The 1,153,433-nt window shown below is 34.7% G+C and overlaps 5 protein-coding genes and 1 long non-coding RNA gene across 12 annotated transcripts; 3 read left to right on the top strand and 3 right to left on the bottom strand.

Annotated features, from left to right (window-relative positions):
- Window positions 1-5,321: 5,321 nt before the first annotated feature.
- Window positions 5,322-39,066, bottom strand: LOC116423362. The gene is made up of 4 exons (XR_004233947.1): window positions 38,496-39,066; window positions 29,240-29,336; window positions 28,998-29,138; window positions 5,322-5,414 (listed from the first exon to the last, which is right to left on the bottom strand). It is a non-coding gene; the product is annotated as an uncharacterized LOC116423362 (long non-coding RNA).
- A 23,531-nt stretch (window positions 39,067-62,597) lies between these two features.
- EXOC8 (exocyst complex component 8) lies at window positions 62,598-66,322 on the bottom strand. The gene has a single exon (XM_023502073.2). It carries the CDS (start codon window positions 66,239-66,241, stop codon window positions 64,055-64,057), a length of 2,187 nt encoding a protein of 728 aa, XP_023357841.2. The 5' UTR covers window positions 66,242-66,322; the 3' UTR covers window positions 62,598-64,054.
- A 53-nt stretch (window positions 66,323-66,375) lies between these two features.
- Window positions 66,376-116,991, top strand: SPRTN (SprT-like N-terminal domain). Of its 5 annotated transcripts, XR_002770136.2 has the most exons (6): window positions 66,376-67,082; window positions 73,347-73,446; window positions 77,304-77,432; window positions 79,341-79,614; window positions 93,603-93,817; window positions 116,724-116,991. XR_002770136.2 is itself a non-coding variant. In XM_012547983.3 (5 exons), exons 1-5 carry the CDS (start codon window positions 66,781-66,783, stop codon window positions 93,731-93,733), a joined length of 936 nt encoding a protein of 311 aa, XP_012403437.2. In that variant the 5' UTR covers window positions 66,376-66,780; the 3' UTR covers window positions 93,734-94,170. The 5 variants fall into 5 exon arrangements, 4 of the variants coding, with proteins under 4 accessions (XP_012403437.2, XP_031822763.1, XP_003767884.2 ...); XM_012547983.3 differs by lacking the exon at window positions 116,724-116,991 and having other exon boundaries at window positions 93,603-94,170; XM_003767836.4 differs by lacking the exons at window positions 93,603-93,817; window positions 116,724-116,991 and adding an exon at window positions 83,575-85,406 and having other exon boundaries at window positions 66,380-67,082.
- On the bottom strand, window positions 100,307-168,359 carry EGLN1 (egl-9 family hypoxia inducible factor 1). The gene is made up of 5 exons (XM_003767835.4): window positions 167,284-168,359; window positions 110,654-110,773; window positions 106,856-106,992; window positions 103,841-103,908; window positions 100,307-102,841 (listed from the first exon to the last, which is right to left on the bottom strand). Exons 1-5 carry the CDS (start codon window positions 168,244-168,246, stop codon window positions 102,777-102,779), a joined length of 1,353 nt encoding a protein of 450 aa, XP_003767883.4. The 5' UTR covers window positions 168,247-168,359; the 3' UTR covers window positions 100,307-102,776.
- Window positions 168,360-248,397: 80,038 nt separating this feature from the next.
- On the top strand, window positions 248,398-279,029 carry TSNAX (translin associated factor X). Of its 3 annotated transcripts, none has more exons than XM_031966905.1 (6): window positions 248,398-248,583; window positions 249,043-249,147; window positions 257,052-257,166; window positions 260,642-260,772; window positions 272,180-272,307; window positions 277,040-279,029. In XM_031966905.1, exons 1-6 carry the CDS (start codon window positions 248,568-248,570, stop codon window positions 277,421-277,423), a joined length of 879 nt encoding a protein of 292 aa, XP_031822765.1. In that variant the 5' UTR covers window positions 248,398-248,567; the 3' UTR covers window positions 277,424-279,029. The 3 variants fall into 3 exon arrangements, with proteins under 3 accessions (XP_031822765.1, XP_031822764.1, XP_031822767.1); XM_031966904.1 differs by having other exon boundaries at window positions 248,419-248,601; XM_031966907.1 differs by lacking the exon at window positions 248,398-248,583 and adding an exon at window positions 248,641-248,953.
- A 79,083-nt stretch (window positions 279,030-358,112) lies between these two features.
- DISC1 (DISC1 scaffold protein) lies at window positions 358,113-858,165 on the top strand. Its single transcript, XM_031966908.1, is given in 14 exon segments — window positions 358,113-358,536; window positions 438,231-439,231; window positions 446,989-447,058; window positions 492,141-492,288; window positions 497,949-498,078; window positions 501,545-501,780; window positions 541,539-541,593; window positions 544,514-544,616; window positions 571,708-571,896; window positions 758,881-758,941; window positions 814,316-814,592; window positions 840,134-840,251; window positions 856,543-856,624; window positions 856,626-858,165. Coding segments are annotated over 14 exon segments (2,688 nt in total). The 5' UTR covers window positions 358,113-358,436; the 3' UTR covers window positions 856,744-858,165.
- Window positions 858,166-1,153,433: the final 295,268 nt, after the last annotated feature.

Raw genomic sequence — 1,153,433 nt, forward strand, 5'->3', positions numbered from 1 at the left:
GAAAATTTCAACTATACCAAACTGAAAAGTTTTTGTACAAACAAAACTAATGCAGACAAGATTAGAAGGGAAGCAATAAACTGGGAAAATATTTTTACAGTCAAAGATTCTGATAAAGGCCTCATTTCCAAAATATATAGAGAATTAACTCTAATTTATAAAAAATCAAGCCATTCTCCAATTGAAAAATGGTCAAAGGATATGAACAGACAATTCTCAGATGAAGAAATTGAAACTATTTCTAGTCATATGAAAAGATGCTCCAAGTCATTATTAATCAGAGAAATGCAAATTAAGACAACTCTAAGATACCACTACACTCCTGTCAGATTGGCTAACATGACAGGAAAAAATGATGATTGTTGGAGGGGATGTGGGAAAACTGGGACATTGATGCATTGTTGGTGGAGTTGTGAACGAATCCAACCATTCTGGAGAGTAGTTTGGAACTATGCTCAAAAAGTTATCAAACTGTGCATACCCTTTGACCCAGCAGTATTACTACTGGGCTTATATCCCAAAGAGATCATAAAGAAGGGAAAGGGACCTGTATGTGCATAAATGTTTGTGGCAGCCCTGAAACTGAGTGGATGTCCGTCAGTTGGAGAATGGCTGAATAAATTGTGGTATATGAATATTATGGAATATTATTGTTCTGTAAGAAATGACCAACAGGATGATTTCAAAAAGGCCTGGAGAGACTTACACGAACTGATGCTGAATGAAATGAGCAGGACCAGGAGATCATTATATACCTGAACAACAATACTATATGATGACCAGTTCTGATGGACCTGGCCATCCTCAGCAATGAGATCAACCAAATAATTTCCAATGGAGCAGTAATGAACTGAACCAGCTACACCAGAAGAACTCCTGGTGATGACTAAAACCATTACATTGAATTCCCAATCCCTATATTTTATGCCCACCTGCATTTTGATTTCCTTCACAAGCTAATTGTACAATATTTCAGAGTCTGATTCTTTTTATACAGCAAAATAACGGTTTGGTCATGTATACTTATTGTGTATCTAATTTATATTTTGATATATTTAACATCTACTGGTCATCCTGCCATCTGGGGGAGGCAGTGGGGGGTAAGAGGTGAAAAATTGGAACAAGAGGTTTGGCAATTGTTTTTTTTTTATTTAATAGCCTTTTATTTACAGGATATATACATAGGTAACTTTACAGCATTAACAATTGCCAAACCTCTTGTTCCAATTTTTCACCTCTACCCCCACCCTCCCTAAATGTCAGGATGACCAGTAGATGTTAAAATATATTAAAATATAACTTAGATACACAATAAGTATACATGACCAAAACGTTATTTTGCTGTACAAAAAGAATCAGACTCTGAATTATTGTACAATTAGCTTGTGAAGGAAATCAAAATGCAGGTGTGATAACTATAGGGATTGGGAATTCAATGTAATGGTTTTTAGTCATCTCCCAGAGTTCTTTTTCTGGGTATAGCTAGTTCAGTTCATTACTGCTCCATTAAAAATGATTTGGTTGATCTCGTTGCTGAGGATGGCCTGATCCATCAGAACTGGTCATCATCTAGTATTGTTGTAGAAGTATATAATGATCTCTTGGTCCTGCTCATTTCACTCAGCATCAGTTCGTAAGTCTCTCCAGGCCTTTCTGAAATCATCCTGTTGGTCATTTCTTACAGAACAGTAATATTCCATAATTTTCATATACCACAATTTATTCAGCCATTCTCCAACTGATGGACATCCATTCAGTTTCCAGTTTCTAGCCACTACAAAAAGGGCTGCCACAAACATTCGTGCACATACAGGTCCCTTTCCCTTCTTTATAATCTCTTTGGATATAATCCAGTAGTAACACTGCTGGATCAAAGGGTATGCACAGTTTGATAACTTTTTGAGCATAGATCCAAACTACTTCCAAAATGGTTGGATCTGTTCACAACTCCACCAACAATGAATCAATGTCCAGTTTTCCCACATCCCTCCAACAATCATCATTATTTTTCCTGTCATCTTAGCCAATCTGACAGGTGTGTAGTGGTATCTTAGAGTTGTCTTAATTTGCATTTCTTGATTAATAATGACTTGGAGCATCTTTTCATATGACTAGAAATAGTTTCAATTTCTTCATCTGAGAATTGTCTGTTCATATCCTTTGACCATTTTTCAATTGGAGAATGTTGATTTTTATAAATTAGAGTTAATTCTCATATATTTTGGAAATGAGGCCTTTATCAGAACCTTTGACTATAAAAATATTTTCCCAGTTTATTGCTTCCTATTCTAATCTTGTTGTCATTAGTCTCTTGTTTGTACAATTAAACTTTTCAAGTTTTAGGTATAATCGAAATTTTACTATTTTGTGATCTGTAGTATGATCATCTATAGGTTCTGCATTTTAGATCATAAAGTACCCTATCACAGTCTGTATAGAGGTATAAATAATAAATAATGTATCCTCTAAATTTACTTAATAATTTCTATTCTTCTCCTTCCAGTCATTTAACCCATATTTACCATTTATAGTTTGAGTGCATTACGCTGTGTTTAAGAATGTGATCACTGCTATGATTTCAGGTTTGCTTAAATTGTTATATCCTTTTGACCTAATACAATATAACTTAATAATAGGTATATAAATAAGATAAGAAATCAAAATATTCTATAATGAGATCACTTTGTCTCTATTCTCCTCCTTTCCACATCCTAGCAAGCTGATCAAATTAATTTTCAAAAAGTCTTTGGTATATAAATACGCATTATTCTTTACCTAAAACTGATGTACACTATGTTTTCATGATCCACCTAGAAAGTGGAATTTCTCTAAATTTTCCAGAGTACTCTAAATAGCACAGATAATTCTATATAATGAGAAGATATAGATGGGTTATATGTGCTTTATATTGGAAAAGGGGATATTTCTATCACTGAGATCCAACAAAGTTCTTTGTCTGTCTCATACTTTACCTCATACCACATATCCATTAGCAACTGTTATTGAATTTCAATAACAATTTAAATTTAACCATTTTTTTTAAAAAATAAATTTTGTAGTTATACAGTATACAATCATTAATATCTAAACACAACAGACATTCTTCTTAGAGCCAACATGTTAAGTTCTGTCTAAAACTGTTTGCATTTAAATAGATATCTCCCCATCTGAGGTTGCAAAAGAGTTTGGTTGGGAAGAAAACATTGCCTCTAAAAGCAATCAATTTGCAAACTGATTGCTTCATTGGTCTCTGATTCTGGGGTTTACAAAGGTTCAGAATAAAGAAGATTCAGGAATCATGGCAGATGTGTCCTCTGAAGAGACTTAGAGAAAAAAAAATCCGACTGACTCTGCCATTTGGATAGTCAAAGGAAATTAAAAACCTTGGAATTTGAAGTTTGCTTAGTTCTGTGTCCTTAGGATTTGGTGCTAGTTTTGTTGATTAAAAAAAAAAAAATTACCCTATGTTGTTAGGTAAAGTCTGTCAGGTTTCCAAGCTGTACTTGATTAGGACTGAAAAATAATTTCAGAAATATGAATGCTAAACATAGTTTTGGTCAACTACATTTTAGGATTTTAAGATCATCTTCATCATCCTTCCCACATTAAAGATCAATCAATCAACCAGCACTTATTAAATTCCTACCTTGAGTCTGCTGAGCATTTGAGATACAAAGGCAAAAACAAAATCTTTTCTGTCCTCAAGAAACTTACATTTTATAGGGAAAACAACACACACACACACACACACACACACAGACACACACACACAAGTAAATACAAAATAATTGCAAATGAGTGGAAATAAAGGGAAGGAAGGATTAATTAATATGGGAGATAGTGCTTGAGTTGAATTTTGAAGTAAGCTTTTGTTGTTCAGTTGTTTCAATCATGTCTCTCTTTTTGAGACCCCATTTAGGGTTTTCTTGACAAAGATACTAGAGTTGTTCACCATTTCTTTCTCCAGATCATTTTACAGATGAGGAAACTGAGGCAAACAGGATTAAGTGACTTGCCCAGAGTCACACAGCTAGTAATTATCTGAGGACAAATTCAACTCAGGAAGATGAGTCTTCTAAGGGGTCTAAAATGAACAAAAATTTGGATACAAATAGACAAAGTGATTTGCACAAGATCACAAAAATACTAATTTCAGAACTGGGATTCTCCCCTGACCTTTCATTCCAACTCTAATGGAAAATTTTTGTGTGTTCTTATATCCCTACCAATTAGCGTGGTATAAGTTGTAGACCCTTAACAAATGTTTGTTGAATTTAATAACACATGTAACATATATACTAAGTGAAGAAAAATAATTCTTTTTGATCCTTTAGATTATGTATGAAGCTTTTATAGTTACCTTTTTAAAAAAAATTTCAAAGCAAGACTCCAGCTAAACTTAAAAATAATACTAAAAGAGATTGAGAAGTTCTGCCACAAAACACAAGCTGATCTGGTCAGTGGTTTCTCAACTCTGAGTAAGTCCTATAACTTCCCCGTACCTCAGTTTACTCAGTTGCAAAACCAAGGTCATCTGTTCCTTCCTGATAGAATCAAGAAGAGCATTGGGGGAAACTGTCTATAAGGGACTCCATTGCAGGAAGCATTAACTAGTTGATTTCTAAGAATTGTTCCATTCTTTTGCAGATTCATAAGACTGAGGCATTTTTCTCATCTCTTTATCTTCTTAACTCAGTTACTCTCTGACCTTTCCTTATTTCTATTATCCAGGAATTCCTTGAAATCATCTCATATCTATTCTTACTGGCTTCAGTACTATTATCTTCCCATAGAATGTGAACTCCTCGGGGCAGGGACTTTTTTGTGGATGTAACCTCACTCTCACAACCACTCGCAGAGTTGATGAGAGCAAGAGAAGAGTTCCAGTGTTACCAACTTTTGCCCAAGCTCTCTTTTATTGGGCATTAATGAACAGAGAATCCCAGATTGACAGGCTTTGGGATTTGGGTTATATTTGTCATTCTACTGATCCCTGTACACAATAGAGGCAGGTGGGTTGTCCCTGGTGGATAGAGCCCCGGACTTGGAGTGAGCAAGACCTAAGATGAAATCCTGCCTCAAACACTTGTGTTTGACACTATGTGACCTTGGATAAATCACTTAAGTGAGTCTCAGTTTCCTCATCTACAAAATGATGGTAATAATAACCCTATCCCACAGGGTGATTGTGAGGATCAAATAAAATAACATGTAAATTGTTTTGCAAACCTTAAAGTACTATATAACTGTTATCTATTACTATTACAAGAGTAGTTAATATTTTTTGGTTAGAATCAAATTGAAAATTACTAGGTGATCTCCAAGAGAGCCTCCTTCCTACCTTATGCTGATGTCAACAGCTGAGCACGCCTTTCCTCCTCTTGTCCTAGGCACAAAACTTGCTACTTACAGCTCTGTAGAAAGGTAGGGGAAACAGCATGGTAAGTAGGAGGGGCACTAGCTCTGCAATTTAAAGAACTGGGTTCAAATCCTGCTTCAGATGCTTACTACCTGCTCAATCTGTAGAAAATCACTCCATTTCCCTAGACTTACGTCTCTTTTTCTATAAAATGAGGAGACTAACTCCAGAGATGTCATCCAGCTTTCGAGCTTAATGAACCTTCTATTTCATATATTTCAGAGAGGCAGGGAGAAAAAAGTGAAGGGATCTCAGTTTTAATTTCAGCTGTTATATTTATTACATTGGACATATCATCTTGTTTTTTTAATAACTTTTTATTGACAGAACCCATGCCAGGGTAATTTTTTACAACATTATTCCTTGCACTCACTTCTGTTCTGATTTTTCCCCTCCCTCCCTCCACCCCCTCCCCCAAATGGCAAGCAGTCCTATACATGTTAAATAGGACATATCATCTTTAAAAAAAAACAAAAAAACTCTTAGTGTCTTCACTAAGTGGAGTGATTTGCCATTTCCTTTTCCACTTCATTTTACAGATGAGAAAACTGAGGCAAACAGGGTCAAGTGACAGCTAGGAAGTATCTGAGACTATATTTTAATTTTAAATTTTATACATTTATTTATATTTATATACTTATCATATATATATATATATATATCTAAATTTAATTTAATTTTAATTTTAATTCTAACTCTGCGTCTTGTGTTCTATACACTCTACCACCTCAATAACCCATATCCAACTCTGTGACCCTATGGACTTTGTCCATGAGGTTTTCTTGGCAAAGACACTGGAGTGGTTTGCCATTTCCTTCTCCAGTAGATAAGGTAACTAACAAACAGAGATTAGGTAACTACCCCTAACACTCACTGTCTGTGTGACCGGAGGCAAATCACTTATATTGTGGTACTCCAAGTAAATCCCTAAATTCAAAAAGGCAGAAAAATTACCAGTGATAGTCATGACATCTAGTAAATGTCTGGGCTTCAGATTTGAACTCATTATCTTCCTGGCTCTAATTCAGTGCTCTATCCACTGTACCCTTAAGCTGTCCCATATGATATTATATCTTTTTGTAAATCAGATTATTTTCCACCTCATTTTAAAGAAAAACACAGAATAAGGACAAAATGATCCTGTCGTAACTATATATGGAATCAGTTGTCTCAATCATTTGGATTTTTGGCTTACAAATGAGCTCTACATCTGGTCTGCACAGAGGGAGGGGAGAAATCCGGAAGGGAATGACAAATGAAGAGAACAGAACAGATCACCCCCTGAGCCAGCAGCAGGTTACATACAAGTTCAGAAGATGACTCAGTAGATGAGACTTGCTTTTACCCACCCTTGAAAAGAGTAGCATAAATAACAGATGCGATAAATAAAAATTTAACCTACCTTGGCACTGATAGTGAATGGGAGCAGCTAAGTGCATTTGTTATAAGGGAATGAAATTGGCCTGCTAGTCTGTAAGATTGGCAAGGTCAGTGCAATAGCCCTACGCAAGGGTTGTGTGGGATAGAGAAAGTGCTAAAAGAACTCTCACTGACCATGAAAGACATGGCTGTGATTATGAGAAATGCCTTTTGAAAACTTTGAAACACTTTAAATATGGTTATTATTACCTGTATGTGGGTCCCAGCACAAGCCAGGCAGTTTCCTTTGTTCTTTCATTCTGATTTCACACCTTAACTCATACCTTTGTCTATATCTAGAACACCCACCCTTCTTTGTGGAAAGTCCACATTAGGGAAAAATAGGTGACATCCTTCTTGTGGGAATTTATAAAACACCAAATGAGATTGGTCAACTTAGATTTTTTTAAAAATGTAATTCAGATTGAAATGTTGGGAATACAAGAGAGAAAGTCATAATTTAGTGAATGGAAAAGCTGAAGGGAAACTGGTGAGCCTTGAAACTTGATCTGAGGGATTTACCTATACATCCTGTCCAATTCAGTGCAAACGTCATTGATTAAGCACCTTCTAAGGTACTGTGTTAAGAGCTGGGGATGAAAAAACAAAAACAAAAAAGTTCTCTTTGTTCCAAAGGAGCTTACCAGGAATCCAGGTGATGGGAATATTCTGTCATTTTTGACATCTATAGTCTATGCAAGGGGGGAAGGGAGTCTCACTGGGCTTTTGCATTATACCAGTGGTTCTTTAGCTTTTTAAAGTCTTGGACCTTAGTGGCAATCTGGTAAAACCTATGGATTCCTTTTCAGAATGTGTGTGTTATTAACTCATAAATAAAACATAATGATTAAGTTCTCTGCCTCCCTTTTCCAGATCCAAGCATGCCCCCTTAGTGTATGGAATAAAACAAGCATTTCCATAACATAGCATAGTTTAAAAAAAAAAAGATGATTGTACATGAAACTGCAAATCTATTATGAACAACTCTCATTCCTTTTAAATATATAATAAAGGGGCAGCGAGGTGGTGCAGTGGATAGAGTACCAGCGCTGAAATCAGGAGGACCTGAGTTCAAATCTAGTCTCATACACTTAACACTTCCTAGCTGTGTTGTCTGTTCCTGTTCCTAGCTGTGACGACCCTGGGCAATTCACTTAACCCCAAATGCCTCAGCAAAAAAAAAAAAAAAAAAAAAAAAGTTATCTTAAATACATAATAAAGTTATCGTGCAAATATTTTTTCTCTACTCCATGCTAGAGACGGTTGCCATTAAACACAAATATATTTATATATACATATGTAAAATTATTCTAAACATGCTTCTATTTAGCAATTCTTTCTCTGGATGTAGATAGTACCTTTTACTAGTTCTAATCCCCCTAAGTTAGCTTGTCAGTGACTGGTACCCAAGTTTCATTTAATCACTTAACACCCATTAATTTTTACAAAAGGACATATATTCCAAAGATATAGCAAGAACAAAATATAAACATTTTCTCCTAACACCTCAGAGATACCCTCTTAGCTCACTTAGTTCTTATATAACATTGATTCCACTGAGTTCAAATTCAGTTATAGCCTAACTTCTAGATGAATCCTCATCTCAGGTATCACTGGCCTGGGTCCCAAAGGTAGCTACTAAAGGTCACCCCTTGCTTTGGGGGGCACCTATGCTTTATTGGCTGTAAAATGGAAAGCTAGAATGTCTACACCTTTCAAAATTCACAGTTTTGGGGGAATCCAATCCCTTCACCTAAAATAGAAAAGAACAAATGCAGAGTTTAAAAATTAAGACTCATAATTTTACATTGCCTTGGAGGGGAGACTTCCCCCTCCAACAACAGTGAGTGAAGGAGACACCAAATTTTCCCAAGAGTAGAGCTGGAAAAAAATAGTAGGCAGAGCTGACTCACGGCCTTCAGAGCTGATTCCCATCCTTCTATGCAGGCAAATAAAAAAGGCTCCTCCTAACCATATGTTTTGCAGACCAGTGCCAGTTACTAAATGTCTATGCATGATTCACAGGCTCTGAGGCTACTTAACCAAGAGGTCCAGGTGTACAAACCTCAGAACTGAGAGGTGGGGGTGAGGACGAGATATTCTGGGGTAGAAGATACTATTCTTAACTTGGATTTTCACAAGGGGACAAGGAACAGCAGGCTACATTGAGTTGTTAAGGCAAGGGAATCTTATCTATAGGAAATAACTTTTAAAAATTAAGAGTCACTTAGTTTGGTACTAGGTAAATTTATTCCTGAAGCATTATTTTTGAATTTATATATTCTCTTTTCCTTAAGAAATAAGTTCCATATCCTGGTACACTCACTTTTATGGTTTGGATAAGGGGAGAAAAGGATGCTGTAATCTAGAAGAACTATTTAAATTATATAAAACTCTCCCTTTAGTCTTTCCCTTAAACAAATAAAAGGAAATAGCTTGTTGCTTTCAGCATTGAATAGTCTAATTCTTGTGCAAAGTTCTTCTACTTCCAGTACTAGACTCTAATAAGAATATAACAAAGTAGAAATGAATGCTATATTGAACTGTCTAGCTATGGTACTAGTGATTGTAGAAGGGGAAAAGAACATTAGAGATTGAGTGTGATAGATACTCAGCTCGGGATTAAACAAAACTCCAAGAGGTTCTTTACCTTAAGTTTGGATTTAGTGAGCTAGGACATTTAAAGAGAGAAATACTGGGCTTGAGGCAAAGGTTCAGAGAATTCACAGAATATCCTGGATAGGTGGGACCTCACAGATAGGTAGGAATCTCACAGGCCTTTGAATTCATTCCACAGCTGAACAAGAATCCCCTCCAAAAGGTTCACACATTCAGACTTTTCTACAAGACTCTTACTGAGGAGAAATTCGCTATTTGCTGAGATATCAGAGAGCTCTAATTATTAGGAAAATTTTCTTCACTTAAACTAAAATCTGCTTATTCAGAACTTCCAAACTTTGCTTCTAATTCTAAGAACAATTCTCAATTTCTTCCCTCTGAAATCTCATCAACTCTCCCTAGAGTCTTTTGTTCTCCCAGATAAACATCCTATAATACTTTCTTCAACAGATGCTTATATGGAATGATCCCAGGGTTTCTTACTATACTGTCTTTCAGGCTCTGAATGCTCTCCAGCTTACTAATATCCTCACCCAAGAAATCTGGCAGTATAAGGTCCAGAACCAAGGGTTGAATCCCTTTCAGAGCCAATCATCATTCCAAATGATCTGTAAAATGTGTCATGATATTTTGCATAAAGAAAGGAATCCAAGGCATTTTATGAGGTCATTTCACCTTCCTCTGGGCAAATTCCTCTTGTCTCCCTGACAAATATTAGAAATGACATTTAAAGAAAGAATAACTCAGGAAATCTAAGCAATGAGGTCATCCAAAAAAACTGGCTAGGGAATCTAAGAGTAGTTACAAGCAATGAATTCTAAATATTATATATCGAGTGAGCCAGTTGAACTCTGCCTTCCTCTCAATGGCCAGGTATTAGGATAATAAAAGGTCAGTATTACAAGTGGCATAAAGTTAAGCTCTCATTGGCAATCTTGGCAATTCCAGATATACAGTCGGCTACAAAATTTTATTCTTTCAGAAGAAAAACTCTTTTTTTTTTTTTTGGCAAGGCAATATGAGGAAAAATTGCAAATTAATCAATATTACTGAGTGCCTACTATGTACCAGTGCACTCATTTCTTTCATCCTACTTATATGACCACGATCCCATCTCCTCATCTCTCACCTGGGCTATTTGTAATAAACTCCTAATTGGTCTCTACTCAAATTTCTCTTCTCTCCCATCCTTTCTCTATTCAGTTGCCAAAATGACTTTCCAATGACTATCACTCCATGCTCAGTAAACTACAATGGATCCCTACCTATTACCTCTAAGATCAAATGTACACTCCTCTATTTGCCATTTAAAGCCCTTCCCAACTTGTCCCCAGGTTATTTTCTAGCCTTATAACACATTATTCTCTTTCACACATTCTAGGATTTAACTAAATTGATTTTCTCGTTTTTCCTTATAGTCGACTCTTAATTTCACATCTTTGTACTGGTTATTCTATATTTTGCTATGTACTTGCTCTTTTCATCAACCTCGAATCTCTACCTTTCTAAAAAATTCAGCTCACATGCTACCTCCTACATAAAGCCTTCACCCCTCCCTTCCTACTGCTAACCCAAGTATTCCCAAAAGCTACTCCTGAAACCAGGAAGACACAGGTTTGTGTTCTCCCTCTGACACTTACTGCTGCGTGTCTCCAGAGAAATCACTCAAACTCTCAATGCTCTAGGCAACTCCTTAGGACAGTTGAGTTACAGAAAAGGCACAGACCAATTGGTAGAAGCAGTTCCCTTACCTGGGTGTTCCCCATTCCAATGAAATCATAGGTCTTTTCTTCTTATATGTGTTCTCTCTCCCTATACAATGGAAGCTCCTAGAGAGCAGGGTCTATGTCATTTTAATCTTTATTTCCCCAGGGTCTAGCACAGTACCTGACACATAACAAATATTTAATTAAAACAAGCAAATTTAATTAAATTAACTAATCAATGTAAGTATTGATTGATTCTATTTCTTCAGTGAAAGAGTATTATAATGGAAAGAAATCTTAATTCAAGATCAATAAGATTTGGATTTGATTCCTAGCTTGGAAATTTATTAAGTGGGTGACCTTGGACAAGTCATTGTATTTCTTTGAACTTCAGTTTCTCATAGTAGAATGAGAATAATTAAAATTTGAGCTCCTGCCTCATATGCCTTATAAATGTGAATTGTTGCTAAATTTTTTATCTCCTATTTTCTATATTCACTGCCCCTGAATTTTGTGGCTTTTATTCTAATTTTATTTATTTTTAATCATTTAAAATATTTATTTTCCCAAGCATTTATTATCAGTCCTTCCTACTGCAACCCCTACCATTGAATATTTTTTTTCTAAAACTTAAAAACAAAGTTCTCAAAAGAAATATGCATGGTCAGTCAGTAAATAAACTTTTATTAAAGACTTATTATGTGTCAGGGACTGTTCTAATTCCTGGGGATTTTTTTTAAGGTAAAAAAGAGTCCCTGAATTTGAGGAGCTCACAATCTAATGGGAAAGATGTGTTCTCAATCTAATATGCAAATAATTGTGTATTAATAAGCTCTATAAAGACAAATAGGAAATAATCAATAGAGGAAACTTCGGAAAGTTTTCCTGTAGAAAGTGAAATTTTAATTGAGGCTTGATGGAAGCCAGGGAAACCAGGAGATGCAGATGAGGAGGGAGAGCTTTCGATGGATGATAAATAGCCTGTGAAAAAGTCTGAAGTTGGGAAATAGAGGTATCTGGTTTAAGGAACAGCATGTCCAGGATGTCTCCAGTTAAGATATTCTAGTTTCCCAAAGTAAATCCCCATATTGATGATGCACTACAAATATATATATATATATATGATTACATTTGATATATATATATATATATATATATATATATATATATATATCATTACATTTATCCAAGTTCTAGTCTTTCAAAATTGCCATTCTCTGTAATGTTGTGGCCAATGTAGAATTTGTTTTCCTAGTTCTGCTCATTTTACTGTACATAAAAATCTTCCTAATTTCCTCTGAAACTATTATTTCTTTTGCTACAAAAATGTTCCATCCTTTTTTTCCAGACCAAAGCTTTTATTTTACTCATTTCTTGCATTTAAAACAATTCTTTGATGACATCTTTGGCCTGAGATTCCATGCCATAATCCTTAACAACAACGCATCTACAGCCAACCACTTTACAGGGTTTTCCTGTCAGTTTTACAGAAACCTACCCATTCACCCAGCTTCTTGATGTCATCAACCTTAATCAAGTTGATTTGATGTTCAGCACACAGTGCCTCAAACACCTTAACATACATAGGTTGATCACAGTTGGAAGCAAGAACACAAACATAAAGATGGGCTTGGAGTTTATCTGAAGCTTTGGCAGCTTCACGAATTTCACTAGCTAAGCCATCATGGATGTCTTCAGCATCTCTTGTAGAGCACTGTTAACAGCCTTGGCCGTGGCACTTGATGGATGAAGCTAAATCTTGAAAACACGTGGAAGCCTCTGCCTCCTGCTGAACTCAGCCATGCATTTATTTACCATAATTTATTTATAGACTTATCCCTAATAGATGAATACTGTCTCCTCCCTCCTCTTCACTTCTACCTTAGTTTCCAGTTTGGGGCTTCCATGAAAAGAGCTGCTATTATTTTTGTACATATATATGTCCTTTCCATGATGATTATTATTAGTGAGACATTAAAGTTAAGTGATTTGCCCAGAATCACACAGCTATAAGGGTTGTTAAGTATCTGAGATTGGATTTGAATTCAGGTCCTCCTGATTCCAAGGCTGGTGCTTTAGTCATTGTACCATGTTGCTCCTGTCCTTTGCTTCTGGCTTTCACTTCTCTGGGGAATAAGCCTAGTAATGACCAAAATGTATGTATAAATGTAGCAACTTTTAGGACATAATTTCAAATTGCTTTCCAGAATGACCTGATGAATTCACAACACAAACAATAGTGCACTTGTGTTTTCCCATAGACCCTCCACTTGCCATTTTTCTCTTTGTCAATCTGTTAGGAATAAAACAGAACTTCAGAGTTGCTCTAATTTGTATTTTTCTGGAGCATTTTTATATAGTTGTTTGTGACTTAGATTGACTTGTTCTGCTTTGAAGGACCATCATTATTAGTTGGTGACTATAGCTAAGCATTTGGTCTTATGTCCTTTTTCTAGATCCAAATGTCTAAGATCCCAATATTCTAGAAAGAAAAATATGAATCCTCACCAAAAAGGAGATAAGATTGTAGGGAAGAATTTTGTACAAATGTGTATAAATGTGCATAACAAATAGTTATGCATACATATAAACATAAGTAATTATAGAGAGAATTTTCCGCTGGTACCTTTTAGCCTTTATGGCCATAAATCTGGACTGAAGCCAATAGCACTGACTGTGTGAGCAAAACTAAGGAGAGAAAAATATTCTTATCATGAGTCTCTCTGTGCCTTATAGAAGATAAAATTTCATTATGGAATATACAACCGAAAATTCCTGCAGGAAGACAGATTTCCAAAGTAAATACAAAAATGCTGACACACTTCCCTCTGTTCTAACCAGCCTTCTGCCCTGGTTGTTGTGCCTTTGGATGTAGCAGACTGGAATTATTTCTAGTATAGAGCAAGGGTGTCAAAAAAGGTTTATTTTTATTGCTTCTAATTATGCTGAGGTTTCAGTAATCCCATCTGCCTACTTCTGTCAGCAATGAAAATATGATCTAGTAAAGTGGTCCTGAACTCAGTCATGATAGTTATAACATCTAGCCTGATGGGATGTGAAACTGGACACAGGAGAAGCACAGAATTCAGAATTTAGGACTTTAGCAAATCTTATGCTTTCTGTACTGAACTCTTAGATGCTCCAATCTAGAATTCCTTAAAGGAGTCTTTCCTCATTTCCTGTAAGCACTACCCTTCTTTAATCTTTCCTTGACAGTTTTAGTCACTTGCAGATGAATTTTAAAAGATGGTTACATATGGAAATATGTTTTACATGACAGACATAACCTTTATCAAATTGCTGTTTTCTTAAGGAGTGTTAGAGAGAATTTGGAACTCAAAATTGTAAAAAATGAAGATTGAAAATTGTTTTTACATGTAATTGGAAAAAAATTAAATATTAAAATTTTTAAAAGATGGTTACAAAAAGCAAATATGTCTGTCTAGTTATAAATTACTAAGAAAGAAGGATAAGGAAAAAATGGAGAAAGAAAAAACTATGAGGAAAAGCAAGAAGGAAGAAAATGAGGTCAAATCTTAAAAGGAATAAACAATTACCTTTGAAAATATGGTTTGAAAGAGTATAAAAAAAATCTTTCCTAAGAAAGCAAAAAACCCCAAAACAACAAAAAAACAAACAATCCACATACTTCATATCTTTTTGTCATAGCCTCATAGACCAGGGGGGACCTGGGAAATCACCTAGTTCAATTCTCTGATTTTACAGATGGATAAATCACAGCCCAAAGACATTAAATAATTTGCTTAAGGCCACACAGGTCAGTAGTGCACCCTAAAATTTGAGCTCATGTCCTCTGACTTCAAAGGCAGCTCTACAAATGTGGACCATCCCATCTCATTAATTAATAAAGTCCTCATTTCAGTTCTTAATTAGTTATTAAAGTGATAAGAACAAATAGCAACATATCTCAGTATTCAAAATACCATTTACTGAAGATTCTTATTGAACCTTTAATTCTCCTTTCCTTTCTGTATGTCTGTATCAATGTTAACTGTTTCAGAATGAAAACTCTTGTTTGACATGTGAAAAAAATATATATATTTATTCTATGTCCTAATCTGAAGCCATGTGCAATAGCACTTTACAATTCCATTACTTTTAACCCTGAAGTTGTTTTCTTTGGCCTTGAAGTTGTTTTCAGAATAAAACTTCCTACTATGTGTTTTTTAAAAAACAAGAATAACCTGTGGCCCAGAAAGTAAAGTGGCTTTACCTGGAGTCTGATTACAGGAACTCAGTGTTGTCCAGGAAAATGTACAGCCACTTCAGAAAGTCATTTTCAGGAGCTTAAGTCACTCCACTGCTGTCCCCTCCATCCCCACTAATACTTGAGCATCTCTCAGGACATATGGTTCCCTCACCTAGTATAGGTACATGTATTAAGGAGACTCTATGTACCAAACATGGTACAATGACTAGAGCACGAGCCTTGGAATCAGGAGGACCTGAATTCAAATCCAATCTCAGACAGATTTCAGCTGTGTGAAATCACTTATTATCACTAATAATAATCATCATGGAAAGGACAGATATGTACAAAAATAATAGCAGCTCTTTTCATGGAAGCCCCAAACTGGAAACTAAGGTAGGAGTGAGGGGGAGGGAGGAGACAGTGTTCATCTATTGGGGATACGTCAGCAGGGGGTATCCCTGCTGAGATTTTGCAGGAATTAATCAGAAGATATCTCTTCTAATCTTCTCATTTATTAGGTGAGAAGAAGGTAAAATGACTTTACATTAACCTAAGGAGTAAATACCAGGCCTGAATTGCAAACTGAAGTCCTCTGACTCTAAATTCAATGCTTCTTCTATAAGGCATTGTGGGAAAGTAACAGAGGCAGGAATCAAGAAAACTGACATATAAGAAGTTGTTGAGAGGGATATTAAAATATTATTCTCATTTTACAGGGAAAAAGACTGAGGTTCAAAGATACTGAATTATTGTTAAATTGACTTGTCCAGATTGTACTACACAAGTGTGGGGACCAATTCCTACTCACTGTTATTTTAATTATTTATTTATTTTAATGATAGCTTTTTATTTTTCAAAATATATGCAAAGTTAGTTTTCAACATTCACCCTTGCAAAAACCTTCTATTCCATATTTTTCTCCCTCTCTTCCCACCTCCCCACTCCCTTAGACAACAAGTAATCCAATAGAGGTTAAGCATATGCAATTCTCTTAAACATATTTTCACTACTATTTTAATAGCTTTAATTACATGAATGTATAGTTCAGTGTTTTCTCTTTTTCATTTGCATTTCTTTAAAGTAGAACTGGAAGTAGTAGGAAGAAAAAGAAACAAAAGGGTTAATGAGTCCCTAAGTATATGCTGGATTAATGAATATGTCAGGTACATCTGATGTGCTACAACAAGGTTAGGACTCAGAAACCATCCATCTAGAGAAACTGAGGCTGGGGTTATCCTATTTGTACCTGCAAGATCATTGGGAAACAAAGAACTCCAGAAAGAGGAACCAATATATCATTCTCTATATATACAGCCTGTTTATCTGAAGATTTTAGAACACTTGATAAATAATTGTAAGTGGTACTTTCAGTGTGAGCACAGACCTGAATTTATAATTCGTACATGAGAGGGATAGCAGAACTAATTAGCTCTTCACGGTCAACTATCAGTCAGCAGAAAAACGTAGGAAAAAAATATCCAAGATTCACCACATTTTGTTTAAGAGTCTGTCAGGATCTCAGAACTAGATAGAGAAAAGAAGGACTGAGTTGGTTGAAACCTGAAATTTGTGAAGCTCATATTGTGAATTTAATACACCCCAAATACTTCCCTTCTTTTTGTGGCTGGAGATGATACTTTTTCTAGCTCATCAACTAGCTCCTTGATTCAGAGAGATGCTGAGAGAGAATAAAAAGAACAGTGCCTCAGATCTATGTGGATAATGTATCCCCCACATGAGGAGATAGATACATTCCTTGAAGTCAGAGACAATGTTACAAGATCATACAGAGCTAGAAGCAATCTTAGCAGCCATCCAATCAATGCCATCATTCTATAGCTGAAGTGATGTGCCAAAGGTTACATATATACTATATATATGTAATGTAATATATATGTATTATATATATATATATATATATATATATATATATATATATAATGTAAAAGATTACATATACTACAATGGAGGCAGGATTTGAATCCAGCTTCTCTTGTCCAAAGCCCATAATCTTTCTAATACTTCATCTCTTCTTGATTTTCATCTCTATGTCCCCCTACAAAACCCTTCAAAGCTTTATGTACCAGAGAAGGCATTTTCCCTGCATCTACTATGTGAGTAGCAGTGCATGGGAGTTAGTGGAGGTACTGTTAATTCTTGGTAAGTCAGTTACAGAGAGAAAGGAAGGAAAGAGCCCCCTAATAATAATAGCAATACTAATGACTGCTCACATTTACATACCTTATAATTTACAACTCTGTGAAGTATTTTTGTATGTGTCATTATTACCATTTTATAAATAATAAAATGGGATTTAAGAGAGGCTAATAGGAGGTCATAATATCACTATACTCTGTCTCTGTCAGACTATGTCTAGAATAAGGGTTCTCAACCTGTTTTGTGTCATAAAGCTCTTTAATAGTCTAGCAAAACCTAAAGATACATTCTTAAGGAGGTTTTTAAGTGCACACATGCAAAGTAGGATCCTTTCCAGGTCTCTCTGAAGAACTTTGTGTCAATTGTGAGACATGGGAGAGATTGGCACAGGAATGCCTGCATCAAAGAAAGTGCTGTGTTCTGAGAATGAAGCCAAATTGAGGTAGCTGAAAAAAAAAACCCAGGAGATTATAAATTTAGAATTTTCTTTACTCCAAATGTTCATGTAGAGTGTTCCAAGTTCAGATCAAGAATGAAGGACACCAAACAACCAAAGACACAAAATAAAATACATGGGATTATAAAGGGAAACAATTTGTTGAAATATATTTGTCAAAAATGTTTTGTTTTATTTTAAAACAAATTTATGGCCTTGAGGTTATATATCCTTGATCTGGAATATTTTACTTTATTCTGAGCATTTTGAGGATGACATTAACAAACTTGCAAGTAGGATAGATAGATAAAAAGATAAATAGATTGACAGATCTATAAATAAATAGATTATATGTAAAACATTTATTGAACACATTCTGTGAAATAGGTACTGTGCTGATAGTCAAAGGACTTGAATTTATACCATATGATAATAAGAATTAATATTTACATAGTGCTTACTATACTCCAGGATTTATGCCAAGCACTTTACAATTATTATCTCATTTGATCTTCCCAGCAACCTTGGGAGGTAGATGCTATTATTATCCCTCATTTTATAGATGAAGAAACTTGCTGAGAGAGACTTGCAGAACTAGTAAATGTCCGAGGTCACATTTGAATTCAAGACTGCCTGACTCCAGGCTGGGCGCTTTCTATTCAACATGCCCCCTAGATATGAAAATCAGTTAAAGAAACTCGGGTATTGACCTGAGAAAAAAAGACTTAAGTGAGAATGGGATACTTGCTATTTGAGGAAGAAGGAATAGATTTGTTATGGTTATTTCTACAGGGTAGAATTAAAAGTCAGGGGTAGACACTGTGAGAAATCATAGAAAGAAGGAAAGTATCATAGTTTGATTGCCTTTGGAGTCCTTCAAGAAAAAACTGGATGACCATTTGTTAATTTTATTATATTTTATTTATTTATTTATTTTTGCTGAGGCAATTGGGGTTCAGTGACTTGCCCAGGGTCACACAGCCATGAAAGTGTTAAGTGTCTGAGGCCAGATTCGAACTTCAGGGCTGATGCTCTATCCACTAAGCCACCTAGCTGCCCCCCGTTAAGTTTATTATAGAAGAGATTCTTGTTTAAGGATGATATGGACTAATGATCCATATTTCTATGATCTCTTCCCAAGTCTAAGGTTCTGTGATTTGGCAAAGTATCCCAGGGAGTGACCATTCTATCCTCTATTGAAAGGCTACTATATATTTCAAAATTTCAAAGATCTCTGGTCTCACCCACTTGGGCAATGACTCTGTTGATTAAGATTACAAACTCTTCCTCCCTCAGTACACCTGTCATAAGATCAGAGTTCTAGCCCAAAAGATTAGGCTGGTCCTCAGTGTACATACTCTAGGCTGGCAATAAAAGCCAATTTACCTCTCAGATCTATCACAGCTTTTACTCTCCTGGCCCAGGTCTCAAGGTCTCACTTTCACACCGAGATGAAGGAAGCATTAGGGAGGAAATGGATGGCATCAATTGTCTCTACCCCTATAGCACACCATGTTAGAATTCCTGTTATATCTTTTACAAATAGATCTGTACGTGTGTATGTGCCTTTATACATATACATTGAATATAAAATACATATACATGTATATATGAATGAGTATATATGGATTTGCCTAGCTAGGGACTCTGATTTGGGAATCAGTTTTGATGTACGTACCATTGCCCCCAAACTGGGCCTTCCAAAAAGAATGAGAATATCATGAACATCCATACTAGCCTATCTCTTTTAACTCTCAGTATGGTGATCTGATGGTTGCATTGGAAAATGAATATAGGTGCAGCTAGATGGCACAGTGGATCACTTAAAACTGCCCTAAGACTTTTTGGGGCATCCTATATAAGTATGAGATAGCATGATTGTAGCCTAAAGCCCACTTTGTAGCTCATGGTGGTTTAATAAATGTTTGGATCAGTAGTGTTTCTCCTAGGATTCTATCCCAAAGAGATTTTAAAGAAGGGAAAGGGACCTGTATGTGTAAGAATGTTTGTGGCATTCCTCTTTGTAGTGGCCAGAAATTGGAAACTGAGTGGATGCCCATCAATTGGAGAATGGCTGAATAAATTGTGGTATATGAATATTATGGAATATTATTGTTCTGTAAGAAATGACCAGCAGGATGATTTCAGAAAGGCCTGGAGAGAGTTACATGAACTGATGCTGAGAGAAATGAGCAGAACCAGGAGATCATTATATACTTCAACAACAATACTATATGATAATCAATTCTGATGGACATGGCCCTCTTCAGCAATGAGATGAACCAAATCAGTTCCAATGGAGCAGGAATGAATTGAACCAGCAACACCCAGGGAAAGAACTCTGGGAGATGACTAAGAACCATTACATAGAATTCCCAATCCCTCTGTTTTTGTCCACCTGCATTTTTTATTTCCTTCACAAGCTAATTGTACACTATTTCAGAATCTGATTCTTTTTGTATAGCAAAATAACTGTTTGGACATGTATACTTATTTTGTATTTAATTTATACTTTAACATATTTAACATGTATTGGTCAACCTGCCATCTGGGGGAGAAGGTGGGGGGAAGGAGGGGAAAAATTGGAACAAAAGGCTTGGCAATTGTCAATGCTGAAAAATTACCTATGCATATATCTTGTAAATAAAAAGTTATTTAAAAAATAAATAAATGTTTGTATCAAGACTTCAAAATTACTTATAAAACAGCTTGAAGTTAAACAGTGAAAATATAAAACTACCCCAAAAGCATTAATACACATACCACATTTGTTATTTTAATTTGCTAGACATCTTCCCCCCAGAATGTGTGCATGTAGCTTGTTAGCAGGTTGTACATCCTTAAAATGGATTACACACTTCCTAAAAAACAAAATCATTCATTTTTCAGTCTCAGAGCCTCACTTCCTGAATGGATGTAATTGATTTGGGCCCTCTATGGCAGCTAGGTAATGACATAGTACAATGCTGGGCCTGGAGTTAGGAAGATATTCCTGAGTTCTAATCTGGCCTGGGACATTAATCACCTGAGTGACTCTGGATAAATCACTTAATCCTAATTGCTTCAGTTTCTTTCTCTGTAAAATGATCTGAAGAAGAAAACAGCAACTCAATTCAAGAAAACCCCAAATGAGAAATGGAGTGACTGAAAATGACCAAACAACAACAAAAACTGATTTTGTGCAGTAGGACAATGAATGACACAGTGTCACCTTCACTGATGAAGAACAAAAACCTAAACATATGGCAAACTATGTCCCATTTTCAAACAATTTGGCACCATGTGCCTCTTTACTTAGTTGTGAAAGAAAAATTATAAAGTTGTAAAAAATTGTAAAAAAAAAAAAAAGTTATTTATCCACAGATGGTATTTCTACCCTTTTCTCTCAGTGCTTAATATGATGAGTTAAATCTTGGATTTGAAATCTGAAGAAACAGGGTTCGACTTAAATACTGATTAGATAAAGTCAGACTGGTGAGTCAAAAGCTAATACTTTCCTACTCATCTAAAATGAGATTTTACTAATTAATTGTTGATCCCTAAACTGAACCGCCAAATAGAATCTCCATTAAATTAGTTCAATTAGAAATCAAACCATAATCATTTTTTAATTTAGTGCCATTTTATCACTATCATTATCCTATTTGACCCTCACAATAACCCTGTGAGGAAGGCATTATTATAATTTTTTACAGACCAGGAAGCAGTGTTTCAAAGAAGTTAAATACCAGTCGGTCAATAAACATTTATTAAGTTCTTACTAAATGCCAAACATATGCCAAATGTTGGGAATACAAATACAAGGGAAAAGAGTAGTTTATATCCTAATGAGTAAAGATAACACATAAAAGGAAGTTGAAAGTCAGGAGAGGAGAATGACAAAGGTACATGGCAGGGGGGTGTATATAGTCTGAAGAGGAATGAGGCACATCCAACCTGAGAACTCTCCTTAAATGGAGGTTCTATGAAATTATCCAATCAGAGGAACAATATACAGGATACTTCCAGTGTTTGAATACCAGGGCTGCCACGAAACTTCTGCATAAAGAGCTGTGACATGGTAAAGGGAATCCAGAATAAAGCCTGTATTCAAACCCAGAACTTCCTGACTTTCAGTCTAATACTTAAGCCACTCCACCACACATTTTCTAAAATAAATAAAACAGATCAGAGATATATCATCAAACTATTATTTGAATAAATAATTCATTCTGCTTAAGTCCCTGGTTCTTCCTTCCACTAATGGTTCAGTGTCAATTCATTTATTAACTACATAATTTTCTTGGTAAGAATGAGCACTATATATTCACATAAGGGGCTTTGGAAAAATCATATTAAGTATTCATCCTCAGTATGCAGTGACTAGACATGCTCGCCATTCTTCAGAACTTAATTTAATTAGGAAAAAATAAAACTCCATTCTAGTCCACACAAATTTCTAGAGCACATATTATGTATAAAATATTTAGCTATGAAGTAAACAAATATCTTAAAGGAAGATGTGTCCTTTTTTTTTTTTTTTCCTATCTTACTCAGGACTAAATGGAATCAATCACACAATCCCATTTCTTTTTGATTGATATCAAGGATATAAAGACCAAAAGTGATAATTTCTTACTTCAAGCTTACATTCTGTCTGTGAGACAACATAAAAACATTTAAGTATAGACAAAATAAATACAAGGTCATTTCAGTAGTGAAGGACTAGTATAAAGAGATTCTTAATGTCCCTTTCTCTAGCATTATTTCACTTTTTTTCTCAATAATAGGGCTGTATATGGAATGAAATCTCTCAACCTCACAGAAAAGAGGAATCATTTCCCTTGTTTTTGTTTTGTTTTTACTCGATTATTCAAAAGAACTGGGGTTTATAACTGGCTGACTAGAGAATTATTCAGCTGCTCCTTCAACACAGACTGAGTCTTAGCCTCCCAAAGCCCTTTAAATTTTCAATGAATATAAATTAATGTTTCTGAGTGGCCACCCTCCCCCTCCTTCTTCCCTCCTCAGATCATTTCCTCACACTGAGCTCAAGGCCCTGGGGAGAGAATAGGCAAAGTAGAAACTGTCCCCCAGACTCAATTCTAAATACATTCCACTCTACCACCATGACAAAAACCATAGTGGGTACTCCCTCCTGGACTTTCCAATTTAGTGCCTCATCTACTCTCTGGTTCCAGGGGGTAATCATCATTTATATATCCTCATGGATCCTCTGAACATCAGTGGTGACATCAGTGGATCCCTTCTCAGAAGAATGCTTTTAATTCCATAAAATATATAAGATTTCAAAGGAAACCAATTCTATTAAAATACAGTTATCAGAATATTAAAAAGAAAAACAACTTAATGGGTTCCTGGTTAAAAACCCCTGCTCTAAAATATATTTATGTGTGAATGTATACATATATACAGAAATATACATATATATGTATGTGTGTATCTATAGACACACATATATAGTACATATACACACACTGAGAAAAGGAGAAAGAAAGGGAGAAAAAAGGAAAGAGAGAGAAAGAAAAATGGGGAAAAGAGAAAAGGAAAGGAAAGTTGCAAAAAAAGAGGCAGGGGAAAGGAATAGAGGGGGAGACAGAGATAGAGAAATAGGGAAGGGAGAGAGACAAGACAAACAGACAGAGAGATTTAAAGCTGAAAATGACTTCAGAGGCTGCATCAAGTCTAATATCCTCATACTCAACAAAGAAGTGATGCACATTTACGAATGCTTATCTCTATGTATATGTGTATTATATGGACATGCATATGTACACACATATACATGTTTGTATATATTATACCTGTTTTATACAAACACATACATATTTATATATACAAACATGTATGTATATGTATATGTTCATGCACATATATATTGTATTGGACCTATAATTTCATTTGCATAAAGAACTCAGTTTGGAAACTTCCTCTACCAATAAAGACTGGGACTTACTCAACAATTTAGAATCTTTGAGTTGCCTGAGAAGTTCTCTAAATTTAAATGTTTTGATGAGGTCAAAGAGCCAGTTTGCATCACAAATGGGACTTGAATAAGATCTTCCTGACATTAAGTTTGGTTTTCTATTCACTGTCATATTGTGTGTGTGTGTGTGTATCTGTATGTAAAATGAGGATATTAATAATAGCACCTATGTTAAGGGTTATTGTGAGGATCAAATGAGATAATTATATATATATATATAAAGCACTTTGCAAACTTTAAAGTGTTGCATAAATGCTAGTTATTATTTATTATTATTAATTGATAAAGTGTGAGAATAAAAACCAATGTCCTCAAGAAAACTGAAATGACAACTGTTTTGAAAACTGATTAATAATTGAGATTACAGGTCTTTTTGGTGAGGTAGAATTTGAAAAAGGAAATAAATCATATAGCACATTGGAGTAAAAAAAGGATTAAATCAGGACTGTTGGCTCCATGGCATATAGAGCTTATATCATAAATGAAGCATGATTCACTGACTACCATGAGGCTCTTATTTAATTCACTGAGGACATGATGGAGAGAATGAAGGACTCTGTAAGGTTCAAAAAAAAAATCATTGTCAGAGCTGTTTAAACAAACCAGTGGCAGGATCAGGAAGCTGAGAAGAAACCTAATAGTGTCTGATTGGCTAACGGAAGTTGACCTGGAGCTCACTGGAAAAAAGTCTCAGTTCCCTTTATCTAACCTAGAATTTAAGAGAAATGAAGCCTCTCAGAAGCAACTATTTGCTCCCTTTTCTGGCTTGAGAAAGAAAAGCATAAAGGGCAATGATGAGTTTTGCAAGTGCCATGCTGTTTAGGAAGAGATGGTGTAATCTAATTGGATGGTAAGTAAAGAGCTATTTAGGCTGGTTTGCCTTGTTCTGAGAGTTATCCTGAGTTCTACTATAAGATTTGCTTACTACAGTTCAAGTGGATGATGTGGCTTCCTTGTTGGAGTTCTTTCTTTTTAGGTCTTTAGATTTTCATTTTTGAGAATCTCTTCTTTCTACTGGGTTAAATTTCCCCTGTAGCATGAAACCATGAGGTCCTAACTATTCTTTCTCAGAACCTTTTGAAATCTACTTCCCCTATAATCAAAGGTTCATGTGAGACTATGTCTGGATTTCTTCTCCTGCTCTTCACAAATTCTAGGAAGGAATAGTCACTCCACCCCACACCCAGTTTCTACCATTTCCACTCCAGCAATCAGCTCTTCCCTATTAGTTTTTACTAATAGAATAATATTTCCCATGGTTGGTTCCTCTACTTCTTGAAAGATGAAATGATCACTAAATCAAGCTAAGAAGTTATTAGCTGTTCTACTTTTGATCAAGAGGGAACTCTAGCACTTGTCTCAATACATGAAATTTCTCATCACTACTATATCATATTTCTATGCCAGACTTGAGATCTGCTTAGCAGTCTATAACACATGCACTCCAGAGACAAAATCACTCTGCTTCTTTCTCCATTGGCCTTCTGTCAAGTATTCTGTCGTGCTTTCCCCGTCACTCCCTTGCTGGATTTCCTCAAAAAAGTAAACCTTCTTAATATCCAATGCTATCCACCACCATACCTTTTATTTGTCCTATTTCTTTTAAATATATCTACCTAAAGCCATGGCCCAGTAATGAGTTTCATCTCACCAAATCTCAGCGATATCTATGAGGTCAAGTTTATCTCTTTGTTTTATGACCTCTACTTTTTGTTTATTGCTTAAACCGTAGGCATTTGAAGTCATACGTTTTCCTTTCTTGAATGTTGTCTTCTGTGAACTTCTGGGTGTCTCAACTGTCACTTTCCTTTCTTCTTTGTAGCTGCTCTGATGATATACAACTAGGAGTACAAACAGGCAGTCTTCTCCCTCTCCAATATTTTTTAGTTTAAAGCCCTTTGGATTAAGACACAACACTCAGTAAATATCTTCTTACTAGCCTTTATAGAATTCATAGAATAGTCATTCTATGAATGATCAGGAATCTGTCATCTCTATATTACATGTTTTGCTCCAAAAATTTAAATCCCATTCTCAAATACCACTTCCTAAACCAATCTAATGCAATCTTAATAGTCAATAATGAAGAAAATGCAATCTGTGCTTTTATAGTCTTTAGTTTCTTGCCTCTGATTTCATAACCACTGGAAGTTCTTTTTTAGGTGTGTTTTTCCTGAAAGTATCATCTGGTGTATCACCAGAAGTAGATAACTGTCATTCATTTTGATAACTCCTTTTTGAGAGATTCACTCTAATGTATTAAAAACATTTCCTGGGCAGAAAAATGATGTCTGTTGTTAACAGGTATACAAATCACTCCCTCAGCAGAAAATCAACTATTAACACCCTTCTTTCTCTTCCCTTTACTGGATTATCTCTCACTAGAGAACTTTTGTAGCTCTATTGTGTCATTCTTTGAAGAACAAGAATCTTCTTCCTCATCAAAGCATCCAACTTTTCTTCTCCTCCTCCTCCTCTTCCTTCTTCTTCCTCTTCTTTACCTTCTCCTCCTCCTTTTTTAAAGGAAAAACCTCAAATATTTTTCTAAACTTTAATTGTCTAGTTGTCCTTTTCTCTTTCTCTTCTATATAACACTTCCACTTTCTATCATCCTGAGAAGATCAAATTTCCTCACTTCAAATCCATTGAAGCCTCACTTATATTTCCTTCAGGGATATTTATTCTCCCTAACAACCTAAATTGTAGTGAGCTATTTGTTCTCCTTTCTCCTTCTTCTCCAACAGGTAGATGAGTCCACACTTGTATAGAACTGTGGCATTAGACTGTGGCAGAACATCATACGCTTAATGCAAGTTACTACATAATTTTCAACCTTCTTTAACTGTTGAGATTTCAATCATTTTTAAAACTACATTGGGTGTTTATTCCTCAACCCTAGGTATCTGATTAAAACCATTAAGTTAATTATCACCTCTTTAAAAATTGGACAACTCCACTCAGCTTCATTTCCTTAAACTTAATAAATTTACAGCCCCAGAGTCTTCATGTTAGCATTCCACTAACCTAGCTCTTTTATCAGTTTGTCCCCCACCTACAAATCCACTCTAACAAGGTGCTTTACCTTCAAATTGTTTCACTTTCTTTTTCTTATCTTGTTTTGTCTTGTCACCTATCTTCTTATCCTTGAGGTTCTATTTTCAAAACTACCTTAATTCTTTAAAAGCTTCTTAATTTTCCTTGATCCTATTCCAGCCTAAAAATAAACTCTAAGCCAATATTTGAGCCTAGAATTTATTTTCCTTCAAATTTTCTCAATTTCTTCCAAAATTCACAAAACTTATTTTCTCTAAACTCAACCTCTGGCTTGTTTCACTAGTCTAACTCTTCCCATTGTCCCTCCCCACCCAGTCACCTGCACAATTTCTTTCTCCTTGTTTAGTTACAGTCCTTCCCTCTTCTCCTATTTCTCTTCCCATAAACCTTTCCCCACAGAATTCTGGAAGGACAGCTCTGATTCTCATGATTTAGAATTGAAAAATGTCAGCACTTACAATTTACAGTTGGTTAAAAAAAAAACATCAACAACAAAAATACAATAGATGCTGAGACTACAATGAGGAAAAGGATTGAATAAGTGATATAGTGCTGGCTGCAGTGACACATCTTGATCACCAAAGGTATGTATTTAGCTAGCAAAAATCCTCTTAAGGAAAGGAAAAGGCTATTTGGGATCTGAAGGACAACTAACATCCTATTTATACAGAAATTCATGAAACTCCTTTTCTGTTTTAGGTTGCAGTTCAGACTTGTCTCTTAGGCTTACAAGGCAAATATTATTTGTATTTATCCAGATTTGCCTGCAGTTATAGGTAACTTGGTCATTAGTTTACATCCTCTCCACAATTTGCACAAGAAGTTTATCATGTTTTAAGAAAATATATTTTTACAAAAAGAAATAGATAGTGATTGCAAAGGGATTCTTCACTCTAATAAGCATATCTATAAGTTTAATTTAATAGATTCTCTAGTGAATTTGAGCATTAAGTATAATTATACTTTCCACATTGCTGGGATTAGGAGTATGCGTCCTCTTGATCTTGAGCTTGATCTAGAAAATCCATTTAAATTATTTTAACCCTTCCTTTGTACCAAAGGAAAAGTTTGAATATTTTCTTTTTATTGTTGATATCATATAATATCAATGAAATACTTATATTTTGTGCATTTCTGAGTTTCTAATTTCTTTTTGTATTATCTGTGACTTCTGCAAAACTTCTCCCAAAGTCCCATTTAATTTTTTATGCTGACCTACAATATATCAAAACCATAATGGGAAAAGTCAGAAAATGGAATGGATAACTTTTTTGCCCACTATTTGAAAATAAGGTGAATAAAAGGCAAAAGTAAATAAAATATAGGAAAAGAAACTTAAAGACAAAGTATCAAAAGGCACTACTGATTCAAGATCAATAAAAAATAAGTTATATATTCCTGAAAATATAATGTAAGTTTATTTTAAAATGTGATTTGGCTTACAAAAATTTGATTCATGCATACATTTTCATTATATGTCTTCTTAGAATACAATTACTTATATACTTATTTGTATTCTGTATCCAAATAAACAAAAGCAAAGATTCTCCATATTTAGTCTAAATCCTGACCATCCATGATATTTCTTAGCCTTCTGAAAGCTATGCCTTCTTCTTCCAACATCTTGCTCCAATCCACCACTCTGAATCCCAATCTGGGGCTCTAGGTTTATAAATTATGACTTCTCCATATCCATCCCAGACAAATCCATGACATTTCTCTTAAGCACATCAACCATGTTATACCATATTGTTGTATACATACTCATCTAAGCCCCCTGCTCAACCTTCCAGTTTTAGCTCTGGAAGTATATAATCAAACAAAGTAACCAAACCACTTCACCTCCCCTAAAATAACTAATTCCTTAAATGAGGTGAGAACATATATTAGTTAAAAAATCAATTAAATCTTTAAACTTAGTTCAAAAAAAGTTCACTTGGGGATGGAGAAAGGGGGAAAGTTGGGAAATGCCTCTGCTTCTTTCTCACCTCAGATGTCCTCCCTTTCCCCCTTGGCTGGAGAAGGACCAAGTGAACTTTCAACATTCAGAGAATTTTGAAATTCCATCTTCCCATGAATTCTTTGATTATCTCTCCACTCCCTGGAATTACAGCAACTGGTGGCAATGTCTGTATACAGAGCCAAGAACAGATTAGGTACAATGTGGAGGCAGATTCATGGCTCTATAAGGTGCCTAGTTAAAAAAAAAAAAAAGCTACATCATGCTTACCATGAATTTCTTGGAACATCTGATAGAAGGACTTAGGGAACTCTTTGCCATATGTACTCTCAATGTACAAAGTACTTTCTCCTGAATTCAGTACATCCTGGTGGAAGAGAAGGCACAAGACTTTTGAATTTTTTTGAATTTTGAATTTTTGAGTGTTTTAAACCACTTTAATAAATATGTCTTTCTAAAAACCATTTAGGTCTGGTTAACTAATTGCTATCAACTGAAAAATATTGTGGGAAGCATATCAGCAGTGGCCTGTGAGCTGTGTAGCAATAGATAAATACCCTGAAAGACTTCATAGATAATTCTAGAGCCTGTGGGAATATAGCAACCCAGTCTAGGGACTTGACCCTGTTAGTGCAAGTAAGGGTTAAGACAATCGCACTTGTACTTTAAGATTTAGTTAATACATTCTTCACAACATCCTCGAGAAGTTGGTAACGCAAATATTATTATCCCTGTTTTACAAATAAGAAAACTGATACTGAAAAAAATTATTAAGTGATTTCCCTGAGATTACACAAGCTAGTTTCAGAGGCTGGATTTGAAGTCAGGTTTTCTGAAATAGTATTCTTTCCTTTATGTCATGTGAAAATGTCTTTTACAGAAAGATTTAAGACTGACTAAATTAGGAAAAGAGACAGGTGACTCTGGTACCAGAATCTGGACAGAAGAATTAAGGATATGAAGATAGCATGTCTGTATCACTTGATATAGGAAGAAATTGTTAGTTTGCATGACCAAATTGTTTAAAAAGATGGAAGACTGGTATAGAGACAAAAACAATTGCGGCTATAGAAAAACTTCATCCAATTTATTAGATATTATTTGTTTAAATCTGTCCAAAACTTGTCAAAAGGTCTTCTTTTCCCATTCCCCCAAATCAACCTCCCCTCTGATTTCTGCTAAGCTCAAGCTATAAGAAATGAAGCAAGAAGAGAAACTACCCTTAAACCTTTGTCACATCTAAGACAGATCTGAGTAGAAATCTATTTTTATGCTACTAAAATTAATAACTCTTCCCATTTTCCCTTATCTTATTTTCGAGTCATAATCCACCCAATGCCTTGAAGAAACTTTGAAATCACAATCTCCATCTCTCTGTCTTGTTCCTTTGATGCCTCATTTCCTAGGACAAATTTGTAATTAACTCTGGCCTTTGGAAAAATATCAACATCCCAGTAGTCATTATTTCTGGATTTCTAAGTTTCACTGCATCTACTGATATAGCCCAACATTAATTTAAATGTTTAAATTAAATAATGATACTGCATAATAACTGAATAGTTTCCAGAAGGAGTGAAATTAGCATACCTCCTTTAGGGTATTAATGGGAATGAAACATCTCTTCTTGTCTCTATCTACCTGATAGAGTTCTCTGAAGAAATTCATTGCTCTACTTATAGCTTTCACTTGGCTTTTTTCCTCCCTTTATCCCCTTTCTCCTTTATTAGACTTTTTCAGAGAGATTGTTGATATAAATAATAGTTAATATTCAAATGGCATTTCAAAGTTTACAAAGAAAAAAAGTTTATGAAGGATCTTATATGCATTATCTTGTTTGATCTTCACAACAATCCTATGGGGGAATATTAGTATTAGCTCTATTTTATTTAAGAAAATTGAGGTAAAATAAGTTAAATGCTATGCCCCGGGTCAGCCCGGTATGAAGTACTTGAGGCAAGAGTTTATTTCAGGTGTTCCTGATTCCAACTTCAATATTCCATCTCCTATACCACCTAGCTGCCTATATAATCAACACTCAACTCTCTTACAGTGAGTTATGGACCACCATAATCTCTGATGAATTAAAATTGCAGGCCAGGCAAAGAGAAATGGAGAGACGTATGATGTGAAGCACAATACAAACCTTAAAGGACTATAAAAATGTGAGTGATGATGTTGGGGAGGAGGAAGGGATAACACAGATGGATAATGATGCTGATAATGATGATGATGATGGACACAAATGGACTGTGACATATTATCAACAAAGCGCTGTGTAGTAGGAGGAGCATGATGGATATGAACTGAGAACTCACAGATCTTAAGATAATAGATTTAAAGTTGACATTAGAAGTCAATTAAACATACTCTTTCATTTTACACATCAAGAAATGGAGAGCCAGAGACCCAAAATGGCTTGTCCTTGATAAATGGCTGGATTAGTATTTGACTCCAGGTTTTCTGACTTTATATCCAGTATTTTTTTCCAGTGAGAATGAAATTAGGATCCATAGAAAACAAGAAATCTGGATCAAGTCTGCAAACCTCCTGAATGGGCCCATTCAGAAACAAGATCAATAATCATACAAAATGAGAAGGTGTGAATAATAATAATAAGAAGAAGAACTAACAGTTATGTAGGTTTTAAGATTTGCAAAGCACTTTACAAATATTATCTCACTTGATTCTCACAATTACCCTGGGAAGTATGTGTTATTGTCACCATTTTACATCTAAGTAGTTGTAATCTCTTTCAGAGATAAACTCTCATACTCCCCAAAGTCTGAAAGTAAATCTCCTTCAAACTTATATAACTGGAATAGATACCCACATCACCTGAAAATATGCTGACTTTATGGAAATTGCCACAAAGTTTAGAATTTTATAGAAGAAATAAAAGAAAATTAGATGTGAGCAAGGGATGTAAAAGATGTTTTGGGTATAACAGGGAGTAGATCAGGGGACTCTCAATCAATTGAATCCTCTCAATTCACTTGGTAGTATTACTGGATTAGGGAGTAATTAACAGAGACAATAGGATGTGGGAAGGGGCCCCTCTGACTTTTTCTAAAGTGTGATTCCTAACCTTTTTCCAAAGAGGTCACAGAGCTCTTGGGATGTCTTGTGAAATCTATGAACTCCTAAGAATAATGCGTTTAAAGGCGCAAAATAAAATATATGGGCTTTTAAAGGAAGCCAAATATATTGAAATAGTTATAAAAATTTTTTATTTTGTTTAAACCATAGATTAAGAGCCTCCTTTGACTAGCCTATATTAATGATATAAAGAAGTGTTTACATGTGAAAAAATTCCTTGGTCAAGGTGACCAAGAAAACTCCAAATGGGTCATGAAGAGTGAGACATGACTGAAAACAACTAAACAACAATCACAACTTACAGTAAAACACTCATCCAATAGGAGATATTCCGTTCAGCAGAAAGTCTAAGTGAATCATGGAGAGAAATAAGGCCCAAGAGCCATAGAGGAGTGATATTCTCAGCAGAGTACCTACCTTGAACCTGGGCTAGTTGTTCATCCTTTCCCCTCAGTCCCCAATATTAGAACATGTGAATATGAGTAAGGAGTGCCCCTTGAAGCAGAACAGGAAAAAAAAATGAGGGTAAAAAGGCAATCACGACAGTGTCCCTGAAAAATTTTGGAAAGTCCTGGGAGGATGTCTGCCAAAATCATCAGTCAATTAAATATGGGCTTAAAGGATTAACAGTTTTTTAAAGTTTCTAAAAGGAAAAGGGTAAGGTTTCATGCCAAAGAGTGCAGTAGGTTAGTCTTGGGACAATGCCAACAGCTTTAGCATGGAAAGAGGAAAATAATTATTAATATAGTATGTGGTAAGCATTTTACAAATGTTATTTCACTGATCTTCACAACAATTCTGGGAGGTAGATGCTGTTATTGGCCCCATTTTCCAGTTAAGGAAATTAACTCACCCAGGATCATATGCCTAATAAGTGTATGAGACTGTGTTTGAACTCAGATCTTTCTGACTCCAGGCTGTGTCACCTAGCTGCCTCTGTTTAGTGAATATTGGAGTGAGGTAAAATCTGCAAGCAATAAACCTAAATCAATGCATGTACACCCTGGAAACTAAAATAGACTAAACTGAAATTAATTGCTCCATGAGACAATAAGAATTATTAGAACTAAATTTAAAAAGTGAAAAAAAGAGCTATCTGATAGCAATAATAACTGATCTAGAAAATCAATCAAGAAGAGAGGTAATCAAGTAATCATTTTATGTTATGATTAACTTCATGAAAAAAGTCTAAGTACTAAAATTCAAAAATCATCACCAAACTCTCAGTTACATGAAACACAATGTTTAACATTTGTTTTTAAACCATTGAATTCCAGATTATCTCCCTTCCTCCATACCTATCCCCATTGAGAAGACCCACGTGAAGTTGTTCAAAACATTTCCATAAAAATCATGTTGCAAAAGAAAATATATCTCCTCCATTCACCTCAAAAAAAGCTTCAAGAAAAAAATTTAAACGTATGCTTCAATCTGTGTTCAGGCAAAATCAGTTCTTTCTCTGGGTATGGATAATTTTTATCATGATACAAGATTTTGGATCATTTATTCTAAGGTCATTCCATGATCATCCCCAACATTGAATTCTTTAACACAGTACATATCACTTTGTATGATCTCATGGAGGACTTTTGAAGTTTTTCTGAGAGCATCCTGCTCATTATTTCTTTTTTTTTTTTAATTTAATAGCCTTTTATTTACAGGATATATACATGGTAACTTTAAGCATTAACAATTCCAAACCTCTTGTTCCAATTTTTCACCCTCTTCCCCCCTCCCTAGATGGCAGGATGACCATAGATTTAAATATATTAAAATAAACTTGATACAAATAAGTATACACCAAAACATTATTTTTTACAAAAAGAATCAGGCTCTAATTATTGTACAATTAGCTTTGAAGGAAATCAAAATGCATGTTATAAATATAGGGTTGGGAATTTAATGTAATGGTTTTTTAGTCATCTCCCAAGTTCTTTTTTCGGGCATATAGTTCAGTTCATTCTGCTCCATTAAAATATTTGGTTGTCTCTTGCTAGGATGGCCGATCCATCAGAACTGGTCATCATCTATATTTTTTAAGTATATAATGATCTCCTGGTCCTCTATTTCACCAGCATCATTTTTAAGTCTCTCGGCCTTTTAAATCATCCTTTGGTATTTCACAGAACAGTAATATTCCAATTTTTATAACAATTTATTCCCATTCTCAACTGTGGACATCCATTCATTCCAGTTTCACCACTACAAAAGGGCTACAAACATTCATGCACAACAGGTCCCTTTCCTTCTTTATAATCTCTTTGGGATATAATCCCAGTATAACACTGCTGGATCAAAGGGTATCGGGTTTTGATAACTTTTGAGCATAGTTCAAACTACTCTCCAAAATGGTTGGATTTTCATCTCCACCAACAATGCATCAATGTCCCAGTTTTCCCCCCCTCCAACAATCATCATTATTTTTCCTGTCATCTTAGCCAATCGACGGGTGTGTAGTATCTTAGAGTTGTCTTAAATTTCTCTGATTAATAATGACTTGGAGCATCTTTTCATATGACTAGAAATATTTAATTTCTTCATCTGAAATTTTGTTCAATCCTTTGACCATCTTTCAATTGGAGAATGGTTGATTTTTATAAATTAGAGTTAATTCTCTATATATTTTTGGAATGAGGCCTTTATCAGAACCTTTGACTGTAAAATATTTTCCCAGTTTATTTTCCCTTCTAATCTTGTCGCATTAGTTTGTTTGTACAAAAACTTTTCAGTTTGGATAATCGAAATTTTTTCTATTGTGATCATAAATTTGATCTCTAGTTTTCTTTTATAAAGACCTTCCCTTACAGGTCAGGGTAAACATCCTATGTTCCTCTAATTTATTTTTATTCTTTATGCCTAGGTTATGAACCCTTTTTGACCTTATCTTGGTGTTTGCTTAAGTATGGATCTATGCCTATTTCTGCCAATTGTTTAATTTTCCAAATTTTTATCAAACAGTAGTTCTTATCCCAAAAAGCTGGGATCTTTGGTTTTCAAAGACTAGGTTGCTATATCTGTTGACTGTTTTGTCCTTGAACCTAAATTCCACTGATCAACTAATTATTCCTTGAATAAAATAGTTTTGGTAACCTGCTCTATAATATAGTTTGATCTGGTAAGCTAAAATCATTTGATTTTTCATTAATTCCTTAAATTTTGACCTTTTGTTTTCCAATGAACTTTGTTGTTATTTTTTCTAGGTCATTAAAATAGTTTTTTGGGAGTCTGATTGGTATAGCGCTAAATAAATAGATTAGTTTAGGTAATATTGTCATCTTTATTATATTTGTTCGCCCTATCCAAGCTGCTCATTATTTCTTACAGAACAATAGTATTCCATCATAATCATATCCCACAATTTATTCAGCCATTCTTCAATTGATGGACATAGCCTAAGTTTCCAATTCTTTGTTGTGAGAAAAGAGCTACTATAAATAATTTTTATACATATAGCTCCTTTTTTTTTTTTTTAAATCTCTTTGGGATACATATGGTATTGTTAGGTCAGAGGCTATGCATGTTTTTATAGCCCTTTAGATATAGTTCCAAAATGATCTACAGAGTAGTTGAATCAGTTCACAGTTTCACCAACAATGTATTCATGTCTCATTTTTCCTACATTCTCTCCAACATTTGTCATTTCCCTTTTCTAGGCCACTAATCAATCTAATAAGTATTGCTTGCCATCTAGGGGAGGGGGTGGAGGGTGGGAGGGAAAAATCGGAACAGAAGTGAGTGCAAGGGATAATGTTTTTTTAAAAAAAATTACCCTGGCATGGATTCTGTCAATAAAAAGTTACTATAATAAAAAAAAAAAGAAAAAAAAAGATTAAAGTGACAGAAGGCATCCTTTTATCACAAAAAAATCTAATAGGTATAAGTTAATACCTCAAAATTGCTTTAATTTGCATTTCTCCAATCCATAGTAAGTTAGAGTATTTTTTTTTCACATGGCTCTAAGTAGCTTGATTAGTTTATCTTAACTAATCAATTTCACTCTTCATATTTTTGATCATTTATCAACTGGGGATCTTATTTTTTTGTAAATTTGACTCAGTTCCCTACATGTTTGAGATATGAGGTCTTCATCAGAGAAACTTCCTTCAAAATTCTTTTCACAATTACTATTGTTAACGTATTTCTCCCTATTTATTATATTCTTTGTCTTCTTTTACCCTGTTCCTCCTCCAAAGTGATCACCCCCTTCCCCAACCTGCCTTTCCTTCAATCACACCCCCTTTCTTGTATATCTTTCTCCTCCTACTTTCCTACAAACTAAGATAGATTTCTATGCCCATATTAAGTACATATGTTATTTACTTTTTGAGGAAATAAGATTCATTCATTCCTCCTCCCATCCCTCCCTTCCCCTTCCACTGTAAAAGCTTTGCCTCTCTTATGGCAGATAACTTATGTCATTACACCTTTTCCTTTCTCCTAGTACATTCTTCTCTCATCTCTTAATTTTATTTTTTAGATACTATTTTTTCATATTGAACTCATACCTGTGTCCTCTGTCTATATATATTCCTTCTAACTGCCCTAATAATTAGAAAGTTCTTATGAGTTTATCCTCCCATGTAGGAATATGAACAGATTAACCTCATCAAGTCTCTTATGATTTCCCTTTCCGGATTACCTCATTATGCTAAGAGTATGGATGTAACAGAATATTATTGTAATGTGATAAATGACCAAAAAAAAAAACAATTGCAGAGAATCCTGAGTAATATGAATTAACAGAGAGAAGTCAGCAAAATCAAGAGAACAAGAGAATTATAATGTTGCTACACAAGCAGCAACATTATTGTGAAAAACAACTTTAAAAGACCTAAGAACTCTGATAAATGCAGTAACTAACCAGCTCACCAGAGGACTCATGAGAAAATATGTTCTCTATTTCTAGACAGAGAAGTGATGAACACAAGGTACAGAAAGACACATATTTTGAGAACTTGTTTTGTTTAATTATTCTTGTTACAATTTTTTTCTTTCAATTTCTAATGAGAAAGGAATAGTAATGCTACTGAGAGGGAGTAAGAGAGAGACACACACAGAAACAGAAAGAGAGAGAGAGAGAGAGAGAGAGAGAGAGAGAGAGAGAGACAGACAGACAGACAGACAGACAGACAGACAGACAGACAGACAGAAAGGGACAGAGAAAGATAGTGTGTGTCATTGAAGCATTTTTTTTAAATGTATAAAAGACAAAAGAAGAAAGTTCAGAAGAAATATAGATAAGCTGGACATTTTGAAATGTAATGTATAGGTTTCACTACATACTATTTCTTTTTTTTAAATAATTATAACTTTTTATTGACAGAACTCATGACTGGGTAATTTTTTACAACATTATCCCTTGTACTCACCTCTGTTCTGACTTTTTTCCCCCCTTCCCTCCACCCCCTCCCCCAGATGGCAAGCAATCTTATACATGTTAAATATGTCATACATACTATTTCTTTTAAAAGTTAGGAGTATGGGATATTCATATCATACAGAATCCTCTTTTTGTATTAGAATACTTTTTTTTGTTTGTTCAAAATTTAAAAATGAAAGAAAAAGGAAAGGACTCTTGTTCGTATATATGGGCTGAACCAGATGGATAATCTGTGAGATCCTTTATAATTCTGAGATTCTATGACCATCCAGCCAATTCTCACAAGAAACCGAAGTCTGATGAAGTCAAATACTTCTAACAAGTTTCTCTGACTTTAGTCACTGATTTCGGGGGATAGGTGGGAGAAGCAAAGCTGCTGAGGAAAAAACATTGAGACCTTATGATATGTTTGGGAGTAATTGCTTAGATGTAAAGGAGAAAGTTCATGCCACTAAAATGGAACAGACAACATCAATGGTTTTGTAAATGAGAAGAAATTTAAGTGATTAAGATATCTATTCTCTGACATTGAGCCACTAGAGCTTCAAAGAGTGGCTTTTTGACCTTTTGTGATAAGGGATTTGGGGTTCACAAGAAACTTTTGAGACTGATTGCCTCCCAAAGGAGTTCATAATGATATTGAAGATTTCCAGATGCTCCTGTCGACATTTATTTTGCCTATATTCAAAGTTGTTTAAAAATGTGCCCTCTATGTTTATTTCCAAACTTTTGGTTTGGAAAATTTCATCATCATAACCCCAGAAAATGTTAGTCCCACTCTCACCTTATGCAATTGCTTAATATTAGAACTTTTCCCATACACTTACTCAGGATGGTGGTCAGAGGACATATAGATTAGAACAGCTAGAAGAGTGGAGCCCAATAAATGCAGATTCTTTAAAACTTAAAAATTTTTAGCAAGTCTTGTGTTCTTCCTAACCTAGCTTACTCATGACCCACAAATTCAAAGGCAGCTAGAGCCTGATAATCCCAGATTGGTGTTTTTGTAAAGTTCCCTGTTAGATATAAAATAGTCCCAGCCTTAATTACCTTAAACCACTCAGAATTGGCTTGAAACTCCAGGCAGCTTTTATTCTGTTCACTGAGACCCTGGTTGCAGTAGGTATATGTATTTGTACATTTTGTGTGTACACCATTACTCATCCTGTAGATCAGCTGAGGGGGGCTCTGTTTATGTTCCTTGAAATCCTGAAACAGGCAGGGAAATTATGTAAAACTAGAAGAGAGTTAGCTTCACTCATCTGAACATATGTACCACAGACATAGTGATTTAACTATATTATCATTTCTCATTTAATTTCTAACTAAATAATCTCTAATGTTACTTTATAACTCAGATTCTTTTCTATGCTCTAATGAAATATCTCTTATCAACTTAATTTTTTGTATAATGAGGATTGTCAGTGTTCTAGGGATGGTGATATAGCATAAAGGAAAACCTGAACTCAAGATCTACATGACCTTGGGCTATTTACTTGACTTCTCAATGCAATTCTTTAAGACTACAAGTTGCAGAATAGTAAATACTTTTTCTTGCCTCTTTTATGTCTTTCTAGATTAGTAAGGTTATCCAAACTCTTCCCTATCACCAAAGGATTTTCCAAGAAAAAACATAGACTGGTTTTTATTTTTGTTATTGATTTTTGGCTTGACTTTTAAATTTTTATTTATGTGATGAACTGATGGTAAGAAAATTTCCTCAATCAGTGTAGATGAGCAACTATTGTACAACTTGTAGTCATAGAGAATTGAAGATTATTCTGAAAGGTTTATGATGAAAAAATGCTATCCATACCCAGATAAAGAAAGAACTGATTGTGTCTCAGTACAGATTGAAGCATATTTTTTTAAACCTTGTTTTTCTTGAGGATTTTTGGGAGGGAGGAGAGGAGAGCTATGTTTTCTTTCATGATTTTATGGAAATATTTTGCTTAACTCCACATGTCCTTCTTAATGAGGGGGGTGGAGAAGGAAAGGAAGATAGAAAATCTGGAACTCAAAGTTTTAAAAACAAATGTAGATTCACAGAGAAATGTTTTTAAATGAATCTACATATTTTATCATAAAAATTTTAATGTAAAAAGTGTGTTACATGTAACAGGGAAAAATAAAAATGTTAAATAAAAATAATCTAGGCAGATTTCTTACATCATTTTTCAAATATTGAAAATTAAAGGAGACAAGTAGCTTGACTTATTAGAAATGGAAAAGCTATCTTTTTCTATGTGTTCTCAACATTATATAATTGTTCGATGACAAGAAAAGGGTAAGACCAGTGAATTAGAAGCTATTTAAAATTTGTAATTAAATAATAAATGAGAAAGTCTTGCTGTTTTTTCCACTATTGTTACATATATTGGAATTAATGAAATAGGCTGGAAGCTAAACACTTAATAAAGCATTTCTTCCATCTGAAGAAAGGGTAAATATGCATTATTTTCCAATTAATTGTTGCTCTAAGTAATTACTTTGATCAAATAAATGGCCTAAGTGACAAGAATGTAAATGGTAGACATGGTCAATTTTGTTAATCAGGAAACTATGTTAACCTAGACTCAATTTCCACAAACATCATAATTTTTGGTGTTATTCTGCCTTCATGGCCTTCATGGTAAATATATATATATATATATATATTACGAAAACCAAACATAGGAGGATATATGTATTATATAAAAATGATTTATTGCACTTTGTTTTTTTTTAAATAGCAAGAAACAAAAAAGCTTTCAATTCTTCTGAGTCCTATTCACCTATCTTTATTTGAAAACAAGTTTGAAAAAAAGGAAAGTTTGAAAAATAATGCATAATAGCACTGTTTGTATAACAAGTAACTGGAAACAAAGCAAATGGACACTGATCAGTGAATAAAGGAAACTAAAAGGAATAAAAAATAAAGGAAAAATGTGAATGTAATGAAATATTGCGTAATAAAAATATTAGGACTTTAGAAAAATGTGGGAAGGCTTAAGGATAGAGCTCAGTGATCAGGCTTCAATTACAAATGAGTGGGAAAAAAAAAAGGATTATTAAGCATTTATGGCATACCAGATGCTTAGTGACTAGAGATTCAAATACAACAGTTCTCTTTCCTCAAGGAACTTAAATTCTTATGAAATATGGAAAAGAAGACAAAACACAAAGAGAAATTAAAAGGGGAAAGGGGGTAGAGAACACATGGTAGAATGGTCTGGTTCTAGGAACATAAAATGCCAACTTTCATATCAGAGTGCAGATCACCAGGGATGAGGTCCAGGATCTTATAGAAAATGAGTAAACAGAATGACATGAAATGATAATTAATAATAATGGTATAAAATATATACCTTCATCAACTTATGCTGAATCTGTCTCCTTTCTCCAACATATCAAAGAAGCTTCCTTTCCCTGAAAATTCACTCTATTCCTGTTTATTTCTCACTGGAAATAAATTCTATTTCTATGATCACTTCCTCTGACTGGTTCAGTTTCTCTCAGAATCTCCTCCTTAAGGGAAATGCCCAGGCCAATTATTTGTCTTCACTTGCAGGTTCTACTTCAGACTCCCTGGACTTTCTCCACCGCCATCTTTCTAGCTCCATTTTCTTATAGCAGGGACTGTCTTTCTCTTTGTACTTGTATTCCCTACTCTTAGCACAGTAATTGGTATAGAATAAGTACTTAATAAATACTTGTCAAAGAAGGGTACACATGAGGGTTTGTATGGAAAGGAGTATTATCCAGAATCATATGTATGTACAAAAACTCACAAAAAGAGTTGTGCTATTATATGTAATATTAATGCGTACATACAAGTAAATCTTTTGTAGGACTAGCTACTAACATTTAAATAGTTGTCATCTTCTTTTCTTCCTATTTGCTTCTTTCTTGAGTCATTGACTGGCTGTTTGTTCCATGAAGAAATATGGATTGAAGCAGAATCTGGAAGTGGCTCCTACCATCACCAAACATATTATGGCATCTGTACACATCAATTGCCACAGAGCAATTCCATTTTGCTGAACAAAAGAATATCAACATAAACTAATCTTCTCCAGAAAGTAGATGTCAATCTAATGCCTTTCAGATTCTTGGTTTTCTAATTCCAGTTGACTTATCTCCTTGAAAAATTTTATGTTTTCCTGAATTTTCCTTGTGTGATTGCTAGTTGTAATTTTAATATACTTTTCTGTTAGAGTATCTTTAATTATACTTACTCCTTGATTTAAGAAGATAAATTCATTCAGGCCCAAATTTTGTGTCTGTTGACTTTATAATATGCCCTTTTATAAACTGTGAAAGCTATATACACAAATAGGTAAAAATTCTATCCTTACCCTATGATTTCTTTTATTGTAAACACTAGATCCTTGCATCATCTGGAGATACCTGTTGTGCTTATATTAGTATTTATTAATAATTTTCACTAATACAACTGTAGAAATGGTGAGGTTCTTCATTGGGCAGAATACAATTGTTCTTGCTTTTAAAAAACCAGATACATAAAATAATCTTTGTATAATATACACATCCATGTTACAAAGCAGTCAGCCTTTTGTTGTGTTAGATATGCATAATAAAGAGAGAAAATGTGGATTAATTTGGTGGAGAATACAAACTTTGCCCCTTGATTTAGTTACCCTTTTTTCTGGCTCAATTCATTTGTAGCTATGCCAAAGGAATATTTCAGAGTACAGAACCTTAAGTTAGATAGTTATCTCTAATAGAAGATTTTAACATCACTCATGAGATATGGGAGTAGAAAGACAAAGATCTAATCTTAGCATGAAGACACTCTGCCTGGTTTTTATCAGCTATGTGTTGTGGCTGTGACTCATAAAAATTATCAGTCTGTCATCATTAGAAATTCCAGCCACTAAACCTTAGCAGACTGGACCTGAGATGGCTTGACTGGCACTGATGAGATGAGGATAGGAGAACAATACGTCCAGCAGAGATGCTGGGACAAGTCCATTCACAGAAGCACAATAATGTAAAAATAAGATATCAGGGCCCTATATATCAGACATGAGTGTTGATCCTCCACATGTATTTATCATGTGTGTGTCCCTTATATGTGATCCCTTTGCATGTTCACCCTCTGTAATGATGGTTATGCAAGAGTATTCTTACTATGCTAATTTATTAGATGTTTTTGCTTTGAACTAATCATGTTCTTCAGCAAAAGAGTAAGGCAAACACAATCATAAATGGCACATACACTATCTGTTTGAGTGAATGTGGACCCTCAGGTTCTCTAGAACATGGAATAGCTATTACAAGTACTCTATGTGTGAGACAATGATAGCCCCGGCACTACCCTATAATAATAGAAGGCTTGTCCTAGTCCAAATAAGATTATAGTTTAAATGCCAATAATAACTGATAACTCCAGACTTAGAGAAATGAAACCAAAACTGTATTAAGATCAAAGCTTAAAATATAATCCTTATGAAGTGAATAAAATAAACCAATAATAGGCTTGAGTATTAGAAATATATTTAGAAGAAGAGCAGGAATTTTCTATGTTATAATTATATCTATAGCCAGATCAGACACTTACAAGCTACCATCACTTTTATCAGATCACTGAGATCTACAGACACCAATTTCATCATCTTTTAAATGGGAAAAAATATTTGTCCTACTTACTTCACAATTCACAAGCTTTTTGTAAACCTCAAGCCATATAGCGATTGTGGTAAGAGAACCAGATTTAGATTTAGGGCTCAAATCCTAGCTGTGCAACTTCCTACCCATATGATCCTCCCTGGATCTCAGCCTTTTCCATCTATAAAATGAGGGGTTTGGATTAAATGATCTCCAAGAAGGAAGGATGCTGGGAATTTGGCAGAGTAGGTCAGTAAATCTCCATATTTCTCTCACAAATGGAACAAATTTGCACCTCAGAGCAAACATAAACTGGCCAAAAAGCAAGAAGAGTTGGGACAGAATCTTAAAGATGGAAATAACTCTTTGAAAATTAGAATTGGGCAAGGGGAAGACAGTGAAGCTAAAAGAGACCAAGAAATAACAAAATAGAATAGAAAGAATGAAAAAAAAAACAGAATATGAAACATAAGAAAAACAACTTATCTAGAAAACAGATCAAGAAAAGAACATATAAAAATAATTTGACTATCTGAAAGCTGTGACCAAAAAAAGAACTTTGACACAATAATGCAAGAAATAATCCAAGAAAATTGTTCTGGAGTGATAGAACATGAGGGAAAAGTAGAAATAAAAAAAAAATCCACCAATCACCACCTCAGAGAGATCTTTTGTGGAAAACATATATGAATATTACTATCAAATTTCACAACCCCCAGATCAAAGAGAAAATTTTGCAAGAAACTAGGGAAAAAAATTCAAATACACTAGAACTACAACTAGAATTGTACAGGACTTATCAGCAGCCACAATAAAAGATCATAGACCCTGGAATCATATCTACAGACAAGCAAAAGAATTAGGCCTGTGGCCAAAAATGTCATATCCAGCAAAATTATCCATAATATGTAATGAAAAAAATAGACATTAAATAAATGAACTTACAGATTTTCAAGACTTTCTTTCAACCAAACCCAAACTCATTAGAAAAACATATAGAACCAATATGAAAGATCAATTCCAAGAAATTTAATATGGACAAGTTATTTATGGTTTTTACATGGAAATGTATCCCATCTATGTAAGATTGACACCAGCAATTGGGTAACTCAAAAGAAAGATTGGGGCAGAGTTGATTATGATCTGACTCTAAAAAGTAAAACTTCCTAGAAAAAGATAAAAATAATAACTATGTTTTACAAATAAGATGCAGAGGAAGAATGGACACAGAGGCTTTGGATGATTTCAGAGAAGCCTGGAAAGACTTATATGAACTGATGCTAAGTGAAATGAGTAGAACTAAGATAACATTGTACACAGTAACAGCAAGATTATACAATGATCAATTCTGATGTACATGGCTCTTTTCAACAATGAGGTGATCCAGGCCAGTTCCATTGGTCTTGCAATGAAGAGAGTCATCTGGACCCAGAGAAAGGACTGTGGGAACTGAGTAAAGATCACAACATAGCATTTTCCATTCTTTTTGTTGTTTGCTTGAATTTTGTTTTCTTTTCTCCCTTTTGATCTAATTTTTCTTGTGTAGCATAATTGTGGAAATAGGTATAGAAGAACTGCATGTTCAACATATATGGATTACTTGCTGTCTAGAGGAAGGAATGAAGAGAAGGGAGGAAAAAAATTTGGAACACAAGGTTTTGCAAGAGTGAATGTTGAAAATTATCCATGCATCTGTTTTGAAAATTAAAAGCTTTAATTAAAATAAAAAAAAAATCCTATAGCCTAGTTGATCAGTGGAATAAGTTAGGTTCAAAGGACAAAACAGCCAATAACTTTAATAATCTAGTGTTTGACAAACCCAAAGACCCCAGCTTTTGGGATAAGAACTCACTGTTTGACAAAAATTGCTGGGAAAATTGGAAACTAGTATGGCAGAAACTAGGCATTGACCCATATTTAACATCATACACCAAGATAAGGTCAAAATGGGTTCATGACCTAGGCATAAAGAATGAGATTACAAATAAATTGGAAGCGCATAGGATAGTTTACCTCTCAGACCTGTGGAAGAGGAAGGAATTTATGACCAAAGAAGAACTAGAGATCATTAATGATCAAAAAATAGAAATATTTGATTATATCAAATTGAAAAGTTTTTGTACAAACAAAACTAATGCAGACAAGATTAGAAGGGAAGCAATAAACTGGGAAAACATTTTTACAATCAAAGGTTCTGATAAGATCTCAAGTCATTATTAATCAGAGAAATGCAAATTAAGACAACTCTGAGATACTACTACATACCTGTCAGATTGGCTAGAATGACAGAAAGATAATGCGGAATGTTGGAGGGGATGTGGGAAAATTAGGACACTAATACATTGTTGGTGGAATTGTGAATACATCCAGCCATTCTGGAAATCAATTTGGAACTATGCTCAAAAAGCTATCAAACTGTGCATACCCTTTGACCCAGCAGTGTTACTACTGGGCTTATATCCCAAAGAGATTTTAAAGAAGGGAAAGGGACCTGTATGTGCAAGAATGTTTGTGGCAATGCTGTTTGTAGTGGCCAGAAATTGAGTGGATGCCCATCAATTGGAGAATGGCTGAATAAATTGTGATATATGAATATTATGGAATATTATTGTTCTGTAAGAAATGACCAACAAGATGATTTCAGAAAGGCCTGGAGAGACTTACACGAACTGATGCTGAGTGAAACAAGCAGGGTCAGGAGATCATTATTTACTTCAACAATACTATATGATGATCAATTCTGATGGACTTGGCCATCCTCAGCAATGAGATAAATCAAATCAGTTCCAATGGAGCAGTAATGAACCGAACCAGCTACGCCCAGCAAAAGAACTCTGGGAGATGACTATGATCCCTACATTCAATTATGAGACCCCATATGTATTTGCAAACCACAGTTTAAGAGGCTGGGATCTAGACTAACCCATGTCACTTTACAGTTGAGGAAATTGAAGCTCAGAGAGATAAATTAAGTTGCCCAAAGTCATACAAATAGGAAGTAGAAGAGCCAGAACTTGAGTCCAGGCCCTCCAATTCTAGATATAGCACACAGCTTATTATATCATTTCTTCCCAAGTGTCCCCCACTAGAAAGTGAGCTCTGTGGTACTACTGGTATGTTCCCACTTACCCAAGCTGATAGTGCCTTAACCTCCCAAGTTTACCTTATATCTGCCGTATATATGTATAAGTTGTATCTTCTATTAGAACATAAAGTCCTTTGAGGACAAGGGCCATCTCTTTTGTCTTTGTATCCCTTGCACCCAGCACTGTGTCTGGAAAATTGAAACTGTATTAATATAATAAAGACCTGATTGTATACTTTTCACCAAGAACCTTGCCTTGCACATACACAGTAGTTATTTAATAAAGGAATATTTGTGAATAAATGCTTATTAAATTGAATGTCTACATGTCTATTTAGGATTTTTTTAGGTTGTTACTTAATTGGGGGGGGGGGGGAGGAGGCTGCTAGATAGCCCAGATAGAATACTAAGCTTGGACTTAGGACAACCCATCTCCCCAAGTTCAAATCTAACCTCACTAGCTGTGGTTCTGGGCAAATCACTTAACTCTATTTGCTTCAGTTTCATCATCTGTAAAATGAGATGGAGAAGGAAATGGCAAGCTATTCCAGTATTTTTGCCAAGAAAATCCCAAATGAGGTCATGAAAACTCAGATAAATCTGAAAAAACAACGAACTCAATTTAGAAGCAGTGTTTCTATGGGGCAATGCTGCCCTCTCCTGGATATTGACTTTGCCTTTTACAGCGTAAACTCTTACAAGATTAGCAACCACTGTGGAGGAGGACTAAGAAAATATCACTTTTGGTGACAACCTTCATTTTATAGCAAATGTTTTGCAAGTAGCTTTGCAATTATTCGGACTACTGATATCAATGATTCTGATTTGCCCAGGAAGCTGCTCCATAAAGTCATATTTTGACAGAATTTGGGGTTTTTCATATTGCTTTTGAGAGTTCAATTCTATTCTCCCAAGTCATTTTAATTTGGTGCGGATTTTATACTAATAAATTCCTAATCACATTTCCAAGGGAAAGCATCAGGACTGAATAAGTTTTTATAGAGAAACAAAGCAAGTTCCTGGTACTTGTTTTATGTTTGCTCTTCATGTCTGACATTAAAACATGATACACTTTTCTTGTTTTATGGCTACAAGTTTTCTAGGAACTTTGCTTGCTTTATGGCATCTTTCCCCTTGTTATAACTAGTTCATTAGAAACTTAAATACATATTTTCCCTCTTGTTAATGGCAAGTTCCACCAAGGAACTTAGCTCCTCATTAATAGATAAAAATTCTTTTTGGAAATTAGCCTGCTGTTGGCAGTGTAATAAAATCTTTGTTTCTTGATTTAAAGATGGTTTAAGCTTACAAATTCTTTTAAAATACCTCATGACACCAGCCCAAAAGCACAATATATTTTTGGGTCTAATCCCCAGGTCTCATCATTTGATCTATACAAGGAGAGTCCTGGAACACCAATATATTTTTGAGGGTTCAGCACTTCTGTATCCTGTACCCCATCATTGGTGGCCCATATGGGGAAAGAGCCCTGGACCCCAAATTTATTGGGGGGTTTCAATGCTTCTGCATTCCATACTGCATCACCTAGATGCACTCTCTTTGAATTTTATCAGAATGATTTGGTTTGGGGCTCATGAACTATAGAGAGAGAATCTTAAAGATTTTTGTATTTTACAAACTTCCATATATCTGAGAAAGGTCAAGGTAGGTCCTCTTTCTCCCTTAGTGTTGCTATCTGATGATCTTGGGCTTTTCCCCTACTGATTGCAAAGATCCTCCACTGGAGTGGAATTGTGGTTGGTGATTAAAGAATGAATCATGACCTGTGAGAGAAGAATAAGAATGACTAAAAAAAATTGGTGATATTCACATTCCTAGAGGGAATAACTAGCTTGCTTCTTCTATAGCCCAACTTTACAGATATTAGCTATATATGGCCATATTCCTCACATAAAGATTTCTAAAATGCTAATATTATGTAATATTCATGGAGTTTTCCCTTATTGTCCCAGCAATAGAGCTCTCCATAGGGCTTTGTGCTTTTGTGATACTCTTGAACACTCAATTTTGGATTTGTATTTGTTTAAAAGTACATCTAATCCCTACTACACTGTAAATTCCTCAAAGGCAAACCATATCTTATTCATCTCAACTATTTATATATCTATCTGAATATTTCCAAAACCAAACTAGTCACCTTTCCTCTAAAATATATGTCTTTTCCTGACTTCCCTCTCTCTATGACTGGTTCCATATCCTCCTAAATAATCAGCATTGCAATCCTGGAGTTGTGTTTTTTCCCTCCTTCCTATCCCTGGATTCCCATGGGCCTCATACAAGTAGCATCTTGTATACAGAAAGCACCTAGGATGTGTCCCTTGGAAAAAGAATCACAGAGTCTGAGAATTTCAGTATCAGGATGATGGGGTGAGGGATTGTTGAATGCCAACAAAAGTATATTGGGGTTACAAGTCAGTGTCACAACGTGAAATCAAAAGAATTTGTAGACTTAAACCATCTCCAAACCAAGAAGCAAAGATTTCATTACACTGCTAACAGCAGGCTAAATCAGTATGAGGCTTTTAGTAAGGAAAGGGGATACGCATAGGTTTTTTTATAGGGGAACAATCATCTGGAGGATTGATATCATAGCTTGGTTTTTGGTTTGCATATAGTAACTATGGAATTATAAGGCAAAGAATTCAGTTGCAAATTCAACCAAGGGCCTTAACCAGGAGTGAGATGGTATGAAGGTCCATTTAAAAAACAAAAGACCTAATTAAGATCAAAAGGTCACCATAATTAGTGGGCCTCCTTCATGCCTCAAAGAGTAACTTAGAGTAAAATTCAGATTTTCTCCAGATAAAGCCATTCTGACTGACCAAGGACCTGGGGTCCTTTTTTCTACCTCAGTATATCTGTGATGTAAACCTTACCTAAATGAGTTGTATTATCTAAAGAAACTCTTCATAGGATAAAGTAGAAAATGCATTATTTCTTCATATTAAACTGGGTCTTGTTGGCTTTAACCCACCATTCCAACCTGTTAAAATCTATTTGGATCACAGCTCAGTCATCCAAGATATCTCCCATCTTTGTGTTATACCAAACATTTAATGGAACAAAACTCAGGACAGAGTTCTATTGAGATGCCATTAGAGACCTCATACTCAGCTGACAGCAATTCATTAATATAGTTTAAATAAAACCAGAATGACCGAGTCTTCTATAAATTTATATCACATAACTTCAGCTGGGTAAAGGATATTATATAATCTCATTGTAGCAAGGCAATCCTTTTAAACCTCTCTAATCAATTTACTATCTCACTACAAGCAGCTGTAGATGAGCAGTGGATGAAGAACTGCATATTAAATCAGGAGAACCTAAATTTAAATCTAGTCTCAGGAAGAGTAACTCTGGGGAAATAATTTAATCAGTATTGTCTTAGTTTGCTTAACTATAGAATGGGGATAATGATAGCACCTACTTTTCAGGGTTATTGTGATGATCAAATGAAATAATGTTTGTAAAGCACTTAACACAGTGCCTGAAACATAATAGGCACTTAATAAGTGTTGTTCTTTCCCTCCTCCCTTTATTCATATAATAACTATCTCTCCTCAAATATTTCATAACTTTGATCCCCTTACCCTTTCAGGTGATAATCTTGCCTCATAATTCACTTGAAAAAAAAATTAAGGCCATTTTAAATTCCCTCTTTTCCACCTGTTCTCATCTCACTTCATTCAGATATCTTTCTCACCATCTCTTTTACTTCTGTTTCTTATAGTTAGATAGCCCTACTTCTTACCAAGGCAAATATCTCTCCATATATAAGTGATATCATTCTATTCTCTCCTCTGCACCAGATTATTTTTCATTTTCTCCCCATTTACCATCTGCAAAAACATAGTAAAAATAAGTTCACATCCCCCTTAAAAAAATTTCACTTGATGCCCATTATGATCACCAATATTATTCAATATTGTACTATAATGGAGATCTGTTGAAGACCTTAGCTTAAAAGGGCAATATCTCCCATTTCATCCACAGCCATCTCCAGTATCTTTATATCTTGCCACTGGTCCCAGATAGCTCTGGAGGGGAAAGTGAGGCAGGTGACCTTGCACAGCCCTGCCTCACTTAAATACAATTTATTTGCATGTCATGTCATTACCTCCTTGATGTCATGGTCCTCTTCAAGAACGAAGGACAAACAACAAAAAATGTTAGTAATTGTGATTAAAAAAAGAAGAAGAAATTGAAGTAATCAGAATGGGCAATGAGGTAATAAAACTATCTGTTTTTGAAGATGATATGATATACTTAGAAGAAACTAGATTTAATTAAAAAACTAATTGAAGCAATTAATAATTTTAGCAGAGTAGGAAGATACAAAATAAATCCATATATATCATCAGCATTTCTGTATATCGCTAACAAAACACCAAACACAGGAACTGCATGAGCATAATTATAAAACATTAGTCAGATCTAAATATAAAGAAATGTTATTTGTTCATAGGTAGACAGAGCCAAAATAAATAAATAAATAAAGATGACAATTCTAATTATTCAATGCCATTGTATTCAATAATACAAAAATTATTTTACTGAACTAGGAGAAAATCATAACAAAAATTCATTTGGAAGAACAAAAGGTCAAGAATATCAAAGGAATTAATGGAAACACATATAAAAGAAAGTTTAATAGTACTAAATCTGGAGCTGTATTATAAGGTGGTAACACAGAATATAATTATTCATCAGATTTATGGATAAGAGAAGAATTTATGAATAAACCAGATAGAGAGCATTGTGAGATGTAAAATAGATAATTTTGATTATATTAAATTAATATGATTTTCTAGAAATAACAGCAATGTAACCAAGGAAAGCAGAAAATTGGAGGAAAAAATTTATAAACAGTTTCTCAGATAAAGGTCTCATCTCTCAAATGCATAAAAAACTTTATCAAATTTATAAAAATATGTCATTCCAAAGTTGATAAATTGTCAAAGGATATGAACAGGCAATTTTTCAATGAAGAAATCAAAGTCACCATAAGGCTCTAAATCACTATTGATTAGAGAAATACACATTTAAAAACCTTAAGATATCTCATACCTATCAAATTGGCTAAAATGACAAATACTGTAAGGTATGTGGAAAAACTGGGACACTAATACATTTTGGGTTTAACTGTGAACTGATCCAACTATATTAGAAAACAATCTGAACTTATACATAGAGTTATCTAGAGTTACAGAACCGTGTATACCTTTTGATCCAGTAATACCACTAGTAGATCTGTTTCCCAAGGTGATCAAAGAAAAAGGAAAAGAACCTATAAATTTTTAAATAGTTATAGTATTTTTTCCATGGTGGCAAAGATCTAGAAATGGAGGGGATGCCCATCAATTGGGGAATGCTAAACAAGCTGTATATGATTGTGATGGAGTACTAATGTCCTGATATATACCTTAAATGTATTCTGCATAGATTTTATATATCTGGCTGTTTGCATGCTATCTCCATTTTACATTCACTTAAGCTCAATCTAATCAACTCAGTTTTTAAAACTGGTCTCTCTTGATTGTGGCCATTCCCATCAAATCTACTAGAATCATTGCTGAGCACTCTTCGGTTACCACCCTTTCAGTTAGCCTGTAAGTGATACACTGCACACCTGTTAGAACTCACAAGGGCACTTGTTCTGGATGTATATATCATGGGATCTTCATCCTCCTAAGATCAGGAAAGCAGAAGCATAAAAGAAGTAAAGACAACCATGTGCTCATTTTCTTATGAAGGGTTTATGACAGAGCAATCAGCCAATAAATAGAGCACAGGCCCCAGAGTCATGATAACACCAGCTCCCAAACTTGAGAAAATATTTGTAAAGTGCTTCATATAATACGTGGCACATCAATAAGTGTTTCTTTCCTTTTCCTTCTTTTTCCTCTTGCCTCTCAGGGTACAGAGAGAACCATTTCACAAACTTCAGTGATGGATAGGAGAAGAAACTCAAAGAATCCTCTAGTTTCCTTTTATAAATCCCTTAAATTATCATTTCTTTTGGTTCAGGAGTCACTTAAGGGACTCTTACTTATCACACAGTGTAACCTCTCAGCAATGAGTCATACATACCTAAAAGCTATCCCCAACACCCCAAGCTTTCCCCTAAATTACTGGAACAAGGTAGGGTATATCTGGGTAGGTTCCAAGTAGTAGTCCTAAAATCAATAAACAACTGAAATTATATTACCATAATCATGGTATAACTCATAATCAAGAAGTGGCATTAAAAATATCATCATAGAAGCAGAAAGGAAATATGTTGATTGCATAATAAGAGAAGATAGTCCATGTGTTACAATGGAATGTGAAAAAATATTTTTAAATACATATAAAGGTGTCCAGGATACTGGATATTGTATGGAGGATTTATTGGAAGACATAGGCAAAAGTTTCATGGAATAATAAGATATGAATAAATTTGATATCTACCCAAGAAAGGAGTACATATATTGATGAAATTAGGAATCCATTATAATCTCAAACTATCAATTTTTTAAAACACTGTCTCCCTAACACTCTCAGAACAGAAGTATATGAGCTACTTGTGGGCTCAATCCTATTACTAATTATCATGGGAATTTTGACCTTCACTGAGTTGGTTTACTTCCACATCTAAAGGCTTACCTACTGAAGACAGTGGTTCAACAAAACTCACTGTAGCTCAGAACTCCTAAACTCATGAGATTTGCCAATCTTACCCTCCCTATTAGATAGTATTACAGGTGTGCACCATCATTCTTATTGGGTAAAATTCAATGCTATTCTAAAGAACAAAACAACCAAAACAAATAAAAATAACTCTGAGATTCTGAGATACCTAGAGTTACCACAAGATGTCCCTATTCTCTCTTAATAATCCCAACTTCTTCCTTTTGTTGAAAGGAATTATTGAAAGTAGAACATGGTATTTTACTCAATCAAATATAAAATATTTTTACCCCACACCTGGCTTACATCGAATCTGATTTCTAATTATGTTTCCAGGAGTATTGATTATTTCATCCTCCCCCCCAATATCAATTTTAGTGAATCATTAATTACTATTTCATTGTTTGAAAACAAATATCTTAATGAAGTTTTCGTTCATTTGAAAATCTAGATTATAGTTGTTGCATTTTTAAGAAGATCTCATTTTTAAAAGTGAGACCTCTGTCCTGGGGAGGCTTGTATTTGGACATGTTAGTCATTCACTGATAATCCTCTAGTTCTAGGAATTCAACAAATTTACAAGTTATATTCTATTCCTTCAGAAGAGACAATGTGGCACAACAGAAAGAACATTGGCTTTGGGGACAAAAGTGCCCCTCTGGAGTCAGAAGTTACTTCCTGGGTGACCTTAGGCATTTAACGTTGAGCCTCAGTTAGTTTCCTTAGGTGCAAAATGACTGAAATGGACTAGGTGTTTTAATACAAAGAGAAAAGAATTCTGAATTTGGAGTCCAAGGACCTCAGGAGCTAAGCTCTGCTACTTTCTAATTTTGTGACCTCCTTTCAGGACCTCAGTTTCCCTTTCTAGAATAAGCACCTGTTTTGGATCCTGTAAAGTCTTAATGGATTAATGTGGATTAAGCATCTATTATGTGCCAAACACTGTTCAAAATGCTAGAAATAAAAGAAAGTTTAAAAATAATCCCTGATCTCTAAAAGTTTACTACCTTCTGTTCTAAGTGCTAGAAATAAAAGTTTAAAAATAATGCCTGATCTTTAGGAGTTTACTAACTTCTAATGTACTCCAAAGCTACTTATCCCTTTAAATTAGATTGTTACCTGATGCCAACAGATATGATTCAATAAATCACTTATTCATCTGGAAGAGATATGCAAATCCCATGAACTCAATTCAACAAACATTTATTACTAAGCATTTGCCCTAACCCAGATACTGTGGTGGACACTAGCAATATGAATACATATTATAAAATATTAAATAAAAATAATTAAATATTAAACATATATGTATAAACTAAATTAAAATTAAATTAATTTTAAATTTTAATTAAATTAAAAATTAAATTAAATATAAAAATATTAAACAGTTTGCTTTCAAGGAACTTATTTATGTTCTACTTAGTAGAAAGTGATGTACTCAAATAAATAAATACAAAGTATTGTTCCTTTGGTTCTTCAGTCAGATCAGGTTTTTCATGACCTCACTTGGGGTTTTCTTGGCAAAGACACTGCAATGGTTTGTCATTTCCTTCTCCAGCTCATTTGATAGAGCAGGCAACTGAGACAAAAAGTAAAGTGACTTGCCCAGGATCACATAACTAGTAAGCATTTGAGGCCAGATTTGAACTCACAAAGATAAGTCTTCCCAAGCACAAGCCAGGCACTCTAACAAGTCTAACTTTTTCCACTCGGAACCCTTTTTTGTCAGAGAAATTTTTATGTGATCCCAGGAATATAAAATAGGTATGCAAACCAAACATTTACTGACAATCATCACTTTGAGATCCCATATGGGGTTGTGACCCACAGTTTAAGAAGCTGGGCAGTCTAAGTAATACATCACAATTTCAAGAGGGAGAATGCAATGACATTTTCTAAAACCCTCTAATCTATCAGATAGATGTCACTTCTTTGTTAGTGTATAATCTTCATGAAGTGGCTAATCTTCATTCATAAGCCTTGTTGCCATTCGAACCAATTTGTTAAAACAAGGTCGTTTGTGAAATATTTGCCTCCATTAACTGGCTTGTTACTAAGGCAACCAATTGGTCTGCATGTGAAGAATTCTGATATCAGATAATAACAGAACAGCATGCCAACTTGCTGTGAACTCCCATTGTATCCCCTCCCCTTTTTCTGTCTGTGCCCAGGAGTGTATCAAATCTCTTAACCATTTCTTTTCTTTTCTTTTTTTGCAAATGGCCTTTCATGATTTTGTTGGCTGAAGTTTCACTGGACAGGAAACCATGGAAAAAGTTCAACTTGTTCTAATATGATGCTTTTCATTTGACTCCCTCTGAGTAAGGATCAGAGAGCTCTTCCTGTAATTGATTAGAAACAAAGAACCCAGGCAGACACTTCCTTAAAATCTGCTCAGAGAATCAAGGGTTCAGGGAGCTTCTCCATAAAATGAAGACCAGGGGAAATCCTACGTGCTCTCGGAAGAGACCCAGCTTTTCTTTGTGGTGGCCTAGGGATTCCAGATCTGTTATTTTACTGATATTGGCAGCTTTGGGGTATAGTGGAGAGACTGATGGATCTCCAAACAGGAAGATCTGAACAAATCCTGCCTTAAAAAAAAATTCACTATCTGTATGACTCTGGGTGGGTCATTTAAATTGTCTATATCAGTTTCTGTACCTAGAAAATAGGGATAAAAATAGCACATTCTTGCCAGGATTATTGAGAAGATAAAATGTGTTGAAATTGGTAGTGTTTTTCTAAGACTGAGGAAGGACAGAAATGCTAATTGCTGTTGTTGTTGAGGATAATGAGATATAGGCAACTGCTGCAGGAGGAAACTCCCTCTATCTACAGGCAATGTATATTTTTAGATAAGTCCAAAGCACTGCCAGGTTAAGTGTCTATCAGATACATGAGTGGTACTCAATCTTAAATCTAGGTAAAACTTCCCCCCCCCCCCCCCCCCCCCCCCCCCCCCCCCCCCCCCCCCCCCCCCCCCCCCCGCCATGACCTTTTCTTGGTATCGCCTATGTATATAAACAAAATCAGAATTTTAGATCTGGAACAGGCTTGCTTATGGGCTTTTCCCCTTCTCTCTGAATTGGGGAGGTAAAACTATTAGTTTGCTGAATGACTGCAGTAGAAATAGGCTAATAGTAATGCAGAACAGGAAGTCAGATGATCATAAAAATTCACAATATTCATCGTTTAGTGTCATGGAAAATGTACTTTGTAGCTAGGTGGAGCTCTTGATTGAGCATTAGACTTGGAGTTTGAAAGCCTCAGTTCAAATGCCACCTCAGACATTTCCTTAGCTGGATGATCTTGGTCAAGGCAGCCTCAGTTTCCTTATCTCTAAAATGAAGATAATCATAGCACCCATTTCACAGGGTAGTTGCAAGGACCAAATGAGATATGTAAAGTCCTCTGCAAACCTTAAAATGCTGCATAAATGCTATTTGTTGACTATTGTGATTTTTATTATCGTTATTGGCTCCTCCCCTAAGATGTGTGTCAAAGGGTATGAGAGAAGATGTGAAAAGCACTCAAAATAATGATAAAAAATAAAACAAAACAAAACACAGTATTACCTAGGGGGAAACCTGGTCTAAGAGAGAACTAGAAGATGGTGGAAGGAGCATGAAAGTAAGAAGTCTCAAATGAAGAGAAGTTTGTTAATTATGGAATGGCAGTTCTGCATGCACATTAGAAAGGTAGGTGAATATGGAGTAGAACACTAAAGAGGTATGATTAAAATAAATGCAAAACCAGGCAGCAGATCCTGCCTGGAGAGAGAGAGGTTTATTCTTTGGTAGAGTAGCAATTAGTATCAGATGGATAGGGAAATAAGAGAGTATGGGACTTTAGTAATAATTGAGGAACTAATTCAGGCTGATCTGAATTGGGAAAAGCCCTAACAATGAAGGGATTTGAGTAGAATATAGAACGACATATTGAATTTAAGGGTATTAGTAGAACATTTAAGGGAAGATATTCAACATGTAGTTAAATGTGGTACTAGATCTTAAGAAAAAGGATATAGACAGAAATTTGGGAGTCATTGGCTTTGCAGTCCTAGAAGCTTTTAAGGTCTGCAAAGGAGAAAGCATACGAAAAGATGAGGCTAAAGATTGTAATAACAATGATATCCAGTATAAGTACTTTATGGTTTTAAGGTATTTTATATATTTTATCATTTGTATACAGATATCACATATATATTATATGTTTCTATCATTTAATTATATCATTATATTATATATATATAATGTATTTATGTAATTTACCCATTTATCAGCAATGCTGTGAATGTGCTATTGTCTCTAATTTTAAATATGAGGAAATTCTATTCCGTTTGCCACCTAGCTTGCTTTTAGCAGCACCCACAATTAGGAAGTTGGAGGAAGAATTGCAATGGGCTCTTCAATGAGACTGAAAAGGTAAAGTTAAAGAAGTAATAGAATAATTGGACACAGTGTCTTAGAAATCAAGGAACAAGGGAGTGTTTATAAGAAGGAAATTATCAACAGACTTTTGCAGCAAAATATAGCAAAAAGGTTAGAGAGGCTGAGGACTAAAAAGGGAACATTAGATTTGGCAATTAAAAAGTCATTAATGAACTTCAAGAGTGCAAGCTCATTTTTACTTAGATTTTAGAAAAGCTTTTGATAAAGTATCTTGTGCTATTTGTTATTCTTGTATAAAGATAGATTAGAAAAGAATACAATTAGATGAATTGAGAATTGGCATGCAGGCTCAAAGAATGGCTATTAATAGTTCAATGACAAATTGACAAGAAGAGTACCCTCAAGGATCTGTGCTTAGCCTTCTGCTATTTAATATTTTAATCAGTGGCTTAGATAAAGATAGTATGCTTTTTAAATAGTATAAAAAGATAGTCAACATAGGAGATGACAAAGTTCTTGACAGGCTAAAGGACTGGCCTGAATCTAATAGAATAAAAATCTTACGAAGGGATAAATGTAGTCGTACACTTGATTATGAAAAAAAAAAATCAACTTCATCTAGGAAATGCAATTACTCTGAAAAAGATCTTGGGGTTTTAATCAGCTGCCAGCTCAGTAAATCAGAAGTGTGATAGAAAATCAAAAAGCTAATGCAATCTTTGCATTTAAATATTTAGCTTCTAGGGAGAATAACTTGGTGATTCCATGGTACACAGCCCTTGTCAGGCCTCCTTTGGAGAAATGGATTTAGTTCTGGGTATCACAGCTTAAAAAAAGATGTAGATACATTAAACAATGTTCAGACTGGGGCACACAAGTCTTGAGTCTGTGTCATACAAGAATTGGTTAAAGGAACTGGGTATATTTTAGCCAAGATAAGATAAAGAAGCCATGATAGTTGTTTTCTAGAATTTGAAAGGATATCAGGAAATGTTAGATTTGTTCTGTTTGGTCCCAGATGTTTAATGTCAAGCAAAACTTCTTAACAATTAGAGTTGTCTCCAATCTTAGAAAAAAAAAAAATTAAATAAGCCATCAATGAACTTCTTAAGAAAAAATTCCCAGGGCCAGTTGGATTCACTAGAGAATTCTATCAAACATTTAAGGAACAATTACTCTCAATATTATATAAACTAATTGGAAAAATAGGCAAAGAAGGCATTCTACTAAATTCCATTTATGACACAAATATGGTGCTGACACTTAAACCAGGAAGAGCCAAAACAGAAAAAAAAAAAAATTATGACCAATTTCTCTCACGAATATTGCTGCAAAAGTCTTAATTAAATACTAGCAAAAAGATTACAGTAAGATAGCACAAGAATCATACATTTTGACTAGGTGGGATTTATACTAGGAATGCAGGGCTGGTTCATTATTAGGAAAACTATCAGCATAATTGACTACATCAATAACAAAAACAACAGAAACCAAATGATTATCTGGATACGGAAAAAATCTGAAAAAATATAGCACCAATTCCTATTAAAAACACTACAGAGCATAGGAATAAAGCTTACCTTAAAATGATAAAATAATATTTATCTAAAACCATCAGCAAGCATTATCTGCAATGGGGATAAGTTAGAAGCTTTCCCAATACAATTGGGGTGAAGCAAAGATGTTCATTATCACCTTTATTATTCAATATTGTACTAGAAATGTTAGCTATATCAATGAGAAGAAAAAGAAATTGAAGGAATTGGAATAGGCAATGAGGAAACAAAACTATCACTCTTTGTAAATGATGATATACTTTGAAAATCAACTAAAAAAACTACTTGAAATTATTAACAACTTTAGCAAAATTGCAGGATATAAAATAAACCCACATATATAATCAGCATTTCTCTATATTATCAACAAAATCCAGCAGCAAATAATAGAAAAAGAAATTCCATTTAAAATAACTGTAGATGATATAAAATACTTGGGAGTCTACCTACTGAGACAAAATCAGGAACTATATGAACACAACTACAAAACACACGCATATAATCAGATCTAAGCAATTCAATACTCATGATTAGGCTGAGCCAATAATAATACATAAATATACAATATAATAAAATATAATAACATAACATGTATTAATTTACTTAAATGAATCTATCTATTCAATGTTAGACTAAACTCTCAAAAACTATTTTATAAAGATAGAAAAGATAACAAAATTCATCTGAAAGAACAAAAGCTCAAGAAAGAAATCAATGAAAAAAAATGCAAAGGAAGGTGGCCTAGCCCTGACCTGATTTCAAAATGCATTATAAACAGTAATTATCAAAATAATCTGGTAATGGCTAAGAAATAGAGTGGTGGATCAGTGGAATCGATTAGGTACAAATTTTCATTATAGTAAATGGCCATAGTAATGTGGTATCTGATAAACCTATAGATCCGAACTTTTAGAAAACTCATCATTTTACAAAAACTGCTGTTAAAACTGGAAAACAACTTAGTAGAAACTGGGTATAGAACCAATATTGCACACCTTACATACCAAAATAAATTCAAAATGGGCATGATTTACACATGAAGGATAATACTATAAGCAAAGTAAGAGAGCATAAATAGTTTATCTGTCATCAGATCTATGGATAAGGAAAGATAGATTATTATAAAATATAAAACAGATCATTTTGATTATAAAAAATTTTAAGTTTTACACCAACAAAACCAATGCAACTAAAATTATAAGGAGACCAAAAAAACTGGGAAATTTCTGTGCAACAAGTATCCTTGATAAAGGCCTCATTTCTCAAATATATAGGGAATTGAATCTAATTTATAAAAATACAAGCCATTCCCCAATTGATAAATGATCAAAGGATATGAACAAGCAGTTCTCAGACAAAAAAAAAAAAAAAAAAAAATCAAAGCTATCTATAGTCATATGAAAAAATGAAGTTTTCAAACAGTGGCTTAATGACCACATCAGGTATATTACAGTGTGAGTCTGTTTTGTTTCCCATTTTTTCTGAGGCTACAATCTCTCACAGAGTATCAGAACTATGACTCTAGAAATCATCTTTATTATCCAGTGGAACAGAATCTCCGATAGTCATTCAGGCTTTGATTATTCTTTTACTGATAGAGAAACCCACTACTGACCAAGACAGCTGCTGGGTCCTAATCTAGCCCATAATTGTCTGCTAGGTCATCTCATGACCATAAAACATATCAATATATGAAGTACTGAATAAAAGGTCCTGAGTCAGTGTTAATCATTTCAATGTACCTTCAGGATGCTTTATAGGCAACAGCAATAGAGTCAAACTCAAATAGAAACAGATCTTGGTGGCCAAAAATATGCAATCAATAGACTTTGAAACAGATCTTGGTGGCCACAAATATGCAGTCAATAGACTTAAAAAAAACACAAATTAATTGTGTTGTATATTTATTTTGATAAAAATTCCCAATTTTATTTTAATCTGGGTCAAGCCTACCACTATTGGAGTTTTCTGACACTGCACATGTGATATCTCTGATCTAGAAAACTACTTAGAAGAGTTAAGTTCACTCAAAATATGAATCTGAGATATGAACAAACTTAAGAACTTGTGTTATTTATATGAACTCATCATATATATGCCACCATCAGTTTGGAGATGACTGTGCAAGGTAGAATTTCACAGAGACTATCAAAGGCCTAAGGGCTAAAGTGTCTATCTTTATAAGAACAGGGTCAAAGTCAATCATGGGGGGAGAGGGGGGAGCGGGGGGGATGGAGAGTCATGTCACATTTTTAACAAAAAAATCAGATATTGGTCATTTTACTCCTAAATTAAGTGGTTTTTAATTCTGTTTTGGGTAAATTCCCTGTTTGGAAAAATCTGTGACTGAAGTCAAACAGAATATATCTAGATTTGGTATAAAATGTGTTTTCAAGAAAATTCACATTCTGTATTTGTGAAATGTTTACTAAATAGTACAAGTCAATCAAAAATAGTCATTTAAATCATGCAAGTGTATAACCAAGATATTGTATTTCCCCCCTCTCCCAACTGGCTCTTTTAAGAACAGAAATTAAATAATAAAATTAACAGAAACACAACATAAAGCATCAAGAAAAGGAAATACAATATGCCACCATGACATTGTGTCCAGTGTAAGAAACTTTGAGGTTTTATTAATTTTTTTTTTCATTTCAAATGTCCATTCACACCACAGCAATGCCAATATGCAAAATGTGTATTTACTTTATACAACACTTCCTATGCCCCAAATCTTCAATTATAAAATGCCAATACTGCCTAGATGAATTATGATTGATAGTATTTTAAACAAAAATGGGTTTGAGTTGGCAGGAATTATGTAAAATGGGGCTTTGAACAAGTAACAAGCCTGAGTTGCACAGAGCTTTTCAGAAGAGCAATTATTTAAATCATCTGTGTTCTCCATTCTTGAATAGAAGTAGGAAAGGCAATCAACTCAAGCTGAATATTACAATCTACATTCCACGTCAAGGTAATTCCTAACTACATTCAGTTTTTATAACCTGCTTTGGAACTTAACAGGAGAAAAAAAAAAAATCAGAGTGCACCACTCTGAAACCTAATAGTAATCCACTTCTAATGATCTTACACAAATTGTTCCAATTTGGCACAAAGGCCACCCTGACTTTGGTGAACTTTACTCATCTCCCTACTCTAGTTGACCCATCCAAACCATATTTCTATCATTACAACTATGGTAAAGCAGCACAGAAAATTTCCAAATTTTTTTTTTTAAGCAGCCTATTCAAAGGAATAATGTGAGTACATTTTAAAAATTTTCATTACTTAATGCCTTATTTTTGAATTAAAAAAATTTTTTGCCAACATCATTTCAAATATTCTACATCATTCACAGACTTTTTGATTCCATAAGATTTTAAAGACATTAATGGCACATAAAAATAAAAAATCTAATACTGCCCACCTCACCAAAAAACAAAACAAAACCCTTTTTGAAATTGAATCTTTCAATAGCATTAACTAAAGTACATTTTAATTGTCTCTACCCATTTGACATATTTGGGTAAATGTCTTCCCATCAAAATAACCCTGAGGTTTTATGAGAAACCAATTACATAAACCTGGAATTTTGGTAAAAACAGTGTATTGGTTATTAATTCAGTCATGAAACCTTGGCTATTTGGAATCCATCTAAAATTATATATAATTTTTATTTGATACCAATTTTTAAGTAACAGAAAAGAAACCATCAAAAATGGTACCTGTGACCAAAGTTACATTTAAGAGCCAAGGAAAGAATAAGCTGCAGTATTTCAATATGCCCTCACCATAGTATGAAACATCTTGGGTTCTCAAAGGCTAAGCCAACAAAGCATAAACTTTGGAAGATTCTACCAAATTAAGTCCCTAAAATAGACAGTGTATTGTCTAAAGAAAGAATGCTAGTTACAAGGTGGCAAATCATTTGGCCATAGAAACTCATTAATCAAAGAAAAAAATTTAAGTGGTCCTTGGTCCTGTGCTGACCCTTTCTGTATCCTATGCAATTATAGTGGAGTGGCACAAAAGGAGTCAGAGCATAAGGAATATTGTCTATCCATTAGACAGTTGAAACAGTGAATCAAAATAGTCTTGGAAGCCCAAGACTCTTTAAAAGCACTTGGTTATTTAATTAAGATAAAACATTACATTCATTTTAAAGATGAACCAAGAGTAAGTCTTACTAGTGGTTTCTACAACACTCAAATGCAACTTTCTTCAATATCAGTAAATGTGGCCAAAAAAGTATTTGTGTTTGAGAAATAACATTCTAATCATTCTTTTGATTCTTCATTAAGAAGTTAGAATCTAAAAGATATATTTTAATGAAGACTTTTCCCTCCCACCTGCAGACTGACAGTGTAAAATCCTAAAGTAGAGCTCTCAAGCAGCTAATAGTGTGAAATATTCCTCACTGTTATGTCACAAAGAAAACGAAATAAAAATTGATAAAGTTCAATAATAACAAGAAACAAATGAGTCATAACTCTGATTTTTCAAGCATTTTGTTTCCAAAGCAGATTTTTAAAAGATAGCAACCAACTAAATGTAATTAAGTTTATTCAAATTGTGCTAACAAAATTAACTGAACTATTTTTTATTAATGCTTTTCCTTCTAATATACTAAAAGGACTGGCATGTTCTCACAGTTTCAATAAATTAAACTGTCTTCCTGAACATTTTAGCCTGAAATTTACCTTAAGGTTAAAGCTGCCAATATTTTTTGAGTCTATGAATATCTAAATCACTCTTTTTTAAAAAAGAAAGTATATTAGGTTAAGAGTGTTTTCTATGGCACTATACCTTTGAAGATACACAGAAAATTCTTCTGGTAATCCAGTGACTTATAAAATGTGAAAATAAAATGTTGATATGTTTGATTTGCATGTAATTATAGATGTGGTATTTCTGTGTGCTGCATAAATAAATATCACTAATAATACAATGTGATTTGGCCCCTAGGATCATGAAGTAAAGTACTGTGGTATGACCAACAATCTATAAGGATTCAAAATAATTAAAGAATATATTAAATGAGTTCAAATTATCTTAATGATTTTACTGCTTTGATAAAATTTATCCTTTTTTTTTTTCCACTCTTCACATTCTCATCTTGAACTCTTACAAAAGAGATGACCTTTTTCACTTTCATTTTTTAAACTATGTTCTGAGATATAAAGAAGATTTTAATGTGTTATATAAATAATATACTAGTTAATGCTGTATAGACAAACAGACCTTGCTGGGGGAAAAAAATACAAATACTGTGTATCAGACTACTGAAGTTGTACTTTCAGGATTTACTCGAATAAGTCTAGATGCATTCCTCAAGTCTTGCAGTTGCTTGGCAGGTTTCCCTACACCTTGTTCAAACCTTTTCTCCACCACAGGGAGGACTGTTTCATATAGAAAGGATGCATTCTGTCTGATAAAGGCTTTCTTTTCTGGGTCCTGTTCACATCGGAGACTGTAATCCACATGCTGAACTGCAACCAAAATTATTTCCACCAGACTCTCTAGAAGCACCATGTGTAGCTCTGGAAAATACAACTTCAGAGCTTCTTCTAAAAAGCCCATAGTTTGTTTAGTGAAGGCCACAACTGTGTAGCTTAGGTTCACCCAGCAGTCATCCCCTGTGTACTGTTCAAAATTGCTCACCCCACAGCTTTTCATTTCTTCTTTGAGTTTCCCCAATGCTTCTGGAGTCATTAGGTTCATCCTTCTCCACATTTCCTCAGAATTTCTGTGCTTGGTGGCCTCAATTATGATTTCTTTATAACTGTGCAAAGCCCCTTGGATGTCCTTCACCAAGAGAGCATGGATGATGAATGTAAGGTCTAAGCCAATATCACCCAACTGCTGGCAATGTTCCTTAGCCACCTTCACACACTCGGCTGCTGTAGACAAGCTCTCTTTGCTGTCAAACACCTGCTTGCTAAAAGCATCCACAAACATGCCCATGGCCGAACGGGCCCAAACCACAAAGGCAGAGTAGCAACCACTGTTGGTACCTGCAAAATCAGTCTCAAACTCCCTGGCAGTCTCAAGGAGGCTGGTGAAGAAGACGTGACATAACTTATGAATGTAAAGTAAAGTGGCACCTTCAATTCGAAGCTGCCGAATGGCGGTGTGCACAGCGGCTGCCCTATTTCTCAAAAACAGCTCACAAGCCTTGGTGCACTGCCCAAGTCGTATTAACTGAGAAACTGCCCTTCGAGTGGCCTTAGGACCCCCGCGTAGAGAACGATCCGGGGAAAGCTCAAAGACTAGCACTTCAGTGAGTTGCCTGACCCGCTCGTCCACTTTGGCCCTCAACTCCTTAACAGGAGGCGGGCATGGCTTGCCCTCCAGATAGTGGTTCAGTTTATCCAACAAGTCTACTGCCCCTTCAAAGTCCCTCTGGGCAATACAGACGTCCAGGTCCTCGGGCAACTCCTGGATCCACTCCATGGACAAGTCCACTTTCTCCTCAACTTCCGGGGAAGTAGGCTCCTCCTCCTCATCCTCCTCCTCAAAAGGGTTGGTGGCCTGGGAAGAAACATGGGGCGGGCCCCGGGGGGCGGCCGCCTCCTCCTGCTCCCTGCGCCTTTTTTCACCCAGGGCCCTTTTGGTTTCCTCCAGCACTTCCAGCCACTCCCTTTTGATCTTAGCATTCTCTGCCTGAAAGATTCGGCTCTCGGGGAACATCAGCAGCTTGAACATGTCCTTCATGGGCGGGTTATCCTTGACGTTGACCACGGCCAGTCTGTCCAGGGGATAGAGGGCATTGTACCGGTACATGCCCCTGCGCTGGGGCAGCCAGGTGGCCACCAGCAGACAGTCGTTCATGAGGAAGCCGTGTACCCGCTGCAGCTGAGCCATGTGGTCCGCCTCGTACTCCACCAAATCTCCGTTGTACACCAGGTACTGCCCGGGGGTCTCCAGCAGGTGCCTGCAGCCCTCCACTTTCTCCAGCAAGGTGGTCAGCGTCCGCTGCTTGCCCTCCTCCCCGGCACTCTGGCCGTCCCGGGCGGCGCCCGCGTGGCCCGGGAAGAAGCCGGCCGAGCCCCGAAAGTGCTCTCGGCCTCCGGGGCCGCCGCCGCCGCCGCCCTCCTCGGCCCCGGCGGCGGCGGCGGCTCCCGCGGCGGCGGCGGCGGCCGGCAGCAGGGTGAGCGGGATGCTCTCGAGGCTGCTCTTCTGCTCCGTGAGCAGGTGGCTGAGCTGGTACATCTCGCTCTCCAGGTAGGAGATCTCGCGCGCCGTCTCGATAAACTGCCGGTAGTTCTGGTACACATTGCGCTTCAGGTTCTGAGCCGTTTCTTCGGCCAGCGCCTGGATCCGCTGCCGGTGCTCCTGCAGGTCCCGGTCTCCGTCCGACTGCTGCGACAGCTGTTTCACGTACAGCTGCGCTTCGAAGCCGCTCGATTCCAGCTGTCGCCGCAGGCGACTCGCCCCACTGTCCGACATCGCCATGGCCATCCCTTCCCCCTGTCACTGTCACGGTCTCCGCGGCCGCCGAGACCCACCCAACTCCGGCGGAGCGCAGGGACCGGGGCAGAAGGGCGGAAGCCAAGTGAATGCGCCTGCGCGGGAGGAGGCGGCCGGCGCTCGCGGCCAATGACGACGCATGCGCGGCGAAGGCGGGCTGCCAGAGGGTCGGGAAAATGAAGCCGCCTGGCTGCTGGGCCTGTGCAAAATAAATAAATAAATAAAGCCACGCCTAAGACTTAAGAAAGGAGGAAGAGGAGGAGTGGGAAGGGAAACTCGCTCTCGGAGCCCCTCTGCTCTGACGAAAAAGTCCTTCCAGAAGATGCCGGAAGTGGATTATTTTGTTGCCTCGGCCTTTTTCTTTTACTCTCGCGAGATCAGTTTCCGTTTCCGATCAGCTGATTCAAAATTGTGTAGTCTCCCGGTAGTAGAACGGTCGGGGGCCGGTCAGTGATCTCGTAATTGTCTCTGCCCCTCCCCCTCTTCCCCCCTGCAACCCCCCGAAGTTCCTCCCCCCTCTCGCGGATGCGATGGAAGACGACTTCGTGCTGGCCCTGCAGTTGCAGGAAGAGTGGAATACGGACGCCCCGGCGTTCGTTCCGCCCCCGAAGGAAGACGACTTTGTGCTGGCCCTGAAGTTGCAGGAAGAGTGGAATACGGAGGTCCCGGCGTTCGTTCCGCCCCCGAAGGAACCCAAGTCGTTGGTGGACGAGGCCTGGGAGCTCGTGGATCCCAACCCCGACCCCCGAGCCTTGTTCATGCAGTTCAATGAGTTGTATTTCTGGGGGCGCCTGGAGGCTGTGGAGGTGAAGTGGAGCTTTCGCATGACGCTGTAAGTGAACTTGCTGCTGGGCGGGGGGGGGGGGGGGGGGGGGGGGGGGGGGGGGGGGGGGGGGGGAGGGGCATTTAGAAGGCCGGGCCGCCGGGTTTGGGGCCCCCTGACTCCCAGAGCGAACTACAGCGCTTGGCGAGCTCGTCCGCACGGGCCCGGTTTTCTGTCTGCGGGGAGAAGCCACAGATTAGCTCTGCCTCCGTCGCCCGTTTCTCTCTCTCCTCTCCCTACTTTAAAACGCAGTGAACTGTGCCAGAATGTGCCAAATCTCATTGAGAAGTTCGGTCTCTCTCACCTTGCTCTAGATTCAGAGGGTAGTGGCCCTTTAGTGTTTACAGAAGTGTTTTAATGAATCCGACTCGCTTATTGTGACAGAGGCCTCCTTGCGCGCGAGGCGGGAGCCGCTTTGGTCCTCTTCCCCTCTTCCTCCCAACTCTCAGCAATTCACCGTCAGAATGGTCGGGTTTAGAGATGGAAGTTCTCTCCAGAGAACCTGAGGTTGATGAGGTCTGGCGCAGGGCAGAGCTGTGGGATCCGGCGTGAAAGAAGTCACGAGCCCGAAAGGCTAAGACTGGCTTTTGCTAGGGGGCTTCTGGCGCAGGGCAGAGCTGTGGGATCCGGCGTGAAAGAAGTCACGAGCCCGAAAGGCTAAGACTGGCTTTTGCTAGGGGGCTTCTGGCGCAGGGCAGAGCTGTGGGATCCGGCGTGAAAGAAGTCACGAGCCCGAAAGGCTAAGACTGGCTTTTGCTAGGGGGCTTCTGGCGCAGGGCAGAGCTGTGGGATCCGGCGTGAAAGAAGTCACGAGCCCGAAAGGCTAAGACTGGCTTTTGCTAGGGGGCTTCTGGCGCAGGGCAGAGCTGTGGGATCCGGCGTGAAAGAAGTCACGAGCCCGAAAGGCTAAGACTGGCTTTTGCTAGGGGGCTTCTGGCGCAGGGCAGAGCTGTGGGATCCGGCGTGAAAGAAGTCACGAGCCCGAAAGGCTAAGACTGGCTTTTGCTAGGGGGCTTCTGGCGCAGGGCAGAGCTGTGGGATCCGGCGTGAAAGAAGTCACGAGCCCGAAAGGCTAAGACTGGCTTTTGCTAGGGGGCTTCTGGCGCAGGGCAGAGCTGTGGGATCCGGCGTGAAAGAAGTCACGAGCCCGAAAGGCTAAGACTGGCTTTTGCTAGGGGGCTGGCTGCCGACGGACAGAGTCCTGACAGCGAAGTAAAGCTCTAGCCGAGAAATCCTGGCAGAGAGATAAAGAGGGGTTAACGCTGAGAAAAGGGTGTCTTCTGGGGGCAGGGGTTCTCGAAGGCAGCTACGCCCGAGGAGAGGTGAGCCCTAAGTTGCCCTTTAAAAGAGATTTGAGACGTTTGAAGCAAACGCTGGGAGTCACTGCTCGCAGGCCCAGACCCCCGCTTGAGCGGGCCTCCCACTGGGAGCGGTCCCGAGCCCATCTGAGCTCAAGGGAGTGGATAGAAATCTCAAATCTCCTTCTGCAGCTAAGTGAGACCACTTAAGTAGGAGTGGTCCTGGTCAGTTCGTTAGAGGATGTGTGGAGGGCGTTGAGGGTCTCCTCCAGGATAACAGAATGAAACTAGTTTACCTTGATTCCCCAGGCAGGTGGTTTGGATTGTACATTCCAGGAAGAGAGTGATTCTATGGGGATAGGTTGAGGATGGAATGCATTTCCATTCCGAGGGACAGTCGGCCCAGAGACGGAGATGGAAGATGGAGTTTTTGTAATAAACAGACCAGTTTGCTGGTAAAGGGGGAGTGATGTCCTCTGAAACTAGAAAGATACCATGCAGTAAGGTTGTGAATGTCATCGAAAGCCAAGAAAGGAGTTTGTTGTTTGTTTTTAGTTTTTGATTCCAGAAAAAACAGGAAGTTACTTGAATTTAATGAGTAGTAGTCATAGTTATGATTAAGGGAAATCACTTTGGGCAGTACCCCCTATACTGAAGTCAAGACTATGCAGCCTTGGCTCCTCCTGCCGAAACTCTTCTTGCCTGAGGCACAGGGGTGAAGTCTTGGTTGTAACCTCTCCCCTAATCCTGTTGGTGCACTTTAAATTGATGCTTGCTGATGGAGCTGAGGCCAACTCATAATTGTGTTTTCAAAAAGTACTGTGGGAAGAACAATTCAGCTCAGATAAAAGCCTTGGAGATCTGTTTGAAGGTCCTAGCCCAGGATTCTCATGATCTATAAGGTGGGATCTCTGCTTTTCCAAACAAGTTCTTGTGATACTTATTAAATATTTCGGCTTGTTAAAATACAGCTCCACTTAGTAGACTAGAAACCTGTAATGGGAATATCCCAGAGAATGAGTTCTTCATGTGATCAGAATGCTTTTCCTTTTCTGGTTGTTTTGATGGATAAAATATCATCAAGCTATGCAGAGACAGAAGGTCCTAGTATATTCTCTCTCAAAGGATGACTATTCCTAGGTAATCCAATAATTTTTAAGAGACAAAGTTTGGTCTTTAAATAGTCTTTTTTAAGTTCTTTTAAGGGATTTCCTGCCCTCTTTTTACCTTAAAACCATTTGGAAGGGATCAAATTATGAGTAATAGAAAGGGCTATTTCCCCTCTTTTTTTCCCCACACAGAATAATTCTTCAAAATGCTAGGATGCTTTTATATTGCTAATGGTCATTTACTTAATTACTGCTGGAAGCCTTTTTGCCTTCCTTTTGGAAACTTTAAGGCCTCTTGTGTACTTCTTTTGTCTTGATGGGTTTGTAAATTGAATTTTGGAAATATAAATTCAGCTAAAATTTTTTATGAGTTTTCTGTTGTTTAAGAAAAGTGCTAAGAAGTATTAGAACAAAATCACTGTAGGAACAGGGAGCCTGGAGTGAGGTGGGGAGAGATTTGAATTTTTTCTTTCGACCAATTAGAAAGGAAGCTAATGCAAACATGTAATGAAGGTCTGAACTAAGATGGTTGCTGTAGGGAGAAAGTGTAGCTGAGGTTATGGAAGTAGAACTAGATTTGGCAGCTGATTCCTTATGTGTCAAGTGAGGATGATGAATATTACACTAAGATAATGAACCTGGGCAATTGTAAGAATGAATTTGCCTTTGGCAGATAAGGGAAGTTTATAAGTGGAGTAGATTCTGGAGACAATGTGGTGTTTTAGACATGTTGAATTTGAGATGTCTCAGAAATATCTTTGAAATGTTCAGTAGGCACCTACTTATGTGGAGTTGAAGCCCTGGGGAGAGACTTGAGCTGGATCTTTATATCTTCAAGTTATTCTTATAGAGTTGATAAACTTTTGAAAGCTATGGAGTTAACTAAGAAAGAATATATATAGAGGGAAAAAAAGGGTCTAGGAGACCCAAGGTAAGAATTATGATGTAAATGATCAGTTAGTAAAAGAATGAGAAGGAGCTGTTATATAGGTAGGAGAAACAGGAGAAAGTAATGTCACAAAAACATAGGAGAGAACTTAAGAGAAAGAGCTCTTTTATATAAGAAAATTTTGCCCATTTTCTATCCTCAATCCACTGCATCCCTTTCTTACTCTCTCCCCTTTTTTAAAATCGTCTCAACATATTCAGTTTAGATTTAAGTCCTCTGTAGTTTATGTCTAACTGCCCTAATAATGATAACATTCTTAAGTCATATGTATCATCTTCCCACATAGGAAGGTAAACAGTTTAATTTTGTTGCATCCTTTATGGATTACTCTTTCATGTTTACCTTTTTATTTTTGAGTCTTGTTGTTTGAATGTCAAATTTTCTGTTTATCCCTGTTGTGTTTTCATCAGGAATTCTCTAAAGCTCTCTATTTGTTTCTATTTGTTTAAATGTTCTTTTTTTTTTCCTTGAGGGATTATATTCAGTTTTGCTGGATATGTTATTTTTGGTTGTGTTCCTAACTCATTTGCCTTCCAGAATGATATTCCAAGTCCTTTTCTTTCTTTTTAATTTCCCAATTACATTTAAAATAAAATTTTAAATATTTGTCTTTAAAACTTTTGAGTTCCTGATTCTCTCCTTTATCCCCACCCCCAGCCTCCTTACCAAGTTGGCCTCTGCCTACCTTGGGTTGGGGAGGCATTGTCTCAGACATTAAGCTTTTTTGTATTGCTCTTTTCAAAACTAGTTCTGAGGGTTTGCAAGTTTTCAATGCTTCCAGGGTAATGTGATCAGGGATGAGATGTGGTCATTGTTCTTCTGATCCTATACCAGGAAAGGCCCTGGAATAAGCTATCTGTTCCCTTGGCTGTGCTGGAATCCACCCTGTCTATCATGATAGAAATTGTCACCATTTGTGACTTCACAGAACTTAAGAGTTACCTAACAGTGCTACAATGAGTTGAGTAGAATTTTATGATTAAAAAGTTACTGTGAATTCAGAAAAGCTTTTAAAATATTTTAATAATCACAGGAATATCTTTATAAATAGTAATCAATGTATGAAATATTAATTCCACAAAATAAATGTTTATATATGAGCTTGAGGACAAATTACAATAAATTTATGGCCCCAAGTTGGGAATTATTAATCTTGATCAATTTCCTTTTACAGGTAAGGAAGCTGGAGCCAGTGAAAGCAAATTCTGCTTCCTGCCTTGTAACGGAGCTTTTAAGAAAAATGTTTCTCATGTGTGCTAACTATCTGTTTAGATTGTTTTTTTTTTTTTTTTGAAGGAACCATATACACATTCAATGAACTATAAACATATTTTTAACTCTTATTGAGACCTCATGTGCTTTTAAATTTTTCATTTCCTTTTGAAGCTTCACCCTTCAGTAGGACCCCAAGTTTCAGTGGCTCTAAAACTTAGTGTTGCCCCCAGCACAAATTTATTCTTCTTTTTATATAGTCGTTGTCATCCTATCCATGAAGAAAAGAGTTAATGATGAGGAAATATCTGAGCATCAGTTAACTCTGTCATAGTAATAGAGGGTTTAGAGCAGATTGCAACTATAACAGCAGTTGTCCTCAGTCTGTGATAGACAGAAACCAATTTTGAAGTCATACTTTCTTTCCATCCGAGTAGACAGTCACGTAAAAGAAGCTGTCATACTAAAGGGTGGATGAGGGAACAGAAATTAGTGTTTGTTGAAATTTGGTAACCCACACTGAATCTCAAGTCCCCACTCCCATGTGAAACTGAAAAGCTATAATCAACTAGTGTCTGTTCAGCTATTATTCTAATAACAAAAATCTAGTAATAATAACTGGCGTTTACCTAGCATTGTAAAATTTGTAAGGCCCTTTCCATAACTATCTCATTGGAACCCCACAACAATTTTGTGAGATAATACAAATATTATTCCCATTTTGCAGGTGAGTTCCCTAGGGCTCCAAGATGGTACATAATTTCTCAGTATCCCAAAATGGAGTTTGGGTTCATTTTTTTCCTGGCTCCAAGTCCAACATTCTATCTACTGTGCAACACTGCTTTTCTAGAAATAACGACAGAATCAGATTTACTTTTGGAGCCACAAAACATATTAGGAATAGTTTTTCCATCATTACTCAAATAAATTATTTCTACTCTTTTCATCTTATTCCTCTCTGAAAATTAAAGAAACTGAAATATTCTGACAATTTCAGGTACTGTTATATAGTTTTTTTTTCCTATATTTTCTATGTACCTCACTGGCAAAGCTTAATGGAGCTCAGGAAGCCTACCTCTGAATAACAGAAGTGACACCTTATCTCCTTGGTATTTGGCTACAACTTTCTTCTTTCTTTCTCTTTACCATGCTAGCATCCTCTTGCTAGCACAGCATCCTGTAGGAATTCAGAATTTCATTTCCTTTGCCATCTGGCTACTCTGATTTGACTCTCAGAGTGTTAAGATGTAGAACTGGAAGGGACCTATACATAATCTAGCCCAACCCCTTCCTTATAGAAGCTAAGCTTGGAAGAATAAAATAATGCTCAGGACACACAAGTAGCCAAGATTCAAACTGGATCCTTTAACTACAAATTAATTTCTTTTCTTATTGATACATAATGCCAGTAATAAAAATTTCCATAAAATGAGGCATTCCTACATTATCATTTTTTCACAGACTTAATTATAGGGTTTGGGTGAATAACATCTTTAGCTTTGCAATTTAGCTCTGATTACAGAATTATCCAAACCCAGGATAAGATAATAAAACAACTAAAAAAATAGATTTCATAAACTTATTGGGAAGCCATGTATCAGAGTTCCATGCATGTGACAAAAATTCTGTTCCTTTTCTGTTATATTTGTGTGAATTTCTGGTAAGTAAAAATTGGATGATTGCACTTTCTACTTGTCTTTCTTAGATGTGCTGGAGTTTGCAAGTATGAGGGCAAAGGAGGAATGTGTACCATCTGCCTCAGTGAACCCCTTTTAAAACTGAGACCTAGAAAAGATCTTATAGAGGTGGGTATTCACAAATAAATCTTGACTCTTAGACCTTAGTAATTGGGTGTTAGGATTAGAAGGGAGCTATATAATGTTATTTCCTCATTTTATAGATGACTGCCTTAGGTCTTCAGCAGCTATCTAAAACTCAGGTGGAAGAATAGTATAAATGAGTAACCTAACACAAGAAGTATAAAAGAAAGTTATTTAGCTTTTAAGGATATAATTGTCTAACTCAGGGCAATTATACATGGATAGCCTTGGTTCTGTTTTTATACAAATTGCATGAGCACTGACCTCCTCCTTTCACCTTTGATCTCTTAGAGACATACTTAAAAAGCTGACTGGTACAGCCAGGACAAGGTACAAAATTAAAATTGCCCCCCTTTCTCCCACCCCACCCAATTTGAGAAGTCCAAGAATTCTTACCATCAGCTTTAGATCTCTACTTACTAGATTTTAGATACTCTCTGGTGGTTGTCAAAATAGGGTCTTTTTTGCTTGAAGGTATGTCTTTTCAGATTTATTTAATTCTCCCTCCCCTCCCCATTTTGTATTTAGCAAATAGCATTTCCTGAACAATCAAAAAACAGAAAAAAGTATTATTCATGAAATGATGAATCTTTTACATATGGCTTGCATTTGAGCTCTTTGAATTGGTTACCCAATTTGCAAAGTAGATATATGCTGGAATGCAGAAAACTCCTTACATTGTAGTGATTGCCTTAAATGACTTAAAACTTGTACTGTAAGATTACACTGCTCTCTACTTTGAATGGGTTAAACTGGTTTGCAATTTTGATGAGTTTATTCCTGAAGGTTTTTACTATCAGAGGCATTTTGCAATTAGGGATGTCCTCCATACTTAGCCCAACCACTTAGGTGTCTGCATCCTTGTCTCCCTTCTTTCCATATACCTTCACTTAGTCAACTCGCAACCATCTGCTTATTCATGCATGAAGCTGGGGATTAGCAGAATAGGTCAGTTTGGCTATATTTTAAAATGTTAAGTGCCTGTGCTGCTGCTTACAACATGAAAAATGTATGTACTGTCCTAATTATACTACCAAGAACTTGAAAAGTGACTTGGATTAAAATCAGCAATCTTTTTTTTTTCCCAAGATAGGAAAGATCTATATACAAAGACCCAGATCTAAAAATCATGGATTGTCTAGTTCAATTCCCATATTTTTCAGTTGGAAAACTAAATGACATGTTTGAAGTAGAATGAAATTATAGTGTTTTCTTCATAAATAATAAGAGAAAGTTATTAATAAGTAGGAACATAATGACCCCAAGTGAACATTTGTAATTGGACAAAAGGGAGAATGTTAAAAACAGAAGAGAAGGATAGCAAAAAAATAAGTGAAACCAGAACATCTTTAAAGGTAAACTAAACTATAGGCAGTAGAAAAATCTTCTGAGTTATCTAAAAGTTCGGTTTAATAGAACTTTCATTTTAAAATGCCAGCAGAAATAAATCTCACCCAGTTACATGAGGATGAGCTTAGCACTGTAAGAAGAAGCTATGTGTACAATATAGCAGATTATAGAAGTGATATCTTAAAAGATAATGCTTTCGTCTTTAAGGGACTGTGAATTCATTGATTATAAATGCTTCTTTAACCTTAGTAAAGCAATATTTGTGCTTGTTTGTCGTCGTTCCCCCCCCCAAAAAAAAAAAAAAAGACATAATTTATTAGTTACCCTTGGAGTACAAGCCTTTTCACTCTTAGCTAGGAGATACTAGAAATGACAGAAATATTTTCTGTCCCTGATTCCATACTTTTGTCTGGTTTAGTCAGATCTACTAGAGCTTATGTTCCAGTGGTGTGGCCTTTGAGACCCCAAGATTACTCATGCCCTAGAGACTAGATTTGAAATAGGGTGAAAGTTGTGGACCATATTCAATAAATATTAAGTCAATTGAGTTGAAATCTAGACATTTGTGTGTGTTTAAAATATATTTAACTTGATTAACAGGATATGGATGAAACCTAATTCACATTGGAAGTTTGGAATGACTCAAATTTGTGATCTATTAGTATTAAATAAGCCTTGTTTCATATATGACATATTTTGCATAACTACCTAATAAAAAATTTGCTCAGCTTTTTTATAGTTGATATATAGTTTTCCTTATGGTTTTTCCTCTATACACATCTTAGTGCCTTTATACTGGCTTTCACCAACATGTGAAATGTCCTTCCTTCTCATCTCTCTCTCAGAATTCCCTAGTACACCTCCAAGCTTATCTCAGGTGCCATTTTTCCTCTTCTCTCCTCCTCTCCTTATTTCCCCTCCCCTCCCCCCTTTCCTCATATATTGTTTGTATTCTTTTTATCCATTTTTTTTTTTTTCTATCAGGAAGGCATAGATAGAAGCTCCTAGAAAGAAGAAACTTGCATTTTTTTTTTTCTTTGTATTCTCAATACTTGGCTTATAGTAGCTACCCAGTCACACCTCTCAGAATTGCCATTGACATCAACTTGAAAGATTTTGAAAAGCAAATTATTATAAGATTTCATTAATCTTATCAAGCAGGTTTATTTATAAGTTAAGACAAGTTACAGTTAAAGTGAGAAATTACATCGGCACACAAGATATGGAAAGTAACTTCAACCTTATTTTCTACCCCCGAAGAAGGTAACCTCCCATCTCTACAAATTTTTTTGCAGAGATATAAATATATAAATTGAAGGCATTCTCAGAAGAGTTATATTGATAGGAAAACAGAAGCATTTTGCCAGCGATTTTCAACAAAAGACCACATCTACTATCTTACCATTGACTAAAAGAAGTTTATTTTTTTCTGCTTTTTGTTTATTGATTATAGAAAAACAATTTGAATTAATATAACAAATATTATCTTGCAGTTTCTTTTATAACAAGGTCTCTGATTCATATCAAAATCATTTACTTTAAAAGATTTAAGAACAGAAATAACTCTGATAATAAATATCAGGCAAAGTATAAAGCAGGGGATAAGTGCGCAACAAAATTATTCACCATAGTGATGAGAGTTCTGTTTAAGGAGATTACCTTTCAATCTTGAGGTCTTCCAGATTTCCCTGCTTGTAGATGAAATATTAGTGATCAAATCAAACTCCAAAATATTTCAGTTATCTCTTTGAAGAAATCTATAATTGCTCACAGGAGTTTGATCTATTCATTCACACAAGAAGAACCAGATAAATGAGAAATTGCTAATAAATAAATTAGTCTGTTGCTCAGATTTCAACAGCTAGGTGAATGATCACTTAATAGAGCTTATTTACCAGTATATGTGTTTGGGACAGACAATATATTCGTGGAATATAAACAGCTCAGAGCTGAAAAGAGCAAGGAGGAAAAATGTGGATTACTTTTAGAAAATTGTCAGTGCACTTTTACTGACTTCAAGCTTTCCATAAAAGCACTGTCTACTTTTTTAATGCAAATATCTTGTTGGTAGTGGTATGTAGCAGTAAAATATGGCTTAGAAGAACTAAAAATAAATGTCACTTAAAGATCAATGGAAAGGGTAGGGGTAAGGTGGGTGTATGAATTCTAGAGAGAAACAGGAGGAAAAGATGTGATCAAAGAATTGTATGACAGAAAGATAAGATGGACAGGTCATGAATGACTAGAGTATTTTACTGGTATACTCCCAGTGTCAGGAGAAAGCAAAGGAGGCCTCTCCAGCATGTTGGAGATCTGTAAATACATATAGTGACCTAACAGTGTTAGGAGTTTGTAATTTCTGCTCACTGCCTTCCTTCAAAAAAAGAAAAAAAAATTAAAGCACAAGCATCATCTTGATTTAACAAATTACTTTTTCTGCACTTTACTCAAAAGGTCACAAGTTAAGTTGATTTGCTTTTATCCTGTTTCAGACACTATTACATGAAATGATACATGCATATTTATTTGTCACTAATAATGATAAAGATCGGGAAGGTCATGGTCCAGAGTTTTGTAAACATATGCATCGCATCAATCGCCTGACTGGAGCCAATATAACAGTAAGTACACCACCCTTAGGAAATTCCATATTTGTATTTATTTAGATATCTCATTAATTTTGATAAAATTCAGTCAACTAGGTCTCTTCTATTTATAGGCCAAAGAATTGAGAAATAGAAAAGTTGTGGTTTGTCAAAGACCTTGCAGTAGAATCAGTGGCAGAGCCAGAAGTATGTCCTTATACTTTTGTCTTTCATTAGCAGATGAAGGCTATGTATTTTATTCCATACAGTTTTCTTAATGGAATAAACACACATTTCTGTTTTAATTGTATTCTCGGGTATTTATGCAAATTTCACATCCAAAGTGAATGAAAATCTTTTCATAACAATTATATTTGTTGACTTCTAAGGGCAATAAGGATACATGATGGAGAACAGAACATGCCAAATTGCTTACTTTTATTCACTCATCTGCCTTAATTGTAATCAGAGTTAGTTCCATAATCAAGAAACAAGGCTGGTGTTGAAAATATTTGATCATCTAGTATCCTCTCCTAGGTACTCTTTAGGAAATAGGAACTAAAGACAAGTTCATCTCTATTGTGATTCAGGTAAGTTAGGGTGGTGTGATTTTACTGCTATTATCATTGCTTGTTTTCCTCTGGTATAAAGTATAGAGTGAGCCAGATATCCATGAAAACCTCAGATATATACACATGCATACATGAATATATATTGGAAGGAATCTAAAGCAAATGTAGCATTACTGCATTTGCCAACCTTATCTACTTCCTTTTGGCACTAAATTTTGGATCCTATAGTCCATCCTTTCTTTGATAATTAATTTGTAAGAATTCCAAGTATAGCATACTAAAAGAGGGAGCAGTCCTGAGTTCTTTCCACATCTTTTTTCTTGGTACTTTCTTCTTCCCAAGATCCACTATGTTTAGTGCAATATGAATTGTATTAATGCTTGCTGAGTAAATGAAGTTTGATTTTGGGAGGATAAGTGGTTGCAATGTTTGAATAGTCAGGAATAGGGAACAGAGATTGCTGAAAAACAAAGTTTTTAAAAATTCAGCTCTCCTCAAATTAGGGAAATGGTTATTCTGAGCAAAACAGTAAACAAGCCTTTCTGCCATTCCCATTGCCACTGTTCTGTTACATGGAAAGAAGCAAAAAGAACATTTATTTGTTATAGAGAATTGTGTGCTACAGTGATTATTAGAAGCATTTAGTCACCCAGAACTTTTTGTTACAATAATATTTTTTGTTTGATTCTACCTCTGATGATAACCAATTTAGTGTTAAGTCAGTCTTTATTTTGCTTGGTCCATGAGCTTTTCTTACCTTAAGTTTTGATAATTTTCTGTCTGCTGAAAGTGATAGAATTCAAAGGTATTAATATATTTCAGACTATGAGTTCCAAGAGGATAAGGGAAATTGTGTTTAATCCAAACTTTGCCTCTATTCTCCCATCTATTCCAAACACCCAACACAATTACGTGAAATATGTTTAATGAATTGAATGATTCAAACCAAATTTCCTTAATTTCATTCAGCTCAGAAAGGATTAAAGTAGTTTCCTCTGTTTATATTTAAGATTCATCATTTGATAGAAGTTAAAACCTTCATCTTTTCGATCCAAAATTAGACTATTTCAGAAGCCCAGGGGAAACTAAAAAGATGAACTATTAGTCTTAGAATTTTATAATTGAAAGGAATTTAGATGCTATTTAGTTTAGTAGGTTTTTTTTCATTTTACAGATGAAAATGAAGAAACTGACAGAGTGTCAGACTGTGGGAGTGTCAGTGCTGTAGACAGGGGCCTGGGTTTTCTAGCTCTTTCCATTATACTGTGCTGCCTTCTAGTTTCTAATATGATTTCTAAAGCACAGTAGGGTGTTTTTGCAAAATTGTTGTTAATGTGATGGATAAATGCTAAAATGTTTTCTTTTAATGCAGGTATACCACAGCTTCCATGATGAAGTGGACATATATCGTCAACATTGGTGGCGTTGCAATGGGCCCTGCCAAAACAGAAAACCCTACTATGGTTATGTGAAACGGTCAATGAACAGAGCACCCTCACCTAAAGACTTCTGGTGGGCTGAGCATCAGAGAACTTGTGGAGGCACGTACATAAAGGTCAAAGAACCAGATGGCTATTCAAAAACAGGCAAGACGAAGACAGATCTAGAAAAACGGCCAAACTTGGGGACGAAAAGCAAAAATAAAGGTACCCTGACCTTCGTTCTTCTGCCTTTCTCCATGGCATAATAATAATAGCTGCCATTTGTATAACACTTTAAGGTTTGCAAAACTCTTTACCTATGTTGTCTCAGTTGATCCTCAACACCATGAGGTAGGTGCTTACCTCCATTTTGCAGATGAAAAAAACTGAGGCTCTGAGGCACAATTTGAATTCAATCTACCTGATTCCCAAATCTGACACTCTATATCAGAAAGGTAGTATTGTTCATAGTATTTATTGTTATTCAAATAGCTTATAGCTTAATTTTAGTATGAGTTTTAAGTAGTTATGAAAATATTTTAAACTTCTGACAGAAGATTCTAGTTTTCATGAAATGATAGGGTAATATTACTCATAGGAACAAAAATGAAAAGATTTCCGATTTATATTTGTTTTAGGTTTCCTTCCCTATCATGCCTTTCATTGAACAGTACTAACACTTATGAGGAAACAGGAGGCAAAAAGAATATCAAAATAAGAACAATAATTCAATTAGCATTGCTAGAATATGATATCTGTCATTTAGATTGTGCTCTAATGAGGGAGTTTTACCTTTATTTGTATCTGCATTACTTTGCACAGTGCCTAGCACATGGTAAGGCCTTAATAAATGTTTGATGATTTATTTTTTGTCTTAGATGGAATAGATATGTAATGCATTTATTAAACACTTGCTGTTTGTTAAGCCCTGTACTAAGTTCTGGGTGAGTAAGACAATCCCTGCCCTCAAAAAACTTATCTTCTAACAAGGGGAAGCACCACTTAAAGAGGAGCTGGAAAGTAAGGGGTAGCATGAAAGTTAGAGAGGAAATATCGTGTTTTGGAATTGATGACTAGAAAGTGAGGTGGAGGCATGATTTCATGAAAGATATGGCCCTCAGGAATAAGAACCCAGAATGGTTTTCCTGGGTATAGTCCAGATTTCTAAAGTTGATGAAGATCAAAATAGAGGTAGCATAGCTTAGAATTAGGGGCAAGCATTTTTCAGTAATTTTCTCTTTTATAATTTTATTCTGTACTTTGATATTATTCTCTGTTGATGTTTTACTTTTAAGGAAGCAGAATTGCATTGATTATTTCCCTCCCAAAAAAGGATGCTTCCTTATAAGGGACATCTTTGATTTGTGACAAATTTTAACTCACAAATTTTGAGAATGAATATGGTATTGGACACTCTGGGTTTGAGTCCTGGCTCAGCCACTTAGTAGTTGTGTGACTATTCCAAAGGCTCTATTTCTTCATCTATAAAATGGAAATGATACTATCTGCTCTGCCTTACAAAGTCAAATAAGGTGATATGTGGAAACTATTTTGTTATAAGAAAATTTTTTATATATGTATGGTATTATTGATAATAATTATCAAATTGGAAATATGTTCTATGAAGAAACTCTACTTCCTTTTTGTGAGAGGTAAATGCCATTTGGATAGGAATGTACTTTGCCTTTAAATCAGAGGTGAGGAATCTTTTTTCTGCCAAGGGTCAAAAAGGCATTATAATTATATTATAATGTTATATGTATATATTATATGTAATGATAATATAATAATAAAATAATGTATAAAAGAAATTATATAATAATTATAATAAAATAATAATAAAAATTATTATGACATCATTGATACTTGATATTTATACTATCATTCACAATTCATACAAAATTAATCCAAACTCAACTCAAGCAGTGGGAAGTCGTTCTATCTAACTTTGACCTCATCATCACCTGTGTTTTCCTTGGCAAATGATTTCGTGGGCCTTATACCCATGTTCTTGAAGTTCCCCACCCCTGCACTAAATAGAGGTATAGGAAATCTGCCCCCCACCCCCGAGGCATTTGGGGTTAAGTGATTTGCCCAGGGTCACACAGCCAGGAAGTGTGTTAGTGTCTGAGGTCAGATTTGAATCCAGATCTTCCTGACTTCAGGACTGGTGCTATACCCACTATACCACCTCGCTGCCCCCAGTATAGGATATTATTTAACACAGTCATGAGACTTGAAGATATGATATAGTGTGGATAGTAATGTCCCACCAGAATTCAGCATAGACATGCTCCTGTTAAACACCAGTAATTTTCGTAAAACATAACATTAGGTGAAAAGACATTATAGGAGACTTATTCATAAGATCATAAAGCTAAAGCTAGAAGCTTAGAATCTTGCTTTTCCATTCACATTGTATAAATCTCATACATACTTATTTATGTATTGTCTGCTCCATAACCTGCCAAGCATTCCAACTCTACTGCAGAGAGCACAATTCCATGGGGCTGGCCACATGGTCCAAATGTATGCTTGCTAAAAAAGACTATTTTATGGAGACTCAGACAGGATAAGTTCTCACAAGGTGACCAGAAAAAGCAATACAAGGGCACTGTCCAGGTCTCGCTTAAGAACCTAGAACTGATTGTATGAAATGGGAGACATTGGCACAAGACCACCTAGCATGGCGTGCCCTCATCAGAGAAGGGGTGCTCTGTGAGCAAAGTGGAAGTGAATTACCTCAGAAGAAATACAAGATGCTCAAAATTAGAGATGCTAGCCCAGATGATCACAGGGACTGTTGGTGTCCAACCTGTGGCAGAGCACTCTGAGCTCCTATTGATTGGTCTGATCAGCCACAGTCGGACACACTGTAACTTGACTCTTAATAGCAACAACCAGCCAGAAACTCCTTGAAGGCAGGGATTGTTTTTGCCTTTCTTTGAATCCCTAGCACAGTGGTTGATTAGAAAAGAGTTGACAGATCAGTCTTAACACTTTCAGTTCTCAGGTGAGAGACCTGAGGTCAAGGATGATGAAGGGCCCTTGCCCAAAGTGATTCAGAGTAATGACCAAAAAAGGCAGGATTTGAACCCAGGTGCTTTACCTTCATAGCCATTTGTTTTTCATTGTACGACATTATCTCCTTAGTTCATTAGGAGCTACATGATAAATATTATAGCACAGTGGGTGCCCTACTACAGTACACACTACAAAAGCTTAAATTCGGTTTTTACAGATGCCAAACTTAGACTTTATTATGGCAGTACCGACTTCCCCTTGTCTCATGCCAGATGTCTCTTCTGGCAGGTGGAGAAGTGACGTAAAAGAGGGTTGTGTTTCCTGCTTAGCCTCATCAGGTCCATGGTGTGCAAGAGCCAAAAGGCTTTACAGATTCTTATAAGGCTGTGCTGATGATCTTCATACATTTTTTGGTTTTGTTTTTCTTTAATGGCTCACTATAGTCCCCTGGAGGAAAAGGCAGTGATTTAGAGCAAAGTTTCTTATAATTGAGTTAAAGCTCCCATATAGAACTGAATTTGGGGGTCATGAAATTATGATTTATTACTAGTAAATGTTTGGTTAAATATTTTATATACCTATATACCTGGGGCCATGTAAAAATTTCTTAGGCAAAAAGAGGTCAGCCTACAAACTACACTGATGTAGGCCTAAACCTGCCTGGGAACCGTTGTTTAATTAACACTAGTATGAAAGGCATTACATCAGATATTTTTTCACCACTCAGGATGGAGGAAGAATTGTATTTCTGGTATTTAGTTTTTCTTTGAAGCTTTGCTATGTTATAAAAATGCTTAGGTAGAATATATAAAGAATATTTTTTACAAACAGTGTATGACATACATATATATTTCTTATGTATAAATTTCTGTCTCATTCTCTTATTCCCCCCCTTTTTTTTTTATCAGTGGATTTGTATCTGTTCCACAGAGAATTGCTCCTAGAGAAGGGGACATTAAAAAAAAAAAAAAAAAAAAAAAAACTTACCCCTAAAAAACTTTCTAAGAAAATTCATTTTTCCTCCTTTAACAGCTTATTAATGTGGAGCTCTACTTCATCAACAAATATAGCCTCTACATTTTGAAGTATTTTGAAGCTTACAGATATTCCTAGTTTTAAGTGAATGGAAACAACCTTATAAGTAATGACCTTCTTTTGCAGGTAAACCAAAGGAAGGGGGGAGCCAACTATTGAGTCCTTTCAGTGGAAAAGGTTATCTCCTGGGAGGAACAAGCAATGTATCATCACTTGGGAAACTCATCAACCCACCTGCCATTAATAAAACTCAAGAACTGCTTAATCAAAACTGTCCATTGGTTGCCACAAGACCTAATCATAAAAATGAGTTGAAATCAAATTCATCTCGAGGAATTATCAGCTCTGAAGATAAACCCCCCACTAAGAGACCCAAAATTGAAAACAAAACTGCTTTTGCAAATTTTTTTATCAAGAAAGAGCAAACAAATAGCATGTGTACAAGTAGAAATGATTCAAAATGCAGTTCATTCCCTGACACCTCGTCTCAGAATTCCAGTGACCTTGCACAGCAAAAAGCAGTGAGCTGCCCTGTTTGCCAAACTCAAGTTTTGGAGACACAAATTAATAAACACTTGGATTCCTGCCTTATGTAAAAAGCCAAAGAGTTGGAAATGTCTTTGGGAAACTAATTTGTCTTAAGATAGCAAAAGATCAGTTCATAAGTGTATCATGCTAATTAATCAGGAAGTTAAAAGTGTTGTGAATAATAAAGAAGTATATTATATATATGTAAAGATTATAAAATTGAGATGGCTCTTTCTCTGAGCTCCAAAGAAGATTCTGTATTTTTTCTATCAGAATTTTGAAAAATTCTAACTGTATGTAGATGTCCCAGAAGTCTTCATGTAACTTTGAACAGCATATACAGTGGTGACATAGTTCACAATTTGTTGATTGAATTTTATTATTTAGTTTGCGGTTATTAACACATGAATAAAAAGGATTTTAAAATATGTTTAAAATAACTTGTTTTTCAGACGTAAATCTATTATCTGTTTTTATCAAATGATACCATTTTAAAATTGAAATAGATACATACATAGACACACACACAAATGTTGAAATCCTTTCAATGGAAAAGTTTATCTCCTGGAAAGAACAAGCAGTGCATCCTCACTTGAGAAACTCATCAATCCACATATCATTAATAAAACTCAAGAACTCTAGAACTGTTTACTCAAAACTCTTAACTGATTGCCATAAGATTTCATCATAAAACTGAGTTAAAAATAAAATTCGTCCCATATAGCTCTGAAAATAAATTACCAAATAAGAGACCTAAAGCCAAGCTATAATATTGAGATGCTGTCTAAAAAGTTGAGAATGGTTTTTAGAGTTGCAAATATGAGGGGGGGGGGGGGGGGAGTGAAGTTTAAAGCACCTTTTTGAACATATCTAACTATAATTAACCTTCACATATTAAAAAAAAATTGTATCTTGAAAGGTTTTTTTAAACATTGTAATTCTTCATTAGTATTTTGTGACGACAGAGCAAAATGACTAGATTTCAGGCTTAATTGAGGTCCAGGTCCAGAGATAGCAAACTGACTTAATTGCAGTTGCCTGCATATTGCTGATTGATGTTAAAAAAACTGTGTGGTAATTACTAAATTTAGTTAAGCTAAGGATTTTAGCTTTCATATGCATAAGGAAAGGGCTGCTTTGTTGATACCCTCAGTAGAAAATAAAAGACAATATATTATAATCTTTAAAATAGAATTTTTTTGAGGTACATTGTATAGTTCTGTCGGTTTGTTTTAAGAAAAATTTTCTAGGTTCTAATGATGAGACTAATAATTTTCTAATAAAGTTTACTTGAGAACAGACTGGGTATAAGCTACTTGAAAAACTAGTATTTTTTTCTGTGGGGAAGTGGGGAAATGTTCTAATATAAATATTGGAATCCACATCAAATTAAAAAGCTTTTGTACAAACAACTAATGCAGACAAGATTAGCAGGGAAGCAACAAACTGGGAAAAAATCTTCACAGTTAAAGGCTCTGATAAAGGCTTCATTTCCAAAATATATAGAGAACTGACTCTAATTTATAAGAAACCAAGCCATTCTCCAATTGATAAATGGTCAAAGAATATGAACAGACAATTTTCAGATGATGAAATTGAAGCTATTATCACTCATATAAAAGAGTGTTCCAAATCACTATTGATCAGAGAAATTGATCAGAGAAACTCTTAGATACCACTATACACCTCTCAGATTGGCTAAGGTGACAGGAAAAAATAATGAATGTTGGAGGGGATGCGGGAAAACAGGGACACTGATAAGTTGTTGGTGGAGTTGTGAATGAATCCAACCATTCTGGAGAGCAATCTGGAATTATGCCCAAAAAATTATCAAACTGTGCATACCCTTTGACCCAGCAGTGCTACTACTGGGCTTATACCCCAAGGAGATACTAAAGAAGGGAAAGGGACCTGTATGTGCCAAAATGTTTGTGGCAGCCCTGTTTGTAGTGGCTAGAAGCTGGAAACAATAGATGCCCATCAATTGGAGAATAGTTGGGTAAATTGTGGTATATGAATGTTATGGAATATTATTGCTCTGTAAGAAATGACCAGCAGGATGAATACAGAGAGGCTTGGAGAGACTTACATGAACTGATGCTGAGTGAAATGAGCAGAACCAGGAGATCATTATATACTTCAAGAACGATACTGTATGAAGATGTATTCTGATGGAAGTGGATTTCTTTGACAAAGAGACCTAATTCAGTTTCAATTGATCGATGATGGACAGAAGCAGCTACACCCAAAGAAAAAAAAAAAAAAAACACTGGGAAATGAATGTAAACTGTTTGCATTTTTGTTTTTCTTCCCGGGTTATTTTTACCTTCTGAATCCAATTCTCCCTGTGCAACAAGAGAACTGTTTGGTTCTGCACACATATATTGTATCTAGGATATACTGCGAAATATTCAACATATATAGGACTGTGGTGGTTTTCTGGAGGCAGCCTTAGTTTCAGTTACAATCAATAATTACTCCAAAATGCAGCCAGCTGGTAAAAATGCAAAAATTTCTCCTTCCAAATTAGCCCGGTTAGTTGAGAGGCCTATCTCTCTGCCTGGCTCCAAGAGATCTTGCAGCTTTGTCTTTGGCTTCTGCCTCTGCTTTCTTCAGCCTCCAGCTCAACTCCGACTTGTGGCTTCTCAATCTCCTCCACTGACTCCTCAAGTAACTCCCCAAAGTCCAAGAGCTCCCTCTATATATGTGATCTCCCAAAGGTTAACTCCGCCTTCTGGAGGGAGAGGGATTCTGGGTTATCTCCTAAAGTGCTCTCTGGCCCTAAGGGAGGTGTGAATTTGGATCTCATACTAAGCCCTGAACTCTCCCAAACGTGTGAACTCCATTGAGTACTTAGATACTTATGAGCTCTCTAAAGGTGTGAACACAAGCATCGTTTCCATCAGTATTAGCAACTTATCACCTTGTAAGGATTTGCTCTAAAGTGTGAACCAATAAGCACTGTATCAATTCTATTGAGTTAACACCAGGATTCTGACATCACCCTTGAGTTTTCACCTTGTTTCAAGTTGAGTTGACACTAGGATTTCAACATAGGCCTGCTTGCCATCTAGGGGAGGGGGTGGAGGGAGAGAGGGGAAAAATCGTAACAGAAGTGAGTGCAAGGGATAACGTAGTAAAAAAATTATCCTGGCATGGGTTCTGTCAATAAAAAGTTATACTTTATTTTTATTTTATTTTTTTATTATAACTTTTTATTGACAGAACCCATGCCAGGATAATTTTATTTTTTTTATTATATGTTAAATACAAAAAAAAAATAAAAATAAAACTATAAATAAATAAATGTTGGAATCCACAAAAGCACTACTTTAAAGCCTTATTGTGTTGTAGGATGATCTTGAGGTTCTTGAAGGCTATGCAAGCACAGGACAGAACCTTAACAGGTTCTCCAACATTAAGAAGAGGCATCTAGGTGGTACACCAGGATAGGGTGCTGCATTGGGAGTCAGGAAGACCCGAATTCAAATGTGGCCTCAGATACTATCTCTGTGATTCTGGGCAATCCACTTTACTCCTGAATCTCAGTTTTGTCACTTGTAAGCTGAGAATAATAATAGCTCCCATCTCCTAGGATGATGAGGATAAAATATTGCAAAGTACAATGTAATCTTAAAATGCTTATCTCAGTTGTCTTCCATCACATCTACGGATCTCTTCCATCTCATTTTCCTCATCTCAGTCTCTTCAGACTTTTTGTTTTTAATTTCTCAAGTCTTCAATCTTCCCTCTTGTTATCATCTAGTATCAAATATATAAACAGTTGGTTCTTGAAAGCCTGGTCCCCAGCTCCCTTTGCAGACATTCTTCCTCTTCACGTGCTCCGTGAGCCTATCAGACTCTGGTATTTCACAAGATACACTCCGTCTGCCCCCGTCCCTGGCAGGAGAGGCGGCTGGAGCCCGGCAAATGGAGATCCAGGAAGGCCTGGGTTTGAGTGCCACAGGACTCTCGAACTGCCAAGAAGTTGCTGAGCTGCGGTTAGAGAAGGTCCCCTTCCTGCTGTTCTCTGTGGCGGTAAAAACTTGCCCTTCCGCCCCTTCTGCAGTCTTTTGCGGGGTCATCATCTCCTGCCCCTCCAAGGGGAGCATCCCTCCCCATGTTTGGATCTGATCTTGGCTGTCTCCTGTCATTTATTTTTGGCTGTTAAGGGGTACACTGGGCAGCGCTGGGCTAGGAGTTGAGAAGACAGGAGTTTAAATCTCAGGACAAGGGCAGTGTGACCCTGGACAAGTCACCCCACCCTGTTTGTCTCCGCTTCCTCAGCTTAAAGTGAGCCGCAGAAGGAAAGGTGAAGGGGAACGGTATCTTTAACAAGGGAACTCCAAGAAGTCACAACTAAACAACCTCAAAAATCTCTGGTATTCCAGCCCTATGTTCCTAACTTGCTATTAGATGGCTCCACTTGGAGGTCCTGTGGACATGTATTCTCATCTCCCCGAGCCCTTCCATGGTCTAAACTTCATCATCCCTCCGCTGGGCTTTTGGGAAAACATCTTTCTTGGTCTCCTTCTCATCTCTTCCCCTCCCTTGTTCTGCTGGTTTTCAGTCATTTTTTGTTGCCCCATTTTTTCTTGACAGCCATTTCTTCCTCCAACTCATTTTACAGATGAGGAAACTGAGGCAGGCAGGGGTAAGTGGCTTGTCCAGATCATACAACCAGTGAGTGTCTGAGGCCAGATTAGAACTCAGGAACAGGGGTCTTCCTGACCCCAGAGGCTGCCCTCTTCCCCTCTGCTCTATTAAGGGCAAGTCTGACCATGTCACCCATCCTTTAGTACCTTTAGGAGTTACCCTTTTTTCTTTTTAAGATATATAATACAAACTCTTAGCATTCAAGGTTCACTGAAATCTTTCCATAGCCTATCTTTTCACCATCTCTCCCATTATGCAGCTTCTGGTACTCTGTGTTCCAGTCAACCTGTAATACCAGTCCAAGGTTTTTTTTCCCCTAAGTGTCAGGTAACCCTGCCTCTGCCTTCCTGATTCTCCGATGTCCTTGTTTGCTACTTTATATGTAGTGTATCCCTCCAGTGCCAGAAGGCAGCAAGTTTCAATTTTTGTGCACAGTAGGTGCTTTTTATGTGTGTGTTGAAAAGGAGACCTCAGCAACCATAAAGAAATTAGGTATGTTTGCTAGCTTTCATTAACAAAAGCTATCCTGACCAGTGGTGCTGGTTGCCTGGTGAGCTATTTATTGTGAAAAGGATTTAGAAGTTTCAAGTAATTGTGATAAAATTATGATTGACTTTTTTCAAACTATTTAGAACTGAACTGCAATAATTCAGGTTTTGAAACAGTAATTTAAAAAAACATGTTTCAAATATTCATGACAGTGAAGAGTGGAAATGAAAAATAGTTTGAAATATTTTTTGAATTAAGCCATCCATAGTAAATATTTCATGTACTAATTTTATATAATTTTTTCTACTTACACCAAAATATTTTCAAAGAAATGTCATTTAGAGGTGCCACCTATATTCAGGCTATTTAAAGTGTACTAAGATTAATAAATCAATTTAGCATATATGTACAGTAATTTTTTCAATCCCTTTGCTGCTAAATTCCATATTTTAGGAATAAGAAAATGGATCCTATATAACAAGTTAATTATATTGGAGGAAAAATCAGGAGAACAAGAACAATGCTTTTATTTTTATACTTTAATAATCTTGGTAGATGAACTAGCCTGAATTCGGGTCCCCAATGTTTAGCAGTGCTTGACCAGTGATAAGTGCTTAATAAAAGCTAAACAGTGAATACCAATTACATGCACACAAAAGTCCCTATCCTCAAGGAGTTTATATTCCAATAAGGGAAGACCCAGAAAGAAAAGGTGTTTTGGACTGGGAAGTCAGAGATAAATGGTGATTTCCCTACTACTTCAATTCCTTTACTGGGAATGATAGTGTGAATTTTATTCCTGTTCTCAGAGCTGGGAGAGGGAGGGAAGATGACTTCTACTGGCATATCATGGAGATGTAAAAATAAGTATATTTCAGAGGGCTGACACCTAAAAACATCTTTGGAAGGTTTTTCTGCCTTTCCCCATTAGACTACTCTGCTCAAGTTATTTTAAATTATATGAGATAGATGATTGGTGAATCAGAAGAGCTGATTGAACCCAGAGATAACTACCCCTTCTTTTTCTGAAATATTCTGTGTCAAAGGCACCACCATACTTCCAGTCTCAAAACCTCCTTTTCTCCCTTTCCAATCTATCCTCCACTCAGTTGCCTGGGGTGCCTTTCATTTAACACAAGTCTGAATATATCAGCTCCTTTCCCAATTTAATAACTCTAGTGGCTCCTTACTACTTTCAGAATCAAATATTATGTTCTATATATCAAATAAATATTCTGTTTGGGAATTAAAGAACTTCAAAACCTAGTCCTAATCTACCTTTCCTGTTTTATTACACATTATTGCCTGTGGGCTTCCCCTCTCCCTTATATGATCATCCAGCTAAATTAGTTTTCCTACTATTCATTTACAAAACTCCCATATCCTACTGGTTTCCTTTTCTCTCCCCACTAGATCTGGAATTTACTCCCTACTCACCTCTCTCTTCAAATATTCATCTTCAAGATTCACCTCAAATGCAGTCTACATTTTCTTTATCCACCTACTTGTTACATACAGTAGTAGCATCTACCTTTTCCAACAAGTCACCTTGTATCTATTACATAGATATATGACAAATATGCACATGTTGTCTTCCCTGGCTAGAATGTAATCTCCTCAAGAGCAAGGATCCTTTTATTTTTCAGTCAACCAACAGGCATTTATTAAGTATCTAAATTCAGCTGTCCTCAAACTACGGCCCACAGGCCAGATGCGGCAGCTGAAGACGATTGTCCCCCTCACCCAGAGCTATGAAGTTTCTTTATTTAAAGGCCCACAAAACAAAGTTTTTGTTTTTACTATACTCTGGCCCTCCAACAGTCTGAAGGACAGTGAAGTGGCCCCCTATTTAAAAAGTTTGAGGACCCCAGCTACACTTTTTTAAGTGTACTAAGCACTGTGCGAAGCATGGGGGATACAATGAAAGGCAACACGGTCCCTGCTCAGTATGAGACAATATACAAATAGCTATGAATAAATAAGGCCTATGTAGGAGAAACTGGAGAGAATCCTAAAGAGAAGGCATTAGCTTCAAGGGGATCAGAAAAGGCTCCTTGCAGAGTGAGATTTAGAGGAAGCCAAGGAAGGATTCCTTCCCTGGAAATTGAGAGGAGAGGGATTAATTATAGCCTTGCCTCTTAACATTAACTATATGGCCAGGGGCAAGTTAAGTCACTTAGGCAGCTAAGATTTAAAATAATAGAAATATTGCTTATCTGTATCAGGTGAAATTTCCATTTTAGAATTTCTTGATACTATTAAAATGACTAGTTCAGGCAAAAATTAAAAGGCCGGTATCTTATTTATTTACTACACTTGGTTGAGAAATGTAAGGAGGCCTCTAAAGGAATGGTTTAATTCTCACATATGCTGACTAGTGCCTGCTTTTATATTATACACTGATAGTAGTCTAGAGGTCTCTGAGTTAATTGAATATTAAGTAGAATGAAGCCAGAGAAAAAAGGCAACAAGTAATGTCTTTTTACATAGACATTATAGATACGTATAATGCAATACAAAAGATACCTATAATATCTATGTATCTATTTAGACTTGGCATAAATAGAAGTGATTTACCCATTGCCCTTTCTCTGTCCCCCTACTTTTATCCCCATCAGAAGCCTAGTGCTTCTGGGAATGAAAGATTCATGTATGAGCTTTCAATTCCCTCTATCAATGAAATCTTAAGTCCTGAATTTGTCCTGAATTGTATCCTGGCTAGTCCCTTGTTTGAATTCCTTCTTGCATACTTACAAGGTGTTCTACCAGACATTCACAAGCTGTCCTTTGGCCTGGAATGCCCTCCTTTCTAGTTAAGCCATGCTGCTTCTTTTCTCAAAGATCCTTGAGTGCTATATACTTCTTCCATGAAATCTTTTTCCATCCCCCAGTGGGAAGTTTTCTCTCTCCCTTCAAATTTTCCTAGATCATTTTGGATCTTTCCTTTGTCCCCAGTCTACCTTAAACTATATTTATGTGAAATTGTATTTTTTGTGATAGAATAAAAAAATTCCTAGAGATTGTGGTGGAGGTAGGTTTTTTTTTTTCCCCTTGGTATTCCCAGCTTAGCAGTATTTTGCACAGTTAAATATTTATTGTACTGAATCATAGATGGTGATACTCATCAGTAAAACTCAGTAAGAGTTTGTTCAGGATGCATCGAATTGATATTAATATATTACTGTCTGTCTATGTTATGTAGATGTGGTCTAGGTGGAGGGACTTTTACCATTTCTCTTTACCTTCACCCCTAAAGTGCTGTATTTTGGAGGGACAAAACAGGAGCTATACCAGGCCTGGAGCCAAGAAGACCAGAGTTCAAACCCAGTTTTATTAGCTATGTGACTTTAGGGAAACCACACAACCTTCACCTATTTCCTAATCTGCAAAATATGGCTGATAAGAGTGACTACTTTCCAAGAATTAAATAATATTTAGAAAGCACTTAACACAATGCCCAACACTTACTAGTCACTATATAAATGTCAATTATTATTAAAATTAAGTATGAAAAAACCTTAGTAAAAGTTCTTTCTTCCTAAAAATGTTTAAGAAACTGACTAAACTCTTCTTTAAAGAAAGGAGTCTCCAATTAAGTAAGCCAAATCTTGATCTTAAGAAATAAGATTTGCCAGCAGGTCTGAAACCCTCCCTAGTAAATTTCCAAGAAAAGTAACATATAAATTGGAAAACTGGTTAATACTTCAAAGTACACATGACAAAACTGTTGAACAGCCTACGTAAATAATATGTAATTCTTGATTAGAGCTTTAGCTGCTGTCCATTCAAACATTAATACTTTTTTTGGGGGGCGGGGGGGGGGGGAGATGTAATCCATAAATATTTGAAAAATAAAAGGATTGGAAATATTAATGGTACTCACACCCATAGGATTTCAGTTAAATGTGCCAATATCATTAACTTAAGAGCCACAGATTTTTCTTTTGCCCAGTCTAACCCTCTATTTTAATATAGCTATTGGCGTCCTGGAGGTGTTGGAGTTAATACCTCTGTAAGCATCCTTGAATTAGACCTACTGAAATGTGTAAAACTTCAGTTTAACACTAGGTGGTGCTCTTAAGAAGTTATTTTTATCTTAAGAGGAAATGCAAAATGTCACTAAATGCATGGGGGAGAGGGGAGAATTGGCCAAGAATCAGAAAAAGAATGATCGGTTATGACCCTTAGAAAAGAAAGCACAGGTCAGTCTCAAGTCTTAAGAAGGGGAAAAGCAAGCTGAGAGTCATGTGCTTGTCGAAACAGACAAGGGAAAGAAGCTTCTGACCCTTACTATACAGATCTTGATCTTTTCACCTTTCTGTTAAAATAAAGGCACTCCATCTTGTAATGATGCAAAGCGATGATAAAGCCCAGTAGGAAATTTTCCATATTAAACAAGAATTGTTATTTCCTCCTATTTTCATATTTTTAGTACTTTATTTCAAACTTTTTTCCCCTATTTGCTTCCTAATCTTTTTTAGGTCAAACTAAAAGCCCCATAGGACAGGAATCTTCCTTCTCCATTTCTACACCATTTGCACGGAGTGCAAGGTACCATATGAATTTTAAAACAAGAAAAAAAGTTCCCATACATCTCAGGCCTTCAAAATAATTCCAAAATACTGGATTCTCTTCATATCTTTTTGGAAGTAACTACTGTTCTGCACTGGAGATGTGTTTCATCTACTACAAAGAGGTAAGCAGTATTTGCAAAAACAGCTTGATATAGTTGGGTAGAGCAGTGACATTGGAGTCAGGCACTTTGACTCATCTCGTACCACAGATAGCTCATCTGTTTAACCATGGGGAAAGTCACTTAACCTCCCTGTACTTGTTTCCTCACCTGTAAAATAAGGAAATAGGAGCTGATGTCTTAAAGTGCTTTTCAGCTCTGAAATATGATAATTCTACCTAAGAGATGTTATCACACGTTGATATAGATACACAGATGGTTTTGTTCAGTGTTGCTCAACTGTTATTGCCTACAAAGTGGTCTGAAGTATAAGAATTCCATCTTCTGTAGCCCTTTTCTCTAAGAAAGCCATACTGCTGCCTTAAGTTTCCAGCCATGCCCCTTGATATACTCTTCCTTCCCCAGTAAAGAGACTGCACTCATTCTTCCCAGTATTGCCATTAATGTTAGGCATGTTATATTGGGCTCTATATATTTTGTGAATTACAACAGCCTTTCTGAATTTAGTGTGAGATAGTGGCAAAAACATTTTCAGAGTCCTAAAAATTCTGTTTACTATGTGACTAATCCTGAAAAAAAATCACAACTGGGTCTGTTTTTCTCATTTGCAAAATGAGAAAACTGAATTGCATTAAAACCTCTATGCTTCCTTTGATCTCTTAAATCTATGATATTGTATGTAATGGAGATGTGCCTTTAAGAAGCAATAATATGAGAAACATGATTTAGCTTGTAAAATTTTGATGTAATCCACTACACTGAATTTCACTTGGTTTTCCTACCATACCATAACAGGTTTAGAAGCCTATCTTAAAGTTAGGGAGACTTGGTTTCATATCCTGCTGATTCAGTGTGTAACAAATAGGGGCAAGCTAAGTGGCCTAGTGCCTACAGTGCCAGGCCTGGTGTCAGGAAGACTCATCTTCCTGAGTTCAAATCTAGTATTAATCATTTACCAGCTGTGTGACCCTGGACACGTCCCTTAATCCTATTTGCCTCAGTTTCCTCATCTGTCAAATGAGCTACAGAAGGAAATGACAAAACAGTATAGTAGTATGTTTGCCAAGAAAATCCTAAATGCAGTCACACATATAACTGAACTACAAAAAAACTTAGACATATCATTTAATATTTAAGTGCTTCAGGCAACTCTTAAGTGTTCCATTCCAGAAGAGCAGCCCATTTTCATTAGTAGAGGAAGTTTTCCCTTCCTGGAGTTTAAATGAAACCACACCAGCCACTTGTTATCTACTGAATGTATATACATACACACATACCTGACAACAGAGACAGCTACTTGGGGCTGGAAAGGTTGGCTGGTTTTGTGAAGTTTTTTTTTGTTTTTTTTTTTTTAATTTCAATTAATTTTTTGTACTTACATAGCTGATGTACAGTAAGAATTTGCATTTGAAAAGTTGCTTCCAAACAATGACTCAATGGATTACATGAGCTTCACAACTATGATAAAATAAATCATCTCCCATTTTTCACACTAAAATATCTTAATAGGGAAGATAAATGACCAGCCGATCACATGGACATTCTACAATAAGGCCAGAAACTGTGAAAGTTTCTGTCCATGTCTTTATTAGACTTTTCGTTTAGACTCCAAAGTGTTAAACTGAATTTCAAAAGCACTGATCCAAGGGAATTATTACTCAACAACCCTGTGATGTTTATGAAGGTCTAAAAATCTCAAAAAAGGCTTAACTGCATAAAGAATACACATATTAGAGACTTATGAATCATCTAAGTGATTTCCCTTAAGATCATTTCCATGTAGTGAAAAACTACCAACCTGACTCCACCTCTAGGTTTGCTATAATAAAAATTCTATTACTGATAAGAGCAGCAATAAACATCATGTTCTCATCTCTCTGCCTCTTCAGGAATACCAAATATAAAGTTATCTGGGTCACAGCCATAAGGACTGTTTCCACTCTATCTTAACAAGTTAACAAACATTTATTAAATGCCTACTGCATTAACACATATGTATTAATTACTGGAGATATAAAGAGAGGCCAAAAAACAGTTCCTGATCAAGCAACGTGCAAATAACTATGTACAGCAAGTTCTATGTAGGAAAAAAAATCAATGGTAATGTTAGTGATGGTACTACCAATAAAAGAAAGCAGAAGTGCTTCTTGCAGATGATGATAATGTAGCTAAGGCTAACAGGAATGAAGGAGGGAGAGACAAGGAGAATGCCAGGGAAGATGTCAATGAAAAGGCAGAGTGACAAAATAAAATGTCTTATTTGAGGGGGAAAAAAGGAATCTTAAGTGAAGGGGCATAATGTGTAATAAGAATCGAGGTTGGAAGAGGACAGATAAAGGGCTTTCAAAGCCAGAGGATTTTGCATTTGATCCTGTAGTAAATAAGAAGCCACTGGAATTTATGGAAGAGGGATGGTTAGACTTGCACTTTAGAAAGATCACTTTAATAGCTCAATGGATAGTAGGGGAGGGGCCAGGGGGAGATTTGAGCCGGATGAAGATTTGTAACAGGGTAGGAGCAGTGTCAAAAAAAAAAAAAAGGAGGCATCTATCAAGTGATTTGACAACAGACTGTAGTGGGGTAGCAAGTGTATAAGCCGGGTGCCTGGGGGAAATGATAGTACTCTGTTTCGTAACAGAAATTTGGAAGAGAGGACGGTTTGGGGAAAAAATAAAGTGTGTTCAATATTGGACATGATTAGTTTAAGATGTCCATGAAGGTCCATTTTAGTTGAGGAAACTAAAGGTTATGTAATTTGATCAGGAATTCTTGAACATCTATTTCAGTCTCCTGTTACAGCAGCAAAAGTTCCTGTGACAGACTATGATTTCTTTAATGATTATATTATGTACAACTCTCCAAGATTAAACTCCCAGGTGAGAAAACTGCTCAGTTCTGAGAACTGTGAAAAAAAGATGCTTTTTTTATAATTGAGAGATACAACCCAGAAAAACTGCCTTGATATTTTTTACGTTTTTTTTTTTTTTTTTTGACAGTGATGTATAGTTTAGGGAAAATGAGGTTTTTATGAAATTTAGTGCTTAAAGGGACCTCTAGTCCACTAAATTTATAGAACACATAAATGAGACCCCAAATGATATGGGTATTTTGTAACAGAATCCAAAGATATATGACTGACCTTAGGACTTTATCTTCCAAGAGTAAACACAGACATTTTTTTCTATGCCTTAATCTGTTGCTGATATGAGACCCTTAAAGCTAAAAGGGAGCCAGCCACCTTTAGGAGAAAGAAATGGTCTGAAATGTCAATAACAGTACATCAAGCTGCAAGGACTTCACATTTGTTTTCTTGTACACAGGAAACTATTATAAACTATAGTCATTGCTTGAAGCTCTAGTTTTTAATATCTGTTTATATCACTGTGATGAGTAATGGAAAGTTGTTACATTTAAATTAACAGGATATAAAGCTCTTAACCACTACTTATGGTCATTATTGGTTTCAATTTAGGTATAGGCTAATCCTAGGGATTCTACTGAAATAAATGTTAATGTTCAGAAAACACATTGTAATGAAACCAATCTTCCAATTTAAAAGACTGCCAGCAATGCTGTCCAAGAAATTCAAGAGTAGTCTGATAGTGTTTTTCCCCTTTCCTTTACTCCTTATTCTGCATGTTCAGTCTAATAAGTTTCATTTCAATATATTGAAAAAAATGTTATTGGTTATATATTTATTGGTAAGGAAATGGATGAAAAAAAAGTCTTGCCCATTTTTAATGAAGAACAATTAAAAACCTCAAAAGTTAATTTGGTTTGTTATTTTAAATAGGAAAAACTATAAAGGAGTGTTTTAAAAAATCAATTGAGAATGAAGGCTCACTAGGACCATCCATGTAGCTGGAACACCAAGTTTTCTCTCTCCAGTGCACACTGGTATCAGAGGAACAAGTGTGTCTCTTTTCCCCTCTAACTATTTTGTGAAGCAGCCCCCTGTTGTGATACAGGAACCACCTGCTAGTGGCTGCTGGAGATCTAACTCAGACCTGTAGAATGGTTTTTTTCATGTGAGAGGATGATGACAATGCAAGGAGACAGAGGCAATGGCGTTCTTTGACCCTTCTCCTCTTCCCTCTTGCCTCCAATTTATTTCATTCCCAATCCACAAGGAATATTTGTGAAGGCTGCTTTGCAGCTCCTTCAAGTGTCATGATTCACAGCTGTGGAGGCTCTTGGAGAACTGACCTGTCCCTTCACTTAGGCATGGTGCCATTAATCTAAATAACCTAATTTAGCTGATCCCAGGGGTGGTCATGATGAGACTTAAGAGACAATTGAGAAAGTTATCAAGCTGTGCATACCCTTTGATCCAGCAGTGTTACTACTGGGATTATATCCCAAAGAGATTATAAAGAAGGGAAAGGGACCTGTATGTGCACGAATGTTTGTGGCAGCCCTTTTTGTAGTGGCTAAAAACTGGAAACTGAATGGATGTCCATCAGTTGGAGAATGGCTGAATAAATTGTGGTATATGAATATTATGGAATATTACTGTTCTGTAAGAAATGACCAACAGGATAATTTCAGAAAGGCCTGGAGAGACTTACATGAACTGATGCTGAGTGAAATGAGCAGGACCAGGAGATCATTATATACTTCAACAACAATACTACTATTATGATGACCAGTTCTGATGGATCAGGCCATCCTCAGCAACGAGATCAACCAAATCATTTCTAATGGAGCAGTAATGAACTGAACTAGCTATGCCCAGAAAAAGGACTCTGGGAGATGACTAAAAACCATTACATTGAATTCCCAATCCCTATATTTATGCACACCTGCATTTTTGATTTCCTTCACAAGCTAATTGTACAATATTTCAGAGTCTGATTCTTTTTCTACAGCAAAATAACGTTTTGGTCAGGTATACTTATTGTGTATCTAATTTATATTTTAATATATTTAACATCTACTGGTCATCCTGCCATCTAGGGGAGGGGGTGGGGGTGGGGGTAAGAGTTGAAAAATTGGAACAAGAGGTTTGGCAGTTGTTAATGCTGTAAAGTTACCCATGTATATATCCTGTAAATAAAAGGCTATTAAATTAAAAAAAAAAAAAAAAAAAAAAGAGACAATTGAGAAACAGATTAGGATGCTCTTCCAAGCCTCTAGCCCCTTTTGTGAAATAAGGATGCAGGAAAGTAAACACCAAGCAGTGTGACAAGTCATTGTGAACTACCATAAAACTGAAAAGAGAGGTACAAGGGAAGCTTGGCTCCCCTGGATCATTGGAAGCTCTCTATTGGATAAAGTCAGGAGCAGAACCAATACAATAAAAGGCTTCAGAAATAGAGATGTGCAGTTTTTGAGCTGTGACACAGGCTGCTAGGAATTGTTGAAGATGTACTATTCCTTTGGGAAAGAGAACAGAAGATACCTTCCAGGAGCAGAAAAACTACAAGCAGTCTGGGCTGGAGGCTGAACAGTACAAGGTAGGACAAGGACCTACAATGGGTCAAGGATCTGTGACATTTGTTGCGAGGAAAGAAGAATTTCAGGAAGTATAGGCTATAGAAAAGAAACACTGCATAAAATTTCAGAAGAGCAAGAAACCCAAGGAAGATGAACAACTGCCAGAAACCCCTGACTAGAATCTTATGAAGGGCAGTACCTCAATAAGTGTTAGAGTGGCTCAGGGTTATATACATTTTCTAAGGTCTTTTGTGATGTGGATTCTATTTGTTTCCCTTAACTTATAAATTTATTAATGTTTGGGGGCCTTGTCAATATTACTAAAGGAAGCTGTGGGGAGGAGGGTGTCCAATAATCAAGTTCCCAGATTAGTAATTATCTAATGAGAGCAATAAATAAGAAGTTTTTCAAAGTATCCTTTCTATCAGGAGAAAGTCTTTGTTATAAGGGTTTTATACAGTATTAAAATTTGTCAAGGACTCGTTAGTCTTTCAGAAGTCCACCATACAAATTCTTACCACAAAATAAAATTTGAAAATATGGCTTGTCCATGCAACCTAACTCTTACTTGGTTAATAGGTAAGTAAATATGAAGTAGTTTTATATTTTAAAGTGTACTATGGAGCACCAAGAAACAAATGTTTTAAAAAAATACTATCTAGTAATTATAAAAATCTTGTGAAAAAGCCAAAGATAATTTTGCTTTCAAAGAAAAACAAACACTTAAGTATCCAAACATTGTGCCTGTAGGCTCCTTTTCCTTCAAACATAAAGCTTTAGAAATATTACCCCATGGGGTGGGTTTTTACTAATATACTACTCTTTAAAGTATTTCCTGTTATCCAGCCTTCAAAAATGAAAAACAAAACAAAAAACACTAGAGACTAAATTTACAAATAATAATACAAGTAATTGGACTAAGTCCAAATGGGCAATACAGCAATATAAACACCTATAAACTACATCATGAAATAAGTGTACTGGCAAGAAAGTCATTAGGATGATACAGTCTTTTAAAAATAACAAAATGACTTTTGAGAATAAACCACCATATAGTTTTCCAAGAACCTTTATACATCCGTTTAATTAGATTAGCTTTACAAGCAATTTGAGAGCTCGTTCATAATGAAACACTGCTTTTCAAATTACATGACTCTATAGGCAATTTGTAAATGAGTCCTGAAATTCCTTGCCTATTATAAAGGTCTGTGTTTTACAGCTGGTTAATATCATGAATAAAAATAGTATTTTGAAGTTTTATCTTTAACCAGGATTAAACACAAACAAGTCATGAAAATATTTTTAAAAGTCCTACTTAGTGACAAGTTAACTGTCCCACTACCATGAAATTTTAAGAAGATAGTGAAAATATGGCTGCCCTGAATTGTTGATGTTTTCCTAATGATTTATAAAAATGATGGCGCATACTTTAAAAAAAATACACATCTGTGTTAAATCTGTCTGGCAAGCACTACACAAGAGATCAGATTTTGGTACTTTGCATATCTGCATAAGTATACATTAGAATTACAAAGGGGTTCACAAATTAAAGGCCTTTTCTGTACACATATCTAAAAAATAAAATTCAAACATACCTCCCATCAATATAATATGACTTCTGATAAACCTAAAAAAAAAAGTAGTGCTTTGTAATTGTGGTTTAATGCAATGCACTGCACTGCACACCAGACCAGATGGCAAAAACAACTTGCACTCCTGGGTCAGGCTGGCAGAGGCACTTACAGAGGAGGTGTTGGGTCAAATTTATGGAAAGGGAGGGAGGGAAGAGGACAAAATGGAATACATTTGGTAAAAACAACAATAATTCTGAGTACAAGCTAGAATTCTTTCTGCAGTTCCCCCAAGTAAGACCACAATACTGAATGTTTACCACCACCCCAACTTCCCACTGTCAGTTTCACTAAACAATTAAATTTTTTTTCATGTTTTACATGAACAATAGCAATCTTTTAATAAAAATTACTGAGCTTTCCATAGAAAAGGTTTCTAATTGAATACAAACTATACAGATGCTAAAATTGTCATAAGTTGAAATATATACAGAAATATTTCTGTACACTCACATTGTTTTGGCAAAGGAAATCAAGGACAGAGATAGAAAACTTAAGTGGGCAGGTAAGTGTACCCATAATTTGAGAGTGGATACGGCCCTGTGGATTTTGTTAATGAGCATAGGAAAACATTTAAGTCCAAGATACCTATCCCAATTCATTCTTTAAATAATAGAAGTTTGGGGAGGTCTTGTGTGATTTAGTAACATTCCCTCTCTTTCTGAAAAGTAAAAAAAGAACACCAAAACAAAAACCAAAGCATTTCGACTTTCTTACTAAATGTACATCTTTTTTGTAACTGATCAAAAAGGCCAATGTTCTGTTTTAGGAATTCCTCAACAGAACAAGAATCTGAAGATTCATGCAACATTAAGCCTGTTATGATGCATTTCAGTCTTACTGTCCACATCATTTGTTCTTGATACTATATAACAGAATCAAGGTGCTACTGATCTGCAGATCAGATGGGACATTTAATAGGAAGAAAACATGGATAAATCTAAAAGTTTTAGGAATAAAGACATTGAAGAAATTTCAGGATATATCTGAAAGTCTAAGAAAGCCCCCCCCCCCTTTTTTTTTTAAATCTTGAGGAACTTGATGCTGTGTTCCCAAAGCCAAGGATAACCTGGATATAGCCTCAAGTTCTGTGCCAGTTATTTTATTATTATTATTGTTTTAAAATTTTAACTTAAAAAGATAAAGCCCTTCCCACTCTGGATTTAACTTGTAAAACATGAACTAAAATAAAATAACTGATAGTAGAAGAGTGATTTTTTTTTTCCTGTTAAATTTAATTAAGGACAAAGTAAAAAAATACAGTAGCAATCTTTAAGAGTTCAAATTAGTTTAAGATATGACTACAAAAGAATCTGATTTTTAGCTGGTAATTAAAGTGCTCCTTTTCTGACTTTAAATGTAAAGTAAATTAAAGTGATCTTCAATTACTGGCAACTATCATTAAATTAGGTCTTTTAAGGGCAAAGGATAACAATATGAAGAAGTTTACAAAAATAGATTGATGCTATTTTTGGAGAATAATACTGTAATTTGTACTCAATTCATTTTGATAAACTGTACCTGGTCATATAAAAATTACCCCAAATTCAAATTTGACTATATAAAAAAGAGAGAGATGAATTGGATTCAGCTGGATGACAGGTCTGGCAAAATATAATAATGAAAAAATTCTATGTAGGGCACTTATTTTATGTCCAGATGTATATGTCATTTTTAATTGCTTATATTCTTCAAATAAGCAGTCACAAGTTTGGAGTCAGTCACACAGTACAATGCCACAGCAGTCAAAATCTTCTTTTTGATGCAACACAAAAATGTTGTTTTGGTTTCCATATTAAAATGCTGATTTGTTGTCAATTTTCCTTTATCCCATTTATTCAAGTTCACAAGTTAATAAACAGCATTGATGTAGGTGTGTTGCTGGATCAAAGACTCTATAAAACGTCTTTCCCAATTGAATCAGAAGGTTTATTAAGTTCAACCCTCACACCTTTTTCACCTGCAGAGAGAAAAAGAAAGTATCAGTTTAAAAAAAAAAAAAAAAAAAAGCAACCACATTTTACACCTGGCTCAAGAGTTACTTCTCTACATTTTATTCCTCAGTCACATGATGGCAAAATCCTAACTTTGCAATCATTAACTGAAAAAAACATTATTTGTTCTTCAGAATATTACCTCCAGCACAATCAAGTCTAGGGGTTTCTAGGCTTCATTAATTAATGAACCTTTAAGATAGCAGTAATATCAAAATATCAAAAGCCCTGGATTTAGAATCAGGTGCCCTAGGTTCAAAGCATGCTTTTGTAACTCTGTAGACTCTTGTAGACTCAGCTTCTTCATATAATTAGAGGAGATGGACTAAATTTATGTCCTTATTGGCCTATTTACTGGTTTAAATTCTACCTTTTTTGAATGAATGCATGCTAGCAAAAAGTCCTTCATCCTAATAAAATTAACTTCTGCAAATGACTTGAATAAAACACAAAAAGAGCAGGAAGATCAGAATTGCTAAATATTGATCAGTATGAAAATCACCATGAAATGCATAATAGATGTAGTTTCTCATAACTAAAAGAGATCAGGCTTTTCTGAGTATTCTTTGAAATTAGAATGAAGTGATCCACTAAACCATACAGAAAAAGGTAAAGAAGCCATAGGTGTTATTACTACTGCTATAAAAGAAACAACCCAAAACTGAACTGAACCAAAAGAATATATCTTCATAAAAAAAGCATAATTGTTTTCAGTCATAATTAATTTTTACATACATCTAATAAATACAAAATCTAACGGTTAAATTGAAATTCTGAAAGCAAGAACTAGACTGTTCCAATTATCCAAAGACCTCTTCGCTATAGACATGAATATTCCCCTTTTAAATAAGAGAATGTAAAACTTCAGGAAAATAAGTAATATTTTTCTTTGGCCTGGGCCTGTTTTTGGAAATCACTAAGAAAAAAAGTTTTAGTTTTTCATAGACACCCAAAGTGATTATTACCTGTTAGATATTTTACTTTAGCTCGTGCCCTCTCATCTGCATCAAAATACCACACTGTAATTGCGTACCTAGAAGAAAATTTAAAACAAAGTCAAAAATGTGTCGTCAAATGAGATAATAGAAAATGAATGAAACTATGCAGTGATACACAAAATGTTAAGGCTGGGGACAGGCAGTGGAGATACACCTTAGCAATGTAAAATTCTACTTTAACTATTTCATTATTTTATCTAAGAATAAATTTTTAGTACAATAAACACTCACTTGTACAGCAATTTGATTCATTCAAGTACATAGCTGAGAACTAAGATACAAGCAAAAAAGCCCTCAGAACAGCGAACATAAATGTCATTAAATCCATGTTATTAAGGCTCACATCTTTACAGAAAACCCCTCAGGTCTCACATATTGGATGTATAATTTTAATAAACTTAGGTTATCTGGAAAATATTAATTGGTTAATTAATTGATATCAATTGATTAAAAGCAAAACATTATTAGAGTTAAGGGAGATGGGGAGGGTTGGTGTTAAGAGAATTGACATTGATACAATTAAATGATCTCTATGAGGAAGCTGGTAGAGGTAGGAAAGCATGGGCTATATGAAAGAGACAAGCAATCTTGTCTTACAAGTGCAGAGTGAAGAGCGTGAAATAATACTGAAAAGGTAAATTGACTTTGTAGACCTCCAACTTTGGAAGAGTCTAATCTATGATACAATAAAAATGACTAAGATGGAAAAGAATTAAGAATCATCTGATTTTACTTAACTAAGGCAGAATTCTAAGAGGCTGGATTACTTGTCCAACAATGAATAGTGAGCTAATAGCATGGCTTGGACCAGGACCTAGGATTCTGAAACCTTAAAAGTTGTGACCTTCCTTCTACTGTATCACTGTGACTCCTAATGCTCATTTTTCTCTTCTACAACTGATTCTGGTAACATGGAGAAGTTACAAGTTACTATAATTTTACAAGTTTTTGGCAAATGTCAGAAAAGGATTTTGAACCCGGGTCAAAAAAGAGCAGAGTCAGGGCTCTTTTCATCATATCACAGCACTCTTGAACCCTCTACTCAAAACTGTTAAATCTCCTTTTGCTGCTCTTGCTGATCTATTTCCTTATAAAATAAAATTCTTGACTAGCCAAACATCAAAATGGTCTCCTAGCACAGTGGAGAGAGAACTTTGAATCTGGAATCAGAAGATTTGTGTGCAAAATGTGGCTCTGCTACTTAATACCTGTGTGACCTTGGGTACTTGTCTGCTTTAACCTCTCTATCCCTCAATGACCTCCTCTGTGAAATATGGAGATTAGACTGCATAAACCAAGGAAGCCTCTTCCACCAAAGCCACTGATCTCTTCTCTCTCTAAAGCTGCCAACTCGAATCCAATCTCTTTCATGGAAGCTTTTCTGACCAGCCCAGCTAGAAGTGACATCTCTTAGGAGTGAGACTAGATGGCCTCTTTTAGCTCCATGTTATTACAAAATTTATCCTTATGACTCATTTAATGATCATCTATTGCCTTATATTTCTAGTTACCTTGTAAAGTGTGAATACATTATCTTTCCAAAGGGGCTGCAACAGACTGATATTTCTCAAAACTATAATGTTTTCCCAAGTCTTTCTCTGACCTCTTATGTCACATAGTGTTTAGCCCTCTACTTGTTGCCAAGTTTAGTGTTAAAGAGATCAAGTGTTTGGTACAGAGCAAAGATGATATGTATGGGTAGAAGAAAGGTCTCACTAAATCTCTTAAGTCTTCATCAGTGGCAAGTGCTAAGGCCTGAGGATGAAGCCTTGTGCTGTACTATTGTCACTTTTGTTAATTATTTCTACTGCAGCTAGTAACTTGATATGTTATTGTATCTTCTACGCTGCATGAAGAAGCCAAAAAATTAAAGTCTAGAATGTTAGAAGATTGATAACCTTCTAAGGCTACCTTTAATTCTAAGTTGGCTAAACCAATATTTTCTTAGTATAGTTATTCCTGTTGAAGTAATTTTCCCACAATGATACCACTTGTTAACAAATTAATTCTCTGTGTAGAAGTTTAACAAAAGCTAGTTGACATGACTGTACACAGTCTACTCTCCAAGCTTGACATGCATGTGCCACTTAATACCACTTCCTATAGCAGCTCTTACTTATCAATCACCAGCTGCTCCTCCTCCTGAAATTACATTTTCTGCATATATTGTATATTTTCTGTATTTATTATATATCCTTAAATGTGTACATGTTATTTCTAAGTGTCTTGAAGGTTGGGACTTTAATTTTTGTATTTATATGGCTGACATCTCGCATGGTCACAAAGCACACTGCATGTAGAAGCTTAATAAATGTTGGCTATCACAGGAAAAGTGGAAGAGAAAAGTTTGCTGGAAAAGAGGAACAGAATGTAGCAGATACCCAAAACTTTGAATCTTATTTTAAAAATCGTTCCCACAATTTTCATGATCCCATCTTCACTTATACCCATCATTACTCTCTCCATCCTTATCTTTGCTTTTCTCTTTTATTTTAAGCCTCATCTTTACCTATTTTCTACCATTCCTTCTTTATTTTCCTCTTTTAACTCTGCTTCTTCTTCCTTATTCCATTCTTCTACTCAAGTGGAAAGGATCTACTAACTGAAGAGTGAAGTATAAGGAAACTTGGGAACCTGCCACAAACTCAAGGACAAAAAAGCCTGCAACCCCATTTCTTCTGTACCTAATCATATGAACCAATGAGTAGATGTACAGAGATATATATGTAGCAAACAGGATTCTGAAGACAAATGCAACTGTAAAATTTGTGTGAAAATAATAAAATGTACATAAAACTGATTACTTACGAAAGCCCACAACTACACAGCCTGCTAAGGAAAAATTACTTGAGCAATTTATAGGTGACATTTAACAGAGCTTAAGGTCTTCAAAGTGGTCCTTTATTTTCCCTCAAAGGAAGCTTGTATTTCTTAAAAGAAATGTATTTCTTTATACCATGTATTTCTTAAAAGGAATACTACCTTGTAGCAAATGCTGGTTGCACTTCATGAGGGTTGCGTCGATCAGACCAGAAAAAGAGCAGTCTATCAAATTTAGGTTCAATGTCAGCAAACTGGGCTTTGCCTTCTGGAAAAATTCGAAGAATACCTCCACTTACCTAGAAAAAAATTATTCAACATAATTTAAAAAGTCATTATCACTGGTGATTGTTTAAAAAGAAAAATCTTACAGGTTACATGTCCTCTACACGGCACAAAAGTGGCCCAAGCTGATTACAAGATTGACTGATACTGATCCAAAGAAGAAGCAAGAAGAATTTTATTTTAATAAGACTCATTCAAGGATGTTATTTCTTCCTGTTGAGCTGTAGGTATCTTCTTCTGGAAAACTACTTTTATCTTTTACGCATTCCACTAAAACTTACTTTCAATTCAGTAAGCATTTGAGTCATTACTATTTGCAGATCACCTGTCTGTGTGTGCCACCTCCACAATGCTGAATTCTGAAATGTCTCAAATCATCACATCCTCTTCCATCTCCCCCTCTAGCTTAAATCCTGCAGTCCCTCTCCATTTTCTTCTACTCTCTATCACTTCCTGCTCTGCACTCACTTTGCTATCATCATAATTTTCATCCTCTGACAAATTAGTCATTTCATGACACTCACTGAGTCCCTTCTAATTAGAAAAGGCATGGCTGTGGAGTCAGTCAAATCAATAAACATTTATTAAGCACTAACTCGAGCAGGTACTATGCTAAGGAAGTACTGGGGTTACAAAAAAGGACAAAAATAGTTCCTGCCCTCAAGGAATTCACAGTGTACAGGGCAAGAAAACATGCAAACAATTATGTAACATATAAGATGTATATATATATATATATATATATATATATATATATATATATATATATATATATATATATATATATATGGTAACTCAAAGAACCAAGTGTGGAATCCTACCTCTGAAGCTTATTAGTTATGTGACAACAACTTTGGAACTCAGTTTCCTCAACTGTAAAATTAATTAAGACTAGATAGTCTCAGAGATCTCCTCTATTGCCATGCCCCTAAAATCTCCTCTTAATAGTCAAATAAGAACAGTCCTAAGTTCTCGTCTATTAATTATGACATAATGCAATTTGATAATTTAGATCAAATCAAGCAAGCCAGTAAGTCAGAATCTCCATATTTTAGATAAATTCCTGGCAATTTTGTTTTATACTTTAGACTCAAGGGAATCAACTTATTTTCTAAGCCCAGAAGATCATTCTGAACAATCATTATTAAAGGCATACTAAAAGGTGACACAAAACATCAAAATTCGTTCAGCAATGAAATCACCTAATTTTAAAAAAACTATATATGGGCCAACATTTATAAAAAAACTCCTTCAACTATGTTTCTATACCAAGATTTCTACACTGCTATGATTATATCACACCATAGGTTTAAAATACCTGTAAGAATAGTATTAATTTTCTGCATATCAAAAAAAAAAGATGGTCTATACTCTATATATAAAAAAAGAGAAAGAGATAAGCATATATATGTATACACACACATATTTGGCACAGTATTCATGTAGATAAATTGCTGGACCTAGAGTCAGGTAGATCTGAATTCAAATGCAGCATCAGATACTAACTTGTTGTGATCCTGGACATGTCACTTAATCTGTGCCTCAACTATAAAATAAGGATAACACCACCTACCTAACAACTGTTGGAGAATACTTAACACTGTGCTTAGCACATAACAGATGCTTAATAAAAGATTGTTAGCACATAACAGATGCTTAATAAAAGATTGTTTCCTTCCTTCCTATAATGGCAGATAAGTTTTCTTTCTTTCTTTTTTTTTTAAAGTACAAAAATTGCTTAGAAAACCGGAAAGAAGTTTGGCAGAAAGAAGGCATAGACCAATACCTCATATCACATGCTAAAATATGGTCAAAATGGGCAAATGATTTAGAAATAAAGGGTAATGTCCTAAGTCAACTAGGGTATCCTGGGAAAAATGTACTGCCAGATCTATGGATAAAAAAAGAGTTTACAATTAAACAAGAGACAAAAGAGGATTGCAGGAAGTAAAACAGATAATTTTGATTAAATGGCTTTAAAGAGCTTTTGTACAAACAAAACTAATCCAGTCAAAATAAGAAGGAAAACAGGAAACTTGGGGGAAAAAAAGTTTACACCAAGTAAAGGTAAAGGTAAAGGTCTTATTTCTCAAATGTCTAAGAGAAATGAGTCAAATTTATAAAAATAAGTCATCAATCAATTGATAGTCAAAGGGTATGATTAGAAAGTTGTCAAAAGAAGTAATCAAAGCTATCAATAGTCAACATGAAAAAATGCTAAATCACTGATTATAAAAATGCAAATTAAAACCACTGTGAAATACTATTTCAAATTTATTGTATTAACATGACAGAAAAGGAAAATGATACATGCTATTAGGGATGTAAGAAAATTGAAATCCTGACACACTGTTGGTGGAATTATGAACTAATCCAACTGTTCAGAAGAACAATTAGGAACTTTGTCCAAAGGATTATAAAACTGAACATTCCCTTTGACCTAGCAATACAACTTATCCCAAAAAGATCAAAGAAAAAGGAAAAGGACATTTTTGTACAAAAATATTTATGGCAGCTATTTTATGGTGACAAAAGAATTGGAAATTGAGAGATTGTCTATTAAGTGGGAAAGAACTGAATAGTTGTGTTATCTGATTGTGATGGAATATTACAATGCCATAAGAAATGACAGCAATATGATTTCAGAAAAATCTGGGAAGTCTTATATGAACTCATGCAAAGTTAAATGAGCAAAATCAGGAGAATTTATACAGAGTAAGCAATAATGTAAGGATGATCAATCCTGAAAGATTTAACTATTCTAATCAAGAAAATGATCCGACATTTCTAAAGGACCTATGATGAAAAATGCTACATATTTTCAAAGAAGGAACAGATGAAATCTAAATGCAGACTAAGATATCCTTTAAAAAAAAACCAGTTTTTTGTTTGTTTTCTTTTGTAACATGGATAATAGGAAAACATGTTTTGTCTGACTTCACATGTATAATCAATATAAAATTGCTTGTCTTCTTAAGGGAGCATGAGAGGTGAGAAGGAAGAAGAGAACTTAACTTTTTAAAAAAGGTTTTATATATGATTGGAAAATATTAAATAAAATAAAATTTAAAATAAGAACATTTTAAAGTCAGCATATGAAATTTTATGGAATGGTGTTTTGTTTTGTTTTGTTTTAATCTACTGAGCTATTTGCCTTCTCTGATTAAGAAAGAATCACTTCCTCCAACTTCAAGCAAGGTCACAAAAAGATTTGTTTAAACCTCAATTAAATTTAAGTGAAAAACAAAATCAATATTTAAACAATAGGGTTTTTAAAATCATTAAAAGAGATGGTAAACATACTGTTTTTATGAAATCTATTATACACTGTCAAATTATAAAACAAGTTAAGTTATGAAAAGGCACCTGCCTCCACTCCTTCCAAAAAAGTTCTAGTCTGTCAAACAGAGGTAAATATGGCAAATAATTCTTTAGTTTTGGATGAAGGCTAGACATTGAGTTTCTTTATTATCTCTTGGTAATAAAGAAAGCCATTGTAGGTAATGTGCCAATTTCTAAGGTCAAAATAAGCTTTTTAAAGTTATATACGTTACACACACACACACACACACACACACTCACACTCTCTCTCTCTCTCAGAATTTTTATTAAGATCTAGATTAATTATCTATGGTTCTGAGAAAAAATGTATTTACACAAAACCAGGTTGCATACCTTGGCATCCCAATCTTTATTAAGATAATATATACATGTGACACATCTTCCATCTCCATTTGGATTATCAACATGTCGCACATAACCTGTTCCATTGCCTGGATAACAAGCAACCATAGCCTGTAGGGAAAGAAAAAAAATTAAATGATTAAAGGGAGAGAGATCAATTAATCTTTAAAACGGAATTTCTCAAATGTGGCTATTGTAAACCATTTCTAAATTTTTCTCTGTAATTACCAGCATATTTCAGAAATATACAAAACTCCTATAATTCGAAGTAATATTAGTCCAATATTTGGAAAAACACAAATGCCACAATAAATTAGAGCACTACTCTATTTAAATTCAGTATTCTAAGTACAACCAAGGGATAATTTGTAAGAGGATATAGTGTTTGACATTAAGAAAGGCTGCTAACTCATTCAACTCAAATGATATTTTAAGAAGTCTCATTTGTATTTAAATTTTTTAAAAAATTTATACTATAATATAAATTTAAAAATCACAAAGAACAAAGCAATAAAATGGGAAATACAAATATAAAATAATTTCATGGTGTACCTATGCACTATTGGTAGCATGATAAATCTGTTCACTTTTTCTAGAGAACAATCTAGTGATATGTAATGAATTATAAAATAATTTCTATCCTCAAATCAATAATTTCATTTAGAGGAGTCAAGGGGAAAAAAGCAATTTGTAGAAAACATTCAGAGTGCTATTTATAACAGTAAAAAACTGGAAGCAAGCTAATAAATGCCCTCAAAATAGGAAACGAATTTGGCAAGTGTAATAAGAGCAATATGATGAAATTTTACAAAAGCATTTTTTGAAAACTAATTTATTCACAGAACGTATATTTTGAAATATTTCTTGAAGAGGGAAGAAGGGACTTTATGGGAGGCAAAATAGAAGAAATTAAAGATATTTTCACACCCCAAATTGTCACTTGTAATATATTTGGCATATACAACTTTATATTTAATATTACCATAATCAGCATTAATCAACATCATGCAAAACACAATGTAAGGATATGACATTATGTAATTGGTTTTAATAGGGAACTATGTATTATAAATTATATGTGGAAATATGCACAAAATACATTAATTCATTCTAATTCATACTATTATGTGGAATGCTAAGGGGAATGAAAAACTAATTTAGACATAATGCTTTAATGTTATATGTTTTGTTTTCCACCTGGTTTCATCTACTCTATTTTCCCTGCTTCTATTAAACAGTCTGACAGGTACCATAAGAGTATTATAAGTAGTCTTGAGAACATCAGAGAAGAAAGAAAATTGCTTCCTTGCAGCCTGAAAGAAGAATGAAATGAAAAGATTTTATGGAGTAGGGAGGGCAACTGGGAGGGGACAAAGAAGGAATAACATGAAAAGGCACAAGTATGTTTCAAGGGAACAGTAAATAGTCTAGTTCAGCTACCACATATGTTAAAGGGAAAAGTAGGAAATAAAAGCTGTAAAGATAGGTTAAATAACAAAAGGCCCAGATGTCAAGCTAAGGAGTCAAAATTTTAGGATTTCTGAAAAATGAAGGGCTGGTGAAGGCATGTTTGTTTTTTGGTTTGTTAAAACAAGGAATGGAATGTAGTTAAGAACAATGTTTTGGTGAACTAAATCTGATAGTTTACAGATGGGAAGCAGATGAGACTAAAAGCAGAAAGGGTTTGAAGGGCTGAACTAGAGTGGTGACTGTAAGTAAGAATGGAAAGGAAAAGACATGGAAGATTCTGAAGGCAAGACTGATGGGGAATGCTGTTTCTTTTGAAACATTTGAGCTGGAGGGGCTGGTGAGCAAGTTAAAGATTAGACAGGGATGGAACTATAATTTCATTGGTGTAAGCAGTCTTGGTGAAGAACTTCCTTTACAATGTAGCTCACTACTTTCTCAGCATAATTTTGGATTTTTTAGAGCATTAGGGAGTAAATAACTTGCCTAAACTTACATAGCCAATATTAGATACAGAATCTGACATGCCTCAAATCTAGTTATCCACTCACTACTAACCCACACTGTGTAGATCAAATCCATTAAAACAAATTGTAAATCTATTCCTAGGATATAAATCACTATTCTCTAAAGAAAAAAAAAAAGATGCCTGAAGTTACCTTCATTCTCCCTTTACCCCACATTTGGTCCTATCTTTGACTTACTTCTCTCCCTAACTCTTTATATACAATCAGTTGAGAAGCACAGCTGGCTCTGTCTCTGCAAAACTTCTTACATCCATACCCCCCCTTCTTCCCACTAAAATTACCACCACCCTCTCTTATCATTTTGTTGGACTTCTGCATTAGCTTTCTTGTGAGAGCAAAAGTTCCTAACCCCTTTTGTATTATGGATCCCTCTTCAGCAATCTAGTGAAACCTATGGACTCTTCAGGATAATGTTTTTAAATATAAAAAATAAACGACAAAGGATTACAAAGAAAATAAATTATATTGAAATACAGTTAAAATATAATTTTTTTTAAGTTCACAAACTTGTCATTTAGAGACCCTCTACAATTGTTCCTTCACTGTGCTGCAAAAGTTATCTCCCCAAATCTTCTGGTGGCTTCCAGTTCATTCTGGCATTTAAGCTACTGCATAATCCAGCTTCAACTACATTTCTAATAATTTCATATAATCAACAGACATTTATATAGAACCTATCCTATGTCAGACCTTGAGCTAAAGCAGTAGTAATACAAAGAGAAACTTTAAATAGTTTCTCTTCTTAGGGAATCTTCATTTTATGGGAGGAGAGGACATGACCAAATACAGACATAAATACAAATTAAGTGCAAGATAATTTTGTGACGAGAAGGCAGCAGCTGAAGGAAAGAGGAAATCAGCAAAGGCCTCATGTGGACAGTGCCACAGGAGCTCACCTTACTCTTCTTCATTAACAATAAAACCAACTCTGTAAACCCTAAAAGTTATTAATGTTACCTAACTTGAAACTCAACGTCATGCTATGTGCATTCATCAGGTTATTTATCACTTATGCTTCAAATGTTCTCCATGTCAATTTTTCACATTCAAGGATTAGCAGGGGTACCCCTTTTTATGTGTAGTCTTCTTTGACCTCCTAAGCTTAAAAACACTTTTTTCCCCTCAAATACTCACAAAGTATTTTGAGCTTTTCTGTCTCTCTTCTGTTTCTACCTAGTTTTATGTGTACCTGAGGACATATTGAATGATTAAAAAAATATGAGTTCTGAAAACACAGTCTGATTTATTTTGTATCCATAATCATCAGTATACTGCAAATGCTTTATAAAGCATTTGTTTTGAATATCAGGAATTCTGTTCATTATCATATTAATCTGAAAAGAGCCTCTAAAAAGGCAATCAAAATCATCCAAAATCAAATTCTTGCCCCTAAGAATATTTCTTAATGCAGAAAATTCCACAAGTCTATTCACCAAAATTAAAATGTTTTTCATAACTGATATTTTACGCTACTTCACATGCAAGAAATACTCTTAGGAAATCTGCATTTATGATTAAACAGTAAAGGCTTTCCAAGTGCACAATTAGCTAGTGTTGGTTTCATGTCATGAAAGAAAGCCAGCCAGATTCATAAGCAGCCTATAAAAGATTACTCATAAATCATTGAAAGCCCCCAAGGTAAGTTATAGATGATAACAAGCGATTCAGTGTTGACAATAGCACTCTACTTGTCAAATATATCTGCTGGGTCTGCTTTTATGCCTATTGGGCATAAAAATTAATACAATCATAAAATTAGCTCATATCTCTGTGGTCCTTTAAAGCTGACAAACACAACTCTGCTATCTAAAACAAAGAAGCTGGATAGTATCACTGCACTTGGTCCAATACAGACCAAATTTCAAATGATAATTATAGAGAAGGCTAGTCTGAGGCATGAAGGGTTTAGAAACCATATGAGGAATAGTAAAACAAAACAAAACAAAAAAACAATATGTTTATTTTGGAAGAGAGGAGAGGAAAAAATTACCAGTCTACTCAAATATATGGAGAGGATAATCATGGAGGAGAACGCAATATTGCTCAGAAGATAGAACTATGATCAGTGGGTGTAAATTAAAGGCAAAAGATTTGGGGAGGACTGAACTTACTTAGCAAGAAGAATTTCCTCAAAATGAGAGTTTACAAAAAATTAAACGGAACATTTCATGAGACAGTGAAGATATAGGATTATAGAGTCTTACAATTCTTATGGATAAACTATAGCATCTTGCCCAGGATGGGCAGTAAAGAACAGAATCGGGATTCAAAACCAGGTCATCACACTTCAAACCCAACATATTTCCCATTGTGTCTTAATTGCGGATAGATTATCAATGCTATTGGATATCAACCTGGCAGAGATAATATAGAGATGATTCCTGCACTGCACGAAGGCTGAACTTAGAAGCTTTCCAAATTCACCAATAAGAGTCTATGAGTCATAAAAATGGAATTAAATTCCATTCACTAAAAATGGGACTAAGAAATGAGCTTAACTTGCCATATGAAATTCAAGTTAGACATAACATAATTATATATTGAGAATGATTAAATACTAAGAAAGGTTACAATAACATCATCTCTGAGGATATTTAGGACCAAGGAAAGGGGTGATAGTAGACATTAAATTATGTCTTAATTATCCTTCCTGGGGATTGGGAAAATGATTAGATAATCTTTATGGAAAGTGTTATCTGTCTTAGAATTACACTTTTTAAAAAACATTTTAATTTTGGTGAATAGGCTTGTGAATCTCTGCATTAAGAAGTATTCTTAGAAGCAAGAAATTGATCTTGGGCAATTTTGCTTACCACATTTATAAGATTCTTGAATATATTTTCACACTATTGCAAAGGACTATAATCTTAAATATTCAAGTGGCTAAGAATACAACACATTTTTATGTAAGGAAAACAAATCAAATGCTAATATCTTCTCTTTTTTGACGTTAAAATATATATAATTTAAAAGATTTTCTTAAAAACAGATAACAATTTTAATTTATGTTTTACTATGGGAATTTGTACTATGAAGAGATTTCTGGCTTTGAAAAGCATTTGTTCAATAAGAAGTTAAACCAGGAAACGTTCTCCTTTTCCCCCACTCTTATTTTTAAATACCAGATAGTCAAAGGTAAGGACAACTTTTTTTTTTTTTTTGTCAACAGTTTATTACATTAGTATATTAATGTAGTGGATTTTCGTCTTCTCTTTTTCTTCATTATTATTTACTACCTAGTTTTTCTCCTTACCCTTGTAAGCATGCGACAACATGTCCTTTGAAAATGCTGGCTTTTTTGAATTTATATTTGGAAGTAGGATAGAGATTCTCCCATACCTACTAAATTACATGTACCCCAACATTTTAGAGGATTACTCCAAGGGACTCTTGCATAAACCCATTACCCAAATTCATAAAAATGCCATCTTACAGGCTATCAAAACAACATTCTATTTTAGAAGCTACCTATTTTAATTATACTTCCTTTCTCATAGTAATAAACTTGATTTTAATGCAATTTAAATATTTAGAAAAATGTGTATTTGTAGAAATGAAATGCCTTCCCCCCAAAAAAAGTTATGCATGCCATATTTTTCATACAACTCCCTTTAAATTACCGCAACCTGAAGTCTATATACAGAACTACTGTCACAATAAAAGCCTAAAGTTACAAATTACTTTATCTTTGGGTAAAATCTTAAAAACAATGGGGAAAAGGTTGAACTTGGGGTATAACATGAATTCCTGTACTCTTTGCCCACAGAATAATCACATGCCAAAAGCAAAGTCGTTACTTTTCACTTGAATTTACTATATTATTGCATTATTTTTAAGCTAGGCCAGGGAAGTGGTCCCTCTTTTGAATAAAAAGCAAATGGCATGATATCCTATCACTTCCATGAAAACAAAAAAAGTCCTTTGAGTGTATATTCCACAGTAAGTGTGAAGATATTTATTCATTACAATTTAGTTCAAAAATGTCCTTGTAAAATCTAAACATTTTAATTCAGTGCTATTCTAAGCAGTAGTGAAACTCATTTTTATATGGTTTATTTTTATTTCAGCTTTACAAATGAAGAACCTGAAGTTCAGAAAGAGGCCTTACATTACACTGGATTTTTATTTGTAATGAAACAACCTTGGTGTGAATTATATCTATGTTAATTACTACATACTACTATGGTCTGGGGCAAGTCATATACAGTGGGAGGCTAGATTCACTGATCTTTAAATCTATGATCCAAATATTATTACTAATAATAATTACAATGACTGGTACTTACCTACATGGGTGCTTCAAAGTCTACAAGCAACTTAATATATATTATTTCATATAAGCTTCAAAACAATCATGTGAGATATATATATATATATACATATATATATACACATATATATACACATATATATGTACATATATATATATATATATATATATATACTATTTTAAAGTATCCCCATTTTTTAGATGAATAAAGTCAAGCTGAGAGATGAAATTACCTGTATCAGGTCATATTATATCTGAGATAGGATTTGAACTCAAATAATCTTTCTAACTCTAACACTATATCACATAAAAACCTACTATTTACTTCCAGGAGATCTCATTTGAAAATCTACCTATGAAGTACCGAAAGAAATAATTAACAAACTAAAGTAAGAAAATCTAAAAATGGAACTGATCTATAAATTGACATTTATAGTTGAGACCAGAAGATCTAGATTCAAATTCCTATACTAGTGAAACAGATAAAAGGAGCAGTTGTTCATGCATGTTTTAAGTGGATTAGAAACAGGTTTCCTTTGATAATAAGATTTATATGACATATAATCCCAAGCAAGTTATTTTCCTTGTCTCAGGATCTCAGTTTCCTTATCTGTTACATGAGCAGGCTGGACTAAATCCCTGTGGTCTCTTCTAGCTCTATATAGCCATAGGAAACCTATAAAAATTGAGGAGAAAGTCAACAAATTAAACAATTAATGAAACACGTTTTTAGTTTTAAAAAAAAAAAGCTCAATGACTTAGCAGACCAAAAAAAGTTAAATATCTACTGAGAAGCAGCTTCCAGAATTTATGAGATGATAATCCTTCTGCACACTAGCTTGGCTGGAATACCATCTAGACCACTATGTTCTGTTCTTAACATTAAGCCTAAAATTTCGTCAATAATCTAGAAAGACCCCGGAGAAGAATGGAGAATGATCTTAAGTATAAGTCATAATTAGAGTAAATGAAAGAATTAGAGATGTTTGGATTAGAAAAGATTCAGGGGAATATGATAATTGTTTTAAATATCTGAAGAGCTACCATTAGGATAAGAAATTAATTTTTCTGTTGGGCCCTATAAGGCAGAAAAGTAGGTGCATAAAGTGAAAAGTTGCAAAGAGGGAAAATATGGTTTGATGTAAGAAAAATTTTCTAAAGCTATCCAAAAAGAAATGAGTTTTTTCAAAAAGTAGTCAAGCCCCCTTTATTTGGAAATATTCAAAGGAAAAGGTAAATGATCAATATTGTGTCAGGGTGTTTGGGGAATAGGGGAATAATTCCTTTATTCTTTTTTTTTTTTTAAAGCATAAATTGGACTAAATAACCCAAAGGGTTCTTCTAATTCTAAAATTCTGTGATACTTTTGACAAATGCTTACAAAAACATCTTTTTACATCAGAATTCAAAAGGATCAACCTTTTATACAATAAGTAAAACTTCTTTTATAATAATTCACTGATTTTTGGGGGAGGAAAAACAATATTAACGATTTCATTTCAATTTCAATAATGGTATTTTCAAGAACACCAATCAAATTTTGATGATGCCTACTTTATTTTTTGCATTGGTACAAATTGACATAAATCTTAAATATTTATAATATATTATAAAAATAATATGGAATATCTAGGTTCAAATCCCAGCTGTGCCATATAACTAATTGTGCAAACATAGGCAAATCTCTTCTTCTCGAAGGACTAGTTTCCTTTTATGTAAAACAACAATGTTGGATTAAAATCTTCTAAAATTTCTTTTAGTTCTAAATCCATAACTAAATGTAATAAGCATAAGTTGTATTATTTCTTAAAATGGTAATGCCCTCAAAGTTACTGAAGTGAGCAGAATTCAATTTATACTCTGACTAAAAGTTCCATAACGTGGTGGTATCAAAATCAAATAGAAACAATCCCTGTGGGCTGCAGTTAGAAAATTAATGTTAGCTATATTGCATTTTTATTTATTGTATTAAACATTTCCCAATTACATTTTCATTTGACTTAGTCATACAGTTTAGCACTTCATCGTTCTGTAGATGCATCAAAACCTCTGAACTGGTGTGCTAGTATATTTGTTATGATTGCTATTGCACTCTGATAACTTAAACAGGTTATTTCTCTCTCTACAGAACAGGTATTACAGTTTTCTATTTTCTTGTGGCCACTGTTGTTTCTATTTTTATCATTGTTTAGAACCTTGAAGAACCTCACCACTTCGGAAACTTAATACTTCCACACTGTGAAATAAGTAGGTGGTAAAGGGGATAGATGGAGCCTGAGGCTGAGGTCAAGACCCAAAGTCAAATCCAGCTTCAGATACTTAGGTATGACCCTGGAAAGACATACAGCTCTAAAATGGGGGTAATACGAACATCTGTACCCGGGATTATAGCGAGGATAAAATGAGAATAATTGTAAAGCAGTGTCTGGCCCTTAATAAATGCTTATTTCCCTCCTTCTTTTGCTTGCTATTTCTACCACATACCTCTCACCTCCTTATCTAGCAGGGCATACCTTTTATAATCACTGCTTGTAAATATGAACATCCCCTTCCTTCCAGTTAGGAAATGAACCAGTCATATCATAAAATATACAATCTTTAGGTATTTTGTTACTATTCATTGCTCAGAAGGTTTTTTTAAAAAAAAAAAAAACCTAAAAACTTTTAGTCGGTGTTATTCTAAATATGTGAATTTCCCAGTATCACCTTCAAATAAGTGAAACAATACCAAATAAAAATGAAATGATGACTTTTACAAAATCTTTTAAATAGGAGGGCAAAAAATAAAATATTATTGTAAAGCAATCACAGCTGTCTTGATAGTTTCAGACACCAACAAACCTAATGAAGTAACAATCAGATAAACTAAAAGAAGAGAAAGCTAATTCTTAAATTCACACAGGGCTGAATAACCAAAGCACAGACTTTGAGAGCCTCACACTCAGTAAATCACTCACTGCTGCCCCCATCATCTCTGCAAATCTGTTCCTCTTCTCTCCCTCCCCTTTTTGAGTTAACGAACAAAAGAATGTAACTGGCTCCATCACCAGGAGACATACATAGTTAAGTGAATGCTTGTGACAGATTGTATGTAGGACTCCACCAGAGCTGATAGAGACAGAAATGACATCTGACTGGAGCCAATTTTGTCCACCAAGAAATCACTTGCAGCAGAAACAGAGAATGGTTTAAAAAAAAAAGAATTCCCTAGTATGGTGTGAGAAATAGGAGAGTTAGGTTTTCACAGATATTGTCAAAACAGGATGAAAGGAGAGGTGAAATATCTTGTAAAGATATCTCCAACCAATCACAGCATAAATCAAGGAACTGGCTAAACAGCAAAGTTCCTGAAGGTCTAGGCCTAATCCAGCCCAAATCAGCTAAGGTCAATGATACACAAGCACAAATCTTTTGATATATGGAATGAGCAAATAAAGAGGATTGTAAATCTGACAAACTGCAGCTGACTAAGGGTGCAACTGACTAAACAGTTTTAACTAATTCGAATTGTAAATCTGACCAATCTGAAACTTGAAGGGAGGGGCAACCAAACGAACACTTGCTCCAAGGCTTCTGTATTCTGTGTATATGTCTTCCCCATACATACAGAGGTTTCTCATGAGAATCAGTGAATAAAAGATTCTTCTCTAAAAGAACTTTGGTTGTGACAACTCCTGGACTAAACTGGGGAACTGTTCAGTTCCTCCAGAGCTTACTCCCAATCCTGTAGAGTTCCACAAAATCTTTTGATAACAATGGGAAAGAAGCTTAGATAACTTTTAGGTCACCTCCCAAAGAATCCACATCAAAGAAGAACTGAGAAAGTAAGCAATAGAGGAAAAAAGACTGAAATTACCAAGGATTTCAAAAGAAAGAATACCCAAAAGTTTAAAGTACAAAACACACACACATACTACTACTACTACTACTACTACTACTACTACTACTACTACTACTACTACTACTACTACTACTACTACTACTACTACTACTACTACTACTACTACTACTAAGGGAATATGACTTCTAGATCATCTACCTGAATCTAAACATCTGTGAATAAATAATGTAATACAAAGGAAAATGAATGAAATCTGATGAGGCAGGGGACCCTACAGAATCCAATGAGTGCACAGAACCAGGGCAAGAAACCAAATGATTTAAAAGAGAAATAAAATTTGTGAAAACAGAATGTATGGCCTGCACAAAAGAAATAATTGGCAGAATAAAAAAACCTGAATCCATGAGAGCAATCTCACCAAAAAAAACTTGAAAGAGATTAACTGATTGGTAATACAAATACACAAGACTCAAGGGCAATTTGGAAAAAGAAAATCATTATGAAAAGAAAACAGGATCTCCTCCCTCATAAACAAAACATATCAGTCCTAAAGACAGGATGCACAGAAGTAACTTAGATTAAAAGGCACCCAAAAGAACAAGAGAAATTCAAAATTTTGAATATCATAATGTAAAAAACACAAAACAGAACAAAAACGAGAACTTCTGAATTTCTGAAGAAAGAAAAAAAAGTGTCTATCAAAAGAACCCACAACTGAACTGATCCAACCATTCTGGAGAATAATTGGAAATATGCCAAAAGTGGTGTTCAAACTGTGCATACCCTTTGACCCAGAAGTGTTTCTACTGGACTTATATCCCAAAGAGAATTTAAAGGAGGGAAAGGGACCCATGTGTGCAAAAATGTTTGTGGCAGCCCTGTTTGTAGTGGCAAGAAACTGAAAACTGAATGAATGCCTTTAGTTGGGGAATGGCTAAATAAGTTATGGTATATGAATGTTATGGAATATTATTGTTCTCTGTAAGAAACAAGCAGCATGATTCCAGAGAGGCCTGGAGAGACCTACATGAACTGATGTTAACTGAAGTAAGTAGAATAAAAAAAAATTATACATAGTAACAATAAGTTTATATGATGATCAATTCTGATGGACTTGACTCTTTTCAATAATGAGATGATCCAGACCAATTCCAATAGACTTGTAATGGGGCAACATCCGCATCCTGAAAGGTTGTAAATGTGGTTTACACAACATATTACCGTCACCTTTTTTTGCTGTTGTTTGTTTGCTTTTTTTCCTTCTCATTTTTTCCCTTATTGATCTGATTTTCATGTGCACCATGATAAATGTGGAAATATGTATATAAGAATTACACATGTTTAACATATTGGATTGCTTGCTGTCTAGGGGAAGGGGTGGGAAGAAGGGAGGAAGAAAAATTTGGAACACAAGGTTTTGCAAGTGTGAATGTTGAAAACTATCTTTGCATATCTTTTGAAAATAAAAGTTATCATCAAATTTTTAAAAATTAAAAAAAAAAAAGAATTTACAATCCACATTCAATAAATTGCCTCTAAAAAAGTAATAATAGCAACCCTAAGTGTCAAACTCTGAGACACATAGTAGTTAAAATTTAAAATTCCAATGACAAATTCTGCAAACCACCAGGAAAAAAAAAGTTAAATAAAAAAAATACATCTATATATATATATATATGAATAATATAAGACTATTCTGTATCTACCAAAAATTGCAGAAGGGAATGGTAGGCTTCTGGGGAGTAAAGGAGTTCAAAATACAATTCAAAGTGACATACCCTATTAAGATCTTAAATATCAATGAGAAAACTTATCTCTTCAATAACATACAGGTATCCTGCAGGATTGCTACAAAGAAAATCAGACAAAGAGATTATTTGTTTTGCAAGAAAGAGAATAGAAAACAAAAGATCTATAATACAAGTTGATTTTTAAACTATTCCATTTCTTGGGAAAAAATACTGGACAGCCTTATGCCTATCTCTTAAGAAACCTGGATTAATAATAAGCAAATTAATGTATGGGAAATGAGAGAAAAGGTGGAAGAGAAGAATCATCATAACTTGAGCACATAATGCTTTAAAATGTATAAGAGGCAAGAGGATTTAATGTATTTTTCAGCCAAAATATCTGCTAGGATAGTAAGCAGATTACCTAGCTCCCATAAACCTATACTGATCAAGACCCTGAAGATCATATTAAACCAAAAAAATAAAAAAATCCAATAAAAAATTACAATAAACGACTTGTTCCATCTCACAACTACAAGAGGTCAACTAGACATAGGAAAACAAGGAAGACTGTCATCAAGTTAGCATTCAGTATTCTGGCCAGAAGACCAGAAGCTGTCCAGAGATGAGTGTAGAGGCAGTAGGAGGGAGGGCTCCCACTAGAAGTCCCTAGGAGTAGGAACTTGAGCATCTACCTCTACACAGTCTCTTTTTGATTGTCCTTCCTCCTCATCTCTCTATCCATCATATCACAACTACTCTAGCCTAGGCTTTAAACTCCTCTTCTTGACTAGACATTTTCAATAGATTTCTGTCATCTAATTTGTTCCCTCCTTTCCAAAAGCACCCAGCAACTTACCAAAGAGTATACACTTTAAATGAAATTTACATTTTATCATTTTTTCTAACACTTTAAGTTTAGACAATAATCAAAACAATAAATCAAGTCTTGTGTTTGCCATTTTCCAAGGTGCAAATGACATAATGAAAAATTAACAATTAGCTTCCTCAAACTAACTCCATCCAGTATCTAACTTAGGTGACCCCAAGTGCCTGTTTTTGCCTTAGAAATTATGTTCTTTTTCTTTTGACCCAGCAATCAGATTTCTCAATTTTAATATTTAAGAATACCCTTTCAGATCTTACTCATTCCTGAATTCTCCACAGTTATTAGTGTCCCTTTCCCACAAAGTTGTCTTTTTTTTTTTCTGCTTTTCTTAATTTTTTTCCCCATTCGTTTTATTTTCAGCACCAGATTCTGTCTCTCTGCACCCCCACTTCTCTACCCATTAAGAAAGCAAGGAAAAAAAAAAACATTACAAATGTGTAGTCATGCAAAAAAAAAAACACCTCACATTAGTCACATCCAAAAAGACATAGGGAAACAAGAAAGCAAAAGAAGGGAAGGAAGAGAGGAAAGAAGGAAAATATGCTTCAGTCTGAACTATGAGTCCACCAACTCTTTCACTATGAGTTCTTTGGAGTTGTGGTTAGTCAGTGTTTGATCAGTTACCAACTCTTTCAGAGTTGATTTTTTTTTTCTTTTTCTTATCTTATTTATTTATTTATTTTTGCTGAAGCAATTAGCGTTAAGTGACTTGCCCAGGGTCACACAATTAGGTAGTGTTAAGCGTCTGAGGCCAAATTTGAACTCAGGTCCTCTTGACTGCAGGGCTGGTGCTCTATCCACTGCACCACCTAGCTGCCCGTCAAAGTTGATTTTATCTTTGATAAATTTGCTTACTTCACTTTGCATCGATTCATACAAGTCTTCCCAGATTTTTGGAAAACCTCTCCCCCTTCATCATTTCTTATAGCACAATAGTATTCTACCACATTCATATAACTTGTTCAGTCATTCCACAACTGATGGACATCTATCTCAGTTTTCAATGCTTTGCCACAACAAAAATGGCTGAAAGGTCTATCATTTTAACACCAATATACTCTTGTGTTGATGTTATTTGGCTAGGAATCACAGGGTATCACAATCTCAGAACAATTAAAATAACAACTAATGGAAGAAAAAACAACTGAAGGACTCAAAGGAAAAGTGGCCCCCCTCAAAAAAATTATATCAAAGATGTATTAAAAAGTAAAGATATGAACTGATTCTGTTTTGAGACTGTCCAAATAGCACAAGGCTACCTCTAAGTCAGTTTTCAGAACTAGAAAAAGGTGTTTTTTTTTCATGTTGAGTAAATGATCTTTGGGGAAACAGACAAAAATTACACAGGATGATTAAAAGCAAGGAAGTCATGTGGGTAATGTAGATACTAGATGATAGTAAGCACCAAAAGTTGGCATTGTGAAGAGTTCACAAAAGGCCATTCTCTTTGAGAAAAGGTAGATTTATTTAGGGGAATAGGTTCCAGACAAAATGAAGAGATATAATAGACACTAGAAAGGTAAATGTGAAATAGAGCGGGAGAGTGTATAAAGACAAGTTCCTTGGTGGAACACACAATTACCCAGGAGAAAGGGAGCACCCCATGAGGGTAGGCTGGTGTGCCCTCAGGTGGCAGGCTAAATCCTGAAACAGACTTAGCACCCTAAAAAGTTAACTGTAAGGTCCTACCCTCTAGTCAGAAATTCAAATTATGTCAAACCTTGAGACCCACCCTCTGTAGATGTCTTGACCTTTACAAGTCTTAATCTTGCCATGTCCCATCAGGAATCCCAGTCATATCTCTGAAATTGAATTTTCTCTGTAAAATCTACATTTGGATCAATTTGTACAGGTGATAGGTCTTCTCCTTCCCTCTGCCCTAGGCCCTGTAGTTTCTCCCCAACTCCACTATGCTTTTCAGGCTCACATCTCCTTACAGCTAATTTTTAACCCTAACTCTAACCTTTTAGTTTCTCTCTCCAACACACCATATAGGATCTCATCAGAAGGGCTGAAGTGGGATAGGGTGAACACCCTACACTAGTCAAATTAGAAAGCTAACATAAATACAATGACCTGCAATTTGAATTTCTTAAAATTTAACAAAGTTTTTGAAAGAAAAGTTATATATCTTCATTCTTTTTAATTCTAGGGAGTTATGGTCTTCTCATACTATAGTAATTGGGAAAATACACATTCTTCACATTAAAATTGCTAAATTTTTGGTCTTCAATCAAATTTTAATACAAATAAAATAAATTTCTCTTATCAAAAGTATATGTTTGGCTCAGGAAATAGGCTAAAAATAGAAACCAAGATTATTAGAGACATGCATTTACTTGAGAGAATAGAAGACAGTAAAATTCTTGCGTGGCAATATTCTTGATTTCTGGGAGTAAACCTATCACATTTCCTACTACAACATAAAAGGCTAAGACAATATCTGTAATATAACTTAAATTTCTACTCTAACCTAGAGCACTGTGTATGCTGATGCTTATACATGAGGAAATCAGATTAATGACTGAATAAGAAGCTGCACTTCTGCATATTTGCATATGGCACTGGTTTTAAACTCACTTCTTGGAGAACAGACACTTCAGGGAGAGGAAAAAGATTTTTAGTATCCAAGTGCCCCTCCCTCACTTTGCTTCCCTAGGTGTTTAGTCAGACCTTATTTGCATATAAGCTCCTAGAAGGCTAGTGCTCCAAGTGCCCCAAGTGCTTAGCATAAAAGTGTTTTAATATAAATGCTTTTTCATTCATACTAATTCTAGGCAAGGTTATAATTCTTGTTTGAGTGAAATATTAACGAGTCTTCACCATAAAATTACAAAGAAAAATTTAGGTCAAATTTCTATTACTAAAGGTGTTAAAGATATTCAACATAACCTTAGCATAGAGGCAAACTTTTCTGAGGAATTCTGAAAGTCACAATCTCAAGGATTTGGCTAGTGATTTTATGTGGGAAGTAAAGGAAAAGAGAGGGAAGCTGCAGATGGTTGCAGAGGTTTCAAAGCCTGAACAACTGGAAATTATAGTGCCAGAAAAAAAAAGAAAAAGAAAAGTGCAGATTTGGAAGATAAGGTCCATTTTAGATAGGCTGAACTTAGTATCAGTGGAACATCCAGGTGGAGATCATCAAGGGGAGATGGAAATTAAAGAATGAATTTCAAGGAGGAGATTAAGCCTAAAAATATTTAAGCATGGGAGTGTATGCACTGTCATAAGAGAAAGTATATGAAAGAAGTTAACATCTAGAAGAAATATGCACATCAGCAGGAGATTCAGGAGAAAATACATAATTTGGAAATACTTGATCCATGCCTTTGAGAAAATTTACAGGATAAACAAGAAAGAACAGTGCCACAAATAAATAAATAAAACAATAAAACAAAGGGAATAAAGGGAGGAAAAAGGAAGGAAAGTAAGTTTTAAATACTGCAGAAAGAATACGAAAATTTAGACTAAGTAAACATGAGTAGATTTAACAATATGGAGGTCATTGGTCATAAATTCAGTTGAGTGACTTAGAAAGAAGCCAGGTGTTCGGAGCTATAGAAATATGAATGGGTAATGATTCTATCTTAACATCTCTGAAATTAATTCCCTTCTCTCTATTCACAACACCATTAACTATTTCAGATCCTCATCATTTTTTAAGGAAACTATCACAATAGCCAATTTGTTAGTCTCCCTACATTGTTCTATGTCCAATTTATTTTCCTTAGAGTTGCCAAATTAATATTCCTAAAGCACTGACCATAGAACTCTTCTATTCACAAGGGCTCCAGGAGCTCCCTTCTTGTGTTTGGTGTTTAAAATCCTTCACAATTTACCTCCTGTCTATATTTTTGGGCTTACCATTACTTTCTTTTCCAAACTGGCCCATTTGCTGTTCCTGGTACAAATCATTCCATTTCTTATCTCAATGCTTTTGCACAAGCTGTTTATTCAGCCCAAATGTACTTTTCCTCAGCTCTACCTCTAAGAAACCCCTTCCTTAAAGGATCAGTTTAAGTGCTCCCTCCTATAAGAAGTCTATCTTGATTTTCACCATCCAGTTGTTAATGCTCTCTCCCCACCTTTAGGAAATTATTTGGCATCTTTTTCTGTGGACGTGTTCCGTCCCAATAGAATGTGAATTAAGAAAATTAATCATTTTCTAAGTGAAGTAAGCTGAACCAAGAGAACATTGTATACCTTAACAAAATTATGTGATGATCACGTGTGATAGACTTGGCTCTTTTCAAAAAAGGAGGAGGAGATTCAAGGCAATTCTAATAGACTTATGATGGAAAGAGCCATCTGAATCCAGAGTGAAAATTATGGAGACTGAATATAGAGCAAAGCATAGTATTTCCCCCTTTTTTTTTCCCTTCTCATTTTTCCCCCTTTTGATCTGACTTTTCACAGCATGACAAATATGGAAATATTTTTAGAAGAACTGTACATGTTTAACCTATATTTGGATTGCTAGATGCCTTGAGGAGAGGAGAGGAGAAGGAAAAAATTTTGGAACACAGGGTTTTGCAAAGGTGAATGTTGAAAACTATCTTTATATGTATTTGGAAAAATAAAATACTATTAAAAAAAAGAGAGAGAGAAAATTAATCATTGAAGCAGATTAGGTACAAAAAGACCCAAAAGCAAGGGAATATATTGAAGCAATATTCAATAAACACTTACTATTCAACAAAAACTGGGGAGGGGTTGAGGGGAGTGGACTGGAAAGCCATCTGGCAGAATGTTGGATTAGATCAATATCTCACACCATATAGCACAGTAAGTTCCAAAGGATTTATAATTCTTACATAAAAGATCACATCAAACAAATCAGAAGAACAAAGGAAGGAGATAACTTTTACAAACAGGGATTAAAGAAGTATTTTTAACCACAGAGGGCAGAGAGGACTATATGAAATAAGTCATTTTAAATCCATAAGATTTGTAAAAGTTTTTGCACAAACAAAATCAATATAGTTATAGTTAGAAGGGAAATCATCAAAGAGGGGAAATCCTCAGAGGAAAATTCTCTAATTGACAACTGAATTTTTAAAAAGCATTTAATAAGTGTTTTACTATGTGAGAATCTTATGAGAAGACAAATAGGAAAGAAACCATACTTCTCTCTTTAAGCTCAAATCTAAGTTGGGGTGCCAACACATACAGAAAGGTTTGGCTGCAAGGTGGATAAAAGTGCCCAGTGGTCCTAAGGATGTATCCATAGGCAGCAAGGCAAAACCCAGGAGCACTTAAGTGTGCAATTCCTGAGGATTTGGAGGATATATCAGTTAACCACAATCACTTATTAAATGTAAAACTATGTTTCTGGAATTATACAGTAAAGGTAAAAAAAAAAAAAAAAGATTCTTGCCTGGAGGAACTCACATTTTAATACAACAACATGCAAATAATTATGTACATAAAATTACATGTGTGCATACGTGTGTGTCTGTGTGGTTGCTTCCATGCTTTTTTTTTTTTTTTTTTTTTTTTAGCATGATGCTTTCAACAATGTTGTCAAATGCCTTCCTTCAGTGAAGACAAACATGGCATCAAGATCAGCTATCACACTGATAACCTTGAAAAAGCTACAAGCCACAAATAAGTGTGAGGAGTGTTGGTATGTGATTTTTTTGTCGGCAAGTGACTGCATTCAATGCAGCCTTCAAAACTGAGATGTATGGATCCATTCTCTGCTGCTTGTGCTAATTTTGGCCTAACAATTAACAAGAAAACGCATGTCCTCCACCAGCCAGCACTACTTCATTATATAGATGGAACCACTAATTACAGCAAACATTTGCTGTATGTTATATGCTATTTGCTAAATGTTATATGGACTATTTGTGTCCAAGCTGAGGCAGAGCGTTCCAATCCAAGCTCACACTGGTCTGAGTAGCCACAGGTGGACACAATGTTAACTTGAAATTAACATAGTGATGTCATTTTGGTCTCTTCAAGAAGGAAGGAAAACAACCAGCCAACCAAATATACACATATATAGAGGGGGAGAAAAGGAAGAGAGTGAGGGAGGGAGAGTGAAGGGATAGGGAAGAAAAGAGAGACAACGAGACCATGAATAGACAAGGCAGATAGTTAAAGCCCTTTCACCATCCCTGTCTGGATGCTCATCATTCATCCTCTTCCCTTTTGGAGGGAAACAAAATTCCTGCAAAGGCAAGGATGCATGGGATAGAACTCCAACAGAACCATTCCCCAACAGAAAAATAGTTCAAGGATATGAATGAACAGGCAGTTTAAAAAATTATATTCTAAACAAACACCAAGGGAAAAAAATCACATTTCTATATACACCAAACTGAAACCGCACATTTCTATGTATGACTTTTATGGTATAATAAATTCAGCATGTTACTTTCAAAGCTATCCTGTTTCTCTGTGATTCCTTCTGTTCTCTTCTGAGTATTTTCAGAAATTCTAAACGTGGGATCTGTGAACTTAAAAAAAAAGTTTTTTGATAACTATATTTTCTTTACAATATTACATAATTTATACATTAAAAAATATGATTCTGAGATGGAATCCACAGGCTTCACTAGATTGCTAAGAATCCAAAAAACAAAAATAATTAAAAGTCCCTGTATTAACATGCTTCCAAGACTCTTCTCTTTCTTCTTTTAATGTAACATTATACTACATCAAGTATCGGTATACTGATCACCGTTCTTAAGTCTTTCAAAATTGTTTTTCCTTAGTTTTCTTATATAAATTTTTCTCATAGTTCTAGACAACAATCAATTATTCATTATGTCTTCCTAAATTTCTCTATAACTATGCCTTTCATACGTCTTATGGCAAAGTGTTATATGATATTCATTTACCACAATTTGTTCTGTCACTTTCCAACTGGTATCACCCCACTTTGTCTCTCATCAATTCTTTGCTACAATAAAATCCAATCCAAGCTGACACTTATGTATATTGTGTGTGTGTGTGTGTGTGTGTAAGTCCTCCTCCTCTTTCTTTTTAGTTCTCTGAGATATAGATCCAGTATTTAATGAATGTTGGGCCAAATTATATGAACGTATGGACTGTTTAGTTGCCTTTTTATACAAATTTGCTTTCTAAATTATTTCAACAAATTTGATTTCTAAATTTTGTAGATCACAACTAGAGCCCATGTAGAGTGAAGTAAAAACCAAGAAAACAATTTATACAATGAACACTTTGTAAAGGAGCACTGACTTTAGAACTATCATCAAAGCAATGACCAATCATAATTCCAAAAGACTGATAATAAATCATGCTTCCTACCTAAAAAGGCAGATATGATTTTTAAAACTAAATAAAAATGCATAATAAGACCATTTTCAGACATAATCAATGTATAGACTTGTTATTTACTACAAGAGTTTTTATTTGAATGGTATACTTATAGGGGAGTGAGGGAGGGTGGCAAGAGCAATACCAAAAAGAAAAGTAACATTGAAACATGACAGACACAGAGATGGGAGGAGGAGATAGTATTTGAACTACTATGTCCAGTATAATATTAATATATTTTTTAAAAGTGCATATTCAGTGTTCATAGTATCATATATAATCCTCTTCTTCTGTAATTCTTTGATTAAGTAAATGTTCACATTTATGTTTGTCAAATTCAAACTTGTTTATTGTTTAAAGTAAAGCTCCTTAAGGGCAGGGATTATTTCATTTTTTTGCTTTTTTGGGTCTAACATACTTTGCACATAACTGGCATAATAAGCAATTAGTAAATGCTCACCAATTCAATGAATTACTAGAAAGGATATAGTAGTTCAGCAATGAAGAAGAGGAAAGAGATGCCTTCACAGCTTAAAAAGATAGTTTGTTCAAAGAAAACTTTTTTAAAGTATAAAGAAAATGTGACTATATAGCCAGAGAAAAAGGAGATGGTGGATAAGGAAGTGACTGAAAATGGATGAAGCCTGCCCAGCTTTGTGCACAGGATTTCTGCATTGCCTGCTGTCTGGGCACAAGGACATGGCTACCAGTCTCCCACCCACTCAACTTGGGAAGCTGTACCTGGGAAATCCCTTCTTTGCTCACTTCTGAAAACTTGGCCAGAGAAGTTGTTGGTTAAAAAAGAAAAATGTAATTTGTAATGTGAAATAAAAAAAGAAAATGGACAGTGAGAAAAAACTGAAGGCAGCAAGAAAATGAAAAAGGTAGGATAGGAGAGAAAAAAAAAAGTATGGGATCAGGAGAAAAGATTATAGTTGGCAAAGAGGGAAGATTTTTAATCATCTTTTAAAAAGTAAATAACAGAAAATCAATATATCCAGAGCCTAAGCCAAGTGTCTAGACCACAGTCTAAAGCTTAACAAATGCTTGTTGATTACTTGAAACTGGGAAGAAACACAACAGAAAAAAATAGATGGTCTGTAAATTTTTTGCAAAGGAAAAAGGCAGGGGAAGAGGAGGAGAAGCTCTGTAGTGTGATAGATAAAATACCAGATACCAGCACAGGAGTGAATAGGACTTGAATTCATATTTGATCTTAAACACTTCACAGACTAACTCAAACTTACTAGCTGTGTGACCCTGCAGATCAATTGCCTTGTCTCCTGCCCCAAAAGGGGAGGGAGATAATCACAAGAAAAAATTAGAAACTTAGGAACAAAATTGTTTAATAGCCAACTCAACAGCGATTAAAATGCAGCTTTAAGGGCTCAGGTGAGATTATATAATTTAGCATAAATTTAAATTTAATTATATTAATATTATTTAATAAAACTAAATTTTAATTAAATATTAAATTAACTTAATCACATATTTACTTAACTTAAATTAGATTATACTATTTCACAAAATTAAAATATAATATTTAATATTAAACTATAAATAAATATAAATAAAAAGCATAAATTTACAAGTAAAATCACAACACAAAAGTTATATAAATATTCTTAGTATCCCCTTTTCAGGGGAGCATTATTTGGGAAACCTTTTTTATTTCTTACTTTAAAACTAATGAGAAAAATTGAGGCTTTGTACTTAATGCTCCACAAAATGAGTTAACTCAGAAATTGTTTCTCTCAGTACCTAAAAGTTTGATTATAAAGCTAACTAATACTTAGAGAGCATGAAATAAGTAAATGTTTATTGAATGAAAACACAAGCTAGATAAGTTAGACTATTGTTTGAAATGTTCTCACTTAACTCATTTTGGAAAAAAATATTTCTAGTAAGGCTGCCAAGACTTCTTTCATAATGTCATTTCAACTTGAGACTTCTGAAGGTGTCAGTCTATGCAAGTTATGTGAAGTCATAAACAGAAAAACTAAAAAAGTGTCACTGATATTTCCAAAAAGTCATTATACACAAAATATTCAATAAATACTTTTGAGTTGATTTTTCTATGGGTGGACTTAATCATGAAATATTGATTTTTAAAAAAGCAAAATGAAGAATTCTCATATTTTCATCTTTCAAAATGGCTTTTAGCATATAGTTTTTAGAACCTTTCCTCTTTAGTAGGCTATTTACAATGACATTTCTGTAAAATTCTTAAATTATTTTATTCCAATCTATGTGTACCCAGATTGGAAACTTTTCAAGTATTTTAATTCTAATAAAATTATATTGTTAAAGAAATGTTGAATAATAGAAATTCTGCTACTTCTAGATTTGTGTTATGCTATAATAATTTATGTTGACATGTTATGTTATAACATTGTCACATTTAAGTTCAAAAATCCCAAATATTGTGAAAAAAACATCCCAAATATTATAAACAGATATTTGTTTATTTTACAATATTTAGGATATTTTAGACATAGTATGTTCTAATTATTAAAGGAGTTTTAGAGAAGAATGTGAGTATTAATAATGAGGCAAAACTACCAACCATTAAATGTTTTACCCTATAATACTCAATAAAAATTTGTAGAATGAATGAAGGTTTGGGATTCCTTTTGAGTTTGAAGATTTTCCAACTTAGCAACAATATGCTCACTTAAAAATTGTATCCTCCTGTGGGAAAACTGGGAGACTGATACATTGTTGGTGGAGTTGTGAACAAATCCAACCATTCTGGAGAGCAATCTGGAATTATGCCCAAAAAGTTATCAAACTGTGCATACCCTTTGACCCAGCAGTGTTACTACTGGGCTTATACCCTAAGGAGATACTAAAGATGGGAAAGGGTTACAGAGGGAAGGAAAAGGGACCTGTATGTGCCAAAATGTTTGTGGCGGCCCTGTTTGTAGTGGCTAGAAACTGGAAAATGAATGGATGCCCATCAATTGGAGAATGGTTGGGTAAATTGTGATATATGAATGTTATGGAATATTATTGTTCTGTAAGAAATGACCAGCAGGATGAGTACAGAGAGGCTTGGAGAGACTTACATGAACTGATGCTAAGTGAAATGAGGAGAACCAGGAGATCATTATATACTTCAACAACGATACTGTATGAAGATGTATTCTGATGGAAGTGGATTTCTTTGACAAAGAGAATATCTAATTCAGTTTCAATTGATCAATGATGGACAGAAGCAGCTACACCCAAAGAAAGAACACTGGGAAATGAATGTAAACTGTTTGCATTTTTGTTTTTCTTCCTGGGTTATTTCTACCTTTTAAATCCAATTTTCCCTGAGCAACAAGAGAACTGTTTGGTTCTGCACATATATATATATATATATATATATATATATATATATTGTTTCTAGGATGTACTGCGACATATTTAACATATATAGGACTGCTTGCCACCTAGGGGATGGGGTGGAGGAAGAGAGGGGGAAAAATTGGAACAGAATTGAGTGCAAGGGATAATGTAAAAAAAAACGAGAAAAGAGAGAGAAAAAAAAAATTGTATCCTCCAAACTCAGCTGGGATTTTTCCAATGAGGTAGAGAATCTATTATTATCTCTCCTCTATCTAGGAAGTTCATTCAGTTTTGAGATAGCTAACTGTTAGGACGTTTTCCCATAGCAAGACAATTTACTTACCTACAAATTACCACCCATTATATCTAGTTCTGCCTTTCAAACAGGAAAAAAAAAATCCTCCTTCCATGCATCAGTTCTTCAACTACTTTGAGAAAGCTATCACATCCCTTAAAGTCTTATCTTCTCCAAGCTAAATGGCCTTGGTTCCTTCCACAGTTCCTCATAAGGTATAATCTCAAAATCCTCTATCATATTGATTTTCCTCCTTGGAAATTTCCATATTATCCATCTCTTCCCCAAACATGGCATTCACAATTTAACACAATATATTCTATCCAAGGCAAAATTCAATGGGACTATCTCCTTCATTTGGGGCACTGTGTTTCTTAACAAAACCTCAGATTCTGCCTCAGCAAAACAGCCCTTACTTCTGACCTTCAGGCTCTCATTACACATAGATCATTTTTAATTGCCCTCCAAATGAATGAATTATCCTCCCATCTCTAGTTTCTCCTGTCTCAAATGTATCCTTCCTAAGAACAGATTTTGTCATTTATCTATAAAACAAAAATACAACTTTCTTTATTTCCCATTGCTTCTCAAATAATGTGTAACTTCCTACCTTGGCAATTCTAGCTCTACTGTTCTTGTTCAGTCTAACTAGCTAGCTAAGTATTCTTCTTCATCAAGAAAGCATTTATTCAATGTCTTACTACATACCAAGCACTGTCCTAACTACTGGAAATACAAAAATAAAAATGAAACAGCCCCTGCCTTCAAGGAATAACCATCCAAATGGGAAATACAACATATACACACATTCATTACTTTTTCTCTTCTTAGTCTATATTATCTCACTTCTCTGCCTTGGTTCATCCCATCCTCCACAGCTAAAACATATCTTTAGTCAAGCCCCACCCAAATTCTATGGAAATCTTCCCTTCCTTCTAGGCCCAACTCTGAGATTATCGTCTCTTTACTAATTCCAATACAAGTTATCTCTTTTTTTTTTCCTTCTCCTATATATCAATTATTTGTGTATACATTTTTTCTTCAGTTATGTTCAAGTTGTATGTCAAACTCAGTGCTTTGTAGCATGTCTTGAACTCATAAAGCACATTTCAAATGTACACTTATTAAAATAATTTCTATTTACAATTACAGAATTACAGAAGTTTAAAAGTTCTTATTATCTAGAGACTAATCATTCTGAAAATTTCAGAAAAAAAAGGATATTCCAATTTCAATAGGAATTGATTTTGAATTGACTACCTAGCAAATAATTTCTATTTTTGAAAAGTTGATATTATAAGACCTAACTCTAGATTAATGTCAGTGAAGTAAGATTAATCTAGGGAAAATGTCAGAAGTAAAAATCTTGCTAATACATGCAAGATCATATTAGTTTTATACAATCACTCCATCTTGACTTTTACTATTACAATCTCGGGATGGTGATAATAGTTTATATCCAGAATCGCAAATAATTCAAAGCATTTCTTCTTCCTCTATGATATTCTAATATAACATTAACAATGACTACAGAATAATATATACCCATGTAATTCATTTTCAGTTATTCAGATTTATAAGCAAATTCTTTTTAAGTGTCTTAAAAAGAATCTGACTCAATAACATCTAACAATGCTATATTTTCAAAGAGGCAAAATAATTTTTTCCAAATTCCCTCAGCATTTTACATCTTAATGGCTTCATATTACTATTGCTAATAATGTTAAGATAGTGACTACTGTTAACAAACATGGAAATATGTGAGCAATTTTTAAAATAATGAGAAATGAAGACTAAGAGGATGCCTTTTGTATCTAGAAGATAATTCAAAAATCAATCCATCTACACAGACATCATGAAGCAGTGCATATGTGACAGAAAACAGATACCAAAGGACTTAAGTATATTAGCAAAGACAAGGAGATTCAGGGCACCCAGAAAAAGTTTAGGTAGAGAAAACAGTAGAGGCACCAAGGCCATTCATTCCCTGTATGTTTGTAGAGTGCTGCTGTGAGAATGAGAGGGAGGTAAGCAAAGTATTTGACTTTTAAAAGGCCTCCTGCTGTGCAAGAGATTGCATAAGTAAATAACATAGCCAACAGCATTCTACATTTCTATACTCCCAGCTTGGGGGGCAAAGAATGCTGGACTAGGAGTTGCTATTCAAAGACTAGAAAAGACAGGATCCCATCTCTTCATCCATTCGAATAAGTACCTACTATTTACAGAGCATTCTGGTGAACATTAAAGTAAAAGGTTAAATATAATGTATATTAGCCATGATTCCTAGCCTCAGAATTTACATTCTATTAGAGGGTTAAGATACTAAGAGATATCAGATAATGTATATAATAATTAAAAGTACATAAGAAAAAGTAAAAATGCCCATTGATTGGAAAATGGTTAATTAAACAAACGGTGGCACATGATAATGGATTTTTACTGTGGTATAAGAAATGATATGTGTTCTGCAAAAATGTTTGTGGCAGCCCTTTTTGTAGCAGCAAGAAACTGGAAACTGAGTGGATACCCATCAATTGGAGAATGGCTAAGTAAGTTATGGCATATGAATGTTATGGGATATTATTGTCCTATGAGAAAAGACCAGCAGGATGATTTCAGAGAGGCCTGGAGAGACTTACATGAACTGATGGAAAGTGAAATAAGCAGAAGCAGGAGATCATTATACATGGCAACAAGATTATATACAATGATCAATTCTGATGGATGTGGCTATTTTCAGCAGCAAGATGATTCAGGCCAGTTCCAATGATCTTGTGATGGAGAGAGCCCTCTGGACCCAGAGAGAGGACTGTGGAGACTGAATGTAGATCACAACATAATATTTTCACTTTTTGTTGTTGTTATTTGCTTGCATTTTTTCTTTCTCATTTTTTTTTCCTTTTTGATCTGATTTTTCTCGTGCAGCATGATGGTTGTGAAAATATATAGAGAAGAATTGCAAATGTTTAACATATATTGGATTGCTTGCCATCTGGTAGAAAGGGTAGGAAGAAGAGAGGGAGAAAAAAATTTTGGAACACAGAATTTTGCAGGGGTGGATATTGAGAACTAACACGTATTTTGAAAATAAAAAGTTTTATTTAAAAAGAAGAAATGATGTGTGTGATGAACACAGTGAAGGCATGGATTTACATGAATTGACAGTTAAATAAACCAACCCAAGAAAACAATATACTCATTAACTGCAACAACGTAAAAAAATTCAACAACCACACACCAAAAAAAAAAAAATAAATAAAAATAAATGTAACAAAATTATAAAGATCATTTGTTGTTGTTCAGGGGTTTGATCAAGTGAGATTCTTGATCTTGTGGTTCTATGGCCATGGAATTTTCTAGGCAAAGATTCTGGAGCATTTTACCATTTCCTTCAATAGATTCAAGGCAAACACAAGTTGTGACTTTCCCAGAGTCACACGGTTACTCTGAGTATGAATTTGAACTCAAGTTTTCCTGACTGGATCCACTGAGCTACCCAGCAGGCCTCAAATGAAGTGTAAGAAAATATCCCCATCCTACCCCTTCAAGAAGGTGGAAGGTGCCCAAGGGTTAATAATATACATATCTTTGGGCTTTTTAAATGTATCAATTAGTTGTGCTGATTTTTTTTTCCTCCCTAAGAAATATTTGTCAAATAAAATGTCTCTTGGGGGTGGGAAAGAGGAGAGGGAAGCAGGCAGCTAGGTAATACAACAGCCAGGACAGGAGTCATTTGAATTCATCATCCTCATTTCAAATCTGGGCTCAAACACTTGCAAGATGTGTAATCTTGGTCAAGTTACTTAAGTGTTTGCCTAGATTCCTCATCTACAAAATAGAGAAGGAAATGGCAAACCCACTCCACTATCTGCCAAGAAAACCTCAAATGAAGTCACAAAGAGTTGGACATGAATGAAAAACAAAAGCAACTCAACAACAACAATGGCTCTTAGGAAGGGGAAGCAAAGGTAATGAATACTTGGGATAATATATTGATATAAAAAACATGACATCAATAAAAATGTATTTAAAAAAAAAAGAATAGCACCTCGAAAAAAGGCTACTGCAATAGATAAGAATAATTAACAACAGCTTCTATTAGGGTGGTGGCAAAAGGTATAGAAGAAAGACAATTAGATTTGAAAAGAGAGAAATTAAGAAATGAGAACAGGATCTTCAGAGTCAATATACCACTGAACATTGTTACCTAAGATAGCATGTCATTTAGAAACTTAAAATTAAACTGTATGAAATGAGCAGAATCAAAAAAACTTTGTACACCATAACAAGATTATGTGATCAATTGTGATGGACTTGGCACTTGCGAACACTGCAGTGATTCAAGGCAAATCTAATAGATTTGTGAGGGAGAATGCCATCCACATCCAGAGACAGAGCTATGGAGACTGAATGTGGATATCAGGGCATTGTATTTTTGTTTGTTTGGCTTTTTTCTTTCTCATGGTTTTTTTTCCTCCTTTGGTCTGATTTTTCTTGTACAGCATGACATATGTCGAAATATGTTTAGAAGAATTGTGCATGTTTGGCCTTTGTCAAACTGCTTGCTGTCTTGAAGAAAGGAAAGGGAGAAAAGTTTGGATCACAAAATCTTGCAAGGTTGAATGTTGAGGGCTACCTTTGCACGTATTTGGAAAAATAAAATACTATATTAGAGATACTTTAAATCCTGAAAAAAATAAAATTAAACTACAAAGAAAAAAATAATCATTTGTACAAAGAAGAGTCAATGACTAGGATGAAATTTTGTTTTATATCCATTGTCCACTAAATTATCATAAATTCTCATTAACCACATCCAGTAGTTTCTGCAACAAAGTTGCCAACATTTTTCTTTTCTTTTCTCTTTTAAACATTTTGACGATAGGCTTAAATGTGTCTGTTATAAACTTGGGAACATAGGATCATGATGGCAAGGGCTTTAAAAGTTATCTACTCTTCCATTCTTCATTTCACAGATGAAGCTGTGGCCCAAACAAGTGGAATGACTTGCTTCAGGGACCAAGAACCCCAGAATAGCAGGGCTAGAATCTGAACCTTGTTCTCCTAACTTCAAATCCAATGTGTACCTACTCACTGTGCTACATAAATACATACACTCCCACACATATACACACAAGATTATTTTATATCTTGATTGACAAAAGTGATCAATCAATCGATCTGGGACAAGTAGTACAAATGAACAAAGACTGACTTCCCAAGCTTTTTTCAGAAACAAAGGCACATTTATCTTTTCAACATCACTAACCTACCAGTGCTGCTGCAAAGCCAACAAGGTATTTAGTACAACAGTCTTTGAAGAACTAAAAACCAAAACCACACAAAGGGCAAAGGAGAGGAGGGAGATGGGTAGGATGAGCAGACCACAACAGTTATACAAGAAGTCATTAGAGAAATGTGTGACAGGAAAAATAAAAAGAAGCAGTTGTATGGCAAAGGCAAGAAATGATAGGTATACTACATGAATGCTCCTCTTGGTAACAAGAGAAAGTAAGGAAGGTCTTCAATATTGTACTTACAGCCTCTAGTAAAACCAAAATAAAAACTTATGGAGGAGATAGGCAAGGATGGGTAAGCATAAATGGGTGATAGTCTGGCTTGCTAAAGGGAATACCTAAATAAGTGAGATCAGAGCCTTTTAAATTTTTATTTAAGGAAATATTTTGATTTGAAAAAGTTAACTTGAATAAAAAGAATGAATTAAAACAAAAAGTACTGTCTGTGCAACTGATGTTAACATAAAGGATATGATTTCATGATATAAGTAACCCCTACAGCAAAGTAAAGTGCAAGGTCTATCTGATTCAGAAGATCATCTCTGAGAGTTGCTGTGGCTAAAAAAATTCATAAACATAGTCAATTTGGCACTGTTGGAGAAGTTGACTGATTCAACCATTTTGGACAGCAAAGGTTTATTTGTCAAAGGGCAAACAAACTGTGATCTAGCACTACTAGATCTGTATCCCAAAGAGATTTAAAAAGGAAGGGGGGAAGGGGAAGGGGAAGGAGAAGGGGAAGCTATTTGTACAAAAATATTTAAAAGAGCTCTTTTGATAGTGACAAAGAACTGGAAACCAAGAGGATGTTCAATTATGGAATGGCTAAACAAGTTGTTGTATATGACTATAATAATGGAATATCACTGATAAAAACTGATGAGCAGGATGCTTTCAGAAAAACCCGGGAAAATGTATATGACTTGATGCAAAATAAGGTAAACAGAACCAGGAGAATATTGTATACAGTAATCGCAATAGTGATCAGTGATCAACTGTGAATGACTTCGCTATTCCCCAGCAATGTAATGATCAAAGACAGTTACAAAGGACTCATTATAAAAAATTCTATCTACAGAGAAAAAACTGATGGAGTCCGAATAAGGGTTGAAGCATGCTTTTTTTTTTTTTTTTTTTTTTTTTAAGTGTTTTTCTTTTGGTTCATTTCTTCTTATACAACATGATGAACATGGAATTATGTTTTATATAACTGCATATATATAATCTATGTCAAACAGCTTACTAATTTAAGGAAAAGGAGGAAGATGAAAATTTAGAACTCAATTTTAAAAAAAACATAGTCAATTTAATTATGAATCTCACCAAACTTAGACTCAACTTTAAATGACATACAGTCCATTCACCATTAATATCAATATTCCAGTCAAATATTCATTTATATCTATTCTATTTTGCTTATGAAAAATACCAAGATGTCTCTCAATGTGATAATTATTTCATTAAGTATATATAAGCACAATTCAACTTAAGATGCCCTTATCAACTATTTGCAGTTTCCTTTCTCACAGTGGCAAGGCTATGTGCCAGATGCCTAAACAACAATGGAACAGCTTTAATTGAAACTGGGGGCCTCATGCTCTAATTAAAGCATGTCATTCTATTGAAATAAACTATGTGCTGATTCTTAATGTGAATGCAAATTAACATTAGGATCATGACAAATTTCTAAATATATTTAAAGTGAGAAAAGTCACAAACATTAATAACTAGCATTTATAAAGTAGGTTAATGTTTGCACACCCATTTTAAAAATATCATCGCATTTTAACCTCACAAACAGAAATAGGCTATTATTACCCATATTTTAACCAATGAAGAAACTGAGTTAGACAGGATAAATGACCCACCAGGGTCATAAAGCTAGTTAATATCTGAGGCTGATTTGAACTCAGATCTTCCAGATTCAACTGTCACATCAAGTTTTTACAAACTAAGAATATAAAATGTTTTGATTCTTTTAAAGCTCCCAAAATAATTATTTTACAATTTATCTGAGATCAATATTATTCCCATTTCACACATAAATAGACTGGAAAAGGAACCTGGAGGGCTACTTCACAAGTGTTCTCACCTCTATTATCAGTCAATCAAATCCAGTGAAAGATTGTAAGCCAAAGGGAGTCAAAACTGGTATACCTATCCTTGCCTTACATACCAGAATTATTTATTTTTTTGGTATATGGATGCATTAAAATAAAAACTTTAAGTTACTGTATAACTTCAAAGAACATTCAGTTCCCAAAAAATTAGCAGTAAGAATCACTCTTAAGACTCAAAACAGATCTGTCACATCAAAAATACTTACAAACTCCTCTAATTTGTGTTCTCATTAAAGGAAAAATAATATTTTGTTTTCACAACCAAGAACTGGTTTTAGAGATCCATCTCTGCCTGAAAGTCTATTGCTGTGTTCTGAAGACCTCTTTAATGCTTCTGCTCTTCACTATTACCAAGAATGCAAACAGATGGTATACTCTACTAAGTACCAAGGATTCTAACCTAACTCGTTAAGGGCCTGGCTTGTCTATCACTAGAAATGAGGGTGGTCATACTGTCCAAACTCTGCTCAAGAACTAGAATATTATCTAACAACTTCAGCAAAAGATGGCAATCAGGACCAGTAAATACTTGGCGATCACATACCCCAACACTCCACTGAACTCTCTTTCAGGGGCCAATTCCTTTTCCCTTATTTTAAGATGGTAAGAGATGATGTTACTTTCAGCTTGTATATAGAGCATTCACTTGTTTCCTGGTCAGGCCTGATGGTGTCTGGATCTATTCTCAGGGATAAAGTCTGAAAGAACTTAGCCTTGGTGATGAGTGACCTTGTTTCTGCCACCTTTTTGATCAGTGAGGGATGAAACATTGTTTCTTTTATTATATGCTAAAAAGGACAATAGATTAAGATAAGACTTCAAAAACATAACTGTGGATTAGTTCATGTTTTTGAATTAAGCTCTTCTTCCATGATCTCAGAGGATACAACCTAACACCAAAGGTTTAGGAAAGACAAGGAGTAGAAAGGGAAATATATTAAGTAAACTGAGACCTTAGGCCACTATAATTATTAGGAAATAAATTTAGAAGTGAATTCCATTGATCTTTTCTATCTTATGATCCAGAGGAAAATTTTGTAACACAGTTAAGGTTTAATGGTGAGTTTATGCCTGTTAAAAAACTGAACTAATAAATACAACTTATGAATAAAGTCAATCCCATCATCTCATACACTGATCAACCTCTATTCCAGGAAAAGAGGCAAATTCAATTTTATAGAGAGATAAACACATGCTTAGAAGACAAAAGCGTCATACACTACTGTCAAACTCTATATCCAAACAAAGGAATCCAAGCACAGGAATACTAAAGAGACATATATCGGGAACAGTCAATATTGGAAGGATCATGGAGATAGGCACATGAATGCATTGTTGGTAAAGGTGTAAATTGGTACAATTATCCTGGAAATCAAGTAGAACTACACATGAAATGACTAAAATGATCAAGAGATCTCACAGTGAAGTACATACTCTAAGAAAATAAATGATAGAAATAAAAGTCCTCTGTCTGCCCAAATAGTCATAGCAGGACTTTGTGATTGCAAAAAATTAGAAACCAAGTAGATGTCTATCGAGTGGGGAGCAATTAAATAACTTGTGTTACCCAGATATAATGGAACATACTGCTGTCCTGTAGGAAACAATGCGCATGATGAATACAGAGAAGCACTGAAAAACACATATGCATTAATACACAGTGAAGTAAGCAAAACCAGGAAAACAAATTGGAAATAGGGGGAAAAAATGTTGCAAAATTCTTAAGAATAAGCTTGTCCACAAGAAAAGAGACTTCAGAAGACATCTCACCCAGATCCTCTGTAGAGGTCCACAGGTGCTGAAACATGCTCTTCCCCACCCCTTTTTTTTCATCATTTCTTTCTTTTAGGAAAAAAATATTTGTAATAAGGGATGACTCTATGGAAGTAGGGAAGATGAGGGATGCAGAGAAAATCTGGCAGTTATAACAAAAAATATTTTTTAAAAAACATTTTATCAGTTTTATTTGAATTTAGGTATAGTTCTATTACTGGAATTAATTGTGACCCTGCTCACTAATCTATGTGAACCTTAATGTGAATTAAATTTCTCCTCTTTTAATTCTATATGTGTGTGTGTGTGTGTATATATATATATATTTTTTTTTTTTTCCAAGACATGGGATCTAGAGCAAGATAGAGAATACATATATTAGCAGAAAAGGCAGAAAGCCTCTATGAGCAGTTTTCACTCTCCCCTCTTTTTTCAATATTTGCTATCTTTTGGTAGTTATATCACTTTCACTTCTGAACACACCACTTAAGATTACTTTTTGTGACAAATTTAACCTCTGACAACAAATTCAACCTCTGACAGTCATATACTAGCTGTGCAACTTTGAACAAGTGACTTACTGACCTTGAACAAGTGACTTACTGAGTTTGCCTCAGTTTTCTCATTTGTAAAATGGCGGCTGTTTTGAGAAGCAAAAGAGATAATAACATCTATAAAGCACTTAGTATAGTTCCTGGCACATGGATGTCACTTTAAAAATGCCCTTTTTTCTTTTTCTTCCCAAGTTATGTTGATTTTGTTTATGTAAAAGCCTTTCAATTTTATGTAGTAAGAATTATCCATTTTATCTAATGTTCATTTCTATCCCTTCTCTGGTCAAGAACGTTCCTCAAGGTCAAAAGTGTAAAAAATATCTAATTGCATTCTTTTCTATACTTTCTCCAAAATGTTTTATGGTTCAATTTTTAATATTCAGGTCATATATCTATTTTGAGCTTATTTTGGTATAGGATGTAAGATGATGAACAAAACTTTCAAATGCTTTCCAGTTTTCCCATTAGTTCTTATCAATATCTTTTTCCTCCCTTTCAAAAAAATAAAACAAAATAATGGTTTTCCTGATGACAAATTTTCCCCAAATGTGAAAATACAAGTTAATTCTAGTCTCAAGTGAATTACCTAAAGGACTAAATTGGGTTCAGTGATTTGCCCTAGATCACACATGTGTCAGTGGCAAATCTGTATCCAGGTCTTTTTGGCTTTGAGGTCAATGAGATAGATAATCCACTGCTGTCTCTCCATATATCTGGATTAACTATGGCCAATTTTAAATTCCAAGGTATATCATTGAAATAATGACTCCAAAATATTTAAATAGAAAATTTTTAATCATAAACAAAACAAGGCAGCAGATGGTTTTTCTTTTACTGTGTTCCATTAGAACATATAAGTGATCTCAAAACTAGCCAATTTTGTACTATTAGAGAGAAATATTGTTCTAATACATTTAACATATTACTAAAATTTGGTACTGGAGATTTATACTACTTAGGCCAAAGTAACTAAATTTGAACATACTGAACTATAAACATGCATAATTGTGATGGAAAAAAAAGCTTTTCTTATAACACATAAGATTTCACCATAATTTATAGTCTTAAGACTAGAAGTATGGCCTAGTTAACAACACATGCTTCATCTGACCTCCAGAGCAAATCTTTCTCCCAAGCTTTTAATGTTAAAAATAACTAAGTATACCACCAGTCAAGGCTATTTTTATCCTGAAACAGAAACAGGACTAAAAGGCAGAGAACAAACTAAACAAAAAAGCCTGCCCTCCATCAAAACTTAAAAATGATTATAGGATTGTAGCCTCCACATAAGACAATTACTGAAAAGACATTCTGACAGGTGAGGTAGAGAAAGGAAATGAAATTGTTTCAAGAAGTACCTATCAGGCATGAAGCACCATGCTAGATATATCACAGACGATATAAACAAGTATTCAGGCCCTTTTTCCACTTGGCCCACCGATGTGGTGCATGTATGACAGTTGCTTCTTCATCTTTTTCTCATAAAACTTACAGAATCAAGAGGCAACTTTCAAAGAAGCAGAAGCAAATTGATCCCATTCCTATAAAAATCAAGTACAATTCAAAGAGACACTGGAGGAAGACTGAGTTGTGTCTCCCTTTCAGCAAAATGAAATTTACTCTGTACCAAATACAAATGCCTTACCACGTCATAACCCTTGATAAGAAGTCAACATTACTACTGTCCCATTTGAAGAAGCATCTCCTATGGTACAGACAGAAAAAACAAACTTATTTTTGAACACTAATCCTGACTATTTTTTCCACAGACTGAATTCATTCCAGTAGGTTATAGTCTACTACTGTGGTGGGGATCCCAGAAGATACTGTGATGGGGTGTGTGGGGATCCCACTGTACTACAGTATTCTATTCAAAATAACTACAAAATACATAAAATATATTGGCATTAATCCACTAAGCCAAATGTAAGAATTTATTTAATGAAAACTCAAAAAAACATTTTTTTACATAAATAAAGACAAATAATTGGACTGATAGTAATTGTTTATGAATAGAATACCATGCCAACATAGTAAGAATGGCCAAATTCCTAAATTAACACATTTAGTGCTATTTCAATCAAACCTGCCAAGTTATACAACTAGACAAAATAACCAAAAATTCACAAAGAAAAGTCTAGAAAAGAGCAGGAATAAAGGGGAATATTATTACCAGACTTCAAGCTATCTTATAATAATAATAATAAAATGTATTTGTTACTAGTTTAAAAAGCAGAAGAATGGATCATTGGAAAAAAGCTTTTCTAATATAAGCAAGACACACAAATAATCAAATAAAACCAATGACTTTTTTATAAACACAAGAACACAAAACTTTTTTTTTGGGGGGGGGGGAAGAACTTACTATTCAACAAGAACTACTAAGAAAATAAAAAATTGACATGGTAGAAATTAAATTTAAACCAGTATATTATCATATATATCACATTAAGCTCCAAATGGATATGTGACCCAAATACAAAAAGGCACACCATAAAAAAAGTTATAGAACAGAAAAGTTATCTTTTACAATTAAAAACAAAAGAATATAAATTCCTTCCTGTCCAGCACTTAGTGTTCAATAAATGTTTACTTATAAATGGCTGGAGAGAGATAAGAAAAGGAATTCATAATTAAATATGAGAAAGAGAAAACAAAAAATTTTAAATAATTATATAATATGAATTTTTATAGGTAGAAAATCAATGAAACTATTTTAAGGACAGAAGCTGTCCAATGAGAAAAATGTTTTTATCAAATATCTGATAAGAACCTGCTATTTAAGATACATGGGTAATTGACTTAACTATATAAAATTAAAATCCATTACCCAAAAAATAAGTAGTCTTTTCAAACATTCATGAACTGTTTTCAAAAAATAAAATTGCAACTATTAATGACATGAAAAACTTCTATAGGTTATTAATTAGTAAATTCAAAATAAAAACTCTTTGAGGTTTCACATACCACTCAAATTGACAAAGATAATAAAAGATGAAACGTCAATGTTAAAGGAGCTGTCCAAAGTAAGGAACCTTAACATAAGTTGGTGAAACTATGAAGTAATCCAACCATTTTAGAAAAAAATTTATAACAATCCAAGAGAAATAACTACCACAAAGTTCATTCCTTTTAATTCAGGAATACTAGCACCACACTATTAGGGGCAAGTACGTGGTACAGTGGATAAAACAATGAGCTTGGAGTCAGGAAGACTCATCTTGAGCTCAATATGGCCTCAAACACTTACTAGCTGTGTCACCCTGGTTAAGTCATTTGATCCTATTTGCCTCAGTTTCTCATTTTCAAAATTAATGGGAGGAGGAAATGACAAATTACTCCAGTATCTTTGCCAAGAAATCCTGAGTGAGGTAAAAACAACTGGATATGACTAAAATCTAAACGACTGCTCACTGAGAATATATTACACAACAAAATTAACAAGATGGAGAAGGGTCTTATGTGTAATAAAATATAACAGTACTTTTTGTGATAGAACAACAACAATTTGGAAACAAAATGGATGACATCAATTGAGTAATAGCTGAATAACTCCTGGCATACTAATATAATGAAAAAATTAATGCATCTTAAGAAATAAACGTAAGAAATTCAAAGAAAAGTGAGAAAATATTTAAGAATTGATGAAAAGAAAATTAGTAGTACACAATGATGAAAATCAAATAAAGTCATTTGGTATTCCATAAATCCAAAGATAAACTTTTGGAGGAAGTCCTCTATTCGACAAAAACTGCTGAGAAATAGGAAATAAGTTCTTTGAGAATAGGTACTATTTTTCTCCTTTGTATCTTACCACATATATAGTGCCTAGAAATTCTTGGTGACATGGTATAATAAAAACTGATTTTAGATCAGCATCCTTCCCTCCTTAAACTTTGTGTGTGTGGTGGTGCAACTTCTTTATGAGTCACACATATGCATTTGGAGTTTATTATGGTTTATGTTGTAAGAATATAAATTTACTTTCTACCATACTACTTTCTTGTCTTCCCAAGTGTTCTTTCTGAAAAGCCCTTTTCCAAAGAATTTGTACTTTTGGATGAAGAAAACCAACATTCAAAGGCAGTTGGGCTCTGGCACACAGAGAGAAAGTAAGTTACACCTTTATGCCATCATCTCCCACAAACACTGCACTTGAATAATTAACTCTGAAAATTATTTGAGCCATTTATATATCATTCAATCATCCCATTTCTCTCTGTTCTTTGTCTTCATATCATTAACTCTCATTCCTCCATCCTGTAGTACCATTCCAGACTATTACCCTTTCTCCGACTTCACTTTTCTCCCTTTCCAACTATGACCCTACAATTAATTAGTAAAACACTCTTCAATCTGTCTTTTCAAATCCTTTTCTCCTTTTGGTTTTGCCAAATCCCAATCCTGGATTATGTCCACCAATAGATATACTTGGATCCTACTCATTGTTGCTGAAAGTGTTGGAGGAACTAGCACAATAGTATTGATTGTTCCACGGATTCATTATCCAACCTCAAATCTCAACTGAGCCCTTGTTACAGCAAGTTAATACTTTTACCCATTCCTAACCAATTTTTGACTACACTTTAGAGCATCTGTTTCAAGCCTCTTTTTTCTTTCCCTAAAAATTCCACATCATCCACTTCCCCCTGTTTCTGAGAGGAGCTTCAATTCCCTCTCTTCCCCTACTCAATATCTCAAACCTCTTGAACTCAATCCCCATTTTCTTATTTAGTCTATGATGAAGAAGTGAGTTTCTTTCCTTTCTTTTTTTTTTAATTAAAGCTTTTTATTCTATCGAACACCAGCCCTGGAGTCAAGAGGACCTTACTTCAAATTAGACCCCCAGACATTTAACAATGAATAATTATGTGATTCTGGGCAAGTCACTTAACCCCGATTGCCTCATAAAACAAAAATAAAACCAAAAACCTTTCTACAGACAGTACTGATGTTCTTTTCCTCTTACTTCTCAAGATTTTTATAAGTTGCTTCTGATTTCACTCAACTGAAACCATTTTCTCCAAAGCTACCAATTACTTGTCAAATTCAATGGACTCTTCTTCATCTTTAGTCTTCCTGACCTTAACACTATTGACTCCCCTACTCTCCTCCCAAATATTCTTTTTTTCTAAGTTTCTATGACTCTTGATTTAAAAAATAAAAAATTTTTTAAAAAAAGCACCAAAACAGAAGAACCGTACATTCTCCCTCAAATCCTCCCTAACACCTCTTTTCATTATTTCTGTTAAGGGTACATATATTCTTCTAGTACCCAGATTTGCAACCTAAAAATCCTTGACTCTTCACTCTCCCTGACTTCACAGTTGTCATTAGTTGTTTGTTTTGTCTTGTAGATTCTACTGTATTCATCCCTTTCTCTTCATTCACACATTAAGCACTCAGGTTCAGCACTCATTATCACCACACAACTTCCAAATTAATCATTGTAAAGCACATATAGGTCTGACCAGGACACACCTGCTCCAAAGAGTTCCAGTGTCTCTATCACTTCAAAGATAAAATAATCTTTTTAGTTTAAAGTCTTTTATAGCCTGGGTCTAGCCTACCTTTCTAAGATCATTGCCTATTACTCCCTTTCGTGTACTTCATGTTCCAGCCAAACAGGCCTATTTGCTGATCCCTGTACGTGACATTCTATCCCATTTCCCTGAACAGATTGTCCCCTAAACAGTGTACTCCCTCTTCACATCTGCCTCTTTAAAATCCCTTAAAAGCCATCTCCTTAAATGAGGCTTTTTTCTGATTCCCAGCTATTAGTTCTCTCTCAGACTACTTTTTATTTTGCTCTGCCTGTATTTTCTACTTATTTGTATCAATCAATAAACATTTAATAAGCATCTCCTATATGCCAGGCACTATGCTAAATGCTGAAGATATAAAAAGAGTTTGCAAAAGATAGTCCTTACCCTCAAAGAGCTCACAATCTAACAGTGGAGACAACATACAAATGTGTGTGTTCTATGCAGGAAAAAAAAAAATTAATGGAGGGAAGGCACTTGAATTAAGAGAAATTGGGTAAAGTTTTCTATAGAAGATGGTATTTTAATTGGATTAACTTAAAAGAAGCCAGAGAGGTCAGTAAGCAAAGTTGAAAGAGAGCATTCCAGGCATGCAGGACAATCTGAGAAAATGTCCAGAGCAGTGAGATGGAGGAGAACAGCCAAGAGGCCAGCCACAGGATTAAAAAATTCATGGCAGGGAGCAAAGCCTGAATTACAAAGAATTGTAAGGGATTTCCTCATCTCCAAAACAATATATTCCCCTTAAGGGCAAGGACTGTTTCATTTTTGTTTTGATAAACCCAGCAGATTTAATAAATACTTGATTAATTGTAATGACCAAAAGATTGGGGGAAAATAGATGCGGAATGTGTTATATATTGTTCAAGGTCACTGTTTGCCAATTTTGCTTAAATTTTTCTTTATGATGAAGAATAATTCAGTGGAGAGAGGGGATTTTTAAGGGGAAAGGATCATGCTATGTAAAAAAAACAAAAAAACAACAACAAAAAAAACCCAACAACAAAACCTTCTCTGTGTATATGTATTTAATAAGTTCTATCACTGGTCTAACTGTAGATCCCCTCATTCTGAGATTGGCACAAGAGTCTAACAAAGAGGGGAAGGTTGTGGTGTTAAAGCTAAAAGACAAGAAAAATCCTGGGCTGGCCTCAATCTTTTCAGTAAAGTAGAAGACAGGAATTATCTTCTTAAAAAGTTGTAAAAGCTCAAGGCTCAACATAACCACCACAGGGGAATATGAGAGGGGAAAAAAGAATATTCAACTGAGACTTCTTCAAGGAAAGTGGATCTGAATCCTTTTTATAAAATGTCATATTTCCTGGAAAATCTCAATGAATTGTCATCTTTTTTGCTAGCTCTGCAACTTCAATGAATGTACAATATAAAAGGCTTTTTCTTAATACAGAATACCAACTACAATTTGTAATCCTCTCAATATGCATGACAAGAAAATTTGCATTTCTACCTTTGTCCTCTTCACTACTAAATATATACTATGTGCCCCATCACCACATATCCAACACATATAAAGCCAAACTCAATACTTCAGCTTCAAAATAAGTTACCTACATTTTATTTTTACAAATGAATAATAGTATGTTGATAACTCACATTTACATAGTACTTTGAAATGTGAAAAAGTTCTTTTGTCACAAAAATCCTGTGAAATAAACTGACAAATCTATTTGTCTATTTGTCAAAATTCACATATTCAACAACATAAAGAACTAGACATTTCCTCCAGTGTCCACTATCAAAGCAACCTCAAAAGAGGAATTATATACCAGAGGTAAAGAAACTACTGCTGTCTCTATAGGATGAGAAGATTAACATGGTGAATTAACAGTGAAGAATGCTACTGGACTTTAAAAGAAAGTTCAGACAAGTATAATCTATCCAAAAGCTAGTTGGGGCAGGTATTGAAGTCAGTGAAAAGTGCATTCCTCAAAGTATGGAGCAGCCAGGATAGCTGAAGTCTCAGCCCAAAGGTAAAACTGGCAACACTGACACCCCCTTCCACAAGCAAATTCAAGATGACATATTTCTTATATATCTTCTGATACAGAAGGAAAAATAGAAAGAGGACTAAGTGAAGCACCCTCTTTTCCTTCAACCATGGCCTCTAGTCCAAGGCCAGGAGTAAGGGCCTGCACTTGTCCAACTTGCTCATACAGCCTGAGAATAGGCCAAGTAGGAGCCCAAGGCCATGGATAGTATTATTATTTACTGAAGTATTTATATATTTCTTAATTATTTAATATGAAGTTATGCTACCATTTCCATTAGATTCCTATCTTTCTTTTTATGTATTACTATTGAAGCTTTTGGGCCTTGTGCCCCAAAACTCTATTTTTTACCCACAAGCTGTGGTTTTATGGAGTAATTTTTGTATAGAGCTTCGTTTTGGGGAATGTATATGTCAAATGACAGCAGAACTGACCTTATAAAGAAAAAAAAAGCCTAAAACCACCAAAGATCTCAGGAAAAAGAAAACACAGTTAAAAAATCTAGAGTACAAGTAGATAAATCAACAAGGATGAAATTAAAATCAGAAAGAAAAATAGCTTCTAAAAGACAACTATCTCTAAATGAACATTGCAAGGCAAAGAAACTCAACCAAAACCTCATCAACATTTCAGACTCCCCAAAGTATAATGAACTTGAAGAATAATGTTCCTGAATGATTAAAGAGTCAAATCAAAGGCCCTAAGAAAATGAAGATAAGGACAAGTGGCAGAATTTATGGCTTGCATGGCAAAAATAATCAGCAGAATAAACGAATATCCAGTGGTGAGTCTGTCCAAACAAACTGGAAATATTCTGAAGTGGAGTAAAATGGGGTGGGGGGGAAAGAATATCATAAAAGGACACTGGATTTCTTACATAAGCAAAACAATAACTTAAAGACAGGATGAACGCATAGAGACAAAGATCACAGCCTCCCAAAAGAACATGACTAGTCAAAATAAGTCAGGCAGGTATTATTATATTTTACAAAAGAGGGTAAATAAGGCATTAAGAGGTTAAATGAATTAATTGCCCATGATTTCAGAACTACTTTCTAAAGCAAGATTCTAACTCATATTTCCTACTTTCAAGTGCAGCACTCTATCCATTAAAACTTGATGGCATTTAGATAGAAAACCTTAGACTAACTCTTGCAAAACTTGCAATCAAAGAATCTGGGAGTTTTAACAATTTACTTTAACAATTCATCCAATGAATGAATATAGTCTACAAAAACCCAGTAAAGACATCAGCAAACCCTTAAATGATTGCCATTGCCACCCCACAGAACCTTCCATTTTTGCAAATTTATAATCATTAGGAAGATCTTCTTTAGATTGGATTAAACCCTAATTTCCAGTAGCTTTTACCTCTTCTGCTTTCTTGAACCCCACCACATGAGCCTAAATTTCTTCTAGATGACAGACCTGAAAATGTTGAAATGTAGTTATTTTTTGTCTTTCCTAAATTTTCTCTTTCCAAGTTCTTTTAACCATTCTTCATATGGCATCTTAGGGGGCAGTACATGTAAACTTTAAAGAGTTGTATAAATGTCAGCCATTGTTATAATGATAATAACATGTTTCTAATTGCTGAGTATGATCCAATTTTTCAATGTTCTTAAAATATCTACTCTAAATCTTAAAATTCCAGGTGCACCCAAGCTTGGAACCAAAGAAAAAAAAAATATGAAATTATATTTTTCTTTGCAAATCAATCAAAAACATTTATTAAACATATGCTATACAATGGGAATTTAATTATAAAGAATGAAAATCACTTAGTCTCTCAGAGACCACAAATCAAGTACATATATAAATATGTTCTGCATAAACATAGAATGAATAAAAACATATACTAAGTTGTTAAATACAAAGCAGTCTAGGAGGTGTGATACTCAAGAAAACTTCCTACAATTAGAGCTATATTCCAAAGAAGAAAGGGACTTTGAGGCTGAAAAAAAAGAAGTATACAAGCATGGAGACAGCCACTACAAAGGTAAAGGGACAGAAGATGAGAGTATTAAGTATGAGGAAAAGAGAAAGTCAATTTGTCTGGATTACACAGAGACAGAGTACTGTCTAGTGAAGCTAGAAGGATAGATTGAGGCCAGATTTTATAGGACTTTAAAAACAGAATAGTATGTATTCTAGGATATAGGCAATAGGAAGCTGCTGAAGTTGAATGAATAGTCATATGGTCAGAACTTGCTCAAGGAAAATTACTTTTGACAATATTGTATCAGATGGACTAGAGTGAGAAGATATTAGATGCAAAGAAACAATTTAGGAGGCTGCTACAGTAATTCAGGAGAAATGATGAGGACTGAACTATGATGGTGGTCATGTGAGTAGAGCAAAGCAGTTAGATGATGAAATGAGATAGAAAAGCAAAAATAGCAAGCTCTGGGACTGATTGAATGTGAAGGGTGAGAAAGAATGAAGAGCAGACAATAACACAAAACTGGGAGAATAAAAAAATAGTAGTTTGACATAAAAAGGAAGTTCAGGAAAAGGAAGGGTTTGAGGGTAAATGAGTTCAGTATTGGACATGGTGAATTTGAATATCTAGGACATCCAGTTTGCCAACTGTAGAAGGATTGAACCTCAGGAGAGAGACTGGGAATGGAAAGCCAGATCTGAGAATTATTTGAATAAAGATGATAATTAAAACCATGGGAGGTTGGATAATAACGAATATAAAGGGAGAACAGAAAAGGGCGAGGTAAAAATCTTAAGGAACACCTCAAACTCCACCTGATATGGTTTATCCAGCAAAGGATATCTGGTTAGACATGCAGGTGAAACAGAAGAGATACTATCAAGAAAACACAGAATATCCAGAAGACGATGGTCACCAGTATAAAATGCAACAGATAAAGATAAAATAGATGAAGACTGAGAAAAGATCTTTATTCAGAAATCAAGGATCATTAACACTGGAAAAAAACACTTTCAGGTGAGCAATGAGATTGGAAATCATCCTGCAAAGGGATAATGAATAAAAGGAGAGAAAGGCAAGGAGAAACAACTATAAATAAGTATGACTGAAAAAGAAAGAAATAGAATAAATAAAATTTAATAAATTAATAAACAGAATAAATAGAATAGATTAAAAAAAAAAGATTGAATGAAGATTGAAGAAGAAATGATTGAGGAAGCAATCTGCTGGAGAAGACAGGAAAAGGATGGGATGAAATATACATATAGAAAGGTTGTCCTTGGCAGGCAAAAGGCCACCACTGTCATAAATATATATGGAACATGAAGAAAAGAATAGGAAATGGTTTGAAATGAAGAGAACAGAAGAAGTGGCTTAGGCTACATGACTTCAATTTTCTTGGTAATTTCTTGGTAAATCAGCAGATTCACAGCTGAAAAAGTGAAGGGGGGCGGGGGGGCGGGGTGGAGAGAGCTGTAGAAAGCTTAAGAAAGGAACCAAATATTTAAAATACTTTCTGTGGAGAAATAAGAAATCAATTAGGGTGGCATAAAAAGACTGTCTTATTTTAGAGTATAGTTAATACTAAATAACAAAGATAGGGGACATGGATATGAAATTGCAAATGTCAAAAGATTTTCAATGTGTCATCTTTGCTGAACTGTCAATTTTTTTCCCCACTGAGCAGACAGACATAAAGACAGAGAGATTGGCTAAGATAACAGGAAAAGATGTAATGTTCTTCTTCTCTAAAGTATAATGTTCTCTGAGAACAGGTTTCTTGGAGGGCTTCTGGGAGTAGCCTTAGTTTCAGTTCAAAGTAATAATCGCCTCAAATGCAGCCAGGAGTTAAAGTCCAGTCCTTTATTGTCTCTTCCAAAATAGCCCAGTTAGTTTTCTTAGAGGCCTATCTCTCTCCTTGGTTCCAAGAGCTCTTGCCGCTAGTCCTATGTCTCTTCCGGCTTCAACTTCTGGCTCTCTCTGAATCCAAAACCTCCAGCCAGCACAAAGGTGGAAAATGGAATGAATCTGTCTTGCCTCTGAGAATGGGCTCCTCTTCTCATGGGCTTGTCCTTCTGACTTGTGAATCTCCTGGACATGTGAATCTCACACTGAATCCTGGCTCTGAATCTCCCGGAGCTTCCAGTGGGCTTGTCCTTTTATATGCTCTTTTAGAGGTGTGAACTCTTAAAGATATGAAAGTTGTGAACTCTTGCAGAACTCTAACAAGTACTAAGCACATTAGTGAACCAGAGAACTGCTAAGCACCATGCTAAAATTCAACAACCAACTTAGCACCTTGTAAGAATCCTAACAGTTGGAGGAGATGTGGGAAAATTGGGACACTAATAAACTGTTGGTAGACTTGTGAACTGATCCAACCATTCTGGAGAGCAATTTGGAATTATGCCCAATGGACTATCAAACTGTACATACCCTTTAATCCAGCAGTGTGTCTCTACTGAGACTTTATCCCAAAGAGATCATTAAAAAAAAAAAAAAAAAAGGAAAAGGATCCACATGTGGGAAAACGTTTATAGTAGCCCTAGAATGACTGAATGAAATTATTATTCTATAAGAAATGATCAGCAGGATGATTTCAGAAAAGCCTGGAGACTTATATGAACTGATACTGAGTGAAGTGAATAAAACCAAGAGAACACTGTACACAGCAATAAGATTATGTGATGATCAACTGTGATGAACTTGAATCTTTTCAACAATGAAGTGGTGCAGACAAATACCAATAGACTTGTGATGGACAGAGTCATTTGCATTCAGACTCAAACCTGAATCTAGATCTTCTAAACACAAAAACGTTTTTTTTCCTATTGCTAGAAATCATACTTCTTCCCCTTAAACTTCACAGAGCACTTGGCTTTAATTTCTCTTAAACACTTGTCATACACACATAATAATAATAATAATTATTATCTTATGCATATCTCATATCCCCATTTAGCACCACTTCTAAAATCACTTCCAATTTGCATTCAAAATTTTAACATTCCTAATACTCTTAGAGGTAACTTTTTTTTCTTTGCTGAGGCAATTGGGGTGAAGCGACTTGCCCAGGGTTACACAGCTAGGAAATGTTAAGTGTCTGAGGCTGGGTTTGACCTCAGGTCCTCCTGACTACAGGGCTAGTGGTCTATCCATTGTGCCATCTAGCTGCCCCTCAGAAATAAGGAAGGCCTGGGTTTTTCATTCAGTTTCTCACAAGCCTCTCCAATGTGCTTCCTATTAATCATTATCAAATAGAATTAATTTAGCTTTTTAGCAATGATAATTATTAATATGGTATAGTAAAAAAAGAGTTGAAACAAAATATATCTTCCCAAACTCTAAGGTATACCTCTCACAAATACACCCATGTAAAGAGTTCAAAATTAGAATACAAAGGAAGTAAAGCACATATGTAAGATATACCTGTAGCAAAAGGGTATAACTCACAAATACTTGTACTTTATGGGCTGGAAGTCCTTTCTGGAGTTCAAAGTCGAAATTCTTTCCTGCTGCAAAGAGTCATGATCCTTGAAGCTGACTCCCTTCTTGGGGAACTGCCTTTCCACACATCTGTTTGTCACTCTGCTCCTCCAAGTTGGACAGGTTGTCTCCTACTGGTTCCATCTCTGATCCCAGCTGGATCCAATGTCTGAAACTGGTCCAGTCTCTCTGATAACATGGTCAATAGGGTAGGGGGAGGAGGGATGAAGGAAAGAGAAAGAAAGAAAGATACAAAAAGAGAGAAATTCTCTTCTCCACCCAGGAGTAATTTCTTCTCAAAGGCTTGGGTCCAAAAGTGGAACTGTAATGTTGAACTCCAGACTTAGATAAGCTCCTTGTGAATGGGAATTGTTTCTTTTCTTTTATTTGGATCCCCAGGACTTGGCACATAATTGTTTAATAAATGTTGGTTCATGGATTGACTGTTCACCACTAGAATGACTACTGAAATGACTACTGAAATTAAAATGGCTATAGCCATTTTAAATTCAATAGACACATGGTTAACCAATCAGCTGTTATGTTTTTTGACCCAGATGATTTCACCTCATAAAGAGATCAAAGGATATTGATCATCTTATTTATATATTTTAAATTTTATTGTGCTCTTATGCTAATTATATTAATAGGGGATGATGTCAAACCTATTCCTCTATACTCATGTTTGACTAATTGGCCAAAGACAGAAATTTGTTCTTATTCAAAATCACCCCCCAACTAAATGCTATGCACATAGTAAGTAATAAATATCCATTAAATGTACTGACATCAAGGAAATGTAAGAAAAGCAATATCTATCATAAACACAGATAGTGGATACCAGATTAAATTATTCTTTTTTCTGCATAATTTCTGTATAACTGATATTTTTATGAATTTGTTTCCTCTTCCCCTTTAAGCAAATGGAAAGGAAGATAACCTAGTTAACCAGTGGTTGAGAAAGAACAGGAATATGCAAATTCTGTTAGCCATCAGAAAGTTTTTTATTGACTAAAAGTTTTGTTTGTGATTATAAGAAAGTCATTGTCAGTCAAAAGTGTTCAGCTTGGCTAATTTCCAAACTAAAGGAGAAAAGGGAGTTCTGTTAAGAATACATTCTCAGGGCAGCTAGTGGTACAATGGATATAGCACCCATCCTGTAATCAGAAAAACCCAAGTTCAAATCCAAATTCAGACACTTGACACTTAATTAGCTTTGTGAATCCAGGGTAAATTACTTAATCTCAATTGACTCATCATTAAAAAAAAAAAAAAAAAAAAACTCAGGTAAACTAAAACAAAGGACAACACAATGGAATTTCAGTTCCAAGACTAGAAAATTATCAGATCTAGGGGCAACTAAGTGGCACAGTGGATAGAGCATCAGCCCCGGAAGTCAGGAGGACCTGAGTTCAAATTTGGTCTCAGACACTTAACACTTCCTAGCTGTGTGACCCTGGGCAAGTCACTTAACCCCAATTGTCTCAGGGGAAAAAAGAAAAAAAAGAAAGAAAGAAAGGAAATTATCAGGTTTGGAGAAGTTCAGCTCAAGAATTACTTAGCAAAAATTACTAGGCCTGTGGTGGATAATTTTATATGACTTTCTGATCACCTGTCATGCTATTCTTATTTTTATATACCACTCTTTAAACCTTTACAACTCCCCCGCCCCCTCAAAAAAAAAAAAAAAAAAAAAAAACAAAGAAGATTAGTAAATATCAAGAATGAATTACAACTAAATAATCAAAAGTTCACATTAACCAAAGGGTCAGGAAATGTAAAAGACATCATTAAAGAAATATATCTATTTAAACTTTGTAGTTCCATAGCCAAAATATCAGAGTACATTAGAAAAATTTCTTCAAAGGTAAGGGACTGAGGAAGAAATTTTTAGTATTATTAGTGAATGGAAGCTGACAAAGTGACCACTCACATTTTGGTCTGTCAAAAGATCACCAAGATGTATCCAATTGATGCCTTACAAAAATGTAATTTTGACAAAGAGAAAATTTGCACATAAATAATATTAAATCGCCACCTCAGCTAAACAGTATTCCACAGGTAACTATTTCCAACCTGACATACAAGCTTCATAGCCGATGAATTTGCTTTCTGACTAGTAAAATGAACTTTCTTGCAAAATAGATATTAAATTAAAAAGGTTTTGTACAAACAAAACCAATGCAAACAAAATTTAAGGGAAAGAGAAAACTGGGGAATTTTTTTTTTAACCAAGGTTTCTGATAAAGGCCTCATTTCCAAAATATATAGAGAATACAAGCCATTTGCCAATTGATAAATGGTCAAAGGATATGAATACACAAATTTCAGACGAAGAAATTAAAACCATTTCTAGTCATATGAAAGACTGCTCTAAGTCATTACTGATCAGAGATAAATGCAAATTAAGATAACTTTGATTTATCAGTACACACCTCTCAGATTGGCTAAGATGACAGGAAAAGATAATAAACATTGCAGGTGATGTGGGACACTAATACATTGTTAGTGGACTTGTGAACTGATCCAACCATTCTGGAAAGTAATATGGAATTATGTCTAAAAGACTTTAAACTGTGCATACCCTTCGATCCAGCAGTGTTTCTACTGATCTTATACCCCCAAGAGATCATAAGAAAAGGAAAAGGACCCACATGTACAAAAATGTTTGTGGCAGCTCTTTTTATAGAGGCAAGGAACTGGAACCTGAGTGGATGCCCAACAGTTGGAGAATGGCTGTTCTATAAGAAATGATCAGCAGGACGATTTCAGAAAAGCCTGGAGAGACTTACATTAACTGAAGCTAAGTGAAGTGAGTAGAACCAAGAGAACATTGTACATGGCAACAACAAGACTATATGATGATCAATTCTGATGGACTTGCCTCTTTTCAAAAATAAGATGATTCAGGCCAATTCTAACAGATTTGTAATGAAAAGAGCCATCCGCATTCAGAGAGAGGACTGTCGGGACTGCATGTGGATCACAATATAGTATTTTCACTTTTTTTGTTATCTGCTTATTTTTTGTTTTCTTTCTCATTTTTTTCATTTTTGGTCTGATTTTTCTTATGCAGCATGATAACTGTAGAAATATATAGAGAATTACACATGTTGAATGTATATTGAATTGCTTGCTGTCTAAGGGAGGGGTAGGGAAAGGAAAGAAGAAAAACTTTCTACTTGGGCTTTAGGGATAAAGAGCAAATTAAAAGACAAAATTGAATAACAGAAAAGCACAAAAGGGAGTGAAGCTAAACACGAGATTAAAGAAATAAGGAAAAAAATTCAAGTTATGAATTGATTTCTATATAACTAAAATAAATTCAGAGCCATAAACTATACTATGTATATGTAAAATTCTTTACTGAGCCTCACAATTAAACTCTTTGATTAAATGAGAAAATATTATATGATATTATCAAAATTGTGTGTAACTTAAAATAATAGAACTGAGATCTTTCCAAAGTTATTTAATGAGTCAAGTGTTTTTGACATACTGGCTATAAGAACACAAGGTTTAAATAAATAGTGGCTTTGACCAATTCATAAGCTCTTTTGGAAATAAAGCCAAAAATATCACTAAGCTGTTGACATTTGGGTTAGTTGTAAGAATAAGAAAGATTTGAGGGGAAGGAAAATAGTTAAAATCTTTAGGCTTAAATACATATCAGTGAATCATATTCATCTTAAAGGACAGAATGTTTAAGACTTTCATTCATCCAAAAAACATATAGCATAAATGTTCTCAATATCCTATAACAACATGTTTCAAATAAACAGTAATATTAATAGTAACTCATACTTTGATCTGTCAAAAGATTATCAAAAAGGAATGCCCAAGAAACTCTTAAATATGAGCGTCATTTTGATAAAGGGAAAATTTGCCCATAAATAATATTTAGATCAATAGCTTTGCCAAATAGTATTCCAGTAAATAATTATTTCCAGCATTAATAACTATATCAAAATCAGACTGTCTTTAAAGTCTCAACTCCTTCACTAATCATTTGAGCCAAATTACTCGAAGATATGTCAGGCTTCTACTCTTCAAAGCAGTAACTAGAGTAAAAACTTACTTCTATAATCTTTAGTGAATAGTTCTAGAAAGAATATTTTTTTAAAGTCAACAGAGGATCCTCCCCCCTCTTCAATTCCCATGTATTTCATTTTAAAAAACTGGACAGAAATCTTTATAAATAACATTGCACTTATTGTCTTTTTTTAAAAAACATGATAAAGCTTTCTGAAATGGTGAGAATCATCAAATTACTGTAATTATTGTAACACCAATATCTCCTTTCTATTTCCTCTACTAATTCTTGTTCTCTAATAAAACACTTGGATAAATGATACTTTATTCCTGACATCTTTTGCCTCTAAATTTAAGCAATTTAAATTCTATGTTTGTGTTCAATCTCATGGATTACATGGAATCTTTTAATCTTAAGACTCATTTCTCTTCAGTCCCATACTTTTAAAGTTCCCATTTGGGGATATTTTATACCAGTTTAACTTCCTAGAGAATCTATTCCCATGAAGTCACCAAAATAAAAATAGTATCAGAGAAAACCTTATTGTTGGTGGAAAAATAAATGGATTAGGAGTCAAGTGACCTGGGTTCAAATCCTTTATCATTTGTTTTCTAGCTCTATGATTCTGAGCAAGTCCCAACCTCTGAATCTAATTTTCTCATTTGAAAAATGCAATTATCACCTGTACCTACCACACAGAACTGATCAAATGATTAAGAGATTTAGTTATATATATTTTAACATCATGTATTGGATTATCTGCCATCTAGGGGAGGGGATGGGGGAAAGGAGGGGGAAATTTGGAATAGAAGGTTTTGCAGGGTCAATATTCAAAAATTACCCATGCACATGTTTTGTAAATAAAAAGCTCTGATTAAATAAATAAAGAGATTTAGTTAGAAGAGTGATATATGCTAGAAAAGAGAAAGTATGGCTACCACTGATAAAGAAGTATAAAAAATTCATGCACAATTCAGAAAGTGAAAGAAATGGAGGATTAGTGACTATACTGGATACCAATACCAGAGTTCTAAAATGAAAAAGTAACTAAATCAACAATAGATGAACTAACCTAGTTTTGGCTAGGATCATGATTAAATGTCAGATATCAACTAATAAAGTGAAAAGGAAAGAAAATTAGGAAAAAGGGGGAGGTAGAAGCCTAACAAGGAGAAAAGAAAGAAAGAAAAGATACTGTAGGTATGTCTATTTTGTCCTCTGTAAGGATTATGAAGGAAAGAAAGGACAATGTAAGCTTTTCTCAAAAGAAAATGGGATGTGCCAAGAGTGCTGGCAAACATACCTAAGCCCACTACAGGGAGAAGCTGTGCTTGGGTGGACTGCTTGGACTCAGTCTGGCTGCAGCAGGACCCAGCCTATCAGGTGTCAACATTAAGTCTCCTATTAATACAGTGAAGCTTTTGGGGAGGAGGGACTATGATGCTGCCTAAGGAAGAACAAATTGACACAGCTGGGAAACAGATCGATCCAAGCTTCTAGGCCACTAAGCAAAGGACCATTCCATGTGCAGCTGCCATAACTTTCAGCCTTTTTGAGATGTAATCTCAAAAAAGATGGGGAGGATAGCAGAGTGGGGTACATGTAATCTTTATATATTGTTCAAGAACATGCCAAGATTTCTGGGTATAGCTGTTCCAAGACCTAAAATAAAAGGAAAAATGAAATTTATGTGGTAACATCTCTCCAAAAAAAGCCATCTGCAGCTTTAAGGGGGAAAGCAGTAAAAGGAAGCTCTTAGAAGGAAATTAGGAAAAATAAAGATAGACTCAAAATATAGACAAGAGAATACTGCAAAAAGAAAACAGTCAAAAATGTCAGTAAGCCAAGCAGCAAGAACACAATTCAACAGCTAAAGCCAACTTTGCTAGGGGAGGCAGGACAAAATGATAACCAATAATTCCTACCCTCCAAGGAGTTTACATTCTACAAAAGCAAAATGTATAGAGTTAATAAAATAATTTGATAAGGGAAAGAATAATAACCTCAGGGAAACCAGCATTCTAATAATAATAAGAGTGGACTTGTTTCAGAGGTAATGGCCCCATCAGAAGTTCAGAGAAGTGAGAACATCTTGGGAAATTAAGAGGAGAAAATATCAAAGGAGGCCAATGCATCATTTAATTTTTTTTTTTTCTTTTAAAGGTCTAAAATAAATAGATAAAAGGGAGAATAATCCTAGAATCTGACACAAGTAGAAAAGGACAAAAGAATGGATCAAAAACGTGAAGGAATAGAGGAAATTCAAAGGAAGCCATAAACAAATTTTGTTTTTATCTCACAAACTATGAAAAATAAAGGAAAATGAGGACATATATTATTGACAATGTAACAAGTTAAATAGTGAGAAATATAGTCGGTGTAAAGAATTCTGAGAGAAGAAAATGGGGGAAAGCAAGAGAAAGAATGCAAATTTAGTATGTTTATAGAAACAGACTAAAATCTCTGGATATTTTTCCTGTTTTGGCTGTAGATTAAAGAAAAACTAATATATAAAATGTAATAGCTTTCAAATAAAAACCTGTAAACAGCAATTGAGAATATATGTGAGAACATTTTGCAGAAAAATACCTTACAGTTTGGCAATTGTCAATGTTGTAAAATTACCCATACATATAACTTTTAAATAAAAAGCTATGAAAAAAAAAAAAGAGGGGGGGGAATAAATAAATAAATAAATGTTATATTGAATACAAAAAAAAAAAAAAATGAAAAAAGAAAAGAAAAGAAAAATACCTTACAACTACATGACATCTGAAAGAACTCAATACTAGAAATAGTCCATTTCTTAAAATTATTCTTTGGGCAGTTGATATTAAGTATAATTTTTGACAGACAATGTTCTTAGCTTCTTTTGCCATAGGGAAGTTTGATTGTAAACTCTGATACAGTGATTAAACAATCTCCTTCAATTTGTACATATGAGGAACCAACAATACAGAAACACTGGCAGAAGTTGTAAAGGTTAGGAGGAAAAAGATATTTTTAAATATTTCACGCACACAAAAATCACAGCTGCTTGCTACATACAATCAGAATTCCTTCCACTAAGGTTCGTGAATATATATACTTCTTCTTGATTAAAACAGTGTTGCCTAACTAACTGGAAAATAGGTGACCAATCTGTTCTGGTTGCTTTATCTTACCACATTTTGCTTCTTTTTCTTCAAATGTATTTCAACTTTTTTCATTTGCCCCAGAATTAGATTTATGGAAAATTCTAACAAATAAAAAATGATACGTATCTTATAAATATTACTGAATAAATAAATTCATATAGAGCAGTTGTCAAGAATGACCAATTTCAATTTCTCACAGAGAAATAAGCAATCCTCAAAATATTTATGGCACCCTTTCTTCTGCCTTCCTTCTTTCTTCTCCCTCTATTCTCAATATCACATTTCCACATTTTTCTATAATTTGAACAACCTCTCCCCACTCTCCTCTTCCCAAAAAGCAAGAAGTTGTTTTCTTGGAATTAGTGGAGGTCTTAAAAGATTAGGAAAAGGGAAAAGACAGAGGATTAAAGCAGGGAGGTTGTCAAAGAATAGAAAAGGGAGGAAAACATCATGAGAAGAGCTCAAAGGAAATGAAACAGGAAGAGCATCATGGGAAGGGATTGAACCTGATGACAGACCATAGTAGTTTCTCTTTTCTCTTATTCTATTAAATCCTTTGCCTCTTTAAAATTCATTATATAAATGAAACAAGTAAACATTCTAGAATAGTAATTTTGAAATAAATGTCCCTTTCATTATATTAAAAAAGTAGTCATATACCTCAATTTTTGAAATAACTACTCAACCCACAATTCCTACAAGTAACTATTACATGCCAGATTTTCCAGGATAGTCCAAATTTCTAGAAAAAAAAATTTTTTATCGAAGTACAAAAGGATACATTGTCAGACAATGTATCCTAATTTTTTGATTCAGAGTGGTGATTTTAGCTATGCCCCAATTCTAGAATATCACAGATTCTTAAGTCTGCAATAATCAAATTCAAACTAATCAAGTCTATTATATTGTGAAAAAGTATATTGCCACTAGCAAAAGGATTATTCCTTTTAAAAATCATTCACTATATAGCCAAGCTTTCTTGTCCATCTTATGATGACAGTAAAACTAGCTCAATTCATAGTTATTACAAAAATGAAGCAAGCATCTTATTGAAGGGCTGCCAAAAGTAATCATTTAAAAAAAAGAAAAAAAAAAAAACACTATATACTCTAAGACCATAAAGTAAGTTTCTACAACTATGGGATCATTCAACAATGGAATACCCAGGATAAATTAGCTTTTTGTTTGCTGATATTTTTTTCTCTTCAAGAGAAAGTGTGAGAGACACTATTAGCTTATCAGGAAATCATACCTCCAATTCTCATCTTATTAACACAAAACAAATGTTAGATTTTTCCATCACTTAATTTTTTTTTAAAATCCCATCAAGAAGAATATCAATAGAAATCCTGATGATGGCTGAATTCTGGAATTAAATATTCCTAGTAGTTCAATGGCAAACAAGTTAAAATCTGTCCACTATTATGTGAAGATAGCTATGGTTGAATGATTTTAAAACTACTTTAACCTCTGTTCCTTTGGCTAAGGGGATTCCAAAGGAAGCAGGTGGCCATTTCCTCACAACAACCTCCCCTAGGGAATCAAAAGCTCTAAAAAAGCTGTCCAGGGTGTAGCCCCTTCCCTTGGCAAGTCAGTAGAACAGAAAGATATAAAGCTCAACTACTGAGCAGAGACCAAGACAGATTTTGAATTTTATCTCATTCACAAAATCAAGGTTATACCTTAGGTTTGACCCACAAATCTATATCCAAGTACCCTTTAATCAACCCATTACCACTCAGCAAACTACTTGAATGACCCAGTTATGTCCCTACCATTGCACAATTTTCTACAATAAATTTTATCCAAAAAAACTTACAAGATTGTTAAACTGACAATGTTTGATCTTTTTATATTAGTTTACTATAAAATTTGTTAGGCAATACCATCTGAATTTCAGGTGTTTTAATTCAATTAATGAAGTTGCTAGAGTTTTTTTGAATTCCAATCTATCCCTTAAGATTTTTCCTAACCAGGTAAACGTATAGATTTTGTAGGGGAGGAAAATGGGGAGAAGATATAATCTGATGTAATAAAATCCTCTCTTGACATACATATATATTACATATATATGTGAATGGTAAAATACACTGGAAAATCTGCATTTTTAAAACTTATAGGAAAAGTTAGCTATAACTAATTAGATAGGAGTATACACATTAATAAACTCATATTGCACGTGCTTTTCTAAGAAGAGCCCAAGAAAAAGACATTGGTAAACACCTCTCTCATCTTTCAATTTCTTGACTATACTACTCAAAGTAGTAGTCAGGCTCAAAGAAGCAGTCAAGGAATGCTTGTGAGTCAAATTATAGGGTAAAAAAAAAGACTGCAAGGGTACATTATAGAAGATAAGCTACAGGGATTAAGGTTTACTATACTTATTAAGAAGCAAAAAATTAGATATTGGAATACCATTGGGACAAAAGATACAATAGGAAAGAAAAAACAAAAGAACCCATTCGATGTAATCAAATGGTAAAGGAATCCCAAATAAAACGAGTGGATCAAAACATACCTGTTTTATTGAGATTTTAAAGCAAGATATGGGGGAAGAGGAGAAGGGAAGAGTCTTTAGGGTCACAAGAAGCCAATTTATTTTGGTTAACTAGCTCCTCGGGTGAATTTATCTTCATTTTTATTGACACATTTTGCCAAAAGTATAAGACAATTAGCTTTGTAAACCATAATCTGATGAGTCATCGCTCGAATTTAAGAGCTTAAGCAAACACGTCCGGGGCAGACGCAGAACCAGCACTTTCTCCGGATAGTACAGCGATGGCTACCGGAGGGGGTACCCTAACTAGCTAGCGGGGAGTTTGTGGCAGGCAAACTTGGGAAGGGGCACACCCGTCAAACTGCTATCCGGTTCAGACGGGAGGCAGCTGCAAGAGGATGCTGCAGCCTGAGATGTCCCGGGGAATGACAGCAGGTGGAAAAGGAGGAGATGAACCCCCGGGGGAGCAGTGTCTAATAAACCCTTACGGCACGGCGTCCGGCGGCCCAAATTAAAGACAGCTATACTGGGGTGGGGGGGGGGGAGGCCGGGGGAGCTCAGCGGGGATCCCGACCACCTACTTACTTTCGTCCGGCCGTTGATTTTGTAGTTGCCCAGCTTGCCATTACAGTGGCGGATCAGGTCGTCCATGCTGCTCATGAGGCGTCCAATGGTCTCGCAGCCCGGCTCCTTGCCTTCGATCCAGGTGATCTTGTCGCCCCGGATGTCCTTGGAGGAGTCGCTCTTCTGGCTGACCAGCTGGCCATCGGTGAACTTGCCCGTGTCGTGCAGGGCCCGCACCTCGTCGCCGATCTGCTGCCCGGTCTCCTTGCCCAGGAAGTCGTCCACTACGCAGATGCCGTGTTTGTTCATGCACGGCACGATGTACTCCAGCGCCAGCTTTAGCGCCGGCAGCGGCTTCGTCTGCCCGTTGGGCCTCAGCATCAGCCCCAGGCCCGGGGGGCTTAGCTGGGGGCACGCGGACCCGCCCGGGCACAGCGGCGACCGGCCCAGAGACTCGTCCCTCGCGGGCTCCGCCTCCACAGGGCCCGCCACCGTCCCCTGGTTGTTGACGGCTGCGGGAGGAGGCGGCGCCGCTGCCGCCGCGGAAACCACGGCAGTCTTGGTGGAGGAGGCTGCTCCCTCCGAGGCGGCTGCGGATCCCGGAGGCGGAGGCGGCGCCGCCCCCGTGCCCGCGGCTGCGGCGGCCTCCGGGGAGGTCGTGTCCCGGCGCGCCGGCGGCGGCTGAGCCTTCTTGGCTTCTTTGAGCGCGGCCTTGGGCGGCGTCGCGGGGTGCGCGGAGGGCCCCGGGGACTGGGGCTGGGGGCGGCCTCCGCCGCCGGGCCCGTGCTCGGCAGCTCCCCCACCGCCGTGGCAGACGAGCTTGTGCTTCTTCCAGTCCTGGCGCTGGTGCTCCTTGCTGCAGTAGAAGGAGCTGCGGCAGCGGCTGCAGCGCAGCAGGTTCTCCATCTTCCCGCACAGCTCGCAGTACTGCCGGTCCCGCTCGCTCTGGCTCAGCCCGCCGGCCCCGCCGCTGTCATTGGCCATGGCGGCGGCGGCCCAAGCCGAGCTCGAGGGAGGAACGGGAGGGCGGACACAAGCCGGGGGACCGGGGCGGGGGGTGGGGGTGAGCGGCCGGCGACACGGTGGTTACTGCGCCATGCACGCCCGCGGCCGCCTGCCGGGCCCTCGCCTCCGCGGCGGCCCGGCCCCTGCGCAGTGCCCGGCGCCCGGCTCCCGGCAGCCGTCTCACGGCCTGATCCCCGACACTGCGGGCTACGGAGGGTTACCTTCGCTCACTCTCTCGCTCTCTCCTCCTCGCGGTGGGGGGTGGGGGGAAGTGGAGCGGGGTGGAGTAGGGTAGGGAGGGGGCGGGCGGGGACCCAGGCGGGGGTCGCGCGACCTCCGCGGCGGTGGCCGCCCTAGTCTCTGCGGCCCTGCCAACCCGGCCCGGCCCGGCCCGACTGGCGGAGGGGAGAAGAGGGCGGGCGGGCGCCACTCGCTCTGCGCGCTCTGCACGTACACCACGGCCCCGCCGCGACCCGGGCGGGCGGGCGAAAGGGAGGGGAGGGGAAAAGAGGGAAGGAGGGAGGGAGGGAGGAGATCACTCACACACGAGCGCAGCGAGGCGGCGGCTCCCGCTGCTCTGGCTACTGCTGCTGCGGCCGCCGCGGCGGCAGTCGCTGCAGCCTCCTCCCCCTTCGCCGGGCGGGCAGGCGGGGGCTGGAGGGCGGGCTGGGGGCGGCGGTCCTCCAAGTGCTTCCCCCACCCCCCGTACTCCGCTCTGCCTGGGGCGGAGCCTCCAGATATCCTGGAGCTGGAGCCGGCTCACCCCTGGGGGGAAGATTAACCTAGGCGAAAACCGAGAAGCTGGGACACACCTCGCAATATCCCCCTCCCCTCCCCACTCCGCCTCCGCTGCCCCGGCTTTTGCGCTACCCCGCACGCGGCATCTCCCTGACAACACCTGCCAAAGAGGAGGCAATGGTGCTCACCAGGGCTGGCTGTGGCCCAGAGATGGGAACATTAAAAAGAAGGAAAACGGTTAAAAACAAATAAAGAAATAAGTGATCCTGCAAACAGGCTACTCTTAAATCCTAATTTCTCATTTATAAATCCTTCTCGAATAAAGCATCACTATTCGGGACGTACTCATTATATTTTTATTGTGCTATTTTTATTAGAGGAAATTTTAAAAAGGTGAGTTAAATGAGACCCTGTGGAAAAAATTGGCATGGATTGAGAACGCTCAGAATTGAAACTCATGCCAGTTTTCATAGCCAGCTGTTGAAGTTTAAGACAATCTCAAAAGCACATCATCCAAAACTATCTAGGCAGTTACTTTTGAAATCCGGGCATCTAATACAAGAGGGAAAAGTAGCATTAAAAAAAGAAAGAAAAAATCTCCTTTAGTAATACAATTCATCCTCAACAAGTCATAAATACCTCATCAAACGTAAGTGCTTTACAAATGTGAATTGTTTTTGGAAGTCAAATATACTTTGGGGAGGGGAGGAGAAAAGAAAGAGCCTTCATTTACTTTAGAAAAAAAAAGGACTCTCTCACATGGATCAATCTATCAACAAATATTAAGCACTTACTAGAAACTCCACTGAAATCTTAGTCATCATTGTAGGGTAGAGGTGACCCTCGATGCTGAAAGACCATATGCCAGCTGAGTACAAGCTCTGGCAGATCCTACTAAGCTGGAAAAACTTCCAGTACTAGCCAGGGACAAACTGTATTGTGTGCCACCCAAGGTCCAATATAGCTAAATTTGGAGAAGCTTATCACCAAAAGGTTGGTCACACGGTGACACATTCATTTTTTTTTTGTTGTTGTTGTTGTTTTTTAATAGCTTTTTATTTACAAGTTATATGTATGGGTTATTTTACAGCATTGACAATTGCCAAACCTTCCAATTTTTCCCCTCCTCCCCACCCTCTCCCCTAGATGGCAGGATGACCAGTAGATGTTAAATATATTAAAGTATAAATTAGATACACAATAAGTATACATGTCCGGACTCTGAAATATTGTACAATTAGCCTGTGAAGGAAATCCAAAATGCAGGCAGGCAAAAACATAGGGATTGGGAATTCAATGTAATGGTTCTTAGTCATCTCCCAGAGTTCTTTCTCTGGGCGTAGCTGGTTCAGTTCATTACTGCTCCATTGGAACTGATTTGGTTCATCTCATTGCTGAAGATGGCCAGGTCCATCAGAATTGATCATCATATAGTATCATTGTTGAAGTATATAATGATCTCCTGGCCCTGCTCATTTCACTCAGCATCAGTTCGTGTAAGTCTCTCCAGGACTTTCTGAAATGATCCTGTTGGTTATTTCTTATCAAACAATAATATTTCATAATATTCATATACCACAATTTATTCAGCCATTCTCCAATTGATGGGCATCTACTCAGTTTCCAGTTTCTGGCCACTACAAAGAGGGCTGCCATAAACATTCGTGCACATACGGATCAGTTTCCCTTCTTTAGTATCTCTTTGGGATATAAGCCCAGTAGTTATACTGCTGGATCAAAGAGTATGCACAGTTTGATAACTTTTTGAGCATAGTTCCAAATTGCTCTGCAGAATGGTTGGATGTATTCACAATTCCACCAACAATGTATTAGTGTCCCTATTTTCCCACATCCCCTCCAACATTCTGCATTACCTTTCCCTGTCATTCTAGCCAGTCTGACAGATGAATACATTCATTTTTTGATCACTGTAACTCAAAAGATTTGTCTACTAAGTTGCAGAAGGGTGGAGAGAGTGTCCATGATATATTAAAATATGTGCAAGACATTTTACTAGGCTTAGATAAACCCCAATGAATAGCAAATATCCTTGTACTTTCTAGAAATAATTATAGATGGTTTAAAATAAACTGATAGTTGCTTTAAAGTGATGAGGTCCTGGTCAACTAGGTGGGGTTGGCAGAGAAAGTTTGAAATACTGGTAAGAATACTGAGAGGAAACATGGAAGGAGGATCAGCTCAACTTTATAGTCCCATCTCCTGTGCAGGTCTTAGGTGACCCCACCTTACTGTACCCAATCCCAGAAAGTCAAGTTATGTCAAATGCACCAGGTTAAATTTCCCCTATAAATCTGTTCATGGCCTAGGCCATCTTTGCTGAATCCCTTTTGGATTATATACCACAGAGACCTGTATCCTGATGTTTTTCTTCATCTCCTCCCCTATGTCTCATGGTGTTTTTCTCCTTCTTGTAGCTAACTAACTTTCTGAAGGTGATAAACTTCCCTGTGGATTTAGCCTGCCAGATATTGACTGATGTATTCTCATCTCAAGGTATATTTCCTTCCTTTTGGTTAATTGTGAGTTCCTCTGGGGAATGTCTTTTCCATTCATTATTAATTGTTAAAACCTCTTTCCTTGCTAACTATATGCTCTCCCAAATCAATTTCATGTTTTCCACTCCTGGTGTCTATTTTACCTCTTCATTTTTGTCTGTAAGCTCTTCTTGTAAATAAACTTACTTTTTGGCAAAGAGAAAGGCCAAGAGCAAACTCCAACATTTGATGCCTACCTAAATCTCATCATTTAGTTCCAAACCTCAACATTATAATTTCCAGAACCCAATCTCATCAAAAGGACTCTACAAACCAAGAGAAAAAAAACATTAAATAAATTATTATTTTACTTTGTTAAGAATTGATATAGCCCTTCCATTTTAAAAATTAATTTTATTATAAATTACAATTCTTGGATCCAATGACCCTGTCCTTCTTTCTGTTCAAGGAATCAGACACTTCTCTCTCGACTCCAGGCATTTTCTCCTGCTGTCTCTTCCCATTCTCACCACCACCAACAATGTTCTCCCTCCTCATCTCCATCTATTGGCTTCTTGGCTTCCTTTTAAGTTCCAACTAAAATCTCATCTACTACAGAAAGCTTTTCCCAAGCATTCTTTTAATTATTTCTCATATATCCTGTATATCATTGCTTCGTAAACTTTTCTCAGTCATGATCTCTTTTCACCAGAGAAATTTTATGCAACCCTGGATATATAGGTATCTAAAAAAAGGTATACAAATCAAACATTTACTGTTGATGAGTCATAATTTCACAACCCTCACATTCAGTTACTCAATCCATAGTTAAAGAAACTTTGCAGCCTGACTAAAATTTATTCAAAGTTTTTGATGGTTTCAATTGCTTTAATTTGAAATCTGAAGAAGCCAAACAACAGGATAGGTCTTGAGATCCTAAACAAATTGTCAGGTTTCAGCCCAAGATTCACAGAGTAAACATATCCATTTTTCCAACATCATCATCCACATGACATGTTTAATGCTGTACATAAAAATGGCCAAGATCAGGTTTATTGGATCCCCAAGAGAGTCTTTGAGGGTGAGACACTGAAAATTTGATTCCTTGATCTCTGATCATAGTCTGACCAAGTACCAGATCACTGTCACCTACCATGTGGAAGGAAGGTTGTGCCTGTAGGCAGTTCTATACATCAAAATCTTTATAGATCTATACCTGTCGAGTCTCAATTCCTCAATTTTGTAACACACATTCCTAGCAACTTGGCTAATGGTGTGTATCTCACTATGAGTGCTTTATTCACTCTTGTCTCTGTGTTCTTGTGGTCACAGACTAATCAAAAGAATTCAGAGAAGAAATATTCATATGACAGTCAAATGATGGATTTGTTTATTTATTTACCTCAAGTAGTTACATAGTATGATGGGAATGATAATAGACTTAGAATTGAGGGATCTGGAGTCAAGTTCTAGCCCTACTATTTACAAATTGTATGACTCAGGGAAATTCCTATCACCTCGCTGAGCCTCAATTCATTCATGGACTGTAGTTCTTAACTATGTAACCACTTATAATGAGGGGTGATACCCATCAATTGAATTTCATTGAAATCTATTATGTAAGATGTCTATTTAAAAACTTTTGTTCTAAGAAAGTCAAATGAAGTGTGTCTTGATACACTCAATTAATAATTAATGCTAGTATAATAAATATAGAGCTGGAATTTAAGTCTGGAATACCTGGGTTCAATCTTTCATGAGAGAAGCTGTATGATCCTAAATCATTTAGGCTATCTCACTGTCAATTTCTTCATCTATAAATGGGGGTAATAATCATGCCTACCTCAGTGGGTTGTGAGAATCAAAATAAAATGTCACATTGCAAACCTTAAAGTACTAAATACTAGTTATAATATTATTATCAGCTAATTTCCTCAAAAGTAATCATGTTTCAAACAAAACAAATATGAAATGTTCAGTTATCGATTTGCAAATGATATTACTTCTTATGATCAGTAATCTCGAAATTTAAATAAATCACATTGGCTGACCCAATCTATTCAAATTAACATTTTTTTTTCATCTCCTACATCAACTAGCAACACAACATCCAATTGACAGTCATTTTCATTAATTATTTTGGGTCTAGTCTGTAGTGGCTCTATGAACATGACTGGAAATTTTAAATGAAAAGTTTGGTAAGTTTCATTGACAGCTAATTATAGTGAAATGAAATTAGTAGATAGAGATCTTTTTGTGACTAGGAGTGTTCAAGCAGACATTAGATGTCCCCAAACAACCCTAAACTCAATGGCCTTGCTCTAACAGTATCTTAATTAACATTTCCATAGTTTTTAACCTGCAGAACATTGCCCTCCTCTTAGATATTTTGACTTCCATGACTGCAATCTCCTAGTTCTCCTAGTTATCTGATTGCCCTTTTCTAATGTCCTTTGCTGAATCATCATCCATCCACTGCCCATTAAATGTGGGTGTTTTTCAAGGCTCAATCCCAGATGCTCCCTCCTTCCTCTCTCTTTATACTCTCTTGAGTAATTTCATTTACTCCCATTTATACAAATGACTTCTGGATCTATATGCATCCATCCCTAATCTCTTTTCAGCATTCTATGCAATCCTGTATTGCCTACTATCTAGGAGATATCTCCACCTGGATGTCTCACCAGCATCTTAAATTCAACATGTTCTAACTAATCTCTTCTCATAAACCCACTCTTCTTCAAAACTTCCCTATTTGTTCTGATGATTCCACCATCAAATCCTCTTGACCAGACAACTTGAGGGTGAACTCTGCCTCCTCTTCCCTTTCATATTTTGGGCCTATCAATTACCAAATCTTCTTACTTCTACTTTGACAATATCTCCTCTCATTTGCAACTTTCCTTTGATCATATAGCCACTACCTTTGTTCAGGTTTACATCCCTTCTTGCTTGGCTTACTGTATTAGCTTTCTAATCAAATTTCCCTGTCTCCAGTTATTCTCCTCTTCAAAACATCTTCCACATAGTTACCAAATAAATATTCCTAAAATATACCCAGTCATAGAAATGGAAGGGCTCTCTCATCTAACCCCCCTCATTTTACAGATGGGAAACTGACACTAAATTATTTGCCCAAGATCAAGTAAAGTAAGTGACTATTAAGTTTAATGTCAAATTTTCTCACTGCAAATCTATCCATCTTCCCACTTAGCACACTTTGTGATTAGATCATAGTACCTTTCAGGATCCTGTTCAGGTATCAGTTCTTTCACGAATGTGTCTGTTTGTTAGTGCTAAGCCCTCTTAAACTATTTTTCATTGAATTATCTGGGTAGAGAATTTTCTTAGTAAAATGTAAACTTCTGGAGACAAGGATAATTCTTTTTTGCCCTAGTAGCCTCATTACTTAGTGTAACATTGTTGCCCAGTATAAGGTATTTAATAAATGTTGAATTAAATTCATTGAACAAATGAATATTAGGTATAAGATCCTCTGTTATGTTATTTTGAATACTTCTCAAGGATATGATCTCTTTTTAACTATACATAATAAATCCCCCTTATACCTACTAGGCATTCTCTAGATGCTTGTAAATATTAATTGCTAGTAGTCAGATCTTAAAAGTAACAAGTTTTTTTTTTTTCTTCTCTTTGAAATGGGACAAAGTCTATGTCTTGTATACAATCAATGCATATTTGTTAACTGGGATTGGAATTTGTTGGAAACATGTGTCCTCATTCACACATCACATTTTAACTAAACTTGTTTACCTTAGACGATAACTGTGTTAGGGTTAAACTAATGAAATGCCTATTAAGAACTGAAGTCAAGTGCCAAAATTAATGGCATTTATTCTTCTAAGAAAAACCAGGACCTGATAGAATGAAAAAGATTGTACAAACATAAGTAAGCATTAACAGTTCTCTAACTCTTTTAGGAGCTAGAGGAAAAGATAAATGTCTAGGTGAGGCAGCTAAGTGGTAAAGTGGATAGAGCATCAGGAGTCAAGAAAATAAAGAATTCAAATCAAGCCTCAGACACTTTACTAGCTGAGTGACTCTGGGCAACTTAACCTCTGTTTGCCTCAGTTTTCTCATCTGTAAAAATGGGGATAATAATAGCACCTATTTCCCAGGGATGTTGTGATGATCTACTCAGATAATAATAGTAAGTTTTATATAAATGTTAGCTCTTTAGTTTGGAACTATGCTCAAAAAGTTATCAAACTGTGCATACCCTTCGATCCAGCAGTGTTACTACTGGGCTTATATCCCAAAGAGATTATAAAGAAGGGAAAGGGACCTGTATGTGCACGAATGTTTGTGGCAGCCCTTTTTGTAGTGGCTAGAAACTGGAAACCGAATGGATGTCCATCAGTTGGAGAATGGCTGAATAAATTGTGGTATATGAATATTATGGAATATTACTGTTCTGTAAGAAATGACCAACAGGATGATTTCAGAAAGGCCTGGAGAGACCTACATGAACTGATGCTGAGTGAAATGAGCAGGACCAGGAGATCATTATATACTTCAACAACAATACTATATGAGGACCAGTTCTGATGGACCTGGCCATCCTCAGCAATGAGATCAACCAAATCATTTCCAATGGAGCAGTAATGAACTGAACCAGCTATGCCCAGAGAAAGAACTCTGGGAGATGACTAAAAACCATTACATTGAATTCCCAATCCCTATATTTATGCACACCTGCATTTTTGATTTCCTTCACAAGCTAATTGTACAATATTTCAGAGTCTGATTCTTTTTGTACAGCAAAATAACGTTTTGGTCATGTATACTTATTGTGTATCTAATTTATATTTTAATGTATTTAACATCTACTGGTCATCCTGCCATCTAGGGGAGGGGGTGGGGAGGGTAAGAGGTGAAAAATTGGAACAAGAGGTTTGGCAATTGTTAATGCTGTAAAGTTACCCATGCATATAACCTGTAAATAAAAGGCTATTAAATAAAAAAAAAATAATAAAATAAAAAAAAATAAATGTTAGCTCTTATTATAATTATTACAGAGACCTGTGTTCAAAACCAAATGTGATTTTAGGCAAATCACAACCTCTCTGCCTCTCAGTTTCCTGTCAGTAAGATGAAAATAATAACAGCACTTACACCTTCTAGGATTGTTGGGAGAATGAAAGACTGAAAGAAGGGAGAAGAAGCACTTGCTATGTGCTAAGTACTATGTTAATCACTTTACAAATATTTCATTTGATTCCCCCCAACAACTCTGCAAGATAAGTTCTATTATTATTATCTCCATTTTGCACTTAAGGAAACTGAGGCAGACAGAGGTTAATTGTCTTTCAAAATGTTACACAGTGTGATCAGATCCTATCTCCAGGCCCAGCACTCTACCCACTGCACCACCTATCTTGGTTTTGATGAGTAAGCATATATAAAGTACTTTCCAAACCTAGAAGCACCATTTAATGTGAGCTATCATCATCATTATCATTATTTTGGATGAGGTAATAGGGCCAAGATGGCAGGTGATTGGTAGAGTAGTATTTGTTCATTATGGCAAGTAGTATGAGAGGGTCTCATAAAATAAGGAATCTCATGCACTTTACAATGCTCATCCAACCTTTTCTTGATCCCAACATCATCTAAGTTGACTGAAACTTTTGAAGGATAGGGTTTGGATAATTATCCCATAATTAATCATCTTTGACAGATACATATTTCCTATTATTGTTCTCATTTTGCCCCAGTGACAGTTTTTATTAAATTATCTCTGCAAGACACAATTTATAAAATATTAACTAATAAAATTAACTTGTTAATTTTTGTTGGAAGCTAAAGCTTGAGAGATTTATTGCAAGAGTCACTTGTAGAAATGAAATAAACATTTTAAAAGCTCATACAGCCTGAATTGGAAGTTCTAACTTAAACTGGACCCTCTCTTCTACATGTTTGCTCTATTCTTTTGAAAACATTATTTTTTTAAACCTACAATAGATAAATTATCTTTTTCATTCAGTAAACCAAACATATGATTGTTAAATAATGACCTTGTGTTTCTCCATCTGTGACAATTTTGTTTTAATACATTTCAGAGAACAGAAAAATCACTAATATATGTTCTTTGAGTTCTGGGGGGAAAAGCAACTAAAATTCTGAACTACATTACAGCTACAATATTGGGATACACATACACAGACACTCACACACATGTCACTGAAAATTGCACCTGATTTTCCATGTCCTTGTGATTCTGTCTGTAATCCATGACATGGATATTTCTATATGTACATGAAATTGCATTAAATTCATTGTAAAATTATTTATTACATTGATTCTTGTGAAAACATAAATAAAAGTTAATAATCTGAAATTGGAAGGATTTCTAATTTTTTTTTTAAATCTCAGTCCTAACTTTCAAGGTTTCTGATTTTAATACATTGTTCCAAAAGAAAAGAATTTTACTTTGACTAAGAAATATGAAATTTTTTTAATTTACTCTTTACTGAAATATAATTTTCAAATGACTTAATAGGTTAGGACACAATTTACTGAATATTTAGCTTAAAAATTGTAATTTGGGCTATTCTGTTTTTTAAAGTGTTATTTTCTTGATGATTTTTTTTTTGTGGATGCCTTCTTTATCAAGCTGTCACTCATTTCTTTTCCCAACTTTCTGCTACTTCTCTTGTTTTTTTTTCAATCCTTTTTGAGCTCTTCTATGGCCTGGGACTACTTCATTTTTTCTTTAAGGTTTTAGATGTAGGAGTTTTGATTTTGTTGCCTTTTTCCCCACTGAGTTTGTGTTTTGATCTTCTCTGTCGCTATGGTAACTTTCTATAGTCAGGATCTTTTTCTGCTGTTTGCTCATTTTATTTCTTAACTGTTAAATCTATGATAAAGTGGGACTCTGCTTTTAGAGTAAAGAGATTAAGATAAGGTCAAAATGGGTTCATGACCTAGGCATAAAGAATGAAATTATTAATAAATTAGAGGAACACAGGATAGTTTACCTCTCAGACCTGTGGAAGGGGAAGGACTTTATGACCAAAGAAGAACTAGAGATCATTACTGATCACAAAATAGAAAATTTCGATTATACCAAACTGAAAAGTTTTTGTACAAACAAAACTAATGTAGAGTAAAGGGATTACTATTCCAAGCTTTAGATTTTTAGTGCAGCTGTTTTCAGAGATAATTCTGAGGACCTGTAAGTTTTCCATTCTTCCAAGGTATTATGATCTGTGGACAGATGTGTTTACTACTCTTTTAAGCTGCGCACTGGTTTGTGAGTAACCACACTCTTTTCTCCTCTGGAAATGTGACCAGAGTCCTGTTCCCTTTTAAGTTCTGGTGTGTAAGTTCCTCCTGTATCCCAAAGAAATAAAAAAGAAAAAAGCAAAGTACTTATATGTACAAAAATATTTGAAGTAGCTCATTTGATAGTGGCAAAGAATTAGAAATTCAGGGAATATCTATCAATTGTAGAATAGCTGGACAAGTTGTTGCACAAAATTGTGATGGAATACTTAATTCTTCTCAGCAATACAATGATCCAAGACAATTCTGAAGGATTTATGATGAAAGATGTTGTCCATCTCCAGAGTCTGAATGCAGATAGAAACTACTTTTTCTTTATTTTCCTTGTGATTTTTTTGTCTGTTTTCTTTCATAGCATGACACACATGGAAATGTGTTTTATATGACCACACATGTAAAATCTTTGTCAAATTGTTTGCCTTCTTAATGAAGGAGAGTAAGATGGGAGAAAATTTGAAAAAAAAAGAATGTTAAAATTATTTTTAGATATAATTAAGGAAAATATTAAAATTTTTTAAAGTGATAAACTCAGTTACACAGGAGTGATAAATTTCTTACACTGACAAGATTACAGAATTTTGCAGCATCATAATATACTGTTGAGTTAGACTAGGCAATATAGCATTCTGGCAAAGGTCACAAAAATCATTGTCAATTTTTAAATTTAAAATAAAATTTTCAATGTTTCCCAGTTTTGTTATTATTCTCTAAAGGATATTGTAAGGAAAAATACCAGTTTAAGGGTGTGCAGATGGATACACATAAAATTAAAGGATAACAAGAGTCATCACACCTGCAAGGAAGAAGAGATCCATAGATGTGAAACATTGCTTAAAACATCAGTTGGGTTTTTTTTTTCTTTTTATGTGCTGGCTGGTTTTGCTGAACTTTTTTTCTTATTCCTTTTTTTTTTTTTTTTTAAATAAAGGATGCCTCTCTAGGAAGAAAAGATTCAGGGAGAAATGTCAGTGACATAAAAATAAAAGATGATATAAAAACAGAATAAAATGTATTAAAGAAACAAAAAGATATTAGCATTGCTGAATGCAGAAAATAGAAGCATCGTCATATATAAAACAGTTAAAAAAAAAGAAAGAGAAAGAACGAAAAGAAAAAACAATCAGGAAAATTACAACCAAGTGTATAAAAGACTTGGCAAAGGCCAAAATGATCCAGATCACTCCAAGATCCTTTGGAAAAAGCTGGCAGGAAGATACAAAGTGGAGGTACAATGGAATACATTTCTCAAACTTTCTATAATGATATGTTTTCTAATTTATTATGAACTTAACTAATGTGAACCTTCCAATATACAAAATATAGGATTATATAAGACATAAACTTCTGTTACATAATTTGTTGTTTTTTTAAAGTATTTATTAAACTCAATACCATAATTACAATAGCAAGGTACAGCAGGACAAAACCTATTCTTTTTTTTTTTTATAGCTCGAGGGAGAATACCCAGCCAATTTGGCTAGCACACATTCTGAAGGAAAGATGCTTTTCTTATCTGTGATCACAAGTCACATACTCCCAAATATTTAAGGAAGAATCAGGATGTCTGGCTAAGACTTAGAAAAGCTTCACTATAGGATATTCAAGAATGTTTGTGGCTACCAACTCCAGAACGAGATAGATTTCTTTATACACACTTCTAATTACTTTCTGATATTCTCAGTAAATTTGATATTCTTTTTTCTTTTAAAATTTTGTTGCTCAGCCAAATCTAATTCTTCATGATCCAGTTAGGGTTTCTTGGCACAACTAATAGAATAGTTTGTCATTTCTTTTTCCAGCTCATTTTTTACATATGAGGAACTGAGGCACACAGGGTTAAATGATATGTCCATACAGCTAATAAGCATTTAAGGCTATATTTGGTCTTAGGAAGATGAGCCTTCTTGATTCCAAGGCGAGTGCTTTATCTACTTTGCCTCATGGCTTCCTTATCCCCTTTTTGAAAATAATTTCTACCAAATAAATTCTTATAGTATACAATGTATGGAGACAGAGAAGTAATGAAAAAAAAAAAGGAAACGATAAAAGGAAAGGGTATCAGAGGGATGATGACACTGACAAAGACAAGCAGATGCAGTTGATCTTAATTTAGGGAGCCAAGTAAGCTCAATGCATCAAATTAGAGTTGGAGTGATTGTTTTGCAAAGGGACAAAGAGGTTGCACAGTGGACAGAATGCCAGGCCTGGAAGACCTGAGTTCAAATCAAGCCTGTGACACTTACTAGCTATAAGGCCCCAGGCAAGTCACTTAACCCTCTTTGCCCCAGTTTTTTTTTTTTTTTCCATTACCTCTCTGGCTTCATACACTGCATACTAGAAAATTTTATTTGGTAGTGTTTCTTGGAATCAAAAAGACTCATCTTTTTTTTTTTTTTTCTGAAGCAATTGGGGTTAAGTGACTTGCCCAGGGTCACACAGCCAGGAAATGTTAAGTTTCTGAGGTCAAATTTGAACTCATGTCCTCCTGACTTTAGGGCTGGTGCTCAAGAAGACTCATCTTCCTAAATTCAAATCTAGTTTTAGACATTTACTAATCATATGATCCTGGACAAGTTATTTAACCCTGTGTGCCTTAGTTCCTCATATGTAAAAAATGAACTGGAGAAAGAAATGGCAAACCACTCCAGTATTTCTGCCAAGAAAACCCTAAATGGGATCACAAAGAATTAGACATGACTGAGCAACAAAATTTAAAAAGAAAAAAGAGCATCAATGAAGAGCATAACATAAGCTCAAGAAGGAAATGGCAAAACATTCCAGTATCTTTGCCAAGAAATGCCCTCCCCCCAAAAGAAGGGATCACAGAGAATCAGACATGACTAAAAAGAACTGAACAACAATTTGGGAGGTTTGGGGGAGGAGGAGGGATGTTAGTGAAAGGTTAAATCAGCTAGACAGTTTCCAAGAGGATCTTGCAAAAATGAGGGAAGTCTAAATCCCAGGATTAGAGCCTTCGAATCCTTTAGAATGTTTTATTTGAGTCTTTTCTTTTTAATCATTGGTCCTATTCAGCCATCTATTTATTTCCTTATACTCAAAGGCTACTGCTGCCCAGCTTCCCTCCTCCCCATTCTGTTCCTTCACCTCTCATACCTGATCTACTCAAAGAGAAAAAAAGTCCAGCAGTGAAGGCAGCCATTCCACCAGCATTATACTAGCATTTGTATTAACATATTTCTGCTGTACAGTTTATATTTAAAGACTGGATTATAGCAAAATATGTAAATATCTGTAGTATACACTATTAAAATGGGACAACTACAAAGAATGAAAGCAGAAATGGGGAGGGGTGCTTTCAAGGTCAGACTGAAGCACAATTTCATTTCAAGTGTCCAGGCAAGAGGGGATAAGGATCTGAATTTCTGCGGTTGTAGTGTAAGTTTAGAGGAGACAGATATGAAAGATCTTGAATTGATTGGCAATTGTTAGATGTTAGAATGTAAACTCTTTGGAGGCAAGGTCAATCCTTTCAATCTTTTTTTGTATCCTTAATGCTTAACATAGTAGTAAGTTGGGTGCATGTAAGGTCCAAGCTCCTTTGCATCCAGGGAAATAAGGAGCTAAGAGGATAGGAGAATCAACCTGAGAGACTTTTTGAGCTACAAAGAGAAAGGATTAAAATAATTTCATTTTCTCCTGTTGGTTGATTCATTTGTTCTGAATTGGCTTTCAGAAATCAGATCACTAAGTGAAATTATTTTTTGTTCAAAAGTAGCATGACTCTCTATCTCTAACTCCTATCCTATCCTCTCTCCACTATCCTAAACTGAATTGTGACTACATAGAATGGAATACCAAAATATAAATCTGATTCCCACAGAAGCTATTCCTTTTTCAAAGTCAGATATGAGTATCAGTTCTTGTAACAGAGTACAAAGACCCAAAAATTCAAATGAATGTTGCTACAGGTGCTAGAATCTAGTTTAGAAAGACAGAGAAACATAAGCTTACTTAGAGTTTTGCCCTACCCTCCTGTGTAAACATAAACACTGATGATTTGACAATAAAATTAATAATAATAATAATATTTTAGTTCTTAGCTATCCTTAGAAAAGACCCCACTAAAATGAAATCAAAGAAATCTTGTCTCACTAACATTAAGAATTTTTTTTAACTTTGGTTAAAAGTATGATTAATTTGCTTGTACCTTATATCTAGATTTAAGCACGTAGTAATTTTTTTTTTTTTGCTGAAAGCCACAGTAAAGAGATCATGGAGACACCCTTCTCAAGCGTCTCTTCACTTTGATCATAGAGGGAGTTGCTTTCCAATGACTCACTTTTATGTTCACCTGATGTGCACTTGGCAAGTAAGCCACCACTTTGGTACACACCCATGGATGTGAGGCAGTGCTACTGTTTCTCTAGCTTATCCCTGAAAAAGATGGAGACTTGATTGTCTAATTAATCTGAGACAGGAGGAGATCACCTCCTAAGATATTACATCTCAAATTGAGCAAGATGTATGAAACCACATATCTTTCTTTTTTTTTATTAAAGCTTTTTATTTACAAAACATATGCATAGGTAATTTTTTTTTTACCATTAACCCTTGCAAAGCCTTCTATTCCAAATTATCCCCTCTTCCCTCCCTCTATTCCCTCCCCTAATTGGCAGGTAGTCCAATGCATGTTAAATATGTTAAAATATATGTTGAATCCAATATATGTATACATATTTATACAGTTATCTTGCTGCACAAGAAAAATAGGATCTAGAAAGAAAAAAAAAATCTGAGAAGGAAAACAAAAATGCAAGTAAACAACAGAAAGAGAGAGAGTGCTATGTTGTGGTCCACACTCAGTTCCCACAGTCCTCTCTCTGGGTGTAGATGGCTCTCTTCATCACAAGATCATTGGAACTTGTTTGAATCACCTCATTGTTGATGAGAGCCACGTCCATCAGAGTTGATCATCGTATTATCTTGTTGTTGCCATGTATAATGATCTGGTTCTGCTCATTTTATTTAGCATCAGTTCATGTAAGTCTCTCCAGGCCTCTCTGGAAAAATTCTGCTGATCATTTCTTACACAACAATAAGATTCCGTAACATTCATATACCATAATTTATTCAGCCATTCTCCAATTGATGGGCAACCCCTCAGTTTCCAGTTTCTGGCCACTACAAGAAGGGCTGCCACAAACATTTTGCACATGGAAACACACATATCTTTCAAGAAATTTGCATTTAAATTTGAAATTCATTACATTGTCAAGGTCTCCCAGTCTGTGAGAACTGGAGAACCAGAACTATTTATTGTAACATTGGCCTTGTATCCATAGCAGAAATATAAAGTAAGGGCCCCATGGTTGAAGCTGAGGCACAAAGGCTCAAACAGTTTCCAACATTTCTCAGTGATCAGGTAACAGGATCTTATTTTGATCAGCAATTTATGGAAATAAATTCCAAAGACAGTAATAGACAACTGCATCTAAGAAATGCTGGCAAAAGTATAGTGATGAAAAAGGAATTCAGATTCAATTCAATTAAGCATTTTTTTAGATTAAACATGCAATTCTTCTAAACATATTTCCATAAAATCAGATCAAAAGGGCTAAAACAAGCAAACAAATAAACAACAAAAGTGAAAATACTATACTATGATGCCATTCAGTCTCCATAGTTCTCTCTCTGTATACGGGTGACTCTTTCCATCAGAAATTATTAGAATTGCCTTAAATCATCTTTGTTGAAAAGAGCCAAGTCCATTACAGTTGATTATCACATAATCTTGTTGATATGTACAATGTTCTCTTGGTTCTACTCACTTCACTCAGCATCAGGTCATATAAGTCTTTCCAGGCTTTTCTGAAATCAGCCTGCTCATCATTTCTTATAGAACAATAGTATTCCATTACATTTACATTCTGTAACTTATTCAGTTATTCTCCAAATGATGGGTATCCACTCAGTTTCCAGTTCCTTGCCACTACAAAAAGGGCTGCTACAAACATTTTAAAGCATCTTTTAAATGCTAAGCTCTTTATTATTTTTTCACTTAAGGCAAACTTAATAGAATAGAGAAAGGGTCAGATGGAATAAATTAAACAAAGAATGTTATAATTTTCAAACTTTATATTCTGATTTTTTCTGTATTTTCTAAAGAGTTGCATCCCGTCCCCGCCCCCCCCTCCCATTTTAAAAGCTGATTAGCTCAAGAATTTCCTAAAATACAAGTCTGGGGATGGGAAATGGAGGAGGGACTTTGTCTAGGTAGAGTTTCTAATATAGTTCAAGTAACATCGTTCCTTAGTCTAAGCCTCAGAATAGAAACAGAGATAGAACCAGGAATAAAATTCAGAGATTCTTATTATAAAATGCTCAGTATTTCCATTGTTGGTGGAATTGTAAATACATCCAGTCATTCTGGAGAGCAATTTGGAACTGTGCTCAAAAAGTTATTAACTGTGCATACCCTTTGATCCAGCAATGATATTACTCGACTTATATCTCAAAGAAATTTTTAAAGAAGGGAAAGGGGCCTGTATGTGCAAGAATGTGGCAGCCCTCTTTCTAGTGGCCAGAAACTGGAAACTAAGTGGATGCCCTTCAATTGGAGAATGGCTGAATAAATTGTGGTATATGAATGTTATGGAATATTATTGTTCTGTAAGAAATGACCAGCAGCATGATTTCAGAAAGGCCTGGAGAGACTTTCATGAACTGATGCTGAGTGAAATGAGCAGAACCAGGAGATCATTATATGCTACAACAACAATACTATATGAGGATCAATTCTGATGGATATGGTTCTCTTCAACAGTGAGATGAACCAAATCAGCTACATTTGTTCAATAATGAATAGAACCAGCTACACCCAGGGAAAGAACTCTGGGAAATGAGTGTGAACCACTACATAGAATTCCCAATCCTTCTATTTTTTGTTTGCCTACATTTTTGATTTCCTTCACAGGTTAATTGTACACTATTTCAAAGTCCGATTCTTCTTGTGCAGCAAAATAACTGTATGGATATGTATACATATATTGTATTTAACATATACTTTAACATATTTAACATGTATTGGTCTACTGCCAACTGGGGGAGAAATGGGGGGAAGGAGGGGAAAAATTGGAACAAAAGGTTTTGCAGTTGTCAGTGCTGAAAAATTACCCATGCATATAACTTATAAATAAGTTATAATTTAAAAAATGCTCGGTATTTCATTGAATTTGCCTGATGAATAGCAAAATAACATACTTCCGGAATCCTGTATAATACAGTAATAGATATGCAAAATATGTATTAATATTAATTGTTAGATATGTCATTTTATGAACAAGTGTTTCATTAAAAAAAATTCCCAGAAAAATTAATTTAGTTCTTGAGTTGACTTCTAAAATATATTGTTTGCTGAACCTAATAATACCATTTATGTTTTTTTGAAGTCCAAAGAAATTTACAGATACCAAAATATAAATCTCTATTTATAAAAGACATATAAATCATCACTAATAAACAAATAATAGTAATTGAAATATAAAATAAATTATAAACATAAATATAAAACTTTATTTTTAGATATTAAAACTAAGGTTTCTTTGTGTTTTGTTTTCACTTAAAATTGAATTCTAGGGAGAATTAAAAGGTTTTTAGAAAAGTAAAAAACAATTGGTAGTCTACCACATCTATCAAAATCTTTGTTCCCTAACTAAATATTGATGGCCCTTTTTTTTTCATCTAACCAACATCAGATATTCAAATTGATCAAAGTTGATGTTGAACAAATTCCACATAGACACATTTCAGAATGTGCATACACTGACAAGCCTAAAAATAAATACTCACATTTCATAAATATTTCAACATTTTTATGTTTGTGATTATTTCTGACCTAATCCTGGAAAAATTGCTGAGGTTTTTTTTTTATTAGATTTAAGCAAAAATAATTTTTTTCTCTTCCAACTTTCTTTCTTTTAAAAAATGCATATTGATCCTCCCTATTACATGTTGAAACAATTTTTTTAATTTTTGTATTTTTTAAAAGTTTTAAATTCTAAATTATACCCTTTTCTCCTTCCCTCCCCTGCCACTTCCTTGAAATAGTAGGTAATCAGATATAGGTTATACATATGCAATTATGCAAATTATTTCCACATTAGAAATTTTGTACAAGAAAACTCAAATAAAAGAAAAAGAATGAAAGAAAGTGAAAATAGCATGCTTCGGTATGTATTCAAACAAAATCAATTCTTTTTCTAGAAGTAAATAGAAGGCTTTATCATTAATCTTTTGGGATAGTCTTGGATTATTGTATCATAGAAAATAGCTAAGTCATTTACAATTATTCATCAAACAGTTTTGCTGTTACTGTGTACAATGTCCTCCTGGTTCTGGGCACTTCACTATGCTTTACTTATGTAAGTCTTTCTAGGTTTCCTGAAACACATATACATATATATGTGTGTGTGTGTGTACATATATGTATGTATTTTTACAAATTTAATTGTTCCTTTTTTTTATGTCTTCGGAATGTAGAGCTAGCAATAGTATTGCTGGATCAAAGAATCTGTACAGTTTTATAGCCCTTGGGCAGAATTCCAAATTGCTGTCCAAAATGATTGGATCAGTTCACAATTCTACCAACAATACAATAGTGTCCCATCCTTTCCAACATCCATCATTTTTCTTTTTTGTCATTAGTCAACCTGATAGGTAAGAGGTAGTACCTCAGACTTGTTTTAATTTACATTACTCTAATCAATAGTAATTTAGAGCATTTTTATACAATTAAGGTCATTCGATTTTATTTACCCCACAATTAAAAATTACATTAAGATCTCCTTAAAGAATTCCTCACAAAACCACTGTGAGATAAATAATAATAATGCCTTCTTTTTTCAAATAAATTCATTGAAAATAAGAGGTTAAGTGCTTTAGGACCAGCACCCATAGAATTCTGAAAGTCTATCTGTATACTCTTTCTTTCCACATTTATATCAAAATCGTTTTATATTAACCCTTTTTGTATCATGGATTTTCTGACAGGTGACACCTGTGGACCTCTTTTCAGAATAATGTTTTTAAATGCATAAAATATGTAGGTTCACAAAAGGAACTAATTATATTAAAAGGCAGCTAACAAAATATTTATTTTCAAGAATCAGATACATTCATGAACTCCAGGTTAAGAACCCCTGATTTAGTTCAACTTCTTTATTATAAAAGTGAGTATACTGAGACCCAGGGGAGTTATAGTTTTCCCAGCTTTCCCAAGAGCAAAACTCAAACTAAGAACTCCAGTGTCTTGACTTCCAGCTTTATTCTACTACTATGTCACCCAATTCCATACTAATTTATTTTCCTTTCTTAAATGGAATTAGAAAATAACAAAGAGTATAGATATGGAATCAAGGAAAGACCTTATTTCATACCCTTGATACTTAACTTGTTGTGGCTAGTTATATGACTTCTCTGAGCCTGAGTTTTGTTATTTGAAAAATGAGGATAATTATGTATATATTATATAAATATATATCATATTATATCTAGAGTATTTTCCTCACAAAATTAAGAGACTCAAATCAGACAATATCTAGAAGGTACTTTTCAAGCCTTAAAATGCTGCTTATAGTTATTATCAGAACTTCCCTTTCATACTTAACCTTTACAATATGCATATATTACTTCCCTTGATATGAAATATGCTCTTTAATTTCAAATAACTAGGTAGCAAAGCAATTGTTTTCTACCCCCTCTTTCCTACCCGTTCCTCCACTTAAATCTTGTACCAGTGAAATGAGTTATTTTGGATACTGCATACAAAAAAATCAAATAGAATTACCCTCTGTGATTATCTTACTTCCTTCACTGTTAACATTTTTATCTTTTCTTAAGGGCACACTTTAAGGCAGTGAACATCTCACAATCACATGAATCAATCACAAAAATGTTATCATTTTATGTGGCTCAAGGCATACCACAGTGTGGTCTGGCTGCTGAAAGAGCAAAACCTGACTGAAAGATAACATCAAACCTACTGATTGGTCAGTTTGCCTATGGCAATTGACTTTCAAAGGTCAGTCTTTTCACAAATAAAGCAGAGTCACAAGGGAGGATCTAATATGATGATTAATTCTGATGGACACAGCTCTCTTCAATAATGAGATGATTCAAACCAGTTCCAATTGTTCAGTGATGAAGAAAGCCATCCCAGAGAGAGGACTGTGGAAACTGAGAGTGGACCACAACATAGCATTTTCACTTTTTCTGTTGTTTACTTGCATTTTGTTTTCTTTCCCATTTTTTCCCTTCTTGATCCAATTTTTCTTGTGCAGCAAGATAATTGTATAAATATGTATACATATATTGGATTTACCATACATTTTAACAGATTTAACATAAATTGGACTACCTGCTATCTAGGTGAGGGGGTGAGGAGGAGGGGATAATTTGGAACAGAAGGCTTTGCAAGGGTCAATGTTGAAAAATTATCCATGCATATGTTTTGTCAATAAAAGGTTTTAATAAATATAAAATAAAAATAAATTTTAAAAAACAAGGGAGGAGCTATAAATGACAGAAGGGAATATAATGCATATTTCTCCACCAAAAGATCCATTCTCATCATGGCAAGAAGATGACTATGGGTTCTTTATTTGTAAAACACAAATTCTGTCAAATACAAGAAGATGAAAAGGCTTTGTAAGTGCCTCATACCTTAGAAGTTAGGGATCTTTGCAGTAAGGAAGAAAACAAATTGTAGCCTCGGATTCAAATTTTCCCAAATGAACTATTTTCTGCAGGTACTATATTTTTTGAATTATTTATTTTATAATTATACTTTTTAGAGATCATCTCATCCACCATCTTCATTTTATAGATGTGGAATCTGAAGCCTCTTAGGGTTAAATCAGTGATGTCAAACTAAAATAGACCACTATTAGGTCTGTTTCCTAAGATAATTATGGAAAAAGGAAAAGAACCTGCTAAAATATTTGTATCAACTTTCTCAAATGACAAAAAACTGGAAATTGGAGGGGTGCCTGTCAATTGGGGAATGGCTAAACAAGTTGTGGTACATGATTATGATGGAATACAACAATGCTATAAGAAATGATGAGCTCCATGATTGTAGAAAAACATAGAAGGGCAGCTAGGTGGCACAGTACATAGAGAACCAATCCTGGAGTCAGGAGCACCTGAGTCCAAATTTGATCTCAGCTACTTATTCTTTACTAGCTGTGTAATTGCAGACAAATGGCTTAACTCCAATTGCTTCAAAACAAACAAACAAAAGAAATCCAAACAAACACACATGGAAAGACTCATATAAAATAGTGAAGAATAAAATGAGAAGAACCAAGAAAGCATTGTATGTAATAACAGCAATATTGTTTTAAGAACAACTTTGAATGAGCAAGTCATTTTGACTTTTATAAATACCCAAAGGACTTTTGAAGGAAGATGTTGTCTGCATACAAAGAAAGAATTAATAAATAGACATATATATGTTTTACACACACATACATATATACACATATTAGTGTCTAAAGGTAGTCATCTTGGGGGGGAGGAGTTGGGGGAAGAGAAAAAAATTACATAATAACCTTAATATATATTTAAGAGAAAAAGCAAGTTATACATAATAGATTTGTGCTGTCCTATGCAATCCTCTCTTCCTCTTTTTCCCTATTCTATTTTGTAATGGAAATGCTTGTTTTATTTCTTAAATTCAAATTTTAAATTTCATTTATCTTGGACACCCTCTATACCATAGGAAAAAAAATATAATTTCTGCTGGTACTGTAAATGATTGCCTTTCTACCTTCACTGTCAACATTTTTATCTTTTCTTAAGGGCACTTTGAGACTTTAAGACAGTGAGTATCTTCTCACAATCACATGAATCAGTCACAAAAATGTTATCATTTTATGTAGCTCAAGGCATAAGGATCCCTGCAGGCTATTTATTGACTTTGAAAAACACATATTAACATTACCAGTATATAATTGTATTTTGGGGGGACTTTTTGGTTATTATTTCCCCAATTACATTTTAATCTGGTTTGAGACACACTTGGGAATATTGAGAACTATACCTGTAATTGTGTGATTCCTCTGGATTAAGTGACTTCCCCAATTCATACAGCTATCTATATGGTCCAGTGAGACCAGATCACAGATACCCCCAATTACCAGAAAAGTACATATTCCATTATCTGACACTGCTTTTATTAATAACTATATTTTTACAAGTTAATAGAAAGATAGTCTCTTAGGTACCACCATAATTCACTTAATAATGCTTACAGTGCTTACAAGCTAATAATGCTTACAAATTTTCCACACTAATGTTTCTAATATTATGTACATTATCTCTGAAAATAATTCAAAGATCATTCTTAAATCATAAAAAATATCAGTTTCCTTTAGCTTATAGATATAATTGTTCAAGTTAAAATGACAATTTGAAATGTTCCAATATTTTCTTTCTTTTTTGTGTATCTTTGGAAGTGGGTCGCTAATTTTAAAAAATTCAATATTTTATTTTCCCCCATTTATATGTAAGACAATTTTTTACATTTGTTTTTATAACTTTGAGCTCCAGATTCTCTCCCTTCTTCCCTTCCTCCCAGTATTAAAAAGGCACATGTAAAGTTTTGCAAAATATAAAATTTTCTTTTGAAATAAATGTATTAATATTGTTTACTGAATAAAAAAAGGGACACTGTTTCTATAAACAAAAGCCTCAATTTTTGGTCCTTCAGAGAACCCCACCCAGGTTATTTCAATATCTGTTAATCACTTGGACAGGAAAAGGATCAAACCTTTCCAAACAGGAGAATGTATTTTCTGGAGAGTTGTTAAAGCAGTTATAATAGTTTGTCCTTAATTTTCCAATACAGCAGAAGCCTACCTATTTCAAAGGGAAAAGAAAACTCCATTAATTGGTTGCATAAGGTGCTAGGATCCTGAGATGAGCACTGCTTAGCAATAAGTAGGATTTGTAATCATTTACAATCAATTAACATCTGATTTGTTTGACAGATACAAGATAGGAGATTGTCAAGCAGCAATATACAATACAAGACGTTGAAATGAAAGTGGATACCACAGAAAATCAGAAGTCTTTTTTTTGTCTAGTTTAGAACTATACCCACAGAAGGGGAGATGGCATAATGCTGTGGAAATTCTGTTAGTTCTAAAAGGCAGTGGACCAGCATAGAAACCTACCTGGGAAACTTACTATTGTGTTATCTTAGACAATACACTAAACCTCCCTGACCCTAAGACTCTATTGGAGGAGGAGGAGGAGGAGGAGGGGGAGGAGGAGGGTTAGTATAGATATATATACATATATACACATATACATATTTGTGTGATATATAAAAATTTTGACAATTTCTGAGTAATTAATCATTTTATTGATAATACTAGAATATTATTAATAAAAGGATGATGACTATTTGGTCATCTCTTTTAGACCAAAGACAAATCACAGAACCCACACAGTGCTTATATAGCCTTGGAAAAGTGGCTGTCCTTAAGTGTAGAAATCAATTCTGATTGGTTAACAATGAATGAGAGAATAAATATTATAATGACAGGTAGACTTATTCTAATAAAAGTCTGTACATGATTCTGATCACTCAGTCTTGGTCAAAGAGACTTGCCTATATATTCATATATTTATCTGACCAAAGGAAGAATCCACATTTTATGAGACCTGTCTGAATAAAGCACAATGGGCTGGAATTCATCAATATGCCTAAACTAAAATTTCTTTACCTTTTGAATAAATGTGACTTTTTCCTCTTAGTGTCAGTCCTGCACATCAAAGGCCACTTAAATAGCTTATAGGAGATAGTTTCTGAATGAAACCTTAATTCCAAGTCAATTAGTTATTAATACAAAGGAGAAATGATAATTTCTCTCAATGTATATATGTGTATATATGTATGTACCTATTTATATATGTCACTTAACCCCGTTTGCCTTAGTTCCTTATCTATAAAATGAGTTGGAAAAGGAAATGGCAAATGACTCCAGTATCTTTGCCAAGAAACCCTTCTGTCTTCAAAAAGGGGTCATGAAGAGTGAGATAGGATTGAAAATGACTGAATAGCAATGTATCAAAATAGTTAAAATATAAAAAGGTAGCTTAAAAAAGAAATACCCTATCCTGCCTAAAAATCTTAATGGTATCAAGTGTCTAGAATCAGGTAAAGTTAGATTTGAATTAGATTTGAATTCTGCACAGGACAGGCAGGGTATACAAAAAACAATCCTTGTCTTGGATGAACTTACATTCTAAGGGAAAACAGCATTTACAAGCATAAATATGTATAAAATATATACAAAGGAAGTAAAAGGTAATTTAGGGGTGGGGAAGAAATTAGGAAAAGTCTTCAGGAGGTGGTTTAGGAGATCAAGATTAGGAAACTCTACATGTTATGTGTGTATATATTTGTGCATTTGTGGGGGGTGGGGAGTGGGGAGGCAGCTTGTGTTCAGAAGTGAAATTTGAATTCAGATTTCTAATTCTAGAATGAGTATTTTATAGTTTGGTAGAGCCAGATTATTGATAGCTATATATGCAAATAAATAAATAAAATAAACTACATTTGGTCCTAGGAGGCAAGAAAGGGCCCCTGGAGTTTCTTCAGAAGGAAATTAACAGGATTAGGTTTGTGCTTTAGGGTTATCATTGTGGCAGCTGTGTTGAAAGTACTTTGCAAACTTTAAGATAGGATAAGGACTAGTAGCTAGGTGGTACAATGGAGAGAGCATTGATATATGACTGGAGGAAATAACATATATCAATATTGACATTCTAAATATAATTATAAATATAAATAATGATAATTCTAAATATAAATAAATATACATTCTAAATATAAACCAGAAGACATGGAAGTTACAACTACATGGAAGGATGGCTTACAAGTTCTCTTCAGAGAGGAAATTACAGAAGATAGTAAAGTTAGTTTCATCATATATATACCCTCAAATTATAAGAAATGAACTGCAAGAAATTTCATGAGACCTTTGACCAATTTGACTTAGAAGCTAAATATCATGCATGGCTCACAGTTATCAGGTCATCACTAATCATAATGAGAAATAAATAAAACACAGGTCTTTGTTTCAGAGAAATACTTGGGGGTATTATAAGCACTGCACAGTTTCAAAATCTAATTCTTGTCAAAGGCAATCCAGAACACTCCCTTCCTCTTATTCAATTCTCATTCCACTTTACCATCCAAAGAGTATGTCCACCTTATATGTTTTGATGGACCAACTCAGCTTTATGGATTGTCCCTACAAATGAATATAATAGTCTAAATAATATATAGTCTTTTCCCACATAGCTTTTCCTGAGTAGATATGGGGCCTAATTCTTTACTGATCATGGATCTTGTTGAGAAGTGTAATAATTGTCATTTTAAAAAACATATTATTTGATGTAGCATAAGTGATATAATTCCATGAGTAGTCACTTAGGCTAATAAATATGTAAGCAAAGACATACATACAGCTTATACTTTTGCACTGTTATGACTTACATCAAATCCAATATCAAACATGTGAGTGATTAAGACTCCTAACTGGATAAATCTACTTAATCTTAGGATCCCTGATTACCAACTTAAATCCCTACTCAATTTTTAGTCCCAATTAGGAAACTTCTCCACCTGAATGTGCTTTCAATAAGTGACCCAGGAAATTTCCTCTCTACACGTGAATTTGCTTATAACATCCCCACCTAGAGGCATTCTAGCATTGATTATCTATTCTCAACTAAGGCCATCTTTAAGGTATAAACTTCCTGTTCAGATTCCACTCTGAGCATGTAAGATCTTTGTCACATTGTACATATGTCTCTCCATTTCCTGAGTGACCCTGGTCCTCTGTGGGGCTGAATCTCTTTCTATGTTGCCATATATATATTTCTATGCTTTCTTTTTTGCCTGTTTGCAGCACTATATAGTAATAAAACTTGTGCTTATATTAGCTTTCTGATCACCATTTTAACTCTGAGTCATAAGACCAAATAAAGCAAGGACACTTTCTAATATCTTAAGACTCAGTGCAAAAAGCACAATGATATCTACAACCAGGAGCATCTGATAAAAGTCACTATTTGGATTTTTGCTGGATATCCTTCACAAAAAGTATAAACACATTTAGTGATCTTCTAGCTTTGTGCTTTGTTTGCTATTAAAAACCAAAAACCCTCCATTCCCAATAGAATATAAACTGCTTGAGAGCAAGGACATTCTTGTATCTTCAGGGCCTAGCACAGTGCCTGACACATAGTAGATACTTAATAAATGGTAATTGAATTGAATTTAGATATATGTGCATGTTAGATATCTACCTCATTGGTAGAGAGCCCCTCTAAAGCAGCATTTTACAATATTAAATCAAATATTTCTTTATAGACAAGCAAAAAAAATTTTTTGTATTATTTATACCTAGTTGTCAATTGTGCCCTACTCATAAAATGTAAATTCTTTTGGAAGGACAGTGAAAAATTATGAGTAGTGTTACCTCATAAAATCATAACAGGCAGTAATAGGAAAAAAGATTACAAAAAGCTTAGCAAGACCTCCAATAATCAAAATCATCCCTAGGACATTTAAAGATAAAACAAGAAGAACAAGAAACAGATGAAAACTCTCTAAAGATTCCTATGCCAAACTTCTTTTTCCATCATTGACCATAGAGCTATCTCATTGGGACACTAACATCATGGTCTCTCATAGGGTGTATGAGGATGCAGAAATATCACTACAGCCAATAAATATGGGAAAAGCAGCTGAACTAGATTAAGAATGGGCAGAAGTCTCTGCTGGAGGCAATACAAGTTTGAGGTTATTAAGGAATTAATTTTCAAAATATCTGAAAGAGAGGAGTGTGGTAAATGCTTAGAAAAAATTAGGAACTTTATATTTATTCCCACAAAAAGCAAAGGAGAAAATATCAATATCTACTAATTCAAATGCTTGTTTCCTATCTCAATCATACTTTAGGAGGATAATCTATGTGATGATTAAATAGTTAAGAAGAAACATTTAGTCATGAAACTTAGGAGAAACTATGAACTATGAAAATTGGGAGAAAAAAAGAGAAGCTGGTTCTAGATTTATAATTCTTTTATTCCTATTTGACCTTTTATATTTTTATGAACAAATTTGGTCATTTTTTTCCTTCCTCCTAATTTCTTGTCCTCTGCCTCAATAAATAGATTTGCATCTTCTATAGGCCAAAAGAAGCACATCTTTTTATCCTGCCATCTTTACATACTATTATCTCTCTCTTCCCTACCAATAGGGCAGTGTAGTACAATAGCTAGAGGACAAGGCCTAGAAACAGGAAAATTTTGGATTTAAATTTCACCTCACATATTATTAGTTGTGGAATATAATTATCATGGAATATTACTAGGCCATAAGAAATGATAAGTTGGTTGGTTTCAGAAAAACATGGAAAGATTTGTAAGAAACAATAAAAAGTAAAATGAGCAGAACCAAGAGAATATTACACAAAGTAACAGCAGTATTGTTTGAAGAATAATTGTGAACAGCCAAATTATTCTAAGTATTATAAATACTTAAATCCAACTACAATATAAATACTTAAAACAACTATAAAGGAAGATGCTATTCACCTTCAAAAAAAAAAAAAAGAAATGATGAATAGAAGTATGCATAGTGTGGTTTTACATATATATATTTACTTATGAATCTATGTCAAATGGTGACCTTTTCTAATGCCCAATTTCTTAAACTGTGATTTGTTATTCCCTATGAAGTTTTGTGACTGAATGTAGAGGTCATGAAATTACATTTTATTATCAGTAAATGTTTGGTTTGTATAGCTATTTTATATACTTTTATACTTGGGGTCACTTAAAAATTACTTGGGTGAAAAAGGTTCACAAGTGGAAAAAGTTTAAGCCCTGTGTAGGGGGGAAAAGAGGGAGACAGTTTGGAACTTAAAATGCAACCAAAGTTAATTTAGTTTAATTAAAAATACTTATTAGCTGTTTGTCCTTGGGCAAATAACTTAAGCTTTTGGTGCCTCTGTTTCCTTATTTGTAAAATGAAGCAATTGGATTTGAAGACTTCCAAGGTCCCTTCCAGCCTCAATTCTATGATCCTAAAAGTAGTAACTTGTATTCATTGCTTTTATATTCTTATTACTCCAAATTTCCCAACTTTCTGTAACCTGACAACCCCTGAAATCACTTTCTCCAAGATTATCAATGATTTCTAAATTGCCAAAACCAACAGGTTTTCCCTCAGTTCTCTTCTTCTTTTACCTTTATGGAGCATTTTAATACTGTTATCTTGTCTCTGCTCCCTGATACTATCTTGTCTTCTATAACCTTTCTCTTCTTGACCCTATTTCTGTCTCTCATATTTTTCCTTTTACATCTCCTTCACTAGTTCACTTTCCTCCTGCCACCTATTATCGGGATACCCTTCTATCCTCCCAGTCTCTCTACTTGGTCCTTCTCTTTATAGATTTTCTACCATGATAATTTATCCAATCTTATGGGTTTATGAATAATTTTTGTACAAATGACTCTCAACTCTACATATCTATCACTAACCCATCCCTGAAATCCTACTCCAAGTTCAAATTTGTGACTGCTTAGTAAAACATCTTCATTTAAATGTCCTGCCAATACTCCCAACATGCCCAAAACTACAATTATCATTTTCTCTAAACTGTCCCTCTTCCTAATTTTCCCTCACCAGAAACCTCAATAACATATTTGACTCTTCACTTTCTTTCATATTCATAATTCAGTGAGTAACCTGGGAATTTAATTCTGTCTTCAATATCTCTCTTTTATGTTTCCCATTTCATCCAGGAGCATCTCCAGTCATCTTGATCTATATCTTGCTACTGGAGGGAAAAATAAGGCAGGCAATCTTGCACAGCACTCCCTCACTCAAATCCAATTCACTTGCATGTCATGGCACACCACATCCCTTATATCATGGTTCTCTTTGAGAATGAAAGACAAACAGTACCAACCTCCGTTATACCATACCACTAATACTCTAGCTCAGACTTTCATTACTTGTTCCTGGAGTATTATGATAAATTACTATCTTCTTGCGGTTTTTAGAGAAGGCCCCCAACATTATCAAAGTAATATTCCTCAAATCTGGTCATTATCACTTCTCTCCTCAAAAACTTTTGATAGTTTATATAGAGTAAAAAAAATTTTTTTTTAATTTAAGGCCTTCTGTGAATCAGTTCCAACCTACCTTTCCAATCTTATTTCGTGATACTCTATTTTATATTCTCCATGTTCCATTCAAACTGAACAACTAGTTTTCCCCCCAGATTTCATCCTTTCTTCTGCATATATGTTGCATTTAGCCTTTTTATCATGAAAGGACTCCCTTCACATTTCTATTTGATTTCATTTTCCTTCCTTCAAGGCACACCAGATATTATGTCTTTTATGAGCTTTCCCTTGGTCTCTTCTCAAGGTCAGTCATCTCTCCAACTTTTAAGAACATTTTACTTTCTAAATTTGTATCAAATTTGTGTATATGCTTTATCAGTTTGCCCCAACCTTCTACTAATTATAAGTTCTTAAATTATAATGGCAGAATGTATGCAGTTTTCCACCTTTATGGAACACAGTGTACAGAATAGGTGTTTAACAAATGTTTCTTAATGTTTGTTGAATAAATAGGCAAGAAAATAGAGAAGTTCATGTTTGAGGGTGCACATTCTGAATATAGAAAAATTACTAAGACAATGGTTCTCAACCTGGGGTTCAGCAATCAATTTTTTAAAATTTTGATGTCTTTTAGTATTGTTTATTTCCTTTGTAATCCTATGTCTTTTATTTTATGCATTTAAAGACATTCTGAGAAGGAGTTCAGAGACTTCAGATTGCCAAAGGGAGGTCTATGACACAAACAAGTCTAAGAACTCTTAAACTATATGAGATCTCCCACAAAAACATCTCTTGGTGGTATTGTTAGAGACAAAATACTAGACTTGAGCAACCATTGGTTTTTTTTCTGCATAGCAATTTTTATGTTCTTAATAACTGATCATTCATTCTTCTTTTTATCCTAAAAAGGACAGGGGTTAAGGACAGGAAATATGGTTTAATGTGCTATGCCTGCAAACTATCTGTATCTCTAAATAACATAAATTGCTATTCTCTTCACTAATTAAGCACAAAGTTAGCATTTTACAGATGACCATCATGTTCCCAAGGGGATTAAGAGATTGAATTCAGACAGAAACAAACACAGCATCCATGGTGCTGTTCCCAAAGCTAATGAGTGATGCACTTTTATGGCCCTGCACTATAATTTAAAAAGGATGACCATGACAATGAAAAGCATTTCAACATCAAAAGGATGGAAAATTTTAAATCCATTTAATAGGCCATTCTTGAATTGAGTAATAAGGCAAAGTATTAGAATTATCTAGTAAGTCTGCCAGTAAAGAGAAACATTTTTTAAATCAATTAACCCAAAACTTCCTAAGACTATACACATTTCTAATATTATTCAATTTAAAATACATCTTCTCTCTCAGTTTGAGCCCCTCATTTCATCATAAATACTGATACCATTCCCAGAGTTTCCCTTTCTACTCTCCTCATCTCAGTTTTCAGACAACCACCTTTGATCCTATCTACTTGTAACTTCCTGCAAACTTCCCCCATTATCCTCCCTATTATTTGTCTTCCCTTGAGTCTTTTCTTATCTATTGGCTTCCTTCCTGGCTGTATATAAATATGCCCACTTCTTCTTCTTTTTAAAGATTTGTCACTTGATTTAACCATTCCCACCAATTGTTATCCTAAAATTTTCCTTCTATTCTCAGCTAATCTCCTTGGGAAAGTAGTCCATACTTTTTTCAGTCATGTCCAGTGCTTTGTGACCCTTTTGGGGGTTTTCTTGGCAGAGATACTGGAGTGGTTTGCCATTTCCTTTTCCGGCTCATTTTACAAATGAGAACCGAGGCAAACAGAATTAAGTGACTTGCCCAGGGTCACAAAGCTAGTAAGTAGCCAAGGCTGAGTTTGAACTCAGGTCTTCCTGAGTCCAGGTCCTGAGCTCTGTCTACTATTATCAACTAGGTGCTCTACACAACCTAGCTGCAAGTAGCAATTAGTCCATACTAGTCCATTTCTTCTCCTCTAATTTTCTTTTAAACCTTCTATATAAAGTGAATAGAACTAAGAGAACATTGTACACAGCAAGAACAAGATTCTATGATGATCAATTCTAATGGATTTGGGTCTTTTCAACAATGAGGTGATTCAGGCCAATTCCAATAGACTTATAAAGGAGAAAGCTACTTATTTCAGAGAGAGACTATGAGGACTGAATGTGGATCACAACATGGTATTTTCATCTTTTTATGGTTGTTTGCTTGCTTTTTTCCCCTTTCTAATTTTTCATTTTTGATCTGATTTTTCTTGTGCAGCATGATAAATGTGAAAATATGTATAGAAGAATTGCACATGTTTAACATATTTTCGATTACTTGCTGTCTAGGGAAGGAGGGTGTGGGGGAAGGAAGGGAGAAAATTTTGGAACACAAAGTTTTGCAAGGGTGAATGTTGAAAATTATCTTTTCATGTAGTTTGAAAATAAAAAAGCTACTATTAATTTTTTAAAAATAAATCTTCTGGAATCTGGCTTCCAGTCTCATAATTAAATGACAATTTCCCTCTTCAAAGTTGCCAATGAAATCTTAGTTGCCAAATCTAATAGTTTCATAAAAGTCTGGAAAGACTTACATGAAATGACATTAAGAGAAATGAATAGAACCAAGAAAACACTGCACAGCAAAAAGAAGATTATATGATGATCAATTGTGATAGATTTGGCTCTTTTCAACAATGAGGTGATTCAGGGCAATTCCAACAGACTTCTGATGGAAAGAGCCAAATGCATCCAGAAAGAGGAATATAGAGATTGAATAAGGATCACAGCATAATATTTGACTTTTTTTGTGGTGATGGTTGTTTGTTTGTTTGGTTTTTTTCTTTCTCATTTTTTCCCTTTTGATCTGATTTTTCTTGCATAGCATGATAAATGTAGAAATATGTTTAGAAGAATTGTATGTATTTAATTTATGTTAGGGAAGGAGGAGATAGGAAAAGAGGGAGAAAAATTTGGAACACAAAGTTTTACAAGGGTGAATGTTGAAAACTATCTTTGCATGAATTTTGAAAAATAAAAAGATTATATAGTATAATATAAATATATTATGGTAATAATTATTATAACTATTATGAAAAAATAAAAATGAGTCCAAAACGGAACTCATTCTCTTTACCCCAAATCCTCCCATTCTTTTCAAAACCCTTTTACTGTCAAGGGTGCCATCATTTTCTCAGTCATATAGGCCCAAAACTTCATTGTCTTCCTTGACTTTTTCATTCTCATTCACCCCATATGTTTAATCTACTATCAAATCTTGTCATTTTGATCTTCACAACATTCCTTATTCCATTTCTTTCCATTTATCCAGTCACAGTTCTAGTTCAACCCCTCATCATGTCCTGTCTACACTATTACAATAAACTTCTAATAGGTTTCCTTACCTCCAGTGTCTCTCCATGTCCTCCACTAACTGCCAAAGAGATTTTTCTAAAGTGTAGGTCTGATATGTCATCTCTACCTAACAAACTTTAGTAACTTTCTATTTTTTTCAGCATAAATGACCAAATCCTCAGTTTGACATATTGCCTCTTTTCATTGGAATGTGAGCTCTCTGAGGGCAGGGGCTATTTTTGCCTTTTTTGTTGTTGTATGATATAGATAGCAGATGCTGTTGGCCTCCATATCTGCATTTAGGTTTGGTTGAAAGTGTAGCAACTCCCCAGACTGAGGTAGTAATATGAAAACTATGAAGATGGCTTTCCCAGCTTTCTCTTTTTGTTTATGAAAAGTCTCATTTCTTACATATATTAGAGGTGCTCCCTCTTTTAAAAAATTCCCAGATGTTGACTGATGAGGAATAAGATGTTTCAAATTGATGTTTTAGGATATTTGACTAAAGCATTTGGTTGAAGAGATTAGGGGCATGAGTTTGGAATAGTTCCTCTTTCCCTCAAGGCTATCTAATAAGAGGAATATAGAAGGTTCTGTCTTTCATGCCAGATATTATGATTTATGAAGTTACAATTGATAAGAGCAAGAGAGACTTTTCTCAGCTGCTTTTAAGAGTGAGAGGAAAAAATATTTATAGGATACTAGTTACTAGATATGGGCATGAATCTTCCCAGAGAAGGAAGACCAGAAAAATGGCATTATATTGTTTCCTTGGAATAAAGAACAAAAGTTTTGTCTCTTGGGACTCTTTATATGAATGCTAATTCAGATGGGGAAGGGGGAAGTAGGGAAGAAAGCAGAGAAATAAACTTCCAGTATACAAAAATGGGGAGAAAAGGTATCTTGAAAATGAGCATACTTATATGAAAATATCTGTATCCTTGTATATATTTAATAATAAGAAATATCAATTTATATATATTTCCAAAGAAGGATGGCACAATTACAAAATTCTTAAAAGTAAACATATTCTTATTCATAGTATAAATAAAAAAGATCAGAGAAACTACATACCTAATGCTGTGAAATGAATCACAACAGTTATAATTTAACAGGCCCTTAAACAATGAGGAAATGGAAATGGCACTAAAGAAAACAAAGACAAATGAACAGCTACTCTTTGAATAGGTATTATAGATGGGCAATGGACTAGGACCAAAACTGAGTAGGAGGAAAATTAATTAGAAGACTGGCTTGTCAGAAAGGCAGCAAAGTATAGTAGATAAAGTGTTAAAGTTTGAGTAAAGAAAACATGTTTTCATATCTTGAGCCAGAAAGTTGGTAACTTAGAGAGCTAAGTCTTAGAACCTACTACACAGGGATCAAATGAGATAACATATTTAAAATGTTTTGCAAAATTAACATACTATGTGAATGTCATTTATCATGTAGATAAATGTTCAATTGAACAGGGCTTTCAATGAGCCCTTTCTGTTCCCTTTAACAAAAAACTATTTTTAAGTCTTCCAGTAATGAATAGGATTTTATGAACTTTAATATGCCAAAATTTGTGATTTAATCAACTTGGATATTCTTCCTTCATTGCAGATCTCAATCTATCCATGGCTGCTCCTGCCATGAGACTCCTGTTCATATCTTTTCACAAGTTTAGTTACTATGCTGGGAATCTTCCTCTTATTTTCATGATATTGTGAGGCAAAAATTGGAGCTTACAGGATATTCATTAATAACTGTCCAAGAAAGGAGATCATCTAGTCATGTGTTCAAAGCAAAGGATAACAGATTTATAGCCTAAGTTCCACATTGGTAACCCAATAATAATGAAAATCTTCTAGCACATTAATTAGTTGAACCCCACTACAAGTGACTAATAGAAGGACTTAGATGATAGTTCAAACAGTTAGGTGGCACATTGGACAGAACTCTGAACTTAAAAAGACCTTAGTTCAAATCTCACCTCAGACACTCACTAGCCATGTTACTCCATGGGGTCCCCATATGGACAAGTCACTTAATCTCTTTCAACCTTAGTTTCCTGAACTATCAAATAAGGGGGTTGGATTTAGTAGTCTCTACAATCCCTTTCAGTTTATGTCCATTGTGAATTATCCTATGATACTAGGAAATAAAAAGTTGTGAATGGTTATCATCCATACCATTTAAGGAAGGACCTACATTAATGACCAAAAAAAAAGATCTGTTAAAGAAGTAATAATGTCCATTGTATATAACTGGGGGAAAGTGGGAAGCTGGAAGAGAGAAAGTTCTATCTGATGAGAAAAAATATCAGTACAGTCTGAGTTTCAAATGCATTATGAATTGTAAATGTGGTGATAGCAATCTCCAATTGCAAGTTCAAATCAAATACCTTCAGGGATCTGCTGTATTGAATATTTGATGTTATCTTATTTTTAAAAAAACTTCATCCTTTCAGCACAATCAAAAAGCATTTGCAAAAAGATCACAGTAAAAATTCTAAAACCTTGAATTGCTTAGTGAAAACATGATGCACTAAAAATATCCCCTATAATTTGAGTTTGTGTTGATTAAGGACCACCCCTCCCCCCATCCCTTTATCCCCCATTTAGGGAGACAGCATCAACAGCAGTAGATCAAGAGCAACCAACAGCCATTTTCTGTATCATTCCAAAATATAAAACATTTATTTATAGAAATGATATCCTTATTCCTTCTTACTAATAAGTAATTTATTTATAACTTTGCTAATCCAAAACATTTACTTGAAAATAGGAGTTTAAAAAATAAAGTTTATGTTATTTTACATATTTGTAGTACATATTCTTAAAATAATTTTAAAATTACTGATTGTTAAAGAGACAAGGCAGGAATTTTTTTTTAATACTTGGGATTACCCTATTCAGTTCAGAAAAGACTAAACACCACATATTTCCAGAATCAACAAACAGTATTTACTGGCTTGAGATTGTTTTTAAAGTTTTCTTACAGCATTGCAAAAAGATTTAGAACCATTATTTCAACCAATGACTTTACCAGCTTATGCAATTACTTCTCAGGCTTAATGGAAAGAAGAAGAGCAAACAAAAAATAGTTTACATTTGATTTCAGAATAGGCAAAAACAGAGACATAATACAGACTGAATCAAATTTATAAAAATAAATAAGAGCTATTCCCCAATTGATAAATGATCAAAAGATATGATCTATGCCCTAAGGATTATAAAAAGCATATCTTTTAATCTAACAATACTACTACCAGTCATTAATCCATTTTTTAAAAGAGATTTTTTTAAAAAAAGAACCTGTATATTAAAAAAAAACAGCAATTTTCTCAGGGCAAAGAATTGGAAATTGAGGGGATGCCCATCAACTGGGGAATGGCTGAATAAATTGTGGCATACGGGTATGAAGGAAAATTATTGTTCTATAAGAAGTGACCAGTAGGATGCTACTAGAAAAACCTGGAAAGTCCTCCATAAGCTCAAGCCAAAGTGAAATGTACTGTGTACATAGTAATAGTAAAGTTGTGGGATGATTAGCTGTGAATGACTGCTATTCTCAGTAACACAATGATCTAAAAGTACTCTTGAAGGAATTATGATGAAAAATGCTATCCAAACCCAGAGAAAGAACTAATTATGTCTTAATACAGACTGAAGCATACTTTTTTGTTTTTACTTTCTTTTTTTCTTGACCTTTTTTTGGGGAGAGATCTATGTTTTCTTTTGCAACATGACTTATATAGAAATGTTTTGCACAATTTCACATGGATCTTCTCAATGGGGAGGAGTTATGGAGAGGCAGAGGAAGAATCTGGAACTAAAAATTTTAAAAACAACAAATGTGAAAAATTGGTTTTATATGTAACTGGGGAAAATAAAAATATTAAGTAAAGAGTAACCCATTGCTCCTATTTCCTAGAAATTCAGTCTAATTTAATATTTATTTACTCGCCTACTACATGCTAGGTATTATGCTAAGCAGTGGGGATACAATTAATGAAAAGTAAAATAGTCCCTGCCCTCAGAGAGCTTTTTATCTAATGTATCCTTTTCTTCTGTTTGTGGGCTATTCAGGATATTACTCTTAAATATTATAGTTTTCTTCTAGGCTCCTTATAGACTTCTGAAGCTGCCTTTCCTCAGGGTATCTGATTTATTTTCATTATGTTTCCAAGTTTCTGATGCAAATGCCACCCACTGCTGTTTGGGGGATACTATTTCTGAAGCTAATAGGAAATCCAAGAAAGTCTACAGAGAAGATCATAGAAGGGAAGAGGCAGAGGAATCTTTTATTTGCCCTCCCTCCCTTCTAGTTTATACTTCTGATAAATTCAGTGAAGTTAGAACCTTTAGTATTCAACGAGTGTGGCTAGACATTTGTCCTGTCATCATACAGAAATTTTGGGAGAATCATTGTTATCGCCATTTTGGAAGTCCAAGTCTGAGAGAAGCAAAATGACTTGCCCAAAATAATGTAGTTAATAAGTAATAGAGCCAAATGCTCTCTATCCTACATTAACTCTCTACCCAAAGATCAACCTGTGAATGAGAGGTAGAAACAAACTTGGGATTTTACATTGTATCTGCCATGGTAACAGATATATTTTGTAACTGGTTACTATATAGAATATTGTACAAACTAAATCACTCTAAGGTTTATAGAAGATAAATATCTTTTCTTTAGTTTTAGAACTTGACCTTGCTATGCTCCCCAATTTTACCATTTTTTTTTTTAGTTTCTGGTATATAAATAAACCCTAAGGATTAATAAATAAGAGACTTGGTTGTTGGGATTTTTTTTCTTTGCCAAGAGGGTTTTTTTAATTGTTTTTTTTTAACATGGTTTATGGGATTGCAGAAGGCCCACTCGCATATTCAAAGGCTAAATACAATTATTTGCTACACCAATATCCGGAAGAATAGCTAAGATAGTATTGCTACAATGTCATGCTTCAAGGACAACACACTGATCATTACAGAGACAAGGAAGGAATTTTTGACCCCTGGTAGAGCACTTTAGGAAAGAACAAACATCAGATAATCTTTATTGGCCTGATCCAGCAAAGCAGGGGTATTTATTTCATGAAGTGAGGTGTACAGTTTTGTTACAGATCCATCACTTGTCTTTTGGTGCATGGAATTCATTAGAGAACAAACTTGTCTTGAAAGCTAGTCTTATTTAATTATTGAAAACTGTACTGAATATTGGATATGGAGTTTTAGAGGATTTAGATTCAAATACTAAGTTATTTACTACCTGAGTGACCTTGCATAAGTCGTTTAATTTATTTGGGCCTCAGTTTCCTCATTTGTAAAATGAGAAGAATGGATAAGATGGTCTCAGAGGTCTCTTCCAGCTCATCTCTATGATCCTGTCAGTCATTCAGTCAGTCAACAAGCATTTATTAATTTTTTTCTATGGTCTGGACATTGTGCTAAATGCTGGGAATACAAAGAAAGGCAAAAACACTATCCCTGACCTTAAGGATCTCACATTTTAATGGAAGAGACAACATATAGACAACTATGTATATTTAAGAAATATACAATATAAATAGGACATATTTCTTTTTTTCTATAGTATTTTATTTTTCCAAATACATGCAAAGATAATTTTTTAACATTCACCTTTGCAAAACCTTGTGTTTCAAATTTTTTTCCTCCACTCCACTTCTCTCCTCTAGATAGCAAACAATCTGATATAGGTTAGACACGTACAATTCTTCTAAACATATTTCCATATCTGTCATGCTGCTCAAGAAAAATCAGATCAAAAGGGAAAAAAAAGTAAGAAAGGAAAAAAAGAGCAAACAAACAAACAATAACAAAGGTGAAAATAGTATGCTGTGATCTACAGTCAGTTTCCACAGTTCTCTCTCTGGATGTGGATCATGCTTTCTATCACAAATCTATTGGAATTGCCTTAAAAATTCAAGTCTATCACAGTTGAATATCTGATAATCTTGTTGTTCCTGTGTATAATGTTTTCTTGGATCTACTCACTTCACTTAGCATCATTTCATGTAAATCTCTCTAGGCCTTTCTATAATCATCCTGCTGATTGTTTCTTATAGAACAATAATATTCCATAACTTTTATATACTTATAAACTTATTCAGCCATTTCCAACTGATAGATATCCACTAAATTTAAATGGGATAAATTTAAATTTCACAAGGAAGGTAATATTTCCTGAGTCTTTACTAAATAGAATGCAGTGGGAGGGGTGCAAAGAAAATTATATAGAATAAAAAGCTTACAATCTAGTTGGAGAAAGGAAAAATATGAAAATTAATGATCGAAAACTAAAATATGAAAATATCAATACAAATCTCTGAAGCAGTTTAAGACAAGAATACAAAGGATGGCATAAGGACTGTTGGTGAATCAATGATTCAGATAATAAATGTAATAGGCATTCAGAAGTTTTCTGGACTGGTCGAAGAAGAAGAGAGTGGGAATTATGATAAACAATGAAGGAACAAGGTAAAGCTAGCTATATTTGGGTCAGAGAGAATACCTCAAGCAAAAGTGTAGAGGCAAGAAAAAACAAGACTTGAAATTTCTGAGAAGTGAATAAACCAAGTTTATCTGGAGATCTAGCTTCATGGAGTAGTGAGATAAGGATGGAAAGGTAAGTTGAGGACAATTTATGAAGTAATCTGAATGCCAACTTTATGTAGTTCAGATTTTATGCTGCAGAAAATGGAAAAGAATGGAAGGCTTTGGGAATGTGGAAGAAAGAAGAAATATGATGCAAAAATAGTATTTTAGGAAGACAAATTTTCTCTGCCCTTTGTGACTAAGATCCTTTGAAAAAAAGTCTCACTTTTCTTCTTCTTCAAAGAAACCATATCTTTTATTTCTTTATTTTTATAATATTTTATTTTTCCAAATACATGCAAAGATCATTTTCAACATTCATCTTTGTAAAATCTTATGTTCAAAATTCTTCTTCCTCTCTCCTCTCCTTCCTCCTCCCCAAATGAATCATTCACTTCTTAACTCCTTGTAAACTGGTTTCTGACCTTATTCCACTGAAACTGCTCTTTCAAAAGTTACCAGATCTCTTAGCTGTCAAATCCAATGGCTTTTTCTCCATACCATTCTCCTTGCCTACTTGACAGCCTTTGACACTACTGATGATTCTTTTTAGGTTTTAGAAGCTAATTTCTTTTCAGGTTTTCGGGGCACCATTCTCTTTTGGTTCTTCTCCTACCTATCTGATTGCTCTTTCAGTTTTCTCTGCTGAACCCTCCTCTAGCTCACATTTTCTAATTGTACATGTTTCATTGGGCTCTGTCCTTAGACTTCTTCTTTTCCCTCTCAATACTATTTCACTTGATCTATCAGTTCCCATGATTCAGTTACCAACTTTATGCTGATGATTTCCAAATCAATCTATTTCTGCTGGCCTCTAATATCACATCTCTAACAGCTTTTCTGACATCCCAAACTGGAAATACAGTAGACATCTTAAACTTAATATGTCCAAACTGAATCATTATTTTTCCCTCTAAATGTTCCTCCCTTCCCAAATTCCCAATTATTATCAAAGACAATACCATCCTTTCAGTCTCTCAGACTCACAATCTAGGGGACATCCTCAACTCTTCACTATCTCTTCTCCCCTCTCCTCCATAACTAGTCTATTATTCAGATCTGTTGATTTTATCCTTGCATACTGCCACCATCCTGATGCAAGCCTTCATCACCTCACACATGGACTATCTGCAATAGTTGCTGGTACATCCGCCTTTCTCAATTTTCCTCCCACCTCAATCAATCCTCTGTTCAGTCACCAAAGTGATTTTATTAAAGCACAGGTTTTACTTTTTCAAATTCCACAGGGATTGTGACTGGCACACATAGCCTAGTAATATTCTACAAGTTTCTTTCCTTATGATTAGCTTTGCCTTAAGGTGCTTACTTTAAATTGAATAAACAAGGATGCCAACCAATCAGAAGGAATTCCAACAACAATCAAGTTCTCTAGACAAGAGCAAGTAACATAGAGTCTTATTTTACCACATTCCAAAAGAAAAATCTAATTTCTACATCTGACACTCGTGGGAATGCAGGTACATATAATGGAGTTGAGGGAAGAAGAGGCCTGTAGAGTGGTTATGCCTTTATGCCTTGAATTGCAGCTTAGGGAAGCTTTAAAAGATGCTGCCTTTTAAAGCAACAAGAGTCCCAAGGGAAAAGAGCACATGAAAGTATGTGTTGTGTTTTTAAAAATCCATTCTTGCATTTTATTTAAAACAAATGGAATTAGTTTCAAAGTAAAGGTTAAACTACATAAAATTCAGTTAGCAGAAAATGGACTTTCTGAGATCTGAGAAGAGTTTTAAACTGATAGAATCTTTGAAAGGATAAACTATACAAGGTAACATTATTTGATATATCAAGGTGAATATTAATGTTTTCTTTTCACCTTGTTTATGTAAAAATTATTTAAAATGTGTTTTGTTTGTAGTAATGCTGAATTACAAAAATTGGCATTTGCAAGCCTTGAATTTTTCTAATATTCTAAGTTTTTTTAAATTTAAATTTAAAATTATCTGTAATCCATCAACAGGAATTTATTCATCACTTACTATATGACAGATGACTAGGTGAACATTGGACTTTGCCAACAAAATCTCAAATGGGGTAATGAAGAATCAGACTTGACTAAACAATATACTATGTGCCAGGAATCATGTTATATGCTGGAGACACAAAAAAACACAGGTATGTCCAAATAAACATTCCTTCAGAGCAAGGATTTATTATTTTTAGTCTTTATATGGAGTACCTTACTTATAGTTAGTCTTTTTTTTTTTTTTTTTTGGTTAGTGTCTTAGGATATTAGTCTTTATTTTTTCCCCAAGTCTCTTGGAATTGCCTTAGATTGCTATATTGCTGAAAAGAGCTAAGCTATCATAGTTGATCACCAGAATCTTGCTCTTACTGTTTACATTATAGTTAGTTCTTAATAAATGTTTGGATTGAATTTCCCCAATTGTAAAAGTCATTTAAATTATAATATGAAATTTATGCCTGTTAAAAATTAGACTGATACAGCAAAATCTTCCTCCCCCCCTCCCCCATAAAACCTCTTTTCTCGTTCCTCATTACCCAGGATCAAATATAAAATTCTCTATTTGATTTTCAAAGCCTCCAAACCTGGAACCTTCTTACCTTTTTAGTCTTCTTATACCTTACGCCCCACTTATACTTCATCTCCTCTGAGCATTTTCTTTTTTCTTTCTTGTAAAGTATATTATATGTATTTTTTTCTTTTATTATAAATTTACTTTTTAGAAATATGAAATTTATGCCTGTTAAAAATTAGACTGATATAGCAAAATCAGGGAGGGCATGATCATTTCCTTTTTGGTGTTTTTACCTCTCTTCCTGAGAAATCCGGGAAGGGGTGACCACCTGTGTTCTAAACAAAAGAAAGGAGGAGATGTAGAGGGTCAGAACTCTGAAAAGGTGTATTAAATCTAGGTCAGCAAGGTACTTATAGTTAAGTATATACTTTGTACTTAGTATAGTGATGTAATGGTTGTGTACACTCAGTGTGTTGTAGTGATGTAATCATACAGAAGTATTTAAAGGCTAGAACAACTGGGCTCTCTCTCAGCCACAGCTCTCAACCACAGACACAAGAGAAGATGCCAGATTCCAGACTCCATTTTTGACCAGCCACGTGGCCCTCTAACCTCTTTCACTCCTTGGTAAGACTAAGGACTTGGGCTGATCCCAAGGTCCTCCAGAGAGCTAGCCTGGACATTACATTCCTGAGTTCAAATCTGTCATTTTAAGATACTTACTAGTTATGTGACTGTAGGCAAATCATTTGACCCTGTTTACTTTAACTTCCTCAACTTAAAGATAAGTTGAAGAAGGAAATGGCCAACCATTCCAGTATCCCAAATGGGGTCATTAAGATTCAACACAACTGAATGACAACCACATAGTCTTATTTTTTTATTTCTTTCCCACCTCCTTCCCATGTATCCATGACTATATATTAAAGTGAATATTTTATGCATATCTCTCCCATTAGACTGTGAGACCCTTGAAAACTGTGACTATTTGTTTTTGACCTTTCTTTGTCTCCTTTGTGTTTACTGCAATGACTGGCACATAACTATGCATTTAATAAATGCTTGTTGGCTTGACTTGATTTATTAGAGAAGAAATTCACTTAAAAGAAAACTTCCAAGATTTTTAAAATTTATTTATTTTTAATACACATTGCTTTATGAATAATGTTAGGAGAGAAAAATCATAACAAAAGGGAAAAGCGATTAGGAAAGAAAAAAACAGGAAAAAGAAGTGATCACAGCATGTGTTGATTTACATTCATTCTCCATAGTTCTTTTTCTGAATGCAAATAGCATTTTCTGTCCAAAATCTATTGGGATTGCTTTGGATCACTAAGCCACTGAGAAGAATCAAATCTTTCGTAACTGATCATTGCATATTCTTGCTGTTATAATGTACTATGTATTCCTGGTTTTGCTTGTTTTGCTCAGCATCAGTTCATGTAAATCTTTACCCACCTTCCTAAAATCAGCTTATCCATCATTTTTAATAGAACAATAATATTCTATTACCTTTATATACCATAGCTTATTCAGCCATTCCCCAATTGATGGGCATCTTACTCATTTTCCAATTCTTTATTACCACAAAAAGAGCTGCTACAAACATTTTTGTACATATGGGCCCTTTCCCCTGTTCTATGATTTCCTTGGGATACAGACCCAATAGTGGCACTGCTGGGTCAAAGAGTTTGCACAGCTTTATAACCCATTGGGCATAGCACCAGATGACTTTCAACCAACAATGCATTAATATTCCAGTTTTCCCATATCTCCTCCAACATTTGTCATTATTTTTTCCTGTCATCTTAGCAGTCTGAAAGGGGTGAGGTGGTACCTTAGAATTGTTTTAATTTTCATTTCTCTGATCAATAGTTATTTAGAGCATTTTTTTTTCATATGACTATAGATGGTTTTAATTTCATCATCTGAAAATTGTTCATATCCTTTGACATTTACCAACTGGGGAATGACTTGTATTCTTATGAATTCGACAAAGTTCTTTATATATTTTAGAAATAAAGACCAAATTTCTTAGCCTGATGTTCATCACAGAACTTTAATTCCTCTCAGGGGTCTTACATCTCTGTGATTCACTTAACAGATGAGAAAGCTGGGACCCAGAATGGCTAAAACATTTGCTCAATGTTATACAGGTTGTCTCAATATCATTCTCTAGGAATGGGGATTCAGAATAAGTTCAGCCAATACAGTTCAGATGGACAGAGCTAGCACAGTTTCATTATTACTAATTCGTTCCTCTAGTTCTGGCTAACACTGTGCACATGCTATGGAGCAGCATGAATTATTATCCTGGGCTAAGAGAGTCTTGTAAACACAACCAGTCATCTCAATGAGTCCACTGAATGAGGAAGACTCAGACCCCAACTCTGAGGGAGCCTAAAAGTTCCTTCCAGCTTGCACTAGATACTGAACATACACTTATGCCATTCACACTCACCACAAGCTTTACTCACCACCACTATAGGCTGGTTACCACAGTGACATGGGGCAGCTAAGTGGTACGGCGTGAGAGTACAGGGCCCAGAATAAGGAAGATTTGAGTTCAAATACACTGTCAGACACTTACTTACTGTGTGACCCTGGGCAAGTCACTTAATCCCTATTTGCCTCAATTCTTTATCTGCAAAAGGGGGACACAGTGGAGAAGGAAATGGCAAACCACTTTAGTATCTTTGTCAAGAAAATGCATGAAGAATAAGATGTGACTAAACGACAATAATCTCAATAACCTACCCATTCTCACTATCAGGCTCTCCTAAATGTCTGTAAGAGTTTTTAATATGGGGTCTATAAAACTGTTTTGTTTTGTTTTTTGCTGAGGCAATTGTGGTTCCCAGCCAGGTCCAGGGTCACACAGCCAGGAAAGTGTTAAGTGTCTGAGACCAAATTTGAACTCAGGTCCTTCTGACTTCAGGGCTGGTGCTCTATCCACAGTACAACTTAGCTTACCCTATAAAACTGTTTTTTTTTTTTTAATATTCGTTAACTGTATTTTAATATAATTAATTTCCTTTATAATTCTAGGGATTTTATACTTAAAAAATTATTCTGAGAAGGGATCCTCCATTGTTTCACCAGCCTTCTAAAGGGGTCCAGGTAACAAAATAGGTTATAAACCTTTACCCTCATGGAAGTATTAGTTTGAAGAGTCTATTATTATATTGGAATGTTTCCTAGAACTGCACAAATGTCCTATGGGAAATTTTCAGACCTTTAGGGAAGGGGATCCATTCCATTGTATTTATGAAATTGCCTTGAACAATCAGAGTGTGAGATATTTTGACAACTTTCATGGGTTGTATGAGGTACTACCTATACCTTCTTTCACCTGAGCCCCAGAGTTACCGTCTCACAATAAGAGGAACACTCAAGGTCACATAGCCAGTTAAAAGAAAAGCTAGGGCTCCAATCCAGGATTCTTTCCATTACATCAGCCTGCCTCCTCCACTGTTTGGCTCATAACTACCTTTCTGTCCCCATCTCACACTACTCATGCTAATGTCCACTGTACTCCACACAAACTGGACTCCTTGATTTTTCCTGAATGTCATACACAGGGATGGAGGAGGGGAGGTAACAGAAGATGTCAACATAGCATTGGTGAAAAGAACACTGAGTGTTCTTCAAGGTTCATTTCAAATACCATTGCTTTCATGAAGTGTTCCCTCCCATGTTCCTTTTCTTCCTCAAATAATTATTTCCTTCATCTGAATTTCTTAAGCTTCATAAGGATCTTAATGCAATTATATTTAAATTTGTATTATCATTTTTAGGATTTTTATATTCCCCTTCTTAATTCTAGTTCTAGTTCTTCTAAAACAAGTTCACAGTCTTATTTATCTTTGTAACTTCCTCTGCTTTCTATCCCCCTCTGATGCAATAGGACTATGTATAGTGTTAGGTACTTAATAGATGATTGTTGACTTAAGTTGAACATGGCTACTATCTTTATCTTTGATCCTTAGCCAATGGAAAATAAGCTCGTTTAGTGCAAGAACTTTCATTTTTCTGTTTGAGTCCCTGAGTGTCCACATATAACAGGTGCTTAATAAAAATGTTTGTTAATAAGATTGATTTATTTTTTTCTAGACTAAAGAATCTTCTTTTTAAAGCCTATCCTCACAGGGAATCTACTTTGATTCCTAGATTCTTTTATTTATCCTTATTTGAACCTTTCCCAATTATCATTTTGTCTTTTCTGAGTTAGCAACTTGACTCTCATGCTACACTATTTATAATGATTCAGGGCTTTTTGTTTTTTGATCCCTATGACAACCTTGAAAACTCTTGGTTCTGTGTACTTGAAAACAATTTCTACCAACATAAATCACAGGCCACTTTATTTGTTTCCTCTACTAGGGGTTGGTCTTTGCAGTATTATTGAGTGCTACAGGGCATATGGGAAACTTGGAATTCTGTCTTTAGTGGAACTGTTGATTCATTATTGTGGCAGATCAAATTTATTTCTACCTCTTCTTGATCATGTATCTGTTTCAGCATGCTTTTAGTGTTAGACAAGGCTATTTTATAAACAGGGAAACTCTGCTAAAGCTCTCAAGGATAGTAACTCCTTTCAAATGCTGTCAGACAGCTGTTATTAATAGTAAAAATGATTCCATCTATCTAGTGTTATAGCTTGCTAATGAAGATGGGTAATGTACAAGCAAATATTATTCCCATTTTTCAAAATGGTACAGAACATGAAAGGTAAGATATTGAGGCAGAAAAGTGGCACCTGCTGCCAATAACTTAACAATGGTTGTACTCTTTTCCACTGGGAGGTTGCCTATAACCATCAGGTAAAAGCACAAAGAGCTCTATTTCACATGATTATCTATGCTGTAAGCTGACCAAGGTCTTGGACACAGAGAACACTAAAGGATTAGGATGATGAAAATTTTGTGTCACAAGATCAATGACAGCTGCATCCTCAACACCTTCCAAATCCATCTCTATTCTTGGTATGCCTATGTTAAAGGTCATAGGACCCTGACTAAGTTGATTTGAGCAAGATTTTCTCGAAGAGTAATATATCTTCTAAGATAAGACAATTTTCTAAGACAAACTTTTAAAACATTTTTTATTTTAATATGTCTTAAACTTTGTTGTAGCTGAGATTATTTATCTAAGACTTATTTGGGTCACCAATTTAATAGCAAGATACATTTTAATTCACTAAGGGAAGGTTTGAGGCTTAGAGGTGGGGCACAGAGAAGTAGTCAGGAAAAACAGAGAAAGAACCTAGTGAAGCATCTAATTCCCAAACTAGGGCACCCAATACCTCCAAAATAGGATGGGGAAAAACAGGGAAGGGATATAACCAGAGATAATAATCCTATGACTGTCGTGGGCGAGGTCTTCCTTAGAACTTGGCAGGTTATACAAAGCTCTTGTTATCCTCCCAGTTTGCTGTGTGGAATAGATGCTTGGGTCCAAGCAGTTCAGTTAAGGGATTCAGGCAAAGGCCAAGGGTATCTAGGGAGTGTTTGACTCTCACTCAGAACTGTTTGGCAATAACTTTGTATAAGACAGACACCCTACAATAAGAATGTGTGCACTATTTAAATACTGAATACCAGGATAATATATTTAAAGAATAAAATCTACTTTCCCTTAATTGATTGTAGAGGCAAGATGGTAACAATTTTGAAGGGTTAGCAAATCTATCTACTTTTAAGGGGACTAGTTTTCAGAGAGAAAAAGAAAATTTGAATTTGTGAGGGAAAGAAAGCAAATGATTTGACTCAAATCCCACTAAAATAATGTCCACAGAACATTATACTGATGATGATATATTAATGACTGAATTACTTTGACGATACTTAAAAGTCAATTTGACTCTCCGAGCCTTAATATCCTTACCTGTATAATGGGGAAAGCAATATTTGTACTATCTTCCTCGTTTAAGTACTATCTTTATGAAGACTGTTATTAACACATCTTATCCTACTTCTTGAACAGAAAGTTCCTTGAGGACAAGTTATTGGTCTCATCTTTGTATTTCCATCCCCTAGTACAGACACTAAATAAATGTTTCTTGAATTGATTCCATCACATTCTTAATTTAGAACTACTTAAATTGAGACCCACTTTGTTGATGGTGAATAAGCCAGTGGAAATAAGTGGGCCTTAAACTCTAAGAGAATTGGTTATTCTGCTTCCCATGCCTATTTGTCTTCAAAATCCTATATATTTTCCTGTATTGACAATATAGTTACCAGCACCATCCACCAAACTATGGAAATAATATTATGCTGAACTTTTCTTTTGCAATGATATGATGTAATCAAAGTTTTTTATATATATTTATATATATATATATATATATATATATATACGTATATACGTATATGCAAGTAAACACCTCTGTGTAACTTTAAAAGGGACACAATGAAGTTGGAGAAGAAAAACATTTTCTTGGACTACAGTATGGGTTGGATAGTGGAAAAGAGGAAGAGGAAAGAAGGATTAAATTTCCACACAAGTACAAAGTGCACTCTACATACTTTCCCATTCTGAACATCCTCTAAATATACTTTCTAAGCAGCTAGAAAGTAACAACATATGAGCTATAGATGCTCTTCTTGGTGGCCCTTGAAGTACAAACTCAACATTTCATTCTCCAGCCCCTTGATCTCAGATAAGAAAAGCATCTGGTATACCAACATTGACTTATTGCAAGCACTACTTAAATAATCAAATTCTAGTACCACTAGAGAATCTGTTATAACTGGATTTGACCTACAATCTGCTGAACTCTAATAGAACTAGAGCTAATTTCTCTCTAGATAATCTGACAAAGTCCTGAATATAATGTCATCCATGTGACAGCTATAAACAGATGCTGCTACTATGATATTATTTGCGGATTCCAACACATGCCAATTGTAAAATTCTTTGGGATTAACTGTTCTTTCCACAAAACTGTCTTTTATAAAAGTTGATAATCATCATGAAATAAAAGTTATCTGAAGAAATATTCTTGCTAATAGTCAGAAAGGATGCAATGTTCTGTGATCATCACATAATAAGTAAAAAATACATAGTAACCCATGACTCTCAACTCAAAATAAGTTGCTAAGTCCCCTTATAGCACAATAATAATAATAATAGTAATAGATAAATAAACACATAGCTATAACACATATGTAGCTAACAATGCTAATTCTAGAGATAAGCATTACAGAATGTTCTCTGGTACATGAAGCATAAAAGGAACCCACAAATCAATTTGTGAAAATAAAATTAAAATGATGTAGTCAAAGAGGGTTTGTGGACTTCTAGACATAAAATTTAATGGAAGGTGAGGGAAGCTAAGGGACTAGTGCTCAAGAAAGAAACCCAGGAACATTCTGAGGCTCATTCTTGGCAGAAAAGAATTGAGTCATTTTTATTGAGCTATAGGGGAAGGAAGAAGGACTATTTGGTGGCTTCTAATTTCTCTTGCTAACTTGATGCTATCATAATTTTCTTCCCCATCAAAACTATAGAAGTTCTATTGTCTCCTTCTAAATTTCAGTGTTCTGGGGCAAGATGTTAGTGACCACATCCTAGTTATGTGTTGATCTAAAATAACTAATTTTGTGGATATTGGAGATATTACAGGAGTAGAATTACTAAATCACTGTATATAATTTGCTTCATTTTTTTTTTAACTTAACCCCTAGTAAATATTTTTTAAAGAAGATTGAAAGTAGTATCATAAATTCAGAGCCAAGATTCTCAGCCTCTCCTAATTATATTGCTTTGTGATTTTTCATACAATTACCCTTTTGCACTAAATGTTACCTAATTAGGGAGTTGTGAATGAGTGTGAAAAAAGCTTTCAGAGTATTAGGATTTAGAACCATCTGTGATCCTGGTCTTGTTTTTTTTAATATAGTATCCTATCAAACCTCACCTTTTCTTTTTCTAATTAGATTAACTGCAGGCAGATATTTGATATTTGAATTGGCTTTTAAAGGTTTTATTACACTTTATTACACTTTTTACAAATCACTTAACTTATTTAATCAGTTAACTAATGATTGTGAAATACCTGTCAGGTAGCTCTTACTCTTATTTCACCATTGTGGAAAAAGACAGGAAAGGTAAGCAATTTAATTCAATAAACATGTTTAAGGATGTACTGCACGGAAGGTTTTGTTCTAGACCCTGAGGGAATACAGATGAAAAAAACAAACAAACCCTAAAACATAATCCCTGCTCCAAAGGACTTGTCAATATAATAGAGCAGAACTAAAAGCAAATGTATCTAGAATCTACTGAATCAATAAGTTACAAAGTGAGAAAGAACTTTTAAGATTTCATCCCTCTGGAAAGAAGGCTACATATTCTAAGTACAGTTATTTCTTCTGATTCCTTCCAATGAAAACTGGCTAGGAGCATTTGGGGAGCTGGCTAGGGTCTGCTAATTACTGATTATGGCAGTTGGTGGTGAAGTGGATAGAGCAGTAGGCCTGAAATCAGGAAGACTGTGGCCTCAAGTAATAATGTGTGAGGCTTGTGACTTTGCACAGCCTTCCCTTACTTAAATCCAATTCATTTGTACATCATGGTATCACCTTCCTGATACCATGGTCCTCTTTGAGAGCAAAGGACAAACAACAAAAAACACAGCAATGACATTGAGCAATTCACTTAACCTCTGCTTCAGTTTCCTCAACTGTAAAATGGAAACAATAATAGTACTTATGCTTAAGGTTATTGTGAGGATCAAATGAGGTATTTGTAAAAGCCTGTGCATAGAGCTGGCACATAGTAAGCACTATATAACTGTTTATTTCCCCTAACGCCTCCTTCCTTTCTCCACTTTCCTTGCTGACAGAAGTAAAAAAGAAAAGAACTTTAGCACTCTTGTCTTAGTCTTTTCACAAGTAATAAAAGAATTTGTTAGAAAAGGGAGAACTATGAAGATTGAATGTGGATCGAAGCATAGTATTTTCACTTTTTTGTCTGTTTGATTTTTTTTCTTCATTTTGGTCTGATCTTCCTTGAACAACATGGTAAATATGGAAATATATTTAAAAGGATTGCACATATTTAACCTTTATCAGAATGCTTGCTGTCTTAGGGAGGAAGGAGTTAAGTGAGAGGGGAAGAAAATTTAGAACACAAAATTTTACAAAAGTGAATGTTAAAAACTATTTTTTTATAAATATTTGAAAAAACACTATTAAAAAAAGAAAAGGTAAACTGTTTAGTATGCTATAAAGGACATCACTCTTATTTCTGGGGTTTTTTTTGCCATAGGCAAACCCCTTTCCCTCCTAGAGAGATAAAATGGGAGGACTGGACTAATTTTTTGTATGTCCTGAACCCTTTTGGCAATTGGTGAAGCTTGATAGAATTGTTTTTAAATGCATAAGATAAAGTACATAACATTATAAACTAATTATATAAACTATATATAATTATAAAAATAATTTTGAAAACTAAGTCCACAGACTCTAGGTTAATACTCATGGCATTAAATTAAACTGAAGACCCTTCCTAGTTTTAAAAATATGACAGGCTTCTCTCGTAGAAGATATAGGTTTAGATCTCCTGAAGAAGTTTTTCATGTTCCATGAAGAATAAGCTGGACACAGGATTTCACCAAGAATTAAGGAGAAGGAATTAGCAAGACTAAATGTGTTCTAGAGGTGGGGAACTCTCCTGGGACATCTGGAGATAGCTATGTGCTGACCTGATGGGAATAATAAGCCTGCACATTGTCTGTCCTCAACTTGCCCATTCAGAAGGTAATAGAAGTCTTCTACTGATGTCAGAGTTGAGCACCAATATCTCCTTCTAGTGTTTCTTGTGTGCATAAATGATATTTCCAGAAACAACCTAGAAACAATTGCTAGAGATTATGAGCCAGTGGGAAGGAAACTAAGTAATGTAGGGGCACACAGAGATATGTCTTCAATATTGTTGCCAACTGAAGAAAAGGACAGTAAAGTGAACAGCTGTCTAAGGCTGTCTAAAGCAATGAAGTCAGAGAATAGGATTTAGAATTCGCTATCTTGGCATAACCTCCAGTAATGATGGGCTCTTGCCAGGGATGGAATATATCTAATGAGGGCTGAGAAGAACGGATTTGCTTGGAGATTAGCCAACATGATTAAGAAGCCTTTGCATTTTAAAGGAAAAGAAAAGGAAGGAGAAAAGTATTCAGATATAGTTATTAATCTGGATACTATAAAAAACAGCAGGAATAAAAAGAATAATTCCAACATTAGTGTTCATTAATTTACAGAGTTGATATCAGACAAGAGCAACAGATGTGTGTTCACATGTTCTTAGGTATCAATTTATCATTACTCACAGAAGATATTAATATATGAAGGTAATTATAGAGTAAGTAAGTAATCATAGGAGTAAGACTTGGTATCCAAATTATGTCTACTCTGCAAATTGGCTAACTTGAAAAGGAGTTTAAATAGGCATTTATTATGCCTTTACCATGTGACTCTGTACAACTCTGTCTCATTTAAAGATATCACCTTATGTTATTGGTTCTCTTTGAAAATGAGACAACAATTACAACAACTGTGCTGTTATTATAGCACCTTTATCAAGGTACTTATATGAGTGAAGAAAAGGAAACATATTTGAGAGATGTTAAGGTAGAAATGATAAGATTTGGCAATGGATTTCATATGCCAGGTGAGGGAGAGTAAGTACTACAGGATAATACTGAGGTTTTGAACCTGGGACATTGGGAGGATGGTGGTTGGTGCCCTTGATGATAAATAATAAAGAAGTTGGGAAGAAGGGAAGGTTTGAGGAAAACTAATGAGGTTTTTTTGGACATATGAAGTTTGACATGTCTAAGGGACACCGAATTCTGAATGTCTAAGAGGCAGTTGGAAATATATGAATATAACTCAACAGAGAGACTAGAATAGGCCACAAAATCTGGGAGTCAAAATTGAATCTATGGGAGTTGATGAAATCATAAAGTGAGAGAGTAAAGAGCAAAATGAGAAGGGTCCCAGGACAGAACGTTCAAGATTATTTACAGTTAATGAGCATGACATAAATGAAGGAGTCTAAAATGAAATAGTTGCACAGGTAGAAAGAAAACCAGGAGAGAGCAATGTCATGAAAACTCAGAGACAACAGAGCTTCTAAAAGGTCAAGGTGATGAATAACATCAAATATCCAAGAGATTACAAGAAAGATTTGATTTGGTAGTTACAAAATCATTGGTAATTTGGAGGGAGCAGTTTCAGTTGAATGATGAGGTTGGAATCCAGATTATACAGGATTTAGGAAAAAGTGAGAAAAGAGGAAGTAGAGGCATCAAAATGCTAAAACAAACAAACAAAAAACCAAAACCCTTTCTTATAGAGTTTAGTCCAAAAAGGAAATGATATAAGATAAAAATTAGAAAGGATGATTTAATGAAATAACAAAATAAGAATTTTTAAAGATTGAGGAGACAGGAGCATGTTTGTCGGTGGCAGGGAAAGAGCCAGTAGATAGGGTAAGATTGAAGATAAGAGAGAGAATGGTAATAATAATGAGAGAAATTTGCTGTAGAAGTTAATAGGAAATATTTTGAGGACATGGAAAGGGTCTTATCTTGACAAGGAGAATGGTTACCTCTTTTTCTGAAATGAAAGAAGGAGATAACTGAAAAAGTTATCTAAGTAATATGAGATGAGGAGGAGGGAAGAAAAGGGTAGTCCCTGAAAATGTTTCCAATTTTTCTATAAAATATGAGGTACTTGATTGGTAGGGTTAGTGAAAGATGTGTGGTATAGATCAGCTGTTATGTAGGGTTGGATCAGTTATAGAAGAAGAGAATTTTTGCTTGTGCAATAGGTCTAGTAAAACATTCATTTTTAATGGATTCAGTCAGCAAGGTTTCATGATTAACTCTAGATTTGTTCAATAGCCTATAAATAGGAAGGAAGGTGACAAGATGGAAGAATACAGACTTATGATGTGGATAAATATGATCAGTGTTAGAACAAGTGGGCAAGGAATGGAGGGTGAGGAGCAGTTGATTCATAAAGGTTTAAGATAAGGAAAGGAGAAGAGTATGTAGCCAATGTGATGGCCTGGGAAAAGAACAGAGAGATCAAAAACTATCATGATGAGGATAATGGTTAGGAGTTGTAAGGAAGTAGAAAAGAGGGAATTATCACATAAAGTAATTTAGGAGTTCATCAACAGGAATGTGGAATACTTATGAGTAAAGACAAGATGAAGGATGTGACCATCTCTATGTGCAGTTTAGCTATAGTGGAAGAATGGATTTATAAGAATTGAACATATTGAGGACTATCTATATATGAAAGCAAAAAATGCAGAGTAGAGAAAAACTATAAGTCAAACACTGAATTTATAGAGGAAGAAAGAAGAATGTCCTAGAGATCTATAGAAAACAGCTACTAAAAGCAAAATTAGATGATAAATTTGAATAATCTCCTGAAAGGAGAAGAGTTTGCTTAGCAAAGTTTACGGGAAAAAGTCTGGAAGTGGAGAGGGACATGGCAAATCACTCCAATATCTCTTCAAGAAAACCCAAAATGTGGCCACAAAAAGTCATACATAATTGAAAACAATTGAACTGGTAGCACCAATGGGGAGCAAGTATTCTGATTGTCAAGACCAATGGAATGGAATACAATCTTCCAAAAGATCAAAGGAGATAGAAAGGTGGTAGGGTAACATTATATGACAAGAAGATATTCATTTGTTGGAAATAAAGGAAATTGAGAAGGAATAGTATAGTGGAGAACAGTTGTGTGAGATCAAAAGGAAAAATTGAGTGACATGTTTCTCAAGCGAAATACAAAACTGGCTTAGTGATAGGCTCTGGTTGTCATAAAGAACTTCAATTAGACAACTGAAGATGGATACTAAAAGTCTGTCTCTAATAAAAGCAGAGTTGCTCATGAATTCTTGGTTTGTTTGGCTATTTGGTGCCTCTATTTTCGGAACGAAGACACTAAAAAGTTAATAACTATTCTAACTTTAATTCTGACCAATACGGAAAAATTGACTTAGGGAATTGGAGTTGAAGGGAAGCAATGATCAATCTGTATTAAAGTTTGTAATACATAACCATAGGCAGTCTGGTGTATACCTATAGACTTTAAGGAAGTAGATTTCAAAAAGTTAAGAAAGGCTAGGTAGGATCCCATGCCCTGAAACCCCAAACCTAAAATTGACTCAAGAAAGACATTGAGCTTTCAAGAAACAATTTATTCTGCTAAGGAAGGAAAGAGGGAATTATCAAAGAGAACAATGTGGCTATATAAGAAGCATGTTAAAAACAAGGATTTCAAAAGGATAAGTACATAAAAGAGAAGGAAGTGAGGGTAAGAAACAAAAAATGGATACAAAAGTTGATGTCAAGGATCTGTCCGGGAGAGAGTTTGGTTTGATTTCTCTTCTGATAATTTTATGATCAAGGAAAAGTCACTCAATGCCCCAGTATCAGTTTTTTCAAGTGTAAAATAGGAGTCTAGAAAACCGTGTAGAACTTATTTCACATAACAGTGGTAAAGTTTAAAGTGAGATAATGTGCTCTTTGTGAACCTTAAATCTCTACATAATTGGTATCTGTCCCCATTGTAATTATTATAGCTCTTCTTGTCATAAGAGACCAGAGGTTCTTTTTTTTTTTGGAGACCAGAGGTTCTTGAAGGCAAGAGTGGAGGTTCAGACAAATTTCTCCTAGAGAATTTGAAAGAGGTGTGATTTAGCAGAGAGAAGAATTCTGTCCCAGTATCAGTTTTTTCAAGTGTAAAATAGGAGTCTAGAAAACCGTGTAGAACTTATTTCACATAACAGTGGTAAAGTTTAAAGTGAGATAATGTGCTCTTTGTGAACCTTAAATCTCTACATAATTGGTATCTGTCCCCATTGTAATTATTATAGCTCTTCTTGTCATAAGAGACCAGAGGTTCTTTTTTTTTTTGGAGACCAGAGGTTCTTGAAGGCAAGAGTGGAGGTTCAGACAAATTTCTCCTAGAGAATTTGAAAGAGGTGTGATTTAGCAGAGAGAAGAATTCTGTTTTAGACATTACCAATGAAGAAACTGTAGAGGAGCTCACTTTGTTTTCTACACCATTGGGAATGAGCTTTGGACTGGAAAAGGACAAAGTAAAAAATAGATAAAAGGAGATTAATATCCCAAATGAGTAAGAAGATCTGTTGAGAGACCATTCTACCTTCCCTCCATCCTAGCCCCAACTGCCCTAGATGGATTAAAGTCTCTTGCTAAAGGTGAACTACAGTCTTAGGTACTGAAAGAACTGGCAAATATGATTGTTGATTCATTATTAGTGAACTCTGAAAGAATTTGAAAAAGGAAAAATTTCAAGATTGAAGAAGGGCAAATGTTATGATTAAAAAAAAAACAGTAGGGAGGAGGTGGCAGGGATAGAATCTTATACAAGCTCAGGAAATAGACCTCTGACTCCAGATCGTTTTATTTCCACTGTGTCATGATTAAAGGAATGGTTAGTAGATTATGGAAAAGGAAGTAATAATCATAGCTAGCCAGCATGGCTTCATCAAGAACAGGTCAAACTGGTGTAATTTTATTCCCTTTCTTCAGAAGTGTTACTAGACTGGTAGATCAAGGAAATTATATATATATATATATATATATATATAACATAGATAAATTATGTGTACATTACACATATATAATTTATCTATGTTTTATCAAAGTATTGACAAAGTCTCATACATTTCTTGAGGAAAAGTTATATGGATCAGATGATGGAATAGTTTAGTAGATTCAGAACTGGTGGAATGATCAGCACCATTAATGGTTCTATGTCAGTTTGGAAGGTTTCCAGTAGCATCCACTGGGGTTGTATATTGACCTTGTGCTGTTTAATATTTTTATCAGTGCCTTAGATAAAAGTATAATTAGTATATTTAGTAAAATTGTAGTTGGCACAAAACTAGGAAATATAGCTAACACACTGGAGGATGTAATGAAGATCCACAAAGATCTAGACATCCCTGCACAGTTGAAAGACATTAGTATTTGTAGTCATAAGGCTAGGGATTGAATGTCAGATTTACCATTTACTGTTTATATGACCTGGGGCAAGTTCCTTACCTTTTCTGAACCTCAGTTTCCCTATCTTAAAAAAGAAGGGAACAGATTAGAGCCTTTTAAAAGTTCTTTCTAGCTTTAAATTTATAAAAATAGTCAACTGGGTAAATGTCTTAGTGCTAAGAGTTGGCCAACTCTTGATGTTATCCAATTGCAGGACAATCAAAATATATACATATACTTACTCCTTTAACCCACATCTCTATTCTTATGCCTCATTTCTATGTCAGCTTTTCTTTGAGTTTCAAAAGCTATCTGGTAGTTATGAATATACAATATATGTGCATATATGAAATGAGGCAACCAGGAGGCACAGTAGATGGAGGACTGGACATGAAATCAGGAAGACAAATTCAAATTCTGCCTCAGACACTAGCTATGCAACTCAGAGAAAGTCTCTTATTTTCTGTTTATCTCAAGTTTCATTTCTAAAATGGGGATAATGATAGTACTTACTTCTTAAGGTTGTTGGAAGGATACAAATGAAATAATACTTGTTTTTCTTTTAAAATTTCAATAGTATTTTACTTTTTCCTAATACATGTAAAAATAGTTTTCAACATTCATTTTTGTAAGATTTTTAGTTCCAATTTTTTTTCTCCCTCCTTTCCAAGACAGGAAGCAATCTGATAATAGGTTATACGTGTATAATCATTTTAAACATTTCCATATTAATCATGTTGTAAAAGAAAAATCAAAAGGGAAATTCTACTAGAAAGAAAAAGCATACAAACAAAAGGTGAAAATAGTATGCTTTGATACACATTTACTCTTCATAGTTCTTTCTCTGAAAGCAAATGGAATTTTCCATTCCATCTACTGGAATTGTCTTAGATCAATGTATTGGTGAGAAGAACCAAGTCTATCCCAGTTGATTATCATACAATCTTCTTGTTTTTTTGTGTACAATATTCTCCTGGTTCTGCTCATTTCCCTCAGCATCAGTTCATGTAGTCTTTCCAGGCTTTTCTGAAATTAGCCTGTTCATATCTTATAGAACAATAATATTCCATTCCATTCATGTACCATAACTTATTCAGCCATTCCCCAATTGATGAGCATTTCCTCAATTTCCAGTTCCTTGCCACTACAAAAGGGCTGCTCCAGATATTTTTGTACATATGATCTTTTTGGGATACCGACCCAACAGTGACACTGCTGGATTAATAAGTATGCATAGTTTTATAGCCCTTTGAACATAGTTCCAAATTGCTCTTCAGAATGATTGGATCAGTTCATAACTCAATCAACAATGCATTAGTGTCCCAGTTTTCCCTATCCCTTTTAAGAACATTCATCATAATCTTTTCTTGTCATCTTACCTAATCTGACAGGTGTGAAGTGGTACCTTAGAATTGTTATAATATGCATTTATGAGATATTATTATTATTATTGTTATTATGTATTTTGGCATATTGCTAAACTAACAAAAAAATCTTTCTCTCTTAGTGCTCTGCTTCCAATTTAGACAGAACTGAGAAAAATTTGTTATCCTTTTTGGGGTTAATTTCTTTTCTCTCAATCTGCGTGCACTCACTGACCAACAAAACTGTGGTAAACAGCCAATAGTTTAATAACAGCCTCAAATACATTGTAATGTTAATGAATAGCAAATAATAAGGCTTCCCTAGGCTGTCAGCAGCTGGCAGCTAAGGGAAGAATGATTATCTTTCCTTTCTACAGCAGTTGGAGGGGAAATGGGAAGTGAGGGGATTGAGCAGGAAAAACAGTATCAATGTTACTGGCTTTCCTGGGCAGTGTTCCAGGTATGGAAGATGAAAAAAGCAAATGGACTGAGGACTAGTTCAGGGTGTATCTGCAACCATCTGTGCTGCTTTGGCTTGTTCTGCACTCAGTTTTAATCATCAGTCCTAGTCACCTATGAATCTGTCATGTCTGATTAGTATCTGGATTCAGGTGCCATTTTATTCTTCTCCATTGTCCCCTGTGCCTGGCTGGCAGATGAGCAGCGATTACTGGTCATTTCTCTGCTCGTTGTTCAACATGACATCTGGAACAATGCTCTGGTTCTTCTCTCTCTTGTATAGTCACTTCGGCCTTTCTTTGTCTCCCCATGTAGTCACTTCAGTTTCTCTGTGAAAGTTTCTCTCAAAGCCAATATAATCATAGACTACTTGCAGCTTTTGGGGAGACTTGTCCCTTTATAATCTTTTTGATCCTCTTGTGCCTCAGAGGTTACATCTCTGAGTATGGGTAGAAGGAATACAGTTTTTATGAACTTTGGTCCAGATCCAATCAGATGAAATTGAATAGGAATAAATGGAAAAAAGAGTTTAAAAAATCAGCTTTAAATATAAGATGTAAGAGGTATAACTAGACAATGAAAACTTTGGGAATACTAATTGACTGCAAACTTAATATGAATCAGTAATGTGATTTAGCTGCCAAGAAAATTAATATGACCTTAGTTCACATTATGAGAAGCATGACATCCAGGACAAGGCTGATGATACTTCTACTGTCCTTTATCCTGCTTAGGTCATATTTGGATTATTGTGTTTAAGTCACATTTTAAAAAAGACATTATTAAGCTAAAGAGTAAAGGGTCTATAGGAGGATTAGTTAAAGTAGTTGATAATGTTTAATCCAGAAAAGAGAGAATTTAGGAAGGGATGTGACAGCTATCTTCCCATTTGAAAGAAATGGGGAAAAAGTTAGATTTGTTCCTTTAGCAACAGGAGTCAGAACTAGCAGCAATGGATGGAAGAGTGATTAGGCAAATTTAGACTTGATAAAAAGAAAAAGTTAACAATTTACAGTAATTGAAAAATAGAATGGGCAGCCCTGAGAGCTAGTAGGTTTTTCCTCACTAGATATTTCCAAGTAAAGGCACCTAGTACAATGTTGCCTACTTTGGTAATAAATTCAGCTGTTGAATGAACAACTTTACATAGTATTTGAATTCAACTCCTACTAGGAAAGATAGATGGACTCAGTCAGAATAATCATTTCAATTTAGTTTCTGTAGCAAAAAGACACCTGAGGACATACTGTAATTGAAATATTTTATGTTCTTAATGCTTGCTAGGGATCAAAGCATTTTAAAAAAGAGCAAAATTATTCTTTTTTACACTTGTCAATCATTTGGTCTGAACTGGTCATCTATGCAGAACAGATTTTTCTTGCTTTTACAAGTTTCCCTGGAGTCTTTAATCAGGAATTTAGTGTCAAAATTGAAAGTCCTCATCTCCTATTCCAATACAAGGGACATTTCTGATATTCTAGACAGGGACTAGCTTTATAATACCCTCCAAGTCTAAAATTGTTCTATAATTCTCCCCAGTCCTATGAACTAATGGAGCAGGACTAATATCCTATGGGACTTAAGTCCCTCTGGTTCAAACCTTTATGCAATCTAGGTAATGTCATTCTGGCTGCCACTGAATGCCAAATCGAAGCAGCAAACTGAACCTCATTCCCAAACGTGTATAAACTTCATCGTGGATGGCTGCACGTACAACACTGCTCCCTGCAAAAGGCTGGGTGGAGCTCACAAATAGCTGGGCATGTATCATTTTCCCAGGCAAGTTTCAGAGGCAGCTTCTCTTTGGCTCATGCCAAATATGATTGATTTGTTTCGCTTGCCTAAATTGATTTACTTACAGATCTCTTCCTTGATCCCAGTTAAACAAATTAAATTTGGTAGCAGGCAAACAGAAGTAGCTTTTGCATTCTCCCAGTAATAGGTACAAAACTGTAAATTTCAAGTCAGAAAGCTAATTGCAGCAGGAATTCCCTTATTTAGCCATCCTTTGCAGTTAAAAACTAACTCTTAAAAAATTTTGTGAATTTAATTATCAGCAAATACAAAAATTTAAACAATGCAAAGAACAAAGAACAATGGATTATAAAAATTGGGAACATCAGTTACATAATTTAAATATATATATATATATATATATATATACATACACACACATATAATTTTAAAAGGCTGTACTACAATTACTTTATTTGCGTCTCCTGTACTTTTGATTCTATTATATTACAACAAAATTTCTCCAATATCTAATGGTCCAAGCTGTTTTTTGTAGACATCAAACAAGGGTTAATATAGATCTAATCCAAATTAAATAGATCTTTAAATAGTTAATGAGTATCTATTATATGCAAGGAAGGCTTTGTGTTAGATCAAATATACTTCATTAATTTTATTGTTACACAAAATAATGTTTGACATAAGATTAATAAGTAGTTGGAAAGAAAAACATTGAAAATAATTTTGTTTTTATAGCAACTTGAATCCTATTATATGCAGTATTTTTGTTTAAATTTTGATTCCTAAGATGTTAAAATCACTCCTATTTTCAGAAAATTAAACAAACGTTGATACCCAGGACTTGATCCATACTTAAAACGTAATCATTTCCTGTGTTTTTGAGGAAGACCATTAACAGAAAATAAAGTAATCCCATGTCATTGCATTAATGTAAAACTATTGGAAACTTCAAAAAAAAAATCATCAGTTTGAGGTATAAAAAAAATCTCTAAGAAGAAAAAGGACAAAAGGATAAAGAATTGAGGGGGATAGATGATTTTTTCTTTTCTTTTTGAGAAATCTAATAACTTGTCAATAAATATCAAGATGACCCTCCAAATCTTGGGAAAGATATAAGTGTTACTCTGAGATGGAACCTATTAAGAACCTACTTTTATCATATATAGGATTAGTGGCCTATTAAAAATAAATCCCAGAAATAATCTGTGCCTAATACCCATTTTAGTAATTAGTTTAAACTACTAATCCTTTTAGAATTCATGAAGAAGCAAGCAATCTAAAAAGCAATCAATAAAAAATAACCTGCAAATTTCATATTATTAAAAAATATGTTAACATTAAGAAAGATTATACAATAATGACAAATGCTCAAGTAGCCTTTTAAATTGTAACTTTATTTCTGAAGTATATTTATCATCTATCAACATAGGGTGTGTCCTTTGTAGACAGGCAGATTAATTCCTGAGCCAGTTTTATCTTCCATAATAAATATACACATCAGTTTTCTAGTTTATAAATGAAGTTATACCAATTTTAATTGGCAGAAATTGACTACTTTCTTTTTTTTCTTTCCACCAAAGGCTGATAATTTGATAAATTAAAAGAAAAAGGTTACTAAATTTGCAAAGACTGGAAACTCCTCAGATAATGGTCCATTTACCATGTATTGCTGCTAAAGTAGTCAGCTGTTAGAACTCAAAATGTTAAAAAAAAAAACAGTTAAAAATATTTTAACATATTATTGAGGGAAAATAAAATATTATTAAAAATAACTAGATTACCTTGTTCATTTCTTTTTAATAATAGTAAGATCTTGCTTTTATATATTATTTTAACTGGAGACCTTCAAAATCTTATGCAAGAATTAGCATGATAGGGGCAGCAAGGTGGTGTAGTGGATAGGGCATCAGCCCTGAAGTCAGGAGGACCTGAGTCAAATCTGGCCTCAGACACTTAATACTTCCTAGTTGTGTGGCCCTGGGCAAGTCACTTAACCCCAATTGCCTCAGCCCAAAAAAAAAAAAAAAAAAAAAAAAAAAAAAAAAAAAGAATTAGCATGATATAGAATTTGTAGAAAAAGAAAGTGAAACAGAAGTTTTTATAAGGTAGAAACATTACTTGTGGTAGATTCTACTCTACTACTTATCTATAATTCTATTAAAATTGCAATCTTTTCAAATATCTCCTATTCCTTTTTTCCCCCTCTATGAATTTATGTTGATAGGATGCTAGATAGCAAGAAGGAACCTCAGAAACCATTTAGTCAAATGTCATCACTTTAAAACTGGGGAAATTGAGACCCAGGGAGGTTGTGAATTATCCAAGTTCATATAGATAGTAAAGCATCAGGGGTGGGATTTGAATCCTCTTGTTCTAGAACCAGTACTCTGATCTCTCTTCGAATGAGAGGAAACAACAGGGTTACCTGCAGTTACCAGCAGGACATCTAGGATTGAATTGGGATCTACAGAAACAATTTGTAGCTATTCTAGGCAGAAGCAGGTTTGCTAGGACTTGCTCATAATCTAGAATAACAAATTCTCTCTTCTAGAGTGTAGAAGGACTGAATGCTGCCGGACCAAGGACTTTTTGCATTCTATTCCAGCTGTTTTCACCAAGAAGGCCTATCCTGAAATTCAAACGAGGAAGGGCATTCTGGCTTTTGCAGAGTTTGGCTTTCTGCTTTTAGATCTAATTGTATAAATGTGGCCATTCACCATTATATCTTTTTTTTTTTTTAGTGAGGAATTTCTTTCCTTTATCACGTCAGTCCCCAACACAAGCTCCCAAATTTTATGAATTAAATCACAATATTCAAGCTGGAACCTGTAATATAAAATGGGAATAAACAAAGAAATATTAAAGTGAAGATTATAATCACATAAACTTGCTCCAAACATTCTGGAGAACAATTTGAAATTATGCCCAAAGGGCTTTAAAATTGTGCATACCCCTTCGATTCAGCAATACCATTTCTAGGTCTATAACCCAAATACATAAGAAAGGGAAAAGGATCTATTTGTATAAAAGTATTTATAGCAGCTTTTTTTGTGGTGGCTAAGAATTGGCAATTGAAGGGATGCTCTTCAATTGGGGAGCTGCTAAACAAGGCATATGATTGTGATGGAATATTATGTTGTCCAAAATGACAAGCAGGCTGATTTTTAGAAAATCTTGGGAAGATTTACCTGAACTGATGCAAAATGAAGTGAGCAGAACCAGGAGAACATTGTACACAGTAACAGCAATGTTGTTTAATGAAGAGACCTAGCTAATCTCAGGAATACACGAATTTAAGACAATTCCAAAGGACTAATGATGAAATATAATATCTGCCTGCAGAAAAAAAAACACCTGATAATGAGTGAATAAAGACTGAAGCATGATATTATTCACTTTCCTTCTTTCATTAACTTTTGTTTGAGTCTTATTATACAAAATGACTAATACAGAAATGTTTTACATGACTGCACATGTATAACCTATATCTGCTTGCTTACTGACTCAGAAAGGGGGGAGGAGAGAGAAGAGGGATGTAATTTAGAACTCAAAACTTTTTTTTAAAAATGTTAAAATTGTTTTAATGTATAATTGGAAAAAATAAAATAATATAAAATTATTTTTATAAAGAAAAAATGGCCATAGCAGTTATCCCTTTCTCTACATTCCACTAACAATCACCCAAACAGAAAAAGTAAGACTTCAGCCCAAAGGAAGGAAAGGGACCAGACAAATGTTTGAACTTTTCAGACAGAAGCAAGTTGCAAAACACCATCACTTTTAGCATATTAAATGTATCTCTTCCTCTATTAGAATGGGTAGGATTTTTTAAAGTTATTTATTGGAAGGTTAGGGGTTTCAGAGCAGCTGCTAATAGGAAGAAAAAGAAGAAACTTCTCAAATTAAGGGAGTAGTCTGATTTAGAAGAGGGAAGTGTCTCTTGCCAAAGCAAACCCCCTTGGAATTAGAGTTCTGTGCTCTCCTAGCTAGATAATATCCTGAAAAAAGTTGCTATGTAAGAACATTTAGGATTTGACTGCTTTTATAATAAAGCAAATGTTTTTGAAACAAAGACTGTCTCTTTTGCTAGTTTCCTGAAAGCAGAACAGAGAAACAGGCTATTATTCCCTTTTGTGATTCAAAGCCCCCCACCATTTTTCCATTTTGCTATCAAAGAGCATTTCACTAGTCAAAAGTCATCAGTGAGAAACATAACTCATCAATTATTTTCCTGTACAAAGTAATTTGGCAATTCCGTCCCACTGACTACATATATATATATATATATATATATACACACACACACACACACACACACACACACACATAATACTTATTTTGAAACACCTTAGGAAGGCTTTATTTCTCAAGATATTATTTTCTAAGTGGTTTTTACAGCTGGGCTAAGAGCATGTATCACAAGAGCATGTTTTATGTGGTAGTGATTATATTGGTGTTTAAGGTTTGATCCCTCCATAAGTTAGCCTATATTATTACCATTTAAATGTGCAAATTGTTATTGCTATTTTATAATTTTAAAAAACCATGCAGGTTAGTAGTACACATAGCTATTTTTATTAAATAAATAGAAACTTTTCATTTAGGAATTATACAGAGTTTGGAATACAGCAAATTTTAAAAGTTTTCTTGCAATACAATTTCCACAAATTCCTTGTAAAAAGCTATATTCCCTAGTATCCAGTAAAATATAAGAGAGAAGGAAATACATTTTTATTACATGTTCACTAGATGCCAGTTATTATGATAAGTGCTTTACAAATAATATCTTATTTAGTCCTCACAATGACCCTGGGAGATAGGTGCTAATATTATCCCTATTTTACCAGTGAGGAGACTGATGTTAAATGATTTGACCACAATCACATAGCTAGTATCTGAGATGGCATTCTCTCCTTAGTATGCTATCTACATAGCTATTTTATTTTATTTAGTCATTTTGTAGATAAAGCTTTATTCTTAGAATTAAGGCAATAGTTTTCAGTTACTTGTAGAGGCAACTCTCATCACAATATATTTAGTTACAGGAGAGGGACAGAACTCAGATTTATGTAATAGCTTATTACTAAATGTCTGGCTTCTGTTTTCCTCATATAATAGGTTGGTTTTTTTTTTAAATTGCTCTGATCAATACAAACCATGTTTAAGGAGATGTAGCAATAAAAGGAGTGGACAAACTAAATATAGGTATATGTACAGTGACTTACTGCAGAGACTATAATTAATTTCCCAGGACAGAAGCTGGTATAGCTGAGAAAAGACTGATTGCATGACACTATATGTAAATTATTGTTGGGAAAGGATTCTTGGAATTCACTTTGTAGTTTTCTGAGAACACTATTAGAAGTTATTACATATTACAAAACAGCATTCTCAATGTTACATATCTGGGAAGTAGTGAAAACACTTTGGGTAACAGCACTGACAAATATGCTAGAGGTGTGGTGACAGAAGAAGAAAAATATATGTAATTAAGCAATTGCTTCAGTTAATAGGGAGATGAAACTTTGAGAGCTTCCATACCAACAGATCAAAAAAAAAAAAAAAAAAGCTTTTTTTTTCCCCCCTCAGGAGTTGGTAAAATAAATTTTATCTTGTCAATTGTTTTGCTAATTAAATCAGGTGCTATATCTAGGAATTTATTCTGTTTAAATAGATTTATAGAATTGCTAATATTTATATTAGAGAGACTGTTACAGTTTCTGATGGTTAAATTTGAAAAGGAGGATAAATTATGTTTCAAAATATATAACTACTCAGGTCTACCAATTGAATCTCCTGTGATTTCTAAAAAGAGCTAATCAAAACAATCTAAATGACTACTATTCAACTTTATATTGTAGAAGTTTCTAGTTGTTAAAAGGGATAGTAGTATGGTTTTAAAGTCAGTAATAATTAAAAATCCCTCTAACTTCTTGGGATGGAGCCAAAATGACAGATTAGAGGAAACATTTAGCTAAGCTTTTCCAACATTACTCTCCAAACAACTTTAAAATAATGCCTCAAATCAAATTCGGGAGTGGCAGAACCAACAAAAAGTCAGAATGAAATATTCTTCTAGTCCAACATGAATTAGGAGGTTAGAAAGAGAAATCTTGATCTCAGGGTGGAGACTGGCTTGGAACCTACAGGAATGAAACACTAGTGATGGGACTAAGTAGTGACAACAGAATCAGCAGGAGCTTTGGGAAGGCTCTAGCAGAGATTATAAAGGGACCTGACAACTGGTCAGAAAGAGAATACAGAGGACTTCCTGGGTTAGCACTAGATGCAGTCCCAAATGCTGCTTGGCAGGTCCATTTCCTAGGCTCATTTCTGGGTAACAGTTCTAGGGCAGAGAGGAGTGCTTTCAGTCAAGAGAAAGCAGGGACTCTGAATAATGTTTATTATAATCTCAAGGGATCAGAATCAGATCCCTGGGTAAGAATCAGAGTGTAGACCAGGAAAGCAGTGGTCATACCTCACCACAGATCACACCACTCTGGAGATAACAAAAAACTTCCAACCCCCCCGGAACTAGCTCTAAAAAGAGCAGTGTAAAAAAAGCCTGGGATAGTGCCTTCCTCCAACCTGGGATGAGAATGGAGACCAACTTTAACATAAAATTCAAAATCAAGAAAAAGTGTGGAAAATGAGCAAACAATAAAAAAAGAAGCTGACCATAAAAACCTACCAAGGTGACAAGGAAGAGCAAGATATAAACTCAGAGGAAGACAAGTAAGTCAAAACAACTACAGGCAGAACCTCAAAGAAAAAATATATTGAAGAAAATATCAACTTAAAAAATAGAATTGGCCACATAAAAAAAGAGGTTAAAAATTCATTGAAAAAAATAATTCCTTTTAAAAAAGCTTTTTATTTTCAAAACATATGCATGGATAATTTTCAACATTGACCCTTTCATAGCCTTGTGTTTCAGATTTTCCCTTCCTTCCCCCCACCTCCTCTCCTAGATGGCAAGCAATTCAATATATGTTATACATGTTAAAATATATGTTTAATCCAATATGTGTAAACATATTTATATAATTCTTTTGCTGCACAAGAAAAATCAGATCAAAAAGGAAAGTAAATGAGTAAGAAAACAAAATGCAAGTGAACAATTACAAAAAGAGTGAAAATGCTATGTTGTGATCCACCCTCTGGTCCCACAGTCCTCTTTCTGGGTTTAGATGGCTCTCTTCATCACAAAATCATTGGAACTGGCCTGAATCATCTCATTTTGGAAAGAGCCACATCCATCAGAACTGATCATTGTATAATACTGATGTTGCTGTGTACAATGATCTCCTAGTTCTGCTCATTTCACTTAGCATTAGTTCATATAAGTCTCTCCAGACCTCTCTGAAATTATCCTGCTGATCATTTCTTATGCAACAATAATATTCCATAACATTCATATACCATAATTTATTCAGCCATTCTCCTACTGATGGGCATCCACTCAGTTTCCAGTTTCTGGCCACTACAAAGAGGGCTGCCACAAACATTTTTCCACATTTGGGTCCCTTTCTCTCCTGTAAGATCTCTTTGGCATATAGGCCCAATAGAAACACTGCTAGATTAAAGAGTATGCACAGTTTGATAATTTTTTAACATAGTTCCAATTGCTCTCCAGAATGACTGGATCTGTTCAGAGTTCCATCAACAATAATTCCTTAAAAATTAGAATTTGGCAAGTGGAAGCTAATGACTCCATGAGACATTAAGAAACAATAAAGCAAAATCAAAAGAATGAAAAAAAAATTGAGGAACCTATTAAATATTTTTAGAAAAACAACTCACTTTGAAAATAGATTGAGGAAAGATAATCTAAGAAATATTGAACTACTGAAAGCCATGACCCAAGAACTAGACAATGTTTTTTAAAGAAAAAGTTATTCATTGTTACACAGTTTTGTATTGTTAAATAGTATTGCACTTCACTAAACACCTCTCAGATTGGTTAAGACGACAGGAAAAGATAATGATAAATGTTGGCGGGGATGTGGGAAAACTGCGACACTGAATACATTGTTGGTGGAGTAGAGGGGACTGAGGGTGGATCCCAACATAGCAGTTTCATTCTTTTTGCTATTGTTTCCTTGCATCTTATCTTCTTTCTCATTTTTTCCTTTTTGATATGATTTTTCTTGTGCAGCATGATAATTATTGAAACATGTATGAAAGAGTTGCACATGTTTAACATATATTGTATTACTTGCCAACTAGAAGAGGAGGTAGACAGAAATTGGGGGAGATTTGGATCAAAAAGTTTTGCATGGGTAAATGTTAAAAAATTATCCATGCATATGTTTTGAAAATAAAAAGTTTTAATTAAAAAAAAGTGTACTTTACTATACAGAGAAGGACATTTTTTGATTTACAGGATGTTAACAAAAGTCCAAGTCTAAGGTTTCTTGCAGAGGAATGCAAGCATTTCTCAGTGATTGTTCATGGCTCAGCTTAAAACAGTCCCCTTTTACTTCTGAAGGAATGTAGATGAAGATAGTGCCAAATCCTGATGAGCATATGGGAATGTGACTTGGTAGTTCCACATTTCGTTTTACTGTAAGCTAGATAACATATATTTTTAAAAAGTGCTTCAATATCTTAGAACCAGAGAGTAAAAAAGAATTGAATGAATCTACCAATCACCACCTGAAAAGGCTTAAGAGAAATATAAAAAGGTAAACATGAAAGAACAAACTATAGAAACAATAAATCATTTCATTGAAGAGACTGACAAATATGAAATAACACACCCAAATTTGTGGGATGCAGCCAAAACATTACTTAGGCTAAAATTTATGTATATATATATATATAAAGACCAGATTGATGACCTGGGTATGCAACTAGAAAAAGAACATATTAAAAATCCCCAATTAAACACCCAAATGGAAATCCTAAAAAAAAAAAGCATAGGAAAGATTAATAATTTAAAGTTTAAAAAATTTTACTAATAAATAAAAACAGCTAGTTTATGAAAAAATAATAAAACAGATAAACCATTGATTAATTTTATTTTTAAACAAAAAAATAATCATTTATCAGTACCAAGAATGAAAAGAATAAATATACCACTAATGAAGATAAAATCAAACAATTATTAGGAGTTATTTTGCTCAATTATATGAAAATAAAACTGACATCAAAGTCTAATCTAAAATCTAAGTGAAATGAATGAAAATTTACAAAAATATAAACTGTCCAGATCAATATAAGAAGAAATAGAATCCTTAAACCCTATTAAAAAAAAAAAGAAATCGAATAAGTCATCAATGAGCTCCCAAAGAAAAATTTTCACAGGATTATGGATTTACAAGGCAATTTTACAAAACATTTAAGGAACAATTAATCCTAATATTAAATAAACTGTTTGAAAAATATGCAAAGGAGTTCTATCAAATTCCCTTTATGACATGAATATGAATTGTTCTGATACCTAAAACAGGGAGAGTAAATACAGAGAAAGAAAACTATAGACTAATTTAGTTAATGAATAAACTCAAAATAGATAAATGATTTAGATGCAAAAGATGATATAAATAAAATAGGGGAGCATGGAAAAATATACCACTCAAATCTATGAATAAGAGAAGAATTCTAATTAAACAAGAGAGAGAATATGGAAACTTAAATGGATAATAATGATTACATGGAATTAAAATCTTTTGTACAAACAAAACTAATCCAGTTTATATTAGAAGGAAGACAAATCTCTGAGAGGAAAATGATAGCAAGTTTCTCTGATTAAGGCCTCATTTCCCAAATATATAGGGAACTAGGCTAAATTTATAAAAATAAGAGTCATTCCCCAATTGATAAGTGATCAAAAGATATGAATAGATAGTTTTGAGGAAAAAAAATCAAAACTATCAATAGTCATGTGAAAAAATGCTCTAAATCACTATTGATTAGAGAAATGCACATTAAAACAACTCTGAGATAACCACCTCATATCTATCAGATTGGTAACATGACAGGTAAAAAAATGACATGCTAGAAGGGATATGGGAAAATTGGAACATTAATGTACTGCTGGTAGAGTTGTGAATTGATCTTGGATCTTTGTGAAGAACAATTTGGAACTGTGACCAAAGGACTATAAAATTGTATATATCTTTTCATTCAGTATATATACTATATACCAAATCTATATACCAATTTATATACCAAAGAAGTCAAAGAAAAGGGAAAAGGACCTATTTGTATAAAAATAATTATAGCAACTTAACAGCAAAATCAAAAATTGAGGAGATGCTCATTAATTGAAGAATGGCTAAACAAGTTGTTGTATATGATTATCATGGAATACTAATTTGCTACAAGAAACAAGCAGGATAGTTTCAGAAAAACTTGGGAAGAATAAAATTAATTCATTAAAATAAAAGGAGCAGAACCAGAAGAATATCATACATAATTAATAGCCATATTGTAAGGACAATCAATGATTAAAAATTTAGTTATTCTAATCAAGACTGATCCAAGAAAATTCCAAAGAACTCATGATAAAAAAATACTATCCACCTCCAAGAAGAAAACTGATAAGCTCCGAATGCAGGTTGAAGTACACTTTTTTACTTTATTTTTAATTTTTTCTCTATTTTCTTTTAAAATATAGCTAATATGGATATATTTAACATGACTTCACATGTATAATCAATGTCAAATTGCCTTTCCAAGGCAGGGGGAGAAATGGGAAAGAGGGAGAAAGTTTGGAGCTCAAATTTTAAAAAAATGAATGTTAATTTTTTTATATGTAACTAGGAAATATTTAATGAAATAAAAAAAAAGAATTAAAAAACAAAACAAAAAACCCAAAACCTCTCACTCCATCCTTCTTGCTAGCTATAACCCTATAACTCTCTTCCCTTTCATGGCTAAACTTTTTGAAAAGTCCATGAAAAGTATGTCCATTTCTTTCTTCTCACTCTCTTAATTCTTTATAGTTTAGCTTTCAACCTCGTCTTGCAACTAAAACTTCTCTTTCCAAATATGCCAAGGATTTCTTAATGACATTTTCTTAAATCATCATCCTTGAATTCTTAGCTGTCTTTGCTACATTAATCACCTTTTCCTTGATTCTCTCTTTCTCTACATTTTTATGGCATAAAAATATGCCTTTCTTAGTTGTCCTATTTATCTGACTTATGTATCTTTCGTGGTCTCATTTCAGTATTTCAGTATTTATTTCAATTTTATTCTTGATTCCTCTCTCTCATTCTCTTCACCTCTTATTCAATCTTTTATCACGTGGTATGATATGGGTCTGACCAGGCCACTGCCTCCTCCCCCCACCCCAATTCAGTCAAGTCTGGTGGTTCCTTATTACCTTCAAGACTAAATACAAAATCCTCTGGTGTTCAAAGCCCTTCATAATTTGCCTTTTCCCCCATTTTCCCACCCATCCACCTTTCCAAACTTCTAATACATTATACTCTATTACCCACTTTTTGATTCTGTAACACTGGCTTCCTTGCTGTTCCTCTATTACAGCACTCTATCTCCTGTCTGGGTATCTTATCCAGCTGTTCCTCATGTATAGAATATTTTCCTCCCTCATCTGCCTATTGACTTCCTTGGCTTCCTCCCTATCTCACCTAAAATTTCACTTTTTGCAGGAAGTTTGTCTAAATCCCTCTTAACTTTAGTAACTTCCCCCTCTTTAGTATCTTCCATGTATTCAGTTCATAGCGCATTCATTATTTCCTCATGAGACTGGGAACTCCTCACTGGCAGGGACTTTTACCAATTTTTTGTATCCCCAGCACAGTAGGTGATTAATATTTGTTTATTGGTTGACTGACAAATAGAAAGAAAATGTGGGATAGTAGAGAGAGCGACTTTTGGGGTCCAGAAAATGTGTTTAGCTTCTGCTTTTGTTATATACTGTAATATATGGCTATAGGCAATTAATCAGCCAACATATTTAAGAGTTTTCTATGTTCCAGGAACTGTGATAGTCACTGAACATATAGAAAGAAAAATCCAATATTCTGTGACCTCAGGAAGCCAACATTCTTTTGGGTGAGACATAGGCAGAAAGATTTATAAAATAAATATAATATACTATTTTGGGTATTTTTTTTGAGAAGGGCTTTATGGAGAAACTAGCACCTTAACTTAGCTTCTAAGAAAACCTGGGATTCTAAGAGATGGAGGTAAAAAGAGAGTGAATTCCAAGCAAAGGTATGGGGATAGAAAATGAAATGTCACATTTAAATAACAAGAAAGCCAATTTGGCTGGGACATAGAGTACATGAAAAAGAGAGTTGTATAATGATGTTTGAAAGGTAGGCTGAAAACAGGTTATAAAGTTCTTGAAATGCCAAATATTATCTCAGAGAAAATAGGGGGCCCCTAGGCTTATTGTGTATTGGGGTAACATAGACCTGTGCTTTGGAAAAATCACTTTGGCAGAGAAATGGAAGATGAATTGGAGAGGACTGACCAGTTAGGAGGCTATTACTGCAGACAAGAGAAGAAGTGATGAGGGCCTGCATTATCAGGATGATGGCTGGGAGTAGACTGATTTTTGAGATATATTTACAACTGATTGGTTATGTGGAAGTGAGAGAGAATAATGAGGAGTAAAGGATGACTCCAAAGCTGTAGAGCTGTAGACCAAGTAGGAAGATGAAGTGGACTAAAGAGACAAAGGGAAATTCAGATTAGGAAAGGATTTTGGGAGATATATGACCTTCATCAAGTCATAACTACTCAAGGCCCCAGACAGCTCACTAAGACTATAGCAGAGCTCTCAGAAGCACGAGAAAGCCCAGAATGTGGTCACAAGGTAGTGTTAAAATAATGAATTGAATAGATCCTTTCTGAAGTGTGAATTCTTTTTTTAAGTGAAAGGGAATAACACTCTTGACTAGAGCAAACAAATTAGTCACAATCCTGTGGGCTATAAATAAGTAAACCCTGGAGAGCAAGGAAAAAAAAAATCAAAGCTTGGGAGCAGTTGGTAGAATAAGAAGGGAGAAGGAAAGGATTACTCCTTCCTCTTTTCTATCAGCCATAGTGCCTTGCAGCAGAATTATTGTGGAGAAGATACTTCATCCAGCAATGGAGAATCTGTCAGAACTGCTGCTCCTAGGAAGGAGTTGGATGAAGAATCTACAAAGAGAGAAAGATCCTCCAGGCCCAGGAATACTAGAATAATAAGTAGCTATATATTCCTTAGGTATGTGCTATACTCCTATCATCTCCCAAGTTTGTATCCACTCTTCCCAAGGATTCTGTGTGTGCAGTATTGGGCAGAAAGTTCACTCCCCATCAATGTAGGTAGAATGTTTTATAGCTAGTTTTTTTTCTTAAATAGTATTTTTTCCAATTAAATATAAAGACAATTTTTAACATTCAGTATAAAAAAATGAGTTCTAAATTTCTCCCTTGCTCCTTTCCTTCCTAAAAAAAAGGTAGGAATTTTAAATAAGTTACATAAGTATAATCATGTAGAACCTATTTCTATATAAATCATGTTGTGAAAGAAAAAACTGAGCAAAAGGGGAAAAAATCCACAAAAAAGATAAAGAAAGTGAAAATAGAATGCTTTGCTCTGTATTCATTTCTCTGAATGTGGATAGCATTTTCCATCATGGGTCTTTTGGAATTATCTTGGATCACTGTATAGTTGAGAAGAGTAAGTTATTCATAGTTTCTCACTGAATGCATAACACTGTTGCTACAATTTTTACTATACTTTGCTTTGGTTTGTGTCTACTGACTGTTAGTGGAAAACACATAAATGGGAGTGTAGATAAGCATTGTTGTTTTTGTTGTCTGTTCTTCATTGACCAATGACATCAGGAAGGTGATGTCCTAACTTGCAAGTGAACTGGATTTAAGTGAGACTGGACTGTGCAAAAGCACTAGTCTTAGTCTCTCCTCTGCAGCCATCTGGGTCCAGTAACCAGATATAGAACTGAGTGTAGACTCTACTCCCATGGGGACCCAGCCTTCAAGTATGAATACAAACTGGAAGAATAGCCTGAGGATGATAGGGTGGGGTAGGGTGCTGGTGAGTTACTGGTGATTTGGAGAGGCACTACCCTACACAAATGAAATCATAGGTCTGCTTTAAAAAAAAAAAAAAAAAAAAAAAAAAAAAAGTCTGAGATTTAACACTTTTAACTTTTAAAGCACTTTATAAACATCATCTTATTTGAACTTTAAATTTAGAACAACAATAGCAACAAACCACTACCTTGCTGGTGCTACTGGTATAGTTATTTATCCCTTCCACACTGGGGGGTTCAAGAGTACTGTGCCTCCATGATCTGGAAAAACTGCATAAAATTTTTTGGCCCTCCCTTCATACCAGAGAAGAAATCTGAATTATAATGGCATTAAAAGATAAAACATATTAATATTGTTTAATATTATATTTCTGTGTATGTATGTATGTATGTATCTATCTATCTATACATATAAAATGTATTTCTGAGTTTCTAAATTTTTTATGTGCTGTTTGCTGGCCTCTGTGTTGTGAGTGGTTTCTATAAAACATGCCCTAAAATTCTCATTTAATTTCTTATGCTAACTTTTGATATATGGAAATTTCAGTAGGAGAAGTTAATATATGGAAGGGTTAACTGTATGATTACCACTTTACAGATGAGGAAATTGAAAGAGGGGTTGGGATTTGCTCATTGTCACATAGTAATAATGTGATTAGGGGGCAACTTGGTGATAAGAACTCAGGCTCTGGAAAGAGGGAATCTAGGCTTAAATTGTACCTCTGAAATTATCTGGGTAACTTAAGGAAAGTCACTTAATTTTTCTTTTCTTATTAATGAATTCTAATGTAATCAACTTCCTGGAATCTTTTCCACTTCCTTTCATCCATCAGCACTTCCATCTAGTGCTGAAGGGTATATAACATGGTAAACCTTGAGAGGTCCCTTGGATTTCCCTCATTCTGGGATGGTTGTAGAATGCTTTTTCGGTTAAAAGAAGAGACAGCTGCCAACTTGGGCTTCCTTTCTTCCATTTTCCCATATGGCAATCAGTATGTCTTCTCTCTAGATATTCTAAACATTTGTGGAGAGGGAGGAGAAGAGCCATGCTCTTTTCTACAATCTCTGTTGCTACTCCCATGAAGAGTATGGAACCAACACTGGTGAGATTGTGTCTGGTCCCCCATTCCCATTTCTGCCTTGTTTGCTTTACTGAGTAGGTCTCTGAACATGATTATCCAAGTGGCCAACTCAGGTTTGGAGGCAACCTTTTAAATTTGAGAAGCATAAACTGAGATGGAGTGGACTAGCAGCCAGGGAAAGTGTCCCTGGTAGTTTTTCCTGAACCTTGAAGATGACCATCAATAAGAGTACCAGGCTAAGACTAGCCATTTTACCAGATACTTATAGGGAACTGGTTGGACAGGTTAAAAGTGAAGTAAAATGTCTAGTTAGAAAGTTCAGCAAACTGCTTTAAGTTAACATGAAGTCTAGATATTAGACTAACAGTAGATTAGAATAGCAGTTCTAAGTTATTGAATTACATGTTGGGTTTTTTTTTTTTTGAACTTGCATTTACTGATAATAATAACAGCTAGCATTTACATGGTATTTTGAGGTTTGCAAAGTACTTTATAAATATTAAGTCATTTGATCCTTATAATACCCCTGTGAGAAAGGTGCTATTATTATCCTCATTTTACAGATGAGGAAATTAAGGCAGACATGTTAAATGACTAATACAGGGTTGCACAATTGGGAATATCTAAGGTGGGTTTGAATTCTGACTCTAGGTCCAGGGCTGTATCCATTGTACCACCTTACCTGCGTCATTATTCCTTTTGCACTGTGTAGGAATAAGTTACCTGTATTTTATCCTATATGATAACTGTAAAATGAGTGCCTCTTTTTATTCTCTTCTTTTGGAAGAAAACCTGGTTGTCAGCCAATAAGTAAAATCATCTCCAGAATGGGTGAGTAAGTAGGGGACTAGATGGTAAGAGCCCAAGGGTGTGTGACTAGGGAGCTTCGTCTTCTGTCATTAGATGTCAAGCTCCCTGGGATGGAACTTCATCTAATGAACAAATCTCTGTATAGAATAGGGCATGTTGCAACACATTGCCCCTGGCTGGCAGTGATCCATCAAAGTTAGATGATAGAGTCTTTCTTTTTTTAAATCTGTTCTTTTGGGGAAATTTACATCCTGTAAAATTGCTTTTAGGAGGTAAGTAGGTAAGCTCTTTCAGCTTGAAAATTCTCTAATTTTTAGAATGTCTAAATATTAAAAATGCCATGGAAGAAATTGGATGGAACCAATAATTAATGCCACCACTCAACTAAGTTTTCCAGGACAAAATTTAATTATCTACTTAAATGGAAACTGTGAAACAAAACCCCAAACTCTAGTGTAATGGAGGATTGGCCAATAAGAGCTATATGGAGAAAATGCAATATTATCTGCTTACTCTTATCTAATACATGAAACTCTGAGGATCCATTTCCCCAGTCATTAGTAATGATGTGAAGCAGAGACTCCCAAAGTTTGTTTGGCTGATGTAATCTCTCTAGGTGAAGGATGAACTTGTTTCTAAGAGGATCATGATTGTGAAACACAAGGGGACAATATACACTTCTAGCAAAATTATTGAGAAGAGCCCCTTTCCAGTTGACTATGTAGTAAAAAATGGTTGTATGCTCAAAAATGCCTGATTGGCTACCTTTTTAAGCTCCTTTTGGTGGTTCTTTGCTCATGATTTCTGATGAAAGACTCTTAGGTAGGAGAAACAGCATTATGAGGTGATATGGTCTCAGAAAAAAAGCTTTAAATCTTGATCTTTTCATTTGTTATCTTAAGATTTAAGTGAAGACAGTGGAAGCTCAAGTTAATGTGAAAGTTTGTCAGAATCACTTCTTTACTAGGATAAGGCATTATTGTATTTTAGTGGGTATCCTGGCCAGGAAACAACAACTATTTTATGTTAAGAGTTTTTTGGGGGGAGGAGTTGAGAAAGTTTATTCCTGTAAATTCATTGATATAGGAAATTCCCCAAATGGAAACTATCAATAAAGATATGCACTATATAGGAACTTAATGGCACAGAAAGTTTCACGAGGCACTGAAAGGTTAAGTAATTTGCCCATGGTGACATGTGTTTATGTATGAGATTGGGCTTGAATCCAGGTCACTGACTCTGAACTATATTTTGTTACCTTGTACAAATAAAATAAAAACAAACCAAACCAAAGAGTTGGTATAAAGTTTCCTTCTGACTGTCCTACCTTCTTTGTGAAGGTAAGACAACCCTGACTGATAGATATTTTAAAGAGGAGATGGGTTAAGAATTACCTTAGCTTATCCCTATTACTGGGAATAATCCTTAAGATAGCCTGCAGATTTGGGTATAGTCTGCAACAGAAGTGTATGGGGTACTAGCACTTCGGGTGTGATGAAGTCCATTTCAGGACTCCTCATCACTTTTGTGTCTCCCAGCTCTCACTGATGGCTCCAACAAGCTCTGATATATGTAGCGGACATATTCTGTAAAGCCTAAGCCAACTGACTAAACCAAGTGGAGGGTAACTGACATACCTCAAATACACTGGTGATTTCCTGAGGATGTCTACCCAAGAATGTTGGAAGAGAACAATTATTCCCGTGGTCATGAAGGTGAGCACAGAGCAATTAAAGTTGTTCAGACAGCAAAGATGATCAGGCCATCTCTAGTCATCTTGACTTAGGAAGAGAGAAGCTGGTGACTTTGTGCAGCTCTCTCACTTCAATCCAATTCTCAGGTAAGTCAGAATATCACCCTGCGTGGTCACTGGTCCTAGTGGAACCTCCTACCCCCTCCTTCTCCCTCCCCGCAAAAAAACACACAAAACCAAAAATCAAAAGCAAGGAAGAACAAGTCTTTGAATGAATAAATTGTCCTTCAGTCATAGATAGAACTCTTTATGATCTCTTGTGTTTTTCTTGGCAAAGATACTGGAGTGGTTTGCCATTTCCTTTGTAAGTGTCACCCAGAATCACACTGCTAGTAAGGGTCTGTCTGAAGTCAACAAGACCCGAGTTCAAATATGAAGGGTCTTAGTCATATTTGAATTTGGGTCTTGTTGACTTCAGATCCATTATCCACTGAGGGACTTTCTTGCCTCCCTCTAAGAAAGAATGGAAATATTTACCAAAATCTGACCTTTAAGCAAACTTTTACAGAATGTACAGAGAGGGGGTGACGTTACAAAAGTCAGGAGTTTTGTACTGGGTGGAGGAGTTTTAAAATTTAAATCAACTTTACTAAATCTTAAAGAATTAAAATCCTTTATTTTTTAAAAATTTAAATCAACTTTACTAAATCTTAAAGAATTAAAATCCTTTATTTTTTAAAAATTTAAATCAACTTTACTAAATCTTAAAGAATTAAAATCCTTTTTTTAAAAATTTAAATCAACTTTACTAAATCTTAAAGAATTAAAATCCTTTTTTTTTTTTTTTTTTTTTTTTTTTGCTGAGACAATTGGAGTTAAGTGACTTGCCCAGGCTCACACACCTAGGAAGTATTAAGTGTCTGAGGTCACATTTGAACTCAGGTCCTCCTGAATCCAGGGCTGGTGCTCTATCCACTGCGCGATCTAGCTGCCCCTAAAATCCATTTTCAATTTTACACCATTCAGCTTATAAGTATCTAGTTATTTACACGCTGTCTATCTTATTAGAAGGAGTTCTTTGAGTACGGGTTTTTAAAAAATAAATGCTTTCTTTCGCAATCTTACCGTTGCGCACCATGCTGAGAATATTTAAAAGATACTCTTTAAATGAGTGATTACAAAGTCCCAGGACTACGGGTTGGGACACAGGACCAAGCATTCGACGGGGAGGAGGATGGTAGGATTAGAAGGGCCACTCTGAACCAGTTTGCCCCTCTGGGCTTCGTTCACTGCAGCGACTTGCAGTTGTACGAACATCATCAGAAAGAGCAGAGCGTTCCTAAGGTCGAACTACAAGCCCCAAAATGCAACGCAAGCAGGGGTTGGTCCCAGCGGAGAAGTATGCCTTCAAGAATGCCTGCGGGGGAAAACTGACTTAATTTGCTCCTCCCCTTTCTCGTAGTAGTTCTTCCTTTTCTTCTCCCTTTTAACGGATGAAAAACCGGAAAGGACAGAAGGTAGCCCTAGCTTTGCAGACAGAACTCAGAACAGAGAGCGACTGCGCATGCACTCGGCAAATCAAGGGTCGGGTTCGTGCGGAAGCAAAGGGCAATTCTGGGAAACCGGAAACGGGACGGAGGAAACCGGAATGGCCTCTCCTGGCGCCTGCGCTCTCCCTGCGCCTGCGCTCTGTGGATCGTTCGGGGAAGGAGGCCTGACTTCGGGCCCCTCCTCCACCACGCCTCTCCGGCTCACGTCCCACTCCACCCGGGAACGCGCTGAACTCGCGACCTACCGTGTGGCGCGAGCCAGGAGTGTGCACGTGCTTCTTCCGCGCCCTCCACGCGGAAGCAGGTCCCCTCCCCCCTCCCTCCAGGCCCGCGGCGGGAGGCGACATGAACAACAAAGAAGGTGGAGGCCACGGCCGAGGCGTGTTGTTTGTATTTGGGTCTGAGGGGGGGCGGAGGCCTTGACCAACCCCCGGCTTGGTTTTTTCCCCCCTCTGCCCACGCTAGCGCGTGACGATCGCTCCATCCCCCTGATCCCTTAGACGCTCTGTCCCTTCATCCCCGGCTCTTCCGGCCCAGGGGCCTTGGCGCGGGGGCCGGGAGGGAGGTCAAGGCTGGACTCAGCCCTCCCCACGTCCCTGCATGTTCGCCCACTGCGAGGGCTTTTCCCGGGGGCGGGCAGAAGGCGCCCTTTGGGGGCGGAGGCAGGGTCCGAGGGTCCCCTGCTGGAGGCCGAGGCGCCTGCCCTGGGGTTTGAGTGACACACGGGGATGGTGAGAAACGTCTCTTTCCGAGGCTCTTCTGTCCGCTCTTGGGGATGGGATGGCGTCACTGTCTCCTAATTTGTACCTTCTCTGCATAGGGTCAGGAGGATTCAGGAAAAGAAAGCATGACAATTTCCCGCATGGTCAGAGAAGAGAAGGGAAAGATATTAACTCGTCTTCCGCTGTGATGGTGGCCTTCAAATGTAAGTATCCTTCAGGACAAATTGGTCAAAGAAATAAACGGGGGAAAAAAAAAAAACTACCCAGGTGGCCACCCGTGAAACCACAATAAATGCTAAGTCGTCACGTGAGCAGGAAAAATGAGGTTAACTTTGTGCTGCATTGAATTTCTAGTTGTGTCCTAATCTTTGAGACAAATTGCTGTTTATTTGGTACTTAAACCCAAAATAACTAAATTGGATTTCTGTGTAGTAGATGAATTGTTTATATTGCTTTATTATCTTTTTAGTTGTTTGCATTTTTTTCTTCCCCATTTTAACCCATGCTTCTTGAGCCCCTGAACTGTCTCAACTTTGTCTTTGTAGCCATGCTTCTTGAATTGGGGAAAGATAAATAGCCAGGACATACCTTAAAGCATATGAACGGCTTAATAATTATTGACTGACTCTTGCTAAAATTGTATTGCCTTTTGGGAATTACAGTACTTTCAACTAGTATTGTGTCTGTCTTACAGTCAATAAAATGTATGTGAATTGCCATATGAGTATCAAATCAGTGGAATTTTTCTCAATAAAGATAATTTGATCTTCTTTCCTTATCATTAATTCTATTGAGAATTTAATCAAACTGCTATACCTTTCGTCTTGAAAATAATGTTGAAATGAAGTATCCATTATCAGGGTTAGATGTTTGTGACTTTCAGAAATAGGTACTAGAAAGTTGGAATGTCATTAACTTGGTTTAAATCGCTCAGTTTCTTCATTGAGATTTGTAGCAGTTGCAATAATGACTAAGTGTCAAAAGCTTAGTCAGAAAAGAAAGTAATTCTCTCATTTAGTTGATCCTAATTTTTTTATAGGTCAGTGGTTATATGAATATAATGGGAGCTCTGCTTTACTATGAATTTTAATATTGGTAAAAATGATAGCTGACATTTTGCAAGTATCACACATTTCTCTTTTTCAGATGATAATTTGGTTATATAATGCTTTAAAGTTTATAGAATGATCTATATACATTCTCACTTGAGCCTTACAACCTCTCTGGGAAGCAAACACTACAGTTAGCAACCCCATTTTACAAATGAGGCGATTGAAGCTTAATTGACTTTCTTTTGGTTATATAGCTAAAAAAAAAATTCAAAAGAAAGATATTGACTTCCATGTCACTTAAAGAAGATGACATAAACTCAGAATGCATGACTCAATCAAGATAATTCAGTAGGTAGATAGTAAGAGACTACATACCTTCTATCCCTAAGTTCTAAGTTTTTGTACTATGCTGCCACTAATGAACCAGTGTGAAGGAGTTTGAACTGGATCAGTCAAATTTTTAAATTTCCTTTAATATGAAAATTCCACTATAACTCCTCTAATTCTAATGATTGTAGACTTTAACTTCATTAAAATGTGCCATTAAAATAAATAATAGGTGTTTACATTTGTGATACTTTTTTATGCATCTAATCTTATTCAGAGCTTTCTATAGTCAAGGTTTATCATTAGGAATTCATGAAAGGGATGATCAGTTGACCTTTGAGTAAGAACTCTCTAAGGAACTCTGGGCAGAGATGGAGGTAGGAATTCTGATTGTTCAAGTAGAAAAATCTGCCTCCTACAGCACTAGCTGCAGAACATCCAGTACAGATTCCTCAGCAGTGCTTATAGTCTGGTGGGAAAATTTGCTGCTGTTTCTGCTACTGTTACAAAGAATTTCAAGGCTTAGCCATGCATCTGGAAGAGTACTATTATAGGTCACAGTCAAGTATTAGAGAAATCAGATCTTGAAAGAGAATATAATCTGTATTTAGATCAATACTTTTTGCTAAATTAAGAGAATATTGTGTAACAAAGCCTGACAGTTTCTGCCTTTTCCTCATCAGACCTTCATATCAAGAACTAGATCACATATAGATAGCAAGAAATTAAAAAGCAGCTCAGAAAAAATGTCTCTACACTTAAATTTTTATGGCTATATAATGGCTGCTCTTTGACAGTCCCTGGTCTCTCTTTAATAGATATTTCCTTAATGCTGAGTCCCTCAAGGACTACACTCATAAGTGTTCTGTCAATTCTGCCTCTATAGCAGATTAAAATGTAATTGGCAAATATTTAACAAAGATATAATAAAACCTAGTAAATATTACATTTTAAAATTAAGTTAGTATATGGGTTAATGGCATCTTTATATACACATTTGTTGTCATTCAATCATAATCTCGTGGGCCATAGCATGCTAATACTATGAATCCATGGGCTTTTCTAGGCAAAGATACTTGAGTGTTTTGCTATTTTCTTCTCTAATGAATCAAAGCAAACAGACATTAAGTGACTTGTCCAGGTACACACAGCTAGTAAGTGACTGAGGCTGATTTTGAACACCAGTCTTTCTGACATTCAGCAGAGTAGATAGAACACTGAGTCACCCAGCTGTCTCTTGTGTATAGATTAGTGGGGCCCATTTCTATTTGAGTTTGATACCACTACTCTATAACCTAACACATAGCATTATCATGGATGAAGTGATGAGGTGACACAGCTACTTCAAGAAACAGTTTTTAAAGGAACTTGCTTAAAGTAGTATTAGTAAACACACCCAAATATTGCATAGTATCATTCCCATTCCCAGGTGATTTTGCTTCTTCCTCAGGGCACAGGTCCACTGAGTTTCTTGGGGCTGAGCCGTAGTTTTCATAATCCTTAGAGAATGTTTCAGTATAGCATTAATCACTCATCCTGCCAATTTCTAAACATTTATTGGCAGCAGTCCCAGTTTCTCAATTGTAGATGTATTTAATCTTTGTCCATTCCCTCCCCTTTTCCTCCCAAACCTTCTCATAAAGCAAAGAGAAAAAAGTCAGGTGCCAAGGAAATTCCTGGGTATTGGATAGTTCCACAAAATAGATAACCCAAGGTCATTATTGGAATATAGTTAAAGCTGTTGGAGAGTAATAGAGTATCTCCTAAAGCTCTCTGCTGAAGGAGCATGATCTAGATCACCTTGTCAGCACACTTCTTTTTAAGTTCTGAAGAGCTATGATTCTGTGGCATGACATTGAACTCAGATGGTTGTTATTGTGTGATTGATGTCGAGTTTCACTTTTCAAATAAAATAGATTTTTAGTCCTTTTTGTTGTGACTTGAAGATGAAATCCCGCAGTTAAAAGTGTGTATTTAACTATTCATTCTAAGCTATACTGTCCTTGGGCAAGCCATTAACCTCTGTTGGTCTCAGTTTTCTGGTGAAATGAAAGGAAACCAATCTCTAAAGTCTCTTCTTGCTTTTTATCTCAGATCCAGTTTTAGACTACTCTATTTACTAAGATTTTACTATATACATGTTGCTGTACTAGGTGCCAGGGATATAAACATGAAGTAAAATTTAGACCTTGCCCTCAGGGAGGTTAAATTCTGGTGAGCAGGAAGCAAAAGAAGTCATGATACAAATACAAATACAAATTGGTCTAGCCAAAGTGCTGTGAGAAATATGGATAGAGGGAATCACAAGAATTTCAGACTTGGGCTAGATTGTAGTGACCATTTAGTTCAATCCAGACAAAAGAATTCTCCACATAATAGATGGCTAATAAATACTTCTTCATTCATTTACTCAATAAATACTTACTTTATTTACATCCTACTGGATAAATGGTGATTCTGCTGAATAGCTCCCCAAGGAGGGGAACTCCATCACTTCTTGAAGTAGCCTAGTCTATTTTTGGACAGTTGTAATTGTTAGTAAGTTTTTCCTTACCTAAGTTTCAACTTTTACCCAATGCTCCTGTTTCTGCCTATGCACTCCAAAAAAACAAATCGAATTCCTCCTCCATATCTTAAGTACTTCATATATTCAAACATAGTCCCTCAAGGTCATCATCTTGGGAGAATGAGATCAATGAGTGCATAGAAGCTGTAAATTACTTATATATTTATAGGGATTATACATGAGATGTAAGATAGTCTATTTGAGAGTAGTGAGGAGCGGGCAAAGTCAAGGAGATAGGAGAAGTCAGGAAGATAACAGGAAAGCAAGTAATTCAGTTTGGTTGAAACAAATCTGTACAAAGGATAGTAGACTGAGAAGTTTGATTGTTGCCAAATTATAAAGAGCCTTGAAAGCCAGAGTCAGAAAGCATTTTATTTAGGCAGTAAGGGTCACTGAAGGCAATTAAACAAAGGTGATAGTGTCAGATGATGTATTTTAGAAAAATGACTGGCAGTTTTTATAAAAAGTATAAGCAGCATTGAAGAAACTATGGCTGGGAGACAAGAATGCCAGTTAAATTTGTCCAAATATTAAGGAATCAAGAAGAGCAGACAGATGAAAGAGATGTGAAGAGTTGTGATAATAATTGTTAACTGATTGGGATTAGATGTGGATGTGAAGGGGGAAAAAATGGAGAGTAGATGATGACTTTGAGTTTTTAAAGTTTCAGTCTGTGGGAAGCTAGAATCAGTAATGGAAATAGTAGAGAATAACGATAAATTAAGGAAAGATGACTTGGGTTTCTGATATGTTGACTTTGGGGTATTACATTGGAAAAGTCTTCCAGGCATTTGAAAATACAGGATAGCTTTGGGATAAGACAGGGATAGAGATAGAAATTTAGGAATTATTTGTATTGAAGTGATCATCAAAGCTGTGGGAGTAGATGAGATCAACAAGGAGGAGGGAATTTAAAGAGGGAAGAGGACTATGGATGGAGGGGGTATCTTTAAGGGCTAGGAAGAGAAAGAGAAAGATAGGAGTATTTATGTAGATAAGAAGAGAATCATGGAATTATTTTTTACATGTAAATGAGCAATAAGAAATAGCGATTGCTCAACTGTTAAAGTATTAGAGAAGGATAGGAAAATGAAGAGTGAAACATGATAACTAGATCAGACAATTTAGGGGTCATTGGTGACCTTAGAGCAATTTCCTAGGATTCAGTAGGTGGTAAGAAATTGGAAAAAATGAGTATAGACAAGTCTTGCTAGGTTAGCTTTAAATGGGAAGAAAATATTTAACGGCTTGAGAAGGTGGAAGAGTCAAAGTATTGTTAATTGGGAAAGGTAATACATGTGGAATGGAGAGAAGTGTAAGAAGACTGGGAAGGTAAGAAGAAGCTTTAGAAAGAGCTTTAAAGGGCAAAACAGGATTTTATATAAGGGATAGACTTGAAAGTATGGAGAGGCTACTTAGAACAGCTATTGTAGGAATATGTAATATTGAAAATAAGTGTTTCTTATATGTTCTTCACTTTGGAAGTTCAAACGAGACAAAATGTAATAAAGAAGCAGTAGGAAAATTTATGCCTCAACTATCTATATGTAAATGGCCTCTCCAAATTTAGGTAACAGATGAGAGCAATTAGAGGTCTTAACACAAGGAGGCAAATTTGTCCTGTAGGCATTACTGAAACTTTGGGGGATGAAACCCAAAGTGTTGAAGCATTTCCTCACTTAAAAAAAAAAGCATAATTGATAGTTTTGGACATTCTTTTTTCTTTCTAATCCAATTCAACAATTGTTTAGGTGGCTGCTATGTGATAGGTATTGAAAAAACAGTAGTCCATGTCTTGAAAAAACTTAGATCCTATGAGAGGATAAAAGGAAGGTACATAATGTGTAAGAATAATAGCAGCAAGAGAGAATATAACAGTTTGGGCACAAGAAAAGACTTACCATAGGAGGTAGCATAAGATCTGAGTTTTAAGTTTAACCCTAAGTGCATTCCAGGTCTCTACAATGACATGGAAGCCGGGGTGGACTGTGGAGTTCCAAGGATAGCAAGTAATCTAGTTAACATAAAAATACTTTTAAAATGTTTGTCAAATTGAATATTCCTTTAAAGAAACCCATGTTGTGGAAAGAGTACTTGTTCTTGAATTATAAGGCCTGGGTTCAAATCCCTGCTCTGTACTTATAAGCTATGTGATCTTTATCAAGTAAGTTAATATACATTTTTAAAGTTTATTATGTGCCAAATCCTATGCTAAGCACTGTGGATTGAAAAAGAACCAAAAACAGTTCCTGCCCTTAAGGAGCTCACAACCTAATATGGAGTCAGTGAACAAATTTATAAAAACAAGGTATATTCAGGATAAATTAGAAATCATTAAGAGAGGGAGGGATAGCATTAGATTGGAGAGGTTGGGAAAGGCTTCTTATAGAAGGTAGAATTTTAGTTTAAAGGAAGTCAAGGAAAGCTAGTAGGGGAGATGAGGAGTGATTGCATTTTAGATATGGGGGACAGCCAGGAAAAAAATTCCTGGAGTCAAGAGATAGATGTCTTGTTCATGAAACAGCAAGGAGGCCAGTGACATTGATTTCTTGAAGAGTATGTGGTAAGGGAGTAAGGTGTAGGAAGCCTGGAAATTAAGGAGGGCTACATTTCACAAGCCTTTGAATGTAAAACAAAGGATTGGAGGTAATAGGGAACCAGTGGAGTTTATTAAGTAGAGGATTGATGTAGTCAGGATTGTGCTTTAGGAAAGTGATTTTGGTAGCTAAATGGTGTAGGGAGAGAGACTTGAGGCTCTACTTCAAGACTATTGCAGTAGTTAAGGTGAAAAAACCTTTACTAGAGTTGGGGCAATATCATAGGAGAGAAGGGCTTATGCAAGAGATGTTGCAAAGATGAAATCAACAGACCTTGGCAACAGATTGGATATAGTGACATACGAGACATTAAGGACTGAGGATGGTACCTAGATTTTGAGCCTCAGGAAATGAGAAATGTTATTTTCTCTTAATAATAGAAAAGTTTGTGAAGAGAGGTTGTTTAGGAAAAAGATAATGAGTTCTGTTTTGGATATGTTGAATTTAAGGTGCTTACTGAACATTTAGATATTTGAAAGGCAGTTGAAGATGTGAGATTGGAGAGCAGCAAAGAAGTTGGGCTAAGGTAGTTAAATTTGAAAATTATCTTTATAGAGATGGTAGTCAATGAATGAAGTAAATTCTCCAATCCTCAGTTTGCTCATCTGCAAAATGATATTTTGCCTGCCCTGCTTATTTCATTTTGAGGATTAAATGTGGTATTATATATAAAATACTTTGTTAAAAAGTAAAATGCTGTTTAATGAACATTACTGTAATCTTTTCATGTGGGGGAAAAAAGATAGATCTACTCATTTATACAAGTTTTTGCAGCAAGTTAATAGGTTCATAAAACATTAAACTTTGCTTTTCAATGTAAAAGTCTAGGAAATTGAATCATTCTTATACACTTTTATTGTGACCCACTAGGTCCCTTTAGTCTCAGATCAAGGTTTTAGTGTCACTATCTTTAAATGTTCTTGCAGCCAGATATTCTGTATATAATAGGTATTCAGTATATGGTAATTGATTTTGAATGAAGGTATACTAGGTAGTGCTACCCCTTGTCAGTAATTGCTATTTTTGTCCCAAACTAAATAGAAACAGTGCTAGATTTATCCTCAGAAGGCATAGCTTTCCAAAGACACGCTGAAATTCACTATCATCCTCTCATGAAGATAATACTTATAATTATTTTTCTTATAGGATTGTTAGAGAATCATATACAAAGTATATAAAAACAAAATTTCCCATTATTTTGTCTCTTGCTACTATTGCCCAAAGATTTTGTACTTACTATATCATGTATACTTAGTGGTATCAAATTCTTACAATATTTATGGTTTAGACATTTTATACTTAGTTAAAATACTATTTTCTGGTGGTCTTATTAATAAGACTGGTAATTGCAGGGTGTTTTTTTTGTTTTTTGTTTTTTTGCTGAGGCAGTTGGGGTAAGTGACTTGCCCAGGGTCACAATAGCTAGGAAGTGTCACCTAGCTACCCTGTAATTGCAGTTCTTAAAAGCACTGTTTATTAATTTGTATTTCTAAAACATTTTTATGATTTAGTAGGTGATATTCAGAATATGCCTCCTTGTGGCCCATAATAATATATATTATCAGTGTTTCAACAGGAACTTGATACTAGACATGACAAGTATGAAAGACTTGTGAAACTCAGTCGTGATATAACTGTTGAAAGTAAAAGGACGATTTTTCTCCTCCATAGGATTACTAGGTGAGTCAATCTTTGATTTCTCTGCTGATGTGAATTTTAAAAATTTTCTTGAGTATTTTATATATTAATGGATTAGAACTAGGTTATGATACATGATGAAGACTTTAAGAAATCTTAATGAAAAAAATTTTTTATAAGGAATCTTGCTACATTTCACAAAAAATTTATTATTTTAAAGAGGGACTAAGATTTTTTGTGTGCTCTAAATGAGCTCTTTTATTAGAAAATGACCTTTGCAAGAAGCATAATGTAGTTTTTAAAAAATTAATTAATTAATTAATTTTAATAATTTTTTATTGACAGAACCCATGCCAGGGTAATTTTTTACAACATTATCCCTGCACTTACTTCTGTTCCAATTTTTCCCCTCCCCCAGATGGCAAGCAGTTTTATACATGTTAAATAGGTTATGGTATATCTTAGATACAATATATGTGTGCAGAACCGAACAGTTCTCTTGTTGCATAAGGAGAATTGAATTCAGAAGGTATAAATAACCCGGGAAGAAAAACAAAAATGCAAGCAGTTTACATTCAATTCCCAGTGTTCTTTCTTTGGGTATAGCTGCTTCTGTCTATCCTTGATCAATTGAAACTGAGTTAGATCTTCTCTATATTGAAGAAATCCACTTCCATCAGAATACATCCTCATACAGTATTGTTGTTGAGGTATATAATGATCTCCTGGTTCTGCTCATTTCACTTAGTATCAGTTCATGTAAGTCTCACCAATCCTCTCTGTATTCATCCTGCTGGTCATTTCTTACAGAACAATAATATTCCATAACATTCATATACCATAATTTACTCAACCATTCTCCAATTGATGGGCATCCATTCATTTTCCAGCTTCTAGCCACTACAAAGAGGGCTGCCACAAACATTTTGGCACATACAGGTTCCTTTCCCTTCTTTAGTATCTCTTTGGGGTATAAGCCCAGTAGAAACACTGCTGGATCAAAGGGTATGTACAGTTTGATAACTTTTTTGAGCATAGTTCCAAATTGCTCTTCAGAATGGCTGAATGTGTTCACAATTCCACCAACAATGTATTAGTGTCCCTGTTTTCCCACATCCCCTCCAACATTCCACATTATTTTTCCATGTCATTCTAGCCAATCTGACAGGTGTGTAGTGGCATCTCAGAGTTGTCTTAATTTGCATTTCTCTGATTGATAATGATTTGGAGCATATTTTCATATGTCTAGAAATAGTTTTAATTTCTTTGTCGGAGAATTGTCTGTTTATATCTTTTGACCATTTATCAATTGGAGAATGGCTTGATTTCTTATAAATTAGAGTCAATTCTATATATTTTGGAAATGAGGCCTTTATCAGAACCTTTGACTGTAAAAATCTTTTCCCAGTTTATTGTTTCCCTTCTAATCTTGCCTGCTTTAATTTTGTTTGTACAAAAACTTTTCAATTTGATATGATCAAAATTCATAATGTAGTTATAATGAAGTGTTTAGAGCCTACTGTATAGATTCACTGAGTTGATTAAGTGTTTATCTTTTAAAGACCAAATAATAATAATAATAAACACTTTGAGGTTTACAAGGGACTTTCCTAACATCTTTGGATTGGATGGGACTGGGGTTAAAAACCAGGACTAGATTCTACACTGAATCACTGAGTATTTTTGAATCACACTGAATATTTTTGAAATCTTAAACTTAGGATTCTTTCACAAAGATTTTGTTATTAACTTAGTTACCTTATAGACATTTAAACATTTAAAACTTTTATCCTTCAGATGCATTTAAATGGTATTTTATGATTTCTCCTTCACTCTGAAATATATTATTGCTTATATTGAGGGATGTTAGCCTCTGGAAAATTTGTTCTTTGGTTTTGTATAGCTAGGATTGTTATGATTCTATATAATCTTCATTTAGGGTTTGATATTGATTTTATATATATATATATATATATATTTGCTGAGTGATTAAGTTCATTTTCCTGTCCCTGAATTTCTTAATCTATGAAAAAAAAATAGAAATTTCTGCCTGTTTATCTCATATATTAAGGACATGCTTTAAAAATGGAAAACTTAATGTGTAGGTCATCCTTTTTTTTTTTTTTTTTTTAATTAATTTATTTTTTTTTAATTTTTTAAAATTTTTATTTTATTTTTTTTTATTTAATAGCCTTTTATTTACAGGTTATATGCATGGATAACTTTACAGCGTTAACAATTGCCAAACCTCTTGTTCCAATTTTTCACCTCTTACCCCCCACCCCCTCCCCTAGATGGCAGGATGACCAGTAGATGTTAAATACATTAAAATATAAATTAGATACACAATAAGTATACATGACCAAAACATTATTTTGCTGTATAAAAAGAATCAGACTCTGAAATATTGTACAATTAGCTTGTGAAGGAAATCAAAAATGCATGTGTGCATAAATATAGGGATTGGGAATTCAATGTAATGGTTTTTAGTTATCTCCCAAAGTTCTTTCTCTGGGCATAGTTGGTTCAGTTCATTACTGCTCCATTGGAAATGATTTGGTTGATCTCGTTGCTGAGGATGGCCAGGTCCATCAGAACTGGTCATCATATAGTATTGTTGTTGAGGTCATCCTTTTTCAAGGATTTGTGCAACTATTCCCTTTTTTTTTCCCTGAGAGAATTGAGTTAAGTGACTTGCCCAGGGTCACTTAGCTAGGAAGTGTTAACCTGCTGAGATGAGATTTGAACTGGGGTCCTCCTGAATTCAGGGCTGGTGCTCTAGCCACTGGGCTACCTAGCTACCCCTCCCATAAAGATTTCAGCGTTTTTCATGTTCCTTTTTCTTATTCTTGACTTAACTTGGGAGATAGAAATTGATGAATAGTTTGTTTTTTTATGAATAGGTTGGCTTGATTTAGTTATTTTGTTCTCAGTTGCCAATTGAAAATGTTATCCCCAAAATGCCCTGTGTGGTACCCTCATTCATTGTGTCTCATGGAATAACTTGCATTTCTAAAAGCATTGCTTCCAACAGCAGGCCTTGCAACATCAAACAGTGATAAAAGGACAGGATCAGGACAGTCAGGTTTTCATTCAGATCCAACTCTCTTGCATTCTGTAATAACTGTATTGTTTCAAATATTTCTCCTTTATACAAATAATTTTAGAATATTGAACTTTGTACCTGGGATTATGAGACCTAGGGATAGGCTTTGGCTCTGACACTTGCAAGTTATTTGACTGTGATTTAGTCACTTTCGTTTTCTTACCTGGAGCACAATTTACCATTCATAAAATAGCAGTTATCATATCTGAATTAACTATCTTACTGGGTTTTGAAGAAAATGCTTTTTAACTGTAAATTTAATATTTATGCCTTTGTAAACAACTATATAAATGTGAATTGCTATTATCATCATTATTATTAGACAAACTAACATACACTAGGATAAGGGACACATGATAAAAACTGGTTTAGTCCTTTAATAATCTAAAAACTCCATTTTCTTGATTGCAGTGCTCCTGATGTGGAAGAAATAATGAATGAATCAGAAAGTAAACTGGAAGCTGTCAGGCAGAAGATTAAGCAGGTAGCCCAAGAGTTATGGGGAGAAGATATGTATCAGTATCACAGAGCTATTACTCCAGGTAAGTCAAATAGGCACTAATCCATCAACTAACTACAGATTCTTCATGTATAGGAATAAAAACAGCTATATGATAAAATCATAAGAAAATAGAAACAAGTGTGTGAGCTAATACACCAAATGTAAAGAGAGGAAAAGAGATGAAAGGACATTTTATGATATGAAGGGATGTTGCTTTGAACCAGGAAGGAAGTGTTGTCCCATTGGAATGTTTAAAAATAAGATGTTAGCAAAACTGAGATGCCATATTTTTCTTTTTCTTTTTAAAAATGTTACGTACTTCTCAATTTTACTTAGAATTAAAATATGCTTTTAGCATTTTTCTTAATTTTCATCCTCTTCTCAGATGAAAGGACTTGAGAGTCTCCAGTTCTTCCCTACAAGTTGACTTTAAGAGAGTTTTTGGTATTTTACATTTACTCCTAATATGAATTATGATACACCAATTAAAATTTTTTGTTAATATTTTTGCTGACAGGTTTTTACATGCTATAATATTAAGTCTATAATTAGAACAATACTGACAGTATGATGCTTATGAATAGTTTGCTGCTTGTAATTGTTGAGTGCTTGTTTTGGTGTTACTCCAAATAGTTGTTCTTTTTACTTGAAGATAAAACAATTCTTCTGGCATTGAACTAAAGGACTTCTGTGCTTTTCCTCATTAAGAATAGTGCTAATGGCACGCAGAACATTTCCCCAAGGGATGCTTGTTTGAGCTCAAACATTGAGTATAGCACTAATAATTGAACAACAACAAAAAGTTAGGCCTGTTTTCTACAATACACATTTCTTATCTGTGCAGATTACAGATTGTCCCAGGGGATTGTTAAATAAACAAACCAATAATTAGATACTTGAAATAAGTCTTTTTTTCCAACACTTTTTTGTGCTTTGTCATGGTTCTTCCTCTCTCTAAAGGCCAAGAATTCGAAGGAAGTAACGTTTGTCTTAGCACTCTCTTAACATCTACCCACCTCAGGAAGAGAAAATGTGTTTTCTTTTCCGTCTTCATAATGATAATAGTCCACATTTATGTAGTACTTTTAAGATATACAATAATAATCATACCAAAAGTGTTATGCAATCAGTAGTCAGACATGTTAGCCCATAAATTCAAGCTCAAATTCTAAATAAGTATTAAAGTTCTTACTATTATGTGGCTCAGGAAGGTTTGTAGTGGGGATAAAAAGAGAGAATGCTGGAGGTTTGTAGCACAATTGCTTCTATGAAGACTGTGAGGGCCAGGAGATCGCGTGTTGCATTTTGTACCTCAAAGAAATTGAATACTTCTAAACATTTTAAAGCATTGTAATGTACTTAATGAGCGTGAGGACAAAAATATTTTTGTGGTGTCTTTTTCTTACCTTTTACATAATCATATCCTTTAGCAGAGTAGTTTGCTTATCCTGAAGGTCACATCTACATCCCCTTTCACATATTTTTCTTAAAAAAAAACCATGTTCCAATTTCAGGAAATGGGCATTATTCAGAAATAATAAAACAAAGGAGAAGAATAAGATTAATAGATAAATAAGTTATATAACTCATGGTATCATTAGTGTATATAAGCAGATTAGTAAAGACAAAAAAGGGCCAAGGACGGAGACCCCTTAACCTTCTCCATGAGAAATCTCCCTTCAGGTTGACATAATTGACACCGTTTATGTATGTATTACTTTGTTTTCTTCACAACAGTTTTATGAAATAGGTACTAATATTGTCTCTGAAGTTACAAGAGTGGTGGGTGTTGGACCTGGTGCTTAAATCTTGGTCTTCAATCCATTAGCCAATAGTCTTTCGACCTTTCAGCTACACAGTTCCAAATCCAATTAACTGCTATTTTTCTATCTATCTTTTAATGTAAAAGAACAAGAAGAGTACATAAGAGAAAACAAGGAGAAAGAAAAAAACTACTTAGCTAAATATCTGTTATTGTAGATAATATAGAGAAGATCAGCATTATTTTAGAAAAAGTTGTAGAAACACTCAGCTGTTCTCTAAAGTCAAAATCCAAGAAAAGAACCAACCATAAAACCAAGGCTTTGGTTAAGTTTACAATGCCCAGTGTTTAGGTAATAAACAAGATGAAGTAGTAATCCTAATAGCACATCCTAAATAAATATATATTGTTTGACTTCATACTTATTATTAATTTGACTTCATACTTATCACTCTGGGATGGTAAAATGGATCCCTAACAAAAGTATGGGTCAGCAAGATTATTCTTATTTTCCTTATTCAAAAAGAAAAATTTTAATGATTTTTTTGGTTGTTGTTTTTACATGTAGTAATTGGGGGAAAAAACCCTCCTTTCTCAAAATGGAGCCTTATTTATAAAAAAGAAAAAGAATTAAGCAAAAATACTTGCTATATATATGTGTGATAATATTTACCATATTTTGTCTTTTTAGTCTCTTGCCTTTCTGTTGAGAAAAGAAAATAATGTAACATTATCTAGGACTGTTAATTTTTTTTTCAGTTACTTAATATTTGGTTTTCTTTTAGTAGTATTTTAATTTGTTTTACATTGTTTGTTTTAGTAATTGCTTATGTTATTCTTTGATTCCATTTATTTCTCTCTTTGACAGTTCATACTAGTCTTCCTATATTTTTCCAAATTTCTTCATATTTCATGACAATAATATTGTCTTCTTGTACCATGGTTTAATCAGTTTTTCAATTTATGAGCTTCTACTTTTGCATAACAAAGAAATATTGAAGGACTCCAGGTCAGTGAAGCATGATGGAAGGCCTTAGAATATAAAAGGAGCAGAAATAGAGGCTAATAGTGTCATGGAAGTAGAATATAAACCATTTAGTGAGGGTGTTGGACAGTTTTATATGAGGCATGTGTATGTGTACATATATAACATCCCTATACACACACAAATACCGCACATATATGTGTATATAGGATTGTATTCAGCTTTAGGTTTCACATTTAGGAAGATATTTGACAAGCTGGATGACATCCAAAAGAGAACTGCAGACCATGCCATATAAAGATTAATGTTATTGGTTCATCTGACTGGTTCCTTTTTGCTGAAGCATCATTCATTTTGTATTTGTTAATTGTGATTTTCCCCAGAAATTAGAGCTGAATATGTAGATATGTAAATATAGATTGAATCTTTGAAAGATGATACAATGGTCAAGAGAATATATAAAGAAGGCCAAGAACTAATCCCTAAGGGAAAAATGAATAAAGAAATCTTCCTGAAATGCAGGTCTGAGTCTCCCTCCATGTTAGCTCAAGGATCAAATATAAAGTCCTCCACTTGGCATACAAAGCCCTTCCCCACTTAGCCTCCACTTCCCTTTCCAGTCTTTTTACATCTTACCCTTTTAATCCAATGATACTGACTTCCTTGCAGTTTCTTGAACAAAAAACTCCATCTCCTGATTCTAACAGCATTTTCATTCTGCCCTTCGTGTCTAATACTCTTTACTCTCTTCTCCACCTATTGGCTTCCCTAGCTTCCTTCCAAGTCTTAGCTAAAAATCCCATCTTTTATAGGAAGACTTTCCTTCACCCTCCTAACTGTGGTGCCTTCCCTGTTAATTAAATCTTAGTTATCCTATATATAGTTTTTTGTACATAGTTATTTACTTATTATCTCCTCCATTAGATTAAATTCCTTGAGCAAGGACTATTTCTTTTTCTTTCACATCCCCAGAGTTTAGCACAGGGACTGGCATATAGTAGATCTTTAATAAATGTTTATTAAATGACATCTCTGCAGCCTTTGACAGCATCAGGGAGGATCAAGATTTAAAGGAGACCATTTAAAGGATTTGGCAATTAAAGGGTTTATTGGAAATTTTGGAAAAAGCAGTTTTTGGTGAAATGATGGGTTTAGAATTATAACGGGTAAATAAAAGAATGAGAAGTGAAGACATTGCTTATAGACTACTTTCTCAAGGAATTTAGCTGTGAAGAGAGAGGAAATATAGGATGAGAGAATTGAGTAGAAACAATATCCTGTTTATTTTCCAAACAGTTGCCATAATCTTCTTAAAGCACACAGAACATCCCATTTCACTGCTTCATCACATCGTAAATACACAGGCCACCTCCTATGTTAGGAATGCACCCCTTTAATAAGATCAACCATGAAACAGTTATCAATATTTCTAGTTTTTAAGTTTAAAAAAACCTTTAGTTTTTAATTTTTCCTCCTTCAAATAATCTTTTATTAATTTATCCATTTTCATGTTGTATTTCCCCAAGGTTCAGAATGTCAGCCTCTCAAGGGTTAATACTTTAATTTTTTTTTTCTTTGCCTAATACAAAGCTTTGCACATAGGTGCTTATGTTTGTTGAATAAATTTGAATATTTAGTTTGTGAAAGAGTACTCAGAAGAGATAAGATAATTGTCTTTAAGCACTGGAAAGGTTGTGATATAGAAGAGAATTGTTTTTTTCAACTCCCAAGGAAGGAACCAAAATCATTGTGTAAAGTTGTAGAGTGGGAGCTTTAGGCTCAATAGAAGGAAACACTTCCTAACAATCAGAACTATCCGGGATTTTTATGTATTGTTTCTGAAGGCAGTGGGACTATAAGGTTTCTTAATTATGTTGTTGATTAACTGAGTTTGTAATCCAAAGACCTCTAGAATTATTTTGACACAAACTGTCTAGTTCTGGCTTCCTTATTTTACATATGAAAAGTTATTTTTTTAAAAACCCATTTTGAGTTTAACATCTTATTTAAACTTCATCTTTCCAGATTGAGTTTGTCATTACAGCCTATCAGTTTTTTTGAATTCCTTATTTGTCATCTAACATATTAGCAATCCCTGAATTTTGTTTTTACCTTTAAATTTGAAAAGGAGATTTCATCAAATTTACTGATAAAATGGGCCAAGGATAAACTTCCTTGAGTAATTGTACTTAGACCTCTCCTTCTCATATTGATATCAGTACCTTTATGCTTACTCTGGTCATTAATCTCCATATCACTTCATCTTTTTCAAAAGATTTTTGTCAGATGCTTTGCTTGCTTTTAGGTATGTTGCATGTCTGCATAGTTTTCCTAATCTAACAATCTTATCTAATCTGTCAAAAATGCAAATGAGGTTAATCTTACATGATCTATTTTTTATGAAGCCATGCCTGTGTTTAGTGGTCATTCCTTCCCTTTGTTGTTGTTATTGCTCAGTTATTTTTCAGTTCTTTCTGACTTTCTGTGACACCATTTGGGGTTTTCTTGGCAAAGTTACTGGAATGGTTTGCTATTTTCTCTTCTAGCTCATTTTTTTTTTTCTTTTACAGATGAGGAAACTGAGGCCAACAGTTAAATGACTTGTTCAGGGTCACACAGCTATTAAGTTTTTAAGACTTTATTTGAACTCTTGAAGATGAATCTTTCTGATTGCAAGCCCAGTTTTCTCTCCCCGAGCTACATACCTGTTTCTAGCTTTAGATTAAAAGATTGTATTTGCCTGCTTGCAAAGTGTTATATATATGTTTGAGCTTTTTCCAATTATTGGAAGATTTCAGTTGTGTTGTAGAATGATTTGGCCCTTTAAGAAACTGGTGAGTTAATAAATAGGATAATTAGTTGCAATATAAATATAGTTTGACAAAAAATTATTTTTGAGCTGATTGTCTGCTTTATTCCTATTTTTTCGTAATTTCCTGTTTTGGTAGGCCAAATTCCCCTCATCTCTTTTAGGCCCAAGTATATGGATTTATGCTGACTTATGTGGTTAGGTTTTAATTTTAGTATTTGACATCAAACAGTTTTACTTTTAAAAGTATGGGAAGAATAGATTTGTGGCAGAAAGTGATACCGAACGTGGATCAAAGCAAAACATAGTATTTTCACCTTTTGTTGTTGTTGTTGTTGTTGTTTCTTTTTCATGTTTTTTCCCTTTTGAACTGATTTTTCTTGTGCAGCATGATGAATATGGAAATATGGTTAGAAGAATTGCACATATTTAACCTATTTTGGATTGCTTGCTGTGAAGGGAAAAGGGAGAAAAATTTGGAACACAAGATTTTGCAAAGGTGAATGTTGAAAACATTTTTTGCATCTATTTGGAAAAATAAAATACTGTTAAAATTTTTAAAATAAAGTATGGGAAGGAAACATACTCTTTCTTAATATTAGAAAGGTGGAAGTCTAGTAGGACAGATTGTTGTTTACATTTTCAGAAACAATCTAATGGATTTGTCTACTTAGTTTTTCTTTAAAAAATTATAAGGAAGTGTTCACTTATAGAAGGGAGAAATTCTATATTTCCAAAAATGATTTTGATGTAAAAAAAAAAATTGGGAGAGGGATTAGGGACTGGATCTGTGATTTTACTGATCTAGTGAACTCTCAGATTAAAAAAATATATATCCTTCTACCATTTAAAGTTGATACTTTCTTAGCAATATCTATTTGTATCTGAATAGAGAAGTGAGGTAAAGCAATTGGCTCTATATGTCAGAACTGAATTGAAATTCGGCCTTTGCTGTTTTTCTCTCCATTGATTATGTCATGATGAAAAGCATCAATAAAGCATATTTTGAAGTATAGAAAGATAACTGTGAAAAGTAGAACTATTCTACTTATAATTGCAATATATATAATTTTGTTTAGTGAATAGCCTGAATCAGTCATTTTTGGGGGGTAAAATTCCAGTTTCATTACTTTCTAGCACTTACAATTACAGTCTTTTGATTCTATAAGAGCCTGCTTTTTGTGTGTGACTTACTGTAATTGTTAGCATTTGAGTTACTAGTACTTATGAAATTACAAATCTAGATCAAGTGAAACAGGGTTTTAATGGCCTTAATTTATGAATAAAATTTTTTAGCTTTTTATTTTCAAAATATATGCATAGTTTTCAACATTCACCCTTACAAAATCTTGTGTTCCAAATTTTTTCTCTCTCCTTTCCCTCAAGCCCCTCTCTTAGACAGCAAGTAATCCAGTACATGTTAAATATTTGTGATTCTTTTATACATATTTCTATAATTATCATGCTGTGTAAGAAAAATCAGATAAAAAAGGGGAAAAAAATGAGAAAGAAAACAAAAAGCAAGCAAACAACAAAAAGGAAAATACTATGTCGCGATCCATATTCAGTCTCCAAGTCTCTCTCTGGATGCAGATAGTTCTTTCCATCACAAGTCTATTGGAATTGGCCTTGAATCATCTCATTATTGAAAAGAGCCACTTCCATCAGAATGATCATTGGATAATCTTATTGTTACTGTGTACAATGTTCCAATACAATGTACGGTGTACTTGGTTCTAATGAGTAATTTTTTTTATACCACCTTTTGCTGATGGAAATGATTCTCACAACTACAAAAGAAAATGTTATTTTAGTCCAGCTCAGGTTGACAAAATGTGAATTAGTGATATCCAGATGAATGATGGAAAAAACTCTTATTAAATGCTGTGTGCTAAGGAGTACAAATAGAAAAATGAGATAATCCCTGCTCACACTGTAATTGGGGGAAACAGCTCAAGTAGGAGTGTTCAGCTGCAGGGCAGATAGATGGTAATGTCCAGGAGGGCAGTTCTAGTGCAGATGACAAAGCTTGATAATCTTCCAATCTTACTAGGGAGATTGTAGTTGGTATTGAAGCAATGTGAGCTGTCATGTGTACCTTACAACTAGAGATTTGGAGGGAACAGGTTCATGACTCCTGGGAAAGTAGGGAGCGGAGTGGGTCTAGTTTTTAGATTAGAACAGTTGCTTTAGGTTTTCTCCTTCAAAAATGATAATGGAGGATGCTGGGCTTGGATGTCAGAAGAAAGAAAACTGAGAAAAAGAGGAGATGCCAGTGGGATCTGGATAGGACTATTATTATAAGCAGAAGATTGAAATGCAAAAATTTGTGAATATAGAGATTTAATAAAATCTTGCTCATGTATCCTGAGAATGACATTTTAACATTCATTTGGTTGATAGTTATTTTGTTTTTTAACATTTGAGCATTACAGGAGAAAACATAATGTAATTGAGATATTTAAGTAGATAAAAGCAAAATAAAAAAAATGTCGAAATGTGGAGAGAAATTTAGAGAGCTAAGATTTTTATATTTTTGTCCTGATCTATTACTTAAATTTAAATTATTTAAACTTTAAAACTATTAGCCATTCATTTTACATCAGGATCTTTGCTAGCTTCTTAGTCTATAGTTAGACTACCCAAGTTTCATAAAGAAAAATAAGGAAAAAAAATTTTTAATAGGTTCTTCCTATACACTTATATAACATAGGAGAGTGATGGGGAAAACAACAAATTACATAAATTTTATGTAAACTACTCTCTTACTGGCAGCTTAAATTGCAAATAATCCTATTTGGATTAAATCCAAAGTAAAAGCATAAGGGGAAAGGTATTGTTTGATGGAATATGGCAGTAGATTGGAATTTTTCACCTTGGGAATTATTCACTGAAAATAACGGATGTCCTTTTCATCAAGTTGTAACATAACATGCTTTTTAGGGTTTTTAGTCACATGCTGTCCTTGAACTTTCTATATTATAAAGGATTGCTCTGTGTCAGAAATGAAATGGCAATTCAAAAAACAAAAGCTTAACAAAACTAGGCCAAATAGTCAGTTGCCGGGCCTGACCTTATGTTTATAAAAGAGCTACGAGGAAAAATGTAGGTTCAGTTTTTTTCTGGAGGAAGATGATGATGTACACCAGTAATATTTAATTTAAAGATTGTGCTCTATCATAGATGCATATTGAAAGTTTTAATTTACTTAAGTGTCATTTTATATCTGGAGAAAATAGAATTGTTTCGTAGGTCAATTACTACCCTGGATCAATTATTTTAATTATTATAAGTTGTAGAATAGTTGAAGAAATTTATTGATTGAGGGACTTTCTTCTCCTCATTGGGAATGTCCTAAGCAGTGACATCATATGTCCTCCAGATAATTATTTAAACAGATGACTTAAATTAGAAGACAGTATGTGGGTTGATTATTAAATAGTTTGCTATTTTGCAACAGCATTCTAAGCATTTTCCTATCAGTGTTGTTCTTTTATGCAGAGGACTGACAATTTGATAAAAGTTGGTAAAAAAAAGAAATAGTTGAAACAAGGCAAGAAAAATGGGAAAGAACCACCAGAAAATAAAAAATAACAATTCTAAGGAAAAAAAATATAGTACAGCCTGTGGCGGGCATGAGAAATAAGAAAAGAAGAGAAACTGGGTAGGACAGGAAAAGTAGAAGAGGACTTGAAAATGAAATATAAAACAGTTCAAAAATTTTATTTTTGCTGTATAATTTCTTATAGAAAAGACTAGTAAGTCCTCTGAAACTTCTAGTGGAAAAACAAATGAATTAATGAAGAAATATTTAATAATGCTACTCTATGCCAAGCACTGTCCTCAGTTCTGGAAATACAGATACAAAAATGAAACAGTCTTCAAGGAGCTTATTTTCTAATTAGAGAAGACTAGATCTTCCTATCTTGCCTAACTCTAACACTATCATTACAGGAGTTTTGGCCTGTTTTGTTTCTGACCTGTCAAGCTCTCTCCTCCTAGGGTAACCTGGTGGCTCCTTGCTCCCTGGGGGCTCACCTTCATGTGGCCTTCGTCCCTTTTGGTATACTGTAGCTCATAACATCTGAGCTCAAATGACCCACCTGATCTGACCTTTTTAGTAGAAAGAATGGTAAGGGTATACCATTGCCCCCAGATATGTAGTGCTTTAGAATTTTATAAATTGCTTTTACATTTGTAGTCTCATTTGATCATCCACAGAGCACTCCATGTGGTCCTCTGTACAAAAAGTATCACCCCTGTTTTACAGAAGGAAACAGACTCTGAAGTGTTAAGTAATTTTCATTTGCCCAAATTCATTTTGAGCTAAGACTCAAACTCAAGCCTGACTCCAAATTCAGCATTTCTTTATGTACATAATATGGAATGAATCTATTTCTTGAATACTCTTATGCCCACCACATAATTTCTTCCTCTATTAATGAAGTGTGTGAAGGAATCATTGGAACATTCTTTTATTAATTGAGTTACCACTATAAAGTGGATTATAGACTGTAAGAAACTTTTTTTTATATAATTTTACCTTTTATAATTATGTGACTAAATCAAGATTTATTTGTAGTTATAAAGAAATTATTTTTTTCATGTACATAGAATGATCTTAATGTATTTTGTCAGCAAATTATCTTGCAAATGTTTCAATTCTCAGTAGGTTACTGTAGTTTACTGAACAAAATGTCCTGTTCTAGCAACCATCCCTTCTTTATCAACCAGATGTGCCCATTTTCCATTCTTTCATTATCTATTAATGTCATTTAGAGATCAAAATGAATCAGGATATTTTAGCTTTAATAAGTAGCCTCCTGTCACTATCGCAACTGTGTCCTCCATTATTATTATTATTATTATTATTTTTTGTACTCTGATTCTTGGATCATGTCTGTAAATTCACCATTACAGCTGCCAACTTCTCCAACATTGTTACTGTCAGTATTGCTTTTTAGGGACAGCAATGAAAAGTCAGATTTGGTAATAAAAATGTTTGAGACATTCAACATGAATGATGATAACTTTAGGTTATTAGTCTAGCAATTTACCTAACAAAAAGATTCTTTTGTCTTCCTAGTTTTACAATGATATCCAGAAAAAATGTTGAGACATTTTTTTAATCTGACATTATGATCCTTCACATCATGAGACAAACAATTCAAAAATGTATTAAGAAATAAAATTAAAATGGGAATTCTAATTATATAATTTAAGCTAAAAATTATGAAAATTTATGATTGTAAGAATTTTTGTAAAAGTCTTTGTAGTTTAGTAGGTATAAGTCATCATCATGATTTTGGTGAATTTGGATGTTCTTTTCCCAAATGTAATTTTATTTCATTTAATTCCCTTCCCATAAATTAGAATAGTTGTTAATATGCTATTATTGATTAAAAGACTACCATTGTAACTTATAGTAGCAACCAATAATGCAGAAAAGGATTATTGTAAAGAAATCTATTTTGCAAAAATTCTGTTAATGAAATTTTGAGAATTGTGTGTGTGCACACACTCATAACATTATGTTTTGATTGCTTTTGAATTGTTTCAATGACTTACCAATCAACATGCTTTATATTCATAGAATAAAAACTTAAGAAGTAGCTCCTTTGCATTTCAGAATTGTATCACTGCAAGCTTATGGATCAGCTATTCCTCATGGCTTTCTCCAATGTATATTTCTGTGAATCTAGTGAGGATGTCAAGTTTTCAAGAACAGTCCTTTACTAATATGATAGGAAGAAAATAGATACATTTCAATAGTAGCTGCTGATTAGACTATCTTTTGCTAATGCTAGAGTTTTTTCTGTAGAACATTGCCAATAGAAATCCTTTTTTAGGAAATTTGTTTCATTTATTGATTTTTATTTTTTCCTTTTCAGGGCTTCAAGAATATGTGGAAGCTGTGTCTTTTCAACACTTCATTAAAACACGTTCACTAATCAGTGTGGATGAGATCAACAAACAATTGGTATTTATATCAGAAGATACCAAAGAAGAAAATAACACTGTAAGATTTTTAAAATTTTAATTTATCCTATTTTTGTTTACCTTTTTTGATTGTGGTACGTGGTACTTACTGAAAAAAATTTGTGGTAGCAAGGGAGATAAAGATCCAGTGTTATCTATAATGGTAATAATAATTACTGATTTCTATTGTTTTACAATTTTCAAAGTACTTTTCCTACAATATCTCAAATGATTCTCATAACCTTGTGAGTTAGCTACTGAAAGTATTATCTGTTTTACAGATGAAGAAATACAAGACTTAGAGAGGCAAAATAACTAGTTATAGTTATACTGGATGTAGGATTGCTATAGAATTTGTGGGGGGGAAACTGATTCTGTGTTTTATGAAGGATTGTGTAACATGTGAAAAAATTTCTTTTGACTAAAATAGACTCCTCAAAAGAAAAATTTTTATTACAATTAGAGCTGTCTAGAAATATTTGTTTGAACACTTAGTGATAAAATTAAGGGTTTTTTCCATAATACCATATAAAATGTAAAATTAGTGGATAAAGGAAAGTTAAATTTATTTATAGTAATCAGTTAGAAATTTATACTTTAAGAAGACAAGCTATGGTTTTGTAATGGTAGATGTAACTCAATTTCTAGCTGGTTTTTTCCCTCTGCAAAATTTTTTAACTGTAGATTTTTTAAATAGGAAAATAATTACGTTAAATGGACAATATCCAAGTGATCCCTTTTACTGATGCTTTGCAATTATATTTGGCCTCCTTATCTAAAGGGGCCTGGCAAGGAGCAAAGTTAGTGAAGTCTGTTTAAACTTATTTGTTAAACACACATATTGTCTCCCCTAACAGAATATAAGCTCCTTCAGGGCAGAGACTGTTTATGCCCCTAGTGCCTGCTACAGCATTATTGAATTTAGATATAAATAATAAACTTTCACAAGATTCCTCACTTTGAAGTAAGAAGAGCGAATGGAGAAAATTTTTTCCTTAGCAAAATCTCCAGCAATTATCCAAGTAATTGAAGTGACCTGTCCCTGTATTCAGGCTTATGATATGTTTTCTAAATTCATCTATTGTTTTCCTTCTCTTCATGAAGTTTATAATATACTTCAGTTATAATATTGATTTTGTTTCTATCTTTTGTAATATCTCCTTCATGCTTCCCACCTTTTGTCCTTGGGTTTACTCATTATAGTTATAATAATACTAATATTAAGCCTACATATTATACCTATTGGGTTCCAGACATTGTGCTAAATGCTTTACAAATATTAACTCATTTGATGTTCACAAAAATCATGGGAGGGAAATTCTGTAATTATCTCCATTTTACAGTTGAGAGGAAACTGAAGAAAACGGGTTAAATAACTTTGCTAAGATCACAAGGACAATATCTGAGGTTCAATTCAAATTTAGATCTTCCTGCCTGCAAATCCATTGTGTTATTTTCTGTACTGTCCTTCTGCCTTTGAGCATGTCTTCCTAAAAAAAAAAAAAGTTTTTATTTTTAACATATTTTCTTTTTAAATTTTGAATTCCACAGCTCTCCCCACACATTAAGAAGACAAGCAAAATGATATCAATTTTATATGTGAAGTAATATAAAACATGGTTCCATATTAAACATACTACACAAAAAAGCAACAATAAAAAACAAAGTAAGAAAGTTATGCCTCAGTTTGCACTCAGAGTTTATCAGTTCTCTTAGGTAGATAGCATTTTTTCATCATGAGTTCTTAGGAATTGTCCTGGATCACTGTATTATCAGAGTAGCCAAGTTTTTCTCAGTTGATTGTCATTATAACATAGTAGTTATTCTGCACAATGATCTACTGGTTCTCTCACTTCTTTGCATCAATTAATATAGATCTTCCTGTGTTTTTTTTTTTTTTTCTAAAACTACTCTCCTCATCATTTCTTATAGCATAATAGTACTCTTATCAAAACTATATATCACAATTTGTTCAACATTCCCCAAAGATAATTATCTCCTTAGTTTCCAGTTTTGTTTTGTTTTGTTTTTTACCACCACAAAAAAAGAAATGCATATTTCTATATATAAAAATATTTATCTTTTTGGGGTACAGACCTAGTAGTATTAATGTGGAAAGAGTTTGCACAGTTTTTTAGCCTTTTGAGCATAGTTTCAAATTGTTCTCTAAAATGATTGAACTAGTTTATAACTCTACCAACAGTTTGTTAGTGTACTTATTTTTCTCCTCAAGCCTTTCAACAATTGTCATTTCTGATTGGTGTAAAAATACTTCCTTGGAGTTGTTTTAATTTGCATTTCTCTTATCAGTAGTAATTTAGAGCATTTTTTAATATGCACATATAGGTAGCTTTGATTTCTTCTTCTGAAAGCTGTCTGTTAATGTCCTTTGACCATTTATCATGGCTCTTATTTTTGTGAGTTTGACTCATTTTCATATATATGTGAGACATGAGGCTTTTACAAGGACACTTGCTGTAAAATTTTTTGATATTAAAAAAAGTTGCTATTATTTCATTGTCCATGCTAACTTTTAGCAAAATGTAATTTCCTTGATTATCTCTCATAATTAGGTCTAATTTTGCTTTTGTTTTTGTTAGATCATTTTTGCTACCTTCTTTATTTAATAAGAGATTCTGTCCTAACCCTGTCATAAAAATTTGCTGATTATTTTCTTTTCCTTTTTTTTTTACAGCTTATTTTCAAAACATTGATCCTTGCAAAACCTTGTGTTTAAATTTTTTTTCCCTCCCTTTTCCCCCACCTCCCCTAGATGACATAATTCAAGATATATTAAATATGTTAAAATATATATTAAATCCAATATATGTAAACATTTATATATCATGCTGCACAAGAAAAGTCAAATCAAAAAGGAAAAAATGAGAATGAAAACAAAATGAAGCAAACAACAAAAAGAGTGAAAATGCTATCTTGTGATCCACACTTAATTCCCACAGTCTTCTCTCTGGGTGTAGATGGCTCTCTTCATTACTGAACATTGGAACTGGTCTCAATTATCTCATTTTAGTTTAAAAGAGCCATGACCATCAGAAATTGATCTTCATATAATCGTGTTGTTGCATGTACAATGATCTCCTAGTTCTGCTCATTTCACTTAGCATCAGTTCATACAAGTCTCTCCAGGCTTCTCTGAAATCATCCTGCTGATCGTTTCTAATAGAACAATAATATTCCATAATATTCATATACCATAACTTATTCAGCCATTCTCCAACGGATGGGCAATTTCAGTTTCCAGTTTCTTGTCATTACAAAAATGGTTGCCACAAAGATTTTCATACATGTGGTACCTTTTCTCTCCTTTATGATCTTTTTGTAACCCTTTATTTTTTAATTCTATCTTTCTGTTTCAAGTGTGTTCTTGTAAATAACCTGTTGTTGGATTCTATTTTTTAATTCATTCTATGATCCACTTGAGGTTTATGGGTGAACTCATCACATTTACGTTAACAGTTTTGAGTACTATGTATTTCCATCCATGCCATTCTCTTATGTTTATCTTCTCTCTCTCTTTTTATCCTGCCTGTCCTCATGTTCTGCTTCTTACCATTTCCTTCCTTAATCCACTTCCCTTTTATCATCCTTACCCTGAATATCTCATCATTATTCCTTCTTTTTCCTTATTGAGTCAGATAGATTCCTAACCCCAACTAACATATCTTCCCACCCCTTGACATATACTGCCTTAGTACTTATTTACTTTTCCTACTTGTTTTGAATGAGATGCACTCTTCTTGAGCTATATTCTAGTCATGGGTCTCCTCAAACCAAATCTTAGTTATGCCTGTGAATTCAAATTTGTATCTCTGTTCACTCTTCTTCTTTGTCCTGCTTGTTAACTCTGTTCTATATATTTGAATATAAACATCTGAAGCCTTGGATTTTCATTATTAACTTCTTTGTTAGATTTTGTCTTCTAATCTATTAAATGACGGGTTTGGACTAGATGAATATCTAAGGTCTTTTATAGTTTTTTATAGTTATATAGTTATAGAACTTTTTATAGTTCCATATTCATCATGCTGCACAAGAAAAATCAGATCAAAAGGGGGTCTAAGGTCTTTTATAGTTTTTTATAGTTATATAGTTATAGAACTTTTTATAGTTCCATGTTCATCATGCTGCACAAGAAAAATCAGATCAAAAGAGAAAGAAAAAAAAGCAAACAAACAACAACAAAAGGTGAAAATACTATTCTCTGAACCACATTCAATCTCCATAGTTCTGTCTCTGGATGTGGATGGTACTTTCCAGCACAAGTCAAGCAAATTATCTTTAAGATTTTAAGTTACAGAACAGGTATTGATTGTCATTGATAGGGGAACAGTTTTTTTATTGGGGGTTCGCAATACCCATGAAATCATAGGTCTGGTCTAGAATAATTAAAGTAGATTAAATATTTTGAGGGTGAGTGGCATGATTAATTTGCCTTTCAGTGTTGGAATATACATTTTAGTATATATTGTACTTGCTGTTTTGGAGAGAACTAAGTAGCATATAGACTTGGAATTAGAGAGATCTAAGTTCATGTCCCATTTCATATGCTTACTAGCTTAGGGGGAAGCTACTTAAAGTTCAGTCTATAAAATGAGACTCATAAGAGGAACTGTTTCCCAAGGTTATTATGAGGATAAAGTGAGATAACAGATGTAAAATGTTTGGAAATAATGTAAAATTGCTATTTACTAATTTATTATTTTTCACTGTTTTCACAAATTCTTTTCTGTGTGTACTTTTTAAAAAATTAGGTCTCCTCAGATTTAGATGACAAACCCAAACCCCTCTGCACTTGGAGCCTGAAGGTGACACCTGTTGATTATCTTCTGGGTGTGGCAGATTTAACTGGAGAATTGATGAGGATGTGCATCAACAGTGTGGGAAATGGGGACATTGACACCCCTTTTGAAGTGAGCCAGTTTTTGCGTCAGATTTATGATGGGTTTTCGTTTATTGGTAATACAGGACCTTATGAAGTATCTAAGAAATTATACACACTGAAACAGAGCCTAGCCAAGGTAGAGAATGCATGCTATGCCTTAAAAGTTAGAGGTTCAGAAATTCCAAAGCACATGTTAGCCGATGTGTTTTCAGCCAAAGCAGAAATGATTGATCGTGAGGAGGGTATTTCATAAAAGAGCAATATTTAACTCCTGCCAATGTCCATAAGGGAGATCAGTTTGAAAGACTGTTATTTAGTATTTCATTTTACTTTTTGTGGCTTTTATTTAGTAATGTTTTCAGTTTTACCTGACAAAATTATTTGCACTGTTTTAAACTCTGTACATTGCTGTACATAAAATTGATGAAATTATTTACTCCATGTATCTCCTGTTTTAAAATGTTTGGCATATTGGACTATCTGAGCTTCCCAGTGACCAACTACTGTCTGTCACATATCCCTGTGAGGTACTTATTTCATAGAGCAGTCACTGCCATTCTCATTATAGTTAACTGTTGAATTATGGATTGTATAATTTTTTGTTAAGCCATTAATAATTTGATTGGTGATTCTGTTACATCTAAAAAGGGCTTTTTAAGCCTTACATTTTGTCTTGAGCGTCTTATTTAAATATCTTGCACCAAAGCCACTAGAATGGATTTGGTGCCTAAGCATGGTACCAAAGGCTTGGAAAAGCCATGACCTACATAAAGAACAATTAAATAGAAAGGAGAATTCGCCGAATTCATGTGAAATGGTAGCAGTGAGAATTGGCCTTGTGTTCTGATTAATAAGTGCACATGGATTCGTGTGTTTCAGTAACACATCTTTCAGAACAATACTCTTGTGCCAGCTATCCTATTTTAAATTGAAATCTTCTGCTCTTCATTACAGAGGAGCTGAAACTGAATTGATGCTAAAAGTAAAGTGTATTATGAAGTTGGTCAGCATTAAATATTTTCACATGGAAATGAAATATGTTTGCCAACAGTTTAAAAAAAGTAGGAGAGCTGGCTAATTATTGTTTGTTAAATTTTATTACAGAAAGGCTGTTATTTTGACCATCATGCATTTATTTTGATTTGTCTTGATGCCTGCCTGTTTTGGCTTCTCTTAGGAATCATTTTTTAAAATAGCAATGAAATATTATTGTAGGTTAAAAGATTTAATTCATTCATAACTTCATAGTTGTCCAACTTATGCTAATTGAGATATAGGAGATTACCAAAGAAAAATTATCATGTATAATTTAGCAATAAGAAATTGCAGTTCCAAGTGCTTTTAGCAATAGTATTAGTCACAGAGCCAAATCCTGTAACTAATCCCTTAGGAACTAGAATGGTGGTCCCTTTTATGCCAGTACTATTTAGAATTGGAACTTACAAACTAAAATTAGGAATGGCTAATTCCCTGTGATCTTGACATAGGCATTATACAGTTGATACAGAAATTTCCATTTGGATTTAAGTTTTGAGAACTTTGGTAAAGAAATGAATTTTGGGGAGACTGCCCCTGATTACAGGGGCTGCTTTCTCTATATCAACCTTTGAAGGGAATGTGGAAATATGTGCCTAATGTCAGGTCATTTTTTTATGTTTGTTTTTTCAAATAAACTTGTTACTATGCTTATAAGGTTATTCCCCTATTACTATGTTTTGTTCTTTTCCTTTAAACCACCTTGCATTACATTTATAATATTGTTTACCCTTTTACTTTGATCATTTCCATGTAAAAAATATTGAATTGATAAAGGATTGTTTTGTGAATGTTTAAAATGAAATATTTTGAATAAAACCATTTTAAAATATAGAAAAACTGCTTCTTTCAGTAATAAAAATTCTAACCTCTTTTTGCAGAATTTATGTTGGGTGCTGGACCAGTGTAGCAATTGGAGGAAACCGAGTCAGGCTGTATTTTGTTGCTTGTAATAGAAATTAACATTTACTTCATTGGAGTATTCTAAATATCTCAAAGAACTCTGTAATCTTACTTCATTTAAAAATTAATTTTCCCTGGCACTACATCCATGGAAAATTGATGGGGAGAAAGATGGTGTAACTGCTCTTGTTTTACATAAGGGAACCAAATCTAAGATGTAGAAGAGATTTTAGACTTTTTTAGGGTCTTATGGCTGATTGGTAGAATAGAAACTAGATCATCTAGTTCCATAATTTATTTTTTGTATCCCCAGATGATAGGTAACAGTGGGTTACAGCATTGCCAGCCTGCAGCATTCCATTGTGCCTGAACCAGACTAAAAGGCATTTGGAAAATACTCAACAAAATAAATAAAAATGCAGTAGGACACAGATAATGTTAATATGTGGTTTTCTAACTCATGTAATCCATAGAGATTTAGTGTATGGTTTGGTGGCCCTGTTTCTGCTTGCATTTCATACAGCTGCATAGGGCCAGTACTGCCCTACTGGTATATTTTCCATAAACATATTAGTCAAAAAGTCATATTAAATGGATAATTATAAATAAAGTTGGAGTGAACTGCTGAATAATTCCAAATATAGACCTATGAAACCTACTCTTAGCAAATGCCTTACCTTTTAACCGGGAAGACAACTCACATATAAGTAAGTACAAAAATAAACATAAAGATGATAAATATAAAGTAGTTTGAAAGGGAAGGCACTAATAGTTGGGATCAGGACAGACTTCTGCTAGAATGGGGTGATTGAACTGAGTCTTAAAATGATAGAACCAGTTAATACCACTTGATGCTGATTCTCCAAAAAGATTTAAAAAAAAAAAGGATCCATTGTGATTTAAAAATTAATTAATTAATTAATGAAAATTGCCAGCATTTATTAGAACTAGGAGGCAAAGTGAAAATGTAAATATTCAATAGATCACTTCCTAAAAAAATCTAAAATGCCAAAGTCCCAGTAATATTTTAGACAAAATTCAGAACATTTATATGAAAGAAAAGCACTCCAAACACCCAGAACGAGTTCAGGCACCAAGGACCAACAGTTCGTATTTTATAAGACCTAAAAGGAGATCTTGGAATACAGTATTCTAAAAAACAAAAGCATAATCCTACCAGAAAAAAAAGGTCATTTATCATAATTAAAGTATTTCTCCATGATTCCTGATGAAAAGAACAGAGCTGCATAGACACTTTGAAATAGAAACTCAAGACTTGAGAAAAACTTATAAAAAGATAAACATAATTTGATCAACTGAAAGAGGCTATATGATGATGCTAATATTTTCACATGAGAAGAAGAAATATGTCTCTTTAGACTTCATATCTTCAAATGTATTGAGAGAAAAACGCAGGGGAATGGATTGATTTCTGCTCTGGTGATTTTTAAGAGGTGAAGAAAGGGAAAGGAAAGGGAATATGTTAGTGTATGAAAAGAGGAAGAAGAGATATAATTTGCTATTTCTAATAATACTGGTATGGAAGAAGAAGAGTTTACAATATGGAGAGAATGGGTGAGAAGAGCAGGCCTCAAATGAATTTCATTCTCATCTAAGTTTGACAAAAAGATATTTGAAGACTTCATACCTGCCCCCAACTGAGTTTGGTGTAAGAAATACTTAAGAATCAACAGTGAAATGTGTGTAGGGAGGGAAGAGGTAGAAAAGATTTTAAGTGTAAATAAACATTCTGATTTCAGGGGAGGAAATTGTAAAAAAAAAAAAAAAATGGAAATTAAGATTGACCATCATTTGGAAAAGGGCAGAACAAATTGTATATGGATGCATTAGAATATTGTTCAGTAAGGAATGGTAAAAGACTATTTCAGAGAAGTCCAGGAAGTAAAAGCTGATAAAGTTAAGTTGGCAGAACTAAGAGAACAATTTATCTAAAGACACAATATTGTAAAGGAAAAAAAAAACCTCTGAAAGGCTCTGCTCTGCTCAGATCTCATGAAAGAAACAGTCAATTGAGGACCTATTTTGAATCTATTTTGTGATCCTGAAGCTGACTCAAGATGTGAAAGGAGGGAATACTTTTTTGTTCATTGCCAATGTGGGAATTTGTTTTGCATGACTATACTTATTTGTCGAAAAGGTTTTTTCTTCCATTTTTAATTAGTGGAGTGCTGGGATTAGTGGAATAATAGTGGTGATTTCCCTCTCTCCCCTTTAAAAAGTGCTATTAAAATATTTTTAAGTGTTCGGGAAGAGGAATACAGAGGGAAGATCAGAAAGAAGCATGACTAGTTAGGAAGTTTTAAAATTATGTGATTTACTTTTTAAAAAGCAATAAGCAAGTGATAGAGCATGTGATAGTTTCCTATACAGTCCTCTTTGTGTGTTCTGTGTATAGAGATGCTTTTTCTTTTTCAAATTTTGAATTAGATATAAGAAGAGGGTTGGGTTTGAGGGTTTTAAATAACAAGGTGTTTTGGATATATTGATTTTGAGACATCTCTAGAACATTGTTTGACTTATCCAGTAGGAAGTTGATAAATGGAAATGAAACTTTAAGAGGGAGACTGGAGATAGATATGTGTCTGGAAGTCATCTGCATGATGATGATAAAACACAAGGAAGGTGATAATGAGTTTAAAGAAAGAAAAGACCTGGGCCTAGGACAGATGTAGATGAGTCAGTAAAGGAGACTGAAGGGTTGTCAGAACCTAAATGGTTGCTTGCATGTTTTTTGAGGATTTTTTGTGTGTTTATTTTATTTTGGAATGGTTGCTTAGACCTGTGATTTCATTATTTTAAGGAACTCCTAAATGAGGAGACTTTTTCTACCATTACCCTTAGATGAGTAACTCCTTTAACTTTAGAGAACAATCTGAGGCTTTGAGATTTGTTTTGGAGTCATATACTAATTATGTGTCAGAAACAGTTTGAACCTGGGGCATCCTGATTCAAAGGATGACTACTATTACTACTAGAATCACTGCTTCATACACCTCTGTTGTTAATATTATCTTCCATTGGTAATGTTCAAGCTATAATGATTTGGAGATCCAAGTAGGTTGTCTATATTTATAATAATTGAATTCCAAAATCCTGTGGAGAGTCTGCTATCTAAAACTTCAAGGTAACAGATATGACTGCTGCACTCAGCAACAAGATGTATCATTAGTCCATGTCTAAGGCATTATGTTAATATACTTTAGGTGAGAAGGAAGAGGAGAAACCTAGAAAATATGGAATCATTTGAAGGGTCTTTTGCTTTTCTAAAACCTACTAGTAATTCATCATCTGGAACTCCTAAAGATACTGTTGCCGTTAATTCTCCAAATAAAGGTGACAAGAAATCCCCTCTGAAAGCTGATAGAATCAATTATATGGTCCTCTAGCAAAAGAGATCAGTCAATGATTAAAAATAATAAAAGACATTTAATTGAAAGAAGGCACAAACTGAACAGCTTCTGAAGAATATGTTAAATAAAGCATGACAATACATAAGTAGGTAATCTGAAAAAAGTTTTTTTCAAAGTATTTTTTTTTCCAAACAATTGTATCACACTTGGTTTCTCAATTGATAAATGTCAGGAAAAACAAAATTTTTTCTCACTTAGCAAAAATCCATCTTTTTTTCCTTCAGCTTGAGAAAGAAAAACAAAACTTTTGCTGGTCATGTTAAAAAAAAAGTCTCAGGCTGCACTTTGGCTATATTACATCTATCAGGAAATGGGTAATACATTACATTATCAATCCTCTGGAATTGTGATTAGTTATGTAATAAAAGGTAGGTACTATTTACAATATTGTATAAAACAACAATGTTGTATTGACCCATAAATTGTTCTCTTGGGTCTGCTTTTTCACTGTATACTTCTCATAGTTTTTTCAGATTTCTCTGAAATCATCCCATTCATCAATTTTTGCAGCACAAATAGTAGTATTCGATCACACTTAGATACCATAACTTGTTCTCAGCCATTACAAAATCTGATGGGCACCCCTTAGGATTTCATGGTTTGTCACTACAAAAAAGAGCTGCTTATTTGCTTTTGGTCCATCCACAGTTTGTGACATGGAATTGGGGAGTAAGCAGGACACTGACACCTGTTCCCATACTTAACACAAGACCAGCACCTTCTATACTGGAGTTGGAACTTCTTTTGGTCCCGGTACACAGCCCTCCTCTTCATTAAACTGTTCCAAGCCACCTATTCTTGGCTAGACCCTGTGCCCAGTGTTTTCAGACCTCTATTTCATTAAACTGGAAAAATTATTCACTGTGATTTTTTTTTTCCTTGTATTTCCTCATTAGGATTCATTCTGCTCTAGATTGCTTTGGAGGAGTTTTGGGATGTGAGATGGAGCTTGCTGTACTTCTTCCTGCTATTTTGCTATCTTGGCTCTGCTCCTTAAGCAATATCAATTTTCCCATTTTTCTGTGGAACTGCTAATGTGCCTGGGACTGTTCCAGAATAGATGATGTCATCACAGATGTGTTCTATGGATGCTAAAACCATCTGCTTCTTGCATTTCAAATCTATATTTATTTGTTCATAAAAATTATTTTTTTTGGCTTCATTTCTAATCCAATCTGTGATAGAGGAAAAATGTAATTCTTGGTCAAAGAATCTATTTGTTTCAAATTGTAGGAGTTTACAAAACTAGACAGAAGAACTAGACATTCAGAAGATTTTAAGTTTTAGTTTTGTTATTGCTACTAACTAGTTGTGCAAACTTGAAAAGATCAATTTCCTCTTCTATAAAATGATGGTTGGACTGAGATATTTTGTTCTTATTTAATACTTTTTATTATGCAATAACATTAATACCACAATCTGTTTAGCCATTTCCCAATAGATGGGTACCCTCTTTGTCTCTCAATCTTTGCTTACAAAACATATGGCTAGAAATATCTTGGTATTTTTTGGCCTTTTATTTTTGTCATTGATCTCTTTGGTAAATATCCCCAATAGTGATGTCACTGAATCAAAGTGTATGAGACCTTTTGTAACTTTGCTTGTATAATTCCAAGTTGTTGGAAGTCATAAAGTAATTCAGATCTATCAGTAATGTGTTAGTGTATTCCCACACTCCTTCCAGTTTGTTGTTTTTGTCACCTTTACCAGATTGCCAGATTGCATGGCATGAGGTAATACTTAAATTGTTTTAATTTGTATTCTCTTATTAGTGATATGGAACAAGTTTTCAAAAAACATACAGAGACAATTTTCAGTGTCTATAATTTTCATTGGTAGTGAAAAAGTTAACATTCTGAGATTACAAAATTCTTTCCTCACATTAGCTCTATTAGGTAGATAGTATAAATATTATATAAATATAAAATAAATATTAAAATGGTAATAATATTTATACTATTCCCATTTTATAGATGGGGAAACAAACCCAAAGAACTTGGCCATGGTCACAAAAATGCTGGAGTCTAAATTTGAAATCACTTTTACTATGGCCTCTAATTGGATGACTTCCCCAAACACCACTCAGGCTATCCATCTCTTCATTTGTCCCAGAATGGTTTCCCTCAAACACCCTGTCTTTGAAGATACCTTCCTCCCTCTCCCTCTTTTCAACTTCCTTTAAATTTTGTCTTTTCCCTTTAGAATGCTTCTTGAGGGCAGGGACAGCTTTCTTACTTTAAATGGGGTAGTGCTTTGCACATAGTAAACATTTAATAAATGTTTGTTGTTTCTGATGTTATATATCCCTGCTTCTTCTTTATCACTTTAAGGGGTTCTGAGTATGTAAACCATACATTAGTTTCTTGTTTTTTTCCAACCTGCCTCAGGCTTTGATACTCCAGATTTCTCCCCTAGCTCAGTTCCAGAGACATTCTTATACTGACAACAATCTTCTCCTCTAATTGGTGAATTTGTCACAGAAACCACCATTTAAGGAAGTACTTACTCAACCTTCTTTACAGCTCAGTTCCTGACTCCCCTACCCCAACTTCATTATGTGTTGTCTTCCCTCATTATAAGCTTAAAGGGATAAAGCAAACAAGTTAAATGAGCATTTTTCTACAACCCTTTATGATGTGACTTTTTAAAATATCTTGATTTTGCCAGAATGTTCCTGGCTCTTTGTATTATTTATCTGGCTCAGATTTATTTACCATGAAAAGGAGCTGTAGATTGACTAGCTTCTGAAGAAGCCTTTGTAGAGTTTGTGGAAATCAATGTGTATAGCCTGTTGGTAGCAGAAGGAAAATGGTGAAAGAAGGGCCTGAGCTGAGCAATTAAAAGGAGAAAATAGTCGGGAAGAAATTTGGAGAACATTAAAAGTGCAAAAATAAATAAATAAATAAACAAACAAAAAGGGACAGAAATTGAATGGGGAGTAGAAATTAGGAAGAATGTGAAAAAAAAAGTTGAATGAAAATGATGTTAAAGAAGAGAAAAACTTAGGAAGAAAGACCTTGAGGAAGAGAACTCAAAGAGGAAAAGGTAGTTGCTAAGACAAAGTAAAAAAAAATTAGGCAAGACAAAGTCAGAGAATAGTGATAGAAGAGAAAGGATATTAGGTATGGCTGAAGACGTAATTGTTAAGAATATTTATATTCTTATATTGTTTTATTTTTTGTCTTTGTATTCCCAGTGCTTAGAATAGTGCCTGATGCATTAGTAGGCACCTGATAAATATCTGTTGATTTGATAAAGAACACTGTATTAATGGAGAGAATCATAATCACTTTTTTGTGGTTGTTTTGTTTTTTTACGCTTTTAATATTTTATGTTGGATTTCCAATAACATGAAATTTTATGTCTAAATTATGTACCCATTTTGACCTCATCTTGGTATATGATGTGAAACGTGGTCTTAAATCTAGTATCTGCCAAACTGCTTTCTAGTTTTCTTAGTAATTTTTGTCATATGCTGAGTTTTACCCCCAAAGATTGGATATTTGGTTTTATCAAAAATTAGATTATTATGGTCATTTACCACTTTATTTTGGGGATTTAATCTATTTCACTGATGGTCCAGTCTATTTCTTAGCCAGTAATATAGTATAATAATTATTATTTTGTAATATATTCTGAGATCTGATACAACTAAGTTGTCTTCCTTCACATTTTTAATTGATTGTTTTGATATTCTTGAGCTTTTGTTCTTTGGGATAAATTTTGTTATGATTTTTTTCTAGTTCTAGAAATGACTTTTTTGGGTAGTTTTATTGGTATTATACTAAATAAACAAATTAATTTTAGTAGAATTGCCATTTTTATTTAATTGGCTTAATCTTCTAATATTTTTCTAGTTGTTTAAATCTGACTTTATTTGTAAAAAATTGTTTTGTAATTGTATTCATATAGTTACTGGGTTTGTCTTGGCAAGTAGACTTGAAAGTATTTTATATTGTCTACAATTATTTTTATTTTATTTTATTTTTCTCAATACTATTTGATTTTCCCAAATACATGTAAAGATAGTTTTTGACTTTTTTTGTTCCAGATTTTTTTCCCTCTCCCCAAGACAAGCAATCTAATATAGGTTATAGATGTACAATCCTTTAAAGAATATTTCTGTATTTGTCATGTTGTGCAAGAAAAATAATACCAAAAGGGGAAAAAAACAAGAAAATGGAAAAAAGGAGGGGAGAGGGGCAGAAAGACTGTTTCTATCCACCTTCAGTCTCTATACTTTTCTCTCTGAATGCAGATAGAACTTTATATACAAAGTCTATTGGAATTGCCTTGAATCAATATTGTTGAGAACAGTTACTATGTACAATGTTCTTCTGATTCTATTCACTTCACTCAGTATTAGTTCATGTAAGTCTTTCTAGGTTTTTCTCAAATCAGTCTGCTCATCATTTCTTATAGAAAAATAGTATTCCCATTATATTCATATACCATGACTTATTCAACCATTCCTCAATTCTTTGTCACCACAAAAAAAGCTGTTCAAATATTTTTGCACATGTGGGTTCCTTCCTGACACTGCTGTATCAAAGGGTATTCACAGTTTTTAGTCATTTGATCATAGTTCCAAATTGTTTTTGAGAATGGTTAGATAAGTTCACAAGTCTACTAACTGCATTAGTTTTCCAGTTTTCCCACATCCCTTCCAACATCCATCATTGCCTTTTCCTGGCATCCTAGCCAATCTGATGGATGTGAAGTGATATCTCAGAGTTGTCTTAATTTTAATTTCTCCAATTAATAGTGATTGAGAACATTTTTCAAATGACCATAAATAGCTTTAATTTCTTAATCTGAAAACTGTGTGTTCTTATCCTTTGACCATTTATCAACTGATGAATGACTTGCATTCTTATAAATTTGACTCAGTTCTCTATGTATTTTAGAAATGAGGCTTCTATAAGAAATAATGACTATAGAAATTATTTTCCAGCTTTCTACTTGCCTTCTAATTTTGGCTGCATTGATTTTGTTTGTGTAAAACCTTTTAAATTTAATGTACTCAGAATTATCCATTTTGCATTTTATAATGTTCTCTATTTCTTGTTTGGTCATAAATTCCCCCCTTCTCCAAAGATCTCTAAAGAGAGGTAGACTATCTCTTGTTCTCCTAACTAGCTTATAGTATCATCCTTTATGCCTCAATTGTGTACTCATTTTAATCTTATTTTGGTATGGGATAGGAGATGTTGGTCTATGCCTAGTTTATGCCATACTATTTTCCAATTTTCCCAGCAATTTTTGTCAAATAGTTTGAAGTTGCTTTTCTTGGATTCTCCAAGTATAGCATCATTTCATATATAAAGAGTGATGGTTTGTTTCCTCACTGCCAATTCTAATTCCTTAATTTTTATTTTTCTTCTCTTATTGCTAAAGCTAGCATTTCTAGGACAATGTTGAATAATAGTGGTGATAATGGACACCATTGCTTCATCCTTGATCTTACTGGAAAGCTTCTAGCTTATCCCTGTTACACATAATGCTTGCTGATGGTTTTACATAGATACTACTTATCATTTTAAGAAAAGCTCCATTAATTTCTGTGCTTTCTATCTTTTAAAAATAAAGATAAGTGTTGTATTTTGTTAAAAAAAAAAACAAACCTTTTCTTCATCTATTGAGGTAATCATGATTTGGTTTTATTATTATATGGTCATTTATGCTGATACTTTTCCTACTGAATCAATCAGCCCAAGGTATTCCTGATATAAATCCCACATGGTTATAATGTATAATCTTTGCTGTAGTTTTCTTGCTACCATTTTATTAAGAATTTTTATGTCAATATTCATTAGGGAAATTGATACTATTTTCTTTCTCTGTTTTTGTTCCTCTTGGTTTAGATATCAGCACAATATTTAGGTCATAAAAATTTTGGTAAGACTCTTTTCAAATTTTTCTGAATACTTTGTATAGTTTTGAAATAAATTGGTTTTTTAAACATGTTTGGTGGAATTCACTTATGAATCAATCTGGTTCTGGGGATTTTTTCTTAGGGAACTCATATCTTGTTCAGTTTCTTTTTCTAAGATATAGTTATTTGAATATTTTCTTTTCTGTTAATCTGGAACATTTATATTTTTGTAATATTCCTCTTAGAGCATTAGATTTCACTTAGAGTATTAGATTTGTTGATATGCAGTTGAGCAAAGTAGGTCCTAATAATTGCTTAAATTTCTTTTTCATTGTTGGTGAATTCACTCTTTTCATTTTTGATACTAATAATTTAGTTTATTTCTTTTTTTCTAAAATATCAAATTAATCAAGAGTTTATTTTATTGGTTCATAATTACTTTCAAACAAGAGTTTGAATAGACCACTGAACATTCTAAGCTAAAAATCAAATGAAAAAGTTTTCCCCTGAAGAATAGGATGCTGGGGAGCAAACAGTCATTTATCTAAGGAATAATAAACTAAACTTACTTTGAGGGCCTTTAAGTATTTTGCTACCATGAAAAGAACTGCTACAAATATTTTTGCACATATAGATACCTTTCCTTCCTCCTTCCCCTTTTTATGATTTTTTTGAGATTTAGACCTAGTTCCAAATTGCTCTCCAGAATGGTTGGATCAGTTAATAACTCCATCAACAGCAGTGTTGAAAGCTATCTTTCCATACTATTGGAAAAATAAAATACTATTGAAAAATAACAACAGGATATTAGTGTCCCAACTTTCCCACCTCTTCTCTAACATTGTTTATTTTGCTTTTTTTGTCATATTAGCCAAATATGTGTGAGGTGGTACCTCAGAGTGGTTCAATTTGCATTTCTCTGATCAAAAGTGATTTACAGCATTTCTTCATATACCTATAGATAACTTTGATTTCTTTATCTGAAAACTGCCTATTCATATCCTTTGACCATTTGTCAATTTGGCCAGTCGTCAATACAATAGTTTATATTCTTACAAACTTGTCTCAGTTTTCTAAATATTTGAGAAATGAAGCCTTTAAAGACATTTGCTGTAAAGACTGTTTCCCAAATCTTTTCTTTCCTTCTAATCTTGGCTGCATTAGTTTTGTTTGTGCAAAAACATTTAAATTTAATATAATCAAAATTATCTGTTTTGCATTTTGTAACACTCTCTCTTGTTTGATCATGAATTCTTCCCCTCCTCATAGATCTGAGGTAGACTATTTCTTGCTTTTCTAATCTGTACATTCACTGTTATGATTACTACATGTGTATTCTCCTATATCCTATTCTTCCTCCTGACTGTTCTCTCTCCTTTCACCCTTTTCCTCCTCATCAGTGTTTTGCTTCTGTTTATCACCTCCCCTGATCTGCTCTTCCATTTCCATTTTTTACTTGATCTCTTCCCCTCCTATTTCCCTGTCAGGAAAGAAAGATTTCTATATTCAATTGATTGTATACAATATTTCCTCTTTGAACTAATGCTGATGAGAGTAAAGTAAAAATGCTCCTTGTTACCCCTCCCATCTTCCCATCTACGCTAATAGATTTTTCATGCCTCTTTGTGTGAAATAATTTACCCTATTCTACCTGTACCCCCTTCCTTCTGCACCCAAGTGTACTCCTCTTTCTCACTCCCTAATTTTTTTATGTCATCCTCTCAAATTCACCATATACCCATGACCTCTGTCTATATATATTTCTTCTAGATTTTCTATTAGTGATACAATTACAAGTTTTATCTTCCCATACAGGGATGTACACAGTTTAGCTCTATTGAATCCTTTTTATTTTGTTTGGTGGATTTTTTTTTCAATGCCTATTTTGCCTTCTAGTTTCACTATATCTGGGCAGTTTTCTTTGATAATTTCTTGGAAGATGCTGTCCAGGTCCTCCTTTTGATTATGGCTTTTAGGTAGTCCAATGATTCTGATATTGTCTCTCCTGTATCTATTTTTTCAGGCCAATTGTTTTTCCCACGAGATATTTTATACTTTCTTCCATTTAAAAAATTTTTTTTTGAGTTTGTTTTTTTGATTCTTAATGTCTCATGAATCATTGGCTTCCACTTGCTCATTTTTAACTTTTAAGGTGTTGTTTTCCTCAATTAGCTTTTGTACTTTCTTTTCTATTTGGTTGTTTTCTTCAGTGAATTTTTTAATTTCTTTTTTCATTTGATTAATTCTACTTTTTAAACAGTTTTCCAAGCTGTTGATTTTTTTTCATAATTCTCTTATACTACTCTCATTTCTTTTCCCAAATCTTCTTTTACCTTTTGTATATTATTTTCAAACTACTTATTGAGCTCTTTTGTGAGTTCTTTCTGGGCGTGAGGCTACTTCTCCCTCCCTTACAAAAAACCTAAACCATGTTGCATGCATGTTTTATATATTTTATATTTACTTACGTGTGTATGAGTTCTTTCTTCAGTAGAATATAAGTTCCTCGAGTGAAGGAATTGATTTGTTTTTATCTATGTATCCCCAGGGCCTACAACAGGTATTTATAGACTTATTGAATGATTGATTTAATTGAAATAATTGTCAGATGTAATAATTGCCAAGCCAACTTCAATAATATTGGAAAGAATGTGAAGAACAGGAGAAATGTTACAGGGCTTGAGTAGAGAAAATGTTCCAGTTTTTTTCAAAAACAGAAGAAAGTAGAGCCTGTGAACTATAGGCCAGTAAGCTCACCTTTGATTCCTGGCAAAATTCCAGAAAGTATTAATAAAGTGATGATTAATGAACAATGAGAAAAGGAAATTGTGATTACAAAGAGCCAGCATTGCTTCATTAAAAATAGATCATACTAGTAACTAAATTAATATATTAGGAAAATAGTTTACCTAGAGTTCAGCAAAGAATTTGATAAAATAGTTCCTGCTAGTCTCATGGAAAAATATGGAAAGATGTAGGCAAAATCATTTCATAGTTATAGGGATTTAGAATTGGTTGAATGGCTATACTAAAAAGGAGTCATAATAATTTAATGTTAACTTAAAAGAAGCTCTCCAATGGTATGCCGCAAGGGCTTGTGTTTGATGCTGTAGTATTTAATATTTTTATCAGTAAATTGAATAAAAGCATATATATGGAATTTTTTTTAAGCCTCCTTCTAGATAGCACAAATCTGGGAAGGAAGAACAGCAATAACTTAACTGGATTTTGTCATTTACAAACTCTTCATCCTGCCAAATTGTATCAGCATTGATATTCAAGACTCTATCAGTTCCCTGGTATTCTCTGCCCCTCTAACTGGAAGGTTGGATGGCAGAGCAAAGAACTTCTAAAGTCTCCATTTAAAGAAGTCTTCCAAGCCAACCATTTCTTCAGTTCCTATCAGCTGTATGACTTTGAATTGGACTTCATCGTGCCTCATGCTGGGTAATTTCTCTTTTCCTCCTTCCTTTTATGTTTTTCTTCCCCTAGTAGATTGTAAGCTCCTTGAAGGCAAAGCATGTCTTCCTTTTGGGGTATTTATATCCTTAAGCACTTAGGATAATGCTTGGCACTTAAATGTTGACTGACTGATAGAATCAGGATCCAGAAAAAGACCTGATAGCCTAGACAGGGGTAAGGAAAGTCCGAGGCAGGCCATATAAGGCCTGTGAAATCATTTGCTAAGGCAACTGCAGGAAATAACGTGCTGAAGGCTGGATACAACTCCCACTGCTTACGTTCTATAAGCTGATAATTTTGTATGGCCTATGAATGAGGTATAAATAACCAAATGGCCCTTGGCAGAAAAAAGGGCCCTAATTAAGTTTAGTATGGATAGAAATTTTAAAAGAATACTTATACTACTGAACCAATATGGCAGAGGCATAGTTAGTAATTTGTCTAAAAGAAGTATAGAGGTTTTAGTGAATTGTAGACTCAATATGAATCAATAGTTTTTTGGCTGTTTTAGCATAATTTCCAGCATTAAAGATATGGTAATCCCATTTTACACTGTCCTAGTCAAATCATAGTTAGATTATTATGTTCAGTGCTAGCCAGAATGTTTTAAAGAGGATAACAATAAGCTGTCTGCTTCTCAAACTTTGGTTTGCGACCCCATATTGGGGTCTCATGACTGAATGTGGGGGTTGTGAAATTGTGATTTCTTATCAATAAATGCTTGACTTTTATACTTATATCATGTAAAGATTTCTCAGACAAAAAGGAGTTGCAAGTAGAAAAAATTTAAGAAACCTTGAGCTAGAGAATAACTAGAGAAGAAGATTTGGGGACCCATGAAAGTTTTCAAGTATTTGTAGGACTGGGGCAACTAGGCAACAGCGTGGGATCAGGAGGACCAAAGTCATATGTGGCTCAGACCCTTAATAGCTATGTGAGCCTGGGAAAGCCACTTAACCCCAATAATCTCCCCCCACAAACAGTATTTGCATTACTATCATGTGGAAGACAAATTAGACTATTCTGCTCAGCCCTAGAGGGTGTTACCAGGAACAATGAGTAATAGTTGGAAAAAGAGACTATTAAGTCTAGAATATTGAAAACAGAGAGGGGTCTCTCTTCTTCAAGTGTTTTCTTACCTCAAACTGTCTTCCATACAACTGCTCTAGCATAGATCTGACTGAGTTATTCTTCTACTCAGTTAACTCCAGTAACTCCCTATTACTTCTATTTGGCTTTTAAAGACATTCACCACAGCCCCAACATATTTTTCCAGTCTCATTTCCTGAACTCTGGAGTCCAGTCAGACAGTATTCTTGGTTACTCCTCATACATGATATACTCTTTCTTCTCTCCCTGGCTTTGCATTAGGTGTCCTAGATGTCTAGAATGCATTTCCTCCTCAACTATCCTTCTTAAAACTCCTTGTTTCCTCCGAAACTCTGCTCTATTGCCTTCTAAGCAAAACTCCAAAATAAAACTAAATTGTTTATTTCAAAGTTAAACAATTTTGAAAGTAACTGCTATTCATTTCTCACATCATTATTATTTTACAAAATTTTACAATATTTTTTACAAAATATTTTTTTAAAGTTTTAAAGACTTGGGAAGATTTTTGTTGATTTCCTCAACGTCAAACCCCCCTCTTCCTCCCTAATTATTTTGTACTTACGTTCTAAATACTTCTATATATACATATTATTTTCTCCCAATAGAATGGAAGCTACTCAAGGCTAGGACTATTTCATTTTTGTTCTTGTATGCTCAGTGCCTAAAAATGTCTGATATATAACAGTCACTTAATAAATGCTTGCTTGATTGTCAGTTCTCCCTCACTGAAGGTTTTTCAAGCAGAAGTTGGATTATTGCTGATCAGTAATGTTATAGATTGGATTCTTTGGGAATCTGGGTTAGAGTATTATTCCTGAGGTCTTCCTACTGTAAAATTGCCACCTTGGTAATTCCTTAGTGTCCCCTTTAGGGTTTTCATGCACTTAGTTGGTTGAAGTTTGGGGGAGGGTCTCTTTCAATAATCTGGAACATCTACCAATATTCTGGGTTTATGTGAAATCCCTATCTGAGGTTCTTAGTTCTATGAACCTAATTAAGTCTTAGAGATTAAGGCAAATTATTATTATTACAAGATATTTCTATTCAATACTAATGTTGGGTATCTGATTACTTTAGGAGGGAGGTACTAAATAAATTTTGATTACTCAGGATCAGGTATTGTTGATAGATTATCTGAGTCGTTAAAATATGTTTAATATGTCAATCTGAGGTGATCCGGGAGAAGTTGGGGGTAATGAAATTTAGGTGTGTTCTATTTTGCTAACTACTGGCAGCTCTTTTAAACGTTTGGAAGAGGAAGAGATTGAAATTAATAACTAAAATTAGATTGAGGATAATCTGAATTTTAATTGATTAGATTTACATACTTTCTATATTAGAGATGTTTGAAAGTTAGTTTTTAAGTGCAAAAGCATATTCTATACTCTTGGTTTGTGTGTGTGTGTGTGTGTGTGTGTGTGGTTCAAGGTTTCATATCCAACACAATTCTTTCCACATTTTTTTAGATGATAGGGAAAATTAAGTAATTGAAGGCAGAGCCGCTCACCTCACATTACCTTAGATGAAGCCAGGGTTAGAGCCAGGCACTAGAAACAGTGGGTTGACCTGGGCCCTGAGCAGCGTCAGCACATCACGTAGGCTTTTTCAGTCAGCATCATTTCTATGCAGGATAGGGGCAGCAACCTGATCAGGCTGGGTTTGGCTCTTAGTTGTGCAATGGAAAATAATTGCCAGTGTGTGCGTCAGAGATCCTCCCTTCCACCAAGTGATGCCTCTGCCTGGTTTCCGAGGCCCAGGAAAAAGCAGCTGATAAGGCGGGAATTTTGCTGGGCACTGCTTCCCAACACATACCTGTCAGTTTGCTGGAAAGGAAATGAAGCTGATATGCTGTGTCCTAAACAGGGTCGGGTCAGTGTTTCCACCCTTCCTCTCTGTCCCAGTGTCACCCAAACTCCTGTGGTGTACCTCCTCCCTCCCCTTGTCCACTTATCTTTGTTCTCTCCACTCTGAGCCAATTTAGCTTCATTTTACTTAATTGTCCTCACTTACATTTTCCTTACCTTTTAAGTCCCCACCCCCAGTTCTTCATGTTCTTATTTTGTCAAATGTCTACTAGTTGATTACAATTCAATACTTTCAAAGGCAAACCTAGTGAAGGTTCAAAGAAGATGATACTGTTTTGGTTTTAAATGAAGAAATAAGATCTTATAGGATCTAATATCCAGTACTGCTTTTTTGGTATGATTTTCTAGGAGAAAAAATTTAGAAGGGAGTCAGCCTTATTGGAAATATTAAAAGGAGGAGATTACTTTTGATACAAATGCTTTTGGGAGAGGGAGGCAATTTTTCCTATTATATTCAAGAGAGGTCATAGTTTCAAGAATATTATATGAAATAAAAGGAATTACTACACCTAACTAACTAATTAACTAACAAGCAATTATTAATCACTACCCTGTGTCAGGCATTGTACTAGGCAATAGGAATACAAATACAAAGATAGAACAAGTTCTAATCACAAAGAACTTACATTCTGATAGAGAAAACAAAATACACATATAAATATATACAAAATAAATAAAGAAAAAAACCCAATAATATAGGTAGGGAAATGGACAGCTAGGTGGCACAGTGGATAAAGTTCATGTCTGGAGTCCAGAAGATATGAATTCAAATCCAACTTAAGACATTTATTAGCTGTGAAACTTTGTGTGAGTCACTTAACTATATTTATCTCACTTTCTCATCTGTAAAATAAGATGCAGAAGGAAATGGCAAACCACTCCTGTATCTTTGCCAAGACAATCCCAAATGAAATCACAAAGACTCAGACACAACTGAAAACTACTAAACAACAACAAAAATGACAAAAAAGGTAAGAAGGACATGCAGTTGAGATAAGAAAGGGTTTATATAAAATGAAGGTATCTTTGAGGCAGAGTTTATTCTAGCTATCCTTAAATATATCTATTTTCTGTTCCTAGGTGTGGAGAGGGCCGGAACTCTGGAAAAGTATACTTGAAATAAGGATATTTACAACAAAATGTTAACTCAGTGTGATTGATGAGATGATGGTTCTCTAGTTCACACATACTCAGTATGTTGTAATGATGTAATTGTAATACGGTATTTAAGGGCTGAGAGAACTGGGGACAGAGTCAGTCAGTCAGAGTGAACAGACCGTGAAGGAGACAAGAAAGACTTTAGACTCTATTCCTGACTATCCTCATGGTAACTATCCTGCTGAGACCAAGGTCCGTCTGAAGGACCTCCAGAAAGCTAGCCCAGACATTACATAGGTGCTAGAGTTTCAAGTGAGAAAAGTGCTGAGATTCTTCTAAAGATCTCAGGCTGTCATCACAGGAACGTTTATTACCAGGATGGTATCTTGATGCATCCTACTTCTGCTAATAGCCCCAAATAGGTGGTGAACATAATCATATTTAAATCCTGTTAATAAAGTTTGCTCTGGAAATTTTATCAATTGGGGATAGGTTTGGGGAGACAAGGTAGGGGAAGGATAGGATATAAAGCATACTATGCAAAGTCCTGATGTTACATATTTTCTAAATGATGCTGAAGGCTGAAATGATCATGTAGTGTGATGAAAAAAGCTTGAAGGGGCATAACTAGGCTTTTCTTTGGCAATGAGAAAATATTGAGAGTGGAGACAAGATGGCAAAGTATTCAAGAAGAATGAGCAAACAAAAGAAGAATCACATTAAAAAAAAGCTATTATAATAATGGGGACAATCAAGCTCAAACTCAGAGGAAGAGAATGACTCCATAACATTTATAAGCAAGGCCTTAAAGAAAAACTCAGTTTAAGCACAAATTCAAAGAAATAAGGAAAGAATAAAAAAAAGAAAAATATATACACACAGTACATGTATATTTTTATGTGTGTATATATATATATATACACATAATATATATATAATATGGAGAAAGGGTACTGGAAGAAAAATTGAAAAAGAAATGAGAATTATGGAAGAAAGAATTTGAAATGGAATTAACAGATTGGCACAAGACATACAAAATTTTGACCAAGGAAAAATTCCTTGAAAATGAGAATAGAAGTCAATGATTCCAAGAGACAAATAATTATTAAAATAAAGCAAAAAGATCAGAAAAGTAGGAAGAAAATATAAGGAATCTACTAACAGAAATAACTGGCCTGACAAACAGATTGAAGAGAAAAAATCAAGAATCATTGAATTAGCTAAAAGCCAAGGAGCCATCAAATTAAACTGTGTAGATCTTTTATAATTAATGGGCAAAATGGAAATAGTTACTTCCTGAAATCTCAAAATAAAATTTCCCAGAACATTATAACCAAAATCAAGAGCATCCAGGTCAAAGAAAAAATACTGCAAGCAATTGCAAAGGAAGAAGTCAAGTACTGAGGAACCATAGTATCATACTAGATATATAAGCCACCATTTTAAAGAAGTGAAGAGCTTGGAATAGAATATTTTAAAAGGTAAATGATTTCAATTTATAGCTACGAATAATCTGAATCAGACTCAAGTAAAATACTATGGGGAATGGGGGAGGAAAAGGAAGAATACATTTTAAAGAAATAGAGGACTTCCAAACATTCCTAATGAAAAAAAAAAGCTGCGTAGAAACTTTAAAATTCAAATACAGGAGTCAAGAGAAACTTAATAAGGTAAACATGAATGAACATTTCCAAGGAACTAAATAATGATAAATTGCTTATATTCTAATATTGGGAGAGGATGTATGTCTGTTGACTCAGGGTTCATAGAGGGAGTCAAAGTTCATTCCCTGGGAGGTCTGGGAATAGCTTTAAAATTTTTTCTAGTGTCTTGATGAGTGATATTTTAAGAAGAATGGTAAGAGGAAGAAAGAGAAGCACATGGGAGGTGGTGAGGGAAAGGAAAGTTTCATATAATAAGAGTTGTGAAAGAAGAGGCCTATATAATAAAGAAGGAAGGTATGGGGGAAGCACTTGATACTAGAATCTCACTCACTCACCTTAACCAATTAAAGAAGGGAAATTATAGATATTCCTGAGTTCAGAAATACATTTCACACAACCAGAAAATAGGAGGAAAAAAAGAAGGAAAAAGTGGCAACCCTAAGGAGAGAGGAGAGGATATATGTTCCCTTCTGAACCCTATTGACTCAGGGTTCATAGGAGGAGTCAAAGTTCATTCCCTAAGAGGCCTGGGAATAGCTTTAAAATGTTTTTTATGTCTTGATGAATAATATTTTAAGAAGAATGATAAGAAGGAAAGAGAAACACATGGGCAGTGGTGAGGGAGGAAAGTTTGAGGAAATTAAAGTTGTGAAAGAAAAAGCCTGTATAATAAAGAAGGAAGGTATGGAGGAAGCAGTTGATGCTGAAATCTCACTCATCTCAACTTATTAAAGAAGGGAAATTATAGATATACCTTAGTTCACAAATGCATTTCACACAACTAGAAAACAGGAGAAAGGTGGGGGAGAAGGAAGAAGTGGTAATTTTAGGGAGAAAGGATAGATTAAAGGAGGGATTAGTCCTAAACAAAATAAGTTCTAACTAAAAATGTACAAAAATATTTGTAGCTCTTTTTGAGTTGATAAAGAATAGAAATCTGAGGGAGGTCAAAATAAAACTATCAGAAGGGGTTAAAAGCCCCTTTCTATTAATGGGTGAGTTAACATCATCTAGATGATCATTCTCACTCCCATCATCACTATCACCATCATCATCATCACCATTGCTGGAATTTATTTAGCACTTTAATGTTGTAAAGTATTTTACAAATATTATCTCATTTAATCCTCACAACAACCCCGGGAAATGGATGCTATTATTATATTAATTTAAGAGATGAGGAAACTGAGGCAAACAGTGATTAGGTAACATAGGATCACACAGCTAGATTGAATCTGAATTTAAACAAATATTTCCTTATTCCAGGTCCAATGCTTAATCCACTTAGCCCTCCCTTGGATGCCTCAAGCTTGCATCATCAGTCCCCAGGTCCAAACTCCTTGCTCTCTCCTCAATGTCTTACTGTGCTTGGTATAAGTAAAAATCCTATAAAACCCACTAGGCTATACTAGTTTTGGGTACCCAATTCTACCCAGCTCCTAGAAGATCTTACCTGTTTTCCATTCACCTTGACTGCCTTTCTTTCTTGTAAATATGTTCCCTCAGTAAAGCTGGCTTGATTTACTATCTTATTGTATTTTCTGTTTCCTTGACCTCAACTACTGGTATCCTGGACCTGACAGTTACTAATTCTGTATCGAGAGACAAGGTTATGAAGAAAATACTCTTTAAAGCTGAAAGTGGTACAAAAATATTAGTTATATTTATTAACTGATAGCACACATGAAGATTATTAGTATAACATCTGTGAATCTTATTACCCTCTTGGGAGCTAGAGTCAGGGAGAGTATACATAAAGGTGAAGAATGATCCACTGCCTCTCATGCTGAAAAGTCATTATAGTGGACCTTCTCTCCTCTTGTGCACGTACTGGTAACTTCAGAGTAAGTGCCAACAGATGCAGTTCAGATTAATAGTGGCTGGAAAGAGTGGAGAAGGTCAAGAATGACAGCTTCAGTACTAAATCAGTCTGATGCTTGCAACTATAAGGAAGCCCCACTTCTCAATTTATAAATAAGAAATTTGGGGTCTTTGTGGAATGAGAACAGAAAAAAAAGGAACAGAAAAAAGTGGTTTACAGAAGCACTTTGGGTTTACCAAAGATGCTATCAGCTGTGATGGACTGAGTGGTCCAGTTTCCAGCATGTTTTGTCAGACAGCACCCAGCACAATGCCTACCATATAATAAACACACAAATAAATGCTTGTGGATCAACTGAAATGCTCAGGCTGTGATACAGTTGAGTTTACAGGGCGTAATAAGACACTTCCCATACTGGGTCACTAATATGATGGGGTTAATCATCAAATGATGGGATTTGGGGTATTTCCCCAAAAGTATATTGGGGTTATGGGTTAATATTTTGAGATGTCTCAGAAGAATTTGTAAGTTTAGACTTTCTCTAAATCAAGAGGCAAAGATTTTATTGTACTTCTAACAGGCTAACTCCATGAGGATTTTTAGCCAAAAAAATGGTGGTTTGTTTTTTTTTTTTTTTTTTTTTTTTTTTAAGTATTAACAAGGGGACTAAGAGAAATATGCCATTAAGGTGTAGCAAGTTCAGGATTACACCACTGCCTGGGGGGCTAACCCCCAAAAGTTTCCTAATAAGTGTCAGCTATTGTGATGCTTGCAAGCAGACTAAACTTCAAAAGGAGTATATGGGGGAGTGGTGATTGGTGGGCTAGTCCTAGAAGGGATTTAGCACTCAAAAAGAGGTAGCAAGGGTTTTACATTACAAGCAGATCTTTCATAGGGGAAATATCACCTCAGAGGGTTGCCATCATATCTTGGCTTTCTGACTGAGTGTGATAATTGGGAAGCTATGATAGTTTTGTCAATGCAAAGAATTCAGCTAAGAATATACCTGGGGTGGGGCTATAATAAAGTCCTATCAATGTTCTTCCTTGTTTGCCTCAAGTGGTACATAGGTTTCCAGACTGTTTACAATATTTCATGCTCTCTGCCAATGCCTACCCAGCTACCCAGGACTTCATCAGTACCTCATGTTATCATCCTGTTGTTTCAAAGCATAAAGCTTCTGGCTTCTCTAAACCTTTCCTCAAACTTCAATTCAAATGCCCTTTATCTATTTTTAAATAATAACTTTTTATTTTCAAAATGTCCATGAAGACAGTCTTCAACATGCAACCCTGCAAAAACATATATCGCATTTTTGCCCCTCCCCTGCCCTAGACAGCAAGCAATCCAATATATGTTAAACATGTTCAATTCTTCTATACGTATTTGCACAGTTATGCTACACAAGAAAAATAAGATCAAAAAGGGAAAAAAATGAGAACAAAAAGCAAGCAAACAAACAATATTTTGTGATCCACATTCAGTCCCCACAGTCCTCTCTCTGGATGCAGATGGCTCTCTTCATCACAATAGGGCTGAATTATCTCATTTTTTTTAATTAAAATTTTTTATTTTCAAAATATATACATGAATAATTTTCAACATTCATCCTTACAAAATCTTGTGTTCTAAATTTTTTCTTCCTTCCCCTCACTCCATTCCCTAGACAGAAAGTAATCCATTATATGTTTAAACATGTGCAATTCTTCTATACATATTTCCACAAATATCAACTTTTGGTTCTACTTATTTTACTCAGCATCAGTTTATGTAAGTCTCTCCAAGCCTCTCTGAAATCATCCTTCTGATCATTTCTTATAGAACAATAGTATTTCATACTGTTCACATACCATAACTTATTCCCTATAATGGGAATCCACTCAGTTTCTAGTTCCTTGCCACTACAAAAAGAACTATTACAAATATCAAATCTACATTAGAAGAGGCAAGGGCAACAACATTGTCACTTAGAGAGACAGTAAGGGGTAGTGGTTGGAGCATTAAACTTGGAATCAGAAAAACCTAGGATTCAAATCTTGCCTTAGATATTTTTGTAGTTTCTGGTAAGTCACTCATCCTGACTTTCCTAATAAGACTATTATATGAGTATAGCAAATGTGTTAAATGAGGATAGCAAATAGTAGCCTATATCTCAAAGAATTGTTGTGAAGACCAAATGAAATATTATTTGTAAAATATTTTATAAACCATATAGAATTACATAACAGTAAGGAATTATTATTATACATTTGTTTTTCTGTATTTTATTAGATAAAATCCCAACTATTTAACATACTTTTGTCTAGAAATTCTTCAACCACAGAGTCTATCCAATGTATGCTCTGTTTTTAAGCTTTCTCACTCCCCTACAATTCACATTTTGAGGAAAGTCAGTCATTGTACAAAGGAACTGTGAACAAATATGGGAAATTTTAATCTGATTTCAAATGCAAAACATGTTAGTGGCAACAGACAAAACCACTGCAAAATAATTCCAAAAAACTACTTTCTTCGTAAGTGTTCTTTGAATTTCCTAAGAGTATTAAATATCTGTCTACTGAGGAGGTTGCATAAGCAAAAACATATTTTTAAGTCAATAAGAATTTATTAAGTACTTAATATGTGGCAGAAACTGTGCTGGATGCTAGAAATGCAAATATTAGCATAAAAACAAAAAGCAAGATAGTGCCTGCCTTCAATGAGATTACATGCTAATAAGGGAAGACAGCTTGTAAAAAGAAGTTGAAAAATAAATTTGGGGAATTATAGAAAATCCTGAGAATGCAGAGTCTAGACTAAAGAGGAATGAAGATAAGGCTGGCTTAGACATTCTCCTAAAAATGGAAGCAGTGGGAGGAACCAGTCAATTAGAGGGAGAAGTCACAGGGGTGAAGGGTAACCTTTGGTCTCTGTTTACTTTGAAATAAATAACTTTCCAGAAATTGGGTGAGATGTTTGCCATTTGAAGAAAAAATAATTAGGAATCTTAGATCTTTTCCATGAAAAATAAAGCCTTGTGAATCAAATAATCCATATGAGCAATTACTCCTCTGAAAAATTTTTAATTTTTCAAGTTTTTATGAGTTTATCTGAAGTATATCTTTAAATGGAGTGTTTTGTGAACTTTAAGTGAACCCAATCCACAATCATTTTTTAAAGCCCCTAATATGTGCCAGGCAGGAGGCATAGCATAGCAAGACCAAAGGAAGTCTTTGATAAATAGTGTGCAAACAGTCCCGGTTGAGAGAGTACAACATTGACTTACCAAGAGGCTAAAAACTGAGGACCTTCATAACCATTAGCACAATAGACTTCTTGAGTTTTGTTTTCCTTAGCTCCTTTCCACACTATTCCACACTGAAAGCACATTCACATTGAGAATCCACAGAATAAGTATCTATTTCACATTTCTCTCATGTATACATTTATTTTCAACACTTCATCTTGAAATGTGGACATTTTCCCACTTTTTTTATTAATTTTTTTGAATTAGCAAAAATCCGTCTTCTCTCATAAAATACCTGTTACAAACATATATAGTCAAACAAAACAGAATCCTCAATTGGCCATGATTGACTATCTGTCTATCCATCCATTCATTTATCATCTATCTATCCATCACCTATCTCTCTCTCTCAGTCTACATATAGAATATATACATATATATGTATATATATATATACACATATATATGTATACACATATATATGTGTATATATATATATATATATATATATATAAAATATTTATCTCTATCTCTATTTACAGATGGTACAATGGATAGAGTGTCAAACCTGGAGGCACCGGAATTCAAATCTAGCCTCAGACATTAGACATGAATAATTAAACAACAATAACAATAACAAATAAAAGCTATATCCCTCTCCATATAGATGAGCTACTCTGGTGTGTGAAGTGAAGATGAATCCAGAAGAATCAGTATTGATGTGATATTTGAATTTTATAGTCTCTTGCAGACCACTATAGACTCCCTTCTTCCTGCTAGGACCTGAGAGCTCTCTGGCAGGAGGTTCTGGTAAGATGATCTCTTCCCTCTTATCCTTGATTGCCTCTGCTTCCCTTTTCCCACCAAACCTTAAGTGTTTCTCTTTTCCTCTGGTCAACTCCCAGCATTTTGCCTTTTATTATTTGGGATATAATGAAATCTTATTACTCATAGCATTATGATCTGTCTCTTGTGAAATCCCCTCAAGCTCCAAACCAGATACAATTGATTTGTTGAATCTTCTAGGAGAAATAGATCTTAAAAAGAAACTAATATAAACTGGAAAAGCTACAAATAATTATATCTTTAGATGTGTTGGCTCCTGGATGACATCTAGTGGTATAAACTCTTATTTACTTCATGCAAAAATGGGCCCAGTTTTGAATGAATTCAGAACCTTAGAATTGGAACGAGGGTCATTTGACAGTTTAGTAAGTGGTTGATGTTTTTTGAGCTGAATGTAACATATCACATTAACAAATTGGCATCTCTATTTACTCATCTCAGTAAAGTCCTTAGCTGTGAAAAAAATCTCTCTTTCTGGAAAGTTACCATTCTTGACTATTAGAGAAGTAAAGCACACTAGCGAAAACTAGTTTTGTCTTAATTTGTTGGTAAAGTGATAGATCTGTATAGGTCTAGTATTTTAAATCCTGGCAAGTTATTCTTTCTACATATGAACTTTTATCAGTGATTTTTATTTATTAATTTTAAATAAATAATAATATAATTGAACCAATGAGAGCTGCTAAGATAATCAAAATAGAGGGTAGAGAGAAGGAAGAGTGCTCAATATAGAGTCTTATCTTAATAGGATTTATGTAAGATTCTCTATAAGCTTGTTGAGACAAAACAGTCCTGTCACAACATAATTAACTGATTCAGTTATTTTTATTGTTATTTTATCTAGTGTTAAATCTTAATATACATATTCATACATATTCTTTTAAATTTTAGTTAACAATCATTAAAAATATTTGATACTGATAAAAAAAGTAATTAAGTGGAACAGAGTAAAGAATAAAAAATAAGAAACATTGTAGCTCAATAACACTATTCTATAAATTCCAAAACATGATTTCTTAAGGGAAGAACTCCCAATCTGACAATAGCTGCTGGGAAGACTGGAAAAGAGTTTAGTAGAAATTAAATTTAGACAATATTTTATCATGCATACTACAATAAGCACAAATGGGTTTCTCAACCTGAATATTAAAGGTTATATTGTAAAAAAAAAAAAAAAAATTAAAGGAGGATTTGATCAGTTAATCTCTCTCTCTCTTTCTCTCTCTCTCTCCTTTCTTTTTCTGCAATTGGGATTAAGTGACTTATCCAGGGTCACACACAGTGTTAAGTGTCTGAGGTCAAATTTGAACTCAGGTCTGAATGGGACTGATTGGACGAAATATTTCTCAGTATTGAGTCACAGGAGTTGGGATGGCTCCCAGGTGTGTCTTGGGCCTCTCCCTGCAGGGATTAAATAAATGCTTTCTCTTTGTACCTGATGATGACACTGATTAGTTAATTGGGAAGGCAGTCTTGCACCTGACCTGTCCCACACAGTTTCTCCTGACTTCAGGGCTGCTGCTCTATCACTACACCAACTAGCTGCCCCTGATCAATTAACTTTCATAGTAATACTAACCAATCAAGAGACAGAGGCAATTAGAAAAGATAACATAATTTTGATTATATAAAATAAAACAGTTTTAGCTTTGACGAAATTATTGCAATTAGGATAAGAGAAACCATCCATTGCCAAGGGAAAGTATCAATAACTTTGCAACAGATATTTTTTCTTAAGGGTTTGCTATTCAAGTTGTATAAGAAACTAACACAAACATAAAAGACTAAGAGCCATTCCCTAATGAATAAATTGTCACCTCCTGGCTATTGCCACTTATAAAAAATATGCTTCGATCTGCATTCAGGCTTCTTCAGTTCTTTGTCTGCAGGTGGATAGCAATTTTCATTATAGTTCCTTTAAATTTGTCTTGGATCATTGTCTTGCTGAGAATAGCTAAGTCATTTACAATTAATCATTGTATCCTAGTCATGTTACTGTGTACAATATTCTGGTTCTGCTCATTTCATTTTGCAACAGTTATAAGTTTTCAAAAGTTATTCTGAAAGCATCCTATTCATCATTTCTTATAGCACAATAGTATTTTATTCTAATTATATACAACTTGTTCAGCCATTCCCCAATTGAAGTGTATCTTTTCAATTTCCAATTCTTTGCCACAACAAAAAAAGCTTCAATAAATATTTTTGTATATGTAGGTCTTTTTCCTTTTCCTTTGATAACTTTAAGGTATAAATCAAGTATTGGTATTACTGAGTCAAAGAATATGCATAGTTTTATATAGTTTTAAATTGCTTTCCAGACTGGTTGGATCAGTTTATAACTTGAAACATTTTTTTTTCATAAAGGTATCAATAGTTTGTAATTCTTTTTTGAAAATCATTCATGTATTCTGGGTACATTTATCTTATACTTGTTTCCAACATTAGAATACAAGCTCTTTGGGAGTAGGCACTATTTGATTCTTAATATTTGTATTTCTATCATTTAACAGTGCTTGGGACATATTAGGTGTTTAATAAATATTGTTTGATTGAAGATCAAAGACAGAATGAAATGTGCTATATACCCCAAAATATTCACAATAGCTCTTTTTGTGATTGCAGAGAACTGGAAACAAAGTAAATACTCATTGACCAGAGAGTGACTGAACAAATAGTATGTGAATATAGTCAAATATTACTGTGCCATGAGAACTGATGAATATGAAGAATTCAGAAAAATCTGTAAAGACATATAAACTGATTGAGAGTGCAGTAAGCAGAACCACAAAAACAATATATATATATATATAATAACTCCAACAATATAAATGGAAATGAAAAATGATGCCAAATTCTATATAATTTTCAAGACTAAATTTGACCCCCAAGAGAAGGTAAGAAAACTTCTCTCTTTTGAAGGTATGTGGAACATTGGATTATTCCATATATTATCAGCTAATATGTTGATTATTTTTGTTGAATGCTTTATTCTCCTTTTTCATCCTTTGTTACAAGAATGACTGACTGAAGAAGGGAGAAGAATACATTTAGGAATCAAGGTGATAGAAAAATAAAAGATATCATTAAATATTTAAAATTAATTATTAGATTTTATTTAAATTCTATTGACAAATACTAGTGCTCAAGTCAAACATGTTGTTCTAGTTACCATAGGTGGTTAGGCTGGAAGTAACTAACTGCCCTGTGCCAACTTGAATAGAGGAATATAATATACATCATTTTGATGAGAAATATTCCTCAAATTCATTTCTCCATTTAATATAATAGCATTGTAGACCTTTGTAGTTGAAAAGGGCTTTAGAAATAATTTTGTTCAACTCCATCCCTTTAGGGTTGAGGAAATGGACCTCATTTACATTGTTGTTGTTGTTTTTTTTTTAATATTATCAGGTGTTCTAACAGCTTTTTATTATTTTGCAAAGGATCAAGATCTAAAAAAGTCTACAAGATTTGAAGAAAAAGCAAATTTTTATGGAATTATTATTATATTTACTTGGTAACATAACTTAAGGTGTTACTTTGTAGAATGATATTAATCTGACAAAAACTACACTGATTTTCTAGACATTCATTTTGGAAGATGACTTTTGAAATATTGATAGACATTGCATTGGTCCAGTGCTTGTAGGAACTCTTCATTACCTTTTGGAGAGGAGCCTAATTAGCATCAAATCATCTTGGTAAACATTGACCAAATGTGAAAAGAGGACAGAAGAATATATATAAAGGAAATGGAAAAAGCCATAAAATCAATCTGAAAGCAATTATATGAAGATAGTAGACTTCCCTTAAAATATATGAGCAAACAACTGCCACTGTATTTCAGGGATTCAGGAATAAGGATCAAGGAGAAGATCAGGAACAAGTTTCTTTTCTTTATACCTTAGTTCTCCATATTTTGGTTATATCCTCGACCCTCATTCAATACTTTCCAATTATACATTATGGAAACCTTAACTTGCAGAAAAACAAAGAACCAAGACAAAACCAAGGGATAGAAGAAAGGAAACAGACAAAACTCTATAAAACAGAACCTTGAAACCTAAAGAAGTCCAATGTAAACCTGGCTCATAAAATGTTGAACCTAGAATGCAGGAAGACCTCTAGTCCAATTTGATCTCAGACCCTAGTAAATCATTTAATTTATCTCTCTTAGTTTCCTCATCCATGGGTATTATAATAACACTCAGCTTCTAAAGTTGTGAGGATTAAATGTATTATTTGTACAGTCCTTTGTAATCCATAAGGCACTGTATAAATAAGGCTAGTTATCATTCTTAAGTCAGTCAATCATCATTTATTAATTATATACTGTGCCAGGCACTGTACTAAGTGCTAAGATAAGAAATAAATATGAATATAGCCTACAAATACCCAATAGTATCATTGACAGGAAGTATCATTGCTGTGGTGGTCAGATTTGGTACTTTACCTAAATGTTGGATAGCTGTCATTGTGACCAAGCACCAGATTCTCATCAGACTTGAACTTCCCCATGGGACTACAGATAGTAATTGAGGATTGACTGGGAAAGGATTGCTACAGCAAGCTCTCACACCGGAGGTACTTATCTTTGCTGAATATCCAATGCAGCTGTATTTGGGTATATGGGGTGTTCAATTCAATAAGCATTTTTTGAGCACTTACCACATGTAAAACATTGTAACAGGTTCTTAAAACTGTTCTAAGAAGATTGGAACTCTTAATGGTATTTAAACCCCTTAGCATTAATGAGATTCATATTAATATATGAGGCAACTAGGGGTCCCAGTGGGTGATGCTGGGTTGGGAGTCTGGAAAACCTGTATTCAAATCCTGCCTCAGATATTTACTGGCTGTGTGACCTTGAGCAATATATTTACTCCTATTTGCTAATTTTCTCATCTGTAAAATGGTCTTAATAATTGCACCTACTGCCCAGGGTTATTGCAAGAATCAAATAAGATAATATTTGTAAAGCACTTAAAAGAGAGCCTGGCACATAGTGTCAAATGCAATATAAATGTTTATTGCCATTATTGTTATTGTTTCATGTCATTGAAAACTTTTTTTGTCAATTATACATAAATATTTATTGATAATATTCTGTAGTCTATTTCACCCACCATAAGTTTTTCCATTATCTTTTGGATCACCTGATATTTGTATTCTTCAGAAATTGTGGCTTTCTATGATTCACAACTGATTGCCTTCCTTGAATACAGTAGGTGCTTAATATGTTTAAAAATTGAATTGGATAAGTAGTTTAAAAAATGCTTTTTATGACTGTGAGACAATACATTGGCAGAAGGACAGCCTGCTAATTCTGTACGCCATTAGATTTAGCAGTTGTGTTTGTAACCCATCCTTGGGTAATATTGAGAATGATCTGCTGAAGGAGAAAGGATTTCCTAGGTGTTTCTGCCATCTAGTGTCAAGCACTAGAGATGTGATAACTGCATTCCTCTCCTTTCATCCCTTTCTCCTTCAAACAAACAGAATCAAAGATTTAGAAGTAGAAGCCATCTTAGCAATCATTTATTCCAACCCTGTTATTTTATAGATGAGGGAACTAAGATCTCTAGAGAATACTTGTCCATATTAGTCCTATCTATAAATGTAATTGTTAATGCTCAAATTTACATAAATATATCATATATATTTATCTATAGGCATATATATATGTGTGTATATGTATGTGTATATCTCTCTGTATCTAGGCAGTAAGTTGGAAATTAATTGGAAATAAATACAGTAGATAAATATCAGATTTATCTATAAATATTGATGGAAGAATCTGTGAGAAAATATAATAAATGTTAACCCTTATTATACAGGGCAGCTAGGTGGTGCAGTGTTTAGAATGTTGGGTCTGGAGTCAGAAAGACCTGAGTTTAAATCCAGCTTCAGACACTTGAAAACTGTGTGACCATGGGCAAGTCACATAATCTGTTTATCTCAGTTTCTTCACCTGTACATGAAATGGGCAAGGAAATGATAAATCACTCCAGTATCATTGTCAAGAATACTCCCAAAAAGGGTCATAAAGAGTGACTAAAAACAGTTCAACAACAATCACATAGGGCAACTATTATTTTTCTCTTGTTTCTCCTTCCTCTCTCCCACATCTAATCTTTATCAGATTGCTTGCTGTCTTGAAGGGGAGTGAGGGGAGAAGTGGGAGAAAAATCTGGAACACAAGGTTTTGCGAAGGTGGACATTGAAAACTATCTTTGCATGTATTTAGAAAAATAAAAGGAAAGATTTTAAAAAAAAGTATAAAAGACAAAAAATAAAATCAGCATTGGTTGGTAAATGCTCTGCACAGCTCTACTTTGGACAGCCATAAATTTTCCTGCTCACTTCAGTTGTTTCTCTTTGTCTTTAGAACTCAGTTTTGAGAGTTTTCCATTTCTACTGTACATTTACCTTTCCTTTGAAGTTTTTGAAGTCTGCTTCTCAAAACTCTAAGATGCTTATTCAACTATGCTTGGTGTACATAAAATTTCAAAGTTGGAAGGAAAGGAACTCCCCTTCCCAGTGCTTGCTCTTAAACACTGTCTAGTTCAACCTACATGACCAACAATTCACTCTAAGTCACTCTTAATAAATAGTAATCTAGTCTTTTGGATAATGAATACCTATAAGGAGAAGGAATCCAGTAATTCTCAAAACAATGCATTCTACTTTTGGATAACTCCAATTTTCAGATTTTTTCCCCTCATATCAAGGAAAAAATTCTGCCTTTCTACAACTTCCACCTATGACTTCTACCCTCTAGTGCTAAGTAGTAACAGTCTAATAACCCCCTCTTCCATTATATAACTATTCAGATATTGGAATGATTGTGCCCTGGTAAATGTTTGCTTCCTTAGACTATCCTAAATTTCTACATTGGATTCTCATATCACATCTCCAGTTTTCTTGTTGTGCTCATCATTTTCCTTTATACCTTCTTCAGTTGATTGATGCACTTCCTAAAAGGTGTCCCTTAGTTCAATACCAGGCTGCCTTATTGAACCTAGTATTGCCTTGAACCTAGTATTGCTAGATATAGTATATAGTCACTGCCCCATTTTATCACTCCCACTCATTCTATAATCCACCTCTCCCCCCATCATTTAAACTGTTAGGTAGAAATAAAACAGAAGAGGTAGATGCCACAATGAATAGAGTGTCAGGCTTAAAATAAAGAAACCCAAGATTAAATCTGGCCATTTACTACTTATGTGCCCCATGGGTCTATCATTTAACCCTGTTTCTCTCAGTTTCCTTATAAGCAAAAAGAGTTAGAGAAGGAAATGGAAAACCACTCCAGTATTTTTGCTAACCCTCCTCCTCTTCCCCCCCAAAATGTCACAAAGAGTGAGTCTTGACTGAAAAATGACTAAACAATAACAACAACAACGAGAAGCTCACCAAAGAACAACACATAACAAGTAAATACTACATGATTATAATGACCAATTTTAGCATCAGAAAAGAGTTATGAAGAGGGGCTTGCCTCTTTTCTTTGCAGGGATGGTGGTGATAGGGTAGTGGTGATGGGAGACTGCTGCTAGGCTTGATTGGTCGTTGGTTAGTTTTATTGAACGTTTCTCTCCCTTTTTTCTTCTTTATTTATGTAAAGGATGGCTGGCTGGGGGGAGCTGGGGCTCAGGGTTTATCAGGAAATGAAGGTATTGGAAAAACCAAAAAATATTAATAACACATTTTTAAAAAGAGGTTTGCAAAGAACAGAATTGCCATTTGCAGTAGGTTTCCTCAGTCCTTTTCTTGATCCCTATAACATCTGACATTTAGACTACTCTCTTCCTTGGCTTCTGTAATGCGTTGCTGTGCTAGTTATTCTCTGACCCTTTCTTGTCCTTTCTACCTCTCATCTCTTTCAGATTCTATGTTAACCTTCTGTTACCTTCTCCAGTGTGCTTAAGTTCATATAACTTCATCTTCATATAAATATGAATCTCAAGTTTAGTATCCCAAATTTCTCTGTGAGTCAATTGCTGCCTCCTGCTCCAGTCTCAAATGTCTCACATACTTACAAATAATGACTTTTTGATCCTTCTATTTCAATCTTTAAGAGATAGCTGTTATCTCTCTCCCCAGGGTTCTCATCATTTTTGTCCTAGAAACCAATCCCTGTCTGTCAGTGAGAATCATATCCAGCATAGAATCCCATTTTGTTGTTTCCATCACCCTTATAATTAAGGGAGGTCTTGATGTTTTTGGTTACTGTATTTTGAAACACCTCCTCTCCAGTCACACTTACCCCCTCTAACAACATTCATCCTTCATCCTCTCCCCCAGCCCCCATCCATATACTCAACAGATGCCTGGAACATTTAAGTTCTCCATCACTGTTATGTTATGTCATGTCTCTTTACCAGGTTTGTGATCTGTTTTTGAAACAACTTAACTATTTCCTTTTTCTTTCCAGATGATCTATAGCATACTCTGACGACAAAATTGCTTTTGTTTTTCCCTCTCTTGATCTTCCTCTAAACACTTTCCCCTTTGCCTCTCTCCTCTGGTTCCTGAATCATCTCACATATCACTCAGCATATGTTTTACTCTAAACCACTTATTAAGTATTTTTTCTGTACCAATCATTCAGATACTAAAACATCTGGCTTTTTCCCTCTCTATGATCTTGGTGAAATTCTACAATTCAATTCAATTTGAATAATGTTTATTCAGTGTCCTATAATGTATAATATATACTTTAGCTCTAACAATTGTAACTTAAAGCTGCTAGACACACAACAACTATTTAATATCTTAAGAAGTAGAAGTTGGACTGTATGGTCTTTGAGATCCCTTTTAACTCAGAATTAAGACTATTGCTATTGATAAATTGGGGAAGTAGGTGAGAACTATTGGGATGGAAGAATCTCTAAGGTGATTGAAGAAGATATTAGGAGGCGAAAATTAAATGATCATTAAAAAAAAAGTCTAGGTCTATTTAAAGATCACACTCACACACTGCCCTCTCTTCCAGAAAGCTACTTTAAATGCTTCTCCTTTGTTTAACCTTTTGGTCCTTCCTTCCTTCCTCTAGAACATTTCTCTAATGACACTACACACACCCTGCCAGTTAACTCAGCTTTAATCTTACTGTAGGCTGCTTGGGGATTTAAACGTAAGGACTGGACTGGGATGACCGGACATCTCTGGGTTGGGTGACTGCTGTGGGACTGTGACTGCTGCCAGATGCTGTGATGATAGATGCTTGTCTAGAATAACAGCTGCTCAGTCAGGTTAAACTGCTACGTGCAGTACCCAACAGCCCAGTTTCATCTGCTAGACTGCTCACACTTCATCTGGTATTCCTGTAAGGACCAGACACATTTTATCATAACAAATAACCTGAGAACAATGTCACATGGAAGCTGGGGCACTGGCATGTAGCTTAAAGCATTCAAAATTATTATATATTTCTGAATAAGTAAGAAAGAGAAGCAGGGGTAATGGTTCAGTATACAACATTTGGTTGAACATAGAGCACTGGCTTCAGGGGAGATCCTGGGCTTGTAGGGTTCAGAGGTGGAATTGATTTCAAAGCTACCTTTTTAGATTTTATAGCATTTTGCTTTTCTGAATTGAATAGGGAAGATTAGTCATTAATAAATACGGAAGATAATTATTTAGTGATAATAATTATATTTTTTTCATCTTCACTTTCTGTCAGATACTCTGCTTGGTTTCAAATTTAGGAACATTATACCCCTTTCTCCTTTTTCATCTTCCTTTTGTGATTGTTTTCCTCCATTCAATTATAGACTACTGAAAGGCAAGGACTATTTTTCTTATTTTTATCCCCAGTGCTTAGCACAGTGCTTGACAAAGAGTAGAGTCTTAACACATGTTTACTGATTGACTGACTAAGGCAGAGCAAAAGTAAATAGGCCCCAAGTTTTGTTAGTTATAGGGTAGAGCAATATCTATCAATATAGGTCAGGTTGCTTTTTTTTTCTTTAAAAGGCAATGAAACAATTCTTGAGATTGAGACTTGATTATTCCAGGGACTAAAGTTCAAGCCCTTTGGAGCTTCCTGTTTAGAATAAAAGAAGCCCAGCACCAGCATTCCTCAGGTTTAACATCCTCTTCTGTCCTGGTTGGCCATCTGTGATATATTTGGAGATAATGGAGCTATATCTAACTGAATCAATTCTATCCTTGTTGAATAGCCTTCCCTTGCTATTGTTAAGTAAATCTCTTTCTTTTCTCTCAATGTAATATGGTCTACAAGTGTATCATTTTGTTCCATTCCTTAGTTGGATCACCAGGCTAGACTTAGTCAAGTCTGGCCCATAATAGAAGGCATGTTTAACAAGAAAAAGAAAAAAAAGAACATTGTTATGTGCACAGCAGAATGTAAGTTTTCCTTTGTTTTCTGCTGTAGATTTTTTTACTTTATTCTCCCCCTTCCCACCCCAGGCTTTCTTTCCTCCCCAACCCTCTTTTTCACCCAGCAGGCTACGATAAGTACAGATATATTTATATATACATATATATATATATATATATATATATATATATACACTTACATATATCGATGATCAGACACATATAGACATTTACATTTATATACATATATATGTAATATACTACACATGGTTTGTTCTATTTCTCTGGAGGTGAATAACATCATCCCTCTTAAGTCCAGTTTTTCCATATTTTTCTAAATCCATCAACTCATCATTTCCTATACCACAGCAATATTCCATCTTATGCTATCTAGTTCTTTTAAATAGTATAAAACATTGATTAATATGACTGACATATTGTCTAGTTTCCCTGTTTTTCTCTTTTGATGGAATGTATTTTAACTTTAACTTTGAGATCAATGATTACTACCACTGCTTTTTTCCCTCAATAAATGCTACTCCTGATCATTATTATTGTTTGTCATTATCTCTTGTTTCCTATCCCTGTTGACTCCTCTACTTTACTTCTACATGATATCTTACCTTGATATTATTTACATTCCCTCCCTCCAAGGATTCCATCCCTTATCCTTTCTCCTACCACTTTTTCTCCCACCCTTCCCCATACCTTTTCTCTTTCATTTTATCCTGTTTTCATTAATCTTCATATCATATCCCATTCCTATTAATCTATATACCTTTATGTCTCCTACTTATACCATTTCTCACTCTTATTTATTAATACATTGAGAAGACTTTTATACCCTTCTTGATATATATGTGTTGTTCTCTCTTTAACACATTCCTGATATAAGTAGAATTCCAAAACTACCAACCCTTCTTCTCCATTTAATTTTTCTGTGTCAGTTCTTATTCTTACACTTTATTCACATAACCTAATTACTCTTTTTCACTTTTCCTATATAGTTTTGCTTTTTAAAATCACATCATCCTTAGCTCTACTGCAATCTTTCTTTCAAACTACACACTTATTAATGATAATCAGACATATGGTTTACATTTCCATGTATAAAACATAAACAGTTTGTCCTTTTTGAATCCTTTGAAGTTAATCTTTGATGTTTATCTAGCATTTCTCTTGGATCTTATATGTCAGATTTTCTGTTGACTTAAGTTCAGGTCTTTTTGCAACAAAATCCTGAAAGTCTGATAATTTATTGAATATCCATTTTTTTTCATTCAGGATTAGACTTAACTTTTCTAGATATATTTTTGGCCACAAGCCCAGTCCTTTGGCTCTTCAATATATATTGTTCTAAGATCTATGGTCTTTTTATGCAACTGCTGCTAGATCTTGTGCGATTTTAATTATGATTCTGTCATGTTTAAATTGTTTTTTTTTCTTGTTGTTTGTAATATTTTCTTTTTGATCTGGAAGTTTTAGAAATTAACTAATATATCCTTATAAAATTTCCTTGCAGGATCTTTTTCAGGATTACTCTTTGGTAATGGTGGATTTTTTTTTCTATATCTATCTTCAATTTTTGTTCTAACTTTGAAACAACTTTAGTTATTTCTTATATCAAGATTCTTTTTTCTTTTGGTGGTACCTGTCAAGTAAATCTATTATTTTTCTCTTCATGATCTGTTCTCCAGATGTATTGTTTTTCTTATGAGATGTCTCACATGTAGTTCTATTTTTTCATTTTTTATACTTTGTTTTTATTATTTCTTAGTCTCATAATTTCACTGCCTTCCCCTTACCCAATTTTAGTTTTCAAGGAGTTATTTTCTTCCTTAAGAAGATCTTTTCTAGTTGTGATTTTCTTTATATAATCTTTTTTGTTTTTCTTGGATTGTTCTTTTTTTTAATTAATTTTTTAAAAGTTTTTCTTCAATCTCTGATTTGATTTTTTAAAGTCTTATTAAAGTTTTTCTATGAATTTCAGGGTCCTCCTTCAATTTTCTCCTTTGGGCTGGAACCCCAAACCAAGAAGTCCATCTTCCTGCAAGTGTATGCAGCCAGCATTTCTGCTCCACTGCCTCTGCACTCACCAGGTATGTGTCGATCTTTCTCACCCAGAGCCACATTTTAACAGCACAACTGGGCCCAGCTTTCCTTATTAATGGAGGTTTCCTCAATCTTCTCCAACTCAGATACTCCACTCCCCGTCTGGAAGTAAAAATTCCTGGGCCTGGTGTGGAGGTTACCTCCCAATCCAGGAAGCTTCAGGACTCAATTCTTGCTGTTTCATTGCTTGGAGGGGTTTATACTTCACACAGGCCAAACTTATCTTTGTCCTCATATCTTCTCAGATTGTCCCCCTAGAACCATAGTTCTGCCAACTCTCATTTGTTTTTAACAACTCTACATTTATTTTGAGGTGCAATTTTGTATTGATTATCTTTATCAGTTTTATGTTGCTCATTCAGTGATTAAGACTAGGTAAGAAAGAAATGGGCCAAAGAATGGCTTTTTTTTTTTTTTTTTTTACCTAGCAAGAAAAAAAAAAAAAAAAGAAAAAGTCTGGGAGGAGAAGACCCTCAGGATTTCTGGTCAAAACATCAACAATTGCTATTTACATTCACTCTGAGGCAATCAGGGCTAAAGTAAAGACCAATGGGATTAATCTGGGACTTTTTGTTGACCAGTCAATGAGAGCTAGAGGAATTTGGGTTTAAAGGAAAGATCCTTAAGAAAAAAATCTAGTCTTTGAACCCCAAGATATAAAAGAAGGAAGGAAGATAAGGAAGCAGGAAGGAAGGGAGGGAGGGAGGAGGGAAAGAAGAAAAGAAAGAAAGGAAGAAAGGAAGGAAAGAAAAACCACAGCTGTGTTGTGTGGTCCTCAGTGAGACAGCTCCTGCTCACAGATGTTGTCCTTCATTCTAGAAGATGATCATTACATCAAGGAGATGATGCCATGGCATGCAAGTGAATTGATTTGAGTGAGGGAATGCTGTTCAAGGGATTTGAATTCAGATCCTCTGATTCCAAAATCAAAAATCTTTCAACTGTACTAGGATCTTCAAGTTCGTCACTATGATGAACACATAGCTATCATAATTATGCTCATCATTGTTATCTCTTCTTTCAATGAACTCCAGGGAGTCCTGACCTCCACAGGCTCATGTTACTGAAACCACTCAGAGGTAGCAAGCTCTTGATTCTTTTCCTTGAATAGGATGGTAACTTTCATAAGAGCAGATTGCCTTCCTATTGAGGTAGAGTCAAAATAGATTTTCTCTCAGCATCCCTTGTAATTTCATGATTCTCCTTAAAGAATACCATGACTAGTATCATATCCTTGTTGCCAACCACTTTGAATCCTAATTAGTTACTTGAGTTGGAAGCATTTGTACATAAATGCGAAGAACCCACAGAAGGGAAAGGATAGAATTTCAAAGCAAGAGGTCTCCTGTATTCCATCTTTAGCTTCCAAGCTTCCTTTACAGAGCTCACAACTCTAAATCTCTGAGAGGAGAGTTTCTAGAATTTTTTCCTTTCATTATTTTGGTTTCTTATTCTTTCCTATCTTAGAATGTAAGCTCTTAACCAAGAAAACTATTTAATTTTTGTTTTCCAATCAAAAAACTTTTCTTTTAATCTTCTATTACTTTTGTTTGTGGTTGTTCAGTCATTTCAATAATTTCTGACTCTTCCTGACCCCATTTGGGATTTTCTTGGGAAAGAAACTAAGTGATTTGTTATTTCCTTCTCCAGGTCATTTTATACTGAGGAAACTGAAACAAACAGGGTTAAAGTGACATATCCAGTCATACATTTAGTAAGTGTCTGAGACTGGATTTGAACTCATTTCTTCCTGACTTCAAGCCTGGCACTCTGATATCCACTGCACCACCTAGTTCATCTTTCCAGTAGTATAGGGCCTGATAATTAATCAATGCTTATTGACTGAATGGATATTGGAGAAGCATGGGTAGTATGTTAGACTTGGACTTTGGAGGATCTAGTTTCGTAGCTCCATTTGAAACCAAAGCCTAGATTTTCAGAGCTATATTTCAAGAAATCATAAATGAAAACCACACAAGATAAAATACTTAATTGTCTCAGTTTAAAACACACGAACAATAACCAAAAAAAAAAAAAAACCCAAACTGAAAGTTTATAGGGAAACACTGAGTGAGATTAATACACAAATATGGGATCAGGGAAATGTCTAAATGGTAGTCCATGTGAAAAAGTTCTTGAAGTAGGTTGGGATTTAGTGAGCTACAACCTCAAAATAAGTCAACAATATTATGGGGCAGCTGAAAAATCCAGAATGTGTGAGGTGGTAATCTTATTGTATCCAACTTTAGAAAAATATTGACCTAAGTTCTGGGTGTTGCATTTTAAAAAGGACAATGACAAATGGGAACACTCCAGAGAAGGGAGATGCATAATGAGGAGAATGGAAATTATGACATTGAAGATTCAATGAGAAGGAAATTAGTTTAGTCTAAAGAAAAAGATTAGAATAGGAGATGGAACACATTAACTGTCTTCAAGAATTTGAAGGGCATTTATTAAGCATTTACTGTATGCTAGGCACTATGCACCTATATTCCCTGCATATACAATATGCAAAGAAGTATATATACATATAAGGCATATACAGTATAAATAGAAGGTAAATTCAGATGGAAAAGGTGGTTAGAGCAGAGGAGAGAAGATAAGACTTTCTGCTTGGTTCCAAAAGAAATAGGAACAACTTGAAAATTTCACAGAGATATATTTCAGCTCAGTCAGTGTAAGAAAAAAATTAAATGGCCTTCCCAGAAGGTAGGGATTCCTCATAACTGAAAGTGTTTAATCATAACCTGAGTGACCACTTCTTGGGAATGTTGTAAGATCAGATTGTTATTCTACTACCTCTGATATCTCTTGATTCCCAAGATTCTATAATTCTCCAGTGTTCTGTTAACATAGGACCTAGAAATATCTAGTCGAAGCTAATTTTGTATTTTAAAATAAAGTTTTATTGTATTCAAAAATATACAAAAAAATTCTTAGCTTCTAGGCTGTATAAAAACAAAATAGTGGACTAGATTTGGCCTTCAAGTGGTAGTTTGCTGGGTTCTGATCTAGCCCAATTTCCTTATTTCAGAGATGAAGATATTAGGACCTAGGAAAGAGACCTGATGCATGTGAGTCACAAAGCTAGTCTATGGACTATCAGTGATCTCCAAGTCCCTTTTTTTCCCTAATTCTGTAGCAGCATGGTATAGTGAGATGAAAGCAAGAGGGAAAATGATAATATTGTTAAACCTGAGTGAGCTTAATGTTATTTTAAAAACCTAGTCCATATCCTCAAAGGATTTTTACAGACCATGACATTTTGGGATATCTTTTGCAAATATACATTGAACAAAGGTATTTACATTGGTGAACTTCTGCTAAGATGGTACCAACTTAAATTTCACACCAGTAGGAATTCCAGTCATACTTAGAAGATGCACAAAAAAGTAAAATTTAACCTACAATACTACTGGAGATTTCATGTTAAAAATTATGCTTTCCAAATTTTTTTTAAATTACCCCTTCCTCCCATTGACAAAATCCTTTCACCTGATTTATTAGAACTTCTGCCAAGCTAACCCATCTTTAATAGGGATATATAAATATATAATATCCACACCCATACATCCAGTAAGCTCCAACATCTGTTTTTTATCTCAAGTATATCCCTTTGTCTTGTCACTACGGAAAAAAAAATTCAGGAAAAGGCTTGAAAACTAATTAGCTCCAAATTTACTTTAAGAAAGAAGGGCCAAAAAATCTTGATGATTTTTGTTTTGTTTTGTTTTCACTGCCAACTCAGCTTTTGACCATAATATTTAGTATGGAGGAATTATTTATTTACATATAGGTTCTTTGTCTTTTCAATACAGAAAACTCAATTTCAGGACAAATACCTGACTTGTAATTATCTTTTCAAAGAAAATGTCATATAAAGAAAGAATTAGGTTCTAGACCTTCATCCTTATAAAAGACCAATGAATTATTATTTAATAATTTTTAATTGCTCCAATTCAATAATTCTTTATGGGGTACATGATATTAAATCATCTATATATGGCCTTTTTATGGATTGATACTTTTTATATATCAGAGCAATGATGATGATGAAGATGTTGATAACAACAGGTAGCATTTACATAGCTCTTCAAGGTTCAAAAAGTGCTTTATAAATATTATCTCATTTTAAACTCACAACAACCTTGGGAAATAGGTGCCATTATTCTCCCAATTGTACAGATGAGGAAACTGAGACAGACAGTGGGTCAATGGTTAAGTGGTTACTTGTCCATGTCTACTAAGTGTCTAAGGCTTGATTGATTCTGATTTATTTCATGAACCTTTTACTGGAAAGAGATAAAGTGTAGTTGAATGGATAGAGGGCTAACCTTAGATCCAGAAAGAGCTGGACATTTAAGGTAAGCCTTGAAGGGAATTAGTTCTAAAAGTCATAAGTAAATAAGGAAAATATAATAGACAAATGGACCCAGCCTGCAAAAAGAGTCTGGGGGTGGGCAGAGCACTCCACACTAATAATGTGGAGTAAGTGGAACTTTATTTCAGGTTATGCTCAATTTATAGGCAGCCAAATTGGCCCCACAGGTATGGAGGCTAAGGGAAAGAATATAGGCATATATAATGGAGATTGAAGGTAAGAAGGTTAAGACTACCAGAACTTTCACTCTTTCAACAAATCCAGGTCAGCAAAATCTGCTTACATATGGTGCTGGAATCTGGCATCAGATCCAAACATCAGTTCTTCTCCAAAGGGCTTAGTTGCATCCAGGGCTATCTCCATTGTCCTGATCTATATCAGAAAGTTAGGCAACTGACCTTGCACAGCCCTCCCTTAGGGCATCACCTCTATGAATAAAGGACAAACTTCCTTCCTTCCTTCCTTCCTTCCTTCCTTCCTTCCTTCCTTCCTTCCTTCCTTCCTTCTTGTTTCTTTCTTCCTCCCTCCCTCGCTCCCTCCCTTCTGCTTTCCCACCTTCCCACCCTCCCTCCCTTCTTCAGTCCCCTCTTATCACCCTCTGTCCAGATAGAGTATTACATCCTTACCTACATATGCTCTTAAAAGCACTTTCCCCTCTCTTTTGCACCTCTAACCCTACCCAAGATATCTTGGGGTTTAGTGGCTAGATTTCTTTCTTAAGGATCAGACTTTAAACCCAAACCAATCTGATTCTAATTGGCCACTAGTAGTTCTAAGGGCAAGCCCCATTTGGCCATGGTTTGGGTCCTGATTGATTCAGATTGAATGGAAAAAAGTTACTTCTGCTTTCACCAGAAACCCTGAAGGTCTTCCCCTCCCAAATTTATTTATTTAGATTGGAGATTTCAGACTAAGAGGTGATTCTTTGCTACCTACCTTTAATCCCTGAATGGGTGTGATTTTTTTTTAAAAAGGGCCAACGTCTCTTTCTGCATCCAGGGCCTGATCTACACCTGGCCTCTGGACCCATATGGCTCTGGAGGGAAAGTGAGGCAGGTGACCTTGCACAGCCCTTCCTCACTCAAATCTAACTCACCTGCATGTCATACATAACATCACGTCCCTAATATCATGGTCCTCTTCTTGATTCTGCCATTGTTGTTTTGCTTCTGATTGATGGACACTTTTTTCCCCCATTCAATCAGTAATACTCTTCTAAAATTAGGGAACCTCAAAAGATACAATTCCTATCCCAGGAGACAGCCTCCTTTATATTGTCAGGGAGAAAGGATGCTGGGGGGGTGGTGGAGAAGGGGAGAAGGGGAGATTTACAATCCAGGAGCTCATCCTAGCAGAGTGTATTTCAATTCAGTCTCTGAGCTTCTAGGGAAGAGGAAAAGGGAACATCTCTTCCTTCTCCTGCCTCTTCGTTCAAATGAACCAAATCCAAACAAGGCCTTGCCCTTTCCTCCCCCAGCTGGTGAAGACTGTCTCTCACATATAGATGCCCTTGTGTGACTGAGGAGGAGGAATTTGGTTACTGAGGACAGGCACATGCAATGTCAGGAAGCAGAGCTGTACTTGCTATCCTTAATCAACCTCTGCTGCCTCTTGGTTTGTGTGGAGGTCCTGGGATTTCACTTTTTGGATTCATACCAAGGAAGCTCAGTTTTCCTGCCAAAAATCTGTGAATGAAAATAGGGAGGGGGTTACTTCATTCTTTTAGCAAAATGTATCAGAATTAGGGCTAAGACATTAATGTTCCCATGCTTTCATTTGCATAGATAGCTTATCTAGCTCTATGTTTTTACATTTTCCACATCTGCTTTTTACTAAATCCTAGATTTAAAGTTGAAAGGACTGCAAACCAGCCAGCCCCCCCTCCTCATTTACAGATGAGAAAGCTGAGGCACAGAATGTTTGTGACTTGCTCAATACCACACAATCAGAAAACAACAGGGCTAGGATTAAATTTAAATCTTGTGATTAAGTCCTTGCTTGTGTTTTATTAAATCTCATACTGACTGGAAAAAAATGTTTTAGATGACTGTTAATTTTTAAAGAAAATCATTAAGATTTCTCATCCCCAGACAGAGAAGTGATAGACTCAAGATACAGAATGAGACGTAATATTTTTGGACACAGCCAATGTATAAATTGGTTTTGTTTTGATTATCCATGGTACAAGGACTTTTGTTCTTTTATTCTTTTTTTCCACTGGGGAGGAATCTAGAGGGGGAGGGGATAAAGGATATCAAGATAAAAAGAAGAAAAAAAGATGGAAAGAAAGGAAAGAAAAAGGAAGGGAAGGAAGGAAGGAAGGAAGGAAAGAAAGAAGGGTCATTGAGGCACTTAACAGAAATTCAGGGAAAAGAATAAAAGGGAAACTAGAACTAAGGCCATATAAGAAGAATAGCTTTAAAAACTATAGTTTCTTTTTATAAGCTTAAAAAAGAAAAGCAAGTTATCTTATGGACAAACTTCTTTTTCTTTTCTGCTATTCATGAACAAATGCCCATTCTGCTTGGTTTTTAAGTTCAGAATAAAAATTAAAATCAAAAAATGAAAAACAAAAAGAATGTAAGCTCCTTGAAGAAGAGATTATCTCTGTTTTTCTCATATACTTTAGCACCTACCATAGTGCCTAGGTAAATTCTTAATAAATGTTTTTATTCATTCTAATAAAAACAAATAATTAAAATTTAAAGTTTCTAGAATTATCATTTTTATAATGATGCTATCAGTAAATAACAGGCACTTTAATATAATGGTTGTTCTCTAGAAATGGTTTGATGACCACTAATAACACTTGGATATCCCAGTGGTTTGTGGCTTGGTTCTATACCCTACCCCACACACATATTATTTATGATATCTCTCTCTAGAGTATTATCAAAAACAACACTATTCTTATTTATTAATAAGTATTTTGGTTTTTTTAATTGAGAAAGGCACTCGGTCAGTGAATTATGTTGAATTTAATGGGAGTAGATGGAGTAAATGGACCACACTCCACAGAGGACCAATACTGTGCTCACTGATGCTCACCTAAGTCATCTACCACATCTAGTTATGTTTATTCCCTGGTCATCTCACCAGCAAACAGCATAATGAATACGCCATTGTTGGTCATTTCTATATTCTCACCTTTCTAAGTTTTGGAAATATAAATCAATTCTGTCATGGCTTCTGGATATGTCAAAGCAGCTTCCATCTCTATAGCTTTTCTTTTTTTAAATTATTATTATTATTATTTTTGCTGAGGCAATTGGAGTTCAGTGACTTGCCAGGGACACTTTTTGTTAAGTGTCTGAGGTCATATTTGAACTCAGGTTCTCGACTTCAGGGCTGGTGCTTTATCCACTGTACCAACTAGCTGCCCCATCATCCCTATAGCTTTTCAAAGCAACTTCTCTTAAGTATCTTGTCTTCCCCATTAGAATATAAGCTTTTTGAGAGAAGAAATTGTCTTGCTTTTATATTTGTTTCCCTTTTTCCAAGCACAATATTTAGTACATAGTTAACTTGATAAATATTTTCACTAACTTATTCATTCAGCAAAAAAAAAAAACTTGAGAATTACTGCTCTAGTGGGAAAAAAAGTTACTCGTCTAAAATTTGGGCCATATAATTTCGAAACTAAATCAAATTAGCAAATATTCATTGAGGGCTTCAAGGTCTTGTATCAAATACCAGCCTGAAAAAGATATTCTCCCAGATTTGGACTGGAGCCAGGGAGGGTTAAGGAATTGTCCTAAAGGGCAAACAATTTGTTCTCTACTTATCAACACAAGTAGAACCATTGTTTAGGTTTTTTTTTCTTCCTTTCCTTAGACCATTGATAGGCCTGGATTGCATCATCAGTTGAAAGGGATATTGTCCCAATAATTCATTAAGACTGAGTGAGGCTGCTGTATCTTATCCAGGTTATCTATAGGGAAGACCAAATTATCCTAAGAGCTTAAAAAAGGAATTAGCCTTTCATTTGTCCATTCATTCCCCAGGATGGGAAATTGTATCCTAGTCTAAGTGCAAGTTAGTTCATCAGATTGTGTAGTTTGGTACAACTAGAAAGCACGTGAAGAATAGGAACTTGGAGTTAGAGCAGCTGAAACAATATCTGCATATTGGATATATTAGTAGAATACACCAGAGAACCCATATTTTCCCATGATGTATTTCTGAATTAGAGGGAAAAAACATTATAACCTAACTTTATCAATGTTCCTATTTGAGATGTTGTCAGAGTCTGCCACCTAGTGGCCACTTTTGAGTAGGCTCACAGTCCCTTTATTGTTTAGTCTTTAAATGGTTGAGATTGTTTTCTTTGTCAATCCCTATAGTCTACTCTCCAACTAATAATATAATTTTAAAATTCTTTGTTGTGTGGGGACAAGAATAATATTAATGCAGTTTCTATTATGTACAATTGGCTATTCCTTTTACACAACAAAGTTATCATATAAATTTATTTTCCCCTTTTTTCTCTTCTGGCCTAGAAATGGCTACCATTAGACACAAATATGTATATAAATGTAAATATATATATATACCATTCTATACATATGCCTGTTTACTAATTTTTTCCTAGATAGTGTCTTCCTTCATATGTTTTTGTTGCTAATTTGGATATTAATAAGGGTCAAATGATTTATTTGCCAAAAGTTGTAATATTCTTTTAACTATATACAATATTGTCATTTCATTCTTCATTTTTTCATGTAATTCTATCCATGTTTTTCTAAAATCATTTAGCTCATAATTCCTTATAACACAGTAGTATTCCATCACAATCATATAACACAATTTATTCAGCCATTCCCCAATTGATGGGCATCTCCTCAATTTTCAGGGTTTTTTTGTCCCAACAAAGAGACTTGTTATAAACATTTTAGAACATATAGGTTCTTTTTCTTTTAATCTAATCATCTTTGGAAATAGACCTATGAGTAGTATTGCTGGGTCAAAGGGCATAGGTAGTTTAATAATTCCTTGGACATAATTTCAGATTGTTCTCTAAAATAGTTAAATCAGTTCACAACTCTAACAATGTATTGGTGTCCCAATTTTTCCACATCCATTCTAACATTTTTCACTCTCCCTTTCCATCATTTTAGCCTATATGATAGGTCTAAAATATTTTTTTCAAGTTTATTTAAATTTGCATTTCTCTAATCAATAATGATTTAGAACATTTTTATAAGACAATAAATTGTTTTAATTTCTTTATTTAAAAACTCCCTATTTATATCTTTTAACCATTTATCAATTGGGGAATGATTTTTATTTTTAGAGATTTTACAAAGTTCTTTATATATTTGAGATATAAGACCTTTGAGAAACTATCAATCCCCCCCAAATTTCTGCTTTCCTTCTGATCTTGTCTATATATTTGTACAAAATATTTTTAAATTTAGTATAACCAAAGTTATCCATTTTACACCTCTCTTCTTTATCTCTTATTTGTTCAGAAATTATTTACCTAACCCTAAGTATAATAAATAATATGTTCTATATTCTTCAAGTTTTCTTGTAATCTATTTTTTTATCTAGATTAAGTATACATTTTGAATTTATTTTGGTAAATGGTGTAAGATATTGGTCTGTGCCCAATTTCTGCCATACTGCTTTCCAGTGTTCCCAACAACTTTTTTTTTAATCAAATAATGAATTATTTATTATTCTAAAATCTTAAGTCTTTAGACTATTGAAAGTACCCTTCTTTTCCTTGTAATCTAAGGTGATAGCTTCAGTCATGGTCCTTACCTTATTCATAATAACTTTAGATATTCAGTGCATTATTAAGTCTCGGTATTTCTGCCTGCACAATATATCTTTTCTATGTCCCCTTTTCTTCACTTATATAGCCACAACTCAAATTCTAGCCCTTATTACTTTTTGTAGGAGGAAATAAGAAACAATTCCTTCTAACTCATCTATCTGCATCATCTCTCACTTTTCAAATTCAACCTTCACTAAATTGACATCCTTATTTTTCTAATGTTTATGTTTGACCATCATGTCACCATCATGTTCAAAGAACTCCACTGATTCTAAACTACCTTCGGCATTTAAGCCTCTTCATAATCTGCTTTCTTCCTACCTTTTCAGTCTCCCCTCCATATTCCGTGATACAGCTGTACTTAACTTACATGCCTCAAACATGATACTCCATTTCTAGTCTCTCTGACTTTGCATTATTAACTATACCATATGTCTTCAGTAAAAATCTCATCTTCTGTGGGAAGCTTTTCTAATAAGGTGAAAAGAATTATAAAAAGTAAAATTTTATACTTGACTTAAAAATCAATTTCACAAGCACAAAATGATGTAGGTTAAATTAGGCAATAGTTTTAAAAAAAAAAAAAAAAGACTTTGGGCAGTTTTGTGGATAGCAGGCTCAATATGAATCAACAATGTGATGTGCCAGCCAAAAAAGCTAATGGTATCTTAGTCTGAATTATGAAAATTCAGAGACATGACAGATTTGCTGCACTTTGCTCTGGCCAGCTCATATCTGAATTATTGTGTGCACTTTTGAGTTCAGTAAGCTATATCAAGAGGAGAGAGATCAGGATGGTGAAAGGCTATCTGCATGTTATCTGAGGCTTACTTAAAGGAATTTGGATGTTTAGCCAGGAAAAGAGAAGATTTGGAAACTGAAAGTCAAGAGGGACATGAACACTGATTCCAAGTATTTGAAAGTCTGCCACAGTTATTGTGAAGCTCAAATGAGATATTTGTAAAAAGCTTTGTAAATTCCAAAGTACTATATAAATGCTACTGCCATCACTACCACCACCACCATCATCAAACATTAGATTTGTGTTTGGCTCCAAAGGAATAATAATTAGATATTATAAAGAAATAAATTTAAATTTAAAGGAAACGTTCTTATAATTAGAGCTATCCAAAAGTGTAATGGATTGCTTTGGGAAATAATGGATTCCCCTTCAATGGAAACCTTTATACAGGTTGGATGATTATCCAAAAGGTGTGTTTTAGAGGGGATCCTTGAACAGGTATTGATTGGATCAGATGGCCTCCAAGGCTCCTATCAGATTCTATACGAGTCTGTGACATATCATAGACACCCTTGCATAGTTTATCGGATGGCACGAAGTGTGAAATTCATCTGTGAAAACAAGCGTGTTGCAGCCACTTAGATGGGTGCTAATTGATGGTAGTAGATACTTCCTTTTTTCGTTCCATGTGTCACTTTCACATCCTATCTAGCCACCCACTTTACCAGGGGTTTTTGTGGACTTTTAGTACAATTTGTTTACTTTTTAACTTTTTAATTCTGTGGAGAAATTTTGTGGAGAAATCACTACCCATGCTCTTACTATAGACCACAAAGAGAAATGAGAAAGGAGTTGTTTCACTTGGGAATGGTTTAATGTCATTGTATTTCCCAAGTCAATATCTTACAGAGTCATGGTAGTTATGAACAATGGAAGAATATTTTTTTGATTTTTATATATGTAAATTTGTAACTATAGATGTATGTATACAACAGGTAACATCCATTAGAAATGTCACCTTTTATTAATTTATGTTCCCTAGAAATTTCTTATGGAATAGAAGGTTCTATTGGCCATAATGATGACATTGACTCCTGATCTCAAGGAGTCTATTTTCTCTTTCTATCCTATTGATTTACTTGCCTATGCATTTGTAAGTTTGGGAACTAGAAATAAATTAAAAACGGTTTTTGATATATAAATTTAAAAAAAATAACGAGATTTGCCTCGCAACAATGAAAATTGGCAAAGGTGATAAAAATGGAAAGTTAATGATAGAGATGCTATGGGAAGAGAGATATACTAATACATTATTAGTGAAGCTGTTATTTGGTTCATTTGGAATTATGAAAGAAATGTTGCTAAGTTATTCATATCCTTTGATTTGTCATTCTTACCACTATAGGTTTACTTTAGAGAAATCAATGTCAGAAAGTCTGACATGGAAAATAAAATATTCAGAGTATTAATCACTGTGACAGCAAAAAAAACTAGAATAGGGAATAACTATACAACTTGTAGACTATGAAATATTGACAGAATAAAGTTAGCATTGTAAAAAAAAGGGAGTAAATATGAGAAATTCATAGAAATGTGAGAAAATATGTATGAAGTAATGGACTAAAGAAAGAAGGGAGAGAGCAAGAGACAGTCAGTCAATAAACATTTATTAAGTACCTACTATGTGTCAAGCACCTGACACATATTATGTCAAATTTGATCCTCACAACAACCCTAAGAGGCAACTAAAAATACTGAGGCAGGCAAAGGACTCAAAAGAATAATATGTACAAGTACAATAGTATAATGATAACACTAAAATGTACTCAAACATTAATGAATATAATGAATTGCTTTGGTCCTAAAGAACTGTTAATGAAACACTTAATAGCTATGTGGTCTCTCTATGTGGAATGTGGTACATATGCCTTGAGTTACAGTGACTTTTTCTTTGTTATAAAAAAGAATTAATTGGTAGTTAATTGATAGTGGAGGTTAAGAGAAAATAACATAAGAACAAAAGACAACAATAAAACTTTAAAATGCAAATTGTTAAAAAAAATTTTTACGTTTTGATATTCAAAAGCTGGACTTTAATACTAAGTCACCAGAAATTTAATTCTTTTTTTTTGGGGGGGGGTAACTTCCCTCTTTCTCACAAACGTTTGTAGTTTTGCTTTTAGCACTCTATAATTGAAAAAATAATCTATTTTAGAAAAAACCAATTTGCTATTGTAATTGCTATTGGAAAGCAATTTCCTCCCTCTAGATTACTTTTTCTTTTTCATAGCTGATAAATAGTCTTCCTAAAGCATATGTCTAAATATGTCAATCTCTTAATCAAAAACTTTCAGGGGACTTGCGGGGTCATAGAGTCTCATATCTAGAAGAGACTTCAGTAACCATCTAGTCTAATCCACATAGAAAAACATTATATAGATATGTTATTTTTTAACACATCTATTCATCTTCTGCTGGAAGATTTCCAAGAAGGGAGAATCTCTAAGGAGTAATAAAACCATAAACCTGGGTCATTGTTTCTCTCAAATACACAAACCATCCATAAGAAAAGTGAATGAAGACATTTTTGTAGGGAACAGGGTCCTCTCTAGGGTATTTAGCCTTTCTCCTTTCTCTCATTTAGAGATTCAGCCATTGGACTAAATAGAGGGGAAGGAAGGAGACTCCTCTAAGGAGTGGTAAGTTTTTTACAGCCTTAGCTAGGAAGATCTTTTTTGTCCTTCTTGGAGTCCTTGTTGTGGGCATCAAACTCTGGACCACTTGGCTGAACTGATTCTAGGTATAATTTCTGTTTTTTCCAACATGATTTCCTGGTCATTGGATTTGCTTGCCTGTCCTTTAGATATCTCACTCTGTACTAGGACTTCCTTTTATTTCTTTGCTTATCTTCCAGTAGTTTAATTTCTTACTTAGCATCCAGTATAAATGCTGCCTTTCCGACAAACTACTAAGGACTGGGAATATCTCCAATGGTTGGTACAGTATAAGAAATATAGAGTCTGGGTCTCTACCTACTACGTGTGTTATTTTGGACAAAATCTCTTAATCTCTCTGGGACTTAATTTCCTTATAAATAAAATTAAGAGGAGAGGGGAATGAACTAGAGTAGATGACCTCTAAGTTCCCTTTGCAGTCCTAGCTCCATAAGTATTTGATTCTACAATTTTCACTTGTAAGGAGGGGAAAGAGATGGGGAAGAGAAAAAAAAAATACAGAACCCAGGGGCAATGTGGTTATGCTCTTCCAGGATAACCAACCAATTTCCTTTTTTTTCTTGTATATATTCTCCTCAAAATCTTTTTTTTTTTTTAACTTTGGATTTTTCTTAGAAGTTTACTTCTCTCTGTACTTTCCATTCTCCCTTCCCCATTTGAATGTAAGCTCCTTGAGGACTATTTTTTCTTTTTAAAAAATCTTTACATCTCCAATATTCATTGCAGCTCTGAACACCTAGCAGGGACTTAATAACAGTGAAATTTTTAGCACTTAGCATATGCTGCTTTATATTCTTATGTCTTGTGTTTTACCTACTTGTCCTTTCTAAACTGGAATGTCCCTCAAGGCTTTCAGTGTGGCTCTTATCTCATATCCAAACATTTGTACTCTGCCCCCCAGATAGTTTCCACTGAGGTCATCTTGTTCAACCACCTCACTTTCCAAAGAAGAAAGCTGGGAGAAAAATTGAGAGGCTTGGAGAAATTAAATGACTTGCTTATGGTCACACAATTGAGAGTAAGAAGCAGAATTTGAACTCAGGTTTTCTTTATTCCTAAATTGAATAGTCTAGCCACTACAATGCCCAACTCATTCTCTCAAATGATTATTAAATGTACTATGTGCAAGTCTTTATACTAGGGAATAGGAATACAAAGACAAAATAGAGCTTCACTCAAGATGTTTACATTGTATTGACAGAGGTAGTGGAGCAAAATGTTTTAAAATATGATAACAGATAAGTAGTTGTTCAATTCTTTGTAACCCTATCTGGGTTTTCTTGGCAAAGTACTGGAGTGGTTTACCATTTTTTTCTCCAGCTTATTTTATAGATGAGGAAGCTGAGGCATATAGGATTGAGTGAGTTGCCCATGATCACAAGGCTAGTAAATGTCTGAGTCCAGTTCAAATCTGAGTCGATATGTAGATAGGTAAATAAAACAGATATTAAGTATTGCTATTAGAAAGCAATTTCCTCCCTCTAGACTACTTTTTTATTTTTCATAGCTGATAAATAATCTTTCTAAAGTACATGTCTAAATATGTCAATCTCTTAATCAAAAACTTTCAGGGGACTTGCGGGGTCATAGAGTCTCATATCTAGAAGAGACTTCAGTAACCATCTAGTCTAATCCACATAGAAAAACATTATACGGATATATTATTTTATAACCCATCTATTCATCTTCTGCTGGAAGATTTCCAAGAAGGGAGAATCTCTAAGGAGTAATAAAACCATAAACCTGGGTCATTGTTTCCCTCAAATACACAAACTATCCATAAGAAAAGTGAATGAAGGGCACTTTTATAGGGAACAGGGTCTTTTCTAGCATACTTAGCCTTTCCCCTTTCTCTCCTTTAGAGATTCACTCTGTGCTAAGAGCTGAGGGTACAAATACAAACAGGCATTGTATAGGATAAATAGGACATGAGCAGAGAATAGGCACTAACATTAAGAGGACTTGGGAAAGTCTCTTTGTAGAAGATGGGACTTTATTTGGGACTTGAAGCAAACCAGGGAAGTTAGGAGGCAGAGATAAGATAGGAGAACATTCCCGACATAAAAGAGAGCCAGGGAAAAGGCCTAGAGCTGAGAGATGAAGTATCTTGCTTGTTTGTGAAACAGAAACAAGGCTGGTATTACTGGATTGAAGAGTACAGGGAGGAGAGTAAGACTGGAAAGGTGGGAGATGGGGCGAGGTTATGCAGGGTTTTGAACACCAGAGAGGATTTTCAATTTAATCCTGCAAGCTTGAAGGACCCATTGGAGTTTATTTTATTTTATTTTTTCCTTTTTTTTTAAAATTTAATAGCCTTTTATTTACAGGATATATGCATGGGTAACTTTACAGCATTAACAATTGCCAAACCTCTTGTTCCAATTTTTCACCTCTTACCCTCCACCCCCTCCCCCAGATGGCAGGATGACCAGTAGATGTTAAATACATTAAAATATAAATTAGATACACAATAAGTATACATGACCAAAACGTTATTTTGCTGTACAAAAAGAATCAGACTCTGAAATATTGTACAATTAGCTTGTGAAGGAAATCAAAAATGCAGGTGGGCATAAATATAGGGATTGGGAATTCAATGTAATGGTTTTTAGTCATCACCCAAAGTTCTTTCTCTGGGCGTAGCTGGTTCAGTTCATTACTGCTCCATTGGAAATGATTTGGTTGATATCGTTGCTGAGGATGGCCAGGTCCATCAGAACTGGTCATCATAAAGTATTGTTGTTGAAGTATATAATGATCTCCTGGTCCTGCTCATTTCACTCAGCATCAGTTTGTGTAAGTCTCCCCATTGGAGTGTGTTGAGTGGGGGTATGTGATAGGGTAAGATGTGTTCTTTAGGGAAATCAATTTGGTAGCTGGATGGGAGATGGATCGGACTGGGGAGAGATTGGAGTCAGGGATACCCACCGGTAGACTATTCATTTGTCTACTATGAGGTAATAAGGGCTTGAACTAGGGTGGTCACAATATGAGAGGAGAGAAGGGGATGAATTCCTTAATTTGAGAGATGTTTGCTAAGGTGAAATCCACAGGCTTTATCAACATATTGCATATGGGGTGCTGATGAGAGATAGTGAGGTAACACAGATGACATAGTTTGTGAACCTGGGGGACTAGGAGGATGATGATGTAATAGGGAACTTTAGAGGAATGGAGTGGGGCTAAAAGAAAAAAGATGAGTTGGGTTTTGGATATGTGAAGTTTAAGATGTCTGCTGGATATCCAGTTTTAGATGTCTCAAAGGCAGTAGGAGATGTGACATTGGAGGTGAGTAGAGAGGCAAGATGGGTAGATTTGAGAATCATCAGCATCAATTAAATCCATGGAAGCTGGTGAGTTCACCAAGCGAAGCAGTACAAATGAGCAGATAAAATACCCATGATAGAACCCTGTTGGGCACCTATTGTTAGAGTATGTAACCTGAATGGGGATCTGACAAGGAAGCTTAAGAAGGAAAGGTCTCACAAGTAGACCCAGGGAAGAGTGTTGTCCTAGAAACCTAGAGAAAAGAGAGTATTAGAGAGAAGAGGTTGATTAACATGTCAGAGGTTGCAGAGAGGTCCAGGACCATGAGGATTGAGAAAAGGCCATTGGATTTAGCAGGTAAGATATGAGTGGTAATTTTGGAGATAGCTATTTCAGTGAAATGTTGAGGTCAGAGGGCAGATGGTAAGGGGTTAAAAAGAGAATGGGACGAAAGAAAGTGGAGGCACCTAGTATAGATTGCTTTTTTAAGGATTTTAGTCACAAGGGGAAGATAGAGAATGATAGTAGTCAAGAATGGAAGGACCAAGTAAGGATTTTTAAGGATGAGGAAAATATAAGCATTTTTGTAGTTAGTAAGAAAGGAGCGAGTAGATGGGGAGAGATGGAAGTAAGTGATAGAGAGGGGATGACAGGTGGAGTAATCTGCTGAAGGAGATGAGATGGAATGAGATTGTGTGTGCAAATGGAGGGGTTTGTCTGAAAGGAATAAGGCTATTTCTGCATGTGAGATAAGGCAAAGCAAGGATGGCAGAAGGTATCTGAGTAATATGAGTAGAAGAAGAGGGGAAAAGAGAGCTCATGTTAAATGACCTCAAATTTTTTTCCCTGTAAAATATAAAGCCTGGACTGCCAAAGCAAAGGTGAATCCTTTTATAGAAGACCTTGGGAGAAGGAAGAGAGAGAAAAGGAGAGAGATTTAGTGGGTGGGCTTCCTGGAGAGAAAGGGTTGGGGCAGGGGCGAGTATCCTAAGGAGTCGAAGATAGAAGTGGAATTCACTAATGATTAGGTTGTCACCTTCTAGATACTTAATACATAATGATTAAGGGATTGATTACAGTGACAGAAAACTTCATCTGAAACTGCCCCTTTTGCCCTTTATGTTGATATACTGTTCTAAGTTAGGGAGGGAGTGTGAGAGGGACCTATGGAAAAATAGAAACAGTGAATAACATATGAAACCATGATTTTCTGCCAATGTAGTAAATTTTTTTTTTAATTAAAGAACAAGCCTTTTACAAATAATAGTATGTGAGAATTAGACTGAAGTCACTTAAGTAGATAGTATGCTTTGGCCAGCATCTTTGAGCCCTGTAATATAAACTTGGTGTGCTTTTTGCTTTTCCAAGGGACAAATAAGTAGCCCTCAGAAAATGAGCCAGATGTGTCCCTGGCAAGGAATCCTAAGATGGGGCAGCTGGAGCTGTCACTGAGCCTGCACTTCCAGCAAGCACTTTAGCAAGTGCAGATGGAACCCCAGGAGGCAGCTTCAGACATGGGCTGCCAGAGAGATAGGGAGCCCTCTGATAGGAGGAAAAAGCAGAAATCTGGGAGCTGCCTCCAATTAACAAAAGGTTTTATGGAATCACTTCACTAGTTGGCAAGATGGGAGAAAGGAAAGAAAAGAGGATACAAGTTTGATTTTGGAAGGAAAAAAAAAAGAATCCTCTAAAGAGTGAACAGATGGGGTTTTCTCACTGCTCTTGTGGGAAAATTGCTAGCTGAGCATCAAGCAGCATTAATTTTCCACCATCTTGCCTTTTAATTGAGGTAAGGTTAAGGTCCTGGCAGGGAAATAACGTCTTTGTTATCTGCATGAGTGGAAGAGTCATTTGCAAAGATAAAAAACAAACAAACAAAACACAAACCCCAATCATTTCTTTTTGACATCGAAATTAATTTGATTGCTGCTTTTTAAGGGAATGTAACAAATTTATGCTTCTAATTAAGGCATATCTAGGATGCTAGTATATCATCATCTTTTCCTGAGTATGCACCAACTAATAGTAGAGGGAGGTCATCATTCAGAAGTAGGTCCCCTCCAAAGAAAATTGCGAAGTTAGTAAATATGCCTTAAAGAAGTCAGGAGAGGCAGAGCAGGATGATATCTAGACTTGCAACCAGGAGACCTGAATGTGAATCCTAGCCCTCCTATATGTAACCATTTTCTAATCTTCACAAATCATCTCCTGAACCTCAATTTTCTTATTTTTAAAATGAGCATAATATTAATTTAAATTTTTTTTTTATCCAGGACTAAAGAATCATCAATTGTAGTGAAGATTTCTATATACAAAGCACAATAGAGAGGATTTACTTGAAACTGGCAATAAATGTCAAAGTTTGCTTTTCTTTTAAGCATGTAATGAATTCAACATGTTATTTTCAAAGCTATCCAGTTTGTGTTTCCTTTTGGCCTTTCTTCTTTTCTTTGAAAAAAAATGTTTCAATGACTAAACTTTATCTTTTCTTTTTCCTTTTTTTATGGGGTGGGGAGGGAAATTTTCTTCCTGGGTTCCCTTTTCCTTCCACCTGTACCTCAAAATTAAAAACAACAACACTAGGATCCTTTTAAGAAATATACAAAGTCAAGCAAAACAAATTCCTACATTGGCCATGTCTAAAAATGTATAACTGCTATGACATGATTCAGACCAACTCCAGTGATCTTATGAAGAGAGCCATCTACACCCAGAGAGAGGACTATGGGGACTGAGTGTGGTTTACAATATAGCATTTTTATTCTTTTTGTTGTTATTTGCTTGCATTTTATTTTCTTTCTATTTTTCCCCATTTTGATCTGATTTTTTTTGTGCAGCAAGATAATTGTATAAATGTCTGCATATATTGGATTTAACATATTTCTACCATGTTTAACATATATTGGATTACTTGCCATTTGGGGAGGGGGTGGGGTAAGGGGGGAGAAAATTAGAACACAAGACTTTGCAATGGTTAATGTTGAAAAATCATCCATGCACATGTTTTGAAAATTAAAAGCTTTAATAAAAAAAAAAGAGAACAAAAATAACTAACTTCTGAGAATCCTTCTCCAATTTTAACCACAGTGCCCATCCTCCACAATAATGGCAAACACCTTTGATTGGTAGGCATTTCTCTGTGTGATTTTTGCCTATTATAATATCACTTGGGGTTATTAAATAAAACTATTTCATTGCTTGCATATTGAAAAAAATTTATATATCCTTTTGCACCTTGAATATCTTATCTTTGTCAGGATGAGAGGGTAGCTTGCTTTTTCATTATCCTCTAGAAACAATGGTTGGTCATTTAATTGATTGGATTTTTAAAGTTTTTTTGAAAGTTTCTCCCCCCCATCTCCCCAAACAATTCTATTCACTTCACTCTGCATCAGTTCAAACATGTCTTCCCAGCTTTCTCTGAAACTGTTCTTTTTACTGTTTCATTATTTCTTTTTTTTTTTTTTTATTCTCTCTCTTTTTTTTTTTAATTTAATAGCCTTTTATTTACAGGATATATACATGGGTAACTTTACAGCATTAACAATTGCCAAACCTCTTGTTCCAATTTTTCACCTCTTACCCCCCCCCACCCCCTCCCCTAAATGGCAGGATGACCAGTAGATGTTAAATATATTAAAATATAACTTAGATACACAATAAGTATACATGACCAAAACATTATTTTGCTGTACAAAAAGAATCAGACTCTGAATTATTGTACAATTAGCTTGTGAAGGAAATCAAAGATGCAGGTGTGCATAAATATAGGGACTGGGAATTCAATGTAATGGTTTTTAGTCATCTCCCAGAGTTCTTTTTCTGGGTATAGCTAGTTCAGTTCATTACTGCTCCATTAGAAATGATTTGGTTGATCTCGTTGCTGAGGATGGCCTGATCCATCAGAACTGGTCATCATCTAGTATTGTTGTTGAAGTATATAATGATCTCCTGGTCCTGCTCATTTCACTCAGCATCAGTTCGTGTAAGTCTCTCCAGGCCTTTCTGAAATCATCCTGTTGGTCATTTCTTACAGAACAGTAATATTCCATAATTTTCATATACCACAATTTATTCAGCCATTCTCCAACTGATGGACATCCATTCAGTTTCCAGTTTCTAGCCACTACAAAAAGGGCTGCCACAAACATTCGTGCACATACAGGTCCCTTTCCCTTCTTTATAATCTCTTTGGGATATAATCCCAGTAGTAACACTGCTGGATCAAAGGGTATGCACAGTTTGATAACTTTTTGAGCATAGTTCCAAACTACTCTCCAAAATGGTTGGATTCGTTCACAACTCCACCAACAATGCATCAATGTCCCAGTTTTCCCGCATCCCCTCCAACAATCATCATTATTTTTTCCTGTCATCTTAGCCAATCTGACAGGTGTGTAGTGGTATCTTAGAGTTGTCTTAATTTGCATTTCTCTGATTAATAATGACTTGGAGCATCTTTTCATATGACTAGAAATAGTTTCAATTTCTTCATCTGAGAATTGTCTGTTCATATCCTTTGACCATTTTTCAATTGGAGAATGGCTTGATTTTTTATAAATTAGAGTTAATTCTCTATATATTTTGGAAATGAGGCCTTTATCAGAACCTTTGACTGTAAAAATATTTTCCCAGTTTATTGCTTCCCTTCTAATCTTGTCTGCATTAGTTTTGTTTGTACAAAAACTTTTCAGTTTGGTATAATCGAAATTTTCTATTTTGTGATCAGTAATGATCTCTAGTTCTGCTTTGGTCATAAAGACCTTCCCCTTCCACAGGTCTGAGAGGTAAACTATCCTATGTTCCTCTAATTTATTAATAATTTCATTCTTTATGCCTAGGTCATGAACCCATTTTGACCTTATCTTGGTGTACGGCGTTAAGTATGGATCAATGCCTAGTTTCTGCCATATTAGTTTCCAATTTTCCCAGCAATTTTTATCAAACTAAGTTCTTATCCCAAAAGCTGGGATCTTTGGGTTTGTCAAAGACTAGGTTGCTATATTTGTTGACTGTTTTATCCCTTGAACCTACTCTATTCCACTGATCAACTAATCTATTCCTTAGCCAATACCAAATAGTTTTGGTAACTGCTGCTCTATAATATAATTTTAGATCTGGTACAGCTAAGCCACCATCATTTGATTTTTTTTTTTCATTAATTCCCTTGAAATTCTTGACCTTTTGTTTTTCCATATGAACTTTGTTGTTATTTTTTCTAGGTCATTAAAATAGTTTTTTGGGAGTCTGATTGGTATAGCGCTAAATAAATAGATTAGTTTAGGTAATATTGTCATCTTTATTATATTTTCTCGCCCTATCCAAGAGCATTTAATATTTTTCCAATTGGTTAGATCAGACTTAATTTGTGTGAAAAGTGGTCTGTAATTTTGCTCATAAAGTTTCTGATTTTCCCTTGTTTCATTATTTCTTATAGCATAATAATATTCCATAATTTATTTTTCCAGTTGATGAAAGTCACCTTTTTTAATCACCAATAATCTCCCAGAAAGGCAGCATGGTATCTGAGAGAGGGAGAGTTAACCTTGGAGTGGGAAAGAAAGATCTGAGTACTGCCCCTCACACATGCTGACTAAATGACCCTATATAGTCACTGAGCCTTAGTGTGGTGTGTCCCAGATGACTCTCTTAAGTTTCAGAGAATGTGGTGATTTGCACTGGTAGAGAAAATTCCTTACAAAAGATCTCTCCACTATTGAAACCCCTTTTTTTCTCCTCCACTTTGAAAATTGTTCCCGATGAGGACAGCTAGGTGATGTAGTAGATAAGAGCACCAGCCCTGAAGTCAGGAGGACCTGAGTTCAAATATGGCCTCAGACACTTAACACTTAATACTTCCTAGCTGTGTGACCCTGGGCAAGTCACTTAACCCCAGTTGCCTGGGGGAGGGGGGGAAGAAAATAAAATTCTCCAATGATGCTTTATGGAGGCAAATCATGGGACATTTGCCATCTTCAAACATCAAAGTTATAGATGATCCAAAGCTCAATGGCAGGTTGCTACAAATTATTGACATGCCTTAAAAGATATAATCAAGGATATATAGACATAAGAAGAAGAGATTTTCAATAATGAGGTACAACATGTGCTGATATAAATGACACATTCAAAGACTTGGAGCAGAAGTTCTTAATCTGGGGTCCATAGATAGATTTCAAAGGATTTATGAACTTGAATGCAAAAAAAAAATTACTGTATTATTTTCACTAAATTTTAAACTGAAATTTAATATGTCCTACAAGTTAAAAAAAAAAAAAACCACCACAAATCTGAGAAAGAGTTAACAACACTTCAAGAGGGATCCATGGCACAAAAAATGATTAAAATTTCCTGATTTAGAAGAAGACTACTGATGTATTGGAATATCGCCTCTGTGGAGAATTTATGAGAGGACGCCAACAAGAGTAACACAATAACAAAACACAATAAGAATAGATTTTTCCTGTGAGAGAAAGAACCTATACCAATAAACTCACAAATCCAATGATGATAAGTATAATTAAAAAAAAAAATCCAAACATTCTAGAGAGTCTGTCTTAATACTGAATATATACAATTATTTTAAGGAAACAATTATTTAAACTTTTTATTACTTTTATCCTATGTATGCATTGTGAAAAATTTTAAACAATTATTTACACTCTTATACAGATCACCATGAGAAATATAAAATACTAGATTAAATAAGCAGCTAAATTTTGAGGTCTTTTTTTCCTATTTAACAACATACTTTATGGATTCATCATGCTCACCATTTCTTACATTTTCTTTTTTTTTTAAGTAAAAGGCAAAAGATTTATTCGATCTGAAGAAAAACCATAGTATGCTCACCATTTCTTAGGGCATAATAATATCCTATTACATTTGCATATCACTGTATAACCATTCCCCCAATTGATGGTATCTGCATTTCCAAACATGTTTTCTGAAAGTCAAGTCCAGTATGCTATAGTCATGTTGCTTATAAGAAAGCATTTCTGTTCTAGAACTCCTCTGAATTGTCTTTGGAACTGGGTTTATTATGTTGTTGGGTAGAAATTTTAGCCTACAAGTATTTTAAATGACTAAGGCATAAGGATCTTCTTCTTGGGTTAGATAGAGTCTTCTTCATTACATTTTGGAGTATTTCAATCAGCCCTGGGCAGTACAATCAGTGCTTAGCCAAAAGAACCAGACACAAATGAGAGTCAGCAAACAGACTTTATACTTCTGGCTTTCCACTTTAAAAGTGATTCATATAAACAAAAACAAAACCCCCAAAACAACAACATTATAATCCAACACACACATGCACATATTTTGCATTTACTTTTTGCTGTACATATTGTTTCTATCCAAAAATTGTAAGCTTTTTGATGTCAGGGAGTGTTTTGTTTTTAAATTCGTATCCCTAGATCCTAATAAAGCTCCTGGCATATAGTAAATATTTAATAAATAAATTGTTGATTAAATGAACTGAATAGATTTAAAACTAATGATGGGGAGGAATATGAGTGTGTCTTTGGAGGGTGTGTTTGTTGATCTTTCTAGCCTAAGAACTTTGAATATATTAGTGAGGGAAAATAAAAGGCAAAGATTGTTGTGAATGGGTTTTGTAGGTAAATCTAGATAAGGGTAGAAACTAAGAGAATTTCAGAGGGAATGAATGGATTAAGTGCAGCTGAGAATTTGAATAATAACAGTTATTCTGTTTGGAGAGAGGTTGGTGTGAAACAAGGAAAATGAGAGCACTGGGACCTAGTTGCTGATATCAATATACAGTGAATAATAATGAAAAGGGGGGCAGCTAGGTGGTGCAGTGGATAGAGAACCAGCCCTGAAGCCAGGAGGACCTGAGTTCAAATGTGATCTCAGACACTTAATACTTCCTGGCTGGGTGACCCTGGGCAAGTCACTTAACCCCAATTGCCTCAGCAAAAAAAAAAAAAAAAAAAAAAAGAATAATGAAAAGACGGCTAATTGATCCCTAAGGAACATCGAGTCATTATGTGACATGATAAACAGGGCTTCCTAATTGCTAAGGTTTATGTAATGTTTTAAAGTTAGCAATGTGTTTTATATAAGTTCCACTTGATTTTTCCAACAACACAGTGAAGAAAGTACTATTATTATTCCTATTTTACAGATGAGGAGATTGAGGTGGAGAGAGATTTAGTGACTTTACTATAGTCATTCTAGAGTCATAGATAGGACTTGAACTCATCATTCTGTATTTAGTAATGGATTAGATATTTAAAATTACTCTGCTAAAAGAGATGGAGGAGTTGAGGCTGACTGAGGTTTTAAGCTTGGAGTCTAGGAGAATTATGATACTATTAAAAGAAATAAAGAAGTCATGAATAGGAAATGGTTTGGGGGAGAATTTGCTATCTCATTGCTATGTGGTAAAGCCATAAATATTTCAAGGACCATTTGTAAGAATGACAGAGGAAATGAATCACACCTTATACATGATTGAAGATGAAGATTGAGAATTTTGATGGAGCAGAACCTGAAAATCTCTGGCTAAATTCCCAAATAACTACACAGGAAAATAAATTAAATCTTACACAATAAAATTGATATGAATAATTCTGAACTTTGCAAATGGGAATTGGCCTTTAAAAAGTTAGAGGGCAGCAGGCAACAACAGACTTTCAGTTTGAAGACCTCAAAGGAAATCACCATTTGTCTTCATTTATATTTGGAAGTAAGCATATACCTCTCTTCTCTCCAACCTCTAGATTATACTATATATATTCCCATTTTCAAGATCATTAACATTAATGAAGTTTTTAAATTTGGAAACAGGGTTCATTATATCTTTCAAGATCAAGAAAATTCAGGAATATAGTTGTCAGTAATAGTCTGAAGGAAGAAAGTCTTAAGAAGTATTTGCTCAACATCATATGCAACTAATAAGTATGGGAACCGGAAGCAAACCCAGGTCTTCTGACCCAAGTCTTCTTTTCACTACAATAGATCAAACAGGGGGAAAAAAAAAAAACACTATCCTGATTCAGAGTCTGGGAAGTAAAATGATGTCATTTCTTTATCACTAATGAGCTAGGAGAAATTAAAAGTCAAAATAGATATTTTGAGACTTCATTGCTCCCAGTAACTTTAAGATTATTGTGTTTTATTGTTATTCACTTAATGGGATATGAGATGCATGTTATCTGTACAGTAAAGCAGGAAATAAATCTATAATTATATGCTATATATAATTTTTATATGTGTATGTATGTATGTTTCTGAGAGTGTATGTGTGTGAATGTACAGGTCTAAGTTAGTATTTTATATATACATAGACTAGTCATCTGGTAGCTCAATATTGATCATTCAACAGTTAACAAAAAGATTTATGTAGCCAAGGAGGAGTGTACAAAGATAGGCACTGAAGACAGCTTCAATTGATTCTGATGAGTCAAGTTTCCTTGCCTGAGTTGACCATTGTCTCTCACTAGCCAAGCATAGGAGAACCTTGTGGATACTTTATATTCAGACAACTAGAAAGTGAAAAATTAGCCTAACTTGAATGTGGTTAGAGATTATGATATTGCTCTTATCCCACAAACTATACCTCTTTTAAGGTAACCAAAAATCTCACTAACTTTTGTGATTGACACATCAAAGTGTTGATTCATGTTTTGCTTAAAATCTACTAGAATGCCAATTAATTGTTTAATCATGTCTTCACCATTTTATACATGTGAAGTTGATCTTTTCAATTAAAGTCTAAGACTTTACACTATTCTTCTTTTTTTTAGTTTAAACATTATTTTATTTTCACCCAATAACACGTAAAATGATTTTTAACATTTTAAAAAAAGTTTTGAATTCCAAATTCCATCCTTCTTTCCCTCCTTCTTCTCTCCCATCCCTGAGATGGTAAGTAATCTGATGTAGCTTATACATGTGTAGTCATATAGGATATTTCCACATCAGTCATTTTGTGCAAGAAAACAACAAAAAAAGAAATAAAATGAACTATGATATGCTTCACACTGTTAATCTATTAGAAACCAAGGCTGACTATTTACATGAGACCACTATGATGAGTTCTGTCTACAACATCTTTAAACTTCTGTGAAAATATAAGAACATAAGGACAAGAGAGGAGTTAATACATAATGTGAACTCTCAGTCCTTTTTGTATTACTATACAGTTTCGAGTCTCTGAATACTGGAGTGTTAGGTATACAAAACTTTTTTATTATTTCTCTTTCATAAGTATAGTCAGAAAGTAACTATTGATTAAGGGTTATGATTAAGGGTTCTATGACTTTAAGAATTAAAATAATTTTTCTTATGACAACTCTGTGAAGTGAATAGTGTAAAGATTATTTCCTCATTTTATAGAGAAGGGAACTGAGGTTTAGTGAATTTAAGCGACTTATCTACTTAAATGCTGTTAAAGTTTCAGAAATGTTATGATTAGGACCCGTGTCTCTTGCACCACACTAAAAAGACACAGAGATGAATCCTCATTTAGGAATAAAATCCAGGCCTTACTCCCTATATTTCTGTTACCCCACACTAAAAAAAATACAGGGATGAATCCTCATTTAGGAATAAAATCCCTATATAATATTATAGTCAATTGGTCGTATAAACTGTGCTATTCATATGGCACCTTGCATTTTGCAAATTAAGTATGGAAAGTGTGGATAATTGGGAGAAAGATAAAAATATACCACATGTTAAAGTTAATCCTGTGATTAAACTGGGAATCTATGGCCTAATTGGCAAATGTCCATGTATGACCTCACAATACTTGCTTATAGACAATTTGTACTGAAGAAGGAAGGTTATTTATATTATATGTTTAGCTTAAAAGTGTAATAACATCCTTTGGCTTTGGCATTATCTGATGATGTTTGAAACTGATCCCGCTTCCTATTTCCAGGCATTAACAAATAACAATCTTCATGTTGTCTGTTGTTATTTCCTGAGTTTAAGACTAGATTTTTTTCTTCCAGTTCATTCAGTTTATTATTTTGAAGAAAATGTCTCCTTTAGACAATTAAATTTCCCAGAATTGTTTAAGCTTTGTTATTTCCACTAACAAGAATATTTCCTATTTAACACTAACTATGTAAGGGCCCAATTTATGATATAACTGGAAGAGGATTTCTCAAATTCCCATTAGTGCAATATTTAAAGGATTTCCAAAGAGGGAAGATCAAAGAGTCAATAAACAATTCAATTCAATTCAATTTGATGTAATTCAATTTAACATACATTTATTTTGTGAGGCGCTGGATTGGGCCCTAGGGAGAGAAAGATTTAATTTGATATTATATTTGCCTGCACCATGCTTATAATATAAATAAGACATAAATAAAATCAAGCATAGTATAACATAGAGTGTGATAAGTGCAAAGAAATCCAGGAAAAGTGTCATGAGAACATTTGAGGAGGGAGATAGCACTTTTATTAGAGGTAGACCAAGAAAGGCTTCATGGAGGAAGCAGCAGTTGAGCAGGCCTTCAAAGAATAAGAAGGATTCCAGGAGGAAAAATACAGAAGTATACTCTAGGTCTGGGAGAACTCTAAGTTAATGTGTAGAAGAAAGAAAATGTAAAAGGAGATCAGGAAAAATTGATTTGATTAGAAGATAGTATATGATGAAGAGTAATATGAAATAAGGTTGGAAAAAGTTGGTTAGAGCCCTGGTGAAAGGCATGAAATATTAGGCTAAGAAGGTTATATTTGTTCTAATATAAACAACAAAGAGAACTTGAATCTGTTTGAGCAGGGAAATCACAAAGTTAGACTATTGTATTAGAAAGATTAATTGGGCAACTGTATGAAGAGTGGATTAGACTGAGAAGATGCTAAATGTAGGGAAATTTTTTTAGAAGGCTAGTGGTCTGTGTAAGAGTTAATGAGCCTTAAAGTAAAATACTAGCAATGAGAATGCAAAAGAGGAAACAGATGCAGAGATATGACTGAGATTGAATTGACCTTACTTGGCAACTGATTAAATGTAGAAGATAGAGAGAAGGACATACTAAATTTAGAGTATTAGCAGGATATTGAGGTGAAGATATCCAAAAGGTATTTTGAAAAGGAAAATTGGAGCCCAGGAGAAAGATCAGGAATTATTTCTCTCCCTTTCCCTCTCCCACTCTCTTTTTATCTGTAGTTTTATCTTTCTATCATTGTTTTCATCTTCATCTCCAACTTCCTTCCTTAGAATGTGGGGCCCCTATACAGGTTCCCTCAGTATAAAAGCACAACATGAAGTCTTACCCATTAAAGCAAACAAAAAAATATAGCTCCTAGGTTCCAACAAATGCATTTACTTCTGCTTTTTAATTGGTGGAAGTTGGAGAATCCTGGCCTTTTAGATGTCTTTCCTTCTACTCTACACAGAGACCCTGCTAGATGACACTGAATCCCCAGCCAGCTGTCCAACACCAGCTGTACTTTTTCTCATAGCCCTCTCTCCACACCATGTCCTAGTTAAGGATGAGGAGTCAATAAGAATTCTTGTTCTCTGCTGCCATGTTCAGATTCTCCTCTGGTGAGCACTTAGCAACCTCTCTTCCTTTGAAGTTCACCACACTCAAATTTATCATCTTATCAAGATCTAATTGTAGTTAACTAACCCAAGATATTCTTCCTCTTTTCTCAGGAAGTATCAAGTACCTGGTTCATGGTCTTTATCTTCACTCCAACTCCTGTTTATCCTAAGGGGCTTTAACATAAATGTTGATGTCCTCTCAAACACCCCAACTTTCAAATTCCTCAATCCCTTTCAGTCTCATGACTTAGTCCTTCACTTTACCTCAGTCATATGTTGGAAAGGTCATAGTCTTGATCATTCACAAGGGTTCTACTTTAAGAATCCAAAGTTCTCTAAATCTTTTATCAGATCATTCCATCTTCCTCTATGCATGCTTTACTCCTTGTAAACCTATTTCCAGTATCTCTGATCTCTCCATCCTTCAAGATTCTCTTAAGCCATTACCCCTAATTGCTTTAATCTCACTTTTAAAATTCTCAGACTATAGCCATATCCTGCTGGTTGGTCTGCCTGCTCCAAGTCTCTCCCAGTTGCAGTCTGATCTTTATTCAGTGGTCAAATTCTTCTTTCTTATTAACAAGTCTGACCATGTCACTCCTCCCTCATCCCACACCCCATTTAATCAAATCAGATAGCTCTTTATTGTTTGTAGGATCAAACATAAAATCCTCTGTTTGGCTTTTAAAGCCCTCCTACACCTTATTACCTATTTGTTACACCTATTGTTACATTATCTTTGCTCTTACTAATCCCTAAAAATACACCACACTTTATCTTCAACTTTAAGGGATTTTACCTTCTTTCCATTCTCCATTGATGGGTATCCGCTCAGTTTCCAGCTTCTAGCCACTACAAACAGGGCTGCCACAAACATTTTGGCACATACAGGTCCCTTTCCCTTCTTTAGTATCTCCTTGGGGTATGAGCCCAGTAGAAACACTGCTGGATCAAAGGGTATGCACAGTTTGATAACTTTTTGGGCATAACTCCAGATTGCTCTCCAGAATGGTTGGATTCGTTCACAGCTCCACCAACAATGTATCAGTGTCCCAGTTTTCCCACATCCCCTCCAACACTCATCATTATTTTTTCGTCATCTTAGCCAATCTGACAGGTATGTAGTGGTATCTCAGAGTTGTCTTAATTTGCATTTCTCTGATTAATAATGATTTGGAACACTCTTTCATATGAATGGTAATGATTTCAATTTCATCATCTGAAAATTGTCTGTTTATATCCTTTGACCATTTATCAATTGGAGAATGGCTTGGTTTCTTATAAATTAGAGTCAGCTCTCTATATATTTTGGAAATGAGGCCTTTATCAGAACCTTTAACTGTGAAGATGTTTTCCCAGTTTGTTGCTTCCCTTCTAATCTTGTTTACATTAGTTTTGTTTGTACAGAAGCTTTTTAATTTGATGTAATCAAAATTTTCTATTTTGTGATCAATAATGGTCTCTAGTTTGTCTTTAGTCACAAATTTCTTCCTCTTCCTCAAGTCTGAGAGATAAACTATCCTATGTTCCTCCAATTTGTTTATAAACTCGTTCTTTATGTCTAAATCATGGACCCATTTTGATCTTATCTTGGTATATGGTGTTAAGTGTGGGTCCATGCCTAATTTCTGCCGTACTAATTTCCAGTTATCCCAACAGTTTTTGTCAAATAATGAATTCTTATCCCAAAAGTGAGGATCTTTGGGTTTGTCAAACACTAAATTGCTATAGTTGATTATTCTGTCTTGTGAACCTAACCTGTTCCACTGATCAACTAATCTATTTCTTAGCCAATACCAAATGGTTTTGGTGACTGTTGCTTTATAATATAGTTTTAGATCAGGTACAGCTAGGCCACCTTCATTTGATTTTTTTTTCATTAATTCTTTTGAGATTCTTGACCTTTTATTTTTCCATATGAATTTTGTTGTTATTTTTTCTAGATCATTAAAATATTTTCTTGGAAGTCTGATTGGTATAGCACTAAATAAATAGATTAGTTTAGGATGAAGGCTTTACTTTTAAAGAAAATTGTCTTGGTGTGTGCATTTATTATATTTTTGGTAGATGAGTTATTTCATCTATATATAGGTGCATGGGAATTGGTCCCGACTAGTTAATTTTTTTTTTAACCTCTGTTCACTTGATGAAATCTTAGGAGGGGGAACAAAGAGATGAAGTGTTAGTGTGCTATATAAAGTGTGGAAAGACATGAATAAGCCTTTTTATTCCTTTATGTAGTGTGAATAATTTTTCCTGAAGGAATTAGGGGGCAGGTTGCTATTGCTTAGCTGATAATTATCTCTGCTCCTAGGGGCTCTTAAAAAGCACTATTGTTTGAGTCTATAATGCAGAAAATACCTTGAGGTTTTGATGGGAGAAAAGTGGATTCATGTGTGTACAAACAAATGCTCTAGCAGGAAAATAAAGGTCTTGGGTGAGCAGCAAGTATTATCAGGTCATAGCCATTTCTTTCTCTACTTGCTAGATGTCCTAATAGTTGTGAAATGTGGAGTTCAGGTGCTTCATTAAGCCTTTATAGTAAACATTCTTTTAATTAATACTTTCAAGTAAAATAAGAAGTAGATGATCTTCTGAACCTCAAAATCATACCTCTCTTTCTATTTAATCCTGAAGCTTCCCTCAGTGCCTTAGTCCTCACCTTGTAATATTCTACCATTCATGAACAGTAGGATGCTCACTATGAATTATCTCCCTACACTCTCCCTGCTCCCTTACTTTCCTTACCCCCTTACCCCACCTCCAGTTTTCATTCATTGGTAGGTTCTTCCAGAAGCTTCTATTTCGTGAAGGGGTATAGACCATTCTGAATCCCTTCATTCCTGTCCCAGCCTTTTTTTTTCTGGACTTCAAAATCATATTCCTAAACTAGATACTTTCCTTTCCTTCTCTCCTCCCCTTACCCCTTCTTTCCAGTTCTCTTTTCTTTGTTGTCTTCCCTCTTTAAAATGTAAACTCCTTGAAGGCAGGGACTATCTTTTTGTTGTAATTGTATTCTCAGTGCTTTACACAGTGTCTGGCTTGTCATAAGCACTTGCTTATTTTCTTTTTGCATCCCTCCCTCCCTCCCTCCCTTCCTTCATTCCTTCCTTCCTCCCTCTTTGCTGCTTCCCTCTCTCTTTATTCCCTCTCTCTTCCTTCCTTCCTTCCTTCCTTCCTTCCTTCCTTCCTTCCTTCCTTCCTTCCTTCCTTCCTTCCTTCCTTCCTTCCTCCTTCCCTCCCTCTTTGCTGCTTCCCTTCCTCTTCACTCCCTCCCTCTTTATTCCCTCTCTCTTCCTTCCTTCCTTCCTTCCTTCTTTCCTTCCTTCCTTCTTTCCTTCCTTCCTTCCTCCCTCCCTCCCTCCTTTCTTCCTTCTTCTTCCTTCTTTTTTTCCCTCTTTTCAAAAGATAGATTAATGACCCCTAGATTGCATTGTCACTTTCCTTTAGGAAAAGGAAATGCCTGTCTTGGGATAAGAGTCCACAGGAGATCAATAGACTTGCCTTTGGTTTGAGGGAAAAAATCCTGAATGAGTCTGATGTAAACTGAGCTCTTGTCCCCCAAAAGATCTCAGTTTATATCAAGTTTAAACATCTCAAAGAATGTTGACATCTGAAGTAGTGAGAAATTTCCTATAGAAGCAGACATGGATGTATTCACTCCCTGGGGGAGGAAAGTTCTATTCTTTGAATAGAACCTTGTGCCTTACCTTAAGTTTGAAGTTTTGGGAATGAGAACATTTAGGGAGAAAAGAGGCTATCCTAATACTTTCTTACAGAAAGAAGGGGACTGACCATAAACTGATTACCCTTTGACCCCCCCACCTCAAACATATTCTTATACTTGCTAGCAAAAATATACCCTGAAGTTCTAATCAACACAGAATCTAGAATAGGCATGTGTGTTCCTTCCAGGTCCTGTCAGTTAAGTGTAACTCTAGCAAAAACAAACACTATCTTCAATAGCCTCACCATTTGAGAGAGACTCTGCTAGCAAGTAAAAAACCCAGCACAATGGATTCTCTGTTCTGTATCACTCTCTGATCTCACCAGAATCAGGGATCTTTCCCCTAATTTCTATTTCTTCTCTTTAGCTGTGTGTACTGCATGTATTAGGAAGTCAAAGAACAAGAATTATGTTCTAGACCCTCTCTGCTCCCTGGGTTCTTAAACAATTTCAGGCAAATCTTCTCTATTCTTTGTGTGCCTCAGGTTCCTCATCCATAAAATGAGACAGAGGAATTAGGCAATCTCTAATTCTATTGCCTTTATTCCTATACAGGGTCTTCCCTGACTGTTCTGGAGGGGGCTTGGTACAAGTTGGTCACAGCCTTGGGGAAGGAGCAGTTTCAAGATTTTCAGATTGTGACCACCTGAGCATATCTCTTTGGAGTGTCCTATTCATCATAGGCTCTTCCCTTGGTGCAGCTAATTTTAGCAGCCTGACTCTCATCTGAGCCTCTGGTATCACTGCTCATCTTTCAAGGTATTAAGAATACATCCTAGTTTTCATTGTCCAGCCAGTAAGAACTGCATTTGAGGCTTAACCTCAGGCTTTTTCAGGTAGGTCAAGCACAAAAGAATTTTGTGATGACAGTAACAATGATTTCTAGTTATATAAGATTTTAAAGTTTGAAAATCCCTTTATTTATGTATGATAGTACCTTATTTGAGCCTCATAATAATTATGGAAGGTATATTTCACAGCTGCAGATGGCACAATACTGAGGTTATTGAGGAATTGATTTTTGAACTATCAGGCCATCTAGTCTAATTCTCTTATTTTAGAATAAGGAAATTGATGCTCACGGAGGTTAGATGGCTTGTCTAAGTTCAAACAGTAAATGACAGTCATGGACAGGGTTTAAAACAAGGTCCTCTGATAGCAAAAACCCAGGCTCTTTACATTGTACTGTGGAGAACCCATCTAAAAAACACTGACTTTATTATAACCATTAAAAAAGGACTCAGGGAAGATCAATAACTTCTGATCCCTATGTCCACTTTTTCAATTGTAAATAATTTTTATGAAGATAATTTTAAAGAAATAGTTTTATTGATGCTTTGTTTTTACATTACAAATACTCTAATGAAGTTTTAAATCTATCTGAGGCTGACAAATTGTACATATTTAGAGTATATGAAAATGGTTACAAAGTGGATAAGATTTGTGTGTGTGTGTGGAGGGCATGTGGAGAGACAGAGATGTTAGCATCTGAGGGAATCAGGATCATGTCAAAAATAATGTTTGGGATTAACCTTGAAGTAAACTAGAGGTTCTTTTTTTATTATAGCTTTTTATTTACAAATTATAGGCATATGTAATTTTACAGCATTGACAATTGCCAAACCTTTTGTTCCAAGTTTTCCCCTCCTTCCCATCACCCCTCCCCGAGATGGCAGGTTGACCAATACATGTTAAATATGTTAAAGTATAAATTAAATGCAATATAAGTATATATATCCAAACAGTTATTTTGCTGTACAAAAAGAATTGGAGTTTGAAATAGTGTACAGTTAGTCTGTGAAGGAAATAAAAAATGCAGGTGGACAAAAATAGAGGGATTGGGAACTTTATGTAATGGTTCATAGTCGTCTCCCAGAGTTCTTTCACTGGGTGTAGCTGGTTCAATTCATTACTGCTCTATTGGAACTGATTTGGTTCATCTCATTGTTGAAGAGGGCTACGTCCATCAGAATTGATCATCCTATAGTATTGTTGTTGAAGTATATAATGATTTCCTGGTCCTGATCATTTCACTCAGCATCAGTTCATGTAAGTCTCTCCAGGCCTTTCTGAAATCATCCTGCTGATCATTTCTTACTGAACAATAATATTCCATAACATTAGCCATTCTCCAAATGATGGGCATCCATTCAGTTTCCAGTTTCCAGTTTCTGGCCATTACAAAGAGGGCTGCCACAAACATTCATGCACATACAGATCCTTTCCCTTCTTTAAGATTTCTCTGGGATATAAGCCCAGTAGTAACACTGCTGGATCAAAGGGTATGCACAGTTTGATAACTTTTTGAGCATAGTTCCAAATTGCTCTCCAGTATGGTTGTATGTATTCACAATTCCACCAACAATGTATCAGTGTCCCCGTTTTCCCACATTCCCTCCAACATTCCGCATTATCTTCCCTGTCATTCATACAGGTGTGTAGTGGTATCTCAGAGTTGTCTTAATCTGCATTTTTCTGATTGATAATGACTTGGAGCATCTTTTCATATGGATAGAAATAGTTTCAATTTCTTCATCTGAGAATTATCTGTTCATATCCTTTGACCATTTATCAATTGGAGAAAGGCTTTATTTCTTATAAATTAGAGTCAATTCTCTATATATTTTGGAAATTAGGCCTTTATCGGAACCTTTGACTGTAAAAATATTTTCCCAGTTTATTGCTTCCCTTCTAATCTTCTCTGCATTATAAACTATAGGCTCTAATGTCAAAAAGGAGGTTGTAATATATCCCAAGTATGGAGGATGGTCATTGCTAGATAAGAGCTATATGTATGAAACAGTAAAAAAGGTCAACTAGACTTGACTTTAATATGTGTGAATGGGTAATAGTGTATAATAAAGCTGGAAAGATAAATGATAACCAGTGAAGAGTTTAAAATGCCAAATAGAAGATTTGCATTTAATTTTAGTGGAAATAAGGAATCATTGGGCAGCTAGACGGTATAGTAGATAGAGTGCTTGACCTGGAATCAGGAAGATGAGTCTTCCTGAGTTCATCTCTGTCTTCAGGCACATTATCCTGGGCTAATTTCACTGTGTTTGCCTTAGTTTTCTCATCTATAAAATGAACTGGAGAAGGAAATGGCAAATCATTATGGTATTTTTGCCAAGAAAACCCCAAATGGGTCCATGAAGAGTCAGACAGGATTGGCAGTGACTGAGCAACTATTATAACAAAGGGAGCCACTGCAGTTTCTAAAATAAAGAAATCAAATGATCAGATAATTGTATTTAGGAAAAATCTTTTGGCAAATGTTCAGATAATAGAGTAGAAGGTGGAAAGACTTCAATAGGGAGACCAATTAGGAGGCCATTATTATAGTTCAGGTCATAAGGCCTTGAAATAGAATGGTGGCTGTGAGAGTTGTGAGAATGAGCCAAATATGAAAGATGCTAAGGATGTAGAAATGATGAGATTTGGTGAGATAGGGGAAGGAGATAGTTATTATACAAGATTGGGTTATTGAGATGTTGGTGGTACTCTTAGCAGAAACAGTGAAGTTTGGAAGAGGGCATCATTTGAGGGAGGGGTGGGAAGAGAATGAGCTATGTTCTGTACATGTTGAATTTTTGATGATTATAAGGCATATACCAATATAGTCACTTGATAAATCAGGACTGAGGCTGAGGACAGAGGCTAAGGAAATACACAGATTAGATTCTATGCCAAAGAATTCACTTTGTACTCATTTAGCCTTCAGAAGATTCCTCTTTTCTTCAAAAAGTAATTTAACAAACACCATTTTCTATATGATGTATGCTTCTCTTGATTCTCCCAAACCAATAGAATTTTACTTCCCTAAACTACCTTGTATTTATTCTCTGTATACATATATATATGTATATATATATATATATACATATATATATATATATGTAATGTTGTTTCCTCTGACAGAATGTCTTTCTCTTTCTTCAGTTCCTATCACAATAGTGCATAGCACAGAGTAAGTGCTTAATACATGCTGTTTGGTTGATCAAACCAATTGTAGAGCCTATTAAAAAAGATCTAAAGGATTAAAAAAGTTCAGCTTTACTCTCTCCCCTTTACGTTCCTTAAATTTTATAATATTTTATTTTTAATCCCCAATTATGTATAAAATCAATTTTAACATTTATCTTTTAAAATTTTGAATTTCAAATTCTTTCTCCTTTCCTCCCTTCCCTATACTCCCTGAGACAGTAAGCAATTTGATATAGGTTATGCATAGACAATCATGCAAAACATATTTCCATATCAATAATGTGAAAGAAACACAGACCAAGAAAAAAAATATGAAAAAAATTAAGTGAAAAATAATATACTTTAGTCTGCATTCAGATTCCACCTGTTCTTTCTCTAGAGGTGGATAGAATTTTTCATAATGAGTCCTTTCGGATTGTATTGGATCATTGTATTGATGAAAATAGTTAAGTCATTCACAATCATTATATAATATTACTATTGCTGTGTGTAATGTTCTGCTGGTTTTGTTCACTTCACTTTGTATCAGTTCATGGAAGTCTTGCTAGGTTTTTCTGAAAACATCCTGCTCATTTTTTATAGCACAATAGTATTCCATTACAATCATATGTCATAACACATACAAACATATATCATAACAATTCCATTATAATCATATATCATAACATATACAAACATATATATATATATACACACACACATATGTATATATCATAATATAGCCATTCTCCAGTTCATGGGCATCCCCTCAATTTCTACTTTTTTGCCACCACAAAAAGAACTACTATAAATAACCTCACTTTTGACACAGGAAAAAACAAATAAATGAAGAATGCTTATTGTCCAGGCAGTGATACGGAGCAGGATGGATAACCTATAGAGTTTGTCTTATCAATAGATGAATCTCAGACAGACTCAGGAAACAGATAATGAAATCAGGACAGAAATGGACAGGAGAAGGAGAGCAGGATGGATTATCTTCAGGAAACTGGAAAGTTCTTTTAATGACCCAAGGCTTCTCCTTGAAACAAAGACCTGCCTTTTAAAATACTAACATCCTTCTAGTATTGTTGTATAATGCAAGTGACAGAGCAATGCAGTGTCCAAAGAAATTGAGGGTGATACACAGGCAAGATACATTGTGAGTGTGAGTAGGTTAGAACAGACTACAAATAAGGAATTATTAATAATAAATATATAAAATATCATTAGAGATGTTTAACCAAAAAAATTGAACTACTACATGGCAGGTACACTTGGAAATTCATTAATAAATGTTTATTGATTAATTGATTATATTCCATTGTGATGTCAAGAAATAGCTAGAAAGACCATAGACCTACTGGCTGGGTAGATGCTCTTAAGAGGCAACTAGATAGAGCATTGGACTGGAGTTAGGAAGACTGAGTCCAAATACATTCTTAGATATTTATTAGCTTTGTGACTATTTGTTTTTTCTCTTTTTTTTAAAATAATATTTTATTTTTTCCAAATACATGTAAAGATAGTTTTCAAAATTAATTTTTATGAGATTTTGTGTTTTTGTCCCATTCAATTTTTCTCCCTTCTTCTTGAGAAAGAGAACAAACTCAAGCAAGCAAGCAAACAAACAATAATAATAAAAAGTGAAAATAGTTCTTTTGGGATTGTTGAATTACTTCATTGGTTTTTTAAAAAAATAATAACTTTTTATTTTTCAACATACATACAAAGATAGTTTTCAACATTCACCCCTTGTAAAACCTTGTATTCCAAATTATTTTCCTTCCCTCCCCATCTCCCCCCTCCCCTAGACAGCAAGTAATCCCATGTAGGGTAAACATGTACAATTCTTCTAAACATATTTCCACATTTATCATGCTGCACAAGAAAAATCAGATCCAAAGGGAAAAATGAGAAAGGAAAAAATAAGCAAACAAGCAAGCAAGCAACAACAAAAGTGAAAATAGAATGTTGTGATCTACATTCAGTCACCATAATTCTCTCTCTGGATGTAGATGGCTCTTTCCATCATAAGTCTTTTGGAACTGGCCTGAATTAGCTTATTGAAAGCCAAGTCCATCACAGTTGATCATCACATAATCTTCTTCTTGTTATATACAATGTTCTCTTGGTTCTACTCACTTAGCATCAGTTCATGTAAGTCTCTCCAGGTCTTTCTGAAATCATCCTGCTCATTGTTTCTTATATAACAATAATATTCCATAACATGCATATACCATAATTTATTTAGCCATTCTTCAATTGATGGGCATCCACTCAATTTTCAGTTTCTTGCCACTACTAACAGGGCTGCCACAAACATTTTTGCACATGTGGGTCCTTTTCCCTTTTATATGATCTTTTTGAGATACAGATTCAGTAGTGACTTTGCTGGATCAAAGGGCATGCACATTTTGATAGCCTTTGATTATAGTTCCAAATTGCTCTCTCTAGAATGGTTGGATCAGTTCACAGCTCCACCAACAATGTATTAGTATCTCAGTTTTCTCACATCCCCTCCAATATTTATCATTACCTTTTCCTTTCATCTCAGCCAATCTGAGAAGTTTGACATTACTTTTTTTTTTGAGTTCTAAATTTTCTCCTTCCCTCTGGTCTCTTCCTCACCCTCTGAAAAGGCAAATAATATATTGATTATACATGTGAAATTATGCAAAACACATTTCCATGGTATTTATGTTGCAAAAGAAAACATACAAAGAAAAATAAAAATGCTTCAATCTGCACCCAGGATTGATCAATTCTTTCTCTGGAAGTGGATAGCATTCTTTATTATGAGTCCTTTCATTATTTTTGTGACTTCTCAGACAAAAAAATCTTGTCTATGGCTATGACTCCCCTATGTATTGCTCTCCACCATGGAGCTATGGTGCTCCATATACACCATATGTATATACTCATGTATATACATATATATCAATGTATTAACATATATTTATGTATATAGAGCATACATTTATAGTCCTCTATCATATAGTTATATACATATTAAGTATATATTACTAAATACATTAATATAATATATTGTTAAACATTAATAAGTACATGCATATCTTAAACTAATATAGCTCACAATAGTACATAATACATAATATGTATGTATTACATAAGACATGTTATGTTGGCGTACATAGACATTAAATCCATGGTCGGGATCAGTCAAGCTTTATTCCTCTAGCAGATCATCACCATTAGGAATACCTTCATCCTCCACTCACAAGAGATCAGCAACCCGCCATCTGAAGACACTAAATCCTTCAGAGCAAGCCCATAATCTGCGGACAAATCTTATTCCCTCTGACTGGCTACTGGTTGCTACTTCAGGCCCATTCGTTCCTATTTCAGCTCAACCATGCTTTTCGTAGAGGCATTTGTGATGGTAACAACGCTGTTTGGCCTCATATCGCGGCATCTCCAGTGATTGCTACGGCATTAGGTAATTTTTAATTTGGGGGTGGTTTATCACCAGGGCGGGAGCCTGGGGGACGCCATTAAAAGTGCAGACTTACATAACAAGACCAACAACATTTCAACCGGACATCAACTGAGAATGAACATTGGACATGCGCTTATTTCCACAATGGTGCAGTTCAATGAATGATGATTAGATATTTTATTAACTAAAGATAATAACGACATACAATGTTTAGGTATTAAGTTATATATTAAATTATCAATTAACTTATACATATAATCAATGATCGATAAACATATTATTATATTAATAAACCTTACTAGACATGTATATATATCCCCCCCCCACAATATATCATCTTCGACTAGATAATGGGACTAAAAGTGCATTTGTGTGAGTGAGTGTAGGTATATGTGTATGTGTGTATGTGTGTGCGTATGTGTGTGCGTGTGTGTGTTTTAAACGAAAATAAAGACAAACAATATCTATAATAGTTTCTTACCACTAAACCTTCTTACCCCCCTTACTAAATTTTATCGCTTCCGTCAAACCCCAAAACTGGATGATAGGCCTTTAGTATGGTAATTAAATACCGCGGAGAAATAGGTACTAAAACACATGTAAGCAGCAACTAGGCCTAACTAAGACCCACAAACCACCACTCACTATTAAACTTCTACTGTTACAGGGTATTATAACAACATTATAAAGTATGCTTTTTGGAGGTAGAGAGATTGCTACTTTTGTATAGGAATCGCCAGTATCTAGCACCTAAAGATGGGGATGAGACCTCTAGTGAACAAGTGAAAAAGTGAGGAAAAGTTCTTCTACCAATGCAAGTCAACACCTTTCCTCCCACTTGCTGTCTTAGGCAGGTGCCTAAAATACTGAAAGATTGTGACTTGCCCAAGTCTCCTAATCCCCACCCCTGAATTAGTTTTCCTGTCTTCTGGTCCAGGAATTTAACACTGTTCAGTCCTGTTGGCTCTTTGCACCCCATTTGGAGGGTTTTTTTTTTTTTTTTGTTAAGATACTGGAGTGGTTTGCCATTTCCTTCCCCAGTTGAATTTACAGATGAGGAAACTGAGGCAAATAGGGTTATTTGATTTGCCCTGCGTCACACAACTAGTAAGTGTTGGAGGCTGGATTTGAACTCAGGAAGATGAGTCGACTTTAGACCTAGCGGTTTATCACTTTGATACCTTCCACTATTCGACAATACCTTTCTACACCATCACTGGCACATTGAGGGTGCTTAATCTAAAGTTTTATTTCACCCCATTCAATCAGTTATTTTTTTCCCTGAAATTTCTTCCCTTTCTACTTCAACTTACACACCAATGTTTTCACCCTTCCCCAAATTTGGAAACTGAAGGATTTCCTTTTATTCTTCATGCCATAGACTCTTCATAATCCTTCATCCTTGAATTCTACATCTTAGTTCTGTTATCCAACCTCTTCTCTTCCTAGGTTCAAAGCGCAGAGACTGAGTGAAAGCAGAAACCAAACTTTCAAAGTCCAGAAGGAAGGACTGTGCCCCACCCCCACTCTCCAGTTGGGGAAGACTCCAGAGGGGCACGGAAATCGTGGTCCTGGGAGAAGGAGAAGGAAAAAGTCTCCTTACTATCTATCCCGCATCCCCTTCTTTTCACCACTTCCTCCTAGCTCTGGTTTCATGCTTCCCAGGCAGAAGGGCCAGGCCTGGGTCTCCCTACGGGAGTAAACTGTGTAGATAGAGCGCCGGAGCAACAGAGAGAGAGAGAGAGAGAAGAGGAGGAGGAGGAGGAGCCCGGCGCGGCAGGACCCCCGCCCCCCTCTCTTCTCAGTGCAGGAGCTCGGGCGGGGGTGGAGAGGAAACAGCACGGGTAGCAGAGCTGGAAGGGAGGATCGATGCTGGGCAAGGGGCAGCGGGGTGCCCCGGACTCCTGGGGTGAGCTCCCCGAGCAACTGAGGGTCAGCGGCAGAAGCAACAGCGGGGGTCATAGCCCTGGTAAGAGATTCCACAGTCACTCAGGACGGAGCTTCCAACAGGGTCCCTCCAGCTGCTTTCGCCCCCCTCCCCTCCTCCTACGGGCGGAGGCGAGGGGTGTCGGGGTTGAGACTTTCACTACCCCTCTTCTGAGAGGGATTCGAGCGGAGCAGGGAACTGAAACTGGCTAATAGGTGTTGGGGCTGAGGTGGGTGTGGAGAAATCGTTGATGTCCAGGAAGTAGCAAAAATTAACAACCGCAACTCAAATTGCCCCATTACAGTGGGAAGAAACTGAGGCATAGAGCGGGTGAGGGTTGTGCCTAAAGACAAGTAGGGTCAAAACCGAGAGTGCTTCATCTGCCTGTCCCCTGGACCAAAGCTCCTTTCCCTGACTGGTACGTGTTTATTTATTTATTTGGTTTAGGAACAAGAGAAGGAGGGAACTCTCAGCCTGCGCTCTGGTAGGCTATTTTGTAAATCAGCATGGTTTGGGATCCGGACTGGAAGAAGTCCCTGCCCACTACGCTCGAAGTCATCGAGTGGGTGTGTGTGGCTTTTCTTTTTAACCCGGGAACCGCTTCTGGGTTTGTTTTGGTTTAGTTCAATTGCAGGAAACTGTCGGGACAAGAGCCCTTCTCTGTGCAGTGAACTTCCCCCCTTTCCCCCCCTCCTCAACTTCCCCTCTTTCCCTCCCTCCCCAACTTCCCAATGTCAGCAGCAGCTGTGGTGAGAGCAGGGCACTCTGGACTTAAGTACTAGGAAGGAGGTAGGAGGTTCCCAAGTTCTGCCCCATCAGCAAGAACAGTTCTTAATCATTCTTGGATTTCTGGGGGCCATCTCTACTGACTGATCATAAAGTCAAGCCAAGGAAATGAGGAGAATGGGAGAGGGAAGGCTAGGATGGAGAGTGATGAGAAGAGGGAGAGAATGTAGTCCTGACACCGACCCCCGTCCCGAGCAATGTAAACGATTAACCTTGGGGCCACATCGGATTTAAAAGCACTACTTATTGCTGGCAGGATTCTCGGCAGGAATCCCCCATAGGTGGTAAGAATGATACTGTTGACAGTTGACAATTGTTAACACAATTGGTGATAAAATGCATTAAAGTAGCCCCATTAGTTCTGAAGAATTCTATTAACTCACTTTAGGTCCTTCTGAAAGTGCCTGCAAAAGGATACCAAAATGGTTCTGGTTATATTACATTACAACAAACCCTTCATTTTCGACTCTGAATGTTTTCTCTGGCTGTTCCACATACCTGGAATGCTCCCACTGATCACCTCCGGCTTCTCTGGTTTCCCCTTTTGCAAGAAGCCCTTTCCAGTGATTTCCTTAATCTTAGTGATTGACTATTCCCAATTTATCATACACACACGTGTGTATCTCTTCCGTCTAGCTATCTTTTTTCCCACACTGCTGTATGCATATTGTCTCTGTCATTAGAGTGTGAGCTCCTTGAGAGCAGGGACTGATTTTTGCTTTCCTTTTTATCCTCAGAGTTTAACTTAGTGCCTGGCACATAATAGGAACGTAATAATTGCTAGTTGATTGACATGATAAACCATGCGAGGCTAGTTCAGTTTGTTGAAAAACCTAGATGATAAAATATTGGAAATAACAATCATTTTAAAATTTGCTACACATTTCACCTATATTTTCTCATTTGACTCTTCACAAAAATCCTCTGAAGATAGTGCCATATTATTTAAATAAATTTCGATCTTGAGATTCAGAAAAGTGACTTGATAGTATTTGAATTCAGAATAGTTTACTTGTCCAATTATGCCTCTAAACTAAGAGATATCTAAATCTTAGTCACAGAAGATAATTAGGAATCTGATCTTAATGATTAATATAGATTAAACAAGTTAATGGCTAAAGTTGTGCAGTGTATTACAGGTTGTAAAAATCTATGGCTTAGTGAATAATTAGAAATTGATAGGACAGTAAGATACTACAATTATGACTGGGCTTATGACAGAGAGGAAATGACAGTTCCTGGTTTGGTTTAGAGAAGCAATTCTCAAAACACAAATTTAGAAAAGAAAGAACTTAACTGTAATCTTTTAGGTTGTTTTCCTCCATTATGCTTGAGATGATTTAGTAGAGGTTTGTTTTGTTTGACAAAGAGATGAAATTTGCTCCATTCCAGAATTTTATTTTATGACTTTTAGGTCAAAAGCTTACAAGGGAGAAGCTACATATAATATGATCTTTAAAATATTACAAAAATCAAACAGAATAAAGTTTGAATTTCTGAGTGCTAAAATAGCTATTATTTCAGAGTTGCTTTCATGAAAGGATGCAGCAGACCATTATTTTTGTTGTGATTATAAGCAATCAATTTGCATTCTGGGTTCCTGAGCAAAACTTTGGTGAGGACCTGCCCTGATCTCATAAGTGACCTCAGCTGATCAATAGTTAGTGTGATACAGTTTCACTAGATTTAGAGTTATGCTAGATTTAAGAGTCAGAGGAATTAAATCACTTACTACTTGTGTGATTTGAACAAGTCTCCTAAATTTTGAGCCTCAGGTTCATCATTGTAACATGATAGGATTAAACTTGATCTTTAAGTTCTCTTCTATCTCTAAATCTATGTTTCATGCTCTATTCCTTCTTCTCTTACCTTCTCTACCACATACAATAAAAAAAATACAATATTCAGACATTTACTAGCTGTGTGACCCTGGCCAGGTCATTTAATCATCTTTGAGCACTAGCCCTGAAGTCAAGAGGACCTGAGTTGAAATCCAGCCTCAGATACTTAACACCTCCTAGCTATGTGACTTTGGGCAAATCACTTAACTTAACTTAATTGCCTCAGCAAAAAAAAAAAAAAAAAAAAAGGAAAGAAACCCCAAATGGGGTCATAAAGAGTAGTATACCACTCAAATGACTGAACAACAACAAAATATGAAACTTTCACATGATATCAAAAATATTATACTGTCATAAATGCTATGTATAACATGCCATATATATTTTATGTATACAATTATCCTTCACTAAAGCAAACCCTCAGTAATTTGAATAATAAAGAATGGCAAATAGGTTTAGTGAAAATCTGAGTTGAGACCTTTTTGAATAACAAGTTTAGTTTGATTTTGGAGGTGTATTATTTCTCTTTTCTTTGCTTCAATTTCTTTATTAATTGACAATACAAACTAAGTGCATTGAGCTATAACTGGGATTGAGACCCTGAGTTTTGGCTCAGGGTATTGATTTGAAAGTTTTGTTTTTGTTTCTGTTTTTTTTTTTTTTTTTTGTTTGCTTGTTTCCTTTCTTTTCTTTGTCTGCTGTATTTGTGTAAAAGGCTTGGCATTCTCCTGATTGTACTCCATGTACAACCAGGATCTCTCTTCTAGTCTCATATTTAGGACTTCCTTGCTGTGGTGTCCCTCTCTTGGGAAATGACTCCTTTGATTAGACCTGGTGAAATGGTTGCTTCATCTCTTTTAGAGAATACATTTGCAGTCAGACTTCCCTTTAGGCCTGTAGTGTCAAACTCAAATAGAAACAGATCCTTGTAGGCTGCACATTGATTTAGAAAACTGCAAATTAACATTATTTATGTGGGCATTTCTTATTACTTTGTTAAATATTTCTCAATTATATATAAATTTTTCTGATTTGGGTCACACTAGAGTTTTGCAGGCTGCCTGCTGTCCCTTGAGTTTGATACTTCTCATCTAGCCCACTTCCACCACCATGCTCAGGTAAAAGAATTCCTAGCTATAATATACTTTTACTTCAGCCTTACAGGATTTTGTGGGAAAAGCATCTTGTGAGCCTCAAAGCACTATAGATATGGGAGATATTATTATTATTAGTCATACTAGGTCAGAATCTTTTGGTAATGGTTTTCTTTTCTTTTCTTCCTTTATTTCCTTCCTTCCTTCCTTCCTTCCTTCCTTCCTTCCTTCCTTCCTTCCTTCCTTCCTTCCTTCCTTCCTTCCTTCCTTCCTTCCCTTCCTTCCTTCCTTCTTTCTTCCTTCCTTCCTTCCTTCCTTCCTTCCTTCCTTCCTTCCTTCCTTCCTTCCTTCCTTCCTTCCTTCCTTCCTTCCTTCCTCTATTCGTTCTTCCTTCCCTTCCCCTTTTCTTTCCTCTTCTTTTTCCTCCCCCTTCCTTTCCCTTCCCCTTCCTGTCTCTTTCACTTCTCTTTTCTTTCCCCTTCCCCTTTCTCTTCTTTTCCCCTTTTTTTACTTTCCCATTCCCCTTTCCTTCCTGTCCCCTTCCCCTTTCTTTCCCTTCTCCTTCCCTCCCCTTTTCCTTTTCCCTTCCCTTCTCCCTTTCCCTTCCTTTTCTTCTTCCCTTCCCTTCTCTTTTCTTTCCCCTTCCCTTCCCTTCCCTTCCTTTCCTCTTCCTTTCTTCTTCCTTTCCCTTCCCTTTCTCTTTTCTCTGCTTTCCTTTCCCTTCTCCTTTCTTTCTACTTCCCCTTCCCTTCCTGTCCCCTTTCTTTTCCCTTTCCCTTCCCCTTTTCCTTTCATTTCCCTTCCCCTTCCCTTCCCTTCCTTTTCCTTCCCCTTCCCTTCCTCTTCTTTTCTCCTTTCTTTCCCTTCCCTTCCCTTTTCTTTTCCCTTCCCTTTCCCTTCCCTTCCCTTTCCATTCTCTTTCTCTTTCCTCCTTTTCCTTTTTTTATTATTATTATTTTTTTTTTTTTAAATTTAATAGCCTTTAATTTACAGGATATATATACATGGGTAACTTTACAGCATTAACAATTGCCAAACCTCTTGTTCCAATTTTTCACCTCTTACCCCACCCCCACCCCTCCCTAAATGGCAGGATGACCAGTAGATGTTAAATATATTAAATATAGCTTAGATACACAATAAGTATACATGACCAAAACATTATTTTGCTGTACAAAAGAATCAGACTCTGAATTGATTGTAGCAATTAGCTTGTGAAGGAAATCAAAGATGCAGGTGTGCATAAATATAGGGACTGGGAATTCAATGTAGTGGTTTTAGTCATCTCCCAGAGTTCTTTTTCTGGGTATAGCTAGTTCAGTTCATTACTGCTCCATTAGAAATGATTTGGTTGATCTGTTGCTGAGGGATGGCCTGATCCATCAGGACTGGTCATCATCTAGTATTGTGTTGAAGTATATAATGATCTCCTGGTCCTGCTCATTTCACTTAGCATCAGTTCGTGTAGAGTCTCTCCAGGCCTTTCTGAAATCATCCTGTTGGTCATTTCTTACAGAACAGTAATATTCCATAATTTTCATATACCACAATTTATTCAGCCATTCTCCAACTGATGGACATCCATTCAGTTTCAGTTTCTAGCCACTACAAAAGGGCTGCCACAAACATTCAGTGCACATACAGGTCCCTTTCCCTTCTTTATAATCTCTTTGAGGATATAATCCCAGTAGTAACACTGTGGATCAAAGGGTATGCACAGTTTGATAACTTTTGAGCATAGTTCCAAACTACTTCTCCAAAATGGTTGGATTAGTTCACAACTCCACTCAACAATGAATCAATGTCCCAGTTTTCCCACATCCTCCAACAATCATCATTATTTTTCCTGTCATCTTAGCCAATCTGACAGGTGTGTAGTGGTATCTTAGAGTTGTCTTAATTTGCATTTCTCTGATTAATAATGACTTGGAGCATCTTTTCATATGACTAGAAATAGTTTCAATTTCTTCATCTGAGAATTGTCTGTTCATATCCTTTGACCATTTTTCAATTGGAGAATGGCTTGATTTTTATAAATTAGAGTTAATTCTCTATATATTTTGGAAATGAGGCCTTTATCAGAACCTTTGACTGTAAAAATATTTTCCCAGTTTATTGCTTCCCTTCTAATCTTGTCTGCATTAGTTTTGTTTGTGCAAAACTTTCAGTTTGGTATAATCAAGAAATTTTCTATTTTGTGATCAGTAATGATCTCTAGTTCTGCTTGGTCATAAAAACCTTCCCCTTCCACAGGTCTGAGGAGGTAAACTATCCTATGTTCCTCTAATTTATTAATAATTTCATTCTTTATGCCTAGGTCATGAACCCATTTTGACCTTATCTTGGTGTCTGGCGTTAAGTATGGATCAATGCCTAGTTTCTGCCATATTAGTTTCCAATTTTCCCAGCAATTTTATCAAACAGTAAGTTCTTATCCCAAAAGCTGGGATCTTTGGGTTTGTCAAAGACTAGGTTGCTATATTTGTTGACTGTTTATCCCTTGAACCTAATCTATTCCACTGATCAACTAATCTATTCCTTTAGCCAATACCAAATAGTTTTGGTAACTGCTGCTCTATAGTATAGTTTTAGATCTGGCAGCTAAGCCACCATCATTTGATTTTTTTTCATTAATTCACTTGAAATTCTTGACCTTTTGTTTTTCCATATGAACTTTGTAGTTATTTTTCCCAGGTCATTAAAATAGTTTTTTGGGAGTCTGATTGATATAGCACTAAATAAATAGATTAGTTTAGGTAATATTGTCATCTTTATTATATTTGCTGCCCTATCCAGGAGCATTTAATATTTTTCAATTGGTTAGATCAGACTTAATTTGTGTTGTTAAAAGTGGTCTGTAATTTTGCTCATAAAGTTTCTGATTTTCCCTTGGCAGATAGATTCCTAAATATTTTATATTATCAGTAGTTACTTTAAATGGAATTTCTCTTTGTAACTCTGACTGTTGGATTTTGTTAGTGATATATAAGAATGCTGATGACTTATGTGGGTTTATTTTATAACCAGCAACTTTGCTAAAGTTGTGGATTATTTCTAATAACTTTTTAGCAGAATCTCTGGGTTCTCTAAGTATACCATCATGTCATCGCAAAGAGTGATAATTTGGCTTCCTCATTGCCTATTCTTATTCCTTTAATCTCTTTCTCAGCTCTTATTGCTATAGCTAGCGTTTCTAATACAATATTAAATAGCTTAGGTGATAGTGGGCAGCCTTGTTTCACTCCAGATCTTATTGGGAATGGTTGCAGTTTGTCTCCATTACATATGATGCTTACTGATGGTTTTAAATAGATGCTGCTGATTATTTTAAGGAAAAGTCCATTTATTCCTATACTCTCAAGTGTTTTTAATAGGAATGGATGTTGGATTTTATCAAATGCTTTTTCTGCATCTATTGAGATGATCATATGGTTTTGTTAATTTGGTTATTAACATGGCCAATTATATTGATAGTTTTCTAATATTGAACCAGCCCTGCATTCCTGGTATAAATCCTACTTGATCATAGTGTATTATCTTGGAGATGATTTTCTGTAGTCTTTTTGCTAATATCTTATTTAAGATTTTAGCATCAATATTCATTAGGGAGATTGGTCTATAATTTTCTTTCTCTGTTTTCAGCCTACCTGGTTTAGGTATCAAGTACCATGTCTGTGTCATAGAAGGAATTTGGTAGGACTCCTTCATTCCCTATTTTATCAAATAATTTATATAGCATTGGGGCCAATTGTTCTTTAAATGTTTGGTAAAATTCACATGCTAAATCCATCTGGTCCTGGGGATTTTTTCTTAGGGAGTTGTTTAATTGCCTGTTCTATTTCTTTTTCTGAAATGGGACTATTCAAGCAATTTACTTCCTCCTCTGTTAATCTGGGAAGTCTATATTTTTGGAGGTAGTCATCCATTTCACTTAGGTTATCAAATTTATTGTGCATAAGTTGAGCAAAATAACTCCTTATTATTTCTCTAATTTCCTCTTCCTTGGTGGAAAGTTCTCCCTTTTTATTTTTAAGACTACTAATTTCATTTTCCTCCCTCCTTTTTCTAATCAGATTTACCAAAGGCTTATCTATTTTATTGGCTTTTTCATAGAACCAACTCTTAGTTTTATTAATTAGTTCAATAGATTTTTTACTTTCATTATTTTTAATTTCTCCTTTTAATTTTAAATTTCCAATTTAGTATTTGATTAGGGGTTTTAATTTGGTCTTTTTAGTTTTTTTAGTTGCAAGCCCAATTCATTAATCTTTTTCTTTCTCTGTTTATTCAAGTAAGCCTCTAAGGATATAAAATTCCCTCTTATTACCGCTTTGGCTGCATCCCACAAATTTGGTATGATGTCTCATCATTGTCATTATCTTGAGTGAAATTATTAATTGTATCTATAATTTGCTGCTTCACCCAATCATTCTTTAAGATGAGATAGTTTAGTTTCCAATTACTTTTTGGTCTATTTCCCCCTAATTTTTTGTTGAATGTAGTTTTTATTGCATCATGATCTGAAAAGAAAGCATTTACTATTTCTGCTTTCTTGCATTTAATTTTGAGGTCTTTATGTCCTAATATATGGTCAATTTTTGAATAGGTTCCATGAACTGCTGAGAAGAAAGTATATTCCCTTCTATCTCCATTCAATTTTCTCCAAAGATCCAACATACCTAATTTTTCTAATATTCTGTTTACTTCTTTAATTTCTTTCTTATTTGTTTTGTGGTTTGATTTGATCTAATTCTGAGAGTGCAAGGTTGAGATCTCCTACTATTACAGTTTTGTTGTCTATTTCTTCTTGCAACTCTCTTAACTTCTCCTTAGGAAGCTGAGTGCCATACCACTTAGTGCATATATGTTTAATATTGATATTGCTTCGTTGTTGTATGACCTTTAGCAGGATGTAGTTTCCTTCCTTATCTCTTTTAATTAGATCAATTTTACTTTTGCTTGATCTGAGATAAGGATGGCTACCTACTTTTTTGACTTCACCTGAGCATATAGATTTTGCTCCAGCCTTTTACCTTTACTCTATATGTATCCCCTGCTTTAAAGTGTGTTTCTTGTAAACAACATATTGTAGGGTTCTGACTTTTGATCCAGTCTGCTATCTGCCTCCTCTTTGATGGGGAGTTCATCCCATTCATTCTACGTTAGAATTACTAAATCTGTATTTCCAGCCATCCCTAATAACCCAGATTGTGCTTACTTATTCTTGCCTCCCCAACCCTCTTTCCCCTTTAAACTTATGTACCCTCTTGTATCCGATGACTTTATCCTCTTTATAATCCCCTCCCCTTTGAGTCTTTCCCTTCCTTCCCTTATTACTTTCTTTTCCCTTTTCCTCTCCCCGTTTTAATGAGGCGGAGGAGATTTCTCTAAAACAAATGTCAATTATTTTTCCTTTGAGCTAACTCTGATGAGGAGTAAGATTCACACAATGTTTCCTCCCCTCTCTAAATTCCCTCAGATATGATAGTTTCCTTAGCCTCTTTGTGGGATGTGGTTTCCCTCTTTTATCCCTCCTTCCTTATTCTGCCATCATCCCTTTTCCATATCTACTTCCCTTTTTATGTTATATCAGTACTATCAAATTTTACATGTATTTTTTTGTTATATCCACAACGAAATACAGTTCTCAAGAGTTATTTTTTACCTTTTCTGCATCTCTTGAGTTCTATTCTTGGAGATCAAATTTTTTGTTTAGTTCTGGTTTTTTCTTCAGAAACAAATGGAATTCATTTGTTTCATTAAATGTCCATCTTCTTCCCTGGAAGAAAATGCTCAACTTAGCTGGGTAGTTTATTCTTGGCTGCATCCCAAGTTCTTGTGCTTTCCGAGATATCATATTCAGGCCCTTCTTTCCTTTAATGTAGAGGCAGCCAGATCTTGGGTGATCCTTATTGTGGCACCTCGGTATTTAAATGGTTTTTTGGCTGCTTGTAAAATTTTTTCCTTAATCTGATAGTTCTGAAATTTTGCCACAATATTCCTTGGGGTTTTATTTTAGGGTTTCTTTCAGAAGGTGTTGATGAATTCTTTCAATGCCTATTTACCTTCTGATTCCTATTACATCTGGGCAGTTCTCTTTGATGATTTCTTGTAAAATAGTATCCTAGGCTCTTTTTTCATCATAGTTTTGGAAAGTCCAATAATCCTCAGATTATCTCTCCTAGATCTATTTTCCAAGTCTGTCATTTTACTTAAGTAGATAATTCATGGTTTTTTCCAGTTTGTCATTTTTTGGTTTTGCTTGACTGATTCTTGCTGTCTCAATGCATCATTAGTTTCAATTTTTCAGTTCTAATTTTTAAGAATTATTTTCTTCATTAGCTTTTTTACTTCTTTCTGTATATGTCCAATTGAGTTTTTGAATGTATTGTTTTGGTCTGTGAATTTTTTTCCATTTCACTAATTTTTTTTTTAGTGAATTATTTTCTTTTTCCAATTCACAGATCCTACTTTTCTTGTTCTTTGTCTTTTCCAATTCACTGGATCCTACCTTCTTGCGAGTTCTTTGTCTTTTTCAATTCACAAATCCTACTTTCTAGTGAGATTCTTTCATTTTTCCAATTCACAATTCTTACTTTCCTGAGATTTTTTATTTTTCCAATTCACCAATTTTTGTTTCTGCACTTCCTGGGAATTTTTTTAACTTTTCAATTAGTATTTCAGGAAGTTGTTGCTCTCTTGTAAGGCTTCTCTTTCCTTTCCCCATTTATCTTCTAACTCTCTTTTGAGACTTTTAATGGTCTCTTCTATGAGAGCATTATGTAAAAAGAGGCCAGTCTGATGCATTTTGCTGTTTGAGGTCTCTTCAGGTTTGCTGACCTGCTCTTTTTCTGCATAGAAGCTGTCGATGTTCTTTTCATCTTTTTATTCATGTTTTTAAAGCCTTTAGGGTATGTCTCCCTAGGCAAGGGGGTTACCAGCTTCCTCTGCAGAGCAGGGAGAGATGTAAACCGATTTCCGGCTCCAAGGTATGGGAGTGCTCCGAGTGAGAGTTTTCCCTTCCCCCAACAGGAAGTGGATTCAGCACTGGCAGGAGCTATCAAACTGCTTAGTAGGGCTGAGTGGATTATCAGTTGCCCTAGGCTAGAGACTAAGTGGTGAAAGTGTCACTGCCCCAGGCCGGAGCCTCTTGTGGGACTGTGAGTATTAGCAGCTGAGGGCAGACTGCAGACCGCCGGAACTCTGCCCCAGTGTCTCTGCCCAATGCAAATCGGCCCTGGAAAGCTCTTATGGCCCCAAGTCAGGCTCCCCCACTGTGCAGATTGGAGGCTAACCCGGCAGCCGTCCTCCTGCGGTGCAGGATCACAACTGCCCCAAGGAAAAGCCCTTACTGCGGGTTGGGGCTGCGTGCTTGTGCTGAGATCTGTGCTTTCTCCCTCGGTTTGAGACTCTCCTCGGAACCTAATTTCTCTCCCCGTCTGCGCCGATCTCCCCCCTGGCCCCGGAACCAACCTTTTGGCGAGACTGCAGATTTTCTTCGGCCCGGTGAGTTGTTCTATTTCTTATCTTACTGAATTTGTAGCAGTCAAGACTATTTTTGAGGCTCGATATAATATTGATAAAGAGGGTAAGAGAAGAGCTTAGAAAGTCGCGTGTGTCTTCTCCGCCATCTTGGCTCCGCCCCCCCTCTTTCCTCCTTTTCCATTTCCCTTCCCTTCCCCTTTCTTTTCCCTTTTCCTTCCCTTCCTTTCTCTTCCCTTCCCTTCCCTTTCCCTTCTCCCCCCTTCCCTTCCTTTTCCCTATCCCTTTCTTTTTCTCTTTCCTGTTCCCTCCCTTTCCTTCTCTTTCCTTTTCCTTTTCCTTCATTTTTCCCTTCCCTTTCCCTTCTCCATTTCCTTCCCCATTCCCTTCCCCATTCCCTTTCCCTTCCTTTCCCTATTCCCTTTCCTTTCCCTTTTGCTTCCCTTCCCTTCCCATTTCTTTCCTTTCCCTTCCCTTTTCTTCCTTTCCCTTTCCTTTCTTTCCTTTCCCTTCCCTTTCTCCTTCCCTTTCCAATTCCCTTCCTCCTTCTCTTTCCCCTTTTTTCCCTTCTATTCCCCTTCCTTTTTCCTTTCCCTTCCCCTTTCCCTTTCCTTCCCTTCCCTTCTTTTCTTTTCTTCCTTCCCTTTCTTTTCTCCTTCCCTTCCTTTTCCACTTCTCTTCCCTTCCCTTCCTTTTTCATTCTTTCTCCTCTCTCTCCTCTCTGTCTCTCTCCTCTGTCCCCCTCATTCCTCTTTCCCTCTTCTTCCCTTCTTTTTCTTACTCTAGGTTAAGTATTTTTAATACTTCTCAGTATACCTGAATTTCAGCAAGGCATTTCATCATTTGTTAAAATATATAAGTGGTTAATACAGTGCCTGTAGTAATCACATAGTAATCATTTAATAAACACTTTCCCCTTCATTCATCCTTGTGGATAGGATAGCAGAATGTAGGTTACAGCAGTAGTGTCAAGTTTAAATTGATTTAGAAAACCATATTTTAAAATTACATAAATTCTATTGTTGTTGTTGTTTTTTTAAATTCCCAACTATATTGTAATCTGGTTCTTTCTTACTTTACTTGGTCCAGAGTTTTGTTGTAATTGCTTTAGTTTGATACCCTTAGAATAGGGGCTGGTATAATTAAGGATTTGTAGCTAACATTACCTTAGTCTGATACATTAATAGAAACCAGGTGTCCACAAAAATAGTAGTGATAGGGCTACAGTACCAGATCTTTTCAGGTCAATCCAAATCTTGGTTTTTATATTCAGTTTAGGTCACCATATTTTAGAAAGGATATTGAAATATTGGAAACTATTCAGAGGTATGGGTGGAACAATAAACAATCAACACTCATTAAATGCCTACTATAGTAAATATAGTATTGTTTCAGGTGGGTATAGGTTTTTTTTTTTTTTTTTTTTTTTTGGCTTCTGAATTTTTGCTATGGTGCCACATAAATCAGAAGAGTTCATCAAACTTGAATTCTTGACATCTTGTATACTGGCTTTTTTTAACATAGTCCACTAGGAAACTTTATCAATAATTCAAACACTGGAAAAACTAAGTCTCAAAGGTCATTTTGCTATCTTTTAAGAAAAAAACTAATCTAATTTACATGAGATAGAGTTTTAAGAAAAACCAGCCCAGACTATGTGACAGAGACTTTAGTAGACATTGTTCCTGTCATAGAACATTTTTGTCAACTAGAAGGATAGTCTCCTTAACAATTAGAAGTGTCTGAAAGTAGGGAAGACTCTCTTAAAGGACTAGTGAATTTCCTATTAATTGGGGATCCTCAAATAGAGGCCTGATGACTACTTGTGAGGAATGTTTTAGGAGCATTTTTTGTCCGAGGATGAGTTGAACTAGATGAATTTTGAGATCTCTTCCAATTTTGATATTAATCAGTTATTATAAGAGTAAGTGAAAATTAAGTGGTAACAGCACAGTTTTAGGGAGTGGGCTTCTATAATTCCTTAGTTCTTGCCAAGAACAGGTTAATGGAACAGAATCTAAACAGATTGTGCCAATCTTAAGCCAACGTTATTGATGCACTTCAGTCATGAAAAATTCTATTCTTATTCCTCATCACTTAACAGATTCTCTGATTTGATTTTCCAACTAGATCTCACTTATAAAATGAATGGAATTGATCTGCATGATTTTTTTAGGTCCCTTTCAGCTTGAAATTTATATACACATGACTTTGTGAATGATTTGGGATTTCACTAATGTGAGTGAATACAGATCCTTCAGTGATATAGATCGTACCTTCTCTGTGCCTTTCCATTTTCCAAGACTTTTGCTTGTACATTGAACCCTCCATAGAGGATCCATTGAGCACCTTGGAGACCATCTCCTTATTCTTTTTTTATCCCCTTTTGTGCCACTTTGGTTTTCTATTTGTTTGTCTTTTATTGCTACAAGATCCTTTCCTCCCAATGCTTGTTTCCCACTCCCTCCAGCTGTTGTGTTATACATGTCTTCTATGGTGATTTTTTCCATCTTCTTGAACATGTCATTGTTGCTAATGTGAGTCCAAGTGTTTATTTGCATGTTATACTTTGGACACTTCTCTTTCATTTGCTTTGTTTTCCCATACCTTCACACTAATATATAATTTACTTAGGAGACTGTATAGTGTTGTAGAAGTCAGGGGAGCATTTAGAGAATCTTTAAAAGAAAATCCTTTCATTTGGACATTATGGAGTATATGTTCTATATTACTAGTGCTTACATTTGACAAACACATATCTCCCTTTTTAATACCTCATCTGATATAAAAATGACTCACAGGTTGAACTAAGGAATTTATAAAGATATCTATCACAGATTTTTAGGCAATTTTTGGTATTTGCATGGGTCAAAATTTGTCTTCAGAGAAACTACAAGGGTATATTTTGCTGTGCTGTGTCAAATATATTATTAAAATCAGTAAAATAAGATCTTATGTTACTTATAATTCTTATAGTCATAAAGAAAGTGAGATCTTATATTCTCTATGATACTTGCAGCCATGTGACTATAAGATGTGATCTTTTACATGTTTTCAAGGAAGCCCTCAGTTTCATACATACTCTGTTCTCAGGGGAGATGTGAAATGGAATGAAGAGAATTGAGACAAATTAGGAACAGAAAGGAAAAGGAGACATTTGTAAAAAAATACAGTTCTGTCTCTAGTGGACTAATGTGATTTTTGGATTGTTAATTCATGTGTTCTTTCTCTGCTCCAGTTTCCTACCTGGAATGTACTATGAGACATGCTTTATTTAAACCCTTCTGACATGTTTAAGTTCTCCAGAGTAATATAAATTTGAGAGGAAGTCCTACATTTTATCAGGTCATAGATAAGAGCATTGGTTCTAGAATAAAATCAGGGTTCTTTTTGCCTTTGATGCTTACTACTTGCATAAACACTGGTAAATCACTTCAGTCTTAGTTTCTTCATCTGTAAAGCCTGGATGTTAGACTAAATGGTCTTCTGTTCCAGCTTTAAATCTATGACTCTAGCATTTTAAATATAAGAACCATGTGATATTAGAATCATAGAATGATAGAGCTAAACATGAGAGATTGAACAATTATCCTATCAGACCAAAGGTTTTTTACCTGAAGTTGTACTTATCAGATTCAATGTAGTTTTTATTTTATTTTAACAATTAGAGCAGCATTGAATCTATAGGTACCATATGAACAATAGTTTTTTAAAAATGGATACTTTAAAAATATTATTCTCATTTCCTGATTTTTCCCATTGAATCTTCCCTTTTAACCAAGGAAAACAAGATTGATAAAAAATGATAGATGAAATTTTTTTCCTCTGTCAGCATGTACATTCTACTCTTATAGTCTTTAACTTCTTTATGAAGATTAATGAAATATGGTTGTTTTGTAATTTATTCTATAAGTATTAGTTTTTTTTTTACTATTAATCTGAATTTAGGGGGAAGCTAGGTGATATAGTAGATATAGTAGTGACCCTGAAGTCAGTAGGAGCTGAGTTCAAATCCAGCCTCAGATACTTAACACTTACTAGCTATGTAACCTTAGGCAAGTCACTTTGCCCCAGTTGCTTTACTAAAAAAGAATCTGAGTTCAGTTGCCTTTTAGAATTTTTTCATTTATATTATTCTAGATATCATATATATTTTTCTCTTGATTCTGCTTACTTTGCCCTGTATAAATTTATATAAATTTTCTTAGTTTTTGAATTTGTTATTTCTTATTGCACAATGATATTTTATCATATTCATATGTCACTTTAAAAAATATTCTTCAATGTTCTAGACATTCACTTTGTTATTGTTTTTTTGTGACTACATAAAGCACCACTATAACATTTTGGATACATACCAGCACTTTCTTTCTATTCTATATTCTTTATTTCTTCCTATATTTGATCTTGTGGAGATATGTGTCCTGGTAGTGGAATCACTAGGTCAAAGAATATGAAACAGTTGAATGACTTTTCTGAAATAATTCCAAATTGTTTTCCACAGTGGATGAATTAATTTCCAGCTCCAATGACCTCTCATCTCTTGTTATTGTTGTTCAGCTTCAGTTGTGTTTGAATCTTTATGTTCCCATCTGAGGTTTTTTAATTTGCAGAGAAACTAGAGTGGTTTGCCATTTCCTTCTTCAGCTCATTTTACAAATGAAGAAACTGAGGCAAACAGGGTTAAGACTTGATCAGGATCACACAGCTGGTAGGTATCTGAAACAAGATTTAAACTCAGGAAGATGAGTCTTTCTTATTACAGCCCAGTACTCTATCTACTGCACCACCTAGATGCCAGTAGACTATTTCTACTTTTTATCAACTTTGTCAATTTGATGCATATGAAGTAAGATCTCAGAATTGTTAGAATATACATTTATCTTCACCCCTCACTTAGTATGATTTTATTTTTTCCAATTACATGTAAAGATAATTTTCAAAATTCACTTTTGTAAGCTTTTGAGTTCCATTTTTTCTCCCTTCCTTTCCTTCTCCTTCCCCAAGACATCACTTGATAAAGTTTATGTATGTATAATGATTTAAAAATATTTCCATAATAGTCATGTTGTGAAAGAAAATAAAAACAAATGAAAGAAATTTTCACAAAAGAGGTGAAAATAGTATGCATCAATCTGCATTCAGTCTCCATTATTCTTTTTCTGAATGCAGATGGCATTTTCCATCCCAAGTTTGTTGGAATTGTCTTGGATCACTGTATTTCTGCTAAGTCTATCATAGTAAATCCTCACATTATTTTGCTGTTACCATGTACAGTGTTTTTGGTTCTGCTTATTTCATTCAGCATCAGTTCATGTAAGTTAAGGTTTTCTGAAATCAGCCTGATCATCATTTTTTTATAGTACAATAATGTTATTACATCCAGTTACCTCAACTTGCTCAGCCATTCCCCAGATAATGAGCTGCTACATTTTTGCATATTTAGGTCCTTTTCCCTCTTTTATGATCTCTTTGGGATACAGATCCAGAAGAGATATTGCTGGATCAAAGGGTATGCACAGCCTCATAGCCCTTTGGACATACTTCCAAATTGCTCTCCAAAATGGCTGGATCAGTTTACAACTCTATGAACATGCAAACATGCATGTTCTTATTATAAACAATTTGGAACAATCTTTCATATCACATTATTGATATCAATCATATTATTGATAATTTACTTTTCTTCTGAAACCATTCCTATCTTTTGACCATTTATCTGTTGGGAAATAGGCTTTGAAAGTATTTTTAAAAATATATTGTAACTATCAGATATTCATTACAGTCTTTTTAGGAACTTTTTTTCCCCTCTGCTGGATTATTCTACAGCGGTTTCAAGCTGTTGTATAAAATTCCCTTGACCTGTTAATAGAGCTGTCACATTTTCCCTGAGCAGGTGGCTGGTGTTTAGGTGTGTCTGGATTTCTTTCTCAGTTAGTTGATGGAATCTAGGAGGTACTTTGATTCCCTGTGGCTACATGTATTTCAGATTGATTTTAATCATGAAAATGATCATGTTCACCCATTCATAGAATTATAACAGAAATAGAAGAATGCACATTTGACAGGTGGCACTGCATGAAAACTAATTGCTTTCACAGGTTGGAAGGTGGAATATCCAAAGTTGTCTAGGAAAATAATGAGCACATTGTGTCTTGAATGGTGTGTGTGTGTGTGTGTGTGTGTGTGTTTAAATCTAAAGTCTTATGACATCCATCAACAATTTGGCTTTTCCCCTTTCATTATTTGTCACTTATTGATATGTGAGTTGATGGATAAGATGATTTGATATAATTATTGTACTTTATTTTTAACACAGAGGAATGTATTTGATTTACATATATTATAAACATTTCCCTTATAATTCAAATCTTAAGTTGTCAGTTGAAAAAAGGAGGGAACTTTTTTTATAGTGGTCAAATTGGAGAAAAATAATAAGTAGATTAAAAAGAAGCTACTTGGTTCTAATAAATTAGAAACCTACAATAAACATTCCTTGTGAAAGTTCCATAATGACCACAGAATTCCAAATTCTATGAAGAAAAAGTATATTTACATTTCAGCATAATTTGAAATGTTACTGTCTCTCATTATACTTATAGGCCAGCAAACTGAAAGTGAAAGTGAGGTTTTGAATAATTGTTCTGTCAGACCAGGGGTTCTTATCCTGGAGTTCCTGAGCTTATTTAACAAAAATATTTTGATAATTATTTAAATATAATTATTTCCTTTGTTAAATGCTTTTTATGCATTTAAAAACATTTCTCTGAGAAGAGATCTATTGGTTTCCCTGAACTGCCAAGAATCCATGACCCACATAAAAAATTTAGAATCCCTGTATTAGACAGTGTCGAATGAGAATGTGTTTTGAAGAATACAAAGGTATATAACATAAAGCTTCAGATCTCTAGTAGTATTGTGTAAGTATGTTGGAGGAAAATACTAGTGGATTTTTTTGCTCCTTTGAGTTGGAGTTAGTGTTTTATTTTATTTTTTTTGGTATTTTAGAATCCCTGTATTAGACAGCGTAGAGAGAGAATTAGGATCTTACATTTTAAAAAGTAGATAATATAGACCTAACAGATTTAGATCATATGTCTAAAAAAGCCAAGTTAATCAGTTAATTATCCAACTTTCCCTGTCATGTTATATTTCATAAACTTAGTATATATTTGTTCATTGAAGTAATAGTTATTGACTGTCAAACAAGTTTGAAATACTATGCCACGTGTTTTGAAGAACACAAAGGTATATAACAAAGCTTCAGCTCTTTAGTAGTATTATGTAAGTATATTGGAGGAAAATGCTTGTGGATTTCTTTTTACTCATTTGGGGTTGGTGTTCTATTTCTTTTGTATTTTATTATTTATGAAAGGCAACATGGTGTAGTAGATAAAAGGTTAGTAGAAATACCTGTGTTCACCTTCTGAGTTTGCAAACCTTGAAGTGCCTGATATTTAATAGATGAAAAATACACCTCTACACCACCACCATCATCATAACCTAACCTCTCACTACACAGGAAGCTTTATAAAACATTAAGGTACCGAGTCTATGGATGCCTTCTCATCATGATTTTAAATGCATAAAATAAACTACATAGGATTACAAAAGAAGCCTATATATATATATATATATATATATATATATATATATAATTAATAAAGAGACTAGTAAATGAAAATCTAATTGTATCTTGCCTGATGGTTGATGCAATACCTTTTGCGTTAATGAGAATAACTTATTAAAGCTGGAAAACTGCATGTACCATAATTCCTTTTTCAATGACGCTAGAAAGGAATTAAATATTCCTTCCATTCTTCAACCTGAGCAGATCCTGTGCCATTTTGGAATTTCCTGAGGAATTTGATGGCAGCTATCCTATCTCCTATGAGGCAGCTAGGTGGCACAGTGTATAGGATGCTGGGCTTCAAGTCAGGAAGACTCTTCTTGTTTAGTTCAAATCTCGTCAGTACTTAATAACTGTGTGATCATAGGCAAGTCATTTAATCCTGTTTGCCTCAGTTACCTCCTCTGTAAAATGATCTGGAGAAGGAAATAGCAAACTATTCTAGTATCTTTGCCAAGAAAAGCCCAAATGGGGTTATGAAGAATCAATATGTGAGCAAAAAAAACTGAACAACAACATTATTCAAATAGTATTCTTTTGTTATGGATTATTTGATAATACAGTTGTATAGGTTCATAATCACTTGAATCAAATAGTAACAAGCCTTTGATGAATAATTTCAGAAATTTTTCTTTGAATCTGATCTGGTAAACATTTTTGCCAGTGATGTGGATGAAAATGAAGTATAAGTAAGGTTCTTTCCGTGTCTTAGTGTACCCAGCACTTATGTCTGGTATGTGAAGCAGTTACATGGTACAATGAAAAGAGTGCTGAATTTGGAAAAAGGAAGACCTGAATTTTAATTCTGCATCTAACACTAGTTATATGACTCTGGGCAATGTGATATATAAAAAAATTGAGACTTAGTTCCCGATATTAATCATTTTATTAATTATACTAGTGGATAATTAATAAAAAGGGGTCAGGGGCACTCTGGAATGCCCCTCATGGAACCCACTCAGTGGCTTTTATGTCTTTGGAAAAGTAGATGTTCCTGAGGGTAAAAATCGTCTTTGATCAGTTTACAATTAATAAGAGAATGAATATTACAATGAGAGATGGGCTTATTCTAATGGGAGGAAGGAGTGACTGATCACTCATTCTTAACACAGATACTTATCTTTTATCGAGTCTTCCCAGTCTAGGGTAATCTAAACAAAAGAGGGGGGCATCTCTTCTTAGGCATAGCTGACTAAAACACAGTGGGCTATATTTCACCAGATTTCTTTACCTTTTGATCAGATCTAAATTTTCCCAGAGGGGTGTATCTGCCCAAGATTTCATCTCTTTAAAAGTCCTGCCCAGCAAAGGCAGACTGAATAGCTTAAAAGAAATGAGAAAACAGAAGAGGGGAAAGTTTTAGTTCTAATTCAATAATTGGTTATTAATACAAGAGAAATAATAATATTTCTCAGCAAGTGATTTAACCTCTATTTCTTTATCTGCAAAATGGGGATAATAATAATACCTCCTAGGGTTATTGTAAGAATAAGATGAGAGAATGTTTGTAAAGTGCTCTGCAAACTTTAAAGCACTTATATAAATATTATAATTGTCATTATTATGATTAATATTTTTATTTCATAATGGGTACTTAGCAAAGTTGAATTGAATTCTTGAATTGCATTTAATTAGGATATAGATGGCATGCTTTTCAAATGTCTCTTGACCTGAGCCATTTGCTCATAACATGAAGGGGAAGGAAAGGGAAGAATACTTAACATGTTGATTGATAGAATTTACATGAAGAAACTTGACAGATTCTATTACTTTATTTCAGGATGATAGTTTAAAAAAATACTCAATTCTTTAGGATTACCAAAGTCCATTTTTTTTTCAAGAGGTAACACTTGACAGAGCTTTGAAAAGTATTAAGTGTTAACAAATGTTGGAAGTCATGAGTATTCTACATTCTCCTTTTTCTTTCAGGCAGAATATTGTTTCATATAAAGTAAAGTGGATGAAGGTGGTTAATTAACTGAGGAGGGTAATCTCCAGGAGATCTTGTTTTCAAATGCTTATTGATATTGTCACCTGTTCTACTTAATTAACTTGTTTATATATAGAAGAGCAGTTGTTTATTCTGTAGGGATTAGGAAAAAGACTGCATGAGCCAAAGAGGAAGGGCTATTCTATAGGTCTGGTAGAGAGGCATGTGATAAAATGTTAGTATTTTTATTCCTCTGAATTCATATTAGTTTTTTTTTGATATCTTCTAGATATGTGCTGCATTGATTTTTTTAAGGTGGGATTTTCAATGGCTGTCCTTCATACTGGATATTTCATCTCTCCTCCCTCTACATTCTGACTGGTAAACCCTATTACTTTCAGGATCAACTATAAAATCCTCTCTTTAGCTTTTAAAGCCCTTTACAACCTGACCCCTTTCTACGTACCTTTCTAATTATCTTATATATTATTGCCCTCTCTGTTCTTCATGATCCAGTAACACTGAACTCCTTGCCATTATTCCTCCTTGAAACTCCATATCCTGACTGGAGCATTTTCACTGGTTGCTTCTATTTGCTGAATGCTTTCTCTCCTTATTTTTTTCCATTGACTTCCTTCAAGTCTTACTTAAAACTTCTCTTTTACAAGAAGCATTTCCCAGTCTTCCTTTAAACTAAGTGACTACCCTTTGAGATTAAGTACAATTTATGTAGCTTTAATATACCTCAATGTATTTTGTTTGTCTGTGTTTGTATGTTGCCTCCCTTATAAAATTGTGAACTTCTTGAGAGTAGATACTAGTTTTTGTTGTTGTTTGTTTTGTGTTTGTTTTTGTGGTAGAGAAAAATCCAACTATTTGGAAAAGATCTTTGTATTAGGTGGAAATGTGGTGCTATTTTATTTTTTTAAACTGTTTATTGTCTTTTTTTAAAAAAAACATCATCATGATTTCCTCTTGGTCCTTTCCCTTACTATCCCTCCTAAAGAGGCATCCTATATAACAAATAATTAGAAAAGGGGGAAAAAACCAGTATAACTGATCAATTCATCAGAAAAATCTAAAAAAAAAAATTGTGAACCTCCCACCTTTGCAAAGGGATGGAATGATACTATCTTCTCATATCTTTTCTCTTAATCTATGTTTGCTCTTACTAATTTTTGCACCAGTCACTTTTGATTTTTTTGGTAATTCTTTCACTTTTGGAGTCATTTAGTTTGGAATTCTTCTTACTTTATTCTGCATCACTTCACATATAGATCTTTCCATGCTTCTCTGTATTCATCATATTTGTCACTTATTATAGCATGGTAATATTCCATTACATTCATGTACCACAATTTCTTTGCCATTTCCCCAGTCAATGTGCTTCTAGTTTGTTTCTAATTCTTTGCTATCACAAAAAGTGCTGCTATAAATATTTATATACATATAACCCCCTCTTCCCCCCCTTTTTTTTTTTTACATCAACAGCCTCCTTAGGGTATAACCTTAGTAATGGAAAGTTCAAGTCAAAAAGTAGGAACAGTGTAGTCACTTTATTTGCATAATTCCACATTGCTTTCTCAAATGGTTTTATTGATCCATAGTTCTACCAACATGTACCAGTGTACCTATCTTCCTACAATCACTCCAAGCATGGACTATTCCTATCTTTTTGTGAACTTTATCAATTTACAAGATGGAGGTGAAACCTCAGGTGTCTTGATTACATTTTCTATTTATTGTTATTGATTTGGTATATTTTTGTGATTGTAAATAGCTTGTAATTCTTTTTAAGAAATATTTGTTTTCATCCTTCATCTTTTTGTCTTTTGAGTAGTACCATTTAACTTTGGGTAATATTGTCATTTTTGTAATATTGACAAGGCCTTTTTTGTTGTTCATTTATTTCAGTCATGACTGACTCTTTGTAACCTCATTTGGGGTTTTCTTAACAAAGATACAGGAGTGGTGTATCATTTCCTTCTCTAGTTCATTTTACAGATGAGGTAACTGAGGCAAACAAGGTTAAGTGCCTTGCTCAGGTAATAAGTGTCTGATGCTGGATATGTATTCAGGTCTTTTTGACTTCAGGCCTAGAATGCTACCTACTGTATCACCTACTTGTTTTGAGTACTGAATATTTTCTCAGCTGTTTAAATTGTTTTTAATTTTAAAATTCTTAAAGAAGCATTTTATAATGAAATCTATTCTTGTGTACGTTGGTAGATTAATCTTAATGTATATATTTTGCGATTATTTTAATTAGATTTCCATTTATAGTATTGTAGATTTTGTTGCTATTATGTAGAAATGCTGTTAATTTTGAAGATTTATTTTGTTGAATGAAATTTGGGAGCTATTAGTATCTCCTTTAGAATGTTTGTTGATTCCTTGGAATTTTTAAAGTAAACCATCATGTAATTAGCAAATAGGGATGTTTTTCTTTTATTTTCCTATCTTTGTTTCCCATCTTACTGTTTCTTTTAGAATTTCCAGATTTATATAAAAAATGAGTGAACATTCTTGGTTTATTTATTAGGTATTATTAGGTATTTATTAGAACGATTTTTAGTCTTTCCTAATTGCATATGATTGTTTCTGTTTGATTTTAGATAAATAATTTTATAATCTTATAAAAATGTTCCTCTATGTTTATATTTTGTATGTTTTTTTAGCATAAATGAATGCTGTAATTTATCAAAACCTTTCTTGACATTGTTTATATTCATGATCAAGGAGGCAGAATTGAGGGAGGAAGCTGGATGGGGAAGCCAAGTAGTTTCTACCATTTCCTAAATCAGATATGCATAGAATGGTCTCCCTACTTAGCTAATATATTGGGAATTCCTAGAATATTAGGTAAACTTAATAGTAAGCATAGGGATATATTGCAAAGCAAAAATTTTTGGCTGTTAGCCATATGAGTAAATTGTAGTTTACTCTGTATTAATGTGGATAGTAGATTGTGGAAGATAATTTTAAAAATTAAAAAAAACATATTGTTTGTAATACATATCGAAATTAATCCTGAATACAATTAAATTGATATTGAAGATTGCCAGTGACATCTTTCTTGTGACTTAGTAAGATTATAGAAGAGATCTTTAGTCTAGCCCTCTTCTTTTATAACCTCATTTTATTAGTAATCTAGTATAGCCTATAGTTTTATGGATGAGAAAACTGAGACCAACAGGGGTTAAGTGATTTATCCTAGGTCATACCACAGGACTCTTCACTCATATCTTTTGACTTTTACTTCCTCAAATGGCCTTTGTTTTATCTGATAACCAAGCAGCAGTGTGATCCTTGGCAAGTCTCATATAGTTTCTCTGGACCTCCATTTCCTCATCTGTTAAAAAACAGTGGTGGTATGGCTTCTAAATTTATGTTCATAATTCTTTTGTTTATTTCTGATGCTTAAGAGTTCTTAATTTTCTTGATTTTTTTATGTTATTGATATGGCTTGCTTTGGTATATTCATTCATTCAGCAAGCAAGCAAGCAAACTGGGCTAAGTCACTGTTGTGCTAATTACTTGAGAAATATTTCTGAGTAAGGTACTATAACTGCCTTCAGGAAATTTATAGTCTAATAGAAAGGATAGGATAGGTGCACAAATAATCATGATATTATAGTAAAAGATATAATGCAAAGACTTCATAATAATGGTAGAAAACTTGGAGATTGCAGAAGAGAAAGAAACATTTTCAGTTGATGTCATCATGGAGGAGTTGACATTTCCATGCTACATTGTTTAGCAATCTACTCTCGGATTAGGAAATATTGAAAAGAGAAGAACACAAAGATAACATTAAAAGATACATAGTAGTTCCCATCTGGAGCATCAATGAGTAGCTCTAGTACAGGAGTCCCTTTGGTGGTCTGGTTAAGCCTATGGGACTTCTCAGAATAATATTTTAAAAAATAAAATATAAAGAAAAATTATATTGAAATAGTTATCTTAATATTTAAAAACAAACAAACTCATAGATTCCAGTTTAATTACCCTTGCTCTATGGGATACAGGTTGAAAATATAAAGTCTTGTATGTGGGTACAAGAAAATTAACTTTACAGGCATATAATGGAAGAGTTCTTGATAGAAATTGTTTAAAAATAGGTTTTTTTTTTAGTAAATTTTAAGCTCATAATGAGTCAACCATGTAACGAGGAAGCAAAAAACCCCCCAAAATCTAAGATGATCTTGGCCTATACATAAGAAGGTATAGAATAAGATGCTTTCTCTAATAAGATGCATCTAGACATAGGAATATGATAGAAATAGGTACTCTGCCCTATTCAGATCTCATCTAGACTATTATATTGATTTATGAGCAAAATAACTTACGAACAGTGATAAACTATAGTGTGGAGAGAAGATCAATCAGAGTCCCAAGGAGGGTCTTGAGTCTATGACAGGTGACAATGAGTTGGAGGAAATGGACATATTTAACGTAAAGAAGAGAAGATTTAGGGGAATGAGAGACATGATAGTTATTTCCAAGTATTTGAATGACTGTCATGTGGAGGACTTTTTTTGTTTGATCCCAGAGATTAGAACCATAAATAATCATTGGAAATTGTAAATGGGCTAATTTAAGGCTCAATATTAGGAATAACTTCCTAACAATCAGAGCTGTCCAAAAGTAAAATAGATTACTTTGAGTGGTAGTGAGTTCCCTTTCCATGGAGGAAGTTTTTCAAGTAGAGGCTGGTTAATCACTTGTTGAGTATGTCTTAGTGGAGATAACTTTCATGTATAAGTTAGATTCAATGAACAGAAAAGTCCCTTCTAACTCTCAAATTCTACAATTCTTTAAAATATGAAGAGTTATTATTATTGTTATAATGACTGGTAGTCAAAGTAAGGAGACTCCTCCAAAGACTTATTACTTCAGTATCTAGTGTTTTTAATGGAGAATATGAACAAATGAAATACTGTGGAAGAATTATTAAGCTTAGGAGGGGAAATGAGAGTTCCCATAACTTTCCTAGTCAGTAATAATAGAATAAGCTGAATCTTTAATTTTTTTTTGTCATTTCAATATTTCCCTGGATTGTAGACTTTATCTTTGTCAAATAAGTATGATCTAAAATTCTCCATTGTGCCCAGTTTGGATTTTTTTCCTTCTCCTTATTTTCATGGCAATTTGTCTCTGGCTTCTTAGAGAAATCATTGCTAGTATAATTTCATACCCAAAGAGGGCATTCTAACCTTAAAATATCTCTAGCTGGACAGAGTTATTGCTAACCCTTTTCCCTTTGGAACCGATAGCTTTTCATCTCTCTCGACTTCTCAGGTGTTTTAATTCAGGAAACTATCACGGTTAAAATATGTTTAATAAAACCATTATGAATGAGGATTTAACCAATAAAAATAGCCCAGATCCAAGGTAGGATTTTGCTGCTGTTTTCCCAGTGAAATTAGGAAACTTATAGATCCCCTTTAAAACATTTTCAAGATGTTCCCAGCAAGCCATTCTCACTGAGCAAGGAATTTGGTAAGCAGTAGGGCCTTGGCGGAAGACTTCATTATTCCTTTGGGTGTTCTCTTTTCAGCATTGTTCACAGAAAAATGTAGGCGTCAAAGAACTTTCAGTCTAAAGATAATGCTCATGTTGTTTCATTTGGAATTAAAGAAGCCAGAGTCAATAGAGCTTTTTGTTTCAGTAGGAAAAAAAAAAAACCACACACACAGGAAATCCCAGATTCAAATATCCTCATTTAGTCTCATTGTCTAATCAGATTCTAACTGAATCTGTACAGTATCTTGAGCATCTGGTGGACATGATGGAAGCAAAATCTATATCTGCAGGGGAAAGAGGGATGCTATTGCTAGGGGCTTTAAGACTTTTCCTAGCCTGCATGCTATATAGAGGTCTTGAGCTACACAGGCTAGGGTGTTGTAATAGCATAGAAAAAGCAAGCCTAGTGAAAAAAAGGGAAGTCTTAGAAAAATGGAAATTTCCAAGTCAGCATTCTACAGGAGGCAGGAGTAGGAGTGCTAGTGAGAATGGGGGACAATGAAGAGAGGGACAAAGAAAAAGGGATTCATGGTCTACATTTTCCACCAAGTTGAGAATTGTTTTATATTGGGTTAGGACAAATACAAGTGAATTGGATGCATGTTGGTTATGGTACTTGGCAGCTTCTACTTGGGAGATAAGAGAGGAGAGAGTAATTAATATGATGAGAAGTATATAAAGCACAGGATATAACATGGTACCAAAGAAGAATTTTATTTTAGAAGTGGTATAGAGCAGGGCTTCTTAAACTTTTTCCATTTGTGACCCATTTTCACTCAAGAAATGTTTATGCAACCCTAAATATATAAGTATGTAAAATAGGTACACAGATCAAACATTTACTGATAATAAATCATAAAGAAATTTAATTTAAAACAATTCTTTTTTATTTACCATTTATAATAATAATAATTTTACCATTTATTAAAAATGAAAGCAAACTTGCATACTAATATGATGGATATTTTTACATAAAAATTAAATCTTGGTGGAATATTTAATACTTCAGGATGTAGAGCATTCAGAAAGCTTTTCCTGTGACCAAATTTTTTATGAATCCTGTATTCATCACAGTTTAAAAAGCTTTGATGTAAAGGATGTCATCAATTAGTTATGTGACTAGAAATAGAGGTGGGCTGCTTATGTCACAAAAGTGAGATATAACTGATGGGCAGCCCCTGTGCTCCTGAAGTATCTGTAAAATATCAAGAGATTAGATGGATGCCCTACACATATTGTCCTCCTCTGTGGAGGACATATGGGAGGGCCGGGAAAAAGGTTACACATAATGAAATGATATAGATGGGTTGTTGTTGGTGGTGGGGGAGAGAAGGAATACTTACATTAGCCAGAAATTAGAAACATATTCAAATATCAGAGCATCATTTTTATGATCTTATATGATCTTCATAGTTAACAAAGCATATTTTTTATAACAATTCTTTGAGTTATATAGGGCAAAGTTGTTAGAGAGCCATGATAGCTACTATTCATTCGATGGGACCTAATTTGTGATTTCTGTGACCCTTTCTATGATGTCAATGAGGATAAATTTTCTTCCTAGTACCTTGTAAGTTCCTCTCTATTACTGTAAATGATAATATATAGCATACATATATATGGATATATATATATATATATACAATATATAACAATACATAGCATTCATAAGCTCTTTGAAGTTTACAAAAAGGACAGCTAGTTGATCTAGTGGACAGATGGCTGCATCTGAAGTCAGGAAGACTGAACTGAATATTTACTAGCCATGTGACCTGGACAAGTCATTTATGTTTGCCCTGGTTTCCTTATCTTTAAAATGAGTTGGAGAATGAAATGGTGATCTACTTGAGTATCTTTGCCATGAAAACCCCAAATGGGGTCACAGAGAATTACACATAATTGAAAAACAACTGAGGAACTACCAGCCATTTGTAAAATACTTTACAGATGTCTCATTTTATCTTTACAATTCTGGGAGGTGGATCCTATCATTAATCCCATTTTATAGTTGATAAAACTGAGGTAGAAAGTTGTTAAACAACTTTTCCAAAATCACACATTTAGGAAGTTGTGGAGGTAGCAATTGAACTCAGGTCTTCCTGATTTTAGGTTCAGTGTTCTTTCTGTGGATCTAATCACACCTAGCTTTCTAAATAAATGAATGCTGCATACTACAGAATAACTATATGCACATCCACATTTATAAAAAAGCTATATTAATAATTAAACCTATTTCCCTCTGTTTATTCCTCCTCCACAATAGACTATGAGTTAGTATTGCTGGGTAGAATTTCTGAAAAGAAGTCATCATTTGAGAGTAAAACCTAGAGTCATTTTCCCCAGAATTGGCCAAGCAGACTTCGCTGGGAGGTACCATGTCTGTATTAATTGACTATTCTATATACCTCTTTATTCACCTCTTGTTAGTTGCTTATGACTTTTTTTCTTTCATCTTGGAAAGCAGTTGAGAAGGTCTTCCTTCCTCAATGAAAAAATCACATGGGATTTCATGTCAAAGATACTAAAATAGATCCCCATTTCATTCTCCCACTCATTTTAAGGATAAGGAAACCAGGGCAAACAGGATAAATTACTTGTCCAGATCACATGGCTAGGCCCAAACAGACACATAACACATGGGATTATAGATAATATCTTCCACATTCCCTTTGTTTGTTAACCTTCAGTGAATTGGGAAACATTCCAGTCCTATACAGTCCTATATTGTTGTTCCCCTCAATCCATTGTTGTGCTCAAAGAAACCAAGGCATATTTAGAAGTGAAGATTTCAGATAACACTTTATTCTCCATAATTTCTATTTTAGAATGCATCCCCCTTCAAAGAGGGGGGAAAGACCAATAACATATTCAGAGATGAGACTTTTCCAGGGAAAGCTGGAAGCTGTTTGGGAAAGAACTGCTATTTCATCACATATCACAGAATACCTTAATTTTCTTACCTCTATGTCTAGCTGACTATAAGGAATGTACTCTTAACAGATTTCATTTAAACATTTATATGTCTGTCCTGGTTTAGATGCTGAATTTTTACATAATCATGTATTTGGAGGGAGTATTTGCTATCAAATTAGTAATTGAATTTGGTACAAGGAGCTGACAAATTTTCATTGAAGTGTTTTTTATTTAATTTGTTCAATTAATGAAAATCCACCTTCTCTCCCACTCACCTTCCTACTGCCACACTTGAAAAAGAAAGAAAACAAAATAATTGGAACATATATGCATAGTCAAACAAAACAAATTCTTGCATTGGTTATGTATGTCCACCAAAAAATGTCTCATGCCTATCCTGAGTTCATTGTTTCTCTCAAGAGAAAGGTAACATATTTCATTATGAATCTTCTGAATCAGGTTTGGTCATTGTGTTGGACCATTGTGTTGAGAGGTTGTGTTAAACCTCTCAAAGTTGTTTGTATTTATGATATTGTTGGTATTATATAAATTGTTTACCAAGTTCTGCTCACTTTACTTTGTATCAGTTTATATAAGTTTTCCCAGGTGCTTATGAACTATTGCTTTTTTCATTTCTTAGAGCACAACAGTACTCCATCACATTCATGTGCCATAATTTGTTTAGTCATTCTCCAATTATCTAGCACCTTTTTCAGCTTACAGCTCTTTAGTACCCTAAGTCCTTCATATTTGAATACTTCCTCAGATTCACATGGAGCTTTTGGTCTCCCAGCTATGGTCAGTGACTCTAATGAGGAAATAAGCTCAGAAGAGTTAAGTGACTTACTCATATTTATATGGCTTCCAAATAGTGAGACAAAGATTCTGGAGTAAGAGGATCTGGTTTCCAATCTTGCTTTTAATGCTTACTTACTTGTGTTGCTATGAGCTTTTCCCCTGTGATTTTACACTGTGATTAATACTAACTCATATTCTTTAGTGGAAGGGGAATAAACAGTCCCAACTTTTCCAGACCTCAGTTAAAGAGTTTGCACAAGATGACTTCTGAGATCTCTTGCAACTTTAGATCTATGAAATACCCAGGTTTTCCAATTTCAGATCCAATTTCAGATTCTATTATTATATGTCCCAGCAGAGCTTAAGGGATACTTGATTTTGGTAGAGAATATGAACCAAGGGGATTCATGGAAAAACTCAGTAGGGATGAAATGATTGTCCTTTTAATATTCATATATTTATATTGAAAATAATGGTCATGGCTAGGAAATGTATGTCTAGGTTAGGTGACCTATCTATTCTTAGAGCATGTGTTAACCTTGCCGATGGCTGATACAGTTCCTTTTATGACAGATGGATAGTGGAATTTGCTGAATTGGGATTTAGGCAGTTTTTGAGGGAACTTGAATACAGATAGAAAGATTTTAATTTCTCAGGAACCAAGAGAAGTAGGTCTGAAACTGGAATTAGAGAAAGGACAATGATCAAAGAAGGAACAGAGTAAGGCAGACTCTTGAGGGCCCCAAAGGAAGACCTAGCCAGCCTGGAGATGATAACAGAAAGTGAACTAGAAAAGATCATGAAAAACTTGATTGTTTTGTTAACCTGCACTGAGCTAAAGTATATATTAAGGCTATACCTTTTATTTATTACCCATACATGATTTATTACCCTGAAATTTACACACACAGCATAGAAATGACTTTGTGCTCTAACTGGTGACAATGGATGGATTATATTGCAGAAGATGTGGTGGAAGTGGGGTACTGGAGAATGGTTACAGCAATCTTATCATGGATAAGAGGACTGAATACTCAAAAGGACCTTAGTCAAAACCCCTCATTTTATAGAAAGAAAGGGAGGCCCAGAGAAATGAAGTGACTTTTATATAGTCATACAATTCGTTAGTTGGCAGAAAAGCTAGAATTTGTACCTTAAGTCTTGATTCCAAATCTATTACTCTTTTCTGCCATCTCATACTATCTTGAGGAAGTCAACTGCAAATATTCTCTATATACCAAACATCAGTTATAGATTGGGTCACTCCTACCCATAGGCACTTCTTTCCTTCTTTTTCCTTATCTCAATTTATCTATAGGTTTTATTCCTTCTCATAATTTCATTGCATCTAGATTTCTAAAGTCCTTCTAGCTCTAATTATTAAGGGTTCATCTTAGGTATGCAGGAGATGCTGATCTAGTAATATAGGATGTTTCATACAGATTTGGGAGAAAATGCTCACTTTGGCAGCACATATGCAGATTTTGGGGAAAACTATGTATCCCACAATTCCCTTGGGCAGTAGCTTCAGAAAAGAGGTTCTTTTGAAGCTGCTATTATTGTTACAACTCTTATCATCAACAAGTTTTTATTAGTTCTTAAGTTGCTCTATTTTAGGAGCCTTTTGATGTCAGCCCTATTTTATTTTGTTTTTGAAAATAAGGTTTTATTGATATCTTCTGTTTTTTTTTCCCTCCCTTGGTTCACTTAAACAGGTCCCTGCCTTCTCCCTTTCCTTTCTCTCCTGAGGAAATATTTCCTGGGATACTTCTCTGTGAGTGGAGGAAATTGGGCTTTGTGACCTTCAATTCATATCCTAGTGAAGGTTGAAACCTGGGTTGATCTTGGACAGCCATTTAATTTTCCATCTTTGCTGTGATTTATATATCCAGGAATGACAAAGAAAAGATAAACTAGTACCTAATTACTTGCACAAATCCCAATAAAATCATAATCCCAATAGCTAACATTTACTTAATGCTTACTATGTATTAAGAACTGTTCTAAGCACTTTACAATCATTATCTCATTTGACTTTAAAACAACTCTAGAAGGTAGGTGCTATTTGTTATCTTCAATTTTAGAGATAAAGGCAAACTGAGATTAAGTAATTTATTCAGGATCACACTGCTAGCACACTGCTTGTGTCTGTGGCTAAATTTGAATTCGGGTCTTCCTGACTACTGATCTGCTCCAAATCAAACCAGTTTTGCAGATGGCATTTCCTGCATACCGAAGATGAATCCTTGATGATTGGAGCTAGAGGGACATTAGAAATCTTACCTAACATTGATTTATTTCAGCTCAGTCAAGAAGGGGTGTGATTATGGAGGCTGGGGAAGACATTTGTTCTCTATGAGAACACTTCTGGATGAGGGAAAATCCCAACAGTGGTGTGATTGCAAGGTTAGGTGATTTACCACCAAAAACTACAAGAATCACTTTCGGAGAGTCAAATCATTGTGTTTTTTTTTTTTTTTTTTTTTTTTGACTATTATTTCTATGCTAAGGCTAGTACCATTAAACTGCCACATTTAGACACTTGGAATTCATGGCTGACATGACCTGTAATTTAATTGGTATAGGAGAAAACCTCCTCTTTCAGCCTAAGTCTGGACTTACTTGGCAGTTTATAGTCTTAAAGAAATGGTCGCACTCCTGAGTGTGACCAGAACTAGAAACATAAAGTTTTACAAACCTGGATGTTGAAAACTATCTTTGCATGTATTTTGAAAAATAAAAAACCTATTATTATAAAAAAGATTTTGATTCAACTGTTCCAAAAAAATGCCCAAACCTCACGAAATCTTCATAGAAAAGCCTGTATACAATACCTACATGATTCATGCTATGTAACTAAATGCAAATTAATTTTTTTACAAAAATACTTAAATCTGTTATGAACTTGATCACATATAAATTTTATTAAACATGAAAAGAAACTAGTGAAACATGAAACCTAAGTTTACAAAGTTATGTTGCATTTTAGACTTTAAGGTAAAAAAAAACCGTAACTTTTAGGATGTCTCTCCATTGACTTGCCAGATTCCTCTATAGAACATTTACCACTGGCAGAGGCTAGTCAGGGGCAGAGATCAAGTCTAAATGATAGATAGAGAAGAAAGGAAGTAATGGGAGAGTAATATGAGAGTGGAGCTGACTTAAATTTGAACTGACCTACCTGAGCTAAGAGCCAGTAAGTGGCACATCAAGGCTTCACTTGATTCAGTTGAAAATGAATGCCCCTCTGTTGGGGAATGGCTGAATAACTTATGATATATGAACATGATAGCATATGTAATACTATATGTGTTTGGCAAGACATTCATTAGAGCTATACTGTTGATTTCCAGGGACTAGAATGGCACAATTTAAGGAGTACTGGCCTTAGAAGCAGAAGTTCTGTACTCAGATCCTAGGTCTGTCACTTTTTTTGATGAGTGACCTTCGGGGGTTTTACTTTTCCTTCTCTGGGAATCAATTTTCTTATGTGCAAAATGGAGAAGCTGGACTATAACCACTTCTAGTGACTCTTGACTTAGTGTAGTGCCTGGCACACACACACACACACACACACACACACACACACACACACACACAGTGAGAAGGGGGGTGGTGGTGACTGACCATTTTCACAGGTGATCTTATTAGCATTTATATAAATGTTGATTAGGGAAAATTATGGAAATATATTTTCATGTCAATAATGAATATAAAGATATACAGAATTTTTAATGAGTAGAAATACCTAAAGAAATCTCTTCCTTAGGAAAATAGAAAGCTGGAAAACAATTTTTCCAGCCAGTGGTTTTTAAAAAAAATTTTTTTTATTAAAGCTTTTTATTCACAAAGCATATGCATGGGTAATTTTACCAACATTGACCCCTGCATAACTCCCTGCCACAAATTTTCCCCTTCTTACCCCCATCTCCTCTCCCACCTGACAGGTAGTCCAATACATGCCAACAATGCCGAAATACATGCTAGATCCAATATATGTATACATATTCACACAGACATCCGGTTGTGCAAGAAAAATCATATTGAGAAGGAAGAAAAAGAAAAACTGAGAAAAAAGAAACAAAATGCAAACAAATAATAACAGAGAGAGTGAGAATGCTGTGCTGTGTTCCACCCTCTGTTCCCATGGTTCTCTCTCTGGGTGTAGATGGTTCTCTTCATCACTGCACAATTGGAGCTGGTCCAAATCATCTCAGTGTTGAAGAGAGAATTGTCAGAATTGGTTATCATATAGTCTTGTTATTGCTATGTATAATGATCTCCTGATTCTGCTCATTTCACTTTGCATCAGTTCCTGTAGGACTCTCCAAGACTCATCCTGCTGGTCGTTTCTTACAGAACAATAACATTCATATACCACAACTTTTTCAGCCATTCTTCAATTAATGGGCATCCATTCAGTTTCCAGTTTCTAGCTACTACAAAAAGGGCTGCCACAAACAGTTTTGCACATGTGGGTCCCTTTCCCTCCTTTAAGATCTCTTTGGGATATAAGCCCAATAGAAACATTGCTGGATCAAAGGGTATGCACAGTTTGATAACTTTTGAGCACAGTTCCAAACTGTTCTCCAGAATGGTTGGATCCATTCGCAGTTCCACCAACAATGTATCAGTGTCCCAGTTTTCCCACATCCCCTCCAACATTCATCATTATCTTTTCCTGTTATCTTAGCCAATCTGACAGATGTGTATTGATATCTCAGAATTGTCTTGATTTGCATTTCTCTGATCAATAGTGATTTGGAACACCTTTTCATGTGGTTACAAATAATTTCAATTTCTTCATCTGAAAATTGTCTGTTCTTATTCTTTGACCATTTATCAATTGGAAAATGGCTTGAATTATTATAAATTTGAGTAAATTCTCTATATATTTTAGAAATGAGGACTTTATCAGATATTTTGGATGTAAAAATGTTTTCCTAGTTTATTGCTTCCCTTCTAATCTTGTCTGCATTAGTTTTGTTTGTACAAAAAACTTTTAAACTTAATAATCAAAATTATCTATTTTATGATCAATAATGATCTCTGATTCTTCTTTGGTCACAAATTCTTTCCTCCTCCACAAATCTGAGAGGTAAACTATCCTATGTTCTTCTAATTTGTTTATAGTATCAATATTTATGTCCAGATCATGAATTCATTTCGACCTTATCTTGTTATACAGTGTTAGGTGTGGCTCTATGCCTACTTTCTGCCATATTAGTTTCCAATTTTCCCAGCAGTTTTTGTCAAATAGTGAATTCTTTTTCCAAAAGATGGAGCTTTTTGGTTTGTCTAATATTAGATTGTTATGTCATTGGCTATTTTGTTCTGTGAACCTAACCTATTCCACTGATCAACTAGTCTATTTCTTAGCCAGTACCAGATGTTTTTGATGACCTCTGCTTTATAATATAATTTTAGATCTGGTACAGCTAGGCCACCTTCATTTGCTTTTCTCTTCATTAATTCCTTTGAAATTCTTAACCTTTTTTTTCTTCCAGATGAATTTTGTTGTTAATTTTTTCTAGTTCAGTAAAATAGTTTCTTGGGAGTTTGATTGGTATAGCACTAAATAAGTAGATTAGTTTAGGGAGTATTGTCATCTTTATTATATTTGCTTGACCTATCCATGAGCACTTGACATTTTTCCAATTGCTTAGATCTGACTTTATTTGTGTGGAAAGTGTTTTGTAGTTTTTTCCAGCCAGTGTTTTTGATAAAGGGCCTCATTTCTAAAATACATAGAGAATTGAATCAAATGTATAAGAATTCAAGTCATTCCCCAATTGATAATTGTTCAAAGGACACGAGCAGACAATTTCAGATGAAGAAATTGAAGCCATTCATAATCATATGATAAAATGCTCTAAATCACTATTGATTAGAGAAATACAAATTAAGACAACTTTGAGGTACTACTTAACACCTCTTATATTGGCTAAGATGACAAGAAAAAGTAATGATAAATGTTAAGGGATGTGGGAAAACTGGGACACTAATGTATTGTAGGTGGAGTTGTGAACTGATCCAACCATTCTAGAGAGCACTTTTGAACTATGCTCAAAGGGCTATACAACTGTGAAAACCCTTCGATCCAGTAGTGTCACTGCTGGGTCTGTATCCCAAAGAGATAGCAAAAGAGAGAAAATGATTCACACGTGCAAAAAGATTTGTAGTAACTCTTTTTGTGGTTGCAAGTAATTAGAAATTGAATGGATGCTTATCCCCTATTGGGGAATGGCTGAATACATTATGGTATATGAATGTGATAGAATATTGTTCTATACAAATGATGAACATGCACTGATGCTAAGTGAAATGAGCAGAATCCGGAAAACATTGTACATAGCAGCAGCAAGATTGTGTTATGATCAACTATGATAGACTTAGCTCTTATTAGCAATGTGATCCAAGACAATTCCAATAAATATGGGATGGAAAATGCCATTTGCATCCAGAGAGAAAACTATGAAACAGAATGTGAATTGAAGCATAGTATTTTCATCTTTTTTTGTTGTTGTTCTTTGCTTTTTCTTTCTTGTAGTTTTCTCCTTTTGGTTTGATTTTTCTTGCATGACATGATAAATATGGAAATATTTTTAGAAGGATGGTACATGTTTTACTTATATAAAATTGCTTCCTGTCTTAGGGAAGAGGAAATTGGGGAAGGCAGGGAGAAAAATTTTGCAACATAAAATCTTATAGAAATGAATGTTGAAAACTATCTTTACGTGTATTTGGAAAAATAAAATAATATTGTGAAACAAAAGAGATATCTCTTCCTTATCTATACTTTCCTGGATAGCTAAATTTGGAGACAGAATTTCGGTTAGGTAAGGATAGTGTTGCTTCCCTAGTGGTTTCTTAAATTTAAATAAATTCATTATTAACTGTTACTCATGTCTGTTACCTTGTATCATGTCTCTTTGGACCGTATGTCTAACTTCTTAGCAAGTAGCAGAGAAAAAAACTGTGCCATATTCATCTCTTTAGGGAAAGATTTAAAGATCAGGCTAATGGAATTCTGAGAAAGAGATGGCAAATTCCATAGCTAATCTAATTAAAGGGCTATAGAAATATGTTATAGGTATATGAATCCAATCTCATTCTAGAACAGTAGAGTATTATATATATATAGCAAAATTCGATTGTTAAAATACAACTGAAATAACGAGAGGGAGAGATGGAGAACAGAAAGGAGAGAGAGGAGAGAAAGGCAGAAAGAGATATAAAGGGAGAGAGAGGAAAAGGAGAGAGGAAGGACAGGAGAGTGAATGTGCATATATATACATATAATTGTCCACATAATTATATGTGTATATATAATTATCTATAACATTCATGCTATAAATTTATTAAATCTTGCATATTTATTATGTATGTATGTATACATATGCAACTCTTATTAGGAAACAGAAAATAGCTTGGTTTTTCTCAACCTTTGCCAGTTAGGAACATTCATAAACTTGTTAGTATGAAGGATGGAAATGTAAATTTCTTCTAAGAATTCAACAAAGGCAGGGAAAGAGTATTTCTACCTTTTGTGGTAAAAATCTTCATGTATTACAGTGAAAGATAGGAAATAAAGAGGATCTGGGAGAGAGAGGATATTCTTAAGATTAGCTCACTAGTTTTCTGATCCTTTATTAATTGGCTTGGTTAAAACAACTGTGGTTTTCCAAAGATGGATTAATTATTTTTAAATTTCACATATACTTTTTATAAGCTTCTTTTAAAATTAAGAATTTCAGGTATTCCAGCAATATTTTAGAACCTTATTAATAGCGCCTCTCTCTCTCTCTCTCTCTCTCTCTCTCTCTCTCTCTCTCCCCCCTCTCTCTCCTCCCCCCTCTCTCCCCCTTTCTCCCCCCCTCTCTCTCTCCTCCTCTTCCTCTCCCTTTCCCTCCCCCCCTCTCTCCCTCTTCCTCCCCCCCCTTTCTCCCTCTTCCTCTCCCTCTCCCTCTCCTTTTCTCACACACATACAATAGCACCTGGTGGGATTTTTACAACTATATATATATATATAACTTTTTCACTTACCATTATCCACTTGGACAAATTTAAAAATGGAAACACAAAATATTTTCTATATTTTCAATTTCTAAGAAATAATTTCTAAGATGATAGATATTGTTTTGCTCTCTGATATCAATGAGAAAAAGCCCAATGTGTTTTCTTTAAGGTATGAAAGAACCTCAGTTTGGTTCTTTAATAATATTTCAATATTAGAGTGAAGAGGAAGAGTAGATGCCTTGTGGCTACTATAAAAATAATTCTCCAAGGCAGGAAAGTCCTATAAGATAAACCAATTTTTTAAATAATGTTCTTTCCTCTGTAGGTAAATTGTTCTGACAAATTCTGTACTAATTTCACTGTTTTTTCCTTCTTTCTTTCTAGGACCCATTAGGTTTGGTAGTTTGACATACTTTGGTTTTACCTACTCTGACCTCTGATTTATTTTATGTGGCAACTACTTGGACCACATCATCATTCCCTATGGGTATTGTCTTTGAACTTCCATCTCCAGATCTGTTGTTAGGGTCCTCGATCTTTTGAGTGTGGTAAGATCTGGGATCATTGGAAGGACTCTAAGACATATGTGAAAAAATTTTGTACTTAAGCTTTTTGTACTCTCCTTGACCTCTTTGATATTTGGCTCTTTTTAAATTATAAGAGTTATGGTTTAAATATCTCCTCAACTTGGGTGATATTTCATGAGCCCTTTTTATACCTGTGATGAGTGGCAGAGAAGTTATTCTGCCTGTGTGATATATTAGCTTATTAATTCACATGGCTCAATTGCTATTTTATTTCACATGGACTTTTGCTTGATTTTGGTTCAGTTGTTAAGATCAAATTGCATTTTGCTTCAGTAAATCCAATTCAGAATCCTTATTGACCCTGGGCCAAGTTTTTAATTTGAAATCCTTTTCCTTGGAAAAATTAGCAATTTAAGTGGCAGAGGTTTTGGAACTGTCTAGATTTCATAGAATCATAAATGCTTGGAGTAGAAAGGGGATTTCAAGGTTACTTAGTCCAGGTGGGAATCTACTTTATAGTAAGTATTCTGACAAATAATCTTTGCTCAAAGACTTGAACTCCTGTGGTGCTCACTACTTTACAAGGCTGCTTTTTCCATTGTTAGACAACTCTAATTATTAGAAAATTCCTTTTATATTGAGTTGAAATCTGCCTACTTCTGGAGACAGATCAACCACAGCAAGGATTACCAAGAGTGACATTGCTATATTGTTTTAAGACTTGCAAAGGGCATTCCTAATGACAGCTCTTTGATATAGGCAGGGCAAATGTGGACTCTCTTCTAGGTAATTGTCTTTGAAATATATGAAGACTGCTACTATAATTTCCCCCAAATCTCTTCTAGATCACACACTGCCATTTCCTTTAATTGTTTCTCACAACATGGTTTCCAGAACCACATGATTCTGTTCACACTTTTTTTGGTTCATTCTGTTTTGTCAGTGTGCCTTTTAAAACATTAATGCCCAACAATTACAATAAATTTGTGATGGAAAGTGCCATCTGCATCCAGAGAGAGAACTATGGATACTGAATGTGGATCAAAGCATTTTCACTTTTTGTTGTTGTTGTTTGTTTTCTTTCTCATGTTTTTTCCCCCTTTGATATGACTTTTTGTGCAGTATGATAATATGAAAATATGTTTAGAAGAATTACAACGTTTAAAGAATTGCTTGCTATCATGGAAAGGGGGAAGGAAGGAGAGAGAAAAATTGGAGCACAAGGTTTTGTAAAGATTAATGCTGAAAACTACCTTTGCATGTATTTGGAAAAACAGAAAACTATTTAAAATTCTAAATAAAATAAAATGCCTTACACTTTAAAAAATGTGATGCTCAGGAAAGGGAACACTATCTCAGATGTAGTTTGACCAGTAAAGGAAAGAAAGAAAGAATTAAACATTTATTAAGGGCTGACCATATATCAGAAACTCTGATAAACGTTTTTCAAATATTATCTTATTTGATCCTCACAAAAACTGGGAAGATTGTATGTGAAATTATTTTTCAGTCAGAACTCGTTATGACTCATTTTGATGTTTTCTTGGCAAGGATAGTGGTTAGCTATTTCCTTCTTTAATTCATTTTACAGATAAGGAAACTGAGGCAAACAGGGTTAAGTGACTTGGCCAGCGTTATGCAGCTAGTAAGTGAACGAGGCCAGATTTGAATTTCTGACTTTAGACCTGTGTTCTATTCATTGAGCCACCTAGCTGACATCTCCAGGCTACTGCCTTTCCCTAAATTCTTGACATTCTTTAGTGTCATAAGCAGGGATTTTGTACTAATAGGAGTGGTATGATGTATTGGCAATGTGATATTTTATCAGATCATTGAAAATGTTCTTATTCTTAAATGAGCAGATTTGAGCCTGAAGCCAACACTTACTGACTGTGTGACTGGGGAAGTCACTTTGTGTCTCAATTTCTTTGTACTATCAAATGATTCTTATACTGCCAAACTCACAGTACTGTGTACAAAGTGGCTAACCCTGTAATATTACATAGACTTGGACTATTCTTAATGAAATTTCAGAAATAATTATGGGACACATAACTAGCCATGGGGAAAGGAAAGGCATCCCTCATGTCCTATTGTAGTTACATCCTTGGGTTTAGATTTTTGTTACTCATCTAGATTCATCCTTGGATGTGTTTATCTTCTTTAATTTTTGTTTTTTTTTTAAATTTGAGCCTTGTGTAACTACATTGATTTCCTTCAATTTTTTTTATTACTAGGATTTGTTGTGATGTAGTAGAGATCATGTACTACAGTGCTGTCAAACTGAAATAGAAACAAGAGTCTCTAATCTGAACATAAGGATCCCTGTGGGCTACATATTGACATAGTTTTAAAATGTAATATTATCTATGTTTTATTGAATTTTAAAAATCTGGTTTAGGCAGCCCCTGAAAGTATTGAGGGTTGCTTCATATTGGACCCAGAATCAGGAAACCTGAGTTTGTTTCCTGCCTCTGGTCTATGTTTCTCTGTCTCTGTCTGTCTCTCTGTCTGTGTGTCTGTCTTTTTCTTTCTGTTTTTCTCTTTTGTCCCTTTTTCTCTCCTTTTTTCTTCTTTGTCTTATTAAGTCATCCTTCTCATTTGACCAAGTCTTTGGGATGTTGATTTTATAAATATTGGCTTCTGAAAAAAATTGTGAATATCTAAAATGTATTACTTTAATTTTAGGTTTAGTGTGGTGTAATGAAAAGTAACCTAAATTGGGAGTTGCAAGGCATGACTCTATATTGTCTCTGCTGGTCACTAGCTATGTGACTTTGGAAAAGTCATTTAACCTTTTCTGAATTTCAGTTTTCTTATCAGTAAAAGGAGATGGTCAAATAAGGTGTGCCCTTCAAGACCCCTCCATGTTTGGTCCTGGTCCTATTTTTACTTATACTTTGGACACTATTTTATATATATCTCAAGTTATGTCTTCTTTCTTGATATTTTTTCAAGAAAACTACTGGGAATGTCCTTCCCTGTGATTCTGATTTGTATGTTACATTTTTGCTCTCTATAGCAAATATAGTTTATTACCTATATGGATGAGAGAGTCTAGCAAAAGGATCAGATCTGGGCTTAGGACAAAGTTGAGCATTGAGATGTCTTCTTTGTGTAATATGATGAGTACCCGATAAAAATTTTTTTCTCCTGTATCTGACTTTGGTGTCATACATATGACCATTAGAGATTTTGTTGTTTTGTTGTTCATTTGTTTTCAACTCCCATTCGGGAGTTTCTTGGTGGAGATGCTGGAATGATTTATCATTTCCTTCTCTAGCTAATGTTTATAAATGAGGAAACTGAGGCAAACAGGATTAAGTGACTTGTCCATGATCAAATAGCTGGTAAGTGAGTAAGGCTGGATTTGAACTCAGGAAAACTCATCTTCCTGACTCCAGGGCCAATCTTCTATCCACTGGGTTACTTATCAGTGAATTTAGGGGTATTTTAATGAAACTGTTAAAACTAGCTTTGGATACTTTTTTACAATTTTCAAAAATTGGACAATTTTTTTCCAATTTTTACAAATACAATTTCTAAAATGTGCAGTGGAAAATTTCCTGGACCAAACAATGCTCACATTACTATTTATTCTCTATATGATCTAGGATCGTTGCTGTCTTCAATCATTTATTTTATATGTAAAATAAAAACACTGTTCCATTCCTTTCCACTTTAAAATCTATGATCTGTAATGGTCTGGCAGTATCTAGCATCTGTAACTGGAACCTTAAAAAAATGACAGTTTATGTCAGGGGGCAATTTGTAATATGTTGATTGTTAGGGGCAATCTCAGTTGGTGAGAGGATAATAATTATTTATAGATGAGTGTATGCAGAGAAAGAGCAAACTAGAATTATTTTCTTTAAAAAGAAAAAAAAGAAAAACTAGTAAAGATATAGGACCATATATTCTTAGGAAGAGGTTCAACTTAGTTTTTGGAAAGCAATATTTCTAGGAAATTGCTAGTGTAAGGATGAAGTTATGAAACATATTTATTGATGAATTAATTGAATCACTATCTTTGGCAAAGAGACCAAATCAAATTTTAGGATTCAGAAATTTAGATCAGGAAAGGTCTTCAGAAGCTATTTATTCTAACCTCCTCTCATTATAAATGGGAAAATTAAGGCCCAGAGAGATTAGGTGATTTGTCTATGGGAATAAGAGAATAGAACTGGGTTTTGAACCCAGGTTCCCTGACTTTAGATTCAATACTCTTTCTACTATATCACTTTTTATTTGATGTGGGCCTATGTATCCAGGAAAAGGTTGTTTGTGTTATCAAAAAAAAAGTTACAGAAACCTATTTGACCTATTTGACTATATTCATACTGGACTTGTGAGGGTTGCATAGACTCCTTGAGTTGATAGTTGGAATTGCTCTTTCCTCACTGGCTAATAGGAGACTGATCTCTTAAACGCTTACTTCTGAATCTGAAAATTCATCTAGAAGATAAGTATTAAATATTTCAACCAAGATACTATTTCTGTGCAGTGTCATATTGACTTATCTGATTTTTGTTAATGTGTTTACTCTAAAAATTTGGAATATTTCTTAGACAGTGAATAGTACTTGGTGGATGTATTTTAGGAAGCAATACATGGTGCTAACAGAAGATTAAAGCCAGACCACTACGATTGCTTAGGAAAGTAGCTGAAGGTTTATATTGGGACTCTATGACAGAATCCTATATTCTAGAGCAGGGTTTTTTAAACTATTTTTACTTGTGACACCTTTTCCCCTGAAAAATTTTTACATGACCCCAGGTATATAGGTATATAAAATAGGCATACAAATCAAATGTTTACTGATGATAAAGCATAATTTTATGACTTCCACATTCAGTCATACCATCCCCTATGGGGTTGTAATTCACAGTTTAAGAAGCTATTCTAGATTCTTTTGGGTTCTCTGTTTTCCATGTCTGAAAAGAACAGTTCTGCTGTGGATCTTCTTTTTTTCAGTTTTTTTCTAATTTAATAGTGTTTTGTTTTGTTTTTTTCTATTATGTGTAAAGATAGATTTCAACATTCACTTTTTATAAGATTTTAAGTTCCAAATTTTTTTATCCATTCCTTTCTTCTCTTTTCTCTCCCTAAGACAGCAGGTAATCTGTTGTGGACCTTTCAATGACTATTGCTTAGTGACTTTCTGCTGTGACTGGAACTGTTCTTTTGTAGAGCTGGTCCTGTATGAAGCATCAGCTCCTGTTATTCCTGTTTTGCTTTCTTGAGTTTTGTCTTGTTTTGGGCTGGATATGAGTTAGCAAGTCCTATCATAGTTTAAGTTCAAATTGGAATGAGACAAGGTACTCATAGGTCATTCAACAATTACTAAAAAGAGATTTACTTACCTGTAGAAGGAGAAGAATATTCAGCAAAGATAGACACTGGAGACACTTTGAGTTGATTCAGATGAGCTTTACTTAAGTAGTCTATCATGACCATCCGGTAAAGGTATCATAGAGCACCTGGAGCTCCTTGTAGCTGCTATGTGATGAGACAACAAGGAAGTGTGATATCAACAGACTAAACTTCTAGTCCCCTGAGCCAAACTACTCTCAAGGATGGTTAAGGTAACTTTATAGAAAAACTAACTTAATTTGAATGAAGGTGGTTGAGGGAAGGGGTAACATATTATTCCTACCACAAGTATCTCTGTTATGTCTAGGGTGGTTTTATTAGCAACTGTGAAAAATGTTCTCAGAAAATCATCATTTAAAAAATATACATCACATTCAGCTTAGATAGTTGTTTATTTTCAATTAACAGATACACCTCAGGGATCATATTTGCTATAGTATATTCTCAAGGATTGTCCAAATTCTCTTATTTAATTAATTTAAATTTATTTTACTGCCTAATATTTGAAACACATGAATTAAGTAGACTGATTGTCTTAGAAATGCTTTTGCTCTACAGGGATTTTGTTTTTTAATTTATGTTGTAATAATTTAATGTTGAAATAGTATTTGAACCCCATTCCATGATCTTCATTAAAAATTAAGTAGTATAGCTGAAACACAGAATAACCTGGAATATTATTCACTTCCCATTTTAAGTTTGGATCTGACATAAGACCTCTGATCTCAGATATGTCCTCTTTATAAGAATTTGTATTTTTCTCATTCTGCTCAATATATTCACTAGGTATTTACTGAGTGTTTACCATGTGCCCAGAATTTTGCTATACCTCTGGAAGGTAAGAGATTTAATTAGAATCTTTTGTATCTGGGACAAATATCAAGAACCTTGCTTGGAGTTCCCTCATTTTAGGAGGGGATGTGGTTCGACATTCTCTGTTAGAAGAGAGAGACCTATTGAGCAATGGTTCAAAGATATCACTAGAAGGTGTGTCAAGTGAGAAGGAATCATCTTGTAACTTCCTTTTAAAACTAGTTTTTGTAACTTGGTCCCTGAGAACAGGTCCATCTTTCTTTACCCTACCCTTCCTTGACAAGGCAAGCAATTTGATAGAGATTATACATATGCAATCATGCAAAACAACACTTTTAAAAGGTGTTCTCAGTTTGCACCTTTCTGCCCTTTCACATCAACAGATGTGTGTGTGTGTGTGTGTGTGTGTGTGTGTGTGCGCGCGTGTGTATTTCCCCTCAACAGGGCATTCTTGCTTGATCTCTTGGTGTTTTATTATGTCCAAGTGACCACAGAGAAAGAATGTACCTTCTTCTTCCGGTAGACTGATGATACCCTCAGTCTTTCTTTTTATTCACATTCACCTCACTCTGTCTTCTAAATAACTCATGCTCCAGGCTTTTTTGATCATTGCCTCATTCTAAAGCTTTGTGGATAGGATAGGGACTTTATATCTAAATTTAGTGCCTCATGGGTAATGCACCAGTCATCCAGCCCTACTTTTCATTTAAGTGAGGATGAAAGAAAACTGAAAGTGGTAAGGGTCTCTTTATGACTAATGTAAATAGATCTTTAAATTAAGGATTGAAATTAATTCTTAATTTTTTCTAGTAAATGGAAAGAAACCTCTCAAAGATCTATTTGGAAATCCATTTTTAACTAGTGCTTCATTCAAATAAAGCAAAGGTTTGTCCAATATCTCTCCATAGAGAAAATGCCAAGCCCTGTGCTGACTTGTTTGCAGGGCATGCTGGCAGGCATCCGCTTCCCTCTGGCTCTCTCCTGAGATTAGTTGGATAATTGAAAATGTGCCCACAAGCAAAACCACTGAACTGATGGATTTAAAATAAAGCTGATTAGGGCTTTCCAGCTGAGAATGTGCAGAAATGATATCTCTTTTCCTTTTAGGTACTGCTGATCATGAAAAGCTAAGAACCTGGATACTTTGCAAGTGATATGTGTTTGTGTACTGTATGCAGATTCATGCAGACTGTGCTGTTCCAAATATATGGGCTTAACGCATATATGGGTCACAGTCCTTAAATGAAATCTCTTTAAAGGAAAACAAATATAGGAGCATATACTGAAAATTAATAACATAATTTCAAAGTAGAAACATGTGCCTAATATATTTTTTCTAAAAAACAAATAAATACCTTCTGTCACAAATATGATGATAAATAGTAAAATAAAGGAACCCTTTAAAATGGGAAAATTTAAGATGGCAAAACACACTAGAAGTTGTACTTTTTGGAAGGGCTAAGAAGTCTTACAGATGAGTTCTCTTCTAATGCTGAATGTAGTTCTTTGTAAACATATAGGAGAAAGTGCAGAGAGGTCAGGCTTTGGATAGAAGAAGGGAATCCAAGCCTCTTCTCAGGCCCATACTGTCTCTTATGACTCTGGGCCAAGCCATTTAACATTTTTTCAGTCTTAGGATCCTCCTCTCTAAAACAGCATCTGTTTTATAAGGTTGTTGTGAGAATCAAATGATATATGTAAAATCCTTTGCAAACTATAAAGTACTATAATTTTTTTCTCCTCCTCCTCCTTGTCCTCCTCATCCTCGTCCTCCTCATCCTCATCCTCCTCTTCCTTTTCCTTTTTTTTCTCCTTTTTGTCATTCTTCTTCTCTTCCTTCTTCTCCTCCTCCTTTTCTTCTTCTCCTCCTTCTTTTTGTCATTCTCCTTCTCTTCCTTCTCCTCCCTTTCCTTTCTTTTTCTCCTCCTCTTCCTCTTCTCCTTCCTTCTCATTCAGTGAGGGAGGGAGGAAGGAAAGAATGGAGAAGAGTTGAGGGACTTTGCATTGAGATCCTTATTTCAGAGCCTACAGGACTTACAGAAGTTAGACAGATAGCAAATATTTGTATTACTTACCTTTTAGGGGTGGGAAACATGTGTTTCTTATATCCAGGCTGGAAGGGAATACTACTAATTCTATTGCTTCTGGGAAAACCAATGAAATTTAGGCTGCTGGAATGTCAGGTGCCTTGACTGCAGATGCTCTTAAGTTTTTATACAAGGCAGTTTTTTTGAGGAGAAAATCAATGTTTTCTATAGTTAATTAATATAGTATATATATACATTTTACCCTTTGGCCCTAATTCTAGGATATTTTATTATCTAAGATTTTGAGAACATAAGAAAAAACTATTTGTATCAGATTTAGCGTTTGGAAAAACTTTGTAGGTACCATTTAGACCAATAGTATTAAATTCAAATAAAAATGGGTATCACTAAGCCATATATAAGGATCCCTATGGGCTGTATATTGATTTAGAAAACCACTATATTATATGGTATTTTTATTGATTTTGTTAGATTTCCCTCCTTACATTTTAATCTGGCTTGGGCCTCACTTGGGAATTGTGGGTTACATGTGTTGCATGTTTGATACTTCTAGAACAAGCTCCTCATTCAACAGATGAGGAACTGAGATCCAAAGGAGTTAATTGACTGGCTTAAGGTCAGTTGGTAAAATTGTGATCAAAACCCATTGATCTACTGGTTTTTGCTTTGTATCAAGAGAAAGTAAGGAAGGCCCTAGTAGTTTGGTGGGTCCTTGGGGGCAAATCTATGGGAGAATATCAACCTAAAGTTGCATAGGAGAAGCAGAAATGAAGAGGTTAGCTTCTGCATTATTGGAGGGAATAGTGTCACTGATGACATCATAGATCCAATAGTAGATCAAAGAAGCATAGATTTTAATCTGGATGGACTCTCAGATGTTATTTAATTCAACTCCACTATTCAACAAATGAACAACTGAAGTAAATGTAAATAATCTCTCCACGGTTATACTTGGAGAGTATAATATATATATATATTATATATAATAAGAAGCAGAACTGTAATTTATACTCCAAGGTAATTCATCCATCCACCAAATTCTTGGTTTATCTTGGAAAAAGTCATGGGCCATATAAGTTTTTATAGGTTTTCCTGAAACCAGTTTTAAAATCATTTCTTATGGCACAATGGTATCCTGTCATGTTTGCACATCATAATTTATTTAGCCATTCCTAATTGATGGATGCTTCTTTAGTTTTTAGTTCTTTACCATAACAAATAGAATTACTGAGAGAAAATTCCTTTAATTTAATTTTTTGAAGTAGTTGCTCAGTACCCCTTGGACAGTCACTAAAACTTAGAGATGGCCTTTCTTTGTATGACCCAATTATGAGGCAAAAATTTAATGTATAGGATAATTCTCTGGAAACAGAACCTGCAAGTTGGATCATGAGACACAAATTCACATTCAGCTGCCTACTCCCAGAAGCAAATGCATCATCTCTTTACAAATTTTTATAAATCTGTTTTTTTCTCATAACTTTTATTCAAAATCTTTTCAGCCAGCTTTCTCAGGGTTACTGAAAATTTTCTCAAGCCATATTTACGCATTATGCAACCACATAAGACTACTATCTGGTTTTATCTAGTTTAACCAATACTTGAATAATAATCTCTCTATTTCATATTTAACCGGTTCATCTAGGTTTTATATTTAAGAGCTATGCACCTAAAGTTTTTTCCTGATATCAAGCCTTAATTTGCTCTTTTGCAATTTCTACAAATTGCCAATAGTTCTGCCCTCTGGAATTAAAGAGAACTAAGTTTAAACCTTTTCCCACATAACAGCCCTTAATATAATTGAAGATAGCTATTGTATTCCTCCTATGTTTTCTCCTTTTCAGGCTAATCATCCCCCATTCTTTCAGTTGATATAGTATGGACTTCAGGTCCTCCAATATTCTGTTTGCCCTTCTCTGAGTACTATTTGGTATATAACCATTTCTTCCTTGTCCTTTGTAATTGAAGATATTATGAAATGAATTGTTTTCATTTTTTTATTCTCTGGGACTAGAATTGCAATTCTTGTTTACAGTGCTGATAAAGTGAATAGTTGTTCATTTTTCTTCCTCTGCAACACATCCAAACATTCAGAATGCCTGGAATTTAAACAGTAACTCAAATATTATTTTTAAACTGGTATTCTACCAAGGCTTGACCTCATTGACTACAAATTTGTGTCCTCCAACTTTTGAAAAGCTGTGTGGAATGCTTTCTCTTTGGGTGCATTTAGTTGATATCTTCAATGGTGCGTCTAGAAGTACCTTCAAGTAGAGCTGCTCTAACATCTGGGAACACACCAGACATGTTCATTGGCTTCCCTGCAATTCTGATATAAATCAGTAATAATGATCAATCAATCAGTGAGTCAATAAACATCTATTCACCATCAACCATGTGTCAGGCACATAGATACAAAAAAAGGGCAAAAGGCAGTCTTTGTATCTCATAAAGTGTACAGTCTAATGAGAGAAGATTAAACATAAAAAGGAATTGAAAGAGGAAGAGAGTACCTGAACATGCATATTGAAATCTTGCCATCCATGGAAGTATTAGCCAGGTGGAAATTTAAAAATATCCATCTTTGATGCCATTCTGAAATGGAAAATCTGGAAGGAGCTTTCTGCTAGTCCCTCTCTACTCTCCTCAGAGGGATTAGTTGCGTACCTTTACCAATTCCTTCCGATAATTCTCCAATTTTTCCTTCTTAGCAGTGTGGTTCTCCTCAAGTCAGTTGATTATTACATTTGTCAAGAATCTCCTATTTGTCTTCATCGCCAATTTTGCTTTTGAGTTTCTTATTCTCCAGTAGCCTTCCTGTTGACAGCACAAGATTCAAGTGAATTCAGTCAGTCAACAAGCATTTACTAAGCACTCACTATGTACAAGGTATTATACTGGGCATTTCCTGCCTTCAATGAACTTATAGTTTAATGGAAGAGAAAAACTTACACATATACAAACAAGCTATATATCAAAGAAATAGAAAATAATTATGAGGGAAGGTATTAGAATTGAGAGTGGTTGGGAAAGGTTTCCTATTGGAAACCTGATGGGGTTTTAAAGTTGGGATTTAATGGAAACTAGGGAAGTCAGGAGACAGAGATGAGGTGGGAGAGCATTCTAGTCATAGGGGACAGACAGTGGAAATGCCTGAAGTGAGAGATAGAATGTGTTGTTCATAGAACAGGAGGCCAATGTCAGTGGATCAAAGAATATATGGAAGAGGAGAAAGAGATCAGGAAACTGGAAATATGTGTGTGTGTGTGTGTGTGTGTGTGTGTGTGTGTGTGTATCCTAATTTATAAATGTTAAACAGGAGGATTTTGTATCTGATCCTAGAAGTGATAGGGAGCCAATGCATGGTCAGACCTATTCATAGTTGAATTTTTTCTCTCCACTTCTCATATTCATCCCTGTATTTCTTTTTTAAAATTTTAAACAATATTTTATTTTTTCCAAATACATGCAAAGATAGTTCTCAACAGTCACCTTTGCAAAACCATGTATTCCAATTTTTTCTCCCTTCCATCCCACCCCTTTCCCCAAGACAGTAAGCAATTCTTCTATACATTTTTCCATGTTGTATAAAAAAATTAGATCAAAAGGGAAAAAAAAACATGAGGGGAAAAAATTTCCAAGTAGTAGTAACAGTAACAACAAAAGGTGAAAATACTATGCTTTGGTCCATATTCAGCTCTGTAGTTCTCTCTCTGAATGTGGATGGCACTTCCCATCACAAGTCTAGTAGAATTGCCTTGAATCACCTCATTACTGTAACGAGCCAAGTCCATCATGGTTGATCATCATATAATCTTGTTACTGTGTACAATGATCTACTTCTGCTTGCTTTATTCAGCATCAGTTCCTATAAATCTTTCCAGGCTTTTGTGAAATCAGCCTGCTTATCATTTCTTATGGAATAATAATATTCTATTACATTTGTATATTATAATTTATACAGACATTCCCCAGTTGATGGGCATCTACTCAATTTCCAGTTTCTTGCCACAAGAAAAAGTTCAGCTTGGTATTTCTAAGTTTCTTCAACCATATGCCCTTCTTTGCTTAGGTACCCTTTGTCATTGATTATGATTATTTTACTATCCTTGCCCATATTCTTATCAACAGCAAATGCATTGCATCAATGTCAGAATCAAATCTGAGGAATGCTTTGGAGGATAGAGGGGATTTCTATGAATTTAAATTTGTCAGGTCAGCAACTTTCCTTTGTCATTGTTCTCTCACTTCATAAACATGAATAAACCTAGCAAGCAAGTTGTCTGAGTTAGTGGTAAAGGTCTGTGTCTGTTGGATGGGGATTGTGGTGTAGTGTATTTAATCAGAATGGTCATAACGCCCTGTCAGTCTCAATACCTTGAGAAAGAGCAGCAAGTCCTATGGAGTGAGCTGAAGTGATGGAGGTGCTGAAGTGATGGAGTGAGCTGGAGTGATGAGTGAGCTGAAGTGATGTAGGTGCTTAAGTGATGGAGTAAGCTGGAGTGATGGAGTGAGCTGAAGTGATGGAGGTGTCTTGTTGGCTTTTGTCTGTGGAGTTATGTGCATCCTACTTCAGTCTGTCATAAGGATGGCCATCTTTGTCCTGCCATGTGCTGCTGTAATTCCCACGATTTCTTGTGCCTCACTAATTTCCATAACAAAATTGGAGTGGAATCCAGAAGAAAAGGATTCCATATATCATGTAGTAAGCGCAATCTGTGAGTGGACGATGGCTTTTGCCTTTATTTTCTACTTCCTGACCTTCATCCAAGAATTTCAGAATGTCACTCTAAGAATATCTACAGAAATAAATGACTTCTAAAGAAAGAAGAATTCTCTTCCAGTCAGTGCATCTTGTGGACTTGGATACCAAGCAATTATGCAGAGAAATCAGGTTTCAAGGTTGACCTGTTCTTAGGGCTCTGCAACAAATTTATGACATCAGCATGTTTTACATTGGGATTGGGCTCACTCACCAGGACACTGTCATGGATCTGTGATTTCCCTATTTTGGTAATCCTTATAGTCTTTTCTATCAGTTTTCATGTGCCACAGGAAAGGTCAGTATTCAGATCCCCAAAATAGGTATGGATGTTAAAGGTATAAAAGTTGATTTGTCATTGAGCGAGTCAATCTCAGTACTGACCTGGGTACTTAAGAAAAGATATATTTCACATGTTCACAAAGTGATGTGAAGCCAGCAAGTAGTCTTTTTATTACTAATGTCATCTTATGCATTTGCTTGAACTCAGCAATGAAATGATTGACCATGTGGTTGTCAAAATCCTATCCACTCAATGTTTCCAGATATGGATTTGATTTCAAAGGTACCATATTAAATGTTGAAAATGGAATTCTTGAAAATGCTACTTTTGGATGTCAAAGATCCAAATGTAGATTTCTCTTGGCACCCAACCTTCTTGTACAAACCATAAATAATATCAGCAACTTTTATAGTTAATAATAGATGCATTGATAACAATAAGGTGGGTGGAATTGGTAAAATTCCAGCTGAGTTATTTAAAACTCTAAAATATAATGCTGTTAAAGAATAACCTCAATATGCCAGAAAATTTGGAAAATTCAACAGTGGTTATTGGATGAAAAAGATCAGTTTATGCTCCAGTCCTGAAAAAAGGTCAAGGATAAAGAATGTTCAAATTACCAAACAGTTGAACTCCACACACCAGAAAGGCTATGCATAAGATTCTTTCTGCAAGCTAGCCTTTAGCAACGTGTTAGCTCAAGAATTATCAGAAATGCAGGCTGATTTTTGAAGAGGAGCTAGAGACCAAATTATCTTCATTTACTGGATTATAGAATAAGCAAAAGAATTCCCCCCAAAAAACATCCACTTTTATTTCATTGATTACACTAAAGCCTTTGACTGTGTGGATCACAATAAAATGTGGCAAGTCCTCAAAGAGATGGGAATACCAGATCATCTTATTTGTTTCCTGAAGAACCCCTATGCAAATCAGGAAGCAAGTTAGAACCAAATAAGGAACAACTAATTAATTTAATACTGGGAAAGGAGAACTACAAAGTATATATATTGTCATCTTATTTATTTAACTCATATGCAGAATACATCATGGGAAATGTCAGGCTGCACAAATCAAAGTGGAATTAAGGTTGCTGGAAGAAAGACCAACAATTGCAGTTATGCAGATGATATTTCTCTGATACAGAAAGTAAAGAAGAATTAAGAAGCCTCTTGATGAAAGTGAAAGAAGAGAGTATAAAAGTGAGCTTGACAGTTAACATTAAAAATGAACAAACTAAGATCATGGCGATTGATCCCATAATTTCTTGGAAAATAAGGGAAAAGAAATGGAAGTAGTGTCGGATTTTTTATTGTTGGGCTCAAAGATTACAGCAGCTTGTGATTGCAGCCATGAAATTTAAAAGGTGCTTGTTCCTTGGAAGTAAAGCTATGGCAAATTGGGACAGCATGTTAAAAAGCAGAGACATCATCTTGTTGAAAAAGGTCTATTTAGTCAAAGCTATGGTTTTTCCAGTAGCAATATATGATTGTGAGAGTTGTACTATAAAAAAGCTGAGCACCACAGAATGAGTGCTTTTGAATTATGGTCTTGGAAAAGACTTTTGAGAGTCTTTTAGATGACAAGGAGATGAAATCAGTCAATACTTAAAGAAATTAATTCAGTCTACTCATGAGAAAGACAAATATTGAAGCTGAAGTTTAAATATTTTGTCCACATCATGAGAAGACAGGACACATTGGAAAAGACCCTGATGTTGGGAAAGATTATATATATACAAAGGAGAATGGGACAGCAGAGGAGACAGAAGTAGAGAAAATTTTGTGGAAACTACAAACAAGATTGTGAACAGATTTTGGGGGATGGGGAGGATAGAATACCTGGGTGCTATGGTCCATGGGATCACTAGGAATCAGGTACAACTGAAAGAACGAACAACAACAACAAAATAGAAGTTCCCTGAAAAGTCTGAGCACCTTGTGACAGTCCCAGCATCTTTAAAGTACTTTCAAACTGTTACCATAAGATTTGTTTTTCAACATAAACTTCTGTAATATTTTTTATCTCAAACAGAATTATAGAAGAGACTTCTGGAGAGAAGCTTTTGGTCTCTTATTTGTGTTTCATTTGGACTTTAGCCCTGACTCCATTCTTCCCCACTTGAAAGGCTAATGTCTTATGTCTGACTGTACAATTTCATCATCAAATCTACAGTCAGTCATATACTTGGTACCAAAAGTATTAATGGCATTTATTGCAACTAGACTCTTTGCAGCATCATTGATCAATTGTTTTGTGTCTTAACACAGTGAGACCCAGGGTGGTCCCGTTTCTTTGATCATTAGCCATCATTGTGAGCAATCCATCATCATATGTTGGAAGATTCACAGAGAAGAGTTAATGGTGTCAAGCGCAATTCCATCTGTGGGTCTTTTTAGCATGGTTGATGAGATGTCCGGCTTATTACTGACCAGAGAAGAGTTAAAAGGATTGCTGCTGTACTAAGTGGACTTTGTGTACTTTCTCTCTAGTCCCTGTGAAAACTTATTCTGGATAAAATCCAGAACCATCAAAAAAAGTTTATCAGTGTTGTGATTTTTTTTTAGTGCCTAAACCCTTGAACCCCTTTTCCTGTAAGGACCATTTAATTTCTGATTCTTCTATTCTCTGTGACTTTATTTCCTCAACATTCCATATCTGTCACTTTCTTTGAAGTTGTGTTTAAGTAATGATTCTATCTTAGTGATTTGTCATTTATAAACCAAAAGAGGTACTTACTTTTTAATGCAAAAAGTTAATTGGTTTCAGAATTTACCTTTTCCTTCTCTCCTTACCTCCATCTCTTTCTCTTTAAATATTTACTGTCCATTGCTTAGAGGAGGAGGAAATACATTTTTATCATTCAGAAATGAAACTTGGATTGCATTTTTCCAAAAAGGAATTATAAAGAGCTGTCAGGTATAGTTGAAAGCATAGTGTTAATACTATATTTCAGGCATATTATGAGTTAGCTAAGTGTTTATGGGTTGACTTGTGAACCCAATCACCATTTGCCATGTTGTTTCTGTGGAAAAATGCAAATTCCAACAAGATTTACAAGTGACTTTTAGCACACAGCCTGTTTTAAAGTTGGGCATTACTTGTAGTCATCACCCTATTTATTTTCCCCATATATAACTTTATTATTACCAACATTATATAATAAAAAAAAGATTTTGTGGAAATGTAGATCATCTAAATTGCAAGATTGTGTTTATTATCTGTCAATAGAATCTGAAAAATGTTAAAATTATAGTGGTTCTTTGAGGTACCAAGTCTTGCACTAAGTATTACCCAATATATGCCAAGTCTCACTAGTTATATATCCAATGTGTTGTGGAGTAGCAGCCAAGTCATCTAGGCTTAGCATGAAGCTGATGAGATTAAATAAAATTGATAGCAACCACTGTGATAATGTTACAAGAGTCCTGAGGGTCTCCTAGCTGCAAACACTAGTGAGAATAGTGAGCGGGCCAATCTCCAAGAAATTCTCTGCTGCCTGTAGTATATACTTATTTTTATCTATCTGTCTATCTAAACACATTTTGTATATACATACATATAAACAGTATATACTATATACTTCCACTAATGCTCTACATTCCGTTATTCCAGTGGGTCTGTGATCTCATCAATGTGGGTATTTCTTTCATGCCTGTTTATTTTTGCTTGCCTTCTTTTGGTACTTCTAGAATTGTACGGATCACAGTTTTGACTGTCATTACCTCCAAAGTCTTAGAGGTCATCTAGTCCAATCCTTTTATTTTATAAATGAGATAAATGAGGCCTGGAGAAGTCAAGTAAATTGCCCAGTGTCTCACAGGGAATAATAGGAAGAGACAAAAAATATAGAATGCTTTGTTTGGCATTCAAAGCTCTTCATACTTAGACCCTTCCTACTTTTCCAGTCTTATTACACCCTCCTCCCTAACATATATTCTCTGATTGAGTGATTCTGGTCTTCTTACTGTTCCATGTAAAAGAAAATCTATTTCTTGGTTCTGGACGTCTTTTCTATTGGTGCTCCACACCTGGAATAAGGTCCTTCCTCTGCTCTGACTGATGACCTCCATGGCTTCCTTTAAATACTTAAAACTCTATCTTTTACAAGAATCCTTCCCTAATCCCTCTTGATTCCAGTGTCTTCCTTCTGATAATTATTTCCCATTTATCTTGGATATAACTTTTTATATATTGGTTTATATGTTGTCTTCCCTCATTAGATTGTAAGCTTCTTGAGGGCAGGAACTGTCTTTTATAAAAATGTTTCCTGAGTAAATTAATCCAGGTCATCTCATTTCAGATCTTGCACTCTTTTACCTGTATCATGTTTATTGCATCAATTGTGTATTGGATAAAATTTATAGGATTGTTTAATGGGAAGGGACCTCAGAGGCCACTAAATCTAGCTTTTTCATGAGGAAACTGATACCTAAAGAAATCAAGTGGGTGACCTGAAATCTAGTAAGTGGTTGGCTAAATGTAGGAAGCTAAGGTGATATCTTTTATTTTTTTACATTTAACTATCAATTTCTTAATTAAATTCAGAAAATCTATATTGTGTTTACCTGCTAAAGATCCGAATTAAAAAAATGAAAGAGATCCTGCCCTTAAGGATCTTATTTTGGTAGAAGGAGATATAATATGTATATAGACAAGTTTTATGTAGTGAGAAAAAAGGTTGGCTTAGAAGTCAGAGTGTTTGGATGTGAAGCCAGTTTTGCTACTGTCTGTATGATTTTGCACAAGTCTCTTAAACTTTGTGATAAGTAATTATACAAATGGAAGCAAGAAGATAGAGAGCTCCTGTCTTCAAGGAATTTATAATCCAGTAAGGGAAGACAGCACAAAAAAGCTGGACAAAGAAGGGTGGGAGTAGAGTAGGGCGATTGGAAGGTATTAGGAAAGCCTGATTTTGAAATCCAGAGGAACAAAATTGGGAGGGGAATAAAGACAGATCAACCTGGGCACTTTCATAATGTGGAGGGTTTCAGGAAGAACTCACTAGTGGTAGGACAGAGATAGTTCTTTCAAGGTAATAATCCATGCTGGGGTGTTGAAGGAGATGGTGTTTGACCTGTTGATGTGACTTTATCCTCCTGTCAATGGGAAGCCACGAAGGATTTTAGTAGTAAAGTGATATGGGATTTGTCCTTTAGGGATTTATTCCTTTGGGAACAATTTTGATAAGTATTTAAAGGATGCCAAAGAGAGGGGAGAGACTGGAAGCAGAAACCAAGTACAAAATTGTCGATTTAGCCAATCAATCAGTATTTAACTCCTATTAAATGCTAGTTATTGTAGTAGGTGCTGAGGATTCAAAGACAAGTGAAATAATACCTAATTTAATGAACTAGTTTTCCCCCTGTCCCTCACAGGCAATTGGGGTTAGGTGATCACACAAGATTACACAGCTAATAAATATTAAATGCCTGAGGAAGGATTTGAACTCAGGTCTTTCTGACTACAGGGGTGTGGTATCTACTGTGCTATCTAGCTGCCCCAATTTTATGAACTAGTAAGAAGAGACAATATTTATCTATCTATCTATCATCTCTCTATAGATGAATTTAGATCTATAGTTATGGATCTCTACAGATCTAGAAGGATCTAAATGTATCTATAGAGACAGATAATAGGTAAATACATTTAAAAAATAAAAAATACATAAAAGATAATGGGAGGAAGGTACTGCTTCATAGAGAAGATGAGTCTTGAAGGAAATTGGGGATTTTAGAAGTTAGGTTGGAAGTGAAAGCCAGTGCAAAGGCAGAGATGGGAGCAGAAAGAAAGCTAATTTGCTTCAACAATGCTGTTCCTAAAAGGGAGTAATATGTAATAAGGTTTCAGAGATAGGGTGTTGACAGGTTGTGAAAGGATTTAAATGTTAAACAGGAGAGTGTATACTTAATACTAGAAGTAATTTTTTTTTTATTAAGTGAATCATGTGGCCATATCTGTGTATTAGGAAAATCATGTTGACAACTGTGTAGAGGATGAATTGGAGAAGGGGAAGGACTGGTTAGGATGCTATTGTGATGGTTTAAGTAAGAGATGATAGGAGCCTTAAACTAGGGATTGTGGTGGCTATGCAAGAGACAGATGGAAAAAATGTTGAAAAGACAAAATCGGGAAGATTTGGTAACTTCTTGCATATGGAGGGTGATTGAGAGGAATGAGAGGGGAGGACTACTAGGTGATGAAGCTGATTGATCTACCTCACAATATTGTTGTGTGGGGTTTTACCTCTCAGGATTGTTGTGGGAACATCCCTTTAGCTAATATTTTTGTTTCAAAGTGGGTGTGACCAGAAAGATGTGAAGATGAGAACTGACCTCTTAGTTCCTGGGGCTTGGAGGTTTCGTAGTGCATTCTGGAGAGAACAGGCTTGCTTTATTTAAACTACCATATAGCTTTTTTATAAAAGGGACTGGATACTAGAGAAGGGTGGGAATAATAGCTAAATGAAGAAAAAAACTAACTTGAAGAAAAAGGATTGATTTAAGCGTTTAGAGTAAGCAGTGAGCTTCTCCATCTTCCCCATCTTAACTCCTTTCTTAAGAAGGCTTTGGAATATGATACTGTGAAAACCGCACTGAAACAGAGTTGCTAGGCAGAAAATCCATGCGTAGGGGATTTTTGGAACTCTAGGTGGAAGTATAGGTCTGTGAATAGCCAGCATCAGCTGGAGTGCCTTTGTATTTGCTAGGGGATTGCTAGCTGGTCATCAGATTTCTTGTTCCTTTTTAAAAGCCTCATTGTCTTTCTGCTTTCCTTTGCCTCCATACTTAGTCATACCATTCCCCCCTCCTTCCTCCTCTCCCCAACCCTTGATCCCATTCCTGGCTCTGGGGAGTCAAGGGGAGAGAAAAGGATATGAGTCTGGGGCAGAATGCTCATTGACTTTTAGTGTAATAAATTAACAAGATTTTTTTTTCCCAGAAAAGAAGTGAGAAAGAGCCCAGATCTCTAAAGCAAATTAACATCTTAATCATAGGGAAAAAAGCCAGTAGAGAATGTTCAGGGGGGAGGGGTTGAAATTTCTTCTCGGTGTGATTATGGCGACTTTGATTTCAGGGTTCTGTGCAGTTTTCTCTTTTAGTAGATTTAACTAGAAAACACTATCACTGTCTTGGGAAGATGGGGTGGGGTGGGTTAGAGATTGGGAGAATGGGTATAGTGATTTATTAACCATTGTCAAGAGGAAGATTGGTTTTCATGGACTTTGCAAAGGAAGACCCAAGATTCACAATTTTGGGAATAGTTTCAATTTTGCCTAAGACATGGGGATTATCTTTAAGATGGAACTTGTTGACTGACTGACTGACTGAACAAATATTCCTTGCTACTTATTCTAAAAGATTATTTATTTGCTTTCCATGTGGACCTGTGCTATTAAAGTAAAAGTCTTTGCCTTTCTACTCTCATTTAGTCAAATTCTACGCATTCTTCAAGATCTTACGACTATTATTCTTTGTTTGTGAAACCTTCCCTGATTAAATAGCTTTGTTTGACTGCTGGTTGTTGAGATAAATGCTTTGAACTCTGAGCCAGCCTATATTGATTGCCCTTTTCTCAGTTTCCTACCCTACTTACAATAGCATTATTAGAATCTGACCACATAATTTACTTATGTACTTATTCTCTCAATTTATTCTGTAGTGATCCAGAGGTCACTTATTATTAAATATGTTTGTTCTCTTATCACTCAATTAGATCCTTGTGGAGCCACATTTTATACTTCATCTATATCTCTACTATGTCTGGGACAGTCTTTAATAAATAGAATGATGGGGTTAAGATTTGGAAGGGATTTTAGATGCCGTCTCATTCATTCCTTTCATTTTATAGATGAGGGTTAAAAAACTTCCTTCAGGTCACACAACAAATAAATAGCAGGGCTGGATTTGAAGTCACATCCTCCAACCTTGCTACTTTTCACTGTACTTCTCTGCCTCTCCAAGGAAAGGAACAAGGAAAAGTCCTCCCAGAGCTAGTATAAGACCCCATATGCAATGTGAGGAACACTGCCTGCTCCAGGCAGTGGTAGCTCCAATAAGCTCTTGGGAAATAATTGCCCATTGAAATGGTATTGTGATGGCTTGGGAGAGACAAGATAAAGCAAGGTATATGTGTATATTGGGGGGAAGTGTAGTAAATTATATACACTGAGACAGAAGATGTGGAAATCTGTCTGTGGACCCCTACTTGCCACTCTCATTCTCCCTCTACATAATTCCCTTGAGTGCTTAGAGAAGGGTGATTTACAATCACTGTACCTTAAAGTTGGAAGAGACCTCAGGTATTATCAAGTCCTTTTCACACATGTGGGATATCTCAGCCAGATCCATGGGCTTGATCTTGCTGTGAATTAGTCAGTTTTGCTCTGTTCTATAGTCTTAAACTATAGATCTAACTCCTGAGAGTTTTTAGTCAATAAGGTAAACAAGCCATATAGGATTTTGAAATTTCTCCATGAATCTCTTTCTGACCCTCTCTTTCCTCTCTGCACATTGCCTTCCATTGCTATATCTCAAAGGGACCTTTCTAAATCTGTGATTCAAAATTTATTTAGTCATTTCTCCTTTTGCAATAAATAGGTTTCTGAGTGCAGGACAAATTTTTATGTTTTATTTGTTTCAAATTTCAATTTCATTCTTCATTTTCTTCTTAAAGAAGAAAATAAGGAGTTGTGGATGGATACATATAAATCCATCCTGACTACTTGGGAACCAAATCCTCCAATCCAAGTCTGACTAACTGTGGGTCAGTAATACAATCTGCAGATATAATGAACAGTGGCACTTTTAGGATGAAACTGTTCAATGGAAAAGTTTCATTTCCCAGGACTCCAGCCATTCTGCTGAGACCATGACTTTAGGGAAATGGCATTGTCAGCTTAGGTGAAGGCTAGTCCTTCTTTTTCTGGGTATACAGATATACAATGGGAGAGAACTCCACTAGGAATCTCTAAAAAAGTATTCTTGATCAAGAAACAACACAGTTAAGTGAACTGAGTTAGATTTGGAATAAGAGGTTGCTGTTGTTTAAGTGTTTTTTAGTCATGTCTTTCTCTTTGTGATCTCATTTGTGGTTTACTTGGCAAAAATACTTGGCTGGTTTGCTGTTTCCTTCTCCAGATCATTTAAAAGATGAGGAAACTGAGGCAAACAGGGTTAAATGACTTGCCTAGGGTCATATAGCTAGTAAGTATTTGAGGCCAGATTTGAACTCAGTAAGATAAGTCTTCCTGACTCTAGGCCCAGCACTCTATTTACTATGCTAAGTTCAAATCCCAGCTTTGTTCCTTATTACTTACTTAATTTTGGACAAATTTACCTTTTGGGTCTCAGTTTTCACATTTATAAAACAGACTTGAGCTAAACACCTCTAAGGGCATTTCCAGCTCTAAATCAGTGGTCTAAAATATGATTGTATTCCATTTTATGCAATAAATATATTTATGAGAATAGATTAAATTTTCATAAAGAAAATAATTTAGGATGCTCCAGGAAAGTATGTTATTTTAAAGATCATGGTGTCCTTTTAAAATGATTATCTAAATTCATCAGTTTTATAAGTTGGAATTTTCCAAGTTTCTATAAAACAGAGAATGTGTGATCTTTTAGGTCAGCAATTTCTCCTTATCTTAGGCACTGCTGCTACGGTAAAAGGGAGCACGGCACAGTGGAGAGATCTATCTGGAAGATCTAATTTTGAATCTCACCTGTGTGATACAGCAGAAAGAAACTGTGTTTTAGAGATAGAAAACCTTAGTTCAAATCTTGGCTTAAAAAAAATTCTTCTGTGATTTTGGGCAAATTATTAGGTTCTCTCTGGACCTCAGTTTCCTCATCTATAAATGAGAAAGTGAGACTACATTGCCATCTAAGTTCTCTTTCATTTCTAGATATATCCTAAATTTTTATTTTAATTAAAATTTTTTTATTATAGCTTTTTATTTACAAGATATATGCATGGATAATTTTTCAGCATTGATAATTGCCAAACCTTTTGTTCCAATTTTTCCCCTCCTTCCCTGCTCCCACTCCCCCAGATGGCAGGTTGACCAATACATCTTAAATATGTTAAAGTTATATCCTAAATTCTTAAGAACTTTGAGTTTTAAGTTGTTTATTTGTTTCACTCCTGTCCGACTCTTTGTGATCCTATTTGGCATTTTCTTGGCAAAGAGGCTAGAGTGGTTTACTAAGCCCTTCTCCAGCTCATTTTATAGATGAGGAAACTGAGGTAGACAGCTGGAAAATGTTGGAGGCCATATTTGAAGTAGGTATTCTTGTCTCCAGTCCCAACCAGCTGCCCTCATTACCTCATTTAAAAAGTAAATCTTAGTTCCCTGAGTCTAATTACCTCATTTGGAAAGTGAGGCTTAAAGTAGCAGTAACAGCATGTACCTGAGAAGGTTGTTAATGAGGATGAGATGAGATGATGTGTGTAAAGCATTTGGCAAACTAATTGTTACTTTCCCAAGTCTCTATTTGTTAGATTCTGGTTGCCCATTTTCTGAAGGCAGAATACTTAGTAAACAGAAGGAATCTTTCTCAGGGCCAACATCACTCATCATCAATGATAATGCTCCGCTTAATAGTTTTTGGTGTCTGGTTCTCAGTACAAGAAATCTAGGTTTGAGTTCTGGTTCTTACTTGTCAGTTTGGTTCTGTACCACATGAACCAGTTTGGTTCTGGATATGGCTCCTAATCTTGTGAGTCTCTCTTTCCTTTTCTATAACATGGAGTCAGTAACATTTGTTCGTCCTCCTTCATAAGGTAATGGTGAACCAAAGCACTTTGTTGTTTTATTGTGGCTGTTGTTGTTTGGCTGTTCCCTCATGTCTGATTGTGACTCATGGACCACAACATATAAGGTCCTTCTATTCTCTATTATCCCCTGAAGTCCATCCAAGCTCAGTTTGCTATGTCCATGATGCTATTGATCCACCTCATCCTTTGCTGTCCCCTTCTCCTTTTGCCTTCATTTTTTCCAATGAATTCCATCTTATTATATAGACAGAGTATTTAAACTTTGGCTTTAGTATTTGGCCTTTCAGTGAATAGTGGGAATTAATTTCCTTAAGTATTGACTGATTTGATTTCCTTGCTATCTAATTCCTAGGGTAGATCTTAATATAGTCTGGTCCGGCAGAAAAAATGGCTCACTTTGGGATTAAAGATCAATCCTAGATCAGCTTCCTCCTGTACCACTTACCATTTGTATGATATTGATACAAATAACTTAACTTCTTCGGGACTCTTCTCTCATCAGAGAGTTGGTGACTGGAATGGTCTCTTTCCCATTCTAGCACAGTGGACTTGGGCTGTGCATACAGGAATTATTTGCTACTGTTTACAATTTGGATTTACTCTAAGGTCTTTATCAGAAGTATTTCAGGACTCCAGAAATCCAGTATTAATTCTTATCTCTTCAGTGCCATACTTTGGGTCAGGGAAATGCTGATGGATGGGTGAGGAGGAGCTGGATTTGCTCTGGCTTGCACCTTCATCAGCTTCCTCTGTTCCCACATATGGAAAAGCTAGACGGGAGCCGATTAAAATTTTTGTACCAGTAATTTCCTAAGTGCTTATTTTTTTTTTTTTATGAAATATTCAATTGTCCTCGGGAACCTCAAGGGCTGCCATGAAATAATAAATTGAAAAAGTGAAGATATTGTAATCTGCTTTGGTTTTTTAGAATAAATGTATGGGTCACAGATTATTTTTATAAAAAGATTTTTTGGGGGAGTGGAGCAAAATTTAAAAAAAATTAAAAAGTTAGTAGAGCCAGCAGAGTTGTAGTAGAAAGAGCATTGCCACTTAAGTTAGAGTACCTCACTCAAGTCCTGATTCTGCTACTTACCACCTGTGCGATATCAGCAGCTTATTTAACTTTCTTGGCACTCAGTTTCCTCATTTATACAATGATTAAGTTAGAAAAAAAATGACCTTTCAGCTTCAATCTATTATCCCATGATTCTATGAATTAACCTCTTTCTATAGGTATCAAGAGTTTTTGTTTGGCTACTCAGATGTAGAGAGGTGGGAACAAAGACTAGTTATATCATTGCCTCTTATGGAGAAAGACGAGGTTTTAGCATATTTGAATATATGTGAACACAAATATACAAGAAATAATCATGGCTGATACATGCATGCATAAATACACATAATGCTTTGAGGTTTGCAAAGCTATTTACAGACATGATTTTATTAGATTTTTATAACAACCATGAGAGGGAGATAATCAGAGGAATATTTTATTCCTGCGTTATAGACGAAGAACAGAGGTTTGAGAAGGTCTGTGACATACCTGAAGTCACACAGGTAGTAAGGAGCAGATCCAGGTCTGTCCTGACTACCAGCCAGCATTCTTTTTACTCTTCCACACTAAAAGTTTGGAGCCAAAAGGATGGAAAGTTTGACTTGGAATCAGGAAAGCCCAAGTCCAAATGTGGCCTCAGGCATTTAGCTAAGTTACTGTCTGCTTTAGTTTTCTTACCTGTAAAGTGAAGTAATAATAGCCCCTGACTCCCAAGGTTGTTATAAGACTGAAATGATACTTAGCACTGTGCCATACACATAGTTATTTTTGTTTGATTATTTTTCTGTGGTGTCTGATGCTTTATGTCCTTATTTAGGATTTTTTTTTTTTTTGACAAAGATACTGGGGTGGTTTGCCATTTCCCTCTTATTTTTACAGAGGAGCAAACCGAGGTAAAAAGGTTGACGTGAATTGTTCAAAGTCACATAACTAGTGAGTGTATGAAGCTGGATTTGAATTTAAAGAGATGAATCTTCCTTACTCTAGACTTCCTGCTTTATACCACCTAAGTGCCCTTCTCATACATAGCAGACACTATATAATTATTAGCTATTATTATTATTATTGTTATTCTTTGTAAAGCATTTTGCAAACTTATCACAGTTTTAGCTAACATCATCTTTCTAGAAATGAAGAATTTTCCCATTTGGAAGACTCTTTTGCTAATGTTAACATTATGCCATTTTCAGTTCATTCAGAAGGATGATATTGAAATGACTGAGGTGATTTTACCAGGAAAGTTTCCCACATGTTGATTGTCTGTCTCTGTGTTGAGCAAGCTGTGTCTTTTAAGAATGTCTTTACTACCTTCGGTCCCCCTACTAATTGTCCATTTCTAATCATCCTGATTGGTATCTGCCCACTGGATCCAAATGGTTCTGGAGGGGAAAGTGAGGCAGGTGACCTTGCACAGCCCTCCCTCACTTAAATCCAATTCACAATGCATGTCATGGCATCTCCTCCCTGATGCTCCTTTGAGAATGAAGTACAAACAATAACAGCAGCAACAGTTCCAAAGAAGGCTTTGGGACTTTCTTGGGCTTCCTCTCTGTTGATGATTCTCACTAGTTTAAGACCCTATGCTGGAAGAGAGGCAAGATCTTGATACAGAATCCTTCACAGGGTTGTTGGGAGACAAGTTTGCTTAGAGTGTTTAATTGTTTGAAAAAACAGAAACATGTTGATTAAATAGAAACACATACTTGGGTTATTTAATAAGTAGATTTATCCTGTGCCCTCCAAAGTAGCACTTTTCTGGAAATAGTTTTATAGTGAAGAGGCACTATAAAAGCAAGAAGAGTCAGAATGGTTTGTAATTACTCTGTACCATTTGAATATAAATGGATACTTGAAAGGAGTTTCTTCTCTTATGTTTGCTAAATAGGCCCCACAGTAATCTTTCTTCCTTTCATTATTAATTTCATTAGCAAATCCTTTTTTCATAGATGGAGTAAAGGTTAACCAGCCCCAGTCTAGTCATTCCTAGATCCAAACTAAGTGGAGTCTGAATTATTGGATGTAGTAATTTGCTTCTTAAAGACAGAGTACTACTGGAGTGAAATCTGAATGTTATCTTAGCCTCTGGGTATATGTATGAAGGAAGAATCATAGAATTTCAGAAGGAAAAGTAAACTCAGAGGTCATCTAATCCAATCTAGAACCAAATAGAAATTCCTTAGTATAGAACTTCGACTAAGTGCTTAAACTTATAAGGACTGAAGAAGAAATAAAGAGGGTAAAGGAATTTCAGATCCTCTGTAGTCCAAATTGTGTTTTCTGAAGATTGTACACATGCAAAGTCCTAGAGGGCAGGAAAGTTTCGTTTTTTGTCTTTGGGTTTCCAGTGTCTAACACAATATAGCCAAATAATAGGTGCTTAATTAAAGCTTGTTGAGTAACTGAATGAGCAGGAATATCATCTACAAAGTATTCAGTAAGTGATCATTCAACTTCTTTTTGAAGACGTTTAAAGGATGGGAATTGTAAAATATCCATTACTTCCTGAAGCAGTCTATTCTACTTTTTAATAATTCTCATAATTCAAGATTTTTCTTTAAGATGGAACTTAAATATCTCTTTGAAACTTTTCATTCTACCTTTTTAATTCTACAGTGGGAAGAAGATAATAAAACCCTATTATAGAATGTCTCTTAATGCAAAGAACATGGGATACAGAGTGTGAGGATCTGAGTTCAAATCATGCCTTGGATAATTACTAATTTTGTAACCATGGGACTCATTGAGCCTCAGTCTCTTCATCTGCAAAATGAGGAACGTGGATAGATGACCTCTAAAGTGCCATCCAACTCTTAAGTCTATGATACCTGAAGTATGATCTTAGACTTGATTATATTGAGGGATATTTATAGTTCATATTCAGCCATTTCAGTCATGTGCAACTCTTTGTGACTCCATTTGGGTTTTTCTTGGCAATGATACTGGACTGGTTTGCCATTTTCTTCTCTAGCTCATTTTATAGATGAGGAACTGAGGGAAAAAGGTTAAATGACTTGCTCAGGGTCATACAGTTGGGAAGTATTTGAGGTCAGATTGAAGACAAGTCTTCAAGTATTCTATCCACCATATCACCTACCTGTCTCAACGTTTATTGAGTATGATAATGAAATGAAAAGTTGGCACTATCCTGGTCCCTCAATATCTATATTACAACAGAGCTCTATGGTAACTGGAAAATCCCTTCAGTCCTGCCCCACAAGGAGGACAATTTGAAGAGCAACAGTGTTGTGTCAGTCTGAAGCGAAATGTTTGAAGTGGCAAAAACCTTTGACATAGGCTTAGATCCTGAATAGTATAAAAAAATCTACATACAGGGGAAGCATTCATCAAAGAAGATGCAAGAGAATTAATTGTTCTTCTGTACAAAGTGATGACAGTTTGCTATCATATTAATAAACACATTTTCAAACTTGGCATGTTAAGCAAGGCATTTAAAAAGCCATGGAAATAAGACTGTGCATAAAATATGGTATTAAAAAGGTAACTGTGAACTTTACAGATGGCATTAGGATGAAAAATGCCATCCTCAGCTACAGTTGGATAGAAGAGCTTCCCAGTCTTTGCTACACAAAACGAGAGCAAGAATTTAAGTTGTTTAGTTGTTTTGAAATAACAACTATAAAGAGGGCTCCTTCTGGTTCATCTATTTTTTATTAGGGCAACCGTTAAAAAATTCATTAGAGAAACCCATCTGTAGCAAACAGCCCTCTTGAGGGGGTTTCAGATGGTGATAAGATGTTTTGAGTGGCACTTTACATGAAATGGAAAAGACAATTATTTACAAGAATTAACGGCATGAGAAAGATGAAAAAGATGAAGGGATTGGGGATTTAGGTTCCATACTCTTCTACACAGCTCTGTGTTTATTTCTCAAGCCCTTAACAGTCAAGGGGATGGACAAATTCAGGTAGAAAAAATGTGAGCAAACACATCAGAGGGTCAGACATCAATCAGGCAGCAAGAATTATAACAGGGAGCATGGCAGAGTGTAGCATACATTTATATATCCACATTAACAAATAGAAGCAGACCTTGTCCTGAAGGAATCAAATCTAGAATAACACAGCACTTTACAGTAGGGGTTGAATTTTCTACAGTCTGAGACTGTCTTGCTAATCTTGGTATTATCGTAATGTTTTAGGCACTCAAACATAATTGTTTGAATGATGAATGAATTGAGAAGTGCCTGAATAATTCATCTGGGACTTAACATCTGCCTCAATAGCAGCCATGTATCACAGGGAAGACATGCATCAAACTTACTAGTTGTATGTCTCTGGGTAAGTCACTTAACCAGTTTCTACTTCAATGTCCTTATCCGCAAAATGGGGATAATACTCATTTCAAAGGTTTTTTTGTGAGATAATTTATGTAAAACTCTTTGCACACCTTAATATATAACATATGTACATATATATGTATATGCATATATGTTTATATATATGAGAGTTGGATGCAAATGAAACGACTGAACAACAAAATAATAATATATAACAACAATAATATATGCCGTTATTATTAATGTTATATACTTAATATTATTATTCATCATCTCCTGAAATCAGTTTTGGAATCTATGCATTTTTGACAGCCAGGATCAGCTTAAACTCCTTTCCTCATCTCAGCTCTCTAATACTTACTCATTATTTAGTCAGTTTTCCTTAGAGATAAAAAAATTGAGACAGAAAATTGTATCTGGTTATCTTGTTAAGGATTTTTGATGCATCTGTGTGATATATCTGAAAGAGCTCTGGTTTTGTAATCAGATGGTGCAAATTCAAATCCCATTTTTGTCCCTTACTACCTGTGTGATCTTGGCAGGTGGTTTAATCTCAAAAGGTGCTCAATTTCCTCATGTACAAAGCAAGTTGGTTATAATTAAATAGCCTCCAAGAGTCTTTCCAGTTCTAAATCTGCCATCCTGGGATCCTCAGCCTTCCATTCTTCAAGCTAGAGCATGACACGGAAATGGTTAGAATAGAATGGATAACACTGGTCACCTAAAGGCCTGATTAAAATGTTAGCCATATAATAGCTGTATATGACATCTTATTACTAAAAGATTCAATCTTGAGAAACAAAAGGAAAGAAACTGCATCAGACTCAGTTGATTCTATAAAGAATGGCATGAGTTATAAAATATCTTGTGGTTAAATTCAGTTCCAGATGACTTTTACATTCTGTTTTAAGGCCTGTCACAAGATCGATGGTTTTTAAGTGTGAGGATCAAGAATAAGAGACAGGAATATAAAAATATTGTTGAGGAAACAAAATTATGTGCCTTTGGAAAAGCCTTCCATTCTTAGTCTTAAGCATTAGTTTTGGATCATGGTGAGGGTACAGATCATGATTTAGCTCAGATATTGCTATTCTATTATAGCAAGGTCTGGGAGAGAACACTCTCCTATACTGAAGTAGGAGAGAGATTTTTGGTGATACCAGTCAGTTCTGGCAGTTCTCTTAACACTGAGCCAGGAGAGAGATTACAAAATACTTTGCACTTATTATCTCATTTGAGCATCACAGCAATCTTGTAAGGTTGGTATTATTATTATTATTAGCCCCCTTTTACATATGAGAAAACTGAGGCTGAGAAAGATTAGGTAAGTCACAGAACTGACTCCAGCATACTTGGAAATAATAATTTTGGGAGGAAGATACTAGCCATTGAGAGGCATAGGAAAGGCTTCATGTGGAATATCATCCTTGAGCTGAATCTTAAATATGACAAAGTTGTTATAGAGCAAGATACTGTGTAAATCTTAAGAAGCAGTGTAAACTTGGATTAGCTTTATTAGCCAATCTGAGATATAGCTTTCATACCGTTTAAATAAAGGGACTAGATTAGGTCTTTTCTAAATCTAAAATTTTGAATTCCTTGATTTGATAATGTGCCCTCTGAGTTGTACCCATTGCCTTATTAAAGCATTATAGAAAATAGGAAATATTGTTAAAACTTTTTTTTCCTTTTAATTATCTTTTAATTTGTAATTCTTCTACATTCAACCCTAATAGTCAGGAGGACCTGAGTTTAAATCTAAGTGATCTTTGGGCAAGTCATTATATTTCCTTAAGCCCCAACTTGGGAAATGTAAAATAGGTATAATATTAGCAATCTCCAAATGTTATAAGAATCAAATGTGATTATATAATATTGTAAATGTATTTTAGATGCAAATTATTTTGCAAATTTTAAAGTGCTTTTTATGTATGTGAACTATTGTTTTGTTATGACTGTGATATAATATTCTTCTCTAAAAAGTGAAATTCAGCATAAAGCAAACTCTGCTTCTGTCTTTTGACAGGGAGCAAGGAGTAGTGACTGATATGTCAAAGGACCTTATTATTATACTGTTTCACCCATAAAGCAATCTCATGGTATGAAACTCTGCAAACAATGAGATTCAAGTCGAATCTGATTTTATTCCCTAAAATGATGGCTAAAAATATTCATGAAACTTTTGAATATGACCTCAAAGACCAGAAAATAATCTCTCAAGTGCTATTTTCTTTTTTTCTAGACTGAAAAATGCCACTGGTTTCATTAATTGGGGACTGGTTGTGTAGTTGGTTACAAACACACCTGTAAAGTTATGCTTCACTGTGGAATTTCCCGTTTCCAGTTGCCGTGCTGATACAGCAAAGTGGTATCCATATCCTGGAAGCCTTTTGAGACAAAGATCACATTAGTTTATCCCCAGTGGCTTTTTGGAAACCAGAGAGGCTGAGTTTTTGTTCCTCAGTGAACTTTGGGCCCCTGATATGTAGACTTGCCTGTGTCTTTACTCACAGTCTATTTAGCTTTTGAAGAAGGGTGAAACATTAGAGCTATATAAAATAGCCCTGCTCATCAAGAACAGCTGGTGAATACTTGTGCTCTAGTAAAGCAATCTGTCTTTTAAAGGGATGGGTAGTATCATATTTGTGAATCAGAGATAATGGGAAGCCAAGGGCAAGATCTGTGACAATTCCCTTGTTAACCAACCAGAAAGGTAGACCTGAAAGGAAATAGGGGCTGTGAGCTCCCAACGGTCATTTAACTCTTATTCTTCTCACTTTCAGGTGCTGTTGTAGTTGTTTTTCACAGTGAATTTTTTATTTTCTGTAAGATTAATGTTTGGGTTGCTGAGACTAGGGATGCCTCATGTGGGAAGAATTCATCCACATAGGATCTGATACTTACACTGGGCTCCTAGCTCCCACATGGGAGAAAACAGAAACCTAGAGAATTGAGTTGCCTAAAGTGACACACATAGAAACTGGCGCAGCATTTGAACACAAGTCCTTCTACTACAAATTTAGTGTTCTTTCAAATGTACCATTCTGAACCATAGTGCCAGACAGCAGTAATACTTCCATGTTCTCTGGTTTCCATTTTGAGTCTCTAGCCACTTATTTATGTATGGCTGATCCTAAACTCATCCCAGGAAGCCTATTTGGGGTCTTATCTGCTTTTCCATAGAAGCAGTTTCTGAGGGCAGATGAGGGGAAAAAGGGAAGAGAGAGAGAGATTCTTTCAGATGGAGTCAGTCTGGAGACTGTCGGGGAGAGTCCAGGGATTCCTCATTGAGTGGAATACATTCAACCAAGGGAGGTCAACCCAAGAAATCCACCATTGACTCCTTCCCTAGAAGGATATATTCTAAGAAGCAGCAACTCTCAGCATAGTGCCTGGCACTAGGAGCATTTAATAAATTCATTATTTATCCATTTATCCATCCACCTACCTTTCTATATCTCATCTAGTTCTTGATTAGGAGGGATGGCACAAAGATGAACTGAGAAGGGATGAAACTTGTCCTTGAAACCCCACAGACCTTGTTCTCAAGAAGAATTTATCTTCTCATACAAGGAGCAACACATGGAGGTTTTAGCTGCAAGTCACATGAGAAAGTCCCATTCTCTTTAGAGTACGGTGGCAAAGAAGATTGTAATATATGTTTTTAATGTCATTTCTCGTGATAATCTGTTTCTGATGTTGAGCCATTTTATGGTACAAAGGTGCTGACAGTATCATGTTCTGGGTCTCTAGGAGCCACAACTAAACCACAGCTGCTAAGGAGGCAGGGCTCCAGCACCCCGAGAAACATTTGCCAGATTTAATCTCCATAGAGGCTAGATCCTAGAATGATGTCCTTGGAAACTGAACCTTGTTGCAAGGACTCTCTTTAGGGGAAAAAGGGAATTGCAGATCAGGAAATGATTATATGATTAAAAAAACAACAGAAGGTATTGAAGATATTTTAAAACAAAAAAAGAAAACAAATTAAACACAACTGAAGATTATGTAATCTATAACAGAAAGACAAAAATGCAGATTGAGTTGATTCTCCAATATAATATAAAGTGGATCTGAATTTAAGAGTGAAAGCATAATTTCAGACAAGTGCTGGGAAGCTGCTTTCTCAAGAGAAATAGGGGGCCTGAATGTTTTTATTCCCCCAGGTTTCTGGTATATGGAAGTCGAGAAATGAGTATGAATGGCTTTCTATTCCACTTATCTTCTCTGTGATTCAGGCAGTTTAATGCAACTGTTAGTCTCTATCCCAGCTCTCTTTGTCCCCTGCTCTCTTGTTCTCTATTGCAAATTCAGGTTTGAATTTTCACTCACTAGAAAGTTTTGTCCTCAGGGCTTTGTTGTTTCAGATCTTACCCTGGTGATCCCGCCTGCTCAGGAGTTTGACTTTTGGAAGCTGGAATATGTTGAAGAAATTGGGCTGTAACCCAAAACTATTCTTTCTACCACCAAATCCTGGTCACATAAGTTCAGTCTTCATAGTTTGTGACATAGTCACATGGTTAGTTATTTGCAATCCAAAAGATTTTGAGGGACTTTTCATGCCCCTTCAGGCTCTAGTTTGAATAAATTATAGTTAATAGTGATTTTAAAGAAGTTTGTAGAACTCCTTCTTTGATGACTTATGGAGAATCAAAATTACATCAGTGAATTATTTTCTATGTGGAATTATTCTTTTAACCTCAATAAATCTGTATATGTGCTGACACTTTGGTAAATTTAAAAAAATGATAAGCCAAAAGACCATATAGATTTCATTGGATTGCTTTTTTTTTTTTTTTTTTTTTTTTTTTTTTTTTTTACAGGATAAGCAAAACAGCTCAGCAATTCCTTTCATAATTAAATCCAGAGTACAATTTTCCTTTTCTCATGGATTCATTATTTTTAAAGATATTGTCCCAAAGTTTTTCTTCTTCTTCTCCCTCCCTCTTTTTTTGAGGGGGAGGTAAGATATGGTTAAAAGATTAAAATTACCACCTTAGTTTAGGCCTTTGTTAATTCAAGCTTGGAGTGTTAAAATAGTATTTTTAATCCGGTTTCTATGACATTGCTATAGTGTCAGGCAATCCTAGGAGAGAAAAACTTCCCAATATAAAGGGCAAGATGATCTTCAGTCCCCGCCTTGGGCCTGTCTCCCCCATCCCTGTCAAGAATCTCTGCTGGAAACCTCTATCATGTTGAAAGAGAGGCCTCTACTCTCTTGGGCTGTTGATACAATCCCCAATTTAAGAAGTAAACCTAGCAAACCTTGACAATAAGAGGATTCTATAGGTAAAAGGTTTTAAAAGAACTTCAGATATTCTCCAAACAATGCTCTTCTACAGAGTTCTCTTAATTCCTAGGAGACTTTTCAGAAGTTCCCTTGAACTGAGCAGACCATAATCCTGCCCCAGCATCTTACTTGCTGTCTCTGCCTTCCTTGGGATTTCCCCTCTAGCTCATTTCTACAGAGTCCATTTCTACTCTGCCTTGGCTAACCTCTATACTAATTGTCCATCTAATCTGTAGGGCACTGCCTAACTGTAACTACTGCTTATCTCAGCTCTGCTCCTAACTAGCTGTGTGTTCTTAGGTTAATCATTTCACTTACTAGATCTTCAGTTTCTCCAGATGTAATATGAAGGTTTTAAAATAGACAGTTTCTAATTTTCTTTCTAGTTCCAATTTTGTAAGATTCTTTGCATTCAGTCCTGGCTGTGCTCTGGACAAACAGGCTGATTCCCTCCTCATCTTTCCCCAAACCTCCTTTATCCCAGTCTGTCTAACACATCATCTTAAGGTTAATAATCTTAAAATGCTATTTTGCAAATTTCACTCTCCCTATTTTAAAAAAGTCCTCATTATATCCCTTTTTTATGAGGATAAAGTACATATATTCCAGTATTTAAGACTTTCCACAATTTGGCCTCTACTTACCTTTCCAGATTTATTTCATGATACTTTTAAGTCACTTTCTCTGCTTCAGTCAAACTGCTCTCCCCATTTCCTCTAAATATGCCCTATGAATGGAGCCATGTGGATACATCATATGAATTTTTGTGCTTTTGCTCAGGAAATCATCCTTGCTTTGGGAGACCTGTACATAGTAAATACTTGATAAGTGTTTATTGATTACTTAAAAGGTCCTTTCAACTCCTCAATTTATCAAAATTCTACCCTTCCTACAAGGCTCAGGTTTAATCCCATCTCTTCTATAAAGTCTCAATGCTCATTTCTCTTTAGAAATCTTATAGTATTTGCTATCTTGGGAAGGTAGCATATTCCTTTATGGTGTTACTTCACAGAATTAGAATTTTTGAGTTGGATCGTCTGGAGACATCCTGTCATCTAGCCTTATAAATCTCTTGTAGGTTTCCTCCATACAAACAAACATTTCCTGTAGATGGTCATCTAGCTTCTATCTGAAGATATAAAAGAGCCCATTCCATTGCTGGATAGCTCTAAATTATTGGAAACATATTTCTTCCATTGACCTCAAATCTGCTTGCCTATATTTTCTGAACATTCATGGATCCTAACTCTGACTTCTAGAGGAAATCAGAATAATTCTACTTTTTTTGAGGAATTACCCTTCAAAGTAACACTATCAATGTAAGATTAAAGTGACATGGCTAGAGTGTTGCCCGTTTAAAAAAATGGGGGTTTTAGTGGATTGTAAGTTAATAAGAATCAAGAGTGTGATTTTTGTGGTTATTGAGTCATTTCAGTCATGTTCAACTGTTTGTGACCCCATTTGGGATTTTCTTGGCAGAGATACTGGAATAGTTTGCCATTTTTATGACAGCCAAAAAGTATTATGTGGATTAAATAAATTGTACTAGACATATGCTTTCATTGATATGAGAGAATTTCTTTACCAATGTAGATTGATACTTGCTTTATATTTTTCAGTCTTAGCAGTGTTGCCTGAGGGCATGGGAAGATTAAAGACTTACCAAGGTCACATATGTATCAGAGATGGAATTTGAACCCAAGTCCTCCTGACTGTTATATGGTAGCTCTTTATCTATTCATCTTGTTTTTCATAGACTGAATTAAGAGAAGAATAGTGTCCAGAAGCAGATAGTACTTTCTTCTAATCAAACCATAATATACGGGGTTCTGGTCAGATTATCATACACACCCTTATCAGACCAATTCTGAAATGTATTGAGATTTTGGCACAGGATTGCAAAGAAGACATTAACAAGAGAAAATCCATAGGAAAACAGCTGGGATAATGAGGATCTTTTAGTTGGACATATTGCAAATGATTCAAATATTTGAAGAGCAGTTTTATGGAAGAGGGATTATATTAATTTTGTTTGGTTCCAGAGAGATAGAAGCAATAGGTCAAAGTTGCAAAGAAATGAATTTTTGTAAAAAAAAAAAAAAAGCTTCCTAAAAAAACTATGGAAAGTTTGGGAATAGTGGGAAGAGTGCTAAATTTGGGATCACAAGATTTGAGTTCAAATTCTGGTTCTGCCTAGTGAGTCATTCAGCCTCTTCTTTAAGTTTTAATTCATAATTTGTAAAAGGAAAAGGCTGGATTAGATCAACTTTAAATTTTTCTGTAGCTCTAAATGAACCTATGAATCTATAAGCCTATTGAAAGGTGGAATGGGTTGCCTCAGAGCACAGTGGGTTTCCATACATTGGTGGTCTTCCACCACCTATGGCTAAAAGGTATATTGCAAACTATAGTTTTGTTCAGGTATGAATTAGATTAGATTACTTCTGAAGTACCTTCCAGCCCCGAGATTCTGTTATTGGTGTGATTCTGTGAGATAATGGAATGCAGCTATCATGTCTCCTGACATCTTTTCTCCCTCATTCTGATTTTCTTCACCTGATCTTTGTTTGAAAATATTCCTTTATCATCTGGCAGTCTTCTTCTGGATATACTCTAATTTGTCAATGTCTTTCTAAAATGTGGTTCTTAGAAGTGGTCATGATATTTTTTGTTTTATTCTTTCATGTAAAATAACATATTTATTTTGCAATTTATGATGCTCTTTCCTCACAACAATCCTGAATTATTGAGATTATAGTATATCCGATTTTCCCTTCGAGGAAACTGAGACATAAAGAATTTAAGTGACTTGCTCAGTTTACAGAGCTTGTAGCAGAAGACCAAGGATTCAAATTCAGGTCTAAAGACCTCGCTCTTTCTATTTTCCTGTATTTCTTTTTAAATAGGTTCAAGGACCTCAAAAGCAGAGACTATGTTTTTATTTCTTTTTAATCCCCAGTGCTTAGCAACATGTTTAAGCATAAGCATAACATTCAAAAATTATTCATTGCTGATATTTAGCTTTTATTTTTCTGCTTAGCTTCTAATGTTCTGCCTCCCAAAAGTCACATAACTATTAAGTATCAGAGACTGGATTTGAATTCATGTTCTCTTATCTCTAGGGTCATCAAAGTGCAAGTTGTATACACAGTATTCAACAAGTTGCTGATTAGTCGGATAATGGAAAGAGCTTTGAGCCTAGAATTAGAGGAACTGGGTTGAATTCTGACTTTATCACTTAGACAGCTAAGTGACTCAGTGAAAAGAATTCTGAGTCTTGAACTAGCAAGACCTGAATACAAATTTGGCCTCAGATATTTGTTGTGTGATCTTAGGCAAGTCACTTAGCTTCTTTCCCCTTGGTTTCTTCATCTGTTAAATGGGGAGAATAATAGCATCTATCTCTCAGGGTTGTTGTCAGAATAAAATGAAAGTATTTTGTAAAGTTCAGTGTAGTGCCTGGCACATAGTAGGTACTTAATAAAAACTTATTCCTTTCCCCAACTTTACTTTTCCTTATTACATGATTATATTATATTATAATCCTCATTAAATTATGATACCCTTTGATAATTCTTTAAGTCTTTTGGTCTCAAGTTTACTTTTTCATATAATAAAATATACTCGAGCTACAACATTCTCTTTAGCTCTAAGTTGTATGCTTCTATGTTGATTTGAATGGTAGGAGGTGAAGGGTGGGCATTATCACATGGTAACCCAGTATTGATAGCATTTCTTAGTGTCCTGGTCTTAACTGTCTGCCATTGACAAGTTACCTAAAGTTTTGTGCATGGACCAAGTCTGCACCTGTGAGCTAGAAGTAGGTAATTGAAATTTTCTTGTGATCATTTCTTGGGGGACTGATAGAGCTTTGGTTTCCATTGAATGGATGTTTCCTATCACAGAGACTTGTAAAAGTCATTCTGATAATATTACAGTAGAGCTCCAGATTTATAACAGGTTCTATCCAGAAGTTGAAAAGACTCATTGGAACTGTTAGTTATCTGAGAGGCTGTGTGTGTGTGTGTGTGTGTGTGTGTGTGTGTGTGAGAGAGAGAGAGAGAGAGAGAGAGAGAGAGAGAGAGACAGAGACACACAGAGCAAGACAGACAGAGACAGAGGGACAGAGAGAGACACACACACACACACACAGTGAGAGACACAGAGATAGAGACACACAGAGACAGACACAGAGAGAGACAGACACAGAGACACACAGAGAGACAGAGAGTGAGAGACAGAGAGACACAGAGAGAGAGAGAGCTAGAGCTAGAGCTAGAGACGAGAGAGTGAGAGAGACAGAGACACAGAGAGACAGAGTAAGAGATAGAAATAGAGACAGAGAGATACAGAGACACACAGAGTGAGACAAAGAGAGACAGAGAGAAAGAAAGAGACAGAGCTAGAGATAGACAGAGACAGAGAGAGACACACAGAGAGACGAATAAAGCTAGAGAGAGAGAGACAGAGAGACAGAGACAGAGAGGGAGACTGAGACAGAGAGATACAGAGACATACAGAGCAAGATAGAGAGACAGAGCCAGAGATAGACAGAGAGAGACACACAGAGAGAGACACAGAGACACACACAGAGAGAGAGCTAGCGCTAGAGACAGAGACACACACACACAGAGAGAGAGAGAGAGAGAGAGAGAGAGAGAGAGAGAGAGAGAGAGAGAGAGAAAGAAGGAGGGAGGAAGGGAGGGATGAGGGAGGTTCTTTAAGTAAGTAGTGGATCGAGTTCCATTTCATTTTTCCTCTCAGATTAATCACTACTCTGGCTCTTTCATTAGCATCTCACAAATGGCTAATGGCAATGCTGCCAAATAGACCCCATCTGCCCATGTGCCTGCCAGGGTCAGCATCCTGTGACCTGCCACTGAACAGGAGCACTGTGGAGACCAATGTTTATCCTCACCCCTCCTGACATAAAAGTTAAGACCCTCCTTCCAAGTTTAATCTAGGGGCAGAGAGAAGATACTTGACCAGGGAAAACTTTTGATGCAGAACTGGTTAATGTACTTTTCTATATGACATTATGAAATATGACAAAAGAAAATATGTTTCAGTATTGGTTTAAGAATAACTTTGAGCAGATAAGTTATTTTATCCATTATAAATACCCAAATTAACTTTAAAGGGCCTACAAAGAAAGAGGCTATCTTCATCCAGAGAAAGAAGTGATAAATAAAAGTATGTTTAGAATAGTTTTACATATATATCTATTTGTGTCTAATAGTAGCCATCTCTAGGGTTGAAGAGGGAAGAAAAAAGTATACATGTTAATTTTGTTTTATATTGAAAGGATTAGCAAATTGTGTATATCATGTTTGCAGTTTCATGTACAATTATCTTTTAAATTATACTGTTAAGAAAATGCTTGTCCATAAACTAAACATGAAATTAATATTTTGATAAAAAAAAGCAAAAAGTATTTGTTTCCAAGAAAATCTCATTGCTTTGCTTACTGAGATGAAATGATTCCTGACTGTTACAATTTACCCCCCTAAATTCTTAGAATGTTTCTGCAAATTAAGAATTTTTTTCCAGACAAAAATATAGTTTTTTCTTTAATGACAAAAATAAATATATCACATAATTTTTTTCTTAAATTTTTGACAAAGCCAAACAAAATTCTAACAAGATTGAAAATTACTGGTTTAACATTTTAAACTATACTAAAAGAAAACCTAGGGCTCAAAGATCAGCCTTGAGCTAATAACATGGATTAGTATAAACACAATCATCAGCTTTGACATCACCATCCCGCCACCACCACTGTCTCCATTATCACCACCACTATGTTATTTGTGAACTAAAATAGGGGAAAAATCTGGAGTTTGAATAATTGAAATCCTTTCATTTTCCTTAGATAACATGGGAATGGTCTAAGTTTCATAAGCGTGTTAACTTTTCAGCTTTAGATGAGTTGATTTCTATCACTTGCCATTTTCATTGCAACCTAGGAAAGGATCACAGGCAGCTGAAATTGCTGTGTGAGCTGAGGGCATAACTAACAGTGTGATCATTTGCTCTTCTAGGCATAGGAACTTTTTAAAAACATAGATATTTTTGCATATTATGAAATAGAGTTTCAGAAAATGTTTATTATGGGAGCATAAAAAAGTAAGAATGATCATATTGGGGCAGCTAGGTGACACAGTGGATAAAGCACCAGTCCTAAAGTCAGGAGGACCTGAGTTCAACTCCAGCCTCAGACACTTAACACTTTCCTGGCTGTGTGACCCTGCGCAAGTCACTTAATCCCAATTACTTCAGCAAAAAAAAAAAAAAAAAAAAAAGATCATATTGGGTCACATCCATCATTTGTGCAGCCTAGTAACCAATCTATGGCAGAGGAACTAAGGGAATGCAAGGGATTGTCCTCTGTGACATCTTCCCCCAAAGCTTAAGGAATCCCTTCCTTCCCAAGAGTATTTTAGCTAAAAGCAGTAGATTGATGGGGTCACTTTCTTTCATTTTCTCAGGTAAGCAGGACCAGCTGGTACCTACTGGATCCTTTCAGAAGAAGAGGTTGACAAGAAGGCCCGGCTACATGAGGACCGACACCAGGCCCCGGATAGAATGCCTTCCGCCTACAACCCATCCATTATTTAACCTGAAAGAGCTGGGCCACGGCAAGGACAGAAGGGCTGAGCTCAAGACCTCCACCATGGCCAGACTGGGAGACTCTGATTTGAGGAGAAAGGGTTTTAACTCTTCAAATGGGAATCTTGTCCTTAAGGGCAATAGGGTCACAGGGCACAGTAAACCAGGAAATTTCTGTCCTCAGCCAGGATCAGATACCGAATTGACAGACAGTGTAACTGATGTTATTGATCCCTCTGCTTCCATTGGTTTGGACAATTTCTCACCCTCAGGTAGATCGGAGGCCTCCCGGGAGGTAGCCGGGGGTCTCAGAACTCAGGGCCCCACATGCCGCATAGTACAGAAGGAAGCAAACAGTTCCTGTGACCAAGTAAGCCACCAGCAGACCTCTTTGCCCCCTCCCAGCCCTCAAGACATTTTTAGCTCAAGCTTTAGTTTCATACGGCTCTCCCTCCAATCTGCTGGGGAGCGAGGAGAGGCTGAGGGTTGCCTCCCCACAAAGGAGGGAGAACCCCCTTGTCAAAGTCCCCCTGAGGGACCAGCAGACAACACTGGTAGGAATGAGTCTCTCACCAAGTGGGGTGGTTCTGGAGCCCGTGAGGGCCTGAGGCGTGTTTCTCAGCCCTGCAGCTGCAGGCCTGCCCAGGGCCTTGTGGGCACACCTCCAGCCCACAGCATCCAGCCCGAGAAGGAGGTTTTTTCTTTCACAAATACCAATGCAGCCACCTCCTGTTCCCCGGACGCCTCCTCCATCGTGTCTTCAGTTACTTCAGGCTACCAGAGCAGCATCATGGCAAGTGATCACAGTTGGGACATGCTGGTCAAGAAATATGAGCCGGTGCTGACGGACTGCCTTCTGAGTAACCGGGCTGTGTTGAAGGTTGGTGTTTCCTTGGCCCGTGTCTGCGGAAGACATTGGGGTGGGGTGGGGGCAGAAACAAGGGTCAAAGGATGGGAAAGGATTGGGTGCTGTGGCTGAATGAGAGATTTCAGGAGCTCCCTTTGTGACTGATTACAAGGGAGAGGAATGACTGCTTTTCTATTTCTTAATCTTCCCTCTGTCCTCTTCCGTGCCCTTTTAAAATAAAATAGCTTTCTTCATCCTCAGATACTCAGATTTATACTTGTCATTGAACTCTTGTCTGGTTTCCTTTCCTGCTCTGGTATAGGATATTATACGGGCCCAGCTCATCTTGGAAAATGGAAGCGGGGAGGGGAGGCAGGGCTGATTGATACTGGAGCAAGATGAGCTAACTTGATAACACAGGATGTCCCCAAAGCCTTAGTGTGATGTTTTAAGCTTTAATGACTTAGAAGTAGTCCAAGCTATTAAATAGTAATTGGAGGGAGTGCTTATACCTATTTAATGTTAGATTTATCAGATTGCTTCAGTATTATATAGGATGTCTCCTGAAACTCCAGTAATAAGTGAAGAGATTAAAGTGATACAAAGGCTTTTGGGACATCCTGTGTAATGCTTTATTAATATGATAGATCTAAGGTTAAATTGATATAGGTATACCCTGCAATGGTCTGGATCAAAGTCTCCACACTGTAGTATGTCATAGATTTAAAGATGGAAGGTTTACAGATAAAGTCTGTTTCTCCCGCAATGCTGTCTCAGCCTAGGGCTGAAGGGCTCAGGTCCTAGTAGAGGCCGTTGATGTGCCCTGGTAGAGGAGGTTGGCAGTTGATTCTGGCAGAGTGGGCACTGGGCTTTACCGCTGTTAGAAAGAACACAGATGGGAGCTTCAGAAAAGTTAGCCAGGGGACCAGTGGGTGGAGATACAGGCTCCAGAGGCTGAGCAGCTCTTGGCGACAGTGGCAAAAAGTAGGTCCATGATAGCCTTTTGCTTACTATTATGTAAAACTGATTGGTTCCTCCATATTTCTCTGAACAACATTTTGTATAGCATTGTTGAGGAGGGGTTTTCTTTTTGGGAAACAAGCTATGACAGAACGTATCTAACCAGTACCTACACACAAAAAGGCAGCCTTCCTATTGTGAGGTGAAGATTTTGTACGATCTTTTCCCTTACCAAGGGACTCCCAGGAAGGAAGAGGTCCATAATGAGAGTCAGTGATATTGAAGGAAGTATTATCGTCTTTGTTGTAGTACTGATATTCCCAATTCTGCTTCTGCTTCATCATCTTTTATATTGAGGGGCCCACTATGAACTGCAAATTTGGTATTACCCACTAATGGACCTGATCATTTAAGCCTGTGATTCATTCCTTCTTGGAACTCTCTCAGATTCAGTCATTCCTTCAGGGAGCTGTTACATTGTTTTTTTTTCCTCTTTTCTCCTTTTGGGATGCTTTTTATCAGGCTTCTTGAATACTAGGAGTCTATATTGACCAATATGGTCCTAAAGTCATTTAAGTAAGGTCCTCTAGACATCGACTGCCTGATTGAGCCCTGCCAATGACTTCTGCTGCCTGAAACAATAAAATATTATTTGGAAATGTTTAGTAAAATAAATAAAAATTGTAATTGTTTATTTATAGTTTTCTGTCAATATGCAACCCTAGAAAACCATGCTACCAAAGACTAGAGAGTGGTAGGAACAATATCCTACCCCTCCCCTCATTCAGATTAGGGTAGTTTTTCCTTAAAAAGAGGTCGTTTTGGAGACTTGGTTGGCTCAGGGGCCTGAAGGTTCAGGATGTTGATATCACTTTCTTATTGACTGAGTTCAAAACACTCACAGAGAGCTCTAGGATACCTTCTCTGATAATTTACTAGTGAAAAATAATGGGCAAATCAAGAAATGGAGTATCACTGAAAAATCAGCTCAAAGTATCCTCAATGACTATTCTTGTTGAATGTCTCTTTTCCTCTATGGCTAAGTAAATCTCCTATTATTAACTGTTTAATGATCTTCACGTGCCTTGTTTTGTTCCAATCTCCAACCTACACTGTCAAGAGACTGATCTGAGTCAGACCCTGGCTAGAACTTGGAAATACTGGCAATTTGGACTACTCATTTAATGTGATGAAACTGTTCCCAAGTGCCAAAGAAATAGACAGGTTGGCATTGGGTTGTAGTCTGGTCTTACAACTGTTGTGATAATCAGTTTGACATGGAGAATGGTAAAGTAGATAATATTCCTTCATAGTTTGGTATGACAGGAAGGAAAGACTATAATGGAACTTATCAAAAATGTCAATATTCACTTGCTGGAAATACCTTAGTGCATATTATCTTGATCGTTAATATACACAAGTCATGAATGTGCATTAATGGACTGAAGATATGGATTCTTTTATTATGCAAATATATTATATGTCATAATCATATCTTACCAGTTCTAGGGAAGGGCTTCATACTCTTTTCTATCAATATCTTCTGCTCTAAGTCATAGTAAACAGCAATCATAAAGAATAGTTAAGCCTTGATTGAATAAAATGAGAGATGAAATTAAAGAGCTTATAAAATCTGAAAAGGGAAAAATTGAAAAATCAAGGTCAAAGAAAATGTATACTAAATGCCAACGCCAGAAAGTTTAGTTAATAATGAAACAATACCAATGTCTCAAATGATTTTGAAGAGGAGATATATTGAAATTTTTAAAGCCCTTTTTGACATGAAACTGCCTAACAGACCAATTTTACTGAGTGATTTTATACTTTATATAAGAGCACATGGAATTATACATGACACATAAGATCTTATTCTGACAAATATAATGTTATATATAATATATGTAAGATCCTTTATATAATATTATATCTTAACATATGTTGGTATATTACATATAAGATATATTCAAGATCTTATATAAATAAGAGTAATTTTATTTCTTTATTAACATATTTCTATTTAAATTATATACATACATATGTGTGTATGTATATATGCATCTATATGTATGTATTATATATAATATATATATATATATATATATATAGAGAGAGAGAGAGAGAGAGAGAGAGAGAAATTTAATGATTGATGTAGATTATGTTCAGAAATAGTAGAAAACAAGCAAGAATGAAAAAATTTATCATGACCAGAATTATACTCCGAAGATCAATGTCCTTTTGGAATGACAGAAAATGAATCTTTATCCCATCAATGTCTTAAAATATTCTACAGAACTTGACCTATGAACTGAACTATTATCATAGACCAAATTGTTGTAGAAATAGTATTGACCTATAAAAAATTTAAAAAGAATTTTAAATAGATCTTAACAGACTAACTACTCATAATTTCCAAGCTACAAAAATTACTATATTTTAAAATATAGAGAATTAGCAGAGGAGATCATCTTGGGTAGGAAAAGAATTGTGCACATATCATCCTTACTATCCTATAGACACAGTGAAGATATTTTCATTAATCCAATAAGACATGAGTTTACATTCTACTACTTTTATCAAACTATAAAACAGTTCCTCCCCTTCTTTTTTAATTAAATATTAAATATAAAAAATAATACCAGGGTAGAGACATCCCAGGACTGTTTTTATCTGAACCCCATTAGAAAAAAAGATAAGATAATCATGATAGTAGTAATTAACAAGATGTAATGATGATGATGATGACGATATCTTATGCAGTTGTAATTCCTTAATTTTTTCTAGGGGTCTTCACATCTATTTTTCCCACATATTTAATGAACAGAGCATTGTATTAAATCTGCTTGAAGAGTGATAGACTCGGGAGTTACAGTTCTAGTAACTATTTCTATGTAACAGGCACTAGAGATACAAATATAAAACCAAAATATTTCTGTTCTTCAGTCATAAATCTTGTCTTGGGGGAGATCGCATGTGAATAAAGAAGTATATAAAAAGAGTGCATTAAAGGGACACAATACAATTAATGCAAAAGCACCCAGAGAAGGTGGAGAATATGGGATGTTTGGGGAGGACTAGTGCCTCCAGGATGGGAGCTTGCTGAGCCCTTTTCAGAACTGCTTCTTTGGTGTCCATCTCTCAATCATCTCTCTTTTACTGCTCTAACAAGTTGTAGCATATAGCCTGGCCACACCCTGATTAAAGTCTCAGCAAATGGATTAAACCAGATTAATTGACAGTCCTCAAACCTCATTGATGAATTAAAGATGATTTACCCCAAGCATAGAGAGAGTTCCCTGGGTGGAAAGGGGGGATGAGAACAATTTGTTCCAATAACCATGAAGGAAGTACTATGGGGCACTTAGACTTAGACATTGAAAAATTCCAAGGGCATCTACTATGTCCCAAGCCATTTTTCTTAACTTTTTGTCTTCCCTCTAGACTTAGATGACTCTGGAAGAGAGAGTGAGACTCATGACTTTGTGCAATTCTACCTCACTTAAATCCATTTCACAAGTGAGTCAAGACATCACCTGAGATGTCGTTGGTCCTCTTCAAAAAATGAAGGATGAATGAACCAAAATAGGAGATGGAGTATTGTGAGGAGCAGTAAGGCAGTCACTTTGCTAGGATGTAGAATATTTAATGTATAAGGCCTCAAGAAAGTAAATTGTGGGCAGATTTGCAGGGCTTTTAAAGCCAAAGTGTTTATATTTGGTCCTAGAGAAAATAAGTCCATTTGAATATATGAAGTAAGGGAGTATCCATTAGTAACGGTCAGAATTATATGAAAATATTACTATGACATTATTTTCATAATATTGGGGAGGTGTATAGTTATGATATTGGCAGTTTTGGATTGCATAAGATTTAATGTGCTTGGATGATATATCTTTCAGAGACTAGGGATAAATATCTCTTAATTGGAATGTTTCTGTAGAAATCAGCTAGTGAAATGAGGGACCTGTCCCTTTTGGAGAATTATGTATTTCAGTTATGAGAAAAGTGTCTGTGTTTTGTCTGTGTACATATGGATATGATCCATTGCATCAAATTTGAATCTTAGGTTGTAAAGCTGGAAGGGATCTTAGGAATCATATAGTCTAAGGGTACTGAATAGTTTTTGTATCATGAATTTCTTTGGCCTTTTGTTGAGACTTATGGGTCCCTTCTCAAAATAATGCTTTTAAAAGCACACAGTAAAATATATAGGATTACAAAGAAAAAAAATATTTATATACAATTATCAAGATATTAAACAAATAAATTCACACCCTAGATTGAGAACCCTTGACCTAGCCAACTCTAGCATTACAGATGAAGAAACATAGACCCAGAGACTCTAAACGACTTTCCAATGGTCAATCTGGTAGGAAGTGATATAATCAACTCTTGAACTCAGTTCCTCTGACTGTATTTATGTATTAGGTCAAAGTGTTTCAAAATAGTGTTTTATATATAGTAGATGCTTAATAAATATTTACTGAATGGGGGAAAGGTAGGGGATAATGGTTATTAATATTCCTAAAAAGTCCTTCCTATTTTGCTTTTTGCCATTTAGCTTAACCCCCAGCAACTTTGTCCTAATACCCGATTGCTTTAGTCTCCATGGTCAGAGAGTCTGAAGCCTCATTGCTTCAAGATGGAAAATGTTGGTTGTGACTTTTGGTTTTATAACTTTCAAAATGTGTCACAGGCATTTACTTGATAGACATTTGGGTTGAATACACAGGTATTAAGAGTTTGATTTGGGAACCAATTATACAAATAAATGAAATCTCAATTGATTGTTAGCTTGATTTTCCGTTCTTAAAATAATGTCAATCAAAAAACAACACTGTTTTCAAAGACTAGAGACTGATTTTAAAAAGTGCTGCCAGTTTAAGTGCTGACAAAGTGAGGTAAAAGTAAGAATTTTTCCATTGTTTCTGACAGCTCTTTTCCTCAGCCTTCACTTCCTTTTTCCTCCCTCCTCTCTTATCCCTTCTGTCCAACACCAAATAAACAAAAAAAAATCATACCTTGGCAACTACTCTTTTCAAGACTGAGATCTGGCATGAAAAAGGCTGGCAACGTCAGCCAGATTTCCCCTTCTTTTCTATTCTCACATCACTTTGACAATTTAGTTATTTATAAATATATGTAAGATTAATACAGTGCATGGTCATACTTCTCCTCTGCCCTTACAATATCTTTCAGCTTTCAGATGTAAACTTTAAAATGAATAGATTATAATTTAAATGGCCAAATACTATTAAGCCAAACACAATTTAACCTCCAGGAAAGGCGCTAGACTTTTTGGAAGTTTGCAGAGTAGAATGAATAGATAGAGTCAATTAGCCTGGAGTTAGGAAGGCTCAAACTCTGCCAACATGATCTGACTTTATGTTTTTATAGTGGGAGGAAGGAAATTCATTCAAAAGGGACAAAGAGTAAACAGAAATAATAATAACATACAATGTAGAGTCACAGTTAAAGAGCTGGTCTTGGAGTCAGGATATCTGAGTTCAATATATAGATGAGTCATTTAACCTCAGTGGCTCAGATAACTCTCCCAAAGATCCTAAGTTACAAAATTGTTAGTCTACATTGATAGAATGAATTTCCATGTTGGGAGTCCATCTCCTGAGGAAATCACAGGTGAGACTGCCCTCTCTCCCAATTAACACCCCCTCCCCCCCAATCCTTTTAAGTTACTGGGATATCCTCTTCTCTTGCTTATTTGCTACTGGGATTTTATAATATATTTATATTTGATATTTATATTATATAATATATAATATTATGATATATAAAATATAAAATTATTATTATATTTTGTATTATATATTATAATATAATTTAAATATAATATATAATATTATTATATTACATGATATATATTTATAATGCTTTCTGTAGCAATTAGTTGTGAAGGGACTTTATTTGCTTTTTATATTTCACAGTTCTATGATGAATTATTGTTCTCCCCATTTAGAGCTGAGCTGAGACCCAGAAAAGTGGAATCATTTTCAGCACACAGCAAGCATGGAGCAGAGCTAGAGAACATACACAGACCATGTATTATTTATTTTTATAGAATACACACACATATACATATACACATACACATATGAGGTAATAGATGGATAATCTGAGAGACGAAGAGGTCAAGTATTAAGCCCAAGCCCAAATCCAAATTGGTGGATTTAAGACCAACTAGAAGCCTCCTTTCTAGCTCCTTAGTGAAACCATTTTGTCATATGTTGAGAAAAAAGATAATTAGAAATAAATGTTTAGATCATTATCATTTTGTCTCTGGGTATTGAATAGAATATAATTAAACTTTTTTGGAGGTAAGATTTGCAAAAACATTATATAGATTGTACAGGTCTGTGCAAGGTCTTTTAGTGAGCTCCTATCCTGTCTTCAAGGCAACCTTCTGTGCCTCAGCTCAAGTACCAATAAGAGGCTCTGCTTTTGTGTTTTTGGTGTGTTTACATTCATAACTTTAATGTGATTTTTAGAACAGAGAACATTTGGTCAGGAAATTAGCATTCTTTTTCATTATGCAATTTTTCCTTTTCAGATAAGGCTTCAATGTGATGTTTTTGTTTAAAATAACTTTCAAACTCTTTCTGTGGATTTTATACTCAAGTTATACTTTCTCTTTGCATTATTTTTTTTTTCTGGGAAAGCTCATGCATTTTACAGTTGGCACATGAAAAATGTAGTCTGGTTATTTTTAAAAGGAGAAGAGCACAGTTTCCAAATTGTTCCAGCTTATAAAGGGGGAGATGAATGTCTGGATGATAGTGTAATTTCAATTTTCTTTTTCTTCCAAACTGATATAGATAAAATCCTTGATGTTGAAGCTTCAGAAACTTCAGGAAAAAGCAGTTGAAGAAGATAATTATGACAAAGGTAAATGCTTCCCCCAACCCCTTTCTTATTTCTTCTCTTTCCCATGACTTCCTCTTTCTTCTCTGTCCTCTATTCTCCCCAAAATGAGGAGTCTTGATGGATCTTTGAGTTGATTCCAACTAGAAATACTTGAATATCCTATAATATTATTCTTCTGAGGACTTATGAGTCCTTTATTACAATTATGACTTCTCAATTATCAACAGATAAGGCAAAGTGTCCAACACAGAAATTATATTTACTTTCTGTATGCTAATTATTCATTGGAGCTGTGGTTTCATTAATGTATTTTCCCCCCAATGATGCAGATTGAAATTCATTTATACTTGTATATGTATAAAGAAATTTTTACCCAACCCATCTCTTTGTCTAGTAGAACAAATATCTCAAAATGTGTGGTATTTCTATGAGCTTAGTAGACATAACACTGTAGAGTCACTCTAGCTCTTCAGCCCCTTCTTCTCGCCAAAGAGTGCTTGGGTTTTCTCTCTTGGTAAGAAGAAAAAGAGAAGTGATGAGACACGGCAATCAAGAGACAATTGCTATGGACCAAAGTCAGAGGGAATGGGAGAATATGATGTTCCTCCTGGCTATTAGATGACTGGAACTGATCTCAGAGTCATGGGAATTCCAGGGTAGAACATCAATGGAAGTCTTCCCTTTTTGGGTCATGTCATTGAGTCCATTTTTCTAGTTTCCTAAATGATGAAGTGACCGCAGGGAGAAGCAGTTGTAGATTTCTATCAGCAATAGAAGACTAGATAAAAAAAAGCCCAGGGAGTATGATCTGCATCTTGAACTCATCCTGGAGTATATGCTCTTGGTCTCTGGGATCAAATGAGAACAGGATCTAGGACTTTAAGTCTCATCTAATGACCAGCATCATTGGATGGCTTGAGATGAACATCAGGCTAGAAATGTGCTGTACTGTTGAACCTTTTTTGCCTGCTTCTAGGAGGCCATAGCAAATTAACATGCTAAAGTGTCTCTTCTCTAGACTCATAGATTTGGAATGGCCCATGAATTGCCTGGTAGCTTCTTGGTTCTAACAGAAGTTGATACTCAGCCATATGGTAAATTTTTTTTAAAGTCGTGTATGGTTTTATTGTTTTTATTGATTCTCTCCAGAAAGTAAAGCATTTTAAGTTAAGTATATTCTATCTATTCTTATGGAGTGCTCATTCCATTATACAAAGGACAGGTGACTTAGATGGCATGACCATTTCCAGTAAAGGAAAATGAGGAAAGGTCTACTAAAGAGGAGAACAAGGAGAGAGTAATGTCCCAAAAACCTAGAGAAAAAAGTATATCAAGGAAAAGAGAATGATGAACAGTATCAAAGGCTCCAGACTACAATCTACAACCATTTATTTAATTAACAAATATTTATTTAAATACTGGACGTTTGGGCAATGCTAGACATTGGGCATACAAACAAAAAAAAATCCTTATTCATAAGTTACTTAAATTAACCTTTGATGTATATGATGCCTTTAAGTTTACAACTCCTTTATGTACATTTATATCTTATCATATGAGTCTTGTTACAGTCCTGTGAGGTACAGACTACTGTTGTTCTCATCTCCATTGAGAGATGGGAAATCTGAGGTTGTCTGTGGTCAGAAAGTGAGTGAGAATCCAACATGGTCTTTGATCTTGAATTTACTAACTCTAAATATAAAATCCATTTTACTGTGCTAAGCATGGCAGTGTTTTATGGTGAGAAAAGCCCAAGATCATGGGAGCTATGGATACACTCTTTTTAGTCTCAATCTTCCTCCTAAGCTCATTCCATCTACTCTTAGCTCTTGCTCATTCACCTCACTGGATGTAGTATTAAGGAAGATGTGAATCTAAATGGATTTGGACATTTACTAGCTGTGTAATCCTGGGCAAGTTATTTAATCTTTGCTTCAGTCTGCTCATCTGTAAAATGGGAATAATAATGGCACCTACCTCACAGGATTGTTGTGAGGAGCAGATGAGATATTTATAAAGCACTTAGCATAATAACTAGCATATAGTAAATGCTATATAAAAATTCTACTATTATTGTTATTACCATTACATATCAACCAAGACATTCTGATCTAAGAGACTACAGCTCCTTTCCCATTTGCAAGCCTTAAATATCCTGGTTATTTACTCTCTTTACCTGTTCGTGGCATCTCAGGGGAGTCTACTGTGCACAAGGATATCATAGATAGTGACTGCCCAACAGTTAAGATAGTACCATAGAATACTGCCCTACCATAAGTAGGGACTGAGAAGAAACTAGATCAGGATAGATGAGTAAATTGTGGAAACACAAAAGTTATTCTGGATAGATTCCTTTTTCTGAATGCTGATTTCTGGTACATTTATTTGTACTAGTACTATTACCAGTGCTAGTGGTAATTGCAGTGATAATATTAGGTCTGGGTTTGTGATTTCATTTGTGTGTGGAACTTCCAAATTGAAGTTTTTCTGCCATTGCAGATCATCAACTCAGACATGATTTTTAATCTTTGTTGTCTGGTGTACTAAACCAGTATATGTCCAAAGAAAGACTTCAGTCATGGTCTTCCTGACTTCTAAGCTGGCTCTCTAGACATGGCTCCAAACTATATCTCTTTAATGTTATTATATTTGCATTTACTTTTGCATTCCCCACTACTTGTGAATAAAATTTCTCCATAAAAACCCCAACATATAATCAAGAGTATGTTGACAGAGGGAGAAAGGAAAGAGGGGGAAGCAAGCATTCATTAAACACCTATTATATGCTAGGCACTGTGTGTATAATCCAATGAAATAATATGAAATTAAGTTAAATATTAATCATTAAGTAAATATTAATATTTAAATAATAATGAGAGAAACATTTTACTAATGATGAGATAATGTTAAATAAATGAGGATCAAATGAGATAAAACTGGCACATAGTAGGTGTAGCATGAATGCTAGTCATCATCATCATCATCATTATTATTATTTTATTAGAAATGCTATGGGTAGATGAGAAAAGAGATGGTAGATGTTGAAAGATAGGCACCTGGAAATGATGGTAATGGTTTAGAGATTAGGGAAAGTCATCAGACAGCTCAGAATTAGGGTTGAAGAAATTAGGAGACAGTTGAATTTAGGGATCTGTATTCTAGTTCAGTACTGGCTTTGCCACCAATGATGTCATCTTAATTTTTATTGCTCTGAAGCTATTTTAAAATCTTATCTGTAAAATGAGAGAATTGAGCTTGCTTATATTTTTCTTCTATAATAGTCTATGAAGAGTAAAGAGAAGACTAAGGATCAGATTTTTTCACCTTGAGATAGGTTAAGTCTATCTGTGGGAAAGAGAATTAAGTTTTTTTTTTTTTTTGGAGGGGGAAGGGTTGTTCAAAAGTTTATTTCTTTATTTTTTCCAAATTTATTTTATTTGAAGAAACAGAGTAAGAGAAAAAGAAAAAAACCCAGAAAAGCAATACAAAACAAAATGAAAAAAAAACATTATCATATGTCTCAGCAAAACATCAGGGAGGATTCAAAATATATAATTTTGAAATACAAATTTAAGAAAGTGTATCTATTAGTAGAAGAAATTATATTTACAAGTGTCCATTTTTTCTTTGCTTCATTATAAATTATTCTTTTGTTCTTTGCTAAGCACCTTTTACTTTATTCTTTTTTTCCCCTTTTCATCCTCTCCACCAACCCCAAGCAGGCTACAGCTAAGGAAAGATATATTTGTATATATATATGTAGATATATACATGCACATACACGCACACACTCATACAAACATATCCCACACTTTTACACACATATCTCACATACACACACATTTCTTTCCTGTTCTCTCTGATCCCATTTCCAATGTGAGTAGATTTTCAGAACTATGAGTCTTCCTTTCCCTTCTAACACCTCTGTGTCTACTCTTCCTCTGCACCTCATTTGCATAACATCACTATTTTTACCTTTATTTTGCCAATCTTTCTTTTGAGCTTACCCTATTGTTGATATAAATCTTAAGCATAAATTTAAAATAAATAAATATTTTTAAAAATGTTAAAAAAATAAACAATTTTCCATGTTTAAACAGTTTGTCCATGTTGAGTTCCTTAAAACTGATCTATGATATTGACTTTTATGTTAAATTTTCTGTTAAGTTCAGGTTTGGTTGATAGAAAGTTCTCTAAATCTGAAAGTTCATTGAATGTAATTTTTTTCTCATTCAAAATTATACATAATTTTGCTGGATATGATTTTTTGGCTGTTAGCCTAGTTCTTTTGCTTGTATGTAGATATGATTCCCAGACTTGTGGTCTTTTATTGTAGATGCTGCTAAGTCTTGTATAATTCTAATTGTAGCTCCAGTATATTTGAAATTTTTTCTTGTTTCTTATAAAATTTTCTCTTTGATCTGGGGGTTTCAAAATTTGGCAATAATATTCCTGTGTATTTTCTACAAAGGATCTCTTTGAGGTGGTGATTGGTGGATTTTTTTCTGTTTCTACTTTCTCTTCATATTCTATCACTTTGGGACAATTTTCTAGGATTATTTTCTGCATTATTGTGTCAAGGTTCTCTTTTTGGTCATAACTTTCTGGCAGTCCAATTATTCTTATATTTTCTCTTCTTGATCTGTTCTTCAGATCTGTCATTTTTCTTATAAGATGTTTCACAATCTGTTCTATTTTCTCATTCTTTATAATCTGTTTTGTTATTTCTCAGTCTTATAGCTTCACTGGCTTTTCCTTGTCCAATTCTAATTTTGAAAGAGTTATTTTCATTTTTGAGGCTCCATACCTCCTTTTCTTATTGGTTAACTTTTTTTTTAATAATCTTATTTTTTGGATGGTTTTAATTTTTTTCTTTAGTTTTTCTTCAATGCCTCTCATTTAATTTTTGAATTCTTTTTTGAGTTCTATTAATTCTCTCTGGGCAGGCAGCCATTTCATGTTACTCTTTGGGGTAGAAATTTTTTTTTTTTTTGCTGAAGTGTCCTCCTCTGAAGATGAACTCTGGTCTTCCCTGTTCCTATAATACATTTCATTGGTGGTGTTCTGTCTTTACTGGTTCATTTTTTAAAATAAGAGATATTAGTGTAAGCACATCTAATTGTGGGGTGGTGGGATGTTGCCTCAAGCTTTCCTCCAGCTCTCCACTCTGGCCAGGAACCCCAAACCAAGAGCTCTATCTTCCTGAAAGTACCCACAGCCAGCAGTGCCCCTGCCCCACTGTTCTGTACTGGTTGGGTCCTTCTTTCTGGGGCCTCTTCTCAGCAGCACAGGTGGATCTAGTATTTCTAATCAGCCAAGATTCCTTCTGTCTTCCTGAACTCAAACCCCAACCATACTAACAGTATAGGAAGTGAAAAATCTCTATGGTTCCTGCTGAGGTTCCAGCCACACCCAGCTGACTCACTTAATGTTTCTGTGGAGCTAGCTGGAGGTGTTTGCACTTCAGGGCTAATCTCCAACCTGGGGTCTTTCTTCAGGTCTTCTCAAGTTTTTTCTGGAGGACCCCAATTCTGCCCCAAGCTTTCTTGATTTTTTTTACCAGTGTATGTTTGCCTTGAGGAGCAAATTTGTTCTATTTGTGGGGGAAATTGGAAGAGCTTGAAATTTACCAACCTAGTCTGCAGTCTTCCCAGAATCCTCCCCCTCAAGAACTAAAGTTTTTCAACAAGGTGCTGCATATTTTTCTTCCATAGACCAAAATATGTTTTATGTACAGTTCTTTTCTCCCCTGGCATTCAGATAACACATTTAGTTCTTTAGACTTTCAACTATTGAAGTTAGTATTTGTTATGTGTTTTAAACCTTTAAAGCAGAAACACAATTATATGTGTCTTTTTGGCATGTGTATTTCCAATCCCTTCTTTGTGGCTACCTTGCTAATGTTCCCATATCCTAGGTAGGTACTTCATCCACTAAAAAAGTGACATTTGCCTGCCTTCCCCTGTAGAAATTGCTGTTTTTTGTTTTGTTTTGTTTTTTTTTGTTTTTAGCATCATCTGGACCATTGTTGAGGCAGCTCATTATTCATGCGGAAACCTGACAGCAACAAGGTTAAGCGTGTTGCTGAATGCAGTTAAAGAAAACAAAACAAAATTTAAATTGTGAACTTAACCATCCAATAAGATGATCATTTGCATATATGAAATAGGACAGAAAAGGTTTATACTTGAAGTTGCAAATCTGTATTATATACAGCTCGTTTTTCTTTTAAAACATATGATAAATTCAATGTTATTTTCAAAGCTGTCTGCTTGTTTTCAACTGACCTTTCATCTATTCTCTTTTATGCATTTAAAAAATGCTTCTTTTCTAACACTTTTCCTTTTAATTTTTCATATTCTTCTATACAGCCCTTCCCCTCTCCCTCAACTATTCCTTTCTCCCAATGGAAAGAAAAACAAAACTCTTATAATGACCATGGGTAATCAAACAAAACAAATCACCCATTGGTCTTGTCTGAGAATATACCTTTCATTTTGAATCCTTGGTTTCACTGTGTCAGGAGGTAACAAATTTCATCTTTGGTCCCTTTGGAATCATGATTGGTCACTGCATTGATCAAAGTTCTGAAGTCTTAGTTTTTTTTTTTTCAGTGATCTTACTATAAAAATTGTTCTCTTGGTTCTGCTCATTGATTCGGTTCCAGTTTTGTTTTCTTCCACCATTAAAATGGTAATATTTCATTACATGCATATAACATGGTTTGTTCAGCTATTTCCCAATGGATGAGCACCCTGTTTAGTTACCTGTAGAGCAGTTACCTGCTGCTTAAAAAGAATCTGTACCTATCGGTCCTTTTCTGTGTTTTTTTAATATTAAATTTTATTTTTTATTATAGCTTTTTATATACAAAACATATGCATGCATGGGTAATTTTTCAACACTGACCTTTGCAAAACCTTCTATTCCAACTTTTCCCCTCCTTCCCTTTCCCCCCTCCCTTAGATGGCAGGTAGTCCCATACATGTTAAATATGTTAAATACAATATATGTATACATATTTATACAGTTATCTTGTTGCACACGAAAGATCAGATTTAGAAAGAAAGTAAAAATAACCTGAGAAGAAAAAACCAAAAATGTAAGCAAACTATTAACAGAAAGAATGAAAATGTTATGCTGTGGTCATATTCATTTCCCAGTGTTCTTTCTCTGGGTATAGCTGGTTTGGTTTGTTACAGATCAATTGGAACTGATTTGGATCCTCTCATTGTTGAAGATAGCCATGTCCATCAGAATTAATCATCATGTAATATTGTTGTTTCCTTGTATACTGATCTCCTGGTTCTGCTCATTTCACTTAGCATTAATTCATGTAAGTCTCTTCAAACTTCTCTGTATTCATCATGCTGGTCATTTCTTATAGAACAATAGTATTTCATAATATTCATATACCATAATTTATTCTGCTATTCTCCAGTTGATGGGCTTCCATTCAATTTCCATTTTCTGACCACTACAAAAAGAGCTGCCACAAACATTTTTGCACATACGGGTCCTTTTCCCTTCTTTACTATCTCTTTGGGATATAAGCCCAGTAGTAACACTGCTGGAATCAAAAGGTATGCACAGTTTAATAACTTTTCGAGCATAATTCCAAACTGCTCTCCAGAATGGTTGGATTTGTTCACAACTCCACCAACAATGCATCAGTGTCCCAGTTTTCCCACATCCCCTTCAACATTTGTCATTATCTTTTCCTGTCATCTTAGCCTATCTGACAAATGTGTAGTGATATCTCAGAGTTGTCTTAATTTGCATTTCTCTGATCAATAATGATTTGGAACACCTTTTCATATGACTGGAAATAGTTTTAATTTCTTCATCTGAAAATTGTCTGTTCATGTCCTTTGATCATTTATCAATTGGAGAATGGCTTGATTTCTTATAGAGTCAATTCTCTATATATTTTGGAGATGAGGCCTTTATCAGAACCTTTAACTATGAAAATGTTTTCCCAGTTTATTGCTTCCCTTCTAATCTTGTCTGCATTGATTTTGTTTGCACAAAAGTTTTTTTAACTTAGTATAATCAAAATTTTCTATTTTGTGATCAATAATGACCTTTAGTTCTTCTTTGGTCACAAATTCCTTCCTCCTCCATAGGTCTGAGAAGTAAATGATCCTTTGTTCTTCTAATTTATTTATAATCTCATTCTTTATGCCTAGATCATGGACCCATTTTGATCTTATCTTGGTGCACAGTGTTAAGTATGGGTCAATGCCTAGTTTCTGCCATACTAATTTCCAATTTTTTCAGCAATTTTTGTCAAATAATGAATTCTTATTCCAAAAGTTGGGATCTTCGGGTTTGTCAAACACTAGATTGCTATAGTTATTGACTATTTTGTCTTGTGAAACTAACCTATTCCATTGATCAACTAGTCTATTTCTTAGCCAATACCAAATGGTTTTGGTAACCGCTGCTTTATAATATAGTTTTAGATGTGGTACAGCCAGGCCACCTTCATTTGATTTTTTTTTCATTAGTTCCCTTGAAATTCTTTACCTTTTGTTCTTCCAGATGAATTTTGTTGTTATTTTTTCTAGGTCATTAAAATAGTTTCTTGGAAGTCTGATTGGTATAGCGCTAAATAAATAGATTAGTTTAGGGAGTATTGTCATCTTTATTATATTTGCTCAGCCTATCTAAGAGCACTTGATATTTTTCCAATTGTTTAGACTTTTCTGTGTTTCTTGATTTCTTTAGGGCCTATGAGTAGTATCATTGGGTCAAAGGATATACTCAGTTTAGTGACTTTGAGGACATACTTCCAACTTGTTTCATAAAATGACTGGACCAATTTAAAACTTCAACAATGATGCATGCCTGTCATCCTACAGTCCCTCCAACAATTGTCAATTTCCTTTTTATACCATTTTGGCCAATCTAATGGCAGTGAGGTAGAACCTCAGAATTGTTTTCAAAGCCATTTCTTTAGTGACTAGTGATTTGGGGACATTTTTTCCTTGTTTGTTATTAGCTTCATATCCTTGGGTCATTTATTAAATGGGACTACAATGACAAAAAAACTCTAACTCCATTTCCCCAAGCCCTATTTTTTGGAGAAGCTTGAACATTCTTTCTAGGCTAAAAAACAAACTAATTTTTTTTTTCTGCTTTCCATGGGGATCCAGAACAGAATGGCAAGACCCAGCTAACTAGTATTTTTATTTTGCTGCTTTTCTTATGGATTAGATACGCAGTTTATTTATTTTTTTATTTTTATTTTTTATTTAATAGCCTTTTATTTTCAGGTTATATGTACGGGTAACTTTACAGCATTAACAATTGCTAAACCTCTTGTTCCAATTTTTCACCTCTTACCCCCCATCCCCTCCCCCAGATGGCAGGATGACCAGTAGATGTTAAATATATTAAAATATAAATTAGATACACAATAAGTATACATGACCAAACCGTTATTTTGCTGTACAAAAAGAATCAGACTCTGAAATATTGTACAATTAGCTTGTGAAGGAAATAAAAAATGCAGGTGGGCATAAATATAGGGATTGGGAATTCAATGTAATGGTTTTTAGTCATCTCCCAGAGTTCTTTCTCTGGGTGTAGCTGGTTCAGTTCATTACTGCTCCATTGGAAATGATTTGGTTGATCTCATTGCTGAGGATGGCCAGGTCCATCAGAACTGGTCATCATATAGTATTGTTGTTGAAGTATATAATGATCTCCTGGTCCTGCTCATTTCACTCAGCATCAGTTCGTGTAAGTCTCTCCAGGCCTTTCTGAAATCATCCTGTTGGTCATTTCTTACAGAACATTGCTGAGGATGGCCAGGTCCATCAGAACTGGTCATCATATAGTATTGTTGTTGAAGTATATAATGATCTCCTGGTCCTGCTCATTTCACTCAGCATCAGTTCATGTAAGTCTCTCCAGGCCTTTCTGAAATCATCCTGTTGGTCATTTCTTACAGAACAGTAATATTCTATAATATTCATATATCACAATTTATTCAGCCATTCTCCAACTGATGGGCATCCACTCAGTTTCCAGTTTCTAGCCACTACAAAGAGGGCTGCCACAAACATTCGTGCACATACAGGTCCCTTTCCCTTCTTTATGATCTCTTTGGGATAAAAGCCCAGGAGTAACACTGCTGGATCAAAGGGTATGCACAGTTTGATAACTTTTTGAGCATAGTTCCAAACTACTCTCCAGAATGGTTGGATTCATTCACAACTCCACCAACAATGCATCAATGTCCCAGTTTTTCACATCCCCTCCAACACTCATCATTATTTTTTCCTGTCATCTTAGCCAATCTGACAGGTGTGTAGTAGTAGATATGCAGTTTAGGAGAGAGGTCTAACCTGAGGTAAGTGATAAGGCTATATTCCTCAGGAATTCAGCTCTTTTGGAGCAGATGGCTTAATAGAATAGGGCAATAATTTATACTACCTGTGTCAGCTTACCTGTAGGAAGGAAAAAAGGGAAAAAAAAGAAAGAAGGAAGGAAACAAGCATTTATTATTTGCTATGGGGGTAGTATCTATTATCAATGATGGGGATATAATACAAGCAGAAAGAAATAAGAGTTCTTGCTATCAAGAAGTTTATCTTCTAATGAGGGAAGACAATACACAAAAAAATTGAAAAATTGGAAGGACAAGGTCCAGAAGGACAATGAATGCAGTCTTAGACCACTTCACAAAATGAAGGTTCCCCAAAGAACTGGCCAATGGGAAAAGGAGGCAGGCTTTACAGTACTGAATAATCACCATCCCACCTTGGGTTTCTAAAGTGCTTTTCTGAAAGGGGCATGTGGATTTTTACTATTGTTCTTTCTTGTTCCTTTCAGAGATCTGCATGAAGTATAGAAGGACCAAGGTCCTTAGAAACAAGGGAAAAAAAGCTAGTGATGGGGATTGGACCTGTCCAAGGTTAAGTAGAAAGCCAGGGTAGAGCCAAAAAGAGGATCAGGTCCTCAAGTCTGGTTCTTTTGTAGCATGAACTTTATCTCTTGCATAAACATTTGTCTGCTTTTATTTAAAAGTATGATTCAGAAGACTATGAGCCACATCTGGATTAAAGAAGTTCTTTAGTTATTTCAGTAAATGTCTAGATAATTTGATCTTATCTATTTTATCTGTTCTTACCTCCATGTAAATCAGTTGGTTGTTTTATTTATATTATTTTTTAAAAATCTGGTATGACTAAATTGAGTTCACCAAATCAATTGATCGAACTGATAGAGTTAATTGAATGATTTATCTATCCTCTGGCTCCTCATAATCTTTTTAGTAGTTTTCCTTCTCTTTAATCTCGAGTTATTCTTGCTTCATTTATAACTTATTCCAAAATGGGTCTTCTTATTCCTTTGTTTTCATTTATTTGTTCTTGATTGTTGGTCAAGCTCTATGATTTAATTGGTGTGGGAAGCTCTAGACTGAAATTCCCTCCATTGACTCAGACCAACTACTTCTCTGAAAGCCTTAGAGAATCCAGAGAAGTTAAGAAACTTCCTTCCTCAAAATCACACAGTATATTTCAATCAGGACTTGAATTCATGTCTCCTTACTTTAAGACTAGCCCTTAAAGTGGAGAGCCACTAGACCACAATGTTTTTCTACCTCTTAGTAAAAATATTAGTAATGGAGACCAAACCACATTTTGGTCTGCATTACAAACATTATATCCTTGTCTTTGGGAGGATTTGCAACGATATAATTTCAGTGCAATGAAAACCAAATGCCATCTGCCAAAAGATATTAAAAACAAGAATGATGATGACTGTGCAATATTTTTGTTTCAGATTTGTGTTTGGATTCGCCTTGGATGACTTACTAATTATGTCCATTTGCATTGTAGTTGATTTCCTGAGCACTGGTTGCATCTCCTCATTATTTTGCTGAAATCAGAAATGAAGAAAATTGAGTGAATTTTCTCTAGGATACACTGAATATGAACCAGCTGTTTGGAAGGACCAGAAACTGAGCTCTCAGGAGGAGAGACTTAGACTTTTCATATGTCAATATTTTCATGTCTTCCTTTGCCACAAAAAATGACAATCACCATGTTATCTAACCTGGAAAGGTCAGAAACTGAATATTCTTTAAGAGCTCCCCCAATTTTGACTAAGTGTACCTATACCAACCTACTGCTGCTGCATTTGTTGGTAGTGAGGGTTGGCAACTGGCAGAAAATAATCATCTGATGATTTGAAAGTCACTGTCTGTTTGGTGTCAGAAATTTTGCTTGTGTAAAGCCTGTCCTCCAAATTAAAAAAAAAGTTGGAAAGCCAGCAAGCAACCTATTTTTAAGTCATGCAAATTGTAATTTAGCATTCAAAAGATTTACTCTTCATCATCTCTGCCTATTTTCCGCCTCTGAAGGCTTAATTTCACGACCTAGATTCTCTTATCCTGTGTAGCTTTGTGGAATGCTATGTTGAATGACATTGGGCGACATTGAGGAAATTGAATTGAACCCTGTTTAGGAAGCTTGTTGATTTATAAGTATAGGGTCAACTCAGTCTCTGAGGGCAGAGGAAGAGAAAAAAGGGAAAGGAGAAACTCTGAAGGTAGTAGAGAACCAAGATGAGACTAGAGAAGAAAAAGGGATGAGACACACAATCCTACTGAACTTTTACTATATAGTGGCTTTCTGTCTTCATGTTGCCAGAGAGAAGCTGAAATTGCCTCCTAATTATTTAATTTCTTCATTTAAAATGGTTATTTTAAGACATGGCATTCATTTCCCTCTGTCTAATGGTAATGACACGGTGCTTTGGTTTCTTTCTCTGACTGCTTGCCTGCCACCAGTTGTGGGTGATGGCCCTGTAGGGTCAGTTAATTTGTTTTTATAAACTTTTCAGTCACTTAATTAAATCTTGCCTTCTATTAACTACTTCCCCTCCTCCCCATCCCATGCTTTAAATAGGAGAGTAAAAGCAGATAAGTATATTGATGGATTAACAGTTTAAAATGTGGGCTACTTTTAATAAGTAACTTGCTGGTACAACTTAAGGACCATTGGGTCCTTCCATGTGTATTGCTGCAGCATCATTAGGACTTTGGGGACTTTCCATCCCCACTGTAACTTAACTTTGTTTTATATGTTGTCTCTCTCAATCAAATCAAGTTCCTTGAGAGCATGGATGATTTTCCTTTTTTTTTTTTAAAGTTACATTCCTAGTATACTTCTTGATGTGTAATAAATACTTAATTAGTTCATTTTCATTCACATAATGTGAATCATAAATTTACAATGGGTGAAATCAGCTCAGTTTTGTGACTTTATTCTTACTCAGCAACTCTTCAGTTGCTGAGTAATCTTTGGAATGTTATCTTGAAATTAAGATTTGCATTTGGGAATGACATAAGATGGACAGCTGTTGAAGTTAGTAACTAGGGAGAAATTAGAGTAGAAAACTGGAGTCTAGGAGGCAAAGAGCATGGAAGAAAATGAAACTGAAGTTGGGGAGATATCCTGAGAAAATTAGGATGGTAGATGAAGAGAAAATTAAGTGTGAATTGAGAAATCAGGCTAGGAGTATGATCAGAGTAGAAGGTCAGTGTTTCAGTTGTTGAAGAGGAATTTTTAAAATTTTATTTATTTATTTGTTTGTTTGTTTTGAAGAGTGATTTAATTCAGAGACCTAATGAAGTCTAAGGTGAGGCCATGTTGCTATGTGGCAAAAAGGAAGTAGAGAAGATCAATGGATTTGAGAATTGTTGGGATATCATATGTTTCATTTTTCTACATGAATATTATTGTACTGAGGATAATGGAAGGAGGTATAATGAAAAACTTCATGAGATGTTAAAATCAAGAAAAAAATGAGGTGAATGCCCTGGAGTTATTAGATTTTAGCTACAAGGATGTGGAAAAGGTGATATAAGTACAGAAGATGGACTTTTTAAAAGAGGAGAAGTCAATGTGGGAAGGTAGAGCAATGGTCTGTAAGCAAGAAGTGGTAGTAGAGGAACAAAGAATAAGCTCAACCTTTCTCAGGCTCTGTGGGTTGAGGGAAGTAGGAGAAGCAAATACTCACGGACTTTCTAATAGCCCAATAGTTTTAGGTGGATATAGCATTCTTAGAAGAGTCATTTTCCCATTAAAGGGAAGAAGAGGAAGGAAAGTTACTTGAAAAGTTCAAGAATAGAGGGAAATTTGCAATTAATAGAAGGTACAGTGGGATGTTCTGGGTGACAGGTAAAACAGTATACAGTATGCTGAATCATAAACACTACTCACACTTAAGACAGTGAAATTAGATTATGAAGCCAGCAAAACCAATGCAATAGATAATTTTATTATGCAATAAATTATTTTATCAAGACTATCCAGTCAGGTCTAGTTTGCCTAGGTACATTAAACAGCGTTTATGTATCAGACATGGTTTGAGTGCTGGGTATACTAAGAAATGAAAAAACAAAACAAAACACCCCAATGCCTCACCTTCAAGGAATTTACATTTAAATGTTGGAGACTACATGCAAATAAACAAGTATATACATGTGTAGCCAGTTGCCAAATCTAGTAGTTTCTATATTCAAATTCAACCTTTTTTCCCCCACTTAGTTATAAAATTAATTCAGCCTCTTGTCACTTCTCATCTATCTCAAGTTATTTCCTTCTCCATTCCATCTACCACATTATCATCAAGGCAATTTTCTTTAAGTGCATAACTGATCAGGTTCCTATTCCTTCTAGAATTAAATATAAACTTTACTGGTTAGTTTTTAAAACCCTATACAAACTTGCTCCAATATGTCTTTCCACTCTCATTGGATATTACTTCCTATCCTGTACTCTGAGGTCTAATCAAAGTGGCTTTCTCTTTGTTCCACATATATGGCATTGGATTTTTGACTCCATGTCACTGTATTGGACTATTTCTAGAATGGATTCTCTTTTTATTTCTGCCTTTTAAAGTCTCTCTTCTTTTAAGATGAAGCTTAGGGTCCATCTTCTGCTTGGGGGAATTAAAATAGCAAGTGATAATGGAAATTGAGTGAACTACATTGATTCCATTTTGGGATTATATTCTTGTGACTAGCTTAATTTCTTTTCCTATTCAGTTATGGGTTTTGTCCAGTTTCTCACTTGTGGGAAAATTTATTCAATTCAAATCAAAACTTTAATATATTTTTCCACCCACCCCTGGGTGTGTGGGAAACTGAATTATCTCTCTTTGCCACTTAGAGACCCTAAACTATGGATCTAGGTTTTGCTGACCAGAAATCCAGTCACATTTGAAGACTGATACAAGAAGTGTTCTCACAATTATATATTTCAATTAACCAATGTTTTATCAAAAACTAGCCCACTAACGGTCCATCAGTTATTGTTTTCATCTTCCTTTGATTGAATACAGATACTTTGGGAGGGTGTAGATATGATACTTTTTTTTTCTTATTTCAGGGAATTGTGCCCGTTTGCTCTCCCCATTCCAATTTGGAAAGTCCCTAATCTTTCCTCTAATTAGAAATCAAATTATATAATTTTGCACTTGGTTTGTACCCTATTAATTGTTTCCTTTTGATTAATTGGTCTTACTTGGTAACTGTTTTTAATACATAAAAATCTGTCTTCTCCTGGATTTGGTGTCTAGTGCCAAAGCTGAGAAGATGTTGTGCATGCATTGTCTAATAAATTAATATGTTTGGAAATTTAAATCTTTGTTTCAATATCAAAGAGGGTGACAAAAAAATAAAAAGGGATGAGAATAGGTCATTATGTTTGATAATTAGGAAATCATTGGTAACTTTGGAGAGAACAATTTTAAGTTAATGATTAAGTTGGAAGTCAAAATGTAGAGAATTAAAGAGAGTGAGAGGAAAGGAACTATAAAGTGTAGACACTCTTCTCAGGAAATTTAGACACAAAAAGGAAGAAAAATAGAGATGATATCTAGTGAGAATGGATTGATCAAGTGAGAATTTTTTAATGATGGATTGATACACAGGCATTATTTCTAGAAAATAGATACTAAGTGAAATACAATTGAAAATTAGTGAGAGAACAGGAATGCTAAAAGGGATAATCTGCTTCATAAGACTGAATGAAATGGGATCACTTATTCATATAAGGGAACTTCCCTCTGTAAGAATTAAGGTCACCTTTTCATGTTTCCTCGTCAATGTGACATGGTCAGTAGAAGGCATCTGAGTTAGAGTGATGTAAACTAAGCTATAGGAAAGAAACATGAGCTCTTTAAATATATAGTTTTTTTTTTTTTACAGTTACAGTTTCTGTACTGTAAAAACTTAACAATTTTTTCCCCAGTAAAATATGAGGCAAATTTTTCAGATAAGTGGATTGATAAAGGGAATTGTAAAAAGCTTGAGGAAAAGCAAAAAGATTTGTTCAAGTTACTATAATGAATGAAATAATGAACTGATGAGTGAAGAATAAAAAGTTCCCCTTACTCCAATACAAGACAAATTTCAATAGTCTATGATTCTTCATGGCTCCATTTTAGGTTTTCTTGGCAAAGATACTATAGCAGTCTGCCATTTCCCTCTCCAGCTCATTTTACAGATAGGGAAACTGGAGCAAACTAGGGTTACACAGTTAGTCAGAGTTAGAGGACATATTTGAATTCAAGAAGATGAGTCTTCCTGGCTTCAGGCCCAATGCTGTATTCACTGCACTAACTAGCTGCCCTTTATATTAATGTTAACTTGTAGTGGACCAAGTGAGCATGGTTTTGTAATTTTCTTTAGCTCCATTTAGCAGGGCAAGATCCTTGATAGACCAACAGGGCAAGGGTCTCAAGAGAAAAGGAAAATGTAGAATTATCTGATTTACCAAGAGATTAAGATGGGGAAGAGAAGGGAATATAGGCAATGCAAGGGTGCTAGACCAGGAAAGGACTGAGTAATTAAGGGATTCGAGGTCATGGTGATGACAAAGAATGATTTGGAGAGGAAGTGGTGGAATGACAACAGAGTTTGATTAGATATAGGAATTTCAGAGTTCATGGACATTTGTGGATGAAAGCATGATCAAAAATATAAGGAGCTCTTTATTTAACTTTATCGAGTTTTTCTTTCATTGAAGTCCTCTCTCCATTAATGGATAATGTACATTTTCTGGTGTTGTGTTACTTTCCAGAGACACCAGACAGGATACCCAATACAAAAGTACATGACATTTATTGCAACCATAATAAAAATGTCTCTTCCTCATTCATAGGATAAACACCGATGTTATTTATACCTTATACACCAATGAACATATTTTTGTGAATGATCACTGCTGTTATGGTTTTAATAATAGCAATGAATTAAAAATCTGAGAGACTGGATTATTTTATTGGACACGACATTGAGTTGGGGTGGAATGGAACAACCCACTGCTTCTAAAGGAAATTGTAATAATAATTCACATTTATATATTGCTTCATAGTTGTAGTATACTTTACATGTATCTTTTTCATTTGATCCTCACAGTATTAATTTTGTGACTTTCATTTTCGTATGAGGTAAAGTAAATCGTCCCATTTCATACATTTGCAGCTGAGACTGGGTCTTTTGGTTCCTCGTTAAGTGGAGTAGCATAGTAGGTTGAATGCTGGACTTGGAATCAAGAAGATTTATGTTCAAATCCTGCCTAAGGCATGTATAAGCTATATTACTCCTGGGTAAGCCTTTTAATTTCTCTTATTCATAATTTCCTCATAGATAAAATGGGGATAACAGCATCACTCCTCATAGACTTGTTCAGATCAAGTGAAAGAAAGTACATAAAATGTAAATCTTAAAACTCCATATAAATGTTTGCTCTTACTGTTAATGCCATATAATGAGGCAAACATCCCTTTAAGTTTTCTTTCTTTTTGCAAACAAGTTAAAAATATATTATTATTTTAGGACAAACTGTGACACTGTAGATTACATTCCTAACACTTTTGTAGAGTGCAATATAGGATTATAAATAGGAAGTAGTAAATCTGTGTCTCCTTTGCTGATAAGCATAGTCGAGAGATGTCCAAAAAATCTCAGAGTAGAGAGAGGGATTTTTTTTTTTTTTATTTCTGAAGACGTAGTTGATTTTTTTTTTTTTTTTGGTCACAGAAATGGATTGAGTGGAATGACCTTTAGCAGATGATGACAATGATGGGATAGGAGGGGGATGGTTTTCCACTTGACCTTTCTACAGCATACCAGCTTTGTCTCTTAATACAAAATGAGTCTCAATTGACTGACTTGATAGAATGCTAACTTGACAGAAGTGTTTTGTTTGGAAGGAGATAGCCCTTGAAATATGCCCCCTGTAGCTATAAAACATGGGGACTTTCCATGTAACCATCAGACCTTGAGAACCTAAGTCACAGTAGGAAACTTTATTATAATTAACTCCTCTGGCATTTTCCTCTTAAATAAAATTGGCGCTTTCATGAAATCTCCTTGCCTGGAGATATCTTCAGCTCCAAAATGATCATGAGATTTTCTTAGTACTTTTCTTTTTTTGATTGCTTTCTTTATTGGGTGCTCTCTTTTCTGTGTCTTCTAGTTTCTTTTGCTATTCACTGCTACTTGAAATTCTCTCCTTTCCTTAAACTTTTGTCTACTCCTGGCATCTTTTGCCATGTGGTGATTTTCCTTAACTTTTGGATTTTTTTTTTTGATTTGGTGTGTGTCCTAGACTGTCTGGTTAAGTCTATTGATGAAATTTTTAATTGAATACAAGACATGAAGTTATGAATAGTATTTTAGATGAATAAAAGACACATGGTTATAGAGGAAGCTAATTATTTTGAGAATAATTGAAAGTTGTTTTTTTTTTTAAAATAAATTTACAGAACCCAGATTTAGAATCCTTGTCTGGGGAAATTGTGGGATATATGGTAAAAGTGGAATTTACCAATTATTTACTTCTTTTTTTTTGAGACACAGAGTTATGACAATTTGCCTGCTTTTATAAACCTGTAGTAGAATAAGCTTTGGCTTTAACGTTTGAAATGCCAAATCCATGCTTAGGTGGATTGTAGCCAAATCAGAGGAAAAAGGAAGATGTGGATTCAAATTTTAGCTTTAATACTTACTAGCTGTGAGTTTATATTCCAAAGAGTTCATAAAAAGGGAAAAGGACCCACATATATAAAAATATTTGTAGCAGCCCTTTTTGTAATGGCAAGGAATTTGAGTGGATGCCCCTCAGCTCAGAAATGTCTGAAAGTTACGGTATATGAATGCAATGGAATATTATTGTTCTATAAGAAATGGTGAGCAGGCTGATTTCAGAAAAGCCTAAAAAAACTTGTTGGAACTGATGTGAAGCAAAGTAAATAAAACCAAGAGAACACTGTACACAGCAACAAAATTATATGATGATCCACTGTGATAGATTTTGCTCTTTTTAACAATGGTGATTCAAAGGCAATTCCAATAGACTTGTGATAGACACATCTATATCTAGAGAGAAAACTATGACTACTGATTGTGGATCTAAGCACAGTATTTTTACTTTTTTGTTGTTATTGTTTGCTTTTTTTTTTTTGCTTTCTTGTGTTTTTTCCCCCTTTGATCTGATTTTTTTGCACAATATGATGAATATGGAAATGTTTAAAAGAATTGCATGTGTTTAACTTATATTGGATTGTTTGCTGTATATAGGGGGTGGGAGGGAGAAAAATTTGGAACATTAAGGTTTTTTGCAAGGTGAATGTTGAAAAGTATCTGCATGTATTTGGAAAAATAAAAAGTGATCATAAAAAAACCCCACACAAAATATTTACTAGTTGTATGACCATGGGCAAATCATTTAACTTATCTAATTCTCAGTTTTCATCATAATAAAATGGACATTTTCATACTTTTGTCATTTTCCTCAGTAGGTCTTTGTGGCAAAGTTCATCTGATATGAAATATGTAAGGTATTTTACAAATTTTAAAGGGAAAAAGCATGGCCTGAGAATCCTAATATCTGGGTTCTCATTCTACTTTTGACACCAAATTATTGTATGTAACCTTAGAAATAACATTTAAATATTTTTAGTCTCAGTTGCTTTATCTATTAAATGAGGAAAATCGTAATAATAACCTGCCTATTTACATAACACATTATGAACCACATATTTAGTAAAAGAAACTGTACCAGTCATCTTTTCCAATTCTTTCATTTTACAGATGAGAAAGCAGGCCTAGAGGGGTCAAAAAGCTTGTCCAAAGTCACATGGCATATAAGAGACAGATACTAAGTCAGTTCCTCATGTATGTTTAAACTTTTTAAAACAAGTGAAGAAAAATGAAATGTGCAATTTTTGAATATGAAAATATTGTTATAGGTTTGTAATGGTAATTGAAATTGTAATTATAATTGGTAATTGAAACATAAGTTTTACTTGATTTCATTTTTGTTATAATTTTGATGTATCTGATATATTTGATACAAAATGATTATTATTTTAATTTCAAGATCAGTTGTGTCTGACTCTTCGTGATGCCATTTAGGGTTTTTTGGCAAAGATATTGAGGTAGTTTGCCATTTTCTTTTTCAGTTCATTTCACAAATGAGGAAATTGAGGCAAATGAGATTGACTTGCCCAGAATTGTATAAATTAGTGTTTGAGGCCAAATTTGAACTCAATAAGATTTTTTTCCAATTCTAGGTCTGGGGCTCTATCCATTGTGTCTTAGCTGCTCCTCTGTGCTATCTAGCTGTACCTAATATAGCTCTCTTGAACTACCTACTTAACTTCAGAGTTACTGTGAAATTCAAATATTTAATCAATTTAACATTTTTTTTTGTGTGTGCTCAAGGAGTAGACATGGAAGAGAGGAAAAGAATTTAGAATGCAAAATTTAAAAAAAGATTGTTAAATTTTTTTATATATAATTGGAAAATATTTAATGAAATAAAGTAATTTTAAAAAATCAAATGCCATGATATCTTGTGAGCAAATCACTACCTCCAGGCCTCAGTTTACTCATTTGTAAAATTAAGAGAAACAGACCTCTGAGTTCCACATCAATTATACTTTGTTCTTGTGATTCTCTGCCTGTAAAAGGAGGGGGAACTGAACTATATTACCTCAAAGGCCCCTCTCCTAAAACATCTTCTGTAAAAAGTGCTTTGAAAAGTTGAAAGTGCTGAAGAAATGTAAGATATATTATTATAGTTGCCAAGCTTGAGGATTTGACCTACTTTCCTACAGCAAAACATTAAAATGAATGTTTTTATATATTTCTGCAGAATATAACATTTTAAAAAAAGTTTTAAAATAATCATCAATTTACTTGCAAATGACTAACTTAGTATACATTAATGCAGTGAGACTGAGTCTAAATGAAGAACATTTTCTATTGCTTTAAGATTTACTTAGTATATTCTTCACAACAACAATAGTTCTGTGAAGGGGAGCAGTACAAATATTTTATGATGTTGATTGTCTTATGGTATAAATACTATCAAGTATTATTAGATGTAGTAGGTGGAGTGCTGGAACTGGAGTCAGGGAGATGGATTAAAATCCTGCCTCAGGTATTTGATATGTAATTTTGGGCAAGTTATTTAACCTGCCTCAGGTTACTTATATGTAAAATGAGGATAATAATAGCATTTAACTCCCAGAGTTTTTGTGAGCATAAAGAGATAATATTTGTAAAGTGCTTTGAAAATCATAGAATGTTATATAAATGCAAATTATTATTATTACTAAATGGCCTTTGTAAACCTTAAAAAAAAAAGGACCATAGGATTCTCAGCTAGAAAAAACTCTGCTTGTCATCTAGTCCAATTTCTTTTTTACAGAGGAGAATGAAACTTTACTTGGAAGTACAAATAGGATTGTGTAAGTTTCCTTCTAAAGCCAGGTGTTCTCTAGACTGAGTATTAGAACGTGCAATGGGTTATGGTTCTTTATATGAGCCTTTGGAACAAGGATTACCCAGTGTTTTCTGATATGAAATTAATTCTTCTAGTTTCTCACATTGACATAAGTGCTTCTGATTGGCTTTATGAGCCTTGTTTCCCAGCACAAATGATCACGGTGCTTTTGACACTGTTAGTCCCAGTCAGGATTGTTATTTTGAGTCCATTTCATTTAAAGCTTTTGATTCCCTTCCTGGCACAAATAATTGTTTTGATAATGACAGCCACAAATAATTACCAGACACGACTCACCATCCTGGACCAAATCCTAATCATGATATCTCCAAATTAAAAGAAATGCAGGTAGAGTCAGGGGTATCTTCTTTAAGAAGCAATTGTATTTGGAAAGATTTGGTCCCTTTTGATGTTGGGTAGCATCTTGTTTTTTTTTTTTTTTTTTTTTTTTTTTTTTAATTTGATGGAGAAGGATGGCAGCTGCTTGGATGCTGGTCTTAGACCTGAGAAAGAACAATGGACACTTCTTCTATCCTTAAACTTCTCTTATAGCTTTTTCAGATCCAGCCTTATGACACCATGTAAACAAATCAGTCAAAATGTGTGTGCGTAATTCTTTTAATACAGAGATCTGTTTTTATAAGAAAAAGCATAACTGAGTGGCAAAGCATGCTCTAAATCTGACTCAGTTATTTATGCCTTTAAAAGTGAAGTTGTTCTTACAAATCAGTCCCTGATTGTGGCCACTACCTATTTGTTGGAGCATATGCTAATTGCAGGAGTGCCCAGAGGCATATAACAGCTTATGGAATGTTAACCTTGGGAACTTAAATTTGGGAAGTGACAATAAATGCCAAACATGGCACCTGGATTATTGACAGATTTTCTTGACTTTGCTAAAAATTCAAGAGTCTGTATTTATTAGCAATTATTAGCAAAGTAAGAAGATGAAAATTCTGAGAAAGTGCAGGAATGAGTCCTTGAAGGCAGAAACTCTGGTAGAGACCACAAGGTAGTGCAGTGGGTAAAGTGCTGAACTTAGAGTTAGGAAGACCCAAGTTCAAACTGCACATTTCTTACTAGATATGTGACTCTAGGTAAGTTATTTAATTTTTTCCCAGATTCTATTTTCTAATCTGATTAAAGATGGGAATTGGACTTGATGACCAATAAGGTTCCTTCTTTTAAATCCATGATCCTATGATTATGTGGTTTTGGAAAAGCAGCATGGAAGAAATTGGATGTGTGAGTGAGAAGTAGAAAGTATTCACATCTCTAATGCCATGGGGAAAAAAAAAAACAAGGGCTATTTAAAACAACAACAACAACACTATCAAAAACTAGCTTGCATTATTTGGCAGATGAAAGCCATGTGGGGATTGAGTCATGTTTTTGGTTATTTCTTTGGTTTTGTAAGATCACATATTTAGAGCTCATACAAGCAGTTTCTGACCATATGCTGCCCACTATACTACCAAATGCTTCCCTAGCCAGATTAAAAAAGTAATCAGAAAAAAATTAATAAGTTAAAATACAATAAAGCATGGATAGTGTTAATATGGGGTCTTCTAATTAAATATATGAACCCCAGGGATGTATGGTTTAGTATAGCTCCCATTTCTATTTGAGTTTGACAGCTTTGCTTTAGAGGTCATCTAATTGTGCAGATGAGGAAATTGAGTTCTTGAGAAGTTAAGAGATTTGTCTATTTAAACAGGTGGTAAGTAGCAGAGGAGCCACGATTTCAGTTAAGACCTTCTAACTCTAAATTCAACATCTTTTCCACTTCATGATACAGATGGATATAGTTTGAATTGAGTAAAATGTGAATCAATAAATATAGAAACAGCAATATATCTATTATTGTGCCATAAATTGTAAAGGCAAGAAGATCCTAGCCTCCATGCTTGGATAATTCTACACTTGACTTTCCCTTCCCAAATCAGATCATTTCTCTTTTTTCCTCTTCTTCCCTCATCTATCCTGGTTTGAAATACACTCTCTTCTTGACTTCAGAAGGTGCGATATCCCCTTCTAAAACCTTTCCTGATTCTTCATTTCCTCCTGCTCACTTATTAATTTGTTTTCTTTCTCCTCAGATTATTTTGTATTTATTTGTGTACATATTGCAATTCCCCAAGAAAATAAAAGTTTTTATTGTAGAATAAACTTTTATTTTTGTCTTTGAGTTTCTAGTGTTTGACCTTATATGTATAAGTGCTTAATTAAAATTGGTTGGGTTAAATTGACTCTTCTGTACACATTTTAGAGGTCTAAAACCTGTTATTTCATTATGTTCTTAAACAAGAGAGTAGTGAATGTAGGTATATTTGGTTCTCATTATTCACCTATTCCATTTTTTGCTAAATCATCTATTCACTAAAGTTTATCTATAACCTTCAAATCAGTATTTGTGACACTTTCATGGTCATTCACTGACATGCCTGCGGAGTGGTGACAAATGTGAGTCAGCCCGGTGGTCATGGGCATATTCTCACTTAGTTGGATCAAGGTGACACTTTGTCCCCTTTTTGTCAGACTCTCATACCGTGAACAAGTCTTCTTTTTTGCATTCTATATAGTAGCATGATTTCCACATTTTTATCCTTTTTGTTGATGATTTTATTATGTATGGTACTGAAGAGCTGTGTAGTATGCCTAAATACAAGATGACTGTGATATGCATTGTGGAGAAAACATTTATGTTAGGTAAACTTTATTTAATCATGAGTTATATAGTAATATTGACTTAATGAATCATTCCAAAAAAAGAGGAAATTTGCTGATTTGTATTCAGAGGCTTTCCTGGAAAGTGCTAAAGTAAATAATGTGACTAGATGCTTTTAGGGACCTAAGCCAATATTTCCCCTAGGAGCAATGGTTCATTATTTGCTAATTTGGTGTTCAAGGTGACTTTACAGAACATAACCACCAAGAATAATAACAATTGTATTTGTTTGCCCATTTAACAGATGAATAGACTGAGATTGTGGTGATTAAATATTTTTCTTAAGATTACACAGCTAATCAGTGTTGAAAACAGGATAAAAACCAAGACTTTATGACATTAAACCTAGGACTTTACTATAAATTTCCCATATTATTAGTGAATTGGATATGGAACTAGAGATTATTCAATTTAACAAATGTTTAAGTGTAATTAATGGCAAGATAATTTTACTTTCCTCATTTATGTTGATATATTTAAAATTGTATTTTATATAAAAATAATGCTTATTATACTGCATAAAGTCTTTTCTTTACCTCATGCTGATGGTATTATCAGTGGGCAGAGTGCAATTGTATTGAAATGGCTAAAAAGTAATGTGGCAGCTTGATTTTAGATAGTATAAAGTAAAAGCCCATATATCAAAGATCAACTTCACAATATTTATCAAGTGGAGGGAGTTTCCACACCAGGAGTTTGCAGATCTGAACCTCCTTTGTCTCCCTCCCATCCATAAATATTTCAGGATTTCTTTTAAGAAGCAAACCCTCAGAATTTTTTTTGGGGGGAGGCAGAACAGAAAAGAACAAGTAAGAAATGCTGCTATATTTCCAACTACTGTAACAACTATATTTCCATGGGAATATGCCATTCTCTTTGTGTTTATTTGTCATCTTCCCTTGACCTTGGGTACAGATAAAAAGAATTTATTTGAAGGTACACAAAAGACCCATAAGATTCTCAAGCACCTGTTTTTAAATATCACTTGAATGTTGCTTTGGAAAAATGTTCCCATCAGTTCTATTTTGTTTTCTAAACCTGAATGACATCTGAATTGACTATGGTAGGTGTTTCTTCAACAAGTCATATAAAAGCTTCATATGGTCCTCAGATTCTGTTTGCTGTTTATAAACACTTCCCATGAAATTTGTACATTTGCAGATTCCAAGCATATTAAAGACAGCTCCGTTAAGAAGGCTTTTCTTCTATTAGTAGCCATTTTGTAGCTTTGCTTCTTTCTATAAGAATTGTTCTTGATTTGAAGGTCACAGTTTTGTTTATATGGTAGTTCTCCAACTAAATAGAAAACAGCTTAATTCAACTTTGTTCCAAGGAACTAATGTCCTAGTCTGCATCATTTTTTTGATTGGATTTCATCCTAACTGGAATAGCTTAGCTTAGCGGAAATAATTTGTTTAATTTTCTTTATTTTTTTTCTGGACCATGCAATTGAATCCAACAACTTTCCTGTTGCATGGAGAGTTTAAACTGATCATTAGTTTGAACTATTATAGAACAATACCCTTTGGTCTTGAGGGTGATACTGGGCATTTTTATTTGTCCTTTACTCCTAAGAATGATGCATGGTATTAATTCCAACACAGATGGGGGAGACAACATGGTACAAACGAAAAAATACCATATTGGGAGGTAGAAAACTTGTATTCAAATCCTGCCTTCTCTACCTCTACCTGGTGACTTTGGGCAAGTCAATTTAAATTCACTGGCCCTCAGTTTTCTCATTTGTAAAACTAATAATTGTACAAATGAGGAAACTGAGGCAAGCAGGTTTAAGTGACTTACCTAGGGTCAAGCAGCTAGTAAGTATCTGAGGGAAGATTTGAACCACGGCCATTCCCTCATTCTAGCTCCATTAGCTGTCTATCACTTCCAGGATCAAATATAAAATCCTTTGGCTTTTAAAACTCTTCATAACCTAATCCCTTCTTACCTTTCCAGTCTTCTTACACTTTAATCTACCTCCCCCATATTCTGTGCCATAGTGACACTAGTCTCCTTGTTTTCCTCAAACTAGACACTCCATCTCTCAATTGTTGGCAATTCCACGTTTTTTTTTCCCCACTTGCCTGCATTTTTTCCATTCTTACCTCCATTCCCTAACTTCCCAGACTTCCTTTGTTTCTCAACAAAAATTCTACCTTCTTCAAGAAGTTGTTCTCCGTATTAACACTAGAGACTAACCTCTGGTGATTGTTTCCAAATTGTTTCATAGGTGTTGCTTGCATATTCTTCTCCTTTAGACTATCAGTTTCTTGAGAGCAAAGATTACCTTTTTTCCTTTCTTTTTATCCCCAGCATTTAGCACAGTGCATGGTATATATAAGGCAATAAATGCTTACTTTCTGACTTATTAGTTTATATGAAGGCAACACTGAATAATTGAAAGTGCATTAGACCTTTCTGTTAGGAGCTTTGAGTCCAAATCCTTGCTCTGTCACCACTCAGCTGTGTAGGCTGAGTTTCCTTTTTTAAAATTTTAATTTAATTAATTTATAGAATGATAAACCATACTTGCTTGACTTACCTCACAGGTCTATAGTTAGGACAGTAGTTTGTTAACCTTAAAAGTGCTACATAAATTGGAGTTATTATTATGGATGGTAGTTGTTGAACCCTCTCAATGTGCTCCCATGTTTCAACACTTCTGCATGTTGAGAGGTTTCTCTCAAAATAGTCAATTTTCATAAGATGGAGCATGACAGGGATTAACATTGAAAAGATAAAAGATATGCATTTGGGATTTTTTTGTTGACAGTTTACAAGCATATGTGACCAGTTAAATTTTTATAAAAATACATGCAGAGCAAATTGCTGATGAAAAAATCTATTCATAGAACTAATTGGATACTAGGTATGATTTGTTATAAAAATAGAGTGCAATTAAAAATTAAGTAAGAGAAATAATAAACTGGCATTAGAATGCATTCACCTATATTATTTCCCCCAGGTAGCTTCAGTGCTATTAACATTATCCAAAACTTAAAATCAACCCATTAGATTATCTAATTACTTTCATGTGTACACAGAAAGTTAAAAGTACCCCTGTACCAAAAGCTCAATGAAAATACATTTGGACTTTGCTTGTAATGGCTACTATCATTTTATATGGCAACATTAATGTTAAATGGATGATTTCACTTATAATAGTTGGGGTAACTGTTTTTAGATCTATGTATTAATTTCTCATTCCCTTGTTAAACCGTATGGGGTACTTTACAATCAATCTGTTATTTTTGGTGGTTTGTTCTTTTTTTTCTTACAGATTAAATATACCTAAGAAAATTTATAGAGTTTATGTAATCAGGTCATATAACAGTTACTTGTTCATATTGCTGGCTCAGTAATTTCAAGGATACAAGTCTCTGTGTGTGAACCCCTACCTTGGTATGGTTGATCATGATATAAATCCAAATGATAGGATGTATAGAATTTATTCACAAGAGCTCTGTCATTATAGTCATACCAAACTAAATGAGCTTTGCATTTTTAGAACTGATAAAATAAAAATTATTTGATTTTGTAATAGAGAAGTACAAGAAAATGGGTTATAATTTCTTTTGCATCTTAGATTTTAGGGAATGCAGTTTAAAGGGATCAGAAAAAGGATAGACTATATTGCTTGGATTTAAATTCTCTTAGGGAATTAATAAGAAGGGGGAGCTGTCAAGAATTATATTCTGAGATCACAAAGAGGAAAAAATTCTGATAAGGAAAGAGAAGCTGCCTAAAGAGACCAAGATAGATATAGATTTTGACCTTATTACATTTTTAAAAGTTATATGTAGAATATGGTAGAATAGGCAGTTACTGAAGGCTGAATACTATAGTGTGGCAAGATCCTGTAAAAATGGTATCGTTTTGTGACAAAGCCTTAGAATGAGGTGAGGATGATAAAATGATCAACCAAAAAAGTTTGTTTATTTATTTTAGCTTTATCCTTTAGAAAGGATTATTACTATTATTATTCTGATTAATTTAACCACACAATCATTTTAATATTATGATGGAATACTCTCCAAAAGGATATGAGGAAAGGGTTATACTATCATTATGTACAGTTCATAGTCCTTACGCCTCTCTTTAAATAAACCTTTTCAAATATCAAGCAATAAACATTTATTAAGCACCTCCTGTGTGCCAGGCACTATGCTAAGTTTTAAGGATACAAAAGAGGCAATTATCTCAATATCTATCTGTCATCTCTGTGCTTTTGCATTGGCTGTCTCTCATGCTTGGAAAGTAATGCTCTCTTTTTGATTTTAACTCCAACACTATCCAGTGTTTCACTAGCTCCTTTTGATAATGTGTTGGCTAACAATAAGAATCCCAAAAGCTTTTGGCAAGCTAGAATGTTACGCTGAACCTACAAAGATTAAATTCAAATGGGTTAATTGTGACAGCATATACTTAGGTTGAAAAAAAAACAAACTTTACAAGTATAGAATAGGGGAAGCATGTCTAGAAAGCAATTCTTAAGAAGAAAGCTGTGAGGATTTTTGAGTATTACAAAATCAATATGAGTTGGCAAAATATTTTCCTTTCAACAAACATTCTTGTGAGACAGTTGGGTTACAGATGAAGAAATTGACTTGCTGAATGAGTGACTTGCCTATGATCATATAGTTAATAAGAAAGAATCCAAGGCTCTATTCAACCCCAGATCTCTCCTAAATGGAAGTAAGCTTTTTTCTCTCTTAGCATGCCTTATCTTGTATGAGCAGAGGAAAAGAAAGATCACTTCTCTGATCTCTTTAATTGAATACTTGAAACAATTTGTGTCTAAAACAATCAGCGTATAGTTAGTTACAACAAAATATGCAAAGAATATAGAAAAAAGTTCAAAAGACATTAAAACAAACAATATGGCTTTGTTATCTTGTAACTATTGACATGTTGAATAATCAAATTGCAAAAAATGTTTAAAGTTCTATCCATAATTATTTTTGTTATTCTTGCTTGAATATTTGAATGTACTTATTAAGTTTTATAAATTAAAAATAAAACCCAAACCAGAACATGGCACAGTCTTACATTGTTGATTATGGAAGAGCTATGGAAAAGGTTACATTTTTAAAAATACACCTAAAAATTTCATGTGGAAAAATAAAAGATTTAAAGTGTTAAGGGAAATAATGAAGAAAAATAAGAATAGACATTTAATATCAGATCTTACACTAATTAGTGAAACATATAATATATATAATTACCAAAACCATTTGCTAGTATTTTAAAAATAAAAAAGTAAAACAGTAGAATGGGATAGAGAAGCAAAACCCAGAAATTACCTAATATTGTAATGAAGTATTAAGTAAATCCAAAAACATAAACCACAGGCTGTGGACAAAGTTATCTATTTAATGAGACTGGGGAAATAGAAAACAATGTACCAGAATATATGTGTAGACCAGCTTCTCACTTATAAATTACAATAAAATCCAAAAATATAAGAAACTTAAGTAAAAAAGGTTATATCAGGACAAAACTAGAAAAGAATGGATGGAATTGACTTTCTTTAAATCTATAGTTAAAAGGAGAATTTATAACTAAAAATGGAGTAAAAGAGCTTATAAAAGCTCTTTTATAAAAGACAAAATAGCAACTTTGATTTCACAAAATTAAAGTTTTTTTTTGAGAATAAAACTAATACAATTAGAATAAGAAAACAAACTACTGAGTAGGTGAAAAAATCTTTCTATCAAATATAGGAATACTTTCTGAAGGTATCAGCATAGGAAACTTCTATCAGTTTAATATATGTCTAAGAATGACAGCATTAAATAATTTGCTCAAGATCTCATTCCTAGTAAGTGTCATAAATAGCATTTGAACCAAATTCTTCCTTATTCTAAATGTGGCACTATGTTGTTTATGCTCAGAAACCTTTGTGCATCAAACAGCTATGATAAAACATATATTCAAGATATAGAAGAAGTTAATATAAGGCTGAGACAATCTCCAATAAGTAAATTGTCAAAATACACAGTTTTCAAAAGAAGAAATATAAACTATCAGCAATTATATAGTGACATTGTATGTTTTATGTATATATAATATATATATATATGTGACATGTGTCAGCAAATATAAGTTTGAAATTAATAATAAAAATAAAAATAGGGTGGAACCAAGATGTCAGAGAGGAGACATGTTTTATTAATCTGAGTTCTTTCTGAGCTCAACAGCTCAGATCAACATCAAATCAAGTCTCTGAACTGAAATATTCCACAAATATTTGGAGTTTCATAAATTTCCAGCAGAATATATGTTGGAAAACCTTCAGAAAAGTTCAGTTTCAATGGCAGGGAGTAAGGGAGGAGGAAACAGCTGACTAAAGGTGCAGTACAGAGACCCAGGCCAATGTTGGGTCCATGTGTGGATGTAGTCCAATCTACTGGAAGGAATATACAGCATTGTTGGCTACTCTGTCCTGGTTGCAAGCCAGTGAACTAGCAGATTATCTGTGAGATATTCAACACAAAACAAAAGGCAAATAGTGAGGCTCTGAACCCAGAATAATGTGCGACTTGGCCATACCTACCCAGCACTGGAAGTCAGCAGCACCAACTGAGTGCAGACACTGTCACCTGTAGAGGAAGCTTGGACAATGTTCCCTTTGCCCTAAAAGCAGACCTCAACCTATTAAAAAATGAACAAAAAAGCAAAAACAACTCTGATCATAGATAGTTTTTAATGGAAAAAGGAAGAACAGACCTCAGACCCTGAGGACACTGAAAGTAAATCATTTCCAGATGAAACTCCAAAGGGTGATATGAATTAGTTCCATCTCACAAGACTCTCTTGAAAGAATTCAAAAAGGACCTTAAAAAAGAGAGATAGAAGAAAAATGGAAAAGGAAATGAGAACATTGCAGGAGAATTTAAAAAAGGAAACACAGATATTACCTGAAGAAAACTCCTTTCAAAATAGATTTAGTGAAATGGAAAAAGCATATCACTTCTTACAAAATAGATTTTACAAAATGGAAAAAGAAAGCAACTCCTTGAAAAATAGAATTTGTGAAATGGAAAAAAAATCCATTGAACAAACCAACTCATTTTAAAATTTAACTGGCCCTATGAAAAAGGAGCTTAAAAAGGTAACTGAAGAAAATAATTCACTAAAAATTAGAATTCAATAAATGGACATGAATGACTTAATGAGACATCAAGAATCAGACAAACAAAACCAAAAAAGTGAAAAAAAAAATAGAAGAAAATATAAAATACCTCATTGGAAAAAAGATCTAGGAGAGACAATCTAAGGATTATTGGATTTCCTGAAAATCTTGATGAAAAAAGAGCCTAGACATCATTTTTCAGGAAATCATCAAGGAAAACTACCCCGATGTCCTAGAACCAGAAGGTAAAATAGCCATTGAAAGAATACACTGATCACCTCCTGACCCCGAAATGAAAACTCCAAGGAATATTGTAGCTAAATTTTAGAATTATTGGATCAAGGGGAAAATATTGCAAGCAACTAGAAAGAAACAATTCAAATATCAAGAAGGCACAATCAAGATTACCCAGAACCTAACAGCTTTTGTCTTAAAGGATCAAATGTCCTAGAATCTGATATTCCAAAAGGCAAAGGAACTTGGATTGCAGCCAATAATCAACTATTCAGCAAAATTGAGCATTATTTTTCAGGGTAAATGATACTGACTCAATGATACAGATGAATTTCATTTATTTCTTATAAAAAGACAAGGTAGAAAGAAAGAACTCTGAGAACTATATGTCTGATATGAGGATACTTAAAGGGTGTAGATATGATTTGATTTTAATGAGATAATATAAAAAAGAAACTGGAGGTGGAAAGAGGATTATTCTGGAAGAAGATGAAAATAGAAATAAAATGAGGTAAATTACATCTCATGAAGAGGCAAGGAAGACATTATAATTAAGGGAAAAAAGGCAGGGGGATGAACATTCTGTGAATCTTATTCTCATCAGATTTGACTCAGAGAGAATATCAGATATATTTGACATTACAGAGAAACTTGTTTCTTTTTTTTTTTTTTTTTTTTCAGAGAAACTTGTTTCATCCTATTGGGAAGTGGGAGGGGAAAGGGGAAAGGAAAAAGAGAGGCTAAAAGAAGGGAAAATGGAAATAGTAGGGGAAAGGTGTAAGAAAGGGGAAGGGGCTATAAAGGGAAAGAGCTGTTTGAGGGAGGTGGTGGTCAGAAACAAAATACTGGGGAGGGAAAGGAAGAAAAGAAAGAGGGAAAATAAGATGGCAGGAACTACAGAATTAGTCATTTTAACTGTGAATGTGAAAGGGGTGAACTCTCCCACAAAACAGAAGTGGACAGCAGACTGGCTTAAAAGCCAGAATCCTACAATATGTTGTTTACAAGAAATATGTTTAAAGCAGACTGATACATACAGACTAAAGATTCAAAGGCTGAAGCAGAATCTATTTTGGTTCAGGTGAAGTAAAAAACAAAGCAGGGGTAGTGATCCTAATCTCAGATCAAGCAAAAACAAAGTAGATCTAATTAAAAGAGATAAGGAAGGAAATCTGTCTTGCTGTAGGGTAATGAAGTAATAATTAATACTAAAGTAATATTAATACTAAACATATATGCACCAAGTGGCATAGCATCCAAAATTCTAGAAAAGTTGAGAGCTATAAGAAGATATAGACAGCAAAACTATATTAGTAGGAGATCTCAACCTTGCTCTCTCAGAAGAGAGCACAAACCACAAAATAAATAAGAAAGAAGCTAAGAAGGTAAATAGAATTTTAGGAAAGTTAGGTATGGTAGACCTTTGGATAAAATTGAATGGAGACAGAAAGGAATATACTTTTTTCTCGGTGGTTCATGGATTCTACACAAAAAAAGCAGAAATAGTAAATGCACCTTTTTCAGATCATGAAGCAATAAAAATCACATGCAATAAAGGGCCAGGAAAAAATAGACCAAAAATTAATTGGAAACTAAATAATCTAATCCTAAAGAATGAGTGGGTGAAACAACAAATCATAGACACAATCAATAATTTCATCCAAGAAAATAACAATAATGAGACAACATACCAAAGTTCAGGGGATATAGACAAAGCAGTTCTTAGGGGAAGTTTTATGTGTCTATATACTTATTTGCATAAAATAGAGAAAGAGAAGATCTAATGAACTGGGCATGTAACTAAAAAATCTAGAAAAAGAACAAATTGAAAACCCCCAAGTAAATACCAAATTTGAAATTCTGAAATAAAAGGGGAGATTAATAAAATTGAACATAAAAATACAAATTATTAAACTAATAAATAAAACTAAGAGCTGGAGGTGGCACAGTAGATAGAACACCAGCCCTGAAATCAGGAGGACCTGAGTTCAAATCTGGCCTCAGACACTTAACACTTCCTAAATGTGTGATCCTGGGCAAGCCACTTAACTTCAATTACCTCAGCAAAAAAAAAAAAAAAAAAAAAAGAAAATGAAAACAAAAAAAAGAAACTAAGAGCTGGTTTTATGAAAAAAAAAAAACCCAACAAAATAGATAAACTTTTATTTATTTTGATCAGAAAAAGTAAGAAAAAATCAAATTGATAGTAAAAATGAAAAAGGTAAATTTTCCACCAATGAAGAGGAAATTGGAGCAATAATTAGGAACTATTTTGCCCAACTTTATGCCAATAAATAATAATCTAAGTGAAATGGATGAATAGATACAAAACACAGATTGCCCAGGTTAACAGAGGAGGAAATAAATTATTTAAATAGTCCCATTTTAGAAAAAGAAATTAAACAAGCTATTAATCAATTCCCTAAGAAAAAAATCTCCAGGGCTACATGGATTTACATGTGACTTTTACCAAACATTTAAGGAACAATTCCAATATTATGCAAACTCTTTGGAAAAATAGGGAAAGAAGGAATCCTACCAAATTCTTTTTATGACACAGACATAGTACTGATACCTAAACCAGCAGGGTCAAAAGAGAGAAAGAAAATTATACACCAATTTCCCTAATGAATACTATGGCAAAAGTCTTAAATAAAATATTAGCAAAGAGATTATAGGAAATTATTCCCAGGATAACATACCATGACTAAGTAGGATTTATACCAAGAATGCAGGTCTAGTTCAATATTAGGAAAAATGTTACCATAACTGACTATATCAATAACCAAACTAACAAAAATCATATGATTATCTCAATAAATACAGAAAAAGCATTTGACAAAATCCAACACCCATTCCTATTAAAAATACTAGAGAGTATAAGAATAAATGGAGTTTTCCTTAAAATGATCAATAAAATGTTTTTAAAGCCATTAGTATCAAATGTAATGGGGATAAACAAGAACCATTCCCAGTAAGATCAGGGGTGAAACAAGGTTGCCCACTTTCACCATTACCATTTAATATTGTATTAGACATGTTAGCTTTGGCAATAAGAGAAGAAAAAGAGATGAAAGGAATTAGAATAGGTAATGAGCAAACCAAATTATCACTCTTTGCAGATGATATGATGGTGTACTTGGAGAACCCTAGAGAATCTGCTAAAAACTACTAGAAACAATTCACAACTTTAGCAAAGTTGCAGGATACATAGATTATAAGCATTTTTATATATTACCAACAAAGTGTAGCAGCAATAGATACAAAGAGAAATTCCATTTAAAATAATTGTAGATAATATAAAATATTTGGGAGTCTACCTGCCAAGACAAAGTCAGGAACTATATGAACACAATAACAATATACTTTCCACACAAATAAAGTCAGATCTAATCTTCTGGAAAAAATTGAGTACTCATGGGTGGGCTGAACAAATATATAAAAAAAGACAGTACTAACTAAATTAATCTACTTATTCAGTGTTATACCAATAAAACTCCCAAGAAATTATTTCACAGAGCTAGAATAAAAATAACTAAATTCATCTGGAAGAAAAAAAGGTCAAGAATTAAAAGGGAATTAGTGAAAAAATTATAAATGAAGGTAGCCTAGCTGTACCAAACCTAAAACTATATTATAAAGCAGCAGTCATCAAAACCATTTGGTACTGGCTAAGAAATAAAGGAGTTAATCAGTTGAATAGGTTAGGTTCATGGGACAAAATAGTCGATGATTATAGTAATCTAGTGTTTGACAAATGCAAAGATCCCATCTTTGGGGACAAAAATTCACTACTACTAGGAAAATTGAAAATTAGTGTGGCAGAAACTAGACATTGACTTACACCTAATACCCTACACCAAGATAAGATCAAAATGGGTTCATGATTTAGACATAGTGATATTAAAACCAAATTAAAAAAAGAAAGTATAGTTTACCTCTCAAATATGGAGAGAAGGAAGGAATTTATGGCCAAAGAAGAATTTGAGTACATTATTGAATGCAAAATAGATAATTTTGATTATATTAAGTTAAAAAGTTGTTGTACAAACAAAACCAATGCAGACAAGATTAGAAAGGAAGCAATAAACTGGAAAAAAATTTTTATCCAAGAGTTCTGATAAAGCCCTCATTTCTAAAATTGAGAATTGACTCAAATTCATAAGAATTCAAGCTATTCTCCAATGGATAAATAGTCAAAGAATATGAACAGGGAATTTTCAGATGAAGAAATTAAAACCCTTTCTAGTTATATGAAAAAATGGTCTAAATCACTATTGATCAGAGAATTGCAAATTAAGACAACTCTAAAGTACCATTACACACCTATCAGATTGGCCAAGATTACAGGAAAAGATAATGATGAATGTTGGAGGGGATGTGGAAAAACTGGGACACTAATACATTGTTGGTAAAGTTGTGAACTGATTCAGACATTCTGGTGCAATTTGGAACTATGCCCAAAGGACTGTCAAGTTGTGCATACCCTTTGATCCAGCAGTATTTCTACTGAGCTTGTATTCTAAAAAGATCATAAAGGAGAGAAAGGGATCCACATGTGCAAAAATGTTTCTGGCAGGCCTTTTGTAGTGGCAAGAAACTGGAAACTGAGTGCATGCCCATCAGTTGGAGAATGGCTGAATAAGTTATAGTATATGAATGCTATGGAATAATATTGTTCTGTAAGAAATGACCAGCAGAATGAATACAAAGAGACCTGGAGAGAATTACACGAACTGATGCTGAGTGAAATGAGCAGAGCCAGAAGATGATTATGTACAGCAATAGCAAGATTATATGATGATCAATTGTGATGGACATGACTCTTATGAACAATGAGAAGATTCAGGCCAGTTCCAATGATCTTTTGATGAAGAAAGCCAGCTGTACCAGAGAGAGAACACTGGGAACTGAATGTGGACCACAAAATAATATTTTCACTCTTTTTGTTGTTGTTCACTTGCATTTTGTTTTCTATTTTTTTTCTTTTTGATATGATATTTCTTGTGCAGCATGGTATTTGTGGAAATATGTATAGAAGAATTGCATATAGAAGAATTGGATCATTTGCCTTCTAGGGAAGAGAATGGGGGAAAGGGAGGGAAAAATTAGAACACAAGGTTTTATAAGGGTGAATATTGAAAATTATCTATGTATCTATTTTGAAAATAAAAAGGTTTAATTAAAAAATAAAAAAGAATAAAAATAAAGTAACTGCAGAACTTTGCCTCATATCCTTCAAATTGATGATAAAAATGGAGATAATAAATGTTTGAAGGGCTGTGGAAACTTATTATTGTTAGATACTTATTATTATTAGAGTTACTCAGTGATTCAACCTAATGTTCTAGTGAAGCATTTAATAAACCAAGAACATAAACCTCAAACCCAGTTTTTTTCATTCTGAACCCAGAACTTTGTTCCCCCCATTCCTAGCAATCTGGGCACAGAAATTTGGAATTATGTTATAAAATCATAAAGCTTTCTAATTGTTTATATCTTTTGATCTAACTTCCTTGACAGGGAATATACCATAAAGAGATCAAAAACAAAGTAAAAAAATCTCACACATGTTACAGTATTTGCAGTTGTATCTACTGTGGCAAAAAACCCCCCCAAAACTTAGAAATAAAATAAGTGCCCATCAGTTGGGCAATAGTTGAGCAAATTGTAGCATATGAACATATTGACATTATTATATCTTAAGAAATGACAGAAATGGAATGAGAGAGTCACATAAACTTATGCAGAGTGAAATAGAATAAGAACAGTATTTATGGTGACTACATTTAACCTAAATGAAAAATGTCAGCAAAAGGTTTCTGAGCTCAGATTAATTATAGTTCTCAAATGTAGTGAAATAAAATCTTCCCTCTTTTCAGTATAGAGGTGGAGGGGCTGTTGTTTTTCATTTGTTTCAGTCATGTCCAACTCTTCATGACCCCATTTGGGTTCTTGGCCAGATGTAATGGAATGGTTTGCTATTTCCTTTTTCCAGCTTATTTTTACAAATGATGGAGATTGAGACAAACACAGTTAAGTGACTTGCCCAGGGTCTCACAGATAGTGTCTGAGATCACATTCAAACTCAAGAAGATGTCTTCCTGACTCCAGGCCCAGCACTCTATTCACTGTGCCATATAACTGCTCCATATTTTGCTATGTATGCTATCAAATTTGATATAGAATTTGTTGGGGAAGTTGTAATTGGAAATTGCAATGGTATTAAAAACAAAAAGCAATGGTGTCCAAATTCCGAATAATAGAATTAATTCATCTCCCATATATAGATATCCCATCCAGTTATGCATATTGTAAACTTCCACACCTACCCATCTTCTGTGAAGCTTTTCCATGTGCCCCCCGTAAGTTTGTTAGAGAGTTCATCCTTTCTTCTGGGAGCCTTTCTTACTTGCTCTTTACATATTTTGTTTTGATTATATATTTCTTTAATGATGTCCTTTACTATAAGTTCTAGCCTATGCAACTTACTTTTTACTTCCCTATTGTCCTCTGCATTGATATTCAATTTTAATTCTTTGGAAAATAAAAAGTTCTATATCTCATAGCCATATAGTAATATCAGTAAAATATTCATATAAAAAAGATTGAACTCATTCATTTTTAAGGAAATTGGGGCCATAAAAGTCGCTCCACAATATCCCATCAATAATCCAATTCATTGTGTTGTCCAACTCATTTGCAGTGTCTGTTCAAATGACTTAAACTGGTGGTTAAATTCAATAGGCTATCCATCTAAGCATATGGTACAGTTTGGATAATAGGTATTCTTAATCTGCTTGTTTTCTCCAGCTTGAAAACATTCAGTCAAACATTTTAGAGCTATTATATCTTTGAGTCTGAAGACTCTACAGTGTGTTGGGGTGTGTTGTAATCACATACAAATAATAAGTCTATAGAGAATGTTTGCCATCCATACATAATCCCTCTTCAATTTGGCCCCAGAAACTCTCCCCATAGCAGTTGTGATATATTTTTAGTGAGCTTATTTCCATGTTTTCTGCTTTATATCTCATTTCGTCTATATATATTAATGTACTGAGTGTGTTGGGAAAAGGTTGTTTCTGTCATAATTTTGATGTAAAAATTAGATTAATGTCCTTAAGGAATTTTGTTTTAATGAATCAAGTTATACATACTATCACAGTGAGTTCTTTTATTCTCTTTATATTTTAATTAATTGTATAATGATAAATATCTGGTTTACTGTAGAATATGACTTGAAGAAGCAATATCTGTTACAGTTTAATAACATGATCCAGGATGCCCTCAATGAATATACACATTATTCTTTTTAAAATTTTATAAATGGGAAAGTAAGAGTATTGATGATCTTCAGTAAATTATTTTGGTATTAATAAAGTCTTAGATTTTTTTCTATGCCTTTTGTATCTTTGCATCCTTTAGAGTTCTGTTGAGTATATCCTAATATGCTCTCATAATTACTATTTCCTCTATGTTCAGGGGCCCCTTTTTGAACAGATTTTGTCTATGTATACTTGCTCTAATTTAGCTGCTTTCCCCAACTTTGCTCTCTTTCATGTCATTTTTACTTCTTCTATAAGCACGTCGTAGACTATGATGTTTCCTTGATGGTGAACAAAATTTATTTTAAAAAAATACAACCTTTCAGATCGTTTCAATCTTTTTTTTCTATTTGTTGTCTTCCTTCTGCCACCATTTTGAGATACCCTCAGGATGACTTTGGTTAATTAAACCTTTCTCTAAGCTGTCTTTAAACTGATTTTACCCTTTATTGTTTTATTGTTGTTTTATGAAGTGATACTACTTAGCATATTACATCTTCCTTCTTTATAAAATTTTATAAACAAATTTAAATTCAGAACTAGTTATTGTGCTTGGTTTCTATATCTCTCTGCTTAGAACCTAGAGTAGAAGAGGAATCAGACACTTCTGGGTACCAAACCTGCAAATAGGAGTACAGATTGAAGGAGTAGCTTCAGAAGGAATATCACTCTGAAGTGTGAGGTGGAACCTATAAATGTGGAACAGTGCATATAATACTAGATTTTCTCATGGTTTTGATTAGTTTTGATGAATTGTTTTTTCCCTTTTTGTTCTTGTTCTTGTTCTCCCCCTTGTCCTTCTCCTCTTTGGTTTTTCTTTTAGAAAGGGATAATCGTCCAGGAGAGAGTTGGAAGGGGGTTATATTCAGGAATATACATGATGAGAAAACAATATATCAATAAAAATTGACTTTAAATACACTCAAAAAATAAAATAAGAATTTTCTGATCAAGGTTTTTCTATGCTCTTTTGGTCTCATTTTGCCAAATGATCCATATTAATTGAATTTATTTATGCAGTTATTATAATTGGTTCTATCATTTCTTCTCATATCACATTTTTGTTCATCAATAATGTGCTTTAAAAGGTCAAATTAGAATGGCTTTAATTGCATGGCATATCTTTTTCTCATTTTTATTCTGACTTAGTAATATTGTTTTCTAGCCGCACCGAGTTTAATCAGAAATTGAGTATCTAGATGTTTTCCATTTGTTCTACATTTGTTTCTACATTTACATTCAAATTATTGAGAATTATAGTATACATTGATTGAATATGGAGAATTTTAAGCAAAATTTGTAAATTTCTCTACCTCTTTGTCTTTTTCAACCAATCTTGATATATAAATTGTAATTTTTCTCATAGGGGTATATTTGCAAATACTTATCATGAGCACTGAAATGTGAAATGATTAACTATTCCATTAAATGACATTACTTCTTGCCTTTGGATGCATGGCAAGACCAATTTTGTCAATGCTTCAATTTGCCCTTTAAGGAGAATCTATGGTCCGTTCTCCTAGTCTAAAAACTTGTTCCTAACATATCAGATGATGATGAGACATAATAAGACTTTATGGAGTTATAGACTTAGAAAGCACACAGATGACCACTGATACCCCAGAACTCCTGATTAATGAAGTCCTTTTCTCCCTTGTGGAATATCCAGGAAATAACTCTTAAGTTCTCTGCAGCCCCCTGACTATTGCCTTTGAATAGTGCTGAAGCTGGCATTCCTTAGTATGCCTAATTTAACTTTTGTATGTCTCTTAGCTCCCAGTGCAGAAGCAGCTACTGCTGCTCTTCTGAACACTGTTAACAATGCTTATAGGAACTCTAGATCTTTCAGCTTTTCAAAATTTACAATTATCACTTGCTCAGTAGTGATGGGGAAAAAGGGAAAGAAAGAACTCTTTTTTCCAAGGACAATTTCCTTTCAGGATTTTTAATCTCTGAATTGGGTGACTACTTGACTAAACTGTAATTAAAATGTGTGAATTCAAACTGGTTTGCTGTATTATACATAGGTTCAAAATATATCTATTTTTTTTCAGTAAATCACAAGATATTTCCTTCATAGTATCATCTAATTTCATCCAATGCCCCCCAAAAGCCTTTATGATCCTTTCTCATTGATTAAGAACTAGTTAAACCTAGTTTACTTTTGATTGACTTATCATTTCAATTGAGATTTCTGGAGCTTCTTTCACAACATTAATTGGAAGTGGAGGGTAGAAACTTTAATCTTTTATTTTCAAAGAAATGGAAATGCCTTCTTATATTTCTTCTATAAGACTAATCTTAGTCATTATGATTCCATAGCATTCAGTTTTGAGTATTGTTCTTTCTTTTTAAAATATTTTTTAAAATTAATAAGCACTTCTTATTTTCTTTCTACCTTCTAACCCCCTCCAAATAAGGAGAAAAAAGAAAAAGAAAACTTTTGTATGCATATGTCAAGCAAAATAAATTCCTACATGCTTATTGATTGTGGAACAACAAGCAAATTATATATATGAGTGTAATGGAATATTCTTGTGCTATAAGAAATCATCAATGCAATGGTTTCAGAAAAACGCAGGGAAAGATGTATGAACTGATGCAGAGTAAAGTGAGCAGGACCAGGACCACAATTTATAAAATAAAAACATTATAAAAATGAGCAACTTTGAAAGTTAAAGATCTCTGATCCATGAAGCAACCAACCATGATTCCAAAAGACTATTTATGAAGAATGCTATTTTACTCCAGGAAAGGAGGTGATTGATTTAATATGCAGAATATTCCATCCTTTTATGTGGTTGTAATAATTGGGTATATTATTTTTTCTATTTCTCCTTATTTCACTTTGTATCAATTAACATGCAGCTTCCCATAATTCTCTGTATGTGTCATATTTATCATTTCTCATTATTGTTGGTCAGACTTAAAATACATATTCTTCTTTTCCTCCCTCCCTTCTTCCCTTCTTCTCTTTCTCTCTCACTCTCTTTTCTTCCTTCTTCCTTGCGTCTTTCCTTCCTATTTTAAGATGCTCATGTATACATAGTAGGGGAAAGGGGTTAAAAAGGAAAGGGGGATAAAATTATGACAGGTATAAAATGATTCCTCAAGGTTGTTTTAATCTGTGTTTCTCTAATCAGTAATGGTTTAGAGCATTTTATATGATTATAAATTGTTTTGATTTCTTTCATTATAAAGCTATGTTTTCCTATCTTTAGACCACATATCAACCAGGGAATGACTCATTCTTATATATTTGACAAAGTTCTTTAAATATTTTAAATGAGAGTTTTATCTGATAAATTACCTATAAAATTTTCCCCCATTATCTGCTTTCCTTTTAATTTTGACTATATTCATTTTATTTGTACAAAAACTTTAATGTAATCAAAATTGATCCATTTTATGCCTTATTCTGTATTCTCTTGTTTACTCATAAATTGCTCACTTCTCCATAAGTCTGATAAGTAATTTGTTCCATTCTAATTTTCTTGTAAAATTTCTCATTATATCTAGTCTTGTAGTGATTTTGAACTTGTTTTAGTAAATGGTATGAGATATTTGCCCAGTTTCTGCCATACTATTTTGTATTTTTCCTAATTATTTTTACCAAATAATCAATTCTTATCTCCAAATCTTGTCTTTACACTTTTGAATACAATATTATCATGTTTATTTGCTGCTATAAATTCTATGTCTACTCAACTGTTTTTTAGCTAGTATAAGATAGTTTTGATAATTACTGCCTTAGATACAGGTCACCAGTAATTTAGGTATAGTGGTCCAGATCTTTACATAATTACAAATTGCTTTTGAGAATGGTTGTACTAATTTACAATTCTATCAACAGTTCATTGATGTGCACAATCCTTCCATGACTGACTTCATATCTTTTGTTATCTTTGCTAATTTGCTGAATAAGAGGTAGATTAGTTTAGATTTATGTTTTTTAAATCAGTGATTTGGTACATTCTTTCTTATGGTTACTCATAGTTTGCAATTCTCCTTTTCACTAGTTTTTGTTCATATCTTGTAAATTAATTTGGAAAGTATTTCCATTTTTATTATATTAAAGTAGCTAGCCATGAATATCAATGACCTCTAATTGTTGAGAATTGCTTTTATTTCTCTGAAAATTTTCTTACATTAAGTTCTCTGTCTCTTGATAGGTTATATGCCAAATACTTAATGCCTTTAATTGTTTTAAAAGACATTTTTCTTTTCATCTCCTTTTTTTGTATGTATATATATATTTTTTTTTGGTTAGTAAGATGATTTTTATGGAGATATTTTGTATTCTACTATATTACTTAGGTTATTGCCTTGATTAATTTTGGGAGTAATTAGCTAGAATGTTCTGAATGAAATACTGTCAGCATATGGAATTAAGTTTGTCTCTTTCTTGCCAATGCTTACTTTTTAAATTTCTTTTTTAGGGAGCCATATTGCTATAATTGGCATTCTAGTAGCCTGCAAAATATTAATAGCGATATCAGATATATTGTTACTTCATTCCTGAGCTTATTGGGAAAACTTCTAATATTTCTCCATTAAAAATAATGCTAATTATTAGTTTTAGATAAATGTTTTTGATTACTTTAAGGAAAGACTTTTTTTATTTTTATGCTTTTTAGCGTTTTTTAAAAAGCATAAATGAGTTCTGTTATATTGAAGATATTTTCTATATCTATTGCTATAATCATGTGGTTTTTGTTTTGTTATTAATAAGGTTTATCATGTGAATTGTTTTCTGGTCTTTTTCTACTTTTCCAGTCTTCTTATAGTTTATTCTATTCCATGTACTCTCTTTTTGTGTCATGACATTGAATTCATGCTTTAACTTAACATGATAGCTCTTATTATTTCCCTGCATTTATGTAATTTATCCTTGTGCCTGGAATGAATTCCTTTCTCAGTTTTATTTTTCAGAATCTTTACCTTCAAGAATTATCTCAGATACTATTTCTTCCATGAAACCTTAAATCCAAGATGAAAATATTTTCTCCCTCCTTAAATTTTCCTAGAGAGTTTTTCTGGTTTTCTCCTTTGATCATATCATACTCTAATGTGCATTATGTTTACCTGTTTGGGAGCCATCTTGTTTTATACTTGCTCAACCCCCATCCCCCAAAAATGTAAACATCTTGAAGGTAGGGCTTATCTTTGTCTCATTCTCATTTAGTACAATGCCTTGAGAATGAGAGGCATTTAATAAATATTTATTGAATTGAATAGAGTTTGGATGGTAATAGCTTTTTGAGAATTACCAAATTTAGTGGTATACAAATAAAAATAGTAGCATATGTATATAAATACATATTCATACATATACATATACACATATATGCATAGACACACACTATATGTGTATATATGTATGTATATGAGTAGAGACTTTGTAAAGGGTAGTTGAAGGAGAAAAAAAAAACCTCAAGTCTAGATTACATGTGGATCATGATATTAGAATAAAAATTATTTAGATGTAAGTTTCCATTTAATTCAAGTAACATTTGTTAAATTCCTACTATGTGCAAGGTAAAGAAGAAGTATCCTAGATAGGGAGCCTGCCTTGTAATTAGGAAAACCTGGGTTTAAATTCTGTTCTGATGTAGACTCCTTGTATAACCTTGAGAAAGTTATTAAACCTTTCAGTATTGTAGGTAACTCTCTAAGATTATAAATTGTAGAGAGAGGAGTTGCAGGTTTGCATCAATGGAAAGAATTTCTATATTGGGAGTTTCTTATGCTGATGTCATAGGTTTAGAACCAAAAAAATGAGAAGCACTGAAAAGAAATATTCATTCTGAATTTCTTGGTTTTCTTTTGTCCCCTTTCTCTCTTGTGTATCTAGCTGAAGAATTAAAACAAAAAATAGAGGGCTTGGAGAAAGAAAAGAGCAACCTAAAATTTCAGCTTCCTTCAAGACATCCATCCATTAGTTCATTTTTGGACCATTTTGGAGCCCAAGTCCAATCTGCTCTGCATTGGGCTACACATGGGTAAGTACTCATTTCATTTAGCACCACTCTATTGGTTTGCTTTTTCAAACATTTTCCATATTATGTATTTCCTTCCCTAATACTTGCTTTCATGCAGTCTCCTCTTTCCTCAATTCTATCTTTTAGAATCCTTATTTTGGGCAGATTGGAAGATCAGGTGGTTCAGAAGAAGCTCTAAGATCCAGCTGAGGGACCACTTTCTTAGTGAAGCTATGATCTCAATTTTCAACTGAAAATATTCATGGGTAAATAGCACTTATGTGTCATAAGTGTGATCAACTGATAGGAGAATGAAATGCTTTTCCACTCAGTTATGATCTTTTTTTCTGTGAAAAATAGAGCTTTATTAAACAGCTAAGTGTGATGTTTTTCTATTGGCATAAACATGATTTAAATGGATAATATTTAACATAGAGCAACAAAGAGAGAAATATAAATAGGTACAGTTGGGCAACTCACTGGTTAACTGCTGTCAATGTCTCCGTCAGTTACTAAGCATTTATTAAGTGCCTATTTTGCTAAGTACTGAAGAAACAAAAAGGAAAAAAATAGTACTTGTTCTCATGGAACTCACAGACTAATGGAAGTTTTTTTATACATTTGGATCCATTTTGTTTTATATTAGCTCTTTTTATGCAAATTGGATCAATACTGGATAAATTGGGGCAGTTTCAGAGCTGCAGCTGGGACTTGAAGGAAGCCAGGAGACAGAAATGAAGTAGGAAAGAGTTCTAGTGATGTGGTATTAGTCAGGAAAAATGCCTTAAGGTAGGAGATGGATTGTTTAATGTGATGCACACGTAGAAAACCCATGGCAATGTATGACAGTATGTGGAGGGGAATAAGATATAAAAAGACTGGAAAGGTAGGAAGGGCTTTAAAATTAAGTAAATGATTTTGTATTTGATCCTGAAGTAGAGGGGACCATTGAATTGTAGATATTGCTGTGGTTCAGATGGAGGGCCACTTGTTATGGGAATCTAAATATGGGAATCTAAAATAAAAGGCCACTTGTTATGGGAATCTAAATATCTTCAAACTTATATCTAAGAGTAAAAATTATGTCCAATTTATGAGTGCCTATTCCATTGTACTTAAGGACTTCAGTAATTTCAACAGGGACCAAATCCTATTTAACCTTTTTTTTTTTTTCCTGTTATTGACTTTAATTCAGTGAGTTATAAATACATGGATGATATAATGGAAACATTTTTCTCTCTCTATCCCCAAGAGTAAGAAGACGTGGATTCTTCTAGTTCTAACTTTGCCACTAACTAACTGTATGTTCTTAAGCATATCATGGTACCTGTTGTATACTTAGCTTCTTCCAGGGACTTGGACTTCAAGGGACAAGGGCCCTTCCAAATCTGTCATTTTATGATTTTAAGAAAGTTTCTAGTTATTGTTTATAATTTAGGATACTGACTGCCATTTTGTAAGTGTAGGTTTATATAATATCTTGTGTATGAAGTTGGATATTGTATATATACCCTTACTATAAAGTAAAGGAGTTATGTGAAAAATTTTTGCTTTTAATCTCCAGTTCTTTGTAATGTTATATTTGTATACAAAGGTTTTACCTGATAAAAAGTCCTTCTATCTTTTATTTGCTACTCTGTTGCTCTTTCATGGTATAATAAAGGGAGAGCTAAACTTTTAGACTTGCTGTAAATTACATGTGACCTTTTATATTAGCAATTAGTGATTAATTTCTCCTCCTATTTTTACCATTCTAATAATTCTATTTTTATTGAAAGCATAATTGACCAGAATAATATGCTATATTCATTTTGATTCAAATGTCCAATCAATGGACAAGCATTTATTAGATGTCTACTATATTGCAGGATCTATAACTACAAAGACAAAAGCAAAAAAGACCCTGCCCTCAAGTAATTTACATTCCAATACAGGCAACAACATATTTATGTAGGTAGAAATGCTTGTTTTATTTCTTAAGTTCAGAATAAAATAAATAAAATTAAAGAAAATCAGATATGAATGGAAGATAATGAAAAGGTCCCAGATCTGGGATTCTGTAGATTTAATTTTTACCTTAATTTTGCCTCCAACTATTTTTGTAATTTTGGGCAAGTCTCTTAAGAGTAATTTTCATGTTAATTTGTCCATTCATTTTCAAAATATGTTTTAAATGGCTACTATGTGCCATATGCTGTGAGATACTTGGGTAATTAAAAAATGTGTGACATTGTCATAAAGGAAATCATAATATAATTGTTTACATGAACCTTGTTTTTCTCATCTTCAAGTTAAGGGATTAGAACTATAAAATTTCTTAGGAGGAAGTGTTTGGTACGGTGAAAAGAGCCTTGGTTTTGGTGTTCATATTATCCCGCTTCTGATACTTATTTTTTACATAAACTTAATCAAGTCATTTGTCACTTAATCTCTCTGGGCCTTAGTTTCCTCATCTAAAATGAAAGGCTTGGACTAAGTGATCTTGGAAGTCTCTTCTAGCTTTGGATCAATAATTTCAAATCCCTTTTCAACTCTAAAATTCATCGATCCTAGCTGTGACACAGAATATCTTCTGATATCCTCAGTATAATGATTGACATCCAATGTACCTGACAAAGAACTCCCAGTGGTATGCACAAATTTCTTAGACACTAGTGCATGCATTTTTTTAAATAAATGTTTCATGTAATAAAATATGCTTGAAGGTGGCTAGCCACAGACTAATCAGGATTTCCTCTCTTTATGAAGACTAAGGGAGGTGGCTCTCTTAGCAAAGCAAAGAGCCCTTGAAAGCATTGGGAAAGTTTAAATGTTGTTTGGCTGGTGAGGAGGCAATGATGTGTAATCATCATAAGGCACATACGCATTAATAGTCTGGCACTCCAATAGTTGATACACAGATGGCTGTCTATTTCCTTTTTTTTTTTTTTTTTTAATGTGACGGGTATATTCACACATAATGATCATGTGGTAAGTGTAATTGATGGAATACAGATTCTATTGCTATGTCAATGAAGAATCAAAGCTTTTATTTTTTTCTTTTAAAGCAAAAGAGCTTAGCTGGAATTTGCCTAATTTTCACTGGAATGTGTAAGACCATAAATACACATAGAGCTTCGACTGGTTCACACATTTCTTTGCCTGAGTGCCATTCCAAGACACCTATATTTTCATACTTGGTGATTTGTTCTTTTTTATGTACTGATTAGTTCATAGCAGAGTTGTACTAATTTGCATTGATGAGGGAGACTTGTTGAGAATTATTACACATAAAGAGAGCAAACACAGTCAGAAAGTAGTAGTGATTGACTGGTTGAAGCAAGATGGATCCAGGCAGAGACACATGGTCAAAGCCAGACTTTGCTTCATTACTAGCTCACACTGTGGTCTGGAGTAGATCACAGCAACTCTCCGTGACTTTATTTCTAATCTTAGAATACCGGCATTTCACAGGGAGCTGTCATTTGGATTGTGTAACAAATATGACAGATTATAATATGGCCAGTTTCCAATTTCTATCCACGGAATACCTATCTTATAGATCATCTGTGATTAATTTTAAATTTCAGACAAGCATCCTTTCCTCAATCCTATCCAGATGGTATGTGTTTAGGAAATTCAGACAAATCTTAATACTAAATTAATCAAAGCAATACAAGAAGTAAGTTTGGTGCAAAAATTGCACAACCATCATCTGTATCACTGTAACTTTCCATTTCCATAGATAATTAAGGCAGGATGAAAGCCTTTTCTTTTAACTTTAACGTCCTACTCCTCCCTCTTTTCCCCATTCTTGGAATGCTATATTAATGTGTGTACTTATAATGCTATGGCAATGTAGTATATGATACAGCTAGGTAGATCAGTACAGATGGGCCTGGAGTTAGGAATACCTAAATTCAAATATAACCTCAGACATTTATTAGTTGTATGATTCCCAGGCAAGTGATTTAATCTCTTTTTTGCCTTAATGCATTGGAGAAGGATATTACTCTAATATATTTGTTGGGAAAACCCTATAGATAGTGTGGTCCAGAGAGTCACAAAGAATTGGACGTGACTGAATTGACTGAATCAACAACAATGTAGTATACTGTATGTTGGCATGTGATCAGTATTCCATTTTTGCAAAAATTGTGAAAAATGAAAGTTATGGGGACTAAATTTATCAATGTGTGCCTATTGACCCATATATACACTGGACTCCATGAGGGAAACAAAAGAATTCTGCAGACTTGTTAGGGAGAATGTTTATTATTGTTGCCATTTCTTATTATTAGGTTTTGCAGTAATATATGAAAATATTAGATGACAGGGCCTGTATAAAATATCTAAACTCTATTTATATAACAAATGGTCATTTTCATTCAAAAATGAATGAAATGATCTGGGAATAGAATGAGTCGCCATCATTCTATAAAAGTCCATTGGTCTAAGGATCCAACATGAATATCATGATTATTATTATTTTTCCTATAAAAATCAGGTAAGTTATAATAAAGTATATAGTTGCTTCACTTATTTTATAGATGACTTGTCAGGATTTAAAGAAATGAAATGCATGGAAGAAGAGAGAGAAGATTTTACTGAGTTTTTACTGAGGAGTTAGAAGAGGTAATTGGATTTAGAATCAGAATTGTGTATTTTACTTACTAAAACATAGAGTAGCATGTTTTATGTAGTTTGCAGCAAAAAGGAAGTCTCATTCTTCTATTAGATAAATTTCAAAATTAGTGAAATAGGAGAAACTGAGTCATTTACTAAAGGTGGAAAGCTTAACTTGACATTTTTAGGATGTAGAGTTTACACCTCAGATTGACATGTCACAGAGATGTAGTAAGTCTAAAGATTTAATTGCAGGCTGAGCTATTTACTAATTGATAAAATTAATTTAAAGAGTATCCTTGGCTTCCCTATCCTTAGCTAAAACATGTCCCAATGTTTTAGCTAAGTAGAACTTATCTTCAAATAAAAATTGAAGGATTGTGGTAGAGATTAAAAAAGAACGTGCTTATAAATCTCTTAGTATATTAAAAACTCCTTAATAGAGCTTTTCTGCTAATCTCTGATCCAACATCTGTGAATTTGTCACACTTAAAAAAATGCAAAACCCTTAGATCAATTAACCAATCAAGGGATCCACATTTATTGTTTGCTGTGTGTTAAATCTGAGGATAAAAAGAAAAACTCAACATAGTCTGTTCTCTCTAGAAGCACACCTTTTAATGGATGAGATTACATGTAAATAACCAGGTACATACACAATTAATATCCAAGGTAGTTAGGAGACTATCTTGAGGGGAGGGAAGATATTAGCGTTTGCTTTATCAATGCAGGTTAGGCTTCTTATTTTTTTTTTTTTTAGAGGCCCTTTGACACTATGGAAAGAGCCCTGAATAGGAGCCAGAGCACCTTGCTTCAAATCCTGCCTCTTTCCCTTAAGGTTTGTGTTTAACCTTTGTGGTCCCAAATTTCCTCTTCTGTTAAATGAGTTTAGAGTAGATGACCATCATGATTCCTTCTCATTCTTTACCTACTCTCTTGTGTTTTCTGTGGTTTAAAATTTTAAGACTTCATGACCATTTTATAAACAAATAAAGGGATTTTGCTGATGTTAAGATTTCTAAAATTTATTTACAAAACCTCTACAATATAAAGTTTTTTTTCTTTTACATCCTAAGGGACAGCAGTGAAGAAACCCAAACCCAGCTCAAAATGGAGACCAACCTCGCAGGATCTGCAGCTCAGGAAAGACTCCAGGTTTCCATCACCAGAAGAGACTGGCTTCTTCAAGAGAAGCAGCAGTTGCAGGTAAAGGGATGATAAAGTTGTAAGAAAAAAAATGCAGTATTGGTAAAGTGATTTTGCAGCCATTTGAAGCAAATGGGATAAATTGGAAATCTTTTCTTTACTTCAATGTAGCAATTAGAGCTTTGGCTGGAATCCAATAAGATTCTCTAAGCAGCGATTGGTAGGGGACTGTCACAGGGGCTGTATGAATCTCATTACAAACGAGGGGCTGAAAACAGTGGCTTTTGTGCATATTTTTTGACATACCTCATTATTTTTAAATGTGCACTTTGTGTTTTCCAGGCTCATTTGTCATTTTTGATCATTCTAACCTTTGAAGAGATTTTTTTTAGAAGTTAAAAAGAATTTTGCACAACACAAGCCCATATGGAAATCTTTTGTTATTGCATTGAACTGTGGGCAATGGTAGACCAGGGAGATATAACCAGTGCTAGGAGAGGTAATGGAAATAATGAATAAGAACCAGTCATTGGAATGGCCCAGTACAGGGAAGGGATGGCAGCTAGAGGTCACTATGAGGCAGTAAGTCCAAAGTTAGCAATCATACAGACTTGCAGAATCTTAACTATTAGAATAGACCTTCAAGATGATGTGGTCTAACTGTTGACCCACCTTTAGTACGTCCAGTCAGTAATTAACTAGTCAGTCTTTTCTTCAAGACTTCCGGCTTTGGGAGCCAGAGATCTCTCAAATTTGAAGTCATAATAGAGCAATGGATTAAAGGCAGATAAAGCATTTAAGAACTGTAGAAGTAGACATGAACTATCATAGATAGTTTGTATCTATTTGTGTATTTAACCTTAAATATAACTCTAGCCATAGAGTTATGAGTTCAAAAGAATTGAGGGTAGGAATAAATATTTATTAAGCACCTACTGGGTGCCAGACACTATGTAACGTGCTTTGAAACATTATCTCAGTTGATTTTCATCATAACCCTGGAGGAAATGGAGGTAAACAAAAGATATATGAGTTTTCCAGGGTCCATAGCTAGTAAGTTCCTGAGTTTGGATTTAAAGTCAGGTCTTCTTGATTCCAGACGCAAGCTGCCTGCTGGTAGGGAGGTCACTCATGGACCAATATGGACATCTAGAGTACTCTTGCTTTGGGGAGTAGTGTGAAATGTTTGACCATACAGATAGAAAGTATTTGGCCTTGGACTGAGATGAGGAAGTATTCCTAAAGTGAATATAAATCCTCTAGACTGGTTTCATTGTTCCCTTGGCAAGAACTGAGTAGAGAATGAGATACTTAGATACTTAGTCCCTTCTACTCATCTTTTCTTGCTTTGATTTTATAAATTACCATTTTCAAGCTAGGAAGGATGTTTAGTAGGAATCTTATGATTTTTTGAGTGATTTTTAAAACTTGAAGTTGCTTTTGAGCTCTAATTTCTGTGATTTTCTTTTTGTTTGGGTCTATTTTCTTTTTTTAGATTAGTTCTAAAGAATTTCTGGTATGGGGGTAGCTAGATGGTGAAGTAGATAGAGCACCAGCCCTGAAGTCAGTAGAAATCCTGGTGTAGGATTGATGGATTATGTGTAAATTATAATTGTCATTTCCATACCAGGAATTAAGTAACATGCTCAGTATGTGTTCAGAATGGGCAGAATTTGAACCCAAATCTTCTTGATTTTAAGACTGGATTTTGGTTCACAAAACTATACAGCTTTTCACTTGTCATTATTTACCTTCGATAGGTGAAGGCAGCTAGGTGGTACAGTGGCTAGAGAGCTGGCCCTGGAGTCAAAGAAGACTCATCTTCCTGAGTTCAAATCTAGCCTCAGACACTAACTCTGTGATTTTGCCCAAGTCACTTAATCCTATTTTCCTCAGTTTTCTCGTCTGTTAAATGAGCTAGAGAAGGAAAAAGTATATCATTTTGGTATTTTTGCCAAGACAAAGACCCCAAATGGGGTCACAAAAAGTTGGACATAACTGAAATGAATGAACAAGAAAAGGTAAATAATGAGAAAGTTAATATACTAACAACATTAAAGATGGAATTTCATTTTAACGGGCCTGTTGTCGGAAAACAGTGGATTTACCATGGTAAAGAGAGGAGGTGGATGGACTGTTGAGAAGAATTCAGGAGTTTCTTTCAGTTTAAAGTTATAGCAGTATCTTCAGTTCATCACCATGGTTCCACTGGTCTCTGGAAAGGTAGAAGGAATGGAAGAAACAGGCATTTATTAAATGCTTTTGGTGTTCTGGGTGTTTTACTAATTTATCTCAGTTGATCCTCATGATAACCATGGCAGATAGGTGCTATTACAAGCATCATTTTACAGTTTGAACTCATGGGACTGGTTGAGATCATCAAGACAGATAGTTTACACATAGAAGAGGTTGCAGGATATGGCTTTGTACCCCCAAGCATCTGTTCCAGTACCATTCACATAATAATAATATTGTAATTTAATATATAATATTATTATATATTTCCATTTATATTATATGTTATATATAAATTTATATATTTATAGAAATTATATATAAATTTAATAATTATAATATAATATTATAGTATAATAATAATAATTTCTTATTGGATTAGAAATGAAATAGTACTGTAACACTTGGGAATTAGCCCCAGCCTCTCCTACCAATCCAAGTTAAATGTTGACTGACTGATTCATCTCAAGAGGTGATCCTCTGCATTCTTTTTATGGAAAGTGAAATCCAAGGCCGTAGAAATTAAATTTTTGAGGCCGTGACACAGGCTAGATAGATCTCTCTATCGATGTCATTTTATGTGATAAGAGCAATACTCTGCTTGTACTTAATAGATCAGGCAAATTAATGGCTAAATCTAGCCACGTCTCAGAGTCAGAAATAGTCTTTACATTTTAAAAGTTTAAATGTATTTTAAATACATTTTAAATTTTAAAATAAAATCCCATTGTATTTAAAAATGTTAAAACCTTTCTTAGCTCACAAGCCCTACTGAAATAAGTCGCAGGAAGATTTGTCCCCTCTGTTTGTCAATAGCCTTGTAAAGACATGCTTCTATGGTCTTTATTCACACACACACGTAATTCCTACATTTGGATTCAGATGGACAGAAGGGGCGGGTTTGGAGGGCCTGCTGAGTGGTATTATGTACTTCATAAGTGACTAGATTGGATAATACTCCTTGTCCTGGCATCTCATAATTATATCCACTATGATGGAAGTAATTTATATATTTATGGCATTTTTCCAAGTCAAATTTTTGGATGCCCCCAGCAGTTATTTCATGCTTGGGGAGGACTCTTTCTCCTTATGCCAACTAATCAGAAATGTAAAGCCAGCATGATTTTTCCAGTTCAGCAAACCTCGGAAAATCTGCCTGTCTCAGAAGGAGAAGCATCAGTCACTGCTCTGGTGCATACAGTTAACTCTCATTTAAATGACACATTATCAGCCGAGCAGTTTGCTGTTAGCAGGGTTAATCTGTAAAATCTGTTCTGCCTGTCCCCTACAGAAGGAAATCGAAGGCCTCCAAGCAAGAATGTCTGTGCTAGAAGCAAAAGATCAACAATTAAGACGGGATATAGAAGAGCAAGAGAGGTTCATCCAATTTCAGGACTGTGAGCTGACTTCCCTGCTGGTCTCTGTGCCCCTGGGAGAACTGCAGGAGGTCAGGAAGACCTTGGATGACACACTAGCCTTATCCTATCAGATCCCATTTAATCTGGAACTCCCTGGAACTATGAAGAGGTATTTTTTTCTTCTTTAATTATTTTCTAGTTCTTTCTTGTGCTAAGTGATGGCACCCTCCAGTTACTGAATTGTTTCATCAGCTCATTAGTACATAAACTCTTTCAAGTCAGGGCAAGTAGCTCAGATGGCTAGGGCTAAGACTAAGATTTGCTCAATTTCATAGCTATTCAGTCATTTAACAATTATTTATTAGGCACTTACTACCCCAAAATCATTATTTGTTATTGGGGAAAATTCAAAGAAAGCTAATTAAGATATAATTTTCCCCCCCTACTCTTGGAGCTTTCGATATAGTAGGCAAGATGACATATAAATATACAGTAATATATAAATATACAATAACTTATATAAGAATAATAATGGCTAACATTTATCTAGTGCTTTAAAGTTTCCAAGTTACTTTATATATGTGGAACTCAGTAGATCCTTACAACAATCTTGTGGGGTAGATGCTATTCCTGTTGTTCCCATTTTACAGAATCTAAGAGATGTTAAATACCTTGATTAGGGTCACATATTTAGTTAGTTTTTGAGGGAGCAATTGAACTCAGGTCTTCCTGATTTTAGATCTACTGTTCTATTTACTATCCATGATGCCTTAATATAAAAATATAGCAAATACAAAGAAGAATAGAATGTTAAACCAATTAAAAATGTGATCGTGTAAAGTAGATTTTTTGGGATAGTGTCAAGTAAGTGGAGAAGTGGATAGAGTATCAGACTTGGAGTCAAGAAGGCTCATCTTTAAATTCAAATCTAGCTTCAGATATTTACTAATATCTGTGAGTCTGGGCAAGTCACTTGTTTGCTTCGGTTTCCTTGTCCATCAAATGAAAAGGAAATGGCAAACCGCTCCAGTATCTTTGCCAAGAAAACCCCAAATCAGATCTTGAAGAATTTGACATGGTTAAATAACAACAACAAGAAGAACATGACAAAAGCATGAACTGTACAAAGGAGCTATGTGAAGATGGAAGAAGGGTCTCAACCAAGCATTTTGCAAATGGACATGGCTGGTCACAAGAAGGACTAGATAAGATGTCCTGATATATCTGTTAACAATGCTGAAAGAAAAATGGAATCATTGAAAAAATGTCCCTTCTATACTTAGAGCTGTGAAAGATACAAAAGATAAATACCCTCACGGAAGTTATAATCCCCATAAATGATATACATACAAAATGGAGAACAGTTATGGAAAAAGTATCAAAGGGAATGCCATAGAGAACATATGGTATAGAAGTTCATAATACCCTACTGATGTTATGTTAGCAGCAGCATTTTTGTATATAAAAACAAAGTACATTATTATGTTGGAGAGAAGCCTTGAATTAAAGCCACCATCTGCTACAGTAAAATTAATCAATCTACTCAGACATTATATAATAGAAACAATTGAACTCTAGGCTTACTAATACACTTAAAGTTTATTTGTGAATATAACCCCCCCCAATCTCTAGCTTTTGGGAACTTTAGCTTTTTAAAAAAATACTATTTCTGTTGGAGAAACTTTTGCCTCCATGCTATCCCAACTCATCTTCAAACCCTTTCTGGGATCTTTTATGCCTGGAGCAACTTTGCTAATAGATACCTTCCTCTCTGTGACATCAAAGTCTCAGGCAAATTAAATAGGATTGGTTTCTTTGGAAAACCCATCAAATATAACTATTAGAAACTTTGCTGCTCCCTAGAAAATATGTCACCTGTATCTTTGGACTGAGCAGCACTGTTGTGTGGGATGGAGCCCAAGATTACTTGTACCAAACTCGGAAAAGTGAAGAAAGTTTGGCACAATGTGGGTAGCAGGTGAGAAAGGCTGTCTCTTGCTGGGACATTGATCTATGTCCTATTCCTGCTGTGGGATAAACTCATTTTTACTGAAGATGCAGCCAATTCTTCTGATTGGGTCTTAGTTGTATCCTGTCCATTTGGAGAGCTAGTTGTGTCCTTGTCTATTTGGGGACTGTAATCCAGATTTATTCTGCTCCTTCTTTCCCTTGTCCCCTTCCACATGACCTTGTATGCCTCAGGTTAAGTAATAAGCTTTTTTTTCCCTTGTGTGATTTTAAATACTCCAAATAAAGGCTTAGGGCTATAGCTTTCACTGACTACTTTGCCTTTTCTGTGGCATACTCAGTTACAAAAAGTAGTTAGAATGGGTTGTACAGCTAATTAATCAATAATCATTTCCCATAGACCTGTGGCCAATGAACTTTAAGCTGGGAGAATAGATTTCTGCTTTAATTTTATTAGGAAGAAATCTTGACTCTAGGTTTTTTTGTATGCATATTGTTGATTTTGAGTATTGTGTTTTTTCCCTAAATGCTTATTTATTTGTTTGTTTGTTTGTTTTGGTGAGGCAGTTGGCGTTAGGTGACTTGCCCAGTTTAACAGCTAGTAAGTATTAAATTTCTGAGGCCTATTTTGATCTCAGCTCCTCCTGATTTCAAGGCTAATGTCATTTAGCTGCTCCTTAATGCTGTTTACAAGATTAATTTAAATCACCCACACCTCAGCAGAATCAGACTGGTTGCCCTTGTTGATTGACTACTGTTTATCAGGTTAAGAAGAATTAAGAAATTTTGAGCTTTATTGTCTTGAGGATAATGAGGAGAACTCTGAACTCAGAGTGAGGGGACATTCTGACTTTGCTATTAGTCATTCCTGTGGCCTTAAGTAACAAACTCCTAGATCACTGTTTCCTCATTTATAAAGTGAGGAAGTTGGATTAGATCATCTCTAATTTTCTTTCAGCTCAATAAAAAATCTATGAGATTTATGTGATTGAAGTAATTTATGAAAATTTCCCCCCTTGAAATGTTGAATAGAAGTGGAAATCACCTATAGACGAATCTTGTTTTGGGGAAATCCCCTACCTGCATCCTATCAAGTGAAGTTTGCTTTGAAGAAGAACTCTTGATAACATAATCATTGAGCAGTAAATTGTGCTGTGTGGACATTATTTTGGAGAGTTATACTTTAATCTCAAACATAAGACTTCAAATCTCTTTTCTGATTGATATTCTTGGCTAGGATTAATAGATATACCATTTATTTTCCATTATATTCTGGAATCTCATGGATTAAGATTTTATGTGGGGATATTTTAGAGGATTATAATTTACTTTACTAGATTTGAACCCCAACCCAGTTTCCTGAAAATATTTATATGTTAAATTAAATTTGAATTTTATTATTAGAGTAGTCGGGAGCCATATGTTAAAATTGTAAAATATTTAATTGGGGCAGAATTGTAAAGAATTAGAGAAAAGAAAACCTATCTCAACACACAGTGTAAACTTCATCTCTCATTCCCAACAAAGCAACCTAAAAATAATTTTTCTGATAATCATGATTCCTGGAAAATGGGCAAGTTAGAGGCTTAAGTGAAAGAATCCTTTCTTAAAATAAGTAGGAATTATGATATTCTGCTTTATATCTCCACTTCATGGTATTTTTTCTGTGTTTTGGGGAAATGATAAAATTCAGGGGTTCTCGAATGATCCATCTTAGTTTCAAATGCTTTGTGTTTTTTCCCTAATTGAAATACACATCCTGACTTTTCCTTTTTTTCCAACCTTCCATTTGTTGTCTCCATGATGCAATCACCAAGTACTATAAGTATGTCATCTGATGGGTGAATAGGATTCTGGGAGAATATTTCAATGAGTGTTTGTTTTTTAGGCCCAGACATTTTGGGAAAGATGATCTCTTTCCATCAGATATACTTTTATTGAAAATTTACTTCTCTGTGCTATGGTGACCATAATAGTAGGCAAAAAAGTGAGGATTTTTTCAGTCACAGATATTAGCTAAATATGTAACCTACGGGTTTAGGGCCTGGTAAGAGGGTGAACAGAAATGAGAACAAATAAGAGATTAAGTAATGAAATTATTTTCTCATATTATGGAGAAGATACTTCTTAGTTTTTCTATAACAGTTAATAACATTTATTAAATGTTCATCATGTATAAAGAGAGTTATTCATGTTTAAGAGCCAGTAGTATGATTGTGAGTTATTTTGTGTAAATGGGAAACATACTGATGAGAGCTCAGGATCAATACTGACAAGTCATAGGAGTGAGAGAATACATTTCTCTCTCACCCTAAAGTTACCTCTATGAACTGGAAAGAGTTGAGATCTCTCAAGTAGCTATATCGTTGTAAACTTGGTCCCCTGTCTGGGAATATCCACCCTGACCTGGCAAAATGAGTACAGGAAAGGCAATGAACCAACCAGCTCAAGAAGGAGATTCTTGGAAGAGTTTGGAGTTGTTGCCACAGGATCATTATTATTATTATCTCATATTTTCCTCTCTTCTGAACAATGCTGAGTTGGGGGTTCTGTTGTCTAGTCTTTATGTATTTGGGAATATTGACCATGGTCTATTGACTATTAATGTTTTCTTGTTTTTGACCTGTTCAAGATTTGGAATGTCTGAATAACATACAAAATGGAAAAAAATCACAAAATATATTCTTGTGAAATAAATTTTCAAGATTCATATGATTATAAAACATCTGTAGAAACAATTAACATTATCATTACTTTTTTTTAAACCAATAAAAATAGTTATACCTTGTTGTTCAGAGATATTTTGTGCTGTCTATGGAGTAGACTCTGATTGACTCTTCCTATAGCAGTGTGGAAGTTCAAAAGGAATAATATATTTCTTACCCTGGATAAATTGTGTCTTGAGCTTGACAATAAATTTCCTAATTGCATTTGGCATTTCTGAGCCTATTACTGGTGGCAGGGTGTCTGATTGCATGAAGGGCATCATTGGTGACCTTGGTATACTGAGAATCAATCCTCTGGATGTGTGAGGTATAGGCTTGGGAAACTTTGCTCCTCCCCTTCTCCATTTGCTTTCCATTTAGGTATTAGAAATGAAATCAGAAGTTTTGCAATTCTAGTGATTTGTTTGGACATGTAGCTTGGAGATAAAGGAATGGGAATTGAGTGTTGCCTGCTTATGACAAAGAGAGCTGCTATTTGACCTTGGTTGCTGAGAGGGATTTTTTTTTTATATGCAAAGGACAAAGTGTTTTGTTATGTAGAATCCAGTATGCATAAGCATGGTGGGTTGATAGAACAAGAGAAATAAGAAAATCCTGAGTCTGCCTACAAAATATCTTCACTTGAATTTCCATCATCTTAAATCCATCCAGTTCTCACCTTCCCCACCATGATGGGGTAGCTTTGGGAGAGAAAGATCATAAGATCTTGTGATGACCACGCTAGCTCCCTGTATACTTTAGAATCAGCCTGAGTCAGGATATGCAAAAGGCCTTGATCTTTATTCTTTGTGGACATGAGAGGAATAGCCACACCAATCCGTCCAGGAATCACTCTGACTTTCTTATTCCACCCTTTTTTCCCCTCCTCCAAATCTCTCTATAGACCAACAGATGGAGCCAGCACAGAATGGTGGGGTGGGCCATTTTCTAAGCAAATGCTAATAGAGTATTGTCCAATTGGTAATTAGCCTTAAGTGTTTGCTTGTCCTAACCATAGTGCATCTGCTCAGTTTCAGCCCATTACAAGATCTTAGATCTTAGACCTGGAAAGTCATATTGTTCAACTTCCCCATTTTACATTTGAGGAAAGTAAATCATCTTGCCCCAAATCACAAAAGTATAAGTATCAGAGATAGCATTTGAATTTAGGTTATCTGATTTCAAGAGCCTATGCTCCTTCTACTGGACCAATTTATAGAGTACAAAGTATTAAGAGAGACTGAAAAATTTAAATTTAATGACTGCTTTGTAGCTGTGAGCCTGGTTCCCATCCCTGGTTATGTTAATCCTACTCATTTTCTTGTCAAAGCAAGTTGGTGTCTGTTCTTGTCTCACCCTATTCTCCCTTTATAGGTAGAAAAAAGGAAGATAACATTCGGTTTCAGAATCTCTTCCCTGAATATGAATACTATTCATTTATGATGTAGTTTGAAGTACAAAGAGGATTGTTGGGGTGTCCAACATTGCCCTCTGGTGCAGTTTTCTTGTCTTTCACTGTTAGTTGCTTGTTGAGTGTATGTTTCTTGAAAACTATATAGAAAGATATTTGTGACAATGTCTAAAAATTTGTGACTTAGAAATAATAAAGTGATCACAATAATTTCCATCATGATGATGCTCATATGGAAGTCTGAGCCTTTTCCCTTACAAGCCATTTAGATTGTGCCTGGATTCTTCATTTCTTAGCTCATAGAATTTTTCATGTTAAGCATAAAATATATTCTGAAGCTCATGGAAGCATTTTTTTTCTGGTTGTGTACTTAGAGGAAACATGTTATATTTCCTTATGAACCATCCAAACAAGCTATGAATCAAACATTTCCCCTGGATGCAGACACTCTGCCTGGGCAGACATTCTATGCTTTGGGGAATAATGGTACAGAGAATTGAGCCTTATTCTGGGCAGCTGGACTATAGAGGGCAGTAGGCTGCAAAGCGGGTAGCCATTGTTGTAGGTCTATTAGGTTAACTGCTGTGTGTACACTAGGAAGGTACGGAGACTGTTTCTCACTTCCCCTGTTCATTGTCTCCACATACTACACACTTCCCTGCAGAATGAATAATCCAAAGGGCGATATCAGGTCTTCCTTCAAATGAGATTTGAAGTAATGAAATTCAGCAGCTCACAATTGACTGAAAAAATAGCCTTTCTCTTTTCCTCAGATACATATCTTATTAAAGGCAGAAGAGACGGGGAAACAATAAAGAGGGCTTTCGAGAGATGAGGCAAATCCCTAAGCACCATAGAGAAGCCCAAGGAATATTTCTATGTGCAGGCTGTGTGCTAGGCTTAATGTCTCATTAATAGAGCAGGGTTGTGGCCTGAGGTAAACGAAATGCTACTAAACTGGATGAAATCAGAGGCTTCAAAAGGACTGCCTCTTTAACATATTAGAAAATCTTGTATTTTGTAATTTTGTAATCCCCACTAGCTAATATTTTTTTCTCTATTGAATGGATTCTTTAAAATTATTTTGTAAGAGAAAAGAGCCGATAATATATTTAAAATAATCTGATAAAAGAGGTGAGCTTTAGTTTGCTGTAGATGCTCATGTGACTTCTAGCTTTTCTGTATGTAATAAGCTTTACCTTTTTTAAACAGACCTGCTGGTTTTGTCGGATAAATATTTACACACAATTAACACAGTGTGTGGTAGGTAATAGTAAGGAAAGGGGGAAGATTGATAGGTTTTCATTGGAAAGCTTTGTTGTCTATATACTATCTAATGTGTTGGATGACAGATTGAGGATCTGTTCTTTCTTCAGCATGCATTATATATTTTTTCTTGTCTTTTCTTTTTGTTTTATTAGATTTTTTTTAACCAGCCGGAGACGTGTTTAATCCTCTTCCATTTGCCACCTGATATGATGTGATTTTTCTTGATAACAACTATAGTTCTGTCATTGTTTTTGTTTTTATTTCCTTAATGAAGTGGAGGCTGTACAATGACTTTTAAGTATTTCAGTTTTGCCTGGAGAGATTTATTCTACAAAATGTTTTCATCTAAATGTTCCATTTCACAAGTTTTCTATTTAATTTCACCATTTCCTATTCTTATGAAACCCCCTTTTTATGTAGTCAGTGAAGGAATTTGATATAATCTTATGGTTAAATCCAAGGCAATTGGCTACAAGTTTTCTTTTGACTTTTTTTCCTCATGTAGATTTAGTCCATTAGAGGAAACAGTAGCCTGGAAGGCAAAAAAAAAAAAAAATCACATCTTTACATAGAGACAAAACTATTTATAAAAGTATACAAAATAAGCAAAATTTAAATAGAGTGGGAAACTCTCAAAGGTAAAGATGCCAGTTAATCAGCAAGTAATGAACAGGGAAGAGAATGGAGATGGAATACCTTTACCAGATCCCATAGTACAACTAACTGGTACATCTACCCAAGTAACAAATACTTTGTTTAAAGATCACGCTCGAAGTGAGTCAGTTACATTCAATAGGCTTTACCTTTATTACCACCAGTGTAATACCGTATCATCCCTCCTTTTGTGAAAAGCAAAAATTCCTGAGCTTTCCTATCAGGTAAGGATTCTTTCTTCCATAATCTTTCCATCATTTTCAGTATTTTGTATACCTTTTATCTTCATTCCATCTCTGTTTGTCTATCTTCCTCATCAAAAGTCAAATTTATAATATTTTGCTACTGAAAAGAACATTCCACTCTCTTGTTTTCTAATTTTACTCACAAATCCCTCTTCCTAACTAGATCAAAATTTTCTTGTTTGCCATCACTCTTCTTTATGTGTTTTATATCCCTATTAGAATATGAGCTCTTTAAAGGCATTATATTTGGAGATTTAGCGTGTAGAAAGAAAAAGAGAAAAAAAATCAAGTTTCAAATGAACTAGACTATTTCCTTATCCCTATTCTTTTTTTTTCTCCCCTTTTACATTATTTCCATGTATAAAATACAAATTGAGGAGATGTGAGATGATTGCCTATACTTTGTAAGAGGTCATACGTCTCACCTAGTTGTATGGACTCCTACTTACTATCTTTACGTGTTTGATCAGTTCATTCTACTTGCACACTGGCAGGTCTTGGGTTCCAGGGATAAATTACTACAATGTGACCATAATTCAGTTCTCTCTGAATTTAAAGGATTACCTCATTGATGGGGAATATACTCCCCTTAATCAGTATGTTAACTCTTCAGTTCCTGTGACGACCGTGCTAGTACCCCAGATACCTCAGAATCAGCCGGAGTCAGGATAAGCAAAAGTCCTTAGTCTTTATTCTTGGTCTTACATGCAGGATTGAACGGGATGGAAGCAGAATCTCTGCAACTACCTTCTCCCTCGGCTACCACCAAAGTGTACCCTGGCTCCTCTTACTCCATCCCCTAGTCCCTCCTATAATCCTCTGTATACACCAATCATGGAGCCAGCACAGGATAGTGGGAAGGACCATTTTCCAAGCATATGCCCATAAAGTATTGTCCAATAAGTAGTTAGCCTCAAGTGCTTGGCAGTCCTGACCTCAGTGTATCGACTCAATAGTTTCAACCCTCTACAAGTTCCAACTGATGTATTTCTATTTGTACAAATCACTTATAATAATGAAAAATAATGACTTTTAGACTTTAAATATAGCCATTTACTTAGCAATATGGCAAAAAAAATCATTCAGAAACATTTGAACTATACAAAACCTTTGTTAACAACTGACTTATTTGTCCTATTTTTCATCTGGGTGATTCCTCTCATCTTCCATACTCAAACATGGTATTTAGCACTTTCTTACCCTTTATATACCATTTAGCAGGATATATAAGCACTTTCAATTTGAAAGGATATTTAGGATATGTTACCTATTAACTTGAATAACAATTTCCTTTAAGTTAGAAACCTGAAAAGTTTATTAAATTATCCATTTTTGATCTAATTATTTATTCACCCAGATGCGGCACCATTTACTTAGAATTAAGCTCACAGAAAGTATATCAGGTTCACTTTCTGGGAAATGCAAACCAGCCTAGTCACCTTTCAATATAGCATAGCAGCTGCAGGACCTGTCTTTCCTCTACCTGATTTTCTTTCTCAAACCCAGAAGAGAAAGTAGCAACGAAATTTCTGAATGACTTCAACTCTACAGAAAACTAAGTGGTGCTGAAGGACAGTGGCTAGAATGGCTTCATTAAACTAATCAGAAACTAATAGTTAATGCCATGTTAAGAGTTGACAGCAAGAATGCTGATGGTAATCTAACATCAACAAATTGCTTTTGGCTCCCAGTTGTTTCTTTCCTCTTCTGTTAGTTTTTTCAGTCTTTTTACCACATCAAGACCCAGGTTCTGTCCCTTATCTCCTATATACACTGAACTTTTGGGCTTTCAGTGATACAACTTTTACTTAAAAGGTAACAACTCACCTTCAGAGATACCTTGAGAATATCCTTCCACTGCTTCTTTTGACCACCATATGAATACCTATCATTTGTGAGTTCTCCATAAGATATTTCTTTGTGTATGTGTGAATTTAGCATTTGAACTACACAGAGTTGCATTCTCTGCAGTAGAGTTTGAATACTTGGCAGTTCATCTGGAGAGAGGATTACCTTGCTAGGTAATCTTCAGAATCTTCCTGAGACAATTCATATGGAAACAGTTCCATTTTCTGCATGGCACTGATGGACTATCCACATTTAATAGGCATACAACAGTGTAGTCAGAAAGATGACTCTGTAAACTTGCAGTTTGATATGTAGCCTAGTACCTCTTTTCTTCCAAATGCTGGACTTGCTCAGGAATGTTATGTATCAGCTTCATCATCCATGGGTACAGCCCTGATGAATGTTCATCAAGGTAAATGAACCCATCCATAGCATTCAAAATTTTTCTTTTGATTGTGACCAGAGGCTCTATAAAAGGATGGTGTGGTACTGGCTGGTGCAGGACCTCTGTTTTCTGTAGAGTGTTAGGCTAAAATTAGCATAGGAAACAGAGAATCAATTCATTCTATGTTGTATCTCAGCCTCAAAGAATTCATTGAATACATAGTCACTTGTGAACAAAAAGTTGTCCACTTAGATCTTTACTTGGTAGCCTGAAATTTTCAAGTTAAATAGTTTATCCTCAGTGAAGAATCTGATCTTGATGCCATTTTTATCCTCATTGAAAGCATTTGACAACATCATGGAAAACATCATGCTGAAGAGCATGGGAGCAAACACACGACCCTGCCTTACTTCCTAGAGAAAATAGGAGAGAACTCTAGAACCTCTCTGAGTGTGTTATTATGAAAATATGAGAGATCTAGAACATCTGTGAGTATGTTATTATGAAAATATGAGAGAAATCTAGAACCTCTATGTTCTTATGAGAATATATGAGAGATCTAGAACCTCTGTGAGCATGTTATGAGAATATGAGAGATCCAGAACCTCCATGAGCATGTTATTATGAGAATATGTGAGAGATCTAGAACCTCTGTGAGCATGTTATTATGAGAATATGTGATAAATCTAGAAGTCAGCATGTTATGAGAATATGAGTGAGATCTAGAACCTCTGTGAATGTTATTATGAAAATATGAGAGAGATCTAGAACCACTGTATGTTGTGAAAATATGAGAGATCTAGAACTTCTGTATGTTATTATGAAAATATGAGAGATCTAGAACCTCTGTGAGCATGTTATCATGAGAATATGTGAGAGATTTAGAAGTCAGCATGTTATGAGAATATGAGTGAGATCTAGAACCTCTGTGAATGTTATTATGAAAATATGAGAGAGATCTAGAGCCATTGTGAATGTTATTATGAAAATATGAGAGATCTAGACCCCCTCTGAGTATGTTATAATGAAAATATGAGAACACTCTAGAACCCCTGTAAGCACGTTATTTTGAAACTGGAGTACAATGCTGATTAACTTCTTTGGGCAGCCCAATTTTGCCATTATCTTCCACAAGTCCTCAGTGCTTACATGATGGTTGGAAGAAGTACAAGGAGACTCTCATGGTATTTTTGATGAACTTTGGTATGGATGTAAGAAATGGGAAATACTGGCACAGGACTATCTAGGGCATTCCAGCATCCAAAAAGACCCTATACTCTACGAACAAAGCAGAATTATAGAAATATAAAGGAACCATGAACTGCACAAATCCAGAGCAACTTTCACTCTAAATGTTCTAACAAGACTGTTTGAGCCCAGTCTATGGTTGTGCTTTTTGGACTCACATTGGTCCAATTAATCCTAGCCACAAACACTTTATTATGGATCTAATATTGTTATATCATTGTTCTTCTTTGAAAATGAAGGGCAAACAACAACTCACCAAATTGCTCTAAGAAACTAATGGACTTTTGAACATTTTAAAATTTCTGCTCCTTTTTGTGTTATTTCTTATAAATATTGAGTGCTTCAGTATTGCTATGGAATTAAATGAAAACTTCTTTTTTTATGCATTCAAAACTTTCCACCACCTGGCTTCCACTTATTTTTCAGACCAATTTGATATTCTTCACTTTAATGCACTGAATGTTTCAGCCAAATTGGACCAATACCTGTTCCCCAATCTTGTCATTCCATCTTTTATTGCTTGGTCTTCACACAGATCATCTCTTGTGTCTGAATATACAGCCAATGAAAAGGCATGGAGATGGGAGAATGGAATATTGTACATAAGAGCAGCAAGAAGGACAGTATAGCTGGATCTTAGAATGTGTTAGGAAATTTTAAGAAGACTGAAGAGGTAGAAATGGTCTATGAAAAAATTTTAACTTCTTACTCTCCTGTAATAGTACTGAGGGGGTAGCTCTTTTGTCAAATTTAGATGTTCATAGTATGTGTCCTAGCTTTTCAATTTGACATTCTTTCTATTGCTTATGAGAAGTGAAAAATGCATTTTTAGATAAGTAGGGGAAAAGTTCCTTAAACTAGTTTAAAATTTTTATTTCAAATATTTGGATGTTACTTAAATTGATGACAGGTTTATAAGTTTAAAAAAAAAATCTAGACTGGATAAGATTCTTTTTCTATTTTAAAAGATTGTAACAATAATATTGATATTTAATACGTCCTCTGGTATTAATCCTCAAACTTACACTTGAACTTACAGATTTTGTGCTCAGAGGTATGATTACTACTTCAGGTTCTAAGAGCAACTATGTGGGGATACATTTCTAACACTATTGCTTACTAGTCTCCACCAATGTAGATTAGCAGTTAGTCAGTTGACTTAATTAGCTTTATGAAAGGTATTTGTTGAGATGGTAGAGTAAGAACATTCCCTCTAGGAGTATAATCTTTCATAAACATATAAATTTTATGAAAAGAGTGGGCTCAAAATTAGAGTACAATCATAGTGTGGCACTCATGTGATATCCATATCTAGATATTTAGATATATCCATATATCTATATCTATCTATGTATCTGTCTATGAATATATGCTTACTTGCATCTTCTGGTGTTGGAAGGCCTTTTTTCTCTTTATAGAGTCCTCAGGTAGCTACTTCCCTGGGTGACTGCCTTTCCATATTCATCTGTTCTTTTTATGTCTCTCTGCTCTTGTCTGGTCTTACTTGTCCAATCTCTCCAACATGGTAAAAGGAAATAGGGAAAGAGAAAATGCCTCTTTGTTCCTCTTGTCTTTTAGGAGCTGTATTTTTCTTTCATTTTTGACTCTTAACTTTTGAACCTGGAATCCCTCATTTCTGGTCTGGTGAATTCCTGAACTGTGCTTTCTATACATAGATTCAAGAATATGTCTGGTTCTCTCAGCCAGTTATGAGATATTTCTTATCTGGAGTCAGCTGCCTTTTGCCCAAATGGCCAAAACTTTCTAATTCCCCCGTATTTATTAAGAAGCTATTCACAGATTATGGGAAGTTTCTTAACCCCTACCATTTTGCGTTTACATTCTGAGCTTGCTGAATGATTGATTGATTCTGTGACTACATCAATTGAGCTAGAAAGTGAATTCCCTTCCTAATAATGATACATTCTGGACCTCGTGATTACATTAAAAGAGATATAAATGAGATATCTTCTGTACAGATAATATAATTTGATCATAATTAATGCTAATTACAAATCTAAGTCTGAAATTTATAGCTAATGCTGCTATTACAGTTCTTTGCAGATATTGTACCATTTTTACAAGGTGATAAATTGGGTCTGTTTGCTACTACTGACAAGGTCAACCTACAGGGACTTGCTGGTATATCTGAAAATGTAAGTGTAATGTAAATGTAATGAGGTTCCCTAAAGTATTTGAAGTATTGTGAAGAGCAAAGTGCTCCTTTCCGCATATGATTATTTATACCTTTTTACACTATTCTTACCAGGTTTTTAAAAAAGGGACTACTTTTATTTTTTATTTTGTTTATATTATGATTGCTCAGCCTATTGGTATAAAAGTTATATGAATGTAAAATTCTCATTCATTTATCCAACTAAAAATGGGGAGAAACAAGCAAAGCAGGGAAAAACATGAGTAAATGCAACATTTTATGTTATTTTTGTTATAATATTCTTGAAGCAGCCAACAGGTTTGCATGAGGATGATTAAGGCATCAGGAGAATAATTTTTTTTGGGAGCAGAATTTATTCATTATTGATGCATATATTTCAGTGTTGGGGAAAACAGATTCATCTTTCTGAACATGTTGCAGATATCACTATTTTAGAACAGTTTTAAAAGCCAGAATGTCTCAGTCCTTTGGAAATGTTGTTTTGAAGACACAATAGAACTACTCAATGATTTGAGAGAGCAGGCCCTTCCCTAAGGTATATGGCAACCCCAAGCAATTATTTTTTTGTGTGTGTATGGGGGAACCTATCTATATAAACAAAAATTCAGGGCTCACGAGTACACAGATTTATTAATAAAAATTTGTAATACTTAGCTTACAACATTTACTTTTTCATAAGAAGGATTATGATTTAAAATATTGAAATGTACCTAACCACAATGACTATCTAAATTTGGATTACTATTGTAGTCCATACCATCACTATTAATTAGATATCCCAGGAAATCAGTTTATACTGTGATGGCTCACCTGATACTTTGGAGGTCCACTTTCTGAAGTGCCTTAACATAACACAAGTATCTATAGCTTCATTTTTAGAAAGTGTTTTCAGCACTGTTCAACAGTATTTCAGAAACTGATACCTAGAAGTTAGAATACATTGTGTTCTCTTTCCTAATAATATGCATTTTAAGGAAATGTGAAAATGTTCCTTTTTTTTTTCAACACTGTGTATCAAAGAATAAGACAGTAAATAAAAACCTTATTGTAGATTAGAACTCTGTTTCACTGCATTTTGCATTAAAAGAAGCCCCTCAAAGAAGGAACTGATTAATGATATTTATTATGGAAGCAATCAATCATAAAATATTAATTACTTATCATATGTCAGGCAATGTGCTAAGCACTGGGGATACAAAAAAAGGCAAAAGACAGTCCTTGCTCTGAGAAGCTTACAATCAAATGGGGGAGACAACAGACATCAAATATATTCAAAGCAAGTTTTATACAAGATAAATACTAAATGATTAATGTAGAGAAGGCATGGGAAGTAAGAGGGTTTGACAAAGATTTCCTGTAGAAGGTGGAATTTTAGTTGGGACTTCAAGGAAGTTAGGGACATCAGCAGTGGGAATAGAGGAGGAAGAACATTCCAGGAATGAGGGACAGCCAGAGAAACTGCTTAGAATTGAAAGATTGATTTTTTTTGTTTGTTTGTGGAATATCCAGGAGGCCAGTGTCACTGAATGGAAGAGTACATGTTGAAGACTAAGGTGTAAGAAGACTGGAAAGGTTAGAGGGGGTTATGTTATGAATTCACACAGTAAATCTGACTTTACAATGAGTTTCCACAAAATCTTTTCATGAAAAAGAAAAACTTCTTTGCCAAAAGTACCTCAGATTTCTCCAGTAGCAGATTGAGATAGATAAGTGTAGGGGTCATCCATCAGAATCATATTCCTGCTCTGAACACCTCTTTCCTTCCCAGCTCCAAGTAAACAGAATATTTTGTTTTTTGCTCCTAGGGGCAATAGGAAGCCATTGGAGTTTATAGAGTAAGGTGAGAAATGACATGGTTGTACTTGTATTTTACAAAAATCACTTTGGTAATTAAATAGAAAATGGATTGGAGTGACTTGGGAAGGGACTTGAGTCAGCTTTAAATTGTTATTTAAAATTATTTGTTGTGTTAGAAATACAAATAAAGCAGATATTAGTATATTGATGCTGCTTTTACATTTTATAGCATCTTGTTTTTGAAACCTTAAATATAGTAACTCTTAAAATAAAAATAATAATCATTTTTATCAAATATACCAAATACATCAGAATTATAATTTTAAAGAAAATGAAATCAAGTAAAACAAATTTCAATTCTTGATACAAACTTATAACAATATGAAAATATTGTTATATTGCACATTTAATTTTTCTTCACTATTGTTTACAAAAGCTTAAACACATACTAACACAAAAACCATGAAATTAAAATAGCCTTTAATGTAATGTTGTGTAATAGAAGACACTGTCCTACAAAATGTGATGAACTGAAGCAAATATATACTTTAATATCAACGATCAATCTGCCCTTTCTTTGGATAGGAGAATTTTAAAGTTTAAGTTGATTATAGTTATAATTATAACATACGATTATGACATATTTCAAAACAGATTTGAAGGAATAGTAGCTTATTTTGTGGATAATTAAGAATTTAGGTTAAGTGCCCAGAATTTTTAAGTAAATATATGATAAGAAATGGGCTAAAAGAAGAAAATATAGATCATTAACTTCCCAGAGTATAGACAGTATGATGTTAACATTTAAAGATAAAAAATATTTTATTGATAAAAAGTTTTTGTAGCACTAATAAAATATTTTAAAATATTGTTTATTTTAAAATATCTTCTCTGTTTCATAACAGTATATTGTAGTATGATTCATATTATTGTTTGTAATACATAATTTATAAATAAATAGAAATTTTTACTGAGGTGATATATTGTCAAAATACTTGGAAAAGCACTAGAGTCCTGAGAACTTAAGGGATTTACCCTTGGTACGACAGCCAGCATGTGCTGGAAGTTGACTTGCTTTTAAGCCAAGTTATCTTTTGACATTTGTACAGAAAGACAAAAGACTTTGCCAAAAGCACCTCAGGTTTCTCCACTAGCAGGCTGAGACAGGTAAATGTAGGGATCACCCACCACTCTCATGTTCCTTTCCTTCCCATCCCCAAACACCATCGAATGAAACTAAATATCCAGTGGAGACATAATAATAACAACACATAGCACTTTAAGTTTTGCAAACTTTATTGTCCATGGTAACTCATTTACTGTTGCTTTTTCTTCCCCAAGAGGACCATGATTTCAGCAAAGTGGTACCATGACATGCAAATGAATGGGATTGAAATGAGGGTAGATTGTACAAAGTCATAAGTCTCACTTTCATTTTTACCCTTCACAACAACTCTAGGTGATAGGTGCTGTGATTATTCCCATTCTACAGGGGAAAAAATAGGAACAGAAAGGTGAATTGTCTTGCCCTGAGTCACTGTGCTACCTAGCTATCTCAATCACTATATCTGAAGCAGTGAAAATAATCTGAAAACGCACTATTTTGTTCTCTGATGGTTTTAGTGGGGTGTGGTGGGAAGGTGATGAGAAGTAAATATAACCTGTAAGGAGGCAAATTTTAGTTCAATGTAATTTCTAGCTTTTAAGCGTCTGAGGTCAGAAAGCTAGTCAGAACAATGGCATTTGAATGGAGTAGTGATTCCGGGTATTGGATCTGGATACAGAAACAAAAGTACTTTCTTAATTACTAGCAGCATGATCCTGGCCAGGTCACTTAATGTCTGTTTGTCTCAGTTTCTTCAAATGTAAAATGGGGATAATAGCAATACCTACCTTATAGAGTTGTTGTGAAAATCAAATGAATAAAATGTTTAACATACTGCCTGGCCCATGATAGATATTATACAAATACTTATTTCCTCCCTCTCTAGAAATCTGGAAATGCTGTCTATTCATCAGAACAATTGACTTAGGAAAAATAGAATCTACTTTAAAGATCTATAGGAATTAAAATATTTCCTTTTGTGTTTTAAAAAGTTTGCATTTTTTTTAGAGAAGTTGAACTGGCTGAATGATTATATTTATCAGATATGTGTATATCTACTGGAATATGCTTATATTCCCTCTATTTCCTTATGGAGAAACATAGTACATACTAGACTCTTAATAAATGTTTATCGAATTGAATTGGACCGAATTGAATGGGAGGAGTAACTATACTCTTTGACTTTGGGGAGGCAATGTAGTGTGGTGTCCTCCACTCTGGGCTTGCAATTAGACAATGAATTAATACCCCAGCTCTGACACTTCCTATATGGTGTGATCATGGAGAATTCATTTAATTTTAGAGAGACTTTTTCTTCATTTGTAAAATAGAGATAATCATAATTTTACTACCTAATCTGTAAGACTCTCACAAGAAAAATATTTTGAAGACCTCAAAGTCCTAGGTAACTGTGATCTATTTCTCTTTCTTCAAAAGAACCTTAATTTTATCTCTTTGAACCCTTCATGGACCCAGATCAATATCCCTCCATATCTAAGCATGTGTACTTCTTGGTTTCCTATAACTAAGTGGAAAAAATGATAATGATCTACTGTTGAGAGGCTTTTTTTTGCATTTGGGTAGTGGATGGTAAATAAGAGATAGCCAGTTTGACCCTGAATTCATAATCAGTGCCTTTATGGCTTGGTATGGGATCCCTTAGAGTTTATGTTCTATTAGCTCTAGACCCCAGGACCATCTCTGTATCACAAGGAGGCACTAGAAGGCAACTTTAGTGGTGGATAGATGTTTTAGAAGGAAAAAAACCCAAAATAAATCTCTATGCTGTGATTTTCTTTCAGCATTTAAGGTCAGGCTTGTCACAGAAAATGAGGAAATGATTGTGTTCAAACTGGCTAAGTGAGAGACAGAGGACCGGATTAGGCTTTGTGTCTAACTAGCTTTGTGATTTTAGAAAATTTACTTCCTCTCTAAGCTTTGAAATACTCATCTATAAAATAAGGGGATTGAATTTGATCAGTAGATTCAAACTCAAATAGAACTGGTCAATAAATGATACATAAGGATTCCAATAAGCTGCACATTGACCTAGAAAATCACATATTAATGTTGCCTGGTTAAATATTTCCCACTTACATTTTGATGTGGTCCAGTCTACTCAGGAGTATAGTGGGGTCTATGTGCCCATTGCATATTTTATACTTCTGGCCAGAAAATCTCAGATATCTTTTCTATCTGTAACATTCTATGGTTCTGAGTTTGGGTGATGATTCCATTCTAGTTGTTTCCCTATGGTCTATTCTCCTTAAGATATCTTCACATCTCAAATACACACTACAATGACTCTTTGCAGTGTTTTGTGATTATCAGTCAACAAGCATAAATATATTATATTCCAGGCACACACTTAGTGCTGGGGATATTAAATAATACAAAAGACAGCCCAAGTTTTAGGAAACTCATGGTATAATAGGGGTGAGACTTTATATGAATAAGCTATAGACGATGTGAACAGAAATAATCAACAGGGAAATATCCCGAAAGAGAAATTTTATCTGAGGCTTGAAGAAACCCAGCAATGTATGTTCTTTTTTTCACTAGATTACTCTTCTCATGCCTCTGTGAGGCGTGGGAATGACCCTAGATTCTAAAAGACTATTTCTTTTAATAATAAGTGGAGCTTATTGGAATCCTTATGTATCATTTATTGACCAGTTCTATTTGAGTTTGAATCCACTGATCAAATACAATTCCCTTATTTTATTGATGAGGATTTCAAAGCTTAGTGAGTAAGTAAGGCTGTGTGAAGACTGTAGGGACCGGCCTAGTTCAGAGAGGCTTGTTCTGTTCCAGAAGTTTGGCTACTTTGTGAGAAACTATTTTGTCTGTAGCAACTCAAGAAAACATCTATTCTAACATGGAAAGGAATAGAGAGAGTTGATGAAATCTTGGATCTTGGAAATATAAATCATCTACAAGTTTACTCTCCATATCCTTTATACCTCTCATGTATTTGCTTATTTCTTTATATGTTGTCTCCCTCATTGGATTATATGTTTTTTGAGGAAGGTGGCTATCCCTGCTTTTCTTTTGTATTCTTAGTATTTCTTAATAAAGGAATTTCTTTCTTGGTCGATTCATTTTTTTATATTAGATAAATTAGATTATATTAGATTAGATTTATATTAGATTAGATTATATTAGATAATTGCATGTGATTATTTCTTTTCCATTCTTCAGGATCTGTTCCAGGACTCTGTGAATTTTATAAAAGATAGTATTCTTAAAGTAATTTTGGCCAATTTTCCTAGTAACTTGGGATATGGATAACATCACTGCAGATCTGAATACCCACAGACTATTAAAAATATCTTTCACTATATGTCTACCAGTTTTGTTTCCCACCCTTTACATTGTCACCCTTCTAATTACCTACCAATTTTGATGCCTTCTTTCCCTTTCAACTTTCTACACATTCAAGCCAGAAAACCTATTCTCATTTTTGATAATTTAACTATTTTATTTTCCCCTAATTACATATAAAACAATTTTATATTTGCTTTTTTAAATCATGAATTCCAAATTTTTTACTTTCTTCCTTCCCTTCCCTCTCCCTTAAGTAGGCAAGCACTCTGTTATATGTTATAAATGTGTAGTAATGCAAAATATATTTTTGTATTAGTCATACTGTAAAAGAAAATACAGACCTCCCCCCAAGCTCTCCCCACCCCCAAGAAAAATAAAGTTTAAAAAAAGTATTCTTGGATTTGCATTCAGACTCCATTAATTCTTTCTCTGGAGGCAGATAACCTTTTTCATCATAAGTCTTACAGAAATATTTTGGATCATTGTATTGCTCAGAATAGCTGGCATTCACTGTTGATCATTGCACAGTACTGCTGTTACTGTGTACAATGCTGTTTCATTGTTTGCTTATTCTTGATATTTTAAAATAATTTGGGATAGAGTTGGGAGCAGAAAGGTGCTGGTAGCATTTTATTTTCCAATTTCATTCCTAATCTTAATTCAGGGCTGGATTAACTAAAAGTACTTGAGTTGTAGCTCTTCTTAACTTCTACAAATTTATCAGTTGTCTAAGCTCTTGAACTATGTGAAGGAAATGGCAAATCACTTCAGTATCTTTGCCAAGATAAGCTTAGATGGGGTCACAAAGTCAGACAAGACTGAAAATGACTGAATAACAATAAGGCCCTTGAGAGCAAAATGAACAGATTCTTTCTGCCAATGAGACTCTTCTCAAATAGCTGATAGAAACACTGAAGTCTCCAAAATATAATATTTATTAATGGTAAATTTAATCAGCAAAGGGCTCTTATTCAAGTTACTTTGGAGGTTAGAGTATTGGACCAAAGTATATAATACTAATTTACCAGATTGCATTATCCTGGCCTTCAGTAAGGAAGCATCGCAAGTGGGATGATAATATCTAGTGCTAGAAGTGTAATTTTATGCCTTAAATGGCAGAGCTAAATCTTAATCTATCCACCCCTACTATGGATTATAATTTGCCCTTCTGCTTGTCAGACAACCTACCCCCAAATTCCTCTTTGAATTAATTCCATTATTACTTAAGTTCTAAATCCTTGTCTTGTGATGCTTTTAGCCACCTGGATTTCTAACAGGATTTTTCATCATCTGTTTTATACACAAGTTATCTTGCCCACAATGCCAAGTAAGTGCTCCATCCAATAAACTGGGAAAACATTTTTACTGTCAAAGGTTCTGATAAAGGCCTCATTTCCAAAATATATAGAAAATTGATTCTAATTTATAAGAAATCAAGCCATTCTCCAATTGACAAATGGTCAAAGGATATGAACAATTCTCAGATGAAGAAATTGAAACTATTTCTAGCCATATGAAAAGATGCTTCAAGTCATTATTAATCAAAGAAATGCAAATTAAGACAACTCTGAGCTACCACTACACACCTGTCAGACTGGCTAGAATGACAGGGAAAGATAATGCGGAATGTTGGAGAGGATGTGGGAAAACAAGGACACTAATACATTGTTGGTGGAATTGTGAATACATCCAGTCATTCTGGAGAGCAATTTGGAACTATGCTCAAAAAGTTATCAAACCCTTTGATCCAACAGTGTTACTACTGGGCTTATATCCCAAAGAGATCTTAAAGAAGGGAAAGGGACCTGTATGTTCAAGAATGTTTGTGGCAGCCCTTTTTGTAGTGGCCAGAAACTGGAAACTGAGTGGATGCCCATCAGTTGGAGAATGGCTGAATAAATTGTGCTATATGAATATTATGTCATATTATTGTTCTGTAAGAAATGACCAGCAGGATGATTTCAGAAAGGCCTGGAGAGACTTACATGAACTGATGCTGAGTGAAATGAGCAGGACCAGGAGATCATTATATACTTCAGCAACAATACTATATGATGACCAATTCTGATGGACCTGGCCATCCTCAGCAATGAGATGAACCAAATCAGTTCCAATGGAGCAGTAATGAACTGAACCAGCTACACCCAGTGAAAGAACTCTGGGAGATGACTAAAAACCATTACATAGAATTCCCAATCCCTCTATTTTTGTCCACCTGCATTTTTGATTTTCTTCACAGGCTAATTGTACAACATTTCAGAGTCCAATTGTCTTTGTACAGCAAAATAACGGTTTAGACACGTATACTTATTTTGTATTTAATTTATACTTTAACATATTCAATATGTATTGATCATCCTGCCATTTAGGGAAGGGGGTAGGAGGAAAGAGGGGAAAAATTGGAACAAAAGGTTTGGCAATTGTCAATGCTGTAAAATTACCCATGCATATAACTTGTAAATAAAAAGCTATTAAAAAATAAAATTTCATATAAAGCCAGACATGTTTAGAAAGCTAGGGAAAAAAGACATGCTGCACAAAACAGTTTAATTATCAAAAAACTGAAATTTTCTTTTAAAAAATGTAGCAGTTAGAAATTACTTTTTAATGTAATCAGACTTAGACAGGCAGTGATTGAAATGTAAACCTGGAGTTACCTCTAGATCACATACCTAGCAGAATCAACAGAAAGGTTATTTTCTCTATTCATATCAAAATTGTAATTTCTATATTTTGAAAGTACAGAATTAGAAAGCAGAAGGTGTCAGATATTCTTGAAAAATGACAAGTAAATGGATTTGTGGAGGAAGCTATATTGCTGAGAATACAAAATGATATTGTAGAAAAAGTTGTAGACACACAGTCTAGGAAGGTCTTGGATTGAATCCCAGCTCTGACATTTATTACATGTTTCACTAAGTTTCTTGAATTCTCTGAACCCCTCTCTCCTCAGCTGTAAATTCTCAAACTGCCCACATCATAGCACCATTGTGAAGAAAGTATATCATAAAGCTTTAAGTACTATACAAATGGTAGCTTCTGTTGTTCTATTGCTGATAAATTGTTCCAAGGATGTTTAAATAGATTCCAGTTATAGGAAAAAGGTGACAAGTTTCATATTGCTAAAAAGCCAATTTGGTTGTTCATTAGCAAATTTTTTCTCAGAAGCTTTACAAGAAGCAGACATAATTAAAAACTAATTTCGTGGTCCTTTCACAGAATTTTAGAATTGAAAGGGACCTTGGAAATCACCTATTCCAAGCTGCTAGTTTCATGAATAGGGAAAACAAGGTTATAGAGGTCATACATTATAGCAAATGGCAGTCAAGACTAGCTTTCCCACAGAACTGAAAAAGGAATCCTTAAATGGAGATCCAGGGAAGGACAGAGATCACAGGTTAATTTGAGGCATCCCATAGTTTTGGCTGCTGTCCCAAATCTGCTTCCCTAGAAGAGATGTCATGGGAATAGGAGGAGGGAACAAAGTTATTATCTTCTTGACTTGTGAGTGTTAGTTGTTTGAAACTCATTCTGAGTAGTAGCAGAGGGAAAAAGTATCTGGGATACTCATTTGGATGAGCTTAGTACTTAATTAGTTAATTAGAAAGGGAGGTTATAGTTTGTGATGTAGTTCATACCAGTGATGCAGGTGGAAGGAGGGTTATTGGGCAGATACTTATGCAAGGCTTTTGACCAAGGGAAGTAGTTTGAATGTATATGGCACTATAACCATGAGAAGGGCAGTATATAGCACAGTAAATAGACAAACAGGCTTGCAGTCAAGACTTATCTTCCTGAGTTCAAATCTGTCCTTTGATATTTACTAGCTGTATGACCAAGGCCAAGTCACCTACCCCCATTTACCTCAGTTTCCTCATTTGTAAAATGAGCAGGAAAAGTGAGTCAAATGAAAAGCTTAAGACAGACATTCTGGATAATTAATAATTTATTGATTAGGTTAGCTGATAATCAATAAATTGATGAGCAGTGGTCTCTTTCAAGCAAAGACAAAACCATGGAGATCCTTGAATGATTAGATACCTTTGGAAAAGGAGGTGGTCCTGATAAATGAAAACTTTAATTGGCCAACAATTAATGAGGGAGAACACATATTAATGAGGAGGTTGGCCAAAAGTATTCAGGTCTTCCTGCTGAGAAAGTGACTTGATATTGAGACTTACCTATCTCCAGCAATCTCAACAAAGGAATCCATCTTTACCCAGATCATACTGGTTGATTTTCTCCTTCATAAGCTAGGATACTCTAAATTTTAATGTACAGTTCCAAGGACAAAGGCTTGTTTCCTAAAGACAAGAGTTTACTTAAATTAGATTCTGTTTGTAAGGTCTTTTATTTGGATAGGATCCTGTCCAAGAATACAGAGCATGCACCCAGATGATTTGGACAATCTCATATCTCAGCAGTGTCCTTTAGAAACTAACTGATCTGCAAAGACAGCTCTCTGAATGAGGAATAGAAAGGAAAAACTTAAATTCTAATGTAGTAATTGGCTTTTAATATAACAGAAAATAATAATAATAATATCTGCTCTCAGAAGGGAATGACAAAATACTTCTGTGTCATTGCCAAGAAAACCCTAAATGGAATCATGAAGAGTTGGTCATTACTGAAACAATTCAACAACAAAAATGATTATAAAAATTGTAGAGGGTTCTTAGAAAGTGAACGATCTCTGATTGGAATTGAAAACTTATGTTTCTTTAAAAATTACTCTAAATCAGAACTTTCTATGAATAGGATTGAGTATTAGACCTTAAAGACTTACCCAATCACTTCTTTCTCTGTGGCCGGTGATCATGCCTTTGCCTATGCCCATGGCTTCCAAGAAAATACAGATGGGTGGAGAAGACAGAGAGAGAGGTGGGAGAAAGGGAGAAACAAGGAGGGAGGAGGAGAGGGAAAATAAATGGGAAATAATCTTAGAGTGAATGGGAAGGTACTAGCAACTGGGGAAATTAAAAAGGCAACTGTTTTTGTTCTTGTTCACTCATTTTTCAAATTTGTCAGACTCTGTCATCCCATTTGAGATTTTCTTGGTAAAGATATTGGAGTGCTTTGCCATTTTACTTTGCCAGATCATTTTGTGGATGAGGAAGTAATTTACCCAGGCTCTGATGACTATTAAGTGTCTATGGCCAGATTTTAAATTAGGAAGATGGGTCTTTCTTTAGCTACTTCCCTAAAAGTAGCTAGCTGCCCTAAAAGTTTATCGTAGAAAGAAACATTTGACCTGAGCTTAAAAGAAGCCAGGGAAAATAAACAGGTAAGGATAGTATAGAATTCAGCTAATTCTTAAACTCTGGGTTGTGACCCTTTATGAGGTCTCCTAACTCAATGTGGAGGTTGTGAAATGATTTATTGTCAGTAAGTATTTGATTTGTAAAACTATTTTACATATGGGAACATGTAAAATTTTCTTGGACAAAAGGAGATTGTAGAAAAAACTTTAAGAAGCCCGAATAGAGAATATTCCAGAGATGGGGGATAGTGAGAAACAGAGAGTAGGCCAGTATGGCTGGATTAGAAACTGGAAGTAAGTCCAGAGTAAAAGGAATAGAAAAGAAGGAAGGGAGAAGGTTGTGAGGAGTTTTAAATGCCAGTAAAGGGTTGGAGATAACAAAGTCACTAGAGTTTGTTGAGTGGGAAATGACATGGTAGACCTACATTTAAGGAAAATTACTGGCAGCAGAGTAAAGGAAGGCTTAAAGTATGGAAAGACTTGAGGCAGGGAGACCAATTAGAAAACTATTTTGCTTCTCCAAGGTTGTTGTTGTATTCCCCCATTATTAAATCCTCTTTTAAACCACCTTTCATGAATATGTTTTAGATTTAGTCTTATCTTTTAAAGTGATTTTTTTCTAACCTTGTTTTGTGATTTGGAAAGCATCTGAGTTTCAGTGAGAAAGTGAACTATAAAAGTGTATTTATTGATCATTTGATTGCTCTGTATGGCATATCTATCTTTTGCTGAAAACTAGGAAAAATTTTCCAGTTCAGGCTTTGGGATGAGTTTTTTTTTTCATTGATGTAGTCTGCAACAGAGACAAAACAAAATCCTCTTGGGTAGCAGTCTTGATCTTGGTCATCTAGACTGAGATTGCAAAAACTGTTAGAATAAAACCTGTGTTAGCTATTTCTGTCAGTCACAATTTGGGGAGAGAAATGGGGATGGGTTTTGTCTGTGATGTTCCAGATCTGAGGAGTTAAATAGTAGGATTCTTCTCCTTGGCCTAATGTGACAGGTTGCTGTTCAAAATTTAAGGGGAGTTCCAGTCTTCTATATGTACCCGGCTCCTGAGTCTTCTGGCAAAAAAAGGAACAAGAGTTTATTCTCTTAACATTTAGTGGGCAGTACTGGGATTCCATTCCTTCATAGATTGTTGGTAACAGTGAGTGGAAGCACTCTAAGAAAATACACAAAGAAAAAAATTTTAGAGAATAGGAATCTAACTTTGATATTTGATTGTTAGCTTATTTTGTGACTATGGAAAAGTCATGGACCATCTCTTGTTTTTCCTGCTTGTAAAATGGGAGAGAGGATCATATAATTCAAAGCTGGACAGGTCCCTAGAATTAATCTGTTATTGTATACTTATTTTGTAGAAGAGAAAACTCAAGTCCAAAGAGATGAATGACTGACCTCATAGTGAGTTCATAGTGAAAGAGAGAATTTGAACTCAGGTTCTCTTATTTTCTCATTTTCTTCTGCTTTTTTAGTCGATTTCTCACATGCTCTATAAAAATACAATACAAGACAGTCCATCTTCTGATCCCATGAATTTTCACAGGCTGTACTACTTGCCTGGAATGTTCTTCCTCCTTACCTTTCCTTCCTGACCTTTCTGGTTTCCTTCAGTCTCAAAAAAAATCTCCCTTTCTACCAAAAGATAGTTCAGCACTACCTTAATGTTAGGGCCTTCACTTTAAGAAGCAGTTTAAAGCAGCTTAAGTCAAGAAGAAAACTCCTCTTCTTGAATTCAGTTCTGGTTTCAGATACTGAGTGATCCTGAGAAAGTCATTTAACCCTGTTTATTTCAGTTTCCTTATCTTTAAAAGGAATTGGAGAAGAAAATGGCAAACAATTTTCTTATGTTTCCTAAGAAAACCCCAAATGGAGTCACAAAGGTTTAGAAATGACTGAATTAGACTTTCCTTTTAGGATAACCTTCCATTTATATTGTACATATGTAATTGTTTTCACATTATCTTCCCTATCAAAATTGGAGCTTTTTAAAGACAAGGTCTATTTTTGGCCTTTTTTGTTTGTGTATTCCCAGCACTTCTCATAATGCATGTCACATAGTTAGCACTTAATCAATGCTTGTTGACTGACTGATCCTTCTTTATGATATGACTGAGTAAACTGAGGCTGAGAAAGCATGTTACTTGTCTGGTTGCCCAAGTAGTAAAATTTAATAATAGCTGACATTTGTTTAGTGGTTTCAACCATGCAAAATACTTTACAAAATTTATCTATTAGAGATAGGGACTAGAGGTATCTCTGTATTAGAAATGAGAAAACAGAAGCCCACAGAAATAACTTTCCTAAGTTGATACTGGGAGTAAATAGTTGAGCATGGCATTGAAATCTGCTCTTCTGACTCCAAATATGTGATTATTTCTACTCCACCCTATCTTCTCCTGTTTATCTATTTCATTGAAATAGATTTAAGGTAATCTATATTTGTGAACTTATTAGAACATATCTGAAATCGATTTGTATCCAGTTAATAGGGGACAGTTATTGGGAAAGGTTCACCATGATTTTTTCAGGAACAAATTGTGACATACCAGTGAAAGTGGTTTGTAAAAGTGGTAGAATATAGAGATAAGAAAGTGAAATAGTAGATAAAGTCTATTTGGAATTCATTAAAATATTTGATAGGGACAGCTAGGTGGCTTAGTGAACAGAATGCCAAGTCTTGAGTTAGGAAGGTTCATTTTCCTGACTTCAAATCTGATCTCAGACGCTAACTGTGCATCTCTGGGCAGTCTCAGTTTGGGCATTAAAGGCAACCTTAACTCTGTGTGCCTCAGTTTCTTCATCTGCAAAATGAGCTGGAGAAGGAAATGTCAAACCACTTTAGTATCTTTACCAAGAAAAACCCAAATGGGGTCACAAAGGATTGGATATGACTGAAAAATGAATAAACTGCAACAAGACATGCAGTCTCTTTAGTGAGCCAGGAGAATATGCTTTAAACAAGAGTTTGGAAACTATCTAAATCCTGTAGTACACCTGTAAGGATGCTTTACAGCTGGCTACTTTCCTTTCTGTTCTTCTGGTCAAGACTAATCTCCATTGTCTGATGCTGGGGCAACTGTCTATGGGAACATGTTCACATGTTTGACCTATTGATTGGGAAGCATTAATTCAAGCCATCTTTTGGGTGCATAATTCTTAGAGGTTTTTACTCTCCGTAAAAATTCAAGGGTACATTTTAAATGTTGTCCCTCAAGGGTTTGATTCTATTCAGTCTGTCAGTAAGTAAACATTTATGAAACATCTATTATTTGCTTGCACTTGCAATGCAAAGAAGCACAAATGACAGTCTCTTGCCCTAGAGGGGATTATACGCAATGGGGGAAATAATATTCAAACAACTATATTCAGGCAAGCTATATACAGGATAAAAAAGTCAATAGAAAGTTGGCCCCAGAATCAAAAGATTGGGAAATATGCCCTAAGGAAAGTGAAATTTTAGTTGAGACTTGAAGGAATCTAGGAGGAATAGATGACGAGTGAGAGCCAAGGGGAAAACCCAGAGATTCTATGGAGGTCACAGACCATGAGATCTGGAAGGAACCTTCAAGGTGACTTGGTCCAAACCTTTCATCTTATAAATAAGGAAATCATTACTCACAGGACTCACATCTAGTGAATGGCAGAGTTAGAATTCAAGCCTGGTCTATTCTCCAGCTTTTTCATAACACTTGTTGCATTGCTTATACTTTTTTTCATATTCAATTTTATTAGTTTTCCATATAGTCCTATAATCTATAGCTGAAAGATATCAATATCTTATATTCTCCTACTAGACTATAAATTTCTTGAGGATGTGGCCCATATGTTATTTATATTTTTATGGTCCCTAGTGCTTAGTATAATGCTTTATATATAAATGCGTAATAAATGTTTGCTTAATTAAATCAATGCCCCTTTGAGATTCTGGAAGCTCTTTACACAATAATTTTTAAGACTTATTTCTCAGATGGGATCTGATGAGAGAAAGCTTTGTTAAAAGCCCTTCTTGGTTGCTTTTTAGATCTTGAGTACATGGGATTCCTAATAAAACTTTGTTTTTAAAATTGAACAAGGAACACTAACCATATTTCACATCAGAATCTTTACTTGCTTAAATGAAGTAGTAGTTATTAATCACTTTCTGTGTGCCTAGCACTGTGCTAAGTGCTGGGCATACAAATACAAATATCATAATCCTTGCCCTCAAGAAATTTATAATCTAATAGGGAAAGACAACACATTTATTGGTATAGGCAGGGGAATTTTGTTCTTCAGGGAAGTTATCATGGGAATGATGATTTGATCTATAATGCAATCAGTTGAAATCCCTTTTCCAGGAACAGTGGTCATTGACTTGATCACCCTGCCCAGAAAAAATGGAAAATAAGGGGGTAGGTATTATTGCAGCAGGACATATAGAAAGATGGCAAGGATGAATGGACAGGATGTGAAATATGGGTCTGGGAAGGAATGTGTTTTAAGCAAAGAATTATGTTCTTCCTTACTTGATTGTTTCATTCTAAAGTACAATTTTAAGGAAAAGTTGCATGCAGGCATGTGGGAAGATCAATAGTTAGATGAGATGTGAACCATGGTCTGGAGATGACTAGATATAGTGAGTTAGTTTAGCTTGTGCTCAATTATTCTTCCATAAAGACACATGAGCATCTAAAGATTAGCTACTTAATGTTCCATTGTCCTCTATCTAAGATAGAGGAATATTAGCCATTATTATTATTAATTTTTTTGTCCACGGACTCTTTTGGCACTCTGGTGAAGCCTATAGACTGCTTTTCAAAATAATGCTTTTAAATGCATAAAATAAAATACACAAAATTACAAAGGAAACCAATTATAATGAAATAGTTACTCAAATATTAAAAAATTCAAGTTCATGGACTCTAAATTAAAAACAATTGCTCTTTGACTCTAATTTGAAGAGAAGGTACTAATTGGTACATGAGTTTCTTTCCCTCTATATCAGTGAACTCAATATAAGGGGTTCCTTTCACCTCCTGGACTGAACATGTCTTCTGCCTTGCTTAACAGAATCCTCAAAAGTCTAGAATTCTTCAAATGGAAGTCATTACCTTTCTTCTAGATCATGCTGTTTAATACATCCCATTTGTGAAGTGTGACAGTGTTAGCAGCCAAGTTAGAAGGACCCAAGAAGAAAAAAAGGGCCAGGTAAAAGATGAAAACTCACATTTCCTAAAGTAACATTCAGTTGCTACTTTAGTCACCTGCCAGCTGAAGGAAAGGTTAAAGGATCTAGCTATAATTGGTAAGGTTGTTAATGTCAAGTGATTCCTAGCTTTTTTTCTTCCCCTTAACAAGTACCAAAGTGAGTCTTGTTCTAGGACAGCTGTCATTTTCCTCTTTCTGTCATAAAGGCAGATATTGCCAACCTTCCTTTGTAACAATCTTTCAATCTCTGAGTTGGTTTTCATTATATAGAGGGGCGAGAAAACAGGGCAGGGGGATGTGGAGGAGAGAGAAATCTATTTTAAAACAAAGAATGATGTTTTTCTCAACCTGATTATTTCATCCTAAAGCACAATTTTGGAAAAAGTATGCATGCAGGCATGAGGGAAGATGGATAGCTAAGTGCCAAAATTGGCACAGGTTCCCAGAGAACCCCCTTCAGTACTAAGGCTACATGTGCCTACATTCATTAGATGGCCATCAGAGACTTTGACTATATATCTCTATCTCTAGTTTCTATAAAGCAAGTCACATGCTATTTACCTTATTTTTCTTGTATATAAAAATCATGTTAATTACTTTTAATTGGCTTTCTGGAAATTGTGTGTGTGTGTGTGTGTGTGTGTGTGTGTGTGTTACTAGACAGCCAGAGAACCCAAAAGATGTTTAAATTGTATAGCAAGATAAATGACAAGAAAGATTTCTTTCATGTATAAAGCAGTACATGCTATGAGTCATACCGGGTATCACAGCACCAGTTGGGGAGGGGTCATACATAGGGGAAACTTGTCACTGAACACACATATCAGGGTTAACTCCTACATTTGAGGTTACAGAACCACATATGTCCTCTGCTGATGTCACTGGGTGAGATGATTTATGAGCTGGAGTCTTTTGCAGCTTTATTCTCTGCCCTACTTCTTGCTGCTGGACAGCTCCTCTGAACTCTATTCTCAGCATCTCTTTTTTTCTGATGAACATCCAAACTACTCTCCTGTGCTGCTCTCTGCTGACCTTCAGTGACTGCATGACCTCTCTTCCTCAGAAGGAGGGATCTGTCAGCTCTTTAGCTTACTAGCACTGGGTACCAGATTTAACTCATTTGTGGCAAGAACTTCAGGTAGCAGGAGAAACCCTTAGGTATCTTTATATCTGTCATATGAACTTGTATTTCTTCTCATTTTCTCCTTTGAATCTTAATTTCATGTGTGTGTGTGTGTGTGTGTGTGTGTGTGTGTGTGTATGTGTTCAAGTGGGAAGGGTCCCTATAATTTCTAGAATATCCATGGTCTCTGAAGATTATTTCCCCTATTCTGTTTAGCAAACTGAAAAGGTTTAAAATAACTAGTTCAAATTGTGATAGGGTATTTCTTTCAAACTGCTCCCTCAGCTGTACTTCATGCCCTTCATGTTCCATACCAAGCACTGGAGGTGAATGGGGTGGGAAAGATTGTAAATGGTGACCTTTGCTCCCTCTCTGAGTAATGTGAGTAATTCTGTTCTGGATTTTGGCCTGAAATTAGCATTTATTAAGTATCTACTATGTACTAGGGTAGTGCTAAAACACGTCCCTTCTCTATTCCCCTGCTCAAGTCAAGGGAAAAGCAGTGAAAAATAAAGTGGATATTGTAGATTTCATCACCTCAAATTAGAATAATTCAAGTGGAGTTAGATCATACTTACATATCATTAAAGATAACACATTTCCACTTCTGGACTAAAACTTGGCTTGGAAGAGTGAGTAGATTTGTGATTTCATTGGTACGGAGAATTCCTTTACAAGTGTTGTTTGATGAGATCATGGAGCTCTCCTAGGTACCCTTATACAATTCCAGTTCTAACATTGGTTAATACCTTCTCTTCAACTTTGAGTTTTAGAGAATTGCTTAGAACGCTCAGAGATTAAGTGATTTGCCACAACAAGTTTCAAAGCAAAATTGGAACTCAAATCTTTTGAGACCAGCTCTCTATCCGTTTTACTATGCTATATCTTGGTTTAGACCAGACCAATGAGTTTATGGCTCATTCAACACTTCATCTCTGTAGAAGCTTTTCTAGTCTCTAAAAATGTCCTTGCATAAACATTATGTATAACACTGATCTTTGTCTTGGTTTGTAGTAAATGAATTATTTGGAGGTCTGAAACCCAATTCTCATAGACAAAAACCAAAGTTGTATTATTGTTACTTGCATTTCTGACACCACCCATAACGTACTTTTCTTGTGTAAATCCCCAAATAAGCTACAAAAACCTGAAATTTCTTTTTTTTGTTCCAAACGTGAAACTAAAGCAATTGGAAAAGAAAAAAAAACTTGTTCTATGAGTTCCTGTGACCACCCAAGAGGCCTTTAATTAGATTGCTAGCAAAAACATTTTCACACAGAATTTTCTTTGCTGGTCACAGTCAATACTGCTTATTTTTTTTTTTAGCTCTGGATAAAATAGTTTATATTCTACATGCATCTCCTATTGCAGTAACTTGCAGTTTTTTGACTTAGCAGAGAGAAAAACTTAATCATCTGTAGACCTGAAGAATAAAAGGACCATTTAGTTTTTTTGCTGCCTAGAACCTATCATGTAGAGTTCTGGTTTTTCTTTCTCTTGTAAGTATGCATATGCAGAAGCTTAATAATATTTGTAATTAAATGTAAAATTTTAAAAAGCTAGACACCAAAAATACCAACCCCAATGCTATTGACTAGAATCCTTTCTCCTTACAATATTGTCATTATATAGCTGAGAGACCCTTGATTATCTATAGCTGAATAAGTTAGTGACAGCCTACTACTGTTTTGTAAGAAATGAGGAAATAAATGATTTCAAAGATATGTAAGATTTAATATGGGGAGAAGGAAACAGAACCAGAAAAAAACAATTTGTACTGTAACATAAATATTTTATAAATGAAAAAAATGAAGACTTTTATAAACTGATAAATGAAACAAGCAGAACCAGGAGAATGAATTATCTAACAGTAGCAGCACTATAAAGAAAAACATGTTTTGAAAGCTATAAGAACTATAAGTGACCATTCAAGATTCTGGAGGACTGAGGCTAAAACATATTATCTCCATCCAGACAGAGAAGTGATGGATTTAGAGTACAGAGTGAAATATTTTACATGCAACCAATGAAGGAATTTATTTTGTTTGTATATTTGTGATCAAGAATTTATTTTGCTCTTCTCTCTTTCTTTTTTTTTTTCCTGAGGCAATTGGGATTAAGTGATTTGCCCAGAGTCATACAGCCAAAGAGTATTAAGTGTCTAAGTCTAGATTTGAACTCAGGTCCTCCTGACTTCAGGACTGGTGCTCTATCCACTGTCATCTAGTTGCCCCCCTCCCCCTTAAAGTATAGTAGGGAACAGGAGAAAGAGAATATACATTTCCATAAATTAAAAATATAAAAATAGGGAGATGGGAGGGAGATGAAGGAAAAAAGAGACTACAATTCAATGTAAAGACATTTCCACAGTAGAGAGAAGAGTTCACACACTGATTAAGTCATAGCTCCACCAAAGTACCCTTACCTAGAAGAGAGCAATAAAAAGTATTGGATATTCAATGCTAGTTTATTTTTTAGAAGTTTAATTTCCAAAATTTTTTAAGGAAGTGAGCCCCTGTGACCTCTCCTGATTTGATAACATGTGACATAGTCTCTTGTACATAAACAACTCAATTCTTTATTGATATATGAGAAGTTTGGCAATAAATTAAAATTATACATTTTTTATAAATCAGACATTATAAAACTTAAATTTCTAAATGAAGGCTGTCCTCTTTAAGATGGGTCACTTTATATATCTATTTCAACAATGTTGCCTCCTCTTGGAGGCAAAAACATAGACACATTCCTGTGACTATTCTGGTTAATAGTAAATCCTTGCCTTTTGGCAATGGTCTTAATTTCAATAACTAACAAGAGGTACTTGGATACAAATCTGTGAACAAAGTCTTTGATCAAGTGGGAGAATATTACTTTGTGTTAAAAATGATGTGTGACTTAAAAGTAATTTAATATGGCTTGTAAACAGGTCTTAACAGAAAGTCAAAGAGATTTCTCCAAAATTGTGTGAATAATTTTGGCATTATTAAAATGAATGTATAATTTCCCCAAATGACAAATTTGAAAGAAAAACCTATTTAAATGTATAGCTCCTGGTTAAAAGTAAATAAGTCTCAAGATTTTATAATCCAACCTGATATGGACATACCTATTACAATACCTGGTTAGAGAAGCTGATTATGATAGCACACTCTACTTTTTGTCCCAGGTTTAGAAGGTGCCCAAAGATTTTTTGACATAATTGAAACATTCAAATCTAGTTTAGCCACTTGGGGATTATCCAGTTTGTAGACAATTACCTCATGCTTTGTGACTACCTCCTGTTGCTTTCAATTAGTGTGAACAGAAGAAACAGAAGAAAATAGAAGAAAAAAAAATGTGACCTAATGTAAATGTTAGGCCAAGCAAAGTAAATTTAGCAAAGGAAACCTGCTAAAAGTAGCATTACATTAATCAAATATCCTGACAACCAACCAATTATAACCAAAATAACTCCTAATTTTGTAGGACTCTAAAGTTTGGACAGTAGTTTAGAATCTAATATCAAACAAATTTCTGGCTTTTTTGTATCAATATGTCCTCCATGACCATGTCGACTTGAGATTTGACCAGTTTGCAATAGAAATAGGACCAGAGAAGGCAAAAGGAACACCTGAGAGGCTATCATCATCCCTTTAGGTTTGAATCTAGGCAGCTTTATTTGATAATTGTTCTTATTAGTGATTACTGTCCTTATCAGATGATTGCTTTTGTATTTGTGTGGTGGAATATTTCACTATCCTACAAAAGAAAATATTTAAAATGAAGTACATCATTTTCTGGATTTATTTTTAGTTCTTTGTGTTGTTATGTGATCTATCCTATTCCTCAACTCTTCCAACAAATAAAAGCTAATTTGGTTGTCATCTAATGTCATCATCTTCTTGAGTTCAAATCTGATCTCCCATATACTAACGATATGACCCTGGGCAAGTAACTTAACCCTGTTTCCCTCAGTTTCCTCATTTGTAAAATGAACTGGAGAAGGAAATGGCAAGCCATTCTAGTATCTTTGCCAAGAAAACACCCATGACATTATGAATTTAGACATGACTAAAATGACTCAACAACAGCAGCAGCAACAATAATTGTCAAGATTTGATCTTCTGACCATCAGATCTCAAGGGTGAAATACTTAAAAGGGTGCCATCATTCTCTGGCAGTTTTCACTATCCAGTAGAGTCATGTTAAATGCTTGAGAATGGGTTTAAGCAGATTGATACCAGTTCTCATCAGTAGTTGCTTTTCAAGGCTTGGAATTGGACTCTGCGCCTTTCAACTCCATCCTTCTGCCTACAAATATATGTAACATATGTCTCTACTAGGGATAAAGTGCAGGGCAAAGAATAGTTGGGTGTGATGTTGTTTTTAGTGTGCAGCTATGCTAAAGATACTATTTTGGTCAGTGAAATCTTCAGTACAATGAATACTTCCCTCACTCAAGTGCTTTTAAATAGATAGGTCCATTATTTAGCTGTTTCTGTTCTTAATGCATGAGTTATTCTTTGTGGTTTCCTGTGAAAGGCTATTTACAGTTATATGTTAAGTGCTTATTTTAGGTCACCTCAGTTAAAAATAAATTACTTGAAAAGGTGTTCTATTCAGAAGCAATTCAATTCAGCAACCATTTATTAAATGCTTACTATACTCTAGGAACTGTGCTAGGTCATGGATACCAAGACAAAGTATCACACAGTCTCCCTGCATTTGAAGAGCTTATTTGTATTTGGAAGGATATAATAGGTAATTTAAAATAGGGAGCAATGGGGGCCAATGAGAGATCCAGACAAAATGCTCAAGGAGAGAGAATTCTTTCAGCATAGGACATCAGGAAAGGCCATTCTGAAGTGGCATCTGCACGGAGCCTTGACCAAAGATAGGAGTTTTAAGAGGTAAAAGTGAAAGGGAGTACATTCCAGGCATGAGGGACAGCCAATAAGAATACAGAGTTTGGAAAAAGGAAGGTTCAATTTAGACAACAGCTATATGAGTAGTTTCATTGAAATATAGAATGCATAAAGAGAAATAATGTAAAATAAACCTGGAAAAATAGGCTGGAACCAGATTGTGGAGAAGCTTAAATATTAAGCCAAGGAGGTTGTATTTTATCTTATTGAGGATAGGCATTTATGTACTAGAGGTTTTATTGTTTATTAATTTATCTAGCTAGCTGTTGTCTCTGCTTTTTTATTAATAGCAAGGAAACACGATTATATCTGTGCTTTAGGAAAATAATTGGGTAGAAAACACTTAGTCTTGGCCATTATGGAATTGAAGGCCAAAAAGTGGAAATAAGACATAAAAATGACTAAGTAAAATGTACAATAGTACATGATAAATATATGGGAGAAAGAATATAATTAATTAAATAAAGCACAAAGGAAAGATTAAAGTAGAAGTCATATACAAGAATCACATATGATAAAAAGTTTCAGTCTGTATGAATAGATGAAGTATCAACAGTGATAACTACATAGATGTGTTAGAGCATCAAAATATAATAAAAGCAGTGAAGGTCATTAAGACATCAATTTTGGGGGGAGGAGGATAAGTGACATCAAGAATTAAAGGGCCATCAGGAGGAAGGAGGGGAATAGACTCATTTTGGCTAAGTATAGGGTAGGCTACATGACTTTTGAGGTGCTTTGTAACTAACATTCTGCACTTGCTGTTGTAAAATGCTACTACTGAATCACTGCATGCAAATTTGTTTTTAAAAGACTTTTCAGGACAGATGACTATTGATTGCAAGAGAAATAGGGATAAATGATAATCCCCAGAGGTGACTTTAGTCAATAGCTTTAACCTTCTCCCTATTCTAAATTATGCTAGTACTTGGATTTAGATTTAAATGTTGCCTTCTTCCTTTCTAAAACTTTTGATAAAAAGTCACAGAGTAAATAGTGTAGGGAGTCCACAAACTGGTTGGACAGAGTTCACTGTGGCTGAGCTTGTCTGAGCTATTGTCAGAGAACTCTGGAAGGGTGTTCAGCACACTTGTGCAATAGCCCATATTATGATTTCACTTTTACATGCAGCTGCCTTTCCAGCCAGATTGTAATCTCCTTAAAGAAAGGGACCTTGTATTGTGATGATGATGATCCTATAAGGGGAGAAAAGTCTTATATTTATATATGGTATGATGAAGAGAAGAACATATTTAGAGCCATCAAATTTGATGTTAAGTCCTGGGTTCAAGTCACTTGCTATCATCAAAGTGACTTTGATGTGTCATAATCTGTTTGAACCTCAGTTCCATCTATAAAATACAAATATTAGTAGTCGCATTATTTACCTTGCCAGGGTAGTTGGAAGGGAGCCCTTTGAAAGCTGAAATTGTAGTTCCAGTCAACCTTTCAAGACCTCAATTGTGGTTTTCTTGGCAAAGATACTGGAGTGATTTGTCATTTTCTTCTTGAGTGGATTCATTTTGGTAGGAAATCAGAGGTTAAGTGCCTTCTTCAGGGTCACACAGCTAGGAAGTTTCTGAGGCTGAATTTGTATCAGGTCTCTGACTACAGGCTCAGTACTCTATTCACTGAGTCACCAGTTTCCTCTTAAAAACTGTCAAGTAACATATAATTGTATTATCACAAAACATCTATTATAAAGCCTATTACAGTTTATAATGTACTTTTACATATATTATTTAATATTTAATACAATTCTATAATATTGGTATCTTTTACAAGACCTGGCTCAAATATTGGTACATAGTAACCATTGGATAAATGCTTCCTCAAAGAAAGGATGAAAATTGTCAGTTCTATACAACACTGATATTGACTATTTGTGATTATGTGGACAGTTTTGGGAAGCCAGGTGGCACAACACTGCCTGTAGTGAGGAAGAATTGAGTTTAGAATGGTGTCTGATACTTGCCAATTTTGGGGCTCTGAGCAAATTATTGAACTTCTTTTTAATTTTTTAAATTAAATTTAATTTTCAATTAAAATTTTAATTTTCAAAAGATATACATGGATAATTTTTCAACACTAACACTTGCAAAAGCTTGTATTCAAATTTCCCCCCCTTTTCCCCACTTCCTTCCCTAGGTAGCAAATCCAATCATATGTTAAATTTATGGCAAAAATATATATTAAATCCGATTTTTCATACATATTTGTACAATTATCTTGCTGCACAAGAAAAATCAAATCACAAAGGAAAAATGAGAAAGAAAACAAAATGCAAGGAAAGAACAACAAATGTGAAAATGCTATGTTGTGGTCCACACTCAGTCTCCACAGTCCTCTCTCAGGGTGTAGATGGCTCTCTTCATCACAAGACCATTGGAACTGCCCTGAATCATCTCATTATTGATGAGAGCCACATCCATCAGAATTGATCATCTTATAATCTTTCTGTTGCCATGTATAATGATCTCGATTCTGCTCATTTCACTTAGCATCAATTCATGTAAGTTTCTCTAAGCCTCTCTAAAATTATTGAACTTCTGCTTGCCTCACTTCCTTCAATGGAAAAATGGGGATTAATAGTAGCACCTACTTCCCAGCATTGTTTGAGAATCAAATGAAATAAAATTTATAAAACACTTCACAGCAAGTAACTGGCATGTAACTGATGCTATCTAAGCAGTAGCTATTATTATTCATTCTTATTCTGAAGATGAAATGCAGCTCAGTTTTAATCTCTTGTCATCAAGTGCTGCTTCCTTTCTTCCTCAATAGATCTATGCTCAGAAAATGAAAATTAATTTAAACATTAGTCTAATTAAACTATTAATGTAAATTTGTATGAATAATAGAAACCATAATATTCCTTATAAAATCAAGTAGAAATCATTTTTGGAATATAGATAAGTGTTACTGTTTCTACATAGCAAGAAAGATAATTGAGTAGTGACTTTATTATATTATTATCATGATGATTATTATTTTAGACCTATGATTTGATCAATGTAGGGAGCTCATAGTCTTCTGCTATGCATTCAGCAATTGTTCAGTAATAAAGTTTTAGAATCATCTGGTATCTCTAAGAGATTAAGAGATTTGCCCATGTTATACAGCAGATGTGTATTAGGAGAAATTGAGACTATATCTTCTTGACATAACTCTTAAGTCCTATCCTAAACTAAGTCTTGGGCCAAAGGTTTTCTTGTTTACTATTTTAATTATATTTCTCTGGTAGCGTTTAACTGTCACTAATTAATAAGATAATTTCCCACTCTATTTTTGTTTCCATTCTTCTAGCCTTCAAGAGAAGGAGCAGTCACTCAGCTTGGCCATTAAAGAAATTACGTCAAAGGTAAGTCCTTCCAGACTATCCTTTTTTTTTTTTTTTTTTTTTTTACCAACCACAATTATATGTAGCAAATGAAAATCCTAAGTGACAGTTTCTAGTAATTAGTAATCAATTTATTAATTAGACTAGTCATTAGTCAATAAATTGATGATCAGAGGTTTTCTCTCAGTTACTAAAGATGCCAGTAGAGACTCTGAAACATTTTAAATCAGGTGAATTTTCTGACAGAGAACTCCCTTGACAAGTGAACATTACATAGATGGGCATTATATGAGGAGTTAGTCTTCAGCAACTCCTGCAAAGAACACAGCTTGATCATAATTCTCAGCTTACTTGAGGCATCTGGGGGAAGCCACTTTTTTGGACCTCTCTGGCTAGTTTTCTCTTTTATAAGCTGGGTCTCCCTGTTTAGCCTACTAAGCCTACTAAGATGATGGAAAAGACCAAGGACAAGGAGACATGGACTGGGGAGGAGTTTAGCTGAGGTTGACTTTTGTTTACAGAGTAAAGAAAAAGAAAGGGTCTTTGCTCAGGTAGATGGCTTGGGTTTGGGAGGTTACCTTATTCAGTTATACCCTTCAAAAATTGACTGATCTTTTCAAGATCTTTAACAAAAATAGGAGGGAAAGAATGGATCTCAAATTAATAATTAGTTATTAATATAATAGTGTAATATTAGCTTTTCTCATTTAGATGGGTTTAGCCTACTAAGATGATTTTGGAATATAGGAATATAACAAAGGAATTTACTTACATTTGGCTTAACTCTGTATTTGGCTTAACACACACACACACACACACACACACCTGCTTCTAGCTTAACTAAAACTTATTGTGAATTTATGGGGAAAATAAAACCACTTTTTCTTAGTCTCCTTCAGACTCTGAGAAATGTAAATGTAAGAATGTAAATGAACAAATGTATCTTAGAGTCCACTTTGGATTGAAAATGCCAGTAGGATATTAGATCTAATTATGGCATTGGCAATAACTTGGTTTTGGGACCTGATTTTGTATCCTCTTGGAATGAGCATTGAATGTGACTCATTACTTTCTTTCGAGGGTCTCTGGACACTGATGAAACAGATAATAACGCAGCCCTTCTTTCTTTAGGCCAGAAAAGGTCTGGCAACTCAGAGGCCTAAGGCCATAATATGGATGTCTTCCATTTTTGTGGGAAGAAATTGGGTGGTATTATTATGATACTTTGGCTTCACCCTTTTCCCATTCTTTGGATAAGTACATTTGTAAAAATGGCTACTTCAGTTCAGAGAAAACCTGGCAACTCAAAACCACAATGTTCCTGGACAATTGAATCTTACATTTTCTATTCTTCAAGATCTTAGGTAATTTTAAATTCCCCTAGAGAAAGTTATTTTGGGTGAAAGATGACTAATTTCTTTTCTACTGGACAGTTTAAGCATCCCTTTCAGTACTTTATCTACCTATTGTGTGACCTGTTCAAAGCTGAGGTAATTATGGAATGAATGAGGTGGGGGAAAGAGTTGAAAATAGACTATCTAGAAATTGGCGAAGATTAGATTAATCCAGCAGCAACTGAAAGTATGTAGAACTGCAATTTAATAAGGAGATTTATAAATCTTATTTTATATTAACAGTGACAGCTTGAAAGATAGATTTGTTCAACAAAGGAGTGGCTGACCCAATTATGATTAACAGAGGCTGTTAACTAAAATAAGAAAGAGTGAACATAAATTAGATGAGACATAAGAATTATGACCAGTGTTTTAGAATTAGCAGAAATGTTCTCAACTGCCCTAGTAACATTCTTAGTTGAGTGACTGTAAAATGTAATTCAGCTGGGCTCTGCATGATCCCCAGGAGAGAGGGCAGGAGGTGCAAATGTATCTAGGACACCTGCATTGTAATTCCAGGGAGTGGAACACTGAAAAATCTCAGGACCGAGGAAAGTTACTGAAATCTATTGTTTTGGACACATGAGTACTTTAACACTGCCAGAACTGACTTTAGTTTGGAGAAAAGGCTACCATAAGGTCCTTGGCCTCCCTAAAAATTAGCAAAGAAGAGCATGAGTTTCTAGGGGGAAGTGATGGGTGATATCAGTCAAGATTGTTGAGGTTTTGCTCTCTAAAAATCATCTCAATTTCTGTCCATAAGAATCAAAACAATGGAAGATATTTGTGTCTGGAGAAATCTAGGTTCTTTTATTCAATAGAACTGAATATTTGTTTTGGGCTTTTTGTTCCCAATTGGATTAATTTTAGCTTTTAAAACACATCTCAGATTTCTAATGAGAGAGTATAGCTGCTAATTTCAAGGCTTCTCATTACACCAATGTCTTTTTTGCAGTGAGAAAACACCCCGATTGGCTCATTTATTGTTATTCAATCAGTATTGTGTGCACTTGAAGGAGTGTTTGTTTGCCTATTTGGCTCCTTACAACCTGGATACATGCAGATTGAAAATGAGACTTTCTCCTTATGTTAAAAAAAAAAAAAAAAGACTGTGTGAACTCAGTTCAGAACTTTTCTGAATTCAGAAAAAGATACCTGGGATGTAAAGTTTTTATTGTTTTAATAAAAATCAAAGAAACAATAGAGACAATGTGTAGAATAGTACCGAAAATTCTAATGATAAAATTTTACTGAGATTTCTTGATCTGTTTATAAAATTCATATTTTTTGGGAAAGGGGGACGGTATGAGATAGCATCAATTGGAGATCTGGTAGAGGTCTGATGCCTGATTTTATAACTTGGTTATTGGGATATGGAGTTAAGTTATGGGCTAGCCCAGTGTAAGTTTTTGAGTAGCTCCCATTGGGCTCCCTAGGTAATAGAATGTGGAGTTCCTTTTGTCATCTCAGAGACGCTCTAGAGTTTTCAGTAGATTGCTCTGATTTACTAGAATGAATTATGGATCCTGGCTGTCTGCCTCCTTTAGGTTTGTACAAGTCAAAAACTCTGCAGCACTTTGAGGAGGAAAGTGAATGAAATTGAGACCCAACTACCAGCCCTGCTTGAAGCCAAAATGCTTGCTGTTTCAGGTAAAGTGACTGGGACATTAAAATTAAAGGGAAATTCAAAGGGAATATTTAAGGGGACTCATTTAAAAATATTTGTTGGACAGATTTCAAGGTTGTATTTTAGGCTTTTTCAACAACTTGTTTTTATTTTCTGTTTTGAATGATATTTGTTTATATGCTGTTATTGACTTGAAGATCTCAGAGCATTTTTAATGGGAATCTTACATTTACATAGTCAAGAGATGTAAAAACAGCACATCTTATTAAAATATAACTATGTACTGTGAGTGAGTGTGCATACACAAAGTTGATATTAGTTTTATTTATTTGCTTATTCATTCATTCACTCTTTGGTTTGTTCATTATATATAACTCAAACTTCTTAAAGAAAGAAGACTTGTATTTCTTTTGCATTTTGCATTATCCTTGCCACTCTTAGCTTGCTGTTATGCACCTGGTGGTTTCTTAATTAATATGATTTGATAATATCATTCCTGTTTTACAGATGGAAAAGTGAAGGCATTATAAATTAAAAGAGATATTCTGGACATAAGAAGGCCATTCAGGGAGGTGGGAGTAGCTCTTAGAAGTGTATACCTCCATTCTAAATATCCAGAGACTACACACCCTCTTCTTTTGTAATTACTAGTCAATATATTTTAAAATATCCATAAACTAGGCACTCTGAAAATAATAAGCTACTTTCCATTTGCATAAAGCTTTGCAATATGTTTTCACAAGCATTATTTATTTGATCCTCACAAAAGCTCTGTGAAGTAGGTAGCTATCATGTGAGCTTTGTCATTCATTGGGATCAATCATGGGGACATATTGTATTCTTTCAGTTGTTTCCAACTCTGTGACCCCATCTGGAGTTTTCTTGGCAGAGATACTGAATGATTTGCTATTTCTTTTTCCAGCTTGTTTTACACATGAGAAACTGAAGCAAACAAGGTTAAGTGACTTGGCCACGGTCACACACTTGTGTCTGATGCCAGATCTGAACTCAGGAAGAGTCTAACTGACTTAAGGTCCAGTGCTCTATCCATTATTCCACCTAGCTACCCTATTATATTTGACAGATGAGGAAACTGAGTCACAGACGTGTTAAGTCACTTACCTGACATGAGCCAGCTAATTAGTGATATCTGAACTTAGGTCTTTTAACTAAGCTCTCTGCTAACTCTAATGGTTCAGGATTCTTAATTTGAGATCTGTGAACTTGTTTAATTTTTGATGATTGATTTCCTCTGTAATATTATATACTTGAATATATATTATAATATTATATAATATTAATATTGTGTTACAACATATATATGATATAATATTATTCTGACAAAGGATCCATGATATACAAAAAAGATTAACATCTTGTGCACTAAGATTATGGAAGTCACCCTAACCAAAACTTTTGGTATAGTTGGACTTAGGGTCAGAAAGATCTGATTTCAAATTCTGCCTTAGATATTTACTTACTATATGATGCTAGAAAAATCATGTCATATTTCTGGCTTTCAGTTTTTTTTTCAGGAGGAGTTCCAAGCCTAAAGGCTTCTGACATCCCTTTTAACCCTAAATTTATCCTCTTCTCATCTTTACTAATGTCCAGCTTCATGAAAGATTACATGGGATCATGGGAAACTAGTTTAGTTCTATAATGAAGGCATTGAATATTTGCTGAGTTTTATAGGTTGGATGAACCCAAAAGCCTATTAACTTCAGAAGAACCATAAAAATTTAACAAAAAGGTATAATAATTACATGTATGGGTTTTAAATGACATTTGAAAATGGAATACAGTAATTGGCAGCTTCTGCTCTTCAGATCATTAAACAACTAATGTTGGCAGCTAAAGAGCAATTTGGTCCCTGGCGCAGTCATGCATGTTATTTACAACCAGAGAAACAGTGAAATGTGAATGTGGGGCCGGCTTGTAACAGCTTTCCATGTCATTTACTTGAAATTACTGCCCCATTTACAAGGAGGGGGAACAAGATTGAACACAATTTTGATTCTGGGTTAGACTACTTGTCTTTGTTAATCAGTCAGTTTGCTCCAGGAATACAGCCCAGGTGGATGCTTCTCCATTAACGGAAGGAGGCAGTAGAGGTGTACCTTGTTCGGATGGGAATAGTATTTTTCCCAAATGCCCAGGAAATGGATATATATATATATATATATATATATATATATATACCATGCACTTTAAGAATATTGTCTCCTTTTATCTTCACAAGAACCCTGGGAAGTAGATGCTATTATTACCCCCATTTTTATAGATGAGGAAACTGAGGCAGACACAGATTAAGTGACTTTCCCAGGCTCACACAACTGGTTTATTTGTCAGTCACACTTTGAAATGCTCTAGTAAATCATTTGCTTTCAGTCTATGTTAGTTGGAGCAGTGCATTTTGGAACATGACTCCCTACCATTGTTTACTGGAGGCAGTTGTTATCCCTTAGAATCACATCATTATTTCTTTTCTCTTAAGGCATTTTCATAGGACAGGATTAAAGAGTTATTCTCCCCTTTAATTAGTTTATTTTCTTCTTCCTTCTTTACTGAGTCCTGCCCTATCAGAGCTGTCCCTCTCTATTTCTACCCTTCCTCACTAGATCCTTCAGAGAGAGGGCTGTACGATTTGGGAATCCCCAGTGCAAGGATGGGGAGACTTCTGTCACTGGAGCCATGTATGGGCTAAATATCCAACTGGGCATCCCCAAGTGGTATATAGATTACACTTGCCAATAGAAACAGTGCTATAGACAATGAATTCTAGAGTCCTATCAACACAATGCTTCAGTTTATTCATAGGTTGAATTGGCTTTTGTAGACTGGAAAATAATGATCTCTTCCACCATTGCTTCTCTGGGAAATGATTCTGTGTTTAAGGCAACAGACTTGCAAACCCCACTAGAAAAACTTCCTTTTAAATAAACCCGTTTGTAAGTTAGGACCATTTTATGCTAAGAAAGCCAGAGCCCCATTGTCTGATTACATTTGTATTTGTATTAGGGAAGAACACAGGGCCACCCATGTTCAGGGTTTATTCCCTTGGAGTATTTGGGCCTGAGAAGGGGAAGGAAAAATTGAGATGTAATATTCAAGGAGCTATAATCCTTTGACTTGGATATAGAGTACCTAAGGAAGGAGAATTCTCTTTAGGTCTCATGTGCTCTGCAGCTGCCATTCTTTCTGCAATTATACTACAGACTAAGTGCTCTGAGGATGAATATAGTGTAAGAAGTCCCCAAGAGGACAAAAGGGTCTATTTTTATTCTTATTCTTGATCTCACCATGAATGAATTCAGTGTTGTACTTTATGTTTTCAATGGGTTGATTTTAGATGCTTTTTTCATAATGGAGCTGTGGACAAAATCCCAGTTTTTTTCAAGGAAAGGGAGGAAAGAAGCCTGGGTTTAATTGAAGCTCTATCTCAGTTCAATCTTCTAGGTCTCTGTTTCCTCATCAATAAAATAAGAGGAATTGGGCTAAACCATTCACCAAGTCTTTTCTAATTCTATGACATATCATTGACTAATAAACACAACATTGTCTAGTAATGTCAATTCAGACAAGGACTAATTCTCTAGAGCTTCTGTTAACTATATGGGAATATTGACCTTGAAAAGCCACTAATCAATAGTCCTTATCTAGACACATATGAAAAATTATGAAAACTATGCAAGGGAATACTCTACCAGGACTACCAACCCACAGATATGAAAGTACTTTATTATGATTTTGGAAAACCAGACCAGAAGAAACTTCTGGAGCTGGTATGGCAGGTTCTACAGATTGAAGATGATGGCAATGTCTCTAAGAAGTATGAAATTTATGCTCATACTTTTTAAAGGAAAGATAAGTAGTCTGGTACAGTGGAGAATTGATGAAATTGATGTCAGAATACTTGGGTTTAAACCATTCCTCTCTTTGTTATTAATAGTAAGACTTTGGGAAAGTCTCTTTATCTCATTAGATTGTGAGCTCCTTGAGGACAAGGACTGTCCTTGGACTTTTTTGTATCCCTAATATTTAGCATAGTGCCTAACACATGATAGTTATTTAATACATGTTTATTCAATGACTTATTGATCTTCTGGGGCCTCAAGTAACAGCTTAAAAGACTGTATTGAACATTTATCTATTCTAGCATAACCTTTAGCCAGAACATTTAAACAGAGAGAACCAAAGAATTGTGACTGTGCTTGAAAGAAAAAACTTGTCTTTCTCCCCACTTTTTAAATGGTATTTTGTTTTTCAAAATACATGCAAAGATAGCTTTGTGGATTCCAGATTTTTCTCCCTCTCCTTTCCCCTTCTCTCTCCCCAAAACAGCAAGCAATATAACATGGGTTAAATGTGTGCAATCCCTCTAAATATATTTCCATATATGTCATGCTGAGCAAAAAAAAAAATCTGATCCAAAGGAAAAAATGAGAAAGAAAAAAAAAAAAAACAAGCAAAGAAACAACAACAAAAGTGATCTACTTTCAGTCTTCATAGTTCTCTCTCTGGATGTACATGGCTCTCTCTATCACCAGTCTATTGGAATTGCCTTGAATCACCTCATTGTTAAAAAGTCCATCAGAGTTGATCATCACCTAATCTCATTGTGTACAATGTGTGTACAATGCTTTCTTGGTTCTCACTTCATTAGTTGATACTAATTCATGTAAGTCTTTCCAGGAGTTTCTGAAATCAGCCTGCTCATCATTTCTTATAGAACAATAACATTCCATTACATTCATATATCATAACTTATTCAGCCATTCCCCAACTGAGACACATCCACTCAATTTCCAGTTTCTTGCCGCTACAAAAAAGGGATACTACAAACATATTTTTCACATATGGATCCTTTTCTATCTTTATGATCACTTTGGGATACAGACCTAGTAGAGACTGCTGGATCAAAGTGTATGCACAATTTGACAGCCCTTTGAGAATAGTTCCAAATTTCTCTCCAGAATGGTTGGGTTATTTCATATCTCCACCAACAATGTATTAGTGTCCCAGTTTCCCCACATTCCCTCCAACATCTGTCATTATCTTTTCCTGTAATCTTAGCCAATCTGAGAAATGTGAAGTGCTACTTTAGAGTTGTTGTAATTTGAATTTCTCTGATCAATAGTGATTTAGAGCATTTTTTCATATGACTAAAAAAGGCTTTAATTTCTTTATCTAAAGATTGTTTCTTCATATCTTTTAACTATTTGTCAATTGGAGAATGACATTCTTATAGATGTGAGTCAATTCTCTACCTGTTTTAGAAATGAGGCCTTTATCAAAAATATTGGCTATAAAAGTGACTTGCCCAAGGTCACATAACTACAAATATAAATATATATGTGTATATACATATCTATATTTGAATGTTCAAAAAGGAAAAAAAGGTAGATTTTTTTCTTTTTAATTTTATTTCTTCCTTTCATCTCTCTCTACCTCATTAACATAAGAAATATGAGATAAGGTATGTATTTTTTTTTAATTTAAACTTCATTTTTTATTATGAATGTAATGGAAGGGAGAAAACCATGAGAAAGAAAAAACAAACAAACATAAAAATGTGAAAATAATAGGTTTTGATCCATATTCAGTCTCCATAATTATCTTTCTGGATATAGATGGTATTTTTCATCCCAAGTCTATTTGAATTGTCTTGAATCACAGCATTGCTAAGAGCCAAATCCATCACAGTTGATCATCATATAATCTTGCTGACACTGTGTACGTTGTTCTCTGGCTGTACTCACTTTACTCAGCATCAGTTCATATAAGTGTTCCCAGTCTTTTCTGAAATCAGCCCATCCATCATTTCTATCATTTCTTATAGAATGATAATATTCCATTACATTCATATAACATAACGTATTCAGCCATTCTCCACTTAAGGGGCATCCCCTCCATTTCCAATTCCTCACTACTATACAAAAAGACTGTTCCAACCTTTTTTTTTTTTTTTTTTTTTTAACAAACATGGGTCCTTTCTCCTTTTTTAGGATCATTTTGGGATACAGACCCAGTACAGACACTGATAGATCAAAGGGTATGCACAGTTTGATAGCCCTTTGGGCATAGTTCTAAATTGTTCTCCAGAATGGTTGGATCATTTCACAACTCCAACGATGCATTAGTGTCCCAGTTTTCCCACTACTTCAGTGTTTATCATTATCTTTTCCCATCAACTTAGGCACTTTGAGAGGTATGAAGTGGTACCTCAGAGTTGTCTTAATTTGCATTTCTTTAATCAGTGGTGATTTAGAGCATTTTTAAAATGACTAGTCTGTTCATATTCTTTGATCTTTATCAAGTAGGGAATGACTTATATTCTTATAAATTTCAGCTAGTTCTCTATATATTTTAGAAATCAAGCCCTCATTAGAAACATTGACTGTAAAAATTGTTTCCCAGCTTTCTATTTCCTTTCTAATCTTGGCTGCATTGATTTTATTTGTGCAAAATCTTTTTAATTTGATTTTGAATTCTTATAAAATTCTGGAATTCATTAAGGAGATTCTTTATGAATATTTAGGAATGGAAATATTTATGATATAAGCTCACATGGTTTCATTAAGAATGATCATACATACTGAACTAGTTCAGTAGAATGCTGTAGGCATTTTATAGGATAATAGAGCATGAGATTATAGGTTCAGATTTGTAAAGGACCTTACAGATCATTTAGTCCAACCAGGTAATTAGAAAACTGAGGCCAGAGAATTGAAACGACCAAGATCATTCAGTCAATAAAGAGATGGAATTCAAACCTAGGATTTTTATTGCCAAATCTATAACTCTTGGTACAATATCTCACTCTCACACTTGGACACCAAAGCATTGTATATGTTCTGGATAAGACAGAGAAATGTGAGGTAGATAGTGGCACAATTAGGTAGATTTAGAACTGATAAATTTATTATAAACAAAGATTACTGGATCATTTTAAAGTTGGAGACAGACATGTCTATTGATGTACTTCAGGGAGTTGTTTTTGGCCTTGTTCTGCTTAACATTCTTATTAATGATTCAAAGGAAGGCATAATGGCATATTTATCAAATTTGTAGTTGATAGACGAATTTTGGAAGGGTTTGACTAACAGATTGAATGATAAAATTGGGATCCAAAAAGATCTGGACAGGCTGAAATAATTGGCTTACACTACCAAGATAAAATTTGATATGGATAAATGTAAGTTGCCTCACTTAAATTAAAAAGTACAAGATAGGGGTGACATGGATAGAATAATAAAATAAAATAATATAAAATAATAAATTCAAATAAAAGAAGTTGAGGGGGTTATTGGATATCAAACCAATTGTAAATTGGTATTGGAGTATAGTGAACAAAAAGAGCTAATGTGATTTTTTTCTGTATTAATAGACATGTTAGAAGTGTATTTCTCCAGTGTTCTTGACTCTGGTCAAACTACATCTAAAAGAATATTGTATCCTGTTCTGTGTACCATATATTAGAATGCCCATGGGCAAACTGGACAGGATCTAGGGTAGTACAACTATGTGTTGAAGGGCACCATGTGAGTAACCACTGGACAACTAATGAGAGTTAATTAGACCTTTAGATGCTGTCTTAAGGCTATGCTGTCCTGATTTATGAGAACTCACCATATACGTATAGTTTACTCTTAAGCCAGTCAATAGTGCTTCACAGTGTCTTCTGGTTATTACCTCTGTGGAGTATATTACCCCTCTTCTTATTCGGAGAACAATAATCAAATCAATAGTACCATTGGTTTTGTAAAAGCCAGGTCAGTTGAACGGCCCTGTAGCTTTCCTTCCCATCCCCAAGTGTTTTCAGACTCTCTTTCCTAGTCCTTATTTCACATATGTGCTTTCCTCCCCTTGTAGAACATAAGGTACTTGAGAACAGATACTATTTCTCTTTTGTATTTATATTCCTAGCACTTAATACAGTGCCTAGCACATAATAATTGCTAAAAGCTTGCTTACTCATGGAGGGGGGGAATTATTATATTCTTCAATGCCTGAAGGGTAGTTATGTTGAGAAATCTGATATTGTTGTGCTTTATTTTGGAGAGCAAAATGAGGAACGATGGAAAAAGAAATCAGATTAAGCACAGGGAGACTATAGCTGACTTGATACAGACAATAGTAAGAACCAGGAAAATAACAATGACCATAACAATGTAAATGGAAAGCAAAAAAGAAGTTTAAGTTACCAGTCTTTACCCCAGAAAAGATGAAAAATTGAATCTCTCTCCCTTCTTTACAATACTAGGGGAACTATGGATGTGGGACATTGTATATTCTATCATTCAATTGATCTGGTAGTTAATCTTCATAGTTGAGTTTTTTCTTCTTAAAATATTTGTTAGAAGAGATGGCTTGATATGTAGGTGAGGTGAGACATTTAGAAATAAAGGTGACATAAAAATAAAAGATATTAAACTTTAAAAAATCTCCCTTTCCCCAAAACAAATTTCTGTTCTATTTGTGGAAAGAGAAATACACTAATATATTGTTGATATAGCTGTGGATTAAAAAAGCTCTTCTGAGAAGAAATTTGGAAACATGAGAGAAGTATGTCCATGCCCAGAGATTCCACTGTTAAGCATATGACTTCCAAAAAGGTCAATGATAGAAACAAAAGCCCCATATATGCAAAAATATTTGTAACAACACTTTGTGGAAGCAAAAAAGCTAGAAACAGAGTAGATATTTATCAATTGAGATTAATTCTTTACTGTACTATAAGAAATGACAAATATGCTTATTACAGAGAATATAAAATTTTATATAAATTATAATCAGTAACACAAAGAAAACTATATGTAATGACTATGACAATTTAAATGGAAAGAGTGAAAACAATTGCAATTGATGTTGTAAAATTATAATAATGAAACAGTTCCAAAGAAGAGCCATAAGAAGATATATTTTTTCACTTCTTTGCAGAGATCAGGGTTCATAACATTGTATATAACATAAGACTTTTCAACATGTTGATTGGCTTTACTAAAATTTTTCTTCTACCTTTTTAAAAACATTTTTAAAAAAGAGATGACTTTCTTTGAAAGGTTTCACAGAGAAAAGTAGGTTATATTAAAAAAAAAGATATCAATAAGATCTATAAAAAATAAACAGCCTCCAGCAAAAAACCCATAGCCAAGATTAACGAGTAAAAGACACAGAGAAGCAGATTTTGGCTTAACAAAAGCAATTACTTCCTGGTAATTAGATCTATCTAAAAATATAATAAAATATTTTGAGGAGTTGTGAGTTCCCTCTCACTGAAGGAGTGGCAATTATAAGACTGCTTGGGGTGAAGTTGAATGACCTCTGAAGGCCCCTTCCAAGTCTAAGATTGTATGATTGTATGTGGTGGTGTGGGAAAGAATTCATTTCATATGACATTATTGAGATTTGACATAACACAAGGGTAGTTCTGCTTAGAGCACATTCAGAAAAAATACCAGATAGTGATAATCCATTAAAAGCAACAATCTCCCAAGTTTTTTTTTTTTGTAGCCTAGTTTTCATTCTCCATTAACTAGTTATAAATAATTTTATTATTTCTTGTCATTCTTCAGCCAATACCTCTTATGCCTCTAAATAATTTGAAGCCCCAATTTTTCTTCCTCATTTCTACTCTGCATAAAATAGATTTATTCTTAAATAGAAATATGTGTTTGATCATTATTGCTGACTGCATAGTCTGTTATCATAGAAGCTTAATGTAAGAAATGCAGACACTGATATCTTGGAAATAAGTCTCATTCAACATGAGTGCCAACAAACTCTTCCAACAACTCTCTTTTGGTGCTGGGTGCTTCATGTTTTTCTGAATGCAGATTCCATCTGGGTAATCTGGAGCAGTCAGTCTGGGAAACTGTACCCGGCTATATGATGATAGACATCCCCCTCCCCCTTTTTGACCTTTTTCTATCATTGTTTTGCATATCTAAAGCTAAATGAACAGTGTTGCTTTGTTGGCTAGAGATGAAGGTTAATCTTTAGTAGCCTATAAAACTAAGGAAAGACCTTTTTAAGAAAAATTATAAATGGGAGAAAATGCTATTCCAGATGTTAGGAGCAGGCCTGAGTTCAATCAGAAGCTTTTTGGGCTTTTTTCTAAAATGGCGAATGGAGTATATCTGCCTTTAAATACCAACTTTCCCTGTAGACACTGAGGGATTTCTGTTATTGAGCCCTGACTGTAATTTCCTGCACATTCTGTTCTGAGTTACTTGAAATCTGTTCTTGACACATATTTTTTGGTAACCAAATAGCTCATACAGAGGAGTCTTTAGACTTTTATTAAATTCTCCAGGTGTAGGCCCTACCAGTCCCTATTTTATCTCATTTCCTTGACTTTTCCATGCTCTAACAATTCGGCCAAAGTGACCTGTGCTTCTATTCCCAGTGAAATGTAATATAATATAGAGAAGGACATCCATCTTGAGTTCCTTAGATTGTTTAGGTTTCAATGGATTGTACAAAAATCAGGATCCTTCAGTAAAGTACCATTATCCTCTCAGGACAGGAAAAATTTTCTTTTTCCAGTGATTGACTGAATTAATTTTAATTCATTGTTGCTGGGTGGTATTGAGGATAGAGCAGAGGAATTGAAATCAGGAAGAACTGAGGTCAAATCTTGCCCTTGACAGTTGCTAGCTGTGTGACTTAGGCAAGCCTCTTAACAATTTTTAGTCCTAAATTAATAATAGCAGTTGCTTCTCATGGTTATTGTGAGGATCAAGTGAGTTAAATATATGTATAATTCTTTGCAAACTTTAAAGTACTATATAAGTGTCAGCTGCTATCACCACCACCATCATCATCATTTTTAGTTGTACAACCTTGGGCATGACATTTAATCTTTTTCAACCTAAATTTTTTCATCTGTAAAATGGTGATAATAATATTAGTAGCTATTATATCTCAGGGTTATTATTGTGAAGAGAGAATGAAATATTATTTGTAAAGTATTTATAGATGTTGTAAAGTATCTTAAAGTGCTATATAAATACTAGGTATTATTATTACTAATAAAGGCAGAAGGAGTTGCAATTTAAGAATAATTTTTACCTGTCAGAGAGAGGAAGACAATTTCAGAAAATAAAACATTTCAAAGTCAAATTACATAACAAAAACTTCCAAAAGTTTGAATTCTCTTATGTAAGGAAACAGTCCACAGACTGTTAGACACAAAGTAAAAGTAACATTAGCCCTTCCTGTGGCCACTTATATCATCAGTCACATGATTAAGTCAACATTTTCACTAGGTGAGGAATTATTTACTTGTTATTAATTGTGCCCTAAATTTTTGTGACTTCTTTTGAGGTCTTCTTGGTAAAGATACTAGAGTATTTTGCCATTTGCTTTTCTAACCCATTTGACAGATGAGGAAACTGAGGCAAACAGGGGTAAGTGACTTGCCCCAGTATCACACCCCTAGTATCTGAGGCCACATTTGAAATGGAGTCTTCCTGGCTCTAGGCCCAGTATACCATCTAACTGATCTGGTGAGGAATAGAAAATGTTTTTTTTAAAGATTTTTTTATGTGACCTTACTGGGAAGTTGTGGAACCCTGTAGACTGGTAAATATTTTATTTATACTCTTATGGAAATCTGATTGATCATAAAATTCTTTGAGTGGAAAGTTGTCAATAATTTGAGAATTCAAGAAGAATGAAGATTGAGAAAGAAAAAAAGACCCAAACATCTATTTTAATAAACAGAAGGTTATCAGTAACCTTGGAGAGAGCAATTTTGGTTGGGTGGTAAGGGCAGAAGCCAGAGAGAAACAGGACCAGTAAGCGAGAGAAGTAGAGACATTACATGAAGCTGGGGTTTTTCCTTAGGAGTTTCATCGATCTAATTTATATATAGAAGCACTTTATAACCATGAAGTGAAGCATAAATTGTTTTGATGAATTGATTTGTCCAAGGGCATGAAGTGAATTAGTAGCAGAGTATAGCTGAGAATTCAGTTCTATTTCCAGGTTACTTAGATTTAGGTTCCAGGTTAATTAGGACCTTTGAGGTTGGGAAAGAGGGATCCCAAAAGTTTGGGGTCTCAGGCAGGTGTTGTGAGATGTCAAGGGGCAAAATTTTATTGCAATAGTAATCACAAAAGCAGGCTGGAATTCTAAGGAGATTCTGCAAAGAAACAGAAGCAAGGAGAGACATTTATCCAGCTTTCAATCATAGACATGCTAATTCTATGGCTCATAGGTAGGAAGGAGTTTGGTTCTCATTGACCAGATTATTACTGACCAGATTACCAGTCAGCAGTGAAATGAGGAGTGTTCTTATTCACTATTGTCTCAGGAGTTTGATCTGTGGGAGTTTCCTGAGGCCAGAAGCTATCTGACTAAAATCAAATGCATTGAGTCGTTTGTTTTGGCTTCCTCATGGTGTGATGATGATCAGAGTAGGGATTAGGGTAGTTTCAAACAAAATGTAAAATGTAATAAATTCTGATGAGGTGAAGGCTATAATTAGGGAGAGTTGAAGAATAATAAATATAGTTAGGTAGCTTTTTTTTCGTCTTAGAGGTTCGTGGGCAGGGACTTTCCAAGGCTGATTTATTGTTAGAATAGAAGCCCCCCAAAGTCAGGGAACCCCAAAATCACTGCTATATTTCCCTAGAACCTATATCACATCATTTCCCCCCTCATACAGTCATCCCCAAATTCATTTGGGACAAAGGGATGGAGATCTCATCTTCTGGAGCTGCATCATGCTGATAAGGGGTGGAGAGCTGTTCCTGCCCAGTGGGGTCCAGACTGAGGAAAGGGGGCAAGATGGTGTCAGCCACTTTCAAAGGGGTGCTGGGTGCCAGAATCAGTTAGCCAGTGGTAGTCAGGCTGAACAAGTTGTTGGGAGTTCATAGCTTGGAGCCTGGAACCACAAGTAGGTTAAAATACAGGGGCCAAATATGATCAAAAAGAATAATCAAAAGTGGAGTTAGTAGGGACAATAGTCAGGAACTCCACCCAGAGGAAGGCTGGGGGTGGAGGATGAGGCTATCATGAATGTTCATCTTCCAGACAGCTTTTTCTAGGATAAATACCAAGGAATGTTTTCCCCCAAATCCCCACTTTTGTCTCCTTGAAGGGGTGGGGGCAGTATCTGAAGCAGGGGCCTTATACACAGTGAAAGGAGCACTCAGATGACCTGGGGTGCAAGAACCATGTTTAAGGGGTGTTAAGCATTGGATAGAGAGGATACAGAGTGGAGATGATAATGAATCTTAAATGGGTTTGATCTCCTTTAGCAAAAACCTGAACCTTCAAGGAGGGTTTTTACCCAGTTTGTGAAGGTGACAACAAAAACTAAAAAGCAGTTTGAAGCCCCTGAGAGGAGGCATATATGTAAAGTCCATCTGACAGTCCTTCCCTAGGTGTGTACCCTTCCTCCAGAGCAGCTGCAGGATGGGGAGTTTAGCAGTCCTTTCACAAACTGGGCAGGCCTGACAGATCTGTTTGTTTCTCCCAGCTTGTGACCAGTGGAAATATGTTTCACAAGGAATTAGAGACCACTTTATTTCAAGTGAGTAGCTTGGTATTGACCATAGAGAAATTCTCACTGGCTGGCTTCGGGATTCGGAATGTTAGTTCTCAGGAGTTTGTGAAGAAGCTTCAAGGAAGGTGGTGGGGAAGCATTAGGGGCATTTAAAGCCAGAATCATTTTGGAATGGATAGCCTACCATTATTATGTGGGTAAGAGATCCTCTCTGGCAAGAAAATGGGATAGTCAGCTTAAAGTTATCCCCGGGGGTTAACTGAGGCAGGAGGGTCACCCCAAAGATAGCAAGTTTCTTTGAGAAGTAAGCAAGTCTGAGCTGGACCTTTCATTTGGTAGGGCCAAGGCTGGACAAGAGATTAGTTTAGCTTTCAGGATCTTAAACTGATAAGAACAAAAAAAAACAAAAAACTTCATAGCCCTGTGGTGAGGTGAGGGAGCTGGAAGTTAAGAATTTGTATGGCTGTAGCCAGAGAAATCTTTTAGGTGGGGCTGCAGATCAAGATCTCATCTAATCCCTACTGGCCCTGTGCATTGGTAGGGGGTTATGTCCTCTTGGATTTGCCCCTTAGAGAGTAAAAAGAAATTGTGAGTCTTTATGCAATGAAATGCAAAGGAAAACATCTTTAAGATCTAGAGTAGAGAATCATTGTGTCCCCTGGGATCTGAGTGGGGACAGTATAGGGATTAGGCCACTAAAGCTGGGGCATGATGGTTCTCCCAGGGATTCTGAGCCCCAGACAGAGGGATCTCTTCCCTCCCAGATTGCAGAGGGAATATGGGAGGGCTTTGAGAGAAGCACAAAAAGTTCACCTGGAGGTTTGAGAAGGGAAACTAGGTCCTCAACGTCACCATTTAATCACGGCCCAACAAGGGAGCAGGTCAGGAGGGACTAATAGGAAAGGAGTGTTTAAATAACAGCTCACCAAACTGTCTGGGCAGAGGGAAGGTCTCAAAACAGTTCTTAAGATTCCCTTCAATTCCCTTTACCTTCTGGGGGGTGGGATGGGTGAGATCAGAGTGCTGGAGCAAGACAGAAATGGGGCATCCGTATCAAAAGCGAATTCAATGGTCTTACCAGTCACATCCAAAGCTACCCTGCATTCTTAATACTGGAGAAACTGAGGCAAGATAGAGATTAGAGAATTTTTAATATTTTATTTGAGAGGGAGAGATTGTGCTGGGGCTAAAACAGGATCTAAGTCTCAAAATATCCAACCACGAGTGAAGAATTCCAGGGATTCTTATAGGGCTCTAGCAATCAGCGGAATAAAGCAGGGTGGGGGCGGATAGAGCACTGGTGAGTGGGAACTTCTAGGAACGAACCATAATTTGGTTCTGACAGGTTGGGGTAAGGATCATAAATCCTGATAAATTGGAAGTCTAGGAGCCAGGATGTTTGGCTCAGAGGGTCCTGCCCTATGGAATGCTAGTAGTCAGGGCTAGTTATCTCTGTCCTAATTTATATCAGTTTTAATGGTCGGGAAGTGGGGCTGGCATTGAGGCTGAACAATTCAGGGAAACTGAGGCAAGACAATTAAAGGAAACTGATCACCATAATGGAGTAAGTGGGAGCCTGACCAAGCCCCAAACCCCTTCCAGAGGGCAGGGTATTGGGGTGGGGGGAGGCTTGTCCCTTTGAGCTGTCTTTTCCAGTGTCCCTCCTGATTGCACTTGGAGCAAGGGCCTGGGAGTCTCCGGCAAGGAAGGATGGTTTCCAGCCAGGGGCCCTGGCCATGATATCTAAAGTACGAATCCTCATGGTTCCTGATTATGGCAGCAGCTAAAAATTGAGCCTGTTCCTTGTTTCTTGCTCTGGCCCTGCAGTCTTCTACTCTGTAGTTGTTTTGGTCCTTATTAATAAAGACTCCAAAGGCTGTTTCTAACAGCTGAGTTTGGGAAGTTTGAAAGCCCAAGGCTAACTCCTGCAGCTTTCTCTCCTCTCCTCCCCTCTCCTCCCTTCCCCTCCTTTTGTTCTCCCTCCCCTCTCTTCCCCCCATCTCCCCTCTCCTCCCATTTCTTCCTCTCCTCTCTCCTCCTCTCCCCTCTCCTCTCCTCTCTTCTCCTCTCCTCCCCTCCCTTCTTTTCCTCCTTCTCGTCTTCTTCCTCCTCCTCCTTCTCCTCCTCCTCTCCTCTCTCTCAGTGTGGACTACTGACTTAATGATCAGGCAATCTAATTCAGAACTCAAAAGAATATCGGTTACGGTCCCAAGAGATGTCTTCTCTAATAGCAAATTTTCTACCATTTGCAGCTCAGGCCTAGATACATTATTTTAAAAATTTGCCAGGACTTAAACTTATAAGAGATTTTTGTTTATCTTGTTTTATATATTTAAACTTATCCTGGTGCAAAGGATCAATCATGATACAGACTTATAAATTCTTAGTAAATGCATTCCTTGATAGAAGCTATAAATCCTAAACAGGCTCATTTCTCAGGGCTGTTGATACTTACCCTGATGGTTTCAAAAAAGTCTCAGAAGCTTACAAATTAAGAGAAGCCAATAGAGACCCTAGAGAAGGGGTTGAGCTTACTAAATTTCCCACCCCAACTATTCTTAGTGCTTTCCTTGACTGTGCTGTTTGGTACCTCTTCCACTCTATGAAGAGTAAAAGGAGTTCACACTTCATACTCAGAGGTAAACTGATAAGGCTTAACATGATGAAATAACTCCAATTGATTAGTTAACAATTTTTTAGAATTTTCCTAATAGCCAAATAGTTTTAGCTGTAATTTCTATTTCCTTAAATAAGTTTCCCTTTTGTTTTAGGAAGAAAACAAGACAATTCTTAAAATTGAGATAGAACAGATTTTAAAATACTTAACTTTAGTTAATGAGCCTAGACAAACTGAACTGAAATTTAGTTTTCATTTCTCTTTTATGAGCCAGGAAAAGGTGTCAGTTTTTACTGACAGGGCCCTCAGAAGTCTTACTCTGGATAACTAGAGTTCCTAAAGTAGTGACAGACAAACTGCTTTTCTCTTTTCCTAAAGTTGCAAAACTCTTCGATTAATACTACCAGTGCAAATAGATCCCTTTAGTGGGCTTTCCTTTAAAACTACTTTTCCTATAATATCTCAAAAAATTCCAAATTATTTTACACACATATAGAAATCATTTATTTGTTGGTCACATTAAAAAAACTCATAAAGTTATCAAGTATGAAACAATTATATCAAATAAAGCAGTTAACATTCATATAGCATGTTTTATGCTAAGCACTTCACAACAATATCTATTATTTCTCTTGACAAATTAACAAATTGGGCAGACATAAAATAATTTGCCATAAATTTCACAGCTAATATATATCCATAATTGAGACAGAGAATGGTAGTCTTACCAAATGCAGAGGCTGACTGGCTTTCTGGGTGCTGCCTGGGGTACCCAAATTCTTCCCAAGAAGTTCCTGGACAGAACCTGATGAAAGCTGGGGTGCCAGGATATCCCTTTGATTTCAGGTGCAGAGTTCATGGAATACTGGCCACGAAGAATGATCCCCACTCCATCCCCATTCCCCATCCAAGCAAGGTTGGGGGTTATTTGGGCAAGATTATGTGAGGTCCCCACTGTTTTGCTTCCCTTATTTCTGCAGGTGAGGCAGAATTTGAATTTCCCTACAGTTCTGAGATGAGAAGAGTTAGCAAACAGAGAGATTTGGGCTATATTTATCTTGCTAACAATCCTCACAACTGAGATGTTTCCAGAATTTTTTTCGCAATTTTAATCTAGCTCACAGAACAAACATGACACAGACATTCTACACAGAGATGCAGACACACATAGAATGACATGAAAGAGGACTGTTCTATATTTGTCAAAAAGCTGTAAAATTTTGCAAAAAGCTGTCCTATAATATTTCTGCCTTCTCTGGTGTCCCAGAGAAGGTGAAAGGGTGGCAAAGGTTCCCTAGCAACTTTGCCAAAAATTGCAAGAATTTCCCAGTCTGGGTGTCCCCAGTCTAGGAAAATTTGCTGAGTGTGGAGCTCATGATGGCCTAGACAAGCCCAGTGGTTTGGGGTATCTCATCTATAGGATTGTGGGAGAAAATGGGGGGCTTACCTTGACAAGGAATCAAGCGAGGGGAGACCTAACTCTCCCTGTATGGACCACCAGATGTTGAGGTTGGGAAAGGGGGATCCCAAAAGTTTTGGGATCATAGACCAGTGTTGCGAAGTGTCTGAAAAGAATTTGCAGTCTTGGATCCATCTCCTAGTCAAAGGGCAAAGTTTTATCGCAATAGTAATTGTAACGCCATTACAAAAGCAGGCTAGAATTCTAAGGGAATTCTGCAGAGAAACAGAAGCATGGAGAGACTTTAATACAGCTTTTAATCATAGATATGCTAATTCTGTGGCTCATAGGTAGCAAGGAGTTTGGTTCTCATAGACCAGTTATTACTGACCAGATTACTAGTCAGCAATGAATAGAGGAGTAGTTTTATTATATGATAACATAACAGAAGAAGATATAATTACCTAAGATTTATTTTGCTTCCTTTTCCCATCCTTCCCCTAAACATAGAAAATGATCTCTGATCTTGAAAAAATAGACACTAATGACAAATATGAAGAAATATGAAATATTGGTTGGAAGAAAGGTAACAATGGACTTAAATGCCTTTCATAATTATAAGTCTTCAGACCTAGATGTATAGATGTTTAAATTAGTTAACCTCCCTCACTTAGTTAAGCTAATATTTTAATAGCATTTTAAATTTTGCAAAGTACTTTTCATGTTATTTTATTTGATTTGTCACAATAATCCAGTAAAGTAGATTCTGTTATTCACATTTTATAAATGAGGAAACTGAGGACTTTGATAAGCTGAGGAGTAATTCAGAGAAGAGTACTGAGGCTGGTGAAGGGCCTTAAAAACATTAATTATTAATTACAAAGATTAATTGAAAGAACTAGGGATATTTATTATGAAGAAGAAAAGATTTCTTAAGAAAGCTGATAGTCGTCTTCCATTATTTGGAAGGATATTTATAGATTCTGTATAGGATTTATACAATTTAATGGAGATGAAGCTTTAATCTGCATACTGAGTGGATAATAGAGCAGTGGTTGGGCTAGTCTTGTTGTTTGACCATCCCATTTCTCCTCCCTCTTTTTGGTCATGCATGTCTTTCATGCATTTTTTTATTCTAATATGTTACAACCAATTTACATCCCCCAATCAAAACTGATAAACATTTAATCAAGCACTTAAATGTGTTGGGCACTATGTTAGACATGGAGAATACAAAGAAATGAAACCATCTACTCTCAAGGAAATTACTATTATTATTTTAATGTACTATTTATTATATAATTAACTTATTATTTTTTAACTTTTAAATAAATTGTATAACTATTGATTTTGATGTTTATATACAATACTGGCATAGGACCACCTACTATTGTATGCCCTCATCAGAGAAGGTCCTATACTCTATGAGCAAAGCAGAATTGAATTAGCTCAGAAGAAACACAAGATGTGCAAAATTAGAGAAGCCATCCCAAATGTTTGTCTGTCTTGTAGTGGAGCATTCTAAGCTTCTATTGGTCTGCTCAGCCACAGTCCAACACACTGTTACTCAGTTTTAACATAGTGATGTCATTTTTGGTTCTCTTTGAGAATGAAGAAAAACAATCAACCATCCAACCAACTATATAAACCTAGGACATTAACAGTTTTGTGATATCTATCTGTGTCAAGGGAGGAAGGGAAAGGGGTGTGGAAAAAGAAAAAAGAGAGTGATAGAGACAGAGACAAAGACAGAGAAATGAAGGAGCAACTGCTCATGGGGAAAAAAAGTTTCTGCAGTTCTAATACAGGGGGAAAATATTTACATATAAAAGTATTTACAAAACAAATAGAAATGCTATCACTATTTCACTGGCCTCTTCTCAGAGACTAGAAAAACTATTACTACTTTAAAGAGTCTTTAGAACCTTAAAAAGTTATAGTTTAATTAGTATTTATGATAAGTAGGTGGAAGATTGGCAATTTAAAGTCATCCTAAAGAAGTTATTTGAGTTAATGACTGAAAAGAGGACCAAGTGATGCAATGAAAAAATAGCATGAAAATTTCTCTCCTAATAGAACTGTTTAACCATTTCTTATAAAGAAACCTAAAAAAAGGAAATTGCCTGAGGAATAAAATCTGAAGAGAGGGACAGAGAGAGACAGAGAGGAAAAAGAGAGAGAGAGCGACAGAGAGATAGAGAGACATAGAGAGAGACAGAGACAGAGATCCTGAGATGTTTGAGAGAAAGAATTTGTCCCTTAAGAGAAATTACCTTAAAACATATTGTCATTATTTGTTGATTGTAATATGGAGAAACTGAATGGTAGGACTGTGTTGCAGAAGTGAGAAATTAAAAATAGAAAAGAGGGTTAAAGGTAACTACATCTTTGATCTTTTTCACAGTTTAAATATTATAATAATTTATCACTTTGTCTCATTATTTCTTAGCTTATTAATAAATTTTATAATCATTAACTTTGATATTTCTATAAGTTGATTAGTAGTTTTGAGATATCCCTAATTAGAGAGATAAAGGGGAGAGGAAAAAAGGGGAGAAAAACAGAAAGAGAGAGAGAGACAGAGAAATAGAGAAGACTGAGAGGAAGCAGCAATTGTTTATGGGGAAAATTTTTTTTAATTCTTTAATATTTAATAAACAAAAATGGAGCTTAATGGCTCAGTGCTAGCTGATAAATTAACGAGAAAGCATTTCTAATTTTTTAAATTAAGAAATATCCAGTGACAATCATGGATTACTTTAAAGTTTGATGAAAATGACCATGGTAATGATTCACTTAGTAGGTTGAAGGAAGTTCATCTCTTGTAAGCTGAGTATAGTATGAATGTCTTTAAAACACTTGCTGGATAAAATAATTTTTTTAAAGGGAGGAGACATTAACGACTCAAGATAAAAAAGGCTTTGGGGTGGCTAGGTGGCACAGTGGATAGAGCACCAGCCCTGAAGTCAGGAGGACCTGAGTTCAAATTAGATCTAGACACTAGTTACTTAACCCCAATTGCCTCAGAAAAAAAAAAAAAAGGCTTCATGTAAAAGGTGATTTTTTTTTATAACAGTCGAGTCTTTCAAGAATTCTCATTTCTTTTACATGAAATAAAAGGTGATTTTTTTTAGCTTAGTTTTGAATTCTTTTTTTTTTAAATTATAGCTTTTTATTGACAGAACATATGCAGGGATAATTTTTGAACATTGACCCTTGCGAACACTTCTGTTCCAACTTTTCCCTTCCTTCCCTCTACCCCTCTCCTAGATGGTAGGCAGTCTCATACATGCAAACATGTTAAAGTATATCTTAAATACAATATATGTGTACATATTTATACAGTTCTCTTGTTGCACAAGAAAAATTGGATTTAGAAAGGTAAAAATAACCTGGAAAGAAAAACAAAAATGCAAGCAGTCGTTTCCCAGTGTTCTTTTGCTGGGTGTAGCTGGTTCTGTTCATTATTGATCAATTGAAACTGATTTGGATCCTCTCATTGTTGAAGAGGGCACTTCCATCAGAATTGATCCTCATATAGTATTGTTGTTGAAGTATGTAATGATCTCCTGGTTCTGTTGAGCTTAGTTTTGAAGGACATTAGGGATTGTAAGAAGTGGCAATGAGGTGGAAATACATTTCAAACTGATAGTCTAAGCAACATTACTGAAACAAGAGATAGAACATTTTAGGTAAGGAACAGCAAAAAGGCCAGTTGGCTAGACCACATGGTGTGTGAAGGAAAGTAATGTAAAATAAGACTGGAAAGCATATTGGAGCCAGATTTTGAAGGACTTCAGATGTCAAGCAGTTGCCTGAATTTTATTCTAGAAGAGAGAACTATTGGAATTGATTGACCTAGAGAAGTGACATTGTTATAACCCACAGAAAAATCACTTTGGCAGCTGTGTGGAAGATAGAGTGGAGAGAAAAGAGACTGGAGGCAGAAAGGCCACTAGTGTGGTGGTTTTGTGATCAGAAAGAAAGGATGAATGAGAAAGATACTAGGGAGGTAGAATTGACAAGACTTGCCAATCAATTAGATATGAGGTTTGAGAGAATATGTTGAGGAGGACTGTGAGATAGAGAACCCGGGTGAATAAAAAAATTATATTTTCCCAAGAAATAAAGACGTTTAGAAGGGAGTGGGTTTTGAGGAAATAATGAGTTCTGTGTTATACATCTTGAGTTTGAGATATTTATAGACAATAGAATTCTAAGTGGTCAGTGAAGGTAGTCTGGAAAACTGGGACTGGTTATATAGATCTGGGAGTCATCTGCATAGAGAGAATATTTAAGAGAGAGAGGGAGAGGGAGAAGAAGAGGGACAAGGAGAGGGAGAAGGTGAGGGAGAGACAAACAGGTCCAGGATAGATCCTTAGGATATAACCATATTGTTACATATTATGGTTGCTTTCTGTCACTTGTAACTTCAATTCTTCTGATATCTTACATTTCCATTATTTTTTAGTCATGTAACATCACTGGAGAATATTAAAAATATGCGTTTTGTACTGTTAACTTTTATGATCACTGAAAACCCTCAACAATTTTCCAAACATATTACATGTAAGTTCCAATAATGATGATGATAAAAGAATTTCAGGTCTAAGTTAGATGGATAAAAATGGTTTTGTTGGATGATTTGCTGAAACTTTTTAGCTTTTTGTTCTCCTGTGTCCTAAGCCAGTCAGTTACTCAGTATGTTGTCTATAGTCATCATCTTTAAAATGAGACTACCAGGTACTGATCAGTTCCTGGGATTGTAGCAAAAGATGACTGATCAAAATAATTACAAAGCATCCAGAAAATAGGGTGTGACAGAAATATGAATGTACAGAGAATGCAGATAAGATGAACAGCAGCCTGGGTGTCAACCTGGAGAATTTTAATTATGTTATTTGCAAAATAAAATATTTTGACAGACGCTTTTAAAATGCATGCAAGTCCCCAAGTACCTTTTGTATGCTAAAAAGCAAACAGATGTGTTTGTAGCTTTGCTAGTCAGGGCAGTATTTTTTTTTCCTGGAGTCAATACTCATGTGTCATTTAGAAAAAATGCCCATTTTAGTTACTGTGATTGAGGGCAGGAGTTCACTGATAGCATTTTCTGTAGTTGGTGAACAGATCTGTATCTACTTATCTGAATTTTTATCACAGAGCTATAGGCATCTTCTAGCTGCTGTGAAGACCTACATCAGACAAGGTTTGCCTTATGGGCATAGATCTGAGGCCAAAATGCTTATGAAATATTAATTCCATGGTGGGGGATGGAGTGCCACTTCACTACAGCTCGGGTTTTGATATAAACTTTCCTTTTGGGAATTTGGAATCATTTTGCAGAGATGAAACTTTCATATATAGTGCTATACTTTTTCCCAAGCCATCTTCCACAGGATAAAAAAAGTGGCACCAGATTGTAATTAATCATCTCTCCTTCCTCATGGTTTATTAAGGACTCTGGGCTCCAGTGCTGGTAATGAGTTCCATTTGCTGGGGAGCCCAGAGTTCTATGGCTTTGTTGCCAGCTTCCTTACTTCAAATACATTTACTCCTGGAAATGCCTTTCTTCTTTCTGTTTTCTTCCTTTTCCCCTTTACTCATCTTCCCCTTTCTTATTTTCACCTCTCTCACTTGTTTCTTTTTTTCCTTCCTTCCTTCCTTCCTTCCTTCCTTCCTCCCTCCCTCCCTCCCTCCCTTCCTTCCTTCCTTTTTTTCTTCCTTCCTTCCTTCTTCCCTTCCTTCCTCCCTTCTTCCCTTTCTCCCTTCCTCCTTCCCTCCCTATCTCCCTCCCTCCCAGGTTCCATCCTCTCTTTCAAAGTAATTCATTTTTCCTTACATTAAGTTTGTCTATCATTATCCAAATTTCACCCATTATTCCTGGTCTATCTTCATATTTCTGTCACATCCTGTCTTCTAAGTGTTTTGCAATTATTTTAATCAGTCACTTTACTACCATCTCAGGAACTGATCAGTATGTGGTAGTCTCATTTTAAAAATGATGAATATAGACAATAAATCAGATAATTATATGTTTTAGGACATGTAAGAGGGGAAAGCTAGAAAGATTTAAGCAAACCACTCAACAAAATCAAAAGAAACCTGTTTCTTTGAATAGTTGAATTTGCCTTGCAAATTGTGTTATATATGTTGGTTGAATTACCTTGGAAGGACCATGTGATTTTTTACTTATTGCTATTGTGATAATCATGATAGGAACACAGCAATACATCATGGATTGATGCTTCATATCTTTTTAACTCTTCTATTTTCAAGACTAAGACAGCCTATAGTTATTCCTTCCATATGGCTGAGGGGTTAGAGGATCAGCAACCTGGAAAATCTATGTAAATGTTTTGACCCCCCCCCCATCTTTGTATCAAAAAAGTTTTCATTATTATGTTATTAAAAGATTTAAAAAGTTGACATTATACAACACTATATATATATTTTATGATTTCTAAATTTCTAAACTTTTTCTGTGTTGTCTGCAGGCCTTTGTGTGTTACCTGCAACTATTGTCAAACTCCCTCCAAATCCCCACTAATTTCTTATGGTGACTTGTGATATGTTGAAACTACAATGGGGAAAGTTGCTCTGTGGAAGGAACATTTGTAGTTTCTTCAGTTTATCATCACATGGTATATTATCAGAGGACTCCTTATCATTCTTGTCAGTCTTCTCTAGATCTCTAGCTAATCAATGGCTTTACTAAAGTATGGGTCCCAAAAGTGAATATAATATTCCACGTGTGGTTGGACCAGGAAATGATAGTGTGAGACTAAGGTGGGTGGTAGATAGGGTAGGGAAGTGACTGAAACTATGCATGTACTGTCAGATTTGGTGGATATAATGGTTTGTTTTGCTTAATATTTTTTTCAAGCGAAAGCTTATTAGGTAAAGAAGATTAAGAGGGGAATGTTTTCAAATGAGTGTGATATTAAAAAAAAAGCATTAAAAAAGAAACTCTGACCTGTGTTTCAGGACTATATTTTCTTTGATCTTTCTAATTCTTTTAAACAGTGAGTATTCAGAGAGATGGGCGTGTGCAACTGTGTGTATTAACCATAGAAAATTTCAGTTAAATTTTTTTTCCTAAAATTTTAAGGTGTTAGGCATTGCATTTGACTTTCTGGTAACGCTCCTAGAAATTTGATATTTTTCTTTGTTGATACAAACTTTAGTAATTAAATGAAGGAGATATTGTTTGGGGACTTCCTAAATTACTTTTGTTCAGGTCTCATATCAGTTAATATTTCCCAGATTTTGTCCAAGTACAGTCTTGGCAAAAGAGGGAAGAAAGACTCCCTCCCCAACTTCCATCTGTTAAAGTCTCCATTCCTTCAATTTCATTCCATCAAGTTCTTTCATTCACCCAACTTGAGTGCCATCTGCTCAAATCCATTTTCCCAAAGGAAATCAGATTCCAATGTCACCAACCTTGATTTCCTTTGATCTCCTCTTCCTCACACTTCATATACCATTTTGTCTAGACTTGTCTTTTGTGCCAATCTCACTCTCTCAGATAAAAATGTGACTTTTTTTACTTGTTAGATTATGAGCACTTTAAAAACAGAATCCATCATCTCTGTTTCTGTCTTTCTCATTGCCTTGGATAATGCCTTGCAAATTGTGCTATATATGGTGGTTGAATTAACTTGGAAGGACGTGTGATTTCTTACTTATTGCTATTGTGATAATCATGATAGGAACACAGCAATACATCATGGATTGATGCTTTATATTGTCAGATCACGCACTTTTTATTATAGTATAATCTTTAAATAGCACAATGCAATGAATTCTGTGATATTTATCTTGGAGAAACATTTCCAGCTTTGATATTAGCAGGGAATCTGTCCACTGAATAAAACAAAAAAGAAATATCATTTGAAAATGCAGGAAAATTATCTTTATAAGTCTGATGTTGGGGAGAAATGAACTAATGCATACTTACATACCTTATAAATTTGTGAAATTACTAAATATGATTTGGGAGTTGTTATATCTTAATCTGAGTACTAATGGACCATAGTATACTGAATGTGACTCAACAATCATTTATTAAGCAATTACTCTGTGCAAGCCAGCCATGAATCAGGGCAACTTTTGCTAAAATTCTGCTTCTGAAACACTCTGGCTGTATGACTCTAGACAAGCCACTTAAGCTCTTAATTTCCTAGACAACTCTAAGGAAGTTGCAGAGCCCATTTGTATTTGTAAAGGGAGTTTCCTCAACATTACACTCTGCTCTTCTTGACTTTTTATGATCTCATTTGGGATTTTCTGGCAAAGATACTGGAGTGATTTGTCATTTCCTTCTCCATTTCATTTTATAGATGAAGAAATTGAGATGAACAGAGTTAAGTGACTTGTTCAAAGTCATGTAGGCAATAAGTGTCTGGGGCTAGATTTGAATTCAGGTTCTCCATAGTCTTGGATCAGCAGTTTCTATCTATTGGGCCACCTGTTACTGTCCTGCCAATTTTCAAATTTTCGCCTCCTTTGATCATTGACACCATTTCCCTCAGCCTCCTTTTTCCCTCTTTTTTTTTTTGAGATTGGAGAATGGAATACCAACTTCTTCCTAATGCTTTTCTCTGGAGAGGGCAGAAACTAGACTTTTTGGCTCCCTCTACTCTTTGCTTCTCTGCCTGGTTTCAGAACCATAGAACAAAATGCCCCTCTACTCAATACTCCATAATCTCCCCCTCCTTTCTTGTCTCCTTTTGAATGTCATTTCCCCCCTTTAGATTATAAGATCCTTGAGGCCAGAGGCTGTCTTTTTTTTATTAATTGTATGTAATAATCTTTTTATTAATTGTAATAATTGTATACAATTAATTATAATAATTATATACATTTAATTGTATTAATTGTAACTAAGTGTATTTAATTAATTGTAAAGGCTTAGCACAGTTCCTGGAACATAGTATGCACTTAACAAACTTTTACTGGACATATAAAAATGAAATCAGAAGTCTAGTCCTTCTTGTAATGTCAAAGGCTAGGGGCTGGAGGTAAGAACAAACAAATCTCCTTCTCTTAAGAAACTTATATTCTATTTGGGAGCGAGGGGGAGACCATATGTTTTAAAAATACGGGATAATTTGAGTAGGGAGAGAACTAACAACTAGAGAAATCAGAAGGAACTTTCTATAGAAGAAAGCATCTCAACTGAGCTTTGAAGGAAGCCAATATTTTTAAGAGGTAGAGAAAAGAGTTTTTGACTTGGTGGATGATGCACACCATCTACAGAGATGGAGGATGGAACGTTGAGTTGGAGAACATCGAGGAAGACAATTAAGGGGTATAGGAAGGGGAGTAATATGAAATAGAACTGATCACAAAGCAAGAAGAAGTCCTTTCCATTTATAAAACACCCTCTAGTGTTTTCTCCTTTTCTATAGTGGTGGATGGTTAAGGAGTCACTGATTTTTCAGTGTTCGGTTCCAAATGATGCTTCCCATTCTGCCACTGTTATTGTGGTACCCATGTGCCAGCTTGTCAGGTTTTCTGCCTAACCTCCCAGTGTCACCAATCTTGCTTTCCTGTGCTTTTTCTTTCATTGTGCTGCAGGGAATAATTTCTCTACAGCCAAGGATCTCATGGAGGAGATTAGGTCGTTAACATCTGAGAAAGAAGGGCTGGAGGGCCTGATCAACAAGCTGCTAGTGCCTGTTGCCAGGAACGCCAGGAAATTGGAGAGAATTAAAGAAGATTACAGCAGACTGAGACAAGAAATAGAGCAGGGGGAGACTGCCTATGGTAAGTAGTTCACCAATTGTTGGCTGACAAGAGAGCTTGCTATGATTGTGTCAGGGGTAGAACAACACTGCTTCATGGGAATACTACTGTGAAGGGTGACAGAGAGAACACTTTCTCAGTTGGGAGCTGGGGGTGGGCTAGGAGTTTTGGCAGGCATCTGACTAACAGGAGGAGGCTGGATCTGTTGTCAGTTTTTGTCTTGTTATTTATGAGTGACATTTTTTTTCTCCTTCCCCTCTGAGTTTGCTAATGGTCTTTTGATCATTTAGCACAGTCTTTCTGTTGGCACGGATGTCTGAGCTATTTCTTTGGTTGATACTTATTTTGGTATTTTAAAACTTAACAAATTGCATCTGTGTGTAAAGGTTGGTAAAGCTGTATTGGCAGCTTGAGAATGATGAGATATTGTTGAAGTACAATGGAAAAAACCTTTACGAAAGATATGGAGTGAAAGAAACAACATCAGAATAGTATACACACTTATTACAACACTGTCAATGAAAAATCACTAAAAGAAGTCAAACTCTGAGTCACTGAAAATCTAATAATGGTTCTAGACAACAGATAATAGATCATGAAATATACCTCCCTGCTCTCAACAGAGAGGTGGGGAACTAAGAGGCAAAATATTGCATACATTGTCAGAGGCATTCAATATTTTGTTTTTGTTTATTTGATTTTTTTGTCACAAGATTCTATTCTGGGGCTTGGGTAAGGATAGATGGGGGATATATTCAGAAATAATAGTGAAATAAAAAAAATGTATTTAAATAAAATGAAAAAAGCTTATAAAAATAGCATCTACCATATTGGATTTGAGCCACAGGAAGTTTCAAAAGTGTATATCAAAACCAAAAAAAAGTGCTATGTATGTATGGGGAAGGTAGGTAGGGAATTATTTTGGAAATAAAAGGAGACTGAGGTCTAAATTTCATAGTTGTTCATAGCTTTGAGAATCCCTGAATTTCGGAGTTGAAGAGACCTCACCTTTCATGCTTACTTGCCTGTGTTATAGGCAAGTCACCTGACTTCTTTGGGGTCTCAGTTTCTACATATGTAAAATGAGGTAGTTGAGCCTAGTGGCTTCTGAGTCTATAATTTGAGGACTCTATGACTTAAAAAAATCTTCTATTCCACTTTCAATTTGAACAGAAATCTCTATAATATCTTCAACTCATCTTAGGGTTCAATAGTGTCTGATTGTGAAGCCCATTTGGTGTTTTCTTGGAATTAATACTGGAATAGGTTGCCATTTCTTTCTCCAGCTCATTTTCAGATGAAGAACTGAGGCAAACAGGATTAAGTGACTTGCCCAGGTTACACTGTTAGTGTCTGAGGCTAGATTTGAACTCAAGAAGATGAGTCTTCCTTATTACAGTCCAGTACTCTGTTCACTTTACTACCTAGCTGACCCAACAATATACCCAGCCAACCTCTACAGATCACCAGTTATGGGGACATTTATCCATTTGTCTATAATTGTATTTGTTGGAAATTTGTCCTTATGTAAAATGTAATATTTAAAATGTTTGAGAGAAATAATTTTGGAGTAATTTAATCATTATATCAATAATTCTAGAATGTTTATTAATGAAAGGATGGTCATTTGACTATCCTTCTTTTATACCAAAGAGAATCATGGTGGCAGGCTCATGACTTTGGAAGAGTAGTATTCCCAAGGGCTAATAATCTGATTGTTAACAATCAGATTTACAATGAAAGAATAAATATTACAATGAGGGATTGAACCTATGAATTTTGATCATATTATTTTTTTATGTTACTCAGTCTTGGGCAATCTATTCAAGAATTTATCCCTATTTAAACCTGAGTAGAACACAATGGTTTCCTCACCTGAGTGGAGTTCAATATTGTTATCAATAATGTCCTTCAAGAGATTGAATTTTTGAGTCTCCCCAAACCATTGGTTATTAATAATCATTTCTTTCAGAATCCATTTTTTTTTGTGATTTGTGCTTACTCTGCTATTCTCACTCTCTTCTATGACAGCCTCTCAAATATTTGAAAACAACTTTTCTGTTTTCCCCAGGTTTCTTTTCCTTAAGGTAAGCTGTCTCAGCTATTTCAAACATTCTTCATGACATAGTCTCTAGCACCTCACGATACTGGTCTCCTTCTCTAGATATGCTTCAGTTCATATCATTTAAATTTTGGCCTATAGAACTCAATATATCCTTCCCAGACTACTGCAGTTATTTCATCTTCTAGCTTCAGATATTTTTGTTCTCTTGCTTGTTTTTCTTTTGCCTCAGACTTTCCTAGTCTGTCCTATTGTATGTTCTGTCAGTTTTCACTCTCTGGTCCCCACATCTGGGAGCTACCTTCCAGTCTTAAGTGTTCTTTTTGAGACATTTCTTTCCAATGCTTATCAGTCACTTTAAAGAGCCTTGCATCCCACCTTCACCCTCTGCCTCTCTGCTTCTCTATAGAGACCTTCAAGATTTCCTACCCCACCATACATATTCTGCAAAATAGCCCTTATCGATTCATTTTGTGCCTCCCTGATAAGCATTTTTTTCTTTTCTTCTTAGTTCATTCTTTCCTTTCTCCTTCTCTCTTCTTATTCAGTGACAGCTATCATACTTTTATCCTGCTGACATCTTGGGATTATTTTTTTCTTTGATTTCCCTTTCTCATCTCACTTTTGCTACCCTGGACATCTCTTTCTCCAGTGTTAATGCCCCTCACTCCAGCATTACTTATTCCAGGGGTTTATAGACACACAATATAAGTCCAAGATCCCCGAAGTTCTCCTTAAATCTTGAGTTGGTATTTATAAGGTCTATCTTTGGCCAAATAAAAATTTTCTTTCTTATGGAAGATCTCCTCTATTTTTCTTCCCATTTATCCATGGATTTTTGTGTAAGTTTAATTTTAAGGTATATTTGAATGATTTAAGGATACAGTTTGGACACTATTTCTTTATCTGGGAAATGAAGAATATAAGATCTTTGAGAAAATTAATTTACATCCATTTTTCTGCTGTCTGTTTTGGTCAGTTACAAGCTGAAACAATCTGAGTGATGAAATTATAAAGCAACTTCGAAATATCCCTTTTACAAAGACTAGTTTAATAAGCTATTGCACTATTGAGGGCACGGCCTACCTAGCATAATGAATTATATATTTATTTATTGAATGTTACACACCAAATATAATGCTAGAAGCTAGGGATATAAAGAAGAAAACAAATTAAATATTTGAGAGAATGAATTAATATCTGATGAATAGATGTAGCCTTATTTTTAGAGAATCAACATCTTATAATTTGGAGGGAGGCAATCAATATATACAAAATTATTTAAGAACAACTGTTTAAAAGAAGAGTCACTTGAAAGACAGATGATATGATGAAAAGAGAATGAATCTGGTGACAGTACCTAGATTCAAATTCTGACTTTTCTTTTTATTACTTGTGTGATCTTAGGTTACTTAATGTCTCTGTGGTTAGTTCCTGATCTTCATAATGAGGAAATTGGATTAGATAGTTTCTCTTGTCCCTTCCAAAATTCTACATGATAAAGATCCTAAGATATGCTAGGTTAATGCTAGGTTGATATGGAGAAAAGTGGGAAAGCTACAAGCTACAAGTTAGAAATTAAATTATGAAATAGCCAGTTCTACCTTAAATTTGTATGTTGCAGAAAGAGATAGACCCAAGGTAGCAAGTTCAGTTTACTAGGTCCTGCTAAAGCTTCTTTCTTTATAAAACATCACAAGTGAGATACATACATGCTTCTCTTTGAAGTTCTTCTCATGTCAGGCAAAATTAAAGGGATCTTGAGTTATAGTCTTAAGTTGACCACAAAGAGCCAGTTTTGCTCTTTAAAAAGTTGGTTTAAAATCCAACATTTTTTCATGGGACAGCTCTGCAAGGCAAAGAATCAGTCTCATTTTTGTCCCTAAAGAAATAATTAGTTTAATGAGAAAAACAGAAAAATTACAAAAATAATTGGGAAGTTATTTGCTTCAAATAGTGGTGAAACTTTTGAAGAATATATAATAGACTATTTTGAATGAATACTAAAATTTGAAAACAAATAAAAAATGCATGATTCATCCAGTAGTTTATTTTTTTTAGGTAGAGGAGATCAAATTTACACTTCTAAAGTTAATGACCTTTAAAGTCTGTGGCTTGGTAGAAAGTATGAGAAATGAGGGCTTTAGTTGATTTCTGGGCAAATCATTTAAATTCTCTGAGACTTCATTTTCTTATCTGTAAAAGAAGTACGTTAAACTATATAATCTCTAAGATTGTTCAAACTCTAAATCTATGATTATATGTTGCTAATATTCTATTACTTTATAGCAGGGCTTCTTAAACTTTTTCCACTTACAACCCCTTTTCACCTGAGAAATTTTTACATAACCCTACATTTTTAAGTATATAAAATAGGTATACAAATCAAATATTTATTGATAACCAATTACAATTTCATGACCCTCACATTCAGTTACAAGATCCCATATGGGGTTGTGATCCAAAGTTTAAGAAGCTGGGTTCTATAGGAGGATTTGGAATCAGTTGAGTTAATCACCCAGTTACCACTTCTGCCACTTAGAATAAGTGATTAGATGACATCCCTGAAATGTGAACTAAGTCCAGATAATTCTCTTGTATCAATCAATCACTTTAGACTAAGTGTGAAAAATTCTTGATATTCAGAAATCCTTAAAATCCATTCCATGAAGTGAAATGATGCTTCACGGTAAGTATTTTTGGATTTATTGGAAACTGGTAATACTCTTTGAGTTTTAGATAAAAATAGCAGGCCAAGTTTGGAACCTGTAGATTTAATTATCTAGCAGTTTAGGTGTGGAAACCTCCCAGTCAAGCCTCCGAGAAGGAATCAATTTGGGGGAAAAAAGTGTTTTCCTTGTCTTCTTCCACCCCTTGGTTAGAGAAAGACTTTATGAACTTCAAAGGTTTAGAGGATTTTGGATTTTCCATCAATGTCCTAATCTTAGCAGCATCTCCATCATAGAAGAAAAAGTATTTGCTTTGGAAGACAAGGACAAACTAATCATATTGAAGAAAGACAGCTTTAAGATGCTATAAGAAGCTGAGCAGAGACTTTCCCCATTCTTAAAGAACTTTAGGAGCATATCAATGAAGGAAGAAAGAGACTTTTAGTAACCAGAAACTGTGACCCTATGCTATATTTGTACTTTAAGTTTGAGTTCACTTTCCCTTAGATCCTGTATATATATTGGTGGGAGAATGTGTCACAGACTTTTGGGATATGGTTTTATACCAGCTATTCCTTCTATATCATCTTACTTACTATCCTGAACTAAAAGTAATTTGTCTAATTGATATAATTGATAATGAAAAGAAATAAATCAATGGGACCTAATGAGTTAAAGAATTAGAAAGTCATTTATTCTCCCCAACTTTCAGTGCTACTCTTAGGACATTGAAAGAACACATGTCAGCCAAGCTGTGGGAATTACACCCATCAAGTTGGGTGGGAATTGGAAAAGTAGCACCAGAGCATATGCTACAATATGAAAACCTTTGGAAGTGTTTGAGTTATTCCTTCTTTTTCATGGGGTCCTATAAGTCAATGAGAGTAATATGTATTGTCATTATGCCCTCCCATTAATGTATATTTCCCAGTTGATTCACCAATCTAGATCCCCTTTATGCTATATTTGCTTTTCATTTCCACTGATAATATGCTTTGGGAGGGTGACATGGGGGTATGTGCATATCATTGAATAATAATAATAGGTCCCATTTATATACCATTGTATATTTTGGAAAGTATTTTTCTTTACACTAATTATATAAATGTTGCATACTAAGTGCAAATATTATATACATTTTACAAATGTAGAAAGCTAAATTTATGGAAAGTTGAAGAATTTATTTAGGGTCATATGACCAGTATAAGTGAAAGAGTCAGAACTCTAACCCAAGTTTTCTGAATTTAGTTACAAGTTTTTTCCCACATCGTAATCCATTATGCAGCATAACATCAGTCTATAATTAATAATTAGGTTGCTAAGAATTCATATCATTCCCCAGCCCACACACACACACTACAAAATGAAGTGTGATTTCTTTTGACTTGATTTTTATAAGTAGTGTAAATTATCATCATGAATACTTTTTAATATACTTTGGCTTACAAGTTGTTTTAACTGAATAAAAAATAAAAATCTATGATCTTCTTCAAGCACCTTATTTTTGGCACAAAATGGGAATCCTGTTACATTTAAGAATGTGGGAGTTGTGACAGAGATGGACAAATTTAGTATAGAGATATTTTCAGTGGAACTGTTGTGCTATTGAAATCCATTAATAGCCCCCATATTTTTTTTTCAAAGAAAAAAGCATACAGTATTTTGAGGAGCTCATCATTGTCATTTCACAAAGTACTTTATATGTGATGAATAAAACATAAACAAATGGAATGAGAATTTGTTACCATGGAGGATTCCAAATTGCAGATGGCTCATTACCATCACGAAGGCCTTCTCTGTGACTTGCACTAGCTTTTTACTGTATCTCTTCCTCATTCTCCTAAATCCACTCCTAGAACCTATCGAGTAATAAATGGATTTGAAGTACTTTGGGCTGAATGGAACTTCAAGGAAGCAATAGGTGACCTTTTAGTTTGCAAATCAACTTTCCACAAGGAGGGAGCTGGTTCTGTCCTGCCCTGCTCTTGCCAGGCTACATCTGGAATAATGTTTTCACCCTCAAGATATCATCTTTTTGGAAAGACAGACAAATTAGAATTTTTCCAGAAGAAGGTGACCATGAAGGTAAAAGAATTAGGGAAGCCATAAGAATTGCTGAAAAGAATTATAGTTTCTTAATCTGGAAAAGAGATTTAGAGAAAAATGATTGTAGCTTTCAAGAATTTGAAGGACTGATATTTGAAAGAAGGATTAGGCTTTTTCTGCTCTGACTTAGATAGAAAAAATAGTGCTGAGTAAGACTTGCAGAGTCAGATTTAGGCTTAATGTAAAAAAAAAAAAATTCTGGGTAATTCAAGATGACCAAAAGAATAAAGGACTTCAGAAGCAATGAGTTCACTCTCATTGGATTTCCTTCAGATAATAGTCTAAGAAAGATGATGTAAAGATGGTCAGATCTGAACTATATAGTCTTTGGGGTTTTTTCTGGATCTATTTGTTGGATATTGGCAAATAAAATGAATAATCTTGGAGGGAAAAAAAGAGGAATTCCCAACCGAGATGAAATAAGCCACATTCCACATTCTACCAATTGTTGGATTTGTAATTCCAGAAAATATATTTTACAAAGGCTATGTTATGTGTATTTATATATCTGTAACAGGAGAAAGAGAAATGCTGTATACAGACATGAATTATGTTCGGAAGTCTGTACTTGGGCACCCTTTCTCTAAGGATTGGAGTTGAGTAAGTAGCTGACAGCTTTTTCCAGGTTATAACAAAAACATAGATGATTTATTCCTCCATTTCCCAAGAATTTTGAGTGTGACCTCCAGTACAGAATAAATCTCCACCCTGGATCCACCCAAGGATAGGGACAGAATATGATTTTATTGGTATAAGTAATCCCATTAAGAGAAAACTCTCTTCTTTCTACCAAAGTAGGTTGGAATCTTCTCTGAAATTTATAGTCTCAGAGAATGGCTTGGAGAAATGAGAGCTAAAGTTACTTGTCCAAGATCACACAATTAGTATTTGTTAGATGAAGGATTTGAATTCAGGTTGTTCTGACAGCAAGGTCAACATTTTATTTGCTATGCCCTCTGTTTTCAACATAAATCATTATTAATACTCTCATGTACCACAATGAAAACACAAGGGGAGGATGACTTGGGCATCAAGATAGTAATCTCTAGCTTTTCTGCTCCTCCCAGATTCTATTCATCTCTTTCTCTATACTCACACTATTTATTCTCACCACATGCTCTGCTCATTAGCATACATTCCCAGGACTGACATGATAGACATTTTAGTCTTGTGGTAAATAAACATTTATTAAGTAACTACTATATAAGTTCCAGGGACTGTGATAAGTGCTGTGAAGTCAAAGAAAGATTAAGATAGTCTTTGTCCTCGAAGAGTTCATAATCTAGGAAAGATAACTGTGTAAAATGAGATATATTCATGATTAAATGAAAATAATCAACAGAGGGAAGGCACTAGCATTAAAAGAAAATCTTTTTGAAAAAGGTAGGTAGAACTTGAAGGAAGACAATCTCTTCATTTGATTGTTTCCCAAAATCCTAGCACTGGAGACACATTATAGGGGAATCTCTCATATCATTTGCAAAGCTCTTTCTTTTCTTCCTCCATATCCCATAGTATCTCATTCTTCTAAGAACATTGAATATAATATATCGATTGATCAATCAATTGATGACCAAAGATTTATTAGGTACCTATTATATGTCAAGTGCTATACTGGGCTTTGAAAATGTGAACAAATATGAAACAGTTTTTTTAATTTTTTAAAATTTATTTTATTTCTAATTTATTGGAATTTCTAATTTATGGAAATAAAACATTTCTATTACATAGTATAATAAAAAAGATGATTGCGCATGGGACTGTAAATCTCTTCTATAAAACTTGTTATTCCTTTTAAATATATAATAAAGTTAACATGTAAATTTCTTTTTTTTTCCTTCCTCTCCATTCCCTAGGTGGGTGTATTCCAGTTCCTTTTCATCAGAAGCTTATAGCTTATTCCTTTTAGAAATTTACATTTGGAGTCACTTAATTGAGGGCTGTATTACAATATGAATTTAATTTTGGATAAAATTTTAATGTGTATATATTTATGAAATATGGAATTGCCAACTTTTTGTATGTCTTTTTTGTTGTTTCCTTGGGTACATATGTGATGAACTTAAAAAAAAATTCAAAGTAGATTGTATTTGATCCCAAATTTATACCCTCAATTTGCCTTGATACAATTCAAGAAAATTTATGAAACCCCTACTGTGTACAAGGTAGTGTGCTAAATGTTGAACATATAAAGATAAAAACAAAACAGCCCTTGCATATAATGAGCCTCACAGGGCTTTATTTTCTACTGGGTCAGAAGCAATGTAGGACCTAATAACATGGGGCATGTGAAAAGTCCTCTTTTGGAAATCAAACCACTCTTGTGCTTGGAAGAGACATAGAGATTCAATGAGGTAGGGGTCTTCTCTCTTCTGACCCTTCTGTCACCATCCTGACCAAGCCCTCAGCATCTCACACATGGGCATCGCATTAGACTGATGGATGGTCAGCCTGCCATGAATGTCTCCCCTCTCCAGTCCATCCTCCACTCAGGATCCAAGGGAACTTCCTAAAGTCTAGAGCTGTCCATGTCATACCCCTCCTTTCCCCCTCATTAAATTCCAATAACTTTCCATCACTCCTGGGATTAAGTATCAAAGTCCTTCATAAACTGCCAACTTTTTTCCCTCTTTCTATTAAATATTACCATTTTATTAAACTTTGTTTTTTTATTTTATTTTTTTAAATTTTATTTTATTAAGCTTTCCCTCTCACATACTCTGTGAATCCACTGACCCCCTTACTACTCCTTAAACAAGACACTCCATCTTTAGACCCTAGCAATTTCTACTGGGTGCTTACATGCTTAGAAGTCTCCCCTTTTTCACTCTTGCCTACTGACTTCCATCAGTTCCAGCTAAAACCCATTTTGTAAGGAAGTCTTTCTCAATCCGCCCTAATTTTAGCATCTTATATTATATTCTTTTAATCAGGTTCGTAGTTTATTTGTACACAGCTATTTGCATTTTGTCTCCCTCATTAGACTCTGTGCTGCACTTTGACAGCAGGAATTGTCTTTTGCCTTTCTTTGCATCCTCAGTACATAGTAGGTACTTAAGAAATGCTTGTTGATTGTCTGCTTGCATTCCAGACATAGGGAAGCACCTTTAATCACAAAGACATAGACATGGAGGATAGAATATTTTATACATATAACATTTGGCAACAATTTGACTGAAATAGAAATTGTATAAAGAGAAATAATATGCAACAATATTACAAACTTAAGTTAAAGACATACAATTTGTATCCTTGTTTATCTTTATAGGTATATATTTCATATCCTCTTCAGTACTTGAAGTTTTATCTGGCATTCCTTGTTGAGACCCCCAACACTGAGTAGCACAAGAAAAGGAATTAATCACCAGTGATAACATCCTGGAGATCAGACTGAGGCAGGAGTACTCCTTATTGATCCATAGAAGGGAGAGGGACTCTAGAAATTGGGAGAGCAGACTGAAGCAGAAACCAGGCACTTGCTAGGTCAGACTGGATATTAGTAGAAGCATTTCAAAGTGAATAGAATACAGAAAATGAAATTAGAAAGCACATTAGAAAATGTGTTAGATCTGGAGTCAGGAGATGTAACACTAGATTCATGATCATGGGTCTATTACATTATTTTCTCTGAACTTCAGTTTCTTCCTCTGACAATGGGAATTATAAATAATATATGCACTACCTATCTTACAGGATTGTTCTGATGAGAGTGCTTTGTGAATTTTAAGGTGTGACATAAATGTTTTATTAACTATATTTTATTAATCTCTATTATTAATGAGGAGAGTCTTGGCAGAATGGATAGAGTGGGATGGACTTCGAGCCAGAAAGACCAGGGCTCAAGGCCTTCCTCTCACATAGAGTAGTTGTGGGCAAGTGACAAGTTGTAGGCCTTTCATTATCTCAGCCCATATTATAATACTATTACAAGTTAGAGAGGAGATGTTGGTGTCCAAAAATGGAGGGAATATCCCTATTGTTAGTTTCCCACATCGCTGAAATCACATATATCGACCAAAAAAAGCCAACAAATTATTATAGCAATAGTAATCAAGCAGGAAATAATCAGGAAGCTACTATAATATAAAGCATTCTATTCATAATAAAGAAAAAAATAAACTAGAGTAGGAGTCAAATCTGGCACAAGACATTTATTAGCTGTGCAACTTTGGGCATCACTTAATCGGTTTGCCTCAGTTTCCTCATCTATAAAAATGGGGCATCCACCTTGCAGGATTGTTATGAGGATCAAATGAGATAATAATTGCAAAGCAATATTCCCTGTACATAGTAAGTATCATATACATGCTATTATGATGATGATGATGATTATTAGTTTGTCATATTGGAAGACCATGGATTCAGACTCTAGAAGTTCCATATTCAAAAAATTTCTCTGATGCTTAATAGCTATGTGATCATAGCAAATATTCTCTGAGCCTCATCCTTAAAAAAGGAATAATGAATAATATCTATAGTAACTTTCTCCCATGCTAGTTTAATAATCCAGTTAAATAATAACTGCAAAATATTTTGCAACCCTTAAAGTACAACATTTACTACTATTATTTTTATCATAACTTGATGAAGAGTATTGATGACCTTACCCATTCTTGTTGTACCTTGTAACTGAGCAAATGGAACGGCCCCAACCAGAGGCCCCCAATGTCTTGAGTTTGGAGACTGCATTATCCTTCTTTGTATTACCCAGAGTGATTAGCATTGTGCCCTGTGTCTAATAGAAGTTCGGTAAATTGTTGTGAAACTTAATTTTTTTGTTTACATTTTCAAATTAAAAGCACAATTTGGATACTCTTGATTAAAGAAATGTTGTTTTTTCAGTCATTCAATTATGCCTTTTCATTATCCTTTGGACCTTAACATTCAAAGCTCTTCTATCCTCCATTATCTCCTCAAGTCTGTTCCTGCTTATGGTTGTTGATTCCATGACACTCTCTACTCATCTAATTTTTGGTCGTCCCCCTTTCCTTTTGCCTTCAATCTTTTCCACATCAGAGTTTTTTTTTTTTGTTTGTTTTGTTTTTTTTTCCAGTGAATCCCATCTTCTCTTTATGTGGCCACGGTATTTTTCACTTTCAGTAGTTGACCTTCCTATGAATAGCTTGCATTAATTTCTTTAAATATTGACTAGTTAGATCTCCTTGCTATCCAAGGAAACCTCAAAAGTCTTTACTAGCCACATAATTTGAAAGTGTCAATTCCACAGGGCTCAACTTTCCTTAGAATATAACCCTCCTACTTATCCGTTGCTACAGAAAAATCATATTTTTGACTATATGGACCTTTGTCAGCAAGGTGATCTTGAGTATTTTGTCCAGATTTGACATAGCTTTTCTTTCTAGTAATAAGCGCCTTTTAATTTCATGGCTGTAGTCAATGTCTACATTGATGTTTAAGCCCAAGAATATAAAATATGACAGCTTGCATTTCTTCTCCCTTTATTTGCAAGGAAGTGATGGGACTAGTTGCCAACTTCTAAGTTTTGTTTTTGTTTTTGATGTTAACCTACTTACTCCAAGTAGGTTTCTCATCTTGATGAAATTATGAGAATTTGATGGCATTAACTTAAAATGAAGGTGCTATAAGACATTTGCCTTAGTTGTCTGAATAAAATATGCAAATTGGGGCAGCCCAGAGGAATGAAACAGAAGAATTGAGTTTTGGGATAAGAAGGTGAAATAGTGTTTAGATACACTTTAAAAGCAAGAATGGAGAGTCAATGTAATTGTTTTGCTGATTTAAAAGTATCTATCACAAAGAGGAATTCTAGGGAGAGAAATAACTCTCTTCTTAAGACTTCAAGAGAGAATATTTGAATTTCACTCAAGTTTTAAGGGCAGGGAAATTAAATGAAAAGATTAATTTATCTTTTAGCCCCTAAATACTTATGGAAATTAACTGTATGCCTTTAATTATTGTATGGGGGGGTCATACAAAATTATTATACTTTTTGCTGTCTGGTGCATATGCTTTTCAGGAAAAAAACTAAACATTAAGATTTACATAAGTGTTTTTCCATCCCTTGTGTATAAATTGGTAATCTGTATTGTACTTTATTAATATTGTTGATTTCGCACTGTAAGGCAGATATAAGGAAGCAGACGTTAAGGGGAGAGATTTAATCACAGAATAATCAGAGCTGGAATTTTAAATAGGACATCATTAGCATGTTAATGAATTTTCTCACTTTGTGCCAGCTGCCCAAGTATAAAAGATACTGCAGATGTAGTGCAAAAATCTGGCTTGGTGAACCAGCAGAGCTGGATACAGCGGAAACTTCCCAATATCAAAGGATTCTAAAAGAGAATATCCAATGGCAATATTTTGCTTTGCTGTGCATGAATGAAATCTCATTTAGTAACTTCCATTTGTTTGCTTTGGGGAGTGTGGAAAAGGATCTGGGGAGGTGCAGAACTTGACAAGGAGGCCTACTTTGGATTAAGTGTTTGGACTTGGAAATCTTGCCTTTAGGTTAAAAAGCTTCCTTTTTCTAATGACCTCATTTTCAATGAAAAAAAAAAAAAAAGATCATAAAGGGAAGGGTAAATCCCCTTCACTAGACACAGGATCTCTAAGGTGGCGAAAGTGGATAGAAATGCTGAATCTGGAATTAGGAAGACTAAAGTTCAAATGCATCCTCAAGCACTTGCTGTGTGAGCCTGGGTAAATCATTTAATATTTCTTTGCCTGCTTCTTCATTTATAGAAATTATGTATATATATATATATTATATATATATATATAGACACACACATATACATCTATAGCTATATGTTTTTTCTCTATAGCTGTTGCTCTGCATGTGCACAGAGAAAGAAATTATAGATATGGTTATATATGTATAAGAATATATATTACAGGATGCTCTGCCTACACAAAATGAACAATATTCTTCTCACCCTTTATGAAACTGAAATACTAGAGAAAATGACCATAAAATGATGTTATTGTATGTGATTGGAGAAGTATGACTTCCAGAAAGTTTAAAATCATAGGAGGGAGTGGTGTAGAACTATCCTCATTTTAAGGGAGGAGAAAGAATAGGAATTTGAGGGGAGCTTGAAGAATATTTAATCATTTCTTAGTTTCCTTTACAATCTGTTAGTTTAGGAACAAAAAATGTATTATGTATAAATCATACAAGTATCATATTTTGGTATATTTGGAAATGTGAAGAACAAAAACAAAAGATTTGGAGAAAAGTTTATTTTCTCACTTAAAAAAACCCTGTTCTCAGCATGAACGTTTGCTCTCCCATGAATTATTCACCCCCTTTTTTGTGGAGGTTGAGGGTGGTAGTACATCAACTTTTTAGAAAAACATTATCTTTGAGTCATTTTTCCCTCATTTCTTCCCTCTTTGGAAACTTTGTTCTTTATTAGCAGATCTTCTTTATGCTTTTCTGGCACTGAGCTTTTAGTTCAGGCTGATAAGTGTTCCTTCATCTCTTTCCCCACTTTCTCCATTCCTGTAAAACCATCTTTTCTCTTCCTTAGAAAATTTCACTTTGTAGTATCAGTCAGTTAATATTTGTTAACTGCCTTGCATGTGTCAAGAACTGTGCTAAGTGCAGAGTATACATAGAAAAGCACAAGACAGTCCTTGTTCTTGAGAGGCTCACAATCTATTTCCATGATCTTTATTGCTTAAATTGTTCTAATGTGTTACCAGCTCTTTATGTAAGTACTTTGCCAGTATCTCCACACCTCTTGCACCATTTGTAAAATAAGGAGTTGGATTATCACTGATGTTACCCCTAGCCCTTAGGGTCATAATAATGGGAGAGCCCTTGTGGACACTAGGTTTCTGATATTCAACATTATGCTTATTAAACCTAAATCCATACCCAGGGATATATTATCTGCAGGTGGGGCTGCCTTCCTCAAGGGTTTTCCTGCTCCAATACATTCTTCAACCATTAAAGTGATTTTCCTAAGGTCTGAGGATGTCACCCCCATTTAATAAACTGCAGTGTCTTCCATTGCCTCTCAGAACAAGTTCAAAATACTCTGTTTAACATTCAAAGAATTTCAAAACCTACCTCCTCCTGCCTTTCCAGTCTTCTTTTTTTCCTTACTTGTCTTCTTACACCATACTCCCCAAACCTAATTTTTGATCCCAAGACACTTGTCTCCTCACTTGTCCAAGACATTTTATCTCTCAACTCTGGACATTTTCTCCATCTGTTCTCCATGTTTGAAATGCTTTCCTTCCTCTGCTCCAACTATACACCCACCTTTCTAGCTTCCTTTGAATTCTAATTTAAATTCTACACCCCCCCCTTTTCATCCAATAATATTTTATTTTTCCAAATACAGGTAAAGATAGTTTTCAACATTGATTTTTATAAAACTTTGTGTTTCCTCTCTCTTCTCCCTCCCCCTCTCCAAGACAGCAAGCAATCTGATGTAGGTTAAATATGTGCATAAATTTTAACTTCTTTATGAAGCTTTCCCTAATCTCTCTTAATTCTAGTGCTTTCCTTTTTCAATTACCTCCCATTTATCCTTGCTTGTGTACATATATATAGAGAGAGTATCTCTCTCTGTCCCTCCCTCCTTCTCTCTGTCTTTCTCTATAGGATATATATATATATATATATATATATATATATATATATATATATATGTCTCCATATATAGTTTATATATTTGTTAGTTATTTGTCTTTCCTATTAGGTTGTAAGCTCTTTGAGGCAAGAACTGTCTTTTGCCTCTTTTTGTATCTCCAGCATTTAGTACAATGCTTAGCACATAGTAGGTGCTTAATAAATATTTATTGAATTAGATGGTCAGAGTGCAAAAACTACAAATGAAACAGCTCAGGTGTGCTTATAAGTAAGTGCATAATAAAGTGTAGGATGAACAGGTGGAGGTGGCATTTATACCTAGGTATGGTACTCTCAAAAAAGACATCCCATGAGAAATTACACTTAAGTTCTGACTAGAAGTCAGGGAAGAGCTTCTAAGAGTCAGAGATGAGAAGGAGTGCATTGTAGGTATGGAGGACAGCCTACGAAAAAGCACCAAAATGGGAAATGAACTGATGCCCTCAATGAACTGATGCCCTCAATGGACTGAGGGGAATAATTGAGTTTGACTGAAATGTAGGGGATGAGAAGAACAATATTTGATTTTAGTTTTACTATTTATAATTCATGAGAGGCAATCTGGGATAGTGGATAGAGAGAGCTAGTCTCAGAACCAGAAAGACCTGGATTCAAATCCTGCTTCTGATACATACTGATCTTGTGATCACAAGATCCTGGATAAGTCACTTAACTTCCAAGTTCCCTGAGTCTCAATTACAGAATAGTTTGCTGATTTGGTTTGGTAGATTGAGTGTCCTTATTGAACATTCCCTATACCAGTGAAATTATATGTCTGTTTTAAAATTAAAAAAAAATGAAACTTCAGAAAAGAAGCCCTAATATTAATTTGAAACTAAAAAAATATGAGAAATAGGCATTTTGAAAATCAAGTCATTCATCTTTCCCTATGTGCTATATAATTTATTGTTACCTGAAAATGAGAAATAAAGAAAAATTTCTGCCCAAATCTGAATTGATTGCATCATATGTAGTTATATGCACATATGATATAACTTCTGAGCTTTGGAGTATTGAAATAAGAAACCATGGATATATCAACCCTGCAAAGCCACCACAGTTGGAGTCAAAAATCTGATAATCACTCACTACATTGAGTTAAGGGCTTTTTGTTTTATGAGGTTGATAAAAACCAGGAGAATAGGGACATGATATTTGTTTTTCTTTTTCTACTCAGGAGCTATTATAGGTGCTTTGAATGGAGTAGATTTAATAAATATACATTGAACCAAATTGAATGATCTTAGGTATTATATTTAAACCAGAGAAACTGTGATATGAAACAGGTTCTTAGCCATGAGTTTGTCCTTAACTATCTTTGTGAAATTAAAAACTCTGCATCTGGTTTTCTCATCTGTAAAAGGAGGGGTTTTGATGAAATGACCTCTAATGCTTTTTCTAGCTCAGCAAACTGCTTTCTATATTTCCTTTTGTTCTTAATTTCTCACATTTATTGATACAACTATCCAAATTCTGTTCCCTTTCTTCATTTAAAATATCCTTTAGAGGTCCCCTGTGAAATATCCTCTGATAGTTTGAACTATTTTTTGTAGGATGTATTGCAACAAATGGTGCCTTGATATGGCAACTCCTATATCATAAAAAGTGATGGATAGTACCCATAATTCATCTTACCATACTTGATTATCTATAAAATAACATTCCTTTTTGTAGATTTTTCATAGAAATCTATCATCTTGTCCCTTCACACTTGTCAGCTGAACCTTAAAGTTCCTGTGCTCAATTGTTGTATTCTCTGGGCAACCGCCAGTAAATGAACAAATTTGTGATATATGTTTATAACTTGAAAAAAATGCCAGCCTAGCTGGAAATGGAGTAGACTACATTGTCATCACCAATAAACTGCTTTATAAAATTAAAGCACCATCTACCTCTACTTTGGTATATTATGCTGACATTTTATTGGGGTGTGTTTTCCCCACAGTGGCAGGTAGCGCTATCCATGTACTTGAGTTTTAATGGCCAGAAATTCTCCTAGGGAAAAACTTCTCTGCTTTAAATTTAAATTTAAACAACAGAATTAATTGGATTTACATTTATAACTATTTATACTTAAAACAAATTTTGCATAGACAATTTCACTAATAGCTTATTAATTACTCTGACCGCTGTAATAGGAAGGCATTATTTATAATTTTCTTCATGATTCTTTATTTCACCCACTTAAAAAGTATTTTGTTGGAGCTTCCACTAGGCACATAGAGATTTGTTATAGATATTACAGATTCAAGGTATTCTTACTCATTCTCCAAAAGGTAGAATGTGGAAACCTCATTGTGTAATCTTTCATTGTGAAAAGTTTGCTCCTTGATATCATATCTTTTCTTTATCAGTGACAGTGCTTTAATTGCTTAAGACATTCATCCTAAGCCTGGTTTTCTTTCCCCTTGCAATGTCCTTATAACTTCTTGGTTAAGAAACAAAAACTTATTGCAGTCATTTTGGAAAGTGTTCATTTTTAGTGCATTAAACACACTGAAAGAAGACAGTGGATTTTGTATGTATATATGTGCTTGTTTATTCATATGTATATGTATGTGTGTGTATGTGTGTATATATATATATATTATGTATATATGCCTCCAATTTTTCATGCCCAAAATAAATTGCCTGAAACCTATGTTTTTAATATATTGCAAAACAGATAGCATTTTAAAAAGGATTTGTGTTATTTGTAATATTTGTATTCTCAGTTAAGGATACTATGTACCACCCTCATGCTGGATTGTACATTTTCTATTAAAACATGAATCCTTGGAGGCAGCTAGGTGGTGCAGTGGATAGAGCACCAGGCCTGATATCAGGAGAACCTGAGTTCAAATCTGATCTCTGGCACTTAACACTTCCTAGCTGTGTGACCCTGGGCAAGTCACTTAACCCCAATTGCCTCAGCATAAAAAAAAAGAAAAAGCAAATCATTTCTTTCCAAAAGTTGGACAAGAAGAGACATGAGTCCTAAGAAAAGCAGGGATGAGTATATTTCTTGAGTCTTGCCTTGAACACTTATTAGCCAAACATGTCTTGACTCAGTATTTTCTACACACTATTTCCCCAGTCTAAAAAATATTTTTTCCACTTTTGCCTGTTGAATTCTCACACATTCTTCAAAGAGCACTTCAAATGCCATTGTTGCCTTCATCTCCCAACATTAATGATATCCTTCTGCTTTCTGGTAGTTCTTGGTTTTGAATGAGATGCAAAACAGATAGGTGGCTCAGTGAATGGAGTGATGGATCTAAAATCAAAAAGTCTTATCTTCCTGATTTCAAATCTAGCCTCAGATACTTCCTAGTTGTGTGACCCTGAGCAGGTTACTTAACCCAGTTTGCCTCAATTTCCTTATCTGTCAAATTAGCTGGAGAAGGAAATGGAAAATCACTTCAGTGTCTTTTTTCAAGAAAACCCCAAATGGGGTCATAGAGAGTTAGACATGATTGAAAATGACTAAACAAGATGGGGATTTATGTTATGTTGTATATTAAATTTTTCTATTTTTGTCTTTTGCATCTCCTATACTATAAGGTTTATGAAGGAAGGGATCAAGTGTTAGCTAACCCCTCTTTTTTCTTCCTTCCCCCTACCAATAACTCTCTCATTACTTAGCACAGTGTTCTAGGCAAGGTAGGCAGTTTGCTAAATTTTTTGTCGAGTTGAATTAATCCCAATAAATTCTACTATTTGTCACTGGAATTTTTGCCCTGGCTGTCATATTTTTTCAATGCTTGTGTGAAAAGATTTCCCCCTTCATTCCTCTTTATTCTCTTTTACTAAGTCTTAAATTTTAGCTTTCAGTCATAACTCATTCCTTTTAGCCTCATAGTTTCTCTTCCATGAAGCTGTCTTATGCTTAGAAATGAAAGAATAGTGCTAAAGTAAGCAGAATTCCTATTTGCCATTGAATGTAAAATAAACAAATAACTTTTTACAGAGTAAAAGGAGAAAGGGGTGGGGTGATGGCAGTTGTATTTCTGTCTGTCTGCCAGTAGTTTTTTCTTTTTTTTTCCCCTCCTGCCTGTCTTTAGACTTCCTCTTCCTCTATCTATTCTACCAAAGGCCTGTATCCCTTTACAAGAGAGGCCCTTTCAGAACATAGAGGCAATTTTTACCTCCAAGGGCTCTGATAAAGGACTCATTTCTAAAATATATAGAGAATTCACTCAAATTTATAAAAATACAAGCCATTTTCCAATTGATAAATGGTCAAAGAATATGAATAGACAATTTTTGACTAAGAAATTAGAGCTATTTCTAGTCATATTATTAATTAGAGATAAGCAAAAGAGGGAATGTGGGACAACTGGGACACTGAGACATTGTAGATGGAAATGTGAACGTATCCAACCATTCTGGAGAACAATTTGGAACTATGCTCAAAAGGTTTGTGGCAGCCCTGTTTGTAGTGTCCAGAAACTGGAAACTGAGTGGATGCTCATCAATTGGAGAATGGCTGAATAAGTTATGGTATATGAATTTTATGGAATATTATTGTTGTGTAAGAAATGATCAGCATATGATTTCAGAGAGGCACTCCAATTTAATATTTTTGGAGAAAGATGGAACCATCAATGGTTACCTAAATAATCATTTTATATAATCAAATATTTGTGACAAAGAATCCTCTCATATTTTAAATGCCAACATATTTATAGAACATAATTTTATTTAATCACCATGTTCCTAATATCACTGTTGTAAAATTCCATCTTTGTATTCTCAGAAATGAAAATATAATCTTGCAAATTCAGTAGGTGCTTAATAAATGTTTATTGAATTCAATGAGTTCTGGGACTTTTAGTCTATCAGTAGGCAGATACTTTATTTACTTTGAGTAACCAGTCTGTATTGTAGTTAAATTCTCATTCCCTCACTTTTCATAGCTATTGAGTGGTTACATTTATATTCATTAGTCTGGAGCCTTTGAATGATAAATTTAGTATATAAAAGGACTTTGAAAGTTGGACCATTTGATTTAACTTAACAGATATTTATTAGAATGACTTTCAGTCTTTCAAAGGTAATTAAATTTGAAGGCAACACCAAAGGCAATGAAGAAACCCTTAGTGGCTGCTGCAACAGAGAATTTCCATTATACCAGAGTATAAAAGGACAGAGAAATATATGACTGGAAAAAAAGGTGGGCCAGTTATGTAGCTAATTGGTCTGTTAGTCAACAAATGTTGATCAAATATTTGCTTTATGTCAGACATTGTACTAAGTAAGCACTCTGGATACCAAAAAATGCAAAATAGTCACTGCCCTCAAAGAACTTACATTTGAATGGGAAAACAATATGTAAATAACTAGGTACATATAAATAATATTTATGGTCAATAAGAAGTAATTTGTGGAGGCCAATATTCTTGGATTATAAAATAAAATGAAGTATGAAAAGACTGAAAAGGAAGGGTACAGGCTTATTTAGATTTAAAACACCAGACAGGGATATGTGTATACACACATACATACACACACATACATAATACATATGTGATTTTTTTTTTTTCTGCAAGGAATAAGGAGCCATTGTAGTTCTTTGAATTGGTGGTGAAGTGGGAGATAGGAAATAGTCAGATTCATGCATTAAAAAAGTCACCTCTGTAGCTTAGTAGATTTGTTGGAATAGGAGAGATGTGAGTCAGGGAAATCAGTTAGAAAGAAGACTATCACAAAAATTTAGGCAAGATGTGATGAAGACCTCATCTGGAGTTTGTTTGAGTAAAGAGAAGGAGATATGTTATGAGAAATAGTGTAAACCACAACATTTGGCAATAGATTGGATATGTTAAGTGAATGAGATTGAAGACTCAAGGAGTACATTGAAATGATAAACTTGGGTGACTAAGGAGGTGCCCTAAAGTATTAGAATTTAGGGGAAGAATGAATGAATTCTTGATTTAGATATAAAGAGTAATATTGTAAGCAAATTAGAAGAACAAAAGATTGTTTACTCTCAGGTCTGTGGAGAAGGAAGGACTTTGTCGCCAAAGAAGAACTTGTGTACATTATTGAATGCAAAATGGATAATTTTGATTATATTATGTTAAAAAGTTTTTGTACCAACAAAACCAATGCAGACAAGATTAGAAGGGAAGCATTAAACTGGGAAAACATTTTTACATTCAAAGGTTTTGATAAAGGCCTCATTTCTAAAATATATAGAGAATTGACTCAAATTTATAAGAATACAAGCTATTCTCCAATTGATAAATGGTCAAAAATATAAACAGGCAATTTTTAGATGAAGAAATTAAAACCATTTCTAGTCATATGAAGAAGAGGTGCTCTAAATCATTCTTGATCAGAGAAATGCAAATTAAGACCATTCTGAGGTATACCTCAGATTAGCTAAAATGACAGGAAAAGATAATGATGAATGTTGGAGGGGATGTGGGAAAACTTGGACACTAATATATTGTTGGTTGAGTTGTGAACTGATTCAACCATTCTAGAAAGCAATTTGGAACTATGTATGCCCAAAGGACTATCATACTGTACATAGCCTTTGACCCAGCAGTGTTTCCACTGGGCTTATATCCTAAAGAGATTTTAAAGGAAGAGAAGGGACCCTATGTGCAAAAATGTTTGTGGCAGCCTTTTTTTTTGTAGTGGCAGGAAATTGGAAACTGAGAGGATGCCCATCAATTGGAGAATGTCTGAATAAATTGTGGTATATGAATGTTATGGAATATTACTGTTGTGTAGGAAACATCCAGCAGAATGATTCCAGAGAGACCTGGAGAGACTTACATGAACTGATGCTAAATGAAATGATCAGCACCAAGAGATCATTATCCAAGGAAACAACAAAACTATAGGACAGTTAATTCTGATGGACATGGCTCTAGTCAACAATGGTCTTGTGATGAAGAAAGCCATCTGCATCTAGAAAGAGAACAGTAGGAATTGAATGTGGACCAAAACATAGTATTTTCACTTTTTTTTGTGGTTGTTTGCTTGCAATTTGTTTTCTTTCTCATTTTTTTATTTAGATATGATTTTTCTTGTGTAGCATATTTGTAGAAATATATAAAGAGGAATTGTACATGTTTAACATATATTGGTTCACTTGCCAACTGGGGGAGGGGAGAGGAAAGGAGGGAAAAAATAGAACACAGGGTTTTGCAGGGGTGAATGTCAAAATTATCCATCTATATATTTTGAAAATAAAAAGCTATAATTAAAAAAAAACTCTGATCTTCCTAAAAAAAAAAAAAAGAAAAGAGAATGAGCTCTGGTTCAAATATTTTGAGTTTGAGATATCTATGGGATATTCAGTTGGAGTTGAACCATTAATTATTGTGAGATTATGACTCAGAAAGAAGGCAAAGGTTAGATATATAGATCAAGGAATCATCTGCAGAGAGAATGAAATTGAATCTATAGGAATTGATGAGGTCACCAAGTAAAAGAGTAGAGATAGAAAAAAGAAATCCCAGGTAATAACCAAGATTAGCAGAGATGAAATGGGTAAGGAATCCTCAAAAAATACAAGGAGAAGCAATCTGGGAGGTTAGAGGAGAGTTTCCAGGAGAAGAAAGATTCAATTTGGATAATTAAGAGATCACTGATAACTTTGCTGAGTGTACTTTCAGTCATAAGCTTATGCTAAAGGATTTAGAAGGAAGAGGAGAGGAAGTGGAAGCATTGAATAGAGATGGTTTTCTTAAATTTAGCCATGAAGGAGAAGGAAAGAGAGAGAATGAGAGCTAGGAAAGATGTTAAGATAAAGTTAAGATTTTTTGAATGGGGGAAATATAAGCAAGTTTTGTAGGCAATGAGAAAAGAGCCAGTAGTTAAGGAGAGATTGAAAGGATAAAAATAGGGGATAATTTGCTGGGGAAGTTGTGAGAACAGGAGATCATAGGTGCACAAGTCAAGGAGAAAGGCCACTTCTTCATCTGAGGCTGTAGGGGGGAAGATGATGGTGGAGAAGATATCAGAATGGTGTTAGATGAAGGGGAGAGGAAAAGAGAAAGTTCTTAACAAATGACCTTACTTTTTTTGAGAGGACAGAGGAAAAGTGTGTTGTGGGAACCTTGAGGAGAGATGTGAAAGTTTAGAACAAACGCTGTTGAGATTAGAAAAATGAATTGATTAGAAAGGAACTGTATGTCTTATTGCAGTGAGGACACAGATGAGATTATGTATTGTAAATTATTGGTGAATTTAATCAGCATGATTTCATGATTTCCTTCTGCTCAGTTCAGGAACACATCAATATCAGTGAATGGCGGGAATAATACAAGGCTAGAATTGGGCAAGACCATACAGCTCCCTCAATAATGTCCTCCACTGATATCGTCAAGAAATCTAGAAGAAAGTCTCTATGACATTGGATACTGGGGCAGCTGACCTTCATCCACTGAGGCAGATGATGGTGCAATGAATAAAGCACTGGGCTTAGAGTCAGGAAGCCCCAAGTTCAAATCTAGCCTCAGGTACTTACTGGCTCTGTAAATCTAGACAAGTCACTTAACCTCTCTGTTTGCTCAGTTTTGCTCCTCAAATATAAAATGAGGAAAATAATATCTACCTTTCAGGGTTATTTTAAAATAACTCAAATGAGTTAGTATTTGTAAAAAGTGTTTAATGCACTGCCTATATATAGTACAAAGAAATATTTATTCCTTTATTCCCCCATTATCCTCTCCCCCTTCCCGCACCCCTATTTATAAAATGGTAGCATCAAGAATCAGTCTCACAGGTTGAGAAGCCAAAGGGAGGGAGAACTCATATTACTGAGATCATTTATACATCAAAGTAAATATAAGCATGAATGGATTGGATTTGGATACTGTATAAGTAGAAGCTAAATAATCACTTATCGGGCATGTTATTTTGTGGATTCCTTTCAAATATGGCTTGGATTACATATGCCTCAAGGTCTCTTCTAACACTCCCACTCTGTTATCTTGGGGATACTCCACGTTTTCACAAGCAACATACCTGTGTGAAAGCATCATAGGCCATCAGACCATTACCTTTTCTTTCCCATGTGATACAGCAAAAATTTTCAGGAATTTCCCCTCTGATTCTTCTCCAGTAAGTAACTTGTAGTTTTCTTAACTGGATAAGCTAGAAACAAGCTTCAACTCATACAACAGGTTCACATTTTTAGAAAGGAAGTGATGGTTTACATTTTAGTGAAAGTTGGGCATTTCTTACATGCATTTTGTCACCAAAACTGGAAATTAAACAGAAAGAGGTTAATGGAAATTATCCATAAAAGGAAATCTTGGAACAATGCCAGACAAGATGACCTTTTAAACCATTATCTAGTTTTTTTTTTTTTTTAATTGAGAATTGTTGAGTGCAGTTTATAATAGTTTTTTCCTCTTTTCCCCATGGATAATGAATGGCATTTGGTATTAAGTCAAAGATTTTCCTTTCATTGAGGACATATAATCATATTAAATTACTAGGATTTTGGCATTAGGAAAGCACATTCTTGACCGAGGCAGCTATCTTTCCCACCATTCTAATCTCCTCCTCCCACTGTTCCCTTGCCTGCCATAGACAGAGCTTCCCCTGTGCCTTTCTACCTTTGCAATATCCTGTGCCCCTTTTGTTACCATTCAGATATTCCCCAACTCCCTACATTCTATCCTACCCTCAATCCTGACAGCATCTTTCATCTTTCTGGCCTTTTCCCAACTTCCCAAACCTCAGAATGTTTCTTAATAAATATCATTAAAAGCTACCTCCCACATATCTAGCCAGAAGTTCCAAAGTACACTTTACTCCATGAAACTCTATCACAACAGGCCCCACTGATTTTGCTTTTGGTATATTATCTGTGTTCTCTTTATGCTAAATTTACAGGCAAGGTCTTTTTGTTCTCTGGCACTTGACCTAGAGTTATATACTGGAGGTAATTATTATTTGAGACTTAAAATTCAATGATTATTCATAAGTTTGTCATTTTAATGGAATATTTATTAGCACCCATGAAAAAAGTCTGAGGACTATAAATAACCCTGATCTTTGATATTTATAGGAAGTTTCACATAATATAAAATTTAGTGGGGATTTTTTTCTCCAGAGTCCTGACATTAATATTCATTATGAGCCCCCAAGTAGAAGCTATTATATATGAACATAATGAAGTTTACCATATGTTTCAAAGTCACTAGCAATTGTGTTTCTCATAATGACAATTAAAAAGGTCATCTTGTCTTACTAGGCTCCATTAGATATATAAACTAGTTCATGACTGTCTTTCTAAAATATATTAGGATACTTATATGCAAATAAAAGGAGTCATTTTAATATTTCAAATCCCAAAGCATAGATGTTTACACCTAATTACCAATATTCATTCTGTTAGTTCATCCATAGTTACACATTTATAGATATGGACTTGTTTGAAGAATGATGTGCTAGGGGGGTCCCCACAGCATCAAATTGGTCTAAGAAAGAACGAGATTACTTCTGCTGAACATTATTGTGTGAAATAGTACTTTAGTATCTCATTCAGTCTTCTATCCTCCCATTAAATTGGAATTGGTCAGTTGGCTACATAATTCTTTTTTATTCTTTCTGTTTTCCTTCCTTCCTTCCTTTCTTCTTTCCTTCCTTCCTTCCTTCCTTCCTTCCTTCCTTCCTTCCTTCCTTCCTTCCCTCCTTCCCTCCTTCCCTCCCTCCCTCCCTCCTTCTCTCCTCTCCTCTCCTCTTCTCTCCTCTCTTCTCTCTTTCTTTCCCTTTCCCTGCCTTTTCTTTTTTCTCTTTCTTTCCCTTTCTCCATCTTCCTCCTGTCCACATAGGATATCATATCCTTACCTGTGAATGCTTTGCCCAAAGTTAAGTAATTGACTCAGAGTAAATGTAAATAGCAATCATTTCTGTTTTAGCCAGATACCTTGAGGTTTTTCCTCACAAATTAATTTTTTTTTTTAGATTAGGTGAAAGAAGCCATTCTTTGCCTCAATTCTTACCTAACCTTAATCACTGAGTGGGCTTTGCCTCAGTCAAACTGAGAGTTGCTAAAGACCTTAGTTTAAGGTCTCCATTGCATCCAGGGTCATCTCCAGTCATCCTGATTTTTATCTTGCCACTGAACCCAAATGGCTCTGCAGGAGAAAGTCTACCCTCACTTTAATCTAGTTCACTTTCATGTTATGGTATCATCTCCCTGATGTCATAATCCTGTTGAAGAACAAGGGACAAACAACAACAGTGATCCTCTATTTTCTTAAAATGTTTGATTGATGAAATTGACTATCCCCAGTAAAATATATACCTTTGGGGGATTATGGGGGTTGGGAGTTGGGGAAGGGAACTTGCCGTCATCATTATGGATTGTAGTCAGCGAGATGGATCAGGAATTTGATCTTGCTTTATTGCATCAAACATAATCTGTCTCTTTACAATAATTTCTTTTAGAATTTTCTTTAAACTGAATAGTAGGTGGACAAATACTTCAGAACCAAATTCTACAAAAAGTAGGATTTCTAAAAATCTGGGACAAGATCATGGTGATGTATGTGTGCATGTGGTATGTGTGACCATTCATTTCATATCAGGCTTAGCAAGAAATGGAATTCTAAGGAATATAATGGCTTTGGAAAGAACACAATAAGAATGAGCAGCTATTTACTTTTATGAATAAAAAGCCTAAAGTATTACAATTCTCTCTGAATTTTCCAGCATTTTAGGCTTTTGTTACCTATCTTACCTTGTTGCCTACCAGTTTGGGAGAAAACTTTTTTTACTTGGGGAAAACTTTTATTTCCTACTCTTTAAAATTTGAATGACTTAACTCTTGGGTAAAATTTTGTTTGAAGTGGATTCAATTTATATAGGACCAGAGTCTACAGCAATTATGGGTTCTAGTAGTTCTGAAATCTCATTTAGAAGAGTTATTTGTTTTATAAGAAATGGGCTTTTTATATTCTACTACATTCTTTAAAAGAGGAAAAATGTTTTCTATTCATTTAACAAATATTGATAGAGCATTTATAGTGTATAAGACAGCATGTTGTCATAATTTTTGTTCATAATTATTTCATTTCCTCATTCAGTGATAATAATCTGTCTGGAATAGTTAACATGAATATCTGCTGGAAGGGATGACTAGATAATCTTATAAAATACATTCCAGTCTAATGATCTTATTATTTTTCCTCTATTATGAGGAAGATATATACATATATGCATATCTATCTATCTATCTATCTATCTATAAACTGACATTTTTAAAGTACAGAATGACACAAAAGACCTAGAAACAAAAGAAAGACATATTGATTGTAAATTCCTTGAGGTGGGGGAATCATGCCTTATTTATCTTTGACAATTCTCTGTCCCTAAGCTCCAATGCATTGTATACTTCTTGCATATAGTACATACTTAATAAATGCCTATTGAATCTAGTTGGTTAGAATTTGCATGGCATATTTTCTTGAAGAAAATAACTTCTTCCTTCTTGTCTTAGAGATGTTAATCTTTAACGACTGTCTCTTGCAATCATGTCATATTAAATCCAAGTTTCAGTTTGATATGAATTTCAATAGATGAATCTATTTTTAAATTTGTATATGTTTACTTAATGTTTAAAAATATACACTCACAAATTTTTAATGATTGAATTTTGTTTTGGTAAGGATATCTTTTGTACTCTCCCTGACTGTTTCCCAGACTGACTGCCATGACGTTTGCCATGTCTGTAATTGGTATTCAGGAGTGGCAACATGCACTCTCTCTCCACTCTCTGACATCATCTACTGCATCAAAGTAGAATCATAAATGGCAACAATGTGCTATTCATGCATCCAGTGTGAAGGATATCCTAATTCAAGAACCCTAGCTTCTTTACCAATATGCTCTTTTTCTTAATACATATATTTAGCGATGTAAATTTTCTTTTAATTACTGCTTTGACTGCATTCACAAATTTTAGAATATGGACTTATTGTTATAATTCTCTAATATAATTATTTATCATTTCTATGATTTTGTCTTTGATCCATCTCATTCTTTAGGATTAAATTATTTAGTTTCCAATAATTTTTAATCTATACCTCCATAACCTTTTTTTTAAATGCAATTTTATTGCATTGTTGGGTCTAAAAAGGAGGAATTTAATATTTTTACTCCTCTGCATAGTGAGGTTTTAATGCCTTTTGCCAATTTTTTTTTGTGAATACGCCACATACATCTGAAAAAAAAGGTATACTCCTTTTTATTCTTATTCATTTTTTCCAGAAGTCTATCACATCTAACTTTTCTAAAATGCTATTCATTTCCTTGATTTCTTTCCTATTTATTTTATGATTAAGCAGTTTTGCTATTTCTTCCTACAATTGATTTAATTTTTTCTTTAAGAATTAGGATGCTATGCTATCTGGTACATGCATGTATAGTATTGCTATTACCTCATTTTCTTTGATACTTTTTAGCAAGATATTGTAATTTCTATGATTATCCCTTTTACTTAGGTCTATTTTTGCTTTTGCTTTGTCTGAGATTATGATTGCCACCCCTAATTTTTTTTTTTTTACTTTAACTGAAGCATAATACGTTCTCCTCCAGCTCCTTATTTTAACTGTGTGTTTCAATTATGTTTCTTGTAAATAACATTGTTGGATGCTAGTTTCTTATCCATCATGCTATTTGCTTCTATTTTATGGATGAGTTCAATGTTGTTCATAGTTATTATTATTAACTGTTCATTTCCCTTCATTCTATTTTCCTTTGTTTATTCTCTCTTTTTAAAATTTTGTCCCACTTCTAGTCTGTTTTTCTTCTTACCAGTGAGTTCTTTTATGTATCCTCCTTTTTTCCCCCTGCTTTTCCCTTATTTCCTTCCCTTCCCACTTGCTATTGGGAAAGATAAATATTTATTACCAATTGAGTATGTGTGCAAATTTTCTCTCTTTTAACCAATTAGATAGGAATAAAATTAAAGCATTGTCTCACTCCTATCTCACTCTATCAATTATATCTTTTGCTGTAAAAGCTCTTTTTTTTTGTGCCATATGAGATATTTTTTCCCCCATTTTTACTTTCCTTCATGGACATAATTGCTTTAGACATTTGAATTGTTTCTTTCTAGTTATTTGCATTATTTCCCCCTTTATCTGATGGTCTGGAATTTAGCTACTGTATTCCTTGGAATTTTTATTTTGGGATTTTTAGGAGGTGATTGATAGATTCTTTTAATGACTATTTTATTGTCTGGTTCTAGGATATCAGGGCAGTTTTCCTTGATGATTTCTTGAAAGATATTGTCCAGGCTCTTTTTTTTTTCCATTGTGGTTTCAGGTAGTGTAATAATTTTTAGTTTGTCTTTCCTGAATTTATTTTCCAGGTCAGTTGTTCTTCCAATGAGATATTTTACATTTTCTTCAGTTTTTTCATTTAAAAATTTTTTTGTTTGACTGATTTTTGATGTCTCATTGAGTCATTCACTACCATTTGTCCAATTCTAATTTTTAGTGAATAATTTTCTTCAGTTATCTATTTTTTTTAACTTCCTTTTGCATTTGGTCAACTGCACTTTTGAAAGTTGTTTTGTTTAGTGAATCCCCCCGTTATTCCAATTCTATTTTTTATTATTATAGCTTTTTGTTTATAAGATATATGCATAGGTAATTTTTCAGCATTGACAGTTACAAATCCTTTTGTTCCAACTTTTTCTCTCCTTCCCCCCACCCCTTCCCCCAGATGGAAGGTTGACCAATACATGTTAAATATATTAAAGTATAAGTTAAATACAATATATGTATACATGTCCAAACAGTTATTTTGCTGTATAAAAAGGGTTGGACTTTGAAATAGTATTCAGTTAGCCTGTGAAGGAAATCAAAAATGCAGGCAGACAAAAATAGAGGGATTGGGAATTCTATGTAGTGGTTCATAGTTATCTCCCAGAGTTCTTTCCCTGGGTGTAGCTGGTTCAGTTCATTATTGCTCTCTTGGAACTGATTTGGTTCATTTCATTGTTGAAGAGGCTATGTCCATCAGAATTGATCATCATATAGTATTGTTGTTGAAGTATATAATGGTCTTCTGGTCTTGCTCATTTCACTCAGCATCAATTCATGTAAGTCTCTCCAGGCCTTTCTGAAAACTTCCTGCTGGTCATTTCTTACAGAACAATAATATTCCATAATATCCATATACCAGTTTATTCAGCCATTCTCCAATTGATGGGCATTCTCTAAATATACCATGATATACCATCTGCAAAGAATGATAATTTGGTTTCCTCCTTACCTATTCTAATTCCTTTAATATCTTTTTCTTCTCATTGCCAAAGCTAACATTCTAATACAATATTGCATGGTAGTGATAATGGGCAATTTTTTTGCACCCCTGATCTTATTGGGAATGGTTCTAGTTTATCTCCATTACATTTGATACTTGCTAATGATTTTAAATAGATGCTATCGATCATTTTAAGGAAAACTGCTTTTATTCTGATGCTCTCTAGTAGTTTTTAATAGGAATAGGTGTTGGATTTTGTCAAATGCTTTTTCTGCATCTATTGAGACAATCATATGATTTTTGTTAGTTTGGTTATTGATATTAATATTGAACCAGCCTGCATTTTTGGTATAAATGCTAGTTGTTCATGGTGTATTATCTTGGGGATAGCTTGCTATAATCTCTTTGATAATATTTTAAGACTTTTGTATTAATATCCATTAGGGAAATTGGTCTATAATTTTCTTTCTATGTTTTAACCCTACCTGGTTTAGGTATCAGTACCATGTCTGTGTCATAAAAAGAATTTGGTGGGATTCCTTCTTTCCCTATTTCCCAAAGAGTTTGCATAATATTGAATTTCATTGTTCTTTAAAGGTTTGGTAGAATTCACATGTAAATCCATCTGGTCCTGGAGATTTTTTCTTAGGGAGCTCATTAAGAGCCTGTTTAATTTCTTTTTCTAAAATGGGACTATTTAAATAATTTATTTTCTCCTCTGCTAATCTGGGCAATCTATGTTTTTGTAAATATTCATCCATTTCACTTAGATTATAATTTATTGGTATAAAGTTGGGCAAACCCAATTTATTTTTTAAGAATTTGTTTTCTTCAGTTATTTTCCCCCATTTTGCCAAATTGACTTTAAAAATTTGTTTTCATCAGTATATATTTTTTCCATTTTGTCAAATTTATTTTTAAAGTTGTTTTCTTCAGTCAATTTCTGTGCTACTTTTTCCAAGCTGCTTCATACTTTCAAAACTTTCATGCATAACTCTCATTTCTTTTGTTTTCTCTCTCTCTCTTTTTTGCTAAGGCAATTGGGGTTAAGTGACTTGCCCAGGGTCACACAGCTTGGAAGCATTAGGTGTCTGAGGCCAGATTTGAACTCAGGTCTTCCTGACTGAGAGCTGATGCTCTATCCACTGTGCCACTAGCTGCTCCTCTCATTTCTTTTCTTCACTTTTATTCTATCTTTCTTTTAAGAGAGCAGTTTGAGTTGAAGACCACTTCATAATCCTCTTTGAGCCTTAGCTGAAGGCATTTTGCCTTTGCTCTCCTCTTCTGGATTTATGCTCTGATATTCCCTCTCTCCATGGTAGCTCTCTATGGTCATATCTCATTTTACTTTTTTGCTCTTTTTTAAAGGTTGAGCTCTGATCCTAGGGCACAAAGGAGATTGTCCTGAGCTTCTTCTGCAGGGGTTCAGGGGCTTTTTGCTGAATGGGCTGTGGTTGTTAATGCTGCAGGTTTCCTCTCTGTGCTGGATGGTTCTGTCCAAGTCCTGTCTGTTATGCTGTGGTTAGAGGGGCTCACAACTTGCCTTCTATAATTTGTTGGAGTTCTCACAGCTGGTCTGCTGTCCACTGGCCTTCTGAACCAGGACAGGATAGCCAACACTGATGCATTTGGGTTAAGATCTTGCCCAGGATTCCCTGTGTTGAGCTTCCCTGACTCCATTGCTTGTGTTGAGCCACATTCCCCTCCTGCCCAATTGAGACAGACCTTTCCTGCAGTCCTTCCAAGATATCTTAAACAGGAAAATGATTACACTCTGAATGTTTGTGGGTTCTGTCACTCCAAAATACTGTTGATCTAGTATTGATTCTGAGGGAAACTGGTGAGAGCTCAGGCAATATTCTATCATCTGTCTACCGTCTTGACTCTTTCTTTCTTTCTTTCTTTCTTTCTTTCTTTCTTTCTTTCTTTCTTTCTTTCTTTCTTTCTTTCTTTTTTATTTAAAGTATGCTTTAAATTTATTAAAATTAAATTTATTTAAAGTATGCTTTATTTATTTATTATTTATTTAAAGTATGCTAGAGATTAACCTACATGTATAGATCTTTCTGTAAGTCAGAGTGTCCTTCATTCCTAGATGAAGCATCTAAGCAGGACTACTCATACATATGTATTTGATTCATACCAGAGAGACTTTATATTCATCTTCTCTATCAGTTGGTGAATAGAGTCATAGACTTAGAAACTGGAAGATCTTGATTCATACTCTGCCTCCTTCATATATGTGATTTTGGGCAATCATTTAACCTCTAGAAGATTCAGATTTTCTTGTGAATAAAAAACACTCTGTCCTGGTTGACTTTCAGATGTCTTGTTACTCTTAATCTATGATCTTATGACCAATGAATGATAATTTTCTCCTGAATGACCAGATATGTATATGTCTTGATATTGGAAGGAGGTCCCATTAGTAGAATGGATCAAACTTTATTTTGGATTTAGAGACAACTTGCCTGAAATGCTAAGAAGAAAGTGAGATTGGAGGAAGGAGGCCTGGCAGCAGAGACCTTGAAGGAAAATGGTAGGAGGGTAGTTATTGAACAGGCAATGATTAAGGACAGGAAGTCCAGTTGGAGTTCTCTAGTATAGGGATATATGTGGGGGAGGAGACTGGGTTAGGGGAGAGTTGGGAATAAAGTACTCCAGGGAATAAATTACCTCTAGGGGTAAGGCTGCCCTGTGTAATGCATGAGTGTTAATGAGATGAGTCAACACTGAGGTACAGATTCATGTGTTTATTTTGGCTAAGAGAGCTGCCTCATATCTACTTAAGGAGTTTTGGGTAACCACTCTGGGCTCTAGAGGGACCCTGTCATGAAACCAATTAAAACATTGTTTGACTTCTGTTCTACGTTTTAGTTTTGTTTCTTTAAAAATCCTTCTGGTTGTAACCTAAGCCTTTTCTGAAGCTAAGCAGAACTGTCAGTTTTCTGGGAAGTCATTGTAAACAGATTAAGTTAAACACTAGATGGAAGGGTCCTGGGTAACCCCTCTGAGAGAAGGGAAAAAAAAGTATAATAAGTGAAAGGAAAAATCGTAGCACTGGAGGAAATTTATATAAATCTGAATCTTGAGAAACTCTAGAAGTTCTAGCTGAATCTTCCTTTCATAAGCAGGTTTTTTCCCCATTGTTAGTGAAGGATAAGAATTAAAGTATTAGCTTCAGATGAGCCACTTCAAAGACAGAGTTTTAGCTGAGAGTGGATAGAGAGGGCAGCTAGGTGGTGAAGTGGACGGAGTACCAAGGCCTGGAGTCCTAAAGTTCTGAGTTCAAATGTGGCCTCAAATACTTCCTAGCTGTGTGACCCTGGGCAAATCATATAATACTGTTTGCTTTAATTTCCTCACTTGTAAAATGAGCTGGAGAAGGAAATGGCACACCACTTCAGTATCTTTGCCAAAGAAACCCCTAAAGGGATCATGAAAAGTCAGACATGACTGAAAAATGACTAAACAAAAACAAAAGGGATAGAGAGACAGGCCAGGAATTTCTTATAGTAGGCAAGTTGTTAACAGGCTTTTTAAAGTGCCTACTTGGGCCAGGCACTGGTGAGGAACCTCTCCTCATCTTTCTTAATGCTCTCTGTGCATTTATAATAATCTCTGTGATACTCTCTAATTTATTTTGCATATACCTTGTATGTTTATAATTGTTTGCATGTTGTTTCCCTGTTAAATTGTGAGCAATTTGAGATCAGGGACTTTTTTTTTTTGTCTTTTCTTTTTTTCTTTGCTATAAATGCTTCTTGATTTGACTATTCACTGGGAAAACAAAGAAAGCCAACAACAGTCCAAGCTGCTATGGCTGTTGCTGCTGCTGGTTGTGGGAACAACATACTATGTACACAAATGGTATATTGAAAGCAAACTCAGAAGTCAGCTAAGACTCCAGCATTAACGGGGACTAGGAAAAGCCTCTTATAGAAGAGGCGATTTTAGTTGAGACTTGAAGGAAATTGGGGCATCCAAGAGGTGGAAGTGATGAGGTAGATGATGTCAGGAACTAGGGATAGTGAAGATACCTAGAATTGGGAGATGGAGTGTTTTGTGTGAATATATCAATGTTATTAGATAACAGAGAATGTGGAGGGAATAAGGTGTAAGAAGGGTGGAAAGCAGAAGGGCTAGGTAATGAAAAGCTTTAAAAGTCACAAGAATTTTTTTATTTGATCTTCCAGGTGATAGGAAGTCATGAGAGTTTGATAGTTGAGTGGGAAATGAACTGGAGTGAAAAAGATTTGACTAGCCAGAGGGAGACTGACCAGCAGGGTGATAGCAATCTCAGAGAAAAGAGGATGGAGATAAGAGAGATCTTATGAAAGTAGAATCTACAGGACTTGCCAAAAGATTGGATAGGGGAAGTTGAGAGATGGAAAGAGATTAAGGACCTGATAGTGGCATCTAGAATTTGCAATATTTCTTAACCTAGAATCTGTGAACTTTTTTCCCTTGACTATTTTAATAAATGATGGTATTTCAATGTAATTGGTTTGTTGTGTACCTTATTTTCTTCATATAAAAAAAGTCCATGACACAAATTAAGTTAAGAACCTTTGGCTTTGAGGGAAATTTAGAAAACTTGCTGACTAGCTCCACATTGAAGACTCAGAAATAGAAGAAAGAAGGAATACAGAGGTAGAGATATTTTTATAATAATAAATTAAATCATAATAAGAAATTAAGATAGAGTCTCATGCAATAATTCACTGATTAGAAAAAAATATTTTCAGAATTTAGATTCTCAAAATATTTTTTCTAATCAGTGAGTTATTTCTGTTAACATTATGTTTGCTCTGAAGGCTACCTCCCCATCCCTTAGTTTTAAAATTCTAAAATATTAATGCTGGAGAGAGTCTTAAAAGTAATTTTGCCCATCTCCTTCATATTTTTAGATGAGGAAAATATAGAGAGGTGAGTGACTTGCTCAAGATTGTTCTCTACCTTTCATCTCTGACATTTGTGCTCCTTTATGATTTAGTGCTGATAGTGTGACATTTAAAAAGTTTGAGAGACAATGTTTCTGGGTAATTTAATCTCTTTATTAATAAGACTAGCATGTTATTAATAAAAGAGGTCAGTGGCACTTTCTAATGCCAAAGATCCCTCATGACAGTGGGCTCACAATTTATAGGCTCTTGAAAGAGTGGGTATTCCTGAGGATGGCAATCAACTCTGGTTAGCAATTAATGAGAGAATGAATATTATAATGAGAGGTAGGTTATATTCCAATGAAAGGTTTGAAGTATGTGACTTGGATCACCCAAGTCTGGTTAAAGAGACTTATCAATTTCCATATCACCTGTCTATCAAAAAGAGAGAATCTACCTGTTTAAGTAGGACCCAATGAATAGTAATATTCATTAGCCTAAACTTAGAATTTTTTTTTTACTGTCCTTGATTAGATCTTAGCCATCTTGGGTGGGTAAGTCTTTGAGAAAGATTTTCTACAGTGGTTGATTTCTAAATGAGGAAGTATAAAAGATTAAATAATTAGTTATTAATATAAGAATGAAACAATCATTTCTCTGTGTTAAGCAGATTACAGGAGTGGGTAAGGACCTGAAACATAAGGCCATGACAGCAAAGATACGGTCAATGCCCATTGTCTCTGACTGGTTCCATTTTTTATTGTACAAACTTCTAATCTGCTTATCCTTTCTCACTTCTTTGGACTTGTCTCTCACTTTCAATGACTCTGACAACTCTCTTCTTAATGGCTTGATTTCCCATTCCCCCAAATTGGTTTTTAATTTCATGAATTTCCCCAAATATGTCCATATTTAAACCTTATGGTATAAGTTTCTTTTTAACAATTGTCCCATAAAAGAGGTAACAATAATATAGATTGCTTATTTGTGTTCTTAATATAAAGATCAAGTTAACTTCATCTAAGGCCAAGTTTCATTAGTGATATCTTCCCCTCACTATGATTGTGCTAAATTAATTCTGTGGATCCAAATTACTGTCTCAAATGACTAGGTCCCTCCCATTGCTCATTGATAGACTTGAACGCTTCTTGATAAGTTGTTATTTTCCCAAAACATTCAGATCTGATTCTGCTCCTCCATACAGACTTGAATTGGGAGGCCATAAGAGAGGCTTACTGACTAACACAAAGGGACAGGAGTAGAGGTGATATGTAGAATAAATGATAAACTTCCTGATTGCTATAGACTTTTTCAATACTTCACCTATGGTAGACATAATTTTTCATATAATAACTTGCTTTGGGGAAGCAGAAACATTGTCATCCCTCTTTACTTCATCATTTAGCCACCATAGTGATTATCCTAAAGCTTAAGTCTGATCATGTCATTCTTCTACTCTAGGAACTGAAGTGGCTTTCTGTTACTTTTAGGATCAAATACAAAATAACTCTGGTTGGCATTCAAAGCCCTCTCCTACCTTCCAATCTTCTTATACCATATCCTCCAGGATGTAATTTTGATCCAGTTACACTCTGACCTTCTTTTAGTAATCAGACATGGCTCTGAGTATTTTCTTTGGTTGTTCCCCATGGCTGAAATGCTTTCCTTTTTCATCTCTGCTTCCTGATTTTCCCGGCTTGGTTCAAGTCTCACCTAAAATCCTCTTTCTATAGAACCTAACCCCTTTTAATTCTAGTGCCTTCCCTCTGTCAATTATTTCTCGTTTATTTTGTATATAACTTATTTTATATATATATATATATATATATATATATATATATATATATATATATACACATCCCCCCCCCCCTCTTTCTTTCTCTCTCTCTCTCTCTCTCTCTCTCTCTCTATTTACATGTTGTCTTTCTCATTAGATTGTGAGCTTCCTGAGATCAGGGAATTGTCTTCCACTGCTTTTGGTATACTATTTAGCAGTATTCCCCTCCTGTAGTAGGCATTAATAAATGTTTATATTGGTTGATTATGCTGGATCAACAGTATCAATCAATAGACAGTTAAGCATTCATTAAGTACCTGCTCTGAGCCAGGAACTCAGATCTGTGTTTAGGATACAAATAAGAAAAAGCAAGTTACTGACCCCAAGGAATTTACCATCTAATCCAAGAAGACAACATTAAAAAGGGAGTTGAGGGAGATAGTGGGGTAGAAATGTAAAGTACTAGGCTGGGGCCTGATGAAGACTAAAGAAATATGGTTGGGTGGGTAATGTCTCTAGGCTTTGTGGGCTCAGTATTATCTTAAGGAGAGAAAACACTGGGAGATGAATCACCTATTTCAGCAAGATAGCTTTCTCTGGAACAGCAACCCTGCCCCTAATCCCTTCAGTCTCCTTTAGTCCTGGGTTTCATTATGTATCTTATATTAGGGATATGGTTTTCTCTGAGCTCACAGGATTTTAACAACATCTTCCTTTGGCTATTCTTCTAGGAGCAAGATGCTATTTTCTTCACCCTTAAACTGTTATGGTTTTGTTTTTCTCCCTCTCAGAAACCCCACTGACTGAATTGAGTAGAGTTAGGTGGGTGGGGTGAAAAAGAGTAATGATAAGATGATCTATAGTTGAAGCTAGAAATTAATTTCCCACCTCACTACAGAATGCTGTGCTATGAAAGACCTTGCATCTTTAACAAGACTGACCCCCTTCTCCCCTGCTGCTGCTACTAGGGACTTGATTATTACAGTTAACCCTGTGAAGCCTGGGTCACTTGCCTGGGTCACTTTTGGATGTATACAGATAACTATTTCAGAGCTATCTCTGGAACTTTGCTTTCCAGTCTGATAGAGTCCTGCATCCTTTCTAACATACTTGATTATTCTAGACAATAGAATTTTTTAAAAAAGTTTTTTATTTCCTAAATATATGCAGATAGTTTTCAACATTTCGCCCTTGCAAAATTTTATGTTCCAAATTTTTTCTCCCTTATTTTCCTTATTCTCTCCCTTAGATGGTAAGTAATCCAATATATGTTAAACATGTGCAATTATTCTATATATAATTCTACAATTATCATGCTGCACAAGAAAAATCAGATCAAAAAGAAAAAAAATGAGAAAAAACAAACAAGATACAAGCAAACAACAATAAAAAAGTGAAAATACTATGTTGTGATTCACACTTGATCCCCACAGTCCTCTCTCTGGGTGCAGATGGTTCTCTCCATTACAATCCATTGGAATTAGCCTGAATCATCTTGTTGACAACAGATTTTTAGGACAAAGTTTTGACTGGAAAATATTTGAAATTTCTTTTCTCATTTAAACATGTTCACAATTTCTACCTCATAACACAGAACTATGTGTAATCATCCTGATCACTATATTGTGACCCAAGGCTTGTGCCCCAGTTTTTAGGGATAATTCTTCACATTTGTATGGTGCTTTTAGGTTTGCAAAGTATTTTTCTTACAATAACCAAAAAGATAGGTTGTAGAATCATTATTATTGTTATTTTACAGAAAAGGAAACTAAGGCTCTGAACAATTTTATCTCCAATGAAGATATTTGAGGCATTGTGATAATAGCATCACAGCTATATCAGAGCAGGTCTGCTTCTTCACCTATATGATATATAAAATTTCTTTGCATTATTTCTAAATTTTTTTTCAATGAAGTTTCATTAATATTTTGTTATTAAGGATTTATTCCTTAGGATGAATTTTGTTAATAAGCTGAGATCAAGATATTTTGGAAGATAGCCATAGAAAAGAAGATGGAAAGTCACAAAAACAAATTTTAACTGTTCTATAGCAATGAAAACTCCTGTAGTTACTTCTGTCTCTAACGTCATCACATCTAATAACGCCAGTGATTTCATGGTGCGGTAAGGATCAGAAATCAGGCAAAAAGAGAGGAGAGGCTGTAATCATTTTTTATCCATCCCATAAGGGGCTATTAGTGACCTACAAGCTTCTGCTTCATTTAAATATGTTGCATTTCCAAAGACTCTTCTGTCAGTGAAATGCATGACCAAAACAGTACTCCTCTATCCCAACAGACTTTTTAGAGAGGAAATTATTGAAAGCAAAATTCAGTTTCCCTGTATTGCATAAACCTTTCACTTAAATGAACAAAAATTCTTCCCACATAATTGTCTGAAAACAGCAAATATCATCTTCGCTTTGACATCAACAAGGAATATTCAAAAATAGCTGTTTTGAGTATGAAAACTGAGAAAAAGAAACCTGAGGGACACTAGCTCTGGGGGAATATAATGCAAGTTGTCAGTCTGTTACAAAATGCATTTTTATTTCTCCATGCCATAAACTGTATATCACATAGAAGAACGTGCTGTGTTCAATAGATTTTAAGATCTAAAAGCATAATGTCTGAATTAATATAAAAATATGCATAATAGAGGAAATTTTCTTTTAAGGGGATAAGCACTCCCTTAACTGTGAATGCAATATCACATTTGATAATTTTGATTTTCATATGTTGGACTTTGAAATAATAATAAAAAACAATAATAACCACAACTAGCATTTATGTAGTGTTTTAAGGTTTGTAATGTGTTTTACAAATATTTTCATTTTATGCTCACAACTACCCTGGGAGGCAGTGCTGCTATACTTTATGGGGAAAACCAGAAGCTCTAGCTTTTTGCTCTGTTCAGCTTATTATTAGCAGGTTGAATAAAGCTTCTCCAAACACAAATCAATCAATCAATCAGTTGACAACATTTATTAAATCATTTGGGGACTATCGTAAGCAAACATATGAAGAAGACTTTTCCCCTGGCAGATGAGATGAGAACAAATCTGTTCTCATCTGATAGCCACAAAGGCAATGAAAGCTGGCTCTGTGGAGATCTTAGAGCTTGGTCAGACATTGAAGACATTCCATGGAGTTCTTTATATCAAAAGCATCATGGATCTGTTATTCTGTTCCTCTCATTCCCTCTCCTCTCCCCAAAAATGTTAAATAACAAATGTACACATAGTAGGTACTGTCAGCAGCTTGGACCATTCCTGTACCATCTCCAATTGTCCTGACTTTACTGACCTGGACTTTAATGATTCTGGAAGACAAGCTGAAGATATCATTGATCAAATTCAACCTCAAAACCATTTATTATGCTAAATTTTTGGGAAAGAAAGGCAAAAAGAAAAGTGGTTTCTATTCTTAGGAAGATAACTTGCCTGCTGGGGAGAATATAACATGTAGATGACTAATTTTATCTCTGATATTTATTATCCATATGATCCTAAGCAAGCCACACTTTCTCTATCCATCAGTTTCCACACCTGTAAAACAAGTTTAATAACTGATTCTTCTCTCCAGGATCTGAGGCTTAAATTAGAAAATGAATGAAAAAATAGTTTGCAAATCCAGAAACATTAACATAAGGCTAATAGCGAAGACAAAATGCAAACAACTATGTACAAAGAAAATGAATGCAAGGTAAAATGGAAATAATCAATGGGGGAAAAGCCAAAGAATTAAGGAGAATCAGAGAATGATTCTTGGAGAAGACAGGATTTTAGTTGGAACTTGAAGGAAGCCATGGAAACCAAGAAATAGAAATGAAGAGGGAAAGCATTCCAGGCATGGGGACAGGGGAAATGCATAGAATTAGTCCAGGGAGTATTTGTAACCAGTATTTATTTCATTTTTCTCAACTTATCCCTTTTCTCCCTGAGTCTAAGTCTGTTTGGTAACACCCTGATTTTTCATTATGAAGGATCTGAAGACGTAGGCTCATTTCAACCTTTCTAATATTGCAGGAGGGTAACTGCCAAAAGAATAATATAGACAGGCATAGGAAATGTATGAAAACTAAGGTGACTCTTTTTTCCTGTCTGCCCATGATTCTCCTCCATGGCTCTTTGCCCTATATTGGAGAACTAGTTTCATGATTTAATTTATTTCCCTAACATATTCTAAGGTGTCAACATGTGTTATTTGATACTTGGTTTGAAAAATGGAAAAACTGAGGCCATATAAAAAGGTAGTATTTGATCATTTTCAGTAGTTACTGGTAGAGCTGGAAATAGGACTTAGGTCCTAGATGGCAGCTTTTAACCAGTCACGTTTAAGTTTTGTTTAAGTTGAAACGTTTGCTGTTTTCAATTGCATATCTTTGTTTAGTCTTGCACTGAATTATAGCCCTGAATTTAGTCCATCAGGCTGGGAAATAATTAAGATAACCACCAATTCAGTTTCCTCTAGGAGATAGGGTCAGGAGAGAGGATTATAGAGGAGAGTGCCTTTGTCAGAATATAAATGATAATGAGTAGAAAACATTTTTTTAGTGAAAGGGAAATAGGCTTATAATTAGATTTAAGTTTCTCTGTATGTATAAATCCCTAGTTAAAAGGGTAAGATTTCTGCCTGACAGGTATAGTGATGGGTTCAATTTTTTACTTTCCAGCCACTTTAAAAGCTTATAGTGTGATTTGTTGGAACATAATTTTTTGATGTGATGTTTTAAGAACAAAGAAACAAACAAAATCCAGTTCTATCACCTTCAGCTTTGAAGAATTCTATAATACATCAAAAACTCTAGGTATCACTGTTAGGATTCAATAAAAAGTATGATTATTGGAAATATTTGGATTTCCTTAATAAAATCATGCACTCTTTTCAAACAGAAATAGATAAGTCAATTAAAATAAAAAATAAAAATGAATTGCCACTCCCACTGGTCTCTCATATCTTCTCAGACATCTAATTTCTCAACTGGCTGCACTCATTTTAGAATTCTTTAGATTTCCTGACTGCACTCATTTTTGGATTTTTTTCATTTCTCCACCACACCTCCATGCCAGGTATCTCCCCTCTATCCCAATTTAGCTGTCTTTTGTGTGTTGTTTTCCCTTATTAAATTGCTTTTTTTTTTTTTAACTTTGTAGACTAAGAAACATTTCCATAACATAGTTCAATGAAAAAAACCAATTGTACATGAAACTCCAAATCCACTATGCATGACTTGCTATTCTTTTCAAATAGACAACAAAATTATCAGGTAAATTTCTTTTTTCTTTTTTCTTCCTTTCCCTCCTCCCTCTCTCAGAGATGGCTACATTACACTCAAATAGATACATATATGACAGATTATTCTATTTATCAGTTCTTTCTCTGGATATAGATAGCATTTTAGTGCATATGTCTTTTATAGTTAATCTGGGCATTTATTACAGACAAAATAACTTACTTGCTCAAAGTTGTTCTCAAAGCAATATTGCTATTACTGTATACAATATTCTCTTTGTTCTACTCATTTGGCTTTCCATTATTTTGTTCAAATCTTTGGAAATTATAGGAATGCTCATCAACTAGGAAATGATTGAACTAGTTGTAGTATGTGATTGAGATGGAATACTACTGTGCTATAAGAAATAATGAGCTCAATGATTTTAGAAAAATATGGAAAAAAAACCTTTCTTTCTTTTTTCATGTTTATATCCCTAGTGCTTAGCATGGTGCTAAACTATATTATATCTAACTATATAAAGTACTAAGTATTTAACTAATTATGTGTAGTAGTTGAGCCCAGAGCAATGCTTTATCTTCATATCCTAGCTAACTTGCCATTTGTCTTCTGTAATGTGCAAACTCCTGCCTTCTTATCTATATCTGTTTTCTTCTCCTCTTGCCCCACCCTCCTTACCATTTTCTAACTTGTTGGCACAGCAATAAAAAAAGATAATGAAATAAAATATATAAAAGTATTACATTAATGCTATTATTATTATTATGGTATCATTGCTTCTGTAAGGGCATAGTAATTAATAATGCTCAGAATCAATCTGCCACCCTTTGGACATCTTCACCAACACACTCCCTAATCACTGTTTCTGTATGTGTGTTGTCTTCTCTTATTGAAAAATATACTCCATAAGGACAAGAATTACCTCTTTTTGTATTGGCATCCCCAGAACTTGACATAGGACATGATCAATAAGTAATAAATATTTTTTTATTCATTCATGGAAAGGAACTCTCTCCCTTGAGCATCTAGTTTAATAAATAGTTTTATATAGATATTCATTAAAAATACATTTTTTCTCAAGGACAGTTTCTTTGGTTAGTCTTGAGATTGGTTTCTTGGCTCATTCTGCCCAAATGCCTATTTCTTTTTCTATCCTGATCCCCTTCAATTTATTCATTATCTTCCTTCTCTATACTGCTAATTGATTCAAAAATGAAACTTTTCAAACTTACCTTTGCTAACTGGGCCATGTTACAAAAATCCCCCATTTTTAGTGACAATATCCAAATGGAAAGGGAATTCTTTTATGAATTCTTTCCAGTGTCCAAATACTGGTTATCATTTTTTGTTTGCTTGTGTGTTTGTTTATTTCAGAGCAGGTAGAGGGAGGTAGGAAGGGCATGAAATGAATTTTGTTTTGTTTTGTTTTAGTCCATAAAAATCATGTCAATCATATTGAGACTTCATGAATAAATAACTGAATTATGTACTTCTAGCCAGGAGATTTGGCCTAGTGCATAAGCTAAAGACTTGGGTGAAGATAAACACAGACAGATGTTTGCCAAGCTGCATGAGATTAAACAGTCCATTAACTCCTAGAATTATTGAGCAGGAGATAGGTTGCCCCATTTTGACTGTAACCTCTCTGCTCTCTTGGCTGGATTGTACTATGTGGTGGAGTACATGAAATGCAGTGAATCAAGTGAAATGTGGGATAATAAATGAGAACATAGAACAAGACACAAAGAAGGAAAAGAGAGTGCATCCAGGGATATGGTTACTATTCCTTTTCCTACTATGTTTTTCTGAATGGCCACCTTATATTTCCAAGTTCAAGAGGGCCCAGCTATAGTACCAACTCTAATTGTATAACTTTTGATGTGCTTTAGATCAAATCATGCTGCTTGATATGTATCAAAAAAGTATAGTACAATGTGGATATAGCAGATTATAATATGTCAATTTTTCTCTATTCTCTGAACTACTCAAAGTATGTATGAACTATTCATTTAACATATAACAAGGGCAGTTAACAACAAATGCCCTTGAATACATAGGGAGGGAAACACTGCCCATGTTTTTCCTCCTTGTAGATTTTTAAAAATACTATGCCCTACTCTCTATCAAATACATTTGTCAAATGTTCTTTTTATTGGTAATAGATAATGTGATTGTTCTTATTAATACATAATTCAGAGCCACTGAATAAAGAGAGAATTTTAAGAGAGGGCAAAAGAGAAGAGAGTGAACTTGATTAGTTTAGTATAAATATGCAAATTCATCTAAATGATTTCTGTAAATATAATTCCTAATATTTATTTAAAATTATTTAAATAAATATATTTAAAGATATCAGATACTGACATTATGTTAAGTAGGATAGAATTGGATTTCACCTCTCCTAGGACTTAGTTAGGGGCATTTTGACACAAGACTTCATAGACTTCCCAATTTCTGGGGTCAGTGGGGAGGAGAAGGAGAGAGAGGGAAAGACAGACAGACAGAGACAAAGAAACAGAAAGTGATAGAAAAAGGGGGGAGAGACAGAGAAATGGAGAGACAGGAGAAGATGAAGCTGAGAGACAGAGACTATTATTTATTTTTCTGTCCAGCTATGAAGAATAATGAATAGTAACATTATTGCCCCTGTCTGGACTGCCCGATCTTTGGTGGTCCCTGACTCTTTGTTCTCCAAAAGAGGAGGAAGAAAGATGTTTCTTAAAAGAGGTCTGTGTCACTAAGCCATGACTATTATTTCTAGTCTAATTAGGTTATAGGTTCCTAATCAGATTTTATCTTGCTAGAATTTAAGCCTAGCCCTCAGTGGCCCTAAGGGGTGGAAATCATCACATCATATTTTCTGTATTCCAAGCTCTGTGCTAAACTGAGGGCTATTGGGGATGTTTCCCACATTTTCAAGAGATATTAGTTTTTAATTTTTTCCCCCTGGGATGCTTTCCTGGGAAACCTATTTTCTGTTCACATCTTGTCTTTAAGGTTAGTTGCTTTTATGTGTATAGAATCCATGGTATTTTTTAAAAACGTTGTTGTCTTTGATTCTTTCTTGTTAAATTTTACTCCTCTTCAATCTTCTTGATCTGTTAATTTCTTACTTCTTTTGAGAGATTCTCCATTTTGGGTTCAATTTTTTTTCTAATATACTATTTTTTACTTCTCTTTTGAGAGCTCTAATTTATAAATTTTGATATATTTATTCCTAATTCCTCAGATCATTCTTTTTTCTTTTTTTGAACCATTCCTTGGAGTTTCTTATTGTTACATGTTCTTTGGAGAGTCCATAGTCTTTCATTAGGTGGTATTACTTTATTTTGCTTCATATTATATTGTTTGTTAAGATAACTTTACATTTCCTTTGAGTCTCCACTCATTCTTCATTCTGATTTTTGTGTACTTTGTTGATTCATTTGTCAGTGTAGTGGGCTTTTATTAAGACCATTCTTTTTCTCTCTTTAATTTTTCAGGAATTTTTTTTTGAGGGAAGGTGGAGTTCTCTTATTATTCACCTTCTGTTCTTTCCCCTTTTCCCAATAAGCAGACGCTAAGCTTGTGCTGCAATGCCTCGGTATCCTTGGCTTGGAACATATATGGTTTTCCAATCTGGGTCCCTCCTCTCTGAGGACTAGGACTTTTGAGAATTAAGCTTCTCGCCTAATTCCTTCCTAGCTGGATTTCAGTCCTTTTTCTTTCAGGTCTGGTGCAGCCACCAATACTGGTATTCCTACAATTTCTCCCTCTGTTCTCCTCTTATCCTTCACATGGTTGATTATGATCAGTCACTGTGGCTTCTTGCAGTATGAGGTAGGGTAAAAATATTCTGGCAAAGTTACTGCATCTAGGAGCCCTAAGCTGGGACTCCAGACACATAATTGTGAGTGCCCTTGAGCTTTTGTTGAATGTACATGGTGGCTTATGGGGGCGGGGGGGAATGTATGTTGGATGAGTCCCTTCTGGGTATTTTAGAATTCTTCAGTATTAATTTATAAAGAATTTTATGTATCTGCTTGATTTTTTTGTATATTTAGCTGTAATTATTTGACAACTGATGAAAGGACACTTTTCTTTAAAGAGTGAAAGATTTGAAAATGTTTTTAAGAAATTTTTATTTTGCTATTTTTATGCTACAGTTTCTTTCTTACTTTTGTGGCTACGATTTGTTATTAGATTTGAATCAAACTTGTTCTTCAGTCAAGAACAGAAAACTTCCTTCTTGATCGAAGCTCATTGGCATACGATTTCTGGAGTCTATTCTGTTTGGAGCTGAGAGGGGAAAGACAAGTCACCAACTCAATATTCCAATGGTCAGATGGTCTCTTGATATCAGTAATTAATTACCATATTGCCAAAGATAAGTTAAACAGCTAAGCTCCTAATACTTCTCTCTAAATTGAATATGATGACCTAATATCTGAAGTATCAACTTAAGATTTCAAATAGTATTGATGAAATACTACTTTGAAGTGTATCCTTTTCTTTTCTTTTTCTTTTTTTTTTTATTTAATAGCCTTTTATTTACAGGTTATATATATGGGTAACTTTACAGCATTGACAATTGCCAAACCTCTTGTTCCAATTTTCCCCCTCTTACCCTCCACCCCCTCCCTCAGATGGCAGGATGACCAGTAGATGTTAAATATATTAAAATATAAATTAGATACACAATAAGTGTTCATGACCAAACCGTTATTTTGCTGTACAAATAGAATCGGACTCTGAAATATTGTACAATTAACTTATGAAGGAAATCAAAAATGCAGGTGGGCAAAAATATAGGGATTGGGAATTCAATGTAATGGTTTTTAGTCATCTCCCAGAGTTCTTTCGCTGGGCATAGCTAGTTCAGTTCGTTACCACTCCACTGGAAATGATTTGGTTGATCTCATTGCTGAGGATGGCCAGGTTCATCAGAACTGGTCATCATCTAGTATTGTTGTTGAAGTATATAATGATCTCTTGGCCTTGCTCGTTTCACTCAGCATCAGTTCGTGTAAGTCTCTCCAGGCCTTTCTGAAATCATCCTGTTAGTCATTTCTAACAGAACAATAATATTCCATAATATTCATATACCACAATTTATTCAGCCATTTTCCAACTGATGGGCATCCATTCAGTTTCCAGTTTCTAGCCATGAAGTGTATCCTTTTCAAAAAACAACTTCCTATAATGCTTTGGGAGCTTTGTTCCTCAAGAAATTCCAAGTCATATCATGGACTTATGAATTCTCCTTTAAGTGGGAAAAGAAAATTCTTCTCCTGAACTTCATTATTTGCCACCATTGTACATCTAAGTCCCCACTTGTAAAATTGGTTTAGAAATATCTACTCCTTTTTCCTTCATAGGAATATAGCACAGTCACAAAATTCTAGAATTGGAAGGCATATTAGAGGTAATTTAATTCAGTCTTCCTCATGCATGAAGCTCCACTCTTACATCTACAAAATAGTAATAAAATAACAATAATAATAATAATAATAATTATCTATTTAGAGGTGGAAAGGATTGTTTTGGTAAAACAAATGGATCATCTAGTTATTAATCAAGAGGGTGAAGAGGAAATGAAAATGTGATAAGTTAAAGTAAAAATAATAAGATAATTTGTATAAAAGCCTTTTGGAAATAAAACCTGTGAATTTGTGATGTTTTCTTTTGTTATTTCAATGAAGCACATGTTCAGTTATAACCTTCAGTTAACTAATAGTGAGCACAATTAGTTCACATCTGTTGATTTGCTCCCATGATTCCTTGGAAGTTTAGTTTCATAAGTCTAAGGCTTAAACTTCAGGTTGGAAACCTGTCATACTAAGATGATAGTTTATTTTAATTATCTGGAGACAGCCAGAGGAACTTGCTTACCTTGTAGTAAAGAATACACAGATTTTCAATGGCAAAGAATTGATCAGTATGGGTATTTTCTTCCTACATTCTTTTCGTGGCATCTCATTATTGATCTAGAATTCAGCCTCAGATTTACAAGCAGATTCTCTTCCCCCTGTTTTCTCAAGCAAATATTTAAAATGCCATTGAGTTTTAAAGATTCTAAGTTTAGTGTCTTCAATCTATCTCACTTACTTATTTGTTCATGTAAAAAGAAGAATCAAGAAAAGTCCTTAGCATTTTAGGGTCAACTTCAGTAAACTCAGGCAAGGACACAGATAGGAGTCTATGATGGATAGACATGGATTGATTATTATTTGCAATATTTTGGATAAGACCATAAGTGTGTTGATAAACATTTAATAGCCAAATTTTCCCTCTCTTCTCCCCCCCAAAAGATCAGATGCTCTTTTAATAATAATCTGCATTGTTAACTTTTTCTCTACGATTTTTAAAAAAGTCTAGACAATCAGAAAAATGATAATTCAAGCTCTGATTTTGCAGTGTTTGTTGATTTTCAAGGTGTTAATGTTCCTACTGAAAATTTCATGATCAGTACTCAGGAGTCACAGCTCTGGGTAATAACTAATCATTAAGATCACAGAATTATTTGAATATGGAGATTTATTTATAACATTTGTCTTTTATTAGCTAAGCTATTTCAATAGAAAACATTTTTATGACTAAGGCAAGGTGCACTGATTTTTATATAACCCAGGGAATCAGTGCCCTGGGATTGTCTAATAGAACCTTGGTGATATCTGGCATTGATTTTTGCTATGTCCGAAAATAAATTTTCTAAAATTTAGGAGTGACTTGTACTTAATTTTAGGGTTAGGGTTAGATCTAGAACTAGTTCAGCCCATCACCTTCATTTTCAAGAAAGGGAAACTGGGCCCCAGAGAAGTTAAGAGGTCTTCCTAGGATCATATATCTTCCAGAGTCAGAATTTGAACTTTAGATTCAATTCTTATTTCACCATATATATGACATATTAAGAACCTTAGGAATGTGTGTTTAAGGTGAAAAGGAGCTCTTTATTTTTTTGTTTGTTTTGTTTTGTTTTTGCTTTTAATAATGAAAGAATGGATAATAGATTTTTGAAACTTAACCTAATTTTTATACTCTGAGATTATCTAACAGGATTCTTTAATGTATGTGTTTGTATATATATGTGAGATGGCACTTTTTTGCAATCTGGTGAAGGCTATAGATTTTTCTAAATTATGTTTTTAAATAAAATAGGATAACAAAGGAAACCAATAATATTGAAATGCAGTTATCAATAAATTTTTTTGAAGTTCACAGATTCTAGGTTAGGAATCTATGAAATACTAGATCAAAATATGATGGGAGAAATAAATATTGCTTGAGTCAAATTCTTTTTATGGAACTTGAACAGGGAAAAATGTTAATTGAATGTCCACATCAAATCCCTGGCAATAGAGATCACTGCATCAATAAGCATTTATTAATTACCTAGGGTATTTCAGGCATTTGCTGTACAAGGGCAAAAATGAAACAGCTCTTACCCTCAAGGAACTTAAATTCTATTGAATGGAGACAACATACGCAGATGTAAGTATATGCAAATATATACAAAATAAGTACCATGTACTTTTGGGAGAGAAGGAACTACTAAGGGGAAGGGAACAAGCAATTAAGCATCTTCTGTGTGCTAGGTACTATGATAAAACGTTTATAGATCCAACCTCATTGGAATTTTATAGTGATCCTTAGAGGTCAAATTGTTATCCCTGTTTGACAAGTTGAGGAGGTTAAGTGATTTCCCCAGAATTACAGAATTAATATGTGTCTTTTTCTGGATTTGAACTGAGGTATTTGGGATTCTAGGCCCAGTGCTCTATCCACTACCCAACTTAGTAATTGGAAGAACAAAAAGAATCCATTCTACTAATCCACCGTTCTAGGTAATCTGGAATGGAATATAACACTTTGATCAATTCATCTGACCTTAAAAATCCAATAATAATATTAACAACAGAAACAATAATAATAGTAATAATTATTCAAATCCAATCAAACAATTTAAATGTCTGATCATCTTTCTCTTAGGTAGACTATTTTACTGTGTGTTTTAATGCTCCAATTTATTTATTTCAGAATTGATTATTAATATCTTTTCTGAATTTATAGATCTTACAAGTTTTCTTAGGGTCTTCTTTTTACTTTTATTCAGCACCTGTGATTTCATGGATAGAGAAATTATGTGGTAGCAATAGACACTATCAGCTTTGTAATCTAGAATCTTAGAGGCTTGACTTGGGTTCTAAGAATTTAAATTACTCATGGTCTCATATTGAGCTAACATGAGTAAGAGGCAGTATTTGAATCCCAGTGCTCCTGACTCCAAGGCCAGGCCTCTTTCCAGTATATCTCCCTCCCTCTCATTATAACTACCACAGAATGAATAGGATGTAAATGTTTCTCTTTGCTTTTCCTAGAAAAGCCATACTTTCTGATGATGGCAATTAGGTATCTTCCATTTTAGTCTCATGGCTCTTTTCAGTCATTTTTCTGCTTTTTCACTTTTTTTCTCACATTTATTATGTTGTTGTTCAGTTGTTTTAATCATGTCCAATTCTTGGGAATTTTCTTTGCAGAGATATTGGAGTGACTTGATATTTGCAGCTCATTTTAGAGATGAGGAAACTGAGTCAAACAAGGTTAAGTGACTCATGCAGAGTTACATAGCTAGTAAATGTCTGAGAGCAGGAAGATGAATTTTCCTGACATCAGGTCCAGCTCTCTGTCCACTGTCCTGTTTTCAATTTAAATTAGCAAACTTTCATTAAGTGCCTACTATATGGAGGACCCAATACTAGGGTCTGGGAACACATAAATGCAAACAAAACAATCCTTGCTCTTGGGGAGCTTTCTTTCTCTTGTAATGAAATAACATGTGTGCCTATAAGTATATATGATGTATGTGCAAAGTATTATGTGTGGGGGTAAGGAGAGCATTAACAAGGGGATTCAGGAAAGATCTTTTGTAGGAAGTGGGACTTGAGATGATCTTTCAAGGAAACTAGGAATTCATTTTTACAGGATACTTTTTTCCTTGTATAGCTGAAGGTGACAGCTTTGGAATTCCTTCTAACTTTTCTGTTTTTCTCTTCACTTTCACAAAAGATGTTGCAAATCCCAAATCTTCTCCACATGTTCAAATCCTCTGAGGAGTAGTCTGTAGGTGTTACCTTATTCTCATGCTTCTGGCATTTGGTGCTCTTAATAACCCTTGCTATGCTACTTTTGCAGTACTTGAATTGATTGCCTGGGGAAAATAAGAATGTTAGAAAAACTAGCACTTGGATGTGTACAGCATTTTGTGAGCCACCAATATGACCTTGAAAATGATATTGAATGGAAACAAGTTTATTTTATTCCAGAAAGAGTATCCAAAATCCCAGAAGGCATTTCTATATTATAATACACACATAATAACACACAGTGCTCACTCTCATTGGAAACTCCTAGGGGAGGCTTCTTGAGTTCATTCTATCTCTGTAGAATCATCTAGGAGATGATACTGATGTATCCATTATACCTCAGTAAAGGATATAAAAACTAAAACCTGAATTTTTCCTCCCTGCTTCCCTTAACTCTTTTGGGAATTAGCCCAGTCACAAGGTGAGTTCAACCTATTCAAAAATCTCCATTTCCTTTGAAACATTTCTCTCTATATCTGCTTTCATTATCCTCTCTCTATTCTAAACCCACATCCCCCATATTTTCCTTTGTTTTTGTCATCAAAAATGTCTAAGCCATTTCATTATATTGTGTGATTTCTGACCTTAATTTCTCTATCTTGGGTTTAAAACATTTTTATTGCATTTCAATCTTTCTTAGGGCTTTCTCTGGATATATTTTTTTTATAAGTTTTAGCATGTACTTTTCCTCACCCCATTACACCTTTACAAAGCTTTTCCTCAAAAGGAAATGAGACACCATGGGATAGTAGGGAAGGTTCACTCAGAAAACCTGGGATCTTCCTCCAACTTAGAATTGTTCAGAAAAATACCCAGATGGCGGATTAGCTAAGGCCCAAGTCCCAGCTCCTCCCTCCTTCTGTCCACCTTTTGGCCTTTAGAATGTATGTCAGGACTTTAGTCAGAGAGTCCAGAGTGGCTATATGAGAGCATGGATTTCTTCAATCTTTTAGGATCATAGAATTGACATCTGGAGGAGATATAGATAATCCAATCCAACTTCCTCACTTTATAGATGGGGAAAGAAAGGTGAAGAATGTGGTCCAAGATCAAGATTGTCATCAGCAGAATCAGAATTCAAGCCTTTGTACTTGCATTTTTCCATTGAATTATATTCCTGGGAAAAGATTGGGTTGGGTAGGTAGGAGTGGGAGAAGAAGCTATAAAAATTCACTTAAAGAGTAATATTTGGCAATTTCCTCTGAATCACTGAAATATCTGAAACGTTTTTAAACTGTGGGAAAATGTTTAACGAGCATTACATCTACACATTATGCAGTAGTTTTATTTTAGAGTTTGTGTTTTTAAAATTTTATTATTATTTTTTATACTTTTTATTGAAGAGAGCAACTGCACTTTTGTTATCTTTTACATAATTTGTAATGTTTTTCACTGTTCTGTAGTTAATCAGACAACAAGAATTTAGTAAATGCTTATTGTGTATGAGGAGGAGTGGCTTGGTGGAACAGTGAATAGCGTCCCAGGCCTGAAGTCAGAATGAGCTGAATTCAGGTCTGACCAAAGATACTAGCTGTTTGACCCTGGGCAAGTCACTTAATCCTTTTGCTTTATTTAATTTCTTCATATATAAGTTGAGCTGGAGAAGAAAGGACAAATCACTTCATTACATTGAACCCCAAAGGGGTCACAAATAGTCAGACATGACTGAAAATGACTAAACAGTAACAAAAATGTGCCAGGACTTAGATGTTGGGGATACAAAATAAGACACACAAAATTCAGTCCCTGATCTCAAGGAACTCACAATCTAAAAGGGGAGATAGGATGGAAATATGTGCAAAAAAGATATTTACACACACACACCGAATAAATTGCAGATGATAATTAGTAACTGAATGGAAGAGTATGGAATGGAATTAGGAACTGAATGGAAAATAAGTAAGACGTAAGAAGACTGGGAAGGTAGGAAGGACCTCTAGAAACCAAACAGAAGATTCCATGTTTGATCCTTTGAGGAGTGCTAATTCCTGGTGAAATTCTAGAATGCATTTTTAAAGGGACATTAAGTGAACCATTTAGAGAAGAATCTGGTGATCAAAGCCAACATAATTTTATAAAGAGTAGATCATAGCAATCAACCCAACAATAAACATATATAATAAATATATTAAATTCTGATTATGTATCAGAAACTGTGCTAGGGGCTGAAGAATACAAATACAATACAAAACAATCTCTACTTTCAAGGAGTTTACAGGGAACAAGAAAGACATATATTGAAAAAACAAGTAAATATAGGTGTGAATATATACATATTAGCTTTTGAGGTCTCTTCCTACTCTCAGAGTCTATGAAGTCATTTACATATATGTATATGTGTGTGTGTGTGTGTGTGTGTGTGTGTGTGTGCATACATACACATAGCTGCTTTCAGTGTTTGGTTCCTTGAGGATGCTGACTACAATAAGCCACTGGGGATAATGCTATTGTCACATAAGCAGAAGTCTTCCTTGTGGCCCTTTTTTTACTTAATTTATATATAAAGTTTACCTAATTTATACACGGAAAGAATTTTCACTATCTACAACACTTTTTTTTTTTACATGTATTTGACCATACATATATACATATTTGGCCTTTGGAAATATATATTTGATTTACTAGTATTTATAATTCACATTTCTTGCCTCTGAATAATCTGCAGCAAAACAGTTTCCATATTCTAGGAGTTGATCTTCTTAGTATGCTTAAGTGAAGTGGAGAGGAGTGAGTAAAATATCATATGTGAGCCAAATTTAAATACAAAATGGAGATAAATGCAAACAACTCTCCAGTCCCATGTCTCTCCTATCTCTGCTATGGTTTACTAGATGCATTTGCTACAAAACACGGGATTAGTAAGAATTCAATTATGATTTACATAATTATATGTGAAAATATGCCAATGCAACTCAAATATAATTGGACAGGCTGACTTCATTTAAATTCTTACCTTTCAATAAATGAGATTTTGTTTTTCTTATTATTATTCTATGGAGGTCAAAGTTCCAGGATCAGGAAGAAGGAATAGAGTTTTCAAGTTTTTCTAATTTTAACACTATTAAGATATTGGGAGGCACCCTGTTTTTTGGATCTAAGGAAAACTGTACCCTGAGCTTGCTATAACCACAATCGTTTGCATTAACCTTCTGGATGATCTCAGTCTCTGGCAAAATCCCATAATTATTATATTGCTTTGACTAGCACCAGATATTCTCTGATATCAGATAAGTACTAGACAAGCTTCTGGACAATACTGGACAAACTCCAATAAGTACCTATGTTGAGGTCATGAAGCCTTTTATTCGTTATTGCTGTTACCTCTCATTGTTAGGCTACAAATAAATCACTGTGCAATCATTGGTATAAGTATTGGGATCTCCCTACATTGCCTTGGGTCCCCTCACTAGGGAAAGGTCTATGTGTCTAATCTAACTCTTTGCTTTCCAACCATTTCCCTTACTTTAAATCTAAACTACTGTTTGATTCCTGACTCTCATTTCTATTTTGATATGTTTGGCTCTGGCCATTTATAGGTTAGAGGCCAGTTTGGTCCAATTGACAGCATCTTTAGACTTATTCTTATTCCTCTTGTTCCTGAGCTTTTTGAAAAAGTAGGGAAGTTAGCTATTTATTTCAGATTCTTATCAGGAAGAAGGGATGACATCTGCCAATGTCCATGGAAATCATTGGAGGCCTATTCTGGAGTATGGGAGTACATCCACTAATCCAGAGATCAAAAGTCAGCAAAAAGAAGCCAATCAGTAAAAAAGAAATCCATGTCTTCTTGGTGAAGCATTCAGTGCTACCTGATAATGCATCTCTTTCAATGGAAATCTGCATTATACTACAATCTTGAAAAGAGAAGACTTTTAATGAGCTGATAGTATACATAGTTTTTTACTAGAAAATTTTCCTAACATATAGCTTTTAGAATAATTTTTGGAGGAATAGAACTATATAAATACTATCAATAGGAATATATATATATATATATATTTATGTATACATATGTATGTGTAAATATTTAGTAATTCAAGTTAAAATGCATTTATTAAGCATGTACTTACTATTGGGTTGGAACTATAAAGATGATTATCAGTTTGTTATTCCAAATTTAAAAAATATTCTCCATTTTTCAATTTTTTAAATCTCATTTTGCAGTGGAGTGAGAGAGGAGCAAGTTGAAGACATCTTTGGGGAAAATATCTCTCCTTATTTTTTCCATTTTTATTATTGGGTCTTTCCATAGAAAGACCTCCCTCCCTCCCTTCCTTCCTTCCTTCTTTCTTTTCCCTTTTCCTTCCTTCTTTCTTTTCTTCCTTCCTTCATCAAATATTTATTCTAAACTTACATGCAAGACAGTATGGACACAAAGCCAGACAAAGAAAAATAGTCCCTTTATTTAAAGGGACTTTAATTCACTTTATTTAAAGTGAAATGATAGAGAGTGGTGGGGTAAGAAAATTGTTACACTTAAACAGATAAGTAGATATAAGATAATGTAAGAAGAAGGAGAGCCTTTCCATGTAGCTAAGGGTATCTAAAAAGGCTTCTGATAGAAAATGATGCCTCCAAGCTCTTTGGGGCTTCTCTACCATACCTCATTTGTTTTCTGATCTCTTCACTCTGCAGACCCCCTCCTTCCATTAGTAAGTTCCTTCCAGAAACTCCATTTTATGTGCCCAAGCCATCTATGATTACTCTATTACTTTTTCCTAGCTCTGCTTTTGACTCTTTGGACTTTTCCACTATGCTCTAATGGGGATATCTTCTGTGTTGTCTTCCTCCATTAGAATATAAGCTCCTTGAAAGACAAGATTATTTTTCTATTTGCTTGTTGGATTTGTATTCTAGCACTTAGGACAGTGCCTGGTACATAGTAAATGCTTATTACATGGTTGTTGACTTGGCTTAAAGGAAATTGTGAATTTTAAAAGAAGAGGTGAGTGCATAGAAGATTTATATGACAATTTGTGCAAAGTCATGGAGATGGGAGATAGAATGTCAAATTTGGATAATTGATTTTCTAATATTTTCTATACTGTTCAATTCAATTAAAGTTTAGTGTCACTCATGGTCTAGACTTTTTCATGAGTAAATTAAATAATTTTTACATAAACCATGTGGTCACAGTTACTTTTAGAAAATTCATATGGATTTCTTACCTATATCATAGAATTTTAGAACTAAAAGAGATTCAAGAAAATTATGTAATGTAATTTTAGCATTTTTTAAACCAAGAAACTGAAGACTGTAGAGATTAAATGCTTTGCCCATAGTTGTGCTTCTAGTAAGTGGTAGAATAAGAATTTGTTCAGTATTATTTATACTGTGCTTTGCTATTCCTCTGAAATTATCTAGAGTTTTTGGCAGTCCTTCTTTATCTTATGTTAAACATTATATTTTGCTTTGTAAATTGTCAAGGTTGTGCTTATGCAAGCCTACATCATGTATCTGTTACACTATAACTAGAGTCCAAGAATTGACTAATATATATCTATGATCAACAAATTAGCATTTAAATGTGCATGGATATTACTGTTGTCAACCTAATTACTGAAAAAAAAAAAAGTGTTCATTAAATACTTACTATGTGCCAAACATTGTATTGAGTGCTGGAAACATAGATAAGAAAAGGACAATAATGCTTACTCTCAAGGAATGGAGAGAGACAACATATAAAGAGGCATGATAGCTGGATAGGGATTTGGGAAGTCATAGGGATAGTAGCTGAAGCCATAAGGGAATTGATTGACACTCTCTTTCTACCAGTAACATTAGCTAAGAAGAGGTTATAGTAATGGTGGTGGTGGAGTCAGTCTATATTAGAATAAAATGGGGAATTCAAGGAAATGGTTAGTGTGGAATATGAAACATAGTTGGAGCCACCTAATTATGGTGGATCATTGAGTTTGCATGAACATACTCACTAGTAAGCATTTCATGGGCCCTAGGGTTATAGTTCCAAAAGATCCTAGGTTAAGTCTCTGAAGGTCCAGAAGATTCAGGAGCAGGGTGGATGGCAAGAAAGTCGTCATAGTGGAATGAATTTTCCAAAGTGGATAGTATAGTAGGGTATATAACAAAAGGATATTTGCAAACAATAGCAATAACAAGAAGATTAAAATATGATTTGGGCAGCTAGTTGTGGAAATGAGAGTGAGCACAAATAAAAAAATGTATTCTTGTGATAAGTTCAATTAATATAATTTTTATTATACAAAGCCCTCAGTAAAGACATAATGCCTCAGACAAAATTACTTTTAGGTTGGTTCCATAGACTTGTTTCCTGTGGCTGGATTATATTTTCTTATTATTTTTCTACTTCTCATAATTTGTATCTTTCTTTACAGATCAACTGTGGAGTAATTTCTTTTGGGAGAAGTCTTCAGATAAATGTATTCTTTTCCACCTAAAATACTTCTAGAACACTGTGTATAATGCTTTTTATTGATCCAATTGTTCCCTACATTTTATCATATTATATCATCTTTCCCCCAGTTCTTGAGGTTGGAGGTAGTTGTTATTTCCCCCCATTTTTGCATCTCTAGTACTTAGTATGGAATCTTGCATAGTAGATGCTAAAGAAATGCTTGTTGCATTTAATTTAATTTAATTTAAAAGTGTGAAGACAGGATTGATTTATTAATTAACACATGCATTAGCTGGTTGATAGACATTAACCATCATTTATCCAAGAAAAAAAAAAGGATTGAAAAAAACCAACCATAAAACCTTTTTCCATATCTGTGGTTCTATATATTCCATTTCTTTCAGGAGGTGGGGAGAAAATGGGTTGTGAGTAATAGAACAGTATAAAAATTTAGTTATTTGCTGTTTATCAGTTTTTTTATAACCAACTGATGCAAAGTGTCAATTTATTCTCTTTTTTTTCAATTTCTTATCTTTTTTATTTTGATCTCATGATAAAGCTTTCTACCTTTGACATACTTCAGGAAATGTTAGATATCACTTTAAGAAGTGAACAAAACTAGGAGCTAGGGAGTTTCTAGAAAGAGGTCATGGCAAAAAGTGGCTCTGGTTATAACTCTTACCGAATTACTAAAATACCCACAGCAGGGATAAGTTCTGTGGGGCAGCTCTATGAGCTTCTTCCATTATGAAGTTGATACTAACAAAACTTGAATAGACATCTGGCCATCTAAGAATAACTCTGTAAAGGGAAGTGAATGTAGGGGAGTTTTGTCCCAGTTAGACACAATGTTTGTTAATCCTCTGCAGAATCTTTGTGGTGGTGTTGTTGTTATTACTATTGTGGGGGTCACTGCTATTTCTTCCTGGGTAAATAAAACATTTCTAGAAAACACTGCTGAAAATTCCAGTGAAAATTTTCAGTTTCTACTACCATTATTTGCTCTTTTTGAAATCAAAGGAGACAGAACTATTTTGGTCAATTTAGGTGAAAGGCTTATGTAAGGCAGTTTTCAAAAGGATCTTTATTAGCCTACAAGGCTGACAGGGACCTTTGGACCAGTTACAGTGAGTGAGCCTTGGATCTTGCTTCACATAGCACAGGAAGCATTCAGGTCCCAGTACAATGAAAAGAACTATGAAAACATTAGCTAATTTATTGGTTTTAAGGTATCCTTCCTTAAAAATTTCAGGGTCAGTATTTCTGGAATAAAATAATTCAGCTCATTTTTGTCTTTGTTTATTTAATAATTATGATTCTCATTACTCTCACAGTTCTTCTCTTATTTGTTTGACTGTTCCTTCTCAGTTCCTTTCATTAATCCATCATTCATATCATAACCATGAAGTATGGGTATTCCCCTAAGGCTCTATACTATGTCTCCTATTCCTTTCTCTCAAAAATCTATCTTTTGTTAACCTCATTACATTTCATGGATTTAATTATTTTACTTTTGCTGATGACTCACAGATCTATATATCCAGCTCCCTTCTGTGAATCTCATATTATCAGTTGCATATTTCAAACTAGATGTCTTAGAGATATCTTAAACTTATCATACCCAATACAAAATTCATTACAGCCCCATTCTCCCCAATCTAGTTCTCTTCTAAACTCCCCAATTTCTATTAAAGGTATCACCAGTCTTCAGTCTCCCAGATTTTAATCTCAGCATTTTTCTTGACTCCTCATTCTCTCTTACCCCATATATCCTGTCGGTTGCCAAATCTTGCCATTTCTACCTCAATATGTCTCCAGTATGGTTCCTTCTCTATACTAATACAATGACTGCATTAGTTTAAACCCTTATCTCTTGCTTAGATTATTGCAAGTCTCTTATTTGGTTTCTCTGCCTTAAATTTCTTTCCAATATTGTCTATTTTCCATGTTGCTACCAAAGCAATTTTGTTTAAGTGAAAGTCTGACAATGTCTTTCCTCAATAACTTAGTAAATACTCAATAAATTTTAGTGATATCCTGTTGCTTTTAGTATCAAATATAAACTCTTATGTTTCTTTTTAAAGCCCTTTACAACCTGGCCCTAAACTGTTTTTTCAATCTCTTTAAACAAATTGGTCTTCTCTCTGGTTCCTCCCACATGATAATTTTATGCTCTGTCTTCAAAATCGTTGCCTTATCCTCCATGCCTTGAATATGCCTTCTCATCTCTGCCCTACAGAATATTATGTTTCATTAAAACAGAGCTCAAATACCTGGAGTCACGAAGGTCATATATAACCTTAGATATCAAGGACAACTCACTTAACTTGTCTGTCTCAGCTCACATGTAAAATTGGGATAAAAATGACACCTATCTCACATGGTTATTGTAGGAATAAAATGAGATATTTGTAAAGTACTTTGTAAAACAAATTTCTATATAAATTCTAGCTAACAATTACTATGTGTTTTGTGTTTACATACATACATAATATATTACATACATATGTGTGTATGTGTATATATATATATATGTATATATATATATATATATATATATATATATATAGAGAGAGAGAGAGAGAGAGAGAGAGAGAGAGAAAGAGAGAGAGAGAGAGAGAGAGAGAGAGAGGCAAAGGAAAAGAAGAAATATTATATATATGCCTCTATATAAGCTTTTTGAAGTCAGGAATTGCTTTCTTTTATATCCTTAGTGCCTGATAGCCTCTGGCTATACAGGGCACATTTTATATATATAATTCATTCCAAATTTATTCCAGAAGTATTAGTGCTTTTTAAAAACAATTATTAAAAATAGCTTTATCAAAACTATTAAATATCACGAAACTAAAACTTTTCAGAAGTACTCAAGGCAGGCCTTAGATCTTAAGCAGCTTAAAAATTTTACTAAGACTTTTGGTGCATCTTATATATCCAACACAATAAAATTGTATATATTATAAATATATTTGTATATATTAATATATTTGTATTATGTATACAGAGATAATTATTTTCAAATATTTTCCCAATTATATGTATTTATCATTCATTTTTAAGTTTTAAATTTCAAATTTTTTCCTTTTCTCCCTTGTGTCTTCCTTTCTTGAGAAAGCAAGCAATTAGATGTAGGTTATACATGTGCAGTCATGTAAAATATTTTTTCCATAGTAGTCATATTATAAAAGAGAACACAGACCCCACAAAAATACCCAAACAAAACCAAGAAAAATAAAATATAAAAAACCATGCTTCAGTATGTATTGAGACTTCACTAGTTCTTTTTCTAGAGGTAGATAGCATTTTTCATCATGAGTCCTTTATAATTACCTTATATCATTGTATTGCTGAAAATAGCTATAAGATATTTACGGTTGATCATCATACAGTATGCTGTTGTTGAATGGAATGTTTTCCTGACATTTACGGTTGATCATCATACAGTATTGCTGTTGTTGAATGGAATGTTTTCCTAGTTCTTCTCATCTGTTTTTATATGGCACTGTAGTGTCACAGTCATATACCATAACTTGTTCAACCATTCCCCAATTGATGGGACAAATTATTTGTCACAACAAAAAGAGCTGCTATTAATCTTTTTCGTACATGTAATTTCTTTTCCTTCCCCCCTCCCAATCTTTTTGGGATATAAATTTAGTAGTGCTATTGCTGAATTAAAGGGTTATACCTAATTTTATAGCCTTTGGGGCATAGAACCCAATTGCTCTCCATAATGGTTGGATCATTTTGCAACTTTATCAACAGATAAATAGTGTCCCAATTTCTCTTTTTTATTTTTTGCTGCTGACTTTGTTGGTAATATATAGAAATATTGATGTTTGATGTGGGTTTATTTTATATCCTACAACTTAGTTGAAGTTGTTAATTGTTTCAACTGGGTAAATGATTCTTGATTGTTATTCTATTTTCTTTGCCTTCTAGAATATCATATTCTAAGCCTTATTATATTTTTATGTAGAAACTGCTTAATCTTGTGTTATTCTGTCTATGGCTCCATAATATTTCAATTTTTTCCTGGCTACTTACAATATTTTCTCCTTCTCCTAGGAGCCCTGGAATTTGGCTTAATATTCATGATAGTTTTTATTTTAGTATCTCTTTTAGAGTCTGATTGGTAGATTTTTAAAATTTCTATTTTACCCTTTAAGTTTTGGATATCAGGGCAGTTTTCTTTGGTAATTTCTTAAATGATGTTCTCTAGGATCTTCATTTTTTGATCTTGGCTTTCATGTAGTCCAATTCTAATTTTTAAGAAATTATTCTTCTTCAGTAGGCTTTTTTACCTCCTTTTCCACTTGACCAACTTTATTTTTTAAAGAGCTCTTCCCTTCAATGAATCTTTTGTGTATTTTTTACCTTTTTGACCTATTCTATTTTTAAAGTGTTATTTTCTTCAGTTTGTTTTTGTGCCTTCTTTATCACCCTGCTGACTTTTTCATTTTAGGGGAGCATTCTCATTTCTTTTTGTAATTTTTCCTCTTCTTCTTTTTTTTGACTTTTAAATCCTTTGGAGCTCTTCAGGGACTTAAGACTAATTCACTCCTTTCTTTGAGGCTTTGCATATAGTAGCTTTGATTTTATTTTTTTTCTTCTGCGTTTGTTTTGATCTTCCCTGTTTCTACAATGATTTTCTATGGTCAGATTCTTTTGTTGTTGTTGTTTGCGCATTTTACCAGTTTATTTCTTTACTTTTAACTTTATGTTAAAGTTGAGCTCTATTCTAAAGTGGAGGGGCCACTCTTCCAAGTTTTAGGCTTTTCATGCTGCTGTTTTCGGAGCTGGTTCTGAGAGTCTATAAATTTTCAGTTCTTCCAAGGTGATATGCTGTAAGAAGAGATGTAGTCATTTTTTTCCTCACCTGTGCTCTAATCTGAATGATTATAATCACTCTTTAATGCCCTGGAATGGGTGTCCTGGTTCCTCCTAGTGCTTCTCCTCATCCTGAGATTGTGTCCTAGAACTGGGTATGAACAATGCAACAGAGCTCTCCTCCCAGTGCCAGCAAAGGGTCCCCTGTAATCTCCTTGTGGTAAGTTGTCCAAACCTCTTATGGTTTATAAGTTGAACTCTGGAAACCACTGCAGCCAGCTCAGTTACCACCAACAACTGCTGCTTGCTTGCAGGATAGGACCTTTTCTGGAATGGTTGGATTGTGCTCTATCCTTATTCCAGTAATATAGATTTTTCCTGCCAATTTTCCAAATTGTCTTGTCCTGGAAAGCTATTTCTCTCCATCCTTTTGTTGTTTCTACCATGCCAAAGTTCATTTTTAGGCATTGATGTTGTTAGGAGATGAATTTTGGAGAGCTCACGCAAATCTCTGCCCTTCTTCTGCCATCTTGACTTTGCCTATCAAACAGATATTTCAAGATCAGAAACTTGAGGCTTAGAAAATCTTAACAGATTTTCATGATCACATCACTATTAAGTCAGACATGCACTTTTAACCCAGGTCTTCCCAATTCCAGGTCTAGTACTCTATCTACAATTCCATGGCATCCCTTTAATAAGTTTATTTACAATAAATAAAATATGTTGTCTAGGAACTTACATATATATATATATGTATGTAATAAAAAACATAGACACACAGATATTCAACATACATGTTTGCAAATGCATAGATGTATATAGTCAATGTACATACATATGTGTGCATGTATCTGTGCATGTATGTGCAGGTGTGTGATCATAGCCACTGGAGTGATTTTGAGACTCATCTACAGGAAGCCTGGATCTTGAAGGCTGTTCCTCAAGGGCCTGATACTGGACTTTATAACCATAAAGTTTCTATATGATATAGAGATATGCATTGTATCATATATGTAATTCATGATATATTACTTGTGTAATATATCATTCAGTATGCCATCTATCACTAACTAAACATGTCTACCTAACATTCTCATGAAATATATAAGATGAGCTTTTCCAGTAATATTAGCTAATATTTATATAATAGCTCAAGGTTTCTGAAGTGCTTTTACTCATGTTAATTGATCTTCACAACATTCCTGTGAGGCAGATGTTGTTATTAATCCTATTTTATAGAGGAAAAAATTGAGCCTTAGAAAGATTGAATAGCTTGCCCTAGAGGTTGAGGCAGAATTTCAACTCACTATTCCTGACTATGATCCTAAAACTTTATATACTGCCCCCCGCTTTGTTTTGGCTTTTTGATGAGGCAATTGGGGTTAAGTGACTCGCCCAGGGTCACAGACCTAGGAAGTGTTAAGTGTCAGAGACCAGATTTGAACTCAGGTCCTCCTGATTTCAGGGCTGGTGCTATAACCACTGAGCCACCTACCTGCCTCTATATATTCCCTTTGAAACTTTTTGTTAAGGAAGAATGATATATGGGAAGAATAGAGAAATAAGAGATCAGGAGACATGGATCTTAATTCTGACTGGCAGTAAATCTGCCACTCCAAAGTTCATTTTGAGGCATTAATGTTTGGAGGTGAATTTGGACAAAAATCTGCCTTTATTTGACTAGCTCGGCTTTTATCACACAGATATTTTAGGATGAGAAACCTGAGACTCAGAGAAACTTAAAATGCCTTAAATAGCCTTCACTATTAAAGCAGAAGTGATCTTTGAACCACATAACATCTTTGGGCCCATTTCCTTATCTCTGAAATGAAAGAGAATAGTGAACTGTGTGGAACAACTGAGTTCTCAGTTTTGTTCTGATCCTAAAACCTCTGTAGGGAGAGCTCCAAGTTCAGGATTAGTCTGAATTAGTTGAATAGATTTTTTTTTTAAGTCACATTCATATCACATTGAAAAGAAAAAAGAAAGGTACCTTTTCTATTTTGTAGCCTTTATGCTCTGATTGGTTTCTTCTGACCTTGATGAAATTGTCTAATTAATCAGTAATTAAAGTAATAATAGGTTTTCCTGCCCAGCAAGAGGGTTAGGCCACAATTTTTTTGCCTTTCTTTGGGCACAAGAGGGCGATGTAACAACATGTGTTTGAGCTACTTTGGTGCGTTACAGGGGTACGATTTATGCAGTGGAACTTCAAAAGAAATCTGTTACTTCCAAGGCTTCATTTATCAACTTCAGGTAACCAGTCTTGATTGCAGTAAAATGCAGAATAAAAAATAACAGATAAATCAAAGCAATTAAATTCTTCTTCAATAATAAGACCTTTCTTCTTCAGAACTGGTTTGAGGATGTGTTCCATAAATTTTGCGTTATATTATCTGCATATTATGTAGGTGCTTTTTAAATACCTACCTTCTCATAAGACTCCAGATGGCTGCATTCTTAGCAAAAGATAAGAATTAAGCATCACAATGAGGGATATTTTATTTAAATCTGTTTAAAAAAAAAAAACTTTTCATTACTAATGCTCATGTGTGATTGATTATCATACTATCATCCCATGCTTTTTCAATGAAAGAAATTTTAAAAATTAATATTCAGCTAGTACTTTTTTCAGATGGGAAAGGCTATAAAAATGCATTCATTCAGGTAGCACAAAAGAGTTAAGATTGCATAAAGATGTAAGTTTCCCCATGGTGCAACAGTGGAGGTCTGGAAATGTTGGATTTGAGAATGAGTAGAAATAAAAAAAAAAAAAAGCACAGCAAGAGACCCAGTAGGATCAGCTTCAGCCTATTCACCAAGTTTCTCATTTAAGTCCATCAATGAGTGCCAGAAAGACAGTACAGACACTTTTTATTAATTAGATTGGTAGCAGAACTCCTTTAAAGTTTGCAGGCAGGAGGTATTAATTTTACAAGCCTTGAACAAGAAATGGTTCACAGCAGATCTCCATTTCTCCCATATGTTATCATTGTGCTATCCATCAGTCAGCACTTTGCCTCTTAGATTGGGTTAATGCATGAAACAGATCTTTCTAGAGAGTTATAGTTGCTTTAAAATAAATATATAACATTTTATACATATTAACAATAATATTTAATGTGTATTTATAGAACTATTCTAATAACCAACTGTTTAACTTATTCAGGAGATCTTGATTGGAATGTCAGAGTTGAATTTGTGTTTAGGAATAAGAAAACAGTCTTAAAATTCAGGGAATCTTAAATAATCATCTATTTCTTAGGACCACGACTAGGGTGGCGTGATCAGGGTTTAGGGTCAATGACAAAGGGGCACATTTTTCCATTGGTAGGTGTGACTTGCTAGTTAGTCTCTTTGCCACAAGTTTCTCCAATTTTCAGTTCATTCTCCACTCAGCTGTCAAAGTGATTTTCCTAAACAGCAAGTCTGACCACATCACTCCTTTCTACTCTATAAATCACAGTGATCACCTCTGGGATCAAATACAAAATGATGATTTTTGGTATTTGAAGACATTTTTAATCTGTTTTCCCCCCTCCCCCCAACTTTTCCAATTTTCTTATACTTACTGGGCCTTGTATCTCAAAATCTTCCCTACCTCTGCACTAGATTATTCACCTTGCCCAGTCCTTTGCACAGCTAGGTCTCCTAGATTTCCCTACCATTGCAGTATCCTCTTTCCCAGGGGGGTCCACCTTTCAGCTTCTCCCCATTCCCATCTCAATTTTCTTAAATATTTTTGTTTTTTGAGGGGAAAATGCTGACCCTGTTTAATATTTCCAACTCTGACATTTGTTAACTAGACGACCTTGAGCAAATAAGCCATTTCACTTTTCTAAGCTCTAACCACCTATATTCTGTACCTGATCTTTTGTGATGTTCTTGAGATTAGGAGGTGACATCTAGGAAAAGGGGCCAGGATGGTGAAAACATGACAACTATTTTTTTAGAGTAGTCAGTTCTGCCCTACAAGGACAAGAGTGTCATTTGTGACTTTTTCTTAAGAGGTTATAGTCTGTCAGGTGACAAGAGGCACTGCCTACTTGCTGGTTAGAAGGTATCTGATTTAGTCATCAGAACAGAACATCTATAAGTAGGTGTAATTTTTGAGTCATTTTTATACTCGATAAAAAGGTTTAATTCTATCTAATCTCCTCCTCCCATTCCCCCACTCAACAAAACATCTGCTTAAATAGAACCTTCGCAATTTTCAATGTGTTAGAACCATGTGGTGTCTGTTTTTAGCACAGGTGCTAGGTAATTTCCTAACCTGTATATATTCTTTATTACCATGACTCTTTTTGGGATTGTGAGTCAATATAATATGGATAGTTATTTCTCTCTCTCTTTCTTCTTCTTCTTTTGAGGGGGAAGATAAATAAAAATGTGGCAGGACAGATTTAATTAGTATTTAACATCCTACTCTGAGTCAATGGTAGTAAGGTTTGAGCTGTTAAGTAGTCAGGTATTGAAATTTGAAATTGAAAGGGAATTTTAAGATCAACTAAAATAATTACTTCATTTTACTAGGGAGGAACTGAAGACAAAAGAAGTTAAAATGACTCTCTCAGAGAAGGATAAATCAAATATTATTTCTAAAGTAGAGATCTGCTCAGTAAGCTGCAGTGACCTATAGGACTGAACACTAACTCCAGAGTTTGGTATTTAAAGTCCTTAACAGGTTCTAGCCCACATTTTCAGATTATTCCCTTTTATATGTTATATAATTCTTCTTTCTTTTCCTGACACATGATATTCCATATTCTGTCTGCTTGTGCTTAGCAGAGTACCCAGTACATAGTAGGCTCTTATTCTTAATAAATGCTAGTTGAGTTGACTTGCACAGGCTTTCTTAGGAACATCCTCCTTCTGGCCCAGGACATAGAATTCCTAGCTTCTTTCAAAGCTTTACTCAAATGCTGCCTTCTCCATGCCTTTACTGTGGTATTTGTATCCTCTTCAAATCTACCTTGCTTTTTGTTTGTCTGTTTGTAGTTGTTGCTGTGTATCCGGATCCATGAATTCAGTTGTCTGGGACATTGAAAAGCTAAGTAACTTATTAGGAGCCCCTTTGATATTTTCTCCAATGGTGACTTTGAGCAAATCATTTAATCTCTCTAAGATTCAGTTTCCTTCTCTGTAAAATGAAAAGAGAGCTGGACTTGATCACCTCTAACATTTCTATCATCTCTAGATCTCTGAGTGTGTGATTTTTATGTGTCGGAGTAGAAACAATCCATATCATCCTCCCTTTCTATCTCTAAAAGATTTTTATCCAATACACCATACTAATTATTTACAAACATACAAACACATAAACATACATTGTTTGTAATAATCATGATTTTGTTTCTGTTTAGTCATTTTCAGTTATATCCTATTCTTCAAGACCCTATTTGGGGTTTTCTGGGCAAAGATACTGGAGTGATTTGCCATTTCCTTCTCCAGATCATTTTACTCTGAGGCAAAGAGAGTTAAGTGACTTATCCAGGGTCATGCAGCTAATAAATATCCCTAAGGCTGTATTTGAACTCAGATCCCTCTGCCTTCAGGGCTAACATCCTATCTACTATATCACGTAGCTGCCACAATAACAACAATAATTACCTCTTATATGACACTTACTGTGTTAAGTACTTAATTATTATCTCATTTAATCTTCATAACAATCCTGTGAGATAGGTGCTACTATTATCTCTCCCATTTTACAAATGAGGAAACTGTCATCTAGGGGTTAAATGACTTGCATAGGGTCACAGACCTGGATTTGAACTTAGGTCTTCTTGATTACAGACCCGGTATCTCCCTCTGTTACCTTCTATTTTATATAAAATTATATGTATTTATAAGTACATGTTGCTTCCCCTACAGAATTGGAAGATCCTCCAGACTGTAACGTTTATTGTAATATTTAATAATAGTTTCTTAAGTGCTTATTGTTGGATTGATTATATAATTCAATGAGGTTGGAAGCAGTGGAGCTAAGATTTGAACCCAGACACTATGATCCCCAGGGCTAATATTCTTTTCTGTAGGAAGGTGTGATGGAGAAATGACCTCTTTTTTTTTTTTTTTCTTCAACATCTATGGCAGGAACAATATTGGAAGAAGGGACTCTTCCAGAGTCCATCTTAAGAAGAGCCTTTTTTCCCCCCTAGAGGTTATACACTAGTTTCACATATGGCAGAGTCAGCACTACTGCAGAGGATTAGAAAGGATAACTGAGAGAAACCAGAGAGAAGCCTAATGTGGTTTACACATTCTAAAAAAGACCAGTGGAGTGTTCTCAGGAAAGATGCTTCAGAAGTGGCAAATAGCTTTACTTTACGGGAATGTTTGTCATGAATGCTTGTTTTTCAGATGTTAGTAATTAAATGCATATTTTCCTTCATATGATGTCATTTTAGATTCTTCACAAACCACTCTGTTGCTGTGGCCTTCTAAGCAGTGAATTGATTTATTTTGTATACCCCCCCCCAAAAAAAAAAAGAATTAGGGTGTATTTTTAAAAAAACTTTTAAATTGATTTTTTGATTACCTTGACTACCAAACTCTGACTTTACTTAAAAATAACTCAAACAACCAAAATGAGGACCTTTATTTTGAGCTGTTAACCCAATTCCTTAAATTCAAGTTCTGAGATTTACAAAAAGATAAATGGTAATGAAAGTTGACATTTATAAAGCACTATTCAGTTTATAGCATACTTTCATACTCAAATATGGCATCAGGGCATTTTTTAGGTGGATTCAGTCATTTTCTCTGGATTGTCAAGTAACTCACTTCTTATTATTAAGATGCCACATTATTCTTATTTGGAACGTTCTAAAAATAAATATGCATAAGTATATGTATAGAGCTATACATCGATATCATCGATAGATTGATAATGTAGTAGATAGAGTTCTTGGACTGGAGTTAGGAAGACCAGAGTTAAAATCTGACTTCAGATACTTAGTAGCTGTGTGACCCTGGGCAAGTAACTTAACCCTACTTGCATCAGTTTTCTAATTTGTCAAATGAATTGGGGAAGGAAATACCATTCTAGTATCTTTGTTAAGAAAATCCCAAATGGAGTCATGAAGAGTCAGACATGAATGAAAACAACTGAATAGAATATATTCTGGATATATGTGTGTATGTACATATATATTTTATACACATATAAAATGTATATATATATATAATTATCATTCATATTATTCATACTGCTCTCTGACTTTATTTATAGAAGTAGATTCTCTTCAGCCTTATGAATTTTGTTTCTGAGTTCCATGCCTATCAGAGCATCAATGTATAGATTATTTTACTAGGTAGCAGAATTCCATGAAAAATTTCAGTCCTGTATAGAGAAAGCAAATATGATAACACACAGAATGATACATAGATCTAGAAAGGACACCAAATGCAGCTAGCTCAACTCATTAACAAAGAATGAATGAAGAAACCAAGACCCAAGATTGTCAAGTAATTTGTCCAAAATGATACAGGTAGGAAGTATCATTGGCAAGATTTGAATGCAGGTCTTTTGTCTTCAAAGTCAGTTTTTTTTTTTTAATTGTACCAGTCTGTTTTAGAATGGACTTAATCCTCTAAAAATAATAACATCTCAAATCTGTAAGATTCATTCATTATGGCCCCAATGTGCCACACACACACACACACACACACACACACACACACACACGTATATATTTAATATTTGATTCCCAAAATAGCTCTATGAAGTGTGTAGTATAGATATTATCCCCATTTTACAATTGAAGAAACTGAGGCTCTTAGAGATAATATGATATTTGTCTAAGATTGCACATGATAGGTTTGTATGGACTTATTAGATTTGTTGAATTGGCAAAATAATTCATGTTATCTCTGCATGTGCTTTAAGAGAAATGATCTTTATGCTACATCAAGGACTTTTTGTTGTCATTTGCATCTTATTTAGATGAAAGAATTTCCCAGATGATTCAAAATGTATTTGATCATCAACTTAGGCAAGCTCCTCATATAATTCCAGATAGAGGGCCATTGTAAAATATTCTTTGGAATCTTTGTCCTTCTTTTCTCAGGACAGCAGTCCCCTCATGGCCAACTCTTGTAAAATATGCCTTGGAATCTTTGTCCTTCTTTTCTCAAGACAGCAGTCCCCTCATGGCCAACTCTTGATTATCTTTGCTAATTGGGGACAGGAAGAAATTTATAATTGGAATCTATAGATTGCTTTAAAAAAGTCTTTTAAAAGAACTCTTGGAATTCAACAAACATCAAATAAAGTGAATCCTTCCATATACACATCAGAGTAGAAAAAGATAATTGTTTAATTATGAAACTCTGAATCTCTATTATACAAATCTTGCTTTTCTTTTTAAGTAATAAGTTCTGCATGCAACTTTTAAAGCTATTGTGTTTATCTATGATTTTTTTCTTCCTGCCCCTTTATGTGCATTAAAAAAAGTCTTCAATGACTATCTTTTTCTTTCCTTTTCTTAACCTTTTATTTCATTACCTTATCCCTGTTCCATCTTGCAAATTGGGGGAAAGAAGGAAGAAAAGAATTACTAAATTTTGAAACATTTATGAATAGTCAAACAAAACAAATTCCTACAATGGCCATGTTCAAATATTTTGTTTCCTGAATTCATGTCCTTTCTGCTGGGAGGTGGGTAACCTACTTCATAATTAGTGATGATTATTGCATTGATTAGGTTTCCTAAGTCTTTCAAAGCATAGATCTAGGGAGGACACCAAAGGCCAGATAGCTCAACTCATTCATCAATAGTGAATGAAGAAAGCAAGATCCAAGATGGTCAAGTAACTTGTCCAAGATGACACAGGTAGGAAGTATCATTGGCAAGATTTGAACCCAAGTCTTTTATTTCCAAGTCATTGATTTTTTTATATCAGTCTGTTTTAGAATGGACTTAATCCCCTAAAAATATCTTAAATCTGTAAGATTCATTCAATGTTATTATTTTATAGATTATTCTTTTGGTTCTGTTTGCTTCATTCTGACTGAATTCATACAAATCTTCTGAGGTTTATTTGGAACTATATTTTTAGCCCTTCCTTAAGGTACAGTAAAATTAAATTATTTTCTAATATAGTCATCTGTTCATCAATTCCCCCCTCAACTAATGGGAATTCCCTTTGGTTTCTAGTTCTTTGCTGTAACATAAAAAGTTTCTCTATATATTTTTGTACACATATATTTTTTTCTCTTTCTTTGATTTCAGTGGGAGGATACTCATACCTAGTAGTGGTATGGCTGAGTCAAAGAGTATACATAATTTAGTGGCTTTGGGGGCATGTTCCAAATTGCTTTCTAGAATGTCTATACCAGAATTTATAGATTATTCTAATATTTCGATTTAAGCTTTAGTTCAAATACCATCTTCCACCAACCTCTTAAATCAGAACTGCTAATGTGGCAAAATTGACCATCTGGAATTTTCTTCCTTTCTTCAGAAAGAAGATTCTCAGACAGCCCAGTTGGATAATCAGCATGTAAATAGCTGAGCATTTGTTGTAAATGGTTGGCCCACCATACGGCCCATAGATTTTATTTCCTCTTAGTCCCAAACTTAGTCCTTCCACCATATCCCTGTGAGTTTCTGGACTAGGTGTTAGTCACCTTTATAAAGCATAAGTATACCTGGTCATGCTATTGGCAAGTCTTAAAGCATAATCAGGAAAGGTGGGAAAAACATATGAATTTAAGGAATAAAAAGACAGAGAGACAAAGAAGAAGGGAAAAGAGAGAAGTAATGCCTTATGTGATAGGTGTCCCCAATGATTTTCTTCAGCGCCTTTCTCTGGTGTTCATATGATAAATTGTTCAGGACATTTAAGAATCAAATTTAATTATTAAAGGTTGAAATGATCTTAGAAATCATCTAGCTTGGGGCATTTTTTTCCGCTTGTGATCGCATTTTGGCCTAAGAAATTTTTATTTGACCCTAGGTATAAAGGTATACAATACCTTTACAATAAAGGTATACAAATAAAATATTTACTAAGAATAAATCATAAAGAAATTTATTTTAAAACAAGTCTTTGTTAATGCATATAATTTTGCCATTTATTAAAGATGAAGCAAATTTTATACTAATGAGATGGATATGCTTGTTTATTTGTGTAAAGAATTAAATCTTGATGGGATATTTGATACCATTTTAGTTGCCAAATTTTAGCTTTTTGGCAATGTCCTTATTCAGTTACCCACAGTTTAAGAAGCTTTAATGTAGCTTAATCCCTGCTCTCTACAATTGAGGAAATGGATGCTTGGTGGGGTAGAGTAACTAAGCAAGGCCCCATATATAATTCGGGGCCAGAGGTGAGTATGCTTTTCATTACTTTGAGGTCTTTTTTTTTTCCTTTTGGTCCTTTTTGTCAGTGCTACCTATCTCAATCAGAAAAGTTATCTGGAATAAATTAATTTTAATAGTTTGTCAGAGTTTGGGGTCATCATATTTTCTTTTTTTCTTTCTTTTATAGACCAATACTAAAATATAAATTTGTATGGGGAACTCCCAATGACAAAACTTCTACCAAAACTTTTAATGTGATGCAACATATTGTCTTAGAGTAAGCTCTGGGCAGAGAAGTCATATAACCTCTCCAGGTTTTTATGTATGTGTTTGAGATGTGACTTGCACTCTACCATCTCTTAATGACTGGGAAAATCTCTTTTTGGTTGTTCATACAGTGACTGAGTGTCATTGATATTCAAGAGACAAGTTCACAAAACACTTCTGATGAGCATCATAAAGGCAAAATGACAGATGTTGTAGATGAAAATATTATGGTTTTGGGTGATCTACTGTCTTAGAGGAGAGTTTTAGACTTTATTGGTTCTTTTACATTACACAGTCTACAGCTAACTTCTCTGTTAACATTGACTTTCTTCTCTTCACTCTGTAATGAAAAAAAATGTGCGTGTCACATTCATTCTTATTGTAATCTTATTTCTTCCAATTTGTTTGCAAACTCCTTTTTTTGTTTCTCCCAGATCCCTTTATTGATTTAACTGTGCCAAAGGCTGTGAATGTCAGCCATTGATCCTGTGATACAGACTAGGCCAGTGTTCCAAGGTCACTTAGAATCATTTTTTGTTGTTGTTGTTGTTGCAGCTTGCCCAAGAGTCTAATAAGATATTGAGGGAAGCTTTGTTCACACATTTTTTTTAACCTTCAGAATACCTACATATTGAGTTGGGCAGTCAGACTTTCTGAATCACAATGTCAACCATTTTCTGCAATTTGCTCTTTTCTATTTTTTTTTTTTGCCTGCCACCACTAAAAATCTTGTTGTTGTTTGCATACTCTTTATCTTTGTGTACTTCTTTCTGTCTGTTCTTTTGTTAAAATTCATTTTATTTTCAACTAGTCCCGAATGACAGTAACAGCATCCTGACAATACTTTCGAATCTAGTAGAAGAAAATTCTCATTAAATTACTCATCCACTAAACTCATTTTCAGTACGGAGTTTATTGTTTGGAGTTAGTGTATATTTTCAAGATAAGTGAATGTTTCAGAGACAGGTTTCTTGTACCTTAGATAAGCAATTATTTAGAAAATTGTTTTTGACATGTGCTTTCTATTTTAATATTTTCTTTTACCTATCAAAAGTAATCTCCCACTCCATATTATTCCCCATTACTGCATATAAAGATTCATTCCAGATTCTCTCTTATGAATTTCAGTTTATTTCCTATATAAGGATAGTTGGGAAAGGAAACACATGAGAATTCCTTATATCAGTCACATATAAGGCCAGATAAGGATCCATACAGTTTTAGGTTCATAGGGAATCATCCAGAAATTTGATGGTTGCTTTTCTCCTAGTTTTTGATGAGGGTTAATACCATATAACAGTTCTTAACAGACTTTTAGATATTGAGACATAATACAAATTTCAAATTACTATGGAAACTTTCAATGCATTTTACAGTTGAATTCAGCCTTATGATACACCTCCAGGATTCCCTGGAACCCAGTCCTGGGAATTTATTTACTGTTTATGGGCCTCAATTGTCTCATCTGTATAAAGAGAGGATTGGGTTTAGTGATTCTTAAAATATCTCCTAGCTTTAAGTCCTATGAAGCTGAGTGAAGTCTGCTCCCATTATTTTTGAGTTTGTAGAAACACATATTTATTACATGGGACACTGAATCATTAGATTTTACCTCATACTACCTCACTATGGGCTCATAAGCAAGTTATTTCACCTATTGGAGCCATTTTCCTTTTCTGTTAGATGGTGGTGATTATATGTAGATTTTTTTTTCTTCATAGGGTTACTATCAGGAAAACACTGAGTGAATCTTAACATACTGTGTGTATACATGTATACACAAACATGTATATGTATATAAACATAACACAATATTCACGCATTATTATGAATATTTGTTAATTTATATATAAATATATGCATATGCATATTTGTATACATATCAATGTATATGTGTTATTAGATGACAGATCTGTAGTCTAAAAATAAAATGACTTGTTCAAGGTAATAAATATACAAATATATATTTATTATATAATATATAAATAATAAATATATACCACAATCAGAATTTAAATCTTCTTTCCTCTTCTCAAATCCAATTTCAAGGAAATCTATTCAAGCTTTGAAGAATCTATGGCATGAGATGGGAGAAAGTCCTAATTTCATAATTTACTTTCCATACAACTTTCTCTACTCACTCCTTTGTCATCACTTCCAATGTTTGAAATTCCTTTTCTTGGTTCATTGGGTTGCCATGTACCTATACTTCCTTTTTATGTTGTTTCCCTCTATTGAAATGTGAACTCTTAAGAGGAGAGCTGCCTTAACTTTCCATTTATATCCCAGTGTATTCAATTTATACCTCACAGTACTTGCCATACTCTGCACTTAACTGCTTACTAAGTATTTACATTTTTTTCATTCATTCATGTATACTTGTGGGTCAGTGGGTGCCCAGTCTTGACACTTGATCTCATCCCTCTTCCAAGATATAATTCATGTGGTCATAAATGTTAGTTATGATTCTTAGTTCCAGAGAGAAGCAATTCAATTAAATGAGTATTAAGTACTATTTTATGTTTAACTCTGTGCTGGGCAGAGGAGATACAAAGACAAAAATAAATAATCCCTCACAGAACTTTCATTGTATTGGGAGAGAGAACATGCACAGAGTAAATACAAATATGAACAAAATAATCATCAAATTATATCTGGTAGGGGTTTGGTATTATCAACTGGGATGATCAAGGGGAATTGAGATGATCCATGAAGAAAGTTAGGAGTTCCAAGGATGAATGTGAGCAGGGAGAGCATTTTAGGAATGAGAAAAAGGAAAAACACCCATGCTGTAGAATGTCTGCCATTCACTGAATGAGGGCCAGGGTCAAACTCATACTTTTATGTTTTTTCATCTGTACTTTTCGTACTGCTGAGAGGTTGTATTCATGGCATATGAAAAAGCTTCCTGGACATATGCTCATTTGTAGAAAACATCTCACCTTTGATCTTTCATTCTCTTTTTATATACACAGTTTAGGACAATATATCAAGCACCTATAAGCTTGTGGTACCTGTTCTGTGTATCAAAAAGAACCTCAAAGGGCAATAACTTGAGGAGGACAATAACAATAATATACGATGATGCTTCTATCTAGGAGAAGAGGATGGGAGAGATGTCATAGGTCTGGTTTTGTATCACAGCTCGATTAATGATTTGAAATAGGGAGTAAACAGTCCTCTAATGAAATTTTTATAGTGTATTATATTGAGAGGAATTGAAAATGATGATAAGAATGAAAAGATTATGGGAAAAGCACCTAGGGAGGTTAGGAATATTAAGAAGGAGCAACAAAATGAGATTCAACTTGGAAATTGCAAGGTTTAATAGAGAGTTAGCTATCAAAGAATATGGGACTGATTCATAACCAGAAAGCTCTGGCAAGCCTTGAGAAGTGGGGGTGAGATGAGGGAAAGGTTTGTGAAAGAAAGGGACCTTCAGCATATCTATCTATCTATCTATTTTATACATGTATAAGATATATATATATACATATAAATATATATATATGTATATATATATACATATATGTGTGTGTGTGTGTGTGTGTGTGTGTCTTTCCCAAAGGGTCTTGTTATATATGAGTGTTTCTTTTATAACATTTTGCATACAGCTTCAGTATTTGCATAATCTCAAAAGAATGGCATTCAGATATATACAGTTTTTGGCAGAACAAAAGATTGCCTAACCTATTTTCTCTTGTAAAACAAACTAACTAATAAATATCAAATTACCCTAGTTAATAAAAATGGGGATTATTTTTGGTGAGACATTAACAAGGGGAACCAGAAATAAACTATTATTTCTATTAGGAACAAAATTAAAGACATTATTACGTAATAAATTTTGAGAGAGTTGTCTATGAAATCACTTTCAGGTGTCCCATGGATGATCTGGTGCAGTGTAACATAATGAGAGGAGTGAAAGATTCTGAGCACAAAACCTGTGTTCAAGAATTCACTTTTTCCCTTACTAGCTGATCTTGGGCAAATTCTTTCTGTTGTTCTGTCTTGCTCCCTCCCTGTCCTTCTGTCCTCCTTCCTCCCTCTTTGCCTTTCTCCTTTCCTCTTTCCCTTTCTCTTCCCTCTCTTCCTTTCTGTCTCTGCCTTTCTTCAGTCTCTGTCTCTGCTTCTTTCCCAACTTCAGTTTCTTTATCTTTAAAACAGGGCTAATAAAACTTCCCTAATTTACTTAGAGCAGAATTTAATTAATGTACTTAGAATATGATATTCTCAATCTATCAACCTGGAACAATACTTCCATTAAAAAAATAAAGATGAGCATCATCACACCGAAAACTATTGAGACGGACCAGGGTATGTGTGAGAAGGGTGGAATATATGGAATAAAGTAAAACAGGAATAAAAAATGTCATCATGAAATTGTATGACATAGTATCTGGTACAAAATACATTGGGACTTGTTGATTCGTCTTGACTTGACAGAAAGAGAATATGGGCTGGTGAAAGGAAGGTGTGTCAGGTTGATGGCCAGAGCACATTCTGATGAACAAAGATGGCCTCCTTCAGGTTGGATTGACTCTTTATAGCAAACATTTGAGTAGACATAGATAAAAGTCATACAAGATGGGCAGGTATGAATAACTTGCAATCTACAAGAGGGAACTCTTTTTGAATCAATGAGATGAAAATTCCTTTTGAGTATTTGAATTACCTGCTTCACGTAATTATTGTGTGAAAAATGCTTTGCAAAGTATTAGAACAGTTGGGGATTCATGATTTTTTTAGGTATTTGATATTTGTATGCTCGTGTATATGTGTAAATATATACATATATATTTTATATATGTGCTTAATAATTGTTGATTGATTGATAACTGAGGTTGACCCCACTAGAATTCACCCTGACTTCCAACCAGAGAGAAAATCTGTGGAGCCAGATATATATCTTGACCTGACCCATTATGCTTTTTGGTAAACTAAGGCAAGTCACACAACTTTCATGCCCTAAGTTGAAATCCTTGACCGTTGGTTTCTGTACTTTCTTGAAGCAAGTCTAGTTCCTCAGACAAGAAGTACTGCATGGTATAATGAATGAAGGGACTAGAAAGGTGCTGCCAGGTATATAGAAAAGATTCATTTTCCTAAGTTGAAATCCAGCGTCAGAAACTCTGTTTCCCTATCTGTCAAATGAGCTAGAGAAAGCAATAGCAAACTACTCCTGTATCTTTGCCAAGAAAACTCCAAATGGGGGTCAATGAAGGGTTGAACAATTGAACAACAACAATCGATCTTGATTGATATTCAAGATGTTTGGGTTCTAGTCTGGCTTTGTTGATAATCACTTAGGTGTCTTTGGCAAACTACTTAACCTCTGGGGGTACCAGCTTGCTCACCTTCAAGATGGAAAGGTTGGACTAAATGATCTCACAGGTGGTATAGTATATAGTAATCAGCTCCGAGTCAGAAAGATGTGAGTGTGAATCCTGATTCAGAAACTTCCTGGCTGTGACCCTGTGCCATATCAACTGTAAAATGCGTATAATAATAGCATCTTCTTCACATGCTTCTTTTGAGACTTAAATAAGCTAATATTTGGGAAGTGCTTTGTAAACTTTAGAGCACTATACAAATGTGGTGGTGGTGACGTTTGTTGTTGTTATTATTATTACCTTTATCATCCTTTATTCTAAGCTCCCTTCTAGCTCTAAAATTCTAATTTGACCGCTGGAAAAAAATTCTCATTAGCTAGGCTTTCCCTGTTGAGTTGCTGACTAGAATTGATGGAGTAATGTGGTCCCCAATCAGTGAAGTGGCCACCAGGGGCCGTTATAGCTATTATTTGGGACCTCTTTTCTTCCCTTTCTTTTAGGATTTGATAGGCAAGCAATAAGCCATAGCAGCAGTGTTATGTTATAGGAGACCAAAAGGAACAAGTCTACTAGCTGCTGGAACATCAGGGGTGTCAGGAGGTAGACCTGAACCACCAATAGAAGTTGTAAACTCATTTCCAAAGCTTGTGATCATGGCTCCATTGTCACTTTGGTTTCTTAGCTCCAGAATGTACGAATTCCAAAAGGCTAGGCTACAATGAGATCATAATGCTGCTGTGGTTATAGGGTTGGTGCTTACTACTGGTCCCAAAATTGGCTTCCTTGGGTCCGCTCTCCGTGGTTCTGTTTCCTCTGCTTCTGCTTCAGTAACTGATGGCTTGACTTTGTTTGAATCCCTCATTATATAGCATTGTGACTATTTCTATTCTTATTGGCAAGTCAGGCAATCAGTCAATAAGCATTTATTAAGGCTATTATTTACCAGACACTATAATAAGTGCTGGAGATAAAAAGAAAAGCAAAAAAAAATTATTTGTTCTTAAGCTTCTCACAATATAATGGAGGAAACAGCATGCAAACAGTTATGTACAAACAAGATGTGAATATGTATATATGTATGTGTGTGTGCTTGTATATATATATACATATATATATATATATGAAAAATTGGAATTAATCAACAAAATGAACATACTGACACTAAAGGGGATTAGGAAAGGCTTCCTGTAGAAAGAAGGGTTTAACGTAGGATTTGAAGAAAGCCAAGGAAGTCAGGAGATGGAGATGAGGAAGGAAAATATTTTAGAATTGGGGGACATCCAGTGAAGATGCTCAGAACTGGAAGATAGAATGTCTTGTTCAAGGAACTGCAAGGGGATCCCTAGAGCAGAGTATGTGGTAGGTGTAAGTTGTAAGAAGACTGAGAACATAGGAAGGGACCAGGCTGCAGAGATTATTTTACAACGGTTTTGAATAACAAAAAGAGGGTTTTATATTTAATCCTGGAGATGACAGAAAACTGCAAAAATTTACTGAATAGAGGGTCAGACCTGAATTTTAGAAAGGCAGTTTGACAGCTGAGTGGTGAATGACCTGGAATGTGGAGAGATCTGAGTCAAGGAGTTCAGTTATTAGCATTTTTCCAGTCATGTCTGACTATGGAAAAGACACTGGAGCAGAGAAGCAAAAAGGACCAGGATAGAGACCTGGGGGACATTTACTATGAGAGGAAAATGCATTGGGAGAGACTGAAAGGAACAATTTGGTAGATAATAAGAAAAGCAGGAGAGAGTTATGTTTGTTTCTTCATTTTAAAAAAGGAATAGTGATAATATGGGTGATGTCTTGACTTGCCTGTGAATTGCATTAAAGTGAGACTAAGTTGCACAAAGTTGTCAACCTTGCTATCTTTTCCAGAGTCATTGAAGTGCAGTGCTAGGACAAAAGTCCAGGTGACTGACAATGGACCAGGACACAGTGGATGATCTTGCATCTTTATGGCACAATCTAGCTCTAAATGCTGCACAATTCTTGTTTCAACCACCTTCATGGTTGTAAGAAGACATTTTTCTCATCCACCCATTCTAACAGGGAGTCTTCTTATGTTTGTGGTAGAATCCCCTTAGCTCACTTGTAGCTTTGAGGTCTCTTGGTTACCCTCAACCTGGTTTATCCCATTTGCAGAGACATTTTATAGGGGTGTGGGTGCTGCATATGCAGCAGGTGAGAGATGGACACTAAAGATGGATGAGCAGCCCTGAAAAGAGCTTGTCATGTCCGCAGACTAAAAGTGCTCGTCTTCCTTGAATATCCCATATACCCCAGCAAGATAGAGTAAGGATGCTATAAAAGAAGAAAATATCAAGGACAAGACAGTTATAGAAAGTCTCAAAAGCTGCCCAAAAGTCAGCAAGGATGATTTGAGAAAAAGCCTTTCGATTTGGCAACTAAGGGAATATTGGTAACTTCAGAGAAACCTAAAAAGGGGTGTGATGTGGATGATAATGAATAGTTAAGCATCATTTTAAAGTTAGTCAAAACATTTTATAAACATCACCCTCCAAACAGCTGTGTAGGATTGGTGCTGTTTGTATCCCCATTTTATAGCGGAGGAAAGTGAGGTTTCCAGGATTGTGTCTGAAGAAGGATCTGAAGCTTGATTTTTCTAGTATACCAAGTTTGAGAATGTGGCAAACTAGTTACTGGGACCTCTTGCCCTGGTGGGCACCTCTAAGTGCTAAACAATAGTTAATAGGACTATCCCCAATTCAGAGACTGGTCTAATTTCATACTCAAGAGAGACAGGACCACTAGTGAATTAACTGGTAGAAGTTATCTGAACATAGGGTCAAATCAGTGGCCTTTAGTAAATTTCCCTTAAGAGTAATGAGATGAAATGAAAAAAAAGTGAACATTTAGTTTAAATGTCAAGGGGCTCTTCCTGATGACAAGATCTATTAAACATAGAGAACTCTTCTCCCATCACATGGGATTTGTAAAATGAGGCTGGTTCCACAGCTGCTGAGTATTTTGTGGTACAGAAGCTTATCTTGACCCCAGGAGGATGAATTAGATGACCTGAGATGGCATTTTCATTTCTAATTTCCTTGTTTCTAGGCTATTGACAAGCTATGTGGTAGCTCTGGGCATCAGGTTCCACTAATGAATTAGAGTGAATTTAACATCTGAATCAAGACTGATTCATGGTTACAGCTTAACCCAGAGATCTATAGATTATCAGAACAGGGAACAGAGCTTAAAGATCATTCTAAAGCACTTTATAAATTTTAGCACCCTATGTAAATACTAACTACTGATGGTAATATTAATATTTATCACTTTAAGAAAAATTAGGCAATGTAAATATTTTCCTCTGACATTCAAGTTGCACATCTCACTTGTTAGTGGAGAATGAAGCATAATGCCAAAGGGTCCTAGTTCTTCCATTGGGAAAAGGGCACATAAGGTCTGCTGTATAGGATTTTGTTATGCAAATCTCTTGTCAACTAGAATGCTGTGGTAATTTATGTATGTTCACAACACTTTTAACCCATATGCTTCTGCATGGTTAAGCTCACATTGTTTTTATATATTATTATAGAATCGGACAATAATTCTTCATCATTTTGGGGTATTTCCCTTGAAAATATTATGTTCAGGATAATTTGATAACTCATTTAGTTTGAAGAAAGTGTTCATAGTTATAAGTATTTCTAGTGGAAAGGATTTGAATCAGAAATGACCAATCATTTCATAACTCCACTTTTTTAGGAATTTAGTAGATAATATCTTTTTCTTTGTATTATCATTTTATTTCTCTTTTTTGCTCTGCCCCTCTTAACCTTTTATTCACCATCATTGTGGCTCTTAAAAAGCATATCACATTGACTATAAGAGATATTGCAGTGACTGTAGATGTGGAGAAATCAAGAATTTTAATGATATTGTAGCTTGCAATGAAACAGGATCAATGACAGTGAAGCACAATGCAAAGTACAGTGGAAAACAAACTAAAAATCCCACAATGAACTAACAGTTGCTGTAAAATGCCTTAACAGCCATCTTGCAGAAAATAAATGAAAACCTTCACAGAGACCTCTATGCTGGATGGTTTCCTGTAGAGTATAGCATTAGCATCTTGAAGTTGGAAGTGCAGAAAGAATTTCAGCTAAAACAAATAACGACAAAAACCACCTGCTAACCATTGTTAGGGAGAAAAAAATATTGTCATAGATAAAACAATACAAACTGTAGTTTTGAAGATTAGAAAAAGATAATTTTTATGGATGAAATTAACTTTGCTTAAGGTTATATCAAAACCATTGTCATAATAACTCCAGATAATCTTGTATCTAATATAAAACATTCACCCAAAACATTGTGGTGGTTTTTCATTTCCAGTAGATTTGGGCATCTTATTCCTAAAGAAGAACATATTTACATAAAGATATAGAATTACAAAAATTATCAAATGGAAATAGTATATATCCTTGTATCATGGCATATATAATTATGAAAGGTCAAGAAATGCATCCCAGACATGGACATAAACATGCTTAATGGTCTGGTCACTTGTTCAATTTAAGACCAGTGAAAAACTATGGGTTATAATGAAGGTTAAGCTTGGGGAAATGGGCTGCTAATCAAAAGCATGATTAATATTTAATGTGATAAAAGTATGGTTTCATGATGAATTATAGCTGTGGTTCTAAAAGTATGGTCTTGGGATGCTCTGAGACTCTTTTAGGGAGTTCATGAAGCCAAAATCATTTTTTAAATACTAAAACATTTTGTTTTCTAATACAGTAAATATTGATAACAATGACAACAGTAATAAATCAACTAGTTCCTCCTCTCCATTTTTCTAGTGAGTAAAATTAGGACTGAATGGGTTGAGTGATGTGAAACAAGGTCATGAACCTAATTAGAGTAGAGTTGTGTCCTTAGCGTAGGTCTCCTGATTCCTAGCCTTTTTTTTTTTCTAGTACACTGTGTGGAGGTGTCTGCTCCTTTATCACTTTAAGAAAAAGTAGGCAAGGCAAATATTTTCATCTGACATACAAGTATCTCACTTTTTAGTAAAGAATGAAGCATCAAGCCAAAGAGTCTAAGTTCTCCCACTGGGAAAAGGTGTGATGTATAGGATTTTGTTATGCAAATCTCTTATCAACAAGAATACACTGGTGCCTTCTTTGGAGAATGCACAATACTTTCTAATGGCATAAAAGGATTCTGAGACTGAATCACTGAAATAAAAAAGTGTCAAAATTAGATCAAAATCTTGTGAACTCAATCCCAAATCATGTAAAACAAATCATCCCAGCAAAAGAACACACTGTCTCCTAAACCTTTTTTGTAAAGATCATATATAACCCAGAGCTTAAGATCATTTGTATAAGACTCTTCTCATTAGTAGAGAATGATAATTTGATGCCCAGTCCCTACATGAGGGACAGAGTTAGTGAGAGCTTGGGAGAAAAGAGATCTTAGGCTCTTTAGTAAAGGGTAAGTGAAGGGAGAGAAAGACTCTGGAAAGAAATCAACATATTGAAGAAACAGAACCCCAATCATGTCTCAGTTTCCAGTTTATTACACCAAAAACTTCAAAGAATTTCCCTTTGAATGAGAGAGGGACTCTATGTTCAACTGAGATATTTTTTCCCAGTGGGGGAGAAATCATTCAGTCTGTATTACTTGATAAATTTTAATATACATAATCTCTCTTATATCTTTTTGCTCTGTTAGGATAAATGGGTTTGTTTGCTTTTCGCTGTGTACTAGTTTTTGTGTCACTGATAGGAAGAGACTTGAACCTTAACTTATGGTACTCTCCCATTAAAGGGATAGTGGCCAAGAGTATAACTTGAATCTAAATGTTATTCCTTCTAGATTAATGGTATTTAGTGGGTAATAATGTATGTACATATACATGTAATACACATTTATATATAATATATGTTTATATATATAATATAATATATATTTCTATACATGTGTATATACACACATATTCTAGCCTGATAACCCCTTTCTGAGGAGATCAGAGCAGCCAGTCTTGTTTAACCATTCTCTTACTTCCCATCTGGAAGGAATCAGTCTGCTTTGAAGACTTTGAAGCCACTCTAAATGTAGTTATACCTCCCTGTGAGCTAATCTTAGACCCATGTGGACACATACATGCTACATGGGAAACACACACTTTACCAATGTAAAAATTTTAATTTTATTGTGGGAGTTAAGAAATAGAATAATTATGTTGTTCTGGATAATATGCACACTATTATCATGAACCATTTCAATTCCACTCTTGAATTCCTTGTCTCATTGTCCTATTGTCTTATCATTTATTAATCCTCACCATAAGACTCTTATTACTAGAGAATGATAGCAATTCTAGGCAATTCTGTGCCTACAGTGTGGTTCACTTCCTCCAACTGACTACTTCTTTTGGCTCCTTATGTGCTTCTGAATAAAGTTGGAGGAATTCACACAATAGTGTTGATAAATATTCTGTAAGTTCATTTTATATAGCTGACCCCTCACAGTAGCAATTGATTCTCCTCTTAATCCAGGACTTCACCTCTTCTTTATTAAGAAAATGAAGGCATTTCCTATGAATTCTGTTTTCTCTTTATTTCAAAACCTCTTGAAGCTATCCCTCTTCTCGCCTCCATTTCCCTAGACTTCCATGTCAAGGTCCACCCTTTTATGTGATCCCTCTTACTCCTTTCCTTTTCTGTTTTCTACAACACATTGCAACAATTTTGAGGATTATAATAAAATTATGAAGAATGAGATGAATAGAATTAGGAGAACAAGTTATACAATATCTACATAGAAAGATGAACAACTCTGAAAGATGTAAGAATTATAATCAATAAAATGACCATCTATGATTAAAATAAAACAATGGTCATCATCATCATCACCCTCTTCTTGTTCTTCTTGTCCTCCTCCTCCTTCTTCTCTTCCTCCCTGTTACTCCTCGTTACTCCTCTTTTCTCTCTCTTTCTTTTCCTCACCCTCTTCCTTCCCTTCTTTTCTCTTCCTCTCATCAGCTATCATGAATTTAATATCTTTAGGAAGATAACATATTCATTCTCCTGTCTCTTCCCTAAACATTAGTCTCCCATTTCGAGTTACCTTTTAAACATTTCAAATTGTTTTCTTAGAAACAATTCAAATTTAGCATGAATAAAACAGAGCTTATTGTTTTCATCTCCCAAACCATTCCTTTCCTAAACTCCCTAAATTCTGTCAAAAGCATCACCATCTTTCCAGTTTCTTAGTTTTGTAACATTGCTATCGCACTTCATTCTTAAATTTCTCCTGCCCCATAATCCAATCAATTGTCATATCTTGCCATTTCTACTTATATAATATTTCTCAGAAATCAATTCTTCTTTCAACTCACTCAGCCACAGTTCAGGTCCTAGTGATTCCTCACCTCATTTATTATTTATTGCCATGACCTCCTAATTGTTCTCTCCTCCCTTGAGTCCATTCCTTATATTGCTGCCAAAGTGATTTTTCTTAAGTACAGAATTGACCATGTCACTCCCTTACTCAAAATTTCCACTGGCTCCCTATTTTCTCTAGAGTCAAATATAAACTCCTTTGTTTATCTTTAAGAGCCCTTTTCAACCTGACTCCAGCTTATTTTTTTTTCTATCATTATTATACTTTACTTTCTCTTCCATACTTGGTAATCTAGTTCTAAATTAGTTCTCTGTACATCTCCCAACTTTATACTTTTGCACTGATCTTTTTCCATTTCTGGAATGTAATCCTTCCTCAAGTACCATGTTCCAGATAAAGACTGATTTTTACCATCTGCTAATGCTTTTCCTCCTTAGTCACTATGCATTTTGCTACTTTCCAAATATTTATGTTTATTCTTTTTGTATTTATTTTGTATATACTTGTACTTATTATATTTCCCATTAGAATGTTAATAGAGAGTATTACATTCATTGTATATGTAAGACCAGTATCTACTATGATGTGTGGTATCAGGAGGTGCTTAATGAGTGCTTTTTGATTATAAAGAATAGGAGAGCTTTTAGGGAGGATTTAGGTCCTTTTTCATGGAAGCTGGAATGTATACCAGGTGTCTTCTATAAGCTCTCTCTAGACCAGAGGATCTTAACTTTTTATAGACCTTGTGAAGCCCATTATCTTCTTCTCAGAATGTCTGTTGTCCAGATTCAAAATTGAAAAAAATGCCAAATTTCAGATATATAGATAGAAATGTTCCCATTTTTAATATATAAATTTCTTTTTTTTAGCTTTTTATTTTCAAAATATATGGATGGTTTTCAACATTCACCCTTGCAAAACCTTATCTTCCAAATTTTTTCTCCCTTCCTTCCTGCCCCCTTAGATAGCAAGTAATCCAATATATGTTAAACATGCAATTCTTTTATACATATTTCCACAGTTATCAGCATATAAATTTCTAATATAACCAATTAGATTTGTGAAATAATTCACAAATCTCAAGGGTCTATACATACTAAGTTAATAACTATTGTTCTAGATTTTGGATACTCTCATTTGAGCAGTCATTTTCCATTTTTATAGCCACTTCCATGTATCTCAACTTTCCACTTAACATAAAGTTACCTGACATTAAGACAATTATTTGGTGAATCTCTATAAGCTTATGGCCTGGCACTTTATAATTTGATAATTTATATGAGGAAATTCAAGATCTACATAGATTGTAGTCAAAAAACAAATGATAATTTCTAAGAATGAAAAAAATTGTCTGTGAACGTAGTAAAGTGACTAATTCCTCTACTATTTTATTGATACAAAATTATATTATGTTGGGATAGAAAAACATGGAAGGAACAAGCAGATATTCAACCATTCAAGTACTTCATTGGTGAAAAGAACAATTTTAGGTTTACCTTGCCCTTGAAATTACTTCAACAATTATGGGAACTCTAAAAGAATAATACACTTATAGGAAGAAAAAAGGTGTGAAAGGTAGTATAGTACAGTGTACAGCACAGTTTACTTGAAGTCAAGAAAGTTTGAGTTCAAAGCCCATTTCTGATATTTACTAGTTTTGTGTATTTGGAAAGACAACATATAACTTCTTTCTAGCTCATTTTCCTTATTTGTAAAAAAATTCCATGATTTCTAATAACAGCTAGCATTTATATAAAACTTTTAAGGTTTGTCTAGTACTTTATAAGTATTCTCTTTTGGTTCTAACAACAAAGTAGGTGCTATTATTTCCCCCACTTTACAATTGAGGAAATGGAAACTCTAAGATTTTAACTCAAATTTTCCTGGCTCCAAATCCAATACTTTGTATACTGAGGTATCTAGCTGCTCTAAATCTATGACTTTAAAGGTGTGTTAACACTATACCACAATATTCCCTTATAGATAAAGTAGTTTTCTGTTCTCTTATCACATAGTCAGAGATCAACATGGAGACTGCTCGACCATTATGTTCTGAGAACTGAATAATCTGGTAAAATGTTGGCAGGCCTATTCAGCCACAAATTTCTATTTATCTCAGAGAAGCTGGAAACCAAAATTTATGAGGTCTAACTAGGACCAATTGAGCCCCAGTTGCAAGGAATAATGACTATAAGCAGGTCTTTATTCTCTAACATTCTTTTTTTTGTGTGTGTTAACATTTTTGAAAATTGTAATTGAATTGTTGAGAGCAAGTGTCAGGAAAAAAAATTTTTTTAAAGCTCACATTTCCTTTGAGTGTGTTGTTTATCCCATGTCAAACTAGACTTTTCCAGGGCATGGATCCAATATCTCTGTCTGGGAAAAGACATAATCATTAAGAATAGCTAAAGTCATGAGAAACTTTTTGGGGGAAAAAGAATCATTCTTTTGGCCTTGCATACTCTGTGGTTTCCAGCTATCATATGGGAAGTAATTTCTGAGATTCTTTGTCCTGTGCCCTTTCTCTCCCTCTAGTACAGTCATGTCTGTCTTATTTTGAAGGAAAGAAAAAAAGAAGGAAGGAAGGAAAGTAGGAGGGAAGGTAGGAAGAGGGGGAAAAGGAAGAGTGAAAGAAAAAAAGAAAGGAGGGAGGGAGGAAAAAGGGAAAGAAGTAAGGAAGAAACAGAAAGAAAGAAAAGAAAAAAAAAACTGGCTTCCTTGGAATTAGACTTACATGTTATTTAAGGCAAAATTTGATATGTTTGATTTTTTTTTAGCTCCTTTGAAAGCAGTTCATTTCTTATTTAACTAGTCAGTCTATTTGCTTTCTGTTTATAAATAACCTTCAGGCAAGGTTTGAATAGATAATGTTTGTTATGTAATGTAATATCTATATATAGTATCCATATATTATAATTGAATTTTTGTTTTCTAGGTGAGAAAGGGCTTATCATCCCATAGCAACTTTTTCCTATGAATGATGTCTTATGTTAACGAGCCCTTGATCTTAGTCCCAAGGCAATCTCATAAATAGCCAGGCTAGTAGATAGTATCTTTGGAACTGGGGTACACTGGAGTCAAATGTGCAGAAAATGTTGTGAACAATTGAGTCTCAAAACTTAACCTTAGCTCCATGAGGATATAGCAGGGAGATATGAACTTATCAATAGATATTGATGGGACTTTAATTTTGGGCCATAGTATGTGTTTGGCAGGTTCCAGAGCTGCTTTTTTACACTTAAGACTGTAATACTATGTATGTATTGTTAGTTTTGTAGGTCCCCTCCTCTATCCTTATTTTTGATTATAAAAAGCAGAATGTCTTCCACTCTGGTTGAAAGAAAACATGGGCAGTAGTTAAAGAGTTCTGAAGAATTACTCCAATGCATTTCTGCAGACAATGGCATAGTAAAGGGGTAAGATATAGAGACAGTACCAGTTCTGTGATGAAAGAAGAGAAAGGAATAGACAAAAAGAGTTGAGGGCAGCTACAATTGCTTCTATAATATTGATGAGAATCTGCACCTAGACAAGTACTAGATACTAAGAAAAAGGGCAAGGAAAAATAAGGAAAATTTGTTTTAAAAAGGCTTATTTGGGTACTTCTTATGCCTGAACAGGTGGAATTTGCCATACCAATTATGTATAGTCTAGAGTTAATGGCAAGGAACAAAGAAACAAGGATCTATTTCTGCAATATGATTACTGAATAATGAATAAACACAATATTGGTAATCTAAGGAGTTTATGTTATAATTATATTTCATCCAGAGCTAATGATTAACTATGTATGTGTAAAATTCAGGTTTACTTCTCTGATACAGGAAAGGATGAAGGCACAAAAACTTTCTCTTTACTTAGTGTATTATTCTAGGCAATGAAAGTGTTCCTTGAAAAATACTGAATAAGTGTTACAATTGGGAAACAAAGAAGAAAAAGAAACTGAAGGTACAGAGGGAAATCCAAACCTGTGTCTGGAGAGTGGAAGAATGTGATAGATACAGAATAAGAAGGGAAATAGATGACTAGACTATTAGGACTCTTTTATAGAATTCAGGCTCTTTCTATAGAGGAAAAATAATTTCCCATGTTTCACTTCGTAGTGTTGGTTTGAATGTTCTTCTAAAGAGTGGAAATTTAATACTATTCCAAGAAAGGAAAGATGAATTTGTAATTGTGGCTGACCCATCTGCTGAGGGATATTCCAGAAACATAATATGTCAGGGATGAAAGGGATCTTAGAAGCCAATTAATCCAATAATCCAATCATGATACGAATACAAATAAAGAAATCCTGTGTTCAGTAAAAGTTTTAAAGGCATTCAGTGACTGCTTATAATTCTAGATCTCTTTATTTCTGAAGCAATTTATTCCAAATTTAGATATTTCTAATTAGATAGGTTTTTCTTTACATATATTATTTCATTTAATGTAGGTATTTCATAACCCATAAAGTGCTAAATATATAGTTCTTTTTCTTCTCCTTCTCCCATTGAGTTGAAATATGCTGTTACGAAATGTCTATCTATAGTCTCTTGGCCTATGGTCCAAGTATTAAAAAGTCTAATTATCCCTCATGACAGTCTTTCAAATACTCAAAAGCCAATGATCACACCTCTCAATATCTGCTTATTTCCTTCATTCCAAATATTCTGGGGACATTTTGCTTGGACCTAGTAATAGACAAACAAATGTGAAGGATCTTTTATTATCATGTATCAAATAGTATATATTCTTGTTCAATCAGGACAATTATTAGGCTCCTTCCAATATTGAATATTTCTAATTATTTCTTATTAATTAACAAACATTTATCAAATGTCTCATATTCTTTTTTCCCCCTTTTTATTATATAGCTTTTAATTTGCAAGACATATGCATGGGTAATTTTTCAGCATTGACAATTGCAAAACCTTTTGTTCCAACTTTTCCCCTCCTTTCTCCCACCCTCTTCCCCAGATGGCAGGTTGACCAATACATGTTAAAGTATATGTTAAATAAAATATAAATATATGTATACATGTCCAAACAGTTATTTTGCTGTACAAAAAGAATCAGACTTTGAAATAGTGTACAATTAGCCTGTGAAGGAAATCAGAAATGCAGGTGGAAAAGAATAGAGGGATTGGGAATTCTATGTAGTGGTTCATAGTCAGCTCCCAGAATTCTTTCACTGGGTGTAGCTGGTTCAGTTTATTACTGCTCCATTGGAACTAATTTGGTTCATCTCATTGTTGAAGAGGGCCACGTCCATCAGAATTGATTATCATATAGTATTGTTGTTGAAGTAAATAATGATCTCCTGGTTCTGCTCATTTCACTCAGCATCAGTTCGTGTAAGTCTCTCCAGGCCTTTCTGAAATCATCCTGTTGGTCATTTCTTACAGAACAATAATATTCCATGATATTCATATACCACAACTTATTCAGCCATTCTCCAATTGAAGGGCATCCATTCATTTTCCAGCTTCTAGCCACTACAAACAGGGCTACCACAAATATTTTGGCACATGCAGGTCCCTTTCCCTTCTTTAGTATCTCTTTTGGGTATAAGCCCAGTATAGTAACACTGCTGGATCAAAGGGTATGCAGTTTGATAACTTAAATGTCTCATATTCTTGACATAGTATTAGGTGCTGGTGATAGACCAAAATGAATTAGTCTTTGTTCTACAAGAAGCTTACATTCCATCAGTGTAGATATTCATACATATATTAATATATCAAATATATGCAAAAGATACAATAATTTGGGGGAAGGCATTAGCAGATATGGGACTCAAAATAGCACGATGTAAGTCTCCTGTTGTGATTTGTCTGGCTTTTATTAAACATTGTTGATATTTAGTTAATCTTAACTATTATGGTTTAACAGATTTTTGACACCTAGAGATAAGGATTGTATAATAGAAAGAATTAAGAGGAATTGGGTTCTATCACCATGTGACCTTGGGGAATTATGGGTATACAATTTTCATAAATACTTTTCTATTCATTCATTCTCCAAGCCTTAGTTCCTTTCTTTGTAAAATGACAGGATTGTACTGAGGTTCCTTCTGGCACTAAGAATTTATAAATTTCCCAGTATTGCAGGAGGAAACCTTCTGGAGGTGGGGAAAGGATGTATCTAAGTAAAGAATAATTGAGCTGTGACTGAATATAACAGGGAGGTTCCTTGTCTCCCCGCCCCTATACTTCTACTCCTAGGATTTCCTGCCCTTCTGTATTCCACCTGGTCAGTTGCCTCTTAACTCAGCAAGTTTTAGAAATTGTTATTAATAGCCAGCAATGCTCGTCTTTATGAAACAGAGGGAATTATAGTCCCTTTCAATTGATGCCTAGTTAGCAAAGTTATGGTTTGACACCAGCTGGCAGTAACCAGCATTTTAATAAAACTTAGCTTGGAGTAAAAAGAAAAAATGCTGCCTCAGAGATTTTGTATAGAAACACATATGAATAACTGACAGGTGGGATCTATCTTGCAAAACTTCTGCTGGGGCTGAAAGAAAATATCTGATAAGGTTGTTTGCCCACCGGCAAGGAATTAATTGGATTTTCTATCTTGCCCCCAAGTTGCTCACCCTCTGTTATTATGACACAATCACAGAAGTTTTAAAAGCTGAATCATAGTTTATATTTTTAAGTGTATGTATTTGTGTACTGTGTTTTTGAGACTGAGGATGAAAAGAGAGAAACAAATAGCCACAAAGCTCTTGCAATTATTAGTGTTAGATTAGAAATTATGCATCCAGATTTAGATCTGATTTATATGTCCAAGGAGCAAGTTGGGAAGGAATTCCAGATTATAATTATTAGGTATGTCATAGAAAGGAAAGCTTAATTCCAATAACCTTTCTTTTTAAGCTGTTAGGGTAGCCAGACTTGTGGTGCAAATCTAGCATTTACTCTGGAACTCACTTTTCTAATTTCCACTTGCACTTGGGTTTGGATCTGCTGTGTGGCTACTACTTCTCCCCTCAGAGTTACAAGAGTAATCCTGAGAGCTTGGGGATGGGGAGACTTCCTGCGTATTCCAACTGATGAGTTCCCACTTGTAAATACCCTGTGAATTATCAGTTTGTATAAATTCGCCAGACAGAATCAATTGGCATTTAGAAATGTACATTTATTAAGATAGTATGAATTGATACAAATAGTTTTCACAAGAGTTTATAGCAGTTTTCCATAAAATTCCAGGAGAAAGTGGGCTCAAGTTTAGAGAGCTCAGATGGAAACAGGGTAAATTCAGAGCTCCCCATTGTCACAAGTCTTTTTTTTTTAAACTTTTTATTTTCAAAATATATGCATAGACAATGTGCACAGTCACCCTTGCAAAATCTTGTGTTCCAAATTTTCCCCCTCCCTTTCCTTCACCTAAATGGCAAGTAATCCAATATATGTTAAATGTGTGATTCTCCTCTCTATATAGTTCCACTATTATTATGCTGCACAAGAAAAATCAGATCAAAAAGGAAAAAAATGAGAAAGAAAACAAAATGCAAGCAAACAATAAAAAAGTGAAAATACTGTGTTGTGATCCACACTCAGTCCTCTCTCTTGATTCAGATAGCTCTCTCATCACAAGATCATTGGAACTGGCCTGAATCACCTCAATATTAAAAAGAGCCATGTTTGTCAGACTCGATTATCATATGATCTTGCTATTGCTATGTATAATATTCTCCTTGTTATATTCACTGTTAGCATCAATTCATGTAGGTCTCTCCAGGCCTCTCTGAAATCATCCTGCTGATCATTTCTTATACAACAATAATATTCCATAACATTCCTATACCGTAACTTATTCAGCTGTTCTCCAGTTGATGGACATTCATTCAGTTTCCAGTTTCTTGCCACTATAAGAAGGACTGCTAAAATACAAGTTTTCTTTCTTCTTTGTGAGCTCCTCAAGCACTTCTCCTTTTGCATGTTGTAGTCTTCTGCTGGGATCCTTAAAAATTCTTGAGGCATTATTTCTTCATAGTGTTTCTAGTTTGTCCTAAGCTCACAATGCAGATGTTACTGTCAGTCACTACTATTCTAGGGACATGCATTGGATGCCCGTGGGATATTCTAAATTTTCTGACCTTTTCAGGGTCACAAGATGATCTTCATTGTCAAGGAAGATAGGAGAAAAAGAGGCTTTTTCCTTCCTGTTCTCCTAATCTCCAAGTAGTTTCTTTGCAAGGGCTTGGCTGGAATTGCTTCCATGACTAGACTGTTTTGTCTAGAGTGCTCAATTTTAACCTTTCTTTTTAAAAAAATCAAACTATTATTCAATTTATTTTAATTTCTTTATTATTAATTTTTATTCAAAATTTTATTCAAACTTTTTTCATTCAAAAAATCATTACTGATGTTTTAACCAATCTTAGTGTACTTCTTGTGCAGCTTTATTTCATTTCATTCCATGACTGAGAAATTTTTAATTGTTTCAAATTGATTGTTTGCATCTATTTATTTGACTGTTTGATTGATTCTGTAGCTGTGATTTCATTTGTTAATGATATCCAAGTGCTGTGCCTTGTTAATTGTTTTAAGTAAGGTGGTGGCAGTGGTATGATAGAGCTGGCTTATAGCAGCATAGCAAAGCCAATTGTTAAATTTTCATTGTGACCATATATATTTCAGAAATGGGCAAATGCTGGAAATCAGGACTTGATTTATTGTTTTGTTGATTTCTAGACTTGATAAAGTAATGGAGAAAATGTTAGTGATGGAGATTAAACTCAGGAGTATGTCTCTTAGACATTATTCTACCTCCTTGTTTCCACCAAGCTGATTGTTAAACTTGCGTGAGGATGTTTGATTGATTCAAAAAATTACAGTCAACATCATAAGGAAAGGTCTAAGAGCCTTTATTAATGAATCCCCTTCCACTGACTCTGGTTGTCACTGTCCAAACCCTTCTGTCTTTAATGTACCCAAGAACTCAGGTACCTTATAGAAAGGACTATCCTAAGACTGTATAACCTAGAGGAGCAGAGACAGACGAATAATTCACTTGGAATAGCAGACACCACAGAACTCTGTTATAAAATAGGCTTATTTAGGTCTCTCTCTTGATTTCCTGTATGAAGAGTTCTGCAAGCAGAATGTAAATGGGTCAGTCTAAATTTAGTCCAAGTCCAGAGGTTCTGTTTTCCCCTGCCTTTACTGTCTTGATTCCTCTCCAGATTGAGTTACTGATGCAGTCTTATAGTACTTTCTCTGCCAAGTTGTAGAAATATTTTCTCTCTAGAAGCTCATTTTACCCTTGGAATACACATACTAGAAATACTTTGACACTTCACTTTTTGATTGACTGGTTTTTCCCAGAACCTTCAGTTTAAGAAGGCCCAGGCCAAAGATATCTTTATCCTTTTCTAGGTTGTATTGCTGATTCATCTCCATAAGACTTATTCTATTAGAATTCCTCTCTCCCCTCTTACCCCATCTTCCTTTTCAGCTCTTTTTTAATGTATTGCCTTTCTCTATTAAAATGTAATAAGCTCCTTGAGGAAATGCCTTGTCTTTCTTTATGCTTCTTTTTGAATTCCTAACATTTAGCAGTGTCTTATACATAGTAAACTCTTAATAATGATTGTTGACTGATTGACTAGATCAGGATGAGACAGAAGTTCAGTCTTAGGACCAGAATCTATATCTGGTATTTGTTACTTATCACTGCTCAGAGATATTGGTCTCCTTAACACCTCTGCATAAGGATTTTTATAAAATCCAATTCTTTGCTTTTAAAATATTTGTTGATATCTTTTCTTCTTAAAGAATCCATTTATTTTACATTTACATTTATTTCGGAATATATCCCTTCCCCCATCCATTGAGTTAGTCCTTGTCTCAAAGAATAAAAAAGAGAGAAAGTAAAATAGTTTTACAAAATCCACCAAAACACTAACCAAGTTTGGCAATATAGGCAATACTGTAAACCCAAAATCTTCCACCTCCACAAAAAAGGGAAGCAAATGAAATTTTTGGAATCTGTATTCTAGAATACATACCTGGATCCTTTAGTATTGATTATAATTCACTTCTTCCTCTATGCTAGACTCTCCTGGGCAAGTGAAGAAATGATTCCTATTTTGTGAACAATAATATCTAGGAGTTGTTTAGTTCAAGTTCCACCTTTGTATTACTAGCTCTTTCAGTTTCTCATGATTTCTGCTTTAAGTCAGAGATTCTTAACCCATGTTTGGGAACTTAAAAAACATATATATATATATATATATATATATATATATATATATATATATATATATATATATATTATATATACACATATATATTTACATAATATATACATACATGTATGTATTTATGTATATATGCATATAAACAGATTTTATAAATATATATACTTTTATCTTTTTAAATAATTATATATTTTGTATAATCTATCTTACTATAATTAATTTTCATTTGCAATTTTAAAATATTTTGAGAAGCAGTCCACAAGTTTTATAAGATGATTACTAAAGGGGTCAGAAAAAAGGTAAAGAATTCCTGCTCTAAAATTACTCTGTATCAACTCTGTTTTATATTTGTGCATATATACACAATATGCATATAAACTTGTTCACCTGATTGGGGGAGTTTGATTCAAGCACAAACAAAGGGGTTTTGATTCAAGCACAAACAGAATCATCTATTAAAGGCCTGTTGTGCACCTGGTACCCTACTAAGTGATTTACAATATTCTCATCTGAACCTCATAATCACCTTGTGGGATAGGTGCTTTTATGATCTTTATTTTGCAGTTGTGGAAACTGTAGTAGACAGAGGCTACTGTGACTTGCCCAGGTAACACAGTTATATATATATATATGCAAGTACATATGCATATGTGTATGTACATGTTAAATGTAAGCTCATTGAGGACAAGGACTGTTATCACCTTTTTTTTTTTTTTTTTTTTTTGGTATCCCCAGATCTTGGCTTAGTGTCTGGTACATCATAAACACTTAATAAATGTTTATTGATTCTTTTAAAAAATGACTTTAGCTTTGGGTGGTAAGGAAAAAGGGAATGAATGATGAGAAAGAAAAAGATTCAGTGTTTGAAGGGTTTGTTTATAAAAATGAGGAAGCTTAAGTTCAAAGTCTAACCATCCTTGCAGAAGATTATGAGAGTTCTTTTGAAAACAGTGAGTGATAACCCCTGAATGAATTACTGATTAAATATTGCTGGCAAGGCTTCCTCTCTCTGTGGTTTGCTTCAATCCTTTAAAGGTTTTGGTTACTTTCTGTACACTTTCATATAATAGATGAAGTGAGTGATTAAGGAAGAATTATCCATAAGGAAAATATGTTTCTGCATTTTCAGTAAAAAGAAATATGGGAAGGCAATTGAAATAGCCTTTGCTCCCCTCCTTGCCAGGCGGCAAACATTCTTTTCAAATTTTCCAAATTGCAATGCCTATTACTAAACACAAACTCGAGTTTTGGAGTACTTAAATTCACTTGTAATTTTTGTCACTTCTGACCTAAATTTAAAAAAAAATGATTTAAAATGTTAGGATTTTATAGGTGATAAAATAGGATGAAGATGTTAGATATAATGTGAGGAAAATGAAAAAAAAAACCTAAATTAAATAAAATTGAAGTTTTGTCATTTAATTCTTGCTTTATGATATAAATTCCTATTAAGTCATTTCCAGCTGGTTCTTCCTGCTCAAGGAGGCACAGACACACAACCAGTGGGTAGCATCAAAGTAGTGGCTCCTTCTGTAGTTGTCAGCTTTCTTTTTCTGCCCTGCCTACTTTTCCATGCTCCTCACTCTCTCCAATCTCAGTTCTTCCTGGCACCAGGCAAGTTTTGGGGACTGTTCTATGATCTAAGCCTGACTTCTTTCCTCCTCATCGTTCAACTGAGGGAAGTATGTGAATCTTTTATTTGGTGGCAGATGGTTTTGCTCTATTTATGGAAAGGGTTTCCTTCTTTAGGATAAGAGAGTAATGGTCTACTGTTCTCTGCTCTTCTTCCCTCCCCATTCCATCCCCACAGATGGAAGTAGCTCATTATAAAGGGCAGAACCACTGATGATTGAAAATGACTAATAGGTTTTTAAGGCAACCAGATTAGTTCAAGCTGCATATATGAACTAAATAAAGATCTTCCAGCTTGAACCAATCATTTAGGATTTTGGGAAATCCTGAAAATTCTCCAGTCTTCATGAGTCTCATTTCTGAAAGTTTGGAACTGAATGTGACAGTCTGAAGACCACTTGTGGAAGAAAAAGAAAATGTTATGAGAAGATCACTTTTCTCTCTTCCTTTTCAGTCTTCTGTTGTCATTGTAGGATCAATGAAATATCAAAGGATCTGTCCTCCCTTACTCCTTCTTTCAACATGGAAAATACCTCCCTGCAATTTCTAGTGAAAAGCTTCAATCTTCCTTTGACCACAGCTAAACATAATTCACTTCCTTTTTCTTTGATTGTTATGTAAATTTTTGTGGACATTGTGGAAATGTTTATAAAATGAAAAGTCTTAGTAGATCATTGGCAGATAGTTCCTTTTCTAAAGCCATAACAACCATCCATCAAGACCAAGATATTTTTGTGGCCCTAGAATATGTAACCAATATTATATATTGCTCTCTGGTCTATTCTGGTTTCACGATCTTTACGATTTGAAGGATTTGTTTCATTCTGCACTTATTGAGGAATTCTTTCAGTTCAGTAAACTTTGGGGCAGTGATGCTGTAGAATTCTATGCCTAGAGTCAGGAGGATTCATCTTCCTGAGTTCAAATCCAACCTCATACACTTACTAGATATGTGACCATGGGCAAGTTAAATAAGTGTCAATTTGTTAATTTGTCATCTGTAAAATGGGCTGGAGAAGGAAATGTGAAACTACTTTAGTAACATTGCCAAGAACACCCCAAATGAAGTTATGAAGAGTCAGAAATGATTGAAAAAATAAATAAAACTTAAAATAACTTATATTGAATAAAGGGAGAAAAGCCCATATTAGTAATTAAATTAGGAAGAGAAAATACTTTGCCTTTAGGTTATAATTCCCTATGAAAGCAAACAAAAAAGCTCATTGCTTTTCAACAACTATCAAGAAATTTGCTAGAAAATTCATTCCAGATATTGCTTTGAATTGTGGAAGTTGATTTGGATTGGGATTTAGTCACCACACTGATCTGCTCTTTCAGTTTTAAGATTTGTTGTCTTCTCATTTGTTGTCTATCATAAGATAAGTTTCTTTTCACTATTCTGTTCTAACTTAGACCCCCCCAGGAAGTAACTTTTGGCCATTAATTTAATTTAATTTTTTTATTATAGCTTTTTATTTACAAATATATGCATAGGTAATTTTTCAGCATTGACAGTTGCAAATCCTTTTGTTCCAACTTTCCCCCTTCTTCCCCCCATCCCTTCCCCCAGATGGCAGGTGAAGTATAAGTTAAATACAATATATGTATACATGTCCAAACAGTTATTTTGCTGTATAAAAAGAGTTGGACTTTGAAATAGTGTACAATTAGCCTGTGAAGGAAATCAACAATGAAGGCAGATAAAAATAGAGGGTTTGGGAATTCTATGTAGTGGTTCATAGTCATCTCCCAGAGTTCTTTCCCTGGCTGTAGCTGGTTCAGTTCATTACTGCTCTATTGGAACTGATTTGGTTCATCTCATTATTGAAGTGGGCCATGTCCATCAGAATTGATCATCATATAGTATTGTTGTTGAAGTAAGTAATGATCTTCTGGTCCTGCTCATTTTACTCAGCATCAGTTCATGTAAGTCTCACCAGGCCTTTTTGAAATCATCCTGCTGGTCATTTCTTACAGAACAATAATGTTTCATAATATTCATATACCACAATTTATTCAGCCATTCTCCAATTGATGGGCATCCACTCAGTTTCCAGCTTCTGGTCATTAATTTTAAATGATAGAAATCTATTTACATATATGGCTTGGAATTACCTTCCACTTTCATAATAATAGGATGTACATGGTGCTTTAAGAATTACAAAACATTTTACAAACATTAATACTCACAATGACCCTGGGTGCTTTTATTATCCTCCTTTCCCTTCCCTTCCATTTTACAGATGAGGAAAATGAGATAGTTTGAAATTAAGTTAATTGTTCAAGGCCAGACAGCTAATCATTATCTGAAAATATATTTAAACTTGGATCATCCTGACTTCACATCCAGTATACAATTTATTGCTCTGACTAGCTTCCATTTTAGTACTCATCCTACTGGACTTAGTCTTTACATGCAGTGTTTTCTTTCCCATGATTTATTAAAATTTTGTCAATTAGTCAATAAATATTTTAAGTGCCCTTCATGTAGAATAATTTAATAAGGCCAATGATTTTTGTTCTGTATACATATTCTTATATCCTAATGATCAGGTTATGCTACACATGATATCTTCGTACCAAATATATTTTCCCCTATTTGCATGTGCTATGCTCAGCATTTTCTTTCCCCAGTCAAGCTCCATTTGCAATTCTTATCTCATGACAACTGATGCATTCAATGAGTGGGACAAAGTGCTGTCTGTAGATTCTGACCATCTGTTTTGAAAGCTTCACTGAATCTTTGTGGAAATTATTGGGTAGGGATGTTCCTACAGTGAATTTTCTTATCAGTTATAATTTTCTAGCCTAGTGACTGTGTAGTCTACTTCTTGACCAGTGACTGTGCAATCTATTTTCACCAGTCATTCTAAGTACAAAATGATTACCACCTGCTGTCACAAAAATCATCTGGAGATTCAGTTGTTGACTGTAAAGCTGTGCTGACCTCATCTACCATGGTGTAAATTAACTGGAACAAAGGAAAAATGTATTGACCTACAATAAATCTTTTTGCATCTTCAGAAAAAAAATCCTTTTAATATGCAATATGTCCTCTTTGGCAGTCATTTGTTTTACATGATTTAACATTGAGTTCACAAGATTTTGACACATGTTCTTTAAGTCTTTATGAAATAACACTTTTATCATGTTAGCTATCAATCATAGCTTTTAGTAAGTTCATTTTTCTGAGTCTAGTTTTGATTATAGCCCATAGATTTTTCAATGGCATTTAAGTCAGGCAAGCTCCCAGGCTACTAAAGCATATTTATTTCCATTTATCTTCCATTTCTTAACTTTTAATGATATATGATATGATGCAAGGTCATGTTGATCATACCCTTGACACTAGGAATGGAAGCTAGAAAGAAGGGGAGGTGGGGGAGGGACTATTGAGTTCAGTTTTGGATTTGTTGACATAAAGATGTCTAGGACACATCCAGTTATAGAAATCCTATAAGCATTTGGAGATGTAAGATTAGAGGTCTACAGAAATTTTATATGGATCAGTATAGAGTCCTACATTAGGCTCAGAAAATCAATTGCACAAGTGCAATGTCAGGAAGAAGTGGCTTAATAGAACTATGTGGGGAAAATGCTCTGCCATTTTAATTGACTATAAATTCATTTGAAGCCAATAAACTGATATGACTGCTAAATTCTTAACTGAAATTTTGAATTGATGGACATCTAGTGCACAGATCAAGGGATAGAATTCCTTTACCCTAGTCTGACCACATCTGAAATCCTCTGTTTAATCTAAGATACCATATATTGAAAGGTTCTGTGGAAGTTGATCATGAGGGTAAGATAATGGCTTAAGGAGGACAGTTAAACATATTTAACATGTATTGGACTATCTGCCATATAGGGGAGGGGTGGGGAGGAGGGGAAAAATTGGAAAAGAAGGTTTTGCAAGGATCGATGCTGACAAGTTATCCATGCATATGTCTTGTAAATAAAAAGATATAATTTTTTTTTAAAAAAGGACAGGTAAAAGTATTTGGAATATATAGTTTCAAAGAGAAATTGGACCGAAGAAAAGAGAGTTTGATACTTGTCCCCGAATAACTTAAGAGCTATTATATGAAGGAAGGATTAAATATTATGTGCCATGAGAGGACAGAAAAAGGACAAATGATTAGATATTACAGGGGGATAAATTTTAAATGAAGGAAAAGAGGATTTTTCTAAATAGAACTACCCAGTGAAGCAAAATGAAATGGGATGACATTTTTGTTGGACAACCTTATCTCAGGAATGCCATAGTGGCATTGAGAGAATGGGTGGAAATTGGACTGGATAATTTGTAACTTTTAACACTGATTAATTATAATAATTTAATAATGGAAGCACATTATATTTAAAGAAAAGCCTTGTTTATGTGACCCTAATTCCTCCCCACCCCCAAATTATTTATGGAGTAAATTCATCTAAATTGACAGGCAGAATTTGTTTCTTTAGTTGAAAGGAAATCTCAATAAATTTCTACTTCTGACCACATGGCTTCCAAGGAGGAAAGTAAAGAATCATATTGGATCTCCTTTAGTTTTCTTTGATTTCCATGTTATGGGTTAATATTTGTACATAGAGATCATAAAAGCCTTCTTAGATTCATGTGAATCAAGACAAGAGTCAGCTAATGCTGACATATTAGCCAAAAAACTTTGCATGATCTTAGGTTAGATTAAGATAAGTATTGTGTATAGAGTAATATTTCATACAAGACAAATCACATCTGAAATATTACATTTTGTTTTTAGTACTGTATTTTAGGAAATACAGTTACAAATTGGAGAGTATCCAGAGGATCTTAACACCATTCCACTTGTGGATTGATTGAAGGAACAGAAAATATTTAACCTAGAGAAGATTTGAGGATGATGGGATGGGGAAGAGAAACCGATAACTGTTTTCACATGTTTAAAGAGCCATTATGGGAAAAGGGCTTTAGACTTATTCTTTTTGGTTCCAGAGATGAGAAGCAGAAGCAGTGGACAGAAGGTGTAGAGAGTAAGATTTTACTTCTATGAAGGAAAACAAACAAATAAAAAAATAAAACAAAACTTTTAACAGTTAAGAGTTGTTTAAAGTAAAAAAAAAAAGGTTTCCCTGGGAATTAATGTGTTCTCACTACTGGAATTCTCCAGATGCATACTGGGTGACTAATTGGTGGGGTTGTTATAGAGGAGATTACTTTGTGGTGTATGTGAGATCCCTTCCAATTCAAGATTTTCTGATTTTGCTTGTCTCTTTAATCTTCTGTGATTCTCCTACAGTCTGTTAATTCTCCTCATGAATTTTCAGGGTGCCAAATATGGGGATGCTTAACATCCACCCTTATCTTTCTAGAAATGCATTCAGTGACCTCTTTCTTACTAGGTGGTTTGCTAACATTTTGCAAACCTGCTAAAGAAACATAGCAAATTAGGCTGTAACAAATCTTTTTAGAAGAAATATTTTTGCTCCAAAATACCTTGACATTTAAAAAAACACATCATCCCTCCCCACAAATAATTTTGCTATTTCTCTAGAGAGGTGTTAAAATATTGTTTCTGCCCATGCTACCTGTGTGATGTTGGGCAAGTCACCTTACCTCATTGGACTTCTGTTTCCTCATCTGTGAAATGAAGGATTAAACAACAATCTTTCATATACCTTTTAGCTTGAAATGTATAGTCCTATGGAATAATAATGATGATAAAATGATAGAATTCTATCATTCCAGCATCACAGAAGGGGACTGGGACTACAGCAGTTATATAATTTCCTGATGGACTGACTGAGCAGTTGGGTAGAGAGAAAAAATCAACTCATGAAAAATCTTGTGTCACTCTGGGTATAGTTTCATTTGGGATCAAGTTATTCCTACCTGATATACTGTAAGATGTTACAAATACAATTTTCAGGGATGGGAATCAAATTGCTGACTCCAGGGCATGCTACAGCCAGACTTAAAAAGACTGAATAGTGTGTGAGTTCCTTCCATCAGAATATGAGAACCTGGATCAGAGCATTGCGGTTCCCTCATCATTCTTTTTCTTTGAGCAAATAGTACCTTTTCATCTTTTATCCTTAATTCCACTATTCTCTGGGTTTCAGGGGTGGTTTTATTTATTTTTTTTCTGGATGAACTGTCTGGTTCAGATAGTGTTTCAGTTATCATATGTAATAAAGCCAGGCCATTTCTTTCACTCATATTGTGCTGAGTCAATTATCTTCTTTCCTCTCTGTGTGTGTGTGTGTGTGTGTGTGTGTGTGTGTATAAAAGTCCTTGTACCATCTGAGAAACTTCCTTGCAAATAACATTTTATAGCCCCATTCATTGTGTAATCTCTAACTTTTGACTGCTTTTAGAATGCTAAAGCACTTGGCTTAATTTTAGTTTTTGACAATTTCCCACTGTAATACCCATTATCCCTTGACATCTTGTGATAATAGGTTCAATTAATATTGGATCATGAGCAGATACAGGGAAAGTTTCCTTGGGGGATAGGAGGAGGGTAGTTAAAGAATGTTAGGATGTTGGCTTAGCACTATTTTCCTTCCATTCCTTACCCATTGAGAAAATGTTAAATGAAAATCAAATTTCTTATAATTAATATTGTGAAGTGAAACTAATTTTCTAAATGGATATAAATACACATATATACATACATATATACAAATACATTCATTTACATATGTATGTCTCAATCTGAATCCTAAATCCATCATCTCTCTGTAGTATATCTCATCATAATTCCAGATTCCAGAAGTTTCTTTATATCTTTTTACAATAATTTATTTCTCCTTTTCCCTCTCTCTTCTCCCTTTTCCCTCCTTCTCCTGTCTGCCCCCCCTCTCTTTCTCTCTCTCTCTCTCTCTCTCTCTCTCTCTCTCTCTCTTTCTCTCTCTCTCTCTCTGTCTTTTTTCTCTCTCTTACTCTCCTTTTAAGGACCTTGCCTACGTGAAGGAACAGATCAATTCTCCAAGAGCCTCCACAACTGTGGATCATAACACTTGAAGGAATTGTAAAGCAGCCTTCGCAGATATTGCTTGTGGATTGGGAATGAAATAAATTGGAAGCAAAAGAGAAAAGGAGAGAGGTCAGAGAACAGCACCTGCCTCTCAGTCTCCTTGTATCATCATCCTCTTCTTATATGAAGAAATCCATTCTACAGGTCTAAGTTAGACCTCCAGCAGCCACTGGCAAGTGGCTCCCATATCACAAGACTCCCTTATCCTCTTCTTCCTTTCCTCTATTCTTTTTCTTCATTGATATTTGTTTATGAATTATTTTAACTGATGGTTATCTTGAACAAAAGTTCTCTTAACTAGTAAGATGACATATTCTTCTTAGCCAGGAATAATTGTAGTTGCTTCAAAAGTCATAGATGAAAATGAGGAAATGGAGGCCCAAAGAACTAGTAAGTACCTGAAGTAGGTTTGGAACCCAAGTCATACTGACTTTAACCCCAACATGTATCCATTTCATTGTGCTATCTCTCAGGATATATAATTTTAGTGGAAATTTTTGTATTCAGGTATATATTTTGTTTGACATACACAATGATGATGACAACAATGATGATGGTGACAACTCTGCAATGACAAATTGTAGAATAATGGCAGTGTTTAAATCTTAGAAGATTATATTACTATATCTACCAACAATTCAAAGAACTAGGTCTGGGGACAAAAATATCGTATCCAGCAAAATTATCTCTAATCCTGAATGAGGAAAAATGGTCATTCAACAAACTTGCAGATTTGCAGGACTTTCTATCAACCAAATCCAAACTTAACAGAAAATTTAACATATAAAAGCCAATATGAAAGATCAATTTCAATTTTAAGGGATTTAACATGAACAAACTGTTTAAACATGGACAACTTTTTTTTATATATGTATATATCTATGTTATATGTTTAAGATTCACATCAACAATAGGATAGATAAAAAGAAAGATTGACAGAGTTAAGGTAAAAATCGTAATCATACAAATTAGGTGCAGAAGAAGAATAGACACAGAGGCATTGGGGAGGAGGAGGGCTCATAATTTTGAAAATCTACTCACATCAGGAATGGGTTCAATTGTAAATACTACATATATACCACGAAAGGTATAACACCCTCCAAAATCTATAAATAAATAAGGTGGAATGGATGGGCATATGGGGAAGCAAAGGGTGAGGGAAGACAAGGGAGGGATCCTTGGGTGGGGGGAGGTTAAGTAATAGCAAGGCAAATTATGGAGCAGAATTTAATTAAAGAGGCAGATAAAAAGGATATTCATCTGTATGTAGAGTGGATGTCGATGTGAGTGTGAATATATACCTATATATGTATACATAAATATATCTTTTCTTAAATGTAGCTTCTTTGGGAGTAATGGGGGGTATGAAATGGGGGGGGAATAAAATAAATAGGTGAGTAGTAGAGAACCGAAGAACAGTTTACAAGGAATTAAAAGAAAAAAAAGAACATTCATGAATATAATTATTTCTACATATACATATACATACATATATACATATATGTATATGTATATAAATATATATACACACACTTTCTTGATCTGGTAAAAACAAAAAGATCCTAGATTTTCGCTCCCTCACTCCCCCCCTTCTTCTCCCCCTCCCTCCCTCCCTCTTTCTCTCCCTCCCTTGCTCTCTCCTTTGCTCTATCCCTTGCTTTCTCCCTCACTTTCTTCCTCGCTCCCTCCCTCTTTTCCTCTACCCCCAGCGTGCTCCCACACACTCCCCTGCACGCTTCCTCTTGTTTCCCCACACATTCCAGCTCGCTACCCTGCACGCTCCCTTCCCTGTTCCCTCCCTTGCTCTCTCCCTCGCTTTCCCCCTCTCTCCCCTTCCTTTCATCTCTCTCTCTGTCCCTGTCCCCCTCCCTCCCCCTTTTGCTCCCTCCTTTGCTCCCTCCCTCAATCCCTCCCTCGCTCTTTCCCTTGCTCTCTTCCTCACTCTCTTGCTCCCTTCCTCTCCCTCTCCCTCCCTCATTCTTTCCCTTTCCCCCTCCCTCTCTCCCTCGCTCCCTTTTTTGCTCCCTCCCTCCCTCACTCTCTCTCTCTTCCTCCCTTTCTCCCTCCCTCTCCCTCCCTTGCTCCCTTGCTCTTACCCTTGTTCTCTCCCTCACTTTCTCTCTCACTTCTTCGTTCCCTCCCTCCCTCACTTCCTTGCTGCCTCCCTCACTCTCTCCCTGTCCCCCTCCCTCCCTCTTTTGCTTCTTCCCTTGCTCTCTTCCTCGCTCTATCCCTTGCTTTCTCCCTCGCTCTCTTCCTTGCTCCCTTCATCACTCCCTCCCTCTTTTCCTCTGTCCCCAGTGTGGTCCTGCTCACTCACCCACACACTTCCGCTTACTTGCTAATGTATCCTTTGCCCGATGGGTGCAGAGCCAGCCCCCATAGGAATGGCTTAGCAGAATCTACATCCTTTTTCTAGCAGTGTATCCTGTCTTGTCCCCTTGAGCCTCAGTAGTGAGTATTTAACTAATTAAAGTGCTGCCTCTGGTTTCATATGGCCAAGGATCACTGACTAATTTTAAGGATGGAAATGGCCTCATAGCAATAAGTATATATTTGGAGTTTTATTCTCTCCCCTATTGAACCATGAGATTTGATTTCCTTATACATCTTTTTAAATGATCATTATCATTAGTAACAAAATTAGAGATTAAAAAAATTATACCAAAGTATATTTTTAGCATCTAAGTATGAGCTCTTGATTATTGTTTTGGGGCATGTCTGTCATTCTTGTCATTGCCAATAAAAAGTAAATGTACTTGTGAAAATGTGGTGCCAAATGGTTTTATTGGGAGTGACGAAACTTTTGATATTAATATTCTGCTCTCTTTGTTCTCTTTAGCATATTACTTTTATAATTCTCGCAATGCTCTCCAGATGCACATAATAATATTTATTTAATTTCTCTGATACAAAGAGAAAGGTATAAACTATCTTAGTGTGTTTAGATTGCAGTTTTGTTCTTTGAGAAATAGCTTCTAAAACTGTGTGATTGAGAGGGAAAATTTTTTTAAAAAGTATTAGGACACTACTGTAGAGTCTATTCTTCTAAATTGGGCTGCCCTGCATTTTGCCTTTAAATCTCATCTGTTCCTAGCTTCTCCTCTTCCCTTCCTCCCTCCCCTGCCTTTAATTTCTATGTCCTTCTATGTCCTTCAGGCCTTGTGATTTAATCTTCCTCTTCCTCATTGCCCCTCAGGAAAAGAGGGCTGTTATCAACTGACTGAAGTGAGGCAAAATCTGAGCTCAGGCCATTTGTGTCCAGAGCCAGGCTGGATTACATTCTCTGCTCTGGGAAAATGCCATTGTCAGAGATTGGAGTCACATCTGGTCTCCTGGAAAAAACATTAGATCCCAAGCACCAGTGGGTTCAGTTAGATAAAGAACTGAGAGTACATTACAAACAATCTTTTTAATTGGCTTAACCATTTCACAAATAAAAATCCTTTCTACCATGTTTCTCAGAAACAGAAACACTTAGAGCACATAGGAAGCATGGAAGGACTGAATGAATGACTTTTCCAAGGAGACATACTGAAGGGGTCAAGGTAGGAGCTCTGGTATGGAGATCTCTTATTTTGCTTCAAGAGCTATGTCCCTTTTAACCATCACATTGTTCCTGGGAAAAGAAGCAAGACTTTCTGAGTTTGCATTAAAGTATCTGTTGCAACTTTATATGGTTATTCCCTTTTCCCCAGAATCTCAAAGGATTGCCCAAATAATTTTTTCCCTCAAAAGCTGGATGAGCCAACAACTGGAAATTCTATTCTGATTCTGATTCTCAATAACAAGGAAGAACTGGTTGCTAGGGTGAAAGTGATGGAAATCCTGATCAAAAGTGATCCCTGCCACTTAGAATTTATGATAGAGGAGAGGAAATCAATATATAGTCTGAGTTGCACTCAAAAACAGATTTCAAATTGTTCAGAGAAAGAATAAATAGGATCCCATAACCTAAAATGATACTGAGGAAGTTAGCCCTGGAGAGATGAGAGATGTGCAAGAATTAAATTTTGAATATAATCTTTAATCAATCAATAAACATTTATTCAGTGTCTAATAGGCATTGTGTTAAGTGCTAGGGTTACAAAAAGAGGCAAAAGACAGGTCCTGTTTTCAAGAAGCTTATAATTTAATGGGGAAGACATTAAGCAAGCAAATATATGCAAAGCATACTGTTTATCAGATAAATGTTCATCTTTCATTTTTTTTAATTTTAAAAGAAGTACAAAATGAGACAAAAATTACTATGTCCACAGAAGACAATAAAAGAGAATTCAATATAAAGCAATGTTTCCATTTCAAGAAAACCTATATAGTAAATAGTGCATGTTATTTTTAAAGTTGCCCAACTTTTTGCTTCCTTGTTGATTTTCTTTTGCTTTCTGTTGTGCACATTTTACTTCATTTTTGCCCTTGAACTCTGAAGAAGGCTACACTTAAGACTAATAGCATAGGGGCAGTTAGGTGGCACAGTGGATAGAACATCAGCCCTGAAGTCAGGAGGACCTGAATTCAAATCTGGTCTTAGATACTTAACACTTCCTAGCTGTGTGACTCTCGGCAAGTCATTTAACCCCAATTGCTTCAGCAAAAAAGAAGAAAAAGGCTAGTAAAACATACACACACATACACATTCACACACACACACACACACACACACACACATATATATACATATACACTTTATCTATAAAAATACTCATATATATAAGATCATATTATGCATAATTCCTCCTATTATCTGTTTCTCTGAAGGTGGATAAATCCAATTCTATAAGTCCAAGTCTTTCTTTGTTTTTCTAAATCAACCAGCTCATCATTTCCTACAGCACAAAATTATTTTAATCCAATTGAGAGATTGTATATGAAAGTTCTTCCCTCCCAGGTTTCTTTATCTCTTCTCTTCTTGGCTATATAGATTTTATTTATGCAAGAAAATTTTAATTTAACATAATCAAAATTATTCATTTTATACTTCAATAAAATTTTCACTTTATAAGGTAATTTAAGGCCTGATACTACTGAATCTATTTCCTTTTTTTCCTTTGTTAATTGTATTTTATTTGAAAAAGAGTAAGAAAAAGAAAAACACAAAAGCAATACAAAACAAAATAAAGCAAAACTAAATAGAATATTGTCATGTGCCCAGCAGACACATCAGGGAGGATTTAAAACATATAACAATAAGTTTCCAAATAAAGAAAGTGTATATATTAGTAGAAGAACTTTTTTCTTCTTTGTAAATTGTTCTTTGGTTCTCTGCTGTGCATCTTATTTACTTCATTCTTTCCCCACCCTTGTCAATCCCTCTACCAATCCCAAGCGAGCTACAATTAAGAAAAGCTATCTTTATGTTTACATATATTGATAAACACACACATACACATATTTTTCCTACCACTGATGACTCTTTAATTAAATTCTGCTCCATAACTTCCCCTGCTGTTATTGAACCTCCCCTACCTCAGGATCCCACCCTTGTCTTCTTGCCTCACCCTTTGCTTCCCCACGTGCTCATCCATTCATTCCACCTTCTTTCTTTATAGACTTTGGAGGATGCTATATCCTTCATGGTATAGATGTAATGTTGCCTATTGAATCCATTCCCAATGTGAGTGGATTTTCAGAACTAAAAGCTCTCTTCCCCCTCTAATGTTTCTGTGTCTATTCTTCATCTGCACCTCATTTGTATGACATGATTAGTATTTTTATCTCAACTCTGCCAATCTTTCTTTTGAACTATCTTATTGTTGATGTGAATCTTAAACATATAACATGCATATATACATATATAAAAAAATAATTTGTCCATGTCAACTCTTTTAAAATTGACCTTTCATATTGGCTCTTATATGTTAAATTTTCTGTTAAATTCAGGTTTGGTTGATAAAAAATCCTGAAAATCTGCAAGTTCATTGAATGTCCATTAATTTTTTTTATTAAAGTTTTTTATTTTTAAAACATATGCATAGATGAATGCCCATTTTTCTCATTCAGGATTATAGATAATTTTTCTGGATATTATATTTTTGGCTGCAGGTCTAGCTCTTTTGATTTTCGGTAGATAATGATTCCTGCTATTTCTGCACTTACCAGGTGTTGGCTCCTTCTCCCCTCAGGCTGGCTCCATAGCACAGCTGGGACTGGTATTTCTAATCAGTCAAGGGCTTTTTAAAAGTCTGTTTTGTTTTTCATAGATGTATTTTTATATTATTCCATACATGTTGTCTTACCTGATAAATTCTAAGCTACTTGAAGGCAGAAAGCATTTAGTTTTTGTCCTCCTGGAATCCCACCCCAAATCTACAAACAGTACAGACCATGAAAGTCTCTGTGGTTTCTGCTGAGGCTGTACTCACACCTAATTAGTTCAAGGGGTCTTGATGTTTATGTGGAGCTAGCTGGAGGTGTTTGTGCTTCAGATAAATTAATCCTCAACTATAGATAGAATCGTTCTTCAAATCTTCTTGGGCTTTATCAAGAGGATTCCTGTTCTATCCCAAGTCTTCTTGATTTTTTCCCTTATGTTCTATTTGTGGGGGAAATAAGGAGAGCTTGAAATTTACTAACCTACTCTGCTATCTTTCCAGAATCCTCTCAGAATCTACTTCCTTTACATCTTTTTCCCGTGGTGTCTTTGAAGTTCATGACCTTTTATTCTTCCCAAGGCACTTTGTGATTATTTTTTTTCTAACTCATTAAAATAATTTTAGTAATTTAATTGGGATGACATTGAATAAATAGATTAGTCAGACAGAACTGTCATTTAAAAATTATATTGGCTTTATGTACTCATTAACTATAAATATTACTTCAGCTATTTAGATCTGAGTTTATTTGTATAAATAGTGTTTTATGTTTATATTCACATAGTTCCTGTGTCTGTTTTTGCAAGTATACACTCAGGTATTTTATATTGTCTAGGTATTTCCAATAATCTAAAACAATATTGAATAGAAATTCTGGTACAGTGTAGTTTCTCTATTTTTCACTTTTGATTAAATCTCTTTTAACTTTGAGATTATGATTACTCTTCCTGCTTTTTTCATACTAAATTCTTTTCATGACCTTTGTTTTTATTTTATGTGTATCTCTCATTTTTATAAGGTTTCCTGAAAGCAACATATTGTTGAATTAAAATATTTAATCTAGATTCACATTAATTTTTATGGGTAAATTCATTCCATTTACATTCTTAGCAAGAGTTATTTGTGTATCTTTCTCCTTTCTATTTTTCCTCATTATTGTCTATTTACCTATTTACCTTATCACTCCTCACTCCTCTGCTTTGCTTCTACCTATTTTTTACCTTGCGTTCCTATTTCTTAACTTATTCACCCCTCTAAGAATCCTTCCCTTATACTCTTCTGCCACCCTATTCCCTTGTACTCTTATTGCTTGATTTATTTAGAAAAAATTATAATACACACATATATTTATAAAAATATGCAAATAAATATTAATACATATATAATATCTATATTTATCTATAAATATATTTATGTATTTATATGTATAGATAGATATTTATATCTATCTATATAAACAAATGATTTTTCTCCCTCTGATCTCCTCTGGTACCTGCGAACTATAATTATCCTCTCTGCCATGGAACTGAAACTAGGGATTCTGTCCTCCTGCCAGTGCCCATAGTCAACAGGGTTCCTGCTCCTAGATAACTGCACCTACCTGGTAAGTGCTGTCTTCTTCTCCCCATAACCACAGCCAGGGATATGTTCGGTCAGCACAGATATGCTTGACATCCCTTGACAGTGGAAAATTCTTCAATCAACTCCTACTCTCCTACTCACCAGTCAGACTAGTGAAGGTGAGATCAAAGTTTCTAAGGCTGAGGCTGCATCTCAATCCAGCTGCCTCCCCCCACTCCCCTGTTGTTTGTTGAATCTGTAGAGTTGGCTGGAGGTATTTTCACTTGATTCAGGTTAGATCTCAGGCTCTAGAGATTGGATCTTATCTGAGGTTTTCTCAGTTTGTCTTAGGAAGACCACTGCTTTACTCCATTTTTATTTCTGCTGCTTTGAGATAATGTTCTGCCCTTTTGCATATGTGTAGAGGAGATTTGGAGAGCTGAAAGTTTTCTGACCTACTCTGCCACCTTCCCAAAATCTTCTCCATCCTTCATTTTTTATTCACTATTTTTTTATTTTTTGTGGGTATGTTTGTTATTTTTATTTTCCCCAGTTAAATGTAAAAACTTATTTTTGTTATACATGTACATTCCTTTTTTTAAAATATTTTTATATGCTTCATCTTGGAAGAGAACAATCAGAACAAAAGGGGGAAACCATGAAAAAAAAGATGGAAATAGTATATGTTGATCTATATCCAGTGTCTCCATTGTTCTCTCTCTGGATGCAGATGGCGTTTTATATCCAAAGTTTGTAGGGATTGCTTGGACCACTGAGGCACTGAGAGGAACCAAGTCTGTCATAGTTGAGCATCTGCTGCTGTATACAGTGTTTTCCTGTTTCTGCTTGCTTCACTCAGCATCAGTTCATGTAAATCTTTCCAGGCCTTTCAAAAATCAGCTTGTTCATCGTTTTTATAGAGCAGAAATATCGATTACTTTCATATACCATGACATATTCAACCACTCCCCAATTGATGGACATTTACTCATTTTCCAGTTCCTTGCCACCACAAAAGAGCTGCTATAAACATTTTTTGCATATGTTGGTTTTTTCTCCTCTTTTATGATTTCTTTGGGAAATAGACCCAGTAGTGAAACTGCATGCAAGTTTTGTAGTCTGTTGGCATGGCTCCAAATTGCCCTCCAAAATTCCATCCTTCATTTTTGAAGGGGACTAATGATATCACAGTGTGATGCTTTGACTTACATATGCATTGGATTTCAGTGAGACAGACTTGCATGAACTCTATCTTCCAGAGTCATTGAAGTCCAGGAGCAAGACAAATGTTAGGATTACTGGTGATGCAGGGGATGTACCTTCACCTCTGGTATGAGGACTTGCCGAATACTTTTCAGGGTTTCTCTGTTACCTTTGTTGTTCATCTCTCACACCATTCTCACCTGTGCCTCTAAGAAGATATAGCATGCTCAACACCCACACCCCAGTAAACCATCTGGGCAGACAGACTAAACCAGATTGAGGGTAACTGAAAGGTCTCAAACCCATCATTGACTTGGGGGTATGTCTTTCCCAAGCATGTGAAGACTTTCCCCTGACTTCCTTTAAGTCCCAAGTAAAATCCTATATTCTACAGGGAGTCTTCCCTAACACTCTTTTAATTCCAGTGCTTTTCTTCCAATGACAGCATTAAATAGGAATTAATTAAGTGAGGAAAAGCATTGGAATTAAGAGAGGTTAGGGAAGGTTTGTTGTAGAATGGGGGATTTTAGTTGGGTCTTGAAGGAAGCCAGGAAGAGCTATAGTCAGAGCAGAGGAGGGAGAGCACTCCAAGCCTGGGGGATAATCAGAGAGACTGATGGAAACCAAGAGATGAGGTGTCTTATTATTGGAACAGCCATTGAGAGTGTACATTGGGGAATAAGGTGTAAGAAGACTTGAGAGGTAGTAAGGGGCTATGAATGTTTTTGCTTTCCTATTCCTTGGTGTTATGCCTAACATCTCATTAGCTTTTTTGGATGTCATATTATATTGCTAACTCACACTGATCTTGTAGTTCACTAAACATCCAAATCTTTTTTCAGAACACTAACTCTATCTACATGCTTCCTCCATCATCTACCCAAGTGAAAGACTCATAAACATTTATCACTATTGTATTTCATCTTAGCAGATTTATTCCCATGTTCTCTATGTTAACTCTCTCATGCAGCTTTGTGTCATCTGCACCACTGAAGACCACTGTGTCTTTCATAAGATAATTTGTGAAAATGCTAAATAGCAAAAGATCAAGCAGAAATCTCTGATGCACTTTACTGGAGAGATTTTGCCATGTTGACATTCAGCCACTTTCATTTGCTCTGACCAGCTATCCAACCAGCTCAGAATCCATCTGACTCTATTTTGATCTAATCCATAAATTTTTATCTTCTTGACAAGCTAAGAAACTATTTAAGAAATCTATATTTAGATAAACTATATTCACAGAATTCCTGTCATCTAGTACTTTAGTAATCCTGTCAATAGAAGAAATGAGGTCAGGATGACATGACCAGTTCTTGATGAAGCCTTGCTGGTTCTTTGAAATCGCCACTTCCCTTTCTAGGTGTTCTTGCCAGAGTTAAGTACCTCCATTGGAATTGCAATGAGCTTTTTAAAAGTCTGTTTTGTTTTTTATAGATGTATTTTTATATTAGATGTTCAAAATATATATATTTATTGATTGATGGATTGACTAGGTCCTTCAATCTCTTCTTTTGTTTCATAAAATGTTGTGATACGGAAGCCACCTATACCTTTGAAACCCAAAATACAAGATGATTTTAGTGATGAAGCACTAATTCCTAGGGGAAATTCATATAGGAGGCAGCATTGGAACTGAGCTTGGAAGAAACTAGGGGCAAGAACACCTAGAAAAGTATATCCAGCTGCTCTGGATAAATAGGTTACCATATAGCCATAGATTCGTCCAGCTGGAAAATTATTTCCTAAACTTGGATCATATATCATGGTCCTCTTTGGTAGTCTAGTGAAGTCTATGGAGCATTTCTCATCACAATATTTGTGAATGCATAAAGCAAAACATCCAGAATTACAGAGTAAACCAATGATATTGAAATATAGTTATCCAAATATTAAAAATAAAAGCAAAAAAGTTCATAGAGGCTGTTGTCCATCACTCCTTTTGTTTCATGGAATCATCAATGTAATGGTAAAATGGCATGATGTTTAACAAGTTTAAAAGACATAATTTCTAGGTTATTAGTTAATTAATAAAGCATTTTGATTAAACAAAGGTAAGTGATACTCTTGAGTGCCAAAGACCCTCATAATAGCAGACTCCTGGAAGTATTAAAATATTTTCTTTGCCTTCTTCCATTTCTTAGCCTAAAGGGCAGTTTCTTCCCACCCACCCCCTCAAGATTTTCCATTTTAAGTCTTAAACTATAAGAAACATATGGCTTCCTTACCTTTAAAAGTCTTCCTTCCTTGCATATCTACTTTATTTCATCATTTGTTCCCTCTCTCACTAAACTACCTTCTTCAAAAATGACAGCTTATTATCAATCTTCTGCAGAGAACCCAAACTATTCTTAAGTAACTAAAGGTAAAGACTACAACAGGAAATGAAATATGCAAAAAATGATCACATCTGAAGATGCTGATCTTCATTTATAACATTCAACAACATAATCTGATTTTATTTAATCATTGTGATAATTCCTATAGGAGTTCCTATAACACAGGTTATATCGTAGATGTGTCTAGAATTGTTCTGAATGTTTTTCAGACATCAGAAAATTTTACTACAAAAATGTTAGAAAGACAATATGCAGGCAAATAGGATTTACCACTTTAGTGAAACTTTTCCACCAGAAAAACAAAAAAGCAACTTGACTTCAAGGCTGAAGAGTTCTTAACTGTTTTCCATTGAGAGAAATGATTAATAACCAAGGTGTACTTTTAATCCAGCAGTATTTCTACTGGGTCTGTATCCCCAAATCCCTGGCATTAAAAAAGGGAAAAGGACCCATATGTACAAAAATATTTTCAGCAGCTCTTTTTGTAGTGGCAAGACATTGGAAACTAAGTGAATTCCCCATCAGTGGGGGAATGACTGAATAGGTTTTGGCATATAAATGTAATGGAATATTATTGTTGTATAAGAAATAACAAACAGGCTGATTTCAAAAAAGCCTGGAAAGACTTACATGAACTGATGCTAAGTGAAGTAAGTATAACTAAGAGAATACTGTACACAGTAGCAACAAGATTAGGTGATGATCAATTATGATAGAATTGGCTCATTTCAACAAGGAAGTGATTCAAGGCAATTCCAATAGACTTTTGATGGAGAGAGCCATCTGAATCTAGAGAGAAGACTATGGACTCTGAATGTGGATCAAAGCATATTTTTTCACTTTTTGTTGTTTGTTTGCTTGTTTTTTTCTCATTTTCCTCTTTTGATTTGATTTTTTTTGTAAGCATGATGAATATAAAATATGTTTAGAAGAACTGCACATATTTAGTCTATATGAAGTTGCTGTCTAAGGGAGGAAGAAGGGAAGGAGAGAAAAATGGAGAAAAATTTGGAACAAATTTTGCAAAGGTGAATGTTGAAAATTATCTTTACGTTTGAGAAAATAAAAAGCTATTATAAAAAAATACAAAAAGATTGTAAGCTCCTTGAGGGCAGGGATTGTCTTTTTATTTGTTAATTCCTGGGTTTAATACATTGCCTGGAATATAATAGGCCCTTAATTAATATTTATTAACTATGAACAACCATGCTTTCTCTTCCTGTTTGTATCTTGTTTCTTATATCTCATTCTTGTTTATATCTTCATGTAAATCCTCTATAGAAGATTATTTAAGGTAATACTTCTAGCATTGTAGGATATAATTAGAAGAGTCTAATCTCATTCTTTTAATGTTTAATGAATAATAGGATAGCATTTGCACTGTACCTGTATTATCACTTTTTTAACCTTTTCATCTTTTTTTACCTTTTTATCTTTTTTACTTCTTTGTTTTTACCTTTTCATTATTATAACCCTTTTCCATTTCTAATCAAATATATATGGTGTCTTCATATGATTTTTCTCATGATTGGTGATGTATTGTTTGTAACAGCTACATGTCTTTTCATTGCCACTGGGATAAGTTGAAATTGTTATTCATCTGAGATCATGGTATATTTAATGATTCATAGTCACAGAATTTCAGTGGCTAAGGACTGATGTTAGAAAAACAGGCTTTGGAGTAAGTGGGACAACTTGAGATCTTGGGAAATGCCACATAATTTCCCAAATGTTATAAAAACTCGATCTTTTCCTATTGCTCAAATCAAGTTTATTGTCCAACTTCATGCAATATAATGATTGACTAACTCAGTGGCCTATCCATCAAATTTTCATGCCATAAACTGAATAATATGCATTTTCATCCACTTTATTTTTCTGCTGTGGATATTTATATTAATCTCTTGTGGACTATAAATCTCATTCAGGAAGCCATATAGTGAAATCAACACACCTTCATATGTAGACAGGCACACCCAGATTGGGATTATAATCAGTTTTGGAATCCCTTTTCTCTATGAATTTTGCACTGGATGACTTTCATGATACTAGTGACTTTTGCTGACCTGTGTAGCTGCTGGATTGTTCAATAAAGCTTTTTACATGATCACATATGAAATGGAATCCCATCTTCCTTTCCTTCTCCTCCTCTTCCTTCCTCCTCCTCCTCTTCCTTCCTCCTCTCCTCTCCTCTCCTCTCCTCTCCTCTCCTCTCCTCTCCTCTCCTCTCCTCTCCTCTCCTCTCCTCTCTTCTCTTTTCCTCTTTTCTCTTCTCTTCTCCTTTCTTCTCCTCTCTTTTCCTCTCTTTCCCTCCATCTTTCCCTTCCTCCTTTTATCTCATATCCAAGACAAATCTGATGATCAGCCATTTTTCCTTTAGTGTGAATGACTAATAACAGAAGCTGACTCATCTGGGACTTTTTGAAGCCTATTACCCTTATTTCTAAGAGCTTCTAGGGTTAGTTCCACTAGGGCTAGTTGGATTTGGGTCAGTCAGTCAATGATCACTTATTAAACACTTACTATGTGCAAGGCATTTTGCTAAGCATTGTAGATACAAAGAAGGGTAAAAAGACAGTCTCTAAAAGAGTACACAGCTTCAAGTATGGGACTAAAATAATGTTATACTTTTGTATCAGTGTGGTTTCTAATATTTTTGCTACTGTTATATAATTTTTTGCCATATTATAGATTAAATTAGTTTTGAGGAGCCAGCATAGGAATTTAAGTATCATTTATAATGTTGTTTCCAGGGTAAATTAGGTTCCAAATTACAAGCAAATGATTTCCAAACTCGTGTAACATAATCAATTTGTTAGCTGAATACTGAATGTGCATACAGAAAACTAACATCTATATAATTATTTGAGGCTCACTAAATGCTTTCCTTTCATCTTCACATTTGACTTTCACAGCAGTCTTGTTAAGTTACTATTTTTATATCTATTTTATCTCCAACTTGAGGCTCAAAGAGATTAAACAATTTGTCCAGATGTATAAATAATGTTAGAGACAGAATTTGAATTCAAGTATGTGTGACTCCATGTTCAGTTCTTAATTTAGTATGCAATATATTGAAAATTTTCATATATAATAAAAAATCTTGAAAATCTAAAACCTTGGGAAAGGAATATTCCCTAATAGCCATTTGCCTCCAGGGACTAATATTTTTAAGCCCCAAATATTTTTTTTTTGTTGTAACCATTTTTGGTAGAAATCCTTCTAAACTGTATTATATGCTTTCTTGCCTTTCTACGAATATCCTGAATATAATTTAATCTTTTCTTTAGGACTAAAGATTATCATTACATCATTTAATATAATACATCTTAAATTCTTGTAATGTCCTATGTTTTTCAAAGTGTTTTAATATCTATTCAGGCAGTAGGCTGTGACTTTTTGATATTTGAATTGTTTCTTTCTGTCTGCTTGCACTATTTTCTCCTTGATCTGATAATTCTGGAATTTAGCTACAATATTCCTTGGAATTTTCATTTTGGGATCTCTTTCAGAGAGTGTTCAGTGGATTCTTTCAATGGTTATTTTACCTCTGGTTCTAGGATACCATGGCAATTTTCCTTGATGATTTCTGAAAGATGTTGTCCAGACTTTTTTTTTTCCAAGTACTTTTCTTGGCAGTCTAATAATTATTAGATTGTCTCTCCTGGATTTATTTTCCAGATCAGTTATTTTTCCAATAAGATATTTTATATTTTCTTCTATTTTTTCATTTTTTGGTTTTAATTGATTCTTAATGTCTTATTAAGTCATTTACTTCCATTTGTCAAATTCTAATTTTTAGTGAATTATTTTCTTCAGTTAGTTTTTTTTACTTCCTTTTGCATTTGGCCAGTTTTACTTTTAAAAGAGTTGTTTGGTTAATTGGATTCCCCCCTCCCCTATTTGACCAAATATATATTTTTTAAGGAGTTATTTTCTTCAGTCAATTTCTGTGTTTCCTTTTCCAAAATTTCCTACAAAACTCTCATTTCCATTCCATACTTTTCTTCTAACTCTCTTTTAAGATTCTTTTTGAATTCTTCCAAGAGGGCCTTCTGAGTTGGAGACCAGTTCATATTCCCTTTTAAGGCTTAATCTGGAAGTGTTTTGTCTTTAGTGTTTAGGGTTTAAGTTCTGTTCTTCCCTATCTTCATAATAGTAATCTATGGTCAGAACTCTTTTTGCCTTTTTTTGTTGTTGTTTATTTTTAAAAGTTGAGGTCTGTCATTTAGACACAGGAGAGATTATCCTGAGTTTCTTCTACACGGCGACAAGGGCTTCACACTGTGCGAGGGCCAATGGTGCTGCAGGTTTCTTCCTTGCTCTGGGTAGACCTGGCTATATCCTGTTTGTTATGGCTGGGATTCAGAGACTCTTCACTCAATCTTTATCTACCTAATTGAGACAGACTTTTCCTGAAGTCCTTCCAAGATGTTTTCTGCTGGAAATTTGTTACACTCCAAATATTTATGGGTTCTGTCCCTCCAAAATCTGTTCAAAGGCTTGATCTAGTATTGACTCTGATGGAAACCAGAAAGAGCTCAGGCAAAGTCCTTTCTACTCTCTGTCCCTATCCCAACTTTCTTTTCTTAAAGACTATTTTGTCAGTCGCCTTTTACTTTTGTTTGATACTTAATGTTAGCACACTATCAGTATTATCACTTATTCAATAAAACTGTAAGAATATGCTAACATATAGAAAATAGACTTACACATTCTCAGATAGCTGAAAATTTTATTTTTCTATTTACATTTTTACAGCACTCCAGCCATGAATTTTAAGGTAAAATGGGAATAAATTAGTGTCTCTTCAAGAATAACCATTTTTACAGACTGGCAGTTAAATAACAGCAAAATAAATGTCTGATTTTTGGTTAGTGCAAATAACTTTGCCATGGGGATTTAGTTTAAAGTCATCCTTAGCTAATCTCTTAATTTTATTGTAGCAGATGTTCAACACTGAGAATATTAATGATGAAACTGAAAGGGAAGAACATTTTTGATAGGTTTTAAAGATGTGGTTGAACTGAACAGGAACTCTAGTTGGGGCAACCATTTTTGGCTATATGTTATACCTCTTTGCAGTCTCCCTCACAAAGAAGCAGAAATAGTATTCAAACCTGCTAAAATAATTTTAGAATTCTATAATTCATTTAACTACCAGTAATATCTTTCTATTGCAGTTAAAAGCCTAAATATAAGTTCCAAATATCAATATAAAACTTTTCATAACTTCCTGTTCCAGCCTACTGCCCCTTCCCTTCTTTACCCTAGGAATACCTTGTAACATGTGCCTTCCTTTTACTGGTCTTAAAGTACAGGGGTTATGTCATATGTTTGTATATGCTTGTATAATATTTCACAGTTTCTGACTCAACTAAGTTGTCTGACAAAACCTCATTCTTATAATATTCTCTGTTTGATTGTCAGAAGAATGTTTAGGAGAGTCAAAAACATAAGAATTACTTGAAAAAACAAGGAATGCTTAATACTTTTTGAGAGAAAAGAAAATTTAGGATGATATGAAAGTTGTCTCCAAATATTTGAAGAGTTACCATGTGAAGATGGCATTTGATACTGGAGGTCAAAAGTAAGACTAAAATGTAGAAGTTGCAGGAAAAAAGAGTTTGGCTTAAGGCAGGAAAAAAGTTCCAACCTTAACTAACCAGACATAGTATGTGCTATTGTTATTCTGTCATTTCGGTCATGTCTGACTCTTCAAGACCCCTTTTGGGATTTTCTTGGTAAATATACTAGAGTGGTTTGCCATTTCTTTCTCCAGCTCAATTTTACAGGTGCGGTAACTGAGGCTGGGTTAAATGATTTGCCCAGGATCACACAGCTAGTAAGTACCTGAGGCTAGATTTGAACTCAGGAAGATGAGTCTTCATGACTCCAGGTCTGGGATTCTATCCATTATGCTACTACTTATTTATCCTATAACATGAGCTACATGAGGTAGGGGGAATTCTTTTCCATTAGAGGTGATCAGCCATTGAATTATTGACCATTTGTTAGCGACATTATAGATGAGATATCAATTTTGAATAAGTATTGGATGACTTGAAAATCTCTTTCAGTCCCATAATTATATAATTTAATATTTACCCTTAAGGATAAGTACTATATTAATAAATTAGCATTCTTATTCTAAGAAAAAGGTGCAGAAATATTTGTATATAGTTGCCATCTTGTGATGCCCCTAGACTTGTAAATTAAATTTGGTATTGACTGGGAATTGGGAATAAACTGGAAGATGGAAATCCAAGATCTGTCTGTATAAACAGTTAACATCAGAAAGAAGCATTATTTAAATGAGAGCAAGCAGTATAGAGAATTTTGAAAATACATAGTGTAGGCTTCTGAACTTGAACAACTAAATATGTGTTTATATTCCTTTGACAGGCCATGATGTGTTTCTTTTATCTGTCTTTCTCTTCTATGTCATATGCTCAAGTGCCACCTATTCCAGTGTCTCTTTATTTCTCCTGTAAGTGAAATAATTTAATCTTGGATATTGAAAAGCTTGTCACATTAATATATATGCATATATATTTTTAAAGGAGAAATACAGGGAAAATGAAGAATTTTCTCTAGAGAATAAAGACAAGAATAAGTAAACTGAAGAGAAATATTAAAAATAAAGGAAGAAGAAGGAAGAAAGGATTGACCTGTGACAGCTTGTCCTTCTTCTGGATCCCATCTGTTCTTGGGAGAATAGCCCATGCCGTTATTCCTGATACATTAGCTGTCGAGCAAACACATACAGCTGTGCATACAAAGATTGACTTTGTATTTACTCAGCATGTTAGAATCTAAAGGAGCATTATTGTTGAATTAAGGACACAGCCAATACCATAGTTACAAAACAAAAATATTTCAGTTGAAAAATTTACCCAAGTATTTCTGTGTCATGTTGAGCAGAATACGTATCCTTGGGTGGAAGAGAATGTATGTCTGAGTATGTGAAATGAGGATAATATGGTCACTTCAAGGCTCCCAGGGGAAGAAAGAAGGCAATGGAATTGGTAAGCCTGGTTAATCTCATAAATCAAATAAAAGCACACCATCAGAATTGGTCCTCCCAGTTGAGTTGTGAAGCTGTTGCTTGTGGTGACAAATGCAGGGCCATTTGCAAACATGAACATTAATGCTTTTATGGGGATTTTTTTGGCTCAGATTCTCAGACAACTTCCAGTCATTTCAACATTTGTCCTTGGACCCAAGGAAATTAGAGTAATGACCTAGTTCATGTGATTCTTCTGGTTTCTTTCTTTTGATAAACCAAGCATTGCTGTGAGACTCTAAAATCACCTTTCTAAAAGTCTTTCCAGCAGTTTGTTTTCCTCCATAGAACAAATATAATTTGTACTTTGTAACCATGGAGATAGGAAATGTCAATAGGTGTTCAAAATTTCCCTTTCCAGTTGTCAATGGAAAATCAAAGGCTAGTAGGATTAGGGATTTGCAGTCTAAGCTTGCCTTGCCTTCAAGTAAAGAGTAGTGTTGCAAATTAACTTGTTGCAATAACAAAAGCCATCTAACTTTTCTATTTCCAGATGAAATTGGGAAAGAGTAAGAAAAAATGAGGAAAAGAGAGAATACATTCTGTAACAGTCAAATAAATTCTCCTGTTTGTTTGACAACTATTGTCAAGTCAACCTCAAATATGAATCAATAAGAAGTGCTTGCAGTTTAATTATAAAAATGCATTAGAATTCAAAATATTTAAAAATATCCTTAACAACCTAACAACCTAAAATCAAAAACCTAAAAACACGAAAAAGTTCATACTATAAATCAATTATCTAAAACTTTAAAAACAAGAATTTTAAAGAACTTAACCAATTATAAATATTGAAATCAGTTTACAATTGTAGTACTGGAAAATTTTAAAAAATTTAAATTGTGGTGGCTGATAGCTTGACTGTAAGGCACCTTAACTGACTTGAGATAGAGGGAGAGAATCAGTTAGCTGTGAATGATCAAATATTCTCATGTTAAGAGATTAGACATCAAATGAAGACAGAAAGAGGAGTATATATATATCTATTGACAATACAACTAGGGAAAAACAATCAAAACACAGAAGGTGCTTAAGAGTTCTGTGGAAGGGGACAGAAGATTTCCAACCAGGATAACAGTGGATGGCATTCTCTACTTGTTAGATGTGGGCTTGAGTTTTTCTTTGACCCTTACTGATTGACATAACCCTGGGGGCATGGCACTGTACCTCTGTGAGATAGTGTCTACATCTATAAAATAAGGAAGGTATATCTTAGCAGTGTTATAGGAAAAGAGCTTTGTAAATTCCTAAGTTATAGAATTTTGCATTGTTATGGCTCCAGAGAACATAGGCAGACTGAAATGCTATCATTTAAGCAGGATTTTAATATGACTCCTCTTCCCCTTTGGGATCTCATTTTTAAAAAATCAGCTTAAGGAAATAGAGACTTTTGTAGAAGATGGAATATTTCATTGTCCATTGGTGCTGCTTAGAAGTCTCATGACTTTCTGGAATTTCCTTTAAGAATTTCAGATATCCCAGCAATAATTTTCATGCACTGCAATTTTTGTTAACAGTGTTAATACCAAGTCATGTTGCATGTGTGAATTTTCATAACCTAATTTCCAGATAGCCTCAGGGGATGGCTAATAGTGTTTGGATTATTAGCCCAAGAATGAACAGGAAGAAAGAAGATCTTTTATTATCTGGGGCAGGGCAACAAGCACAGCAATTTCTGCTTGGATTATAGAAATCAGAGACTTACAAGTTTGGTCTCTTTCAGTCAAATCATGATCCCAAATTATCCAGGAAGAGAGGTGAGCCATCCCATAAGTTTTTCAGGAAGAGATATTTCATATGTCCTTGACATTGCCTTATTGATTTTTTTAAAAATCAAATTAGTAAAAATTATTGAATACCTATTCTTACCTATTAGGTATTATGGAAAGAGGTTATAAGCATTAGAAAATGCTTGTCTTTTAAAGGACTTTCCAGGTGAAGAGACAAAACAGAATCACAGGAAAAGCTGTATAATAATAAATGATAGAAACAAAAATTTAAGAATCAATTGACACTCTTTTATTGAGCATGTGCCAGACACTGTTCTAAACACTATGTATGTTTGTGAGTGTATGTATGTATGTATATGTGTGTTTATAGTAGGAAGGGGATATAAAGATAATAGCAAAAGAGTCTGTGATTACAAAGATCTTACATTCTAATGGGAAAGGTAATATCTGTACACAGTTATATAGAAGACACATAGAATAGATATAATATAATCAGGAATAGGAAATTCTTAATAGTTAGGGCTTGGGAAGATAGAAAAGAGTCCTGTTGAAGATGTCATTTCAGATAAATTTTTCATTAAAATAATTTTTATTAATACTTTTCATATGCTCCAAATTTCTACTTCCATAGAAATCTGGACTGCCTCCTTCTCAGAGATTTACTCCATAAAATGAAGAATAATTATAAAGAAAAAAGAAAAAAAGGAGGAAGAAAAGAAAATAGTTGATTTTGACAAATCTGATAACACATAATACTTTGAACCTAGGGATTCTTTATCACTGCAAATAAATGAGGGGAGATGTCTTTTTATATTTTTTTTTCTTAGAATCTTGCTTGCTCTTTGTAATTTTCTAACATTTGATTTTTTAAAAAGAATATCTTTTGTGGTTATTTGGTCTATCACATTGTTTATAATTATTATGAACATTATGATCTTGGCTTTGTTTGCTCTACTTTGCACCAGTTCATTTAAGTTTCTATATTTCTCTGTATTTATCATATTAATAGTTTCTTGTTTCATAGTAATATTTCAATTTGTTCATGGACAACAATTTATTTAGCCACTTCCCAACTGATGAGTACCTATGTTTGAGTTAATTCTTGAAGGAAATCAGATTTTCCAAGAAGTGGAGATATAGAAATAGAAAAGAAACAATAGAAGAAAGAGCATAGGACAAACAGTGCATAATAATTACCATCACACTGATAAAGAACAAAATATGTGTATGTATATTTGGATATATGTGTGTATTTAAACATAACATACATATGTGTATATGTTTAATAATATATAGATATCATAGATATCCAATCTTATAATATATACATATATATATCATATAGGTACATTATGATATAACATTTATATACTAAATTTCACATATATTACATATGTATATGTTTGTCCTTGTATAATATATTTATATTATATTTATATAGACATGCTTACATATATATATTTTTAAATATTGATGCTAGATGCAAATAAATACCAAACACATATGCACATACACACATATTTCTTAAGATAGCTAGATTAACATTGCTTTTATAATCAAAGAACAGGAAGAAGCTATGTTACTTGCCCTCTCCAGAAGTCAAACTTATTACAGTGGTTTCAATAGGTGTATCTCATTGTGCTAAAATACACACAAATAAAAACAGTAGCATAGTATGCAGGGACAAGATCATTCTTCTATTATGCTTAGCAATGGTCAGCCTGTGACTGACTACTGTACTGTCTGGGGCTCCCTTACAAAGATGGAATTGGGAATTAGACAAGATCATATCTCAAAGACTATCTCTATGTGTTTATATAGACTATGGGTTTTATTATGTAAAATATATACAAATATATGCATATATTTACAATGTCCATCTGAGCATATATTACATATGCTTTTATATAATATAATGCATATTATACAATGTAATGAAGCATATAATGTATATGTGTATAAATACACATGCTACCACCATTCCACCTACCTACCCATGTCTCACTGGACATAATCAGTTATGACTGGAGAAGAGATTGTAACTAAAGCCTTTCCTGCTTCCTTTGCATTGATTGCCCCCTTTCCTGGAATATAGTGCTTCCTTTCTTCTGCTTATTAAAATATTATATTTACTTCTAGATTCAGATCAAAAACTAGTTTCTATATGAAAGCTGTGGTAGATTGATGTGAGGTACATGGTAAGGGTCAGTCCATATGAATGATTATGTATTCCCAAGCTAGCATCATCTTGTTCTATCTGTATTTCTGAAACCTGTCCTGCTCCTTCCCTTTCTTTCTCTACTAGAGCCTTCACCCACCAAATTGTGTACATATGTGTGTATACACTTATAATATTCGTAATAATATATATATATATGTGTATATATATATATATATATATATATATATATATATATATATATACATGTGCGTATAATGTATCCCTGCCCCATGAATGAAAACTCTTTGGAGTCAGGAGCAATTTGATTTTTTTTTTGTCTCTGTCCTTAACCACTGTACTTGACATAAGGAAGAGGCCTTATAAATTCTCGTGGCTTCATTGATAAGTCAGCTCAAGCTCTTCCGACTATCCCATATGCATCATATTTGTATGAGAAGCACAGTACATTGTTGCTATGATCCAGAATTCTAGTCCCTTGTTTACAATCTCCTGGTAGCACAATACTGCTCAACTATGCTAATTTATATGACCTGTTTCTGTCTTTTTGCACTTTCTTTAAGATATAGCTCTCACCATTGGGAGGCAGATAATGGTATTTAGCAAAGGACAATACCATTCAGTGGGAAGTTTTTTCCTTCCCATGTGCACCCTTAATGTGGGAGAATAGAGGCTCTTTTGTTTGAAATGGATCAGATTGTAAATGAGCCAATATTAGTTAATGTTTTTTGTGTTCTTTGTCCTTCCTTTCCTTTCCACATTTCTGACAAAAAAAATGGAAATCCTGTCCCCAAGTAGCCTCAGTCACAACACTGTATCTCTCAGCCAAATGAATATATTTTTAACTATAAGACATCACAAATAAATTGAATTACCCATTCTGTCATTTCTTAGTCTGCCTGAATATTGTTATTTTTTATATCTCCTGTTTAATAAAAAATTTAAAAGATTCTATGAAGCAGGAGATTAGATTCAAGGAAAAGACATGTCCATTATTAAAATGTACAAGAGTGTCTTTTTTTTTTAAACCAAAATTGCTACAGAGAAGACATTTACCATAGATAAATTAAAGAAATATACCAACTGTTTTTCAGCTCATTTGAATTGAGGAAGACTTATATTGTCAATGTAATTGACAGGAGAAAAGTTTTTAAAAATCATTTTAAGGCAAGATGGAGTGGGATTAAGGTTGCACTAGATTTCTCAGAACTTCCATTTTTAGGAAAAGATCCACATCAAGCATGTCTTCATTCCTCTCCAGGCACCATCCCTGACTTTTTTATGCTTTCTCTCCATGCTGCAGAAGTCTTCTCACCCTAGAAATTCACTGCACCCCTGAAATTCTTCCCCTGGAATATTCTCTGCCAATGGATTTCCTTTCTTTTTTCATCTGTTCCTTCCAGAATTTTATTTTAAAAGAAGTGCTTGAAAGAGTCATATTTTCATCTTCTACAGGTTTTACTCCTAACACTCAAGGGTTTTTCTATCAAACCCATCCAAAAATCCTCTGTCCTACCCTTCACTTTTCAGCAACTTTTTGTGTTGTCTTTTTCTGTTATAATATTAACTCCATTAAAGCAAAGAACTGGCTTGTATTTGTATTTATAGTGCTTAGCATTGTGCTTGGCACATAGTAAGCACTTAATAAATATTTGTTGCCTTGACTACAGTTTATAACTGAGAAGGAAGAATTTGTTTCATTCTTTCTTTGATTAAAAGAATTGATGACACAGTGGACAGAATGTTGGACCTGAAGTCAGGCAGACCTGAATTCAAATTTGGCTCAGATACTTATTAGCTATTTGGTTCTGAGCAAGTTATTTTTTTAAAAAAATACTTCCTCAACATTTTTTTTTTATTTTAATAGCTTTTTATTATTCCAAATACATGTAAATAATGTTTTTATTATTCATCTTTGCAAAATCTTGTGTTCCATATTTTTCTTCCTTCCTCTTCTCTACCCCCTCCCACAGGAGCAATGCAATATAGGTTAAATATGTGCAATTCTTTTAAACATATTTCCATATTCATCATGCTGGGCAAGAAAAATCAGATCAAAAGGAGAAAAAAACATGAGAAAGAATATAAACAAACAATAACAACCACTACCAAAAAAGGTGAAATACTACACTTTGATCCACATTCAGTCTCCATAATTCTCTCTCTGGATGTGAATGGCTCTTTCTATAATAAGTCAATTGGAAATGCTTTAAATCATCTCATGGTGATTTAAACAATGGTGGTCTAAAACAATTGATCATCACAAAGTCTTGTTGTTGCTGTGCTCAATATTCTTTTGGTTCTACTCGTTTCACCAGTATCAGTCATTTCCAGATTTTTCTGACATCAGCCTGCTAAGCAAATCACTTAATCTCTATTGTCTCAGTTTTCCAACTACAAAATGGAAATAATAAGTACTAATATTATAGGGCTGCTGGTGAGATCAAATGAGGTATGTTTAAAGGGCTTTAATAGGTATATATGAATGCTTATTCTTTTTTCCTTCTCCTCAACAATAAGGTTAGAAAGAGAGCAGTGAATGTGCTTGAATTTATTCAATCAATAAACACGTATTAAGCATTTGCTACATTCAAGGCACCAGAGATACAAAGACAAAAAAAATGGAATAACGTCTATCCTTAAAGAATTTGTATTCTACTTGCAAATACAAGCAAATAAGGAGGATGTACAAAATAATACAAAGAATTGTCACAAGGAAGATTATGCTAACCATTTGAGATATCAGGAAAGATTTCATGTAACACTCTGAAGGAAGTTAAGGATTTTATGAAGCATAAATAAGGAGGAATTCATTCCTGACATTTGATAGAAAGATGGACACTAGAGATGGAATTCTATTTACAGAGAAATGTTAATGGATCAGGTTGGTTGAAATAGAGATTATATGGAGACTGATATGAAATAAAACTAGAAAGATATGTGGGAGACAAATTATGGAGGAACTTAAATGTCAGGTGGAAGACTTCATATTTTCTCTTAGAAGCAATAGGGAACCATGAAATTTTTAGATTTTGTGGTTCAACAAGGCACAGAAAGATATGTCTCTGGGATATTGGATGGGAAAATGCTTTCCATTATCCTCCTTTAAGACAATGCTATAGATAATTGTAATATTCTCATTTCTGACTTCTTTGTGGTTGAGAAAATACTTCAATGTATTTTGTATATGGGTAGAGGAACCATCATTAAGGAAAGTCTGAGTAACCAAGGATTATGTACATTTAGTTACTCATGATCTCATTTCCTTTGTGTTCGTAGATACTATACTAGTTATACTACTCAGCATAAATGCAGGTATGTCATCAGGTTTACTTCATGGTTTAGAATCCAAAGAATAGAATATAATGAAGTTTTTAAAAATATTTTATTTAATTTAGTAATTAAGCTTTAAAATTCTTCCAAATTTTCTTATGACTTTCAGGGATACATACTACCCTTCTCCACTTATCTGGGTTAAAAATATTGGCATTATGTTATGTTGATGAGTTTTATTTCTAACTTCAAAAACACTTCTGATTTTTGTTTTCTTTTCTTCACTTACATGGCCACCATATTGGTACAGGATCTCATTAATTCATGATGGATCTTGGCAATCTGGTGGTTTTTCTTGACTTAAGTTCCTTCCCACTCTACTCTATCCTCCACCCACTTGCCAAAGTCACTTTCCTAAAGCACAGGTATGATCTTCTCACCTTTCCCATGCTAATAAACTCCACTATCTTCTAAGATTAAATATAAAATCCTCTTTTGAAAACCAAAAGTCCATTTATGATGTTCTTGAGAGTCCACAGCAAAATAGTAGCTATGTGAATGAAGAGAAAGGAACATAAATCAGAAGTGTTATTGAAGTTAGAAATGATAAGACTTAGCAAAGATTGGATGTGTATGGTGAGTGGGGAAGAGGAATTGCAGATGATACTAATATTACAAGACTAGATAACTAGAAGGAAGGTGGTGTTCTTGACAATCAAAGGAAAATTTGGAAGAAGGGGAAGGCTTAAGGATAATGACAATGAATTTTCCATTTATTTTTAATACACATTGCCTTATGAATCATATTGAGAGAGAAAAATATAACAAAAGGGAAAAAACAGGAAAAAAAAGAAGTGAACGTAGCATGTGTTGATTTGCATTCAGTCTCCATAGTTCTTTTTCTGAATGCAGATGGCATTTTGATGATAAAATATTTTTGAACATGTTGAATTTGAAATGTCTATGAGTTATCCAGTTGTAGATGTCCAAGAGGAATTTGCTGATGTAAGATTGGGGGTCAGAAGAGACATTAGGGATGAATATACACTATAAATATTTGATCATCTACCTAAAGATGAAAATTGATGTGATCACCAATAAGATAGTAGAAAGAGGACCCTATTTGTACACTCTTTTTCCTTTTAGACCAGGTTACCAAGATAATCTTGCTAATGCACAGGTTTGCTCACTTTCTTGATCAAAATAGTTCATTGGCTTCCCATAGAATGTTGAATTCAATGTGAACTCCTTATTCTAGCATCCTCCAGAGTCTTGCTCCAGTTTACCTTTCCATGCCTGTTTCATACAATTTGGCTTTATTTATTTTATATTCCTCCAAACCAGATTATTTGCTATTTTTCAATTTCCTTACTTCACCTCTTGAAATTCTTCTCTGGCCTTAAAGCCTGGATTAAATGCCAGTTGTGTATTACAGGGTTTTTTCTTTAATATTCCCTTCATCCCAATTAAATTGGAAGCTCTTTGAGAGTAGACACTGCCATTTAATTTCTTTCTGTTTCTTAGTGCTGTACCTTAAAAATGGACTATGTTTAGAAAGCTACTCTATCATATTAGAAAGATACTACCTATCATTCATAATATTGTTTCTTTGAAGAAAATGAATTCTGAGGCTTACTGTGAGAAGTGAATTTGAATTTCCTGGGAACATATCTTCCCCCATTACCATGGTGAGCAATACTTCGCCCTTTGCTGCCCTAGGATAGTATCTCGCTATTCCTTCCCATAGATAAGTGTTCATAAGTGAGGTATTTAAAAATGGGATTCTGTATTTTCAGAGGCCAAGCATTGCAGAGATATTGTAGGATGTGATGAAAATAGGGAAAAGAGTATTCACTCTGTAGCAATTTTGAATGAAATTCTTCTGGGAAAGGAGTGTTTTTGCCAAGTGTGTCAGCCCAAAGCAAAAAATGAAACAGATGAGTTGTTAACCTCCCAAATAAGAAGTATTTGAAGTAGCAATTAGCTTCTTTCTGTATCTGATGCCAGTGGAAGAAATCTGGCCAAGGGAAAAAACATGGAGGCCATTTGCACACTGACAATTTGGAAATTATTCAGTGCCTGAGATAATAAACCAGGTCTCATTTTATTTTGAAGGATGTGCCTTGTAGTATAGGGTAACTAGGCTCCATAAGTGGATAAAATGCCTTGCCTAAAGTCAGGAGGATGTGAGTTCAAATCCAGTGTCAGATACTCTCACCCTGGTCAAATCACTTAATTTATAAAATGAGTTTGAGAAAGAAATTGCAAACTACTCCAGTATCCTTCTCAAGAAAACCAGAAATGGGGCCATAAAAAAATCGGATATGACTGATTGGCTAATCAACAAAACCATAAAGTTTGTTAAACAGATTACTGGATGCCTAAAAATAAAGGCTCTCTGGAAAGAATGCATGCTTGATATTCTTGTAAGTTTAAATTTTTTAATGAATATCTTCTCTACTTTTTAAAATATAGACAATCAGCAAAATAATAAATTAAGCCATTATTTGTAGCATTTGCTTACTTCCATGGTATGAATGCTCACACTGAAAATTTAACAATCAGCTCTCACAAGCCATTGTGATCTATAGCTTACCTCTGTGTCACACAGCCTAGTTGCATTGGCAAAATACCTTACATCTTTAAGTTTTATATCATGACAATGTCATGATTGTATAATTTATTCTCCTGTTTCTGTTCATTTTACTCTGTATTTGTTAATTCAAGTCTTCCAAGGTTTTTTTTTTTTGAAACTACCCCATTCATAATTTTTATAATATAATAATATCCTATTATATTTATATACTATCCAGTTATTCCCTAATTGATGATTATGCCTTTAGCTTCCAATTTTTCTTCCTACAAAAATAACTACTTTAAATAATTATATGAAAAAAAATCACTCATGGTAAATATTCCAAAGTATTAGAAATTATTATAGTTATCATTGAAGATAGTGGTTTACCAGAATCTCCATTTTCCTTATCATTCCCAGATTAACTCCATCTTTCCAAAGCATTGGTGGGCATAAAATTAAATTTAAGATATTTAATTCTTTAAAAAAAACTAATTTAATAGCATATAAAATGTAATTCTAAATTTATATTTGTAAAACTATTTCTTGAGGGAGCTATAGAAGAAGGAAATAGAAGTAAAACACTGAAAAATATTAGATTCTAAAATTCATTGAGCTTTAAAATTAAAAGATTAGGGAGGTGATACCTTGGAAGCCCACCTTTGCAGTTTTGTCATTGGCAGGAAAAGCCACTGAAAATGAATTAAATGAAGTTCCATTCTTCCACAAAATTTGCAGGGACCATTAAGAATCTCCACAGGATTTAGTTACTCTCCCACTTGTTCCCTTTATGAGCCCACACCAGAAATCAGAAACATTTTTAACTCTGACTTATACCAGTGGGGTAAGATTAAAGTGAGGAGAGAAATAGAAAATAGAGAAGAAATAATAATCATTCACTTTTATATAGTATCTTCAATAAATCAATCAATCATTGTCTACTATGTACCAGATACTGAACTAGATAGAATAGAAAGGAAAGAAAGCTAAAAGGGAGCAATTCCTGATCCCAAGATACTTTTTTATTTTCTCCAGAGAAACCACTTATCTTCATATATAATATTTATAGCAAGTACTTTGAAGCTACTCTTCAGGTTTTTACTGACATTGTCAAATGTTGCCCTTAGGACATAAATGAAAACTTTTCCCTTTAGAAACTAGGGATAGTCTTGAGGGGTTAGGAGTTGTTCACTCCCTATAACTCACAGTGCACTACCATCTCTTCTCCTACTTGAGTGCTTCCTACTATTATCATTGCTTGAGGAATTGAATTTAAGTGAGGCAAAATTGGCTAAAGTCATGACATCACTTATAATGTTATTTGTCCTCTGTTTAAACTGAAGGATGAACAGCAACAATTAGTTGATAACAGTCAACCATATTTAATTAATTTTTAGACAGGATTTTTTTTACTACAGTTTATAATTGATAGAGAATGGTACAAATGTTTCCCCAAAGTCTATGCATATTCTCCCATCAATACATATAGATTCAAAGGGAAAGTGGGTTCATGCTTAGTGCAGATGTTTCAAAAGAGATAATTCGTACATCCTGGAAGTCTTTTTTTGAAGTCTCAAGTTGTTTTCCTTATAAATTACCATCCAGTATAACTTTTTCAGGTGAACTCTATGCATAACAGTTTGTATCTTTGGCTCCTATTACAGATTTTCATTATCTATTCCAGGGATTCTGTGGGGACATTGAGAAATATGAATAGTCCAAAATTCCTTCAGATCTCTGCAAGTCACAAGTTTCTCCTCCTGTCATGGTGGACTGTGACTGAGGCCATAATCTGAAGCTTCACTTCTCCCTATCTCTTAGTTGATTCCTTCTCACAGGTTTAGCCGGTACACTCATTCATTCCTGTTGGGTTTCTCAACATTGTCTATTGTAAATAAGCTCTGTGTTTTAATACAGATTCCAAAGAACATCACTAAGACTCTTACTCAATGAGGACATATTTCTTATCAATCTTAGCTGAAATATAATATAAGAGATGGAGTGCCATGTATGAAGAATGGTAAGAAGGCCAATTTGTCTAGACCATAATGTGTGTGAAGTGGGATAAAAGGCCTTTAAAAATCAGGTTATAAGATTTATAAAGTATTTTACTTATGACAACTTTGTGATATAAATAGTGCAGGTAATCTTACACCCATTTAATAAATACAATTGAAATTCAGAAAGGTTATGTTATTTAACATTTAGAAAAAGAAAGAAAAGAGAAAGAAAAACATAAATGGAAGGAAGTAAAGAGGAATAAAAAAAGAGAAAAACAGGTAAAATAACTTCTTAAATTCCAAAAACAATTGTCATACCTATAACTCAATAGTCTGTCTTTGGCTTAGAGGAAGTACTCTGATTTCCATCTTCCTGTTTTTCTTTTTCTGTTTCATCTCCACATACATGCTCTTCAATGCTGATTGGCTAGTAGTTATTTACTAGTAGTTATTGAAAATTCTGTTTTTGTCACCAAAGCTGAGCTATAATCCAATTTACCAAAAATTCAGCATTAAGTTTTATAGTAATGATGCTTCCTTTTCTTCTCCACCAACCGCCAAGCTAATTTATCTAGTGTACATGGAATATACTAGTGCAAATATAATGCCCTATTAGCTAACTGTGAATAAGTACTGTTGAGATTTCTGGGATCAGTTTAGCTCATTCTTTTTGTCATTTAATGGTGTAGTTAAGTGGGAGAAAAGGGAAATAATTAAACAAAATGGTGACACAAACCCCAGTAGAAACATTATCTCTACTAAGATGGAATCTTTGTAGTTCTAATTTGTGTTAAGTGTAAGTTTCTATACAGCTGTGAGAAGGTATAAGTGTTGAAACCTAATTGTAGATGGAAAAATGACAATTCTATGAATAATTTGTTAGCTTTTATTTTATCTCAATGCTCAATTTGTTGGACAAATTAGGGAAAACTTTAAACATTTTTTCTGACTGAGTGAAAAATAATTCACTTCTCTGTACAGAGCCTATATTTTCAAAATAATGACTGATGAAGTATGAATATGCTCCAATTGTGATGAATGTACCTTATTGGTCCACAGAGTCTTTCCCTGTCAGGGGAGGGTTACATTTTGGTACTGAGGGTTTCTATTCAAGATACTAGCCAGAAGACTTGGTTAAAAGGATATGCAGGGATTGTTTCTTCTCCCTGCTGTTGTTTGAACAGCCTGCAGGGATTAACTTGTGATTGGGTACGAGCCAAAGAGATAAATGACACAGTCCATTGTGTTTACATTCATTAGAGCCATCCTGCCAACATGGAGCAAAGTAGGATCATGTCAAAGTGAGTTAATAACATCTTCATACTACAGAGTCTAGTCTATTGGCAGGCCCATGAAATGGAGTTTAGCCCACAGAGATGCATCAAACGTTCTGAATACTCAATGTATAAGTGAGATCTAATAGAGAAATGGAGCCACTGGGGAGCAGTATTGGATGGGTTCTTTTTTTTTTTTTTTTTTTTTTTTTTGAAAAAGAGAATATTGTTTTTTTCCAACAACCTTGTAATAACGAAGTTAATCCTCAAGAGGAGAACTCTATGACCCTCCAATAGGTGGGTAGTAGGTAGGTAAGATGGCTATTAAGAGCCTTACCAGTCAACAAAAGCAGGAAACTTAAGAGGGTTAAGGCTGGAAATGTTTCACAAATACACAGCACTGTACCACAGGGATCCATAACAATGAATTATCTAGCAGAATAGATACAGAAGCAAACTCTTCTATGTAAGTTTTCTTTCTTTTTGAATAATGTTTCTATTAAAGGTGATTTCCTGTTCCAGGAAAACAACTTGGACATTGCCATGGGCTGACACAACCTCTGGCTTCCATTCTTCTTTAAGCATGGCAATGAATGTGTAACTTTAATAAAGCAAACCATTGGTTGAGTCCTTTTTGTGCTTTGGAGATTACTTGTATTTACTATACTCAACCTCTGTTCTATTTACAAATTGCTAACAATTCATTAAAATTTAAGATTAGAACATACAGGAAAAAGGTGCAGGAAGGATGACTTCTTCCCTCTCTCCCTTCTTCCCTCCCTCCCTCCTTCCTTCCTTCCCTCTCTCCTTCCTTCCCTCCCTTTCTCCTTCCCTTCTTCCTTCCCTTTCTTCTTTCTCTTTCTCTCTGTATGTGTGTGTATGTAATTATCTCTGACTTCATTGTAAAACCCAGTTACCATGATTTCCAGGATAATTTTTTTGCCTCAAAGGACAAGCGTCATAAGACATGTGACAGGATAAATAATATGTAATCTTCCTTAAAAACAACTAAAAAAACTTCCTTTAAAAACAAATACTTTGGAGAGGGGGAGGTAAATGAAAAAAAATAGCATAAGTAAAGATTGAAAGGGTGAGGGATAAAAGCTCACTTGAGTTCAGAAGTGTGAGTGAGAAGTCAGGCCATCTAAATAGCTTTCTCATTTAGTAATAAGTTCCAATGTGAGCATCCTGTAATTGTCAGCACCCTGAGACAAAGTTGCTTTGCCCCCTACTGTAGTTGTGACCTTGTTTTTACATTTTGACTTTTTCCATAAGAAAAATTAATAGTGAATTAACTATACATCACTCCATTTTGGATAGCTTTGCAATTGCTTGAGTCAATTAATTATCATCTTAGTGCCCAATCAGTAGATATCAAGTATAATTCCCTTCTCTATATTAGTGTTATCAAACTTAAAAAGAAGCAATCGCTGCTCACTGTGTATTGACTCAAACTCCCCCCTCACCTCATAAATAACATTATCTCTGATGTATTTTCATATTTTTTAATGAAACATTCTTAAATTACACTTTAATCGGATCCAGCAGCACTGGAGAATGTTTGACATCTCTGCTTCACATAAATAGTAGAAAATATATATATATATATATATATATATCAGTTTCTAAATCTAAATCTAAATAAAAAGGGAGAACTTTTATGCATATACGTGAGTCTATTTGGTCTCATTCAGCCCTGTTTAAGTCATGCTTAGTATACTAGTTATTATCTGCATTTTTAAAACTTGGATCAGAGTGGAGGTAGTGACTAGCTGTGTGATTTCATTGTACAGCCTAATAAAGAAATTGGCCCTAGAACTGCATGTCAGCACCCTCTCTGCAAATGATAATCTTACAGACTGTCTAGGGCCATAACAAGTGACATAAGTTGCTCTGGTCACAAGTTTAGTATCTGTCAGAGGCAGGATTTGAATTCCTGTTTTTCTGGATCCAAAGCCAGCTAGCTACACACTGTGCTACACTAGAGAAATTCAACAAATTTGCTTTGGATCTTAAGTTTACCCAATTTAGGAATCAGAAGAATCTTGTTTTTAAGGAAAGAATAAAAAAAAAGGCAACACATTTCAGAACCCTTATTGAATACCCAGAGTATACTCAAAGAAATTGAGCAAACTTGACCTAGGAGAGGAAGAAATCTTGGTAGCCAGACTTTCTTGAGATTTGTTCAACTTCTTACCTCTCTAGAGGTCATGGGGAAGCGTGATGGAGCAGTGGATAGAGTACTGGACCTAGAGTTGAAAGGTCTTGAGTTTAAATCCAGCCTCTCACATTTACCAGCTGTTTGACTAGTTGCCTCAGTTTTTCATCTGTAAAATGAGCTGGAAAAGAAAATGGCAAACCATGCTAGTATCTTTGCCAAAAGAACCTCAAATGGGATCATGAAGAGTTGGACAAGACTGAAATGACTGAACTGGTTCATTGGCAATTAAATTATAAGCCCTTGGTGGAGCTTTAGTAGAATGTAAATTCCTTGAAGGTGGGAATTAGTTAGTTTTGTTTTTCTCTTTGTGTTTTCAGTCCTAACTCAGTTCACAGTAGTCACTTAATAAATGTTTGTTGAATTGACCACCTGGTAATTCTTGAGAAGCCAGGTGAATCCCTCCCATTGCCTGAGCCAAGCAGTGCTGAGGAGGGCTTTATATTTCCTTTTCTTTTCAAGTTATAGTAAGCCCGTGATTCTCCCTTTTCTTTCCTCATATTCTTTGTATTCCTTCTATTTCAATAACATTTAATCAGGAAACATATAAGAAAGTAAAGAGACTTGCACATGTTCAGCATGCCTTCAGGAAGTATAGCTATTTTTGTTGTCTTCTTTGTGAATTCAAGGTCTGGTGTATTTGGAGGTTAGTGTTGCATGTATAAGAGGCAAACTTTATTTATTCTGTACAAGCTATGCTTATCATGCTGCATATGCCAGGGAAGTAAAAGTTAGAACAAAGTTACTACAAATTTTCTTTTATCTCCAATAACAGAAAATCCAAAATTCTATAGTACGCCTAACAAAACCCACAGCTGCGGCTCATCCTTTGAGAATCATAGTAGTAAAACATGAATGCATATGAACTAGAATGAAGTTTGAAGGTAAGGTTACACTGAAAATTTGCCACCAAAATAAATTTCTAGGGCCTATGGCTAACTGGAATCCAGAATGCGTTGTATCATATATTAATGAAAGGTGAGGAAATAAGTCTAATATGAGATGTTGCTATGGATATAACTCCAAAATATTTAGCTTTCAAAACCATTCAAGACTAACTTCTTTTAAAAAGCAAAATGAGATTCTGAAATAGTAACAGTGATTTTTTTCTTTACTATCTGTATAATCCAAAACAGATATTAAATTTCATCTCTTTTTTTGGTCAAAAAGGTCGCCAGTAAGCTCACATTCTTTCTAATGTATCCCTACGATAAGAAAAAACAGCATACTTATCTCTGAGCCTGATGACAGAAAAGGGTATTGGAAAGAAAGATACTACAATCCCTCATGCACAGTAATGTGAGATGAAAATTACACTTTAATCTGCAGTCTAACAGGTTCTGTCTTCCATTAACATTATATCCCCCTTTTATCATACAGCTGAACAGGTTATATATAACTTGTTGCAGAAAAAAATGCATTTTCTGATGTTGTTAGAAAAGATAGTTTCTCTAGGATCATCTTAAGCCAATACTTTCAAACAGAGCTCTTCCTGAATATGTAGGACATTTTCTTATGAAACATAATAGAAACCTAACATGTTACAAATACCTAAAACAAATAACAAGAAATTAAGTATCCTGTGTTCAACAGATTTTTCCTGCATACAGATGTCAGGAGGACTAATCTCTCAGTGGTTCAGTTATGAAAGGGTTTTATCTTCTGTCTTTTGTTGGACTCAACAGGAGGGAAAATATGCATGTGGAGATGAAAGTCAAGCTGATTATTTCAAAATCAAACTCATGTGTATTTAACTGACGAGGTCCTGGAAGATAGCCAGTCCGACAGCATTGAAATATTGCCCCTGTGACATAGCACGCGTAGGTAATGGAGACAAACACTAAGATAGTCAAGAAGCTGAGGTATCCTCAGGTAACTGAAGTTAGGTAACTAAGCAGGAAGGACAGGAAAAATGGAAGGAAAACGCTGTTTTTAAATGAAGAATCCTCTGTAACAGTGGGGCATGATTGACTTGATGAAGTTTGGTTCTGTCAGATTAATGTTATGAAGGCTCTGTTTGGACCTTTGAATAACTTCAGAAAATTCTGACCCAGACTTCTTAGAAGGTACTAGCAATTCCAAGGAGTAAAGGTATCTAATATCCACCTGTATGCAAGGTAATGAGATTTAAGGATCTAAAAGGGCTACCAGAAGCTCTCTAGTCTAACCCTCTTATTTTATAGATGAGAAAAACCAAGGCCAAAGGAGAGAGTAAGCTACCTGCCCTAAGCATCAGATTTAGAGCTCTGTCTGTCCAAAAGCTCTTTGTCTGTCCCCTATTTCTTTTCTAATAATATTCTTTTTTATGCTATAAATAAGGTCATACCTCCTGAAGTCTTACTGAAATCATCGCTGGGGGAGATAGAGGAGAGAAGCAGCCAGGGCAGCACAATTCACTGTAGTGAACAGGAAAGATATCTCTTCTTGGATGTCCTACCTTTGTGTATGACTAATATCTTTTGTGGTCTTCATCCCCCAACACACACTTTATCCTTCCTCTGTAATATTTTCCTTTCTCACTCAGTGTTCCAGTTTGTGTATATGTTTGGTACATACTTTGTGTGTGTGTATATATGTAAAATGCACAATACATTATGAATATTTATATAAATATCTATATGTATATATGTTTCATGTAAATATATAATTATATTCAGATATATGCATTTATAATATATTCAAAACATAATTATAAACATATATTTGTAATATAAACATAATTATAAGTATACATATTTATAATATACATATAATTTTAAAACAAATTTATAATGTAATAGTATATAAACATGACAGTATATAGTATATAAATATGGTAGAATTATAAACAATATAATATATATGATAGTTATAAATATACCAATTTATAATACATTATATATAATTATGATAGAATTATAAACATACCTATTCATAATATATATGACAGAATTATAAAAATACATATTTATATCATATATAAAGATGATATATTTATTTAATTTATAATTTATATTTATATTACATTTATTTATAATAAATGTATCCCTACGATATTATATTTATATTTATAATATTATATATTTATTATATTTATAATACATTATATATTTATCTGTTATCTTACCTCATTAGAATAGAAGCTTCTTGAGGGTAAGCAGTTTCACATTTGTCTTGGTATCCTTAGGACTTAAATACTTGGGCTATAGTGGATATTTAGTAAGTTCTTGTCACTTAAATTATTGACTATAGGAAAATAGAAAATATCAAAAATTTTTCAATACTGGAAAGAGAGAATCTTAGAGAACACACATGTTGATATCATCAAGTCTCCCCAACAAACTAGGAAGTGAGATTATTTGGCATAAGGACAGGGAGAATGCATTTGAAGGTGAGGAGGATGAAAGTATTTGAAGCATTGATTGGGAAGAATGAGACAAGGAATCCTTAAAGATAGAATAGTATTATCAAACATTGTGGAGGGCCTAACTGAGATTGTATACTACAAATTGTAGTGAATGAAATCAATTTGATTTTGTGACTGTCTCTAGAGTGAATAACAAACACTGCAAAGACTTTTGCAGTGTGTGATTCAGAAGATAAGAATTAGAAGAACTATTTATTTTTCATAATGGGTTTTCTATATCTTATATTATTAACATTAAGATCAAATAGTAATTTTGGAAGGACCCACTGATGGGAATAGGAGCTCAGGGAAAAGAGCACAAGACTGGGGGACATGGGCTTTAGTCCTGTCTCAGACACTTGCTAAATGTGAGTTACACTAGACAAGATATTTCTACCTGTGTAACTTGAGAGAGTTGAAGTAGGTGATTACCAAGACACCTTCTAACTTTAATATTATGAATATATAAGCATAATGAATAGGTCACTTTACAGATATAAGTTTTTAAAATATCAAAGTCCTCACTCTCTAGTACAGGAGGCTTTAACCTTGTCCATACATGCCAAAAATATTCTGAAGCAGAGAAAGCTACTATTAATCCTCAGTGTTGCCCAGTATAGAAGCTTTTCCTTTTCTATTAGCATAAGGGCTCTTTAAAACAACAACAATAACAACTTTTTAAAATTTAAATTTTAAAATTTAAAAAAAATTTTAAAATATAAAAATTTGTTTTTATATTATCCTAATTTCTCACAGTATCTTTCTCCCTCTTCCTTCCCAAGCATCCATGCCATATAACAAAAACTATTGCTTAATGAAAAATTGGAAGAAGAAAAAAATAAGCAAAACTGATCAATGCAGTAAAAATATCTGAAAATATATGCAACATTTTCTAAACACATTGACCTCCACTCTCTGGAAAGAAGTGAGGGAAATATTTTCTCATATATATACCATGATTTGTCATTGCAATTCTGTAACATCCATTTAAAAATTGTTTTATACTTATGCTTTCCATTTATATTGTAGTCACTTCGTATGTTGTTTTCTTTTCCCTGTTTACTTTCCTCTATATCATTTCATGTTAAGTATTACCATCTTCTCTGTATTCATCATATTCATTTTTGTTTTCAGAACAATAATATTTCATTACATTCATGTGTTACAATTGGTTTAGTCATTCCCACTGGGCATCTATTTTGTTTCCAGTTCATTGCTACCACAAAATGTACTGCTATAAATATTTTGGCATAGTGAGGGACTCTCTTCTTATCAATAACTTCTTTGAGATATATGTTTAGTAGTGAAATATGTATAGGGGTTCTAAACTTGTGATCTATAAACTTATTTTTAAAACATTTGATAATTACATTTCAATATAATTTATTTCCTTTGTAATATCTGCATTTTATTTTATGTATTAAAAACACTATTTTGAGAAGAGATCCATGGGCTTTACCAGAGAGTCAAAGGTGTCAACATGACCTGAAAAAAAGATTAAGAACACTTAATTAGAATCTGACTTCAATATCCCTTCTCAAAAGTTTGTTCCAGACACCTAGATACCATTTATCTCCCTTTACTTTTAAAAAAGTTTCTTCCCTTAACTCCAAAGACTTGCAGTTTATAAGATGATTTTGCCTCATTGCAGAAAATGAAACAAAAAGACAAATATGGTGGAGGGGAATACTGAATTTAGTACCATAATGCTATATTTCAAATCTAGGTCTCTTACTGTTATCTTGAACAAGTTATTTAACCTATTATCCTTAACTGAAGAATGGAATGATTAGGCTAATAATAACTGACATTCACATGAATTAAGGATTGAAAATAATTTTATATACATTATATTATTTGATATACTCAGCAATGCTGTAATGCTATTACTATCACCATTTTACAGATGAGAACTGAGGCAACTGGGGTAGTTAGGTGGTACAGTGAATAGGGCATTGGACCTTAAGTCAGGAAGACTTGAGTTTAAATATGTCCTCAGATACTAACTGTGATTCTGAGCAAGTCAGTTAACCTTAGTTGCCTCAGTTCTTCATCTATAAAATGAGAGGGGAAGGAAATGTCAAACCATTTCAGCAGATTTGCCAAGAAAACTTCAAATGGGGTTATGGAAAAATCAGACACAACTGAAATGAAATTAAAACATGAAGTTATGAGAAACTAAATGACTTGCCCCTAATTATAATGGGTTTTGTTTTTCTGACTTCTGAATGATTGAAACAAATGGGGTAGGAAGTAGAAAATTCAGAACCTAAAATAAAATAAAATTGAATTTGAACAAAATTATTTGCTTAGGATCATAAGCTAGGTAGGAAGTATCGGTGGTAGGATTTGAACTCAGCTCTTCATGACTTCAACCCCAATACTCTATCCATTTAGTTGCTATGATAGTTTCTAATCCATTCTTATAGTTCTACATGCACTTTTAAACAATTGCCCATGGAATAAATTAAGGAAGAATTTAAAAAAGGAAAGGTGGAATTGAAGTCCAAGAATCAAAAAAGGGGGGGAAGGGTAGAAGAATGAAGAGAAAAAGGAAGAAGTTCAAGGAAAGGAGACCTAGTTTCATGAGGCAAGCTCTGTGACAAATAAAAGGATTGGATTAGCCAACAGGCACTAGATTCTGCCACTAAGTATTTGTAGGTACAATTATATGTGTAAATGCATTTCTAACTTCTATGCCTTAGGACCTACATTCTGAAAATTAGATTTTAAATGTCTTCTTCCTCTCATTTATGGCTTAGGGATCCAGACATTTAGTGTATAATTTGTATGAGGTAAAGAAATTTATTCTCACTTAGTATCCTGTATATGGAAGTTACATTGTGCTCTTTAGTATATGTTGAGAGGGGAAAAGAGACTTTTAGAGGTTATTAAAGATGATACAGTATTTTCTCACTTTCTTTTTAAATTAAATTTTTGAAAACATTTTTATTTAAAGTTTTGATTTCTAAATTCTATCCCTCCATCTTTTTTCACCTCTTTAAAGTGGTAAGCAATCAGATATAGATTATAACTATGAATTTATATAAATCATTTCCACATTAATCATTTTGTATGAGAAGATTTGAATAAAGAAGAAAACAGAGAAAGTGAAAAATATTGTACTTCAGACTGTATTCAATCAATATCAGTTGCTTCTCTCGAAGTGGATAGGATTCTTTGTCATCAGTCCTTTGGGACTGTCTTGGATCTTTACATTGCTGGGAAAAGCTAAGTCATTCTCAGTTTTTCATTGAACAGTATTCTGTTACTGTATACAACTTCTCCTGGTTCTGTTACTTCATTCAGTGCCAGTTCATGTAAATCTTTCCAGATTTTTCTGAAAACATCCTGCTTGTCATTCTTACAGCACAATAATATTGCATTAGAATAATATGCTACATTTTTATTTAGCCACTTCCCAGTTGATGAACATTCTTCTTTTTTATTTATGTATTTACAAAACATACACATGGGTAATTTTCCCAACATTGATGTTGATGAATATTCTTTTGATTTCTAATTCTTACCATAAAAGAGCGGTTAGAAATATTTTTAAACAAATAGATCTTTCCTCCCTTTTTTAATATCTTTGGGATACAGACAGTGGTATTATAAAATCAAAGGTCATGCACAGTTTCATAGTCCATTATGCATAGTTCCAAATTGCTCTCCAGAATTATTGGATCAGTTGTGTGCACCAGCAATGCATTAGTGTCCCAGCTTCTCCATATCCCTTCCAACACCAAATACATTTTTTTTCATATTAGTTATTCTGATAAGTATGAGGTGATAGCTCAGAATTGTTTTAATTTACATTTTTCTGATTAGTAGTTATTTAAAGCATTTTTTCATTTGACTATAATTTTTATATCTTTGTCTGAAAATTACCTCTTCATATCTTTCAATGATTTTTCTTTTTTTAATTAATTAATTTGTTTTTAATATATATTGCTTTATGAATTATGTTGGGAAAGAAAAATTGGGAAAAGGGGGAAAAACCATGGGAGAGAAAGAAACCAGAAAAAAGAAGTGAAAATAGCATGTGTTAATTTACATTCAAACTCCACAGTTTTTTTTTTTTTTTTTTTTTTTTTTTTTTTCTGGATGCAGATGTCATTTTCTATCCAAAGTCTATTGGGATTGCTTTAGATCACTGAACCACTGAGAAGAACCAAATCTTCCATAGTTGATCATCACATATTCTTGCTGTTACCATGTACAACTTATTCCTAGTGTGTTTGTTTCCCTCAGTATTAGTTTGTGTAAATCTTTCCAGGCCTTTCTAAAATCAGTTTGTTTATCATGTTTATACAACAATAATATTCCATTCAGTTTATTCAGCCATTCTCCAATTGATGGGCACCTCTTTGTTACCGTAAAAAGAACGGCTATAAACATTTTTGCACATGTGAGTCTTTTCCCCTCCTTTATGTTTTCCTTGGGATACAGACCCATTAATGGCACTGCTGGGCAAAGGGTGTGCACAGTTTTATAGTTCTTTGGGAATAGTTTCAGATTGCTCTCCAGAATGGTTAGATCATTTCACAACTCCACAAATAATGCCTTAGTGTCCCAGTTTTTCCACATCCCCTCCAAAATTTATCATTATCTTTTCCTGTCATTTTAGCCAATCTAAGAGATGTGAGATAATACCTCAGAGGTATTGTTTTAATTTGCAGTTCTCTCATCAATAGTGACTTAGAGCATTTTTTTCATATGATTAGAAATAGTTTCAATTTCTTCTTCTGAAAATTGTCCGTTCATATTCTTTGCCCATTTGTCACTTGGGGGATAACTTGTACTCTTATAAATTTGACACAGTTCTTTTTATATTTTATAAATAATACCTTTATAAAACACAGATTGAAAAGATTTTTTCCCTGGCTTTGTACTTCCCTTTTAATCTTGTTTCTGTTAGTTTCATTTGTGCAAAACATTTTTAATTTAATCAAAGTTATCCATTTTGCCTTTTATAATGTTCTCTAGTTCTTCTTAAGTCATAAATTTTTCCCTTCTCCAAAGATCTGAAAAAATTATCCCTTGCTCTCCTAATTTGTTTATTTATGGTCTCATCCTTTATGCTCAAACATGTATTCATTTTCACCTTATTTGGGTATGTGGTGTGAGATGTAGGTCTATGTCAAGTTTCTGACATATTATTTTCCAATTTTCCCAGCAATTTTTGTCAAAAATGGGTTCCTATTCTAGAAGTGGTGTTTGGAGGTTTACCAAATACTAGATTACTATAGGCTTTGATTATTTGTTATGTGTATCTAATCTGATCTACTGATCCACCATTCTATTTCTTAGCCAGTACCAAACGGTTTTGATGACTGTTGCTTTATAATATAGTTTTAGGTTTGGTACTGCTAAGCCACCACTCTTTGTAATTTTTTCCATTAATTTCCTTGATATTCTTGACATTTTTTTCTTCCAGATGCATTTTGTTATTATATTTTCTAGTTCTATAAAATAATTTTATGGCAGTTTGATTGGCATGGCACTGAACAAGTGGATCAATTTGGGCAGAATTGTCATTTTTACTGTATAAGCTCAGCCTACCCATGAGCAATTGATATTTTTCCAAATGTTTAGATATGACATTATTTGTGTGATAAATGTTTTACAATTGTGTTCAAATAGATCTTGGGTTTGTTTTATCAGGTAGACAACCAAATATTTTATTTTGTCTATAGTTATTTTAAATGGAATTTCTCTTTCTATATCATGCTTATGCACTTTGTCAGTAATATATAGAAACATTGATGATTTGTGTGTATTTATTTTATATCTTGCAACTTTATTAAAACTGCTTCTTTCTAGTAGGTTTTTGGATGATTTTCTAGGATTCTCTAAGTATATCATCATGCCATCTGCAAAGAGTGAAAGTTTTATTTCCTTACTGCATATTCTAATTCCTTTAATTTCTTTTTCTTTTCTTATTGCTAAAATCACCATTTCTAGTACAATGTTGAATAGTGGTGATAATAGGCTCTTTGTTTCACACCTGATCTTTTTGGGAATGCATCCAGCTTCTCTCCATTACAAATAATGCTTGCTGTTGGTTTTAGATAGATACTGCTTATTATTTTAAGGAAAACTCCCCTTTTTCCTATGTTCTTTAGTGTTTTTAATAGGAGTGGGTGCTGTATTTTGTCAAAAGTTTCTTCTGCATCTATTGAGATTATTATATGTTTACTGTTGGTTTTGTTATTGATATGGTCGATTATGGCAATAATTTTCCTGATATTGACCCAGTTCTGCATTCCTGGTATAAATCCCATCTGGTCATACTGTATTATCCTGATGATAAATTGCTGTAATCTCCTTGCTAACATTTTGTTTAAGATTTTTTGCATCAATATTCATTAGGGAGATTGTTCTATAATTTTCTTTCTCTGTTTTGTCTCTTTCTGGTTTAGATATCAGTAATATATTTATGTCATGGAAGGATTTTGGTAAGAGTCCTTATTTACTTATTTTTCCAAATACTATGCATAACATTGGGATGAATTGTTCTTTAAATGTTAGGTAGAATTCACTTGTAAATCTTTCTGGTCCTGGAGATTTTTTCTTAGGGAGTTCATTAATGGCTTGTTCAGTTTCTTTTTCTAAAATGGGAGTATTTAAGTAATTTATTTCCTCTTCTGTTAATCTAGGTAATTTATATCTGTACAAATATTTATCCATTTCAGTTAAATTGACAAATTTGCTGCCATTCAGTTGGGCCACATAGCACCTAATTATTGTTTAAATTTCTTTTTTATTGGTTATATATTCAATCTTTTCAATTTTGATGGTTTACCAAAGATTTATCTATTTTGTTTTTTTTTCCATAAAACCACCTCTTACTTTATTAATTAGTTCAATAGTTTTTTTTTAGTTTCAATTTTAATAATCTTTCCTTTGAGTTTCAGAATTTCTAATTTGGTATTTAATCGGGGAGTTTAAATATGTTCTTTTTCTAGCTCTTTTAGTTGCATGCCTGATTCATTGATCTTTTCTTAATCTATTTTATTCATGTAGGTATTTAGAGATATAAAATTTCCTCTAATAACTGCTTTGGTTGTGTCCTATAGGTTATGGTATATTGTCTCATTATTGTCATTCTTTTAGATGAAATTATGGATTATTTCTGTGATTTATTGTTTGATCCACTTAGTTTTTAGAATTAGATTATTTCATTTTCAATTGGTTTTTTAGTCTATCTTTCCCTGATCCTTTATTGAATATAATTTTTATTACATTGTTGTCTTAATAGGAAGTATTTACTATTTCTGCCTTTTTGCATTTGATTATGAGGTTTTTATGCCATAACACATGGTCAATTTTTGTGCCATGTAAAGCTGAGGAAATGGTATATTTATTTTTGTCTCCATTCATTTTTCTCCTGAGGTTTTTTTTGTATCTCTTTTTCCCATTTGGCTTAATTCTACTTTTGAAGGTGTTGCTTTCTTCAGTGGATTTTTTTTTTTTTTTTGCATTTGGCCAATTGTATTTTTTAAAGAATTGTCTTGTAAGCTGTTGAATCTCTCTTACACACCTCTCACTTCTCTTTTTTTCTTCTATTTCTCTCAGCCTTTTAAAGTCTTTTATGAGAACTTCCAAGAAGCCTCTTTGAGTTTCAGACCAATTCATAACACTCTGTGACATTTCCTCTGTGGACATTTTGTCCTCATCTGAGTTGGTATTTTGATTTTCCCCATCACCATTCTATAATCAAGGTTCTTTTCTGTTTCTTGCTCATATTCTTTATTTTTGTTTTGGTATTTCCTTCCTCTCTCTCTCTCTCTCTCTCTCTCTCTCTCTCTCTCTCTCTCTCTCTCTTTTTAAGGTTGAGCTCTATTCCTGGAGTAAAGGAAACACTATTCCAAGCTTCCTATGTAGCTCTCAGTCTTGGCTTTTAGCACAGGGGTTCCTTGTGTTTACAATGGTTAGCTTTGCCTGCTCTTTTTAGAAATACCCTAGTTTCCCAGAGTTTTCCTTCTGAGCTAGATTGTAGGCTGCCCCACTGATAAACTCTTCTACTGAGCCAGGACTGAGAGTCTCAGTTGCTGATTTTCTGTGATTAAGACTTTCTTACCAGCTTTCCCAGAGTCTTTTCAGCTAGGCCAACCACCCTTTTCACCCTAGTGAGACTGACCATTTCTGAAGTTTTTTCCAATCTATCAAGCTCAGGAGTGGTTTCTTTCTGTGAGACTCTGTTCAGAGGATTAGTTTCATGTAGTTTTCCATGGCAACTGGGAGAGCTTGAGAAGTTTCCTGCCTTCACTTTGCTATCTTGGATGCATTTCCTCAGAAGTTTTGAATGTTTTGCTTGAATTTTGACTCAGTTCTCTATATATCTGAAAATTAGACTTTTATAAGAGATACTTCCTGAAAAATTTCCCAGTATTTTGCTTTCCTTATAATTTTTGTTGCATTGGTTTTGTGTTGTGCAAAATGTTTTAAATTTTATATGATCAAAATTATATGTTTTACACTTTGTCTTGCTCGATGTCTTCTTTGGTCTTAAATTATTCTCTTATCCATTAATCTGATAGACAAATTAGTCCATGCTCTTTTAATATGCCAAACCCTGTATAATCTTGACTATAGCTCTGTGGTATTCGAATTGTTTCTTTTTGACTTGCTTACAATACTTTTTTTCTTAATCTATGAACTCTGAAATTTGATTATGAAGTTCTTGGAAATTTTCATTTTGGGATATCTTTCAAGTGGTGATTGGGGTTTTTTTTCCCCAAATTTATATTTTTGTCTTCTGGTTCTATTATAACAGTGCAATTTGCTTTGATAATTTTTTGAAATACATTGTCTGTACGTTTTTGCCCCTTAATCATGGCTTTCAGGTACTACAGTAATTCTTATGTTATCTGTCCTGGGTCTGTTTTCTAGGTCAGTTTTTTCCAATGAGAAATTTCACATTTTCCTTCTTTAAAAATTTTTTTTTGATTTTTTAAATCATATTTTGATATCTTCTGGAGTCATTAGTTTCTCTTTTCTCAATTTTAATTTTTAAGGAATCATTTTCTTCAGTGACTTTTTGTACTTCTCTGTTTTGGCTCTTCCTTGTTTGGATATCAGCATCATAATTATATTGTAAAAGAAATTCATTAGGGCTCCTTATTTCCATATTTTCCCAAATACTGTATATAGTATTGAAATTAATTGTTCTTTAAATGTTTGTTAGAATCCATGTGGTTCTGGAACATTTTTCTTTTTTCTTTTTTTTTTCTTTTTTCTTTTTTATTTAATAGCCTTTTATTTACAGGTTATATGCATGGGTAACTTTACAGCATTAACAATTGCCAAACCTCTTGTTCCAATTTTTCACCTCTTACCCCCCACCCCCTCCCCTAGATGGCAGGATGACCAGTAGATGTTAAATACATTAAAATATAAATTAGATACACAATAAGTATACATGACCAAAATGTTATTTTGCTGTACAAAAAGAATCAGACTCTGAAATATTGTACAATTAGCTTGTGAAGGAAATCAAAAATGCAGGTGGGCATAAATATAGGGATTGGGAATTCAATGTAATGGTTTTTAGTCATCTCCCACAGTTCTTTCTCTGGGCGTAGCTGGTTCATTTCATTACTGCTCCATTGGAAATGATTTGGTTGATCTTGTTGCTGAGGATGGCCTGATCCATCAGAACTGGTCATCATATAGTATTGTTGTTGAAGTATATAATGATCTCCTGGTCCTGCTCATTTCACTCAGCATCAGTGGAACATTTTTCTTAAGCATTTCATTGACAGCCAGTTCAATTTCTTTTTCTAAGATTGGTTTATTTAAATATTTTATTACTTCTCCTATTATTTATAGTTTTGTAATTTTGGGTAATTTATAATTTTGTAAATATTCATTCACTTCAATGAGATTATCAAAGTTATTGGCATGTAATTAGGCAAAATAACTCCTGCTTATTGCTTTAATTTCCTCTTCCTTGGTGGTAAGTTTACCCTTTTCATTTTTGATACTAGTATTTGGGTTCTCTTCTTTTAAAATCAAAATAACCAATGTTTTGTCCATTTTTCTTTTTTCACAAATCCAGCTTCTACTTTTATTTATTAATTTATTAATGGTTTTCTTACTTTCATTTTTTTAATCTATCTTTTGATTTTTCAGGATTTTTGATTTGGTATTTAATTCTGAATTTGTTCTTTTTTGAGTTTTTAAAGTTGCATTCTTTATTTATCTGTTTCTCCTCTGTTTTATGGATATAATCAATTTCTCCCTAAGTACCGCTTTGTCACATCATGAATTTTGCTGTTTTGTGTCATTGTTGTCATTTTCTTAATGAAATTATCAATGTTCCTGTGATTTTCTCTTTGACTCATTTGTTTTTTAGGATTAGATTATTTGATTTCCCTAGAAACTGAGTAGATGTCCATCAATTGGAGAATGGCTGAATAAATTGTGGTATATGAATGTTATGGAATATTATTGTTCTGTAAGAAATGACCAGAAGGATGATTTCAGAAAGGCCTGGAGTGACTTACGTGAAAAATGCTGAGTGAAATGAGCAGGACCAGGAGATCATTATATACTTCAATAACAATACTATATGATGATCAATTCTGATGGACGTGGCTCTCTTCAACAATGAGATGAACCAAATCAGCTCCATTTATTAAATAATGAATAGAATCAGCTACACCCAGCAAAAGAACTCTGGGAAATGAGTGTGAACCACTACATAGAATTCCCAATCCCTCTATTTTTGTCTGCCTGCATTTTTGATTTCCTTCACAGGTTAATTGTACATTATTTCAAAGTCTGATTCTTTTTGTGCAGCAAAATAACTGTATGGATATGTATACATATATTGTATTTATCATATACTTTAACATTTAACACATATTGGTCTAATCTGCCATCTGGGGGAGGGGTGGGAGAAAGGAGGGGAAAAATTGGAACAAAAGATTTTGCAATTGTCAGTGCTGAAAAATTACCCATGCATATATCTTGTAAATAACAAGTTATAATAAAAATATTTGATTTCCAATTAAATCTTAATCTCTCTTTACACTGTCCATTATTGCATATAACTTTTATTGTAGTATAATATGAAAAGGATGCATTTACTATTTCTGCTTGTGTGCATTTGGTTGTGAGGTTTTTTATCCTAATACATAGGTAAATTTTTTTTTGTGTGTAGGGACCATGTATGCAGAGAAAAAAGGCACATTCCTTTCTATTCCCATTCAATTTCCTCCAGAGTTCTATTATATATAAATTTTCTAGAATTGTATTCACTTACTAAGTTTCTTTCTTGTTTATTTTTATTTTTTTGCTTAGATCTATCTAGTTCTGAGAGGGGAAAGTTGAAGTCACTCACTAGTATAGTTTTATTATCTACTTGTTTATGCAATTCATTCAACTTGTTTTTCAGAATTTAGGTGCTTTATCATTTGGTGCATATATGTTTAGTACTGATGTGACTTCATTGTCTGTGGTAACTTTCATCAAGATATAATTTCTTCTTTGTCTCTTTTAATTCGATCTATTTTTGCTTTTGTTTTATCTGAGATTATGATTGCTACCCATGCCTTCTTTGCTTCAATTGAAGCATAATAGATTTTGTTCCAGCTCCTTACTTTTATCTCCTTCAAATATATCTGTTTCACATATATATATTTTTGTAAATAATATCTTGTAGGATTCTGGTTTTTAATCCATTCTGCAATCTGCTTCTCTTTTATGGTGATTTCAACCCATTCACATTTATACTTAGGATAACTAACTTTCTATTACCCTCCATCCTATTTTTCTCTTGCTTATCCCTACCTTTCTCTTACCCCCTGCCTTATCAACACCTTCCCCAATGTACCCCTTATTTTATCAGTCCTCCTCCCCTCCATTATCTCTGTCCCCTTTTACTTGATTATAGATTAATATAGATTTCTATATCCAACTGAGTGTTTATGGACAGTTTTTCCCTCTCTGAGCCAATTTTGATAAGAGTAAGGTTTAAGCCTTGCCTGTCACCCATGCTCTTCTTTCTTCCTCTCTCTCTCTCTCTGTGGCTTTTACATGTCTCTTTTATGTAGAACAGTTTTATCCCATTCAATCTTTCCCTTCCATCTTCTTGCAGTGAAACTTTCTTTGTATTCATTTTGTTGTTCTTTTTTTTAGGGAGGAGAAGGCAGGGATCATCCCATCAAAGTTACCTTATATCCACAGTCTCTGTCTACATATACTCCTAATTTTTCCAATAGCAATAAAGTTTTTAAGAGTTACAAGTATTATGTTGTTATATAAAAATATAAAACAATTTAACTTAATTGAATTTCTTATGTTTTATCTTTATTGTTTCTTTTGTACCTCTTTATCTTTCTCTTGAGTCTTATATTGAGAAATCAAATTTTCCATTCATCTTTGTTCTTTTAATTTAGAAGTGCTTAAAAGTTCTCTATTTTATTAAATATTGGTTATTTTTCTTCTGAAAGATTATATTCAAATTTTCTATGTGGATGATTCTTGGTTGTAATCCTAACTCCTTTGGCTTTTGGTACATCATATTCTACACCATCTTGTTCTTTAATGTGGAAGTTTCCAAATCCTGGGTAATCTTTACTATAGATCCATGATATTTGAATTGTTTCTTTTTTTTTTTTTTTTTTTTGACTGTTTGCAATCCTTTTTTTCCCTTAATTTATAAGGTCTGGAATTTGACTATGAGGTTCCTGGAAATTTTTGTCCAGGTGGTCTTTTGGGGATTTCTTTTATTTCTATTCCCCCCCTGGTTCTAATATGTCAATTTGATAATTTTTTGAGATATGTTGTCTGGGATTTTTTTCTTAATCATGGCTTTTAGGTACTCCAACAATTTTTTATGTTATATGTCCTGGATCTATTTTCTAGGTAGCTGTTTTTCCAATAAGAAATTTCACATTTTCTTTTCTTATTTTTTTACTTTTTTGATTTTGTTTTATCATATCTTGATGTCTCTTAGAGTCATTAGTTTCCACTTAGCTTTCATTTAATTTTTAAGGAATTATCTTCTTTAGTGAACATTTTTACTTCCTTTTCCATTTGGTCAAATCTATTTTTTGTATTTCTTTTTTCATTTTATTTTTTCTCTCCCAGCCCCATGATCCTGTTGCATTACTTTCATTCCACTCCCCCAAACCTGCCATTTTTCTTTTACTTTTTAAATTTGGTTCTCACCCCTCTCCCCAGGAATTATTTTGTGCCTGAGACCAAATTATATTTTTTCTTTGAAATTTCACATATAGATGCTTTAACACTATTGTCCTCTTATAAGTTTATACCTTGATCCTTCTGTCACCATAGTAACTTTCTATAGTCAGATATTTTTTCTTTTTGCTCATTTTTTTGCCTTTTTTGGTGACTTGATATTTTCATGTGAAATTTGGACTCTGGTCCTGCATTGTCCCAAGATTTCTGTGCTAGGGCTCTGGGTCTTACTGTTGGCTTTTTTTGGGCTTCAGGTCTTAGCTACTTGAGTTCTATGAAAGGTAGGCTTCCCTTATGGCTTGTTTTGTAGGATGGGGCCTACCTGCTGGCCTCCTCCACTGCGGGATTTAGCTAGTTGCCTGATCCCCCAGGGTAAGTTCTTGATGTTGGTAGAGAAACAGGGTCTCTCTACTAGCAGATCCTAGGAGTAGGGTTTTACTTTTGGTCATGAGGTAAGACATAAGCGTTTCTGGTCCTAAGACTACAAAAACCACCACCCCCCTTCATTTTCTTCCTTATTGGCATCCCAATAGGCAAGAAATTCCTTTTCCACTATCTTACTTACAATTATCTCAGCCAATTCCATAATCACCATCGTTATGGTAAGCAATTATTGCATTTTTTCCCCTTATAGCCTGAATCTTTCAATGGTTCTTTAATATTTGTCAATATTTTACCACCTAAGCTTTCTGATACATGGTAAAAAAGGAAGGAAAGGAGCAATTATTAAGCACCTTGTATATTCCAGACATTGTTTTAAGCACTTTAAAAATATTGCCTCATTTGAGTCTCATAGCAACCTAAAGAAGAATGTGTTATCTCATTTTATAGTTGAGGAAATGAAGGCAAAAAGGGTTAAGTGACTCATCTAGATTCACAGATCTAGTGTGTGTCTGAGGCCAGATTTGAACTCAAAATTTTTCTGACACCAATATGAATACTTTATTAGCTAATTTGCAGTTAGCAAAATTGGCATTGCTAAGTAAGCTGGTTGGAGATAAGAATGCATTTTCCAATAGAAATAATGTTATAAATAATGGTGAGATATGGTTGGAAAAATTATTAGCACTACATTGTTGGTATATAACAGGTTAAATAGGCTTTTGTGGTCTAGCCTCGGAATCTAACTACCATGGATAATATTATTACTGTGGGAAAATGTAACCCAAATTCCAAGCAATGAACTTTTGGAGTATAGCCATTTGTAAGTTGGCAATACCCATAATTCAATTATAACATATCCACAGTTTGAAATATACAAAAGAATTGATCAATGCAGATTGATTCCACTTGTTAAGAATATATTTATGAAATAATGATGGCAGGAAATATACACCATTTAAAATAATTTTGACTGCTTTTTTCTTGGTGAGTATTGGAATAGTCTACTTAGTAATGATTATTTCCTGATCCAAAATTTTTGTCTCAAAAATATTTGATTTTCCTAGCATTAAACAGCTTTCTCTGTGGCATTATTGCTTTTACTTTCTTTTTTGTGCAGAGAATAAGACTTACTAGTTACATTAGTGACAAGATGATGCCATTTCTATCTCCAGTGTTCTTTCTTATGAAATGTTCAGTACCTTTGAGGGGGTGAGAAGGATATATCTTATTTTTTTCTTTTCTTTTCTTTCTTTATTTCTTTCTTTCAATTGGGGTTGAGTGACTTGCCCAAGGTCACACAGTAGGAAGTTTTAAATGTCTGAGACCAGATTTGAATTCAGGTCCTCCTGAATTCAGGGCTGGTGCTCTATCCACTACCACCTAGCTGCCCCCCTCCCTTTTTAAAGCTTTTTATTTACAAAACATATGCATGGGTAATTTTTCATCATTGATTCTTGTGAAACCGTTTCTGTTGAAAATTTTCCTCTCCTCCTCCCACCCCTTTCCCTAGATAGAAGGTAGTCTAATACATGTTAAATATGTTTAAAAAATATGTTAAATCCAATATATGTAAATATAGTTATAATTATCTTGCTGCACAAGAAAAATCAGATCAAGAAGGAAAAAAAAACTGAGAAAAAATACAAAATGCAAGCAAACAACAACAGAAAAAGTGAAAATGCTATGTTGTGGTCCACATTCAGTGCCCACAGTCCTCTCCCTGGGTATATATGGCTGTCTTCATCACTGAACAATTTGAACTCTTTAAATCATGTCATTGTTGAAGAGAGCCATGTTCATCAGAATTGATCATCGTATTTTCCTGTTGTTGCCATGAATAACAATCTCTTGGTTCTGCTCGGTTCACTTACATCAGTTCATGTAAATCTCTCCAGGCCTCTCTGAAACCATCCTGTTGGTCATTTCTTACACAACAATAATATTCCATAACATTCATATACCACAATTTATTCAGCCATTGTCCAAATGATGGGCATCCATTCAGTTTATAGTTTCTTGCCACTACGAAAAGGGCTGCCACAAACGTTTTTGCACATGTGGGTTCCTTTCCCTCCTTTAAGGTCTCTTTGGAATACAATCCCAGTAGAAACATTGCTGGATCAAAGGGTATGCACAGTTTGATAACTTTTTGAGCATAGTTCCAAATTGTTCTCCAGAATGGTTGGATCCATTCACAGTTCCACCAACGTCTCAGTGTTCCAGTTTTCCCATATTACCTCCAACATTCAACATTATCTTTTCATGTCATTTTAACCAATCTGAGAGATGTGTAGTGGAATGTCAGAGTTATCTTAATTTGCATTTCTCTGATCAATAGTGATTTGGAGCACCTTTTCATATGACTAGAAATAGTTTCAATTTTTTCATCAGAAAATTGTTCATATTCTTTGACCATTTATCAATTGGAAAATGGCTTCAAATTCTTATAAATTTGGGTTGATTCGCTATATATTTTGGAAATGAGGCTTTTATCAAATTCTTTAACTGTAAAAATGTTTTCCCAGTTTATTGATTACCTTCTAATCTTGTCTGCATTAGTTTTGTTTGTACAAAAAATTTAACTTAATGTAATCAAAATTATCTATTTTCGTGATCAATAATAATCTCTAGTTCTTTCATCACAAATTCCTTCCTTCTCCACAGATCTGAGCAGTAAACTATCCTATCTTCTGAATTTTTTATAATATAATTCTTTATGTCTAGATCATGAATCCATTCATACTTTATCTTGGTATATAGTGTTAGATGTGGGTCAATGCCTAGTTTCTACCATTGTAGTTTCCAATTTTCCCAGTAGTTTTTATCAAATACTGAATTCTTATCCCAAAAGCTGACGTCTTTGGGTTTGTCAAATACTAGATTATTATAGTCATTGACTATTTTGTCCTGTGAACCTAACCTATTCCACTGATCAACTACTCTATTTCTTAGCCAAATGGTTTTTAATGAGTGTTGCTTTATATAATATAATTTTAGATCTGGTATAGCTAGGACACCTTCATTTGCTTTTATTTTCATTAATTCCCTTGAAATTCTTGACTTTTTGTTCTTCCAGATGAATTTTGTTGCTATTTTTTCTAAGTCAGTAAAATAGTTTCTTGGGAGTCTGATTGGTACAGCATTAAATAAATAGATTAGTTTAGGTAGTATTGTCATTTTTATTATATTCACTTGACCTATATAAGAACACTTGATATTTTTTCTAATTGTTTAGATCTGACTTTATTTGTGTGGAACGTATTTGGTAGTTTTGCTTATATAGTTCCTGACTTTCCCTTGGCAGATAGATTCCCAAATATTTTATACTATCGACAGTTATTTTAAATGGAATTTCTCTTTGTATCTCTTGCTGTTGGATTTTGTTAGTAATGTGTAAAAATGCTGATGATTTATGTGGATTTATTTTTTATCCTTCAACTCTGCTAACGTTGTGAATTATTTCTAATAACTTTTTAGTAGACTGTGGGGTTCTCTAAGTATACCATCATACCATCTGAAAAGAGAGATAATTTGGTTTCTCATTACCTACTCTAATTCCTTTAATCTCTTTATCAACTCTTATTGCCAAAGCTAGCATTTCTAATACAATATTGAATAGTAATGGTGATAGTGGGCAGCCTTATTTCATTCCTGATCTTATTGGGAATGGTTCTAGTTTATCCCCATTAGATATGATTCTTGCTGATGGTTTTAAATAGATGCTGCTGATTATTTTAAGGAAAAGTCCATTTATTCCTATTCTCTCAAGTGTTTTTAATAGGAATGGATATTGAATTTTATCAAATGCTTTTTCTGCACCTATTGAGATAATCACATGTTTTTTTGTTAATTTGGTTATTGATATAGTCAATTATGCTAATAGTTTTCCTAATATTGAACCAGCCCTGCATTCCTGTTATAAATCCTACTTGGTCATGGTGTATTATCCTGGGGATGATTTTCTATGATTTCTTTGCCAATATTTTATTTAAGATTTTTGCATCAATATTCATTAGGGAGATAGGTCTGTAATTTTCTTTTTCCGTTTTCATCCCACCTAGTTTAGATATAAGTACCATGTCTGTGTCATAAAAGGAATTTGGTAGGAGTCCTTCATTCCTTATTTTTTCAAATAGTTTATATAGTATTGGAATTGATTGTTTTTTAAATGGTTAGTAGAATTCACATGTAAATCCATCTGGTCCTGGGGATTGTTTTCTTATGGAGTTGATTAATAGCTTGTTCTATTTCTTTTTCTAAAATGGGACAATTTTAGTAATTTATTTCCTCTTCTGTTAATCTAGGCAAACTATGTTTTTGTCAGTATTCCTCCATTTCCCTTAAGTTACCAAATTTATTGACATAAAGTTGGGCAAAGTAACTCCTAATTATTGCTCTAATTTCCTCTTCATTGGTGGAAAGTTCTCCCTTTTCATTTTTGAGACCAACAATTTGATTTTCCTCTTTCCTTTTTCTAATCAAATTAAGTAAAGGTTTATCTATTTTTTTCCATAAAACCAACTCTTAGTTTTATTTATCAATTCAATAGTTTTTTTAGTTTCAATTTTATTGATCTCTTCTTTCATTTTTAGAATTTAAAGTTTGAAATTTGATTGGGGGTTTTTAATTTGTTCTTTTTCTAGGTTTTTTAGTTCCAAGCCCATTTCATTGATCTTCTCTTTTTCTATTTTATGCAAATAAGCATCTAGAGATATAAAATTTCCCTGTATTACCATTTTGGCTGGATTCCACACATTTTGGTATGTTGTCTCATTATTGTCATTCAGTTGGATGAAATGATTTATTGTGTCTTTTGCTGTTTTACCCATTCACTCTTTAAGATGAGATTATTTAGTTTCCAATAACTTTTTTATTTATTTTCCCCTGGCCTTTTAGTGAATGTAATTTTTATTGCATCATGATCTGAAAAAAAATGCATTTACTACTTCTGCTTTTCTGCATTTGATTTTGAGGTCTTTATCTCCTAATATATGGTGAATTTTTGTATAGGTTCCATGAACTGCTGAGAAGAAAGTGTACTCCTTTCTGTCTCCATTCAATTGTTTCCAAAGATTTATTATACCTAAGTTTTCTAGTAATTTATTTACCTCTTCAACTTCTTTCTTATTTATTTTGTGGTTTGATTTATCTAGTTCTGAGAGAGCAAAGTTGAGATCTCCCACTATTATAATTTTGCTGTCTATTTCTTCTTGCGGCTCTCTTAACTTCTCCTTTAGGAATTTCCATGCTATACCACTTGGTGCATATATGTTTAGTAGTGATATTGCTTCCATTATTAGCAAGATATAGTTTACTTCCTTATCTCTTTTAATTAGGCCAATTTTTTCTTTTGCTTGATCTGAGGTCAGGATGGCTACTCCTGTTTTTTTTTTTTTTTTTTACTTCATCTGAAGCATAATAGATTTTGCTCCAACCTTTTACTTTTACTCTGTATGTATCACCCTGCTTTAAATGTGTTTCTTGTAAAAACATATTGTAGGATTTGGGCTTTTAATCTAGTCTGCTATCTACTTCCACTTTATGGGAGAGTTCATCCCATTCACATTTACAGTTAAAACTACTAATTCTGTATTTCCTGCTGTCTTATTAACCCCAAATTATACTTTTCTTTTTCTTTCTCCCCTTTCCCTCCTCTCTAGTATTTTACTTATGAGTACCAATTGCCTCAAGCAGCCCTCCCACTTTAGAGTCCCTCCCCCTTTTTAAATATCACCTATTTTTGTTTTCCCTTCTATTTAACCTTGTGGGAAGGATGTATCAGTTAGGATAGTTTATCAGAGGGTAGGTCCTTTTTGGAGTCACTATTCAGTCATTCATTCACCAATGATTTTACAAATAAGGGAACTGAGGCAAAGGGAAGTGAAAGCAATTTCTTATCTATAAAATGATGGAGTTAGATTATATCCAGGGCACATTCTAAGTTAAATTTACTGTGACTCCATGACAAAAATAGCAAGCAGAGATGAGGCATTACTTTTTCTTCAAATTCAGGTGCCATGTCTCCTAAGGAACACTACCTTGGGTATTCTTTAGGTCGCTTATGGAGCATTTTGTGTTCCATGAGAGGTGTTTTATTGTGTGACCTCATTAATTCTCCCCCTAGACAAAGACAGAAAATAGCAGAACTGGAATTTGAACTCAAGTCATGAGATCATAGATTTAAAACTGGAAGGAATCTTAGAGGTCATCTAATCTAACTTCCTTATCTACATAGGAAGCAGAGTACCAGAGATGTTGATGAATTTTCTCAAGATCACCAAACATTATGTCTCTAAGCTGGGATTTGAACCCCGATCCTCCAACTCTAAATCAATGTTCTTTTCCAGTGCATTTGGGTTTGTGCTCATGGAGAACAATCTATGGGATATTTTGCCACATTAAAAGAGCTTCACATTGACCTTCAACTAGATTATATCTGCTTTGTAGTGTCCAGCCTCGCCAAGCCCCAAGGATAGTTGATGTTGGGCCCAAAACTGAAAAGAAAGAGGAAAACAATCTTTTAATGATCTGAGTTTTTAAATGAAATCAAAGACCTAACATTATTATTCTTCTGATAATGCTAAAATTCTGTGAATTTTAAAATTCCACAGTTTTTGAAGGATTTATGGTGTGGTTCAAATAAGAAACAAGGAGAGAAGTACATATAGTAAGTATGCATAGGCTACAATATTTACAATATACAATGTATAAAGGAAGAATTATGTAAGGAAAGAAATGTATATCTAATGATATATAGAAAGAAAAGGAATAGAGAGATTAGTCATATAGTAAGATTGAATATGATAGATAGTCTATGTGCTTCATTGATATTTATGCAATATCAAGAGAGACCTAGGAGAAAATCCACAAGTTATTGTATGGATATCTTTTTTGGGCAAAAGGCACATAGGATAAGAAAGTACAGATGACTAGAGATCTGCAAAGTCAGAGGCAAACCCATACCAATAAGATACAGTGAGATTAAAGCAAATTCTATGTTAATATTTAATTCATTGTCCCAACTCAGTGAAATGTTTTTGTCTTTTTTTTTTTGTTGTTGTTGTTGTTTGTTTTTTGGCATCTTAACTCTTTTATCCAGTACTTTAATTGTATCTTTCAGCTTTGTGTCACCTGCGTTTAAGGAACATACCTTCTATATCTACTTTCATTCAAATCACTGATAAAATTGTTAAATACAGAACAAATCTCTAGGATGTTTTGCTGGAAACTTCCTTCAGAATGCTATCATTCCATTTACTAATAATCAGTTTCAAAGCCTCCTAATCATTAGTTTAGCCCACATCCCAAAGTCTTGTCCACAAGGATATAACTTAATCTAAAGCCTTACATACTCTGTCCTTGTTCATGCCAGTCTCCTGATCTACTGTCCTAGTAACCTTATACCAAAAAAGAAGATGAAGTTACTATATTAAAACCTGCTCTCCCATTTCCTGTTTCCTTTTTAGGGGATAGGCAGGTGGAAAAATGGATAGAGAATTGGGTCTAGAGTTAAGGAGATTTGAGTTCAAAAGTAACCTCAGATTTTCATTTGCCAAGTGATCCTGGGCAAGTCTCTTAATAGCTACTTCTCTCAGTTTCCCCATCTGTAAAATGGGAAAAATATTATATGCCTATTTCCCAAGTTGTGGTGAAGATAAAATTAGGTAATAATTGCCAACAGCTTAGCACAGTGCTTGGAATATAGAAAGTATTTTTATTATAGTTATGATTTTCCAACATTTTGTTGAACTAATAAAGAAGAAATAACACTGTAGCTATAATTCATAATTTTTGAACTAGATAAGACTTTAGAGATACTCCAATCTAAATCTTATGTTTTACAAATTTTGAAACTATGCCTCAGAAATATGAATTGCTTGGCTAAGATCATATAAATAATACATAATTAAATCACAATTTTATTTTAGAACCTCCACACTTAGTACTCTTTACAATAGTTTCTCCTTAATCCTGTTTTATTTTAAATTATACTATTTAAGTTCGGTAAGTCCATAGTAATTGTCTTATCTAAACTTCGTATTCCCCAGCACTGTTGGAACTTAATGAATATGTTTTGCACACAGTAGGAATTTAGTGAATATACTTTATTTTGCATACAATAGGGATTTAATGAATAGATTACTTTACTTTCCATACTATAGGGACATAATGAAAACATTTCTTTGAATCCATCACATCTTTTCACAAAATTTCTAGGTCAAAAGTATGGCTAGTTGTGGGACCCTTGCTTCTTCCATGAGTGACTGTTGGCGAGTTATTGCTGTTTCTCCCAGCAGCAAGCTGTTGGTGTGTCACATTCTACACATCATTTCCTAGTTCTGCGGAAAACCAAATGTTATGTTCCCTGGCCAATGTTTTGATAAAGCTAAATTCAGCTGTTTGTAATGTCATGTTCACAGGTGATAAGAGTTACTTTTTCCTTCTTCTTTGCACATTTAAAAATAACCTGCAAATTGCTGGTAGAAAAGTGTTTGGGAATTCATGTTGTAATGGAGAAATGAAAGGATTTTTTTTTTTAATTTCAAGCGACATTTTCCTATAAGACTTTGTGACTTTGGTATTTAGGTAAGAATAAACCTGATACTTTGTGTTTTGATAATAATTACTCAGACTTTCCCAGGATTATTTTTCTTTTTCCCTCTCCCTCACCTTCCTTCTTTCTCTATCCTTCTTCCCTCCTTTCTTTCTCCTTCCCTTCTCCCTCACCCCTCTTCTCAATCTCTCTTCTTCCTTCTCTTCTTTCTCCCCATCTCTCTCTTTCTTCACCAACCAAACCTTTTTTCCATTCCCATTATCCTTTTTCTCTCCATCCCTTCCTATTTGTTATATGGAGCAATATTTATTGTAATCTTCCATAATCTTACTCTGTATTATTTTGCAGATGATTTTACATAGTTTTTCTATCTCTAACTGGCAAAGAGATCAAGTACTTGTCAGCTGAGGCAATTTCTTGTCTATCCCTTCTCCCTCTCTCCTGCTTTTTCAATCTTCCTCTTTGCCAATTTCTTCAGATTTCTTAAGTTTCTCTAAGAAATGTTGTAATGGTTAGAGTGAATGCTTTTACCTTTAACCATTATTTCAACAAGTCAGGTTGGATCTCTAGTAATTTCATGAAATCTTTTCATCTTTATCTTTTGGTAGGGATTCTTACCTTATTATTTCTATTTCTAGTAATAAGAACTAATGTTTATGTAATAATTTAAGGCATGCAAAGCACTCTCTAGATATATTGTATCATTTCATCCTCACCATACAACCTTGAGACAGTTGATATTTTTACCCCTATTTTACAAATAAAGAAACAAGTAAAGTTTCTTCTCCAAGGTAGTACAGCTAGTAAATTAGTAAGTCTTTGAAGCAGTATTATCACTCAAGTCTTCATTACTACAATTCTAGTGTTCTATTTACTATGTAGTACAGTTTCTGGCACATAATAGGTATTGAAATAATGAGGGTTGATTAAGATTTATTGGCCTCTCTTTTAACTAGTTAATTATTTGTCAATAGCTGATATAGGAATGGACTTCTTCCTCCCCACTTCCCTTCTTTTTCTCCCTGCCTCTCTTCCTCTTTGGACCTCTCCATCTCCCCTCCTTCCTCTCCTCTTTTTCTTCCTTCCCTGTGAATGTTTCTATTTTTGTCTCTGTCTGTCTCCTCCTCTGCCTTTCTTTCTCTCTCCCCTTCTTTTGCATACTCTCTCAGTGTATGTCTCTCTGTGCTTGTCTCTGTATCTGTCTCTCTTCTATTCTTCCTCCTCCTCCTTCTCCTCCTCTTCCTTTTCCTCCTCCTCCTTTTCCTCCTCCTTTAGATGCATCCACAAAATTTTAGCCTCAATATGAAATAATCAAGAAAACAGAGATCAAATAATAAAAATAAATGGAATCATAATCAGAAAAATGAAACAACTCCCAGAATTGGATCAGAATCTACTTATGAATTGATCAACATATGTTGGAATAAATGTAGCTTTTTGTGGTCTGACAGCAAATAGTTGTTTTTTTTTCCCCTGACATGCCTTAAATTGTGACACATGCTCATATAATACCAATTTTACTTATGGCTGTTCTCCCATTTTTGTCAATCTATTTAACTTATAAAACTGTAGTAAGTTTACCTTTGAGTTTAGGTGATCTAAGTTGTGAAGCCTGTACTGTTATAAGAGTTGAAATGGTTAATTTGATAATCAGAGGTCCACTATACCAATAAATGGTATTCTTGTGGCTAGGGACAACTAGGCTCCACTACTATAGAAAGGAAACATTTGGATCCACTGAAGCACAGTCTCTCCATCTGTCTTTAGAAAAATAGTCTTTCCCATAATGCTTCAGACTGTGTTTGTATAAACAGTGTGAAATACTCATAAAAAATTTGAATTACCTAAACCTGAATTTCAAATCTAGGATATTCAAAATAAATCAAGTATACAGATAAAAGAATAAAATTTTGCAAAAATAAGATACTACCCCCAGAAATATATAAATTAAATTGTACTTACTACAACTTTAAAATAAAGAAAGTATTCTCAGCTTGCAGAAATTAAAATATTGAGTTATCCACAAAGTTTTGGCCTCTTTTATATTTTGTGTTTGATTCTTAAACAAAATGTCCTAATGGAGTTTTCTTTCTCCTTCTCTTTGGCCACCTTTGTGTTTATGTCCCTAAGTATGTATCAGGGCAAATGCTGACTTAGTTTGGTGCTGGTGTTTCTTTTTCCAAAACACTGCCTGGTGATAAAAGAGTTCAGATCTTTTATTGTGTCCTTCAATATAGCCCAATTAGCTCAGAGGCCTATCTCTCCGCTTAGTTCTAAGAGCTCTGCCCGAATGTCTCCAAATCCAAAGGTTTGTCCTTCTGACTCCAGCCAGCACCAAGGTAAAAGATACCACGAATCTCTCTTGCCTCGAAGATAGGGCTTGTAGGCTTTCTTGCAGAGTGCTCCTCTCTGACTCCTGGGAATGCTCCCAAGTAAAACTCCCTCAAGTGGCCTACTGGAGCTGTATTTATGCTACTTCTCTGAGAGTGGGATTGTGGGATATCTCCCAGCATGCTCTCTGGCCCTTAGGGAGGTGTGAATTCGGATATCTCTTTCTAAACCCTGAAACTCTCCCAAACCTGTGAACTTCATTGAGTACTTAGATACTTATGAGCTCTCTAAAGGTGTGAACACAAGCATTGTTTCCATCAATTGTACTTAGTACCTTGTTTCAAGTTCTGGCCCAAAATATCTCTTTCTAAGATCAAATCATCAATCATATTATCTTTTCCTTCTACTATAGACAAATCAATCATATTGAACCATGCCAAATTAGATAATTATTGTCTCTATCAACTCCAATGTTGTTAACACTTTGTAAAGATTCCAACAGTTTGGGATCCCATTGAGTTTATTATAGAACATCTGTAGTTCTTTATCCTTGTCAGCAGACATGGGTTGGATATCTAATAAACTCAACTCCAATTCCTTTGATTCTTTGAGAAGATCTTATGGGCCATATTTCCATTTAGCTGCAATATCCTGATTATTTTTGGCTTCACATATAACAAGAATATCTATGATAATGTGGCTCAGTTTCAAACAATCATTGGATAAATATTCTACTTTGAGAGAACTAGCAATTAAATCAATGCTTAGTCCATCTAAGAACATGTTTATCATGATCTCTCTCCCCGTTTCTGTCATTGTTGTAGATGAAGGGGAAAACTTTTGAATTTTTCCTGACTCACCAATTACTATGACAAACTCCAGATGATAGTGACAGAATCAGCATAGGATTTGAGAATTATGAAGTATCTCAACAGCCATCCAATTCAACCCATACATGAAAGGGATTTATCAGTATATAACCTGTCGGTTGTTGTTCAATCATTTCAGTCATGTCCAACTCTTAGTGACCCCATTTTGGATTTTCTTGGCAAAGATATTATTAGAATGGTTTGTCATTTTCTTCTCTAGCTCATTTTACAGATGAGAAAAATGAAGCAAACAGGGTTAAGTGATTTGTCCAAGGCCACCCAGCTAATAAGTATATGAGTTCAGATTTTAGTTCAAATCTTCCTGACTTGAACTCTACCCACTTTACCAGTTAGTTGCCCCTGTAAATATAGGGACCACTGACAAGTTGTCATCCAGTCTCTGCTTGAAGATCTCCAACTGAGAGAAATCCAGCATTTTTCTAGGCAACCTTTTCCTTTTCTTTACAACTCAAACTATCAGAAAGATTTTCCTGATATCAAAGCAAAATTGAGGTCCACTTATCACTGCTGTTTCTGCCTTCTGTGGCATAAAAGAACAAGTTTAATTCCTCCTCCAAAGGACAACTCTTTAAATGATTGAACTTAAATTAAATCTTCTCTTCTGGAAAAAAACATGCTCAGTTTCTTCAACTAATCCTGATGTGTCATAGATTCAAGGTCTTCTTCTGGATAATCTTAAGTTTTTCAATTCCCTTCTTATACTATGCTATCCTAAACTGAACACTATACTCCCAAGGAGGGTAATATTATGAACATCTTATTTCCAGAAACTCTTCCTCTCTTAATGCAACCCCAAATCACATTAATTATTTTAGCTATGCCATCACAATGATTATTCCCTCTATACTTTTATGCAGTTTAATCCCTTCTCAGATATTTTATTTTGGAGCAGCTATTTTCTATCTAATGCCTTTCCCATCTTGTATTTTCTTGTGATTTTTTTGTACACAAGTGTAAGACTTGATATTTATCCCTATTGAATTTCATCTTATTAGATTTAGCTCATTGTTTTAGCCCATTGGGATCCCTTTGAGCCTTGCATATTCTTTATCCAATATGTTTGAAATCTCTCCTGAATTTGTGTTTTATGCAAACTTGATAAGCATAACATCTGTGCCTTTACATGCAAAATTAAGCACAATTCAGTTTAGTATCTACTATGTGATAAACACTAAGATACAAAGACAACCAAAAATGAAACAATCTGTCCCCTCATGGAGCTGGTATTTTTATAGTGCTTTACCATTCCAGACATTCTATGAAAGGTGATCTATTAGAGTCTCAGAACACTTTCATGAAGACTGCATGTACTGTATTTCCCATCTTTCAAAGTGAACAAACAGGAGTAATGAAAGTAAGTGACTTGCCATAGTTATACAAATATGAATGGTAGGTAGAGATCATTTGACTTTGCCCAGAGTTCTCTCCACTACACCATATAGTCTCTGAGGACTATAAGTAATGAATATAGGTATTAACTTTTTGATAATGTAAATAAATAGAAGTTTTGGCAATATGTACTTGTACTTCACAATGACTTGCAAGCTAATAACTGATCAGGAAACAGTTTGTACCAATGGTGTGTTAGTTTTGACCTTTAAAAATAGAACAGCCCATTTTTGATCTGTATTTTCCACAGTATGAAATCATTTTTTAAAAGAAAATATTTTAAAAAGCACATTTCACCATCTTGTTATCAAGGGATACATACTTATAATATAGAAACAATAATAATTGATGAAAAGGACAGTCCTTAATGCTCTCAAAGTCCTTATCTTGAACGGTTTTGTCTCTTGGTGATACTATATGACCATAAGTCATTAGGAGCCACCAAATGCTTAGAATTAAAAAGAAAAATTATAATTAAATTAAAATTATAGACAGCCCAAAGCTAATGGAAAGATTCATGGTGACCATAAGACCCTATTACTACTAACAATGACAAGCATAAAAATACATTGCCAAAGTTGTGATTGCCAAAGTTAGAAAAGGAGGTAAGCCAGTGACAAAATGAATGTTGTTGTCATTGTTGTTCTGTCATTTTTCTGTATATCAGACTCTTTTTGATTCCATTTGGGGCTTTCTTGGTAAAGATAATAAAGTGGTTGGCCAGTTCCTTCTCTAGCCCATTTTACAGATGAGGAACTTAGGGTAAGTGACTTGTCCAGGGTCACACAGCTGGCAAGTGTCTGAAGTCAGATTTGAACTCAAGTTTTCCTGACTGCACTGCATTATCTAGTACCATATAATAAATACAGAGACCAACAAATGTGTAATGCAAGTATTATGTAATTATCTCTGAAATACCAAAAGAGAAAGATTATTTCTAGATATGGATAGATCCTTTTAAGAGAATTTTGGTTATATTTATATGAGACATTCTTGGGTTAATAAATTAGAGAGGGATTACAGCTTGTATTGGAAGGGGGAGAATATTTACTATAGGAATCACTGATCTAACAAAGGGCTTATAAAAAGGAAGTGAATAGTCTAGAGGTTCTAAATCTGTGCATGTCTGTGTGTAAGGCACACACCCCTTTGGCACTTTGGTGAAACCTGTGGACCCCTTCTCAAATACAGTTTTTAAGTGCTTAAGATAAAATATTTAGTATTACAAAGTAAACCAATTATATTGAAACATTTATTGAAATATACATATTTTTAAATATAGGTCTCAGGTTAAGAATCTCTATTGTAAACTAATATGATTCATTGATTTGAAGCCCATGGTGTTTGTGGATTAAAAAAAATTTTAAACAATTTTAAAACAATTTTAAACTTCTTTCTCTTCTTTTGATTTTGACTCTTCCCTCCTTTCTGTATTTTTTTTTTAATCTCAGACTGAAGTAACACAGTATCAAAGGCCACACCTGGAGGTCATGTAATTTCTCAGGTTGTTATTAGAAGCTTTCCCAGCTCTCCTCTGTTGAAATCTGTTGGTCTCATGGACCAGGTTGCATCTGTGATTCCCATTCTGCCACATGTGCTGACTGCTTGCTTCCTTGCAAAGGCAGGCCAAAGTGTCGACTTCAGCTCCTGAAGCTCCATATGGTGAGGACCCTCCCGAGCCCAGAAAGAGCCCCCCTTGCCTCTGCAGTAGAGCACCATCAGGGCCTTCCTGCTGAGTGTGCCAATATTTATCTTTCAAGGGCAATAGCTCAGACTAACACTTTAGACCCAGTATGCTCTGGGAGTTGATGGGACCATGCTGGTTTGATACCTTTAACAACAACCCAGGGTAATCCATTATAGCAGATGGAAAAGAAGCCCTTGGTTTTTCAATAAAACATAGCCTTAGATAATGTTAATATAGCCACTTATTTTTTTCCTAATGTCAGACAAGGTTTTCTTACTGTAAAATAATAATAATGGTACATAAATGCATAAATAATATATTTATAAAAAACAATAATGGTTGCAATATTGATAAAATTTACCCCAATTTACATTGCCTAGTCCATTTTCAGTTTATAAAGAACTTCCCTTAGGATAATCTTATGAAGTAGGGAATAATGATAACTTTGAAAAATCTCTTTCCTCTTTAACAGTCCACAAAACAAAAATTACAGGAGAAACTGAGACTCAGAGGAATTAATATTTCACAAGGATATACAACTAATACATAATAGAGCTCAGGATCATAATCTAGTCTTTGAACGTAGTACTCTTTCAACTCCACCACATTAAAAGGATTAGTAATGGAACTTGATGCGATTTCCATATACCAGTTAGAAAATGGCTATTCTGTTCTTAAAACAAAATCTAAAACTTGGTCCTTACTCTATAGTCAAGCAGAATAAATGGCAACTTACAATAAACTAATTAGAGGGTATAGGATTTAAGGCTGAAAAAGAGAGTTTTAGAAATCTAGTCCAATCAATCCCGTTATTTTACAGATGGCCAGAGTGAGGCCCAGTAACTTGTCCAGTCTCAGTATTGTCAAAATCATTATTTGAATTCCAGTCTTTTGATTCCAAATCCAATCTTCCTTCTATAACTCCGTTCAATATAGTATGTAAGCACACACACATGTGTTTTCCTATACATGTGGATATATGTATTTATATAGGTACCTGGCTTAGGAAATATTATGGAAACTTTCAATGTTTACTCTTGGTCTAGTGAAATAAATAGAAAATTAAAACAATTAAACAAGAAAAAAATTAGGTAAAACTCCGAGCAACAACTCTATCAGTTACATGCATTAGAAAGCAAGAACATAGTCACAGCTTACTGCTATCAGCAGGGAGGGCTGCTGAAAGTTATTGTGTCTTTGCATTTAGCTAAAACATTTGGTGAGGGCCTATGTGTGGGGAGCCTGCTGGTAAGAAGCTGCTTTGAACGGATTGTGTTAGCTTTCCACTGACCTGTTTTCTCTAACTGGTATGCTTGTATTTTATTTTTTTTTGTCATTGAATAGTGCTGATTTATTAAGCCGTGTGTTTCAAGGGCATTGTGAGATTACATGTAGGGGCAGGACTGAGCTGGGAAAGTGAGAATTACTGTATCAGATCATATCCAATTAAATTGTGACAGGCACAGCAGGTGAAATTGGAACTTGGGGTTTATCTTTTATGTAACATAAGTACTCACTATCTATCAGCTGGCAAGGAAGTTTAAAGCAGGTTTGGTCTTTCAGAGCATCCCCTCCCTCTGCCTCCTTTTTCATGTCATTCCCTACCACACACAAAAAAAAAAAATCTTTTTTTTTTAATTTGAAATTTTTATCATAAATAATAAATGCTTGATAGGTAATATCAAGACTCTTGTAGCAATGGTGTTGAGTTGAAGAACACTGTTTGTAATCAATTTTTAATTGTAATATAATTTAAAAAACATTTAAAGAAATATTTTAATATTTCATTTTTTCATTTAAAATAGTATTTTATTTTTTCCAACGAACATGTAAAACAATTTTTAACATTCATTTAAAAAAATTGAGTTCCAAAATTTTCTCCCTTTCTCCTTTTCCTAAACCAGTAAGCAATTTGACATAGGTTATATGTTTGCAATCATATAAAGCATACTCCCATTTTAGTCATGTTATGAAAGACAAAAAGAGAAATACACACACACACACACACACACACACACACTCTAAAGAAAATGAAAAGAGTATGCTTCAATTTTCATTCAGATTCTATCAAATGATGTGCTATTCAGTCACATTTTATCAAATAGATGAAAACTTTTTGCTGCTAATGGATAAATATGGGCTTCAAAGTTTATGGGATTATTTGTTTTAGATGCTAAATTTTTTTATAGAAATATGCAATAAGGGGATTAAGTATTTTATGTTGAGATGTGGCATTTTTCTCTTGTTTGGAGACTATGTGAAAGGCCCTGCCAAGAAAGAGAGAGTTGTAAATTGATAGATGTACTCACAGTACTCACAGGAAAAACTGGACAAGGAAAGCTATCCACCCTCTACAGTAAATCCTCAAGTATCTGCTTTGTGGATTATCCATAGTCATTATTTAACCCCAGGCAATTTTCCTCTTACACACCTAACATACTTTGGGGTTGCCTTTCCTTGGCATGCTATTATAAGATTTGGAAGTAGAAATAACCTTAGATATCTTTTATGCCTTGCTTTACAAATAAGATCATGGATCCCCAGTATGACTCTAGCTGAGGTCATACTGGTTGTGAATAGCATTGTCAATCCTCTGACTCCAGAGTTACTGTAGTGTTCCAGCAAGTCATAGGTGTGCTGGTGTGACAAAAACATATTTAAAGATAAGCCAAAGGGAAATGCAATTGGGAAGATGTCTGTTATTGCAAACAAAGAATCAGAAACAACAACCACCACCAAAAATATGGTGATTTTTGAATCTTTTAAATGATTTATGCTTTTATTCCTTTTCAGTCATGTGGATATGGAAGTGAGGAGGCAGCTGGATGGTGTAGTGGATAAAGAACTGGACTTTGGGGCAACTTGGTGGTGCAGTGGATAGAGGACCAGCCCTGAAGTCAGGAGGACCTGAGTTCAAATTTGGCCTCAGACACTTAACACTTCCTAGCTGTGTGATCCTGGGCTTAACCACAATTACCCAACAATAAATAAATCAATAAAGTGGATAGTGGACAGCCAAAGAAACGAGTTAGATCGCTGCTGGTGTCTTACACAGAATTCTTAACTAGGAGTAAAGAGAATTATATTCAAATCCTATCTCTGTGGCTTGCATTATGTGGGCTTGCTGAAATTACTTTATTTTTTATCAAGGCTTCATTTCCTTATCTGTAAACAAATGAGTTAATATGCCTAGAAGTACTTAGTAAATAGTACAGCCTTATTTGAAGAAAAGAAATATTGGAATAGCTATATAGTCCATAGGAATATATGAACTGCTTGGCTCTCTAAATCTGTACTGTTAGGATCAGTGGTAAGAGAAGGGTCCTATCATGTGGCAGTATTCTGGCAATAATTGCAATGATTGGCATTTTTGTGGGAGGGAGGCACAATGGAAAAGGAGAATCCAAATGTTCAACTCTCTAAGATAGTGGCAGAAAGAGGGGAGAACCTGTAATAGCTACCTAGTAAGATATAATTGAATGATGAAGAATACATACAAAAAAGAGAGGCTAGTTAACTAGGGGGTCATGATTCAGAGAATGAGAGTCTACATTCAACAGAAGAAGATGGATGCTGAAACCAGAGGAAAAAAATTATTTTTAGAAATGGGTGGAAAATGAATTTAAAAAGTCTAATGAATAGGGCTAGCTGAAGGGGAAGAGAGGAAAGAGGGATTTATTTGACTGAAAAGAAAAAAATAGAAGGGAAGAAATATGTAAGCAGAAAAAAAGAATTAATAAACAAAACACTAAGGAGAAGGGAATTACAAACAAAAAGAGGGCATTGGAATGAGGATAAGAGAACCAGTAAAAGCAGGGTCACCTTAAAAAAAGGATTAAGTAAAATAATTAAATAGAAAATTTGTATTTAAAGAAGGGGAAAATCATAATTTGAAACAAAAGCCCAATTTTCGAGGCAGATAAAGGAAAATGTAGACCTAATTTTTGTAACTTTAAATAAAAACAATCCAAGAAAATGAAAAAGAGAGATATTGGATAAGAAAAGAAAATTCTATGATGCACTACTTATGGATAATGCTTGCTTTTGGTATTAGATAAACACCATTTATAATATTAATAAAAAATCAATTTATTCCTATGGTTGCTATTTTTTTTTAAACAGGAATGTGTTATAATTGTATTAAAAGCTTTTTTGGCATCTATTAAAGTAATCACAAGAGTTTTCTTGCTTTTATTATTGATACAGTCAATAATACTTATAGGTAGTTTTTTTTCTAATGGTGAATCAATTCTATATTCCTTAAAAAAACAGTATCATCATTAAATATGATCTTTGTGATAGATTTCAGTAATCTAACATTTTATTTTAAAATTTTGTATCAATATTCTTTAGTGAAATTTGGGTCTAGTTTTTTTATTCTTTCTTTGACTTTCTCTGGTTTAGTATCCAGACAATATTTATGTCATAAAAGGAATTTATTGAATCCCTTCTTTGTTTATTTTTTCAAACAACTTATGCACTATTGAAATAAATTGTTCTTTGAATATTTGGTAATCACTTGTAAATCCATCTTATCTTTTGTTTTCTTCCCATGGGAATTCATTTATGACTTATTCAGTTTCTTTTTCTAAGACAATTATTTAATTATTTTATTTCCTATTTTGCTCATCTGGCCAGTTTATATTTTTGTAAATATTCATACACCTCATTTAGATTGTCACTTTTATTGGCATACAATTAAGTGAAAAAACTTCTAATAGTTCCTTTCATTTTTTCTTCATCGGTTGTGAATTTACCTTTTTTTTTTTTTCAATTTTTTGATATTGACACTTTGTGTTTCTTTTTTAAAAATCAAATTAATTTTTGAAACATATCACGTAGTTTCCTGCTTCTATATCTTTGCTTCTACTTTTTTCTCTGCATGTATTATCCTTTCCAGACCCCCAGCACCACCAGTATCCTTACCACCATTTCTTCTTGTGGAAATCCTACTCATTCTTCTATACCCTGTTTCAAAGTTACCTCTTCCTTCTTGCAACCTTTCTAAGTCCCACAAGTCAGAGATTATCTTTCCTTCTTAGGAATTCTCAATATCATTGATATCTGACTTACAGAGGCATTAGGATGTTCAATTTATATTATTTTTGTCTGTGTTTTATTTCCTGCTCATTGGCTCCTTTTTAATGGTTGCATGATTACCAGGCTTCCAGTAGATAAAGTTTTGTACTTAAAGGCAGGAAGATTTGAATTTTCATCTTGTCCCACACACTTACTAGCTGAGTAATTCTGGGAAAGTCAATAATTTTCAGCTTCAGCTCACCAGTAAAAGGGGAGTAATTATAATACTTACTTTGCAGAACTGTTGTGAAAATCAAAAGTACAATTCTTTGCCTGCCTTATGTGCTAAATAAATGCTAACTACTACTTTAAAAAAAATCAAATTAGTTAATGACTTTCTACTTTGTTGCTTTTAAAAAAAAGTTTTATTTGTTATTTTATTTTTAAAACTTTCAATTTTTTTATGTCTCCTTTGATTTTTAAAATTTCTACTCTAGTGTTTAGTTGAGGATATTAAAATAATTTTTTAAATTTTTTAATGGTATTCTCTCTATTATTAATGAAAGAGTTTAGAGACAAAATTTTTCCTCAAGTACTATTTTAATTTTATCATATAAATATTGGTATGTGGTCTCATTGTTCTCTATTTTGTTCAAATATTGATTATTTCTATAATTTTTTCTTTGACCCACCCATTCTATAGGATTAAGTTATTTAGTTTCTAATTAAAATTTTAATCTTTGTTTCAAAGTTGCTTTACTTGAATGCAATTTTTATGATATTATGGTCAATGAAAGATATTTTTAATGTTTTTACTTTCTGCATGTTTGTAAAGTTTTTATTGCCTTTTACATGAATATGGCATGCATAGCTGAGAAGTAGATATATTCTTCCTATTGGGTCCTTAACTGCTTCTTTTTTTTTTTTTTTTTTCACTTTATCAAGTTCTAGGTGGGATATACTGAGGCCCCCTACTGTTGCAGCTTTAATATCTATTTCTTACTATAACTCATTTAACTTTTCCTTTACGAATTTAAATGCCATACCATTTTGGTGCATATATATGTAATATTCATATTGATTCATTATGTATGGTATCTTTTAGCAAAATGTCATTTCCTTGCATATTTTCTCATTTAATTGAGTCAATTTTTCCTTTTGCTTTGTTTTAGATCATGATTTCTATCCATTTTCTTGCTTCAGCTGGAGCATAATAGATTATGTTTGGTCTCCTTATTTTAATTTGCCATGTTCTTAATGTTTCAAGTAGATTTCTTTTAAATATCATATTGTTGGGATCTGGTTTCTAATCAATCTATTCTGGTATCCTCTTACATTTTATGGATGAGTTCATTTCATTCTCATTCATAGTTATTATTACTGTGTGTTTCCCTAATCCAATTCTCTTGTACTTCTTTAAAACTGATTGTATGACATGAAAGACACTGGCACAAGACGACCCAGAATGGTGTGCCATCATCAGAGAAGATGCTGTGCTCTTTGAGGAAAGTGGAATTGAATTAGTCAGAAAAAATGTGAGATGTACAACATTAGAGAATGTTCATAGGGACTATTTGTGTCTAAGCATTCTGAGCTTACATTAGTCTGACAGTCAAACACAGTATAACTTGACTCTAATATAGTTATGTCATTTTGGTCCTCTTTGAGAACAAAGAACAGCAACCAAACAACCAATTTTCTTGTACTCTCCCCGCCCCCCAAACCTCCTTTTAAGATTCTGTTTTGCTTCTGACTTTACCTTCCCCCAATTTCCCACATTATCTCTTAACCTCTTTCTTTGTTTGTTCTCCATTGGATAAGATACATGTTTATATCTAACTAGGGGTGTGTGTGTGTGTGTGTGTGTGTGTTGTGTGTGTGTGTAAAAACATATATTTCCCCCCCTCCTTTGATCAGTTCAGCTGACAGTGAGATTTGTGTTGTTCACTGTTCCTACTACCTTGTCCTTGTATAAACTTTGTGCACCTCATTTTTTGAAATAAGTTTTCCCATTCCTTTTTTTCCCTTTTCTTCTAGGGGTACTTCTCTTCCTCACCCATTACATTTTTATTTTTGATATCATCTAGACATAACAAAACAAACATAGACAATGTTTGCATTTAGATGCTCTCTAATACCCTAGGTGATGATAACATTTTGAGATGCTACATTCCCTTATATAAGAATGTAAATAGTTTTTCCTTTTTTACTCCATTTTGATTTCTCACTTGTGTTTATCTATTTATGCTTTCTCTTGATTCTTATGTTTTTATGTCAAATCTTCTATTCAGCTCTGGTCTTCTCATCAAGAATGCTTGGAAGTCCTTTATTGCACTAAATGCCTATTTCCCCATGTTGTATTATATTCAGTTTTTTCCTACATGGGTTATTCTTGGATATAAATCTAGATTCTTTGTCTTTTATATTATTATATTTTAAACCCTTCATTCCTTCCTAGTGGCAAGTACTAAATCTTGCATGATCTTGATTGTGGCTCCTGAGTACTTGCAATCTTTCTTTCTGGATGCTTGTCATATTTTTTTCCCCTTGATCTGAGAGTTATGAATTTTGACTATAAGATTCCTGGGAGTTTTTATTTTGAGGTTTCTCTTGGAATATAATTAGTAATTCTGATTATTTTCCAATTTTACTTTGTCCTTTGGTTACTGATATGTGAATAGTAATATGTAGTACCTGAAAGATATCTGAACAGTTTTCTCTTATGATTTCTTGAAATATGCTATATAGGCTTTTTATCTATTCATGGTTTTCAGATAATCCAGTAATCCTTAAACAACCTCCCCTTAATCTATTTTAGGTCATTTTTTTCCTATGAGATATTTCAGATTTTCTTCTACCCTACCTCCTGAAGTTTTTTTTAAACTTTAAAAAATTTTTTCTTTATGTCTCATGGAGTCATTAGCTTCCATTTAACCAATTCTAATTTTCAAAGAGTTATTGTCCTCAGCAGTTTTACACCTCTTTTCAAACTTTTACCTTTCTTTCTTTGCTCTTATCTCTTTCCCTAGCAGTTCCTCTCCTGTTTTCTTTAGTTTTTAAAAGTTTTTAGCTTCTTCTTTCACTTTCCTAAGAATTCTTGTTGGATTATGTCCAACCACATTTTTCTTTGAGGCTTTGATTGTGGTTGTTTTTTTTTTTTTTTTTTTTTTTGGATAAATTCTCTTCTTTTGTGTTTATATCTTGAGCCCACCTGTCACCACACTAGCTTTTTGTGGTCACATTCTTTCTTTTTTTGTTGTCTTGTTCTTTCACCTTACTTTTTAACTTTGGACTCCATATTAGGATTGCATTCTAAATACTTCTGGGATTCAGTGGGCATATCTGATCTGATTCTTTTTATATTCTTCTGTTCCTTTTACAGCTCTGACTAGAAGCCTTCAAACTTTCAGGATCCCCCATGTGGTATAATCGAGTGCAAGGGTGGTGAACATTTGACCTGTGGACCATATAAGACTTGTGAAATTATTTGGTCTGGCCCTGCCAAGGCAACCACATGTGTTGTCACCTATTGTTTAAGTTCTTTGACATTCATTTTAAAAGATTTTAGTAATATTTTATTTTTCTGAATACATACAAAGATAGTTTTCAATATTCACCTTTATAAAACCTTATGTTTTGCATTTTTCTTCTCTTTTCCCTCCTCCCCCTTCCCAAGACAGCAAGCAAATCCAATATAGCTTAAACATGTGAAGTTCTTTTAAACCTATTTATATATTTGTCATGCTGCACAAATAAAATCAGATCACAAAGGAAAAAAAAAACCAAGAAAGGAAAAAAAAAAGACCAAGCTAGCAAACTACAACATGATTGAGTTCTTTAAGTTTACAATTTTGTATAGCCCATCAATGATGTTATAAATATTCAAATGATTCTTGGCAGAAAATAAGATTCTCCATCCCTGATCTTAGTCTTTTCACTGCCCTTTCAATCTGAATTCTGTAAGTTCCTGACCCATGTGTGGGTCTACTGGCTTGTATCTAGTTAGGAGTTTCAGAGAGCTGCAACTAGACTCAGCTACTATAGGTCTACTGGAAGGTTTTTCAGGTTCAAAGAAACAGAACTCATGATTCTCCTTTGGACTGGGACATTGAATTATGTTCTTGAGATCAGAGTCATACAACTACCCTTTACTTCCCAGAACTTGTCTTATGCTCAGTTTATAGTTAGGGACAAAGCTCACAACTACTTCTCTATACCTTAAATCCATAACTCAAAAATAGATAGTGGGCAACAGCACTTCCAGATGACACATGTTCCTGTACCAGAACCACCTTGGGCTGTACCACCTTGGACTGAAAAAAAATGATCCAATGTGATTTCTTCCTGATTTTTTCAATTAATGGGAATTCAGTCTGGTGCATTCTCTTAATCTTTGTTAAAGTGGTGTGGTGGTGGGGGGGTAAGTGGCGGGGGGTGTGGGTATGGCAAAGGAAGAAGAAGCTATCTTTAATGCTTCTATTCACTCTATTTTCTTACCCCTGCTTCCCTATAGTTTTTCCTGGACAAGTTTGTTGATCTTTTCAACTCTATCCTCAATAAAAAAAACTTCATATCCTCTCCCTTCTTTCTCTAGAAACTATTCATCAGGCTTGTCTTGTTTCTGAAGAGTCCATACTAGCTACAGTAGGTTATGATCATAATTGTGTTAAAGTGTTTGCTTTTAAGCTCTATTTTTGTTGTTTTGTATTTTTACAATTCTGAATCTCCCCACGCCTTATTCCCTACCTTTCAAATCATCTTTTTTCCTAGTCATTTGGATTGACTAGAATGTAAGTTGAGTGCCTAAGGTTAGAGCTAAATTGTAGTACCCTAAATGTTTTTTGACCGATAGACAAAAGAGAACCTCTGAAATTTCTTCACAATCTGGGCCCTTCCTACTATTGCAAAGTTCTTACATCCTCTTTATTCCCCTTCACACATTCTGTGATCAATTTCTACTGGCTTAGACCTTATCTCTGCCTTTTCACTATTTCCTTACATACCTGTAGTGTTTTTCCTTCTCATTTTTGCCTCTTAAAATCCCATGCTTATTTTAAGACAACTCAAATCTAACACCTTCTGTAAGAGGTCTTTTTTTTTTTTTTTTTTTTTGGCGCACCTAGCTGCTAGACCCTAAGGGTTATCGTCCAACTAATCTTTATCTTGTTTTGAATAGTATATATATATATATATATATATGTGTGTGTGTGTGTGTGTGTGTGTATATATGTATATATATATATATATATATACATATATATATATATATATATATATGGTTCCTGTAAGAATGTGAGATTCTTAAGAGTAGTGATTGTTTCTGTCTTTCTTTGTATGCTAACATGTAGAATATACTATTTAACACACACTTGTCAAATGTTTACAATACATTGATGTGATCATATCTATGCATTAGGAAATTCATTTTGGAAACTATGTAAAGGATAGATGGAAGAAGGGAGAGGCAGATAATATAGATGAGATTCAATGAAGGTCAGAATTAGTGTATCTTCTGAATTCTATATAAATGTCAATAAGACACTTTCTGGATTAGTACATAAGCTAGTCTCACAAAATTAAGTAGAGTGAGCAGCTATCTTTAGCCATTTAGCCCATTTCAAGGATTTTTTGGTATATCTGATTAAATCACAAATTTTATACTTCATAGATTATATCTAGATTTCACATTTATGTTCAACATCTAATATCTATGTTTGGTTCCACTCACTAAATGAATTAAAAATCTTGATATCAAATCAATCTCCATTTGAATACAGAAAAATCTAGCTTTGCTGATATTTTAAATAATTTCTGAGAATTTCATTGGGTGGCCCCTTTTCCCTTTATCTTCTTTGTTTAGCTAGGGGTTTCTATTAAAATAAAGCTATTTTTATCCAAATTGATCCATGACGCCCCTTGAAATCTGAGAATTATTTTCCTCAGAGAAAATGGTGTTGTGTCCCATTTTCAAAGTGCATCATTTGGCAAACATTTTCCCCCTGGAAAATGTCTTATGCTCAGTCAGTATTCAGTGATCAATGATAAAATGAGGTTTTCTTTTTATCCTCTTTAGATCAAGTCTAGTACCAAGATGACTATGGTCATTCTGTTATTAATTGGTGATGGCCACTTTGTTAATCTGATAATATGAGCCTGACTGTTCCTCATTTCCTTCATTTTATCATGACATATACTTGAGCCTTTTTATTGCATAAGTAAAGGAATTTTTTTTTGTTCTTATCTCTATTTAGCCCAGTGCAATTTTTAATTTTTATGCTAAAATAATATTCTTTCCTCAACCCTATCCAATTGGCTAAGATGACAGGAAAAAGATAATAATAAATGATGGAGGGGATGTGGGAAAACTGGAACACTAATGCATTGTTGTTGGAATTGTGAATAAAAAAAAGAAAAGAAAATGCTATTTCTTGAAGAGTGGGAAGAAAGGGGGGAGAAAGTTATATGATAATTTTATTACCTTTTTAAAAGGAATAGCAAGTTGTATATAATTTCTAATTTCCTATTGTTCCTAATTCCTAATGTTCCTACTGTTGGGGAAATGTTAGTTTTATTTCTTAAGTTCCAAATAAAAGAAATATTTTTTTTATTTAATAGCCTTTTATTTACAGGTTATATGTATGGGTAACTTTACAGCATTAACAATTGCCAAACCTCTTGTTCCAATTTTTCACCTCTTACCCCTCCACCCCCTCCCCCAGATGGCAGGATGACCAGTAGATGTTAAATATATTAAAATATAAATTAGATACACAGTAAGTATACATGCTGTATTTTTTTTGCTGTACAAAAAGAATAAGACTCTGAAATATTGTACAATTAGCTTGTGAAGGAAATCAAAAATGCAGGTGGGCATAAATATAGAGATTGGGAATTCAATGTAATGGTTTTTAGTCATCTCCCAGAGTTCTTTTTCTGGGCATAGCTAGTTCAGTTCATTACTGCTCCATTAGAAATGATTTGGTTGATCTCGTTGCTGAGGATGGCCTGATCCATCAGAACTGGTCATCATATAGTATTATTGTTGAAGTATATAATGATCTCCTGGTCCTGCTCATTTCACTCAGCATCAGTTTGTGTAAGTCTCTCCAGGCCTTTCTGAAATCATCCTGTTGGTCATTTCTTACAGAACAATATAATATTCATATACCACAATTTATTCAGCCATTCTCCAACTGATGGGCATCCACTCAGTTTCCAGTTTCTAGCCACTACAAAGAGGGCTGCCACAAACATTCATGCACATGCAGGTCCCTTTCCCTTTTGTATGATCTCTTTGCGATATAAGCCCAGTAGTAACACTGCTGGATCAAAGGGTATGCACTGTTTGATAACTTTTTGAGCATAGTTCCAAATTACTCTCCAGAATGGTTGGATTCGTTCACAACTCCACCAACAATGCATCAATGTCCCAGTTTTCCTGCATCCCCTCCAACAATCATCATTATTTTTTCCTGTCATCTTAGCCAATCTGACAGGTATGTAGTGATATCTTAGAGTTGTCTTAATTTGCAAGAAATATTTTTAAAAGAAGGATTGATTGAGTTATAATTATATTGTAAGCACTGAAAAGTAAAGAAAGAAGAGACATAATCCTACCTTCAAGGAACTAGATGCTACATAAAAGAAATGTGACCAATAGAATACATGGAGTGGTGACTGCTAACATGTACCCAGACAAAAACAGAAACCTGACTTTTACCGATAATGAAACCAGGATTCTTGAGCCAGTACTGCACAACATTGACCTTAGTCAATTTTACTTGTTTGAACCTCAGTTTGTGCATCAGGAAATGAGGAGTTAAGACTTGACAGAATTGAAAGGGATTATAAATTTAAGTCTAACCAAGAAGGGAACACTTGTGAGAGAGTTCAGGTATTAATTGAATCACCATGAAAATTCATTACCCTTTAGCTAGGCAATCATGATTGTACCATGGCTTCATTCCTCCTTCTCCCCAGGAGCTAGGCTTATGCAAGCCCCAATGGGGATAAAATAGGAGAATTCCAGGTTCTTAATATGAGTGACACTTCTCAGTTCATGATGATAATTTTTTTTATTTTAATTCTAGAGAGAGTTGCTAGAGTTTACTGAGGAAGAGCAGAGTATAGTGAGACTTGTAATTTAAGAATATTATTTTGAAAGTTTAATGAGATACTTCAGGCAAGGACACCAATTATGGATAATTTAAATCTCTCTGAACCTCGGTGTCCTCATCTGTAAAATAAGGAATTGACAAGCCACTCTCTAATTGATAAATGGTCAAAGGATATGAACAGACAATATTTAGATGAAAAAATTGAAACTATTTCTAGCTACATGAAAAGATGCTCCAAGTCATTATTAATCAGAGAAATGCAATTTAAGACAACTCTGAGGTACCACTACACATCTATCAGACAGGGTTCTGACAGGGAATGCATTGTTGTTGGGGAATGACAGGGAAAGATAATGTGGAATATTGGAGGGGATGTGGGAAAACAGGGACACTAATACATTGTTGGTAGAATTGTGAATGCATCCAGCCATTCTGGAGGGCAATTTGGAACTATGCTCAAAAAGTTATCAAACTGTGCATACCCTTTGATCCAGCAGTGTTACTACTGGGCTTATATCCCAAAGAGATACTAAAGAAGGGAAAGGGATCTGTATGTGCAAGAATGTTTGTGGCAACCATTTTTGTAGCGGTCAGAAACTGGAAACTGAGTGGATGACCATCAATTGGAGAATGTCTGAATAAATTGTGGTACATAAATGTTTTGGAATATTATTGTTCTATAAGAAATGACCAGCAGGAGGATTTCAGAAAGAACTGGAGAGACTTACACGAACTGATGCTGAGTGAAATGAGCAGGATCAGAAGATCATTATATGCTTCAACAATAATACTATATGATGATCCATTCTGATGGACCTGGTTCTCTTCAACAATGAAACTTTCTGATTTTAAAGCAAACTCTCTCCTATGTCACACGCTCCTATAGTACTGGTTAGGATGAGTAATTAAAGAAAATTCTACTTCTTGCTGTTCTTTACACATTAACCCTCCATATCTTATTTTTGGGGATTTTTTACTGGCTGTGTCCCATGCCTAAACCTTTCTCATGTTCCTTAATCTCAGTATCTTCCTTTTGAGACTACTCTCATTTAATCTTGCATATATCTTATAATCTTACATACTTTTGTATATAATTGTTTGACATTAGAATGTGAACTTCTTCATACCAGGATCTGTCTTTTACCTTTCTTTGTAATAAATGCTTGTGGTCTTGATTTGACTTGAAGTAAAATTTTTGTTCTCCTCAAAGATGCATTTGCACCAGATTAATATTGTAGTTACCATATCTCTATGGTCTGCAAAGTGTTTTACCTGCTTCAGCACCCATGTTGTTATGACTTCAGTCTTACTCAATATTAATGTTTCCCTTCCTTTTCACATTTCCCTCACGCATCACATAACACTTTGTTTTGCAACACTAATGCACTTATGCAGTCATGTATATCATGGTTATCTGCGTGGCTATTCCCTTGCTTAAATGACACTTCATGATGCTAGAAATGGTATCTTCCCTAAAATGTACAAACCACCCATGCTCTAGCACCTTGTACAGTGAGTACTCTACACTCTGCAGACTCTTAATATGCCTTTACATATTTATTGATTGAATGGATGAATGTTTTAAATGAGGGAAGAGAACCCCATCGATTAGTATGTTCTCTTCACCCTCATCTCTATTGTTGAGTCATAGAATTTGACCAAAATGACTGCTACTCATTCTATTGAGCCCTAAAATTTATGTCCATGACATATAATCCTGGATCTACTGTCTTATAGGTGTCTGATCAGGTTTAAGGATGAAAGGATTTGAGAGATAAAGAGGAAGGCGGAAAACAAAGAAGAAAAGGATCAGGCTTTCAGGAGTTCTAAGTCATTATTCATGGTCAGTTAATCAATCAAAAAACATTGATTTAGGAACAAAATGTCTAACTCTCTATAGCTAAAATGAAGCACCGCTATTGTGCTGCCTTAATGAAATAGAACACATTTTCAATGTGATTTTAACTTATAGGAAGGCAGGCTCTTGGCACACAAAGTTATGGTACTTTTATATTAGTCTAGTGAAAGTGATAACAAAGATTCAGTTCTTTGGAGCTCAATATCTTCCTGTGGACTTGAGTTGAATGAGGAATAGATTTGTCTTCAGAAATGTATTTTCAAAGTGACCTTGAGGATGCCGTCTTAAATTAAAAAAAAAAAAACTAATAACAACAACCACCCTTCATTCCCTATTCCACCCCCCAAAAAAAAGCAACAGCAAAAATAAACAAAACCAGCCACTCGGGTTAATTGCTATTTCATTTAGTAATTACTTCTTGGGAGACTCTGAGGTTTTGTACTAACCAGAATATAGAGGAAAATTCAGAAATGTGTTGTGGTTGACAGATATATGTAATAAAAAGGAGTGTGAATAAGATGGTGGGGGAGGCAATTGTTTGGCCTACTTCACTTATTTTTTGTTCTTGTTCAACTTTTTTTTCATGACAATCAAGGAGGGTATTGATAAGCGCATAGACTTGGTAACCTCTACACAGCTCCTGTGGAAATCTTTTGTGCAAAGTCCCCAAAATGTGTATTGGGAACATAGGACCTTTATTAGGGATCTAACAGGAATTAAAGGGAATTTCCTAACTTTATTTCATACAGTTTGTGGGGAGGGGAAGGCAGCATACACAGCAAATTAGTACAAAAAATAGTCAAAAGAATAAAATAAATCTCAATGGCATGGCATCCCAGCTGTGCTTTATTGTTCGTGGCTAATTGTACCAGCTCCTAGCCTCAGATATAAAATAAAAGAATTGTTAATGTACCCTTGTTAGTATAGAGGCTTTTTAGGGTGAAGCTTTTTAGTCATTGCCCTATTTCAGAGAACTGATAGTTCCCCCAAAATGATCCTGAAAAGCAAAAGCCCAGAATATGGTAGTAAAGAAAAGTTTGGCAATCACGAGATCAACAAGCTGAGCAGAGACAAGGTATATTTAGTAGAAAGTAGAATTGTGGTATCTTATGCAGAAACAAGAGACCAGCAATTATGACCTACCAATCACAAATTTATCTTTGGTGAATTGAATGGTAAAAAGAACTCATGCACCTTTAAACTCTGAGCAGTAGAGTAATACCAACACTGTTTTATTGAATTGAATTCTTTGCTGATAATCTCACATGTACTTTCTCAGCAAAATGGCTAGTGATTCTTTTTAATCTCATAAGTACTTTTTTCAGTAAAATGGCTACTGATTCTTCCATTGGTTTCTGTCTTCTGATAATGAACAACCTTATTTTTTGGCTCCCAGACGAGGCACAGATATGAGATCCTATATGTTGGAAGATATGTGAAGATGCTAAGGAAGTCAGTTAATCATTCTGAATTTCAGTTCACATCTGTAAGTTGAAGGGGTTGGACTCTTCATAGAATAAGACATCTTTACTTTTTTGTTTATTTTTGAGTGCTCTAAGTCAATTTATAAATCTTCTTACATTAACTTTACTTTTTTCCTCCTCCCAACAGAGAACAATGTGAAGGAAAATATTGTGAAGTACATGGAAATACTGGAAGATAAATTGCACAGGTAAGGATAATGCACAGATAAAATTCCATTAATGATTTCAATCAAACGTTTTAAAATGCTTACAATGTGCCAGGCACTGAACTAAGTAATGGAGGCACAAGAAAGTTCCTGACCTCAAGGAACTCCCAGTCTACAACATGCAAACACATATATTAAGAGTAAGCTATATTTAGCATAAACAGAAAATAATTAATGAAGAGAAGGCACTGGAATATGAAGAGTTGGGGAAGTTTTCCTGGGAAATTAGTTGGTACATAATGAAAGCAGAGTGGTCAGTTGGTGGAGTAGAAGAGGAAGAGTATTCTCGGCATGGGAGATAGCTAGAATGTCTACAGCTGAGAGATGGAGTATTTTGTTTATTTCATAGATATAAAAATATTGAAAAGATAGGAAAGGGTTAGATTATGAAGGGCTTTCCAAATAGTTTTCTTATAGTAGAATTTACTTAAAATTAATGATACCCTCATGATGTCAATCCAAGTTTTAGGAATCTTGAAAATGTAATTAAGTAAAGTCTCTTTCTATAATAAGTAAACAAGCTATCAGATGGGCTTTGTAAGTAGCATGTATACTTATTCCCCATCCCTATTTTTACTACTTTACTTTTTTGGGAGAATTCAACATTTTGGAGGAACCTAAATTTTGAGGCTAGGAAGAAATTCCATGAATTTCATGTTTCAGTGTAAGAAAGAAAATCTTGTTGATATTGCTAAAACTTGAATTTGTATCTCAATCTGCTTTTCTTTCCCTGTCATGGATGAGGGTGTCCTGTGGATTTTAAATCAGTTCATGCATGTTTTGGAACAATGAAAAAATGCACATTATAGGTTCTGTTTTGAATGCTAAACCAAAACCAGCATGAAAATTCCTGCTTCATTTTTTTTGCCTTCAGTAGTAATGCATATTTGAAAAGTGTACATGATGTTATAGCATATCAAGAAATTTTCACTTCCTGAAGACATGCCCTTTAAAAAAAGCAACCAAATAAATCACAGCTACTAAGATCTGCTCCTAATTAAGAAAACAAGTTCTGAAACATAATAAAGACCTTCTTCCTAGATAGTTATTTATTTTACCAAGACAGTTTGCTACTATTTTGGAAATTTTAAATAACCTCTGGATAGGCTATTTCTCAAAGCATTGCCTACTAAAATAGATACTATGGCAGTAGGGACATCTTTCCCTTAAGAGTTTGTAAGAGGAGAAGTCAGATTCCTGAGGTGAACTCTGAAATCTTAATAAGGTCATATTTGTGTCTAACAGTGTGCAAGCAACTTTTTAAAAATCATTGACTTATCATTTGTTTCCATATGAGAAATTTTGGGTACCAGAAAGATGGTAGAAGCTGGAATCAGTGTGGCATTGAGACAGCAAAGAGTATGTGAGAAGTGTCTTTTATTTCTAGGACTTATGCTAATGTAAGTTGCCCTAGAATAATATTGACTTGTCTCCTTCCCCAGTTTGGAGATACGGAGACAAAATATTTTCCTGGTTGTCTTCTTTTGGTCATTTTCCTGAAAGCCTCTCTCTGTACCCTTCTGCAACCTTTTCAAAATGAGGAGAAAGTGTCATACACATGACATGATTAATTTTCCTGTTAGATTTAGTAGTGTATCAGTCTTTCTTCCTTATTTCCAAAATTAAGCAATATGTGACTTACCTGACATTCAAATACATACATGTTTATGTGCATGAAAAGAGATATGTATATCAACAAAATTATGCTATTTAAACAGGAGTCTTTTCTTTTGATATCTTTTTAGTAATTGCTAGTGACTTAATGATAATTACTAGGTATTAGAAACAATTTTCTAGAACTAATTTTCTCTTAAGTTATTTAAGTTAAGTTAGAGATTTTGGAATATCTGTAGTTGATTGCTCATGTGTAATCTTTTCAGTATCTTTTTTTTCACAATTTTCAGCAATTTCACCATTTTTATTTATCAATCAAGGGCAGAAGTAGCATATTTATCAAATTTGGGACATATAAGTAAATAAATGTTGCATAGAATCTTAAGGGCAGCTAAGTAGATAGATCTCTGGTCCCAGAGTCAGGTAGGTTTCAGTTCAAATCCAGTCAACAATGGTTAACAAAAAGCCTATCCCCTTAAATCTCGGGAAATTGGATTTTAGACATTCAACATTTTTGTCTTACAATCTAGCTTTTATATCAATAGTTACAAGCTATTAGCGTGGAAGAGAAGAGTTGTAGACCAAGTGATAGCTGGACTGGGAAACTAGTTGAAGCCCAGAAACAAAGATTAATCATTTATGATTCAATTTCACTTTAAAATACTTCATTATTTCCTTTTGTTTTTAGGCTTTCATTACATTATCCATACATAATCCCTTTTCCCACTGAGCCTTCCCTTGTAACAAAAAAATTAAGTAAAATCAACACAGACTCCAATATAGCAGTTACATTTAATTGCATACTGTATTTCAAATTCATAGCCATCCATCCATGTTTTACTGAAAAAATGGAAATATATTGTTTCATCTTGTCATCCTTTGGAATCAATGTAGTTGATTGACAATGTTCAATTTTTTCAGTATCTTTTTTCACAATTTTCACCAATTTCATCATTTTCATTCATCAACCAAGGACAGAAGTAGCGTATTTATCAAATTTGGGACATATCACTACCATAGGAACGTAAGGGCAGCTAAATTGGTAGCTCTCTGTCTGGGCCCAGAATCAGGTAGATTTCAGTTCAAAGTCAGTCTCAGATATTTGCTAGCTCTATGATCCTGGGTTAATAATTTAACCTCTGTTTGTCTCAGTCTTTTTCATCTGTTGAATGGGAATAATAATTAAGTATATCACAGTGGGTTGTTCTGCGAATCAAATGAGATAATAATTGTGAGCTATTTAGCATTGTGCCTGGAACATATTGAGTGCTATATAAATGTTAATTATTATTATCTTTACAAACTAGAATGTGAGGCTAAGTCCAACAAGATGATTTTTAATAGGAAAAAAAGATGAAGTCTTATATTTCAGTTAAAACAAATTTTATAAGCAAGTGATGGATTAACAGTGGCCTGAAAAATTTTGATGAATCTAGTGGATTGCAAATTCATTATGAGTCAACTATTTAATGTGGCAGTCAAAAAGCTCATGCACTCAAAAGTTACAGCAAGAATTATAATATCCAGGATGACAAAGAGTAGTTCTAAGATATTCTATTCTGATCTGGTGACCCCTGGCTAATTTGATAGAGGTGTCTCATTTTTAACAAAGATGAAATGGAAATTTCCTAAGTGAAAGTGACCAGAACAGAGATCCATTGAAAGAATTAGGAAAATTAGCCTGAGAAGATATTTAGCCTAGAAGAGTGAAGAATATGATAGCTTTGTGTAAATGTTTTAAATATTGGAATGTGGAAGGTTTTCTCAACTTTGTCCAATGGTACAAGCAGAAAAAGAAATGTATTTGAGTTTAATGTCAGAATTTTTTTTCCCAACAATTTGAGCCATCCAAAAATTGAATAGCCTGTCTCAGTAGGTTTTGCACATCCCCTGATAAAAGACAGATAAGCCAGGGGAAATAAAGATGTATTTTTTTCAATTTAAAAATTAGATAGTCAAAAATCCATGAGGAAATAGAATAAAAGCTACCTCTCTTTGAGGGAAATTAGGTTTGGAAATCACAAGCTGAGAATACTTGTGAACTGAATGGACTGTTTCTCCCTTAGGGTTTAACAGAAGAACCTCTCATAAACTTGTGTCTAGGAGCCAGAGCTAGATTTAAAATCTTTTGCTATTTTGAAAACAAACCAACTCATATGAGGTAGCTTTAAAATTTTTGTTCCTATTTTGAAGTGCTTAAAGCTATGCAAAGATAGATGGCTGGGATGGCAGGACAAAAATGGAGGTCTACTTAAAGTCCTTACTTATTGCTTTTATAGGAAAAGAATTTTCTGGATAGAAAAACTTATTGATCAATATATAGATTGGTTGATAGAACATTTATTAAGTACTTAGTGTATTCAAGACATTGTTCTAAGCATTGGAAAAGAAATGTGAGGAAAAAAAAAGACAAATTGAATTTAAGTAAGAGAGCCTTGTGCAATGTCACCAGCCTTACTTTCTCCTCTAGAGCCATCTGGATCCAGTGGCCAGATGTAGATCAGGATGAGTACAGATGGCTCTAGAGGTAGTGGGAGCTCCTGAATTTTTAAGCTAAGATCTTTCACAGGTCTTAGTTTGGCTGAAGCAACAGCATTCAGTGATTAAAGCTACATAGGAAATGAGGCAGAGAATAGCCTCTTAAAAAAATTCAATCTGGTACCACTGCACACTTCTCAGATTGGCTAAGATTATAGGGAAAGATAATGACAAATGTTGGAGGGGATGTGGGAAAACTGGGACACATACATTGTTGATGGAATTGTGAACAGATCCAGCCATTGTGGAGAGCAATTTGGAACTATGCTCAACAGGTTATCAAATTGTGCATATTCTTTGAAGGGAAAATTTGGAACACAAGGTCTTGAAAGGGTCAGTGTTGAAAAATTATCCATGCAGATGTTTTGAAAATAAAAAGCTTTAATTAAAAAAGAGAGAGATAACACATGTGAAAAAAAATTTAAAAAAAGAAAGGGAGAGAGAAAAAAGTTGGAACTCAAAATTTTACAAAAATAAAAACACTATTAAAATAAAAATTTTAAAAATTCAAAAAAAACCTCACAACAATAACAAAGTGACAATTGTATGTTTTAATATGCACTTAGATTCCATAGTTATTTCTCTGGATGGGGATAGTACTTTCCATCATTTGTCTTTTGAAGCTGTCTTAGTTAGATCATTGTATTTCTGAGAAATGCAAAATCTATCAAATTTGATTATCTGTACAGTGTTACTCTGTGTATAAAGTTTTTGTTCTGCTCACTTCAAAAAAAATTCAATCTGGGAGGGGAAGATATAAGGCTAGGTTTTAAAGAAGGAAAACCATATATAAAAGGGAATTGAAATAATCAGGGAATGGAGGTGAGGGGAAGAGAGTCAAGATGGGAGAATAGGCTGCTGAGTCATAACATACTAAAGTGGAGATATGTTCAAATGGAGGTTCCTCATGTCCTTATATACAAAATCCCATATCTCATGAGGTGGAATTTGCTTAATGTTAAATAAAGGGCACAGTTGACATTTATTTCATGGATATGAATTATATAAACAGTCAATATGCATATTTCAGGGCCAAAGATTGACCCTTAGAATTTATTTACAATGGGATTTGCTTTGGGGTATCAGGAGTCATGGGAAGGTTCCCTAAATGTGCTTCTCCTTTTCCCTAATTTAATATCTAATTTTTTACCTACAGAGAGGTCTCTTTTGTGTTTGTTATCATTTCCATATGCTCCAGGCTGCCTGTTCTTTATCAAACCATCAGAAAAAAAAAAAAAGTTAGGTGAGGAGAGCAGCTGGAAGGTCTTTTTCTGTGCAGCCTTCCAGAGTCAGTGGCTAAATCTTGCCCTGTGAAACATAGAGAGTGGCCTGCCAAGGAGGCAGAAGCTGAGCCTGCATGAAATGATGGGGTATCCTGTAGTCTGTTTTCCTTGTTCTCTAATCTTACTAGTATGCAACTGAGCCAAGAAAGTTAAAACTTTCTGCTTTGACAATGGAGGCTCTCGCCCTTCCTTTTCTTTGAGGCTTAGAGTCATCAAAACTTTAAATTTAAGCTTCTTGGCCCTCATAATCAAACCTGGTTTTATCTTCATTAAGTCTATAATTCATAGAGGCATTTCTTAGGTTCATAGATGGGTTTTGTTTTCTGATAGATTTTACTTCCAACCTATCAAAAATATCTGGGAGAAAATTAATTACTATCAAATAGATCTCATGTCTTCAGGCCAAGTCTCTTCTGCTGTGGCAGATGTTTTCATATATACAAACATATATACATACACATGTACATATGATACACTTCCTTTTCTCTCCCTCTTTCTTTCCATTTCTCAATAGTATTATCATTTGCTTTCTGAGATCATACCCCACCTACAAAATTCACATTTGAATTTAATCTATATTATCATGAAGCTAGTAAATACCAAGTCAAAGGTACTTTTAATGTCATAAAAATAATGAAGATTTTAAAAAATCTTATTAGAAATTTACTTGAAATCTTAGAAATTAATTTTTATGTTGTTAATTAGATGTAAAATAAGTAGAGGGGTCAGTGGGGTTTCTGACCAGGCTTTTTTATTTAATGTCAACTATGGCTAACTCAAATACTTCTAGCTCCTTTTAAGTTACTTGAACTGGATGTTGCAGTGGGCATAATTATACATATACAAATGATATTTCCCAAACAGGGAGAGGATAGTATATGGTGTCACATATATCCCTCTTCCTCTTATGACATTCTGTCTTCATCTTAAATTTTAAAGAAGGAACCCCCAAAAGTATTATGAGAAACTCAAAGAGAATGGGGAAATTTTAGCTGGAAGGCAGGAGGAAGAATCAGGGAAAGTAGACCATAGGATGTATCACGTGATTAGGACCTAAAAGGAAAAATGGGACTAAAACAGATGGAGATCATTCCAAAAAGAGCAGATGGCATGAACACAGAGATAGAAGAGGGCAGGACAATAATACAGATGGTGAGTAATTCAGTTTGACAAGAAGGGGAATAATATGAAATAAGACTAAAAGTAAGATTGGGACTAGATCACTGACAGCCTTGAATGCCAGGATCAGGAGTTTAGGTTTTTTTCAGTAAATATTGTGGATCCACTGAAAGTTTCTGAGTGATATGATCAGAGTAAAATTTTAGGACAACAATTCAGGCAGTGGTTTATAAAAAGTGGAGAGAACAGACTAGAGGATTTGGAGGCTATTTTAAGAGAGGAAAAGAGATAAGAGCTTAAACTCGGGTAGTTTATAATAAAAGTGAACTGTGAAAGGAAAAAAAAAAGTGGCTATGATTAGAGAAGACAGATGAGAGTAAAGGAAGGAGTGAAGAAAAAAATGAGATTAGTGTCCTGGGATATGTGTTAAGATCTTCAAACAGAAATAAATACCATATAATCATTTTTGAGGTTTTGGGTTTTTTTTTCCTTTTTAAACATGACAGTTGAAGGCATCAGAAAATTCTTATTCTAGATATATTGCTACTAATCTTCACTAAATAGTGCTTGCAATGGATTTTGAACTTTTGACTCAATTCACAGGCAAGGCTTAGAAAAGAATGAGATCTTCAAAGATCCTAGACATGATTAAAAGAAAAAGGATGGAGAGATTACAAAATTTCTTATATTCTTAGTTCAGACATTTTCAGTGGCTTCATACATTAGAATAAGTCAGGGAGTTCCTGAGATTAGAGTAAGGTGTCCCAGGTTCAAGAGGCAGGAGAAATCTCAGGGTGTTTGAGTTGGGTCACTCCCCAAAAGATCAAACAAAGAGATTCTTATGGGGTAAAAAGGGAGTGGGCCTAGTGACCTGAGGTTCAACTAATTTGTATATTTGTTTTACTTGAGCCTCCCCTAAGGTGGTTCCTCCCAGGCCTTATGGTTTACCCATGTAATCTCTGCTCCTGAGGACCTGAGGTGGATGGATTTTTTTGTATTTGGCAGTTTTTATTGGGGTTTCTTTGACTTGTCACCTTTACATTAAATAGATGTATTTCATATATATATTTGATATATACATATTTTCCTACCATAGAATGTTTCTTGAAATTAGGAACTACTTCTTTTTTGTATAGTGATACCTCCCAAGTCATATTGCATTAGAAAGTACTATACAAAATAATAGTCCTTGTCTTTAAGACACTTAAATTCTATTGATAGTATATGCTAAGTATAATCCGGAGGGTTTATGGCTTATGATATGCTCCTGATCCCCTCCAGTTTCAGTGTAGATGTTGTTATCAATCAGCTTCTCGAAAAGAATATTACTGAGAAAGTAGAGCATAAATAATAATTATACAACATTTCTCCCATCTTGGAGGCAAACTCTTTCTTTGCACAGGAATACTAGAACTCCAGGAAAAGTGATCTCAAACTTACAATATGATGGCATTCATAGGGCTCAGGGATACCTACTTTCTCCTGTCTCTAGAAATTCTTTTCTCACTATAGAGTATTATCCTGTAGGGATGGCTGTATACTGGACTTGGAGAATTGGTGCTTTTCTAGAATCCTTAGCCAGCAGTACTCTCGCTCACAAGAGATTCTTCTTCATCCTTAGGGAAATATCCATCATCTCCCTCCCTCAAAGGGCACTTCTTGAGTGACTTTTACTAATCAGCTTATTAGTGGGACTTCTCCTGATCATTGTATGGGCCACCTGAACTCTGAGAACCCACAAAAGAAAGAGAGGTAACAGACTAGGAGGTGGGTGGGTGAGGAAGCAACTAACTCTCCCTCTCTTCACTCTTTCTTTTCCCAATAGAAAACCATACACAGCAGCTCAAAGCAACCCTCCTCACTTGAAGGTCTCCAGGGAAGCAAGAGAGAGATCATTTGCTCAAACTTTTTGCATGCACACATAGTTCTGGTTCAGCCTCTCCTGAGTCATCATTCCCTCTGGCTCCAGATCAAATTAGAAAGATTTTTGGCTTCAGGACTCCAAACTTTCAATCACACATAATTGGAAACTGCCTACCCCAAGTTTCATGTGTTGGATTGGAACCAACCAAGGAATACCTGGCACATTTTCGGTCTAACCCACCATGAAGGGCAAATTCAAGTATTCTCAAAGGACCTTGCTCTTATTGGCCAGTCTGCTCCCCCATTACATTTGCATCTCTAATGCTTCCCTACCACTTGCATTTAGAAAATGAAGAAATAAAAATGATTATCAATTGATTTATTTATGAAACTACAAAAGTCTATTTTATTTTGATAGAGTTTACTGGCCTTTCTTTATCTGTACATTTTCTCATGCTCTTCCAAGGAGGCCATCCACTTTCATCTTGGCTTGTGAATCTTCCCCCATGTGGTAATAGGTTACATAACTAAGTACTTTTCTCAAAATAACCTAGCCAGGCAGGTATTTAAATAATAATGATGTACAAATCCTTTAATTCTTCCAATCTATTTTCTGATGTACAAAATTGGAGATTCAACATATATGCTATCTACTTTATAAAGTTATTGGAAGGAAAATAGTTTTAACCTTAAAGTAAGTGTGTTATTATTGTTATCATTCCTATTTAATGTGTTAAAATGGAAGTTCAGAATGACAAAAGGTAGATAATATTAATAAAAACTTACATTTCTATAGCTTTAAGCTTTGCAAGGTTCTCTCTCTCTCTCTCTCTCTCTCTCTCTCTATATATATATATATATATATATATATATATATTCTTGCTATTTGTAACAACATTATAAGGAAGGTTCTAATATTATACTCATTTTATAGAAGAAGGAACCGAGGAAATGACTTGTACAGAGTCACTCAGTAAGTGTCTGAGATTAAATTTGAACGCAGGTCTTCCTTACTCCAAATACAGTGTCTTATGAAAAAACTACATTAATTTGCACACCTAAATCACTTAAATACAAGTATTGTGTTTTCTGTGCTACATGCTGTCCTCCTGCCTGTCTCTACTGTAAAAATTGTTCCCATCATTCAAAGCTCAGTTTAAATCTCTATGTCTTTGAATTCTCTGATCTGGATTCAAATCCCACCTCTGTTGCATACTAATTGTATGACCATCAACAAATTCTTTAATCATCCAGGATTTCTGTCATTCAGCTGAGAGTGGCCTCTCCTTCCTCAGAATTTCTATACAGTAACAAATTCATCCCTGATTTGAAACTACTAGTTAGCTTTGGTAGTTAGAAGAAAAAAAAAAACCAAAAAACAAATGAGATATCTAGAATTGACTTAGATACTTACTAGCTATGTGAACCTAGGATCAGTCACTTATTCTCTGTCAGTCCCAGGTTCCTCAGTCATAAAATGTAGATAATATTAGCCGCTTCCCAGGGTTATTGTGAAAAATCACATGACATGATGAAAAATGCTATCTACCTTGAGAGAGAGAGAGCTGACATGAGTGCAGAATGAAGCATCCTTTTTTCCACTTTAAAAATATTTTGCATGACTTCACTCATATAATAGGAATCATATTGTTTGCCTTCTCAATGAGTGGGATGGACATTGGAGGTAGGGAGAGAATTTAAAATTGAAAAAATAAGTTAAAATAAATACTATGAAAATGAGATAATTTGGGAAGCTAAGGACTTGGGGAAAACCTGAGTTCAATCCAGCATCTTCAGGCACTTACTCTGTGGGAACCAGAACAAATCAATTAACTTTTTTCAGCCTCAGTTTCCATAACTGTAAAATGGAATAATAATAGCACCTATCTTATAGGATTGTTATGAGGATCATAGGAGAGAGATTTGTAATTTGCTTAACATAGCTCCTGGAATATGGTAGATAGTAAATAAACCACCTTCCCTTCTCCTCACACCCAATCCAAGATGCCCTCAAAGATTGTTGACAGATAAACTGATATCCTTGTGAGGAGATGCTAATACATGTCATGAACAGAATCTAGACTTTGGATTGATTTTTGTGGTCCTCATCCCTTCCTCTGTTTCTTACTTAGTTCTCTTCCTCTACTTCATAAACAACAAAACATTTTGGAAACGACACAATGGGCAGTCTATCTTTATACAAACATTGTTCTAAATGCTGAAGATAAAACTATCAGCAAAAAATATAGTTCCTGCTCTCAAAGAGATTATATAGTTCAAGAAGGGAAGTCTTTAAAAAAAAAAGTCATAAAAGAGCTCAGGAGGTTGAGAAGGGAAGGATGGTTAAAATAACTTACATAGGCATTGAGATAATATTAAGATGTTATCTTTTAATATTTAAATAATATTATTAAGAGAAAATTAAATAAGAAATGACATAATTAGTAATAATCTTGTAGTGCTATATTTTTCTAATTTATTTTCAGATCTCTGAGTGATTAAATACTCTTTTACTCAGAAGCTTTTTTCCCTAAAATGTTCAAATTATGTATCATTCAAAAATTAAATGCAGTTGCTTAGAGGAAAAAAAAGAAAACAACGTTATTTTTATTTTTAGCCCTGAATTTCCCAAAAAATTCCCTTTCTGAAAGCTTTTCCTTTAGAATAAAAAGAGACAAGAAAATTTCTATTTCACATACTTTGTTCTTAATATATTGGAAAGAGAGAGATAAAGAAGGGGAAGGAAGGAAGGATGGATGGAAGGAGAGAAGGAAGAGAGTAAGAAAAGAAGAGAAGCAGGAAAAAAGAAAAGAGAAAGAAGAAACTTCCTTCTAAGAGTATTCCTTTTGTTATTACCAATGCAATTTAAATCACTTAGAACCTTCCTCAAGCATAATCCAAAAGACAGACAGACAGGCACACAGACACAGACACAGACACAGACACACACACACACACACACACACACACACACACACCCCTTCCCTTTTATTACTTCAAACTAAAAATCAGTCTAGGTTATTCAAAAGAATTGATTCTCATACTTGATTCCCTTTTCTTTTCATAAAAATGTCTTAAGTCCAAATGATGATTTGTTTTAGGTACATATGACTGGATATTCTATTCCTACCACTACCATCTAAAATTTTGTTTTCTTCTCATGAATTCTTTAATATTAAATCTAAATAAAGAGACAAAGGGTTGTATAACATGACTTGGGACTTTGTAAACTTGTATCCACCCCAGATTCCAGCTTTTAACTATAGTGGCATTTGAGGATAGTACTTTTGATTCTCTGTGTTATTCATATCTAATCTATCATGTATTTGGGCTTCTGGTCTTAACTAATTCATACTTGAGAATTTGGTAGCCCAAGCAGACATGGCCACAGAATGGGAAAAGGAAGGACAACCCCTACTATAGTATTAGGTGAAGAAAAAAAAGATTTCATATTGAAGAGGTCATTTCACCTCTGAATTTTACCTTTCTTATGTATTGATGGCATTATAGCATGCGGCTACGCTACCTACTTCAAAGATTTGATATAGGAATCAGATAATATAAAATACCTGGAGATCTTCAAACAGTGCAAGTTGTATTCCTATTAACCTTTAGTTTTGATTTACATTGATTTACATTCCATGCTACTTATTACCCTCTGAAACAGTTTTTATGAGATCATAAGATCTGATCTAAGGCTAGAAGGATCTTAAGGGAGATTCAGTCTAAAAGAACTGGATATGTAGAATTTAGAATAATCTGAATAAAGACAAATCATATGGAGCTCATGCTGTCAATAAATGAGAAGATATAGAAAGAATAGAAGAGAGGCCTGGGTAACCTTGAAGAACATTTATAGTTAGGGAGTATGATATAGATGATGAACCAAAAAAGGAAACAGAGGTCATATATAAGAGAAATGGAAAACAGTATGGAGAAAAAAAATCAAAGAAAGGAGAAAGAATCCAAGAGGGATGGAAGAGAGAGAAGGGAAAGGGAACAAATATTTATTTAAACTTCTCATTTGATCATCACAACAACTCTACGAGGTAGGTGCTATTATTATCCCCTTTTTACAATTGAGAAAACTTAGGCATAAATTAAGTGACCTGTTCAGGGTCACATAGGTGTTAAGTAAAAACTCCTCCTAAAGGAATTTCCAATATTCTATTCACTCTATCTACTATCCCTTTCTACAAAGAGACTAAAAAGAATGTATACTGAAGAAAAGGCATTGGACTTGGCAATTCAGAGATCATTGGTAACTTTGATGAAAATAGTGAATCATTCCAGCAAAGTGAGAAAGGAGCACACCAAATTGCAAAGATTCTCAAAGTGAGTGAGAAGGGATAAAGTAAAGATAAAGGATACAAACATCCCTTTACTCAAAAGATTTTGGCTATGAAGTGAGGAGACACATAGGAAAATAGTCTGAGGGAATGGTGAGAGCTAATAAGGAGTTTTTAGGGTAGGAGAGAGTTGAGAATGTTTATAGAGAAGGAGCCTATGGATATGAAGAGATTGAAGATTAGAGAAAATAAGGGCATGATATAGGGAGTAACCTGCTCGAAAAGAAATGAAAGGTTCATTTAATGGTTTGGCTGAAGTGAGAAGAAGGATCACTTTTTAGTTGGGAACCACAATAAAGTAGAGAATAAATGAGAGATGATTTCAAGAGACTTCTCAAAGTCTCTTGACTTCCCAAGGAGAAGAGAGGAACTCCATAATAGTCTCTTTTCTCAAATAAATATGAGGTAAGGTACCAAGAAAAGGGAGAAGTTGTGAGACAGGGAATGGTAAGGGAGTCTCAAGGAGAGGCTTGGAATTGTCTTTAGAGGTGGCATGTTATAGAAAATCAATTACAGATGAGTAAAAGATTGTCTTTGCTATACTGAAATCCTACTTGATAGCAGATAAAATAGATTTGTATTGCTTCTAGATGGCATAGTTACATGATTATTTTCAGCTTCATTTAATAGTGAGTGACTAAGGTAGATGGTAGTAGTAATCCAGGATTGGGTTAGAAAATGTCAAGTGCAAAGTAGCTCTGGGATTCTAAGAATAGGGGCTAAAATGACAAGTTGAAAAGCTACCTTTCATTTTCATTTAAATTTACTACATGATCTATACTAGAGCTAATGATTTTTTTACTGGTCTTAGCCATTGTTATTATCAAAATTTTATCCCTTAATCATTTATGTATTTATTCCCCTATTCAACACTTTTTATTGAACACTAACTATGTAAATCAGGAGTGGATCCTTGGCTTCATGGAGTTTATAATCTTTGGGGGTAGGGGAAGACATGAACATATGCAATAATTATTTAATAAATATAATATACAATGGGATATGATGAGGTAAACGATGCTATTGAGAATATTAGGTGGGAGAGGAATTGAATATGTTGTTATAAAAAGAAGAAATCCTCATCAATAAAGCTAAAGACTTAAGAAGGAAAGATGGACTCTCTGAGGAGGGAAGATTAAAACTGAAAGTGGAAAGTTTTTTTTTTTAAAGATTGGATGGTAGAGGAGGAGGGGAAAGGGGATTGGGAATTGAAACTTCCTGGCCTGGAAGATGATTGTCATGGTGATACTGCCCACTGAAATCAGTTAATAGATTTATTGACTTCCAATGCTAAAAGTGAGTGATCACTAGGGAAGAAAGATAAGAAACTCTGTTTCTGAGATGTATCAGTTCTTATAGACACTGTTCCACTCAATTGTACTAAGAAAGAAGTTTGGTCAAGATTGTGTTTATATTTTCTTTTTCCATGATTCCATATTATTTATGTCTCTATACCCTTAGAAATGTTCAAACATTCCATAATGGACACATTTTACTACATCCATCATATATGCCAGGAACAGTGCTTTGTAAGGCTATGAGGACAGAAACACAATAGACCCTGCCCTGAAGGAGCTCATTTTCTTGGGGCTTAAAGGCACTCAGTAGGTATACAGAGGAATAGATATAAAATATTTTCATAGTATACTAATCAATTTTAGAGGGATGTTAACAGAAAATATGGGAGCAAACAAGATTAGTTTGTTGCAGCAAATTCAAATCTCATTCAATTGAAAAATGGACTAAATCAGAAGATTTCAAGGGGGAGGGGGACCAGAAAACTTAAGATCTTCATTGCGTTATTTGTTTTTTGTTCTTGCAGTCAAGCTGAAAAGTTGAGAAAATCTAAAGGAAAAATTAATCGTGGTGTCAGTGGGAACCCCAGTAGGTAGAGAACCAATTTATCATTAATTAAATGACAAGGCTTTTTAATGATTCAAGGAAGACTTGTCAAGATTGCATGATAGTTTAATTTGCCGATGGGTGATGAACCTGTTAACTCCAGCCACATGATTAATAAAAGTAAAAATCCTCATGGAACATTTTGTGGACCCATTTCTTATGTGGGGCCATTTTAAAAAAACATCTTGTTAATGCACATCCTCCCCCCACTCCCCACCCCCACCCCCACATGCACACTTTACTGATGACAGTTCTCTAGCAGCATGGTAAATGTAGACAAAATATTGCAGTAAAATTTCCAATGACTCATTTAGTGACTTTCTTCTCCAGCTGCCCTCTCCTGCTTTCTTGTATAGTCCCCCTCCCCAGTTGCTTGGAGTCACACAACAAGTGTGAGAACATTAGTTACAAAGTAGGGAGCTACAGACACTTTAGATGCTGGGAAGCTTCCCATTATATCTCTTGGCCCACATAGCACTGGGCTTTAAATCCCTTATCATAACTGCCTCAGGCGGAAAACATTTTTTTTCTCCCCCTGTAACAGCCGATGTAAAGATGACATTTTTTGAGCTGAGGGAATTTAATGTAATTGTACTGTACTCTAAGCCTCAGAAGATAATTCTGTCACTTCCATTCATCACAAAAATGGGGCCTTTGAGTTGTGCTTTTTTTCCCCCTTTCTCCTTAATTCTCCTTGATAGAAATCATAAAATTATTTAGGGGACTAGGGAGGAGAAGGATATAACAAAGATGATGACTTGTGACAATTACACAAAGCTATTTGATTGAGTTATTTCCTTTATTATTCTGGAAATGAGAAAATAAATGAACACCCCCTGGTTCTCACAAGCTGTGGTACTGGGTTGGATAGATTCTCCTTGTGCAGACTAGTAATGAGACAGGGCCATTTCACTTTGCAAATGAACACCGACCAGTTCTTCTTAATTGACTCTCAGCCTCCACATTTCCCTTGATTTATTACTACTTAGCAATGTTTGTTTTTGCTCTGAGGATGGCATTTGTCAATTTTTTGTAGCTACTGAAAAGAGAATGTTCAGAAGTGAACAGCCTGGCTTTGACATGAGGTGTGCTGATTTGGGCAGTTGCCTGCTTACTAGACCATGAAGGGGAGAGACTTTTGTTGGAGATCTTTTACCGCCCTGTTTTCCAAAAGCTCTGTACCTCTAACCTGGAGCATGTATCACCTGATTTCACATATCTATAAATGGCATCCTTCATGGATGCTTATTCATCTGAAACCAACTTCCTGGACAATTTGGCTTTAGCTGCTTCTTCCCTCCCTATCCCTCCTCTCCTCCCCACCTCCAAGGCTGTCAGTGTTCATTTCCTTATGTAATAGGGCTGATAATGATGTCTAGCTTCTGGTGTCTTAGATTACATTCTAATGGAGAATTGTCCTCAGAATAGGTTCTCCTGGGCAACAGCCATGGTTACTAGAAATGAGAATTTGGCTCCCAAATAACAGAGACTTCCTGGAATGAAAATGGAAATGGAAGGTCTCTTAATAATGTCTGTAGAACCATAAGTCTAGTAGGGAAAGGAACTTCAAAGGTTTTCAAGTCCAGTTGCTGCATTCTAAAGATGGAAAAATTGAGACACAGGGAAGTTAAGCAACTTGATAAAAATCACAAAGATAGTAAATTCTAGAGCTGGGATTTAAATCTTGGTCTTCTGGCTTTATCTCCAGTCTTCTTTCCATTATCACAAGAAGCAGTGCGCCATAATGAGAAACATTTCTTTTGGAGTCAATTTTTGCCTCTGATTTGTACTAGTTATGTTGATTGATAATAATTAATAATAATAACAAATAGTCAAATTGCTCTTTAAGGTTTACAAATCATTTTTCATAGGCTATTTAAATGAATCCTCACAATTCTATTAGGTACAGACTATTATTATTCCTATTTTACAGATGAGAGAACTGAGACTGAGAGTTATTAAATGACTTGCCAAGGGACACATGATTTGAACTCAAGTCTTCCTGACTCCAAGTTTGGTTCCTAATCCAGGCATCTTTCACTCAGACAATTGTCTAAGTTTCTAAGTTGCAAATGAGTTGCCCCTTTCCATAGATTCAGCTTTCATAGCTAGAATTCTCTAAACAAATGAAATCATAGACCCAGACCCTTCACCCTAAAAAACAAAACAAAACAAAACAAAAAAACCAACAATAAATAAGGTCTCAAGCTGTCATTATTAGCAAAATTAATGATCTTAGTATTTTCAAATGTATTCCTCATCTTGCTGTTGCTCTTAAAAACTCAGATGCCTTGCCTTTGTAGTAAGGTATAGAAGTATATGAAAGAGAAACAATTTCTCTGCATAAAAGAACATCCCCTGAGCCATATCCACCGCACGAGGGACAAATATGTGTAGAAATTTTAATATGAAAAGAAAATAATCTTCAGGCTGGTCTCCACATGTTCTTAGTAGGGGATAGTGTTAGTGCATAAGACTAGCCCCGGGCAAAGTTGTAAAGCATCTGATTCCTTGATTCTGGCACTGCCCTATCTTAATCAATGAAATACTAGTTAACCATCATCTGTGTGTCAAGCCCTGTGCTAGTTGCTCAAGATATAAAGAAAAAGAGATATAGTTCCTGTTCTCAAGAAGCTTCAACAGAGATGATACAAATATAAACAAGTAGGTTAGTCAGTCAATCAGTAAACTTTTATTAAATGCCTACTATATGTCAGGCACTATGATAAATACTATGGATATAAAAAGGCAAACAGCAGTCTCTGCCTTCAAGGAGCTTATAGTCTAATGGGAGAGACAACATGCAAGCAAATATATACAATGCAAAGTATATACAGAATAAATGGGAAATTAACAGAGAGAAGCCATTGGAGTTAAGAGGAGTTAGAGAAGGCTTTTAGTAAAAGGTGAGATTTTAGTAGAGACTTAAAGGAAGTAGGAGAGATCAGTAGTTGTAGTGGAGGAGGGAGAGAGTTGTAGGTATGGGAGATAATCAGAGAAAATGCCTAGAGCCTGGAGATCCATTTGTACATACAAAATATTCATAAGATAAATGTAAATCCATTTGTCTTTCCCTTTCAGCATCCTCTTCCTTAGGTGTCTTTATGCGGTGTCTTTATTGCCCTGGTTCCCAGTTGCAGTTTACCTCATGCTTTCCTGAGCCTCCCCATAACTCCATCAATACTTATCTGGCATCTGGCCCATTCCCCTGGTGGCTCTGTTCTCTGATAACTAATCTAATGGACTAATATACACTTACTCCTTTTCACAATTTGTGGAGTTAACAGGTCAATTTGTTGCCTTTCCCAAGAGGCAGGTAGATAAAACACAGAGTATAGATTTTGGAGTTAGAGTATTGCCTGAGTTATTCTGTCTTATATTTACTTGACTAAATTTCAGTTTGGGGTAGCTAAATGGTGTCTAAAGCTCTAGACCTGGTCAGGAAAGTCTGAGTTCCAATCCAGCCTCAGATATTACTAGTTGTGTGAAGCTAGGATTCCTTAACCCTGTTTGCCTCACTCCAGTATCTTTGCCAAGAAAATCCCAAATAGGGTCATGAAGAGTTGTATAGGACAAGTGACTGAACAACAGTCTGTACCACTCACTGTGCTAAGCACTTTACAATTATTTTATCATTCAATACTGACAACAATCCTGCAAGTGCTGTTATCACACCCATTTTATACGTGAGGAAATGGAGAGAAATAGAGATTAAGTGACTCACCCAGAGTCATATAGCTAGTAAGCCTGAGACTGATTTGAATTCAGATCTTCCTGACTCCAGTTCTATGCTCTATTTTTTTGTTCCATCTAGTTGCCCCTGAATAAGCATTTACTTTTATAAAGTACCTTCCAGCTTTTTACATAAATTATCTCATTTGATCCTCTGAAGGGTGCTGTGAGAATTTGAACTCAGATCTTCCTGAAATATCCACTATACTACCTAGCTACCTCTAATGATAATTATTTTCTTTTTTTCATTTCTTCCCTCTTCCATTCTAGAGATGGCTACCCCTAGACACACATATACACACACAGAGAAAATAATTTTACATATATATGTATTTATATAATAAGTGTATATAGAGTCAACGTATATGTGTATGTGTATGTGTATACACTTCTGTTTATCAGTTCTTTCTCTAGATACAGATAATGATAAGCATTTTCAAGAATTTGTAAGCTCTCAAGGAATTAGATGTATTTTCTTTGCCTTTAGAGGATAGAATCAGGAACAATAAATAGACATTTCAAAAAGCAGAAGTTTGATGTAAGGAAACATTTTGTAGTAATTAGAATTTTCCCTAAGTAGATAGACTGCTTCAGGTCATATAGTAAATCCTTCTCTGAGGGTCTTCAGTCTGAGGGTAGACACCAATTATTGTTGGAGTTGTCGGAAAACGGATTTTTGGTTAGGTTGGATTAGAGTTTATAACTTAGGGTCCCCAGACCCCTTTATCTATGGATACATTTCAGGAATTCTCTTAACTTGGATGGGAAAATCATATCTTTATGTCAATGTAATTGGTTTCCTTCATCTTCTTATGTATTTTAAATTATATGCATTTAAAAACATAATTCTGAGAAAGACTCTAAAGGTCCATAGGCTTCATTAGTCTGCAAGGGATCCTGGACATATAAAAATGTTAAGCAAATCTCTAGACTAAATTGTCTATGAAGTCTCTTTTGGTTCTTTCTGTCTTTGCTTTAAATCTATGATCATATTATTTGTGATTTCATTAAAATATTTATTTGCATTAAAAATTTTAGGAGATAAATTTTTTATCCAAATGTATAATGGTAGCAATTCTCGGAGCCACGTCTGGCTTGACTAGTGCTAGGGACTTTTTTTGGTCGGGAAATTCTCCAGGTGCTCTTCAGATTTCAGCACATTGGCAGCTGCCTCCTTTCCCTCGCCAAATAGCAGTAAACACTAAAATGCTACCAATAATATTTTTATAAAAGATGCTGGGAACTGTAGATAGAAAGCTGCTCTCAGACTTGGAAAGATCTGTGTTCAAATCTGCCCTTTACACACGGACTATGTGACTCTGGACAAATGACTTTACCTCTCTGTTTCATCGACAATTTTCTTAAGTTTCAGAGAAGATGTTGGTCTATTGGTAGAAGAAGCTTCCCACTGAGACCTCCAGTATTAAAGAAATTCAGGTCTAGTTAAAATACACACACCCAAGAGGCTTTCTTTAAGTTAGGACAACGGATTTCTTTTTATTTCTTTAAACAACTGAAGTACAATGTTCAAGTCTGGTTCCTCTCACTGAGAATCGATGGGCTAGTCACCCATTGTTAGGGACCTCCACATCCACGGTGAAGGTGAATTTTCTGGCCAGTAGGGAGTACAACGCACTCATTTTTGGAAGGAATCTAGAAGATAGGCATTAGGTAATTCTCGTAAGAAAAAATAAGTCCCGAGGTCGTTGCTAGGACTCAACAGGTCACCAGTAACAGGCGCAAGCTGGAAAAGCAGGCTGCCAATTATAAACAGGCAAATGAGCCCACCAACTGCTCTTGCCTGAATTTTGACTCTGTGTGCCTGGCACTAGAACCACAGGGAGCTTTCTAAAACTGCAGCCATTTGTGGTGGGAGGATATTTTTCCTGGCTTAAGTGTATATGGCTATCAAATTACACTACCCACAATCTTAGCACTTCAAGCTGTGATTTACTCACATCTCATAAATGAAGCAGGGGTCAAGCTGAGCCAGGAGAGCAATGGGAAACTATGATCTGCAACGTGTCTGGCACGGATGCGGGGAGTCCATTGGAAGGGCTGGATGGGTTTCTGTGGGCAGGGCAGCCCTTGTCTAGGAGCTTAGTGGGTGAAATGCAGGATGCTTTCTGGATGTTTAACCTCCAAATCACTTTGGAATTTGTGCTAGATTGAAAGAAAGAAATAGTTACTCAGATGATGACAGCACATGCAAGATGGACCTTGAGCCATGATAATTGAGGCTGTTAGTAATTTTGTTGAATTTGAATGGAAATGAATGCTGGCTCATGTGTCTTCAGCCTAAAAGAAATCAGGGTGGATCTAATGAAAATCGGGCAATGAACCTAGAAAAAAATTTACATATTTCCTTTTTCCCCCCCTCTTCTATTTCCATTTGATTTTTATAGGATTAAAGGGGGAGGGGGACTTGGTCTAATATTGCAGATGCTTCTATCCTTTTTAGTTTAGTGATTTGGGAAGGCTATAGATGTAGAAATAGAAGAAGTTGGTATTAGTAGTTATTATGGAACCAAATATGTCTTTTATAAGTTCCATTTCAATTTGAACAGCCTACTGATTTCTTTCAGTGGGTTTCAAGGCTGGGCTATTGTTATCATAAACTAGATCAATGATATCTTTTATATTTTATTTTCATTGATACATTTTGTCTTTGCATCACCTTAATTTCTAAATATTTCTTCTACTCCGGAATCCAAAGAGCAATTCTTTCTAATAAAGATTACAAAGATAGAAGGGATTAAAAGCAGTTCAGCAAAATTAATCAGTGCATGAATCATGTCTAACAATCTATACAGTATTGCATCACCCTAGTTTCTCACTTTTGCAAAAAGGGAGACATATTTTCTCTATTCTGTCCAAGGTCAAACTTGTCAACCAATAATATTGTAAATGTATGCAATACTTTACTCTGAAGAGTGCAAAATATAATAAAAGCTTCTTTATAATATTGTTGTCCTGCTCATCAGTATACAAATCCATAATAGCATCATTCATGTTGTGCAAATGGTGTTAATAATGTATAGTGTGTGATAATATAATGATCTGGGAAGCTGGATTTTTAAGTGACAAGGATGTAGATGAAGAGGATGAGCAAATAAGCCAGCAAGTGTGTGTGTGTGTGTGTGTGTGTGTGTGTGTGTGTGTGTGTGTCCCAGAAGTAATAGTGGATCAAGAGTCAGAGGATTTTTAACCAATTCTAGTTAACCAAAGCTCTACTGTCTAGTAACTATGTAACTTTGGGCAAACCACTTCATTGTAAGCCTCAGTTTTCTAATCTGTAAAGTGAGTGAGTTGGACTAGATTATCTTTCCAGGCAGTAATGAACTGAACCAGCTATGCCCAGTGAAAGAATTCTGGGAGATGACTAAAAACCATTACAGTAAATTCCCAATCCCTATATTTTTTTGCCCACCTGCATTTTTGAATTCCTTTACAGGCTAATTGTATAATATTTCAGAGTCCGATTCTTTTTGTACAGCAAAATAACAGTTTGGTCATGTAAAAAAATAGATTATCTTTCCAGTTTTAAATTATATGATCCCATAATCAGTAAACATTTACTAAGTGCTTATTATATGCCAGGCACTGTGGTTATAATGACAAAAATAATACAGATCCTTTGCAAAGAAAATTGAACATATTATAAGTATTTTGATGATGATCTTATTTGGGACATCATAGGAAGAATCACATATTTTCAAGAAAAAATTATTTTGTTCTTAAATGTTACCAAAATTAGAAGGGCTCAAAGCAGATAGTCTAATAAGCAACAGTGAAGGAAGGAAAGAGACCAGTGCATCTTGTCTCACTTTTCAGAGCTGACTGATTTCAAGACCGAAATTATAATGTTCTTTTAAGAATGAGATGTTTTTTCTAGCTCTAGAGTGTGCCATGAAATGATGAAATGAGCATCACTTTTGCTCTTTTCAAATTGTTTCTCAACCCTATTGTTTCTGAAATAATTCTATTGCAATCACTACATAAATTAGTTATAAAATTGGTTTTCTCTCCACTTCTAATGGGACCTGGATTTTTCAGATTATACACTTAATAGTAATGATAATAATAATAATGATAATAGGTAGTATTTAAATAGTGCTCTTTTACCTATGTCATTTAATTTGATTCTTATAGTGAACCTTTAGGATGGTTACTATTATTATTATTAACTATTTATTAATAATGGTGTTATCCATAAATAAGATGTTTATGACCACAGGGCTTTAAATTAGCTTGAGGCATTATAGCTTTACTTATAGAGACTGTTTTTTTTCCCAAATGCTTATTATACATAGCTCTGGGTTACCACCTTGACCCAAATGCTCAGTGCCTTAAGGCATCTGCTCTTGATACTCTGTGGAGATTGGTGAGTTCTGAGAAGTAAACCTTATTATAGCATATGTCTCTTGAAAAGAAGATACTACTGAGCTCTTAGAAGTCATGGCCAGGCCCTTGCTGAAAGCCCCTTCTCTTCCCTCTTGCTCTGAGTTATCAACATTTTATGTGGCTCATAACTATTTCTAGATCTCCATTAGTATGACATTTGTGCTTGGGGCTCTGAGAATAGTGAAAGTTAGTGCAAAAGTTTAAATACAAGAATCAGGTTCCTTCACTCTACAGTTTTTACCACAGGGAAAAAGACATAAATGAGAAATGTAAATATAATATTTATATTATGCAATTGAGTTAGGATAAACCGAAGTAGGGGTATATGGATAAAGCATCAGGCCTGGAGTCAGGAAAACTGAGTTCAAATTCAGCCTCAGACCCTCTGTACAAGTAACCTCACCCTCTTTGCCTCAGTTTCCTCATTTGCAAATGAGAAGAAAATGGTAGATATCTCCAATATCTCTGCTAAGAAAACCCTAAATAGGATCAGTAAGAGTAATATATGACTAAAACAGTTGAACAAAAACAACAAACAAATAGTCTGTAATGAAGAAATGATATCTTGATAGTAAAATGAGCAGAGGATCACAGACTCCATGGGACCACAGAATCAATATTTTGATCTCAAATGGCTGCTAGTAGTCATCAAATCTGAATTCTTCATTTTGAAGATGAAGAAACTGAGTCACAGAGATAAAATGACTTGCCCAGGATCTCATTGCTACTAAACTCTTAGGTAGAATTTCAACCTTAGATTGTCTCAACTCTAAGACCAGTGCTCTATTCATTGTTCTTTCTTGCCCTAGTACAATCTCTTATCAATGTAAACTGCAGAAACTCTTTCTATAGCAGCTCAACAGATAGTCTTTTAACTGTGGTTTAAATGCCTCTCTGGTGATTGGGGGGCTTACTGTCTGTCATAAGGCATTCAAGTCTACAAAAGAAATAGTTTGTAAAATTTAGACTTGAACTGAATATTTGTTGTGTTAGCATTTCAATTAGCTTTTTACATGGTGACAGTTATTAATAATAGTGATGAAATTAAATAAACTTCATTTTCACCTTTAAAGTAGAACTTGGTCAGCTGACACAACTGTTTGCTAAAAAGCCAGGGACCAGAATCAGTGATAATATACCATAAATAATTTAATATGAACATACTGAAATTTTTGGACATCAAGTAGCATGTGGAAAAACATGAAAAAACAAAAAAAGAAAGAAAGAAAGAAAGAAAGAAAGAAAGAAAGAAAGAAAGAAAGAAAGAAAGAAAGAAAGAAAGAAAGAAAGAAAGAAAGAAAGAAAGAAAGAAAGAAAGAAAGAAAAAAGAAAGAAAGAAAGAAACTGACCTTTGAATGTAACCTGGTGTAGTACAAAGGACTCTAATTGAGAATTAGAAGACCTGGATTTGTGTCCCAGTTTTATTATTTGTTAATTATACAATATGTGATAAGTAACTAACAACTTTCTCAATTTGCCTTAATGATAATTGTATCCTTCAAAAAGGAAAGGAAACTTCTATTCTGTATTGACTATCATCAACAAGGAAGAACATATTTCTAAGGTGATAATAAATGATGGAAACCTTTGTGGGAAGGAACTATTCTCTCTTAAAATTTGTGAAAGGGAAAGAAAGGAAATTAAGAAATAATATATCATCTAGAAGTTTAGAGGAGAGATGACAAAAAGTTCAGAGAAATGATAAAATTTACAGATTAAAATTTTACTAGGACAGTCAATGCATGAGGAAGGGGAATTCTCAAGAATGAAATTCTGAAGTCCCAAATAGAAACTATTCCAAGGAGAAAATAGAAGGAAAAAAATATCCCCAACTCTGAGATGGATACACCAGTAACTCATTGACCAACTTAAATATCAAAAAATACATGTATAGAAGATTGAAAGGATGGATGGCATAAGATGAATGCAATAATATGGGATTGTCCTGTAAGAGCAGAGAGTTGACTGAGGTTGGTTAAAAAAAAAAGCTAAAGATGACAAAAGGGATTATTTTAGATATATTTGGGAGAAGCATAACAGAGAAGGGTTAGGATGGGATGAGATGATAACTTAAGGGAATACAATTATAACTCTATAACTTACTTTACTCACTGTCTATGCCAAAGAGAATGATATTTGGGTTTGAACAGGACAAAACAAAAAATCATAAAGGAAAGTTCATACTTAAGATTGAGAGATAGTGAGAAAGCACTTAATTTCATTTAATGAATTCAAATCTCTGGGAGTAAATGAACTACTTCACAGGGGACTGGTCAAACACATACACACATACATACACAATATACACATGAATCCCCCCCCCCCACCACATGCAGCAAAATGAGATTACAGAGTTATTGTCAATGATTTTGAAAGATTATGTAGGATAGGAGAAATAAATCAGAACTGGAAAAGGTTCTATGTCCTTATTTAAGGAAAAAATAAGTGGTAAGGGAGGGAAGAAAGAGACATTATCTACAAACTATATTGAATCATTTTCTCTTTAATTTTTAGCAAAATTCTGCAAATTCTTATCAAAAAGATTGTTAGTGAATATGTAGAAAAAGAAGCAATGATCACAGGTTTTCATCAAAAATGTCATAGTCTTATTTTCTTTTTTGACAAGGTTATTAGACTAGATCAGAGGAAAATTATTGATGTGATTTATTTAGATTTTAATAATTTGAAAATAATAATTTAAGTGTTTGAAATCTCATGCTTTCCTTCCAAGAAGATGGTAAGTTGCAAGTTTACTAATAGTACCATTATGATTCAATTTGATTGAATATCCAGACCCAAAGAGTAATTGACTATTAATGAGATATCTCAAAATTTTATCTTGGATCACAACATAATATTTCCACTTTTTGTTGTTGTTTGCTTGCATTTTGTTTTCTTTCTCATTTTTTTCCTTTTTGATTTGATTTTTCTTGTGCAGCATGCTTATTTGTGGAAATATATATACAAGAATTGCACGTTTGACATATATTGAATTACTTGCTGTCTAGAAGAGGGGAAGAGGGGAAGAAAGGGAAAATTTTTTTTCAAGGGTGAATGATGAAAATTATCCATGCATATGTTTTGAAAATGAAAAGCTTTAATAAAAATAATATTAAAATAAAATAAAATAAAAAAGAAGAGAGATCTCAGAGGGCAGATATAGGAGTAATAAAGAGGCAGAATCGTACAGTGGAAAGGACATTGGCTTTAGGGTTAGAAGTCCTGTATTTAAGATTTGGGGTAAGTCATTTAACTTGGATCTCAATTAAAATGAATCTCCCTTCTTCTCTTGGAACCCTGTCCCTATTCACTTCCACTCTGAACTCTTCTATTTTCCTCTGGAAGTACCTTCAGCCAAGATAGTGATGAAGTTGTCATATCTGAAGGAGCTTCATCAGTGTTGATGTTCAAGAATGGTCCTTAACTGATTCCCACCACTCCAGAACAGTCGTCCAATGGGAGAGCTTATGGAAATCTTAAGGGATTGTGTTAAAAAGATGTAGACCATACATATAAATGTATATAAAAGGCTATTAAATAAAAAAAATCAAAACAAATAAAAAGATGTAGAAAGAAGGGATTTCAACTGTGGAAATTTACCATACCATTAATAAAACTGATAATTTTTAGGAGTTTGGGGGAAGTGGGGAAGAAAGGCTGGGATGTGATCCTTGACTTGCTGTTGTAGTCCCATTAATTGTGGGGGGTCAATCTACCATGATTCATTGTCATTTCTGTCTTTCTCTTCTCATCACTTCTCTATATTAAACCTTTACATTAAAAATGATTGCCTCCTTTTAACTGAATGGGACCAGTAATCTTTCTCTACCTCTGGATCTCCTTGGAGATTTTAGTGGGTATATGGTAATATTATTAATTATCTTACATTTGCATAGAACTTTATATATTACACATGATATTCTCTCATTTGATCCTTACGACTGCCCTGAAAGTTTGATAGGGCATTTATTTTAATCTCTGCATTGCAAGATATAGAAGTTGAGGCTCATAACTTGCCTGATATTGGAGAGTTAATTTTTTTCCCAGAGTCCATTCTGCCATCAATCCTTGCTGTTTCTTTTGATGATACCATTTACTCTAGGCTCAAAAATTCCATCATCCCTTTCTTTACTTATCTTTTCAAAATTTTGTACTTACTTATCTAAGTGTATCTTCCTTCCTTTGCTACCACTAAAAGAGCTGCTATAAATATTTTGTCCACATAGATCCCTTTCCTTTTTAAAAAAATTTAAATCTTTTTGGGATACAGACCTAGCAGTGATATTGCTTAGTCAAAGGGCTTGCATGGTTTTATAGTCTTTGGACATAGTTCCAAATTGCTTTCCAGAATCGTTACACAACTTTACCAATAGTACATTAGTATTTAAATTTTCAACATTCCCTCCAGCATTTGTCATTTTTCTGTTTTCATCATATTAGCCAATCTGACAGGTGTGAGGTAGTAGTTCAGAGTTGTTTTAATTTGCATTTTTCTCATCAATAATGATTTAGAGCATTTTATATCACTATATAGATAGCTTTGAATTATTTTGTCTGAAAAGTGGTTGTTAATATCTTTTGACTATCAGGTGAGGGATGACTTTTATTTTTTTAAAATTGACCCCATTTTCTATAGGTTTGAGATACAAAGTTTTTATCAGGGAAACTCACAGTAAAATTTTTTTTCACAGTAATGATTACCAACTATGTATTTCTATCCATCCTATTTTCCCACTATTTATCATTCTCCCTTCATCTCTCCCTCCTTCCTTTATTCCCTTTCCCTTCTCTTTCTCTCCCTCCCTCCTTCTCCCCTTTCCTTTTACCTTATCAGTTTTCAAAAGTATTTTGCTTTTGATTTTTACCACCCCAAAATGCCCTCCTTTCTATCAGCTTCCCCCTCCTTTTCTCTTTTCCCTTCTCTTCCTACATGGTTAGATAGATTTCTATACCCAACTGAGGGTGTATATTATTCCTTTTTTGTGCCAATTTCAGTGACAGTAAAGCTCATGTGTTCTCTTCCCTGCTTTCCCCATTTTTCCTTCTAATGTAAAATCTCCTTTGGGCTTCTTTTATATCAGATAATTTATCATATTCTACTTCTCCCTTTTCTTTTTTTCCCAGTGCATTCTTCTTTCTCATCCCTTGATTTTTTTTTTTAGATAATCATTCTATCACATTCAACTCACATTTGCTTTCTGTCTATGTGTACTCCTCCTATCTGTCCTAATAAAAGAGAAAAATTTTAGGAGTTACAAATATCATTTTCCTATGTGGGAATATAAATAGTTTAACCTTATTGAATCCCTTATGGCTTCTCTTTTCTGTTTACCTTTTTATGCTTCTTTAGAATTTTGAACTTGAAACTCAGATTTTCTCTTCAGCTCTGGTCTTTTTATCAGGAATGCTTGCGGGTCCTCTATTTCATTGAATATTCATTTTTTTTCCTGAAGAATTATACTCAACTGTGCAGATGATTCTTGTTTGTAAATCTAGGTTTTTGCTCTCTGGATTATAATATTCCAAGCCTTCCAATGTAGAAGTTTCTAAATCTCGTCTTTCCTTGACTTTGGTTTCTTGATATTTCAATCATTTCTTCTTGGCTTCATGCATTTATTTTCTTGACCTGGGAGCTCTGGGAATTTGATTATAATTTTTCTGGGAGTTTTCATTTTGATATCTCTTTCAGGAGGTGATTGATAGATTCTTTTAATTTCTATTTCATCCTTTGATTCTATAATATCAGGGTAGTTTTCTTAATAATTTCTTCAAAGATATATCTAAGCTCTTTTTTAATCATGGACTTAAGATAGTATAATAATTCTTAAATTATCTCTCTGGGATATATTTTCTAGATCAGTTGTTTTTCCAATGAGGTATTTACTTTTTTTTGCTATTTTTCATTATTTTGATTTTGCTTAATTGTGTCTTGCTGTCTCATGAAGTCATTAGCTTCCCCTTGCCCAATCCTAACTTTTTAAGGGATTATTTCCTTCAATGACCTTTTATACCCCTTTTTCCATTTGGCCAATTCTCCTCTTCAAGACATTCTTCTCTTTGTTGGATTTTTGTGCCTCTTCTACCATTTGACCTATTCTGTTTTTAAAGTATTATTTTCTATAGTATTTTTGTATATACTTCATGAAACTGTTGTTTTTTCATGACTTTCTTGTATTACTCTCTTTTCTCTCCCCAATTTTTCCTCTACCTCTCTTATATGATTTAAACTATTTTTGAGTTCTTCCATTACCTGAAATCAATTAATATTTTCCCCCTGAGGTTTTGGATACAGGAAATTTGACTTTGTTATCTTTTTCTAAGTGTGTGTTTTGATCTTCCTTCTCACTAAAGTAATTTTCTGTGGTCAGAATTTTTCTGTTGTTGGCTCATTTTTCAATCTATTTCTTGACTTTTAAATCTATATTAGAATGGGACCCCAATTCCCAAATAGAAAGGGCACTGTCCCAAGCTTCAGGTTTGTTTTTTTTTTAATAGCTGCTTTCAGAGGAAATTCTGGAGACCTACAAGTTTTTGATTCTTCCAAGGTGGTATGGTCTAGGGAGAGGTGTGTTTACTGATCTCCTATACTGGGAGCTACCATAAGCACTTTTTTTCTGTCCTCAGACTGTGACCAGGGTCCCTGCTCTCCTTTAGCTACAAGCTCTACAATGCTAGTACTCCTCCTCCTACTGGGACTAATACCCAGGACTGTGACCCATATCCAAGTATAGGCAATGCAACTGAATCCTGCCTCTGGTGTCAGTACAGGGACTCCTGTAAATCTCATTCTGACCCATTGTCCTATCCCTTTACTGTCTGCAGGCTTACAGGTCTGGAAACCAACTACTGCTGCCACTGATTTAATTCCTCAGAAATCTGTAACTGATTGGGATGCTGGTACCTACACTGAACTATATTACTTTCTCACCCTGGTGCAACAGACCTTTCATTTCAAACTTCTAAGCTGGAGCATAATTTTACTCCACCTTTTTGTGTTCTGCTCCTCTAGAATTTATTTAGATTTATTATATTAAAATATTTGGAGGTGGCTGGGGGAAAGCACAGGTGAATTTCTGCCTTGACTCCTCTGTCTTGGCTCTGCCTTGCCAATTGGTATTCTCAAAATAGTTACCTCCTGCTCTGAGGATACAATGCAATTTTTACTGTTTGGTTTTTAAAACCCTTCACAGCAAGGTTCCAGCCTACCTTCCTAGAGATTTGAAAATCACTCTCCTTCATGCATTAAGCTTTCTGGTCCATCTGGTTTGCTTGCTACTGTCCAGATGAATGATTTCATTTCTATCTGTAGTTCTTTGCACAGGCTATCTCCTAACCCTCAGAGGTTCTCCCGCATCATCTATACTTTATAGAATGCCCAGTATCTTTCAAAGTTCTATCATTACTATCACTAAATAAAGACTACTCTTACCCTTCAGTTCTCTGTCTCCCTCTAGAAATTATTTTGCATTTTTTTTGTATCTGCACATACATTATATACCCCTGAATGAAAGATCTCTGAGGAAAGAAATTATTTGTGGCATTTCATCCAGAAGCAGATATGTTCTATGTCTTAATATTGGCACCCACAGAATTATGTAACAAATTAACTCTATTGCTCCAATTTTCAATGAATCTATTATACTTTTATAATGCAGCAATATCTTGTTAGAGAAAAGCATTTAAAACTATACTATCTTTTAAATCCAATCAGTTGTCCTTTTCCTGCCCACAAATACAAAAGTTCTCTTTTTTCTTTTAGTCATTGTGAGGCTATATTGTAAAATATGTTATGCTAGAACAATATTATTTGAAAAATCTTGTCTATTCCCATTCTTATATTTTCATTAAATATGTCTTCAACTCATGTATAAATTATTCTCAAAGATTATTATATATATATAACATATAACTATTGACTCATGCCTATTTTCTTCTCTCTCTCTAATATATATATATATACCTTCTCAATTGTGTTTTTTCTATAGTAATAATAATTATTTTTTCTCCTTTTCTCTTCCTTTTCTAGATGTCTTAAGAATGGACATCTCAATATGCTCGAAATTACAAGCTTCTTTTGTTTATATTTTGTCTGGCCCAGCTAATTTTTCCATTTTGAGGGCCATTTTAGTTTTGTGGAACAGTGCATTAGGAGCTGTGATAATAGAATACAAGCATGTTAGCTCTACTATAATGAGAGAAAGAGTTCTTTTAAAAAAATCATTTCCAATTTTCATCTTCTTTTCTTCTATCCAATTTCATTCTTAAATTTTTTGAGTTCATCTGTTTTAATTGTATTTCATGCCAGATTTTCTGTAAATTTCTTTTTCTTTCTATTTATCTTCAACATTTTATGAAAAAAATACTATCAATATTTTTGTGTATATATGAAAGGTATCTTGCTGATAGAGGGCCAATACGGTGACATTTTGTCACCTTGATCCCTAAGGTTTTACAAGTTATGTCCTAAACTAGTGTTGCCTTTGGTTGCCATGTCTCTCTGCTTGGCAAAAATACTCGGCTTTTGCTCATTCTAGATTTTTAAAATTTATGTTGTCTTAGAACTATTTTCATTTCACACCATATCTTCTCATTTTTATTTTTCTAATTTGATACCAATTTTAATATTTTCTCTATGTAGTGAATGAGCAGCTAGATGGCCCAGTGGATTGAGTGCCTGGCCTGGAGTCAGGAAGATTTTAATTCAAATCTGTTCTCAGATATTTACTGACTCAGTGACCTGAGTGAGTCACTTAATCCCATCTCTCTCATTTTTTTCCTCTGTAAAATGAAATAGAGAAGGAATGGTAGATCACTTTAGTACCTTTGGAAAAAAACAAAAACAAAAAACAAATAGGGTTAGGAAGAGTTGAACATACCTGAAATGACTGAACAAGAAGTCAATGTTCTTATTGCACCAAGACTAATGATTCAGGAATGACTCCCGTATTGATAACAACTAATTTTCTTTTAAGATATAGACTATTTCATTTTTGTGGCATTATTTGTTGCTCATTATGTCCAGTGCCTTATACCTTTCTTCTTGGAGAAAGTACTCAAGATTTAGAGGCATTTGATCTCTTGTTCAGTGTTTGGTCTTTTTCATTTTTTGATACTGAACTATAATTTCTTTCCTACTTACAGGCTCTTAGAATCATAAATTTAGAGCTGCAAGGGGCCATAAAGACCTTCAAGTCCAGCCCCTTCATTTTATAGATGCAGACACAGGCTAAAGAGGTCGTGAATTGCATCCTCCCCTGTGCCCACATTTGTTTTGAAGCCATTAAGTATGAAGGCTTATGCCAAGTTGTCTCATCATTCTCTGCAATAAATATATGTCTGCCCTATCAAAGTGGGCTTTCTGCACCAGGAGTGCTGGCTTGCAAGATGATCATAAATATTCTACAAAATAAATTTCTTACTGTATTTTGATGCATAATAAAGTAACCATCTTTATTTCAGTCAGTCACTAAAAATTTGTTAAATACCTATGTGTTGATTACTGTGCTGGAGATACAAAATAAACAAACAAAAAAAACCTGACAACAAAACAAAACACAAAAGGGAAAAAACAGTTCCTGCCCTTAAAGAACTTATTGTATCTATGAGGAAAATCTATGAACTATTTTTAGAGTTAGCTGGAACTTCGTTACTTGTTTCATTTTTATAGAGACAGTCAATATTAATATGATTCAGTTCTCCCCTTAGTCTCTAAGGTTCCTTTCAGCTCTAAGCTTTAGATTCTATGATGGTCAATCTACTAGAGTGTGTGCGTTTTTTGTGTTCTGCTCCTCTAGAATTTATTTCTAAATTCTTACCTTTGGGGACTCAGGACCAATGCCACACTATGATGACACATGTGAATGGGTCTTTGGGGATACCCTTGCTACTCCTGTGAGTAGTAATAAACCAAAATGACCTCACAACTCTCGTTATTGTTTGATCTCACACTGGTATAAACTCTGGAAGGGACACCAGAACAACCATGAACCTCGACTGACATGAATACCCTTGATCCTGATTACCACCACATTCAATCAAAAGCAACAAGCATTTACCAAATATCTACTAAATGCCAGATGGTGATAAATCCTAGAAACCATCTCAGGCAGCAGGAACTAGATATCCTCTCCAAACTGAGAGCTATGGCAAGTGAAGGCACTCTCATTCTCATTGATTAGCTACCAAATAGCTCCCAGGTCAAGTCCCATTTGTTCATTGTTTGGACCCCGATTCATACTGTTGTTGTTTGTCCATTCTTGAAGAGGACTAGGACATTGGAAAGGGAATGCCATGACATGCAAGTGAATTGGATTTAAGTGACTATACAAGGTCACCTGTCTCATTTTCCCTTCCAGAGTCATCTGGGCCAAATGGCCAGATCAAGGTCCCACTGGATGCAGTGGGAGACTTTAGTCTTTTTGAGTAAAGGTCTTCCACAAGTCTCAGTCTGACTGAACTACACTCATTTGGTGATTAAGGCTGGGTAGCAATTGAGGTAAATTTCATCTAGTTCAAAAAAGATCTAGATAGATAAACAAACAAATAAATGACACAGATTGAATATAAATAGCAATCACTTCTTCTTTGTCCAGAAACCCTGAAATCCTCCCCTGTCAGATTTGGGAAAGATAAAGGTTCTGAAATACTTCTCATAAACTGAATTGGAACCATGATCAATTATCCTATAAGGTAATTAGTAAGCCCCCATCATGAGATGTGGGTACATTTTTACAATTTAGGCTTCTCAAAATCCTCCTTTTGGCTTATTATATGTGAAACTTTTCCTAAAGAAGATAACCATTAGCTTATAGATTGTTATTGTCTCTGTGTTAAACTTGAAGGCATTCTGTGAAATCAGAAATGCAAAGGATCTTGGGAAACTGGCTTTAGATGTGAATTCTATGATAAGAGAATTTTTTTATGCCATCTTTTTTCTCATCCATCAAGGTTAAATATATCCCTTCAAGGCAGATCGACTTAAGAGACACAGTAGTATATTTCATCAGTATATCAAAAAAGCATGCCCCATTGTTTTCTTTAGAATGAAAACTGCTCTCCTTTTGTTCATGGAGTCAATAAATGCAACAAGCTGCAGATTAGGTAATGTGTGTCCTGTAGCTGTAAAAAATAAACAGGGAAGTAAATATTTGCTGCAAAATGTCTTTCTGATTTTCTTGAAAATTAGTTAATTTCCTGCATTCGACATGCCAGCTCCCCCTCTTCATCTAGCTCACATTTAGAATCAAAGTGCAGATAATCCCCCACAGCAAGAAGCCTGTCATTTAGTGTATCCAGTGGAGATAATTTAACTAGTGCAGTGACATTGAATATTGATAGGAATGTGACAGTCTATGCTTAAAGTTTGGTGTCATGTTCAAATGACTGGTTGGAAGATGAAAAGAAAGTAACAAAAAATATATAATTCCCTTCTCAGAGTCTTATCCAAATTCACTTAGTGGTTGTTTCTAACACAGCAGTCTATCATCTTTTTTCTATGAATAATCATAATCAAATAGCCATTATTGGTTTTCAGGCAACAGTGTAATTGCTCTTCCTTCCTTCTTTTCTGGGGCAGTCACTTTGAGCACAGAAAGAGCAGTTACATAATCGGCACTTTCACATAATCTCCCAGAAGTCAGTTGTGCCCTCAAGATATTGATGTCAGCTTGCTCCCTTTTCTCATGAAGGGAAAGAAGAAAATAATTTTATCAGGCTATTTTTAGACTTCAATTTAGATCTCTGCCCTTATAATATTTTGTGTACTGAGGATAGAGTTGTTGATGCATATCTCTGCTGTAAGAATTCCAATTTCTAATGATGTTTCAACTTTTTAGCATCAGATCCACAAAAGATGCATAACTAGCTATCCATTCATACTTTCCTTGCTACTGAAAACAAGGGTTTAAGAATTATATTTTATTTAATTTTTTTGCCAATGAAATTTGTTGAAATAAGTTGTAAAATTTTCAAACTGTCTGAAACTTTAAGCTGGTTATTTCTGCATATGAATAAATCCTTTATCTCTCACATTCTTTATGAAAAGTTACTCCATTTAAGCATTTATACTTTTTTGTCATACTTTCCATTGCCAAATCTAATTTCTCCAAGATGATGTGTGACAAGAGAGAAGAAATTCTTCTTTTGTTCATTTCTTACACAAGAACATCATTCAGTCACCTCTTTGTCAATCATTCCACAACAGTCAACAAGCATTTAACAGGTGCCTGCTACTCATCCTGTCCACAGTTATTTGGGCTAAAAACCCTGGAAATAAAAATACAAGCAAAAAAAGAGTCCCTGACCTCAAGGAGCTTGCATTCTGCCTAAAAAGAAGCTAGAAAGGGGCAGAGGAGGATAATAGTACTCAGCTCTCAAAATTGCAGTCTGTATGGCTTGGGCACCCTCTTAACTTGGAGGTTTTGGAAGAAGCCATCCAATAAGAGGGAGGGGCGTGGGTTTGGGTACTACTGAAGTATGAATTCTAGGGCTGAAAAATGATGCAGTCTTTGGAACATGGAGTATGGGAACATTTCTTGGAAAAGAATGAGAATTCAAGCATGTAGGTTTCTTGTTTTTTATGGTAGTAGAAGTCCAAGTTAGATATATCAGACATAATAGGAAAGGACTTGACTTTCCCATAATGTCTGGAAGTCCAGACAATTTTTGGAAGAAGAAAATGGATTTCTGAGAGAAAAAAGGGCAAGTCAGATTGAATAATATCAGGCATGACCAAGTTATGATAGTAATAAGGAAAGGAGAGAGCTGTTGGAAAAAGTTTCTAAATGAGGAAACCTGAGAAGTTACTGCAATCTACTAATGCTGTATAGTGGCCATGGATGCAAGGATTGGGAGCTATGAATAATAAGTATATACCACACAGGTGTGGATGCCCAAGCATGTGAGTCCATAGGACTATCAGAGAAACAAGCCTGTAAGAGACAGGACTTCTGTGTTTACCAATGTTCCTGAGATTCCCCTATTAGTGTTGGGAATGCAAGTGGGGAAAATGAGTGAACATTTGAGAAGTAAGAGGAGTCTCGCTGTATCCATTCTCCAGTCACTTATTGGAACTTGGATATTGGAGTATCATTACAAACAGATATGCATTATATTCAAATGCTTATTTAACGTTGTTATTTGTAGGGTGAAAAGACAGAAACAAAACAAATATAGATACCAAGGTAACTTCTTTGTTTCATTGTTGTCTTTAAGAGAACTTCTCCAAGATTATGTCATAAAAATAGACATTAGGATATTTCTTAATTAAATAGGATCTTTATTGTTATTTTCAAAGTTTTTAGATATTGATAATAATTTAGATACTCAAAGGGTATCTTATAAATGTCTAGATATACCTGCTTAATAGTGTTATCTGTGATATACCTACATGAGTGTAAATAAGAAAAGGGAAGACTAGTTAGTTTTGTGTTGGGTTCATGTGTATATGTGTATTTAGCATAAACTTTTAGATGTGACTTGCTTGCCTAATCTCACTGAGTGAATTGATAAGCAATAAGCATTTTATGCTAAGGATTGTGCTAAGTGCTAGGAAAATAAATACAAGCTAGCAAGATAGTCCCTCTCTTCAGGGAGTTTAAAATCTAAAAGGGGAGACAACACACAAGTGGTAACCTGAAAGTCGTATTTTTGTTTTGAAAATCACAGGGATGTTAAGTAGGATTGTAAGGAAGTAGATTTACATGCACCATCCAGAAATAGAGCCAATTAATTTGATTTTGGTTTTTGGTACTAGAATTAAAGGAGTAGGAAGGAATAGGGGAACATAAAGAGATCTTATGAGAAGAGAGTGTAAAGTGAAGCATGTCTGGGGCTTTCTTAGATGTGTAGTCATGGAGAGACCAGGTAGGAGAGGGGGACCCCAGAGGCACATATTCCTTCAAGGATTCTTAACTTGAGATTTGTGAACTCCCCTTTTTGTGTCTTGATAATTTTATTTTGAAGATAAATTTCTTCTGTAATCCTATTATTTTATCTTACACATTTAAAACCATTATTTCCAGAAAGCAGGTTTTGCCAGATTCTTAACTAGATTCATGATAAAACAAAACAGAAAAAAACAAAACCTGATCTTAGGCATGTTTTTGTTGTTGTTTTGGGTATTAAGATGATAGGTGGTACTACACACTTGTCAGATTGGCTAAGTGACAGGAAAAGATAATGACAAATGTGGGAGGGGATGTGGGAAAACTGGGACCCTGAGCCATTGTTGATGGAACTGTGAACAGATCCAATCATTCTGGAGAGCAATTTGGAACTGTGCTCAAAAAATCATCAAACTGTACCTACCCTTTGATTCAGCAGTGTTTCTACTGGGCTTATATCCCAAAGAGATCTTAAAGAAGGGAAAGGGACCTGTATGTGCAAGAATGTTTGTGGCAGCCCTCTTTGTAATGGCCAGAAACTGGAAACTGAGTGGATGCCCATCAATTGGAGAATGGCTGAATAAAATATGGTATATGAATAAAATATGGTATATGGTACATGTTATGGAATATTATTATTGTATAAGAAATGACCAGCAGGATGATTTCAGAAAGGCCTGGAGAGACTGATGCTGAGTGAAATGAGCAGGACCAGAGATCATTATATACTTCAACAACAGTACTACTTGATGATCAATTTTCATACACGTGACTCTCTTCAACAATGAGAGGATCCAATTCAGTTCCAATTGATCAGTGATGAACAGAACCAGCTACACCCAGTGAAAGAACACTGGGAAATGAATGTGAATCACAACATAGCATTTACACCCTTTCTGTTATTGTTTGCTTGCATTTTTGTTTTCCTTCCCAGGTTATTTTTATCTTCTTTCTAAATCCGATTTTTCTTCTGCAATAAGAGAACTGTACAAATATGCATACTTATATTGTATTTAACATATACTTTAACGTGTTTTAACATGTATGGGACTGCCTGTCATCTAGGGGAGGGGATGGAGGGATGGAGGGGAAAACTTGGGACAGAAGTGTTTGCAAGGGTTAATGTTGAAAAATTACCCATGCATATGTTTTGTCAATAAAAAAGCTATAATAATAATAATAAAAAGATAGGTGGTGGAGGTGATGGCTGGAGACGAATTGAAAGCCTAGCTAATTCAAGTGGTGTTAATTCATGGCTTCCTCCTTGGATGTCCTTCTCAATCACTCAATTTCAATTATTCTTTTTTGACAAACTCCAATCTAGTTCTAACCTACTTTTCCAGCATTTTTACATATTATTCCTCTTCACATACTTTTTGAACCAGCTAGACTGGCTGTCTCATCATTCCTTACACCAATGCTTTTGGTGTATTTCCATTTCTTTGGCTATCCCCCATACTTAGATCCTCTTCCTCCTTATCTTTAGTTCTTTAAATCCATGGCTTCCTTCAAGATTCAGCTCAAGTGTACCTTTCTGCACAAAGCGTTGCTAGGGTCTCTTAATTGCTAGGTCCTTCCTTTCCAAAGATATTTGGTATTTGTTTTGCATATATTGCATAAACATAATATTCATTGGAATATATACATATTTTATAGCTATAGTTCTACATGTTGTCTTCCCCCATTAGAGGATAAAATCCCTGAGATTAGGGTCTATTTCTCTTTTGCTTTTGTATCCTGAATACATTGCACAATGTCTGGCACGTAGAAAGCTCTTACTGCTTGCTTCAAGAGTATAACTTTTGATAGTTTCAATTAATTCCTCTAATTTAGAGCTTTAATTCTCAAATCTCTGATTCACCAATGTCTTAATAGAATTTCTCTAGCTTGCCTTCATCTTGAATTTTCCTAACCAACACCAGAATAGTATGGCCCTCTTAAGGGGATTATATATTGTGTATTAATTTTACTTAAATAGCAATTTAAGAATGAAGTCATTCAGTAATCAGGAATTTATCTTCTACCACAATACTGGCATAGAGTACAGGATGCTGGACCTGGAATTAGGAAAACCTGAATTTATGCCAGAAACTAGCTAAATGACTCAGGGCAAGTTACTGTTGTCCTCAGTTTTCTCATCTGTAGAGAAGGTTTTCTAGAGGGAGAATCCAGAAAAGAATATTGAAAAGAGGGTTTTCTAGAAGAGGATCCAGAAAAGAATCTAGAAAAGAGGGTTCTCTAGATTGAAAATTCAGAAAAGAATCTAAAAAAGAGTTAGAAAAACCTAGGAAAAAACTCTATAAGATAATGTTTTCTAGATTGATAATCTGAAAAAGAAGCTAGAAAACAGGGTTTTTCTAGAGGAGGAAGCCAGAAAAGAATCTAGAAAAGACTTCTTTCTAGATTAGAAATATAGAAAAGACTCTATAAGGTAATCTTTTCTAGACTGAAGATCTAGAGAAGAGTGTTTTCTGGAGGAAGGATCCAGAAATACATCGTAGCCATGTGGATTCATCCCACAATCATCTAACTAGTAGTGTTCTCTAATATCCTGATATTTAGTCAGATCTTTTCATGATTTCACGTCCATGTATTGACTGTTGATTAGGGTAAAATTTCTTCTTAAAGCTGATCTTTATTCACTTCTTGACTTCAGCTTCTAAAAGAAAAGACCTAAGACAGATTCTGAGGACCTACGCAATATATTTGTCTTGCTTTATGAGATCCAGCCCGATGGTGACAAAGTGCTATAGTAAGTAGTTAACTCACATTATGTACATTATACAAGTCATGGAAATAAGGTAAAAGAATGCAGGTAGCCAAAGGTAAGAAAACTGGTCAGGAATAACTAAGAGAAAATATTTAGCACATTACAACAGCCCAGATGCTCCTCACAAGCATTTCCTTTTTGTGGCTTAGAAAGTTGAACTACTTGTAGGTTCTCTGATTTCCAAATTGTAGATCCTACTAATGAAGCTAAAAAAAATTGCCTACTATGTACCAGATACTGTGCTAGGTACTGTACATACAAAGTCAAAACTGGAATGAGTCCTGCCTTCAAGGAGTATACATTCTATTTATCTATATCCTCTATAGCTTCATCTATCCCTTGTTTCTTCCAAATCTTCCTAAATAATAATTAAAAAAAAACTGTGCATGTGATAGTGCTAAATGGCTTTCCCCAGAAACCAACTAATATGTATCATTTCCTTAAAAAATTCAGAATATGTAGAACTGTGGTGGTTTAACTTGCTTTTCTCAGAAAAACACATAGTGTCACAAACATAGAATGTCTAATACATATTTGAGAAGGATGGCCACATTCCATCCTGGAGGAGAGGGACCATGGTCATTCATCTCAGTGCCATGAATGACGGCAGATAAGAACATACACGTGGTAATGTTACAACCTTGTCTTCTTCCACTCAGGGATGGAACATGCCCCTTGCTCCAGCACACCAACCTACCCATCCCCATCCCATACAGCATTGATTTGGGAGGAATACAGGAAAATAAATTAATGACAAGACTTTTTGGGAGGAAACCATATGTGGCTTGTAATATTGTCATATTCTTCTGCAGCTGCTGTCTATCTGCTTTATCGCCTCTGTTCACTGAGGTGCAGGCTGACAGCCTGTCAGATGCAGAGTTTACTCTTCCTGTTTTCCCCTTTTCTTTTCTCAATTTAGTTCAGGTTTTCCTTTATCAGGAGCTGGACATTTTGGGGATCTTTTATTGTTGAAGACCAGGAATTTCTTTGCTTTGTTCCATACTCTGAATTCATACTAGGATACCACCAAAAACTGTATGTTCATTGCTCCTGCCTCCAGCCATCAGGACCTCATGTTTTTTTCCCTTTTTCACAGAGGTGTCTTCTGGGTTTATAGATCTGGTTGGGTGACTTTCCTTTGTATAAGGAAGGAAGAAAGATTAAAGAGTAATAATAACACATTAAGAAGGAAGATAATAGAGCAGAAAGAGTCTTAACTCTTAAAGCTGAGGTCTGAGTTCAAAATCATGACTCTGGTGCTTGATCAAGTCCCTTGTGAACCTGGTCTTGTTTTCCTTACTTGTAAATTGAGATGACTGAATGAGGTGGTCTTGAAGATAAAATGAGGTTTCTTTCTAGCTTTCAAGCTCATCCTTTAAAAAAAAAAGTCAACGTGTAAAGCAGGTTTTTGTATTTTTAAATTTCAACTTGTTTTTATATCATCTATATTTCCCAAAATATCGATTATTCAATCTTCCTCCTTTTTATAATAAACTTCAATTATAATAAAAGATTTCAAAAAAGAAAAAAAAATTCAGCAAAATTAACATAGCAACCAAGTCTGCCATATATAGTGTCTTATGTCCATAGTTCCCTACATCTTCAAAGAAGAGAAGGGAGGGTTCATTTCAACATCTCTTACTTGGAGGAAAACCTAGAATTTATAAGTAATTTTTAACATTCTTCTCTCATCATCCTCCCCTAGTCAGTTCTATATGTAGACGTGTGTTTCCATTTAGCAGTAATTCCTTCCCTTATAACTATTTGGACAGCATGTCAGTAAGAGACAAGCTTTTATTACGTACAGGTTCATTTTCCATCTTACTTTCTTGGCTTTCATTTCAGCGAAGCTTTGCCTGGGAAGCCACACTTCTAAGGGCAGAGAAAAAAGAACTATCTATTTCATCCACAATGAGTGACCAGTTTCTTTTTTTTCCCATTGGAAATACTGGAAGTTATCCATGAGAAGGCTGTGATGCGATTTATGAGAAATGCTTGTCTTCTTGTCTTGCTGCTGTTTCCCTTTAAAATTCTTTGGCCGCTCTTACATAAGCATATGTTTTCATTTATCAAAAGCTAAATGTAACTTTTGTATGTCTGCAATACTCCTAATAGGAAATCTGTTTCTCTGACTTCCAGCTTACACTGGGACAAGATAGTGAGCCACATTTGACTACATTAGGGACTTTATTTGAACCAGGGAAATTCGGTCCATTGGTCAAAGACTGACTAAATCTGAGCAAAGTGGTTAAACCTAGAAAGATGCTTCCATAGGCAGACTATCTTTCCCACAAAGATTGCCAACTGACCCTTGTAAGGCAGAATAACCACATTAGCCAAGAGAAGCCTCTATTAATTTCATATCTAAGGAATTTAATTGATGTAGACAGACCTATATGAGTTATTTATCAGAAAAAGTTTTTTCCCCAACTTACTATCATACGTATAGTTGATTGCAACATTTGTTTGGCATGACTTAAATACAAGTATGGAAAAAGTTCATGTTAATTCTGTAGTAGATGAGAAAATTCTCTTAAGATAATAATATATTCTTTTTTGAAAGCTTTTTATTTTCAAAACATATGCAGAGATAATTTTTCAATACTGACCCTTGCATAGCCTTGTGTTCCAAATTTTCCCCTCCTGGGGGCAGTTAGGTGGTGCAGTGGATAAAGCACCAGCCCTGGACTCCTGAGTTCAAATCTGGTCTCAGACACTTAACACGTCCTAGCTGTGTGACCCTGGGCAAGTCACTTAACCTCAACTGCCTCAGCAAATAAATAAATAAAAACAAAAACAAAAACTCATTTTCTCCTCTTTCCTCCACCTCCTGTCCTAGATGACAAGCGATCCAATATATGTTATACATGTTAAAATATATGTTAAACCCAATATATATAAACACATTTACACAATTCTCTTGACGCATAAGAAAAATTAATCAAAAAGGCGAGAAAATGAGTAAGAAAACAAAATGCAAGCACACAACACCAGAAAGAGAGAGTGTGCCATGTTATGGTTCACACTCACTTGCCACAGTCCTCTCTCAGGGTGGAGATGGCTCTCTTCATCACTGAATAGCTGGAACCGCTTTGAGTCATGTCATTGTGGAAGAGAGCCACGTTGGGTCAGAACGAATCTTCCTGTAGTCTTGTTGTTCCCTTGTATACTGATCTCCTGGTGCTGCTCATTTTATTTGGCTTCAGTTCATGTAAGTCTCTCCAGGCCTCTCTGGAATCATCCTGCTGGTCTCTGGGTACACAACAATAGTATTCTGTAACATTCATATCCCATAGTTTATTCAGCTATTCTCCAATTGATGGGCAACCACTTGGCTTCCAGTATTTTGCCACTCCCCGAAGGGCTGCCAGAAACATTTTTGCACATGTGGGTCCCTTTCCCACCCTTAAGATCTATCTCTTTGGGATATAATCCCAGTAGAAACATTGCTGGGTCAAAGGGTATGCTCAGTTGGGATAACTTTTGGAGCATAGTTCCACAGGGCTCTCCAGAATGGTTGGATCTGTTCACAGTTCCACCTACAATGGCTCAGGGTCCCAGTTGTCCCACATCCCCTTCCACATTCGTCATTATCTTTTCCTGTCACCTTAGCCAATCTCCGGGGTGTGTCTACACAGTGGTATCTCTGAGTTATCTTAATTTGCATTTTTCTGATCAATAGTAATTTAGAACACCTTTTCATATGACTAGATATAGTTTCATTTTCTTCATATGAAAATTGTTCATATGCTTTGACCATTTATCAATTGGAGAATGGCTTGAATTTGAACTAAGTTTTTTGTCAATTCTTTCTATATTTTAGAAATGAGACCTTTATCAGAGCCCTTAAATGTAAAAATATTTTCCCAATTTATTGCTTCCCTTCTAATCTTTGTCTGAATTAGTTTTGTGCAAAAACTTTTTAACTTAATATAATCAGAATTATCTATTATCAACAAGATCCATATCAGTACCACCTTCTATAATCCTTTGAAGAGATTTCCAATTAATTCAATAGGTATTTCATTTTGTTAAGGTTCTTCTACCTTTTCTTCTCTAGGACTTTGCTTTAGAATTAATTTACTTGGGACCTCTGTAACAGCCCTAGCAGTAACTACTTGGAAAGAACCTCAGAAACCATCAAAGCCCATCTGTGCTGGAACAGGAATGCTTTCTCCAGAATTTCTAACTGGTCAACCATTTGAGTAGGTTCTTATTCTACTTTGGGAAAGGGCTAGATTTTTGGACATTTTCTCATTTTATCAAACGGCAAACTGCATTTCTGAAACTTCCACATATTTTTTCTAGATTAGAGCCATTAAATCCAATAAACATGTATTTAATACTTTTAGTATACAAGATATTGCGTGAGGCATAAAGATGAAAAATTACAACTCCTATTTTCAGAGAATTTGAATGCAATGTGGGTAGTAGACACACAAATAAGCAGAGAAAGTATGATATAGTAGATAATAAGGGGCTTTGGGTTATAAAGATTACGTTTGAATCTTATGCCAAATACTTGCCACCTGGGCTCAAATTTTCTCATGTGCAAAATGTAATAATAGTAATAATAATGGTTTTTTTTCTCACAGAATTGTGGTGAGGAACAAATGGAAATGCATATGTAATATCTTGTAAATCTTTAAAACCCTCTCTAAATAACATTTTATATTCTAATTCTTCTCATCTTTACCATGGAGTTCAGATATTATTATAATTGTTGTCCCAAACTTTTCATGTATGCTCCCCCATGATATTTATTCCTTTTCTTTGAAAAAATTTTAATCCTATTTAGCTTGAAAAAGTTGAGTATTTTGGATGGCATTATCCATTAAAAATGCTGTCCTGGTATTTTTATGGATTGGTGTTGTGTCCAGGTTTTTATGAACAACAGTTTAGTATGTGGTGATTATGTGGTTTCAGAAGAATTTGTTGGTTGAGTTCTATTGTCATCATCATCCTTATATTCGGTAGAGTAGAGCTAGAAATAATCCCAGGCCAAGTCTCTCTACAACTATTATTCTTTAATCTTCAATATCGGGAAATAAATTTTTGTGATTGAATGAAAGATGATTGAGTTATGAGGCCATTTTCTTCTATCAGCTCACTGAACATCTGCAGGACAAGTCCAATAGTTGATTGGACAACAGACTCTTTGGTCTCTGTATTTTGAGAGCTTTTAAATCCATGGATTTAGGGTTCAAGTTCAGAGTATTAGCTACGGTAACATCTACCAGTTTTAAAATTTGGGGGCAACTTTATATCTGGGTGATTATGGGGAGCAGTTTTATCTGTATTGATGCTCTAATTCCAATAAAGTTTTTTTTTTTAATTTTAAGGTACTTGGGGGTTACTATTTATATTGCAGGGATTTATTATCTATTAATGAGCTTCTGCTATACATATATTTTTTTGCCTCTAGATCATATTTTTCTAGATATTCGCTTTTAATTTCTTAATAATTATTATTTTGTGATGGTTATAGTTATCAATATCATTATTATAACACAAGGGTGAAAGAATCAGGGCAGCTAGATTGTGAAATGTGTAAAGTGCCAGCCGCAGAGTCAGGAAGACTCATCTTCCTGAGTTTAAATCTAGCCTTAGACACTTGAAAGCTGTCTGACCCTCGGCAAGTCCCTTAATCTTGTTTGTCTCAGTTTCTTCATCTGTAAAATGAGCTGGAGAAGGAATTGGCAAACTGTTCCCCTATCTCTGCTAAGCAAAACCAAAATAGTCACAAACAGACATCGAAACAACTGAACAAGGAAAAAATCAGATGGTGCTTTGAGAGATTTGAAAAAAAGGTGAGGTCATGTCCACTTGGAGATAGAGCTAGGGAAATCTTGACTGAGGAGGAAGTATCTGATTGGGTTCTTGAGGGAAGACAAAGACATCATAGAACTGATAGAGACATTAAAGGTCACATAGTTCAGCTTTCTCTTTTTACAGATGAGGAAACTGTAGTCTTGGGAGAGCGATGAGATGCTCAGTCATGACAAGTGGGAAGAGATAAAATATTATCCTGAGCATGATAAAGTATATAAGCAAGGTCCTGAAGGTGAGAGGGCTGGGTAAGAGTAGAAAAATTTTAAATAGTTCATATTTGTATCCGAAAGGGAGGAAAGCTGGGGGAAAGATAGAGTCTTATTGTGGAAGATTTTGAATTACACAGTTGGAAGTTGAAATTTCTGCTTGACTCCAGAGGGCATTATAAGTCTAATCCTTGTTCCAAATGGCAAGTTTTCAAATACTTGAAGACATCTCTTATGCCCCCTTCCTCCCAAATCTCCTTTTCTCCAGGCTAAATACCATTAATTTCTTCAACTGATTCTCATGTGACTTAGTATTTAGTCATCTCACCATTCTCACAGTGGTCTTATGCATGTACTTCCATGCTGTTGGTGTTTGCTAAAATATGGTGCCATGAATACTAGTGTAGTACTTAGAATACAGAGCCTGCAGTCGAAAGATTCAAGTTCAAAGCCAGGATCACTCATGGGAATCACTTATCCCTGTTTGTCTTAGTTTCCTCATCTGTAAAAATGAGCTAGATAAGGAAATAACCAACCACTCCAGTGTCTGCCAAGAAAACCATCCAACTGGGTTCAAAAAAATCAAATGCAATTGAAATGATTGAACAAAGCAAAATAACACTGTGCCCTGACTAGTCTGGCCAGAATAGAGTATAATGGGTTTACTACTTCTTCAATATTGTTTATTATGACTCTCTTAAAGTAATTTCATAACACACTGTTAGTATTAGCCAACAATAGTGCATAAATGGGCTAGATTGTTGATTAAGTATTTGTAGTTTTTTTTTTCCACATTGTTACATTACATTTTCCATTATCCAATGAATGCTTTGTAGCTTTAGAAAATGTGTTAGTATACTATTTGCAATCATATAACATCATTCAGCAAAATGGTATAGTGCAGAGAAAACTAGCTTTTAGTCAGTAAGTATTGGTTTCATAACTTGTGTCTGATCAATATTAGTACAGTGACCCTTGGCAGTCCACTTACCCTCTCAGTGCCCTAGATTATAAATTGCAAAACAATTACAGATCCATATTGGTGCAGAGGAGTTTCCTCAAGTAGAGTTCCCTGTACCAATAAAATTATTAGTATTATTCAATTGTTTCAGTCATGTCTGAGTCTTCATGAGCCCATCTGGGGTTTTCTTAGCAGATATATTGGAATAGTTTATTTCCTTCTCCAGCTCATTTTACAGGTGAGGGAACTAAGGCAAACAGAGTTAAGTGTCTTGCCCAAGATCACACAGCTATTAAGTGTCTGAGGACTAATTTGAACTTGAGAAGATGTCTTTTTTACTTCATTCTGGGTACTCTATCCACTGTGCTACCTAGCTGTCCCAGTAAAATCATAGTTCAAAAAAAATCTCTGTCATTTAGGGAATATTGATTTTGAAGACATTAGCTTTTTCTCATAGCATTTCCCCTCCATGTAAAGATAGTTTTCAACATTCATTTTCTTTAAAAAATTAGCTTTTTATTTGCAATATACATGCTAGGATAGTTTTCAACATTTAGCTTTGCAAAATCTTGTATTCTAAGTTTTTTTTTCCCCTCTATTTCCTCCATCCCCCCAAAATCAGATCAAAAAGGAAAAAAAGGTAAAGAAAAAAAAGTAAGCAAATAGATACAAATACTATGTTCTGATCCACATTTATTCCCCACAGTCTTCTTTTTGGATGGAGTTGACTCTCTCCCTCACAAGTCCATTGGAATTAGCCTGAATTTCACATTCATTATTGTAAAACTTTGTGTTCCGATTTTATTCTCCCTTCTTCTCTTATCTCCCCTTTCCCAAGATAGCAAGAAATCTGATATAAACATGTGCAGTCATTTCAGACATATTTCCATAAGTTGTGTTGTGCAAGAAAAACCAGACCAAAAGGGAAAAAAAAACACGAGAAAGAAAAAGCATACAAATAGACAGGTGAAAACACTGTGCTTCAATCCTCATTGAGTCTTCAGAGTTCTCTTTGTGGATACGAATGGCATTTTCCATTCCAGGTCTTTTGGGATTATCTTGGATCATTCTATTGCTGAGAAGAGCCAAGTCAATAACAATTGATTATTACGTAATCTTGCTGTTACTGTGTACAACGTTCTGCTCTACTCACTTCACTTACACTTCATGTAAGTCTTTCCAGGCCTCTCTGAAATCATCCTGCTGGTCATTTCTTACAGAAAAATAATGTTCCATAACATTCATATACCATAACTTATTCAGCCATTCTCCAACTTATGGGCAACCACTCAGTTTCCAGTTTCTTGCCACTACCAGAAGGGCTGCCAGAAACATTTTTGCACATGTGGGTCCTTTTGCCTTTTTTTGTGATCTCTTTGGGATATAGACCCAGTAAAGACACTGCTGGATCAGTTTTATACTCCTTTGAGAAGAGTTCCAAATTGTTCTCCACAATGGTCGGATCAGTTCACAACTCCACCAACAATGCATCAGTGTCCCTGTTTTCCCACACCCCCTCCAACATTTATCATTATCTTTTCTTGTCATCTTAGCCAATCTGAGAGGGATGGGGTGGTATATAAGAGTTGAAAGAAATTGGCTTTTGCAAGAACAGGTCAGTATCGATGGAAATGCTTTGGTGCTTGCCCAGATGCAAACCTTATCTCATCTAACTTATTTTCTATCTTCAGAAATTGTCTAAGATGTACTGGAATTACTTTTTAATGGGCCCATCAGGCAATTACATGTCAAAGTCTTGGCAATATGGGTTTTTCCTCTAGAATGCTTGGTTTGAAGTTTCAGACATTACTTGTGGCTTGTATCATATTTATTTGTGTGACCCTGGGTCTTTCTTTCTTTCTTTCATCTAAAATCATTTGACCTGTTAGTGCCCCAGACCAGTTACTTTTGTGTTATTGTATATTTAGAGGCTCTGTCATGTTCTTTTTCCTTTTTTTAATAGCTTTTTATTTACAAGTTATATGCATGGATAATTTTATAGTATTGACAATTGCCAAATCTTTTGTTCCAATTTTTCCCCTCCTTCCCCTCACTCCCTCCCCCAGATGGCAAGATGACCAATACATGTTAAATATGTTAAAGTATAAATTAAATACAAAATAAGTATACATGTCCAAACCATTATTTTGCTGTATCGGACTCTGAAATAGTGTACAATTAGCCAGTGAAGGAAACAAAAAATGCAGGTGGACAAAAATAGAGGGATTGGAAATTCTATGTAGTGGTTCTTAGTCATCTCCCAGAGTTCTTTCCCTGGGTGTAGCTAGTTCAGTTCATTACTGCTCTATTGGAACTGATTTGGTTGATCTCATTGCTGAAGAGGGCCAAGTCCATCAGAATTGATCATCATATAGTGTTGTTGTTGAAGTATATAATGATCTCCTGGTAAAAACAAAAGGTCAAGAATTTCAAGGGAATTAATGGAAAAAAAAATCAAATGAAGGTGGCTTAGCTGTACCAGATCTAAAATTATATTATAGAGCAGCAGTTACCAAAACCATTTGGTTTTGGCTAAGGAATAGATTAGTTGATCAGTGGAATAGGTTAGGTTCAAGGGATAAAACAGTCAACAAATATAGCAACCTAGTCTTTGACAAACCCAAAGACCCCAGCTTTTGGGATAAGAACTTACTGTTTGATAAAAATTGTTGGGAAAATTGGAAACTAATATGGCAGAAACAAGGCATTGATCCACACTTAACACCACACACCAAGATAAGGTCAAAATGGGTTCATGACCTAGGCATAAAGAATGAAATTATTAATAAATTAGAGGAACACAGGATAGTTTACCTCTCAGACCTGTGGAAGGGGAAAGACTTTATGACCAAAGAAGAACTAGAGATCATTACTGATCACAAAATAGAAAATTTCGATTATACCAAACTGAAAAGTTTTGTACAAACAAAACTAATGCAGACAAGATTAGAAGGGAAGCAATAAACTGGGAAAAATATTTTTACAGTCAAAGGTTCTGATAAAGACCTCATTTCAAAATATATAGAGAATTAACTCTAATTTATAAGAAATCAAGCCATTCTCCAATTGAAAAAATGGTCAAAGGATATGAACAGACAATTCTCAGATGAAGAAATTGAAACTATTTCTAGTCATATGAAAAGATGCTCCAAGTCATTATTAATCAGAGAAATGCAAATTAAGACAACTCTAAGATACCCACAACACCCTGGCCAGTTTGGCTAAGATGCAGGAAAAAATAATGATGATTGTTGGAGGGGATGCAGGAAAACTGGGACATTGATGCATTGTTGGTGGAGTTGTGAACGAATCCAACCATTCTAGAGAGTAGTTTGGAACTATGCTCAAAAAGTTATCAAACTGTGCATACCCTTTGATCCAGCAGTGTTACTACTGGGATTATATCCCAAAGAGATTATAAAGAAGGGAAAGGGACCTGTATGTGCACAAATGTTTGTGGCAGCCCTTTTGTAGTGGTAGAAACTGAAACTGAATGGATGCCATCAGTTGGAGAATGGCTGAATAAATTATGGTATATGAATATTATGGAATATTATTGTTCTGTAAGAAATGACCAACAGGATGATTTCAGAAAGGCCTGGAGAGACTTAAACAAACTGATGCTGAGTGAAATGAGCAGGACCAGGAGATCATTATATATTTCAACAACAATACTATATGATGACCAGTTCTGATGGACCTGGCCATCCTCAGCAACGAGATCAACCAAATCATTTCCAATGGAGCAGTAATGAACTGAACCAGCTACGCCCAGAGAAAGAACTCTGGGTGATGACTAAAAACCATTACATTGAATTCCCAATCCCTATATTTATGCCCACCTGCATTTTTGATTTCCTTCACAAGCTAATTGTACAATATTTCAGAGTCTGATTCTTTTTGTACAGCAAAATAACAGTTTGGTCATGTATACTTATTGTGTATCTAATTTATATTTTAATATATTTAACATCTACTGGTCATCCTGCCATCTGGAGGAGGGGGTGGGGGTATGGGGTGAAAAATTGGAACAAGAGGTTTGGCAATTGTTAATGCTGTAAAGTTACCCATGCATATAACCTGTAAATAAAAGGCTATTAAATAAAAACAAAATAATGATCTCCTGGTGCTGCTCGTTTCACTCAGCATCAGTTCATGTAAGTCCCTCTAGGCCTTTCTGGAATCATCTTGTTGGTCATTTCTTACCGAACAATAATATTCCATAATATTCATATACCACAATTTATTCAGCCATTCTCCAATTGATGGGCATCCATTTGGGTCTGTCATGTTCTAAGATTTAATGTAAGTCTCAAGACCATCACAGTAACTTTGGGGGGGATGCTGTAGAATGAGTCCTATGGTCTCATTGATGTAGGGAAAATCTGGGGGAAGGTTACATCATTATCTACCAACATGTATCAGTAACTCTTCTGCAATATATAGTTTTAGAGAGTTTCCTGTAATATTGAGAAATTAAATCACTTGCTTGCTGTCAAACAGCCAGTATGTAGTTGAGCTAGAACTCGAATCTAGAACATTAAACCATGCTTTTGTTGTTGTTCAGTCATTTTCAATTTTGTCCAATTCTTCATAACCCCATTGGGTGTTTTCTTGGCAAAAGAGATTTAGGATGGTTTTGCCATTTTCCTTCTTCCTCCCATCTTATAGATGAGGAAACTGAGGCATGTAAGTTTAAGGTATTTTTTCAGGATCACATAGCTAGGAGTGTCTGAGACCAGATTTGAACTCAGAAAGGTGAGTCATTCTGGCTCCAGACTCAGTGCTCTGTGCACTATGGCACCACCCAGTAGCCTAAATTACAACATGCTCCTTTATCATAGTAATAGGTGGTTCACATTTGTTAAATATTTTCTAACAAATTTTCATAACAGAGAAGTTGCTACAGGTATAATTCAGATTTTTCAGATATGGAAGCTAAGACCTGGAGAATTTAAGCGATGTAGCCAATGTAGCATAGCAAGTAAATTTCAGAGGAGGGACTCAAACCTAGTTCCTCATGACACTGTATATGGAGAACTTCATCATCAGTAATTGGAAGGACCCTTAAAGATCATCATTTTATAAAACCAAGGTCCAACAGTGTTTAGTAACTTGGTAATAGATCCAGGTCCATGGATTCCAAATTTAGTGTTCTTTCCACTACAACACACTAGAAAACTTCTTTCATATATTTGAAAGATATCTTTCTACAATGTTGGGAAACATTTATCTACCATGTACTTCCTTGTTTAATGCTAGTTTATAGTGAATGGTTGGATAAAATATTTTTTTTAGTCTTATAAATATTAAATAATTTTTATATATTAATGAGAAACATCTTATCCTCCACCAAAATTCTTCCCTGGCATGGAGGTGACTACATTAATCAGGGCTATGCCAGTATAGGAAAAGTTCTGGTCACTTGTACTGGTTACTTATCTAGTAATGTGCCCTGCCCAGCTACAAAAACATCAATATAGGGCCAGTGAAGGTCTATGTATCTGTTGTCCCAAGGCCAATTTCCCCAGGTTTGTTGGGAGAAATAACTCATAGGAAAAACTATGGGCTGTGTAAGTTCCTAACTAAAATAAGAAACTTATTTTCTTTTTAAAAATTTTTCAAGTTTTTTTTTTTTAATAACAGCTTTTTATTTTTATTTTTTTATTTTTCAAAATACATGCACAGGTAATTTTCAACATCACCTTTGCAAAACCTTGTTTTCCAAATTTTTCTCAATGTTCTTTTGGTTCTGCTCAGTTCACTTTGCATCAGTTCATGCAAGTCTCTCCAGGCCTTTCTGAAATCAACCTCCTGATTGTTTCTTATAGAACAATAATATTCTGTTATATTCACATATCATAATTTATTTAGCCATTCTCCAACTGATGAGTATCTACTCAGTTTCCATTTCTTGATACTACAAAAAGATTTCTCAGAGTTGTCTTGATTTAGAGCCTTTTTTATATGACTAAAAATAGCTTTAATTTCTTCACCTGAAAATTGTTCATATTTTTTGACCATTTATCAATTGAAAAATGGCATGTATTTTTATAAATTTGAGTCAATTTTTTATATATTTTTGAAATGAGCCCTTCATCAGAACCTTTGGATGTAAATTTTTTTCCAAAACTGGAAAAACTGCTTTCCTTCAATCTTGGCTGTATTAGCTTTGTACAAAACCTTTTTAATTTAATATAATCAAAATTATCCATTTTGCATTTCATAATGTTTTCTAGTTCTTCTTTGGTTACAAATTTCTTCCTTCTCCACAGATCTGAGATACTGTAGATTACCCCTTCTTCTACTTTGCTTATAGTATCACCCTAAATCATGAAATCATTTCAATCTTATCTTGGTAGAGAGTGTTAGATATTGGTCAATGCCTAGTTTCTCCCACACCATTTTCAAATTTTTCCCAATGATTTTTGAAAAATAGTGGACTCTTATGCCAGAAATCACTTTGGTTTTATCAAACACCAGATTATTATAGTCATTGACTGTTTTGCCTTGTGAACCTCACCTACTCCACTGATTCACTACTCTTATTTCTTAGCCAGTACCAAATGGTTTTGGTGACCACTGCTTCATAATACAATTTTAGGTCTGTATTTTTGTTTTTTTTTTTAGTTCTTATTTTTTAATTTTATTTTATTTTTTAATTTTAATAACTTTTTATTTACAAGTTATATGCATGGGTAATTTTACAGCATTGACAACTGCCAAACTTTTTGTTCCAATTTTTCCCCTCCTTCCCTCCACCCCCTCCCCTAGATGGCAGGATGACCAATACATGTTAAATATATTAGAATATAAATTAAATATAGAATAAGTATACATGTAGGTCTGTATTTTTTAAGAAACTTATTTTCACCCCTATTGACTAGAAAGATTTGGATGACATCTGTTCCAAAAGCCTCATTTTATGGATAACGAATCTAACATCCCAACAGTATGAGTAACTTACCCAAAGTTTCATAGGTGGCATGAAGCAGAGTTTCAATTTGATTCCAGGACCTCTGACTTCAAACTCAGTCCCTTTTCTATGATACCATATTCCTTACTAAGCCTGTTTGCTATATAAAAATTTTGCTCATTGGTTTGTGTCCTGAGCAATATCTAGCAAGAATCGTCTTTTAGGGAGAGAATTTTTATTTGTTTTTTTTTTTGGGGGGGGGGGTTGTTTACTGGATGGAATATAGTCTTTTCCAAAAGCATCTGCTTTGGCTCTTTTGCCTCTTGTTAACATAATTCCCCACTGGGATTCAAGCCACAGTCAGGAGATATCATGGCATATTTCACCTTGGGCAGGCACTCATAATCCAGTGAGCTGGCCAAGTGGTTAAATCTCAATTACCTACCCCCACCCCAAACATTGCAGCTTGAAGCTTCAGTCCTTGCCAGCAGAATATAGGGCATTGAAAATTCCCTCCACCGCTCTCTTAGCCCCAAGTAGCAGTGAATCACTCATTTGAGGGATTTATTACTAACAACACAATTACTGTCCTATGCATGAAGAGCAAAGTTTCTAAAGAATGTAAAATCAACCACTATTTAGTTGAACAGAAACAGATGCAACAAGTTGAAATTTTTAAAAAACCACAGTCTGAAGAAAGTATTGAGTAGGCCATCATACAGGACTGTAATTTTGTAATTTTCTGCCTCTGTGTTTCTCTCACCATAAAACACATTGTATCCTCCCCACCTCCCAATTAATTTGCAAAACCTTGGCTTGGTGCAGCACAAGACAATTTTGGAGGCTTAACCTTAGCTTTTGTTCAGATAACTATCCCAAAATTCTGCTAATAACAGCCTAGGTCTCCTCTAAGATTTCTTCTGACTTCCCTGCTCTCAAAATAATCTCTGTTTTCAAGGCATAAAGTTAGTGTAATTAAGTGATTAATAGCAAATTATTTACAGAAGGAACATATTTTTATCTTTGGAAAAAAGTTGTTGAAAAACATAGTTATATCCATCTTTTCAGGAATAATATCAATCCAATCCAATTAGTACCAACAGAATTCCTGCCATGTGTCACTGTGGGTTGTGAAGGTTTGTAAGAGAATGAAAGTCACCATCCTTATCATATAATCTATTGTTGGGTGAAAACCTGAATGTATAGAGAGCAATAAAAATGTCACATAATCAAGTGGTGTCCCATGTGTGACAGATGGCAATTACAATAAGAGTTTGGGCCCAAATCTCCTGTCTTAGGATCAGAGGGGGAAGGGTCTTTGGAGATCATTTAACCTATCCGTTTATTCAATAGGTCAGGGACTTAAGTCCTTGATGGGATAAGTGATTTGTTCAATTTTTATAGCTAGCAAAAAGGAGAACCAATATTTAAAATTACATCCTAAGACTTGACCTGTCACTTTTTCTGTTTATAATAATAAGATACCTTTAATCTTTCAGGGTCATTCTTGACTACTTGATGGCAAGTAATACATATGTCTGCACACATATACACATATACCATAGGCATGTCAGGTACACATGCATAAACAAGGCAGATATACAAACATACATGTTTGCAATGTGCACACTTATGCATGCACACATGTGTAAGTATACACACATACATGCATACTGCTAAGTCATTAGAAATATCTGGAAGGAACCTGGTAGGCCATTTCATCCATCCCCCTAATTTTAGATAAGATAACTGAATTATAGGGTGATAAAGTGATTTTTAATACATAAGTATGATGTGCCAGAAGTGGGATATAAAATCCTACTCTTGGGGATGATTAGATAGCCAAAGCTCTTTTTTGTGGGATGGAGGAGCACAGGGGATGGATGTCATTTGATACCCACTCCACCATGCTAATCTTTGTGTGTGTGTGTGTGTGTGTGTGTGTGTGTGTGTGTGTGTGTGTTTTATGTTGTCATTGTTTCAGCTCCAGAAGTCAGCTTCTAGAGAGAGTATGGGAAGCTGATTTGGAAGCTTGTCAGCTTTTGATCCAGGGCTTCCAGCTTCCAGAGGTCAGCAGCTGTGTTTTAGGAGAGGAGATTCGGAGAGACAACTTAGAGATGGCCAACCCTGCTCCTGCCCTTGCTGCATCTGCCCCAAGGCCCACTTCAAAGAATGAACAGAAGCCCTTTTGTCAGCCAGAGGAGGAGTGGCAAGCGGTCCTGTATCCAACCATTCAGTGCTTTGGCTGGGAACAGAAGGAGGTACCCAGATTTTTCTAAGGGTTTTCCCCAACTAGTTCTTCCAGGATGTGGTTTCCCCAGGAGCAAATAAATCAATGCACCAAGTGTAAGATAGATTCTACACTGGGCCCTAAAAATCTGGTTCAGGAGCATCTTTTTCTAGAATTAAAATTTATTTAATATATAACAAAGATCAATTATTCACCAAGCATTTACTAAATACCAACTGTATGGCAGATTGTGCAAGGTGCTAGGTATTTAAATAAATAGAAATGAAATTTCTCAAGATGCCCATATTATAATCAGGGAGACAACAAGGACATACATAATAAATATATATGTATCAAAACACACACATGTGTATAATCAAAACACACACTCAAGTATGTATATCCATGTGCATAAATGTGTATACATATATGTGCATATACATATATATGCTTATATGAATATATATATGTATACACACACACACATATATATATATATATATATATATATATATATATATCAATCCAAGATAATTAAATATAAGTTAGTTAAGAAGGAGGACACTAGCATTTGAGAAGATCAGAAAAGGCTCCATCTGGGAGGTTTTACTTCAGCTATTTTTTGAAAGAACAGAGGTGAAAATGGAAAGTCCTTTGTCCACGTATAGCATCTAGAACCAAAGCCCAGTATTTAGCATCTCTGAGCTCCCTCTTTCTCTGTAACATATATTAAAAAATACAGTTGAAAGAGCAACAGCCCTGAAGTCAGGAGGACCTGAGTTCAAATACAGCTTTAGATACTTACTTATTTGCTATGTGACTCTGGGCAAGTCATTTAACCCACATTGCCTTTACCCACCTATCCCCCAAAAAAGAAACACAGAAAAAAAGACTTGACCTCTTTTTTGAAGAAGAGTAAAGATTGATATCTACTGAGGCTGAAAAGATAGGTTTGGACTAAAATTTGGACTAATTTCTGAAGGGTTATAAAAGCAAATTGGATGAGTTGGTATTTTATCCTAGAGGAAACAGGTTGTCGTTGAAATTAATTGAGTATGGGAAGTAGGCTAGTCATATCTTTTTTTTAAAAAATACTATCCATCTCAACAATCTTAAGCCTCTACTTAAAGAACAGAAAAAGAAAAAATAATGTATATATGAAACTATGAATCTCTATAATGTACAGATTGCTTTTAAAGTATATTTTAAATTTAACATTTTCTGCTTTGTCTATGACCTCTCCTGAATTGTTTTGGCTCTCTTTTGTATATTTTCCTTAATGTTTCACTGATCTTTACTGTCTCTTTGAATCACTATCATTCCCTATTTCTTCCTTTTGCAACTTTTCCCCATTATTCCCCATTTCTTCCCTTTACAACATTATTGAAGTCTTCTGTCATAACAAATTTGTGTAAATAGAACAAATTCACATATCAATCTTATCTGAAAATATATGTCCCATTCAGCACCTCTAGTCCCTCACTTCTTCTGATGGAATGGATACTTGAATGTGCATTTGAAGTGACTGATTTTGTAAGAAAGTCAACCATTATCACATTCTGCAATCCCTGATGACTTAATAAAATTACATTCTAAACTGATTTATAGATGGTTTCATTTTTGTTTGTTTCTTGAGTTGTATTACAGAGATGTCCACTTCTACAAGCAGGCATTTAAGGCCCCAGTCACCTTTTCAGTGTTTGCCTCATTTTCTTGGCAGATGGCTTCTATGGCTATTGTGATAGATTAAAGTGAGCCTTTTTAATGGAAAGAAAGTCCTTAGATAGGGAAAAGAAGCACCCTAAAGAAAGAAATGTTTAATGGAAGGTTTAACTTTGAAAGGGGCATTTATTAGGAACCCATCAAAAGCACCAAAGATTGATGGGGAACAAAATCTGTTGAGTCTGTGACCATAGGAAGCCACAGTGTTGTTCAATTAAAAGTAGGAAGTTAAGTCTCTTGAGTTTCATTTTATTCTATAAAGAACAGAATAGAATAATATAATCAAAAAAACATTGGAATTGGCTTAGGCTCTTATTGAGTAATTTTATATTTCAGACATTGTGCTTGGTGCTGGGATGGAAAGAAAGAAAGGATAGTTCTTGCCCTCAAGAAACTTGCAGTCTATAAACATTTATCTAGCATCTCTTTACCATGTGTGCTAAGAGCTTGGGAATACAAATAAGCAAAGGAATGGCCTTGCCTTCAAGGAGCTTACGATCTAATAAGGAAAGACAGTGGATAAGAAAGAAACTCAAAAGTAGATAGTGAAGGAGGCACCCAGCTCAGTTGTATAAAGAGAAGTTCAAAGCCTGGTGGGAATGAAGGGCTTAAGCAACCTAAATTTGGGGAAGAGCTCTTTGCTCTGCCTTCCAATCAGAAGGCCAGAGGACACTGATAAGATGTGAGTATCAAGGCTGAACCTCTCAGGGTGATGAGGTTCCTGGGCGTCTGATGGGAGAAGTCCTCTGGAGGGCATTTAGGTGTGAAGTGATGTACCATTATAACTGTTACCTACAGTTCTGGTGAAGGTAACAGAAAAGCTCCCTTCCCTGATGAGGCATAAAGTTTGCATGAAGAGGAGAAGGGGAAAGGTTTTTGTAATGGAGGAGATCGGAAATATTTTTTCCTTCTCACAAACCATGATAATCAAGACCCAAGAAACATTGGAACAGAAATCATTGGCTCAGGAAGATTTTAGTGGTTAGAAGCTTCTCAGAAGCTTTCCTATTCTCTACAGCTTGTTTCCTTCTAAGACCAGCAGAACTAAATACTGGAGAAAGGGAAGTGCCAAATAAGAGAAACATTGAATAATGGAAAATTCAATTTGTATTTGGCTCATGGATTTTGAAAAGACTCAAGCAAAGGAAGGGAAATGACAGCCAGGGGTCTCTTTCTAAAGCTGTTCTTGCTCTTCATTTAAATATTTCAAAGTAAGCATTTGGTCATTGAAGGCTGGGTACTTAAGTTGCCTTATGGCTAAAAAAAATTGTCTGTGGAGTTTTCTACTTAAGTAAAGCTCAACCTTGGCAGCTCCGTGGTGGGTAAGATACCCCAATTTTCTTTTCAAAAGGCTGTATCTGGAAAGCAATCAGCCACAGCTTGTCTCAACCCTTCCAGGAAATAAGTTGTTTCTTTTTATGGGTTTTCCTAAGGGAACTAAAGTTCCCTGGGCTGACTACTTTGGGAGGCAGCTTGATGTAGTTGGAATCTGGCAGAGCATTTGGTCTGAATCCCAGCTGGCTTGGCCATTTCCTTTCTGTGTGGCCCGGGACATCCACTAAACCTTTTTGGGCCTCACCTTAGTGCTATATCTATAATTTTCCCAGAGAGTTTAAAGTAAAGAGGATAAGCTTCAGCAGTGGTGAAAAGGGGTTGTGGTTGCAAGAAGATTCAGATTCAGGTTTTTCAGTTCTCTCTCATAGGATCTGTGAATCAGGGTTAGTTTTGTAATGGCTTTTTAAGTTTTTAAGACCCAAAGTTGCTAAGCAGGTACACATTTGCAATGATAGAAGTCCTTGCCAGGAACTCCTGGTATTAATGAAATTACAAAACAAACAAAAAAGATGTGTATACATGTATGTATGTGTGTTCAAACACATGTATATCCATACATGCTCACACACTCTCTACCTATAATTATACATGTCCCAAAATAACTTAAAACACACTAAGGTTTTCTATTTGGTATGTAATATTATATATATATATATATATATATATATATATATATATACACATATATATATTTATATAAATGTATACAATTAAAAGAAGACAAAGCAATAAAACAAAATCATTTTAAAAATCCTTACTGGCCATAAGAAGTAGAATCATAGATTGTTCAACATGAAAGTGACTGGAATAATCCATTCCCTCATCCATTCTCTCTTTCCTTCCTTTTTTTGTGCTGTTATTAAACACTTCCTCTACCAGGGCATCTTCCATGTATCTATGATTTTACTTTTTAATGACCAATAAGCATTTTTAAAAATGATTTCCTATTGTTGTTATTTGTTTTTATTTTGACTTCTTTTAAAAATGTTTTTCTCTTAATATCTTTGCTTGTTTAGTATTTTCCCCTCATTTTACAGTTTGGTATACCAAGGCCAAGTGAGCTAGCTGTTATATATTATGGTACAAGATCTTGATTTGGGTTGTGGAGTGAGCCTTATTGCCTCTATGCTTGGACAGATGCTGCGTTCCCCATCCCCTCCCAGGGGATAGATGTCTTGTAATTTCCTTGCACCTTTCTTCAAAATATCTCAAAGAACTGTGGAAACAATCAGATACTGTTAGGTCAAGTTTATAGCCCTTACAGAAATTGCATGGGGGCCAGGATGGAGCTGAGGGAATTAGAAAACCAAGTTTCTCTGCTATAAAACCTCCCCTTTGTATTTGTAGTCCTTCTGGTCATAATATCTACTTAATTCTGCCTTTTCTGTCTCCTACCTGCCTTGCCTTTCCTTTGGGTACAGAATGAACTCAATTCACATTATGCTTCAGGGACAGTGACACTCATTTATTCCTTCTGTCCTTCCTAGCCAGGCCCCATTCCCACACCACTCATAGCCAGGAATTCCTAGCAAAGAGACCTTCTTACCTAGACCAAAGACATCCTGGGAAGAGACAGGAGTAGTCATTGGAGCCTGATACTCGAGGAGCCTGCATTGTGAAGGATATCCTCTATGTGACTGGATTTTTAAATAAATTAAAAACAAGCCATCCATAAACAACCAGGTTTTACTTACAGATTCTGGACTACTCAAGCTCGTTTTATTTTGGATTTGGGGTGGGGGGAGATAGAGGAGATAATGGCGGTAAACACAGTTTGCTTCTTTTCCTCAGTATGAATGGCTGAAGTCATCAAAAGAAGAATGTCTCTCATCTCAGAGACAAGGCTTCCAAACCACAAAATATTTCTTCCTGACAAATGCAGACCCGGGGTCTAGTCTCTAGTTCACTTACTAGCTATCAATCAATCAATCATTAAGCATTTAATAAACATTAACTTTGTGCCAGGCACTGGAATATGAAAATAAAATAAACATTAAACAGTCCCTGACCTAAAGGAGCTTATATTCTATTGGAGGAGACATCATGTGTATAAAATAAGCATGTACAAAAAATATACAGGATGATTTAAGAATAAATATAAGATAATTACACACGTAGCTAGAAAGATTAAAAAAATGGTTTCATGTAGAAGCAACAGCCTTAGCAGAATTAGGAAACAGGGATGTGAAGATATAGAGGTAAAGTAGGAGTAAATTCTATATTTACTGGGGCAATTCCAGGTATGTGGCTTTGGCAAAGTTTTTTCAGGGCATTGGATACCTCATTTAGAAAATAGGATTGTTGCAAATCTAAAGACAGGAGGCTGGGCCAGATGATTTTTTTGTCATTTCTCCTAAGTCACATATTTACATTTTGGAGTTTAACCACAGGGTAAATTCCAACTTACCTATGGATTGATTCAATTTTTTCTGTCTCCTATCTTGGGGAAGAAAGAGAAGTCAAAAGGCAACCCCAATGGGCAGACTCTAGATGGAGAATGTTTGGCTAGCCTCTCGGTTCCCATACTAAAGTCATGGTAATAATTTGCTGCTGTTTCCTTTGCCTGGAATAAGGGAAGGAAGTGAACTCCTCTGATCTGCTGGCATGCCTCCTCCAGGAGCCTGGAACCACTTTTATGGTCCTTAAACCATGTAGCACCGTGAATAACTGGCATTTCTGTAGTTTAAAAATAGTTTAACATTTCTGATGAAAGTGGACAGGGCAGGAGGAGGAGGGAATTCTTAGTGACTACTTTTACCACTGAAAGAAATTTTGGCTGGCCAGATTCTATGGATCAACTTCAGTAATCCATGACAGGGTAGCCATGGATTAGGTAAGAAGGACAGCATAGGGAAAGCTTTCCACGAGCTTAGATTTTATTGGTGGAGACAATATATGCATCAGTAATCATATACTAATCCAATTCAATTTAACAAATTTTTATTATTAAAGATCTTTTCCAAGTTTGGCACTGTGTTGGATGCAAAGATAGATATTATGTAGTCATAAGACCATAAATTTAGAGCATTCCTTGCTTTACAGTTTTTCTTTTTACCAAAAAAAATGTTTTACAGTTTTACAGAAACATTCCTTGTTTCAAGTGTCTCTGGACCCTTGAAAAGTAGGGTTCAGAGACACTACTCAAGGTGATACAGGCATTTTTATTTATTTTCTTGGGGGAGGCAATTGTAGTTAAAGATGTGTTCAGTATTCAAGACCAGGTTTGAACTCAAGTCCTCCTGACTCCAGGGCCAGTGCTCTATCCACTGCACCATCTAGCTGCCCCTGTATATAGGGATTTTTAAATGGGAGAGTCCAAATATCATCCTAGTTCCTCTGACCCCAAATCAGTTGATCTCATTATTGCTACAGTGCTGCATCCCACACCACCAGAATATATTCATTTGCTTAGGGAGAATTCAAAGTCTTCTGCCAGAAGTTTACAATGAATTGAGCAAGGAAAGAAAAGGGGAGACTAGATATTTGAAAATATAGTATTGGTTAGAATATAATGGGGGCACAGGAAAAGTCTAAACAAAACACAAATTTTGAGAAAGGGAAAGATAATTTTCATCTGGGAGAAAAAGAAAATGTTTAGAAACCAATTAATTCAGTGGTGACAATAATATATGGGATTTATACCATGCTTTAAGGTTTGCAAAGCACTTTATAAATATTGTCTCATTTTATCTTGGCAATAATCCTGGAGTATAAATGCTATTATTATCCTCATTTTACAGATGAAGAAACTGAGGCAGAACACTTAAATGTCACAAAGTCACAAAGCCAGTAAGTGTTTGAGGATTAATTTGAACTCATCTTCCTGAGTCTAGATCCAGTTCTCCAAGATAATTACTGTGAAAGTTATGAGGACCTTCCCAAGTATCATGGTCTTCTTCCCAGGATGAACTGAGACATATTCATTTTGGTCTGGGTATTCCTCAGGGAATAAACTCTCTATATCATACTAATACTCCATATCATATCTACTCTGTTAATTAATCTAAGGTTAGAGAATTTGGAAGGGTCTCAGTCCAGGTCTCAGAAAACCAGAAATAGACACTTCTTATCTTACTGGTCATTAGATAATCCTGCCTCCTTAACCTGCCTAATACGGTTCTCAAAATTGATCATGTTTGTGACTGCCAGTCATTAATTGAAGAAGTAAATTCCATAATTGTAGGAAAACTCACTGTCTCTTTTCCTGTAGTAAGGTAAAATATAGTCCCTCAAAAACATGTCATCTTTGTTCAAAAGATGTGTGACCCAAGTAGTAAATATTGATATTCAACAACAGGGTTTACTGGACTGTGAGTAAAGTAGGACATGTCTTTTCAAAAGAACAAAGTGCACTATTTCCCTTAAATCTCACATGTACTCTTTCCAAAACCATTTGCAGACACAAATTTTATTTCTGTCTTAAATGCCAGAAATGACCGTCATTGAAGGTCGTTGTTTGATTCTATTTTCACAATTTCCCTTTCATCAGCGTGGCAGCTATTTCTTAGCAATGGGTCATTTGGATGGCATATTCTCAGAAACAAAATACTTCTCACAATTGAAATATCCACTCCTTCTATCCCCACCCAGGTATTAAAGGCTCCAACATTATGATTACTCTGTCCCTTCAAAGATCTGATTTCTTCTTATATTAAATCACCAGAAAATTTGACTGTTGGCCACATTGTGGACTTGAGGTGTCTACTTTAAGGTGTCTACTTTACAGTTTTTTCCTCCTCAACTGACAACAGAAGGCTAAGAAACCCCTTTGGCTAGTTCACCCTTGGCAATAAAAGCAAAATATACCAAAGAGAAAGGCATCTATGTCTGTGACTGACAGCATCCACACAAGTAGGGTTGTCAAATGAATCTGAAGCCCATTGTATTCCTACTTCTACAGTTTGGCTCTCCAGATGTTTCCCCACTAGACAGCAATTTCCCTTAAAATGGTGGTTGTTCAAAGAAATTAGAATCCCCAGACCAAATAGCATTCACACCTCAGCAGGAAGTTATTTATGTCCATTTAAAATTCATCTTTCTTCAATTTTGGGCTAGTATCTTTAGTTTTGTCTTCTGTGAGAGAAAATGACTTTTTAGCACCATGCAAGGACTGAAAGACAATTCAATGTTCATAATAGCCAAAGGAAGTGAAAATGATTCGGAATTTTCTTACTTATTTACTTAAGAAATTATGTACAAATGAAATATGCAAGTAGTTAATTTACATGTTACAAATACAGATACTCTAAAACTTTAGTAGATCCACAATCTCAACAGTAGCAGTCTGGAACAAATATAGCTTCACTGTGAGTCTGCCTTCCCCTGAGGGGAGCCTCAAATCTTTATCTAGATTAAAGAGAAAGTGAAGATGAATTCCTTACAAGTCTGTTTGTGCATTTATAGGCATAATGGATTTATGATAGGGTCTATTTTGAGATGTCTAACATTTATTCTTAAATACATTCTAAACAGATTGTTAAAGATGTATTACTTAGTGCAGATGATCATTTATCTGAATAAAATGTTTTCTAGACGAGGGCTTCTTAAACTTTTTCTACTTCTGACCCCTTTCTGCCCAAGAATTTTTCTTGTGACCCTAGTTACATAGGTATATCAAATAAGTATACAAATCAAACATTTACTGATAATAAATCATAATTTTGTGACCCTCACATTTAGTCATATGTAGTTGCAAATGACAGTTTAAGAAACTAGGTTCTGGACAATATGAAAGAGTGAGAAAAACACATGAGCATCTGTAGAATGTACTTAATATGCTAGATGGATCATCTTATTTTTTAATAGTATGTTTCTAAAAATTATACCACATAGCAATTATTTTAAAAAGCCAAATGCAAAGTTAGATCTATTTGCCCCACACTGATATCTAAAAAAATTACTTTTATGCACAAGAGAAGCATATGGTTATAAGTAATTACATCTGGTTTATCTCAACTACAATAAACTCCAGGAGACTTAAAAAGTGAACAGAAAATCCCAAGCTTCAAGTGAAGTCTTTGTACTTGCACGCGCACGCGTGTGTGTATGTGTATTTATCATACTAAAAAGAGTATTCATAGTGTTAATTTCCATTCATGTGTAGTTGAAAGCCCTTATGGGTAACTGACCAACCATTTCCTATTGTGTAAAGCTTTTTACCCAACTTAACAGCTGCTTTGTGACTTAAGAAAATAAAAATTGGAATATGAGTTGTTATAAGGATGAATATCAGGTCACTTTGATACTACAGAACATGACCATTTCTTCATCCTCGCATATTCTAAGGCATGGAAAAGTCTGGGTGGAATGAGCATCCACAGTGGTAAAATCACAAATCTTTGAAATATTAGAGAAGATTGACTTATAATAGAACCAGGAATAAATATTTATTGATTTTGTGTAATTTGGATTTAAATAAGCCAAGTTATATTTTGTTGTGAGACTGGGTGACCTTATCTCAATCTATTTAGTTTGTCTCTTTGGAGCTGGTGTTCTAGAGATATTTTCTTATTCTGTCTTGAAGTTATTTGAATCTTCTGGAACTATTTTCAACTAGGTACAACACCTAAATTATTTAATTACTTCTACTCAAAGGTTCTTAATCATTTTTCAGTATCATAGACTGCTTTGGCAGACCAGTGAAGCCTATGGACCTCTTTCCAAAATAATATTATTAAATAATTGAAGAAAATGCCAAATATTATTTAAATTTTAGTGAAAATAAAGGAGTATTTTTTCTTCAACTGAATTTGTAGACTCCCTGAAATTTCTATTAATCTCTGTGATACACCATGTATTTGAGGTCTCAGGAAGTTTCTTGAAGGTTTATGTGATGCTTTGGGCATGTAAACTTGTCACAAATGAAACTATCAGTAATAGCAGCCAGTCAGTATACAGATTTTATTAAGTGTCTGCTCTGAGTCCTGCCCTCAAAGGGTATTCCATTCTATTACATTTCTATCTATTCTATTCTATTACATTTTCATCAAAATGGTTATTTAACACAAAATCCAAATTCATTTTCTATTTAGAAGAAGAATCATAAATCTATAATATTCTTATCATAGACATGCACATAGGAAATACTAACATTTACCACCTACTTTTCAAAACAATTGTTTTTAGCATAATAAATTACATTCTTATCCCATTATTAACAGATATGTAACATTTGAATATGTCGTAATTTTTAAATTTTAAAAACTGATATTTACCAAACTAGTTAGAACAAAGCCTTCCTTAGCAGAAACTAAGCAAGAATATACCCCTTATTATGAGAACTCTGACGGGATGATAAATCTCTTGTTACTCTGATAATATGATGAGGAACCATGTTGATTCACCACAGTCTTTATGGTTTAGGCACTTGTTCAGGCCAGCAATAGACCGTATGTGTGTACATGTTGGTCTGAGGATAAACTTTTACAGATAAATGTTTTTCAAAAAAGAATTCTAATGAAAAAAGGCTGTCCAAGAAAGGAAATCCCATTTTCTATTTAAATCACTCTGTCTGACTTTTGGCAGGCAATAGAGAAATTTGACATCAGCTTTAATTCAGCACAGCTGAAAAATCTCTGACTAAATGTCCAAGTCCACAGGTTTTGATCATGAACTGAGTTAGGCAAATTATATTTGAAAGATTGCCTAGCTGATTTGGCGCTACTGAATTGCACTGGTATGGAGGGCCAATATGGAAATATCACCATGGAGAAAACACTGGACTTGAAGTCAGGGGAACTGAGTTCTAATTCTTTTTCCTATTTAACTGTCTTTATGGCTTTGAAGAAGTCAGTTCATTTGTCTGGCTCTCAGTTTGCTCATTCATAAAATGAAGCAGTTAGAGAGCACAGTACAGAGAATTTTGGACCTATAGGCAGAAAAAACTGAGTTCAAATTCTTCCTTACATCCTGACTGGTTGTGTGATCCTGGGTAGTTCAACAAACACAAAAACAACAAAAATAATCCTTCTACTGCCTCAATTTCCTCAATTGTAAAATGATATAATAGTAGCATCTACTTTCCAGAGTTTTTGTAAGGATCTAATGAGATTACAAGACATTTATGAAATACTTAGCATAGCTTAATTAATGTTTGTTTTGTCTCAGGACCCCTTCAATTCTAAACTTTAGGAACATTTATCAAGAAAACTTTGCAAATCTAACTATTTTGCAAATCATCAAGAGAAGAAATATATAGTACTGGAAGTAATGTTAAGGAAAGCCTGTAGGTATATATGTATGTGTATATTTATTTATGTGTAGGCCCCAGAAGTAGTGTTGCATACTAAATACTCCTTTCTGTATAAAAATAAGCATAGGGTCATAGTTTTCTTTTCTGTTTTATTCTTGAAGGGATTCTTGTTCTTATACTTGAAAGACATCATGAAATGGGAAAGACTTTATTGAAAGAACATAGAAAAAAAGAAAAGAAAGCAATATAAAATCGAGGTTAAATGTGTAAATTCTGAATAAGGCATGCTTAAAGATAAAAGTTGTATAAAAATACTTTAAAATGTGATAACCCTGTGAGGGAAGATAAACCATAATCAAGATAGTTTAGGAGCATTTATTTCTCCCCACCTCTTATATATCCACATGTTGATCTCTAGAAAGCTACCCTAGCTCCAAGTCTCTTTTTGGGTGAATAACTACTCAAATCCATAGTTTATAAACTCTCAATAATGTCATTTTTTTTTACTAAGGCAATTGTAAATGACACAGTAGTCCAAAGCAAAAGACATTGAATCCAACAACATTATCAAATGAAGTAACATCCCCATATCCATTTGTTCTTGTTCAGTCATTCAGTCATATCTGTGACTCTGAGGGCCACAGCATGTCAGGCCCTTTGATCTCTACTATCTCCTGAAATTACTTATATTTGTTGCTTCCATGGCACTATATCTCATCTTCTGCTATCTCCTTTTCTTTTTGTTTTCAATCTTTCCCAGAATCAAAGTCTTTTCTAATGTGTTTTGTCTATTCATTATATGGCCAAAGTATTTTAGCCTGTCTCTCCTTTCAGTAAATAGTCTGGATTAATTTCTTTAAATATTTACTAATTTGATGATTTTGCCATCCAAGGAACTCTCAAAAATCTCTAGCCTCATAATTTAAAATTGTTTATTCTGCAGTGTCCAACTCTCATAGTCATACATTGCTACTGGAAAAACCACAGCCTTCAGTACATGGATGTTTATTGGAAAGTGTGAAGGTTTTCTGGAGGCAGCCTTAGTCTCAGTTGAAATAAATAATTACTCCAAAATCGCAGCCAGCTGGTAAAAATGTAAACGTTTATTTTTCCTTCCAAATTAGCCCGGTTAGCCCAGAGACATAACTCTCTGCTTGAGCTCTTGCAGCTTTGTCCTTGGCTTCTGCCTCTGCTTTCTTCAGCCGCCAGCCAGCACCAAGGTAGAAGATGCAATGAATCTCTGTTGCCTAGAAGATAGAGCTTGTAGGCTTTCTTCCAGAGTGCTCTGCCTCCGACCCCCATCAATATTCCAGAGAAATTCCCCCTTAGCTCTAAGAGCTTCCTCCGTATATATCATCTCCCAAAGGTTAACTCCTCCTTCTCGAGGCAGGGATTATGGGTTATCTCCCAGAGTGCCCTCTGGTCCTAAGAACTTTAAGGGAGGTGTGAATTCAGAGGAAGCCAGCCTTGAATTCTCCCAAACTGTGAACTCCATTGAGTATTTAGATACTTATGAGCTCTCTAAAGGTGTGAACACAAGCATTGTTCTATCAGTTCCACTTAGTATCTTGTTTCAAGTTCTGGCCCAAAATATCTCTTTCTAAGATCAAATCAACTCCAATGACTTAACACTTTGTAAAGATTCCAACAGGAAAGATGATGTCCCTGCTTTTTATGCTCTCCAGATTTGCCATAGCTTTCCTTCCAGGGACCAAGTGTCTTTTAACTTTATGGCTGCAATTATTAACTGTTTACAGTTATTTTTGAGCCCAAGAATATAAGATCAGACAGTGTTTCTGTACTATCTCACAAATTACCACAAATTAGTAGTGGAGCAATTATCATAGACAGAGAACAATTTTTACCATGTATCATATTTAGAGTGGTACCCATATGGTAACACATATGGTCAGGGAATACATTCAAAAGGCACCTGAACATAGGGAGCATTTTTGAAAAAGTGAGTATAGAAGATCATGTGTGGCCAAGGAAAATTTGTGACCCAGAAAGCTCTTACTTCTGATGTGAATTGCTGGCTGTAGCATGTCACATAATGGCTGTTCATCATCTTTGTTGGTTTCTAACTAAGGTGTTCACTCAACTTTTCTCTGCTGCAACATGTTGACGTTCAGTTTTCTTACACAAAATAATTATCTATGATTCTCTGTGATCTACTGTTGGGGAGGGAGGTGATATAACTACTGGTCAAGATGTCTTTTAAAAGGGGAAGTTTTACACTCTTATATTTCTCCTACTCTCTGAGTAGGGATTATGCTCGTCATTGACAGTCAGGTACCTAACAATTTCAGTAGAAGTCCTCAGGAAAGTTATTAAAAAAAAAAAAAAAAACTAGATTTCTTTTTCTGCTTTTCTACCACTACCACTTGAAATCTGTAGCCCTAATTATTAGTTTTTTCTGGGTATGAAACTTATTTTAAACTCCCATCAAATATCTGATTGTCATTCTGAGATCCCAAAATCATTTTGGGGACTCTACCCAAAACAACAACAAAGGAATTAGATAGGATTAAAGTTACATACCTTGAATCCAGGCTATAAAACTATCATTAACCCTACAAATCAACACACCCAAAAACAAAAGGGAAAGGGGAAGTGGTGGAGTCATTAGCCATTATCATAGATCTTTTGTTCTAATTTTTTGACTTTATTATGCTTACTTGACAGCAAGGAAATTGCTAGGATTTGTTTATCTTTCTTGTCAACCATAAACCTCACTAGTTTCTCTGTATTGTTAGTCTTTTTAAAAGAATAATATTTTATTTTTTACTCAATTACATGTAAAAATAATTCTTAACATTTTTTTAAAATTGAGTTCTAATTTCTTTTTCTCTTTCTCTTTATTCTTCCCTCCCTGAGATAGTAAGCAATCTGATATAGGTTATACACATGTAGCATGGAGAACATATTTCCATATTAAGTCATTTTGTGGAAGAATACTTGAAGAGAGAGAGAGAAAGCCAGGGACAGAGAGATACACACAGGGAGAGAAATAGAGAGAGACAGAAACAGAGAGAGACACACAGAGACAGACAAACAGAGACTAAGAGACAGAGACAGACAGAAAGACAAAGACAGAGAAACAGGGAAAGAGACAGAAAACTAATATACTTCAGTTTACATGTAGACTCTTTCATTTCTTTCTCTGGAGATGTATAGCATTTTCCATCATTAGTTCTTTGGGATTGTCTTAGATAATTTTATTGCTGAGAATAGCTTTTTATTGTACAAGATTGCTGTTACTGTGTATAATTTTCTCCTGATTCTACTCCATTTATTCAGTATCAATTCATGTAAGTCTTTTCAGGTTTTTCTGAAATAATCCATTTTACAACTTGTTTAGACATTCCCCAATTAATGGCTATTCCCTTAATTTTCAATTCTTAGCTACCATGAAAAGAGCTGCTATAAATACTCTTGTATAACTGGGTTCTTTGTCTTTTGTTTTTTATCTCTTTGGGATACAGACCAAGTAGGGGCATTACTGGGTCAAAGATGAATAGCATAACTCCAAATTGCTCTCCAGAATTGTCGGATTAGTTCACAACTCTACCAATAGTGCCATTAGTATCCTAATTTTAACATCTCTTCTTCAACATTCATCATTTTACTTTTCTGTCATATTAGCCAATCTGATAGGCATGAGGTGGTATCTTAGAGTTGTTTTAATTTGCTATAAACTTAATCTTGAAAAGAATGCAATTTTTTTTCCTTTGACATCCAGTTCCTATTAAGATTGCCCTGTTAAATGTCATTCATTTTCATAAATGAATGAAACCAGCAATTTTTTATTCACATTCAGGAACCCCAGAAAATGAAGATTGGGTGACTATAGGAAAATCATCAACATATTTTAAAAGACTTCACCCCATAGGGTGTGAAAGTATCAGATGACTAAGATTTGGAAGCCCTTCTGTTCTTTTTCGGGAATTGGCTCCTATATCATTGGGTGAAGATCAGAGTTGTCAAATGTCCTGCAACTATGGCTTATATCAGAAATATAATTGGGAAATATTTAATCAATCAATAAATAAAAAAAAATACAATAAGGCAGATTCAGATTCAGCATTTGAACCCAAGTTACCTTGACTTAAATCCCTCAGTCTCTCCTTTATGCTATATTGCATCTCTTAAGTAGATAAGGAACGTTCAGGTCTCAGAAAGTTTAAATGCATAGAAGCAAAGAGCCTGGAAAAACAGGGGTTTAGGAGAACTGATTTAGCTTTTGGATAGCTGTTAGTAGAATGAAGACTTTATTTTAAGAGCTGCTGCCTAAGCTTTAGCTTAGGATGAGCTGCTTTTAAAAAGCAGTGCCCAATTTCAGGTATTAAGGCTTCAAGTCATCCAAAAAGTTTGTCATTACACTTTAGGTTGTAAACTCCTATGAGAGTCTTAGAAAATGGTATCAAATTCCAAATATGTTACATTAGTTTAGAAACTTTCAATTGCTTATTCTCAGTTACCTTATCTATGAAATGGGAATAATAATACTTGTAGGACCTGTATCATAAGAGCGATTGTGAGATTCAAATATAATATATGTAAAAATATGTAAAGCACTTTACATGTACAAAGTATGTAAAGCTCTTTGCAAATTTCCAGGTGCTATGTAAATGTCAGGGGGCATTATTATTTTTTACTTTAAAAGATTAGGGGCTTAATTTGAGACCAGTGAACCTGACTTTTATTTGTGGAAATATTCTAAAGTGGTTATTTTAAACCCTCCCATGTTTTACATGGGAAAAAAGTGAGATTTATTAGATCCCTGTTCCTTCTACCACCATTTCCACCTATATGCTTTAATAATCTTATGTTGTCCTTTAATTCGCAGAAAGGGTTAGTTTCTCCTTTCATCTTTTCAATGATATCCCTCAGTGTTTATTTTATTTGCTTCTTCATCACCCAAATTCTCTGTTTCTTTGACACCTTTAGAGTTATTAGGACTATAAAGGGACAATCATCTCTTTTCTCCCTTGTTCTCAGAGTACTTGGGTTTTTTAAGTTATTCATTTTTGTTTACCTTTTGTAAGTTTTTTTTTTTTTTTGCCATAAAATAGACTTTTTAAAGATAATTCTGTCCTAGTTTTCTGAACAGGACTGCTTAAAAATAATCAATGCTAGTAAAAACTATTTTTCTCTCCTGAACAATCATGTTCAAGTCTTCCGAATAAATATTGGTGCTAGCAATTTTCCTTTATCCTTCCATATATCATATTCCAATTTTTCTTTTATTTCATTTCTTATACTTGATTACAGCCTGTAGCAATGCTAACTGGGTTCTTTGACATTCAATGTAGCTCTAGCTTCTTGCAATAAATGCATTTTCCTTTTATTTAAGAATTTAGCAGTTTGAGAATCATGTATTCTGTCTGTTTCTCACTGAAATTCTCTTATGGCAATGACTATGGATTTAGTCCATCTAAATTTTGACTTTGGGTTCCCATATTCCTTAGAAATCATCTTTTATGATTTGTTAAAATGTGGCATGCAGGGTTTTAGTGATCATTAAGAGCCAACATGTCTTTTTCAAGAAGAGGTCATGTCAGATAATTTGTTTCCTTTTTTGACAGTATTACTAGACTAGTAAATCAAAATTTTCTTTGAAACTTAGATCAGGGTAGAAGGAATACTGTACAGTTTTCCACCTGATCTAGAACAGTAGCATGAGAGACTTTTTCAAGCATACTATGTCTATGATATTCTACTGACATATTAGTCTAATGATTTTGTCAAAGAAGATGAAATTTCAGTGCTTAAAATAAATGTATTAGAACTTGTTCCTTACTGAGTTATCTAAAAAGACTTTCTCAGTTACTTTTCCTCTTATCGCCCCAAACTAGAAAGAAAGAAGTATAAGGAAAAAAAACAACGTTTGAATTTAGAAAGTTTGAATTCATAAAGGGCATAGTTATTTAATGCCATCTTAATTGCAAATATAATTTTTTTCTCTTCCCCATTCCCCATTCTCTTCATGCATTCCCCACTCCCCATTAAAAACCTTTTTAAGCATTGCTAGAGTAATACCTTCTAGCAAGATGATATCTCCTACATAAAAAACCCATTTAAGTGTGTTAAGCTTTTGGTTGTTCCAATTATTCCAGTAGAATGGAAACACTTTCAGGGCAGAAACTGCAATCTTAGGACCTAACACAATACCTGGCCACTTCAATCTTCCAGCCTTTGGAAGAAGTCTAACTGAGTAAATTAATATAAAAAGTATTTATTGAGCACTTAACACATTCACAAATTGGGTAAAACAGTGAAATACAGAGACTACAACTACCACAACAAAATCTATGGAGGACAAAGAGTGAAGAGGGAAGTCAGATAATTCCCTGGTGAGCTGAGAGAAAGATAACTGGGTCACAGATTTGGAGTGGGATTGGACCCTATAGGCCATCAGTTCCAACCCTTCATTTTATAGATGAGGAAATTGAGTCACATAGAGGTCTATGGAACAAGGTCAAGTACTGTGCTACATGTTAATTATAGATAAGTCATGAAACTATAAATTAGACCCAAAATCCTTATTTCCTTTATGAGACATACACTAGATGGAAGAATTTGGTTATATAGAGCTTGCCTTGCCCTAGAAAAGACAACAAAAAGAATTACTGGACTAAATACATAACTACCTCCGTTTTTCTACCTATCGTACCTATGGCTATGCTTCTTGGACACATTTGCTAATCTTCTTTTCTTTTGGCTACAAGAAAAGAGCATTATTATCTATATGTGTTTGTATTTCATGATGGTTATTGTGTTCTCAATTCAAGTGTACAGACGTGTCCACTCCTGCTTGCTTGTTGTACCAAGAAACTGCCAAAAGATAAAGTGAAGTTCTGAGACTTGCTTGAGAGTTAAGACCTTTTCCAGAGTAGATTTGGGGCTGTATCCTGGAATACCAAAGAATATCGTGACCTTGGTCTTAAATAAATGCTCACATCCTAGATTGGTACCTTAATTACCTCAGTTTCCTGGGAGGATCACTAGATCCAGGTTGTTTTAGGATCAGAACCACTTTGAGGCTATTTAGAGATGGGAGGGAAATGTTCGAATCTCAGAAAGGCCTTCCCGTAAAAGGGGTGCTAGCTAGGAATTTAAGGAAGCAAGGACATCTAGATGCCTCAGTGGATAATGTGCTGGGCCTGGAGTCAGGAAGACCCAAATTCAAATATGACCTCAAATACTTACTATCTGTGTGACCCTGGGCAAGACACTTAACCCCATTTGCCCCAAGTTTCTCATCTGTAAAATGAGTTGAAGAAGGAAATAGTAAATCAAAACAAAACAAAAACATAAAATGTGATCTAAAGGAGTCAGACACAACTGAAAAATGACTAAACAACAACTTAAGGAAGACAGGGCAAAGCTGAGGAGGAAAACTTCTCCACATGGGAGATATGCTTGCTGGAGGAACTTCAAGTACAGTAAGGGTCATAAAATGTACAAAATCTAAAAAGATTTTGGGGAGCAGGAGTTAAACATGGCTTTGAATACCAGAGATTTTTTTTTATTTAATCCTGGAGATGAGAACCTGATAAAATTGAATTTAGTTGGTACATTTACTACATGTATTTTCTCTTAATCTATTATTTTCCTTTTAGTTATATTGATATTACTTTTTTTGTTGCCCAAAACTTTTTTCTTTTTTTAATCATATTATTATATGATCTTACATAATTTCATCTAAGAATTTCCTCACATTTCTTTTATTAAAATCCCCTTCTCTCTAGAAAGAACAAATATTATTATTATTATTTTAGTTATTATTAACAAGTTTAGTATATTTAAATTTAATTTACAATTGCTATATTTGTCTTTTATTCAATCATTTTCTTGGAGGGGAAAACATATTTCCTTAGTATGATTATTTCTGTTATTAACCCAAACATAAGAAAAATATTCATATGATGCACTTCTGGTATTTTGATCATTAGGTTTCTTTAATTTGGACTTTGTCTTTATCAAAGCAATTTTGCAGATCCTCTTCCCATTTCCTTCCTCTGCTGACTTTTTTTCAATGAGTTCTCATATTTTTATTAATTTGTAGGAACAAAGAGTGAAAGTTGCAAAGAGGTAAAATCAGTCTTAATGAAAGGAAAAGCTCCCTAATAATTGGAGGTAGTTCAAAGGGGAACATGATTCCTTCCATTTGGTGATCATCAATCAAAGGCTGGGTGACCACTTGGCAGGTATACTGTAGAAAAGTTTTTTTGTCCAGTTTTGGGTCAAATCAAATGGTCTTTGAAGTCCCTTGTAACTTTCAATCTGAGCAAAGTGAGTTATTTAATAATACCTTCTTCCCAGAATTATTGAGGGGATCCAATGAGATAATAATTGTAAAGTGCTTAGCATGGGTATTCAGCATATAGTAAGTACTAGATCATTGTTAGCTATATTTAGTATTATTAATATTATTTTTTATTTCTGTCCATATATGAAAACTTAAATCCATATGGCATTCTACAAAATTTTCAGTCTAATTGTTTTTCAGAATTCATAGTTGAATAGAAAGAGTGCTGGCTTTGTAGTCAGAAGACATGAGTTCTAATCCTGCCTCTGATATTTCTGACCTATGTTACCTAGAACAAGTCAAACTCCCTGGGACTCAGTTTCCTCATCTGTAATATGACAGCATGATAAACTTAATTATCTCTCTCTTTTTTTTAATAGCTTTTTATTTACAAGTTATGCATGGGTAATTTTACAGCATTGACAATTGCCAAACCTTTTGTTCAATTTTTCCCCTCCTTCCCCACACCCCCTCCCCTAGATGGCAGGATGACCAGTAGATGTTAAAAACTTAATTATCTCTAAGATAGTCTCCAAAACTTTTATCCTATGATTATCTCCATTAAAATGTCATACTGAGTTTTATTGGGTAGATAATTATTGATTCAAGGATATGCCTCTTAATTTTGTATAACTAATACTTAAATTTCTCCAATCAGACCTTGTCTTGATCAAACAGTCTACTATAATTTTTTTATAAATAGTATTTTACTTTTTCCAATTACATGTAAAGATAGTTTTCAACATTGATTTTAATAAGATTTTGAGTTTCAAAATTTTTCCTCTCCCACCCAATTCCCCAAGGCAGCAAGCAACATGATAGGGGCTATATATGCACAATAATATAAATAAATTTCCACATCAGTCATGTTGTGAAAGAAGAACAGAACAAAAGGGAAAACCCCTACAAAAACAAACAAACAAACAAAAAAGTAAAAAATATGATGCTTTGATCAGCATTCAGACTCCATGGTTCTTTCTCTGGGTGTGGATAGCATTTTCCATCATGAGTATTTTGGAATTGTCTTAGACATTGTTATTTCTGAGAAGAGCTAAGTCAATCATATGTTGCTGTTACTGTGTACACTGTTCTCCAGGTTCTGTTCATTTCCCTTAGCATCACTTTATGTAAGATTTTCAAGGTTTTTCTGAAATCTTACCTGCTAATTATTTCTTATAGCACAATAGTATTCTATTACAATTGATTAATCATGTACTTTTCAGCTATGTCCTCAATGTCCAATAAGGGTATTGTTGGATCAAAGGGTATGCCCAGTTTGATTGCTCTTTATACATGGTTCTATATTGCTCTCCAGAATGGTTTGCTCAGTCCACAGTTCCTACATCTTCTCCAACATTTATCATTTTCCATTTTTTGTCACCATAGTCATTCTGATAGATGTGAGATAGTAACTTAGAGTTGTTTTACTTTGAATTCTCTGATCAATACTAATTTAGAGCATTTTTATATGACTATGGATAGCTTTAATTTTTTTTTTATCTGAAACTGCATGTTCATATTTTTTGACCATTTATCAATTGGGAAGGTTTTGTGTTTTTATAAATTTCACTCACGTCTCTATGTATTTGAGAAATGAGGCCTCTGTTAGAAGCACTTGATGTAAAAATTGTTTCACATCTTTCTGCTTTCTTTCTAATCTTGATTGAATTGTCTGCTATAATTTTATTTATATTAATATATCTTTCTTTCTAAATAATTTATCTTGGAAATTTGAATCATTTCCCCCTTTTCATTACAATACAATCTTTATTGGGGATCATTTGAATTCCATTTGTATATCAAAGATTTGCCTTGCTAATTCTGGGACGTTCTCTGATGATTGCCTGTCTCTAATATCACATCCAGCTTCTTTTGTTTTTCTAAAATTTCTGGGATGTCATTTAGCCTAAGATTTATCTTAACTTGTCTTTTTGTTTATTGCTTGATGCTATATATTATCTAATTGGATAATTCAATAATTTTTTTTTTCATGTCTCCATTTCCTTGTTGTTCTTTGTTGCTTATAATGGCATAATAAATTGATTATTGATTATTCCTATAGTATTTTTTTCAAGTTTTCTATTATATTCCCCACATGGATGTATTTGTTACTGGTTTCCCTCCATTTTTTTTTGTCATAGTATTTTAAATTTACTTTTTTATAGATTATTTTTCCTCTCTTGAAATTCTCTTTTTTCTAGGTCTTGTGATTTTCTTATTGCTACTAATTATTAATTTATTTAAGCATTTAATATATTTTATCAAGCAATAAGCATTGCTTAGGTATTTGTTAAATACTGGAACTATGAATATAAGTACAAAGAATTATACAGTTTTTACTTTCAAGGAATTTATAGTCTAATGGAGGAGACAACAATCACCTATATACCTATATATATATATATATATAATATTTAGAGAGAAAAATATACATAAATACAAATTTTGATAGAAATTAATGGGAGGGAAGGCCCTAGCAATGGCAAGGATCAGCAAAGACTTCATGGCTTCATATACAAGGTGGTGCTTTAGTTATTTTGTGTCTTGAAAAAAAAGAAGGGGATTCCATGAGGGAAAAGTGAGGTGGAAATGAATCAAAAGCCAAGAATGAGGGACAGTTAGTAAAAAGGCAGAGATGGGAGCTAGGGCGCCATGTTTGTGGAAGAGAATAGTTTAGTTTGGCTGGATTACAAAATGTCAGAGGAGTGATTACGCTGATACTAGAAAGATAGTCTGGAGTCAGGAGGTGAAGGACTTTAAAAGTTAAAAAGAGAAATTTGTTCTCTTTTGTCCATTTAAGAATCTCTCTTAGTATAATTTTGTGTTATTTCTTTTTCTCTCTGTGTCACTTCTGGAACTATAGTTAATTCTCTGTACTGTGTTTAAAAATTGTATTGTCATTTCATTAATTTTAATGACTTGATTTTTATTTTCTTGTGGGGATTTTAGTCATTTTTCTGTTCTTGGTATAATTCTTTCTTCTTAAGGGCTATATGAAGAACCTAGCTCCCTTTGAATATTTCATTCTTCCATCTTCTTAACTAGAAAATACAGATTACTTTTATGAAGCTTAGTGGGAAAATTAAAAAGAAATAATTGTGTATGTGTGTGTGTGTATGTAGCTTTTACCCATCAAAGCAACTACCTTCAAGAGCCAATGTATTTGTTTCTTTTGGTATGTGAACTAGGAAGGAGAAGTAAATATAAACTTAAGCTTATGGTTCAATGCAAATAATTTTTCCCCCTCACAAATTAGTAGTTCATGTCTTGGAAAATTGGCATTTGGAACTGATTTGGAGCTTTCGCAAAGTAATTCTAATTTTAAAGAGTTTCCTTTGAATGGCAAATATGGATGGTTTAGCATTTCTTGTTTATTTGTTGCGGTATGTTTCTATAATTTGTTCACTTGAAATATTGTCATTCTCTTGGGAGTTCATTAGAGTCATAGCTTTAGCTGAGTTGCTTAATGGATAGAGCATTTGGCTTAAAGTCAGAAAAATCTGACTTAAATCCAGTCACACACTTATTAACTGTGTGAACCTGGGCGCATCACTGAACCGCAGTTTTAGTTTCTTCATTTTTAAAAATGGGGAAACCTACCTCACAGAGCTGTTATCAGGATCAAAAGAGAGAATATTTGTAAAGTGCCTAGCACATAATTAGCTCTGTTTAAATGTTATTCCCTGAGCCTTCCTTTTCTAAAAATTTAAATATATTATATACGCATTGAAAAACTATCTTGGTGATTTGATTATCAATTTGTACACAATCATCTTTCACAGAGTTTGGAGAAAATGCTTTTATAATTATTAAGATGATATATTTCTTTCTCCCTCATTATTTTCAAATAATTTAATACATGTTTCCTTTTTCTATTGCACAGGACTACAGTAATCACTTAAATATTTTCTATTGATGCTATTGCTAAGTGACCAAAATTCTTTCAAGGATAATATCTAGCTACATAAGGACTAAGTAACATTATTATTTAAAAAAATAAGTTTGGGGATTAGGTATGCAAATTTTAAGAATCTGTGTTCAGTTTTCCCCTCCTAGCTTCTCATCAAAAGATTATTCTTGATCTTAGAGGTACCTAAAAAGTTACCAGATGCATTGGAAGGATAATTTGACAAGTTGAGGCTAAATTTGTGATTTAAAAATGTTTTGAAATCATATGCCTTGGCCAATAGAAACAAAGCACATGGCTTGGCCCTTAGAAATATTTCTACTTCATCAATCAAATTTTTCCAAACTTTCTTCTCCCTTCAAACCTTTGTATATTCCTCTTTCCTGCTACCTATCAGCAGAAGACTTTGCCTCATATGTTATTGAGAAGATACAGGTTATTCATCGAAAAATCTGTCTTCTCCACTAGTCTATCAATTCCTTGGTGTCATCCCCAACTCTTTCCTTCTTTACTTCTGCCTTTGATGAGGAAGTGGTCCTCCTCACAAAAAGTCAACCATCCAACACCTATCCTATATCCTTCACCTTATCCTCTACCCCTTTCCTAAATGTCTACCTCTCATTATTTATTGACTCCTCTTACTCCTCCTACTTCCTGTCAGATTGCTTCTCGATCTCATTTGCTGACTCTTGTCCACTCTTACTCTTCCTAATTACCTTAAGGTTCTTTTCTCTATATATTCCTTCTTGGTGACTTCATCTGCTCCCATGGATTAAATTATCATCTCTCTGCAGGTGACTCTTACATTTATAGACCCAGTTCTAAATTCTTTCCTGAATTCCAGCCCTACCACATCAACTGGACCTTTTGAATTGGAAGACCTTAAAATATCTCTAACTCATTATATGCAAAACTGTCTTTCCTCTAAAACCCATCCCTCTTCCAAATTTTCCTATTTCTCAAATGGTTGCTATGTCATTCTAGTCATGCATTTATTTCTATGATCTTGGAATCATCTACAACTTCTCACTCTTATTCTTGTCCCACATATCTAATGAGATGACAAGTCTTATCAACTTCCACTATACTACTTCTACAATATCTGCCTCAAGTTAATTCCTATTCTTCTCTCACACAACTACTATTCTGGATCAGGCTCTCCTCACCTCTCAGCTGGAGCCACATCTATAATAGCTTTCTAATTAGTCTTCCTGCCTCAAGTCTCTTCCTCATTTTCCCTTTCAGTGCATTCTCCAAGGAGTTTCTTAAAACATAGGTCTGACCATGTCATTAAATGAAAAAGGAGATAAAAACACAAAGCACCTGTATTTCTATAAGCCATAACCATCAATCCACATAAAAAGTTATGAGGAGAAATGCCTCTTCTGGAAATGATAAATTATGTCAATTATTTGGACATTAACTTATTGAGACATATAAGAGACCTATACAAAGCCAACTTCAAAATTTGACAGAAATCAAAGAACTGAGCAAATGAATAAATATACCCTGTTTGGGGTTAGGTCAAGAATATTTATTTTAAAATATCAAACCTTCACAAACTTAAAGACTTAATATAATACTAATCAAAATACTAATTGGTTTCTTCAATGAATTAGATAAAAATCTTGAAATTAATATGGAAAAAATACCTGGAAACGAATATTATATCTATGAAAAAGAATTAGAATTTAAGACTAGATGATCTCTAAATTCCTATTTAGCCCTGATATTCTTTAAATTTGTTACTCTAGTATCTTTCCTCTGTTGATGATCTTCAATTTCTCCTGTGTATAGGTTATTTATATATAATTGTTTACATGTAGGGGGAAAAGAATGTACATTTTTTGAAAGCAAGGATTTTCTTTTATGTGATATTAAATTTTCAATACATCTTAGCACATAGTGTGGTGCCTGGCACATAGTAGGCCCTCAGTAAATGTTTATTGATAGACTAAGTGAGTATCACATCAAGATGAAGTATAAAAATTGATTCTATTGGAAAGTGTCCCATAATATGATAGACAGTGAAACATTTTCAGTAGGTGCTTCCCCCAGTGCAATAAATAATGAATGTGACCTTTCTTTTTTTTCTTTTGACAGGAATCTTACATTATGTCTCTAGAACTGAAAGAAAAATGTGAAGCGATAAGTGAAAAGTTATTGTATTTGGAAGATCAACTTCATGCTGCAATCTATAGCCATGATGAAGGTCTTGTTCATATCCTTTTAATCATGTATAGATTTAACACCTGCCAGGTTCTAACTCCAGATTTTTAAAAAAAGAAAATAACAAAAAATCAATCATGATCAATGAGTAATACAAGAGTTGGAAACAAATAGATTTTTCTATTATTTTCTATGGGAGGTACCTCTAAAATCTTGGAAATCAATCACAAATCCATCACAGCAGACAAAATAAGTTCTCTCTTGTTCCAGGTAAGGAAATAATAGGAATTTGGATTTGTAGATTCTTTAGGAACTCAGAAGTCATTCTATCCAACCCATATCTGAGCTAGAATCTCATTTGTTTGTCATCACTGATATGTTTCCATCTATTACTTGTACATCCACTGCTTGCTAATTTATTTCCTCTCCTTTTCTCACCAACAAAACAATATGCCATTTTGGCAAAATTCTATTTGTTAGGACATTTTTCCTTAGTTTGAGTCAAAATCTATTTCTCAACAATTGAAAGTCAATGGGAACAAATGGGAAAGTACTCCATGTAGGCTAAAACTCTAAATGCACATGAATAGATGGGGAGAGTACAACTACTTCTTTTCTATGAAAAATACTTGGGGATCATAATGGATTCTAAGAAATATGAATTAACAGTATAACAGGACAGCTCACTGTTCCTCACCCTCCCCCCAAAAAATTTGTTATGATTTTTTTAGGCTACATAATAGATAGAAAATGTCCAAATTGAAAGAATTTGTGGTTCCCTAAACTTTGTTTTGTTCAGACTGCAGCTAGAATAATATGTTTAGTTGGGGGTACCATATTCTAGGCAGGGAATTACAAGCTGAAGGGCCTAGAGAAAGGCAACCAAGATAATGAGGGGAATTTAAACTTATGCTGCACAAGGATCAGTTGAAAGAATTAGAGATGTTTAGCCTGAAGAACAGAAGGTTCAGTAGAGTAGGTGAGAAGAGAGAACATGGGAACTCTCACTAACTATTTGAAGGGCTATCATATGGAAGAGTTCAAATGGGAAAATGAAGGCTTAAAGATATTAAGTGACTTGTTCACATCACTAATAAGTATATGAGAGAGGATTCAAACTCACATCTTCATGTTTCCAAGTCCAACCCTTGACTGACTGTATCACCTTGACACTGCCTTTGTGTCTCCCACTGACAGATATTGGAGGTTGAATCATTTCTTAGGATTAATGTTTTACTCTTGCTTCATCCTTTAACTTAAAAAAATGTGAAGCTATGAGATGAAGGATGGTTGAAAATAAATTAGTTATTACCAAATAATGAACATCACAGAGCCAAAAGAAGTGAGGATACCTTTTATTATTGTTAATGCTTTTTTTGCATACCAAATTGAAAACTATATTGAGCTCATTTTGATGTCACCTTTGCAGTTGAATTGTTAAATCGTCCTTGCCTCCAACTTTAATAATAGTAATTAAGGCAATTAAAAATATTAAAATCACAATGATAATATTAAAAGACTGAAAATCATTCCTATCCATTCTTAAGTGAGCATGCATCTACAATGAGTCCTGACAGTATCATAATGTGTGCTCTAAATTGTTGTGGGGTTTTTTTTGGTCCATCTTATGTTGTTATATGTCACTCAGGGATGGATAGTAGTAGGACTTTGCTGCCAATCAGTAGAGTTCTATCTTGATAGGTGGGAGGCAAAAATGAAAACCTATAATATTTGTTTTTATCCCATTGGTTCCTACTAGAACAGCTCCTTTCTTAGAGATAGAGGATTGAATGCAGTCATCAAGAAAATGATATATTCCTAGTCTGAATCTGTGACAGATATTATCATTCTCATCTCCATCGCTGATATGCCTTTTTAGGTACAGTCTGTGCTTGGGCTATGGAGTAATTCAGGCCATGCTGAAAAATAAGCAATAAAGCAAGACTTTTACATTGATACTACAGGAATGCAGCCTGGCCATGTAAGCTCCTAACTCCCTCTTTCAAAGGGTAAGAAATCAGGGTCATAGAGAACAAATAGAGAATTTCTGGGAACACAAAAGATCATCCGACTGCTGCAGATAGACCATTACAGTGCTCCACAGGCCCTTATCTGGCTCTTTACTCTATCCATTCTCCCACCAATTGTGTGCAGTGACTATGATCACAGTTCAGCTGTTGGGATGTCATTATATCAGTGCTGTTCTTCAGTCTTGATCCCACCTAATACTCTCACCTGTCAAACCCAGAGGTAAGCAGAGCCTTTGGAGTTCATCTGTGGTACGCAGACCCAGTAGAGTTCTGACTCCCACACCTGTTTTTAACAACAGAAAAAAAGCTTATGAGCAGGTGTTTCTCTTTCCAGAATACAATCCCTGACTGCTCTGAGAAAGAATGGATTTTTCGCACCTTATCATTTTATCTCCAGAAATTATTCCTATGAGCTGAAATTATGATCCAATGTAATGTGTAAGAGCTTTGTGATGTTGAAAATATAGAAAGGATTTTTTTAATGTAACACAGAATTAGAGGCCTCCTGCACATGATGTATTAGTGACAAGATTTACCTTTCCACTGGTAACTCTATGACCCATTAGCAATTGCTGGTAGAAGGTTGAAGACTACAATATAGTTTACTATATGATTGGGCCAGCCAAACATGTCTCATAAATGATAAATTACCATACTATTAAGCATAGTCAGTATAATTCAAATGCTACTGTTTTCCAGGAATCAGTTCAAGCTTAGAATTAAATTTTTCTTTTCAAACTTTATCTAAGAATTTTTTGCTAACTTTCTTGCATATTACATATAAATTGGAGGTAGATTGATAGCAAAGAAATAAAGTATGATTGGTCCAAATTGGAAAGAAAAACCATGTTGGCCTCTTAATTATTGGATTATTGACATTGGTCTATGTCAATAGGAAAAACAGTCTTCTATTCACATATTCTTCTCTTTCCCACTCCCTACCCCCAACCCCAATGGATATTTAAACCTAAGCCAAATTCCTAGGTCATTCAAAAATAATTTTCAGCTGTGTTTTTATTTTATTTTTCAATAGTATTTTATTTTCCAAGTACATTTAGATAGTTTTCAACACTTGCTTTTGTAAGACTTTCTATTTCAATTTTTTCTCCCTCCTTCCCTTACCTCTGCACTGCTCAAGACAGCAAGTGTTGTCTGAGGTCAGATTTGAACTCAGGTTCTCCTGTCTTCAGGAAGGTGCTCTATCCACTGTGCTACCTAGTTGCCCCATGTGCAATTCTTTTAAACATATTTGTCATGTTGTACATGGACATGGAAATAGAAAAACATGAGAAAGAAAAAGCCAAACAAACAAACAAAAAAGTGAAAATACTATATCCTTCAATCTCTATTAAGTCTTCATAGTTCTCTCTCTGGATGCAGATGGCATTTTCCATCCCTAGTCTACTAGAACTGCTTTAAATCAGCACACTGTTGAGAAGAGGCAAATCAATCACAGTTAATCATCACATAATCTCGTTGTTACTGTGTACAATGTTCTCTTGATTATCATTTTTCTTAGTGTGTAAAGTCTTCAGGAAAGGCAAGAAAATGTATTGACCATTAGAATGAATGCCTCAGGCAGGATTTTCCTGAGTCACCTAATCATACTAGCTCATTCAACTTAGCAATTGGGTGTAAAAGGCTCCAGGAACCTCTATTTCAGAGCCCTATTCAGAGCCTCTGTGTGGCTGTTGGTTTTTCTTTTCTTTTTAGGCTTCAGGTTTTTCATCTCTAATATAAGAATAGTATTACTTAAACTCATAGAGTTGTTGATTGCAATAAGAAGAAAGTGTCAAGCCTTTACGAGCCCACAAATATAATATAGTGCTAGAAGTGAGTATTAGCAACTATATGGAAGAATTTGGAGTTAGGAAAATCTGATTTGGGATCCTGCTTTACTCAGATAGTTATGAACATATCACCCTTGTGAGAATCACTTAACCTATATTTGCATCTTTTTCCACATCTGTAAAATGGGGATAATCATAGCACCCACCTCCTAGGGTTGTTGAGTAGCAAGTAAAATAATATGTATAAAATACTTTACATACCTTAAAGAAGAGTGTGTGTGTGTGTGTGTGTGTGTGTGTGTGGTTTGTGCTATTATTATCTGAGACACTTTGAAAACTTCCAGCTTCTCAAGGATCAGCAATTTTGAGGATAGAAGGATCATTGCATAGATGGGTAATTGCTTTAGTATTGATTCTTATCTTTCCAAGTGACCTTACCTTAATCACCCACATTGTTTGAGGTATTTTTGCTGAAATTTTTAAAATTTTGTATTTGATTGTAATATTGCCTGTTAATTTTCTTAAACTGGGTAGTGTGGGGGTAATATTTTTCTAGGAAGCTATTTCATCCATCTCTTCAATATTTTAAAAAATACATTTCACTCAAGACTTTGCCTTTTAAGGGTTAAAAAAATTTTAAGCCGACAATGGTAAAAAAAAAGGTCTTAGATTAATCAAAGTCATCTGTCTTCAAAGCCACAACTCAATATTGGAGACAAGCTTGATAAGAGAGTATCACATTTCCTTCTTCCATGTTAACCACAATCCATTGACCATGTATCTTAAGCAGAACAGTATATTTTCATCATTTTAATCAGAGATGGTTTCCCCTCTGCCCAAGGTAATTATGAGGCCAGACCTTCTGCACTTGACTATTTCTTGTACAGTTAGTTATGGAGCTTTGAATGAAGCACTGAGCAGCAAGGTGCCTAAGCCAAAGGGAAAGAAAGGAATGAGAGTAAAAGGTATTAGAAGGAAGAGAATGTTGCATTTGAAATCAAGTACTCAGGTTCAAATCCTGTCCCTGCCAACTTGCTTAAAATATGATTTTATTTTGCTACTTTCTCTGAGTCTCAGTTTCCTCCTATGTAAAATAAGGAGATTGAGCTGGAAGCCTTCTGTGGCCTGATCTATTTTATTTCTAGATGACCTGATTGGTCCTTTGGTTTAATCTTTCACTTTATATATGAGGAAATTGAGAGGCAGATATGTTGATGACTTATCCAGGGTCACACATTTGTCAACTGGCAAAGTCAAGATTTGAAGTCAGATTGTCAGATTTTAAATTGAGTGCTCTTTCCACCATGCAGTCCTAATCCTATGATTCTTTAGCTCTCTGCAAATAAGGGATTATAAAAGTAATGTAAACCCTAATTTATGGGCAGGTGACTTTGCCAGTAGTGGGAACAATTAGAGCAGGAGTAAGAGAATGAGGAAAAGGAGGAGGATAAAGAGGAGAAGCAGAAGGAGGAAGAGAGGGAGGAGGAAGAGAAGAACAAAGAGGAGAAAGAGAATCAGGAGGAGGAAGAAGAAGAGGAGAAGGAAAAGAAAAAAAGAAGGAAGAGAAAGAGGATAAGAAGTAGGAGGAGGAAAAAGAGAAGGAGAAAAATGAGGAAGGAGGAGAAGGAAGAAGGAAAGGGAGTGGGATAGGGAGAAGAGGATAGGAGATGACTCAGAAGAGAATGGTATCCCAAAAACCTTGAGAGAAGATCATTTATCAAGAAGAGGGTGATTTTTTAGGAGCAAATAGGGGGCTCAATGACTAGAGCACCAGCCCTAGTTAGGAGTCAGGAGTCAGGAGAACCAGAGTTCAAATGTCACATCAAACACTTGACTAGCTATATGACTCTGAACAAGCCGCTTAATCCAAATTGCCTCCAAAAAAAGAGGGTGATTTTCCATATCATGGGCTTCAGAGAGAATGAGGACTGGCCAGGAAGAGCCGGATTTGAAGTCAGATGACCCTGAGTTCAAATGCTTATGTGTCATTTAATTGCTGTATAATCTTAGCCAAGTTATTTTATATCTTTGGGGCTTGATTTTTTTATTTGTAAAATGTGAGAGTTATGTTAGATGACCCTCTTTCATCTTGATCTAAATCATAATAACAATGCTCATTTATATAGCCCTTTATAGTTTGCAATTATAGTTATAATTATTTCATCTTTACAACTAACCTGAGAGGGTATTGTCATTATACCCATTTTATAGATTATTATACTGAAGCAGACAGAAATTAAATGACTTGTTGGTAACTATCTAAACTAGATTTGAACTCAGGTCATTCTTACCTCAGATCATGCACTCTTTTATAGTGTTCCATGTACCACCTTGGATTCCAGCTGCCTCTAGGGATACAGAAAACCATTTTTAGACTCATATTTATGAGATCTTTTTAAAAAAAATTCCTTTTCCAAGTGAAATTAATATATGACCTTTTCCAACACAGTGACGATGAACAAGCAAGGTGTATTTGTCCATGCTCTTTATAAGCTTGCATTTTAGTAAGTCCTAAGTCTAAGATTCCCAGTTTTGTGAAATGTCTTAATGTACAGTATTTTTTTTAACATTGACTTTTAACATCCAAATTCACCCTCTTAAAATAATGAATTTGGGCTTCAGTCCTATTCTGGAAAATCACATGTTAGCACATAGGGATAAGTGATAAGGACTAAATTTGTGATTTCCTTGAAATAAGGAACTTTGCCTTAAAGAAATTCTCTACCAACATGGGTTGGCACTTTCTCTGAAATTTATAATCTTAATAAACTTTGTAGAGGCATTGAGAAGTCATGATATGTCCAGGATCATATCTCCATTTAGATGTAAATACATAAATATCTACAAATTGATATTTGTATCTTGCCCATGGAGCTGCTAGAAACTTTTAAGCTTATTCAAAATAATCAGGATTGTTGACCATTATTACATATAAGCAATATAAACATATCTCTGTCTCTTATCATTACCTAAATAGGAATTAGTTCTCTGGCCTTTCTCAAAGACAAATTATCAGTCTTAATAATGTCTCACAAGTACTTTCTAATGTGTTGCACTGTGTTGTTTACCATATTTATCACAAGATCCTGAAATTTCACAGTTGCAGCTGATCTGTTTTTTCAAAGTTTGTGGATTCAATTGCTCTGCAATGGTCCTTAAATGCTTTTCTTGGTTTGGGTAGGGCTCATTAGCTTAGCAGACACATGCATCTATTTGCAGATGGGCTAGTTTGCCAGATGAAAGAATATTTATCTTTAAAATTTCAGTGAAAACCTGTTTATGGTAAATTCCTCTCTTCCCAGGGAATTTTGTTAACACCTGTTGAGATTCCTGGAAATGCCCCAGGGATACTGCAAAACCAGGGTTGGGAATCTGGGCCTGAGTGCTGAGAAGTCAGCAAAAATTCATTTTAACCCAGACCATTCTCTGAAGTTCAGGCTTTTGTTCTGTGTCACTGAGATGGAGTAATACACACAGGAGGCATCTTTGAATTCTTCCAATGGGGCATTTGTATTCAAGGGGGTATGGTGCCCCTAAGATGGAAAGGCATATTTCCATGACTTTATAGAGGTTTCTTAGAGAAAACAAAAGCTCTTATTTCAAATTAAAACTTAGCTGGAAATTCCAAAAAGCTGCCAAGCCCTTCAAGTCAAATTCTGGATTTGTCTCCTTTTTTCTTTTAGATCAAGAGTTTAGAATTGTGAGTTTGCTTGGGAAAAAACTGACTGGTCTTATAAAAAAAGACTGAAGGATTGCTTGGGGATTATTACTTTTCCTTTGATTTCATTAAGCAATTTTATCTAAACCACAGTGCATTGTGGTTTTGATTCATTAAAAATGCCTACTAGGAGATTTAAGTACTGAATGTCATTGTTTTTCATTTTCTATGGTGAGAGTACCTGAAAAGTTCTCTAATTAGCAGGATCTTTGATTTCCTCTGTCTAGGGAAGTCCTAGTGCAGGAGTTCCCCATACTGACACAAATTATAACTGGTCTATGATTTGGTCAGTTATAGGTTCACAGACATAGGGCAATAAAGGAATTACTTTACAGATAAGAAAGTGAAGCACAAGCTCACACACATGAAGTAAATCAGGAATGGGATTTAAATCCAGAATCTCTGACTCTAGAGCTAGTACACTTTCCCAGGATATCAATGATCTGCTGGAGGCATATTGATGTTAAATATCTTGTCCAGTATAATGCCAGTAGTAGGTGTCAGGATGGGAAGCATTTTTTTATCTTCTTTATACCAAACCCAGCATTATATCTATTATATTTCATCATTTTTTATCACCAGTGCTTGATAAAAACTGCCTGTGATTTCAATAATAGTATGGGCAAGTGATTGTTGTAGAGATTAGACATTTATCTACACAGGACCATGGGGCTTTTTCATTTAATGATGAGATTCCTAAACATCCCTGGTCAAAACCTCGAATCTTTGATCCTTCTTTCTTTGTCTATTAGCTACCATGTTCTATTGATTCTACTTTCCAAGCATCTCCTGCATACATTGTTCTTTTTCACTTGTTTGACTGCTATCTCCATCTCTTATCCAATGTTTTTTCAGGAGCCTCCTAACTTGTGTCTCTGCCTCAGGCCTTTCTCTGCTTTTCTGATGAATATCCCTGTTTGTCACTCCATTTCCAGTTCCTACAATACAAATTCAAAATTCCTCATCCTTGCACTTTAAAAGTCTATTACAATAACCTCCTGGTCTAATTTTACACTGTAATCGTTACCATACTCTATAGTTTAGCCAAACTAAACCACTCACTATTCCAGAACATGCTCTATTTTTTCTTACCCCTGCATTGTCCTCTTCCTTTATCTCTACTTGCTAAAATTTGAAGTTTTCTCTAAGGACCAGCTTAAATGGTGCTTTCTCTGTAATGTTTAGAGTTCTGGCCTTCAACATTGTCTACCACAACTTCCCCTTCCCCCTTCTTTTAACTGGAAGTGATCTCTCTTTTCTCCAGACTTTGATTATAACTCTGACAAATAACAACACATTCATAGAACACTTTATGTTTTACAAAGTGCATTTTTCTTTTTCAGAGCAACTATGGGAAGTGAAAGGCAATGGATAGAGAGGCAGCCTCTTAGATAGGGAGTTCTGCTCCTGTCCCTGCCCTGTCACACTGACTGTATGCTTGGGCAAGCTTTTTAGATAACTTAACCTCCCATTACTATTAACAATTTCCCCAAGACTAAAGGTTGCATGAGTAAAAGGAGTTTCTACTACCTAGGAATTCTCTATCCCAGTGAAATTACAAGTCTAGAAAACAGTTAGGTGAAGGAGTAGAGTCTGAGACTCCATCAGGAGGACCTGAGTTAAAATCCTGCCTCCTATAATTACTAGTTGTGTCACTTTAACCTTTTTGTGTCTCTGTTTTCTAATCTGTAAAATGGGGATAATAGCACTTACCTCTCAGAATTATTGTATGGACAAAATGATATAACATAAGTAAAGCACTTTGTAATCCTTAAAGACTTATATAAATTCTAGCTATTGACAATATGAAGAGGTGCAGGTGTTCCCATTTTGCACACGAGGAGACTGAACTTAGAAAGGTTAAGAATGTTGCCTTTCTCATATAGTTGGTATGTCTGACTCTTTGTGACTTCATTTTGGTTGGAGTAATTTGCCATTTCCTTCTCCAGCTCATTTTATACATAAGGAAACTGAGGTAAACAGGATTAATTGACTTGTCCATGATTACATAGCTAGTAAATGTCTGAGGCTAGATTTGAATTCAGGAAGATGAATAATATAACATAAAAAAAGTTCAAGAGACATAATTTCTTTGTCAAGAGACAAATTAATCATTTTGTTAATCTAGCCAACATTTTATTTTAAAAGTGGGCCAGTGACACTCTCAAATGTCAAAATCCCCTCATTGAATCCACTCAACACTTATATGCCCTTGGGAGAATAAGTGTTCCTAAAGATAGCAATCTACTCTGGTTAACAAGTAATGAGAGAGACTACATATATATATATATATATATATATATATATATATATATATAAAATGAAAGTAGATCTATTCTAATGAGAGGCTGGAGGACTTTGATCATGTCACTTACTTTCAAATCATCTTCCTGCCATGAAAAATTTAATCAAAGAATGTATCTTTACCCAATCCTGCATAGAACAGAGTGGGCAGGAATTCACCTAGATAAGATGATCTAAGTAGCATACATTTTTGGCATAGGTAAGTAGTGCCCTTCAAAGCCTGGACTTTGAATGAGGAAATAGGACAGGAAAAGGACGTAGATCTTCTCCATAATGGGTTATTAATAATAATTTCAGTCTTCCTTACTCCACTCCTGGCACTTGACTCTAATCCAGTATTTAGATCTGTGTTTCCTCCATATACCACATAATCTCTGTTTTTCATGGTACCATTGAGATCCATACTTGCTGTATCTTTTCCTTATCTTCCTGTTTCCCTCAGTGCTAAGCACAGAGCACTCCATATAGTGTCAGTAGATGCTTAATGCACTTAATTGAAGTTATTTACAGCCAGTGTAATGACTTAATTTTCTAAAGATAAACATCCAACTACATCCACAGAAGGGGAAAGAGCCCTCCTCTGTGGAGTGTATGGTTAAGTAATGGATAGTATAACATCACCACATAGCCAGCAACAGAAAACCAGCAGCAAATGTATGAAAACAGCCCACTTTACTCATTGGGAAAAATCTGCTATCATAAGAGGTGTTATTGTTCTGACAGACAAAGCTCATCATTCTCAGTAACAATAGACTGACTGAAATTTGCAATTTCACAACCATTTGGCTTCCCAATTAACAGTTATTTTTTGATTGACATTTTGAGTATATTGTTATTAAGTCATTTCCTTCCCTTTCCCCAAACCTTTGGCTTTCAAAATGAAAATGCGTCAATGGAAAAAAATCTAGGTTAGAAGGATTTTCATGGAGGAGAGGGAGAGATTTTTGGTCAGCTGTCCCTCTGTTTTTATATGATAACATAAATAAATAAATATAATTGAAGTATGGGATCCTTGAATCATAACCCTAAAGAAGCTAAATAGTCCTACTACCTCATTTTACTGATAAAGCACTGAAGGAAAGTGAATTGTTTAAAGTTACCTGAAGTAAACCTTTGATGTATGATTTAAACCTGGGTCCTCAAACTTCTGAGTCAACCTGCTTTTTTCTTTGTAATAATTTATCTCGTTTGATTTTGATTTAATTAATGTTGTTCTGGAAAGGCAGCAGGATATAAAGATTGGAGGGCTAACTTCAGACTTCAAATTCTGCTTCACATATTATTAATAGCAACATAAATAAATCACTTAATCTCTTAGTGCTTCAAGAGACTGTTTAGGATTTTTTTTTTTTTTTTTTTTTTTTTTTTTGAGACAGTCGAGTATAAGTGACTTGCCGCTGGTCATATAGCTAGTAAGTATCTGAGGCTGAATTTGAACTCAGGTCCTTTAGATTCCAGGGCCAGTACTTGCTCCACTGTACCACTTAGTGGTAGCAGATTTTTAATTATAAATGAATTGCTCATCTTTGGTGATGGAAGAAATTCCTATGCTAGGAGTTCTTGCTAGTCACAGATTTGGGCTTCTCTCCTAACCACTCCTCCCTCCCCCCAGAGTCAGATTACTCTGACTCTATAGAATGAGAGCAAGTCAGGACAAATAGCTTCCATTATTTTCTTATTATTATCAAGAATTGGAACCTTGGTAAAATTCCCACTCTCTAATCACTCAATAAGCATTTAGTATAAATGTCTCTTATCCAGAACTGAGATGACTACTGGAAACACAAAAACAAAAGTGAAATGGTTCTTGCCTTCAGTAAGATTATATCGTATCAAAGGAGGCAACATGGAACTCATAAAAAGTATCCAAGATATATCTTAAAAAAATACAAAGTGAGAGATAGATTGAGTTAGCAGAGGTGGGAAGTAGTGAGGTAAATCAGGAGAGACCTCATTTATGCTGACCTTTGAAAAAGGTGCCATTATAGTTGACCTTTAAAGGAAGCTAGAAATTCAAAGAGGCAGAATACTTTATTTAGCTTTGTAACACCTAGTTATTTAATCTGGGTGGGGATTGAAGACACACACACACACACTCACACACACTCACAGACCACTTTTCCTTTAGCATCACCTTCAAGTCATCTGCTTCATTTGTTTTCCTATTAGTAGATGACATTTATTTTTCAGTCTTGACACCTTATTCACTTTACTCTTCAAACAAAATAAAAACTAAAAAAAAAAAAACCAAAACAATGACAATGTAGTAAAATAAAAAATGAAAGTTGTGTCTTGAAAATATAAAATAATACTGATGTAGAAGGCTAGGGGCAAAGTTGTATTTGTACAGTAAACAAAACATAAACAAAAAGCCCTGTGTATACTTACAAAATGTTGAAAGGATCTCCAGTGTTTTTTTTTTTTTGAACTGGAACATATTTATAAGAACTGAGAGCAAAGCCCTGCCTCAGGGTGTGGTAAACATATCCAGGACCCAGAAAGCCAGGATCTGAGCTGAGAGAAGAGGAGGCCTGTCCTCTCAGGGATAGGAAAGAGCAGATAACTAGGGTGTGAGATTGACTTGGCCAGGCAGGGCCAGTCCTGCCTTTGCTCAGGGACATGTGTGGAATTTTAATCCCTACTGAGCAACTGAAGTTCAAACAGTGTTTATTACATAACCAGTGAGTTTTAAAAAAGTGATTCTGGTGCTTGGAGAAAGGCGTCTCAGCTAGCTTTTGAGGGAATTTGACTTTCCATTGTGTGTGTGAATTTGCAAACCTTTGTGGACCTGACCTTGTGTCTCATTCCTCAAGGCAACAATAGTTCCTAAGAAACCATTTGTTGATTTAAGAAGTGGTTCTGTAAATAAAGGGGTTTCCCATTGGCCCATAAGAACTTAATTAGGCTGGATGAATGGAAAACTCACCTTTGATTACTCCTTCTAATCACCTTTTGAATGAGTGAATGATTTCTGGCTAGCTACCCCATTTCATTGTTTCAACCAGTTCAATTAAGTTGAATTATTCATTAAATATTAGTGTGTTAGACATTGTAGAATTAAAGTTGAAAAAGTGACAGTCCCTGGCCGTAAATTAAAGAATTTGCATTATACCAGTGTATGGGTTGGAGTGGCAGGTTATGACATATACCTAGTATGTATAATATTTAATATTTATGCAGCTTCAAAAATAAATGCAGCATTCTGTGTTAAATAGATGCATTTTAAGGACATTGTAATGGAAATGCATTGCAAGAAGCTTTATCTTCATTAGATGAATGAGTGGTATTTTTTTGTTGTTGTATTTTTAGACTTAACCAACTCAATGCATTCATGTCATTAAAAGCTAAGATACAAAAGGGAATTATTATTATTATTATTTACCTCTAATGTGCAATTCAACCACTGAGTTTTTCCTTCTTGGGAAGTGGCTTTTTCTTGATATGTTACCAGAAACTAGCTCAGAGGCCACCAAAATATGGCACACAAAATACCTACATATATTGCTAAAATGAATGGGTGGATAGATAAGTAGGTGTGAAGTGAGAGACAGATCTTCAAGTTTTTCATCCTAAGGGGAGAAGAGAAAAGTAATCAAATGACTGAAATACTGGGCAGATGACACCATAAGAAAAGAATAAACAATTTACTTTGGGGATTTAAAACAAAAATGGACAGTGGAAAGTTGATAAGGTATCAACTTTCCACTGTCCATCTTTCCACTGTCCAATCTGAGGTGGCAAAGAGAATAATAGAGCATTGGGCTTGGAATTAGGAAAATTCTTCATGAGTTCAAATTTATCTTCAGATTCTTACTAGCTGTGTGATTCTAAATCATTTAACCCTATTTGCCTCAGTTTCCTTATCTGTAAAATGAGCTAGAGGAGGAAATGGCTAACCATTCCAATATCTTTACCAAGAAAACCCCAAATGGGGTCATGAAGAGCCAGATATGACTGAAAAAAGAAGTATTCAGATATGACTTGATTTCTTAGTCCTTTTCAAGAATGATATTCTGTTCTTCTATGAAGTACCACCTCTGTGACCTTGGGCAAGTAATTTAACTGTTGAAATCTCAGTTTCCCCATCTGAAAAAAATAATGGAGTTCAACATGATTTCTAAGATCCCTTCATATTTCTCAATCCTAGAACTTCAAATTGAATTTTTCAGAGGGAACAATAATTTCCACATCAATATTTTCTCAACTAGTCCCTATTATTACTGTGTATATCACCATGGTCTAGGTACACATTGGCTTGGTATATTTACTTTAGTTGTGTCCCAGATGTAAATTGGGCTCTCTTTCATATTTCTTACATTTTAGTTTCAGTTTACCAGTTGTAGATATTAAGCTTTAAAAAGAAAAAAAAAAAAGACTTCCATTTTGCATCAGTTTTTCTCTCCCTAAACCCTCTGTGGTCATTGCACATATTACAAACAACAGCATGTAGTCCCAGGTTGCTTATCAAAGGTAATTAAATCTCAGAGATTTCTCAGGATTCATAAACTGCCTAAGCTCAGGACCTACCAGTTATAAATGTAGCAAAACTTTGCGATGAAATTGCAACTTGGTATCCAAGCTGAAGCTACTTAGTCTTTCCTTTGCAAAAAGTCTTGAGTGCATCTATTGAAGAGTAGCGGTCTAGGGAAATAGAATTATCAACATTCTCAAAGGTAATTTTTTTCCTCCCGACTCTATCTTTTTATTCCCCCTCTCCCTCACCCCATTCCTCTTAACTTCTTAGGCAAGGAAAGAAATGTATGTAAATTACAGAAATGACATCTAGGGCTGCCAAAAGGCTTTTCAGGATGGTAAGGGGTGACTAACTGAAAGGGAATCATTTGCATAATTTCCCATGATCCTTTGGAGATGAGTTTTACAAAGAGAAACTGAAAGCTTCTATAGTTATAACCTAAAGGTGGCTTTGTCCAGAAGTTGGACAGTCAGACAGAAGTTGGTCTGACATTGTAGCTAAGTTAAACAACAGTATATAAGGAACAGACACAAAGGATCTTTTTAGATCTTCTTGAAATCATAACAATAATATCCTTTTGTCATAGTCCTTTTGGTCTGCAGAAACCTGTCCTCAAAACAACCTTATTGAATTTGTTCTTGTTTGTCATTTTTCAGTCGGGTCCAGCTATTCATGAGCCAGTTGAAGTTTTCTTAGCAAAGATCCTTGCAGTGGTTTCCCATTTCCTTCTCCAGTTCCTTTTACAGATGAGGAAACTGATTTAACTAGGGTTAAATGACTTGTGCAGAAGATAACTGTCTGAGGCTAGATTTGAACTCTGGAAGATGAGTCTTTCTGACTCTAAACCTGGCACTCCATTCTCTGTACCACTTGTCATTTTCTCATTTTGCAGGTTGGGAACTGTGGGCTCAGAGAGATTAATGATATGAGTATATTCATAAAGCTTGTATCTGGAACAAAAAACAGAACCTGTATTTTCTGTTTCAAGCCCGCTGCTTTTTCCATGGTATCAAGCTGCTTCCTTAACTTGCCCTTAGTCTTGCTAAATGCCTCACTTGTGTAAACTCCTTATTCTGATTTTCCTTTAGTCCCTTGTGAGTTAGGTTCAGAAAGCATTGAGTCAGGTTTCATTCAACACATGTCCTATTGGCATTCTAGTCTTATGTTCCTTCCTGTAAAGAACTAAGGAAACAAAGGGAAGGTGGTGATTACTAGGCAGCAGATAGAATACATTCTGAAAATGAAATACATCATACTGACCTGCTTCAGATACCAAGAGGAGGGCCTTTGCTTGGAGGACCACTCAGCTTCCTTTGCTCATTCCATAATTGCTGGGTGCTTTGTGATTTTTTTCACGAGTTTTTCCTCACTAATTGGGAGGTGAATTTGAAGGAACCCAAAGGAGTAGTTAAAAGTGAGTTAAAAATGACTCTGGGTTCCTTAGCAAGCTATTTGGCTCATCAAACTAAAGGTTTTTTCAGAAAGGCTATCATGATAGACTCTTTTCCCTGAGGAGTACCTTGGGTTGTCATTTTTAGAAACATATATATATATATATATATATATATATATATATTTTAGATAGACTCAGCATGGTATAGGGAATCAGGCACAGGGCTTGGAGTCAGAAAGAAACAGGATCAAATCTTGCCTCAGATATTTACCTTAACATCTCTGTGGCTCAGTGTCTTTATCTGTTTAAAAAAAAAAAGACTTTCTAAGGTTCCTTTCAACTCTGAATCTATGTCTCTCTTTTCAAATGTTAATTTTTTCATAGCTAAAAAAAAACTCAGTTAAGATGGTTAATGACCCCAGGCCTTATGGAAATTGTAATATCTTTCTTTTAAAAAAAAAAAAGCATAAAGTATGTATTAATATTTAATCCCTATGATTTGGAAGAACTTAAAACTGCAATTAGATGGCAGAGCCCATCTGCTCCAAGCAGTTGAACAACAGTCTATTAAATAACTTGGAGGGTGAAGAGGACTGCCAATCACCTTTAGATTATTCCTTAACAAAGTGTGCACAGGCTCTCAAGAGGGAGATCCAGATGGTGAAGGAAACTCTGCAGGCCATGATTGTGCAGCTCCAGCCAGCAGAGGCCGGGGACTTCCTGTGTGACAGCTGGTGTCCAGAAAATCCGGGGTGGACAAGTGATGGGGGAGGTGGGAGAGAAGACGGTTTTACAGTTTCATAAATCCCAATTCCCAGAGAGCTGCTTTGGGTAACTGAACCCTCTTACACACTAAACTGGACACACCTCTTTGCATTCTACTTCATAAATTCTCAAGGAGAATTTATGGAAACTGGAGCCTAAAGGTCATTCACCATTGAGAGAAGATTATTCTGTTTCTTAAAGACTGGCACAGACCACGAAAACAGGTTTCCATGAAGCATGTGTGCTGATTGGAATTGGGGAGATTGTAAATTAATATGGCAGAGAGTGAAAAAGAGATGCTGATTTTGAATGGCTGCACCATTCATTTTGAGGGATGCTTCAAATATGTTATTAACCATGGTTTCCCTGCTCACAATTTTGAAAGTTTTTTTCTTTCTTTCATAACAATGATGTTCAAGTGTTTTCCTTCCAGCCCTCATTGGAGACGGGAATCCTGATAGACAAATGGTTTTTCCCCCTCCCACTGACTGAATTTTCTTGCTTTGTACCAAACTAAAAATATTTTCTCATAAAAGAGAAATCTAAACAACAGTCAATTTTTCCTCACCTGTGCTTGGACTGCATTTTCCTGGAGGCACATTATATAACAGAGATAATTAACCTCAGAATGTTGAGTAGCTTTTCATCTTATTTCATCTGTGACTTACCAATGACTCACAAGAACTTAATACCAGAAACCTAAAACATATTTTTTAAACGACAGCAGCCTCTATTGTGTAAATGACTAATTATCTTTTAAAGAGATGATTTCTTGCTAAGCCCTTTGTTTTTTCATGCTTTTGACTGCTTTTGCTATATTCTGAAACTCAACTCTAAAGTCTATATATGCATTGGAGGGATTAGTTGATAATGTGAGTTGGCTTTTACAAAAGTCTTATTTTCTTCCCTGATCTTTTTCACTGATTTGTCAGACAGGAAATGGAAATGAAAACCTATCCATAGATGATACAGTGTTCAATAACAGCTTTTTGCATTATAAGCCCAGTGCTCTTCCTTTTGGCAAAATCAAGATAGTGTTAAACTCTTGATAAAATAGTTATGTAGAAGGGATTTCTATCACACTGACCCACTTTGGTTATTTTTCATCCCCAATCCTCTAACTGAAACAAACTGAGACCCTAAACACTGACTGTAGGACATATGTTAAGAAGAAATTTTATCTATTGAGTATGGTTAAAGACCATGAGCTCCCCCATAACTTTGAAGCTAGACATTGTCCTGAGTTCATAGTGGGCCTGATGACATTCTGAAGCAAGGATAATCTGCAAATTCATTTTATTCTGTTTTGTTTTTAAGCAATGGTCCTGTCTTGATTTGGAAGCATTAACAACATGAAAAAACTTCTATTTTAATCTAGAAAAATGACTTTACTTAAATTAACAATTAGCATCTGAGAGTAGGCAAAGAGCTGAATTTGATTATTTCTGCTTTTCTTCCTCCTCTTGGGAAGCTAGGTGGCACAGTGGATAGATAGAGCACCAGGTCTGGAGTTAGGAAGACCTGAATTCAAATGTGGCCTTGCACACTTACTAGTTGTATGAGTTACTAGTTTACTTACTTACTAGCTGGGTAAATTATTTATTTAATGCTCAGTTCTCTCATCTGTAAAATGAGCTGGACAAGGAAATGGCAAACCACCCCATTATCTTTGCCAAGAAAATTCCAAATGGGGTCATAAAGTTGTCAGATATGACTGAGCAACAAAAGCTCCTCTCTTATCCCCCAGCAGAAAATAACAAGCATTTTCTATTTAGTCATATGTATATACCTTTTTATGTAAAGTCATTTTAATAACTAAATTGTTTCTTTTATTGAGCATTTGAGTTGTTTATAGTGAAAGGGTCAGTACTACAATTATTCACTAATATCTTTATAAAATATTATGACTTTTGGTCTTATTTTTATTCAAAATAAAGGAAACCTTAAAAAGGAAACCTTATATTTTCTAATTTCCAAGTATGAATTCTTCATTTGGATAACTAAAGCACACGTATCTGATACCTGATTTTACAAAATGAAATTAGACTTTTGTTTATGGGTACTGACAAAGCTAGTTTTCTGTGAGCACTGGATCTATAAGTCATTGAGAAAAAAAATCAATCCACCTGATTAAGCACAATAAAACAATTAGGATGTAGTTGAAAATAGCTATTAAATTGTCCAAGTCACATGGAACTTTCTATGGGTCAACAGTTCCATTTAACTATTTCTCTTTTTCCTTAATGCCTACTGCCATCTTCCTCAAAATCATGGACCAGCTTTTAAGAATATTTTAGTCTAGAGGTACTCCAGAGCTGATTTGATCATATATTTTATATTACATCTCATCTGGGTTTGATATTTGACTTGTTCAAGAGCCTCTATTTAAACCTATTTCCCTTTTAAACAGACAACATCCCTCAGGTCACATCTCCCTAACTGCTCTATAGCTGATGTGTTCAAGAATCTGGTGGGCTTAAAAATACCTCCCTTTCCTCTTTGATCCCGATGGGCTCAGGATCATATGTCTCCAGGCTATAGACAGAGCAACTGAAAAATGGCCAGGAAACAGGTAGAACTCAATTTTCAGGTTAGAAGAATTTGTTATGGCTTCAGTCACAAGCCAAAGTCAATGCTGTAAATGATTATGTGCAGTGATACAAGGAGTGAACAAACTACTTTGTCTCTCATAAGTAGAGGACATACTGAAAAGTTGGGGTTTTGCGAAGCACACCGGGTCCACCCACAGCTATATGGGGGTCAGTATTATAAAGAAGTAATAGATTCCTAGTTTTTAGACAAGTTCCTACTGCCTTCTCTCCAAATGTCATTAATATATTAATCATTTCTGAAATACCCCTACTATGTTGTATTAGAGACTACACTTCAATCAAAGGATCTGGCTGTTACTTCTCAGGATTTATAAAATGATATTAGCAACCTCAGGGAATATGGATGTTTCTCCCATCCAAATAAGGTACAGAGAATGACACAATGATGACCCTAGCTTCAGAACCACAAGTCAAGATCTTAAGCAGATGGAATTACAGAGGTCTAAATCTATCCTTTTGTTTTATAGATGAGGGTACTGAGGCATAAGGAACTTAAATAATTTGCCAAAAGTCACACAGTTGGAAGGATTGTAACTCAGGTTCTTTGATTCTGGGATATGAGAGAGATACCATTGTTACTTTTAATTAGAGGACCAGATTTTGAGGTATCCAAAAGACTGTTTCATAGAAATACAGTTTGATGTGTATTCTATTTGGCCAAGAAGGGCATTACCACAATCGATGGTTAGAAGTTGCAAAAAGTAAATTTAATCTTGACATTAAGAAAAATTTCTGAGTTGCCAATAAGTAAAATTATTCTCTCTCTGTTAGAAATCTTCAAATAGAGGTTTAATCTCTACTTGAATATATGCATACTAGTAGGGTTTTTTTTTTCCGATTGGGGTTGGACTGGGATGACAACTTCAATCCTTTCCAAACTCGAAAATTCTAGGTAGTACCAGGGATAGAACACTACAAGTAGAATTAGGAAGACTTAAATTCTTAAAACTACCTGTGTAACCCTGGGCAAGCCATTTAATCTCTGTCTCATATTCCTTATCTGAAAAATGAGGATAATATCAGCACTTACCTCTGAGGGTGTTATAAGGATAAATGAAATAATTGTTATAAGGATAAATGAAATAATATTTGTACGTTGCTTTGGAAACCTAAAAGTGCTATATAAATGATGATTAGTGTCATCATGATTCTTTGTACTCTGGATCTGTTATTTTCTATTAGTATGATTTTCAAATCTCTTTACTTCTTTGACCTCAGTTTACTTATGAATAAAATAAGGCATTTGGGCTGTATGATTTCTAAAGTCCCCTTATTGATTTATTGACCATAATTCTACATTCTCAAGCCTTTGGATTGTATAATTTTCACAAAAAGGAAGTACATACTGAATCCTAAATTACCACAAGTAAGTCTCCATATCAAGAAGAGACAGAACTAAAAATACAGGTTCCCTTCTGGGAGAGTTATCAGTCACATACTCTAGGATATGGAACCTTGTTACTTAGAATGATGAAACCAAGTCCTTCCACAGAAAAATAAACTTTATCTTGTAGTAGACAACTTCAGTATTCACAATCTTGATGACATTTTCCAGTAAAAGGATGTGTATGAACATTGTGATCTTAGCTCTAAAGTGAAGAAGAAATTCAATATGCTCATCTGTTAATAATTTTATGCCCATGTATTTTTAATAATTTTATTTTTTAATTATTCACATTTGATTTGTTCTGAGAATTTTATTTTATAATTTATTACTCTATTAAATTCACTTTTTAATCAAATGAAATAAAAACTGATGTGAGAGCTTGATATATTCCTGTAATTTTTTTCATTTTCTGGATTGCAGGTGCTCTATGGTTTTCATGTAACTGTCATCTAACGGATTGAAATAATAATACTGTATCATGAAAATGTTTTAAAAAACAATATTTTTAAAAAATCTATTTTTGCTTTTATCTGGCAGTGCTCTAATTAATTAGCTTAAGATGTATAATAAAATGAGAGATGGAATTCAGGAAATTATTATTAAAAACATCATCTTCTACAGAAGGCTGTTGCTGGTCTCCCACTTATCCCCTGCCATCCCTCTGAAATTGCCTTCCATTTATATCTGTCTTGTGCATACACACAGTTATTGGCATATTGTTTCCTCCATTAGGATGTGAGCTCTGTGAGGGCAGGATTCTTGCTTTTGCCTTTCTTTATATTCCTAGGGCTTACCATAGTGCCTAGAACATAGTGAACACTTAAATGCTTTTTGACTAGTTGAGTAAAACCAAAATGACAGATGGACCACCCATGTGCTTCACCAGTAGCTACAAAATATCAAGAGATGGAACCAAAGGTCTCCACTGCATAGGATAGATTGTCTGTGGAGACATAATGTGAGCACATGTGTAAGAATCATTTAGGATGGAAAGGCATAATTGCATCTATATAGAGAGTATCCATTACAATGAAATGATAGGTCTATTAAAGTATATAATTCCCTTAAAATTTTTAGCTCAGAAATTCTTATGCAAGATAATATACTCTTCATACAATACTTTCAAATTCCCTTTCTTTTTTATTTTTTTCATTAAAGCTTTTAATTTTCAAAACATATTAACGGATCTTTCAACATTGACCCTTGCAAAACCTTGTGTTCCAAATTTTCTTCTCCTTCTTCCAACTGCCTCTCCTACATGGCAAGTAATCCAATATATGTTAAACATGTTAAAATATGTTAAATCCAACATATGTACACATATTTATACAATTATTATACTGCACAAGAAAAATGAGATCAAAAAGGGGAAAAATGAGAATCCCTTTCTTTTTAAAAAATTTCACTTAATATTTTCCTTAATTACATTTCAAACAATTTTTAAACATTTGTTTGTGAAACTTTTAAGTTCTAGATTCTTTCAAATACCCTTTTACTTGTTGTAGAATACATGGTATATTCTAAATAACTCATTCTCAAAAGTTAATAATTTTGAGGGAATATTTATAGAGATAAAAGGCAATTGTCTGCTTCAGAGAAAACATAGGTCTGCCCATTCTTTAGTGGGAATGCCATTGATTGTGCAAGAATTAGCTGAAAGATATTGTGATGTTGCATATTAGCAACCAAAGTAGTCAAGACAGATGAAACCAGTTGTGTCAAGAATGAATAATTTCTGCCCTTAACATATGCCCAATATTTAAACAACATTATTTTTATTTTCTAATTTATCTCCCCTTTTTAAAGGGATTAGAGACCATTTTAGGTTTTCAAAGCACTTTGCAAGAAAAACAAAACCCGTTACAAACCTACATATAATTTATGTGTATACACACACACACGCACACGCACACACACACAAGCAAAACAAATTCCTTCAGTGACCATGTCCAAAAAAGGAAGGAAGAGAAAGAAAGGATGGAAGAAAGAAGGAAGGAAGGAAGATAAAACGAACTTTAATTTGTATGCCGAATCCCTTATCTCTTTATCTGGAGAAATAGTATGACAGGTAGTAGATATGGGAGATGTTGGCATAGGATTGCCCTGCATGGAGTGCCCTTTCAAAGAAGGCGCTATGTTTTATAAGCAAAGAAGAATCAAAGTCACACCAAGAAACATGAGATGTGCAAATGTACTGTTATCTACATCCCTAATGATCAGACTATTTGTGTCCAGCCAGTGGTAGAGCTTTCTGAGTTTATATTGGATGATTAGCCACAGTTGGACACACTCTGCTTAACCCTAACACCATGATGTTATTGGTCCTCTCTGAGTAGGAAGAACTAACAACAATGGAATGAATAATATGTTTCATGGAGTGTCTTTTGGATATGTGGTTGGTCTTGTAATGATCATAGTTTCTAAGTCTTTTAAAGTTGTTTGTGATATTTTTCTTGTTGTATAGATTATTCTCCCTGTTCTACTCATTTAATTTTGTATCAGATCACACAAGCCTTTCCAAGTTTTTTGGAACCTTCCTCCTATTATTTTCCCATACCATATCTTATTCAGTCATTCTCCAATTGATAGGCATTTCCTGGTTCTTGCCATGATGACAAAAGAACCTCTATACATATTTTGTCAAATATATTCCATTCATATTTTTTTCTTTTTTTATTGAGAATACAAAATAAGAAAAAAACAGAATAGAAAAATAAATAAAGGAAAACTAAAAAGCAAAATAAAATTAAATATTGTCATGTATGTAAAAGAACATCAGGGAGGATTCAAAATATATAAAAATAAATTTTCATTTCAAGAAAACATATATAATAATAGAAGAGATATCCAAACAGAAGAGACTGCCTGTTTTTTCTTTGCTTCCTTGTAGGTTATTCTTTTGTTCTCTGCTGTGCACTTTTAATGTTATTCTCCCCTTCTCCCCCTAACCCCCCTTTTATCCCCCTCACCTCTGCCAAGCAGGCTACAGTTAATCACAGATATATTTATATATACATATAATGTAGATTTCTCTTTTGTTTGATCTTTAAGTTTGACTTTAAGATCAATGATTGCTGACCTACATATTTTTCTAATAAATTCTACTCCAGATCCTTGTTGTAGTGTTTGTGTATATCTCTTATTTTGTATTCCTGCTAAGTCTTCTACTTTATTCTACCCCTTAACTTGTCTTGCTATTAATTAACATCCTCCTACCCATGGATCCCTCTCTTATATTTTCCCCCAACTCCTTCCTTTCATTTTTATGCCATTCTCTTTAATTTACACAGTTTATTCCATTCCTACTAAGTTATAAACACCTGTATCTCATCTTATCCTATGCCACTGTTTCTTTCCCCTCTTTATTTCTTTCCCATTGTGAGGGACATAGAAGACCCTTACCCAAAATGACTACTCAGAGATCACTCAGTAGAAGGCAGAAAAGTTGTTTATTGAAAACCTCCGAAGGATGAGCCGTCCCATCGCAAGATAAGAAAGAGAAAGCTTGTGGTAGGAAGGCTAAAGAAGTAGTAAAGATACATAGCTTTTATGCAAGAAATTACATTACAAGTAATAGAGCTTTGAGAAGTGGGGGGAGGGAGGCATCTAATTGGTTGTTGCTATTTGGGGAGATTGGAATGGAAGGTTTCTGTTTCCCTGAAATCTCCTGATTTCAGGCTTAATCAAGCAGATAGTGGTCCAGCTAATAGACTAAATATCGATAAATGTCAAATACCAATAAACGTCATCATCTCAGGTTAAATAAATATGTTTCTAGCTGGCCACGGCTCAAGTAGATATGAGCCTGTACATATTATACAAGTCATAGGGGAAACACAGAAATAATGAAAATAAAATACAGAAAAAAATTCATACATTCCTGTAAGTTCTTCACCTTATCTATTCCCCACACCATTAATCTACATGTTTCTTTCTACTACTGTAATTCTACAATGCAAGATATTCCCTATCTTATCCTTTTTCTCTTGACCATCAATCTACAAACCTTGTCCCACTGCCATAAATCTACCATCCTTTATACCCCACTTTATCCTATTCCTTCCCTACTTATTTATAGATTTTGAAGAGTGCTATACCTTTCATGGTACATTTCCTCTTCTTGATATGTTCTCCAGGTCTGTTGTTTTTCTTATAGAATATTTCACATTCTGTTCTATTTTTTCATTCTTTACATTTTGTTTTGTTATTTCTTGATCTCATAGCTTCACTGGATTTTTCTTGTCCAATTCTAATTTTCAAAGAATTATTTTCTTCTTTAAAACTCTACATCTCCTTTTCCAGTTGGTTAACTCTCCCCCTGTCCCAATTTTCTTGTTTTTGTTGGATGATTTTTCTTTTTTTAGTTTTTCTCAATGTCTCTTATTTGGTTTTTGAAAGTTTTTTCTTTTTAATTCTTCTATAAATTCTTTCTGGGAAGGGAGCCATTTAACATTAGTTGCTGCAGTAAAAAAAACTATTTTTTACTTCAGTGTCCTCCTCCTCTGAAGGTGAAATCTGGTCTTTTCTATTCCCATAGTAAGTTTCTGTGATGAGGTTTTCTTTCTTGTTGGTTCATTTTAAAAAAAATAAATGAGAGTTGTTAGTGTTAGCACCTTTAATTCTGGGATGGGGTGATGGTGCCTCTAGCTTCACTTCATCTCCCCTCTGACCTGGAATTCAAGAGCTCCACCCTCCTGCAAGTGCCCTCAGTCAGCAGTGTCCCTGCTCCACTGCTTCTGCAGCCACCAGATTTGCTGGTTCCTTGTAGCCCAGGGTTGATCTCTGCAGCACAGCTGCACCTGGCATTTCTGATCAGCCAGGGTTCCCTCAGTCTTCCCTGACTCAGATCCCAACTCCTCATGTCTGAAAGGCTTCAGACAAACACAGCCATTTTCAAAGCTCACTACTTGGTGTTTCTGAGGAGCTAACCTGGAAGTGTTTGCAGTTTACCTGATAAATCCTGGGCCTGGAGTCTTTTTTTTGGGTCTTCTTGAATTGTACCAGGAGGACTTCTGTTCTGCCCAAAATCTCCTTTGTTTTTCACTGGTCTATGTCCACCCTGAGGTGCAAATTTATTTTGTTTGTAAGAGAAATGTGGAGAGCTTGAAATTTTTTGAAGTACTCTGGCATCCCAGATTCGTTCCCCTTTCCATTTCCATTTTAATCTATTTTGAGTCACACTTGAAAGTGTTTTAGGCTACATATAATTCAAGGGTCATGTGTTTGATTCTTCTGATTTAGAGCATTTTTTTTGAAATGGCTAATGATAATTGCATTGTTTTTCCTCTGAAAATTGCCTGGTCACATCCTTTGATCAATGACTGCATTTCTTTTTCCCATCTTTTTCCATGGCTTTTTCCACAGTCTTCTTTTATTTTTTTGTTTTTGAAGAGGACCAGTGATATCACAGATGATATCCTGCTTGCACATAAATTGGATCTAAGTGAGGTACAGTTGCACAAAGTATCAGTCTTGCTCTCTCTTCCGGAGTGATCAAAGTCCAATGGCAGAACAAAAATCAGGACCACCAATGGACAACCTGCAATGTAGTGGATGACCTATGCATCTTCAATGTCTGACCAAGATCTACACCTGCCATACTGCCAGTTTCAGCTACCTCCATGGCCATTGGAACAAATTATTCTCATCTGCTCATTCTGCCAGGGTAAATCTTCATATACATGATTAGACATCCTTTAATTCATCAATAAGTTTGAAGCCTGTCAGCCACTCAACAATGGAAAGAACCACTCCAACATGGAGTCAGGGGATCTTAGTTGGAATCCTTACTCTCTCACTTATTGTAATACTACAACAAAACATTCAACACTCTGGATTTCAGTCTCTTCATATGTAAAACACTGGGGTTGTACTAAATAACTAAGGTCTAATCCCAGCTATATAACTGTGATCCTATGATTCTGCCTACAGTTTTGCCCTTTTGTCCATAATAGTCATGTTCTAAATCAGATAAAGAAGAGGTTTTTTTTTTTTCTTACTAAAGATAGGGTTAGACTCAAAAGGAGTGTGAGTTAATCAAAAAAGACCTATCATCAAAGAGAGGGTGAAGATGAGGATGTCATGTGATGTTGCAGGTTGAAATTTTCATTTTAAAGGTATGTGTCCCAGATAAGATTCTTGAATTCATTCAAATTCAGATAGCTCATGAGAATCCTTGATAGGACTGAAATTAGCTTAGCACAACTGGGGCTGTCTTGCATATGCCAATTATTAAATTCTGAGAAGTGCTTCTAATACTCATCCTACCACAAAGTATTAACATCAGTGGTTCTTTCATTTGTTTCTGGAATGCTACTCCCCTTGAAGCTTGAGCCCTGTGCCCCATATACCTTCCTACTTGATAAGAAGAAAGCAAAATTCCCCACCATAAGCAACACAGGAAGAGGAATTAAAACCATTGTTCTTTACTGGTACTTCCTTTGTTATAATCACTCAGCAATTTCTTTGTTATTGAGTCATTTCAGTCATATTGGGCTCTTTGTGACCCCATTTGGTGTTTTTTTTTCAAAGATGATGGAGGAATTTGCCATTTATTTTTCAAGTTCATTTTACAGATGAGGAAACTGAGGCATACAGTTAAGTGACTTGCCTGTGATCGCATAGCTAGTGTTGGTGACCAAATTTGAACTCATACATGAGTCATTCTGATTCTAAGCCCAATGCTCTATCTACTATGTCACCTAGCCACTCTCAGCAACTTCTACTTCTCATTTAAAGTTCACCCAATCTGACAAGAACCCATCCTTGTTCTGTCATCTGTGAATTTCTAAGTAATTCTTCTCTCTTAAAAATTTACAACTTGGCCCACACAGTCTGCTTTTCCTTGATAACTCTTGCCTCTTTTCTTCTAATCGCTTGACTTCTCAACTTCCTCAATTCCCACAACTTCATTTTCTATTTTACTTGAATCATGCGCAAAATTGGTCCTACTTTGGGGTCTACCTTCTTATTTGGTAGTCACTAATGGGTTTTCTCTTAGGTTTCAGAATTCCTAGCTGTGTCAAAGATTTTTAGGAGTCTTGGGGTGTACTGGGAAAAACACTGAATTAACACTCAGTAGGTCTGTTTCAATTCTCAGCTCTTTCCCCATATAAACTTTGCTATATCAATTCTTCTTTCATAATATCATTTTTCTCATCTGTGGAATCAACAAAGTAGACTGAACAATCTCTAAGAATATGCCCTCCAGGTCAAAAGTTATGATTCTATATGGCTATTGATATTTTTATGTCTTTTGCTTTAAAAGTGTGTGTTTTGGCCATTTGGAATTTCATAATTCTGGAGTATTTTCCTCATTTACTCTCGTTTTATTTTTAATTTTATGTTATTATTTATTTAATTAGAAAACCTTTATAGGAAAAAGATACAGTATAGAAGATGGGTGTAAACAATTCTCAAATTCATTCATTTCTGGAATTTCACTATAGCAGGATCACTATAGGAAAGAGTGTATTCAAATTCAGCCAGTCTTCAACACTCACCCACTTGCTAGTATTTTTTCCCAGTTACATATAAAGATAGCTTTCAACATTCATTTTGTAAAATTTTGAGTTGCAATTTTTTCTTGCTCCCTTCTTCCCTTCTTTCCACTCACCCCAAGATAGCAAGAAAGCTGATATTATAGACTATATATGTACAATCATGTTAAATATATTTCTCTATTAGTCATATTTTAAAAGAAAAATCAGAACAAAAGAGAAAATTACAAGAAAGAAGAAACAAAAAAAAATTAAAGTATGTTTTCATCTGCATTCAGTCTCCATAGTTCTTTGTCTGGATGTAGATAGTATTTTCTATCACAAGTCTTGGAGTTGTCTTGAAACACTGCATTGCTGAGAACTAAGTCTATCATAGTTGATCATCATTGTATTCTGGTTCTGCTCACTTCACTCAGCTTCTGTTCATATAAGTCTTTCCAGTTTTTTTCTGAAATCTGTCTGTTGATTATTTCTTATAGCACAATAACATTCCTTTATATTTATATACTACAACTTGTTCAGCCATTCCCCAATTGATGAGTAGCCCCTCAATTTCCAATTCTTTTGCCGTTATAAAAAGAATGGCTATAAATATTTTCACATATGTAGTACTTTTCTTTTATAGATAGATAGATAGATATTCACTCTCTTATTAAACGTAAGACTAGGACTGTAATATTAAGAGAAGAAACTTTACCTTTTTTTTTCAGAACAGTAACATCTGTAACAACTCTAAAACTCCCTTCTGAAAACTAGATAAATAAAAACACCATGCTAAAAGGCTTTCTTTCTAAACCACCAATGGAAGCTAGATGGAAATATGGGGAGCTTTGTATAGACCTTGAGAGTTCTGTGTTCTTTATGAGGTCATAGATTGGAACACCTTAAAGAAAGAGGAAAAACTATGAATGGTTCATAATATATTTGGGAATTTGGGTAAATTCCCTTATGGGATGAGATTTTTAAAAAGGCAGTAATAAAATAAAACACAATATTACAAAGATAATAATAAAATGATCAGGAATATAGCAGGGAGATAAATGATTTGCTGTATATTGTGGGAGGCATGGACAATTAGAAAGACCTTTGTACAATGGCCATCTACTACACAATGAAAACAGTGCAATTTCAGATTTATTGTTGCTTTCACAACAAGACTTATAAAAGGAAAAAAGAAAAGTTTCAAGTGATTGTCTTGCTAAGCAGAAATTTTTTACTTTTTGAGGACAAACTTATATAGTTTTCTCTTAGACTGAAAAGCTATGGCTTATTAGAGAGACATCTTGAGATTTAGAAAAGAATAAAATGTGTGTGTGTGTGTGTGTGTGTGTGTGTGTGTGTGTGTGTGTTCTGAAGAAAACTGTGTTTCCTAATATTGGATTTTTGGAAATAGAAAGTAAGGAGGATATGGGATGGGTATTCCATTAGGTCCTAGTACAGATGATCTTAGACAAGGTTTTTGTGCAAATATCCTTTTATTCTCTAGCATAATAAAGAGTACAAAGCTAAGCCCAACCTCTCAGGACTAGGTAAAATGGTGATTTTTTTTTATGCTTAGAATATTCTCTCTCTCTTTGTCTGTCTCTCTGCATTTCTTTCTCTTTCTTTTTTTTCCCATCCATCCTTTGAAATCTAATTCAAGAGCCTCTTTCAGGAAATTTCAGGATAGTAACAGCTGTCCACTCAGATTTTTCTGATTTATAACTTCCTAAGACTTTCCAGAACTTAACATAGAACTTAGTTCATAATAGATATTTAATAATATTAACCAAATGACTGACTAATTATGGAGGGCTCTTGAACTTCCTGCATTATAGATCATTTGGGCATTCTAGTGAAATCTATAGGAACCTTTGCAGAATAATGTTTTAAAGTAATTAAAGAAAATCCTTAATTTCAATTAGAGATTAATGAAAATAAAGCGGTATTTTTTTTCTTATCCAAATTCACAGATCCCCCTGAAATCCATCTACAAACCCCTTGCGTCCTCGAACCAAGGTTGAGAATTATGTATGTCTGCTTTAAAGTTTGTGTGTGTGTTTGTAAAGCAGAATGGAGGATGGGGGACAGGAATGAAAGGTGCAACCTATTATTTCATTAGAGCACTGTAAATATAAGAATACCTTAGAAATAAATAGAAATGTCAGGTGAGCTACAGTCTAGGCTTGGAGTCAGGAGGATCTGAGTTTAAATCTGGCTTGTATCCTTACTAGCTGTATGACTCTGAGTAAATCACTTAATCCTGTTTACTTCAGTTTCCTTATCTATAAAATGAGCTGAAGAAGGAAATGGAAAACCCCTTCCAATATTTTTACCAAGAAAACCACACAAAGGATCACAAAGTCTGAAATGACTAAATAAAAACAATAAAATATAATATAAATAAATGTGATATATAAGAACATATTATTCTTGTTCCCATTTATAGATGAGAAAACTGAGACTTAAAAAAGTCAAGTGACTTGTCCAACATCTCACAGCTAGGTTGCCTAGTGATAGGATTTGGACTTGGAACCAAATCTTTAAACTCTAGTTCTAATTCAATTTCTATAGTTCCACAAAAGATGAGACTTTCTCCCTTTTCCCCTGATCTTTATGACTTATTTCAGGTATGTAGAAGAAAACAGATTATTCTGACCAGGTTGATTTTTCCCAAAGTTGTGCCACTTTTCCCTCAGTGTCGTTTCTTCCTCTAGACACTTTGAAATGCTATATTCTGTTGCACAGCAGCTGATACCTTCTCATGGCATGGGAGTAGCCCAAGATTTCTTGGGAGCTGAATCAGTGGAATACAAATACTAAGACTGTAACAAACTTGAAGGACTTTGCATAAAAGCTCAGTATTTGATCACACATCTATCCACCAAAGACCAGACTAGTTAAGTTCAGAGGCTAGATGCCAGATGATAACATTTTTTGGCCATGGCAGTTCTCAAAGACCTTCTAGTTAAGTTACAGTCAGGTTATGATTTCTATCAGTAGAGAGAGTCCCCCTCTTAGCTGACTATGGGCTAGTAAAGCAGTAGATAGAACCCTGGAGCTTGTCAGAAAGATCTGAGTTCATATTCTGCTTCAGACATTCCCTAGTTCTGTAATCTTGAACAAGGTTAGATGAGGAAACTGAGACATACAGAAATCAAGTACTTGTTCAAAAACTTGATTTCTGTATTCCTCAGTTTCCTCATCTATAGAATATGGATGATTATGTCCCCTGTCTCTTAATGTTGTTGTGAGGATAAAGGTAAGATACACACACACACACACACACACACACACACACACACACATAGTGAGATATAGCAAACCATAAAACCAGACCAAAGCATAAAGCAAACCATATTATTATTGCTCTTTTTTAGTCACTCACAACCCCATTTAAAGTTTTCTTAGAAGAGATCCTAGATTGGCCTGCAATTTCCTTCTGCAGCTTGTTTTACAGATGAGGAAACTGAGGTAAACAGGCTTAAGTGACTTGCCTGCAATCACATAACTTGTAAGAACCTGAGGTTGGATTTGAACTTAGAACTTTTTAGTACCAGGCTTGGTGCTCTATCCACTGCACTACCTAGCTGCCCTTAAGAAAGCATTTATTAAATGCCTATTTTGTGCAAGGCACTCTAGTATGTAGAACTATAAAAACAAACATGAAATTATGCTTTGCGAAATGTACATTCTATTGGGGAAAGTAGAAATATAAGTATAGCCTGTATAATTTGAGAAAAAGTTTAGTATCAGTGAGGGACATCAGGTTTAGAAGTTAAGATGGGTCTATAATATATGGAATAAGAACAGCTAAGTAGCACAGTGGATAAAGTACCAGTCCTGAAGTCAGGAAAAGCCAAATTCAAATCTAGCTTAGACACTTAATGTCTATATGATCCCAGACAAATCATGTTTGCCTTAATTTCCTCATCTGTAAAATGAACTGGAGAAGGTAATGGTAAATCACTCCAGTGACTTTGGCAAGAAAACTCCAATGAAGTCATAGCGAATCAGATTCTATTATTACATCCCAACTTCTTAAGTATCCTCAGATGAAAGTTATTAGGTCTGTGTTTTTGAACATATCACACAGGTATGGGAAAAAATCTATCCTTAAATCCTTTACAAGTTCAATAAGAATTATTGTTTGCCATACTAGATGCTACCTACTCTACTGAGCAAGATCTGAAGCTCTTTATGTGAGGGATGAGGAATATTGGTGGAAATTTTTTGAAAAGCCTCAGCCTTTTCAGTACCATTGTTTCTTAAGTGCTTTCATTTCTCTTTTGATTAAGTTAAATCTTCCCCCTTTATCCTCTTCTTGAGCCTAATGTATTGGAAGATGTATTTCTTTTTCCTTTTATGTCTTGAAAGTTGCACTTAATTCCTTGCTTTTTTTTGCTTTGATGATCTTAGTACTAAAATTATTAGCTCCCCACTTTCATTCTGTTGGATAAGCTGGCCTACTTTTGACTTTTTCTCTTACTCATATTTCAGTTCTCTATGCAACTCTCTGTTAGTAATAACTAATTTTCCTTTGTGAAGGGTCATTATGTCTTGAGCATATACAAAATATGATTGTAAAGTGATATGATTGATTTTTAATAATTATAAAGTTCACACACTCCAATAAGTTTTGTTCCATTCTACGTTATTTCCTTGGAAAGTTAAAAACTTATTCCAACAATGTTTCTTCTCTTCTCTTAATTATTTCCTATTTACTCTTCTTTGTACACATTTATTTTCTTATCTCCCTCATTAAAATGTAAACTCCTTGAGAGCAGGGACTACCTTTTGTCTCTTTTTGTATCCTCTGTACTTGGCACATAGTAGGCACTGAATAAGATATGTACAGATTGACAAAGTGACTGCTCAAAGCACTTTTCTTTTTTAATATAGCTTTTTATTTTTCCAAACACATGCAAAGATAGCTTTCAACATTCACCTATGCAAAACTTTGTTTTCCAAATTTCACCCCTTCCTACTTCCTCCTCCCTCTCATAAACAGCAAGTAATCCAATATAGTTGAAATATGTGCAGTTCTTTTAAACTTATTTCTGTATTCATCATCCTTCAGCAAAAAAAAAAAAAATCAGATCAAAAAGTGAAAAAAATGTGTTAGAAAAAAAAAAAACCCAAGCAAAAAACCAAACTACAACAGTCTTCATAGTTGTCTCTCTGGATGCCGCCAATGGCTCTTTCTGTCACAAGTCTATTAGAACTGCCTTGAATCACCTCATTATTGAAAAGAGCTAAATCCATTACAGTTGATCATCATACAATCTTGTTACTAATGCAATGTTCTTTTAGTTATATTCATTTCACTTAGCATCAGTTCATGTAAGTTCTAGGATTTTATGAAATTGCCCTGCTAATCATTTCTTATAGAACAATAATATTCCATGAACATCCATATACCATAACATTCAGCCATTCTCCACCTGAGGAGCATCCACTCAGTTTCCAGTTCTTTGCCAGTACAAAAAGGGTTGCTACAAACATTTTTACACATATTAAAACATTTTCTGATACCTTTCTGTTGTTAGATTTATAGAATGTCAGTCCTAAAAGAAATCCTAACCAATTACCTATTAAGAACATGTTTTTAATAACCAGCTCTCTTTGATCCACCAAATTGTAATTGGGAGTGATTTGAAAGAAAAGGGGATTATAATATGTAAAGACATGAGAAGTGAGAGATATGGTAGAACAAAGACTTGAGTATAAAGGGGTGAAAAACACAGAAAACAAGTTACTTTCTTAATCATTTTCCAGAGGACCAGTGCTAATGGTGACTTACCATTTTATGGGTTACAAATTAAATTAACATAGGAACATGTATTGACTCCCTTTGGGTTAAAAAAATTAAACATATTTAATTAAATGGCCAAACAGGAACTTTGACACAGATTTTGTGTTTTATATCAAAGAAAACCAATCGCTGTTTGTCCTTTGTTCTTCAAGAGGTTCATGACATCAGGGAGGTAATGCCATGAAATAAAAGTTAGTTGGATTTAAGTGAGGTAAGGCTGTGCCAGGTCACCTGCTTCACTTTCCCCTCCCAAGTCATGTGGAACCAGTGGCAAGATATACACCAAGACAACTGGTGGAGATGCCCCTGGATATAATTGGAGCCCTTGGCCTTTTTAAGCTAAGATCTTCAACAGGTCTCAGTTTGGCTGAGGTCACACCCATTCAGTGATTAAGGTTAAGTAGCTATTGAGGCAAAGAATCTCCTCTTTCATCCAGTCCAAAAAATCTAAATAAATGAATGAATCTGGTGGAGGAAGACCCTCAGAGTACACAGAGCAGTTTTAAAAATTCAACTAGCCCAAGGGATATTCAAAGTAAAAAGAGTAGTCTAGTATATTTTCTTCTACAATTAAGGATTAGGGAACATTGCATAAAATATGTCTGATTAATATTTTGTGATATTTAATAAAAGTAGGATATAACATAACATCTTCAAAAGGTAATATTTAAATAACTTTGGACCAAATTTCACCAACTTTATACCATATGTCCAACAGTTTGCAAAATTTTAAAGCATAACTCATACAATTTTTCACAAATTACCCAATATGCAATTTAGAAAGCAATATAATACCTTAAGTATATTAAATCTAATTAGGAGATACAAACATGTGATCTCCTTAGGTAAGTTAGCAGAGAACTTCACTTTAATACCCATTTTTTATAGGTAGGTGACTTAGCTTTTTTTTTTTCTTTTTAATCATGAAATGTCATAAGAAAGGAAGAGAATGAAAGGTCTCCAATATTCTGAAATTAATTCTGTTATTAGGTCAAATATTGGGGAATCTAATCTACTCTTCCTCCCCATCCCCAAACTAATTATTAGCTATTCAAACACATATGGTAGTAAAAATGTACTACCAAATTCATGCTTAAAACAAATGCCTCCTCATTTGGCTCCCCTCTCCCCTTTTTTCTTCCTAGACACTCTTATTTTGATACTTTGATGGATCTATAATTTCAAAGCTGTAAATGTTCCCTCCATAGATTACAATCCTTTTACACCTATTTATTCTGTGTGATTATTTTCCAAGTTTTTCTATTAATCTTCCCAGGTAAGTCTTCTTAACATTCATGGGCTCATGGATAATGGGGTTTTTCCCCTACTAAGTTCTCTTACTACCTTTTTGCCTTTATCTTGTGGTCATTTCACTACTATCCCTTTCCTATCAAACTCTATCTTGTAACAAAGAAAAACAGTTCAGCTAAATCAAACAACCGAACAGCCACTTTTGGCAATATAAACAGTGTGGCAGGTGTAGTTGCCTATTGTTGTTTGTCTTCAGTTCTCCAAAAAGATCAATGACATCAGGAAGGTGATGCATTGACTTAAAGGTGAATTGGAATTGAACGAGGCAGAGCTGTTCAGTCATTGGTCTCACTCATTCCTCCAGAGACACTGGCGCTCAGTGTAAGACATAGGTCAGGACTATCAGAAATTTCAGAATCCTTTTAATATCCCTTGAGTTTCCCCAGGAACAAAGATCCATTTATAAAATATAACTTTTATGCTAGTGGTTGTATGTTTGTGAGTTCTGGCTCCTAACAATCCATGAAAAATTAAAAATTAATATAAATTCATAATAGCAGGACACATGGAATATATGAGGAGACTATAATACACATGAAATGAGGAATTATGATGAAGAACCAGAATAAAGGATATCAGCAAAGAAATGCATGATCCAAAAAGAACGTGGATAAATTCTCTTGAGAAAGCAAAAGATAAAGGTTGGATGATGCCTCTTCCATTGATAGTCTCACAATGTTAAGAAAAAGAAAGTCCTCCAGTATGTTCTGTATATTCCCTATGGTAAATTTGTGGGAGAACATGTGTGAGAGTCACATACAATGCATAAATGTTGATTTATAATCCATGTTATTGAATGGATCACTGACATTAATGAAATCCCTGATCTAGTTGGGCATTTCGGTATGATGATAATAACCTGCTGGTAGCTAAAGCCAAATAAAGACAGTTGGGAAGCATTTTGAGGTACTAAGCTTTTATTTCTTTGGAACAGGTATATAAAACAATAAGATTTCTAATTCCAGTATTTAGTTTGAGTACAAATGTAATTATGTTTGTTGTGTATATGCTTTGAAATGAGCACATGCAACACAAATATATACAGTGACTATTGTTAAAATGTAAATGTTCATATCTCATTTCTTTTCCATCATGTTAAATAAATATTGATGTTCTTTAAAAACAAAATAACATCTTCTTGATATTTTTTTCTTACCGAGCAGCTTTTAATATGGATTAAAAAACTATGTTGCCTTCATCAGTTGCAGAGAAAAGACATTGCTTTGATTGCTTTGAGAAGGACCATTTTGACATGAACCAAACCAGAGTGATACAGCCATCCTGAAAAGTGTCTTCCTTCTCTCCTACCCCCACTTGGCTAAAAATAGTTCCCAAGTCATTTGAAGGAATAATAATACTCTTATCAGTGTCTACTGATTCTGATGGCCTATAATTAGTGCCATTGAGTTTAAGGGGGGGTAGAGAATGTTCTGGCAGATTTGAACCTTCACTATAGATTGCTACTTCTAATTCCCTTGTTTGACGCTCAACTATGTCACCTAAGGCTCACTCAGCTAAGTCACAATCCAATTCCTTACTAACTCTGAAGTTTGCTTCAAGAAATTCTATGATCATCATATAATAAAACAAATGGTTATTAAACAACTGTCATCTATAGAGCACTGTGATAAGTATTGAAGGGAAATTCAAAGTTCAAATATTGCTCCCATCACATATGGACCCCCTGATGATGTTCCCCTAGGTTCAAGGTAATCAGTGGGTAAGAATCTCCTCAAAAACACAGCTCATGAGCTTTTACTAGAGTATTTAATAGGCAATAAGAGGGCACTGTTTAAAGCAAAACATATTTAATGAAGCTTACTAATGATAGCAAGAATAATGAAAAGAAACATTTCCTATCATGTATATTTCAGTGGCCTTTGTTTAATTTTTGGTCAACACAAATATAGAGAAGATAAGTTCTTCTCCCCCCAGAATGTATGGTCTTCTGGCAGTGGTATGCTAAAGAGCTGTTTAACAATCGCTCTGAAAATATATCACCACAATCTGCACTATTAATTAATTAATCTGCACTATTAATATTTTCCTATCACTTTCTTAAGTCTAAACTGTCAATAAAACAATAAATGAAGGTCTGATTTATAGCTTTTTCTGATTTCTGAGGCATAAAACTCATTCTTAAGTTTAACAATAGGTTTTCAGGAGCTGCTTCCAGCACATCCCAAACTACTAGAGAAATAAGACATCAACCCATATTGTTGTTCATCCTTCATTTGGAAGATAATGACATCACAAGTGATATCTTGACTTGTTCATGAATTTGATTTAAGTGAGACAGAGCTACACAATGTAAAGCTCTTTTCTAAAGTCATTGAAGTTCAATTGCAAGACAAAAGTCAAGATGGCCCTTGGAGGCTGTGGATGATCTTGGTGTCTTTGCTATCTGATCAGTCTCTAAGCCCACCATAGCCCTGCTTCAGATGTTTTTATGGCTATTAGAAAAAATTGTTCTTATCTACCCATTCAGCTGGGGAAAGTATTCCCATGCTTCTTTCTCCCTCTCTCCACTCTCCCTGATTGTTTCTCTGATTCTCGCTCTTGCTCTCTGTCTTTCTGAGTCTCTCTTTGTGTCTCTCTGTCTTTCTTTTTCTTTCCCTTCACCCCTCTCTCCTCTCTTTCCTTGTTTTTTTTTCTTTTTCTTCCCTCTCTCTTTCTCTGACTGTTTCTTTGTCTTTGTTTTAGTCTCTCGCTCTCTGTGTCATTTTCTTTTTCTTCTCCTCCATGTGCTTTCCCCCCGTTTCTTCTTCCCCCTCTATCTGTCTCTGTCTCTCCATCTCTTTTTTCTGTCTCCCATGGTTTCTTTTCCTCTTGAGAACTTTTTAAGACCCACCATGTAGAAACCAATTTGTCTCTATTTTTCTATCAGGCACAACCCAAATCCAGGCATCCATCCATATATGTACTTTTACCCAGACACAAAAGTGAAGGGAACAGATCAATTACATAAGTAAAGGAGCACAAAATTTTCAAAGTAGAAGAACCCAAGAAGTCAAACCCCACTTCTCGTCTTGTCTGAGTTCACAAGAAAAAAATTACTTACCTAAAGTTATGCCTTGAGTTAGGACTAGAACTCAGTCCCTCAGAACTCTTTCAACAACGATAAAAATAATATTATTAACAAATGGCCATGTGTATAGAACACTTAAAGCTTCATGAAAAAACCATACCCATTTTAAACTATTAGATAGTACAAATACCATACCCATTTTACAGATGAGAAGACTTATGCTGATATAAATTAAATGAGGTAGTTATGGTTATTCAGCTAATGTTAAAGCCAGAATATGAGTCCAGATCATCTGAGTCCAAGTCCATCAATTTTTCCACTACATAATAGACTCCCCTCCTATACTGTCACCCCTACTTCCAATCCAGAATATCTATATTCCCTCAATATATATGTATATGCATATATACATATACATATATATATTTATCTCTTAGTTTCAATGTTAAAGGGAAACATTTAATAATGAAAAGCACTAATGTCACCTAATAACTAAATTACCTACTAAATTATTCTGCTAAAATCTTAGCAGAACTGTTAGTATTATTGGGACAACAGGAGAAACCACAAGGTTCTGATGGATGAGCCTGAGGGAACATCAATGTTTTCTACTTCACACTTTTGCCCAAAGTTGATCACAGTTATTGCCATCTTTTCTTTCAAAGTAACCAATCTACTAGAGTATGCCCCAATGTCCTGTCAGCTCTGAGGGAATACCCAAAGCATGTTTCTTTACACAACGTATCTCAGAACTTTTCATGTGACCTTTATCACAAATTGAAGTTTAATATTAAGTCCTATAATAGAAGTCTATAATAGAAGGCTCAATAATCCCATTAATTTCCAGGCACAATTCTGGCCCAAGGGGGGGGGGGGGAAACATTGGTCTAACATTGACTACTAGAAAGAGGATTAATCAGGGCATATTCTTAATGAACATCTTCTTCAGAAGGGAATTCCACTTAATGCAGTTGTAGGTCAAAATCCCTGATTATCCAATGAGTTCAACATTAGCTCTCCATATTTGCTGGCCAAAAATTTCATTTATCAGTCATCAAAAAAGAGTGATGAACTTCAGTTTTTTTATTTAAGGACCTTTTTTTTTTGGTTGCTGGGCTGTCAGAGGAGGATTTTTTTTAATAATCTAAAACAGTCATTTGCCCAACAAAAATGCAGACCTCACTTATGTTACCAACAGCAGCTCACTGAAATGAAAATCCTTCTCAGGAGTAGCTTATTGCTTAGGAGTAGCATACTGGCTTGGTGATGTGACTTGAGGGGATGATCCATAAGCACTTTGCCCCACTAACTATTATTTCACCATTACAGCTTCATCCCCTTGGACTTTGAGCTCTCTTGTCTTGGGGGAAATTTAGGAAATACAAATATGCCTCAAAGCCATCTACTTTATCAGCTAATACTGAGTTATTCAGTTAATCCCTTAGCAGAATGTCAATTGAGAATGTTATTTTAGCAATAGAACAAAATGTCTGTGTTAGTACCTAGGAAAAAGCATGGGACTTGTAATCAGAAAGACCTAAATTCTGTCTCAGCTACAAACTATGTTTGATCTTGAATAATTCATTCAATCTTTTGATTTCCTTAACAATAAAATAGGAGTAAGAAGATGCATGGTACAGTGGATAAAGTCAGGACTCATCTTCTTAAACTTAAATCTGGCCTCAGACACTTGCTAGCTGTGACCCTGGGCAAATCCCTTAATCCTGTTTGCCTCAGTTTACTCGTAAAAAAAGCTGGAGTAAAAAAAAAAAGCATTAGCAAACCATCTTCATCAAGAAAACTCCAAATGAAATTATAAAGAATTAGACACAACTGAAAAATGATTAAGCAACAATAACTTCACAGGGCTGCTGAAAGAATGAAATGAAATAATATATGCAAAGTGCTTTGTAAATCTTTAAACATTATATAAATGCTAGGGATTATGTTGATGATGATGGTGGTAGTCGTGGTGGAGAAGAGGGTGGCTGGGCAAGGATGAAGGATAACATTGACAGTTGTTGGTATGGGAGCATGGTATATGGACCACAAAATTTTACTAGGTATCTAGGTGACATAATAGATAGAGTACTGTACCTGGAGCCAGAAAGACCTCAGTTCAATCTAGACATAGATGGGTCCCAGCTGTATGGCTCTGGGCAAATTATTTAATCTCTGTCCACTTCAAGTTATTCAACTACAAAATTGAGATAAAAATAACACTACACCCCAGTGTTCTGTAATGTTTTTGTTACTATACAGTTGTTTCCAGTCATGTCTAACTCTTTGTGATCCCATTTGGGGTTTTCTTGGCAGAAATACAGGAGTGGTTTGCCATTTCCTTCTATGGCTCATTTTGCAGATGTGGAAACTGAGGTAAACTGTGTTAAGTGACTTGCCCAGGGTCACATAGCTCAGAAGTGTGAGGTCAGATTTGAACTCAAGAGAATGAGTCTTCTTGATTTCAGAGTGAGCATTTTATCCATGATGCTCCCTAGCTGTTATATAATAGATGCTTAATAATTGTTTATTTGCTTCTTCCTTGCCCTCCACCCTCACTCAGATTTACAATTGGGCCACCCATTTTCCTCATCAATAATGGTCTTACTCTTCATGAGCAGAAGATGGAATTGTGCCACTTACTTTTTCTTTTACCAACTCTCCCTATCTGACAGGAACCTTGTGTTTGCAGTCCAAGTTAGTAGAAAATTGAAGTCCCCTTGTGCTTTCTGTTCCTTTCTGTGATCTCCACGGGTGGTTTCCCTTTGCCATATGCTCCTCTGAAATTTCCCAATAGCTTCTGGGCTCCACCATGTGCAAAACTTATTGGGACACAGCACCACTAGCCTTGGGGCTGCCTGCGTATGCATCCTTGAAACCACATACTGGGGAGGGAAATGTGTGCTCTGCAGATGGTACAGAATTAGCTTCTTGTGATCAGCATTTGTGAGAGCTATGCCTTGTAAGGGAAGAAGATAGAAAGGTCACCGGTGATTCAGAACAATCAAAGATTTCTCTGAGGTTGAGCAAAAATGGAGAACATACTGAGGAGAACAGTTTGTATGGAGGAAGGGGAAGAGTTGGAATCAAGGAACTTGAGAGTTGGTAGGCACTTTGGTCACCAAGTTAAATTTAACGTAGAAATTTGCTTTATCATATCTCTGACAGATGATCAGTCATTCAGACATTCAGTTACCTCACACGACAGCCTAATCTATTTGGGGATAGATCTAATTGATCCAAAGTTGCTCCTTATTCTGAGTCGAAAGTTTTTGATTTTGTTCTCTAGAACTATAGGGACTGGAGAAAAACTTGGTAGCTCCTCATATGTATGAAGACAATAATCACAATCTATTTATATTTGCCCTTTTCCAAGCTGAGCATCATTGTTTCCTTCAAATTTTCCTTATGTGACATTGTTGACAGACCCTTCATGTCCCTAGTCATTTTTTTTCTATATATATTCCAATCTATCATTGTCTCTTTTAAAACATGGTCCCCTTATTTTACACATAGACACAGAACTGCAGATATGTGCAGTCTGACTAGAACAATGTCCCCATCTTGCTGTTTGTGTGTTCTCTTTCTTTTTTTGTAGTTATATTAACATGTCAAAGTGATATTCCTAAAATAAAGGTCTGACCATGGCATTTCCTTGTTCAAAAAATCTCCAATGACTCAATTTTACCTCTAGAATTAGATATAAACACCTTTATTTGGCTTTAAGTCCTTTACAATCTGGCCTCAATTTTTCTTTCTACTTTATCATACCATTTTTCCCTTTCATGTTTTACTGTCTGTCCAAACTGTCCTTTTTGTTATTCCTCCCATATGACATTTTATCTCTTATTCTCATGTCTTTGCATATACTACCGCCCTGCTACCTTTCATAGAATGTACAGTTCTTGATCTGTCCCTCTTAGAATTCCTTGTTTCTTTCAAAGCTTAGCTCAAAGTATTGTTATACATAAAGCTTTTTCCAATCCTTCCCACTTCTATTGCCTCATTTCTCCCTACCCCCAACTATCTTTTATTTATTTTATTTGTATCATATATATATACATATATATATATATACAAACATCTACACATACATACATATGTATTCACTTATGTACATGGTATCTTTCCTGATCAAATATAAACTCTGTGAGGGAGGGCAGGGATCATTAATTTTATATTACTAGTATCACAGCATTTAGCATATAGTAGATGCTTTTAAAATGCAGACAACTGATTGAATTTTATCTTATACTGAATTGTGGTCAACTCAAAATCCCCAGGGCTTTTATATAGGAAATGAGTTTACCTTGAGTTTAATGTAATTAATGTTTTGAGCTTTACTGATAGTCTGAATTTCATCCTGTTAGTTCCACTTTTCCTTCCTATCAGTTAAGATCTTTTGGAATCTTGATTTTGTTATCTAAGATAGTAGCTATCACTCCTTTTTGTCATTCACAAACTGGAGAAATATGACACCTATGTCTTATTTGTTATTGTTGTTGTGTGTCTTTCATTCTCTAAAAGTACCATGACATCAGGGAGGAAGGGCAAGGTCATCTGCCTCAGTTTTCCCTCAAGAGTCATATAGATGCAGTGGTGAGATACAGATCAGGATGACTGGAAATAGCCCTGGATAATGTCTTATCTAAGTTGCTAATAGATAAATGTCTTGAACTGAACAGAGAGAGAGAGAGACAGAGAAACAGAGAGATAGATAAATAGAGAGAGACACAGAGAGAGAGAGAGACAGAGAGAGAGAGAGACAGAGAGAGAGAGAGAGAGAGAGAGAGAGAGAGAGAGAGAAGAGAGAGAGAGAGAGAGAGAGAGAGGAGAGAGAGAGAGAGAGAGAGAGAGAGAGAGAGAGAGAGAGAATGAGAGAGAGCACTGAAGAATTTCACTAAAGACTTCCTTCTCTGGACATCAAGTCTTCAATCAAAGAAAAGAGCAGATTGTAGAAGAGTAGAGTAAATAAAGGTGTTAGCTTGAGGTATCAGAATGGTTCAATACGCCTTTGATCTTACTTGTTTTTAACAAGTCTAATGCATAGGAGGGCAGGAGCCTTAGTCTCTCCTCTTGACTGTGACATTGATTGTCTTTGTCACTTCAGCTTTTCCCACCGACATTTTCCCACAGATAAGCTGAAGCTGCAAATTTGTATAATAATTCATCTTAGATCTTTGGATGAAGCTACTGCACACATATGACTCAGTTATTACTGGATGACTGTGATATCACTATCAAAAATGTCTTTCCTTTCTGCTGTATTTTTTCCTGTGGATAGCATCTGCTGTACTCTCTTCTGGCTCTTTTGCAAGAGAGGCAGCCAGCTGTCCAAATCAAGGTGACACTCAGAGTTACCCTAGAGGTATGTGGGCAGGAGAAAGAGTAAAAAGTGACACCATTTTAACCAGATTTATGACTAAATATTCTCTTGAGTGATGGGCAGATTTCCAAAAGTGCTTCAAATCCTAACATCAGTTAATCAGGTAAGCAAGGTTGGCTTCCTGTTGGCTGGTTTGGTTTTGCCAGTGGCTTGATTTACCTTTCCCTTTGCCATTTTTCTTTTCTTATTTTTGGTAGATGGTGTTTTCTTGTATGTTCCACTTCCCACTGAGCCATCAGAAATGTTATGAGGGCTTTCCCACTCATTCTACTGAAATAAAAAGGGAATTATGGATTATGGACTACATCCCATTTGTGAAGGTCTTATTAGGATGAAGAAAATCTGATGTATTTCCAGTCAGCAAGGAAGGAGTCCAAAGATAGGGAAAGCAGAGAAAGAGAGGGAATGATTGAGAGAAGCTTCTATTAAAGGAGACAGGAGTGTGTAGGATAAAGTTAATGGAGTTAGCCTTGATGAGAAGGGCTATCTCTTCTTTATCAGACTGGTGTAAAGAAGAGAATGGGGAATGATGTCAAAGTGCTATGGGAAGCAGAGAAAGGGAAAAAAAGGAACTTCATGATGACTAACTTTTCTTTCCTCAATAGAGTATAAAGCAGGATTTTTATAAAAGCTGTCATCTTTTAAAAACTATCTCAGATTCACCCTGCCAATTTTCAGATGTACCAGTTCAGTCTTTACTTTTTTTATGCTCCTCAACATGTTCTTCCCTGATGATTACTGTATCTCATGTATATACCTTATTCTTCAATAAAATTTTTATTCACTGAATTTTTGAGATGAATTTTATTTAATGCAGTTTAAAGAAAGTACAGTGATATACTCAGCTTAGAGATATGCAGAAAATACTATTTACGTGGGACTTAAGATTTGTATCCAGACAAAAAGTAGAAGATTCCAGTGTAAGGTCTCTTCTCTTGAGAGCAAAGATATCTAAGACCTCCTTGAATAGATTTTAGGGAGTCTGGAACTTGAATGGGAAAAAAAAAGGAAAGGGAAGGGAAGAGAAGAGAAAATTTAAGAGCACAATATCATTAAAACAAAAATGATTGATATTTAAGAGGAAACAACTAGTTAATAACATGAGAATCATATCAGAATCAGCTGTTTGTAGTTAAACTATCAGCTTGATAGAGCAAAGGTTAAAATTAACATCATATTAGAAAAAAAAAGAGTAAAGATTAAAAGAGATGGCTAAATGTTGTGCCAGCTTCAACCTGAAATAGTCAAATTAATTGATGAGAAGTGGGAAGCATAAAAAGTCAGAAATATTGACCTGATTATCTAAATTTTATATAGATGTTAATTATTATAAAGCAGCACTCATGGAAAAAAGTCCCTAAATACCAGATGCCAATAATCCAAAAAAACATTTGATCTCTTTTCTAAAAAGATAGACATGGCACCCAAAAGCAAAAGTTTAGAATACAATCTAACTTGTAGAATAATGCCATAAAACAGCAAAAATTAAGATAGGTAAAAATCTTCAAAAAGCTTGGAAACAAACCAAACTAAATTATGCCAAGAAGAATTCACAGATCAAACTGGCAAATTGGCAATATTTTTCATTGTCAGTGCAACCAATACTTTTCAATTCTAATGTCTCATTCCTCCATGTAAAATATCCAAATAAACAAATAAAAAAAGCATTTATTAAGTGCTTACTAAGTTCCAAGTGCCAATTTCTATGAATAGAAATGCAAAAGGCAGGCCAGAAGTTTATATACAGAAAGGGGAGATAACAGCATGTAGAGAAGAGGTGGTCAGGACAGAGCATTTGGACTTGAAAAGTTAATAAGAAGGTAAGTGGAGCCTCAGGGAACAAGACTGACATACCCTTTTGAATAGCAAAATAAATATTAACTTGATTACATGTCTAGACCTGGAAAGAGGGAGTGAGGATGAAAATCGAGAATGTTGCATAAGAAAATGACATTCTTCTCCCCTATGGTTAAATGTCAGAAGGGAAAATAGACTGACAATACAAGAAGTAGAAATAATACTTTTAATGATGAAGTAAAAAAAGGGTAGCTAGACCAAATCAAGTGAGCATGGAGACCTATATTGGAGACAGCACGAAGTTTAAAGCATTGAAGAATCAGGGAGAATACACACACACACACACACACACACACACACACACACGTGTATAGACAGAAACAGAGAGACAAAGGCAGAGACAGACAGACATGACAGGGAGAGGGGGAAGAGGAAGAAAGAGAGAGAGAGAATATAAAAATGTTTTAAGAATAAGTTAAGATCCTCATCTTTAAGAGATCAATTACCTCCTTTGTTTCTTTCTCTAAGAATTTGTGAGCCATTTTTTTCACTAAGCTGTAATTACTTCTGCCTTCCCTTTTATCAGGAAAATTTGATATTTAATATGATTGAGTCTTCCCAATGCTGTAATTTTATTGGTCATTGTAGGAAAATGTAACATTTAGAATACTTACATTTAGATTAATATTTATAGGTGTTCCAAAAGCTCTGTGACTTGTATTACCTTCTACTCCCCTTTCCATCATTCCACCACCATTACTATGGGAACAGAAGGGTACGATGTAGGACTGAGCTAAATTTTCCAAACTTTTCTTTGTTTCATTATTTACTATGGTCAGACAATTTATCGCCTAGTCACTAAATTTTTTGTGATGAGTTTTTCCATACTTAATTATGTTGATGCTTAAATGTGTCACTCAGGGACCATATTTAAAACTTCTCAGAGAATACACAAGAATAAAATTAGCATATCTATGAATTCAACTTCGAAGAAGATGGTTTTTAATAAGTAGCAAAACCAAAAGTTTTGGCAGCATCAAGAATCTAGTGTGTAGAGTATACAGGAAGGAAATGAAAAACTTCACAGGATAGGGACAATGATGGAGAGTTCTGAAAACAATGAATGCCAGAGGCTGGGGGAGGGACTGGAGGGTGGTAGGAAGCGTTATTGGCCAAGCACAGACACATTCATTTTCTTTGTTTATTTTAAATTTTTCTTCCTGCACCTAGCATGGTGCCTGGCACATTATGGACACTTAATAAATGTATTTTAAACCGTATTTAAAGACAATTCAAAATGGACCATTCAAGAGGTAGGTGAATCAAGATCAAAGGACAAAGACTTAAGTGAAAGAAGTGATAAGAACAGACTTTTTGCCGTGGAAGGGCTAAAAAAAGCTTTTACAAGTACAATGAAGCTATTTCAGAGATCTGTTCCATTTTATGTAGGAAAAAGAAAAACAGCAAAATCCTGGTACTTTGAGTAATAAATTACCTCAGAGGCGAAGGCAGAAGGCTTGCAGGCTTACCTAAAACTAAAAATCAAAACAAATAATGTATCATGAAACTGTGATCTCTTCCTTTTCTAGAAGGTCACTAACCATACCTTTAATAAAGTAGTCTAGAACTTTACCAATAATCAAAGTTAAGCTCATTGAAGAAACTCTTCTTTTTCTTTTCTTGAAAATTAGGACAGCAGTTGCTTTTCTCCAATCTTGTGATACTTTTCTCCAAAATATTTTCCCATTTTAAAATAGTATTTTTCCCAATTACTTATAAAGACAATTTTTAATATTTATTTTAAAAATAATTGTAAATTTAAATATTGTTCTCTCTCCCTTTTCCCTAAGCAGAAAGCAATTTGATAAAGGTGTTTATATATATATATATATATATATATATATATATATATATATTCATACATATATATGAATTCATGTTATACATATTTCCATATTGATCATATTTGAAAGAAGAAATAGACCATAATAAAATACACACATGCATACAAACACAAAGAGAAAGAAATTGAAAATGGTATTCTTTGATCTTCATTTGGACTATATCAGTTTTTTTCTCTGTGGATTGCATTCTTCATCAGGAGTCTTTCAGATTGTTTTGAATCATCTTATTGCTGAGAAGAATTGTCTTTCATAATTTTTCATTGCAATGTTGCCAATGTTCCCTTAATTCTGTTTACTTCACTTTACATCAGCTCATGTAAATCTTTCTAGGTTTTTCTGAAATCATCCTCTTTGATATTTCTTATAGCATAATAGTATTTCATTACATTCATATAACATTGTTTAGCCATTCCCTAATTGATTGGCATCCCCCAAATTTCCAGTTCTTTGCTACCACAAAAAGAGCTGCTATAAACATTTTGTCCATAAAGCTCCTTTTCCTTTTATTAATGTCTTTCAGATACAGACTTAGTAACTGATATTTGTGTATCAAAGAGTAGGCACAGTTTGATAATCTTTTGAGCATAGTTCCAAATTTCTTTCCAGAATGATTGGATCAATTCACAACTTCATCAATAGTGCATTTAGTATCCCCATTTCCCTACATGGTTTCTAGCATATATCATTTTTTGTGAAGATCGCGTATTTTAAAATCAGCAAGAGTCAGGAATTCAGGTTAGGGGAAAATCGTCAGTCTTTATTCTCAGTGAAGAAGGATCAGAAGAGGAAGAGAATGGGCAATAGCAATGTGTGCAGCTGAGTCAAGAAGCTAGCTAGACCAGCAGCCACAAGACCAGCAGCTAGGAGTATCGAACCCAGGCCCAATCTCTCTCAGCTTCTCTTCCTCTCTCTCTCTGCCTCCACCCACCCAAATCGTCATTTCCTATACAACACATCAGGACTTGCACAGAGAGTGGGCAGGGACCATTCTTTATCCAATCATGTATATTAATAGAGTATAGCCCAATTACTATTTAGCTTCACGTACTTGGGACCTCAGTGCATCAACTCAAACCTCAGCCCATTACAATTTTTCTTTTCTTCATATTAGATAATCTGATTTGTGGAAGGTGGTATCTCAGAGTTGTTTTAACTTGTATTTCTCTCATCAATAGTGACTTAAGCATTTTTTCCATATGACTATAGGTATTTTTAATTTGTGTCTGATAACTGCCTGGTCATGAATTCTCATAAATTTGTTTTACTTCAATATATATTTGAGAAATGGAACCTTTATTAGAGACATTTGCTGTAAAAATCATTATCTAGCTTTTTGCCTTCTACTCTTGGTTGCATTGGTTTTATTTGTGCAAAACCTTTTTAATTTACTATAATCAAAATTATCTATTTTATATCTCATAATACTATCTATCCCTTATGGTCAAACATTTTTCTCTTCTTTATAGATCTGACATGTAAACTATTCTTGCTCTTCTAATTTGCTTATGATATTACCTTTTATGTCTAAGTCATGTACCCATTTTGAACCTGTCTTGTTATATAGTATGAGATATTAGTCTATACCTAGTTTCCTCCATACTATTTTCTAGTTTTTACCCAGTTTTGTGAAATAGTAAGCTCTTATTCCCCAAACTGGTTCTCGATCATTTAAAAAGCATTTTTAATGGTAGCTCAGCAAGTATCTCTAATTTCCGTATATAGGGGATATCTTTGCCAGATGACTTTAACTTAAGTGGGCACTGAAGAATTCTTTTATTATCTTCTTACTTACCTTGCTTGTCAACTCCTTACTAAAAATTTTCCCACCTAAAATTTCCAATGCAAAGATCATTCTCTTTGGCAAACAAAAGCATCACAATATTAAGCAACAATATTTTCTATGTATTATCAGTTATCATCCTCATTTTACTATTCACCCCCAATGAGTGGTACTATTTTTTCATTTTTTCTTCTCTTTCCTACTTTTGTTTGTTCTTAGTTTTCCTTGTCAACTTCAACACAATCTGAGCACAAACATTCTTAATATAATTGTCATAGTTCCATGGAACCCTTTTGTATTCATCCTTTATTACTTACTCTTGCTTTCATCTTCTCTACATTTTTTTTTTCATATCTAATTTGGATAATCAGTTTCCTGTGCATCCACATTTGCATCTTCATACATTTCCCTTTTTCTCTTATAAAATCAACTAAGTGATATAATGAAGATCTGGGCCTGGAATTAGGAAGATCTGAATTCAAATCCTCAATTTCCTCATTATAAAATGGGGATAATAACAGCATTTATCTTGTAGGGTTTCCATGAGGATCAAATAAGATAATAGTTGTAAAATGTTTACTGTAATGTCACATAGTAGGTACTGTATAAATTCCCATTTCCTTCTTCATTGTCTCCATATCAGAATTGCTTCACATTACCTCTTCAGATTTTTATCTCTTCCATCCTGATAGCCCCTGAAAGATTTTAGTCCATAGGATACTACCTTTTTACCTTTGAAAAGAAAAGTGAGAGAAAATGCAATTTAATTCAACAAACATTTATTAAGCATCTGCTATATGTAAGGCACTGTTCTAGGAACATTTGGGGATACAAATACAAAGAAAAAATGAAACAATGTATCTCCTCAAAGATCTTTCATTTTGTGAGGAGGGAAAAGGAGTAGTGTGACATCAATATTAATAAGTGGTGACATTAAAAAGAAAGAGTCAAGAACTAGAAAGATTAGTTTATACTCTAAGGATTCCCACTTAATTCATACTTTGATAGGATCATATATTTTGAACTGGAAGGGATTTTAGAAGTGATTTACTCCAATCCCCTCATTTTTATAGATGAAAGATCAAGTGACTTGTCCAAGGTCAGAGACAAGTGGCAAGTAGCAGAGCCAGAATTTGATGATGACTTCAATTCCAGTGTGCTCTTCATGTGGCAGAAGTAGGAAAGTTTGAATGACTTGTGCTTATTTATGTGGCTAGGGAGGAGTAGGGCTCTCAGAAGATTTCATGGTCCTAGAAAAAGGAATAACAAAATAAAACTAAACTAAAACTAAATCAAGGTGAAAATTGAATCAGAGAACACTGCTTTAGACTTATTTTTCAGCCTGATGCTATCATCTTGAGAAGCCTATTCTCCTTCCTTGCCTTCATCTGGTGTGTGTAGGGCAATATTTGAGGCACAGACAGCTAAGTGGTACAGTGAATACAGTGCAAGTCCTGGAGTCAAGAAGACCTGACTTCAAATCTAGCCTCAGATACTTACTAATTTGTCACCCTGGGCAAGGTTTGTCTCAGTTTCTTCATCCATAAAAAACTGGAGAAGGAAATGGCAAATCACATTCTTTGCCAAGAAAAGCTCAATTGAAGTCACAAAGTTGGATGCAACTGAACAACAATTAACAATGTAAGCACATTTGGAGATACATGTCCTGCATTTGTTGGTTTAAAATCCCAGACAAAATATCTTCTTTAAGAAGTCTTTCATTCTTGAGATTATCTTCAATTATCCTGTCTGTCTGTCTATCTATTGATAAATACATTTGCATATATGTATATACACTATACACACACATATATATAATATAGAAAATGAGAGACAGAGATTTAGAGAGACAGATAAAGACACAAAGAGATAGATTTAGAGAGATAGAGATAGAAAGAAAGACAAACAGAGATTTAGACACACAGAGAGATTTAGATAGAGACAGACAGATGCAGAAAAACAGAGAGAGACAGACACACATAGATATATTCATATCTATTTGTATAGATATAGACATTTCTATTTGGATATGTAGATAATCTGCAATTTATCTTATATGTACTTCATATGTAGTTATTTGCATGTTGTTACCCCTATTAGATGGAGATTTCCTTGAGAACAGGGACTATTTTTGCCTTTCCTTGTATCCCCACTTTTTAGCCCAGTACCTAGCAAAATAGTGAGCCTTTAATATTAATAATAAATGCTTGTTTGACTTTAAAACTTGTTTACTACCTAAAATCTTTTTTAGTATTTACAGGTACAGAGGGAAAGCCAGAACTGGGGAAATAGTGTTCCACATCTATGCTGGCCTCTGCTTCACTTCTCTCCTTCAGTTTTGAGGGGAGCATTTTTAGGAGCTCCTTGCCCAGGATCTCACACCTGGTGATTCTCTAAGGTTAGATCTGAACTCAGGTTATTTTGTCTCTTGATTCCAGGGCCATTGTTCTATTTGTTCCATCACCTAGATGCCTCTTCCCTTTGCTTTTAAAGGCCATGGTAATTAGGGAAAGTAAAGCTATAGGGATGTCTGTGGAACAATTGGGCCATGAGGGAAAAGGGAACAATGTACATTGAGTTCTTCCAAATCACTCAACAACTGCTTATGGAAATGCATCTTCCATTACTGAGAACTAATTAAATGGGACAAGGAAGGATATGTGAAAAGTCTAGGCTATGCCAGATCTACTTAGAAAAGTCAGCTAATCAAGCATCAGATATAACAGGGATAAACTAGAACTATTCCCAATAAGATCAGGAATGAAACAAGGTTGCCCTCTACTATATAACATTGTATTAGAAATGTTAGTTTTGTCAATAAGAGAAGAAAAAGAGGTTAAAGGAATTACAGTAGGTAATGAGGAAATCAAATTATCACTCTTTGTGATGACATGATGGTATTCTTAGAGAATCCTAGAGAATCAAATAAAATACTAGAAATAATTCACAAATTTAGCAGAGTTGCAGGATACAAAATAAATCCACATAAATCATCAGCATTTTTATATATTACCAACGAAGTCCAGCAGCAAGAGATAAAAAGAGAAATTCCATTTAAAATAATTGTAGATAATATAAAATATTTGAAAGTTTACCTGCCAAGGCAAAGTCAGGGACCACATGGACACAATTATAAAGTACTTTCCACACAAATAAAGTCAGATCTAATATCTTGGAAAAATATCAAGTGCTCAGGGGTGGGCCAAGCTAATATAATAAAAATGACAATACTATCTAAATTAATCTATTTATTCATTGGCGTACTAATCAAACTCCCAAGAAATTACAGAGCTAGAAAAAAAATATTCATTTAGAAGAACAAAAGGTCAAGAATTTCAAGGGAATTAACAAAACAAAATGCAAATGAAGGTAGCCCAGTTGTACCAGAGCTAAAACTGTATTATAAAACTGTAGTCATCAAAACAACTTGATACTGGCTAAGAAATAAAGTATTGATTAGTAGAATAGGTTCACAGGATAAATAATCAATGGCTATAGTAATCTAGTATTTGACAAACCCAAAGACCCCAGCTTTTGGGATAAAAATTCACTATTTGACAAAAACTGCTGGGAAAATTTGAAATTAATATTGCAGAAACTAGGCATTGACCCATACCTAACATCTTATACAAGATAAGGTCAAAATTGGTTTGTGATTTAGACATAAAGATATTATAAGCAAATTAGAAGAACAAAGAATAGTTTACCGCTCAGATTTGTGGATAAGGAAGGAATTTGTGGCCAAAGAACCAGAGTTCATTATTGAACACAAAATAGATAATTTTGATTGTAGTAAATTAAAAAAAATTATGCAAACAAAACAAATGCAGACAAGATTACAAGGGAAGCAATAAACTGGGGAAAATTTACATTCAATTACATTTTGATAAAGTCCTCATTTCTAAAATATATAGAAAATTGACTTAAATTTATAAGAATTCAAGCCATTCTCCAATTGTGAACAGGCAATTTTCAGATGATGAAATCAAAACCATTTCTAGTCATATGAAAAGGTGCTCTAAATCATTATTGATCAGAGAAATGCAAATTAAAACACTCTGAGGTTCTACTATACACCTCTCAGATTGGCTAAGATGATAGAAAAAGAAAATGATGAATGTTGGAACACATGTGGAAAAACTGGGACACTAATATATTGTTAGTAGAGTTGTGAACTGATTCAACCATTATGGAAATCAATTTGGAACTATTTCCAAACTGTGCATACCCTGTGATCCATTAATGTTTCTACTGTGCTTGTATCCTAAAGTGATCCTAAAGAGGGAAAGGGACCCACATATACAAAAATTTTTTGTGGCAGCCCTTTTTGTAGTGGTAAGAAACTAGAAACTGAGTGGATAGCCATCAATTGGAGAATGGCTGAATAAGTTATGGTATATGGATGTTATGGAATATTATTGTTCTATAAGAAATGATCAGCAGGATGATTTCAGAGAAGCCTGGAGAGACTTACATGAACTGATGCTAAGCGAAATGAGCAAAACCAGGATAACATTCTATTCAGTAACAACAAGATTATATGACGATCAATTCTAATGGACATGGCTTTTGTCAACAATAAGATGACACAGGCCAGTTCCAATGATCTTGTGATGAAGAAAGCCATCTATTCCCAGAGAGAGGACAGGGGGAACTAAATGTGGACCACAACATGGTATTTTCACTCTTTTTATTGTTGTTTGCTTGCATTTTGTTTTCTTTAGCATTTTTTCCTTTTTGATCTAATTTTTCTTGTGCCGCATAATATTTATGGAAATATGTATGGAAGAATTGCACATGTTTAACATATATTGGGTCACTTGCCATTTAGGGGAGGAGATGGGGGAAGAGAGGGAAATAATTAGAACAAAAGGTTTTATAAGGGTGGGTGTTGAAAATTACACATGTATATATTTTGAAAATAAAAGTCTTTACTAAAAAAGAAAAACCAACAAATATCCAATATGAACAATGAATAAATATATTATATAGTTTTTTGTAATATTATTAGAATTGGCTGGTTATGAATCAACTTTTATTCCCTCAGTAGACAAAACTTTGTAATCTCCTCGAGGCATCTGGAAAACTTCGAAGTGGGTTAACTGTTGAAAAATAAAATAAAATAAAATTGACATCCCTAATAGGATATCTCCAGAGAATTGCTTTCTGCCTAACCTCATGGTAAATTGAAAAATCAGAATTAAACATCAAAGAGCTATTTAGCTTTATTCTTCATGAAAAGGATTCTTGTGTTGTTGCTTTAAATGCATTCTAGTACATTTCTAAAAGTTTGTACTTAATATTTACATATGCAACATTATCATTCCATCCTTTTGAAAAAGGTTTCTGTAGTTCATAAAAATCCTAGGGGAAGACATAATCCAATAAACCCCTAAGGTTCCTTAAAAATGACTTAAACAGGACATTATATGATAGCTAAACAATGGATTTGGGGTCAGGACTACTAGTATTCATATCCCACTCTTATACTTACTACCTGAGTGACCATAGGTAAAGTGATTGTAAAATGGGAATAATAGTATCAATAATCACTTTTCATATTGTTATTATGAGGTTCACACGAGATAATTGATGCAAAATGCTCTGCAAACTTTAAAGTGCTATGTAAATCTGAGTATTTACTGATAATTCATCTTAGAATTCAGTGCCAGGAAAAACTTGGTCTTTCCAGACAGACTTATATGCTTCTTTTAAAAATCAAGAAATAATAAATGTATAATATAACATTACCTTCTCATCTGAAATCATTAAAGTCAATGCTTAAGTATGATAATGAACATCCAGTGTTCCAAGTAAGATCATTTCTATGTTGTTTTTTTGCCTGGGTTTTAATTCTATTTTGAATTTTAATTGTCTAGTTTTAATTATTTAATCATTTAGTATCTGTATGCCCATCATTTATGAAAGAAAGTAGAGGTTAAATAACACATAGTTAAGTACTATCAGAAGCTCACTAAGCAAAATGAATGGTAGGGGGTAAAGCTACCTCTATAATAAAAAATGTAGCTTCCTATAATAACTTACTGATGAATTTAGCCCTTTCTATATGTGTTTGCAAATTAAATTAGGCTCCTCTGTTTTAAAAAGAAGAGATGTGAAAGATGGAAAATAAAGAGACAGAAAAGGAGAGAGGTCCAAGGAAAGAGAGGAGAGAGGTCAAACCAAGACTTTTTCTTCACAGGACAGGTTAATTTGCTTTAAAAATGAGCTTCCCTTTCCCCAGACCTGTCTGTCACAGAAGCAATGGACAAGTCCACTGCTGTTAGCCTGATGGCAGTCAGGTTCATGGAAGCATGATGCTTGGATCATTTTTAGGCCCCTGGGAATGTCACCTTCAGCGCCTTTTACTAGAGTAGTCCCTAGAAGAAGCATGAATAAAGAGGAGAAAGGTCAGGAGTCTGACCTCAGCACTCAGGGGTAGAGCAGGTGGTAGAGAGCTGAGGACAGAATCTTGTGAGCCCCCTGGAGGGCTTTGCTCTGGGTGGTTAATTGTTCTTAGAGAGAAAAATCAAACCTCTCTTGAATCTGAACTTTCTTCCTACTTAACCCCCGCTGGGCAGGACCAAACTCCATCTGTGTTTGCTCAGTCCAGCTGTCCCAGTACTATTTTACCCTCTCCTCTGCACATATGGCTCCCCTTATCCCCCAACCTTTCCTCTTCTCAGAAGGAAGTTTTCCTAAGGGTTTCTGAGCAGGCAGATTGATTACTTATAAGACTCTAGAGTGGTCCCTAGGGCTGTCCTTCTCTTTCCTGAAGTCAGCAGCATTTGAGAAAACCAGGCAATGTTGCTTCAGGGGACATATTTCAACAGTTGGAAAGAAGGGGCAAACCTGCAGGCACATCCAGAATGAGGAGTTTTTCTCATCTCACAGAAATATCAAACTGAGCTCCGTGGAAGGATGACATCACTGCTTCAGTGGAAGTGGAGCTTGTGTTAGAACTAGGACCAGCCCTATACAAAGAGAAAGGAGGCAATTGCCCAAACAGTTATCAGCTGTATGACTTTGAACAATTCCTTTTCTCTCTTTGCTTTCATCTATTAAATGAGGAAGATAGACTAGATGGCATATAGCATTTCATCAACTCCAAATCTGTTTTCCTATCATTGTATTTCCAAATTCTATCATAAAATGTTGAATGGAAAAAAAATAAAAGCACAGGGTTTTACTTCCAGGTCTGCCACAGGATGTTTTGTGACCCTGGATCCATCATTTCACTCTTCTAGGACCTAGTTTTTCTACTTGTAAAAATAGAAAGTTAGACATGATCTCTAAATCAATGAGTTAACAAGCATTTGGTATTTAATCTATGCTGGCTATACAAGTCAATCAGGGATATAAATAAAGAGAAAAAATAAACAGAAAAATAAAAGACAATAAAAACTAAGCCTTGCTCTCAAGGAAAGGATATTCTAATATCATATATATATATATATATATATATATATATATATATATGTATGTATTTACACACATCTCTCTGTCTATATGCATAATAGAGAAGATAATCCGAAATAGAGGAGGTATCAGCAGCTGATAGCACAAGAAAAGAAGGTGGGATCAAAGGAAATTGAGGAAACTAGGAAAAGGAAATAAAGGGGCTGCTAATTTCATTCTTGGAATACAGCCAGAGCAAATACCCAAAGAGAAGAGATGGAAAGTACTGTCCAATGAACTAAAAATGCACCAACTTAGCTAAATGATAGAGTGTATAGAAGGAAGAAAGTTTGTAAGAAATTGAAAGGTAGGAAGACTTTAAATACTCCCCTCCTCACCAAAAGAAAGGGCTTTTTATTTGGTCTTGGAAGTTATAAAGAAACCTCTCAAACTCACTGGAAATCATGAGCAGGGAAATGACATAGTAAGACTTATATAAAGTCTCTTCCACCTGTAACACCCTAATTCCCATCTTCTTCTATAGCCCCACTTTTGGTCTTGGGCCCATCTCCTTCTCTGAGGAGTGAACTGAATGTCAGCAGCTATGTTGGAAGCAAAAGTGAGCATTCCTATGGAAATTGTGAGTCAAGGTAGTCAATGTGGAGATGTGAAAGGATTTGGAGGTCAGACAAAAGAAGCAAGAAGGGCAGACTCTCCTCAAGGATTACCTTTGAATCCAGTCTCCCTGCTCCAAAAGCATCTGGCTTAATTGAAGTTGAAGCCCCTACAATGATCAAACAAGACAAGGGGAAATCCCCACCTTAGAAGTTTCCATCTGATCTAGAACTTCTCTTGATCTCATTTTCCTGTGTCACACAGGTCTTCCATCAGCCAGCACCACATCATCAGTTACAGTAAATGATGATGTTTTGAATACTGTGGATAAGTTCTCTTGCCTTGGCAGCATACTTTCCAAGGATGTACACATTAATAATGTTGACACGTGCATTGCCAGAGCTGGCTCAGTGTTTGGGAGGCTCCAAAGGAAAGTGTGGGGGAGAGAGGTATTAGACTGATGACCCAACTGAAGGTCCTCAGACCATTGTACTGACTTCATTGTTGCATGTATGGGAAACCTGGACACTATACCAATGCTATGCCAGGAAACAGAATCACTTCCATTTGAATTGTCTTAGAAATATTCTGAAAATCATCTGGCAGGATGAGGTATCAGATATTAAATCTTTTTTCTTGTATTAAAATGTCAAGCATTCCAACTCTACTGTAGAGAGCACAACTTGATTGGGCTGGCCACATTGTTCAAATGCCAAATGTGTGCTCACCAAAAAAAATATTTTGTGGAAAAGTCACCCAGGGCAAGTGCTAAGGTGATCAGAAAAAGCCCCACAAGGACACTCTCAAGGTATTGCTTAAGAATTTTACAATTGATAATATGACATAGAAAATACTAGCCTAGGACCACGCAGCATGGTATGCCCTCATTCAGAGAAGGTGCTGTATTCCATGAGCAAAACCAGAAGAAATTCAAGATGTGCAAAATTAGAGAAACTACCCCAAATATTCATATGGACTATGTGTGTCTTATCTGTGGCAAAGTACTCCTAGCTTATACTGGTCATATTGGTCATCTTCGAGATTGAAAGACAACAACCATATTTTCTATACTTCTTTATCTGCTTTCAGAATAACTGTGTTGAACATGAAAAAAAATTGAATTATGCCTTTAAAATTCCTTGGATTAGAATGTACCTATGTTGATTGGAGATAACTTGGGTCCATGAGAAGTGTGAGCACATAAGTGTGCAATAGATGTCCTATTATGCATTATTTCTTCCCCTAAATAATTCTATGTAAAAAGAGCAAAATTGTGAACATAGTAACCAAACATGCCTATGTGAGATGTTGACTCAATTATGCTAAGATCATATGACTAAGGCCCAGGGAACTAACTCTCTCTCTCTCTCTCTCTCTCTCTCTCTCTCTCTCTCTCTCTCTGTCTGTCTCTATGTCTCTCTCTCTCTTTATATATATATATATATATATATATATATATATATATATATATATGTAAGTTTTTTATTAGGTTGGAGAACAAGAGCTAATTTTGTTCAGTTGACTTCATATTAGATACACTATTAGACAGAGTTATATTGGTAACAACTGCCTTTCTGAAAGTATTAACACCATCTCCATCACTTTCTAAGTCTAAACAATTAAAAAATACCATTAAATCATTTGTAGCATTTGCCATTTTTGTACTGAAGCTAACTTCAACATTAGCTGCTAAACCAAAAGAAGACATTTCCTCAGGAAGAAGAAAAAAGTAGGTTGACAGAAGATTTTTCACCTTCCTCAGGCTTCTTTTAGAATAATGTGGATCACATAACCATCAAGGGGAGCATTATATGTCTAGTACTTTAGTGAACAGAATCAGACAAGTGACTAACAATGCCCTCTGGTTGATACTGTATTCCTACATGTTCATCAAGGTGCTATTTAGCTCCAACTGCTTATGACTATGTGTTGGATAATATAGTAGCAAGAATGTTAGTTCTAGAGATGAAGTTTGTATTAAAATCCCTACTTGGCCTCCTATTACCAGGGCAAACATGGATAAGATACTTAACCTTTTGGAGTCTTAATTTTTCAATTTATAAAATGCAAAGAGTGGACTAGAACAATGGTGTCACATTAAATAGAAACTGGGGCCACTGATTCATATATAAATACCACTGTTGCTGGCATAGTAACTTAATTTTGAAACAGACTATTACCTGTATTTAATTTTTTCTAATTATAGTTTCATTGGGTTTGGGTTATGTTCATTTGGGTTGTAAGCAGCATGTGGCCCACAGGACATATGTCTTGTCAGACCCTTCTAGAGACCCTTTAAAATTACTTCCATAACCTTTCTATGCTTTGTTTGCATATTTCCTTTATGACCTGGATTTCCATTTTACTTTAGACTCCAGCATGAGTGCCCACTCAAAAGTACTCCATCACCAAGATTCTGAACTCTGTCACTTTCTTCTTTGTCCACGATTTATTATCCTTTCATCTCTCTTCCTTCTAAGCTCATCTTGACTTCTCATATTTTGATTCCCTCTATTTATCATTCTCACTTCACTGTTCTTCCCAAGAAGTTTTGATGGTGGGCATCTATTTCAATAATGTCTGTCTTCTACCCTTGAATTCCACACCCCAATCTGTCATTTAATCCATAAATATTTATTAACATCTATTATGTGTTAAGCACTATGCTAGGCAGTAGGAGTACAATCATTAAGAATAAAACATTGACTTAACTATAGCATCTTACCATCCCTGTATTACTAACCCTTAAATCTCATAATTCCTACCATCTGTCCAACCACCTCATGCTGTTGAATAATGCTAGAAAAATCATGTGCTGATTAAGTCCACTACAAATTTATGCTATTTAACTCAAATGGATCCTGATTGCAGCACAATCTTTTAATTTGCTTCTTGTGAGCACTCAATCATATCCTCTGTAATTGCTGTTCCAAAGCTTTGCTTTCTCTTTTCAAGTCACCAAATCCATGACCCCTTCCTTTCTCTCAGTAGAAAACCATGTTTTCTTCTTTGCTGAGAAGGTTCATTCTGGCCAGTATGAATCTTCTAAGTGTACTCTTTTTAATCTTTCACTGCTCTTTACCATCATTGTTTTCTTTTCCCCAATTTTAAAAGAAAACTTTGTGAAAATTAAGTTCTCTGCATATATATCAATTTCTTTTATCTCCTTAGCAACTACACTCTTTTTTTTTAATCAATCATTCTCCTCTCCTCCCTTTCTTCCCCTCCCATTTCCCTTCTATCCTAGCAGCTCCTCCACTTGCCTCCCCTTCTCCTTCCACTTCAACTTAGACTGCAAATGATATTAGATCTTTTAGGTTTCCCATCCCCACCCTATCTCTCCTTTTCTATCTCTCTGCCTCTCCCCCTCCTCTCTATCTCCCTTCCTCTGTATACCTCTATGTCTCTTCTTCTTTCTTAATATCTCCATTTTTATCTCCCTCTCTCTCTTTCTGTCTTTGTATAGCTCTTTCCCTCTATTTCTCTCTCCCTCTATCTTTCTCTGTCTCTCTGCCTCTCTTTCCTTTATTCTGTCCCTCTCTTCCAAAACACACACACACACACACACCCCACACACCCCTTCCCTTTACTCATCCACTCCCTCATATTGTCCCATATTTCTCCTCTTCTTCCACTTCCCCTTGGAATACAAATTTTGTTAAATCTCTTAGGTTTCCCACATTCCCATATCCTATCTTCTTCTTCTTCTTCTTCTTCTTCTTCTTCTTCTTCTTCTTCTTCTTCTTCTTCTTCTTCTTCTTCTTCTTCTTCTTCTTCTTCTTCTTTTTCTTCTTCTTCCTTCTTCTTCTTTGTCTCTCTCTGTCTCTCTCTGTGTCTCTGTTTCTCTCTCTGTCTCTTTGTCTCTCTCTTTGTGTCTCTGTCTGTTTCTCTCTCTCTCTCTCTGTCTCTCTCTGCTTATCTATCTCTGTCCTCTTTTCTCTGTCCACTTCTGTTCCTCCTCATATCTCTCTGTATATCTCTCTGTCTCCTTCCCTCTCTCTGTCTCCTTCCCTCTCTCTGTCCTTTCCCCCTCCGACACACACACACACACACACACACACACACACACACACATCCCTTTTCTTTACTCTTTTATTTCTTCATGATATTATCCTACATTTCTCCACTCTTTCACTGTCAAATTTTTAGGAAAAAAAGTATTTTATACTTATTGCCTCTACTTCCTCACCACCTATTTATTCCTTAATCCTGCACAGCCTGGCTTTCAACATTAACACTCAAATTAAAACAATTTTGTACAAAGTCATTGGTGACCTATTTATTTTTAAATCTAATGGCCTTTTTCTGGCCTTATCTCTCACTTCTGACACTTGACAATGGGGATCATCCTCTTCCAAAGAGAAGATCACATCTCCTTTCTGAATTTTCTTAACTCTATCTCTCCTTGTTTCTTCTTTTAGGGGGAAAGTGTGATCAGGGAAATGTTATACATTTTGTTTGACCCAATACAAGTTTCTTGAAAATGGAATGTTTCAATTTTATTGTATCCCCAATGCCTAACAAAGTGACTAATATATAACAAGTGCTTAATAAATACTAGTTTGATTGCTAGATATTAATTTTAATTCTCATTCTTATCAGAATTATTCTTATTCTTAATCTCCTTTGCTGGATTTTCAGCCATGATCTTTCCTGAGTTTACCCCAAAGCTCTATCCTTGGGCCTCTTTTTTCTCTACATTTTCTCTTGTTGGTCTCAGCATCCACGGGTTGACAGGACAGAAATATAAAAGCTAAAAGGGACCTCAGAATACATCGAGTACAAATGAAAAAAAAACTGTTTGGCTTTTCTGTATGAACTCCCAAATAACTCCCAAATTTCTCATGAGCTTCAGTAACATGTTATCAACTGTGCTGAATATCATTTTAATTTCTTATAGATATCGTAAATTCAGCTTGTCTGAAAGAGAACTAATTATTCTTACCCCACTTCCCCACTCATAACTTTTCTTAAATTTACTATTTTATATGAACACTAAATAAATATTAATAGATAGATAAAATAAATAGATAGATGATAGATAACAATTGTTTTAGTTTTTTCTTTGTACATTGTACCTGGAGTGTACCATCTAGGACTAGGCAGCTATCAATAAGTAGGAACAATCTTCTCATTTCCAGCTCACCACAGACTCTACTCCCTAATAGTTTTGCCAAAGGACATCATTTCTTCTGAACCTGAGACTGATTCTCAAGACATTGGATGATTAGTTTGCTTTATATTTCTTTCAATAGGAGTAAATGATTAAACAGAGTTCTCAAAAGAGCTATTTGTAGCCTTGGAAGCAATATCATGAGCTGCAGATTATGGGACTTCCTTGGGTTAGATGCTGGTTACTCAGAAAGATGTGAGTTTTTTGTTGGTTTGTTTTAAATATTTCTTTGTGATGGAGAAAATGCAAAAAAGCAATGTGAAATGATGGAAAGAAAGCTGACCTCAGTAGTCAGGAGTTTTGCCCTTGTCAAATAATTTTCTGTGTGACCCTGGACAAGGAACTTAAATGCTCATTAATCTAGGCTATTCTCTCTGACTCTAACTAGGAGAAACGTTGCTGAGGTACACTGGTACATTGACATACATTGGTACATATTGATACTATTGGCACCTTGAAATTTCCCCCAAGAGTTTTCTGTGTCAATGAAATCATAGGTTTAGTCCCTATAACACATGATATTGACTACTTTGTACATTGAGTTATTGAGGTCTTTCCTTCTGGATGATGAGCAATGACATCAGAAGTGACGTCTCGACTTGCAAGCGAGTAACTTGTCTAGGGTAGAGCTTGTCTATATTTTTGGAGGAGACCCTAAATTTCAGCTAAACCTAAGCTCTCTTTGAAACATTTTACCTGGGCCTATAATGAATGAAATAGCACAATGAAAGGGATTAGTGTCTCTCAGGCCTACCCTTTGAATCCAGTTTAAGTGTTCCTTCCTGAAGAAGAGAGACCTTTTCTCCATCCATGGGTTTTGCATGAGGCTTTTAAAAAACTTCAATAAAAGAAATATAAGCATAAATATTTGTTGTTTCAGTTTTGGTTTCACCTAGGACCTGTATATTCTGCACACAAGTGGAAACTGAGAGGTTTTTTAAAGACCATTTAACCTCATTTGACAAATAATCAGACAAATCCAGAGTGGCCATAGCTAGCTGATAACAAATCCTTGGCTAAGACTCAGGCCACCATGTTGGCTTTATTATTTTTTACTTCTTCATTTTACTCTTTATATCTTTGTAACAGTAGAAGTTTCTATTCAGAGGTAAGGAATGATTTGCCTTTTAATACATCAAAAGACAAATATTAAAAAAAGAAAAAGAATTAGGTGAAAATATGTGAGGAACCTCATTTCATCATGCTTTTTTGTTCTATGCAATTTATGAAGGCAGGAATGTTGGAAAAGAATGGAAAGATGAGGACCTTTGTCTGCTTTCCATGGTATAAATCTTGTTAATGTCTCTCAGGTTTATACATTAGAATGATTTTTTTAATGGATATTACCCAGAAAACATAACATCCTTTACTTATTAGTCACCCTCTCTCCTCTTATTTGAAGCAATTTGAATTTTAGTTGTGTGATAAATTCTAAAAACAATAGAATCTCTTTTAGTTACAGTTTTAATTCAGCTCCAGAAGTCATCACAATGTGTGTATAAATGTGTATATATATATATATGTTTATATAATTTCCACATTGTATACATATGTATTTTCATACATATATTACATGTGTGTCTATATGTATGTGTATACCACACGATGTGTTTATATACATTATATAATAAAACAATATATACACATGTTATGTATAACATATTGCTTTATTAAACATCCTTTATGTCCTTTGTTGTTATATCACCTTTATTTTTTAATATAGCTTGCTTCAATTCTCTGGGGTCAGGCACTATCCCTTGGATCAAAAAATGAATAAGAGGGGAAAAAAATGAGTTCTGTAAGATATAGCAACACATTGATAGAGTCTGATATTACCAATCAATGAATCAATCAACAAGTATTTATTAAGCACCTTCTAAATGACAAATTCCATGCTAAGCACTGGCAATACAATATTTCACACCCAATATTCTCCATCTCAGTAAAGAAAAAAGAGAGTGTGTTTTCTCAAATCTACCTTGGAGTCAAATTTGGTCCTTAGAATCACATAGAATAGTTTTTCTTAGTTCATTATTGCTGTAATCATTATGTGGATTATTTTTCTGGTTCTATCATATCACTTCACAGAAGTCTTGCCAAGCTTCCCTGAAAATTTTCATATTCACTTTTTTCTTATAAATGCAACAATATCCCATTTTATCCATGAGCCATAATTTATTTAACCTTGCCTTAATCAATGGAAAGATCATCTATTTATATAAAAAAAAAAATTCCTTCATTTTTGCCCTGTCTTTATGTTAAGTAAAAGTGGGGTAGAGAATTAGACAAGCATAAGGGTTCTGATCCACTGTCACCCTTGTTCATATCCATTAACCTTTTGAGACACTCACCCCATTTAGTTAGGGTTGTACAACAATTGGTGACAACACTAATTAGCTTCCAGGTCTGCTAATATTCCTCTTTCAGTGTCGCATAAAGCAAAAAATTGTTTTTAAATGAAGCTATAGGACAGCTGTGTATTTGAGAGACAGGCAGATAGAAAAGAGAGAAAGGAAAATGGAAATTATCTGCCCAGTATTTGAAAGGTGACATTTACGGTTCAGATTTATTTTCCTTCCAAGGTTCAGATTTAGGGCTTAAGGACTTTAGGTCTGAGGGAAAAATAAAGACTAGGCGGCTGCCACAACCCCAGTTCACTGCTTATATATTTCTCGATATAACTGAAGGTAGTTTAAAAATGGATTTCTAATCTCATCAAAGAAGGTATTCCCCACACTGCAACAGAATTTAGTTCATCCACCTCCTCATCATGTACAATTCTTGTTCTTATCTTTCTGAAAATCTGCTGTAGGAAATAATTCAGTGATTTTGGTGGCTTCCCTTACATTTATTTCATCTGATGCAAATTCTAGTATCGAATTATAGCTATCTACTTTTGTTACTTTTTTTCTTAGGGCTTACATTTATTTATTCTAAGAACTAGAAGGTGCACTGAGAAAATATGAAGGAGGAAGGAGAGAGTCTATGCTACTAAACAGCACCTCAAATATGACTTTTTCCAAGATCTTTTTGACTTATAGATTTATTGGTCAAGTTGGCATGAATCATTGAAATAACCAATTAAAATTTCCAATAGGTGATTGTCACATATCAAAAGGGCATTTGCAAAGAAGGATTGTCTCCATGAAGAGCAACCTAGGAATTTCCTCTTTCCATCAGGTCACCTTTTCTCCTGCCATCTTGTTAACTTTCTCCTGGGGATTCCAGGTACTGAACAAAGTCTACTTTATGAGTTACCGAGAGAAGATAGGTGTTGTAGCAGAAGCACTGACTGCAGTCAGAGAATCTTAGTTGAAATCCTTGCTTTGTGTGACCTTAGGCTCCAATTTTCTTAACTAATCTCTAATCTTGATAAAAATCTTGTGAAATGGATGTTGGTTGTGACTTACACTTTTTTCTTCATTGGCCATGACTTATCACACAAGTCAACCTCATTATTCAAGGGGCAACATGGTGCAATAAAAAAAAATGCTGATTTTAGAAAAAGACAAATTCAAATCCTGGTTGATCATTTTTACTAACAAAGCCTTTTTCTGCAAAAATATATGTAATTAAAAATTATCTTTTTTTTTCTTTGTGGTAATTATGCACTATTGGACAAGGCAGATGCTTTAGTCATCATTTGACACAGAGATTAGCAGATGTAGCATACGTTAACCCCTTCTTCCTTCTTCCATTACAAGAATTTCCATTGATAAATTCAGGACTCCAGACACCATAGCCATGACAGTATCTACCAACTACATGGACTCACAGGGGAATTGTTTTTGACCATATATAAATAAAAACGATTCCATTTGTCCAATGAAGCCTCTTTTATTTTATGTAAAATGGGACTAAATATTCTTTCTTTCCAGAAATGATTTTATAATTATAAATTTCATTTTTCCATAAAGCCAGAAGAAGTTTTATAGTCAGCTGTTTTGGGGGAGAAGATGAGCATACTTAGGCACATTTTAAAAGGTCATTTTGATAAGCTTATGAACTACAGTATTTTAAAAAAAAAAGAATCATTGAGAAGAAATGCAGTGGTTCTCAACTCTTGTCCTGCCTCATTCAAAGCAAACACCACATTAAAAATTCAAGTTTGCTGAAGGATGGCTTCACAGCATAGTCTAATCTCTCTGTACTTTAACAAGGGTAAAAAAATTAAATTTGAGCTGGAAGCAATCAATATTAAGATTTTTTTTTTATATCAGCTCTTCTGCACATGTGGTTTCTCCTCCTACCTCTTTCCTGTACTCCAGAGAAAGTTTTCCTCAGGATTTTTCAACACAGTTTTGTCATTAACTAGAATCCTCTGTTATCTATTGGAAAGTGTTGTCATTTTCCCTGAAGCTGACATCTGAAAAAAAAGCATATCAGATGGCTTTAAGGGACATCCACTAAATTGTCATCTCCATACTCTGGTCATGGTTCTCAATAGCTGCAGTGTAATTCCTGTTACTAATTGAAAGACTCTCTAAATGTGAAAATATCAGATTGTTTCTAATGCCTAGGGTGACTGTTTCCTGAAAGACCTCTGTGGATGTGAGATACTGCAGTCCTTTAACTCAATATACTTCTAACTCAAAGGGATTTATCTGATGGACCATCACAATTCCATTTAAAGGCACTAAGAAATACATAGCAACAGGAAATGCTGTCATGTTTCACTTTTAACATGAGATATATTTTGAAAAAGGACTTGGTTACTGGCAACTGCTGATGATTCTCTCTCTCTCTCATTCTCTCTCTTATGCTCTCTCTGGCATGCTCTTTCTGTCTGTCTATCTCTCTCTGTCTTTCTGTCTCTGTCTCTCTCTGTCTTTATCTGTCTGTTTTTGTCTCTCCATCTCTCTCTCTGAAACTCCCTGCTTCTCTTTCTTTCTGTCTCTTTCTCTATCTTTCTCTTTCTTTCTCTGTCTCTGTCTCTCTCCAACTCTCTCCCTATTTCTCTTTCTTTCTGTCTCTGTTTCTCTGTCTCTGTCTCTTTCTTTGTCTCTGTCTCTCTCCAAGTCTCTCCCTATTTCTCTTTCTTTCTGTCTCTATTTCTGTCTCTTTCTCTGTCTCCTTCTATGTTTCTCTCTGTGTGTTTCTTTGTCTGCTTCTTTATGTCTATGTGTGAGTTTCCCTTTGTGTGTGTCTTGCTGTCTGTCTGTCTTTCTCTGTGTCTCTGTCTTTGTCAGTGTCTCTCTGTCTCTCTCTCTTTCCCCCCATAAGCAGAATTGCTATAAATTTTATGCATATTGCGAACCCATTTTTTCTTGGTAAGCAGGTAGCAGATCTGCTATCAATGCAGTAGGCCATTCTTGCATCTCTTGTGAATATAAAATACATAAAGAAACATACATATGAATAAACAAACATGTGTGTATGTGTGTTTGTTGAACCTGTAATTTCATGGGCATAGGGATCTTCCAGAAAAAAAAATTTCCATCTACCAATACTTATCAACGTCTGCCTTGTAGTCTTAGAAAGGCACCCAGGGGCAGCTAGGTGGCACAATGGATAGAGCACCAGCCCTGAAGTCCGGAGGACCTGAGTTCAAATCTACCCTCAGACACTTAATAATTTCTAGCTGTGTGACCCTGGGCAAGTCACTTAACCCTAATTGCCTCAGCAAAAAAAAAAAAAGAAAGAAAAAGAAAAAGAAAAAAGAAAGGCACCCAGAAAACTGAAAGGTTAGTTGAGTTGCCCACAAGGTCACATAGACAGTATGTATAGGGTTGGGACTTGGACCCTGGTCTTCCTGACCCTATTATGCAAGGCTGACTTTCATGAGTATAAGAATTAAGACAAAATTGTTGAGAGGAGGGGGAATTAACTGCTTCGATAACTTCCATGTTGAAGAACTATGTTTTAACATTTCACACCCATTACATTTTAGTGTCCTTGGAAAACAACCCAATGATCCTGCTCTTGACACAGTCCTGGATAATTTCCTGGATGTTTCCATTATCCAGAGTGTCTTATAGATAGATAGATAGATAGAGCTTTTATTAATCCCTTACTATGTTCTAGGCACTGTGCTAGGTGATGGATATACAAATACAAATAGAATGGAAGACATCATATAAATGAGAGCTGAAAAGAGAGTGGAGAGGGTGAGGTAGAAAACTGTGGATAGTCAGTAGTGGAACCAATGGCTGGTCCTTCTCAAATGGGGTTTCTAATGGTGCTTCCAGGCAGAATATCACCAATAGGAAGCAAGACAGAAGCATCTCCAGGTAAAGCAAAAGAGTCTGGAGAGATAGGAGGAGAGCTGGGACAACATATAATAGGTGTTGAATATACATTGGTTTGATTTGAATTAGAAGCAGGCCAGCCAGAGTGGGCTATTGTAAAAAGTGCAATTGCTAGTAAGCTGGGTTTAAATGTTTTTTCATGCTTCAGGAATTTTCATAACTTCTTGATGCAATTTCCCCATTACCCTTTTGTTGTTCCACTCCAAGATTTCAGGCTTGAGGATTTCAGATTTTAGCATTTACAAGAGTGGAGAGGTTCCTTAGACCAACATTCTTCCCTTGGAAAATGTGTAGAGTGTTTCAGTGAATCTCAAAGGCCACCAAATAATTACCCAAAGCACGTAGATGCAGCTTAAGGAAAGTCTCTATCTCTCCAACAGCCCTAGTAGCTTCCCACGGTTTACTTGAGTTCTTGAAATTCTGCTATGAAAAACTTAAAGGATATAGATTCCAAAGATTTTTTTTCTCATGGTATCTAATGCTGATATCACATTTATATTTCTTTTCTACTTCGAATGAGTAGGAGAAAAGTTCCTTAAATATGGGAACACTGGGAGATTAAAAATTAACCTATTATGATATAGATTCTGCAAAGAATAGAATTGTCAGTCCCCCAAATTATCAGTCTGGAGAATAAGATGTAGCTCTGGAGATCTGTCACTGAAAAGGGCAAAGAAAGGGAAATGGGAAAAAAGGGAAAAAATGGGGAAAAAAAGAAAGGGAATGTAAGACTACATAAGGTTTTCAGATTGTCGCTAAGGGATATTAACCTTGTACTTAAATTCTGCACCTCTTCTTTGTATATATTTTAGGTTAAATTTCTATTGTATGCGGGTGGTACCATATGAGTAAAACATTTCCATGACTCAAGTTATTGATGACTGAAGTACTATAAAGCCTCAGTATGGCCTTTGTTGGTTAGCGAGATGGTGCAGTAGATAGGGTACAGACCTTGGAATCAGAAAGATTCATCTTCATGAATTCAAATATGGCTTTAGACTAGTTGTGAGTTAGTCACTTAACTCTGTTTACCTCAGTTTCCTAATCTGCAAAATGAACTGGAAAAAGAAATGACAAATCTCTCCAGTATCTTTGCCAAGAAAACTTCAAATGAGGTCACAAAATGAGGTCAGACATGAACATGACTGAGAAACGACTGAACAACAACCTGGAATTTGGGATGGCCAAACTTGGGAGATCCAGGTAGTCCCAGTTAAATAGTACTCTAATAATTAGCTGGAGATAGAAACCAAGTATTAGATATAGATTTCTGGCTATGATCTTTTTACAATAGCATAATTATAAAATGCTATTTTGCCCTCTTGTGTATTTATTATTCCCCACTAGAATGTAAGCCCCTGAAGAGCAGAAATTTTATCTTTTTTTGCATTCATTTATACCCCCTGGATTTTTTGTTTGGCATATAAGTACTTAAGAAATGCTTGCTTGCTTGCTTCCTTTTTGGAACAGGAGTAAGAGGTGAAGGAGAAAAAAGAAGAAGGAAGTAACATCTCTAAGAGAGGTTCTAATCATCTGATTCAATGCAATTGAACAAACCTTTGTTAACTTTATGTTCAGAGCCAAAATTAGCTGAAACAATTGAATCTGAGGAAAATTTTGTTGACTTAGAGGAAAGAGAGGTAGAATGGAGACACAGAGGACAGTCCTGGTAGTTACAGGGAAGAAATCTACTATGGCTATTAGTTCTATGTCCCAAATCCTTCAGGTTGGACTTTTGATGTCTGCTAGGCGATAAAGAACTAATTTCCTTCAGTCTTCTATGTAAAATGGAACAATGGAAAAAAGTAATGGTTTAAAAGTAGCATGTGTATATTTATCAATCACTTTCCAACGACTATGAACATCAGCAGATGTTTTACCGCTACCCAGAGGGGCTAAAGGTCCCTTTATCTTTCCCCTTTGTGTCAACACTCTACATAGAGCTAACATCATTTAATATGTTAAGAGACAAAAGAACACAATGGATGACATCCGGGAAACTGGATAGGAAAATTCTCATCATGCCTGATCACTAGGGAGAATTTCCACTTGCTAGAGGTTTAGGAGAATTTGCAATGTATCTGGTTCAAGGAACAAAACTTTCATAGATAATTGTGTTCAGTCTGGAAGATGAGAGGACATAAGACTGGAATTGATCCGTATCTTTTATCTGGGTGGAAGAAATGTTGCTAGCATCCTTGGGGGAGAAGGGATAGAGGAGCCAAAGGACATAGTTGAAGGCTATTTTAAAGATCATTTAGTCTTGTTTATTTTAAAGATGTGATAAAAAAAGAGTTAAATGACTTGGCCAGGGCCACAGAGAGCTTCAGAGTTGGGATTTTAGTGCATGTTCTCTGACTCCACAGGCAAGGATCTTTCTACTGCACAGAGATTTCCATCCTATGAATGGATTTTTTTTTTTTGATTTAGGGTGTGTGTGTGTGTGTGTGTGTGTGTGTGATTTTTATCAGGGTTTCACTTTGGAAGGGGGTTTTATCCTTTGGCCAATCAGCTCAGACCGTCCTCCAGAAAGCCAATTAATGCCCATTACAATGCTGATGCTCTGCGTGTGAAGATGTTTGTTAAATATACCCTTCCAGGAGTCTCTGACTTCTGATTTCACTCCTTTGAACAATTCTATCACTTGCCATTTTGTCATGACACATCCACAATGATTGAAATTAGGGCTGTGACACCATGAGAGCCCAGAGGAGAAGGGAATATAGTAGTTCTGATACCAAGCAGAAGAACAGAAATGGCTTTTCAGTAGGCCCAGTAGCCTGACTATAACATAGGCCCCAGAGCTTCCAGCATGCTGGTAACTGAAAAATGTCCCTTTTATAGTTATTAAAGAATATTCCTCTCATTCTCAGGGCATATGTGGGGTACTGGAAAAAATGAATTTCTTAATCGGGCAACTCTTATACATTTATTGTTCAGGTTCCTCCCCCTCTGTCTCTTTATGTCTCTGTCTCTATGTAACCTTCTGTGTGTCTGTCTCTGTGTGTGTCTCTCTGTCTCTGTCTTTGTCTCTCTATATCTGTCTCTGTCTTTACCTCCCTGTGTCTCTCCCTGTGTCTTTGCCTCTCCTCTGTCTGTCTCTGTGTCTGTCTCTTTCTGTCTCTCTGTTTCTTCTCTATCTCTATCTCTGTCTCTCTCGGTTTTCCTCCCTCCCTCCCTCCCTTCTTTTCTCCCTCCCTTTCTCTTTCTGTATGTGTGTGTGTCTCTAGGCCAGGCAAGAACTCTAAGTAGAAGCTTAGTGTAATAGAGAGAAAGAAAAAGGAAGAGCTGGATTTGAAATCATAGACTGAAATCTTGGTCTCTGACAGTAACCTCAGCTTAAAGAATTTAAACAACTAAATGTCTGATTCAGTAGAAGGTGTAGCTGGTGGGGATTCAGAGTTCTTGGGTTCAAGTGCCATTTGCTTCCTTTGTGACTTTGTTGGCCCAATTATTACACCTTTTGAGCCTCAGGAACTTCATGTTTAATATAAGAACATTGAATTAGATGAACTCAAAGGGCCCCTAGAGTGATGATGAAAATTATAATATTAAATAACTAGCATTTATATGGACTTTAAAGTAATTCTTCAAATAACTATGAAGGATAGATATTATTATAATTAATGTTTAAATATTTTATTAAAATTAAAATGCTTTTTATTAATTATATCAGGTCAATTAATGAAAATAATTAAAAATATTTAATAAATAACATTTATGTAGTGTTTATTATGCGACTGGCATTGTGCTAAATGTTTTACAATTGTCTCATTTTATTTTTATAACAATTCTGGGAGGTAAGTGCTATTATTGTCCTCATTTTATAGATAGGGAAACTGAGGCAAGTTGTGTTAAATGACTCCTTACCCAGGGTTACACAGCTACTAGCGTCTGAAGCAGAAATTGAACTCAGGTCTTCCTGACTCCAAGGCCAGTACTCTAGCCATTGTATCACCTATTTATAAAGTGCTAGGGCTATGATCCTATAGTCTCTATTGTAGAATATTTAGACAATTACTTTTTCTTCTCAGCGCCTAAGTCTTCTCATCTCCAAAATGGCAATGATAATACTTCTACCACATACTTCACATGGCCTTTGTGTGAATACAGAACCTTTTAAATTATAAAGAAATGTGAGCTGTGTATAGTGTTTAGGACAGCAGTTACTACACTAATATAAGCACTATGATTCATCTGGGGAGATGACGTAATACATATAAACCAATTATAGATATTAAGATGTAATTAAGTGCTGACTAGATTTGATACCATATACTATAATTATTTTATTTGCACTATCAATATTTACCCTCTTTATTTGCCCTGAAATTGTTTATTTAACACTATATAAGAGATTGGAAGAGAAGGGGCCTGAGTTGTGCTTTTTCTCACTGGCATTAACATGCTCTATAACATGAACCAAGTCATTTATCTCTGTGATATTCAGAGGGAGTTCTATAAGGCTGTATTTGTTCCACTAGTTCCCAGTAGCCACTCAGAACTCAGAACAAGAGGTGGAAGGTATCAAGAAGCAGATTTCTGGTGAGTGCAAGGAAAAAATCCTTACTGATTGTTGGAGATATATTTATCCCTTTTACATTGCAAATTTCCCCATCATGGTTTCAATATATCACAGGTCAGCAGAAGAAATTAAATGGCAGTTGGAGGTGGGGGTGGGGGTTGTGGAAGTCGCAGATAACAAGCAAAGGCCAGCAGATCTCTCTCTCTGTCTCTTTCTTTCTCTCTGTCTCTGTCTGTGTCTCTCTCTCTCTCTGTCTCTGTCTCTCTCTGTCCCTCTCTCTGTCTCTCTGTCTCTGTCTGTTTCTCTTTCTCTCTCTCTCTCTCTCTGTCTCTCTCTGTCTCTCTGTCTCTCTCTCTCTCTCTCTGTCTCTTTCTGTCTCTCTCTCTCTCTGTCTCTGTCTCTCTCTTTCGTCCCCCCCCACATTTAGAAACTCAGAAATGCATAAGATATATGTATAGTATTGTATAATATCAAGTCAAATTTTACAATAAGGTATGATAAAAAACCTCATTAAAAGAAAAAAAGAAAAAATTATAATATCTATTAATATTAATATCTAACATTTATATAGTGTTTTATAAAGTGTTTTATATATATGTGTATGTATATGTATACATGTATATATGTGTGGATGTGTATGTATGTATGTATAGGTGTGTACATATAGGTGTGTATATATGTGTATATATACATGTTTGTTTATGTGCGTATATATGTGCATGTGTGTATATATATATATATATATATATATATACTCATTTCATCTTCACAATAACCCTGGGAGGCAGATTTATTATTTTTTATCCCTCTTTTGCAGATAATAAACTAAGACAGAGAGGTAAAAGACCTGGTCCAAGGTCACAAGCTTAGAAATATCTGAGGCAGGATTTGAACTTATCTTCTTGGTTCTATGTCCTCACTGTATTCTAGTACCTATTAGTAGATTAATACTAGCAGCTACTAAGTAAGTGTCAGGGTGGATAAAATGCTGGTTAGGAGAACTCTTTCTGAAAATTGTAAAACACTATATCATTATTATAATAACTGTCCTCAGCCATTAAAAAGGCACATATGGAAGGTAATTAAATACCTTGATTTCCCCACTTTGGGGGTAAAAGTTCTGTTTTCTTTTCACTTCTGTAATTGTTTTCTCTTCCTTTCTCACGTCTAATATGCTTAATGGGGTGGGGAACTAAAGGAATGGCAAGGGGAAAAATTAGACTGAGAAAGAACTTATTCTCTATATGGTTTCTCTACCTGCTTAGAAAATAACAATGACATATGAATGAAAGACTTTAAAGAAATAGCTCAGATTTAAAAACATAGCAATGTCATTGGTTCCCCCTCCCCAACCTTGCAGCAAGGCAACTCCAAGATGGCGATGAATTAAGCTAAATCTTGCTTGAAACCCTAAGATCATCTAGGGCTGCAAGAAATGTTAGTCCACAGTGGGAAAACAGATAATCCACCTAAACCCACCATGATGTTAAGCAACCAGGGAGAGGCAGCGAGAGAAAAAAGCTTTAAGCTCAAACTTCTGAAAGGATGTCAACCTTTGAAGGGTCTTTCAAGTACAAAGCACAAGGGGCTGAAATGAATCTGACACAGGCAAGAAAATAAATATCTCCAAACACACAAATCAGCCCAAGATTGATGTGGGTGAGGAGAAATCCAGCAGAGCAACTTTTTCCAAGGCTTTAAGCTTCAAGCCCATCCCCCCAACCCCCTTCAAAGGGCTCAAACATAAAGAAAACGCAGTGCTTTCTTTGTTTGTGTCTCCCATTGGATTTTCTTCTGTCGCTCATTCCTCAAAGGCAAACCCTAGGACAGGAAAACAAATTCAATCTAGCTAATAATGGGATCCCCAAAGTTGTAGGCCATGAGCAATGGAGTGGGTGTTTCCCAATCACCACTCACCCCACCCACATCCAGGAAGAACAACAGGGTCAGGACCAAAGGCTTTGGGATAAAATTTTACCTAAGTAACATTGAGCAAGCTAAGTAGTGTGATTCTTTGTGTACCTTTGTGAGCTAAAAGAATCTGGGGGTACACAAATGTGATGGCACAAAGAGCATCTGTATACTTGGGAAACCATTTTGATTAAAGTGATTTTTCATTCAGTAGAACGATCCATTTGACTCTTGCTTCCCCTTCTCCCTTCGTCCCCAAAGAGAACTGATTGAATCAACAGTCTATATCACATGATGCCAAAAGAACTTATTGATTTGGTCAATTCCATAGAAAGAAAATCAATCAAACCAGTTACTTGGCCTTGAGTAGATGAAGATTGGCAGATTTCTTCCCCCTTCATTTTTTACCTAGTAATATAGGACAACAGGAAGACTTTGACCAGTTCCTGATACTCCTTAATGATAAAGATCAAAACATAGACTGTATATCAAGCAGCCATTTCACTTTTTCTGTACTCTATCCAACACCAGAAATGTTAGCCCAGCTTCTCTTGCCTCCCGGACCCTCTGAAAGATGGCAGTATGAGGGGACATATCCTCGCCTCCACCTTTTTGTGGATCATCCAATCAGATCAACAAGTCACTTTTCTTGCCTTGATTCCTTTTTCATCTACTATGCTTTCTTCAAAGTATGAATATAGGCATAAGTTGTAAGCATCTCCTTTAATCAAAGTATTAGAAGTATCAACTCATCCTTCAGGAGCAATTCTCTCCCCATTCCAACCCTCCTGTGGCAGGCAGGCAAGAAAGCTAAATAAAAAAATTACTTTCACTCACATGATTTTGACACCTAAAGTTAGATCTCTAACTCATTACCCCAAGTATGGTAGAACCCCAGTAATCTCTCCATGGCTCAGTTATAAACTGTATCTTTGCTATAATATATCCAATCACAGCTCCATTCCTTGAGGTAGTAACTCTGGTCCACTTTCTTAGGCATTCTCCTTAATTATACCTTGATTCCTTTCTGGGTAATTGTAAAGGAGTGGGATGTTCTGCTTGAGTATAGCAGTCCTGCTGAAGTAGCTAAGAAGAGAGGTTCCATTAAGAAGGTACCAGTTTTTCCCCTTCTTTTCTCTTTCACCCATAAAATTCCCATTTTGATGTTTTCCACTGGCTGTTCCTTTAAGAGCAATGACTCTCAATAAGCCAATCAGGCAGATAAATCTCAGTATATCAATTTATTTTAAAGTACAATTATAATATCACAGAGAATTTTAAGGTCTACAAAGTGCTTTATATAGTGATATCATTATCCCATTACACTGAAGCTGAGAGATATAAATATAAGAGGTGCAATTCATCCCTAATTTTCTCCAAAACTCAAATTATTGTGACCTGGTGCCCAGATGGACATCATATTATATATTAGGCAACAAATCAGTGCTTTGGCAAGGACACTAGATTTGGAATCAGGAAATCACTGATTGACTTTGGTAAGGTCATTGTAGATTTTAATTTCCTCATATAGGTAGAATCTTCTTTGGAGCTACTTCTCCAACTCCCATTCACATTAGTAGGTCTGGTCCCCAGACAGTGATTATTTCTTCTCTCTGGGTTTTAAAGGTAATCTTTGAGGGGTTGTTGATTTTATTACAGTAGTGAGCATATATCCAGTGTGACCTCCATTCATTATCAGACATAAGACTTAATTAGCTTTTAAAGAAAGAATATTTATTAATAGGGAATAGTAAGAACAGTTACTACATGTTTCCCTTTGGGAGACACATTCTCCTCAAGTCTACATGAAATTCTTTAGAGAAAGTGAGTTCAAGCTTATAAGCAGTCATTTAGCTAAAGGGTGAATTCATAGCTCCTGATTATAGGAAATCTTCTCTTGTGGAATCTTCATGAACTTCCTTTTATGCATAGATTATCTACTAGACTTTGAGTCAGTGAGTTAACAGTTTCCTAAAATTATTGATAATAATTATGGGGCTCTAATTTCCAATCTTTTCAAGTTTACAAGGTCAGTTGATTAATTGTAGTATAAATATGTGTGAAAGGCTCATCCTTCTTTTCCCTTCTTGCCCTGGTGTGCAGGTTACTCTTTAAGACATTCACAAGCCTAAAAGTTCCCCACACAATTTTGAGAATTCCAGCTTTTTTATTGGCTTGAAGTATTATATATTGGCCTAGGGGAATGCCTGATTCTTTTGGCCAATAATAAAATATTTCCTGTATCAGCTATCCATGTATTTTATTACTTGGAAATTGATTAAAGACTTGTTCAGATCTGGTTTTATTGATTGATTGAAAAAGTTGGCCTGCATTTAATTAAGGTGAATTGGCTGGATTCTGCTGCCTCATTTACATGTGTAAAATGAAGGGATTATACTAGATAATTTCTAAGGTTCCTGCAGCTCTAATCCTATCATTTTAAATATACAATATTTTCCTTTTTGTGAAACTTTTGAAAGCAACAGTCCCTCATAGGATATAAAGTCTACAAGGTCCCATTAGTCATACAAATAAAACCATGTTACTGAACCTAAACCCTGAAAATGAATTAGAATAAGGCTAGAAGACAATAGGCGGCACATGTGTTAAGTATTTCCTTTTTATGTTATATTTTTGTTCTTGTCTCACCTGCCTTACTAGATTGTAAATTCCATATTCTTATCTGCATTTCCTATAATCCACTCCACTGCCATGTCATATTTGTTGATTGAATTGAAGATTTGTTGCTTTGTGAATATTTGTTGATTAAATTGAATAGACAATACAATTTCTGTTCTCTGATTATGACTGCTCTTTGCTGTATACAAATTTAAAGCATGAGAAACTGGGGAATATATCAACTGAGGAAAGCTTTTGCAGCCTGTAATAAACATTTTCCATTTGGTTTGGTGGGATGGAATGAATACATTATTTAAGGTCCAGAATGTTACATTCACTTGGAATTTTACGAAGGAACTCTATTCAGGAAACAGCAAGAGTAAAATGTAAAAAAGATGGAAGATGTTCTTGGCAATGTGGATTGCTATCCATTAGAATGAATTTTTATTGTAGTAAGTTTATTTTTAATATACATTGCTTTATGAATCATATTGGGAGAGAAAAATCAGAGCAAAAGGGGAAAAAACATAGGAGAGATAAAAAACCAGAAAAAAGAGGTGAACATAGCATGTGTTGATTTTCATACAGTCTTCTTAGATCTTTTTCTGGTTGCAGATGGCATTTTCTGTCCAAATTCTATTGATCTTGCTTTGGATCACTGACCTATTGAGAAGAGCCAAGCCTTTCCTAGTTGATCATCACACTTTCTTGCTGTTATTGTGTATAATGGATCACTGGAATGAATTTACTAAAATAACTGTGAGATATGTTATGTAGGGAAAGGGAATAGGGTCTTTAAAATCAATTTGGATTTCCTTCTGTTTGAAAGAATTTTCCAACATGTAGAATTTTAAGACTGGGCAAGACTTTTGGGTATAAACTATATTTTTTACAGATGAGAAGACTGAGGTACAATGGAGACTGAAATACAAAGATTGAAATATTTTCTGGCATTAAAAAAAGTGAGGCCAGCTTATTTTTTAGTCTTTTTATAAAATGTGTACACCTTCTGAAAATTATGATAGTAATATGGAATAAATTAGGAGGAATTAAGAGCCACCTGGGACTTGGGCAAATTTCCAGGCCACTGGAATTTCTCCCCTGTTCAAAAGGTTTTGATGTTCTTTCCATGGCTTGCAGAATATAGTCTAGACTTCTTAATTTAGCAATCAAGAATCTCCATGGCATAGCACCAATCTGTCCTTAAAGCCTATTCTCTCATTGTCTTCCCTTCTTTTAATCATGCTAACATACTAATAATCTTTTATCCTCACAAAGTGCCTCCTGCTCTCCCAATTTTGTGCTTTTTGCCATTTGAAATGGATCTATGAGATGAAGAGAGCATTTGACCAGGAGTCAGGAGATCAAGGTTGCAGCTTCAACTTTGAGAAATGTTTTTATAGTTCTAAAGGTAACAGAATAAAAAAAATCCTAAAATTAAAGGAACCTTCAGTGGTCACTAGTCCAATCTATATCTGAAAAAGATTCTCTTCTACAATGTATCTAACGAGCAATCATCTAAACTTGGCTTGAAGACATCTGAGGATAAAAAACTCATTGCTTCCCAAACCAGCTAATTCCACTTTTAGATAGCTCTAATTGTCATGAAGTGTTTCCTTAAATTAATCATAAATTTACCTCTTTGCAACATCCACCTAGTAATACTTACTCAGTCTTCTAGGACCAAGCCAAAAAGTATGTAATTCTTTTTTCATGTGATAATCCTTTCAGTTCAGGAAGAAAGTTATCTTCTGACACTTTCCTTTTCCAGGCTCCTTTATTAGGTCCTCACATCTTATAAGTAGTGTCTTATACCTTTCAAATGGACATTTAAATAACTATTTATTCTTTAGGTTGTTTCACTGCCTCCAACTTGCTCTCACACTGGCTCCCAGTGACTTCAGAAGGAGAATCATTGCCCTACAGATACTCTCAAATGCTCTGAGTTTTAGGAAAAAGTCTCTTGAGGGAATATACTTCTTGAGATTCACCAATCTATTTCTATTTATACAAAAAGCTTCTTACAGTTGCAACCCTTTTAAATCTTAAACCTAACAGTTTACTTAGAAATAAAACAAATAATAATATGGACACTTTTATACTAAAGTAATTTAATCAAAAATGAAATGCAACATAATCTACACATAAACTCAGCATTAAATTTGGTATTTGTGAGGAAGAGTGGGTATACACTGAAAGAAATCTTCCAAAGAAGTACATCAATGAGAAAAATGCATGTGCTTAAGGTAACTTAGAATTCTAAAATTCTAAAACTTCTTTGTTTTTTTTCTGTCTCAGAAATTATTCATAAAAATTCCTGGAGAAATGCGGCTTCTATGTTGATTAAATGCTTCTCCTGATAAGCTGAATAGATATAAACTTCACTTAAATAATATTTCACAAATTAGGAGAACAAGGGATAATTTACCTATCAAATCTTTGGAGAAGTGAGGAATTTATGACCAAAAAAGTACTAGCGAACATTTTGAAAGGCAAAATAGACAACTTTGGTTACATTAAATTAAAAAGTTTTTGCACAAACAAAAGCAACAGAAACAAGATTAAAAAGAAAATACAAAACTGGGGGAAAATCTCTATAGCCAGTATTTCTTATAAAGATCTCATTTCTAAAACATATAAAGAACTGTGTCAAATTTACAAAGAATACATGTCATTCCCCAATTGATAAATAGTCAAAGGATATGAACAGACAATTTTCAGGTGGTGAAATTAAAGCAATTTATAGTTATATGAAAAAATACTTTAAATTACTATTGGTAAGAGAAATAAAAATTAAAACAACTCTGAAGTACCACCTCACACCTCTCAGATTTGCTAAGATGACAGGAAAAGAAAATGAGAGTTGTGAAATAATGCAACCATTTGGGAGAGCAATCTGGAACTATGCCCAAAGGTCTATCCAACACTGCATATTCACTGACCCAATAGTGCCATTACAATAGTTGTGGTACATAAAGGTAATGGAATATTATCATTGTATAAAAATGAGGAACAAGCTGATTATAGAAATGCCTGGAAAGATTAGCATGAATTGATGCTGAGTGAAACAAGCAGAACCAGGAATACATTGTACACAATAATAGCAAGAATGTACGATGATCAACTATGAAAGGCTTGGTTCTTCTCAGTAGTTCAGAGATCCAAAGCAATCCCAAAAAACTTTGGACAGAAAATGCCATCTGCAACCAGGAAAAAGAACTAAGGAGACTGAATGTAAATCAATACATGTTATGTTCATTTCTTTTTTCTTTTTTTTTTCTGCCATAGTTTTTTTTTTCTTTTGCTGATTTTTATCTCCCAATATAATTCATAAAATAATGTATATTAAAAATAATTTAAAAATGAAGAAATGAATAAACATAAATGAATAGATATATGATATTGTACCAGGCACATCACACTTAAGCTTGTCAACACAAAGGATGACTTTTCTGATTCTGTTTCCAAGCGGTTTCTATCTCAGCTAGATTTACTACTTAACAGTAATTGTAGTAACCCATCACTTGCTGCTTCAAACTTGTCTGATACAGATATTAAGTCTGCATTCTTCATTTCTCTCTTATTTTAATTTTCTGGATGAAAACTCTGGAACATTATTTGTGAATGACCCTAGTTTAAGTTATGAATTAGAATCAAATTTCCATCTTTTCTCTATGAAAATATAATTTTTTTGTTCTTTATTTTATAGTAAGTTCTGGTGTCCTAATTTTTAAAGTATATAACAGTTTATTACGTTAAAAATCAGCCATTGCTTCTCTCACAATTCTAAGTTAAACTTGATCTCCACTAATTGTCTCTCAGAGTTATTATTTTTTATTAGACATCTGAGGAGATTTAATTCAGCAACATACCATAAATGGCATATAACAAAGTATAAAACATCTAAAAATTTTCATTAAACTTTTAAATCATATCACTTAATACTTGGTTATTTTTATTTTAGCATGATTTCATTTTATTTGGTTAAGCCTAATCTTTTAACCTATTAGTAAGTTTTGGAATCTTCATTCCAGAGTACTATCATTTGGCTATCCATTTGACCTTTAGGTTATCTAGAAATTTAATAACCATAGTATCTGTATATTTTTTCAAATATGTTGAAACATGAAAATGTTGAATAGTACTCTGTTGGAGACCTTCTTTCAATCCATTCATGACTACTCCTTGGATTCAATCAAATACCTCTAAATCTACCTAAATGTTCTACATCTAACACATCTCTCTTTTTCACAGGAATAGCATTACCTATTTTATCAAATTTTTCCTTAAATCTATTCAAACATCTTTTGAGCAATTCTGTCAGAAAAAGAAATGAAATTTATCTAGCATAACTTTTCCTTGATGAAACCTCAGTGTCTTTCATCAACTCTTTCTTTTCTTTCTTTTTTTATAGCTTTTTAATTACAAGATATATACATGGGTAATTTTTCAACATTGACAATTGCAAAACCTTTTGTTCCACTTTTCCCCTCCTTCCTCCCACTCCCTCCCCCAGATGGCAGGTTGATCAATACATGTTAAACTCTTTCTTTTCAAGGTGTTCACTAACTATCCTTTTAGTAATAAATTTTATAATATTTCCAGGAATTGAATTCAACTTCACTGGCCCATACTTGGCAAGATCTATTATTTTCTTTTAAAAAATCATTACAGTTGGCCTTTTCCAACCGTATGATATCTTCCCTATTCTTCACAATATTGCAAAGATCAATGATCAATGACTATAAGCAATAACATCTGTGAATTCTTTCAGTAACTCAGTATGTAGTATTACTATTTCCTTAATTATCTGGGTGTCATTTTTCTATTCCCCATATTTGTTTTTTGGCCTTTTTAGTCTAAAAACTATTCTTCTTGGCAGAAAATAATTGAAGAGAGACCTCCCAAGACCAAAGTGAGCTCTCCCTCTTCTGAAATTCTATAACACTTTCGTTTCACTCATTTGACACTTGCCATTTATTTCCCTGAATGATTATCATTTTCTGGGCATAATATATTATTTCCTCTGCTAGAATCTAAATTCCTTAAAGGCAGAGATTTCCTCTTGCATGTATGTTTATCTTCACAGAACTCAGCAGCCAGAGTCTTATGGCTAATAGATGCGCAATAAATGTTGATTATTATTGACTGCTTTTCCCTTCCTGTAAAGTGATCAGATTTCATTTCAAAGCAGCATTCTATTTGTGTGAAATAGGATTAATTCTGATCACTTTGTGCTTCTAATAATAGGTATGGAGACAATAGATCTCAGGATGCAATGTGGAAATGAATGCTTGGAGAAGGAGTCTTGTTAACATCAGTTAAGTGTTAGCTCACCCATCTGTAAAATGATAATAAAAATAGCTGACCTTTATGGAGATAGCATGAAGTTGACAAGGAGAAAATGAGATGAAATTACTTTGAAAAATATATGCAAATGTTAAGTATGTACAAATGTAATTCATTAAAAGAGAAATGTAGGGAAACATAAAGAAATATAGGGAAAGTGGAATTGTTATTAGAATTCTAGTTTATTATTATGCAGAACATGAGGGAGGATATTAGCCTTGTGAGACAGCTAGGTAGCACAATATATAGATAGAACACTGGGCCTGGAATTAGGAAAGTCCAAATTCAAATCTGACCTCAGACGTTTGTTAGCTGACTCTTAAGTTATTTCACCTCTGCCTTTTTTTCAGTTTTCTTATATGTAAAATAGGGATAATAACAGTACCTTACTTCCAGAGTTGTTCTGAGACTCAAATCAGATAATATTTGTAAAACTAGTACAGTGCCTGGGACATGATAAGTGCTTAATAAATGCTTGTTTCCTTCCTTCTTTGTAATTTTCAGTCAGTTAATTATCTCTGTTCTGCCTTTAAATAAATCTCCACTTTGTGGTTACAGACTAATGGTGTCTTGCCAAACTCATTTCTCAGTGTCTTCCCACTTGTCCCAGTCTTATTTTTCTCAGCTGTTTCCTACTCCATTCCTTCTTCTCCATTCTCCAAATGACATCATCTCAGCTTCCCAAATCTTAATACAATGACCACATTAGTACAGAGCTAAAGCTAGCTTGTGAAAGGTACTGTTTATAGGATCATAGCATCATAGCCCTGTGGATCTGGACAAGAAAATATCCTTTGAGGTCATTTAATCCAACCTCCTAATTTTGCACACAAGGAAGCTGAGGCTCCCCCAGGGTCACAAAAGTATTTATTATCAGAGATGGAGTTTGAAAACCACATTCCCTCCTTTCCATTTTCCCTCCCTTTCCCTTTCCTTCTCCTCCCTTCTCTTTTCCTTTCCCTTCCCTTCCCTCTTCCATTCCCATCCCTTCTCTTCCCTTTTCTTCCTTTCTCTTCCCTTCCCTTCCCTTCCCTTCCCTTCCTTCCCTTCCTTCTCTTCCCTCCCTTCCCTTCCTTCCCTCCCTTCCCTTCCCTTCCTTCCTTCCCTTCCTTCCTTCCCTTCCTTCCCTTCCTTCCCTTCCCCTTTGCCTTCCCTTTATTTCTCTTCTCTCTTCTCTTCCCTTCCCTTCTTTCTTCTCTTCCCTTCCCTTCCATTATCTTTCCTTCCTTTTTTCTGTTTCCTTTCTTTTCTCTTTCCTTCTTCCTTACTTCATCTTTCATTCTCTTCCTCCCTCCCTTCTTTCCTTCCTTCTGTCCTTTCTTTTACTTTCCTTTCTTTCCTTCTCTCTCTCTTCAATCTTGAAGATCTATATTCAAGCTCTGCCCCTATTATTTACTAGCTGTGGGGCATCAGAAAACCACTTCTCTCCAAGCTTCTGTTTTCTCATCCTCAAAATGGGACTAATAATACTGACATGACCTACTTCATATGGTCTCAGAGAGAATCAAATAATAGAATATGTGTCAATCCTCTATCAATGTCAGCTGTCGCTACTACTGTGATGAGAATTCACATAATTTTTCTGTCTTTCAGTAGGGTCTGGAACAGAAGATCCATCTGGACCCCACATGGGCAGAAAGGGTGATGGTTGAAGAGAAGTTTCAGCAGCATGAATTGCAACAACAGAAATAACTTCTGGTTTGGGTCTGGATTGTGTTCAAAGCAACTTTCCCTTTTCCCATCACTACTGCAGCTATTAGTTTGGGCGTGGGATGCAAGGCCCGGCAGCTTCAAACATTTTTCCTCAGATGTGTGAGCCATAACCTTGCCTCACTGACGTGGGAATGCCAATAGCCTTCACCCTGAATTCCATTCAGCTGTCTCTCCTGGCCTTGGTTTCCAAAAATGCAGTTGTGTCCTAGAGGTCAGCTCTGAATTCAGACTGTCTCTCCATGGCAGTGCAGTGGCCTAGCCTTGCATGATTGTTGTGATTCGCTTTAATTCCCAGGAGCTTATGGGGATGACAGGGCTGGGAGGAGGGCAGGAGGGATGGGATGGGAAGTAATAGAGTAATGTCTGTGAATATTGCACAGATGTTAGAGTGACCTTTCCCCCTCTTTACTGTCAGAACAATTTGCATCCTCAAGCTAGCTATTTTGACTCGGGCTTGTCTCCCTCACAGCAGCATTGGCTGAAAAGCAATGGACACGTTTTGGGAGGAGGGGGAAGGGGGATAAAGAAAATAATTCCATACCCTGTTTTTCTGTGTTGGAGAGAGAGGGTGAATGGTCTGTGGTATTTTGTGAGACTTGGTTTTCAATCTTAAGGACGTCAGGAAGAACTGGATTTTGATCACCTTTTCTACTCTGTCCCCTGCAATAAGCAAAACACTTCACTTGTAAGAATATATTTTTAAAAATATCAGATAACCAGGTAAAATCAACCAGATAATTAAGCTTGTCTGTATTGGCAGGAGACTGGTTCTGAGCTAATAATTATTCTAAGGTCAGAGAAGTGGGGGATGTTCAGAACCTGATGCCATTGTCTTTGCCGCCAGGAACCTAGCCTAGGATGAAATCTAAATTGAATACATGTTTTATCCAGTGGTCTCTCAGAGAAAAGTGGTAAGAGGTTGCAATGGGCAGATGTCCCTCCCTCATCCAGGGCAGAAATGAATGGGTGTGCTCCTCTGGCAGCTTTACCCACTGATGTAAACATACAGGTTAAATTGTACATCTCTTCTTCTTGCTGGCTGGCAGCCTGGAAACAAAACCTTTCAAATGTTTACAAACCAGAGTGGCAGAGTGAGAAGTGAGGTATGTAAGCACTTGAGTCTGATGAATGACTTTGTAAGCTGGCTGGGAGAATTCTTCTCTTAATCTTTTTGTGGGCATTCAGTCAGGATGAACTCTAGTGTGTCCTTGTCACCTAGCCTGCAGTATAAAAATTAGATATGGAAGATGCTAAATGAAGAGATTTATTGAATTAGTGATTTATCTCACAAAATCAAATGAAACTTGTCTCAGTGAAAGATTTGTGCTGAGGTGATAGAGCCCTGATATTTTACTGCTCCTAATTGGCTGTAGGAAACTGATAAATGAATTAATGAGGCAGGAAGCAGTGGTTAGGCTATGACATCCCTGGAGAGTGTCACCCTCCCCACCAAATATTTGGATAAAACAGCAAGCCATCAGTCTCAGTGTTATGTAATTATGTTGGAAGTGGTTTGGAACAGATGGCTGAAATGTTTCTGTTTATAGTGCAACTACTTTTTTTCCTAAAAAAATATATTTATCGCATTACATTGGGCTAAGCATATTGAGATGAATGGCCTGTTGTTTTCTTTTTTTAATCCCCCGCCCTAGTTTCCATGACCAGAACATGCCCAGATGAAAAGGATAGAATTCAAGATGTAAAAAAGCTTCCCCTCAGCCCACCAAAGCAACCAGCAACTCAAAGAAAGCGAGAAGAGAGAGAAAATGAGGGTAAGAGCATTGTAGACCGTGACGAGCTGATCTCAGAAACAGATCCTGCTCAAGTTCAAATTCAATACAGATGGGAATTTTTAAAGAAAGTGGGCTGGGAAGAAGATGATCTCAGTGGAAAGCACATTCCAAACTTGAGGGATTCCAAAGCAATAAATAGGCATGGCCCAAGTAGAATTATAAAAACAGAGGACTATCCAAGAATAATAGTAGTTCCTTGTTGGGAAAAACTTTTATCTCCATTCTTTTGGAGGAAATAGAATGTAAAGGATTTATCCCTTCTCTTCCATGTTGATATCCTTCTAGTTGCTAGGAATTCTATTGATCCCTTCTTGATCTATGGACAGGTAAGATCCAAACCAACTGAAGTCAACTTAGTAGAGAAACGATGAGAAGATGAAAAGTGAGTAAAGATGGATAGAGAATTCTTTTCCTTATCTCCAAAGAATCTACCTAATATAGAGAACTTCCTTTAAATATTTTTACTTTTTAGTGAATTCTAGTGGGCTGCCCATCTGCTACTCCATGCCTTTGGAATATGCCAAAGCCATTTCCATTTTTCACTTTGGGAGCAGATAATGATCACCATGTACTGTGGTCCTGGTATGCCTATCCATTTAATTAATCTTTCAGGACTCTCCTGGAATAATCATTGAGTAACAGAGTTGAAAGGCAACTCAGTGGTCAGCTAATTAAATCAATATTTTTTTAACAACAACAACTTCTATAACTTACTTAACAATCCTAAGCTTAAAGACCTTCACTGAGGTGGAGGAAATATACTACTCCCAAGGCAGTCTGCTCTATTTTGTCATGGCTCTTACTATTAAGATATTTTTTGTTTACATGAAGGTAAAAATATGTGTCTTTGCAAAAATTCTTCTTACTGCTTTCTGAGTACATATAAGTTAAGTTAAATCAACAAAAATGTATTAAATGCCTATTATAAGCCAGGCAAATGGCCTAAACACCGAAAATACAAAGGAAGTCTTTCAAGGGCAGAGGGATTATATAAATAATTGTGTACCAACATGTTATATACAAGATAAATTAGAAATAATCTCAGACAGAAGGCATAATATTGGGAAATATTTCTTACATAAGACAGAATTTTAACTGAGACTTGAAGGAAGACAGGGCAGCCAGGAAATCCAGGAGGCAGTGATGTACAATAAGAGTATTCCAGGCATGGGAGACAGCCAGCAAAAATACCCAGATTTAGAGTCTGAAGTAAAGCATGTGAGGAACAGAAAGGAAGTCAATGTCACTGCATAGCAAAATACATGGAGGGGAGTAAAGTTGAAGAAGACTGGAAAGGTAGGAAGAATCTAAGTTATATGAACACAAAAATTTTAATTTCTCTTCTACATGAAAATCTTTCATAGAATTGAAAGGAGTTATTATGTTCTCTGTAAATCTTCTCTTGTTCAGGCTAACTAGTTCTAGTTTCTTTAATCAATGCTCTTATTACTTGAATTTAAGGCCTTTTACCAACCTGGCTATATCCTGCTGGACATTATCAAGTTCATTATTGTCCTTAAAACATGGTGCCCAGAGCTTAAAATAATACTTCAGATGTAGTTTGTCCAGGGAAGAAGCTCTTAGTACTAATTCTTCTTAAGTATTATAAACTATGCCTCATTTACACAAAGAGGACATTTATGAGGTGTTAGGACATAGCCTACACATTTTATGGGCCACATGGAATTATTATATACTTCTTGTGACCATAACATGTCCCAAAGGCAGTCTTCCAAGTATCAGCCTCCTTGTGCCTATCTTGGTTATTCAACTCCTCACCAACTCTGGAATTTCATTTTGGTACATATTTTAGCTTTCCACAAGTGATCCAGGAGAACTATCCATCAAAATAATAAAACAGCAAACATTTATTAAATTGAGAGAAATGATTGTTTTTTCATTATAATAATGGCGAATTATCAAATCAGGTTTGAGGTTTTTCCTTTCTATTTCTTAATTCAAAGAGCAGCACCTTCATTCAGTAAGTCTTTGAAAGACTTTGCCTATAGATGAGATTGTCCAAATTCTCTTGGTACATGATCTTAGGCAGTCCTAACACACAACTTTTATATAAAATGTAAACCGAAACCAGTCTAAGTGAATTTTTGCCCCAAGAGAATGAGTCCTTATCCTTGGAACCCTCCATTAGAATATAGGGTGACTTACTTTATAAAAGAAAAAAACAACCAGAGTGGTCTAGATAGAGATGGATTGCTTTGTCCAGATTCCTGGAGGTAGCTGAGTCTCATGATCCAGTCACATCTTCAGCAGGAGGAGCTGCTTAGTCCACCTCCTTATTAATATGTGTATCTCCTCATTAATTTTCACCAATTAGGATTGATTTTCACTTTTCAGTGACACTTCTTTTTCCAAAAGTATTTAAGCCTTCATGGATCTCCATGCTTCTTTCTTTGGATACTGGGAGAGACCACTGACCATCAATTTATTGATTACTTGCTAGCCTCATCAATGAAGTGATTATTAATTACCTAGGAACTTTGTTTCTCAGGCAAAATGAATAAAAAATTAATTACAAATTACAATACAAAGAAAAAAATGAAAAATATCTGTCCTCAGGGAGCTTCATTCCATAAGCATGTACATAATTAGGTATATGCAAAATATATTCAATATAAATACAAGGCAATTTGTTTGTAGAGATGGAGGGAAAGAGATGGTAGGTGGAAGGATCAAGGAAAGTGTCTATGGAAGATGGAGCAGAATTTTGAAGGAAAAGAGGTAGAGGTAAGAAGATCCGTTCTGGTCTAGCCCAGGAACTAGCTAGATATCTGTTCAACTGATGCCCTGGAGCTAGCAAACTCAATCAGGCTTTTTCCCAATCTTTGTAGTTAGCACTGCCTAACTTCTCAATAGGGATAATAGAGTCTTGTTTGAGGAATAGCAAGACCAGTCTGACTGGACCAAAAAGTTCAGGAAGGGGTAATGTATAATAAGGTTGGGAAGTAAACAGGTCCAGATTGTGAAGGGATTTCCAAGCAAAACAGATTAAACAACATTTGATCCCAAGACAATAGTGAGTCACTGTAGTTTATAAAGGGAATTATAGAGTCAGACTTTCACCTAGGAAAATTATTTAGACAACTGTGCAAATAATGTATTAGGGAGGGGACAGACTAGTGCATTTCATGACAGGAAGTTGTTATAAGATATGTCTTTCTTTTCCTCTTTTGGAAGAAAATTAAATTCTAGTCATCAAAAGAATGAACACTTATTAAAGGTTCTTTTTCATAACTTTCTCATAGTTATACTTTTATGATTACTGGTAAAACTGCCCTATTAGAATGTAGATAGTTATTATTAGATTGCCTATGTAATCTTTATAGAAGAATATGGGGAAAAAAAGACTTGACTATGTATGCATCATACTAACTAATTGGAAACAGGGAAGCTATCAATACTGATGACAATTTTTGGAATTGATTGGCTAGTTGACTTCTAAGCCTAAGAATAGCAAATTGTCAAAGAACTGCTTTGGCTTAGCAACAGGATTGCTCAAGTCATAAAAAAAATGTTGGAGATCAAGTCATATTCAAGGAAATTGCCACTTATTAGTTAATACTCTTAAATAGTATGTGCATCTTGTAAATCATGAGGTCAGAAACAGAGAGGTACCCATCAATAGTTTCTTCTACCAATGGAGGAAATTCCTTAACATTGAAACAGGAATAGCAACATTAGATGATCTTTTCAGAGCTGGTGGATTGGTGTTCTCCTTCATTTTGATTACTCAGACTCAATTTAATGCAGCTAGGAAGTTCTCATATCAATAGGATTTGAGTACATATGATATTATCCAAAGATTGATTTGTTCCTTTAACAGTCTTAGAACAGTAGAAAGGAAGGGCAAAGTAGCAGAATGACAGAGATATTACAGAATCTTAGTAGAGGAAGGGATGCCAAATACTGTTGTTTAGTCCAGGATTCTCCATCTTTTTGTATGTCATGGATTTATCGGAAGATCTGGGGAAATATGGATCCCCCTCTCACAATCATGTTTTTAACTTCATGAAATAAAATGCAGAAGAATACACAGGAAATTAATTTTATTGAAAATTTCCAAAATATTTACATAATAATTTCAAAGATTGTAGGGTAAGAACCCCTGATCTAATCCAACCCATATTTAACCATGCCAATATTCTCTCTATAGGTCTAATCTGGAATTTCAAGGAATTTATGATATTTTACACATCACTGAGAATGCAAACACATATAAAAAGAAAACAAGAAAATGTGGACTGATCAGCTTCATCACTACCCAAGTTGGTTGTAGTCTTCCAAGATGTAATAGCAGGGGGGTGAGGGTGGGGGTGGATCCAAGGTGGTGGAGAGGACACACATGTTTTTCTGAGCTCTCCTGTACCCTCAAGATATTTTAATGAAATTCAGCCTTGGAGTTATTGCTTAAACTGTCAGAACCCATGTACTGGGAGTATAACACATTACCAATCAAAAATAATCTCAAAAAAAAAGGTCTGTTTTACTCGCACGTAGGATGGAACAGGGATAGGCCAGGCACAGACTCAGGCAGGCGGCTGAGAACATGGGGAACAGCTCATACTGAGCAAACCAGAGAGAGGCGGGGTGTAGTTTCTGCTGGTGGAAAATCTGTGGGGAGAACTTTGCCACAGTGTTGGCTATTCTGCCCTGGCAGCAAACCAGTAGATCAGCAGAGAAGCTATAAACACAGGGGGTAAAAACTATAACCCCCAAAGCTAGAGTCTCTTAGAGTGCTCCTGGATAGGTCTAGCAAATATAATAAAATGACAATACTACCTAAACTAATCTATTTAATGCTATATATCAGACTCCCAAGAAATTATTTTAATGACTTAGAAAAAATAACAACAAAATTCATCTGTAAGAACAAAAGGTCAAGAATTGCAAGAGAACTAATGAAAAAAAAAATCAAATGAAGGTGGTCTAGCTGTTCTTGATCTAAAACTATATTACAAAGCAGCAATCACCAAAACCATTTGGTATTGGCTAAGAAATAGACTAGCTGATCAGTGGAATAGGTTAGATTCAAAGGACAAAACAGCCAATAACTTTAATAATCTAATGTTTGACAAACCCAAAGACCCCAGCTTTTGGGATAAGAATTCATTATTTGACAAAAATTGCTGGGGAAATTGGAAATTAGTATGGCAGAAACTAGGCATTTACCCACACTTAACACTGTACACCAAAATAAGATCAGAATGGGTTAATGATCTAGGCATAAAGAATGAGATAATAAATAAATTAGAAGAACATAGGATAGTTTACCTCTCAGATTTGTGGAGGAGGAAAGAATTCATGACCAAAAAAGAACTAGAGGTCATGATTGATCACAAAATATAAAATTTCAATTATATTAAGTTAAAAAGCTTTTGTACAAACAAAACTAATGGGGGCAGGATTAGAAGGGAAGCAATAAACTGGGAAACCCTTATTACAGCTAAAGGTTCTGATAAAGGCCTTATCTCCAAAATATATAGAGAATTGACTCTATAAGAAATCAAGCCATTTTCCAATTGATAAATGGTCAAAGGATATGAACAGACAATTTTTGGATGAAGAAATTGAAACTATTTCTAGCCATTTGAAAAGGTGTTCCAAATCATTATTGATCAGAGAAATGCAAAATAAGATAACTCTGAGATACCACTACACATCTCTCATTTTGACTAAAATGACAGGAAAAGATAATGACGAATGTTGGAGGAATGTGGGAAAACTGGGACACTGATACATTGTTGGTGGAGTTGTGAATGGATCCTACCATTCTGGAGAGCAATTTGGAACTATACTCAAAAAATGACCAAACTATGCATACCCTTTGATCCAGCAGTGTTGCTACTGGGCTTATATCCCAAAGAGAAAGAAGAAGGGAAAGGGACTCGTATGTGCAAAAATGTTTGTGGCAGCCCTTTTTGTAGTGGCTAGAAACTGGAAATTGAATGGATGCCTACCAATTGGAGAATGGCTGAATAAATTGTGGTATATGAATGTTATGGCATATTATCATTCTATAAGAAATGACCAGCAGGATGAATACAGAGAGGCTTGGAGAGACTTACATGAACTGATGCTAAGTGAAATGAGCAGAACCAGGAGATCATTATATACTTCAATAACAATCCTTTATGATGATCAATTTTGACAGATGCGGCTCTCTTCAGCAATGAGAGTACCCAAATCAGTTCCAATTGATCTGTAATGAACAAAACCAGCTACACCCAGCGAAAGAACATTGGGAAATGAGTATGGACCACAACATAGCATTTCCACTCTTTCTGTTATTGTTTGCTTGCATTTTTGCTTTTCTTCTCAGGTAATTTTTATCTTCTTTTTAAATCTGATCTTTCTTGTGCAGCAAGATAACTGTATAAATATGTATGCATATATTGTATTTAACACATATTTTTAACATATTTAACATGTATGGGACTACCTGCCATCTAGGGGAGGAGATGAAGAGAAGGAGGGGAAAATTTGAAACAGAAGTTTTTGCAAGGGTCAATGTTGAAAAATTACTCATGCATATATTTTGTATATAAAAAGCTATAATAAAAAATGTAAAAAAAAAAAGATGTAATAGCATGGCAGAACAACTATATGGCTTTAAGTAGACTGTTTTGAGAACAGCTGAGATAGACAAAGGGAATTGCAACCTTTTATAAACATAGGAATCTTGGACCAGTAGCTTCCAAACATCTTTGAATACACCAATCATGAGTAAACTAGATAGAGATGAGTAAAGGACCCTTTTGTATCAAGAGCAGCATTTGTGGTCTTCTTAGTCATTCTTGTTCTTTCTGTCTCACTTGTTAATTTTTGTTTCTTTCATGAATGGGAAAGAGGAGCCCATTCTCATTGACTACATTACCCCAGTATAGCTTTGCTTACAAACATTCATCTAGCATCTGCTTTAAGACCTTACAATGAAAGAGAACTATTTCCCAAAGTACTTCTTTTTGCTTTTAAATATTTCTATTTGCTACTGATTTTTCCCCTTAAGTCAAACCTAATCTGTCTCTCCAATTTAAAGGTTTGTATCCCTAACACTTAACACAGTGCCTGAAATACAATAGGTGATTGATTAATCAAGCAATCAATAAATATTTATTAAATTCCTACTATGTACTAGGCATTGTACTAAGCTCTAGGGATACATAAAGAAGTAATAAATAGTCATTGCCCTCAAGGAGCTTAAAATCTAATGGGGGAGACAACATGTGACAAATTATATATATATATATATATATATATATATATATATATATATACAAGATAAATAGGAAATAATTTACAGTCTGACTTTTAAAATCACAGAGAAAGAGTTGGAAGGGCACTCAGAAGTCATCTAATCCAACTCTCTTATTTCACAAATTAGGAAACTGAAGCCCAGAAAGAATAAGTGACATTTCCTAGATCATAAATTTAGTAAATTTTAGAAGTAAGTTGTAAACTGAGCTCCACTGTCTCCAGAGTGAGCACTATTTCTGGTCCTGTAAAATGATGCTAAAGGAAATCACTTAAAAATTTTTTCCACAAATAACCTTTCAAATGGTTGAAGACAACTATCACTTTCCCTTTAATCATCAGATTAAGATAACATCATCAATTTCTTCAAATGAGTTATAATGTAATCTCTGGTCTTTTCACTATCCTGGTCTTCCTCTTCTAGGCATTTCATCTTTTCATATTCTTCCTTAAATATGGTACCCAAAACAGAATTTAGCATTCCGAACACGATCTGACAAGGACAGAATATGGCAAAGTTATCACTTTCCTTTTCCTGAACACAATAGCCTCCAGTGTAGCTGGGATAATCTTTGCTTTGAATTTCTCATGTTACAACATTGAATGATTTTGAACTTTCAGTGCCATACACTGAAATTTATCAGTTGTTCCTCCATTCTGTACTTCTGTAGTTGATTATTTTTTATCCCAAGTGTGAAACTAGACACTTAGCCTTATTAAATTTAATCTAATCTAATATGATTCTTATTATTAGAATTTGTCAAGATCTTTTAGGATCTTGATTCATGCAATAGATTATCTCTCCCTTAGTTTCATATTGTTTATAAATTTAATAAGCATGCTGATTCTGCCTCTGTCTAGATCACAGATAAAAATGTAGGAACTGGACAAGGACAAGGACAAGGACTTGGGATACTCTATTATAGACCACCCACCAAGTTGACATTGACTCATTGATGATATCTCTGTTCAATTAACCAACTGCATATCCATCTAATTGTACCATAATTTATCCCACATATCATTTTTTTACTCCCAAGATAGGATTTGAGACTTCATCAAGTTTTTTTTCCTAAATTAATATAAACTTTGTCTAGCATTAAGCTAACATCCACAAAAATCCAATTAAGTAAAGTCTCCCAATATCTGGTTTTCATAGATGGCTTCCTGTCCACACACTATTGAGTCTGACCTTGCTTAGTTTCTGAGATCAATATTAGATCCTTCCAGAGTTATATGGCCATTTGGGTAAGAAGAATGCTTCAACATTTGAACCTCTGACTAAGTGGCTTTCTACGGGTGGCTTTGAGTAGGAAAATTAATGCAATCACTAACAATTTTACAATTTTATTGTGTGAATTATACAATTATATTGATGAAGAGCAATACAGAATGGAGAGAGAAGAAAATCAGATGTGACTTAATTTAAAAATAACACAGAGAAATTGGTTGTCCTGGTTTAGGGGACGGCTGGACATAGCTATCACCATCTAATAAGAATCAATTGTCAAATATTCACTGTTAGCATTTACATCTGGAAATTAACAAATGATGAAAATCATGGCTTGATTTATTGTTTTCCAGATCTTAAATGTGTGTCTTATGTATATCCCTTTTTTCCCTCCCCCCCATACCAAGAATAAGTTTTTAAACATTTAACAACAAAACCCTGCCTAGGCTTGTCAGTGATTAGTTTTCTCTTTCTTCTCATATATGCCAATCCAGTTAGAAGAGAATGTTGCCTATGGTGCCCTTTGATGGTCTCATCTGCCTGGGGGTATGGTTGATATGTTATTCAATCCAGATTGTTTAATTCCATCTAAGAGAAGTTTGTGATGAACTTGTATTAGATTCATATCTCATCTCTGATATTTAACTGCATAATCATGGGTAAGATTTTTAATCCCATTTAACCTGAAATGATGATCTATGTAGTGCCTCTTTCCGAAGGTTGTTGAGATGAGATTATGATCATAATCAGATTAGATTAAATTATCATAAATTTATATAAAATGCAAAAACATTACACTAATTTCAGTTATTATTACTTGTTAAAGCTTGATATAACTCTTATGGTTAATATGTCCTTGGTCAAGGTTAAAAGTGTGACAAGTAGATTGATGATAAAATTGGGACCTCTGCCAGCCACAATTTCATGTGTGATTTGATCTGTGTGGTGAAATTGGTGCTAAAATATAAGCTCATGGAGTAGCATAGGCATTAGTCATCAAGACAAAATGAAAACTCTGTTGAGGGATCAGAGAATCACAGAATTTTAGAAGTGGAAAGGACCTAGTAGTCACTGAATCCAACCCATATACATACAATTATCTCTTCAACATCATGGGAACTGTGGTATGGTACTCATATCATCTGGAAAATCTTTGTAAATGTTTTTGGTCTTCCCTTTGTATCAGAAAAATCTGAATTTTTTCTTCTTCTTTATGGGGTATTTACAGTACTTTATTCCAAAAATTTGGTTAAGTATTTGATCATAAGTTATTTATAGGACAATATTAAGTAATAATACTCTGTGTCATCTGCAGCTTTTGCAAAACTCCCTAAAAATTCCCATTTAATTTCTTATAACCACCTATGATATATTGAAATCCGGATGAGTAAAGTCAAGATGTGAAAGGGATAACCATATGCACAAAAAAGAATACCAATATAATATACTTGTTAATAAAATGCCTAGGTTTTTGTTCGAAAACCTCCATGGAGGGGAAACCTACCACCTCTCCAGATAGGTCATGCTACTTTTAGATTGGTCTGTTCGGAAATTTTTCCTAACATTCAAACTATAAATTTTCCCTTTTGCAACTCTATTCATTACTCACTGATCCTGTGCTATGGGCCAAGTTTAGTCCCATCTCTACCAAAAAGCCCTTAAAATACTTGAAAAACAACTTCTCTTAATGAATTTTCTTTTCTCTAGACTCAACATTCCAGGTCCTTTAATAGATTTGCACGGTCCTTCATCATCCTGATTATTCTCTTCTGCACACTTTCCAGTTTATCAATATTATCTTTAAACTGTAAGCTAAACACAATATCCCAGATAAATTTTGAAAAAGGTAGAATAGAATGGGATTATCACCTGATAATTCTGCCTTGTTTAAGGCAGCCCAAGATCACATTGTTTTTTATTTCTACAGCACATTCCTCAGTCATATTGAACTCCCTAATGCCTTCCCCCCCACAATTTTTTTCAAAAGATAATTCATATGTATCTATATGTATCCATATATTTCTTATCCAGTGTTGTTTTTGTGAAGTCGATTGCTTATACCAACTACAAGAATTTCCATTTATTCCTATAGCATTAATCTCATTACATTTTTAAAAATTTGGTTTATACCAGATTTATTTACAATTCATTTTAAAATTACAAACATTTATACATTAATCCTAGCTTAGGAGAGGTCTTTTGTAACAAAAGTAAAACCGTTAAAGAAAGTAAATAATATAGTGATTTCCACTGAAAGTATATGCAAATTTCATATCTTCAGCATCTTCCTGTACTAAAGAATAAGATTAATAGAAATATTTCTCTCTCTCATCCATACTCTGCCACAATGAAAAAGGGAAAGGGAGAAGGATATTTATTGTAACAAATATACATAATCAAGCAAAACAAATTCCTTCCAAAAGTTGATTTTGTTAAATATTTCCCAATTACAGTTTAATCTGTTTCAGCAGCACTTGTAGTCTTATTGCCCAAATGTTGACATCTCTAGTCAAGTCCATATCCCTTCATTTTCTCTATAAGAGTAGTACAAGATGTTTCTATTGTATGAGAAAGAGCTCTAAAACGTGTTCAATGCAGGTTAGTAAGACTGATAGTCTTGAAGAAAGCATGTTGTTCTACCTTGATTTACTTGTTTGTAATTTAATTTGGAATCACTGAAGGTCTCTGCTTGGTTCTAAAGTGTTGAAGCCAGTTAAAACTACATTAATTTTCCAATGTAAGAGCTTGAGTCCTGTTTTACCTAGGACCCCACGCTGCCACTTATCTGTAGGTGATGGTATGTCCTCCAGATGGGGTTCATTCTTTCATAGTGGTATTTTAGTTTCCATGTTCTCCTTGGAAAATTTGTCATTGTAGACAGAATCCTTGGCCAAACAGCAGAAATCTGACATACTAGGGTTGGATTCAAACACTGCAGCATGGTCAGTTTTCCCTCTATTGTCCTGAATTTGATTATTACATCGATTAAGGAAACAATTAGCTGGGAACAGCTGTTTCATAAAAAGATTAAAGAGTAAGCATTAAGCAGGATCTAATTTATGCTTTGCTTGGTGAGAGAGTTAAGTTTATCTCTCAACAGGAATAGTTGAGTTTATGACGAGTTCAGAGAGAGGTCATATAAAGCCAAAGTCTCCAGTCTCCTTTTCACAGAGAGGGGTCCTCCTTCAAATGGGCCCCTAGAGCTTTTTATTGCTTGAGATCCAATGACAAGAAATAGTAAAAACATACATCCATGCTCAAAAGACCAGCTTATGTATACAAAGGGGAAAATGCAAAAGTCAAATTTGCAAAGGTGTGCTATAACAGGAACTCAATAGCAATCTCTACATTTTAGAACATGAGTCTAACCCTAGCTCATTTGGAGAGAATATAGGTTCATGAAAACAGCAGTTGTGCTAGGTTGGGAATCAGAAGAAATGGATATCATCTATATTTGTGCTATCACCTTGCTGTATAATCTTTTTCCCGCATCATTTGACCCAAAGATAAGAGAAGAAACAAGGATTAAACAATGAAGAACAAATGGGGGACCTTTTCCTGAAAATATTATGGATGGTCAGTTAATATCAGCTTTTAGACAGAAGGCTATTTCACAAACAAAAATTAATAATAAAGATAGTTAAAATTTGTTAGTTTAAAGATGTTCAAAATGTTTTATATGTTTTATGCCATTTGATCCTCACAATTATCCTGTAAGATAAGTACTATTATCACCCCCATTTTACAAATGAAGAAACTGAACCTGAGAAAAGTTAAGGTTCTTGTCCAGCGTCCTACAGATAGTAAATTTCTGAGGCAAGATTATAACTCAGGTATTCTTGGTTCTGGACCCAACACTCTATCCACCATTCCTCATAGCTTCCTCTAAAAAGAAATATGAACTCTTCTTTTGAGGGGAGGCAGGAAAATATTCAGGGTAACTTTCCCCCAAAAAATGTTCTATTACATTTTAGGGAAAACTTTTAGGTTAAGCAATAATTCTTAACAGATATGAATTAATGGGGAATTGTACCCAATTACTTAAATTTCTTTAAATCTTTATCTAGATCTTATTATTTTATGACAGTTTAATACTTTAAGTTTATGCTATTTTTATTCTTGTTGATGTACCCTCTACTAATGCAAAGTCTGACCTGCATCCATCATCCTAGATGGTTTAATGAGTTCATAGAGTAATATACTTTAAAGATCATCTAGTCAAAACTCTTCAGTCACACTGGCCTCTTTCCTGTCCCACAAATAAGAAACTCTATCTGTTCACAGGTATTCTCTTGGGCCATCTCCCACACTTGGACTGCAGCCCTTCCTCATTTTTGACTTCCTTGGCTTCTTTTAAGTCCCAGCTAAAATTTGATCTTTTTCAGGAAACCTCTCTCTATTCCTCTTGATTCTAATATTTTTACTCTCAATTATTTCCCATGTAACTTGTAAATAGTTTTTTTTTTGTTTGTCTTTTATTTCTTCCCCATTAGATGGTGAGCTCCCTAAAATCTTCTGGCTAAGCATAGTGCCTGGTACATAGCAAATGATTAATAGATGTTTGTTGACTGATGGATTGACTCATTCCATTGAGATCTAGACCCAAATCTTCGGTCCTTAATATTACTGTCCTCTTCATTATTACAGCTGTCTGTTGTTTGATCAAACAAATCAAAACAAAATACAGCATGTGGTAGCCAACCACTTGAACTTAGCCAGTTGTGTCTTTAGATGAGAAACTCACAATCATCAGAATCTATGAGATTTGATGTTACACTAATTGTCAAAATACAGGGTAACCTCCACATTATAATAAGACTTTATGATGGAGGATCAAGTAATTAATAAACAAGTATTTATTAAATTCCCACTATGTTCCAGGCACTGTATTTAGCTCTGAAGATACAAACATTTAAAAAAATCATTCTTATTCTTAAAGAGAGTGTAACCCATTGACTGAAATAACACATACCTATGTGTGTATTGCTTAGGAGATCAGAAAAAGAGTCAGATAGAAGAATAAAACAAGAGTGAATGATTGAACAATAAAAAATGAGTTAGCACTTGAACTGAGCTTTGAAGGAAGATAGGAATTTTAATGTGATGGATATATGGAAAGAATGACAGGTCCGGAGTCAGGAAGATTTATTTTCCTGAGTTCAAATCTGGTCTGTCATGGACAAGTCACTTAAACCTGTTTGCCTCAGTTTCTCTATTTGTAAAAAAAGCAGGAGAAGGAAATAGAAAACCATTCTCATATTTCTGCCAAGAAAACCCCAAATAGGGCGGAGCCAAGATGGCAGAGAAGGCACATGGGACTTTCTAAGCTCTTTTCTTACCCTCTTTATCAATATTATATCGAGCCTCAAAAATAGTCTTGACTGCTACAATTCGTAAAGATAAGAAGTATAACAACTCACCAGCCGAAGAAAATCTGCAGTCTTGCCAAAAAAGTTTTGTTCCACGGCTAGGGGGGAGATCAGCATAGACTGGGAGAGAAATTAGGTTCCAAGGAGAGTCTCAAACCAAAAGTGAAGGCACAGATCTCAGCACAAGCTCGCAGCCCCAACCTGCAATACGGGGCTTTTCCTTGGGGCAGTTGCGAACCTGCACAGCAGGAGGGCACAGCCTGGGTTAGCCTCTAATCTGCACAGTGGGGGGCTCGGCTTGGGGCCATAGAGCTTGTGCAGGGCCAATTTGTCAGGCAGAGACGTTGGGGCAGAGACGCTGGAGCAGAGACTGCCGAGCAGAATTCCATGGTCAGCTGCTAATAGCCACAGCCCCACAAGAGGCTCTGGCTTGGGGCAGTGACACTTTCACCCCTTAGTCTCTAGCCTAGGGCAATCACTAACCCACACAGCCCAACTGGGCACTTCGATAGTTCGGCCAGTGCTGAATCCACCTCCTGTTGGGGGAAGGGAAAACTCTCACTCAGAGCACTCCCATATCTCGGAGCCAGAAACCGGCTTACATCTCTCCTGTTCTGCAGAGGAAGCTAGTAACCCCCTTGCCTAGGAGGCATACCCTAAAGGCTTTAAAACATGAATAAAAAGATGAAAAGAACGATAGACAACTTCTATGCAGAAAAAGAGCAGGTCAGCAAACCTGAAGAGACAGCAAATAGCAAACAGCCATCAGACTGTCCTCTTTTACATGATGCTCTCATAGAAGAGACCATTAAAAGTCTCAAAAGAGAGTTAGAAGATAAATGGGGAAAGGAAAGAGAAGCCTTACAAGAGAGCAACAACTTCCTGAAATACGAATTGGAAAAAATAAACAAATCTCAGGAAAGTAAGAATTGTGAATTGGAAAAAATAAAAAATTCATTAGAAAGTAGGATTTGTGAATTGGAAAAGACAAAGAACTCGAAAGAAAGTAGGATCTGTGAATTGGAAAAAGAAAATAATTCACTAAAAAAAATTAGTGAAATGGAAAAAAATTCCACAGACCAAAACAATACATTTAAAAACTCAATTGACATATACAGAAAGAAGTAAAAAAGCTAATGAAGAAAAATAATTCTTTAAAAATTAGAACTGAACAAATAGAAAACTAATGATTCATTGAGACAGCAAGAATCAGTTAAGCAAAAACAAAAAAAAATGACAAACTGGAAAAAACCATGAATTATCTACTTGCAAAAACAACAGACTTGGAAAATAGATCTAGGAGAGATAATCTGAGGATTATTGGACTTTCCAAAAACTATGATGAAAAAAAGAGCCTAGATACTATTTTACAAGAAATCATCAAAGAGAACTGCCCAGATGTAATAGAATCAGAAGGTAAAATAGGCATTGAAAGAATTCATTGAACTGAAAGAAACCCTAAAATAAAACCCAAGGAATATTGTACCAAATTTCGAACTATCAAATTAAGGAAAAAATTTTAAAGCAGCCAAAAAAAAAAACCAATTTAAATACCAAGGTGCCACAATAAGGATCACCCAAGATCTGGCTGCCCACATTAAAGGATCAAGGGCCTGGAATCTGATATTCAAAAAGGCAAAAGAACTTGATGCAGCCAAGAATAAACTACCCAGTTTGGGAGCATTTTCTTCCAGGGAAGAAGATGGACATTTAATGAAACAAATGAATTCCTTTGTAAGGAAAACCAGAATTCAAAAATTTGATCTCCAACCATAGAACTCAAGAGATGCAGAAAAGGTAAAAATAACCTTGAGAATTGTATTTGTTATGGATATACAAAAAGAATACATGTATAATTTGATTTTATTGATATAACATAAAAAGGGAAGTAAAATGGAAAAGGATGATGGCAGAATAAGGTGGAAGGAGGGACAAAAAGAGGGAAACCACATCCCACAAAGAGGCAAAGGAAACTTATCATATCTGAGGGAATTTAGAGAGGGGGAGAACATTGTGTGAATCTTACCCTCATCAGAGTTGGCTCAAAAAAAAATAATTGACATTTGTTTTAGAAAAATTCTCTCCTCACCCCAAAAAAGGGGAGAGGAAAAGGAAAAGAAAAGAGCATAAGGAAGGAAGGGGAAAAGATTCAAAGGGGGGAGAGGGAGGGATTCTAAAGAGGGTAAGCATCGTGATACAAGTGGGGTAGACAAGTTCAAAAAGGGGAAAGAGGGTTGGGGGAGGCAAGAAAAAGTAAAGCACAAACTGGGGTTATTAGGATGGCAGGAAATACAGATTTAGTAATTCTAACTGTAAACGTGAATGGGATGAACTCCCCCATAAAGAGGAGGCAGATAGCAGACTGGATCAAAGTCAGAACCCTACAATATGTTGTTTACAAGAAACACATTTAAAGCAGGGAGATACATATAGAGTAAAGGTAAAAGGCTGGAGCAAAATCTATTATGCTTCAGGTGAAGTTAAAAAAACAGAGGTAGCCATCCTTATCTCAGATCAAGCAAAAGCAAAAATTGATCTAATTAAAAGAGATAAGGAAGGAAACTACATCCTCAAGGGAGCATAAACAACGAAGCAATATCAGTATTAAACATATATGCACCAAGTGGTATGGCATCCAACTTCCTAAAGGAGAAGTTAAGAGAGTTGCAAGAAGAAATAGACAAGAAAACCCCAAATGGGGTCACAGAAAGTCAGACATAAATAAAGCAACTCACCAATACAAAATCTACTTCTATCCCATTCAGGCAGCTAGGTGGCACAGTGGATAGAGCACTGGTCCTGGAATTAGAAAGACCTAAGTTCAAATCTATTCTCAGGCACTTATTAGCTTTGTAACTCTGGGCAAGTCACTTAACTCTCCATTTGTCTCAGTTTCCTCATATGTAAAAAGAACTGGAGAAAGAAATGGTAATCAACACCAGTATCTTAGCCAAGAAAATCTCACATGGGGTGATAAAGAGTCAAACATGGTTGAGCAACAACAAAATGGATTTTAATAGGTAAAGGTAAAAAGGGTGTACATACATGGAGGATAAAATAAAATAGTGTATACAAAGACAAAGAGGTGGTAGGTGGGAAGTCATCTTTAGAGAACATCAAGCAGACTTGTTTGTCTGTAATGTAGAATGTGTAATGGGGAATAGAAAGTAATGAGTTAGGAAGGGTAAGTGGGAGCCAGATTTTCAAGGTTTTCAAATAACCAACAGAAGGATTTATATTTTATTTCCAACGGGCAACAGTGAGCAGATTGGTGATATGGTCTGTTCTGTGCTTTATGATGATCGTTTTGACTAATATGTAAAGCATGGAGAGATTGTAGGCAGGGAGTCAAATGAAAAGGCTATTATTGCAATAGTCCAAGGGAGAAGTCATCTGTCCTGAATTAGAATGGTGGTCAAATAAGTGAAAAGAACTGTCTGGATAGATTCAATAGGACTTTGCAATTAATTGGATATAAGAGAATGAGGAACTAAAGGAGAGGGAATAGTTAAAGTTGATTCTCACATTATGAACCTGCATGGCTGGAAAAATTATAGCAGCCTCAACAGAAACAGGCAAGTTAGATAGAGGAATGGGCTTTGGGAGAAAAGATAATTAATTCTCTTGTGGGCATTCTTAGTAACTGGGGAATAATTACTTCATTATAAGAATTAAACATGAAAAATGAAAGAACTTTTTATATCATAAAAAGCATTATTTCTAATTTTTCAGGAATATCTTGGTTATTACAAATAGGGACTTGTCCAAGAGAAATAACAGATAATATCATCAGAGAAATATGTGACCAGAGAAAAAGATGGGAGAGTCACATACAGAAAGAAAAAGATAATGAATGGATGGCTTGCAGATTCTATTGATATCCATGCAATGTGAAGAGATTTAGGGGAAGGTTCAAAGCATGTTACATGTCTCCTTCTTCCCAATACATCTATAGCAGGGCATAAATAAGAGTTTCACAGGATGGACAGTGATGAGTGAGTAACTATCTAGATCATTTTATTGAGTACCAAGCAACATTAATGAGATCACAAAAGCAGAAAACAAAAAAGAAAAAAACAAAAAGAAAAAGAAAAAATAGGAAAAAAAAGTATTCTTTGATCCACATTCAGTCTTCATAGTTCTTTCTCTGGATGTGGATGACTTTTTCCACACAAGTCTATTGGAGTTGTCTTGGATGACTGCATTATTGAGAAAAGCCAAGTCTATCATAGCTGATCAACAAACAATCTTGTTATTATTGTGTACAGTGTTCTCTTGATTCTGCTCACTTCATTCAGCATCAGTTCATGCAATTTTTCTCCGGCTTTTCTGAAATCAGCCTAATCATTATTTCTTATGGAACAATAGTATTTCATTATATTTATATACCACAATTTATTCAGCTATTCAATGATTGGACATCCACTCATTCTCCAATTTCTTCTATTACTTTCCCCTTTCCTTTCCCCTTTCTCCACCCATTGAGACAAGTTTCTATATTTAAATATGTCTGATATTCTCTCTTTGAGCTAAATCTGATTAGATTAAGATTCACTCAATGCTCATCCCCCTCCCTTCTTCCCTTAACTGTAATAGGTCTTTTTTGCATCTTCATGTGATGTAATTTACCCCTTTACCTCCCCTTCCCTCTTCTTGCGTTACAACCCCTTTTCCATCCATAGTTTCCTTTTTTATGTCATCACAGTAAAATCAAATTATACCTATACCCTTTAAGTATACTCCTGACAAAGATGCAATTCTCAAGAGTTAAACATGTCATCTTCCTACAGGCATGTAAACATTTTAACCTTTAAAAGAAATAGTTTTTTCTTTCCTTTTTACCTTTTTATGCTTCTCATGAGTTCTGTATTTGAAGATCAGATTTTCTTTGCAGCTCTGATATTTTCATCAAAAATAAATGAAAACCCCCTATTTCATTGAATGCCCATCTTTTTCCCTGAAAGATAATGCTTAATTGTGCTGGATAATTGATTCTTGGTTGTAGTTCAAGTTCTTTTGCCCTCCAGAATATCATATGCCAAACCCATCTATCCTTTAAGGTGGAAGCTGCTAAGTCCTGGTTATTTCTGATTGTGTTGCTGCACTATTTGAATTGTTTCTTTCTGGCTGCTTGCAATATTTTCTCCTTGATCTGATAATTTTAGAATTTAGCAACAATATTACTTGGAGTTTTCATTTTGGGATCTTTTTAGGTGTTGATTTGTGGATTCTTTCAATGATAATATACCCTCTGGTTCTAGGACATCAGGGAAGTTTTCCTTGATGATTTCTTGTAAGATGCTGTCTGGGCTCCTTTGTGCATTGTGGTTTTCAAGTAGTCCAGTAATTCTTAGATTGTCTCTCCTGGATCTATTTTCCAGGTCAGTTGTTTTTCTGGTGAGGTATTTTACATTTTCTTATTTTCTTATTTTGCTTTTGTCTGACTGATTCTTGATGTTTCATTGAATCATTTGCTTCCATTTGTTCAATTACACTTTTTAATGAATTACTTTCTTCAGTTAACTTTTTAATCTCATTTTGCATTTGACCAATTGAACTTTAAAATGAGTTGTTTTGTTCATTGGATTTTTTTCAATTTCAGAAATTAATTTTCCCCCAAGGAATTATTTTCTTTTTTCATTTCACCAAAATTATTCTTTAAGGAATTATTTTCTTCAGATAATTTCTGTTTCCATTCCCAGAGCTCTTATTTCCTTTCCTCTCTTTTAAGATTCTTTTTGAATATTTTCAAGAGAGTCTTGTGATATGGAGACCAATTTATATCACTCTTTGAGGTTTCATCTGGAGATGTTTTGCCTTTACTTTCTTCAGGATTTGAAGTCTGTTTTTCTCTGTCTCCATCAAAGCTATCTATAGTCAGTACTCTTTTTGATTTTTGCTCTAAAGGTTGAGGTCTGCTCTTAGGGCAAAAGGGAGATTGTCCCAAGATTCCTCTACAGACAACAATATCTTCATGCTCCCTGGGGTTGGTGCTACTGACTTCTTTTTTGCACTAGGTGGACTTGGCCAAGTCCCAGCATTTTGCTGGGGGTTCAGGGCCTCACTATTTGTCTTCTGTAGTTGCATTGGGTGTATCTCAGCTAGTCTGGTGATCTACTGGCTTCTGAAGCAGGATAGCAAACACTGCTATCTTTTGACTACAAACCTCCCACTAGATTCTCCCAGTTTGAGGAAGTATTGCACTGCACTACACCTGTGCTGAGCCTGCAACCCCTCCTCCCACTATCCAATTGAGACAGATCTTTTCTTAAATTCTTCCAAAATATCTTCTGCTAGAAGTTTGTTATATTCCAAATATTTGTGGGTTCTATTACTCCAAAACTCATTCAGGGGCTTGATCTGGTGGGGATCTGAAGAAGCCAGGAAGAGCTCAGACAAAGACCTGTCTACTCTCCGCCATCCTGGCTCTGCCCCATTCCCCCATTTTTCAATTTCTTGCCATAACAAGAAGAGCTGCTACCAAATTTTTTGCACATGTGGGTCCTTTCCCCTATTTTATGATCTCTTTGGAACATATTACCCAGTAGTGGCATTGATGAATCAAAAGCTGTTCACGGTTTTATAGTCCTTTGAGCATAATTCCAAATTACTGGCTAGATTAATTTGCAACAAATCCACCAACAATGTCACTCATCATTTCTAAACCATATTACTTACACTCCTAACATCATTCTTTTTTCATTTTCATTAGAATCTTGGACTCTACATCAGGGATATGGGATTCTGATAGGTTATTTTCACATTTAATTGCCCAGAGTCAGAACTTCATTGTTTACTTATCATTCTATCACAAGCATAACTTCAATTCTTTACCACTTCCCCTTCTCATTAAGTAGTAATCAATATGACTTAAGCTATGTTTTTAAGTGGTTTTTTTTTTCTATTTTATTTCTTTTTGGTAAGGCAATTGAAATTAAGTGACTTACTCGATGTCAATCCTTGAAATAAAGTAATGCTTTATATATCTGTGTCCAGGATTTAGTATGGTGCCTGACACTTAATAAAGGCTTAATAAATTGTCAATCTGTCTGTCTGTCTATCTATCCATCTACCTGCTTACTTGTCTATCTCTTTCTATCTGCCTTCCTGTCTGTCCTTTCTGCATATCTCTGTCTCTATTTCTCTATTTGTCTCTCTTTGTCTCTGCCTCTCTGTCTCTTTTTTTGTGGGTGTGTGACTGTCTCCCCTTCTTTGTTCTCTATTAGAATATGATCAACTACATGTTAGAGGGGAATGTAATGCTTTCTGGGACTCTGAAAGTTTGTCATACAATGATTAAATGTTATAGAGGAGACTTGTAACTAAAGTCAGCTCTCTATCCACTACACCAACTGCCTCTCAGGCTTACAGTAAAAAAAAAATTAAGGTAGAACATGATAGCATCCTAAAAAATTAAAAGACACTTTATAAGAGCATGTAAATGTGGCAATTTATCATATATTGCCACTGCATACAAAACAATCTTTTTCTGAAAGGAATCAAGTATTTGGCACAATGTCACTTTGTAGTCAGCATTTTCTTTCTTTTTCATTTTGACCTTGAAGGCAATAGTAAACTAGAAAGGATAGGGGATGAATTGAAGAACTCAGTCATAGACTAGAAAAAGCTATATAGTTAAAAGTTGATTTTCGTCTTGGAAACACTATATGTTACTTTAGAAGTGGCAATAGGTAACACATTAGATTTTTTTCCTTTCATAAACCATTAACACAAAAAAGATTGGCCATCACTCTGAAGTTTCAAAATAGTGAAAGAAGTCAAAGAAAAACCCACAGTGAACACAGAATCAAGGAGCAGACAGAAGTGGTGTGACTCCAACATTTGTATACAAACATATGAACCCAGTATTTTGGCAGCAAAAGCAAAACAACAACAACAACAAAACCCAACCATCCAAACAATCCCTAACTTATTTCATACACTTCCCAGAGTAGAAAGAAAGGAAAGCCTGGATTGATTTAAGAAATGATTAATACTACTTGAGCTATCTCTTTAGGTGTTTTCTTTCTTTTTTTTTTTTTTCCATTTTGGCAAGGCAATTGGGGTTAAGTGGCTTGCCAGAGGTCACACAGCTAGTAAGTATTATGTGTCTGAGATCACATTTGAACTCAGGTCCTCGTGACTCAGGGCAGATGCTCTGTCCCCTGTGCCACCTAACTGACCCCATATGTTTTATTTCTTAAATCCTCATTTTTGTATATAAAACAAATGAATTAACTGAAAACAACTGATAATTAGAAATTTGCTAATAATTCTTTTCTATTTTGACAAAGTGTTATACGCAAATATGTTTGTGATAGTGAAAATATAGATATATAAACACATATGTATGTATGTATGTAAATATGCATGTATTACAATTGAAGTGAATATATCCTAGTTTCTATCTTCTTCAGTTATCCCAGCCTAGATGCAGTAAATCTAAAAACATGGCCTCAATAGCCAAATCAGTACCATTCACCTGGTAGTAGTTACCTGATCTTGACCAGCATAATTCCTGGGAGAAATAATAAGCTCCTATAGGGTCTTGCAAATGTCAGCTTACACACTGATGGCAGACATCATGGAAGCATATGGTCCTACTTAACTTCTCAGAGAAGAGGAAATTTCATGGAATAATTTTGTAATTATTAGAATTTCAGAAATCTCTTTAAAATTTTCTTTAAAAAATTTGTTGTATGAGACCCTCAATTTAAGCTTAGGTTCTTAAGAAAACTTTGTATACAGTAATAGGAATATTGTTTTAAGAATGACTTTGAGCAACTAAGTCATTTTAACTATTACAAATATACAAATTAAAAATAAACAGCATAGAAAAAAAGATACTATCTCTATCCAGAAAAAAGAACTGATAAATAGGAGTATGTATGGGATAATTTTACATGTATATACCTATTTGTGTCTAATGGTAGGTGTCTTTACAGAGAGGAGGGAAAGGGAAGAAAAAAGGGGGGGAAAGACATTGACATGATAGATTTATTATATATTTAAAAAGAATAGCACATTGTACATAATAGATTTGCAATTTCATAAGCAATGATATTTTTGACTGTACTATATTATGTTGTTTTATTGTATAAATTAAAAATAAACTAAATTTACATTCAAAATAAAATAAATAAAAAAGATCTAATGGTTCTGACTGCTCCTTTTAACTTTACTTGGAATTTTTAAGGGAAATTCTAGAGCAAATCTTTTTTCCAGGATTCAAAAATGAAATTTAAATGAAAACACACACACACACACACACACACACACACACACACACACACCAATCCTATCTTTGTGAGGTGTCAAGTATTGATACATGTATTTACTGCTTCTGTGAAAGGGAGATAGAGATGTTAAGATTGTAAGATTCCTAAAGGAAAGGATCCTAATGTATTCAATTTAACAAATCACACAATTCAAATATTTGGTACACATTGAAATTCCTAATATATCCCTGCTTGTACCCCCTGTATGTATCCCCTCACATACTCCTATTTGACTAACAAAAGGCAACTAAAAATGAAGTCTCTTATGTACTCAGTAGAATTGCCCAGAGCCTCTAGAATGATTTCCTTCTGTGTTTCTGTATTGTAGGTGGGGGGTGGGAAGTCCACATGTTATATAGGCAATCTAGATTAGTCACATTTCTAGAAACATAGCTTTAATTGTTCTAGCTATGGTTATGTACCCTATACACATTCCATATTATCTATTTTGCTATTGTCTAGATTTTTGTCTTTTGAACCTATTATTTTCAGTGGTGGCCATTATAACCAGTATCTAATCACTATGTTTTGATCATTAGTTTCAAAGTGTTGCAATATTTATTTTACTTTGGGTTGGAAGGCCTGGAAGGCCTTTTATGATGCTTTGTTGAGCCCTGTTGTTTCCCTGTCTCCTGCTGTGCACATACTCTGAACTTGGGACTAATGATGAAAAGAGGGTTAAAAAAATAACATGGTGGAGGAGACTTCAAAACAAAACAAAAAACCCACATCACTAGTACACCAAATGTCTGTCTCTGTCTCTCTGTCTCTCTGTCTCTCTGTCTCTCTGTCTCTCTCTCTCTCTCTCTCATTCTATTCTACTATCAAGATAAAGGAAGCTAAGAGTCTTCCCCTTAGGTGTCTCTTTTCAATGATACGATGATTTATCCATGATATAACACAAACCAAACTAAGTCTATGGAGGCAATTAATCAAAACTGTCTTTTAATGGCCCTCTTTCTTCTGAGGAAAATATTTATTGTCTGGAAATGGAAACACAATGAAATTGGTGTAGGAATTGGCTTTATCTTTTCTAGTTCCCTTTTCTTCTGTTGCTATGGTGATGGTAAGAGTTGCCACCAAAGATCAGCTGGCTGGTCCTTCACTCCACTGCCACACAAACTGCCTGAGGGTGAATAGTCTCTTATAAAATTAGCTTCCCTCAAACTCCCCCCCACTTTTATTTTTGGTTTCTGTTTGGAATTTGTAACATCAGCCATTTGAGAGACTCTGTCTTATTTGGCTCCCATACATCTGATCAGGAATTGTGAGAGGAAAATGACTGTGATATTTTGCCACATGATCACATGATCATACAATTGAAGATGGAAGAGAATTTAGAGTTGATCTAATCTAATCCTCTCTTTTATAAAGGAGGAAACTGAGACCCAGAGAATTGAAGTAATTTGTTCAAATACACAAATAGCAGATCTAAAATTTGAGCCTAAACCCACTGATTCTGAACTAACCATATTTTTTTTCTGTACAGTCTTCTTCCCAACAATCTTCAATTTTAGAAAGCCAGGTGTCAGAGAGTATATTGAATTAGCTAGTCTTCATTTCCCTGTTTTATAGTATTAGTTTTTAATTAGGCATACTTATACTGGAAGTTTCAAGTAGACATGTCTCTCTGTTGATCTGTCTCTGTGTATATCTCTCTTTGTCTGTCTCCATCTTTGTGTGTGTGTATGTGTGTGTGCAAATGCATGCTCATGTTCCAATACTTCTCTTCTTTCTTCTTCCTTTTTCCCCATGGCTGTTTACTATTCATATATTTTAATTGTTCTGTTAATTTTATTTCATGCCTGTTTAATAACAAGAAAAAGAGGCCTTGATAGACTAGATTCAATTCAATATATTTTATTAAGCAAAAGGTTTATATAAAGGTAGATGGCAGTTCGAAAAAATATAGCAGACATGAGCCAATAGTATGAGATAAGTTGAGAAATCATTTATTAAGTAGTTCCTACATACTTGGAACTGTCTTAAATGCTTGGGATACAAAAACAAACAAACAAAACACAAGAGAACCTACCCCTTACTGGAGGAAGATGACACAGGAAAAAAAATGTGGATAGCACTAGATAGGGGAAGGAGGGGGCAGGTGGTGATTTCCTGATGAGAAAGTGAAGTCCATCCATTTGAGTCAAGTGAAATGACTGACTTAGCTGCTCCATAAAATAATAGTGCAAGCTGCCACTACTTACCATTCCTGAGAGCAGTTCTTAGGAGACAGGTATCCCCAGGATATGAAGGCTGCTGGTATTCAAAGAAGCAATTAAAACCTTAGGATGGAAGAAAGAGAGAAGTAGCAACCAGAAAGAAGAAGATGGTCCTGCTGTTCTTGGCCTTTTTAAGATAACATCTGTTAATTTTTTCTGGTGCAGCAAGACAATTGTATAAATATGTATGCATATAATGGATTTAACATATATTTCTACCATGTTTAGCATATATTGGACTACTTGCCATTTAGGGGAATGAGTGTGGGAAAAGGGGGGAAATTGGAGTACAAGGTTTTCCAAGGGTTAATGTTGAAGAATTATCTATGCATATGTTTTGTAAAATAAAAAGCTTCAATAAAAAAAGAAAACAAAACAAAACAAAAAGATAACCTCTGGAATATAGTATTGAGTTGAGGATGCCAAATTTAAGGAAGGACACTGATAAACTGGAAAATATATAAGGAAACCCCCTAGGCTGGTGAAGGGTCTTGCATCTATGTCTATTCAAATCAAATGAAGAAAATGGGGATCTTAAGCCTGGGGAAAAAAAGATTTAAGGAGATTAAGAGTAACTACAAGTGTTTGAAGGGTTGTCTCATAGAAGAGAGATTAAATCTGCTAAACTTGACCTTTGAGTTCAGAACTAGTAACAGCAGATATAAATTGAAGAGACAAATTTACACTTATAGAAGGAAAGTTCCTAATAATTAGAATTATCTAAAAGTAGAATGGGCTAACTCAGAAAGTATTATTGTGTTCCTATTTGAATAAAGATTTTCAAGGGAAATCCATATGACCACTAACTGGGTCATGAACTCTTTCATTCAAGAAAAGTTTTCATCTATATGGACTTTTAAGTTTAAGTTCATTCTTACTTTAATTACTTGACTCTAATGGAGAAAATAGTGTGTTGTACGTGTCCATTTCTCAAAATGAGAATGTCATTCTATGTCCAGTATTAAAAGAAGAGACTTGGAATTGAAGACAATTAACATTCTCTTCCCAAGCCTTTCAGCTGTGTATTTACTTTCAGTACTTCATATATGTGTGTGTATGTATATACATACATATATATATGTATGTATATACATACACACACAAACATATATATATATATATATATATATGTTTTTGATAGTTATGTGTAAAACTTAGTGATACCAAGATGAAAATGAAATGCCCACAAAGAACTTACATTTATTTAAGGGGGGATTTAAATATTTTTTAAAAATAATTTTTCTCCACTTTGGGAATTTGGATACTATTTTTATTTTTACATTTCTGTTTCTTTTAAACTAAGCAGCATAGTAAATAAAGTAATGTATTTGTCTTCAGTCAGCCACATCCTTCCTTAGACACAACCTTTGTTGTTTCTTGTGACCTTGACCAAAATCATTTAATTTGTCTATTTTGGTTTTGTTATCTATAAAAATGGGATGTAGTTACATAGATAGAATAAGACACTTTGTATAATTTATAGCACTAGGTAGATTTATTACTAAGCAAGATTAATTTGCATATTTCCTTGGGGTTTCAATGTTAGTTACAATGTATTTCTAGGCAGTCAGGTGGCATTGTAGATAGAATGCAAGGGCTAGAGTCAGGGAGAGACACCTCTTCTACAATTCAAATGTGACCTTAGACACTTACTAGCTATGTGACCCTGGATAAGTCATCTAATCTGTTTGCTTCAGTGTTCTCATTTATAAAATGAGCTGGAGAAGGAAATGGCAAATGACTCCAGTATCTTTGCCAAGAAAACTCCAAATGGGGATGTAAAGACTCATACATGACTTAATGACTGCATGAAAAGAAATCAATTTGTAAATTGAATCATGTTTTAAGTGAGCTAGAAAAACTAGTGTTTTTTTTTTAAAAAGATTCTCCTAATAGAGCTTTTTTGTTTTTAATAATTCACACTACTTCATAATGTATTTGCTTTAAGCTAGCACAAGCTTCCTAACACCTAGGGCTATAACTATGGAGATTAGCAGTGAAAACCTTTTATGAATCATCCAGGAAGGAAGATTGTGTCACTGAGTTCTTGCCAGAATATAAGAATAGGTTTTTTTCTTCCTTACCTCTTCTGTCCAATTGGGCACCAAGATATGGAAATTTAACCTCTCTAACATTTCTCACAAATGTCCCTTTTCTCTGTTCCTATTGCCACTACTCTAGCAGGTCCCATTATCACTCCTTTGAATCATTGCAGTAGTCTCTGAATAGGTCTCTCCACTTCTACTCTCTTCCCACTCAAAGGGTTTCTTCATATCATTGACTCAATTATTTCTTTGATGCATAGATCTGGAACCGTTATTTGCATGTTTTCTCATCCATTTGAATGTGAAGACAGAGACCATGTTTTTGCCTTTCTTTTGATCTTCAGTGCTTAGCTGGGTCCCTGGCACATAGTGTTGACTCATTGATTATTTAGAATCTTTAGGTGATTCCCAATCCTTGCCTAGTAAAGTTCGAATTCTTCTGTCCTGGCATTACAGGTCTGCCTCAATTTGCCATTCCAAGCTCTGTATTTTTAGATTGATTTGGTAATACACATCTCTAAGTTGCTTCTGACCAAACTCTAAATCAGTGTTTTTAAACTTGTTGATTCCTTGAACTTTGTACACATTTGTGTGTATATGCATGTATACATACATATATACACATACATATATGCATATGTCTGTATGTATATGTAGTACATATAAATATTTCAATATTATTGATTCCTTTTTATCCTGATATACCTAAAACATTCTGAGGCAGAGAGGAGAGAGCTCCATAGGTTTTACCAGTTTACCAAAAGGATATCATGGACACACACACACACACACACTCACAAACACACAGGGAGGGAGAGAGATTCAGAGAGACAGAGAGAGACAGAGACAGAAAGAATTATTGCTCTATTCTCCCAACTCTCTTCCTTTTGCAATATTATTTCTCAATTTTAGCATATCCTTTCATTCCATCCCTAGTGACCTATTAAGTTCCTGCCATTTTTTAAAGTTTAGCTCACGTGCTATTTTCTTTTTGATGTCTTCTCCAATCCCCTGGGTTAGTAATGACCTTCTCTATCAAGTTTTATGTAGCACTTTGTTTTTAGTCTCTAATGCAACTTTTCATGTAATAGTATGTCTTATATATCTATAAGACATACTATTACATGAAAAGTTGCATTAGAGACTTTCCTCAGACCATAAGCTCCTTGAGCACAGGCATTATGTTTTATTTAAACTCATTGTCTCTGCTAGACTGGTCTATTTGCTGTTCCTTACACATGATGTGCCACTTCCTGAATCTGGACATTTGTATTGACTGTCCTAAATGCCTAGAATATTGCCCCTCCAAACTTCCCAAGTTTCCTTCAATACTCAGATCAAATCCCATCTTTTGAAGATCGTTCTCTCACTATTTTCAAGTCCTCCTAACTGTGCACATTTCTATTATGTCCATATTTGCACGTTGTCTCCCTTATTTGAATGTGGGCTCTTTGTAACAGAAAAAGTGTTTTTCCCTTTTATTCACATGTCCAGAATTCTGCACTAGGTTTGGTACATAATATGCCCTTAATGAATATTTGTTGATTGACTGACTAACAGATAGCACAATGACTTTATAAAATGTATTTGTTTCATTTCATTGTTGTGCCTCAGTTTCACTTATAATAAAGCTGACAATGCTTAGTTTTTTAATATTTTTATATCTTAGGTAGCTATATCCAAGAGATGTTATGTAAACAAAAGGTGATTTGGGAAGGAAATTTTAAGTTTCAAGGGAAAAATTAACTTTGTTGCTGTTTCATTATGTTCTGAAATCAATTTAATGTATTTGTGCTTTTTCTCTATGAGATTCATCAGTTTTCAACATGCATTTTATTAGTGTAGTAGATCTGATGTGTGGAATCTCCCCTTCACTTTTAGACCAATCACTTTTAACCATTTGTGTGTCATAGATCCCTTTGGAAATCTGGTGAAGCCTATGCACCCCTTCTCAGACTAATGGTTATTATCTATTTTAATCATTAAATAAAATGCTACATTTCAGTTAGAAGGTAGTGAAAATTAAGTAGGAATTTTTTCCTAATCCAAAAGCCCCTGAAATCTACCCACAGACTTCTTCAGTTAAGAACCTTGCTTTAGATGTTTATTAATCTGACTATAGGATCTCAAATGTCTAAGCTAAAGATAAAATTGTAAAACCTCTCCAGGTAAAAAAGGATAGAATACTTATGCTTATGGCAGGGAAAAACATTCTTTAAAAAAATTAAACCAAGTTATTCAGACCAAAATCCCACAAGAATTTTGACTCAGATCACCAGTTTCCAAAAGCAACCATGACAAAATCTCCAAATACCACATGACCACAAATTCCAACTGAGCAAAAAGATATGGCTTAGATTTTTATTACAGATCTTTTCAATAAATTTCTCTAGTTTCTGCACCAAAATATGAGTCTATAAAAAGTAACCACCCTAAAAACCACCAGTCTTATGTATTCATAGGACCATATAATTCATTCCCAATATACATGATTGATACTAATTATGAATGACAGGGTAGTTAGGTGGTGCAGTAGATGGAACACCAAGCCTGGAGTCACGAAGACCTGAATTCAAATCCAGCCTCAGACACTTACTAGTTGTGTGACCCTAGCAAGCCATTTAATTCTACTTGCCTCAGCTTCTTCATCTAAAAAATGAGTGGAGAAGGAAATAGCAAACTACTCCAGTATCTCTGCCAAGAAAACTCCAAATGGGATCACAAAGAGTCAAATATTACTGAAATGACAGGACAACAAAAACAGATGACTTTAAAGGATTGAGTTAACTTTAAAAATTGAGCTTTGTGGAATAAGTGAAGTCTACTTGCAAGTCTTATTCTTAAAATGGCAGTGTTTATGAAAGAGAATCAAATGAGATTACATATATAAAGTGCCATATAAACATTTGTTGATGATGCCGAGTCATACAACTAATAAACATATGAGGCAGGAATTTGAACTCAGTACTTCTTGACTTCAGCTTTAGCATTGAATTTATTATACCTCCTAGATATCTCTAAACAATGACTTATTCTTTGTCTCATAGCTAGCATGTTTCAGGGGCATGACTTTTTCTTCTTGGTTCTATGACCAACCTTTTCTCTATTATGCTACCCTATTCCTTGTGAAATTGGCTATGTTTATGATGTACTTAAATGCATTTCACTTCTTGATTTCATTGTATTCCCCAAAGCAACAACATGGCACACTGCTATGCATGTAATAGATACTCCATATGTACTTGTTGATCTGGATCCTTTACAATGATATCTTTAGACATGCTTTGACTTCATCTCCCCTTACTATTGTTACTTAATTCTTACATACTGTAATACCATCATGTAATATAGAGATCAGATCTTAAAGTTCTGAAAAGCACTCATCTTTGTTATTTAAAGTCAAATAATAGATCTTTTGTTATCTCTATGGGTCAACTACAAAGGTGTAATGTCAGGCATGTGTAGTAGGCAGCAATTCTTTATAAAATGGTTACCCATATGTTTGTATGTACTTTCCAAAAGATTCTCCTTTCTCTACCAGTCAGGCAAGTATTAGAAAAATTACAACTTGAAAGTATTTAAAAATAAATGAAAAAGGGGAAAATCTATGAGGAAAAAGTTCCATTTAGGTCACAGAGAAGAGCCTGAGAGACCTAATTTGTTTCTCTAATTTTATTTCTGCAGTGCCCTGTCTAGATTAGACAGGAGTGTTTGACCAGCTTCTAAATGAATAGTAACTCTTGTGTTCCATTGTCATGGAATTTTCAGGCTTTGACTTGTGGATTTGCATAGAACTTTGGGAAGCTTTGAGTATGAAAAGTGACATTTATAACTCCCATTGGAAATTCCATGGACCAAGGGACCCTACCAAGGTCAAAAGGATGAATCATAGATTCTCAGAATTGTGGCAGCCATGTTGAAAACAGCTGCCAAGTAACTGGTGCTAGTAAAATGAGCTTTCCTTCCTTAAAAATGAACTGCTTTTTTTAGGAAGACAAAAGTGCCCTGAATCTGTTCTGCTCATGTTTTCCATCTCATTGGGCACAATGCCAAGAGATCCAAGAAAACCCTCCTTGTCAGATGGGAGCACCATCTGTGCAATTAGGTATTATGTCCAGGAGAGAGTCCTATCGTACTTTGAACTGGAGATAACTTAGGTGAAGTATGAAGCATTCCTTGTGGAATCTATATTATATTAGGTATACAATTTGTATATGCATTTAGATTCTGGGTCCATGAGCAAAGAAAACTAAATATATCCTCTACTAGCTCCTAGTAATGGCTTTAGTTTGAAAGGAAGAAGAAATACATTTCTCCTTCTTCCTTTCTTTCCCTTTAGCTCAGAATGGATAGGAAAGTAGTGTGGTGTAATATAAAGAATGTTGGAATTGGTGTCATAAAATCTGGGCTTCTCTTTCTTTTATAATCTTTGTTGAAAAAAATAGATTGGGTCAATGATGAAGAGAAATGAGAAATGAATGTACTGCAAAAACAAAAGTCACTAATTTTTTAAAAAGAATATTTTATGGGGAGATATTAAGAAAACACAGGTATCATGTAATATTTGTAGCACATACTATGCACACACATACATACTGATTTTCATATAGGTCTGGAAAATAAAATATAATAAATAATAGAATTAGTAAGAAAATCAATGATAATACATTCTAGAGTTTTCCAGGAATCAGATTAAAGTCTATTGGTCTTTAGTTTTTAGATTGTTCTCTCTTTCCTTCTTGAACATCAAAGTTTTTACCTTTCTTAAGTCCCACTGTACCTCTTCTTTTCTTTCAAATATCACTTCTATGGCTCATTGATCACATGGTTATTTTAGTATTGAGGACATAGTCCCTGTGCCCAGTACTAGAATTTATAAAAGGCAATCGAGTACTCCCTTTTATCTTCTTTCTTGTTGTGATGTAACTATTTTGTTCTATTCCTTGCAATCCAAAAGTTTTGACAGGGATAGGAGAAGCAAAATGTAAGAGCAGTCCAGGATTTTTTCTTTTATCAGTTATTACCATCCTATTTACTCTGAGCAGCTGAGAATCTTTCTATGATTTCCCTATTTCCTTCAACGTTTCTTCCAAGCTTTTGTGTTTATCCCATTATCTGCTTTTACTTCCATTTTTAGAAGGTGTCATTTTAAGATTTAAATTACTTAATGACCATTTAGCTTTTTTTAGGGAAATGTTTCATTTTTCTTTTCATTTGAATGCTTTATCTTTAGGTCTTCAGAATTTATTTGACTTTCCTCTCTCTCATTGACTTCTATAGAATCCTAATACATTGGATAATGGATGGTTAATTGCTACTTGTTGAATTTAGTACATAGTACCTATTGCCTAACACATGCTGGGGAAAAGAAAGAAGGAAGGAAGGAAGGAAGGAAGGAAGGAAGGAAGGAAGGAAGGAAGGAAGGAAGGAAGGAAGGCAGGCAATCCTGGAGAGATGGAGGGGGGAAGGAAGGAGAGAGGGAGGAAAGAGGGCAGAGAAACTAAAAGAAAAAAATAATTATTACTGCTGAGGATTTAAGTAATTGATGTGATGAGTAGACCCAATATAAGTTCAAGCATTGAAAAATATTGGTCCTGCTCTCTCCAGTTCATACCATGATGGAACTTAACCTTAAATTCTCTAGTCTAATTAACTGAAATTTCAGTACTCTTTCTTTTGATCATGCTGCCTTTCTAGCCCCTCTTTCAACAAAAGTATAGTCAAAACATTTTAAAAGATAAAATATTCCAGATTTATTGTAAATAATTGGTTATAAATAATTACTGTAAAGAATTTACTGTAAAGAATTCGAAATTGGACTAGCTTGCTAAGCTAGTTTGCTACATTGTTAATTTCCCAACAATGTATGTGCATTGCTGCAGTGTTCCTTACCAACAGTTTATTCTCCTTTTGTGTAATTCCTGTTCTTAAATATTACCTTCTGGCACTAATTTAGTTGAAGATTCAATGATGACAATGTCTTGACATTGCTAAGATTAATGACTCAATAATTTTCCAGACAAGACACATGTGAAGCTAATTTGATTGCATTAATTGCCTCTTTGAGATTTTGGTTGAGTTTCTTGTAAAGCATTGTCCTAGGATATACATTGGATGATTACATCAAGGGTGGTCTAGTTTCTAGTTTCCTTGAAGTCATTAACACATTGACATTTTTTCCTTCATTTTCTTTAATATGATCTCTAAGGTGCAAGCTGAAAATAACTATTCTAGATAACTGAACCAAATGATTAATGAATGAGGTCTACAAAAACATTAATCAATATTTCTGTTAATGTGTGTGTTCATTAGAAGGTGTTTCACAAAAGAAACATGCCAAGTTGGACATTTTTCTTGGTTGGGATTTAAATAAAGACCAAAGTTTTATTTTGAAATCTGAAACTAAAGTACAATATGCAAAAAGCATTTATTAAATACTTATTATAGGCCAGACCTCATGCTAGGAGCTGGGACTCCAAAGACAAATTGAAATACTCCCTATTCTTATTCAGTTTATATTCTATAAAATATAATATCTTGTATATTGGGTATACAAAATGCATACATAATTGTGGCTGATGTTTATGTAACACTTTAAATTTTGCAAAGTACTTTATAGATATGATAACATTTTACAGGTCAGCAGTAGAAGAGAATAGTACTTGAGTTTTAAAGGAAACAAAGTAAGGAGGAAGTGTATTACTTATAGGCCATGGGAAATGGACAGTGAAGACTTTCACTGTGGATGGAAGGCTTTCAATTACAAAAAAAAACAAGAAAAAGAATAAAACAGAGAGAGAAAATATTTAAGACTGGAATGTAAATCACTTTGTAAAGGACTTTAAATGCCAAGTAGAGTTTATATTTGATACTAAAGTAATAGTCAAGCATGGCAGTTTAGTGAGTAAGGGAGTGACATGATCAGATGTGCATTTAAAGAAAATCATTTTGATAGCTTTATGGATGGCAGATTGGAGTGAGACCCAGTCAGGTTGTTTAATTAAGGGGCTATTTCAGTAGTCCAGGAGATAAATGGTGAAGCTCTGAATGAAGGTGATGGCTATATGAGATATGTATTAAGAAGGGGTTATATATTAGAAGTGTCATGGAGGAAGAACCAACAAGATTTAGTAACTAACTGATCATGTGAAGTAAAGAAACATGAAGAGTTGAGGATAACAATGAAATTATGAATGTGAGAGATTAGAAATATGATGGGGCTTTTGATAGAAATAGGTAAGTTTTGCACAAGAGTGAGTTTGGAGAATATTTAATATGTTATCTTTCAGACTTTTTGAGTTTGAGACAGCTATGAGATATCTATTCGGATAGGCATTTGATAAGAATATGAGAGTATGATAAAAGAAAACAGCCTGCATAAGAGAAATAGAAATGACTAATGGCTCACAAAATTTAAATGGAGTTAGATCTATAGGGTTTGAGGAAGTTTTGTAAATTCCTGTCTTGTCTCCTAGTTATTAATCAGTAGGACTATAGGAATGTTAATATGGATTGTGTGTGTGTGTGTGTGTGTGTGTGTATGTGTGTGTGTATGAGAGAGAGAAAGAGAGAGAGAGAGAGAGAGAGAGAGAGAGAGAGAGAGAAGGAGGAAGGGGAAAGGGGGAGGAAGGGAGAGGAAAATGGAGAGAGAGGGGGAGAGGGAGACAGAGAGAGAGGCAGACAGAGAGGAGAGGAAGGAAGGGAAGGCGAGGAAGGGACAGAGAGCGGGAAGGAGAATACCTGAGTTTAAATCTAGCCTCAGGCATTTATAAATTGTGCAATCCTGTGCAAGTCACTTAACCTTGTTTGCCTCAGTTTCCTCATTTGTAAAATTAGCTGAAGAAGAAAATGGGAAACCATTCCAAGAAAACCTCACTTGGGGTCATGAAGAGTGGGACATAACTGAACAATAACAACAGACTTTTGCTTGGAAGTCAGCTTTAATTCTAGTCAGACCTATTTTTTCTCTTTAATCATTCCATATCCCAGCCCCCATGAGGATTCACTTTATCAGACATTAAAAAGAGGAGATTTAATTTTATGATGTTGAGGAAGGATGGAAATTGTTTCACTAGATAACCTATCTATCTTGGGTGGAGTGGCAGACTATGAGGGATTGAGAAATGTAAAACACTAGAAATCTTCATTCTGAAGAATGACAAATGAGAAATATAAGATTTCTCCCCCTCAGATGCCGACTTCTCTAGACTGAGCAGAACATCCGAAGGGTCATTCATTTCTAAGGCATTTTTGAACAAAAACATTTTAAAGCACACTGTCTTTCTCCTTTAACATGGGGAAGAAAATTTATGGTCCAGAAAACATGGGATTGTTATAGGTTCAGAGAACTTCCTGAAAGAGGGGGTGATGTAATATTTAGAGTAAATGTCAACCACACTGTCTGAAGATGCCCTGAGTCAAGACATCTTGTGTTCAAATTCAAACTCAGAAACATAATAGCTGCATGTATCTGGGCAAATGACTTAAGCTCTGGCTACTTCAGTTTCCTCAGCTCTAAAATGTAGATAATAGCAGCTACATCATTATTGTGAGACTCAAATGAGATAATATTTATAAAATATCCTTTAAACCTAAAAGCATTATATTAATGCTAATCAGATATTACCTAACAAGCATGATGCAGTATTGCATGGCAGATAATGTTTTGGACATGGAGTCTGGATTAAAATTTTGCCTCTGGCATTTACAAGATTTGTGACCTTTGATGACCCCTCCCCCCAGCATCCTTGGACCTCAGTTTCCTTATCTGTAAAAAAAAAGAAATTGGATTAGGGGGACCATAAGGACCAGTTACAAATCTAAAATCCTATGATACAGCAAAGGAAACTTTGGTGCTGGAAGATTTAAAGCCAGACTGTCCATGAATCCTTATGCACTATATGCTGAAGTCACATTTTCAGGGATATACCTCATCAAAAGAATTTTTGGTTGGAGTAAGACTTGTAATGATTCCAGATCCACCAGAGAGGTTTCCTGGAATGTTAGTATCTTATTGTACAAACTACTTACACTAAAATATTCAAGTCATTCCAGATGTTTAAAGAGTACAAATTCTAAGCAGTACCAACACCACTTCTATGACATAAAAATTATACTTGATTTGATTATAAATATCAACTGCTTATGAGTATTGTGTTAACGATCATTATTAACATTGTCTCCCTTCCATTCACCCCCTCCAGTCTTTCACTTCCCACTTCCCTACACTTTTAAATTACTGGCCTTCATGTAGGCTTTTCCTAAGTGATTTAATTGCTAAGATTGATTGGCAAATGATATTGAAACTATTAACTCTTTGTAATGCAAAGAAAATAGATGGAACTGGATTTGAAGATTTCAAAGTTTCTTTCCAACTCCAAATTTGGATCATAGATTTAGACCTTGAAGGGACCATAGAAACTATTAAATCTAACTCTCTCACTTTACAAGATGAGGAAACTGGGAAATTGAAAAGTTAAACAACTTGGTCCAGGTTGCAGAACTACTAAATATATGAGATGGAATCAAGTAAAAATTGGCTTCCTGTCCAATAACCTATCTTCTATTCTGTGAAGTCTCTTGATCTTTTGAAAAATTATTTTCTTTCTCTTTTATATGAATAAGTATTCTAGTAGATATCTTATAGTTGTCTTCAAAGATTTCTGTATTAGGAGGGAGTTGGGACTAGGGTACTTCTAGGGTTCTTATAACCAAAAGTATGATTAAGTATGCTGCTTTTCTTGCAGAATAAAGTTATACTTCCCATCATGGCATTTATATACTAATTACACATTTTTAAGAGATCTTGAAAATGGGCATGCTTAATTTTCTTTTGTGGCTGCAATTGGAACATTAGATCATTGCCAACTTCAATTGGGGCAGCTAGGTAGTAACTAGTGGTGTAAGTCACTTAACCCTGTTTGTCTCAGTTTCTCATCTGCTAAATGAACTGGAGAAGGAAATGACAGATGACTCCAGTTCCTTTGCCAAGAAAACCCTGAATGGGGTCACATGGAATCTAATTAAAACAACTCAAAAACAACTTCAGGATTAGATTTTGAGAACTTTTTAAAAAATTTCTATTTTCCCCCCACAAAAATAGTTTACATTTGGAGACCTACTAATAACCTGAAATTTCAGTGCATACTACAGGAACACTCCTTTTGTCCTCTTTCTAGGTCTGTTTTTTTTTTTTTTTGAAGACAAAAATAGAGATACTTTGTGAGCAGTGCAATATAGTAGAGATATTTAGAGTCAGAAGACCCTGAACTAAACCTTAATTCTGCTATTTGCTACTTGTGGAAACTTCGGCAAATTACTAAGTCCCTCTGAGATTGTTTCCTTCTTTTTAAAATGAGAGGATTGAACTAGATTAGAGATGCTTAATCTTTTATGTTATGGACTCCTTCTCTGAATAATGTTTATAAATACCTAAAATAAAATACAAAGATTAAGGTGGAAACCAATTATAGAGAAATGCAGTCATATAAATTCATATTTTTTCTATTATAATTTTATTTATTTTTAATACAGATTGTTTTATGAATCATGGTGGGAGAGAAAAATTAGAGCAAAACGGAAAAACCATTGGAAAGATAAAAAAAAAAGAGAAGAAAAAAAGTGAGCATAGCATATATTGATTTACATTTAGTCTCCTTAGTTCTTTTTTCTGGATACAGGTGACATTTTCTGTCCAAAGATTTTTTTTGGCGGGGAGAGGGTACAGCTAGGTGATGCAGTGGATAGAGCACCAGTCCTGAAGTCAGGAAGACCTGGTTTCAAATCTGTTCTCAGACACTTAACACTTCCTAGCTGTGTGACCCTGAGCAAGTCACTTAACCCCAATTGCCTCAGCAAAAACAAAAGAATAAAAAACAAAACAAAAACAAAGACTATTGGGATTGCCTTGGATCACTGAACTACTGAGAAGAACCAAGTCTTTCATAGTTGATCATCATATGCTCTTGCTATTACTGTGCACAATGTATTCCTGGTTCTTCTTGTTTTGCTCAGCATCAATTCATGTAAATCTTTCCAGGGCTTTCTATAATTAGCTTGTTTATCATTTTATAGAACAATAATATTTCATTACCTTTATATACCACAATTTGTTTAGCCATTCCCCAACTGATGAGCTTCCACTCCTTTTCCAATTCTTTGCTACCACAAAAAGAATTGCTACAAACATTTTTGCACATGTGGGTCCTTTTCCCTCCTTCATGATTTCCTTGGGACACAGACCCAGTAATGGCACTGCTGAGTCAAAGGGTATGCACAATTTTATAGTTCTTTGGGCATAGTTCCAAATTGCTCTCTGGAATGGTTGGATCTTTTCACAATTCCACCAAAAATGTATTAGTATCCCAGTTTTCCCATGTCCCCTCTAACATTTATCATTATCTTTTCCTGTCATCTTTGCGTATAAGGTAGTACCTCAGAGTTATTTTAATATGCATTTCTCTAATCAACAGTGATTCAGAGCATTTTTTCATATAACTATAAATGGCTTTAATTTCATCATCTGAAAATTGTCTGTTCATATCCTTTGATGACTTGTATTCTTATAAATTTGACACAGTAATTTATATATTTTAGAAATATCAGAAATACTGTCTATAAAGATTTTTTCCAGCTTTGTATTTCCCCTTTAATCTTGTTTCTGTTGGGTTTTTTGTGCAAAAATATTTTAACTTAATGTAACAAAAGTTATACATTTCACATTTCATAATGTCCTCTAATTATTCTTTGGTCATAAATTTCTCCCTTCTCCAAAGATCTGATAGATAAATTGATCTCTCATTCTCTCAATTTGTTTATGGTATCTTCATTTATGCCCAAATCATGTATCCATTTTGACTTTATTTTGATAGGGGGTATGAGATGGTTTTTTGACACATTATTTTCCAGTTTTCCCAACAATTTTTGTCAAATAGTGAGTTCTTATTCAAGAAGCTGGAGTTTGGGGATTTATCAAATACTAGAGGGTTATAGGCCTTGATTATTGTGTCATGTGTATCTAATCTTTTCCACTGATCCACCATTCTATTTCTTAATCAGTAAATGGTTTTGATTGCTGCTCCTTTATAACATAGTATTTTTTTTCATTAATTCCCTTGATATTTTTGACCTTTGTTCTTCCAGATGAATTTTGTTATTATTTTTTCTACTTTTATAAAATAACCTTTTGGCAGTTTGACTGGTGTGGCACTGAACAAGTAGATCAATTTAGGCAAAATTGTCATTTTTATTATATGCAAATTCATTTTTAAAACTAAGTTCAGAAATCAGGTTAAGAGCCTTTAATTCTAAATCATCTTAAGATCCTTTCCAGATCTAAATTTTGTGGTTTGATTTACAAATATAATTAGTATCATGAAATTCACATTTCATATTAATTTTCTTATATAGGTAGCTAGGTGGCATAATGTATAGAGCTCTGAACTTAGAGTTTGGAAGGCCAGAGTGCTAATCCTACTTTAGTCACTTACTACCTATATGACCCTGGATACCTCACTTAATCACCTTTAACTTCAATTTCTTCTCATCTGTAAAAGTGGGAAAATAGTAGTACCTATTACAAAAGTTGTTGTAAAGAACAAATGAGACAACAGATTTAAATAGCACAGCTTAGCCAGAAGCCAATATACAGGACCTGGAGTAAGGAAGATCTGAGTTCACATCCAGCCTCAGACATGTACTAACATGGGCAAGTCATCCTCTGTCTGCATTAGTTTCCTCATCTAAAACTTAGTAAAATAACTGTACCAACTTCAAAGGTTACTGTGAGAATGAAATTTCAAAAGTTGTGAGAATGAAATGATGTAATAGTTGTATAGCACTTGGTATATCATTTGTTTAGTATTTCGTTATGTTTTGTGAACTTTAACGTACTATACTAACTACTACCACTATTATTATTATTATTTGTATATTCTTTGAATTTTTTTTAATGTAAGATGGTCATTAATCACATGTACTATAAATGTAAGGTTATCTCCATTGTTAGAAAATGAAAGAGTATCATAAAGTCTCTCTAACCTCTAGCATATTAGATAATATAAAGGGTTTCAGGACAGCATAGAAGAACAAATGAAACTTGGAAGCTGGAAAGGAAATGACTCTAAATGGATAGGGAGAAATCAAAGCCAACTTCAAGAGACTGGCAAATGGAAGAACATGACATAGAGGAAAAGGAAAAGGAAAAGAAACTCCTCACCAAAAGCTCTGTAAAATATTATTAGTCTATGACAATGGAATATGAATCTGTACCTTTGAGAACAGCAGCAACACATAATATAAATTTCATGAGTCTCATCGATCAATGCCATTAACATAATGTGTGCTCAAAAATATTTGTGAAGAAATGAATGACTGAGCATTTATGAAATCCTAAGAAAGATTCACATAAACCAACAAATGAAAGATGGATTGGGATAAAGATTGTTCTGTGATTTCACTAGTAAAGAGAACTCATAAATTTGAAAGCTCCTTCTACTAATTCAAGAGATTGTCTATGACCATGAGAGATTCAAGTTAGTTACCTAGAATCACGTAGTCAGTGTATATCAGAGACATGACTTGTACCTAGAACTTCCCACTAGGTAACTAATGCTTTTCTATGTTGAATATGTGTAGTGGCTATTACTAGAGCCATATGAAGATAAAGATAGGAGGAAGTAAAGAGAGGAGTGTTTTCGTCCATCTAAATGAATTTACCAATTTAAACACATGTCCTCAAGGCATCTCAGGAGCATTTACCACTTTTCAAAGATTGATGGAAAAGATAGTTGGGAGACAAAGAGTATCTTCAAATACTAGTATATCTTGTTAATATTGTTTTGGGAAAGCTTCTAGAGGAACATGAAGAGAGACTGATGATGAAAGTGTTGCCTCAGCTAGAGGAAAACAAATTTTCAAGTATCAGCTTTGTAGAACCACTATCTAGTATGTAGGTCTCAATGTATCACAATAAAGTTTGAACAGAGATTCAGAGAAGATAAAAGCTCTCCTGATTTGGCCACAAAGAACCTTTGAAATTTGGGGATTTTTTTCAATTTGAGCAATTACTATTGAAAAAATATTTTTAAAAAATCTGCCACTATTGCTAAATATTGAACGATATCATGATTATATGATTAAAGAAATTCAGAAGCAGAAAAACAAGAAACAAAAAATTGTGACAAATAGATGTGTAAAAACTTTACTAGTTTCATATATATTCCAGTGGTGAGTGACTCTACTTCTTTCTATTGTGAATTATTTTTGTCTCATCCACTCCAAAAAGCATCCCATCCCTTCTTCATTCTCCTTTTTTTTTCAATATAATTATTTAAAAAAACTAGCAAAAAAAAACACACACCAAAAAAAACAGAACCAAATGCTTTATTTTGTCATTGTCACAAGTTTCACTTACCAATCTCAGCTTATTATAAGCCTTTCTACTTCTGATGTCATTTTTATAGGTTCATGTCCTATTCCTATATTCATTCTCTGTTTTTTGGCCATGCTTCTATCATCCAAACACTTCTTTGTAAAATGTAATTGTTTGGTGAATTTCTGTAATGAACACCAATTTCTTTAGACAAATACCATTTCCTTTCTTATTATAATTATTTCTTTTTGTGCCTTCAGAATTTCATTCTTGAATATCTCCCAAAATAATTTCCCTTATAGCATTTTAGTCAATAAGGTTACTCATTATTTTTCTGAACCATTTAAAATAAGCTTTGTTAAAATATAATGTGCAGGTCAAAATAGTCCTAGTTTTCTTCTGTTTTATCACAAACTTAAGGAAGAATGAACATTTCCTCAAAAGTTTTCATCTTTCTACTCAAGCAAACAATTTTCCCTGCCTAGGGAAAATTATATAAGGAACATAATTTCTCCTTGGTGGTTCCTCTACCTTTAAAATATAAAATTGTCATTAAGGCAAGTCAAGAAGTGAGTAACTGCTGTAGAGAATATTCATGTATGGGGCTGTATGTGAGTGTGTGCATTAATTATGTGTGTTATATGTGTCCCCATGGGTCTATCTAAATGTTGCTTTCAACAAAACAAGAAGATGTATTTCTAGAGTTTCCTCTTCTTCAAAAGAAACTTTGATACTTGCCAATAGGTAAAGCAAGAGATTGGTCCTAGAGGCTCACTATTCTGCTCCTCAGAAAAAAGTATATCTATCTATTTCTCTAAATATTGTTAATCCAACTGAAATCACCGTTAAGTTCAGGATATACTCCTTATGACAACCTTTTCATGGGTAAGATCTTCCCCAAGCTTTACTTTCAAAACTTAAATCCTTTCCAACCAAATGCCAGTTACACAAAGTTACATGATATAAAGTAGTGTCTTTGTCCAAGTCAATATAAAACACAAGTGAGGAGAGAGTGCATTCTAGACATAGGCATAGGGACTGCATATACAGGACACAGTAAGATAGATTAACCAGGCCTAGGTAGAACCAAATTGTTAACAATTTTTAATGAAAAACAAGGACTTAATATTTGACACTAGAAATAACAAGGAATCCTTGAAATTTATTGAATAGAAGAGTGGCATAATCAGATCACTGCTTGACAGAAATTATTTCAATAGTTGTATATAATTAAGATAAGGAGAGTCTTGAGAAAAATAAAGCAATTGAAAGGCTATTGATATCCTCCAGACAAAAGGTGATTAGAGTTTGGGTCTTGGTTGCAGAGATGATGTGAATCTAGGAAACTGAAATACTATTAGTGTCCTTAAAAGAAATTGAGAAGAGATGCAATCTGGGAAGATGGTAGAGTAGGTTGGAAGGAGGTTCTAGACTCTTCAGATTTCCTCCACAAACAGACAGCAATTTGCCATGAAATGAATGTAGAGCAGCAAAAATAAAAGCGGTAAAGTAGGTGTTTCAGGAGGACAATTTGAAAAGACCTCAGAGAGGACTCCAGGGGCTGAGGTTTGATCTGAAGTATAAACATCTCTAGGTTGACTCCACAAAATCAACACACAATAGACTCTGAGAGAAGCATACAGTGCCTCAAGAAATTTCATTTCAACTTTCATATCACTCATCAGCTCAAGAAATTTCACATCACAAATTTTTATCTCACAATCTTTGACCTAAAGAACAGCAAATATTGAGTGAGGGAAGGTTGAAGTGCCCTTACTGCTTCTGGAAGTCAGCCCTAGTGGTGTTGACCAGACATGATCCCTAGCTATGCTGTGGGTCAGGAGGAATGAACACAGCCCTTGTGAATTTGGTACTCACAGAGAAGAAAAACATTTTTGGAACAGTGTGATTGGGACTTAGGAGAGAAAAAGAGGAACCCTTGAGGTTGAGCTTCCAGATAAAACCCATCAAACAACAGTAAGAAGGACTTGAGAACTAGGGCAACATTACCCACAACTCAGGATTAAAACTTCATTATAATAATATTAAGCAGCTAAAATAAAATAAGACAAATTAAAAACAAAAATTACTAAGGAAAAAGAACTTGATTAGTAGAGACAATTGATAATTACTTTGATGTAAAAGAAGATTTAGGTTCATATTCAGAGGAAGATAGTGCCCTTAAAAGTAATGTCAGATGGTCACAAACCAAAAAAAATAAAGTCTTTGAAGAACTTAAAAGGAACTTTTAAAAAATCAGAAAACAAGGAAAACATTTTAAAATCTAAGAAAGTTGTAAAAAGAGACCAAACCAAAGAGAAACAAAATATTAAGGAAATCAGTGCTTGAAAACTAAGATTGGATTAGTGGAATCAAATGATGATATAAGGCAACAATATATAGTAATGACTAGAAAAAATAGAAGAGAATATGACACATCTCATTACAAGAACAAACGATTTGGACAACAAAATAAGGAGAGACAACAAGTTTCTTTGAACATTATATTTTGAATCAAAAAAGAGCAGAATTGCATTGAAGCCTAACTTATCCAGCAGAGTTGAGTATAATTTTGAATGGAAAAAACAAAAATATATTTGATGAATTTAAAGACTGTCAGGCATTTGTAACCAAAAAAAAAAAAAAAAAAAAACCCAACAGAACCCAATGAAAAATTCAATATGAAAAAATCCAGAAAAAATATAAGGAAATCATTAAAGATTACAAATAACATTACAAATAATACATTAAAGTCAAACTATTTACCTATGATGTATGAATGTTATTAATGTTAGTTATTAGTAGTAATAGTATTCTTGAATTGTCATTATTAAGATAGTTTGAAAGAAAGATTGAAGCTGATTTGTGTATGATGAGATGATTCTAAAAAAACTAATTTGGATAGGAAAAAATTAAAAGGAGAAATTATCTCTAAACAGTACATGAAAGGAACAACTAATAAGAGGAAGCAGGTGAAGGTGAAGGGCTGACACTATTGGAATCTTACTCTCATTTTGGATAAAGAGAAAATATCATATTTATCTGAAGACTTTTAAAAAATCTTATGAACTTTTAGGCAGGGAGATAATGGAGGGGGTATGGTGAGGAAGGGACTTTTAGAAGGGTATATTGATTAAGAGTAGAAGGGTGGAATGAATAGATAAGACAGGGACTTTTGGAAGGGAAGGCAAACTAAGCAACAAGATGGTAAGAGGAGAAGATAAAGTAACAGCAATAAGATAAAAAAAAGAGGCAAATAAATAAATAAATGAGTAAAGACAAGCTGGAGGGAAATTCAGAAACAGTAATTATACCTTTAAATGTGAATGGAATGAACTCATTCATGAAATGGAAAAAGAATGGATTAAAAATCATAATCCAAAAATGTGCTGTTTACAAGAAACACATTTAAAAATTAAAGATAGACAGTTAAAATTGTGGGTTTGAGTAAAATTTATTATGCTTCTTCTGAAACACAAAAAAGGTAGGCGTAGTGATTATAATCTCAGACAAAGTAATGGCTAAAATAGATATATTAAAAGAGATTAAACAGGATAACTACATTTTGATAAAAGATACCATAGATACTGAAACAATATAAATACTTAACCTATATGTAGTATGTGTATATACTATAACATTTAAATTTTGAAAAGAAAAATTAAATGAATTACAGGTGGAATACTATAATAATAGGAGACTTTAATCTTCCCCTCTCAGAATTAGATAAATCTAAGCAAAAAACAATACAAAAGAAGTTAAGGAAATAAATACAATTTTAGAGAAATAATATATGGAGAAAATTGAATAGAAATAGACAGGAATACACCTTTTTCTTAGTGGTTCATAGTACCTTTACAAATATTGGCCATGTGTTGTACATTTTGTAGTTTTGGTAGTTAATTTTGTAGTCTTATAGCTAAAATTTTATAGTTAAAAGCAGAAATATTTAAAAAAGTATATTATGTCCTCTAGAATGTTTATCTCATCTCTGTGGTGGGAAAGAACTGGAAATTGCAAGGATGACTATCAATTGGGGAACAATTGAACAAGTTGTGGTAGTGCTATAAGAAATGATGAGCTCAATGATTTTAGGGAAAAAACATGGGAAGACTTGCATGAAAATAATGATGAGCAAAATGAGGTGTAGAACATTGTATATACTAACAGCAATATTATTTTAAGAATGACTTTAAATGGATATTATTTTCTTCATTATAAATACCTTTTTCTCCATTATAAATATCTAAACTATTTAAATTAATTAAATAAAGGACATAGGAAGAAAGACAGTTTCTCTAATCAGAGAAAGAACTGATAGGTAAAATTATATATAGAATAATTTTACACATACATATACATATGTATGTGAAATACATGTGTATGTTTACACACACACACACACACCTATTTGTGTCTAATGGTAACAATTTCTGAGAGGGGAAGGGGGAAAGAAATTTACATGATAATTTTATTGTATATTTGGAAGGAATACAAGTTGTACATGGTAGATCTGAAATTTCATGTACAATTTTTTAATTGAATTATGTTATGGAAATGTTTGTTTTATTCCATATATTTAAAAAAATTTGAAGAAATAGGAAAGCTTGCTGATAGAGGGTATTTGGAGAAGATAATGGGTTATGTTTTGGGCATGATGAGTTTGAATTACTTAGAAAGCATACAAGTTGAAATGTCCAATAAACAGTTGGTGAGATGGTAATAGCTATCAGGAGACTAGAACTGGATATACAGATCACATAGGAAATGATCATTAAACTCATGAAAACTTATAATAACGTCACGTAAGATAATGTAGAGAAAAAAGAGAGAGAATATAAAGAAAAGAAAAGAAAAGAAAAGAAAAGAAAAGAAAAGAAAAGAAAAGAGGGACCAGGAAAAAGTCATTGGATATATTCACAGTTAGGACACATACTACAGATGAAAATCCAGCACTGGAGGCAAAGAAGGAGTAGTCAAACAAGTAGAAGGAGTAACAAGAGAAAATAGTATCAGAAAAACTCTCCAAAGAGTAAGTATCCAGACTTATTTTGGATGCTCCTGTAGGAGACTTCTCAAATCTGAGACTTGTATAAAAGAAGATTGAGAGTAATGAAACTTTATGTTTGAGATATAACCAGGGTAAGTGTTCTGGCTGCTTCCCTGATAAATGGAATAGCTGCCATGTTTTGAATGCTAAGAAAGGCAGAGATGAGGCAGATGGTGAAAGGGCTAGTCATAAAATGATAGTCAGATGAGAAAAAAAGAAAGAAAAGTTCTGGAGAGCAATGAAAGCTTAAGGGAGTAATGATTGGGATGACTAATGGGAGATGAAATCTGCTGAGATAAAGGCATTGTTGTGCAGACAGAAGAGATGCATAGAAGGATCAAACTCTGACCACATTCTGCTGAAGCCCTATCCAGCATAGTAATGTAATTCACATTGTAAGACTCTGGGTCAAGATGTGGCTTGTGGTGGAAGTTCAAATAGAGGATGGGGAATAAGTATGTTATGAAACATAATGCTACTCCAGGAAAATAGGGAACTTGTGACCTCTAAATCTCCTCTAACATTAAGATTCTTTGATTTATGAGAATAACAGACTTTTAGAACTTCCTAGTCTATTATAGATCCATTATTTTTCTGTGGATGTCTAAGATCCCACCACAGACTGCCTTATATTAATTATTTAGCAAAAATTATGTAAAGAATAATAATAGATAGGTGAAGTTAGAATTTCAGTATCACTAATCTCTTCCTACTCAATGTGACAATGCACCATATGTTGTAGCAGAATCCTATAAATACTTAGGCCATTACTATGGAAAGATGATCTCTGCACTCACAAACTTTGTGTCCATAATTCACCAATTTATTAATTGCAAACAATTGCCCTAGAGGCCATCTTTACAGAATTATCTGTGAGTACCTTGATATCATTTATCCAGACTGTTTGCTTTATGTGTGTAATGTGTAAAATCCAGACTGGTTCAGGCTGAATATTTGACCTATAAACTACAATTTTGCTCTGTAGTTCCCAGGATGCCTTTTTTGTTTGCTTACATCCTAACATTAAAAGAATGTTGATCTTTCAGCAAAGATGCTCTCTTAATCTCTGGAGGCTGTTAAGTTTTGATTTTTTTAGAGATTTATGACAGGAGTGGTTCAAGTAATGTTTCAGTGGTGCCTCAATCATCCTCTCTTCCTACCCTAATCAAGAACTTCTTGCATATTTAACTGTGATAAAATGGACAATCATCTCTCATTGCTTCTCCCTAACTACAAGGGAAGCCCCTAAATGGAAAGTGTCTCAGCCATTTTCTCCATTGTTTATATTCTTGAATAAATTTTCTATTACCCCTATGAAGGGAACGGCTGCATGGTGAGAAAGAGTGGTATTTCTCCTAAGTTCTTAGATTCAATAGCATTTTTCTACTTTTTTTCCAGATGCAGTTCACCTTCTATATGACAGAAACTGTACTAGGTAGTACAGATACAAATACAATAATGAAGCAAGGGATTTACATTGTAATGGGCAAGACAAAACGTACATGTAGAAATATATTTAGAATAAAAGTAAATACAACTTTAAAGTAGTTAAATTTAAGGAAGTTTCAGAGAGGACATTAACATGGCTAGGGGGAGAATAGGAAAGGCTTCACATGGAAGGTGATACATAAGCTGCCTCTAAGGCCAAGATCAACTACTGCATCTTGGTCCATAACATGTCATCCTGATCTTTGTCTTGGGCTTTAATGACTCTATATGCTGACACTTATCACAGCTTTGATTCATTAAATCCATACATGCACAATTGAAGGCAGCAACCGTGCAATATCTTTGGTCCTCTTGGAGAATGAAGGATGGACAACAGCAACAAAGGAAGCAAAAATGAGGAGGGAGTGCATTACAAGAATGGAAAGAAGCCATTGCAAAGACACAGATGTGCCCTGCATGAGGAACAGTAAGAAGAGCATTTTGCTAATAATGGATTACAGTAAATTCTTAATAAATGCTTACTGTTTATTTGGATTTCTAATCTCTTCCTCCACAAATTATGTTCAGTGAAGTGTTTTGTAAAACTTTGTTCTCTCCCTCAAGGAACATTCCTTTATCCATTTTACTCGAGAATGGGAGGCAGACACAACATATATAAATAGATAGATAAGTAGCTATAATCTAAGTATAAAGTAATGTCAAAGGAGAGAAATACAGAAATTTAGAGCTATGCTTTGAGGTAAGCTAGGTGAAATTTCTAAAAAAAAAATATGAGAATAATAGACTAGACTAGAATAGAATAGAGTTGTGAAGGAAAGGAATTGAATCCATGGGGGACAACCCCACACACAAAGTGTAAAAGCAAAGGATATGACATCCAGTGGGTTTGTTGTTATTATTGTTTTGTTTTGCTTTTTACTGGAAAGACAAGTAACATGTAACAAAATTGAAAAGGGAAGTGGCATTAAAATTGCAAAGACCCTAAAATATATCAACCATATTTGTCACTTCAGGCCTTGTACACATTGGTTAGAACAAATGTACTTGGGTTTTCTTAGGTTTTTTTTTTTTTTTTATAGCTCTTGTTATTCAGTTAATGCTCTGTATAATCAATTAAAATGCCTCATCTGTTTATGCAACCGTGCAGAATCTTTATTCATAGTTAAATATATATATAAACATACTTAGTGCATGCATAATTTACATGTATCATTTGAATAAACCTACATGGTGTATGCATATACAAAAGTTATTTTGTACATCCTGTGTATACTATATGGATTAGTACTTGACTATCAACCTCTATTTGGCATACTTCTATTTAGCGGAAGGGTCCTTTTTCCACCACTCTCCCCTTAACACATGGTGACAAATGATGGCTTCTGTCTGTTTGGATATTCTGGGGAAATACCAAGTCTAAAACCTTTACTTGCACTAGCAAAGTTCAGGGAGAGGTCATTGAAGTGGAGGAAACTTTTTTGAGAGACTGCCTGTCAAAGTTGAAGCAAATGAGAGTCTTCAGGAGACAGAAAAAAATAAATTTCCAAATTGGAAGGCAAGATCAGGTCCCAGAGTGACATCCTGGATAACAAAATAGGATATTTATCTCACATGGAACAAGAATCAACAAGTCAGTTGCTCAGCATTAATTCAGCACTTTGTGTATGTAAAGTATTGATCTAAATTCATAGGATATAAGGAAAAGTAAAATCATGATCCCCTTCTAGGAGCTCACATGAGGCAGAGAAGAGGAAAAATTATGTACAAATAAGATACTTACAGGATAAATTAGAAATAATTTCAGAAGAAAAGCACTAAACACTAAGGAGAATTGAGAAAAAACTTTTTAAAAAAGAATTTTAGCTGGGACTTGATGAAATCCAGGGAAGCCAGGAGGAAGAGATGAGAAAGAATGAAATTCCAGGCAGGGGGGATAGGCAGTCAATGTATCAAAAGAAGGGAACTGTAACATCTTGTGTGAGGAATTATAAGGAATCCAGTGTCATTCAATCACAGAGTTCTTTAGTAGAGAGTCAGGTGAAAGATTAGAATTTTCAAATGTGTAATTGAATGATATTTGTCAACACTCAGATGTTAATTCTTTGAAAAATTACTATCAAAATAGAGATTGCCCCAAGGCTCTATCTAGTATCTGATCTGGGCAACATTGATTCAGTAGACACAAATAACATGATTACTATACCTTTGAATAACAATAAAAATAAGTGATAATATTTAGTATGATAGAATTAGGATCTAAACAGAAATGGATGGTTTGGAATGATGGGATAAATCTTGGTTGTTGTTCATTTGTTTCAGTTGTGCCCAACTCTTTCTGACTTATTTAGGTTTCTTGGCAAAGATACTGAAATAATTTGCCATTTTCATCTCCAGCTTATTTTACAAATGAGGATTTGAGGTAAGCAAATGTAAGTGACTTGGCTCAGGGTCACATAGCTAATAAGTAGCTGAGGCCAGATTTGAATTCAATTTTCAGGCCTGACACTCTATCTACTATGCTATCTCACTGGGATAAATCTAAGACCATTCTATTTATTGCTCTTCCTTTCAAGGAACAAAATTAGGTAAAAAAAAAATTTGCCTGTAAAAATATAGAATATGGAGGATTTGATTTAGCTTCAGTTAATACAAAAAAGGCCTCTGGATCTTAGATTATTGTAAACTCAATATGCACCACTAGAGTGGAGTGGCTTCCTTAAAAGTAATAATTAAAAAATTAAAATTTAAGCTGCATTAACAGAAGTACAATGCCCAGAATTGTAGAGCTGATCTGAATATCACGCTTTAAGACACTGACAAGCTGAAGTATATTTTGAAGAAGATGGTGAGAATAGTGAAGAACTTAATATCATGCCATAAATATATGTGTGTGTGTATATATATATATATATATATATATATATATATAATTATATACATACTTCTATTTATCAGTCCTTCCTCTGGACGCAGCTGGCATCTTTCTCCATATGTCCTTTACAGTTAATTTGGGTATTTATAATAGTCAAAATAACTTACTTGTTCAAAGTCATTCTTAAAGCAATATTGCTGTTAATATGTACAATGTTCTCTTGGTTCCATTCATTTCACTCTTCGTTATTTCATGAAAGTCTTTCTCTGTTTTTTTTCCTCTCTCTAAAATCAATGAGCTCATCACTTCTTATAGTACAGTAGTATTCTATTATAATCATTTACTACAATTTGTTTTGCAACATAAAAACCACTAACACCACTGCCATGATTTGGGAATGGTAGCTATCTTCAAATTAATGAGGGACTACAATCTAGAAGATGTGTTATATGTATTTGTTGTCCTTTATTTATTTCATGTTGCAGTGGATAGAAATAACTAAAAATCCTTTTTTGTTTCAGTAAAAGGGGGGATATTCAGCTATTCTCCAATTAATGGAAATCCACTCAATTTCCAGTTTCTTGCCACTACAAAAGGGCTGCCACAAACATTTTTGCACATATGGGTCCCTTTCCCTTCTTTAAGATCCCAACAGTAGGATAGGCTGTCAAAGCGAGGTGACCACCTATTAAAGATCTTATAGAGCACCTCATTTATTGGATAGAGGTTGGACTGGATAGACATATAAGATTTCTTCTTTTCTTCCATCAGTAAGATCCTATGATTAAAAATCTAAGAAGGAGCTAGTATTTGCGAAATATTTCAAAATTAAATTCAATAAGTCCTTCTGAGGAAATACTTTGTACTCGGTTCTGTTCTAAATGCTATGTGGAGACTCTAGTTGGAGAGACAAGCTTCCTAAATAAAATTAAGAAAAGTAGGAAACAATATAATCCTGAGGGAAAAGAGTAATATAGAACATTATGGTCAATAAGATCCCCAAAGATAGTTGATCAGTCAATCACCTAGCATTTATTAAATATTTGTCATATGCTTGGCACTGTGCCCACTTTGTGGAAATAAAGTCCTTGACTTCAAGGAGAGATCCTCATCAATCAGAGTTTCAGAGAAGGTTTCCTAGAGAACTTCGCTGTAGGATTTATCATTTTATTCCATTGGATATTCTCTCTTCCCTTGGTATCATAGAAATCATGCTGTCCTGGTTCTCTTCTCACCTCTCTGGCTTCTGTGCTGCTTCCTCTTCATCGTCTTGACATGTTAAATTGGGTATTCCTTACGGCTTCCCCTTTGGCCAATTTCCTTCTTTTTGATACTCAATCCCTTGGCAATCTTGTTCAGTCTTAGAGTTTCATCTGCCTCTGTAGAAATGATTATCAAATTTCTCTTGTCATCTTCTCTCTACTAAGCCACAGATCTGAGTCTTCAAGTATTGAAGTTATACAGACAGAAGTCTAGATATTCTGTCAGCTCAAATTCATCATGTTGCTGTCTAAGCTTTCTTACATCATAATCCATAGTCCAAAACTATTCACCCTATTCTACCATATTTTAAACCTCAGGGTTCTTTTCTATCCTTTATGAAATGTAAAATAAGATACTAATTGTTGTGTCTCATTGATTGCAATTATTTGTCTTTTCTCTATTCCTACTTCTGCCATTGTTAATACCATTCTGGGCTATTACAATGGTCTTAAAATCGAGTTCTTCTATTCAATACAAACTTATTCAATAAACATTTTGTATTTACTGATAATGTGCTGATTTTTTTTTTCATGTAGAATTGTGCCTTATATGGCAAATGAATTCCTAGGATTCCTAATCTTCTCACTTTGCTCCAATCAAGATTTTCCAGCATTTGAGGGATCCTGTCTCTTTGCATCTGCAAATATATTCCTTTGTTCCATTACCTATACGTATACATACACACACAACAGGCACAATCTAACAAGACTGAGAAGAAATAGCACCTGCCTTTATATCAGATATCACAATCTTATTCCTTGCTTTTCTTAATCTATTTGCTTTGTCATGCATTTATTAACCTTCTTGGCTCATAGATTTTGTTTATCTATTAGGCTGCACAGTACCCACCTATTCCTTCCTAATGTCACAGCCTCCAGAAGATAAGCTGTTTTAGTTTATTTTGATTCATGGCAACTTCCTGTTACATCCTACTTTCATAAGCATTCCAAGATATCCATATATTATGAACTAACCCACTGTTTTTGATCTTGCTTGCTTCAAACAATAATATCTAGAGGCATCATGATACTTTGGGGAAAAAATTCAAGATTGAGATTTAGAAGGAAGGTTTCCAGCCAAGGTTCTGTCACCACCTATATGATCTTGGATAAATATCTTAACTCTTCTAGGACTGAGTTCCATCATCTGTAAAATAAGGAGGTTTGTCTACAATAGCTGAGAAATATAATTTCAAATAAAAATCTATGATCCTATGATATGCAGGCCCACATGGATTAATTAGGTGCCTCATTAAACCTCTCCCAAATTGCTCTGTCCATGATCACTCATACCACAGAATGAAAAAAGGAAACAAAGAAGAAAAAAGAAGTATCAATAATTTAAAGAAGTACAAATAATTTTATTGTTTTCATATCTTTTTAAAAATTTAATTTATGAAACTATTTCTAGTCATATGAAAAGATGCTACAAGTCATTATTAATCAGAGAAATGCAAATTAAGACAACTCTAAGATACCACTACACACCTGTCAGATTGGCTAAGATGACAGGAAAAAATAATGATGATTGTTGGAGGGGATGCGGGAAAACTGGGACATTGATGCATTGTTGGTGGAGTTGTGAATGAATCCAACCATTCTGGAGAGTAGTTTGGAACTATACTCAAAAAGTTATCAAACTGTGCATACCCTTTGATTGAGCAGTGTTACTACTGGGCTTATATCCCAAAGAGATTATAAAGAAGGGAAAGGGACCTGTATGTGCACGAATGTTTGTGGCAGCTCTCTTTGCAGTGGCTAGAAACTGGAAACTGAATGGATGCCCATCAGTTGGAGGTATATGTGGTATATGAATATTTTGTGGTATATGAATATTATGGAATATTATTGTTCTGTAAGAAATGACCAACAGGATGATTTCAGAAAGGCCTGGAGAGACTTACATGAACTGATGCTGAGTGAAATGAGCAGGACCAGGAGATCATTATATACTTCAACAACAATACTAGATGATGACCAGTTCTGATGGATCAGGCCATCCTCAGCAACGAGATCAACCAAATCATTTCTAATGGAGCAGTAATGAACTGAACTAGCTATGCCCAGAAAAAGAACTCTGGGAGATGACTAAAAACCATTACATTGAATTCCCAATCCCTATATTTATGCACACCTGCATTTTTGATTTCCTTCACAAGCTAATTGTACAATATTTCAGAGTCTGATTCTTTTTGTACAGCAAAATAACGTTTTGGTCATGTATACTTATTGTGTATCTAATTTATATTTAAATGTATTTAACATCTACTGGTCATCCTGCCATCTGGGGGAGGGGGTGGGGGGTAAGAGGTGAAAAATTGGAACAAGAGGTTTGGCAATTGTTAACGCTATAAAGTTATCCATGCATATAACCTGTAAATAAAAGGCTATTAAATAAAAAAAAAAAAAAAGAATTGATCATTGTATAGTATTGTTGTTACCTTGCATAAGAATTTCCTGGTTCTGCTCATTTCACTTTCATGTAAATCTCTCCAGGCCTCTGAAATTATCCTGCTGATCATTTCTTATACAACAATAATATTCCAAAACATTCATACTATAACTTATTTAGCCACTCTCCAATTAATGGGCATCCACTTAGTTTCCAGTGCTTGCCACTACACAAAAGGCAGCCAGAAACATTTTTGCACAGGTGGGACCCTTTTTTTCTCCTTTATGATCTCTTTGGGATACAGAAACACTGCTGGATCACAGGATATGCACATTTTGATAGCCCTTTGGGCATAGTTCCAAATTGCTTTCCAGAATGGCTGGATCATTTCACAACTCCACCAACAATGTATTAATGTTTCAGTTTTCCCACCACTCCTCCAACATTCATCACTATCTTTTACTATCATCTTAGCCAATTGGAGAGATGTGTAGTGGTACCTCAGAGTTGTCTTAATTTGCATTTCTCTGATCAATAGTGATTTAGAACATCTTTTTATATAAAACTAGAAATGGTTTCAATTTCTTCCTCTAAAAATTGTCTGTTCATATTCTTTGACCATTTATCAATTGGAGAGTGACTTGACTTCTTATACTAGTTTGGCAGAAACTAGGCATTGACCCAAACCTAAAACCATATACAAACATAAGGACAAAATGGGTTCATGATTTAGATATAAAGACTGATGTTATGAGCAAATTAGAAGAACATAGGATAGTTTAACTCTCAGATCTCTGGAGAAGGAAGAAATTTGTGACTAAAGAAGTATAGGAATTCATAATTAAACACCAAATAGATAATTTTGATTATATTAAGCTAAAAAGTTTTTATACAAACAAACTGATGCAGACAAGATTAGAAGGGAAACAATAAATTGGGAAAAACATTTTTACCTTTTAAAGATTCTGATAAAGGGCTCATTTCTAAACTACATAGAGAATTAACTCAAATTTATGAGAATTTAAGCCATTCTCCAATTAATAAATGATAAAAGGATATGAATAGTCAATTCTCAGATGAAGAAATTAAAACCATTTCTAGTCATATGAAAAGGTGCTCTAAATCACTATTGATCAGAGAAATACAAATTAAGACAACTCTGAGATACCACTACACACCTCTCAGATTTGCTGAAATGATAGGACAAGATAATGACAAATGTTGGAAGAGACGTGGGAAAACTGAAACACTGATACATTGTTGGTGAAACTGAATAGATCCCACCATTCTGGAGAGTAATTTGGAACTATGCTCAAAAGATTATCCAACTGTGCATACCCTTTGATCCAGCAGTGTTTCTACTAGGCTTATATCCCGAAGAGATCTTAAAGAAGGGAAAGGGACCCACATGTGCAAAATTGTTTGTGGCAGCCCTTTTTGTAGTGGCCAAAAACTGGAAACTGAGTGGATGCCCATCAATTGGAGAATGGCTGAATAAATTCTGGTATATGAATATTAAGGAATATTATTGTTCTGTAAGAGTGACCAGCAGGATGATTTTAGAGAGGTCTGGAGAAACTTGCATGAACTGATGTTACGTGAATAGAGCAGAACCAAGAAATCCTTATGCATGGCAACAACAATACTATGCAACAATCAATTCTGATGGATGTCACTCCTAAAAATGAAATAACTTAAGCCAGTTTCAATGAGCTCATGATGAAAAGAGCCAACTACATACAGAGAGAGGACTACAGCAACCGAGTGTGGCTCACAACATAGCATTCTCACTCTTTTTGTTGTTCGTTTGCATTTTGTTTTCTTATTCATTTTCTTTCCTTTTTTTGTTCTGATCTTTCTTGTGCAGCAAGATAATTGTACAAATATGTTTACATAAACATATTTGAATTTAATATATATTTTAACATGGATAATATATATTGGATTACTTGCCATTTAGGGGATGGCTTGGGGGTGAGAAGGGGAAAATTTGGAACACAAGGCTATGCAAGGATCAATGTTGAAAAATTATCTGTGCATATGTTTTGAAAATAAAAAGCTTTAATAAAAATAAATAAATATATAAAAAGGAAAAAAGAAAATATTACAGTCTATAAGTGGAATGGTACTTTATCATGCCATAAGAAATGATTAATTTAAAGCAATCCAAGGAATAGATGAGTTTTCTGTAGAATGAAGTTACAAGAACCGGGAAAACATTGTACATGACTACTACAATATAAATAGAGAGGATGAAATAGTTAATTAAGCTCTGTGTAATTAACTACAATCATCATCATTTCATCATCAGTGTTATCATCATCATCGTCATCATCATCATCACCATCACCTCTGTGTAATGACTATATCCAAGCTAACTTTAGAGAAAATTTGACAAAATAGACCTTTCTCCATTCTTTGCAGAGTTAGAGAACTATGGATGTGAAACAGAGGAACCTTAGATTAGGTTAATACACTAGTTACTTTGCTGAACTGCTTTATCTGCCCCATTTCCCATTTTCTTGTTCTTTATTACAAGGAGAGGAAAAAGATTAAAATATATCAAAAAAAATATTATTTTATATGAATGAATGTAAAGAATTTAAAGAAGCTGAGGAAGAATTAGAAGAATTCATAGAGAATGAAGTAAGCAACAAACAATATAAGATATACATAATTATAGCATTGTAAATGGAATAAAACATCACACTCCTTGCCAAAAATTCAATTGAATGTCAAATAATTATAATGACCAAAGACAATTTCCATTGTCCTGGAAAAGAGCTGAGACAATGCATAACCTTCTTATCTTTGTAGAGTTGAGGAATCCATGCAAGTGGAATGTCATATTATCAGACTCAATATGCTGATTGATTTTACTTAACTACATTTTTTTTTCTCTTTTTAATTCTTTGTTACAAGAGATACTTTGTTGGGTAAACAATACATTTTGATGGGGAGTTAATATAAGAACAAAAGAGTATAAGTAACAATTTTTAAAAGGCTATCAAAATCAATAATAGACCATTAGCTAATTTCATTAAAAATGGGCAAAAAATAAAATTATCCACATCAAAACTTTATAAGGTGAATTCACAGTGAAGAGAGAGGCATTTAAAAGAGTAATCAGAAACTAATAAATAAAACTATATAAAAACAGATTAAAAATAGATTATCTACAAAATACAAAATATACAAATTAATTTAAAAAAGAAAAAAAGTAAGCAATCCCAGCTCAGAAAGAAAAATTAAGAAAGTCATTAATGAACTACTAAAGAAAAGATAACCCTGATAGATTTTCAAGGGAATTCTATTAAATATTTAATGAGCAATTAATATCTTTTCAAGAAAATTATTCTCAATAATTGAAAAAGAAGGCATTCTATTAAATAGTTTTTATGAGACAAAAATTGGTCTTTATATCCAAGCCATAAAGAGTTATGGGGGAGAAAAAGAACTATAGGTTAATTTCTCTAATTAATATTGTTGTGTAAGTTTAATTGTTATGTTTTGTTTTTATATTATAAACATTTTCAGATTATCCATTTCATGAAGGTTCTCTTCTAAAAAGTAAAGCACTGAGGTTAAATTAGTAAAACAACACCTCCCTCTGAAGGTACATTTCAAACCTATAGCACTCTCTCACCCATTAAAAAAAAGTTTTAAAAATGTCTTTTTTCTCTGTCCTAATCCCCCCCGCACACACCCTGCTGCAGCAATCCATTGGAAAAATTTTAAAAAGAACAAAGAAAAAACAAATAATATGTAATCAAATAAAACAAATACCCTCATTAATTATATAAAAATACATGTATGTTTCATTTTGAACCCTAAATCCTTCAGGTTGACTAATAGTACATCAATATGCCTTTTCCCCCATAGCCCCTCCAACATTTATCATTCTCCTTTATTTTTGTCAACATTGCTACTCTGATGGGTATGAGATGAAATCTCAGAATTGCTTTAATTTGTATTTCTCTAATTAGTAATAATTTGGAACTATTATCCATATGACTATAAAATTGCTTTGGGCTCTGTCCTTGAAAACTGACTTCATATCTCTAGACCAATTATTTATTGAAGGATACCCTTTTTTGAATACATTTCAATTACTTTTTATATAGTGTGGAAATAAGAACTTTATCAGAGAAATCTAATGCAACGTTAATATAGTATAGAACTCTATAGAATCACACAAAATATTTTAAATAAATTCAAATAAGAAACTTTCAGGATATAAATTAAAGCAAGAAAAACCATCAGTGTTTCAATATAATAGCAAAAAAAATTAGCAATAACATTTAAAATTTCTACAAAAAATATATAAAATTTGGGAATGTACATTTTAAGTACATAGAAAAATCATATGAATACAAAATGTTGTTGTTTAGTCCTGTCTGACTCTTTGTAATCTGAATTGGGGTTTTCTTGGCAAATATACTATAGTGGTTTGCTATTTCTTTTTTCAGTTCACTTTTCAGATAAGGAAATGAGGCAAACAGGCTTAGCTGACTTGTCCAAGGTCACAGAGCTAGCTAGTTGAGGTCATATTTGAACTCACGTCTTCCAGACTCCAGGCCTGGTGCTCTATTAACTATGCTACCTTGTATGTACAATACAAGTATGAACTCCTATTTATGTAAATACAGACCTAAATAGGAAAAAAATATTATTGCTTATGGATATATATTTGCTTATGGATAGAATGAGACAATATAATAAAAATGACAATACTGCTTTTATTTGTTAAATTAAAATAACCTGGTGCCAATTAAAAATATTAGAAATCAATCAGTGGAACTGATTAGGGTATGAAACATGAAGAATAAATTGTATTTAATACCCTGGCTTTTTATAAATACAAATTCCAACTACTGGGATAAGAACTCACTATTTAAGAAAAACTGCTGGGAAAATTGAAAAGCAGCATGAAAGAAATTAGATTTAGATGAACACCTCACAGCTTGTAAAAGATAAGCTCAATGTAGTTATGTGATTTTGATCTAAAAGATCACATTATAAATAAATTATACAAACATGAAAAAATTACCTGTCATATTTATGGGTAGGAGAAAATTCCAAAAAAGGAATAAAACAATTACAGAAGATAAAATGAATAATTTTTATTAAATACAATTTAAAAGATTTTGCATAAGTAAATCTAATAAAACTAAAATTAAAAGGGAAGCAACTCAGAAAAAGCTAATTATTATTCATGGAACAATCTGTAATGTATCTTAACAAAGAATTCTAACAATGCATACACACACCCCTCACTATGGATTTATACAGAAATGTGAAGATAGTCCAATATCAGGAAAATTATTAGCAAAATAAAAATACAAAAGCCTATATAATTATAGGAATAGATTCAGAAAAGACCTTTGACAAAATACAGCACTCATATATTTGAAAAACGCTTAAAATATAGGCATACAATTCTAATAGACTTACAATGGAAAATTCCATCTGCATCCAGAGAGAGGACTATGGAAATTGAATGTAGATCAGAGTTGAGTATTTTCACTTTTTTGTGGCTTGTTCACTAATTTTTTCTCATGTTTTATTTTCCATTTTGATCTGATTTTTTTTGTACAGGACTAACATGCAAATATATTTATAAAACTGCACATATTTAACCTATATTGAATTACTTGCTGTCTTGGGGAAGAGAGAAAAAAATTGAATCAAAGATTTTGCAAAAGTGAATGTCAAAAACTGTTTTCACATATACTTGGAAAAACAAAATACTATTGAAAAATGTGGCTATACATTCTCCAATTGAAAAATGGTCAAAGGATATGAACAGACAATTCTCAGATGAAGAAATTGAAACTATTTCTAGTCATATGAAAAGATGCTCCAAGTCATTATTTATTAATCAGAGAAATGCAAATTAAGACAACTCTAAGATACCACTACACACCTGTCAGATTGGCTAAGATGACAGGAAAAAATAATGATGATTGTTGGAGGGGATGCGGGAAAACTGGGACATTGATGCATTGTTGGTGGAGTTGTGAATGAATCCAACCATTCTGGAGAGTAGTTTGGAACTATACTCAAAAAGTTATCAAACTGTGCATACCCTTTGATTGAGCAGTGTTACTACTGGGCTTATATCCCAAAGAGATTATAAAGAAGGGAAAGGGACCTGTATGTGCACGAATGTTTGTGGCACCTTTTTGTAGTGGCTAGAAACTGGAAACTGAATGGATGCCCATCAGTTGGAGGTATATGTGGTATATGAATATTTTGTGGTATATGAATATTATGGAATATTATTGTTCTGTAAGAAATGACCAACAGGATGATTTCAGAAAGGCCTGGAGAGACTTACATGAACTGATGCTGAGTGAAATGAGCAGGACCAGGAGATCATTATATACTTCAACAACAATACTAGATGATGACCAGTTCTGATGGATCAGGCCATCCTCAGCAATGAGATCAACCAAATCATTTCCAATGGAGCAGTAATGAACTGAACCAGCTACATCCAGAGAAAGAACTCTGGGTGATGACTAAAAACCATTACATTGAACTCCCAATCCCTATATTTATGCCCACCTGCATTTTTGATTTCCTTCACAAGCTAATTGTACAATATATCAGAGTCTGATTCTTTTTGTACAGCAAAATAACGGTTTGGTCATGTATACTTATTATGTATCTAATTTATATTTTAATATATTTAACATCTACTGGTCATCCTGCCATCTGGGGGAGGGAGTGGGGGGTAAGAGGTGAAAAATTGGAACAAGAGGTTTGGCAATTGTTAATGCTGGAAAGTTACCCATGCATATAACCTGTAAATAAGAGGCTATTAAATAAATAAAAAAAATAAAAATAAATGTGGCTATAGGAGGATTCTTATCTCCTTGATTCAACTGAAGACATCAATATATGTGATAGTTTGTGTGTGTGTGTGTGTGTGTTTATGGTTAAGCAAGGATGAGTTTTCTTCTCACCATTATAGAACATAACTTTGATATGTTTTTTGCTTAAATATATTTTTATTGATATTTTTGTTTATATATCACCAAATTTGCTTTTGTATTTCAAATGTGCTCTTTCCATTGCCATTCTCATTCACAAAAATAAAAACACTTTAAAAAATGAAGAATGTAAAAATAATCAGCAAAAACTAATGAATTGGGGCAACTAGGTAACATAGTGGACAGAGTACCAGCCCTGGAATCAGGAACATTGAAATTCAAATCTAGCCTCAAACATTTATTAGCTGTGTAACTCTGGGCAAGTCACTTAAATCTGTTTGTCTTCAAAACTATTTTTTAATGTACAATTTAAAGTATCTAAAAATATATGCACTGTTTCAAAGTCAACATAGTGAAAAGAAAAATAATCAGCAAATACAAATGATACTTTTCAAATATCTCAAAGTATATGGAATATTTCAAAGTCAAAGTAGAAATGTCTTCTGATACCTCACTTTTCATTCCATGATCATTCTTCATTATTTCATAACACCTTTAATAATGTTATGGTTGTTGTTCTTTTCATTTGCATTTAGTAATTGCAATTTGCATTTAGTAGTTGCATATATTATATTTCTTGACTCCATTTATTCTCTTCCACTGCTCTAATTTTCTACTTTTTTTAGCCAATACCAAATGGTTTTGAAGGCTTCTGCCTTATTATATCATTTGAGGTTTAGAAATCCAACCATCTTTTTATTTATACTTCTTGTGTTATTTCTTTAGGTATTCTAGGTCTTGTATTCCTTCAAAGGAATTATTATTTTATTAAATTCAATAAAATATCCCTTTGCTAATTTTATTGTGCAGTGCTCAAGCTAAGAGTATTGAATATTCTTTCACCTATTAAGGGTGTCCTTCATTGTTCTAAGGAAGACTTTATAATCAAATTTACTCAAGAACTGATTTTCAAATATTTTATGCATTTTTATAGTTCCTTAAAAGGGTATTTTCTTTTTTATAACTGCTCCTGGGATTTTTTTTGTATGATTGTATTTTGAGTTTTGAATTTATTTTGTAGTCTGTGACTCTGCTGAAATTACTCAGTCTTTCAATTAGTAATTTATGGGTTCATTAAGTTTTTTTTTAAGTAAAGCAAGATTTCATTAGTGTGTGGAGATAATTTTCATCTTATTTATCTATTTCCATCCATTAATTTTTCTCCTTCTATATTACTAGAATTTTTAGGATAGAAATTTTATTTATATTGCTAACATTTCTATAATTGCAAAGAAAGGGGTGTTCTTGTTTTACTTCATTTTGATCAGCAAAGCTTCTAATGCATTCCTAATGCATAGGATACTTGCTTTGATTATAGGGAGATATTTGTGATTTTTAAAATAATGATTCTTCTTTGCTTATACATTGTAAAGCTTTTGGCACAAAAGTGTGTGGTTTATTAAAAGGCTTTTTCTTCATCTATTGGGATAATCATCTGTTGAAACACTATTATATCCCTGGAAAATCACATCTAACTTTGTTATAGCAAATGATTTCTTTAATAAATGTCTTTACTTTTTAATCTAAAATAAATTATGATTAATATTTAACATTAATTTTATTGATAGTATTGGCTCATGGTTCTTCAATTTATCCTTTCTGGATATAGGCCTTAGAATTACGTTTTTCAAATGCAAATATTATTAGTAGAGTGTTTTTCTCTTAGTTTTTGAGAATAATTTCTACATTATTGGTATTAATTGTTTGTCAAAAAAATTGAAAGAATTTTCCTGTGCATTTAACAGGAGCAAAATAGTTTTCCCTCTGCCCACTTTTATGGTAATTTCTTGATAGAAAAAATTAAATCCTTTTTTAAGACTGGAAATTGGGTTAGCTGTGATCTCTAATTTTTGTTAGTTTGGATTTTTTAAGATAATATATTTCTTTTGTGCTTTCAATTTTGTTAGCACATAACTATACATAGAAGGTTGTGATGATTCTTTTTATTACTATTAGTTTTATTTTGATTTCATCATGTTCATTTGCTATTTTGTTGATGATTTTTCTATCCTTTTTTTAAAAATCAGGTTGTCCACAAGAACACTGTTTGCAGCAACAATGAGATTATACAATAATCAATTCTGTATATTTTATTATTTCCTGGTCAAATATACAGGAAATGATTATATCCTTTTCCATTTGCTTTGAAATCTTTTTGGATTCATACTCTCCCAGTCTTCTGGATGGTTGTGCTCCCAGGGACTTTGTCCAATGAGGCACACCTTTATTTCAGAGGTAGTGGTCTTTAATCATCACATCCCTGCAGATTAAATCCATTGTTAAATTTCCATTTCCCATAACAGAGTATATATATGTCTTGCTCCATGGAAGTGTTCTTCTTTGGGACCTTTTCCTATCATTGAATTGAAATTTCCCTTTTATTTTCCTCTCTTTCAATCCCTCCCTTTTCCATCTTACATTTAGAAAATTACATGGCTCAGTGAATAGAGTGCTTGACCAGCAGTTAGTAAAACCTGAGTTAAAATTCTGTTTCACACAGTTACTAGATATGTGAATCTGGGCAAGACACTTAACCTCTACCTCAATTTCCTCATCTATAAAGAGTGATTGTTGTGAGGATCAAATGGGATAATATTTGTAAACTTCTACATAAATGCAAACTACAGTACCCTCACTGCTACCTTAGAGAATGTTTCTCTTCATTTTTTGCCATTTTTTGACTAAGTCATATCCTATATTTTCCTCTGTATTTTTACCTTCCTCTTTTTTGATGCTTCTTCTCTTTCTGTAGTTTAGTTCCACAAATTCATCCCCTTTTCAGGGAGATGGGAATAGAAGAATCATGAGGTTTAATCCAGAGTGCATCTGAGCAGCTCCTTCATAAACATTTCTTTTCCTTCTTTAATTTAGGCTATTATCTTTGTTCCCTTGTGTACTTTAAGAAAGAAATTGGTTAATAAGCCTTCTGTTTATTTTTAACCGAATATATGTGTTGTTCTTTCTTTGATTTCTTTCTCTCTCTCTCTTTTTTTAAACAATTTCAACAGATAAGGAAATTTATTTTGTTATTTGGTAGCTGTATTTATTTAATTGTCATAATTCTTCTATTTGATGTATTTACAATTTGAATAATATGCTCACAACTTGGCACTCATTTAACAATTTTTCAAATGCCATTGTTTTATTAAATGACCTTTTTTCATTCATGATTAGGCTCAGATTGCCAAAGTATGCTATTTTGGATTTCATCTTGAGCTTCTTTGCTCTGAAATATTTTATTGCATTCTCCTCTGTGATTTCTAATAGTGCAGGATTTATTGTTTAATCATTTCAGTCTTGTCTAACTCATGAGGAAAGGGGTGTTTTCTTGGCAAAATGACCCACCATTTCTTTAATCAACACATTTTAGAGAGGAGGAAACTAAAGGAAACATAAGCAACACAGCTAGTAAATTTCTGAAGCTAGTTTTGAACTCAGGAAAATATCTTGCTAGCTTTAGCTTCAGCATGCTATCCACAGCATCATCTAGCTGTCACTATTAGATAAGTATTGCTTGAATTTGCTTTCCTTTAGATTTGGAGATCTTTTTTCTCATCACTCACAATGTATTGTTTGTTATTGGAACTGTAATTTTAGTCATTAACTACGTGTTTTGGAGTCTATGACAGGGATTTTTGTTGTTTTTGCTTTTGTGCTTCTGGAAGCAACCTGTAAATTCTTGTAAAGTATGCTTTATTTTTGCTATTCAGAAATTGTATAAATTTTTTTTCTTTTATAAATATATGCATATATAGAATTTTATTCACTTAATTATGCTGATTACTTGCCCTTTTAAAAAACATTCTTTTGTTTTATTTTCTTGTTCAGTTTTTCAATATAATGTTCAGGATTTTTTACTTGTCATGTTCTCTTGGGAGGCCTATAATTCTGCGTTGTCCAAGATATCCTGTCTTGGAGATCAATATGTTTTCCATTTACAAAGATCATATGTTTTGAAAATATTATTGAATTTTGTTTTTCTTCCTTCAGATTATCCTTCATGTTAGAATATTTGAATTCCCAATCTTTTTCTCCTTTAATTATTTGGACAAACTTGTTGCTTTGTATTCAGGTTTTCCTATTCTAAATATTTATTTTGCATAAGCCATGGTTTCTACCTTTTATTTCCTTTTAGTTTCTTTCAAGATTCTGATTTCTCTTTTGTACGGGTTAGGAGCATCTTCCCTGCAGTTCCATGCTCTCTTGAATCCTTGGATCTTCTATGTCTTCTTCAGGGGTTGTTTAAATTTCTCTTTTTCTAGAATATTTATTTATAGACCTTTATGGTCATTTAGATATCTGGCTACTGATATTTCTTTTTGGTTTTACATCTTGTCTTTTGATTATCAACTTTTCCCCTAGTTCTTTAATTAAATTTTATTGTGTCTGATATGTGTGTGTGTTTCAGTACTTTTTACCTTTTGAAAAATGTTCATTTACTTACTTTCAACTCTTTGTTCCTGGTCCTTCAGGAGGATGAAGGGTTTAAATATGAAATAAACCCACCCAACTCTAAAAGTCAGTGACTCAATTTTTGTGAGAGTTCAGAAACATTGTCTATATGCCATAAATCTGAGTGGTGATGTTGTAAGAGGATGATCACAATTGTCTTTAAATGAATTCCTTAAGTAGATTTGGGGAGGAAATGTTTTCATGAGAGGAAATACATTTTTAAAAAAATTACCTCAAGAGAAGTGACTATTATAAAAGGCATTAATATTTTCCTATGTTTCCCTTCTTGAGCAATTGCAAGAAATTAAGGGTTCATTTTCATAATTCTGTTCCATATTTGTACTATAATTTACTTTGTATTTAGCACCTAAATTAAACAAATGCTTTATTACAAGTAAATGCATTTGTTTTATAGTTCATGTGATATAATGTGGCACCCACATTTATACAAACATAAATAGCAAGGACATTAATGTTTATTTTCTCAGACACAGAAAGGAATGAAAATTAACTATGCCAACCTGATTTTTCTGCAAAGATGCTGCATGGCCACCTGCAAGCAGGTAGTTTTTGCTTGCTGAATTGCTTTGAGCTGAGTTTAATAAATCTGGCAAATAATTATGAGCTTCTGGGAAAAAAGCAATGGCAGGAGTATGTCTTCCTGTTATCTGGTCTATGAAAATACTACCAGTCCAGGCAAAACAGAGGTGTAATTCATTCCATTCCAGTCCACTGGTGGGGTAAATCAGGATTCATTCTATTTTAAGGCATTTTCCCCAAGGACAATATATTTCCATGCAATTGTGCTATAAGAAAATTCATGGAATTCATTCATTCAGCAAATATTTATGAATAACGTATATATGAATATACTGCAGTAGGTTTTAGAAAATATACAATTCCCCCATTCTGGTTGAAAACTAAAGTATGGAGAAGGTTTATTATAAAGCATGTAAGAAATAGAAATAGAGATATACAATGTTTTTAGTTTTATGTTGTCAAATATTTATAAATTACATGTAAAACTTTTTACCAATCATTTTAAATTATAAAATTCCAAATTCTTTCCCATCCTTCCCTCTTCCTTGAGAAGGCATGGAATTTTATTTTGATTATATGTGAGAAATTATGAAAAACATATTTCCATGTCAGTCATGTTGTAAAAGAAAAGAGGCAAAATAAACAATGAAGATCAATATTTTTTAATAGCTTTTTATTTACAAGTTATATACATGGGTATTTTTACAGCATTGACAATTGCCAAACCTTTTGTTCCAATTTTTCCCCTCCTCCCCCCCCACTCCCTCCCCTAGATGACAGGATGACCAATACATGTTAAATATCTTAAAGTATAAATTAAATACAAAATAAGTATACATGACCAAACCATTATTTTGCTGTACAAAAAGAATTGGACTCTGAAATATTGTACAGTTAGCCTGTGTAAGAAATCCAAAACGCCAACAGGTAAAAATATAGGGATTGGGAATTCAGTGTAATGGTTCTTAGTCATCTCCCAGAGTTCTTTCACTGGGTGTAGCTGGTTCAGTTCATTACTGCTCCATAGGAACTGATTTGGTTCATCTCGTTGCTGAAGATGATCAAGTCCATCAGAATTGATCATCATATAGTATTGTTGTTGAAGTATATATATATTGATCTCCTGGCCCTGCTCGTTTCACTCAGCATCAGTTCATGTAAGTCTCTCCAGGCCTTTCTGAAATCATCCTGTTGGTCATTTCTTACTGAACAATAATATTCCATAATATTCATATACCACAATTTATTCAGCCATTCTCCAACTGATGGGCATCTACTCAGTTTCCAGTTTCTGGCCACTACAAAGAGGGCTGCCACAAACATTCGTGTGCATACAGGTCCCTTTCCCTTCTTTATGATCTCTTTGGGATATAAGCCCAGTAGTAACACTGCTGGATCAAAGGATATGCAGAGTTTGATAACTTTTTGAGCATAGTTCCAAATTGCTCTCCATTATGGTTGGATGTATTCACAATTCCACCAACAATGTATTAGTGCCCCTGTTTTCCCACATCCCCTCCAATATTCTGCATTATCTTTCCCTGTCATTATAGCCAGTCTGACAGGTATGTAGTGGTATCTCAGAGGTGTTTTAATTTGCATTTCTCTGATTAATAATGACTTGGAGTATCTTTTCATATGGTTAGAAATAGTTTCAATTTCTTTGTCTGAGAATTGTCTGTTCATATCCTTTGACCATTTATCATTTGGAGAATGGCTTGATTTCTTATAAATTAAAGTTTGGAAATGAGTCCTTTATCAGAACCTTTGTGATCAGTAATGATCTCTAATCCTTCTTTGGTCATAAATTCCTTCCTCTTCCACAGGTCTGAGAGGTAAACTATCCTGTGTTCCTCTAATTTATTTATGATCTCATTCTTTATGACTAGGTCATGAACCCATTTTGACCTTATCTTGGTGTACGGTGTTAAGTGTGGGTCGATGCCTAGTTTCTGCCATACTAGTTTCCAATTTTCCCAGCAATTTTTGTCAAACAGTAAGTTATTATCCCAAAAGATGGGGTCTCTGGGTTTGTCAAACACTAGATTGCTATAATTATTGACTGTTTTGTCCTTTGAACCTAACCTATTCCACTGAAGATCAATATTTTTTTTAAAATATGCTTCAATCTGCATTCAGAATATATCAGTTCTCTCTTTGAAGTTGAAAAACATTTTTCATTATAAATCCTATGAAATTTTCTTGGATTGTTTTCTTGATGAAAGTACATTACACATTGACATTCCTTAAACTTTTGCTATTATTTTATACAATGTTCTCCTGGTTCTGTTCACTTCACTTTTTGTGAGTTCATAAAGTCTTTCCAGGTTTTTCTGAAACCATTTTTCATCATTTCTTATAGCACAATAGCATCCATTACAATCATATACCACAACTTCTTCAGCCATTTCCCAATTAATAGACAGCCCTTCAATTTCCAATTCTTTGCCACCACAAAAAAGGTACGATAAATATTTTTCAATATATAGATCTTTTCTCCTTTTATTTGTTCTCTTTGGACTATAGATCAAATAGTGGCATTGCTGGATCAAAGGAAAAACACAATGTTATAACCTTCAGTACATAGTTGCAAATTGCTCTTCAGAATGGTTAGACTAGTTCTCAATTTCCCCAGTGGTATAACAGTGTCTCTATTTTCCACACCCCCTCCAATATTTGTTATTTTCTCTTTCTATCATGTTTGTCAATCTGACAGCAATGAGGTGGCATCCCAGAATTGTTCTAATTTGCATTAGTAGTGACTTAGAGCTTTTTAAAAAATGTGACCATTGAGAGATTTGCCTTTTTTTCTTCTTTTGAAAACAGCTGTTCATATCTTTTATTGATTTTTCAACTGGGGAATGACTTATTTTTATAAATTTGTCTCACTTCCCATTATAATTGAGAAATATGGCCTTTATTTGAGAAACTTGATGCTAATTTTTTCCTCATTTCCTGTTTTCCTCCTAATTTTTGCTGCATTACTTTTGTTTGTACAAAACTCTTTTGATTTTATGTAATCGAAATAATCTATTTTACCCTCTGTAATTCCTTCTATTTTATTATCTTATCCATAAATCTGACATATGCTTTTTAGTAGTCCCATAATTTACTTATGATATCACCTTTTATATCTAAATAACTTACCCATTTTATGCTTATCTTGGCATATGTTGGGTCTCCATTGGTCTATGCTCAGTTTCTGTCAAACTGTTTTCAAGTTTTCCCAGAAATTTTTGTCACAGGCTGAATTCTTATCTTAAAAGCTTGTATAATTGGATTTAGCAATACTAGATTATAGTGCTCTTGTACTACTTTATGTTGTGAACTTAATCTATTCCACTGATCCACTACTCTGTCTATTATTTCATACTATATAATGTAGTTTGAAATCTGGAAGTTCAAGTCCATGTTACTTTTTTTGCATTGATTCTCTTAATATTACCAAGTTTTTTTTTTTGCATTGATTCTCTTAATATTGCCATGTTCTTACAGATGGATTTTGTTACTATTTTTTTCTAGTTTTAAAAATAATTTTTGTATTTAACTGGTATAAAACTAAATAAGTAAATTAGCTTAGATATCATTTTCATGTTTTTACTATTTTGCCTTGGCCTTCCCATGAGAAATCAATATTTCTACAATTGTTTGGTTCTATCTTTATTTGTATGAAAAAATATTTTGTAATTGTGGTCATATAATTCCTTAATTTGGTTTAACAAGTAGACTATATATTGTTTATGGTTAATTTAAATGAAATTTCTCTTTTTTTCTTCTTTCTTGGTCATGTTGGCAATAAAATCATTGTTTTTCATTCCTCAGATTAAAATTCAATAACCATTTCCAAATTCAAGGTGGGGAAGAAAAAAAAGAATAAAACAGAAATGTGTAAATGGAATAGCAAGTTGTAAATAATAGATTTTCATTTTCATGTACAATCTCCTTTTTGTCATAATATATTTTGGAAATTTTTGTTTTATTCCATAAATTAAAAATAAAATGTTTTTAAAAGAATGTCATTAAATCAAGCAATCAAGAAATATTTATGAAGCACCTACTATGTTTCAAGCAATGGTGATGCAAACGTAAAATTAAAACAGTGCATTTCCTTAAGGATCTTACATCACATGGGGGGAGGGGATAGTATGACTTTATAGTATGACTAGCATATAAATAGAAGGGAGTTCAAAACTTTTCTAATTCAACCTTCATTTTAAAGAGGAGAAAATTGATTCTTAAGGATAGTAAGCAATTTTACCAGGATCATTGAACTAGTTGATTTGTCCAGCATTGCTCTGAGAGAATGAGTCCAGTTTATTGCTACACACAGAATGTCATCTGGGATATAATTGGGCCCTTTGAATTCTTGAGGAAATTCTGGAGAAATATTTCCTACTGATACTGTGGTTATCAAATATTCTGATTTTGGTAGAAAAATATATATATATATATATATATATTTTTAAATTCTCTTTGTTTTAGGTTTTAATTGTGCAATCATATTTTTTCCTTGCATGATTCTCCAAGAAATCAGCTCCTTTTGAGATTGGCTTTACTTTTTTTTTTGATTCATCAGTTTTTTGAGAAATAACATGTGCTGTATTAATCTTATAAAAAAAAGTATTGATTTGAAGCTAATAAGAGAAATATGAACTGCATATCACTAAAATACTTGTGCCTAGTTGAGTAATGTTCTTCTTTTTTTACATTTATAAAGACTTGGATTGCTTTTCTTTATTTTGAAGTCTTATGCTAACATGTAGAATAAGATTTTCTTATTAGCTCAGAAACTCCAAGTATCAACCTGAATCTCTTTTCTTAGGAGACTCATTTTTGTTTGGGACTCATTTGATCTGGTTGTCTATTCTAATAATAGTACCCTCTTGCAAAACCAGAATGAATTGGGGGTAAATTTCAGATGCAGTTTGGTATAAGGATCCAGAGGAAATTTGACTGGACTTCAAGAGCTATGTCTGACTTGTGGTTTAGGTTTAGGTAAACATTTTGGTGTGCCCAGTATAGAAGGGGACATCTAAAGTTTTTGTCCAGACCTCAGCCAGTGGTCATATGGACTGAGATTAGCATGAGAGTATTTTCACTCAAGATAGCTTGGTTTCTCATCTGAGATTGAAGAATAATTTCCAGTAAATTTCAAATCTCTGATCCTGTGGGAAGATTTCCACATTATCTGGAAAGATTCAAAGCAACAAAATTCTCAAGATAGATGCTTTCCTCTTTATTGCCTTTGGATAGTAGATCATTTTGAGCATCAAAATAAATACTTAGTAAATACCAAACAAGCAATAATCTTTAGGGATCTTTGTAAAATGTTACTTTGCTTAATCTGTCTAATCTTTGAATTTTGGGACAAATGTAATTGTCACTGCCTTGACTGTTTTAAGGCTCTTTCCTTTATGTTACTGGGGACCCAATCAATCAACATTTATTAAGCACTTTTTAAAGTGTCAGGCACTAGCTAAAGACAGGAGACTTAAAAGAGGCAAAAGATAGCTCCTGAACATACATGTATCCCAACTACTGTTATGTGAGTATGCATGTATATACCATATATATGCATATATAACAATGGTTGAGATACATATATTTACCTAACAATTCAATTATGTGTATACATCAATCAATCAATCAATCAAATAATAAACATGTATTAAACTCATCTTATGTGTCAGGCACTGTGCTAAGCACTGTGGATACAAAAAAAGGCAAAAGACACTTCAGGCCCTCAAGAATGGGTAACCAATCAATAAGATTTTTTTTGAGTACTAATCATTTGTGAGTCCCTGTGCTATACTGTGGGGATGTAAGAATACTGATGTGGTCCCTGCCACTTAAGAACATATTGCTTAAATGAAAAAAGAAGACAGGAAAACATGAAAAGATAACTAATAAATAATATAACGCAGTATATATTAAGGTTAAAGTTATTTGTTTTTGATTTAACAACCACCCATTAGACAAGAGTAATATATAATGTACAAGACGATAAGGACTATGCTGTTTCAGAGCACTTGGATCTGAAGGTCTCCAGGAAGAGTCCAGAGGTGAGCTGAGGCTTGAAGTCTGGGAAAGATTTGGATAGGTAAAGAAGAGGGAAGATAGTATCTAAGGCAGGAAAAAACCAGTATGAGTACAGTTAAAGAGATGGGCAAAAAGTAGGTTTTTACGTGAAGCCATGAATAAATCACCTTGAACTGAGGTGAAAGATTTATTATTAGAGAATATTAGACCATAAGTCTGAAAGGAGGACTTTGAACTCAAAGTACAGAACTCTAGAGTCTATCATGAATGCAATGAACAAGGCATGATATGGAAAAAAAACCTTGCATGGACCTTGTTTCTTATTGTTATCAGCCACTAGTTACCTTCTACTTCATGGAGGGGAAAGGGGGCTGGGTGGAGGAACCCTTGAGCTAGAGAAGCAATAGCAGAAATTCAGTAGTATGAATTGACAATATCTTTCACTTAAATAGCATGTGTCAGTAGTGGATGGGGCAGCCGATCTCGTTTTTATCCTGTGTTAATGGTGGGTGGATTTTAGGCAACCAAATAACCCACAAGTCAATTTTGATCATTCTGAAATGGAAGCAGCTGTGGGGGGATGTCACCAGTCTTCACAGATTCATTCAAAACCAGCCTAGGAGTGCAGTCTGTTAACAATCTTCAGAGTCCTTCTGAAGGAAATTATTTGGGGGCTTTCCCCACAAGGCAAACCAGCCAATCCACCAGCAACACAAAGTGGCTGCAAGATAACTTGTGACTGAGAGGTTGAACTGGGTCTAACTGAAACTAAATAGTGAGTGAAAAGACAACGTGGTACATAGTTTCCAGCATAATCTCACCTTGCCTGATGAGAGCAAAGAAAAAAGGGATTTATAATCATGTTTTCAAATCCTTTTATTATTTTCTTTTTTCCAGATATGACTTCTGATAATTATTCTTTGAAGAGAAGCAATATTTATAGGGGCATGAACACAGAATCAGGAATCAGAAGATTGGACCTCTCATCCCCCATCTGTCATTATATATGAGACTTTTCTAACATGCCCTTGGCATGTTGAGACAAAGTTTCAGACAATAATAGCCTTATCATAGATGTAGTCCAGCTTTTCTCAGATTGTTCTTATCATCACAGGCTCAGCCTCTGCTGTAAACTTAACTCTTTAGCCACAGATAACTAGACAGAGCATTGCCACAGAATGCAAGAAATACTGAAGAAGGAAAAATATAAATGCAAAACCCTGTTTCTCAAGATGCCTTCCTGTCATCAGAAAATGAGGTATAATATAAATGGGTTAACCCACAGGGACCAGTGCTTGGCACATGCTCCAAAGATCTCTGCCTCTCTTGAATCCATAGTTGGAATTTCTTGTATCACAATTTGCATGACAACTTGCATCACAATTCCTAAAATTACTGTCACTGTCTTTCTGAATCTATCTTAGTTATATTGATATTGACTTCTTCCTCCAGTGACTATTGAAATTACTGTATTTCAAATCCAACCCTAATGGAAATTGTGGATTTTCTGGACATTTCTGTTATGGTCACCTAAAATACAGGCAGATCACCAGTTCACAGTCCTAATTTTTAATGGAATAGCTCAAATTATCCTGTCTCTTTGAGATTGTATATATATAACCAAGCATATCATATAGCTATACATGGTTCAAAGAATACACATAGTGCAATCCACCTATGTACCACAGGGAAGAAATATATAGAAATCTGTAGCAATAACCTCAAACCTCAAACTCGAGTTCATACTACTTAAATGTCCAAGATAGTACAACCATGGCACATATCCATACAAGACAAAAATTAATCAGAGCATTTAGAAATAGAAAAAAATTTATATTTTATTTAGTCCAATTGTCTTATTTTATAGAAGAGGAAATGGGGATCCACTGGGATGAAGTAATTTAATCCAAGGTCAAACAGTAAGTAACAAAAACAGAGATGAGAGTTAAAACTAATCTTTAGACTCCAAATCGAGTGCTCATAATCCAGGTCTCTAAAATTGAAGTCTGAGGCTCTTTCTACTATCATATGATTGTCTAATATTTTTCAGTGATATTTCAGTGATACTTATTATCTGTGTGACTGTGGGCAAGTCATTAATCTAAATGTGTTTATCTGTAAAATAGAGATAATTTGGTTCTGATTATTTCACAGATTTGTGACAAGGTTCAAATGCGATAATATATATGGAAAATGTCACATAAATATAAATTGTTATAATTTTACTCTATTTTGGGATGTCTAAATTTAGGTCTAGGTCATTCCCTATTACCCACAGAGTGATGCAATTGCCATATAGAAAAAGATAAACACATCACAAGAATACCATTAGTCTATAGTAAAGGAATGAACTTAGTCCTAGACTGTGCCTTTATTATGCTAATCCTCCCCTTTTCCCATAGGACAAACTGATAGTATTTGTTGGATTGTTCCAATACTAATCTGATTTAAAGAGGTATTTTAATAATATCAAAATGTTATTGTCAAATCTATACTATATTACAGACATATATCTATGTGTGTGCATACATATTTGAAGCGCTTTTATTTCAAGAATGATATTTGATCCTTACAACCAACCTGAAATTTAGAAAAGATAGGCATTATTAGCCCCATTTTACATAGAAAGAAATCCAGTCTTATAGGGGCTCATAGATTCCCCAAGGTCACACAAGATCAGTGACAGAATAGATTAAAATTAAAAGTCAGGTTTTCCTGACTACTAATTTTGAGTGTATTAACTATACCATTGCTTGGAACAATGTACTAGATAGCTAAATCTGTCCAATGCTTTTATGATGATAAGGGGAAAAAACACAAAGGTCTCTTACCTATAATTTATTATTTAGTTCTTGAGGCCAAAAAAATGTTGCTTATTTTTATCCAATCTTGGGTAAACAGCAGCACTGTGGTGAATGTAAAGTTAAGAAAGATTGACAATAATCAAAATTGGCTATGGTGAGAGAAAATCAAAGAGGAAAAGGAAGGGCAACCGGTAAGCATAACACTGAAATGATTTCTTCTGGATCCTAGATCTTTTTAGTTTGAACCCTCTTGATTGACTCAATTTAATACACTGATTATTAATTCAGTTCTTAGTATGTGTGAAGCGTTGTGTGAAATTCAGAGATCTGGGTATTCTACTGCATCCTGAAAGGATTATACTATAGCAGAAGAGAGAAAACAATGAAGAAAAAAATTAAACAGGATGGTTTAGAATAGATATCATGAAGCCAATAGAGGGACTTAGAGGAAGGGAAAAAAATTTCCCATTGTTTAAGGGTGGGGAGATTGAAAAGAAAAAAGAATCAGGGTAGTCTTCATAGAGTAGATTCTGTTTGAAGTGGGACTAAATGTTGGTTAAGCTTTTGGCAGAGATGAAGGGAAAGGCATTCCAGGTGAATGTAAGAGTGTGACCAAAAGATTAGCAGTAGAAAATCACAGAATATATTTGGGAGATGAAATGTTATCCTGATTGGTTAAAATATAGTATGTTCAAAAAGAAATAAAAGGAACTAATGAAAAAAATATATAGATCAGGGCTAGAGTATGGAGAAGTTTAGGTACTGTCCTAAGCAGTTTGACCTTTTTTCTGTAGGCCTTAGGAACTTATTATAGGTTTTGAAGACATGGAGTGACATAATTAGAATGCTGAGATACAATGATATAACAAATATCATCCTGATAAAATATTAACAATTGAATAAATATTATTTAAAATACCATGCAATGTTAACTTAAGGAGAAAGGAAGCAGACAGAGTTGATGCATAGAACCGTACTCATTTGGCAACTGAAAATAGAACAGCTAATCCTTATTCTACTTCTCTATTTCCTTTCAGCTTACTAATTAATATATTCAAGAGAGAAAATTTCTGTTTTATTTTGTTTTATTTACCATCCAAAAAATTCCTTCGTTTTCTATACTACAATATGTACTTGAAAAAAATCATTTTCTCTAAGGCAGGACTTCTTAATCTTTTTCCCCTCATGACCCCTTTTTATTGAGAAGTTTTTATGTGACCTCAAGGTATATTGGTATATAAAATAGTTATAAACTACTGGTAACAAATCATAATTTTGCAACCCCCACATTCTGTTATAAGATCCCATAAGTGTTCTTAAACTACATTTTAAGAAGTTGGACAAAGGTATTGCTCATTGTTTGCCTGTTTGGGTAAAACTGGTCCCAACAAAACACACAATGGATTCCAGATGAAGCAGAAATTTAATTGCTACATGTTATTATATAATAGTTCCACAAAAGCAGAGACTAAATTAAGAGAATTCGGACTACATTGGATTCCCCTGGACTCAATAAAAGTCAGCTTTATTCTGGGGTGCGGGGGAGCCTTGATAAATTAGAAACTGGGGGAAGCAACCTCCTACAGTGGTCTCCTGATATTATAACCCCATTCCCTCCTCCCCATATTCTATCTGGTTAAAGAGCCCATCCACCCATTTTTCCAGAAATAAGGAAAAAAAGAAGATAAGAAAGAGAATGTCACACTCAAGGGAATTCCCAAAGGGAGTTTCTGGGAAAGAATAGTTGTATCTATACTGAGTGAGGGTCAAGGCCAGACAAAAGAAGTAGTTACTATTTTATAGCCAAACAACTCCTATCCCAGCCACTGTTAAAAATAGAAGCTTGTCCTTTAGGAATAATCTCTTTCAACATTTTTTCCCAAATGTTTTTTTTCTCTGCTTGAGAGTTTATATACTACTTCAATTCTTTCTTTCAAGGAGACTTTCCCATAATTATTGATATAGACATTGAAAATTTACTACATATATATATATGTATATATATATATATATATATGTTTGCATACATATATTTATTAGATTTTTTTCTTTAGAATTTTCATTTTACATGCTCTTTATGCTATTTCATTTTCCCCTTTAATGGTTTGGTTTTAGAACTAAATCTAACTTGAATAATATTGGAAAGATTTAAAAATAATATTAGCTAACTTTTAAATAGCTTCTTTTAAGTTTAGAAATTATTTACATAAATTATCTCATTCAATAATAATAGCTAACATTTATATAATACCTATTATATTATACCAGACACTGTGGCAAGTTCTTTACAATAATTATCTCACTTGAATTTCACAACAAACTTGGGAGGTAGATATTATTTTACACATAAGAAAACTGAGGCAACCAGAAGTAAAGTGACTTGTCTGGAATCACACAGATAGTCTGAGGCCATATTGGAATTCATCTTCCTAACTAGCTCAGCATTTATTTTATCCATTGCCACTGTTAAAAATAGAAGCTTGTCCTTTAGGAATAATTTCTTTCAACATTTTTTTCCACCTAAACACCCCATCACTTTTGCTAATAGGGAAGATTTTTCTCATTTGTTGAATCTTTTAATTTTGCTTCGTTTCTTTTTTGATTTTAAAATTTGGATGCAAAATTAAATTTCTTTGAAAGTATAATTTTGTTTTCTTTTATGTTATTTTGTTTTCTTTTTCACTGAAGTGTTGTTTAACTTTTGTTGTGACTCCTATTTCTCTTTTTAGTTTTAGTTTAGTTTTTATTTTCATTTTGTATTTAATTTTTCAGTCTCCTCTTTGTGGCTAAGTCCATTGCATCTATTCTGCTACTTTTCTATGCTGAATTTACATATGAAAGCCTAAGTTTCATGATGCCAATTACAACATTAAACATTATTTAGTTGCCTGTTGGTGTGCAAATGGAATGCTGTCATCACTGCTAATTTGCATAATTGCTTTACTCTTATTTGCTAAGTGCCACTTACTTAGAGCATCTGCTTCTTATATTAATTGTGTTATAATATTGCATGTCCACTTTACTTTTCTATTATAGGTTTGTGGAATATAGCCATTATGTATCAATCTATTGACCAGATAAGAGTATAAATTGCTTGAAAAACATTGTGATGTTTTTCGATTGAAAACACAAGGGGGGAAGGTCTCCTAATTTTAGGAGAAGACCTAGAGAATAAAAATAAGGACCCCATAAGGATAATAAAAAAACGAGTAAAATAATTATGAGATTGCAAAACATGTCATAGCAAAATCAGAGCTAGGGAGACCACTCATTTGAGCTATAGAATTATTCAAATCTAGCAAAAGTAGGAAGATGCATCTAGGAATTGGTTCGCATACCACCATACTGAAAAGAAAAAACTAGTTGAGAAAGAAGAGAATTTTTTGACTAAAAAAGCTCAAACAGCAAATAGTTTAGAACCGATTTTTTAGAGCAGAAAGGGGCATCTCACACCAAGGTAGGGAAGAATTAACATTTCTAACTGAAACACACATTCTTAAATGGCCAAATATTTTGAAAAAACTTTAGATCAGCTAATTAAAGCATGAGATTGATGAAAGCAGAGTCTGGGGATCCTTCTCTTATAAGGGTTAGTTCCTTTTTCTGTATTGTTTGAACAATGAAAACATTTCTAACTCAAGTATTCCATCTTGAAAATGTGAAGCCTTGGTAAACGGGCTGGATAAGCAGATTTATGCAAAGCTATTACCACTCATCAAAACAGCTCACAGTACATACATTACTGATGATATAGTAGCACCAGTCAATCAATGAGCATTTATTGTTTACAATGTGGCAGGATACTGTGAAGATGACCCTAGGTGACTAAAGTCTATGTTAAAGGAACATAAGCTCTGGCAACTCTGAAAAGCTAGACAGACTCTCTAAGTCTGAAATGGGGAATAAACTAAATGTCTGTCACCCAGAGATTAGTCTCACTTAATTTGAAGAAGCTTTATTAGTCGAGAGGAAAAGAGAAAAAGAAACAGCACTTACTATGTTTCAGGGACTGTGATAAGCACTTTACAAATATTATCTCATTTAATCCTCACAACAACTGTGGGAGGTAGGTGCTATTATTATTTTTATTTTACAATTGAGGAAACTGAGGCAGACAGAGATAATTTTCTGTGGGCATATTTAAACTCAGGTCTTTCTGACTATAGATCCAGAACTGTGTCAACTAAGCTATCTTCAATGGGATGACATTTTTGGTCACAACTCTCAAAGATGATCCAGTTCCTAAAGATGTTATAATCTGCAGTAGAGAAGAGATACTGATAAGTTTGTAAGAGAAAGACTAAAACCATCTTGACCAAAATCATATATCCTTGGATTAATAAAGTCCAGTTGTATTATGAATTTTAATTTCACAGAAGGATAATGTGGTAGTTTACTATGAAATATGATTATTCCTTTTAATAATACCATTCTCCATCTCTTCCTCTCCCTTTTTGGGAGTCTCTATCTTTATGATTCACCTGCTATTGTCTTCCACTTTAATATATGTTCCCTAGTGTCTCTTTGGGAGAGTACCTATTGAAAAACAAGATGCATTATTTATGCCCTCGTACCTGTGTTTATGTGCAAATGTCTGTATTTAATTAGAGCTGCCCACAACATATGAGGAGTGTGCATTACAGAAGAATCAATAAGTAGATTTAAAAATGGCAAATATGATGAAATGTCATAATTCTCCATTGTTATTGAATTATAGACCAATTGGGTCAAAGGAAGACTTTAAAGGCTCCTGGTAGGATGCAGGGCAGGAAATAGCTAAATCTGTGAGATTATAGTCCTCACCTTGCCCAGTTTAAGTGAAATAAATATAGATCTCAAAGGTTGGTAGGTTAGTGTGTCTCCTGATTTTAGACATATATACAAGCAAAATGAAGCAAACAATTTTCAGACAGGAGAAGGGATTTGGCAAACAGGTTTTATACCCAGAAAATATTAATACCTCATAGTGATAATCTATGCAAGTTGCAAGAGATAACATCTTTTAATAAGAGCACATATTGGCACAAATCCCACATAAAGCTTTACACCCAGGGTTAATGAGTAATCTACATTGCCCTTGGGTTGGAGCATAATTAATATGAAATGACATTGAGGTGAAGGGTGGGCAGAAGAAGGTAGACTTCTTTTTCACAGCAACCATTGTCCTCAAGCTTTGCCATAAAGTCTTCTGTGAGCCCTGGGCTGGGCTTTTCTCTTAGGCCCTACTTTACTTCCTACTTTTTCAAATTTCATAATCAGAATTACTCTGTGTGGCTATGCTGTCTTGACACTCATAAATTTGTCTCACATGTAAGAATTCATAGTTATGATTCTGAGGAACTTTTAAAATTTAGGATTAGTTAGATTAAGAAAAAAACAGAAGATATATTTATTGCTGGAAAAAATTAAAAATATTTTGTATTGAATTATATATATATTTATGAAATATATATACATATATGCTATCCTTACTGGAAAAAATGTAATTTCCTTGAAGGCAGGGTTCTTTTTTGTCTTTGTATTCCCAGTGACTAAGACATAGTGTTTAATAAATGGTTGTTGAGATAAATAATGAATATATGCCCAATTTCATTTATGTGCTGCAACAAATCTAATAAAGCTTATAGTCAAAAAAGTACTACATTTATTATCTCTTTCAACTTCTAATCTTTCAATTAAAAAACCAGGTGAAATTCTTCTATCACCAGAATTTTCTTCAACAGTTAGGATATAAAACCTAATTTACTTAAACAAGGTTATAACACAAATATAATATAGTCGCTCCTTACTATTAATACTGTTTTAGGTAATAACTCTTTGCAACCTCGATAAGGATGACTCTTCTCAAAGACAGCTGCCTCTACAGTGTGACTTATGGAAAATGGAAAAGCTTACATGCCCTAAAATTTATCCTTTAATTACCTCTGGAGACAGGACCAGACACACACCCCTGAATTTATATGGGGACTTTTCAATGAAGGGAAGAGGATGTAGACATGAGGAGATGTTTTTCACCAGTCATTATACCTGCAGGATAAATACTCATAAAGCCTATAAAGCATCACTAACAACCCATTAGCACTGGCGATTTGTAGCTCAGCTACTATAATTTTGCTGAGACAAAATATGTGAAAGTATTATTTGTGTACTCTTTAAAAGCAATGAGTTTGAAAACTGAACCAATAAACATACTTGAGATTACATCCTACCGAGATGTTGCTCCCTTATTATTCACAATATCCTTTTTGTAAATACTACAGAAAAGTGAAAGTTTCTGGGGAGATCTTGCAAGTCTTGTTTATATGAGGGTTGGAAAAGTAAAATATGTAAAGAACGTGCCCCTTCATACATGTCCCTGGTCCACTGTAAGCACTTAATAAATGCATATTAACTGACTGGATGTATGTCTCCTTACAAGTTCTCTTTGCAAGTTTCTTTTATATATTGATGTGTGCTCCAGATTTGCTAGGGAGGGTATTGCTTTATTATTTTTCTTATAATATTATTTCATTAAAGGTTTTCCATTTGAATCAGTTTTGTGCTCTGGCTATCTGATAAGGGTAAATATACCAATGGGGGCTCCTAACTTGCAGTTTTGAATGGATATGGAAATTCAGAACACCCTGAATCTCTAGTAGTTTTCCCAAGAGACCCACTTATAAGTGCAGTTTGCTTCAAGTGATAGCCTTGAATAGCCTGTGTTTAGGGCCTTGTAAACATGAGGCACCTAATAAAATTGCTGAATTGAACTGAATAAAAGCTAGGGAGGGCCTACCTCAAAATATGACCTTGGCTACTTCAAGATCTGAGTAAATAAATTTTTATGTCCTTTTTTAAAGTAGAGCTAATACAAAATATTCCATACCTCAAAAGACAGATGTGAGAAATTATAAACTTTTGAAAACTAATGAACTAATATGTCCTTTCAGTGTTTTGCCATAAATACATATTATAAATCCAAAGAGACATGATCAATGCCTTGCAACAACACTTTGACAGTTTTACTGGGGAATAAAAGCTCATTTCTGGTATAATTTGATTTTCATAAACATATTGCTTACTTTGTCTTTTTGTTGCTTGGATTTCTCCCATTATATATTTCATCATTTTGACTAGTATTTAACATGGAACTTAATCAGGAACATTTCCCTCTTATTTTCCTTTCTTTCTGCCTCTTCACCTTTCCTTTTTTCTTCTTTTATCCACCCAGCTAGATGTCTTGTATTTTTGTTGACCTCTCTGTCATTCTTCCAGCTTCTTCCTATTTAAAAGACAACCTTGAGTGTTTCAATCTTTCCATCAACTATTTTATCTTCACCCAGCAGTCACTCGGATGTCCACTGACCCTACTCACTCTTAGTTGCATACTCAGAGGTGCCAGAGCTTCTTTGCTCTTTTTTTTTTTTTTTTTTTTTTTTTTTTGTCAAAAGCTACTTTTTACAAGGCCTTCGTTACTTCCTCATTGTCTGTATTTTTTTTTTTTTATATCTCTATTGTGAAAGACGGGTTTGAAGAACGAGTTCAATATCTTGGCCATTCCAGAGTCACCATTAATTTCATGCCCGTCCTGATTTATTAGTGGGCTTATTTTCTCTCCAATATCTCCTTTCCCCTGATACATTAGTAAAAAGCCCTGCTTATTCTCCTTAACCCCTTTTGCTGGCTTTATCTCTTTGTGCTCATTGCTTCCTAGCTCCTTTACTATGAGCTTTAACTAATTTAGTCCATTTCTGTTTTATAGCCTTTTCCTTCCTCTCATTTCTACATCTATTTCTTTATTAGCAAATCTTCATGAAATCTTTCATATGATGAGATTGAATGTTTCCAGCTTGTCTAAGTTTTAGCAGAATTATAATCTCCTTTGAAAAATAATTATCCCTGGGGATAGCCATTCCTTTTGAACAGCCCAGAATTTAAATATTGTTTGGATTTGAACATAGGCTGCCCCCAAAGATAATCTATGTCCCTAAAGTAATCAATTTTCTTGACATCTATTAGAGATGTTCTTGAACAAAAACAAAACAACTAACAATCATTTTTTAACTTTGCCTGGAAAGTAATTTTTCATCTTTTAAATGGTGTCATAATCAAGAGGTGTGGATTTGAATTTGACCCCCACCAAAAAGGAGTTGTTGTTAGGGTAGAAATAAGGAAAAATATAGTGGGGAATTTCTACACCATTTTAAATATTATGAAAGAAGTTAAGAAAGCCAGACATCATCTGACAAATATCCTTAGTTTTTTGAATGGCAAATTTCTGAGAATTCAAAAAAAGGATAGGCAGTATTCCATCCCCCAAATTCTAAAGAAGGGGTTCTGAAAGGTTTAGATTTCAAGAATACCTCTAAGGACCAAGCATATTTTTGCTTAATTTATTTGCCTAGTTTCCTTAGTGTTAAGTGCTCTGAAGTGCCTAGGACTTTGATTCATGAACAGGAAAAATAATACATCTTTATTTCAAATAATTAGTATCCTTTGGAATCCTATATATTATATGCATTTAAAAGCATTATTCTGAGAAAGGACTCCTTATGCTCTATCAAATTGCCAAAGGTATCGTTGGCACTCTCTGTATTTCTCTGTATCTGTCTCTCTGTCTGTCTCTCACTTTTTCTCTGTTTCTCTCTGTCTCTGTCTGTCTCTCTTATACACACACACACACACACACACACACACACAAAGACACAAAGACACATACACACAGAGATATGGTAAAAGATTCCTAGTTTTATAGTGTATATTAAGATTCCTATTTGATAGGGTAGGTAAACCCAAGAGGGATGTGAAACTCTCAAGAGTTAAAAAAAAAAAAAAAACCTTCTAAGGAGAAGAAATTTTCATTAAACTTAATAGAAAAAAGTGTGAAAACTTAAATTTAGTTATACAAATACAAAATGAAGAAGATGTGTCTAGATAGAAGTCTAGCTGAAAATGATATGGAGATTTTGTAGGACAGAAAATTCGATATGAATCAACAATGTGATATAATAGCTATGAAAGCAAATGTTATCTTGAATTTCATTAAGAGAAATAAAACTAAAGAAGTGAAAGTCCTCTATTCTTCCAAAGTTGGACCAATCTGGAAATGTTGTGCCCAGTTCTAAACATACAGAGTGTCTGAGGATATTAATAAGCCAGACAGTGTGCAGTGAAGAAAAACCAAGATAGGGAAGGAACTTGAAATCATTCCCTAAGAAGACCCATTAAGGGAATTTACCCTAGAGAATGTGACTTCCTAAAGCAAAGATCTGAAATAAGCAGCTAAGACTGACTAGATATCAGAAAATCTCAGGACTGGAAAGGAGCTCAGGGATTTTCACATCCAAAGTCTTAAATAATCTGAGGAGAGTACAGGACCAGTGATTTATTAATAGGAATTTGGCATACGACTTAGCACAATATCTGACACACAGTATTTTGTTGAATTTATTCCTGAATGCTTGTTGAATTTATTTGACTATGGGGAACTCCCAGATGAAGACATCCCCACTACTAAAGCAGATTAACATCTTCTTGGCATTCTGCAGTCTGTAGGCTACAGCATAGAGTGATTAAACTTAAGTTGTCCAATTTTCAACAGCCAATATGTATCAGAAGTCATATTTGAATCTGTCTTACTGGTGTTGAGGCTCTCTGTGATACACTGTATCTGTTCAATGCATTATACAGGAATACTCTCTCCAGAATCCCTACAATGCTTCCTATTGTTAATTCCTTTCTATTGTTTCTAGGTCTTCTCTGGTTGGTGAATTGAAAGTGGTAAGATCCAAAGGAAGACAGTTTCACCTTCAATGAAACTTCTTGGCAGGGTTTGGGTAGGGGTAAGTAAGAGTGGTGGGAGGAGATGGTAGTGATTGATCTACTATCCCAACTCTTTCATCTTGGCCAGAAAGTGAGTCTGAGGCAGGTAAGTAGAGTTGGTGGTGACTGCTGGGGAGAGAGAACAAAAGCAAGACAAAGATGGCATGATTGTAATTTAATTTGTTATTGTTTCTAGAATTTGTTCTTTTATTTGGGCATTGTTGAACAAGCCATTTAAAAATAGGACAGCATCTTTTCTAGGTGTATTTTCTTTTCTAATTGGAATATTATTGAATTATGGTCTATACATGCAAGACTTTTAAAAACTGATCCTTAACTATATCTACTTACACTTTCAATCTGCAACTTTACCTTTTTTCTTAAATTCACATTTAGAATTTTACCTCTATTCCTACAAAATTTCCTCCTTTTCTATATAAGTATAATTACACAGAACAAAATTAGGAGGCACAGGTAGAAGTTGTAGAGAGATATGCTTATTCTCATCAATTGAAGAATGGATGAATAAATGATGGTATGTGAATGTTATGGAATGTTATTGTTCTGTAAGAAATGACCAGCAGGATGATTTCAGAGAGACCTGGAGAGACTTACATGAACTGATGCTGAATGAAATGAGCAGAACCAGGAGAACGTTGTACAGAACAACAAGAAGATTATATGATGATCAATTCTGATGAACATGGCTCTTTTCAACAATGAGATGATTCAGGCCAGTTCCAATGGTCTTGTGATGGAGACAGCCATCTGGACTCAGAGAAAGGCCTGTGAGGACTGAATGTAGACCCCAACACAGTATTTTTACCTTTTTTGTTGTTGTTTGCTTGCTTACTTTTTTATTTTCTTTCTCATTTTTTCTTTTTTTGATCTGATTTTTCTTGAGCAGCATGATAATTGTGGAAATAACTATTGAATATTTGCACATATTTAACACACATTAAACATTTTGCTATCTAGGGGAGGGATGGGGGAAAGGAGAGGAGAAAAAAATTGGAACACAAGGTTTTGCAAGAGTAAACGCTGAAAACTATCTTTACATATATTTTGAAAATAAAAAGCTATTATCTTATTTTTATGGTTTTGTTTTATTTATTTTATATCTTCCCCAGTTACATTAAAAACAAAAAAGTTTATATTTGCTTCTAAATTTTTTGAATTCTAAGTTCTCTTCTTTATCTCCACCCACAATTAAAAAAACCATTTGTGAAGTTATGCCAAATATTTCTATAAAAGTCAAATATATAAAAGTATTGTGGAAAAACTATAAAAGTATTGTGGAAAAAAAACCCACATATCTCCCACCCTAAAAAAAATAAAAACCCTCAACAAAAATTAAGTTACAAAAAAAAAAAAAAGAGAAAGAAAGAATGTTTCAGTTTGTATTCAGACACAATCAATTCTTTCTCTGGTTATAGGGAGGATTTTTCATTATAAGTCCTTCAGAGTACTTGTGGGTGATTGTACTACTGAGAATAGCAAAGTAGTCATCTGAGACTAGTCATCAGAGAACATTGCTGTTACTTTATATGCAGTACAATTCACTTTGCTTGAGTTCATGGAGGACTTTCCATGTGTTTTTTTTCCTCCTGAGAAAATCATGCTTATCATTTCCCATAGAATAATAATATCCCATCATAAACACACACCAGTTTATTGAGCTATCCCCAATCGATGAGAACCCCTTCAATCTCCAATTGTTTTTGCCCTGAGAAGACAGCCACTGTGAATATTTTTTGTACATATAAGCCATTTTCCTTTTTTGTCCAAATCTCTTTTGGTATTCATGTCAAGTAGTTGTATTGTTAGGTCAAAAGATATGCATGAATTTATAGCCCTTTGGGCACAGATCATATCTTTTGATCATTTATCATTTGGGGCATGGCTCTTATTTTTTTTTTTATAAATATGACTCCATCTATGTTGAAAAATGAGGCCTGATCCCAGAGAAACTTGCTTCTAAATTCTTTTTACAATTACTTTTGCTAACTATATTTCTCCCCATTTATTTTAGCCTTTCACTCTATCCCTCCTTAAAAGTGTTTTGATACTGATCACTCCCTCCCCAAATATGCCATCTCTTTTATCATCCTACCCCCTTCCTATATTCCATTCCCTTCCTATTTTCCTGCAGGGTAAGATATAGAAATCTTTCTATACCCTATTGAGTATGTATGTTATTTCCTCTTTGAACCAATTCTTATGAGAGTAAGGTTCAATTTCCCACCATTTCTTCCCCCTCTACCCCTCCAATGTAAAAACTTTTTTGCCTTTTTTATGCCAGATAATTTGCATCATTCCACTTCTTCTTTTCCCTTTCTCCCAGTACATTCCTCTCTTACAAAAAGATATTATATGTTCATATTCAACTTACACCTGTGCCCTTTGTCTATATATACTCCTTCCAAGTGCCAAAATAATGAGAAAGTTCTAATGAGTTACAATACAAGTATCATCCTCCCAAGTAGGGATATAAACAGATAAACTTTATTAAGTTCCTTATGATATCACTTTCCAGATTACCTCTTTATGTTTCTTCATAGTCCTTTATTTGAAAATAAGATTTTCCAATCAGCTGTGGTCTTTTCATCACAAGTATTTGAAATTCTTCAATTTGATTGAATGATCATATTTTCCTCTGAAGGATTATATTCAGTTTTGCTGCATAGGTCATTCATAGTTGCAATAATAGCTCCATTGTTCTCTGGAATATCATATTCCAAGCCCTCTGGTCCTTTAATGTAGAAGGAACTAAATCTTGTGTTATCCTGACTGTGGCTCCACTATGCTTGAATTTTTTCTTTCTGGATGCTTGCAATATTTTCTCCTTGACCTAGGAGTTCCAGAATCTGGCTATAATATTCATATTGGTATCTCTTTCAGGAGGTAATTGGTAGATTCTTTCAATTTCATTTTACCCTCTGGTTTTAGACTATCAGGATAATTTCTTGAAAGATGATGTCTAGATTCTTTTACAAATTTGTTTTATTAAAGCTTTTTTATTTTCAAAACATATGCATGGATAATTTTTCAACATTGACCCTTACAATATTGATCAGAGAAATGCAAATTAAGACAATTCTGAGATATCACTATATACTTCTCAGAACAGCTAAAATGACAGGAAAAGATAATGACAAATGTTGGAGGGGATGTGGAAAAACTGGGACACTGATACATTGTTGGTGGAACTGTGAACCGATCCAACCATTCTGGAGCATACCCTTGAGCCAGCAGTGTTTCTACTGGGCTTGAATCCTAAAGAGATCTTAAAGGAAGGAAAGGGACCCACATGTGCAAAAAATGTTTATCTCAGCCCTTTTTGTAATGGCAAGAAACTGGATGCCCATCAATTGGACAATGGATGAACAAGTTATGGTATATGAACATCATGGAATATTATTGTTCTATAAGAAATGATCAGCAGGATGATTCCAGAGAGACCTGGAGAGACTTACATGAACTGATGCTGAGTGAAACGAGCAGAATCAGGAGATCATTATAGACAGCAACATCTAGTATTATGCCATGATCAATTCTGATGGACGTGGCTTTTGTCAACAATGAGATGATTCAAACTACTACCAATGGTTTTGTGATGATGAAAGCCTTCTGCGCCCAGAAAGAGGATGGGGAAACTGAATGTGGGACACAACATAGGATTTTCATTCTTTTTGTTGTTTGCTTGCATTTTGTTTTATTTCTTTTTTATCAGATTTTTCTTCTATAACATTATATTTTGGAAATATGTATAGAGGAATTGCGCATGTTTAACATATATTGGATTACTTGCTGATTAGAGGAGGGAGTGGGAAAAAGAGATGAAAAATTAGAATGCAGCGTTTTGTAGGGGTGGATGTTGAAAATTATCTATGTATATATTTTGAAAATAAAATCTGTAATTAAAAAAACATTGACCCTTGCAAAACCTTGTATTCCAAATTTTTCCCTCCTTTCCCCCCACTTTCCCCGAGGTGACAAGTAATCCAATATGTTAAACATGGTAAAAATATATGTTAACTCCAATATCATGACCTCCTGGTTCTGCTTATTATACTTATCAGTTCTTGGTCTTCAGGCCTCTCTGGAATCATCCTGATCATTTCTTACAGAAAAATAATATTCCATAGCATTCACATACCATAACTTATTCAGCCATTCTCCAACTAATGGGCATCCACTCAGTTTCCAGTTTCTTGCCCCTACAAAAAAGGGCTGCCACAAACATTTTTGCACATATGGGTCCCATTCCCTTCTTTATGATCACTTTAGAATATAAGCCCAGTAGAAACACTGCTGGACCAAAGGATATGCACAGTTTGATAGCCTTTGGGCATCATGCTCTTTTTTTTATCATAATTTTCAGGCAGACCAATAATTTTAAATTCTTTCTCCTGGAACTATTTGCCAGGTGAGTTCTTTATCCAATGAGATATTTCACTTGCTTTTTTTAGTTTCTCTTTGTTGTATCTTGATTTTTCATAAAGTCATTGGCTTCCATTTTCTCGATTCTATTTTTTAAGGAATTATTTTCCTCAGTGAGCTTTTGTACCTCCTTTCCCAATCAGCCAATTTTGTTTTTTAAGGCATTCTTCTCCTCATTAGCTTTTTGCATTTCCTTGTGCTCCTCTCTCAATTCTTTCCCTTATTTTTTCCTCTATCTCTCTTGATTTTCAAAATCCCTTTTGAACTCATTCATGGCCTAAGTCCAGTTTTTATTTTTCTTGAAAGCTTTGGATGTCGGAGCTTTAATTTTGTTATATTCTGAATGTGTGTTTTGATCTTCCTTTTCACCATAATAACTTTCAATTGTCAGAGACCTTTTTTTTTGTTGTCTACTCATTTTCCTAGCTAATTACATGGCTTTTAATGCTTTGTTAAAGTAAGGGTCAGTTTCTAGTGCATCCAGTGGAGGATGCACTGTCTCAAGCTTTAGGAGTTTTGTACAGTTATTTTAGAGGAACTTGATCACAAGCACTCTTTTCTGCCATGGAACTGTTAGGAATGTCTTTGCCCCATTGTAGCTGCAAGATCTAGTGTGCTGAATCGTCAGAGTTCTGATTTGTTGAGCTTGGGCCCTGGGACTGGGGGCCGTGCACTGGGACTGCAAACCAGACTCCCACCCTGATGCCATAGACCTCTGCACTGACCTTCTGAGTCCTCCCTGGATTTCCCAGGCTGAGAGGTCCAGAGACTCTATTGCTTCTGCTGATTCAGAGCACTCATCTTGCTGATACTGGGGTCAAGCCAAGAGTAGGGTTGGGACAGGTCAAGGCCCATAAGGTCTAGGGTGAAATGACTGAACAACAGCAACAACAAAAGGAAAGCTTCTTAAGAGTAAGAGATATTACAAAGTGAAATAAATTGCACTGAAAATATCAGTGGATACCGCTCATTAGAAGCCCTTCAGTAACAACAGAATATCCTGTTCTATGGATGTTAGAGAGGGACTTCTTGTTATATTTTTATATAGCTTTTTAAGGTTTGCAAAGAATATTACATACTGAATATCATATCCCTATGGCAGTCTCGTGTTGTCAATATTATTGCCCACTTTCTGAATGAGGAAGCTAATGATCAAAGAGGGAAAAGACCTACATAACCAAGAGAACACAATTAGTAAGTAGAAACAGCAAGACTGAAAACCAATTCTTCTGACTTCATGTATGGGTTAAAGCAACACACTATCTCTAGCATGTCACTTCATTGAATAGAAGCTCCTCTATGGCAAGGAGAGCAAGGAGAATCATTTTTATCTTTTTATCCCAGCACTTATCATTTTTATTGTTCAATCATTTCAATCATGTCTGATTCTTTGGAACTCCATTTGAGATTTTCTTGACAGATACTGGAGTGGTTTGCCATTTCCTTTTTCAGCTCATTTTACATATGAGGAAACTGAGGCAAACAGGGTGGAATGATTTGCCTGGGGTCACACAGTTAGTGAGTGTCTGAGGTAGTATTTGAATTCAGATCTTACTGACTCCAGGCCTGGTACTCTATCTGTTGCCTAGTTACTCTTTCAACCTATTATGAAGACTAGATTTTGAATCTCTTCCATATCCTTTTTAACCTACTCTTGTAAGGTGTCTTTTCCTCCTTCAAAATATTCATTCTAACCTGAATTTGCCTGCATAGGACTCAGAAAGAGCTAGAGGAAGGATATGAGTTTATTGTAGTCTTTAATCCCCTGAAGGACTGACCCAACTAAACAGTGATTAATACCTTTCCAATACTTTCAGACCTTACATGCCATAATTCTAGCAATGGCTTTTGCTTGTTAGTGGGTGAAAAGTTCCCTTTATAGGCATTTGGTTGGGGTGAGAAAACAGGGGAAGGAGAGGAAAGATGGAGATGACAAGGGAGAAAGAGCCTTCTCTTACTTAAATCACTCCATCTTTGTAAGCCCAGTCTCAAATGTGAGAGGCTGGAAGGCAGCAAGGGAAGAAAAGAAAAAGCTGCATCCCAGATTCCTTAAATCAGCATGTCTTGTTTTAATCTAAGTATCATTAAGGATCTTGGTTTACTTCTTGTCCAGTTTCCATATATAGGATGTTTTAAATTTTGTTTACAGTTTTAAACTATGAAAGCTTAAACTGCATTAAGACTTTTGGAACCCCTCGCAAAAGGCATACCCCTTATGGTAGCATCTGGATTATGGGCATCTATGGTTTGGTAATCAGCCATCTCCAGAGGAGTCTTAAAATAGCTTCCTGCTCTACTACATTCCTCCTCCCCTCCACTTAATCCTGACCCAATCAAATGTCTGATTTGGCTATGTAAAAGTAAAATAAGTTATAGCATTTACATGAACTGTTTACCAGTTATGCCCAATTACCAAGCAACGTAATAACAGTTTTGCATTTCATTAAGTTTTTGTTAGATTAGTTTTGTGGCAATTTCATTGGATTATGATTATTCTCCCTTCTCATATGTTCAATTTTCATACTGTAATGCTCACATGGTGTGTTTTAATTCATAATTGAAACAAATTAGAGAAACCACTGGACATGGTTATGTGTTATTTTATCACCCTTAAATGAGGAAAACTATACTTGATTGCATACCAAAAATAAAGTGGTAGGCAGAACAACTGGAAAATGGCTGGACATATTATATTAATGTATTACATTACACTAATGTGTTTAATGTATGCATTTTCAGAGGCAGTCTCACATAGTGTCTTGAGGAATCAGAAATAAAGAGGCTCAAGTCCTGCCCCTGACACATATTAGCTTGGTACCTATGAACAAAAACTGGAAAGCAAAGGGTGACCCATCAATTGGTAAATATGTGATAGAATGCTATTGTGATATAAGAAATGAGGAAATAAATGATGATTTCAAAGAAACATAGAAAAAAATCTTCAAGAACTGATACAGAATGAAATAAACAGTTTAAGTAAACTTCAACATTATAAAAAATCTTTAAATGCTTAAGTATACTAATGAATGAAATGAGCAGTAGGAAAAGGATTTATGCAACAACATTGTAAAGAAAAACAGCTTTAGAAAGATGTGAAGGCTGGTCAATGCAATCTATCATTTTAGAAAATCCATGATGAAACATACTGTCCACTTCCTAGCAAGGCATAGATTTGGGATGCTGATATGGATAAGCTTAAAATGTAAAAATAAAACATTTCAATACAACTTTAAAAACTCACTTAACCTTCCAATGCACCAGGCCAATCTCTCAGACCATAGGTAGCATTTGGCATTGTTGAAGGAATTTTCTATAATAGGAATTTGTCATACAAATGAATGAAATCACACTTTCCAAACCTAAATAAGATATAAATTTGTATGTGCATATACTAGAATTTATATATTATCATGGCAGAATAATATATGGGTTTTAAAAAATAAATGTTAATACGTGAAATATGAAATGATCAATATGATTCACCACAATGTCCTGCAAAGGAATAACAGCAGAATCAGATCCATATCTCCATGAGCAGCTATATCCTAAAGAAAAAGAGATGAAAGTCAAATCTACAAGTAGTTTAGATTGACTCAAATGACCAAATACAAAAATCCTCTGCTTGGCTTTTAAAGTTCTTCCTAACTTGGTGCTTCCAATCTTCCCAGTCTTCTTACTCTTTCCTTACTTTTAATCCTTTATTCCTAAGCTACTTGTGGTTCCTGAGACTGAACACTCCCTTTCCCATTCCAAGGCCCCTTACACTCACTGTCTCTCATGCTTCACGTTTGGTGAAGGACTCTCTATCTCCTTTCTACCCTTGTAGAAGCCTCAGTTCAAAGCCTACCTTCTGCAGGAAACTATTCCTAATTTCTCCAACAAATAAGGCCTTCTCCTTTCAGATTACCTCCCATCTTCTCCATATATTTTTTAAATATACTTAATTATTTGTATGTTGTCTCTGCATTAGAATATATTATTTTTAAAGTCAGACCTTGTATTCTCAGTGCTTAGCATAATTTCTAGCTAATGAAATGATCAGGAGGAAAAGAATTTATATTATTACACTGTAAAGAAAAATAAATTTGAAAGCTCTAAGAATTATGATCAATGCAATATCTTGCTTGTTTTCTGTTTATATGTTTGTTTCAATGAAATTCCACAAATATTCATTAACCACTTAAGCATGTATAGAGTACCAAGGATGCAAAAGACCCAGAAATAGTTTCTGCTCTAATAAAGCTTGCCCTTTACTTGATACTAAACCATTAAAGGTGAAGTTTTAAATATTATTGTATTTCATATTTTATACATTTATATGTAAATTCTGTCTGTTGTGATTATCAAATTCATGAACAGAATATTTTTAAAACTCTAAACAAAATTGTTTTTCTCTTGCTGGGATAAATTTCAGAAAGAAAGCATTTTATTCCTTTATGTAGCTATACATAAACTTGTGTACTAATGAATACATCTCCCACCTTGAGAATTCAGGGTCAGTTTTAGACACAATGCTGAAGGAGGTGAAGTTTATTTCAGGAAGCTTTGGTTCCTCTTTCTGCCCAATCACTGCTAAAAAAAACTTTTACCAAGGCTTTGCTATTTTCCCCTCACACCTATTTTACAGAAAATATATTGTGCATTATTAAAAAGTTCATATGTATTAAATCTTCCCTACATGAAGGGTTTACAATGATGCATCATCATGATATGAAAATGACCCTAAGTTCTCAAAGGCTATCTCTACCAAGTTCTACCATGTTGGAGAAGTTTGGTATGGAGATTCAAGAAGAAACCAATTTACTCATTCTTTTCTTAGAGAGCATAAGTTAAATTTGTCTAACTCAGAAAAATCAATAGATAGAGTACCTTACAAATAGCATATTACAAATGGCAAACAATAACTATCTCAAAATATCAAAAGGATTCAAAAACCCTCCATCAGTTTTCAAAGTTCAACATTTTTTAATACCAATGAGCTCAATTATGCTAAGAAAGTGATATTTTGTAAATGGTGTGCTTCTAAAATCTTGGAGGTCATTAAGATTAACTGGCAAACTATTAAATAATTTGACTTTAGAATCAGAAGAATTCTAGCTAGCCAATCAAGGCCAATAGCTTTTTGACCCCTTTAATTGTCAAGTATGTAAATAATTTCACAGTTTAAAATGCTGCATAAATGCTAGTTATTAGTATTTTAATAATTATTATTATTACTAGAATAAATCAGCCTTCACTAAGCATTCTTCATAACTGTTCCTGCTCTCCCAGATTTCTTTCTCTCTCTCACCTTTTCCTTGTTATTTCCTCTGGAACTGCTTATATTATAAAGATAACAACCTATGTTACTTTTGCTTAGGACCTACCCTTTCCTCATTCTTCTTCTGTTCACTCACACTCTCCTCCACTTTGCTCACCTCACATGTGTGCACATATCCTTTCTCACATTTATCCACTTAGAATGCAAACAAGCCTCGTGGCTTTCCTTTAATGGGTGAACAACATTGTTCGTGCTCCAGTGATAATGTGCATGTCTTCCACATCTGTGATGGCAAATCACCGAAAGGGAATGTGAACTGGGAAGTGGGTGAAAGTAACAACAATAGCATTCATTTATGTTTCTCTCTGAAACAGGTGGATGTAGAGGAAATATTTTAAACTCCATTTAATGACAACCTTAGCTAGAAGAATTTGCTGTCTTGAACTTCCGCAGATGCAGAATTTGTAGGGAAAGCTCTGGTTGCTCTAGAAGATGAAACCCATCAGCTACATCAGAAACTGAAATGCAAAATATCAACCCCAGATAGGAGCCAGCACCTTGTTGATGATGCTGTTCCGAGGCCTCTGTGTCCATTTCCCAGGGCATGAGCAGTCTTATACCAGTTCTGTAATCTATAGGTAAAACTAATTTCACTGAAATTATATAACTATAAATATATATATATATATATATATATAATTATATAACTGAAATGTAAGCTATGGCCATGCCTATGGCAAGCACATCTTGTATTTAAGCAGTGTTGTGGAAAAAGTCCTGAACCTGGAGTCAGCCTGGGTTTGATCCTGAAAGAATGCTAACAGTGTGACTTTCTTTTAATGGATGAATAGCAGAGCTCATGCTTCAGTGAGAAATGAAAATGCCATTTATAACACATAACTCTGCCTGACCTTGGGCAGAGTTTTTTTTTTTTTTTACCTTTGTGGGTCTTATTTACTCATCTGTATAAAGAAAAGGGTGGACCAGATAATGCTCTAAATCTTTGATATTATTTCTCTTTTCCCCAAACAAAGTAGAAGATTTTAAAGTTAGAAACACTTCCACAGAAGTCATAAACTTCCATTCCCTCATGCCAAGAAGGCTCTCTTTGTCACTTGACCTTCAAGTATTGTCTAAAAAACCTGTCTTTTTTCTTTCTCTCTTTCTTTCTTCTTTCCTTCCTTCCTTCCTTTCTTCCTTCCTAATAGCCTTTTATTTTCAAAATATATTAAAAAATATATATACAGCTTTCACAATTCACCCTTGCAAAACCCTGCATTCCTTATTTTTCTTTCTCCCTTCCCCATACACCCCCCCACTACATAGCAAGTAATTTAATACATGTTAGATGAGTGCAATTCTTCTACACATATTTCCATATTTATCATGCTGCACAAGAAAAATCAGATTAAAAAGGAAAAAATGAGAAAAAAAAAGCAAGCAAACAAAACAATACTAATATTGTAATCCACATTCAATTTCCACAGTCCTCTTTCTGGATGCAGATGGCTCTCTCCATCACAAGTCTATTAAAATTGAGCTGAATCATCTCATTGTCGAAAAGAGCCAAGTCCACTTAAATGATCATTGAATCATCTTCTTGTTGCTGTGTACAATGTTCTGTTGGTTCTACTCACTTCACTTAGCATCAGTTCTCTATTGGAGAGAGAAAGTCTCTCCAGGCCTTTCTGAAATCATCCTGTTGATCCTTTCTTGTAGAACAAGAAATAATATTCCATAACATTCATATACCATAACTTACTCGGCTATTACCCAATTGATGAACATCCATTCAGTTTTCAGTTCCTTGCCACTTGAAAAAGGGCTGCTACAAAGATTTTTGCACATGTGGGTCCTTTTCCCTTTTCTGTATCTTTCTGAGATACAGACCTAGTAGAGACACTACTGTAACAAATGGTAGTCACAGTTTGATAGCTCTTTGGGCATAGTTCCAAATTGCTCTCTAGGATGGTTAGTTCAGTTCACAACTCCACCAACAATGTGTTAGTTTTCCAATTTTTCCACATCCCCTTCAATATTTATCAATTACTTTTCCTCTCATCTTAGCCAATCTGAGAGATGTGTAGTGGTACTTCAGAGTTATTTTAATTTTAATTTCTCTAATCAATAGTGATTTAGAGCATTTTTTCATATGGCTAGATGATTTTAATTTCTTTGTCTGAAAATTGTATGTTCATATCCTTTTTCATTTTTCAATTGGAGAATGGCTTGTATTTTTATAAATTTGAGTTGATTCTCTATATATTTAGAAAGGAGACCTTTGAGCGAAATGAGCAGAACCAGGAAATCATTATATACCTCAACAGCGATACTGTATGAGGATGTATTCTGATGGAAGTGGATTTCTTCAACAAAGACAAGATCTTAGTTTCAATTGAACAAGGATGGACAGAAGCAGTTACACCCAAAGAAAGAATACTAGGAAATGAATGTAAACTGCTTGCATTTTTGTTCTTCTTCCCAGGTTATTTATACCTGCTAAATCCAATTCTCCCTGAGCAACAAGAAAACTGTTCAGTTCTGCACACATATATTGTATCCAAGATCTATTGAAATCTATTTAACATGTATAGGACTGCTTGCCATCTTTGAGGAGAGGGCGGAGGGAGGGAGGGGAAAAACCGGACCAGAAGTGAGTGCAAGGGATAATGTTGTAAAAAATTACCCTAGCATAGGTTCTGTCAACAAAAAGTTATTTAATAAAAAAAAATAAAAAAAAAAGAAAGGAGACCTTTATCAGAACTCTTGGATGTAAAAATTTTTGCCACTTTTCTGTTTCCCTTCTAATCTTGGCTGCATTGTTTTTGCACAAAAACTTTTGAATTTAACATAATCAGAATTATCCATTTTGTATTTCATAATTTAATCTGGTTCTTCTTTGACCATAAATTTCTTTCTTCTTCACAGATCTGAGGGGTAAACTATCCTTTGTTCTATTAACTTTCTTATAGTATCACTCTTTATATTTAAATCATGAACTCATATTGACCTTATCTTGATATAGGGTGTTAGTGTTAGTCAATACCTAATTTTTGATTTTCCAATTTTACAACCAATTTTTGTCAAATAGTGTGTTCTTTTCCTAGAATCTGGGATCTTTGGATTTATCAAACATTAGATTACTATAGTCATTGACTATTCTGTCTTGTGAACCTAAGCTATTCCACTGATCAACTATATTTCTTATCCAGTACCAAATGGTTTGATGACTGATACTTTATAATATAATTTTGGATCTGGTACAGCTAGGCCACCTTCAATTGAATTTTTTCACTAATTCCCTTGAAATTCTAGATCACTTATTCTTCCAGATGAACTTTGTTATTATTTTTTTAACTCTGTAAAATTTCTTGGAAGTTTGATTAGTAGGATACTGAATAAGTAGATTAATTAATTTTTATTATATTAGCCTGGACTACCCATGGCACATGATACTTTTCCAGTTCATTAGATCTGACTATTTGTGGGGAAAACGTTTTGTAATAGTGTTCATATAATTCCTCACTTTGCCTTCGCAGGTAGACTTCCAAATTCTTTATATTATCTACAGTCATTTTAAACGAAATTTCTCTTTGTATCTCTTGCTGCTGGACTTTGTTGGGAACATATAGAAATGTTGATGATTTCTGTGGATTTATTTTGTATTCAGCAGCTATAGTTGTTTCTAGTAGTTCTTTAATTGATTCCCTAGGATTCTCTAAATATACTATCATATCATCTTCAAAGAGTGATAATTTTGTTTCTTCATTACCTGCTCTAATTCCTTTAATTTCTTTTTCTTCTCTTATTGCTAAAGTTAACATTTCAAATACAATATCGAATAGTAATGGTAGATAGTAGGCAATCTTGTTTCACCCCTGATCTTATTGGTAATGCTTCTGTTTTATCCCCATTACAGATGATGCTTTCTGATGGTTTTAGATAGGTGCTTCTGATCATTTAAAGGAAAACTCCATTTATTCCTGTGTTCTCTATTGTTTTTAATAAGAATGAGTGTTGGATTTTGTGAAATGCTTTTCCTGCATCTATTAAGATGATCATATCATTTCTATTAGTTTGGTTATTGATATAGTCAAGTATACTAATAGTATTCCTAATATTGAATCAGTCCTGCATTCCTGGTTTAAATCCTACTTGGTCATGATGTATTATCCTGGTGATAACTTGCCATAGCATCTTTGCTAATATTTTATTTAAGATTTTTGCATCAATATTCATTAGGGAAATTGGCCTATAATTTTCTTTCTCTGTTTTGACCCTACCTGCTTTAGGTATAAGCATCATATGTGTGTCTTAAAAGGAATTTGGTAGGACTCCTTCTTTCCTTATTTTTCCAAATAGTTTGCATAGTATTGGAAGTAATGTTCTTTAGAATTCACTTGTAAATCCATCTGGCTCTAGAGATTTTTGCTTAGGAAGTTGATTAATAGTTTGTTCAATTTCTTTTTCTAAAATGGGACTGAGTAATTTACTTCCTCATCTGTTAATCTGGGCAATCTATACTTTTCTAAGTGTTGTATGTATTAGATTATCAGATTTATCGGTTTACAGTTGGGCAAAATGGGTCCTAATTATTGCTCTAATTTCCTCTTCATTTGGTGAAAAGTTTACCTTTTCATTTTTGATACTAGCAATTTGATTTTCTTCTTTCCTTCTCTTTCTTTCTTTCTTGTTTTCTTCCTCTCTCTTCTTTTCTTCCTTCCTCCTTTCTTCCCTCCCTCCCTCCCTTTCCCCCTCCATCCCTCTCTTTTTTCCCTCTTCCTCCCTTCCCTCCTTCCTTCATTCCCCCTTTCCTTCCTTCCTCCCTCCCTTCTTCCCTTGCTTCCCTCCTTCCTTTCTTTCATCCTTCCCTCCCTCCTTCTTTCCTTCCTTTGTTCATTCCTTCCTTCCTTCTTCCCTCCCTCCCTTCCTCCATTTCTTCCTCCTTTCCTTCTTCCCGCTTTCCCTGCCTTCTTTCCTCACTCACTCCCTCCCTCTCTTTTTTGGTCCCTCCCTTTTTCTCTTCCTTCCTTCCTTCTTTCCCTCCTCTCTCCCTTTCCTCTTTCTCTCTCTCTTTCTTTCTTTCTCTCTCTGCCTCTCATTCTTTCTTTCCTTTTTGCAACCACAGGTATATCTTTAATCAGTAATACACCAATTAACAATATTAGATGAGGCACAAAACAGGGAGACATACCCAGAAAGGTAATTTCTAGTGCCATAGATGATGTATTATGCACAGCAAAGATTCACTCCTACCACAAATAATGGTTTCCTAGTGATATAATGATTGGTTTGTTCTCAGTGTGGAGCATATAAGCTAGAAGCCTCAGCCAGTGAGATTCAGAGATTCAGAGACAAGGGGACAGACGGCTGGACTCGGACAGATTCATCCCATCTCACACCACTTTAGTGGTAGGCTCTCCTCCTTCACTTCTTCACTGAAATCAAGACTCCGAAAGGCCCCCAGAAAACTAGCCAAGCCCCAAGTGAAGGAGACAAGACTTTGAAAGAGACAATGAAGGATTTGAACTTTAACACCTGGCTGTTCTTGTGATAATTACTGAACTGATAGGAAGGCTGCTCCCAGAGACCCCAAGAAAATCTCAACAGTGAACATTTCAGGATATCTTTAATAATCCCTTTTAATTCTAATGCTTTACTTCTTTTGATTATTGCCAATTTATTCTGTATAAATCTTGCTTGTATATAGTTTTTGCATGTTGTATCCCCTCTTTCCCATTATATTTTGAGTTACTTATTTGTTTTCTTTCTATCCCCAGCACTTAGCACAATGCTTGGCACATTATAGGGACTTAATTATTGGCTTTTGATTTGATTTGAATTTAACTGAGCATACTTGTTTGAATTTCAAATTATCTTTTTAAGTAATAATATAATACAAATAGTTAACATTTATGCAGTCTGTTCTGCTCTAACACTAGTTTTGAAAATGAGACTTTGTTCCAAAATGTTTATTATCTTAGAGAATAATTTGAACATAAATCAAGTTTAGACTTTGGTTATTGAAGATTTTTCCTAGCAAAATCACAAGAAAGAAAAAAAAAAAGCATACCATTTCACAATAACTCACAAGCTGCAACACTTTTAACCCTGACTTTCATAGTCAAACTTCAGGTCTTTTTTTCAAGGCAAAGTACCATATTTGTTGTACTTCTTCTGGTATAGTAGTAGGAAGTTTGAGAAGAGCTGTTTAGTATTCTAAAAGCAATCTACCCATACTTTGCCTTCTTCCATGGCCACTGCCCTTCCTTGCAGTGAACAAACATCTTTATTAATTGTAGTATTTTTGTATTTCTTAATCATGTAACATGTATGGGACTGCTACTGTTTTTATTAAGTTCCTATCTTTTCTTACATGTCACCAATGAAGTTTTTAAGATTTTTATCCCAAACTCCATTTTCCACGTAAGGCCAATCATTTTTACTTCAAGATTTTGCAAACTGCAATGATTTTTTTTAGGAAGGCAAATGATGTTTTAAAGGAGAACTGACAATTTTCAGACCACAAATACAGTTTTCAGAACCTTTTCCAAATATTATTTCATTTGGTCTTCATAATAACTTGTTAAACTAATGATATTATTATTATCCTTATTTCATAGTCCAGGAAACCAAGAAACATCAAGTGACTAGTCTAAAACCATATCACTGCTAAGTGTCTCAGCAGTAAAACCAAATTAAGTGCTTTAGCCACTAAATCTTCCAGGTGCCACCTCTTCCAATGAGCTTATCTTGCATTGTGGATTTGGGACTCTCTCCTGATATGTCTGATATGCCCCAAATAAATAATACCCTTCTAACAGATCTTGTTCACTTATTAGTAGATCAAAAACACCCATTAAATCCCTCCTACATACCAGGCACTATGTTAGATGTTAAAAATGCAAAGACAAAAATGAAAATGTCCCTGCCCTCTTGGAGCTCCCATTCTATTGAAAGACAATATGTACATATATAAATATAGAGAGAATGAATAAAATCCAAATAAATAGTTTGAGTTGGAGGTCACTAGCACTTGGGGAACGAAAGTAAATCTGGAAGATTTTATGTAGAAAGTGGTATTTGAACTGTATCTTCAAGTAAGAAATGAGGCAGAGGTGAGAAGAGAGTGTATTTTAGACATGGAGGAAGAATCTGTACAGGGAGATGAAATGGTAACTGTGAGAAAGAGGGAAGGTTGATTTCAACTGGATAATTCTAACTTGTATTATCTATTTGTAATCATGCTATATCCATCTTTTAACACTCACTATATTACCCCCATTTAGGTTCTAGGGAATTGTATTGTTTGTATTTGATTCCCTAGTAGCCAGCACATTGCCTTGTACATTTGAGCATTCCTAAATTTTAATATTATTTTTTTGTGAAGCAATTGGAGTTAAATGACTTGCTGGTGTATTTTTTGGGGGAGAGTCACACAGCTAGTAAGTGTTAAATATCTGAGGTCAGATTTGAAGGCACATAAATACACCTGATTTCAGGGCTGGTGTTCTATCCAATGCACCATCTAGTTGTCCTCTAACTAGTTTCTGATATAGAAAACTATGGAAAAGGAAACTTCCTCTCCTAATATAGATCAGTGACAGTTCTATACCTTACAGTTTTAGGGACACTGACAGGTTATATAGCCTCTATGTGTCAGAAGTGAGACATGAACCTAGGTTGGTCTAACTCTCTGAGGTCAGATCTCTAACCACCACCCTATGCTGCTTTGCTGATAGTGGGTGCTTAACAATTTTCTTCTTGGAATTAAATTGAAAAGGTGCTAGTTTTGGAGTTGGGTAAAGGTTCAAATCCTGACCCTGACACATTTCTTTTGAAATAACTTTTTGACAAAACATATTTTCTCTCTGGAAAATTAAAGTGCCTCTGTAAAATACGGGATTCTACTAGATAGTCTCAAATTCTTCTAGATCTAAAACTGATTCAATCTAAGTCTAATGCAATGAATTGAATTAAATTGAATGGTATATATATATATATATATATATATATATATTAACAAATAATGTAGTTAAACTATGGAAATGGCTCATTGCTATAATATGATGAAGGGTAGAAGGTGAAAGGTTTATATTTGAATTTCTGATAAGTTTATATAGTTATGAATTGTCCTTGTGGGTTACATCCTATAAAGTTGTTTTTATTTTGTTTTGTTTTTTGAAAGAATGTGGTAAATTTCTTTAGAAAAGGGTCCATGTTACATGGAGTTACAAAACTATTCAGATGTGGTCATATCCTTTATGTGAAATTTAAGACTTGATTTAACTTTATCTTCTTAATTTAAACCATATCTTAGAAATAGGATCCCTAACTACCTGCTTCCTACTTCAGTGGGAACAAATGAATGTCAGCATGGTAGAGTGGAAAGAATAATGGATTTATCATTAGGATAATCTGGATTCAAAATCTGCTTTGCAATCTTATTAGTTATATCACCCTGGATAAATTATTGAACCTGTGTTTCATGTTTTTAATCTATGATATTAGATAGTTGGACCCTAAGGTCCCAAATTTATCTTAGAACTTTGAATTGCAATCCTATAAATATCTCTCTATATAAAACAGTATAGAAGGTGTACTAGATTTGGAGGTATAGGAGTTGAGTTCATGTTTCTCCTCTGCCCCTTGTTATCTTGGCAAATTCTTTAAGATCAAAAAAGGGTTATTTAATTTTTGTCTTTGTACACCATGACTGAGCACAATGTTGGGTACATAGTAGGTGTTTAATAATTGCTTGTTGATTGATCAATTGTAACTTTGGATAAGTCACTTAATGTTTCTGGAATCCATTTTCCTCATCTATATAATGGGGAATTTGGACTAGATGACTTCTTGAGAACTTTATCAAATGTGACTCTATTATCATAAGTCAATGCATAGATTTACTAGCTATTTCAAGAAAAAGGAAAAAAAACAATGGAGAACAAAGAATACAGAAGGATGAAAGGAAACTAGAGGACAGGACAATTGGTTTCATGTGAATGTTTCTTATCTTTTTGCCTTCAGTGGATAATCAAATATCCTTCTTAAGAATCTGAGTTTGTTTTTTGATTTTTTTTCATGTTTTTCTAAGGCACTACTTATGAACACTATAATATACAGATGTGAAATCAATGGTTAGGTGAGCCTTCTAATTAGATTAATCCCCAGAACAAGAAAACATTTATCATAAGATTTTTGTGAGAAATTTACTGAGAGTCTTTATTTTCCCTGTTGGATGTTTTTCACAGAAAGGATTTCCTTTATTCATTGATTCATAAATTTAGATTTCCAAGGATATTACATTATGTCAAATTCACCATCCCACCTCATCCCCATTTTATAGATGAGGTAATTAAAGCCTAAAAAGGGTAAGTGAATTCTCCAAAGTCACAGAGCCAATAAACGCTAGAAGCCAGATTTGAACAAAAGTCCCCTAATTGCAGATTTAGAATATTTTCCACTATACCATATGGCCCTTTTTAATGGGAATAAACAATGTTCTTCTCAGGATAAGGAAAAACTTTTCTGGCTATATTCTTCCATCCTCATTTACTTTTTCTCTTAAGAGTTCCAGACCAATTGACTTCTCCGAAGATCAATTCTTATTCTAGTGAGTATTCCCATCATCCATTCCTTTGAAACCAATATAGCATCTTACTTTTGATCTCCATCTTGGAGTGAGTGGATGAATTTCCTTGTCTGCAGAGCTGTCAAGGAAGAACCCATTTTCACCTGCTATGTAAGAGAAGAGACTAGATGACTTCTCTATCTCCCTCCAGTCCTTAAGGCTGTGTAATCATTCTTGAGATTGTCATACAGCTTGAAGAGGTCACAAAGGTCTTTAGCTTTCATCTCTCTTTCTTGTTCCTTACTGGGCCTGGGCAAGTTAATGGTGTTATTAAGAAGGACCTGCAGCTCTGTCTCTCCCTCATAAGTAAATAATCTCTTAACTGTGGAGGAGAAAATCTGCTAATAGCAGCAGCTTTATTCCAATTAGGAAGATGGAAACACCTCTGCCTCAGTATAATCCCTGCCATGGTGTTCCTTAAGGCTGCCTTGTTTTGAAACAAGACAGACCACCAAACTCCCTTCTATGACCCAATCATCTGCCTGCTTTAGAAATATTGCTGTAAATCCTAATAGTGGGATTATGACCTTAAATGCAAAGTTTAGGTCCTGAGAGGGGTATTTTATTCCCACTGTACTTCTGTGTCCTTGGACAAGCCAATTAGATTCATTATGAATGAACTCATCATGAGTTCAAGAAATTCAATATAAGAGACTATCAAATGCCAGGCACAGATTTTGGGTGGGGAGATAGTTGACACTTGTATTACACTCTAAAAGACAGTAGTCAATCTTCCTTTCCCCCTATTTTGTCAAGTTTAGAACTAAGGAAGAAATGATAAGATCTAAAATTTAAATAGAACTAAAATGGACCTGTGTTTTGGTCATGTTATGATGACTCAATGGAAAGGCAAAGGAAGCCTTTTATGAGGCAGGTATTGGAATACAGGATTTGCATACTATAGCAGTCATTAAGTAGTTGTTCATTTTCAGGGGATGTCAGTTTATACCTAAATCTGTATAATCATGGGAAATTATATTAAAAAAACATGTTAAAAATCCTTTCAGAGGTACATCTATGGGAAGGCAGGCAAATAGCACTTGTATCTCATGCCCTAGCTACTCATAAATACTGATGGCCTAGTTCTGAGAGCAGTGAAGAAAGACCAAAAACTAGGAAGAAGCAAATAGAGGAGGGGGAAAGGGAATAAGTAGAAAAGGACAAAAGCAAATTCCTTCAATCCATTAAGAGTTCTGATGCATGCGAAAGAGAGAAGAGATATGAAGGGTTGAGAAAGAAGTTTAGCAGAGCAGTAATGAAAATATCACTTTTTATTCCCTTTTTGCTAGTATAATTAGAGATTACCTGGTATAAGAGAACAAAAGGCTTTATGATCTGATACACTAATTGATGACAGAGAAAGAGAAAACCTTTCCTAACTTCTATGTTCCCTCCCTGGAAGCAGCTAGGTGGTACAGTATAGAGAGCACCAGCCCTGAAGTCAGAAGTACCTGAGTTCAAATCTGATCTCATTGAACACGTCCTAGCTGTGTGACCCTGGCCCAAGTCACTTAACCCAAATTGCCTCAGCAAAAAAAAAAAAAAAAGAATGTAGACTCCCTGTAAGTAAAGAATTGTTTTGTTTCTTATATTTATCAAAGTCCCTAGCAAAGTACTTAGCAGAGTGTCTGGCATATAATAGGTACTTGTTGATTGATTTATTAAAGAATATCAAGTTTTTTAAATTTCTCCCATGAAGTCTTTATTAAAACACTTTAGTCTTAGAAGGTAAAAACTACGTTTGTTTGGCAGAAATCCTTTCCCAGTTTGGCAGAAATCTTATACACAAATTCTTCCTCTGAAGCATCTGTTCATTTTTTTTTCTTTCCATCCTAATCCTAACTAGTTGGAGTGATTCACTGGTTGGCTAAGTGGATCTTTCCACATCCCAAATTCTTTTGAGTGAGTCCTGTGGGAATGCTGAATTTCTTTGGTTCAGTGATAAGTTAATGAAAAATAGCAAACCATTTGACCTAAGTCAGTGATTATGAAGAAAGATAGGTTTTCTGGTAAATGTTTAACAATTATCTCTGGGGAGGGGGAATCTTTTTAACTTGTTTCATTCCAAATAATAATAAAACATACTGTAGAGCCAATGGGATTACAACGAAAGCATTGTGAAGTGAGTTGTTATAAGTACTTAGTTACTAATCTTATAATAAGTACTTAGTTACTTAGTTACATATGCCTCATGGATCAGCTTCCATAATTTATGGCACTTTATGAGGACTACCATCCCAGGCAAAGTTCCCTGGAGTACCTAATTTACACACCTCATTCCTGTTTCAAAAGAAAAGTTGTAACTCACTGTGAAATAAACATGCCCACACACACAAGCACACTCATGCTCAGGAATCATTATTCTCTACCCACTACTTCTTTACTATCAATCTAGGATGGGCATCTGCCACTGTACTCCCAATCACTGGTTTGGAGTGAATGAAGGGAAGATATTGAGAACTTTATACATAGAGAACTCTGGACAAGATACAAAACAGGTTGAAGTAAGACACAGAAGGGCAAAGAAGAAGCACTGAAAAGCATGTGAAAGTACATGTCTTTTCATGTTGCTGCCCAAAATCTATTAGAAATGGAAGACAAAAAGCAAAGACTAGCTTCCTCTTTTCTTTCTGTCTCTTGGGAAATTAAGGAGTTAGGGTTGGGTTTCTTCCCAGAAAAAAAAAAATATATGCTAAGAGAGAGGACACTAGGGTGAGTCAGATAATTCAGGGGGGCCAAAAGTGTTCAATAAATTACAATTGGCCCAAAGCCACTTTAACTGCTACTTAGGATGGTCTCAGGCAGACACAATACAAAGAGACAAGTGCTTGCTTATGAAGTTTCTGTAGAAGATGTAGCAATGTATATACAAAGATGTTCAAAAGTGCTGCTTTAAAAAATGATAAAATGCCCTTACCTTGGACGTCTATAAGCAGAAACTGGATGACCATTTGTCAGGTTCATTATAGTGGGGATTCATTCTATATATGGATTGGACAAATGGTCCTTGTGGTCCCCTTTCAACTCTCAGATTCTGTGATTTGATGATATATATACTATGATCATTTATTTTTATTTCTCCAAACTTTACTTTAGATTGATTGTTGATCTCCACTATCCTGGATTTTCTTTTTCTTCCCTTTGATTTTATTAGGATATTGATTACCACACCCTGTCATAACCAGAAGAGAAAAAAGTTTTGAAATCTCCCAGGAAAACACAGAAGACCAGAAAAAGAAGCAACTTAATTACATCTCCCTTCCCACTCTTCTTTCCCTTTGCCACTCCTCACTGAGAACTTCTGATTAGATGAGATTTGTAGTGAACTTACCAGTCCACCATGCTTGATAACTCTTCTATGATTATGAACTTCAGGTTTTTCCTGGAAACATAGCCTTAAATAAATAATAAAATTACAATAGTACCTTCATTGTGAAATGAATCATATCGCAAGCTTTGAACAAGGCTCATTTAAAAACTGGCCAGCTGTGATTGCTAAACCATTGTTAAATTCAAACCTCATCACTTCATTCATGGACTGTTGCAATAGCCTGGTAGTTAGTCACCCCACCTCAAGTCTCTCCCTACCACAGGCCATCCTCTACTTAATTGTCAAAGTTATTTTCCAAAGCACCAGGTCCAAATATATAACCCTCTGGCATTTACAGAACTTTATAAGCTACCTTTCCTATGCAAGTGACACTAGTTACCATAATATTTCTCAAACAAAACACTCCAGGCATTTTTACTGACTATTCCCAATATGTTCAATGTTATCCTTCATCATATCTGCCCTCTATCTTTTTTGAGTTCCTTCAAATTCTAATTAAAATCCTATCTTCTACAGGAAAACTTTACTCTTAATGCTGGCATCTTCTTCTATCGATTATCATCAATTTATCGTGAATATTGGTTGTTTGGATATATTTTTATATGTTGTCCTCCTGCCCCACATTAGAGTGTGAACTTCTTGAAAGTGAGGACCATCTTGCCTTTTTTCATATCTTGTGACACTTAGCACAGTGCCAGGAACAGAGTAGGTTTCTAACAAATATTTTTGATTGACTTTTGAAAGACTAGAGAGTAAGAAATATACCAAAGGTTTGGAGGAGGATAAAGGCCCCAATTTTTTTTAAAGGAAGGAGAATGGAGTATTTAAACTATAGACCAATGAGTTTACCTGGAGACCTTTTAGTTCATAGTAATTCCTTTTTTGGAACTTCTATAAAAATTATTCTGTGCTTAACTATAAACTATTTTCTGTTTTTCTTCAGTTAAGCAAGTAGTTATATATAGTTTTCATTAAAAAGGAGGAAAGATTTATATAGTAGTTTAGCAAATGGGTGGGAACTATAGACAAAACAAATATGTTAACTATAATTTGAGGCCACTAGTCTAGAGTTTTGCTTGGGTATGTACTACTAATGGGTAGTGTTGTGGAAGGCACTTGATCCTGCTGTTCTATCCTTTTTCTGGAAAAGGAAGAATTGAATTACCCCCAGATCCTTTTACCCATGCTTGGTCTGTATCTATCCCATCTTCTCATAGTAGGAAGGGAGAAATTTAATGAACCACATACTATTACAGCAGCTAATAGATATTTTAGTCTAAAGTCAACATGATGACCCTCAAATTGCAATTCCTTCCTTTAGTGTTTTGTGGAGTTTTTATCTTTGACACAATGACGATAGCCTAAATCCCCTAGTTAAAAATGTTTCTAACAGTAAAATAGGGGTTTAGTTTGGTACTCTAGTTTAACTTTTTGTATATCTAGCTAAACCCCAACTTATCTATGTTTAACACTAGATATCGGTACATTCTAGTAAAAGAAGCAAAAGAAATATATTAGTGTCTACTGGGGAGTTGCAGGGAAGGGAAGTTGGAAAAAACCCACTTTTATTGCAATTTCTCTGGGTCTTTGAAAAGTTCAAAAGGTAGCTTCAATTTTAGTCCTTTGCTCAAGAATACTTACAAAGCCCAATGAGAGCTCTTCCTTCTCTGTTAAAGTTCTGCCATACTTTCAATTTTTGCTCTTGCACATTTCTTCCATTGTCCACATTTCAGAAAACTTGGAATATAAATACAGAATCTGACAGGACTCTCTTATAATAGTTCCATAATAATATTATCACTATATGATGACTGGAAAAGACTAAGACAATATTAGATCATAGAATGTTAGAGTGGGGAAAGGCATTAGAGATTATCCCTTCCAAATTCTTCATTTCACATATCAGAAAAGTAAGGTGCAAGGAAGCTAAATGATTAAAGATGATAAAGGAGATTATTAATAAAACTTGATTAGTATAATATACATATCCTTTGAACAAGATCCAATTTCCCTTTTTTTTTTTTTTTTTTTTTTTGGAGGAGGGCCATTCTTTGTTCATCAAGATATGTTCATCATATCTCGCAAACAATACATAATTTTGTTCTGCCTTTAGGATATCCACCATGAAGGAGCTGCCCTAAACAGTTAGACAGTTTCAATGAGGGGGCCTATGTATCTCCTTTAACATCTGTTGTCAAATTGAATTGTGAACTTGGGCAATGGGAAATATTTCTTAGAGACTAATTACTCTGAAAGAATATTATCATTAAAATTTGGATCTGAAGAGATATGTGGTAGGGATGATCAATACTAATCTCCAGCCTAGGACAACTATTAATTTCATCAATAATTAATGCCTTGAAGTAACACTTTCCAGCTATAAAGAACAACAAAATTCTTTACGGCAAGCTTTTAGAAGCCAGTTTAGGATATATACATTTGTGACTTTTATGGGTACAAAAAGATTAGATTTGGCCTAATTAGCAATAATACCTTCTTTATTAATATGGAGCAGCCTGAACTGAAAGACAAACAATTCCAATTTACAGATGAGGAAACTGAGGCTGGGGAAGTTTATGATAATACCAATCAATACAATCCATGCCAAACAATAAACAGCTCTGAAAGTTCCAAGGCATTTCCCTTTTGAGAAAGAGGTATCTGAGGAAAAATTAAGTCTCCCAGTCATGGCACTGAATGGTCACATTTCCAACTACCATGTTGATAAGTGAGAGAATTTCTATGTGGGTCATTTTTTGGATAGGAGCTCACTGAGATATATTATTCAATATTGCCAAGCTGAACAAGATCCATAAGATGTTTCAGACCAAGGAAATGGCTGTAATCCCAAGGCCTCTTCACAAAAAGGCAGTTCAAGGTGATTAATGAGTAGTTAAATGAACATAGGAACAATACTTTACATGTTTTAATTTTTTTAAACTACCAATATTAATTCAAAGAAAACCAACCACAAACAAAAAGAACACCAATCATTATCCATTAACCTATCATTATATTAGCTAATTATAATTGCTAACATTTAAATAGGAATTTATTTAAGAGTTTAATATTTGCAAAATGATTTACATATCATTTTATTGTCACAACCTTGTGAGAAAATGTTATTATTATTCCTATTTTATAGATGAGGAAAATGCTGCTGAGAAAAGTGGTCCAGTATCATACAACCAGATTTCTTATCTCCATCACTATGGTGCTATTTGGAGTCAATAGGTATCATAAATCAACTTAAGTAGATTTTAAGATTTGTGAAATGAACTTTGAGGATGTTGAGAAAAGGGAACAGGTTCTCTGATTAGCTTCTAAAATAATATGAAAGATGTAGGCAGTTGTCCCCAAAATGGAGTCTTACTAATAGCCAAAATTAGCAAATAGATTAGGAAAAGTGAGGGCTTTTAAAAGAAAGTGGTGGCTGAGTATTTAAACTGAATGTATAGTCTAAATCCTTTCAAGTCAGTTGACCTCTACAGGGATAAGTGTCTTCATTTTAAAAATGAAATGATTGGCTTAAGTGATTTCTAAAACCCTTCCAGTCCATGATTCCTAATAAGACATTTGAAAAAGGCATATATGTATCCTCTGACTCAATAGACAGTTTCTTTCTATAACATAACACTATGTTGGACTCACATTGCCAGAAAAATGGAGCTCATATGTAGGCTCACTTATAAAAGACCAAAAGTTAAGCAAAGAAAATAATTGAGAAAATAAATAGATTTTGGTAAAGAACAGGATACAAAATAAATGCAGAAATCAATAGCATGTTATATATGATAACAATAACAACAAAAGAAGAAATGATGAAAAGATAAATAGCTCATGACAACCCTGAGAGGTAGGCACTATTATTTTCCCTATTTTACAGATGAGGAAACTGAGGCAAATAGATTAAAATGACTTGCCCACGGTCACATAACTGATAAGTATCTAAGACCAGATTTAAACACAGGTCTTCATGATTTCAGGTTGTTGCTCTATCTCATTTGATGCAAAAAAAAAAAAAAAATCTGATACTATCTACTAACATAAATATAAAATAAAGAAATACCATTCTGAAATAGTCTTCACAAAAATAAAGTAGAACAAACAATTGGAGAAATGATCATTGTTCATATTTAAACCACAGTAATGTGATAAAAAGGATGGTAGTATTTAAATTAATTTACAAATTTAGTGCTCTGCTAAACTACCAAAAATTCATACAGCTAGATAGAATAACAAAATTTACTGAGGGGAAAAAACATAACCATTCTCTAAGTTTTCAAAAGAAAAATTGCAATTATATGAAATATTGCTCCAAATCACACATTATTACATAAAGTATTTTAAAACTTTGAGGATTCAACTAATGACCTCATCTACAATTGTGCTGGTTAATGCTTAACTGGCTCTTTGAAGGAAAAGTCACATACCAAACTTTTAACTTGTATTAAAGATTTTCTTTTCTAGATAATCAATAAAAACACTACCAGTTGTTTGTAGCATTTACTAATTTCTAATGAATCATTGTTTACATTGAAAATATAACAATCAGTTGAGTTTTGATACACCTCTGAACCCAGCAAATTGTGAAGGATAACAAAATAGGAAAATGGTCTATGCTAGACAGAAGTCTAGTATAACAACATACTTTGGTGAAGCTGTGAATTTGTTCAACCATTTTGGATAGTAATATGGAAGTCGTGTGGAAAAAAAAAAATAAAGCACTGATACCCTTTGACCCAGAAATTCCACTGCTTTGTAATACCTATTTCAAAGACAGAAGAAAGTATTTCACATACACCAAAATAGTCTACTATTAGATTTTAAAAATGGAAATAAAGTTAGTGCTCAATGGATAGGGCAATAACTAGACTATTTAGAACATACAAATTTAATGGAATATTATTAAGGTATAAGAAACAAAAAAATGAAAAATTTTTAAAAACTTAGATTTGTCTGAATTGATAAAGAGCAGAATATTGCATCATTCTCCTTCAGAGCAAATATGTAACAGCAATCTGTTATGATAATCTATTAATGGAAGTGTATTTTTATGTATTTTTCTATACAGGCAAGCCTGATGAGGAATAATCCTAGGCTTGGAGATGAATATGAAAAGGTTCTGGGTTAGAGGATAAGTCCAGGCTAATTTTCACTATTGTTTTTTTAAACATATAAACATAAACAAAAATTCTGGGTCATGGTGATTACAAATATCCCAAGGTGTATTTAGTAACAGCAAAACCTACTTGCAATGTTTTTTGAAAGGATTACTAAGCAAATTACTGAAAGTGAGGAGGAGATAAGACTATAAGACTATGTTCGTATATTCCTAGGATAAATATTCCATATACATAAAATAAGGTTTAAATACATATATGTACATATGTATGTACATATAATGTATGTGTATAAGTGGACAAAAGACAGCTTACTCAGCCATGGGAAAGGTAAGGGTTAAAGGCACAGTCCATTAATTGCTTCTGCAATGAGACATGGCTAGGGTTGCTGACACAAGTGAAATATTTTGCATGCATCCCTTATATTCTGAGCCGGCAAACCTTAAGAAATTCTGCTGCTGAAAATTTGAGCAAATCTGCTTCCATCGGCAGTTTCACTCCACCATGCTGCTTGACATGCAAGGTCTAACATTGTTGGGAGGTAGTCATTCACTAGAGCTCATTCAGAAGGAGCATGTACTTGTCAGGACCTCAAGATTTATCTGGCAATACCTCAGATGGGGGAGACTTGAACAACATTGTCTTTTCACTTGTGTGGGGAGACTGTCCTTCTAAATGGATCTGTTTATTCAATTCTTCCTTTGCAAATGTAAAACTAAAATTAAGCACTATCTTGGTTACAACTAGATAGAGGTGCACTTGTGTCTTTTGTGATACACTTATGTTCAGGGGTAGATCTTAAGAAATCCTGATGTCAACAACTCCAAATATTTAATTACAGTTCATTATATGGCTATTGTAAATCTTTCCTTTAACATAATATTGTTGTCATTGTATAAATTAATCTCATTTTTTTGTTCACTTAATTCTCTTGTCATCAGTTCATAGATGTTTTGTTGCCACTGAAACTATTCATTTCAAATCTTATTATAGCACTATATATTCATCAGTACCTGTACTGATCATACATGTACACATATACATATATGTATATATATATATATATATATAATATCCCCTTTTAATTTTTCTTTGATCTCTTTGGGGAATTAGACCTAATAGTGACACAACAAGACCATAGCTTAATGAATTTGGGGGCATAGATTCAAATTGCTTATCAATATGACTACACTAATTCAGAACTCCATCTACAGCATACTAATATATCTCATTTTGCACTTCAGCCTTCTTTGCTTATTTTGTTTCTTTGATGGGTGTAGGATAAAAGCTCAAATTTTCATCTCTCTAATTATTAGTGATTTACAGAATTTTAAAAAATATACTATTTGATAGTTTGGATTTTTTCCTATTAATATCCTTTGGCCATTGGTTACTAGTCTTACAAATTCGTGTCAATTCCTTATGTATTTTGGATTTTGTTGCCATCTTGAATTTCAAAAGTTCTAACCAATGGTTTTCCATGTTGGAATTCTTGTCTATAGGAAGATAGGAATTGGTGATTGCATGATGATATCCACATCCTTTTCCTTATATGTGGGATTGTTATGCTTTATGCTAAATATAATTTTCATCCAAAAGAACTTGAAAACCTCCAGTTGTTTTATTGATAGGCAGTCATCTGTTCCAGTTATTTTAGACATTTGGACTGGACCAAATGACCCCTCAGGATGCTCTCTAACTGTAGGACACTCAGATTACCACAATATGTTCTATTAATAAAGAGTCAAGAATATAAAACAGAGCAACAATAACTCACATTTATGTATCACTTTCAGGTTTGCAAAAACAGTATAGATATTGAAAATAATTTTCAAAAAACATATACAGGTAGAAAAGAGTTCATAATGGTACACCAAAAAAATAAAATGTTATTTAAATTTGTATGTGTATGTATGTATATATACATATATGGCTTAGTAATATATAGTAGTATATATATATAGTAATGTAGTATATATACATATATACATACATACACACACATATATATATATATATACACATATACATATATACCTATTTTTTATCAAATTGTAAAATATTTGTTATTTATTATTTTAGGTAAGATTATTTTTATTTTTAATTCTTATTTTATTATTTTTTGAGATTAGTATTCAGTTTGGAACAAAAGGTTTTATTTTTAAACTTTCACTTATAGAATGTTACTTTCACCCTATAGTGTAGTTACTTTCATTTATCCTTCTATTATGTCATTCTCTTATATGTGATTTGCTACCAAGGAGCAGATTTTATGTAAATATTCAAAAGAAAGAATCATTTCTTCTACTAGAGTCTCTAATTGGTCCTAATAAGAAGAAAGAAAGAAATCAGAAATGTGTGAACATCCTGGGTTTAACACCTCCCTAGGCAGAACTGTGCTATACCCCAATTGGAAATTTATTCAGTTGCTTAGGATCATAAATATATAACTGGAAAGGACAGCAGAAACTATCTAAGCCATTCTCTTTGTGCCATTGATGAAACTGAGATCCAAGAAGATAATGGCTTGCCTAACATCACATGGATAGTAAGAGTAAGAGCCAGAATTTTAACACAATCCTTTGACTCTAAAGTCAGTATTCTTTCCATTATAACAAAACAATAGGAACAATTTTGTAAACACTAAGTGTGCTGAGGATAACAGCACTCACTTGCATGGGATTTTACCCTGCCTGCTTATGGACGCATCATCCTAACCATGAAACCCATTTTAGAAAAAGTTTTGTGTTTCATGCTTATTTCATCATACCCTGATGAAGGAATCAGGGATCAAGACTTAGTATCTCCTTATAGATGGAGAAGGTGCTGCTAGATGGCACAGTGGATAGAGTGCCAGACCTGAAGTCAGGAATATCTGAGTTCAAATGTGGCCTCAGACACTTCCTTAGTTATGTGATCCTGGGCAAGTCACTTCACCCTGTTTGTTTCTTTATCTGTTTATTGAGCTGGAGAAGATAAAGGTAAAAAGACTGAAATGTCTGAATAATAACAGATGAACAACCAGGTATAAGTAGGAGACATGTCTGAAATTTTGTCCCTAAAATAATTATTTAGACCAAACTGCCCAAAGGAGTCCATGACACAACAAAGCCTGCCTCAAAACATAGAAAACTGATTCTTTATTCTTCAATACTCAGCTCAAAATATTCCTTCACAAAGTCTCTTCTAACCAAGCTGACTCCCTATGAATCTTTATTTTATCTTTTTAAATTTATATTTAAAGTTTCTCACTAAGGACATATGTACTGATAGATTAGATCCAGAAGTTTTAACTATGTCTAGAGTATTTCAAAGCTTTCTAAATGAATTCTGTGATTACTCAAAAGAGTACCATCTAATCTTCCACAGAGTAAAAATCAACTTGGAAGAATACATAATATCCCAACTACCACTGAACTGGGAGACAGTCTGTAGAAGTGAATAGAGAGCAAGACTTTAAGACAGGAAGTCTTGGGTCTAAATCTTATCTCTAACACATACTGGCTGTGTTAGGGACATCTCAGTGCCATCAGGTAATATTCTAAGATAGGTTGCACAGTATTTCTCACATGTATTCATTGAGGGAGTCTTTTTCATCAAAAAGAATTTCCCATACCAGAGAAAAATAGCTCTAGTTTCCCCCCAAAAAAAATTAATACACAATGATTTACTAAGAAACTGCTATGTGCAGACGTGCCAGTCACTTCCCTTCCCTTCCATTTCTTGTCCTTTCCTTTCTCCTTTCTCCTTTCTCCTCTCCTTTCTCCTTTCTCCTTTCCTTTCTCCTTTCTTCTTTCTTTTTTCTCCTTTCCCCTTTCTTTTGTCCTTTCCCCTTTTATTCCTTCCCTTTCTCCTTTTACTCCTTCTCTTCCTTTTCTTTTCCTTTCCTTCCCTTTTTTTCTTCAGCACACTGTTCTTTCTATTATACCATGCTAAGACCAATGAGAAATCTTTAGAATAAAAACATTACAGTAAAAATGAATGATGATTCTAGAATTTGTTTCTGGTTAAGCCAGAGCATGTTTTACTGATGATTGTGACTTATGAGGTGACCATGTTCCTGTGTGAAGATAGTTATGAGGTTGAGACTGTCAGATTTCATGGAGGAGTCAGCCAACATAACCATCCCAGAAGCTACTACCCAAAGCTTTTCAGTCATGACCTCAACTAGTACTACCCTTGCCACACAAGGCAGACAGCAGGCAGAGTCAGCCAAGCAGAAACAAAGCTGCCAATCAGGGAAAGGAAGATGCCAATCACTGGAAAGGACATAGGAATGAGCAGCAGGCACCAGCCACCTGCCAAACATTATCCTGGAGTAAAGGAGCCACACAGGCAAAAAAATAAATGCTTTGTTCAGAATAGGTACTTGATAGATATTTGAGAAATGAATGAATGAAGCCAGCAGAATACCAGTACTTTAGAGCCTCTTACTGGATCTGTCCTTTAGTTTCTTTAACTTAAATTGTGTGACCTTGCACACATCAGCCTCTCCTTTTTTATTTTTATTTTTGGTGAGGAAATTGGGGTAAAGTGACTTGCTCAGGGTCACAAAGCTGGTAAGTATTAGGTGTCTGAGATGGATTTGAAGTCAGGTCCTCCTAACTCCAGGGTCTGTGCTCTATCCCCTGTGCCATCTGGCTGCTTCATAAATCAGCTTCTCTTAGCATTTGTTTCATCTTTTGTAAAAGAGGGCTTTGAATACAAAGATTTAAGGTACCTTTTAATTATCAGATTCTATGATTCTTCTGTTTAAAATCTTTAAGAATACTTAAAATATAAGTATACTATAGCTGTCAGTGTCACTTTCTAGGAATCTAAAATGGGAAAAATAATCTTTCTTTTTATTAAATCAAGAATGGAGAAAGAACATAATCAAAATTTTAAGCTTTCAAATTCCTTAGGATTTTAATTTGTTTTCCTTTCCCTTTCTTGTCCTTTTCTTTGCTTAGTACTTATAATATTTTTGGAGCTTTTCTTTCTCTCGTATTGTTACTAGTTGTTGTAGGTCAAGCAAATTTGGCAGATTCATTTTGGTACAAACCATGGTGGGGGGAGGAAGAGGGGAGAGAGAGAGAGAGAGATTTTTACAATCCTGTATGCTAATCTAGGAACAAGCAGACCACCCATGTAGCAAGAATATGAGTAATTGAATGAATTTATAAATGAATAGATGGTTCTAGCAGCTACACAAAGAAGCAGAATATGTTTCTTGTCTTGGTAGGGTATCTTTAATATCAACAGGGAGAGGGAGAGTGGAGGCTACCCACTCATGACAGCAAGCATTGTGATAACCAACAGATAGGTTTCTTCCTCTGTTGACTCTCATCCTTGCATTTCTGGACTGCAATTCACTGAGAGTTTCTGTTGCATAAGAACCAAGACTGGATACCAGAGGATAATAGAGTCGTAGATTAAAATCTGAAAGGGACCTTAGAATCCATCTAATCCAACAAACTCATTTTACAGATGAAAAACCTAAGGCCTCAAAAGCTAAAATAACTTACCTGACAGCATCCTTGCAGTGGTTGATAACCTGTCTTTATTCTTCATCCCTTGTTGGTTTCTGTGTTCCCCCTATGGCCAGGAGCTTCAGCTAAATCAGAATACATTTGTCTTATTCATGTTTCCTAGAAAAGGGAGTCCTTTTATGTTGAACCACCACTCTATATTATCAGGCTTGGTTGGTCTTTGTGCCATGATCTACAAACTACATCACCATACCACTCAGGTGCTGGTGGACTGTAATGAGCCCACAGGCTCTTGTCTGAGGCAAACTAAAATGAGGAGTCTTCACCATTCAGAATAGAACAAAGCAAAATAGAGGATGCATACAACACTGAAATATTATCAACACCCATTTTTACTTAATCCTATGTTGTATGAGTATTTGATGATGTCATGACTCTATATCATGTATCCTTAATTTAATTGTAAGACCCTCCACCTAATAGAAACTAACATAATTCTAAGCCTAGTAATGAAAAATTCAAGACCCATTCTAGCCATAGCTATCTATTTACAAGTAACCAAAAGGGGAGCTAACTATTGTCTAGTTGTAAATGAAATGGATTTTTAGATTAGAGGATTGGAGTTTGAATACTAGTTCTTCTACTTGCTATCGGTGGAATTTTGGGGAATTAACATAGTAGCCCTTATTGGTCTCAATTTCCTCACCTGTAAAAAGAAGTTGGAACAGAAAATCTCTAAAATACTTTCCAGCACTAAATTTTTATCCTAATCTTTAATATACCCTCCACATCTTTCCCTGGACTTTTGGATCTTGGTTCCTAGTCTCCCTAATTCTGCTTTGAATTTTTAGGGACCATTTTTTGCTTGACCTAGTTACTTGATACATGCATCCTTTCGCTGATAGCCCCAATCTAATATTCCCTGTCTCATTCCCCCTCCAATATAGCTTTGAGCAATAGCAGACAGAAGCAGTAGGACAGTATTTGATTTGTTGATCCCTCATTTTTGGATGGTGCTTGGATTTTTTTAGTCTGGAAGAGGTTGCCTTCCTCTGCAGTCCTAACTCCTCAGGCTTTACAGCATCTGGCTACTTCTAATGTAGTGACATGATCCTGTTAGCATTTTTGCCTCCTGATCTGCTTGACTTTTTCATTTTAAAAACTATTCAGTATTCTCTTCTGCATGTGTGCATATTCCTTCCAACCACCTCATTGAATATCCATTTAAACCCTGCTGAATTCTTGATAGCCTTGAATTTCCTCCCCAGTCATTTGTCTCATGGCCATAACACAGCCTTTGTTGTTGAATCCTCTGGGCTTTCCATCAGAGACTTGTTTGCTGGAGTTGTTTGGGTTGAGAGAGTTTAACAAAGCTGGAGGGTAGGCTTGGCTACCCAGTGCTTCCCCACTGGCCATCATCACTGAACACAGCTAAAAGAGAAGGCCTTCTAGGAAAAGCAGGAAGCTTTTTTCCCCCTTCTCTCTCTACGCCTCCCACTCCCCATCTAATCCAAAACACTTGCAATTCTGGGTGGCAATTGATGCAATAAGGTTCACAGATGAAAAGCTAATCAGGCTTTGTCTTTTAAATGAAAGCACAGATTCCGAAATGAAGCACAGCAGGTGGGAAGAGACTGCACCAATTTCAAAAGCTATCACACATCTGTGCACTAAGGCATGTTTTTTAAGCAGCAGCCTGGGAACCACTATGGCAGTGCTGGTCAGGGTTAGCTGGCTTTACCTCAGAAGTGGGCAGGTTCCCCTCTTCACCTTTCCTTTAGCTCCTCTTTATGAGAGAGCCAAGTTTGAGAGCTTTGGCTCCCATCTAAATCAGTGAACCCAAATATCACTTTGATTTCCTGATGGATGATGTCCAGTGAGTGGTTACCTAATTCACACCATCTCCACCACTGCATACATATAAATGCACACTTCTTTCTCTTCAACATGATTTTAAAAAATAATCAGGCCTGCATATGCCTTTTAAGGATGAAATCTTCAAGATCCTGAATATGAGGGAAGATCTAAGTCAGTAAACAGAAGAAAGGAATTGAGGTGATTATCAGTATAATCCAAAATATAGGCAAGCAGGATCAAACATTTTCATCTGAATTCCCTCAATATGGTTTCTATACTCAACTTTTACTGCTTTGCTAAGAGATTTAGGCTACAATATTTTCTCTGCCATTGGTGGGTATCCTGGGATAATAATTAGATAAAATCAGGATAATTTCAAACCAAATTAAAAATCTTCAACTAGATTAGACAGACCCATTGTTAATGCAACTATTAAGTTACTTGACTACTTGGCTTCTACAATTCATAGGGTATATAATAGCAATCCTAGAAATTGTCCTCAAGGAGTTTCCAGTCTAAGAATGAGCTTAATATGAATGATGGAATTCTAGTATCTTGGAACAAAACAATTCATTAGATTAAGAGTGCTTACAAGTCAGTGACCTGATACCACCCTGTCAGATTGGAATTTACATCAGTGGGTACAGATGAAATATATGCCTAATTGGAGCTCCTGGGCCAATGCATTGTTGGATGAAATTTCTCCTGATTTCTGAAGCATTTCAAATGCCTCTTCTGCAAATGATTCTTAAGAACCCTCAAAGGGAGAGATTAATCTCTTAGCTGTGAGGGGAGCAGGCTTTGGTCCCAGATCCATAATACTGTGTTTTTAATAAGCTGTTTTCCTATATACTAAAATTCAGAGCTTAGTTTCCTTTCTCCTAATTCCTTTTCTGAAAAGCCTCTTGTCAGCTTATGAGAGGAGAGGAACAAAGAAAGCCAACATGTAACTGTGATCCAAATAATTTCAATTTACAAGTGTTCTTACATTCAGATCAAAATATAAAAGATATGATGGAGAAGAGAATTGCTGAACCTGATATTTAAACAGACAATTGCAACTGCTGCCCATGGCCCCAAATGTCTAAAGGCCATATATGTTTCATTTCAGCATTCCCCCAGGATTCTCTGGCATTCTTAAGGACACTGGAGTAGGGAATGTGCTACTATCTAGGCTGTCTGCAAATGGTTCCAGCCTCAATTAATCTCAATATCTCTCTCTCTCTCTCTCTCTCTCTCTCTCTCTCTCTCTCACACACACACACACACACACACACACACACACACACACAGGGTGTAGTCCCCTATAGCTTAGTTCTATTTATTTACTAACAATTTGATTTAACTTTCACAAAGAAATATTTACTTCAAGAGCTATTACCACAAATATACAAACTTACCCAATACATAACAAGTATAAATCCTCTCCCCTCCCACCTTTGCACTACCTCAGTCTCTCAGAAAGGGGGTTAACGTCATAGTTTACCTTAGCTTGGTTCTTATAAAATTCCAGTTCCAAGTCAAAAATTCTCATTAGGCTCAAGTTCTAGGAGGCTTTCATGCCAGACAGGTTCATTACATTATCCTATGGAGAATCCTGAATCCCAAATCATCATAGATCAAACTCCTCAGTCCTATGGGGACCATGTCTGGCACCTGAAACTGAAAAGGACAAACAATACAGAACAAAAATAGACTTTCCAGCAACTACTTTTTCCAAGAGTAGAGAAGAAGAAGGAAGTCCTTCCCTTCTCGTTGGTTCAATCATCACCACCCTGTGGACAGAGTCCATAAAGGGGGCCAAAAAGAAAGTGGAAGAAAAGAGGACAGCAAAAAAGTGAATGGCTTAATCTTGCCAGTTTTAAAAGGTAGCCAATTAAAGGAGCCTATATACATTCAGGTGGTGGGAGACACAGAGATCTCCATGTTAGGAAGTCCGGGCAGACATGCTCCAAGGATGCCTCAAGGTGTCTCCACGTCAGGTTGAATTGGGCAAGCCTGAGTTACAAAAAGAAACAATACAAATTCGCTTGAATAAAACAAACTTTTTATAAAAACAAAAATCTAAAAATGATACTATTTAAAAATTCCTGTGATGCAAATTTGGGCACCAGTTGACTTATATTTTCTATTTTTGAAGTATCATTTAAAAGAGATTTTTGCAGTGTGTAATATTATAGTTAGATACACTGTAACTTGATTCTAACATGCGTGTCATTTTGGTCCCTTTTGAGAAGAAAGTATTACAACAACAACAACAACAATAGTACCAATACATAGAGATAGACTAAAAAATACTTTCAAAATATTGTGAGAATCTATTTCTTAAAATAAATAGCTTACTTATGAATCTAGGTTTACTTGTGAAATTATGGATTTTATTTACAAAGCTGAGAGATTTTGTTCATTGTGAATTACAGAATCACAAATTCCTCAGAGTTTCAGCGCTGGAATGGATGAAAGAAACCAACCAGGCTAAACCATACATAAAAGAGAATCTTCTCTATAACCTTGATGAATGCCCTCCTTCTACTTGAGGAACTCTAATAAGAGGAACCTCACCATCTTCAAGGCAGTTGACATTATTTTGAAACATCTTTAATTCTTGAGATTTTTTTAATTACATCAAGCTGAAAATCCCTTATTTTGTAACTCCCACCAGTAGGACTTAGAGGAAAGTCCATGAAAACCAAGTTTAATACCTCTTCTGCCAGATATCTGGGCAGCCATCATGTCCTACTGTCTTACACCACTAGTTTTTCTTTTCCAGACTAAACATCTTCAGTTCTTTCATCTGCTTCTTGTATGATATGTTCTAAATCTCCTCTTCTGAATATACACTTTTTTGGGGGGAGAGATCAATGTTCCCTCCTAAAATGTAGTATCAAGAAGAGAGCACATTCTAGATATGATCTGACCAAGATAGTTGTTCAGTTTTGTACAACCTATGAGGGCGTTTGAGGGCAAAGATACTGGAGTGGTTTTTTCTCCAGCTCATTTTACATATGAGGAAACTAAGTCAAACAGGGTGAAGTGACTTATTCAGAATCACACAGCTAGTAAGTGCCTAAGGTTAAATTCATGAAGATGAGAGTTCCTGATTCCAAGAGCAGTGCTCTATACATTACACCACCTAGCTGTCTTTCCCAGGACAAAATACAGCACAATTGTCACTTCTCCTACACTTGATATTATGCTTCTCTTAATTCATCCTGAAAAAAGTTAACTATTTTTGGATTCTGTTTTCTAGTGTTGATAACATATTAAGTTTGTAATTACTAAACTCCCAAATCTCTTTAACACAAACTGTTGTCTAGTCGTATGTTGTATATTTTATATTTATGAAGATGTTTTTTTTTTAAATCCAACCATACAATTAAAGATTTGCTTCTCTTTTTAAATTCAGCCCACTTTTTGACCCTGTCAAGATTTTGTTTTGCAGCTTTACTTGTCATATTTCAGTGTATTAGCTGTCCCTACTCCCACAACCTATTCCCTCAGCTGTGTGTCATTTGCAAATTTGCCAAGTATACCATCTATCATCTTAAATGCTCATATGTCACTACTCAAGCAGACTTCGGGACACAGTTTGAAATGTAGTGCTTGTGTCTCAAACTCCCTTTGAAAACAAAGGCTGCATTTGGTTTTTATTTGATTTTTGTTAAAAGGAAATATGGGTATGATCTCATTGCCTGAGATGCTAAAAGGGAAAATAATTTAAGGGGACTAGGAAGCTCTCAAAACTTGTAGGGCAGATCTTAAACTCTGTCCCATGACCAGGAAGGAAGTTCAAGTGAATATCCCACAAGGGACAGGTTCACAGACTCAGCCCTCAAGGAATTCGGGACTGCCAGGTTGCTCAAATTGCTAGAAAAATGACTGAACATAAGAGACAGACAGCCAAACAGACAGACAGAGACAAACAGAGACAGAAGCAGAGATAAAGAGAGAGACAGAGACAGAAACAGAAACAGAGAGACAGAGAATAAAGAGAGACCAGAGATGCCCAAAACATAAACCCAGAAGAGAAGAATAAATCCATATTCTTAGAATAAATCATTTCTTTCTTTGAAGCAGCTAGGTGGCGCAATGGATAGAGAGCTAAGCCTAGAGTCAAGAAGACTAGTTTTAAATTCAGGCTGTCATTTACTTACTAACTGTATGACTCTGGGAAAGTCATTTAATCTCTTTTTTTCCTTGGTTTCCTTGTCTGTAGAATGAGAATAATAATAGCATCTACCTTTAAAATTATTGTGAGGATCAAATGAGATAATTATTATAAAGCACTTAATATACTTCCTAGCAAAAAGTAAATGCTAGCTAGTATTATCTATTCTTATTTTCATTAAATTATGCAAAAATTAACAATAGCACAAATGAAATGAGAATGATAGAGGAAAGAATTAGGAAACAAACGACAGATATGGGGAGAAACTTGGAAAGAGAATTAACAGTTTGGCATACGAAGTATAAAACCTTACTAAAGTAACAGACTTCCTGAAAATTAGGATGGACCGAATAGAAACTAATGACTCCCTGAAAAAACAAGACATATTAAAAACAAATTTCACATCATAAAGAACTGATCTGGAAAATAGATAAAGGAGAGATAGCTTAAGACTCATAAAATTAATTGAAAGCCATGACCTATTCTTCCACCTTCCACCCCCATTCCAAAGAGCCTGGATATAAGTAATATTTCAAGAAATCATAATAGAAAACTTTCCATATTTCTTTGAACCAGATAGCAAAATGAAAAAAAAAAAAAATCAAAAGAATCCAGTGTGTCATTTCCTGAATCAAATTCCCAAATGAAAAATCCTAAGAACATCATAGTCAAAATCCTGTACTTCCTAGTCAAAATAAAAAATACTGCACATTGCCAAAAAGACAGAAGTTAAATGAGGAAGTTAACTCTAGGAAAGATGGTCATGATTACACAAGATTTTGGAGCTGCCACTTTGAAAGGTTGGAAAGGAGGGGAATGTTATTTCAAAAGGCAAAAGATACAGTTTTAAAATCAAGAAAAACTTAGCCAGCAAAAATCAGCATTATTCTACAAGGAGAAAGTAAACCTTCAATGAAACAGAGAAAAGACAAATATTCCAAAAGGAAAGACTGGACTTTAGTAAAAACTTTGGAAGGCAAACATAGGAGTAAAGAGAGAGTAAAGATAATATGTGGATAACTCTGGCCCTAGAGTTAGGAAGACTTGAATTCAATTCCAGTCTCAAATATTTAACATTTCTTAGATGTATGACCTTAAGCAAGTCACTTAACCTCAATTGCCTCACCAGAAAAATTAAATTAAATTAAAGGTAATATGAATGAGTAATCATTTTTTATAAGGAAAAGGTGCTTTCATTCTAATGCAGATGAAGGAAGATGATACAAGTGTCCCCTAAGAACTATGATGTCCAAATCAAGATTCATAATAATGGATCTGGGAATGATTTTTATTATGCCTTGATTATCTTAAAAAGAGAAAGGAAAGTAAGGGAAAACAAAAGGAAGGAAATGGGAGGGTAAGGACTTATCTTACACAATCCTGGCACAAGAAGAAGTCTGTACAAACTAGAAGGGGGTGGGGAAAGTGAGCTTCACTTGAATACCACTCTGAATTAAAATAGAACAAAATGAACAGCCCAGGAATACTATTTACTATAACAATATTACAAAAATAAACAATTTTGAAAGACTCAAAAACTTAAAAAGTGGGCTGTTCATATAAGGAGAGGTAGGGATAATGGTTTATGTAGGTAATGTCAAAAAAAGTTGCCTATGCCTAACCACAAAATGGATCAAAAGAGAAAGTTCTGAGGTAGCTAGATGATGCAGTGGACAGAGTACCAGTCCTGAAGTCAGGAGGATCTGAGTTCCAATGTGAACTCAGACACTTAATAATTCCTAGCTATGTGACCCTAGGTAAGTCATTTAACCCGAATTACTTCAGGAGAGAGAGAAAAAGAGAGAAAGAGAGAGAGAGAGAGAGAGAGAGAGAGAGAGAGAGAGAGAGAGAGAGAGAGAGTGTTTTGCCATTCATATCTCTTGGTTTCTGTAGACCAGAGTTCCAAAAAAGTAGCCATTTGAGTGATAATATTCTAGTCAACAGCAAGCCAGGTCACTGGATAATGGTTGGGTTGGCAGGGGTCCATATCGAAGGATTCTGCATAGATTCTGCATGTCTTCACTAGTGGTGAAATTGAGGAATTGTCAGTGTTCTTAAAATGGGGCAAAGAAAAACTTTCCATGGTCTTCTGAGAGGAGGAAATCATTTCACTCACTAACAGATCTAAAATATGTACAATAGACTTACTGAAGCAAGTTGGAACTTTTCCTTCTGCCTTAATTTGGTCTCCCTTAAATCATTGAACATGAAATCAAGAAGTCTTGGGTTTCAACAGTGTTTCTGTCACTTAATGTGTGACTCTGATCAAGTCACTTAAGTTCTGAGTCTCATTGTGCACAATAGCACCTACTTCAAAGGGTTTCTTTATCAAATGAGATAATATACATAAAGCATTTTCCAAACCTTAAACCTAATGTTATTTTAAGTAGTTGTTGTTGCTGCTGTATAAACATTTTAATATTCACATCTGGAACAGAAGCTGAGGAATGTTTGCATCATAATTTCATTCTAATTAACATTGGACGAGAGAGAAACAAGCAATAATAGAATCATGGATTTCAAGCTGGAGGGTCCATAGAGATCATCTAGCAGCCTAACCCTTTCATTTTAATGATAAAGAATCTGAGGTCTGGAGGGGTTCAGTGATTTACACATATGTACCACACAGGTAATGAGTGGCAGAAGGAATTGAATGTTGGTCTTCTGTCTCTCCTGAACTTCACCATTGTAGCACACTACCAACTCTTAACTGGTAAAACTAAGAATCAAAACTAACCCTCCTAGAATTATGCCTCTGAACACAAATTTTTCATCTATTTATTATTCAATGAATAAATTTAAGAAAGGAGTTTATCTCAGAACATATAATTTCTTACCTGACTGCATTATCCTGGGACTTCTTTGACTTTTCTATGATGTTTCTGCTTTGAGTTCCTTCCCAAGATCTAGTATCCCTTTTTAATCTTCTTTGGCCTTTTCTGGATTATCTTTCTTTATTAGAGTAATCTCCTTGAGGATAGGTTCCATTTTTCTTTTTTTTTTTAAATTTGTATCCCCAGTGCTTAGCACCCAGCTTCTTAAACTGTGGTTTGCAACTCCATATGGGGGGAGGAGATTAGCAAAATTATGACTTATTATCAGTAAATGTTTGATTTGTATATGTAGCTATTTTATATATCTGTATACCCAGGTCATGTAAAAATTTGTCAGACAAAAAAGGGGTCATGAGTGGAAGAAATTTAAAAAGCCCTGGCTTAGCACAGTGTCTGACACATATAGGTGCTTTAAAAACTTTTATTGACTGACTGAAAGTTAACAAAATACTTTTCTCTCAACAGTCATATGAAGTAGTTGCTATATATATTATTATCATTTCATAAATGAATAAATTGAGGCTTGGAGAAATTAAATGACATAGTCACAAAGTCAGTAAATATGAGGGTTGGGATCTCAGTTCAATCTCTTAATCTCAGTTCTTTTCTCTTTCTACTACTTTGATTTGAGGAATAGAAGAAAAAATATAAAATACTATTCATCTTTTGAGAAATAATTATTGAGTATCTCCTATATACAATACCACATCTGATTCTCAAAACAAATTTTAAAATCCTGCTGGAATTTAAGTTTTATGAAAACATAGAAAAGGCTCCCAACTAAAGAGAGAAGACTGAGACATAACAATCTAAAAGAATAGAAACTTTAAATTGTAGAAACATGTTTCCATTACAGGAAAGGGAGTGGTGAGAGTTTGCAACATTTATCAGACCCTGAAGGGGTCAATAAACTTTTATAAGGAAAAGAAAATATAAATGAGGTAGAATATACACTGTAACATTTTATTTTACATTGAACTGCCATATATAAACTCCCTTAGGTCCTGCAGAGATGAGTTCTATTGGACTATATCTTCAGGCACATAAAAGGAAGTGAAGGCATTTGTCTTAGCCATCACGATGTGTTGACTTCCTGGCATATTATAGAATCAGTTATTTTCAGCCCTAAGGAATTTGCAATTGCTTTTAAAAATATTCTTTGCAAATTTAGGAAAATAACAATTATTCTGGAGAGACCATTTTTTGAGGAAAGTGATGTTTTCCTAAATGAGTAAACTGGCTCCTCTCTCCTAGGAACATCTAACCATAGGTAAAGTCTGCTTAATTGTTTCTAAATAAGCTGTGTGTTTCATGCTGCTTGCATTTATGTAGGAATACACCTGCATATAGATAGCTACTATAGCTGTAAATAGTGCCTGATTCTAAGAGAAATGGGCATCAGAATCTCCCACAAGGGATTTAGGGGGAGGGGATCTGGTTTAATTATTTTAGTAATGTTTCTGTTGCAAAAGCATGATTTCATGAATGTTGTAAAATTTATAAGCCTGCATTCACTAGGGCGGCATGGTTCCATCCATGCAAGACATGAGCTTAATTCCCAGCATTCAAAGTCTAATAAGACCTGCCTTTATGATACTCCAGGTGTCACAATAAACTCACTATATGAGTGTTTATAAAAGCTGAGTTCCATATTGTGCTGTGGAATGTATACAGCCACTGGATAGAGGGATTAATTGGACACTGTTTCTATTTCAATAATACCTTCTTTTTTTCTTTTCATTTCTTTTCTCTCTTTTTTTTTTTTTTTTTTTTTTTTTGAGGTCAAAACATTCAGTAATTGTTGTTACTTTAATCCTCTCAGCAAGTTAGCAAATATTACTGTTCTATGCCTTAAGGGAGAGGAGGGCAAAAGTAATCTGAGGGACTCTCATCTTCCCCAGATTTCAGACCCAAAATCCAGTAGTGGATCAAGAACTAACCTCAGAGGAAGCAAAGCCTGGGTTCAGATCCAGCCTCTAAAACATACTGGTTCTGTGACTCTAAATAAATGCTCTAAGAAACTCGTTGCAGAAAAGATACTGACCTTCTGTGGGAGAAGGAATTCCCTTGTCTGAATTTCCCCTATTTTGATTAAATCACAGTTCCTTTTCCTTTCCTATCTATTCCCTCACTCCCAATATCAAGACCAATCCTAAGTACTGTAAGCATAGACATCTGCCTTTTGTGATAATATTAGAAAGGTCCCCAAATTGTCAGAAACAAGTATTTGGGACTGAAACTCAGAAGAGAGGTCAGTGTTAATAGCATCAATGTAGATGAGGAAAAATAATAGCTGAAATTAGAGTTTGTGAGATCTCTGAAGGAATTGGAGAAGGGAAGCTTTCAGAAGTGAGCCTTGAATTATTCCTCTATTTTTGGGGAGAAGGAAATAGAACCAGAGAAGAAGATAGAAAGCTAAAAGATAGAAGGAATGTTTCAAAAGAGAGAAGGGAAAAGAGGGCAAGATAATATCACAGAAGACAAAGAATAATGTTTCAAAGAGAGAGTGACAAATTGTTTTAAGTATGGTTATAGAAAATAAAGGAATATGAAAAGTAATTTCCTCAATGATGCCTAATTTGAGTGAAAAATTAAATGCATATGATATGCAGGTGATACGGTATTGAATATACAAAGACATTTTAAGATAATTGCAGATTTTTTTATCATTAAAAAGGAGGGAAATTTTTTTAAAGGTTACTTTTCAGCAAAATGTGAAGAAGAGGCATCTGATGAAGCTTGAATAGGATGAGCTACACACTCAGAAAGAATGTAAAGGGTTTGGGACAGTTACTGTGGAGTTGAGGGCATAGGCAGTCAACTAAGGATGACTAAAAGGCCAGACAAGTAGCCAGGAGAACATGGTTAGAATTTAAAAATAGGAAGTGGTAATTGATTCAGTTGGCACAATAATGTGACTTTCTCTAGTTTGGGATGTCCACAGAAGCATAGAAATATATTTTAGTTTCTATGACATTGTAGACCGCAAAGTATTAAGGGGATGGGACATAGGACAGAAAAAATTTGATGTGAAGAAGACTCAGAAAAAAAAAATGAAACATAATTGAGGTGGAACAAAGCTGAGTCACAGAAGCAGGGCTCCTGGAGGCCTTGGATACTTTTGAAAAATTGAATGGAGACAGAAAGGAGTTCACTTTATTCTTGGTGGTTCATAGAAACTATACAAAAATTGGACCATGTATTAGGGCACAGAAACTTCAAAATCAAATGCAGAAAGGCAGAAATAGTAAATGCATTTTTTTCAGATCATGATGCAATAAAAATCACATGCAATATAAGGTTAGGAGAAAATAGACCAAAAATTAATTGAAAATTAAATAATCTAATCCTAAAGAATGAATTAATGAAACAACAAGTTACATACACAATCAACAACTTTATTCAAGAGAATACCAATAATGAGAAAATATACCAAAATTTGTGGGATGCAGCCAAAGTGATTATAAGGGGAAATTTTAAGATGCTTACTTGCATAAAATAGAGAAAGAGAATATCAATGAATTGGGCTCACATCTAAAAAAGCTAGGAAAAAAATAAACTAAAAACCCTCAATTAAATACCAAATTTGAAATTCTGAAAATAAAAGGGGAGATTAATAAAATTGAATATAAGAAAAATATTAAATTAATGAATAAAACTAACAGTTGGTTTCATAAAAAAAATAGAAAAACCTTTAGTTAATTTGATTAAAAAAAGGAAAGAAGAAAATCAAATTGTTAGTCTCAAAAATGAAAAGGGAGAACTTTCCACAAATGAAGAGGAAATTAGAGCAAAAATTAGGAGTTATTTTGCCCAACTGTGCCAATATGTGCCAATAAATTTGATAATCTTAAGTGGAAAGGGGGAATATCTACAAAAATATAGATTAACAAATAGGTTATTATATAACCTATATGTAGGTTATATAAAATATAGATTTAAAAAATAGGTTAACAGAAGAGGAAATAAATTACTTAAATAGTCCCATTTTAGAAAAAAGAAATAGAACAAAAGTTATTAATCAACTCTCCAAGAAAAAATCTCCAGGGCCAGATGGATTTACATGTCAATTCTACCATTTAAAGAACAATTAATTCCAATACTATATAAACTATTTGAAAAAATAGGGAAAGGAGTCCTACCATATTTCTTTTATGATATAAATACCATGATGATAACTAAAACAGGCAGGGTGAAAAGAGAGAAAGAAAATTATAAACCAATTTCCCTAATGAATATTGATGCAAAAATCTTAAATAAAATATTAACAAAAAGATTACAGAAAGTCATACTTAAGATAATACACTCACACAAAGTAGACTTTATACCAGAAATGCAGGGCTGGTTCAATATTAGGAAAACTATTAGCATAATTGACTATATCAATAATCAACTGACAAAAATCATATGATTATCTCAATAGATGCAGAAAAATCATTTGATAGAATCCAACACCCACTCCTATTAAATACACTAGAGTATAGGAATAAATGGACTCTCCCTTAAAATGATTAGTAGCATCTATTTAAAACCACAGCAAGCATAATATGTAATGAGAACAAAATAGAACCATTTCCAATAAGATCAGTAGCGAAACAAGATTGCCCATAACCACCATTACTATTCAATATTATATTAGAAATGTTACCTTTGACAATAAGAGAAGAAAAGGAGATTAAAGGATAGAGTAGGTAATGAGGAAACCAAATTATTACTCTTTGTAGGTGAGATAAGAATATTTTTAGAGAATCCTAGAGAATCAATTAAAAAAACTACTAGAAACAATTCACAACTTTAGCAGAGTTACAGGACACAAAATAAATCCACATAAATCATCAGCATTTTTACATATTACCAACAAAATCCAGTAGCAAGAGTTACAAAAAGAAATTACATTAAAATAAATATCAATAGTATAAAATATTTGGGAATCTCTCTGCCCGGGGAAAGTCAGGAAGTATATGAACACCACTATAAAACACTACAAAAAAAATAAAGTAAGATCTAATCAGTTGGAAAAATATTAAGTGCTCTTGGGCGAATATAATAAAAATGACAATACTCCTAAATTAAACCACTTATTTAGTGCCATACCAAACTCCCCCAAAATATTTTACAGACCTAGAAAAAATAATAACAAAGTTCATCAGGAAGAACAAAAGGTCAAGCATTTCAAAGGAATTAATGAAAAAAAAAATGTCAATGAAAGTGGCCTAGCTGTGCAGACCTAAAACTATAATATTAAAGCAGCAGTCAACAAAACCATTTGGTACCAGCTAAAAAATAGAGTAGTCAATCAATGGGAGGTCAGGTTCACAGGATAAAATAGTCAATGATTGCTGTCATTGTTTGACAAACCCAAGGACCCTAACTTTTGGATAAGAACTTACTAATTGACAGAAACTGCAGGGAAAATTGGAAACTAGTATGGAAGAAACTAGGTATTGATACACACCTAATATTACATACCAAGATAAGATCAAAATGGGTTCATGATTTAGACATAAAGAATGATATTATAAGCAAATTAGAAGAATATAAGATAGTTTACCTTTTTGATCTGTGGAGAAGGAAGGGATATGTGTCCAAAGAAGAACTGGAACTCATAAATGAACACCAAATAGATAATTTTTGTTATATTAAGTTAAAAAGCTTTTGTACAAACAAAATTAATGCAGACAAGATTAGAAGGGAAGCAATAAATTGGGAAAACATTTTTTACATTTTAAGGGTTCTGATAAAGGCCTCATTTCTAAAATATATAGAGAATTAATTTAAGTTTATAAAATTAAAACATTCTCCAAATGATAAATGGTCAAAGAATATGAACAGAAAATTTTCAGATGAAGAAATTAAAACTATTTCTAATCATATGAAAAGGTACTCTAAATCACTAGATCATTATTGATCAATGAAATGCAAATTAAGACAACTCTGAGATACCACTACACACCTCTCAGATTGGCTAAGATGACAGGAAAAGATAATGATGAATGTTGGAAGGAATGTGGGAAAACTTGGAACTAATACATTGTTAGTGGAACTGTTAACAAATCCAACCATTCTGGAGAGCAATTTGGAACTATGCTCAAAAATCTATCAAACTGTGCATATCCTTGGATCCAGTAATTTTCTACTGGACTTGTTTCCCAAAGAGATTTTTTTTTTTTTAGATTGAAGTATTTTATTGCTTTACATCTCTATTTTTAATTAATTATTTTTATTTTCATTAGGTTGGGAGATCTACGTTTTCTTTCATAACTTGATTTTTTTCTTCCTTTTCTTTTTTTATTATAGCTTTTTATTTACAAGATATATGCATGGGTAATTTTTCAGCATTGACAATTGCAAAACCTTTCATTCCAACTTTTCCCCTCCTTCCCACTCCTTCCCCCAGAGGGCAAGTTGACCAATATATGTTAAATATGTTAAAATATAAGTTAAATACAATATATGTATACATGTCCAAAGAGTTCTTTTGCTGTACAAAAAGAATTGGACTTTGAAATAGTGTATAATTAGCCTCTGAAGGAAATAAAAAATGCAGGTAGACAAAAATAGAAGGATTGGGAAGTCTATATAGTGGTTATAGTCATCTCCCTGAGTTTTTTTGCTGGGTGTAACTGGTTCAATCATTACTGCTCTATTGGAACTGATTTGGTTCATCTCATTGTTGAAGAGGACCACCACGTCCATCAGAATTGATCCTCATATAGTATTGTTGTTGAGATATATAATGATCTCCTGGTCCTGCTCATTTCACTCATCATCTGTTCATGTACGTCTCTCGAGGCCCCAAAGAAATCTTAAAAGAGGGAAAGGACCCATGTGCAAAAATGTTTGTGGTAGCACTTTTCGTAGTGTCAAGAAACTGGAAACTCAGTTGGAGAATGGCTGAATAAGTTATGGTATATGAATGTTATGGAATATTATTGTTCTGTAAGAAATGACCAGCAGGATGATTTTAGAGAGGCCTGGAGATACTTACATGAATTGATGCTAAGTGAAATGAGTAGAACCAAGAGATCATTGTACACAGCATCATCAATATTATATGAAGATCAATTCTGATGAACGTGACTCTTTCCAACAATGAGATGATTGATGCCAGTTTTAATGGTCTTGTGATGAAAAGAGCCACCTACACCCAGAGAGAGAACACTGGGAACTGAGTGTGGATCACAACATAACATTCTCCCTCTTTTTGTTGTTGTTCACTTGCATTTTGTTTTCTTACTCATTTTCTTTCCTTTTTCATCTGATTTTTTTTTTTTTGCCACAAGAGAATTGCATAAACATGTTTACACATAAAAATTAATAAAGTGAAAATTAATAGGCTTCAAAAAAATACAAATGTTCTGCGCAAAAATGTTTGTGACCAGGAACTGGAAACTGAGAGGATACTCATCAGGTGAGGAATGGTTAAATAAGTGATGGTATATAAATGTTATGGAATATTATTGTTCTATAAGAACATGATCTATAAGAAATGATCAGCAGGATGCTTTCAGAAAGACCTGGAGAAACTCACATGAACTGATACTAAATGAAATGAATCAAATCAAGAAAACATATAGTTCATGTATATAGCAACCTAGTACATAGCAACAAGTTTATATGATGATCGATTCTGATGGATGTGGCTCTTTTAAACAGTGAGGTGATTCAGGCCAATTCCATTGATCTTGTGTTGGAGAGAGCCATTTACACGCAGAGAGAAGCCTGTGGGAACTGAATATGGATCACAACATAGTATTTTCACATTTTTATTGTTGTTTGCTTGCATTTTGTTTTCTTTCTCATTTTTCCCTTGTTGAACTGATTTTTTCCTGTGCAGCATGATAAGTGTGGAAATGTGTATAGAATTGCTTATGTTTAACATATATTATATTGAGTTCTAGGGGAAAGGTGGGGAAAAGGGAGGGAGAAAAAATTGGAACCCAAGCTTTTGCAAGGGTAAATGTTGAAAAATATTTATATGTTTTGAAAATAAAAGTTTTATTTAAAAAAGAATACAAATGTTTACAAATATTTATATCTTGATCACATTATGCAAAGCTGATGAGGTACAACTATAGGTAATTAGAGAACTGGGGCATTACTATAGTGCTATGTATAAAATCCCAATGAGGGCATGCATAGTAATCAGGCTATTTCCTGGAAATCAATTTGCACTCGATGTTGAATCTTTTTGGCAGTTTGGAAACAATTTGATGCTTGGATTCCAGTAGTCTGGATTTTTGCCCTTAGATTTTTGATGTAATAATTGAATGAATGTCAAAGTTGTTTTGCATATGATTATAACAGTTTCATATATACAATGCTTCAAACATGCACATCTGTTGTCATAGGGCAAAATATATTTACAACATATTTGGCCAATTATTTACTGTTTAAGTACAGTGCCATTAAATTTTTTAGGACAAACTCTCTGATCAACATTGTGAGCATCCAAGGGGTTTATAAGCTACTGAATCAAACTCTCTTTCATTCAACCATCCTCCAATAGTTGGTTTATTTTGCATAGTTCTCTTTTAACTTTGGAAGAGTACTTCCATAATGAATTATCTTATTTGCTCTTCCTAATAATTTCCTAATTATTCTCTTTAACTCTAGTCTCTCTCATCTCTTTTTTTCTGTCCTCCATAACAGAGGTATCAAACTCTCCAAAGTGGACTTGAACAAGATTAAAATATAATTGGGGAAATGTTTAACAAAATAAATAAAAATGTAATACAACGTGGATGATATTATATTGTTAATTTGTGTTAAATATTAATTTGTATTTTTCTAACTCACTCTGCAGAAATCTGTTTCTATTTGAGTTTGACATTCTGCTCTGTATAGCTGCCAAATTGACATTCTAAAATGTATATATGACCCTGTCACATCCTAATCAAAAATGTTCGATAACTTCTTGTTGGTTCTAGAATAAATATAAAATCCTCAGTCTAATTTTAAATCACTTCACAATTTTGTCTGTATTTGATCCATTGTACCCCACTCAGTCCCCCAAGATGCAAACTTCTTCAAGTTGGGACCATTTTGGGCTTTGTCTTCCAGAACTTAGCATAGTGCTTTCTATAGAGTAGGTACTGAATAACATATTGAATTGAATTATATTACCATAAACAATGCTCAAAGTACTGAATAAGAGGAGTGGAAAGAAGATAAAATTTTTCCATGATTTTATTCATTTATAAAAAGACTCTACTGAAAAGTATATTGATAACACTCTACCATGTCCCCAATGAACCCTAATGCTGCCTTATACTAGATAGACAATAATCATAGGCATTAATATAATTATCTAAAGTTTACAAAAATGTTTTATGTGCATGTTCTCATTTGAATTACAAAATAGCCCTGGGAAGTAGGTGCTGTAGTATTATTATCTTCATTTTAAAGATGAGAGAACTAAGGCTCAGGGAGGCTTAAGTAACTGACCCAGAGTAGCATGACTAATAAGTACAAAAGATGAGATCTGACCCAGAATTCCTGCATTCTGGTTTAAACTGTGTGAAATGAGTCGATTTATATTAAATAAGTTAAGAAATCTACTCAGTGCAGAGTAAGTTATTGTCCAGATCTACTTAGAAATGTAAACCTAAATCAAAGCCATGATTTTCAAATCTTGAACTTGTTCCCAATGGATTATCTTGCTTTTTAGGTCACAAATACCTTTCTCTCACTGCTGTGCTTTTCAATTCTTCATTCTTCTAGTTTCTAAGCAATGGATTTTTTTTTAATTTAGATTTTCTGGGATAGACTAATCGGACCCCTTCCTATTGGGACCTCTGGTACTTCAAGATGTGTATAAATGCTGGCAACTAAGTTAGGTCTCATGTGCACTAACTACCTTCTAGAAGCCTGCTGTATAGAATCTTTATCTTAATTAAAGCATTCTCTTTCGTTCAACCCCTCCATTACATAGAGAGGGATCAAGGAACCACTTAGAAGTTAGTTACTGTAAAATTATAATTAAAATGGAAGTATCACATTATTCTGATCAGTTTTTCACCATGTCTTCAGGCCACATCCCTGCATCTCTGCCTCTTAAATGGATACAATAGCACTTATAATCTCTTTGCTACAGAATTCCACATGCAAGGACTTGGTGAGTCTATGCTCTCATGGGTCTCCAAAGGATTGGTTTCCTCCCTAACAGTTCATAGAATGAATAAATTATTCCAAGTGCATATAATATAACTTCAGGCTTATTCTTAGTTAAAATTAACTTCTATTCACCAGAGTGTTCTTGACTGAAATGCTCTTGCAATGACTTGTATTCACCCTATAGTTGTAGCTTCTCCAGCTATCCAGGGCCTCTGGGTATTCTCTCCTTTCTCTCCCTGTCTAAATTAGGGCTTCTTAAATTTTTTTCCACTCACAATCACCTTTCCATCTGAAAAAAAATTTACATGACCCTAGGCATATAGATATATAAAATAGGCATATAAACCAAACATAAAGCTGAAAATACAGCTAGATGAGGAAATAAATCATAATTTTGCAACCCCCCACATTCAGTTACAAGACCCCATACGGGGTTGTGACCCACAGTTTGAGAAGCTTTGATCTAAATCATAACTATTTTTCAGGGTCTGCCCAAAGTCATATATCTCCTTTTTCAAGAAGTTGTGTTAGTCTTGACCTTGAGTCCAGTCAATTTAACAGTCTAGTTTACAGTCTGGTATTGTTAAGTGCTTAACAACCAGATCTCAAAAAAGAAAAGTAAACAGAATACTTTTAGGTTTAATCTGTGTTAATAACATTTTCTCTATCACTTTGAACTTAGACAATCCACAAAGCGACATACCATGCACAGATTTGTGATGTTTGCAGATATTTGAGCTGAAAATACAGCTAGATGAGGAAAACATTGAGCACTGGTCCTATAGCACTGGACCTGGATTTAAATCTAGCTTCAGATACTTACTAGTTAATGTGACCTTAGGCCAGTCACTTAACCATGTTTGCCTCAATTTTCTTATCTGTAAAAATAACTTGGAGAGAGAAATGCAAAACCACTTCAGCATCTTTGCCAAGAAAATCCTAAATGGGGTCACAAAAAATCAGACATGACTGAAAATAGTCCAGCAATAACAACAATAGCAAACATATTTAACCATGCAAATAGTAAAATTAAAATTGTGGTATAGACAATAGTATACATAACAGGAAATGGAACTTTGACTCAGGTTTGAAATACAATTTCAGCTCAACCAAAAAAAAATTGATCTCATTGGAAAAGTAAGAAATCTTTAGAGGAACAGGTGCTGCAAACTAAGAGACATTTTGATTAGTTGATTGATTGATGGTGATAATCGCATGGAAGAAAGGTGATTGTCTAATTGTTTTGGTAGTAAATGCTTAATTCCTGAATGAAAGTATTGGTGAGTCCTTATCCAACTGCTGAGAAAGAATGCTAAGGCTTCTTTGCAAAGTCCTTAAAAAGTCAGATTTTTTTGTATTCTTTCCTTGATAGAGTTCTCTTGGTAGAGCACATCCTGGCTGGGGGTCTGGGGAAACACTGAAAGGAAGCAATTAGTGTCCAGTAATAACCTTAAAGTAAAGGAATGAATGTTATCCCCTTATCCCAGTTCTCTACTGCCCCATCATTATGAAGGCTAAGCTAATTCTTTTCCTAAGAACTGGACAAGTTGTTCCAAGACTTGGTTGGTCTAGTGCGCTAAGGGTCAAACTGGAATGATTGATATAGCTTCCTGGAAGCCTTAGGTTATATATTGACATGTATTCCTGTTCATTTAGGAGAATTAAAAAACTGTTTGCTAGCTAACTGTAATTGACTTTTGTGTAACATGTATTTGGAGGAAAGAAGCTAGTCTTTATAAAGAGTTTGGTCTGGTAAGGGATGCTTCCTAAATATAGCACCCAAGGAAAATAGATTTGATGCTGAACCCCCAAATTTGCTGTCATTTCTATCATTTCCAACACTTCATGATCCCATTTGGGGTTTTCTTGGCAAAGATATTAGAGTGGTTGGCATTTCCTTCTCCAGCCCATTTTACAGATGAGAAGACTGTGGCAAACAGGGTAATTAACTTCCCAAGGTCACACAATTAGTAAGTATCTGAGAGCAAAGTCAAACTTATAAAGATAAGACGACTTCCTGACTATAGGTCTGACACTCTAGACATTGCAGCCTGGTCATGACAATTCTTACATTCTAAGGTGAAAATCAGTTTCCTTTAGATTGCCAGATCACATATTATCAATCTAAATAATCCTTGCATTTGAAAGCACCCAGAATTCCTGCATTCTGGTTTAAACTGTGAAATGAGTCGATTTATATTAAATAAGGCAAAGTTAAAACTATTTTACCAACAGGGAGGATTCCAAGTCTTATGCCCAAGTTTTATGGCTTTGATATCACAGAGATATATTAAAACCTCTGGTAATGTAAGGAAGACAGTACACAAAGGCACTGAAAAGGAGGAAGGGGGGGAGGAGTTACTCAACATTAGAATGTAATAGAGAAAGTCGTGGGGGAGTCAGAAGTATAGTGTGGCGATGAGTCTGGATCTCCTCCTTAAAATGGAGATTCTAGAAGGATCCACTTAATTAAAGGGAGAGGATGTAAGAGTAGGGAGTACCTCCAATGATAAAAGTAGACCAGAAATGGAGTGGGCTTCCATAGAGAAGAGGTTCCAATGACACATTAGAAAATGTCCTGAGGAGAGCCAGGCATGCAGCCTGGAGAGAACGGCAAACAGCCAGGAAATTCTGGGGCTGGTCTTTGCTTTGCTTTCCTCCGTCACCATCCATTAGTCCCACCCTAACCTAATCACTTCACCTCAGCGAGGACCTACTCCCTCTTTCATTGAGAAGGCTCCATATATTAACAGAAAGGCCCTTCTCACAACATGCACACAGTCATAGCCAGCCATCTGACCATCCTATCTGCTCTCTTTTCATGACCTTCTCTTGTTTCAAAGACTACAATGCAATCATGTTCCAAGTACCAGCTGTGCCATTGGTGGTGGGCTGGGCCTGACTCTTGCTGATCCCCTGGTAGTTTAAGTCAGAATTGGGATGAAATGGATAGCATTCAACAGTTAACAAAACATTTTCTTAGCTATAATATAAAAAGGATATTTAATTCTCAGCTTAAATGGACCCAGCCCTCCTTGTCTCTATATGGAAACAAGGATGGGTCAAAGGGCCTATTGTGGTGCGTGAGGTCTCAGTATTACCTCCAAGTCTGAGGATCCCTGATTTCCTGTGGGTAGCCCTTTTATGCCTTTAGGTCAGGAAACCATTTAAACACTATCTGAGGCAATTAGCTACTGTCAACAGCTTGGTGGCTTGAGTCTGGGTCACTGACATCCTGGGGAGAAATTTCTTGGAGTTTGGGGAAAATGTTCAGTCAGGTCCAACTATTTGTGGCCCCATTTGGTTTGCCTTTTCTATCTCTAGTTCATTTTATAACTAGAAAATGGAAAACTGAGGTAAACAGTGTTAAGTGACTTGCTCAAGGTCACAGAACTAGAAAGTGTTTGAAGTCAGATTTTTAACTCAGGAAAATGAGTCTTCCTGACTCCAGGCCCAACACTCTTATCTACTGCACCACCTGGATGCTCAGCTGGGGAAGAATTAGCTTCACCTAATCAGGAAAATCCTGGCCTCTCAGAGTTTCTAAAATTACTTACAATTCTAAATTTCTAATACTAAATTTAGAGAAGAGAAAATAGCAAAATGTTATTCCTACTTCCCAGATATGGAAATTTAAAAGAAATTGGTCAATAATGGCCAAAAGAAAGTTTAAAAAATTAATAATTCAGGCTTTAGTTTCTCTGCTTTCATTCACTGGTTGCTTCAGTAACATTGTGTGCACGTGGCTGGTTTTCTATTTGACTCTTCTGGCATTGTCTAGACCTGAATCATAGTGCTTCCCCCCATCCCCAAATATTAGTTGCAGACCAACTAATTGTTTTCTCATCCATTAAATCTTCCTAATTTGCTATTTTATGCTGAACAAGAAGGAAGTCCAAGTCACAAAAGTTTCAAATCTTTCAGAATAGAGTTCTAGCAGAGGTATAACTAGGGATATTTTCTCCTAGGGACAAAATTGCTGTTGGTAGAAATTAGGATGAAGGAGCAATGACATAGAATCCACCCTGTCCATGGTCATGGTCAAAGTTAAGTCTGGAGATAATTAAAACTTCATTTCATTTAAGGGACCCTGGGTATGGGGTACACCCCAGGAGGGGAAAGCTGTCCCTCATAGAAGATCTTCCTATATTTGCATTTACAATAAAGTACCATTTGTCCAGTTTAAGTTATTGCCTAATAGAGACTCCATAATATTTTGATCAAAAATAGTCCCATGATACACTGGAAAGAGAACTGAATTTAAGAGTCAGTCATTTCTTTGGACCTTGATTTTTTTTTTTCAAATTGCAAAATGAAGGAATTAGATTAGATGACCCCTAATACTAAAAGCCTAAATTAATGTACCTATAACAATGACCTTTAAATATTTCCTCATGTGCCATGAACCCATCAGATATCAGGGAAGTCAAAAATTCAGCTTTTTCTTTCCTTAAATCCCTGCCCAGTGCCTAGTCCAAAGCAGTTACTCAAATAATACTCACTGAATTGAATTGAGTTAAATTCAATGAGGAGGGTAAACTCTAAGTCAGCAGCGAACTAGAAAAAGCTTTTAGTGCCTAGTTATAGAAACATTGCCCTAGATCAGTAGTGTCAAACTCAAATCGAAATGGGGTCCACTAAACCATATATAAAGATCCCTATGGATGCATATTGTCTCACAAAAACATATATTAGTGTTATCTATGTTTTACTGTATTTTTACTTGTTAAATATAGTGTAATTTTATTTTGTTCTGGTTCAAGCTGCACTTGGGAGGGTGATGGGTCTGCTGCCAGCATATCTTTGACACCTCTGTCCTTGACCATCCTTTCTCCTGGCTTTCTAGAGTTCAGTTGGTGGTCATTTAGAGCAATTATTGCTTAAAGCAAACAGGAAAAGCTAGATCTCTCAGCAGATCCATACGCTATGAGCAATACATTTCTTTGGCTGACAAACAACAAGCTTTTAATGTGTGTCCAGAGAGGGTGCAACCTTTGAAGTACATTCTCAATAACAGACACATATAATCTTTGCTTTTATAAGGAATTCATTCCCCTTTTTCAATCATCTCCTTTCCTTTTTTCTGAAGAATTAGTTCTTATCACTTCAGAACCTGAAAAGCATAGAATTCTCTACTCACATTCTAAGTAACCCAGTGAAAAATGCCTCTAAATATCTACAGCCTTTGCTGGAAAGAATTATGACTACTCAGCTCCAGGTGTTCTCTGATTATCACACTTTGTATATTTGGACCAAACTTTTAACAGAGCATCCAACAGTATGCTGAGGATTCTATTCAGCAAGTGCTAAAAAAATAGTTCAAACCATTATAGTCCAAACTATAGCCAAAAATAGTCCAAACAAATCCCACTTCCCCAAACATTTGAGTTTCTTTTATGCTCCCTCAATGGAAAGAAAAAAAAATGAAAAAAAATCTTATCTATGACAAGGTGGAAATTAGGCAGTTTTAAAACAAACAAACTCACAATCTATTTCTCAGTGCCTTAATTAAAAAAGACAAAAAAGCAAAAACAACAAAGCCAACACCTGCCTTCAAGTGTTTATTAAGATCATCAAAAGAAATAAAAATTGAGCAAATGATTTAGCACAAGTCGCAGAAGCCAAGCCTCTAGTTACCAGATTGAGGTGCTGGACCATGTCACAGCTGTAAAGGGAAAGATTCTAGGTATTCCGTGCATGTAGTTTGCTTCCCAAAGGGTCTGCCCTGAGTCTGACGCATAGCATAACATTTATACTGGGGAAATTGGAGCTAAATCTTGTAGAGAGACTAGAAGTTAATGCAAGAGTGACCCCAGGTTATAAACTATTTGAAAAAGCTGGGCATGAAGAACTCACAGAAGAGTTGGTCTGCTTTCTCCATGGATTCAAAGGGCAGTGTGAGGAAAGAAGCTATCTTCCTATGCCCCAGAGCACTATTTTCTTATACACTCAAGAAATAACTTTCCTTCTTAGCTGGGAAGCAGTAAAACCCAAGTGTCCTTTTTGATTTGTCCCCTGAAGTCTTTAACTCTTGAATTCTACAAAAGACTACCAGCTGAGAATAGAGTTTTCTATGAGAGTCCAAGCAGCCAATTAATACCCATTAAATGGAGGAAATTGGGGAATCCACTGAGACTCCCAAAGATGGAATAGAAACAAAAGCCTTATGGAACAGGGAATTGTCTTTTGTTCTAGATGACCCACTGTTAACAGTTATTAGATGTTAAGCATTCTGCATCTAACTCTTAAAGAAACCAGAAACTAAATCTCTGATCTACATGCCCAGGGCCTAATGAAAAATGTAATATCCTCTGCTTCTTTTCTTTACTTTCTGTGTGAATAATTTTTATGAAAATATGTTTGTGGGGAAATAGTTCCTTTTTTCTTTAATTTGGATAATAGATCACAGAGAAAGGTAAATATTAGAGGTGGCGGGGTAAAAAAAAAAAATTGAGAGATCCAAGAGACCAAGAGCTAGAATGGTTCACTAAAATCAAGTCATTCCAAATTAATTTAATTTCCTTTTTTGAATGATAGATCAGGAGAATGGCACTGACATGGTTTATATGACTTTCAACAAAAACTTGGATCAAATCAGTCAGTCAAGAACCATTTTTAAGCACCTAATATATGCTAATCATCCATAGCTTTATTATGAAATGCATCCTAAATAAAAATATAATTAAGTGGAAGAATAAAGGGATTTCTCTCATGGCAAGATAGACTTTATCAACATTTTTATAAAAATGCCCCATCATGAATCAACCTGTCTGATCATCCAGTCCCACAACCTGACCAGGCCATATTTTTAGTTCATGTGCTACAAAACCATACCAGAGAACATACAGAGGAAGTAGACAAGATGGCAAAAGAACTCAAAACTACCTTTTGAGGAAGAGTTGAAGACATTGGGGATATTTAGACTAAAGCATGGAATACTGAAAAGGGACAAGATTACTTTCCCCAAGTGCATAACCTGAGTTTCCAGATAAGGTTGGAGTAGTTTCCATAAGATATTCTTTATCGGTGGAGAGAGTGGTAATTCAATACTGCATGTGAGCATGAGGAATAGGCTGTGTCAGACTTTTAGAAAGGAAACCCTTTCTTCATTCCTGCTTTAAGAAATTATACAAGTGATTTCAAACTCTTTTCAGCACTCCAAGGAGAAGAAAGAGAGAAAGTTTTTTTGCAAGCATATAAGGGAGAGGCCGCTCTTCAATGTGTCCCTGATTTCTAATTGGCCTTTCTAGAGCTTCAGAAAATTTTCTTTTGACTGAAATTGTTCCAAACTAAAGAACCCATTTATTCTTATGAAATTTCTGGTATACTCCAAACTATAAAAGTTTTCACATTTCTAGTTGTCATTGGTTTATATAACTGCTTTTATTCAATATTTACTACTTGTGATAGTCTCTGGTTTAACTACCATTTGCTGGAAAGAAGTTAAATCTATTGCTATAAACTTGGGAATTCCTATAACCACCGATAATTTGGTACCTTAGTGGCTAGTGTCTGACATGGAATTAGGAAAACCTGAATTCAAATCTTTCTTCAGATATGTGCTAGCCCTGTGGCATTGAGTAATTCAATTACTCTTCTCAGCCTGTTTCTACATTTGTAAAATGTAAATAATATCATCTACCTTGCAGTTATTATAAGGATTGAGAAACTACTTGTAAAGCACTTCGCAAAGTTTAAAGTACTATATTGATATATACTAGCTATTATCATTATTATTATTATTATTAAACCATTTTCCTTTAAGGGATAGTGACCAGGAAATCTAAAGCTTTTGAACATGAAAATCATGCCATAGGCAAGAAATGTTTAGAGTAGGGAAGATGTGTGTGTGTGTGTATCTATATATACATAAATATATGTATATGTATATATGTGTGTGTGTGTGTGTAGATACAAAATACACACACAATTCTAGTTCAATTATCTAACTCTATCTCAGAGAAGAATTAAATAGCCAATCTATAAAATAGAGAAATGACTTATGGAAAGAGACAGAGTTATGAGAATACTGGCCAGAGGGGTGTTCCAGACAATATGTAATATTTTCTCACCTAACAGTATGAGTTTCCTGGAAATCTGTTTCTTTCCCCTTTGGAGTAGGAATATGGAGGAGATTGTGTTCATTTGTGAAGGAGGGACAGGGTATGAGAAGGACTGACAGTGATTCTATTGCTTGAATTTCTGTTTTTTCACTTTGTTACTATGAATTAATCCAATGTTTCCTTTTTTTGATATTTGGACTATTAGTTTAAAGCCAACTAGTCCAAGTTAACATGAATTATGATGCATTAGTAACTAATTTAACCCACATGACAGGCATTGTGCTAGGTACTAGCAATATAAATACAAACAAAAAAATGGTAGTCCCAATCCTCAAGGAGATTACATTCTTATGAGGGAAAAAAAAAAAAAAAAAAAAAACATATAAAAGGAAGAGAAAAGCAAATGGTATGCGGTGGAGTGGTGAAGGGTAGGAGGGAATGTCCAGAAATGTCAGGGGTAACATTTTCCTTAAAATGGAAGTTCCAAAAGGAACCAACCAATCAGAAGAATGAGCTCCAAGAAGATGATGAACTTCTGGAATAAGCAGGCTGCCAGATTTTGGTGGAAAAATAAGTCAAGAATGTCAGAATCAGAACCTGAAGGATAATAATGAAGAGAGAGTAGCTGGCTTGGCATTTTCCTTAAAATGGAGATTTTGGAAGGAAATGACCAATTAGAAGAAATAAGAACAAGCAGAGAAATATTCCAATGTTTTAAGGCTGTTAGATCAAATTCATCAAATGGGGGCTTAAGATGAATATTGGTCCTTACAGTGAACTTTAGCAGTAGTGTGATTCTGTAGGTGAGTGGGATATTCCTCTTACCTATACTAGATGCTTAATAAATGTCTATATTGAATTATGTATATATTGAATTAGAAGAAAGGACTCTTCCTTATGAAGTGAACTCCCTCTCTCTGGAAGTATCTGAGCAGGAGCTAAATAGTCACTGATCAGGTATGTTAAAGAGAGGCTCCCCATAACAGAGACTTCTTGTAATTATGAGATTAGACCTCTAAGATCCCATGATATAGTAAAGTAGCCATGTGAGTAAAGTGTGAGATTTTGAGTCAGGAAAAACTGAGTTTGAATCCTTCCTTCCTATGACCCTCAGCAAATCATTTAACCTCTCTGTGCCTCAGTTTCCCTATCTGTAAAATAAGGAGGTTGGTTACCTCTGAACCTATCACCCTATGAGCTTCCAATGCCAGCATTTTCTAATTATATAAATAATTGCTGTCTAATAATTTTCAAAAACAAATTTCAAGACTGAAGAAGGAAGTGTTTCATAGTTATTTAATCTACCCTCCCATTTTGGGCAGCATTAATCCATGCAGATCAGTATCATAAAGTCTCAAACTTTCTTCTGAGAATGATAGCCAGTGACTAATCACTTTTGCTGTCTGGAAGTTCATTCTCATATCCAACCTGAATCTCCCCAGTTGTAATTCTGACTGATTCTCTCTCTTTCTGTCCTTAGGGGATCTGAACAGTTGAATAATCAATTCGGTATGTCCTGTGCCTTGCTCCACAACATCTTGCATTTCCTTCTCAAACCCCCAGGGCAAAATCTAGACTGATGTATATTTAAAAAAAAAAAAAAAAAAGAAAGAAAAGAAAAAAAGACTCCAAGAAACACAATAGTGGCTTGAGACTAGAAAATAGAATTAGGAAATGCTTTGCCTAAGCTAGTCCCCATTTCTCTGCTGGCCAGAACATTCTAATTGAAGAATTGATTTAGTACATATTTTCTAATTATGAAATGCAAGCCCCATACTATATATAATACCCTGTCAGAAAACATTTTTAAATAATATTAAAAAGGAGTCATTTTGCTAACAGAACTCTGATTTTTTCTTGTGTCTGAAACTGTACCTCTCAATGTCTTTCCCCCCAATCTACTGTTAGATTAGAAATTAGTACTTTCTATTAGTAATAGAAATTAGTACTTTCTAATTACTGCTCTTTTAAAGAATACATTTGAAAATAAAATATAAGTGATTAAGAGCTTTGTTTTTGGTGATGACGCTGGACCCAAATAAATTTTTGTAAACAGCAGGCCAAATTTAACCTAAGCATGAAAAAAAAAACCCCAAAACAAAAAACAAACAAAAAACTCCAACCCAGCAGTTGCTTTCAAGCCAGCATGTCAGCTTGAAACACAGGATCTCTTCCTGCAGTGTTAATAACCAAATATGAAACATTTAAATGGCTGCAAATTGCAACAATTAAAACCGTTTCTATCCCAAGAAGGCTCATATGGTTTGTCTACTTTTGACCTAGTGCCTTTTTAGGTTTGATATACTTGCTTAATTAAGAAGTGCATATGGATCACAAAAGTGTGTAATTGCTGGGTGTAGTGTTTTTTAAAAATGCTAAAAAGGCCAAGGTGTGATGCTTTTATAATCTACACAATGAAGGTGTTCAGTGTTGTTCCCTTCATTATTCCAGTCCCATTCTTTTAAGGGCCATTTACAGATAAAGGTGTTGACATTGAATATTTTATAGATGACATGACATCCAGAGAGATTGAAGGATGGCATAGCAATTAGAGTGACCAAGAGAGTGGCCCCAATTGGGTGCTATGGTAATGAGGGAGTTTCAGGGTAGCTTCTGTGGGCAGCTCTTAGTGCTAGGCTCAATGAGATCAGATTTTCCATGTGAGAGCCTAGCACTCCCCCCACCCCAAAGAGCGATTAACTCATTAGTGGATTTTGTTGGGGATCTCATGCAGTAATTTAACAATGCCCACTAACTTTGCCATGTCTGAATTGAGAATGCTAGCGCTGGAAAGGATGCCTATTTTATTAGCTGAAGATACTGAAACTGAAAAGAATAGAAATCATCTCATTTTATAGATGAAAACACTAAAACCCATAACATGATGGACCACTATAAAATAATTCAGTTTGACAAATGTGAGAGATACAGTGAAATCTGGAAATGACTTTAAAATATGAATTGTAAAGGGAAAAAAAGTTGATTCTGAAGAGTGGCAAACATACTACTAACATGACCAAATATATATATATATATATATATACAAAGAAATGTGAATGTGAACAAAAGAATCAAGAATACTCATGAGGACTTAGAGAAAGTGACTGAAAAACTGTTAACAATAATTAATGTGATGGAATTAATTAATTTTTATGCAAATAGTTGTTCAACATGTGCAGTTGGTTGATTGTTACTCAATGTAAAGTGTTTAATAACTAACATTTAGCTCTGAGCCAAATTCTAAACAAATTATATTGTATTTGAAGGAAAGGTTTAATGAGAGGAAGGTAGGAGAAAGAAGGGAGTGGAGTCCTTTTCTGCATTTTATTTTCTTCAACATATAATCCATGAGTATATTATCAGTACAGTATGACACAGGGTCATTATGGTTTCCAAATTAGAATGCTGAACTTTGGTCAAGAAGATCTGGATTCACAGCCTGCTTTTGAAATTTAATAGTTTATAGGCAAGTTGCTTAATCTCATTGAGGCTCAGTTTTCTCATCTGCAAAATAGGGATAATAATACCTATTGGTTCTATGTTGCAAGATTGTTGTGAGACTCAGATGAGATATGTGTAGCCTTAAGAACTAAAAAAGTCAGTTATTATGATATCAACGATTGGCATCTTAATTAACAAAGTCATTCCTTTATTCCACAGGGATTTTTTTTAATGTTGCTTTTAATGTAAACTTCTATGCTTTGTGTTCAGTCATTTCAGGTATGATTGAAGAATACAGAGTAATCCAAAGAGCATTACTGAAGTGCATATGTTAGGTGTGGAAGATCAATCCAAGGGCAAAAACAGAGCAGTCTCTGCCAGGAAATGTGGAGTAGATTGAACAAAGTCTGGACAAATCTTATAGTGAGGATTCCTTTCATGTACTGATTGGCTATGTCACCAATTTCTCTTTCAACTCTCAAATTTTGTTATTCTGTGATAGGATTATTTGAAGAAGGATTTGAGAGATTCAGATATGGCTCTAATATAAAGTATCACCTGATGGGAACCTTGATGGGAACCAGAAATCCCATGAAACATAGGTGAGATAAGAAATCTTTCCAGATGTGGGAGAGAATCAGTGCAGAGTAAGAATGGCTTCTTCCAGTGTTAGTCAATTAAGGAATATATTAGAACTTTGTAAGTTGTATCAGCCTACTTCTTATCATTAACACTTCCAAAAATTTCTGTCAGTTGACTTTTGCAAGAAAGATGTCTTATTTTTTTAAGAGGCTAGCATATCTTCTTTTGGATCTAATTTGTGGAGAAGGAATGACAGCCTTAACATGGCAATGATGATAATTATGGCAAAATTATGAAACTTTCAAAACAACTATGAAAAAACAATAATAATTTTTGGTTTAGGCAATAGAACTAGACTTGGGATTTTATTGGTATGAAAATTGTTGATAAGGAAAATGTGAAAATTCTTTATGAATGCAGGTCAGCACCTCATATGACTTTTACACACTTGAGTTGTTCATAGGGTCATAAATCCAAAACTGAAAGGCACCTCAGAACCCATTAGTCATAGAATGCTAAGATAACAGATTTCATGATTGAAGGAAAGTTAGAAACTCTAGAGTCTTAATAGAATAGATGAGGAAACTGAGTCACAAAGAGGTTAATTACTTCTCTTATATTTCACAAATAATAAGTGCCCAAGGTGGGATTTGGTCCCAGGTCTTCCTGACCCTTAGTCCAGTGTCTATTCACCAAAATACCATGCCCTTTTAACATCTTCATTTCCTAGAAGAGAAAACTGAGACCTGGGAGGTTAAATCCTGTCTATGTAATGCCATATTTACTAAAAAATAACAATAATAGCTGGCATTGAGGTAGTCAGCTTTAAAGCTGAACAACTATCTTATATTCACAATCTCACAATTCAAAATAGAGAAATAATGGCACATTTTTTCATTTGTATTCATTTCACATTCATTCATATAAAAGGTACAACATTCTGTCATGTTGTTTACTTTCCAAAGAACTTTCATTTAATATTCACAGAAACCCTCTGGTCTGTAGAACAGGTATCAACATGCTTATTTGGTAGGTAAGAAACTAACAACATAATCAGACATTCCTGTCCTATGATTTGTTAGACTGTGAGCTCCTTAAAAGTACTGACTAGTACTACTGGTATTACCAATTAGTAAGTAGCACTATTAATACGATTTACTATTCTTTGACTCTCCAATATTTATCACAGTGCCAGGTGCTTAATAAATGCTTGTTAACTTGAGTCTGGTCTCTTAGTTCTCAAATCTGTGCTCTTTCTACTAATTCTTTACACATCAGTTCTAAAAGTTTATTATGCAATCTTTTTCTGAAATACTAGAAAGTCTGTGTTTCTAGGATGAAATTTGGTCTTGGGAATTGATAAATAAAAATGCAGACATTTTGATTCAAGCCTATCATTCTATTTTCATGTTAGTTGTTTAGAAATAGAAACCCCTATTTCAGGTCTCAATCCCTTGGTCCATGTGCTCCTTTGTTAGCTGAGTTTTGATCCCTTTTAGGAAACACTTTTAACACCTTCTATGTTTCACTCTCTCCTTAATTCTATACAAATGCACATGCTTCAGGTCTGAGTGGAGCCTATTTATTTCCTAAGTCACCTCTTCTGACCTCAGGCCCCTCAACAGCTGAGCTCTACTCTGAAATCCCAGGTTCTTGGAGAAGAATTCCAGAGAGCTGGAGGTCAGGGTGGAGCCCACAGCTTTGGAATTCCTCTTCCTTTTTAAGTCCGGGAAAACCCGCATCTGTCAGTCTCCTGGGTGTGGAGCCAGTCTTATCATTCTAATCGAGCCTGTGGTGGTGTGCCTGATGATGAGTCTGTCATCATGGAGAGATGGAAGCCAGAAGCTGCCTTAAGAGCTGCACTTGCACTTGAGTAACTGGCAATTTATCGAGTATGGATAATATATTAAATATATGGCTTGTTCTATTTTTTTTCTTTTTTCCATCCAAATGGTGGAAAATAGCCGCAGGAAAGTCACCTTAGAGGGAAAAATGAAAGATTTCCTTTTATTACAAGATGGTTTCCATGGCAGCTTAATACCCCTGGGCAGCCCCCTGATGCTGAATTATTACTTTTTAGCAAAAACACATTGTTGGGGGTACTACTTAATAATGTAACTCTCAAAGCAAAGCAATAGGTTAGTTTTTTTTCAGTTATTCTTATATGTTAACACACACTGGGATGTGTATGATGACTTATCCTGAAGTTGGAATAGATGACTAAAATATCTCTAATCCTACTTTTTCTTTCAGAGAGAAAGAGGGAAAAGGAAATATCTGATCTGACCTTTAAGAACTTCCTCAAGTGAAATGTGTAAGTGATACTTCAAACTGCATTCAAAAAGTAAAAATTTAATCAGCAAATGTTATTCAGTACAGTAGAATTCCCACTACTACTAATAAAATTTGTTATTCTTTGTATCTCCAATATTTTTGGATTTTGAAAATATTTTATTTTCTCCTCAATTATATGTTAAACCAATTTTTAATGTTTTTTGAAATTTTGAGTTCCATATTCTATACCTTCTTTAAGCCGCTCCCCTTTCTGTGAGATATAAACAATCTGATATAGTTTATACACATGTAATCATGTAATACATTTCCAGATTAATCATGCTGTACAAGAAGATTTAAATTTTTAAAAAAGAATGAAAGAAAAAAAGTGAAAAATAGCAGACTTGAGTCTGTTCTCAGATAGTATCAGTTCTTTCTCAAATAGAATTCCTTTTTAATGCCAGTAGTAGTTAATAGGACCAATGTCATAGGTCATGTTCTTCAAGGCTCTTAATGTATATACTTGAGGTTCAGGATGAACTTACCTTAACAACCATTTGCATGCTGTATTTCCCCTTAGACTTTAAACCCATGAGACTACGAATCTATCAATCTAAGCATCAAGATGGGTTTCAAAGTATCAATAGATAGATGAGAAATAGGAACTTGAAGACAACTGTCATTTTCAGAAGCTATAGGATCCACCTATAGATAGTTAAACATATATAAATAATTATGTGATGTTGCCACTTCATTCATATTTGATTTTTATAATGACTCCAAAGTTCTTGCCAGTAAGTTTATCACCATGTTGTATAAATTAGAGAAAAACTTTTAATGTGAGCATCGCCTTATTTTAATATATTCTTGTCAACTGGTATAATATTTTTACCATTTCTTGATTATGGGATCAGCTAAGGATTAAACTAAAAAATTAGGAAGTCCTATAAAATTTTTAACTATTAGGTAAATAAATGAGAATACAGAAAATTTCTAATGTCCCTTTTTGTTATGACCACATCAATAGTGCTGGATTTCATTCCATTCAACAAAGGATTCCTGCTGTTTCTTCTACAAATATTCCAAAAACAAAGTAATAGTTGGAAATATAATGGATTAGAGATAAAAGTATGTGAATAATAACTGTCTAATGGGAATTAATGGGGGGGCCAGAGGGAGAGAAGGTAAAAAGCTTCTAAAATACAATTTAATTTTTGTTTTTTAAATACCTATAATTATTGTTTTCAGTTGTGTTATACTGACCCCATTTAGGGTTTTGTTGGCAAAGATACTGGAGTGGTTTGCCATTACTTTCTCCAGCTCATTTTATAGATGAGGAAACTGAGACAAATAAGGTTAAATCATTATCTCAGATATGTACCAAATAGTTCTGAACTCAGGAAGATGAGTCTTCTTGACTCCAGGCCCAGCACTCTACCTATTATGTCACCAAGCTGCCTGAGATCCATAACAGTGGAGATTAATCCCTATTGTTTTTTTTTTCTTTTCTGTTCTTTTTCTACCATGCTTCTGTTTTTCTCTTCCCACTAATTTGCCCCACTGAAACACAGGTCTAGGAGTAGAAGATAGGAAAAAAGAATTCTACCTTTATAAGTTGAAAAGATGCTATGATGGTTCAGTGAAACAGACCTGTAACATTGACAATTCTTTATTAGTGCAGAAGCCTGGGAAAGCATAATTCATAGATTCTAGAATTCATAATATAGAAACTGATCCAAAAAGCAAAACAGGAACAAAAACTCACAATGAACTAAAAATTGCAAAATGTTATCATAGCACACCTTAAAGTAATATTGAATCTTGGATCCGGGTAATATGTTTATGATCCACCAGTTCAATCTCAGCATTTTACAGATAAGAAAATAAAGTTCAGGGCAGCTAAATGGTACAGTGAATAGAGCACCAGCCCTGAAGTCAGGAGAACCTGAATTCAAATCTGGTCTCAGACCACTTAACATGTCCTAGTTGTATGACCCTGGACAAGTTACTTAATCCCAAATGATTCAGAAAAAAAAGGAAGAAGAAGAAGAAGAAAGAAAGAAAGAAAATGAAAAAAGAAAGAAAAAAATTAAAAAACTGAAATAGTTAACTAATGACAGAGCCAAGATGAACCTGGACATTTGGATCCCAGTCTTTTATTCTTTCTACTACACCTGCTATCAGAATATGAATTTGAAACTTACACTTTAACCTTCATCATCATCAGTCATGTTTCATCATCATCATCATCATAACTGACACTATCATAACTACAATCATTATCATCATTGCCACCAAAATTGATATAACGCTTTAAGATTTTTAAGCACTTTACAATTATTAACTCATTTGATCCTGACAACAGCCTTGGGGAGGAGTGAATGTCATAATTATCCCATTTTTACCGATAGAGAGACTGAGGCAGATAAAGATTAAGTGACTTGTTCTACAGGTAGTAAATGCCTAAAACGAGATTTGAACTCATCTTCCTGATTCTAGATCCAGCATTCTGTCAACAAATTGCCAATAACCTGGCAATTATAATCCTGCACATTCATCTGAAATATTGCTAAGATAAATAATTTTTAATATTCTACATGTTTACATGTGCATATCAGTGAAACTCTTAAAAACAATAGCACTAGAATTTTGCCTTTGATTTAGGGTAGAGATTTTCAACCACATACTGATTATGTTATAAAGAAACATGACTGATAGTGAGCAGTAGATCAAATTATAATAAAGAATTAAAAGATATACAGTGCTTTCAGAACTGTGACCAATTGATGCAAAGAAATTGGAAAAAATGAAAATGATATTACATATTTCTCAGTAACCCATAATACAAATGTCAGAATTGATTATTTTTATAGCCCAAGGGATAGAGACATGGGATAGGAAAAAATGCATTATTCTAACAGTAGATTTATTTAGGTTATAATCCAGTTCAATTCAATTTGAAGTTCAAAAATAAACTAACAGGTGGGGGTAGGGGAGAGAAAAGAGCCATAATAGCTGAAAGAAAGCAGGGATTTACCTGAGCTCTCCTCAAAATCCCACAAAAAAAACCTTTAAATACTACCTTAGAATAAATTCTGAAGTAGCAGAACCCACAAAAGTACAGAATAAAATAATTTTTCTGTCCAAGGCAACTTAAAAGTTTGGCAGGAAAGATAAATTATGCTGGGGTAAAAGTGGAATATAGTCCAGTGCAGACAGTGTAGATCAGGATACCCAGACCAGGAGCAGTCCTTGAGAGTGAATGAATCAGCAACTGCAATAGCTGTTCTGGAGCTCTCAATACAAAAAAGGTAAGGTGATTGAACAACTTGTCAAAAGGAGATTACAGGGGTCTCTTTGCTGGCACTGGGGACAGAACTGTCACTTTGCCCATAATCCTATCTAGGTTGAAGTCTTTGGTGGCAATCCAAGAACAAGGAGGAATTCTAGCATATCAGAACTTGTGGCTGCAGTATAGTGACAGGACCCACCCTTCCAGGGTGGCAAAGAATTCTACTGTTGCTCAGGATTCAGAGCACAGGTCAGGAGAGTAGTAAACATATGTCTCTTTAGAACATACCACTTTGGAAGAACTGAAAACTTACAGGTCCCTAGAAATATCTCTAAAAACTTTACTTACCCTTGAAGCTTGGAACAGTGTGCCCCCTAACCTGGAAGTAGATCTCTACTTTAACGAAGAATTAAAAGTCAAGAAATAGGCTGGGGAAATAAGCAAACAACAGGAAAATATTCTGGTCATAGAAAGTTACTGTGGTGACAAGGAAAATCAAAACCTGCTACAGGAGGTAGCAGAAGAAGACAGCAAAGTCAAAATTCCTACATCTAAAACCTCCAAGAAAAATATATATTGGTCTCAGGTTCTGCAAGAGCTCTAAAACCCTTTTAAAAATCAAGTAAAAGAAGTAGATGAAAAATTGGGGAGAAAAATGGCTGCAAAAAATGAGAGAGCAAGAAAAGCATAAAAAAAAAATCAAAAGCAGGCATAATAAACAATGAAGATAATAATGATATTAACACTTTAAAAAGAAGGATAGGCCAAATGGTTTTAAAAAAAAAAAGTACCAAAATCTAATAAGGAGAAAGATGCTTTGAAAAGTAGAATTGGCCAAACGGAAAAGGATAATCAAAAATCTACTGAAGAGAACTCCTTAAAAAGCAGAATTGCTCAAGCAGAAAAAAAGGTACAAAAATTCACTGAAAAAAGGAACTCATTAAAAAATAGAATTGGTCAAATGAAAAAAGAAGATACAAAATTTCACTGAGGAAAATAATCTTTTAAATTAGAAATGGACAAAGGGAAGCTAAGGATTCTATGAGATATCAAGAAACAATAAGACAAAATCAAATGAATGAAAAAACAGAAAACAATGTGAAATATCTTAGGGGAAAAACAATTGACCTGGAAAATAAATCCAGGAGAGATCATTTTAAAATTATTGGGCTTCCTGAAAGCCATGACCAGAAAAAGAGCCTACACATATTTCAAGAAATTATCAAGGGAGGCTACCCTGATATTCCAGAACCACAGGATAGAATAGAAAGTAGAAGAATCCACTGATTATCTGTTAAAAGAGATCCCAAAATAAAAACTCCCAGAAATATTATAGCCAAATTCCAGAGCTCTTAGGTTAAGGAGAAAATACCTCAACCACCAGAACCAGAAAATACCAGAACCACAGGATAGAATAGAAATTAGAAGAATCTGCTGATCATCTCTTAAAGGAGATCTCAAAATAAAAACTCCCAAAAATGTTATAGCCAAATTCCAGAGCTCTTAGGTTAAGGAGAAGATACCTCAAGTAGCCAGAAAGAATTGTGGAGCCACACTTCTGATAATACAAGATTTAGTAGTTTTTATATTAAAGATTTGGAAATTTTGGAATGATATTTTAGAGTTGAAAGGATCTATGATTATACCTAAGAATGATGAAAAGACCAGAACTGAATAAACATTTGACTTCCAAATGTAAGACTCAAGAGAAACATCAAAAGGTAAACTTAATAAGATTAAACTGTTGACATTCCTATGTGAGAATATGATGCTTGTATCTCATAATAACTTTCTTATTAGGGCAATTAGAAAAAAAAAATATATATATATATGATCCACATATGAGTTGATCCACATGAGATGATCCACAACATCACATGATCCACATGTGAATTGAATATGATGGGATGTTGTCTTTAAACAATAAAATTAAGGGTGAGAAAGAGAAATTCACTGGGAGAAAAGGAAAGAAAGAGGTAAAATAGGGAAAATATTTCACATAAAAGAGGCAAGAGCTATTAAGTGGATTTTTTAAATGAATGTTGAAAATTGTTTTTCATGTCATTGGAGAAAAACAAAATATTAAATTAAAAAAACCCAACAACATGAGAATTTGGTCAGTAGGTAATCCCTTAATTGTCCAGAAAAACTTTCAAAAATTCATTAAATTTGAAATTGAGGCTTATTTCCACAGCAATGATAGACAAGACATATCAAGAAACATTTATGGAAACAATTCAGGTAGTTACAGATAAAAAAGAACTTCATATAGATTGATGAGAAAAAAAGTGAAAACAGGTTTGAAGAACAAAAAAACAGAATTAAAATATCTCTAAAGGCACTTAAACTTCAAATGCTAACATTCTGGAGAGGAGAAAGATAACATCAAACAAACTAAATTAACAGAAGAATTTGTTGTTGTTTTTAAAAGAAATAAGAAAAACAGATTTTATGGTTTGATCTATAATTATTAAAGAAAAAACAAGAAATAAAGTAAGAAAATTCATGCTTACAAAGAGTAGGTAACTGGTACTTATTAATCTCTTAGTAAATGCTTACTGATGACTGATTGATTGATTTATGTATAGCTAAATGAGGAGAACAAAATGTTGAAAATAATTCATCCTACCTAGCTATAGAGTGCAAATGAAACTGATTTAAAAGTTTTTTTTAAATTATCCAATTAACTGATTGCTTAGAAAATATGCTATTCAAAACTAAATTAAGATAACTGATTTTTTTTTTTTTACCAAATTGATTAGATATTCTCATTGTTTCTGTACAATATTAAAACAATTAAATAAGTAGTGGTTTAGAAGTGGGTGGGCCAAATAACCTAAAAAAAATTTTTTTTAATTAATTTCAACACATCAGAGTTTTGCATGCATTTTAAAGAAAATAACAACATTAAGAAAAGCATAAATTCCTTAGATCATAAGAATAAAGAAGCATCAGATCCAAGGACACTGGCAAATGTTTTAAATAAAAGAAATATTAATTTTCATATATTACAAATAAGAAGTTTAAAATCATTATGAACTATAATAAAATCATACTAGATTTCTTGACAACTTCATCCTCAATATAATGGAGATCAAAAGAAAACAGAATAGCAATAAATCAGTTTTGGTAATAGAAGCTACTTTGTCTGATTTAAAAGGAAAAAATAGACATTTAAACTAAAAATAAATCCTTATATTTAAGCTTTATAAATATTGTATTCAAATTAAAGAAATAGACTTATGTCAGATCAACACTGCTTAGAAATATAGATTAACAGAAGGAACTTAAGAGATAATTTTATTCAACTATTCATTTTACAGTGAGACAATGTGTCTTCGGCCATAAAGTGAATCAATGGCAGAGATAAATCTGGAGGTCATCCACAGCCATCAGTTTAGTGTTTGCCCCATTTAACAATGCTGCACTCCTGAAATTATTATTCTGTCAACGGACCAAGAGGAACGTGATACAAATAGGTGAATTTATCAGACTTTTTTTTCCTCCCTTATATTCCCTAAGGGGAGACATAGAGACAAAATAGAGAAGAACAGAGAGAAAGGAGAAAGACAGAGATACAGACACAGACACACAGAGAAAGAGAGAGAGAAAGAGAGACAGAGAAAGAGAGATAGAGACAGAGAGACAGAGAGACAGAGACAGAGACAGAGAGAGACAGAGGAAGTAAAGAGGCAGAGAAAAGAGAAGGAAGGAAGAAGACAGAAGAAAGGAAGGAAGGAAGGAAACGAAAAGGCCATGGTTATTCAAATGATAGATTAATTTAAAAACTAGTTTTGATGAATAGTTAACTGGTTCAAACCAGTTTGCCTAAATTCAAGTTTTGTCCAAAAGTTGGTTTCTTTTTTTTTTCTCAATGGTATTTTACTTTCCCAATTACATGTAAAGATAGTTTTCTACAGTCATTTTTGTCAGATTTTGAATTTCAAATTTTTTCTCCTTCCCTCCTTTAGCTGTACATGCATATTTTTGACATAGTTCCATATTAATCCATTGACATAAAAGAAAAATCAGAACAAAAGTGAAAAAATGCAAAAAAGAAAAAGCAAACCAAAAAAAGGTGAAAATAGTGTGCTTCAATCCACATTCAGTTTCTGTAGTTCTCTCTCTGGATGTGAATGACATTGTCCATCCCACATCTATTGGCTCATGGTATTGCTGAAAAAAGTTAAGTCTATCATAATTGACTATTACATAATATGTAATATTCTCCTATGTGAGAATATGATGCTTGTATCTCATAATAACTTTCTCATTAGGGCAATTAGAAAAAAAAATATATATATATATATATGATCCACATATGAGTTGATCCACATGAGATGATCCACAACATCACATGATCCACATGTGAATTGAATATGTGGATAGAATAGAATAGAATAGATTCTATTCTAATGTGTCTTCGGCCATAAAGTGAATCAATGGCAGAGATAAATCTGGAGGTCATCCACAGCCATCAGTTTAGTGTTTGCCCCATTTAACAATGCTGCACTCCTGAAATTATTATTCTGTCAACGGACCAAGAGGAACGTGATACAATTCACCTATTCACCTAATTTTGCTGTTACTGTATACAATATTCTCCTAGATCTGTTCACTTCACTTAGCATCAGCTCATGTAAATCCAAAAGTTGTTTTTACTAGATTAATTAAACAAACATTTGTTCATCATTTAATCTATGTCAAGCATTGTACTTTTTTTTTTGGAGGGAGGGTGATACAGTCCCTGATCTCAAGGAGTTTTCATTCTATGATTTGATTGAATTCAGGTGAATCGCCGAATGTTTTCAAACTGATTTTTATGTGAACATGACCCTAGTGATGTGAACTTATGTCAGTAACAAGAGGTCTTTCATTCTTTGAATGGCATAAGCAGGCTTAGTTTTATTAGAGATTCTACCAATATGGTCTTTCTTTCCTACTCTTTAAATATGAAACTTCCAGACTTACTGCTCTTTTGACATTTACAGATATGAGAGCAATTAAATGAAAATTGACTTCCTTGCTTTTCACCTCATTTTCTTTTGACTTGTTTGCTCCTATTTTCCATTCCATTTATTATTGATAGAGTGCTTATTATTTTGACCCTTGTGCATTTTACAAAACAGAGCAAATTATTTTTGCTCTTGGAAGGGATGAGTGGGAGGTTAAAGGTACTAATGAACCAGTGGTCACTTACTGCTCCAATAACCAGATGGCACTTACATCCTTATGGGCTCAAGAGGCCCTGGGCTAAAAAGACAATACAGGGGAAGGAATTGTAAGACAGAAGGGAAGGGTGAAATATGAATAGGGGGAAATAGGGCCTGAAGGAAAGCAGCTAGAAGAAAACATATATGCTGTCAAATCAACCTGAATATACTTGGCAGGACACTGTCATTACTCAAGAAGTACACTAGTTTTTCCTTCCAACTGTAATCCTTTGACATAGATGGGGGTCTCTTGAGAATGTTAGACATGTGACCTTTTATAATAAGTACCAGAAAAGACGGGTTACATGCCTTTCGTTCTTATGAGGGAAGGAGAAATTGTTTTCTATTTTTTCCTACCATTTGTAGCCTACAGATGACACATGTCCACAGCATAAAATGATCGCATTATAATAGATTTATATATAAAAGGGATTTTAGAGATCATCTAGTCTAATCCTTTTCTTTTGCGTATAAGGAAAATAAATCCTAGAAAAATTAGCTAATTTGCTCAAAGTGAAAACAGCTAATAAATAGAAAATATAGGATCTGACCACAGGTCTTCATTCCAAATTCAGTTTACTTAAAAACCAAGAAACAAGTAGGTAATTGAATTATTGACTGTAAACATAACAGAGACAGAAATTTCAAAATTATACATATGCCCCAAATCTTTCAAGGACTTCCCTTCCTTGCCCCTTTTGTTTCCTCTAAATCAACCATGTACAGCCTAAAAATTTGAAAAAATATGTTGTCAAGTTAGCACTAACAGAAAGTACCTACAAACAACTGCCAGAAATTTCTACCTAGATAATTGTGCGAGTTAAGGAACATTTATTTATGTAATGTTAATTGTCACAATAACAAGAATCCTTTGCTAGAATGTTGGGAATTCCTAAATACTTCCCAAATATCCCTTTTTGGAAAAGAAGGCAAGACTTCCAGAACAATTGGTTCTTTAGATATCTAGATTTTCAAAGCAAAATTTAAGATACTCTCTCTATCTATTTGCCAATAGATATACCTGCACTATTTTTTTTTTAAAGATAAACTGTCATAAAACCTTCTTGGAACTCTGTCACACAGAAAAATAGTGGCAATCACAAATACAAGGTACTATTTTGCTTCTCAAAACAGCACATCCAATTGTTGTGACCCAGTATAATTTTCTTCCATAGAACAAGTATAAACCCAGCTGAAGTGAATGAATTGTTTCAAGACCTTAGGATCCCACTGGTATGCTTGAAAGAGGCAATCTTTCCCTGGGAGCTTCATCAGACCTTACCTTATTGCGGCTTTTTCTTCTTTCAGGCCAGAGGTCTTGGTATAAGTTCAGCAATACCAACATATCTCAAGGGTCAAGCTAACCTTTCTGAGAGTATCAAAATAAATACCTATAGATATTGTTGTTTTGTTGTGTTGTTTTAATTCACATGCAACTTGAATAGAAATTAAAATCTTCTAAGTCTTGCTGGGGAAGGCATTTCAGATGAACTCTAGCACAGATGGTTAAGAACAGGAGGATTTAACATCAAAGAACAGAAGGGAAAGTCATAAAAGGCCTTGATTTCTGTATTTCTGAGGTTTTCCTTATGGAATATCCAATGTTTCCTACTTCACATGCTTTCAGTAGTGCATCTGTAGAGAGAGGCCAAGGACTCCAAAATTAGTAGACTCAGAGATTTATAAACAGTACTGTTCTTCTGTTTCCTGAATATCACGCCAGAGTCATCTGGAAGCATGACAGTATGAAAGAACACTAGCACTGGAGTCCCAGGACCTGAGTAAAATACTCCCTTAGTAGTTTAGTCAATTAATAAAAATATAGGTAAAATTTATATAGCATTTACTATGTGCTTAATTTTTTTTTTAAATTTGCTGTGTTAAGCACTTTACAATTATTATTTCATTTGATTTGATTTCATTCGATTCTGAAAACTGCCCTGGGAAGTAGGTATTAGTATTATTCTAATTTTACAGAAGAGGATACTGAGGGAGACAGAAATTAAATAACTTGTCCAGGTTTTCATAGCTAGTATATGATTCTAGGTTTAGTCTTTCAAATATTTCTTATAAACACTTATTATGTGTTGGGTAGGACAGCTAGGCAACACAATGGCTAGAGCACTAACCCTGGAATCAGGAAGACTCAAATTGAAGCCTTTCCACTTTGGTAGGGGTTGCTAAAATTTGTGGTCAAGATTTTATAATCACTTTTACACCATGATCAGATATCTATTGGAATAAGACTATAATACAAAGCTGTACATGATAAAGTGTTAGAAAGATTTTAAACAAAATGTATAAGGTCCCAGAGGGAAAAAACAATATTAACCATAACCATAAGGACAAGGGAAAACTTTAGAGAAAAGGTTGTTTTGAGTTGGGTTTTTAATAATAGACAAGAATTCGACAAGTCACATGGAAAATGAAAGGGAAATATTGTAGGCAGAGGGAAGAGTGTAAGCAAGACACAGGAGTCAGGGTGGTAAATATAGCTAAATTCTAAAATTTAGGAACTTGAATTCTTTTCTTTTTTTTTTTTTTTTTTTTTTTTTTGAAACTTGAATTCTTTAAGAAGAGGCTGAAAAATAAGGTAATTCCAGACCTTGAATATTGGGTTGAAGAGACTGAAATGTACTCAGTAGGCAACAGAAAAGTATTGATTGACCTGATCAAATCTCTGCATTAGGAAAAGTGTTCAGACAGCAGAGGAAGAGTGACTTAGAGAAAAGATAATAAAGATTTTTTTTATTAAAGTTTTTATTTACAAAGTATATGCATGGGTAATTTTTCCAGCATTCACCCTTGCATAACCTTTTGTTCCAAATTTTCCTCTCCTTCCCTTCCCCACTCCTCCCCTTGCTAGCAGGTAGTCTAATACATGTTAAATATGTTAAAATACATGTTAGATCTAATATGTGTATACATATTTATACAGTTACCTTGCACAAGAAAAATCAGATCAAGAAGGAAGAAAAAGAAAAACTGAGAAAGAAAACAAAATGCAAGCAAATAATAACAGAGAGAGGGAGAATATGTTGTGTTCCACACTCAGTTCCCACAGTCCTCTCTCTGAGTATAAATGGATTTCTTAATCACTTTTCAAGTAGAACTGGTTTAAATCATCTGAATGTTGAAGAAAGCCATGTCCATCAGAATTTACCATCGTATAGTCTTGTTGTTGCCTTGTACAATGATCTCCTGGTCCTGCTCATTTCATTTAGCATCAGTTCATGTAAGTCTCTTCAGGCCTCTCTGAAATCATCCTGCTGGTTGCTTGGTTCACAACAATAATATTCCATAACATTCATATCCCATAATTTATTCAACCATTCTCCAATGGATGGGCATCCACTCAGTTTCCATTTTCTTGCCACTATAAACAGGGACACCACAAACACTTTTGTACATGTGGGTCCCTTTCCCTCCTTTAGGATCTCTTTGGGATATAATCCCAGTAGTAACACTGCTGGATCAAAAGGTATACACAGTTTGGTAACTTTTTGAGCATAGTTCCAAATTATTCTCTAGAATGATTGGATTTTTTCACAGTTTCACCAACAATGTATCAGTCTCCCAGTTGTCCCACATCCCCTCCAACATTCTGCATTATCTTTTCCTGTCATCTTAGCCAATCTCAGAGGTGTGTAGTGGTATCTCAGAGTGGTCTTAATTTGCATTTCTCTCATCAATAGTGATTTAGAGCACCTTTTCATGTGGCTATAAATAGTTTGAATTTCTTCATCTGAAAATTGTCTGTTCATATCCTTTGACCATTTATCAGTTGGAGAATGGCTTGAATTATTATAAATTTGAGTCAATTCTATATATATTTAGAAATGAAACCTTTATCAGATCCTTTGGATAAAAAATATTTTTTCCAGTTTATTGCTTCCCTTCTAATCTTGTCTATATTTGTTTTGTTTGTACAAAAACTTTTTAACTTGATATAATCAAAATTGTCTATTTTATGATCAATAATGATCTCTAGTTCTTCTTTGGTCACAAATTCCTTCCTTCTCCACAAATCTGAGATATAAATTATCCTATGTTCTTCTAATTTGTTTATGATATCATTCTTAATGTATAGATTGTGAACCTATTTCGACCTTGTCTTTGTATACAGTGTTAGGTGTGGGTGTCTATGCTTACCTTTTGCCATGCTAGTTTCCAATTTTCTCAGCAGTTTTTATCAAATAGCAAATTCTTATCCCAAAAGCTGGGGCCTTTGGGTTTGTCAAATACTAGATTTCTATAGTCATTGACTCATTTGTTATGTGAATCTAAATTATTTCACTGATCAATTTCTCTACTTCTTAGCCAGTACCAAATGGTTGTGATGACCACTGCTTTATAGTATAGTTATAGTATTAGATCTGGTACAGCTAGGGCACCTTCATTTGCTTTTCTCTTCATTAATTCCTTTGAAATTCCTGACCTTTTGTTCTTCCAGATGGATTTTTTTTTGTTATTTTTTCTAGTTCAATAAAATAGTTTCTTGGGAATTTGATTGGTATAGCACTAAATAAATAGATTAGTTTAGGGAATATTATCATCTTTATTATATTCACTCAACCTATCTAAAAGCACTTGATATTTTTCCAATTGCTTAGATTTGACTTTATTTGTGTGGAAAGTGTTTTGTAGTTTTGCTTATATATTTCCTGACTTTCCTTTGGCAGATAAATTCTCAAATGTTTTATATTATCAATAGTTATTTTAAATGGAATTTCTTTTTGTATCTCTTGATTTTGGATTTTGTTAGTGATGTATAAGAATGCTGATGATTTGTGTGGATTTATTTTGTATTCTACAATTTTGCTAAAGTTAATAGCTAATAGCTTTTTACTTGATTCTCTGGGATTCTCTAAGTATACCATTATATCATCTGCAAAGAGTGATAATTTGTTTCCTTATTATGTACTCTAATTCCTTTAATCTCTTTTTCTTCTCTTATTGCTAACGCTAGCATTTCTAGTACAATATTGAATAGCAATGATGATAGTGGGCAACCTTGTTTCACTCCAGATCTTATTGGGAATGGTTGCAGTTTGTCTCCATTACATATGATGCTTGCTGATGGTTTTAAATAGATGCTACTGCCTATTTTAAGGAAAAGTCCATTTATTCCTTTACTCTAGTGTTTTAATAGGAATAGGTGTTGGATTTTCTCAAATACTTTTTCTGCATCTATGGAGATAATCATATGGTTTTTTAAATTTGGTTATGGATATAGTCAATTATGCTAATAGTTTTCCTAATATTGGACCAGCCCTGCATTCCTGGTCATGGTGTATTATCCTGGGGATGATTATCTGCAATCTTTTTGCTAATATTTCATTTAAGATTTTGCATCAATATTTATTAGGGAGATGAGTCTATAATTTTCTTTTTCTGTTTTCATCCTACCTGGTTTAGGTATCAGTACCATGTCTATGTCTTAAAAGGAATTTGGTAGGATTCCTTCATTCCCTATTTTTCAAGTAGTTTACATAGTACTGGAGTTAATTGTTCTTTATATGTTTGGTGGAATTCACATGAAAATCCATCTGGTCCTGGGGATTTTTTCTTAAGGAGTTGGTTAATAGCTTCTTCTATTTCTTTTTCTGAAACAGGACTATTTAAGTAATTTATTTCCTCTTCTGTTAATCTGGGCAATCTGTATTTTTTTAGGTATTTCTCCATTTCACTTAGGTTGTCAAATTTATTGGCATAAAGTTGGATAAAGTAACTTCTGATAATTGCTCTAATTTCCTTTTCATGTGTGGATAATTCTTCCTTTTCATTTTTGAGACTAATTTGATTTTCTTCTTTCTAATCAAATTATCTAAAAGTTTATCTATTTTGTTGTTTTTTTTTCCATAAAACCAACTCTTAATTTTATTTATTAGTTCAATAGTTTTTTAGTTTCAATTTTATTGATCACTCCTTTTATTTTTAGAATTTCAAATTTTGTATTTGATTAGGGGGGTTTAATTTGTCCTTTTTCTAGCTTTTTTAGCTGCAAGCCCAATTTATTGATCTTCGCTTTCTCTATTTTATGCAAGTAAGTATCTAGAGATATAAAATTTCCCCTTATTATCACTTTGGCTGAATCTCACTTTTGGTATATTGTCTCATTATTGTCATTCTTTTGGATGAAATTATTGATTGTGTCTATGATTTACTGTTTCACCCATTCATTCATTAAGATGTGATTATTTAGTTTCCAATTTCTTTTTTGGTCTATTTTTTCCCTGGCCCTTTATTAAATGTAATTTTTATTGCATTATGATCTGAAAAAAATGCAATTACTATTTCTGCCTTTATGACTTTATGTCTGACTTTATGTCCTAATATAAGGTCAATTTTTGTATGGGTTCCATGAACTGCCAAGAAGAAAGTATATTCCTTTCTGTCTCCATTCAGTTTTCTCCAAAGATCTATCATATTTAACTTTTCTAGTATTCTATTTACCTCTTTAACTTCTCTCTTATTTATTTTGTGGTTTGATTTATCGAGATCTGAAAGAGCAAGGTTGAGATCTCCCACTATTATAGTTTTGCTGCCTATTTCTTCTTGCAACTCTCTTAACTTCTTTAGAAATGTGGATGCTACACCATTTCGTGCATATATGTTCAATATTGATATTGCTTCATTATCTATAGTACCCTTTAGCAAGATATAGTTTCCTTCCTTATCTCTTTTAATTAGATTAATTTTTGCTTTTGTTTGATCTGAAAACAGAATGGCTACCCCTGCTTTTTTTACTTCACTTGAAGCATAATAGATTCTGCTCCAGCCTTTTACCTTTACTCTGTATGAATCACTTTGCTTTAAATGTGTTTCTTGTAAACAACATATTGTAGAATTCTGACTTTTAATCCAGTCTGCTATTTGCTTACATTTTGTGGGACAGTTCACCCCATTCACATTTGCAGTTAAAACTACTAATTCTGTGTTTCCTGCCACCTTATTAACCCCAAATCATACTTTTTTCTTTCCTTTTCCCTTTTTCCTTCTCCCCAGTATTTTACTTATGAGCACTACTTGTCTGAAGCAGTCCTCCCCTTTTAGAAACCCTCCCCCTTTCTTATACCTTTCTACTATTTCTTTTCCCCTTCTATTTAGTCTACCCCTTCCCTTTTCCTCTTTCCCCTCCCACTTTTCTATAAGTTGAAAGTGTTTCTTGGTGAAATCAAATATATATAATATTCTTTCTTTGGGCCAAATCTGATGAGACTAAGATTCACACAATACTCATTACCCTCCCTTCTTTCCCTCAATTATAATATGTTTTCTTTGCCTATTCCTGAGATGTAATTTCCCTCATTTTACCTCTACTTTCCCCTTTTTTTCTGTTATAATCCCATTTCCATCTCTACTTTCTTCTTTATATTATAACAGTAAAATCAGATTATACATGTACCCATGTATACCCATAACAGAAATACAGTTATCAAGAGTTTTTTTTTTCTTTTTACCTTTTTATGCTTCTCTTGAGTTCTATATTTGGAGGTGAAATGTTTTCTTTAGCTCTGGTCTTTTCATCAAAAATAAATGGAATTCATCAGTTTCATTGAATGTTCATCTTCTTCCCTGAAAAAAGAAAGGGTAATTTATTCTTGGCTGCATTCCAAGTTCCTTCACCTTTCAGAATATCGGATTCCAGGCCCTTTGATCCTTTAAAGTGGAAGCTGCTAAATCCTGAGTAATCCTTATTGTGACTCCTCAGTATTTGAATTGTTTCTTTCTGGCTGAGAGCAAATATTTTTTTAAAAAATGTTTAGGAGATGATGTCTAAGATCCATTGTTACTCTAAACCTGATCCTAATAATCCTATGACTATTATTATAATTCAGGCAGGTAGTAATAAAAGACTGTGCTAGGAAGGTAGCCATTATATTAGAAAATAGGAGGCATAATTAAGAGATATTGCAAAAGTAGAAATAACAGTATTTTGTAACTTGTTGCCTATGAGAAACAAGAAAAAAGAATGTAGCAAAGGTAACAAAAGGGACTAAACCAAGTATAGGAAATTCTAAGGTGAGCAAACTTTCACAACCAACATACCTTGAAACTTAGAAAGTTGCATAGAACACTGAGAAATGAAATAACTTACCCATAGTTATCCAGGGACTGTCTTTTGTCATTTTTTTCTTTTGTATCCCCAGAACTAAGCCCAGTGTCTAACTTGTAGTAAGTGCTTAAGAAATATTGATTGGTTGACTAATTCAAGTTTACAACATACCATGGGTATAAAAACAAGCTATGCAGACTAAAAGAAATTTTAATTAGGGCCTCCATCTTTATGCTTTATTTCTGTGTATATGTCTTTTAGTCCTTTAGAATATGTTGTTATTCAGAATTGTTTTGGCATATTGTCCATTTATTATCAAAGATCTGGTTTTGGTAAAGATCTCAAAAGTCATCTAAATTTTTAAAAATAACTGAGACTTGAAGAGATTAAAAAGTAGTTTGACCAAGGTCAAAGAAGAAGTAAATGGAAGAGGCAGAATTTAAACCATGTTCTCTTAGTCTAATGCCAAGATATGTTCCACTGTATCATGTTGTCCCTTTCATAAACTGGAGAAACTGGAGTAATCACAGGAAGTTATCTGGCTTAATTTCTATTTCGAAGTGGATCAAAAACAAAGCATTCAAAGAGAAATCATTGTCTTTTCCATGACTAAAAGACCCCAGGGAAAGAGATTGTCTGATCTTCCCTGGGAGACTCAGTTTCCCTGTGAAATCATCCTTACAGTTGAGGTATTTTCCATGTAATATTATTAAAATCTCTCTTCCTGAAACTCATTCCCATATCTTTTCATTTGTGGGACTCCACAGAAGTAGGGGAACAATCATACATCCTCCCTATTAGAAGGAACCTTTCAAATACTTAAAAGCAGTTACTATGAAGTCAGCCCTTAAATTTCTTTTCTTGAAGCTAAACAACCTCAACTTCTCTCTCCTGATGGACCCATTGTCCATTCTCTAATCAGCAACAAATATGAGATGCTGGGAAACAAAAGTAGTTGGAACAGATGGCCCTAGAAAGAACAAAGAAGAAAGTGACTTGACTTGATAAAAAGCTTTTGTCCAATCCAGAAGGCAAGGCTGCAAAGAGCACCGGAATCACAGACTCAGTGGCAGAGAGAAGTATTCACATGAACACATAGAACTGTCCTCTGCTCTATGATATAAAACTTCCAACTGGTGTCGGTCATCTCCATCTTAAGAATGAAAATCAGATCCTTTCTTGATATCAGAATTTAATAAGAAGAGTCACATGAAACTAAGAGATACACGAGAAGGGAGGGAAAGAACTTCTGGAATGAAAGGGAAAAGCAATCAGCATATTTCCCAATTTCATTAAGGACTAGAACATACTTTAGGAAAAATTGGTTTTCACATCCCAATAATATAAGCCATTTACATGAAAAACAAAGTTGTTAACAACCAACATTTATCTTCAGATGGGGCAACAACCAAGAATATAAGGATCAGACTAGAAAGCACTCAAAACAGATGTACTAAAGTTTGGAGTGAAAACATGAAAAAACTCCATTGTGTGGTGCAAGGGAAAAGTCAAAGGATTGAGTTCAAATTCTCTATCTTGGAGGCTTATTATTTCTGTGATCTTGGTCAAGTAATTTCCTCTTTCTAACTCTCAGGTTTTTCAGTTAGATGACCTCTAAGGTCCTCTGTAGCCATAAACTGTGGTTCCAAGAGACTCCTACTTCTCCCAAGAGCTTTTTTTTTTTTTCAGTCCATGAGCCTGGGAGCTTGGGGTGGAGGAGTTCCAGCAGAGAGGACCTGACTACTTTAGATAATCATGTGTTGTAGTAATCAAATCTTGCTATTTAGACAGCCACCTTAAAGACATGAAACATTTATGAAAAGAAGACTGCATTTTAGAACACACACCAAGTTTCAAGCCAATTTCCCACAAAAGATAAATACAGTTTACTATTATTATGCTATGCAATATATTATAAAAATGTTATAAAAGTATGTATTGTTATACTATATATTTGTATAATATATAATATTATACTATTGATATATTATACTAATAATATATTATAAATTATACTATTAACTATTATTGTTATACTATATATTATGTAATATATACATAACATATGTATATATACACATATTGATGTGTGTGATGAATGTGTGTACATTTAGAGCAGTGCCTAATGTACATTTAGCCCACCATCAAAATTCAATAATATGAAGATAATTTATTCTAACTGACATTTGGCTATCTCTTTGCTCTTTCATATTTCTGGCTTCTCTCTCTCCCACTCTTTTCCTTTCATGTATCTACCTTGCTATTCTAAGGAGGATGCTCCTGATAGCCTGGGAGCATATCTGCTTCATATTTGTGCCAAGCCCATCACAAACTCTCATCAAATGGGAACTGACAATGCTCAGAACATGTCCCAGGCTTGATAATTGGCACTGTCTTCTGCTTCCTGGGACGCCCACAACTAGAAGGCCTGGTACTAAACATATGTACACATGGTTGCTAAATGCTCGTTTGCCCATGGGCATTCAAGAACAGGTAAAAATTTGCATTATGCCTGTTAGTAAGTCCTCCTATAAAGGTAATCAATGTGCCATTTCATCTTGGGACAAATCCCTCAGGCAACTTTTACAGGAAATACTCAAGGTTGAGGACTCGGGGAATTCAGTATAGGCACTCACAGAAACTTGTATGTTGTATGGTCGTTTCCTTTGGGACCTGCCTGGGCTCCCTTCAAACTTTCCCATAAGCTTCCTCAAGGAGTGACTTGACAAAACATGTCTTACTTGTAGAACTTGGCAGAAATGGAACCATAGTCCTATTGGAAACCCAGATAATTAATAACTTAATAAGTCTTGTGGTATATTTTGCTGTTAATAATCTTCTACTGTTTTGCTAAATAGGAGAGGAAAGGATGTATTCTCTTCCACCTAACACATAAATTGTCAATTTGCATTGGACAGAAAATCGTAGGCAATATAGCATCATAGATAGAAAATCTATGTCATAACTCTGATGAAGTTCTTAGTATAACAAACACCTATCTAAGATTACAAGTTGTAGAGCAAATACCAATCTGCTGTGGTGGATGCTAGAAACCAGTGAAATTACAGATTGATAGCTAGCTTTGGCTCTGACCTCCTTATCCCAATCCTTACAAGTACTAATAGGTCCAGTTTTCAGGAGCTGATTGGCTTCTGTTTCCCCCAGAGTTATGTGGTAACCCTAATGGATTGATTATAGCCTCTAACACAAGCTGAAGGACTCCCATCTGATGTGCTCTCTCTACAATATTATTCAGTCAGGTAATATCTCCCTAATAAATTACCAAATTAATAATAATTATTTTTAAATTTTTATTAATTTTTAATTAATTAATTAAGGCAATTGGGTTAAATGATTTGAGGAGGAAGTGTTATAAGTATCTGAGGTCAGATTTGAACTCAGGTACTCCTGATTTCAGGGCTGGAGTTCTATCCACTGTGCCACATAACTGCCCCTAATTTTACAAAGGTATATTTACTTAGAAAGAATAACAGTGAAGGACAATAACATTTCCCCCCAAAAAACTGGAAGAACATTCACCCCTTCTACATCACTCTTCCCTTCTTAGGAAGTGAGGGACTATATAGAGGTTATGTGTTTATGTCTTGATGTAACTAACAGAATAAATTCCTTGCCCACTAATGTTCTCATACTTAAAGTGGTTGTTATAATGCATATGGATGCATAGGAATGTGCATCCCTTTGCTTAGCTAGGCTTAGTTCTTGCTGGATTGGATCAAGTAGGTTGCTCCTCAGGAATACTAATGTTTCATCACTGGATTCCTTTTGCTGCTGCCACAAACTCTAGGAATTTGTTATCAAAAGGTTCTTGAATGGCTCTGATTGATCTCCCAGGCTCACTAGTCACCTGGGTTATTTCAATCTGAGAATAATCATATACCTAAGATCCAGACATTAGAAATACAGTAAAAACAGAAGCACAATGTATCCACTGGCACATGGAAAGCAGATAAAAAACAAATGCAATGAAGCTAATGCCTCTCCCAACCCCTAAAATTGCTCTCCAGAAGCTCACAGTCATCTTGTTTTCTTCCTCAAAAATCTAACAAGAAGAGAAAGGAAAGATTATCCACTTAAATCTTATGTATGCACACTCAGGTACAAATAGCAGCCAATTAAAAGACTTTTCATCCCCATGCTATAAGCCTCAGGAACAAGCCAAGAGGGTCCTTTCATGTTCCATTATGTAAACTGGGAAGCTTCTCTGTTGTTCATGCACAGAATCAGTTTCCACATTCTCTATGCTTGTTGGAAACAGGAAGGGAATATTGTGCATGCTTTGAAGAATGGGTTCTTGACCATAAAAATACAATCATAGGCTTATGGATCAAGAACTAGAATGGATCTCCAAAGATATCTACTCTAACTCCTTCACTTTATAAATGGAGAAATTGAGGTCCGTGGAGATCAAGTGATTTGGCAAAATCTTCTGATACAATTAGCACAAAACTGGAATTTGAATCCAAACCCTCTCATTACCAAATCAGTTTCTCTTAAAAAAAAAAAAAAAAAAAAAAAAAAAAGATTTGAAATGCAGCCTCACAAAACTACCCCCCCCCTTTTTTTTTTTTTTTTTTTTTTTTTTTTTTTGGCAAACAAGAGTTGAAGCATGAAAAGTTTAAAACATAGCCAAAGGGACAATTGTTCCCATTTACCACCTATCCCTAGAGCCCCCAAAGAAAATCCTGAACTCTCCTTATCACCTGCCAATTGAAGGATATGCAACAGATGCCTTCTAATACAGGCTTTAATTATGAGAATGTAGAGCAATCTGGGTTGACTTATTACTTGCTCACCCATTAACCCCTGATGAGCACATGACTTTTTAGCTTTTTTCATGCTAGTTGGTCAGTCTCTCATGGGAGCATATACTGCATGTTTGACTCCCTTGAGGAGCTCTTAAGGCTGAGAAAATGGAAAGGGAAGCAGGAGAGATGTTTTCTCTTTCATGCTTGACACTGTCCTTTTATTTTCTTTCCCTAAGGAATCAGCAAAAACCAAGCTCTGTGAAATACATATAGGTCTATAAGCTGTTGTTCTGTTTGGCAGACTTTTCAAGTCAGTTCTTCTTTTTAATAGTATTTTACTTTTCCAAATACAGGTAAAGATCATTTTCTATATTCACCTTTGCAAAACCCTGTGATCCATTTTTTTTTCTCCCTGCCTCTTCTCTTCCCCCCAATATAGCAAGCAATCCAACTAGGTTAAACATATGCAGTTCTTCTAATTCATATTTATCATGTTGCACAAGAAAAATCAGATCAAAAGGAGGAAAAACATGAGGGAAAAAACCAAGCAACCAAATAATAATCACACCAAAAAAGTTAAAATACTGTGCTTTGATCCACATTCAATCTCCATAGTTCTCTCTCTGGATATAAATGGAACTTTCTATCATAAATCCATTGGAATATAAGGCAATTGTTCTAATTTAGAAGAAAAAGAAAGAAAGAAACTCTTTGTTCTCAGGATTGTAATAACAGAAACTTTAAAAAAAATCCAGTCAACTCAATATGCAATTCAATAAGCATTTATTAAATACCTATTCCATGCCAGCCAATATTCTAGGCATTGTAGACACAGACAAAACACAACAGACTGAGTCAATACAGCTTGTAAACAGATAAAGAAAGAGCTAATATATCTAAGGTAAATAAAAACAATTTCAGGGTGGAGAGAGCTCTAATAACTTTCTGGATCAGAAAAGACCTTGTGTAAGAGGTGACACCTGCATTAGTCCTTGAAGGGACCTAAGTATTCCAAGAGAGTAATGATGAGTGAGAACATTGTTGACATGGAGAAATACACAGAAATGGAAAATAGAATCTCATAAGTAGTAAATAGCAAGTAGGCTAATTTAATCAGAACATAGTGTGAAGGGAAATGGATTTTCCAAGACAAAACTATACCTTGATCTAATTGACTATGACTTAGGAAGAGAGTTATATTGAAGGGAAAGGAAATAACATTATTGAGTGTTTCCTCAATAGGACAGTTTAATAGGGAGAAAACAACAGCCTCTGCTCTCAAAAAGTTGAACTCTATCCAGAGGAAAATGATGCATATATAAAATGATAATATTTAAAAAAATAGCATATAAGTACCAAATAAAGAATATAGATAATAAGTTCTATAGTAATTCAAGAGAAAGTGAGATGGGGAGTTGGACAGGAATCATTTCATGGAGGAGATGACTTTAGTGTGAGCTTTGTTCAAAGAATAGAATTTAAATACTTTAAAAGCATTGTTTAGACATATACAAAGCATCCTTTACTGACAGAGCATGTAGCTGATGCTGATTGGAATTCTATTGTCCATACACGCTTCTGGGAAACAGTTCTAGAATAGAGAGGAGCCTTAGTGGTCAGTCTCAAGGGAACAAGGGCCCTAGTCAGAGTACTAAAGCAGAGAAGAACACTAGCACATGCAGCTGCAGATGTCCAGAGGTCCTTCCCTGGTAAAGACCAAAATAGAGATCAAAACAGTGGCTACATCTCTTCTAGGATAACACCACCTTGAGGACACTGAAAACTTGTAGACTATTCAGAACTACCTCTGAAAGCAATAGCATAAAAAAGTCTGAAGCTAGAAACTATGCCTCACCAAATCTAGGTGAACAGAGACCAACTTTAACATAGAATTCTAAATCAAGAAATAGGCTAGAAAAATGAGCAAACAACAACAAAACAACAAAGAAGAATTGACCAAAAATGGTGCTCTGGCTTCAGGGAAGGGAAGACCAAATCATAAACTCAGAAGAAAATAGCAATGTGAAAATAGCTACCAAAAAAGCATCAAGTAAAAATGCCACCTGAATTCAAACCCAACAAGAATTTCTGGAAAAGTTAAAGAAAGCACCAAATAAACAGCTCAGTAGGAATGAACCTCTAGGCTAGTCCTCTGAAAGCAGATCAGAGTTGCCAATATTAGAAGTCTTTCCAAATTGGCAGTATCTTCCTAAATTTTCCCACCTTCTGAAAGAAGCTTTTTCTGTTCCTCCTTAAGCTCAGAAAATATTTCCAATTTATTTTACCTATGTTATACACACCCATACATCTCATTTGTATATATCTCTTTGCATAATGTTTCCTTCATTAGTCTGTGAGCACCTTGAGAGAAAGAACTATCTTTTATCCTTCTTTGTATTCCCAGCATTTAGCAAAGTGCCTAGCACATAGTAACCTCTTAAATGCTTCTTGACTTGACTTGATGATCATAGTTTTTGAGAACTTCTGCTACAGTGAATGAACAGAATAAAACTTTTGTAGATAGACTCTGAAGTGTATACTTTGAATAAAATGTCTCATCCTGAAAGTAAAGATGGCAACTCTATGTTCTAAGTAGGTCAGCACTGAAAACCTAGTTGAGCAATCCGGCAAGAAAATATGCTACTGAATTTCTAGATTATCGTCCATCCTCAAAACATAGACACAAGCAATAAAAAATTGGAAATTGAGGGGATACCCAATAATTTGGGAATAGGTGAACAAGTGGTGGTATGTGAATATGACTATTATTGTTCTATAAGAAATGATGCACAGGTGGATTTCAGAAAAACCTGGAAAGACTCATATGAACTGATGTTGAATGAAGTGAGCAGAGCCAGACCATAACATGTAGTAATAGCAGCATTGCAATCAACTATGATAGACTTACTTCTTCTCAGTAATATAGTGATCCAAAACAATTCCAAAAGATTTGTGAAAGAAATGCCATTGACATCAAGAGAAAGAACTATAAAGTCTGAATACAGATTGAAGCATACTATTTTCACTTTTTTAGAATTTTCTTTCTCATAGTTTTTTCCTATTGCTTTTATTCTTCTTTCACAACATGGTCAATATGGAAATATGTTTTAACATGATTGTACATGTATAGGCTATATCAGATTGTTTGGTGTCTTGGGGGGGAAGAAAGAAGGGAGAGAAGGAGAAAAATTTGGAACTCAAAACCTTACACAAATGATTTGATGACAAATATGGAATGTGTTTAAAAGGATTGCACATATTTAACTATATCTAATTGTTTGCTGTTTTTTGGGGGGAGGAGGTAAGGAAAGGAAGGAGAAAATTTTGGAACACAAAGTCTTACAAAAATAAATGTCGAAAACTATCTTTACATGTATTGGGAAAATAAAACATTATTGAGGAAAAAAAGAAAAGTTAAAGGAAGTGATAAATGTAGTAGAGAAAAATTGGGGAAAGAAATGACAGTGATGAAAAAAAATTGAAGAGAGAACTAATTGTTTTTTAAAGGAACAAAAAAGTACTGAAGAAAATAAGACCTTATAAAATAAAACTGGCCAAATAGAAAAAAATAAAGCCGCAGAAATCATTCACAAGAAGAAATCCTTAAAAAGCAGAACTGACTAAATGGAAAGAGGTACAAAAACTCACTGAAGAAAATAATTCCTTAAAAATTAGAATTGGGCAAATAGAAGCTAATGATTCTTTAAGACATCAAGAAACAATAACTTAAATTTAAATGAATAAAAAAAGAAAAGAAAATGTGAAATATATAATTGGAAAAACAATTGATCTAAAATAGATTGAGTTAAAATAATTTCATAATTTTTATACCACTTTGAAAGTCATGACCAAAGAAAGAGCCTGATGAACATATTTCAAGAAATCATCAAGGAAAACTGCCTGGACATCTTAGATCCAGAGGATAAAATAGACTTTAAAACAATTTACCAATCTCCTCCTGAGAGAGATCCCAAAATGAAAATTTCAAGAAATATTAACAACAAATTCCAGAGCTTCCCATAAAAGAGGCACACAAAGTAGAATTATTACAATGGAAAGAAAACTGGGAAAAGAGAATAGTGAGCAATGCTTGAATTTCATTCAAAGTTCAAAGAAGAAAAAAAATACACACACAGTCAGCTGCATATAGAAATTCAACTTACTCAAAAGGAAAATAGAAAGAAAAAAAAGATAAAAGAAAGGAAGAAGATGATAAAGGGAGTATAAATTAAGAGAGGCAGTAGCTGGAAACAACACAGACTTAAGGAGAGACAGGATAAAGAGAAAGAGGAGAAGAAACAAGAAAATGGGATGGATGGAAATACACAGTAATCATAACTATGAACATGAATAGAATGAGTTTGCCTACAAAACAGAAGAAAACAGTAGAACATATTCGAAATAAAAATCTAACAATATATTGTTTAAAAAAACAAACTTGGAAAAAAAAGACACACAGAATTAAAATAAAAGGGCTGGAGCAGAATTTAATATGCTTTAGCTGAAGCAAAAAAAAATAAATAAATGCACATGATCTCAGACAAAACTACATTATACTAAAAGGAACCATAGATATTGAAATAATATCAAGAGCGATGTTGTAACAATGATCAACTTTGAAACTTGTGGCTTCTTTGAACAATATATTAATCTAAGACAGTTTCAGTGAATTCATGATGAAAAAATGCTATCCACTTCCAGAGAAAAAAACTGATGAATGCTGAGTGAAAAGTAAGATATAATTTCTTATTTTTTATTTTTCTTGTTTTTAAAAATATGACTAATCTGGAAATATATTTTGCATAATTTTACATGTATAACTGATATCACATTGCTAGCCTTCTCAGTGAATAGGAAGAGATGATTTTTTGAAATTAAATTTTTAAAAGAATTTTAAAGTTTTATATTTAAAAAGAAAAGAATGCTTAAGATAATTAAATAAATATTTTTAAAGGAAAGGAAATCAACTAGATATATTAGTTGTATATTCTACAGTACATTGGAAACTTCAATTCAAAAGCATAACTTAGTGGAAAGAATAACTAATTGAAAGTCCAAAGACATGAACTCTCATTACACTTCTGGAGAGAACACAACTTGAAAAAAACTCCTTAGTCTCTAATTGTTTTTATTTTCTGATCAATCAAATGGAGGTCATATTTGCTCACCTTATGATAAGTACAAATTTGTAATGCCTTTTAAGTCCAAAGTACCTTGTGGCAGTGATTTTTAAATCAATTCAACTATCAAAGGGATAAATCTTAAAAATGAAAAAAGATTTACAATGACAATGGTCTTTGCTGAAGAAATCTTCCAGTTCTCAGCATCTTTGTTTAGGAATTTAAGTTTATACAACCTTCTCCCGGGAAAGTTACTCAATAAAGATATTGCTCTCCCTCATTTTATTTTTGCAGAAGAGTTTGTGAATCAATAGCTAGAAACACAAAGGATATAATTGAGATTAGCACTGAATGTTTTTTTTAAACTTCATTGGCAAATGACGTTTCCTAGTCTTTGCTTCACTTTTGGTTGCCTGGGGGTTTTGCTTCCCATTTTCATAAATAGGTGCTGAGTTACCAAGGATAACAAAATAATTTTGACAAGTTATTTCATCGCTCTGCTACATAACAGTCAGTTAAATGTTTGTTGATTGATTGGTTGTGCCAGTAGGAAGAAGGATTCACAGTTTGGCACATCTTAACCTTTCTAGATGGTTATCACTTAATCTATTAGGATTCATCTAGAATATTGAATGGACTCAACATTTTGTTTATTTATTTGATGAGGCAATTTGAGGTTAAGTGACTTGCCCAGGGGCACACAGCTAGGAAGTGTCTCACTCAGGTCCTCCTGACTTCAGGGCTGACTGCCCCACCTAGCTGCCCCTGGGGTCAACATTTTACTAGCTGCTTTAGGTGATAAACTAGACTTATACAAGTACAAGACACTTAAGTGTTCTTGCCTCAGGGAGCTTCCATTCTAGTTGAAGAGATAAAAATAATATGCATAAAATGAATTTTAACCTGGACTTGTGTTTTAATTGCTATAGGCAATTAAAGAAGAAACTCTTCCTATCAATGAAGTTCAACCCTGCCACCTTCTCTTCAATTTTTAGTTTTACAGAATTGCCTAGAGTATTAAGAAGTTTAAAGTGAATTACAGATAGTTAAAAAACTAAGTGAATATATTCCAGAGACAGAATTTGAACCCGGGTCTTTTTTGATTTTGGGGCCAGACCTAACCACTATACTTTTTTGCTACATGGAATAATAGAAAACAATGTAACTTGAGTATAAAATTATGTGGCACTGATAGTGCTACAAAAAAATAACATGAAATTGGATTTGAATCCCTGAACTGAATATCTATGTACTTTATGTAAATAGTTTCCATTCTCAGAGTCTCTTCTTTTGCAAAATCAAGCTGCTTTTACTTCACAGGTTTTTTGCTAAAAGCAAATAAGATAAAGGCTATATAATTTTTCTTTCAGACAAAATATATTAGAGGTAACTAAATGGTACAGTAAATAGAAAGAAGGACTTGGAATGATGAAGACTCATTTTCCTGAGTTCAAATCGGGCTTCAGAAACTTGCTAGTCGGGTGACCCCGGGCTAGTTACTTAACTCTTCCTCAATTTCTCATTCTGAAGATAAGCTGGAGAAGGAAATGACAAACCACTCCAATCTTTGCTAAGAAAACTCCATACACTACTAAAGTGACTAAACTGATAACACAGAACAAATGTGTTAGGATATAATCACCTATCAAGATTTAAACTTTCCTTTTAGGCTCTAATGACTAATTTTACATAGAGCTAATGGCATGAAAATGAAGGTGAGCCTTGGTTCCCATGTTCAAAAATAATTGGTTGCTTTTCCAACTTGAGGTCATTTTTTTCATAATCCATATTTGGAAATAAAAGGAAAAAGATAAGAAGAAAGAGGGGAAAAAAGCTAATGTGACTTTGAGATATATTAAGAGAGGTCTTGTTTCTAGGTCATAGGCCCTTATGTGGAATGTTGTGCACAGCTCTGGGTACCACAATTTAAGAACATTAATATGTTTGAGGATGTCCAGAGGCAGGAACTCAGAATAGTGAAGGGCCTTGACGCCTTGTTATATGAGTTCACTTGAAGATTCTGAAGAAAACTTGTGGGCAGCAGATAACTTTATAATTATTTGAAGATTTATTATATATAAAATGGATTATTCTTCTTCAGTTTGACCCAAAGGTCAGAACCAGGTGTGTGGAAAGGTGAAGAACTTACAGATTAAGCACATATTGATCAGAGACTGTTAACTAAAATAGAGCAGGCCTATAGGCCCCAGTCATGTGATTTTAGATGAGACTTTGACTGCATTCCATTGTCCAAAGAAGGAATTAAATGGCCAAAGCTGTATATCACCTTTTTCACTGCATTCCACCGACCAAATAGGGAGATAAAGATTTATGTAACCAATCACAACCTATAGAGGATGGGATTTTGGGGGTTCTTTGTCTGAAATGTATAAAAGTTGTAAGCATCTTCAAGTGAATGACTCTCCTCCTGTGGGTATCTTTGTTGTCCTTTCGGGCCCACAGGCCAGGACGGTCTGCTTCTCGGAGATTCTAATAAATTCTTTCTGTACATCAATTGGAGTGACTCCTGAGTAGTCAGTTTGCGTAGGTGCAATTGCCCCAAACATAGGAGTAATGAGTAGAAGCTCCAAAGGGACAATTTTAGCATTAAAATCAGAAGAGGAAAAAACAAACTTCCTATAATGAGAGCTGTCTGAATGTGAAATGGGAGGTGATGGGTTCCCCCACCTTAGATTCCTTCAAGTAGAAGTTATTTGGAATTGTTTTGATTATATTCTAGTCAAGCTTTCTTTTAAGTAAAGATAAACTAGATGGCTAACATTAAGTGCTTGAGATCTACTCCATCTCTCAGATCCTGAGATTCTGTAAAAAGAGCCATTTTTATTCAGAAATTCCCTAAGATCAACTGGACAGAGAAATCAGTCTTTAAAGTGCCCATCCTCTGTGCCTCATACACCATGGCTTTATTTGGAAAGGCTATAACACATAAATAATTCTCTCACTCTCACACACCATGGAGTTACTGACTAACATAATTATATAAGCTTTTCCAAGTCATTTTTCAAAATTAGCTTTAAGGTTTCCTAGGACTCTTTCATCAAGCACACACTGCTCTCTCTTTCATCATCGCACCATCTCTAATGCCTCTCTGCAATTCCTGTAAACACACGTCAACCTAAGAACAGTTGCCCAAAATGGTTTACTATGTTGATGAATTATTTTATGTTTTCCTCCCTACTTGTATAGAATTTAATACATGCTCTCTCTGCTGGGTTCATTTTCTCCAACATTCATTGGACAATAACAGAAAACAGTTTGCAATATATACTATGCGAAAACAAGCATAGATCCTGGGAGGGAACATTAGGCTAGTAGGCTATCTACATTTTTTTTCTGGTTCTGCTATTGTCTTGCTCTGCTGTTTCAAGTAATTGGGCTTATGCTTCTAAACCTCAGTTTCCTCTATAAAATGGAGAACCAATTCTTTTTTTATATACTTTCCTCATGGAGATATTGTGGAATTTGGGTATATAAACTAATAACAAAGTCCTCTGAAGTTCTAAGACATGTATGCATAATTTCAACCAATTATTAATATTTCTTCTAAAAAGCTCGAGGTATTGTAAATATTACCAGAAGTCACCCTAAACTCTTTTTGGGAAATATAAAATAATGTTTAGGCACTGGTTTTACCTTTTGCACCAAAAGGTGTTAGTCTTCTCAGCCTCAGAGAAAAGAAAACATTCCTTCTGCCATGCTCCCTCCTATGTCTTGGGAGAAAACCTTGGGAGTTTAAGAGACAATAATGCTAGAATGAATAGTCACAAGACCTAGACTCTACCTTCTCTTCTATTCTCTTCTAATCTTGCTTGTGTGATATTTACAATTAACCTAACCCCTTCAGGGTTCTGTTTCTGCATTTAAAAACAGACCTTAAATTATATTAAATTAATCTTTTATTAAGTCTTTCCTTGTTCTATGTCAGGTACTGTGCTAAATCTTTGGAATACAAGTACAAACTAAAATGGCAATTCCTAACTTTAAGGAGTTTGTATTATAATAGAGGAAGGCAACTCATTGCAGAAGATGAGTAGGGAAGATGCACATGAAGAGGCAAGATATTACAAGTTCATAGAATCTGGTACAGAATGAGGTTAGAATTGAATATGCTGATTCTGGATACTTCTGTAAATGGATGCTGTGGGAAAGAACTCAACAGCAGGAGGAAGGGCCTTCTTTACTTCCAAAGGTTTTATGAGGTTCAAATTAGTAATGTTATATGAAAGCACTCTGGAAAATATGTTTTTTATAATAGCAAAGAACTGAAAACAAACAAATTCCTAACATGAAACCAACTGTGGTATATAAATATAAATGGAAAACACTTTTGTTGAGCTTTTTAAAAAAATTATGAATAAGAAGGACACAGTGAAACATGAGGAGATGACATATGATGGTTACAACAATGTCAGCTGCTCTGAAGTTATAATGATCCATACTGAGTCTCAAAGAAATGAGAAGATAAACCTCTCCCTTCTTTGCAGAGATGAGGACGTATGCATGTGGAATATTGCATATTCTGTCAAACTCAATTTATTGGTTATTTTTGCAAAAAGAAAAAAAAAACTACCCCCTTTTTCTCTTTTTATTTTTAGCATAATAAATGGCTTGTGAAGAAGGAGGAGTAGATTTGAAAAATAAGGTAATGTAACAACCAAAGATGACATTTTTCAAAGAAAGAAGTACAATACAAACATATTAGTATTACTCCTGCTATTATTAGTTATGCCTAAATCTTGGGAATGAAAACCTCCTGTTTACAAAACACTTACTATTGGCAAAAAAGTTTCTAATATTACCTCTCCACCTGTCCAAATGTGTGCTGAAAATAAAAATGTGATTCTTGCTCTACTCTTAACTCATCCAGGGAATGGAGAGATTTAATAAGATAGATTTTATTCCAAATGGGAGAACATCATGGAACCTTGAAATATGTAATATTATAGATCCATTTTAGCATAAAACATCTATATTGCAGCTCAGGTCTATACATATAATCACATATAAATGTGATTCCCCTGAACCTGTTATATTACGTCATTAAAGGTTGGTTATGGGACTTTCTCAAAGGACAAATGTAATTTTAAGTTACCATCTTAGATGAGCTTATTAGGCTTAGGAAGGGCACTTCAAAAGGTCAACTGTCAAAAAGGAGCAAATTGGGGTGGGGGGGAACATTGTAGGTTAAGAAAAATTCTGGAATGGAATTGATTAGATTGAGAAAGATATTTTTGGTTCTCTGTCCTATCTTCTCAGCCTCTCTGCTGATAGAGAGACAGAGACAGTGTGTGACTCCATGATTTCACCAATATAGGCACTGACAGATAAGTGATTTGCTTAGAGTCACACAGCCAATATGTGTCAGAGGACAGATTTTTATTAAGAGAATATAGATATAGATATGAAAAAATACATATGCATATGTATATATCCCTTATTCTCTCTCTGTCACTTTGTTTTGTTTCATCTATTTTTCTTTCTCTGCTTACCTGTCTTTCTCCTCCTCCTCTATGTCTATATGTCTCATACTTTCTCTGTAGAAAGATGAAAGGTAGCTGTATTTTTTATGTAGAAGATTATGGAGTGATAAATAAGTAGAACACTTAACTTTCTAATGATAGTGTGCTTCTGATAATATTGAAATTACTTTACATTCTAGAACACAAAGTAGCTTTAGTAGGGGATGGAAACAACTGGGAATGACCTGGGTGGCTGGGAAGCTGATTTAGAATAAAAAATGATTAGCTACAGATAATCCCTAAACTGGTAAATTAATGCATGGGTAATTGAGAGTTGATTATAATGTGTATTTTGAATATAAATTTTAGAAAAACTTGGAAACATATGAAACGAATTAGATTTAAAGCTATATTTAAACCAGGTATCTGTCCTTAAATAACCATAAATTCCAATGATTTTTCAAAGGGTCTCTTCAAGTTTGGGTAATGTGTGGTTGTGAGTCTTTAGGTAAGTACATCAAGGACAGAGATAGGATGTTGTTTATGTGGATGTTTCTCCTGAAGCAAAGAATACACATATGGAAATGAATGCATCAGTTTCTGCCGGACATAGATTGTTGTCCTTTGTTCTCAGAGGACCAAAATGGCATCACTATGTTAAGAGTCAAGTTGGTATGTCTGATTGTGGCTGATCAGACCAAAATGAGCTTAGAACACTCTGCCACAGGTCAGAAAAAAAATAGTCCTTATGAATATTTGGGCTGAATTTCTAACTCTTCATATGTCATTTCTTTTGAGCTAATTCATTGAGCTCAATTGAGCTCAGAGAGCACAGAATCTTCTCTGATGAGGGCATGCCATGTTGGTAGTCCTATGTCAGTGTCTCCCGTGTCATACAATCAATTCTAAAGTTCTTAAGAGAGACTTTGAGAATCTCCTTGCTCTTGAGAGTGTCTGTTTTTCTGATCACCTTGTGACTGCTTTCCTTGTGTGAGTTTTCCTTAAAATAATCCTTTTTTGTTAAGTATACATTTGGCATTCAAACAATGTGGCCGGTACAATAGTGTTATATCCCCTGCAATACAGTTTGAATGCTTGGGAGTTTAGCTCAAGATAGGACTTCAGTGTCTGGTATCTTATCCTTTCAGGTGATCTTCAGAATCTTCTTAAGACATTTAAATGAAAGCAATTCAGTTTCCTGCCATGGTACTGGTATACTATCAGATTTCTCAGGCATGCAACAATGAAGTTTGCACAACAGTTCTGTAGACTTTCAGTTTGGTAGTCAGTCCAATACCTCTCCTTTCCCACACTTTTTTCTACAGCTTCCCAAACATTGAACTAGTTCTGGCAATGCATGTACCAATTTCATTATCAATATGCACATCACTGGAAAGTACACTGCCAAGGTAAATGAATTTATCCACAGCTTTCAAAATTTCTCCATTTGTTATAATTGATGGTTCCACATATAAATGGTGCTTTGCTAGTTGATGAAGTATTTGTGTTTTCTTGGTCCAATTGTTAGGCCAAAATTATCTTAAGCAGCAGAGAATTGATTCATATTTTGTTGTACCTCAGCTTCAGAGGCTGCAATGAATACACAATCATCTGCAAACAGAAAAAAAAAAAATAATACACTGATATTCCCTCCACTTTAGTTTGGACTTATAGCTTTTTCAAGTTGAGGAATTTACCATCAGTGCAGTAGCTGACTTTGGTGCCATTTTTGTAACCACAGAAGGCATTGGAGGACATGGATGAAAACATCATGCTTTGTTTCACTCCACTGATGTCTGGGAAAACTCAAGAGCATCATTCATTGTCCAGATCCCAGGCAAGCATGCCATTATGAAATTGTCTTCCTTTACTGGTAAACTTATCTGGACAACTATACACCTTGGGGAGTGAGAGAAATCTGCTTTGGTATGTGAAGAGCCATATGCTTTGTTGTTTTTAAGCCTGAATATATAGAATAAACAGGAAACTTGATGTGAATCTTGACTTGGATAACTAGGAATTATCATTTTCCATACTATGGAAGGGAGATGAAATAATGAGTATTCTAAAAAATAAGCAACTGGATTAGGAAACTCTTTATAACTGTAAAGAATCAATGCGAGCCACAATAGACACCTGTGCTTGTGTTTCTGCCATGATGCTCAAACTTGTAAGGATTTGTTAAGAGAGCAGCCATAAGCCAGTTAAAGAACAGCATCTACAGAATTCTATGTGTTCCTAATTTAAACAGAAATGAAACAGGTTACATCTTGGAAGAAAAGCAACCAGGATCTGAAGGAAGAATTGAGTTGAATACTGTCACAATTCAGAAGGAAGAGGGATTCCTTGTTTGTGAATTAAAACAGGTATTCCTGTTTCCAGGTGGCACAGATCTGATTCCATTAAATTGTATCACTTTAATTACAAGGTCTTCACAACAAAATCTGTGATAATTTCAGAAACTAAGCTAACAATATACAGAGGAAAAATCAAGAAGAAGAAAAGTATCTATCTTTTAGACTAATATGATATACAATTGAATGGACAGCCCATTGAGCAAATCCATTGGTATGTTGGCAGATAAGTGGTATGAGGGTGGAGGATCTGGAGTAAGAAGGACCTGAGTTCAAAACTTATTTCAGATATTTACTAGCTATGTGATTCTGGATATGTCACAGGACTGATCTCAACTTCAGGTTCCTTATTTGCGAAATAACAAATTCACAGAACTATAAGTTTCAAATGAGAAAATATGTCAAGTATTTTGCAAACCTTAAAGATTTATTAAAATATTTGCTATTACTATTATTTTATTCCATATATTTTGAATAAATACTTGAGGTAGACCCAGACTTTTTTTTAAACAGATTTCTTTGATCAAAAAGTAAAACTTCTGTAAAACAGAAGTTTAAAGACTTCTTTTACCATCTTTCTAATATATATTTACTTGTTACTCATATCACAGGATTTTAGAATTTTGTGCTAGAAAGAATCTTGGTCCAACTTCATTATTTTATAGATGATGAAATTGAATCTTAGTGAGTTGATGCCACTGAACCAAGATTTTTCTCTTTTCTTTCTCCTTTGATTTAGTGAAGGAAAGGGAGAAAAAGAAAAAGAAAAGAGAGAACAAGAAAAGACAGAAGAGGAGAGAGGGTTTAATGTGATCAATGATAAAATTAAAATATCATTGCTAAAATATTTCAATTTTTAGCATCATTTTTGATTTACTGGAACTTATGTGAGCAACTTAGTGATCCAGTGAATAGGATTTTGGGCCTGGAGTCAGAAGGACCTGAGTTTAAATCTGGCCTCAGGAACTTACTATCTGTGCAGCCCTAAGGAGATTACTTAAACCTCAGTTTCCCCATCTGAAAATAAATTGGACAAAAAAAATGGTAAACCACTCCAGTATTTTTAAACCACCAAAAAAACCCAAATGGGGTTGCAAAGAATCAGACATGACTAAAAAATTACAGTAACAAAAACTTATTTACAAATTTTTCCACAATTATATAAACTTGGAAGCATCCTGGGCACATCACAGGATCATAGATTTAGAGCAAAAATATATGTTATGAGTCATCTATTTCAGTTCCTTCATTTTATAGATGTGGAAACTGAGCTTAATAAATATTCATTGACAAGGTCACAATGGCGATAAATGGCAGAGTTTAATTCCAGACCCTCCAAATCCAAGCCAGAATTTTTTCACTGTCCTCACATTGCCTCATGTCCTCTGAAATAGAGTGTAACTATGACACCATTTACAATATAGATGTTATCCTTATCCTATAACACCAATCAATCAATATCATTCAAGTGACTTCTATACATCAGGAACTAAACAAAGTTTGGGGGATAGAAAGACAAAATAAAACACCTTGCTTTTAAGAATCTTAAATTCAATCAGAGGAGACAATGTGAAAACAACAACAACAACAAAAAAAATTAGCAAAGTATATCCGAGATAATTTGGGTGAGGTGTTTTTTGAGCATTTGGGAAAGAACAATGTCTGGCATATAGTAGTAACCTGATAAATGCTCTCTGATTGATGGTGAAATGTCACCTCATGTAGGAGATGACATTTTAGCTGGCTTTGAAGGAAGTTAGAGTTAAATACCAGCAAACTTCAAAATTATTCTATATAATATTGCAGCTATATGACAAATATATGCTTATCTGCCCAGCTACAGAACTGAGTGCATATATTCTGTGTGGGCATCTTTGTTAGGAGATTACTAGTATTGGTTTATTTTGAATACAGATAAGCAAATGGATTCTACTCCATCTTACTGACTCTATATTTCATCACATACAATTGTTAGTGCTCAAATGCTAATCATTTTAGGAGACATGACTGGTAGAAGGAGTTGATCTGGGAGACTATAATTTCAATGCCATTTCTATGTAAAACAGGCAAAAGGATTACAAGAAACATCTGTGTTCATTTGGAGAGTGGAAAGCAGAGCCCACAATTTTGTGGTCAGTGTGGTAACCCCCAGGGATAGAGGCTGCTCCCTTTCACATGCTACAGGATTGGTCTATGCACTGGAGCAGGTTCCAGCTGTTTACATTCTAGCCAGCTAAGACAAAATTAGGAGCAGCCAGTCACTGCCCCAACTCTTCCCAAAGTACTAGGAATACAGAACAGTGCCACATGCCAAATAATTATGGAAAAAATGCAAGAGAGAAGGCAGTGAAAATAATGGAAAGGTTGGAAAATTAGATGCATCAGGAAAAGTTGAAGATTCTGATAGGTTTTTGTTTTTTGACCTGGGAAAGGAAAATAAGTGGGTTATTACCTATTTACAATTCCAATTAAAAATTGGTTGAGATGAATTAAATTTACTAGGCTATTTAAAGATCTTGAGTTACATGAGAATTCTGATAGCATAACCAAGCATATTGTAGAGTAAGTTTTCTCATTGTAAATTGTAAAATAAATAAATTCTTTTAGATTTCTCAAGAGTCCTTTGCTAATTTGTCATTTCCTTTGCATTTTTTCCCTTTTTGTCTCTGTCAGTTTTTTATGATCAGAATTATCTTATTAGCACCCTAGACAATTAAGAAGTCAGAGAAAGAAATTAGCTAATGCTTTTCCATTTCCTTTTAAAAAATTATTTTTTTGTTTTTATATCACCCATTTTGCCCAACATACTGCCTATATTTCAAAAAGCCTTTTAACAAAGAATTTTTTAAGAGGAGGGGACACTAAGATAAATTAACCAACATATCTGGGTCCCAGTTTCCTAATATGATATATGCTCTGTGGTTATTTTCTAAACCATCCTACCTCAACCCTCACCCAGGCTCATGCTGGCATATTGGGTCCCCAGTGGGCAGCTGCTACTTGTCAGAGTATTACAGCTAGCCTGAGGAGTTCTAAGTGGTTTTCCAATGCTAAAGGGCATGAGCCCCCCACCATTGTACTTCCCCATTCCCAGTTTTGTCAGTTCACATCAAGTAGTCATCCAGACTTGATTGGATTATAGCAAGCAGTATTTACTAAAATGACTTGGCATATACAGGTGGTATAGCAAGAAGCAGCAATTAAGTGGTGCAATGATTAGAACCAAGAAGACATCTTCAAATCTGATCTCAGACATTAGTAGCTGTGTGACCCCAAGCAAGTCATTTAACCCTGTTTGCCTTAGTTCCTCCTCTGTAAAAATGAGTGAAGCAGGAAATAACTAATTATTCTAGTATTTTTGCTAATAAAATCCTAAATGGGATCACAAAGAGTTGGAAACAACTGAACAGCAGCAACAATAGTAAGAACACTTGGTATAAAAATTTTATTCCTTCTAAATTGATAATACTACATATCCTGCAAGAACATATAAAATCCAGAGGAAAGTAGAATAAAGCTTAGGAAGTGCATGTGGTAAAAGGGGTTACTATATCTTCTAGTTGCTGGAAGGTTTTTTTTTCCCCCAATTTATGGGGTTCTCATGAAATTCTCCTCAGGCAAGGTATAACTTTTTGCTGAATTTTTTGAAAAGCCAAGATATGTCTTGAAATACTAAAGTATTTATAACATCCATCCTAGTATTTATAGAATATACCTTTTACCCAGTAATGCCAAATTGCTATATCCTAAAGAAATCAAAGAAAAGGGGGGAAAGACCCATATGTACTATCTTATCTATCTATCTATCTGTCTGTCTGTCTATCTCTCTTTATATATCTATATCTATCTATATACTATCTATCTGTGTGGTTCAGACAGCATTTAATAAAAAAAAAAAAGCTGGAGAAATATCTAGAAGCAAAGCGGAAGTTTATTATACAGTTCTGGAGAATCAGGCGTCCCACCCATTGAACAGACAATCGAAGGGAGGAAGCACTGTAGGGGGCAGAGTCAACACTTTTTATCCCTAACGCAAATACCCCCTCCCACCACTGACCCTCATCCTTATTGGCTGAGGATCTTACATTCTAAACACGGGAACTACCCAAGAAATTGAACTTGACCAATAAGTACATAGTTGCCCATAACAAGGGGACTTAAGTATGCCCTTAGGGGATAGCAGGGAGGAGACTTAAGTATGCCCTTGACTTGATGCTTAAAGTCCTTCAGGCCTACTCCAACTCTGAAATAGATGAAGCCTTACTCAATTTTCACAACTGTCTTGAAAGATCTCACCTCATCTCGTTCATATCTAAGCAGCTCTTCGGTGGTGGCAAAAAATTAGAAATTGAGGAAATGTCTATCAAAGAGGGAATGGTGGAACAAGTTATGATATGTAATTGTGGTGGAATATTATTGTTATAAGAAATGACATATAGGGTGCTCTCAGAAAAATCTTGAAAGACTTACCTGAACTAATACAAAGTGAAATGAGCAAAATAAGGAAAACATTGTACACAGTAATAGCAACATCATATGATGAACAACAATTCCAAAGCACTTAAGAGGAAAAATGCTCTATACTACTAAAGAAAGAACTGATGGCATATGAATGCAGATTGAAGCATACTTTTTTCTTTTATTTAATTACTTTTGAGTTTTAAGTCTGTGTTTTCTTTCACAACATAGGTAATATGGAAATGTTTTTCATAACTGCACATGAATAATCTATATTAGGTTGCTGGCTTTCTCAAGAAATGGGGAGAAAAAATGAAAAAAATTTGAAACTCAAAATTTAAAAAAAAAACAAATGTTAAAGAATTTTGTTGGCATGAAAATGAAAAAAATTTTTTTTTTAAATTTAACATTCTTGAAGAATGTTTGTGGCAACCCTCTTTGTAGTGGCCAGAAACTGGAAACTGAGCGGATGTCCATCAATTGGAGAATGGCTGAATAAGTTATGGTATATGAATGTTATGGAATATAATTGTTCGGTAAGAAATGACCAGCAGGATGATTTCAGAAAGGCCTGGGGAGACTTACATGAACTGATGCTGAGCGAAGTGAACAGGACCAGGAGATCACTTTATACTTCAACAACAATACTATATGATAATCAATTCTGATGGACATGGCCCTCTTCAACAATGAGATGAACCAAATCAGTTCCAATAGAGCAGTAATGAACTGAACCAGTTACACTCAGCGAAAGATCTCTGAGAGATGACTATGATCCACTATCTAGGATTCCCAATCCCTCTGAACGAGATGAGGTGAGATCTTTCAAGACAGTTGTGAAAATCGAGTAAGGCTTCCATCTATTTCAAAGTTTGAGTAGGCCTGAAGGACTTTAAGCATCAAGTCAAGGACATACTTAAGTTCCCTCCCTGCTATCCCCTAAGGGCATACTTAAATCCCCTTGTTATCCTCCTATGACATCAGTGTCTTTCTGTTAGGTCAAATATGGGCAACTATGTACTTATTGGTCAAGTTCAATTTCTTGGGTAGTTCCCGTGTTTAGAATGTAAGATCCTCAGCCAATAAGGATGAGGGTCAGTGGTGGGAGGGGGTATTTGCGTTAGGGATAAAAAGTGTTGACTCTGCCCCCTACAGTGCTTCCTCCCTTCGATTGTCTGTTCAATGGGTGGGACGCCTGATTCTTGAGAACGTAAAATAAACTTCCCTTTGCTTCTAGATATCTCTCCAGCTTTTTTTATTAAATGCTGTACCACACACCTCTATTTTTGTCTGCCTGCATTTTTGGTTTCCTTCGCAGGCTAATTGTACACTATTTCAAAGTCTGATTCTTTTTATACAGCAAATTAACTGTTTGGACATGTATACTTATATTGTTTTTAACTTGTACCTTAACATATTTAACATGTATTGGTCAACCTGCCATCTGGGGGAAGGGGTAGGGGAAAGGAGGGAAAAGTTGTAACAAAAGGATTTGCATCTGCCAATGCTGAAAAGTTACCTATACATATATCTTGTAAATAAAAAGCTATTTTAAAAAAAGTGTTTTGAAGAGACACACTTCCCTCACAGTAAATAGTTTATCTTCATCTCCTGATGCAGACACTGTTGTCAGCCACTGCTGTTCCAGATAGCAGATTAGGATGCTGAAAAGATGCCTGAATCCAACAACCCCTTAAAGTTTACAAATCTATCCTCTGGTCAAGGTATGGTCAAGAAGGAGAAGTATCCTCCCTCTCTTCATGTGATTCATTGTCATAAATTTGGCTAAAACTCCTTTCTCCTCTACACAACCAGAACCTTAGGATCCAAACTATTCTATTTTGTATGAAAACCATAGGAAGTAATGGTATTTCTTCAGCCAATCCAAATATAGGTTTTTTTCCCCCCAGGCTTTCTCTCTTTCTACAATGATGAAGTACTTTTCACAACTGTTCTAATGTCCTTGGTTGATTGGTATAGTGGAGAAATCTAGGTCCTGTTTATATCAACTTCATGCCTCAGTTTAATTGGTTTAATTGGGATGTTCTCTTCTAAAATATGTATCAGAACTTCAGTATTTGGTTAGTTTCATTAAGTGCAATGGAGTAATTGGTTGACTCCATGATTCCAACCCTAACATTCATTTATAAAATTAGTAGCTTGGATAAGATATTCTCTGATGTTACTTTTAAGTAAGGGTCAATCAAGTTCCAAACATTACATAGGATATTTTTTTCATTGGTGATCTCATCAGGTTCCATATACTCAATTATAATCTCTATGTTGATGAGTCTTAGATTTATTTATTCAGCCTTAACCTACAGTCTCATATCTCCAACTGCATATTGGATATAGATTTCTGATAGACATACTAAATTAAATATGTGGAAAACTAAATTCATAATCCTTCTCCCAAACCCTCCCCCTTTCCAAACTTTCCTATTATTTTTGAGGATACCCATATCCTCCCAGTAATTCAAGCTCAAAACAGGTATCATAGTCAACTCCTAATTTTTACTGAACTATCCCACATATGTAATTTGTTGCCAAAGCAGTTTTACCTTTTGGAACATCTTTCACATATGTCCACTTGTCTCCTCTGCCACAATCTTGGTGCAGGCCCTTAGCATTTTATAGCTTAATTATTACAATAGCCTTCTTATTAGTCTTCCTGCCACAAGTCTCTCCTCACTCCTACCCATTCTCCACTCAGCTATCCAAGTGATATTAAAGCATATGTTTGACCCTATCAACATCATTTTGTTAATTAAATCTAGTGACTCTCCATCATCTCTGGGATAAAATATAAAATTTTCTTCTTGGTGTCCTAAGTCCTTTATAACTTACTTATATACATACTTTTCAAGTATTATACCTTATACCTCCTCCAAACTATGTATTCTGAGATCCTATGACACTCACTTCCTAGCTGTACCTTAATCAAAACCTTCTATCTACTAACTCCAGGAATTTTCCCCTACTTAAAAATTCTCTCCTTCCTCATCTTATGGCTTGTTTTCCCTTGCTTCCATCACATGCCTGCTAAAATCTCATATTCTACAGTAAACCTTTCTTGATCTCTTACTTATGTTGCCTCCCTCTATTGAGTAATTCCAATCTATCCCATATGTATAGGTTGCTTGTCCATAGTATCTGCATGTTGCCTCTCCCATTAGGTTGTGCACTATTTGAGAGCAGGGACTGTCTTTTGCCTTTCTATGTATCCCCAGTGTTCCACAAAGTTCCTGGAACCTAGAAGACACTTAATAAATGTTTATTAATAAGACCGATATAGTTTCCTTTTCCTACATAAAGCATTCATACCATGTTTCCTATCATATATGTTTTCCCCTGTATCTTTTTGACTCATTTGTCAGGTCTCAGCATGGAAAATTTTGAGGTCAAACCTAAACTTATTTTATTTAAAAATAAGGATAAATAATCTCATAGCATTGCAATTAATATAGCCAATAACTAGTAATCTTCTGAGGAGATTTGCTCATCATACAGAAATTAATTAGATGAGTCCTATGAATTCTTTCAGTTTTAGAACTTTAGGGTTCAAAGATCATAGAATTATATTCTACTATTTGATGGGACCTCAGAAGCCAACCAGCAAGCATTTTCATTGTATATTATGAAATGGAGGCCAGGGAATTTGTTCAAGGCCACAAGAATATTAAGCTTCAAAGGGGAAATTTAAATTCTGTTCCTTTGACTCCTGAGACAATGCTCTTCTAATAGTTTTATGAACATAGAAATTTAAATTAGTTTCATCAACACCATCACCTCTGTTACTACTTTTTTTGCCATTTTAAATTTATCTCTGCTAGAAACTCTCCAGAAGTTTCCTATCTGCTCTTTATTTTTCTGGAATATGTACCTTGCTAACTTCTAAGGGTCTAAGATCTCACTAGGTAACTGTCTCCCATTTATCTATATCTATAGAGATATAGATATCTATATCTCTATAGATATAGATAGTAGGCACTTAGTGAATATTTGCTATTTGAATGGAAAAGTATTGAATGAATCCATTAAGAAAAAAAAAAATCCCCCAGCATCCAGACTCCAGATATCATCTCTTTCCAAATCATGGTCTTTTAACTGAAACAGTGAATAATGGATAGGAAAACCAAGATGGCATTTGGAGAGGGCTCATTAGTATGCTCTTTGTCATAGATGGGTATCTGTGGGAGCTGGGAAGCTACCCTTTCTTTCTTTGGCTTTCTAGGTACTATGGATCCTTTGATATTCATTTTGTTTGTGTTCCTGTAAGACTTTGGCTTTCCCTGTGTCATCTTCTGTTGTTGCCATTTGTCATTCCCTTTAGGGAGCCATTGCTTTTGTTTCTGGGGGGGTTTCTCTCATCATCCTTTAAGAGGATTTTGAATCAGCCTGCTGATGCAGTCTTAAGTTTTTTTTCAGGAAATATTTAATTGTACAAGTTCCCAAGATTATTCTTTTTTGTTGTTATTATTAGTGTTTCTTTTAAGACTGATTAAGAAAAAAAAAAAACTTTTTTTCCTTTCCATACCAGCTTTCTGAGATTCAAGCCTTCCTCATTTCCATTTCAATCTTCTTTGCTTGCTTCTGCTATAATCACACAGATCCCTGTGAATTCTTCTTATCTCTGAACTGTATCAAGATGCAAACATTGTGCTGTAATAACTCATCCCCACAAATCAATATTCTAGGCTCAACATACAGAAGGCCATACAACTTAATTTTAGCCAGAATTATTGTAGATTTCCAGGCATAATAGTAGAACAGTGGGTCAAAGGATAAAGAGAATGAACTTCTAGTCTTAACTATCTATGAAAATACTCCCAAGGTCCAAGGGTACTTCCTGGGAGTCAATATCCTTCTCTAAAAAAAATAGAAAGTTTGGACTAGGAAAACTCCAATATCACATGCTTTTTTCTATGTCATTTACTCTTGTCATAATCACATCACCGTTTCACAAAGTGATGCAGTACAAATGACTCTTGGTTTGATTAAAGGAAATCTGGATTTGAGTCTTACAATATACTATGATATTCTAACCATGGTACAATGGGCAAGTCCTTTAAACTCTCTCAGCTTCCATTTTCCCATCTGGATAATGGAGATGGGGAAGAAAAAGTAAGAAGCAATTACATAGTTCCTGTTAAGTGCTAAATGGGACATGAAACTCTAAAAATGTGAGAAGTAGGTGCTGTTGTTATCCACATTTTAAACTGAAGAAATGAAAGCAAAGAAACTAAGGGACTTGGGTAGAGTCACAGCCCTTATGTGTGATGGGATTAAAACTCAGGCCTTTGTGATTCTAGGAATATCAACTGTCAGTGCTTCCTACTTGTGCTACTAAACTTTAATCCAATCCCAAAAAAAGGTCATCATTATTGTGAAGAAAACATTTTGTAAATCTTGAAGTATTATAGATAAAAGAATTGTGAGTTCTCTTGGATTATATTATTATTATATAGATATATTGCATTATTTCTTTATGTAAACATTTTAATAACTATGGAAACTATATAGCCTAGATTATCTGGGATGTTCCTAATGTCAAATATCCTGGATTATCATTTTGTTAAATTAATAAAACTGTCCTAGAAATTTCAATATTTCAGGAAATAGTGACTATATTAATGCAGATAATAAGAATTATGACAAAAGTATACATGCCATAATAGATTGGAAACTATAGAAGTTGATAATAGTTTTCCTAATATTGAAACAGCTCTGTATTCTGGATATAAATCCTATTTGGTCATAGGATATTATTCTCAAGATAAATTGTTGTAATCTCTTTGCTAATATTCAATTTTAAAATATTGCATCAATATTTATCAGGGAAATTGGTCTTTTTTCTGTTTTGGTTTAAGTATTAGCACTATGTATCATAAAAGGAATTTGATAGGACTCCTTTTTCTCCTATTTTCCATATATTTCGAATAATATTGGAATTATTTGTTCTTTAAATGTTCGGTAGAATTCCTCTGTAAATCCATGTGGCCAGGGAGATTTTTTTCTTGAGGAGTTCATTGATGGATTTTCAATTTCTTTTTCTAAAATAGAATCATTTAAGCTTTTTATTTCCTCTTCTCTTAATCTAAGCAAATCATATTTTAAACATTCATCCATTTCACTTAAATTGTCAGATTTATGGGCATACAGTTGGGCCAGATAGCTTCTAATTATTGTGTAAATTTCCTCTTCATTGGTGGAAAATTCACCCTTTCCCTTTTTGATATTGGTAATTTGATTTTCTTCTATATCATTTTAAATCAAATCAACCAAAGGTTTATCTATTGTATGTTTTTTTACACAAAACCGGCTATTAATTTTATTAATTCAATAATTTTCTTATTTTCAATTTATTAATTTTTCCTTTGATTTTCAGAACTTCTAATTTGGGATTTAATTGGTGATTTTTAATTTCTTTTTTTTTCTAGATTTTTTTTAGTTCCATGTCCAATTCATTGGTTTCCTCTTTTTCTATTTTACTAATGTATATATTTAGAGATAGAAAATTAGTGATAGTTAGTGATAGAAAATTTCTGCATCCCATAAATTTTAATATATTATCTCATTATTGTCATTATCTTTGATGAAATGGACTACTTATATAATTTATTCTTTGACCCACTCACTCTTTAGGATTAGATTATTTAACTTCCATCTCTCTTTCAATAGTCCTTTATTCCATATAATTTTTATTGCACCGTGATCTGAAAAGGATACATTTAATATTTCTGCCTTTTGGTTTTTAATTGTAAGATTTTTATGGCCTAATAAACAATTTTCTATACATTCCATGTATCACTGAGAAAAGAAAATATATTCCACTCTATCCCTATTCAGTTTTCTCCAGAGGTTTATCACATCTAACTTTTCTAATATTTTATTCACCTCATTAAATTCTTTCTTGTTTAGTATCTGTTTAGATTTATCTAATTTTGAGAGAGAGAAGTTGAGATCTCTCACTAGTGTAGGTTTGTTATTTACTTCTTCCTGAAACTCACAACTTCACCTCTAAGAATCTGGATGTACCATTTGGTGAATATATTATTTAGTATTGATATTACTGATATTACTTCATTGTCTATTTTACCTTATGGCAATATAAAGTTTTCTTCTTTATCTCTTTGTAACTCAAAGCGTTGTCTGAGATCAGGATTGATGCCTCTGCTTTTTTTTTTTGCTTCAACTGAAGCATAATATATTTTGTTTTAGCCTTTTAGCTTTACTATATATCTCATTGCTTCAAATGGGTTTCTTGGTTATAAGATTTTGTTTTTTACAAGCAGGGCCAAGAGATCATTATATACTTCAACAACAATACTATATGATGACCAATTCTGATGGACCTGGCCATCCTCAGCAATGAGATGAACCAAATCAGTTCCAATGGAGCAGTAATGAACTGAACCAGCTACTCCCAGAGAAAGAATTCTGGGGGAGGACTAAAAACCATTACATTGAATTCCCAATCCCTATATTTTTGCCCACCTGCATTTTGGATTTCCTTCACAGGCTAATTGTACAATATTTCAGAGTCTGATTCTTTTTGTACAGCAAAATAACGGTTTGGTCATGTATATTTATTGTGTATCTAATTTATATTTTAATATATTTAACATCTACTGGTCATCCTGACATTTGGGGGAGGGGGTGGGGGGAAGGAGGGGAAAAATTGGAACAAGAAGTTTGGCAATTGTCAATGCTGTAAAGTTACCCATACATAAAAGGCTATTAAAAAATAAATAATTAAAAAAAATATTTTGTTTTTTAATCCATTCTGCTACCAACTTCCATTTTATGGATGAGTTTATTCCATTTACAATACAATTATGATTACTTACTATGTATTTCCCTCTATCCTATTTTTCCCATTTTGCTTTTCTCTCTCTATTCACCCTTTAGTTTCTCATCAATGTTTTGCTTCTGAAAACCCCTCTATCCCTCTACCCCCTCTACCCCTCTACCCCCTCCCTCTACCTCCTCTCCCTTTTAATAATAGCCCCTGCTTTTTCTTTCCACTTTCTTCTTTCCTCTCCTACTTCTCCTCTTCCCTCCCGTTTATCAGCTTTACCCTTCTCCCTTTTCTTTCCCTTTACCCTCTTAATTCCTTAAAGGGTGAGATACATTCTCTATCCAATTTATCATGTATGTTATTCCCTCTTTGAGTCAAATCAAATGAGAGCAAGGTTCAGATATTGCTCAGAGTCTTTTGTGCCTTTTCCTGTGTTGTAATTTATTCTATTTTGCCTCCCCTTTTCTTCTTCTCCCAAAACAATATTTTTTTAACATATTAATTTTTATATCATCACTTCAAAATCATTTTGTACTCAAAATCTGTTCATGTATATTCCTTCTAATTGCCACAATAAAAATGCAGTTTTTCAACTGAAATGTAGAGTTATAAACAGTTTAACCTTATTGAATAGCATTTCTTTTCTTTATTGTTTACCTTTTTTACGCTTCTTTTGAGTCTTGTATTTGAAGATCAAATTTTCTATTTAGTTATGGCATTTTCATCAGGAAAGTTTGAAAGTTCCCTATTTCATTGAATAATCATGTTTTCCCTTGAAAGATTATGCTCAGTTTTGCTGGCTATTTGATTCTTTATTGCAATCCAAACTCCTTTGCTTTCTGAAATATCATATTTCAAACTTTCCATCCTTTAATTCAGAAACTACTAAGTCTTATGTAATGCCAACTGTAGCTCCTCAATATTTCAATTGTTTCATTCTAGCTGTTTGCAGTATATTCTCCATGACCTTATAATACTGGAATTGGGTACAATATTCCTTGGAGTTTTCATTTTGTGATATCTTGTGAAATCAATTGGTGGATTGTTTCAATGACTATTTCACCCTCAGTTCTAGGATATCAGGACAGCTTTCCTTAATAATTTCTTAAAAGATGCTGTCTAGGATCTTTTGCTGTTGATCATGACTTTGAGGTAGATGAACAATTTCTTAAATTATTTTCCTGTTATTTATTTTCCAGGTCACTTCTTTTTCCAAAAAGGAATTTTATATTTTCTTCTATTTTTTTCATTTTTTGATTTTTTTTTTTTTTTTTTTTTATGTCTCATAGAGTCATTAGCTTCCACTTGTTTAATTCTAACTTTTAAGGAATTATTTTTTTTCAGTTAACTTTTGCACCTCTTTTTCTACTTGGCCAATTCTATTTTTAAGGAATTGTTTTTGTTTTTGTTTTCCATTGGGCCATTTGTATATTTTAAGGAATTGTTTTCTTTAGTCAATTCCTTGTTTTCCCAAACTGTTAACTCACTCTTAAATGTCTCATTTCTTTCCACAGCTTTTCTTCTCCTTCTCTTATTTGATTTTTAAAATCCTTTTTGAGTTCTTCCACACACACAAAAAAAAAAAGCTTTGGGGGCTTGAGACTAATTCATGTTATTCTTTAAGGCTTTGCATATAGGCATTTAAAAATTGTTGTTCCCTTCTTAGTTTATATTTTGATTTTCCCTGTCACCATAGTAGCTTTCTTTAGTCATAGATCTTTTCTAGTGTTTCCTTTTAGCCTATTTTGTAATTTTTAAAGTTGAGCTCTGCTCCTGAGGCAGAGGGGGCACTATCCCAAGCTTCTTGTGCAAGGGGCCAAGGACCTGATGCAGTCATTGACTTTTGGCAGTATCTCAGGTACTGGTGGTTTACTTATTGCAAAGAAGTGGCTCAGCTTAATTGAGCCTGTACGACCCTGGTTTCTGAAGCTGGCAATTTGCCTTGTGTGCTGAGACTACAGGCCTCATAGATGGTCTGCTGTTGCCATTGACCTATTGATTAAGGATCAAAGGGTCTCTATTGCTGATCTGTATTGTGGCTAAGAGCCTTCTGCTGGCATGCCTGGCCAGTGTCTGCACAGTGTTATGCTCACTTTTTACCCAAGAAAAACAAGACTTTTCTGAAGTCCTTCTAAGTTGTCTTAAGCTGGAAAGTTGTTTCATTCTTTCTTTTTGTAGGTTCCATTGCTCCAAAATCCAAAATCCATAAATTTAATGTTATTTCTGAAAAAAACTGGGAAGAGCTCAAGCAAGTTACTGACTTTTTTTTTTGTCATCTTGGCTCTACCCTTCCAATAAATTTGTTTTTCAAATAATCATCTTAATTTAATGATTAAATAAATATGAAAATTAACCAAGTTGTCTGATGAAAAAGAAAAGAAAAGAAAAAAATCTTTGCTATGATACCTTTTTTTTTAGTCTATTATTTTATAGGGCAGAAGAAGTAGGAGGGGAAAGGAAAAGGAAAAGCTTCAGGGAGGCATTAGTTAACAAATTCATAATCACTCAGATAACCCACTGAGAGACCAAGAAGTCCTATTTTACTTAGATTAAAAGTTTTGATGAGGAAAGAATGTGATAGAGAAAGAGATGAACTTGGAATCATTCAAAACCACACACTTTGAAAAGGGGACTTGTGTTACAAATACTTTTATCTCTAATTTAAAGAAAGGCAAAGTTGAATAAACACATTCTTCTATAAACAGCAATTATTTTTAGATGCTTTCCTCTTACCTTTGAAACTCTCAGTAATTTCTCAAAATTTATATGTCAAAGCCTGTATACCATGCAAAATACCTTTTTATGAAGTGGTTTTAAATTTATTTTGCTTATTTCAGGTTAGAGCCAACATAGAAGAACACGTTTTAGAGAGAAAGATGGAAGAGAAATAGAGAATAAAGATTAAAAACAAATCTAAAAAAAATAAAATAGCCCAAAGATTTAGTACAATTTTAAACCATATATTATACAGCTATGTAGGAAAAATTAATAGTCTGTGATTATGAGTTTGTTACCATATGCCCAAGAATTTAGCCCTATAATTAAGACTTTATCATACCCTTAGCTCCTATTGTGCATAACTTCAGTTGACTCTGTGCTAGGATTTATGAGATGTTCCACTTCTTACCAAACAGGGTTATCCTAAATTAATATGTCGCAGGATATGGGACAATGTGTAGCCATAGTACAAATGACACCTTGGGGGAAATTTATACTATCTGCCCTCCCATTTGCCTTACTGTGATGTTCAATATATCAGTAGGATGTGCACATATGCATACACACACACACACACACACACACACATATATACAAAGCATACAAAATGGGATATATACTAGAGGAGCATGAATACTATAGATAGTTTAACTATGATAATTATAATATTAAATACTTTCTAGTCTTCACTTCTCAGTGAAATTGCCTGAACTCACAGAATGATAGTCCAAGTCTTCCAGCAATATCATGATTATTTTCTGTTCTTAAATATTCTGGATCAGTGGAACTTAGAACGGACAGAAATGCAAGTCCATCACTTTACAATATAATTCTGCTTGCAACTCTCCTCCCCCTCCCAGCATGCTTTGCTAAGAAGTGTTTCCTGATAATATTCTTCTATTTTTCTACTCCTTGTGGGAGAAGAAGGTATGGTGATGGTATTTGGAAAATTGAAGGATGCTTAGGGTCTTTCTGTGAGAAATGTTTAACAATTAAAAGGACATGCATATCTTCTACCTGTTTATTTGATATTTTGGAACTCCTTCCAGTCATTTTAGGTAGTAACAGCACCCTTGTTTTGCACGTTATTCAAAATTTCCTGATACTGAAAATTATCATTAGAACATATCTCAATGGAACCTGGATATTTCTCTTTTATCCTTGAACTGTCCAGAGAACATAGTATAAATATCATAGACTACTGTGGTTCTTCTAACTTCTAAGTAGAATTGACTAATAGGTAGCTTATCAAAGAATGATGAGAAATGGCCTTAAATAGTGTTTGTGAAGGACTTAGAAGGGATTAGTGAGTGTCATCAGAAAAGATCAGACGTGTGTGTGTGTGTGTGTGTGTGTGTATGTATATTCTTTGAGTGTTGAAATACCCCAATGACTCAATAGAGATAGAGAACCAGCCCTGGAGTCAAAAACTGATTTCAAATCTAGTCTCAGACATTTAGTGGCTGTGTGATCCTGGGCAAGTCACTTAACCCTGTTTGCCTCAGCTTCCTCATCTATAAAATGAATTGGAGAAGTAAATGACAAATTATTCTAGTACCTTTGCAAAAAAAAAAAAATAGGGTCATGAAAAATTAGACATGAGTAGTTGACAAAAAAACTTCCCTGGAATACTAAATCATGTGTCTCTGGCCCCAAAGATGCCTCCCCATCTTAAAATTTTCTTGGATCTCCTTTAGATCCAAGGGAGCATCGAGGAAGTGGGAAGTGGAGTGCTTTATGACATGGGTGAGCTAACAGTTACTGGTTTTTCAATCCATCAGTGTGAGGCAGGCTGCAAAATATAGAGGAATGAATATGTATTTTTCCCAGAATATGTATCACATAGAAGGAAAATTATGAGAATAAGAGCAATCACCTTGCAATGTTACCCCAAAGATATGAAAGTTGCCTTAAAATATCCAGTATTTAGGTGTTGTTCCCCTCCTAGGCGATGGCAGCAGGCTTCCCAGACAGACTTATGACCCCCTAAATCCATTCCCATTACTGTGTAATTGATCTCTTACAGAGTTAATTGATTCAAGCAGTCTATAAGCTAAACATTTCTACTTCCTGCAAATTTTGCACATATGGCATGTTTCTATTCCTTTCACCATCCTAGTTGCCCTGTTCTAGGCATGTTTCAGCTTATCAATTTCCCTTTTAAAATATCTGGCCAGAAATGGACAAAATATTCCAGATGTGACCTGACCAAAGCAGAGTATTGCACAAATATTTCATTCCTTCCTTGTTCAGGACAGCATATTCACTTCACTCTTAATGAAGTCTAATGATACTACTCTCATTAATAATAACAGCTGGCACTTATATAGCAGTATAAGGCTTGGAAAGAAATTAATATATATTATTTCATTTAGTTTACATTTAAAAGCACATCTTCATCTCGAAAACTTCACAAATCCCATTACATTAGTTCTTCTCAACAGCTCTGTGAAGTAAGAGTTGTTGCACAAGATTATCCCCATTTTATAGTTGTAGAAACCTACTTTCTACCTTAGTCATATGTCTAATGTTACATAGCTAGTGAGTGATAAAGGTAAGGATTCAAAGGGTCAGAGAATTGGAAAGAGCCTTATAAAGCATTTGCTCTATCTCTTCACTTTATAGGGCACCCAAAAGTTAAATGACTTGTTTAAGATATTACAAGTGATAAAAAAAATAGAGCCAGTATTTGAACAGAAGTCTTCTGACTTCTCTTGCTCTAACCATAATGTAACATCAATCCCCAAATTTTAGACAGCTTTGTGCTCTATGGAATGTTTGTAAGATGTCAATGTAATTTATATCTGTTCACATGTGATGTCTAAATACATAGACAGGCAGTAAAGAAAGACATTGATAAATACTTCTGGAATCTTGTCTATCCCTCTCCAAGAGAAATTGTGATTCATGCTTCAAGATAGTAAAAAAAAAAAGTCTGGCCACTCTGTTCTTATCTGACAGGTATTAGAATAAAATTATATCTAGTCACCCTTTTAATATTGCTGATGTAGGTGCTTGTCTTCTGTCCTAATTTTATGGTTTCTACTAGGATAATGAGATATCAGACAGACAAATATTTGTGATTCAGAGAAACCTCATTTATATCATCTTTTTAAAAAAACTTCTAGGGCACAACCAACTGCCCTTGATTGAACCATCTAACTCCCAGTTGAAGTGAGCCTAGAAATAACTGTCAGACTTGCCTAGATAGAGTCTATTTGGAAGAAGACTCATTAACCTCAATACTTCCAACTATTTTCCTCCTACCTCTTGCACACCAAATGTGTTGCCTATCCTGCTCTTTTAACATAATAAATCAGTTTCCAGTTCAGTTCATTTCCTTGATTCTTCAGGCAATTTCTGAGACTCTTTAGGTCTTGCCACACAATAATGCAAATAAGTGGTGTAGCAGAATTTGAGTTAAGAAGACCTGAGTTTAAATCTGGTCTCAGATACTTTCTAGCAATGTGATCTTGAGCAAATCATTTAACTTTTCTCAGTTTCCTCATCTGTAAAAAGTCAAACTGCTGCAGACAGCACAACTCCATTGGGCTGGTCACACTGAATGCCAAATGTATACTTGCCAAAAAGACTATTTTATGAAGAACACAGCCAGTGCAAAAGTTCAGAAGGTGGTTAGAAAAAACAATACAAGGACACCCTCAAGGTCTCTCTTAAGAACTTTAGAATTTACTATATGATATGGGAGATGCTGGTACAGGACCATCCAACATGGCACATCTTCATCAGAGAAGCTGCTCTATGAACAAAGCAGAATTGAATTTGTTCAGAAGAAACACAATATGTGCAAAATTAGAGAAGTTAGCACAAATGTTCATAAAGACTATTTGTGTGGGACCTGTGGCAAGACAATCTGAGCTAATATTGTTCTGTCAACCACAGTGAAACACACAGCAACTTGACTCTAACATGGACATGTGGTCTCCAAGCACAGCAAAGTCTAAAGAGATTGGAAAGTTATTCAGGAGTTGCTACTACTGAAGAATATGAAAACAGGGCACCTCCCCCAGATATTTTAAAAGTTAATGAGTGAGGATGGGAAGAGGGAATAGTGGGGAGGAGGAACCAGTCTGGCCCTAGGGAAATACTAAAGAAGTTAACAGATATCAGAGGGGCAACAGATGCTGGTAACTGAAGAAAAAGAGAACAAATGGGCAAAAAGGTTAGAAAATCAAATATCCTGCTTATATGTACAGTATCCCTTTCAGCTACACCCAAGTACAAAATATTGTTTTTGTCATAAACTATTCGAATCCACACTTTCAAGCTCTTACCAATCCTAATTTATTCTAGACCATGCAAGGTGCCACATGAATTCAGCACAAAAGTCATTTAGTGAAATGGGATAGCAAGAGAAATAATAACAAAGAATTGGATCAGGCAGAAAATGTTCTTGGAATCATACCAAAGAGCTACCAACTCCTATGTTTCCAGGGGAACACTAGTTAATCACCCAACTGAAACTACTGGCTCCCCATTACTCTCAACATGGCAGAAATAGGTCACACAGATTGTTCATGGCACTGCTTGAAGGTTAGAGTTCAAAGCTCCTCTGCTTAATCACTTAATTACTCTCTCTTAATCTCAGGGCAACAGTTTACTAAATTATCTTACTTAGCACTGGAATCAGTCCTCAGGAGCCAGATAGAAAATCAGGCTTTCAAAATGTGACAGCAATGTCTTCATGTCTCTGTGTGTGTACTTTCCTAACACTTCCATCTCAATAATTATTTAATTCACTATACTCTAAATGCTGTCTTTCAATCACCCATGCCACAGATTCTCTTTCTCCCCTTAGAGAACACACTAGGAAATACTATCATATACAGTACTGGATTCATATATAGTCTTCTGAGAAATGTAGTCTAGAGAAAATTCTTTACTGAAAGAGTGTCTTTAGATCTTAATCATTGTGAGAAATAGAGGTCAGCACTTTACACCTCTCAGATTGGCTAAGATGAGAGGAAAAGTAACTGATAAATATTGAAGGGGATGTGGGAAAACTGGGACACTAATACATTGTTGGTTGAGTTGTGAAATGATCCAACTATTATGGAGAGCAATTTGGAGCTATGACCAAAGGGTTATAAAACGATGTATTTCCTTTGATCCAGCAGTGTCTCTACTGGTCTGTAGGGAAAAGGACCAATATATGCAAAAATGTTTGTAGCAGCCTTTTTAGTAGTGATAAGGAACTATAATTGACTGGATGACCATCAGTTGGGAAATGGCTGAATAAGTTGTAGTATGTGAATATTATGGAATGTTATTTATTGTATTATAAGAAATAACCAGCAGGATGATTTCAGAAAAGCCTGGAAAGACTTACATGAACTGATGCTAAGTGAAATGAGTAGAACCAAGAGAATATTGTACACAGTAACAAGAAGATTATGTGATGATCAACTGTGATAGACTTGACTCTTTTCAATAATGAGATAATTCAAGGCAATTCTAATAGAGTTGTGATGGAAAGTGACATCTGCATGCAGGGAGAGAACTATGAGGAATGAATGTGAATTGAAGTATAGTATTTTCACTGTTTGTTTGCTTCTTTCTTTTTTTTTTTTTTCTTTTTGATGTTTTTTCCCCTTTTGATCTGATTTACTTGTGCAGCATGATAAATATGGAAACATATTTAGAAGAATTGCATGTTTAACCTAGAAGAAAAAGAAAAGTAAATAGAGGTCAGGATTTCTCCTCCACATCTGTGTGAATTGTTTTTATTTGTTTGTTTGTTTGGGTTTTTTTTTTTGTGGGGGGGGGAATCTATTTAGAATTTCTCAGTGTTTGGATAAATAATCAATTGATGATTGGGCATTTACTCAACATCTATCATATACAAGTTATTGTATTAAACCTTGTGTGGGATACAAGTAAGCATCAAATTCAGTCCCCACTTTATAAGAACTTACAATCTCTACAGGGAGAGAGACAGAAATATCCAAAAGTATAAGATTTAAATAACAATTTAAGACTAGGTTTTTAAAAAGTGCCATAAGACAATGCAGGATGAATTGCCAAGTCAATAGAAATGACATAATTCAACCTGTTAAGACAGTCCAACCAGTTTGTGTGTCTGTGTTCAAATTTCACTGTTGCCATGGAGGAAATGAACAGATTAGATCAATGTTTCAGCAACAGAATAGCACTTTTGAAAACAATGGCTAAGCTGGTGTCTTTGCAATATTTTTGTAATATTTTCTTGACTCAATTCACTTGCCTACCAGTTGGAGACAGCTTTGAATATCTGATGACATATCTGGGTTAGGAATTCATACTCCTTCAAAAATGATGTCAATATTCTGTATTTTTCTTCCTTCTAGGATGAAGGGTATGTGTGTGTGTGTGTTCCCCATGCAGGCAGTACATATGTCAATGCCTGTCTAGCTATACTTAATGAGCAAGGTGGGGGGATGAGGAACAAGGAAGAAAGGTTTGTTAGTGTTTTGACTCCTAAGTCTTCAAAGTGGAAAAGAGACCAGATCAGGATGTTGAGTCTGGATGTTTGAAAAGAAGTAGGGAGAGAGAGATGGCAGTCCCTCAGGCTCTTCAGACTAAGTTCATTCTTTGACATTTGTGCTATATATCCATTACCCCTAGTTATTGTAAATGTCAAGATTAAAAAGGGTGCCACTGCTTTTGAGACAGTATGCTACAGGGGGGAAAACACTGGCTCTGGGTCAGAAATGTTTTGAGGGTGGTTCAATCATCTCAGTTGTGCCTGAGTCTAAGTAAGCTTATTTAAGGTTTTCATGACAAAGATACTGAAGTGGTTTGTCATTTCTTTCTCCAGTTCATTTTACAAATGATAATGAAGTGACTTGCACAGGGTCACACAGCCATTAAGTGTCTGGGGACAGATTTGAACTCAGAAAGATGAGTCTTCTTGACTCCAGGCCCAATACTATTATTGAAGCATCTAGATGCCCCGAAGTTTCCCTCATTAAAAGGTAAGATCCTTGAGACCAGAACTGCCTTATTTCTTTATATTTCTGTCCTTATGGATTAACCTAGTGCCTGACACAGACAGTAAGCGTCTGATAATTACTCTAGCATCCATTCATCCATCCATCCATCTATCTATCTATTTATCTATTTACCTATCCATCCATCTAATCTTTCTATCTACCTACCTATCTATTTTGGACTACAAAACCAGACTTTTCTTCTTGGGGGTTAGTTTTCAATTCTATATATTCATATTCAAGTAAAGATAAATATTATGTGTCAGTGATACCAAGATAAAGCTATTAATAGCAATATTGAAATTGAAATAATATTTTTATGTTGAACTAAATCTAGGCCTCCAGTTTATTTCCCCAACAATGCCTCCTCACTTCACTCCCATCAACAATAATTTCAAAACAATTCTATCCATAAAATTTCAGAATATGGAATTAAATTCATTTACTGTAACTGTACAGTTAAAACAAATTTGAGATGGTCATGAGAAAAATTTTGATGAACTAGCAGATACCAAATTCCCTTCCCTCTTGGATATTTAAATCAAAATCATTACTAAACACAAAATGAAAGGATACACTACCCTATCAAATACATACTTTTATCTTCAGGTGGCAGCCATCTGCTATCTCTCACTTGGCCCATCTGTAGGGTAATCTGCTTTTTCCTGTCTCTTTAAACTAAGCATGGCTAATTCATGGTTCATTCATTGATTCCCACACTCACTTCCCAATTATTTAGAAGGTGGGGTTATGGGCGATCACTCTCAGCACAACTTATTCTCCATATTACTCTGTCTCCTCACTATCAACCTAGCCCTGCCCTACCTCAAACTTTTATGTTTATCTTCTGCCTTTAGAATATAAGCTTCATTAAGAGAAATTGTCTTGGTTGCTTATCATAGGACTTGGCACAGAGCCTGATAAACAATAAATTAATATTTAATAAATCTTTTACCTAATTATAAATTAAATGCTTGATTATTATCCAGTACATAATATGCAGGCCGCTAAACTACAAAAACAAAAATGAAACAATGTCCTCCCTTATAATAAGCATACATGTGTCAAACTATGTGTCAAACTATATGTAAAATTAGGGATACAAAGAAAGAAAAAAGCCCCTGCTCTGGAGGAGCTCACAGTTTAATAGGGGATACCACATGAAAAGAAGTATGCCCAAAGAAAATACATATAAATCAGAAATAATCGCTAGATGGATACATTAGCATCAAAGAAAATAAAGAAAAACATATTATAGAAGGTAGAACATCATCTGGGATATAAAAGAAATCAAGAGAAAGAGATGAATATGGAGAATATTCTTAGCATGGACAGTCAGTGAAGATACACAGAGTTGAGAAAGAAAATATTTGTGACAGAAAGAGGAAGGAGACTAGTGTCACAAATTTTGTTAGGGAAAGGATTAAAAATTTAGGAGGGTGTCAGGTTGTGAAGGGCTTTGAATGGCAGAGAATTTTGTATTTATTGTTGGATATAATCACAGCAGTTTATTTAGTTAGGGATATGGGGGTGATAATAGTAGGACATAGTCACTTGAAACTTCAGAAAGATTAATTTAACAACTGAATTGGAGGATGGATGATGTTAGTGGAGAGAGAACTGAGGCAGAGAGACCAAGCAGAAAGCTATTGCAATAATCCAGGCAAGTGATAAGAGCCTGCTTTGGTGGCAGAAGGGAAAGGGAATGGAATTACCACGTGAGCAATTTTAACATTAACAAGCATTGGCAATATATTGGATGTAGTTTTGGGAAAGGTAGATGAGAATGAAAGTGAAGGATCAAAGATGATGCTTCTGTTGTGAGCTGAGAATGGATAAAAGGAAAGAAATTAATATAATAATTTAGGAAATAGGGAAATCAAGATTGAGGAGGGTTTGAGGAGAAAGTTAATGAGCTCAATTTGGGATAAATATGTTGAGTTTAAGATGTCAATTGAGCATCCAGTTTGAGAAGGATAAAAAGTGGAGGACATGTGCATCTGGAGGTTAAAAGAAAGATATAGGCTGGATAAATATATCTGAGAATTACCATCTTAGAGATGACAGTTGAACTATAGGAGCTGATGAAGTCACCAATGAAATAATGTCGAAGGAGAAGAGGAAAGGGCCCAGAATAGGACTCTGTGGTACATCTGTGATTAGCAGGCAAGACTAGATTAAAAATCCATTAATGAAAACAGAGTAGTCAGACCAGAAGGAAGATTAACCAAAATAAAATAATATCATGGAAACTTAAAGAGGATAATTTTAAAAAGATGATGTGATTGACAGTGGTAAAAGCTACAGATAGGTCATGAATGAGAAAATGTATTATTTTTCTTTTGAAAAATATTTTCTTTTGATTTTTTCTTTTTTGCCTTTTAATGGCTTTATTTTTAAATTTTTATTTGGTATTTTATTTTCCAGTTACATGTAAAAAACAATTTTAATTTTTTTTTAAAACTTGAATTCCTAATTCTCTTCCTTTCTTCTATCCCCCACAATGAGAAAGCAAGCAATTCAATATGACATATACATGTGTAACCATGCAATATATTTCCATATTAGTCATGTTGTGCAGAAAACATAGAACAAAAATAAAACACTCAAGAAGAACAAAGAAAGTAAAAAAAATATGCTTCAATCCGTATTCAGAAACCATCAGTTCTTTTTCTAGGGATGGATAGTATTTTTCATCACAAGTTCTTCAAAAATATCTTGGATCATTGTGTTGCTGAGAATAATTTTCACTTATAGCTGATCATCTAACAATATTGTTGTTACTTTGTACACAATATATTTCACCTTGCTAAATTAGTTCACAAATATAAATCTTTTCAGGTTTTTCTGAGAGCATCCTAGCCATTATTTCTTATAGCACAATTGTATTCCATTATAATTATACATTTGTTCAGCCCTTGGTCAAAGGATGGGCATAATCTCAATTTCCAATTCTTTGCCAATAGAAAAGAGTTGCTATGCTCTTCCCTCTGAACCAATTTTGATGAGAGTAAGATTGTAAGATTGATTCATTCTACCCTTACTTCCTTCCTTCTTTCCATTCATCATAAAAGCTTTTTCTTAACTATTTTATGTTAGATTATTTACCCCATTCTATTTCTTCCTTTCCATCTCTCCCAATACATTACTCTCACAATCCTTAATTTTATTTTAAAAGATATCATCCCATAACATTCATCTGATACTTCTGCCTTCTATCTATATATGCTCATTCTAACTGTTCTAATAAAGAAAAAATTCACATGAGTATCCACAGACCAGAACCAGCTTCTAATCTTTAAATAACCAGAGTCAAACTGAGCAGGAGAGTCAGGGATCAAACAGAAGTTTAATTTCAGAGTGAGAAAAATGCTTGCAAGCAGAAACCCCTATTTCTGCTGTGAAGGAAAACTTAACATTCTGGGACTATATGCATAGAAATACTGCAAGTGGGCTGGACCACATTGCAAACACTCTTAGGTCTTGAGTAGCAGATCCTACAGCAGGCTCGCGAATGGACAATGTAGGCATTTCTAGGTCCTGTAGGAACAGTCTCCAATTTGAGAACCATAGTCAGCATAGTGGGTACAAAAGTGAAGTACCTGGTTGAGTTTAGCTGGCAGGAAAGGGATTGTGAGCATGTAAAGAGATGAGATGAATGGCTCTCAGGAAATAGGGGAAGCTCCAACAAATCTACAATGAATCAATATGATAAACCATAAATGCCTGGTGCTTGCCGAAATAATACACTTTGCCAGAGATTGAGATTATCCAGAGTGCAATGCCATGCTCAGGGCACAGCCTACTTGTTGGTTCTTACCTCTAGAAAACAGGATGTCTCCAAATATCTTGATATGAATTACAAATATTATTTTCCTATGTAGGAATATAAACAATTTAACCTCATTAAGTCCTTTATGATTTCCCTTTCTTGTTTACTTTTTGTATGCCTCTCTTGAGTCTTGCATTTGAAAGTCAAATTTTTTTATTCATTTCTGATCTTTTCATCAAGAATGTTTGAAAGTCTTTTATTTTATTGAATGTTCATTTTCCTCCCAAAGGATTATATTCAGTTTTGCTGGGTATATGATTCTTGTTTGTATTCCTAGTTCCTTTGCCCTCAGGAATATCATGTTTCAAACCTTCTGATCTATTAATGTAAAAGCTGATAAATCATGTGTTACCTGACCATGACTCCACAATATTTGAACTGTTTCAAAAGATCAAAAATTTCAAGGGAACTAATGAAAAAAAAAAATCAAATGAAGGTAGCCTAGCTGTACCTGATCTAAAACTATATTATAAAGCAGCGGTTACCAAAACCATTTGGTATTGGCTAAGAAATAGTCTAGTTGATCAGTGGAATAAGTTAGGTTCACAGGACAAAATAGTCAATGACTCTAGCAATCTAGTGTTTGACAAACCCAAAGATCCCAATTTTTTGAATAAGAATGCCACTATTTGACCAAAAACTGCTGGAAAAATCGGAAACTAGTATGGCAGAAACTAGGCATTGACCCACACTTAACACCATACACCAAGATAAGATCAAAAGCATGATCTAGGCAAAAAGAATGAGATTATAAATAAATTAGAAGTACATAGGATAGTTTACCTCTCCAACCTGTGGAGGAGGAATTTGTGATCAAAGAAGAATTAGAGATCATTATTGATTACAAAATAGAAAATTTGATTATATCAAGTTAAAAAGCTTTTGTACAAACAAAACTAATGCAGAATATTTGGACTGTTTCAGAATGCTTGCAATATAAACAAAACTAATGAAGGATATTTGAACTGTTTCAGAATGCTTGCAATATTTTCTCTTTGATCTGGGAGCTCTCAAATTTGGCTATCATATTGCTGAAAGTTCTCATTTTGGGATTTCTTTCAGGAGGTGGTTGGTGGAGTCTTTCAATTTCTATTTTACCATCTGCTTTTAGAATATCAGGGAAGTTTCCCTTGACAATTTTTGAAAGATGATATTTAGAACCTTTTTTGATTTGGCTTTCAAGTAGTCCAATAATGTTTAAATTTTCTCTCCTGGATATGCTTTCCAGGTCAGTTATTTTTCCAATGAGATAGTTCACAATGTCTTCTACTTTTTCAATCTTGTTTTGTTTTATTGTTTCTTGAATTCTCAAAAAGTCATTAGCTTTAATTTGCTCAATTGTATTTTTAAAGGAGTTTCTTTCTTCAGTGAATTTTTGTGCCTCTTTCCCCATTTAGTCACTTCTAATTTATATGATATTCTTCTCGTCATTACTTTTTGTATTCTTACTAATTGACCTAGCCTGTTTTTTAAGGTATTTTTTCAGTGATTTTTTTGCATGTTTCCTTTACCAAGCTGTTAATTCTTTTTTCATGGTTTTCCTGCATCACTCTCATTTTGCCTTACAATTTTTCCTCTATTTTTTAAAACTAATTTTCCAAAGCTTTTTTGAGATCTTTCATGACTGAGACCAATTCATATTTTTTCTTGGAGGCTTTGGTGTCTTCTGAGTGTGCCTTGATCTTCCTTGTCATTATAGTAACTTTCTATAATCAGAATATTGTCCGGTTTTTTGTTCATTTTTCCCAGTCTATTTCTTGACTTTTAACCCTTTGCTAAAGTGGGACTCTTGTTCCCAGATTGGAGAGTGAACTGTCTAAAGCATCAGAGGGTTTGTGCTGCTGTTTATAGAGATACATCTAAGGACCTTTAAGTTTTTATTTTTCCAAGGTATATGATGTAATGAGAGGTGTGTTTACTTCTCTCCTATTCTGTACTCTGTTCTGTTGATGACCAGAAACACTCCTTTATTCTCTGTAACTGTATGAGGGTCCCCTCTCCACTACAGCCACAAACTCTAAAGTTCTAGTATTTCTCCTCTCCCTGGGACTACCATTCAGGACTGCAACTTGGATCTGAGTATGGACTCTAATCTCCTTCTGACCAGTTGTTCAAACCCCTTGCTGTCTGTGGGCTGAGAACTCCAGAAGTAGATGCTGCCAGGACTGATTAAGTAGCTTCCAATGCCTAATTCTGTTTTTCTGGAGCTGGGTCTGTGTAGCACAGCCTGCACTGGAATGTGCTCCACTCTCATCCTGGTTTACTCACCCGTTATTTTTTTCTTTTTTTCTTTTTTATTTAATAGTCTTTTATTTACAGGTTATATGTATGGGTAACTTTACAGCATTGACAATTGCCAAACTTCTTGTTCCAATTTTTCCCCTCTTTCCCCCCACCCTCTCCTCCAGATGGCAGGATGACCAATAGATGTTAAATATATTAAAATATAAATTAAATACAAAATAAGTATACATGACCAAACCATTATTTTGCTGTATAAAAAGAATTGGACTCTGAAATATTGTACAATTAGCATACTCACCTGTTATTACTGACTCCTAAGTTCTCTTTAGCTAGAAAATTATTTCATCCTGTTCTTTTGTGGATTCTGTTGCTCCAGGAATTGTTTTACAGCATTATTTAAAAGTGTTCAGAGTGGGTTTAGGAAAAACTCAGATGGGTCACTTCCTTTTCTCTGCTATCTTGGCGATGACCCCATAAGGATGAGTATTTTTAAAAGCAATTAAGAGTCAATTAAGAGTCAGGGCAAATTAGAGAAAGCAGCATCAATTGAATGAAAAAATCAGAAATAAGATTGTAGAGAGTTTAGAGAATGAGAGGAAAGAAAATGGCTATGTCCATTATATGTTGTCTTCTTAAAAAGTTTAGCCATAAGAGGAAGAAGAGATATATCACAATGGTTAATGAAACTGGATGAATTCACATAAGGGTTTTTTGAGGATTGCATGTTTGACAGCAGTATAGAAACAACCAGCAGACAAGAAGAAAATAAAGATAAGGTAAAGGGTTGGGATAAATAGAAAGAGGACTATGGAGACTGAATGTGGATCCTAACATAGTATTTTTACCTTTTATTGTTATTATTGTCTGCTTGCTTTTTTTTTCTTTCTCTTTTTTTTCTTTTTGATTTTTTTCCTTTTAATTTTTCTTGTACAGCATGATAAATGTGGAAATATGTTTAAAAGAATTGCACATGTTAAACAAAATTGGATTATGTGCTGTCTGGGGTAGGGAGGTGGGTGCAGGGAGAGAGAAAAATTTGGAACACAAGATTTTGCAAGAGTAAATGTTGAAAACTATGTTTACATATATTCTGAAAAAAAACTATTATTAATTTTTTAAAAGAGAATGGTGGAGGATTCAATCAGATGGAGAATATAGACTGGATCACGAATATATTTAGAAGGATTTGCCTTGGCAAGGAGAAGGACCATGTCTTTTTATAAGACAAAAGTAATGAGAAGATAATGGTAGGAAAACATGTGTGAGATGTGAGATGAGAAAGAAAAGAGGGAGTTTTCAGTGAATTACCTCATTTTTAAAGTAAACTCTGAAGCAAGATTTTCAGTTTAAAAGTAAAGAAGAAAGTAAGACATGGAAGGTTTGAATTGAGACAAAAAGATTGAGAGGAGCTACTGGGATAAATTGGAGAGTTAATTAGGGAGATATAAAAGAATTGTCTTGGTGCAGTTAGAGTGAAGTGATAGGTGATAGAAGCATTCAAAGGATAAAGCTTTGCAGGGCAATACTGGCAATATGACAAGTGACAAGGGACCCAAGAAAAGGAAGCAATATGGAATTGAACCATTTCACCAAGGGGATCAAGATGAGGAAAAGGAGAAATGTAACTACTGCAAGAGTAATAACCTGGAAAAGAACTGAGAGGTAAAGGGATTGGAGGCTAAGGTGATATCAAGGAACCGGATTTGGAGTAGTAAGGCAGAGGGAGAGATGCAATGACAATAGATTAGGGACAGATAAGGAATTTAGAGTCAATGAACATGAAAATAGTACATTTGTGAGTGATGGTAAGATAAAGAGTATGACCATTTTTCTGTGAATAAGGTAAGGTCATATGAAATGAGTAAGTTAAAGTAATGTGAAATTAGGGTCTTTGAGATCTCCTTGTATGAAGGCAAGAGCATAAGAGAAGAGAAAATTAAGCAGGCACTAAATTCATTAAAAAAATATCCTGGAGATTAGTAAACAATAATTACGAGAATTTTGACTGGGTAGTTAACCTGGATTGAATGACTCTCAAAAGAGGCAAAGTTACTGAGTGATAATGATGGAAAGAGAACCTGGATGTGGCAACGTGGAGTAAGAAATATTATAACTCCTCCACCTGAACCAATATGTTGGGAGCAGGAGATGAATCAGGGGAAATGAAACCAATGCTAGAAAAGGTAAGTAGAAAAGCTATCATTCCAAAAAAGTCAGATATTAGTGAGAAGAAGCAGATCAAAGTAGTGGGAAAGGAAAAGACTTAAAAAGAAAGAAAATTATCTATGCAGTCAGCATTCCAGATGGCACAATGGAAAAGATGAATAGATTTAATGTTGGGGAAAAGGGAATAAAAGAAGGGAAACAGAGAATAAGTTTAAGTTGCAGGTTCAGAATCACTAAGATAGGGAGAGTATGACCGGGGTGGGGGGGGGAGGGGGGGAGTTTGATGAACTCATTGATGAATGAATTCAAGTAGGTTTTTTATTTTCAATAAAGTTTTGGTTTCAGAGTAGAGTCCTCTCAGGGGTTTAAGCAGTTCAGATAAGGGAAAAAGTTCTGGAAGCTGACAGAATGGTGATTCTTCTAGGGGCACACAACTAGTACACAGATAAAACAACATAAAGTAATTTTAAAAAGGGAAGAGTTATAGATACTTGAAAGAAAACTCAAGGAAAGGCTTCAAGGAAGAGATGGGACCTAAACCAAGCCGTAATAGAAGAGAAGAGTTCTGAAAGAAAAAGATAAGATCATGTGCATTCCAAGAATAGAGAAAAGCACAACAGCAAGAGATGATCACAGGATTCCAAGGAGCTAGCAAATTGAGTACAGTTTAGCTGAAACTTACAGTGCACAAAGGATAGTCATAGAAAATAAAATTAAAAAGGGAGGATTGTGGAAGGCTTTAAATGTTAAGCTGAGTTTGTATTTTTAGCCCAGAGGATAAACAAGGAACAGGGAAGTGATAAGCTCAGATTCATGTCTTACTTTAGCCACTTTCATCCTCTTTAAATGAATGTGTCCCAGGAACTAGAATTCTTAGCTGTGGCTCTGTTGAAAGGAAGTCTCTAGGTAAAAGGGGAAAAGAACAGGTGACACTCTTCCCTTTCCCTTCTTCCCTCATTTTTCATATTAATTCTTTATGGGGGGAGGATTGACAAAAAATCCTATCCCAAATTTTTACCTCTAATTTCAATGAGACAAATCAAACTGGCAACTGCGAAGAAGTGAATTTATAATTTTTTAAAATGCAAAATGTTGTTTGGATGGGGCAAGGAAGTTTTTCATCTCTGTCTAGCACTCAGCAACAATCTAAGAAAATGTAATGGGGAAGGAGGCAATTCTATGAAGCTGGAGATCATTTTCTCTGAAAGAATGGCAGTATAATTATTTTTTAAAATTCTCTCTCTGTTACTGTCTCTCTGTCACCCTGTCTCTGTTTCCATCTCTTTTTCCATCTGTCTCTCTCTGTCTCTATGTACAGATATGTCTATATGTAGAACTCTGTATATATATATATATATATATATATATATATATATGTGTGTGTGTGTGTGTGTGTGTGTGTGTCTGTATATTTATGCATATGTATGTATCATTCAAGATGAGATACCCAGACCTTACAAGATTGCCCCCACATCATATTCCTCCAGAATTCATAGCTGAGTCTTGAAAAGAGGCAAACAAGCTCTTTGCTTTACACGTGGTCCTATCTAGGGAACATTCTTCATCTCTGACTGTAAATACACTTCCTCCTAGCTCAATTTGTCTCTTGAAACTGAGGCTCCAGGATGCACAGATTCCCTCCTCTCAGCTCCTTCAGGGACTCATCTTAAATTTGCATTGGATCCTGTGCTGCTTTTCACTGCATGTCCCCCAAATCATATTTTTCTCCCTTAGGGACCTCATCTCCAGAGACACTTTTAGAAGGAAATAAACACACAGTTCATCAATTGATGCTACAGTTAGCCACACAAGGGTGTTTTCTTTAACAGTGTCTCTAGACCTCCTTCTCCCCTATGATATAACCCTTACATAATCCTCCTAAGTAAATTCTTCCTCAATTAATACTGCCTCCAAAACATTTCTTTTGTTCTCTGTGTTTGTTTATTGTTTTCTGGCTCTCTTTTTACAAAGTTGAGAATGGCCATTATATATATGGCCATATGTGTATATATATGCCATTAAGTATATATATATATATATATATATATATATTTATACATATAAATATATATATATATATTTAAAATTCTCTCTGTGTTACTGTCTCTCTGTCACTGTCTCTGTTTCCATCTCTTTTTCCATCTGTCTCTCTCTCTCTCTCTCTCTCTCTCTCTATATATATATATATATATATATAGACAGATATGTCTATATATATATATATATATATATATATATATACTTTTGAAGTAAAAGCATATAAAGCATATTTTTGATAATCAATATTATTTTATTCTTATAAATAAAGTAATGAAAATAATACCATAAGAATACAGTTTTAGCAAATTGCTATTGATCAGAGAAATGCAAATTAAGACAACTCTGAGATACCACCTCACACCTCTCAGATTGGCTAAGATGTGGGGATGCGGGAAAACTGGGACATTGATACATTGTTGGTGGAACTGGGAAGGAATTCAACCATTCTGGAAAGCCATGTGGAACTATGCTCAAAAAGTTATCAAACTGATCATACCCTTTGACCCAGACAGGATTGAGATTATGTGTGTATGTGTATATACACATAAGTAAAATCATTCTGTAAACTTAATGAATTCAGGTCCTCTAATTCCCAAGCCAATGTTTGTTTCTTTGTATCATATTATTTCAAACAAAAAGCTGGTAATTCCCTGCAATTATACATACCTTAATGATCAAGTCTCTCCATGACTTGGGACACAGTTTCCTCATCTTTAAGCTAAAAGATTTAGACCAAATGATCTCTCGGGGTTCTTCTTAGTTTATAGCATATAATCATTCCATTTGCTTGGTATCTCAAGACAACAAAATTCTGAATGGTGAATAAGGGAAAAAAACCCACTACATTTGTAATCAGAATACCAAAGTTTACTTACTAGATGTGTAATATCTATTGGGCAAGCCATTTGATCTCCAAACTTAAGTTGCTTTGTTTCTAAAATGGAGATAATTATCCTTATATTCTCTTCTGTATTGAGGCACAGTGGGATATAATGAAAAGGATGCTGGATTTAGAAGTAGAAGGAAGACATAATCTCAATCCTGGATTTACAATTTACTCCTTGTATCATTGTTGTTTCTCCTTCATTTTCAAAGAGGTTCAACAACATTATAGGTTGATGAGCTGACTAGCCCAAGAACTGGATTTAGGTGAGTCAGAATTGAGTGAGTCCAGTGACAGGACCGAAGTCAGAATGACAGGCGATGGCCCAGGATTCAGGTCAGCCTTTCATGAGTGACCAAGCTTGCTTCATGTTCCCTTCATGACCTTTGGAAGAAATTGTTCTCATCTACCCATTGCACCTGAGAAAGTCTTCATGTGCTTTCCAATGGTTTAAAGGCTTGCCAGGTACTCTCAACCTGGTTTAATCTGTTTTTAACAGGTTTTACCAGGTGTGACCACTGTACATGCTACAGCTTCTTGGAGCCATAGGTTAGAGTTAAATAACTTAGCTGGACCTAGTTCCCCCACCTGTAAAAAGATGGGATGGATTATGTAGCCTTTAAGATCTTTTCTAGTTCTAAATAGCTGATAAGCACATGATAGACATCAAGTCCTATATAAATGTAAGATATTGTCATCACAAGCTGACTTCACCAGAAAATGAGCAGAGAACTAATCCCTAAGCTCCAGATAAAATATGGGTTTTGTTGCTGATGCTACAGAAGATAGGGTCTCCCATTATAAGCCATCATAGTAAGGTTTTACAGACTAGCTCACCTCTATTATTAGACTATTATTACTCTGGTCAGTAGAAAAATATAGGCTAGTTAGTGGAGAAAAAATATTTAAAGAGTAAGACCTATTAGGCTGTGAAATGACCTCCAGAGAAAAATAGTGAGAATTTCTCCTTCGAGTCAATGAAATTATGTTAGGTTAAGGTAGGTAAATTGACAGGGAGGAGATAATGAAATGCTTTTTTAAAACCTAATTGCAGTGACTCTTTGAAATATGGGGAACAGGTTCTTTGCTTAGCTGATTTTGTTTTAATTGACCGATATTACCTGTTTCAACAGCACTTTATATTGGCAAAGTGCTTTGTGTGACTTTGAAATCACTTAATTCTCAACTCAGTGTTAGCATCTTTAATATCACCAGTTCTCTACTTCTACCCAGGAGAATACAGACTCAAAGAATCAAGAAGTAATTTGATGAAAGTCACACAAACACAGGGCTCAGAAAAGCTTAGAACCAGAAGACTGGGGCTATCCAGGTTAGACTCTCAAGAAAAAAATAGCATTCCACACTTCTCTGATAATTATTAGGTTTAATGAATGAGAAGCCTTTAATGATAAATTCATGAACAAAAAAAAAGGATAAAAAAACTCATTCACTTCACCTTCTCCCTGGATCTCAATCTTGCTCTGGTATAAATGTGTATCACTTACTCCTATTAGATATTTAAGGCTCAGTGAGAGCAGGAATAGTGTCACATCTGCCTTTTAGAATCCCTCGCTTCCTTCAAAGCTGAATTCAGATATCACCTACATGTGACTTTCCCTGATATTTCTGGCTGCTAGTGCCTCGTTCCTTTTTCAAAACCAAAATTACCTTGTAGTCTCTTTGTAAATATTTTTATATATGTATATATGCATGAATTGCTGAGCTGGAACAGAATGTGATGTAAAAAAGTGATCTATTACCTGTGTCATGCTTTTGGTCTTTGCCTTCCTGAAGCAAGGGAAACAAGGGCTACTATGAGTTGCTGGAGGGGAGAGTGACAGGAAGTTGCATTCTTTTATTCAGGCACCATATGACTATACGTAGTACATAGTACCTCTATTACTCCTGTGTTCGTTTTTCCCTAATCTTACCCAACTAGGTAAACAAAAATGGAATTGACCTAACTTAGATCTTATGAACTCTGAATAGTCAAAAGTGTCATCAGAGGTTCCCACTAGTAGCTCATAGAGATAGATGAAGAGAGACAAACAGAGAAAGAGAGAGAGAGAGACAGAGACACAGAGACAGAGACAGAGACAGACAGTGACAGAGACACAGACAGACAGAGACAGACAAAGAGAGACAGAGAAACAGAGAGACACAGAGAAATAGAGAGAGACAGAGAGATAGAGAAAGAGAGACAAAGAGACAGAGAATCAGAGACAGGCAGAAACAGAGACAGAGAAAAGGAGAGAGGAAGAAAGGGAGGGAGAAGAGAGGGAAAGAGGGAGGGAGGGAGGGAGACAAAGAGAGAGAGAGAGAAAGAGAGAGAGAGAGAGAGAGAGAGAGAGAGAGAGAGAGAGAGAGAGAGAGAATTACCTGAAGATGGATGTAGAGAGATACCTGAGGATGGCAGTGGTTGAGTAGAAGCTGACTGCCCTCTGGGAACCTAGCACAAGAGCAAATTGGAAAAGGAAATCCAGATATATTAATAGTTTTCCTTTGATATTCAGGTTACTGAATAATTTAGGAACTATTCTCTCTCAGTCAATGAGACCTCTCTATTCCTTCTTCTTCCCTCTATGGCAAGGGTCTAGTCTGATCAGATTTTATCAATAACAGAATTAAATGAGTATGTTCCAAAATCTTCTTTTCATCTTTTTATTATGAGTTAGTTGTAAGCAAAATAAAGTAGCTATTCATGAAGAACCAATGTTCTTCATGGTTCTTTGGTCTTTGAATCATAATGGAACAGTAGGAGCTTAATTAATGCTTATTGATTGAATGTATCCAAATACCTGAATTTTGGTCTTTGCTCTGCCACTTAATAGCAGTGTAACCTTGTACACAAATCATTTTTGCAAGCCTTACTCTCCTTAAATGTAAGATGAAAATGGGGGAATATACAATTTTTTAGGTCATTAAATGTTCTATTTTTCCAATTACATATAAAACAATTTTAAACATTTATTTTTTTTTAATTTCAATAACTTTCTTTCTCCCTCCTTTCTGATCCCCCCTCACTGAGAAGGCAAGCAGTTTGATCTAGGTTATATATGTGCAATCATGCAAAACATATTTCTAAATTAATGGTGCTATGAAAAAAATTCCGACAAAAAAACATGAAAAAAATGAAGTAAAAATAATATGCTTAGATCTGCATTTAGACTCCAACAGTTCTTTCTCTGAAAGTAGACAGCATTTTTCTTCATAAATTCTTAGAAACGGTCTTGGGTCTTTATAGTGCTGAATATAATTAAGTCATTCACAGTTGATCATAGTACAATATTGCTGTTACTAGATACAAACTGTACAATTTTTAAGACCTTTTCCATCTCGATAATCTTATGAAGTTTACCAATATTTTCTACATGCTGAAACAGTTATTTTTGTTGTTATTGTTACTTGTGTCTTGCATGTGTAACCATAATCAATTTTTCACCCACCCAGATCAAGATCAAACTAGGGATTTCAGTGGAAGTTGATAGGTCCTAAACTTTACATTTGTGGCAGTAAATCCAAATTATTTTTGGAACTGTTTTCTGAGTTCTACATTGTCAGTCTATGGACCAAGAAACTAAGTAGGGATTTTATATAAGAAAGAAATCAAGGACAAATAATTTTCTTTTTATTTAGGTGGCCAACATTTCAAGCACTAAATGCCACTGAGGGGTCTTGGAGGCTAATTATTAAATGGAAGTTACTCCAAGATAAAAGCTTAATCCTAGATTAAAAAAAAATAAATGAAAACAGGGACTAGAAGCTCTAAAGTTAAGCTAAATCAAGAGAGTGAGATAGCCACCTCACCACAGAATCACAGAAAAGTAGCTCCAAAAGAGTCAGATTAGCTTCCTGCTATAAACACATGAGAAGAGTTCTTGAAAGAACATAGGACATCAAGAATGAATAGGGATCATAAATGCCAAAGAATTTTGTTTTAACAGCAAAATCTTAACTCCATCAGAACAAGGCAAGTTGGTTGTCCTCAGCAATGGCTCCAGCTGAACATTTCTTTGTCCCTTTAATCACTAAGGTTATTTCTATTTTGTTTCTTTCTTAATAATATTTTATTTTTCCAAATATATGCAAAGATTGTTTTCAACATTCATCTTTGCAAAACCTTGCATTCCAAATTCCTCCCCTCTTCTCTCCTGAAGACAGAAATCAATCCAATAATAGGTTAAATAAGTTCAGTTCTCCCAAACATATTGCCATATTCTTTCTGCTGTGCAAGAAAAATCAGAAGAAACTAGATGACAGCACAGGGGATTGGATACAGTAGATAAGATGCTGGGCCTTAAGTCAGGGAGATGAGTTCAAATTTGACAATTAGTAGGTAAGTGGTCCTGGGCAAGTGACTCAACCTTAGTTTTCTTAGTTCTAAGAAGGGGTTAATGGTACTTGCTTCTCAGGGTTGTTGAGAGGATCAAACAAGGAAATGTCATAAAGGATTTAGCACCTAACATAAAGTACCTAGCATATAGTAAGTGCTTAATAAATTCTTCTTTCCTCCCTCCCTCTCCTTCCTTCCTTCCTCCCTTCTTTCCTTATTTCCTTCCTTCCTTCCTTTTTTCCTTCCTTCTTTCCTTCCTTCCTCTATCCTTCCTTCCTTCCTTCTTTGTATTATTATCAAATATCTTCATATGCTTCTGACTGTAGAGAGAGCTTTCCTTGCTACTTAATCAAGTGCAAGGATACAGTAAAATTCTGGCATCTTTTCTTCCCTTATTTAATATTTATTCCTTTTTTTATAAGAACCATGTTCATCATCAGGCAGTACTCTGGGTGGGTCATTTCTTTTAATGGATAGCCTGATCATTCCACTTGAGTAGCGAATACCACTAGCACCAACTAACCCGCTGTCATCTCCTGTCAGTACAATGATAGTCACATTCCTAAATGACAGCTTTGGCGATGTTCCACAGTTTCTCCAGTCTTTCTTCTATAATAAAAGAAGAACTAAATCAGGTAGAAAGCAGCAAGCATCCAATGGATGCACCTGCAGGTCCCTTTCCCCTCCAATGGAGAGGGTAATGGCCTTTCCCCCACTAAGGTTGTGAGAGAATTAGGACTGGAAAAACTGAGATGTTATGCAAGCTATTAGTCAGTAATGTGGGCAAGTGCCTCTGGTACTGTAAAAACAAACTCATAAAATTCCAGCTGCCCAGTCTATCTGCAATGCTCACTTATCCCTGGATTTTCTGGACACAGCGGGTAATACCTCTGGTATCAAAGACATCACCAAGCACTAAGAAAATAAATATGATTTTAATAATTTCTGAGTATATCTCACATAATCTTTGCCAAAGACTTAAATTTTTTCATCCCCCCCCCATTTCAGTGGTAAACAAAACAGGAAATGTACATCAAAACATATATTTTGAAAGAAAATAAAGGATACAATTTTAAATCTTCCTAATACCACCTTCTTTCTTTAATTCATCCTGCTCAGCTAACCATTAGATAAGTATGATTTCTTTCTGAGTGATTATACCTTCTTTTAATTCCTTGTAATAAGTTCAGTTTATAAAGATTTTATGCTAGGAAGCTACATCCATCCCACAGATATTATATTAAATCTTTTCAGTATCCCTTTGAGGTAGATAAAATACAAGGGACCTGTCCTCATTTTCAAGTGAGGAAATTGAGGAAATCCTTTTCCATTATTTTTCTTTCCTACACAGGACTTCTGGGAGGTTAGGTGGTGCTGAAGTCAGAAGATGGATCTTCCAGAGTTCAAATCCCATCTGGGACACTTGCTGACTATCTGACCTTAGGCAACTCACTTTACCCTGTTTGACTCAGTTTCTTCATCTGTAAAATGAGCTGGAAGAGGAAAGGGCAAACCAGTAACTGCCAAGAAGACCCCAAATGGGGTCATGAAGAGTCAGACACTGTCTAAAACAACTGAACAATAACAATAAAAGAAGTAGAATAAAAAGGCCCTCCCAAATTCAGATAGCAAAAAGCCAACAGAGAGGTTTCAAACAACAGACAAGTGAAGAATTGAAAGGACTTATGATGGAAATTCAGGAGTAGATAAAAAACTACAGAAGGGTTATCCTTGGATAACCCAGATTTAGCAGTCAACATAGATTATAGACATGGTACCCCCCACTCTATGGGGCATTGCTGACTTCAAAAAGTTTGGACTCTCAAAATCTCCTGAAGTGAGGCCGTGGACAGCATGGTATCCTAAGGGGAAGATCTGCCTTCTTAAGTAGAATCAGTAGCAGTAGAATACACACACACACACACACACACACGTGTGTGTGTGTGTGTGTGTGTGTGTGTGTCTATGGACCTATATATATATATATATATATATATATATATATATATATATATATAATTTGTTTTCCAGATGCTCGCTCTCTCTCTCTGTCTCTCTCTCTGTGTCTGTCTGTCTGTCTGTCTGTCTCTCTGTCTCTCTCTCTCTTTGTTTTTTTTTCTCTCTCTCTCTTTCTGCTCTGTCTCTCTTTGTGTGTCTCTCCCTCTGTGTATCTCTCTCTTTGTCTCTGTCTGTCTGTCTCTGTCTATATCTTTATTTACTATCTATCTATCTATCTGTCTATCTGTCTATCTGCCTCCCTATCATCTATTTGTTTGCTTACTTATTTAACTATTTCACCACACAGCAACAGCAACAACATTCACAATTCAGAGTAGGGTAGAACAGCTGGTCTCACTATAGCTGGAACTAGACTTATAGGCATTAGCAGTAGCTTTTAATCACAAGAAAATGGGTAAATACTAACCAACAGACTAGAATTGTGAGCACCTAGATTCCTGTCTGGCTTGCTGAAGTGCATAGGGAATGACCACTTAGGAAAGAAATCACAGATTGACTGACTTCACCAACTACCTGCAATTACTACTAGGACATCATGAAAATATTCACTTTCCTTCCCTACTTCCTTCTACCTTATCATTGCCTTGTGAACTAGCATGATTTTTTGGAGTTTCCTGTTCTCTTAAGTCTTGTTTATTTGCTGTCTGCACTTTCACAATAGGTTTTGTCTTCAGATAAAATATGCTGACTTTTACAGGATTCTGAGGAAGTGTTTGCTATAGAGCAATGGGTAAAAGAGAGAAACAATGACCGGTGTAGATATTTTTCATTGTGTATTGTAGGACAGAAAGGTCAATCTTTGCTTCGTGGTTAAGAAAATAAAAAGACTTCTTCCCTAGTCTGGGGGCTCAAGGTTTATCAAATTCCATGATTATTCTCCATAACTATCTCCCTGAATTAGTAGAGGGGAAAGGCAGATGTGAATCCAGGAAGCATATTGTCCTAGGCTTTAATCAAAAGACAAGCAAAAAGCCAACACAAATCTACATTAAGCTTTCTGGTGATTCAAAAGGAGTCTTCACAAGGAAATTATGAAAACTGTTCAACAGTTTACTGAAAAAAATTAACACCTATTAAAAGCCTAACCTCACAATTAGAATTATCTAT

The sequence above is a fragment of the Sarcophilus harrisii genome, chromosome 4 (genome assembly GCF_902635505.1).
Source record: "Sarcophilus harrisii chromosome 4, mSarHar1.11, whole genome shotgun sequence".
Taxonomy (NCBI): Eukaryota; Metazoa; Chordata; class Mammalia; order Dasyuromorphia; family Dasyuridae; genus Sarcophilus; species Sarcophilus harrisii.

Coding starts and splice junctions, on each gene's coding strand:
- EXOC8 (XM_023502073.2), bottom strand. CDS start 66,241: ATGGCCATGGCGATGTCGGACAGTGGGGCGAGTCGCCTGCGGCGACAG.
- SPRTN (XM_003767836.4), top strand. CDS start 66,781: ATGGAAGACGACTTCGTGCTGGCCCTGCAGTTGCAGGAAGAGTGGAAT. Junction 77,433..79,340: donor TGACTGGAGCCAATATAACA/GTAAGTACACCA, acceptor CTTTTAATGCAG/GTATACCACAGCTTCCATGA. Junction 79,615..83,574: donor GACGAAAAGCAAAAATAAAG/GTACCCTGACCT, acceptor CTTCTTTTGCAG/GTAAACCAAAGGAAGGGGGG.
- EGLN1 (XM_003767835.4), bottom strand. CDS start 168,246: ATGGCCAATGACAGCGGCGGGGCCGGCGGGCTGAGCCAGAGCGAGCGG. Junction 103,909..106,855: donor CAACCAGCATTTGCTACAAG/GTAGTATTCCTT, acceptor ATTTTCTTCTAG/GTACGCAATTACAGTGTGGT. Junction 102,842..103,840: donor TAAAGTAAAATATCTAACAG/GTAATAATCACT, acceptor TTCTCTCTGCAG/GTGAAAAAGGTGTGAGGGTT.
- TSNAX (XM_031966904.1), top strand. CDS start 248,568: ATGAACAACAAAGAAGGTGGAGGCCACGGCCGAG. Junction 248,602..249,042: donor AGGTGGAGGCCACGGCCGAG/GCGTGTTGTTTG, acceptor TTCTCTGCATAG/GGTCAGGAGGATTCAGGAAA. Junction 249,148..257,051: donor TGTGATGGTGGCCTTCAAAT/GTAAGTATCCTT, acceptor ATATATTATCAG/TGTTTCAACAGGAACTTGAT.